The sequence below is a fragment of the Ornithorhynchus anatinus genome, chromosome 5, assembly GCF_004115215.2.
Source record: "Ornithorhynchus anatinus isolate Pmale09 chromosome 5, mOrnAna1.pri.v4, whole genome shotgun sequence".
NCBI classification, from domain to species: Eukaryota; Metazoa; Chordata; class Mammalia; order Monotremata; family Ornithorhynchidae; genus Ornithorhynchus; species Ornithorhynchus anatinus.
Window position 1 is genome coordinate 69,190,861 of NC_041732.1, and position 1,153,433 is coordinate 70,344,293.

At 44.7% G+C, this 1,153,433-nt stretch overlaps 7 protein-coding genes, 1 long non-coding RNA gene, 8 other non-coding genes and 1 pseudogene across 34 annotated transcripts; 9 read left to right on the forward strand and 8 right to left on the reverse strand.

Annotated features, from left to right (window-relative positions):
- The first annotated feature begins 62,449 nt into the window (after positions 1-62,449).
- On the forward strand, positions 62,450-87,794 carry GPR157 (G protein-coupled receptor 157). 2 transcript variants are annotated; one of them, XM_029064298.2, is made up of 5 exons: positions 62,452-63,019; positions 76,844-77,057; positions 79,314-79,508; positions 80,097-80,371; positions 86,862-87,794. In XM_029064298.2, exons 1-4 carry the CDS (start codon positions 62,628-62,630, stop codon positions 80,307-80,309), a joined length of 1,014 nt encoding a protein of 337 aa, XP_028920131.1. In that variant the 5' UTR covers positions 62,452-62,627; the 3' UTR covers positions 80,310-80,371; positions 86,862-87,794. The 2 variants fall into 2 exon arrangements, with proteins under 2 accessions (XP_028920132.1, XP_028920131.1); XM_029064299.2 differs by lacking the exon at positions 79,314-79,508 and having other exon boundaries at positions 62,450-63,019.
- LOC114812721 lies at positions 71,852-71,988 on the reverse strand. The gene has a single exon (XR_003760372.1). It is a non-coding gene; the product is annotated as a small nucleolar RNA SNORA7 (small nucleolar RNA).
- A 15,989-nt stretch (positions 87,795-103,783) lies between the features above and the next one.
- On the forward strand, positions 103,784-130,846 carry LOC100073822 (solute carrier family 2, facilitated glucose transporter member 5-like). The gene is made up of 12 exons (XM_007665320.3): positions 103,784-104,369; positions 115,368-115,466; positions 116,862-117,022; positions 121,585-121,709; positions 122,708-122,860; positions 123,702-123,827; positions 124,904-125,091; positions 125,343-125,453; positions 127,508-127,609; positions 128,020-128,095; positions 129,425-129,552; positions 130,385-130,846. Exons 1-12 carry the CDS (start codon positions 104,322-104,324, stop codon positions 130,562-130,564), a joined length of 1,497 nt encoding a protein of 498 aa, XP_007663510.1. The 5' UTR covers positions 103,784-104,321; the 3' UTR covers positions 130,565-130,846.
- Positions 113,945-114,082, reverse strand: LOC114812588. Its single transcript, XR_003760239.1, has one exon. It is a non-coding gene; the product is annotated as a small nucleolar RNA SNORA7 (small nucleolar RNA).
- A 31,008-nt stretch (positions 130,847-161,854) lies between the features above and the next one.
- Positions 161,855-184,168, forward strand: LOC100093462 (solute carrier family 2, facilitated glucose transporter member 5-like). The gene is made up of 11 exons (XM_029065966.2): positions 161,855-162,064; positions 163,159-163,319; positions 168,642-168,766; positions 169,737-169,889; positions 172,522-172,647; positions 173,653-173,840; positions 174,092-174,202; positions 176,263-176,364; positions 176,695-176,770; positions 177,932-178,059; positions 183,366-184,168. The coding sequence occupies exons 1-11, from the start codon at positions 161,855-161,857 to the stop codon at positions 183,543-183,545; spliced, it is 1,560 nt and encodes a 519-aa protein (XP_028921799.1). The 3' UTR covers positions 183,546-184,168.
- Positions 184,169-186,567: 2,399 nt separating this feature from the next.
- Positions 186,568-211,206, forward strand: LOC103166807 (annotated as a pseudogene).
- Positions 211,207-211,947: 741 nt separating this feature from the next.
- Positions 211,948-248,543, reverse strand: CA6 (carbonic anhydrase 6). Of its 3 annotated transcripts, none has more exons than XM_029064596.2 (11): positions 248,256-248,543; positions 247,859-247,966; positions 245,161-245,343; positions 229,481-229,629; positions 227,212-227,307; positions 225,625-225,691; positions 223,250-223,407; positions 221,788-221,911; positions 220,223-220,312; positions 215,210-215,245; positions 211,948-213,111 (listed from the first exon to the last, which is right to left on the reverse strand). In XM_029064596.2, exons 1-11 carry the CDS (start codon positions 248,524-248,526, stop codon positions 212,492-212,494), a joined length of 1,902 nt encoding a protein of 633 aa, XP_028920429.1. In that variant the 5' UTR covers positions 248,527-248,543; the 3' UTR covers positions 211,948-212,491. The 3 variants fall into 3 exon arrangements, with proteins under 3 accessions (XP_028920429.1, XP_028920431.1, XP_039768013.1); XM_029064598.2 differs by having other exon boundaries at positions 247,859-247,980; XM_039912079.1 differs by lacking the exon at positions 215,210-215,245.
- Positions 248,544-300,048: 51,505 nt separating this feature from the next.
- Positions 300,049-320,524, forward strand: ENO1 (enolase 1). Of its 2 annotated transcripts, XM_003428432.5 has the most exons (13): positions 300,049-300,067; positions 300,541-300,615; positions 303,384-303,477; positions 307,785-307,880; positions 310,750-310,808; positions 312,269-312,338; positions 313,816-313,949; positions 314,373-314,595; positions 315,947-316,144; positions 317,947-318,148; positions 318,625-318,733; positions 319,084-319,142; positions 320,079-320,524. In XM_003428432.5, the coding sequence occupies exons 3-13, from the start codon at positions 303,393-303,395 to the stop codon at positions 320,146-320,148; spliced, it is 1,305 nt and encodes a 434-aa protein (XP_003428480.1). In that variant the 5' UTR covers positions 300,049-300,067; positions 300,541-300,615; positions 303,384-303,392; the 3' UTR covers positions 320,149-320,524. The 2 variants fall into 2 exon arrangements, with proteins under 2 accessions (XP_003428480.1, XP_028921314.1); XM_029065481.2 differs by lacking the exons at positions 300,049-300,067; positions 300,541-300,615; positions 303,384-303,477; positions 307,785-307,880; positions 310,750-310,808 and adding an exon at positions 310,407-310,430.
- A 52,028-nt stretch (positions 320,525-372,552) lies between these two features.
- On the forward strand, positions 372,553-372,690 carry LOC114812696. Its single transcript, XR_003760347.1, has one exon. It is a non-coding gene; the product is annotated as a small nucleolar RNA SNORA7 (small nucleolar RNA).
- A 13,152-nt stretch (positions 372,691-385,842) lies between these two features.
- Positions 385,843-903,381, forward strand: RERE (arginine-glutamic acid dipeptide repeats). 8 transcript variants are annotated; one of them, XM_029066878.1, is made up of 23 exons: positions 385,843-386,183; positions 562,785-563,253; positions 599,621-599,691; positions 610,957-611,082; positions 670,162-670,267; positions 672,486-672,582; positions 684,800-684,904; positions 734,698-734,746; positions 737,702-737,826; positions 740,924-741,023; positions 772,277-772,375; positions 818,269-818,349; positions 886,533-886,695; positions 888,220-888,312; positions 888,928-889,127; positions 890,652-890,816; positions 891,500-891,613; positions 892,220-893,604; positions 893,931-894,153; positions 895,246-895,969; positions 898,454-898,600; positions 899,495-899,675; positions 900,366-903,381. In XM_029066878.1, exons 2-23 carry the CDS (start codon positions 562,929-562,931, stop codon positions 900,397-900,399), a joined length of 4,713 nt encoding a protein of 1,570 aa, XP_028922711.1. In that variant the 5' UTR covers positions 385,843-386,183; positions 562,785-562,928; the 3' UTR covers positions 900,400-903,381. The 8 variants fall into 8 exon arrangements, with proteins under 8 accessions (XP_028922711.1, XP_028922715.1, XP_028922714.1 ...); XM_029066882.1 differs by having other exon boundaries at positions 895,249-895,969; XM_029066881.1 differs by having other exon boundaries at positions 890,655-890,816.
- LOC114812713 lies at positions 418,704-418,841 on the reverse strand. The gene has a single exon (XR_003760364.1). It is a non-coding gene; the product is annotated as a small nucleolar RNA SNORA7 (small nucleolar RNA).
- Positions 787,687-787,824, reverse strand: LOC114812733. The gene has a single exon (XR_003760383.1). It is a non-coding gene; the product is annotated as a small nucleolar RNA SNORA7 (small nucleolar RNA).
- Positions 903,382-913,957: 10,576 nt separating the features above from the next.
- LOC114812216 lies at positions 913,958-940,881 on the forward strand. Of its 4 annotated transcripts, none has more exons than XR_005660030.1 (4): positions 913,958-914,050; positions 915,015-915,084; positions 926,664-926,895; positions 940,757-940,881. It is a non-coding gene; the product is annotated as an uncharacterized LOC114812216 (long non-coding RNA). The 4 variants fall into 4 exon arrangements; XR_005660029.1 differs by lacking the exons at positions 926,664-926,895; positions 940,757-940,881 and adding exons at positions 915,256-915,332; positions 919,103-919,239; XR_005660028.1 differs by lacking the exon at positions 940,757-940,881 and having other exon boundaries at positions 913,958-914,123; positions 926,664-927,458.
- Positions 919,069-960,329, reverse strand: SLC45A1 (solute carrier family 45 member 1). Of its 5 annotated transcripts, XM_029066163.2 has the most exons (10): positions 959,950-960,329; positions 956,814-956,856; positions 946,637-947,068; positions 942,895-942,987; positions 942,106-942,330; positions 940,848-941,587; positions 930,658-930,811; positions 927,457-927,633; positions 924,353-924,558; positions 919,069-919,526 (listed from the first exon to the last, which is right to left on the reverse strand). In XM_029066163.2, the coding sequence occupies exons 3-10, from the start codon at positions 947,037-947,039 to the stop codon at positions 919,260-919,262; spliced, it is 2,265 nt and encodes a 754-aa protein (XP_028921996.1). In that variant the 5' UTR covers positions 947,040-947,068; positions 956,814-956,856; positions 959,950-960,329; the 3' UTR covers positions 919,069-919,259. The 5 variants fall into 5 exon arrangements, with proteins under 5 accessions (XP_028921996.1, XP_028921995.1, XP_028921998.1 ...); XM_029066162.2 differs by lacking the exon at positions 956,814-956,856; XM_029066165.2 differs by lacking the exon at positions 956,814-956,856 and having other exon boundaries at positions 919,069-919,305; positions 959,950-960,328.
- Positions 960,330-1,004,745: 44,416 nt separating this feature from the next.
- Positions 1,004,746-1,004,883, forward strand: LOC114812684. The gene has a single exon (XR_003760335.1). It is a non-coding gene; the product is annotated as a small nucleolar RNA SNORA7 (small nucleolar RNA).
- A 28,783-nt stretch (positions 1,004,884-1,033,666) lies between these two features.
- On the reverse strand, positions 1,033,667-1,033,804 carry LOC114812612. Its single transcript, XR_003760263.1, has one exon. It is a non-coding gene; the product is annotated as a small nucleolar RNA SNORA7 (small nucleolar RNA).
- Positions 1,033,805-1,070,981: 37,177 nt separating this feature from the next.
- Positions 1,070,982-1,071,114, reverse strand: LOC114812675. The gene has a single exon (XR_003760326.1). It is a non-coding gene; the product is annotated as a small nucleolar RNA SNORA7 (small nucleolar RNA).
- Positions 1,071,115-1,153,433: the final 82,319 nt, after the last annotated feature.

The following is a 1,153,433-nucleotide window of genomic DNA, read 5'->3' on the forward strand; positions in this document are numbered from 1 at the left end:
CATTCATACGTATCTTACATATCTTAATACTTAACCACTAAACTAACACATATACTGATATACAGCGTGGCTCAGTGGAAAGAGCCCGGGCTTTGGAGTCAGAGGTCATGGGTTCGAATCCTGGGCTTGGCCACTTAGCTGTGTGACTTTGGGCAAGTCACTTCACTTCTTGGTGCCTCAGTTACCTCATCTGTAAAATGGGGATTAAGACTGTGAGCCCCACGTGGGACAACCTGATTCCCCCGTGTCCACCCCAGCGCTTAGAACAGTGCTCGGCACATAGTAAGCGCTTAACAAATACCAACATTATTATTATTATTATTCAGTTTTCAAGGAGGCAGCATGGTGGTCCCGGAAGGGGAGAACACCAAAGACCCTGGATGTCTCCATGAGATGGTTGCGGTGGATTCTTGTGGCTGTCTGGTGGGGAGAGGTTGAGTGTGAATCCTGGAAAAGGAACCACATAGCAGAGAGAGTAGGCCCAGGATGCCATGGACAGCAGCTTAAGTCCGTGTATCAAAATGGTGCCAAGGGCATGTTGGGAGCAGAGCTCCTGGGGCCACAGTGAGGGATGGCACGGTTCCAGAGGAGTAGTAAAGATATCTGGTGGAGAGACACCCGGGTCACGTTCATTCATTCAGTTGTATTTATTGAGAGCTTACTATGTGCAGAGCACTCTCCTAAGCGGTTGGGAAAGTACTTTGTACTTTGTTGTAATTTGTACAATAAAGTGTTCTCAGTGAATTAAGTCCACATAGCTGGTGGCATAGAGGGCATGCTGGTAGCAGAAATAGAGAAAAGAGAAGAGGGGAGAGATGGGAAAATAAAAGAAAACAAAACAAAAGTGGAAAGAGGGGAGAAGAGAGGTGGAAGAGAAGTAATAGTAGAGAGAGCCAAGGGGAGGATCTGAGCAGAATGAGGTGCACCTTCCTTACCCCTCCTCCATACCGCCTCTTTTGCCTGGCATTGGAATCTTTAGACTGTATGCTCAATGTGGGCAGGGAATGTCTACTGACTCTGTTGTACCCCCAGCTCTTAGTACAGTGATCTGCACACAGTAAGCGCTCAATAAATGCCATAGATTGAATGACTGATTGATTGGACCTCTATTGCCCCTCCCCACCAACCCTTGCAGCTCCCTGCCCAATGCCTGACTCCTGGCCATTGGCCCCTCCCCTCCACCCCAGAAGTTTTGCCCAAACTGATTAGCAGCAGCAAGGGATGGCAGGACTGCAGCCCCAGGCAACCCAGCCACACAACTGACTACGTGGGCCATGAATAGAAACAGAAATAGGTCTTTTGGTTGAGCCGGAAACTCCTAGTGGGCGTGGCTGTCGTTGCTGCTGCTGTCACCATCTCCACGGCCCCCAATGCTGCCTAAAGTGAGACCCTATCTAAGTTCTGTCAGGAGAAGGGCCAGAAAACCGTGGCTTAGTGGATAGAGCATGGGCCTGGGAGTCAAAAGGACCTGGATTCTAATTCCAGCTCTGCTGCAAGTCTGCTGTGTGACCTTGGCCAAGTCGCTGCACTTCTCTGGGCCTCAGTTACCTCACCTGGAAAATGGGAATTAAGAGTGTGAGCTCCATGTGGGATAGGGACTGTGTTCAATCTGATTAACTTGTATCTATCTCAGTGATTAGAACGGTGCTTGGCACATAGTAAGTGCTTAACAATTACCATTATTATTGTTATTATTAATAGGGTTGGCCCACTCAAAACAGTCCTGCTGCTATGAGGGTGTGGGGGAAGAGGGGTATCTCGGTGGGGATGGGTGGAGAGGTAGTAATGGGTCCCTACCCAGGGACCTCTCCTTATGAGTTGTACTAACCAAGCGTTTAGTATGGTGCTCTGTACATAGTAAGCGCTCAATAAATAAATAATACTCTGTCAACACTAGTCAAATTGGGGCTCTGCCCTAAGGCGCCAGGACTCTTGAGTTGAGGATTGCCAAGAATGCTGACAATGCAGTGCTTGCAAGCACCTGGTACTTATTGAGTGCCTACTGTGCGGAAAGCAGAGTGCCATACTTCTGGCCTGGAACTCCTCCTTCCCCTTTCACGTCAGGCAGACCACTGCTCTCTTCATCTTCAAACCCTATTAAAACCACATCTTCTCCAGGAAGCCATCCCTTACTAATCTCTCATCTCCCTCATCCCCCTCTAGATTGTAACCTCATTTTTGTGCCGGGAACTTGACTACCAACTTTGTTGTGTTGTACTCTCCCAAGACCTTAGTACAGTGCTCTGCACACAGTAAGTGCTCAATATATACCAATGATGGACTGATTAATTGATTTCTCTCTCTTATTTTCCTTCTTACTTCATCACCTATGCCCTTGAGTCCTCACCCTTTAAGCATTTAGGTACTCACCCACTCCCTCCCCCTTTGGTGCTGATATAGCTATTTTTATACTCAGTTGTTTCCCGTTACCTCTAACTTATTTTAATGTCTGTCTCCCCTCTTAGATCGTAAGCTTCTTGAGGGTGCAGATCATGTCTCCTAACTTTATTGTAGTCTTCCAAATACTTGGTAGAATGTTCTGTACAGAGTAAGTATTCAGTAAATACTCTTGAAAGGTTGAGTACAATAGAAACAGAAGACATGGCCCCCTTTTTATGGTATTTATTAAGTGCTTATTATGTACTAATCGCTGCACTAAGTGCTGAGGAAGATACGAGATTGGACACAGTCCACGTCCCATGTGGGGTTTACAGTCTTAATCCCCGTTGTAGAGATGAGGTAACTGAGGCACAGAGACGTGGAGTGACTTGCCCAAGGTCCCACAACAGACAGGTGGCAGAGCAGGGATTAGAACCCAGGTCCAGGACCCCTGTTCTCAAGAAGCTGACAATTCCACCAAGAATATAAGGCCAGGGTCCTATTGAAGAGAGTATTTTCCTTGCAGACAGTAAGGAATTGTGTTTTCTCCAGCACAGTTTTTACCTGAGACAACATCCCTGGCTTCTAGAACCAGTTGCACTCCTGCCTGCAAGGGGTTGAAAGCAGGAGTTCCATTTTGGGTGCCTGGGTCCTCCAGGAGAACTCCTCCCCGGTGGTGAGAAACTCAGCCAGCCTGCAGGGCAAGATATTTTGGCTTTAATTACAAGACCAGCCTACACCAGCTGCAGCCTAATCCCACCCCTCAAACCCCACAATCCATGATCAGAATTGGGCAAAAACCAATTTTAGGAAGAGCCTTGAGCTTTCTGGGAGCTAACCCTCTTTGAGCTGTATTTCTGGGTAATTTCTGAAGAGAGATCTGCAGGAGTTTAACAATAAACAAACATCATATTTTCGAAGACTCTGAGGATATTAAGTAGATCTGAACCCTAACTAAGGGTTTAGGACTACTGGGTTCCCTGCTGGCTATGCCACCACACTTGACTTTTTCAGCTCTTCCCCAAGCCGTTGTTTCTCACCTAAAGCAGGAGATACCTGCAGGCATATCTTAGTGTGATATGAAACCTGTGGGTGACCTCCTGTTTCACCCTCAGAGAACTAACTAATTGACTGGAAAATGCCTAAGAAGCCCAAAATACCACTGTGTTGGGGATGGATTTGAGCTGGTTTAGATTTGGACTATAAGTCTGTTCTGAGGCCTGAGTCTCATGCTGTGACATCACCGGAGGGGAATCGTGGGCCAAATGAGGTCGCAGTGAGTCTCCTCCTGCCAGCTTTTCTGATAGTCACATCTGGAAAGGTCAAGGGTCCAGCAGTGCCACTGGTAGGAGGCCTGAGACATGCTCCCACCTGCCAGGAATTCCTTGGATGGGATACAGATGGGCTTGGCTGCTGGGATCCAAAGGGAAGAAAGGACAGGGAAATGATCCTTCCATGCAGGACTCTGAGGGTCCTAAAGCAGAAAATCAGGGAACTTGAACAGGAGGGCCAAGTCCCCCTGCTGGAGAGTCATTGAGTCCCCCTAATGTGCTAGACACCTTACAGTTCCTGCACCCCACACAGCCCCTGCTTTCTAGGAGCTCACCTTCCAGGCCAGCATTCGACAAGGGCAGGCATGCACTGATGCAGAACTACCCCATAAATAAGAATGGCCCCAGGTCTAAGAGAAATCAGACTTTGGATAGGTGAGAACTTGGACCTTCTCATCCTTTCCAGGTACCCAGGGAGCTCCAGACTGCAGACTCAATCAATCAAATAATCAGTCGTATTTATTGACCACTTATTATTTATGTACAGAGTACTGTACTAAGCACTTGGGAGAGTATAATATAACAATATAAGAGAGTTCGGTAGGCACATTCCCTGCCCACAATGCGCTTGGGCCCACTGACAGCTTCTCCTTCACGGAGGGATCTCTAGGATCTCTAAGCACTTTGAAGACTGCCCGAGGCAATTGGTGGGGAATTGATGGTCTGTCCAGCATCATACAGTGAGCTGCGACCAGGTCCAGGGTCCCGGGCCCTGCTGTTGCTCAAATTCCCAGGATTTTCCTGCTTGTCCCTTGTCACCACCACATCTGCCCAGCCAGACTCATCTCTCTGACCACTTCTTGAATCTGTGCAGAAGTTCTTTCTCCCCCTTCCCACCCCCGGTTGCTGTCCCTATCAGCTCCTGTGTCTGGTACCACAAGACATTTTAGCACTCGTGTGAGAAACTCATGTCCTGTCCGGAGGCAGTTTTGGGTGCTGGGAAGTGTTTGGTATCCCCAGACAAGTGGCATATTGTGGCAGAGGCCGGTTTGAAGGGCAGAACTCCCTGCTGCCATGGGATTTCCACCCAGAACCTGAGAACTTTTGGTACCCGGCCCTAACTTTGCCCTGGGCTGGGTGCCTCAGGTAGGGAACTACCACAGTGGGAAGCCCTCTTGCCACCTGGGGTCCCGGCTGCCTGGGATCCCGACTGCCTGTGGTCCTTACTAAGTTGCCAGCCATCTGGGTTGCTGGCCCCTTGGGGTCCTTGCTAGCTGGGGTCTCTACTCTCTGGGCCTACCGGTCCTGCCTCCCTCCTAGCTTTATGCCCAGCTGTTCCAATTGCTCCAATTGTCCCAATATGTTCCACTGGAGTACCAACTCTCCTTGAGTTTTCATATAGGGTGAGGAGCCACTGCCACCCCCCAGGCTTCTGGTGGTAACTCCTTTCTGAGGTTCCCATGGAGCTGAGGGCTGTCTGTGATCCAGTCCTGTCCCTGCAGCCCCCCATTCGACTCCATCCCCACTGTTCTTTGAGCCCTGAAGGAGGAGCTGGGAACAGAGGAGCTGGGGATGGAGCTGAGCAACTTTGGATCCAGCATCTGGGAGGGGAAGGGGGTTTCCACTTTGCGGCTGCAAGCGGCTAACCTGATAGCTAATGCTGCAGAGGGTGTGTGTGTGTATGTGTGTGTATATCTGTGTGAGTATGCATGCGAGCATTTCCTGCCTCTTTTCTTGGCAGTCTGAAAGGGAGGGAGGCACGATTAGCTCCCGATGAATAGATTTCAACTGTGCAAGGACCCCCAGAGGAAAAAGCAATTTGGGATGGAGAATGAGGAGGGGAAGATGAGGTTTGTTTTTATCATTGTGCCTGAAACTACTTAGTGCTTTCTCTGCACCAAAGGAATTGGGTAAGGGGCCTGGCTAGGGAGTCTGCTATCTGGGGCAGGGGTGTTGATGAGGTGTTTTCCTTCAGCTCTTTGGGGTAGCAGGGCTCTGACTTGAGGGGGGAGGGTATTCACTGAAAGACCCCAAGCAGTCCAACAAGGAATGAGTTTGGTTGGGGGTTGGGAGGGTTGGGGGGGTGTGTGGAAATTAATTCCCTATCTTTAAGGTGAGGAAAGTCTCTTCAGCCTAGTGGAGAGAGCGCAGGCTGGGAGTCAGTGGACCTGAGTTCTAATCCTAGCTCTTCCACTTGCCTACTGGTTGACCTTGGGTGAATCATTGAGCTTGGCTGCACCTCAGTTTCCCCATTTGTAAAATAGAGATTAAATATCTGTTCTTTCTTCTACTTAGACTGTGAGCCCCATGTGGGGACAGGGACTGTGTCCAACCTGATTATCTTGTATCTACCCCAGCATTTGGTGCAGTGTTTGGCACATAGTTAGCGCTTAATAAATACCATAAAGATGGAGAGGCAAGGGGTCTGGTGAGGGGTAGGGAAAGGCCCTTGATTTCGAGGGCCTATTTCTCCTGCCCTTGAGAATCCGTAGGGCAATTTGTCTTCCAGCCGCCTCCCCCTTCCTCCCTCACCCCATTTCCCCCGCCCCTGCCCACCCCCTCATTTCCCAGCCCACGGGGTCGGGTTCCCCTTTTAAAGTCCCAGCACATGCTAATATGCAGAGCTCCTGCAGGCTGTGTTGCGGCACTGGGGAACTCTGCTGAGCTGTGCAGTTTGAGCTGCCAGAGATCCCGAACAATGTCATTGTGTGCGGAAGGCACTGCAGCACTCAACTTTCCGCCAGGACCGTTTCACTCTCCCGGCTTGCCCGGCTTTTTCCCGGCGCAAGGCTTCGGAGCTCCGCGGAGCCAAGAGGAATCCAGAAGAGCCCAGAGGGACTCCGCCAGGTCCAGAGGAATCCAGGAGAACCCCGAAGAACCCCTCCAGGTACAGAGGAATTCAGAAGAGCCCAGGGGAACCTATCAAGGTGCAGGGGGATCCAGAAGAGCCCAGAGGCCTCCCCCCCTCCCCCAAGTCCAGTGGAATCCAGAAGAGCACAGAGGAACTCTCCCCCCCCCGCCCCCAGGTCCAGAGGAATTCAGAAGAGCCTGGGGAGGGAGGGGACGGGACGGGACGACCCCTCCAGGGCCAGAGGAATCCAGAAGAGCCCAAGGGACCCCCCGCAGGTCCAGAGGGAACCAAGGGGGACCCCACCAGGTCCAGAGGAATCCAGAAGAGCCCAGGGGAACCCCCTTCAGGTGCAGAGGAATCCAGAAGAGCTCAGAGGACGACCCTCTCCCTCCCCCTCCAGGTCCAGAGGAATCCAGAAGAGCTCAGAGGAACCTCGCGGAGCCAGAGGAGCCCAGAGGAGCCCAGAGGAGCCAGCGGAGCCCAGCTGAGCCTAGCGGAGCCAGGAGTGCCCCCAAGCCAGGTACAAGAACTCTTCCTTTCTCCCACGGCGGAGGGCAGGGGAGGATGCTCAGCTTCGCGGCTGGCTTGCGGGCTTGCTAACTTTGGTCCTCTCTCCCCCGGGGCTCCCGGGACGGAGAGCTGCGAGCCTTGCCAGACTGCCCTCTGCCCCATCCCCAGCGCCCCTGAGGACCTGCGGCGGGCGGGCAGGGGCGATGGCAGGGTGGACCTCTGTTGGCCAAAGTCCTACGATCCTCTGTCCGGGAAGTGCCCGGAGGGAAGGAGATCGGAACCGGGAGGATTTAGGGATCGTCTTTTCTGCCCTCGGAACCCCCGGGCATGGGGAGGGGATGCCGCTCCTATATCCCACTACCAGGGACCAGTCTGGCCCGCCCCCATCCCCAATTCCCACCGGGTCGGGGATCCTACGGAAGCGGGAGTTTGGTGACTACTCAATAATAATAGTAATAATTATGGTATTTGTTAAGCCCTTACTATGTGCCAAGCGTTGTTTTGAGCGCTGGGCTAGATACAAGTTAATCAGGTTGTCCCACGTGAGTTTCACAGTCATCTCCATTTTACAGATGAGGGAACTGAGGCCCAGAGAAGTGAAGTGGCTTGCCCAAGGTCACACAGCAGACAAGCGGTGGAGTCGGGATTAATAATAATAATCATGTTGGTATTTGTTAAGTGCTTATTATGTGCCGAGCACTGTTCTAAGCGCTGGGGTAGATACAGGGTAATCAGTTGTCTCATGTGAGGCTCACAGTCTTAATCCCCATTTTATAGATGAGGTAACTGCGGCACCAAGAAGTCAAGTGACTTGCCCAAAGTCACACTGCTGACAGGTGGCGGAACCAGGATTAGAACCCATGACCTCTGACTCCTAAGCCCATGCTCTTTCACTAAACCCCGCTGGTGAGGGAGAAAGCCCACTGTTTGAGCAGAGTAAAAACTTCAGTGCTCCCGGCCCTCTTCCGTGCCCCCTTATCCTGTGATGAGCGTTGTGCTAATCGAAGATTTGAGCCAAATAAAGAAACGAGGAAAATCTCTGGCGTAGGTCTCCTTGGGGAGCGGTGCTGCTGCCGCTGGTGTCTTAGACGCCCGGGGTGATTTGAGTGTAAGAGGACACCGAAGAGGAGCCCGAGAGAGGGGACAGTGGAGTTGTGTCCTGGGTGTGGGTCCGTGCCCGTCGGGGAGGGTCACTGAACGCTTTGACCATAGAGATCTGGGCACTGAGCAGGCGCTTAGACCAACGCTTGGCATATAGTAAATACCTAACAGATACCATCATTTTGATTATTATTTATTTTAAATGAAGGTGCTGGGAAGGAGAGGGGCAGAGAGAAATGTGTGTGTGTATGAGAGAGAGAGAGATATGTGTGAGAGATATATGTGATATGTGTGTCTGTGATATGTGTGCGTGCCCACAAGTGTGTGAGTGGATTTCCCTTTGGAAGCAAAACTAATGCAGCCCGGAAAAACCAAGAGGGAATAGGGTCGAGGGGTAAAGGACCATCCCAGTGGGGATGGGTAGGAACTTGACGGATCAATGGCTTGTGTGTTCACCTCGGGTTTTCAGTGCTGGTGGTTTTGTGATGTAATCTCTGCAGTATGTCTCTCAATTGCCAGTTTGCTTTTTCCAATTACTAAAGCCTCCAACGTGACTGAGGGGTTGCGGCTCTGCTCCTGTGCCAGCAACTGGAGGAGTCCGTCTCATCCTCCCCTCCCCCACCCCATTCCCCCTTCCCTCCTTCTCTCTTCCTTTTTCGTAAATGTCTGCAGATCCCATATACTAACGAATGAGGTGGGATGGCCGGGCCCAGGGCTGTGGGAGCAGTAGCCCGGTGCCTGTGGCTCGGAGGCTAAAGGGGAAAGATAGTGTTTTGGCTGGGGGAGTGGCGGGGAAGGAAGGGTTAGGAGTGGCTTTGTCGGACTTGCCTGGGCTTGTTCAGTAAGCCTGGACTCAGCCTTCTCCAGTGACCCGAGTGAGTCTGAAGTCAGTTTGCCTCATAGCTTTGCAGCTGGGGTGCTAGGCTTGAGAGTGCTTGGGAGGGATGAAGCGAAATATATCAGTGTATATTCCGAGTGTTGGATGCTGATTTTTCTTTATTTAGACAGAAAAAGGGTTTGAGTGTGTGTACGTTTGTTTGTGTGTGGAGTCCAATCAAGAGTTCATATGGAAAAGGGTCATAAGGAAATCAGCTACTTTTAGTAAAAAAGAAAGGTCTTTGAGGTGGACATGGTTGAGGCGCAAGATGTATTTCCAGGCTCAAGAATCTCCTGACTCTCCCACCGAATTGCCTCTCAGGAGAAAGGATTCGTCTTTGGGATTTTGCCTCACTCCCAGTGTTCCCGATTCTCTTCAGGAAGTCAGGTAACACAGTGGTGGGGTGGATTTTCTGGACTCCCAGGAGGGAAGGGCTCGACAGAGGGCAAGCAGGCCCCGGCTATCGGCAGTGCAAACCCCACGGTCTCTTCCTGGAATGCGGGCAGTAGGAAAGACTGCGGTCCAGACGGATCTGTGTTGGCAGTCCCAGGTGTATGCGGAGGCTGGTACTCTGAACTGCCAGACAAGCACGAGCCCAGAGGCCCCAGGGTCCCCTGGATGCAACAAAGACTCAATCAATAAACCAGCCGGATGGAGACCCTTTGCCCAATTTTTTTTACGGTATTTGTTAACCGTTTACTATTTGCCGAGCACTGTACTAAGTACTGGGGTAGATGCAAGATAATCTCATTGGACACAGACCCTGTCCCATATAGGATGGACGGTGTTGATCCTCATCTAACAGATAAGGTAACTGAGGCACAGAGAAATTAAGTGACTTGCCTAAAATGACACAGAAGACAATTGGCACAGCCCGGATGAGAACCCAGGTCCTCTGACTCCCAGGCCTGTGCTCTTTCTGCTAGACCCTGCTGCTTTTCCATTTTGCTGTACCAGGCGGACCAGGCCTTCCCCTCTCAGACTTGTCACTGTTCAGGACCAGTCTCTCTCCCAGCTTTGTCATCTGCTCTTTGCTCTTTGAGACACAAGTGTCTGTGAAAACCACAGACCACCAAAGGCTTATTTTCTCAGACTCTGCCTCTGCCGTAGGAGAGGTGGAGGCAAAACTCAGGTCAAGAAGCTCAGGGCACTCCCCATCAAATACCCTCCCTTGTCTTGGCTCTACCCATGAAACCCCCATCTGAGGGCCAAAAATCACACCAGGTTAGACGACAGTTTGAGTACGGGGCTCAGCAATGGACTGGGAAGTTGGGGACAGCATGTCACGATGCGGACTTTCCTTCCAGGCCTCAGTTTCCTTTCATCTCGGAGATCTGACTGAACAAGAGCTGGTGCAATTTCCAGAGAGTGGGAAAGTGGGAAGACAGAGAAATTTTTCTTGCTGGCTTGGAGGAGCTCTTGTCAGGAACAAAGGTAATGATGGCAGCAGCGGTAGTGATTGACTTGTATCTATTCCAGTGCTTAGAACTGTGCTTGGCACATAGTAAGTGCTTAACAAGTACCATAATTATTATTATTATTAGTGGGAGGCTTATACTGTCTCTCACAGAGGAGAGAGTAAGGGTTTCTCCCCCCGAGTCCCCAGGCCTATGGAGAACAGGTCGTTTGAGATGTTGTGGGCTGTTCCTTGTCTGGAATCGCAGTCAATGTTCTTGTGCCAGTCTGCGGGTGTTTGTGTCTCCAGCGGAGTGAGCAGCCCAGTCTGGTTGATTTTCTGGGCATTACACGGGCTCGAATTAAAGCTGGGCTGGTCCCTACCTCTGTCTACTGGCATTTCTACCTAACACATTATCTCTCCCCTGCCAGTGAGCTGCCAGACTTGACTTCACCCCAAGCTTGAAGCTGATTCGGCTTGTACCGGCAGCCTCTGGCCACTGACAAAATACCCTGGAATGTGCCTCATGCCACCCACACACGTGATCCGATGGAGTTTCCGAACGCCCTAGAGTAGGGTAGGGATTATTTGACCCATTTTTGATATGGGAAAACTGGAGCATGGGTAGGGCAGTGTGCCCTGCCTCCTGTTTGTGACCCAGCAATGACAAGAGCATGGCTAGAATAGAGCCCGTGATTCCTCCCATCCAGCCCAAGCCTTTGCCCAGCAACCCACGAGTCCAGGGCCCAGAGTCTTCCCTGACTCTGCAGCTTTGGCCATCCTTGTTCTATTATGGAGACTGTCTCAGACGCACTTACTTAGCTTAAACACCCAAGTGAGTTTCTGGTTGTCAATATAGTGCCCTACCTCTCTGTTAAGCACCTCTCCCCTCTTGAGGTTGCTTGGTGCTGGAATGTGTTTGAGAAATAGACTCAAGGTGGGGAGGGAGAGAAAGAGAGATTTCTGCTTAAGGAAAAATTTAGAATCCTAGGGTTCCTTTGGGGCACTCAACCCCTCCTCATCCCTAACCCCTTCCCCCACTCCACTTCCACCCCTTCAGCAGTACCCTACCTATGCAAACTGATGCCACAGACTAAGATCCGGGCCGACCTCTCACCCACGCCCTGCCTCTGTCCTGATACACCCTCTCTCTTCATATCCAACAACCACCCTCCCCACCTTCAAAGACTTATTGAAGGCACAACTCCTTCAAGAAGCCTTCCCTGACTAAACCCGCATTTCTTCTTCTCCCACTCCCTTCTGTTTCACCCTGATTTGCTCCCTTTATTCACCTCTCCCTAAGCCCCACAGCACTTATGTAGGGATCCATCATTTATTTATATTAATGTCTCTCTCCGCATCTAGACTGTAAACTCGTCGTGGGCAGGGAATGTGTCTACCAACTCTGTTATTTTGTACTCTCCCAAGTGTTTAGTACAGTGCTCTGTACACAGTAAGCATTCAGTAAATATGATTGATTGATGACTGATTAATACAAGGAAAACTGGGACACTGGCAGGAATGAAAGAACGTAATGAGGGGCCAGGGGAGAAGCAGGCTAAGGGAGGTTAGGAGGGAGAAGAAGGCAGAGGGCAGAGGCTTGGGTGCAAGGGTCTGTGGAAAGGGCCTTAAAAGGGAGCATAGGTCATGCTACCAGAGGTGTCCACTAGTATTATTAATAATAATACTAATAGTACTAATAATAATATTACTTGTTAAGCGCTTACTACGTACCAAACACTAAACTAAGTGCTGGAGTTTGTACAAGATAATCAGATCAGACACACTAATCCATGTTCAGTCTAGAGGAGAAAGCAAATAGGTAATTAATCCCTATTTTACAGGTGAGGAAACAGGCACCAAGAAGTTAAGTGATTTGCTCAAGGTGACTCAGCAGACGAGTGGCAGAGCTGGGATTAGAACCAGGTTCTCTGACTCCCAGGCCCTTTGCTCTTCCCTCTAGACCACATTGCTTCTCTTTAGAGCTTTTGCCTCTCCTATTTTTCCTGGTCTGTGTCTAGAGCACAACCAGTGCCCCTAAAGGGCACTGTCCAGGTGTGGAGAAGAGCTGAATGGCCATGGAGATACTGAGTCAACCGACCTGCCCCAGGTGGCTCCAGAATGCTCTGTTCCTGCTTTCCGGAGAGCTTGGGGTTTCCCAGCTTCTGGTAGGCCTGGCGGTAGTCACTTCCTCATACTGCTCCCCAGCAGCCTCTCGCAGATGGTGAGCACAAGGTCATTCGTTCAAGTGGGCTGGACACCCGGCCGTTGGGAAAGCCGCCGTGCCCCAGACAGAGGGAGAGTGCATTAAACACGCCCTTCTCACTCTTGAGAGTGAAGAGTGACCGTTTATTGCCATTTTCAAATCTGGCTGCCAGCAAAGGTTGAAACTATAAAGCAAATTCAGGGAGCTTTTATTTTACAATTACTGAAGATGTTTTTAAAGATGATAAGGGTGCCCAAGGCTTGTCCCAGGGCTCAGAGGAAACAGGCTCAGGAGGAAAGGTTCCCCAGACAGAATCCAGCCAGTGGGCTCTGAGTCATGGGTGATGTGAACACACTTGTATTGCATTGTATCAGCTGTTATCTGGCTCTGCTCTCCTTGCCGTTGGCTTTGGGTAGAATTGATAAACCAGGTAGGAGTCTAATAACCAACTTGGAGGGACTTTGATGTGAGGGTTGGTTGGGTTTTTATTCCTGGGGTGATGTCACTTGGGTAATTCAAGAAATAGGGAGGTGAAAGACAACAATCCCCAGGGTCACTCTATGGGACAAAATTCCCAGGGGTCCTTCATCCCAGGAGGCCTGCATGATCTAGAGGAAGGAGCTTGTAGATTGTAAGTTCGGAACGTGTCTACCAACTCTGTTATACTGTACTCTCCCAAGCACTTAGTACAGTGTGCTGTACACAGTAAGCATTCAATAAATAAACACGATCGATTGGGACTGAGAGGGAGGAGACCCAGGATGCAATCCCATCTTTGCCTCCAGCCTCCTGCATGATTTTGGATTAATCACTTAATCTTCCCAGGCCTCAGCTCCCATCTTTTAAAATGGTGTGTACCCCAGTGCTTAGCACAATGCTTGGTTGAAGCAGCATGGCTAAGTGGAAAGAGCATGGGCTTGGGACTCAGAGGTCATGGGTTCAAATCCCAATTCAGCCACTTGGCTGTGTGACTTTGGACAAGTCACTTAACTTCTCTGTGCCTCAGTTACACCATCTGTAAAATGGGGATTAAGTCTGTTAGCCCCACATGGGACAACCTGATCACCTTGTATCCTCCCCAGGGCTTAGAACAGTGCTTTGCACATAGTAAGTGCTTAACAAGTGCCATTATTAGAGAAGCAGTGTGGCTGAATGGAAAGAGCCTGGACTTGGGAGTCAGAAGTCATGGATTCTAATCCCGGCTCTGCCGTGCCAGCTGTGTGACTTTGGGCAAGTCACTTAACTTCTCTGTGCCTCGGTTTCCTCATCTGTAAAATGGGGATTTAAACAGTGAGCCCCATGTGGAACAGTCTGGTCACCCTGTATCCCCCCATCACTTAGAACAGTGCTTTGCACATAGTAAGTGCTTAACAAATACCACCATTATTATTAGTATCGCTTCCAGTCACCTGAACTAACCACTTGATGTCCTGTTTTGTTACTATAAGAAGAACATATTTTCAAAATGTTTTTTGTTTTATCAGTATTCTCAGACCTAAACCTCAGTCCCCTCAGTTGCCCCAAAACTGAATTTCCAAAATATGGATTTTGGCCTAATTCTTTGAGTTTGTGCTTAAAGGATTTTTTTCTATACAAGTTCGAAATCCCTCCACAGAAAGGTCTGGGGGGATCTTTAAAAAGGAAAAAAAGAAAAAGCACCTGATTGTCACACCTTCAGGAAACAACTACCTTAGAGAGGGGGCTCCCAGGATTCTGTTAAGTACAATTTTTACTCAGAAAGATTTTGGAGGTTTATTTTCTTTAATAATCAATCAGTGGTATTTATTGAGTACTTGTTTTGAGTACTCTATTGTCTCCAAAGCACTATACTAAACACTTGGGAGAGTACAGTACAACAGCTGTGGGAAGCAACATGGCCTCGTGGAAAAAACATGGGCCTAGGAGTCAGAGTCACGAGCTACTTTTCTGTTGTGTGACCTTGGGCAAGTAATTTAACTTCTCTGAGTCCCAGTTGCCTAGTGTATAAAATGGGGATTAAGACTGTGAGCCCCATGTGGGACATGGACTTTGTCCAACCTTGAATCTATCTTAAAGTTTAGTATAATGTGTAGCACATCATAAGCACTTAACAAATACCATTTTAAAAAACAAACAAAAAAAAACAGCTGGTAGATACATTTTCTTGCCCACAGTGAGGTTACAGTCTAGGCGGGAGTCTAATACATTATTCTACTAAGGGAACCTACAGTTTAATAAAGAATTCTTAGCAAACGCAGACTTTTCCCATCCTGGCAACTACAGAGGAGAGGGTGTGGAATTGTTTCCCATCACAGAGTTTTCCCTCTGCCCATAAACAACTCTTTGCCAGAAAGGAATCTCACCTCAGTGACACCTGCCAGGAAGACCAAATCAGTGTTTAGGGAATATTTTCATATGATTGTTGGCCCAGAGCAGATATCCCCAGCCCCCTTAGCCTTGGGTAGGGTACTGTTGGGAGCTTTAGACTATGCCACCAGCAGAACTGACACTTTTCTTGGAATATGAAATGTCTGTTGGTGCCCTTTTGCCTATACTTCTGTAACAGGATGTTATGTAGTCAATCAGCACATGGGTGTTGTTGGGACTCCTTACAGGAGGAGCAGAAATCAAACATTCAGATTTGTTGGATTACCTCGATTTTAGGATCCTCCAGGCCCCAGGTGCCCACCACTTATTACCTGTGGTAGAGTCAGACCACCTGAAGTGTGGTTGACATTGACACCCTTCCTCCGCCAAACCTAGAAACCATTAGTAGAATGCTGGTGCTGTGACTCTAGATGGGCTTGACTGGAATCATCATCTGATGGAATGCCCAAAATTGAGGGATCGCCCTTTACTTAGGCAGAGGAGACTGTGGAAGATGTTGGGAAGGAGGCAGCCTTGAGAAAGAAGCCTTTGGTTTCTTTGTTATTTCCAGTTGGGCTTCTTGCTCTCTATTCCTCTCTCTCCCCTCAGTCAATGGCATTTATTGTGTGACTACTGAGTGTACTAACTACTTGGGAGAGTTCAACAATAGCACACCACATTTCTTTCCCTCAAAGAGTTTACAATCTATTATTGCTCTCTTTTCCTTCCTTTCTCTCTCCTCTCCATCTGTCTTCTCTCCTTCTTTCTTTCCTTCTCTCTCTGCCCTCCCCTCTCTGCCCTCTCCCTCTCTCCCTTTTTCTCTTTCTCTCTGCCCTCCCTCCTCTCCTTTTTTCCTTCTCTCTGCCCTCCCCCTCTCTCCTTTTCCCTCTGCCCTTTCCCTCTCTCCTTGCTCTCCTTCCACTCTGCCCTTTCTGTCTCTGCCTGCCCCATCTCTCTTTTTCCCTCTGCCCTCTCCCTCTCTCCTTGCTCTCCTTCCACTCTGCCCTCTGCCTCTCTCTCTGCCCGCCTCTCCACCACCTCCTGCTCTTGTGGCCTCTGGGTGCAGTACAGGTCTAGCCAGGCAACCTCAGTGGGTGAGGCTCCTGTTTACTCAGCCGAGCAGTCTCTATATCAGGATCGCTCACACTGGAGCAGGAAAAGAAGTACTGAGGCTCTCTGAGTTGCTGGCAAGGAGAACAAGTCCCCTGATTGGAAGCCGGGCCTGCCTTAGCTGGGATCGGATAGGCTGCTAGCCCAGTATGGGGCTCCTTAGCCTCAGCAACACGATGGCTTTGGCACTCGCTGACCTCACCCATCCCACAGGAGGGAGGAAGGGAAAGGGATCACTGGATTCAGTTGCCTTTTGGATTGGTGTCTGGCATTCCCTGTGCCTCTGGAATACCCTAAGGCCCCTGAAGCAGAGGCGTCCTTCAGAGGCATCCTGTGGGAAGCAACATGACCTAGTGGATAGAGCATGGAGCTGGGAGTCAGAAGGTCACAGGTTCTAAATCGAGCTCTGCCACTTGTGTGCTCTGTGACCCTGGGGAAGTCACTTCATTTCTCTGTGCCTCAGTTACCTCATCTGTAAATGGGGATTGAGACTGTGAGCTTCATGGGACAGGGACTCTGTCCAATTTGATTTGCTTGTATTCACCCCAGCGCTTAGTACAGTGCCTAGCACATAGTAAGTGCCTAACAAACACTATAATTATTATTATTCTCTGCTCTGCAGGGCTTTGGACTGTCACTCCTTCTTCACTTTGACCGTATTAGAGAAGGTTTTGCTTCTGTGCAGCTCTGTGTTCTTCCAGGTGGTCTGCCTCACCTCACTGACACCCATTCATTCGTTTCTTCATTCAGTCATATTTATTGAGCACTCACTGTGTGAAGAGCACTGTACTAACAGTACAGTATAACAATAAGCAGACCCATTCCCTGCCCACAATAAGCTTGCAGTCCAGAGGGGAGAGACAGATATTAATAGAAATAAATAAATTACAGATATGGACACATGGCTGGGATGGGGGATGAATATAGGGAGCAAGTCAGGGCAATCGTGGCTCAGTGGAAAGAGCACGGGCTTTGGAGTCAGAGGTCATGGGTTTGAATCCCAGCTCGGCCACTTGTCAGCTGTGTGACTGTGGACAAGTCACTTAACTTCTCTGTGCCTCAGTTACCTCATCTGTAAAATGGGGATTAAGACTGTGAGCCCCACGTGGGACAACCTGATTCCCCTGTGTCTACCCCAGCGCTTAGAACAGTGCTCTGCACATAGTAAGGCTTAACAAATACCAACATTATTATTATTATTATTAATGCAGAAGGAAGTGGAGACCCACCCAGGGTGACCTGAGTTTTGTTCAAATGGACATTTCTTGTTGGGCCTAGGCCAGGGGCTGGAATCGATAATCTGAGATTGGGTATGCAGAGATGGGCTTCTCAAATCCCAGGAATACACAAGTGCAAAGGCACACCTTCTTCCCTGGGGAAAGCTGATTGCTATGGGGATTGTAGAAATGGGGGTTGAGTCCATAGGGCTACTGACAGTAAGACCTCTCAACTTTGGTGTTGCCCAGAAGCCTTTGAACCATCTCTGATCTAGTTTGAGAAATTGGATTTAACAATCCCCTGTTAAATTTCCCGTTGGCCCTATCCTGTGGTCATGAATTGAAACTATGTTGAATGGGCATTGAGAGTGATTTCTGTAGGAGTGCACCTATGTGACTCTGTTCTCTGAAAAGTCAACTAGATGTTTTAAGAAACAAGGCAACCCCCTGGGGACAGGGAATGCCTAGAATTCCTTAACTCCCATTCTCTCCTAGACCCCCTCCAATCTGGCTTCCGTCCCCTCCACTCTACCGAGACTGCTCTCTCTAAGTTCACCCATGACCTCCTTCTTGCCAAATCCAATGGCTCCTACTCCATTCTGATCCTCCTTGACCTCTCTGCTGCCTTTGACACTGTCGACCATCCCCTCCTCCTCCATACCTTATCTCACCTTGGCTTCACGGACTCTGTCCTCTCCTGGTTCTCCTCTTACCTCTCTGGCCGATCATTCTCTGTTTCCTACGCTGGAGCCTCCTCCCCCTCCCATCCTTTAACTGTTGGAGTTCCTCAAGGGTCAGTTCTTGGCCCTCTTCTGTTCTCCATTTACACTCACTCCCTCGGTGAACTCATCCGCTCTCACGGCTTTGACTACCATCTCTACGCAGATGACACGCAGATCTACATCTCCGCCCCTGTCCTCTCCCCCTCCCTTCAGGCTCGCATCTCCTCCCGCCTCCGGGACGTCTCCACCTGGATGTCGGCCCGCCACCTAAAACTCAACATGAGCGAGACTGAGCTCCTCATCTTCCCTCCCAAGCCCGGTCCGCTCCCAGACTTCTCCATCACCGTGGATGGCACAACCATCCTTCCCGTCCCGCAGGCCCACAATCTCGGTGTCATCCTTGACTCGTCCCTCTCGTTCACCCCACACATCCTATCCGTTACCAAGACCTGCCGGTTTCACCTCTACAATATCGCCGCGATCCGCCCTTTCCTCTCCACCCAAACGGCTACCTTACTATTACGGGCTCTCGTTATATCCCGGCTAGACTACTGTGTCAGCCTTCTCTCTGACCTCCCTTCCTCCTCTCTCGCCCCGCTCCGGTCTATTCTTCACTCCGCTGCCCGGCTCATCTTCCTGCAGAAACGATCTGGGCATGTCACTCCCCTTCTTAAACAACTCCAGTGGTTGCCTATCGACCTCCGCTCCAAACAAAAACTCCTCACTCTAGGCTTCAAGGCTCTCCATCACCTTGCCCCTTCCTACCTCTCCTCCCTTCTCTCTTTCTACCGCCCACCCTGCATGCTCCGCTCCTCTGCCGCCCACCTCCTCGCCGTCCCTCGGTCTCGCCTATCCCACCGACGACCCCTGGGTCACGTCCTCCCGCGGTCCTGGAACGCCCTCCCTCCTCACCTCCGCCAAACTGATTCTCTCTCCCTCTTCAAAACCTTACTTAAAAATCACCTCCTCCAAGAGGCATTCCCAGACTGAGCTCCTCTTCCCCCTCTACTCCCTCTGCCCCTCCACCTCTCCCTTCCCATCCCCACAGCACTGTACTCGTCCGCTCAACTGTATATATTTTCGTTACCCTATTTATTTTGTTAATGAATTGTACATCGCCTTGATTCTATTTAGTTGCCATTGTTTTTACGAGATGTTCTTCCCCTTGACGCTGTTTAGTGCCATTGTTCTTGTCTGTCCGTCTCCCCCGATTAGACTGTAAGCCCGTCAAACGGCAGGGACTGTCTCTATCTGTTGCCGACTTGTTCATCCCAAGCGCTTAGTACAGTGCTCTGCACATAGTAAGCGCTCAATAAATACTATTGAATGAATGAAAGGGTTGTGCTCCGGAGGTTTTCATAGGGGGCAAGAACAGGGTCTTTGGGAAAGGAGCTGAAAGAATTGTTTTCACCAAAGGGAAAATGGAAATGGGGGGGGAACACCTGGGCTCCCTCTCAAACTTCTGTCTCAGTGGTCTCAGTGTCCCACCTTTGAACCTTAATTCCTGGAAGAGTCTTGCCCCTTGCGGGGGAAAGCAAACAAGACAGCTCTGAGGGAGCTTTGGGGTCTTCAGAGGTAACCTGCAGGAGAAGGACTGAGTGTGGACACGATAGTACACAAAGCCCCAGAAACCTCACTGAGAACTTGTCTGGGCATCCCTCCCTAGTAGTTAATGAGTTTTGGTGTTTCTTAAGCACTTATTGCTGGCCAAACACTGGGGTACATCATAATAATAATAATAACTGAGGAAATAATAACAAGAAAATAATAATAATAATAATAATGACTGTGCTGAGAAGCAGTGTAGCCTCCTGGAAAGAGCCTAGGCAGAAGACCCAGATTCTAATCCTGACTTTGCCACGTATCTGCTGCGTGACCTTGGGTAAGTCACTTAATGTCTCAGCACCTCAGTTACCTCATCTGTAAAATGGGGATTGAATCCTCCTCCTCCTACTTAGACTGTGAGCCCCATGTGGGACAGGGACTGTTCAACCTGATTAACATCTACCCAAGGGCTTAGAACAGTGCTTGGCACATAGAAAGCCCTTAGCAAGTACCATAATTATTAATTATTTCAATTTAAGTACTTATTAATCTCCAAGTGCTGTACTAAGCACTGGGGTAGATCCAATGCAATCAGATATCACAATCCCTGGCCCACACAGCACTCACAGTTTGATGATCTTTTATTATCATGTATCTCCCTTTCGGGGTGGAAGATATGCAATAATAAAAGATATTCACAATGGACACAGTTTCTGTCCTTTTTTTCTTTTTTTGGCTTTTGTTAAGTGCTTACTGTGTGCCAGGCACTTTAAGAGCACGGGCTTGGGAGTCAGAGGTCATGCGTTCGAATCCCGGCTCAGCCGCATGTCAGCTTTGTGACTGTGGGCAAGTCACTTAACTTCTCTGTGCCTCAGTTACCTCATCTGTAAAATGGGGATTAATTGTGAGCCTCACGTGGGACAACCTAATTACCCTGCATCTACCCCAGCGCTTAGAACAGTGCTCTGCACATTGTAAGTGCTTAACAAATACCAACATTATTATTATTATTACTAAGCACTGGGGTAGACACAAGTTAATCAGGCTGGACACAGTCCCTGTACCTCTTAGAGCTCATAGTCTTAATCCCCATTTTACAGATAAGGTAACTCAGACACAGAGAAGCAAAGTGACTTGCCCAAGATCACACAGCAGACAAGTGGCAGAGCTGGGTTTAAAACCCAGGTCCTTCTGATTCCAGGCCCATGCTCTGTCCACTAGGTTATGCTGCTTCTTGTGAGTCCTGCATGTTTAGGGGGATGACGTATCTTGTCCCCATTTTAGAGATGTGCAAACTAAGGCACAGAGATATTACATAACTTGTCCACCATTGCACAGCAGACCAGAGGCAATGTGACTTAGTGGAACGAGCACAGGTCTGGGAGTCAGGTGATCTGCGTTCTCGTTCTGACTCCACACTTGCCTGCTGTGTGACTTTGAGGAAGTCACTTAACTTCTTTGTGCCTCAGTTCCCTGATCTGTAAAATAGGGATAAAATACCTGTTCTTCCTCCCTCTTAGACTCTGGCCTCATGTGGCACAAGGACATTTTTTAGTATGCTTGTTTTGTATCTATCCCAGTGCTTGGCACATAGTAAGTGCTTAACAAATAGCATCATTAAGATCTGGGACTAGAACCCAGTTCTCCTGACTCCTAGACTCATGCTCTTTCCACCAGGCCACGCTACCACCCCAAACATCAGCTGGATAGTCTGTCTTCTGATCCTCTCTCTTTCCTTAAGAAAAAGAGGCCAAAGTGGGGCAGAAGCCTTTCATTTTCATGTTCCTTCTTTGCCTCATCATCAGTAAAGTAGGTTCAGGTCTCACCCCGCAGGCTGCAGATCTAATTTTCATCTGGCATTTTAGACCCCCTGCCCTCCCAGTGTTTATGATTTTGGGAGGGGTCTTCCCTGGGGACTTTGGCACTAAAAACCTCTTGAGTTTGGTTAAAGCAGGGACCCCTGGGAGGGAGGGGACCCCAGGAGTAGAGCTGGTTAGCTAGAGCCTCCGGAACCACCAGAACTTACATCTCAAGGGTGCTCAATAAAAAAAGGCAACTAGGCAGCAAAGTTAAATACCTCTTCGTGTGTCAGAGCTGGAGAGAGAAAAGAGAGAGGCAATAAATCAGGCTATTGAAGGTTTTAGATCCTATCCTTGGGTGGCAGGAAAGCAGCTGGGTGCTGCAGCTAGATCCAGGACACCTACCTCACCAGCTTATGCCAGTCAAAACCCTGAGTTTCCCATCAGTAGAGAAAAATAATAAATCAACTTGTGCCCTTCTCTCCCAAGAACATCCAGTGACCTGTTCCCTTTGGTGTTGTTAATGATGGTAGAAGGAGTGGAGCAGGGAGAAGTTGTTGGAGACGGGGTGAAGTCCTGCCCTGGGGGCTATGAGTAGGACAGGAGCTGAGAGTGTACTTGGTCACTTTTTTTTTTAAATGATATTTAACCAGCACTTCCTGAGTTCCAGGTACTGAACTAAGTGCTGGTGTAGATACAAGACAATTAGTTTGGGCACAATTCCTGCCCCACATAGGGATCACAGTAGTAATCCCCATTTTGAAGATGAGGTAACTGAGGCACAGAGAATTAAGTGACTTTCCCAAGGTCACACACCAGTCAAGCAGCGAAGCTGGGATTAGAACCCAGGTCCTTCTGACTTCTAGGCCTGTTCACTTTCCACTAGGTCATGCTGCTTCCTGCTCCATGCTTCTTCCCCTCTTCTGGCTCCTTGGGAAGGTGGCTGCCAGCTGGTAGCCTCCCAGAGGGCAAGATGGCACTGAGGGAAAGACTGGTCAATAACTCTGGAATTAGACTGGGCCGATCTCCCCGCAGCAGCCTCCCTTCTAGGCTGCCTCGTGCTTTTCCCCTTGCTCACCCTGTTCCTGGGCCCCTGACTCCCACACCCGCCCGCCGCCTTTGGGCACAACCCCACATCCGATGGCGCTGGATGCCCAGAAAGAACTGACTCACTGGCTCTGGCTATGCAAGGATTATTTTTTTCTCTTTCTCTTTGTCCTTTCCCCTCATCAGCTTTCAGTTTAAAAGCCAAATGACTCAGTGTCCCTCCCCATTCCTGATTGGCTGTCCTGGGGGCCCAAGGGCAGTGTGGTCAGCTGGGTGTGGCCACCAGAGTGCAGCTATCGAGTCGTCGCCGGGTCTGGGTGTAGGCGTGGGAGGAGCTGTGCCACCCGGCAGAACACCTGCCCCTGTGGAGGCAGACACTGGCAGCAGGCTCCCGTCTGGGCAGCTGGGCCAACAACAGGGGTGGATGAATGAATGCCACGGGTCAGGCAAGAGGCAGCCAACTGCCAGGCTGCATTGATTCACAGCTAAAGGAACTAAATGGCACTGCCTCAACATTCGCCAAGCAGGTAAAAATCCTCACTCTTTTCCTCTCCAGTGCCTGGGCTCTCTGGCAACTTACTGAATGTCTTCCCGCTCTGAAAGAAGGCTTTATTGGCACCTGAAAATCTGAACAAACTTGGGCGGAACTGGGCAGTGAGGTGGCCTGGGTTTCCTGGTAGGGTGTTTAGGTGTGGGGTGGCAAGGGGATTGACTGCCTTCCTGATCAAGGACAACCAACATTTATTTGCCAGCCTGGCTGTTTGCTGGCAAATTGGTGATGTTATGTCCTGGTGCCATGAGACTGAAGTTTCAAGAGGAGTTTCTTTTCTTTAATCCTAATGGAAAAACTACCCTGGAACTTTCTTGTTTCTGTTTCTTTTGAAGGACAAATTGTTGGGATGGAGAGGGGAGGGAGGAAGTAAGATTCTTTGGCATCCAGGGGGTAGAGAATCTGAGGGTTAGCTTAGTCACAACTCCTTAGAAAAGGGGTCTTCAGGAAGAGCATGAAGCCCTGTTTGCCCTGGGAAAGGTGGGCTGGCCTTCATCCTCCCCTGAGTGGAAGATTGAAATTTCACAAATGGTCTTTTGGTCTGCTCTTTTCCTTCATCACAGTCAAGACAGAACACCCGTTCTGAATTGGGATTCCCATGACCAAGGCCAAGGCAGGAGAAGCAGATGGGGCTTATGTAAAATTGGAGGGGAGTCCCCACCCCAGGCTCAAGATAAAACATTTCAAGTTTAAGAGAAAGTGGCTTGCTATCCCCAAATTATTTGTTTTCCTGTGAGCATTCTGGGAGAACTTGGAACTACAGATCCTGGAGAACTATGACAGGGCATGAGAACTAGACTTTGGGACTGGGGAGGGAGACTGAGGCTGAAAATGTCCTTTTCTCACAGCTGAGAAAGATTTGTGCCTTTCCATTTTTGTCCCTAAAACATGTTCATTTTTCCTTTCAAATTTGTTCTATACTATGTTCTAAACTATGGGTTTGTTAAGCCTCCTGGCCTGGATCTCTCTCCCCTGCCTTTTCTGACAGTCCACAGTTCTCTTCTATGTTCAAAGCAATCAATCAGTCATATTCATTGAGCTCTTACTGTGTGCAGAACACTGTACTAAGCTCTTGGGAGAGCATAATATAACAATATAACAGGCACATTCCTTGCCCAAAATGAACTTGCAGTCTAAACAAGAAGACAGACATTAATATAAATAAATAAATTACAGATATGTACATAAGTCCTGTGCAGTTGGGGGTGGATGGGGGGTGGGGAATAAAGGGAGCAAGTCAGGGTGACGCAGAAGGGCATGGAAGAAAAGGAAAAGAGGGCTTAGGGAAGGCCTCTTGGAGGAGATTTGCCTTTAATAAGGCTTTGAATGTGGGAGGAGTAATTGTCTAACGGATATGAAGAAGGAGGGCATTCCAGGCAAGAGGCAGGATGTGGGTGAGAGGTTAGTGGTGAGATAGACTAGATTGAGGTGCAGTGAGGAGGTTGGCATTAGAGGAAAGAAGTTTGTGGACTGGGTTGAAGTTGGAGAGCAGTGAGGTGAGGTGGGGGGGCAAGGTGATTGAGTGCTTTCATTCATTCAGTTGTATTTACTGAGCACTTACTGTGTGCAGAGCACTGTACTAAGCACTTAGAAAGTACAATTCAGCAATAAAGACAATCCCTGCCCAACAATGGGTTCACAGTCTAGAAGTGGGGAGACAGACATTAAAACCAGTAAACAGGCATCAATAGCATCAAAAGAGCACAGTACTAAGCGCTTGGGAGAGTACAGTGCAACAGAGTTGGGAGACATATGCCCTGCCCACAACAAGCTTACAGTCTAGCCAGTGGCGAGGAGTTTTTGTTTGAGGAGGTGGTTGGACAACTACTAGTGGTTGTTGAGGAGTGGGAAAACCTGGACTGAATGTTTTTGTAGAAAAATGATCCGGGCAGCAGAGTGAAGTATGTACTGGAGTGGGGAGACACAGCAGGCTGGGAGGTCAGCAAGGAGGCTGATACAGTAATCAAGGCAAAATAGGATAAATACTTGGATTAACATAGTAGCAGTTTGGATACAGAGGAAAGGATGGGATTTTAGCAATGTCGTGGAAGTCAAACTGACAGGATTTAGTGATAGATTGAATATGTGGGTTGAATGAAAACGAGGAGTCATTCATTCATTCAATCATATTTATTGAGTGCTTAGTGTGTGCAGAGCACTGTACTAAGCGCTTGGAAAGTACGATTCGGCAATAGAGACATTCCCTGCCCACACTGGGCTTACAGTCTAGAAGTGGCGGGGGGGGGGGGGGGCGGATAAGGGTGAGAGTCAAGGATAATGCCAAGGTTACAGGTTTGTGAGACAGGAAGGATGGTGGTGCTATCTACAGTGATGGGAAAGTCAGGGGAAGGGCAAGGTTTGGGTGGGAAGATAAGGAGTTCAGTTTTTGGCATGTTAAGTTTGAGGTGATGGGAGGACATCCAAGTAGAGATGTCTTGAAGGCAGAAGGAGATACAAAACTGCAGAGAGGGAGAGAGATCAGGGCTGGAGATGTAGATTTGGGGAACAGGCATAGCGGTGGTAGTTGAAGCCATGTCAGCGAATGAGTTCTCCAAGCCCTTCTAAAATCCCACCCATCCAATAAGTCTTCCTTGGTTTTCTCCCAGAACTTGAGTCATGTCAATCCATCAGCCACGTTTAGTACTTACATATTTATTTATACCCCCCTCAGAACTTCTGAATACATGTATAATCAAATGTACAGTTTATTATTTATTCTGATTGCCCTATTTGTAAATATTTTGTTATGTGTGACTCCTCCCATTTGTCTATAGGCTTTTTGTGGGCAGGGAGTATGACTTTGTGTTTCTGTTGTACAAGTGCTTAGTATGGTGCATTTTACTGCTTGGGAGCTGAATAAATACCACATTATTACTACTTCTACTACTACATTTCAGGGCATAATGTGCCGAAAGGCTCTTTCTTAAAGGCTGGAAAGAGAGAGTTTAATTAGTAGTAGTGGGAGAGGACTGTGTCCAATCTGCTTATATTGTATTATTGTATTATATTATTGCATTGTATTATTAAATTAAGCATTTAATGAACATAGAGAAGTGGTATGTCCTGATGGAAAGAGAACAGACCTGGGAGTCAGAGAAACTGGGTTCAAATCCCAGCTCTGCCATTTGCCTGCTGTGCATCTTTGGTAAAGTCAGTTAACTACTCTGTGCTACATTACCTCATCTGTCAAATGCGAATTCCACACCTGTTCTCCCTCCTACTTTGGACTGTGAGCCCAATGTGTGACAGGAACTGGGTCCGATCTGATTATCTTGTTCCTTCCTCAGTGCTTGGCACGTATTAAGCACTTAACAAATACCACAGTTATTGTTATTATTGTAATTTTAATTATTTTAATAAACAGAAAGGGCCTATTGGTTCAGTTGCCTCCAACCCAGACAGGTGTGCCCGGGGTAGGATAAAGAGTTCAGCGGACGTTCTGCCAACAACCTTAGCTCCTTTGGCCCATCAACCCCCAACTGTTAAGTTGTGGTAATTAGTCTGGTACTGGATGTGTCTGTGCATCTACATGCCCCGGAAACACCTCCCGACCAAGCCTGGGATCATCTCAGGATGCAGTGGGAAGAGCATAGGACTGGGAGTGAGGAGTCCCAGATTCTAGGTCCAGCTCTGTCTCTAGGCCTCAGTGGGGTCTTGGGCAGATCACATAATCTCTCCATACCTCAGTTTTTTCATCTGTACAATGGGGATGACACACCTACTTTCCCTCTCTCTTCAACTGTGTGTGAGCCCTGTGTGGAGCAGGAACTGCCTTTTATCTATCCCAGTGCTTAGCTCACTGCTTTAGCTTAATAAATGTCATAGTTTGTCAGAATGGTAAGTGGCAGCAGAGACCTATAGGAACTTGGTGGAAGCTGAGGATGGGGTAACCAATGCTGTGAGGAAAATATTTTCCATTTCTTAAGTAATTTTTCAATCCCTAGGTTGGTCAAGGAAGTCTTTGCCATTTCTGGAACATGATTATAATAACAATTTTAAGTAGATTCAGGTTTATCAGGCCAGCTACAGTCCCTGTCCCGCATGGAGCTTATTGTCTAAGTAGGAGGGAGAACAGATATTGAATCTCCATTTTGTAGCTGAGGAAACTGAGGCACAGAGAAGTTAAGTCACTTGTCCAAACAGGAGGGAATTGATGGAACCTGGATTAAAACCCAGGTTTCCTAGTTTCCAGCCTGTGCTTTACCCCCTAGATCACACTGCTTACCAATAATTGTGGCTTTGGTTAAGCACTTACTCTGTGCCAAGCACTATACTAAGTGCTGGGGGAGATACAAGATAATCAGGGGGGGCATAATCCCTGTCCCACATGGGGCTAAAAGTCTAAGTAAAGAGAAAACAGGCATTGAATCCCCATTTTACAAATGAGGGAACAGATGCTCCAAAAATTTAAGAGACTTGCCCAAGGTCACATGCAGACAAGTAGTAGAGCTGGGATTAGACTCCCAAGCCCATGCTCTTTCCACTAGGTCATGTTACAGGTTTCCAAGGCTCTCCCCCAGCAGCCCATCCTCCCCACTCCCCAGATATACTCACCAGCTATAAACCAGAAAACAATTCCCCCTTCAAGGCCCAAGAAGTCTTGTTTATTCACTATTGCCCGCTGCCTTTCCCTCCAAAAGCCAACAGGTAGTGAGGGATGTGGCTCCTGCAGCTTTTCAAATGTCATTTGTTATTATATCTTGACATCCCAGCATCAGCACTTTTACAGTACTCTGCACACAGTAAGCACTCAGTAAATATTACTGGGTGACTATCAGTGGTACTTTTTGACTGCTTACTGTGTGCAGAGCATTGTACCAATCACTTAGGAGAGTACAGTACAAAAGAGTTGGAAGACATTCCATGACCACAACAAGCTTACAAGTCTAGACGGGGAGACAGATAATACTATAAATAAATTAAATTGTGGATATGCACATAAGTGCTGTGGGGCTGAGAGAGAGGTAAATGAAGGGAGCAAATCCAAGTGCAAGGGAGGCACAGAAGGGAGTGGGAGAAAAGGAAATGAGGGCTTAATCAGGGAAGGCCTCTAGGAGGGGATGTGCTTTCAGAAAGACTTTGAAGGCTGCTAGAGGGGATGTGCCTTCAATAAGGCTTTGAAGGTGGGGAGAGTGATTGACAGATATGAAGAGGGAGGTAGTTCCAGGCCAGAGGCAGGATACTGGTGAGAGGTCAGGGCACCAGGAAGATGAGATAGAGGTACAGTGTAGAAATATGGTTGCCTCTAACTCTAACTCCTGATCCAAAGTCTATTTGGCCTTTAGAAAATGCTTATCCCTGTAATATTGATGTGTTAGGCTGAGGCATTAAACACTCCTGTAAAGACAACTGGTTGGATTGATTTTGCTTTTTGTTTGCTTGTGTTGTAGGTTTTCCTTTTTTAATGGAAAGATTAAAATACAAATATTTTCCAAGGATACTGCAGAGGGGCAGACCTTCCTTCTAGAAAAGGTAACATTTACAGACTGCAGTTTACTACAGTACAGGGAAGTATGGTGTGTGCTAGTTTCTTCCATCTGAGGTAATCAATCAATCAATCATATTTATTGAGTGTTTACTGTATGCAGAGCACTGTACTAAGTGCTTGGGAGAGTACCACAGTATAATAGACACATACCCTGCCCTAAGGCTGATTCAATAGGAGCAGGATAGGATGAGGAAGTGTCAAGCTCTTTGGGTTTACTGTGTCTGGTGTACTTTCCCTGAACAGTTCATTACCTCCAATAGGTGCTTATTATTATTATTATTTCTATGTGCCAGGCTCTGGGGTAGTTACAAGGTAATCAGGTTGTCCCACGAAGGGCTCCCAGTCTTAATCCCCATTTTACAGATGAGGTAACTGAGGCACGGAGAAGTTAGGTGGCTTGCCCAAGGACACACAAGTGGCAGAGCTGGGATTAGAACCCACATCCTCTGACTCCCAAGCCCCGGCTCTTTCCACTAAACTATGCTACTTCTTGTACTAAGCCAGGCTACTTCTCGTACCTTTATTATTACTACCTTTACTGCTGCTACTACTAGACTGTAAGCTTGTTGTGGACAGGGAACATGTCTACCAACTTTGCTTTATTGTACTCTCCCCAAAGCGCTTAATAAATACGATTGATTGATCTACTACTGTCAATCAATCGTATTTATGGACTGTTTACTATGTTCTAAACCCTCAGAAGACTACAACAGAGTTGGTAGTCATGTTCCCTGTCCACAAGGCGCTCACAGTCTAGAGGGGGAGATGGACATTAATCAAAATAAATAATTTACAAATATGTATATAAGTGCGGTGGGGCTGAGGGTGGGCTGAGTATCAAGTGCCTAATGGGTATAGATCGAAATGCATAGATGATGTAGAAGAGAGAGAGAGTTGGGCAGAAGAGGGCTAAACTGGGGAAAGCCTCTTAGAGGAGATGTAACCTTAATAAGGCTAGTACTTCTACTGATAATAATTGTGCTATTTGTTAAGCACTTACTATGTGCCAAGCACTGTATTGAGTGCTGGGGTAGATACAATATGAATCAATTAACCATATTTATCGAGCGCTTCCTTTGTGCAGAGCACTGTACTAAGCGCCCGGGGGAGCACAATAAAACAGAATTAACAGACCTATTCCCTATCCACAAGGAGTTTTCAGTGTACAGTCCTTCCCCTCTAGACTGTAAGCCCACTGTGGTCAGGAATTGTTTCTACTGCTGTACTGTACTTTCTAAGCACTTAGTGCAGTAAGTGCTCAATAAATGCAAATGAATGAATGAATGGAGGGAGGAATTTACAGTCTACAGGGTGAGATAATCAGGGCCCACATGGAGCTCAGTTTAAGTAGGAGGGAGAACACCTAATAATGCTGCTATTTGTTAAGCACTTACTATGTGCAGAGCACTGTTCTAAGCGCTGGGGTAGATACAGGGTAATCAGGTTGTCCCACGTGAGACTCACAGTTAATCCTCATTTTACAGATGAGGTAACTGAGCCACAGAGAAGTGAAGTGACTTGCCCACAGTCACACAGCTGACAAGTGGCAGAGCTGGGATGTTCAACACATGTTCAATCCCCATTTTAAAGTTGGGGTAACAGAGGCACAGAGAATTTAAATGACTTACCCAAGATCACCTAGCAGCAAGAGGCAGAGCTGGGATTAGAACCCAGGTCCTCTTTTCCACTGGACCAAGAAGAGTGTGAATGTAGATTAAGAAAAGTTCCTCAGGGGCAAGACCCTATTCAGAAGGGTAAGGACATGAACTTCCTCCTCAGAGTTGGCTTTGTTTTGCTGTCTGCCTCCCCTGGTTTAGACTGTGAGCCATTGGGCAGGGATTGTCTCTATCTGTTGCCGTATTTTACATTCCAAGTGCTCTGCACATATAGTAAGCGCCCAATAAATACTTTTGAATTGAATGAATGAATGAAGTTTTTCTATAAGCTCTCTATGCTTCAGGACAGTTTCTCCCTGGATATAAAGAGTCTTTCTGAGAAAGTCCCTGTTTCTGGGCCTGGAATAAAATAAGTGTTTTGGGAGGATATTTATGTACCCTAACCCCCCTTCCCCATACCCAACAGTCCCTAAATTGTTCTAGGCCTTTGTATTCGCCTCTCAAATCTGTGTACTGGGACATATGCCTTTCAAGCTTCGGAACTTCAGATGGCAGAAACTGCAGCAGGGTTAGGCTGGGCACTGAAAACTTAAAATAACAGTCCTAAAAGTATGTGGTCTAGAATCTGCACTGGAAGGAGATAAGACCAGACTGTCCTCTGGAAAACTGGATAATTTAGTGATACACCTGAGACCTACCAAATGCAGAGCCCAGTGTGGAGTTTTTCTTCCGTATTTTTTAAAATGACATTTGTTAAGCACTTACTAGGTGCTAGGTACTGTACTAAGTGCTGGGGTAGATATAAGCTAATCAGGTTGATCACAGTCCAGGTCCCACGGGGACTTAATCCCCATTTTACAGAATTGAAGTGACTTGCCCAAGGTCACACAGTTGACTAGTGGTAAGAGGTGGGATAAAAACATAGCTCCTTCTGACTCACAGGCCCATGCTCTATCAACTAGGCTATGCCGCTTTTCTGGTTTTGGATGGCAATATCAATCAATCAGTGGTATTTACTAAGAATTTACTAGTGTGTGAGAAGGTATAGGAAGGTACAGTAGAGTAAGTAGATGTAATTAATACCTGTCCTCAAAGAGCTTTCAGTTTAGTCTGGGATCTTGTCTTTTGGTGTCGAGTTGTTTCCAACCCATAGCAACACCATGGACACATCTCTCCCAGAACGCCCCACTCTCCATCTGCAATCGTTCTGGTAGTGTATCCATAGAGTTTTCTTGGTAAAAATACGGAAGTGGTTTACCATTGCTCCCTTCCGAACAGTAAACTTGAGTCTCGTTGTGCGGGATACCGACATTAAAATAAATTACAGTTAGGGGGAAGCAACAGAGTTTAAAGATATATACCTAAGTTCCATGAAGCAGCGGGGATGTATTCCTAAGTGCTCACTGGGTAATGATTCAAGCGTATAGATAATGCAGTGGGGTGGGGGAGAGGAAGAGAATGGGGAAATAAGGGATCCATCAGGGAAGGATTATTGGAGGGAATATGATTTTAGAAGGGATTTGAAGGTGGGGAGAGCATGGTCTGTTGGCTAATAATAGTAATAATAATAATAATTGTGGTATTTGTTAAGTGCTGACTATATGTCAAGCACTGAACCAAGTGCTGGGGTAGATACGAGATAATCAGGTTCCACATAGGGCTCACAGTCTAAATAGGAGGGAGATCAGGTATTGAATCCTCATTTTGCAAATGAGGCAACTGAGGAACTGAGCAGTTAAGTGACTTGCCCAAGGTCACATAGCAGACAAGTGGTGGAGTTGGGATTAGATCCTGGGTACTCTGACTCTCAGGCCTGTGCTGCTCTGAAAGAGAAGGGAATTCCAGGGAGGAGGGAGGATGTGAATCAAGGATTGATGATAAGAGGGAGGAAATCAAGGCACAGTAAGTATGTTGGTGTTAGAGGGTTTGAGTGTGAGGGCTGGGTTGCAGTGGGAGAGGAGCAAGGTTAGGTAATAAAAGGTGAGCTTACTGAGTGCCTCAAAACTGATGGAGAGGATTTTCATTTGATGCCGAGGTGGATGGACAGCCATTGGAAGCTTTTGCAGAATGGGGAGATGTGTGCAGAATGATTTTTTAGAAAAATGATCCGGGGCAGCGGAGTGAAATATGGATTGGAGTGGGGAGAGACTGATGTGAAGAGGCTGATGTAGTGGCTGAGGCAGAAAATGATGAGTGCTTGGATCAGTGTAGTAGAAGTTAAGATGGAGAGGAAGTGACAGATTCTAAAGATGTTGTGAAGGCAGAATTGACGGGATTTGGTAACCGACTGAATATGTTGGTGAAATGAGAGAGATGAGTGCAGGATAATATCAAGGTTTCAGGATTAAGCTGCACTCCCTGTCCTCATGGAGTCTGCCTTTGAGAGAGACAGGCTCGTTCGGTTTGGTGACCCCCAAAGTGAGTGAGTCAGTGAGGGAGCTTTTGAGCTCAGTTTTTGTTTTCCACCCATAATCCTTTCTGATAGTAATGCCTGTTGACCCCCCGGCATCTGATGAAGTACTCTGAGAGGCTTCCAACAAGGGATTTGGGTGGTCCCTGCATCATTCATTCATTCAATCATATTTATTGAGTACTTACTTTGTGCAAAACACTGTACTAAGTGCTTGGTAGAGAAAATATACAACCAAGAGACATATTCCTGCCCACAACAAACTCACAGTCTAGAGGGGGAGACAGACATTAATAAAAATAAGTAGATAAATTACAGATAAATACAGATATAAGTATGTGTGCTATGGGGTTGGGAGGGAAGATGAATGAGGAGCAAGTAAGAGTGGCAAAGGAGGGAGTGGGAGAAGAGAAGAGGAGGGAAGGAAGGCTTCTTGGCGTGGATGTGCCTTCAGGGAGGGAAGGAACCCTGGAGCCACGGCAGACCCCTGGGGATGAATGGGGGATGGGAGTTTAAGGGTGACAGCTTCTCAGGGTCCTCTCACAGGCCGAGGGGGCCCAGTCTGGGAGTTTCACTGAACGAAGATTGGGCTTACTGTTTGACAGCCCACATGGACACCACCTCTGTCCTGGAAAGAGGGAGTCAATTCCTAATGAGTTCTTCTGGCCCTTTGTAACTGTGTCAGGCCTTCCCAGTTATTTCAGTCACTTAATTCATTAGTCAGTTCCAAGTGGAGTGGGCCGGTGAGCAATTTTGGAACTCAGAGATATCTGAAGTATAAACTTAGAAGGGGATGGTTCTGAGATGAATCAAGGTTACCTTGGGAAAAGACATCCCCGAGAAACAGCATTAGTTTCATCTTAGACGTATGTGGATTTTTCCTCCAGCCCCCAGTCTCCTTTTCTTACCCCCTCCCAACATCCTGCCTTTGTGTGTTGGAAACTCAGGATTTGCTCCTGCTCCTGGGCAGAAGGAAAGGTGCCTCATTGGCCACCAGGACCCAAGTAGGGTCACTCCTGGTGAACAAATCAATTGTATTTATTGAGCATCCACTGTGTACTGTACTCAGAACTTCGGAGAGTTCAATATTACTGAGTTAGAACACAGAAACTATAGCAGTTTTCTTGGCCTAGTCCACTCTAGATTTAAGAGTTGGGTATCACACAGACTGACTCTCCACATCCAATAAATTTGAGCTTATGAAACTGAGAAGACTCCCCCCATCTCAGTCATAGGATAGGGTCCCAGCAAAGTTAGGAATTTCCTGAGGTTGGTCATGGGGGGAAGGGGAGAAAAAAGGGAAAATCCTTTATTTATCTTCCTGCTTGTCTTTGTGTCTGTGCTTGTTTTGGGGAGGATGATTGTGTACCTTTGGTCTCATGCTGCTGTCTGTCACCAAAGAATTTGCCTTTGAGATAAAGTTTTTTTCCTCTCTCTTTTTTTTAAACAATCCTGGAGGGGAATACTGAAGTCTTGGTTATGTCACAATTGAAACAAGGGTGTTTTGTTCCAAGGTGCAGCACATCTGTTCGGAGAAGGGGAGAGGGAGAGGAGGATTGAGGAGTTGGGAAGGAGACTGATAAACTCAGGCCTCAGACCCCTCTCCGTTTGGCGGCCAGAAGGGAATTCCCTCCTGCGTTCCGCCTGCTGCCTGGTGTCCAGCCGGCTGGTGGACAGAGTCCCAGATTAGATTCCTCTTGTCATGCTTAGAGATTGTGCCCATTCTTGGACTGCACCTATTGGCTGGTGCCCAGGCCTCTTACTTGCTGCATTCCTGGGTACTTGAGGAGAAGGAGGGGTAATAGAAAGAAGGAAAGAGAGAGAGAAAGAGAGAGAGGGGAGAGAGAGAGAGAGAGAGAGAGGGAGAGTAAGAAAGAGCAAATGAAGAGTCTGATGACTTAAAATAAAATAAACAACCAGGAGTGGGGGTGCTCCTCCATTCTATTAGTTCAGTCACATATTGATCTTCTAAATCCTGCAATTCCTGTTCCCTTAATTACCCCTCCAGGTACTCTGGCTAGTCACCCCCTTCCCTCCTTCTTTCCCTCCTCCTGTAGCTAGCTTTGTGACATCCCTCCAGGGCATCTCTTCCCCCTCCATCCTCCTTCTCCCTCAATTTCCTTCTCTTATTTAGGTCCCGAGAAGACAAGAACACTGCTCCCAACTCACCACCACCGCCGCTCTGAGAGTGCCAGCTGTGAGTGTTTCTTTGGCAGTGTCTTAGCTGGTTGTTGTGAGCAATAGTCAGGGAAGCAATCAGCAAGTATACTGCCCTAGAAGTGCTGCACATTGTTGGGCCTGGGAGGACGGAGACCAAGGCGGGGAGTAGACCCACGGCATCAGGAAGCCAACATCTTCCACCTCAGAGGTGAGTGTTGCTGCTGCTGCGAGGGAGGGCAGCTTTGAGGGCCCTTGCCACGTTCATGCTGAAGGGATCAACCAGGAAGCTGGCATTGGGTTCAGAGAGACTTCACTCAGCAGGAATTTGTCCCTGGAGGGTCAGTGTCCCCGTGACCATTAGGGACACTGAGGAGAGGGAGAAGGGCCTAGATTTGGGCCTGCAACCATGGAGACACTTCAGAAGGTGCATGCAAGCCAGACAGGTAATCATGCATTCCTGTGCATGCACGTGCACACGCGCACATACAGTGGCCAATAGTAGGCAGAAAATTAATAAATCAATAGGAACCAGTCAATTATATTTACTGAGCACTTACTCTATGTACAGAGCACTGTGTTAAGCATTTTGGAGAATACAGTATAAAAATATGACACAATCCCTGCCCACAACAAGCTTACAGTCTAGCGATGAGCTTACAGTCTAGTAGTTATTGAAAGCTTATTGTGTGTAGAGTAGATTGTAAGTTCTTGGTGGGCTGAGAACATGTCTAACAACTCTGTTGATTTGTACTTTTCCAAGCGCTTAGTACAGTGCTCTGCATGCAGTAAGCACTTGATAAATGCCACTGGTGATTGATTGCAGAGCACTATAGTAAGTGCTTGGGAGAGTACCAATAGAGATGGTAGACACATTCCCTTCCAAGAAGGAGCTTATGGTCTGGAGGGGGAGACAGACATTAAAACAGATTATGGATATGTAACAGATTATGGATATGTATGTAAGTGCTATGGGGCTGAGGGTAGGGTGACTATCAAGTGTTTACATCCATGTTCATAGGTGAGCAGAAGGGAGAGGGAGTAGGAGAAATGAGGCCTTAGTTAGGGAATGCCTATTGGAGGAGTTGTGCCCTCAATAAGGCTTTGAAGGTCTATAGACTGGTGGTCTGTCATATATGAAGAGGAAGGGAGTTCTAGGCTAGAGAGAGGAAATGGACAAGGGGTCGGCAGCGAGGCAGATGAGATTGAGGTACAGCGAGTAGGTTGGTGTTAGACGAGTGACGTGTGTGGGCTGGTTGTAGTAGGAAATCAATGAAGTAAGGAAGGAGTGAGGGAGCTGACTACATGTTTTAAAGCCAATGGAAAGGAGAAAAGAAAAGACGTGGTGTCGGGTGCTCTGGGGCAGGTTTCTCTCTCCTGCTAAAGCAAGGCTCAGGACACCTGATGGGAAATGAAGAGACTGCAGTGTCATTTCCCGCTCTAGTGCCTGATGGGGAGGAGCTACCCTTTCAAAGCCCAAAGAAGATGGCTTACCCACAAGGCTGGGTGGATGCCACCCACAGACTTGAACCATGGCTCCCTTCCTTGCATGGCGGTTGATTCAGTGGGGTTGCAATTTGACAAGCACTCCCCACTCTCCCGTGAGCCAGAAGAACTGAGAGCTGTCAGGAGTGGAGGACCCCATAGTTAGCCTCCCTTAGGCCCTGAGGCCTGTGTCCCATTTCCCAACTCCTACATCCCCAGCACTTTTCATTCAATCGTATTTCATTCAATCAGATTTATTGAGCGCTTACTGTGTGCAGAGCACTGTACTGAGTGCTTGGAATGTACAACAGTTAGAGACAATCTCTACCCAACAACAGGTTCTTTTCATCCTCGCATGAATGTAAATCCAGATCTGCCTGGCCTGGAGCTGAGGACATGCTTGGGGTCCTGCTGCTCTCCAATCCCCTCCCTGGTTGATGCTCGTTGTACCCTGGTCACCTGCCCTTGTCAATCAATGGGCCACATTCTTCTTACTGCCAGAATAGAGTCCCTCATCATCATCATCATTAGAGAAACAGCATGGCATAATGGATAGAGCATGGGCCTAGGAGTCAGAAGGTCATGGGTTTTAATCCCTGTTCTGCCACTTGTCTGCTGTGTGACCTTGGGCAAGTCACTTCACTTCCTCTGTGCCTCAGTCCTCTCATCTGTAAAATTGGGATTAAGACTGTGAGCCCCATGTTGGACAGGGACGTGTCCAACCCAATTTTGAATCTACCCCAGCGTTTAGAACAGTGTCTGGCACATAGTAACCACTTAAATACCATAATTAAAAAGTGGTGGGGGACAGGGGTCAGGGGATTTGAGGAGGGAATTAAACATCTGGAATAATTGGCGGAGGCAATGGGCATGTGCGTCAATAAGGAGGGAGAAGTAATTTTGCCAGGCAGAGAGAGAGCAGAGTTCAAGCATACAGAGATGATCCACTCCCTTTATATTAGAACAGAGACTTGGCCCAGCCCTATTATCTTGTACCTATCTTGGCACTTAGTACAGTGCTAAGCACTTTAAGCTTGGAAAGTACTTCACAAATACCACTGTGATCATTGCTATTATTGTGTATTATTGTTACACTCTATTTTCCCTATCTGTAATTTATTTTAGTGTCCATCTGCCCCTGTAGACAGTAAATTCCTTGTGGATAGGGATCATGCCTACCAACTCTGCTATATAGTATTTTCCCAAGTGCTTAATACAGTGCTCTGAACACTGAAAGCGCTCACTAAATACCACTGATTTATTATGATTACCCTTGCCAACCCATCTCCTTCTGCCTGCTGCTGGCTACAGGGGGCTAGGTGAAAGAGTGTGAATGATGCTATACTACTACTGCAAAACCAACTCTAATACATATCCTGCTGATGATGGGTTTTACCTCCCTGGATCCTCCCAAGCTTAAGTTAAAGTTCTGAGGAAACCCAGTAGGAGAGCAGAGTGGGGCTGTCTGAGGAAGCATCTGTCCTTCGTGATCCAGTGGTCATCGATCAGCAAGGAGCCCAACATGACATCTTGCTCCATTTTCCTGGGCCAAGGATGGGAGAAAGCATCTCTCAGCCACTCTCCCAAATAGATGGAGTCTCACCACAGGCAGCATCCTCTTGGGACCCAAAGGACAACAATGACTATTGAATAGTCACATGTGTAATCTTTCCTTCTTACTCCCTCTTTCTCCTTCAAGGTAGCCTTGCCCTCTCTCCCCACTAGAGCAGAGCAAAGGAGTCAGTTAACTTTATTCTTAGAAAAGTCAAAGCACCAGAAGAACTGCCGTCGTGATCCCAGCTGGCTGGAAGCATAGGCTGATTGCTGCCTGGGAGCCCCCCGAATCCCCAGTCCCCCTCAAGCCCAAAGCCCCCTCCCCCTGGGGTTCCTGCCAGGGTTAGAGCTGGGCGTGGGCTGCAGTGGAACTGGTGAAATGCCCGGAATGTGGTTGGAGAGACGGCCCAACACTTAGAATCCCTGCATCCGTCTTTAATACAACCACTTGTTGGAGAGCGCCAAACCTAGAGCCTTGCATTTTTCCTAGTTTTCGATGGAAGCAAAGAATGTGGAATTTTTGTTTTGTTTTCCCTCAGATGTTTATTCTGGGCCCTTACCATTTAGTTTAAAGGGACCATGTTTCTTTCTCTCTCTCTCTCTCTCTCTCAAACACACACACACACACACACACAGTCTTTATTAACTGGCCATTTGATTGGAATGCACATTAGAAGGTTTGCGAATAATTTGTCTTTCCTGGCTAGTGTTGCTCTTTTCTTTATCCATGGAAAGCAGCTTGCTTTCCTGGTGTTCACATAGTGATGCCGACACACAAACAGGAGAAGTTATCGTTCAGAATACAGCACAGCCCTGGGCTGGGGTCCTCGGCTCTTCAGAGGAATGGAGAAGCCAGACGACCTCTGTGTTTAAACCCTGAGAGGCAGCTGCCTATGAAACTTGCCTATGGTTGCAGGTGAACCCATCATTCCCTTCCTTAGACCCTTCCAATGGCTACCGTTTTGCTTTGCATTAAACAAAAGCTCTATCAACTTGAAGGCTCTTCACCACCTGGATTCCTCTTGGCTATCTGCTTTCTTCTGCCACACCCTAGCTGGCTACATCCTGCTTTTGATTCTCCGTAGGTAACCATCTAACTGGGGCTCTCTCACTCTACTGACCATTGTTCATGCTTTACCCCAGTATTGAACTCCATTCACCACCCCCAAAGCCCTCCTCAAACCCCACTTCCTCTGGGAGGCCTACCCTGATTGATTTGCATTTCCCTTGGCCATGTCAAGATGCCAACAGCCTCAACACTGTGGTATTTAAAGTCACCCAGAGCTCCTAGGTACATATTGATCTATGTGTGCTGTTATTTATTGACTTACCCATCTTTCCCTTCTCTTGTTAGAAGCAGTTTGTTCATTTAATCATATTTATTGAGCACTTACTGTGAGCAGAGCACTGTACTAAGTTGTTTCTGCTGTTCCTCTAAACTGTAAATGATTTGTTTTTGCCTTTTTCCTCCACTGTAATATCCTTGAGGGCAGGGATCCTGTTTTTTTAATCTCCAATAAATTCCCCCAAGTGTTTAGTAAAATGCCCTGCACACAGTAACCACTGCATAAATGCTTTTGATTGATTAATATGTGTCAGTCACCTTAGTACTTCTTGGACATCGGTACCTCCTGTCTATCCCCTGTCCAGGACGTACTCCATTCTGCTGCACAGATCATTTAAATAAAAAAACAAAACGCTCAGTCCATTTCTCCCCTTGCTTCATAAACTGCCAGTGCTTACTCAACCATTTCCTCATCAAACAGAAACTCCTAACCAAGAAGCAATAAGGTTTAGTGGAAAGAACATGGATCTGGGTTTTAATCCTGGCTCTGCCACGTACCTGCTGTGTGTGACTTTGGATGGGTCACTTAACTTTTCTATGCCTCAATTTCTACATCTGTAAAGTGGAGATTAAATCCTTCTCCGTCCTATTTGGACTTTGAGCCCCAAATGAAAGAGGAACGGTGCCGTCTTCTTCTGTAGTATCTACCTCAGCGTTTGGTACAGTGCTTGGCATATAGTGAACACTTAAATGCCTTATTAATTATTAATTATTATTTAAAGCATTCAACCAGCTCTCATTCTCCTGGAGAAGCAGCGTGGCTCAGTGGAAAGAGCACGGGCTTTGGAGTCAGAGGTTGTGGGTTCGATTCCCGGCTCGGCCACTTGTCAGCTGTGTGACTTTGGGCAAGTCACTAAACTTCTTGGTGCCTCAGTTACCTCATCTGTAAAATGGGGATTAAGACTGTGAACCCCACATGGGGACAACCTGATTCCCCTGTGTCTACCCCAGCGCTTAGAACAGTGCTCGGCAGATAGAAAGCGCTTAACAAATACCAACATTATTATTATTATTATTATTACCTTACCACGCTGATCTTCTACTACAACTCTGCCCAACCCAACCCGCCCACTTTGCTTCTCTAACAACAACCTTCTCACTGATCTTGATCTAGAATTGCTAGCAGCCAACCCTTTGCCCACTTTCTCCCTCCCTCTTCATATCTGGCAGACCACCTCTCTCCCCATTTTTAAAGTCTTCCCAAAATTACAGCTCCTTCAACTGGCCTTTCCCAACTAAGCCCTCACTTCCCTGTTTCAGCCCCCTTTCTGCATTGTCTATGCATTTGGGTGTGTTCCCCTTAAGTAGTAGTGATAATCACCTACTCCCAACCCCACAGCACTTATGTATTGATCTGTAATTTATTTTGATGTCATTCTCCCCTTCTAGCCTGTAACATCCCTGTGGGAAGGGATCGTCTATACCAACTCTGTTGCATTGTACTTTCCCAAGCACTTAGTGCTGTGCGTTGCCCAGAGTAAGTGCTCAATAAATACCATTTATTTATTTAGTTGTATACTTTGTAAGCTCATTGTGGGCAGGGAACGTGTCTGTTATATTGTTTTGTGCTCTCCCAAGTGCTTAGTATAGTGCTCTGCACACAGTAAGCACTCAATAAATATGATTGATTTCATTTTTTATAATTTGTATCTCTGCTCTTACTCTTTTATCTACTGTATGTTTGGAATTTATATCCACTTGTCTCTCCAGGTAGATTGTAAGCTCCTCAATTACAGGGACCAAGCTTTTTACTCTGTTATGTGGTCCCAAGTACTTAAGGTACTAAGCACTGTACACAGTAGGTCCTCAATAAATGCTGCTGATGATAATGATCAAGTTGTCTTATTTGCCTGCATAAGCCTCAGGGTGGCTGTGATGTGTTTGACTATTGGGGTGCCTGTCACTGTGGAAGAATAAATCTATATATTTTTAAATGTTATTTTTTTAAATGGTTACTATGCGCCAGGCACTGAAGTAAGTGCTGGGGTAGATACAACCTAATCAGGTTGAATGCAATCCACATCCTATATGGGGCTCATAGTCTTAACCCCCATTTTTCAGATGAGATAACTGAGGCAGAGAAAAGTTAAATGACTTGCCCAAGGCCACTTAGCAGACAAGTGATAGAACCAGGAGTAGGTTCTTTCATTCAATAGTATTTATTGAGCGCTTACTATGTGCAGAGCACTGTACTAAGCGCTTGGAATGAACAAGTCGGCAACAGATAGAGACAGTCCCTGCCCTTTGACGGGCTTACAGTCTAATCGGGGGAGACGGATAGACGAGAACGATGGCAATAAACAGCGTCAAGGGGAAGAACATCTCGTAAAAACAATGACAACTAAATAGAATTGAGGCGATGTACAATTCATTAACAAAATAAATAGGGTAACGAAAATATATACAGTTGAGCGGACGAGTACGGTGCTGTGGGGATGGGAAGGGAGAGGTGGAGGAGCAGAGGGAAAAGGGGAAGATGAGGCTTTAGCTGCGGAGAGGTAAAGGGGGGATGGCAGAGGGAGTAGAGGGGGAAGAGGAGCTCAGTCTGGGAACGCCTCTTGGAGGAGGTGATTTTTAAGTAGGGTTTTGAAGAGGGAAAGAGAATCGGTTTGGCGGAGGTGAGGAGGGAGGGCGTTCCGGGACCGCGGGAGGACGTGACCCAGGGGTTGACGGCGGGATAGGCGAGACCGAGGGACGGTGAGGAGGTGGGCGGCACAGGAGCGGAGCGTGCGGGGTGGGCGGTAGAAAGAGAGAAGGGAGGAGAGGTAGGAAGGGGCAAGGTGATGGAGAGCCTTGAAGCCTAGAGTGAGGAGTTTTTGTTTGGAGCGGAGGTCGATAGGCAACCACTGGAGTTGTTTAAGAAGGGGAGTGACATGCCCAGATCGTTTCTGCAGGAAGATGAGCCGGGCAGCAGAGTGAAGAATAGACCGGAGCGGGGCGAGAGAGGAGGAAGGGAGGTCAGAGAGAAGGCTGACACAGTAGTCTAGCCGGGATATAACGTGAGCCCGTAATAGTAAGGTAGCCGTTTGGGTGGAGAGGAAGGGGCGGATCTTGGCGATATCGTAGAGGTGAAACCGGCAGGTCTCGGTAACGGATAGGATGTGTGGGGTGAACGAGAGGGATGAGTCAAGGATGACACCGAGATTGCGGGCCTGAGAGACGGGAAGGATGGTCGTGCCATCGACGGTGATAGAGAAGTCTGGGAGAGGACCGGGTTTGGGAGGGAAGATGAGGAACTCAGTCTTGCTCATGTTGAGTTTTAGGTGGCAGGCCGACATCCAGGTGGAGACGTCCCGGAGGCGGGAGGAGATGCGAGCCCGAAGGGAGGTGGAGAGGACAGGGGCGGAGATGTAGATCTGCGTGTCATCTGCGTAGAGATGGTAGTCAAAGCCGTGAGAGCGGATGAGTTCACCGAGGGAGTGAGTGTAAATGGAGAACAGAAGAGGGCCGAGAACTGACCCTTGAGGAACTCCAACAGTTAAAGGATGGGAGGGGGAGGAGGCTCCAGCGAAGGAGACCGAGAATGATCGGCCAGAGAGGTAAGAGGAGAACCAGGAGAGGACAGAGTCCGTGAAGCCAAGGTGAGATAAGGTATGGAGGAGGAGGGGATGGTCGACAGTGTCAAAGGCAGCAGAGAGGTCAAGGAGGATCAGAATGGAGTAGGAGCCATTGGATTTGGCAAGAAGGAGGTCATGGGTGACCTTAGAGAGAGCAGTCTCGGTAGAGTGGAGGGGACGGAAGCCAGATCGGAGGGGGTCTAGGAGAGAATGGGAGTTAAGGAATTCTAGGCATCGATTGTAGACGACCCGTTCTAGGATTTTGGAAAGGAAGGGTAGTAGGGAGATAGGACGATAACTGGAGGGGGAAGTGGGGTCAAGAGTGGGTTTTTTTAGGATGGGGGAGACGTGGGCATGTTTGAAGGCAGAGGGGAAGGAGCCCTTGGAGATTGAGTGGTTAAAAATAGAAGTTAAGGAAGGGAGGAGGGCAGGGGCGATGGTTTTAAGAAGGTGAGAGGGAATGGGGTCCGAGGCGCAGGTGGAGGGGGTGGCACTTGCGAGGAGGGAGGAGATCTCCTCTGAGGATACTGCAGGGAAGGATGGGAAAGTAGGGGGCTTTACACCTTGGGGATTCTGAAAGGAGGGATGGGCTTGGGAAGGTCCATGGGTCATAATGTCAGAGTGCCCACAAGGTGTTTATAGTCTCCAATTGATATGCAAATCATCCAAAAATACACAAATGATTCAAGACTAATCCAACCAGCCAGGATTTCCAGAAGGTAGCTTTGAAGGAGCTCCTTAAAACCTTCAGTGCCTTAGCTTCTCCATCAGTAAAATGGGACAATGTCTCCTCGATACATCATGGAACTCTCGGATAGTCCCATTTTAGGGGATTCTCCAAAAATTCCAAGGGCTCTATGTGAAAGGGCTTTGAGCTATCCGAAGAAAAACACTAGAGCAATCATAACTTAGCGGACAGAGTACGGGCCTGGGAGTCAGAAGGACCTGAACTCTGCTGTGTGAGCATGGACAAGTCCTTTCACTTCTCTGGGCCTCAGTTCCCTCATCTTTAAAATGGGGATTAAGAGTGTGAGCCCCATGTGGGACAGGGACAGGAAGACAGGGGGAATGACCTCTTGATGGTGATGAATTAGCCGCTGAGTCAATCAAGTTATTAGATTTCCTTTAGGCAGGTGAAGTGGTGCCACCTTGTGGTGAGTACTCAGAATTACATGCCCCAGAAGGGTCAGCCTACCCTTGTCGTGGGAGCTTGGTTACTCTTAGAACGGAATGGCAAGCAAAGGAAAAGCACAAAGCTAAACAGGCACGCTCTGTTTCAAGGGACATTGATTTTTAATTGCATTTTTCCTATTTTCTATAAGTTTACATTAGAAAGCTCCTCTTTGCCCCCACCAGAGAAAGAATGGCCTAAAAAACCCACATTCACCATACAGTTCATTCATTCATTCAATAGTATTTATTGAGCGCTCACTATGTGCAGAGCACTGTACTAAGCGCTTGGGATGAACAAGTCGGCAACAGATAGAGACAGTCCCTGCCGTTTGACGGGCTCACGGTCTAATCGGGGGAGATGGACAGACAAGAACAATGGCAATAAATAGAGTCGAGGGGAAGAACATCTCGTAAAAACAATGGCAACTAAATAGAATCAAGGCGATATACAATTCATTAACAAAATAAATAGGGTAATGAAAATATATACAGTTGAGCGGGCGAGTACAGTGCTGTGGGGATGGGAAGGGAGAGGTGGAGGAACAGAGGGAAAAGGGGAAAAAGGGGGTTTAGCTGCGGAGAGGTAAAGGGGGGGTGGCAGAGGGAGTAGAGGGAGAAGAGGAGCTCAGTCTGGGAAGGCCTCTTGGAGGAGGTGAGTTTTAAGTAGGGTTTTGAAGAGGGGAAGAGAATCAGTTTGGCGGTGAGGAGGGAGGGCGTTCCAGGACCGCGGGAGGACGTGGCCCAGGGGTCGACGGCGGGATAGGCGAGACCGAGGGACGGTGAGGAGGTGGGCGGCGGAGGAGCGGAGCGTGCGGGGTGGGTGGTAGAAAGAGAAGGGAGGAGAGGTAGGAAGGGGCAAGGTGATGTAGAGCCTTGAAGCCTAGAGTGAGGAGTTTTTGTTTGGAGCGGAGATTACAGTTATCAGGATACAGTTATCAGTTTACATCGGTATCTGTTAATTAGGAAATTCAGCCCTGGGGAAGGATCGATGAATCAGTCAATAAAACATATTTATTGAGCACTTATGGTGTGCAGGGCCCTGTACTAAGCACTTGAGAGAGTATAGCACAACAGAGTTGGTAGACGTTTTCCCTGTTCACGACAAACTTACAGTCTAGAGGGGGAGATGTGTCCAGAGAATTCTGGTCATCTGGAAGGAAACTATTCTCCCTCCCTGCTGGGTGGCCTCATTTATCCCTCATTATCATGTGATTTCTGGGGCCCCTCCAAGGTTGGAGATGCCAAGACCCTAGAGACCTTGCAGTAGGTTGGCAGGAAGCCTCAGCTGGCAAGAGACCTCAGGCTAGTCAGAGGGCTTCTGCAGAGTTCCAGGCTGTGGAAAAAATAATAATAATAATAATAATAAAATTTGTTAAGAGCTTATTATGTGTCAAACACTATACTAGAATATGGAATAAGTACAAAATAATCTGGTCAGAAACTGCCTGTGTCCCACACAGAGCTCACAGTCTAAGCAGAAGGGAGAACAGGTATTGAATACCCATTTTATAGTTGAGGAAACGAAGGCACAGAGAAGTTACTTGTGGTAACTTAGGTGGTAGTCACATCCCCAGCATATACCTGATGGAAAGTCAACATGGTCTCTACAATCTACTTTGCTGATTCGCCAGGAAAATCCCATCTTGTTCAGTGCCTCCCAACACAATGCCTCCTGGGTGAATAAATCCCAGAGTTTAGTACAGTGCTCTGCACAGAGAAAGTGCTTAATCAATACTATTACCATTACTAAAATCCTCCACACTGGCCCAAAGAAAAGGAACTTCCTGTGATTATTGCCTGGAAAAACCCGTTGAAGGAATCTGCTCTCTCTCTCTCTGCCCTAGAAGCAATGGAACCAGAGGTAAAATCTTTGTTAGCAAACTTACTCCAGCTTTCTAGAAACTTTGTTTTAGGGCAGTCTTCAGATATATGTCTATCCTGAGGCGGGGACAGCTTGGCTGTCCAACTGCCTCATTCCATATGCTGCCATTACGTGACCACCACCTGTGCACACAGCAGCCCATAAAACATTGTTATATAATCTGAGTGTGCACCAAGTGTTCTGTATGACATCATACAGAAGTCTATTTGATCTCCCAAATCTGGAGTGTTTCTCTGGAGGGGCCCCTGACTCCCTATCCCAGGGTCTTGTTCACATAGGAGCCCCCTCTCATGATTCTGGTTGGGTGCAAAGTCTTATTGAAGGAAAATCTCCTCCCAGAAGTCTTCCCTGACTAACCCCTCCTTTCCTCTTCTCCCACTCCCTTCTGCGTCAACCTGAATTGATCCCTTTATTCATCTCCCCTGCAGCCCCACAGCACTTATCTACATATCTGTCATTTTTTAATTATTTATATTAATGTCTGTCTCCCCCGCTAGACTGTAAGCTCACTGTGTGCAGGGAAGGTATCTGTTTATTGTTATACCGCACTCTCCCAAGGGCTTAATACAGTGCTCTGCACACAGTAAATGTAAGTACAATTGCATGAATGTTTTCCAATTTTTAACTGCTGCCACCCACTGCCAGCCTCACTCACTTACTTTCTGAACTTGGCCCTGTTAGTTTTTCCTAAGATTACAGCACTAGCAAAGTGAAACTGAAATGTAAAATGTTCGATTGCTAGCAGGCCATCACATCAACCATTAAAGGGGCCCCCACATGACCCTCTGATTCAGGGCCTCAACAACCCAGAGCCACCACTACCTGAGGATTGTTGCTGAGGTTAGAGGGAAAACCAGAAAACAGGAAGTGAGTTACAGAAGCCGGGGTGAAGGGAAACCTCTTTAGAGGAAGTGACAGGCTCCAAACTAGCCCATTTTACACCCATTAGACTGTAGGATCTCCCATTTGATCGTAGGCTCCTGGTGGGTTGGGATCATGTGTTTGGATTCTGGCATACTTTCCCAAGCACTCAGTACAGTGCTTCACACCCAGGAAGGTGCTCAAAAAATACTATTACAACTATTTCAAGGTAGGGAGAGGTAGTTTGACTGGGAAGTGGGTGCAAGAAAGGAAGGGATGGAAGATGGCTGCCTCAGGTGATTCATTTTCCATCATTATGATGCTATAAACCAGTCAGAATCTTTGATTTCCAAGAGACAATTGGGAGTGGGGCATGAGGGTGGGGGCAGGGTGGGGAAGGAGGAGTAGCCTAAAATGACTTTGATCTAAATGACTAGAACGAGTTTCTCTGCCAGCTCCACCAGCTGGAGAAAGAGTGACGTCTTGTGGTCAGTATAAAGATTCCTTGTGATTTCATGTGACTTTTCCCACGAAAGGGCTGGGTCTGTTGGACTGTGGAAAGAAAGAAGAACCTTTGCCTGTCTTAATAGGATTAGGTTTTCTAGACTGCAATGGAGATGGTATATATTTTTCTTTTTTAAACACAAGCAGCAAGTTTAAAATCCAGGGCCCCAACTAGCCCAAGGGAAAGGGGAGTTGGTGTGATATTCATTCATTCATTCATTCATTCATTCATTCAATAGTATTTATTGAGCGCTTACTATGTGCAGAGCACTGTACTAAGCGCTTGGGATGAACAAGTCGGCAACAGATAGAGACAGTCCCTGCCGTTTGACGGGCTTACAGTCTAATCGGGGGAGATGGACAGACAAGAACAATGGCAATAAATAGAGTCGAGGGGAAGAACATCTCGTAAAAACAATGGCAACTAAATAGAATCGAGGCGATGTACAATTCATTAACAAAATAAATAGGGTAATGAAAATATATACAGTTGAGCGGACGAGTACAGTGCTGTGGGGATGGGAAGGGAGAGGTGGAGGAGCAGAGGGAAACCGATCCATATTCCCTACCCACCCATCCCCTTCCCCCTAAACCCCACAAAGAATGGCGTCCTAGAAAAAAGGTGGTGGGGAAGAGAATGACTCGTGTGCAGAAGCAGAGGGCAGGTAAGGGAGGGGGCAAAGACATACCTGTTGTCTCTCTTACTTATACTGTGAGCCCCCTGTGGGAAAGGAACTGTTTCCAATCTAATTAACTTGTATCTACCCCAGCCTTTAGAATAGTGCTAGACAATCAATCCATCAACCAATTGTATTTAATAATAGTAATTATGATATTACTATTACTACAAAGCGCTTACTATGTGCCAAGCACTTTTCTAAGCACTGGGGTAGATACAAGGTGATCAGGTTGGACATAGTCCCTGTTCCACGTGGGGCTCACAGTCTTAATCCCCATTTTACAGATGAGGGAATTGAGGCAAATAGAGTTAAAGTGGCTTGCCCAAGATCACACAGCAGACAAGTGGTGGAGCTGGGATTAGAACCCATGTCCTCTGATTCCGAAACCTGAGCTTGAGCATTTACTGTGTGCAGAGTAGACTATAAACTTTTTCTGAACAGGGAATGTGTCTGTTTATTGTTGTATTCTTTTCTCCCAAGTGCTTGGTACAATGCTCTGCATAGAATAAGTGCTCAATAAATACTATTGAATGAGTGAATGAGTATTTTTGGGAGATTACAATATAACAGAGTTGATAGATTCATTCTCTGTCCACATTGAGATTACAGTCTAGAGGGGGAGATAGGCAAATAGACAATTGACACATAGTAAGTGCTTAAAAAATAGCATAATTATAATTGACTGATTTGTGGCTTTGTTAGGCTGCTCGGGCAGACCCTGAACATAAATTCTGGACAGTCTTGCAGTGGGAAATGCTTAGGTGTAACCACCTAGGGATGGGGAAGAGGAACCATTGCAATGTACTTTCCTAGTGACACTCAATTCACCTTTCCACATCCCAATGGGTCAGATATAGATGTAGATAGATATGCATTCAATCATATTAATTGAGCGCTTACTGTGTGCAGAGCACTGTACGAAGTGCCTGGGAAAGAACAATATAACAATAAACAGTGACATTCCCTGCCCACATTGAGCTCAGATATATTAGCATGTATCCTATCCTTCCTTGACTATTGCATCAGCCTCCTTACTGACCTCCCTGCCTCCTCTCTTTCCCCACTCCAGTTCTTACTTCACTCTGCCCAGATCATTTGTATAAAAAAGTTCAGTTTATGTTTTCCCACTACTCAAGAATCTCCAGGCGTTCCCCATCCACCTCCACATCAAACAGAAACTCCTTATCATTGGCTTTAAAGCTCTCAATCACCTTGCCCCCCTACCTAACCTCACTGATTTCCTACTACAACGAGGACACTCCACTCCTCTATGCCAACTCATTGTACCTGGAATGCATCTATCTTGCTGCTGACCCCTCTCCAATATAATAATGATAATGGTAATAATAATAATAATAATAATGGTATTTGTTAAGGGCTTATTATGTGCCAAACACAGTTCTAAGTGCTGGGGTAGATACAAGGTAATCAGGTTGTCCCACGTGGGGCTCACAGTCTTAGTCCCCATTTTACAGATGAGGTCACTGAAGCGCAAAGAAGTTAAGTGACTTGCCCAAAGTCACACAGCTGACAAGTGGCGGAGTCAGAATTCAAACCCACGATCTCTGACTCCCAAGCCCGGGCTCTATGTCCTACCGCTGGCCTGGAACTCTCTCCTCCTTCCTCAGTGAACAAATCACTAAATCAGTGGTATTTATTTAGTGATTACTATGTGCAGAACATTTTACTAAGCTTGACAATCAATCCATCAACCAACTGTATTTAATAATTAATAATAATTATGGTATTTGTTAAGCACTTACTATGTGCCAAGCACTGTTCTAAGTGCTGGGGGAGAGGTAGTTAAGTTGTCCCATGTGGGGGTCACAATCTTAATCCCCATTTTACAGATGAGATAATTGAGGCGCAGAGAAGTTAAGCGACTTGCCCAAAGTCACACAGCTGATAAGTGGCGGAGCTGGGATTAGAACCCAAGGCCTGTGATTCCCAAGCCTGTGGTTTTTCCACTAAGCCATACTGCTCCCACATGTACAATGCATGTGTACAATACAACAGAGTTTGCAGATTGCTCAAAACAAATTTACAGTCTAGAGTGGGAGACAGACATTAATATAAATAATTTACATTATGTAATTTAAAGATATGTACATAATTGTTGTGGGGTTGATGGTGAGATGAATATCAAATGCCCAAGATCATAGATCCAAGTGCATAGACAATACAGAAGGGAGAGGGAACAAGGGAAAAAAGGGCTTAATAGGGAAGGCCTCTTGGAGGAGATGTAACCTCAGTTATGTTAATAACAATAATAATAATAATGGTGGCATTTGTTAAGGGCTAACTATGTGTCAGACTCTGTATTAAGCGATGGGGTAGATACAAGGCAATGGGGTTGGACACAGTCCCTGTTCCACATGGGGCTCACAATCTTAATCCCCATTTTACAGATGAAGTAACTGAGACACAGAGAAGTTGGGACTTGCCCAAGGTCACACAGCAGACAAGTGGCAGAGCTGGGACTAGAACCCAGGGCCTTCTGTTTTGAAGGTGGGGAGAGTGATTGTCTAGAGTATATGGAGGGGGAGGGAGTTCCAGGCAAGGGAGAGGACATGGGGAAGGGATTGGCGGCAAGATAGAGGAAAATGGGGCAGAGAGTAAGCTGGCGTTAGAGCAATAAAGGGGGTGGCTGGGCTGTAGTAGAAGATCAGTGAGATGAAGTGAGATGGAGTGAGTTTACTGAGTACTTGAAAACTGATGGTAAGGAGTTTCTATTTAATGTGGATGTCGATGCGCAGCCACTGGTGGTTCTTGAGGAGTTGGAAGATATCACTCTCTCACCTTCAAAACCTTATTAAAATCACAACTCCTTCAAGAGGCCTTCCCCAACTAAGTCTTCATTTCCTCTACTTCCTCTCCCCTCTGCATCACTCTTGCACTTGGATTTGTGCCCTTTCTTTCCCCACTCTTGAGTCCCACAGCACTTATGCATATGTCCATAATTTATTTTGATGTCTGTCTCCCCATGTAGACTGTAAGCTCGATGTGAGCAGGAAACACATCTACCAACTCTGTTATATTGTACTCTCCCAAGTGCTTAGTATAGTGCTCTGCACACAATAAGTACTCAATAAATAAAATTTACTGAAGGATTGATTACAGGAGGAGAAACTGAGACCCCCAAAAGTTGAGATCAAACAAACAATAGTATTTACTGGGTATTTACTGTGTTCAGAGCACTTGTATTGAGCTCTTGAGAGAGTATACTGCACTAGAGAATGCACAACCACCCACTTATATACACATCTTACTTATCCTATTACTAGTAATAATGATGGTGTCTGTTAAGCACTTACTAGGTGTCAAGGACTGTTCTAAGCCCTGAGATAGATACAAGCTAATCAGGTTGGACACAGTCCCTGTCCCACATGGGTCTCACGATCTACATCGTCATTTTGCAGATGAGGTCACTGGTGCATGGAGAAGTGAAGTTACTTGCCCAAAGTCTTGCCCAAGGTCACACAGTAGACAAGTGGTAGAGCCGGGATTAGAACTAATAATAATAATAGTGGTATTTGTTAAGTGCTTACTATGTGCCAGGCACTGTACTAAGCACTGCGGTGGAGGCAAATAAATACACAGTCCCTGTCCCACATGGGGCTCACAGTCTCAATTGGGTTCACAGTTTCAAGTCCTTCTGACTCTCAGGCCCATGCTCTATCCACTAAGGCATGCTATTACTTAAGCCCTAACTCCCCTTTTCCACCTCTCTCCTAGCAGGAAATTAGTTTTGTGTCTGTCTTCCCCACCTAACTATAAATTCCCTGAAGGGAAAGCTCATGTTGATTTACTCTACTCTCCCAGTGGCTGTTCAGTATCCCCTACACAGTAGATGCTCAACGCATAGCAATGATTGATTAATAGTATACAGAGTTAGAAAACATGAACCTTGCCCTTGAGCCTACAGTCTAATAGAGGAGAATGATACAAACTTATTTATAGAGAGAAGAAAAAAAATGTTGGAAAGATGACTGTGTAAATGCTGTAGTTCCTGCTGGGCAGAGAATGTTTCAGTCAGTCAATCGTATTTACTGAGTGCTTACTGTGTGCAGACCACTGTACTAAGTGCTTGAGAGAGTACAGTGTAACAATAAACAGACACATTCCCTGCCCACAACGAACCTAGTGGAAAGAGTCTGGGCCTGGGAGTCAGAAGATATGCATTCTAACCCTGGATCTGCTATTCGCCTTCTGTGTGACTTAGGGCAAATCATTTAACCTCTCTGTGCTTCATTTTCCTCATCTGTAAAATGGGGAGTCATTTCACCTGTTCTTACTCCTGTTTAGAAGGCACAGCTGGGCCCTGTTCTGATTATCTTGTATCTACCCCTGCACTTAGTATAATGCCTGCCACATAGAAAGTGCTTAACAGATACTATTATTATTATCATTATTATTATTGTACTAAGCGCTGAGTGGATACAAGCAAATTGAGTTGGACACAGTCCCTGTCCCATGTGGGGCTCACAGTCTCCACCCCCATTTTTACAGATGAACTGAGGCCCAGAGAAGTGAAGTGACTTACCCAAGGTCACACAACAGACAAGTAGCAGAGCTAGGATTAGAACCCATGACTTCATGACTCCCAGGCCCGTACTCTATCCATGGTGCTATATTTTCCCAGCTAAGCCTTGATCTCCTTTTCTGCCTTGTCTGGCACATGGATTTGTATCCTATATCTCACCCTCAGTCCCTCAACACTTATGTTTGTATTCATAATTTATTTATTTGTGTTTATTAATATCTGTCTCCCCTGTAGACTTTAAGCTCCTTGTGGGCAGGGAATGTGTCCACCAACTCCTTTATATTGTACTCTCCTAAGTGCTTAATATAGTACTCTGGACATGGTAAATAAATTGAACATAAAGCCATCCTGTGAAGTAGTAGAATCAGGTGGTGGGTAGATCAACTGAAACCCAGATTGTCCAGTAAAATAATTATGGTGCTTGTTAAGTGCTTACTATGTGCCGAGCACTGTTCTATGCCCTGGAGTAGATACAAGTTAGTCAGGTTGGACGCAGTTCCTGTCCCATATATGGTTCACAGTCTCAAGACCCATTTTGCAGATGAGGTAACTGAGGCACAGAGAAGTGAAGTGACTTGCACAAGATCACAAAGCAGACAAACGGAGGAACCGGGATTAGAACCCATGGGTTTCTGTGTTCTATCCACCCTATTCCTGGGAACCCCAGGTAGAGAAGTAGTGTGGCCTAGTGCATAGAGCATGGGCCTGGGTGTCAGAGGGCCTTAGTCCTAATTCTGGCTCTGTCACTTACCTGCTGTGTGACCTATGACAAGTCATTTAACTTCTCTGTGCCTCAGTTCCCTCATCTGCATAATGGGGATACAATACCTGTTCTCCCTCCTGCTTAGACTATGAGCCCATGTGGGACCCGATTATCTTGAATTTGTTAAGCGCTTACTATGTGCCGAGCACTGTTCTAAGCGCTGGGGTAGACATAGGGGAATCAGGTTGTCCCACGTGGGGCTCACAGTCTTCATCCCCATTTTACAGATGAGGGAACTGAGGCACAGAGAAGTTAAGTGACTTGCCCACAGTCACACAGCCGACAAGTGGTAGAGCTGGGATTCGAACTCATGAGCCCTGACTCCAAAGCCCATGCTCTTTCCACTGAGCCACGCTGCTTCTCAAGCCCTCTCCCAAGTGCCTAGTTCAGTTCTCGGCACTCAATAAAGTGCTTAGTTAGGTGCTTGGCATATAGTAAGCACTTAATAAATACCACAATTTATTGTTATTATTAATAAATACCACAATTCATTGTTATTGTTAATAATATTAATAATGATATTATCCTGAGCAGAGATCTTAGACTCAAGCCCATGCTCCTGGCTTCCTACCTAATACTTGCTAAAGACTTTGAACAACATTCTAGCCAGATAATCCACCAATTGCTTGAATTCCACTGGGTATTAGCATCCGTTGCCCAGAGAAGAGCAAGGAGCAAACCACTCAAGAGGTCTCAAACTGCCTGCCAGGTGCGAAGCAGTATCAGGAGCTGTAACAAGTTTGTATTTTGAAATCTTTTTTTGAAATTGGAAAACACCAAGAATGTTCACCTGATCCCTGAAAATGAAACTATAGAGTCATGGTCTGACCTCGGGGAAGTGAGTAGGGCCAAATATCCAAGGTATCCCCACAGACTCAGTCAAATCTCTGACTGAGGGAGCTCTGTTTACACCCAGCTGGTATTTGTGTAAAACACTCACTTTGTGCCAAGCCCCACATACAGAGTGTGTCTGTGCACTGGGAAAAGGTAACAAGAAATTCAAACACATTCCTTAGGACCCAGGGGCTTCATGGTCTAAAAGGTCACCTGGAAGAAACTGATCACACACACACTTAGCTCCTCTAATACTAACCTTCTCTGTACCTCCATACTCTGGCCCATGTCCCGCCTTTGGTCTGAAACACCCTCCCTCCTCATATCCAATAGATAATTACTCTCTCCACCTTCAAAGTTTTATTGAAGGCACATCTCCTCCATGAGGCCTTCCCTGCCTAAGCCTTCCTTTCCCCTTCTCCCTCTCCCTTCTGTGTCACCCTGACTTGCATTCCCCTCCCAACCCCACAGGACTTATGTACATATCTGTAATTTATTTATTTATATCAATGTCTCTCTCCCCCTCTAGACTGTAAGCTTGTTGTAGGCAGGGAATATGTCTGTTTATAGTTATAGTGTACTCTTCCAAGCACTTAATTGAGTGCTTTGCACACAGTAAGCGCTCAATAAATACGATTGACTGAGTGACTGACACATAGGAAGAGACTTTGGCTACATCATCTCTGTGAGCACGAAATGTCTTCTAGATGTCACTTAAAGCCAGCTTGGTCCTTCTGACCCAGCCAACACTCCCACTCCATCGAGCCATGGGCAGGAATGTTACTAGGGCATTCGACTTCTTTAGGTTACAATAAAGCTTTTTGTATTTAATTTCCCAGAAGTTCTATTCTCCATTCTCTCTGGGACTGGCCATTTCACCATGGGTCGGCTCAAAGCACAGCTGAGTTGGGGGAAGCAGGCTCTGCAGTTGTGCTTTGATCTTGCCAGCATTCAGAAAGTGAGGTTTCTGTGCTTAGCCCAGGACAGTGCACAGCTCTGCACAAGATAGGCCCTCTATAAATATTATTGACTGAACAGGATCCTTTAAATAATAGTAATAACAATAATAATTGTGGTATTTGTTAAGCACTTACTTGTGCCAGGCACTGTACTAAGTGCTGGTGTGGATATAAGAAAATTGGTTTGGACATAGTCTCTGTCCGATTTGACCACTTAAACAGGTCAAGAATCCAGCTAGGTCTTACCTCAACAGGATAGTCTTTCCAGATTGGATTTCCTCAGTCCAATGGAGGCAGGGCAGAGAGCAGAACATGTGACCAGAGAAGCTTCCTGATTCAGATAGCCTTGATGGTGGGACAACTGGGTTGATACATTAGCAAAACGGGGCTAGAAATAGATGGTTGGTGCTCTGAGACAGGTGCTCTGTTTGGTTCTCTGAGACAGAGATCCCAACAGCCCTGGGCAGTCGCCCCTAGGGATTAAAGCCAACATTTTAGCCTTCATGGCTCTCTGGGCTGCACTCCCAGTTTCACTCACTTGAAGGCTCCTCCTGGGCCTCAGTGTGTTGGAGATCCAACCGCGCTGGACCATTGACTCCTAGAAGCCTGACTGCCATTCCCAGTCAATCAATCATGGTATCTCCTGAGGGCTGTGTGCAGTGCTTATTGTATTGTATTGTATTTATTGAGTGCTTACAATGTATGGAGCACTGCTTGAGAGAGTACAATATAACAGAGTTGGTATATTCCTTATCCACAAGAAGATGCTACGTGTCCTGGAATGCCCTCCCTCCTCACCTCCGCCAAACTAACTCTCTTCCCCTCTTCAAAGCCCTACTGAGAGCTCACCTCCTCCAAGAGGCCTTCCCAGATTGAGCTTCCCCTTTTCCCTCTGCTCCCTCTGCTCCCTCTCTGCTCCCCCTCTGCCCTCTGCTCCCTGCCCCTTCCCCCTTCACCTCCCCTAAGCTAAGCCCCCTTTCCCTCTGCTCCTCCTGTTCTCCTTCCCCTCCCCTCAGCACTGTGCTCATTTGAATATATTTTAATTACACAATTTATTTTGTTAATGAGGTGTACATCCCCTTGATTCTACTTATCGTGATTATGTTGCCTTGTTTTTGTCCGTCTGTCTCCCCTGATTAGACTGTGAGCCCGTCATTGGGCAGAGATTGTCTCGATCTGTTGCCGAATTGTACATTCCAAGCGCTTAGTACAGTGCTCTGCACATAGTAAGCGCTCAATAAATACTATTGAATGAATGAATGAATGAAAGAGCACGAGCCTGGGAGTCAGAGGACTTGGGTTCTAAAACTGTCTCTGACACATGCCTGCTGTGTGACCTTGGGCAACTTAGTTAACTTCTCTGTGCCTCAGTCACCCCATCTGAAACATGGGGATTAAATTCTACTCTCTCCTTATGAGACTGTGAGCCCCATTTTGGACAGGTACTGTGTCCCACCTGATTAACTTGTATTTACTCAAGTGTTTAGAGCAGTGCTTGGATCAAAGTAAGTACTTAAATGTCATTATAATAATAGTATAATAAGGAGCTTACAGTCTAGATGGGAAGACAGGCATTAAAATAAATTACAGATATGTGGGGCTGAGGATGGGATGAATAAAGGATCCAAATCCAGGTACAAAGGTGATATAGACGGGAGAGGAAAATAAAGGTTTGGTCAGGGAAGGTCTTTTGGAGATATGACTTCAATAAGGCCTTGAAGGTGGGTAAAGTCTGTTGGTTATGAAGGAGGGAGTTTCAGGCTAGAGGCAGGAAATGAATGAGGGTTCAGCGGTAAGGTAGATGAGGCTGAGGTACAGTGAGTAGGATGGTATTAAAGGAGTGGAGTGAGCATGCTGGGCTGTGGTAGGAAGTCAGGGAGGTAAGAAGGGAGGGGGAAAAATAAATGAGTGCTTTAAAGTCATTAGTAAGAAGTTTCTGTTTCATTTGGAGGTGAAAAGGCAACCACTGAAGGTTCTTGAAGAGTGGTAAGATGTGGAATGAGTGTGTTTTTTGAAAAATGATCTGGGCAGAGGAGTGAAATACGGCCTGGTGGGAGGAGAGACAGGAGATAGGGAGGGCAACAAGGAGGCTGATGCAGTAATGAAGGCAGGAAAGAATAAGTGCTTGGATCAGTGTGGTAGCTTTTTGGATGAAGAGGAAAGGGAGGATTTTGGCAATATTGTGAAGGTCGAACAGACAAGGTTTGGTGACAAACTGAAAATGTGGGTTGAATGACAGTTGAGTTGAAGATATTGCCAAGGTTATGAGTTTATGAGACAGGGTTTGCTCCTTCCCTAGAAGCCTCCAGACTCCAAAGCAAGCGCTCAATAAATACTATTGATTGATTGAACTGCAAATAACAACTGCTCAATAAATACCACGACTGATTGACTGGGAATGGCAGGAGACTTCTGAGAGCTAATGATTGATTCATTCATTCATTCAATCATATTTATTGAGCACTTACTGTGTGCAGACCACTGTACTAAGGCCTTGGGAGAGTACAATAAAACAATAAACAGACACATTCCCTGCCCACAACGAGCTTACAGTCTAATGGGGGCAGACAGACATTGATATACATGGATTAGACTTGTACATAACTACTGTGGGGCTGGGAGGGGGGAAGAGAGAGGGAGCAAATCAGGGTGATGCAGAAGGGAATGGGAGAAGAGGAAAGGGGGAGCTTAGCCAGGAAAGGTCTCTTGGAGGGTATGTGCCTTCAAAAAGGCTTTGAAGGGAGGAGAGTGATTTTCTGTTGGATTTGAGGAGGGAGGGCATTTCAAGCTAGAGGTAAGATGTGGGTGAGAGGTCAGTGGCGAGAAAGGCAAGATCAAATCACAGTGAGAAGGTTAGCACTAGGGGTTCGAAGTGTTGGAGCTGGGTTTTAGTAGGAGAGTAGCGAGGTGAGGTAGGAGGGGGCAAGATGATTGAGTGCTTTAAAGACAATGGTATGGAGTTTCTGTTTGATGCAGAAGTAGATGGGCAACCACTGAAGGTTCATGGACTGAGTGTTTTTGTAGAAAAAAGATCCAGGCAGCAGAGTGAAGTATGGACTGGAGTGGTGAGAACTGGAGTGGTGAGAGACAGGAGGCTAGGAGGTCAGCAAGGAGGCTGATGAAGGCCTTGAAGGTGGGTAAAGTCTGTTGGTTATGAAGTAGGGAGTTTCAGGCTAGAGGCAGGAAATGAATGAGGTGGATGAAATGAAATGAGGAAAGGAATCAAGGTGGAATAGGATGAAATGAGTATATCTGGAGACACCTGGTTTAATTTCCAATGCTCAGGCCCAGCTTGAGCCCTCAGGTGAGCAGCATACAGCCCAGATAGCCGGGGGAGCTAATACAATGGTTTTAATCATTAGGGGCAATCATCCAGAACTACTGACACCTCTTTCAGGCCACCAAACAGATATCTATTTCTGACCTCATTTTGCTTATATCTCAACCCCCTCTCTCTCTGCTCCCCCTCCACCCTCTGCTTCCTCCCCCTTCCCCCCTTCACCTCCCCTCAGCTAAGCCCCCTTTCCCTCTGCTCCTCCCTTTCTCTCTTCCCCTCCACACTGTGCTCATTTGTATATATTTTTATTACCCTACTTATTTTGTTTATGAGGTGTACATTCCCTTGATTCTATTTATCGTGATTATGTCTTGTTTTTGTCTGTCTGTCTTCGATTAGACTGTAAGCCCGTCATTGGGCAGGGATTGTCTCTATCTGTTGCCAAATTATATATTCCAAGTGCTTAGTACAATGCTGTGCACATAGTAAGCACTCAATAAATACTATTGAATGAATTTAATGAATGAATGAACCCATCTGCCCCAGTACTGAGACTGAATCTAACTTGGGATAGAGAAGCCCTCAAGGACTGGGATCTGGGAGGTGGACAAATAAGCCTTCACAGAACGACCTAGGAAAGCAACCACACAAGTTATTACGGGGCTCTTAGGGCTGCAGGATCATTGTTGGACAGCTCAAATCTTCCCTGTCTCCAGGGTCTGGGAGCGGCCCTGGGGCTGGAGCAGAGGCTTGGAAGAGGGCTCATTAATTGTGAACCCCTCAAAGGACAGGTCTGAATCTAATTCCCACCTGCATACTCTTTCTAGCCAGTTGGAACAGTGCTCCCCCCACCCAAGCCATGACTAAATCCTGTCTGTTTGACCCTCACAACACTGCTAAAATTCACCCTTTCCTCTCCATCCAAACTGCTACCGCATTAATCCAATCATTTATCCTAATCCACCTTGATTACTCTATCAGTATCCTTGCTGACGTACCTGCCTTCTCTCTTGTCCCGCTCCAGTCCCTACTTCACTCTGCTGCCCCGATCATTTTTCTACCAAAACGTTCAATCCACGTTTCCCCACTCCTCAAGTACCTTCAGTGGTTGCCCATACACCTCCACATCAAACTCCTCACCAGTGGCTTTAAAGCACTACATCATCTTGCCCCCTCCTACCTTTTCCTGATTCCCTATTGCATCCCATCCCACACACTGAATTCACTCCCCTAATGCAACCTACTCACTGTACCTTGATCTTGTCTGCCTCACCAACAACCTCTCCTCCACATCCTGCCTCTGGCCTAGAACACCCTTCCTCCTCATATCTGACAATGACTCTCCCTCCTTCAAAGCTTTACTGAAGGCAAATCTTCAAGAGGTCTTCCCTGACTAAGCCCTCATTTCCTTTTCTCCCACTCCCTTCTGCGTCACTCTGACTTGCTCCCCCTCTTCTTCCTCCCTCCCAGCCCCACAGCAGTTATGTACAGTAAATCTGTAATTTACTTATATTAATATCTGTCTCCCCTCTAGACTGTAAGCTCACTGTGGGCAGGGAATGTGTCTGTTTATTGTTATATTATGTACTCCCCAGTGCTTAGTACAGTGGTCTTCTGTCTTCAAAGCCCTAATAAGATCCTTGTCCTGACTTCTTATTGCCAATAATCTAGAATCCTCTTTATTTATATTAATATCTGTCTCCCCTTTAGATTGTAAACTAATTGTGGTCAGGGAATATGTCTATTGTTATATTGTACTCACCCAAGTGCTTAGTATAGTGCTCTGCAAAGAGAAATAATAATAATGGTATTTGTTAAGCACTTACTTTGTGCCAAGCACTGTTCTAAGCAGTGGGGTAGATACAAGGTAATCAGGCTGTCCCACGTGGGGCTCGCAATCAACCCCCATTTTACAGGTGAGGTAACTGAGGCACGGAGAAGTTAAGCATTTGCCCCAGGTCATACAGCAGACAAGTGGCAGAGCTGGGATTAGAACCCATATCCTCTGACTCATTCATTCACTCAGTTGTATTTATTAAGTGCTTACTGTGCACAGGTGCAGAGCACTGTACCTAACAATTGGGAAAGTACAATACAATAATAAACAGTGACCTTCCCTGTCCACACCGAGCTTACAGTTGGTGGGGGAAGGTACCCAAGCCAGTGCTCTTTCCACTAAGCCTTGTTTCTTCTCAATAATAATAATGATAATGGTATTTGTTAAACACTTACTATGTGCCAGACACTGTTCTGAACACTGGGGTAGATACAGGGTAATCGGGTTGAACACAGTCCCTGTGCCACATGGGGCTCGCAGTCTTAATCCCCGTTTTACAGAGTGGGAAGAGCGTGGGCTTGGGACTCAGAGGTCATGGGTTCTAGTCCCACCTCCACCACTTGTCTGCTGTGTGACTTTGGGCAAGTCCCTTCACTTCCCTGTGCCTCAGTTCCCTCATCTGTCAAATGGGGATTAAGCCCGTGAACCCCACGTGGGATGACCTGATGACCTTGTATCGACCCCAGTGCTTAGAACAGGGCTTGGCACATGGTAAGCGCTTAACAAACACCATCATTATTCTTACTCTTATTTGTACAGATGAGGGAACTGGGGTCCAGGGAAGGTCACACAGCAGACAGTAAGCGCTCAAAAAAAAAATCCTATTGAATGAACTAACACACTGCCCCCAGGAAGCGCTCAATAAAGAGGAGTGAGCTCCTCCTTCCCCCCTTCACCTCCCCTCAGCTAAGCCCCCTTTCCATCTGCTCCTCCCCATCTCCCTTCCCCTCCCCTCAGCACTGTGCTCATTTGTATATATTATTTGTTACCCTATTTATTTTGTGAACAAGGTGTCCATCCCCTTCATTCTATTTATCGTGATCATGTTATCTTATTTTTGTCCGTCTGTCTCTCCCGATTAATAATAATGTTGGTATTTGTTAAGCACTTACTATGTGCAGAGCACTATTCTAAGCACTGGGGTAGATACAGGGTAAACAGATTGTCCCACGTGAGGCTCACAGTCTCAATCCCCATTTTACAGATGAGGTAAGTGAGGCCCAGAGAAGTGAATTGACTTGCCCACCATCACACAGCTGACAAGTGGCAGAGCAGGGATTCGAATCCATGACCTCTGACTCCCAAGCCCGTGCGCTTTCCACTGCGATCCCTTCAATGGGCAGGGATGGTCCCTGTTGCCCAATTGTCCATTCCAAGCGCTTAGTCCAGTCTTCCCCTCTTCAAAACCCTCGTGGCTCAGTGGAAAGAGCACGGGCTTTGGAGTCAGAGGTCATGAGTTCGAATTCCAGCTCTGCCACTTGTCAGCTGTGTGACTGTGGGCAAGTCACTTAACTTCTCTGGGCCTGTTACCTCATCTGTAAAATGGGGATTAAGACTGTGAGCCCCACCTGGGACAACCTGATTCCCCTATGTCTACCCCAGCGCTTAGAACAGTGCTCGGCCCATAGTAAGCGCTTAACAAATACCAACATTATTATTACTTAGAGCTCACCTCCTCCAAGAGGCCTTCCCAGACTGAGCTCCCCCTTTTCCCTCTGCTCCTTCTGCTCCCCTTCTACCTCCCTTCACCTCCCCTCAGCTAAGCCCTCTTTTCCCCTCTTTCCCTCTGCTCCTCCCCCTCTCCCTTCCCCTCAGCACTGTGCTCGTCCACTCAACTGTATATATTTTCATCACCCTATTTATTTTGTTAATGAGATGTACATCATCTTGATTCTATTTATTTGCTATTGTTTTAATGAGATGTTCATCCCCTTGATTCTATTTATTGCTATTGTTTTTGTCCGTCTGTCTACCCCGATTAGACTATAAGCCCGTCAAAGGGCAGGGACTGTCACTATCTGTTACCGATTTGTACATTCCAAGCGCTTAGTACAGTGCTCTGCACATAGTGAGCGCTCAATAAATACTATTGAATGAATAATAATGGTGATATTATATATTACAATAATAAATATATTATGAATAATTAATAGAATAATTAATATATTATATATGTAGGTATTTATTACCCTATTTATTTTGTGAACGAGGTATCCATCCCCTTCATTCTATTTATCGTGATTATGTTATCTTGGTTTTGTCCGTCTGTCTCTCCCGATTAGTAATAATGTTGATATTTGTTAAACGCTTACTATGTGCAGAACACTGTTCAAAGCCCTGGATAGATACAGGGTGATCAGGTTGTCCCCCCGTGAGGCTCACAGTCTTCTTCCCCCTTTTCCAGATGAGGGAACTGGGGCCCAGAGAAGTGAAGCGACTCGCCCACAGTCACACAGCTGACAAGGGGCGGAGTCGGGATTCGAACCCATGACCTCTGACTCAGCCCGGGTTCTTTCCACTGAGCTACGTGAAGGAAGGGAGGCGCGCGGGAGGCGCTTTATAAGTAGTGTCAGTAGTGTAGGGCGGGGCCGGCAGGGGAGAGCCCGCCCCCTAGGGGCGGAGCTGGGCGGGGCGGGCTGGGGGTGACCCGCCCCGCAGCGGCTGCTTCATGTGACCCCGCAGCTGCTGCTGCTGCCGCTCCGACTCCGTATCTCCTCCTCGCACTTTTCCCTTCTGTTTTCCGTCTTTCCCTTCCTTCCTTCCTTCCTCCCGGCCATGCAAGTCCCGGAGGCGGCGCCCCGGACGGAGTTGTTCCCCTCCGAGCGGGCCGTGGTATTGCTGTCCTGCGTCCTGTCCTTCCTGGGCTCTGGCCTGCTGGTGGCCACCCACGCCCTGTGGCCGGAGCTGCGGAGCCGCGCCCGCCAGCTGCTGCTCTACCTGTCCCTGGCCGACCTCCTCTCGGCCGCCTCCTACTTCTACGGGGTGTTTCGGGACTTCGACCGCTCCTCCTGGGACTGCAGGCTGCAAGGAGCCCTCTCCACCTTCGCCAACACCAGCTCCTTCTTCTGGACCGTGGCCGTCGCCTTTTACCTCTACGTGACCATCGTCCGCTCCGGCCTCGGCCCCGGGACGGGCAGCCGGCTCCTCTACTGCTTCCACGTCGTAAGGTGGGTCCTCTCCCCCCGTGCGGTTCTGCCCCCTGGCCCTCGGCACACCCCGACTGCTGGGGCGTCCCATTAAGGATGACCCCTTAATAAAAATAATAATAATTATTGTGGTTATTGAGCACTTAATTATGTGCCAGCCACTCTACTAAACGCCGGGGTGGATACAGGCAGATTAAGTTGGACAAAGTCCCTGTCCCACGTGAGGCTCACAGTCGTAATCCCCATTTTACATAAGAGGGAACTGAGGCCCAGTGAAGTGACTTTCCCACGGTCACACAGCAGACAAGGGGCAGAGTCGGAATTAGAACCCATGACCTGCTGACTTACAGGCCCGTGCGCTTTCCACGATGGCATGTTGCTTCTAAATGTCAGTTGTGTGACTTTGGCCAAGTCACTTAATTTCTCTGTGCCTCAGTTTCCTCGTCTGTAAAGTGGGGATTAAGACTGTGAGCCCCACGTGGGACAACCTGATCACCTTGTATCCTCCCCAGTGCCTAGAACAGTGCTTTGCACATAAGTGCTTAACAAATACCATTATTATTAGGAGTAGTAGTAGTTCGACCCTGCCACTTGTCTGCAGTGTGACCTTAAGTGAGTCACTTTGCTTCTCTGTGCCCCATTCATCTCATCTGTGAAATGGGGATTGAGACTGTGAGCCCCATGCGGGATAGACACTATGTGCAACCTGATTGGCTTGTATTCCCCTTCCGCTCTTAGTACAGTGCCTTGCATGTAGTAAGTGCTTAACAAATGTCATAATTATTATTAGTATTTAAGTACTTCCTGTGTACCAAGCACTATACTAAACGCTGGGATAGGTACGAGATAATCAGGTTGACACAGTAATTCCCATTTTTCAGATGAGGTAACTGAGGCAAAGAGAAGCGACTTGCCCAAGGTGAAACAGTGCTTAAGTGGCTGAGTGGATTTAGAACCCTTTCACTCCCAGCCTGTGCACTATCCACTAGACCATGCTGCCCTCTGGGCCAAGCCTGGCACTGGTCTGGAGAATTTATGATCCACCATCTCTCTATAAACAGGGGGTCCTTCTCTATGCTAAGCAAGAGTGGGCATTTGGCCTACAATGCTGTGTACACAGTAATAATTATAATGTTGGATTTTAGCACTTACTACGTGCAGAGCACTGTTCTAAGTGCTGGAGTAGATACAGGGTAATCAGATTGTCCCATGTGAGGCTCACAGTCTTCATCCCCATTTTGCAGATAAGGGAACTGAGGCACAGAGAAGTTAAGTGACTTGCCCACAGTCACACAGCTGACAGGTCGCAGGGCCGGGATTCAAACCCATGACCTCTGACTCCCAAGCTCGGGCTCTTTCCACTGAGCCACGCTGCCTCAGTAAGCGCTCAATAAATACGATTGACTAGTGCACTCTTATAGTAACTAACAGTAATAGTGGTTTTTGTCAAGTGCATACTCTAGACCAAGAATGTACTAAGTGCTGGGGTAGATACAAAATCATCAGGTCCCACATGAGGCTCAAACTCTAGGAGGGAGAACAGTTATTGAATTCCTGTTCTATAGAAGCAGCTGAGGCACAGAGAAGTTAAGTGACTTGCCAGGCTCTGCCAATTACTTGCTGTATGACCTTGGGCAGGTCACTTAACTTCTCTGAGCCTCAGTTTCCTCAACTGTAGAATGGAGATCCAATACCTGTTCTCCCTCCCACTTAAGATTGTGAGCCCTGTGTGGGACAAGGGACTGTGTCCAACCTAATTGATGTGTACCTACCCCAGCACTTAAAATAATAATAATGGTATTAAGCTCTTACCATGTGCAAAGCACTGTTCTAAGCGCTGGGGGAGATACGGGCTCATCAGGTTGTCCCACATGAGGCTCACAGTTAATCCCCATTTTACAGATGAGGGAACTGAGGCACAGAGAAGTGAAGTGACTTGCCCAAAGTCACACAGCTGACAGGTGGCGGAGCCAGGATTAGAACCCATGACCTCTGACTCCCAAGCCTGGGCTCTTTCCACTGAGCCATGCTGCTAATAGTATTAGACACACGTAAGTGCTTAACGAGTACTATTAAACAAAGTCACACAGCAGTTGTGGAACTGGGAATAGAACCCAGGTCTTCTGACTCCCAGGCCCTTACTCTTTCCACTAGGCCATGCTGCTATTTCAGCACAGCCTGGGAACTCTGCATATTCCAGGACTGCATTAAGTAAGGGGTTGCAGCCTCTGGGCACCAGGTAGAGAGATGTGATGTGATGTGACTGAGACCTGCCTGGTTGGGAAGGGAGACCCACAGAGGGACTAGGGCACAGAGAAAACTGTGGAGCTGGGGACCTAGCCCAACCCTCACCCAGTTTATGTCCCACCCACCATTTTGCTATCGTTCTAACCTGAGAAGGGTCACTTGTTTTTTTGACCCTGACTTTAGATCCAGGCCACCTCCTTCCAGGGGGAGCACAGAGCTCCTCTTGTCATCTTAATTCAGTCATATTTATTGAACACTTTGTGTGCAGAGCACCTACTAAGCACTTGGGAGAGTACAATAAACAGACACATGCCCTGGCCATGATGAACTGATTTTTGACTCTTATGGGCTGGGAGGGGAAAGCAATCATGGGGCTTCCTGTGCCTTGGAGTTTGGAGTAGAAGATTGCTCCCACAGATCTGAGGACTGCCAGCTGGGTAGTCAGAGGGCACCAAAGCATCCCTCCTGACTCAGTGCTCTCACCTGAACTGAGTTAGCCTTCTAAAGGTGAAGACTGGGCTGTGTATGATTTTTGTGACTTTCCTCTGCCTCCCTACTGAAGGTAAGGGCTCTGGTCAATTGTCTAAGTAGCACACCTTTTCAAAATGACATCCTTTGGGGGTGGTTTCCAGGATCTGAGAGTTCATGTAAACTGAAGTGTCCCTTAAACCTCTTGGTCTTTCAAGCATAAAGACATCAGGGGTTCTTGATCTTCAAATCAAAGGAAGAGGTTAATATGATGCAAGGACAGTCTATGGACTTAAAGCTTCAGCTGTTGAAAACAGGGGTTTTCCTAAGCACTGGTTAGTATGGTTCAATTTTGCTGTGGCAAGAGGAGAGAATTGTGTTCCCCTCCCCCTCCTCACTTCCTTAATTCGGTTGAGTTCAGTTTCATAAATTCTTCAGATTAGTAAAGGCCTATTTAGATATGAGAAGTTAATACATGTTACAGTGGGAGAGGAGTGGACTGAGTTCTCCAGTGCCCCCAGCAGATGTGGTTTCTCTTCATCCTTTTCCTCACCTGATCTTCCCACCTCCCACTCACCTCTTGACTCCAAAAGAGAAAAGTTGGAGAGAAACTTTGAATACTGTACTGAAGAAAGACACCAACTGTCGGATCTTCCTCTGTTTTCTGTGGTATCCAGGGGGGTTTAGGAGAGCAGTAAGTAAAATCTCGGACAAGCAGATAGCATCTGGAACAGGAGGTGACAAGTGAGGGTACAGTTAAATGCTGGCCCCCTTGCTCAGCCCCTCCCTCACGTCTGGGACTCCCTCCCTCCCTCTTTATATCTGACAGACCACTGCTCTATCCATCTTCAAAGTCCCACTTTTAATCATTACTTGTTCTAGGGAGCCTTCTCTAACTACTCCTCTCCCTACCCTGTTATTCTCCCTCCCATTTGCATCACCTGTGACTAACCTCTCCTGTTTTATTTCTCTTTCCTTTCCCTCCCAGGTCACCTACGCACTTAAATTGCACCCATTACCGATTCCGATTCTCACCCCACCCTCTCAGCATTGATGTACATGTTTTAATAGTCTGTTGCTTCCCCTGCCTGAAATTTATTTTGATGTCTATCACCCTCCTCCCTCTGCCCCCTCTCCCCTCTTCCAAGATTGCAAGGTTCTGGAAGGCAGAGATCTTGTTTACTAACTCTATTGTTCCCCCTCAAGGGCTTAGTATGGTACTCTGCACATAGTAAGTACTCCAATTCCATTAATTGGCTTCATTAAAGAAGCCCCAGTTACTTGGTGTCATCAAAAGCCTTGAACTATCCAGTGGCCAAAGGGCAGATTAGATAAATTTGATTCTGGGTCTCGTATTCATTCTGTCCAAGAATTTCCTTTTAGGAAAAGCAGGTTGACTTTTTTTTGTGTGGGGAATAAAAAATGGCATCTTCTCTTGGTGATCTTCAGCTGAATGTGATCAACCCATTTGCCCTAAAGAACACAGTGGTGGTGGGGAGCAGTTCAGTTTGGGAAGTCAATACCCTGAACTGCATCATGCCCCGACTCTCCATCTCCTGGTAAAGTGATTTGGGTCCAACCTGCCTAACTAGTTCCTCTGTTTATTGACCCAGTTCCCAACATGTCTGCTGGCTGTGGAAGAGCTTGCTAAGTCCTGCCCCAGGCATTTGTTAAAATGTGGTGTGGTGCCACAGAGGCCAGGTGTGCTGAGAGTCTTGTTTTTCTAGAATTCTAGGTCCGGAAGGGATTTTGAAGCATCATAAAGGCCATCTAGTCCTGCAGGAATAGTCTCCCTTAGTCAGCTCAGACAGAGGAGAAGCTGCCCTAAATCTCCAGAGAAGGAGTGTTTACAGCCTCAGAAGCCTTGCACAACCGTGACTCTCAGGAAGCCCTTGCCTAAACACTCCTTGTAGAGAGTGGCAGCTTATATCACTGGAACTGAAGAATGTTAGTGATGATAATTATGGATTGATTAAGCATCTACTATGTGTCTCTGTACTGAGGGCTGCAGAAGACACAGAATAATCAGGTAGGACACAGCCCCTGTCCCACATGGAGCTAACAGTCTTAGTAGTGACTCTGCAAGGTTTGAAGAGCTTTGTGTCTGGCTTTTTTTTTTTTTTAAAGTGGACATGTTCCTAGTAGGAGATGAGTTGCTGACTTTTTTTTTTTAAGAACTTTTCTCAGCACCCTTTCCCTCCTCCCAGTTTCTATGAGAGCAGGAGAACTCAGGGGAGCTTCATGATTGGCATGCCTGTGAGCAAGGGAGATTCCCAGAGCAGGTGGGTGTCTCCTCACCTGAGAGGATGCAGAGTGAAGGTGGTAGCCGTTGCTGGGTGAAGGCTGTAGTTTCACTTCTGATGATGCAATTTTATTAAGCACTTAACTATGTACCAGGTGCTGGGGTGGATGCAAGATAATCAGGCTGGTCACAGTCCTTTCTGCCTCACAGGGCTCATGGTCCAAAGTGAACTGTGGAATTTTTAATGAGGAAGAAGTGCAGTCTGGTGGAAATAACCCTGCTCTGGGAGTTAGAGGACTTGGGTTCTAATTCTTTCTGCTTTGTGACCTTGGGCAAATCACTTAACTTCTCTGTGTCTGTTTCCTTAACTGTAAAGTGGGGACTCAGATCCTGTTCTCACTCAGACTCTGAGCTCCATGGGGGACAGAGACTCAGTCCCATCTGTATAAAATAAAAATGTTGGTATTCGTTAAGCACTTACTATGTGCAGAGCACTGTTCTAAGCGCTGGGGTAGATACAGGGTAATCAAGTTGTCCCATGTGAGGTTCACAGTCTTAATCCCCATTTTACAGATGAGGTAACTGAGGCACAGAGAAGTGAAGTGACTTGCTCACAGTCACACAGTTGACAAGTGGCAGAGCTGGGATTCGAACCCATGACCTCTGACTCCCAAGCCTGTGCTCTTTCCATTGGGTCATGCTGTATATATCTCAGTGCATGTAGTAAGCACTTAAATAGCATTTTCTAAAAAGTATTTTATCCCCATTTTATAGATAAGAACACTGAGTTCCAAAAAGGTAAAATGACTTACTTGCTCAGGTCACACAGAAGGCCAGTGGCAGAGCTGGAACTAGAACCCACATATCTCCTGGCTTCCAGTTCTATTCTGTTTCCTCTGGGCTACACACTTTCTGTACATTATAACTATCTTTGAAAATAAAAATGAACCAATATTTAAGTCAATATTCCTCCCCCTTCACCCCCCACAAATTCAAACCCCAAATCTTGTGCTCTAAACCCCCATATTAGGAACAAGGTCAGAGAAACAGCAGAGAGAGATGGAAGAACTTTTATTCTGCTTTGGCTGGTTTTGTCTGACCTATCCCTGTGGTTCTCTACCTCATCACAGTAGCAGTGTGCCTAGTGGAGTCAGGACCTATGTTCTAATCCCACTCCCACATGTCAGCTGTGCGACCTTGGGCAAATCACTTAGCCTCTGCCTCAGTCACCTTATCTGTAAAAATGGGGATTAAGACTGAGCTCTATGTGGGACATAGACTATATCTAACCTGATTAGCTTGTATCTACCTCAACACTCAGTACAGTGCCTGGACATAGTGCTTAACATATACCATTTTTAATAAGTTCTGGCAGGCATTATTTCCTTGGGCTATTTTTTTCCCAGGACAGGGCATCTGTAGCTAGCACAGATGCTGAGGAAGAGAAAGGCCAACTTTCTTGTTTAAAGCTGCTCTTTCTGTGAAGGTGATCTTAGTTTCCAGTGGCGGCAGCAAAGTGTGATTAACTCCCTGGTCCAGTTAGCAGGGTACTAGGCTTGGCTCTGAAATTAAACTGGCAGTTGTTAGTTAGACCTGGCACCCTGGAGGTGAGGGGGAAGGCTGAGGTTGAGTGGTGGCCAGGGTCTGCCCTCTGGAGTGTCCAGGGATGTAATCCAGGTTACTGGAGCATAGAAGGGGGATGGAGGGAGAAAGAAAAGGAACCCTGAACCTAGGCTCCTGGAAAAGATGGGGTAAATTTCCCCAGGAGAATTCTAAGAATGGGGAAGTAATCAATCCATCTCTGAACTGAGTTGAGCTCTCAGGATGCTCCCTGGATAGCATAGTCAGCCTCCTGAAATGATGCATTGAACTCAATGTGTGTCAAGCCCCCTACTGTGGGGACAGAGCTCTATGTGGATCCCCCTCAGTCCACATGACCCCAAAATACCCCTTTCCCATTGCCAGATCTCTGGAGGAAGGGGGCATGTGGTAACGTGTAGCATGGGCATCGGTGACCGGTGGCTGCTGGGAGAAGCAATGGATGTGTCCCCTATGGCCCCATCATCTGGGTATGAGGCCTGATCCTATTCTACCCTGTTGGATGTTCATTGGTTCATTCAGTCATATTAAGCACTTACTGTGTGCAGAGCACTGTACTAAGCACTTGGGAAAGTACGATACACAAATAGTGACAGTCTCTGCCCACAATGAGCTCACAGTCTAGAAGGGGGAAGACAGGCATCAATACAAATAATTAAAATTACAGATATATACATAAGTGCTGTGGGGCTGAAGGAGGGCAGAGCAAGGAGAGCAAGGCAGGGTAACGTAGAAGGGAGTGGGAGGTGAGGAAAAGTGGGGCTTAGTCTGGGAAGGCCTTTTCAGGGAGATGGGCCCTCAATAAGACTTTGAAGGTGGAGAGAGTAATTGTCAAATTTGAGGAGGGAAGGGATTCCAAGCCTGAGACAAGTGGGCCAGGGGTCAGTGGCAAAAGAGGTGAGAGTGAGAAACAGTGAGAAGGTTAGCACTAGAGGAGCAAAATGTATGGGCTGGACTGTAAAAGGAGAGAAGCAAGGTGAGGTAGGAGGGGCCATAGTGATGGAGTGCTTTAAAGCCAATGGTGAAGAGTGTTTGTTTGATATGGAGATGGATAGGCAAGGGAGGGTTTTAGTATTGTGAAGATTGAACTGACAGGATTTGGTGAGACTTCAATATGTGGGTTGAAATAGAGATGAGTCAAGGATAATGCCAAGGTTATGAGCTTGAGAGACAGACAGGATGGTGGTACTGTCCATAGTCTTGAGAAAGTCAGGGGAAGGACAGGATTTGGGTGGGGATATGATTTCTGCTTGGGACATGTTAAGTTTGAGGTATCGGCAGGTCACCCCAAGTAGAGATGTCAAGGCAGGAGGAAATACAAGACTGCAGAGGAGAGAGGTCAGAGTTTTTTGGGTGGGGGGGTGACATGTCTTGAACATATTTGTAGAAAGATGATCTGGGCAGTGGAGAGAAGTATGGAGTGGAGGGGGGAGAGACAGGAGGTTGGGAAGTCAGCAAGGAGGCAGATGCAGTAATACAGGCAGGATAGGATAAGTGATTGTATTAATGGGCTAGCAGTTTGGATGGAGAGGAAAGAGTGGATTTTAGCAATTTCCAGCTGGACCCAGGCCCTCCAACCCCTATCCTGAGGCTCAGCTTGGTTGGGCCAGAAATATTCCTCCTGGGTGGGGAATCAGAGGGACAATAAGGAATGGAAGTAGAACCCTGCCTTTTATGGAGCTCCCAGTGTAATGGAATTGGGACAAACATATAAGCAGTATCTCAAGAGGAGATCTCCTGCCTCTTCTCAATCTACCTCCTTCACCTGCACTTTCAACCCCATTCCCTCACAGCTTATTAAAACACTTGCCCCCTTCTTCCATCCCTGACAACCATCTTCAACTGTTCACTTTCCAGTGGCTTCTTCTCCACTACTGTAACACATGCTCACATATCACTTATTCTAAAAAAAACAAACAAAAAACCTCCTTCCTTGACCCAACGGCTCCATCAAGTTATCGCCTTGTCTCCCTCCTACCTTTCCTCTCCATACTTGAGTGAGTTGTCTACACCTGCTTCCTCCACTTCTACTCCAGTTAGCTCCTTGACCCCCATCCAATCTAGCTTCTGCCCCTTCTTGTCTTATGCCGCCGAGTTGTTTCTGACCCATAGCAACTCCATTGGCATATCTCTTCCAGATACCCCACCTCTATCTGCAATCGTTCTGGTAATGGATCCTTAGAATTTTCTTGGTAAAAATACGGAAGTGGTTTGCTATTGCCTTCTTCCATGCAATAAGCTTGAGTCTCCACCCTCGACTCTTTCATACCGCTGCTGCCCAGCACAGGTGAGTTTTGACTTGTAGCAGGTTGCCTTCCACTTGCTAGCCACTGCCCAAGCTAGGAATGGAATGGGTAGCCTCTGCTTGACTCTCCCTCCCTTAGCTGATACTGGTAGAATACTGGAAACTCTCCCAGAGCGATCCTGAGTGGGTCCTGCCACCTTCACTCCATAGAAATGGCCCTCTCTAAGGTCACCAATAACCTCCTTCTTGCCAAATTCAGTGGTCTCACTTCTTCCTGATCCTTATTGACATCCCACTGCTTTCAATACTGTGGACCATCTCCTTCTCCAGGGAACACCAAACCTTGGGGTTTTTTTTTTGGGTTTTTTTTGGTATTTAAGTACTTACTATGTGCTAGGGACTGTACTAAGCACTGGGGTAGATACAAGCTAATCAGGTTAGACACTGTTCCTGTATGGTTTACAATCTTAATCCCCATTTTACAGATGAAGAAATGGGGGCACAGTAAAGTGAACTTGCTCAAGATTATACAGCAGACAAGTGGTGGAGCCAGGATTAGTGTTGGGATTGATGTTGGTTTCACCAACACTGTTCTCTAATTCTCCTCCTATCTCTCACCATTCCTTCTCAGTCTCTTTTGCAGGCCCCTCTGCCTTCCACCTCCTAACAGTTATGGGTCCCTTCTATTCTCCATCTACACCCATTCCCTTGGAGAACTCATTTGCTCTTATGGCTTCAAACCCATATCTAGACAGATGAATCCCAAATCTACATCTCCAACTCTGACCTCTCTTCTCTGCAGTCTTGTATTTCCTCCTGCCTTGACATCTCTACTTGGGGTGACCTGCCGATACCTCAAACTTAACATGTCCCAAGCAGAAATCATATCCCCACCCAAATCCTGTCCTTCCCCTGACTTTCTCAAGACTATGGACAGTACCACCATCCTGTCTGTCTCTCAAGCTCATAACCTTGGCATTATCCTTGACTCATCTCTATTTCAACCCACATATTGAAGTCTCACCAATCCTGTCAGTTCAATCTTCACAATACTAAAACCCTCCCTTTCCTCTCCATCCAAACTGCTACCATGTTAATCCAAGCATCCATCCTTTCCTGCCCTGATTACTGCATCAGCCTTGTTGACTTCCCTGCCTCTTATGTTTCCCCACTTAAGTCTATACTTCAGTCTGCTGCCCAGATCATTTTTCTACAAAATTGCTCAGTCAATGTTTCCCCACTTTTGAGGAACCTCCAGTGATTGCCCATCCACCACCACATCAAATAGAAACTCCTTACCATAGGCTTCAAAGCACTCAATCTCCTTGCCCCTGCCCCACCTTAGCTCCCTAATTTCCTATTACAACCTGGCCTGCACACTTTGCTTCTCTAATGCCAATCTACTCACTGTACCTCAATCTCTTCCATTTTGCTGCTGACTCCTTGCCCACATCCTGCATCTGGTCTGGAATGCCCTCCCTTTTCATATCCGACAGACATTCTCCCTCCCCACCTCCAAAGTCTTATTAAAAACACATCTGCTCCAAGAGGGCTTCCCCAGCTGAGCTGTCATTTCCTTGCCCATTCCCTTCTGTGTTGACCCCTGCACTTGAATTTGTACCCTTTATTCACCCCACCTTCAGCCCCGCACCACCTATGTACATGTCCATAGTTTATATATTCATTCAATAGTATTTGAGTGCTTACTATGTGCAGAGCACTGTACTAAGCACTTAATGTACAATTCAATATCGTCTGTCTCTCCCTCTAGACTGTAAGCTTGTTGGGGGCAGGGAACATGTCTACCAACTCTGTGTAGAGTGTTCTGGCCCAAGCACTTAATGCAGTGCTCTGCACACAGTACACACTCAATAAACGATTGACAAGTGTTTGGGTAGATCCAAGATGATCAGAGTGGACACATGGAACTTGTAATCATTAGAGGAGAAGGAACAGCTGTTTTATCTCTTTGAGAGATCAGAAAACTGAGTCCTGGTGGCTTAGGATGAAGTGCTTATCACACAGTAAGCACTCAAATACCCTTAACTAATTGATTCTCCCATTGCAAGGAAGCCTGTGGAGATTCTAGGTAGAGTAGTAGTCAGTAAAGTATTTCTTGAGAGCCCACTGGGTGCTGTGCACAATACTAAATGCTGGGGAAGAGGCATGAGACATGTTTCCTGCCCATAAGGCGCTTACACTCTGATAGCCCAGGTATGCTGTGGTGTCAGAGGTGGACTGCCAATCAGTGGTATTTTTGAGAGCTTGCTTAGTGCAGAACATTGTACTGAGCACAGCTAATGCAGAACAGGTGTGAGCTCCTCGAGGGAAGGGATCCTGTCAATCATACCATATGCTTTCAACTGCATAAAATGGTGTTCTGCATGCAGTCAGTGCTCAGTAAATAATACTGATTAATTGATTGGAGACCCCTAGACTGGAAGTTCATTGTGGGCAGGTGATGTGCCTATCAACTCTGTTGCACTATTTCCAAGTGCTTAATAGAGTGCTTTGCATACAGTAAGCGCTCATTAAATACATTGAAGTTACTTACCCAAGAGCAGGACAGTGGCAGAGCTGAAACTAGAACCCAAGTCTCCAGACTTCTAATTCTATGTCCCTTCCACTAGGCCCCGTGTCCTCCTTTTAGAACTTCAGAGCTTCTGTAGAAACCACCCAGATTTGTGGTGGCCATGCCAGCAGAGGACTAGCATTTGACTTTGGGTGTTGTGTCGGTGCTGGCTGAAGGAATCAAAAACAGGGTCTCCTCCTCCATTCAGCTGATGGAGGTTGGGGTGCTGGCAGTCACACTGGGTGCGAGGTTTGCTTTTTCCAAAAAAGGCCCAAGCCAGGATTTACTTTGGCAAATATTAAACTTTCCCTCATTATGTAAATCAAATTTAACCCATTTAAGAGGAGATGGGGCTGGAGGGGGAGCATATGCTTTGAAGGGGTGCAGGAAGGACCAGGTTGTGTGATGAGGTATTGAAAGAGGCTAATCTGCCTGGGGCTGTGGCACTGTGTGGCCCCTGGATAGTGACATGGCTTCCTAGCCTTAGTTAAACCCAGTTTGGAGAGGAAGCCCAATAGGCTGTTCATAGCACAAAAGCGGGTCAACTGGCTGGCAGCAGGGTCTTAGCCATCATCGGAGGATTGTGTCTGGGGTGATGGTTTCCATGCTTTTTGGAAGGTAGTTGTGGTGGTACCTTCTTCACCCTCTTTTGAGAGTTTGAGAGTTTGGGTCTGAATCTGAAGTTGCAGGGATTTCCCAACCTGTTGTACACACACCGTCTCACTGCTATTGAGAGATCTTCAATGTCTTCAGGGGCTCCCCCTGAAATGAAACACTGAAAATATCCGATCAAATCCAAAATTGCTAGCTGCATCTGCATCCCTCTGTAGTCCTCATCACTGCTCTCTAGCAAGACTTTTATTAATAATAATAATGATAGCATTTGTTAAGCACTTGCTATGTGCAAAGCACTGCTCTAAGCTCTGGAGAGGATACAAGATGACTAGGTTGTCCCACATGGGGCTCACAGTCTTATCCCCATTTTGCAGATGAGGGAACTGAGGTCCCAAGAAGTGAAGTGACTTGCCCAAAGTCACACAGCTAACAAGCAGCAGAGTGGGGATTTGAACCCATGACCTCTGACTCCCAAGCCCAGGTTCTTTCCACTGAGCCACGCTGCTTCTCTACATTGTGGCTGTTGGTTTCTGATGTGATTCTTCAAGAGACATTTTTCCCTTGTCAAGTAGCCTTAGGATGCAGGATTCATAATGCTTCCTAAAAATGCCCCAGACTCTACTCTCCTGTACCATGTGCAGTCATTTTCCAGTTGAGCCATCCCAGTACTGTCTCAAAACCTCTCTGGATAGCATGGTAAATGGCTAGAGGGGATGAGGAGATAAGACTTCCCCCCCTTTATCAGTGGCATGTCTGACACCTATTGTGTGCCAAGCACTGTACTAAGCACTTGGAAAAGGATAACAGAGCAAGATCACTGTCTTCATGAGCTCTAGTATAATAGGGAAGACAGACCAATTATCCTTAGAGAGGAAGCAGGAGGAAGAGCGAGGACAGAAAGAGCAAGAAGTAGTCCAAATGTCAGGATGAAATACCTGAAGAATGTATGGAAGTGCTGAGGCTGAGTCAAAACCAGATAAGCACATCACCAGATCAGTCAGTCCTTGTCCCGCACAGGAATCACAGTCTAAGAAGGATGGAGAACAGATATCAACCCAGTTTTACAGATGAGGAAATTGAGGCCCAGAGAGGGTGAAATACCCAAGTTCACAAGCAGGCTAGTAGTGAATCTGGGATTAGAGCCTGGGTTTTTGTACTCTGTCCACTAGGCCAGAGTGCTAAGGGTGGCTGTGTGTATGTTTGGGAAAGGGGGGTGTTTCCTAACCCTCCTACCACTAATTTCTCTCCTATGGGACACCAGAGGCAGCATCTGCTGAACTAACCTGACTGGGAGTTTAGACATGGGGAAAGGGGAGCAGAGGCAGGGTCCAGGGGGATATTCTGGTTCAAGTCGCTGGTCAGTTACACCCTTCTCCTCTCTCGGTAAATGGGGGTGTCAGACTTGGTGGCTTTGTCAGATGGACTCCCTCTCCACTGTCTGTGTGGTTCTGAGCCCTCCTTGTCAGTGAGTGCCATCAAAGTTCCAATTTTCTAATTATTATTATTGTTAATAGTTGTATTTGTTAAGCACCTACTATGGGCCAGGCAGTATACTAAGCACTGGGGGAGATGCAAGATAATCGATTTGGACACAGTTCCTCTTCCACACAGGACTCTTAGTTTTAATCCCCATTTTACAGATGAGGTAACTGAGGCACAGAGAAGTTAAGTGTCTTCCCCAAGGTAGCACAGCAGACAAGTAACAGCTGGGATTAGAATCCAGGCCCTCTATCAAGCCAGTGCTCTTTCCACTAGGCCATGCTGCTCCTCCCCCTGGTCTCAGCCTTCTCACCTTTTTGTTTCTCTGTGCTCTCCTTGATTCCACCCTCCCGCCCCTTTCCCAACTTGGTCGTGCAGCTGGGGAGTCCCACTGGTGATCACGGTAGCTGCTGTCTCCCTCAAGAAGATTGGTTATGATGCGTCGGATGTCTCGGTGGGCTGGTGCTGGATCGACATAGAGGCCGAAGATAGAGTCCTGTGGATGCTCTTGACAGGAAAGCTGTGGGAGATCTTGGCCTACATCCTGCTACCCCTCCTCTATATCCTCATCAAGAAGCACATCCATGGAGCGGTAGGACCAGCTGTGTTTTATTCGGTGGCTTTCCTTCCCCCGGGCCACCATGGCTGGGTGGGTGGCTGCTGAGTGGGCATCATAGGACTTGGCTTCCAGCTTAGGGTTTGCTTCTCCCCAAGGAGAGCCGCTTTTAGGGGCATCTAGGTGGTGTGTGTTGTGGGGGAATGGGTAGGTTTAAGCAGGGACACTGAAGATGCAGTCAGAGGCAAATCGTGGGTTATTTCCTCTTCTCCTGCCCCAAGTCGAACGGGACTGGTGTGCTTCTAATTAATGGCATTTATTGAGAGCTTACTGTGTGCTGAGCACTGTACTAAGTGCTTGGAAGACAACAATACAAGTTGGTGGACACGATTCCTGCCCTTGAGGAACTCATAGTCTAGTGGGATGTGGGATCTTGTTCTCTCTTGGTCATCACTGAAATAACTCCATAGGACATAAAATCATCAGTGAGATACCTGCTTCCTTTGGCCATCTCAGGCAAGGCTGGAAATGGAAGCAAGTGAAGGTTGTCTCCCACTGTGACTGGGTTGTTCCTTAAGCTTCACAATTACCCAGAAGCTAAAGGATACTTTCTTGCCGTTGCCTGGTTGCCATCGTGACGATCAGGAAACCTCCCTGGCCCCTGTGAACTCTAAGTCCACTTCCTGTTCCATTGTGGCAACTGGTTCTTCTTCCCACTGGAGGCTGAGCAAAACCAAAGCAGCAGCTAATAATAGTGACATTAATTGTGGTCTTCCTTAAGCACCTACTTTGTGTTGGCTCAGATACAAGATAATCAGATTGGATACAGTCCTTGCCCAACGTAGGATTCACAGTCTGAGGGAGAATTTTTTAAAATTTTCATCTCACAAATGAAGAAACTGAGGGTTAAGTGAATTACCCGAGGTCACACAGCAAGCAGGGATAGGATTAGAACCCAGGTCATTTGACTCCCAGGCTCTTTCCACTAGGCCATGCTGCTTCCTCTGCAAACTTGCTACTAGACTGTGGGCAGGTCAAAGGGCCTCGGTAGAACAGACTGCCTGGGAGGCCAAAATGATTCTTTCCTCCTGATGGCTTTTTCTCTGGGTGTAAGAGCCTTTCATCCCCTATTCTTCCACCCCATTGCTGGGCCTGGCAGCTGTTTCCCTCCATGGCCATAAATAACCTTCCCTTCTCTACTGCATATGCAGCCAGCATAGCGTCCTTCCCCTGGAAACTCAGCCCGGTTTTAGGCTGTCTGGTTACCGGCTCTGCTCCAAGGGGACGGCTGAAACCTGGCCCCTTCCGGACGGGAATGGGAACAAACACCCCTCCTCAGGGGACTGGCTGGACTCCTGGGCCTGCTGGTGGGTGGGATTGACTGTTCCACTTTGGGCTCGTGACCTTCTTGGCTCTCCAAGCCCTTGTGCCGTAAGGCGGGAGGATGAATGATCTCGTGCAGGGAACTGAGAAGGGAATGGGATTTCACATTCTGTTCTCTAGCCCTTTCTAGGGAAGAGCTTAAAATAAACATCATGGGCATTTTTTTCAGACTTCTCTCTGAGCGTAGTTGACCCTGATGAGGATGGGGCCTACTGCCTCTTTATTTCTGCTCTGGTATTTCCCCAATGGAAGCCTGGGCCAGCGGGCAGGTCTGCCACAGCATCAGTCAGTGCAGATACCCTTTAGCTTCTCTTCTACTCCCCATCCCTGCTCCATCCACTTTTTCACCTCCCCAACAGAAACTAGGAAGGAGCTCTGAGAACTGAGGGGCAGCAGTCCAGGCAGTGAATCAATCATATCTATTGAGCACTTACTGTGGGCAGAGCACTGTGCTAAGTGCTGGGGAGAGTATAATACAACAATAAACAGACACATTCCCTGCCCAAATCAAGCGTACAGTCTAGAGGTGGAGACAGACATTAATATAAATTACAGATATGTACATGAGTGCTGTGGGCTGGGAAGGGGGATGAATAAAAGGAGTAAGTCAGAGAGGCACAGAAAGGAGGGCTTAGTCAGGAAAGGCCTCTTCAAGGAGATGAGCCTTCAGTAAGGCTTTGAAGGAGGGAGGAGAGTAATTGTCAGATATTTGGAGGATGGACATTCTTTCCCTGTTCCCCCTCCTCTTCCTTGAGCTGGTTTAGGTTCTAATAGAATCTGTTGGGTGTGGGCCAGAGATGCTGGGAGGTAGGCTGGACCCCCTCCACCCCCCACCCCATTCCCGAATTGTCCGTTCACACTAAAGTGTCTCTTCTGTGCTAGCCGTTCTCTCCCTCTGTCCCCACCAAGCACGCAGCGCTGTCCGAGTACCGGCCCATCCTGGCTGGGCCCCACCCCTTCCAGTCTCGGACGTCAATTGCAGATAAGAAGCTCATCCTCATCCCCATCATCTTCATCTGCCTCCGCATCTGGAGCACGGTCCGATTCATCCTGACCCTCTGTGGCTCCCCTGCGGTGCAGACCCCTGTACTGGTCGTCCTGCATGTGAGGTTTTTGTTTTTTATAAATTTGTGTTATTTAAGTGCTTACTATGTGCCAGGCACTGTACTAAGCAGTGGGGTGGATACAAGCAGTCGGGTTGGATACAGTTCCTGTCCCATATGGGGCTCAAAGTCTCAATCCCCATTTTACAGATGAGGTAACTGAGGCTCAGAGAAGTGAAGTGACTTAACCAAGGCCACACTGCAGACAAGTGGCAGAACCAGGATTAGAACCCATGACCTTCTGACTCCCAGGCCCGTGCTCTAACCCCTACACATCTGTGTCAGTTTGGTCTTGTCAACTCTGGTCCATTGTGGTTGCTTCAGGAAGAGACTGGGGAGAGGCGAGAGACCTGGACTGAATGGAGTTTCTTGAGTCTCCTAGGATTCGAGTGTCTTGGGGATGGGGGAGCCCTAGGGCCAGATGTCACTATGGACAGGAAACATGGGCAAGGAGATGTGGGCTCATAATCACAGATATTGTGTCTACAAACTCTGTGTGCTTAGGACAGTGCTCTCCACACTGTAAATGCCCAATAAGTGCCATTGATTGATTAACCCTAGGGTAATTTCTTTTTCTCTGACCTGACAGGGTATCGGGAACACATTCCAAGGAGGCGCCAACTGCATCATGTTTGTCCTCTTTACCCGGGTGATCCGTACTCGGCTCTTCTCTCTCTGCTGCTGTCGACTCCGCTCCTCCTCCTCTGACAGTCCAGATGGCCCTTCCCACGCGCCTGTTCCTACGCGGACAGGAGAGTCCCAGGAATCCTCACGGACTCCAGTTGAACTTCCAAGCACTTGAGCCTGGGACCCTCCCCTCCCCCAGCTTCATACAGACTCAGACTTCCTGGGGAAAAATGAAATGTGAGTCCCTGTGCTTACTGGATTAGCCCAGTTCCTTTTTGCTCCTGGTCGTGGAGGGATGAAGATGGGGAGGGGGCTTTAAATGACTTGAGGCCTCTAATTCCATGGGTTCCTGGCTGCAAAAAAATCAAAAAGGTTCTTGGGTTCCTGATTCAGTAGTCCTCTCCTAATGTGGGCAGATGGGCTTGAGAGGGCTTGTCATGGGTTATGTTGGCATTTAAGAACTCTTGCTGAAGGAAGACATTAGGGGAATTTCTTCCAGACCCCTCCACCAAACCCCCATCTTCCTTTATATAAGCATGTCCCCTGGGGAGTGGATGGTGCCTTTGAAGAATAGTGCAGCTGCTGCTGCTGCCAGGGGCCCCACAGGCCAAGGTAAGACTGCCCTGTTCAGCACATGCCTGTGATTCAAGCAGCAAACACTTCTTGGCAAGTTCCCAGTTCCCCCTCAGGCATTAAAATGACTTTCTTAGGCATCAGCAGCAGTGCAGATTAATTTCCTCCTCCAGTGCAGATTAATTTCTCAATGTCGCAACTCTTGGCAAATTGTCTTAACATTTTAATCATTTTGCTTTTCAAAACTGTTCCAGTACAAATCCCCCTTGAAGGTTTTGGTGTCGGAGAATCATTCAGATGTGAATTGGGGCCCACACGAGTGCTGGGTGTGAGGGATGCTAGAACTCTGGGGCAAGTAGAGCCAGGGCCCACGAGATGCTCATGACAGGGTTAGTTGCCCTTCCTCCTTGCCTTGCAGGGCTCCAGGGGTCAGGTTTCCCTGGCTCTCAGCCACAGATCTGGGGTACTCCCTCCAGCCCACCCCCAACCCCAATTCTGAGATGAGACCATCTTTGTCTCCCAGGGGAGTGACGGATAAACTATCCAAGCTCAGTCAACAAGCGATCGAGGGTGGGCACTGCCAATCACTATACATCAAATCCTCCATGTGCCCTGAGTTACCCTGGTCTCAATCCTGGTCTGACTGGGTTAAGAGATCTGCCAGTAGATTTGATCCACAACTGAACTTCAGGGTTTGCTGGAGATGATTTCCTGTGCTTAGTTGTGCAACTCAGTCATTAGGCTTTTGAATTTGAACAATTTGTCTTCAGGATTAAGCTATGCTCCCCTTGGACCTTCCACTGGCAGCCCTGTTGCTGGGAGTTGGGAGGGGTCTGCAGAGGGACTGATCTCGCAGCTGCTCTGGGTGGCTTAGTTTTTGTTGACTTGGACAAATGACTTTAGCTCTCACAAGCAATCAGCTAGACGAAGAAGCCAGCCTTGGAACACCTCCCTCCCCACGACTCTGCTCATTTAATGATATTAATGGTTATTACATGCCTATTGAGTGCAAATCAATGTATTAAGCACTTGAGTGAGGACATGAAGATACTCTCTCTTACAAGGAATGTACAGTTTAATAAGGGAGATAAACTATCATTTACAAATAGTGAGAAACAGGTGGGAAGAAGGAAACAGAAGGGTGGGCAGCACTGTGGCCTAGTAGAAAGAGCACAAGTCTGGCAATCAGAGGTCCTGGGTTTTAACTGTGGCTTTGCCAGTTACCTGCTATATGACCTTGGGCAAGTCACTTAACTTCTCTGTGCCTCAGTTCTCTCATCTGCAAAATGAGGATTCACTATCTGTTCTTCCTCCTACTTAAGACTATGGGCCCAATGTAGAACCTGATTATCTTATTTCTACCATAGTGCTTGGGAAATAGCACTTAATAAATACTATTATTATTATCATTATTGTTATTACTATTTTTAAGACAATTGAGCACATGTCAGGATGAAATAGCTGAATAACTGAATAGACGTACTTTAGTGCTCAGGCTGGCATAAAATACATGTGTACTCAGGTGACCTTTGAGTTGATGTGACTTTTGGTGTTAAGAAGAGCCTCCTGGAGGAGGTAAGGGTTTTAGGTAGGGTTTGAGGATAATTAGGGCTGGAGTCTGGTAGAGATGGGGACATAGATTTCAGGTAGATTTGGGAGAATTCAGGCTGGGAGATGGCAAGAGCAAGCAGCTGGAGGTGGGAGAGTCAGGGATGAGGTATGGTTTTGTGAGCTGTGGCAGGAGTGATGTAAGATTGGGAGGAGGAGCAGATGACAAGTTGATAATATAACAGTATTTATGGAGCATCCACTTAGTGCAGCTCTCTGTATTAGGCATGTGGGAAGTATAGAATAAAGAAATGATACTTGTCCACAAGGAACCTTCACTCCAGTGGGGGAGACAAACATAAAAATACTACAATTAAAGGGTAAGGAAGAGAGCTTTGAAGTCAATGGTAAAGACTTTCAAGACTTTCATTGAATAATCAATCAGTGGTATTTAGAGAGCACTTACTGTGTGCAGAATACTGTACCTACTAAGCACTTGGGAAAGTATAATACAACAGAGTTGGTAGAGGCAATCTATGCCTACAGTTTAGAAGGGGAGACAGACATTAAAATAAATTACAGATTACACAAGTGCTGTAGTGAGAGGGGAGGGGTGAATATCAAGTGATTTAAAAGGTACAAATTCAAGTGCAGAGGTGATGCAGAAGAGAGGGAGTAGACTATAAGCTAGTCGTGGGCAGGGAATGTGCCTGTTAGTACAGTGCTCTGCACACAGTAAGCACTTTATAAATATGATTGAATGAATGGAAGACTTCTTGGAAGAGATGTGATTTTAGTAAGGCTTTGAAGGAGGGGAGAATAGTCTGTCATATGAAAGGGAAGGGAGTTCCAGCCCAGAGGAAGGACATGGACAAGGGGTCAGTAGTGAGATGAGATCAGGGTACAGTTTAGGTTGGTTTTAGAGAAGTGAAGTGTGTGGGTTGGGTTGTAGTAAGATATCAGTGATGTTAGAAGAGAGAGCTCACTGAGTGCCTTAAAACCAATATTGAGGAAATTCTATTTAATGAGGTGGTGGAGGGGCAACTATTGGATGTCTTTTAGGAGTGAGTAGTTTTGGACAGAATGGGTTTTCAAAAAAATGATCCAGGCACTAGTGAACTATGAACTGGAGAGGGGAGAGACAGGATGGAGGAAGGTCAGAAAGGAGGCTGATATAGTAGTCAAGGTGGTAAATGAGTGCTTAGATCAACAGGATAGTTTCGGTGGAGAGGAAAGGGTGGATTCTAGAGATGTTGTGAAGGTAGAACTGACAGGATTTCATGAAGGATTGAATGAGAGAGATGAGTTGAAGATAATGCCATGGTTATGGACTTATGAAAGAGGGAGATGGTGGTGCTGTGTATAGTCTTAGTAAAGTCATGGGGAGGACAGGGTTTGGATGGGAAGAGGAGTTCTGTTTTGGACATATTAAGTTTGAGGTGTCATTGTGACATCTAAGTAAAGATGTCCAGGAGACAAGAGGAAATGTGAGGCTGAAGAGATGGCTAGAAGTCATAGGTGGAGAGAGAGAGATGAAATCAAGTTCATAGAAATGGGAGTTGACACTGTAGGAGCAAATGAGTTCTCCAAGGGAATGGGTATAGTTGGAGAATCAAAGGGGACCAGAACTGAGCCTTGAGGGACCCCCCCACAAAGGGTGGGGATGCAGAGAAGGAGCCTGTGAAGGATGGAGAAGGAGCAGCCAGAGGATTGGAAGGAGAATCAGGAGAAGACAGAGTCAGTGAAGCCAAGGTTAGATAATGTTTCTAGGAGATGGGAGTCATCCAAAGTGTTGAAGGCAGAAGAAAGGTCAAGGAGAATTAGGATAATTCCTCATAACCATAACATAACCAAAACAGTTGTGACTGTTGGATTAGGCAAAAAAGAGGTCATTGGTGACCTTAAAGAAGGCCATTTCCATGGGCTGAAAGGAGCGGAAGCCAGATTGCAGGGGAATGGTCAAGGAGAGAGTTGGAGGAGAGTAGCCACCAGATGGCCCTATAGGTACTCCTAGCTCCTGGGGTCGGGCAGAGAGCCGACTCCAGCTCCTTAGTCATTGGGGACTGGATCAAGAAAGGTCCCCAGCTTCCATGCTGGCTTTTTGTTGGGAGGAGGAAGTGTGGGCCCCCAGATTAGTTTATTTAAATGAAGAAGAGAGACATGATGCAGGCCATCATCATCAATGGTATTTATTGAGCACTTGCTGACTGCAGAGCATTGTATTCATTCATTCAATAGTCTTTATTGAGCGTGTACTGTGTACATAGAACTGTATGAAGCACTTGGGAGAGTACAGTGCAACAAAGAGACACATTCCCTGCCCACAACAAGCTTACAGTCCAGAGTGGGGCACAGGCATTAATATAAATAAATAACATTCAATTTATAATATATATTATATTATATAGTGCAATTATATAATATGTAATTCAAAGACGGCAACGTGGCTGTGGGTCTGAAAGTGGAGTGAATGTCATATCCTCAAAAGTGACAGATCCAAGTGGATGGCTGATGCAGAAGGGAGAGGAACTGGGGAAAAGGGGACTTAATCATATTTGACCACTTACTGTGTGCAGAGCACTGTACTAATTGCTAGGGAGAGTACAGTATAACAGAATTGGTAGACACATCTCCTGCCCACAACAAGCTTACAGTCTAATTGGGGAGACAGACATTAATATAAATAAACTATGGAGATATACCTAAGTGCTGTGGGCCTGAGGGATGAGCGAATAAAGGGAGCAAATCAAAATGTAAGGCTGATACAGAAAGGAGTGGGAGAAGAGGAAATGAAGGCTTAGTCAGGGAAGACCTCTTAAAGGAGATTGCCTTCATTAAGACTTTGAAGATGGGGAGAATAATTGTCTGTTGGATATGCTTAACCGGGGACCATACCTCAGCCAAAAGCCTCGTTTTTGGAAGCAGGGTCGGTTGGAATCTTCTCTTTTAGTCTTTATTAATAGTACTTGGGGTATTCAAATGCTTACTATGTATCAAGCACTGCACCAAGTGCTGTGGTAGAGAGAACACAATCAGATTGACACAGTCCAAGTGGATGGGAGAATCCTCATTTTTACTGATGAGGAAACTGAGGCCCAGAGTAGTTGTGATTTGCCCAAGGTCATATAACAGGCACATGTCAGAACTGGGACAAGCAGTCTGGCCTAATGGATTAGAGCACGGGCCTAGGAGTCAGAAGGACCTGGGTTCTGATCCTGACTCCATCACTTGTCTGCTGTGACCTTGGGCAAGTCACTTCACTTCTCTGTGCCTCAGTTCCCTCATCTGTAAAATGGAGATTAAGACTTTGAGCTTCTTGTGGGGTATGGACTGTGTCCAAGCTGATTAGCTTGAAACTATTCCAACACTTGGTTCATAGTGCCTGGTTAATAGTAAGCCCTTATCAAGTGCTATTTTAAAAAAACACACACAAAAACCCAGGTCCCCTGACTCCCCAGCCTGTGCTATTTCCACTAGGCTGTGCTTCTTCTATCCCAGTGCTTGGCTGAGTCCCCAAATTCTCACACTGACCCCTTTTTCCCCTCTGAGATGAGCCAATGGCCCAGTCCCTCCTCCCCACCTTTTTTTTCCTAATGGTATTTAAGTGCTTACTGTGTGTCACCCACTATTCATTCATTAGGTGGGGGACAGTCCCACAGGGAACTCAGTCAAGTAGGAGGGAGAACAGGTATTGAATCTCCATTTTACAGTTGAAGAATCAGACACAGAGAAGATAAATGACTTGCCCAACATCACATAGCAGGCAAATGGAACCAGGATTAGAACTTAGGTCTTCTGGCTCCCAGGCCTGTGCTTTTATCCACTAGCCCACTTCTTCCCCCACCACTAACACAGTTGTCAACCCATAGTGTTGGAATGGGTCCCAGCACAGGGTTTCGGTTCTTGGGGTCAGATCTGGGCTGGGAAGAGGGAGAAAATGAAAGCAATTTTGTCACTGCTAAATCTTAAAACGCAAAGAGGAAATGGGGTATGGGTCTGGCTCTCCCTCAGTTGCTTCTCAAGTAAAGGACAGTCAACCTCTCTCTCATTTCCTGTTCTTTGTACCCAAACCTGCACGGAGAGAGGAATGGGGTCTGACTTCACCCTCCACAGGAGAACTGATTAATGGTTCTACCTGTGAAGGGGCCTGCGTGCAAGTGAGTTCTAGGCCTGTCAGCCCCGTGGGATGGAAACAACCTCTCCCCAGAAAAGGCATTTGGGATAGAGGATGCCCCAGCAGGCCCTGAAGGCTGTTTGGTGAGTGACAGTCATGCCAGAAGATGGAGATAGCTCAGTGCCCTCTTATCAGGGGATGGTCAATCAGACCACTTAGCTACTGAAATGGAGAAGTTGCCTATATTCCTCTCCTCCTTGTAGGGAAGGAGAGCAGAGGGTGGACAGGACATGGGCGGGGTGGGGCAGGTCCAGGCAAGTTGCAGTGGGAAATGCCACTGGAACAAACTGTTCTTCTGCAAAGCCCAGCTCCTATGACTACATAACCTCCAGGGCCAAGGAGACTTTGAACACGTCTGGTTGTGGGGTGGCTTCCGGCTTGGGAACTCTGGCCCAGAAAGCTGATGTGGTGCTGTGCCCTTTTCCCCTGCAGATGCTGCTGAAGGTCTAGGAAAGGCCCGCAGAGGGGTCTGGAAGCTTGTCCATTTGGCCCACAAGTGCAGCCAACTGGAAGATCATCTAATCATCTTACTCTGAGGAGCTTTGATGCCAGCTTTCCTGAGGACCGGAGCAGTACTGCCCGGCACATGCTCACCTATCTCCTCTCTTCCTGTCCTGCCATCTGGAGACATGGGGAATTGGATCTGGGTTCTTTTGTGGCTTTGGGGTGCATTTCCCCACCTGGAGCTGCTGTGGTGGGGGGAGTGGGGGTCAGCCTTTTCCAGAAGGTGTACACCTGGTTTGAGGGTGAGTAGTAGTGGGACAGAATCACCTCTACCTGGACTAAGGTCGGTCTGCTCCCAGTTCCCCAGAAGCGATGACAGCAGATCAACTCTCTTCTCTTTTCTATGCAACCTCTTGGCTTACTCTCCATGTAGCTTTTTGCTCTCTGGAGTGCTGGAGCATACAGCTGAGTCTACAAAGGCTGTACTCCCAGTCAAGGAGAAGCCTGCCTGAGCTGTCAAAACAAGAACTTCCTGGCAGAGTCACATATTTGGGCCAATCCCAATGAAAGACTTTTCTCTCTGCGATCCTTAGGCCTCTCGGTCTTTGACGTTTGCTTCCCCCGTGGCTCTGGATTTTGAAAGGGTTGTGGGGGTTTTTTACAAGGGTGCTAACACCGTTTCAGTGTGTCTGGTTCAGAATTCCTCACCTCTCCCACTTGATGCACTTTCTGAACCTTTGTCTTTTTAGTCAGCCCATTCCTGCCTGAGGCAGGAATTGATGTTTTGTATGGAAAAGTCATTATTTTTGGTTTTCAGCGAGCAGCAAGGGCACATAGGCAGGCCCTGGAGCTCAGGTCCACTAAAGGGAGAAATGGTTTTACAAACCACCAGCTTTAACCCAATAAACGATTGCAAGGGAAGGTGTGTGGCAGATTATTGGTGAGGGCGGGTATGGGGTGTGTGGGAGAAGCTCCTGATCTAGTTCTTTTCTTTTACCTCAGCATTGTACTGGGAATTCCATGCCCTAACCTTCCACTACGCCAGTGGGTGCAGCATCTTCATCCTTTAGGAGGTGGGGACAGGCACCCACCAGTTTGCAAGGCAATGTAGAAGAGAGGTCAGAGGTCAACTAAGTCTGGCCTACAAGCACCCCTCTCATTCTTCCATTAGCTGAGGAGAGGATGGTGATTTCACAGCCTACAAGGTAATTAGGTTGGACATAGTCCCTGACTTACATGGGGCTCACAGTCTTAATCGCCATTTTACAGATGAGGGAACTGAGCCATAGAGAAGATAAGTGACTTGCCCAAAGTCACACAGCAGAGAAGTGGCAGTGCTGGGATTAGAATGTGTCCGCTGACTCCCAAACCTGTGTTCTTCTTTAAGTAGTCAAGGAGTGTGAGAGTTGATAGACTTCTAGTGCAGTGCTCTGAACACAGTAAGTGCTCAAATACCATTGATATATAAAGTGCTAGAGGATGCCATGACTGTAAAAGTATTGAAGTGTTAGTGGGAAGGATATGACGGGGCAAGAAAATTAAGTAAGTCAGCACTTCTCATTGGGCTTTCTGGAATGAGGGGCACTCAGATGCAGAATGGATTTTTTTTTTTCTTTCCTGGAAGAGCTTCTGCTTTCTTGGGAGAAACAGTTAATGTTTTCTGGGTTCTTACTTCTCACCATCTCAGACCGAGAAACAGGTAGGTATAATAAGTGGGTGTTGAATGTCGGCCTGGGAGTCAGACCTAGGTTCTAATCCCAGGTCTGCCCACTTGCTTGCTGAGTGACTTTGGGAAAGTCCCTTACTTTTTCTGTGACTCAGTTCCCTCCTCTGTAAAATGGGGTTTAAGATTGTGAGCCCCATGTGGGACAAGGACTGTGTCCAACCTGATTACCTTGTATCTACCCCAGTGCCTAGAACAGTGGCACATAGTAAGCACTTAACAAATACCATATTATTATCATTATTATTATTATTATTCACCTATTATTCCTTTATCTTCCTCCTACCTGCAAATCATTACAAGTCTTTCCTCTCTGATTAGATTGTAAACTCCTTGAGAGATTGTGTTTTTTACCTCTATGGTATAGTTTACTGCTGAGTATAGTGCTCTACCCACAACAGGATTTAACACCTGTTTCTCCCCCCCCCCCCCCCCCGCCCCCACACTTAGACTGTGAGCCTCATGTGTGACAGGGCTTCTGAGGTGATTATCTTGGGTCTATGTAGCGCTTAACAAATATGACATTAATAATACTGGTCATGGGTTCTAATCCCAGCTCTGCCACTTGTCTGCTGTGTGAACTTGGGCAAGTCACTTCACTTCTCTGGGCCTCATTTACCTCATCTGTAAAATGTGGATTGAGACTGTGAGCCCACTGTGGGACAGGGACTGTGTCCAATCTGATTTGCTTGCATCTACCCCAGTGCTTAGTGCAGTGCCTGGCACAGAGGGCTTAACAAATACCATTGTTATTAGTGCTGTACTAGTTTCTGAGGAGAGATGGAAAGAACAAACCAGACTAGTTGTTCATGTTCCAGTGCTGGAGGGGGCAAAAAAGCCCACACATGGAGACATTAAACCTGAGTGACAGGAGGGAAGTGCGGACTACAGAAACAATCCTAGACTGCTAATAATTGTGGTGGGTAAAAGCTTATCAAGTACTAAGTGCTGGGGTAGATACAAGGTAATCAGGTCGCACATGGGTCTCACCGACTAAGTAGAAGGGAGAACAGGTATTAGATCTCCATTTTGCAGATGAAGGAACTGAGGCAGAGAGAAGTGACTTGCCTGAGGTCGTCCAGCAGATGGGTGGCAGAGCCAGGATTAGAACCCAGGTACCTTGATTGGCAGGCCCGTGCTCTTTTCAGCAGGCCATGTTCCTTCTGCATGACCAGAGTTGGGTGCTAGGAAAGTACCATGTGGAAGTGTAATTCAAAGCAGAGAGAGATGGTGTTTGATTAGAATCAACAGGAGGGCCCTCCAAGTTGGGGATGGTGTGGTTTTTGTGGTGGTTTTTTTGCTCAGGGCAGGAAGGGCAGGTTTGATTGCCTGGAGGGGCAGCATGCCAGGTGCAGCAGAAGCTGAGCAGTGTTAAGGAGAAGGGGCTTGGAGAAGACCATGAGTTTTGACTTCTTGCAAGTGACAACTGAGAGCCATAAGATGTTCTAAGCCTTGACAACAGATGTGTGCCTGGAGTGAGTTTCCTTTTTTTACCCCTAACAGCAATGAAATCTCCTTTTGGCTTAAAAGACTAGGTAGGTGGGCCACTTGTTGGCAACATTGGACTAAAACTAAAGGCAATCAATTCAGCAAAGAGTTCCAACTGCAAACATAGCACTTTACTAAGTGCTTGGGAGAATACAGCAGAAGCAAGTCACACCTTCCCTGACCTCAGGGAATTTACAGTTGAATGGGGGAGACTGGCAAAAATGATTTACAGAGAATGGGAGAAGGAAGAACAAGTATGATAGGTATTGCTTTGGATATCCAGCTTTGCCATTTGTCTGCTGTGTGACCTTGGGCAAGTCACTTCTCTGTGCCTGTTACCTCATCTATAAAATGGGGATTAAGACTGAGTCCCATGTGGGACTATGTCCAATTAATCAGTGATATTTATGGACTGCTTACTGTGTGCAGAACGCTGTACTAAGCACTTGGGAGAATACAATATAACAGGGTTGGGTAGTCATGTTCCCTGCCCAAAGTGAGTTTATAGTCTAGAGAACCAGTCCAACCTGATTATTTTGCATCTACCCCATTGCTTAGTACAGTTCTTAGCACAGAGTAAGTGCTTAACAAATACCATAAAAAAAAGAAACTGCTTAAGTGTTAAGGAGGGCAGAAAGCACAGGAGCAGTAATGTTGGTTGTCGGGTTGGCATTACTTGAGATGGTGTGAATTAAAGCTCAGTTGAATGGCCCAGTCTGTGATGTAAATACCATGTTTTTTTCAGTAGAGGGCTCCAATGGGTTGAATGATTAGCAACCCTGGTGACTAGGAAATTTATTGTCCTAAACCCTTTAAGGGCAGGGAACTGGTCCCATCTTTATTCTACATTACCCAAGCACCTAGTAAAATGTACTGCACCAAGTGGGGGCTATTACTGCTACTAAAACCCCCCACTCTTTTGGGGGTGATAAAGGAGAGTCTGGACCCCTTACTCAAAACTCTACGTGGGAGTAGATGAAATTGACTCTTTTTTTGTTGTTGTTGTTCTTTGATCCTTTGGCTGAATCCTGTTGTGATTTGCCCAGGCTCTGGGGCTCCAGGGGAGATAGAGGGAGATCAACTGCAGGCTGTTATAATAATTTCAGTAAGCCCTTATTATATTCCAAAGACTGCTGGGAAGCAACATGGTCTAGTGGATAAATGTCAGTCATTTTTATTTATTGAACTCTTACTGTGCTAAGCATTTGGGGGAGTATATTATAACAGATATAGTCCCTGCCCACGAGTGTACAGTCTAGAGGGGGAGACAGACATAAATATAAGTTAGATTATATGTATATTCATAAGTGCTGTGGGGCTGAGGGGGGCAGGGAATGAATCAAGGGAGCAAGTCAGTGAGGTGCAGAAGGGAGTGGGAGAAGAGGAAGGGAGGGCTTAGGGAAGGCCATTTGGAAGAGATGTGCCTTCAGTAAGACTTTTGAAGACCGGGAGAGTAATTGTTGAATGTGAGGGAGGGCGGTTGGTTGTTCTAGGTCAGGGCATGGGCAAGAGATCGTCAGCAAGATAGACCAGATAGAGGTACGGTGAGAAGGTTAACATTAGAGGAGCAAAGTGCACAGGCTGAGTTGTGGTAGAGTGGGGAGGTGGGGGGGGCAAGGTGATTGAGTGCTTTAAATTCATTCAATCATATTGAGTGTTTTTAAAGTCACTGGTGAAGTGTTTCTGTTTGATGAGAAGGTGGATGGGCAAACACTGGAGTTTCTTGAGGAAGGGGGAAACATGGTTTGAATGTTTTTGCAGTAAAATGATCTGGGCATAAGAGTGAAGAATGGAGTGGAGTGGGGAGAGACAGAAGGCAAGGAATTCAACAAGAAGGCCATTAAAGCAGTCAAAATGGGATAGCATATGTGATTGTAGTAACACGGTAACAGTGTGGATGGTGAGGGAAGGGTAGATTTAGTGATGCTGTGAAGGTTGAAGTGACAGGATTTAGTGATGGACTGAATATGTGGGTTGAAAGAGGAGACAAGGATAATGCCAAGGTTATGGGCTTGTCAGACAGAAAAGATGGTGGTGGGAAAGTGAAGGGGGACTTAAGGTTTGGGTAGGAATATAGGATAAAGCACAGGCCTGGTGCCTGATGACATGGATTCTAATTCTGGATCTGCCATTTGCCTGTTATGTGACCTTGAACAAGTCATTTAACTTCTCTGGTCCTCAGTTTCCTCAACTGCAAAATGGGGAATGAATGCCTGTTCTTCCTCCTTCACTCTGAACCCAATGTGGGACAGGGACTGTATCCTGCCTGAGTCCTCATCTGAAAAATGGGGATTAAATAATAATAATAATTGTGATATTTAAATGCTTATCATGTGCCAGGCACTGTACTATGCACTGGGGTGGGTACCAGGCAAATCAGGTTGGACCCAGTCCAACTGTGAGTTATTCCCTCCTACTTAGACTGTGAGCCCCTGAGGAGAGGGACTATAATCAATTTGATTACCTTGTATCAATCCCAGTGCTTAACACGGTAAGTGCTTAACAAATACTACCATTATTATAGTATTGACTCTCAGCTTTAGCTGAGGCAGCACAGAAGCCGGAGGAGAGAAAAGAACTCATGCATCCAACTCCCTTCTCCCTGCCCCTGCAGTCGTCTCCTTTTAGATTTAAGAAGATTGAATCATCTTGGAGACAGCCAGCTCAGATCTCTACATTCATGATGACCCATAAGCAGCCCTCTTCTGAGGCTGGGCTACCCAGGTCGACCTTAATGACACTTTTCCTGCACACAGAGGCGGTGTGCTTCTGCTGCTCACCCTGTTCAGCAAATCCCCCATCTCCGGGGAGCTTCCAATCCTGCTAGCTGCCAAGCCTGGCAGCTTTCAGGGCTGCAGGGAAGGTTTAAACACAGCAGAGCTGCTAATGTATAACCATCAGGAGCTGATCAACGTCCCTGCTGTCTGGTTGGAAGTGATTCCTTCTGGTATTCAGACACCTCCTCTGCTCCTTCCAGGGGGAGGAGAGCGGGGAGTGATTGGGAAGGGAGAGCAGGGAGGTGTTGGGGGTGGCCAACTCTACCAGTGCTTGGCAGAGAAGTTGTGTGTTGCCAGCCTGCCTCAGTGAACCTGTGTTTCCTGCCAAGTGTGGGTCTTCTGCAGCCATGGCACAGTGATCCTGGCAGGAGGGCATGACAGCCACCTCACCCATGCCCCCAATGCCACCCATCCAGCCTTAGGGCAGCTCAGGGGCAGAGAGCTCCTTGTGGGGAGGTGGCTATTCTCATGCTAAGCCTCCACTGGGGAAGCTACACAGAGGTTTGGGCCATTACCCAGCATCCCCAGGCAAAGTGGCTTTACGTGATCACTTGCCAAACAGTCCAGACCTCAGTTGGCCTGACCCCATCTGGTAGGGATACAACTGTGAATATGGACCCCTTTATGTCCAAATTTTAATTTAATACCTAGCCTCCCTCTTTCCCGACTCTCCTGGGTAAGTTCTAGGACTTGGAAACCTGTCTCTGACTCAGAAGGATCTGGGAGAGAGGAGTCAGTCTCTGGAATAAGAAGGGGAATTGGAGTCCCTTTAGAAAAGAGGCTTTAGGTTCTTTCTATCATCATCGTGTATGGCTGGGGTCTGGCACATCCACAAGTAGCCTTACTGGTCTCCCCAACTCTCCTGGGCTTTTTAGAGTGGCATCTCATCATCACTGGTAGTGAATGAGCATTTTCTGAGTAGAGAGCACTGTACTAAATGCCTAAGGAGCACTCAAAGAAATAGAAGACATGGCCCCTGCGTTTGGGGGCTTTACAGTCCTGATGAGAGAGACCAGACCCAAAAAATAAATGTGTGTAGATATAGATGACAAGCAAAGTTGTTTAACTTCTCTGGAAACAACTGCTTAGGTGGCTGACGAGAGGGCATGGCCAGGAAGGAAGGGATTCATCTGGGAATACCTCGACTTCAAGACTGCCTTTGAAATTGGGAGCCACCGGTTTCTTCTCAGAATGCTTCATGGTCTTGGGTTTGCCAAAGTGATGCTCTTCTGGTTTTCTTCCTAGCTCTGCAACTGGTCCTCTACTTCCTTTGCTGGCTCCTCTTATCTGTGGGTGTCCCACAACATTCTGTGTTGAGACCCTTGCTCTTCTCTTTCTAAACCCAATCTCTTTCAGAGAATCAGTGCAGTCCATTGGAAAAAGCACAGGACTGGGTATCAGAGGACCTGGGTTCTAATGCCGGTTGCAGCATGTGCCTGCTGGGAGAGCAACTCATCTAACTTCTCTATGCCTTAGTTTTCCTTATCTGTAAAATGGGGATTCAGGATCTGTTCTCCCTACTACTTAGATTGTGAAGCTTAGATTATGGGCCAGGGACTGCATTCAACCTGATTATCTTGTATTTACTCCAAGGTTTAGTATAGTGCTTGGTACATAGTAAGTGCTTAAGAAATGCCATTATCATTATTACTAGTAGTAATATTGTTTGTTTATTGTGGTGAACTCATCCTCTCATATGGCTTCAGCTACTCTTTATATGCAGATGACTCACAAATTTTCCTTTTTGTCCTGCCCTCTCCATCGGTATCTAGGCCATCTCCACATGAACTGCTCCACCGAGACTTCAAACTCAACATGTCTAGAACAGAACTCCTCCTCTCCCTTCTCAAACCCTCTGCTCTTGTCAACTTTCTCATCTCTCATTCATTCATTGTTGTATTTGAGTGCTTACTGTGTGCACAACACTGTACTAAGTGCTTGAGACAGTACAATACAACAATAAACAGACATGTTCCTTACCCACGATAAGCTTACAGACTGTAAGCCTAGAGGGGACACTTGACACCACCTTGCCAACACCCTTGACACCACCGCCCTCTCTGTGACTGAAATCTGCAACTTTGGTGTCATCCTTGATTCCTCACTGTCCTTCTGCTCTCACATTCAATATATTGCTAAAACTCCATCCACTTTTCCTCAGATATTTTATAGAACTGCCTCTACTTCTCCAGCAGTAAGCCATTACCCTGGCTCAATCCATAATCATATCACGATTCCATATCATAGTATATTGGCCTCCTTGCTGGCCTCTCCATCTGGAGTTTCTCTCCACCTTTGGTCTATCCTGTCTCCTCTCTACAAAACTCTCCACTGGTTGCCCATGTCCTGTCTTATCAAGCCAAGACTCCATACCATTGGCTCTCCATGACCTGACTATGCTTAACCAACTCTTTTCACCCCCTACTTCCCATCTAATACCCTTTGCTCCTCCCCAGCCCAACTGCTGATAATACTCTGCTGGTGTCTTGCTTACACTGTCCCAGGGGTTGAAATCACATCTTCTCTGGGAAGCCTTCCCCAGTTGATCTCTAAGTTCCCAAATTTATACTCCTTCCCCATCCACCTCCACCTCCATAGGGCTTCTGCACAACTTAAGCACTTAAAGTACTCACAACCCTCATAGCATGTATGTACCCATCTTATCTCTCCTTGTTTTCCCCTATTTATAACAACTGTAAGTATTCATATCCATTCTATTGATTTCTCCTAAGTGGTGACGATCATGAAGTTTTAACTTCTATGGTATTTATTCTTGTGTTTCTTATGTTGTTTTTTCTCTTTTTTTTCTTCATCATCCTTGTGTGGCTGTTGCCAACCCCCACCACCTCCTACACACCCTTTATTCTTTGTGAGCCCCTTGAGGACCAGGGACCTTCTGTACTTAATTGTAATAGTGGTATTTGTTAAGCACTTAGCATGTGCCAAGTACAGTATGCACTTGGGTAGAAACAATACAATCAGATCAGTCACATCCTCTGTCTCACAGGGGATTCACAATCCCAGGGAAGGATAACAGATATTTAATTTTTATTTTACAGATGAGGAAACTGAAGCACAGAAAAGTTATGACTTGCCCCAGGTCTATACCAGGCAAATGGTGAAACTGGGATTAGAACCCAGGTTTTCTGACTCCCAGTCCTGGGATCTTTCCAGTAGGGCACTATGCTTGTCAGTATTATCATCATCATTGGTATTTGAGTGCTTAATCTTTGCAGAGCACTGTACGAAGCACTTGAAAGAGTACAATACAACAGAGTTTGCGGACACATTCCCTGCCCACAAAAAGGGGAGGACAGACTATATAAATAATTTATAGCATATAATTGAAAGATTCATAAATGCTGTTGGATTGAGGGTGGGGCACATATCAAATGCCCAAAGGTCACAGATCCAAGTGCATAGATGACGCAGAAGGGAAAGCGACCTGGGGAACTCTTCAGTACTCCTCACCCTCATACCTTTTCCCAGTGCTTTGCAAATGAGTGCCTAATGAATACTAATGCTTCTATTCTAGTCCTCTGCACATAATGGATACTCAATGAATATTGATAGATCTGGACTTCCTCCCTCCCTACCACCTCACCGCATATCTACTAGACAACAACACTCCCCCAACTTTTTAAATGGTATTTTTTAAGCACTTACTATGTTCCAGGTACTGTAATGAGCACGGGGGTAGATACAAGCTAATCAGGTTGGACCCAATCCATATCCCACATGGGGCTGACAGTCTTAATCCCCATTTTACAGTTAAGGTTACTGAGGCCCAGAGAAATTAAATGGCTTGCCCAAGGTCACACCGCAGACAAACAGCAGAGCTAGTATTAGAATCCAGGTTCTGCGAGTCTTGGCCTTCAAAGCACTCTTAATATCCTGCCTTCCCTGACTAATTACTCTCCCAAGCACTTAATACAATGCCCTGCACATAGTAAGCACTCAATAAATGCCATTGATTAATCACAGTTGTCTGATTCTAATCTACCCTCCAGTCACTTCTTGCACTTATTTATTTATGGCTATCCTCAGCACTTGTGTAGCATTTTTATATCTGTCTCCCTTGGACACTGTGTAAGGGCCTTGTGGGCAGGGAAAACACCTTGTGCTTCTTCTGAAGCTCCCAAACATAATCGTGAAGGCCATTACTGGGTTCCCTGGCCCTTGCTGTCTCTTCTCCAGATTAGCCAACCCCAATTCCTTTAATCTTGCCTCACATGATCTGTTTCCCTCCCTTTAATCCCTCTGGTCTTTCTTTTCTTTACCCTCCCCTGTCTCTCCAAGTTCTGGGCCAAAAAAGGAAGCAGCATTCAACTAAGGATTTGAAGAGGATAAATCAGAGCTGGCAGAAGGATCCCCACCCACCTCTGCCATGAATGTCACACTCCAGTACCCAGGCCTTTTACTGTGCTAGCTGCCTTTCACCCTCTGGTTGACTCTGCCCCCTTTGGTATTTTTATTTGTGTTCCTGCCAGCCTTCTGCTCCCTCCTGGATTTGGATCAGGCATGAGTCCCTGTTGTGGAATAATTTTTCCAATCACCTATGTGTCTGGGAATTCATCTTTTTCTTCTGAGTGAGCAGTCTAAGAGAGGGAAGACCAGTTGCCCCAGCCCTGATTCTTGTGGGTTCCAGTTAAACGAGTCCAGGTTGTCAATATCATTAAGACCTGCCCTTGGCAACCCCCGCCCCTCCCCCTGGGTCAGCTGGTCACCCAGGAACCTCAGTATAATCAAGACCAGACTTTTCTGGCTGGTTTGTGAGGCTGCCTCCCAGGACTAAATTTGAAATTGAGGTGGTCAATCCAAACTAAAGCACGGCTCTACTTCAGCTGCTGGGCAGCCTATACACAAGGGCTTACTATTAATCATTTTGGATGCATGGTGGGCCACAAGGGGTTGTCATTCTAATCCTGTGGTGGTGAAATGGTACCCCCAGACCACAAGGACCTGGGATGGGGAGGGGAGCAGTGCCCAACATTGCCCACCAACCCCTGACTGCCTCTTGCTGTATGCTGCCTCTCCCTCCCCCTCTTCTTTCCCCCCTAGAAAACTATTCTCTTCACCACTTGCCACTAAATTCCCAGGAATGCCAGCTCCCCATTCCACTTAAAGGGTGTTTGTCTGATCTGCTGCTCTTGGCCATATTAAAATAATAATTCTGTTCAATCACATTTATTGAGAGTTTACTGTGTGCAAAGCACTGTAGTAAGCACTTGGGAGAGTATACTATAACAGACACATTCTTGCCTACAAAGAGCTCACAATCGAGAAGAGACCGACATTAATGCAAGTAAATAAACAAATTACAGATATATATAAGTACTGTGGGATTGGGAGGGAGGAGAATGAAGGAGCAAGTAGGAGTGGCGTAGAATGGAGTGGGAGAAGAGGAGAGGAGGACTTAGTCAGGGAAGGCTTCTTGGAGGAGATATACCTTAAATAAGGTTTTGAAGTGGGGGAAAGCAATTATCTATCTGATATGAGGAGGGAGGGTGTTCAGGCCAGAGGCAGGATGTGGGTGAGGAGATAGGTGAGATCAAGGTACAGTGAGAAGATTAGCATTGGAGGAATGAAGTGTGTGGGCTGGGTAGTAGGGGAGTAGTAAGGAGTGGACAAGGTGATCAAGTGCTTTAAAGCTTATGGTGAGGAGTTTTTGTTTGATGAGGAGATGGATGGGCAGCCACTGGAGTTTCTTGAGGAGTGGGGAAACGTGGTCTAAAAGATTTTGAAGGACAACAATTCAGGCAGCAGCATGGAGTATGGACTGGAGTAGGGAGAGACAAGCAGGGAAGTCAGCAAGGAGGCTGATACAGTAATCAAAGTGGGATAGGATAAGTGCTTGCCTTTATGTAGTAGCAGTTTGGATGGAGAGGAAAGGTGGATTTTGGTGATGCTGTGAAGGTAGAACTGACAGGATTTAGTAATGGCAAAAATTGTGAAATTTAAGTGTCTGCTGGGTGCCAAGTGCTGTCCTAAGTTTTTAGTGCAGTGCATGACACAGAGTATTTGGTACACAGTAAAGCATTTAATACTATTCTTATATAATTCAAGATAATCAGGTGGGACACAGTCACTGCCCCACAAGTCCCTGTTCTACAATCTAAGTAGGAGGGAGACCAAGTATTGAATCCCCAGTTTATAGATGAGGAAACTGAGTCAAAGAAAAGTTACATGACTTGACCAAGATCACAAAGCAGGCAAGTGACAGGGTTGAGATTAGAATCCAGGTCTTCTGACTTCCAAACTTGAGTTCTTTCCACTAGGCCACAATACTACTCTATTTTTGGTTGGTGGCTCTTCAGATCAGGAGGCCTGGCCACTTCTGATTAATAAAAAATATTTGAGATTACAAGTTTACTGACCCTTTCCTATGTATCTTATACTTAATCATCACAGGAAGTTGAGTTAGTCTGGCCTGGTTTGACCATCACAAACCCATGTTGATTCATTCCTAGTCCCTTCTGCTCTTCTAGGTGGTTTCAAGTGGATCGTTTGAAGATTTGTTCTGGTCTCTTAGGAGGTGGTGATCTGGGATTTCTCCTGTTTGGTACATTTTCAAAGTGATGGCTAGTGTTTCTACAATAATAGCTGTGGATTCCTTAAGCAGGCCATTAGGGCTGCTGATGTTTTAACTGGGTAACTGGGAGGAATGTGGGGGAGGAGGGAGAGACAAATCTAGAAATTTGAAGAAGGAAGAGAATGAGGGACAGCATGGTCTGGTGGAGAGAGCATGGTGCTGGGAGTCAGAAGACATAGTTGTAATATCAATTTTGCCAGTGACTCATTGTGTGGTCTTGAACAACTCAATTTTGAGCCTCACTTTTCTCATCTGTAAAATGGGGTTGGTTAAGTTGTCTTCTCTCCCAACCTCTTGTCAGTCAGTCACTTGTATTTTTTGAGCACTTACTAGCAGAGCACTACACTACACTAAGAGTTTGGGAGAGTATGATATAACAGATACATTCCCTGCCCACAGTGACCTTAGAGCCTAGAAGGGCAGAAAGATGTTAATATAAATAAATATATTTTTAGACCATGAACCCAGTGCTAGGCAGGGGCTATTTTTGATCTGATTTATACCTGTCCCAGTGCTTTGTACAGTGCTTTGACAGGAGGTGCTTAATAAATTCAATTTAAAAAAAAAATGAAGGCGGCAAAGAGGAAGAGACCTAAGGATTGAGTGAGGGAGGATCTGAATGAAATGAGGAAAAGAAGATGACTGACAAGGATTCTCTGTGCTGTGTCTGGTTTTGAGGATGATGTATGTTTTGAGCAGTGAGAAGAACAGTATCACTCATGTCTCCCTCACATCTGCCAAACTAACTCTCTTCCCCTCTTCAAAGCCCTACGGAGAGCTCACCTCTTCCAGGAGACCTTCCCAGATTGAGCCCTCCCTTTCCCTGTGCTCCTCCTCCCTTCCCTATTGACCCTACTCCCTCCCTCTGCTCTGTCCCCTCCCCTCCCCACAGCACTTATATATATTTGTACATATTTATTGCTCTATTTTATTAACGATATGCACTTATCTATGGTTCTGTTTATTCTGATGGTACTGATGCCTGTCTACTTGTTTTGTTGTCTGTCTCCCCATTCTAGACTGTGAGGCTGTTGTTGGGTAGGGATTGTCTCTATCTGTTGCCGAATTGTACTTTCCAAGCACTTAGTACAGCGCTCTGCACATAGTAAGTGCTCAATAAATATGATTGAATGAATGGTGATCCAACAGGAAAGGGCCTGGCAGTCCTTTTCCTGTGATCCAGCACAAAGCTGTCAAGCCTCGGAGCCCAGAAGCACAGCAGTCAGAAAGACCTGGGTTCTAATTCTAGCTCTGTTACTTGTCTGCTGTGCGATCTTGGGCAAATCACTTTCATTCATTCATTCATTCAGTGGTATTTATTAAGTGCTGGCTGTGTACAAAGCACTGTGCTAAGTGCTTGGGAGAGTACAATATAGCAATAAACAGACATATTCCCTGTTCACAATGAGCAATTTCTCTGTGCCTCAGTTACTTCATCTTTAAAATGGGGATTAAAACTGTGAGCCCCATTTGGGTTTTGGATTTGGTCCAACCTGATTAGCTTGTAATTCCACCAATGCTTAGTACAGTGCCTGGGACATAACAAAATCATTAAAAAAACCTGAAGTATTTAAATTGGTGTCTTTCTCTTTTAAAGAATGTTGTATCAGGTATAGAGGTAGCAAGTTATTCTTGTAAACATTAAACCAGTAAGAATTTGTTGGATTTCAGTATGGGAGGACTCTGAAAGAGACCCACTCAGAAAGGTTCAAGGCAGCAATAATTGGGACCTCTCTTAGAGCAGAGGCAGCTGGACAGTTGGAAGACCAAGAAGCAGGATGAAAAATAAACCCAAGTCCTGCAAATAGCTGCAGCCCAGCAGAGACTCTTCCGGTTGAGTCCTAAGGTAGAGTGACTGGTCAGGAGTGCACTCCTCTCCTCAGCCATCCACATACAGAAAAAAATTCTCAATCACGTCTATCCGGAAAGATGGCTCCAGATTGGTAGATGTACTTTTAAAATGAGGTTAAGGAGAAATGGAGTGAACGCTTAAGTGATTTGGCAGAATGTGAATGTTATTTTTCCACAGCTGTCCTAAGGGCTATATGTGGGGCAAAGATGATGTGAGGAGACTTAGGTGTGGACTATCACAGGGTATAATCTTAACTGCTGAGTATGACTAATGTCCCTTTCTCCTTCCAGGGTCATATCCTTACAACTAGCACCTCAACACTTATACACTCACAAACACCCATAGCACTTTTGTATTCATTATTAGAGTAATAATAATAATAATGTTGGTATTTGTAAAGTGCTTACTATGTGCAGAGCACTGTTCTAAGCACTGGGGTAGATATAGGATAATCAGGTTGTCTCAGATTAGGCTCACAGTCTTAATCCCCATTTTACAGCTGAGGGAACTGAGGCACAGATAAGTTAAGTGACTTGCCTACAGTCACAGAGCTGACAAGTGGCAGAGTTGGGATTCGAACCCATGACCTCTGACTCCCATGCCCAGTCTCTTTCCACTAAGCCACGTAATAAGGGTATTTGCTTATTATGGGTCAAACACTGTAATAAGTGCTGGGGTGAAAACAAGATAATCAGGTTGGACAGAGACCCTGTCCCACAGCAGGGACTCTAATTGGGAGGGAGAGAGGTGTTTAATTCTCATTTTACAGTTGAGGAAACTGAGGCATAAGGAAGTGCCTTACATAAGGTCATGTAGTAGGCTAGGGTGAAGCTAGGATTAGAACCCTAGTCTCCTGATTTCCAGTCCTGTGTTCTATCCACTAAGGCCCACTATTCAATCTTCTATTTAAGCAGTTTATTCACCTTTCCATCTTCCCATTCTTTTTCTGCCTATTTGTAAATAACTTTGGGTTTGTTTCCCCCATAAGACTGTAAACTCTGAGTGCAGGGATTTTGACTTTACCCCCATTGTATTCTCATAAACTCTTAGTACACTGCTTTGCACACATGGATTTGGTAAATGCTTTGGATTAATAATAATAATAATCATGTTGGTATTAAAATAAATGAGAGGGATGGTGTGGCTAAGGAATTATAAGCCCTTGAAGATAGTTCCACAAACTGCTGCTCATCAGCCCTTCCTCCCATGGCCAAGCCTCACCTGATTCAATCTGTTTTCCTTGGAGTCCAGAGAATAATAATTGTACTATTTGCTAAATGCTCACTATGTGCTAAGTGCTGGGGTAGAAAGAATGGAATCAGTTCTGATATAATCCTCATCCCTCATGGAGCTCCCAGTCTAGGCAAGAGGGAGGACAGGTATTAATCACTTTCTTTTCTTTTCTTATACCGTCAAGTCAGAGCAACTCCAAGGACACCTCTCCCAGAACATCCCTCTCTCAATGTACAGAATTCTGGCACTGTATCCGTAGAATTTTCTTGGTACAAATATGGAAGTTTACCATTGCCTTCTTCCACGCAGTAAACTTGAGTTTCATCCCTCAACCCTCTCCCATGCCACTGCTACCCAGCACAGTGGAGTTTTGACTTGTTAGCAGATTACCTTCCACTCGCTAACCATTGCCCAAGCTAGGAATGGAATGGTTCTGCCTTTGACTCTCCCTCCCATAGCTGAGACTGGTAGAGTAGTTGAAACTCTCCAGGTGTGATCCTGAGAGGGAGAGTCCTTCTCTTATAGGTGAGGAATTGAGGCACAGAGCAATTAAGTGACTTGCCTAAGGTCACACAGCAGGCAAGTTACAGAGCTGGGATTAGAAACCAGTTTTCCTCACTCCCAGATGTGCACTCCTTTCTAGGAGGCCATGCTGCTTCTCTGAGATTTCCGAGACCTCTGAAGAGCATAAGCTTCTGGAGCCCAGTAGTCGTATCTTGCTTCTGTTGCACTTTCTTAAGTGCTCAGTACAGTGCTTATCACTCAGATGGTGCTTAATAGCATTCACTGATGATGCTGCTGAGTTCCCTTTTTCTTCCGGGGTTTGCCCAATGGCCTTGCCTCTTGTGTTCCCCCTTCCTGAGATTGAGCTGCCCCTGTTGCTCCGAAAAGATCCTCCTGCCTTCTTTCCCGGATTGTTGATGCTTGCTGTGACCTTGAGCCATATGGCCTTAATAATAGTAATAATAATTCTGGTATTTGTTAAGCTCTTACTACATGCCAAGAGCTGTACTAGGTGCTGGGGAGGATAAAAGCAAATTGGGTTGGACACGTTCCCTGTCCCACATTGGGCTCACTATCTCAATCCCCATTTTACAGATGAAATAACTGAGGTACAGAGAAGTGAAATGACTTGCCCAAGGCCACACAGACAGGATTAGAACCCAGGACCTTCTGACTCCCAGGCCCATGCTCTATCCACTACACCATGCAGCCAGTCCAGACCCCGGGAAAAATGAGGTTTTGTGAATGTGAGAACTGTCTCTCTTTATACCGCTCGATGTGAAATAAATTTTGGAAAGGGAAAAGAAACAAAATCCAAAGGGGAAGAGAGAATAAAGGGGCACCAGGCAGTAAGCCCATCTTGAACCACCTTGCCCCACTCAGCTTCTCTTCCCCACCCTCCCACAGGTCAGGAGCGGCACTGAGTAGTTGATACTGTGGCCCTCTACGGGCGCTGACCACATTAGCCGGTAGCATGTCCACATCAACCCCTGCCCCTGCGACAACTTCCCGATTCAGGCCCAGGGTCAGAGCCCAGATAGAGACTCCGAATGGGTCCTGCCTGTCCAATCTCAGTGCAGCCTTTATCTCGAAGGAGGAGTGAAAGGAAGGCAAGCCTCTAAGGAGCCCATGATGGTTCAGAGGTCAGCTGGGTTTTGCTGAACTATAAAAATCCACTGACTGCACCCAGCAAGGTTGAAGGGTAACCAGAATGACTTTTCTATCCTTCTGGGACAACTGTTGCTTTCCTTAGAGGGTGACGGGCAGTACTTGAGAGAGGATGGAAAACCCCGGAGGAGCAGCTCAGTCATGTGCCTCGAGGCCAGGGGTAAGTGACCTGTCCTTGGGGCAGAGAGGAGTTAGGGGCATGGGGGAGGTGGCAAGCTATAGGGAGTGGTGGAAAGTTGGAAGGGTGGAGCAGGGTTGGAAGGCTCTTCTGAGGACCAGGACTGAGGGGCCCCAGGAAAGATCTCCCTGAAGGACTAAGATCTCCCTGAAGGACTACCTTCTTCATAAACAGTAACCCTGCTATTTGGTGAAGTCCTCCAAGATAATCTGATAAACTGCCATAGTACTTGGGTGCCACAACCACTGTCTACATCATTTAACTTTGTTAGTCAGCGGCATAATGAGGAGAGAGTGGAACTGGAGAAGAAGCAGTGTGAGATATTGTGGTGCTGTCTAGCCCACCTGGAGACACCTCTGTTTTTCATCTTCTCCTCCTCCTCTCTCTCTGGGCCAGCAACAGGGTTGTGATTGGGGGTTTATGAAAAGGTATTGCATGGTTTATGAGGGCACAGTGGTGGCAGCTCTCTATACCCTCCCAGGAGGAGATGAGTTTGGCAGGGCAATGGGGTTAAGGACAGGGAAGGATCCTGATTCTATTTCAGAAACTTTGTCTCTGTCTCTCTCGTGGTCCCTGTGTCCCACTATGACTTCACTATTACTGAGGAACCAGGGAACTTTAATAGAGACTCAGCAAATGTAAACTGTAGAAATCTCTCTGTCTCTTTCCATCCCTGACTCTCTCTCCAGAACACCTAGGTTCTTTTTGAGGAACAGGCAAATTCTTGCTCATTTTCCACTACATCCCAGTCCACACACAACTCTAACACTAACCTACTCACTGTATCTAAGTCTCATCTCTCTCCCCCTTGACTTCTTTTCCAAGTCCTCCCTTCTGCCCCCTAATTTCCACCAGATCCCTATGCTCCCTGTTTTCGAGGCCCTACTAAAATCATATCTCCTTCAAGAAGCCTGCCCAGTCTATCCTCTCATCTTCCTACCCTATTTTCCCTTCCGTGTCACCTAAGCACTTGAGTTTATACTTCCAGGCACTTTGTTATTCATCCCCCTTGCCCCTGCCTTGAAACACTTATGTACATATCATTACACTCTGCTGCTCCCCACATCTATAATTCAGTTTGTCTGACTTTCTGACTAGTTGGCAAGCTCCACGAGGGCATGGATCATGTCTACCACATGCATTGTACTTCCCAAGTGTTTAGCACAATCCTCTGCACATAAGTGCTCATTAAACACCACTGTTTTAATCACTGATAGTTCTGATTAGCCTCACAAACCAGCAGGGGAGTTTCTATACTTTCAGCAGGCAGCTGGAGAGAGGAGGATGGTGTTTGCAGGGGGCGCCAGGCCAGAGCATCAAGGAGAAGGCAGGAAAGACTTGCCTCAGCCTATTGAGGCCTCTTGAAGGAGATGTGTTTTAGTAGAGCTTTGCAGGATGGGAGATTGGTGGTCTGTCCGATATGAAGGGAAAGGACATTCCAGACCAGAGGGAAGAAGTGTCAAGGGATTGGCAGAGAGAAAGATGAGATTGAGGTCGAGTGAGTAGGTTGGTGTTAGAGAAGTATATGGGCTGAGTTGTAGTAGGAGAGCTGCAAGGTCAGGAGAGGTGATTGAGTGCTCCAAAGTTAATGAGAAGGAGTTTGTTTGATGTGGAAATTGATGACCAGACATTGGAGATTTATGATAAGGGAGATGTAGGCTGAGTATTTTTAAAAAATGATCTGGGCAGCAGAGTGAAGTATGGACTGAAGAGGGAAGAGACATGAAGCAGGGAGGTCAGCAAAGAGGCTGATGCAGTAGTCAAGGAAGGATACTGTCAGTGCTTGGTTCATAGTAGTAGTTTGGATGGAGAGGAAGGGATGGATTCTGGAGATGCTGTGAAGGTAGCACTGACAAGAATTTGGTGATAGAATGAATATACAGCCCGAATGAGAGAGATGAATGGAGGTTAATGCCAAAGTTACATTTATGTGAGACAGGGAGGTTGGTGGTACTGCCTGCAGTGATGGGAAAGCCTTGGGAAGGACAGGGTTTGCATGGAAAGATGACAGGTTCTGTTTTGGACATGTTAAGTTTGAGGTGTTGGCAGGACATCCAAATAGTGATGTTGTGAAGGCAAGAGGACATGTGAGACTGCGGAGAATGAGAGAGAGTTCAGGGCTAGAGATGTAACCCCAAGAAGCAGTGTAATGTCTAGTGGATAAAGTACAGCCCTGGGACTCAGAAGGACCTGGGTTCTAATCCTGGCTCTGCCACTTTTCTGCTTTGTGACTTTGGAAAGTCACTAAACTTCTCTGTGTCTCAGTTCCCTCATTTGTAAAATGGGGATTAAGACTTTGAGCCCCATATGAGACATGGACTGTGTCCAACCCAATTATCTTGTATTTACCCCAGTGCTTAGAACAGTGCCTGGCATATAGTATGTGCTTAACAAATACTACTACTATTATTATTATTATCATTAGATTTGGGAATCAACCACATATAGATGATAGTTGAAGCCGTGGGAGTGCATGAATACTCTAAGGGAATGGATGTTTGCCTCTTCCTGTAAAGTGCTGGTGTCAGTTGTGCCTCATGCTACCAGAGAGGGAAATGTTGACTCAACACACTGATAATAAAACCTTATGATAAACTGGAAAAAGTAGCACACTTTTACATCCATTGTCTCATTTTGTCCTCCCTTGTGAGGTGGGGAGGGAAGCAGTGTAGCCTATTGAGAAACAGTGTAGTGTAGTGGGTAGAGCTTGGGCCTGGGAATCAGGTCCTGGGTTCTAATTCCAGATCTGCCACTTATCTGCTATGTGACCTTGGGCAAGTCACTTCACTTCTTTGTGCATCTGTTACCTCATCTGTAAAATGAGGATTAAGATTATGAGCCCTATGTGAGACAGGGACTGTGTCCAACCTGATTAGCTTATTTCTACCCTAGTGCTTAATAGAGTGCCTGGCACCTAGTAAGCACTTAACAAATTCCATCATTATCATTATTATTATTATTGTTGCTGTTAAATACCATAGAAAGGTACCATTATCCTCAGTAGAGGAACTTGAGGCTCAGAGAGTTTGTGACTTTGTCTATGGTTACACAACAGCCTAAGGAAAGGGCTGGAATGAGAGCTTTGGACTCCTGACTCTCATTCTGAGCTCTTTCCAATAGGCCATGCTGCACTGAACCATATGTTATTACTGGTCAGGTAATATGACAAGGCTATATTGATTGTTGTGGAGCCCCAGGGACTTGATACCCTGGTCTCCAGTTGTCCAACTCCAGCCTTGCCCAGCTCAGCCTCTGGTGCTGTTTGCCTACAGAAGCAGCTCTCTGGTCCAGCTCCTTGGCAGCAGCCCTCACACCAGAGGACATAGGTTGTGGCTGTCTCTGACACCCACCGTGACACTTTGCAATTCCTGTGGGAGAGCGCACTAGGGAATGATTATCCCTGCAGGGAAATGATCTCCAGTTTTGGCCTGAGATCAGGAGTAGCAAGAGGTGGCCCCTCCCCATGATAATACTTAACAGGGGTAGGAATGAGTGACACAGAGCATGGTTGGGTGGGTGGGGAGGAGAGGAGGGTGAGGATGACTGGCAGAGTCAGGGCCTCTGCTGGGGCCCAACAGACAGGGGTGAGGCAGGAATTGGGCTTGGGGACCTTGGTGACTCTGGCCCTGGGGTGCCCCATTGGTCCCCAGCTTCCATTCACACCTGTCCTCAGTCAATTAATGTATCCACTGGGCATCCATCCAGAGTTAGGGGACCTGGAGTAGGGAGGAGTAGAGGTGATATTCTAAATGCAAGACACTGACTCCACCCAGGAGTGATTTAATAATTTCTCAGCATAAAACAAAAATAAAGCCAGGTAGCAATTATCCATGGGTTAGAAATACCTAATGAAAGACTCTAAATGCAAACACAAGTCATAAACCCACAGCATAGAAATGTCCCCAGGTAGCTGAGGCTCCCTGGAATCCACTGGAATGACTAGAGACTTCTAGGACCAATCTACAGAAGACTTCCTAAAGTAGGTAGGTTTTTCAGTGAATAATAATAAAATTGTACTTGTTAAATGTTTACTATGTGCCAAGCACTGTACTAAGCATTGGTGTAGATACAAGATAATAAGGTTGGAAACGGTCCCTCTCCCTCATGGGGCTCACAGTCCAAGCAATCACTTGTGTTTATTGTATCAGTTGGTTGTATTTATGAAAGAGGCTCCTGGAAAACTTTCAGCTGCAATGTGGAGGGCAGACTAGAGGGAGGGGAGGCTGGAGAGAGGGAATCTGTCTCTGAAGTTGGGGTTAATTCCAGTTTGGTGGGAGTAAAGCCCTAGGTTTAGGCTGAGGCTGGAGAGGTGAAGAGAAAGGGGCAGGCCTGACACTGAGAGAAATCCCCTTAATAGTATTTGTTAATGGCTTATTGTGTGCCAAATACTGTACTAAAGTCTGGGATAGACATAAGATAATCAAGTCAGAAAAAAACAGTCTCTGACCCATATGAACACACAGTCTAAGTGAAAGATAGAACATATATCTAATTCCCATTTTCAGAGGAGGAAACTGTCACTTGCCTGCTATGTAATCTTGGTTAAGTCACTTGACTTCTCTGAGCCTGAGTCAGGATCAGGACCCAGGTCTTCTGACTCTCAGATCCAGGCTCTTCCCACTTGGCCATGCTGCTTCCCATTAAAGTGGGAGCTCCTTGAGGACAGGGAGTCTGTCTCATTTCTGATGCACTTTCTTGTTCTCAGTAGGTGCTCAATAAATATCATTGGTCAGCTACAGGGGAAGAAAGAGCAGGGCTTGGTGATGGCCTGGCTGCAGCGGAGAGACAAGGGAAGTCGAAGAACAGGAGGACTGAAAGGAGTACTACAGTGACAGCCTTCATTCATTCATTCATTCAATTGTATTTATTGAGCACTTACTATGTACAGAGCACTGTACTAAGCACTTGGAATGTACAAATCGGTAACATATAGAGACAGTCCCTGCTCTTTGATGGGCTTACAGTCTAATCGGGGGAGATGGACAGACAAGAACAATAGCAATAAATAGAATCAAGGGGATGAACATCTCATTAAAACGATAGCAAATAAATAGAATTAAGGTGATGTACATTTCATTAACTAAATAAATAGGGTAATGAAAATATATACAGTTGAGCAGACGAGTACAGTGCTGAGGGGATTGGAAGGGAGGGGGGAGGAGCAGAGGGAAATGGGGGGAAAAGAGGGTTTAGCTGCGGAGAGGTGAAGGGGGGCGGTAGAAGGAGTAGAGGTAGAAGGGGAGCTCAGTCTGGGAAGGCCTCTTGGAGGAGGTGAGCTGTAAGTAGGGTTTTGAAGAGAAGAGAATGAGTTTGGCAGAGGTGAAGAGGGAGGGCATGGCCCAGGGGTCGACAGCGGGATAGGAGAGAACGGGGGATGGTGAGGAGGTGGGCGGCAGAGGAGCAGAGCGTGCGGGGTGGGCAGTGGAAAGAGAGAAGGGATGAGAGGTAGGAAGGGGCAAGGTGATGGAGAGCCTTGAAGCCTAGAGTGAGAAGATTGTTTTGCGCGGAGGTCGATAGGCAACCACTGGAGGTTTTTAAGAAGGGGAGTGACATGCCCAGAGCATTTCTGCAGGAAGATGAGCCAGGCAGCAGAGTGAAGAATAGACTGGAGTGGGGAGAGAGAGGAGGAAGGGAGATCAGAGAGCAGGATGACACAGTAATCTAGCCTTGGGGAGAAGATGGTGAGAGGGTGCTAGGGGAAGGTCGGACACTCGATTTTAGACAACAACTTCCTTCCCTAAGCTCCTAAATTCCCCTCCCATCAATCAAACAGTGGCATTGATTGCACGCCTACTGTGTGCAGAGCACTGTGCTGTACTTAACAGTGCAGTGGAGTAGTCGTAGCAGCATTAGGAGTGATTGCCTAATTGCACAATCTTAGACATTAAGGAGGTACACAAAAAAGAAGTGACATTTCCTGCCCACCTCTTGGAACAGGTGGGAATTTAGGAGGGTTTTGAATATGTGTGAGAGCTGTGGTCTATCTGATTTGAAGAGGGAGGGAGTTCCTAGCTGGAAGGAACAGTTTGAACGAGAGAAAGGAGGCTGGAGATTTGAGAGCAGAGTTCAGCTAGGAGGCTGGCTTAAGAGTAAATGAGAGAGCCTGTGGGGAATAGTGGATAAAGAGAGCAGAAAGGTCCTGTGGAGTAGGTTGGTGGAGAGCCTTGAAACCTTATTTGAGGATATTTTCTTTTTTTTATGGTATTTAAGTACTTACTATTTGTCAAACATGGTTCTAAGGTCTGGGGTAGATACAAGTTAATTAGGTCAGACACAATCCCTGTCCCACATGGGGTTCACAGCCTAAGTAGAAGGGTGAACAGGAATTTAATCCCCATTTTAAAGTGGAGGAAATTGAGGCACAGAGAAGTGAAGTGACTTGCCCAAGGTCATACAGTGAGCAATAGAGCCAGGATTAGAACCCAGGTCCTCTGACTCCAATTCTCTACTAGACCCCTCCCCTCCAATCTGGCTTTCAGCCCCTTCATTTCACAGAAACAGCCCTCTCTAACGTAATTAATGGCTTCCTTCTTGCCAAATCTGGTGGACGACTCTACTTTATCCTAATCCTCCTAGACCTCTCAGCTGCCTTTGACACTGTAGACCACCCCATTCTCCTTGAAACTTTATCCAACCTTTCATTCACTGATACTGTCCTCTCCTTTTTCTCCTCCTATCTGTCTGACCATTCCTTCTCAGTCTCTTTTGCTGGCCCCCTCCTCTGCCTCCCACCCTCTGACAGTAGGAGTTCCTCATGGTTCAGTTCTAGGTCCCCTTCTATTCTCCCACTGCCACTCCTTTGGAGAACTCCTTGGAGTGACTCCCTTGGCTTCAATTACCATCTCTATGCAGATGATCCCCAAATCTACATCTCTAGCCCTGACCTCTCTCCTTCCCTGCAATCTCACATTTCCTTCTACCTCCAAGACATATCTACTTGGATATCCTGCCGACTCCTCAAATTAAACACGTGTAAAACTGAATTCCTTATCTTCCCACCCAAGCCCTGCTTTCCCCCACCTTTCCCATCACTGTACACAACACCCCTATCCTCTCTGTCTCACAAGCCCATAACCTTGTCTTTGTCCTCTACTCACCTCTCTCATTCCACCCACATATTCAATCTGCCACCAAATCCTGTCAGTTCTACTTTCACAACATTGGATGGAGAGATAAGGGCGAATATTAGCAAACTGCTACCAGGCTGAACCAAATAGTTGCCTGGACTACTGCATATGTTTCCTCACTGACCTCCCTGCCTCCTGTCTCTCCCCACTCCAATCCATACTTCATTCAGCTGCATGGATCATCTGTTCACAAAAACATTCAGTACTCTTAACATTCAGTTCAGTACTCCACACCTCAAGAACCTCCAACTGTTGCCCATCTACCTCAACCTCAAACAGAAACCCTTTACTGTCGGCTTTAAAGCACTCAGTCAGCTTGCCCCATCCTACCTCACCTTGCTAATTGCCTACTGCAGCCCAGCCCACACACTTCAGTCCTCTGGTGCCAACTTTATCACTGCCCCAATCATGTCTATCTCATCACCGACCCCTTCCCCAAGTCCTCCCCCTATGCTGGAACTCTCTCCCCCTCCATATGCACCAGCCAGATCACCTCTCTCTCCACTTTCAAAGCACAGTTAAGGTCACTTCTTCTCCATGAGGCCTTCCCTGATTAAGGCCTCTTTTCCTTGGCTCGCTCTCCCTTCTGCGTCATCTATGCACTTTGATCTGTAACCTTTGGACATTTGATATTCTCCCTAACCCCACAGCTCTTTTGACATATCTTTAAATGATCTATTATAAATTATTCATTCATATTATTTATTCATATTAATGCCTGTCCCCCACTCATTAAGGTAAGCTCATAATAGGCAGGGAGTATGTCTACTAGTTCTCTAGTAGTGTATTATCCCAAGTGCTTTGAACAGTGTTCTGCATATAGGAAGTGCTCAATAAACACCACTGATTGATTGATTGGCTCCCAGGCCCGTGCTCTTTTCCCTAAGCCATGTTGTTTCTTAGCTCCGGAGAGCCCCAGGAAGCCAGTGAAGCTTTTTCTGAGAGATGTGAGTTGAGAGATGTTCCAGGAAAATGCTCAGTTCAATAGTAGGGGAGAAGGGGGAGAGAGTAGAGCTGGGGAGACTGACTGGTCCATTAATCTAGCTGCTATGTGACCAGGCCTTGTACTCAGTCAATCCTTTGATCAAAGGTATTTATTAAGAATTTACTGGGTACAGAGCATAATACTGTATGCTTGGAGAAGTCCAATAGAATTTCAAGGATGGTAGCTCTTTGGGTGGTGAGGAATGGGTGGATCTGGGAGAAAGTTATAAAATAGAAGTAGAGAAACCCAATCCTGACCTTGGGGAATTTACTGACTATTTTGAGTCTCAGGCAAAACAAAAGATCTTTGGAGAGAATTAGGACTGGAAGGGAGCAGGTTTCAGAGAGCTAATGGGCCCCAAACCACCATTTGAGGTCTTTTCAGTCCAGACTGGAAATTTTCAGATCTCAACTGAGACTTGGGATGACCAAGGCTAGGCATTCAGCTCAGACAGCTGTGGGGGTCTTTGCCCCCATTACTTCAAAGGGTGGACATCTGTGATTTGGTGGAAAAAGCCTGGAACTGGGAGTCAGAGGACCTGGGTTCATTCACTCATTCAATAGTATTTGAGTGCTTATCTAACCCTGGATTTGCCAGTTGCCTGCTGTGTGACCTTGGGAAAGACACTTTATATGTTTGGCCTGATTAACTTGTATATATCCCAGTGCTTAGAACAGTGTTTGACACATATTAAGCACTTAACAAATATAATCATAATAACAGACTTTGGGAGTCCCCCGGGAGTTGGAGTTGCTCCCTGTCTGAGGCCAAAGGGCAATAAAATGCCCAAACAGAACCCGTGTTGGTATTAGAATGGGAATAAATTCCAACCACAAACACCTTTACTCTGAGAGACATGAAATTCACCCAGCAGACTGGAGTTCATGAACACAGGAAATACTGGGGGGAGTTTGGAAAATTGAAATGCTAAAGGTATGGTGGGGTTATACATTTGGAGGCACACTTGAACTCCTCCACTTGAGTAAGACTAGACCTCAGGCCCCTCTTTGAAGCTGGGCACTGGTGTTTCGTGAATTTGACAGGAGGTAAAGGTGTTTAAAGTGCCAGGTATGGTCTAAAGCCTAACCACCACTATGACAAGGACAAGGTAAATAAAAATACATTAAATTATTGCATTTGAGTGCTTAATATATGCCAGCACTGAACTGAGCGCTGGAGTAGATACAAGATAATTAGGTCCCACATGGGGCTGACAATCTGTCTTGTTTTGTCTTATGCTGTCAAGTTGTCTCCAACCCATAGCAATACCACTGACACATCTCTACCATAATGCCTCCATCTGGAATAATTCTGGTAGTGTATCCATAGAGTTTTCTTGGAAAAATACAGAAGTGTTTTACCATTGTCTCTCTCTGTGTGGTAAACCTGAGTTTCTGCCCTTGACTCGCTCCCATGATGCTGCTGCCCAGCACATGTGAGTTTTGCCTGGTAACAGATTGCCTTCCACTCGCTAGCCACTGGCTGAGCTAGGAATGGAATGGGTATGCCTGTGCTTGACTCTCCCTCCTGTAGTTGAGACTGGTAGAATACTGCAAACTCTCCAGGTGCAACCCTGAGGGGGGGATCCACTAGACACACCACTTCTTAATTCTAAGTCTTCAACGAAGTAAAGAGCAATGCATCTGGAGAAAAACCCAGACATGTATCCCCTACAGTCTAAGTAGGGAAGGGGAAACAGGTATTGCATCCCCATTTTGCAGATGAGGGAACTGAGACACTGAGAATTTAAGCGACTTGCCTAAGGTCTCACCGCAGGTAGGTGGCATAGTGGTAATTATTAGAGAAGCAGCATGGCTCAGTGGAAAGAGCAAGGACTTGGGAGTCAGAGGTCATGGGTTCGAATCCCAGCTCTGCCACTTGTCAGTTATGTGACTGTGGGCAAGTCATTTAACTTCTCTGTGCCTCAGTAATCTCATCTTAAAATGGGGATGAAGACTGTGAGCCCCACGTGGGACAACCTGATTACCCTGTATTCACCCCAGCGCTTAGAACAGTGCTCTGCACATAGTAAGCGCTTAACAAATACAAATACCAATTAGAACGTAGGTTTCCTGGCTCACAACCTCATGCTCTTTCCACTACATTGCCTCCTTTAACAAAAGTATGAGAAGCAAATTGGCTTAATAGATAGAGCATGGGTCTAGAAGGAACTGCATTCGAATCCTGGCTATACCACTTGTCTGCTGTGTAACCTTGGGCAAATCACTTCACTTCTCTGTGCCTCAGTTACCTCATCCGTAAAATGGGGATTAAGACTTTGAGCCCCATGAGAGACATGGACTGTGTCCAACCTGGTTATCTTATATCTACCCCAATACTTAGTACAGTACCTGGCACATAGTAAACACTTAACAAATTCCACTAAAAAAAAAAGAAAAAAATGGTTTAGCGAGAGCAATTTCTCCCCCTTCAGGGGCCCTGCTCAATTTCACTGGCCCAGCTTGTGGCCCCTTCTGATGGCACATTGTGCTGTTCAGTCCATAGCAAACAACTGGCCCATTTTGGCAAATAATCTGGCAGGCTGGAAGGTGTTGGTGTGTTGGATTCTGTGCGCCTTCCCTTCCTCCCTTTTCCCCAAAAAATCTGGATGCATTTCCTGAAGACACTGGGTCTCCTTTAACCTACACAAGAAGTGGTGAAACATTGATCGATTGCTTGGGCGAGGCGGGTGGTGCTGATGAAAATGGCTTTAGGAGACAGACTCTCTCTAGGGTCAGGCAGTGGCCATTCCATTGGTGCCCATCCTGGATGGGTTCTGCCTTGGGGCAGGAGAGCCTCTGAAGGCCACTGAAGTTCCTTCACCCCCCACCTCCTGCTCTCTGTATCCAACTGGTGGTCTCTCCACAGAAGCTGACTGTTATGCTTGCCCTGGTGACACTGGTGGCCGCATTTGGATCATCGTTCCAGTATGGATATAATGTGGCTGTCATCAACTCTCCAGCACTGGTAGGGTCCTCCGTTGTTCGTGAAATGATTCCCCAGAAAAACAAGGCCATCTAAGACTAGCAGCATAGTATTGAGATGCCGCATGACCTAGTGGATAGGCCACAGGCCTGGAGTCAGAAGGACATGGCTTCTAATGCTGGCTCTGTCACTAGTCTGCTCTGTGACCTTGGACGTTACTTCACTATGCCTGTTACCGCATCTGTAAAATGAAGGTTTAGACTGTGAGCCCCACATGGAACAGGAACTGTCCATCCCGATTTCCTTGTATCCACCCCAGGTGTGCATAGTAAGCCCTTAGCAAATACCACAGTTATTATTGTTATTATTATGTGGCTGCTACCTACCCCAGGACTTAGGTCAGCACCTGGCATATAGTAAGTGCTTAAGAAATACCATACCAAAAAAGACCATAAGCACTGCCATTATTGGGGCAGACCAAAAGTCCATCCATCCTAGTATTCTGTAGCTGGGCAATGGGTTTCAGAGGTATCCATGCACACCCTAACTTTTCCCTCTACATCCCTCCCATTCCACCGATAGCCCAAGACAGGTCCCTTGCCTATAAATGTATCAAAACCTATTTTCAGTTGGCTGAGAATTTTTCCTGCATCACATTTAGACTGTAAGCTCATTAGGGGCAAGGAACATGCCTACCAACCTGTTATACTGTACCTTCCCAAGTGTTTGGTACAGTGCACTGCTCCCAGTAGGAGTTCAGCAAATACTGTTAGCTAGCACTGTGGCTTTCTCTCTTTTGCTCATGTCTAGTCCAGACAAGATTACTGTAGAGTCTGTAGCCCTTGGGAGTGAAACTGTTCCAACCACCTTTCTTCCTTTACTATATGCCAAGCACTGTACTAAGCGTGGGGGTGCATACAAGATAGGTTGAACACAGTCCATGTCCTACATTCATTCATTCAGTGGTATTTACTGAACGCTTACTGTGTGCAGAGCACTGTACTAAGCGCTTGGACTGTACAATTCAGCAACAGATAGAGACAATCCCTGCCCAACAACGGGCTCATAGTCTAAAAGGGGGAGACAGACAGCAAAACAAAGCAAGTAGGCATCAGTAGCATCAAAATAGATAAATAGAATCATAGATATATGTGCATTATTAAAAAGAATAGAGTAATGAATAATATATACAAATATGCACAAGTGCTGTGATGGTACTCATAGACTTAATCCCCATTTCACAGATAAGGGAACTCATCACACACACCAGACAAGGGGTGGAGCTGACATTGGAACCCAGACCCTCTGATTCTCAGGCCCATGCTCTCTCCGCTAGGCCACACTATTTCTCGGCCCATCTTTCCTCGAAGGAACGTGGTCTAAAGGCTGCAGATGTTTTTTTCTTCCTGGGTCAAGCTGGGTGTTTCTGTCTTCCAGTTCATGCAAGAATTTTACAACCAAACCTACCATGAGAGAACAGGACAGTATATGGAAGAGACCTTCTTCACCTTGCTCTGGTCTATCAGTGTTTCCATGTTTCCCCTGGGAGGCTTCTTGGGTTCCCTAATGGTTGGCCCAATGGTGAACAAATGTGGCAGGTAAGTGAGACAGAAATCAATATTCAAGTCCTGGACAAATGACAAGATAAGATGATTAATATTAATAACAATAAGCACTTACTATGTGCCAAGCATTGTGCTAAGTGTTGGAGTTGGTACAAGACAATTGTCTCAAACAGTCCCTATCCCACCTGGGACTAGGTTGCTGTAGGAAATCAGTGTGGTAAAGAAGGAGGGGACAAGGTGATTAGAGCTGATGGAAAGGAGTGTCTGTTTGATGTGTAAGTTCTTGAGGAGTGGGGAAACATGGACTGAATTTTTTTTTTAGAAAAGTCATCTGGGTAGCAGAGGGAAGTATGAGCTGGAATAGGGAGAGTCAGTGAGAAGGCTTATGCAGTAGTTAAAGCAGGATATACTATGTGCTTGGATCAGCATAGTAGCTGTTTGGATGGAAAGACAAGTGTAAATTTTAGAAATGTTGTGAAAGTTGAACTGTCAGGAATTGGTGGCAGACTGAATAGACACATTGAATAAGAGAAATGAATTAAAGATAATGCCAAGATTACAGTTTTGGAAAACATGGAGGATAGTGGTGTTGTCTAGAGCTATGGGAAAGTCAGGAGGAGGACAGGGTTGTGTGGGAAGATGAGGAGTTCTGTTTTGGACATATTAAATGTGAGATGTCAGTTGGGAAATCAATCAATCAATTGTTATTTAAAAACTGCTTACTGCATTCAGAGCACTGAATTAAGTGCTTGGGAGAGTACAATATAACAGAGTTGGTAGCCACAGTCCCTGTCCACAGCAAGCTTACAGTCTAGAGTTAGAGATGTTCTGAAGGCAAGAGGAAATGTGACTGCATAAAAGAAGAGAGGCTGGAGAGGTAGAATTGGGAATCATCTATTTAGAGATGGAATTAAAGCCATGGAGAGAATGGGTTCTCCACAAGAGTGGATGTAGATGGAGAATAGAAGGGGACACAGAACAGAGAACTGGGGGACTACCACACTGGGAAGTGACCAAGAAGGTGTAGTGAGAAAGGTTGAAGTCCATGAGAAAAAAGTGTCAATGAAGTCCAAGTTAGATGTTTCAAAGGGAAGTGTATGGTTCCCAGTGTCAAAGTCAGCTGAGAAAATAAGAATTTAAATGGAATAGAGACTGTTGAATTTGGCAAGAAGGACACTGATGAATTTAGAGAGGGCTGTTTCCATGGAGTGTGTATGTGGTGGGGGGCAGGAGGCAGGGAGGCTGGAAGCCAGATTGGAGGGGATCAAGGAGAGAATTGGAGCAAAGTAGAAACAGCAGGGGTAGGCAACTCACTCAAGAAGTTTGGAGAGGAATGGCAGAAGGGCAGTAACTGGTGGGAGCCATGAAGTCAAGAGAAGGGCTTTTTTTTAGGATTGGGGTACATAAACATTTTTAAAAGCAGTGAGAAAGAAGCCACTGAAAAGTGAATGGTTGAAGATGCTGGTCAGGGAAGAAAGAAGGGAGCTTATCATTGACTCTTCCCTCCTCTTCAGCCCCATACTCAGTCTTTTACCAAATCCTGTCAGTTTTTCTTCCACACTATTTCCCAGATCTGCCCCTCCCCCTCCATCCAGCCAACATGCTAGTCCAGACACTTGTCATTTCCCAGGTTGACTACGGCATAGGTCCTGTCGCTGGTCTCCCTGCCTCCAGTGTTGACCCTCTCCATTCTATACTTCACTCTCCTGCCCAGATCATTTTTCTAAAACTTACAGTAATCATGGCAGGATAGGATAAGTGCTTTATCAGCCTCCTTGTTGACCTCCCTGCCTCCTATCTCTCCCCACTTCAGTCCATTCTTCACTCTGCTGCCCAAATAATTTTTGTACGCAAGTGTTCAGTCCACTTTTCTGTACTGCTCAAGAACCTTCAGTGGTTGCCTATTCACCACTGCATCAAACTGAAACTCCTTACTATCTGCTTTAAAGCACACAATAACCTTGCCCCCCTCCTTTCTCACTTCACTGCACACTCCTACAAGTCAGCCCGCAAACTTTCTCCTCTTATGCCAACCTACTCACTGTATCTCCATTTCGACTGTCTCACTACCAGCCTTTTGTCTATGTCCTGCTTCTTGCATGGAACTCCCTCCCTCTTCATTTCCAACAGATAATTACTCTCCCGGTCTTCAAAGCCTTATTGAAGGCACATCTCCTCCAAGAGGCCTTCCCTCACTAAGCCCCCCTTTCCTCTTCTCCCAATTCCTTCTGCGTCAACCTTGCACTTGAATTTTCCCTGTATTCACCCCTCCCTCAGCACCACACCACTTATGTACATATCTGTAATTTATATCAGTGTCTTGTCTCCCCCTTTAAACTGTAAATTCGTTATGGGCAGAGACTGTCTACCAATTCTGTTATATTGTTATAATGTACTTTTCCAAGTGCTTAATACAACACTCTGCACACAGTAAGCCCTCAGTAAATTGAGTGATCGATTGAAAACATCATTCTGCCCACATCTCCCTATTCCTCAAAATCCTGCAACTGTTACCCATTCCTCCCTACATCAAAGAGAAACTCCAGGCCATCAGCTTTGTGGCACTCAATCAGCCCTTCCCTTCTTCCTTATCTCACTTGCTCCCTTCAGTCCTCTTAAGTTCACCTTCTCCCTGTGCCTCATTCTCTTCTCTCTTGCCTCCAACCTCTTGCTCATGCCCGCCCCTTTGCCTAGAATTCCCTCTCTTCAAATCCATCAGACCACAGCTTTCCCCATCTTCAAACCCCTCTTAAAAGCTCATTTCCTCTAGAAAGCTTTCTCCTATTAATATCTATTTCTCTCAGTTTATATCCCTCCAACTCGGGCTGAGTTAACACCCCAATTTGTCTTAGGCTAATGGATTTTGCTAGTCCCCAGATGACACATGACATCATCAACCTGGGTAGGATGACAGTGAAGCTCACTCCCTGGTTTAACTGCTTAGAGACTGGCTCAGATATTCCTCTATCCCCATGCTGGCTTCCCTGCTCCATTGCCTCAGCCCAGCAGGAGGGGTTGGGGGCAATGGCCAGTTGGAGTGTATGTCCTGGTAATTGCCACTCTTGTCAATTGCTAATCCCTCTATAATTAGCACTTGCCAAGGGGCTGGACTAATAGTTATTGCTAATGGAGCTATTAGCATTTCGTCCCTGAGCCCCGTACTTTCTGGGAAGTAGCTGGTACAGTTCTGCCTAGGCCAGCAACATTCCAGCCATGGTTTTGGCGGGGAGAGAAGAGGACAGGTGAGATATGAAAATCAAACCTGAGCTGGGATTTTCTAAACCAGGTTTTCTGGGGCTATGGGTCCTGCGTGACTGGATCTGCAGTTCCCTCGTGCTCTTTCCTCACCGTCCCCAGAAACATTCCAGGGCTGCAGGGTCGGAGGGGAGAGGACATTCTTCCACTGACAGCAGGGAAGTGTTCTCTATCTGAGGCATTCAGGGGCAGCTTTTGGCAGGAGTGGGTAGTGGCCCAAAGCTCATTCAGCATAGCTCAGTAGGTAGTGCATGGGCCTGGCAGGCAGAAGGAGCTGGGTTCTAATTCCAGCTCCACCACATGTCTGCTGTGTGACCTTGGGCAAGTCTCAGGCCTCAGTTACCTCATCTGTAAAATGGGGATTAAGACTGTGAGTGCCATATGGGACAGAGACTGGGTTTAATCCGATTAACTTGTAACTACCCCAGTACTTAAAAAAAAAATGCTTGGCACATAGTAATTGCTTAACAAGTGCCATAATTATTATTACCAGGGACTACATTGTGAGGTGTTCAGGGTTAGGGGGCCCTAGTCTGGGGCCCCTGGGTTTCCACCCTGTGAGCCCTGCATTAATCTGGACTGGCCACCAATTGTCACTCTAGCACTTCTAAGTCCACCTAAGGACTTAAGTATTCCCAATATAGCCTAGCACTTGATAGCCCTATTAAGCACTAACTGATGTACTGATTCCCTTTCCATCTTCTCATTCAAAATGTATTTTAATGTCTGTCCCCCTGATGGAGTGTAAGGTTCTCAAGGGCAGGGATTATGTCTCCTTCTATTGCACTTTCCCAAGGGCTTACTATGACTACACAGAGTAGGTGCTCAGTGAATACTTTTGACGGATTGATTGATCTTAAAGTATTTGCACTGCTACCATTTGTATTCTCTTTCATCCTCGTGCTCCCATTCTGTTGAAGGATTGTAAGCTTTCTTAGATCATAAGCACTTAAAGGGCAGGAAACCTATGTTTGGCATCTGTTTTACTCTCTTGAACACTATGTATAGTGCTTTGTAGTCAGTTGGTGCTCAGTAAATGCCACTGAGGTTGAAATTGGCTATTCCCATTGCCTCTGGATGTTTCTTCACCAAACCATACCTTTCTGGGCTCCTCTCAAGCAAAATGATGTTCAGCATCAGCTCACTGTGGGCAGGGCATGTGACTGTTTACTGTTGCATTGAACTCTTGCAAGCACTTAGTACAGTGCTCTGCACACAGTAAGCTCTCAATAGATATGATTGAATGAACTCCCTTCCACCGGGAGACGGGGCTAGGCCGAGAAACAAGGGGTCAATCCTTCATCCTGGCCAGGGGCAAGGCCTGACTGTTCTCCTTGCAGAAAGGGGACCCTGCTGATCAACAACATCTTCTCCATCATCCCCGCCATCCTGATGGGAACCAGCAAAGTGGCCAAGTCATATGAGATGATCATCCTTTCCCGTATTGTGGTGGGAATATGTGCAGGTATCCGCATTCTGCTCTACCATCCGACTAAACCTGTGTGGCGAGCCAGCTTCAGGAGGGCGGGCTAGGCATGGGCTAGGCCCATCCTCGGGGCTCTGGGGTCCGTTGAGGGCCCAAGGATCAGTGATCCCTGCCGCTCTTCTCTCTCTTCAGGCTTGCAGGCAGCAAAAGTGTCTGCTCTCCTAGTCGTTGCTTTAGTGACAAACCAAACTGTGGCTCAACTGAGTTCTGAAAGCTGGGCTGGGTACCTGGGCTCCCCTTGGCACCCTCTATCACTTACCTACGTTTTTGCTGGGTTTCAGCATCTCCAGGTGATTTATTGGGTCACTGCAGGGTGAATAGACATCGACCGATCCAACTTCCCACCCAAAGCCCTGGGACATAGAAAGGGTCACTTGGCTCACCAGAGAGTTCCTCATCCCACTATCATCCAGGTCCTCAGACATCCACTGGGTGGGTTTTTCCTCCAGCCACGATAGCTCCAGGAGGAAGGAGAAGGGAATTTTTCCATGGGTGCCCCTGTGTATGTGTATGTGTTTTTATGATGTTTGTGTGTGTGAACATGTGGCAAAATGTGCACTGTGCATTGTATTTATCATGTCATATTACATGTATAATATGTGGTGTATGTATTTATAAATATATGGACATAGGTAGTGTTATTACTGGGTGAGTCCAGCAGTCCTGGTGAAGCAGTGCTGCCCAATAATAATATAATTGTAGCATTTGAGTGCTTATTTACGGTGGGTAAATCACTTAACTTCTTTGTGCCTCAGTAACCTCACCTATAAAATGGGGATTAAGGTTGTGAGCCTCATGTGGAACATGGATTGTGTCCAACCTGATTAACTTGTACCTAACCCAGTGCTTAATACAGTGCCTAAAACATTGTAAGTGCTTATTAAATACCATAAGAAAGTGATGAATTTCTTTCTACTGCTGGCTCTCCCAACAAGATGGATATCTCTTGATCTGATTTTTCATCCCCCGTTCACCAGGTTTGTCCTCCAACGTGGTCCCCATGTACTTAGGAGAACTGTCCCCCAGAAACCTGCGGGGAGCCATTGGGGTGGTGCCGCAGCTTTTCATCACAATTGGCATCCTCATCGCCCAGATCTTTGGCCTCCGGAGCATTCTCGCAAGTGAAGAAGGTGAAGCCCTCAATAAATACTATTGAATGAATGAATGAATGAAAGCCCAGGGTGGGGCCAGAATGCAATGAGAGTGATAAATTCTCATTGGCTCTCACGTGGCACCTTCCCACTGTCAACCAAAGTTGCGGTGGAGGGGGTGGAGTGGATGGGTGGGGGAAAGAAGGGCAACTTCCTTCTCAGAGATGGACAGAGACTAGCTAGGATCCTCTAGACTGTCAGCTCATCCCTCGAGACTGTAAACTCACTATGGGCAGGGAATGTGTCCACCAACTCTTATGTTGTACTCTCTCTAGGGTTGGCTTAGAAGCAGCATGGCTTAGTGGAAAGAGCACGGACTTGGGAGTCAGAGGTCATGGGTTCTACCCCCAGCTCCACCACCTGTCAGCTGTGTGACATTGGGCAAGTCACTTAAATTTCTGTGTATCAATTACCTCGCCTGTAACATGGGGATTAAGACTGAGCTCCACACGGGACAACTTGATTACCTTGTATCTACCCCAATGCTTAGAACAGTGTTTGGCATATAGTAAGCCCTGAACAAATACCATCATCATCATCACCATTATTGTTATGAGACTGTGAACTCAATATGAGCAGGAAATGTATCTTTTTACTGTTACATTGTGCTCTCCCAAGCTCTTAGTACAGTGCTTTGCACAAGGTAAAGTGCTCAATAAATACAATTGAATGAATGAATGTATCAAGGACAATGATGAGATTCACTGGGGGACTGGATTCCCCGGGCAGGTTCCCCTCCGGGGAGAGGGCAGGGGTGTGGGTGTTAATCAGTGATGTCAGTCTCTGGAAGCTATCTGGACATGATGTACGCTCTCTGCAGGCTGGCCCATTCTGCTCGGCCTGACGGGTGTTCCTGCGGGGCTGCAGCTGCTCTTCCTGCCCTTCTTTCCTGAGAGCCCCAGGTACACACTGATCCAGAAGGGAGAGGAAGAAAGAGCTCGAAGAGGTACCACAATCGTGTGATAACACAATCCGCTCTTCTTCAAGTACTCTGGAATCCACTGCCAGATTTCAGTGTTATGTATTACTGACAGTACTCTCCTTCACTTCCAGATAATTTCAGAGTTATTTTGGCTTAAGCACTTCCCTTCCCTTTGAAGTATTTTAACTCACTTGAATAGAATGCTTAAAGCCCAATCCAGTTTAGCATCGAGATCGACAGATTTATTTAGCTTAGAGAGTGATATCTCAAGCCTGTTAGCACCAAGTGCCTTTTTATGCCAAGGACTGTGAAAGATGTCACTTGAAAAATTAAGTTCTAGATTGACATATGTGTACACAAAGCATTGAATTCAAAATCTTTCCTTGCTGGTATATAGTTGTGTTGTTTGATTAAAGGCCATGTTTTAAAATCAATATTTTAAAATGTATTTTTATTATTTGGGTCAATACTTTGGATCTTGGGCTTGAGTATTGTGGACTAGTGGATAGAGCATGGTCCTGGGATTCAGAAGGACCTGGGTTCTAATCCCAGCTCCACCCCTTGTCTGAGTGACCTCTGCCAAGTCACACAACCTCTGTGTGCCTTAGTTACCTCATTGGCCAAATGGGGATTAAGACAGTGAGCCCCATGTGGGATGTGGACTGTGTCCAACATGTTTAACTTTTATCTAGCCTAGCACTTAGTATAGTGCCTGGCACATGGTAAACACAACAAATACCATGAAAAATGTACTGATGCACCTTAGAGTATTTTCTAATGGAAAATAAACTTTGTTTAGCATCCTTTCACATTACACTATATTTTCATGGGAAGAGAGGGGAGAGGACTTACTCAACTACTGATTTGGGCAGTGGTAGAGGAGACACCTAGTGTCTACCATCCTACAGTTCCCCAGCATCCTTTGGGGCAAGAGGCTTGGGAGGGCCCTAGGAGGGACCCCCTGTCCCAGAAGGGAACCTCCTGTCCAGGAGGGACAGGCCTTGGAGGACTTGGGAGGGACTCCAGGTTGGGTGGACCCTGGACCACCCTGATGTGGCCTGACTTGTATTTTCAGCCTCTGGCTCTGTCCTCTCCTGCAGATTTACGGAAACTGAGAGGCTGGGATGATGTGGAGGATGAGGTGGAAGAGATGCGCCTCGAAGACCAAGCAGAGAAGGCCGAGGGACGTCTGTCCGTCCTCAACCTCTTCACCTTCCAGCCCCTGCGGTGGCAGCTCATCTCCATCATTGTCCTGATGGCCGGCCAGCAGCTGTCAGGGGTTAACGCGGTGGGTGTGGGGTCATCCTGAGGGGGACTGGAGCTTGCCTGCCCTCAGACTTGAGTGGTTGTTCCTCAGGGGGAATGTGAGAATCTACCCCAAGAAGAAAGCTGTGAACCCGAATCAAGAGTTGCTTTTCTCATTTCCAGTTGGTGTTGGGGGGGATGTAGGGGATCTGATCCGCTTTGGCTTTGACTGAACAGGGACTGTGCCTTGGACCCCAGTGGGCCCCTGTGACTATTTCTCTGATATCGTTCTAGATCTACTACTACGCAGACAAGATCTACCAGAAAGCGGGGGTAAAGGCGGAAGATGTTCAGTATGTGACGGCCGGCACTGGAGCAGTCAATGTAGTGATGACCATCGCAGCTGTACGTATTGCCTGCCCAGAGCTGGTGGATTCCACAGTCAGGGATCTGGGAGGAGACGGTCCCAGGAGCATGTGAGATTCCTCAGAGAGGGGCGAGTCAAGTTTTAAACTCCAGAGTTCCTCACTCCTCCCATCCTGCACTTGGCTTTAGGCTCCAGGTGGCACCATTTTGAGATAATGGGTGGCAAAACTCCACGGGTTCAGTGGAAGAGATGGTCCCCACAACTCATCACTGTAGCATTTATTAAGAATTTATGATGCGCCAAACTCTGTACTCAGCAATAGGCTGGGTACAAGGTATTCAGTTCAGGCACACCCTATCCCTCACTGTGCTCATAGCCTACGTCGGAGGGAGAACAAGTATTGAATTTCCATTTTGCAGGTGAATAAACTGAGACACAGAGAAATTAAGTGGCTTGTCCAAGGTCACACAGCAGGCAAATGATGGATCTGAGTTTAGAACCCAGGTCCTCTGACCCGTAGACTCATGTTCTTTCCACTAAGTCACACAGCTTCTCTCTTTCTTTTTATGGTATTTGTTGAGTACTTACTGTGTACCAGGTACTGTACAAGCTAATCAGGTTGGATGTTGTTCATGTCTCATGTGGGGCTCACGGTCTTAATCCCCATTTTACAGATTAGGTAACTGAGGCACAGAGAACTTTTATATGACTTGCCCAAGGTCACACAGCAGACAAGTTGCAGAGGCACTTTGAGCTAGACTCCCAGCCTCTGATCTCAAGTCTCTGACCTGAGAGTTTCCTGCCCCATTGGTCCCACCCCCTTACAACAGAAAACTGGCATTTAAGGTGAGCAATCAATTGCTTTCCCTGAGGATTTACTGTGAGGCCAACAATTCCACCTTTTCATTCCTGGCACTGCAGGGAACCAGACATACAGTGAGCTGGAAAGCCTATAAAACATACCCCCTCCAGCAGGGATTGGGATAAGTGGTGGATGTTGGATGCCTGGGCCCCTAATCTTGATCCTGGGCCAATGTTCAGGAGGGCCATAAAGTGAAGGCCATGGCCCTAGTCCCACCCCTCTGCTGTTGTAACTACGTCTGCTCAGTGTCCACAGAAAGGCAGAATTACTGAATTCATTCAGCCTGGAACTGAGCCCAGGAGACAGGCTGCAACAGATGGAGCTTCTCGATGTGTAAAGAGGCAAAATTGTGGAGAGGCTAAGGCAACCAGGGATCAGAGCTGCAGTGGGGCAGACCCACCTCCCCAAAGGAATTTGGGGAGCTCAAGGATTAGCTGGTTAAATTTTCCACCAGCTTCCTTGATCTGAGGGGTGGGAGTGGGGGTGGGGGGGTGGCAGGAGGCATTCCCTGCTACTGTCCAGATCATCGTGCAAGACCCAGGACCCACATATGTGAAAGCCAGTTCTTACCAAAAGAATTATAGAATTGTCAAGTGTTTATTATGTCCCAAGCATATAATTCAATTAGATCAGAACCAGTCTAAGGTGTGGGAGATGGGAATGAACATTTAATCCCCATTTTACACATGAGAAAATGGAGGCACAGAGAAATTAAGTGTCTTGCCCCAGGACACGCAGCAGGCAAGTGATGGAGCTGGATCTAGAACTCGGGTCTCCTGACTCTCAGGCTCGTGCTTTATCTTCTAGGCCTCATGGCAATTCTGGCCTTGGAGAAGGGCTGCTGCCCTCAGTACTTCTGGAATTTGATGGAGTTCTCTTGTCCCACTCAACTTCTCTCTCCCCCTCCATTCTGGGGCTGGTGGGGGTGGACGAAACCCCTGAGGATAGAAAAGCGATGGGCTCTGGGCCCCATGGCTGACTGCGCTCGCAGAGTCTGGCCCTTGGCTCCTGTGGGGCCCGGCTGGCTGGGATTTTCAGAGGCGCCTGTCCCTCCACTTGCTCCTTCAGTTAGTCAATCATATTTATTGAGTGCTCACTATACGCAGAGCACGGTACTGAACACTCGGGTGAGTACAGAGTAACAGAAACATTCCCTGCCCACAGCAAGCTTAGAGTCTAGAGAAGGAAACAAATATTAATATAAAGATGATAAATTACCTTCTCCGCCAGGTCTTCATTGTGGAGGTCTTGGGAAGGAGGCTGCTGCTGCTCGCTGGCTTCGGCATCTGCTGTGTGGCCTGCGCTGTGTTGACCGCAGCCCTCGCGCTCCAGGTGGGGAACAAGCCCACTCCCTCCTCTGCCTTGCATGGTTGATGGGAGAGTCTAGTTGATGGGAGAGTGTAGTCCCACTCCCCCACCACTGGCAGGGCTGGGGGGACCCACTGAGGCCCCAGGATGGGAAGAAATAACCCTGCTCACCATCACCAATCTACCTCCCCAGAGCAGAAGTCCTCTGGGAGCAGGAAAAGATCCAGAGGAAACTGTGTGGGACAGTGGGCCCAGCTTCCATCTCCAAGCTCTTCTGGTTGCCCCCGTCCCATCAGTGTAAAGGCTCCCCTAGTGTGTTCCGGCCCTGCTACAACCCAATGGGTGGACCCCCAGAGATGAAAAGATAAGGGTTTCCACCACTTTGGGGCTGCCTCCGGCCAGCCTCCCAGATCACCCCTACTCTCCCCACACAGGACCAAGTGGCTGGGATGCCGACTCTCAGCATCGTCTGTGTCATTGTGTATGTCGTGGGACATGCGATCGGGCCCAGTGAGTATTCAGGGGCTGCTTACCCTGCTCCCTCCACCCTCTCCCCAACCTGTGCAGAGAGCCCAATCCCTCTGGCTACTGAAGCAGGTCTGGGAGGGATTTAATGGGTGATCTTGGAAAGGCAAGGTGGGCTAGTGTGTCAGAGCCCTGGACTTGGGGAGGTGGTTTGATTTTGGCCTGGCTACACAATGAAAACCTCAGAGGCGTGATGGGAAGAGCAATCGGGCTGAAATCTTACATTAATGAATACATTTGAGAAGGCTTTGAAAACAGGTAACTGGTTTCTTTGCAATAGAGTAGGCTATTTGGCCACATTTTCTGGAGCTTCAAGTGGGAGGGCAGTGGAGAAGTGAGTGTAGAGTTCCAGGGGAGTAGACAGGAGTCCAGATGTTTTCAGGAGAGGGGGAGAGAAGCCAAAAAGGAAAATAATAATGATGGTATTTAAGTGCTTACTATGTGCCAAACACTGTTCTAAGCGCTGGGATAGAAACAAGGTTATCAGGTTGTCCCGCTTGGGGCTCACAGTCTTGATCCCCATTTTACAGATGAGGTAACTGAGTCACAGAGAAGTTAAGTGACTTGCCCAAAGTCACACAGCTGACAAATGGCGGAGTTGGGATTTGAACCCACAACCTCTGACTCCCAAGCCCGTGCTCTTTCCACTAAGCCACGCAAAAATGTAGGGGGAGAAAGGAAGGACAAAGAAAAAAGGGAGAGAGGGAGGGCGAGACAGACAGCAGTTGAGAGACAGACAGGGTGTTCCAGACACACATTCGCAGAGTTGCTCAGAGATGGAGAGTAGCAGCAGGACAGAGTAAGAAAAAAACCCATCTGAAAAAAAACTCTTGCTGCTAACTACTCAGAGTTCCCAGAGTTCCTACTCCAGCTACTTGACAATGGGTCCAGGCATTCTGGCCCACTGGGGAGAGTGACACCAATTGAGATTGACACCATTTCTTTCTTTCTCCTTCCACTCCTGCTCAACTTGATGCTGGACTTGACACCACCCTCACCTTTTTGGCTAGCCTTCTTTTGAGTAAGAGAACCAGGGTACAAAATAACCTTCCTGACCAATGCAGATTGACTGGTTGCATGCCATTTCTCTGTATTGCTCTTAGGGTTTCTTATATCATAGGAAGAAGTTCTCTTTGAATCTGCCTTTGGAGAAAGGACACCCCACACCCACTGATTAAAAAGCTGTGTTTGAGTGGGGTAGAACATTTTCAGAATTGGTATCTACTGAATGTTCCAAAAGTCACCAAGGTGGGACGACTCAAGTTCCAATTCCCCACACTCGCTTTCCTCTCTTCTCTTCTTTTCTCCCTCAAGGCCCCATCCCCTCGCTGGTGATCACAGAGATGTTCCTGCAGTCCTCCCGGCCAGCTGCGTTCATGGTCGGGGGAACGGTTCATTGGCTCTGCAACTTCACCGTGGGGCTGGTCTTCCCTTTTATCCAGGTGAGCCTTGCCTGTCCCCAAGCTCCAGGGAAACTCATAAGGGGAAAATCTTAATAGGGGAAAATACAATAACTGAAATCTGGGACCCAAGGTGTGACACGGAGCAGAGAAGGAGACCCTAACTGGTAATCACTCCTTCATTCTAAGTCGGCCTCCTGTCCTGATTTTGCTGGCTTGCTAAATTTTCAAGGGTTGTTATGGGCAGTTTCAGTCCTGGTTAGCTGGTCACTCTCCCTGGCACTGACCACCAGGAGCTTTTGGTCACGCCATCCCAGTTGTAACATGCTTAGTACAGGCTCAAAGCAAGCAGCATGGTTTAGTGGAAAGAGCACAAGCCCAGGAGTCAGAGGACCTGGGTTCTAATCCTGCCTCTGCTACTTGTCTGTTGTGTAACCTTGGGCAAACCATTTAACTTCTCTGGGCCTCAGTTACCTCATTTGTGAAATGAGGATTGAGACTGTGAGCCCCATGTGGGACAGGACTGTTTCCAACCTGTTTAGCTTGTATCTACCTTAGCACTCAGCACAGTGCCTGGCACATAGTAAGCGCTTAATCAATATATTTGGGAAAAAAGGTCCCACAGCATTCTAGGACTTGTAGTTTGGACAGTCCAGGAAGCTGAGGAACTTAAACTCCATACTTTCCTCCACTCCCATCCTCATGATCACTAAGATGGAAAGAAAAACATACAAGCTTGGGTTGGAAGCCCAGTACCCTGTTTTTCAGCAAGACTAGCACATCCAGCCTATTCAGACCCCCTTTTAGCCCCTCTTCAAAGGGACGGCAGCAAAGAGCTCCTAGACTTCCCTCTATCTCGCTTGTCCTCCTGCAGGGAGCCCTTGGCCCTTATAGCTTTATCATCTTTGGTGTGATCTGCCTACTCACCACCATCTACACCTACCTGATTGTCCCGGAGACCAAGGGCAAAACGTTCATGGAGATCAATCATATTTTCGCCAAGAGGAACCGGGTCGACATCTCAGAAGATAAGGAGGAACTAAAGGACTTCTAACCCTCCCCCTTCCTCCCTGCTGTTGTGACCTGCAAGCAGCCCTAAGCTCCTGGGGTCATGGCCACCCAGGAAGTTCAGCCTGCCACTCTTCCCTCTCCTTCTCGTTTTATTTGCAACCAGCAAAATGTGTATCTGCAGAAATAGGGGTCGTCGCATGGCTGGCAAGTGGTGTCTTGGGCTCCCTGGCCAGCCCATGAATGTCTTCTGAGTGTTTTTTCTGCAGTCATTAAAGAGCAGCCAACTACCTTTCATTCATTCGTTTGTTCAATCATATTTATTGAGTGCTTACTGTGTGCAAAGCACTGTTCTAAGCACTTGGGAGAGTACAATATAAAAACAGAAGCATTCTGCCCACAATGAGCTTTTAGTCTAGAGGGGGAGACAGACATTAATATAAATAAAGAAATAGATAAATTAGATATATAGATAGATATGTACATAAGTGCTATGGGGTTGGGAGGGAGGATGAATGAAGGAACAAGTAACAGAGGTGCAGAAGAGAGAGGGAGAAGAGGAGAGGTAGGCTTAGCCAGTGAAGGTTTCTTGGAGATGTCCCTTCACTAAGATTTTGAAGTTGGGGAGAGCAGTCATCTGTCTGATATGAGGGAAGGGTGTTCCAGGCCAGAGGTAGGATGTGAGCAAGAGGTTGGCGGTGAGATAGACGAGACTGAGGTACAGTGAGGAGGTTAGCATTAGAGGAACTAAGTATGTGGGCTGGGTTGTAGTAGGAGAGTGTGAGAGCTAAGGTAGGAAGGGCCAAGGTGATAAAATGTTTTATAATCAATGGTTATGAGTTTTTGTTTGATACAGAGGTCGACAGGCAACCTCTGGAGTTTCTTGAGGATTGGGTAACATGGTCTGAAAGTTTTGGGGACAGCATCATGGAAATTGCCTCCTCCTCTCTTTCCACATGCCTTAACTAGCCTGGCAGAGGCTGCGGATGATCCCAGTTTTTCACTGTACGCAGCTTCATTGGAGAACAAGCAAAGTTGAGGGGCGAGGCTGGGGAGGCCCTCTCAGAGCCTGGTGCCCCTGGGGTCCGGGTGGCTCCGTCATGGGCTGGGCTGGACTGTGTCATTCCTAGTCAAACCTAGCCTACAACAGCTGTTCTGGCTACCGACAAAGCTTGTTGTGAACATGGAATGTTTCATGCTTTGGTTGTACTCTCCCAAGGACTTAGAATGGTGCAGTGTAACTAGTGGGTGCTCAATAAATGCCATTGCTACATCAGAGCCCAGAAATGCGGATTTGCTGGATTATTAGCAGTAAACCATGAGATGAAGGGGTTACTTTCAGTAATTTTTGTTCAATTAAGTGGGGAAATTAGAGGAGAAATTGAGGGTGGACGGTTCTGCCAGGGAAGAACTTCAAATTGTTTGTTTATAGTCATTAAAGCTGATCTGATTACTTTTCCTTAAGAACTATGTTTCTTCCCTGACAACGTTTGCTGCCAAACAGTTATTGGAAAACCATTGTTAAAACATTAAGCTCTATCTCACCTGCCCACTTTTTACCCAGTGAACAACCACTGCAGAACCAAGTTTGGATGTGGGCCTTGGGAAGCCTTGGTTTCAGTGCACAGCACAAGAGCCTGGGGCTGATAAAATCTAGATCTTTAACTCAGATCAAATTTTGAAGCCAACTGATTAGCAAAGCATCAAGTCTCAAAGCTTCAGCAGTGGAAAATTCTATTCCTTCTACTCCAGAATCCAATCTAGACAAGAGAAATGACCATCCCTAGGGGCTTCCTAAAATAAAGAATGGGTCTGTAAAAGTAGAAGAGTCTTGCCTAAATGATCCTGGTTCTCTGCCACTCTGATGATCAACCACAAGAAGTGATTTTTTGGTTTCCCAGTCCTTTCAGAAATGACCAATTCCATTTTGCTCTCCTAAGCCCTTAATACAGTGCTCTACACAACATAATAATAATAATAATGTTGGTATTTGTTAAGCGCTTACTATGTGCAGAGCACTGTTTTAAGTGCTGGGGGAGATACAGGGTAATCAGGTCGTCCCACGTGAGGCTCACAGTTAATCCCCATTTTACAGATGAGGGAACTGAGGCACAGAGAAGTTAAGTGACTTGCCCACAGTCACACAGCTGACAAGTGACAGAGCCGGGAGTCGAACCCATGACCTCTGACTCCGAAGCCCGGGCTCTTTTCACTGAGCCATGCTGCTTCCCTAAGTAAGAGACAACGTAAGTGCTTAATAAATACTATTGAATGAATGGATGGATGCGTTGGTTACCATTGGTCTGATTTTATGCTGGATAGACTAGTTTTCAGTTGGTTGTGCCCTATGCCACTCTTGAGCATGTGGACATACCCTATTCATTTACATGTCCATTTTTCATTTCTTTTCACCTGCATTCTCTGTCTTACTAGACTGTGGGGGAGGGCAGGGGCCATTTCAATCAATCAGTGATATTCATGAGTGCTTACTATGTGCAGAACACTGTACAAAGTGTTTGGGAGAGTATGTCCTCTATTTTCATCCCCTAAGAGCTAGGTCCAGTGGTCTGCCACTGAGTTCCAAGTCTTTGGAGGGGAAGCATGCTCAGAGGACCCTGGGAGGGGCACATAAAGATCTGAAAGAAATTGGTGAAATCGGGGTACCGTGGAGAAATATTCAAGGGTTGGTGGTACCTGGCAAATCTCTGCAAAAATGACACCTGTATGATAGCATCATCATGTTATCATTTGGGCCAGAGTGAGGCATGTGATGCCACTGACACCTTGAGGTCCAGTGATTCTGGGGGTTGCTGTCACCGTGACTTCATATCTACCTGCAGTAAGTAGATGTCTGTTTTTTCGGACAAGAAAAATGTCCCAGAAGAGGTTTGGATTAATGATATCAAGAATGTTGTTTCCAGGAAGTGAGAGAAGTCAGGGTGGGGAGGGGATGATGAGGAGGGGAGGTGATAGACAGGGGTGTCTGCAAGAACAAGCCATCAACTTACCCCCAACAACCCCTGCAAACTCTAGAAGCTGGGGTCTCAGTTCCTTGGGCTTCAGTTATTGTGCTGGGACATTATTACAGTTGAAATTTAGAGTGGAACATTTTTACTGAACTGATTCTGATGCTTGGGGCAGGTTATTTCAATTAATCAACCAATCAGTGATATTTATTGAGCTCCTAAGAGTGTATAGCACCATAATGATTGCTTGGGTGGGTGGGCGTATCTATGTTGGTTTGGGAATGAAGCAAATCATGTTTAGGGCTCCTTTTGAAACCCTTGCCCTGATAAGGGTGATCAGAGCCTCTATACTGGACTGCTCAGACATCCGGATGTCGCTTCCTCATCAGTTGATGCAATGACCGATATCCTGAGCCTGCTGCTTCATCCTATTTTGTCTGGGAGAAAACAGCAGAAGCCAATCATGTTCCCTGCCTTTATGACAAGTACACTCTTCTCCTCCTAGTCACCCATCCTGCTGCTCCCACCTTTATATCTCTAGGCTTAAGGGCCTGAAAGTCTGACCTCCAGGTGTGTGCTGTGGGCAGAGGTCCCCCCACTCAGGGCCTCCTGGCTGTGGCAGAACACTGAAAGCTGAGAAAAAGCCAAGAAAGGTCTACATGTTTCTTTTAGCCTGCTGCCTGACTTTCTTTGAGCCCACCCCATTCCTTTCTGTCTTACCTTCCCTGGCCCAGGCCATTGCCACCTCATTTTATCGCCTCGGAGTGAGCGGAGAAACTCTGGGCAATGCTATTCTCTGTTTAGGCAGGGGAGACAGTGGCAGAATTCATTGAATGTACAATTTGTTCCTAAAACCTCAACTTCTGTGTTAGCTACAATCCCAAGTGCAAGAAAAGCAACCTGAGAAGGCCCCAGCGGGGTCCCGAGACCAGATGAGCAATACCATTGGCCTTAAAATCTTGGCTGGCCACAGTTGGCTATAACCAAAGGGTGGGCTTGCTGCCCTTCATTCATGGAGAGTGCTTGGGTAAGAGGCCACCAGGATCTGGGCCGCCTGACACCAGAAAGGATGGAGAAGCCTCAGGTGGAAAATTCCACACCCGGCTCCCTGAAGTAGGGGGTAAGTGAGGTGTGGGGGCAGTCCAAGCCCTGCAGCTGTATGCAGCTACTAAGTGGAGAATCTGGAAGCGGTGTTGAGGATTGAGCCCTCCATCTCTTGTGGGAGGGGTTCCTGTGGGGCTGCTTGGGGAGAGTCTTCTAGCAAGAAGGAGGAGGGGCCATCTGATCAGGAAAACCTTACAGCAAATCCCCAACCCACAGGCTGGAGCTGGAGAAGGGTTTAGGTGGAGCCTTGACTTCTGCAGTGGTCCACTTTCTGCCAAGGCTCTTCCCAACCTGGGACTGTGTGGAACTGTTAGCTATGGAACCCACAGCCATGGGAATGAGCCATGATCAGAGCTCAAGGAGTCTGGTTCTGGGCCTGAGATCTGTACGTATCCTGATGGGCCAGTCTGGTGGGGGAGGAGGTCTTGTTTGGGGAAAGGCCTGGATGGACCCACTTCCTGCTTTCCTTTACCTGTGGTTGGAAAATATAGCTGCCCCTCTAGTCAAGGAGCAGGCCCCTGGAGGCCAGAGTGGGGAAATGAGTTAGGACAGGCTTTTGGAAGAGTTGTGATTTTAGGAGGATTTTGAAGGTGCAAAGAATGGTAGCCTGTGATTACTGCTGCAACTTGCACACAACCATTTGTTCCAGTGTATTCATTCAGTCATTCATTAAATTATATTTATTGAGTACTTACTACATGCAGAGCACTGTAATAAGCACTTGGGAGAGTCCAATATAACAATAAGCAGATATATTCCCCATAAGTCCTGGCAGGCATTCTTCGGGCTCCTTTTTTCCGGGGCTGGGCATCATTTTGTTGCTGAGGAAGAGAGAGTCCAGCTTTCTAGTTTGAAGCAGCTCTTTCTGTGATGATGAGCTTAGTTTCCAGTGGAGGCAGCAAAGTGTGATTAGCTCCCCGATCCAGTTTGCAGGGTACTGGGCTTGGCTATGAAATTGAGTTGGCAGTTAGTTAGACCTGGCATCTTGGAGGTGAGGGGGAAGGCTGAGGGTGAGTGGTGGCTAGGGTCTGCCCTCTGGAGTGTCCAGAGATCTATCCCAGGTTACTTGAGCACAGAAGAGAGATGGAGGGAGAGAGAAAAGGACCCTGAACCTAGGCTTCTGGAAAATATGTGATTTATTTCCTCAGGAGAATTCTAAGGGTTGGGGTAACCCAGCACACAGGAAATGGAAAATATGGACCAAGAAAGATTCAGTTGTCCCAAGTTCCCAACTTTGTGCCCAAGTTCACCCACCCCGTGGGTGACTCAAAGAATCATAATAATAATGGTATTTGTTAAGTGCTTACTATGTGCCAAGCACTGTTCTGTGCCAAGCACTGTTCTAAGCACTGGGGTAGATACAAGCTTATCAGTTTGTCCCACATGGGGCTCACAGTCTTAATCCCTATTTTACAGATGAGCTAACTGAAGCACAGAGAAATTAAGTGATTTGCCCAAAGTCACACAGCTGACAAGTGGTGGAGCCAGGATTAGAACCCATGACCTCTGACTCCCAAGCCCGTGGTCTTTCCACTAAGCCGCTCTGCTTCCCAGAATGGGAGTAACTGTCCCATCTCTGGGCTGACTTGAGCCTCAGGATGCTCCCTGGATAGCATAGTCTCCAGGAATGATGCTTTGAATTCAATGTGTGTAGAGCCCCTGATTGTGAGGGGAGAGCTCTATGTGTATTCCCATCAGTCCACCTGACCCTAAAGTACCCCTTTGTCAGTGCCAGGTCTCTATAAGAGGGAGCACATGGCACATTGGTAATATGCCTGCTGCAGTGGTGCAAGGGCACTGGTGACTAGGAGCTCCTGGAACAAGTAATGGCCTTGTTCCCTGTGGCCCTGTCATCTAGAAATGAGGCCTGATCCTCTGCCTTCCAGGCCTGTGCTTTATCCCCTAGGCCATGTTGTATCTCATCCTGTCCCTCCTCCCTGAATGATTTGGGGAGATATGAATGGGTGATTCCCCCCATCACCTGTCGCCGGGGACAGGTTCGTTCAGAATCGGTGCGGTTAGAGAGACGGGGAGAGAGACCAGGACAGAAAGCCTGAGTTTGCATCAAATTTATTCCGTGAAGTGAATTGAATTATTTGATTGTTTAGATGCAACAAATTGAACTGCCCTTCGGGAGGAATAAGATTATTGGTGGAGTTACAGCTTCCCTAACGGGAGGAATATACTTGTATGGTAGTATTAGAGCTCCCCTAAGGGGAGGAATATAGTTGCATGTTACTCATACCTGGCAGAACCCCCGGGCCCACCCAGGCAGAATCAATTTACGGTTTGCTTGCATGTTCATTCATTCTTTCATTCAATAGTATTTATTGAGTGCTTACTATGTGCAGAGCACTGTACTAAGCGCTTGGGATGAACAAGTCGGCAACAGATAGAGACAGTCCCTGCCGTTTGACGGGCTTACAGTCTAATCGGGGGAGATAGACAGACAAGAACGATGGCAATAAATAGTCGAGGGGAAGAACATCTCGTAAAACAATGGCAACTAAATAGAATCAAGGCGATGTACAATTCATTAACAAAAATAAATAGGGGTAATGAAAATATATACAGTTGAGCAGACGAGTACAGTGCTGTGGGGATGGGAAGGGAGAGGTGGAGGAGCAGAGGGAAAAGGGGAAAAGAGGGTTTAGCTGCGGAGAGGTAAGGGGGGGTTGCAGAGGGAGTAGAGGGAGAAGAGAAGCTCAGTCTGGGAAGGCCTCTTGGAGGAGGTGAGTTTTAAGTAGGGTTTTGAAGAGGGAAAGAGAATCAGTTTGGCGGAGGTGAGGAGGGAGGGCGTTCCAGGACCGCGGGAGGACGTGACCCAGGGGTTGACGGCGGGATAGGCGAGACCGAGGGATGGTGAGGAGGTGGGCGGCAGAGGAGCGGACCATGCGGGGTGGGCGGTAGAAAGAGAGAAGGGAGGAGAGGTAGGAAGGGGCAAGGTGATGGAGAGCCTTGAAGCCTAGAGTGAGGAGTTTTTGTTTGGAGCGGAGGTTGATAGGCAACCACTGGAGTTGTTTAAGAAGGGGAGTGACATGCCCAGATCATTTCTGCAGGAAGATGAGCCGGGCAGCGGAGTGAAGAATAGACTGGAGCGGGGCGAGAGAGGAGGAAGGGAGGTCAGAGAGAAGGCCGACACAGTAGTCTAGCCGGGATATAACGAGAGCCTGTAACAGTAAGGTAGTCGTTTGGGTGGAGAGGAAAGGGCGGATCTTGGCGATATCGTAGAGGTGAAACCGGCAGGTCTTGGTAACGGATAGGATGTGTGGGGTGAACGAGAGAGACGAGTCAAGGATGACACCGAGATCACAGGCCTGAGAGACGGGAAGGATGGTCGTGCCATCGACGGTGATAGAGAAGTCTGGGAGAGGACCGGGTTTGAGAGGGAAGATGAAGAGCTCAGTCTCGCTCATGTTGAGTTTTAGGTGGCGAGCCGACATCCAGGTGGAGACGTCCCGGAGGCAGGAGGAGATGCGAGCCTGAAGGGAGGGGGAGAGGACAGGGGCGGAGATGTAGATCTGCGTGTCATCTGCGTAGAGATGGTAGTCAAAGCCGTGAGAATGAATGAGTTCACTGAGGGAGTGAGTGTAAATGGAGAACAGAAGAGGGCCAAGAACTGACCCTTGAGGAACTCCAACAGTTAAAGGATGGGAGGGGGAGGAGGCTCCAGCGAAGGAGACCGAGAATGACCGGCCAGAGAGGTAAGAGGAGAACCAGGAGAGGACAGAGTCCGTGAAGCCAAGGTGAGATGTGGTGAGGCGGCTACCTCTCACCCATGTGCCCTCCCCACACAGGATAAATCCACTTAGGCGTTAAATCCATTTATGTGCTACTCTCACTTGGTGAGGCGGCTAGTTCCCACCATGTTCACCTCCCACTCAGGAGGCAGCCACTTAGGCATTAAACCCACTTATGTGCTACTTGCATTTGGTAAGGTGGTTAGCTCCCACTGTGTTCATGCTCCACTCGGGAGGAATCCACTTAGGCATTAAATTCACTTAAACATTACATACCCATGCCGAAGTGTCTGGCTTCCAGCCCCACAAGCGTTCAGCAAGTTGGGACACTCACCCATCCCACTGCTCCTCACTCTGTGCAGGCAGAGTGACCTTCTCATGCTCTGGACAGAGGCGACGTGCAGCCAACTGCTTGCAAGTCTCGTTCCTCTGAACAGAAGGTTAGAAGCTGCAAGTATTTATCACCTGTGCTCTTAGGCCACTCCAGCTTCTGACCTCAGTTTATCCAATCTCTGCCCTCCCCCCTCCTCCATACCTAATTTGATTGGCACGGGGGCAAGGGGCACCTTCTGTATTCCCAGCTTGGGCTGTCAATCTGGTAGTTTTGGTTGTGGGGACAGTATCCCACCCCTCACTTTCAAGTTCTGCCTGCTGGCTCAGGAGGTCAATTGAGAAAGCATTTGACCTTGAGATGGTCAGGACCCCAGAGTCACCTTGGGATACCCCCACGCTGATTTCCCTCCCTTATGGCCCCCCAAATCCTAGAAGGGAAGGTCCCTTGTAGGAAATCTGGGGGCCTATAATAATAATTATTATTTTAATTATGGTATTTGTTAAGCACTTACTATGTGCCAGGCACTGCAGCATGGCTTAGTGGAAAGACCACGGGCTTGGGAGTCAGAGGATTAATCCCCATTTTACAGATGAGGAAACCAAGGCACAGAGAAGTGAAGTGACTTGCCCAAGTCCACAAAGCAGACATGTAGCGGAGTTGGGATTAGAACCCATGACCTTCTGACTCCCAGACCTGTGTTCCATCCACTACACATCTGTGTCAGCTTGGTCTTGTATCATCTCTGATACAAGCTCGGAGCTCCCTGATGCTCGGAGAGATCTGGGAAGGGACTAGGGTCTTGGACAAAATGGAGTTCCTTGAGTCTCCTAGCATTTAGGGGTCCTGGGGCTGGGGGTGCCCTAGGGCCAGATGTCAATCTGGGCAGGAATTATGGGCTAAGAGATGTGGCCCACAGGTCATAGAGATTATGTGTACCAATTCTTTGGATGCTTAGGACAGTGTTCTGCACACAGTAAGTGCCCAACAAAAGCCATTGATTGATAAACCCTAGGGGAATTTCTTTTTCTCTGACCTGATAGGGAATAGGGAAACATGTTCCAGGGAGGCACCAACTGCATCATGTTGTTCCTCTGCACCTGAGTGATCCATACTTGGCTCTTCTCTATCTGCTGCTGCTGACTCCGTTGGATGGTCTGGATGGGCCTTCCCACGTGCCTGTCCCTGAACAGGTAGGAGGGTCCCAGGAATCTTCACAGACTCTAGTTGAACTTCCAAGCACTTGAGCCTGGGACCCACCCCTCCCCCAGCTGCATATGGACTTGGACTTTCTCGGGAAAGATGAAATGTGAGTCCCTGTGTCTGCTGGGCTGGGCCCAGTTCCTTTTTGCTTTGGGTCACGGAGGGAGGAAGATGGGGAGGTGGCTTTAAGTGACTCAAGGCCTATAGTTCCATGGGTTCCTGGATGCAACAAAGTCAAAAATGTTTCCAGACTCCTGATTCAGTAGTCCCTTGCTAATGTGGGCAGATGGGTTCGAAAGAGAGCTTGTCATCTGTTAAGCTGGCATTTAAGAACTCTTGCTGCAGAGGGAAAGTAAGGGAATTTCTTCCAGAACCCTCCACCAAATCCCACATCTGCTTTTATATAACCATGTCCCCAGGAAGTTGATGGTTCCTTTGAAATATAGTGCCACTGCTGCTGCCAGGAGCTCTACAGGCCAAAGGTAGACTACCCTGTTCAGCACATGCCCACGATTCAAAGAACAAACATTTCTTGGAGAGTTCCCAGTTTCCCCTCGGGCATTAAGATGATTTTCTTAGACATCAATGGCAGTGCAGATTAATTTCCTCCTCCTGTGCAGATTAATTTCTGTGTCACAACTCATGGCAAATTGTCTTAACATTTTTATCCTTTTGCTTTCCAAAGCTGTTCCCATATGAATCCCCCTTGATAGTTTTGATGTCAGAGAATTGTTCAAATGTTAATTGGGGCCCGCATGAGTGCTGCATTTAAGGGATGCCATAACTCTGGAATGGGTAGAGCCGGGGCCCACAAGATGCCCATAACAGGGTTAGTCAGCCTTTCTCCTTGTCTCAGAGAGTTCCAGGGGTCAAGTTTTCCCTGGCTCTCAGCCACAGATCTGGAGTCTCCTTCTGGCCCACCCCTGACCTCACTTCCGAGATGAGACCATATCTGTCTCCCTCGGGAACAAGTGATAAACTGTCCAAGCTCAGACAACAAGCTATTGAGGGTGGGCACTGCCAATCACCATATGTCAAATCCTTCTTGTGCCCCAAGTTACCCTGGTCTTAATCCTGTTGTGACTGGGGTAAAGATCTGCCAGTAGATTCAATCCACAACTGAACTTTAAGGTATGGTGGAGGTGATTTCCTCTGTTAGTTGTGCAACTCAGTCATTAGGTGTTTGAACAATATGTTTTTGGGGCTAAGCTCTGCTCCCCTTGGATCTGTCACTGGCAGCCCTGCTCCTGGGAGTTGGGAGGGGTCTGCAGAGGGTCTGATCTTACAGGTGTTCTGGGTGATTTAGATTTTGTTGACTTGGACAAATGGCTTTTACTCTAACAAGCAGCTATATAGACAGAGGGAGAAGCCAGCCTTTGAACACCTCCCTCCCCACAATTCTCTGCTCACTTAATGATATCAATGATATTTATCACATGCCTACTGAGTGCAAATCATTGTACTTGGGTGAGGACATGAAGATACCTCTTCTTTTCCTCAAGGAATGTACAGTTTACTGGGGGAGACAAACTATCATTTACAAATAGTGGGAAGCAGGAGGGAAGAAAGAAAAAACAGATGGGTGGGCGGAGGAAGTATGGCCTAGTGGAAAGAGCACAGACCTGGCAATCAGAGGCTCTGTGTTCTAATTCTGATTCTGCCACTTCCCTGCTACCGGATCATCCCAGTGATTCTCCATCCAGTTGCTGCCCACCTTGGGGTTTTCCATCCCTGATCTGCAAGGAAGGCAAACAGCCTCCCCAGCTCTCTGTCTGCCGCCTGTCTGTCGAGAAGCAGCGTGGCTCAGTGGAAAGAGCCTGGGCTTTGGAGTCAGAGGTCATGAGTTCGACTCCCGGCTCTGCCGCTTGTCAGCTGTGTGACCGTGGGCAAGTCACTTCACTTCTCTGTGCCTCAGTTCCCTCATCTGGAAAATGGGGATTAAAAGTGTGTGAGCCCCACGTGGGACAACCTGATGACCCTGTATCTCCCCCAGCGCTTAGAACAGTGCTCGGCACCTAGTAAGCGCTTAACAAATACCAACATTATTATTATTATCCCATTCTTGTTGCCATTTATGTCATCTGTCACCCAGGGATGAGTTCATTTGGGAATCGGTGTGGTGAGAGAGAGAGACTAGGGCAGAAAGGTTGAGTTTTATACAAAATTTATTTCAAAAAGCAAACTGAACTTCCCTTTTGGGGAGGATATAATTATAAAATTATTTTGGATACAGAGAAGTGAACTTCCCTTTCGGGAGGCCCATTTGGGAGGAATATGAATATTGAATGATATTAGAGCTTCCTTGTCGGGAGGAATATACTCATGTATTACTCACATGTGGCAAAACACCTGGGTCCCACCCACGAATGCTTCCCACCCAGGAGGAATTCACTTATGTCTGGTTTGCATGTGGCAAAGCAGCTAGGGCTCACCCACGAATGCTTTGCACCTGGGAGGAATTCACTTAGGTGTTATATGCCTGTTGTGAAGCACCACAGCTTCCAGCCCCATGAGTATTCAGTCGGACACTCACCCATCCATGGCTCCTCACGGGTGCAGGAAGAACACGCATCCCATGCTCTGGGCAGAAGTGACACGCAGCCAGCTGCTGCAATTCTAGATCCACTACCCAGAAGGTCAGAGGCTGCAGGTCTTTATTACCTGTTCTCCTAGGCCAATCCAGCTTCCAGCCTCAGTTTATCCAATCTCCACCCTCTCCACTCCTCCATACTTAATTTGATTGGCATGGGGGTATTCCGTATGCCTTGATCGGGCTCTCAATCTAGTGGTTTTGGTTGTCGAGGTGAGGTATCCTGCCCACATTTCTGAGTTCCTCCATGCTGGTTCGGGAAGTCGTGAGATAGCATGTTGCTTAGTACAGTCCCTGGCACATAGTGAGTGCTTAACAAACACCATTAAAAATTAAATGCTTAAGTGTTAAGGAGGATAGAAAGCACATAGGCAGTACCATTGTTTGTTGGGTTGACACTATTTGAGATGCTGTGAATTAAAGGACAATTGATTGGCCCAGTCTGCGGTATAAATACCAAGTTCTTTCAGTAGAGGGCCCTAAGGAGTTGGATGAGTAGCAACCCTGGTGGCCAGACACCATATTGTGTAAGCTTTTTATGGGCAGGGAACTGGTCCCTTCATTATTCTGTATTACCTAAGCACCTAGCACAATGCACTGTACCAAGTAGGCACCCCAAAATGCTATTATTTCTGTAAAAAAAACCCACCCAATTTTGTTTGGGGGGGAGGCGATAAAGTAAAGTCTGGGCCCCTCACTTAAAATTCTACATGGGGGTAGATGGAATGAATGTCTTTTTTTCCCCCACTCTCTTCCTATGGCTGTCTCCCCTGGAGCCCCTAAGCCTGGGTGTATCACAACGGGATTCAGAAGGAGATCAACTGTAGGCTGTTGTTATTATAATAATAGTAATTTTGGTAAGCCCTTCCCCAGGACTGTTGGGAAGCAGCATGGTCTAGTGGATAAATCAGTCAGTAAGTCGTATTTAATGACCTCTTACTGTGTGAAAAGCACTGTCCTAAGTGTTTGGGGGAGTACAATATAGCAATGTAACAGACATATTCCCTGCCCACAATGAATTTACAGTCTAGAGGGGGAGACAGGTATAAATATAAATGTTACAGATATGTATATAAGTGCTGTGGGGCTAGGAAAGGGAACAGGTTAGGTTGATGCAGAAGGGAGTGGGAGAAGAGGAAAGGAGGGCTTAGGCAGAGAAGGCCTCTTGGAGGAGATGTGCCTTCAATAAGACTTTGAAGGCAGGGAGAGTAATTGTCGGATATGAGGGAAGGTGATTGTTTCAGGTCAGAGGCAGGATGTGGGCAAGAGATCAGCAGAGAGATAGATAAGTTCGAAGTACAGGGAGAAGGTTAACATCAGAGGAGTGAGATGTGTTGGTTCATTCATTCATTCAATAGTATTTATTGAGTGCTTACTATGTGCAGAGAACCGTACTAAGCGCTTGGAATGTACAATTCAGCAACAGATAGAGACAATCCCTGCCCAATGACGGGTTTACAGTCTAATTGGGGGAGGCAGATGGACAAAAACAAGACAACATAATCACAATAAATAGAATCAAGGGGATGGACACCTCATTAACAAAATAAATAGGGTAATAAAAATATATACAAATGAGCACAGTGCTGAGGGGAGGGGAAGGAGAGCGGGAGGAGCAGAGAGAAAGGGGGAAAAGGGGGCTTAGCTGAGGGGAGGGGAGGGGAAGGGGGAGGGAGTAGAGGGTGGAGGGGGAGCAGAGGGAGCAGAGGGAAAAGGGGAAGCTCAGTCTGGGAAGGCCTCTTGGAGGAGGTGAGCTCTCAGTAGGGCTTTGAAGAGGGGAAGAGAGTTAGTTTGGCAGAGGTGAGGAGGGAGGGCATTCCAGGACAGCAGGATAGGCGTGAATGGGGGATGGTGAGGAGGTGAGCGGCAGAGGAGCGGAGTGTGCAGGGTGGGCAGTAGAAAGAGAGAAGGGAGGAGAGGTAGGAGGGGCAAGGTGATAGAGAACCTTGAAGCCCAGAGTGAGGAGTTTTTGTTTCGTGCGGAGATTGACAGGCAACCACTGGAAGTTTTTAAGGAGGGGAGTGACATTCCCAGAGCGTTTCTGCAGGAAGTTGATCTGGGCAGCAGAGTGAAGAATAGAATGGAGTGGGGAGAGGCAGGAGGAAGGGAGATCAGAGAGAAGGCTGACCCAATAATCCAGCCGGGATATTATGAGAGATTGTACCAGTTCAGTAGCCATTTGGATGGAGAGGAAAGGGCGGATCTTGGCGATATTGTAAAGGTGAGAACAGCAGGTGTTGGTGACGGATTGGATGTGTGGGGTGAATGAGAGAGCTTAGTCAAGGATGACACCAAGGCTGCAGGCTTGAGTGACGGGAAGGGTGGTCGTACCATCTACAGTGACAGGGAAGTCAGGAAGAGGACAGGGCTTGGGAGAGAAGATAAGGAGCTCAGTTTTGGACATATTGAGTTTTAGGTGGCGGGCAGACATCCAGGTGGAGACGTCCTGGATGCAGGAACAGATGAGAGCCTGAACGAAGGGGGAGAGAACAGGGAGGAGATGTAGATTTGTGTGTCACCTGCATAGAGATAGTTGAAGCCGTGGGAGCGAATGAGTTCACCAAGGGAGTGAGCGTAGATGGAGAACAGAAGAGGGCCAAGAATTGACCCATGAGGAACCCCTACAGTTAGAGGATGGGAGGGGAAGGAGGAGCCTGGGAAGGAGACTGAGAATGAACTCCAGAAAGATAAGAGGAGAACCAGGAGAGGACGGAGTCTGTGAAGCCAAGGTGAAATAAGGTGTGAGGAGTAGGGGATGGTCTACAGTGTCAAAGGCAACTGAGAGGTCGAGGAGGATTAAATAATAACAATAATAATTTTAATATTGTTAAGTGCTTACTATGTGCCGGGCACTGTACTAGGGAGAGTGCAAGCAAATCAGGTTGGACCCAGTCCAACTGTAAGCTACTCCCTTCTACTTAGACTGTGAGCCCCATGAGGAGAGGGACTTTATCCAAACTAATTATCTTGTATCTGTCCCAGGGCTTAGTTCAGTGCTTAGCACACAATAAGCACTTAACAAATACTACCATTATTATAGTGTTGATTCTCAGAACTTTAGCTGGGGCAGCCCAGAATCCCTGAGGACAGAAAAGAATTCACCCACCCAACACTCCTTCCCTCTGCCCCTGTAGTCATCTCCTTTTCAACTTGAGGTTAAACCACCTTGGGGACAGTCAGCTCAGCTCTCTATGTTCAAGCTGGGTTAGGATAAGTGATTGGATAAGTGATTGGTAGCAGTTTGGATGTTGAGGAATGGACTTTAGTGATGTTGTGAAGATTGAACAGACCGGATTTAATGATGGATTGAATATGTGGGTTGAAAGAGAGAGAGGAGTCAGGATAATGCCAAGATATTGGGCTTGTGAGACAGAAAGGATGATGGTGCCGTCTACAGTGATGGGTAAGTTGGAAGCAGGCCTCTTCTGGGGCTGGACTACCCAGGCCAACCTAATGACACTTTTCCTACATAACAGAGGAAATGCAGTGTGCTTCTGCTGGTCTCCCAGTTCAGTGAACTCCCCCACCACCAGGGAGGTTCCATTCCTACTTGCTGCCAAGCCTGGCAGTTTTCAGGGTTGTAGGGAAGGTTGTAAACAAAACAGAGTGGCTAATGCATAACCAGCAGGAGCTGATCAATATCTCTGCCACCTGGATGGAATAGATTCCTCCCAGTATTCCCAGGCACCTCCCCCACTGCATTTGGGGAGAGATAGGGGAGAGCGAATGGAGAGAGTGAGCAGGGAGGAGCTGCGGGGAGGCCAACATTGCCAGTCCTTGGCAAAGAAGTTGTTGGTTGCCAGTTTGCCCTAATGAGCCTGCGTCTCCTGCCAAGTGTGGGTCTTCTGCAACCACGGCACAGTAGTCCCAAAGAGAAAGGCATGGCAGCCACCTCACCCACGTCTCCGTAGTCACCCACCCAAGTTTAGGACAGTGCCGCAGTAGAAAGTTCCTTGTGGGAAGGCAGCTTTTCCCAAACTATGTCTCCAGTGGGGAAGCTGGAAAGCTATGCGAAGGTTTGGGTCGTTACCAGGCTCCCAGAGGTTTGAGATTCTGTGCCTCATGTGGATACTCAACAAACAGTCCAGGCCTGGTAGGGAACTTTCCTGAGCTTGAACCCTCTTATGCCCAGAATTTAAATTTTTAATACCTAATCTCTGCCTCAGCTAAATTCTGGAGTTCGGAAATCCCTTGCCGGCTCTGAAGGATCTGGGAGAGGGGAGTCAGACTCCGGAACAAGATGGGGTGTTGGAATCACTTTAGAAAAAAGGCTTTAGGTTCTGACTGTCATCATCGTGTCTGCCTGGGGCCTGGCAACTCCACAAGGGACCTTACCGGTCTCCCTAACTTCAACCAGGCTTTAGAGTGACATCTCATCATCACTGGAAGTGACTGAACATTTTCTGAGTGGAAAGCACTGTACTACATTCCTTATGAACTCTCAAAGAAATAGGAGACATGGCCCCAGTCCTAATGAGGGAGACCAGACCCAAAAAATAACAAACATGTGAGTGTAGATATAGATGATAAGCAAGCTGGGTAAACTTAGCCTCTCCGGAAACAACTGCTTAAATGGCTGAAAAGAGGGGAAGGCCAGGAAGGAAGGGATTAATCTGGGAATATCTCAGCTTCTTGGCTTCCTTTGAAATTGGGGTCCATCATTTTTTTTTCTCAGAATGCTGCCTGATCTTGGGTTTGCCAAAATGGTGTTCTCCTGGTTTTCTTCCTTGCTCGCCAACTGCTCCTCTTTTCCTTTGCTGGCCCCTCTTAAATGGGGTTATCCCACAACATTCTGTGTTGAGACCTTTGCTCTTTTCCCTCTAATCCTGCTCTCTTTTAGATAAGCCATGCAATTCATTGGAAAAGGCACAGGCCCTGGTGTCAGAGGACGTGGGTTCTAATGTCATTTGTGCTACTTGCCTGCTGGGTGAGCAGCTAATGTAACTTCTCTGTGCCTCAGTTTCCTTATGTGTAAAATGGTGATTCAGGACCTGTTCTGAAGAAGCATGGCATAGTGGATAGAGCATGGCCTGGGGGTCAAGAGATTATGGGTTGAAATTCCTGGCTCTGCCACCTGTTGGCTCTGTGACCCTGGGCAAGTCACTTCACTTCTCTGTGCCTCAGTTACATCATCTGTAAATGAGGATTGAGACTGTGAACCCCACTTGGACAGGGATTGTGTCCAACTTAATTTGCTTGTATCCACCTCAACACAGTACAATGTCTGACACATACCAAGCACTTAACAAATTACCATTATTATCTTATTATTGTTCTCCCTCATACTTAGACTGTAAGCTTAATGTGGGACAGGGACAGTATTCAAACCTATCTATATATCTATTCCAGAGTTTGGTACAGTGCTTGGGACATAGTAAGTGCTTAGCAAATGCCGTTATCATTATTATTAGTAGCAATATTATTGTTTGTTTACTGTGGGGAACTCATCCTTCAGCTACTATCTAGGTGCAGATGACTCACAAATCTACCTCTTGCCCTGCCTTCTCCATCGTTATCCAGATCATCTCCACATGAATGGCCCCACGAAGGCTTCAAACTCAACATGTCTAAGATGGAACTCCTCCTGTTCCCCACTAAACCCTCCCCTCTTGTCAATTTCCCTATCTCCTTTGACACCACCACCCTCTCTGTGACTGAAGTCCACAAATAAATACTATTGAATGAATGAACTTTGGTGTCATCCTTGATTCCTCACTGTCCTCCTGTTCTCACATTCAGTCTACAACTAAATCCCATTCACTTTTCCTCAAATATTTCATAAAACTGTTCCTCCCTTTCCAGCAGAAACCCACTATCCTGGCTCAATTTATAGTCGTATCATGAATGATCTTGTATAATGACCTCCTTGCTGGTCTCCCCACCTGGAGCTCCTGCCCACCTTCAATCTATCGTGTCTCCCCTCTCTTCAAAACTCTTCACTGGTTGCCCATGTCCTTTCTTATCAGCCAAGACTCCTGGCTTTAAGGTTCTCTACCACCTCACTATACTTAACCAACTCTCTTCACCCCCTATTTCCCATCTTGTACTCTTTGCTCCTCTCAAGCCCAACTGCTGACAGTACTCTGCTTGTGTCTTGCTTACACTGTCCTACGGTTCGAAATCACATCTCCTCCAGGAAGCCTTCCCCAGTTGATCTCTTAATCTCCCAAATTTGTTTTCCTTCCCCAACCACCTGCATAGCGCTTCTGCTTCTACACAACGTGAGCACTTAAAGTACTCACAACCCCCATAGCATGCATGTACACATCTTTTCTCTCCCTTGTTTCCCCCAATCTGTAATTTAACTGTAGGCTTTCATATCTACTCATTCTACTGATTTCTCCCAAGTGGTGGATCATGAAAATTTAACTTACCTGATATTTATTCTTGTGTTTATCTTACATTGTTTTATCTTTTTTTCTTTATCTTCCAGGTGTGGCTGTTGCCAACTCCCATCATCCTCTACACACCCTTTATTCTCTGTGAGCCCCTTGAGGACCAGGGGAATTTTCTACTTAATAATAATGGTGGTATTTGTTAAGCACTTATCATGTGCTGAGTACAGTACTTTTATTTTATTTTACAGATGAAGAAACTGAAGCACAGAAAGGTTGTGTCTTGCCCAAGGTCATATACCAGGCAAGTGGTGGAGCTGGGATTAGAACCCCGGTCTCCTGACTCCCAGTCCTGAGATCTTTCCATTAGGCTACTCTGCTTCTCAGTATCATCATCATCATCAATGAGTTGGCAGATACATTCCCTGCCCACAAAAAGATTACGTCCTAGAAGAGGAAAGAGACAATATAAATAATTTATAACATATAATTGAAAGATACGAAAACATTGTGGGGCTTAGGGAGGGGCAAATATCAAATGCCCAAAGGTCACAGATCCAAGTGCATAGATGACACAGAAGGGAAAGGGTACTGGGGAACTCTTCAAGACTCTTCATCCATGTACTTTTTCCCAGTGCTTTGCTTACAAGTGCTTAACAAATGTTATTACTGCTACTCCGGTGCCCTGCACATAGTGGGTACTCAATAAGTATTGATTGACCTGGACTTCCTTCCTCCCCACCCGCTCACCTCATATTCATTTATTCAATTATATTTATTGAGCGCTTACTATGTGCAGAGCACTGTACTAAGTGCTTGAAATGTACAATTCAGCAACAGATAGAGACAATCCCTGCCCAATAACGGGGCTCATAGTCTTCATATCTGCTAGACGACAAACACTCTTCAACAATTTTTTTGAATGGTATTTATTAAGTGCTTACTATGAGAAACATTGTGGCTTAGTGGAAAGAGCACAGGCTTGAGAGTCAGAGGACCTGGATTCTAATCCCAGATCCGCCACATGTCTGTTGTGTCACCTTAGGCAAACCACTTAACTTCTCTGTGCCTCAGTTATCTCATCTGTAAAATGGGGATTAAAACTATGAGCCCCATGTGGGAAGACCTGATTACCCTGTATCTACCCCAGTGCTTAGAATGGTGCTTAGCACATAGTAAGTGCTTAATACTATTCTTATTCTTATTATTATTATTAATATTATCAAGTGCCAGACACTGTTCTAAGTGCTGGGGTAGAAACAAGCTAATAAGGTTGGACACAGTCCATGTCCCATAAGGGGCTCATAGTCCTAATCCCCATTTTACAGATAAATTTACTGAGGCCCCAAGAAATTAAATGACTTCCCTAAGGTCACACCATAGACAAATGGCAAGAGCTGGATTAGAGCTGGGTTCTCCTGACTTCTGGTATTCAAAGCACTCTTAATATCCTGCCTTCCCCTACTCTCCCAAGCACTTAGTACAGTGTTCTGCACGTAGGAAGTGCTCAATAAGTACCATTGATTGGTAAATCACAGTTGTCTGATTCTTATCTAACCTTTCAGTCCAACTCTTGCACTTATGTATTTATAAATGGCTATCCTCGGTACTTCATTCATTCAATTATATTTATTGAAGCACTTCCCTGATGCAGAAGCACTGTATTAAGCACTTGGGAGAGTACCATACAATAATAAACAGACACATTCCCTGCCCACAATGAGCTTATAGTCTAGAGGAAGGAGACAGACATCAATACAAATAAATGGAATTCCAGATATGTACATAAGTGCTGTGGGGCTGGAAAAGGGACGTGCAAAGGAGCAAGTCAGTGGTGATGCAGAAGGGAGTGGGAGAGGAGGACATGGGGCTTAGTCTGGGGAAGGGCTCTTGAAGGAGATGTATCTTCAATAAGGCTTTGAAGGGGAAGAAGAGTAAAATGACTGTCGGATCTGAGGAGGGAGGGTGTTCCAGAGCAGAGGCAGGATGTGAACTGGTCGGCAGTGAGTCAGGTGAGATCAAGGCACAGTGAAAGACGTTAGCACTGGAGGATCCAAGTGTGTGGGCTGGGTTGTAGAAGGAGAGACGTGAGGTGAGGTAGGAGGGCAAGGTGATGGAGTGCTTTAAAATCAATGGTGAGGAGTTTTTGATGTGGATGGGCAATCACTGGAGTTTCCTGAGGAGCGAGGTAACATGTCCTGCCTGTTTTGTAGAAAAATTATCTGGGCAGCAGAGTGAATTATGGTCTGGAGACAGGAGGCTGGGAGGTCAGCGAAGAGGCTGATGAAGTAATCCAGGCAGGATAGAATGAGTGATTATATTAACGTGGTAGCAGTTTCAACGGAGAGGAAAGGGCCGATTTTAGAGATGTTGTGAAGGTGGGACTGACCAGATTTAATGATGGATTTAGAGAGAGCAGCGTGGCTCAGTGGAAAGAGCCGGGCTTAGGAGTCAGAGGTCGTGGGTTCTAATCCCGGCTCCACTTGTCTGCTGTGTGACCTTGGGCAAGTCACTTAACTTCTTGGTGCCTCAGTTACCTCATCTGTAAAAATGGGGATTTAAAAATGTGAGCCCCATGTGGGACAATCTGATTACCCTGACTCTCCCCCAGCACTTAGAACAGTGCTCTGCACATAGTAAGCGCTTAACAAATACCACTATTATTATTATTATGTGGGTTGGATGAGAGAGAGGAGTCAAGGATAACACCAAGGTTATGGGCTTGTGAGATAGCAAGGATGGTGGTGCTGTCTGCAGTTATGGGAAAGTTTAGGAGGAGGACAGGGTTTGGGTGGGAAGATAAGGAGTTCTGATTCTGATATGTTATGTTTGAGGTGACGGAAGACATCCAAGTAAGAGATGTCTCAAGGCAGGAAGAGATGTGAGATGAAGCTTTGCTATATTTTATATCTGTCTCCTGGAGACCATTTAAGGGCCTTGTGGGCAGGAATGTGCCTTGTGCTTCTTCTGAAGCTCCCAAACACAACCGTGAAGGCCATTACTGGGTTCCCTGGCCCTTGCTGACTCTTCTCCAGACTAACCAACCCAATTCCTTTAATCTTGCTCACTGGGACCTGTTTCCCTCTCTTTAATCCCTGTTGTCTTTCTTTTCTGTACCCTCCCATGTCTCTCAAAGTCCTGGGCCAGAACAGGAAACAACACTTGAATAAGGATCTGAGCGGGACAAATCAGAGCTGGCAGAAGGTTCCCCTCCCGCCTCTCCCATGAATGTCACACTCCACTGCCCAGGCCTTTTACTTGCTGGCTGCCATTCAGCCTCTGTGACTCCTGCCTCCGCTGGTATTTTTATTTGTGTTCCATCTACCTCCTGCTCCCTCCTGGATTTGGATCAGGCAGGAGTCGCCATTGTGGGGTCATTTTCCCAATCACCTAGATGCCTGGGAAGTCATCCTTTTCCTCTCACAGGGTGAGGGGTCTAAGAGAGAACAAGACCAGTGCCCCCAGACCTGATCCCTGTGGGTTCCAGTTGAACCAGCCCCAGGTTGTCACGACCATTAAGACCTTACCCTTGGCAAACCCCATCCAGCTGGTCACCCAGGAACCTCAGTTATAATCAAGACTAGACCTTTTCCAGTGGTTTGTGGAACTTGCCCCCAGTTCCAGATTAGAAAATGAGGTGGCCAATCCAAACTAGAATGTGGCTCTTGTTCAGCTGCTGAGCAGCCTATGCATATAGGCTTTTACTTTTAATCATTTTGACCACACAGAGGGCCGCAGGGTATGTCGTTCCAACCCTTGTGGCAGTGAGGTGGTACCCCAGACCACATGGGCCCGGGATGGGGAGGGGAGCAGTGTCCGACCCTGCCCCCAGTCGCTGCTGGCTGCCTCTTGCTCTATGCTGCCTTCCCCTTTTCTTCTCCTCCCCTAGAAAACTCTGCTCTCCACCACTTGTCACTAAATTCCCAGGAATGCCAGTTCACCATTCCAGTTAAAGGGTGTTTGATCTGCTGCTCTTGGTTATATTCAACTAATAATTGTGGTGTTAAGTCCTTGCTGGGTGCCAAGCTGGGTGCTATCTTATGTGCTTAGTACCAGTGCTTGATGTGCAGTATTTGGTACACGGTAAGCACTTAATACTATTTTTATATAATTCAAGATAATCAGCTGGGACACAGTCACTGCCCCTACAAGTGGCTGTCCTACAGTCTAAGTAGGAGGGAGAACAGGTATTGAATCCCCATTTTATAGATGAGGGAAACTGAGGCCCAGATAATTTGCATGACTTGACCCAGATCACACAGCAGGCAAGTGACAAAGCTGGAATTAGAACCCAGGTCCTCTGACATCCAAGCCTTTTGCTCTTCTCCGCTAAGCAACAATACTAATCTATTATGTTTTTGGCAGCTAGCTTTTCAGATCAGGAGGTCTGGTCAATTCTGATTTTTAAAATTATTTAAAAGATTACAACTCTTTCTTGACCCTTTCCTATGTGTCTGACACTCAATCAACACAGGCAGATGAGTTAGTCTGTCCTGGTTTAACCTTTGCAAACTCATGTTGATCCCTTCCTAGTCTCTTCTGCTCTTCTAGGTGGCTTCAAGTAGATCATTTGAAGATTTGTTCAAGTCTCTTAGGGAATGGCTGTACAGTTGACTGATTGTGATTCATTCTCTTTGCCTTCGTAAAGATGGACACTACTTTTGCCCTTTTGAATCCTCTGGGATTTCTCCTGGGTTTGTGTATGTTTTCAAAGCAATAGCTAGTGTCTCTGAAATAATGCCTGTGGATTCCTTAAGGTAGGCCATCAGGGCCATTGGTGATTTTAACTGGGTGGAGCAACGGGAGAGGGAGAAAGGAGAGAACAAAGAAATCTAGAAATTGAGGAGGAAGAAGGGAGAAGTGAGGAGCATCATGATCTAGTAGAAAGAGCATGGGGCTGGGAGTTAGGAGACCTAAGTTCTAATACCAATTCTGCTACTGACTGATTGTGTGGTCCTGACAGCTCACTTTACTACTTGAGCCTTACTTTTCTCATCTGCCAAAGGGATAAGTTCCTGCTCCCCACCTACTGTCAGTCATTTGTATTTATTGAGCTCTTACTGTGTGCAGAGCACTGTACGAAGAGCTTGGGAGAGTGCAATATAACAATATGAGACACATTTCCTGTCCACTATGAGCTTACGTCTAGAGGGAGAGACAGACATTAATATAAATATATAAAATTATTTCTAGACCCTGTACCCTGTGCTAGGAAGAGACTGTTTCCTATCTGAAAGGTAGCTGCTAGCTACCTTTATCTGCCCCAGTGCTTAAATAGTGGTTTTGCATGTAGGAGGTGCCTAATAAATTCCATTAAAAAAAAGGAAGGAGGAAAAGAGGAAGAGACCTAAAGATTGAATGAGGGAGGATCACTGACTCCCAGATGTGCACTCTTTCCTGTAGGCCCTGCTGCTCTTCTGAGATTTCAAAGATCTCTGTAAGAGCATAAGCTCCTGGAGCCCAGTAGTTATGTGTCTTGCTTCTGTTGCACTTTCCTAAGTGCTTATTACTCAGAAGGTGTTTAATAACTTTCACTGATGCTGCTGCTGAGTTCCCTTTTTCTGCATGGGTTCACCCAATGGCCCTGCCCTTGTATTTCCCCTTACTGAGCTTGAGCTGCCCCTGTCTGACCAGAGGAGATTCTCCCACCAGATCTCCAGGTTTGTTGGTGCTTGCTGTGAACTCAATCCATATGGCCTTAATAATTATAATAATAGTTCTGGTATTTGTAAAGTGCTTACTTTGTGCCAGGCACTATATTAATCACTGGGGTGATATGAGCAAATTGGGTTAGACACATTCCCTGTCCCACATTGGGCTCACAGTCTCAATCCTTATTTTACAGATGAGGTAACTGAGGCACAGAGAAGTGAAGTAACTAGCCCAAGGCTACACAACAGGCAAGTGGTGGAGCCAGTATTAGAACCCAGGACCTTCTGACTCCCAGACCCGTGCTCTATCCACTACACCATGCAGCTAGTCCAGTCCCTGGGGAAAATAGGGCTTCACAAAAGCAAGAATTGTCTCTCCTACAGCTCTGGATGTGAAATCAGTTTTAGAAAGGGAAAGGAAACACAATCAGAGACATAATGAAGGGACTCCAGCAGCAAGGCCTATTTTGAACCACCTTGCCCCTCTTGGCTTCCTTTCCCCACCCTCCCACAAGGCAGGGGAGACACCGAGTGGGTGATCCTGTGGCCCTGTGTGGACACTGACCACAGTAGCTGGTCACATGTCCACATAAGCCCCTGCTCCGGGGACCACTTCCCATCTCAGACCCGAGGTCAGGGCCCAGTTAGAGACTCCAGATGGGTCCTACCCATACAATCTCAGTGCGGACTTTATCTCAAAGGAGGAGTGAAAGGATGACAAATCTCTGAGGAGCCCACAAGGGTTCAGAGGTCAGCTGGGTTCTGCTGAACTATAAAAATACATTGATTGCACCTGGCAAGGTTGAAGAGTAAGCAGAATGGCTGTTCTATCCATCTGGTATGACTGTTGTTTTCCTTAAAGGGTAGTGGGTAGTATTTGAGAGAGGATGGAAAACTCCGGAGGAGCAATTCGGCCATCTGCCTCGAAGCCAGGGGTAAGTGTCCCCTTGGGGCAGGGAGGAGTTAAAACAGTCTGGGGCATGAGGGAGTGGCAGGCCATAGTAGGTTGGTGGAAAGTTGGAAGGGTTTTCTGGGTCCAAGACTGGGAGCACCCTGGAGAAGACCATCCCCCTGAAGGATTACTGTCTTTATAAACTGTAACCCTGCTATTTGGTGAAGTCCTCCAAGATAACCTGATAAGCCGCCACAGTCCCTGGGTGCCTCATCCATTATCTAAATCCTTTAACTTCGTAGTCACCGCATAGTGAAGAGGGAGTGGAACTAGAGAAGAAGCAGTGTGGGATAATTATAATAATAATTGAATTTGTTAAGTGCTTGCTATGTACCAGTCACTGTATTAAGTACTGGGGTGGATATAAGCAAATTGGGTTAGACACAATCCCTGTCCTGCATTGGGTTCACAGTCTATTGTGGTGACCTCCACCCCATCCAGAGCCACCTCTGTTTTTCATCCTCCTCCTCCTCTCTCCCTCTCAGCCATCAACAGGGCTGTAGTTTATGAAGGGGGGATTGCATGGTTTATGTGGGCACAATGGTGGCAGCTTTCTATGCCCAGCCAGGAGGAGATGAGTGTGGCAGGGCAATGGGGCTAGGGACGGGGAAGGATCCTGATTTTGATATTTCAGAAACTTTCTATCTCTCTCTTGGTCCCTGAGTCCCACTGTGTTATCGTTATTATTTAGGAACCAGGGAACTTGAATAGAGATTCAGCAAATCTAAACTGTAGAAATCTCTCTCCTTGTTTCTTTCTGTCTCTGTCTCTCTCTCCAGAACATCTAAGTTCTTTTGAGGAATAGGGAATCCTTGCTCATCTCCCCCTACATCCCAGTTCACATACAACCCTAACACTAACCTACTCATTGTATCTTGGCCTCGTCTCTCTCCCCCTTTAACCCCTTTCCCAAGTCTTCCCTTCTGCCTGGAACTTCTGCCTCCTAATTTCCATCGGATCACCATGCTCCCTATTTTCAAGGCCCTACTAAAATCATATCTCCAAGAAGCCTTTGTTGTCTAACCTCTCATCTTCCTACCCTATTTTCCCTTCCTTGTCACCTAAGCACTTGAGTTCATACTTCCAGGCACTTTGATATTCACTCACCTCGCCCTCGCCCCAGGAACACTTATGCACATATCATTATACTCTGCTGCTACCCACATCTGTAATTCAGTTTGTCTGTCTCCCTAACTAGATTGCAAGCTCTGTGAGGGTAAGGATCGTGTCTATCAAACACATTGTACTTTCCAAGTGCTTAGTGCCATCTTCTGCACATAGTAGGTGCTCAGTAAACATCACTGTTTTATTAGTTGATAGTTCTGATTAGCTTTACAAATTAGTGAGGGAGTGTCTAAAACTTTTAGCAGGCAGCTAGAGAGAGCAGAATAATGTACACAGGGATTGCCAGGCCAGGGCAGCAGGGAAAGGGCAGGAAAGGCTTGCCTCAGCTTAATGAGTCCTCTTGGAGGAGCTGTGATTTTAGTAGGGCTTGGAAGATGGGGAGAGTGGTGGTCTGTCCAGCATGAAGGGGGAGGACATTCCAGGCCAGAGGGAAGAAGTGGATAAGGGATTGGCAGGGAGAAAGATGAGATTGAGGTCGAGTGAGTAGGTTGATGTTACCAGTAGTGAAGTATGCGGGTTGAGCTGTTAGCCACTGAGAGGTTAGCCACTCTTTGAATTAGTTATTGGAGCACAGCAAGACTTCAAATACTTAAATGTTGGTGCAAATCCAAAGCCTGGCTCTTGGACACACAACCCAGTAAGAGCAGTGAGGCCAGGTAGGGATGGGGAGGAGGTGATTGAGTGCCTCCAAAGTCAATGGAAGAAGCTTGTTTCATGTGTTGGTATTTGTTAAGAGCTTACTATGTGCCGAGCACTGTTCTAAGCGCGGGGGGTAGACACAGGGGAATCAGGTTGTCCCACTTGGGGCTCACAATCTTAATCCCCATTTTACAGATGAGGTAACTGAGGCACCGAGAAGTTAAGTGACTTGCCCAAAGTCACACAGCTGACAAGTGGCCGAGCAGGGATTTCGAACCCGTGACCTCTGACTCCAAAGCCCGTGTTCTTTTCCACTGAGCCACGCTGCTTCTCTATGGAGATTGATGAGCAACCATTGGAGATTTTATAAGGGAGATGTGGGAGTATTATTTTTTAAAAATGATCTGAGAAGTCCCTCTTCAGGGACTGAAGAGGAGAGAGATGTGAGGCAGGCAAGGAGGCTGATGCACCAGTTAAGGAAAGATATGGAGGGTCCTTGAATCAGGATAGAGCAGTTTCGGATGGAGAGGAAAGGACAGATTCTAGAGGTCTTATGAAGATAGAATCAACAAGGATTTGGTGACAGACTGAATTACAGGATTGAGAGAGATGAATCGAGTTAAATGCCATGGTTACAGACTTGTGAGACAGGGAGATGGTGATGTGTCTACAGTAATGGGAATGTCTGGGGGCAGACAGGGTTTGGGTGTAAAGATGAGGAGTTCTGTTTTGGATGGTAAGTTTGAGTTGTTGGTGGGTCATCCATTTAGAGACATTATGAAGGCAGGAGGACATGTGAGACTGCAGGGAAGGAGAGAGATCAGGGCTGGAGATGTAAATCTGGGAATCATTCCCCTAGAAGTAGTAGTTTGAAGACATGGGAGCAACTGAATTCTCCAAGGAATGGGTGTTTGCCTCTTCCTGTAAAGTGCTGATAATAGATGTGTCTCATGCTACCACAGGAAGCAGCATGGCCTAGTGAATAGAGCACGGGCCTGGTGTCAGAAGGACCTGGGCTCTAATCCCAGGTCCACCACTTGTCTGCTGTGTGACCTTGGGCAAGTCACTTAACTTTTCTGGGCCTCAGTTAACTCATCTGTAAAATGGGGATTAAGATTGGAATCCCCATGTGAGACCCCCGTTTAGACTTTGAGCCGTTGTTGGGCAGGGATTGTCTCTATCTGTTACTGAATTGTACATTCCAAAGCGCTTAGTACTGTACTCTGCACATTAGTAAGCGCTCAATAAATGCGATTGAATGAATGAATGAATCGAGATGGTGTTCAATCTGATTTGCTTGTAACTTACCCCAGCATTTAGTACAGTGCTTGACACATAGTAAGTGCTTAACAAATGCCACAATTAGTATTATTACCACAAAGGGAAATGTTGGCTACACTCACGGATAATAAAATCTTAGGATACCTTGGAAAATGTAGATCACTTTCATATCCATTGTCTCATTTTGTCCTCCCTTTTAAAGTGGAGAGAGGCAGGTACTATTCAATAGTATTTATTGAGCGCTTACTATGTGCAGAGCACTGTACTAAGCGCTTGGAATGAACAAGTTGGCAACAGATAGAGACAGTCCCTGCCGTTTGACGGGCTCCTATCGTCCTCATTAGAGGAAATTGAAGCTCAGAGAGTTTGTGACTTTGTCTATGGTTATGTAACAGTCCAGGGACAGAACTAGGATGAGAGCTTTGGAACCCTGGCTCTCATTCTGAGCTCTTTCCACTAGGCCATGCTGCTCTGAACAGTATGTTATTACTGGAAGGGTAATATGACACAAGTTCATATGGATTGTTGTGGAATTCCAGGGGGCTTTATACCCTGGCCACAGTTGTCCAACTCCAGCCTTGTCCAGCTCAGCCTCTGGTGCTGTTTGCCTGCAGAAGCAGCTCTCTGGCCCAGCTCCTTGGCAGCAGCCTTCATACCAGAGGACACGGATTGTGGCTGACTCTGATACCCAGTGTGACACTCACTGGTTGCTGAGGGAGAGAAAGCTAGGGAGTGATTATCTCTGCAGGAAATTGATCTCCAGTGTTGACCTGAGGTCAGGGGTAGTGAAAGTTGCCCCTTCCCTATGGTTGTGCTCAGTGGGGGCAGGAATGATTGGCACAGGGCACGATTGGGTGGGTGGTGAGGAGAGGAGGGCAGAGGACAAATGACAGAGTCAGTGCCTCCACTGGGGCCCAATAGACAAGGGTGAGACAGGAGCTGGGCAAGGGGATGGGTTGGCTCCTACCCTGGGGTGCCCCTCATAGACCCTAACTTTCACTCACACCTGCCCTTGGTCAATTAATGTATCCACTGGGCACTTGCCCAGGGCTAGGAGACCAGGAGGAGGGAGGAGTAGAAGTGACACTCTAAATGCAAGACACTGACTCCATCCAGGAATGATTTAATAATCTCTCACAATAAAGCACAAATAAGTCTAGGTAATCATCCACAGGCTAAAAATATCACATGAAAGACTCTTAAAGCAAACAAAAGGCATAAACCTACAGCACAGAAATGTCCCCAGGTAGCTGAGGCTCCCTGGAATCCACTGGAATGACCAGAGACTTCTGGGACCAATCTACGAAAGGCTTTCTAAAGTAGGTAGGCTTTTCAGTGGAACGATGAATAATAATCAAATGGTACTTAAGTGCTTACTATGTACCAAGCACTGTACTAAGCACTAGTGTTATTATCAAGTGCTGTCGAGTTGTTCCCAATTCATAGAGACTCTATGGATATATTTTCTCCAGAATGCCCTGTCTTCTATCATAATCCATAACCTTTCCAACGGTTCTTCCATAATTGTTGGTATGGTCTTTTTCTATATAGCTGCTGTACTGTGTGCAAACCACTGTACTAAGCGCTTGGAAAAGTATACTACAGCAGAATTGATTGACACGTTACTTGCACACAAGGAGTTTATAATCTACAGTGTAAACCCATTTTACAGATGAAGCAATTGAGGAACAGAGAAGTGAACAGAGAAGTTAATTGACATGCCCAAGGTCACAGAGCAGACAAGCAGTGGAGCTGGGATTAGAATTCCAGCCCAGGCTGGAAATTCTCAGGTCTCGATAGAGACCTGGAATGACCAAGGTTGGGTGCTCAGCTCAGGCAGCTAAGGGAGCCTTTGTCCCTATCAACAGTGGATGCCTGTGATCTGAGGACCTGGATTCTAATCCTGGCTCTACCAGTTGCAAGCTGCGTGACCTTGGGCAAGACACGTTACATGTTCAGCCTGATTAACTTATATTTATCCCAGTGCTTAGAATAGTGTTTGACACACATTAAGTGCTTAACAAATATAATAATACTAATAGGCTTTGGGAATACCCCTGAGAGCTGGAGTTGCTCTCTGCCTGATGCTGAAGTGTAATAAAATGCCCAGACGGAACACATGTTGGCATTAGAATGGGAACAAATTCCAACCACAAGCATCTCTGCTCTGAGAGACACGAAATTCACCTGGCAAACTGGAGTTCATGAAAACATGAGATCCTGGGGAAAGTTTGGAAAATTGAAATGCTAAAGGAGTGGTGGTTGTTGTGACCAGCATGGCTCTTGGTTGGCATATGGAGGCACCCTTGAACTCCTGACCTTGGTGAGGAAGACTATACCTCAGGCCCCTCTCTGAACACGGCTACTCCCTGATGCATCACTAGAAGGAGAGCTTGGTTGGGCACTGGTGTTTCATGAGTTTGACAGGAGGTAAAGGTGTTTAGAATGCCAGGAATGGTCTAAAGCCTATCCACAACTACGCCAGGAACAAAGTAAATAAAAATACATTAAATTATCACATTTGCTAAGCACTTAATATGTGCCAAATGCATATATTAAGTACTGGGGTAGATACAAGATAATTAAGTCCTACATAGGGCTCACAGTCTAAGTAGGAGAGGAAAAACAGGTATTGGATCCCCATTTTGCAGATGAGGGAACTGAGACACTGAGAAGTTAAGTGACTTGTTCAAGGTCACAACAGGTAGGTGGCAGAGCTGGGATTAGAATCCAGGTCTCCTGACTCATAACCTCATGCTCTTTCCCCTAGATCACGTTCCCTCCCTTAACAAAAGATTGAGAAACGGTGCTGCCTGGTAGATAGGACACTGGACTGGGAATCAGAAGGAATTGTGTTTTAATCCTGCCTACACCACTTATCTGCTGTGTAACCATGGGTTAATCACTTAACTTCTCTGTGCCTCAGTTACCTCATCTGTAAAATGGGGATTAAGACTTTGAGCCCCAAGAGAGACCTATAGACTGTTTGATCTGATTAGCTTACATCTACCCCAGTGCTTAGTGTAGTACATGGCACACAGTAAACACTTAAATTCCATTAAAAAAATAAATGGTTTAGTGAGAGCAACTTCTCCCCCTGCAGGGGGTCTGCTCAACTTCATTGGCCTAGCTTGTGTCCCTCTCTGTTGGCACACTGCTGTTCAACCCACAGTCAACAACTGGCCCATTTTGGCAGCACTCGGGCAAGTTGGGAGGGGTGGATGCGTTGGATTGTATGTGCCCTCCTCTTCTTCTTTTTCCCCAGACACTCTGGATGCATTTCCTGGAGGCACTGGGCCTGCTTTAGCCTTCACAAGAAGTGTTGAAACATTGGTTGATTGTTTGGGAGAGGCTGTTGATGACAGTGAAAATAGCCTCAGGAGGGAGACTCTCTCCTGGGCTGGGCAGTGGCCTCTCCAATGGTGCCCAGCCTGAATAGGTTCCATTCTAGGTCAGGAAAGCCTCTGGAAGCTGATAAATGCACTCCCACCTGCATCCAGCTCCTGCAACCAACTGTGATCTTTCCACAGAGACTGACTGTTGTGCTTGCCCTGGCGACGCTGTTGGCCGCATTTGGCTCGTCATTCCAGTATGGATATAATGTGGGCGTCATCAACTGTGCAGCACAGGTAGGGTTTGTGGTCCATGAAATGATTCTCCAGAAAGGGCAAGACCTTAAAAGGCTAAGACCAGCAGTGTCGCCTAGTGGGTAGGCCAAGGGTCTGGGAGTCAGAAAGGCCTGGGTTCTAATGCTGGCTCCGCCACTTGTCTGCAGTGTGACCTGGGACAAGTCACTTCACTGGGCCTCAGTTACCTCATCTGTAAAATGAGGATGAAGACTGTGAGCCCCATATGGGACATGGACTGTGTCCAACTTGACTAGCTTGTATCTACCCCAGCACTTAGTTCTGTGCCTGACATGTAGTAAGTGCTTAAGAAATACCATTCAAAAAAGACCATAAGCATTGCCATTATGGATCAGACAAAAAGTCCATCCATCCCAGTATTCCGTCACTGGGCACTCTCTACCTTTGCCCTCTACAACACTCCCATTCCAACCAATAGCCCAAGATGGACTCCTTGCCTATAAATTTATCATAACCTTTTTCAATTGGCTGATATTTTTTTCTGCATCACTTTTAGACTGTAAGCACACCCTCTAGACTGTAAGCTCATTATGGGCAGGGAACATGCCTACCAACTCTGTTATATTGTACTTTCCCAGGTGTTTGGTACAGTGCACTGCCCCCAATGGGAGTTCAGGAAATATCATTACTAGCACTGTGGCTTTCTCTCCTTTGCTCCTCTCTAGTCCATACAAGTTCACTTTAAAGTCATCACCCGTGGGAGTGAAACTGTTCCAACCACTTTTCTTCCTTTTTTTAATGTATTTGTTAAAGTGCTTACTGTGTGCCAGGCACTGTACTAATCACTGATACAAGATAGGTTGGGTACAGTCCATGTCCCATATGGGACTCGTAAACTTAGTCCCTATTTTACAGATGAGGGAACTGAGGCACAGAGAAGTAAAGTGACTTGTCCTAGGATCCACAGTAGACAAGAGGTGGAGCTGGGATCGGAACCCAGGTCCTCTGATTCCCAGGCCCATGCTCTCTCCACTAGGCCACGCTACTTCTCGGCACATCTTTCCTCGAAGGAATGTGGTCTAACAGCTGCAGATGTTTTTTCTTCTTGGGCCAAGTTGGGTGTTTCTCTCTTCCAGTTCATGCAAGAATTTTACAACCAAACCTACCATGAAAGAACAGGACAGTATATGGACGAGAGCTTCTTCACCCTGCTCTGGTCTATCAGTGTGTCCATGTTTCCCTTGGGAGGCTTCCTGGGCTCCCTAATGGTTGGCCCGATGGTGAACAAATGTGGCAGGTAAGTGAGACAGTGCCAAGGTTTGTCAGAAACCAATATTCAAGTCCTGAGAGGATGACAAGATAAGATGATTAATATTAATGGTAATAATAAGCACTTACTATGTGCCAAACACTGTGTGAAGTGCTGGCATTGATACAGGACAATTGACTCAAACTCAGTCCCTATCCCATCTGGGCCTTACAGTCTGAGTGAAAATATTTTATCCCCTGTTTTCAGATAAGGAAACTGAAGAACAGAGAAATTAACTGACTTGCCCAAGGGGTCAGAGCAGGCAAGTGGTGGAACTGGGACTAGAATTCAGGTCTTCTGATTCTCAGTCTTGGACTTTTTCCACTCAAGCCCCCAAACCCAGCATTGTCAAAATAGTATTGCTGTAACCCCCCTAATCCCGTTCTCTGGTGGTACTGATTACCAACCCCTGTCATAGAGGAGGACTTTGAATCTCCAAGGTGATCGGTGCCAGGGGTGAGGGACTATCCAGCCTCTCTAGAAAGGGAATTCAGTCAGTTTCCTGCCTCTGATCCCTGCTCTAGCTGCTCCTCCAACCAGGTCTGCTATTAATTGAGGAGAAGATGCAGAGTAGGAAAGGAACCAAGGGTGTAAATCCCAGTGCCTGGACTGACCTGAGTTGTTGGTCCTTTCTTTCCTTCCTTTTTCCCACTTATGGCTCCAACCAAGCAGCTCTTCTCTCTGCGTCACTTTACTCTTCTGCCTTGGATCCCTTTTTTGCTCTGTTCTCTTTGTCTGGAATTCTTGTCGGATCACAGTTCTCAGCCTTAAATTCTTCCTGAGCTCCCTCCTCCCCCAGGAAGCCTTCTTTAATTAATTCACAACATTTGAAGCTCTGCCAACCCAACTACCACCCTTAGCCCAAATATATTTTATTCTTAACCTCAGTACTTCATTCAATAATATTTATTGAGCACTTACTATGTGCAGAGCACTGTACTAAGCGCTTGGAATGTACAATTCAGTACTTGTATACCTATCACAATCAGTTATTTATACAATTATTTATTCAGCTATTGCATGTCATTTAACCTTAGTTTTACTGACATAATTCTCTTGTTTCTCCCCTTTCCTTTTCAGTTTCTTCTGCCAGATCTTCCTGAGCTTCTTGCTCCCTACCAGTGGTTGTCCCTCAAGGATCTATTCTTGATCCTCTTCTCTTCTCACTCTCCCTTCATTCCCTTGGGGAGCTCATCCTTTCCCATGGCTTCAACTATCACCTCTATGCAGTTGATTCCCAAATCTACTATAGTAGCTCTGTCCTCTCTCCTTCTCTAAGCTTTCACATTTCTTCTTGCTTCAGGGATATTTCTACATGGTTTTCCCATTGGCATCTCAAGCTCAAAATGCCCAAAATTGGACTCCTCATCTTTCTTAACAAATCCTCTCCTCCACCTTTCCCATCCCAATTGACACCACCACCTCTCTCAAGTCTAAAACCTTGGCATTATCAATCTGTTGATTTATTAATGGTATTTGTTGAGTGCTTACTGAGTGCAGAGCACTGTACTAAGCACTTCGGAGAGTGCAGTACAGTATAGTTCACTCTTTCCCTGTCCATAAGGAGCTTACAGTCCAGAGAGGAAGGAAGTTTATTAAAATAAATTACAGATATGTACCTAAATGCTGAGGCTGAGGGAAATAGCCAGTGTTTAATGGTTATAGATCCAAATACATAGGCATTTACAGTACCTGGCACATAGTAAATGCTTAAATACCATTAAAAATTTAAATGAGGGCTTAATGAAGGAAGACAATCAGAGGAGATGTGGTTTTTAATAAATTTTTGAAGGTGGGGAGGGTGGTGGACTGTCATATATGAAGAGGAAGGGAGTACCAGGCCAGAGAGAGGAGTTGAATAAGAAGTCTGCAGTGAGATAAACAAGATCGAGGTACAGTGAGTAAATTGACATTAGATAAGTAAAGTGTGTGGGCTAGGTTGTAGGAGTAAATCAGTGAGGTAAGGTAAGAGAGGGCAAGGTGATTGAGTGTTTTAAAGCTGATGGAAAGGAGTGCCTGATGTGAAGGCTTTTTAGGAGTGAGGAAACATGGACTGAGCTTTTTAAGAAAAGTTAACTGGGCAGCAGAATGGAGTATGAGCTGGAGTAGGGAGAGTCAGTGAGGAGGCTTATGCAGTAGTTAAGGCAGGATATGATACGTGTTTGGATCAGTGTAGTAGCAATTTGGATGGAGAGAGAAGGGCGAATTTTAGAGATATTATGAATGTTGAACCAACAGAACTCGGTGGCAGGCTGAATATACACAATGAATGAGAGAAATGAATTGAGGATGATGCCAAGATTACAGTTTCGGGAGACATGGAGGATAGCGGCGTTGCCTACAGTGATGGGAAAGTCCATTCTTCATTCTGCTCTCTGGATCATTTTTCTACAAAAATGGTCAGGTTATGTTTCCCCACTCCTCAGTGCCCTTCCACCACTGCATCAAACAGAAACTCCTTACCATCAGCTCTGAAACACACAATTACCTTGACCCCTCCTACCTCATTTTGCTGCTTTCCTACTACAACCCACCTGTAAATGTCCTCTTCTAATGTCAACCTCCTCACTTTATCTCCATTTTTTGACTCTCTCAACACCAGCCTCATGTTTGTGTCCTGCTTCTTGCCTGAAACACCCTCTGTCTTCGTAACTAAGGGACAATTACTCTCCATGCCTTCAAAGGCTTATTGAAGGCATGTCTCCTTCAAGAGACCTTCCCTGACTAAGCCCCCCTTTCCTCTTCTCCCACTCCCTTCTGTGTCACTCTTGCAGTTGACTTTTCCCCCTGTATTCCCCACTTCCTCAGCCCCAAACCACTTATGTACTTATCTCTAATTTGTATTTTTAGTGTCTGTCTCCCCCTCTAGACTGTAAACTCATTGTGGGCAGGGAATGTGTCTACCAACTCTGTTATATTGTTATGTTACCCTCTTCCAAGTGCTTAATACAGCACTCTGCACATAGTAAGCACTCAATAAATTGAGTGAGTGATTGAAAACACCATTCTGCCCACATCTCCCTATTCCTCAAAATCCAGCAATTGTTACCCATTCCTCCCTACATCAAACAGAAATTCCAGGCCATAACCTTTATGGCACTCAATCAGCTCTTCCCTTCCTCCTTATCCCACTCACCCCTTTCAGTCCTCTTAACCTCACCTTTTCTTTCTGCCTCATTCTCTTCTCTCTTGCCTCCAATCTCTTGCTCATGCCCTCCTTTTTGCCTAGAACTCCCTCCCCCTTCAAATCCATCAGACCACAGTTTTCTCTATCTTCAAACCCTTCTTTAAACCTCATCTCCTCTTGAAAGCTTTTTCTTATTAATTTCTATTGCTCACGGTTTATATCCCCACAATAGGACCGAGTTAATACCCCATTTTGTCTAGGGCCAATGGATTTTGCTTATCCCCAGGTGGCCCATGACATCATCACCCTGGGTAGGATGATACTGAAGCTCCCTCCCTGGTTTAACTGCTTAGATCCTAACCTTGATCCCCACACTGGCTTCCCTCCTCCACTCCCTTAGCCCAGCAGGCAGGGTTGGAAGCATTGACTAGTTGGAGTGTATGACCTGATAGTAGCCCCCATTACCAATTGCTAATCCTTCTTTTATTAGCACTTGCTAATTGGTGGGGCTGATAGTTATTGCTAATGGAGCTATTAGCATTTTGTCCCTGGGCCTGGTACTTTCTGGGCAGCAGCTGGTGCAGTTCTGCCCAAGCCAGCAACCTTCCAGCTGGGTTTTTTGGGAGCAGGGATTCAGAGAAGTGGACAGGTGAGGTGTGATTATTGAACCTGAGCTCGGGTCTTCCAAGCCAGGTTTTCTGGGACTGTGGGTACTGTGTGACTGGATATGTGGTTCCCACATGCTTTCTCTGCACTGTCCCAGGAAACAGTCCAAGGCTGCAGGGAGGGGAGGAGAGGGAATTCTTCTGCTGGCAGTGGGGAAGTGTTCTCCATCGGGCATACTCAAGGACAACTTTTGGCAGGAGTGGGTAGGTGGCAAAAGGTCATGCTATATGGCTCAGTGGATAAAGCACGGGCCTGGCAGTCAGAAGGACCTGGGTTCTAATCTCAGATCTGCCACATGACTGCTGTTTTGACAGTGGGCAAGTCACTTCACTTCTCTGGGCCTCAGTTACTTCGTCTGTAACCTGGGGATTAAGACTGTGAGCCCAGTGAGGGACAGGGACTGTGTCCAATCTGATTAATTTGTAACTACCTCAATGCTTAGATCAGTGCTTGGCACATAGTAAGCGTTTAAAAAGTACCATGCTTATTATTATTGGGGGTTACAGTGTAGGGTGTTCAGGGTTGGTGAGCCCTAGTCTGGGGCTCCTGGGCTTCTGTCCCATGAACCCTGCATTAATCTGGACCTGCCCCAAAATGTCACTCTAACATATGAGTCCACTTAGGGATTTATGTATTCACAACCTCCCACAACACTTATATACTTAGGGAAGCAGTGTGGCTCAATGGAAGGAGCCCGGGCTTGGGAGTCAGAGGTCATGGGTTCTAATCCCAGCTCCGCCACTTGTCAGCTGTGTGACTTTGGGCAAGTCACTTGACTTCTCTGTGCCTCAGTTATCTCATCTGTAAAATGGGGATTAAGACTGTGAGCCCCACGTGGGACAACTTGATCACCTTGTATCCCCCCCAGTGCTTAGAACAGTGCCTTGCATATATTAAGCGCTTAACAAATGCCATCATTAATAAATTAATTAATTACTCTATTACTTAAGCATTAACTCGTACTGATTCCCTTTCCTTCTTCTCATCCAAAATGTATTTTAATGTCTGTCCTCCCACTGGAGTGTAAGATTCTTGAGAGCAGGGATTATGTCTCCTTCTTCTATTGCACTCTCCCAAGAGCTTACTACAATTACCCAGAGTAGGTGCTCAGTGAATACTATTGATGGATAGTTCTGACGTATTCACACTACTATCATTTGTACTCTCATTCATCCTCTTGTTCACACTCTGAGTGATTGTAAAATCACTCAGATTATAAGGCCTCAGAGGGCAGGAAACTTTTGTTTTGTATCTGTTTTACTCTCACGAACACTATGTACAATGCTTTGCACTTGGTGTTCAATAAATAATATTGATTGAATGATTGGTGGGGGAATTGGCTATTCCCATTGCCTCTGTACGTTTCTACAGCAAACCATATTCTTCTGGGCACCTCTCAGGCACAAAGACATTCAGCATCACAACTCCCTCCACTGGTAAATGGGGCTAGGTCGAGAAATGAGGAGTCAATCCTTCAGCTTGGCCAGGGGCACGGCCTGACCATGTTCTCCTTACAGAAAGGGGACCCTACTGATCAACAACATCTTCTCCATCATCCCTGCCATCCTGATGGGAACCAGCAAAGTGGCCAAATCATATGAGATGATCATCCTTTCCCGTATTGTGGTGGGAATTTGTGCAGGTATCTGTGTTCTGCTCTACCATCTGGCCAAAACTGTGGGGCAAGCTGGCTGCAGAAGGGTGGGCTGGGTTGGGCTAGGCCCATCCCAGTGGTTCTTGGATCCGGTGAGGATCAACAGAACAGCGATCCCTGCCACTCTTCTCTGTCTTCAGGCTTGCAGGTAGTGAAATTGTCTGCTCTCTTAGTCATTGCCTTAGTGACAAAACAAGCTGTGGCCCAACCGAGTCTGAAAGCTGGGTTGGGTCCCGGGATGCCCTTTGGCTCCCTCTATTGCTTACCTACACTGTTGCTGGGTTTCAGCAACAGGTGATTATCTGGGAGTGGCAGGGTGAATAGATCCAGCTCCTCACCTATAGGCCTCAGAGTAGAAAGGGCCATCTAGCTCACTGACGAGTCCCACATCCCACTAACAGCCAGATCCTCGGACATCCACTTGGTGGATTTTTCCTCCAGCCACGTTAGCTCCATGAGGAAGGAGAGGGGATGTGTGTGTGTGTGTGTGTGTGTGTTTGCGTGTTAGGGGTAGGGGGATTAATATGTGCACTGTGCATTGTATATTTATCATGTCATAATGCATGTATAATATGTGGTGTTGTGTATATGTAAATATATGGACATAGGTGGCGTTATTACTGGGTTGGGTCCAGAGGCCCTGGAGAAGTAGTGCTGCCTAATAATGCTATAACAACTGTGGCATTTGTTAATTGCTTACTTACATTGGGCAAGTCACTTAACCTCTCTTTGCCTCAGTTTCCTCATCTGTAAAAAGGAGACTAAGACTTTGAGCCCCATGGGGCATGAACTGTGCCCAACCTGATTAACTCGTACCTGTCCCAGAGCTTAGTGAAGTGCTTGAAACATAGTAAGTGCTTAACAAATTCCATAAAAAAGTGATGAATTTCTTCCCACTGCTGGCTCTCCCAACAAGAAGGCTATCTCTTGATCTGATTTTTCATCCCCTGTTCACCAGGTTTGTCCTCCAACGTGGTCCCCATGTACTTAGGAGAACTGTCCCCCAGAAACCTGCGGGGAGCCCTCGGTGTGGTGCCACAGCTTTTCATCACCATCGGCCTAATCATCGCCCAGATCCTAGGCCTCCGGAGCATCCTCGCAAGTGAAGAAGGTGAAACCCAGGATGGGGCCCAAGTGCAGCTATAAACTCCCATTGGTTCTGGCATGACACCTTCTCAATGCTTACAAAGTGCAAGGTGGGAGGAGAGGGAAGGGATGGATGGGTGAAAGGAGGGCAACTTCCTTCCCAGAGACAGCCAAAGACTAGCTAGAATCCTCTAGACTGTAAGCTCATCCCTCTAGACTTTACGCTCATTTTGGACAGGGAACGTGTCTACCAACTCTGTTGATAATAATAACAATAATAATAATGGTATTAAGCATTGTTCTAAGCACTAAAAAATGGTATTTGTTAAGGGTTTACTATGTGCCAAGCACTGTTCTAAGCACTGGGGTAGATACAAGGTAATCAGGTTGTCCCATGTGGGGTTCACAGGCTTCATCTCCATTTTACAGATGAGGTAACTGAGGCACAGAGAAGTTAAGTGACTTGCCCAAAGTCACACAGCTGACATGTATTCTCCCAAGGGCTTAGTACATTGCTCTGCACACAGTAAGTGCTCAATAAATATGATTGATTGATCCTTCAGGCTCTGCTTAAAACACAATCAATAATATTTATTGAGCACATACTCTGCAGAGCACAGATAAGCATTTGGAAGAGTACAAAGCAATAGAGTTGGTAGGTGCAGTACCTGCCCTTGAAGAACTTACAATTTAGGAAGGGAGACAGGCACTAAAATAAATTACAAGCAGGGGGAAGCAACAGGGTTTAAAATATGACCATAAGTACAACTGGGATAGCAAGAGTGCCAGCAACACCAGCTTGTTGTTTGAGGGAAGATGGCTGCCCCAGGTGTCTTAGGGCAGAGATACCTGATGGGAAAAGTGAATCATGGGGTTGGGAGATGAAATGGTCCATTCCCCTGCCTTGAGTAAGGCAGCACATAGTGCCTCCTAATCTGAGGTGACAGCTTGGCTGGGAGGTCAGTCAGTTATGTTTATTGAGAGCTTGCTGTATGCAGAACACTGTACTAAGCGCTTGAGAGAGTACAATATAATAGACACATTCCTTGCCCTCAACAAACACAATTTAGAGGGAGAGACAAACATTAATATAAATAAATTACAGATATGTGCATAAGTGCTGTGGGGCTTGGAGGGGGAAATGAATAAAGGGAGCAAGTCAGAGTGATACAGAAAGGAGTGGAAAAGGTAAGACAATGCCCTTTCAGAGGGGCCTAGAGAATCCCAGCTGGACCTATGGGTAACAGTCCTGGCTGCTGACTCCCAGGACTGGAGCTGTGTTGGGTACCATCTCTGGAGCCAGTGGGTTGCTCCTGAAGAGCCACTGATAAGATTGGATCAAGTGGGTATGTTGGGGCTGGGGATCCCAGGCTCTCATCTCTCCTGCTCTGTTGCCATGAATCAGTGGCTCACAGAACAGGGATTCCAGATAGTGATTCTGTGGTGGGAGCAATAATGTGTGGGAGGGTCCCAGGGGTAAGGCCCATGCCTAGGCCTATACTACCACACTTTAAAGGTGAATTTGCCAGTGACTATAATAATGAACAGTAAATGTGATATTTACTATTTAGTGATTTGTTAGAGCTTATTAAATGCAAAACACTGTACTGAGAGCTGGGGTAGAGACAAGAGAATGAGTTAGACACAGTCCCTGTCCCACATGGGGCTCACATTTAAAGGGGAGGGAAAGTAGGAATTTGATTTCATTTTACAGATGAGGAAAATGAGGCACAGAGAAGTTAAATGACTTGCCCAGGGTCATACAACAAGCATGTGGTGGAGCTGGAATTAAAACTCAGGTTCCCTGACTTCCAGGACCATGCTTTTTCCACTAGACCATGCTGCCTCTACTGCTTTGGGCCTCAGTTTCCCCATCTGTACAAGGAGAATAACATTCCTCATCTTCTCCCAACCATCCAGGTACATTCCAAGGACTTAGTACAGTGCTCTACACATAGTAAGTCCTCAATAAATACCACTGAATGAGTGAATCCAGGGTTATTTTAAAGAGAATCTGTGTGCCCTTGTGGATAGAGTATGGACCTGGGAGTCAGAAGGAACTGCATTCTAATCCGGGCTCCACCACTTGTCTGCTGTGTGACCTTGGGCAAATCACTTCACTTGTTTGTGCCTCCATTACCTCATTTGTAAAAGGAAACTGTGAGCCTCATGTGGGACATGGACTGTGTTCAACCTGATTAGCTTGTATATACCCCATTGCTTAGTTCAGTGCCTAACACTTAGTAAGCACTTAACAAATACAATTCAAAAAAAGGGTTGATGGAGTATACTGCAGGGTTTGGAGCTCCAAGGGAAAAGTGTTCTTTAAGCCAAGAGCAACCATCCCATCTGATTTCTGAGGGGACCTGTCTAAACTGTGAGCTCATTGTGGGAAGGGAATGTGTCTATTTATTGTTACATTGTACTCCCCTAAGCACTTAGTACACTGCTTTGCACACAGTAAACTGCTCAATAAATACAATTGATTGAATGAATGAATGAATGAATGAATATATCAAGGGTAATGATGAGATTCACTGGGGGACAGGATTCCCCTGGGCAGGTTCCCCTCCAGGGAAAGGGCAGGGTTGTGGATGATCATCAGTGATGTCAGTCTCTCCTGGGAGCTATCTGGACGTGGTGTATGATCTCTGCAGGCTGGCCCATTCTACTCGGCCTGACGGGTGTTCCTGCGGGGCTGCAGCTGCTCTTCCTGCCCTTCTTTCCTGAGAGCCCCAGGTACACGCTGATCCAGAAGGGAGAGGAAGAAAGAGCTCGAAGAGGTACCACAATCCTGTGATAACACAATCCGCTCTTCTTCAAGTACTCTGGAATCCACTGCCAAATTTCAATGTCCCGTATCACTGACAGCGCTCTCCTTCACTTCCAGACAATTTCAGAGTTAATTTGGCTTAAGCATTTCCCTTTCCTTTGAAGCATTTTAACTATCGACTAGAGTGATTAAAGTCCAATGCAGTTTAGCATGGAGATCGACAGATTTATTTAGCTTAGAGAGTGAGAACTCCAGCCTGTTGGCAACAAGTACCTTTTTTTGACCAAGGACTGTGAAAGATGACACTTGAAAAATTAAATTCTAGATAGACATATGTGAACACAGTACACTGAATTCAAAATCTTTCCTTGCTGGAGCATAGTTGTGTTGTTTGATCATGTAAAAGCCATCATTACTGTGGTTTGAAATCAATATTTTAAAACACATTTCTATTATTTTGGTCAATATTTTGGATTTTGGGCATGAGAAGCAGTGAGGTCTAGTGGATAGAGCATGGTCCTGAGAGTCAGAAAGACCTGGGTTCTAATCCCAGCTCCACCACTTGTCTGTTGTGTGACTTTGGGCAAATCACGCAACTTCTCTATGCCTCAGTTACCTCATTGGAAAAATGAGGATTAAGACTATGAGCCCCATATGGGACATGGACTGTGTTCAACCTAGTGCTTAATATAGTGCCTGGCATGTGGTAAGCACTGAACTTTGTTTAGCATCCTTTCACATAATATGATATTTTCATGGAATGAGTTAGGAGTGCTCCACTGGGGTAGAGCAGTACAGTCACTCTAGGAAGAGGGGAGAGGACTAACTCATATCAATTTGGGCAGCTGTAGGGGAGACATCGAGAGTCCACCATCCCACAGTTACTCCCAGCATTTTTGGACACCACAGGCTTGGGAGGTCCCCAGGCTGAGGGACTCCTGGTTGGGCAGATCCCAAGCCGCACCGGCATAGTATGGCTTGTGTTCTCAGCCTCTGGCTCTATCCTCTCCTGCAGATTTACGGAAACTGAGAGGCTGGGATGATGTGGAAGATGAGGTGGAAGAGATGCGCCTGGAAGACCAAGCAGAGAAGGCTGAGGGACGTCTGTCCGTCCTCAACCTCTTCACCTTCCAGCCCCTGCGGTGGCAGCTTATCTCCATCATTGTCTTGATGGCCGGCCAGCAGCTGTCAGGGATTGGAGCAGTGAGTGCTTGGTCATCCTGATGGAGGCTAGGACTCGCCTTCCCTCAGACCTGAGTGGTTATTCCTCAGGGAAAGTTCTAGAATCAACACCAAGAAGAAAGCCAAGATCCTGAATCAGATTTACTTACCCACTTCCCCTTGGTGGATGGGGTAGGGTTGAGAAGGATCTGACCTGCTTCACCTTTGACTGGGCAGGACTGTGCCTTGGGTCCCGGTGAGCCCCACTGACTGCTTCTCTACTCTGGTTCTAGATTTTTTACTACTCAGACAGGATCTTCCAGAATGCAGGGGTAAAGGAGGATGACGTTCAGTACGTGACGGCCGGCACCGGAGCGGTCTACGTAGTGATGACCTTCGTGGCTGTACGTACTATTTGCCAAGAGCTGGCGAGTTCCGCGGGCAGGGATCTGGGAAGAGACGGTCCCAGGAGTGTGTGAAATTCTTCAGAGAGGGGCCAAGTCATGTTTTAAACTCCGGAGTTCCTCACTCCTCCTATCCCGCACTCAGCTGCGGGCTCCAGGTGACAGCCTGTAGATGTGGTGGGTAGCAAGACTTCACAGAGGCAGTGGAAGAGATGGTCCCCACAGCTTTTCATCGTAGCATCTGTTAAGAATTTATGATGTGCCAAGCACTGTGCAGAGCGCTGGGGAGGGTATGAGGTATTAAGGTCAGGCACCATCCCTTTCCTGCATTGTGCTCACAGCCTAAGTGGGAGGGAGAAGAAGTATTGAATTCCCATTTTGCAGATGAATAAATTGAGGCATAGAGAAGTTAAATGACTTGTCTGAGGTCACACAGCAAGTAAATGATGGAGCCAGGTTTAGAACCCAGGTCCTCTGACTCTTAGGCCCTTGCTCTTTCCACTGAGTCATGTTGCTTCTCTTTTTTTATGGTATTACTACATGCCAGATACTGTACTAAGCACAGGGATAGATTCAAGATAATCAGGTTGGACACAGTCCATGGCTCACATGGGCTTCCCAATGTTAATCCCCATTTTGCAGATGAAGTAACTGAGGCACAGAAAACTCAAGTGATTTGCCTGAGGTTATATAGCAAACAAGTGTCAGAGCCACTTTGAGCTAGACTCCCAGCCTTGCTCATCCCAGGTCTCTGACCTGAGAGTTTTTCACCCCTTTTCTCCCACCCTCTTACAACAGAAAACTGGTAAGGTGAGCAATCATTTGCTTTCCCTAAAGATTTACTGTGAGGCCAACGATTCTACCTTTTCATTCCTGGCACTGCAGGGAACCAGGCATACAGTGAGCTGGAAAGCCTATGAAACACACCCCCTCCAGGAGGGAATGGAGTAAGGGGTGGCTGTTGGCTCCCTGGGCCCCCAATCTTGAACCTAGGCAAATGTTCAAGAGGGTCAGAAAGTAGAGGTCATGGCCCTTGTCCCACCCTTCTGCTGTTTTAACTGGATCTCCCATGACCAAAGAAAGGCAGAATTACTGAATTCACTCTGCCTGAAACTGAGCCCAGGAGACAGGCTGCAACAGATGGAGTTTCTTGGTGTGTAAAGAGACAGAGTTGTGGGGAGGCCAAGGATTCAAGGATTAGAGCTGCAGTGGGGCAGCCCCAGCAGCCCAAAGTGATCTAGCGGGCTCAGGAGTTACCTGGATAAGGTTCCCATCAGCTTCCCTGCTACTGTCCAGATCTTTGTGCAAGACCCAGGTACCCATGTATGTGAAAGCCAATTCTTATCACATAAATTATAGAATTTGTTGTGTTTATTATGTGCCCAGCATGTAATTCAATCAGATCAGAAACAGTCCCTATCTCACATGGGGCTCACAGTTTAAGGGGGTGGGGTGTTGGAACCTGATTGTCCCAGAGACCAAGGGCAAAACATTCGTGGAGATCAATCAGATTTTCGCCTAGTGGAACCAGGTCGACAACCCAGATGATAAGGAGGAACAGGCAAGTGATGGAGTTGGGTCTAGAACTCAGTTCTCCCGACTCCCAGGCTCGTGCTGTATCTACTAGGCCTCATTGCAATTCTGATCTTGGGAAGGGGTGCTGTCCTCAGTATTTCTTGGGTTTGAATGGGTTCTCTTGTCCCACTCAACTTCTCTCTCCCCCTCCATTCTGGGATTGGTGGGGGTGGAGAAAGAAAAGAAAAAAGAAAAGTGATGGGCCCCCCGGTCCAGGGCAAGCTGGGTTTGCAGATTCCGGCCCTCTGCTCCTGCGGTCCCCGGTGGGCTGGGATTTTAGGAAACGCCCTTCCCTCCAACTGCTCCTTCAGTAAGTCAGTCATATTTATTGAGTGCTTACTGTATGCAGAACATTGTACTGAGCACTTGGGAGAGTACAATATAACAACATAAAAGACACATTCCCTGCCTCCAGTGAGCTTACAGTTTAGAGGAGGAGACACATATTAATATAAAGATGATAAATAAATCACCCTCTCCACCAGGTCTTCATTGTGGAGGTCTTGGGGAGGAGGCTGCTGTTGCTCGCTGGCTTCGGCATCTGCTGTGTGACGTGTGCTGTATTGACAGCGGCCCTCGCACTCCAGGTAGGGAACAAGCCCACTCCCTCCTCTGCCTTCCCCCACCACTGGCAGGGCTGGGGAGACCCACTGGGGCCCCAGGATGGAGAGTAATACCCCTCTCATCATCACCCATCTACCTCCCCAGAACAGAAGTCCTCTGGGAACGGGAAAGTATCCAGAGATAACTATGTGGGGCAGTGGACCCAGTCTCCACCTCCAATCTCTTCCTGTTGATCCTGGCCCCATAAGTGTAAAAGCTCCCCTAGTGGGTTCTGGCCCTGCTACTGCCCGTCGGGTGGACCCCAGGGATGCCTCCGGCCAGCCCCCCAGGTCACCCCTATTCTCCCCACACAGGACCAAGTGGCTGGGATGCCGACTCTCAGCATCGTCTGTGTCATCGTGTATGTTGTGGGGCATGCGATCGGGCCCAGTGAGTATTCGGGGGCTGCTTACTCTGCCCCCTCCTCCCTGTCCCCAATCAGTGCAGGGAGCCAACCCCCGCCAGGTGCTGAAGCAGACCTGGGAGGGGTCAAATGGGTGATCTCAGACAGGGAGGGCAGGCTAGTGTCTCAGAGCCCTGAACTGGAGGGAAGGTGGTCTGACTTTGGGCAGGATCCCCACCACCACCTCTCCCTCTTTCTTTCATCCACCCCCTTACACAATGGAAACCTCAGAATCATAATGGGAAGAGCAATCGGGCTGAAATCTTAACTTAATGAGTATGTTTGGGAAGACTTTGGACATAGGTAACTTGTTTCTTTGCAAAAGACTTGGCTATTTAGCCACATTTTCTGGAGCTTCAAGTGGGAGGGCAGTGGAGAGGCAAATGTAAAGTTCCAGGGGAGGAGACAGCTGTCCAAATGTTTTCAGAGGGAGAAGAGAGAAGCCAAAGAGGAAATCAAACAAAAGCAGAGGAGGACATAGGAAGGACAAGAGAAAGGGGGAAAGAGAGGTAGAGACAGAGGGAGGTAGAGAGAGACAGAGAGTGTTGCAGACACATATTCACAGGATCGCTCAAACATGGAGAGGAGCAGTAGGACAGAGTAAGAAGCAAAACACCTGAAAACAACCCTTTCTGCTTTTAACTACTCAGAGTTCTCACCCCAGCTGTCCCACAATGGGGCCACGGGAGGCAGATGTTCTGAGCTGCTGGGGAAAATGGCACCAAATGGGATTGGCATAGTTTCTCTTTCCTTCTCCTTCCACTCCTGCTCAACTTGATGCTGGACTGGCCACCCCACCCCAACACCTTTTTGGCCAAAGGGACATTTGTGGTTAATGCTAACCTTATTTTGAGTGGGAGGACCAGGGGACAAAATGAATGAATGACCTTCCTGACCAATGCAGGATGACTGGTCACGTGCCATTTCTCTGCATTGCTCTATGGGTTTCTTATGTCATAAGAAGATGCCCTCTTTGAATCTGCCTTTGGAGAAAGGACACCTTGCACCCACTGATAAAAAGCTGTGCTTGAGTGGGGCAGAATATTTTCAGAATTGGTATCCACTGAATGTTCCATAGAGCACCACAGTGGGAAGATTCAAGATCCAGTTCCCCATGCTCACTCTCTTCTCCTCTCTTCTCCCACAAGGTCCCATCCCCGCACTGGTAATCACAGAGATGTTCCTGCAGTCCTCCCGGCCAGCTGCATTCATGGTCGGAGGCGGGGTTCATTGGCTCTGCAACTTCACCGTGGGGCTGGTATTCCCTTTTATCCAGGTGAGTCTTGCCTGTCCCCAGGCTTCAGGGAAACTAATAAAGGGAAAATATAGCAACTGAAAACCAAATTCACCAACTGAAAACCTGGAGTCTGATAGTGACATGGAGCAGAGGAGGAGACCCTAACTGGTGATCAGTCCCTTAGACCTAAATTGGCCTCCAATCCCGATTTAGCTGGCTCGCTAAATTTCTGTGGGTTGTCTTGGGCAGTTTCAGTCCTGGTCACTCTCCCTGGCACTGACTTCCAGGAGCTCTTGCTCACCCCATCCCAGTTGGAACATGCTCAGTACAGACTCAGAACAAGCAGTGTAATCTAATGGAAAAAGCATGGGTCCAGGAGTCAGAGGGCCTGAGTTCTAATCCTGTCTCTGCTATTTGTCTGCAGAGTGATCTTGGCAAACCACTTAACTTGGCAAATCACTTAACTACTCTGGCATTCACTCACCTCATCTGTAAAATGAGGATTAAGACTGTGAGCCCCATGTGGGACAGGGACTACGTAACTACTCTTGAGCTTAATATAGGGTCTGGCAAATAGTAAGTGCTTAACAAATACAATTGGAAAAAAAAAAGGTCCCACAGCATTCTAGGACTTGTAATTTGGACACTCCAGGAAGCTGAAGAACTTAAATTCCACACTTTCCTCCACTCCCATTCTCATGGTCACCAAGAGGGAAAATTCATTCATTCATTCATTCATTCATTCAATAGTATTTATTGAGCGCTTACTATGTGCAGAGCACTGTACTAAGCGCTTGGGATGAACAAGTCGGCAACAGATAGAGACAGTCCCTGCCGTTTGACGGGCTTACAGTCTAATCGGGGGAGACGGACAGACAAGAACAATGGCACTAAACAGCGTCAAGGGGAAGAACATCTCGTAAAAACAATGGCAACTAAATAGAATCAAGGCGATGTACAATTCATTAACAAAATAAATAGGGTAACGAAAATATATACAGTTGAGCGGACGGGTACAGTGCTGTGGGGATGGGAAGGGAGAGGTGGAGGAGCAGAGGGAAAAGGGGAAAATGAGGCTTTAGCTGCGAAGAGGTAAAGGGGGGATGGCAGAGGGAGTAGAGGGGGAAGAGGAGCTCAGTCTGGGAAGGCCTCTTGGAGGAGGTGATTTTTAAGTAAGGTTTTGAAGAGGGAAAGAGAATCAGTTTGGCGGAGGTGAGGAGGGAGGGCGTTCCAGGACCGCGGGAGGACGTGACCCAGGGGTCGACGGCGGGATAGGCGAGACCGAGGGACGGCGAGGAGGTGGGCGGCAGAGGAGCGGAGCGTGCGGGGTGGGCGGTAGAAAGAGAGAAGGGAGGAGAGGTAGGAAGGGCAAGGTGATGGAGAGCCTTGAAGCCTAGAGTGAGGAGTTTTTGTTTGGAGCGGAGGTCGATAGGCAACCACTGGAGTTGTTTAAGAAGGGGAGTGACATGCCCAGATCGTTTCTGCAGGAAGATGAGCCGGGCAGCGGAGTGAAGTATAGACCGGAGCGGGGCGAGAGAGGAGGAAGGGAGGTCAGAGAGAAGGCTGACACAGTAGTCTAGCCGGGATATAACGAGAGCCCGTAATAGTAAGGTAACCGTTTGGGTGGAGAGGAAAGGGCGGATCTTGGCGATATTGTAGAGGTGAAACCGGCAGGTCTTGGTAACGGATAGGATGTGTGGGGTGAACGAGAGGGACGAGTCAAGGATGACACCGAGATTGCGGGCCTGCGGGACGGGAAGGATGGTCGTGCCATCCACGGTGATGGAGAAGTCTGGGAGCGGACCGGGCTTGGGAGGGAAGATGAGGAGCTCAGTCTCGCTCATGTTGAGTTTTAGGTGGCGGGCCGACATCCAGGTGGAGACGTCCCGGAGGCAGGAGGAGATGCGAGCCTGAAGGGAGGGGGAGAGGACAGGGGCGGAGATGTAGATCTGCGTGTCATCTGCGTAGAGATGGTAGTCAAAGCCGTGAGAGCGGATGAGTTCACCGAGGGAGTGAGTGTAAATGGAGAACAGAAGAGGGCCAAGAATTGACCCTTGAGGAACTCCAACAGTTAAAGGATGGGAGGGGGAGGAGGCTCCAGCGTAGGAGACCGAGAATGATCGGCCAGAGAGGTAAGAGGAGAACCAGGAGAGGACAGAGTCTGTGAAGCCAAGGTGAGATAAGGTATGGAGGAGGAGGGGATGGTCGACAGTGTCAAAGGCAGCAGAGAGGTCAAGGAGGATCAGAATGGAGTAGGAGCCATTGGATTTGGCAAGAAGGAGGTCATGGGTGACCTTAGAGAGAGCAGTCTCGGTAGAGTGGAGGGGACGGAAGCCAGATTGGAGGGGGTCTAGGAGAGAATGGGAGTTAAGGAATTCTAGGCATCGATTGTAGACGACTCGTTCTAAGATTTTGGAAAGGAAGGGTAGTAGGGAGATAGGACGATAACTGGAGGGGGAAGTGGGGTCAAGAGCGGGTTTTTTTAGGATGGGGGAGACGTGGGCGTGTTTGAAGGCAGAGGGGAAGGAGCCCTTGGAGATTGAGTGGTTAAAAATAGAAGTTAAGGAAGGGAGGAGGGCAGGGGCGATGGTTTTAAGAAGATGAGAGGGAATGGGGTCCGAGGCCCAGGTGGAGGGGGTGGCACTTGCGAGGAGGGAGGAGATCTCCTCTGAGGATACTGCAGGGAAGGATGGGAAAGTAGGGGAGGGGTCGTTGGGGGGAGGGGAGAGGCGGAGGGGTGACTTTGGGGAGCTCAGACCTGATCGTGTTGATTTTCGTGAGGAAATAGGTGGCCAGATCATTAGGGGTGAGAGATGGGGGAGGGGGAGGAACAGGGGGCCTAAGGAGAGAGTTAAAGGTCCGGAACAATCGGCGGGGGTGACGGGCATGGGTGTCGATGAGGGAGGAGAAGAAGCTTTGCCTGGCGGAGGAGAGGGCAGAGTTAAGGCAGGAAAGGATAAATTTGAAGTGTGTGAGGTCGGCTTGGTGCTTGGACTTTCGCCAGCAGCGCTCAGCAGCTCGAGCATAGGAGCGTAGGAGGCGGACGGAGGAGGTGATCCGGGGCTGTGGGTTAGTGGCGCGAGAGCGGCGGAGGGAAAGGGGGGTGAGAGAGTCGAGATGAGTAGAGAGGGTGGAGTTGAGAGCGGAGACCTGATCGTCGAGAGTGGGAAGAGAGGACAGGGCGGCAAGGTGAGGCGAGATGCTATTGGAAAGACGGATGGGATCGAGAGAGCGGAGGTCTCTGTGGGGCAGTAGCGAAGATTTGCAGGGGGAGGGAGTGTGAGAGATGAGGCAGGTGAGAAGGTTATGGTCCGAGAGAGGGATTTCAGAGTTGGTGAGTGAGGAGATAGTGCAGCGGTAGGAGATGACAAGATCGAGGGTGTGACCGAGTCGGTGAGTGGGCGCGGTATGGTGGAGGAGGAGGTCGGCAGAGTCGAGGAGGGATAGCAGGCGGGCGGCAGAGGAGTCGTCGGGTACATCCGTATGGATGTTGAAGTCTCCAAGGATCAGAGTGGGCAGAGAGAAGGAGAGAAGGAAGGTGAGAAAGGGGTCAAGGTGGTTGAAGAAGTCGGAGGTGGGACCGGGAGGGCGGTAGATGACGGCGACAAGTAACTGGAGTGGGTGGTAGAGGCGAATGATATGGGCTTCGAAGGAGGGGAAGGAGAGGGAGGGGGGAGGAGGGATAGTGCGGAAGCGGCAACGGGGCGAGAGGAGGAAGCCGACGCCTCCTCCCTTACCGGTGAGTCTGGGGGAGTGGGAGAAGGAGAGGCCTCCGCCGGAGAGAGCGGCGGCGGAGACCGTGTCTTCGGGAGAGAGCCACGTTTCCGAAAGGGCGAGGAGGAGGAGAGAGCGGGAGAGGAAAAGGTCATGGATGAAAGGTAGCTTGCCTGTAATAGAGCGGGGGTTCCAGAGGCCACACTTGAAAGTAGCTGTGGGTGCAAGGGGAGGAGGGGGGGAAGGGCGGGGGGAGGGGAGGGTTTGGATGGGAAGGAGGTGGCGGGGCCCTGGACGAGGAGAGGGGGATGAGGGGTGGCGGTGGGACAAGAGGACTGGGATGGGGCATGGGTGGGGAAGAGAGAAGGGGGAGGGGGTGAAGAGGGGGTTTGGTGGGGGGAAGAGTAGGGGGAGGGGGAAGAGGGGTAGCACTGGTAAAGTGGGGTTCTAGGGCGGGAGAGAGGAGGGGGGGAGGAGACAGAGGAGAGAGCGGGAAAGAGCTGAGCGAGAGAGGGGAAGGGGAAGGGGAGGATAGGAAGGGGCGGGAGGAGGGACATGGTGAGGCCAGAGAGGTGGGTGGCAGCACTGACAACAATAAACAGTAATAAACGAAATCGGTAATATAGCAACATGATACAATATGATACAATACAGTGGTGCTAATATAGCAACATGATACAGTATGATACAATATAGTCGTGTTAATAAAAGGGGTGATGACCAGGGTCGGGGGTAGACTCGATTAAGGGGCGACCTGATCAAATTCAAAATCTGACGACAATAAACAATAAAAAGCGAGATCGCAAATATAGCAACATGCTACAGTAAGGCACACTACAATAGTGTTAATAAGCAGGCGATGACCAGGGTCGGGGGACGAGCCGACCCTACCCGATCAGACTCCAAGTCAAGCGGCCAGCGGCCGAGAGAGTCCCAGAGCTCATGACCAAATAACCCTGTGGCGGCGGGGGGGCCCTGAGGTTGTCCGGGGTGGGTGGCGGCCGTAGGCGGCGGCTAAGGTAAGGTAACATGGTGAGAACAAGGACGTCGTCGCCCGGGGCGGGGGCGGGAGGGATGAATCACCTCAAGAGGGAAGAGGGAGTGAGGCCTTCCCAAAATGGCCGCCTCAGGCAGAGTGGGGGCTTCCCAAAATGGCCGCCTCGGGCAGAGTGGGGGAGCGGTTGGGGAGCACAATGTCCCCGGGCCCGAGCAGGGGGACACAATGTCCCCCGAGGACACAATGTCCTTGGGGCCGAGAAGGGGAGCACAATGTCCCCAGGATCGAGAAGGGGAGCGCAATGTCCCCGGGCCCGAGCGGGGGGGGGGGGGGGGGTGGACTGGAAGCTGGTGGCTGGGGGTCTGTGGGGGCGAAGATCCGTAGTGTCGGAGTTCCCGAGCGGGGTTGCGGAGATCGAGGTTGTGAAAGGCTGAGGCGGGCGTGGGTCCGGACGGTCCGAGGCTCAGCTCCCCGGTGGAGGCGGAGGAAGCGCAGATGAAAAAAAGCTTGGGATGGAAACCCAGTGCCCTGGTTTTCAACAATACTAACACAGTCAGCCTATTCAGACCCTCCTGTAACCCCTCTTCAATGGAATGGCTCCTGGATTCTTTATATTTTGCTTGTCCTCCTGCAGGGAGCCCTTGGCCCTTACAGCTTTATCATCTTTGCCGTGATCGGCCTGCTCACCACCATCTACACCTACCTGATTGTCCCAGAGACCAAGGGCAAAACATTCATGGAGATCAATCAGATTTTCGCCAAGCGGAACCAGGTCGACGTCCCAGACGATAAGGAAGAACTAAAGGACTTCTAACACTTCCCCTTCCTCCTGCTGCTGCGACCTGAGAGCAACCCTAACCTCTTGGGGTCATGGCCACCCAGGGAGATCAGCCTTCCACTGTTCCTCCCTTACTCATTTTATTTGCAACGAGCTAATTGTGGATCCACAGAAATAGGGCTTACCCAATGAGGCTGGCAAGTTGTGTCTTTGGGCTCCCTGACCAGCCCATGAATACCTTCTGAGTGTGTTTTCTGTGCTCATTAAAGAGCAGCCAACCACTTCCTGAAGCAGTATCATGGAAAATGCCTCTTCCTCTTCGTCTTCCACATGGCTTAACTATCCCTCGCAGAGGCTGTAGATGATTCCAGTTTGTCACTGAATGCAGCTGCAATGGAGAACTGGAACAAGCAAAGTTGAGAGGTGAGGTTGGGGAGGCCCTTTCAGAGCCTGGTGCCCTTGGAAGGTCCGGGTGGCTCCATCATAGGCTGAGCTGGACTCTGTCATTCCTAGTCAAACCCAGCCTGCAACAGCTGTTCTGGCTACTGACAAAATTCTTTGTGGACAGGGAATTTTCCATACTTCCGTTGTATTCACTCAAGGACTTAGAATGGTGTGGTGTAACCAGTGGATGCTTAATAAATGTCATTGCTACATCAGAGCTCAGAAATGTGGATTTGCTGGGTTATTAGTAGTAAACCATGAGATGAAGGGGGTACTTTCTGTAATTTTTGTTCAGTCAAGTGGGGAAATTGGAGGAGAAATTGAGGGTGGTCGGTCCTGCCAGGGAAGAGCTTTGAATTGTTTTTTTATAGTCATTAAAGCTGATCTGATTACTTTTCCTCAAGAACTATGCTTCTTCCCCACCTACCCCCACTGCCAAACTGTTACTGGAAAACTGTCATTAAAACACTAAACTATAGCTCACCTGTCCATTTTTTATCCTGTGAACAACCACTGCAGAACCAAGTTTGGTTGTGGGGTCTTAGGAAGCCTTGGCTTCAGTGAACCGTAAGAGTCTAGGGCTCAGAAAATCTAGATCTTTATCAGATCAAATTTTCAAGCCAACTGGTTAACAAAGCATCAAGTCCCAAAGCTTCATCAGTAGAAAATTCTATACCTTCTACTCCAGAATCCAATCTGGACAAGAAAAATGATCATTCCTAGGGGCATCCTAAAATAAAGAATAGACCCATAAAGAAGAAGAGTCATGCCTAAACACTCCTGGTTCTCTGCCACTCTGATGGTCAGCTACAAGACGTGATTGTTTTTCCAATTCGGTCAGAAATGACCAACTCTATTGTGCTCTCCAAAGTGCACAGTAAGTGTTCAATAAATACTGTTGAATGAATGAATGGATGGATTGGTCACCATTTGTATGATTTTATCTCCCAAGTACTTAGTCCAGTGCTCTGCCACTGAGTTCCATGTCTTTGGAGAGGAGGATGCTCAGGGGAACCTGGGAGGGGCGCATAATAGCTCCAAATAAATTGGTGAAATTGGGATTCCCTGCAGAGGTCAAAGATCCCCCTACTCAGCACCTCTAGGATGCAGCAGAACACTGAAAGAAAGTCGAGGAAGGTGCTTATGTGTCTTTTAGTCTGCTGCCTGACTTTCTTTAAACCCACCTGATTTCTTTCTGTCTTACCTCCTGTGGTATTGCGTGGCAACAGCCACCTTGTCTTATTTTTGGAGAAATATTCAAATGTTGGTACCAAGCAAACCTCCACAAAAATAACACCTGTATGATAGCATCGTCACATTATTGTTTGAGCTAGAGTGAAGCACGTGATGCCACTGACATCTTGGGGTCCAGTGATTCTGAGGGTTGCTGCTGGTCACTGTGATTTCATAGCTACCTGCAGGAAGGAGATGTCTGTTTTTTCGGACAAGAATAAATGTCCCAGAATAGGTTAGAATTGATGATATCAAGAATGTTGCTTCCAGGAAATGAGAGAAGTCAGGGTGGGGAGGGGACAAGGATGAGGAGGGGAGGTGATGGAGCAGTGATGTCTGCAAGAACAAGCCATCACCTTACCCAAAGAAACCCTTGCAAACTCCAGAAGTTGGGGTCTCAGCTCCTCGGGTTTCAATTGCTTTGCTGGGACATTATTACATTTGAAGTTTAGAGTGGAACATTTTTACTGAATTGATGCTGATGTTTGAGGAAGGTTATTTCAATTAATCAATTAAACAGTGATATTTATTGAGCTCCTAAGACTGTATAGCACTATAATGATTGCTTGGGTGGTTGGCCGTGTCTGTGTTTGTGTGTGAGTGAGGCAAACTGTGCTTAAGGCTCCTTTTGAAGCCCTTGCTCCATTCAGGGTGATCAGAGCCCCTGCGCAGGACTCCTCAGACACTGCTCAGACATCTGAGGGTCCCCAAGCACCGCTATTTCCTCATCGGTGACCCAACGACTGATATCCTGAGCCTGCTACTTCATCCCATTTTATCTAGAAGAAAACAGCACAGTAGTACTGTGGCACTTACCTTGCCTCTGAGGAGCGTACACTCTTCCCCCTCATAGCCGTGCATCCTGCTGCTCCCATTTCCATATCCCTAGGCTTAAGGGCCTGAAAGTCTGCCCTCAACACACACCTGGAGGTCAAAGTTCCCCCCACTCAGCACCTTCAGGATGCAGCAGAACACCAAGAGAAAGCCGAGGAACGTTTTCATGTTTCTTTTAGCCTGCTGCATGACTTTCTTTGAATCCACCTGATTTCTTTCTGTCTTACCTCCTGCGGCCCTCTCGTTTTATCGCCTTGGGCGAGCAGAGAAACTCTATGCAATGCTATTCTCCTGTTCAGGCAGGGGTGACAGTGGCAGAATTCATTATATGTACTATTGGTTGCTAATACCTCAACTTGTGTCTTATCTACAATCCCAAGTGCAAGAAAAGCAACCTGAGAAGGCCCTGCAGGGTCCAGAGACCAAAGGAGTGATAAGGTGGGCCATAAAATCTTGGCTGGCCACAATTGGCCATAACAAAAGAGCGGACTGGCTGCCCTTCATTAGTGGGAATGCTTGGCTAAGATGCCACTAGGATCTGAGCTGCATGACAACAGGAAGAATGGAGAAGCCGCATGTGGAAAACTCCATGCCCCATTCCCCAAGGAAGGCGGTAAATGAGGTGTGGGTTTCTAGTTTGGGGTGGTACAAGTCCTACAGCTGTGTGCAGCTACTAACTGGGGAATCTGCTGGGAGAGGTGTTGCGAACTGGACCCTCCATCTCTTATAGGAGGAGTCTCTGTGGGGCAGGCTGGGGAGGGGCTTCTGGCAAGTGAGAGCCTGACTGACCTAGAAAATCTGACAGCAAATCCCCGGCCAACCTGCTGGACCTTGACTTCTGTCATGGCCCACTTCCTGCTGTGGACCACTTCCTGCGTAGGCTCATACCATCCTGAGGCTGTGTGGAGCAGACAACTTCTTTACCACAGCTGTGGGCATGGGCCCAATCAGAGCTCAGGGTGTCTGGCCCAGGGACTGGGATCTCCAGATATCCCAATGGGCCAGTCTGGTGGGGGAGGAGGATTTGTCTGGGGAAGGGCCTGCTTTCCTTCAACCTGTGGTTGGAAATGGGCTGCCCCTGCAGTCCTGGAGCAGCTCCCAGAGACTGGAGCAGCCTGGACCAATAACAGATTTCTGTAACCCGGATGGCATGGAACCATTTATGGGTGAGCAAATTGGAGCCCAGGAATTGGAGCCCTCAGCTACTTACAGGCTTAGTTGTCTCATCCCCACAAGGGAGCAGGAACTAGAGGTGATGATGACCCTGTCTTTGTGGAGGAGAGCGGCCAAGCCTTAGCCCTGAGATGTCACAACTGAGAATCTTTGTGGAGGAATTGATTATAGTGATGGTGGTTTGCATGGCACCACTCAGACTCTCTTGTCCCTGTCAGGCAAGTTCTTGCTGGGGTTTGCAGGGCAACAAGCCAATAAGCGTGTGGGGTGCAGAACATTGTGAAAAGCATGCAGAGGTTTTCATGAGCAGGACCCAGATATGGCTGAAGTGACTGTGGCCAAATGGTGATGCTGGGCAGGAGAACAGTGACCCAGCAGGGGGTTCAATCAATCAATCAATGGCAATCGTTGAGTGCTTATTATGGGCAGAGCACTGTAGTAAGTTCTTGGGAGAACACGAAACAATAGGTACAATAGGTAGATACGTTCATTTCCCACAAGGGGTTTATAGTCTAGAACAGAAGATAAACATTAAAGTAAGTTACACATAGAAATGGCAGGGTGAAAGAACATGTACCTAAGTGCTGTAGGTCTGGAGATATAGTGAATATCAAAGTGCTTAATAATTACAGACTCAAGGGCATAGGTGATACAGAGAGGAGGCCAAATAGGATGGGAAAATGAGTTAGGGAAGGCTTCTTGGAGGGGTTGTGATTTTAGGAAGGTTTGAAGTGCAAAGAATGCTTGTCTGTTGGATTTAAATTGGGAGGGAGTTCCAGGCCAGAAGGAAGACTTGGGCAAAGGGTCAGCGGTGAGAGAGACATGATTGAAGTACATTGAGTAGGTTGCGATAGAGGATCCAAGTGTGCAGGCTGGGGTATAGTAGCAAGAGTAGCAAGGTAAGGCTGGGAGGCTAGAGCTGATTGAAGGCCTTAAAGCTGTTGATAAGGAAGATTGGCCACATAAGCCGACCAGTTTTCAGGATTCTGGCTGAGCTGTTCACCTCGTGGACTTTTCCAGGTGGTTCTTAGGTCAGAAACCTTCACCCCTGCTGGAAAAAAGCTCCAACGGACATTCCCCTACTGAACAAGCTGGAAGCAGTGTGGTCTAGTGGTGAAAGCACGGGCCTCAGAGTCAGAGGAATCCCAGATCTGTCGTTTGCTTGCTGTATGACCTTGGGCAAGTTGCTTAATTTGTCAATGCCTCCATTTCTTCATCTGTACATTGGAGATTGAATAACTATTCTCCCCTTGAGACTGTGACATTCAAGAGTGCCATGTTGGACATGGACTTTGTTCAACTGGATGATCTTGTATTTACCCCAGTTCTTAGTACAGTGCTTGGCACCCAGAAAGCAATAAATAAGTGCCACAATTATTATTAAAATCCAGATCTTCTGATTCCCTTGGATGAACACTGTGCTCTCCAGGGACCAAGACTGAATCCAGGGATTCAGAGATTAGTAGAATGGGTTGATCCAACTCTCCCTCTGGGCAACCTCAGATCAGTGGCCCTGGGTACTGTCTGGTGCTGAGGGAGAGAAGAAGAAGATGTGAGAATACTTGGACTGTGAGCGGCTGATCCCATCTGTTACAAATGGGCACTGATGTGGTGGTTAAATGTAGTTTTCCTAGAGCCCGGCTTAACCCAATGAAATGTGCTCTCTTCTCTGAAGAGGCTGACACTGACACTTGCCTTGGCAACGCTGTTACCTATATTTGGGTTGGCTTTCCAGTACAGCTACAGCATCTCTGTGTTCAACACCCTGCACAACGTGGGCTTCTGGACCAGGCAAGATGGTAAGAGAGATGGCCTTGGCTGCCGACGGGAGGTGGGTGGGGTGGGGAGGTGGGAGGTCCACACCTGGTCACACGTGATATTGAGGTAAAGGGAGCCTCCAAGCAAGACGGCTGGTGACCTGCAGTTGTCAGGTACAGCTTCAAAACTGACCAACGGAGTTCTCTTAGACCAAATGGTTGCATTCTTGCAGAGCTCCATGCTAACGTAAACTCATGCTGTAGTGTCCCCTATGTCTGGTGCTGCAGCTTGCACACAACCGTTTGGTCCAGTGTATTCATTCATTCATTTAATTGCATTTATTAAGTGCTTACTGTGTGCAGAGCACTGTACTAAAAGTTTAGAAGAGTACAATATAACAATAAACAGACACATTCCCTGCCCACAGTGAGCTTACAGTCTAGACAAGCAGCATGGCCTAGCGGCAAGAGCACAGGCTTGGGAGTCAGAGGTCGTGGGTTCTAATCCCAGCTCTACCACTTGTCTGCTGTGTGACCTCGGGCAAGTCACTTAACTTCTCTGTGCCTCAGTTACCTCATCTGTAAAATGGAGATTGAGTCCGTGAGCCCCATGTGGGACAGGGATTTGTCCAACTTGATTATGTTGTATCTACCCTAGAGCTTAGAATAATGTTTGGTACATAGTAAGTGCTTAAAAACCAGATGGGGGAAGCAGGCATTAATATAAATAAATTACAGATATGTACATAAGTGCAGTGGGACTGGGAGAGGAGATTAGTAAAGGGATCAAGTTAGGACAACACAGAAGGGAGAGGGAGAAGAGGTAAAGAATGCTTAGTCAAGGAAGGTCTCTTGGACATGTGCCTTCAATAATGCTTTGAACTGGGGGAGAGTATTTGTCTGTCGGATATGAGGAGGGAGGGTGTTCCAGACTAGAGGCAGGACATTGGCAAGAGGTCAGAGATGAGGTAAATGAGACAGAGATATAGTGAGAAGTTTAACACTAGAAAAGTGAAGGGTGAAGGCTGGGTTGTGGTAGAAGAGTAGTGAGGTGACGTAGGAGGAGGCAAGGTGATCAAATGCTTTTAAAGCCAATGGTGAGGAGTTTTTATTCACTGGGCTGCATCCAAATGTGTGTTGCTGGAGGAACGTTCTCAAATCTGCCATTGTGTTCTAGCCAAAGCATGTGGTGAAAACACACAGTCTAGGAGAACTGAGTATATCTCACATGCGGCAGCCACTGCATGGTGTTCCCACTGAAGACCAGAAGCATGGGACTGGAAGTCAGAGAGACCTGGGTTCTAATTCCACCTCTGCCACTTGTCTGTTGTTTGACCTTAGGTAAGTCACTTCACTTCTTTGTGACTCAGTTACCCCCAACACAAAAATGGGGATTAAGACCGTGGGTCCCATGTGGGACAGGGACTATTTCCAACCTGATTACCTTGTTTCTACCCAGAGCTTAGTACAGTGCCTGGCACATAGTAAGCACTTAACAAATACCATAAAAAAGACGTGATTCTGGTTCTGGATGGTGTTGGTTAAAACAGGCCGAGGTAAAGAGTGGAAAGATTTCAGAGACAGTTCCTCAGGAGTTCATTAATGGGATCAGTAACTGGGCTTGGGGGTGGGGAGTTTATACTCAGTTCTCCTCTAGTTCTGTGGGCGTGTTCTTTGTAAAATCTGTGTTAAAGAAAACCCATGCTGTAGTATTCATTTTGATGCCATGCGCCTACTAAGTGCTTAGTACAGTGTTCTGCACACAATAAGCACTCAATAAATATGATTGAATGAATGAATGAATGAATATGCACAAGCTGCGTCTTCCAGCACCAAGTCATGCTATAGCCGAACAGGCTTGAGTTGTTGGACAACTCTGTTAGCAAAGCAGAGTGAAAACCCATGCCATGGCAGAATTGGAAGGGTCAGGACCCTGGGGATGGACCCTGGTGGCAGGAGCAGGATTGGGGTCACCCGGCCCTCAGTTCCTAGACATGGCCCTAGGGCCCAGAAAGTAAATGATCAGGGCCCTTTGGCAAGGGCTCGGGCACTTGCCATCAATGTCTGAGCAGTGCTCACCCCAAATCGCCAGGGGCCAGACAGACGCATGACAGCATTTCCATGGACATGGTATGCAAGTGTGCAAGAGATTTTCTCTCGGGGATGCAGAGACCAAGTCACTGAAAGCAGTGTTGCCTTCATACTGAAAGACAGTGCTACTGTGTCTTCTCCGGAAGAACTCCTCAGTATGTGTGTGTCTGTGGGTATGTATGCATGACAGTGTGTGTGTGTGTTTTCTAGATGATTAAAGCCTTTTACAACCAGACCTATCTTGAGAAGCACAAAGACGTTCCTGGACAAAAGCTCCCTCCTTCTCCTCTGGTCTATCACCATATCCATATTTTCTTTTGGCGGCTTGCTAGGATCCCTGCTGGTTGACCCTCTGGTGGATAAATGTGGCAGGTAACTCCAATCTTCTACCCAATTTGTCTACCTCACGGGCCCCTGCAAGCTTCTGCTTGGCCTGCAGGACTTCCAGCCACCTAAGAAAAGTGGGATGAGAAAGACACGGGTGAGACGCCTAACACCCAATTCCGCCAGTTCAATTCCTCCTCTGGATTGCTGCTACTGCTACTTCTGCTTCTGTCCCTCCTGCTGCTTCTGGTGATTCTGCCTTTGCAGCTATGGTTCTCTGGCGTTTTCAGGGTCCTGGATTGGCACTGCTGCTCAGAGTTGTCCAAAATGTGATAGATAAAGATTATACTAACTCTGCTACAGATATAGGCAAGGTCCTGTAATGCCAAGAGCCTTTGTACTTTTCAGGCAAAGGATGGAGACATCCCTTATGACTTTCCAGGGTGTAGGGGTGAGGGGTTACTCAGCCCAATTCCCCTTTCCCTACAGCAAAAGAGCAGGCTGCCCCACAGCTGTTTGGGAAAGTACCCAAGTGGCTTCTGGAACTGTCCTACCCTCCATGGACATCTACTCTGTATTGATTGAGCCCTGTATCTTGATGCACCTTCGTTTCCAGAAGTGAGGCTGCTAGCAGAGTTAGTGCCTGCTCCTGACTGTGAATGCAGCATGCAAGACCACTGAATAATCAGTCCTCCCTAATAATAATCATCATAATAATATTTTAAGCACTTGCTACGGGGCAGGCACTGCAGTAGGAAACTTGGGAAATAGAAGATAATCAGGTTGGACACAGTCCCTGTCTCACATGTGGATCACAGTTTAAGGAAGAGGGAGAACCAGCATTGAATCCCCATTTATTCATTCATTCGTTGTCATATTTATTGAGCACTTACTGTGTGCAGAGCACTGAACTAAGTGCTTGGAATGTACAATTCGACAACAGATAGAGACGATCCCTGCCCAACTAAGGGCTCACAGTCTAAAAGGGGGAGACAGATAGCAAAACAAAACAAGTAGGTATCAATATCATCAAAATAGATAAATAGAATCATAGATATATACCTATAATTAATAAAATAGAGTAATAAATAATATATACAAATATACACAAGTGTTGTGGGGAGGGGAAAGGGGTAGAACAGAGGGAGAGGGTAGGGGGAATGGGGATGGGAGGAGGGGCAGAAGAAAAGGGAGGGCTCAGTCTGGGAAGGCCTCCTGGAGGAGATGAGCTCTGAGTAGGGCTTTGAAGAGGGGAAGAGAGTTAGTTTGGCAGATATGAAGAGGGAGGGCATTCCAGGTCAGAGGTAGGATGTGGGCCAGGGGTCGACGGCGGCACAGGCAAGAACGAGGCACCAAGAGGAGGTTAGCGGCAGAGGAGTGGAGTGTATGGGGTAGGCTGTAGAAGGAGAGAAGGGAGGTGAGGTAGGAGGGGGCAAGTTGATGGAGAACTTTGAAGCCAAGAGTGAGGAGTTTTTGCTTCATGCAAAGCTTGATAGGCAACCACTGGAGGTTTTTGAAGAGGGGAGTGACATGCCTAGAGTGTTTCTGTAGAAAGATAATCGGGGCAGCAGAGTGAAGTATAGACTGAAGCAGGGAGAGACAGGAGGATGGGAGATCAGAGAGGAGGCTGATGCAATAATCCAGTAAGGATATTATGAGAGAGTCGGGATTTTATATATCAGGAAACTGAGGCACAGAGAAGTTAAGTGACTTTCCCAGCATCACACAGCAAGCAAGTGGCAAAGCCATGATTACAACCCCTGAATCCCAGTCCCATGCTCTTTCTCCTGGACCAGACCCCCTTGGGGGTAAAAACCACAGTAGTCAGAGCCTCTCGGGACTGGCAAAATGCTTTCATGAAACAGGCTCCCCATGAGTCACTGGTTCCCACCCTGCTGCATCCTCATCATCATCATCACTATCATTGCCATCATCACCAACATCGCAATCACAACACCCGCTCCTGTGGACTCTGCCCTCCTCCCCTGAGCCGTTTATCTCTGCTCCAGGAAGAGTGATGCCACCAGCAGATTAGAGGGGCAGTCCAGGGTAAGGTCCCATTCAGGGGAAGACTGGGCAAGGATTCAAAAGTCAAAGTTGCCAGTAAAGAAATCATCCCCAGTGTGGGAGGTGAACCCTGGGTCTGAGGAAGCTGCTGCTGCCGGGAGGAGAGTTTAGGAGGGAGGGCAGTTCAAAGGGAAGGGACAGGAGGGCCTGCTGTGAAAAGGCCCTTCAGAGGCTGGCTATTATCTGTGGAAAGGGGCGAAGGGCTTCTGGGGCCCGAAATACCGGAGAGAGAACAGAAGTCCAGCTCAGGGCTGTGGTAGGAGGAGGTTTCCAGGTAAATGAGGAGAAAGGTGTTGTCTGGTCCATCCCTGAGCTAGCCGGTCTGCAGGGAGTGTAGGCTACCAAGATCATTATCTAATCTGTAAACACATTATGGGCAGGGAGTGTCTCTGCTAATTCTGTTGTACTGTACTCTCCCAAGTGCTTAGAACAATGTGCTCTGAAGATAGTAGGCACTCAGTAAATACCATTGATTGATTGACTGATCCAGCCTGAAGGTGGTTGGTGGCTCCTTTTCACCGAGGCCACTTTCTGAAGTGTGCTTTTTTGTTTTTCTGTTGTTTTAATGGAATTTGTTAAGCATTTACTATATTTCAAACACCGTTTTAAGCACTTGGGTAGATACAAGGGAATTAGGTTGGACACAGTCCCTATCCCGCAAGGGGCTCATAGTCTAAGTAGGAAGGAAGAACAACAGAATTGAGGCACAGAGAAGTTAAGTGATTTGCCCAAGGCCAAACAGCAAGCATATGGTAGAACCAGGATTGGAACCCAGGAACTCTGATTCCTAGACCTATACTCTATTTACTAGGCCATGATGCTTTTCAAGAACTGTTATTCAGTTAGACACAAGGCAGCCCCACCCTGGGTCTTCCCTGCAAGATCAGGTCCCACCTGGGCACAGCGACCCCTCAGTGCAGTCAGCAAACACAGCTCAGAGCCACCCAGTGCCGTGACAACTCCAGCCCTGTGCCCTGTGCTCAGGGCAGGCCTCAGCCCCTCAGAGCATCAGGACCTCTCCCTCAGTCACCCTTTAATCTCTCTGCAGAAAGGGCACCCTGCTGATCAGCAACATCTTCACCATCGTCCCTGTCATCCTGATGGGAACCAGCAAAGTGGCCAAGTAGTATGAGATGATCAACTTTGCCCAGGTCATTGTGGGAATCTGTGCAGGTCAGTGGCTCCCCCCAAGCATGGACAAAGGCTGGAGTTGGGCTGTCTTGGAAGGTCGGGGGAGCTGTAAATGATTCTTGTACTCTTGTCAAATGTAACTATTCATTCATTCATTCATTCAATAGTATTTATTGAGCGCTTACTATGTGCAGAGCACTGTACTAAGCGCTTGGGATGAACAAGTCGGCAACAGATAGAGACAGTCCCTGCCGTTTGACGGGCTTACAGTCTAATCGGGGGAGACGGACAGACAAGAACAATGGCACTAAACAGCGTCAAGGGGAAGAACATCTCGTAAAAACAATGGCAACTAAATAGAATCAAGGCGATGTACAATTCATTAACAAAATAAATAGGGTAACGAAAATATATACAGTTGAGCGGACAAGTACAGTGCTGTGGGGATGGGAAGGGAGAGGTGGAGGAGCAGAGGGAAAAGGGGAAAATGAGGCTTTAGCTGCGGAGACGTAAAGGGGGGATGGCAGAGGGAGTAGAGGGGGAAGAGGAGCTCAGTCTGGGAATGCCTCTTGGAGGAGGTGATTTTTAAGTAAGGTTTTGAAGAGGGAAAGAGAATCAGTTTGGCGGAGGTGAGGAGGGAGGGCGTTCCAGGACCGTGGCAGGACGTGACCCAGGGGTCGACAGTGGGATAGGCGAGACCGAGGGACGGCGAGGAGGTGGGCGGCAGAGGAGCAGAGCGTGCGGGGTGGGTGGTAGAAAGAGAGAAGGGAGGAGAGGTAGGAAGGGGCAAGGTGATGGAGAGCCTTGAAGCCTAGAGTGAGGAGTTTTTGTTTGGAGCGGAGGTCGATAGGCAACCACTGGAGTTGTTTAAGAAGGGGAGTGACATGCCCAGATCGTTTCTGCAGGAAGATGAGCCGGGCAGCGGAGTGAAGAATAGACCGGAGCGGGGCGAGAGAGGAGGAAGGGAGGTCAGAGAGAAGGCTGACACAGTAGTCTAGCCGGGATATAACGAGAGCCCGTAATAGTAAGGTAGCCATTTGGGTGGAGAGGAAAGGGCGGATCTTGGCGATATTGTAGAGGTGAAACCGGCAGGTCTTGGTAACGGATAGGATGTGTGGGGTGAACGAGAGGGACGAGTCAAGGATTACACCGAGATTGCGGGCCTGCGGGACGGGAAGGATGGTCGTGCCATCCACGGTGATGGAGAAGTCTGGGAGCGGACCGGGTTTGGGAGGGAAGATGAGGAGCTCAGTCTTGCTCATGTTGAGTTTTAGGTGGCGGGCCGACATCCAGGTGGAGACGTCCCGGAGGCAGGAGGAGATGCGAGCCTGAAGGGAGGGGGAGAGGACAGGGGCGGAGATGTAGATCTGCGGCTGCTAGCTAGCTCTGCTGGATCCTAATCCTCCTCAACTACTCAGACAATTTTGATGCCATGGACCACCCCCTTCTGGAAATGCCACAGTACTGGGTTTTACTGACACACTTCTCTCCTGGCTCTCCTCTCATCTCTCTGACTGCTCGTTTTCAGCCTTCACTTCCCATCCTTTAATTGTGGGTATTAGGCTCAGTTTGGAGTTCCCTTCACACCCTCTGCCAGAGTTCATCCACTCTCATGACTTTAATTACCACCTCTTTTCAGATGACTTCCAAATCTCCCTCGCAAGCCCTGCCATCTCACCTCCACTAATTTCATGCCATTTCCTCTTGCCTACAGAACACAGATATCCTGCTGGCACCTAAAGCCCAACATGTCCAAAACTGTACCCTTCATCTTCTCTCCCAAATCCTCTGCACCCCCTTCCTTTCCCAACAAAGTCTCCGTCCATCTCTGAAGCCCGAAACCATAACCTTCTATTGGATTCCACCCTCTTGTTCAACTCCCACATTTATTCTGTGGCTCAGTTCTGTCAGGTTTTCCTCTACACCATTTCCAGGATTCTCCTTTTCTTCTCTATCCAAATGGCCACAGGTCCAGGTGCTTGCCATATCCCAGCTGGACTACTGCATCAGCCTCTTTACAGGTCACCCTGTGCCCAGTCTCTCCACTCTCCAGTCCATTCCTCACTTCACTGCCTGAAGTATTTTCCCTCCAAAGCCTTCAGTGATTACCCTTTCCTTCTAAACTGTAAGCTTCTTTTGGGCAGGGAATGTGCCTACCAATTCTGATATATTATACTTTCCGAAGACCTTAGTACAGTGTTCTGCACACAGTAAGCACTCAATAAATATAACAGTAGTTATCAAATCGTTCAATCAGGGGTATTGATTGATCACTTACTGTGTGGAGAGCACTGTACTAAGCTCTTGAGAGAGTACAATATAGCAGAGTTGGTAGACACGTTCCCTGCCCAGATTGCTACAGATTATCCTCATCCTACTTTGGTAAAGCCAAGGGGCTTAACCCAAACTGTCCTCTGGTCAGTGTCCTGGGAAAGGCCTCAGAGGGCACGGTGGGTTTGGAGCACTATCCGGGGAAGGTTGAGCTAGCATCATTTGGAAGCCCGGGTGGAGGTCCCAGCTCCAGGGCAGAGCCCAGGGATCTGATTTACGGCTCTCCTCAGGACTGATGATTCCCTTCCTCTTTGGATTTTGTCCTCCCTGGCAGATGTGGCCGATAGTCCTCTACCGATGTATCTGGGAGAGCAGGACCCGAAAAATCTCAGGGCCTTGCTGGGAACAATGACCGAGGTCGTTGTCATCACCGGAATCTTCCTAGCCCAGATTTTCAGCCTTGAGGCAGTATTGGGGATTGCAGCAGGTAAGAGAGAGGGTTGTGGGGTGGAGGGAGGACTTCTCTGGGGCTGAACGGCAATGACCAGCATTGCTCAGAAAAATGTTTGGAACACTACTCGAGGCATTCATGCTCTGGACGGGGCTGTGCCCCAGCTTCATGGGAGCATTGTGGAGCTGGGCATGCCCTATTCACCCAGGATGGAACCAGAGAGGAAGCAGAATGGCCTGATGGATAGAGCACAGGCCTGAAAGTCAGCCAGACCTGGGTTCTAATCCTAGCTCTGCCACTTGTCTGCTGTGTGACCTTGGGCAAGTCATTTAACTTCTCTGTGGCTCAGTTATCTCATCTGTAAAATGGAGATTAAGACTGTGAGCCACATGTGGGACAGGGACTGTGTCCAACCTGTCCTCTCCCGGTACTTAGAACAGTGCTTGGCACATAGTAAGCGCTGAATAAAATATCATCATTACTATTATTATTACTAGGGGTATCTGGCAGGGGTTGGGGGAGAGGGACTGCTGACATTTTTCCCAGAAGTGGGCAGGGGAGGGAAAGGAGGCCATGCCAGCTCACCCAGTTCTATAGCATGAGGGTTGTGTTTTCACCAAACCCACCATCAAGGAAAACTCAGGCTAGAGAACCTTAATCCATTCCCATCCTCCTGAAGTGGCAGGCCAAGCCCAAACATGCTGTTCCCTAACTCCTGAATAACAATAATAATGATAATATATTTGTGGAATCATAATTGAGATCTTTGCTGAGAGTTTACTATTTGCCAAGCACTGTGCTCCATGGTCACACAACAGTCAAGTGATGGAGCCAGGATGAGAACCCATGTCTCTGGATTCCCAGTTCTGTGCTCTCTCTCCATTAGGCCACACTGGCTCTCAACAGCTTTCTAGCCAACCGAGGTTTGAATGGCATTCTGGCCAAAATTCATATTAAACTAGAACTGAGTGGATTGACTTTGTAATGAAAGAGCACCCAGGGTTGCTGGGTCAAGCACCAAGGCAGGCTTGACTTTGAATCGTGGTGAGGCATCGTGAAGCAATATCATTGTCATGATTCCCAAGGCTGGCGGTGTCACCACACTCAGTCAACCAGAGCCAGTTGGCATGAAAATGCAGCCCACCAGGGTCTCCTATACAGCTGTTGGAGGTTTATATTATTATTACTGTGGTATTTTGTAAACACTTATTATGTGTCAAGCACTGTTCCACGTACTGGGGTAGATACACTATCTGATATGTTGTTAACAAATCGATCAATCAGTGGTATTTATTGAGCACTTAAGGTGTGGGCACTTTTTTGAGGTGCGGGCAGAGCATTGTACTACATGCTTGGGATGGAAGAAGTTTGTTTGGGTTTTTTTAGTGTTATTTGTTTAGCACTTACTATGTTCCAGGGAGTGTACTTAGCCCTGGAGTGGACACAAACCAATCAGGTTGAACACAGTCTATGTCCCACCTACAGCTTAAAGTCTTAATCTTCATTTTAGAGATGAGGAAACTGAGGCACAGAGAAGTAGAGTGACTTGCCCAAGGTCACATGGCAGACAAGTGGTGGAGCCAGAATTAGAACACAGGTCTTTCTGACTCCCAGTTTCATGCCCTATCCACTAGGCAACTCTGCTTCTCAGCTTCTCAGTAGAGTTGATGTTGTTGATGATGATGATAATAATGGTATTTGTTAAGCACTTTCTATATGTCAAGCATCATTCTAAGCACTGTGGTAGATACAAGCTAATCAGGTTTGACACAGTCCCTGTCCTACAGGGGACTCACAGTCTTAAAACCCATTTTACAGATGAGGTCACTGAAGCTCAGAGGAATTAAGTGACTTGCCCAAGGTCACAGAGCAGACAAGTGGTAGGGCTGGGATTAGAACCTAGGTCCTTCTGACTTCCCAGCTAGTGCTCCATTCACCAGGCCACACTGCTTCTCGATAGCACCTGCTCACAAGGGGCTTAAATTCTTCAATTTAGGTTTCCTCCAGTTAAGTTGCTGAGCACCAGTCTCATTCTGAATTTCCATGCGGTTGGTTCTCTACAGTGGAGTAGCAGATCCCGGAAGGGCTCAGGTTCTGTACAGAACCCTGGCTCTTCCTTTTGCTCACTGTCTCTTTGAAGGGCTTTCCTGAAGGCCCAGTTCTCTGGAGTCTAAACTCTCTAGAGTCTAAACTTATCGTGGGCAGGGAATGTGTCTGTTACACAGTTACTCTGTACTCTCCCAACCGCTTAATACAGAAAGTGCTCAATAAATATGATTGACTGACTGACTGTAGGCAATCAATGGAATTTACTGAGCACTCACTGTGGGATGAGCACTAATCTGACCACTTTGGGGAGTGCAAGTAGAGTCTGAGAAGCTGTCTAGCCTAGTGGAAAGAACAAAGACCTGGGAAACAGAGGAACTAGGTTCTAATCCCGGATCTGCCACTTGTCTACCGTGTGACCTTGGGCAAGTCACTTCACTTCTCGATGCCTCAGTTCCCTCATCTGCAAAATGTGGGTTCAATACCCGTACTCCCTATAATTTAAACTGTGAGCCCCATGTGAGACCTGATTTTCTTGTATCTACCCCAGCGCTTAATACAGTGCTTGGCACATAGTAAGTGCTTAACAAATACCATAATTATTATTATTCTTCAAAAGAGTTAGAAGTCATGATCCCTGCCCTTTGAAGGCTTTGCAGTCCAGAACCCATTGGAGGATCCTGAAGCCAGTGGGTTGGCAATTTGTCCAGAACTTCTGGTTCCAAAGACAGGAAAGGGAATATGCAGGATGGATTTGGCAGTTTCCACAAATCCTTGGGCTCTTGAAACTGGCAAGTTTTAGTCATTGTAACTTTCTAAGTACAGTGTTCCAGAGACAACCTAGAGAACAAGGTGTTTTGTTGCTAGTGATCACAGGCCTCCCAGCAGGGCTGCAGCTACTCTTCCTGCCCTTCTTCCCCCAGAGCCCCAGGTTCATGTTGATCTAGAAGGGAGCGGAAGAAAGAGCCTGACAAGGTACCATTGCCCTGGGGGGGTGGGGGAAGAGGGCTGATTCATCCACAGGATGGGCTGCTGTAGGGGAGGTACCCAGAGTCCACCATCCCACAGTCTTCCCAGCATCCTTTGGGGTCACTGACTTGGGAGGACCCCTGGCTGAGAGACTCTGGGTCTGGCAGATGTTGGGTCACCCTGGTGTGGCCTGACTTGTGTTCTCAGCCTCTGGCTCTTCCTCTCCTGCAGATTTACGGAAACTGAGAGGCTGGGATGATGTGGAGAACAAAGTGGAAGAGATGCACCTGGAAGAATAAGAAGAGAAGGCCGAAGGACATCTGTACATCCTCAACCTCTTCACCTTCTGGTCCCTGCAGTGGTAGCTCATCTCCATCATTGTCTTGATGGCCAGCCAGTAGCTGTCAGGGGTTAACGCAGTGAGTGTGGGGTTGTCCTGGTGCGGGGTGGGTGAGGGGTGGGGCCTTCCTGCATTTGGTCTTGGGAGCGCCACAGGAATCTTCTCAAGAGAACTAGAGACCACCCTGGGGCAGCCACAACAGAGCCATTGGTTCTTAAAGTCTTCAAACTGGTGCTGTGGGTCCTTGGAGTTTTACTGTGTCAGTCACCTCTCCTAATGCTGCTGGAATCTCATTGCAGATCAACTACTACGCAGGCACGATTTATACTAGGCCGGGTGTGGATCCCTCTCACAGTCAGTACGTGACTGTGGGTACTAGCATCATCAATATAATTATGACGGTTTTCTCAGTTTGTTCCTCTCCTATCTGGGAACAATTTCCTGCCTGGATTCTCCTCAGCCCTTTTCCTCTCCCAGTGGCCCACCAGGGCCATGGAGTTGGTTCCAAGACAACAGAGCAAACCTCTTCTCCCCTAATCTGCCCCCAGGCCACTGAAAATAGGGAATCTGATTTTGCCCCAGCCACTGATTTGCCCTCACCTAGCTCTGGAGGGCAGAGAGAGGAGCAGAGAACTCTAGTTCCTGGCTCTCTGAACCCCATCCTACCTCTACGGACCTCAGAAATCTTTTAGGCAATGCCACAGAGAGGAAGGTGCCATGCTAGAGATGGGCAACGGAGACTGAAATTTCAGGTCTTTCAGGTTCATCTTCCCTAGGGTGGCGGTGGCAGCGGAGGAACTGGGTCTGTGCTCAGCTCTGGGGAGGGCCGACATCTTACAGAATGAAGGACTCTGGGTGCCATCTGGACAACTCCAGGGCAGATAAATCAATCAATCAATCAATCCATAGTACTAAAAGAGAACAGACTGTGTGCACAGCACTGGGCTAAATGATTGGGAGTGTCCAGTAGAGTAAAGTAGACCTAGTTCTTGAGCAGGAAATTCAAGAATGAGGAACTCTGAGGTCCTCAGAGGGTGGTGTAGCCTTTGGCATGCCTGTGGCATGCCCACCAGTGCCCACTCAGGCTGTCACACTGGGGATTCCCAGGGGACCTTATAATTGCCACGACAGGCTTGATGCCTCTTGGATGAGCAGCACATCTGAATGGACAGCCTTTTGGGTTGTTACTACTATTTATTATTTTTATTATTATTATCACCAAAACCATATTTGTTAAGCACTTACTATGTGCCAAGCATTGTACTCAGTACCTGGGTAGGATTAAGACTCTGAGCCTAATGTGGGACAGGAACTATGTCTAATTATCTTGTATCTACCCTGATGCTTAGTGCATTGCCTGGCACATAGTAAGCACTTAACAAATATCACAGTTACTATTATTACAAGATAATTTGGTCAGTCACAATCCCTGTCCCACCTAAGGCTCACAGTCTAAGTAGGAGGAAGAGCAGATATTGAATTCCCATTCTTTAGATGAGGCAACCGAGGCACAGAAAAGTTAAGTGGGTGACTCGCCCAAAGTGATGCACCAGACAAGTAGCATAGCTGGGTTTTAGGACCCAGGTCCTTTGATTCCCAGGCACATACTCTTTCCACTAAGCCCCACCCACCAGGATGACCCTGTTAACTGGAAACGTGGATCCTCAGGAGACAGGGAAGAGCCCAGGGAAGTTGTGCTCTGGGTTAGAGTGATTAGACAGCCCAGGGGCAGGGCCCACTACCAAAATTCTGATTTAAGTGCACAGCATGCCAGGGTCTCCTGCCCTCGGCTCTTTCCAGGTTGGGCTTTGTTGAGTAGTAATAGGAGTAAAGATATTTATTGAAGGCCCTTTGGGTGCAATAATACACTGTTAAAGCTTGAGAAAGCACAGACTAATCAAGTGTCCATTTCCTGCCTGCAAGGAGCTTGCATTCTATATAATGCAGCCCAAATGTAGTGTTTTCTTCCCTTCTGCTTCCTCTCTTGCAGAGTGCCATCTGGATGGAGCTGTGGGGGTGGAGAACCCTGTTTCTGGCTGGCTACGGGATCAGTGACACGGCCTGTGCTGTTCTCACAGTGGCTCTCCTCTTCCAGTCTGAAGCATCCAGCTTTGTTCCTCTGGGCTGCAGGGCTGGGCTGGGGCAAGGCCGGGCCTTGGCAGGTCTGGGTCAGGCAGGACTGGGCTGGGGCAGGGCCAGGACCCAAGTGGAAGAAAGTCTAGCAGGGCCTTCCCTGACATCTATCACATGTGTCAGCTCCTTGGAACAGAGGCCCAGCCTGGGGCCACCTAGGGGACTCAGGACCTCAGGGTCAGATCAGGCTGGCTCTAAGCCTAACCCCAGCTGGATGAGCTTTGTGTGGTGGGCCTACCACACCTTCCCTCCCATCCCAGGGCCCCAGAGAGCTGCGGGCCTGAGGGTTCAGCACCTTTGGGCTTGGGAGTCAGAGGTCAAGGGTTCGACTCCTGGCTCTGCCACTTGTCAGCTATGTGACTGTGGGCAAGTCACTTATCTTCTCTGGGCCTCAGTTACCTCATCTGTAAAATAGGGATTAAAACTGTGAGCCCCACGTGGGACAATCTGATTACCCTGTATCCCCCCAGCGCTTAGAACAGTGATTTGCACATAGTAAGCGCTTAACAAATACCACCGTTATTATATTTGGAGTCCCATAACAGAAGTGATAACAGACTTAGGGTCAGTGGCCACCCAAAGCAGCACCTGACTTCTTCCTTTGAAGGGGACTTCCTGGGCCGTTTCTGGTGTGAAAGGACCACCAGCTCCATGTTGTGACCAGACTTGGGCCAAACCCACAACAATAGGAACTGGGATGGGGCTGAGCTGGGGTGGGGAGGGAGATCTGGAGCTGGACTGGGGCTGGGCTGGGCATGCTCCAATGGGAACCAATTTGAGGTTGGGTGGGGCTCCGTATTTCCAGCCATTTATACAAGGCCAGTTTGCCAAGCCCCAGCAGACACCCTGGGCTTTAAGGCAGTATTACAAACAGTTGACCAGTCCACAGAATGATTCTGGCCTGCCTTCCCCCACTCAGCTTCTCAGCATGAATCTTTCTTTGTCTTTAGTGAGCAAGTGAGCTGCTCCAGGCTTTTTAAGGTCGCAATATCAGCCCTCAGGCTCCAGTCCTGCCTCCTGTCCCTACTAGTCCCATCCTGCCCTGCCCTTGATGGGGCTTTGATTGCAGCCTCTGGCCTAGTGAGTACCACTTGAGCAGAGCAGGGCTGGCTCTGGGGTGTCTAAAGTATCCTAGGAATCATGGGAGAGTTTTTGTAAACTGGCTCAGGGTTGGGGGCAGCTGTCAAACAGTTTCTGGGGAAAATCTCATTGTGGGCTGGAAACGTATCTATCAACCCTGTTAAATGTTACTCTCCCAAGCACTTAGTACAGTTCTCTGCACTCAGTAAGTGCTCAATAAATACCACTGATTGATTAGTCTGAAAACCTTGTTCCCAATTGTAGAAAGCAGATGGGTTCTTTTTAGGACAAGCAGGATTCTTTCCCCCTTCCTGGTTCCCCATTGTCCTTTCCATACAGCATATCCATCATTCAATCAATCATATTTACTGAGTGCTTACTAAATACACAGAGCACTATACTATGCATTTGGAAGAGTATAATATAACAGAGTTGGTGGACACAATGAGCTTACAGTCTAGAGGGGAAGATAGACATTAATATAAAAAATACTCTACAGATATGTACATAAGTACTGTGGGGCTGAGGTGGGGGTGGTGAATAAAGGGTGCAGGTTGACAAGATTGACAGAAGGGAGAGGGAGTTGAAGAAATAAGGGTTTAGTAGGGGAAGTCTCTTGGAGGAGATGTGATTTTAATAAAGCTTTGAAGGTGGGGAGAGTGATGGTCTGTTGGATATGAAGGGGGAAATGGGGAGTTCCAGGCCAGAGACAGGACATGGGTGATGGGTCGGCAGTGAGATAGATGAGATCGTGGTACAATGAGTTAGGTTGGCATTAGAGGAGCTAAGTGAGTGTGCTGGGTAAGATAAGAGGGGACAAGGTGTATGAGTGTTTTAAAGCTAATGGTAAGAAGTTTCTCTGATGTGGAGGTGGTTGAGCAACTACTGGAGGTTCTTGATGAATGGAGAAACATGGGCTGAACCGTTTTGAAAAATGATCTGGAAAGCAGAGTGAAGAATGGACTGGAATGTGGAGAGAGAGGAAGTAGGGAGATCAGCAAGGAGGATGATGCAGTAATCAAAGTGGAATAGGGTAAGTGCTTGGATCAGCATGGTAGCAGTTTGGATGGAGAGAAAAAGGTGAATTTCAGTGATGTAGTGAAGGTAGAACAGATAGGATTTGGTGACAGATTGAAGAGGACTGAATGAGAAAGATGAGTCAAGGGTAATGCCAAGGGTAGGGACTTGTGAAGCAGGAGTATGGTGATGGTGTGTACAGTGAGGGAAAGTCACGGGGAGGACACAATTTGGGTGGAAAGATGAAGAGCTCTGTTTTGGACATGTTAAGTATGAAGTGTTGGTGGGACATCCAAGTAGAGTTATACTGAAGGCAGGAGGAAATATGAGACTGCGGAGAAGGAGAGTGATCCAAGAAATCATGAGTATAGAGATGGTAGGTGAAGCCATGAAAATGAATGAGTCCCTCAAGGGAATGGGCACAGATGTAGAGTAGAAGGGGACTCAGAATTAAACCTTGAGAACCCCCTAAAGTTAGCTGGTGGGAGACTGAGGAGAAATCTGTGAAGGAGACTGAGAATGAATAGACAGAGAAATAGGAGAACCAGAAGAGGACAGTGTCAGTAAAGGCAAGGTTAAATTATGTTTCCAAGAGAAGGGAATGGTTGACAGTGTCTAAGACAGCTGAGTAATCAAGGAGGTTTAGGATGAAGCGGAGGTCATTAGATTTGGCAAGAAAAAGATTACTGATGATCTCTAAGAGGGCAGTTTTTGTGTAGTGGAGAGAGCGAAGCCGGATCTGAGGCAGTGACTTGCATATAACTTGCATCCTAACCCAATTCTTCTAACAATAACAATCCTGTTATGGGCAGGGGTTGTCTCTCTTTATTGCTGTATTGTACTTTCCAAGTGCTTGGTACAGTGCCCTGCACACAGTAAGTGCTCAATAAATACAATGGGATGAATGAATGAATGAATACTTGTGCAGTTTGTTAAATACTTACTATCTGTAAAAGCATTATGCTAAGTGCCAAGGTAAATACAAGATAATCAGATCAGACTCAATCCCTTTCCCACATTGGGCCAACACTCTCAGGGGGAAGAAGAACAGGTATTTAATCCCCATTTTACATATGAGGAAACTTAGGCCCAGAGAAGTTGTGACTTACCCAAGTCATCCCGCAGGCTCATCCCGCAGGCAAGTGGTATAGATAGGGTTGGAATACAGGATTCCTGTCTCCCAGGTCCGTGTTCCTTTAACTAGGCCATACTGCTTCTGGAGACTGTGCTGCTTCGGGTTCTACCAATGAGAAGCAAGCAACCCCACCCTCCACACTCCACAGCTTCCCAGGCGGCTAGAGCTGCAGACATTGCCCCATTCCAGGGCCCCCATTCCAGCTTTGCCCTTCTCTCGGGACCTTTCCTTCTCCAAACCCTTTCCACCACTCTGACTCTCCCCACAGAGCATGGTCCTGGAGCTGAGTTACCTCGGTGTCATCTGTATCTTCTTCTACATCGCTGGACACTCTATTGGGCCCAGTAAGTGTCTCTGAAGAGGCGTTTTTCTTCTTTTTTATCTTCTTTTTTATGGTATTTGTTAAGAGCTTACTAGGTGCCAGGCACTGCATTAAGGACAGGGGTAGATACGAAGCAATCAAGTTCGACACAGTCCATGTCCCACATGGCACTCACAGTCTTAATCCCCAGTTTACAAATGAGATAACTGAGGCACAGGGAAGTTAACTGGCTTGCCCAAGGTGACACAGCAGACAAGTGGTGGAGCAGGATTAGAACCTAGGTCTCTGACTCCCAAGCCTGTGTTTTATCCACTAGTCCACACTACTACCCTGGGCAAGTCTTTCCACTACCACCTCACCCCAGCTCCCTGCAGTCCAGGCCCCATGTCCTCTATTTACTGCCATTGTTCTTGTCTGTCCGTCTCCCCCGATTAGACTGTAAGCCCATCAAACGGCAGGGACTGTCTCTATCTGTTGCCAACTTGTTCATCCCAAGCGCTTAGTACAGTGCTCTGCACATAGTAAGTGCTCAATAAATACTATTGAATGAATCCTCTCCCAGGGAAATCAGGAGCTGAAAAGCTCCCTTCTGGGGGACTAGGGAGGGATGGGGGGCTTCTTCAGGCTGCCTCCGGGGATGGGAATTGGGGGTCCAGTTGTCCCTGCTCAGGGGCCTCTGGGAGTTTGTGTGATAGATAACAGTACCGCTCTGGCAGGGCAGACCCAGGCACACTTTAAACACTCTGATTCTCAACTCAGCCCCAGCCCCACAGCACAACTGTCCATATCCTTTTACTCTGCCGCTCCTCCTATCTGACATCATCATAATAATAGTAATTACAGTATCTGTTAAGCTCTTACTATGTGTCATGCACAGTGCTCAACTTTGGGGTGGATACAAGCAAATGGAGTTGGACATTGTCCTTTTCCCAAGTGGGGCTCACACTCTCAATCCTCATTTTCCACGTGACATAACTGAGACCCAGAGAAGTGAAATGACTTGCCCAAGGTCACACAGCTGACAAGTGGAGGAGTAGAGATTAGGACCCCTGACCTTCTAACTCCTAGGCCCATGCTTTATCCACTGAGCCATGCTGCTTCTCTATTTATTTCGATGTCTGTCTCCCCTACTAGACTGCAAGCTAGATGAGGGCAGGGATTATGTCTACCAACTCTGTTGTACTGTGCTCTCCCAAGGGCTTAGAACAGTGTTCTGAACACAGTAAGTGCTCAATAAATACCACTGATGGATTGATTGGTTGAATCAGACACCCACAGGGTTGTCACCTGTGATACAGAAGTGAGCCTGATGTCATTGCCAGAATGGCCATTCACCCTATTTCTCACAGCTCGTTTTGGGCAGGGAATGTGTCTGTTTATTGATATATGGTACTCTTCCAAGTGCTTAGTACAGTGCTCTTCCCACGGTAAACACTCAGTAAATACGATTGTATGACTGAACACCAGATAGCTCTGGTTTCCACTGGTTTGTTATGTGGCCCCAGGCATCTTCATTTCCCATATTTTTATTTGAAGTGGCAGTCCTCCCTCCGCCTCTGCTTCTGCCATCAAGACCTGGGACTCGAAAATGGTCCCTGTGTTCCCATGGGCCTGGGAACAGAGGCTTTGAAATGGGGGAGGAAAGAGAGAGGCTGTCAGGAGCCCCCCTCCCCGCAACAGACTTCTAACTTCTGTAGATTTCCACAAAGAACCTTTCCATGGGCCCTTAAACTTTTTTTATCGTACTGGTTAAGCACTTACTATGTGTCAAGTGCTATTCTAAGCACTGGAGTAGATTCAAGATTATCAGATTGGACATGGTCTCTGTCCTACATGGGGCTCACAGTCTAAGTAGGAGAGAGAACAGGTTTTGAATCCCCATTTTACAGTTGAGGAAACTGAGGGACAGAAAACTGAAGAGGGTTTACCCCAGGTCATAGAGCAGGCAACTGCAAGAGTGGGATTAGAACTCAGGTCCTCTGACTTCTATGTGGGTGCTTTTTCCACAAAGTCATACTACTTCCCCTAAGTTGTCATTACATTATATAACCTGGACAACCAATGTAACATAACAAATGTCTGCTGTTTTCAGATCAGAAAGCGATGTCTCCAGTGTCATCAAAGACCATCCTGACCCTCTTCTGCCACTGCTTTTAGGAAAGGAGCCTCCCAATCAATCAGTGAATCAATGATAGGACCCAACGAGTCTTCTTCAACCAAAACAGAGACAATCAATGAATCAATCAATTCTATTTTTAATAGATTTTGTTAAGCACTTACTATGTGCCAGGCAGAAGGCTTAGTAGAAAGAGCACGGGCTTGGGAGTCAGAAAATGTGGGTTCTAATCCTGGCTCTGCCACTTGTCTGCTGGGTGACCTTGGGCAAGCCACTTAACTTCTCTGTGCCTCAGTTACCTCATCTGTAAAATGGGGATTAAGACTGAGAGTCCCACATGGGACAGTCTTGTTACCTTGTATCTATCCCAGTGCTTAGAACAGTGTTTGGCACATAGTAAGCACTTAAATACCATAATTATTATTATTATTATTACTAAATCCTGGGGAAGATACCAGGAAATCAGGTTCAACACAGTTCATGTCCCACATGGGGCTCAGAGTCTCAATCCCCATTTTACAAATGAGATAACTGAGGCACAGAGAAGTTAACTGACTTGTCCAAGGTCACAGTTCATGTCCCACATAGGACTCACAGTCTCAATCCCCATTTTACAAATGAGATAGCTGAGGCACAGAGAAGTTAACTTCTTCTCTGAGCAGCGTGCCTCAGTGGAAAGAGCACGGGCTTGGGAGTCAGAAGTCACAGGTTCTAATCCCGCTTATCAGCTGTGTCACTTTGGGCAAGTCACTTCACTTCTCTGGGCCTCAGTTACCTCATCTGTAAAATGGGGATGAAGACTGAGCCCCCAAATGGGACAATCTGATTACCTTGCGCTTAGAACAGTGCTTGGCACATAGTAAGCGCTTAACAAATGCCATTATTATTATTAACTGACATGTCCAAGGTCACACAGCAGACAAGCAACAGAGAGGGGATTAGAAGCCACATCCTTCTGACTCCCGTACCTGTGTTCTATCCACTACTTGTGTGCAGAGTTCTGTAATCATCTTTCCCATGAGCCTTATTCTTCCTCCTCCCCATTACTTCCCGACTTTCCCGGCTGTTCAGCTCCCTTTGTTTCCAGCGTCCAGTTTTTCCATCCTGCCTGCCTGGATCACTCTGGGGGCCAAAAAAAGGTGTGCGGCGGGGAGCCCGGCCACCCTGCCGCTCCTCGGAGTGGCCACTAGAGGGCAACACGGGCCCTAAGTACCGAAGCCGGCGGGGCTCAGCGGCGCCCTCTGGCGAAGACGAAAATGAATGCTGATTTCACACTCAAGGGAGGTGCTCGCCCCATCTTTCCCCCAGCTCCGGTTCCCTCCGGGCTCAGAACTGAAATCTTCCTGCAGTCCTCCCGGCCCGGACGCGTTCATGAGCAGGGTTCAGGGGAGGGAGACGGGAAGGTGCCCTGTCTCACCAACTTCGTGGTGGGTCTGGTGTTTCCCTTTGTCCAGGAGAGAGAAGGAGAGAAAGAGAGCGTTTGTTTTTGCAGGGGGAGTGGGGTGGGAAGCCTGCTCCAAAAAACCATCGAAACCCTAGCCCTCTCCAGCCCCAAGGCCCGGTGGTCTGAACGGTTTGACGGATGTTTGGCCGTCATTTTAGCAGGCGGTTTGATCTCCAGCTAGTCTGTCCCTGGCCTAGTACCTTTCAACTTTTTTATCTTGTAATAATAATAATAATATTGGTATTTGTTAAGTGCTTACTATATGCAGAGCACTGTTCTAAGCGCGGGGGTATACAAGGTAATCAGGTTGTCCCATATGAGACTGACAGTCTTAATCCCCATTTTACAGATGAGGGAACTGAGTCACAGAGAAGTTAAGTGACTTGCCCACAGTCACACAGCTAAGTGGCAGAGGCAAGATTCGAACCAATGACCTCTGACTCCCAAGCCCATGCACTTTCCACTGAGCCACGCTGGTGAAGACTTGTACTCTCCCAAACGCTTAGTACAGTGCCCTGCACATGGTAAGTGTTCAATTACTACCGCTGATTGATTGATTTGGGGCTGGCTGCTCTTACATCTGGTTTGTTTTATTTTTAGAGCCCAGCCCCACCTTCCCGTCTCCTGCCGCTGACCCCTGTCCACTTGGCTTTGCCAGGGCTCCTGCTGCCCAGTTCCATGGCTTGGATGTGGAGCCAGAGATTGTACAGACCCAGGAGGGTAGTATGACAACTCTGGATACAGCTTGGGAGTAGTGTGGGTATCTTTCCAGAAAAACATTTTGGGATCGGTGAAATCGCCACAAAATGGTATAGGTGGCGCCATCTGGTTACACTGATTGCCTGGGTAATACTGGTGAAGTCACATGTATGTCTCTTCCATTTTCCACTAGGACCATTAGTGGTCACCCTGTTGTTGCCCCGTGATCAACTGCTCAGGGTCCCTGAGGTCCCACAGCCTGTACAGGAGGCACCAGGAACCCCCACTCCCTACACCCGCATTCTTCTGATTCTGTCTCCACAGGAGGGCATTGGACCCTACAGTTTCATCATCTTCACTGGTGTTTGCCTCCTCACTGTCCTTTACATTCATGTGGTAATTCTTGAGACCAAGGGAAAAGCTTTTGTGGAGATTAACCAGATTTTCGCAGAGAGAAACAGGGTTGAGATCCCATGAAAGACAGAAGGAACAACAGATGTCAGACCATCTCCCCCACCTCTCCCATCCAGATAAACAGGCTTTTAGCCTGACAGGTTTGCAGACCGGGAACTGGCCGTGATGGAATCCCCCCTGCCCTCCCCCTTTCCTCTTCCTGTCATTTCCTGGATCAGGGATGTCCCCAGTAACTGGACAGTGGAGAGGGCCCAACTGTGGGAGGGGGATTGTGAGTGTGATGGGGGTGCGAGGGCTGCAGAGGTATTGGGAGGCTGCTGGGGGAAAAAGGCTTTGGAGAGTTAACAGGCCCAAAAGCCATTTTGGGTCATTTCAGTCCTAACTGGAAACTCAGGGACCTGGGTTGAGTGAAGCCGGGGGCTGTCGCCTCCATTATCCCCACAGAGTTGTCACCTCTGGGGCCCAATGCTACCAGGGGGCACTGTGCTTGCTCGGCCCCCAGAGGCTTTGGAAGCTGGTGTTCCTGAGTCTTGGCAAGGAGCCAGCTTCTTTCAGGTCTGCCAAGCCTCCCAGCTCAATTCCCAAGTTAAGTGACCATTGGATGAATAAATGGGAGACCCATTATTGGCGTGATTCTAGCCTTTGTCGCAACGCCTAAGTGCTTGTCCCGGCTCTGCCACCTGCCTGCTGTGTGACCTTGGACAAGTCACTTAACTTCTCTGTGCCTCAGTTTCATCATCTATCAAATGGTGGTAAAATGCCTGTTCTCCCTCCCTCTTAGGCTGCGAAACCCATAGGGGATAGGGACTGTGTTTGATCTGATTCATTTTTATTTATCCCATTGCTTAGGACAGTGCTTGGCACATCATAAATGCTTAACAAATATCAATCAATATTTATTGAGTGCTTACTGTGTGCAGAGCACTGTATTAACCACCTGGGAGAGTACAGTATAACAGAGTTGGTAGACTCATTCCCAGCCCAGAATGTGCTTCTGACCTAGAGGGGGAGTTTAAGAAATAGAAATCACCTCATGAAAGCCCCTCTTTGACTCAGAGTTACACCAGGGGATCTGGGAATCCATGAAACAGCAAAATTTTTGCATCTGTTCATTCATTCCATTGTATTTATTGAGCACTTTGTGCAAAGCACTGATCTAAGCAGTTGGGAAAGTACAATATAACAATAGACAGACATATTCCCTACCCACTCTGTCTCCTTGCCGGCTCAGAACTGCTTCCTGCTTTTCCTAGAAGGCTACACTCTCCAGTCAGATCAGTTCAGACCCATTTAGTGGCCACATCTCCACTCAAAGAGACTCTCAGAGTGGTTTCAGGGAAGGACTGCAGGCCTCTCCTAGGGCAGAGGAAGGAAAGAGAAAGCATCTTGGCAGAGGGAAGGCACCGCAGAGGTCTGAGAGTCAGGGTTCCGGTTCTGGAAGCAGAATGGATTGTTCCCCTGATTAGGTGGGTGCGGGCCAGTCTCCTGAGCTCAGTGGCGTCCCCAGCAGCTGGAATCATAGTCCAGTCTGACCCCTCCGGACAAGCTCATTCTGGCCTCCCCCCAGGCTACCACATCTGCCTTGGCTGCAGCGGGGCCACAGCGGGCCAGAGTCGCAATGTCCTTGGGGTCCAGGACATGGCTCCAGCAGTTCACGCGGCTCATCCCACCTTCAAAGGCATCGGAGAAGACCTCCGTGAGGCCGTCCCGGTCCTTGCCAAGGATCAGCGTCCCCCCTTCCTCGATCACGTGCCCTTTCCGGAGGCTCTGCTCACCCTTCACTAGCCCGTTGACCCACAGGTGCGCCCGGCCCGAATGGGAAGCCCAGGTCGTACAGAAGTGGGTCCATGCCTCTGCCTGAGGGTGAGCAGAGAAGACTGCTGGGACTCCCCCGACCCACAGGGTCACCTGGGAGCCCACCGTGACCTCCAGCTCGCTGGGTCTGTCCAGGGTGGAGTAAGAGAAGACCGTCTGGCTGCCCCGGCCGGCGGTCCGGGCAGAGAAGCATAACGAGAAAGAGTGGAGCTTCATGGGCCGCAGGGGCCAGACTTGCACGAAGCTGGCCACGTTCTCCCGGGGAAAGTGGAAGGCAGGGAAAGCCGGAGAAAAGCCTGCAAGAGAAATGGGGCAGATGTCAGAAACTTCCACCCTCTCTTGAGGGGGGGTCCCCTCACCTCTTCCCCAGGTAGCTGGGTAGCTGGGGTTGTGGGGAAGGCACTGAGTGGGGTCTCTTGGGTTGAATCGGCTAGGGGTACCTCCGAAGTTGGCCCACTGCCGCTGTGGGCCTGCTCGACCACTCAGGAGAGGGGGAAACATGAGGACTGAAGAGACAATGCTGCTTCTAAACTAGGGCCTGGTGACTCCTGTGCCACTGGCCGCACTGGGCATCAGCTAGATGAGGTTCAATGGGACATGGCCCTCAGCAGGCTGGAGCAGTCTGAGCCAGCCATGACTGACCACCTCTGGGGGCCGGACTCCACCTTTGCATTAGGGGGGTCGCTGGGATTCCCAGCTCCATCTATGGGCAGTAATGAGTCTCCACCCGACCCCGAACCAATTCACCCCTCTGGGGCCTCAGCTGTTCCCGAAGGACTCCTCCCTCCAGGCCAATATTCTTCAAACCTGCCATGGACTTTGTCCTGCCTTGCTGAAGGGGAGAGCTGTGCCTTGCTTTTCCACAGGCAGGACTGTTGAAGGAAGACCCAAAGGAGCAATCATTCCAGTCCCCATGCTCTAAAGAGCTCAAGGAATCACCATCGTGTCAGGTAGCAAGGGCTGGCAGGACAACCAGGGCTCATGGCCAAGTCACGAGTATAACCTTTGCTCTCCAATAATAATAATAATTGTGATATTTGTTAAGCACTTACTGTGTGCCAGGCACTGTACTGAGCGCTGAGGTGAATACAAGCAAATTGGGTTGGAATCCCCTCCAATCTCCCTGCTGTCCCAAGCGCTGAGGTGGATACAAGCAAATTGGGTTGGAATCCCCTCCAGTCTCCCTGCTGTCCCATGCAGGGCAGCACTTCAGGGCTGCCTCTTCGGGATGGAGATTGGAGCTGAGAGGGACAAGGAGGCCATGGAAGAGGCAGGGTACTCAAGGGAAGGAGAGAGTTAAAGGAGGAAATCTTGCTTTTTATACTGTGGTATTTGTTAAGTGCTTACTGTATGCCAAGAACTGTACAGAGGACTGATAGATACAAGATAAATAGGTTGGAGACAGTCCTTGTCCCTGGCCCACATGGGATACACAGGGGAGGAAGTACAGGTATTTTTAATCCCCATTTTACAGATGAGGAAACTGAGGCCCAGAGAAGTTAAATGATTTGCTCAAGGTCACCCATTGGGCATGTGGTGAAGCTGGGATTAGATCCAGGCCTGTGTTCTTTTCACTAGGTCACACTGTCTCCTTCCATCGTGTAATGATGTGAATCACCCTGGGCTCTGCTCCTCCCTATGATCGGGTCTGTCCAGAGGGACAATGTGGTTTCCCAGGATGGAGGAAAGGCAGCAGACTGACAGCTTCCTCTCCATCTTCTGGCCCTGCTTCCTCCAAGCCCCTTGTGGTTTTGCCCGCCTCATCCCCGGGAGTGAGGTAGTCTAGGTGTCATGGGTGGGGGAACAGGTGAGCACTGGAGTACACTGTGTACTACCAATACAGTGCACAGCTGCTCTGGTAGCATCAGGTACTCAGGAGATGCTGTGCTGTCAGAGTTTTCAAAAAGTCTTCACTGGTGATGTTGGCTGGGGGAGCAGGGGCTGGAGTTGTTGGGGAGATAGCTGGGGGGAATGGACACCTGGGTCTCAAGAAGGGAAGTAATAGTAATAATAATGATGGTATTTGTTAAGTACTTAGGCACTGTATTAAGCACTGAGGTGGATGAAAGGTTGGACCCAGTCCTCATCCCACGCTGGACTCACAGTCTCAATCCCCATTTTACAGATGAGGTAACTGAGGCACAGAGAAGTTAAGTGACTTGCCCAAGGTCACAGAGCAGACAAGTGGCAGAGCCACATTTAGAACCCATGACCTTCTGACTCCCAGGCCCGTGCTTTATCCACTAGGCCGTACAATCTGAGATGAAGGTGGGGAACAGAGCATCTAAGGGCTGAACAGGGTGCTGAATGGGTGAGAGGGAGGCTGGGGGACAGGGCAACTGGGTTCTGGAGGAGCACTGGGTTAGGTGTGTGGGTGCTCCAATGCTCATTTACCTGGCTTGCTCCAGGGTCTGCCAGCATGCCAGGTACCTGTGGGTGGAGGTCTGGAGTTAGAGGATTGGTAAAACTGAGTCCCGCACTGCCTGGCACATGTGTTCAGGTGAGGTAAAAAGGGGAGGTTGGGAGAAAGACTCCAGATATCAATCAATTGTATTTATTAAGCGCTTACTGTGTGCAGAACACTGTACTAAGTGCTTGAGATAGTACAATCCAACAGAGTTGGTAGACACATTCCCTGCCCATAACGAGTTTCCAGCCTAGAGGGGGAGACAGACATTAATTTAAATAGATAAATTATGGATATGGGGCTGGTGTTAGGAGGGTGAGCCCACCCAAGCCCCGCCAGCCGGCCTCCTGGGGAATAAGGCCCGCTTGGACAGCAATGGCACATTAGTGCCTGGTAGTCACACCCTGCACCCTTAGATTCCCTGCACCCTAAGACACATATGTCGCATCTGGGGAAGCAGAAAGGGGGTCAGTCAAGGAGCCAAGAATGAGAGGAGGTTGTAAACCCTTTATTGGGTAGGAACTGTGTCTGAACTCCATCAACCCAATGCTTAGCACAGTGCCCAGCACACAGCAAGCACTTAATAATGATTGATTATGATTTTTATTATTATCCTCAAGGTGCTGACCAGGTACACAGTGCTATGGTACACACTTAGTTCAGATCCAATTCCTGTTCCCTGCCCCTTGAATGTTCACAGTCTATCTTGTCTCCATTTTATTGATGAGACAAGATAACGCCCTCTTGTCACTTGCCCAGAGTCACACAGAGTTGCAACTAGAATCCAAATCTTCTGACCCCCAGTGCCATGTTCTTTCCTCAAGGCCATACTCCTTCCAGGATGTCTCTCAGTTTCTGGGAACTCCAGAAGCTGCCTTGGGGAGGGCAGAGGGAGGAATGGGTGCTAAGTTATAGGCTCAGCTCCTTACTGAGGTGGAGGGGGAGAGAATAGGGTGAGATTCCAAAGTTCAAAGGAATTTGGGGGCTAGGTAGAGTGGGTGCCCCCCGACTGTGAAGAGGGCCATGTGGTGCTGTATTTACTGCATGACCCATGTAACAATGCTTTGCCAGAGGCTTCATACATTTTAGGTGGTGTGTGGATTTAGGAGAAAAGTAAGGGAGAGTTTGCTATCCCTACCACATCTTCTTCAAGAGGTCTTCTCTGACTAGGCCCCCATTTCCCCTACTCCATCTCCCTTCTGTGTCACCTATGTGTTCAGATCTCTACTCTTTGAACAGTTGAAATTGACTCCACCCTCAGCCCCATAATACTTATACATTGCCATTACCCCTTATTTATTTCTATGTCGCCTCTTCTAGACTTTATTGGCAGGGTTCTTGTCTGACAACTCTATGAGTTTTGTACTTTCCCAAGCACTTAATTCAGTGCTCTGCACACAGTAAACACTCAATAAATAACCTTGGATTCAGAGATTGATTGTTTGAGGAGCATACTGTCTAGCCAGCTCCAGAATGTCTGGGTGCAGAGGGCCGGTCAGGCTAGGGTTCCATCATCTCCTGGCTCAGGAAAGGATGGATGGAAGTTGAGTAGGGAGGAAGGGAGTTGTTGAATGGATCCAGGGAGGAGGGTGATGTTCCAGGCACTGGGGTCACCGAGGCAGCCCAAGACCGGGCATGGAGAACCCAAAGACAATGGTTGGAGTGGCAGAGATGGGTAGGGTCGGAGGAGGAAATTTATCCACCTCTGCCACCTAAAACTCAACATGAGCAAGACTGAGCTCCTCATCTTCCCTCCCAAACCCGGTCCTCTCCCAGACTTCCCTATCACCATGGATGGACCATCCTTCCCGTCTCTCAGGCCCGCAATCTCGGTGTCATCCTTGACTCGTCTCGCTCGTTCACCCCACACATCCTATCCGATATGGAGACGTGCCAGTTTCACCTTTACAATATCGCCAAGATCCGCCCTTTCCTCTCCATCCAAACGGCTACCTTACTGCTAGGGGCTCTCATTATATCCCGGCTAGACTACTGTGTCAGCCTTCTCTCTGATCTCCCTTCCTCCTCTCTAGCTCCGCTCCAGTCTATTCTTCACTCCGCCGCCCGGCTCATCTTCCTGCAGAAACGATCTGGGCATGTCACTCCCCTTCTTAAACAACTCCAGTGGTTGCCTATCAACCTCCGCTCCAAACAAAAACTCCTCACTCTAGGCTTCAAGGCTCTACATCACCTTGCCCCTTCCTATCTCTCCTCCCTTCTCTCTTTCTACCGCCCACCCCGCACGCTCCGCTCCTCCGCCGCCCACCTCCTCATCGTCCCTCGGTCTCGCCTATCCCGCCGTCGACCCCCGGGCCACGTCCTCCCACGGTCCCGGAATGCCCTCCCTCCTCACCTCCGCCAAACTGATTCCCTTCCCCTCTTCAAAACCCTACTTAAAACTCACCTCCTCCAAGAGGCCTTCCCAGACTGAGCTCCCCTTCTCCCTCTACTCCCTCTACCACCCCCCCTTCACCTCTCCGCAGCTTAACCCTCTTTTCCCCCCATTTCCCTCTGCTCCTCCCCCTCTCCCTTCCCATCCCCTCGGCACTGTACTCGTCTGCTCAACTGTATATATTTTCATTACCCTATTTATTTTGTTAATGAAATGTACATCACCTTGATTCTATTTAGTTGCCATTGTTTTACGAGATGTTCTTCCCCTTGACTCTATTTATTGCCATTGTTCTCGTCTGTCTGTCTCCCCCGATTAGACCGTAAGCCCGTCAAACGGCAGGGACTGTCTCTATCTGTTGCCGACTTGTTCATTCCAAGCGCTTAGTACAGTGCTCTGCACATAGTAAGCGCTCAATAAATACTATTGAATGAATGAATGAACCTGGGTTCTAATCCTGGCTCTGTCTCGTGTCTGCTGTGTGACCTTGGCCACGTCACTGCATTTCCTCTATGCCTCAGTTACCTCATCTGTAAAATTGGGATTAATGCTCGTTCTCTCTTTTTCTTAGATTGTGAGCCCTATGTGGGACCTGATGATCTTTGTATCTACCCCAGCACTTAGCACGGTGTTTGACAAATAGTAAGTGCTTAACAAATACCATTATCATCATTATTCCTCTCCCGAGCACTGAGTACAGTGTTCTTTACACAATAAATTCTAATTAAATATGATTGATTGATTGGTCCAAAACCAGGGTTGGAAAGCAATCAGAGGACATTGTGGTGGAAAGCCATACTGAGGCATCAGATAAACTGGGGAAACTAAAGATTGAGAAAAAAGTCTTTGGCTTTGGGCTTCGGAAGGGTTTGGAGATCCCTCTAGACTGTAAGCTCATTGTGGATAGAGATCAGGTTTACCAACTCTGTTACATTGTACTTTCCCAAGCACTTAGAACAGTGATCTGCATGCAGTAAGCACTCAACAAATATAACTGATTGATCTGGTTTCTGTTGAGTAGGTGGAAAAGTTTGAAGAGGGTGGAGGAAAGAAGTAGCGTGGCCTAGTGGAAAGAGCATGGGCCTGGGAGTCAGAAGATCTGGGTTCTCATCCCAACTCTGCCAATTGCTTGCTGTGTGACTTTGGGCAAGTCACTAAACTTCTCTGTACCTTAGACTCCTCAACTGTAAAATGGGGATTAAATCCTATTCCTTCCTACTTAGACTGTAAGCCCCATGTGGGACAGGGACTGTGTTCACCCTAGTAAATTTATATCTACCCCAGCATGTAGAACAGTGCTTGACACTTAGTAACTGCTTAACAAATACCATATAAAAGGAGAAGATCCTGGAGCAATAAATTCTGATAGAATTTTTCAAGCTCTTAAAAGCTTAGTGGAAAGAACACGGGCTTGGGAGTCAGAGGACGTGGGTTCTAATCCCATATCCACCACTTGTCTGCTGGGTGACTTTGGGCAAGTCACTTAACTTCTCTGGCCCTCAGTTACCTCTTCTGTAAAATGGGAGTTAAGACTGTGAGCCCCATGTGGGACAACCTGATTACCTTGTATCCCCCCCAGCACTTAGAACAGTGCTTGGCACATAGTAAGCGCTTAACAATGCCATCATTATTATTATTATTATTAAAGGAGGAGGGAAGATTTCTTGAAAGTAGGCTTCTGAAAGAAGGGGGAGAAAGGAAAGATCCAAATGAGAGGGATTAATAGGAAAGGAAAAGAAAGAGCTAAGGGTAAAGAGAATTTGGGGAAAGAGCATAAGTTTAGAATTCAGAGAAAGAAGGGCAGACTAAAGGTGAGGGTGAAAGGGTCAGTCAGAACTAGAATGAGAACTTATGCTTGATCAATCGTATTTATTGAACGCATACTGTGTGCAGAGCTTGGGAGAGTAAAATATAACAAAATATAACAATATAACAGACATATTCCCTGCCCATAGTGAGCTTGATCATCTTGGTTTTTGTCTTTGAAGTCTCAACATATACTTGTCTTTTGCCTCCTGAACTCTCTTTTCTAGGTCCATATTTATCTGTCTTTTCCTCATCTCCTTCTCACTCCTAACACTAACACTTTCTCTTCCACCCCAGCCTTGGTCCCCATCACTTCCTCATTGTCCCAGATTTCCCTAAGTCCTCAGTTTAGAGAAAGCAGGAATCCAAGGAAAAAATAGAGAAGAAAAAAATTACAAAATTACAACTTGAGAGCAAAATTAATTTATTGCAGCTAAAAGGGTTATAAAAGTACAGACAGATGTATAATTTATTCAGATTGATTCAAATGATTCACAGCAATATAGTCAGTGTTCCCAGAGCAACTGATTTCCATTTCCACCACTGCTTATATCTAACCTAAATATTTCCTACAACAGTCTAAGCCACATCATCACCATCATCACCAATCACCATAGCAACTCCCATGTTGTCCCAGGTACCCTTCTTCCACATGCACACATGCTGAAGGTGGGGGAAATCCAGAAGAATAATGAATCCACTGGAAGGAGTGTTTCTCAGAAAGGGAGGAGATGGAGACAGAGTGAATGCCCAGAGTTCATGTTTCAAGTTGAGGACTGGTTGTTTGGATGTCACTTCTTACCTTCGAAATTGAACAGTGCTTTTAGTTCTTTGAGTTCATTTTTGATGTCCCTCAGCGTGTTCCTGATGTCCTCATGGCAAGATTTTTGGCCTGACCAAAGAAAAGTAATTAGTAAAAGGCTTTTAAGAATTATTATTATTAATGGTAACAATAATAATTGTCACACCTCTCTGGGAGGCCTTCCCCGACTAAGCCCTCATTTCCTCTTCTCCCATTCCCTTCTGTGTCAACCTTGCACTGGGATTTGCACCCTTTATACACCCCAATCTCAGCCCCACAATGCTTATAGACATATCTGTTATTTACAGTAATGTCTGTCACCCCCTCTAAATTTTGAGTTCCCTGTGGACAGGGATGGTGACTACCAATATATTACGTTGTACTCTCCCAAGTACTTACTGCCAAGCTTTACACACAGTAAAAAGTGAATAAATGCAATTGATTGATGGATTGATTTTTAAGCACTTTCTATGTGCTAAATCCTCATTAAATACTGGGGTAGATTCAAGATAATCAAGTCAGACACAGTCCCTGTCCCATGTGAGGTCCACGTCCAAGTAGGAGGGAGAACAGGTATTGAATCCCCAGTTTATAGATGAGGAAAGTGAGATACAGAGAAGTTAAGTGACTTGCCCAACATCACATATCAGGCTAAAGAAGGAGCATGGCATAGTGGATAGAGCCTGGGAGTCAGAAGGTCATGGGTTCTAATCCTGGCTCTGCTCCTTGTCTGCTGTGTGACCTTGAGCAAGTTATTTCACTTCTCTGGGCCTCAGCTACCTCTTCTGTAAAATGGGGATTGAGACTGTGAGCCCCACATGGGACAGGGACAGGGACTGTGTCCAAGCCAATTTGCTTGTATCCACCTCAGCGCTTAGTACAGTGCCTGGTATATAGTAAATGCTTAACAGATACCATAATTATTATTATTATCAAAATGTTTACCCTGGAGTTTACCCCTACTCCTGGCCTAATCCCAGCCTGCCTGCTAGCCAAGATTTCTCGGGAAAGTCCCCAGAGGATTGGTACCTTTCCTTCACATATTCCCATAAAGAGAAATGCTCTGGAATATACAGATTGTCTCTCCCACATCCTCCCCCACCTTGTATCTTGCACCCTTTTGTAAGAATCATCTTCCACACATCTGGATTTAATAATGTTGATATTTGTTAAGCGCTTACTATGTGCAGAGCACTGTTCTAAGCGCTCGGGTAGATACAGGGTAATCAGGTTGTCCCACGTGGGGCTCACAGTTAATCCCCATTTTAGAGATGAGGTAACTGAGGCACAGAGAAGTTAAGTGACTTGCCCACAGTCACACAGAGGACAAGTGGCAAGCCGGGATTCGAACCCATGACCTCTGACTCCCAAGCCTGGACTCTTTCCACTGAGCCATGCTGCTTCTCTTTTGGAGAGATTTGGGATTTTGACTTCCAGGACTGTGTTGAGAAGATAATGAGACTTTCTCCTTTGCCCTTTTTATGTTCTCTGGATAATATGTCAGGATTTTATAAATGCCCAAAAACAATAATAAGGAGAATCACAATTGTCTTGTCTTCTCTTACCAAGAATGGTTTGGACTTGGAAGCTAGATTCCACCACACGGCTGTTGAGGGGCTGGGTCTCACGGTAATCATTGTGAATCGTGTGGTTATCATGGTCGAGCAGAGAGTTTTCCAACTTCATAATCTGCAAACACAGAGGCTACTTTAGGAGGGGTAGAGGAGGCCATTGGGTTATGTGCAAGGGCTGAGAAAGCTCCTATTCTGGAGGATTCATTCCCAGCCTTCTGGCAGAACAGGTCAGCAGAAATGACCTAGAGGTGGAAGGAAATGGAGCAGCTTCTCAAAAACATTTAGAAACAACCCTCCTTTGGGATCACAGTCAACTACTGACCATTCTCTGTTTCCACACAAGGTTCTGGGCTCTGGGTCAAGCTGCTAAGGCTGAGGAAAAAGCCACAGGAACAGGCAAGAAGACTTGACTGTAAGCTAGACTGTAGGTTTGTTATGGGTAGGGAATGTGTTTGTTTACTATTGTATTATACTCTCCCAAACGCTTAGTACAATGCTTTGCACACAGTAAGTACTCAATAAATGTGATTGACTGACTGATTGGCATGAAGACTCTCAGTCCAGGCCGTCCAGCTGACATGCTCTCCCAGCTCTGGCCCTGAAGCCCATGGATTTCTGGGGGCTTCCTGTTTCCTGACCCCTTTCCAAGACTAGGTGTCCTCCTCCTCTGTGCCTTAACATCTGGGCTATGGATTTGTGGTAGCAAGAGGAAAGGCCTCAACCAGAGGTTTTCTAACTGGGAATGCAGTCATTATGGCAAATGGCTTGGGCAAAAAATAATGGGAGTTGGATGGGAGAGGAAGGAAGATAATAATGTTGGTATTTGTTAAGCGCTTATTATGTGCAGAGCACTGTTCTGAGCACTGGGGTAGATACAGAGATCAGCTGGGAGACTGCTCCGGGTAGGGGTAGGGCCTAAAATGAAGATGGTATACATGAAGGAGAATGAGATGATAGGGGAGGCTGCTTCAGATTGATCCTTCAGGCCACAGGGCGTCTTGAAACAGATGAAAGCTTCTGGGCCAGAGTAGAGAAGTCAAGAAATAGTAGCTTGAAAATAAGTGGCACAATGAACGTAGGCCTGTTCAGAGAGCCCCCTAACTATTTCAAGCATCTGGATGGAACCTTGGGAGGGACCAGAAGTCACACATATCCACCCCCTCATTATCCCTTTTGGGGTCTTCCACAGTGCATTCATGAGCCCTCCAGCTGAGAAAGCAGGAAAAACCCCAGAGCAGGACTGAGTCTTGGATTGTGGTCGGGGAGGGGAGAGGAAGGTGGAAAGGATATAGATGGCAGACGGGAGAGAAGCAGAAGAGGAAGAGCATCAGAGCTGGAAGTGCCCCAGGGCACCCATGGAAGGAGTGAAGAATTGGACCCAGGCAACTCGTAGGAAGCCGAGGAAGGCAGGAAAGCAGCTGATACCTGACTCAGGATGGAAGATGGATGTTACCTGAGCGAGAGACACTGTGATGGGAGCATCAAAAATGGTCCAGATGACACTTTCGGAGCATGGGGGTGTAGTCAGAGAGCCGTGGTACCTGTAGAAGTCATCAATATTTTCGGGCAACATACTCAGGACATCAATGGAAGTCAGGTTAGCAGTTTGTCCTAACAGAGAAAGACAGGAGGAGCTTTAGTGTTCAAACAGTCGGCTGGCAAGTCCAGAACTGGGTCTCAGGGGGCACCTAGTGTCAGGCTGAGACAGACCAGACCCTATGCTAGAATCCCCAAGGATTTTGCCAAATGAAGATGAGATTGAAGGACAGTCATGAATTTCTCCAACCTTCCTCAATTGTTGCGCTACACCTTCCAACCAGAGATGGGCTTTTAAGTGAATGGAAGGAAAATGGCAAACTAGGCTAGTAGATGGTGAAGCTGACAAGGAGAGAGGAAAATTCTGTAGTTGAGATCTTAGCAACCGGGACCAGATTGGCCATGCCCTGTGAGTTGACCAACTCCTGGTCCTGCCACATCCTCCAGGTAATTGCCAAAACATCACAGAATCAGGGTAATCTCCCCCATTAGATTCTCAGCAGCTTGAGGACAGGCGTTGTATGTTTCGCTTTTGGTATACTCTCATTCAGCAGGCTCGCAATAAATTCCACCAATCGATTGATTGCATGTAGGTAGCTACCTTACCTGAACCCAGTACAGTATTTAAACCATAGTTGATGCCAACGGAAGCAGAAGCAGTATGCTGGCACTAAGCCACTGGGTCCAATTTTCACTTTGCTTCTGAGTCTCTCTGCTGAAGGGTTGTGGGACAGGGAGGAAAGGTGAATGAGAGAATTCACTAGAAATCCCTGGTTTGGACCCCAGCCTGGACAGAGCCAGTCTAATTTTGGCACCACCAAGGGCTTGCAGAGATTGCCCCCGGCAGACAAAGCCACTCCTTTCTTGAGTCGGTCCAGAGCCCTGCTTGCAATTGCAATTGCACTGGACACTCCCTCAGTGGGAAGTGGATGGTCAGCTGGCTGTTGGTTGGGATGACTGTCAGGCAAGCTGGTCACTGGGAGCCTTGCCGAAGGCAGCCATCTCATAGCCCCAAATCCCCCTCTGCCCATCTCAAGCTGCTCCCTGTCACCAGAGCCAGGACTCTGAATGCAAACTTCCGTACATTATGTCCCCTGCAGTGCCAAGTAGTGTGTGACCTCAGGTCAGGGCCTTTGCCTCTGGGCATTCCTTTCTTTTCCATAAGTTTGGAAGTTGTTCCCTGCCTCTCTCCTCCTCACAGAGGCCTCCTGAGAATTTGTTAGCGTCTTTGACAAAATCTGCCAAGTGCATTGGGCCCTCTGGGGAGAGGTGTCATGTAAATACCAGGATGTGGTGGTTATTGATGAGAAAATGTGCTCCAGGACTTAGAGAAAACCACAAAGTAAACACAAGGTGCCAGGATCTTCTGGCTACAGACAGACGCGGCACAGCTGCACTGGGGGATCCAGCTACTCTCTCCAGACTTAGAGAGAGGGGGCATCCTGGAGACCAAAAGAGGCCCTGCCCAGGGAGTCTGGTGTGGGAGACAGTTATGGGTGGCAGGCCTGCTCTTTCTACCTTTGTTTTGAGAACCAAAGCTTCCTGCAAAACGTCCTCCATAGGCCCTGCCGGCCTAGAAATGAGTATGAGTCTCTGGAGAAGAAGGTTGTCGCTGTCAGAGACAGCCTGTGGGTGGAGGGGCTGAGAAAACTTCTAGCAACACCCCTGTCATTCAATAATGGAAATGGCAGGATTTGCCCTTGTGATATCAGCAGCAAAATGAGTGTCCCACTTGTCAGCAAGAACTGGGTGCCAGCCCTTCCAAGGTGCATGAAACTTCCGGAGCAAAGGGGAGGAGAACTGAGTTGGGACTCCCCGCTTCCCCCAGGCTTCTGAACACTAAGAGCTCTGTTGCCCTGGACCATAGATGCTGCAGGAGTCAGGGCCTGGGAGCCAGAAGGACCTGGGTTCTAATCTCTGCTCTGCCACATGTCCACTGTGTGACCTTGGGCAAGTCACTTAACTTTTCCATGCCTCAGTTACCTCATCTGTAAAATAGGGATTTGGACATGGACTCTGTCCAATCTGATAAGCTTTTATCTACCCCAGAGCTTAGTACAGTGCCTGGAACACAGTAGGCATTTGACAAATACCATAAAAAAAAAAAAGCAGAGCATCGTGGAGTTCACATCCCAAGAAAGAGCTTTCTTTGCCATAGGACCCTGCCTGTGTCTTCAGAGGAAGATCAGTTGGCAAGATGCTGCCTTTATTTTCAGACTCCTTGCCCCACTTCTTTTACTTCCTCCCTTTCCCTTGTGCTTAGAGACCTGAATAGAGATCCCAGAAGTGTACCTGCATATTTGATATTGGCCAGGTGCTTCAGGAATTGGCTGTAGTAAGTATTCTCTGCATTCCCAGCCTGTAGAAAGAATGCAAATCAGGGATTAGAGTCAGGGGCAGGGAGGCCTCTAACTTTGTTCCTTGGATTCATCTGTTTGTCTTCCCAGAGAAGAGGTGGGGAGGAGGAGCTAAAAGGGAAAACCCAGGAATCCTTTTCATCTTTGCCTTTGCTTGGCTGGACAAATCACTCATCATGGCCCAGTTTCCTCATTTTTAAAATGGGAACACCACCAATGTTTGAGAACTTCCAAGAAGTCTGTGCCTGTCACGTCAGAGCTTCGGAATAACAAAAGAAGTAAGTCTTTTTGGTTTTTTTTTTTAAAAGTTCCTTTCAGGCTTCAGATCCTTTTTTAAGTAATGCAACTTAATAAGGCACCTGGATTTCAGATCAGGCCTCTGGTAGGGAGGTATCAATAAGTGAAAAAGAGCCCTGAGCACTCCAAGAGGGTTCCTTGGTGTTGATTTGATTTGTTGAAGGAGACAGAAGAGTGCTGTCCGTGGTTTTAGTCAATGGCTTTCCTTCCTCTGTACACCTACACTGACTCTCTCCGAGACATGGGGCAGGTCTATTCTGATATTTGTTTGAGTTCATCTCTCTTAAGATCATAAAAGGGTTTCCACTACCACATCCATTCTCTCTCTTGATGCTCAAAGCAGCGTGGCTGCCCCTACTGTCAGCAAGAACAGGTCCCCAGCCCTTGCAGGGTGCATGGACCTTCCTGAGCAAAGAGGGGAGCTAAGTTGGAACCTCACTGGGTTTCTGAACACTAAGAGCTCTCTTGCCCCACATCATGGAAACAGTATGACCTTGTTGAAAGAACACAGGCTTGAGAGTCAGAGGACCTGAGTTCTTATCCTGACTCCACCACTCGTCTGGTGTGGGAGGCTGGGCAAATCACTTAACTTTTCAGCGCCTCAGTTTCCTCATTTATAAAATAAGGATGAAAATCTTCCTCCCCCTTAGACTGGGAATCTCTCGTGAGGCAGGGACTGTGTCTGAACTGATTGTAACTACCCCAATACTTAGTTCAGTACTTGGCACAGAGTAAGTGCTTTACTAATATCACAGTTACCAGCTCAAGGACAGTGGAGGAGAGGAGGAAGGAAACCAGTCCCTCTAAGCCCTGAATGGGCTGTTGGGCTGCAGGTACTGGAAAAAATGAACACATGCTATCTCTCTCTGGCTCTGGATAATCAAGCGTTAAATTGGATACTGCCCACCTGGTCCACTTTGCTTTTCCACCCCACCCACTACCCAAGGTGGGAAAAGACAAGTCTGGCTGAAAGTATTATTCCAATGTGAGAGAAGGAGTATCCTCTATTTCCCAAGAACTTGTTTGGTACCCATTCCCAGAACTTTATTTTTCAAACACCAGGGCTGTGGCTGACTTCCGAGACAGCCTACTCTTCTGGAATACTGGGAGGTCAGCAGCTCGGGGCTCTTTCTCTGCCACGTTCACAGATCACTCTAGCAGCCTCCATCGACTGAGCCTGGCCAAACCCCCTCGTTTATCCCAACCAGACCCAGTTCCAACCTACCACAAACAGGGCTGCCAACACTGCCAGGCCATTGGGCTGATGTAAGGCGTCTTCATAGCTGGCATATTGATCAGAGTTATAATGGACAATGTGCAACTGTGGAAAGGAGGCAAAATCAGGTTAAGGTTGAGGCTCAAAGTCTCCATATGCGCTGTGCTGAAATGAGAACTAATGCTTCAATGCCAAAAGGCAGAAGAAAGAACTCAGCTTAGGGCTTAATAGTTGAAGCTTCCATTACCCCAACGCTCCTTCCCACAAGCCCTCATTCCTTCTGGGATTCTGGGAAGAGCAAACCCTGATCACTCAAAGACTAATACTCTGTTGGAAGTGAGGCAGATGTAGGAGCCGAGATAGGCCTGTTATCTCTAGCCTCACTCCAGTTCTTTTCTCCTGACTGATATTGACTCCCATCTAGAAAAGACCCCTTGATTATTATTATCATTATTATTATTATGCTATTTGTTAAGCACTTACTATGTGTCAGGCACTGTATTAAGTGCTGGGGTGGATACAAGCAAATCAGGTTGGACACAATCCCCAAATCAGGTTGGACTCAATCTCAATCCCCATTTTACAGATGAAGGAAGTCAGGCACAGAAAAGTGAAATGACTTGCCCAAGGTCACACAGCAGACAAATGGTGGACCCAGAATTAGCTCAGAATCCCACATCATCAAAGATGTCACCCAATCCAAGCTCTGCCCTTGAAGCTGAGCTGTTTCAGCAAAGACTCAAGACTAGTTGGACAGACATTAACAGAGGGATCCTGAGTTGGACACAGGCAATGAGGAAGAATTCTTCTCTTGAACCTGCTGACCCTGTCTGTGATCCTTCCCAAATCTCCTGAGGCACAGCCACAGAGTGTGATGAACACTAACAGGTGGATTCTTTCAGTAAACTTTTGATATTTTAATAGACAGAAATCTGGATCTACAAAAATCAAGGGAGAGCCCAAGGCAAGAGTAATAGGGCAATGAAGGGGCAGGGGTGGCCAGGGTGAGTCTGCGGTGATTATAAGGATGAATTGTCCTTTCTGACTGAGATGAACCAGACTCAGACTGTGGAATGAAAAGGGCCCATCCAGTGAATGCAGCTGGCTTTGAGCCAGTCTGCCTAGGTGGTCAGGGTGATGGGGAGTGGAAATATGACCAGAGCAGGGCTCCTTTCCCTTAATTATGCTTCCTCTTCCTCCCACCTCTTGATCACAGCCTGGGTCAATTTCAGCCCAGAAAAGCAGGTGGTCTAATGGAAAGAGCACAGGCCCAAGAGTCAGAGGACCTGGGTCCTATTGCAGCATAGTTCAGTGGAAAGAGCACGGGCTTGGGAGTCAGAGGTCACAAGTTTGAATCCCGACTCTGCCACTTGTCAGCCACTTGTCAGCTGTGTGACTGTGGGCAAGTCACTTAACTTCTCTGTGCCTCAGTTACCTCATTGGTAAAATGGGGATGAAGACTGTGAGCCCCACATGGGACAACCTGATTACCCTGTATCTACCCAGTGCTTAGAACAGTGCTCTTCACATAGTAAGTGCTTAACAAATACAAACATTATTATTATTATTATTATTATTATTATTATTATTCCCACTGCCTATTACCTGCTATGTAACCTTGGGCAAGTCACTTAACTTCTCTGTACTTCAGTTACCTCATCTGTAAAACGGGTATTAAATCCTACTCCATCCTACCTAGACTGTGAGCCCGATGTGGGATAGGGACTGTGTCCAACCTGAGTATTTTGTATATACCCTGGAATTTAGGACAGAGCTTGGCCCATAGTAAGCACTTAACAAGTACCATTAAAAGAAAAAGAGCAGCAGCATAGGGTAATAAGAGTGAGTTGGGCATTCAGGGTCATCATAATGGGCTCCCTTGATGTTGCTGGGCACAAGGTAGCTGTCTCTTGTGCCCAAATACTGCAGCAGAGCTGGGTATGATGAGGGTTTAGCGAAGCACCAACAAAACATGGCGGTGGAACTGGGGCATGGCAGGAGTGAACGAGGACTGTACTTTACTAATGATAAAGGTGAACCCAGGAAGTGCGGGCAAAACCCTACTTACTAAATGTTTTCATTCCTATTGTCCCCCTTCTAGACTGTACGTTCCTTGTGGGCAGGAAACAAATCTACCAACTCTATTGTATTGTACTTTCCCAAGTGCTTAGTATAATGCTCTGCACACAGTGAACACACAAGGAATCCCATAGATGACAAGCTTATGACCAAAACCTGCTGCCAAGGAGAACAGGTATGGGCCCGATCCTACAGGTACCTCGGCAATGTGTCTCATCCCGTCCATCGTGTGCTCGGAGCCACTGGTTTCTGAGCTCTGTCCGCCCCAGTGAAAGTGCAGCTGCACTGCAGTGTAGGTCCCGGGCAGCCCATTGGTGATCTGCATGGTGGGTGGCAGGTTGATTTGGACTGGAAGAGAAGAGAAAGGGGCGGTTGTTTACAGATGGGACGCGGTCTAGCCGGTTCTTGTAGGCAAGACAGCCCAGAGACACCCATCCGTTAGGCCAGAGCATGCCAGTGACTGAGGCTAAAACATTGCACTGGGAAAGAACGGTGATTCTCCTTTACCCCAAGGAGGAAGGGGAAGAAGGCTGGTAAATTGTTTCTGCATGTTTTGGGGGGTGATTAGGCTTAAGCATACCCCTGCCATACTCCTTACCATCGGCTTTAAAAGACTTAATCAGCTCACCCCCTCCTGCCTCACCTCACTGATCTCCTACTACCACCCAGCCTTCACACTCCATCCTCTAGTGCCAGTTTATTCACTTTGCTATCTCATCTATTTCATCTATCTCGCTGCCGACCCCTTTCCCATGTCCTTCCCCTATACTGGAACTCCCTCCCCCTCCATACATTCCAAACAACCACCCTCTCTACCTTCAAAGCATTATTAAGGTCACATCTCCTCCAAGAGGCCTTCCCTGATTAAGTTCATTCAATAGTATTTATTGAGCGCTTACTATGTGCAGAGCACTGTACTAAGCGCTTGGAATGAACAAGTCGGCAACAGATAGAGACAGTCCCTGCCGTTTGACAGGCTTACGGTCTAATCGGGGGAGACGGACAGACAAGAACAATGGCGATAAACAGAGTCAAGGGGAAGAACATCTTGTAAAAACAATGGCAACCAAATAGAATCAAGGCGATGTACATTTCATTAACAAAATAAATAGGGTAATGGAAATATATACAGTTGAGCGGACGAGTACAGTGCTGAGGGGATGGGAAGGGAGAGGGGGAGGAGCAGAGGGAAAGGGGGAAAAGAGGGTTTAGCTGTGGAGAGGTGAAGGGGGGGTGGTAGAGGGAGTAGAGGAAGAAGAGGAGCTCAGTCTGGGAAGGCCTCTTGGAGGAGGTGAGTTTTAAGTAGGGTTTTGAAGAGGGGAAGGGAATCAGTTTGGCGGAGGTGATGAGGGAGGGCGTTCCAGAACCGCGGGAGGACGTGGCCCGGGGGTCGACGGCGGGATAGGCGAGACCGAGGGACGGTGAGGAGGTGGACGGCAGAAGAGCAGAGCATGCGGGGTGGGCGATAGAAAGAGAGAAGGGAGGAGAGATAGGAAGGGGCAAGGTGATGTAGAGCCTTGAAGCCTAGAGTGGGGAGTTTTTGTTTGGAGCGGAGGTTGATAGGCAACCACTGGAGTTGTTTAAGAAGGGGAGTGACATGCCCAGATCGTTTCTGCAGGAAGATGAGCCGGGCAGCGGAGTGAAGAATAGACCGGAGCGGGGGCGAGAGAGGAGGAAGGGAGGTCAGAGAGAAGGCTGACACAGTAGTCGAGCCGGGATATAACGAGAGCCCGTAGCAGTAAGGTAGCTTGTTCCCCCTGCTCACTTTCCCTTCTGCATTTGTCTATACATTTCAATATGACTTTTAGACACTTGATATTCATCCCAACCCCACGGCTCTTTTTTTTAAAAAGTATTTTTTTAAGTGCTTACTGTACATCAAATATCAAATACTGTTCTAAGCACTGGAGTAGACACAAGTGAATTAGGTTGGACACAATCCCTGTCCCACTTGGGACTCACAGCCTGAGTAGGAGGGAGAACAGGAGAACTGAGGCCCAAAGAAGTTAAGTGACATACCCAAGTTCACACAGCAAGCATTTGACAGAGCCACGATTAGAGCCCAGGTCTTCTGACTCCCGTACCCGTGCTCTTGCCACTAGGCCACTGCTGCTTATACATATCTTTAAATTATGTTTTATAAATTACTTATTTATATTGTCTGACCCCCTAGACTGTAAGCATGTTATGAGCAGGGAACGTGTCTGCTAATTCTGTTGTATTGTATTCTGCCCAGCACTTAATACAGTGCTCTGCACACAATATGCACTCCATAAATCCCATTGATTGATTGATTAATTCTGCCAGAAGGTTATCTCCATCTTGGAAATCCTCACTCCTTCAATCAATCAATCATTTATTGAATTCTTACTAAGTGCCAAGCACTATATTAAGCACTTGGGAGGGTAAATACAACAGAATCAGCACACACTTTCCCTGCCCATAAAGAGTTTATAGCCTAGAGGGAGAGGCAGACATTAATATGGATAAATAAATAATTTATAATATATTATTTAAAGATATGTACATAAGTCTGAGGTAAGTGGGGGTATGGTGATTATCAAGTGTTCAAAGGTCACAGATTGAAGTGCTTAGACAATGCAGAAGGGAAAGAGAGCCAGGGAAAAGAGGGTTTAATCTGGGAATGCCTTTTGGAGGAAATGTGACCTTAATAATGTTTTGCTATGGAGAGAGTGGTGGTCTGGCATAATGGAAGGGGAGGGACCTCTGGGTTAGAGGGATGACGTGGCAAAGGGCTCAGTGCCTAGATAGCCGAGATTAGGTCACATTGAAAAAGATGGCATTAGAGGAACAGTGTGAGGGCTGGGCAGTAGTAGGAAATTAGTGAGGTAAGGTGTTGTTTTCCAGGCTGGCTAGAACCCATATAAAGCTACTCTTGAGATAACTCTCCCAAGTCTCTCTTCCTGATCGCAGAAGGTTTGATTATCTGATCAGCAAAAGCAAAAGATAGATGGGAGGTTCTTCCGTCTGTTCCAGAGATTCTCTCAAACCCACCACCCTGACTTTACCTTGGTGTGCTTGCCCTAGGGCTTCTGGAAGTCACAGACCCCTAGCACCATCTTGGCTCAATTCCTGTCTGGTGACCAGAAGTCTCGCTTTAGCCAGAACCATCATGATTTGCATGATTCTATTCTGCCATCCAGACTACCTTGGACAGGAAGGGAGTGTCACTAGCATGGTAAATTGCTAAATACGACTCTGGCCAGGGAGTTAATGTTTTCAAAAGAGTGATTTAGAGCTTAAACTAATCATCCTTTTCACTAGGCTTGCCTCCGCTTAAAAAATGCCAGGTCCAGCCTCCTCCTTGCTCCCGCCCCAGCACTAATCCTATGGCCAAAGCTACAGAAGTGGCTCCCTCAAGCTGGCTGTTCTTAAAATGAATGCAGCTCCTGGGAGTGATGTGGCTGAATCCGAGGTTGAATAGAGCAGAACACAGAGGCCCAGGTTCCCAACATGCTTGACATGCTTGGAGCAATATCAGCCACTGCTCTGAAATGCTGTATTTCATGTGAAAGTGGTTGAAAGAATGGGGCAAGTTCAGTGCCGCAGAACCAACTTTAAAATCAATGTCTGAGTCTAAAGGCCTGAGCCAGAAATCGATTCAGAGACAAAAAAGGGAAAAAAGGGAATAGATAAATCATCAGGCAAGCTAATTTACAGGTAGGGGAGCAGACAACACTGACACATCGAATTTCCTAAATGAATAGTTAGCACTGAGGGATAATAAGAGATTTTAACAATTATGCTTCTCAAAAATACAATTGCCACTCCCTTTCCTAGGAGTCAGAAGGTCTCAATCCCTGAGACTGGCTGACGTCACACCACGGGCCAGGCAGAGGGGCCACATTCCTGTCTCCAGTCTCTCCCCTCTCCGGTCCGAACTTCATTCAGCTGCCTAGTCCGTTTTTGTAAAATGTCTTTCTACACAAATCTCCCCACTCCCCCAAAACCCACCAATGGTTACCTACTTCTCTCCGCTTCAAGCAGAAACTCCAGACCAATAGCTTTCAAGCACTCAATTAGCTCTCTCCCTCCTACTTATCCACTCTCCTCTCCCATCACATTTGCTTTGTTCCTCTCAAGTCAGCCTATTCATTATGCTTTGTTTTTAACTCTGCCATTATCAAACTCTTGCTCACCCACCTTCCCACCTGGAACTCTCTCCACCTTTACATCCAGCAGACCACTGCTCTCCCCATTTTCTAAGCCCTTCTGAAATCACATTTTCTCCAGGAGGCCTTCCCTGATTAATCTCTCATCTTCTCACCCCACATCCCCCTCTATTGTCACTTCAGCATTTCCACATAACCTAAGCATTTGAGTACTCAACTCCCTCTACCTTGTGCCCTGTGACACTTAATAATAATAATAATGGAATTGGTTAAGCACTTACTATGTGCCAAGCACTGTTCTAAGTACTGGGGTAGATATAAGGTAATCTGGTTGTCCCACGTGGGGCTCACAGTCTTAATTCCCATTTTACAGATGAGGCACAGAGAAGATAAGTGGCTTGCCCAAGGTCACACAGCAGACAAGTGTACATATATCTTTAGACTCTCATTTCCACCTGTCTGTAATTCATTTTAGTGTCTGTGTCCCCTGTTAGATTGCTAGCTCCTTGAGAGGAGGAATCTTATCAGTAATTCTACTTGGTTTGGCCGAGAGCTTTATAACATAGTGCTCTGCCCACTGGTAAGTGCTCAATAAATACATTGATTGATTAGAAGGATCATCGAGGGAAATTACCCATTGCTGTATGTGGTCCTGCTGAAATAATAATAATGTTGGTATTTGTTAAGCACTTACTATGTGCAGAGCACTGTTCTAAGCACTGGGGAGATACAGGGTAATCAGGTGGTCTCACGTGAGGCTCACAGTCTTAATCCCCATTTTACAGATGAAGGAACTGAGGCACAGAGAAGTTAAGTGACTTGCCCACAGTCACACAGCTGACAAGTGGCAGAGCTGGGATTCAAACCCATGACCTCTGACTGCTAAACCTGGGCTCTTTCCACCGAGCCATGCTGCTTAGGCCTGAAAAATCTCACGTTCTTATTTAATACCTTCGAGTTTTAACTTTCAGCCACCTTTTGACTCTAACTAGCTATCCAGCCCATGTGTAACCCAGATAATTTACTTTCCCTCTCTTCCCTCCAGCTGTCTGCCTTTCTAGAGCTTGGTGCCAGTTAAAAGCGTTGTCCTAGGCCATGCTGACTTCCTGCTCCAGGAGGGTGATGATTAGGTTTACCTGGGATAGAAAGGGCACCACTTCTACAACTATTACTAATAATACATGGTGATTGTTGAGCATTTACAGTGTGCCAAGCACTATGTCAAGCTCTGGGGTAGATAAGATATAGAACCAATCCCAAATGGGGTTCACAGTCTAGAGGGAAGGGAGAACCGGTATTTTATCCCCATTTTACAGATGAGAAAACGGAGGCACTGAGCCAGTTAAGGGACTTGCCTAAAGTCACACAGCAGCCAAGTAGTGGAGACGGGATTAGAATCTTGGTCTCCTGTCTCCCAGGTCTGTGCTTTTTCTTCTAAGCCTCATTCCACTTGGCCTGACTCCAAGAGGGGAGCTACCCCACAGGATGAGGGTTCCAGTGGGGGAGGAGTGTCTGTTCACGGGGAGAGGAGATGAAACCCCAATCAACCCCAGAAGAAAGTTTTTCAGGGAAGTGGTTGGAAGTCATGACAAAATGAGAGTTTTTCATGATCTGAAAATCGAGTCTCCTCATTCCCCACTTCTGTAGGAAATTGAGAGTTGCTGTTCTTTCCACTGGGATTTCACTTTTTTTTTTTTTTTTTGCCCCCTTCGCCTACTCCCCAAAGGTGGTCGCTGATTCCCACTGTGACAGGGTTACAAATGGGAAAAGACAGGCTGGAACAGTTTACAAGCCTCATCCAAGTCCCCAGATAATTTGTTGGTGGAAGCTGGAGCCCCCCTGCTCTGCTGACACTGGGAAAGGGGTTCAACAGTGACTCATCATTGACTCAACAGGGACTCATCAACAATGAGTTGATCACTAGAAGAAAACCAGCGTGTCCTGGTGTAAAGAAGATGGGCCTAGGAGTCAGAAGGACCTGGGTTCTAATTCTGGCTCCACCACTTGTATGCTGTGTGACCTTGGTTAGGTCAGTTAACATGAGAAGCAGCATGGCTCAGTGGAAAGAGCACGGGCTTTGGAGTCAGAGGTCATGAATTCGAATCCCAGCTCTGCCACTTGACAGCTGTGTGACTGTGGGCAAGTCACTTCACTTCTCTGGGCCTCAGTTACCCCATCTGTAAAATGGGGATGAAGACTGTGAGCCCCATGAGGGACAGCCTGATCACCTTGTATCCCCCCCAGCGCTTAGAACAGTGCTCTGCACATAGTAAGCGCTTAACAAATACCAACATTATTATTATAACTTCTCCGTGCCTCAGTTACCTCATCTGCAAAACGGGGTTAGACTGTGAGCACCATGTGGGACAGGAACCGTGTCCAATACAATTTGCTTGTATCCAACCCAGTGTTTAGTACAGTACCTGGCACAGAGCAAGCACTGAACAAATACCACCATTATTATAATTATGGTGCTTAAAAAATACCATAGAAAAAAGAAACCACTTTTCATTCATTCATTCATACAATAGTACTTTTTGAGCGCTTACTATGCGCAGAGCACTGTACTAATCGCTTGGAATGTACAATTCGGCAACAGATAGAGACAATCCCTGCCCATTGACGGGCTTACAGCCTATTCGGGGGAGACAGACAAAAATAATAGCAATAAATAGAATCAAGGGGATGTACATCTCATTAACAAAATAAATAGGGTAATAAAAATATACATATAAGCAGAGGAGCACAGTGCTGAGGGGAGGGCAAGGGGGGGGGAGCAGAGGGAAAGGGGGAGAAAAGGGGGCTTAGCTGAGGGGAGGTGAAGGGGGGGCAGAGAGGGACCAGAGGGAAAAGGGGAAGCTCAGTCTGGGAAGGCCTCTTGGAGGAGGTGAGCTCTCAGTAGGGCTTTGAAGAGGGGAAGAGAGTTAGTTTGGCGGAGGTGAAAAGGGAGGGCATTCCAGGACAGCAGGAGGATGTGGGCCAGGGGTTGATGGCGGGATAGGTGAGAACGGGGGATGGTGAGGAGGTGGGTGGCAGAGGAGCGGGGCCTGCGGGGTGGGTGGTAGAAAGAGAGAAAGGAGGAGAGGTAGGAGGGGGCAAGGTGATGGAGAGCCTTGAAGCCTAGACTGAGAAGTTTTTGTTTCATGCGGAGGTTGATAGGCAACCACTGGAGGTTTTTAAGAAGGGGAGTGACATGCCCAGAGCGTTTCTGCAGGAAGATGAGCCAGGCAGAAGAATGAAGAATAGACTGGAGCTGGGAGAGATAGGAGGAAGGGAGATCAGACAGAAGGCTGACACAATAATCCAGCCGGGATACTATGAGAGCCTGTACCAGTAAGATAGCCGTTTGGGTGGAGAGGAAAAGGCGGATCTTGGCAATATTATAAAGGTGAGACCAGCAGGTCTTGGTGACGGATTGGATGTGTGGGGTGAATGAGAGAGCCGAGTCAAGGATGACACCAAGGTTGCGGACTTGAGAGATGGAAAGGATGGTCGTACCATCCACAGTGATAGGGAAGTCAGGAAGAGTATAGGGCTTGGGAGGGAAGATAAGGAGCTCAGTGTTGGACATGTTGAGTTTTAGGTGGCGGGCAGACATCCAGGTAGAGACGTCCTGGAGGCAGGAGGAGATATGAGCCTGAAGGGAGGGGGAGAGGATGGGGCAGAGATGTAGATCTGTGTGTCATCTGCATAGAGATGATAGTTGAAGCTGTGAGAGCAAATGAGTTCACCAAGGGAGTGAGTGTAGATGGAGAACAGAAGAGGGCCAAGAACTGACCCTTGAGGAACTCCTACAGTTAGAAGATGGGAAGGGGAAGAGGTACCCGTGAAGGAGACCGAGAATGAATGGCCAGAAAGATAAGAGGAGAACCAGGAGAGGATGGAGTCCATGAAGACAAGGTGAGATAAGGTGTGGAGGAGAAGGGGATGGTCTACAGTGTCACAGGCAGCTGAGAGGTCAAGGAGGATTAGGATGGAGTAGGAGCCATTGGATTGGCAAGAAGGAGGCCATAGGTGACCTTTGAGAGAGCAGACTCCGTACAATGGAGGGGATGGAAACCAGACTGGAGGGGGTTCAAGAGAGAATTGGAGTTAAGGAATTCTAGGCAGCGAGTGTAGACGACTCGTTCTAGGAGCTTGGAAAGGAAGGGTAGAAGGGAGATAGGGCAATAACTGGAAGGGGAAGTGGGGTCGAGAGAGGGGTTTTTTTAGGATGGGGGAGACATGGGCATGCTTGAAGGCAGAGGGGAAGAAGCCAATAGAGAGTGATTGATCTTACCCCTTTGGGGTAGGAGCAGTGAAAACCCACTCTTAACCAACTCTATATCAGAGATGTCCCGGAAAGACCATTTCCAGAGGAAGGATCCTTTGACTTACGAAAAAAGGTGCATTTAAGAGGAGAGTTACAGTCGCCAGGAAGTCAAGTGGCATAGTCACAGTGGGATGGGACATCTTTTTCGAGTGGTATGAGGAAGGGTCGGAATGAAACCAAAATTCAGTTTTAAGAGGTCTCAAAGATTCAAATTCAACATTTAAAGAGCAAGTAAAGGTAGTTAAAGACAAGAGTTTGACAGTCTCCTTACCCCCTGACTGTTGTCCCTCCCCAACCACCGCTCCCTTTTATCCTTAACGCCAAAGCCTGGACGACAGTGAGGCCAAAGGCCAGGAAGATGTTCTAGATACCATCTTCCTAATTCCACTGACTCTAAACCTGTGCCCTCTTCCCCCTCCTCCTTGAGACCCAAGGGAGGCATTAGGTAGTAGAAGGGTCACAGCCTAGGGGAAAGAGCATAGGTCTGGGATTCAAAAGGACCTGGGTTCTAATTCCAGCTCCACCACTTCCTCCTCTCTCCTCTCCACCAGCTCCTCCCTTCCTCCTCTCTCGCCCCGCTCCAGTCTATTCTTCACTCCGCTGCCCGGCTCATCTTCCTGCAGAAACGATCTGGGCATGTCACTCCCCTTCTTAAACAACTCCAGTGGTTGCCTATCAACCTCCGCTCCAAACAAAAACTCCTCACTCTAGGCTTCGAGGCTCTCCATCACCTTGCCCCTTCCTACCTCTCCTCCCTTCTCTCTTTCTACCGCCCACCCCGCACGCTCCGCTCCTCCGCCGCCCACCTCCTCACCGTCCCTCGGTCTCGCCTATCCCGCCGTCGACACCTGGGTCACGTCCTCCCGCGGTCCCGGAACGCCCTCCCTCCTCACCTCCGCCAAACTGATTCTCTTTCCCTCTTCAAAACCCTACTTAAAACTCACCTCCTCCAAGAGGCCTTCCCAGACTGAGCTCCTCTTCTCCCTCTACTCCCTCTGCCATCCCCCCTTTACCTCTCCGCAGCTAAACCCTCATTTTCCCCTTTCCCCTCTGCTCCTCCACCTCTCCCTTCCCATCCCCACAGCACTGTACTCGTCCGCTCAACTGTATATATTTTCGTTACCCTATTTATTTTGTTAATGAATTGTACATCGCCTTGATTCTATTTAGTTGCCATTGTTTTTACGAGATGTTCTTCCCCTTGACTCTATTTATTGCCATTGTTCTTGTCTGTCCGTCTCCTCCGATTAGACTGTAAGCCCATCAAACGGCAGGGACTGTCTCTATCTGTTGCCGACTTGTTCATCCCAAGCGCTTAGTACAGTGCTCTGCACATAGTAAGCGCTCAATAAATACTATTGAATGAATGAATGAATGAATCACTTGTCTGCTGTGTGACCTGGGTAAGCCACTTGACTTCTCTTTGCCTCAATTCCCTCATTTGTAAAATGGGGATTAAGACTGTGAGTCCTGTGTGGGACATGGACTGCATCCAACCTGATGAGCTTCTATCCACCCTAGAGCTTAGTACAGTGCCTGGCACATAGTAAGCCCTTAACAAAAACCACAGTTATTATTACTGTTGTTATTATTGATGGTAATAATAAGAATAATGGGAACTAGAAGGCTGCCCTTCTTGGACTCCTTGCAGCTGCACAGCAGGTGGCTGCAAGGGTATAAGTCAGGAACCAGAGTCTCTCAGAACTGTGAGATCACCAGGAAACTAAATGTATTCCTCCAAAGAGGGGCGTTCGATTCACTGCATGCGAATAGCTAAATAAATGTAGTCCTCCCAAAGGGAAGTTCCATTCGTGAAATACATGTTCATGTTGGTACTAAGTTTAAATTTCAGACACCAATCCAGCGTCTCATGAAAAAGCAATGTTTGTCTAAGACAGACAGTAACCTGATACTTATGTCTCTGGAAGAAGAGTATTTAGAGACTCATTGACCTCAACTAAATGGAGACAAATTCCTAATGATGACCTGAGAACATCTGGGTTCTGTTTTAAGTAGTGAAAATAATGTGTGAATGTGTTGAGAATGGGTGCACCCTTGTTTCTGAGTAAAGAGTAAGTGTAGAATGAGTTTTGGACTGGTCAGTGTTGTGAAAATGTGTATTGTGTATTGAGAGGAGAAATTTCTAACGGAATTTGGGTAGATTTAGGTAACTACAGTTCAAGAGTGCAGCTGGAGCTATCATTATAGAAGATCAAAAGGGAAAATTTGTTTGAAGAAAGAAGCCTTGCTCTAGCAAATGATTAGCTTGCTTTCCCGTGAAGTATGGCATCTCAAGTTTGACAAGTTAGTTCTCAAATGATTGTATGAAAATGCAAAGGAGGTGGTAACTTAAGCTTGCTCTTTCAGGCCACTCATCCGCCACCCTGAGGATGCTTTATAAATATACAAGTTGACTTCGTTCAAATGCCCGAATGCTGTTATTATGAATATGTTTCAGTTATGATCGATGCTTTTTCCAAATGGCCCAAGGCATACTTATGAGCAAAGGCGGATGTTAGGTTTGTAGTTAAACACCTTCTAAAGGAACTTATTTCCTGAATCGGGTTACCTGCCAGGATTAACAGGACAGAGGAATTCATTTTACTGGATAAGTAGTCAGAGATATCTGTAAAGGACTAGGTTGTTGCTGTTGTCTTATCCTGTCGAGTCATGTCCTAACCATAGCGACACCATAGATACATCTCTCCCAGAACTCCCCACTTCCATCTGCAATCATTCTGATAGTGGATTCATAGAATTTTCTTGGTAAAAATACGGACGAGGTTTACCATTGCCTCCTTCCGTGCAGTAAACAAGTCGCTGCCCTTAGATGTCTCCCATGTCGCTGCTGCCCAGCATGCGTGAGTTTTGACTTGTAGCAGATTGCTTTCCACTCACTAGCCACTGCCCAAGGAATGGAATGGGTATGCCTCTGCTTGACTCTCTCTCCTGTAGCCGTGACTGGTAGAGTACTGGAAACTCTACAGGTGCAACCCCGAGAGGGGAAAGGACTAGGTATAAAGCAGCATTTCCATTGCTTGTTTCACTCACAATTTGCAGGCGTAGTTGAATGGTAGAATGGAACACTGAAAAGCAAACTAACAAAATTATGCCCTGATACTGGGTTGAAATGGCCAGAATGCCTTCCCTTGGCTCTCTTTAGCTTAGGGAGAACACAGCTGAAAGATGGGTTTAAACCCACATGAAATCCTGATGGGAAGGCCCTTATACCACACTATGTCCCCTCTTATGACCTGGGAAAGATGGAACATAGTCCTTACTGATGATGTCTTATTGGATTATTGTAAATTTGTTAAATGGCTCTCTTAGAGAAGCAGCGTGGCTCAGTGGAAAGATCATGGGCTTTGGAATCAGAGGTCATGAGTTCGAATCCCAGCTCTGCCACTTGTCAGCTGTGTGACTGTGGGCAAGTCACTTAACTTCTCTGTGCCTCAGTTACCTCATCTGTAAAATGGGAATTAAGACTGTGAGCCCCACGTGGGACATCCTGATTCCCCTGTGTCTAACTCAGCACTTAGAACAGTGCTCGGCACATAGTAAGCACTTAACAAATACCAACATTATTATTATTATTATTAAAGCCTTACATTTGTGAGTGCAGCAAGCCCTGCCAAAACCAGACCCAAACCAGGGCCATAGACTCAAACCAGATGATTGAATACTCTTTAGTCTTTCATGACAAATAACACCCTTGAGCCCAGGTGGAAAGGATCATGCCAGGTGGAGCTAATTACATGAACTGCAGTTAAAGGTGAAAGATAGCAAACCTGAATCCATGTCCCATACTAATTAAGTTCCAGGACCATCAGAAAAGGACCCTTGAGGTCATATAAGGACTGAACCCTTAACCCCTAACCCCTAAGGATTGACCTTGCTTCTATTCTCCATAATAATAACAATAATGGTGGCATTTGTTAAGCACTTATTATGTGCCAAGCACTGTTCTAAGTGCTAAGGGGGATTCAAGGTAATCAGGTTGTTCCACATGGGGCTCTCAGTCTTAATCCCCATTTTCCAGATGAGATAACTGAGGCACAGAGAAGTTAAGTGACTTGCTCAAAGTCACATAGCTGACAAGTGGCAGAGATGGGATTAGAACCTATGAACTCTGACTCCCAAGCCCGTGCTCTTTCCACTGAGCCTTGACCCCTCCTAACTCACCTCGCTACTCTCCTACTACAACCCAGTCCACCCACTTCATTCATTTAATGCTAACCTTCTCACTGTATCTTGATCTCGTCTATCTCACCATTGACCCCTTGCCCACATCCTGCCTCTGGCCTAGAATGCCGTCCCTCCTCAAATCTGACAGGCACTCTCCCCACACCAAGCAAAGGCTTAATGAAGACATATCTTCTCCTAGAGGCCTTCCCACACTAAGCCCCTTTTTGTCTTCTCCCACTCCCTTCTGCATCAACCTGACTTGCTACTTTAATTCATCCCCACTCCCAGCCCCATAGCATGTATGTATATATCTGTAATTTATTTATATGAATATCTTACTCCTCGGCTAGACTGTAAGCTTACTGTAGGCAGGGAATGTGTGGTTTTATATTATTATATTATATTCTTTCAAGCACTTAGTATAGTGCTCTGCACATAGTATGTGCACAGTAAATATGATTGAATGAATTGAATGAATGAATGTGAGTCATGAATACTAGTCCTTGGGAAAACCCACAAAATTACTGGGACATAGATACTCAACAGGGACACTTAACCTTGGGAATAGCCCTTTTTGTTGGAGTGTGTATTTTTATAAGAACTGCCATGTGTATGCTCTTGGCCATGGGTATCCTTTTACCTCGTGTACTGCATTCAGCGCTTACTATGTGCAGAGCACTGTACTAAGCGCTTGGAAGGTACAATTCGGCAACAGATAGAATCCATCCCTGCCCAGTGATGGGCTCACAGTCTAAACGGGAGAGACAGATAGCAAAGCAAAACAGAGCAAAACAAAAACAAGACAACATCATCAAGATAAATAGACTCAAGGAGATATATACCTTATTAACAAAATAAATAGGGTAATAAATAATATATACAAATGAGCACCGTGCTGAGGGGAGGGGAAGGGGGAAGAGCAGAGGGTCAGGGGGAGGGGGAGCAGAGGGAAAGGGGACTCAGTCTGGGAAGGCCTCCTCGAGGAGGTGAGCTCTTTTGGATTTTGGAAATCCAATACCCTTTATGAAATCACTTTTCAAGCAGCAGAGATCACTAATAGTACATCGCGCCCATTTCCCGAGAGGGGTAGCACAGGTGACCTCATGGGTCCCTATCCCATGGGAGAAAGAGGACTTCTGTGCTCAATTAGCTCCAAGAGTTATAATGCCACTGCCAGAAACGACACTGGGAACCAGAAATTTACAAATTGGTGGAAGCCCAAGTGGCAGAACATTGACGCTATTGTTGTGATCCCCACCATCGGTTTTATTTGTTTCGAAGCCAAAGGCACTGCCCCAGTAGAATAGCAGTTAATGTAATCGGGCTGTGTCTTGCACTAATGCCACCCATGACCAAAATGGCATCCAGGTCCCAAAATTATATCGGGAAAATATTGGGTTTGTGTAATCTTTCTTCTAAAGGGATGCCCAGCAGCTTGAGTATTTGGCAGAACTATTTTGTTTGTGGCACCTCTGTGTAAATGGCTACTAGCCAACTGCAGTGGTATTTGCTATATTAACTATCTTTAGCCATCCATCAAAGTCCACCCAGATAATCATGCCTTCCAGGGAACTGTTGGTAACTATACCACTGATCTTTACACCAGCAATGAGCATGGAGGGTTTGCCACTTTCCAAGTGGCAAGATCACTGCATAGGTTTATGACCGTTGCACGACTGCTAAGGCAAATGTATAATCTCACTAATAATGGTTTAGCATTGCTAAGGGCATAGCATAAGTCCAAGCCACCCTTTGGTAGCACTGCAAAACTGCATGGCTTTGGATGTGCTTGGAGCAGCTCAAGGAGGACTTGTATTGTAGTAGGTACCCAATGTTGCACCTACATCCCCAACGATTTGAAAAATGTCACTGCAATACAACATTAAATATCCCAAATAGCAGAGGTATTGAACAAGGAACCAGGAACTTGGCCTATGAGGCAGGTAATAATGAAGGATGGGATCTATGATCTTATTACTTCCTGGTTCCCCAGATGTAGGGAGTTGGTTGAAGGATGTGCTGCACATTTATTCCTTGGATTATCTGTAATTCTACTTCCTTCTAGTCTCTTCTGCCTATTGAGTTACTGCTGTAATTGTATGAGAGGCACTGCTAATGTGAGTAGCCTGGAAGGAGTAGTTTCCATAGGCCTCAAGAAAGAAGGACAAGGAAACAGCAAGGAAAAAGAGATAATAATAATAATAATAATGGTATTTGTTAAGCGCTTACTATGTGCAAAGCACTGTTCTAAGCGCTGGGGGGGATACAAGGTAATCAGGTTGTCCCAAGTGGGGCTCACAGTCTTAATGCTGATTTTACAGATGAGGGAACTGAGGCACAGAGAAGTTAAGTGACTTGCCCAAAGTCACACAGCTGACAAGTGGCAGAGCCAGGATTTGAACCCATGACCTCTGACTCCCCAGTCCATGCTCTTTCCACTGAGCCACGCTGCTTCTCGAACTCATGCAAATACAGCCGTAAAGCCTACCTCATGGTCAAACCAATTGGACCCGTCCACTCAGCTAGTCCGTGTCAGTAGAGATCAGGTCGGCTCAAGATCATGAGGAGGTAAACTGCTTAAGATGGGGCACCACCCAGGTGTGTCTGGAAGGGAATTGAGTACAGGATTTTGTGTGATGATGCCAGTGAGACATCAAAGGGGGGAATGTAGAAATCAAATCTTAACCAGCCCTGTTCCGTTTTGTTTTCACACTCTATTTTGTATTTAATCTAGCTTGTTCTCCCAAGTTATGCTTCAGACACACATACACCATCAGTTAAGAAAACTGCAGTCACATTTGATTGGACTCATCAGATCAAATGACTACAAGCACTAACACTATCTCTCCCACCTTTTGGGGACGAAGTTGAGCTTGCTTTTAAGGCAACAGACTGTCCTCACCCATACAGATCTGTACTACTATTCCAGCAATAAACCCCTTGTGTTGCTGTGACTTGATTATTTTCATTTGCACCCAACAGAACCAATGCTGGGAAATGAGTGGGATTCCATTTCTCCCTGTTGTACAAACACCAGAATCGTCCAAGAAATTCCTGGGATAAAAAATCCCAGAGAAGTAGCAGGTCTCGTTTTTGCCAGGTTTTGAACATCAGAGAGGTCAGAAAGTGAGTGAAATGGGGAGGCAGGGAGGAAAGTTAAAGTGTCTGGCTCCACTTTCAACCACCCCCAAAAGGTTGGGATCAGCACAGAAGTCTGGACACATTGCTTTCCCCGCTTCCCAGCCTCACCTGTGTGACCATTGTTGGTCATGAGGAAGCTTCCCTTCAGAGGCCCCTGATAGCCGGACAGCTTCAAATGCTTCAGCTTGGGGTTGTAATGCACCTTCCTTCTCTGGATGTCAATGGGAGATTGATTCTGCCCTCCACAGTTGGGGTAAATGGATTCCCAGTGAGTTTCATCCAGGGTTCCCTCTGTTGTGGAGAAGGTGCAAACACACAAACAGACAGACCGTTAGAGTGGCAGCTGCCACTGGATAAACAGCAATCAATCAGTCATATTTCTTAAGCATTTACTGCGTGCAGGGGACTGTACTAAGTACATGGGAAAGAACAAAGTAATAGAGATGGTTGACTCATTCCCTTTGAATGGTACTTGGCACATAATAAGCACTTTAAAATACCATTATTATTATTATTCCCTGTTCACAATGGAAAGGGGAAGACCTTCCCTGAGACTGCTGGCCCACATCTCAGCCCAGTCGTTACAACCCAGGAACTGCCGGAATCTAAAGAGGAAACCCATCTTGTTCTGGCGCTGTTGGCTGGAGATCCTCTGAGGCAACCCCTAGCTCCACAACAGCTTACTTGTGTTTCCTGGGAAGGGGTGATCCCTCATGGGAACTTTGGTGGCATGTAAATCCCATTCCAGGGATGGAGCTGTTGGAGGACACTGGTTCTGACTCTCTGGTTTAGAATGCACTGACTTGCTGGGGGATCACTTTGGGGCCTGGGTCAAAGGGACATCAAAATACAAAGATGGGAATCAATCAGTCAGTCACATTTACTGAGTATGCAGAGCACTGTACTAAGTGCTTGGAATAAAATAATATAACAGAGTTGGTAGTCATGTTCCCTACCCATAAGGAAGGGGAGGCAGACATTAATATAAATAAGCAAATTATGGATCTATGCATTGGTGCTGTGGGACCGAGGGAGGGGTGAATAAAGAGTGCAAATCCAAGTGCACAAGAAAGATGCTTAAAAGGGAATGAGGAATAATGATTAAAAAGGAAATATTCATAAGGCACTCATTCTTCACATCTAATTGATTAATTTTGGCATGGAGTCAAAACTCCATAAATGAGGGGCAGGAGGTCAGGGCTGTATTACATAATTATGATATTTGTTAAGCACTTAGTATATGCCAAGCACTTTTCTACCCCAGGTAGATAGAAGAAATCAGGTTGGACACAGTCCCTGTTCCACATGGGGCTCACAGTCTTAATCCCCATTTTACAGATGAGGTAACCAAGGCACAGAAAAGCTAAAGGACTTGCCCAAGGACACACAGCAGACAAGTGAGAGAGACGGATAAGAACCCAAGTCCTCTTGACTCCCAAGCTTGTGCTCTTGCCACTAGGCCCTGCTGCTTCTCCTCATATGGCCATGTGACCTTATATATCTGGGCCTCGAATGATTGGATTTGAATGAGTATTTTATTAGTCTCTAAGGTGCCTTTTTCCCCCCTCGAAGGTGAAACCACACAGAATGCATATAAGTTTTTAGAAAGGCATCTGTGGCTCCCTTCATCATTGCTCCTGGTGAACAATAAATATAGAAATCAATTCCTTACCATCCCCCCAGTCTCTTCTCACACCACACCTATCCTTGAGAAGTGTCTTTTCCAAGATGAAAGAAATGCTGAAAACTCCTCCTTAGGGACTTTTCTGGTCCATGACCCTTGCAACCTCACAACTCTTCCTTTGAAAAATGCTTGAAGCTTTTTCAGTGGTTGCCCTCCAAACTCTTGATAATCAGCCAGCTGCTGTAAATTATTCTTCACTACATACCAACTTCCATAAGGGAAGGAGGATGGTGGTACAATTTAAAACCTGCTCTAGAAACACAAATAGCTCCTGTATATTATCAGGACCATCACAGTGCCAGGGCCTGGCCTACACATTCTTTGCCAAGGTTTAAAAAATTTGATTTTTCCAAGTTGCCTGAGGTTTGCTGCCTGGAATTTATCCCTTTGATTGGGAGCCTCATATGGGAAAGGAATTGTGTCCGAGTCGGACCTGATAATCTTATCTACCCCAGAGCTTAGGACAGTACTTGGCATGTAGAAAGTGCTTAACAAAGATCACCAATTACTATTGGTGATGTTAGTACAGAAAAAGGGACTGCCTCAAAGGAGAGTCTAAGTCCAGTTGTGTTTGCACAAGGCAGAACTTTTACACGTGCTGGGGGTGAGCTGCGTGTGATGAAATCTGCAAAACCTACTGACTGTTAGCTAACAGCCCACATTATTCAACCCCCAACACCAGGGCCTCATTTCCAGAATTTGGCTGGAAATTCACATAGAGCCATTGGCATTACATGCAGCTGGCCAGCTTCTTAGGAGGAAAACTGACAAGGGCAATTAGCAGCCAGGAGATTGAGAGATTAACAAGGTAGGGAGGACTCTCTTTTTTTAACTGTCAACAAACCTTGCTCATATTCCCCCAGATCACCCAGTCCAAAGACACTGAAGAACAAGTAGATCTGAAGCAAAGTCCCAGCTGGACAGCAACATAAAATGATCAGTGTCTGCTTTTTTTTTTTTTTTTTTGGCTTTTGGGGAGGGAGGATGGAAGCCAGGAATTGTAATTCCCAGAGCTGACAACCTGACCTGGCTTTTAGTTCTCTTCAGGAACCCGGAGCCAGAAGCTCCCCTTGAGGACCAATGAAAGACTCTGACTGGAGGTTTGAGCTCCGTTTTTATTACCTGAGTAAGTCCAAAGTGGTCCATGCTGAGCTTCAACGGTGAAGAAGAGGAGTAGGAAAGAGATGAGCGTCTTCATGGTGCAGCCGGGATCTGGAATCCTAACCAAGCCTAGAAAAGCTTTTCTTTTAAAAGCCCAGAAAGTGTAAATAGTAATTTACCAAGTCCAGCCCCTCGGCTCGCCTTTCCACCCTCACTCTACCCTACTTAAAACAATAACATCATCATCATCACCACCACCACCACAATAGCCCTTTTTACTTCATCTGTTGTCTGTAAAAAATGCTACAGTCATTTGATTGATCTCCTCACAGGTCAATGACTTTTCTGTCTAATCAGGCAGATGGCTATTTAATGACCTAAACTTCCGATGTTCTCTAAAAATGCCAAACAGTCAAACCTTTATAGCTTGGGCATCCATGTGATGGGGGAACTGCCCAAGGCAAAGGTGCCCAAGAGGTGGGGTTCCAGAGAACAATGGCGTTTTCTGTCTTCTCGGAACTGTCAAAGGGAGATTCTGGAGGCCCTGAGCTTCCTCTGACTGAGGGGCCTTGGGCAGGTTCAACTGCGGCAATGATGTGGTGAACATCCGACCTGAAATGGCTTCTGTGAAATTTCACCCAACTGTTTGGGCTGAGGTGGGCAGGGGAATGCCCATAACCCAGATTCATTTTCAGCTCCCACTATCTCTAGTCCGCTTCCAATCAAGGGTTCTGAAATGAGGCATATTATGCTGAATCCTTCCCCTTAGTCAATTATTTACTCTGATACCTGGGGTCGCTGGTGAGCAAAGTTTAGAAAAGTACTTGTTTTGGGCCTTTTGAGCAAACACGGGTGCCTGTTTTTCTCTATGGAAATTATTTATTCTGACAGCTCCACTGAACTGTGTAACACCCAAACTAATCAAACATGCCCAGTGCAATGAATTTCCTAAACCTTGTGTATCCACTTGAGTAAACAGTCCTTGACATTAGCTGACAGAAATTTTCAGGTTTTTTACTTGTTTACACTCCAAAATTCCACATGCAGCAGCCTGTCTGAAGGAACAGAGAAAGGGAAGTCTGCACCCAAATGGGCCTCTTGAAACTTGCCCAGATCTAAATGAGGTTTATTTAGTCCTTGGGCACAAAAGTGCAAAAAGAAAATGTATTCCTGCCCTGCTTCTTACTGCTCAGTTTTCCTCTAGGCTGACTAGCTATTAGAAGAGTAGCCCACTTTAAACCTCCATCAGTTCCAGAGGAATGCAGGCTGCCATGGGTTACTGGGGTCGGGATGGACTGGTCAAGCCAGAGCAGTTCTCTAGTAAAAACAAAGTCAAGACCTTGTACCCTTTGAAGCGGGCTTTTGATCTTTCCCCTCCTCCCCACCCTCTGACATTCCTCCCTTTCTGTTACCAATTCGACCTCCCCCAGGGGGAACCAAAATACACAGGAAGTAAAGGATATATGCCCCAGCACTTCCAGAAAGGTTGAAAGAAAAAGAAGAGAAGAAAAAGGAGGAACATGATTTCCCATCCTCTTTTGAAACCGAGAAGATGCTTTACCACTTTTTCAATAGTGAAGACCTTAAAGATTCTCCTTTCCAACCTGCTATAATTTCTGGGGCTCTTCTGGCTGTTTCCAATTTAGCCAATTCAAACTGTGGAGCCCTACAGGGACTCGGGGTTCTAAGGGCTTTGCCATAACTGAGTCAAGGGGAGGATTGCCTCCTGGTATCAGAATGCTTGGCTTAACACAACCTGCCAGCATTTTTGCCTTTTTACCAACAGAGTTCCAGTGTGGACTCAAGTTTAGCTTAAGATCTTCTGGGACTTCCAGCCCTGTTGCAGATCTAATGGAAAGAGCACTTCTCTGGCCATCAGGTGACCTGGATTCTAGTCATGATCCTGGTAACTGGTGAATGTTGATAAAGACTGCATGTTCATTTCACACCGTGCTGGACACCATCCTCCACCCATTTGCTTGTTCATTCATTCAATAGTATTTATTGAGCGCTTACTATGTGCAGAGCACTGTACTAAGCGCTTGGGATGAACAAGTCGGCAACAGATAGAGACAGTCCCTGCCGTTTGACGGGCTTACAGTCTAATCGGGGGAGACGGATAGACAAGAACAATGGCACTAAACAGCGTCAAGGGGAAGAACATCTCGTAAAAACAATGGCAACTAAATAGAATCAAGGCGATGTACAATTCATTAACAAAATAAATAGGGTAACGAAAATATATACAGTTGAGCGGACGGGTACAGTGCTGTGGGGATGGGAAGGGAGAGGTGGAGGAGCAGAGGGAAAAGGGGAAAATGAGGCTTTAGCTGCGGAGAGGTGAAGGGGGGATGGCAGAGGGAGTAGAGGGGGAAGAGGAGCTCAGTCTGGGAAGGCCTCTTGGAGGAGGTGATTTTTAAGTAAGGTTTTGAAGAGGGAAAGAGAATCAGTTTGGCGGAGGTGAGGAGGGAGGGCGTTCCAGGACCGCGGGAGGACGTGACCCAGGGGTCGACGGCGGGATAGGCGAGACCGAGGGACGGCGAGGAGGTGGGCGGCGGAGGAGCGGAGCGTGCGGGGTGGGCGGTAGAAAGAGAGAAGGGAGGAGAGGTAGGAAGGGGCAAGGTGATGGAGAGCCTTGAAGCCTAGAGTGAGGAGTTTTTGTTTGGAGCGGAGGTCGATAGGCAACCACTGGAGTTGTTTAAGAAGGGGAGTGACATGCCCAGATCGTTTCTGCAGGAAGATGAGCCGGGCAGCGGAGTGAAGAATAGACCGGAGCGGGGCGAGAGAGGAGGAAGGGAGGTCAGAGAGAAGGCTGACACAGTAGTCTAGCCGGGATATAACGAGAGCCCGTAATAGTAAGGTAGCCGTTTGGGTGGAGAGGAAAGGGCGGATCTTGGCGATATTGTAGAGGTGAAACCGGCAGGTCTTGGTAACGGATAGGATGTGTGGGGTGAACGAGAGGGACGAGTCAAGGATGACACCGAGATTGCGGGCCTGCGGGACGGGAAGGATGGTCGTGCCATCCACGGTGATGGAGAAGTCTGGGAGCGGACCGGGCTTGGGAGGGAAGATGAGGAGCTCAGTCTTGCTCATGTTGAGTTTTAGGTGGCGGGCAGACATCCAGGTGGAGACGTCCCGGAGGCAGGAGGAGATGCGAGCCTGAAGGGAGGGGGAGAGGACAGGGGCGGAGATGTAGATCTGCGTGTCATCTGCGTAGAGATGGTAGTCAAAGCCGTGAGAGCGAATGAGTTCACCGAGGGAGTGAGTGTAAATGGAGAACAGAAGAGGGCCAAGAACTGACCCTTGAGGAACTCCAACAGTTAAAGGATGGGAGGGGGAGGAGGCTCCAGCGTAGGAGACCGAGAATGATCGGCCAGAGAGGTAAGAGGAGAACCAGGAGAGGACAGAGTCCGTGAAGCCAAGGTGAGATAAGGTACGGAGGAGGAGGGGATGGTCGACAGTGTCAAAGGCAGCAGAGAGGTCAAGGAGGATCAGAATGGAGTAGGAGCCATTGGATTTGGCAAGAAGGAGGTCATGGGTGACCTTAGAGAGAGCAGTCTCGGTAGAGTGGAGGGGACGGAAGCCAGATTGGAGGGGGTCTAGGAGAGAATGGGAGTTAAGGAATTCTAGGCATCGATTGTAGACGACTCGTTCTAAGATTTTGGAAAGGAAGGGTAGTAGGGAGATAGGACGATAACTGGAGGGGGAAGTGGGGTCAAGAGCGGGTTTTTTTAGGATGGGGGAGACGTGGGCGTGTTTGAAGGCAGAGGGGAAGGAGCCCTTGGAGATTGAGTGGTTAAAAATAGAAGTTAAGGAAGGGAGGAGGGCAGGGGCGATGGTTTTAAGAAGGTGAGAGGGAATGGGGTCCGAGGCGCAGGTGGAGGGGGTGGCACTTGCGAGGAGGGAGGAGATCTCCTCTGAGGATACTGCAGGGAAGGATGGGAAAGTAGGGGAGGGGGTTGTTGGGGGGGGAGGGGAGAGGCGGAGGGGTGACTTTGGGGAGCTCAGACCTGATCGTGTTGATTTTCGTGAGGAAATAGGTGGCCAGATCATTAGGGGTGAGAGATGGGGGAGGGGGAGGAACAGGGGGCCTAAGGAGAGAGTTAAAGGTCCGGAACAATCGGCGGGGGTGACGGGCATGGGTGTCGATGAGGGAGGAGAAGAAGCTTTGCCTGGCGGAGGAGAGGGCAGAGTTAAGGCAGGAAAGGATAAATTTGAAGTGTGTGAGGTCGGCTTGGTGCTTGGACTTTCGCCAGCGGCGCTCAGCAGCTCGAGCATAGGAGCGTAGGAGGCGGACGGAGGAGGTGATCCAGGGCTGTGGGTTAGTGGCGCGAGAGCGGCGGAGGGAAAGGGGGGCGAGAGAGTCGAGATGAGTAGTGAGGGTGGAGTTGAGAGCGGAGACCTGATCGTCGAGAGTGGGAAGAGAGGACAGGGCGGCAAGGTGAGGCGAGATGCTATTGGAAAGACGGATGGGATCGAGAGAGCGGAGGTCTCTGTGGGGCAGTAGCGAAGATTTGCAGGGGGAGGGAGTGTGAGAGATGAGGCAGGTGAGAAGGTTATGGTCCGAGAGAGGGATTTCAGAGTTGGTGAGTGAGGAGATAGTGCAGCGGTAGGAGATGACAAGATCGAGGGTGTGACCGAGTCGGTGAGTGGGCGCGGTATGGTGGAGGAGGAGGTCGGCAGAGTCGAGGAGGGATAGCAGGCGGGCGGCAGAGGAGTCGTCGGGTACATCCGTATGGATGTTGAAGTCTCCAAGGATCAGAGTGGGCAGAGAGAAGGAGAGAGGGAAGGTGAGAAAGGGGTCAAGGTGGTTGAAGAAGTCGGAGGTGGGACCGGGAGGGCGGTAGATGACGGCGACAAGTAACTGGAGTGGGTGGTAGAGGCGAATGATATGGGCTTCGAAGGAGGGGAAGGAGAGGGAGGGGGGAGGAGGGATAGTGCGGAAGCGGCAACGGGGCGAGAGGAGGAAGCCGACGCCTCCTCCCTTACCGGTGAGTCTGGGGGAGTGGGAGAAGGAGAGGCCTCCGCCGGAGAGAGCGGCGGCGGAGACCGTGTCTTCGGGAGAGAGCCACGTTTCCGAAAGGGCGAGGAGGAGGAGAGAGCGGGAGAGGAAAAGGTCATGGATGAAAGGTAGCTTGCCTGTAACAGAGCGGGGGTTCCAGAGGCCACACTTGAAAGTAGCTGTGGGTGCAAGGGGAGGAGGGGGGGAGGGGCGGGGGGAGGGGAGGGTTTGGATGGGAAGGAGGTGGCGGGGCCCTGGACGAGGAGAGGGGGATGAGGGGTGGCGGTGGGACAAGAGGACTGGGATGGGGCATGGGTGGGGAAGAGAGAAGGGGGGAGGGGGTGAAGAGGGGGTTTGGTGGGGGGAAGAGTAGGGGGAGGGGGAAGAGGGGTAGCGCTGGTAAAGTGGGGTTCTAGGGCGGGAGAGAGGAGGGGGGGAGGAGACAGAGGAGAGAGCGGGAAAGAGCTGAGCGAGAGAGGGGAAGGGGAAGGGGAAGGGGAGGATAGGAAGGGGCGGGAGGGGGGATGGGGGGAGGAGGGACATGGCGAGGCCAGAGAGGTGGGTGGCAGCACTGACAACAATAAACAGTAATAAACGAAATCGGTAATATAGCAACATGATACAATATGATACAATACAGTGGTGCTAATATAGCAACATGATACAGTATGATACAATATCGTCGTGTTAATAAAAGGGGTGATGACCAGGGTCGGGGGTAGACTCGATTAAGGGGCGACCTGATCAAATTCAAAATCTGACGACAATAAACAATAAAAAGCGAGATCGCAAATATAGCAACATGCTACAGTAAGGCACACTACAATAGTGTTAATAAGCAGGCGATGACCAGGGTCGGGGGACGAGCCGACCCTACCCGATCAGACTCAAAGTCAAGCGGCCAGCGGCCGAGAGAGTCCCAGAGCTCATGACCAAATAACCCTGTGGCGGCGGGGGGGCCCTGAGGTTGTCCGGGGTGGGTGGCGGCCGTAGGCGGCGGCTAAGGCAAGGTAACATGGTGAGAACAAGGACGTCGTCGCCCGGGGCGGGGGCGGGAGGGATGAATCACCTCAAGAGGGAAGAGGGAGTGAGGCCTTCCCAAAATGGCCGCCTCAGGCAGAGTGGGGGCTTCCTAAAATGGCCGCCTCGGGCGGAGTGGGGGAGCGGTTGGGGAGCACAATGTCCCCGGGCCCGAGCAGGGGGACACAATGTCCCCCGAGGACACAATGTCCTTGGGGCCGAGAAGGGGAGCACAATGTCCCCAGGATCGAGAAGGGGAGCGCAATGTCCCCGGGTCCGAGCGGGGGGGGGGGGGGGGTGGACTGGAAGCTGGTGGCTGGGGGTCTGTGGGGGCGAAGATCCGTAGTGTCGGAGTTCCCGAGCGGGGGTGCGGAGATCCAGGCTTGTTGCCCTCTGTACCTCAGGAACATGAGGGGAAAAGTGTGCAAATGGTGCTGTTCAAACCCTCAGCTCTAAAATCATTTCCTCCTTGCAGGTAATCAGTCCCAAAGGCTCAGGACCAAAACTCAACCTCCATTCCTGATGGGAGACTGCATTGGGGACCCTAAAATCTCTCTGCTGCGCTTGTCTGCGGCCTTTTATTTTTCTCCTTGTATTTATTATTAGTAATTATTGTTAAGTACCGTCAAGTCTTTTCCAATTCATAGCGACTCCATGAATATACTTCCTCCAGAACGTCCTGTCCTCTGTGATAATCCGCAACCTTTCTAAAGGTTCTTCCGTTACCGTTGCAATAGTCTCTATCCATCCAGCTGCTGATCTGCTTCATCCACGTTTTCCCTAGACTTTTCCTAGCAATAGTGTCTTCTGCAGAGAATTAGTCCTCCTAATTATGAAGATTATATTTTCTCCTTCATCGTACTTCCAAATTAACTCTCCTTCTTTGATTTCTGAACAGAGCTTTAACTTGTCCAAATTGTTTGAATTCCAAAGCTACCATCCTAGAGTGTCAAGATCCAACCTGGGTGCTTTGGTGGCTGAGGGCAAAGGGGGAGAAAGATCCTTTTGTTCTCCCATGGCATTCATCCAACTCTGCTGCAGAGGGATTGGTTGGAGCAGAGAGAAGAGGAAAGGAAAAGAGATCTGCAAGGAGGTCAGGTTTGAACCTGCCAGGATTAAAGTAACAGGATGCTCAAAAGTAAACCTTTAATTAATCGAGAATACGAATGTTGTTCTCCCAACTTGCCTATTGTAATCAAATTGAGAAGGAACATGGATGCAGAATGATTGCAAGATGGAGGTGGGGCATTCTGGGAGAGATGTATAAGACAAGGCAAGACAATAAAGTAGTGGTTAGACCACAGGACTGGGTTCTAATCCCGACTCTGCCACTTGTCCTGCTATGTGACCTTGGGAAAGTCACTTAACTTCTCTATGCCTCAGTTACCTCATCTGTAAAATGGGGATTAAGACCGTGAACCCTATGTGGGACAGGGACTGTATCCAACCTGATTAACTTGTATCAACCCTAGTGCTTAGTACAGTCCCTGACACATAGTAAGCACTTCACAAGTACCACTAAAAAAATTATCAATTCATTTTCACCATACTAAAATCAAATAGGTAAGAAACTGTAAACTCTGGGCAATCTAATGTCAGAAGTGTATCTTTTACAGGTTCTATATGACACAAGATACACTAACTGATGCAATTCAAAAAGCATAGTCCGAGAAAGCATATCCTTTTTAGATTGTGAGTAAATACTAACCCTACCTTTACTATTATTCAGTGCTTCCTAATCTAAAATGAATAAAACTTCAGAATACAAAAATACGAACAGCTGAGACAGATGACACTTGTGCTTTTCGAATACTTAAGGAATGCCTCTTTATTTTCCTTTATCTCTTCCTTGGAAAGAGAACAACTCTGCAAATTAGTCTGCAAGCCCCATATGGTATAGGGTCTGTGTCCATTTGGATGATCTTATTTCTACCCCGGCATTTACTACTGTGTTTGGTACATAGTAAACACTTAACAAACACGACTAGTATTATTAGGAGACCTGAGTTCTAGTCCTGACTTTTTTGGGGGTGTGGAGGAAGGACGCACCTGCTGGGACTATAACATCAGTGGTGAAGGTTTCTGAGGGAAGAGTCACTGAGAGATATCTGTGAGGTGGCTAGGCCCAGCAAGAATCCTGAAAGGTAGCTGGCAAACATGGATGGAGAAGATTGCACTGGGGACCAAAGCAACTACCTTCTGGCTCATGGCTTTGCCTGCCAACATCAAGGCAAAGCTGAGGTCACTTCTGCCCTAAATGGGCCCTTGGTGTACCCAACCTCTGCATGTACTCAGCAATGTGCTGTACCCCTGTGCCCCAGTGAAGACATGAGTGGCAGGGTCCAGAGAGTGTGAGTGGCACTACCCAAACCACTAGCACTATACTTGATTCCTTTGCACAGGTTCTTTTTTTATGGTATTTGTTAAGCGTTTACTCTGTGCCAGGCCCTCTTCTAAATGCTGGGGTAGATACAAGGTAATCAGGATGGACACAGTCCGTGTCCCACATGAGATTCAAGGTCTTAATCCCCATTTTACAGATAAGCTAACTGAGACACAGAAGTTAAGTGACTTGCCCAAGGTCACACAACAGGTAAGTGGCAAAGCTGGGATTAGAACTCAGGTCCTCTGACTCTCAGGCCCATATTTTACCCACTAGGCCATGCTGCTTCTCAAAGTCCCAAACTCTCAGGGACAAGGTTTAATTGTTGGGCTTATCTGATAAGCCCCTACAATGTGTCAATGACTGTTCTAAGGGCTGGGGTAGATTCAAGGTCAAACACAGACCCTGTCTCACATGGAGCTCACAGTCAAAACAGGAGTGAGCATAGGTATTGAAAACCCATTTTGCCATTGAGGAAACTGAGGCACAAGAGAAGTTAATTGTCTTGCCCAAGGCCCCACAGCAGGCAAGTGGTGAAGTCAGAATTAGAACCCAGGTCCTCTGATTTCCAGGCCCATGCTTAACTATTAAATCACACTGCTTTTCTATGTTCTTGACATCATCATTTCCCTTTTATTTTTGTATAACTTGAATCATATTTCTCACTTTGATTTAATTATTTTATCCCTACAAGTCCATCCTATTTATGGATGATTCATTCATTCAATAGTATTTATTGAGCGCTTACTATGTGCAGAGCATTGTACTAAGCCCTTGGGATGAACAAGTCGGCAACAGATAGAGACAGTCCCTGCCGTTTGACGGGCTTACAGTCTAATCGGGGGAGACGGACAGACAAGAACAATGGCACTAAACAGCGTCAAGGGGAAGAACATCTCGTAAAAACAATGGCAACTAAATAGAATCAAGGCGATGTACAATTCATTAACAAAATAAATAGGGTAACGAAAATATATACAGTTGAGCGGACAAGTACAGTGCTGTGGGGATGGGAAGGGAGAGGTGGAGGAGCAGAGGGAAAAGGGGAAAATGAGGCTTAAGCTGCGGAGAGGTAAAGGGGGGATGGCAGAGGGAGTAGAGGGGGAAGAGGAGCTCAGTCTGGGAAGGCCTCTTGGAGGAGGTGATTTTTAAGTAAGGTTTTGAAGAGGGAAAGAGAATCAGTTTGGCGGAGGTGAGGAGGGAGGGCGTTCCAGGACCGCGGGAGGACGTGACCCAGGGGTCGACAGCGGGATAGGCGAGACCGAGGGACGGTGAGGAGGTGGGCGGCGGAGGAGCGGAGCGTGCGGGGTGGGCGGTAGAAAGAGAGAAGGGAGGAGAGGTAGGAAGGGGCAAGGTGATGGAGAGCCTTGAAGCCTAGAGTGAGGAGTTTTTGTTTGGAGCGGAGGTCGATAGGCAACCACTGGAGTTGTTTAAGAAGGGGAGTGACATGTCCAGATCGTTTCTGCAGGAAGATGAGCCGGGCAGCGGAGTGAAGAATAGACCGGAGCGGGGCGAGAGAGGAGGAAGGGAGGTCAGAGAGAATAAGAATGCAAGCAATAACACAGTGGGTCAGACCAATGGTCTATCCAGCCCTGAATCCTGTCACCGTCTGCCAACAGGATGCTATATGAATGATAGTTGCTCTCCTTTTGATCATCAATCAGTCTATCAGTGGTATTTATTGAGAGCTTTCTATGGACAGAGTACTGTACTGAGTGCTTGGGAAAGTACAATAAACAGAGTTGGTAGATGCAATCTCTTTCTCCAAGGAGCTCTCAGTCTACAGATTCATCTAGCATTCATGTTCTCTTACCCCCCATACTCCCCACTATCAACCTGCTTTTGGACCCAACTCCTTGCATTAGTTAATATTAAACTTCTTTAAAAATCCTAGGCTTGACCTCTTTATTGGCCGTTAAAACCATGACTTCTTAAATCTTCCCTAAAAATTAAGAATTGTTATTCAGAGGACTTACCTGGGTGTCCCATTCCTCCTTTCTCCTTTCTCTACTCTCTGACAGCTTCACCTGCCTTCTCCTAATGGATTCTTCTCCGCTTGCTAGCCTCCGCCTGGAGTTCGACACTACCTCTGGAGGGTGTCAACCATTAGGCCCAGCTGCAATGAATATCTTCCTCCTTCCTCTCCTCCCCCGTCTTGCAACTCTCACTCAGAACCCTCCCCGACCAGGACTCTGTCCAGGTATGGGCAGGAGAGAAACAAACAGGACAAGATTTTCCAGCGGCCCAGCATATGAGCCCTACCCTGCATGCTTTTCCCCTTGCAGGCTTACCTCATTACCTCCTCTTGTTTGCTGGCACTTCTGGTTATCTGAAGCTGCCGGAGTTTTCCAATATTTAAATAAAACCTCCACCTCAATTTTACTTCAGAAAGGCTGCATCATCTCCTCTCCTTCATCCCCACCCTGATATGACTATCAGCAATCACAAGTCCTAAGGTTGGTTCTGGGAACAGAAAGAAGGAACCAATGAATTAAATTTAGGACACACAAGGGGAGCGTGTGAAATAATGCTATGACACCAGCTGCACGTGTGACACTCACTGCACGTGTAACACCAGATTGGGTCTGAGCTGTGTTTTCAGGCTCATTTTGTAGTGATTAGTTTCTACGGATTAAATATTTTTTAAATACTATGCCAACACCGTTTATGGTGGCTCTTTCACCCTATGCCTCAGACTCCCGATTACTTAATTATAGTCCTCTCAAGGGCAGGAACCGTGTCTTCTCCTTCCAGCATAATGCTCCTCAGCCTCTCCTACTGTGCTCTGCACATGGAGGGTGTTCAGTTCATGTTGTAGAAGATTACTCCAGGTGCGTGATTAATACTAATTAGTCCTCAAATCAAAATCACTTATTCAAGTTGTGCTAACAGGGCAGGGTGCAGTTATTATCAGGACAATGTTATTGCTAAATTAGCCGCTCGAGTTGATTTCCACATAATACCCTGACTTGTTCTCTCAGGACCAGGGTGTGGTGCTTCCTCTGTACCCTGTAGCTCATCCCACAGCTTCTCTTGTCAACTCAATCCCCAGCTTCCAAAATGCAAAAAAGTCTTCAGTCAGCATCCTCCTTCTCCCTCATAATGGCAGGAAACAATGCTTAATGCTCTCTGCAGACTCTAAGCCTGTTGTGGGCAGGGATTGTCTCTCTCTCTCTTTATTGCTGTATTGTACTTTCCAGGGGCTTAGTACAGTGCTCTGCAAAAAGTAAGTGCTCAATAAATACGAATGAATGAATGCATAAATACAATTAATTCACTTTGCACTTTAGCCTAGACGGGAAAGACTTATGATCTTTGATGCCAGAGATTGGGATGTTTGAGTACTGCTATCACCTATTGAAATGAGGTTTTTCTTCCTTTACCCTCTAAGGGTCACACCTGCGGAGTTTCCAGTACTCTACCAGTCTCGACTATGGGAGGGACAGTCAAGCAGAGGCCTGTCTTGGGCAGTGCCTAGAGAGGGGAAGGCAACCTGCTACAAATCAAAACTCCCCAGTGCTGGGCAGCAGCGACCTGGGAAAGAGTTGAGGGCAGAGACTCAAGTTCACTGAGCAGAAGGAGGCAATGGTAAACCACTTCTGTATTTTTACCAAGAAAACTCTATGGATCCACTACCATAACTATGGCAGAGGGAGGTGGGGCGTAGTGGGAGCGATGTGCCCAGGGTGCTGTTATGGGTCAGAGACGACTCGATGGCATAAGACAATAAATTAAGTAAGCCCAGTAAAAGTTGGCATTTCTTAATAATAATGTTGGTATTTGTTAAGCGCTTACTATGTGCCGAGCACTGTTCTAAGCGCTGGGGTAGACACAGGGGAATCAGGTTGTCCCACGTGGGGCTCACAGTCTTAGTCCCCATTTCTTGACAACTATTCACACAAGTCACCCAAATTTCTCTTTCCAAACCTCTCTTGAGGGATGATAAGGCAAGGAGAATTGTAATACTTCATTCCTATCCGCAGGATATATGGTCTGTGCAAATTTTATTCTTCGATTTGATTATTCATCGATTTTCATCATAATAATAATAACTGTGGTATTTGTTAAGTGCTTACTAGGTACCAGGTACTGTTCTAAGAGCTGAGATAGACACAAGATAATCGGGTTGGACACAGTCCCCGTCTGTAGGTGCCCAAGACACGATTTGCACTGGTACCAAACGTGAATGCACATAATACAGTTCGTAAAGGTACCGATAATACAAGACACACAAAGGCTATGTTTCACGAGTAGATTTAGTAGGGAAGCATAGTCACACCCCAACACAACTGCACGGGAGGATCTCAGTGTCCTGATCGACATCTGTATAGTCATAGTGGCATCTCTAGGGGACAAGTGTAGTGACCCATTTAAAAAGGAATTGATACAATAGTATGGTCCATCACAACATGGGTAATAATAATAATGATGGTATTTGTTAAGCGCTTACTATGTGCCAAGCACTGTTCTAAGTGCTGGGATAGACACAAGATTATCAGGTTGTCCCACATGGGGCTCACAGTCTTAATCCCCATTTTACAGATGAGGGAACTGAGGCACGGAGAAGTAAAGTGGCTCGCCCAAGGTCACACACAGCAGGCAAGTAGCGGAGCTGGGATTAGAACCCACGTCCTCTGACTTCCAAGTCTGTGCTCTTCCCACTAAACTACGCTTTATAGTTGGGATGTGAAGGTAGGGATCAGCCAACATACTAGCAGATAGGGTAGGTATTAATGGGGGGCATTCCAGATATTGGTATAGGGAGAGGGGGGACTCCAGATATTGGTAAAGGTAGAGGGGTTGGATGCTCTTCAAACACACCCTTTGTTCTCTCTAAATCCTTTCAGGACAGATCCATCCCCTGAAGTGGGAAACTCCCAGTACTGCATTACTCACAGAAACTGGGACTTTTTATGACCAGTTGCCCAAGGGTGGGGGCCCCAGTTCATTCTAAGCCTCTTTGACTTAACTCTTCTCCAACCAGTGACTACATTCCACCTCTGGGGTCCCCATCAGGTCACTAAAGGTGTAGAGTCATCACTTGAGGAGATGCCATGGAGGTCACGTGGCAGACACACCAGGCTCTGCAAGCAAAGAGGCAAGAACAAAAACACAAACATACCAGCGCCATGGTGGCGCATAACACTGACAGCAATATTTTAGCTCTCCAGTCCCCAAATAGAGCTTGTAGCCATCCCAAGAGGAGCCCCATGGCTGCTGTCTCTTGGGAGCCTGCCATAGTGTCACGAATATGTTCCATAAGTGTGCTTAAATTCTGGGAAAGGTTGGGGATTAACATATAACATTCTGCCCCATGACTGCACATATGCCACCCTCTTTTGCTAACAAGGAAGTCCAATGCTAGATGATTTGCACAGCATTGTCTGTAGGGCCACTAATTCGAGTTTGATCTCAGCCATAGCTTTAGCAGTGTGAAACCATCACAAGATTTGAGAACAAGGACAAATACCAATATGCATCAAAACATCGATTCATTGCAGCACGGCCTAATGGCTGGGTTCATGTACTTATATACTATGTAGCACTTAAAGTATCATGCATGGACATATCGGTTCTAGCCTCCCAAGAAAGCTTAAAACCTCATCCGGCAGTAATAGGCAGCATGGACACCCAGGTCAAAGTGGGGTCTACGGACATAGAAACAGCGACCGACAGTGCCCCTTCTTCCTAAAAGTGCCAAAACCAAGCAAGTTTCCTACAATCTGGAGGGAGAGTGTGTTAGGCCAGCGGACACATGTCTCATCTCACTACAAAAAGTTGTTCCTCCGTGCCAATTTACATAAGGGTAGCTGGGCGGACCCACTTATTTTCAATGTGGGGAACTTGCTCTGCCCTGTCCTGTTCTCCTCATTAGCTCAGAGGCATGAGCAAATACCACTTCCTTACCTCTCAGGACTGTCAACAACAGCTGCTAACGGAGGGATAGTGGAATACCTGCTGTGCCCACTTTAAGCTGATGGCATCTTGGCCTAATGAAATGGACTCCAGGTCTTGAGCCTGTCACATTCCACCCCTGGGTATTTGGCCACCCCTTGGATTCTAGCCACCTGGAACTGTGACCAGTGAGCTGCCACATCTAGCATGCGGTGTCCCCTTGCCTGGTCCAAGCGAGACCCTGCCTGTGAGAAGGGTCACTGTGGTTGGGTGTCGTTTGACAAGTGTAAACTAGATATATGCATGCATGCTTCAGAGGTGGTTTGCAATGCCACCATACTTAAAACTGGTTAATAAGTGCCCTGCTTTGCAAAAGGTGTACCCATGCATTAGCATCCATACCTTGTGGCTTGTCCAACAGTAAAGCGAGAAGGTACAGGGTAACAGTCACCTGCAGCAACAATAGAATGGCAACGAGATGCAGGTCTCACTTTAATCTTGTCCTCTGCCACCAGTTGGGCTTGGCTCTTCTGTTTAACTGACCTACAGTAAGCCAATAGGAGGGCTAAAGGAAGGATCTGAGGAGAGCTCCTGCATCCTCACAGAAAACAACAAAAGGTAGGGTTTTACCAGATTCACATATTGCTTCTATTACCCACTAGATGTTCTGTTGTTCTCTGTTTATAATTATAATAGATATCATCCCAACAGTTATATGAAATGCTCCATCAAACAAAGAAAATGTTATTATGGTCTTCAAGTCCCCATCTTTACTCAGATGTTGGGGCTCAAATTCTCTGGATCAGCTGGTCTGGTGGTCTGATGATCTGGTGATCCATTTCACATCACAGGTCAGATTGAAGACAGGTTCTCTGGGAGGCAGTTGAGTGATGATCCTTTCTCTGAACCTCTCTGAAAGCCAATGCATCCTCCTGGAGTAAAACCTAGGAAGATATAATTTTACCCATAGAACTATCAGATAAATAACCAGTAGCATCATATAGCTAGATACAATCAATCAAGTTTGAAATAATCCCTAACTGTGGGTGTCCCTCAAGGTTCAGTTCTGAGTCCCCTTCTATTCTCCATCTAAACCTACTCCTTTGGAAAACTCATTTGCTCCCATGGCTTCAACTACCAAACCTACATCTCCTGCCCAGATCTCTCTCCCTCTCTCCAGTCTTACATTTCCTCTTGCCTTCAAGACATCTCTACCTGGTTGTCCTCCCATCACTGCAAGCTTAACATGTCCAGAACAGAACTCCTTATCTTCCCACCCAAACCCCATCCTCCCCATGACTTTCCATCACTGTAGACGGCACCACCATTCTTCCTGTCTCATGAGCCCGGAACCTTGGTGTTATCCTTGACTCCTCTCTCTCGTTCAACACACATATTCAGTCCATCACTAAATCCTATCGATTCCACCTTCACAACATGACTAAAATTCGTCCTTTCCTCTCCATCTAAACTGCTACCACATCACTCATCCTTCCCTGATTGGATTACTGCATCAGTCTCCTTGCTGACGTCCCAGCCTCCTGTCTTCCAACTCCAGTCCATACTTCACTCTGAACTTCTACAAAAATGTTCAAGACATGTCACCCTGCTTCTCAAAAAACTCCAGTAATTGCCCATCCACCTCAACATCAAACAAAAACTTCTCACCATTGGCTTTAAAACACTACACCACCTTGCCCCCTCCTACCTCTCTTCACTTCTCTCCTTCTACAACCCAGCCCACACACTTCACTCCTCTAGTGCTAACCTTCTCATTGTGCCTCTATCTCGCCTGTCCCACCTCCTTCCTCTGGCCTGGAAAGCCCTCCCTCCTCAAATCCGACAGACAATTACTCTCAGGGGCTTCACAGCATTATTGAGAGCCCAGGCCCTCCAAGAGGCCTTCCCAAATTAAGCCCCTTCTTCCCTCATCTTCCACACCCTTCTGCTTCTCCCTGATTTACTCCCTTTGTTCTTCCCCACTCCCAGCCCCACAGCATTTATGTACATATCTGTAATTTATTTATTTGTATTGATGACTTTCTCCCTGCCTCTAGACTGTAGGCTTAGTGTGGGCAGGGAATGTGTCTGTTTATTGTTGTTTTGTGCTCTTCCAAGTGCTTACTACAGTGCTGTGAACATCACAAGCACTCAATAAATACAGTTGAATGAATGAATGAAGTTACTCTTTCCCAGTAATATTGAACAATTATTTCCAATTATTATCCTTCTGTTGCCTTCCAAATCCCTGGGATATGATGCCTAAGTCTTCCCAGACCCTTAAAAGGGCACGGGCTTGGGAGTCAGAGGTTGTGGGTTCTAATCCCGGCTCTGCCACTTTCCTGTTGTGTGACCTTGGTCAAATCCCTTAACTTCTCTGTGCTCAGTTACCTCATCTGTAAAAAAATGGGGATTAAAAAGTGTGAGCTCCACGTGGGACAATCTGATTACCCTGAATCTACTCAAGCGCTTAGAACAGTGCTCTGCACATAGTAAGTGCTTAACAAGTACCATTATTATTATTATTACTACTATTATTAAAAGGAAACATAATTGTGAAGGCAAAAATAAACAAACATCCAGACCTTCTTTCACATGTGATCCTATACCATCCAGAGTGGCAAACTTTATCTACTCTTAGCCCCGGTCACCAGGCTATGGTAGAGATGGCATGCAGGACTTGCATTGTTTTAACCTTTAACAGAACAGTCATTTCATATTAAAGAACATTTGAACCTAAGGTCAATATAACAAGCAGAGATAAAAAGATAAACCCATTTTTAGTACTCTAAATTAATAATAATCAGCAATTAAATCTCTCCCTTATCACAAACTTCTTTAAGATTCATGACTGATAATTTTTTTTCAGCTTAATTCTGTTTTAGTTAAGTCTTATTAGCTGTTTGAGAGCTGGGGTTCTCCTAAAATCCTCATCAAATAGGAAAATATTCTACTTTCAGGTCCTTTACCCAAGAACACAGAGGGAACAGGTAGAAAGCTGTAAGTATCCGCCTCAGCCACCTACCAATTTTTACTGACTCACTAGTCACAGATGAGTCCAAAGTCTCTCTGGAGAGTATTACATTTTTTTGTGAAATTTTTTAAGAGCTTACTATGTGACCAGTGCTGTACTAAGCACTGGGGTGGATTCAAGTAAATAGAATTGGAAACAGTTCCTATCCCACATAAGCTCACAGTCTCAATCCCCATTTTCCAGAGGAGGTAACTGAGGCCCAGAAAAGTGAAGTGACTTGCTCAAGATCACATAGTAGACAAGGGGTGGGAGCAGAATTAGAACCCATGACCTTCGGACTCCCAGGCCTGTGCTCTATCCACTCCACTATGCTGCTTAAAACCTAGACTGGCAGTAATATGCTGGTGAAGCATTCCCATCCTCTTATTCACACCAGCTATACTGTTTCTTGTATAACCTGTGTCCTTCCATTCTGATTAAAGAGGATTCCATTAATACCATTAGTCCCCAGGACCATTTTACAAGAATGACAGGAATGATTTAAAGGTATGGCTTCCTAAATACTCTAAGGATGACTTCCTAAATAATCTCCCTACATACTCTCAATGTGTAGTGAGAGCTCAGCTGGCAGGATGGTCTGCTACTGAGAGATGACCATAAAACTCTTGTAATGAAAATATCCCCATTATGATCCAGTGCTAGGCTCCATTTAGCTACATCCTGCCATGTTTCCACTCCACAAAATTTCACTCTTAACAAAATAGACGAACAAAACAAGCAGAATGCCTACTGTCCAGAACAGGGACCTGGGAGTCAGAAGGACCTGGGTTCTAATACTGGCTCTGCCACTTTTCAGTTGTGTGACTTTGGACAAGTCACTTACCTTCTCTGTAGCTCAGTTACCTCCTCTGAAAATGAGGTTTAAAACTGTGAGCCTTTGTGGGACAGAAACTATGTCTAATCCAATTATTTTGTATTTACCCCAGCATTTAGTACAATGACTTACACATAATAAGTGTTTAAGAAATACCATTAAGAAAAAAACAGGAAGATGAAAATAATGGAATTCCCTCTTCCCCTAATTTGCCAACATGACCTGCTGCAAGAAGTGTCTGTGGTTCACACTCTGACCTTGTGGAAAGAAAGGTCATGGGAGCTCTATGAAAGCACTCATAGTGTACAAACGGCAGTGAGTAACTGGAACATAAGGGCTATTTAAACCATTTACCTAAACTTGTTGGAAACACTTGTCAATGAACTGTTGGCATGGCTGGTATATCACATCTGGAAAATGGGAGTCCTGAAGGAACAGGCCCAGGATGGTGATAAGGGATAGGAAGTATTCATTCTCTGTGAATAATTTTGCCTGCCTCCCCCAGTAGATTGTGAGCTCCTTGAGGATAAGCAAAATTTGTCTTGCTACTGTTGCTCCCTCCCAAGCACTTAGTACAGAGCCTAACATTCAATACGTGCTCAATAAATATTAGTGTTTAATTGACTAAGTCAGCCAATCATATTTATTGAGCACTTATAGTGTGCGGAGCACTGTACTAAGCTTTGGGAAAGTACAATATGACAATATAACAAACACATTCCCTGCCAAAAATGAGCTTACAGTCTGGAGGGGGGAGACAGACATTAATATAAATAAATTACAGATCTGTACAAATACCAACATTATTATTACATAAGTGCTGTCAGGCTGGTAGGGGCAATGAATGATGGGATCAAGTCAGGGCACCGCAGAAGAGAGTTGAAGAAAAGGAGAAGAGGTCTTAATTTGGGATTCTCTACTTATAGTCCTCATTCCCCCTTCTTCAGCACCTCCTCTCTGCTTGATCTCCACATCTTCCTGCCAGACCAGACGGGACTTTCCAGCAGACTTGGGCTGTGGGGGATCAAACAGGAACCCTAATTTTAAAGGTCAGTTATAGAGTAAAAAAAAGTTTGGCAAGGTCTTGTCTGTTCTTCCTGACTTAGATTGATGTTTCAATCAATCAATCAATCAATCAATGATATTTATTGAGCACTTTATATACATAGGGTACTGTAGAGTAGGGTAGAGTGCTATACGAAAGAATTGGCAGACATACCCCCTGCCCACAATGAGCTTACAGTCTAGAGGGGGAAGCAGACATTGTATTGTAGATTTTCACTGTACTTTGGGTGCTATTATCAGAGCTGATTTTTTTTTTGGTTTTCTCTAGGGTCTCTGTAGTTCAAAATTAAATTTTCAACTGTAAATCGAAGTACCTCGATTAGACATGGCACTTTACTTTTTAATTTTAGTTTCCTGTCCCTGTCGAGAGCAAAAAGCCAGTGCTGTAGTTTTGCTTTGTCCTTTATGGCTCTTTCCCAAGACGCCTGTGGAGAGAAACCATTTTGAAAAATCAATAAAAAACAATTTTGATCATATCCTGTGCAGAGTTAAGTCAAGAAATCACTGCTTTGGAAAAAGAAATTGCCTTCCTCTGGATCAGCCTGCTTCTAGTTGGGTTTTATGTTACGTAGCTATGACATTCAGTGGTTTTAAAAAAATAGTGTTATATTTTCCTTCCACATAGAACCCTTCTCAGATGTTATTACCAACACTCTGGGCAGATGAAAGGATAATACATGATCAAGATCAATCAATCCATCAATTGTATTTAACTAGCGCTCACTCTATGCAGACCACTGTACTAAGTACTCGAGAGAGTACAATAAAACAAAGTTGGCAGAGACATTTCCTGCTCACAGGGAGTTTACAATCTAGAGGTAATACATGATCAGGAAGGAAATAATTTTGAGAAATGGAAAGCAGAAATGTCATCAAGGCAATCCTCCGACTGCTCTACTCTCTTTACTACAGGGTTAATAGACTGTGAGCCCCAACCTCCTCCAGCACTTATTACAATGCTTGGCACATAGTAGCATTTAACAAATTCCATTATTATTATCATTGTTATTATTATTATTATTATTATATTTCTAAGATCAGTTAGTAAGCCAAACTGGAACAGTCTAGAGTTTTGGTTGGGGGAATAGTCAGATGATGTAAATAATTCATGGCATGTGGAAACCCTCCCCAACTCAGTTGTCAGGAACTGTGACTACCAACTCTATGGTATTGTACTTTCTCAAGTGCTTAGTATAGTGCTCTGAACACAGTGAGAACACAATAAATACCTCTGATTGTAACTGATTAACTGAAATAGAAAGTACAAGTTAGAATTCAGTGTAAGGTGATAGATTTGGGATCTTCATCCCCATTGCATTGATCCAATGACTTGTATCAATCAACAGTATTTTTGAGCACTCACTGTGTGCAGAGTACTGTGCTAAGTGTTGAGCAAGTACAATAGAATTAAGAGGCATGATCCTTAACCTCGATGATCTTACAATATAGTGAGGATTTTACAACCTAGTATTCTGGTTAGATTATTGGACTGTTTGAAACAAGGATTTTGAAAATCAGAATCCAGAAATGAAACTTTCAAACCACCAAGGCAAATTTGCACTGTTCGATGGGTTAAATGTCATTCAAAAATGTCTGATTTATTACTATTACAAATTTTGGAAGGGCCTCAGTATGAATGTATTTCCTAATTAACCAAATTAGCTTAGTATTATTGCTCTCACCCAACAAAAATGAATTTTGTTTTCAGTGAATCCCCTGACCAGGCCATATACAGAACCTTTCAGATCAAATATTGATATTTTCTCCAAAGAAATCCATCTGAGGTGCATATTTGATGTCAGGTATTAGCATCTAAGATGAAGAAGGGGATCTGAACTTTCTGAAAATCTATATCATCTTAAAATATTTTTAGATTTTAAAAAATGACTTTTTAAATAATGTTGGTATTTGTATTTGTTAAGTGCTTACTATGTGCAGAGCACTGTTCTAAGCGCTGGAGTAGACACAGGGGAATCAGGTTGTCCCTCGTGGGGCTCACAGTCTTCACCCCCATTTTACAGATGAGGTAACTGAGGCACAGAGAAGTGAAGTGACTTGCCCACAGTCAGCTGACGAGTGGCAGAGCTGGGATTCGAACCCATGACCTCTGACTCCAAAGCCCGCGCTCTTTCCAAGGTGCGATTCAGCTATTTTTTTAATAGCATTGGTTAAATGTTTACTATGTGCCAGACGCCATACTAAGCACTAGGGTAGATACAAGATATTCACACTGGACCTAGTCCCTGTCTCACACAGGGCTCATTGTCCCAGTCCCCATTTTACAGATGAGGAATCTGAGGCACAGAGAAGTTAAAAATGACTTGCCCAGGGTCACACAGCAAATAAATGGCCAGATTCCACAGCTACAGGGAAAGACTTTACAACATAGAGAGAAAAACTGACCAGCAGAGAAGCATGCTCAGAAAGGAATTGGAAGCAGGGAGTCTGAAGGAGCTAAGAAATAAAACCCTTGCTATTATACAAGACTAATCATCTCTTCATTAAGCACCTTGTGGGCAGGGAATGTGTCTACCATCTCTGTTGTATTCTTCCAAGTGCTTAGTACAGTACTCTGAGACAGTAAGTACTCGCTAAACACTATCAATAGATTTAAGGATTTCCTTCTCAAAGGGGAAAATTTCTCTTACCTCTTACCCAAGCTCTCAATATGGTAATCCTCTAGCAATAGTTGGCAATTAAGAACAGATGTATGCACAGTACATCTATTGTATTGTTTTCTCCCAAGTGCTTATCACAGCGTAATACTTCATGCCTTGCAATGTTCTAAGCACTGGGGTAGATAAAAGGTAATCAGGTTCGACACAGTCCCTGTCCCACATAGGGCTCACATTCTTAATCCCCATTTTACAGATGAGGGAATTGAGGCTCAGAAGTTAAGTGACTTTCCCAAGGTCACACAGCAGACAAGTGGCAGAGCCAGGATTAAAACCCACATCCTCTGACTCCCAAGCCCACCCTCTCACCACTAGACCCTGCTGCTTCAGAGCTCAGGGGAGCTGCCCTGGCACTGCAGAATAATCATCACTTTCTGCCATTCACACCAACTCTGAAAGTGGCAGGGACACCAGGAAAAGCAGTGTGTGTCTTCAGAGCTCCTGGGAAATAGTGCTCATTTACTTCCAAGTTCATGGTACCACATGGCAGTTGTTTCTGAGGTTGCCGACTGGGGGACCTCTAAGTCTGCTCCCTCTGTGATCAGGAGAGAAGCAGGTCAAATGGAAAGTGGACAGACCTAGGAGTCAGACACATGATTGGGTTCTAATCCCCCTTGTCTGCCATGTGACCTTGGGCAAATCATTTCACTTCTCTGGAACACAATTTTCTCATCTATAAATTGGGGATTCCATACCTATTCTCCCTCCTACTTTGTCTGTGAACCTCATGTGGGACTGGGATTTTGCCCAACCTGATTATCTTGTACCTAACCCAGCATTAAGTGCAGTGCTTGGCACATAGTAAACACTTGATAAACACCACGGTTATTCTTTGAAGAGGCATCTGCCTACCAACATTGTCCAGTTGAGTGGCCCAGCTCCCCAAAGCTAGGATGAGTTTCATGGGACCATCTAATTAATTACCCAGCAGAGGCTCTGTCCCCAGCAACCTGGCAAATAATAATGATGGTATTTGTTAAGCTCTTACTATGAGCCAAACACTGTTAAGTGCTGGGGGAGATGCAAGGTAATCAGGTTGTCCCACGTGGGGCTCACAAGTTTAATCCCCAATTTACAGATGAGGTAACTGAAGCACAGAGAAGTTTAGTGAGAATGAGGTACTACCATAATTGGCCACAGTCCCAAGTTCCCACAGAAAATTGGACAGACACGTACAGGCTTTGGCCCTTTCTCCAAAGCCACTTGGCTCTGAAACCCTGTGCTCAAAGATACATGACTGAGCATCAAAGCTCTTTCAGCTTGTTTTGATTCAGTGTTTGTCAATGTGCACATCAGGGTTTTTTATAATTGCTGATGGAGAAAAATTATCCAAACACCTGACTAGCTCTGAGAATTCCTTCACAGATGCCTGCCCAATGCTGCCTTGAGCTATTTCTAACATCTCCAGTTGCCTCCTCTTTCCAGTCTCACCATGCAAAAAAGCAGAATTGCCAATGGCTCAGTTCTTGTGAAAGCAGGTGCTCAAAATCTATTGAATCTGTAATGGTGAAGAGAGGACAGTGAGAATCCAAGAGAAGAGTGGTTCCCACTGAACTCCTCACAACCCACCATTTCCTACAGTTGTTTCTTGGGGTTTTTTTCGGGGGGGAGAGTGGGGTGGTAATGCCAAGCTTCTTCTCCTGGTCACCTCCAAGAGGGCCTAGATTACTGTAAGGGCCAGAAAACCTTCTTCAGAAGCCCTGCTAGAGCCCAGCTACTAGGGCAATTTTAGCTCAGTGTGAAGATCCATCAATCAATGGTATTTATTGAGTGCTTACTATGTGCAGAGCACTGTACTAAGCACTTAGGAAAGTACACTATAACAGAGTTGGTAGACCCATTCTCTACCCACCTGGAGCTCACAGAGTAGAGGGGGAAACAGACATTAAAATAAACTCTGCCATCACTGTCACCTCAAATTTAACATTCCCAAAGCAGAACTCCTCATCTTCTCACCCAAACGTTGCCCTGCCCCTGCTTTTCCCATCACTCTAGACAGCACCACCATCTCCCCTTCCCCCCAACCATCTCACAAACCTTGGCATTATCCTTGACACATTTTTCTCCTTGTACAAGCTAGTCCTGAAAAGGGAATGTTTCTAGGAATTCTGTTATATTGTACTCTCCCAACCCTTTAGTACAGTACTCTGCACACAGTAAGAGCTCAATAAATGCAACTGATTGTATGGCTCTTTTATTGATGGAAATTTGCCTTAGAAATCCATGCATTACAGTGTAACATAGTATCCAGCTGGCCTTTTCCCTTTTGAATGCATATAGGTCTTAGGATCCCCACTAAGCCTCTCAAGTGCTTTGTTTTTTTACAAACCAGCCCCAATTCATGTGCAAAACCCTCTAGGAGGCAATTTCCTCACCCATATTGGGAAGTCTCAGCAGGGCACAATTACCTGAAGCCAATAGAACTTGGCTCTGATTGGACAACAAAAGAAGGAAATTCCTAGTTGATTCCACCCGTTTTCATGTCCTCAATTCCTCCCTCTTTAGAACACAGAAGTCAAACACAGAGAACAATAGGGATGCCTAACAGATCTTCACTCTGAAAGGAGAATGAAGTTGCTTCTTGTATAGTTTTACCATCTTTGAATGCACCAGAAACTACAAAGAACAGCAGTAGCTAATAAGAATTATGGCATTTGTGATGCTCTTACTATGTGTCAGAGAGGGCACGTAGGGCTCTGCTTTTGTTCTTTTTGTTTTGACCTCCATGTCCCTACCCTGTCTTAATCCGAGAAAGAGGGTGGAGGCTTCTGTAAAAGCACGGTTGCCCTGTGGTTTTTGGGAAAACATAGTTGCCCCACCCCATGCCTCCTGGCTTCCATAGAGAAGCATGGTAAATGGTCTCCACTCCACAAATCTCAAATTCATTTTTTTTGTTGGTTTTGCTTTCCCACTTTCAACTGGAAGGCAATGAGCCACCTATCTTTTTATGAATCTTTCCACAAGGGAGTTTCTGGGGAATCCAGTTCCCCTCCTCCTGGCTGGTGTGGTGACAATTACTCTCATCCCCTTCAAAGCCTTATTGAAGGCACACCTCCACCAAGAGGCCTTCCTTGACTAAGCCCTCCTTTCTTCTTCCTCTCCCTCTGTGTCACCCTGACTTGCTCCCTTTTTCCTTCCCCCTTCCCAGTCCCACAGCACTTAAATTAATAATGTTGGCATTTGTTAAGCGCTTACTATGTGCAGAGCACTTTTCTAAGCGCTGGGGGAGATACAGGGTCATCAGGTTGTCCCACATGAGGCTCACAGTTAATCCCCATTTTACAGATGAGGTAACTGAGGCACAGAGAAGTTAAGTGACTTGCCCACAGTCACACAGCTGACAAGTGGCAGTTCTGGGATTCGAACTCATGACCTCTGATTCCCAAGCCCAGGCTCTTTCCACTAAGCTTAAATTAATGTCTGTCTTCCCCTCTAGACTGTAAGCTCATTGTGGACAAGGAATGTACTTATTATATTGTCATATTTTACTCTCTCAAGCACTTACTACAGTGCTCTGCACACAGTAATCACTCAGTAAATACAATTGACTCACTGGTGCAAGTATGGGGATATTTAGCTTTTTTCAGCTGGCTCCTTCACTATCTGCAAATATATTTCTATACCATTCTCTCTCTGATCGGGGCATTGCATGATAATGAAAGCTTGTTGTAGAGGTTTTATGGTGCCTTGTAGCAAATGAACTGTCCAGGTGTGGACTGCAGTGGGTGAGGCTCTGTGGCCTGATGAAGGATGACTCACATCGCTGGCATCTCAAGGCACCTGGTTTTGGAAAGGTTTGGCAGTGATGCAGACAATTGCTGGGATCAGGCCTTTACACCTGACTAGAGGTAGAAGTCTGGTGACACTTCACTGCCTTTTCATTCATTCATTCAATAGTATTTATTGAGCGCTTACTATGTGCAGAGCACTGTACTAAGCGCTTGGGATGAACAAGTCGGCAACAGATAGAGACAGTCCCTGCCGTTTGACGGGCTTACGGTCTAATCGGGGGAGACGGACAGACAAGAACAATGGCACTAAACAGCGTCAAGGGGAAGAACATCTCGTAAAAACAATGGCAACTAAATAGAATCAAGGCGATGTACAATTCATTAACAAAATAAATAGGGTAACGAAAATATATACAGTTGAGCGGACGGGTACAGTGCTGTGGGGATGGGAAGGGAGAGGTGGAGGAGCAGAGGGAAAAGGGGAAAATGAGGCTTTAGCTGCGGAGAGGTAAAGGGGGGATGGCAGAGGGAGTAGAGGGGGAAGAGGAGCTCAGTCTGGGAACGCCTCTTGGAGGAGGTGATTTTTAAGTAAGGTTTTGAAGAGGGAAAGAGAATCAGTTTGGCGGAGGTGAGGAGGGAGGGCGTTCCAGGACCGCGGGAGGACGTGACCCGGGGGTCGACGGCGGGATAGGCGAGACCGAGGGACGGCGAGGAGGTGGGCGGCAGAGGAGCGGAGCGTGCGGGGTGGGCGGTAGAAAGAGAGAAGGGAGGAGAGGTAGGAAGGGGCAAGGTGATGGAGAGCCTTGAAGCCTAGAGTGAGGAGTTTTTGTTTGGAGCGGAGGTCGATAGGCAACCACTGGAGTTGTTTAAGAAGGGGAGTGACATGCCCAGATCGTTTCTGCAGGAAGATGAGCTGGGCAGCGGAGTGAAGAATAGACTGGAGCGGGTCGAGAGAGGAGGAAGGGAGGTCAGAGAGAAGGCTGACACAGTAGTCTAGCCGGGATATAACGAGAGCCCGTAATAGTAAGGTAGCCGTTTGGGTGGAGAGGAAAGGGCGGATCTTGGCGATATTGTAGAGGTGAAACCGGCAGGTCTTGGTAACGGATAGGATGTGTGGGGTGAACGAGAGGGACGAGTCAAGGATGACACCAAGATTGCGGGCCTGCGGGACGGGAAGGATGGTCGTGCCATCCACGGTGATGGAGAAGTCTGGGAGCGGACCGGGCTTGGGAGGGAAGATGAGGAGCTCAGTCTTGCTCATGTTGAGTTTTAGGTGGCGGGCCGACATCCAGGTGGAGACGTCCCGGAGGCAGGAGGAGATGCGAGCCTGAAGGGAGGGGGAGAGGACAGGGGCGGAGATGTAGATCTGCGTGTCATCTGCGTAGAGCCTTCTGAAGCAACCTCCCTCCCTCACAGACCTTGTTGCCCTTGCTGTTTTTCAGCTCTGGTCTGTCTAGCTGGGTGCAAGATGACTGTGTATTTTCTAACTGTGGTGGTTACTGATTTTTTTTCCTCTTACCAACTCTTATTGAGCCAGGCTAAGTAATCAATCAATCAATGCTGTTTATGGAAGTTACTATGTGCAGGACACTGTAATAAGCATTTGAGAGAGTACAATTCAATAGAATTGACAGACATATTCACTGCTCACAGTGAGCTTACAGATTAAGGGGGGAGGGGAAGCATTCATTCATTTCACTCATTAAATCGTATTTACTGAGCACTTACTGTGGGCAGAGCACTGTATTAAGAGCTTGGAAAGTACACTTCAGCAATAAAGGGAAAATCCCTGCCCAAAAGGGGTTTACAGTCTAGAAGGGGGGAGACAGACAACAAAACAAGTCAACAAGCATCAATATAAATAAATAGAATTATAGATACATATACATCAAAACAAGTAAACAGCCATTACTATAAATAAATAGAATCATAGAAATGTACATATATAAGAAGTGCTGGGGGGGGTGGGGTAGAACAAAAGGAGTGAATTGGGGCAATGAGGAGGGAAGAGGGAGCTGAGAAAAGGGGGGCTTAGTCTGGGAAGCCCTCTTGGAGGAGGTGAGCCCTCAGTAAGGCTTTGAGAGGGGAAGTATGATTGTTTGGCAAATTTGAGCATTCAATCAATAGCAGGAGGAACTGCAGTGGAGGGAGATGGAGCATTTGAAGGCATCTGGTGAAACAGCTGAGGGACAGACCAGTTTAATTATTAAACTTAAAACTGACTTTCCAAAGGTTGAGGACACACTGATGTCTGTAGCTGTTGAAGTCTCCATCGGTCGTAATTATTGAGTATTTATTCTTTTCAGAGCACTGTAGTAAGTGCTTGGGAGTATACAGTCTAATCAATTGATGGTTTTTACTTGCTGTGCAGGCAGTAGGTGATCAATCAACCACTGGTATTTATTAAGTGCTTACTGTGTGCAGATTACTGTAGTAAGTGCTTGACAGATTCCAACAGAGTTGGTAGACATGTTTTCTGCTCAGGGGCTACAGAGGGAGACAGACATTGAAATAAATTGAAGTTAGGGGAAATAGTAGTGTGAGGATATATACAATGAGTGTTCTGCAGCTAGAGTAGATAGTCAAGAGCCTAGATGATGCAGGGGGAGGGCAGATAGGGAAAATAAGGGTTTAGTCAGGGAAGTTCTCTTAGAAGCGATGTGTGATTTTAGAAGGGTTTTGAAGGTGGGGAGAATGGTGGACTGTTGGTTTTTTAAGTATTTACTATGTGCCAGGCACTGTTCTAAACATTGGAGTGGATAAAAGCTATTCAGGTTGGACACAGTCCGTGTCCCACATGGGCTCACAGTCTAAATCTCTCTTTTCCATATAAGGTAACTGAGGCACAGGGAAGGGAAGTTACTTGCCCAAAGACAGAGCAGACAAGTGACAGAGTTGGCGTTAGGACCCAGATCCTTCTGACTCCTAGGGTCATGCTCCAACCACTAGGCCAGAGGGAATTCCAGGCCAGAGGGAAGACGTGGGTAAGGGGTCAAGAGTGGGTTCAAACAAACTTTCATGTGATATCATGATGAACGTTATATGGGCTTACAGGTTAAAGTAATGACATTCATTCATTCAATAGTATTTATTGAGCACTTACTATGTGCAGAGCACTGTACTAAGCGCTTGGAATATAGAAATTGGCAACAGATAGAGACAGTCCCTGCCCTTTGACGGGCTTACAGTCTAATCGGGGGAGACAGGCAGACAAGAACAATGGCAATAAATAGAGTCAAGGGGAAGAACATCTCATAAAAACAATGGCAAATAAATAGAATCAGGGTGATGTACATCTCATTAAACAAAATAAACAAAATAAATAGGGTGATGAAGATATATACAGTTGAGCGGACGAGTACAGTGCTGAGGGGGTGGGACGGCAGAGGGGGAGGAGAAGGAAAGGGGGGAGAAGAGGGTTTAGCTGCGGCGAGGTGAAGGGGGAGGGTAGAGGGAGCAGAGGGAAAAAGTGGGGAGCTCAGTCTGGGAAGGACTCTTGGAGGAGGTGAGCTTTAAGTAGGGATTTGAAGAGAGGAAGAGAATTAGATTGACGGAGGTGAGGAGGGAGGGCATTCCGGGACCGCGGGAGGTCGTGGCCCAGGGGTCAACGGCGGGATAGGCGAGACCGAGGGACAGTGAGGAGGTGGGCGGCAGAGGAGCGGAGCGTGCGGGGTGGGCGGTAGAAAGAGAGAAGGGAGGAGAGGTAGGAAGGGGCAAGGTAATGGAGAGCCTTGAAGCCTAGAGTGAGGAGTTTTTGTTTGGAGTGGAGGTTGATAGGCAACCACTGGAGGTGTTTAAGAAGGGGAGTGACATGCCCAGAACGTTTTTGCAGGAAGATGAGCCGGGCAGCGGGGTGAAGAATATACTGGAGCAGGGCGAGAGAGGAGGAAGAGAGATCAGAGAGAAGGCTGACACAGTAGTCTAGCCGGGATATAACGAGAGCCTGTAGCAGTAAGGTAGCCATTTGGGTGCAGAGGAAAGGGTGGATCTTGGCGATATTGTAAGGGTGAGACTGGCAGGTCTCAGGAACGGATCAGATGTGTGGGGTGAACGAGAGAGATGAGTCAAAGATGACACCGAGGTTGCGGGTCTGAGAGACAGGAGGGATGGTCGTACCGTCCACGGTGATAGGGAAGTCTGGGAGAGGACCGGGCTTGGGAGGGAAGAAGAGCAGCTCAGTCTTGTTCATGTTGAGTTTTAGTTGGTGAGCAGACATCCAGGTGGAAACGTCCTGGAGGCAGGAGGAGATGCGAGCCTGAAGGGAGGGGGAGAGGACAGGGGCGGAGATGTGGATCTGCGTGTCATCTGCGTAGAGATGGTAGTCGAAGCTGTGAGAGCGAATGAGTTCACCAAGGGAGTGAGTGTAAATGGAGAACAGAAGAGGTCCAAGAACTGACCCCTGAGGAACTCCAACAGTTAAGGGATGGGAGGGGGAGGAGGCGCCTGCGAAGGAGACCGAGAATGACCGGCCAGAGAGGTAAGAGGAGAACCAGGAGAGGACGGTGAGATAAGGTGTGGAGGAGGAGGGGATGGTCGACAGTGTCAGAGGCAGCTGAGAGGTCAAGGAGGATTAGAATGGAATAGAAGCAATTGGATTTGGCAAGAAGGAAGTCACGGGTGACCTTAGAGAGAGCAGTCTCGGTAGAGTGGAGGGGACGGAAGCCAGATTGGAGGGGGTCCAGAAGAGAATGGGAGTTAAGGAATTCTAAGCAGTGAGTGTAGACGACTCGTTCTAGGATTTTGGAAAGGAAGGGTAGTAGGGAGATAGGGCGATAACTGGAAGGGGAAGTGGGGTCGAGAGAGGGTTTTTTTAGGATGGGGGAGACATGGGCATGTTTGAAGGCAGAGGGGAAGGAGCCATTGGAGATTGAGTGGTTAAAGACAGAAATTAAGGAAGGGAGGAGGGCAGGGGCGATGGTTTTTATAAGGTGAGCGGGAATGGGGTCCGAGGTGCAGGTGGAGGGGGTGGCACTTGCGAAGAGGGAGGAGATCTCCTCTGAGGATACTGCAGGGAAGGATGGGAAAGTAGGGGAGAGGGTTGGTGGGGGGAGGAGAAAGGGGGGGTGACTTTGGGGTGCTCACACCTGATTGTGTTGATTTTTGTGATGAAGTAGGTGGCCAGATCATTGGGGGTGAGAGATGGGGGAGGGGGAGGAACAGGGGGCCTAAGGAGAGAGTTAAAAGTCTGGAACAATTGGCGAGGGTGACGGGCATGGGTGTTGATGAGGGTGTAGAAGAAATTTTGCCTGGAGGAGGAGAGGGTAGAGTTAAGGCAGGAAAGGATAAATTTGAAATGTATGAGGTCGACTTGGTGCTTGGACTTTCGCCAGCAGCGCTCGGCAGCTCGAGCATAGCAGCGTAGGAGGCGGATAGAGGAGGTGATCCAGGGCTGTGGGTTAGTGGAGCGAGAGCGGCGGAAGGAAAGGGGGGCGAGAGAGTTGAGATGAATAGAGAGGGTGGAGTTGAGAGCGGAGACCTGATCATCGAGAGTGGGAAGTGAGGACAGGGCGGCAAGGTGGGCAGAGTTGCTTTTGGAAAGATGGATGGGATCAAATGACATGTGGAACAGGAGTTCTGTATGGAGTGTCTCATTTCCTCCTGACTTCAGGACATCTCTACTTGGGTGTCCTCCCTCACCTCAAGCTTATGGGAAGCAGCATGGTATAGTGGATAAAGCACGGGCCCCACATCACTTTTGTCCAGACATTATATTAATGTCTGTCTCTATCTCCAAACTGTAAGCTTGTTATAGGCAGGGAGTGTGTCTGTTTATTGTTGTATTGTACAGGAGAGAGTCGAGGGCAGACACTCAAGTTTACCTTACGGAAGGAGAAGATGGTAAACCACTTCCTTATTTTTACCAAGAAAACTACCAGAGCGATTGCTGATGGAGGTGGGGTGTTCTGGGAGAGATGTGTACATGGCGTCGCTATGGGTTGGAAACAACTTGGGGGCATAAGACAAGATAAGACTCTCGCAAGAGCTTAGCACAGTGCTCTGTACACAGTATGTGCTCAAGAAATGAGATCGAATGAATGAATGAATGAATGAATGAATGAAAGGAGGAGGGAATGATTTTCTTCCCTGCCTCAGGGCCACCAAATATCTAAAGCTGGTTCTGTTTTCCAGGTCTTCTGAGACTCAATCAATCAATCAATGGCATTTATTGAGCACTTACAGCATGCAGAGCACTTGTGCTAAGTACTTGAAAGAGCAGGGGCCTGAGAGTCAGCAGTCCTGGGTTCTAATCCTAGCGCCTCACTTATCTGCTGTGTGACCTTGGGCAAGTCACTTAACTTTGTGTCTCAGTCACCTCATCTGTAAAATGAGGACGAAGACTGTGAGTCCTATGTGGGATAGGAACTGTGTTTGACCAGAATATTTTGTATCTACCCCAGCGCTTAGTCCATACTCCATTCTGCTCCCCGAATCATTTTCCTTCAAAAATGTTCAGACCACATTTTCCCACTCCCCAAGAAACTCTAGTGGTTGCCCATCCACCTCCACATTAAGCAGAAACTTCTCATCATTGACTTTAAAGCATTTAACCATCTTGCCCCTTCCTAGCTCACCTCACCTCCCTGCTCTCCTACTACAACCCAACCCTTACACTTCAATCCTCTGGTATTAACCTTCTTACTGTACCTCGATCTCATCCATCTTGCAGCCAGCCTCTTGCCCACACCCTACCTCTGGCTTGGAACACCTTCCCTTCTCATATCAGACATATAATTGCTCTCCCCCACTTCAAAGCCTTATTGAAGGCACATCTCCTCCAGGAAGCCTTCCCCGGCTGAGCCCTCCTCTCCTCTTCTCCCACTCCGTTCAGTGCCACTCATACTTGCTCCTTCATTCATCCTCTCTCCCTTCCCCACAGCACATATGCATATATCTGTATATATCTGTATATATCTGTAATTTATTTTTTATTCATTTATTCATTTATTTATATTAACATCTGTCTCCCCCTCTAGACTGTGAGCTCGTTGTGGGCAGGGAATGTATTTGATGTTATATTGTACTATTCCAAGCATTTCGTACAGCACTTTGCACACAGTAAGCACTCAATACTTCTGATTATTAATAATAATATGTAATTAACAAATACCACAATCATTATTATTATTATTATTACAGTTAGAATGTAATGATTCTGCCCTCAAGGAGCTTAGAGTCTACTGGGTTAGAAGGCATAAAGTACAAATAGAAGGGGTAATAGAGCTAAGTGTGCTAAATTGGAGAGAGCTAGACCTTCTTTTTGTTAGATTCATTCAATCGTATTTACTGAGTGCTTACTGTGTGCAGAGCACTTTACTCAGCACTTGGGAGAGTACAAAATAACAATAAACAGTTGCATTTCTGGAATGGTGACGAGGCAAACTGAGATAAAATTGTACACAATCCCTGTAAACTTTCAACAGTTCTCAAGCACACCTTTCCTTTTGAATATGTTTATACTCTGCTGCTTCCCCTTTCTGTAATTCATTTTAATGACAGTCTTCCCCACTAGATTGTAAGCTCATCATTATTATTAACATTATTATTATTATACTTGGTAAGCACTTACTATGTGTCAAGCACTGTTCTAAGTGTTGAGGTAGATGCAAGATAATCAGGTTGGCCACTGTCCCTGACCCACTTGGGGCTTATCTTAATCGGGAGGTGGAACAGGCATTTAATCTCCATTTGATAGTTGGGGAAAGGGAGGCACAGAGAAGTTAAGTGACTTGCCCAAAGTCCCAAAGCAAGCGATTGGCAGAGCTGGAATTAAAACCCAGGTTCTCTTACTACCAGGCTCGTGCTCTTTCCACTAGGCCATGTAGCTTCATTCATTCATTCAATCATATTTATTGAGTGCTTATTGTGTGCAAAGCACTGTATTAGGCGTTTGGGAGAGTACACTACTACAATAAGCAGACACATTCCTGCCCAAAATGAATTTAGAGTCTAGAGGGGGAGAGAGACATTCTTATAAATAAATAAATTACAGAAATGCACTTAAGTGTTGTGGTCTAGGAGGAGAAATGTATAAAGGGAGCAAGTGAGAAGAGAGTGGAAGAAGAGGAAGGGAGGGTTTCGTCATAGACAGGGTTCCTGTTTATCAACTCTATTGTATTGTAATCTCCCAAGTGCCTAGTACAGTGATCCACACGAAATGGTTGCTCAGTAAATACCGCTAACTGATCATGATGCCCAATAATAATAATAATAATGTTGGTATTTGTTAAGCGCTTACTATGTGCAGAGCACTGTTCTAAGCACTGGGGTAAACACAGGGGAATCAGGTTGTCCCACGTGGGGCTCACAGTCTTAATCCCCATTTTACAGATGAGGGAACTGAGGCACAGAGAAGTTAAGTGACTCACCCACAGTCACACAGCTGACAAGTGGCAGAGCTGGGATTCGAACTCATGAGCCCTGACTCCAAAGCCCATGCTGTTTCCACTGCGCCATGCTGCTTCTCTCAATAGAAGTCACTGAAGAAGGTAGTGTACCTTACTGGGGGAAATGACAGTAGCTGTGCTACCAGTGCAGGAAAGGTACTAGAAATCACTAGTCTGTAAATATAATTCTATCAGATATTATTGATAAAATGGTAAGTTGTTTTTGTAAAGGCTGTAGAGAAGCAGTGTGGCCCAGGGGAAAGAGCCTGGGGCTGGGAGTCAGGAGATCTGGGTACTACCACGGGCTTGGCCTCTTGCCTGCTGTGGGACCTCGGGCAAGTCACTTAACATCTGTGTACCTTAGTTGGCTCATCAATCAATGGCTTTATTGAGCGCATACTGTGCGCAGAGCACAGTACTAAGCACTTGGGAGAGTGTGAGCCCGTCATTGGTCAGAGGTCATGGGTTCGACTCCCAGCTCGGCCACTTGTCAGCTGTGTGACTGTGGGCAAGTCACTTCACTTCTCTGTGCCTCAGTTACCTCATCTGTAAAATGGGAATTAACTGTGAGCCTCACGTGGGACAACCTGATGACCCTGTATCTCCCCCAGCGCTTAGAACAGTGCTCTGCACATAGTAAGCGCTTAACAAATATCAAAATTATGATTATTATTATATACCACAATAATTAACAGTAGGAAAGTCCATAACAGGACAAGTCTCTTAACTTCTCTGTGTCTCAGTTACCTCATCTGTAAAATGGGTGTTAACACTGTGAACCCCATGTGGGAAATGGATTATATCCAACCAGATTAGTTCATATCTACACCGGTGCTTAGTACAGTGCCTGGCACGTAGTAAACCCTTAACAAATACTGTAGAAAAGGTGGGGTGGGGGTGGGGGGGTGTTAAACTAAATAAGAGCCTATATTAAAGGATATTTTTAAAAACACCTAAGGATAAAAATGAATAATGGTGAAAATGATCATGGGAATTTAGATTATTTGACGCACAAGGGAAGAATGGCCAGCAACTGGAAAGGTAGCTCCTCCTAGTGGACAGAGACACATTAACTTTTAAAAAAATCAATAATGAACATAAAATAAATTCTTAATTTTACTTCTGATGAAAATGATTTGGGAAATATGGCACCCTGAGATTTAATAGACTGTGAGTTTTTAGTATAAACGGCAAATGCCTTTGCATAAATGGGGGAACTGAGACATTTCTGCACTGTAGCTTAAAATTCTATAATTTTAACCCTATCAATCAATCATATGTATTGAGAGTTTACTGTGTGCAGAGCACCATACTAATCGCTTGGAAGAGACAATACAAGAGGGTTGGTAGATACATTCCTTGCCCACAAGGAGTTACAGCCTAGCGGGGAAGACAGACATTAATCAATCATTGGTATTTATTAAGCGATTTCTGTTTGCAGAGCCCTCTACTAAGCGCCTGGGAGAAAACATTATAATGGAGTTGATAGACAGGTTGCCTGCCCACAATGAGTTTACAGCTTAGAGGAGGAGGCAGAAAGTGCTTTGCAGTCAGTAAATGCTCAATAAATACGATTGAATGAATGAGGGTGGGGTGAATAAAGGGTGGAAATCCTAGCTATGATTTTCTCACCTTCTATCAACCTAAACAAACTTCTCAATCTCAGTTTTATCATTTGTCAAATGAAGTAAGAATATAACATTTATCTGTATCTCAAAAATGTTAGGAGCTTTTGTTAGCTCACTTCCCCATATAGAATGCCCTGGACGTGAATTTTTTTTAACATTCTGCCCTTGTTAATCTCCAGACTTTCCTGTGGATATTCAGCTTTCTGATTATCTTAGTCAGGCAGTCTAGACATGCATATGGTGAATTCAGTTGAAAGGAAAAATTTCCATAAACTTTTTAATAAATGAGTGAATTGGTCAAGAGTATTTATTCAACTCCTTTTATGTGCAGAACACTTTACTACATGCTTGGAAAATGGAATAGCAGTAAATAAATATAATCTCTACCTTCAAGGAGTTTACAATCTAAAGGGGGAGACACATATTTTAAATAAAGTACATCGATCAATCTATCAGTGGTATTTATTAATCACTTACTCTGTGCAGAACTCTGTTCTATGATCTTGGGAGAGTATAATTCAATAGAATTGGTAGACATGATCCCTGCTCTCTAAGGGTTTACAGTCTAGTAGGAGAGGCAGATGTTAAAATAAATTACAGATAAGGTCACACAGCAGGCAAGTGCCAGACCCTGAATTAGAACCCAGGCCCTCTGACTCCCAGGCCTGTGTCCTTTCCACTAGGCCACATTGCTCCAAACTAGGGAGAATAAAAAGTAACTGAGGCAGTCCTCCTGAAGGAAAAGTGATCTCAAAAGGGTTTTAAAGGTGGGGAGAGCCTGGTCAGTTGAATGTGAAGAGGGTGGGGCCAAAGGGGAGCAGTTTGAACATAAAGTTGCGAATGTGAGGGTGGGGAATTGCAGGCTCTTGGGAGCTTTCACTGCCAGGCCCCAAGGAGGCAGGGAGGAAGAGGAGGAGGAAGCGTGTGGTTCTTCTGTCTTCAGACATAGCCATGGTAATAGGGAGTTACTCCCTCCCTGGCTGGGGATGGGAGAGGACCCTGGCAACCCTGGCCATCCAATGAGCACCAATCAGTCAGTGGGAGCACTTACTATGCACAGAAAAAAATAATAAAATAAATGTTGGTATTTGTTAAGCACTTAGTATGTGCAGAGCACTGTTCTAAGCACTGGAGTAGATACAGGGTAATCTGGTTATCCCACATGAGGCTCACAGTCTTAATCCCCATTTTACAGATGAGGTAACTGAGGCACAGAGAAGTTAAGTGACTTGCCCACAGTCACACAGCTGACAAGTGACAGAGCAGGGATTCGAACCCATGAGTTCTGAGTCCCAAGCCCGTGCTCTTTCCACTGAGCCATGTTACTTCTCTGGTTCTGCAGAACCCTATACTAAGTGCTTGTCTTGTCTTATATTATGGAGTCATCTCCGACCCATGAACACATCTCTCCCAGAACCCTCTACCTCCATCTGCAATCATACTGGTAGTGGATCCACAGAGTTTTCTTGGTAAAAATATGCAAGTGGTTTACCGTTGCCTCCTTCCATTCAGTAAACTTGAGTCCCTGCCCTCGACTCTCTCCCATGCTGCTGCTGCCCAGGACAGGTGAGTTTTGACTTGTAGTAGATTGCCTTCCACTCGCTAGCCACTGCGCAAGCTAGGAATAGAATGGGTTTGCCTCTGCTTGACTCCTCCTTCCTGTAGCTGAGACTGAGAGAGTACTGGAAACTCTCCAGGTGCAATCCTGAGGGGGGACTAAGTGCTTGGGGGAATATAATGTAACAGAATTGGTTAGACACATTCCCTGCCCACTGAGGTCCAACTCCCAACTCATCAGCACAGGCTCTGGAGGAGCAACCTGAGTGAAGAAAGCTATCTTTTCCCTCCCCTCAAAGCAGGAAAAATCCTGCAGCTCCTCACCAGACCCAGGATCCTCTGGTGGACTGAGGAAACACAGGCACTGGGTTAGCCCATCCCCTTGTAGTAGATTGGGACTGTGCCCTGGAGACAGACATAGCATGGTAGAAAAGCACAGGCTTGGGAGTGAGAGGGTCGTGTGTTCTAATCCCAGCTCCACTACTTTTCTGCTGTGTGACTTTGGGCCTCAGTTACCTCATCTGTAAAATGGGGATTGTGACATTGAGCCCCCCATGGGACAGGAAGCAGCGTGGCTCAGTGGAAAGAGCCTGGGCTTCGGAGTCAGAGGTCATGGGTTCGACTCCCGGCTCTGCCACTTGTCAGCTGTGTGACTGTGGGCAAGTCACTTAACTTCTCTGTGCCTCAGTTACCTCATCTGGAAAATGGGGATTAACTGTGAGCCTCATGTGGGACACCCTGATGACCCTGTATCTACCGCAGCGCTTAGAACAGTGCTCTGCACATAGTAAGCGCTTAACAAATACCAACATTATTATTATTACAGGAACTCTGTCCTACTTGATTTGCTTGTATCCACACCAGTGCTTAATACAGTGATAATAATAATAATCGTAATTATGGCATTTGTTAAGCACTTATTATGTGCCAGGCACTGTACTAAGCTTTGGGGTGGATACAAGCAAATCAGCTTGGACACAGTCCCTGTCCCACATGGGGCTCACAATCTGAGTCCCCATTTTACAAATGAGGTAACTGAGGCTCACAGAGGTGAAGTGACTTGCCTAAATCAACATAGCAGACAAGTGGCAGAGCTAGTATTAGAACCCATGACCTCTGACTCCCAGGGCCGTGCTCTATTCACTATGCCATGCTGCTTCCCCCAGCACTTACATAGCACATAGCAAGTACTTAACAGATACCATCATTATTGAGAAGTCTCTTATTTGTTTTCTTTTTATTTAAAAAAAACTGACAAAATATAAGTACATATTTGACTTTTTTCTTCTCCTTTTCCTGAATGGAACCACAGGGCCTGCTCCTGCCATGGAAAGGCCCATCTTCCCAGTTGGCCAAAGCTGACCCCAGCAAGGGCCAGCCCATATCTCAGGGCCCGGTGGCATCAGCACCCACCCCGATGTCCACACCAGCCCCCCGCACCCCTGCCTCCATCATGGCTACACAGACACAGGTGGGAGGCAGGTATCAAGCTGGCTTCAGAAAGTGTCATATGATTGGCAGAAGTCAGTCATAGGGGAGGTGGTGCCATATTGGGTCATAGTTCAACCCCTTCTTCTAATAATAATAATAATAATAATGTTGGTATTTGTTAAGCGCTTACTAAGTGCAGAGCACTATTCTAAGCACTGGGGTAGACATAGGGTAATCAGGTTGTCCCACGTGAGGCTCACAGTTAATCCCCATTTTACAAATGAGGTAACTGAGGCACAGAGAAGTGAAGTGACTTGCCCACAGTCACACAGCTGACAAGTGGCAGATCCGGGAGTCGAACCCACGACCTCTGACTCCGAAGCCCAGGCTCTTTCCACTGAGCCACGCTGCTTCTAGGGATTGGTATATTTGCTAGAGTGCCCAGACACTGTTGTAATCCAAACAAAAACATCTCTTGTGCAAATCATACCCCCAGTGCCGCCCCTTCCCCCAATCCCAGCAATTAGCACAACACTCTGCACACAGAAAGTGCCTAATTAATATTACTACTACTACTAGTATTACAATAGAATGTGTGTCCCTCAAGGCCCTGGCCTGGGTCCTCTTCCTTTCTTAATTCACACTCATTCTTTTGGGGAGCTCATCTGCTCTCTTGGAAGCAGCATGGCTTAGTGGAAAGAACACGGGCTTGGGAGTCAGAGGTAGTGGGTTCTAATGCCACCTCCGCCACTTGTCAGCTGTGTGATTTTGGGCAAGTCACTTAACTTTTCTGTGCCTCAGTTACCTCATCTGTTAAACTGGGGATTAAGACTGTGAGCCCCAAGTGGGACAACCTGATTACCTTGTATCTCCCCCAGCCCTTAGAACAGTGCTAGGCACATAGTAAGCACTTAACAAATACCATTATTATTACTATTATTATTATCTTTATGAGAAGGACTCCCAAATCTACTTCATTAGCACTGACCTCCCTCCTTCTTTGCCATCTCACATTTCCTCCTGACTACCAGGGCTTCTCTGCCTGAATGTCCTACTGTCAGTTGTCACCACAAGCTCAAAAACCAAGTTCCCCATTTTCCCCCACAAATTCTCTCCTTCATCTAACTTTTCCATCCCAGTTACCACCACCACCCTCTGTCTCTCAAGCCTGGAACTTGGCATTATCCTGACTCTTCCCTTTCTTTCAATTTCCATATTCAGTCTGTCAACCAATCCTGCTGATTCAACCTCCTCAACATTTCCAGAATCCATCCCTTTCTCTCCACCCAACTGCCACTATGCTGGCCCGGGTACTTAATGTTCTTAACATTAGCCCACTCACTGATTTCCCAGCCTCCTGCCTCTCCCCTCTCCAGGCCATACTTCACTCTGTTGCCGAGATCATTTTTTTTAAATGTCATTCTGCTCAAGTCTCCTCATTCTTCAAATACTTCCAGTGGCTTCCCCATTCCTCTTTGCATGAAACAGAAACTCCTGGCCATTGGCCTTAAGGCAGTCAATCAGCTCTCCCCCTCCTACTTATCTACTTTCTTCTTCCACTATACCCAGCTCACATTCTTCATTCCATTCAAGCTAACATACTCAATATGCCTTGTTATCCTCTTTCCCATAGCTGACCTCTGGCTCACGCCCTCCCCCCTGCCAGCAATTCCCTCCCCCTTCTCATGCTTCATATAACCGCTCTCCTCTTTTTCCAAGCCCTTCTAAAATCCTATCTCCTCTAGGAGACCTTTCTAATTACTAATCTCTAATTACAAATTACTAATTTACTAATTCCTAATCTTCCTGATTACTAATTCCCCGTACACTTGCCAAATGCCATCTCAGCACTTCTCTGCCACCTCAATATTTTAAGTACTCACAACCTCCACTATAGATATGTACAGAACTTTAGGCTCTATTACTTCTTCTTATCTGTAATTTTAGTGCCTTGGTTATGCTTTCTACAGTTCTCCTGGATCTGCAATGCTGCATAAATCATGCCTACTATATTGCATTGCAGGCTGATGCCAAGTTGTTTCTGGGAATTCATGCCTAATAGTGTTCTTCAGGAATAAATCCAGAAGGGCTCTGGCTAGGGTTTTGCTGGCACTGGCCTAGAAGAAAGATCAGCATATCCTTGTGAAAAGATCTTGGACCTGGGAGTTAGAGGACCTGGGTTCTAATAGTAATAATAATAATTTACTGTGTCAAGCACTGTACTAAACACTGGAGTAAATTCAAAATAATCACATCCCACAGAGGGCTAACAATCTAAATAGGTGGGAGAACAGGTATTGAATTCCCATTTTGCAGATGAAGGAACTGAGGCACAGAGAGTTAAGTGATTTGCCCAAGATCACACAGCAGAAAAGTGGCAGAGGTGGGATTAGAACCCAGGTCCTCTGACACCCACGCTCATTCTCTTTCCACTAGACCACACTGCTTCTTGGATCCCAACTCTGCCACGTGTCTGCTATGTGATTTGAGCAACTCATTTCTCTGTGCCTCAGTTTCCTTCTCTGTAAAATGGGGATTAAATCCTTCTCCCTCCTACTTAAACTGTGAATCCCTTGGGGACAGCCTGATTATCTTTTATCTACTACAGAGCTTGGAATATAGTAAGAGCTTAACAAATGTTATTGTTATTAATAATTAGTAGTAGCAGTATAGAGCAGTGATATGGCAAAGTGGATGCCACATCTTTGTTTATGACCGTGAACATAATGAGACCTTTTAATGTTGGACATTTCTTCATTGTTCCACATTTTGATTAATAGGCCATGCAAGTGACTAAGCAGTAAGTCTCCTTGCTTGCAGATTTCCGCAGGAAAACCATTAGATCTGGAAACTTTACCATTTTTCATGGCTTTGACTGCAGGGACAGCTTTGACCTCAAAAGTTATAACTAAGCTTTTTAGATCATCATTGAATTGGTGTTGGCCGCTCTGTTGGCTTCCCTCCTTGTCTGCAATGACACCTATTCTTACCACTCTACAGTCCACTTACCAAGCTGAGACAACAAACTATTTATAACAATTAATGGAGTGAGATTGATATTTGAGATATAAAACAGCCTTGCTCAGTGCTCAGTGGCCAATACAACAACATAAACCTTTGATCAGTCATTCGATCAAAAATATTGTCTGAGTACCTACTCTGTGCAGAGCACTGTACTAAGCACTTGGGAGAGTACAATAGAGCTAGTAATGATAATAATAATACTAATAACAGCTATGGTATTTGTTAAGTGCTTACTATGTGTCAGTCACTGTTCTAAGCCCCGGGGTAGATACAAGGTAATCAGGTTGGACACAGTCCCTATCCAATGTGGGGCTCACAGTCTCAATCCTCATTTTACAGATGAGGGAACTGAGGCACAGAGAAGTGAAGTGACTTGCCTGAGGTCACTCAGCAGACAAGTGGAGCCGGGATTAGAACCCACAATCTCTGACTCCCAAACCCATGTTCTTGCCATTAGGCCATGATCCCTACCCTTGAGGACCTTACAATCTAATGGAAAAGGGAAGGAGCAGCAGTTTAGGCTAGTGAGGGAAATCCTACACTTTACCCCAGAGAGAGATAATAATAACTATGGTTATTTGTTAAACACCTACTATGTACCAGGCACTTTACTAAGCACTGGGGTGGATACACGCAAAGCAGGTTTAGACACAGTTCCTACCCCACATGGGGTACACAGTCTTAATCCCCATTTTACAGATAAGGTAACTGAGGCACAAAGAAGTTAAGCGACTTGCCCAAGGTCACACAGAAGACAAATGGCAGAGCTGGGATTAGGACTCAGGTCCTTCTGACTCTCCGACCCATGCTCTATCCACCAGAACAAGTTGTTTCCCCAGCTATGGCAGTGCTTAATGGCAGAGCTATAGTTTCTTTCTCCCTCTCTTCGGGTTCCAGCTTCTCCAATGTTACTTTTGTGTTGTTGGAACCCCTCAACCTTCAGTTAATCTCCTGCTTCTCTTTAGCTCCAAGCCCAGGTCTTCTCTCACTTCCAACAAGAATCTGTTACTGCTTCTAGTCCCCATACTCAAGCAAAATATTTCAGCTCCTGTATTCTTCACTCTGCTGGGCTTTCTTTATATCTCTGATGGGCAAGGGTCAGTAGGAGAGAAATTTTAAAAGCCCCAATTAATGAGGCCCATGGTGGGGGAACCAAAATGACAAATAGTAACTGGCTTTAGTCAAGGAATCTGAGGAACAGAGAACCCTAGAAAAAGGTGACAGTTTGGCCTTTAGCCAATATTATTTATTAAGCATTTATAAAGTGCAAAGCACTGCTCTGAGTGCTAGGAAGAATGCAGGCACATTAATTAGACCCAGTCCCTGGCCCACGAGAGGGTCCTGATCTCTAAGTGAAGAGAGAGGATCAACCTAGTGGGTAAGGGCAGTGATTGAAATGGGGAAATAAAGAAAAGCAGACAGAATAATATAATTTAACACTTTTAATAGCAAAAACTATAGCAGTGCTCTTATGTAGTTCACTGAGCATGGCTCTGCTCCAGGCAGGGTCTTCTCAAAATCTGCTTGCTACTTCCTAAACAGGTAGTTAGCAAAGGGCTGACTGGAGGCAGGAGGGCCATAGCAGCTCAAAGATTAAATTGGCATAAGAGGCGAGGGGAACAGGGCCAGATGAACCATAGTAAAAAGGAGCAAGTGCTCTGTGCCCTGTACCAGTGATGATCCCAGAGAGCTAGCATGAGCCACTTTGAATGGATTTTTCCATAGTGGCTCATGGAAATCCTTTGGTTTCCATCACTTCATTCTGACTTGCTCTGACAGTAAGAGAGCATCATGGGAGCCATCAGGACAACTCCAACTTCCCTCTCACCACCTGGTCCTGCTTCAAATTATCAGGACTGTCTTCCACTTCTCCTCTTCCATCCTCACCAACAACACCCAGGCGGGGCCCCCACATTCAATCAATCAGTGGTATTTACTGTATGCCTCGAGTGCTAGACACTGCACTATCACTTGGAAGAGTTCTAGAGTAGCAAGACAATGTTCCCTCCCTCAAAGACGTTGCAATTCAGTAGGGGAAACAGATAACATTTTTAAAAAGTGGTAGCAGGAAGAAGAAGAAAACAGGAAACTGTACAAACACATCAAGACAAAACAGCTGAATAAATTACGATATAGACAAATGTTTAAATAAAATATACATATGTAAATGAATGCTGAAGGTATGATTAAAATACACAGTCGCCAAAGGTATATGTTGGGCTGGTAGGATTGAGGTGGTGTGTATTAATCAGAACTGAGGAGAAGAAGGTGTAAAATGAGATATAGAGTGGAGAGCCGTAAAGTCAGTGGTAATGAGTTTTGCCTTGATGCAGAGGGAGAGAGGTAGCAGTTGGAGATTTTGATAAATGTGTGTTGAGCAACAACTGACCTCCTAGCATCCTGCCTCTCCCCACTCCAGTCCATCCTTCACCCTGCTGCCTGGATAATTTCTCTGCAGAAACGTTCAGGACATGTCACCTCACTCCTTAAGAAACTCCAGTGGTTGCCCATCCACCTCCGCATCACACAAAAACTCCTCACTATTGGCTTTAAAGCACTCAATTCACCTTGCCCCCTCCTACCTTACCTCGCTACTCTCCTACTACAACCCAACCCACACACATTGTTCCTCTAATGCTAACCTTCTCACTGTGCCTCGGTCTCATCTATCTCAACGCTCTCCCCTTGCCCATGTCCTGGCTCTGGCCTGGAATGCCATCCTTCCTCAAATCCTACAGACAATTACTCTTCCTCAAAGCATTATTGAAGGCACATCAACCCAAAGAGGCCTTCTCTAAGTTCCCCCCTTCCTCTTCTCTCACTCCCTTTTGCAGCACCCTGACTTTTTCCCTTTGTTCTTCCCACCTCCCAGTCCCACAGTACTTATGTACATTTCTATAATTTGTTTATATTAATGTCTGTCTCCCCCCTGTAGACTTTAAGCTTGTTGTGGACAGGGAATGTATCTGTTTATTGTTGTGTTGTACTCTCCCAAGTGCTTAGTACCAGTGCTCTGCACACAGTAAGCTCTCAATAAATATGATTGAATGAATGATGTTCTAGACAGTGTGAGGTATGGATTGAAGTGAGGATAGGCTAAAGAAGGGAGACCAGCGAGAGGCTAATTCAATAGTCTTACTAACAATCAGGAGTGAAAAATAAGCCAGAGCCTCCTGGGATAGATGATGTAATGGTAAAAAAGAAATACAACCCATATGGTGGCCTAGCCTGAATTATTTTGAATGAGTTGCTTGGTTTTGGTTGTTTTTTCCTTTAGCATCAAGCCTGCCCTCTACCTTGGGTCAGGAGGAGGGCTGTTACATAATAATAATAATAATAATGGTATTTGTTATGCGCTTACTATGTGCCAAGCACTGTTCTAAGTGCTGGGGGAGATACAAGGTAATCAGGTTGTCCCACAGGGGGCTCACAGTCTTAATCTTCATTTTGCAGATGAGGTAACTGAGGCACAGAGAAGTTAAGAGACTTGCTCAAAGTCACACAGCTGACAAATGGCAGAGCCGAGATTAGAACCCACGACTTCTGACTCCCAAACCCATGCTCTTTCCACTAAGCCATGCTCCTTCTCAGTACACCTGACTGGGAACTCTGGATTTGGGATTTCACAACAGCAGGGGTTTGGGAGCTATCCCGGTTTTGTGTGAAAGAGGGGACTTGACTCAGATGTGATACCCTGTCCCACCTAAGCCTGCTAATTATGATTGATGGTGATGGTGAAGACAAGGGAGAATTAATAAATGCAATCTAAGCATATTAGGTTTTTGTCCTGATTTATGATATTCTAATCAAGAAGCTAGAAAACACAGTCTTGCCAGTGTCTCTATCAAGTTGGTGCAGGGCAGACTAAGGGCTCATACCCAAAGGATAGTTATCCTTGGCTGGATGAGACCTTGTTGGACCATAGGTTGAAGGAAGGAAGATCAATTGCAATCAAAATCCTTCTACATTAATGATCTGGGCAAAAGAATTGAATTGAAAGACTACTTAGTAAATTTGCCAATAGTATTAAATTAAAACAAAATTCAGTGGCCTTAATAAATTAGAAAAATAGCTTTGCAAAATCAAATTAAACCCAGTAGGGGCAAATGCAAGAAAAGGTAAAGATTAAGGATAGAGCAAGATGGAGAAATATCAAAAAGGGAAATGATTAATGGTATAGGTGGAAGGCTAGTCAATCCGTGGTAAGCTCATTGTGGGCAGGGAACGTGTCTGCTTACTAACTCTGCTGTATTGTATTCTCCCAAGTGCTTAGCACAGTGCTCAATAAATACCATTGATGAATTGATTGATTTGTATTTAATGCTTTGTGAAGAGCACTTTACTAAACCTTGGGAAAGTACAATAGAGTTGGTAGATGTCATCTGTGCCCTCATGGAGCTTACAGTCTAATGGAAGAGCTTCTGAGAAATGTGGAAGGACCTGAGATTACTATTAGACTGTAAGCTCCTTGAGAGCAGAGATCCATGTTTATTGTGGTGTGCTCTCCCAAGTACTTAATTCAGTGCTCTGTACAAACTAAGTGCTCAGTAAAACCACTGATTGATTGATTCAAGTAAAGTTGCTGCCAGTAAACAATGTTACATTTCCAAATTAGCCAACTAGACCTAGGTCTAAACTAGCAAAGAGAAAATTGGCCATGGAAGGGTTGTGTGCAAGACAGGAGAGTGGGCATGAAATGCCACTCTCATTAACCATCTGCCCAACCTCCTTGTATGGAGGAGTTGTCCCTTTAAGCAGCACAATAATGCTAAAACACTGCCATAGGAAAAGTGCTGAGAGACGCAATGTTTCCAAAGAAGCTTTAGTGAAGGGCAAAAACCTAAATACAGCCTAGAGTTAAAGGGTTAGGGAAAAATGTATATTTCAATCAATCAATCAGTAGTACTTACTGAGTGCTTACTGTGTGCAGAGCACTGTACTAAGCACTTGGGAGAATACAAGACAAAGAGTTGGTAGAAACGTTCCCTGCCCACCACAAACTTACAGTCTAGAGGGGGGGATGGACCTTAATATAGATAAATAACTTATGTCTTTTGTAGATGTGTACCTAAGTGCTGTGGGAATGAGTTTGGGGCAAATATCAAAAGCAAAAGGTCACATATCCAAGTGCACAGATGTCGCCAAAGAGAGAGGGAACCAGGAAAAAGAGGGCTTAATTGGAGAAAGCCTTTGGAGGAGAGGTGAAATTAAAGACTTTTTAGGAAGGGAGAGTGGTGGTGGTCTGGCACATAAAGAGGGGGAGGGAGTTCCAGGCCAGAGGGAGGATGTGGGAAAGGGATCCGTGGAAAAATTCATTCATTCAATAGTATTTATTGAGCGCTTACTATGTGCAGAGCACTGTACTAAGCGTTTGGAATGTACAAATCGGTAACAGATAGAGACAGTCCCTGCCCTCTGACAGACTTACAGTCTTAGACGAGATCAGGGCACAGTGAGTAAACTGATGCTAGAGGAGCAAAATGTGGGTGCTGGGGTTTAATAGGAGAAGCAAAATGACCTAGTGGAGAGAGCATGGGCCTGAGAGTCAGAAGGACATGGGTTCTAATCCCAGCTCCACTACATGTCTGCTGTGTGACCTTGGGCAAGTGCCTCCATTACCTCATCTATAAAATGGGGATTAAGACTGTGAGCCCTATGTGGGACATGGACTTTGTCTGACCTGATTTGCTTGTATATAGTGCCTGGCACATAGTAAGCACTTAACACATACCATAAAAAAAAGAGATCAGTGAGGCTTAGGTAGGAGTGGGTGAGTAGACTGAGTGCTTTAAAGCCAATGGGAAGGAGTTTCTGTTTGTTGCAGAAGTAGATGGGCAACCACTGGAGGTTGTTGAGAAATGGGGAAACGTGGACTGAAAACACAGTTTTAGAAAAATGATCCAGACAGCAGAGTGAAGTATGGCCTGAAGTAGGGAGAGACAGAGGCAGGGAGGTCAGCGAGGCAGATACAGTAGTCAAGGTCCGTTTAAAAAAGAATGAGGAGTGGATATAGTTACTCAGATACCGAAGACATTCAAAGCAGGGGATCTACTGAACTGATACTATTATGCAAATTTCTGAGTTACTTGGGTAAGAGTGCTATTGAAACACACAGCACTACTATTAGTGAAAGGGAAATCCAGGAGGCGCCTCTGTGTTTAATTCAGCCACTGTTTTTCACCTGGTAACTGCTGTATGTGGGTGGGAGTCATGTTGAGAGTTCAGTGCATCACTTCTCATGGGTCCACAGGCAAAGGTTGGCTCCTTACACTGCCAAAACCTCACGGCTCTGGGAGAGATAGCAGGGGGACTTTTGGCAGCTTCTGGATATTAGAAGAGATTTGAGAGCAATCTGTCTAATTATTAACAGTTCTAGGTACTGTCTGATGAGCAAAGCCTAACATGGCTGAGAAGGCAGCATCTATGTCCAAGAATCTCCTGGAACAGTAGCTGTCCCAAGATCAGGCTATTCTGCGTTTCATTTCCTGTTAAATCAACTGCCACAGTCACACTGCCTCCTTGAATCATACTCCTCAATTTTTTTTTGTTTGTTTAATACTGAACACAGGGAAAAGTGTATTTGAAAGCCTCCCCAATTTGCCCTTTGGTTTGGGCGTGCCTAGTCTGAAATAACATTTATTGACTGATTGATTGAAAATGAGTCCTGAGGCTTCCTGAAAGCCGTCAGAACCACTTAGCCAGACTTCTGCCATGTTGGCCGTTAACCGAAGTGCTGAGTCATAGACCTTGGAGGCAAGGCTTATTCCGTGGCGGAAATTTCAGTCTCTTTCTGGCAAAACCACAAATTCTTCCTCAAAAAAAGGGAGAAGGCAATTGGAAGAAATTTCAGTGTCTTCCTGGCCAACCTACAAATACTGTTTTAAAAGATGGGGGAGGGTGGTTTGAGCATTTTATTCTTTTTTTAAAAATCTTGAAAGTGATGTGCTTAATATTTCTGATTTTTTTTGTGAGGTTAGGAATTTGATTTCAACCAAAGTTATTATATTAATTGAGCATTTACTGTGTGCAAAGAACTGTACTAAGCATTTGGGAGAGTATGATTCAGTAGGGTTGGTAGACAAAATCCCTGCCCACATAGAGTTTACAGGCTAGAAGGGGAAACTGACATTAATAATAGTGATATTTAAGTGTTTACTATGTGCTATGCACTATAATAGGCACTGAGGTAGATGCAAGTTAAGCCGATCCCTCATGAAATTCACAGTCCAAGAAGGAGGAAGAACAAGTATTGAGTGCCCATTTTGCAGATGAAGGAACTGAAGCAAGGAGATTTTTAAATGACTTGCCCAAGGTCACACAGCAGGTACATGACAGAGCTGGGATTAGAACCTAGTTTTCTCATTTCCAGGTCTCCACTCTTTCCACTAGGCCAATAGTGGGAAATCAATGAATTTCAATTTATTAAAATAAATTATAGATGGATAGGTACATAGTGCTGTTGAGCTGAGGTTGGGGTAAATATCAAAGTGTTTAAGAGGTACAGGTGCAAGTACATAGTTGATGCCAAAGGGAAGATCAATAGGAGAAATGAGGGTTTAGTCAGGGAAGCTCTCTTGGAGGAGATACGATTTTAATAGAGCTTAGAAGGTGGGGAGAATGGAGAGGAAAACTAAATAGGATAAAATGGCTCTTCTGTAGCTGTGAAGCAAATTTGCAGTGAGGAGGAGAAAGTGCTTGGTGCCATCATTACAGGGAGAGGGTAACACTTTTATAACCATGCTAGGAGAAATAGTTTACTTGAAGGACATTTTAAATCTGAATTAAGCTAATAGAGGGGCTGCTCTCTTTCTGAAGTGATATTCGAAGGGACAACAGTCTCTCAATGTCAAGTGATCTGTGTGGTCCACTGCACCACCTTGTTAACCCCCTTTTTAGGGCAAGCCATCCCTGAGGTGTGGGGGAAACATCATTAAGAAGTGGTGGGAGGTCTTTTGAAGCAGAAGGGGTACAGTAGTCATTCTGGGACTACTACTGTGCATACCACACCTATCTCCCCTACCCACCCAGCCAGTAATAATAATAATATTGTTGGTATTTGTTAAGCACTTACTATGTGCAGAGCACTGTTCTAAGCGCTGGGGTAGGCACAGGGGAATCAGGTTGCCCCACGTGGGGCTCACAGTCTTAATCCCCATTTTACAGATGAGGTAACAGGCACAGAGAAGTTAAGTGACTTGCCCACAGTCACACAGCTAAGTAGCAGAGCTGAGATTCGAACTCATGATCCCTGACTCCAAAGCCCATGATCTTTCCACTTAGCCATGCAAGTATGATTCTGAACATTCCCGTACTCCAGATCTCTCTTCCTCCTCCTTTACCACCTCACTCCTTGGCACTTTCCACTGACTGTGATCCTGGAGAGTTGCTGTGACCTGGGTGGGGTTGGGTGGCAGTTAAGGAAAGGGAAAAGACAGTGGAAGAGAAAGAAGAATGGGGGCCCCAGTGACTCGGGTTCAGGCATGCTACCATGTCCACCCTTCAAATCATACCTCCTCCAAGAGGTCTTCCCAGACTAATCCCTCATTTCCCTACCCTGTTTATCCTCCTTTCTACAATGCCTATGCACTTAGGTCTGTATCCCTTAAACACTTTAATACTCACCCCACCTACAGCCCTACAAGCATTTATGCACGTATCCTTATACTCTGCCACTTCCCCTACCTGAAATGTATTTTAGTGATTGTCTCCTGCTCTAAACTGTAAGTTTCTGGTGGACAGGGATGGTATCTACCAATTATATTGTACTGTACTCGCCCACGCTCTTTGTATCATGCTTTACACAGAGTAAGCCCTCAATGAATACTATTGATTGATTTTGCTTCTCATTCCATCCCACAGGGAAGCAATCAAGCTCTCCAGACTCCTACTTCTTCCCTAAGGTTTGGGGCCTGGCTGGTCAATCAATCGATGGTATTTATTAAGCGCTTACTGTGTGCAAAGCACTGTACTAAGCATTTGGGATAGTACAATATAACAGTTAGTAGACACCCTGCCCACATTGTGTTTACAGTCTAGAGGTGGCTTTTCTCCCTTTCCCCCCATGTGCCCCACCCCAAATCAGCTCCTGCCTGAAGCAGAAAAAAAGAGCCACTATCCTGGACATCTGTTATCTACCACCTCAAAAATGAATTTCCACTAATTGCCCCTTCTGAGCCCCAAAGGGGGATAAAGTGCAAGACTGATGGGGACAATCGCCCATCCATCTCCTCTTGTGTGTCCTGTTTGTGGAGGTGGAAGACCAAAGCTAGGACTCTGGTCACCACTGAAGAGAATTATTACATGTGTCATACTGCACCCAAAAAGGGTCATTGTTATTCATCAATCCCCAGGGCAAGACAAGAGAGGTTTCAGTTATCAATCTGACCAGGAAACCCAAATGTTTATCTGAAGGAAAACCTGCTCAAGGTCACCGTGTCAGGGGCAGGTGGGAACTCACTGCTCCTGTCACCCTAGCCTCACACCTATTCTTTCAGGAAACCCAAATGTTTCTCTGAAGGAAAACCTGCTCAAGGTCACCCTGTCAGGGGCAGATGGGAACTCACTGCTCCTGTCATCCTAGCCTCACACCTATTATTTCAGGAAACCCAAATGTTTATCTGAAGGGAAACCTGCTCAAGGTCACCCTGTCAGGGGCAGATGGGAACTCACTGCTCCTGTCATCCTAGCCTCACACCTATTCTTTCAGGAAAACCAAATGTTTCTCTGAAGGGAAACCTGCTCAAGGTCACCCTGTCAGGGGCAGGTGGGAACTCACTTCTCCTGTCTTCCTAGCCTCTCTCCTATTCGTCTCCCATGAAAAAATAAACAAATGGCTTGTGGCATTCACCACATCAAAGAGATGCAGGGTGTAATGAGTGAGGTGGGAAGAAGGCCGAGGGCCCATCTTGTAGCGTAGGCCAAGCGGGTGGCGGGCCAAGGAGAAAAAACGGCTTGGAGCCGGCTCAGACCGGCTGGGCTCCGGCCTACGTTGTCTCTGTCACGCAGCACTGCAGGCCTCGCCCTCGCTCGGGTGCGTCAGCTCCTCCCCTGCCGCCCACCCAGGAGGCGGGGAGAGCTGGTGGGCGGGACAGGGGGCCGGCCTGGGATTTTCCACAGCGGCGGCCGCCTCTGCAGCCCACGGCCCTTTGGGCCTAAGCCGGTTCGGTCCCCTTGCGGCTCCAGTTTATAGGTTCAGTCCTGCTCCCAGCCGGGGCCTATCCATTCATGCCATCGTATTTATTAATAGTCTACTCTGTGCAGAGCACTGGACCAAGCTCTTAGTACAGTGCTCTGCACAGAGTAAACGCTCAATAAATACTACTGAATGAATGAACGTACAATTGGGCAACAGATAGAGACAATCCCTGCCCAACGATGGGCTCACGATCTAAAAGGAGGAGAGCGAGCCGGCCCGGGGGCACCCGGCGTTTTAACGGAAACGGCGCCGAGTAGGAGGAAGGGCAGGGCGTACCCGCCCCAGGGCACGTCCCAAGGACGGGCCGCTTGCCCTCCTCTCTCCCCAGCGGAGCCCCTCCGCTACCACACGGTTCTGCCAACCCCGGCCGACCCACTCTGCCCACCCCTAAAGTAACTTGTTCCTTCATCTTGTCCGCAGTCTCCCTCCCCACCGCACACACACTCCCTTCACGGACTCGGGTTAAGGGGGGCAGGCTCGCTCTGAGAAATGCCTACGTCCCGGCCTTGGTCAACCAGGACGGGGGGCGAAAAGAGACGCCCCTCGCCCAGAAATCTCTAAGAGGAAAAGCCGCCCCTGCTGGCCCCTTCCTCTCCGCTGCTGCTCCTGCCGCAGCCCCTCCCCATCTTGGGGGTGGGAGGAGGGCGGGCACTAGCGGGATGAGGGGCAGAGTGACGTTGGGCTTCACTAATAGGGATGAAAGCTGGGAGGGGGCGGGACGAGGGAGGTGGTGAAGGGTTGGGGGTGTCTACCCCACAGCAGGGACAGGAAGTGGGCAAGGAGAACAGCAGGGCTTGGAAGGAGGAGCTTGGGGGAAGTTAAAAAAAAGTGTACACCGTCACTAAACCCCTCTCGGTGTCAGCAGCAGCAGCAGCACCACCACCTCGTCAAGGCCGACTGTCTCAGCTCTTCCCCTCTTTGGCCTCAAGCCTTCATCAAGGTAAGGAGGACAGGGAAATTGGGTCCCAAGCAGCAGCGCAAGAAAAAGGAGCACTTTTTTTAAACGAAGACTTTAGTGGGAGCTCTCCCCCTCCCACCCCTCGGTCTTATTTGAGGGACAATAAATTCATTGAAATGCCTGACTGATTGAATGGAGGCCATTTTATGGATGCCTAGAATGGGGGGGCAGAGGCATCCCCACCACCAGGATGGGCCCTTCTCTTCCCCCATTTTAAGGCCTCCCTCTACTGGGGAAAAGATATTGAAATCCTCCCAAGCTGTGGCTGGCCGAACGGGCATCTCACTGTGAGCTGTTGAAAATCCAAAGAGTGGGCGCAGATTTCCCGAATCCCTGCCGGTGACGCGAGGTGTGGGGGGGAAGGGATGCAAATGTTCTCTGGAGGAAAATCCCACCTGTTTTAACCGGAGAGCACCCAGTTCTTCCATGAGAAGGGTTTTCATGAAAAACGTTTTGCACTGCCAAGCAGAAGGGAAAGGATAGCCGAGATTTTTCTGTTTTTTGGCTTTTGGCCACAAAGCGAGTAGGACCATACGCAGTGAAGTCAGGAACTGTTATAAGAATGCCCTCAGAGCAGGTATGTCATAAGAGAAGTGAACAAATATGGGCCCCTGCAGAAGGGATTTAGTTATTAGAGTAGCTTGTTACCTTGCCGGAGACTAAGGATACGGCATGATGAACACTTTATATCCCAGCAGAAAGGAAATAATGAAGGAGGGCCCATGGAGACTGAAAAAATCTTTGAGCTTTGTATCGATTCAGAGAGTAACTCATTCATTTACAGGCTCTCAGCCTCGTGGTCACTCAAAATGGAGGAGGGGACAAGAATTGGAGACCCTGCCGAAAGGAGGTGCACCTCCTCTCCCCCCCAAAGTGCTTTTGAGTTTGCTTATGGCCACCCAGAGCCGTGATGTCCAACGGGAATGGCTTGAAAATCGGCAGAGGTTATATAACTGCAAAGACTGATGCTAACTCTTGACCAAACTGCCTCAGAATCATCTGGCTAGTGGGCAGGCAGCCAGAGAGCTGCTGTCCATCAGAAAGCTGGACTCTGAAATGGGAAAGGGTGCTTTTTTATTTCCTCCCTCTGAAATCAGCTCTTTAATTTGGTAAAAATCTGTCAAAAGAATAAAAGCACCGGTAGCTTCCTGTTCTGTCTCCCGCATATCTCACCCTGACCTCTGTTCCAAGTCTTGCCTATTTTTGACATTCCCCTGCCCCCCCTTCTCTTCCCGGGTTCATAATCAGGATTTGACTTTCCCCTGGTACAAAGGTCAATCTCTGGTACAGTCCAGAGATAAATGGTAAAACACAAGGAGGCCGCGTGCTCCCAAGTTCCTTTGGAAGCCAGCCTGAGATGACTGAGCACCAGAAAGACAGTAAGGGAGTGGGGGGACTGTCTCGAGTGAGAACAGGGATCTCAAAATTAAAATGAGGGTGGCACGAAGTTTAGGGTCAATAATTTGGCCAACAGATACATTTTTCAAGTGTTTGGATTTTCAACAGCTCACAGATGCCCGTTCGGCCGCTAGCAAAAGCCAAGACACAAATCTATACTACCTACAGAATTAGCAGTATCAGAAGTGAGTTAAGTCAACGTGGAAATGTGTTGTGGGGAAGGAAACTTCAGAAAAGATTGCAGGAAAGGGAAGGTTTGGGTCATTTTTTTCACTTGATAGTGACTAATTCACGCTATCAGAATAATGAACCATTGATCAAACAAGTGCCTTGGGTTTAGAAGTGGTATGAGAAAATAAATTGGCCTAATACAAATGCAGCCTGTTACTTTTTAAAGCTGCATCTGCCCTTCAGGACATACTAGAAGAGGAGGAGGAGAACCAGTAATCGGTTTTTTTGGACAGTAATTCTCCTCACCCTTCAGTTCCGCAAGTGGATACGGCCTGTTGCATCACTTCCTAAGAAGGTTAAAGAGCAGAGTTCAGGAGAAATGAGGTGGGGTGGAGCCGCTGCGGACACTAACAGGGAGTTGGCGTCTGCGTAGGGCTCCTTTACTGCAGTTCACCTTCAATTGCACAAATCCGTTCCTTCTGCCACTAGGTGGAAGATTCCGCATTTTGCAGTCAAGTCTGGTGTGTGGTGTTTTTTGGACCGCCTCCTCTCCAAGCAACACCATATGCCAGGGTTGACTCATTCCCTTAATTCCAAGTCATGACATGTTCAGAACTCCTAAGCTTTTTCTTGAAAATGTGGAGGGGACCAGTCATCTTTCAAACCTCTTGAGGTTGGAAGAGAATGTTAATATGTAATTGTTGCAATAAAATCTTTAATGATAGCATTTTTTTAAGCAGCTGAACTCTGCAGTTTTGATATGCTACCTGCCAAATATCCAAAGTTCTATGTACTGAAATTGTTAATCAGAGGTTGATAAAGGAGAAGCAGCGTGGCTCAGTGGAAAGAGCACGGGCTTTGGAGTCAGGGCTCATGAGTTCGAATCCCAGCTCTGCCACTTGTTGGCTGTGTGACTGTGGGCAAGTCACTTAACTTCTCTGGGCCTCAGTTCCCTCATCTGTAAAATGGGGATTAAGACTGTGAGCCCCACGTGGGACAACCTGATTCCCCTTTGTCTACCCCAGCGCTTAGAACAGTGCTCGGCACATAGTAAGCGCTTAACAAATACCAACATTATTATTATTATTATTATTAAAGGACATAGTTTGTACTCAAAGGGAAACCATGCTGAAAGATGAGATGGGCTTTTCTTGGCTGAATTGTTAATCTGTTCATTGCAGACCCTCACCATGTCCATTCTCAAGATCCATGCCCGGGAGATTTTCGACTCACGGGGGAACCCCACCGTGGAGGTCGATCTGTACACTGGCAAAGGTTTGTGCTGTTCTGTTCTACCTATCTTCCTTACCCTGACCCTCACTGGGTCCCAAACCTTCCATTTTGAAGGCATAAGCCCTTCTAGAATGAAAGCCAGCCCTTAAGCAGAGAATCAAAAATTTATCTTCCTTTTGACCCTGGCAGGGAGTAGTGCACGGGTGATCAACAGGGTGGGGCACCCCGCCTGGAATCCGTACTTCTACATCTGTTCATCTTGGCACAGAACTCTTCCCGAGCAAAGGGAGACAGCAGTGAAAACTGAAAAATGTGATTCATTCATTGTCCTATTTAATGAGCGCTTACTGTACAGAGCACTGTACTAAGCACTTGGAAAGTACAATTCGGCAAAAGATAGAGACAATCCCTACCCAGCAATGGGCTCACAGTCTAGAAGGGGGAGACAGGCAACAAAAAAAAAATAGGCGTCAATACCATCAAAATAGATAAATAGAACCATAGATAAATGCACATCACTAATAAATAGAGCAATAAATATATGCAAATATATTCACCTCACAAATACCTCAGAGTATAAATTTATTTAATTTTATGCTGCCAGTGGCTTGGCTGGAAACCTGGTATGTGTCCTCATGGTGAAACAGACACTGGGAGCTTGTTGAAGGTTTATTTAGTTTGGAAAGATGTGGGCAGAAGTGATGGTAATGCCAGTCTGAGGTTTTTATGTGGGGGAAATCATGGAGGAAGATGTGTGCAAAGATAATGTGACACACCCACTCAGTTTCCTTACTGGCAGTGATGGGGACAAAGAATAAGACTTTGTTCTAATCCCCAGTCTTTCATCCCAAAAAGCAGGGAATAGGGGAGGATTTTTTCACATGAGTAAAAACTCTTTGGATACACTACCAGAAGGATTGCAGATGGAGGTGGGGCATTCTGGGAGAGATGTGTCAGCACTGTGGGTCAGAGTTGATTTGACAGCATAAAACAAGGAATGGCTTAGAGTTCCCGAGCACGTCCCCTTTGTGCTCAAAGAGGGAGAGGCTCCTCTAGACTATGAGCTCCTTGTGGGTAGAGATTGTCACTCTGTATTGCTGTATTGTACTTTCCCAAGTGCTTAGTACAGTATTCTGCACACAGTAAGTTCTCAGTATATATGATTGAATGAATGAAAGGTTCCTTCCATCTTAGTTTGTAGCAGCTAACAGACTGAAATCTGAAAGTCTGACCGTAAGAGACTGTTGTAAAGCTGCAGGCAGGCTGGGGAAGAATATATCAGGGCCAGGGTTAGACTTTGTCCCGAAGTGATGCATATAAAATGAGGGAAATCAAGCAATTCCAGCTTAATCATTTGTGGGGCTGAGTACGTTTCTACTTGCCGAGAGAGCTGTGCACCTCCCATTATTAGTCATAACCCAACTAGTAAAACTCTCCAGTCTTCATTTAATCTCTCAATGCTTACTAAAAATGGATTCTCAAGTCCACAACTTTCACTGATACCCCAAGTTCAACTTGTCCTCCCTCTCCCCGCTTCTATACAAGCCGCTTTGAGATATAAAGCAATGCCAGGGTTGGGCTGTTAAAAGCAAAGTCGTGGGGCTCCTGAGCATGTGCTCAGTGTCACGTCTCTTTGGGGAGGTTGGAAACTTCCCTCCCTCCCATGTGAGGCTGCACTGTTGAGTCAGAGTGTAAGACTTGCCAATCATAGATGAATGGAACTTTTTAAAAAGTAGAGCAGAGAGGCCCCAGAGAGGGGAAGGATTCCTTCATGTTGGTCTAAAGTCAGTCAACCTTTTCTCCTCCAAGCCAGTTTGTTTTTACCATTGGGATATATTGAGTTCCCCCATCTGTTTTAAGAATAGCCTCTTCTCGAGCAGTTTTTCTATTTAAATTTGATGTTCATGGGAGCTGGTGACCTGCTCAGTTACTCTTGCTTTGCTTCTGCCTTATCTCTATAGGCATTGAGTACAGCAAGGCATTCCTCGCTGGTTGGTTTGGTTTTTTTGGTTTTTTCGGTTCCTTCCCCCCACCCCCCACCCCCTTCCATCTCATCAATCTGCAAAGCGCTGATGAGTCTGGAATTTGGAGGGACACCTTGAATTGTTTTGTATGCATTTTTAACTTGCAATTCCTTTTAGGATGATGATCAACGTGAGACCTTCAGGAAGTTGTCTTCAATAAAATTTGTTTTTTTTAAAAAAATGACTCTCTTATTGCTGCAGCTCCCTTTATGCTTTTTCTGCCTTTCAGCCACTGGATTATTTCTTTTGCATGTGTTTTTTCCCGTGAAATTCTGATAGCTAAAATCTCTTCCCCTTATTAGATTGAAAATGAAAGTGTTCACTCGATTTTTGACAACTTCATTGTTTTAACATTCTTTGAACATGAACAGTCAGTCATACTATAGTGCATGTTTTCACTAAGCATTTTGGGTAAAGATTGTTCATTATGGTATTCGTTGAGCACTTACTATGGGTGAAGCGCTGTTGTAAGTACTGGGGTAGATGCAGGGTAATCAAGTTGGACACAGCTCCTGTCCCATAACAGGGCTCACAGTCTAGGAGGGGAAGCAGGTATTTGATCCCCATTTTACAGTTGAGGAAACTGAGGCACAGAGAAGTGAAGTGTCACATAGTCCTAGGTCACATAGCAAGCAGTTGGTAGAACTGCGGTAAAAATCCAAGTCCTCCAACTCCCAAACCCTTGCTTTTTCCACCAGGCTATGCTCAAGTGGGCAGGGACCGTGTCAACCAACTCTGTTATATTGTACTCTGCCAAGTGCTTAGTACAATGCACTGCACACAGTAAGTACTCAATAAATATGATTGGATGAATGAATGAAGATACCACTGATTAATTGATAGAGCATTATTGTGCCATTAGGGAAATTCTTCTGGCATCCTAAGTCTGTACTCAGCTCAGTGCTGTGTGGGAAGACATGGTTTTACATGTAAAACACTATGAGTATTACAATGTGAGTTTTCCTTAATGCAGGGGTCTGCAAAAATGCAATGTGGCTCAGTGGAAAGAGCACGGGCTTTGGAGTCAGAGGTCATGAGTTTGAATCCCAGCTCTGCCACTTGTCAGCTGTGTGACTGTGGGCAAGTCACTTAACTTGTCTGCCTCAGTTACCTCATCTGTAAAATGGGGGTTAAAACTGAGCCCCACGTGGCACAACCTGATTCCCCTGTGACTACCCCAGCGCTTAGAACAGTGCTCTGCACATAGTAAGTGCTTAACAAATACCAACATTAGTATTATTATTATTAAAATAGAACTATCATTTAGTCCCACATCCAGTAGAAGTCAAATGCTGCAGGTCACAAGCAGAGCAACTAGGCTACCGAAGTTTAATTCAAGCCAGTTGATTTTTAAAAAAACAAAACACCCAAGTGTAACTCCTATTACATTCAAAGTCTATTTGCATTCATACCTCCATGTGTCTGCTTTCTTTTAGGAAATCCTCTCCAGCTTAAACACCCACCCACGCTGTTTCACAAAATCTCCTCCCTTTAGCGTTCCCAGAGCTGTGCGGCATTTTGCTCACCACCATCTGCCAGTGTCCTTATTCTCCTGCCTAATGTAGCAAGCAATTTGCTAGTTGCTTCATTTTGGGGGGGCTGCATGCCTCCCATTCTTTAGGCTGCCGGTGCTTCAAGGTTATGTCCCTGGCCTTTTCTCCTTTTACTGATTGGACTTTATCTTCTGCTTTCAGGCCTCTTATTGTGGGAAAGCAGTCCTATGCAATGAGCATGCACAATAGCTTTTGTGTACTAGTCAAGCTGGGCTGACCTTGCTTCCTGGATGGCCAAATGAATTTCCTTAATGAGTGGTCTGAATGAGCTTTCTCAGGCCAGAATGCACAAAGACTAAGAACTGGCAACCTGAAATTGAAGCCATTTAGGAGTGTTTTCCCAATGCACTTCACCATCCAGAGCCCTTGAGTCTTGCCAGCTACATTCCAAGACATACCTAACAGCTCTGCATTCTGGATCACAAAATCTGGGCTTTGAGCTTGATAGTGTGTGGTGAGGGATAGTGTGTTTTTTCAGTGCCCCAAGATTTAATGATTATGACTGATCAGAAGTCAGCATTAATCAGTTGTATCCATTAAGTGCTTACTATGTGCAAAGCACTGTACTGAGTGCTTGAGAGAGCACAATACACCAGAATAAGCAGGCATGTTCGCTGCCCATAACAAATTTACAGCCTAGAGTACTATAAGCTTTTCACTCCCCATTTGTGAGTGAGGGAGGAAACTTGTTGCTTGCTTCTTGGTGTTCTAACCCTCCCTAATTTTTTTTTTAAAGCAAACATGACTTTATCATCTTTTCTCCATTCTCCAGGTCTCTTCAGAGCTGCTGTGCCCAGCGGTGCTTCCACTGGCATCTATGAGGCCCTGGAGCTCCGGGACAATGACAAGACTTGCTATATGGGGAAAGGTAAGGCAGTTATTGCTCCCCCCACCTCTTCCTTAGATATTTCTCTTGTGGTCTCCGTCATTGCCAACAGCTGTTGCTCTCCCTCCATGTAGTTTAGGTCTCCCGAAAGCTCAGAAGTACTTCAGGTGTTAATTAGCTCCTCTTTTGACTCTTGAGGTGGGCTGTGATTTCAGGGTCTTCAGGTTGTTTGTAGACCATGAATAGTATAATCTGTCTCCCCTGACATTTACTCCAAGGCCCTCATTCTGTGTTTGCCTGGTTAAATTAAAGGAGAGAAACTAGATCCTCTGAGTCTACAGTCCTCTGGCCCCGGAAACAAAAGCTCAATCTCCCTAAGTAGGTGTTCAATTAGGGAGAAATTTGGAAACATCTTTCCGGAGCAAATCCTCTTGGCTGTCGAGCCAATAGGCTCTGTATCCTTCTTGGTGCTTGAATAGATGTTCTCCAAATGGAAATATTCCTGTACTTTGAAGTATTCTTCTACATTAAGGGCAGTGATTGCTGTGGATACAAATAGACACAACCATGTGGAGCTTTCTCCACATAATAATAATAATGTTGGTATTTAAGCGCTTACTATGTGCGGAGCACTGTTCTAAGCACTGGGGTAGATACAGGGCAATCAGGTTGTCCCACATGAGGCTCACAGGTAATTCCCATTTTATAGGTGAGGGAACTGAGGCACAGAGAAGTTAAGTGACTTGCCCACAGTCACACAGCTACCAAGTGGCAGAGCTGGGATTCGAACCCATGACCTCTGATTCCCAAGCCCAGACTCTATCCACTAAGCCACAATGCTTCTCTAAGGCAACAATCTATGGCATCTCTGGCCATAATAGAGGGATCCTGATTACCACTACTTCAGGCAACTGAAAATTGGCATTGCACTCCAATGAGCCAGAGTGTTTTGCTTGTCTGCTGCACTCAGTTCACACAGCCTCTTAGAGAAGAGCTAAGTATATTAATTGCAGTGGCTCTTGAAGGAGACAGTATAAGGGAGAGGTGAGGAAGGTCTTCCATATCTCCCCTCCTTTTGAGAGGGAGGGCTCTGAAAAATAGGTTTTTGACATGTTTGCTATGCTCCTGTTCCGTCCCTGAAATGCTAATTGTCTTGTTTGTTGAACTGCAACAATTTCTCCAGCAACAAGAACAGGCCTCTGAGGATTAAGTTTTCAGATTGGGAATAGCTGCAGAAGCCAAAAATCTTTTAAGAAAACTCCTCTGAATGTCTCAATACCTCTTGAGGAAAAGGCATCAACTGATTTTAGAATTAGGTATTATGGTCCAGTTTCATTAAGATATTTTGGAGTGTTTAGTAAAACAGGGCTGCCTAAAATGGCATTGTTACTCTTTGTGCTCCTTAAGGCAATTCTTCTTCTGATTTGCTCAGCATAGGTGAGACAAAAGGTTTTTGGAAATGTTCCTGTGTAGTGGACCTGTTAATCACTCCTGGGAGAGAGAGATTGGTGCATTTCAAAAGGGTTGAGAGATGGAGGGGAAGTTTCACAAAGTTTGATTTTTTTTTTTTTCTTTCCAAACCAGTCACTCCAATTTCAGTTCAAGAAATTTGGTTGCTAGGGAAACTGGGAAGGATTCAGATTTCAATAAGAAGAATTGTCCAAACCTCACTGCCGCTTGATTTTTAGTTACCTCTTTGTATAGGAAGAACATTAGCCTTCATAGTATTTAATGGGACTAGCTACTTCTGCCAGAGAAGATGAAGCATGACCCTAAGAATCAGAACACCTGGAATCTTTCTGGCTAACGTCATCTGGAGGAAATCACTTACTATCTCATGGTCTCAGTTTCTCCATTTCTAGAGAGGCTAATCACAGCACCCCTTTACCTAATTCTCAGGGATGGGGAGAGGCAAAGCTTTGAACTCTCTAAAGGTAAGCCCTGTGTAAACCTCGAGTTATGACTCTGGATTCTCATTAATTCCCACAGCTTGACTCCATTCCTGTTAGCAGCATCCCAGAAACCCCCATTGTGAAGCACGGCTAAGTGCTGTTTACCTCCCTTCCAATTGCACAGGTTTCTTTGATACTGCTATTCTTGGCTTCAAGACCCTTTGTTGTAGTATTAACTCTATCCTTTTGGGGAGAGGCAGTGGGGAGTGCCCCGAAGACTTGGGGGAGCATATTAGCATGTGGTGTCACTGGCAGAACCTAAAAGTACTTAGTGAGCCAGTGACTTAGCTGAAAGCACAGCTGACCGGAGCTGTTGCATAACATGTACTGCCAGCTCAGGGCAGGAAGGATCGTGGAGGGAATAAAATACTGAAATCTGTAGAGCGAAAAATGTACCCCACCACGGGGTTCTTGGTAAGGCCCACCTAGGAGAGAAGGGCAGCTGGCAATTTTGAGGCCCTTAAAACTCTCTTTCCTAACCTGTCTTCTTCCTGCTCTTCTGCACAAATTTCTCTCTTATAAGTGTTCATCTTTTCCATTTTTACTTCTTTCTCCTTTCTGTCGATCTTTGCTCCTGTCAGGTGTTTCCAGGCCTGTTAAGTATGTTAATGAGTTCCTGGCACCAGCCTTATGTACCCAGGTAACGGTCTTTGCATTGTGGTCTGTCTGCAGCTGGTGCCTCCAGTGCATGGGCTTGCAAACTAACCTTCCAGCAGGCATTCTTAGATGATGGCCATCTCTGGTTTTCTCCTCTCGATAGTGGGGCTGAAAGCGTGCGTTAGCCCTGGAAACCGGAACCTCAGATGGGATAGAAGTGCTGTGGTGAAGTGGGTGGCTGGCATTCAGTAGCCCGGGTCGGCTGAAGTACTTATTCTAGACAGGGTTATCTGTCATCTAGCAATGCCTGCTTAGCCTGTGTCTGTTAAAGGTCAGTGATGTGATTTGCTTGTTCCTTCTAGGTGTCTCAAAAGCTGTTGAGCACGTCAATAAAACTATTGCACCCGCCCTGGTTAGCAAGGTAGGAGCCGTCCTCATTTTCACTAACCTATATTGATGCCTTTTGAGTGTTTCCCAGTTTCGGTAAGTCCTCTTTTCCCTCAAGTTTTTTCCGAAAAGCTGGAAAACCAGGTAAAAAGTGCATGAGAATAACCGAATATAAGCTAACCCATCCCATGACTGTGAAACTGCTTTTGTTAAGTGACTGATAGGATTGAGTCTGAGGAACCTAGAACCCCTCCCTAAGTTAGAAGGATAACTCAAGGGGCATGAATCTTTCTTCCTAAACCTTCTGGCCATTTGTAAAAATCATACTTGCTAAATACCTGAATCCAACCCGCCCCTCTCCTGAGGGAGCTTGGAGTCATGCGTTCATGGCTCTTGTGTCATTCCTCTTACACTTGCGAATGATTTATTTATTTATTCCTCATTGAGAAATAAACTTCAAAGGGGAAATAGTTGGGAAAGGAAAGAACCAGTTTTGTCCTAGCAAAGTGGAGGAAACGCTTTTCCTGATTTTCTTTTGACTCTTCCACCTCATTTATACAGAACCTTCCCAAGAAGCAGCATGATGTAGAGGATAGAGCACGGGCTGGGAGTCAGGTCGTGGGTGCTAATCCCAGCTCCTCCACTTGTGTGCTGTGTGACCTTGGGCAAATCATTTCACTTCTCTGTGCCTCAGTTCGTCATCTGTAAAATGGCATTGAGACTGTGAGCCCCATGTGGGACAGGGACTGTGTCCAAAATTATTTGCTTGTGTCCACCCCAGTGCTTAGTACAGTGCCTGGCATACAGTAAGCGCTTAACATATACCACAGTTATCATTATAACTCTCTGCCCAGTGATACAGAAGACTGCTTTTTTTTTCTCCCCTTTGGCTCTAAGAAGCCTAACCTCCCCCCAGTCCCCCAGAAGAAAGCACCGCATTTTTTTCCCTCATATCTTAAAACCTATCAGGAGAGACAGGTTTGCAAGCTCTTCCTACCCAAATTTGACTAAGTTGCCCTCCCTTGGGAAGGGCCAATCCACAAAGTGATCCATGTGCCCACACCTCCCCAAGAGCTGTTTGTGTGGGGCAGCAGTCAAGAGTAGGAGCAAGGGCCTGGGTAATGACACACAGGGAGGCAGGAAAACATTGGCGGTATTAGGGATTTTTAGAATGGCACTTATGCTTCTCCTCCCTAGGCCCCTCCATCGACAGACCTGCTTTCACTACTCGGACCCGTGTGTTATCTGACTAAAATTTGGAAGGGCAGTCATGACTAGGAGTGGGGGTGGGGAGTGGGGGTGGGCAAATTGGCTGTCCTTCATTGCTCTTGTGTTTTTCTCTCCATGCCAATGCAAGATGAGACACAGTTCATGATTACCTTGACTTATCCAGGCCCAGGTCAGCTGGGCTGCCACTATGTTGGGCTTCTTGTGCTTGTTGATTAGATTGATTGTTTCTCCCACAGTAATGTGTCTCTGTCTTGTTCCCTGCAGAAGGTGAATGTGGTGGAGCAGGAGAAGATTGACAAACTGATGCTGGAGATGGATGGTTCTGAGAACAAATGTAAGTGGTTGGTAAGGGTGCATGAGTTCAAGGAACTTGTAGGATAACCTGTTCTGGAGATGGACACAATAAAGCACTGACTTCGAGGGTCAGCTAGCTGCTTTACAGTCCTCCCTGGTGGCAGTGGGATAGGCTACCTGACTTCCCAAGGCCACTTTTTTCTTCCTGGGGAATTAGGTCAGATTGTGGGTTGGGAGGACAGTTGGATACCTGAATCTCTCTTGCAGTGTAGTCACAGGAAGGGCATATACTAGGACTTGCTGATATTGAAGTAACCTTGAGTGGCTTTCTGCTTTCACTTCCTCCCCTCGCTTCTCCCCTGCTGGGAGATTGTAACGGTCTCTGTTTCCAGTTTGGGTCCAAGAATGGAATTGTTTCCTGACTGCTTGGTACCTTGGCAGTGCCCACTACAAGAGAAGCTGTTAAAGCAAATATTTCGTATTCAGGCACATTGGGTTAGCCTTGTTCTGACCACTATTCTAAATGTCCATTTGTCCATCCACCCTCGATGGGGTGAGGGGAAGTGGGGGAGGAAGTGGATTTAGAAAGCAACTGTCATGTCATAGCTCAGACCTCAGAATTTAACACTTTTGAAACTGAGGTCTTAAAACATATTCTCTTTGGTGGAGAAAAGTCAGCAGATGTAACAGCCTGGAGGGAAAAAGCATAGACCGTTTTTAACAAAAGATTAAATTTCATACTTAGGGACTTTCACTTTTAATTTAAACTAGTTCTTATTTAAAGATTCTCAGACTTTAGGAAAAAAGTGCAATTCCTTTTTTTCGCCTGGGATGAAAACTGGGCCCAGGTGGTTGGGGAGGGTTCTAAAACTTGGGAATTTGGGGTTAGAAAATTAATCAGTTCACTCTAAACACTATCCTGTTCTTGCCTTCTCCATGGGTCAGAGGGGCAGCAAGGAGAACAGCAGATTTTGCTTGTGACTTCCTGCTTCCTGGGGATCAAGTTATCAGTGGAATTATTGAGTGCTTACTATGTGCAGAGCACCACACTAAGGATGGAGAGAGTACAGTACAACAGAGTTGGAAGACCTGTTCCTTGCCCTCCACAGATTTACAATCTAGAGTTTTCTGGGTTTTCATATGGGGGCTTTGAGGAGCTGTGCTGCTAGTTCCTGCTCCTCCTGTAAGGGAACAGGAGTGGGAAAATGCTATGTGTGTTGGGAGAGGGAGGTGATGTGAATCCCCAAAGCCCTTGGGTTACCCCCATCAGAGGCAGTAGGTCAGGACTATGGAGCCATCCTGCTGTTGCAGGCTCTCGATCTTTGCCCATCACTTCTCTCGGTATCGCTGTGACCCAAGGAGGGGGTACAAACCAGGGCGAGTGCTGTTGCCACATGCAGGGAGGAATGGCTTTCCAGATCCTTCTAGCCGGTTTACTAGTTCCAAGGGTGTTCCGACACCAGCGAACGAGTGTGAAAAATGTAGATCATCAAAAACCAACTTGGTTCTTGTTTCAGCCAAATTTGGTGCGAATGCCATCTTGGGGGTGTCCCTGGCTGTCTGCAAGGCCGGAGCTGCAGAGAAGGGCGTCCCTCTGTATCGTCACATCGCTGACCTGGCTGGAAACCCAAACGTCATCCTGCCCGTTCCTGTAAGTCTTTCGTTAGGGCTCCTCAGGTTGGAGTAGATGCTTGGCTTGAAGTGGGGTCCCGACAATTTGTGTTCTCTTCCTTTTACCTCCCGTGAAACTTAGCCATGGGGAAAAGCTGTAGTGACCTGTAGCATTCCTCCCCTGTGAGAGATGTGGGTCTGAGACTCCCTGAACTACCATGATTTGACAGCAGTACATTCCTCCTCATCTCGCTTTGTCACCCTGAGCGACAGCATTAGTTAGTCAATCAGTGGTATTTATTGAGTGCTTCCTGTGTGCAGAGCACTGTGCTAAGCATTTGAGAGAGTACACTATAAGAGTTGGTAGACATGTTCCTTGCCCATATGGAGCCCCTGAGCTGTGGGGCAGCTGCCCCATTCATTGCACCATCCCATCTCTCCCCATCCTTCCTTCCCCCTCCAGGCTTTCAACGTGATCAACGGTGGATCCCATGCCGGCAACAAGCTGGCCATGCAAGAGTTCATGATCCTCCCGATCGGAGCTGAGAGTTTCAAGGAGGCTATGCGCATTGGGGCCGAGGTGTATCACAACTTGAAGAATGTCATCAAGGAAAAATACGGGAAGGATGCCACCAATGTGGGCGATGAGGGTGGCTTTGCCCCCAACATCCTGGAGAACAAAGAAGGTGATCAGTTGAGGCCTCTTGATTTAAAACACCCCACACAGTAGTTAAAATCTAAGGGGGTGAAGGCAGGTCCCAATTACTACTGTATCAGGCCCAAGTGCTGGCTTTTCCCATTGCCGCCTTCTGTGTGCCTGGCATACTGAGCACTTGGGTAGATACAGGATAATCGGGTTGAACACAGTCCCTGTCCTACCTGGGGCTCACAGACTAACTAAAAGGGAGTAGGTTTTAATCCCAATTTTACATAAGAGCAGAAGGTCCCAGGGCCTCTCAAACCAGGTTTGGGGTGCTGGGCCACAGGCATCGTCGATTTGCTTCCTTCTTTCCAAAGGGAAGGGAGCCTAATTAAAGGTTTCCTTTTTTAAAATCTTCCTTAGGATATTATTATTGTTATTGTTCTGGTAAATACTGGAATAGATTCAGTTTATATGGATGGGACCCAGTACCTATCCCACACTTAGCTCACAGGCTAAGTAGGAGAGAGAATGGGTATTGAATCCCCATTTTATTGATTGGGGGACCGTGGCACTGGAAAGTTAAGTGTCGTGTCCAAGGTCACACAGCAGGCAGGAGACAGAGCCAGGATTAGAGATTCCTTAAGAGAACTAGTTTGAACGATGTTCAGTCTGTAAGGGTGAAGCTTGAACACAGCTTTAAAAGCTGCCCTTCAGACAGGCAAACGTTCTTGGGCTTCTCCAGGACTAAGAAGGGGCTTGGATCCAGGACCCTGGGCCATGAGGGGCTTGTAAGTTTCCCTGGGGTTCCTAGGCCTTATTTTGGTAGGAGGTTTACAGTGAGTTATGGAATTTTCATATGCAAGTTGTGACATTTTCTTCCTAAACCAGGGAGGGTCCATAATAGAAAACGACTTCATGATGGGCCTGGTTGCTAATAGCAGAAAGTATAAATAGGCCTTTTCCATTCGGGTCTCCCCCTCTGGAATGCTTATACTTGCTGCTGGCTGCTTAGCCTCTGCCTCCATATAAGTCTCCTGCTTTGAAAGCCCTAGTCTCTCACAGCTGCTTACTATAACAGTAGCCTGGCAAATGCAGCTGCTCCAGGACTCTAAATCTGGGGCAGCTGGTGGCGGGGAAGACTCTGCTTCTTAAAGACCAAACCGCACTTCCCACTGTGTGCTCAGCCGAGGGCCATGCCACCTTCAATCAGAAATAGCTTCTCGTTACCAAGGGAGGAGAGACGAGCGGAGGTAACTGGAGCTCCTGGGACGGATAATTTGGGGAAAAAGCATCTCCTGCCCTCTTTGTTAAACTCTCTGTTGGACTCCCTTTGAAGTGAAATGTCTGCCTTAACCCAGTCCTGGTCTCTTCACTTTGCTGTTTGCATCTTCCAGCTCTGGAACTGCTGAAAAATGCCATCGGTAAGGCCGGCTACACGGATAAGATCGTGATTGGCATGGATGTGGCTGCCTCTGAGTTCTACCGGGATGGGAAGTATGATCTGGATTTCAAGTCTCCCGATGACCCCAGCAGGTACATCTCTCCCGACCAGCTAGGAGACCTGTACAAGACCTTCATTAAGAACTACCCAGGTGAGTGCCCTGCTACAGCATCCCCTAGTTCTTCTCCCTCTGTGGTCTCAGGCCGTGTGAGGCCCTGAGATGCATAGGTCTTTCACTGTAGCTGAGTTGGGTGGTTTAGTGGGATGGGGAATAGGCTAGTTGTGTATTGGGTGCCGGCTTGCTGCCTCATGATTTCTACTTAGCAAAGCCTTGGATACCCTGGCATCGCAATGAAGTTACCCAAAATCTTTTGGTGTACCTCATGCCCTAGTATTCGGTCTATAACTTCTCTCCGATTTCCTTAAATTTCAGTTGACTTGTGCCTTGCTAAGGAATTGGAATAACAGAACGTCAAGGTGGCTTGACCAGACTTTGACTTTAAGCCTGGTGATATGTACTCAGACTGGCCTTTTGCCTAAGACAGGCATTGAAATTTAATAGTCCTGTGGCATGTGATAGTTAATAATAATGTTTCTTATTATTATGGTACTTATTAAGCGCTTATGTACTAAGTCCTCTTTAAACTGTATCTGCCAACACTGCTGTACTTTCCCAAGTGCTTAGAAAAGTGCTCTGCTCACCGTAGGCACTCAAGATATGCAACTGATTGATTGCCAAGCACTGTTCTAAGCACTGAGCTAGTTACAAAATGATCAGGTCAGGTAAAATCTGTGTCCCACATGGGCCTCATAGTCTAAATAGGAGGAAGAACAAGTATTGAATTCCCATTTTACAGATGTGGGAACAGAGGGACAGAGAAGTTAAATGACTTGCCCAAGGATGCATAGCACCCAGATTAGAACCCAGGTCCTCTGATTCCCCCAGGCCTGTATTGTTACCACTAGGTGATGCCTATAATAAGGGCTAATGAGTGCTTACTGTGTTCTAAGCAATCGGGTAGATACCCGATAATCAGATTAGACACAGTTTTAGTCCCCCATGCGGCTTACAGTCTTAAGTGGGAGAGCAGATTTCTTAATCTCTGTGAGCTTCAGTTCCCTCTTCTATAAGGTAGGTAGAAGTGATTTTTTTCCCCAAGGTGACCCAGAAGGCTGCAGCTGGGACTAGAACCAGGGTCACCTGATTCCCAGATCCAAGATGCTTTCACCGCATCAGTCACTCCTCTAAGCAGAGATGGATGGCCAAGACCAGCTCTGGCGTCAGTAGGTGTCCTCAGTGATATATTGCTGAGATGGAGCTTCCTTTCGGGGGGCCAGACTTCACTGGCAGCAGCACTTGTACAACAGGGTAGAAGACTAAATCTGGGAATAACTGCTTAGTCCCTCATCTGAAACTTTCCCAATTTAATTCAAGGCATATTTGCCTCCCTAAAGCCCCCGGCACACTTCTCTTGGCAGGCACACAGGATGGCAGACCATCCACACAGTCTTCTCTCTCAATTCACCCTGCCGATCCTACCTGCCTTCCTGGAGGCTACCGACTCGCCACTCTCATTCCTTGTGAATGCATAAGGGGCAGTCAGTGGTATATTACCACTGTATTACTGGGGGAGAATACAGTGCAGTGGAGTAGGTAGGCACAATCCCTGCCCACAAGAAGCTTATGGGCCAGAGGTAGATGGACTATGCCCCATAGAGTCTCATGTCGTCCTCCTTCCCAAGATCCTCTTCTGTGCTCCTGCTCATGTCACCAGATAAGTATTTGGCATTCTGTGCTCATGAGCTTTCCCTTTGGGAGTGGTCCTAAGGGGCGAGTACATTTTCTGTTCTAGAAACTTCTGGCCTTTTTCCACCTAACTCTATTTGGACTAGCCTAGCTGGACCATCACCAAAAAACACCCCTCCTCAAGCTTTGTCTCCTTATTCCCTCAGTGGTGTCAATTGAAGATCCATTCGACCAGGACGACTGGGCAGCTTGGAAGAAGTTCACCGCCACTGCGGGTATCCAGGTGGTGGGGGATGACCTGACTGTGACCAACCCCAAGCGCATCGCTAAGGCTGTGGATGACAAGTCCTGCAACTGCCTGCTGCTCAAAGTGAATCAGATTGGCTCCGTGACGGAGTCCCTGCAGGCGTAAGTCTCCCAACGCTAGCGCTGGTAGATCCCATTGAGGACACTGATCGATAGATCATAAGGGACAAGCTGATGAGTCTGGCCTGACTTCTGTTAACATGGTTAAGAACAGGCTTTCTCCTCTCGAAACCCTGGATGCTCTGGCATTTCAATGAAGTAATCTGTCCAGATGCAATTTCCTAAAGGAGTAAATAAGCTAGGGAATGACCTTTGGTGTCTGCAGGGAAGCAAGGAGATTTGTTATTTTTGGGATCATCAACTGGCAAGCTGATAATAGGACCTACAAGACGGTCTTGTTCGTTGGGGTCCTGGAGAAAGTGGGTAACTTGAGAGCATTTTGAGCACATTGGTGGAGCAGCGGGATCTAAATTTAAGGGGTCGATGCACACTGTGCCAGTTTCTAGTCTGCCGTGACTCGGCACAGTAACTGTTGTTTCAGGATGGTGATGTCTCTGTTCTTTCCCTGGAATCTCTAGGTGCAAACTGGCTCAGAGCAATGGGTGGGGCGTGATGGTTTCTCATCGTTCTGGGGAGACCGAAGACACCTTTATTGCTGACCTGGTGGTGGGTCTCTGCACTGGACAGGTCAGTACCTTCTCCCAGAGCCAAAGAGACCCTCAACAACCTTCAATCAGGCCAGATTCCCAGGCTGCCACTGTCACCCGACTGCCTAGAGGAAGCCTCCTTTAAACATGACAAAATCGTCTTTTTTGAACTTTCTTCCTTTCCAACCCCCTAAGAGTTAGAGGACTCTCTCCCCTCCACAGCCCCCTGGACCACAACAGGTCAATCCTCAGGCCCATTTCTCTTCTCCCCTCTTGTTTTGGCTTTCCTTGGAGTCTGGTTATCACTGAGATCCTCTGTAGTCCACTCTCCTATCAGTGGGAGATGCATTTTTTCTCTCCAAGTCAATCTCTGACTTCTCCTTCCTCTAGATTAAGACTGGTGCGCCCTGCAGATCTGAGCGCTTGGCCAAGTACAACCAGCTTCTCAGGTACTGGGACTTGGGCCTGCTGGGAAGAAGGGAGGGATGGATGGAGGGAACTGTCTCCTGTGCGCAGAGCACTGTACTAAGCACTTGGGAGTGAACAATAGAATTGGTGGACACAGCCTCTGCCCTCGAAGCATACGATCCAGAGGGGGAGATAGGCACTAAAATAATAATGATGGCATTTGTTAAGCTCTTACTGTTTAAGAGCTGTTCTAAGCTAAAACAGACTACAGCTTCAGGAGAAGGCTAAAAATTTAGAATAACAAGTGGAATCATGGACCTGGGAGTCGATAAGGGATGAGAGGTAGTATTGCTGAGTCCAAGAAGGTAGTGTTATAGCAAGTAAGGATGGATTTGAAGTGTTCCAACTCTGATTAGGGCTTTTGATTTTTTTGTGGCTCCGGGTGAGCAAGGGAATGGTGAAGGCAGGCTAGGGCTGGGTTTGTGGTGTGAGTTCTTGAAAGATCAGAATAAGATCTGTGGATTTCAGGGTCTCAACATAAGGGATGACTTGGTATGCGAGTTACTGTGAGTTGGGCAGGAGGTGAGATTTGAAGTAAGAGGGACTCAAATCCCTTTTCTTTGGAGTTTTTTTCTGCACAATGATGCCATCTTTTGGCACCCTATAGAATCCTCTCGGCTCAAGGAAAGATTCCGTAACTGACTGCACCAAAGGCCTCCTAGTGTCAAATTTTGAGCAAAGAATTAGCTTAATGGGAAGGAAAGTTATTAGAATCACTGGCTGATTCTAGGCTTTTTGCTGCAGGGAAGCAATTGACACTCCCTAGCACAGTCCAGGAAGAGAAGCTAAGTATAACCAGCCAGCAACAAAGATTCTGGCTAGGTGTTAGAATTCACATTTCTTTGGTTATGGGTGGGAAGGCTGGCTTGAACTGATGCATACGCCTGTGACCCTCCCTCCATCTTTGTTCCCTACAGAATTGAGGAAGAGCTGGGCAGCAAGGCTGTCTTCGCCGGCCGGAACTTCAGAAACCCTCTGGCCAAGTAAAGCTGGAGGGCCCTGAGCCCGTTCAAGCACTAGTCAGCTGATTAGACCTCCCGCTCCCGTACTAGAAAGAAAGGCAGCTCAAGGCACCAGACCAGTTTTTCACAAGAGCCTCTCCTAGTTTAATCCCCCTCTCTCACCTCATCCTCCCTGGGACGTTCACTGCTTCAGTAGGAACCGCCTGATGCCCAGAACCAACCCCATGGAAGACCTCGCTTTGTGATCTTGTTATGAGTGGGCCAGAATACGGTTTTCCTTGTCCACTTACCCGTGTGTGTGTATGTGGAACTGTGTATACTTGTGATGCAGCTCCCAAGGTGCCTGCAGGCCAGATCTTTAGTGGTTTTTACGTGCAAAATAAAAGCATCGGATAACCCGCTTGGGGACATTTGTCCGTTCTTAGTGGAGGTGGGGAATGGGATGGAAGTTGGGAGGGTGTGAAGAAGACCACAACTCCTAAGACTGGTAAGTGGGCCACAGGTCTACCTTTACTGGAAAAGCTGATAAATGTGCAAAATGGCAGTACAAGCCTCTTCATTCTTTTTCCCTTTGTAGAGTTGTGTTGTGCTGAGACTGTAGACTGTGTTTCCCTGGATAGGCTCTTCCCTGCCCCTATTTGGAAAGTTTCCCTTAGAGGAAACATTATTGCTGCTCCCTTTGACAGTAGATATAAATGATTGCATAAGCTTTTAAAGTAGATAAGGTGTCTGATTTTCATCGTGTTTCCTTTAACCCTGTACTCTCAAATTCAGTTTTGGTCTTCCTCACTTTACCCTCAACCTGTATCCTGCCAAAAGAAAGAACTGAACTAAAATACATGCCCTCCCCTCAAGGAGTTTATCTAATGAGAAAATCATTTACTCTAAAGATAAATTTAGCTTCCTGCCTCCATGCATGCTAGAGGTTGAGCCAATCCCACTGAAGATAAGCTACAGGGGAAGTTACTGCTAAGGCCCAGTATAGGTAAAATCAACCTGTGCTCTAACAGAGCCCACTTGTGGCCAAGAGCTTTGGACACAACCTAAGGGACTTAGATTTGGCGCTGTGCCAAACCACTTGGCTACCCAAATTCTTTGGAGGGATTGGAAATTTTAAACCTCAGGTGGCAGAAGACCTGCCCGTGTTTATGGGTCGGGGAACAGAGACCTCTGAAGCCTAAGCTGGAGCTTGACAATTTGATCGATCGTATTTATTGAGCACTTACTGTGTACAGAGGTCCATACTAAGCGCTTGGGAGAGTACAATGTAACAGAGTTGGTAGGAATGTTCCCTGCCCACAATTAGCTTAAAGTTTAGAGCGGGAGAGTGATATTAATATAAACTAGGTACAGGAGCTGTGGGGCTGAGGGAGGTGGGAATGAAGGAAACAAATCCCAAGCTAAGGGTGATGCAGGAGAGAGTGAAAAGAGGAACTGAGTGCTTAGGGATGGCCTCTTGGAGAAGTACCTTCAGAGTAAGCCTTTGAAGGTAGAGATTGTTAGCTTGGAAGAGGGAGGGCATTCCAGGCCAGATGATTCATTCATTCAATCGTATTTATTGAGCATTTACTGTGTACACAGCACTGTACTAAGCGCTTGGAATGAACAATTTGGCAACAGAGCCAATCCCTGCCCAACAACGGATTCAATTCCAGTTCCAATTCCATCAACCATCTTCTGAACAATGAGCTTTGCAGGCAGAGCCTGGCCAAGTTGGCCAAAACCAACTCATCTCTGGAGAGAGGGGTTTCAGTACAAAATAGTACTGGATTTTGAGGCTGTGAAATCCAAGTGTCAAGGAATATAAACTCCTTGTGGGTAGGGAATAGGTCTTGTGTGTTTGTTGTGCTTTCCAAAGTGCTTAGTTCAGCGTGTTGCCCCTGGTGGGAACTCAACAAATTTTAAAAGAAGGGAACCTGTTTTCATACATCCACAAAGGAAGTGGCTGGGTGCATTGTTTCCTTCTGCCTGGGAGAAACCAATGTGAGTAAGCTGAGGAAGCCATTGCGAACAATCCCTCTGCTTAGCTCACTGAGTTAGGAAGCAAAGCAAGGAGAACAGGAGACCTTTTAAGGAGACAATGAGACAGCCCCAGACAATGCTACATCAAAGCTGAAAATGGAGTCCATTGCTGCAGGTAGATCCGTGTACTATATGGCAACCAACTGAGGAGCAGCTCTGCTTGAATAGAAATTTCATAGATTGGGGAGACAATGAGATAGAGGCAGAAACAGAGACAGGCTCTGAAACACAGAAATGACAATGCTGCTAAGGACAGTCTTTGCATTTCTTCAACGTGGTTGGGACACAGTTAAGAATGTCCTGGCTGTAGTCAACCGACCCAAGAGATTATTCAAAATTATTGGCCAACAAATGATAAAAATCGGAGAAATCCCACGGCATAGTGGATAGAGCACTGGCCTCGGAGTCAGAAGGTCATGGGTTCTAATCCCAGATTGCCACATGCCTTCTGTATGACCTTGGGCAGATCACTTCACTGGGCCTTAGTTACTTCATCTGTAAAATAGGGATTGAGACTGTGAGCCCCATGTGGGACAGGAACTGTGTCCAACCCAATTTGCTTGTATCCACCCTAGAATTTAGTAAAGTGCCTGGCACATAGGAAGTACTTTACAATTATTATTATTATCATTATTAATAGGTTTAGAGATTGAGGAGTCAGAGATTTATTGTCAGAACTTCCCCCATTTTCTCCTCTTAAGGAGGTGTCCTGGAAAGCAGAGCTCTAAGCTTTCGTGTGGTGTTTTCTCTGCAAACATTCAGTGTAGATGATGGTAGTGAAATGGGGGGGGGGGGGGGGATGCCAAAGGTAGGTGGGAACTAAATCTGCTTCTGAACCGCGAGAGGTGTGAAGTTCTTGTAGCAAAACTCAGCACCCAAATTGCAGTCAGAACTATAGTGCAGCATGCAGCACCTGACCAGCAGGTGGAGAGCTGAGAAAAGAAAGGAGATTTGTCCTTTTTACCGGCATTTTTGCTGTGAATGTCATTGTTGTGTTCTTGAAGAAAATAATAGGGAAATCTTCTTATAGTAATCATTGATTCGGTGGGAATGGTTTAAGGCATGGATGGTTCAAAAATAGCACTATGGCTGATTTTTTTTTATACAAAATTCAGGATTATTGATATGTCCACCCCTAGCAGGATGATTTATACACATGCCACCCATTATTATACTGAAACATTACAAAAACGCAACACTGTACAGTATATTAAAGCTGAGGCAGAGGCTGTGAAGCCAAACTATATTGCAACTTGACGAACATCACAACCTTCTTTGCAATCAATCCTTCTTCCCCCACATCGACATGTGCCCACTTTTGGATCATGATGCCCCAGAATGCATTCAGGTTGCAGGGGAGAAGGTTTCCAAATTCTTCCATCTTGTTCTAGGCAAATCATGAATTGAAAACCACAGAAATGAGATTATTTGGCCTCTGCAGTATTGAATTATGGATTGTAACAATTTTTTTTTTCCTCAGGGTCACTTAATCCATGGGAGAAGTAAACATTTACTCAGGGCCCACTGATAGAAGCCTCCTATGAGTGCCTACGGGTAGGGCGGGGTGCCCACCTGTACTGACTCTCTACTGCCTACTCCTTCCATCTTGATCTTATCTCCAGCACTGCCTGTCCCAAAACAGCTGAGAGGAGGGAGAACAAATGGAGCTAGAAGAATGGGCATCCCAGGAATTCAGTGGGGGCTAGTGGAGAGATTACGGGCCTGACACTCGGAACACCTGTGTTCTAATCCTGATTCCAACAGTGGCCTGTGGTGTGACCTTGGGCAAGTCACTAGCATGGCTCAGTGGAAAGGTCCCGGGCTTGGAAGTCAGAGGTCAGGGGTTTGAATTCTGGCTCTGCCACTTGTCAGCTATGTGACTGTGGGCAAGTCACTTAACTTCTCTGAGCCTCAGTTCCCTCATCTGTAAAATGGGGATTAAAACTGTGAGCCCCACGTGGGACAATCTGATCACCCTATATCTACTCCAGTGCTTAGAACAGTGCTCTGCACATAGTAAGTGCTTAACAAATACCAACATTATTATTAATTTCTCAATGCCCCAGTTAAGTCATCTGGAGAATGGGAATTCAATGCCTGTTCTCCCTCCTGCATGGAATGTGGGCCTCATATGGGACCTGATTATCTTGTATCTACCTCAGCGCTTACTACAGTGCTAGGCACATAATAATAATAATGTTGGTATTTGTTAAGCGCTTACTATGTGCAGAGCACTGTTCTAAGTGCTGGGGTAGATACAGGGTCATCAGGTTGTCCCACGTGAGGCTCACAGTTTATCCCCATTTTACAGATGAGGTAACTGAGGCTCAGAGAAGTTAAGTGACTTGCCCACAGTCACACAGCTGACAAGTGACAGAGGTGGGAGTCGAACCCATGACCTCTGCCTCCAAAGCCCAGGCTCTTTCCACTGAGCCACACTGCTTCCCTAACAAAAGCCACAGTTATTAGGGAAGTGGCAAACCTTGACCTGTGGGTTTCTCTGGTTAGGGTGGCCAGTGGCAGCAAGGACACCAAAGTCGATGTGACATTCCATAGGTTAGGCTGGGCATACAGCAAATTGCAGTGATGTCACTTGGAACATTTTATGGAAGTCTGAATCTGGAGCACTTTTCTGGAGCAGTCCTTGACACAAGCTTATCCCTCCTCCAATACTTGTTCCCGAGTTATTGTGTTCCTCTCCCTAGTCCCTGTTAACACAGAAGCCACTTTCCAGGCCACAGAACACAGCACCAAGAATCCAGACCCTGGGAGTCTGGAGGCTGAAAATAAAATCAACCAATCGCTTTTAATGAGTACTTACTGTGTGCAGAGCACTTGGAAAAGTATAATAGCGTGGCTCAGTGGAAAGAGCACGGGCTTTGGAGTCAGAGGTCATGGGTTCGAATCCCGGCTCTGCCACTTGTCAGCTGTGTGACTGTGGGCACGTCACTTCACTTCTCCGTGCCTCAGTTCCCTCATCTGTAAAATGGGGATGAAGACTGTGAGCCCCACGTGGGACAACCTGATTCCCCTGTGTCTACCCCAGCGCTTAGAACAGTGCTCTGCACATAGTAAGTGCTTAAATACCAACATTATTATTATTATTATTATTAATACAAATAGAGTTGTCAGAACCCATGCCCTCAAGGAGCTTACAGTGTTTGGTACAATGCCTACCATGCAGTAAGTGCTTAACTAATTCCAGCTTACAGTGTTTAGTACAATGCCTACCATGCAGTAAGTGCTTAACTAATTCCATAATTATTATGAATTATTATTACAATTAATCAGTGGTATTTGAGTACTTACTGTGGGCAGAGTACTGTAAGAGCCTGGGCCTGGGAGTCATGGTCATGGGTTCTAATCATGGCTCCCCCACTAATCAGCTCTGTGACTTTGGGCAGGTCACTGGACTTCTCTGTGCCTCAGTTACCTCATCTGTAAAATGAGGATTAAGACTGTGAGCCCCCCATGGGACAACCTGATTACCTTGTATCTACCCTGGTGCTTAGAACAGTGCTTGGCACATAGTAAGCACTTACAAATGGCACAGTTACTTATTAAGCACTTGGGAAAGCACAGTTTGAGTTAATAGCCATGATCCTTGCCCTCAAGGAACTCAGTCAATGTCGGTTCCATTATTATTATTATTATTAGGGGTTTAACAATACCAGTTAGGGGCAGACCAGCTGTAAAACACCCTGTATGAAACTGTACAAATGGCCACCCTACCCTTGGCTTCCTCTGCTCTGATTCCACCGGAGTCTTTGCCCTTTCTTTGAAAAAGAATTTTCTTTAAAACAATTCACTTCAGTGCCACCAGGATCTTCGGTTCTATCATTTCCAAGCAGTTCAGCTCTGAGGTGGAATACAGAGACCTCTTCTGGACATGCTCCTTCAGTGCTGCAAGTAAGTGGGTTGGAATTTCTCTCCTGAGCTTTGAAGCTGCTTTACACTAAAGTCACCTCTCTTATTTCCTCATCATCTAGCCCCTGGAGACTTCGAATGTTGCAGGTAGGCTGGAGTGATGCTGTCAAAACAAGTCTAACCAGGCTGGGCTGATTGCTTTAAACCAAATGTTCATCCAGAGAGAGAGCTGGATTTTCAGTAAAATTTTCAGTAAGAAATGGCCCAAATCGCTTTCCTTTATTGAGAATGTCTGGGCAGACAAGAGCAATTACCATTCTCTAAAATAGAGGGCAGGTGAGTGTAAAAGCCAGTACTAACTCAAGAGGTTGCCGGGTCTTGAAAATATTGCTTTGCAGGGGAGCTGAAAAGCTCTTCAGAAACATTTATCATTAAAAGCCCCTTGACTTGGAAGAAGGAGCTTGTGGAGAAAGAAAACTCAGGAAATCATATCACTTCCAAGACTCCCTGAGCTGAACATTCGGATACCAGAATCTGTGAGCAGGCAGGTATTGTGTCTTGGCCACAATGTAAGAATAGGCGGAAGCAAAATATGGAGAAATATTAATTATGATGGCAGAGTTGTCTCTCTCCTGGTCCACTGACAAGGTGATGAACTGTGCTAACCCTGGCACCATTGTGCTTCAGCCGTCTGCTCTTCCCCACCCTCTGATAGGGCAGTTAGATGTCCGGTTTTATACCAGCTGCATTTTCAGCCGGTCTCTGTCCGATCCCGATATGGAACTCTTCAATTTTCAGCACCAAGGTTCCCTTTGCCCCCCAAGTGTCATGGTTTGGATGTGATGGCAGAATTCATCTGAACCTGGTGGGGCCGGGGGTGGGGGGTGGTGTGGGGGAATGCAAAGGTTCTAGAGGAAGTTAGGTGTTCCAAGGGCCTATCTGGAGAAACGATTGAGGATTGCACAGTCTACATGATTCCTCAAAATGGCTCCTGTTAACTTCATCACGTTATACTGTGTGGCCAGTGTAACAGGTCCAGCATCTTGCAAAAACTATATCCAACCTCTCTACCTCTGCCAAGCCAGACGTGGCCTCAGACATTATAGTAACGGTGTTTAAGCACTTAATATTAGTAATAATAATTGTGATATTTGTTAGGCATTCACCATGTGTCAAGCACTGTACTGAATGCTGGGGTAGATACATGATAGGTCCCACATGGGGTTCACAAAGGAGGGAGAACAGGTATTGAATCCTCATTTTGCAGATGAGGGAACTGAGGTATGGAAAATTCAAGTGACTTGCTGGAGGTCATAAAACAGGTAAGTGGCAGAGCTGGGACTAGAACCCAGGTCCTCTGACGCCCAGGTCTGTGCTCTTTCCAGTAAGCCACAGTACTTCTTTTGATGTCAAGCACTGTTCTAATTTCTAAGATGAGGAAAATGAGGCACAGAGAAGTTAAGTGATTTGCCCAAGTCACACAGCAAGAAAGCGGCAGAGCTCGATTAGACTTTGAAGCCCACGATCTTTCTACTAGGCTACAGTGCTCCTGACTTAGCTAGGCCTTTGGAGCCTAAATGTAGTTTATTTGGGCCCAAGGTAGAGAAGGAATTGCTCTTCCTCATCCAGTTTCCCAGGGCATTGCAGAGCCAGGTGCATTCATGACCTGGTGCTTGGGTCCTTTATGATGCCTCCATGTCTGCCTGTCTGCCCTCATTTCACTTAGGATAACTGGGACTGGGAGCTAGAGCATGTTGTGATCACCCTGAGCTGGAGCAGGTTAGGAGCTGTTCATTCATTCATTCAATTGTATTTATTAAGTGCTTACTGCATGCAGAACACTTTACTAAGCACTTGGGAAAGTACAATACAACAATAAAGAGTAACAATCCCTGCCCACAATGAGCTCACAGTCTAGACAGGGAGAGACAGACACCAATACAAATAAATAAAATTACAGATATGGACATAAGCGCTGTGGGGCAGGGACAGGGAGAAGAGCAAAGGGAGCAAGTCAGAGTGACACAGAAGGGAGTGGGAGGTGAGGAAAAGTGGGGCTTAGTCTGGGAAGGCCTCTTGGAGGAGATGTGCCTCCAGTAAGGCTTTGAAGCGGGGGAGAGTGATTGCCTGGTGGATTTGAGGAAGGAGGGCATTCCGGGCCAGAGGTAAGATGTGGGCTAGGGATCGGCGGTGAGACAGACGAGATGGAGGCACAGTGAGAAGGTTAGCACCAGAGGAATGAAGTTTGCGGGCTGCGATGTAGGAGAGAAGCAAGGTGAGGTAGGAGGGGGCAAGGTGATGGAGTGCTTTGTCAGTTTGGCCAAGGGTCACCCTCAACAGAGATCTGTTCTCTCAAAATTCCAGGTCCTCTCTGAATTCAAACCAGGTCCAGTAGCAGAGAACCTGGGCCGACACCGACCTGCCAACACTGTGAGTCAGAACTGCCCTGGCATTTGCTGGGATTTGGGGCTCCCCTCTGCCAGCTGTCTCTGTGCCCCTCGGGTCCTGAATCTGGGGTTGCCCCTAGTTTTTTCAAGTATACTGCACAATTTTAAGGGGTGACTGTATCACAGTCGCTGGGCTTGCTGGGAAGCTACAGCTCCTCCTGAACTTGGAACACTAGAAGGTCTGAGGAGGCCGCATGTGACCCCTTGCCTGAGGTTCAGCCTACTTCTTTGTTCAGTTCCTTGGTCAAAGACTTGGCTGAAGACTCCAACAGTCAGGAAATCGTAAGAGACTGGAACTGACAAAATGCTTCTCTCCCTCTCCCTTTTCTTTTTCTTCTCTCTCTCCCTCTCTCCCTCCCTCTCTCTTTATCTCTCTCTCCCCTCCCTCTCTTTATCCCTCCCTCTCTCTCTCTCCCTCTTTCCTTCACTCCTCCTTTCTATCTTTCTGTATCTTTCTCCCAGTTTCTCCCCCTATCTCTTTCTTCCTTCACAGCTCTCTTTCATCTTTCCCTTCTCCCTCTTTCCTCCTTTCCCTCTGTCTTTTTCCATCTTTCTCTCCCTTCCTCTCTCTCTCTCAACTCCACCCCCTCTTCCTCTCTATCTCCCTCTCCTTCGCCTCAGCCAAAAGATTTGAACACAGAGGAAGTGGCAGGCATGGGCTTTTCTATGGAGGGTTCATATCTTTAAAGGAGGAAAGATCAATCCCAATAGGGAAAAAAAAATGAACTCTGAGTTTCCAGGAGGCATGACAAGCAGAGGCAGAGTAAAAGAAGAGGCATTTAGAAGTCTTTAAATGAGATCTTTTTTATGTTTAATTTTCAGTGGCTTGGTAAGCTTTCTATTTTAAACGTAAAAGACCAGGCTGGCGAAGGCAGACCTTTTAGCTGTTTTATTACTCCCCCAGGCTTGCTTAATCAAGTTTTCCATCCTTCCCTGATTTAGTCATTCCCAAGCACACTCCCGCTGTAGGAGTTTTTGTCTCTCATTGTCTACTGTTGGCTTCTGACCTCACGATTCCTGGATTTGTTGACATCAGAGCGGAAACCGCTGGGAAAGCCTCTAAGTCACTGAACTTGAAGGTTGGGGATAGCCAGGCAGAAAGAAATCTGGATTCCCAGGGAGGTGATGTGGAAAATAGCCAGGGGAGCCTGAGAAAAGAAACTATGGAAAAACCCCAAATCTCTAGTCATTTTATTTTAATTAAATATATCTGAGGCAGAAAATATGGCAGCTGAGCCCTGGTTACCCTGTTGGCCCGATAGTCTCTGTACCGTGTCTGAGCAGTAGGCTGCTACTGTTCACTCTACAGATTGAGGGGAGAGGTGGTGAGGGAGTGGGTAGGGGAACAGAGGGGCAAGCTCATTGGCTGGCAAGCCCAGATGGTGTCATGGCTCCCCTATGGAGCAATTAACGCTTCCACCTTTCTCCCCGAGACTACTTCTTCCTCCTACTCTTCCTCCTCCTACTCCTCTCAGGGAGCCCCAAGCAGTCCATTCACAACTTTGACCAGCCCCTTCCATGAGGTGACAGCCAACAGAAGGTGAGAGCTGTTTTGTCATTCACAAGGATCTCTCCATTGGTCACAGTGGCAAAGGGGCCACAAAAGGGGTCCAGCTGGATTTTCCAAGGCAAGTATTTCTCAGTAGGCTATACCCAGTGGTATATACTGCTTATGAGAAGCAGTGTGACTTAGTGGATAGAGCACAAGCCTGGGAGTCAGAAGGACCTGGGTTCTAATTCTGACTCCACCACATGTTTGCTGTGTGACCTTGGGCAAGTCGCTCAACTTCTCTGTGCCTCAGTTATCTCAATTGTAAAAAATGGGGATTAAGACTGTAAGTGGGACAGGGACTGTGTCCCACCTGATAAACCTCTATCTAGAATTGTTCTTAGAATTGCTTAGAATTGTGTTTGGCATGCAGTAAATACTTAACAAGTACCATAATAATAATTATTATTATTGTTGTTATTATTATTCATGCTGAGCACAGGAATAAAGTACCTTAACTGTTAAGGGTGACATTTGGGAGGACACAACTAGGGTGTTGTGAATTAGTCAGGGAAGGCCTCTGGAAGGAGGTGGATTTTTGGAGGATGGTGAAAATGGGGAGAGCAGTGCTTTGGAATGGGGAGGGGGTTCCAGTCTGGAGAAACGGCAGGAGGGAGGGGTTGGGAGTGAGAGAGTTGAAAGGTGGGGAACAGTTAGAAGGTGAGTTTGATCCCCCTGAGGTCACCAGTGACTTTTTCAACTGAGGCAAAGACCAGAACAGACACTTTTCCTTTTAATTTCCTCCATCCCTTTCCCCTCTTCTCATTCCCTCTCTTTCCCAATGTTCAGGGCCTCAAACCCATCCCTGTTCCTCCCTTATCCTTAAATCCCCTAGAGAAAGAAAGGGGCAAGGAGGAAATTGTATTTACTGCCCTTCTTGTTATCTCATGTTATTTTATCTTATTATTTCAATCTTTCCCTATGTGCCAGTCACCCTCAGCCCCTTATCCTTAGATCATAAGCCCACTAAAAGGCAGTGACTGGATCTGAATGATCAATCTTTCAATGGTAGATTCAGTCTCACCTGCTTTAATTCTGGGCTCTCTTCCACCAAACAACAATACTTCTCCATCTTTATTGACTACAATACTCATTGTCCACACCAGCTGTTCCAGATGTTTAACTCCTTCCTCAAACCCCACTACTCCCACCCCACTGTCAGTTCAACCTTCAAAACTGCTAAAATCTGCCCTTTCCTTTCCATCCAAACTGCTAGTATTCTGACCCAAGCAATTACCATATCCCACCTTGATTACTGCATCAGCCTCCTTGCAGACTTTCCTCCCTCCTGCCTGTCCCCACTCTGGTCCATACTTCACTCTGTTGCCTGGATCATTTTTCTAAAGAAAACATTCAGTCCATGTGTCCCCACTCCATGAGAACTTCCATTGGTTGCCCACCCACCTCCGCATCAAACAGAAATCCCTTACCAGGGGCTTTAAAACATTCAATCAGTTTTCACCCTCCTACTTACCCCTCTAATTTCAATCAATCAATCATTCACATTTATTGAGCGCTTACTGTGAGCAGAGGTCTGCACTAAGCACTTGGGAGAGTACAGTAGAACAGAGTAAGACACGTTCCCTGCCCACAATGAGCTTACAGTTTAGGGAATATCCTATTACATCCCAGTCCACACACTTCGCTCCTCCAACACCAACCTACTCATTGTACCTCAGTCTTACCTATCTTGCTGCCAACACCTTACCCAAATCCTCTCTCTGGCCTGGAACTCCCTCCCACTTTATTTCTGATAAACCACCACTCTCCCCCCCTTCAAGGCCTTATTAAAATCACATCTCCAAGAAGCCTGCCCAACAAAGCTCTCTTTTCCCCTATGCCCTCTCCCTTCTTTATCGCCTATGCACTTCAGGTTGTACACTTTAAGCTCTCGATAGTCATCCCACCCTTAGACCTGTATCACTTATATTCATATCATGATTTTTTTATTTATATTATTATCTATCTCCCCTTCTAGACTGTAAGCTCATTGTGGACAGGGAACGTGTTTACCAACTCTGTTTTGCTCCCTCCCAAACATTTAGAACAGTGCTCTGCACACAGTAAGCACTCAATAAATACTATTTATTTATGGATTAACTGATATTTATTGAGCATTTGTTTTGTGCAGAACACTGTACTAAACATTCGGGAGAGTACAATACGATAGGGATGGTGAACATGATCCTTCCCATATCTACCCTTGTTCTTTTCCCCAGCACAAGCCTAGGAGTCAGCAAACCTGGGTACTAATCCCAGCTCTGCCAATTACTTGCTGTCTGACCTTGGGCAAGTCACTTGACTCCTCTGTGCCTCAGTTTCCTCAATTGTACAATGGATATTAAATACCTGTTCTCCCTCCTACTTACACTGTGAACCCCATGCAGGATAGGGACTGTGTGCCCCTCCAATTAACTTGCAGTCAGTCAGTCAATCATATTTATTGAGCGCTTACTGTGTGCAAAGCACTGTACTAAGTGCTTGGGAGAGTACAGTATAACAATATAACAGATTTAATAATAATAACAATAATAATAATATAACACATTTCCTTCCCATAATAAGCTTACAATCTAGAGGGGGAGACAGACATTAATATAAGCAAATAAGTGATAGATATTTACATAAGTGCTGTGAGGCTGGGAGGGGAATGAATGAAGGGAGCCAGTCAGAGTGATGCAGGAGGGAGAGAGAGAAGAGGAAAGAAGGGCTTAGTCAGCAAAGGCCTCTTGGAGGAGCAGTGCTTTCAATAAGGCTTTGAAGTGGGGGAGAGTAATTGTCAGATTTGAGGAGGGAGGGTGTTACAGGCCAGAGGCAGGAGGTGGGTGAGAAGTAGGCGGGGAGATGGAGGTACAGTGAGAAGGTTAGTATTAAAGAAGCGAAATGTGTGGGCTGAATTGTAGTAGGAGAGTGGCTAGGTGAAGTAGGAGGCGGCAAGGCGATTGCTTTAAAGCCAATGGTGAGGAGTTTCTGTTGGATGTGGAGATTGATGGGCAACTATTGGAGGTTCTTGAGGAGAGGGGAACATGATCTGATACCCCAGCACTTAGAACAGAGTTTAACAGACAGTGAGCACTTAAAAAATACCCCTGAAAAAAATGAAAAACCTTAGTAGAGTGTGCCACACACAGTATGAAAGAGAGCTGCTGCCTGCAAAACTGTGTGTGGCACAGCCGGAGTCAGAGTAAAGTCTGAGAGGCTTGGAGCATAAGAATGCTGGTGGGCCTCACCCCTATCTCCAGGCCAAAGCTCACTCTCAATCCCCAGGCTTTCTTAGGAAAGCCGAGGACAGCAGGCAGGAGATAAGAACGGCTTGGCTGCTTCAGACTTATTGCCTGACTCCCGAGGATGGATCTCTTCTGCTCAATCTGGAAAGGGGATGAAATGGAATTTTTATCAGAGGTTCTGGTTTCTTATGTGCTCTTCCTGTTGTTCATTTACATGATTGGACCATCTTTGGGCTTCTATTAGAGGGTGAGAGGGTTGGAATTGCAGTCCTAATGACAACTGTTCTCTTTGTTTAAGGAAAAGCTGCAAAACAAACGTTCAAAAGATCAGCAAAAGGGAAACCAGAGAGGGTTTTGGACTAGAAGCAGCCCGTGGTGAAGAGCAGCACCCAAGTAGCATTTCCACCTCCACACCCCAAAATTATCATTGTTGTTGTGGTATTTCTTAAACACTTACTATGTGCTAAGCACTGACTGTATGAAACACTGGGGTAGATACAAGATAATCAGGCCAGAAACCAGTTCCCATCCCACAGGGGGCTCACAGTTTAAGAGAGAGAGAGCAGATATTGAATCGCCATTTTACAGGTAAGCAAACTGCAGCCCAGAAAAGTTAAGTGACGTGCCCAAGGTCACAACAGCAGTTATATAGCAGAGCCAGCTGTATTAGTCCCAGCCAATGTTAAAAGCATGGGTCAGAGTCATGGGGTCAGAGAATGTGGGTTCTAATTCCAGCTCCTCTACTTGTCTTCTGTGTGACCTTGGGCAAGTCACTTAACTTCTCTGGGCTTCAGGTACCTCCTCTGTAAAATGGGGATAAGGACTGTGAGTTCCACATGAAGCAGGAACTGTGTCTAACCTGATTATCTTGTATCTACCCCAGCTCTTTAAACAGTGCTTTGCCCTTAGTGGGTGTTTAACAAATACCATAATAATAATTATTATTATCATTAGTCCCCTCCTGGGATGGATGTGACAGAAGCAAGGTGTGTGGAGCCAGAGTTCCATCACTCTATTACCTTGCTTTGTGACCCTGGTCAAACCATGAAACCACTCTTAGTAAAACTGGCCTGTAGGGAAGCCACCCTTCTCTAGGAAGAAGGAGGAGAAAGAATTCTTTTTGTTTTTTTGTTTGTTTGTTTATGGTATTTGTTAAGTGCTTACTCTATGCCAGGCATTCTACTAAGAGCTGGGGGGAGGTACAGCTAATCTGGTTGGATACAGCCCTTGCCCTAGATGGAGTTCACAGTCTTAGTCCCCATTTTACAGATGGGGTAACTGAGGCACAGAGGAAGTAAAGTGACTTGTCCAAGGTCACACAGCGGACAAGTGGCAGAGCTGGGATTAGAATCCAGGTCTTTCTGACTCCCAGGTTGGTGCTCTATCCACTAGGTCACAGGGAATAAATTGTGCCTACATCTATACATTTTCCCTTCCTTCCCCAAGAGTTGTCTTGGGTCTCCAGGCCTCAACAAGAGGCCACTGAATACCCATTGCTCAGCTAATCTGGCTTTCTTCCCTCCTTCCCTCCTCAGAAACTTCACTTATGGAGAATTTCCTTCTCTGTGAGAGGTGCAGTGTCGAGGGGAGGGAGGAATCAACCCTGAAACATGTCAGTTTCTCAAGGAGACTGATGGAATGTGAATGAGGCTGTCACTCGCTGGTAGAAAATTCATTGACTCTAGCCCCTTGTCAACACCCACTCACTCATTCACAAGCAGAGCGGCTCATAAACAAACACTCTCTCTCTCACACAGGCACACACCACACTCCAGGCACAGCAAGGGGTCTTGCCAGCGACACATGGGTCCTTTGCTAAGCAGAAAAAAGAAAGCAGGATGTGAGGGTGGGTGTGGGAGGTAGGGAATTCCGAAGGGTGAGATGATGGAGAGGATTTGCCTAAGTGAGACCTGTTCCATTTGCTCCTGTGATGGGGAATTTATGTAGCTTCTTGCTCCCCTGAGCTCCTTGAAGGTTGCTGATTAATTGGTCCTTTGCAGGTACTGAACATCTTCAGGATGCAAAGCACGTATTAAGTGCTTGGAAGGGTACAACAGAAGATTCACATTCCCTGCCCTCAAGGAGACACCAAACTAAGGGGGAAGACCAAGAGAAATCATTTACACACAGTGACAGCAACAGGAAGAATAAGCAGTTACTAAGGGCCAAACACTGTGCTAAACTCTGGAATAGATACAAGATAATCAGGTCAGATTATCCTGTCCCTGTCTTTGTCCCACACTGGGCTAACATTCTACACAGGAGGGAGAACAGGTATTTCATCCCTAGTGGAAAGAGCACAGGTCTGGGAGTCGGAGTATCTGTTGCCGACTTGTTCATCCCAAGCGCTTAGTACAGTGCTCTGCACATAGTAAGTGCTCAATAAATACTATTGAATGAATGACCTGGATTCTAATCCTGACCACCACTTTTTTAAAGGGTGTTTGTTAAGTGCTTTCTGTTGCTTGACACTGTACTAAGCACTTGGGAAAGATACAAAATAATCAGGTTGGACACAGTCCTGTCCCACATTCGACTCACAGCCTTAAACACCAATTTACAGATGAGGTAACTGAGGCACAGATAAATTAAGTGACTTACTCAAGGTTACATAGCCATCTGACAGAGCCAGAATTAGAACTCAGGTCCTCCGGCTCCCAGGCCAATGCTCTCTCGATTAGGCCATGCAGCTTCCTCTCACACAGGTTACAATTCCCTGGTGTGTGACCTTGTTTGAGTCACTTAACTTGTCTGAGTTTCAGTTCCTTCTTCTGTAAAATGACTATTCAATACCAATTCACTCTCCCCCGTAGACCATGAGCTCTATGTGGGGCAGCGACTGGAGCAGACCTGATTGCAGTGTATCTACAACAACCCTAGTACAATGCTTGGTATATGGTAAGCACTTAACAAATACTATCATTATTATTATTATTATTTTCATCATCATCATTTCCAGCAATTCTGTCATTTTACAGATGAAGAAACTGAACCACAGGAAAGTTCATTCATTCAATAGTATTTATTGAGCGCTTACTGATGATGATGATGATGGTATTTGTTAAGCATTTACTATATGCCAAGCACTGTACTAAGCACTGGGGTGGATACAAGCAAATTGGGTTGGACACAGTCCCTGTCTCAAGAGGGGCTCATAGTCTCAATCCCCATCATTTTACAGATGAGGTAACAGCTGAGGTCCAGAGAGTTAAGTGATTTGCCCAAGGTCACATAGCAGACATGTGGCAGAGCTGGGATTGGAACCCATGATCTGAATCCCAGGCCCATGCTCTATCCACCATGCCATGTGTGCAAAACACTGTTCTAAGTGATTGGGAGAGTACAATATAACAACAAACAGACACATTCCTGCCCACAACGAGCTCACAGTCTAGAGGGGGAGACAGGCATTAATATAAAAAAATAGATAAACAAATAAAATAAAATAAAGAAGCATGCCAAAACTTAGAAAGAAGCGAAATAGGAGGAATGGTCTGAAATGGAAAGTTTGGGGGAGTTTACCGATCATTTATACAGGAGTGCTTACTGTGTACAGAGCACTGAACCAAGCAGTAGGGAGGATACAATTATCATAAATTTGGTAGACATGTTGCAAGTTTTGACTTGCCCTAACGACATTTTACAGGCATGTGGCAGAGGTGAGATTAGAACCTAGCTCATCTGACTTCAAGGCCTGTGCTCTTGCCACGTGGCCACACTGCTTCTCACCTTCCATGCCCTAGCCTTTTCAAGAAGCCACCCCCACAGTAACTTTTTGGCCACAGTACCAGAGATGGTGCCTTTAAATCTCTCCGCCCAGCCCCTAGTTCCTATGTGAATTGATTTTTGCTTTCACCTCTGCTCCTAGCTAGTTCCATCCCTTTCTCTAGATTGTGGTGAGCCAGCTCTGATCCAACGGAGCTCTCTATCTTACAGGAGAAGTGGCAATAATAATAATAATTAGGGTATTTGTTTAGTGCTTACTACATTCCAGATAGTGTTCGAAGCACTGGCGTGGATACAAGCAAATTGGGTTGGACACAGTCCCTGTCCCAGTGGGGCTCACAGTCTCAATCCCCATTTTACAGATAATAATAATGTTGGTATTTGTTAAGCGCTTACTATGTGCAGAGCACTGTTCTAAGCGCTGGGGTAGACACAGGGGAATCAGGTTGTCCCACGTGGGGCTCGCAGTCTTAATCCCCATTTTACAGATGAGGGAACTGAGGCACGGAGAAGTGAAGTGACGTGCCCACAGTCACACAGCTGACAAGTGGCAGAGCCGGGATTCAAACCCATGACCTCTGACTCCAAAGGCCCTACTCTTTCCACTGAGCCACGCTGTTTCTCCAACTGAGGCCCAGGGAAGTGAAGTGATTTGCCCAAGGTTACACAGCAGCCAGCGATGGAGCTGGGATTAGAATCCATAACCTTCTGACTCCCAGGCCCGTGCTGTAACCATTATTCCATGATGCTTAGGGTACGAAACAGAGGACTGCAGCTGTTAATAATCTCAGCAGTCCAATGTGCCACCAGCCAGACCTGGCCCTCAGACCCAAGGATTTTGCCCATTTCTGTTCTAAGTAAACCCAGCAGGGAGAGCTTTGGATTTTTCCCTCTCTCATCCTTGGTCTTGTATCCATGGTAAGACAAAACGACAAACTGGAGATAAGCCCTACAAACAAACAGAAACATCATGGAGTTCTTGGTGGAAAGATCATGGGGCTGGGAGTCAGGAGCCCTGAGTTCTAATCCCAGTTCCGCTCTTCCCTGTTAATTTTCCTTGGGAAATTATCCGCTCTATGCCTCAGTTTTCTTATCTGTAAAATGGAAATGAGATCCCTGCTCCCCTTTCCTCTTAAACTGAGAGTCATATGAGACAGAAACAGTGTTCAATATGATTATTTAGCACAGACTGGGACATCATCATCATCATCAATGTCATTCATTGAAAATTTACTGTGTGCAGAGCACTGTACTAAATGCTTGGGAGCATACACTACAATAGAGTTAGCAGACACATTCCCTGCCCACAACAAGCTTACAGCTTACATAGTTAGTAATAATACCATAATAAGTAAAGTAAAACAAGGTTTCAGAGTCAAGGAATTCCAATCTGATCCTACCTAGATATGGAAAGAAAACCACTGAGCAGTACCAGTGGCCCTATACAGCCAGATGGCATTTGTTAAGCATACATTCAAAAGTATTTATTGAGCGCTTACTATCTGCAGAGCACTGTACTAAGCGCTTGGAATGTACAGTTGGTCAACAGTTAGAGACAATCCCTGCCCAACGACAGGCTCACAGTCTAAACGGGGGAGACAGACAGCAAAGCGAAGCAGAACAAAACAAAAACAAGACATTGTCAAGATAAAAGCACTTACTAAGTGCCAGGCACTGTATTAAGCACTAGGGTAGATTCAAGCTAATCAGGTTGGACATAATCCTTGTCCCACATGGGACTCACAGTCTTAATCCCCATTTTAAAGATGGGGGAACTGAGGCCTAGAGAAGTGAAATGACTTGCCCAAGTTCACATAGCAGACAATTGGCAGGGCCAGAGCCAGAATTACAACCCAGGTCCTTCTGACTCCCAGGTCCATGGTCTATCCGCTAGGCCAGGGAGTCAGGCTTACCCAGTAGAAGTAATGTGGCCTAGTGGATAGACCATGGGCCTGGGAGACAGAAGGACCCAGGTTCTAATTCTGGCTCTGCCGCTTGTCACCTGTGTCACCTTAGGTAAATCACTCAACTTCCCTGTGCCTCAGTTACCTCATCTATAAAATGGGGATTAAGACTTTGAGCCCCAGGTGGAACAGGGACTATGTCCAAGTCAATTTTTGCTTCTCTCCACCCCAGTACTTAGTACAGTGCCTGGCACACAGTAAGCACTAAACAAATGTTATTATTATTATTATTGTTATTATTAGGTCACACTGCTTCTCAGCCAGTTAGATGGGAGCTGAGCTGGGTCCAGACCAGCAGTTCGGTTTGAGCCTTCTCAGGCTCGGCAGAAAACAATGCAGCGTGGGTTGAAGAAGGAGAGATACACCTTGGGGCCAGCAGCAGGGATCACTGCCCAGGCAGGCCAAACACAACCCAGATAAGGTCTCCGCCACTGGTCAGCTGTGTGACTATGGGCAAGTCACTTTACTTCTCTGTGCCTCAGTTACCTCATCTGCAAAGTGGGGATTAAGACTGTGAGCCTTAAGTGGGACAACCTCATTACCCTGTATCTACCCCAGAGCTTAGAACACTGCTCTGCATATAGTAAGCGCTTAACAAATACCAACAGCATTATTTCTTGGTAATGGGCTTACATGAGTTTTCCCTGTTGGTACCCTGTTCCTGGGCCTCTAGACTTCCCACAGGTCCCCTGGGACTGGTCATGTCAGAACAACTGAGGGGTACACTCTGTTTCCAGGGGAGCTGGGGTATTAGGCTTCTAGGCATCTGCTGTCCGGCTGTGGACAGGCACAGGCTCGTGGCTTTTTCTCATTCACCCCCACGCTGCGAGTGTCATCTACTAGACAAAAGCTCCCGGCTCCCTGAACACCTGGCCTGTCTGCAGAGACAGAGGCTGGAGGAGTGGCAGCTCCTCTCCAGATGATCTGCTGGGCTTTTTTTTCCCCTTTTTACAGAATGCACAGCCTCGTCTCATCCCCCAGAATCCTATCGGTCCAGCCACCCTCCAGAGAAAAAGGGATAAAGTATTTTGACAGGAAGAATCCTGTTGTGTTGAAAGGGCCTTGTAAATCTCTGTGCTGGGCCTCTGTGAGCTTTGGAATAATCAGAACTAGATAAATAGAAATCCTTCAACAGAAATAGTCTGGGGCCCAGAGCCCAGTGTTGCTGCTTGTTCTCTGCTCTCTGGGAGGTCTGGGGAATGTTGACCCTGTTGGCTTCTTGTGTGCCATCTCCAGAATTTAGGGAAAAAAAGCCCTGTTGGGAAGCAGCGTGGCCTAATGGAGAGTCAGTGGCTTGGGAGTCAGATGAACCTGGGCCATAATCCTGACTCTTCCACTGGCCTGCTGTGTGGCCCTAGGCAAGTCACTTAACTCCTCTCTGCCACATTTACCTCATCAGTAAAATAGGGATTAAGACTCTGAGCCCCATGTGGGACATGGACTGTATCCGACCTGATTAGCTTCTATCCACCCAAGTGTTTAGTACAGTGCCTCACACATAGTCAGTGCTTAACCAATACCATTAAAAATATAAGTATTAGATACTCCTCAGAGAATCCACTCTAAACCTCCTGTTAACCCAGAGGAAAGAACAGGGCTCTGGCCATCATTACTCTCTGAAGTGCTTATGCTCTGCACATAGTATCCTGGCTCTGCCACTTGTCAGCTGTGTGACTGTGGGCAAGTCACTTTACTTCTCTGTGCCTCAGTGACCTCATCTGTAAAATGGGGATTAAGACTGTGAGCCTAACGTGGGACAACCGGATTACCCTGTAGCTACCCCAGCACTTAGAACAGTACTCTGCACATAGTAAGCGCTTAACAAATGCCAACATTATCATTATCATTATTAGGTACTCAATAAATACCTTGTTGGTGATGAAGATGATGATAATGATGATGATGATAACAATGATGGTATTTGTGAAGCACTTACTATGTGTCAAGCATTGTTCTAAACACTGATAATAATGTTGGTATTTGTTAAGCGCTTACTATGTGCAGAGCACTGTTCTAAGCACTGGGGTAGACACAGGGGAATCAGGTTGTCCCAAGTGGGGCTCACAGTCTTAATCCCCATTTTACAGATGAGGTAACTGAGGCACAGAGAAATTAAATGACTTGCCCACAGTCACACAGCTGACAAGTGGCAGACCAGGGATTCGAACCCATGACTTCTGACTCCAAAGCCCGTGCACTTTCCCCTGAGCCACACTGCTTCTCCAATAATAATATTGGTATTTGTAAAGTGCTTACTAGGTGCAGACCACTGTTCTAAGCGCTGAGGTAGATACAGGGTAATCAGGTTGTCCCATGTGGGGCTCTAATGATGATGATGAATCAGGAGACCTGGGTTCTAGTCCCAGCTCTACCAGGAGGGAAATGTCTACTGGACCCATACCATCAGCAGTGAAGTTTTCTGAACGAAGTACCATGTAGGACATTCTGTGTGGTAGACAGGCCCAACCGATTAAAATCCTTTAGATTTCTTCTGGATATGTCAATTAATCGATCTATCAGTGGCATTTATTAAGCTCTTATTGTGTGCAGAGCACTGTACTAAGAGTTGGTAGACATGTTCCATGCCCATAGTGAGCTTACAGTCCAGAGTAGGAGACAGATGTTAATATAAACAAATAAATTAAATTACGGATATATGCATAAGTGCTATGGAGCTGAGGGAGGGGTAAATAAAGAGTGCAAATCCTAGGGCAAGGATGATGCGCTTAATATAGTGATCTGCACATAGTAAGTGCTCAATAAATACAACTAAATGAATGAGTGGGAGAGGAGAAAATGAGAGTTTAGTTAGGGAAGGTCTCTAGGAGGGGCTGTGCTTTTAATAGCTTTTACATGTATGACAAGCAGGTCTCTTTCTTTAGTGGGTAAAAAATAAGGTTTCAGTGCAGGCAGAGGTGGCAGCGTGGCTCAGTGGAAAGAACCCGGGTTTGGGAGTCAGAGGTCATGGGTTCAAATCCCAACTCTGCCACTGTCAGCTGTGTGACTGTGGGCAAGTCACTTAACTTCTCGGTGCCTCAGTTACCTCATCTGTAAAATGGGGATTAAGACTGTGAGCCTCTCGTGGGACAATCTGATTACCTTGTATCTACCCCAGCGTTTAGAACAGTGCTCAGCACATAGTAAGCGCTTAACAAATGCCAACATTATTATTATTATTATTATTGTGACCCATGTTCAGAGCCCCCTTTATCCAAGGGAGCAGTTGCGCTCTGCCAAAAAGATATCCATATTATTATTCTTTTCACCTAACTTTGCCTTTTCCTGAACATTGTATTATAGCATCCATCAGTACTGAGTCAAGGGAATTTAGCCAATTTGACTTATTATGTGTTCCTGAACACTTTCGTTTGAGAATCTTAAAAGTAGCACCCAAGGGCCTGGTGATGCCCATTTCACAGATGGAAAAGTAGAGGCAAACCTTGACTGTTCTAACAGGCCAACATTACTCTTGTTTTTATCTTCAGCTTCGTAAGACTTCGGGAAATACCAATTATCCCTGAGTCATTGATTTCTCCTATGAACAGGCAGAGTTGACACACATAGCTTCTTTTAACCTTACTAGCACCTTCTTTTGTAGAAAACAGGAAGAGAAAGGAGTCTTGGGACTGCCACTGGTTTTGAAGGAACTCTGAGTTTTTGTTGGATTCTGCATTCCTTTATTAAAAATTCAGTTTGGTTCAGCCTGGGTTGCCCAGGAGAAGAAGGGGAATGCAACAGCAATCATATTGGCAAAGGGAACTCTCCCTCCTGTAGCTATTTTTCCTTTCCACTTTCAAAATGTTTCTTCAAAGGAAGCTGAGCTACCAGGCTCAGGGAGGAGAGCAGTGACAGTGGAAGTGTAAAGGCAGAATTTCTTCCCAAAGGGGTGCCCTCTGCAGGAGCAACACAGATGGAAATCTCAGATCCTTCTCTCTCTTCCCTCCGCCTTCACTTTGGCCACTCTCTTCTGATGGCTCAAAGCAAAGTCAGGCAAGGAGGAGGCAGTCAGGATTCCTTTCAAAATCAATTTAGCACTCTCTGAGTGGTTGGGGGGTGGGAGGGAAAGTTCTGAACAGCAGTTAGGGCTTAGATGACAGATTGGTTCTTTTGGATCAGAACAAACCCCACAACCAGAGAGAGCGCCAAACAACAGCTTTATGAAGCAGTCACTTCCCTGGAGGCCCGAAGTTCTTAGAAAATATTATGTGCAATGTCTAAAGTACCTGACCTCTTCCTTTCTGAAACTCCTTTCACAAACAAGTGCTTTTTAAGTGACTTGACTGTCTTCATGAGGTATTTCACATCCACTGAGGTGATGAATAGACCAACACCAGACAGGGAGGGGTACAACCGTTGATCACTGCCCCTTCCCTTAGTGGCTAGAGGGGTTGTGTTGGGCTGTGAAAGAAACCCAAAGTCCTTTTTTACCTCTCTGCTGTCCTCTGGCTTTCCCTAGGTGCAGGAGCTGCTGTGCTAAGCTTTCCTTCGATCAGCCAAGAGAACAAGTTAAGTCGTGGCTCATTTGACTTTATGCTTATTATGAAATTTTATAACGATTATCCAAGCATAAAAAGAGAGGTTCTATACTTTAAGGACTCCACTCCAAATTAGACAAATCCTGGGCTCAAGATAGGACAGATAAGTCAAATCTCCCTTCTTCTTCTCTCCCTTCCCTCACCCTCTATCATTCGCTTCACTGGCACCTCACCTGTAGTAGGTCTTGACCTTTGATCTCTAGTTCTGTATTTCCATTACACCTGGGCCCTCATTTCTGTTTTTCTGTACCTCTACCTTCAGCCATCTTGCCAACCTGTGCTGATGTTTTGGTAGTTGAGCCTAGATTTAGAAGAACCAGAAAACTGGGTATCATGCCTTATTTACCTCAGAACAAGTGCTTTGACTAAAATTAATTGGCCTTTATATTCAAAGATGGTACCACTGATGGTGAAGCTTTGATATGGGTATTTAGCTGGTCAACATTAAACTGATAATTCTAATCACATTATGTCTATACAAAAGTTAACCCTTGACTGCCATGTTTGCTGGTTTTACTAATTCTTTGTTTTTGTCTCCTTTTCTCTTTGGCTTCTGCTCAAAAAGTGTCTCTCCCTTCTGGGTTGCAGGGTTTCGAGCTGGTCTGGCTGCAGCAGTTATCTCCCAGTTCTCAGCCATGGTGTCTCACTGTCTCAAGCTCTGCTTCTTGGACATCTTTAAAGCATTTCTTTTGACTCTTCACATTTGGGGGCTCCATTTCAACTCATCATATTCTTGATAACTTGTTCTCCTCATCTGATCCACCCAGCTAAACTGTGGTGAGGTGAGAGTGAACTGACTTCACTCCAGGACATCATTGTCTGTGCCCTTGATTTTGAGTATGGCCTGTAATTAACAGAGATGGAACGGCTCAAGAAACTGGATGAGATGCTTGTGGTCTACGTCTCACAAATGAGTCATGTTGGACATAATCACAACTCTGTAGACCTTAAATTTTGTACGAAACATGATGCCTCTTTGCTGCCGTAGTCTGTCCGACGGTCTCCCAAAGGATATGCTGGCTTCTTGATTCCATTTTCTACTACCCTGTCTATGATCACCTGTTGAACAGTGTGCAGTACAACTAACAGAATTCCAACATAGTATTTGGTCCCATGCTGCCCAAAAATTATCTTTGGAAGTAAGTAGTTTCCCTGACACAAGTTGATTCATTACCTCAAAAAACTGAAGTCTACCTGAAAAAGCTGCAATAGACAATGAGAAGAGTAGTGTTGAAGAGGACGTTGTTCATAGAAGACTGGTGCAAAATAGTTTGGTTTAGGAAAGTACGTAGAATTGGATAAGTTTGACGTGGGTCAGAGGCACAAGTATGCCAACTGAACACTGAGTTCTGGGTTTGTGCTTCTTGCCAAAGGCTAAGTGAACCCTCTAGGAACTTGCCAACTTCCCATCACGGCTCCTAGGATCCCTACTCCTGTCATGCCTGGGGTAATGTGGAGTGCATGATTTAAGCTGCTGTTGAGCACTCCCTTATCTCTCTCTCCACCAGACAGGCAAGAAAATCCATCTTAACTGCTGCCTTCCCAACTGTGACATAAAGGACCCTTGGCATCCTCTTCTATTTGACCACCAAGCTACCTGATGTCCAAGCTGCCTCCTCAGAAACCCACCCCAGTTCTCCTCCACACTATCAAGGAGCCCCCATCCTGAACTCCATCCCACCCTGGTGGGAATAATAAAAGCTGCCACAGCAGGACGCTGCCTCCACAAAAACTCGGGAAGACCATAAAGGCGACTGCTGTAGTGGTCACTATCACTGCTAAGGTAACTGTGGATGCTGAGTTGCAAGGAGCCTGAAATTCTGCTCATCTAGTCACAGCACCTTAATGATCTTGGTCTTTTGCCTTTATGTTGTCTTAATGTTTTCTTTCATATTTCTGCAATCCCCTCTCCCTTGTTTTATTTTTAGACTGTGAGCCCTCTGAGGGCTAGGCAAGCAGCTTGGCTCAGTGGAAAGAGCCCGGGCTTGGGAGTCAGAGGTCATGGGTTCGAATCCCGGCTCTGCCACTTATCAGCTGTGTGACTGTGGGCAAGTCACAACTTCTCAGTGCCTCAGTTACCTCATCTGTAAAATGGGGAATAACTGTGAGCCTCATATGGGATAAGCTGATTACCCTGTATCTCCCCCAGTGCTTAGAACAGTGCTCTGCACATAGTAAGCCCTTAACAAATGCCAACATTATTATGGGGAAGCAGCATTGCTCAGTGGAAAGAGCCTGGGCTTCGGAGTCAGAGGTCATGGGTTCGACTCCCGGATCTGCCACTTGTCAGCTGTGTGACTGTGGGCAAGTCACTTCACTTCTCTGGGCCTCAGTTACCTCATCTGTAAAATGGGGATTAACTGTGAGCCTCACGTGGGACAACCTGATTACCCTGTATCTACCCCAGCGCTTAGAACAGTGCTCTGCACATAGTAAGCACTTAACAAATACCAACATTATTATTAATTCTCATAAGCCCATTCTTTCCAAATGGCTAGTACAATGCTCTGCCCCATAATAAATGCTTTATATTATTACTAATAATAATACTAGTAATAGCAATCAAATCAAAAGGTAGTGTGTATTGAGCACTGAAGTGTTTGGAAAAGTACAATAGAGTTAGAATATATGGCCTCTAGACTCAAGGAACTTAGATTCTAAAGGGGGAGATAGACATAAATGAATTACAGATAGGAGAAAGAAGAGAATGGAAAGACGGATATGTGGGTGACAACTGCTTGAGTAGTTAAATTAATGTATACCGAAGTGCCCTGGCTGGTTGTGAGTGCGTAAATGTGGCAATAGCACAAAAGTGCTGAGGTAGTTGGAAGGATATGACTTGGGGAGAAGAGAAATTAATCAGGAAAAGCCTCTTGGAGGAGGTAGGATTTCAGAAGGACTTTGAAGATGTGGAGATGACTTTGAAGTCCGGTGGATTAGGAAGGAAGGGAATTCCAGGAAGGAGGAAGGGCGTGAGCAAGGACTTGAAAGCGAGAAAGAGGCAAGAATGAGACATAATAAAGAGTATGGAAAATAAACAGGAAAAACTGGAGGGCTCAGCTGAGGGAGTTAGTTCTCTGATAAGACATTCCTGGAATGCTGCATTAGAAGAGTATATGTTCCCCAAAAGACAAAAGACAAGCGAAAAAAAAGTAAATGTCCATTTGTACATCAAGGAGCGGAGACATATGCTCAGTGGCTTTGGAAACAGAAGGAGGCCAATAGATAGTGTTCTGGTTACAATGACAGGTAAAAAGAATAAAGATGACATCATGCTAGTCAGCTATTACAAACTTCCTAATTAGGAGAACATGGATGAGGCCTTCTTTGGTCAACCCATCAAAATGACTTGGAGTCAGAATCTGATGATGACTGAGAGAGTCACTTGCAAAACTAGTGGGGATGGGAATTCTATGGCTGGAGCAGAGAGAATATGACTGTTGACACATTTTCTCTTCTTCCCCAGGCAATGATTTCTCCAGGACTTTCTGAAAGTGTCAAACACCTGGGCACCGTACGGCACCTTCACAAGGACCTCTAGGTTGCTCTGCATATGCATCTTTCTCTTTCCCAGCCACGGCCCCATGGAGCTGAAATGAGAACACCCATGGTCAGTTATGCCCCTGAGGGTTAAGGGTAATGGGATACTTTACCCAGAGATGTGATGGGAAAACAAGGCAGAGAGCCACTGATCATCAAATGGGTTTTGGGGTTTTCCTGGTATAGAGAGTAGAGGAATTAACTACTTTTTTTATTTCATTCTCACAACAGGGAAGAATTAATCAAATTAAATAAATGAACATAAGATGAACGTATTCAAAACTCTAATGGAAGAGAGGAGAGAAGTCAGTGAGATAAGAGAACTTGAGGAAAACAAATATTAACAGACTTAGGACACTGATAGGACTCAATAGGAAGGAAATTAAGAAGGAGAGAGGTCCAAGAGAGCTGGATGGTCACAGACACAAAACTAAACCAAATTAGTATTTATTTATGGTATTTGTTAAGCACTTACTATGTGTAAGCACTTACTAAGCTCTGGGATAGATACAAGATAATCACTTTGGACACAGACCATGTCCCACTTGGGATTTACAGTATTAATATCCATTGTTATGTTGTACTCTTCCAAATTAGTATTTCATGTATTAATCTTTTCAAATGTAAACTCCTTTTGGCCAGGGGATTCATCTTATGCTTCTGTTCTTACTTTCCCAAAAACTTAGTACAGGGCAGTGCACTAAATAGGTGCTCAGTAAATGCCATTACTGCCACAATAGGAAAGACAGAAAGAGACCTTCTCCTATTATGCCTTTATTTCCCCTACTCCTTCTCCCTCTAATAATAATGATGATGGTATTTGTTAAGTGCTTACCATGTGCCAAACACTGTTCTAAGCACTGGGGTACCTACAAGGTAATCATGTTGTCCCACGTGGGGTTCACAGTCTTAATCCCCATTTTACAGATGAGGTAACTAGGGGACAGAAAACTGAAGTAATTTGCCCAAAGTCACACAGCTGACAAGTAGAGGAGCTGGGATTAGAACCCATGACCTCTGACTCCCAAACCCGAGCTCTTTCCACTAAGCCATGCTGCTTTTCCTTCTGTGTCGCCTATGCACTTGGATCTTTACCCTTTAACCATTTGATATTCACCCCATCTTCCGTCTCACAGCACTTAAGTACATATCTGTAATTTATTTTGTCTGTCTTCCCTCTAAATTGTAAACTCCTGGTGGGCAGGGAATGTGTCTGTTTTTTATATTGTATTCTCCCAAGTCTCAATAATACCACTGACTGACTGATCTCTGTTGTATCCTCCCAAGCATTTGATAAAGTGCCCTGCACACAGTAAACATGCAATACATACCACTGATTGACTGGAAGACAGATAACAACTCTAAACCAACAACTCTATAAAGGCCTGAAAGGCAAATGGGAAAACTGCAGGAAGTAGGAATAGGCTAAATCACCAGAGGAGTACAAACAAATAGCATGGCTGTATAGGGACAAGATTAGAAAAGCTAAAGCCAGAAAGTATAGGTAGCTAGTACATAACATGAAAGGTAACAAAAAAATTATATTACATTAAAAGAAAAAGACCAGAAAAAAGAGTCTTTTCCCCCCCATTGATAAAAAGTAGGGAAAGCTGATGATATCGGTTGATGGGAGTATTTAAAGGGTTTTTTTTTCACTTCTGGCTATGAGAAAGGGCAAATGGGAACAGTTTAACTAGAGCAAATCTTGCACAAAAAGTTGAATAGCAAAACTAGAACAACATAACATAACAATAGATATAGTTACAGAATACCTTTAAAAAACTGATTGCATTGCATCAGTGCGATTGAGAGAATTTATAAAGAAGTGGAATCACTGAAATCTGGCTCTCTCCAGATGACATTTTGTCCCTACCACTCTCGCCCCAAGGGGTCTCATCTTCTTCCTCTCCTCAAGACTTAGTGGGAAAAGGGGATAAGTTGCTTTCTTCTTGCCCTATTCCCCCATCTTTCTCATTTCTTTCCTTTGAAGCACATATCTGCCTCTACCATTCACTCTAATTACTAGTCACGCTCACCAATCCCTCCCAAACCCCACCGCCAACTTTCTGAACCATTTTCACCCCTTTATCACATTCTTTCTCTCTTTCTCTGTCTCACCACTGATCCTTGGGGATGTCATTATCTATGTGGATGTTCCCAGTGACCTTCTCACTGCCTGCTTCCTCTCAGTCCTCGACTCCCTGACCTCCTACTCCACCCCGCCTCACCCCTCACCAACTTGGACACAAGCTCGATCTCATCATCTCCAGTCACCTCCAATCTCTACCTTCACCAACTCTGACATCCCACTATCAGACCACAGCATCCTCACCTGACTTCTCTCCCACTCTCCCACCCCTGCAAAATATCAGGCTGAGCTCATCCATCTTAAACTCATTCTCACCTGTATAACTTTGTCCTCTCGTCCACGCAGCAACAATACTTCTCTATCCTTACTGACTCCCATTCCCACTGCTCACTCAAGCTGTTCCAGACTTTTAACTCTCTTCTCAAACCCCCTGCCCTCTGCTCCCCAACTCTTTTCCCTAATGACCTGGCCACATATTTCACTGTAAACTCTGATATTCTTAGGTTTAATCTCCCTAAAATTTCCCCTGCACCTCTCCAGTCCCATCCTTTTCCTTCCCCCTCTTTAATTACCCCATTCTTCCCAGTAGTACCTCAAGAGATCTTCCATCTATTTTTAAAATCTAACCCCTCCACTTGTGCTTCTCATTCCATCCCTTCTCACCTCATTAAAGCAACTGCCCCTTCCTTTCTCTCCCCCACCCCGACCATCATCTCCAACCATTCAGTCTCCAGTGGCTCCTTCCACACTGCTTTCAAATATGCCCATGTATCCCCTCTCCTAAAACAAAAGTCCCTTGATTTCTCAGCTCCCTCCAGTTATCACCCTGTCTCCCTCCAGCCATTCCTTTCCAAGTTCCTCAAGCGAGTTGTTTATACCCTCTGCCTCCACATCTTCTCTTCCAATTCTCTCCTTGAAGGCCTACAATCTGACTTCCACCCCCTTCACGATGCCCCCTTCACGATGCCCCCTTCATGCTATCAATGGTATTCACTGAACACTTACTGTGTGCAGAACACTGCAATAAACACTTGAGAGAGAACTAAACAACAGAGTTGGTAGACATGATCCCTGCCCACAAGGAGTTTACAGTCTAGAGGGGGAGATTATTTATTTTAACTTAAAATGAGTTAAAGATATAGAAGAAATAGTAGAATATAAGACTATGTACATAAGTATGGTGAGTGTCAAAGTACTTAAAGGAATACAACCAAGTGCATAGGCAATACAGAGGGGAGATTGGGTAGGGGAAATAGGGTTTAGCCAGAGAAACCTTTAGGGGGAGATGTGATTTTACAATCTGTATATTCCACCATTTCCCCTGTCTGTAATTTATTTTAATGTCTACCTCCCACTCTAGACTCTAAGCTCCTTGTGGGCAGAGGTTGTTTTGCACCAACTCCATTGGACTGTACTTTCCCAAGCACTTAATACAGTGCTCTGTACACAGCACTCAATAAATACTACTGATTGGTTGATTGCTGTATATAAGTACTGTGGGATTGAGGGTCGGGTTTAAGGGCCCTCAAATGTTTAAGGGCTACAGAACTAAGCACATAGGTGATGCAGGAGAGAGAGTGAAGAGAAATGAGGGCTTAGGGAAGGTCTTTTGGAGGAGGTGTGATTTTAAGAAGGCATTGCAGGTTGGGAGTGTGGAGGAAAGGAGGAAGGAGTTCCAGGGGGAAGGGGAAAGAAAGGGGGAAGGAGTTCCAGGCTAGAGGACATGGTTAATGGCCAGTGGTGAAGTAGATGCTATCAAGGTACAGTGAGAAGGCTGGCATTAAAGGAGTGAAGTGGGAGGGCTGAGTTGCAGTAGAAGACCTACAGTAGGTAATGCAGGCCAGAGAGATACTAGAAACTTCCCTTTCTAAGGGCAGCAGTGACCTCCTTGCCAAATCCAATGGCTTCTACTCCATCCTATTCCTCTTCAATCTTTCAGCTTCCTTCACTTCTGTGTATCAACTTCTTCTCTGGAAACACTAACTTTGGCTTCCTTGACATTTTCTTCTCCTAGTCCTCCTATCTCTACGGTTGATCCTTCTCAATTTATCGCAGGGTCTTCCTCCACCTCCCACTCTCTAATTGTGGAGGTACTTCAAAGTTCAATTCTGGGTCCCCTTCTAGTCTCCATTTACACCCACTCACTTGGAGAATTCATTCTTCCTACAGCTTCAATTATCATCTCTACATGGATGAATTCCAAATCTACCTCCCCAGCCTGACCTCTCTCCTTCTCTGCAGTCTCACATTTCCTCCTCCCTTCAGGACATCTCTTATTGGATGTCCTGTCAACACCGCAAACCTAATATGTCCAAAACATGTCCTCACATTTCCACCAAAAACTTTCCCTCCCCATGACTTTCCCATTACTGTAGATTGCACCACCATCCTCCCTGTCTCACCAGCCCATAACCTTGACATTATCCTCAACTCATCTCTCTCATTCAATCCACATATTCAGTCTGTCACCAAATCCCGTCAGGTGTACTTTAAAACATCTCTAGAATCCACACCTTCTCCAACCAAATTGCTACCATACTGATTCAAACACATATCATTCCCCTACTTGATTACTCTATCAGCCTCCTCACTGACCTCCCTGCCTCCTGTCTCTCCCCTCTCCAGTCCATACTTCATTCTGTTGCTCAGATCACTTTTCTATTAGAAGTTCAGTCCATGTTTCCCCACTCCTCAAAACCCTCCAATGTTTCCCATCATTCAGTGCTTAGAACAGAGCTTGGCACATAGTAAGCATTTAATGAATACCATTATTATTATCTTATATTATTATTATTATCATTATTAGAGAAGCAGCTTGGCTCGGTGGAAAGAGCCCGGGCTTGGGAGTCAAAGGTCATGGGTTCGACTCCCGGCTCTGCCACTTGCCAGCTGTGTGACTTTGGGCAAGTCACTTAACTTCTCTGTGCCTCAGTTACCTCATCTGTAAAATGGGGATTGATTGTGAGCCCCACGTGGGACAACCTGATCACCTTGTATCCCCCAGTGCTTAGAACAGTGCTCTGCACATAGTAAGTGCTTAACAAATACCAAGAGTATTATCTCCACATCGCCATTATAAATGGTATTTATTGAGCACTTTCTGTGTGCAGAGCACTATACTAACTGCTTGGAAAAGTAAAATATGACATTTGGTAGACATGCTCCCTGCCCTCGACAAGCTCAAACAGAAACAGAAACTCCTTACCATCAACTTTAAGGTATTTAATCACACTTCCACTCTTACTTTACTTCACCGATCTACTACAATTCAATCCACACACTTCGCTCCTCTAATGCCAACCCACTCACTATGCTTCTAGCTCATCTTTCTCACTGCCAACCCCTAGCCAACATCCTCCCTCTGGCCTGGAACTCCCTCCACATTCGTATCTGAGAGACCAACACTCTCCCCATTTTCAAAGCCCTACTGAAATCTTATCTCTTCCACAGGCCTTCCTTGACTAAGCCCTCACTTCCTCTATTCCCTCTTCCTTCTGCATCATCTGTGCACTTGGGTACATATCCCTTAAGCACTTTGATTTTAATCTACTCCCACAGCATTTATGTACATCTCCATCTGTAGTTTATTGTAATCTTTGCCTCCCCCTCTAATCTGTAAACACCTTGTGGGCAGGGATCAAATCTACCTACTTTATTGTATTGTAATAATAATAATAATGATATTTGTTAAGCATTTACTATGCTCCAAGCACTTTTCTAAGCACTGGGGTAGATACAAAGTAATCAGATTGTCCCAGGAGGGGCTTGATCCCCATTTTACAGGTGAGGGAACTGAGGCACAAAGAAGTTAAGTGACTTGCTCAAAGTCACACAGCAGACATGTGCTGGAGTCGACAATAGAGCCCATGTCCTCTGACTCCCAAGCCCGTGCTCTTGCCACTATGCCACGGACTCTCCCAAGTGTGAGCCCCACACAGAGAAAGGGACCATTTCTAATTCCCACCTGTGTACTCTCTCCCAGTGCTTAGTACAGTGCACTGCACACAGTAACCATTGAATAGATACTATTATCACTTTTACTATTAACATGGTGCTCTGCACACAGTCAGCATTCAAGAAATAATATTGATTGACTGATTGAGGATTGGAAAGGGGCAAATATTTTGCCCTTCTTTGTAAAAGGAAAAAGGGCTGACTTCTGGGAATCACAAATTGGTGACCTTAGCAGCAATACCTGGGAAGGCACTACAACAAATCTTAAAAAATCAATTTGCAACCACCCGAAAGAGACTACGATACTAGGAAGCAATCAACATGGCTTTGTGGAGAGGAAATCATGCAAGATCCGTTCAATTTCCTTTCATAATAGAATGACAAGCCGCAGAAACAAGTGGAAAGCAATAGATGTGATCCATCTAAGCTTCACTGCGGTACCTGTCCAAGATGACATTCTTACTGACTGAAATGGTTTTGACCAGCGAGTCTCAAAGAAAATTTTACCATGGTCAATATTGAGGCCACCCCAACATTTTGCTGGTTACATTTTTTTAAATTAGCGTCTCCTGTTCCTCAAAGGCTCTCCATGTGGTTGTCCGTTCTCTTTTCCACCTGTGCCCTTTCACCTCATTTGCCCAATTCATTTCTCTCTGTCGGGTTCTCCATCTCTCCAGTACCTTCCCCACCCACCACACGGCACTCTCTGCCTGACAATGTGGTCAACCAATCAATCAGTGCTATTTATTGAGCACTTATATGTGCAGAACACTGTACTAAGTGCTCGGAGTATAGAGTAATAATAATAATAATGTTAGTATTTGTTGAGCACTTACTATGTGCAGAGCACTGTTCTAAGCACTGGGGTAGATACAGGGTAATCAGGTTGTCCCACGTGAGGCTCACAGTCTTAATCCCCATTTTACAGATGAGGTCACTGAGGCGCCGAGAAGTTAAGTGACTTGCCCACAGTCACACAGCTGAAAAGTGGCAGAGCTGGGATTCAAACCCATGGCCTCTGACTCCCAAGCCCGTGCTCTTTCCTCTGAGCCACGCTGCTTCTAATCTCCTCTGGCTTCACATTCATGTTCACTTCCTAGCGACAAGGTTGTCCTGGTTCTTGAGACCATAGACACTGCATAATTTGTAATGAAAGAGGTGCCAAGGCTCAACCAATTATGTAATTTACATTTTAAATCTGACACTTCCTTGGAATGTGCAATTGTGTATTACAGTTGACTGCTGGGGCCTTACCCTGTAAAATGCAGAAGTGTTGGGACTGAACCCCAGGAAGCCCCGGGTAAATTAAGCCCAGTGGTTTTTCCTATTGTGTCTCAGCAACTAGTGGGCAAAGTTGCTCGGGGGCTTCCCTGTGCCAAGCTCTGGTCATGCAGATCGGGCTGCAGTGACACTTGTTGGCCACTGCAGGGGGATGTGACCCTAGCAGGGCTGGTTTTCTCTAACAACCCTAATTCTCTGCCCAACACTTTCTGCCTGTCCACTTTCTCTTCAGGATAAAAATAAATAAAATACTTATTCTGGACCCCTAACCTGGCATTCAATCTCTCTCTCTCTCTCTCTCTCTCTCTCTCTTTTTTCTCTCTCCCACACACACACACACACACACATACACAGACACATATTGAACAAAAAGTATTCCAAGCACATACACACTCTACATATCCATTAATAGACACGTACTTTTTCATAAGAACACACAGACACACACACACACACGATGTAATTTTAGGCATACTCATCCAGAATCCAAAGGGCCAGAGAAGCAGCGTGGCTCAGTGGAAAGAGCTCGGGCTTGGGAGTCCGAGGTCATGGGTTCGAATTCCAGCTCTGCCACTTGTCAGCTGTGTGACTGTGAGCAAGTCACTTAACTTCTCGGTGCCTCAGTGACCTCATCTGTAAAATGAGGATTAAGATTGTGAGCCTCACATGGGACAACCTGACTACCCTGTATCTACCCCAGCGCTTAGAACAGTGCTCTGCACATAGTAAGTGCTTAACAAATACCAGCATTATTATTATTATTATTAAATGAGGGGTTTTTTAACACCAATGTTGGCAGATGAGGGCTTAGTCCTACCTTGCCCAACCTACTTTCCTGGATGTTTGTCCCTCCTGCCCAGTGGTTTTATGTGTCAGGAATACTTGCATGAACTTGCGTATTTAGACATGTTATTTTATGATGGAACTGTATGGTGAAATGCAAAAGACCAGCTACCGGCTTAATAGTTGGATTCTATTCCTGGATCTAACACTAACACTAGTCTGCTCTGTGACTTGTTCAAGTCACTTAAATTCTCTGTACCTTTAGTTACCTCATCTGTAAAATAGGGATTAAGACTATGAGCCCCATTTGGGACATAGACTGTGTCCAATCTAATTAGTTAGTATCTAGCTACCTCAGCGCTTAGTACAGTACCTGGCACAAAGTAGGTGCTTAACGAATACCATTTTTTTAAAGGGAACCAAACTCCCAAGAGAGCAATGTCTAAGTCACAGAGTTCAGGACAAAATTGGCAAAAGGAGTGGGATGGGGTACAGCATGACAGAGTGGATAAAACACAGGCCTGGGAGTCAGAGGGACTTGGGTTCTAATCCCAGCTCCACCACTTGTCTGCTGGGTCACCTTGGGCAAGTCACTTAACTTCTCTGTGTCTCAGTTCCCTAATCTGTAAAATGGGGATTAAGACTGTGATCCCCATGTGGGACATGGATTGTGTTCAATCTGATTAGATTGCATCTACTCAAGTGCTTAGTACAGTGCTTGGCACATAGTAAGTGCTTAACAAATTCTGCAAATATTAGGGTATGGAGGAAGGACACTGAGACAAAGCAATCTGCTGAAGGGAAAGAGAAATGAGGGAAGCATGTAAACACCCGTTAGGCTCAGAAGGAGACCTTGAGAGGGAGGCTGACCTGTAATTATTCCCCCAAACAACTAGCTCATGCTGTGTTAATCATTCTGTGATAAGAAGTTGTTGTTATCAAAATGCTGACAAGGGAAAAGGAGATTATTAAAAACCCTGAAGAAGAAAGATCTCCCAATCTATTTATTGAGCACTTACTATATGCCAATCACTGTACTGAACACTTGGGAGAGTACAATGTAACAGAGTTGTTAGACACATTCCTCCTTGACTCTGAGGAGCCTCCCTGCTTGTTCCATTTGGAATTATAATGTTTTCCCCAGGGAACCACGCAGTGGTGACGGATAGAGCAAGAAGGAGGAAACTAGTAAGTCTCCTCACAGCTCTCTGCCAGAAATCCACACCCCTAACAAGCAAGTAAGCAATGAGGAAATAAATCTTAGAGTCTTTTTAAGTTGAGAAAGCAAGAGAGAATCTCTGGGCATGGTGACTTCATGGAAGGCAGTCCATAAGGATAGGATCCTGTGTGATCAATCAATCAATCAATCAATCAATGGCATTTATTGAGTCCTTACTTTGTGCAGGGTATTTTACCAAGTTCTTGGGAGAGTACGATACAACAGAATTAGCAGACACATTCTCTGCCCATAATGAACTTGCAGAGTAGAGGGGATATAGTATTAGTGTAAATAAATAATTTATAATACATAATTTGAAGATATGTACATAAAGTAGGTCTATCATGGATCTCAGCGGGTTGTTCTCTCTAGGTCACTTTCCATTTTTCCAGGTCCCATTCGCTAGGACAATATTTTAGGGAGGAGCACTTAAAAGACTCCTTGAGACTTTCCTTCCCAAGACCACTGCATTCTCCCCAGACTGGCTTATCCCATGGCTGAAGCTTTGTACCCCATGGCCCCCACTCACTCCCTCTGCTCTACCTCCCTCCCCGCCCCACAGAGCTTGTGTGTTTATATGTACATATTTATAATTCTATTTATTTTATTAATGTTGTGTATATATCTATAATTATATTTATTTATATGATACTATTGATGTCTATTTACTTGTTCTGATGTCTGTCTCTCCCCTTCTAGACTATGAGCCCATTGTGAGCAGGGATTGTCTCTATTTGTTGCTGAAGTGTACTTTCCAAGTGTTTCGTACAGTGCTCTGCACACAGTAAGTGCTCAATAAATAAAATTGAATGAATTATTGAAGGAATGAGAACAAAACCCTCTTTGGTTAGCCATTCCTGTTATACTTTAGACCCCCTTCTAGGAATGAGAGAGCATCTGAGAACCTCTGGCTTTGAGAACTTTAGGCCAGGGTGAGGATGCCAGGGAAAGGAAATATGTGATCCCCTCCTTCCTCCTTTGAGTGTTTAGATTTGGGGGACTCAAGGTGGGTGCATCTCAAGGTAGGTGCATCTCAAGGTGGGTGCATCTTAGAATTGTGATCCCCATCGCAGGGCGAGAACTGAGTCTGAGCTGATGACCTGGATCTGCCCCATAGCACCTTGTGTAAAGGAACATTTAATTATTCATTCTGGGGGTGGCTTTAGAGGGATTCAATGGCCATTCCTGCTAGCTAGTCCTAAACTTGCAGGGAGATGTCTAGAGATCATACTCAGGGAAATTTCGGCTTTATGGACAAAAGGCCTTGGGGAGACCTCCCGCATAGGAGAGTTCTTATGGCCCAAATATTAACAAACCTGGGAATACTGCCAACTAATCTTTCTAAGACTAAAGGAAGGGGAGGAGAGTTTTGCAACTATATACAGGCTGCGCGTTGTCTTGTCCTATGCCGTAGAGTCGTAATAATGTTGGTATTTGTTAAGTGCTTACTATGTGCAGAGCACTGTTCTAAGCGCTGGGGTAGACACAGGGGAATCAGGTTGTCCCACATGGGGCTCACAGTCTTAGTCCCCATTTTACAGATGAGGTAACTGAGGCCCAGAGAAGTTAAGTGACTTGCCCACAGTCACACAGCCGACAAGTGGTCGAGCTGGGATTCGAACTCATGACCTCTGACTCCAAAGCCCATGCTCTTTCCACTGCTCCATCCTATAGCGACACCATGAACACAACTCTCCCAGAACCCTATACCTCCATCTGCAATTATTCTGGTAGTGTATCCATAGAGTTTTCTTGGTAAAAATATGGAAGTGGTTTACCACCGCCTCCTTCCGCACAGTAAACTTGAGTCTCTGCCCTCAACTCTCTCCCATGCTGCTGCTGCCCAACAGAGGTGAGTTTTGACTTGTAGCAGATGGCCTTCTACTCGATAGCCACTGCCCAAACTAGGAATGGGTATGCCTCTGCTTGAATCTCCCTCCCATAGTCAAGACTGTTAGAGTACTGGTTACTCTCCAGGTGCAACCCTGAGAGGGAAGGCCATGCATAGTACATCGTTTAAAGGGGAACCTTAAATTCTAACCCTTGCCATGCAGAGATCTCTCCATTTTGCCCCATTCCTCATAGCCCCTGAATAGACAGCCGCCAGACTGAACAGCTACTCTTTAGAAAAGAAATGCTACTAGCTCTGTGTCCTGGGAGTCAATCAGGACCTTAACTGAAGTTTTGGAAATGAACAGAGCTTTTGCTTTTATTTTTAAAAAGCAAAAAGTCAGAAGAGTCATTTCTCAATAGGCAATGGATGTTATAAAAAAAGGAAGAAAATAGTTTCCTTGTTTTGAGGGATTCCTCTGAAACAATCCTTGAAAAAGATCATAAACACCCTAGCTCGTTAGATGCTACACTGAAGCCAAAAAAGCCTTCCAGCTCTGGAATGCCATCATCCCTTGTAGACTATAAGCTCCTCATGGGAAGTGATCGCATCTCCCGTCTCTACTGTATCGTACTTTCCCAGGTACTTAATACTGTGCTCTGCACACTCAAAGCACTCAATAAATACCAGTGATTGAATGATTGGTCCTAAGTCTAGGCCTCAACCTGATCCCTATGGGGTGAAGTAGGAGGAGCAAATATAAATCATCCTTAAATCTAAGGCTCCAGCAGCAACCAGGATTTGAGGATCATCTGTGAGGAGGCTGATGGAGGGCCAATTGTTTTCAGCAGGCAGAAGAGGAAGCAAATTCTTAAATTCCATAGGACCTCACCATCCCTCAGAAGAAGAGAGCTTGTGGCCCAGTCAAGGGAGAAGCCACATTTGCCCATCATTTATTCCCGTAGGCCAAAAAACTTTACAAAACAGCAGTTTGTTTGCCTTTCTGAATAGATGGTACCATGATTCGAACGGGAGCATAAGAACATTCATGGCTGGCTGAGAGAGGGAGTTGGAATCAATTAGTCAATCTAAGCTATTTATTGAGCACTTACTGCGTGCAAAGCACTGTATGAAGTGCTTGGGAGAGTACAATATAACGGTAAACAGACACATTCCCTGCCCACAACGAGCTTATAGTCTAGAGGGGAAGACAGGCATTAATAGAAATAAATAAAAAAATTACAGCTATGTATGTAAGTGTTGTGGGGATGAATATGAGGTAACTATCAAGTGCCTAAAGGGTACCGATCCAAGTAGGTAGGTAATGCAAAAGGAGAGGGTACAGGGGAAATGAAAGCTGAGTTGGGGAACTCCTCTACCAATCAATCGATCAATCATTCGCATTTATTGAGCACTTACTCTTTGCAGAGCACTGTTCTAAGCACTCGGGTGCATGCAACACGACAATATGAAGACACATCCCCTGCCCACAAGTAGCTTACAATCTAGAGGGGAGACAGACATTAATATAAATAAATTAATTACAGATATAATATAGATAAGAGGAGTTGTGATTTTTTGGAAGGTTGAGAAGGCGGGGAGGGTGAGAGACTAGTATTTTTAACCTCCTCGGGAAAAGGTCTTTTCCTGTAGCATGTCAATCACCCATTTTCCCATTTAGAGGGGCAAATTTCTCAGTGAATGGTGAAAGAGAATAATCTACTGCCCTTCTGAATGTGTAATCTCAAGGACATCCTGACTGGCCCCAACTGAGAGTTAATTTGTCTCTGGATGAAGAAGGACACCTTAAACAGCCAGACACATCTAAGGACCTGGGACACAAAAACCCAACTGCTGTGGTTTGGGCTGAAATAGAAGGAGGACTCCTCTGCTCTGCTCATTTGGGTGAGTCCTATATTCCAACCCCCTACTTCCCTGCTTTAGAGACCAATCTTAGAGGAAACCAGCCCCTACCTGCATCCAGGCCCTAGTGAGAACCTGCTTGTTCATTCATTCATTCAATCATGCAATTGTATTTACTGAGCGCTTACTGTGTGCAGAGCACTATACTAAGCACTTGGAAAGTTCAGTTCAGCAACAGATAGAGACAATCCCTACCCAACAATGGACTCACAGTCTAGAAGAGGGAGACAGACAAGACAAAAACAAGTAAACAGGCCTCAGTAGAATCAAAATAGATGAATAGAATTATAGCTATATACATATCATTAATAAAATAAATAGAATAATAAATATGTACAAATATACACAAGTGCTGTGGGCAGGAGGGGGATAGACCAGAGGGACGGAGTCGGGGCGATGACGGGGAGGAGGAGCAGAGGAAAAGGGGGACTCAGTCTGGGAAGGTCTCCTGGAGGAGGTGAGCTCTCAGTAGGGCTTTGAAGGGGGGAAGAGAGCTACTTTGGAGGATGTGAGAAGGGTGGGCATTCTAGGACAGAGGTAGGTGGTGGGCCACGGGTCAACGGTGGGGCAGGTGAGATCGAGGTCCATTGAGGAGGTTATCGGCAGAGGAGCAGATGTGTGGGCTGAGCTGCAGAAGGAGAGAACGGAGGTGAGGTGGGAATGGGCAAGGTGATGGAGAGCTTTGAAGCCATAGTAAGGAGTTTTTGCTTCATATGAAGGTTGATAGACAACTACTGGCGATTTTTGAGGAGGTGGGTGACATGCCCAGAGTCTTTCTCGCTTGTGGGTCTGCCCCTGGCCCTCGGAAGTCCCGGGAAGTCAGGATTCCCCATTTGTCACCACACTGCACACTTTATTGGAGACTCATCACCCAGGCTGCATGATTAAGCACTGGGTAGGATACAAGACAATCACGGGGATCATAGTCTAAGTATGAGGGAGCACAGATATTGAATCCCTATTTTAGCATTGAGGGAATTGAGGGTACAGAGAAGTTAAGTGACTTGCCCAAGGTCCCACAGCAGGTATGTGACAGAACCAGAATTAGAACCCAGGTCCTCTGACTCCCAGGCCCAAGCTCTTTCCATTAGGCCACAGAGCTACTATTGGTCTGCCACCTTCCAACAGAGATGGAGGATCTTTTTAGCCATCACCACACTGAGTCATGCCCCCAGGGTGAACCCAGCTGGGGACCCTCTGGGATTGGCTCCTCGATTTGGTGCTGTTACATGGCTCTGAGCTCAGTCCTAAATATGGCTATCTATGAGGACCAGGTTCCCATTCCTTAGAAACAAAGAGTAAATACTGAAACACACTCCCAGAATTCCTTGCACCCACCTGCTTGGATGCCTTCCCCTATTTATTTTTATTTTTGATGGGCTTTAATAGTCTAAGTAGCTTAGTGAAAGAACACGGACTTGGGAGTCAAGATCTGGGTTCTTAATTTCAGCTCTGCCACTTGTCTGCTGTGTGACACTTGGGAAATAACAATTCAACAGAATTAGCAGGCAGAGCACCACTCTTCCCATCTTCAAAGCCCTACTAAAATCATATCTCTTCCAAGAAGCCTTCCTGACTAACCTCTCATTTCCCCACCTTTTTTTTTTAATGGTATTTGTTAAACACTTACTATGTGCCCGGCGCTGTAGTAAGCACTGGTACTGGTAACTAATCAGGTTGGACATGATCCACATCCCATATGGGGATCATAGTCTTAATCTCCATTTTACAGATGAGAGAACTGAGGCCCAGAGAAGTGAAGTGACTTGCCCAAGATCACACAGCAGACAAATGGCAGTGCCAGGATTAGAACCCAGTTCCTTCTGACTCCCAGGCCTGTGCTTCTCTTCCCTCTCTTTGTGTCACCTGGGCACTTGGGTCTGCATCCCTTAAGCACTTTGATACCCCACCCTCAACCCCATGGCATTTATCTACATATACTCTGCTGCTTCCTCTAGCTGTAAATTATTTTAATGTCTACCTCCCCTACTAGATTGTAAACTTGTTGAGGACAAGGATCATTCCAACTCTATTGTGTTGTTCTCTTCCACTCACTTAACAGAGTGCTCTGCACACAATAAGTGCTCAATAAATAACATTGATTGATGGATGATTGCTTGAGCCATCCTTTCCCATCATGGAAGACAAAAGTAGATCTAAGTATCCAGCTTGCCTGTAACACCACCTGGCCCCCTCCAAGCCCCAAGACCTATTCAGTCCTGTCTCAAGTAGATTTCCTAGTCCCACGAGATTCAGGGGTCTCTGGGAAAATAAAATTTCGGTAACTTGGAACCATCTTGCTAAAATAACCTGAGTGAGGAGCAAAAGAGATACCCTCCACCAAACGAGGCAGGTAAAAGGAATAAAGTGTATGACTGGCTAGAATCCAGAGGAGAACTTGGCTTGAGTCCTTTGGAAAGCTGTAAGGCACTTTGTGAACATTTCTGAACATGTGAATATTTCTATTTTAAAACAGTGATTGCTGACTAATAATGTTTTATTGAGATGGATTTTCTTGAAAAGAAATGCAAATGCAAGCACTTAAGAATTTATTTACACCCTCCTTAGTTCAGTGTATCCCCCTGTAAGACCTGAGAATAATAATGTTGGTATTTGTTAAGCGCTTACTATGTGCAGACACTGTTCTAAGCGCTGGGGTAGATACAGGGTAATCAGGTTGTCCCACGTGAGGCTCACAGTTAATCCCCATTTTACAGATGAGGTAACTGAGGCCCAGAGAAGTGAAGTGACTTGCCCACAGTCACACAGCTAAGTGGCAGAGCAGGGAGTCGAACCCATGACCTCTGACTCCGAAGCCCAGGCTCTTTCCACTGAGCCACACTGCTTCCCAGTGAATCCTTATTAAGTTTACAGATGTTACCACAAGCTCGGTGCATAATTAGTCTTTAATTAATTAATTAATTCTATTATATTTTTTTGAGTGCTGACTGGTGCAGAGCAGTGTACTAAGAGCTTGGAAAGTACAGTTCGCCAACCGAGACAACAGCTACCCAACAACAGCTCACAGTCTAGAAGGGGGGAGACAGACAACAAAACAAAACAAGTAGACTGGCATCAATAGCGTCAATATAAATAAATATAATTGTAGATATATACACATCATTAATAAAATGAATAGAATAATAAAATAATAAATATGTACATATATATATATATATACACATACATAAGTGTTGTGGGGTGGGAGAGGGATAGAGCTGAGAGAGGGAGTAGGGGTGATGGGGAGGGGAGAAGGAGCAGAGGGAAAGGAGGGGCTCAGTCTGGGAAGACCTCCTGGAGGAGGTGACCTTTCAGTAGGGCTTTGAAGTGGGAAAGTGTGCTAGTCTGGCGGATGTGAGGAGGGCATTCCAGCCAGGGGTAAAATGTGGGCCATGGGTCGACGGTGGGACAGGTGAGAACAAGGCACAGTGAGGAGGTTAGCGGCAGAGGTGCAGAGTGTGTGGGCTGGGCTGTAGAAGGAGAGAAGGAAGGTGAGGTAGGAGGAGGCCAGGTGACAGAGAGCTTTGAAGCCAATAGTGAGGAGTTTTTACTTGATACAAAGGTTGATAGGCAACCACTGGAGATTATTGGGGAGGGGCGTGACAAGCCCAGAGCGCTTCTGTAGAAAGACAATAATAATAATAATGATGGCATTTGTTAAGTGCTTACTATGTGCAAAACACTGTTCTAAGTGCTGGGGGGATACAAAGTGATCAGGTTGTCCCATGTGGGGCTCACAGTCTTCATCGCCATTTTACAGATGAGGTAACTGAGGAACAGAGAAGTTAAGTGACTTGTCCAAAGTCACACAGCTGACAAGCAGCGGAACCGTTGATAATCCAGGCAGCAGAGTGCAGTGTAGACTGAAGTGGGGAGAGACAGAGGTTGGGAGAACTGAAAGAAGGCTGATGCAGTAATCCAGGCGGGATATGATGGGTGATTGTACCAACAAGGAAGCGGTTTGGATTGAAGTCTAGGTGATGCGTAAGTGGGGGAGCTGAGGAAAAGGGGGCTTAGTATGAGAAAGCCTCTTGAAGGAGGTGCACCTTCAGTAGGGCTCTGAAGGGGAGAAGAGGGGAAGAGTTCAATAAATATTATTGAATGAATGAATGAATTTGGAGGGACTGTTCACACTTGTGACGAAAGTGATAAAATTCAAGGTGTCCTTGGCAATCTAGAAAAATAGTTAATCATTAGTATTGGCTGAGTGCAGAGCATTGTTCTAAGAACTTGGAAATGTACAATATATGTTCACTGGCCTCAAGGAGCTCACAATCAATCACTCAGTGGTATATCCTGAGTAATTATTGTGTACAAAGCCCTGGACTAAGAGTTTGGGACAGTACAATACAACAGAGTTGGTGACGAGACAATCTAGTGAATTTCATCCTACAAGAAACAGGATGAAATTCAGTAAGCGAAAGTCTAAATTCGAAAGTCTAAATTCCTCTAGATGGTATGCTTCCTCTTGACAAAGTGGTAAGGGTGGTAAGGTACCTCATTGTGGTAAGGGAATGTGTCTACCAATCCTATTGTATTATTATATTGTTACTCTCCCAAGCTCTTAGTACAGTGCTCTGCAAAAAGTAAGTGCTCAATAAATATGATTGATTGATTGAAAGGAAATGCTTAGGGACCTAAACAACTCAACTGCAGATTGAGGAAAAACTGACTCGGCCCAAGTTAGGTGGGAAAATATATGTGAAAGGAGGGAGGGGAGTCTTGATTGATCAGAAGTAGTGTGGCCTAATGGAAAGAACATGGTCCTGGGAATCAGAAGGACCTAGGTTCTAATCTCAGCTCCATCACGTGCCTGCTGTGTGACCTTGGGCAAGTCATCTAAATTTTCTGTGCCTCAGTTTCCTCATCTGTAAAATGGGGATCGAGACTCTAAGCTCTACTGTAAGCCCTAGATAGAATGAGATGTAAAACATCACAGAACTTCAAAAGAATTTGGAAGCACCCAAAATATAGCATTGTCTTGTTGCTTGAAGATGACACTGTTGATGGTGAGATTGCCTTCGTGGGTATCTTTGAGAGGATCTCTCGTACATTGGTGGAAATACAATAGGGCATTTTTTCTGGCCCTTTGATTTTTGAGAGAGGACGTTTAGAAACCATTTGTTAGGCAGGGAAAGATATTTCCTACTGTGACTCCAGAATATGTCCAACCTCCCCTGTGTATTCAACTTCAATTTGCTCCAAGGAGAAAAAGCAGCAAAGAAAAGTTATCAGGGACTGTGTAGAGGTTTCACTGTCACGTGAAGCTCTAAGAAACTTTATTGTATGAATACACTATTCTGAGTGTTTGATATTTCTGTGGTGGTCTGAGGAAATCTTCCAACCAGTAATTTGAAAACTAGATCTAAATGGGCACCACATTAAGTTGTGAGTTTCCCTAAGAGGGGCATATTTGCTCCATTGTGACACTGACCAGGATTTCAGAGTCCTTTCTCAAGAGGTCAATTAATTGCCCTAAAAAGGTTAATTGATCAATCATTCAATCAATTGTAGTTATTGAGCATTTAGTCCAAAACAGGGAACTTAGTGCTTGGGAGAATACAATATAGCAGATTTGGTAGACACCTAAAAGTTGATCGTATTTTTTTATAATGATAAGTCTTTGTTATTCCATGTAATCTCTTTAGCTTTCTTTCCTGAAGAAACTTCAGTTTCTTTTTCAAACATCATGCTTCCAATCATTTTAATTAGGCAAGACAAATTGTTTTATTCCTATAAAATATCTTTTAGTAGTTTTTCATTTTTGCAGCATTTATCTTTGATTCAGAAAAAAAATTAATCAATGAATATTAGTGATAAAGAGAACCAATTCAAGTTACTGATTTCTGGAATTTAGCATATAAGGGAAAAACATGATTTTTTAAAAGACTCAGATTACTGAACTGCAAAATGCACTCTATTCACCTATTTTGACTGCTTGCAGTTAATATTGATAATTAGGTGTTTCCTTAACACAAGAATGTGTGCTAGAGTGTATTTGTTAAAGCAACAAAGAATTTGTGAATTAGTGAGAAAATGGAGTAAAACTACTGAGATTTTTGTGAGCATTCTACCTTGCAGATTTATAAAATGAAAATTAGCCAAGTTCCTTATAATCATTCTTTAAAGAAAATATCATCTTGGAAAAGAATAGTTAAATAATGAACCATAAAATACTAAATGAACATAATATATGAATATAAAATGGTCATAATTTATAGTTCTAATAGCCTTGGCATCAATCATGAATCTTATAACTTCTTTGACATTGCAGAGAGGCTGTTTTGGATTCAGACCAAAATTGTTTAATTAAACTGTGATATTTTACACGATAAAAAACAAGAATGGACTACTTTTTGCTCCCCCAGGGTATAAACAGAATATTTAAAAAGGCATCTGTGGGAATATGCAATTAATCCCACTTGGGGGGGAAAGATCTTCATTAGTCATTTGCAGCTTCAGCACTTGTGAGTTTGAAGGTGAATTATAAGAGAAATTTCATGTTCCATAAAAAGACATTTTATCTTTTCACTTTATATACAAGAGTATGCTCAAGTGTACAAAAATAAAATCTAATGAGTAATAGTTGTTCTGAACATTTGTTTGATTTAGGTTTTTTTTGTCTCTTTAGATGGGTTACTTTTAAGGCTTTGAAATACGGTAAGTCAACCTTTGCTAATTTTCATTCCTCAGAATCCTCTACAAAGTAATGTCAGGAAAACCCACAGCTGGTAACCACACGTACACAGGTGATTAAACTATTGGATTTTATGGAACTGAACTTTAGAGAGATCATGTTACAGGAGTAAACACGTGGATTTTCTCATATTACTCTGCCCTTAAAGTCTTAAAAGTCTCACTTTGAATTTCTAGTGCCAATTCTGCTCCTTTAGAAACCATTTAAAATTTCCCCATATAGGATAGAAATTTGGAATTAAGTAAGCAAAAAATGTACCTCATCAGAATCTATTCTATAAAGTTAAAGTATTCCATGTTTCATTCTTAAAATATTCCTAGTATTTACTTATAAACTATGTTCTTTCTACTAGATGAAAGCAGGAAGTGACAGAAAACAAGAAAAAATAAATATATACATACAATGTATGTATTCCCCTTCAGTTCCTGTGCCTGTCTTGAATTATTCTGTTACTTGATTGCTGTCTTTAGCTGAGGTAGTTCTTCACATGACTTTTTAATGAATAGGCTGCTTCAAGCACATCTGTTCTCCTGTCAGTAGGGAGGTGGATGGAAAGGTCCAGAGCTGAAAGAGGTCCCCAACCACACATCAGTGTAAAGCAATAGCCAGGCAGTAAAACCAGTTGGTGTGCAGAAGCGGAGGAGCACATAGATTTCAACATCTAAAAACAATGGTGAGGTAGGTTTTAATTTCGCTAACTCGGTGGGAAAAAAATTCCAAGCTTTGTTTTAGTGATCTCATCTCATGGGGGCAGAGGAGTGAAAGTTACACTATGTCCTTAAAATAAGGAGGAAATCCCTTTTGAACAAACATTTTAATGGTGTCATTTTTTTCCCATTTTAGTGGTTGAAAAGAGATGTAGTGAGATTCTACTTCAGACCAGTGGAAATCACTTCCTCCTAAAATGACTGCTGCTTGAACCTCTGCTTTAGGGACTTTGCCAGGGAAGTAGCCAGTATATTTCCACCCCCGATTCTCACCCTCGCTGGTTGTTGTAATGTTTGACTTTCCTGTCTCCCCTCTTCGCATCCCAAAACTCACCTGCCCTTTCTCCCCGGACCCCCTGCCTTCCCCTTATTCTATCTCTTCTTTCGACTGATTAATTTTTTCCTACAGCTCCAAAGCTGTTGGGTTCCGACAGGGAGTTCATGCCAGCTGATGCAATCGGTCGATCTTATTTATTAAGTGCTTACTGGTTGCAGGGCACTGTACAGAGCGCTTGGGAGGGTATAATATAACAATATGACCATGCCGGTGAACACATTCCCTGCCCAAAATGAGCATACAGTTTAGGCAACAATGTCTTCCCCTCCCCAGTTGCTTCTGCAGTTACTGGTTCCCACTTTCCAGGACTGCAAAGTTCAGGAGCCAGGACTAGACTTGGGGGTGATGGGGAGTGGGGTAGGGGGAGAGGAGGAGAGCAGGCAGTGCTGGTAGTGAGGGAAGAAGGAGGAAGTACAGGGGAGAAGGTCTCCCTCATCCCTCCTTTTTTTCTCTTCCTCCTTCTCCTCCACCATCTCCTTTCTCCCCCTTGCATCCTAGTATCTCTCTGTTTCCCTACCACCCCCAGCTTTTCAATCCAGGGAAGTGGGGACCATAAGCTGTGGAAGTGGCCGGGGGTGGGAAAATGAGTTGGTGACAGAAGCAGTAGTCCCCAGAGGGACCCAGTGACATTGGAGCTTTTGAAAAAAAGGATGGCTGGGCTGACAAAAGGGGACAAGTTTGGGATGTAGGCCAACCTGCAAGTTGGGGAAATCCCAGGTCTAGGGACAGGAAGCAGGGCTGGATTTACATGTGGACTTAGGTACCCTGAAAGAGAAGATGATCATTTAGTCAGTCGATCACATTTATTGAGAGCCTACTGTGTGCAGAACACTATACTAAGCACTTGGGAGAGTACAATAGAATGAGATAACTGACAGGCTCCCTGCCCACAAAAGGAAAAAGGTCTGAGGGTCACTTCTGGGATTCTTAGAGTAGCAAAATATGCTGGGCTGACAGGTAACTTTATGGGTTGAGAGATATTGCTCTAGTGATAATTGACTGTTATCTCAAGACTACGCAAGTCTTTTAATCAGAGGACCTCAAATTCACACTTACCAAACAAGTACCCACAACAGTTATCCATTTGCCATCTCCCTCTTTTCCTTCACTCCTCCATTCAGGGCTGTATTAAGGTGCTAAATCTGGGCAGTGAAAATCTCAGCCATCCTCAGGTCGAAGTTGACTCCCTTTCCTGCTGTACCTCCAGGTTTCTGCATATTTGCTCCCAGCACTTTCAGGACTATTTTCAATCCTGAGGGGAAGTTTTGGTGGAAGTAAGAGGAGATTCTCCAACACTTTCCCTGGTTCTTCTGTTGATCAAATAGTGAACCTATGGAATGAGGAAAATAGGGCCAGTTGATTTTTTTTCCCACTGGTTAAAGTGGACTTGCTTCCGTAAAACCATGTTAGTAATTACGGTATTTAGGTGCCGAGGACTGGCCTATAGCAAGTGCTGGGTTAGATATGAAATATTCAATCAGTCATATTTATTGAGCACTTACTCTGTGCAGTGCAGTGAACTAAGACTTTGGTGGAGTACAATATAACAGAGTTGTTTGACAGGGGACCTGTCACAATGAGTCTAGAAGGGGAGACAGACATTAATATAAATAAATAAATTACAGTTAGATAACCAGACTAGACCCAGGCCCTGTCCCAAATGGGGTTCCCAATCTAAAAAGTAGGGAGAGTAGGTATCCTGTCCACCTATGACAAATGAGGGAATTGAAGCCTAAAGAGGCCAAGTGCACACCCAAGGTCAAGCAGGTCTATGGCAAAGATGGGCAGTGATTCCAGACTTCCAAAAGCATGATCTTTCCAATAAGCCACCTGCCTTTCTAAATCCTGATTATGTGTAAATAAGGGGATGAATTTTTATCATCCCTGAATTCCACCAGCCCCCATCTCCAACCTAATCAGGTTGGACACAGTCCCTGTCCCACATAGAGCTCACAGTCTTAATTCCCATTTTACAGATGAGGTGACTAAGGCACAGAGAAGTGAAGTGACTTGCCCCAGGTCACACAGCAGACAAGTGATAGAGCTGGGATTTGAACCCAGGTCCTGTGACTTCCAGACTTATGCTCTTTCCATTAGGTCATGCTGCTTCTCACTAGGCCACACTGCTTCTCTCTATAGGCAGGGGATGTGTCCACCAACTCTATTGTATTGGACTTTCCCAACCTCTTAGCATAATGCTCTGCAGACAGTAAGCTCTCGATAATACCAATGATTGAAAAAAACCCAAATCAATCAAGCTATAGTATTCACTGAGTGCTTGGCAGTATTCACTGAGTATTGTACTAAGTGCTTGGGAGAGTACAATAGAGATAATAGGCACAATCCTCCCCTCAAGGAATTTACAATCAAGTCCAAGAAGGAGACACTAAAATAAATTCTAGGAGGAGTTGAGGGAAGCAACAGAGTTTAAAGATACGTAAGTTTAAGAGCCTGGGTTTGGGAGTCCGAAGTCGTGGATTCTAATCCTGGGTCCGCCACTTGTCTGCTTTATGACCTTGGACAAGTCACTTCACTTTCTGTGCCTCAGTTCTCTCATCTGTAAAATGGAGGATTGAGACTGTGAGCCCCATGTGAGACAGGGACTGTGTCCACCCCAGAGCTTAGTACCGAGCCTGGCACCCAGTAAGCGCTTAAAAAATACCATAAGAATTATTATCGTTTCTTTTAACATCTGTCTGCCCCTATAGACAGTAAGCTCCTTGGCATGGATCACGTCTAACAACCCCGTTGCATTGCGTTTCCCCAGCACTAAGGAGAGAGCTCTGCACACAGTAAGGGTTGAATAAATACCATTTATTGATCGATTAATCCACTTCGGCATTCAATAGTAACAGTAACAATAGCATTTACTGAATGCATTGTACTGTACTTAGCCATTGGAAAAGTACAACAAAAACATGAGCCCGTGTTCTTTGCCCACAAGGGCCCTGCATTCAATCCTCCGTACATACACTATTAACATATATGACAGCTTCTAAAAAACTTAGAAAACTGCTGGGAAATCCAGTTCATGAATTTAATATTATTTTCCTCCCTCTTCTCTCTGCACTAACCGGGTCCATTCCTCCAGGTCTGAGAAACCTGACTAGGTAAATGATTATCCACCCGGGGCTCTAAACCTTCACAACTTGCTTTTGTACACAATACTGTACTGTTTGTTTTCTTATCTGAATGCCATTTAATTGGTACTTTCCCTGAGGCTCAATTTGTTGATGTTTTTGTTGAAGCCTCCTAGGGAACCAGAGATCTGTACTAAAGATTTGGTTTTGATTTAGTGGATTTGGACAAAAAGTATCAGCATGGCAGAAGGACCCAGGACAGTTCAAGGTCTCCGACTCCGATGCCTATAATAGGGAATAAGTAACAGATTCAGGATGTTGGTGGCCAGAGAAACTTTCTCCAGAAGAGTGAAGCGGGGAACTTTGCTCCTGAGTTACTTGCCAGGTGTTACCCTCCTTTGAAAAGTGTCGGTTCCTAAACAGCCATCCTAAATCTTGGGGTTGTCTAGCTCTGTTTTGAAAAATGACCTCCCCTGGTGGGGCATAATTCTCCGTGAACTGGAGGCTAAGGGTTTTCCCTCATGTCTGAAATCTGGAAAAAAAGAGGAGCATGGAGTGATTGACCTTGCACTGTAATAAGAATCTTTCCTTTAATATTTATTTCCTACATGGAGTTTGTGAATGTGCATTCCCATTAGTATTTTATTATGGGCTCCTGGGTGGAGAATTATTTTAATCTATAGGAGGATTTTATAGAAGGCAATTGGGTATCTGTCAGCTTTGATTTTCTAAATCTTCAACTGTTTCCTAGTGGGAACATTGCTTCACCATGTAGGTGTGTGATCTTTCAGGAAGATTGTGGGTTTTTTTTGCCTTTAATGGCAAAGATCCAGGATTCTGCTTCTTCTAATAGTTTTTGGTATTCATCCATTTTATTGTTAATTAGAAAGAAGGAATTTCACTTCCTTCGCTTGTGATGTTCATCTTTCTTGAAGCTTTTATATCCCGGGAGAAAGTCATTTAGTCGAGTCTTCCTAGTTCACAAGATCGAGGCTGTTTTCTCACCCTGGAGTTCAATTCAACCTGTCTATTGTAAATCAGGACAGAAACAGCTATGCGATTTTCAGACAGAAATCTATCATTTTTCTTGGTCTAACTTTCATTTCATCTAGCAAGGTTTTTACTTTTATTCTGGAGGTGTAAGTAGTGGTTTATGATGGTGATGATTTTGACATCTTTTGGGAGTTAGTTTTTAAAAATTCTCTCTGACAAAAGTAGTAGTTAAATTATGTGGTTTACCAAGTAGATGAAATATCAAAAGTGACACTATGGGGAACAGCCCTAGGTGATGAATCTAGAAACCTGCAAGCTTAACATTCAATTTTACATGAATTTTTTTCTTTATGTACTTATGCCCAATATTATACATATCTTCAAAAGCTCTAATCAGCTTGGCCTAGTGGAAAGAGCCCAGGCCTGGGAGTTAGAGGACCTGGGTTCTAATCCTGGCTTCACCACTTTTCTGTGCCTTAGTTACCTCATCTGTAAAATGGGGATTAAGACTGTTGAGCCCCATGTGGGACATGTACTGTGCCCAGTCTTATATCGACCCCAGCACTTAATTCAAAGTCTTAAACATAGTAAGGGCTTAACAAATATCATTTGTTTGTTGTTGGTGTTTTTTTTAAAAAAAGGGTCTCTACAGCCATTCACCCTCTCAAGGTTGTACCTGGAGAGTTTCTAGGGCTCTACCAGTGTCGGCTATGGGAAGGAGAGTCAAGCAGAGTCTTACCCATTCCATTCTTAGCTTAGGCAGTGGTTAGTGAGTGGAAGGCAATCTGTTACAAGTCAAAACCCACCTGTGCTGGGCAGCAATGGCACGGGTGAGAGTCAAGGGCGGAGACACAAGCTGACTGCATGGAAGGAGGCACTTCTGTATTTTTATCAAGAAAACTCTATGGATCCACTACTAGAATGATTGCAGATGGAGGTGGGGCATTTTGGGAGAGATGTGTCCATGGTGTCGCTATGGGTCAGTGACGACTCGACAGCATAAGACAAGCAGCCATTCAACAGGTCTATAGGGATACAAAGATTTATTGGAGGATGAAGGAAAGAAGGAAGGATTTGGGAGCCTTCAGGAGTAAAGAAGGTAGAAAAGTATGAAACTAAAGGACCAGGAACAATGAGAGTGAATGTCCAGGATAAATATGAATTCCAACTCCAATAGACACTTGTAACTTTTGAGATGATATTTATTGGAAATATCCATTTTTTGAGCCAAATACAACCATCGGTGCCAAACTAGTATAGTTTTTTTGTGGTATTTGTTAAGGCGCTTATTATTTGTCAAGCACTGTACTAAACGCTGGGGTAGATTCAAGATTATCAGTCTCATTTGGGGGTCACTGTCTTTAGTGGGAGACCATGTATTGAATCCTCATTTTTTGGATGAGGGAACTGAGGCACAGAAAAGTGAAGTGTCACACAGCAAGGTCACACAGCCCAAGATGACACAGAAAACAAATGGCCAAGTTGGGATTAGAACCCAGGTCCTCTGACTCTCAGGACTGTACCTTTTCTACTAGGCCATGCTGCTTTCTCAGTGCTTGTAGGAAGAGGTTCTTATGCAGGATTCGGGGGAATGTTTGTGGACTCCCATTCCTCTAGCCTTGCCCTGGGAGCCAGAATCAGCCCACCTGCCTGACTGTTAAAGTGTTGAGAGCTTTCCCAACCACCAGCTCTGGCCTCTCACTCCCCTTCTGCCCTGGGGATCATCACAGCAGTTCTCAGAGTCCAGGAATGAGAGAAGCTGTGCAAGCATCCGCAGCATTTCTGGCCAGCAACTATCAATTGCAATTGAGTATATCTCTGGGGCGTTCAGGAGGCATGCATCAACATGCAGTTGCAGTTCAAATCCATGTTAGCATGTGCACGAATCGCTTTCTGATGATTCTGATGATGAAAAAAAGAGAGAGAAAAAGAACTAGCTCCAAATCTCTGTTTTGGATTGAAAATGTGTCTTTTATTTGTACTATGAAGAAACACAGAAGCAGTGTGGCATAGTGGATAGAGCATGGGCCTGCAGTCAAAAAGTCATGGGTACTAATTCCGGCTCCACCCCTTGTCTGCTGTGTGACTTTGGGCGAGTCGCTTCACTTTTCTGTGCCCCAGTTAGCTCCTCTATAAAATGGGGATTGAGACTGTGAGCCCCATGTGGGATGGGACTATGTCCAATCCAATTTGCTTGTATCCACCTAAGTGCTTAATACAGTGCCTGGTACAGAGTTAAGTGCTTAACAAATACCATCATTATTATTGTTATTAATAATAATAATAATAAACATGGATTTGAGGGGGGTTTTAATTAGTCAGTTTTGCTTCATGCTTCAAATGACAGAGTTTGATTCCATCAAAATTTAGGAAATACACTCTTTTCTGGTGATATGCAAGTAATTTGGTAGAAAAGTCCCTGTGAATAATTCTTTTCTCTTTTTTGTTGTTAAATGAATAGTTGCCTACTTGCTATTTTTAGAAAACTCTTTTGAATTGGAGGAAAGAGGTTAACTGACAAAAGGCAAATACCATATATTGCATAGGGTCATAGATAATTCGCAAGATCTTAGCCATTGGGTTAACAACCTGTTTTGAAGATACAATCATTCACAAAAAGGATTCCCAAGTGATTCAGGATAAATTTGTAGATCACAGGAAACAAGGCTGAATTTTTTTCTGGGGCAAGATTCACCAATTATTTGCTAGCACAGAGTTAACAGTACACAGTTGTTTACAACAGGAACTGTGGAATATCACATCTCATTGAAATGGCAGGAGCGCTGAGGGCAACTGACTGCTAATTATCGAAATTGGAATTTGGCCAGAACAATGAGGCAAACACCCCCATTTTTACACAGAGTCCTTTGAGATTTTTTTTAATAACCACAAATGGTCAAGAGTCAGACGTTGGTTTTATAGCTCAGCCATGAGACAACAGCACGGTGCCCTCAGACAACATGTTGTGGCATTTGCTAAACATTGACTCTAAAGGGAAAAGTGTCAGTTCTAGTGAATCACTCACGCCAGCTTTAGCATCCCTAGAGAATTCCTTGGAGAACTGCTGTGTATTAGCAAGACCCAATTCTACTTGGGGTGAAATGGAACCAAATCACAATCCAGGCTAGCCCAGATTCATTTATCATCTCCCAAGGCCAGAGTCGTGCAGTATTTTAGTAAAGAAAAAACATTTCAGTCCTGTTTTGTTTTAAAGATGGTTATCCAATGTGTTTGTGTGTATACATGTTCATTTATGTAAACCTGCTAAAGCAAATCATCCATTCCTCCACTCCAGCTCATTGCATGAACTTCTGAACACTATCCAGATGTTACTTATCTACCCTGAGGGAAAAGATGGGAACAATTCTATTTTGGAGATGGGTATGGCTGGAGATGGGAACAATTCTATTTTACAACAAATTACAAAATGAAAATATATTGTTAGTAAATGCACAGTGAGAGCTGGCAGTGACATGATCACCAAGAGAGTACTGAGAAAGGAGAGGTGGTGTTTAACTGTTTAGCCTGCACAAATGCCAACCTGAAGGTGAATTAAAGCTGATTATTTTCTTAGATTTATAGAAATTGAGACTCCAGCAAACATATCACTGGGAATGATTACCAGAGAAAATGCACAGAAACAGGAAATGCATAAAGGTTTCAACAGGGTTGCTAAAGCATATAATAGCAAATGAGACTGCTTGAGGCATTTAAAGGAAGAATAATCCACTTGTTCTAAATCTTGGGCACTTTGGGGGAATTATCAAGGATAGTTACCAGGGTTCAATAAGCCATATGTTCACAGAACAGCACTCAGTTCCTCTGGAGTGCAGACATCAAATCCACTTCTCTGTCCTTCTGTACACTATAATAAGTTCCCATTTCACTTCTATAGAAAATAACAACTTTAACAAAGCCTCAAATGTACCGTCTTATTCTTTCAGTCTCAACAATGAAGGCGGGTAACGCTTTCTAAAGCTTATTGAAAAGTGAGTCAGCAAACACCTCGTAACTAACTACTAAGAGAACGAATTCCCTCTTTTATTTCACTAGAAATTTATCAGATCCTTGAAGAGAATGCAAACTGTCTAGCTTTATGGTTACGTGAATTATTTCACGGATCCAAATTCTTGAGTGTGATTGCTAAAGTTCAAGTTAAATATAGCTAACTTGCTGTATTTATGGCCTGGATACCTTCATGTAATGTTTTCCAACTATGTGATATCTCAGAAATTCGGCACCTTATAAATCTGAGTCTTTATAACTGAGTGCAAATAGTATTAATCACTAAGGACCACTGCAGAGGATTCTGGTGCTAAAGTAGTTCTCACAGCAGTGCTGAAATAGAAACCTCTTAAGTAAGCTATAACACTCGGGATAATTTGTAATCTAAAAACATCCTCATGGAGCAATGATCTTTCTCTCATCATATATTACTCTTACTTTTATTAACAATATTGAAAGTCCATGTGTTCCTTCAAATGTAGTTTTTTATCAAAGCTGAGGCTGCCCAATTCTTTCTTCCTGTTATGTCCAGTTGAAGTCAATTCAGTAATGCAACTCATTAATACCTTCTATGTGCCCAAAGCAATACAGATTTTGTTCATTTCTTTAATTATGATTAACAGCAGCATTTACTGACCACCTAATGTGTGTAAAGCACTATACTAGTCTCTTCATTCACACTCACACTGCCACTGAGTTAGGAAGAAGTGTATTTTCATATAGAATAAAGAGTTTAGTGATTTGTCTGAGGTTCTCCAGCAAACAAACCGGTGATGAGTCTGATCTCCTGGCACTAAATCCAATAATCTGTCCACTAGAATAGATTTCCTACCAAATGTCAGAAGAGCTAAATGTAGAAATGTTAACCTGAGCAGATGTTCAAGAAGCTAATCAATATTTTCAATAGGAATGTGGGTAAGCAGATAATTTTCCATAAATCTAAAATTTAATATTTTATATAAATTATATCCCCACTACATTCAATAGATAGTGTACAAAAATTATCACTCCTAATGAGCATGTAGCTTTATATTTACAATTTTGCATTAGTTTGCATCAAAGAAGCCTTACACACACAGTAAAGATTTTCATCAGTAGCACTGGAGCTAAAAGGTGATATTGAATTAGCCTCTTCACATCAACAATTATTCTTCCCACCTTCAAAGCCTTATTGAAGACACATCTCTTCCAAGAGGCCTTCCCTGACTAAGCCCTCCTTTCCTCTTCTCCCACTCCTTTCTGTGTTGCCCTGACTTGCTCCCACCCCTCCAGCTCTATAGCACTAATGTACATATCTTTAATTGTATTTATTTATGTAAATATCTGTATCCCTCTCTAGATTGTAAGCTCATTGTGGGCAGGGAATGTGTCTGTTATATTGTTGTATTATACTCTCCCCAGCACTTAGCACAGAGCTCTGCATACAGTAAGCGCTCAATAAATACGATTGATTGACTGACTGACTGGCTTTCTAGGCAACATCTTGCCCAATGAAACGATGATAAAGAAATAAACTGAGTCAAGGAGGCCAACAAGTATTTTGGAAGATTGACAGACCAAGATGTATAGCTAACATGCTACTTAGTCTCAGATGTACCTCAAGATCTTCAAAATTAGATGGTGTAAAACCTCTTGGATGGAATGTAGTCTGTCGACTAGCTTCACTCTTATAATGCCAACCTATTCACTGTACCTAGATCTCGTCTATCTCACCGCCAACCTCTCGCCCACATCCAGCCTCTGGAATGGAATGCCCATAGTAGTATGTACATATCTTTATATTATATATTATAAACTGCTTATTCATATTAATGTCTGTCTCCCCCTCTAGACAGTAAGCTTATTATAGGCAGGGAACACGTCTGCTTATTCTGCTTTACACTGATTGTACATTGTTTATTGTAGAGTTTATTGTCCTCTCCCAAGCGCTTAGTACGGTACTCTGCACATAGTAAATGCTTAATAAATACCACTGACTGATCGATAGTAGTATTAGAACTAGTAATAGCAGCATTTATAGAATATCCACGGAATAAGGCACTGTACACGGTGCTTAAAAAATAAGGAATCAAAATGACACATTCTTCCTACAGGGAGTTTACACTTTTATGGGGAAGACAAATATAAAAATATTTACAAATAGAACTTCACCTGACAGAATATGAGAGGGGAATTCATAACGGCAGGCAGAGGACACCTAGGTAGCTACTAAGTGGTGAACTGACACAAGGCTTAAACAAACTGGGAAGCGAGAAGAAATACAAAATGTTGAAAACCAATTTCAAATTATGAGGCATAATCATGGACTATTGGGAAGCATCAGCGCCAGACTGAATGGTCTGGAAAGAAGTGGTCTGTTTTAAGAAGAGACTTCCGAAAGATTGTAAGAAGAAAAATATAAACCAATTCTAGATGCTGCAAATAGCAAATTCAGAATTCAGCTAAGGACAGTCTATAAATGTGCAAAGTATGGCACAGACTACTGGAAATGCATCTATCCTTTCAGCCACACCTACGCAGATGGATAAAGTGTTCATAGTCAAATAAGGACAACTATGTATGCATATATAGAAAGATATATATTATATATACACATATATATGTATGTATAGTGCAAATGCATATACATAAATGTATATATAAATATATATACATTCATTCAATCATACTTATTGAGTACTTACTGTGTGCGAAGCACTGTAATAATAATGCTGGAATTTGTTAAGTGCTTACTATGTGCAGAGCACTGTTCTAAGTGCTGAGGTAGATTTACAGGGTAATCAGGTTGTCCCATGTGAGGCTCACAGTCTTTATCCCCATTTTACAGATGAGGTAACTGAGGCACAGAGAAGTTAAGTGACTTGACCACAGTCACGCAGCTGACAAGTGGCAGAGCTGGGATTAGAACCCATGACCTCTGACTCCCAAGCCCGTGCTCTTTCCACTGACCCACACTGCTTCTCTAAGCACTGTACTAAGCACTTGGGAGAGTACGATATAACATCAGACACATTCCCTGCCCACAACGAGCTCACAGGTAGTATGGAGAGATTATGGTTCAAAACAATTTTCTTCAGAACATTCCTCAACACATATTTAAAATGGAAAATTTTTTAGCTTCATTTTTTCTAAAACCCAATAGGTATCGGTCTGAAATTGGTCTGAATGTCAGATGCTATCAGAGTGCTTGCCTCATCCTTTTACCAATCTACCTAACTCTGGGAACTGCCGTAAATCTCCCAGAGGAGACGACAGGATGAAGGAGAGGATTGGCATTTGGGGTTAGTGGCACATGGCTCCAAAACTTTGATAGCATTGGTATCAACTTTCCATTTAGAGAGAGGGGATGAAAACAGGGCAGGGAGTTTTGGAGGAATGGTCCGTAGTTTGTTTCACATTTCCATCCTCCCATCTGAACAGACATAGCGATGATCCAGGCACTTGCCAGATACAAGTTGTACTGTTGCATCGGCCTCTTCACTCATCTCCCTGCCTCAGTCAATCAATTGAGCAATCATTTGCTTTGAATACTTACTGTGTACAGAGCACTGTCCCGTTGGGAAAATGAAACAGAGTTGGTAGACATGTTCCCTGCCCACAATGACCTTACAGTTTAGAAGGGGAGACAGGCATTAATAGAAATAATTTATAATTTATAGATATGTACATAAGTGCTGTGGGGCTGAGGGTGGGGCAAATACCAAATGCCCAAAGGTCACAGATCCATGTGCATAGAATTTGCAGATGGGAGAGGGAGCCGGGGGGAAAGAGGACTTAATAATAATAACGCTGGTATTTGTTAAGCGCTTACTATGTGCAAAGCACTGTTGTATGTGCTGGGGGGATACAAGGTGATCAGGTTGTCCCACATGGAGCTCACAGTCTTAATCCCCATTTTACAGAAGAGGTAACTGAGGCACAGAATTTAATAATATAATGGTGGTATTTGCTAAGTGTTTACTATGTGCAAAGCACTGTTCTAGGCGCTGGGGGAGATAAAAGGTGATCAGGTTGTCCCATGTGGGGCTCTCAGTTTTAATCCCCATTGTAAAGATGAGGCACAGAGAAGTGAAGTGACTTGCCCAAAGTCACACAGCAGACAAGTGGTGGATCCAGGATTAGAACCCGGGCTCTTTGCACTGAGCCGTGCTGCTTCTCTAATTTGGGAAGGTGTAACCTTAATAAGACTCTGAAGGTGGGGAGAGCCATGAACTGATGTATATGAAGAGGTAGGGTGTTCCAGGCCAGAGGAAGGATATGGCTGAGTGGAGAGCTTCTGTTTAATGTGGAGTGGAATAGGCAACCACTAGAGGTTTTTGAGGAGTGGGGATATTTATGAAGAACATTGTTCTAGAAAAATGATCTGGGCCCCAGAATAAAGTATGGACTGGTTATGGGAGAGATTGGAGGTGGGTTTTAAAGCATTGGCTGTAAAGCATATATCACTTTGCCTCCTCCTAACTTTCATCCCTAATTTCCTACTACAACCCAGCATCCTCGCTGCACTCCTCAAAATGCCATCCTATTCGCTAGAGTTGGTTGACAAGGCCATGAGAAGTTTACAGCCTAGACGGGGAAGAAGATATTAAAATAAATTAGTTAGGGGCAATGACAGTATATATTGTAATGTATTTATTTATATCAATGCCTATCTCCCTTAGTCTGTGAGCTTGTCGTGGGCAGGGAATGTGTCTGCTGACTCTTTGTATTGTGCTCTCCCAAGCGCTTAGTACAGTGTTCTGCTTAATCAATCAGATCACATTTATTGAGTGCTAAATGTGTGTAGAGCACTGTACTAAGCGCTTGGGAAGTACAATATAGCAGTTAACAGACGATCCCTGCCCACAACAAGTTTACAATCTAGGTGGGGGAGACAGACATCAATACAAATAAATAAATGACAGATATGTACATAAATGCCCTGGGGCTGGGAGGGAAGAAGAACAAACGGAGCAAGTCAGGGTGATGCAGAAGTAAGTTCGTTCATTCATTCATTCATTCATTCATTCATTCATTCATTCATTCATTCATTCAATCAATCGTATTTATTGAGTGCTTACTGTGTGCAGAGCACTGTACTAAGTGCTTGGAAAGTACAATTCAGCAACAAATAGACAATCCCTACCCAACAATGGGCTCACAGTCAAGAAGGGGGAGAAAGACCACAAAACAAAACAAAACAAAACAAGTAGACAGGCACCCATAGCATCAATATAAATAAATAGAATTATAGATATATACACATCATTAATAAAATAGAATAAATATGTACATATATACACAAGTGCTGTGGGGCAGGGAAGGGGTAGAGCAAAGGGAGGGAGTTTGGGAGATGGGGAGGGGAGGAGGAGCAGAGGAAAAGGGGGGCTCAGTCTGGGAAGGCATCCTGGAGGAGGTGAGCTTTCAGTAGGGCTTTGAAGGGGGGAAGTGTGCAGTTTGGCGGATGTAAGGAGGGAGGGCATTGCAGGCCAGAGATAGGACATGGGCCAGGGGTCAACGAGGGACAGGCGAGAATGAGGCACTGTGAGGAGGTTAGCAGCAGAGGAGAAAGGGAGGTGACGTAGGAGGGGACAAGGTGATAGAGAGCTTTGAATCCAATAGTGAGGAGTTAAGTGGGAGAAGAGGAAATGAGGGGCCTAGTCTGGGAAGGTCTCTTGGAGGAGATGGGCCTTCAGTAAAACTTTGAAGGTGAGGAAGAGTAATGGTCTGTCAGATTTGAAGAGGGAGGGCATTCCAGGTCAGAGGCAGGACTTGAGCCAGGGGTCAGTTGTGAGACAGATGAGACTGAGGCACGGTGAAAAGGTTAGCATTAGAGGAGCGAAGTGTGCGGGCTGGGTTCTAGAAGGAGAATAGTGAGATGAGGTAGGATGGGGCAAGCTGATGGAGTGCTTTAAAGACACGGGTGAGGAGTTTTTCATGTGGATGTGGATGTGGATAGGCAACCACTGGAGTTTTTTGAGGACTGGGCTGACATGTCCTGAACGTTTTTGTAGAAAACTGATCTGAGTATCAGAGTGAAGTATGGACTGGAGTGGGGAGAGACAGGAGACTGGGAGGTCAGCAAGGAAGCTGAAGCAGGAATCCAGGAGGGATAGAATGAGCAATTATTAACATGGTAGCAGTTTAGGTGAAGAGGAAAAGGTGGATTTTAGCGATGCGAAGGTGGGACCCATAAGATTTGGTCAGAAGGTGGTCATTGGTGAACTTTGAGAGGGAGGTTTCTGTGGAAAGAAGGGGATGGAAGCCAGATTGAAGGGGATCAAGGAGAGAGTTGGAGGAAAGGAATTTGAGACAGCAGGTGAAGACAACTCTATCAAGGAGTTTGGAGAGGAATGGTAAGAGGGAAATGGGGTGATAACTGGAGGGAGTCATGAAATCAAGGGAAGGGTTTTTTTAGGATAGGGGAGACATGGGTGTGTTCGAAAACAGTGGCAAAGAAACCTAACTACTTGTTTTGTTTCCTGACTACTTGTTTTGTTTTGTCATCTGTCTCCCCGTTTAGACTGTGAGACTGTTGTTGGGCAGGGATTGTCTCTATCTATTGCCGAATTGTACATTCCAAGTGCTTAGTGCAGTGCTCTGCACAATGTAAGCGCTCAATAAATACGATTGAATGAATGAACGAATGAACCATTGGAGAGTGAACGGTTAAAGATGGCCGTTAGGAGGGAAGAAGGGAGAGGGTGAGAGTTTTGTTAAGGTACGAAGGAATGGTGTCGAATGCGCAGGTGGAGGGGGTGGTTTTTGAGAGGAAGAAGGAGATCTCCTCTAGAGATACTGCTGGGAAAGATGGGAAAGTTGAAGAGTGGGCCAGAAGGGGGAGGGACCAACTCAGTGGTATTGTAGTCTTCTGCTCAGTACAAGGTTCTGCACAATAAGGCCTCAGTAAATACCATTGATTGATAGATAATGGGAGAGTTTAGCCTTCGAAGAGCTAGTAAGCTAAAGCATCACTATTTGGGGACGTTTTGCCTCTGATTTGAAACTCTCAGGTCTTATCAAGAGACCTGAGATGAGCCAAGCTTTGAGTGCAGCTCAAAAAGCTGTGGGGGCCATTGCCCACATGGAATGGGCACCTTTCCTGCATGAGATTTTCCCCACAATGTTTCATTGGTGCCAAGGACTTTCCTCATTCATATTTGGATCCGAAATGATCATTTTCCACCAAGAAATCCTTCTCCACAATTCACCTTGCCCCATGGGCAGTGTGTTTACACTGGGTTACACAAAATATAAACAATCCATTTGTTGTAATTTAGAAAACCTAAGGCCATAAAACGCATTCCAGGGAACGGCAAATTTTTACATTATTAAAATGGTTTGTCTATTCAGTGAAATCAGACCCTTGAAATTCATTTTTTTCCATCAGTTGTGTTTTTGCTATTTAACTCTGACCTTTCTTTTCAAATGACAAAACCGGATGGGTTAGGTGTTTTTTTTTGAACGTTGCCCAGTCTTGGTGCCAGCGGCGGAGAGAATGGACTGAATCTACTATGCTTCCAGGAAGGACTTTGAAGTAAAAAGGTCCCGTGTACATTCGGTGGCCTCTTAGAAGAAAGGAAAAGGATGGCATTCTCCACTCCCCGGCCAGAGCCCTTGGTGCTCTTCCTCGCGATTTTCATCCCCTCAAGACAACCCTGGGCCCAGCCGGGGTGAGGACGAATTGAAATCTCACAAGGGCAACTTACCTTGTGGATAATAATAATAATGATGATATTTGTTATGTGCCAAGCACTGTTCTAAGCGCTGGGGTAGATACAAGGTAATCAGGTTGTCTCACGTGGGGCTCACAGAAAGAGCCCAGCCTTCGGAGTCAGAGCTCATGGGTTCTTATCCTGGCTCCGCTGCCTGTCAGCTGTATGGCCTTGGGAAAGTCACTTCACTTCTCTGTGCCGCCGTTCCCTCACCTGTAAAATGGAGGTGAAGACTGTGAACCCTACGTGGAACAACCTGATTACCTTGTATCTTCCTCAGTGCTTAGAACTGTGCTTGGCACAGAGGAGGCGCTTAACAAATACCAACATTATTATTAATCCCCATTTGACAGATGAGGGAACTGAGGCACAGAGAAGTGAGCTGACTTGCCCAAAGTCACACAGCTGACAAGTGGCGGAGTCGGGATTAGAACCCACGACCTCTGACTCTCCAGCCCATGCTCTTTCCGCTAAGCGTTGCTGCCCACCCCCCGAAAGTATCATCTCCCACAAACTAAATTTTGGAATTTGGATTTGGAAGACTGAGGAAAAGGTTTAGGCTCAGGTGTTGAGAGAGAGAGAGGTAAAGGGAAGGGAAGCAGCGTGGCTTAGTGGAAAGAACATGGGCTTGGTAGTCAGAAGTCATGGGTTCTAATCCCAACTCTGCCACTTGTCAGCTGTGTGACCTTGGGCAAGTCACTTCACTTCTCTGGGCCTCAGTTACCTCATCTGTAAAATGGGGATGAAGACTGTGAGCCCTACGTGGGACAATCTAGTTACCTTGTATCTACCCCAGTTCTTAGAACAGTGCTTGGCACATAGGAAGCACTTAAGAAATACCAACATTATTATGAGAAGCAGTGTGGCTCAGTGGAAAGAGCCCGGGCTTTGGAGTCGGAGATCATGGGTTTGAACCCCGGCTCTGCCACTTGTCAGCTGTGTGACTGTGGGCAAGTCACTTCACTTCTCTGGGCCTCAGTTACCTCATCTGTAAAATGGGGATGAAAACTGTGAGCCTCACGTGGGACAACCTGATTACCCTTGTATCTCCCCCAGCGCTTAGAACAGTGCTCTGCACATAGTAAGTGCTTAATAAATACCAACATTATTATTATTATTATTGTTATTAAAGGGGGAAGATTGAGGGGACCCTCTCTGTTTGTGAAGCTTTAAATCAGGGCGGCCCCTTTCTTGGATCTTTCAGTGGCCCTAGTTTCATGGTGGGGCCTGGCCCACTATTCCTACCGCTATCCTGGAATGCCCTCCCTTCTCAAATCCGCCAAAGTAACTCTCTTCCCCTCTTCAAAGCCCTACTGAGAGCTCACCTCCTCCAGGAGGCCTTCCCAGACTGAGCCCCCCTTTCCCTCTGCTCCCCCTCCCCGCTTCCACCCTCTGCTCTTCCCCCTTCCCCTCCGCACTGTGCTCATTGGTGTATATTATTTATTACCTTATTTATTTTGTTAATGAGGTGTCCATCCCCTTGATCCTATTTATCTTGATGTTGTCTGGTTTTGTTCTGTTTTGCTCTGCTGTCCGTCTCCCCCGTTTAGACTGTGAGCCCGTCATGGGGCAGGGATGGTCCCTCTCTGTGGCCGAATTGTCCATTCCAAGCACTTAGTACATAGCAAGGGCTCAATAAATACTATTGAATGAGTGAATGAAATGAATGAAGGATCGGGACTAGGGCCAAGGATTGTGGAGTGGGGGTGTGAAGGGAAAGGGAGAGAAAACACATTGCCATCACCTCCCCTTTTGGGGAGGAGTTCGCCCGGGTGGTAAGAGGGCCCCTCTCCCGGCCCTCGACGCCCTGACTTAAAAACTCCCTCCGAGGCAGCCACCCAAACACACTCCTCATTTTTGCTGTCTCTTTCTCTCTCTTTTTTTTTTTTAAAAAAATCACTTCATTCCCTTCCGCCATTGGCTAAGTCTCCTTTTGGGTCATGGGCCTGGGGCTGGGCCAATGCGGAGGCTCGATACTGGGAGGTGGGCAGGTCCTGGAGCAGTTAGTGGGTGATGATTTTGTGCAGCAGCAGCAGCAGCAGCAGCAGCACCAGCCAGGAGCTTGTTCTGCTCTTACTCACACAGACACACACATTCACTCCCTCTCTCTCTCTCTCCCTCTCTCTTTCACACGCCCGCACAGAGACACCCTCACTGGTTCCTCAGTCCCCACCTCCTTCTCCCCCACCCCCTCCTCTCCCTCTCTCCTTCCACATTGTTTCTGCCTTTTTTCCCCCCTCTTGGTTAAAAAAAAATCATCTTCATCATCAGGGAAGTCCCCTTCCCAGGAAAAAAAAACAAAACAAAACATGCCGTTGGACTTCTGCTTCTGAAGGATTTGACGCCAAGAGAAGAAGGGATTCTTGTTTAAAATCTCATTAAAGATCAAGGGGAAGGGAAATACCCCTCGCCCTCCGCCATCCCCTCCTTTCCCTCCCAGCATACCAGTTCCCTCCCCCCTCTAATTCCTGGCCTGAACTCCACATTCACACACCACCTTCCCTCTCCCCTTTTTCTCCCTCTTCTTCCACTTCCAGAGGCAGCTGGGCCACAAACAAATCCCCTTGATGGTGTAGAACATTAGGGAAAGGTAAGTCTCTAACTTGCCTTACTCTTTTTTTTTTTCACCCCTTCTTTTTCCACTGGAGGTTTAGGGGATGGGGAGTAGATGGGGTGGGGGGTGGAGAGGGGTGTCTGTCTTGAATCACTTATGTCATGCAAACCAGAGAGGAAGAGGGGTTGATGAAGGAAGTGGAAGATAATAGCGACCTATTAATGTCGGGGTGAATTGTTGAGAATTGGAAAAGGGGAGCTGGAGCAGGAGAAAAAAAGGTCGGGGACATTATTTGGTTTCCACAGAGGAAGGTAACTGTCCAACTTGCCTCCTGTTCCCTGCTCTTCCTTTGCTTCTGTTCTGTGTGGGGGTGATTTCTTTTATATCCCTAAATCACCGTGACTTGTAGGAAGAAGGGAACTGTAGCTTCAACCTGTGAACGTTTGGAATGAAAGCGAGGGTTGGTAAGGGTAGTTGGGGGAGGAACTAGGGAATCATCTTCACACTGGGGGGAAGGTTCTCCCTTTGTATTGTGTTTAAAATCATTTGTGTCGTGGGAATATGCCCCAAATTTCAAAATTTTTTTTTAAAATCCATTTCATCTGAATGAAATCCTCATCAGCTTTTTAGTTCTGTGGGTTTGGCCGGGGTGGCTCCCATTTTTTTTTTAAAGGATATGGAAATCAGATAAGTACTTCCCCCCAGAATGGGGTGGGGAGAGACAACATTGCAGGTTTCATTTCCGAAATTGGTTTAAGAAGTTGCTGAGAGGAAAGCTAAATGATTCATTGTGGAATTGTTCCTCTGTCTCTTTTTTTCAAGGGTAACTTGCAGTTTTTTGGATTACAGACTTCTCACATTGAGAGAAGCAAAATGAGTCCTTTGGAGACTAGGTGCTTTAAGCATTTCAAAATGTGCTGCTATTTTAGGGTATATTTTGCAAAGTAGTTTTGGAAGGAGCCTGAAATAGCTTCATTCAAAACATTATTTTAGTTCAAAAATGAGATACCCGATGAAAAGGAAGCTTGTTAGTAAAATAAACATCTTTAATGATACTCGGATTATTGTGCAATGTGTGTAGATTTACCATGGTTAAAATAATTGCTTTCTATTTGAAAAACGATCTTTTTTGTTATGTGTATACTGGTTTCTTTAATCTCAGGTTGTTAAGTGGGGGAGGGAAGGCAAATGGATCTCTGAGATAATAAAAACATCCTTTGGGTAAATATTGCCTTCCTTGGATTTGCTCCTTGAGTGGAAACACTAAGTTATGATTTTTTTTATTTTAATGGCATAGATTGGGTGGAATACTGGCTTGCAAATCTCCCTGTTGTTGTTAGTTGAGGTCGAAAGAAAGAGGCAGACACACACGCACAAAACAGACACACACACACACACAATGCTTAGGCTGAGGACTCATTGTTCCTTGGTACACTCTCTCTGTCTCTCTTCCTCTCTTCCCTTCCTCTCCCATTTTTGGGACTAGGTTTACATAGCCAAATAGTTCTTTTGGGGTGGGAGGGAAGGGGGAGAGGAGGAGAAAAGAGGGAGGAAAAGATCAGGGAAGGGAAGGGTGCGTTTTTTCCTGAGAGAGTCTCTTCCACCCATCTCGTATTTAGCTTTTTCTCCAACCTTGCAAAAAGCAAAGAGTCAATCAGAAACTAAAGGTTACACAAAAAAATTCAGCCTTCCCTCTTTCCCCACCCCCTACCTCCTCCTCCCCTTCGCAGCTCTGGTTTCTGCCACTATTATTTCTTTTTGTGTTTGAAGACGGGATCATGCACTTCATGTGGTGGGCTCACACTGTCGCTTTTCCCTGCTTGCCTCCCCCACCTCCACTGTCCCTGATTTTCGTGGGGTCGGTGGTCTTTCACTCGATTTACGCTGCCGTGAATGTGATCAGTTTTTATTTGGGGAGGGCAGGAGGGAATCTCTCCATCAAACGTTTGGGAGAGCCCATCCTGCAAAGAGCCCAGAGTTCATGTTTGTCGAGGCAGGGGTGTTTGTGTGAAGGGATTGTGAGTTAATGGGTGGTTGGATGGGAATGCAGGTTCCCCCTTTAGCTTCTAAATCCAAGTTTGATGGTGAGCCTTTTTTAAAAAAAAGAAAAAAGCAGATGGTCGTTAGAAGGAATAGCTGAGCCTACTTTGGGGGCTGAGGTTTAGAGGGAGAGCATGTGGGGGCCTGATCTTGGATTGGGAGGGAGTTTAGAGGGGGTTAGTACTGGGTCAATCCAGAGATGAAGGACTGGTTAAATGTGTGCTGTCTCAATAGCTCCTTCTACCGGATTATGAGGCCTTTAAGTGTCAGAGCGAGGAGCCAGGGAAGGGGAGGAATGTGTGGGTCTAATGGTTTCTAATGAATGCGTTTGTACTTGCATGTCTGCCGGTGCAACACGGCTGTGCTATCCAAATATGCACTGCAACTGCTGCATTACTGTTTCAGTACATTATTGGCTGTGCGGTGACACATCAGAGTTCACGTTCTGCTCCCTGAAGAATTGTAGAGACACCGCGACTCCCTAAGGACTGCTTCGAATTGATATTTTCCCACCTATAATATCAAAAAGTAGAGCATCTTAATAATGAAATGGAAAGTACGGGTCTCATCAGATAAGTCCTGAATGTTGGAAACAGTGAATGGAATGGAAATCTTTTTTAACTGTGGTCCCCCAGTACATTTTTGGATGCCCAGTTATGTTCTCACTGGGTTCTCTAGCAAAGAATCGATTGAGGTCTGCCTGGGGGTGTGCCAACTGGAGTTGGGAGGACAAAGCTCAGTAACAAGAAATCGTGGTCCTCTGGGCGGGAAGGCTTGAAGCTTCTGGTATAGGAAAGATGACTCCAGTGGGAGGGTGAGAATACATGAAATGAGTTTACTGTTACTAGGGTGACAACCATTCTTGTGACTAAGCGGGGCTGAACTGCCCGAAGTTGGTAGAGTGGGGTGGTACTGGTGTATGCGGAACTGAATGGGACATCCACATGGACCTTCCCAGTCTATGAGCTTGTGACCCAAAGTACAGATTCTGGATCAAAAAGTTGAAATGACAAGATGTATCGCTTGTCAAAAGTCCTGTGAGATAGTTAGCTATGTGACACAAGCAGACCCTTTCAATGTTTCTCTTGGTGGATGGAGCTTTCTGGCATAATGGGTGAGTTGAGGGGATAAAAGGGACAGACTAAGATAATAAACCTTTCATTTAAAAGCCTGACTAACATTAGGGAATTTTATGTGGCATTTGGTTCTTTTTGAGTCAAAACTTCAATGTGTGGAACATAGTTGAACAAATCAAAGGCCCAAGGTTACATAGCATTTTTCAACAAAAGGAAATGGAGTAAACCTGATTCTGTGTTTCTCATCCACAGGGACTGTTGCTTGGTAGTTTCAGTCCAAAATTTGTTATCTCTTTATGGGTCATAAATATTCATGTAATGGCAAAGAAATGGGAGTTTAAATGGAAAAAGACAATGCCCCTAGTAGAAGGTAGGGGAAATCATTAAATAAAATAGTACCTGTTTAGTTTTTAGGTTGAATAATTAGCTATCAAGTGTTGAAAATTTACCAAAAAAAGTGCCACTGTGATCTATAACAAGTGGGCCGTTTCAGAATATTTTAGTATTTATCTTGAACAAGGTGCAGCTCTTATTTAACATTTATTGAAAATCAATATGCTAGGTATTGTACACCACATGGAATTTTACTCCCTTATAAGAAAAAGAATAACTTCATATACTGAATAAGATTCAGCTACCCAACTTGCTATTTTTAAAATTAGTTTGGAATCTCTAACATCTTGATTGAATCCCGGTAACTGAAAAAAAAGCGTAATGAAATAAATGACATACTAGTTTGGGAAGGTGGGGGGCACAACAATCTCTCCCCTAACTACTTTTGTTAGTTTCTTTTTCAGTTGACTTTAAAGATGAAGATAGTAGAAAACTCAGATGACTTGAGTGAGTCATTAATGTAACCTAGGTATGAACTTCATAAAAAAAAATCCCACTCTTAAATAACACACCATTATTTTGCATAGTAAATACTCAGTGGCACTCTGCCCTAGTTAATCATAAGGTTTTCTGTTGAGTAGGACTACCTTTTGAATCAAATTTAGCATGTTATGTAGTTTCCTGATTAATATTCTTGACCATATTTTTGTAGCACCATTAAATATTATTTCAGTGAGTCAGTTAAAAGTAAACCAGATCCAAGGCAATAAAATTATTTAGAAAAAGTATAAAAAGGAATATTTAAGGAAGTGTTTGGAAAAGTTGTTAAAGATTGTGGGATGCTGTTTTAATTGGCCTTTGATTTTGCCCCAAATATAGCATTTTAGCAAACCTTAACCATGCTTCAGTATTGGACTGAACTGCTTCTGCATAAATTTAACCTCTAGAAAGAGTTAACACATTCGATGACTTGGCAAAATTATATTAGGAGCCAAGTAATGTAATTCTGATGCAGCAGGTAGAAGCAATTACCTTTTTACCGGGTATTACAGAGGACTCTGATTTGTTTACTTTTTATAAAATAAATTTGAATTCCCCCGAGAGCAAAGTGCGTCTTCAGCATAGATCTTAAAGGCTGTGTTTCTTGATGGAATTACTCCCAGGATAAATGCATAATACTTGGGCATGATAAATTGTGAAGATCGCCTTCTAAATCCTAAAGAACACTTGGATTGTGAGGAGGCCCCCAGCATATTTGCTTTAGGATCTTAGGGTAAGTTTCCACATCAAACAAGGATAGCCATGGGGAACGCCCTTTCTAACTATAAATTGGTTTTACACATGACTTGGAGTACTAAAACCTTTAGGATGAAAGGATGGCTGTCCGGGTATCCATTAACCCATACCTTATCCTGGGTTTTTTCCCCCCCTTCCAATTCCTTTTTTTATTTTATTCCATTGTGTGGCTTTTGTTTACTACTTTTTGACAATTTATTCCAGGCACCAGTTAATCTTACTTTAAGAAACTCTATCAAAGTCCTTTGGTAACTTGATTTTCTTTAGATTCTGGTCCTCTCCCTGCCATCATATCTCTTGGAAGCATCTGTCTCTTACTTTCTTTTGCAATTATGTGTAACAGTGAGGTCCTTTGTTTTCCATAGTGAATGTTTGCTGTCCCCTGGAACTGTACACAACTTACACTGATATGAAATTTCCCACACATATCAAAGGCATGTGACACATGACATTCAGACCTTTTCTAACCTTTCAAGATAACCAGAGGGCCTTGTTAGTTGCTTCTTTATGTAATGATGTCTGTCCCCTCCTCTAGACCGTAAGCGTGTTGTTGGCAAGGAACATGTCTTCCAACTGTGTTGTGTCATAATAGTAATAATAATTGTGATATTTGTTAAGTGCTTACTGTGTGGCAGGCACTGTACTAAGCTCTGGGGTGGATACAAGCAAATTGGGTTGGACACAGCTATACTCTCCCAAACACTTAGTACAGTCCATGGCTCACAATAAGTGCTTAATAAATGCTGTTCATTGATGAGTCATTGCCATAGGATCTGCTTTTCTTTTTTTAAAAATTGCAGGTAGTTTTTTCAGTAGCTCTTTGGTAATCTCTTTTAGGGAGCTAATATCACTTTTAAAAGTTATATTTGATATTTTTAAAATCTAGTGTTGTGTTTTAAAATAAAATATATTCTATAGTACAGACAAGATTGTCATTCTCCCTTGATTTTACCCTATTAAGCAGTGTCTGAGCACTAAAGGGTATGTTCCCTTTACATGGCCTTTCAATTTCTAATTGCCTCCTATTTTCTTAAATGATGCTGCTTAAGTCATTTGCCTTTTTGAATCACTCTGACATTTGAATTGGGTTTTTTTCCCAGGATCCTAACTCTTTTTTTATCAGACATTATTATTATGTTATTGCATATTTATTCTTCCAAATCAGTGAGGTACAAAATAAGCAGAATTCATTCTAATACAGTTGTCTGTAGAACTTCACTAGACATATCAACTACAAATCTTGTTTTGGTTCACAGTTCCTTTTTTGAAAACCAACTCCTTATCAAATCAACTGCTATAATGGTGTATTCATGGACCTAGTAAATTTTATTTTCTTGTGATCCTTTATTAAAATATTTTTTAAAATATAGAAAAAACGCTGATTTCTCTTACAAATAATTAGTTGGGCACTATTTCAGCTTTTGCACAGCTTTTGTACTCTGTGCTGACTCTCAAATCATAACTTTGGAGATTTTGCTCCCGTTTTGTTTGTGAAGAGCTTTTCTATTATTATTTTAACAAATAACATTTATAGCTCTGTCAGATCTTTGGGATGTCCTCTTTGAAATATTAATGTTTGATGAGCTTTAAAAGTATAATCTATATCTTTATCATTGACCTGTCATTAATTAGTTCCATAGTTCTTGTTAACCACCAAATTTCTGGATGTCCCATGGATATCCCTCCTCAACTAAACTATACATTTCTAACTCTGAGTTATCTTTCCCCCAAAGTTCTTCTCGCTTTTCAACTTTCCCATCTCTGTCCTTGTGGCTCCCCAGGCTAGCAACTTTGGAAGAAGCTTCAATACTTGCTTTTCCTTTGGCTCTCTCAGCCAGTCTATATTCAAGTGCTGCCAATTCTTCCTCTGTAATGTTTTTTAGATCTACCTTTTCCTCTCCAGGGCCACAATATTGGTCCAGGCTATACTCTTTTGCCTTTGAACTATTAAAGGGGGATTTTACTAGCCTCCCTAGCCTCCAGCCTCTTTTGTTTTGTTCAGCACATACCATAAAGATTCCAGTTCCTCAAACATTCAGATCATTTTAATCATCATTACCATCAATGGCATTTATTGAGCACTTACTATGTGCAGAGGAGCAGTGTGGCCTAGTGGATAGAGCCCAGGCCTGGATTCTAATCCTGACTCTTCCACTTGTCTGCTGTGTAATCTTGGACAAGATACTTCAATTCTCTGTGCCTCATTTACCTCATCTGTAAAGTGGGGATTAAGACTGTGAGGCTCATGTGGGACAGGGATTGTGTCCAATGCGATTTGCCTGTATCCACCCCAGTAATATAATAATGTTGGTATTTGTTAAGTGCTTACTATGTGCAGAGCACTGTTCTAAGTGCTGGGGTAGATACAGGGTAATCAGGTTGTCCCACATGAGGCTCACAGTCTTAATCCCCATTTTACAGATGAGGTAACTGAGGCACAGAGAAGTTAAGTGACTTGCCCAAAGTCATACAGCTGACAAGTGGAAGAGCTGGTATTCGAACCCATGACCTCTGCCTCCCAACCCCGGGCTCTTTCCAAGCCACACTGCTCAGTGCTTAGTACACTATCTGGCACATAGTAAGCACCTGACAAATACCAAAATTATTATTATGTGCAGAGCACTGTACTAAGTGCTTGGAAGAGTTGGCAGGCATATTTTCTGCCCACAATGAATTTACAGTCTAGATGGAGAGAAATTAATATAAATAACTTACAAAATATAATTTGAAGATAGGTACATAGGTGCTGTGGGGTGAATATCAAATAGTCCCTTATGCAGTTTCTTCACAATCACCTCTTGAATTAAATTCCTGATCATGGATTTGCAGTTCACCAAATAGCGCTAATAACTCTCACTTCCTGCTCTGTCCCACGCTCATTCATGCTTACTGCTGCAGTCTAATGTACTTGATATCTCCTCATGTAATTTCTAATCACCCGATGGTATTCCTCCAAGTGCATTCAATCAATCTATCGATCAATGACATTTATTGAGCGCTTACCGTGTGCAGAATACTGCACTAAGTGCTTGGGAGAAGCAGCGTGGCTCAGTGGAAAGAGCCCGGCCTGGGGAGTCAGAGGTCATGGGTTCGATTCCCAGCTCTGCTATTTGTCAGCTGTGTGACTGTGGGCAAGTCACTTCACTTCTCTGTGCCTCAGTTACCTCATCTGTAAAATGGGGATGAAAACTGTGAGCCTCACGTGGGACAACCTGATTACCCTTTTTCTCCCCCAGCGTTTAGAACAGTGCTCTGCACATAGTAAGCGCTTAACAAATACCAACATTATTATTATTATCAGTGGTGTTTATTGAGTGCTTACTGTATGCAGAGCAGTGTATTGAGTGCGTGGAAGAGTACAATACAGCAGAATTGGTAAATATGTTCCCTGTCCCTTAAAGATTCAAAGGGGGAGAGACAGATGTAAAATAAATTGCTCCAACATTGCCGTGCAACCCAAGTACTTAGGTAACATTTCATGTAACACATGTATAATATCTTTAAACTTTGTTTCTTCCTCTTGCAGTTTATTTCAGTGTCTAACAGCCCCAACAGATTATCAGCTCCTTGAGGATAAGGGTCCCATCTGTGAATTCTGTTGTTCTCCGACTATAGTGCTTTGCACACATAAGGAGCTCAGTAAATTCTACTGATTGGCAAGTCTCTCCCTGTACCTCTAAGTCATCACATTTATCTAATTTTCCATCTCTGCAAAATCCATATCCCCACTTTCTTTGAAACCCTACCTCCAGAGCACTTCTTCTCTGTCATTTCCCCTATCTGTGTTTTATTTTAATGTCTTCCTTCCCTTCCAGAGATCTTGTCTTCCAACTCTGTTATATTGTACTCTCCCAAACGCTTAATAGAGTGTTGTGCATACAGTAAGCACACAATATATATAATCGATTGGTTTCATTCAAAGCTCTGACTAGTTTTCTTCCTTGAGCCTATCCTGCCTCTTTTGGCCAAACCTTCAGTTGATCAATTCACTCCACTAATATCCCCTTGTCCCAACAACATCTTTCATTCATTCTTCCTATCCCCCAGGTTACCTAGCCATTGTGTGATCTCTGTTCTGATGCACTTAGTTTGTATATACTGGAGTCTGTTTGACTGAAACTCTACTCTTTTGGTGAATGCTTGGGCCAGAGCTCAAGTTCCTTTCTGAAATGTCTCGAACCCACTTTAATGATGCAACCATGTCGTGATCTTCTAATTAAAGGCAATTGGAAAATACGAAAATTTATCATGCCAGCCTCCTGATTGGATTAAAAGATCATCAGATTGACACCTGCTGCCCAGGTGTGCCGAATCTCAAGTTTGTTTCCCCTCACCTACTGTCACCTACCTAGACTGTGAGGATTTCCAAAATACTACCAGATGTGGCAGGATGCCAGGTTTAGGGCTTGGAATATCAACCCTCAAATGATGCCCAGTGCCTGATACGTCTGCCGACATCAGAGTTACTTAGGTAGGGTCCTTGGGTGAGATTTATTTATGGCTTCAGAACATTTACACAATATGTACAGTGTTTTTCTTCGAAATGTTCGAGAAGTCCTCTCAAGTGTGGGTTGACATGGTCAGAGAACACTCAACATGTGGTTTGATTAATATTTCCAGTATGCACTGGAAGGCAATCTATTCCTTGTGCATTAGCTACGTGTCTCTGTCTGTTGCTAGGATATTTATCTAAAGGAGCACTGCTCTCTATTCTGTTTACATTCCAGAGTTTGGGAGTCCTTGGTTCCTCACTTCTGACTTGGAGATCGAAAAATTAGTGAGATGGTTCACTTTTGAAAATGATGTTTTTGCACTGAAATAAACCAGAATTTATTTCAGATTTTCATTGTTGAGCTATAATTTCCAATTGGACGTAAAATGACTTTTTGAGATTAGAAGACAGATTGCAACAATTTAATTGACCCATACTTGGGGCACAGAGTGAATCGCTGCTGGAAGAATCACAGCTTGGGTTCCCAAAGTTCTTGTGCCCCAGAACATTTTCTACATCGCCTCTTGGAAAACATCTTGTTCTTTTAAATCTTAAGGAAAATAGTAAGCACTTCATGTTGATTTTGCTTTTGTTTTTCATATACTAAATGTGATAGTACTTTTGTGCCCCACTTCAAAATGTGATTTCAGAGATTTAGCTCTTTGTTTTTTGTGGCTTCTCAGCAGTGTTCCATTTTTGTGACTGGTTTTAGTCTCGCCGGACTTTATTTGTCTTATTTATTTTAATAAATCTACGGTCAACTTGTTTTTTAGAATTTGAAATGATTTCGGTGAGTCATGCACGAGTTGAAAGTCTTTTAACTCAACTAGAAGTCTCAGAATATACAAATTTTCCTGCTTGAATTATGTGTTTAAACTTTAGATGAAAGGTTTCTTAGGGCTTGACATACCAGAAAAATTAAGATTTAAGAATATGTTTGTTACCTTCGTAATTTACATACATGGACCTAAATTCTATTTAGCATCAAATAGCAATTTTGATATTTTAATCATTTATTTTATTAAATCAGGTATTTGTTCAACCATTTCTTAATGCTAAGCAGACTCCAATTGCTATCAATTAAGGTTTAATTTCTTTTCCAGAAATGCCAGAAACATCATGTCAGTAATATAAAATGGCAAAGAATGTTTTTCCTGTTATTTCTGTGGCTTATTAATCTCTCTGGATTGACAATCGAAATGGGAAAACTGTAATATAATACAGAATTACACAGGGCAATTGTTTTAGAATTTCAAGACCTCAGAACTGAGCAGAGGGATTAAAACAATAATTTGTTAGTGGAAATGGATTTCCAAGTGGCTGGTTGTGGATGCAAAGTGATACAACTGTTTTCTTAATTTTGAACATAGAAATATAATCAGACCTCTGAGATAGAAAGTTGATATCTTCTATGATATGATAAATCTGTTGGTTTTTGTTTTTTTGATGTTGGAAAATTTAGGCATTGAAATTTGCTCTTCAGAGTGAGATTCATTGTGAATACTTTCATCATTTTCCAGTGTTGAAACAGGTTCTCTAACCTTGTCCCATTTTATGAATTCGCAAATTTAGAGACTGTGAATTTCTTTCAGTTTGGACCCAGTTTCAATCATGAGTCTGCTAGATGGTGATCCTCTTACTTATAAGACATGATCCTAGCAGAGGCTTGGTCTTGCTGGTGGTCATTAGCTCCATCTCCTCTTGTTTTGCTCTGCCTGGCTCCCCTGGACAGACACTTAGTCCTGTGGCCACCATTTTCTTCAATTGCTTTTTACCGTAAATGCTGAATGGAGCATCCAAAACAGTAAAATCTCAATCTAAATTTTTCCAACGTTTGAAGCAGTGAGGTCTGAACTCAGAAGGTTTTATTGTAGGCTTTTCTCTTCAGATCCTCTCAATTTCTCAAGTAGAAGGGCTCAGGAGTTTAGTCCTTGTTAATCACCCTACCCGATTATCATTCCATTCAAGGATTCAAGATCTTTCTGTAGTGTATCCTTTCCTTGAGTTGATTTGAGAACCCTAATTTTGGTGGGAACAAAACAACTCCTTAAAAAAAAAAATAGCTGCTGCCATACAATGCCTTCTCTTGGGTTTTAATGTTTTGTGATTTATCTTTGGCCTGCTACTTGTTCCTTCAGAATAATCAAGAGGAAATCTGAGCTGTTTTCTCCTTTCTTGTACTATTTTTGTGTTTTCTAACTCACCTCCCATAATTCCTTTAAATATTAAAAGTATAATTCTGGTTATGTTGGTACTGTTTCATTGGATTTTGTCTTATTTAGTCTTTGTGTTTAAATAAAAATGTCTTTTCTTTAGCCCCGATGATATTTCTTTTTGTTTTCATTTCTCTTCATAACTGATTCTTTTTTCTACCTTAATGACACTTATCTTGGATTTTGTAGTTTTTCATACATTTTTAAATTTTAATTAGATTTTCTTTTTTTGTTTGGCTTTTCTTGGGGAGATGGAAGATGATGCAGACATCTGGGTCAACAGGTCTGTCACACCATGGTTGCTCAGAATGTCAGTGTGAAAACTTAACAGCTTGTTTGAAGGGATTTATTTGAGTCACAGCTCTGTTTCCATTCCCACCAAGAGGCTAGTGGTTTAAAGGCAGTCTCTTCAGAAAACCCTGGGTGTCACAAACTAGTCAGTTCTATTCCAAGGGCATTGCGTTCTTGAAAAAACTTGGGTTATGGAGAAATCCTGATGTAGAATTCTACCTTTACTGCTGCATGCATGTACACAAGCCATTTCTTCTGACATCACATTCCTGCATCCCATTCTATCCAGATGGGCATATGTTATCAGCAGAATATTCCCTAATTCTTCAACAGCTTTCCAGCCAAAATGAGTAATGAAAACAAAGCATTATGGTAGAACTAAATGCATTCCCTTTTCTGCCCCAACTCGTATGCAAGAATGTGGTTGGTTTGAGACAACTGGGTAAACCAGGGGATTTAATTTTAGAATGTTAGAAAAAGCAAAAATGGTGCCACAAGAGAAGATGATGATGCTGTGTTCATTAGAAATGAATAGATTGTGAATCCTTTCAATAATCTGTCAGTCAGTCGATTAATGGTTTTTATTGAGCACTTGCTTATTGATTCATTCAGTCGTATTTATTGAGCGCTTACTGTGTGCAGAGCACTGTACTAAGCGCTTGGAAGGTACAATTAGGCAACAGAGACAATTCCTACCCAACAATGGGTTCCAGTCTAAAAGGAGGGAGACAGACAACAAAACAAAACAAGTAGACAGGCATCAATAGCATCAAAATAAATAAATAGAATTATAGATAATTGCACATCATTAATAAAATAAATCGAATAATAAATATGTACAAGTACTGTGGGGAGGGAAAGGAGGGGCAGAGCAGAGGGAGGGAGGAGGGGCAATGGGGAGGAGGAGGAGCAGAGGAGAAGGGGGGCTAAGTCTGGGAAGGCCTCCTGGAGGAGGTGTTTTCAGTAAGCATTTTGCTTACAATGTGCATAACACTGTCGTAAGCGGCAGGGAGAGTACAATACAACAGAATTAGTGGACATGTTCCCTGCCCATACCAAGTTTACTGGGACCTGGGCCTGCTTTCCTGGCGCCTATGCAATCGGGGACATTTCTGCCCTCTCATTACAGACATGGAGGGTTCTAAGCCATTTTGTCACCTCCCAGTTACTCATAAAGTTTTTCTGAATGCTACCTTGACAAAGAACATTCTTGACTTTTCTTCACTTACCTCATTTCTGGACCTTGCAGAAACCGAGAAGCTGGTCTTTTTCTTCCTAGAGGCATTGTGCTGACTTTTTCCACTGCTTGGGTTCATCTATGTGAGCAAATATTTTCCACCTCTAAACAGCTAAACACAAAATAGTGTTCTAATATAATGTTTTAGGTTGGCACATCAGGTCTCATTGAGTACCACTTTTCGTCATCAAATTATGGGGAAGAGAAAGTCTAAACCAGAAGTGGATGTTCTCTTGGGAATTAAAACTGTGAGTCCCATGTGGGACAGGGACTGTGTCTCGCCCGATTTGCTGGTATCCACCGCAGCACTTTGTACAGTTAAGTAAGCGCTTAACGAATGCCATCATCATTTTGGACAAATATACGTGTGAATGAGCAGAATTGTCACAGTCAACCCCTTAGCGTAGTTTGTTAGAGATTTTACGTTTTGATTGTGTGCTTTGCGCATGTGTTTTCTCTTTAGATCAGACACTGCTCCACTGCACTGCTCCATCACCTCTGCCTTAACCTTTGCAGTTTTCATTGTCCTTAATGTTGCTATGTTTTTCTCCCCACTGCGTCACCTATGCACTTCAGTTTTTACCTCCCAAGCACTTTTATACTCATCCCACCCCGTCGCCTTCCAGAATTTGGATACTTATTCTATAGTTTATTTTAGCGTCTGCCCACGCCAGATTGTGAGCTCCTTGAGGGCAGGAATTGTGTGTACAAAATTGTACCCTCTCAAGTGGTTAGTACAGTGCCATGCTCAAAGTGTTCAGCAAATGTTGTTAATTGCCTAGTTATTCGTCAAAATCAGTACTCTTGTTCTTGAAGTATCCAGTAAGCAAAAAAGAACAAGTCTTATATAAGGTTATATAGGTATATTGTGTATCTTCATGCAAGTATTTTTGTAGTGTCTTGCATTACTTTTTAATCCCAGAGTTCTGAATCTGCTGCTCTGTTAATTCAAGAGAAAGGCTACAAAGAGGAGAATAGATAATAATATATAAAGATGAATGTGTCAGTATTTACCTCATTTCTTCCCTTCACATATCACAAGCTTCAACTGAAATCCAATTTAGCTTCAAATTTTTTAGATATCTGCCCCAAATCATAATGTTGTACTCTCCTAAGCATATAATATAGTAATTGGACTCACTAGGTATTTAATAAATATCACTGACCAATTTGATAATGTTAAAAAAATTAGCAAATGAGAAAAAAAATAAAATAGGAATGGCATTCATTAAGGGGGTGAGACAGTTCTTGGCTGTAACCTGTGTCACAGGTTAGTATAGATTGATGTTCCTTGAAAACTGAAGTCAGGTAGAGCGATTAAGTGGCCACGTGTCCTCCATCGGGTACATTCACGAAGTATAAAGCATCATGAATGCTAACCTCATTTGGGAGGCTTCTTTCTTTGCCTTACACTACCTGGAAACGTCATCATTTGTATAAACAGTTGAATTGAGGTTCCATCTCTTACTTCCAAAGTAAAAGGGGGAGTTTGCAGTTATGGGTAGGCTGTCCATAAGAGCATTTCTTTCCATCAGTTGTGAATGTCATAAACTGGGGTGTTTATACCCAAGTTGTTTTTTTTTGTTTAAAATTTTGAGGGAGCTTCTTTTTGAAGATCAGTTGGCATCGGAAGTAGCCATGTTTCCCTCACCCCTTTTGAAGACTGCAGGCTCTAATACACTCCCTGGAACCCTAAAGTCCATTGTGCTTGGGTCCTGCCCTTATTCTTACAGTATCCTGGGCTGCTGACTGCCAGCTTCTCCTGATGTGGGGCTTGCCTTTGATATCCTCAAAAGATGTCTTGGATTTCAAAGGGCTGCTGAGGCTGGAAATGTTAAGGTTGCCAAGCGTTCACAGAGTACCACATGCTGCTGATACGCTTCCTATAGTGATTTATGATCCCCGGAAATTTAGGCCTTTGATAGAGCTGTCATCAAGGTGGGCTTCAGTGTTGTCTGTGTATCTCAGGGTAATGATTCCCTTTAAGCCCCCGATATCAAAATAGACCCCTGCTTCTTTGATGTATTTTTTTTCAGCCTTCACCACTTCTTTAAACCTTTTCAAAAATTGAGAGAAAATACTTGGTGAAAGTGGCCACTAAAAAGATCTGACATCTGGGGGAAGTGTCAGATAATTGAACACTGAGAAAGCACTAAAGAGAGGGCAACTTGACCCATCTTTAGCTTATCGGTGACACCTATTTAGTTTTGAACACTGCAGTGACACAGGGCAGGTACAGCTGCATTTTTGTGGCTTAGTTACCTCAGACACAGAAACAGTCATCATCTGTCTTGTTTTGAGGAATGATTGTCCCAAAGTTCTTCCATGTGTACTGGTTATTAGTGAGGAAGCAGATGAGTATTGATCACCATGAGGCTTACTTGAGTGATATAAATCTGCATGGATCTCTGGGTCTTTTCTAAAGAAAGATGTGTAATTTTGGAGCCTAGATCTTTCTGCAGTCTGAAGATGTATGCAAATGTTTGTTCAGCGGTCAAATAAACAGTAAAGTTATATATTAGAGATGGACTGTACCAAAGGTATTTATTACTTTCTAACCTGAGTTACTATTCCAAATATTGTTCAAGTGAGCATATACTTGCCAAGCAACTTTCACGTACATTTACCGTGTTTTGAAAAGACTAACGTTGGCTTCACTAAGTGAAGAAAGCACTTTTTCAGTTATATCATTCTTTTTGAAACTCTGCTTTCTCTGCTAGTGGTAATTTCAGTGGCAGCAGTGTTCCAAGATTCAGTGATGACTTCATTTTTCTTGGACCTTAAGAGACCTTTCCTTTGTCTTAAGTGTTTTTTCCCTCTCCATGTCTCGTAACATAGTTTTCTCTGGTGATTAAGATCTTCTAGGATCTTGTAAATGAAGTCTTTTCTCATCAGATCTGTTCCTCCCTCTACCTCCTACTGGATTATTTTGTGTAGGTAGTTCCAAAGACTTTCCATATACGTAAACCAAATTGTGAAAACCCAAATGCATTCCTATGTTTGAGAGAGAGGTTTTTTTCCAGGGGGATTAGGATTTACCAGTGATCTCCTCCCAATCCCATATTATATCCTTTCATCCCCTTTCCTCCAAGAGAGTCTCTAAAGCCCTTCTCCATATCAGGAAGGGCATGGAGGGCCAGTGGAAGGGGATCCTGCCCATCAGGAGATGTTCTGAAGTTTCCACACCCATTTCCCCCCATTCCTGACCTCCCCAACAGTGCTTGGCACATAGTAAGCGCTTAACAAATGCCATCATGATTATCATTACTATTATTATCCAGTAGAGAGCTGGGCTATTTCTACCTCCAAGAGGGATGGGGTGTTGAACTGTGCTTCGAGGTAGCAATCCATCAGTAGTGTTTATTGAGCACCTACTGGATGCAGAGACTGGTACTAAGTGCTTGGTAGGAGAGAGAACAGACTTTAAATCCCCATGATGAGACCGAAGCACAGGGGAGTGGAGATGTTCGCAGTGTTTCTTAGAAGGCCAGTATACGAGCCGGGATTAAAACCCAGGTCTCCTGAGTTCTAGATCCATGCTTTTTCCACTAGGCCATGCGCCAGCTTCTCACTATATCCCAGCTCGTGCTCTTCATTCCTCTTAAACTCACCTTCTCATCGTGCCTCATTCTCAGTTTTCCCCATGTTCCCAACCCCTTGCTCATGCCCTACCTCCTCCTGTCTGGAACTCCCTACTCCTTCAAATGTGCCAGCTCTCCCCATCTTCAGAGCTCTTCCTTAATAGCTCCTCCAGGAGGTCCTCCCCGATTAACTTTTCTTCTCCTCAGTCATATCCATCGATAACACTTCTTTTCTTATCAGCTTACATTCTCTACTCTTTAAGCACTTACTCTTACACATATCCATTTATCCACTCTCATTTTCTTCCTATCAGTAATTATTTTGTGTCTGTCTCCTGCTAAAATGATAAACTCTTTGAGAAGAGGGATCATGTCTTCTAATTCTGCTGTATTCTCTCAAGCTCTTAGTGCAGCACTGTGCTAACAGCAGTTGCTCAGTAAATGTTATTGATTGACTGATTTGCTGCCTTCTGTGTGGCATCCATTCTCATGGTTAGGGGATGAACATACCAACTCTGATTTTATCCTTTTTGTGAGATTTGCCAACATAAATTATCCTAGATTTGGCATCAAAAGCCTAGATGTCAGAACAGGAAACCTGCCCTTCTTTTCAAAGATGTGATGTGCAGCTTGCTTACAGCTCACAAGAGACGCGAAGTGTTTATGTTTCTGCTCCTTTTGTTTAATGTTCTTCTCATGCCTTTGCTGTTGAATGGAATCATTACTAGGCAAGCCAAACAATCACCAACCCTTGTGACAGTCCCTGTATACTGGTTATTTGTTGTTTTTTAGGCAAGACAGTTTTCAAATCTCCCAGGAGGCCGAGTGGCTGAGGTTCAGAAGTGAAGATGCTGTTTTTGCTCTTAGCCGGAGGGCATATCTGCATTTTAGAAATGTAGCTAAGGTTTCATTTTTATATCTGAGGCAAAGCACTCAGGCTATAAAAGGCTCCTTTCTATTCTGAAAGCTCTTTCTGTTTAACTCACTTAATTAGTGACCGTTTCAGAGGTTTTGAGAGATTATATAAAGGGTCAAAGCCACTGGTCAAAGGAAGCTGGGTGCATCTTCCCACTGTGCAGCTTTTTGTGTCAGTGGCAAGTAGTGTTTTATGAAGGCTAAAGATGTTCACGGTGCATAATGTTTTAAATGATTGCATTTGACTGTATGTAAAAGTAGCATTTGTTGCAAAAAAAAAAAAACCCAAACCACACGCCAATACAAAATGGGTAATTTTTCAGCTGACAGCCAAGTGGCACAATTTCAGCATTTTAGAAAAGGAGAAATGTCTAACCTAATCTGTAACCTCATGGTGCTCTGGAAGCAGCAAGCGGTTTTTACCCAATTTCATTTTAAGCAAAGAAATATACATCTTTATGTTTTCATTCAAATTGAACAAGTTTGAAAAAGAGTAAAGCAGCTGGGGTGCTTAAACCGAGGCAAATTATAATTTGTGGAAACCAATGTGAAATGATCTGTCGAATGCTTCTATAGCTCATTACTGTGTTCTCCAATTTGCCAGATTAACAAAGCCATTAATAAAGGTGCTCTTTGCTCTTTTTACATCATGAAAGAATTGGTAAGCACTCAGCTTTTTTTCTCCTCTTGTAGTCAGGACAATGTATTTTAATTAAACCTATTCTTAGTTTATCCTGTATAACTAGCTATCTCATGGAAAATTATGATCATACAAGGTCTGTTGGTGGTTAAGTGGAAGAGATTTTAAGGATGTTGTCTTCAGTCAGTATGTTTGAATCACTATTTAAGTCACTAATCAATCAATTGAATGTACTGAGAGTCTACTATGTACTGAGCACCATAATTAGCGCTTGGGAGAGTACAATACAGTAGAGTTGGTAAACACGTTTCCTGCCCACAGTGAATTTCCAGTCTTGAGGGGGATACAAGCATTAATATAAATGAGTGAATTTATGAATACCTATCAGTGACACACAAATTCAGAGGGTCAGTAGATTTTATTGTTCTGGGGAAATTTTTTTTTTAATCCAGTATTATTATGAATGTAGTCTTTCAAATGGTTTACCTGTCTGAGTAGCAGGTAACAGCAAAATACAAACTACTATCCAACTGAAGCTAATCATTTGAATCTCTTTGCTTCACTTCCCTTTGGGCATTTGGTATTCATCTCAATCTCAGCCCCACAGCACTTAATGTACATATCTGTAAATTATTTATATTGATGTCTGTCTCCCCCTCTAGACTGTGAACTGTTTGTGGGCAAGGACTGTGTCTATCTACTCTGTTGTAGAGTAGCCTCCTAAGTGCTTAGTACAATGCTCTGCTCACAGTAAGTGCCACTGATTCGTGGTACAAAGGGTGTTTTGTCACCTGTGTGACAAAAGCATTTATGAGAACCAATTGGTGTTTTAAAGTGATTAAAAATCCTTGATTGAAAAGCATCATAAGTTCAACCTCTCAGAATTTAGCATGAATGCAGTTGGTATTCATAATTTAAGCCTTCATGTTTGATAGTAAATTTTGGTGACTTGTGGTGAGGACACCCATTTTTTTGCTCTTATTGATACTGTGAGATGGGGTACATGTTAATGAGAGTGGATTTTTCTCCTCAGTTTGTCAAAATGAAAATATGATAAACACCAAGATGGAGAAGGAGGTGGGGAAAAAGAACACGGAAAGTTAATGACTTGGTTATATTGTTAATCCATCTGGTGATGAAACGCAATAAATTCCAATACAGCGGACCTGGAAACTCTCCTCGTAATGGTCATTTACTTAACATAAAAGGTGTGTCAGAGTAATTGTAAGCTTTGATAAATAATGTGCTGAATTGTACTGTTTAGTATGATTGTGTTCAACTAGACCTGTTTAGTATTAACTGTGAAATATGTTGCGGCAGTAATAACGAATGCAGTGGGTGCCTTGCTGCTGTTATCAAAATCCATTAACAAGTTTTGTTGTGCATGAATGCCTTTCATTGTTATGCTTTATGGTTCATACTAAAGCAGTATAAGTAAATGACATCCATTCTCTGCTGATACAACAGTTTCTAAAGGCTTTACAAACAATGATGTTACATTTTGAGTAAATATCTGTTTACCTTTTAATAATGAATGCCAAACAGGTTATTTTTTTTTTCTTTTTCTTCCTCCCTTCCTTTCCTCATAAGTTATCCTCCCCTTCTCCTCTCCAACCTCTCAAGGGGGAATTGTAGGCTGGGAAAATAGCAGTTTTGGATTGTCTGTTGGCTGTGAAGATTTGCCATTGATGATCAGCCCATTACACCTGCAGCTGCAGGATACTAATTTAGATTTTTATGCATCATCAATTTATTAAACATGTTAATGCTACTCTAAGCGCCAAAGTAATCCTTGAGAAAAAATGGAGTGGAAATCAGTAGTCATGGATCTTGCTTGCCAGGAAGCTTACCATCTACAATGGGAGGAGAGAACACTGTATGGGAAAAGTTCAGCCCTCAAATGGTACTGTTAAGAAAGCCATAGCTCGGGAACAACTATTTGAGAATTTTGAAACAGTTAATCATCAGAGCGTTGTAGGAGAAACTGGCTGCCTGGGGCCTCAAAAGTCTGAACAGTTTGTCAGCATTCTAACTGAATTGAGCTGAAGGAAAGGTAGGATTCTCCTCTTCTGTAGCAGTGGGAAGGTGAAGGAGCCAGTTCTCAGGCCCCAACCCCTGCAACTCCAGACTCCTGGGAGAGGGGAAAAATTCTGGGACTGCACACCTAAGCAATTTTAGAAGTTTTTTGTCATTTTTTATGCTAATCGTTATTATGCTATTAGTAAGCACTTATTTTTTATGGGACTTCTTAAGCACTTTACTGTGTCCCAGGCACTGTACTAACTGCTCGGGGAGATAGAGGATAATCAGGTTGGACATGGTCCCTGTCCTAGATCGGACTCTCAGTCTTCATCCCCATTTTACAGATGAGGGAACTGAGGCACAGAGAAGTGAAATGACTTTTCCAAGGTCACACAGACAAGAGGTGAAGCTGGGGTTGGAACCCAAGTTCCGACTTCCAGGCCCACGCTTACTGTGTTACAAAAAGCAGCTTGGTGTCGTGGATGTAGTACAGGCCTGGGAGTCTGAAGATCATGGGTTCTAATCCTGAGTCCCCCACTTTTCTGCTCTGTGACCTTGGGCAAGTCACTTCACTTCTCTGAGCCTCAGTTGCTGTGTCTAGTCCAATTTGCTTGTATTCACGCCAGGGTTTAGAACAGTGCCTAGCACATAGTAAGTGCTTAACAAGTACCATAATTTTTATTAAGTGCTGGAATAGACATAAGATGATCAGATCAGAGACAGACCCTGTTCCACATGGGGCTCAAAGTCTAAGAAGCAGAGAGAACAGGCTTTTTATTAAAGATAAGGAAATTGGGGCCCAGAAAGGTGAAGTGACTCAGCCAAAGCCACACAGCAGGCCCAGTGGCCAAGGTGGGATTGGTACCAGAGTCTCCTAACTCCCAGTCCCATGTTCTTTCCACCTATGCCTCGCTGCCTCCAAGAGATGCCTGATGATTTGAGTTTTCTCTTTCGCATCAAGAAGTGAATCATAGTCAAAACTCCTTAGTTCCCTGGGGTCCTTGCACAAAGGCAGTAGGGTTTTGGACATATCATTTACTCCCTGTAGTGTCTCAGATACTAATTTATGAAATTGGGGAGTTGCTTGTTTGTAGAGCTCTTAGAGAGTCCCAATAACAGGGAGAAGTGTACGCTTAGCTTGGTCCCTGATGATACGCTGCATAATTAGGCAGAGCAAGTCCAAACAATACAATGATGCTTTTATACCAAGTGCTGGGGTGTAGGTCCTTTCTGCCAGCACAGAGCTATTCACTTGTGGAGGAGATGTTGCCAAGCTCACAGATCCCTTCTTTCTATTCCCAGCAGGTTGAAGTAGCTCCCTAGCCACCTGCATTTTTTTTTTTTGGTTCTTTTGACATTGAGATAGCTACCCTGGGCAGCATTCCTCGCTCAGATCAGATAATTGAAATTGTTAGCTGTGATTTTAGCAAGATAGTTTAATTATGAATCTGGGGTACTAGACTGGAAGAGGGGAGGGGAAAACAAATGTGACCCAGCTGGGTCAATCGAGACTTCTCTGGGCGCGTGACTTAGATCTGCAGACACTTTTTAATTTATTACACAGCCAGTCTGCATTTACCTAGGCCACCACTGCTTTTGGAGGTGATTTCCTTAGAGAAATTCCTTCTCCGGGTCCAAATCTTTGTGGGGAAACCTGATGTCATGCCAACCTGACATTAGCGGGGATTACTCTGTGCAAGCAGGAACCATGTTTTTGGAGGGACCCGCCATTTCTCCTGCTTCTGAGCTCCCAGTGAGAACTCAGCTGCCAGGAAATGGCCCCGATTGGCAAAGAGCACTTTGGGTTTACCACCTCTCAGCTCCGATCTCCCTCATCACCGTCACCCTCAAAGGCCTCAGGGCAGAATCCCTCTAGACTGTAAGCTTGTTGTGGGCAGGGAATGTGTCGGTTGTATTCTACTCTCCATGGTGCTTAGTACAGTGCTCTGCACACAATAAGCACTCAGGAAATATAATCGAACAAATGAAGAATCCAGAGTCCAGATGAGCTGATGGCAAGATGCTTAGAGGCATCACTGAGAAAGCAGGACCTCTGAGCAGCAGCTGTTGTTGACAGTGATTCCTGAGCCAATCAGGAGACACCCAGAAAGTGATCTCACTGAAAAAATACATTGTGTTTGCAAGATTCATCATGACGTTTTTCGGCTCTTCCTGGCCGAATGTTAACAGAACAGTGCTGGTCTCCAGCATCCTTAACGTTAATGAGCTCCTATCCAGGCAGAGGAAATTAACACCATTGAGGCAACAGATGAAGTCTGTGAAATATTTTCAGCCTGCCATAAGGTTTGCTTCTGACAAGCTTAGACACTGATTCATTTTCCCCTATAAAGTCCATGATTCTTTACCTCCACAGAATAGTTAAAGAAATTTGTTTTTCCAATAAATAATCTCTAGCAATAGGTCGGTTTATATGATATTCTCGAAAGCCTCAGTGCCAAGAACTGCCAACGACCTCCAGCGTGGCCTAGTGGAGAGAGGAGGGGCCTGGGAGTCAGAAGGACCTGGGTTCTAATTCCAGATCTGCCACTTGTCTGCTGTGTGACCTTGGGTGAGTGACTTAACTTCTCTGTACCTCAATTTCCTCAACTGTAAAATGGGGATTAAGATTGGGAATCCCAAGGGAGCCCCATGCCAACCTGATTAGATCGTATCTACCCTAGTGCTTAGTACAGTGCCTGGGACATAGTAATCGCTAACAAATACCTTTAAAAAAAAATGAGTGGAGGGTTAGGAGTGATTGCAAATAAATACCATTAAAAATGGGGGGAGGGCGGTAGGAGTGATTGCAAATATATTTTTCTCATATTCCTGTTTTTCTCTTTTCTTCTCACTGTGCCTCTCCCATTGTTGAACTGAAATGTGGGGATGTCGCCATGTTGTTCAAGAAGCCAAACTGACCCCCCTGAAAGATTGTGTGGGTCTCCAAGAGCACTTTGGACTAGCAGGTTCTAGGTCTTCTTGTAGATCCACTCCCCTTCCCGATCCTCCCTTCAGCCTCCTGGCCTCATCTCTCCGTAGCGTCTTCTGGCTTCAAGAATCAAAACGAAACTTACGTTGAACCCCATCAAGTGTTTTTCCCCCTGGGGAGTTAGGCAACCTCTAGCTAAGCCACAAGATTTGGGAGTTCAGAACTCTAGAGTTCTTATTAGTTAGTGAAATGCTCCGCATTTATTTTGTCCAGAAATTAGGGATAGTGAAAATCAAAAAGGATGTTGTATAACTCAGTTAATATTTTTAAAACAGTTCAAAGATAAAGGAAATTTTAGAATTATGTAAGTATTTCAGCCTGGTAGTGCAATAATACACAACTCTCCTAGATGTCATTTGAGTTTATGGAAGCAATTGGGTAGGAATGTGAGATGTTAGCAAATGATTGTTCTATTAGAGAGATAATTTGTTTCATGCCCACATTTCCTATAAAAAGAAAACATGGACATTCTTTTAAAACCTATTTAACATGGTGTTTTTCTTACTTAGAGCTAAATGTACAATGGATGCCAGGCACACACAGTTATTAACAAAAATTAAAATAAATGGGCACCCCAGAAATGAAATTTCAAGTATCATCAGCTCTTTATATGAAAAGGACTTGGTTAATGATTTTTCGTTATTCAACAGCTGATAGTGTAACACGATGCTTGTAATTTTTTGCTTGGCTGATAAATCTCTCAATCAAAATTTTATGTGAATTTAGCTATTATTTTAAATCTATATAAAGGTCAAATTTCAAATTTTAAGGTTGACTTTAAACTGGCAGCTTCTACTCCACTGGATTGATGTGGCCTCTCTCGTGTTCTCTGTATCTTTTGGAGGACTAAAACTTTGGGATTGGTTTTTCAAGGGAGAAATCTCAGCAACATTCAGAACCTAGTTCGACTCAACCCAAAAACAGTTGTAGTCACCTGCAAGAATTTAGTAGTTATAAGGTCCCGCAGTTGATCTAACCTGATTATTTTTGGAAATTTGCCTCTACCCTTCCTCACTTATTAAACACTTCATCGTGATTTCAGTTGATTCTTCTCTGTCACTATTATTGGAAGCCTAATCCAGTAGAAGTTTTAACACATTCGAAGTGGATGGAGAGAAGATTGAAATAGTTGATCATTTTTCTGACCTAGGATCAATAATAAAGGAACTAGTAGTCAAGAAGTACGCCAGAGATTAATGTTAGGAAGACTTGCTATGAAGAGCCTGGAAAAAAGTCATGAAACGTGCTGATGTAACAATTGCCACAAAAATGCCAAACGTCAATTCTGTGGTTTTACCAGTGACAATATGTGCATCCGAAAGCTGGACAGTGAAAAACAGGACAGAAAGAGCATCGATTCTTTTGAAATGTGGTGTTGGAGAAGGCTTTTGAGAATACCATAGACTGCTCGAAAAACAAGCAAATGAATTTTGGAGCAAATTAAACCAAAGTGGTCTTTTGAAGGACAAATGACTCGTCTTAGATTAGCAAATTTTGGACACATAATCAGGAGGACTCATTCTCTGGAGAAGACACTAATGCTAGGAAAAGTCCAGGGAAAACCTGGAAGAGGCAGACCAGCTGCTAGATGATAGAGACCGTAACTACGATAATGGAAAAACCGTTGAGGTTGCAGATTATGGCAGAAGACAGGACGTTCTGGAGTAAATATATCCATAGAGTCACGCTGAATCGGAAACGACTCGATGGCACTCGATAATAATAATCCAGTAGAGAAGCAGCATTGCCTAGTGGATAGAGTCAGAAGGACCTGAGTTCTAATCCCAGCTCCACCAGTTGTCTGCTGTGTGACCTTGGGCAAGTTACTTAACTTCTCAGTGCCAGTTAGCTTATCTGAAAATGGGAGTTAAGAGTGTGAGCCCCATGTAGGGCATAGACTGTGTCCATCCTGATCAGCCTTTACCTACCTCGATGCTCAGTACAGTGCTTGGCACATAACAAGTGCTTAAATACCATAAAAAGACAAAACAAAATTCCAACAGTGCAGGGAAACCTAGCATTTATGGCACGTGAGGAAATTAAGCCCTCCTATCTTGTAATTGTAATGAAATTTAATAATAATCATTATAATAATTATGGTATTTGTTAAGCACTTACTGTGTGCCAGGCACTGTACTAAGCACTGGGGTGGATACAAGCAAATCAGGTTGGACACAGCACCTGTCCTGTGTGGGGCTCACAGTCTCAATCCCCATTTTACAGATGAGATAACTGAGGCACAGAGAAGTGAAGCATCTTGCCCAAGGTCACATAAGTGACCCCCATAAGCCGGATTGAGGTGGGTTCCCGGGTAAGGTGAAGCAAAGGGAAACTGCTGCTGCTTGTTGTGTTCTGCCTTCACTTTGAATCCATGAAATGCCTTTAACATTTAGTAAACCTACCCCTTCCACACTCTGACTTCCCCATTTAATTTTTTATACGAGGACCTAGATGCTCCACATCTTCTTTTAAAACGTCCCTCGCCCTTAAAAGAATTCCAAGGGTGTAAAATATAGAGAAGAGATGAAGCTTGTTAGGTGCATTGCATTGCCCCCAGTGGGCGCTCAATAAATACCATTACTACCTACTAGTCCTTTGAGTATTTATGTAACACATTATATAGACATCAAAAGAAGATCTGGAATCTTGGATATGTCAGAGCTTTTCCAAATGGAAACAGCTGCAACATCTTACCGTTTTGATTAGGTTTGATTACAAATGATGGTAGATTAAATATTGATAACCTTCTTTCTCGTCTCCATTTTGAAACCCCCCCTCAAGTAGTATGTTTTGTCTCACGCCTGAGGAAATGTTTCTAACTTTTAACTGTGAAATTGGTTTAGCATTCTGTAAATGATGAAGTATTTATGGGAAAGCACAATATTAATGTTATATGCAGAGGGAGAATAATAGTCTTGTTAATGATTTGTGTAACTAGGTGAATTGCATTTCATGTTTACAGTGGTACAATGCAGCATTGTGAAGGAAGGACGTGCCCGATAAGTAGCTTCAGATGAATGAGAAAATATTGAAAGACCTTAAGCTGTGCCAAGTGGCACTCAAGATCAAGAAAATTTATATAAGGGGTCAGTTTGTGGGATTGGAAATAAATGTATAATTATATTAAGAATTAAAAACAGATGCCTGGAAACCCTGAAATTATTGCAGTTGGTATGAAAACTATGTAACAATCTGATGTTTACTCGAACCATATGTTAAAATCATTTCTCAGATTTGTGTTTTAAGCCATTGAGAATTGATCTAGAGTCCTAGCAAGTAATCACTGACTTTCTTTTTAAGGGAAAGCTAGGAGAGAAGAAGCAATGCACCCGTTCACGAAATCTAGAAATCTGGACCAAAACTGAATAAAGAGAACCCTGAGCCAAATAGCAGCATAAATAAGTGGCTGGATTTTTGGTGAGGTTTTTTTTTTTAACCTCAAGGAAGGACTCTTCTTGTGCAGAACATAATCCCCTAGAGAAAGACCCTCATTTCTTCAGTTAGGTGGGAAGTGGATTGGTATGTCACGGGTCTGGGAATCGGAGGACCTGGGTTCTAATCCTGGTTCTGCCACTTACCTGTTGTGTGCTCTTGGGCAAGTCACTTCACTCAGTTACCTCATTCCTGTTCTACTTTGAATGTGAACCCCTTGTGGGACCTGGTGATATATACCCCAGCTCTTAGTACAATGCTTGGAGCATAGTTAGCGCTTATCAGATATCACCAAAAAGGTGTAAAGGGTGGATGGTCCACTCCTTTAAATTGGACTGCCTGCCTCTCCTGCCAGTCCGTGGTATTAATTAGGCACTTATTATGTGCAGAGCACCGTAACTATGACCTTGGGAAAGTGCAATATATCAGAGTTGGTAGATAAGTTCCCTGCCTTACAACAAGCCAGAGGTGTATAAGGAAGTCTCCTGGATCTCTGAGGTCTTCTCAGTCCTTGGGTCCCACACCATGAATTGTATAGAGTTGGGCATTCCACAGAAGCTGAACAAAAGAAGTGCTCGGGAAGCCTTTCTCTTTCCTCTCAGTGCCACTGCCCTGCTGTATCTTGCCACGAGAGCCAGTAGATAGCTGCGGGTGGATTCGGCGGGAAGGACCTGCTTCTTTAGGCCAAAGTTTACTGCTTCTGATTGGGAATGACTTTAGAGGACTAAGTAGAGGGACTTCTCTTCCTCTTCCTCCTGTCTTCTTGGGGAGGACGTGCACCAAGTTAAATACAGAATTGTTCTTCATCAGCTGCCATAGCACCAGGAGGAAGTGGCGCATGTTGAAAGTGAACAAAACCTACCAAAGGAAGCCCTGCTTCACACAGTGGGTGGGTAAATATAGGGGACTCATTTCAGTGGCAAGTTTTGGAGGATGAAAATGTCATTAGGTTCCAGGTAGGTTTGGATGAACTCACAGATGAGAGGTTCAGAATGGTGCAAAGGAAAATTAGGGATGAATTAGGGATATTAGATGGTTCAGCCTTAATCATCAGCATGGACATCAGGCAGTTACCAGTACCCCATTCCTCCAAGGATCCCGCTGCCAGTGTTGGCAGTAGGATGCTGGACTGATTGTGCCATTAATCTAACTCAATGACATTGCTTAAGGTCTTAAGTTCTTTGGCTTGGAGTCCAGGAATACGGTTCAAAAGGTCCTCTCACCACAAGAGGTGGATGATGCCAAGTGCAGCTGTTTTCCTACTCCACCAACCTACCCATAGATCTGGTGTACTGGGCTAAAAAGAGGATAATAATAAGAGCATTTGTAAAGTACTTACTGTGTGCCAGGCACAATGCCAGGATCACAGGCTCAGTCCCCATTAAGGCAGATGGCTTAGGTGAGAGATGCAGCGAGCCCCTTGAAACTGGTCAACATAGGGGAATCCCAAGGGTTGAGCCAGAGATTCAGATAGCCTAGGGATGAAAGGGAATCAACTTAAGTGATACTTAAGTGCTTACTGTGTGCCAGACACAATACTAAGCGCTGGGTTGGATACAAACAAATCAGTTTGGACACAGTCCCTGCCCCACATGGGGCTCACAGTCTCGTTCCCCATTTTACAGATGAGATAACTGAGGCACAGAGAAGTGAAGCGACCTGGCCAAGGTCACACAGCAGACGGGTGGTGGAGCTGGAATTAGAACCCAGGTCCTTCTGCCTCCCAGGCTCTGTCCACTAAGCCATGCTGTTTCTCAGACTCCAGTAAACTAGATGTCAGGCAAATTTTGGCTAAACACTTTGGCTAAGTCCTTCAAACTGGGGAGCACAAGGACTTGGATCTTAAGAAAAGAGCAATAGAAACCTGCCATAGTGAGACTTCCAGCTCCAAGATAGACTGTAAGCTCTCCTTAGATGGTAAACTCACTGTGGGCTGGGGACATGTCTACCATCTCTATTAGAGTGTACCTTCCCAAGTGCTTAATAGAGTGCTCTGCACCCAGTAAATGCTCAGTGAATACAATTGATTGATTGATTGATAGTCTGGGAAGACCTTCCTCAGCTCTTCACAACCCCGACCAGGTTTACTCACTTCCAACCGATAGGGTTGCAGTCAGTAATTGCACTCTTAAGCCGAGTAGCTGCTGGAATGAAAAGGTCCTCAATGAAAGACGTTCTTTTTCGATGCCCTAAATTTTGTTAAATAGACCAAGATGATCTCAAGCCCAGCAGTAGATTTTAAACATCTTGCAGCCAGTAAGTCTTTTGATAATATTGCCAGTGATCTAAAATTGTATATAAAATAAAACTAAACTATTTTCTGGTAAAGATGTTTCATGCTATATAAGATTCATATGTTCATTTGCAAGTGTTTTTTGAAATTTTCTGCATTCAGATTGATAAAATCACTTGATATCCCTCCCTGTGTGTTGAGGTGGAAAAGTTGGCCAAGGCTTATCGTCAATCAATCAGTTGTATTTATTGAACACTTACTGTGTGCAGAGCATTGTGCTAAGCACTTGGAAGAGTACAATATGACTTAATTTGTTTACATATTCCCTGCCAACAATGAATTAGTTCATCCTTTAATAATACTGGACACATTTCTTCATAGACTACGTGCTCATAGTTGATCATTTTTGTGTGTTTCTTATGAGCATATCCTTAGACTCTGTTGCTTCCCCTGCCTGTAATTTATTTTAATATCTGTCTCTAGTGCTAAATTTTAAGGTCCTTGAAGGCCAGAATCATATCTACCTGCTATATTGTACTCTTCCAAGCACTTAGAATAGTGGTCAGTACACAGAATGCATTTAGTAAATGCCACTGATTGATATAAATTCATTTTCATATTCCTTGACTTCAGAAGCCATGATATTAGAAAAAGAACAATTTTGGTACTCTGTCCTTTTTTGAACCAAATAAATCATATAACAGTTCTGTTACCCTGTGTACAAATTTAAGATTTTCCTATAGAAGAATGTGTGTGTGTGTGTGTGTGTGTAGGTTAACTTTCTGAGATTGGATATTTACAATTCAAGGACTTTAAAAATCTATTTGTATTAAGGAGAGCCATCCAATTAAGGTCTTTTGTTTTTTAACTATGGTGTCCTGTGGAGCACCTCACATAACCAAATCATTGGAAAGCAGCCATTTGTTCTGTGTTTTTGTCTGTTTGACCTATTCTAATGTACCTAAAAGATGAAAGAAAATCAGTTTTTCTTTATCTACTTTGCCCCCAGAAAGTCCTTTGCTTGCTAACATCTTTAGTTTCTAAAATAGTTCTGAATTGGGAAGCAAACAAACAAAAAAGGCCAAAATACCACAAACTCTCCCAAACCTCCTCTACCGGATTCAACTCAATACTAGGGTAAGTCCCAGTGTGGAAATGTGCGGTTCTCTGAGTAGCTTTGACTTCAAAAGAAATTCGAACTCTGAAGAGGGATTCAACTCCAAGAAACAAAAGCATTGGTTAGTGGGGCTTACCTTTTATAAATTTATTAAGGCCTTGTTGGTTCCTCATCTTATCAGAGAGCATCATCATCAGTAGCATTTATTGAGTGCTTACCGTTTGCACCTCACTATACTAACCAGTCCGGAGAGTTCAGTAGAGTAAATAAGCACGATCCCTGACCTCAAGGAGTTTACGATCAATCTAGAGAGATAGATAGTCAGTGGTACTTATTGGGTGCTTACTGGGTGCAGAGTGCTCTACTAAGCTCTTGGGAGAGTACAGTATAACCGAGTTGGTAGACATATTCCCTGCCCACGGGGAGTTTACAGTCTAGAGCAGGAGGCAAAATAAAATAAATTATGGATATGTGCATAAGTGCTGCAAGGTTTAAGTGGGATGAGTGTTACCCATCCTTTAACTGTTGGAGTTCCTCAAGGGTCAGTTATTGGCCCTCTTCTGTTCTCCATTTACACTTACTCCCTCGGTGAGCTCATTCGCTCTCACGGCTTTGACTACCATCTCTACGCAGATGACACGCAGATCTACATCTCCGCCCCGTCCTGTCCCCCTCCCTTCAGGCTCGCATCTCCTCCTGCCTTCGGGACGTCTCCACCTGGATGTCTGCCCGCCACCTAAAACTCAACATGAGCGAGACTGAGCTCCTCATCTTCCCTCCCAAACCCGGTCCTCCCCCAGACTTCTCTATCACCGTGGATGGCACGACCATCCTTCCCGTCTCTCGGGCCCGCGATCTCGGTGTCATCCTTGACTCGTCTCTCTCATTCACCCCACACATCCTATCCGTTACCAAGACCTGCCGGTTTCACCTCTACAATATCGCCGAGATCCGCCCTTTCTTCTCCACCCAGATGGCTACCTTACTGCTACGGGCTCTCGTTATATCCCGGCTAGACTACTGTGTCAGCCTTCTCTCTCACCTCCCTTCCTCCTCTCTCGCCCCGCTCCGGTCTATTCTTCACTCCGCTGCCCGGCTCATCTTCCTGCAGAAACGATCTGGGCATGTCACTCCCCTTCTTAAACAACTCCAGTGGTTGCCTATCGACCTCCGCTCCAAACAAAAACTCCTCACTCTAGGCTTCGAGGCTCTACATCACCTTGCCCCTTCCTACCTCTCCTCCCTTCTCTCTTTCTACCGCCCACCCCGCACGCTCCGCTCCTCCGCCGCCCACCTCCTCACCGTCCCTCGGTCTCGCCTATCCCGCCGTCGACCCCTGGGCCACGTCCTCCCGCGGTCCTGGAACGCCCTCCCTCCTCACCTCCGCCAAACTGATTCTCTTCCCCTCTTCAAAACCCTACTTAAAACTCACCTCCTCCAAGAGGCCTTCCCAGACTGAGCTCCTCTTCTCCTCTACTCTCTCTGCCACCCCCCCTTTACCTCTCCGCAGCTAAACCCCCTTTTTCCCCTTTTCCCTCTGCTCCTCCACCTCTCCCTTCCCATCCCCACAGCACTGTACTCGTCCGCTCAACTGTATATATTTTCATTACCCTATTAATTTTGTTAATGAATTGTACATCGCCTCGATTCTATTTAGTTGCCATTGTTTTTACGAGATGTTCTTCCCCTTGACTCTATTTATTGCCATTGTTCTCGTCTGTCCATCTCCCCCGATTAGACTGTAAGCCCGTCAAACGGCAGGGACTGTCTCTATCTGTTGCTGACTTGTTCATCCCAAGCGCTTAGTACAGTGCTCTGCACATAGTAAGCGCTCAATAAATACTATTGAATGAATGAAAAATGCTTAAAGGGCACAGATCTAAGGGCATGGGCAATGCAGAACAGAGAGGGAGTAGGGGAAATGAGAACTTAATCAAGAAAAAAAGCCTCTTGGTAGGGAAAGACATCAAATGTAAAGATACATACGTATTGAAGAACTCACTCCACCTCACTCCACCCCGTATATACATACAAATGTGTAAGTGCTGGGAGGGCCCGGGGTGGGGTGAGTTCTTAAATACTTTAGGGGGTAAGAATGCAAGTGCTTTGGTGATAAAGTAAGGAGGGAAAACAGAGTGGAGGGATGAGAGATTAATCGGAGAAAGCTTCCTGGAGGAGATGTGATTTTGTACATTGCAGACTATAAGCTCTAGATTGTAAGATCCTTGTGGCCAGGGAACAGGTCTACCAATGCTGTTATATTGTACTTTCCCAAGCGCTTAGTACATTGCAAACAAAAGTAGTAGTGGCTGCTCATAGTTGCGTAGTAAGTAAGATTGAACTTCTGTGGTGGTTTCTAGAGCTAATCGACTGAAACTGTATGTTCAGAACTGGCAAGTAGACAACAGAAACTTAAACTACATGGTATATCTCGTCTCATCTTATGCCGTCGAGTCGTCTCTGACCCCTAGCGACTCCATGGACACATCTCTCAGTCATCGCCCCACCTCCATCGGCAGTTGTTCTGGTAGTGTAACCATTGAATTTTCTTGGTAAAAATACAGAAGCGGCCTTTTTCCATGCAGTAAACTTGAACATCTGCCCTCGACTGTCTCCCATGCCGCTGCTGCCCAGCACAAGTGAGTTTTGACTTGTAGCAGATTGCCTTCCACTCGCTAGCTGCTGCCCAAGCTAGGAATGGAATAGGTATGCCTCTGCTTGGCTCTCCTTCCCATAGCCGAGACTGGTAAAGTACTGGAAACTCCCCAGGTGCGATCCTGAGAAGTCCATGGTATAGCAATCACCCTTATGTATTTTTGAGGTAGCATCAGTTGTACTGTAGGGGAGGGGTGCATTTTGTTCCCTTGATCAATTAAGCATATAGTCTGCTTGTGATTAGCATTTCATGGAGATAACTTAATGCTTGCCTGGATTCTAGTGACATTTCCCAGACCAAAGGTGTGACTCAGGCATCAGACACTAAGAATAAGGTATTTATTTGAGCAGCTATATGACAAGGATATTTCATTTAGCTAATGGAGGCGACATTACAGTGAAAGAATAAATGATCATTTACATCATATTTTTGTAATTAAGCATTAAGACCTTACAAAGTGGGCATTTTCATGAGATCATTTATCAAATCAGGCATTTAAGTGTCCTGGAAAACCAATTGATGATACACAAGTTGCGTGTTCTTTGTTGTATGATGCTCTTGGGAGCATTATGTATTTTGTAGAATGCCTTGGTTGAAAACGTTTACCTAGAAAATGAGCTTGTGTGTATGAACATACTGAAATAACTAATGCATTAGCCCTATTATTGTAGATTTCAAACTCTGCAATATCCCAGGACCCTTTAAAGAGTGATTCCAAAGATATTATTGGGCATTAGAGAGAATGATGAGTGGCTTTTACAAATGGCCAGGTTAAACATTTCCTACTGAGTATTTTAGTAATTATTAGGTCGTGTATTTAAGTCCTGGAGTTCTTTGTAGCTGATCAAAAGTGTTTCATGCTATGCTTATTAGAGTGCTGGCTAGCTTTGTGGAAGGTTATGTACACCAAAAAGAACACTTTTGTTCCACTTAAGTAAATAAAGGTTGGGTGACTCCATATACTATTTTGGATGGATGGTGGTGTGTTTGTCTAGCCAGAACTACAAAGGGAAAGTAAAGAGCTTAGCAATTATCTAGTGAATTTGATCAATGTAGGCAGCAAATTCAGGCTTCAAAACCCTCAATGGTATATTTACCCTGAAATATCTAAGTAATTCACTTCTCCATTTTGGCAGTTTAATTACAACTTTTGTTTTGCTTTCTAAAGACTCTTTTCCTGCTATATTGAAATAGAAATTTGCAATGGGCTAAAATGCATATTCTTGTTCCATTTTATTCTGATTTATCAAGTTTTTAAATTGAGTAAAAATGGCTTCTTAGCACAGTAATGGAGAAATGGTAAGGACCCAATGTGTAATTCTCCAGGAAGTAATTTTAAAAAAGATAAGGGAAACTGTTGTGACCTGCTTTTCAGTTTTGTACTAAGTAATATAATTTGCATAGATTTGAGATGAGGTCTCTCTGAATATTGTCCTGGAAATGTGTCTCACAATTATTTTACAAATTCACTTACAGACCTTTTATCTTTAAACAGGAAAAAAAAACCCCACACTCTCATAACAAAAGTTAATTCCTGAAGGTGAGGTGTGAGTGAGCTTCAGTTTTTAATGAACTGAATCCTGGAAATGATGTTGGGCCAGTATTTTTCCTATTGATTACATGCTTTCTTTCCTGTGATTCATATTAACAGCAAGTTTTGTAAAATCAAGACTTGTTTCAGCCACTGCTTACTTTGGATGAGACTAGTTATGGAAGACTTGCCATCTGGATGAGATTTAATGTAATTTCAAATTGTTGCTATAATATTTCAAAGGATTGACTAGTCTGTTTACTTGAATTGAATTTCTCAGTTGAGCAGATGTTTTACTTGCAGATTTTTAAATTGAGATGTCAGATGTCAGGAACATATTTAGAATGTTAACTTTTTAAATCTATTTTTAACTTGGTGGACAAAGCTCTTTGTTTTATATTTAATTGTGCTGGTAGGATTGAAGTTGCAAGCCAGGTGTTCCCTTATTCAATGGAGAAAGGTCAGTTTTTCAAAAGAATGCAGTTCTTTACCCTTTGAAACACTGACTTGCCTATCTTTGTTGCACAGGGCGGGAATGAGTGTTTGAGAATAGCAAGGTATGTAATATCAGTGCCTCTTGCCCTGTTAGCTCTGGGAAATTTAATTTGCAATGATACTTCCAGGAGAATATAAAATACTGTGTCTTGATTGCAAAATATATGCAGCAGTAATGAGATTTATTCAAACATGAAAATGTGACCAGAAGCCTTAGAATACTTTCTCACCAAAGTTTTTATGTAGGTTATGTAGCTTTTCTATCACTATTCTACTCCAATGACCCCCTGCTTCACCCCACCTCTCCCACTCACCAACTTGGGCACACATTCATTCTCACCGTCTCTAACTATGATCTCTATCCTCATCAACTCAAATCCCTGGATCTGACCACAATCCCTTCACCTGCCTTCTCTCCCAAACACTCTCTCCCTGCAAATCTGTCCTGGGTCCCCACAGAGATCTCTTATCTTTTGACCTCAGCTAGTTTTCTCAAGTCACCATCCGCAATTAGTGTTGATTCCCAAACCACCTTGCCTTGACAACAAATTTGATGCCTTCAACACCACCCTCTCTACTGAACTCAACTCACTCACTTCCCTATCCCTTTGGCAATCTTGTACAACTTACCCTCAGCCCTGGATCACTTCCACAGTCCACTTCCTTCACTTCTGTACACAGGCCACAGAATGCTGCTGGTGGAAATCCCAATATCAGACTGACCTTGTCTACCTCAATTTCATCCTTGCCTGTTTTAACTCTGCCCTCTCCTTTCCCTGGCAACATAATTTCTCTCTCCCTGTTGGCTCCCGTATCCATTGCCTTCACCAGTTGTTTCAGATATTTAACTTCCCCACCAAACTCCCTATCCCCTTCCTCCCTGATCTTTTGCCTCTAATGACCTGCCCATACTTTTTGGTTTTGTTTATTTTGTGGTACTTGTTAAGCACTTAGTGTGTGTCATACGCTATTCTTAGCACTGGACAGGTACAAATCAGTTAGGTCAGACCCTATCCCTGTCCTGCCTGGGGCTCCCAGTCTTAAGAGGGACGGAGAACAGGTATTGAATCTCCATTTTTCATTTGAGGAAACTGAGGCCCAGAGAAGTTAAGAAGCTTGCCAAATGTCACACAGCTGGCACTTGACAGAGCTGGGATTAGAACCCAGGTCCTCTGACTTACAGGCCTGGGCTCCTTCCGACCACGCTGCTGATTGAGAAAATTGAAACAATCAGGCGTGATCTCCGTAAAATCTCCCCTGCCCCCTCCCCTGATCCTAGCCACCTCCTGCCCCTTCTTCAACTCTCCCATCTTTCCCAGCTGTATCTCAGAAGATCTCCCATCTCCTCTCAAAAATCCACCCCCTAGCTGCATCTCTGACCCTATCCCTTCACACATTATCAAAATGCTCGCCTCCTTCTTTCGTCCCTCTCTTACCGTTAACTGTTCACTCTCCAGTGGCTTCTTCCCCTCTGCTGTCAAACACGTTCATGTCTCTTCTAACCTATAAACCCTCTCTTGACTCCACAACTCCCTTCAGCCACCTCCTCATCTCCCTCTTACCATTCCTCTTCAAACTCCTTGAGTGAGTTGTCTACACACACTGTCTCCACTTACTCCCCTCCTCTTTTCTCCTTGACCCACCCCCTTGACTCCACCAAAATTGCCCTCTCAGATGTTACAAATGACCTCCTCCTGCCAGATCCAGTAGTCTTTACTCCATCCTAATCCTCCTTGACCACCCAGCTACCCTTAACAATGTCCACTACCCCTTTTTCCTGGAAACATTATCCAACCTTGGCTTCACTGACACTATCCTCTTCTAGTTCTCCTCCTATCTCTGTGGCTGCTCCTTGCAGACTCCTTCTCTGCCTCTCTCCCCCTAACTGTGGGAGTACCTCAACGGTCCATTCTGGGTCCCCTTCTAATCTCCATCTATGCCTTTGGGAATTCATTCACTCCCATGGCTTCCACTACCATTCTACGTGGATGATCCCCAAATCTAATTCTCCAGCCCTGATCTCGATCCATATCTGCAGTCTTGTGTTTGCCCCTGCCTTCAGGACATCTCTACTTGGATGTCCCACAGATGCCTCCAACTGAACATGTCCAAAATAGAACTCCTCATATTCCCATCCAAACCCTGCCCTCCCCCTGACTTTCTCAACACTGTAGACAACTCCACCATGCTACCTTTCTCACAAGCTCCTAACTTTAGCGTTATCCTCAACTCATCTCTCTCATTCAATCCACATATTCTGTCTGTCACCAAATCCTGTGGGTTCAACCTTGACAACTTGGCTAGAATCTGCCCTTTTCTCTTTATTCAAAATGCCACTATGCTGATCCAAGCACTCACCATATCCTATTTTTACTATTTCCTCAGCCTCCATGCCTCCTGTTTCTCCCCAGTTCGATCCATACTTCACTCTGCTGCCCAGATAGTTTTTGTACAAAGCCGTTCAATTCATGTTTCCCCACTCCTGATGAACTCTCCAGTGGTTTCCCGTCCACCTCCACATCAAACAGAAACTCCTTTCCATAAGATTTAAAGCACTCAATCCCCTTGCCCCCTCCTACGTTACCTCCCTGATTTTTCACTACGACCCAGCCTGCACACACTGTTCCTCTGATGCCAGTTTACTCACTGTCTTGTCTATCTTGTCACCAACCCAACTCACCCACATCCTGCCTCTGGCCTGGAACTCTCTCCCTCTACATATCTGACAGGCGTTCATTCTTCCCTTCTTGAAAGCCTTATTAGAGGCTTTCCTCGACTAAGCCCTCACCTCCTCTTCTCCCACTCCCTTCTACCTCACCCTTGCATTTGCATCTGCACTATCATTCAACCCTCCTGCAGTCCATCATTTCAGCGCTTATCATCTTCAACATAGTCATTGTCATCATCAGTGGTATCTATCAAACTTTTAGTATGTGCAGAGCACTGTACTAAGTGCTTGGGAGAGTACTTATGTACATAATTGAAATTCAATATATTTATATAAATGCCTCTCTCCCCCTCTGTACTCTAAGCTCATTGTGGGCAGGGAATGTGGCTACCAACTCCTGTTATATTGTACTATCCCAAGCACTTACTGCAATCCTCTGCATACATTAAGCACTCACTTGATTTGATTGACTGATTTAGTGCTTTTTATATTTTAAATTCTTTAGGCTCAAAAGGACCACTATCAGGCAAAATGTAAATTTTGTCTAACTCAAAAGTTCAATAATAATAATATAATGGTCTTTGTTAAGTGCTTACTACATGCCAGGCATTGTACTAAATGCTGGGGTGGATACAAGCAAATTGGGTTGGACACAGTCCCTATCCCACGAGGGGCTCACAGTCTCAATCCTCATTCTCCAGATGATAATAATAATAATGTTGGTATTTGTTAAGCGCTTACTATGTGCCGAGCACTGTTCTAAGCGCTGGCGTAGACATAGGGGAATCAGGTTGTCCCACGTGGGGCTCACAGTCTTAATCCCCATTTTACAGATGAGGGAACTGAGGCACAGAGAAGTTAAGTGACTTGCCCACAGTCACACAGATGAGGTCACTGAGGCACAGTGAAGTCACAGTGAAGTGACTTGCCCACGGTCACACAGCAAACAAGTGACGGAGGAGGGATTGGAACCCATGACCTTCTGACTCCCAGGCCCGTGTTCTATTCACTCTGCCATGCTGCTTCTCGGTGAAACCTAATAGGGAGAAATGCTTTCTGTGAAATTACTGTAAAGAAATACATAAAAGTAGATTATTTATGGGATTTTTATTTTTAAATTTAACCTTTCTCTCCCACTCAGACACTACATCACTGGGTCATGACCACAAGCTGCAAGTGAAATTGAGTATAAATCAAAGGGATAACACAGTTAGTTTTTACTTGTAGTAATGCAAACCATTAGCATGGCAAGGTATTAAAACTTCAAATAGAACTGAGAAACCTAATGAAATGCAGGGAGAATGGGAAATGATTTTCAGCATGGAAATGTCACGTTAGAATCTTCAACTACTCTGTTGAGCTGTGTGTCAAAGAAGTGAACCCCAGAGGGAATGGCATTGTCCCTCCATTTTTTGCTGTGGCATTAGCTATGGTGAAATACAAAGGTCTACCAACATCCCTTAGGTCTGGCATGCTCATCACTTGATACCACGGGATCCTCCTCTCCTCCTTATTCTTCCCCCTAGTTTGCCCCATCCCCTCCCAGTCTGGTCTTTCTGGTCTTCAGATTAAATTCAAAACTGTCATGTAGTGTAAATTCTCAAGCAGTTCTCAGTCCAGAGAATACCCAGGTTGGGTATTTATCCTAAGGTTTTTGATTTTTGTAAAGGAGTGCCAGGTGGACCCCTGGATTGGTCCCCTCTAGACTGTTAGTTCTTTGTGGGCAACTCTTTTGTACTGTCCTCTCCTGAGTGCTTAGTACAGTGTTCTGAAAAGTAAAATGAAAGAATGGTACTTGTTAAGCATTTACTGTGGGGCAAACACTCTTCTAAGTGCTGGGGTAGAGAAGCAGAGAAGCAGCGTGGCTCAGTGGAAAGAGCCCGGCCTTGGGACTCAGAGGTCATGGTTTCGAATCCCGGCTCTTCCCCTTGGCAGCTGTGTGAATGTGGGCACGTCGCTTAACTTCTCTGGGCCTCAGTTCCCTCATCTGGAAAATGGGGATGAAGACTGTGAGCTTCACGTGGGAAAACCTGATGACCTCCTCCCCTAGCGCTTAGAAAGTGCTCTGCACATAGTAAGAGCTTAACAAATACCAACATTATTATACAAGTTAGTTGAGTTGTACACCGTCCCTGTCCCACATGGGCCTCACTTTCTTAATCCCCATTTTACAGATGAGGTAACTGAGGCCCAGAGAGTGCACATAGTAAGTGCTCTATAAATACGATTGATTGATTTGATTGTTTTAGGACCTTCTTTGGAAGCCTTTTCCAGATGAATTCCCAATCCTCGGGACAGTGTGGGGGAAGAAGCAGCAGCATGCCTTAGTGGAAAGTCCCCGGGCCTGGGGGGTCAGAGGACCTGGATTCTAATCCCAGCTTCCCCAGTTGTGTGCTGTGTGACCTTGGGCAAGTCACATCACTTATTTGGGCTTCAATTACCTTCTCTGTAAAATGGCAATTAAGAGAGTGAATGAATCTCATCTGGGACATGGACTGTGACCAACCCGATAAGCTTGTGTGTACCCCAGTGTTTAGTACAGTGTCTGGCACAAAGGAAATGCTTAACAAATACCTTAAAAAAAAGAAAAAAGAAAAGGTATCCCACCCATGGGTGCCAGATGGTATGAATGCTACAGTTATCAGGTACCATTGGTTGGCCCTTGTTCCCCAAATTATGAAACCAACCATCGACCAGGACAATTCAGTGACCCCCCCCAAGGCTCCCAGAGTGTTCTGCAACCCTGTGGAGCAGGTATGATGCTATTTTAACCATGCAGGTGGCATAACTGAGTCAGAAAGGTGATGTGGATAGAGCACGGGCCTGGGAGTCATGAGGTCTTGGGTTCTAATGCCGGCTCCACCATGTGTCTGCTGTGTGATAAGTCACTTCACTTCTCTGGGCCTCAGTTAACTCATCTGTAAAATGGGGATTAAGACTGTGAGCCCCAGGTGGGACAGGGACTGCGTGAGAAGCAGCGTGGCTCAGTGGAAAGAGCACGGGCTTTGGGGTCAGAGATCATGAGTTCAAATCCTGGCTCTGCCACTTGTCAGCTGTGTGACTGTGGGCAAGTCACTTAACTTCTCTGTGCCTCAGTTACCTCATCTGTAAAATGAGGATTAAGACTGTGAGCCCCACGTGGGACAACCTGATTCCCATGTGTCTACCCCAGCGCTTAGAACAGTGCTCTGCACATAGTAAGCGCTTAACAAATACCAACATTATTATTATTATTAACCCCATTTGCTTCTATCCATTCCAGAACTTGGTACAGTGCCTGACACATAGTAAGTGCTTAATAAATACCATAATTATTATTGTTATGTGATTTGCCTTCAATAAGCAGGAATTTGTTCCCAGAGCCAGGATTAGAATTCATAAGTTCTGGGCATCCGGTGTTAGGTTTAAGATTCGTTTTCTTTCCCTGTTTCCGGTCCTGAAGGTTGTCAGCGGAACTGGAAAAAAATAGAATCTCTTTCAAAAGAAATACATGAGTTGTGGTGCTACAGAAATGATCAGTTCTTAAATCTGTAGATTTTCATGCCTGCAGCCTTGTTTTTCTTTATCCAACTCCTCTACCCTTCAGGATCAATTTAATCTTTCCAGGAATTTCAGCTGGATCCAGAACTGGGGGTTCCCCCTTTTTCCCAACGACCCTTGTCCACCCCCATACGTTTTCCCAAATGACGCTGGAGGAAAATCCCACAGAGAAGGACTGCACTTTTGTTGCTCTTGTTCCGAGTGCTTCCCCCAAAGACTTTGGCAGCAGGAGCTGTGTGAAACCGATGAGAACTCTCATCAGTTTCACGCTGCTTCTGCTGCTGGGTAAGTGCTGTGTGCCCAAACAGCGCAGATGCAATCACCGTCTGCTCTGAGGTTGCTCTTTGACCATAAGAGGAGGGGGGAGAGAAACAAAAGGGAAGGATATAAACACAGAGAGAGATTTAAGAGGCACAAAGGGCTTTGAGTAACAGATTCACAGTTTTGTCGTGCTGTAAACTAGGCAGAGTGCCGCTCTGACCTTGATTTACCTTTTTCTGTCTAGAAATGAAGATACCCAGCCAGTTATTTACCTGGGCCTTGGCCAGGTTTTCAGCCCCAACCACGTGTAGGGTAGGCAACCTTTAATGCTGGTTATGGGGTTCCTTCTGCTCCCTCGGTGGAAAAGGGGCATTTATCTCTGAGGAAAGAGCAAGACTAAGCTCTCCACTGTGCCAGTATTATCATCAGTTAGAATGCCGTCTTGAATTTAGAATGTTTTTTTCTTGAGGAAGGCTGCCCTTTGCCTTTGATCCAGGACATCTGGAAAGAAGTGCTGTTTCCCACCTTCACTTTCTCTTTGGTCACTTGAACAGTTAGCTCTCCGGTGGCTCTGCTGTAGTGCCTTCCTGAAGAATGTTCATTCTCTCCAACTTCTGCCCCTTTAGTCCCCCCAACTCTTTTTCTTTGTCAGTCTCTAACAGTATTTTTTTTTTCTTCTTCTTCTTCCAGGAAAAGAAGTGTAACTTCCATTGGCAAAGGCAAATATTAATGCTCTCTGTGACCCCTTGTCATAATGGCTGCTCATGACTTCTGATCTTGCATTTAATTTAGAAGCCCTGGTTACTCCTTAAGCCATCTCTTTAATAAAACCGAGAAAAAGGAGCCCACCTCTTAGTGAAAAAAAAAATCAAAGCGTTTGGAACAAAGTTGATTGGAGAGTGATAGATTCTTTTACACATAGTGTGTCAGTTCCTGTTGTTAAGATTGCGTCTCATGTCTTTCAGGGCATTGTCCAGAGCCCTCATGAGGCTCCATCCAGGAATACATAAAGCCTTTCTTAAATGAGAACAGAAAGAGTTAAGGTCATAATGCCATTTTCCTTTGAGCTTTGTGGAGAGAATTGTCTAGTGAAGTGACAGCTGTGTGTCCTCATTGAGTAACATGTCTGATCGGGCTTGACCTGGGTGATGTTGCTTTCTTTTGTCTCTCTCTTAAAATTCAAAAAAAAAAAAAAGACAACTGTTGTCCAAGCCCGATCTGATTCGGGGCTACGGCTATTGCATCTTTAGGGCTTTCTTAATGAGAGTACGCTCGTTTCAAGTAATTTTTTAGAGGCCAGTGTCCCTCCTCAAGGGATCTTCCTGCCTGAGAGCTGGGTCTTCCAACGGTAGGCTTAATTTGCACTTTGTATGGAATTTACTCCATGAGGGGAATGATGATAATAGTGATTATATATGTTTTATATTGTTTACATTTGTGGACTCTTAGGTATTTTACTGATGTTTCACTCAACCACCTTTCCTCGCTGTCAGGTGGCATTTGCCAGATTTTACAAAGAGGGAAACTAAGACACAGCCCAGAAGACAGTTGCTGAGCTGGAACTAGAAATTCGAATCTTTTGATTTCAACTTCACTAGACCATGCTGCCTGGCTGGGTGGGGTTAGGTAACAGGGTCTCTGTCCCATTTCTTACTGCTGCCTCCCTTGCATCAGCAACAGGCTTCTTTGAAATTCTCGGTTAACTGTCTTGTCTGATAACTGCAAAGTCTTTCTTTTCCCTTTGAAAATTTTCCCTACAGCTTGAGCCATTGCAAACAAAGGCCTAAGGAGCCCTGGCTTGTTTCATTTGTGGGCTTTTGATCTTTTCCATTCAAACAGTTGAATATATTCTTCATCCTTTGCTGTTAAAAAGCTGCTGCCCTGTTCCATGTTGCTGCAAAAGCTGTCTGAGGTGAAAGACCTCCTTTAGTAAATCTGTTTTCTCTTCTCCTTATGACAGCTTCTAAATTTGAATGGCAGGAGGGAAAAGTAATAATTACCGATTGAAGTCCTTTATTTTTGTCAAAAGAGGAAAACAGCCTCCCCATGCCTTCCCACTTACTTTTATTTGACTTTCACTGAAGAAGTTTATATTCGATCTTGGTGATTAACTTCTTTTAGCCTGAAAATGCGTAGTGTGTTGAGGTGAGAGGGATGTCCCCTTTACTGAATCTTAAATAGTAATGAATTCTCAAACCTTCATAAGGTCTGACCACTTGACTTCTCTTTTGGAAGATTTGTGGCTCTATCTGGTGTATGGACTGACTTGCTGTCAAAAGTATATTAAATGAATGTATGTTTGGGAGTCTTTGTGGGTAATGGTTGAAAATGTCTTGACATTGAAGCTACGCCTTCTTTCTGCCCCTTTAGATGTTTTAGTAGTAAATGTTGAGTAAGCCATTTATCCCTTATGTTGGACTTTTAATAAGCTAAATGGAGATATTTGAAAGGGAGAGGGAGAAAGTACAACCAATTCTACTAGAATGCATGTTTTCACTACATGGTTTAGTAGAGAAAATGAGATATCTGAATTAGAGAATGTTCTTTTGACTGCACGTCAGTAGAAATACAACTTGATGTAAGGTCGGAAAAAATGGTTGTGTGTTTGTCTGCAGTATTGGATCCAGGCTGAGTACAAAAATATGAGGTTTCCTTAAATGAGGCTTCAAATTGTTGATAGGTGAGTGGTAGATAACAGCAGTTTAGTTGCAGAGGAAGGTGGGTGGAGGTTAGGGCAGCAAGAGGAGCTCTTGTTTTTCTTTTTTCTTTTTTAACCATTTCTATATTTATTCAGTAAATAAGGGAATTGTAGATTAAGGTGGGGAGTTCATATAGGACTCTGGTTATTTTAACCCAGTAAATGTTGTTTAACTGGGCTGAGAAATTGTTTGCCCTGGCTCATTTTCCAAGTTTGACACATTTGGGTTTTTTGAATGTAGATATTCCAAATGGCAAATGGCTTCATTATTGCTTCACCTAGCTTGGTGCAGTTGGAAGCTGTGAAGAAAAATGAGTGGCTTTTCTAATGAGGGAACTGTTTTCAAAGTTTCTACTTTCCCTTCCTCCTTTAAAACCATAGTGAATTTTTTTCCTTCCTGAATCAAATTAATATGATTGCACGTTTTACTCTATATGCTAAAGTGATCTTGATCTTTCAAAGGGAATTTTCAAAAAGATATACTGATGCGACAAAGCAGGCTAATATTTTAGAAGGAATATTACCAGTAATAAAAAGGACAGAATTATGGTAGTTTGATGCATTAATTTTAATAACTTTTTTACAACTCTTGAGCCAAGATGTGAAAAGTTAAAGGGAAATATGGTTCTCATTTTGATTCTGAATCTCATTCAGATTTACTGTGTTCAGTGGAGAGCACCATCTCCCCTTCGTAAGTAGAAATGGGGCTGAGAATCTTATTTCTTAGAGGATTGTGAGTGAAGCTAATTTTCTGTAGCAGTTGCATAAGAGATGAATTAAAATTTCTGCACGGCAAGTGTCATTCAGAGTAGCAGTCCAGAAGTGCATTATCTGGAGTAAGGCAAGTAATGGAAAGCGTCAACTACCATTTCTACGCAGATGATTATACCTCTCCAACTCTGACCTCTCGCCTTCTCTGCAGTCTCTTATTTCCTCCTGACTTCAGGAAATCTCTACTTGGATGTCCCACCTGACACCTTCAAACTTAACATATCTAAAACAGAATTCCTTATCTTCCTACCTTACCCTGTCACCCTCATATCTTTCCCATCCCTGAAGACAACACGACCTCCCTCCCGTCTCACAAGTCTGTGAACCTGGCATTAGCCTCACCTTATCTTCTCTCATTCAGCCCACATATTCAATGTCACCAAATCCTATCAGTTCTGCCTTCACAACATTGCTAAAATCCTCCCTTTTCTTGCCATCCAAAATGCTACTCTGCTGATCTGAGCACCATATCCTACCTTGAGTATTGCATCAAACCTTCTTGCTTACCTCCCAGCCTCCTTTCTCTCCCCACTCCAATTCTTACTTAACTTTGCTGCCTGAATCATTTTTCTAAAAAAAAAAAAATCAGGCCATGTCTCCCGACTCCTCAAAAATCTCCAGTGGTTGCCTGTCCACTTCCGCATCAAACGGAAACTCCTTTCACTAGGTTTTAAAGCACTCAGTTGCCTCACCCTCTTCTATCTTATCTCACTGGTTTCCTGCTACAACCGAGCCCACACGCTTCACTCCTCCAGTGCCAACCTACTCACTGTACCTCGGTCTTGTGTATCTAGCCTCTGACCCTTTGCCCACATCATCCCTCTGGCCTGGAACTCCCTCTCCCTTAATGTATGACAGTCTACTACTTTCCCCACCTTCAAAGCCTTATTAAAGTCACATCTCTTCTAAGAGGCTTTCCTGACCAGGTCCTCATTTCTTCTACTCCCACTTCCTGCTGTGTTGTCTATGCATTTGGATCTGTACACTTTAAGCAATTGATATTCACCCAATCCCCACCCCTGCAGTACTTATGTACATAGCCATAATTAATTTTAATATGTGTCACCCCTTTTATACTGTGAGCTCCTTGTGGGCAGGGAACACGTCTACCAACTCTATTGTTCTGTGCTCTCCCAAACCACTTAGTATAGTGCTCTGCACTCAGTAGGTGCTCAGTAAATACGAGCAAAAAAATACCACTGTGAGCTTGTTGTGGGCAGGGATTATCTTTCTTTATTGCTGTATTGTACTTTTCCAGGAGCTGTGCACACAGTATGCACTCAATAAATATAATTGAATCAATAAATATGATTGAATGAATAGATACCAGTGATCGATTGGCAGACGGTGACTTCTCCAATACTAAGTCATTCCTATCCTTTTCTAACAATAAAAAATGATCAGGGTTTATCATGTGTTTTGAGCTGTACTTTCATTTTTAATTTCACAGATGTATTGGATACCCAAATGAGACCTCTATTAAGGCATTTCCATGTTTTCATTCCATTTGTTTTTCCTATCGATCCCATTGATGGTCCAGGAGTAACTGGATCATGGCATGTTTGCATTCCTGCCTTTCAGACAGGTATTGTTCCCTCTTCCCCACTTTGCCGGATGATTGGAATTTAACCTGGGAATGTGGGATTTGCTGTTCTGATGTATTGGCTACATTTTATTACAGTAAAGTGTTATTTTGATAAGCACCACGCTGACAGTGATTTTTCTTGTTTTTTCTTTGGAAGCATTTGAAAAGATGCGTATATGTTCTTGCCGAAAATGAGCCTTACATTTCATTTCGTACATTTTCAGATTAACAAATGTAAATCTAGAATCCCCAGAGGTTTGTTGTAATGGTCCCTTGTTTTGGTGCTTTGGGTGAGGGCCAGGAAGAGGGAGTAAGGATTTCTCAAGAATAAACTTTGCCCAAGATCTCAGGAGAAGTTATGCCCTCTGTCTTTACAGTGCAGGGATACTTTTGTTAAGGAGCTGAAACAGCATTAGCAGGGATGTTTGGAGATGTGGCTGGAGAACTAATGTTGTTGGAGCTTTGTGCCAGTAGGCTCATCAAAAAGCCCATATCAGAGGCCATGGCATCAGCACATATACCTGAGAGCGAGTTATTTCAAGCTTCTGCTGTCACTCTAAAGAGGCTTGAGGCCATCTCCCGGGTCTGGTTGGCAACGAGGAGGGAGAGGAGAAGCATCAGGTTCTCTGGGCAGCAACTGTTGATTGAGTAGACTCCCAGGCCAGTAAGATGCCTTTATGGTACCTCATGGAATCAGTTTCATGTCTGCACCTGCTCAGCCTCCTGCATTTCAGTTCTCTTGTGAGGAATTGTGACAAAAAAGCTCTAGATGACATCTTTCTAAGCGGTGGGGTGCACCCCAGCCACACAGCCCTGTCCTACAACTTTACAGATCTTTTGTAGTCATTTCTGTTGTTTGTACTCTAGGCATTTAATGTTCCTGACAGTGGACATTCATTCCATATTTTTCTTTTGGGGCTCTCATCTCACCTATTAAATTGTTCAGTTCCTTGTGGGCTGAAACTGCATTTATTTTCTTCCTTTGTGATTTCCTTTGTCTCATTCCTACATTTAACATTCCCCAAAGTTCTGTTCATTGTTGTATTTACTGAGCCTTTACTGTGTGCAGATCCCTGTACTAAGCGCTTGGAAAGTACAATACAGGAATAGAGACAATCCCTGTCCACAATGTGCTGTGCAAAGTAGGTGTTCAGTAAATACTGTTGAGGGTAATGCAGGGTCAGAAAAATGTGGATTCAGTTTTAAAAAAACAACCTTTTGTTGGTTTTCCTAGTGTGGACACGGCTTTGGAATGTTGGCTAAAATGTTGGCTAACTTTTTTATGAGTTGTTCCAGATTCCTTGTGACTTTAAGACCTGTTCAAAATTGTCACCCGTCACCCGTCGTTGGTTCATCTCCTTGAAAAACTGGCATTTGCTTATTTTCATCTTGAGGCTGATAGTCAAATGCAACCATTTGTATTTGTGCTTTCCATGTGTGGTTAGGTGTTTTTTTTCCTTTGTTCACAACTGCCATTTTTTCTTCCTTAAAAATGGGATCTCAGTTATCCGCACGGCACATCTGTTTTTAGGGGATATGAAAAACAAAAGCAAATGTAGAGCTTTAGCTCTGTGTGTTAGGTAAAAAGTGGAGTATAAATAGAATACTTAATGGGTTCCCGTGTAATGTCGGATTTCATTTATCATCATAGCCATCAATAATGCACCAGATGTTTTGACTGTATTTAGCTTTATATTAAATTAAGCATAGCCAAAGGCCCATGAAGTCCATCTGTAATACTGCCAAAGCTGGCACCAAAGACAACTTCTTTTCATGTTCCTAACACAGTTGGTAGCTGCTGTTTTTTTCTCCTGCCTTGATATTTAGGCAGTGGAATTGCTGTGGCACAAGAATAGTCTGTTTAAGGCACAGAAATTTCTATTCTATATACCAATTCCACTTAATAAAAAGGTTTGTTTTTTATCTTCATCCCAACAGATAGTCAGTTTTCATTCCTGGTTAATGATGGGGAATGAACTGGGCGGACAAATAAAGCAAACTAGGTAAGTCAGGGGTTGCCTGTAGAATGTAGTAATGAAGCTTAAGGGTAACATGGCTGCAAAGCTGGTTTTTACATACAGACACACAGCTTTGTGCGTCTGTGTGTGGTGCCTGAGAAGATTTTTCCTTTTCCTGCTGCTAACCCTGAAAAGAATATTAGATCATTGATGTTGCTATTCATAGACGTTAGTGTCTGAAAATCCCTGAAGCGTTCAGTTGTATTTAAATTTTTAAAAATGCACGTCCAGTTAAAAAAAAACCCTTTGTAACAGTCAAATGAGTGCACCTTGATTTTTATTTTACACCTGTAATAATGGAGTAATTGGCTAGCATGTGAGATCTGCACCCATGAGTGAGGGTAAAAAATATATCTTCAGCATGATTCTTAGAGACATGTGGAAGCAAGAGGATAATTAAGATGGCAAACCTTGCAGATCAAACACTCTTCCCTTCCCTATGCACATACTCTTACTCTTTTCAGAAAATCACCTAGACATTCTGAAATTAAACTTGAAAAGCATGTGCTAAAGCCAGAACAAACAGCCTGAAATTTTTATCATAATGTTGCTTTAAAAAGTCCTAAATGTCCTCTATTTAAAATGAAATTCTTTTGTATTAACCTCCTTTCATATGCTAGCTTTCACCAGACTGCAGAATTGCCTGATTTGACTTTCTAATGTAACTGTAATGAATCTTCTGGGAAACTGAACGATTGAACACACATACTCTGCAACTCCATTGTAAGATATTCCGTCAGTACTGTCGATGTTGCTGATTAAAATGTGGGATAAAAAGATTGGAGGGTTGGGAAAGAGAGGAGAAAAATCCCTTGCATGTATTAATGTTTTAAAACTATGCCTATTTTCTCAAGGAGAGCAGCCTCTAATAGTCACCTCAATGTGTTATAATTCCTTTATTAAGTATATTCAAGTATATTCAATATCACTTTCACAAATACACCGTTGGATGAAATCAGCTTTATAAAATCAGAGATGGGTATATGCACTTACATTCACTTCCAACACATTCAATTTGCGAAAGCAAAGAAAAAATTGGCTAACGGTGTTGCACAAACAAGCAAATCACTGAAGGCATTATGTCTGAGCAGCTAGCAGAATGAAATATATACTAGCCAATAAATGCCAACTAAATACTTGCTGTTTTAAATGCATATGTGGCTTTTCATTAGTACTGCTGGTGAATTGTCAGAGGATGAAAAAATAAAAAGAATTGGGTGATTTCTGTGATATAGGTTAGTTGTAACTAATTTATCCAAGGTATTTATAATTGTAGTAATGTGAGCCTGTTTTATATATGTGAAAGAAATTGAACACCAGAGTTTAATAATTAAGAATTTATTAGTCAAAACCACATGTTATAATGAACCAGATGCTACTATACTGAAACAGCCACTTCCATTAGCATTTTTAAATAGCAGGGAATTGCATTTAAGGTTGGGCAGTCTTGACTTTGAAGATTTCAGTTAAGACCTTTTGAAGTGCAATATAGAAAAGGTAGATTTCCTATTATTTTAATGAAAGTCAGCAGCACCCAGTCTGAAATCCCAAACTAGGTAGTGAATTTCAACCTTTTCGATTTTGCTTCCTAGTGGGGCGGAGTTGGGGGGATAGGGGGGATGCAGCATTGACCTTTTTAGAATATTATTCAGTGTCTTTGCTGAAATTGGTTTTATCAAAGATATGATAGTGGGAAAGTGTAGCAGGATAAAATGTTAATTTTAGCTGCCAAAAATAATTTAGTCAAATGCAGGAAGCACCACTTGCCGAGGTAACTGATTAGGGGTGTGTTGTGGATGGTTTTTTTAATAGTATTTTTTTTATCATGGGAAAGCATTTTTAATAATAGCAGCCTGAGTGGTGTGATGAAGCATCCGATGGGGGCTCCCAGGAGAGGGAGATTATACTGGAGAGATATCAAACTATGAATCATTTACGCTAACCTCTTGCTGAAGCACAGCTTGCATTTTTAATGAAGGATGATTGCATTTCATAAACAGACCTTTAAAAATTAAAATAATATTGATCCTTTTTCATTTAGCTCTATTAAAACAACATGCTATACATCTCTTTCTAATAGGTAGAGGACAGATTATATTTTTTAAAAAATAATCCTGTAGGTAAAATATACATATGTGTTTCAGCAGCATCATATGAAAATTAGCTTCCAAGAGGGTCTTAACATGTGGTGGGAAAAATTATTTAAGAGTACTGTCATTTGTGAATTTAGTACTTGTAAAAGCCGACTCTTTTTCTGAATTCTGAGATAATGAATTTTGCATTTCCAGGGTTCAATGGTGTCCTTTCATTTGTTTCATTTATTTTTCCTCTCTTCCCTCTGTCCAATCCATTCCCTGGGGGGGAAAAAATCTATGGTTTATTTTTTTATTGTGAATATCTTCAGTGGAGGTCAGTGAGATCCTGTATAGTTTAGTGTGTTATGCACCCAGATGCTCAATAAATAAATGTTTTGTAATGCTGGTGGCTAGCTCTTCATATTTTTTAAATGTAATAGAGATGTTAAAGAGAGGTACTTAAGGTTGCTTTTGAGGATTGCACTGTTCATAATTCTCCAACCCTCAGAGAGAGAATATATGTGAGCCTCATGCATTGCTCAAATGAAGAGCCCTATCACCCCCACATCATTCCATTACCATCGTACTGGTACTTAGCACAGCTTAGTACAAGTGCTTAGTACAGTGCTCAGCACATAGTAAGCGCTCAATAAATACTATTGAATGAACCATACCGGTATCATGGTTCAATTCACCATCTACCCCAACTTCTTCCCTCATTCAAATTTAGATATTTTGTTACAAGGTAGGTAGGCACTAGGTGATAACTTAGGCTGAAATCTCAACCAAGATAGAGAGACTTTTTAAGTGGCCAAGAGGAAGGAATCCTAAGTGATTCAGGAGTTGCTTTTCTCACCCTACAATACCCCGGCCCACTTTTGTGGATGAGGTCTTGCTTCTTAATATTTTTGTTGCTCTGTCAAATGGATTAATCGGTTAATTACAGTTTCCTGATAACTAGTGAAGGGGTAAGCAAAATGTGCCTGTTTCTCAGTTGGTGATAGTAATAATAATAAGAGCACGGGCTTTGGAGTCAGAGGTCACGAGTTCAAATCCCAGCTCCGCCACTTGTCAGCTGTGTGACTGTGGGCAAATCACTTAACTTCTCTGTGCCTCAGTTCTCTCATCTGTAAAATGGGGATGAAGACTGTGAGCCCCACATGGGACAACCTGATTCCCCTGTGTCTACCCCAGCGCTTAGAACAGTGCTCTGCATATAGTAAGCGCTTAACCTGTGATACCAACATTATCACAGAGAAGCAGCGTGGCTCAGTGGAAAGAGCACGGGCTTTGGAGTCAGGGCTCATGAGTTCGAATCCCAGCTCTGCCACTTGTCGGCTGTGTGACTGTGGGCAAGTCACTTAACTTCTCTGTGCCTCAGATCCCTCATCTGTAAAATGGGGATTAAGACTGTGAGCCCCACGTGGGACAACCTGATTCCCCTATGTCTACCCCAGCGCTTAGAACAGTGCTCGGCACATAGTAAGCGCTTAACAAATACCAACATCATCACTAATATTGTCGGTATTCATTGAGCATTTACTGTGTGCTGAGCATTGTTCTAAGCGCTGGGGTAGATACAAAATAGTCAGGTTGGACACAGTCCCTGTCCCACATAGGGCTCACAGTCTTAATACCTGTTTTATAGATGAGGTAACAGGTCCAGGGAAGTGAAGTGACTCGCCCAAGGTCACACAGCAGACAAGTGGCAAAGTCAGAATTAGAATCTGTGTCCTCTGACTCCTAGGCCTGTGCTCTTTCCACTAGGCCATGCTGCTTCCAGAATGACATACCCAGGGTAACCTCAGTTTCACCTGGGAGTTGCATCTAACACCACTGATGAACATGGGATGGGGCCAAGAGTAGGCAGGAAAGACATAATTCTGATCTGCCCCCCGTTGTTTGTTTTATGCCTACAAGCCCACAGTTTCGACCCGTACATCCAAAGACCTTATGTGGAAAGGCAGTGCATCCATCACTTGGGAAAGTTTCTTCCCCCATTCAATTAAATGTGGCCAAGCTGATTTTTCACAATTACTCCTGAAATGCTAGGTTAATATTTATTTGCGGGCTGAGGCGGCATCTTCTTGGGAGGGCTTGCCCGTGCTCTGTTCCGCCACCAAGGCAGTGTGATTTCAGCAGCTGCCTTGGCTTACGGGGAATTTATAGTTCCATCCATTTTCATTTTCCCCATCGCTCCAACAGAAATTGTAGGAAGGGGAGGTGAGGTGCTGGAGGAGAACAAGTAATGAAATCCCAGCGAATCCATGCAATGGGGTTGTTGTGTCTTTTAGAATCCACAAGCCTAGTGGGTTTTAAGTGTAAAGCTCTGGGCAGCAGAGAAAAATGCTAAATTACCATAACTACTCTATGTGCTTCGACTTAAAGAATGTGCTGTATATATTTTCCAAGAAATGTTTCTGTGAAACTGTCTAGACAAGATACTGGAAGTAGAAGAGAAATACCCTCATTCAGTTGGACCTAGAAGTTCCAACCACTTTGGAACATCTCATATTGGAGACGCTGAACTTTGGTAATAGCTTTTGAAATGAAATGTTCATCTATTTCTATAGCTTCAGACTATTGCAAGACAAACTGTGACTGAAAATCTTATTAACCTGGAAACCTTCCCCAGCTGATAAATAGCAGAGATTAATTTCACAGCGAACAGAAAGAATGCAAATAGTTCTTGGATACGCATTTTAAAAAATTGTATCCAGGGGAAGTTAGACCATTTTGATTTGGACTAGAATATAAAAAGAAAAGTAATCTTATTAGATTAGTGGCAGAACCATTACCAATTTTTGGTAACCGATATTTCGGTGCGGTCTTTGCCAGAACCTCAGAATGAACTAACCCACTTTCATTGTGACATAGGAGAATGTCTTGCATCAAAAGTTATTTTAGTAAAATGTGTTGACCTGTATTGCTGTGTGCTAAAAGAATTATTGGTAAATGTTGACTCTAATTATAAACCATGGAGTTTGTTATAAAGCAAGAGGGCTATAAGCTCTGAGAAGTGCAGGGGAATAAGGGCTGATGTTTGTTGCAGTGTCTTATTTAGCATCAAAATGCAAGGGGCAGTCGTTTTATCCAAAGGTAAAATGAGTCTTCAACTCTTAAGACCCAATTGCCTGCTGATGTTAAATGTTTTTCTGTTATAGTCTTCTTTTGACTCCAAGGACCTCTGGTATGCCTGTGAGCTTAATACAGACACTGTTCTTGCTTAGAGGATTTGCAATTCTTTTTTCTGAACAGCTGAGCTCTGATAGGCATGGCAGAAAAGGGCATGTAGGGAGTATTTTCAACCGACTTCTCTAGGTTTGCCTTTACCACCAGCAAATTTCCCTGACTTGCTCCTTTTTTAGTTGGGTAACTTTATCATCTTTCACTGCTGATGGATAACCCCAGCAATACATTCTTGGTGTGTACGTGCCTGTGTGCACGCTAGCACGTGCGCGCGCGCGCACACACACACATTAAGAGCCAAAGGGGATTAATCTAGCAGTTGTGCTCTTTTATTTTACTTGTGGCTGTAAGTGAAGGTAAAAGCGTGCAATGCACATGTATTGATTTCTACCTTTCCCATTTCCATTTTACTTTTGTAATCTCGTAATAAATTATCGTCCACTGATCGGGGTACCCTGACATGAAGAAAACACTGTTGGTAATTGGGTATGACACATTCTCAGTACTCCCTCTTCCTCTCCACCATGTGCAGTCTTTGACAGCTACAGAAGGTGTCCATAGAACCCATTCCTCACAGGAAATTCCCTGGGGTGAATGGCTTTGATGGATACTGGTTGCTGCAGTAATACTGATCCATGAGCTTGTGTGAGCTGCATAAAGCCTGGAGGATTCTGTACCCATCACTATGTCCTCAGCTTGAAGCATTTTTTTATACCCTTTCTGTGGCAGTTTATTAAAAGGAATACTTGCTACATTTACTGTGTACTTGGTATCTACACAGTCTCAGCTGTCAGGGTAGATGAAAACACTATTCTCAAATTCTGTGCGTAACACCAATGTTTGGTTGAATTGTTCAGAACATTTGATAGAAAGAATAAGGAGGCTCCCGCAGTTGGCATAAGACATTCATTCCAGATTTGTATTTTTGCTTCTATGTGGATTCCATTGATGCTTTAGAAATGATCTCTGATATTAATATATGGGAATTAGTGGCACGGCCAAGATTGCTTTTGTTTGCAGACATTATCAAGGGGAAAAGGAATGTAAAGAGAGAGTAGTGTAAATTGGAAGCTGACTGACATTGTCATTTATAACCATAAGTGCAGTTGGGTTGATCTATCTGCTTCACTAGCTAATAGTTCAAGTTTTTTCTTTTCTCGAAAGTGGTTAGAAACATCTCTGTTCTCATCCTTGGCTTTAAAAAATATCTGATTTGTGGAACGTCTTAAGAAAACAAATTGCAGTAGATGACTAGGGTGGAACATTTTGAAGGGATGAGAAAGCATGATTGGGAAATGAAATAAACCCCCAAATCCTAACCTGTCAATCCTCCCCATCCCCGCTGCCCTCCATCCAGTTCATCATTGAGCAGGTGTGCCCTGGAAAAAAACCAACGCTCCACCCTTCCTGAAAGGCAATCAAAGGAAACAATGAACCGATTAGAAGCATTTTACAGAAATTAGTAGGGAAAATTATTAAAGTTAAAATACTAATTAGCCCTAATGGCTACAGAACAATAAGATCAAGCCAGTGCTGCTTTTGGAAGGATAAATCAGGCCTCTACTTTAGTAGGAACCTTTGTAAGATTTCACGTTTGAAGAATAGGGTAAAATTAACGAGTTTTTGATTTTCAAAAGGCTTCAGTTTGAAGTGCCTTCTTGTGCTTTGCAGTCTTACCAAAAAGGTGGAGAGGTCAAATCTTACTGTTGAACAAGGGATGGCTAGAGAGATTGGGTTGATAGGAGATCATATCAGGAATCATTGATAAGACTGCTGCCCTTTATTGAGTTTTGGAAATGGCTTTGAAGGTCACCCAAGACCGAGAAAGTTTAAAAGCTCCTGAGAAATGCGGAGCATTGCTCACTCCAGAGGTCCTTGAGAAATCAAAGTGGCTCAGTGGAAAGATCCCGGGCCTGGGAGTTAGAGGTTGTGGGTTCTAATCCTGCCTCTGCCACTTGTCAGCTTTATGACTTTGGGCAAGTCACTTAATTTTTCTGTGCCTCAGTTACCTCATTTATAAAATAGGGATTAAGACTGTGAGATCCACGTGGGCCAACCTGATTACCTTGTATCTCCCCCAGCGCTTAGAACAGTGCTTGGCACATAGTATGCACTTAATAATGTTGGTATTTGTTAAGCGCTTACTATGTGCAGAGCACTGTTCTAAGCGCTGGGGTACATACAGGGTAATCACGTTGTCCTGCATGAGGCTCACAGTTTTCATCCCCATTTTATAGATGAGGTAACTGAGGCCCAGAGAAGTGAAGTGACTTGCCCACAGTCACACAGCTGACAAGTGGCAGAGCTGGGATTTGAACTCATGGCCTCTGACTCCCAAGCCCAGGCTCTTTCCACTAAGCCATGCTGCTTCTCTCTTAACAAATGCCATTATTGTTCTAGACTGTGAGCCTGTTGTTGGGTAGGGATTGTCTCTGTTGCTGAATTGTACTTTGCAAGTGCTTAATACAGTGCTCTGCACACAGTGAGCACTCAGTAAATATGATTGAATGAATGAAAAAAAAATCCTCTGGTCTAAAGTATCTCCTTATCTCTAAAGTGGGGATTAAGAATGCGAACCCCTTGAGGGACAGGGACTGTGTCCAACCTGATTTCTTGTATCTACCCCAGTGCTTAGAACAGTGCTTGGCACAAAGTGCTTAACAAGTACCATAATTGTTATGAATATTATGTCACGCATGCTCAGTTATCCTAGTGAGCTATTACAGTTGTAGTGTGTGGACAGGGTCTTGTACACTTGCCCCAAAAAACACATCACATGGGGGTGGGGAGGTTTGCCACAGTCTCCCACTTGCCAAGACTGCAGTCCTCCAGCCCGAAACCCTCATAGTAAGTGCTTAACAAATACCACAATTACTATTAATATTATTATTATTACTATTAAAACAGGACTGCATTCCCAGAAGAACATTTCCTGATTTCCTTATCCCATTCTCACCAAAACGCACAATGAAAGCATGTTATGGAAGAGCTGCAAATTTATGATGTTGTGCATTATTATCAGTGGTGAACAAAACTGGAGACATTTTCTGTAATCTTATCTATATAATCAATACATATCAATTCTCTACCACTTCATTTACCCAATAAACTGACCTGCCCATTGGCTTTCTGGAAGGCTGCCACAGAACTCTTTTTGGTCGTTTTTGACATAGTGGGAGGAAAACCTCCTACTAGAGCTCCACGCATCTGGGCATTGGCTCAGGATGGGTTAGCTTGAACATTCAATACCACAATCAGTGGTATTTATGAGCACTTACTGTGTGCAGAGCACTGTACTAAGCGCTTCAGAGAGTATAATACAACAATGAACACATTCCCTGCCCACAATGAGCATATAGTCTAGAGGGGAGACAGACATTAATATAAATAAATTACAGATATAGAAATAGAAGCAGCATGGCCTAGTGGAAATAACAACAGCCTGAGAGTCAGAGGACCTGGGTTCTAATTCCGGCTCCGCCACTTGTCTGCACTGTGACCACGGGAAGTCACATAACTTCTCTGGGCCTCAGTTACCTCATCTGTAAAATGGGGATTAAGACTTTGAGCCCCCTGTGGGACATGGACTATGTCCGACCTGACTATGTTGTATCTACTCCAATGCTTAGTACAGTTTCTGGCACATAGTGAGTGCTTAAGAAAATATCATTTAGAAAAAAAGGCCTCCTGGAGGAGATACGATTTTAGGAGGGTCTGAAGGTGGGGAGAGCAGGGGTCCCTTGGGCCAGGCACTGTACTGAGTGCTGGGGTGGATAGAAGCAAATCAGGTTGAATGCAGTCCCTGTCCCTCATGGGATTCATGGGGTTAGCATGCGACAGCACTGAAGAAACTGCCATTGCCCATGCTTGCAGCAGCTGAGCAGGTGAGTATTAACCTCAGGGTAAGTTTTCCTTAGTGGGAGAGTTGCCAAGACCACAACCCTCTTGTTTTAGGAAAACTGGGTGTACGATGCAGTGTTTCCAGGCAGAAATGTCATTCATTCATTCATTCAATAGTATTTATTGAGCGCTTACTATGTGCAGAGCACTGTACTAAGTGCTTGGAATGTACAGGTCGGCAACAGATAGAGACAATCCCTGCCCTTTGACGGGCTCGACCAGTCATCGTGTGTCTATCAACTTTGTAGTACTGTACCCTCCACTTGTCTGCTCTGTGGCTTTGGCATAGTCATTTCACTTCTCTGTGCCTCAGTTTCCTCAGCTGAAAATGGTGATCAAGACTGTTTGCCCCACATGGGACATGGACTGTGTCCAACCTTATGAGCTCGTACCTATCCCAGTGTTTAATAGTATGCCTGGCTCATAGTAAACTGTTAACAAAGGCCATAAAAAAAGCAGCTGCTTCTAAAATAGTGTGTGGTAGAAAGGTGGTCCAGTTTTGTTTTTGTTTCTGTCACTCTGTGAACATTTTAGGTAGCCAGCAATATGCTGAGTCTAATGGGGATGGAGGATGGGTAGGAAAAGGAATTGTACATTCCAAGCGCTTAGTACAGTGCTGTGTACAGCATAGCGTTCAATAAATACTATTGAATGAATGAAAAGGGGAGGAGAAAAGGAGAGAAAATTGGAAAGATGTTCCTGGAGTTGCTTTTAGATGGTCATGAGTCCATAGCCCAGTGGAGAAAGGGAAGCGGGTCTGAGGGTGATCAGAGTGGAGAACAAAAAGCCTGCTGTAGGCAAGCTGTTCTCACATCAGGAGTTTCTCTGAAACAAATTCATCTTTCCGAAGTAGAGTGGAGTGTGCAAGAATATTGGAGCTGGCCAGTAAACACCCCAAATTTAGATCCGTAATTACAGACTTATATTGAAAGTAGCCATGCTGATCTTGGGGCGGGGGGATTCAGTTAGGTTGACTTAGCTTGACTTTGACATAAATAAATCAAGCAAAATGGAGACTCCAATCTATTTCTGATCACTAAAGGCTGTCTTGAATTAGAAGGGACTGTTACATTATCTATTGAAAAATGAGATAGTTTTGGACATTTGGTTACAGTTCCCCCCCAAATTCGAGACAGTATCTATTTTTGTTTGTTTGTGGTGTTTCTCTAGGAATACCTGGGAGTTTTTCAGAGGTAATGGAGGAAAGTGTATATTTTAATTAAGATACACAAACCATTTGACTACTTGTTAATGTTCTGATTCATGACTAATAGCTACTAATTTGTTTAGATTTTTGAAATTTCTCTACCACTTTTCGTATTACATTACTAAATGTATGTGTCTAAACTGAAGACCAACATCTTAGTTTTATTACGTAGCTTGCAAATTCCAGAGGTATGTGTTTATAAAATTGTGGGAAGGTTTTGTTTCAGTCGAACTATCTCAGAGTAACACAGTGAACTATATTTCATGGGAAACACTATTGCAATTAATTTAGCATTCTGACAACATTTTCTCTAAATTATTTAGATTTAGAGGCATTGGCAATTTGGCGGGGGCTGGGGAAAGGGGCAGCATTAATTCAAATTGACACCTGACTGCACCTGAGACTCTTAACTATGCTATTGTCTAATTAAATTGTCTCATCATTGCTTTTATATGTCTAGTTCTTACCACCACAAAGGAAAAACAAACAGAAACTCAAAACAACTTGCTCATTCCCTACACCTATATCAATCAGTCATATTTATTGAGCTTAGTGTGTGCAGAGCATTGTACTAAGCACTTGGGAGAGTACAGTGTAACAGAGTTGATAGACTAGTAACCTGCCCACAGTGAATTTACAGTCTATATGAAATCATCTTCCTTAGCATCTTCCTTAAGGTCAAGGACTGTATAGGGCCTAGGATCCTCCTGGTGCATACAAAGTGTTAATCACAAACCAGTAACATGCAGAGCTCGCTTATAGGATTATTTTTGAAAATTATTATTTGAAGTTGTATTCATGAAATTAGAGTCAACTCTGATACCAAACAGTATGTTGTGTGCATAGTTGGATCCTGATATGATTCCATTCATTTCCTATTCCTCCCCATTTCTCTGAAGGGTTCATTTTGTGTGCACATTTTGTTCATGAATCACTTTCCGAATTTCTCTCCCTTGTACTCTGCAATGGATTCCAAGTAAATCTGGTTAAATTTTTTTCTCATTCACACATGTTGCCAAAGGATAACTAATGTTTCTTTTTTTATCCTTTTTCACCTTATTGAACTGGGTGGGTAAGAATAAAGTTATTTCTAGGTTCCATTTTCCCTGTAGACTCTTTATGGGAGTTATGAAAAAGGACCAGAGATCAAGAGTGCAAGAGAGAGTTGTTAGCAAATTAATAAAGTGCTGATAGCTATGGAATGAGGGAGGTACTCTTGCCCAAACTCTAAGCATATTTTTGGAGAGCTTCATGGTTCTTGTACTTGGCTTTCTTTCCTTTTCTTATAACATGCTTTATTGGAAGGAGCACGCTACAGAAAGATGATGTCAGAAGTTCTGAATTTTCTCTTTCACTCTGCTGTTGTGCTATAGGTGGCTGTTTGATCACTTAACCAATCGATGGTGCTTACTGAGTGCTTACCCTGTGTAGAACATACTATACTAAGCACCTGGGAGAGTGCAATACAATACAGCCTGAGAAACTGCGGTGCATGGAAAGAGCACAGGCCTGGGAGTCAGAGGATGTGGGTTCTATTCCCAGTTCCTACTTTTCTGCTGTGTGACCTGGGACAAGTCACTTAACTTCTCTGTGCCTCAGTTACTTCATCTGTAAAATGGAGATTAAGACTGTGACCTCCAAGTGGACATGGTCTGTGTCTAACCTGATTAGCTTGTATGTACCCCAGTGCTCAATATAGTGCCTGGCACATAGTATGGACATATCAAATGCCATTAAAAATACAGTTGGTAGACAGAATCTCTGCCCTCAGGAGGTTATAATCTAATAGGGAAGATATTAAAATAAATTGCAGATCGATTAAAGTATAAGGATAGGTACATCAGTGCTGTGAGAGTAGGCGTGAGGTGACCATCAGAGCACTGGGGGGATGAATGCAGGTGCTCAGATGAAGCAGAAAGAAAGGATAGGGAAGGGAGAAAAGAGGTTAGTCAGGGAAGGCTTCCTGGAGGAGATATAATTTTAATGGGGCTTTAAGAGTGGTGATCTGTCAGATGTCAAGGGGTAGGAAGTGGCAGGCAGGAAGGAGGAAGTGAGCAAGAGATGGAAAAGTGAGAGAGGCAAGTTGGAGGAGTAGTAAGTTAGATTGGTGTCAGGGGAGGTCTTATAATCATGCGGTCTGCCCTGCAACTGACCTGTCTCCTATCCAGTTCCAACCAGACCCCATTTTGTCCAGCCTTTATTTTGGGCAACAAGCCTCCCTTTACCTGTATTCCACCTGCTGCCAAGTACTTGGAATTAAATGCTCTGCCATATTTCACACTGAACACAAAGGTTCTGGACCAAATGAAAGGTTCAGGGCTCCCCCAGGAGAAGCACTTAAGGATCCTGCAAAATGTATATACTTCTGGAAAATGGCACCCGTGAATTCAGCGCGTTATGCTGCCTGCCCGATGTAATGCAAATGATGTCATGAACAACACCCTGCTGCTGTGAGACCTTGGACAAGGCATCTAATTTCTTATTGTCATAGTTTCCCAAATATAGGCTAATTAGTAATTCCAAAATGCATTGGCATTTTAGATTAAAGGAAATGAATGCAATGATTCCTGTAGGAGCAGACCTATATGGACTGTTTTTCTGCAATTGGTTGAAGGGTCACTTAAGGTTCTGCATATTTCCAGTAAGTCAGATAGGTAACTAACATTTCTTCCTCTCTCATTATTGAGTAGACTGAGAAACTGGTAAAAAGAAAATGGTCAAATCACATGCTAACTATTAAAGTGGTAAATTCAGAAATAAAATTTGAGTCCTAACTCTAAATCGCATTTTGCATTATAGGTCTTTGAAGCAGGATCGAGCAATATTTTCAGTGCCTAATACAGCTTACACAAGAGCAGAAGATTTCCTGTTGGGGCTATTAATGACCACTAAGTGTTTTGAGATAGACTCGTCATGGTTGTTGGAAACAGTACAGTCACTTTCTATTGAATTGGTATTGTTCTGAGGTAAACTTTGGTTTGGAAACATATTGACATTTAAGGTCATTCTGCCTTGATATTACGATATTGATTTTGAAGAACTTCGATACATGAATGCTACATTTTCAAATCAACCTGGCAAAACATGAGTAATCAAAGTCATATTGCAAAATGCTGTTGCAGGTTGACGATTAATTACGTGTTCTGTATGTGTGTCAGACAAGATTTGCAGTATATCAGCGTAATTGTGAAGTGGGTTTGGAACCTATTTTTGTTGGTGATTTTATCTGTGAATGACAATTTTAAGTCAGGTATTGTTCTCTGTTCTGTTTACCAAAGGCAGACAAACACGGTTGTACAAATTCCAGCACATTTTAGAAAATGTGGAAAATATATCTGCCAATAAAGCCTCAACCATCCAATCTCTCACCTCTCCCAACTTTCAAAATTTGAGCCTTTAGGAAAGGAATCTAATGCCATTATGGGTTTTTGGGGTTAATTTTCTTGCTCTTGGCCAAAACTTGGGTTTCTTCTGCCTTTAACTCGAGGTTATGTGGATTTCCTTCAGCTCTAGTAGGGTAGATTTGGGGGTTTTAAGTTTGTTTTTGACATTGACTCTCAAATAAAGAGCTGGATAGATTTTTCCTAGTAAGAACAATGTGCCCACATGCTGTACTGATACATGAATCATTTAAAGAATATAAATGATTTAGCAGGAATACATTGAGAGTTCCCCAGGGAATCCATTTCCATCTCCATCCCAGATTTGCTCCTGCTGGGTGTTTGCCTGGGACGACCTGCTGCCATGCCACGCTGTATTTGATTTCCTCAGCTTCAGTAGCCTAACTAGGATTAGGCAGGATCTGTGCCAACCAGAGAAAGACTGCTTGACTGCTTTCATGGAAGTTGGGACTGAGAGGGTTTCATATAACCAAATCCATTAGAAAGGCCCCTTAGATAGGAAACCCTGTGGATTTGGGCAGGATGGTTTGCCCTAAATTGCCCGTGGCCTCATACTTTTCCTTTTTTTTTTTTTAAGAGTTGGAATATTTTTTCCCATATTTTTACCATTTTCTCATTTTGGATCATTTATATTTTGCATAGCACAATTGACCCTGAGATTTCAGTGTTGACTGAGGAGGTGTTATTGGTTCAAATGATAAGCCCACTCTCTGGCCAGTTCCAGCAGAAACTGTTGGTTGGATTTGGAACTGACCCGGATCAGGAGGACCCCTGCTCGATCTGAACTGGCCTAGAATCATCCTCTGTCCTGAGAGTGTTCAAGGAGCTGGACTCATTCCAGCAGCTTCCCTAGGGTTACTGTGCAAAGGGTTTATGAGTCTAAGGGTCCGCTTTGGTCTGGAGCCACTCTAAATGGAATCTGAAACCCAAACTGGAATTTTGACCTTCCCGCGGATCTTGTGTCCAAGCGTGACTTGGGACCGAATCAGAACACTTGACGCTACTGTCAGCAGGAGTAGACCTGCCCCAGATGCACTTAGTTTCACGGTGATTGTGGGCGGTGGCGGGGGGAGGGGAGGGCGGGTTCTGGAGTTAGAATGGGACCAAAATGTGAAAGACATTATACCTAGGAAAAACTGAATTGCCAAGTGAATGAATATCCTGGAGCACCCGTGCTCTTAATAGAGAGAACTCATCCATTAGCCGATAGGTACCTCCAGATTCCTAATGATTACCAATTACCTAATGTTATTTTTGCCCCACACAGAATTGGACCCCAAATGGAATTCGATACCAGCAAATCTTTGCAGAATATGACTTTGCAGTGCCTAACTTCCATGTTTCCTAGATACATCGGATAGTGCCCTGCACCCTGTGGGAACCATAAATACTTGCGGACTCATTGGATACTACATTCTCCGCTTATCCATCTTGTTGCACTTGAGCAGTTGTGTTCCATTTCAGTAGTGGTTTAGCATTCCCTGTGGGTATCTTCTATTTCTATTTAAATCTGTAAAGCCCTTTTGGATGCAGAGTGAAATAAGATAGTCAGATTCACAAGACAGAACTGTGCTCTCAGGGCACCTCTCCAAAATACTTGTCCACACCTCCCTGGAAAGCTCAGTCCAGGGACAACTCGTGGAAGCGGGTTCATTGTGGAGGTTATTCTGCCGGTTGGACTGTGGACAAATGTCCCTCTAGTAGGTAGGAACTGTGCAAATAATGAGAGAGAAATTGGTGTGTGAGGAGTAAAATGGTGAGAAACAGTGTGACCCACTGAAGAGAGCAAATGGCTGGGGCTTAGGAGATCTGGGTTCTAATCCTGGCTTTGCCATTTGCCTTCTTGTCACTTCGAACAATTTCTTCGAAAATGGTGTTTAAATAACCTGTTCTCTCACCTCCTTAGATTATGAGCTACATGTGGGATGGGGACTATGTCTGATCTGATTGTACTTGCTCTACCCCGGCACTTAGCACAGTGCTTGGCAAATAGTAAGTGCTTAACAAATATCACAATTATTATTAATAATAATTTTAAAAATCTGAATAGTAAAACAGTGGTCATAGGAGGTAAAAAAGAAACACCCTACTCTGTATTTGGTATTTCTGATAAATGAACAACTTCCTTTCCTTCTAACTAGTGAGTCTTTTTTTTGTTTGTTTTAGCCTCCTTCTTTGTTGATGGTAAGATGCATTATCATTTTAGGATGGCAGAGAGCAGAGTTTGGAAGGGCCTTTATTGGTTGGAAATAACAGGTAATCATGTAGTCTGTTCTCATGTTGTTTCTAACCAAATTTTCCTTAAATAAAACAAAATATCACCCTTTTTAATGGAAATTGTTAAGCGTTTACTATATGCCAGACACTTTACTAAGCACTGGGGTAGATACAAGATAATCAGGTTGGAAGCAGCCCATGCCCACATGGGGCTCACAGTCTTAATCCTCATTTTATAGATGTGGAACTGAGGCAGAGAGAAGTGGCTTGCCCAAGGCCACACAGCAGACAAGTGGCAGAGCCAAGATTAGAACCCAGGTCTTTCTGACTCCCAGGCCCATGTTCTATCCCCTAGGCCATGCTACTTTGTAGCTCACTCAGTGGAGGGGACAGGGCACACAGAAACCTTGGGGAAATGGGGAAACCAAAAGGGGGAAAAACTTTCAAAAGAAGGATCAAGGGGCAATGTGGGAGAGACTGGGAGATGGGAATGGGGGAGAATCACCTCAGTGATTTGTGGGGTCCCTACGGAAGGTCAACACATCTTTTTTATTAATGTGGAGGTAGAGGTTGCTTACCCTAGTGTGGATCCTCCAAGTCAATATATAGCTATCAGTCATCTATAATTGCAAACAAACGTCTGGAATTAAACTTCTTATCATGGATTTACCATCCTCTAGTTAGCTCTAACAACCCTCACTATTTTTTCTTTTCCAGACTCATGCTAACTGTTCCAGTCATTTGAACTTGACAACCCCTCACGTAATTTCTAATATCCGAGTTTTATATCCCCTCCAATGGACATTTCACCACTTTCACACCACCTCAGTATTTAAGTAATTATATATGTATTTATATAATGGATCGCTTCCTTCCTCCTATCTGCACTTTATTTCTGTGACTGTCTCCCTTGCTGGATTGTAAACTCCTCGAGGGCAGGGATTATGGCTTCTAATTCTATTGCCCTCTCCTGAGAGCTTAGTACAAGGCTCTGCAGAGAGTAGACACTCTGATTGATTGATACATCCATGTAGCTCTATAGTTGACTAAGCACACAATTCTGGGTGATTTTGTTAAAAATAGCATCTCTGAGCTAGGTTTAGGAACCAGTCCCCCATTTATAATATAATATTGTTCCTGTGATAGAATTGGTTCTGACTTAGAACATTTTGACTACAGGAGTGGTTTTCAGAAACCAGTTATGGTAAAAGTCTGAGGACTATGCATGTGGAATAGTGAAGAGAGCATGGGACTGGGAGTCAGGAGACCTGGGTTCCAGTTTTAGCTTTGCCATTGACCTGCTGCATGACCTTAGGCAAATCACTTTCTCTGGACTTCAGTTTCCTCATCTGTAAAATAGGAATAAAATACCTCTGCTCCCTTTCCCTCTTAACAATGTTAATAATGTTGGTATTTGTTAAGTGCTTACTATGTGCAGAGCACTGTTCTAAGCGCTGGGGTAGATACAGGGTAATCAGGTTGTCCCACGTGAGGCTCACAGTTAATCCCCATTTTACAGATGAGGGAACTGAGGCCCAGAGAAGTGAAGTGACTTGCCCACAGTCACACAGCTAACAAGTGGCAGAGCCGGGAGTCGAACCCATGACCTCTGACTCCAAAGCCCAGGCTCTTTCCACTGAGCCACAGTCTTATATTGTGAGACCCGTGGGGAACAAGTACTATATCTCATCTGATTACCTTGTACTTTCCCCAGTGCTAGACACCAAGGGAGTGTTTATTAAATACCATTATTTTATTTAGGGAGTGCGGCTTAGAGGCAAATGGCCCCACACCTCTAATAGGTCGGCTTAAACTAGAGGGCAGTGACACAACTGCCCCAGTCCCTTTCCCTAACCCCATGGTCATCCCAAAAGAATAATCTCCATCACCTGTGTATTGCCTTTGCCTCAGAGCGAAAAATGAATCTGGCAGTGTTGGAGCGGGCTGCACACACTGTGAGGTAGGGGAAGGTGTGCTCCAGAGATGGCAGACAGGAAGAGCCTGGGAGTCAGCATGAGAAGCAGCGTGGCCTAGTAGTTAAAGCACGGGCCTGGGAGGCAGAAAGACCTGGGTTCTAATCCCGGCTCTGCCGCTCGTCTGCTATGTGATCTTGGGCAAGTCACTTCACTTCTCTGTGCCTCAGTTACCTCATCTGCAAAATGGAAATTAAGACTGTGAGCCCCATGTGGAACAGGGACTGTGTCCAACTGGATTACCTCGTATCTACCCCAGTGCTTAGAACATAGTAAGGGCTTAACAAATATCAAAATAATCATTATTTTTTAAAAAGGAGTTCCCTCAGGAAGGCCTGGGAGTTCCCCTGGGTTTGCACTCACCCAGGCCCTCCTGAGTCTTAACAGGGTCCTGACAGCTGGGCTTTTTGTGCTTCATCAGTCAGGGGGAAGAATAGTCCCCAAGTCAAACAACGAATGATTTATATTGACAATATCGACGGTGTCCAATTACTTTGTTAGTATTGAGATTGGAGCTAGCTCTAGGATTGGGGGTTAGAGGTTAAATTTCATATTTTGGTTAATTGACTGTACAGTTGAATAAACATGTATGTGTGTGTGTATATACATATATACACACGTTTATTCAACTGTGCATTCAATTAAATTCCAGCCTCTTGCCAACATCTTACCTCTGGCCTGAAACTCCCTCCCTCCCTCGAATCTGAAAGACAATTGCTCTCTCCCCCTTCAGAGCCTTATTGAAGGCATATGTCCTCTAAGAGGCCTTCTCTGACTAAACCCTCCTTTCCTCTTCTCCTTTTCCCTTCTGCATAGCCCTGACTTGCTCCCTTTGTTCTTCCTACCAAAGCCCCCAGCACTTAGGCACATATCTGTAATTTATTTATTTGTATTGATATCTGTCTCCCCCTCCAGACCTTAAGTTCATTGTGGGCAGGGAATGTGTCTGTTTATGGTTGTACTCTCCCAAGCTCTTGGTACAGTGCTTGGCATACAGTAAGCACTAAATACATAAGATTGAATGAATTAAAGGTATAAAGATATAAATAAGAATCTATGTGCTAGAGACGGCTGATGCATTTATAGGACTTGGAATGCAAGGAACAATTTGGGGAAGGCTTCCTGGGGGTGATGGGCAACAAATGGGCTTTGGTATGGACTAGATCACCTTTTTAAGAAACTTCCTTCCAGATCTGATTGTAGGATTTTTTTTCTGCTCCTTTCCTGTTTGAAAAGGAGGGTGTTGACATATGTGGAGGGCTTTCATTTGGAAGTCTGACTAGGGGTACAAAGTGGTTCTTGTGTAATGATAATCTAGGTTACCCAAGGCCTCTAAGCAGTGTTTTGGGACTGGTTCCTGGTGTTGCCATTTTGGATGACCCATTAGGTGATCCCACAAACTTACCTTATGCCTGTGCTGGGTAATGGGAGTACAGGATCCATGTCTGTTATATGTCTGTCGATGCTTCTGGTTTGTTCTGAGCCCTTCTTTCACCTCATGTAGCCGGGGCTTGGGTAGGAAGTGGGAATGAAGAATGGATGACACAAATAGAGAAATGACCCTGAGAAACCATGGCTTTGTTACGGGGCCTACTGTATGGTGCTATCATGTTTTGGAAAGCTTACATCCTGGCCCTTGGTCTGGTAATGATACTGGTTATTGTTACGGTCAGTAGAGGTCACAGTATTGCTGATCCAACATGAAAGCTTCACAATCATGTTAGTTGACATGAAGCCTGGGAAAAAGGATTATATAGTAGTGGAACTTTATAATGTTTGTCCATGCACCAATGTTGAATGATGGTTTATCTTTGGCTAGGTAAACAATCCAGTGGAAGCAGATTATAATTCCATTTTGTTACCTTTTTAAAAGCACTGGGGAATGAATGTGTTTCTGTTTAAGTAACCTCACCTAATAGGATGGGGCAGCAAGCCATATCTTATGATAAGAAGATTAAAGAATTAACATCAAATTATGGGACTGTCTTGTAGCTGTAACTTTTCTAAAAATATTCAGGATATGGGGACATAGGACAGACAACGAACAAAGAGAAGATTGAGCATTTTTAAAGGTTCTTCCATATATCCATGTGGATCTTAAAACTATGGGTGTGAACAGAAGAAAAATAAGCTCTGATGAAATTGAATTTTTTCAAAAGAACTACAACAGGTTATTCCAGTGGCCATTGAATGGGTAAAATTGGGGTTCCAAGTTGTGAATTTGGCCACAGATTGCCCCAGAATCCACTTTGTATGTGCATTTACCAGTTCAGCTGTACATCTTGCAGTTTTTTGCAGACCTCAGCAAAGTCCCTGAAAGCAAGCAAGAGAGTTTTTTTCCATTTAGGAGTACATGTCACAGTAGGCTAGTTTGGCTTCACATAGTGACAAAGTGCCTGAGAAGATTGTTTGCTTTGCATAATGATTCTGGAACTGTGACTGGGTAAACAAATTGGTGCATAGGAAGAGAATTTACTGAGTTCTGCTCTTGGAACATGGTTTGCTATAGATGTCATGATGTAATATTTGATTTTCATTATTGGGGATAAATAAACTAAAATCTTTTGATGAACAAAGTACATTAAGATCTCACCATTCACCTTGAAAGTGAACATAATCTTATTTATCTTCATCATTGTAATATGAACTGCTTAATATTTTTTATTCCAGTGGATCGTATTTGAGACGTTTAAATTTAACTGCCACATCGAACAAAAGACAGTTTCTTCATTCCTCCTCCTCTTCCTCCTCTTTTAACTCTCCCTCCTCCTCCTCTAACTCTTATTTATTTTTAATGGTATTTGTTAAGCACTCATTACCTTCCAGGCACAGTACTAAGCGTGGGGTAGATACAAGTTAATCAAATTGGACACAGTCCTCGCCCCACATGGGGCTCAGTCTTAATCCCCATTTTACAGATTGTTACTAAGGCACCAAAATGTGAAGTGACCTGCTCAAGGTCACACAGCCGACAAATGGCAGAACCGGAATTAGAACCCAGGTCCTCCTGACTCCCAGGCCCATGTTCTATCAACGCTAGGCCCCAAAGCTTCTCACAGCGCTTATTCCTCCTCATCGATGGTTTTTACTGTGCAAAGCAATGCACTAGGGTGCTTGAAAATTCAGAAGTGAAAGAGGTATCCATACCCGCAAGGAGCTTGCTGTCTAATGGAGAAGACAAGTGATATAAATTGACAAATTAAGCGCTTAGTAAAATGCTGTGCACACAGTAACCACTCAATAAATACCATGGATGGGAGTACCTCACTCCAGCAGTGAACTCTGATCGATTCCTTAGAAGCGTTTAGGGAGACAAAAGTCTAGTATTTTCTTGCTGAGTTTTTCATTCACTTAAAGCTTTGGATTAGGTTGCCCTTTTTGATATCATAGTACAGCAGAGGGACATGGAGGAATCAGAACAGCCATATGTGGAGCAGATTGCTCTTTGGTCCATCATAAAGTCAGCCACAAGCTCATACTGTCTGTACAACCACTGTATCGAAAAAATGGCTTCCAAACCACCAGAGCACTAAAAACTAAAAATCCTGAAGAACAAAACATATAATAGGACCTCTGCAGCAGTATTTCAACAGTCCTGTTGGTGTAGGAAACTCAAACCGCAATCCTCAATCTAAATAACAGATGGACAATTATTTTTTCTTATGGTATTTATGCGCTTATTATGTGCCAGGCAGAGAACTAAGCATTGGGGTAGATACAAGCTAATCAGGTTGTAAAGGGGCCGTGGCCCGTGTGTAGCTCACAGTCTCATTTTCCGATGAACTAACTGAGGCACAGAGAAGCGAACTGACTTGTTCAAGGTCAAACAGTAGGCAAACAGCAGACTCAGTAAGTATGTTAGGTTGAGAGAAACCAAGAGGGCAAACTGGGGAAGAGAGTGGACAAATAGGAAGGTCTCGGAGACGCCACCGTAGTGACCATCTTCAAAAAGAAAAGCAAAAAATCAAAATGTAACAGTTGAATCTCAAAGAATATCATCTACCACAGCGTGACTTCAAATCTTTGTGGCCCAGCAGACATGATCTCTGCAATATGTCCCTAAACCTTTATACTATTTTCCTAGACCTTATGTCAGCCTTTGATACCATCAGTAGCTCTGAATCCTGGAAATGCTTAGTAAATTCGGCTATCTTGAAAAATTAAATTCCAAGACTACTCTCCGACAGCATGGCTGGCCGACTGAAAACTGAAGATGCCTGTCTAATCCATTCCCCATTGCCGGGGGAGAAAGCCAGGGATGCATGGTTGGGCCTGATTCTGTTCAGTGTATATTCTATACAGCCATGCTGGAGGATGTGGAGAATGTAACAAGAGATCTGGATGTAGATGTTAGACTAGGCTTCCCTTAACTCAACAGACTTAGAGCATCACTGAAGTCTTCGAGGCAGTCAATCAATAATTAATCTGCTCCGGTGTCTGTTCCCAGAACAAAACAGTTGGAAGCAGCATGGCCTACTGGATAGAGCATGGCCCAGGGAGTCAGAAGGCTCCACCACTTGTCTGCTCTGTGACCTTGGGCAAGTCACTTAACTTCTCTATGCCTCAGTTCCCTCATCTGTAAAATGGGGATTGAGACTCTGAGCCCCACCTTGGGACAGGGACTTTTTCCAACCCAATTTTCTTGGATCCACCCCAGTGCTTAGTACAGTATCTGGCACATAGTAAGCACAAATACTGCAATTATTATCATTATTGTTAGAAGCACACACCCGAGAAGATGTGCAGTTGATTGTAAATTGGAGTTGCCTATCAGCTGTGCATGGGCTAAGTGAAAGTCTCCAGAAAACTGAGCTAATGTATTACTAAGCACTAAGGAAGCCATATTCACATCTAAAAAGTGTATCAGGAACCCAGACTTGTTGCTGTCCCAGAATTACCTAGGCAGCACATTGACCAATGATGCATTTATAGGCTACGAAATAGAAGGTCAGTCCTTCCTCTGAGAACTTGTCAATGTCTCATACAGTCAGAGTGTGGCGGCAATGTGAAGTTAGGCTCTCCTCTAAACTACGACTCTAGAGATGTAGTGCTGCCCAACCTTTTTGACAGCTGCGAGACAGCTCCATAGATACCTCATCCAGTTCCTTAAGAGATTTCTTCAGCATCCCTTATGGGATGCGTTCACAGTCCAATTGTAAGACATGATCAAAATAAGGAGAGCCTGGAAGGGAGTCAGTCTCTTACCAATAAAACTATGTTCACTTCAACACAGCTGTGCTGGAGAAGAAATGTGTTGAGAATGGGTGACAGCTCCTGTATGTGAACTGAAATTGGGAAACTGAAGGAAAAGAGAACAGAGGAAATGGTTTAAGGATACAATAAAACCAAATTTCAGACAATGCTGCATATCATCTCCGTTTTGAGCAGAAGGACTGTAAGGATTGTGACACAAGGGGAGATTCAAAACAGTGCCAGGTGCTCCAAACAAGAAACCTGACAGCACCAGAAGGAGCAGTTTCTCAGATGGCAGAGTGGGGTCGGAGCTGTGGAGTCCTCATGGACATTTTCAGCCACACATACCCCCATAGGTGAGCTTCATTATCAGTGGTGTCTTCTGTGAGCATGAAGGATAATTTATATATTTAGACTCTTGGGATTTGGGGAGCTCTGACCCTGGAAATCTGTGGGGATTTACTGGTAATTTGTCTGACTGGCATGTGTTTCATGCTGTCTTTTGGTCTCTGTGCCTCCCGCCGGTTCAGCGGCCCTATCTCTGTGTCTCCAGTTTCCCCACCCCGGTCCCTGTGTTTTACTCTGTCTCTCTGTCCCAGTCTCTGTCAGTCTTTCCTCCTAGACCTATTCAATATTTTTGTCTGCCTCTTAGTGCCTGGGTTTTGTTTTTGCTTTTTTATATGGTATATGTTTAGTGCTTACTACGTGCCAGGCACAGTCCCTGTCCCACATAGACCTCACAGTCTTAATCCCCATTTTACAGTTGAGGCAACTGAGGCACAGAGAAGTGACCTGTCCAAGGTCACGCAGCAGACACCTGGTAAGCAGGGATTAGAACTCAGGTCCTTCTGACTCCCAGGCCAGTGCTCTATCCACTAGGCAAAAGTGAAGAAAATGAAACGCTTTGGCTAAAGCAACTTAATCAAATTTAACCCTCAGGTACCAATAACACTCTGAGAGTAGTAGCAATAATAATATTTATTGAGTGTCTACTGAATGCAGTGGACTGTAGTAAGTGCTTGAAGCGCTAAGTGCCTGCAATGAGCATACACTCTAATAGGGGAGACAATTGTAAAGATATTTACAATAGAGAAAGCAGAATAAATAAATTGAATGTGGGGTGAGATATTCCCCATTCCATAGCAAGAGAAACTTAAGTCTAGAAGAACGAATGACTTCCTGAATTAGTGGCAGTAGGCATTACTCGTTGGGGTGGGTAGCATATTAAATATGTTTACCACTTCCATGGTTTGGGAAAGTAAGCAGTGGTTCCCCAAGAAAGCTTATCCTTTTGTTGAAAATGTTAAAAAAAACAAAGGCCCATTTCCTCCTCAGAGGAATCTTGGATTGCGGTGGCTACGCTTCTTTCCTTTTTAATTTGAACTGTCTGCATCTTTGCTTAAATGGGGGGGAAAAATCTTGATGAGCCATGAAAATTTGCTCAGGTTAATGTTGGATTCCTGGCTCACCATTCTGGCATGGCCATGTTAATGTTGTGAACAGTTAATACAGTAAAAAAAGACATGCAGATATTCTAGCCCCTTCAGCTCCAAGTGCAGGGCATTGTAAGAGAACTTAGTTGCGCTATGTAACTGACTATTCCATTAAAAATCAGGCCAAAGACAAGAAAAGATAATTGTTTAATTTTGGGGAAAAAAAAGTGTTCTTAAATTTAGCTGGAATAAAAAATTCCAGGTTTTTGCCTTTCTCCAATAAAGCTAGTGCATTAATCCTGTCAGGATTGATTCCTTGTAGCTATCACTCCCTGGCGGCTCATCTGTGAGTCCAGTATTGCTGCCTCCTTAGAACAAAGGATAGTTTGAGCTAACACACTCCATGCTGCTCTAGTGCATGTTTTCGTTACTCAGTGTGGCTCAGTCAGTTGTGTTTATTGGCACATGCTATGTGCACGTGCTGTGGTGTGCTAGTACACTCCATTACAGTGTACTAAGCATGATGGGAGAATTAGGCCCACAGCTTGAGACTTGTTCTGGTGTTAACATGGCCCACAAGTTGGAACAAGTAGATTCGGTGTTGGAAGAAACTGCTCTGCATAGGTCTGTCAAGGCGTTAAATTGTTATAATGTTATGCCTCCCAGCCTCTGCCGAAGCTGTACTTTACTGTGACGTGCAGTGCTTTGTGGGTTTTTTTTTTAACTTTACAGTATGTAATACTCTAAGATAACAGTGAGTAGCCAGGGTGTAAAGCGTTCCGCAAATAGTGGACATAGCAATAGTGTAGGAATTTGTATCCATAATGCCAATCATGGTGTTGTCTTTGAATCATTTACCTCCATTCCATTAATTTCCATTGAATCATGGTTATTATAATGCCATTTCCCCGTAGCAGTAGATTCTCCAAGAATACAGCCATCACGTTATAGGAAAACTCCCTGAATAATAAAGTAATGGGTTCTTTTTCGCAGTGTTTTGTGTTATGGTGGTGGTGGATTTTTCTTAGGGTTCACTTTTCGTGGGGATTTTAGTCTCCTGGGAAAGTCCTGATCATCCTGTGTCTTTCTGTGCTAGATGTGGCTGCTGCAGTTCCTGCATACCATAGATGAAGATCCTCAAGGAAAATACTGTTGTTTCTCCAAAGGACCCCGGTTTCCTTGGCCATTTTCCCACCTTCAAGAGAAAAGGGATTCCAAGATATTTTTTAGTTCCTCACAACTGTTGGAATTGTCTAGATGATTCCCAAAAAACCTCCTGAAGACCCTTTCTCTGAATCCCTTTAGAGGATGGATGACTATCCCCTTCAAAGAAAGATTAGGAGGATGATATTAGAATTTTCTGAACCAGCATCTATTTCAGATAGGTCTCCTGTGTCTTAGAACTGAGAGATGTTCAGGAACACAGACTTTGAGAAAATTGACCCTCTTTCAGTAGGTCTTTCCTCTATCTCTTCCCAAATGTTATAATGCTAGCTCATTGTGTGCAGAGAATGTGTCTACCAACTCTGTTGTAATGTACTCTCCCAAGTGCTTGGCACAGTGCTCTGCATACAGTTTGCACTCCATAAATACTGTTGATTGAAAAACAAAATATCTGAAACATCTGTCTTGAAACACTTAAATGAGGAACCAAAAAAAGTGCATCTGACAGAATTCTGGGGAGATCCTGCAAGAGATTAATATAAAATGAAACCTTTCTGAGTTTTGGATCAGATTTGCTAGGGTACCATTTTAAGTGTGTTGTGTGGGAAGTCTGCAGTGCGATAATGTGATTTCATGCCCCAGACTAAATCTGCAAGACTTTTCCAGATGTGCTTGGATGATGATGATAATCATAGTAATTGATGTATTTAAGTGCTTACTCTGTGCCTAGCCCTGTACTAAATGCTAGGCACAAATATAGTTCAGACTTAGTCCTTGGCTCAAACAAGGCTCTCAGTTTCAGGGGGAGAGAGAACAGGTTTTTAATTTCCATTCTACAGATGCACTGAGACAGTTCAGCTAACTGAACTGATTTTTAACAATAATAATAATAATAATGATAATAATAGTATTTGTTAGGTGCTTACTATGTCCCAAGCACTGGGGTAGATACAAGTTAATCAGGTTGGACATAGTCCCTGTTCCACATTTTATATATACTAATTTATGTACTATGCCAGTTACATACATACTCGTCCATATATTGTTATTTCCATTCTTATTCCTCCTATTTGTAATTTATTTGGGAAGCAGCATAGCTCAGTGGAAAGAGCATGGGCTAGGGAGTCAGAGGTCATGGGTTCAAATTCCAGCTCCGCCTCTTGTCAGCTGTGTGACTTTGGGCAGGTCACTTTACTCCTCTGGGCCTCAGTTACCTCATCTGTAAAATGGAGATTAAGACTGTAAGCCTCACTTGGGACAATTTGATTATCTTGTATCTGCCCCAGCACTTAGAACAGTGTTCTGCACATAGTAAGCGCTTAACAAATACCAGCATTATTATTATTAACAGCGCTTGGCACATAGTAAGTGCTTAAATACCATCATCATCATCATTATTTCTTTTATCTCCTAGATTGAAAGGCCTTTTGAAGGCGGGGACCATGTCTTTTAACTCTGTTGTACTTTTCCAAAGAGCACTGTGCTCTGTACACTGGTGTTCAGTAAATATTATTGGTTGAATAGTTTATTCAGGTATTAGGAATCTCGTCTGTTATACTCATCCCCATTTTAAGTGTGGTATGAAAAATAGCCCTAATTTGGGAGCCCCTAATTTTCAGGAGGTTTGGCCCTTGGATAGCCATTATGCTCATTGCCGTATGAAGTGTAAAAATTTTCCTTTAAATTTTTGGCTTTAAAACTGCCTATAGCAAAGCTATAGTTCTCTCAGTTGTAAAAAAAAAAAAAAAGAATGCCTTTTGCCATCAGAGATGGTATTTATTGAGCCCTTACTATATGCAGAGCACTGTACTAAGTGCTTGGGAGCATGCAATGCAACAGAGTTGGCAGACAACTCTGCCCATAACAAGCTTACAGTCATTTTTCTTGGGACAAGGTCCTCTAAGGCGTACAAGATTAATCCTTTGCTGTTTTACTGTTTTAAGTTCTTTGAAAAAGCTGTTTTTTTCCATTTCAAAATCAAAAACAGATATGGCACACTTTTTCTTGGAATGTTCCATATCTGTGGTCACATTATTTGTATTTGGGCTGCACTTTAAAAATGACCCAGAATAGTGCAAGTCCATGCTTCGTAAAATGATTAGCCACCTAATGCTTTATTGTTAAATGGAAGGAAGGGAAATATCATTGGTGAATTCTTGCAGATATAATGTTAGTGGTTTGGGGCTTCCAGAAATAGGTGGGGATAAAGCTTAGTGTGGGTAGGGAACATTTCTACCAACTCTGACATATCATACTCTCTCAAGTGTTTAGTACAATGCTCTGCACACGGTAGGTGCTCGATATATATGATTGATAAGGGAGGAAAAGGAGAGACAGCCATCTCTTAGGTTGAGATAATCTGGGCCATTGCCTCTTTTTCTCGGGAGCCCTGCATCTCCCACTGAGTGGGGTTCTGGGTAGTGGCTGATCCTCCCTTCCCCTGACTTCACATGGGAGCAGCTGGCCAGAGGCGTACTCACTGGGATGAATGGAGGCAGTGAACTATCCATCCTGGGGAAGAAAGGGAGTTTACAGGTGGAAGTTCTCCTTCTCTTTCTGCCTGCCCCCTCCCCCCCCCCCAACTCCATCCTCCCCATCCAACTGCCACCTCTCTATCTCTCCTGATGGGACTCTATCCAGCCCTGGGTCACCTCCCAGAGAGCAAAGTGCTGGAGAGCAGCCACTGCAGAGCCAAGCAGAGGTGAGGGGAAACAAGGGATTTGCCAGAAGCTCTGGACCGAGATTCATCTTGCTCAGCCTCCTGTGGTCCTGTAAAATGGCCGGCAACTGTCCACAGCCCTGCTTACCAAGCAGTTTTCCATCCTTAGATCAAGATCCAGAATCCTGTTGGGAGAGATTCCCTAGACTGAAAACTCACTGTGGGCAGGTAATATGTTTATTGTTATATTGTACTCTCCCGAGTGCTCAGTACTTTTCTAGAATGTTATCTCAAATGTGTCTAGAAATTGGCATTTTTCTAGAATGTGGAATCAGGTTTGCAAATTGATCTCCCAAGTGCTTAGTACAGTGTTAAGCACAAGGTAAGCACTCAATAAATATGATTGAATGAATGAATGAATGAATGACAGTGGGAGGAAGGAGATTTAAGGGTGGGAATTCTTTAAAACCTCCCTTCTCCCTGTGAGGCTAATAAAGCCCCAAACCAGGTTAATTATTTTGGGCCCTGCATCCTCTTAAACTTGACTTTGAAAGAAAGGCAGCTGACAAAGACAGATACTTTCTGTCTCTCTCTCTCTCTCACACACACCTTCAACAGCCACAGAAGAGACAGGGCCGACTGTTCTTCCCCCACCTCGTCTGAACAGCGTGATTTCTTGTTCCAAGCTGGAAAGACTGGTGCTGCTATTTAGCTCTATTAATAGATTGTAATAGCTCTATAATTATAATAAATCTATAATAGATTAACGCTATTTATTGACTGATTTATATTAACATCTGTCTCCTAGTCTTGACTCTTAAGCTCATTGTGAGCAGGAAGCATGTCTATCAATTCTGTTATATATATTTTATACTATTTGTTGAGCACTTACTATGTGCCAGACTCTGTTTTCAGTGCTGGGATAGATACAAGCTAATCAAGTTAGACCTAATCCATCTCCTACATGGGGTTCACAGTCTTAATCCCCAATTTACAGATGAAGTAACTGAGGGCCAGAGAAGTGATTTGACTTGCCAAGGTCACATCACAGGCAAGTGGTGTAGTCGGAATTAGAACCCAGGTCCTTCTGACTCTAAGGCCCGTGTTCTATCCACTAGGTTACAGTGCTCTCCCAAGTGCTTAATACAGTGCTATGCAAACAGCAATTGTTAGATTGGTGCTGCTGCTTCAACTGTACTAGCTTGGGGACCGCATGCAGAGTGGCTCCTGAACCTTGGAGGGTGGTAGCAGGTCATGCCTGGAGCCGAACTGCAGTGGTGAGGAATGGTCTTTCCCTTCTCATTTTCCTGCTAAGGCAAACTCTTCTTCAAGCCATACAGAATCCTATAGCGGGCCACATCTGGAAGGCAGAAAGTTAAAAATACACCATTTTTCCTCCTCCCTCCTTTTTCCTCCCTTTTGGTATGTGCGTGCTCTCTCTCACACACATACACACATTATCTTGTCATTCTTCCCCAACTTGCATTTCTTTAAAGAAGATGCATTTTTCTACAATATGGAATCAGGTTTTCAAATTGATCTTCACTGGATAAACTGAATTAGAGGCAAATGTTCAGGATTCTTCTGACAGAAGCCAAAGTCAGTGGAGGAGAGTCCACTCAACACCAGCGCACAAGAGTTTGAAGGATGTGTGTAAGCACATTCAAAAATTAATAGTGTCTTACCCATGCACACCAGAGATGAAGAAAAATAATGTTTTTGATTTACATCTAGGATCCTCCTCAGGGGTCAGTGACAGAAAACTCTGCCTTACTTGAATGGCTCTCCCGAGATAACTGTTGGCTCTAGCTGTTTGAGGGGTTTTCATTCATGCTTTTGCCTTTCCTGGGGCACCTTTATGAATACCATCTCTCATTTCATGGCCCATTCCCTAGATTTTTCTTAGTTTTCCACTGCAGAAAGACAAGTTCACTAGTTTTCTTGAGGTGAAGTCTTTGAGAATGGAATATTAATTCCCTCCAAAAACCATTATTTGGAACAACACAGTTGGACACAGTCCCTATCTCATATGGGGGCTCACAGTCTAAAGTAGAAGGGAAACAAGGTATTGAACAGTGAGACCCTCTAGACTGTCAGCCTGTTGTGGGCAGGGATCATCTCTCTTTATTGCTGTATTGTACTTTCCAAGCGCTTACTATGGTACTCTGCACACAGTAAATGCTCAGTAAATACAATTGAATGAATGAATGAATCCCTATTTTACAGTTGAGGAAACTAAGGGCCCGAAAAGTTGTGACTTGCCTAAGGTCACCCACTGAGCAGTTGTCAGAGCAATTGGCAAAGCTGGGATTAGAACCCAAGTCCTATGATTATTATTTTGTGCCTGGTTCTTCTGCTACAGTTTATGCTCTTTGAGGTCAGCAATCTTGTGTTGTAATTCAACTGTACTCTTCCAAGCACTTAATACAGTGCTCTACAAATAGTAGGCACTTGGTATTACTAGCAGTTATATGCGCCTAATGTTTGTAAGTAATTTTGGGGAGAGTACGTGACACAGAATTAGCAGACCCATTCACTGCCATAACGAGCTTACAGTCTAGTGGGGAGACAGACATTAATATGAATCCATAAGTAATTTATAACATATAATTTAAAGATATGTTCATAAGTATTGTGGGGTTGGGAATGAGGTGTAGATCAATCTGTAAAATGGGATTTTACATTTTATTCTCCCCGCCGCCTTCAAAGCTTTATTGAAGTCACATTTCCTTCAAGAGGCCTTCCCTGACTAAGCCTTCCCTTCTCCTTCTCCCATTCTCTTCTGCATTTCTCTGATTTGCTCCCTTTATTCATCCCCCCAACCACACAGCACTTACATATCAGCAGTTTATTTGCTGAGTAATATTAATATCCATCTCCACCTCTAGACTGTAACTAGTCGAGAGGGATGTGACTGGTTATTGTTATATGGTACTCTCCCAAGTGCTTAGCACAGTGCTCAGTAAATACAATTAAATGAATGAATGAAATATCCACAGGTCACAGATCCAAGTGTGAAGATGACGCAAAAGGGAGAGCGAGCTGGGGAAAAGAAGGCTTAATTGGGGAAGGCCTCTTGGAGGCGATGTGATTTTAATAAGGCTTTGAAGGTGGGGAGAGTGGTGGTCTGGCATATATGGAGGGGAGGAAGTTCCAGGCCACAGGGAGGACCCGGGAAAGGGGTCAGAGGCGAGATAGACGAGATCGGGGCACAGTGAGTAAGCTGGAGCTAAAGGAACAGAGTGTGTGGGCTGGCCTGTGGTAGGCGATCAGTGAAGTGTGAGGTAGGATGGGGCAAGCTAATAGATTTTAGAGTTCTTTGAGGACCTGAAATGTGTGTCTCGCTTCTGTTATAATAATAATAGTTTTTAAGTGCTTACTGTACGCCAGGCACTATACTAAGCACTGGGGTGAATACAAGCAGATCGGGTTGGACCCAGTCCCTGTCCCACAGAGGGCTTAAAGTCTCAATCTCCATTTTCCAAATGAGGTAACTGAGGCACAGAGAAGTGAAGTGACTTGCCCAAGGTCACACAGCAGACAAGTGGCGGAATCGGAATTAGAACCCATGACCTTCTGGCTCCCCCATGCTCTCTGATCTCCCAAGTTTTTAGGACATGCTCTGCATTCTGTAGGTGCTCAGTACATTTAATGATTGATTTTCATTGGTATTAAATGGCAAAAGTGTATTTCCAGTAGTGTGGTCATTATTGAGAGTTCTGGGAGAGGAAAGGTAGCCTTTAGTCGGTCAATTAGAAGTATTTATTGAGTGCTTAATGTGTGCAGAACAGTGTACTAAGTACTTGAAAAAGTACAGGGCAATAGAGTTGGTGGATGTAATCCCCTGACCACAAGGAGCTTACAGTCTATGGGGGAATACGGATATTAAACTACAGGACTTTGAATACATTAAACAGAACAGATTGCTAGAACTTTGAGGAAGCCTTTGAAATTGATATGAAGAATTCAAGACTCTTCTCACTCCCCCCCCCGCCCCCCCCCGATGTTAAATCGTGGCTCAGTGGAAAGAGCCCGGGCTTGGGAGTCAGAGGTCATGGGTTCGAATCCCGCCTCTGCCACCTGTCAGCAGTGTGACTGTGGGCAAGTCACTTAACTTCTCTGTGCCTCAGTTACCTCATCTGTCAAATGGGGTTGAAGACTGTGAGCTTCACGTGGGATAACCTGTTTACCCTGTATCTACCCCAGTGTTTAGAACAGTACTCTGCACATAGTAAGTGCTTAACAAATAATACCAACATTATCATTATTGTTATTATTAAATGATATTTATTTGGAAACATTCAGGTACTGGCCGCTTTCCTACTCACCAGAGAAGGCCCTGCAGACACAAGTGACATATTACAGGCTTCGGAGTGTAGTAACGATCATTCCTTTAGAAAGCTGCGAACTGTAATGTTAAAGAGAGGAGCTTCAAAGTCTGGGGAATTGGAAGCGCTTCTGGGGTTCACTTCAGGCGAATATAAAAATGATATGAAAGGAAAACTCTAGAGGGCACCCCAAAGCAGCATGTACTGGGCTTCCTCAGACTGGGAAACTTGGACTGCATTTTTCTCTGTGGAGTGAAGATGAAAGTTGCTCTGAATCCCTTCCCCCAGTTTGGCAGAAAATTGCATCTGGAGAAGAAATGCCCTAATTTGGCTTAGAAAGGTCATTCCGGATGATACATCTTAATTATTTAGCCCTGGGAAATTTCTTTTCAAATTTAAAAGCACGCTGGCTCTCAAACATCCTGGAGTTTTACATATATATATGTAAATTATGTCAATGTGTATATTGACATAATTGAATTGGATATTGAATTTGCGTTTTGGGAACGTTAGGCAAAAAGAGGGATATATCTCGTTTCAATTTTTTTGATGTTTTTGGATAGGAAGTAAATGTGCCTTCCTTTGGAGAATTCCAACAACAGAGTAAAGTTTGACTTTTTAAACAATCCTTTGCAGCCAGAATGTACTATTCCAGAGTCATGCCTGGTGTGTGTGTTTATGTGTGTGTCTTGAACCTCTCAAAATTATTTTTCAAATGGTCTGCATTCAGCAAAACCCAAAACACATTTTACCAATCACTTTTTCCCCTAATTTTTAAACCCCTGTGTATTTTCAGGGAAATCTAATCCGTATGTTTCTGACTCATTTACACATAACTCATCAAAATGTGGTTTTGAAAGAGCTGTTTGATGTCCAAGATGCTTTTGGAGCTTTTTTTAAAATACACTTTTTTTTCCTCAGAATCACGAAATAGCATTTTGAAGAAGACAAACTAACTTAAATCTCCCAATGTTTTGATGTTGAGTTGACAATCCCAAACTTTCCAAACTGAACTTCAGTTTTCCCCTTTCCAGTGGTCATTTCAAAGTGAAAAGGAAAAGGTGACCAATTGTTTTGGCGGAAGAGGGAATGAGGACTCCTGGACTTCATTTCTCATTTGGTTAAAGCATGGGCCTGGGAGTCAGAGAATCTATTTTCTAACCCTCATTCCGCCACCTGCCTGCTGTGTGACCTTGGGCAAGTCACTTTACTTCTCTTGCCTCAGTTACCTCATCTGTAAAATGGGAATTAAGACTGTGAGCCCCATATGGGACATCGACTCTGTCCAACCTAATTAGCTTGTATCTGACCCAGTGCTCAGTACAGTGACTGACACATAAGTACTTTAGCAAATGCCTTAAAAAAAAAAAATTGCCTGTCTTCAGGTACTTCAGACAAGTTGCAACCTTTCCAAATCACCAATTTCTTCATCTGTAAATGGGGTAATTCCTGTTTACCAGAAATGGGTCTTTTAAAGGGTAATCAGAGTTTGCTAGAGCACTTTGAAATCCTTAGATGAAAGGGCCTATATATAAATACAAATTATTATTATCATCATAATTATTATCTAGGAAACCTGGCATTACCCGGGCACCAATATATCTTGTGTTGGTTTTTATCACATTGGTTCAAAAACTCAACCAACCCATATGTCGAGCAGTGTTTTTCCATCTTATTGTGATGAATCTAGTTTTTTAAACATATTTTATATAGGTTTCCTTCAAGAGTAATATGAAATAGCTGTTCTTGTCAAACCTAGTTCTCGTTTGGAGAAACAGCAGATCCAATATCGTTCAAGATGCCAAATGAATCAGTCAAAATGCCAGCTAGCTGCAATCAGAGGGTAACAGAGAGGCAGGGTAGTTTATTAGGAAGAGTCCTGGGCTGGAGTAGAGTCAGGAAGACCACAGTTACAGTTCCTGACTCTGGAACCGACTGTTTTCTTGTTTCTCTTGTTTCTCTTCACTTACACTTCATGGGGTGTAGTTTCCTCCTCCTTAAAATTGCCCCTTTCCTACCTTGCCAATATACTTTAAGAATAAGTGACTTAATGAGGTCTATTTTCTTTTAGATATTGGGACCAATGTTCACTAGGAACAGTGGGGAGAGAAGCTTCCTACTCATAAGATTCTGATTCCACTAAACCCCAAAACCTGGCCTGTGCAGAGCCCTGAGAGGCAAAACCTCACCCTCAGGGAGCTCTAGGGCCCAGTTGGATCAGCAGGAGAAAAAAGCTATAAATGCTTTGGTCCAGTCAGGTACAAATGCCCATTTTAGGGTTCCTGGGGTTGATTTAGAGGCAGGACTAATCAGTCGATCAGTAGGGTTTATTGAGTGCCTACTATATGTAGACCACTGTCCTAAGTATTTGGAAGAGCAGAGTAAAATGAGTGGCCATCATCTCTGTCCTCAGAAAGTTTATAATAATAATAATGTTGGTATTTGTTAAGCGCTTACTATGTGCCGAGCACTGTTCTAAGCGCTGGGGTAGACATAGGGGAATCAGGTTGTCCCATGTGGGGTTCACAGTCTTAATCCCCATTTTACAGATGAGGTAACTGAGGCACAGAGAAGTTAAGTGACTTGCCCACAGTCACACAGCTGACAAGTGGCAGAGCCGAGATTTGAACCCATGACCTCTGACTCCAAAGCCCATGCTCTTTCCACTGAGCCATGCTGCTTCTAATCTAGCAGGGGATACAGACACTAAAGTATATTACAGGTATGAGTTAGTAAAGGACTATATAGGATATGTACATGTGTTTTAAGGGGGTTGTGAGTACTTAAATGCTTAGGTGCTCATATCCGACAGACAATTATTCTCCCCCCTTCAAAGTCTTACTAAAGGCACATCTGCTCCAAGAGGCCTTCCCTGCCTAAGCCTTCCTTTCCTCTTCTCCCACGCCCTTCTGCATTGCCTTGACTTGCACCCTTTAATAATTTCCCCTCTCAGCCCCACATAACTTTTGTACATATCTGTAACTTATTTATTTACATTAATGTCTGTCTCCCCCTCTAGAGTGTAAGTTTGTTGTGGGTAGGGAATGTGTCTGTTGTATTGTACTCTCTGAAGTGTTTAGTACAGCACTCTGCACAGAGTAAGCCCTTAATAAATACGATTGACAGACTAGGTGAGGCAAAATGCTGATGAGGGATATGGGGATATAAAGTGATGAGATTAGAAATTAATCATGTAAATCCAAGTGCTTAGTACAGTATTTTGCACACAGTAAGCACTCAATAAATACGATTAACAATAATAAGACCTCCTGGAGAAGATGGGATTTCCTGAGGGCTTTGAAGATGGGGAAGGCTGTAGTCTGTTGATATGAAGGGGTGAGGGAGTCTTAGATGGGGGAAAGGTGTAAGTAAGAAGTCACTGGTAGAGGCGAGAATGAGGCACAGTGAGTAGGGTAGCATGAGGAACAAAGAGTGTGAGCTGGGGTGGAGTGGGAAAGGACGAAGAGAAAGTTGATTGTGTGCCTTATAACCGATCCGGAGTTTCTGCTTGAAGTGGAGTGGGTTGGGAAACCGTCGGAATTATTGGAGGAGTGTGGATTACACTGGGTACAATGCATCATTTTAGAAGAATGATCCTGGCGGCAGAGTGAAGTATGGACTGGAGTTGGGAGGGGAGTATAGGCAGAGGCAATCAATGCAGAGGTTGATGCGGTAGTCAGCTGGCATATAATAAGTGCGTAGACCAGCATGGTTCCTGTTAAAATGGACTGTAGTGCTATTTGCTTCCGAAATATTGATCTCCCTGCACAGTGTAATCTTCTCTCATATTAATTTGGCTCTCGATGTTTTCCTGAAACAGTGTGGTCATTGGAAATTGCTTGGATCTAGGAGTCGGGAGGTCAGGGTTCTAATCCTGACTCTGCAACCTGACTGCTATGTGACCTCGGATATATCACTTGACTTCCCTGTGCCTTAGTTTCTTCATTTGTAAAATGGGAATTAATATCTGTTCTTCCCCATGAACTGTGAACTTCATGGGACACGGGGACTGTGCCCGATCTGTTTACATTTTATCTATGCCAGCTCTTAGTACAGTGCTTGCTTGCTGTGTGCAGATTTGAGCCCCAAATGTCGAAAACCGTATGTCTCTGGTCTGTGCAGACTTGACCATCAAATGAAGATATTTGAGCACCACAAAGAGTACTTAATTTTGTATAAACCGAGTATTATTGTTATCCAAAATTACTTGCCGTAGTCTTTTTATTTTTTTTTATTTTAAATTGAGATTCCATTTCAGAATTTCACTGAGCCTAGGCTTTTGTTTCTGTTTCTTGGCTATTTTGCAGTTCATGTTGAAATTGGCATTGTCCTTTTGACTGGCATGTTAGGGCTGCCAATCACTGTTAGGTAGTCACTGCACAAGTCCGCTTGGAAAATCCTGACGGCAGTTTGAAAAAACAGTTCATGAAATTGGCTAGGGTCATAGTGGTATTGTTGGGCTTTGTTTCATCAGCGTTAAGGAGGGGGAAATTTGCTACTAGTGCAGGGAACTTTGGTTGCACCACCCTCTGTAATACTCTGGATTAAGAAATGCTGCAGGTTACAGCACGACTCCATTTTCTAACCTAGGAGCCCCTTGTTCCCAGCAGCCCACCTCTGCCTGACGACTAGTTTTCCTCCATCTCAGGCAAGGAGTTTATAAGGGATCGGGGAGGAGGAGGAGATATTTGGGTTCCATTTTCTGGGTCAGCTAACAGTAAAGATAAAAAGAATTGGGGTCTCTATTAAGCACTTACTATATACAAAGCACTGTATTAAGCACTGGGGTAGATACAGAATCATCAGATCCAACACAGTCCCTGTCCCACACGGGGCTCACGGTCCAAATAGGGGGAAACAGGTATTTCATCCTGTTTACCAATGGGAAAACTGAGGCATAGAGAAGTTAAGTGACTTGCCCAAGGACATACAGCAGACAGCTGGCAGAGCCGGAATTAGAACCTGAGTCCTTTGCCTCAGGCTCATGCTCTTTCCACTAGGCCACACTACTTCTCAAGGACCCAGGCTTTCCCTCTCTCCTCAGTTAATTTTATGCCATGGTTAAATTAGAGTGATGGAGATAGGAATCACTTCCCTCAAAATGCATGTTATGGTGAGACTTTGCTCTACTTGTTGCATTTCAGCCCTGGGCTGAAAAATAATAGGTTGAGCTCATGCCGACAGGGCAATTTTGGCAAAGGATTACATCCCTGGAAATATGCTCAGATTGATCCAAATGGTGATTTACTGTCGCTTCCCTTTCTCCCCCTTCTCCTTCCTAAGGGGGCTGGGTAAGGGGTGTGCTGTTCTGAGGCCAACCCAGATGATGGGGGGAGGGAGGAGGAGAAGGGAGGAGGAAAGGGAAGGAAGGAGAGGAGGGAGAGACACAAACAGATGTGGAATTGAAAGGTGGAAAAGCCTGAAATGCCACTTGTCAACTGGATGTGTTGAGGTCCAGTTTCCCTGGAGCAGGCGTGGGAGTAAGATTAGTGGCCTGGGACTCCAAAAGCATGTGTCATGTCTGGACAGTGCTGTTGGTCCTCGGTGACGTTAGGTATGCAGTTATCATGAGGCTTGCCCTGTGCAAGTTCACGCCTAAAATGGAATTTTCCTTCAAGAATTCTTTTCAAAAAACATGCTTGTCCTGTGCAGACACATCCACCGAGTTTCTGTTGCAAGAAGTAGACATATCATGAAACAGCTTGAAATTCAATCTCAATGATTAAATGAGCCAAGTGGCACATGTATTCACATTGCCACCTACAGAGCAGTATTGCACCTGCAGAGCACCTTATTTGTACATTCCAAGCGCTTAGTACAGTGCTCTGCACATCATAAGTGCTCAATAAATACTCTTGAATGAATGTATAAATGAATTTGACCATCACCAAAGGACTTTTTTTTAATCAGTGGGCAAAATGGTAGCTGGAATGGTTGACACTGTAGCCAAAGCAAAAAAAAATTTGCCCCCAGGAATCCATCTTCAGTTATTGGAGATAAACCCCTTTTGCTGCATACTTCAGTCACTCAATCAATGGTATTTAATGAGCACTTACTATGTACAGAGCCCCATTCTGAGCACTTGGGAGAATACGAGAAGCAACCTGGCATAGTGGATAGAGCACGGGCCTGGGAGTCAGAAGATCATGAGTTCTAATCTTGGCTCCACCATTTGTCTGCTGGGTGACCTTGGGCAAGTCACTTCACCTCTCTCTGCCTCAGTTACCTCATCTGGCAAATGAGGACCGAGACCGTGAGCCCCACGTAGAGCAGGGATTGTGTCCAACCTGGTTTACTTGTATCCACCCCAGCGCTTAGTACGGTGCCTAGCACATAGTAAATGCTTAACAAATACAATTATTATTATTATTACTAGCAAAGGTGGCCACACACCTTATTCCCTGGGCTCGAGTATCCTGTGGAGGGTTCCTTTCAGCCTTGAGGACCGAAATAAATTGCTCTTTAGTGTATGACAGACGATATAAACCAAGTAATTTTTAATACTAACTCAAGTGGTTCTGGCCATAGTTATTGTTTCACCCTAATGGCAGATGAAGATTTGTCTCCCTCATCAGATATTAAATGGGGGAAATGTCTAATGGCTTCAGAGCAAACTCTTTGATTTACGGTGCGCCGTGGTGGAAAGCTTTAATACAGAAACTGTGTAAGGATTTGTTTGATATAAAAGGCTTCATTGAAAGGGGGAGCGCTGCCTGCTAGGTCATTTAGCTTGTGATTCCTATTTTGGTCTACTCTATCCCAACCTGATGATTTGTGCCACGTAATGATGGTAATTCAGAGCTTGGAAAGTGGGTTGTCTCTAATTTTGAACCTTTCTCCGTATTATAGCTTTTTTTTCCTCGGGAATGCTGACAAGAGCCGGGCTGCTGCTGAGCACGTAGAGTTTACCTTCCTCCTCCTGCTTAAGGTTAAAAATGTAGCCCGCCTATTAGCTTTTGTTGGCACGGAATGGTGCTTTGGACACTCGTGCATTTCACAGTGGACATATTTTTCTACTTAACATTGTGAGCAGTTGCTTAATTTGAAAAGCTGTTACTTCTGTTGATCCTGGCTATGGCAAAAATCAATGCACACAACGCAGTCTGAACTAATAGGAATCAAACTCATTAGGCCATGAAAATGGTTTAATCAACAGTGAACCCCCTTAAAGGCCATTTCAAAACCCACTAAGGCAGATTCAGAGAAGGGAAATAAAATGATTAAAGTTTTTTTTTTTAATTCCAAAATTCACACCCCTCCACCCCTCCCTTAAATTTACTCTTGTTTTCTGCTCCAAAATTCTTTCAGATTCAAAAAAAAAAATCCCCTTCTAGTTTATATTGAGCCAGAGCCATTCAGTTTAATTACTAATCTCTTTGTGGAGGGAGCCCTTTCAGACACTGAAAGGCACTTTGTCTATTCATGCCTCTTTCAAACCTGAGGGCTTGTGCAGGCAGGGCTGTTCTGTTTTCCCTACCCTGCTCCCCTTCTGGGGGCTTCCCTGACCCTTCCTTTTATTTTTAGTTTCTTAGCCAATTTAAATCTCATAAAAGTGAGAAGCCATTAAGATAGGGTAGGGAGATTTCAAAAGGGTAGATTTCAGTTGAATCTACCAGATCACTTGATAGCTGGGTTAATAATAATAATGAAAATAATACTAGTAATACTTGTTAAGTGCTCACTACAGGCTAAGGACTGTACTAAATGCTAGGGTAGATACAAGACAGGTTGGACCCAGTCACTGTCCCATATGGGGCTCCCAGGCTAAATAGGAGGAAGAACAGATATTGAATCCCCATTTCACAGATGAAGTAACTGAGGCACAGAGAAGTTAAGTTATTTGCCCAAGGTCACATAGACAAGTGGCAGAATCAAAATTAGAACCCACGTCCTTTGACTCCCAGGTGTCTGCTCTTCCTGCTAGGCCATGCAGCTTCCCAATTAATAATGGGTTGAAAATAAATATTCACTGCACCCATTCTTGGCCCAGCATTGCCTATCAGACACTGTCAAGAGATAATTTGTTTTGAGAGGTGAATGAGGAGGGGCCTAGGTTGACTCACTAAGTAAAGTTCATGTATAAACAAGCAACTTCTGAATTTTTTGTTGTTGGTCTGAGCCCTGGTTGGCGAAGACTGCAGCAGTGCACTTCATGGACAGAACGATGTGTATGGAATGCCCAAAGAGCGCAGACTGGAATTGCACATTTAGACAGCCTGTGGTGCAAATCGAACCCATTTCCTTTGTTTCCCTTTACATTTTGATAATGGACTGTTTTTCTTTACCTGCTCCCGTAACATAAATGGCGTGCTAGTTAATTGCCCAACTGGTTCGCAAACCTCATTTTCCATTATCTGCTTTACATTCGATTTGATGACACTGATATGGCTGCATGGCCCCCTCAAGAGTTATCCATTTGGATAAGGCCTTGATTTTTGCAACATGTTAGAATCATTGGCAAAACAAGCAGAATGGCTTAGAGGATAGAGCATGGGGCAAGGAATCAGAAGGACCTGGGTTCTAATCCTGGCTCCGCCACTTGTCTGCTGTGTGACCTTAGGAAAGTCACTTATCTTCTCTGTGTCTCAGTTACCTCATCTGTAAAATGAGCATATGGACTGTGTCCAATCTGATTAGCTTATGTCTACCCCAGCACTTAGTACAGTGCCTGGCACTTACCAATCAATCATATTTATTGAGCGCTTACTACGTGCAGAGTTCTGTACTAAGCACTTGGGAGAGTACACTATAACAGAATTAGCAGACGTGTCCACTGCCCATAATAAGTTTACGGTCTATGATGGAGAAAGACATAAATATGAATAAATAAATAATTTATAGCATATAATTTAAAGATAATCATTAAGTGCTGTGGGATTGGGGGTGGGGCAATTATCAAATGTGACAGATTGAAGTGCCTAGGTAACACAGAAGGGAGAGCAAGCTGGGAAAAAGAGGCTTTAATTGGGGAAGACCTCCTGAAAGAGAGGTGACCTGAGTAATGCTTTGAAGTAAGCGCTTAACAGATACTATAAAAAAAGTAACAAAAATGTACCATTGGCTTTTGGAATTCCCAAGGCGGACAAGGAACGTGTCTCCCAACCCCACTGTGTTGCATTCAATCGATCGTTCGTATCGAGCTCTTACTATGTGCAGAGCACTGTATTAAGCCCTTGAAAGAGTACAGTAGAACAGAGTTGGTATACGTTCCATGCCCATAATGAGTATTGTACCTACGCTAAGCACAGTTCTTGGGCACACAGTAAATGCTCAATAAATACCGTTGATTAATTGCTCGATAGGAAAAGGAATAATGGCTGGTAAGATACCAAGTGAACGTGAAGAGTGGAGGGAGAAAAGTAAATCATTAAATTTATCAATTGCTTACTGTGTTCTGAGCACTATAATAATAATAATAATAATGTTGGTATTTGTTAAGCGCTTACTATGTGCCGAGCACTGTTCTAAGCGCTGGGGTAAACACAGGGGAATCAGGTTGTCCCACGTGGGGCTCACACTTAATCCCCATTTTACAGATGAGGGAACTGAGGCACAGAGAAGTTAAGTGACTTGCCCACAGTCACACAGCTGACAAGTGGCAGAGCTGGGATTCGAACTCATGAGCCCTGACTCCAAAGCCCGTGCTCTTTCCACTGCGCCACGCTGCTTCACACTACTATAGTAAACACTTGGGACGATTAGACTGTAAGCCTATCATTGGGCAGGGATTTTCTCTATCTGTTGCCAAATTGTACATTCCAAGTGCTTAGTACAGTGCTCTGCACATAGTAAACACTCAGTAAATACTATTGAATGAATGAACTTGGGGAGGTATATCACAACCGAGTTGGGAGACGCGATCCCTGCCCACATGTTCCTGTTGCTATTCTTGCATGATACTGAGTTTCTGGGTAATTGAATGGGTGTTTCCAGTCATTCCTTGGCAATCTTTCCTCTTGAATAAGAGGCTCTTGGAGGCCCAAGAGTGGCTGATGTTACAAAGTGATTGTCCTGCACGGCGAAGTTGGAAAAGAAGCTTTCTGGAGGCTGTGCCTGCTACCAAATATGCCCCATGTCCTTGCAGTCATGCCAGCTGTTCAGCATCTGCGTTTCACATTGAGCTATGGAATCCTCTTTTTTTTTTTTTTTGGTCACTTGTGTAAGTCATGAGAAATGTCTTTTTTTTTTTAAGTTTAGTTTTCTGTTCATTTGGAAGGCCCATGTGTATTAGCCCACATGATTTCATAAATACCATGTGTGTGAAGCTATATAGTTATAATTGTTGGTATTTTTGGTCATTTACTACATGCCAAGCCCTGTGCTGAGTGCTGGGGTAGATACAATCAAATCAGACACATTTCCTGTCCAACACAAGGCCTCCTAGTGTAAGGGAAGGGAGAGGGTTGTGGATTGTAAATCCTTTGAGGGCAAGAATCGCCTCTACCTATCCTATTGTTCTCTCCCAAATTCTTAGGCCAGTGCTCTGTGTACAATAGGCACTCCATAAATTCTGTGGATTGTTATTTAGTCCCCATTTTACAGATGAGAACACTGACTCATAGAGAACTCAAGTGACTTGCCTAAAGTCACATAGCCGGCAGGCAGTACAGCTGGGATTAGAACCCAGACCTCTTGATTCCCAGTCCTATGCTCTTTCTACTTGACTTCTCAATGTGTAACTCAGTGCTTCTGTATATGTAACTTTTTGGGAACTTGCATAAAACTTTACTTCATACCCCTACTGCCTTAATAATAATAGCTATTATTATTATTATGGTATTTAAGGGCTTACTGTGTGCCAAGCAATGTACTAAGTGTTGGGGTAGTTACAAGGTAAAAAGGTTGTCCCACGTGGGGCTCTCAGCCGTAAATCCCCATTTTACAGATGAGGTAAGTGAGGCAGAGAGAAATAAAATAGCTTGCCCAAGGTCACACAGCAGACAAGTGGCAGAGCTAGGATTAGAACCCACATCCTCTGATTCCCAAGCCTGGGCTCTTTCCATTATGCCTTGCTGCTTTCCAAATAATTATGGCATTTGTTAAGTACTTACTATGTGCCAGACACTATACTAAGCACTGGGGTAGGTACAAGCAAATTGGGTTGGACACAACCCCTGTTCCACAGGGGCCTCACAGTCTCAATTCCCATTTTACAGGTGAGGTAACTGAGGCACAGAGAAGGGCAGTGACATTCCCAAGGTCAAACAGCAAACAAGTGGCAGAGTTGGGATTAGGTCCCACGACCTCTGACTCCGTCCCAGTCCCATGCTCTATCCACTATGCCACGCTGCTTCCCATGCCTTCCTACCTACCCCTCCTCCCCCACCTCCATTCCCAGCTCTCTACAGTGAACTCATTTGAGGAAAATTTCAACTCTGAAGTGCTAGCTGTCTTTAAGGGGAAATTATATTTTCAACAGAAAATTCGTATTTTTTTTTTACACTGAGAGGCTTCTGATGTTTGAAAAGATGTGGCTGCTGGAAAAAACTAGAGCCAAAGCCATTTTAGGACCGACACCCAAACAGACGGGGCCACCACTTCCTCTACCTCTTTCTTTATGGGTGACACTGAAAATGGCAATTGTATTTTTTGTTTAACCCCAGGAGAAAAGGAAAGCAGTAAATAAATAGATGGTTGAGAAAAGGGGCATATTGCAGGGGTGGCTATTCTCTATTGTTATCCTTAAATAAAAGGAGAGATGCCATAATAAGTGCAGGTAGCACAGCCTAGAGAACAAAGCGTGGGCCTTGGCAGCAAGAGAATGTCGGCTCTAACCCGGTTCCTGCACTGGCCTGCTGTGTGAACTTGGCCAAGTCACTTATCTGTGCCTCAGTTTCCTCATCTGTAAAAATGGGCATAAGATACTTATTCTCTCTTCTGCTTAGACTGTGAGCCAAATGTGGGGCAGGAATTGTGTCTGATCTGTGTGTAGGGTATCTACTCCATTGCTCAGCATAGTGCTTGACATATATATAGTAAGCACTTAGCAAATCCCAAAATTATCATTATTTTGGTTATTAGGCAAAAGCATGATGAAATCCTCATTCCTTATCACAACAGTCTATCTCCTCATTAATAAAATAAATATAATTAAAAATATGTACATATATACACACAAGTGCTGTGGGGCGGGGAGGAGGGTAGAGCAGAGGGAGCGAGTGGGGGCGATGGGAAGGGAAGGGGGAGCAGAGGAAAAGGTGGGTTTAGTTACTAGGCTACCCAAAGAATAGAAATGTTAGCTCCCCACTAGATTGAAAGCTCCTAGAGGGCAGAGATCATGTTTACAACTATACTGCACTTTTAGATCTGTGCCCTTTAAGTATTATTCACCCCACTCTCAGGCCCAAGCACTTATGTATCAATCCCTACTTTATTGTAATAATGTCTGTCCCCCCTCTAGACTGTAAGCTCCTTGTGGGCAGGCAACATGAATACCACCTCTGCTGAATTTTACTCTCCCCAGCACTTAGTACAGTGCTCTGTACACAGTAGGTGCTCAATAAATACCACTGATTCACTTGATTTACTGAGATGACCCAGTAAACAATTAGAATTCCTGCAGTTATGATACTGAGTTAGACCCCTGATGATTTAGGAAAGTGGTCTGATTGGGAGAAATACTATTAGTAAAGATCCAGTCTCCCTACTGCCTATCCATTGAAAAAATGTGATTACAGCTTAGCCCTGCCAGAAGAAGGTGTGTTTTAAGGTAGATACTCCCAAATTCTGAGAAGTTGATTAGTACAGTCCTCTGCACACAGTGAGCGCTCAATAAATACAGTTGATTGATTGGATCCTGAGTCTCTTTATTTTGTTTCAAACTCTTATTCTGAATTCAACTTGTCAGGAAAACTTAATTCACCACCCTTATGTGGCAACCTTATATGCTGCTGTTGTGCAGGATTTTTTTTGATTTGGAGGGTCGGGGTTTGTGGGGGAGGGGAGCAATATTTGTTAGATTCTTACTTTGTGCCAGGCACTAAACTAAGCCCTTAGGTAGATGCAAGATAATCAGGTTGGACAGAGTCCGTGTTCCACATGAAGCTCACGGTCTTAATCTCTCTTTTACAGAGGAAGTAACTGAGGCCCAGACAACTCAAGTGACTTGTCCAAGGTCACCCAGCAGACAAGTGGCAGAGCTGGGATGAGAACCCCTTCTGACTCCTAAGCCTGTGCTCTATCCACTAGACCACTCTGCTTGTTACTTGCTCTTCTTATTTGGATTAGAACATAATATCAGATCCTTCCTCCCTCCCTTATTTAAAAAAAAAGACCTTGAACCTTTTGAGTTTTTTTATAGTACCTTAAGGTCATACAAGGAGAACAAAAAGATTCAATTAGTGATTGATCACGCCAGTCCATCACAAGCCTTGCCAGGATGCTTAGACATTAGTTATCTGACATTATTTAGCAGTTGTGTGGCTCTATTGTACTTCTCATAATGGGGGGAAATGGCCAAGGGAGGAGGGGAAAGGATGAATGAGTTCACTGTTAAAGCAGTCCTTGCCCAGTTGCAGATAGAAGAGCTGTATTGATTCAATAGTCCATTTGTGCTAACTTGAAACAAAGCAAAACCAAAACAAAGCTGGAGAATTGAATGATGCCTTTAATTTTGAGATGGGCAGTGACTCTGGTATACAGTATTTTTTATTAGCCAAGAGAATTTGACTTGGGTCCCTGTTCCCTGTGTTTGGGTAGATGATGTAGTCTTTTAATAGAAATAATAATAGGAAGAAAACAGCGCTGGTAAAACCCTATTGTTTAAGGAGCCCAGAGGGCTGTGGAGACACTTTCTTGAATTTCATCTTACAGCTGTTAGGATTGAGGCTTGGAGATGAAACAACCTGCCCAAGATCACAGAGCGGATCAGTTGCAGAGTCCAGAGTTAAAGCCAAATGGCCGGCACCAAAGCGTGAATGCAATTGGGTAAATTTCATGGCCTTTGGTTGTAAGCTGGCTGTGCTTGGCTGTATTGGCTGTTGGCTCTGACTGCTGCAGATGAAAATGGGATGTGTGGGGCTACACTTTTTTTTGTTTTTTGTTTTCCAAGCGAAAGAGGTGAGGGTCATCTGACTTAGAGGATACTTCCTCATCCTCGAAGAAAAATCATGCGGCAGAAAAAAAAATCCCACAGAAAGCCTCACGTACTGACAAAGCATTAGGTAGACATCTTAACTCAGGATTTTAGAGATTTTTTTTCTTTCTGACTGACTTGTGCCCTGATCTGGACAGAGATCACTGGCTTGTACCATGCATAATTTAACTTTTTTACATTAAAATTTAAAAAACTTTTTTTTCCCCTTGGACGATTAATTCAGCTCTGCCATTTCTGCTCAGTGTGGTAGAAGGAAGGAAACTCCTCATCTGGCTGGCTGAGATGGTAGAGAGGAAGGAGTTTATCCAGGGTATGAATTGTTGACTAAACTTGCTTTTGGAAAACCAGTAAATTGCTTGTAAACATCACACTTTTCGAATTTGTAATTTTAGGAATTGGGAAGGAGATCTTAACACTGTCTAGGGTGAAAATGTTTGTGTGTGTGTGACAGAGAGAAAGAGGAGAGAGGAAAGGGAAGGGAGAGATAGAGATGGGTACACATGCCTACTCACACACCGACGTGGCGGATATAACAAGGATACTGTTGGCAAAACAGATGTTTCTTCCTTGAAATTGCATGCAGTTATGGTCTTGTGTGTTAACCACTCTTAACAACTGTGTTTACTATTGAAACTAGAAATACAGACTTTGATTATAGTTTAGCCAGCTTTCCTTGTACTGCTCTCCTGTAAATGGATTATTTTTAGTTTAAATTTTTGCTGTAAGCACTTTCCCACTACTTAATTGACTCTTCAATCAAGACTTGCAGTACACATGTCAGCATTCCCATAGAAGCTAAACACACATAATACAGCCAGCACAATGGCAGTTTCTATGTGAATTATTTGATATTGTGGGTTTTTTTTTCCTCCTTTATTGCTGAAAAAATTGGATCCATTAAAGTCACCTTCTAGTGGATAAGGGGGCGGGGTGGGGAAGGGCGTGTGTGTGTTTACCTGTAGTTTTGTCTTCATTCCGAGGTTCTTTTATCAGCCCTTGGTGGTCTAAGTAAAATTACCTTATCTGAAATCTGACAGGCTGCAAGTTAAAACCGAAATGAAATAGGTACCTCCGTGTTTGTTCTGTCGCTGCCTAATGATACCTTTATTTCAGGCACTGAATACTTTCTAAAGTGTAACCTTTTAAAATGTGTTTTCACAGCTTAATTTGCTACTCTTGGCACATTGAGCTCTTCTAATCCAGAAGCAGATTTTGTTTCCCCAAAGAAATGCTCGCCAAGCTTTAATTTAGGTCTTTTTAGTGGATTATTAATGAAGTTGTGAAGTCTACAGGAAGAATTTTTTATTGACAAAACACTGGCATTAAGATTCAACAGTTTGTTTGTCAGTCCTCTAAACAAAGACTAGGCTTTGGGTTCAGGTGGTTCTGAAAAATTCAACTGTTACACAATTGAATGATTACCTTGCAGAATGCTTGTAATTGCTTGCCACATCCCTCTCCCCCAACCCAGTTTATCCTGTTTTTATCCCTCTTAACTGATTAAGGAGAATGTGGCCCATTTAGTCATAAAGCATGTCCTTTTAATAATCCTTTGAAACGTTGCAAATAGATTAAAAAAAACCCTCAATGTTAGGAATACAGGTACCGTTTTTGAAGGTTTAATTTATAAGCATATCTCTTGATAATTTACATACGTGTCAGTCATCTAGAGAAAATTTGAAGCCATTAAATAATCGATTTAGGCACCTTAGGGGCTCTTTTGTGACATTTCTACCCCTTCTGTCATAGACGCACCCTGGCTTAGTGGAAAGAGCATGGGCTTAGGAGGCAGAGGTCGTGGGTTCTAACCCCAGCTCCGCCACTTATTAGCTGTGTGACGTGGGGCAAGTCGCTCAACTTCTCTGTGTCTCAGTTACCTCCTCTGTAAAATGGGGAATGACTGTGAGTCCCACGTGGGACAGCCTGCTTACCTTTTATCTACCCCAGCTCTTAAAACAGTGCTTGGCACATAGTAAGCGCTTAACAAATACCATTATTATTATTATTATTATTATTTTTATTATGTAGTGAATGGCTGGATTTCACTGCAGATGTCTTTCAAGGCTCCTACCAGCAGGTGGCGCCACACAGCTCAACCTGAATTCTGATGAACTATTTCCCAAGGAATTCCAAGCCAGATGCGTGCAACTAGTAAAGATAAAACAAAACAAAACAACAACAAAAAAAAACCAACAACCCAAGACTGGCTGCCTTGTTGGCCTCTAACAGTATGTTTAGTACCGTTGGGCTGTTTGAGGTTCTGAAGCACTAAGATCCTGCTCATCAGAAAAATCAAACCACCCCAGCGAGTAAATGGATAAGGCCTTTTAGTGAATTCTTTTTTTTCCCCCTTCTGTAGAGGTCTCGGCATTAATGCAGAGGGGAAATTGACCCCATCGGTGCACTGTACAGCTTTGTTTCCTGTCTCTTAAACCTGTAAGCTCTCGTAAGATATTCAAATGTTTTCAAGAATTAGCAGTTGGCATTTGATTCGCGTATGTGGTTCAGCATGTGCTTTCCACAGAATGCCTCGGTTTGTTTCTTGCGGAAGGGAATTACACTGAGGAGAGTGAATACAGAAAATCTAGCAAAGACTCATTTTGAAGCAGATATTTGAAATTCAGAAGCTGTCCGCAGTCTGAATTTGAAAGTTCAAACTGAGGCCCGCCAGCTGTTCAGCCAAGAGCATCTTGGAATCTTTGAATGAAAAGATGTGATGGAAGAAGAGTTTAGAGCCCTCTGGGGAACATGAACCCACCTAAAAGCCATCCCACGTAAACCAAAAAGCACTTCCCGAGTCCCACCCAAAGCCAGTTTCTAATTTGGTTTTGTATGTGCTTCTGATCAGTTGCTTAGGGCAGTGGTTTTCAATTTCTTGAGGTTGTGGTAACTTTCTACACAGAGCTTTTTTTCTTTTTCTTTTTTTTTTTCCTTTTCCCCATATGAACTCACTGAAAGGGAGTTCCCATACCTCTGTTAATAACAGAGTTAAAAGCCCACTGGTTGGATCACCAAGGGACAAAGCATATTTTTGGAAATAATTTCTTTATAGAAAATTTCCTTTTCTGACCACGACTTATGTGGGGAAAGTCAAACTTTAACTTTGTGGTGGTCAGAGGAGGAAGGAAAGGAGAAGGAGAAGAAGGAGAAATAGCATTTATCGATCACCCATGGGGAGCAATTCACTGTACTGAGTGATTGGAAAGTACCAAAAAAAAAATCCCTGCCCACAAGGAGCTTACATAATAGCCAAGGAGACAAAAGTATTTGCAAACAGAGTAATCAAGGTAAATATTGTGTATTGTGCACACAGTAAGTGCTCAATAAATACGATTGGATGAAATATTGAATGTCCAACTGAATAAGTGTATACGCATATATGTGGAGGATGGGTATAAGTACATACACTAATAGATGATTTGGGATGCTGGGAATTAGTAGTGATAATAGTGATAATGTTTATTAAGCACTTACTGTGGGGAAAGCACTTTACTAAGTGGCAGAAAGGAATGTACAGTTGAAAATTAGATATAGCGCCCATTCCCTGAGGTGTGAGGAGACTGGTAGCAGGCACAAAAGGAGATGAGAAACGGTTAAAAAACTAAAACAACTAGACAGAAAGAGAAATGCAGAAAATAGAGATAAGCAGCAAGGTGTGTGGCTAGAGGAACGGAGTTTCAGGCTCCTCGCGGTTCAGAGTCTTTCAGTTAGAGCCGCAGTAACTGCCACAGCTCCAGCAGCCACCACGGCTTAACCAACATTCTTCATTTTGTGAAGGGTGTGTACTGACACTTGTTTGGGTCCTTCCTGCCACAGGGAGCAAGGCAAGAAGGGAACAAGGCCACGGGGATGACTTGAAGGTACATTAATCGGAAGAGGCACGTTGGAGGAAGTGGGCTTTCAGGAGGGCTTTGAATTTGGGGAGGACTGTGGTTGGCCTGATTTGCGGTGGGAGGGAGTTCTAAGCTGGGGATGGAGGAGGGAGAGTTGAGAGCAAGGTAGAGCTATCAAGTGAGCTTGGGAGGAACTCCACAGCACTTCGGTAAATATCCTTATACTCTACTCTTTCCCCTATTTGTAATTTGTTTCAATATCTGTCTCCCCTTATAGACTGTAAGCTCCTTGTGGGCCAGGATCCCAGGATTCCAAGCGCTTCTACGCACAGTAAGAGCTCGATAAAATACCACCGATAAATCGATCAATTGAAAGGAGTAGGTTAGAGAGGAGCAAGTAAAGAGAGCAGTTAGGTGAGGTGAATTGGTAGAGAGCCGTTAAGGTCAACTGGGAAAGGTTTTTGCATGATGCAGAGGAAAGGAGGAACCAGGGAGCCAGGGGAGTTTTTGAGGAGCTGAGAAGTGGGTGACACTTCAGGAAGATAATCCATGTGCTGGTGGCAGTTATAGATTTGGGAGTGGAGTGGCTGTGGTTTGGGTGGAAAGGAAGGGTCACATCTGAGTTTCTTTGAATGAAGAACAGGATGGATTTAATAATGATAATAATAATAATAGTATTTGTCAAATGCTGACACGTACCAGACATTGTACTACGTGCTGGGATGGATATAACCAAATTGGGTTGGACACAGTCCCTTGTCCCAAGTGGGGCTCCCAGTCTCAACCCCCATTTCACAGATGAGGTTACTGAGGCACAGAGAAGTGAAATGACTTGCCCAAGGTCACACAGAAGACAAAGGGCAGAGCCGGGATTAGAGCCCATAACCTTCTGACTCCCAGACCCCTGTTCTATCCACTACGCTGTGCTGGATTTGGCAATAGACTAGCCAGGATTTATTATTATCATTATTATTATTACTAGTAATAATAATAGTAATGGTATTTGTGAAGTGCTTCTTATGTTCTAGGCACTGTACTAAACACTGGGATCGATACTAGCAAATTGGGTTGGACACAGTCCCTGTCCCACATGGATCTCTCAGTTTTAGTCCCCATTTAACAGATGAGGTAACTGAGGCACAGAGAAGTGAAGTGACTTGGCATTGGTCATCCAGCTGACAAGTGGCAGAGCTGAGATTAGAACCCGTGTCCTTCTGACTCCTGGACCCATTCTTTATGCACTAGGCCATGCTGCTGATAATAATAATAATAATCGTATTTGTTATGCACTTACTTTGTGCCAAGCATTGATCTAATTGCTGGGGAAGATAGAAGATAATCAGGTCAAACACAGTCTCTGTTCCACACAGGGCTCACAATCTAAGCAGGCAAATGTAAGGATTTGCTCTAGCCCAAAAAAACTAAGTTTCTGGAGCCATATCCCTCTCTTGGTACTTCATAACTAAGACAATCTTAGCTTCCTTGACATCAGTAGGTCCACCTGATTGATAAATAGCATTATATTGAGGCCTGTTTGTTTTGATGTGTGTCTCCTTTCTAGATTGTAAGCCTCTTGTAGGCAGGAATTGTCTCTATTGCTGTATTGTACTTTTCAAGCACTTAGTATGGTGCTTTGCACACAGTAAGCACTCATAAATATGATTGAATGAATGAATGACTCCTCCAGATCCAGTCAAACCTTGAGCCACACATTGTTGACAGTCTCCTTAGCCCAGGCTGGCTGGTAGCTGGGCCCACGATATGGGGAACGCTGAAGTTCCCAGCCTCCCCAGCCAGCAGTGATCCACCAAAGGGTCTCTAGATCAGAAAGAAGACTTGCCTAAGTGCTCCACTTGAGAGCTAGAAATTCAAGGCTGCATAAATGCATATGTGGAAACAAGTTTATGTTGTGGTGCCCATTTGGGATTCTGCTTTTGGTTGATTTGAAAGCAAGCCTGGAAAAGGTGGTGCCGAAAAGAAGAGGGAGAGAGAGAAAGAGAGTAAGAGTGTGTGTGTTTGTTTTCAGGGAAACCAGTTTTAGTTTTATTGTGTGCAAATTTGGCAATAGTTGCCCAATACATGAAAGATGGCAACTTACAACATATATATTAAGTTCATTGATTAGTTCACTTGTAATTCTTGAGTGCTTACTGTGTGCAGAGAACTGTACTAAGCGCTTGGAATGTACAGTTCAGCAACAGATAATAATAATAATGTTGGTATTTGTTAAGCGCTTACTATGTGCAGAGCACTGTTCTAAGGGCTGGAGTAGATACAGGGTAATCAGGTTGTCCCTCATGAGGCTCACAGTCTCAATCCCCATTTTACAGATGAGGTTAACTGAGACACAGAGAAGTGAAGTGACTTGCCCATAGTCACACAGCTGACAAGTGGCAGAGCCAGGTTTCGAACCCATGACCTCTGACTCCCAAGCCTGGGCTCTTTCCCCTGAGCCACACTGCTTCTCCAGTCCCTGCCCAACAACAGTCTCCCAGTCTAAAAGTGAATGAGCAATTTTCTAGGGTAGGAAAAGTTAAGAAGTAGGGAGAAGAAGGTAAGTTTTTAAGAACCTACCCAGTCTAAATAGCTATTCAGAGTCTTCAGTTCAACTCAGGTCACTGAGGTTGTGGAACCAACTACCTGCACCCTGATGGGAAGGCTAAGTGATGGGTTTAGACCAAGAAGTCAACATTTCTGTAACATTTTTCTGAGGGGTAAAAAAGCACTGCCTTCACCTGTTGGTCTTGTCATGTAGCCCAGACTGTGGCTTTAAATTTCAGGCTTTCCACCAGGTGTCTCCTTACTTTTCCACTCCTTCCTCCCTTACACCCCAGTTCACACATTTTGGATAAGCTGATCACCCTACTGTAGGTCACTCTTAACTCTCCCATCTCCAGCTCATTGTGTGAACATCCTCCCACCTGAGTGGACCTCCCTTCCCTCCTCAGACTTAGAAAAGCCCTTTCCTCTCTACCTTCAAAGACCTTCTAAAATGCCCCCTTCTCCAAAAGGCATCACCCAACTAATTTTTCCCTAATCATGTCATCCTATTAGCTATCCTTAATACTCACATCAATCAAGGGTATTTATTGAGCACTTACTACGTGCAAGGAACAGTTCTAAGATCCTGGGTGAGTACAACAGAACTAGCTGATCCATTCCCTGCCCTCCTATGTGTCTATTTACTCTTTTTTCCCCCTTCTTTTGTTTTTATCCATTGTGTCTCTGCTTTTACTCTTTCCTGTTGTGTTTGTGATTTTTATCTGCCTGACTCCCTCATTAGATGGCAAGATCTTTTAAGGGCAGGCACAGTATCTTCTATTTCTTTTGGCAAGTTCCCAAGTTCCTGAAACAGTGCTCAGTTCTTACTCTGATGGTCTTTTTGGAGGCTGGAGAGTGGACATTCATAGTGAATGAAGCACCATGGCCTAGTGAAAAGACCTTGGACCTGGGGAATCAGGGGACCTGGATTCTAATCCTGGCTCCACCTCTTGCCTGCCATGTCATTTTGAGCAACTCATTTCACTTCTCTGTGCTTCCATTTCCTCATCTGTAAAAGGGGGATTAAATATCTATTCTCTCTTCTTAGCCATATAGGACAGGGACTCTGTCCGATTTGATGATCTTAAATCTGCCCTGGTGCTTGGCATATCTCGAGTGCTTAACAAATATTGTTATTGATATAATAATAACAATAATAATCCTTAGTGTATGTTTTCAAGGCATCCCTACAAAGTCCCCAGAATACTCCTTAGAAACCAAAGTTTCCCAGAAAAGTGGATTAGAGAAAAAGAGAAATGTCCCCCTTTTAGCTCCCTGTCACAATTTATAATTCCTAGGGCATCAGGACTTTGCTTATTTCTTTGCTCAGGTTCCCCTACTGGGGTTGGCAAGGAAAAGAGGTAACATATTAAAGAAGAGGCAAGTTACATATTTGGGTTAGCGAGGAATCAAATTATGAAATCGGGCATCTGACATTGTAACTGTCCTTCCTTAAAGTTGGATATGCCCTTGTTGAATTAGCGGCATAGTTCAGTCGTGGAGTTTACTGAAGCATGGTTCCCTTACAGAGATTTTCACCTCTGGGAAGGTTTCTCCTTTGGTCCTTTTTGTGAATATGTACACTCTGCAGGATGCTGCTGATGGTATATTTAGAATGGGTTCTACTAAAAATGGTGCTCCCAGAGAAGTGACTTAGGCCTGGGGTCTGATCCTCATCCCCATTGGGTGAAAGCCTGCCACACCCCCAGCCCTCCTTGAAATGGTCCAGAGGGACCTTTGTCCCACCCAACAGCTGTAAATGATGCTGAACTACTTTAAGGTCTTGCAGTGTTTGCTCCCCTTCTCTCTCAGTGGGAAAAAACCAAAATCCTTGACCAAGAGGGTCTTTAAGGGCTAAATTTTTGTTCTGTCAGATCATAAAGAAAGGTGACTGGGGACAGGCAGGGGAAGTTTAGTCTTTGTTGAAGTGTTTGATTTTATTTTAGGCGACTAATGTCAGTTCTGCCTTCAGCACAGGTCTTCACCATGCCCTTTGGCTAGAATGTTTTGGCAGAATTAAGGAATAGTGTCTTATCAGTGCATGTCTGTCTGGAGACAGTACAGCGTGGTGTCAGGAGAAACAGTTGGAGGGATGCGTGTGATGTTGAACAGAAGGTGACTATTACAATGCAAGATTTCCTTAATGTGAGTTCTGTAATAGTAATAATAATTGGGGTGTTCATTTAGTGTTTAATATATGCTAAGCACTGGAGTAGATACAGGATAATCAAGTCAGACAGTTTCTGTTCCTCGTGGGGCTCACATTCGAAGTAGGAGGGAGGACAGGTATCGAATCCCCATTTTATAGATGAGATAACTAAGGTACAGTGAAGTTAAGTAATTGCCCAAGGCCACACAGCAGGCACCTCACAGAGCTGGGAAGAAAGTCCAGGTCTTCTGACTCCCATTCCTAAGCTCTTTCCACTAGGCCATGCTGCTTCCCTAAGAACACAGCCCCATATTGAAAGTCAATGGGGCTTAAGATTCATTCTAAAGAGAAAATAAATCAAACAGGCCCCAGATGAGTGTGATTTTATTGAGAAATTTTGAGAAAGGTCATTCTGCTCAATTTATAAAATAACCTTGTGGGAATATTGGCCAAGTAAAATTAAAAAAAATGGTTTAATTACAACCATCAATAGAAAATACAAATCCTTCTCAATTGGTTCCTTCTTGACACATCCCAGAGTAAACAAGCAAACATTTGGCTGGATAATAGCACTTTGTGATTTTTTTTAACCCTCATCTTCATAATATATGCTACCCAACCTAATTCACCAAGCAATGTTAATAGAGGCCAGAGGGATGATAAATTGACATCAATAGGGAGGAGGATGTTTGGTAGTTAAATGTTTTTCATGATAAAAAATTTAACTTTTATTATTGTCTGGTCGATTCTACTAATGACAAACTTTTACTGTTAACGATTTCCTGATAGATAAACCCTAAAATAAAATATATTTGGCTTTTTTTTCCCCTTTTAATCTCAGGATGATAAATGGAAGTATCAGATCCGATTTGTTGAAGTAAAATCTACGTCTGCTGTTAGATGTGATACTCTGAAGGGTACAGATTTAAATTGATCTCTTTGCCCTGCTCTTCAAAGCAGAAAGCTAGCCTTTTTTCATGAGGAATAAAAGATTTGATTGTTAATATGAGTCACTTATGATTTTTAGGGGCATATCTGCCTGGAGGAAAGATGTAGTTTGCTCAACTTTTTAATGCAATGACTGATTTAAGCAAAGTGATCTAAAAGAGTGGTGTTGATTAGTAGAAAATGAATATACTTTGGCTAGAGGCAATTCTTATATTTAGAAGGTTATTGGGTATCACCATGATTTCTTTTGTGACCTTATATATTGTCACAAAAAGTAAACCATCTTGCTTTAATCCTTTTGAAAGTATATTATCATTATAATTATTGCATTTGTTAAGCACATACTGTGTCACACACACTCTTGTAAACACTGGGGTAGATAGATACCAGTTAATCAGGTTGCACACAGTCCCTATCCCACACGGGGCTCACAGTCTAAGGGTGAGAGAAAACAGGTATTTAATCGCCATTTTATGGATGAGGAAACTGGGGCACAGAGAAGTAAACTGACTTGCGTAAGGTCACACAACAGGCTACTGGTGGAGCGAGGATTTGGAGTGGGGATTCAAACTCAGGTTCTTTGACTTCCAGGCTCATGCTGGTTCTGCTAGACCACACTGCTCCTAATAAATTCTAGATTCCCACTTATAAGCTGTCCTCTGTTAAGATTTTGAAATTCAGTTTTTTTTTCCCCTGCAATCTAGTTTCTTAAAATCACACTTTTCCAATTGCTAACCCGCCTTCATGGCCTTTCTTCCAGGAAGAGAAATTCAAGATTGGGAGGAAAAAACCTACTATTGTCCCAAACTGTATCCAAACAGTCATAGACTGTTAAACATTTCTCAACCTTATAGCACAGGCTTCCTGTTTTTAAAGCTTATCTGACCCTCCTGAGAAAAAGATTAATATAGCTATGGTCACATCCTGTGGTTATTGTCATTTGAAAAAAAAGTCTATTGAATTTTCTAAAGCCCTTGAACATAAAAGTGATTAATGCACCAAAAATGTAAATAGCTCTGGTCTCATTTCTGATCTTTGCTAGGCCTTCAATAAAAGATAATAGAGCCACAGCAGCTCTTAATGCGTCTCTGTTTGTTCAGTGTCTGCTACATTTGGAATGTCAGGAAAATCTCACATTAAAGGATCTTTCCTATTCTGGAAAGATTGTAAAGGAAGCATTTGGCAGTCATTTCCTTTCACTTGTGAGAATGAGCATGCTTTACATTATAATAGTTTAAACATACCAGAGCCTGCTGATAGGAGTATCATATTTTCCATTCCTAGAGTTAACCTACCCTGAAGATGGGAGGGGGGAGATTGGTGGTTTAGCTTTTATTGTTAGAATTACTTAAATGATAAAAAAGTTCACAAGTCTTCCTTAGTAAGTTGTGTTTGGGGTGCAGAGCAGAGCACCCCAAATATTTTTCTAGAAGCCTTAGTTGAAATCAAGCTCCTGCTGAATTTCATAGGTTTGTATTTTGTGATCCGACAGAAACCTGAGTTGAATTGGAAATTCCTTTCAATGTGGTTTTATATTTTGTTTCATCAAATATATAGACTCTGTGTGTGTGTTTTAAATGAAAGTTTCAGAGGGAAGCAGTGGTTTTGAAGCAGAAAGTTGGCTGAACTTTGGAAAACATTAATTGTAATTTTAATATTATTCATTCAAAGACCAATTTTTTTCCCAGAGTAGATTTTTTTTCTGGATGAGAAAGCTATTTAGCTTCTGGATTGGGTGCTGTAGCAAAGGAAACATCTGAAAGAAACAAGAGCAGGTAAGCTAATGTTTCTGATTTGCAAACATTATCTTTGCTGCAATATCTATCCAGCCTGGATAATGTTTTGATTTCTTGCTGTGAAGATTCCAGCTGGGTTTTTGAGTTAAGTCTTTTCTCACAAGTTGCTTCCTAGCAACTTGGCCAGATCCCCAACTGAATTTATTACATTTAGTAGATATCTAAGTACGTAAGGGACCTCATCTTAAACATCCTGCCAGCTCCCTGAATTCCTCAGCTCATTCATCCACATGACCCTCTTTGTCATTTTGCCCACAACGCTTCACTGAGGGAGAGATCTCTCTTTCCAGACTGTTTTTTGTCCTTTCAAAATACAATTGTCTTGGAACTATAGCTTCATCTATCCAGCTTGATCTCTAGTGAGTTTTGAGCTGCCAGTGAAAATGCCACTTTTTTTATTTGTTTAAAGCATTCTTCTTCCTACAGTGGCACTTCAGCTGCTTGAAGGCTTTTTTCAAGGCTCACAACCTTGATGGGGTTGCACACACCTCACAGTCTCCCCATGTAGAGATCACTGTGCCCAGAGGACCGTGCCCCGACCATGTTGATCCAGCATAAATATTGCAAGGGAGGTGTGCTCGTGAATGTCGGTGTGTCAAGTATCCCTCCTGTGGGAATAAATTGGCTTCTGCAGAAGGGAAATTTCTAGTAATCTGTACTATTCTGGGAAATCCTCGAGTTGCTAATTGAGAACCCAAGCAAGAAAATACATTTTTGTTGTTGTTACTGAATGAGAGTTTTTTTGTGGGTTTTTTTTTTTAATCTGCGAAGTGTGAAGTGTGAAACTTTTAATAAAAGGACATAGTCCACATTTACAGTGCAGGCAAGTGGACTCCAGGAATTTATAACTGACTGATCTGCCCCTGGCACGTCAGTGGGGCTGACCGCACCTACCTGTAAGTCTGGTTTCGCAGGCACTGTTACTTATTTTGCTATAGGTCAGTCTGTCCGAATGGGTGGTCCCCAATCTTATCTCTGATGCCTTTAAAAGGGTAAAAAATGGTAGACAGACTTTGACTCCTTTTGTTTAAGACAATGTATGTAAACAAAAGACAGTGTATCAGTCAATCACATTTATTGACTGCTTACTGTGTGCAGAGCATTTTGCTAAGCTCTTGGAAGAACACAGTATAGCAGAGTTGGCAGGCACTTTCCCTGCCCACAAGGAGCTTAGTCTTTAACTCTTATTAGTAAGCTCTGTTGCTAAGTTTTGGAGAGATATTTGTTTGTGGCTTGAAGGGGAAAATTACACCCACCTCACCCCATAGCTCTCTTTGTGTTGTCTGAATATTGCAACACACTTGTTCATTGTTCTCTCAGAATTGGGAATCTTACAGATAACGCTGAACTGTGACGGTTTGTTGTGTAAATGTTACTCTGTGGACACATCCCCAATTAGTTCTCCAAATGCTTTTATTTGTGTTATTTGTGTGTGTCCTTTTGGAAAGTAGTTCTTTTTACAGTAGCTGGTTTTCTTGGGCTGTGCTTCTGTAATATTCCTGTTTTCCCCCTCCCACACCGTCCCTCCCAATTCAGAACCCAATTGAAAACAAAAATAAACCTGGGCTGAAAGCCCAGATGAAGTTCCAGCTAAACTTCAACAGCTGGTTCGGGATTACTGTGTTAGAAGAAATCCTGACCCATGAATAATACCGTCAGCAACATCAGTTAACATTTGCTGAGAGGCCCACTGGGGCTTCAGTGTTGTACCAGATATCCAGAGATGCATTTCATATTGTCCCTCAACTCTAGGCACTATAAATTGAAAAACCCAGCCCTTGAGTAACATGACTATTCAATAGTCATGACTATCATTTTCCAAGTGGGTCAAACTAAATCTTCTGGTTTCAGTACAGAGTACATTTTAAAATCAGAAAGATGTTACTTTTGATGCTTAATCTGTCAAACAGGGATTAAGACTGTGAGCCCCATGTGGGACAAAGGACTGTCTCCAACTCAATTTGCATGTATCCACCACAGTGCTTAGTACAGTGCCTGCAACATGGTAAGCCCTTAACAAATACCCATTATTATTATTATCAATTAGCAATAATAATTGATTTGAGGTTTTGAATTTTTACATCGCCAAAGTGCTCCAAAGTGACAAGGGCAAGACTGGGTGAGTAAATTTGTAACTAACTGCTTGCCTGTCAGGAATATACATAATCTACTGGTCAATCATGAGTAAAGTTATTCTTTTAATTCATGTGAAAGTGTGAGCTTAACTTGAAACTGATCTTGTTTAAAGATGATTTAAAGCTTGGGAATGTATGAATTAATGATCAGCCAGGTATTGTTAAAGGGCAGTAATTTACCCAGTCGTTTTGAAAAGCTAAGGGGTGTTTTGGAATTCTTTTACAGTTCTTTTACATTCTGCAAGTGGATTCCCTAGCTGTTTTCATCTTTATCTTTAGAATTTAGCTTTGTCCTTTTCCCTTCCTTTAGAAGGGAAAGTGTTAACATTTTATATTTGCACTTTGCTATCCATTTATGCATTTGCATGCATATGCAAATGATCTGTATCTCTATGTTAACAGAAATGGATCTGTCTTGAACATTCCTCCTGGCTGTGAAAATATTGCATTCCATTTCCCAATACCAGGTAGCATTTACAGCCAGATGAATTCTTGGAATGTTCAGGGTTAGGTTTGTCCAAAATCCTGAGACTGAGGTTATGGTTTATTGGAAGTTTAAGTACCTTTAACTGGCCAATGTGCTTTGCTTAGGTGCTTAGAGGAAGAGTTATTTCTGTAGGCTATTTCAGTTCTGTGAAGACCTGAAATTTCACTTTTGAACCCTTATACTTATGTAGTAGGGAGTATAAATGGGAGTTTGTGCACACCTCTTCTACTTGAAAATGACTCAGCCTTTTTTTTTAGGCTGCAGAGAGGGAAGTGCAGTTGATATAGCAACTTTTCCCAGGTTGTGCCTTGATGTTTTTGCAGATGGGGGTGGTTGGCAGTGACCTTTTCTCTTCTTCCAATCCCCGAGGCCCCAGTGAATATTTCACCCGGCCTGGTAATCCCAGGACTCATCCTAAAAGAGATCTGGGTGTGTGTGTCCTGGGTGTGCCCTGTTCACACCTCAAATGTGCCACCTTGACTCCTGCTCTATTGCTCTGCTGGAGGGGTTGCTGTTTCCTTTAATGTCCCTAAGGGTGTTGCACCCATTGCAAAAAGCAAGCTGCTCGGCTTCCTCCTTGAAATGAAGAAAATACTCAAGTTTGAAAATATTCTGTATGTGCCAGTCTAGTCAAAATATGCGTAAAATGCCATCTTGATCAATTAGCCTGCAGTACCTACTACAGAAGCAGAAGCAGCATGGTGTAATGGATAGATCACGGGCCTAGGAGTCAGAAGGTCATGGGTTCTAATCCTGACCACCATTTATCTGCTGTGTGACCTTGGGCAAGTCATTTAACTTCTCTGTGCCTCAGTTACCTCATCTGTAAAGTGGGGATTAAAAATGTGAGTCCCACATGGGAAAACCTGATTACCCTGTATCTACCCCAGTGCTTAGGATGGTGTTTGGCACATAATTAATGATGGTATTTATTAAGCGCTTAACAAATACCATCATTATTATTCTCTATGCCTCAGTTACCTCATCTGTAAAATGAGGATTGAGGCTGTGAGCCCCACGTGGGACAGGGACTGTGTCCAACTCGATTTGCTTGTATCTACCCCAGCACTTAATATAGTGCCCTGCACATAGTAAACACTTAGCAAATACCATAATCATTATTATTAGTATTACCTTAAGTGCTTAGTACAGTGCTCTGCATACAGTGAGTGCTAAGCAAGACCACCAGTTCATTGATTAGTGAATTAAGAGAAAAGGGTTTATTCCAAGTGATTTCTCCATCAAAATCACACAAAGCGCAGCACACAACCTCTTGATGCAAACTTGAGGCTTGTGTACTTCTTCTGGGATGTCAGTGTGGGAAGAAATAAAGTACCAATGCCATCTATTGGATAAATCAAGTCTGTGGTGGTTTGCTTACTGTGCTTGCTCGGTGTATTTATCTAGAAAGATCAGAACAGCTCTTCCTTTGGCATTTTGACAGTTGAGTGAGTAAAACCTATTCGGATCAAAATATGTGGTTACCTGATAGATCATAGTAGATAATACTATCGGAAGGAATGTTGGTTATCTTATCTTAGTAGATCTTGAGGTTTGAATGAACTGAAGTATAGTTTTTTTTAGGTTAATATTGCTACCATTGTTCTTTTCATGAATACCTTCTGAACGGTGAGCTCAGTAGTGAGTGTTACAGTTCTTGGGAAATAACCTACTTGGTATTTAGCTTTGTTCCAACGTCAGGCGTCGGAGAGCCTTTCAGATGAGACATCCAGATAGGGTAAAATGATTGTTCCAAGTTAAGGGCTGGTCTTTCTGGGCCATTCTCTGCCAGCATTAGATTTACCCGGCTTCAATTTTGAATTTCCCAGTTTCTGTGGCTATGTGTCATAGCCTTAATGCTACTTTAACTGGGTTTTGTGTTTAATTATAATTATTAGAATAAAGTCAGATGTCAGCTCACTAGGCTGCATGCTTAGGCCTGTTGAATACGGAGTACTTTGCTTGTAACTGCATCCGTTGTCTCCTTTCATTATCTGTTAATGGTACTCAACATGACAGGGTTGTTTTGATAAATTGGAGGTTGCTGCGAAACCCTGAGCTGGACTTCTTGGAGTGGAGTTCAAAACTACATGGGAGAGCTGTATCGCCGAAGCTGTAGACTGGGTTACTTTGAGGGTATTTTTTGTTGATGATGATGTTGATGGTATTTGTTAAGCACTTACTATGTGCCAAACACTGTTCTAAGCACTGGGGTAGATTCAGGGTAATCAGGTTGCCCCACGAAGGGCCCACAGTCTCAATCCCCATTTTACAGATGAGGTAACTATGGCACAGAGAAGTTAATAATAATAATGATGGCATTTGTTAAGCAGGTACTATGTGCGAAGCACTGTTCTAAGCGCTGGAGGGGATGCAAGGTCATCAGGTTGTCCCACGTGGGCCTCACGGTCTTAATCCCCATTTTCCAGATGAGGTAACTGAGGCACAGAGAAGTTAAGTGACTTGCCCAAAGCGGCGGAGCAGGGATTAGAACCCACGACCTCTGACTCCCAAGCCCATGCTCTTGCTACTAGGCCATGCTGCTTTTCACTTCTTTGTTATTTGGGGCTTGTGGTGTGAAAATCTCCGTTTGGTCATTCATCTTTCTCTCCTTTCCTCCTTTCCCTTTCCTCTTGTTTCATTAGCTCTTGTGTTTAAAGTCGTTCCTAGAATGGCCCAGTATTTCCTGATCTCTCTCAAATTCTAAACTCAGTGCCTGCGGGGTTTCAAAGGTGAAAACCTGTCTGCTGTGGCGTGGAGGGGGGTATTGTGTTGTTCTACCACCAACTGGGAGCACTCCATTCTGGAGACAGCTCTGGCTTCCCTGTGTGGCAATCTTGTATTCAGAGAAGAGAAAATTGAAGAGGAAAAGATCAAGTGTAAAAGAGTGTTTACAGATTTTCTTGTTTGGCCCTTCACACGAAAGGTTTGGATCTCTGGTTGACAGTCACTAAACTTTAGAAATTAACGTGTGTTGTTTTAACAAAAATGTACAACTTTTACCCAGTATTGTGTCTTGTGGGGAGCAAACTCTCCAGTCTGTATTCTCAACCAACTTCCTAGGAGTGGAGATTTTCAGCAGAGACATTGCTAACCCTTTCTCACCCCCATCCAGTCAGTCTTTCAACAATGCTTAAATTAGTAAATCAGATCATTAGTATTTTTTGAGTGCCAATTAAGTGTGAATCACTGTACTATCATGCTTACTGTGTGCAGAGTACTGTTTTAAGCACTTGGGAGTCCACAGTAAAATACACTTTACGTATTCTCAATTTATATCCTGATTCAGCCTTACAACACATCTGTATTTGACTTTTCAAACTAACTTCCTTTAGGACATTAGCTCCGGGGACACAGGCAGTGGGGGAATCAATCAATCGATCATATTTATTGTGTGCAAAGCACTGACTAAGTGCTTGGGATGTATCAGGAAAATAGGGAAACAATTCTAAAAGTCTAGATATGGGGAAAACAGGGAGAAAAGTTTAAAGAGAACAGAGGGCCGAAACAGGAGGGGCTAAGGGGTGGGAATTGGGGAAGCCAGTTTGATTGCCAGATGAAGTCATCAGGTTGAACCTACTGTATGATGAAGTAAAAGTCACCTACCCGATGAAGTAAAAGTCACCTACCCAGTGGTATATCCCTCTGACTCAGTATGCCTACTCAATCAGTGGTATTTTATTGAGCACCTACTGTGTGAAGAGCACAGTTCTAAGTGCTTGGGAGAGTACAGTCCTCAAATCCAGCGGTTACTCTCTCTCCCGTTCAAAACCTTATGAAAGGCACATCTCCTCCAAGAAGCCTTCCCTGACTAAGCCCTCCTTTCCTCTTCCCCCTCTTCCTCCTGTGTCACCCTGACTTGCTCCCTTCATTCATCCCCCCACCCCCTTCCCAGCCCTACAGCAATTCTGTACTTGTCTGTAATTTATTCATTTATACTAATGTCTGTCTCCCCTTCTAGACTGCAAGCTCATTGTGGGCAAGGAATGTGCCCGTTTATTGTTATATACTATTCTCCCAAGCGCTTAGGATAGTGCTTTACACACAGCGCTCAATAAATACGATCGAATGAATACAATTCAATAGAACTGTTAGACACGATCGCTGCATTCAGCAAGATCACAGTCTAGAGACAAGCCTGTAGCCTAATGTAACAATCACTCGTGTAATTGAGTATAAAATCCTGGGTAATTTTGGCAAAAATAAGAATTTTCAACCTTGGTCCAGGAACCAATTCCTCTTTTATAGCATTGTTCTTGTAAAAAAAATTGCTTCCATCTTAAAGTTTACATAAGATACAGTTTTCAGAAAACAATTGGGACATAAGTCTGAGGACTCTGTACATACTCAAGTGTTGAGGATAGGAAAGAAAGTAAAATGCATGTGATGCAACTGGAGTGTTTTGAACTTTACAGGGAAGGTTTCCTGAAAGGTAGGGTAAACCCCTCAGAGAGGCAGTGTGGTTTGTAGAAGGTGTTCCTCAGGCACTTAGTACAGTGCTCTGACACAGTAAGCACTCAATAAATACTACTGAATGAATATCCACCTGTTTGTCTTCATGAGATTTTTAAAGTCCTTGAGGTCAGGAATCATAATTTATACTTTCCACCCCAGAACTACTAGGTCCTGCTTTAGTTTTTTTTTTTTGGTTTTTTTTGGGGTTTTTTTTGGCACACAATCAGTACTGTGATGATGGTGGTGTGGCATTGTGATCACCCAAGGAAACAGCATGGCCTCGTGGATAGAGCTCTGGCCTGGGAGACAGAGAACCTGGGTTTTAATCCCTGCTTTGCCAATTGTCTGTTGGGTGATCTTGGGCAAGTCACTATAACTTCTCTGTACGTCACTTAACTCATCTGTAAAATAGGGATTAGGACTGAGCCCCATAAGGGTTATGGGCTGTGTCCAACCTTGTATCTGCTTCAGTGCTTAGTATAGTGCCTGGCCATTAGTAAGCACTTAATAACATTAAAAAACAAACACCCCCCCCCCCCCAAAGTGAGCCTTTTGGTGATCCTGGGTATGTCCCCTTATATAATAATAGTATTTCTTAAGCGCTTCACTATGTGTCAAGCACTGTTCTAAGCGCTGGGATAGATACAAAGTAATCAGGTTGTCCCACCTGGGGCTCACAGTCTCAACTCCCATTTGACAGATGAGGTAACTGGGGCTCAGAGAACTGAAGTGACTTGCCCAAAAGTCACACAGCTGACAAGTGGCAGAGCTGGGATTAGAATCCATGATCTCAGACTCCCAAGCCCGGGCTCTTTCCACTAAGCCATGCTGCTTCTTATATGTAATAGCGTCAGGGATTTTTTTTTCTTCATTCCGGACCCCCTAAACACGGGTAGGGAGGTCTGTCAGTCACAGGCTAGGAGAGATCTGGGATGTAGGGTAGTGAGAGCATTGGACCATGACTTCAGGGGTTCTCAGAGCAAAAAATGGGTGGGAAATGTTGGATTATCGGATAGTACAGATTAGGATTTTGGGGAAACTCAGTTTAATTCCATTAATACCCTATGTGCACCTTTATTTTTTCTATCTAAAACTGGGATGTTGAGGTAAGAGAAGACCTGTAAAATCAATTTGCCTTCCCAGGATAATGGGCCCAATGTAAATACAAGGCAGTATTATTATCTCCAGCCTGTTGAAAATCAGTGTAAACCTGCATTTCTTAAATGGACAGCAGAAAAATATTTTAGGATTTGCCATGTGTCAGGCCAGGCTGATTAGAAAATTGGAAGTGTGGACAAGTACAGCCGCTGCTATTGTCGTTTGACTTTGGGATTGATTTCAGTTGTGACAGGTGCAGAACTATCATAAAGCCACGTGGTTATGAAGCTTATTTTCAAGCAGCTCGTTTCCCTCTTACTGAAGCGCTGAAGTACAGTGCATCTTGCTGGAGAGCCAGGCTTGCCTACACACCACCACCTTCAATTTGTATTGATCACAACAGCCTTTCAGGGTGGCAAGGGTGTTATACTCCATCAGCTAGCTCCTTGTGAATTTGCTGTGTAGTAGTTTTAGATAGGTATTTCTGTCCAGTGTGGAGTCCTGCGATTTCTTTTTTAAAGGTAAGCGTGGTGTAAATTCAGCAGGCATCATCTGAAAGAAGCCAAAGAGGATCGGTTTGGTTAGAACCCGAATGGGTAAGGCAGGACTTGGGGATTTCCATTTAAATCCCATGATTGGCTTGTTCCTCATGTGACCTAGGGCAAGTCACTTAATCTCTTATAGTTTCAGTTAGCCAATTGGTATAAGGGTCATGGTGATAATTTGGCAATCTCGTGAGATGTTGTGAGGTTTAATGAATATTTATAGAGCCTTTTGAGATACTCCTGAAAGAGCTATCTAGAGGGTGAAAAGGTATTATTAAGCCGATCAGAAATTATCACTGGGATCTTGGGTTGGTCACTTTCTAACTAGTTGGGCCTGAGGGAAACTTGCACTCTTTCAGTGCATATAATTAATGGTTTTGCATCCCGGTGTGGCGAAGCCTTTTATTTATGGGACAGGAAGGATCTTGGGTGTTGGCTACCAAGGGAGAGACTTTATAACCGTGGTTTAAAATTACTTTGTAAATAGCTGTTGGCAAATCAGGGCCTTTTTCGCTTTGGTGGGGGCGGGGTGGGAGGAACCGGTCCTAAATTAAATCGATGATTTTGTCTAGGTGCAGATTAAAAAAAAATTGAATGAATGAGGGAGTCTGGGATTGCGTAGCCGAGGACTCTATGTTCACTTAAAGCCACATGGAAAGGAACAGACGTTTATTGCTTCCTTATTAGATGAATTTCAATCAACCCCAATTTAAGCCATGCCTTACTTAGCAGATGGATCTTTATTCTCTTGTGGAAAAGGGTTGGGAGTGGAAGCTTGCAACAAAATGGCTTACTCGGGCTGGTTAAATTGCACCCCAAATCCGGGTCAGTATTATTTTTTGACGTGAAGAAATGCATCTTCTCCTCGCGCATCCCCGGCCCAACCGTCTCGGGTGCCCTCCTCCTTCCCCTCTACGGCTCTGTGAAAACGTACGTTTTGTTCGATGCCAGGAGCTGGTTTACATTAATATTCTCGGCAGGAGCGTCGGCAGCAGCTCTAGGATCTGCGAACCGCTGATCACTCACGGGGATGCGCTGCCTCTTTAATATCTTGCTTGCAGATGCGTTTTCTAGCTGACCACGCTATTAAGAGCGGCCATCAATCACCCAGCCTCCCGGCGGGGAGGAGGAGGGCGAGGAGCAGGGGGGGAGGGAAGGAGGAGGGGACAAGGCAGCAGACGGAGGAAGCGTGGTGTGTGTGTGTTTGTGAGAGTGTGTGTGTGAGAGTGTGAGTCCGCCCGGGGAAGGAGGGAAATCGAGCAGGGCTGGGCGTGCGTTGAGCGTGGGGCTCCAGGCCGGGTTTTCCTGGCGGCCGCCTCTTGTCCCTGGGAGGCCGTTCTTTCTCTTCGCCGGCCGAGTGGAAGGACAAGGGACCGGCTCCCAGGCATGTGCAACGGTCTGCCCGCCGGCTGAGGCTGATCCCCGGGCTGAGGCTGGCAGAGGGGAGCGGCGGCGGTGGCAGCAGTGCATGTGGCTGCTGGTGCCGGGGGAGCCAACTGCAGCGGCGGCGGGTGCATGTGCCGGGAGGCCAACCGCAGCCGCCAGGACCGGTCCCGGGGAGCTCGGCCCCCAGCAGCCGACCACCCCTCCAGCCCCCCTGCAGCCGACCACCCCCCTGCAGCCGACCACCCCCCAGCCACCGACCACCCCCCAGCAGCGGCTCCTCCGACTCAGGGAATGCTCTCTCCCCCCCCCAGCCTGCCGAGCGGTGCAGCGCTGAACCCGAGGGGGGCCTCCTTTTGTTCAGCAAGTGCATTTCCACACTCTCCCACCCCACCGCTCTTCTCCCTCCCCCCGGCTCTTTCTCTCTCTCCTTCCCCCCCCCCCCCCCACCTCCCCGTTTCTTTATCTTCCCTCCCTGCCCGTTGGTGTCCCCCTTCCATGGGGCTCTGACTTGGCCTGGGGTCCCGCATGAGGTTAGGAGGAGCTCAGCAGCTCCGCTCCCGGCTCCGGAGGAGGAGGAGGAGGAGGCGAAGGAGGAGGAGGAGGAGGAGAAGGTCCGCCGGGGTCAACCCGGAGCAGCTGCTGGGATTGCAGGCAAGTGGCCCGGCACCTCCGAGGAATTGCAAGGATTAGAGCCAAGAACGTTGGCAGAGGGATAATAGTGGGACTGAGTGTGTGTTCGAGAGAGAGAGAGAGAGAGGGGGGCCTGGCTTCAAAGTGGCAAGGGGTGCTGCCTGGGGGAGATGAGGCCGGGGTTAGGCGTGGGTCTCGGGGCGTTATTGGGGACCCCCACCCCTCTCTGGCCAGGATTGGGGGGTCGGGAGGGGGAGGGAAAGGGTTGCTGACCGCCGGGCAGCCCTTTGGGGGGTCTGAAAACCAGACCCCAGCGTTCTGGCCACGTTACCAGTTGACCTCGGCAGGCTGGGCAAGTTGCTGGGCAAGTTGTTTGTACCCTTTGTGGGCCTTTAGAAGCCTATTGTTAAATGGGAGCGCAACGTTGGCTGAGCGTTATTTATTGATCCTAATGAAGGAGACATTAGTGTATCATCAAGAGTAATGCTACTGTCTGCCCACGAATGGGCAGGGATGAACCACCCACTGCCCATTGGATGGACTCAGTCTTGCTGAGATTGTGTGTGTGTGTGTTTCAAAAGTCAAAACCCCAGAAACCTCAGTGAGCAAAAAAAAAAAATGGGCAGAGAAAACACTCCTCTGTCTCTTGTTTATTTTCCCTTCTGTTCACCAGGAAAGTCAAGTTGAGTGGGTAAAGTGATGGGATAGTTTTTATTGGATCAAGACATTAATTAGTCACTGTCTGGCTCAGTGGCTTCTGATTTTGCCTACTTTGGTTTAAATGTGTGGAGGAACCTTTTTGCGTTTGTTAAATAGGGCTTTTAATTACAAAGTATTTTTGTTACAGTGAGGTTGGAAAACAGCTTCCTCCTTGGCCCCAAATTAGTCTTGTGCCTTTCTCCAATAGTAGTTGAACTGCGGGAGTGTCCTCAAGGAAGAATGTCTTATAATTGCTACAGTTCTCTGGTGTAAGGTGTTTTTTTTTTCCTTTTTAATATCATGTTTACTCAAACCTTGTTCTCAGATGAAGTGACAGGAGACCTGCTTGACCACTTTCTGTTTGTAAAACAAAGTGGAACTGGTTTCTTTCCCAGCAATCAGCTTTTAAAGCCCCTCCTGAGCACATGTGGCCCTACACTCCACTGGGCATTGTTTGGCTGGAAGGCCTCCTTTTCAGCCATATGGAAATTTTTTTTAAATGGTATGTGAGTGAAAATGGCGGTGAACAAGGAGAGTAATTTTCCCCTTTGTAATTAATTGTAGACGAGGATTTGTGTGTGTGTGTGTGTGTTGGTGTTTTTCTGCTTAAGAAATGAGTAAAAGTTGAGGTTAGAGTTGACAAAAGTCTTCAAATTCCTAAAATTTGGTGCTAAAATTAAAACGCATTGAGTTCTGGTAATTTATTTTTTCTGGGAACTCCAAAGTTAAAGTAAACAGGATTGAGAATCTTACAGACGGTAACAATATCCCAATGTAAAGCCATTGATCTGTGGGCAATTATTTCCAGATACCCCATAACCTGCTCTGCATTTTTTTTTTTTTGGTGTGTGGTGTGTGTAATTTAGGTTCTTACAGGCAACTACATTCTTGAACATTTACATTGCCTGGTAAATTAACACAAGGCAGACTAGTAAATTAACACAAGGCAGACATTTTAGATACTGTACAGCAAGTTCAGAGTTGTGTGGGAGCAACATTTAGAAGCTTGTATTTGTTTTTTCCCCAGACCTGCAATTTAGTAGTGTTCAAACTATTTTGTAAAGATCTCTGGGACAGTGAAAGGTGGTTTTGAGTCCAGAGCACTTGAGTGCTTATTGTACTCTGGCAGGGCCTGGTGCTTGGCAAGCAGTGCTTGAAATGTTATTTGATCTGGCTGCACGATAGAATTGACTAGGATTACACCATTTCTTTCCCTGTGGCAGTTGAAAGAGATGCATCGGCGAGTGCTGTTCAATAACATATTTAAAGACTCAAACTGCATGCATTCCCTTTAAGTAGGTTTCCAAAGAAGGGCAGTTTAGATTTTTGTCTTGTTTTGTGGTTTTCATTTATGAATTGAGGCAAGAGCTGACGTAATGTAGTCATACCACTTCCTTTGTGTGTGTGTGTGTGTGTGTGTGTGTGTTTTTATAGTTGGATAATGTACGTTTCAGTTTGAGTTGTGACTGCTTCATAAACGCTTACATACACGTCTTTAATCCAGGTGCCTCCAGTGACATGACAACTTGTTTTTTTTTTATTAATTGGGGGAGCAGGGGGAGGTGGAGAAGCAGCTCCAATTTGTCAGGAAGGTTTAGTGAATTCCTTCGTTGCTAGGTAGACTAGCCTTTTATTTTAATTAATGTAACTGTGTACAGCTGTTAAGTCAGACTGTGTTTACTTCCTTTTGCAGTGTAGTGTTTTTTTTTTAACACTGGAGGTTTTATGGAACTGCTTGGCCTTATTTCTCAGTCTCCCTCCCCCCCATCACCCTTCTTTCTGTTTTTCATGGGAAGAGACAAGACAAGCTTTTGTTTACTCTTATCAATATCTAATGGCTCATTTGTGAGAGACTTTATTTGGGTTTTGGGCGGGAAAAGGAAACAGGGTCATTTATTAATAGACCCTGCTTAAGCCAGCCTGTTTTAAGGTCAGAGGGTTGTACTAAGTATTGTGTGACTTATAAGTAGCCAAAAGGAATCATCCATTTTAAACTGACTCAGGAGGTCAGTGTTTTGGTCCTGCGAAAGAAGTGTTGTGACCAAAATCCCAAATTAGTTGGAAAAAAAATTCCAGACTCATGTCAATCTATAAACTGAGAATACTCTGGAGTTCAACTATTAGTTTGTTCTCTTTTACTCCTTCCACGAGGGCCTTAAATTTTGCAGGTGTATTTAATGACTTGAGTGTTAGCAGTTTCATTGTTCCCTTAACCTGAGGGCTTATATTGTTTTAGCTTAGATGCACGTGCCATTGACTTGGAACTTTAAAATGTAAGCATGTTGAAGCTATGGAACACGTTTGATTGTGAAATGTTTACTTTTAGATGGGGGGAAAACTGTAAATTCCAGAATATAGTCCTATAGTCTGCTCCGTTCAGTAAAATCCCTGGTCTCCCAATCCTTTCTGGTTCAGCCAATATTTCCATGTCTGGTTTTGAATCGGGGAGAATAGTCCCATGGCTTGTAAGAAGCTAGTAGTTTGTAGTGATAAGATTATATAGGATGCATTTTTTAAAAGCATCAAAAGCCATAAAAGTAAACACGCATAAAATCTGTGTATGCATACAGTTTAATGTGGAGCCTTTATCTGAAACCCAATTAACTGATAGAAACCAGACTGAGGAAGGGGAAGAAGAGATTGGGTGTTAGTGAGAGAATCATGAATTTAACTCTGAAGAAATGTCAACTGTCAGAATAAGAAGATAATCAAGAGAGAAAGCTGAGTTTTGTCCAGTAGATATATTTGCAGTGAAATTTACTATAGCACTAACCAAAAAAAGCCTGCCTGTAAAGTGGAGTTGTTACCTGGTCTTTAAACTTAACATATGAATGGCTGAAATTGATGACTAAGAGCGAGATTAGTATATTTTTGACATTAGTGTGAACGACCTATTGAAGCTAACAAAGTAATATAACAAACTCCAGCAAACTAATTTATGAAAGCAAAATAAGGAGAAATTTTAGCAACTTTTTCAAGTTTACTGCCTAGGACGTGTTAAAGTCTGCAAATTGGGAGGGTTGTCATAATTAAAGCATATTAGTTAATGTTTGAAAATCCTTGAATGTAAGGATTGAGACATCTGCCGTGATGTTAGGAAGAAGAATTAACTGTCTTTATCTAAAACAGTGGAGGGGGGGCGTTGGGAGGGGATCTGACCCGAAAAACAGAAGAGAATCAGGCAAGTTTAAAGTGGGATGATCAGGACACAGTTTGAGAGAGCCTGAAAAGAGGACTTGGAAATTCCAGAGATGACTTTTACCCTCTGAGGAATCCTAGGAAGTGAGCCGACTGACCTGCAAATGAAGGGGGTTGCGCTCCAAGTCACTTTAGCAAGCAATGTCAGTCAAAATATGGGTAATTGGATCAGAAAGCAATAACTGGTGACTGCATCTAGTGGTGAGAAATAGGTAGAAAATAGTTGATGGATCAAATGAATCACAATTTGAAAAATCATGACCATGGGGATAAATTAAGATTTACGAGGCGGCGGGGGGCAAAAAAAAGCAAGTACTCTCCTGGTCTTTAAAAAGAACCCAAAAGGAAGGCTGCAAACCTGCAAATTATCGTTCTCTAAGGCTGTCATTACAATTAGTCAAATACTGAAACAAAAATTGAAAGAGAATCTGTTAACATTTAGAAGACAGAGAAGTTATGAGGATGGCTTTATTAAGCATAAGCCATGCCAGATGCAGTTGATGACTTAGAATTGGGGGGGAAAAGGTACCAGAAAAGAACGCAGTAGATGTTTTGTTCTCCTTTGACTAAATAATCAGCTATAGAGTAGCCAGAACTTTGACTTGGAGAACTGATTGAAATTGATTTGGCTAAGAGTGGACCTGGTGTGAAAATTGCTTGAAGGATTGGAATTTTTTAGGGTGATAGTGAAGGGCTAGGTGGGATGTCAAATAGGCCTCAGTGATTTATGTTAACGTTTTAATGATCTGGATGTTATACAAATGGTTCAAAGAAACCAGGGAAAAAAGACAAGAAAGGAGAGCCTGAGCCTCAAGCATCCCACATGAAGCCTATCTGGCCTCCTGCTGCTTTTAGCTCAGGTATCTGCTTCTTGGATACACTTTCCGAAGTGTTTATTTCCTATTTTGTGCTGTTGCTTCCCTTCCTTTTCTGCCTTTCCTCCAGTGCTTCCTCCTCGTTAGCCTCCTTCCCCCACGCATTATAAATTCCTTGGGGGCAGGAAACCTCCCCTTCCAGACTGCAAGCTCCTTGTGGGCAGGGAACTTGGCCACCCACTATATTCTACAGTACTCTCCCAAGTGCTTAATTCAGTACTCAGCATAATATAAACTGTCAATCAGTACAATTGATTAGGACCTTGTTTTTATATTTCCCTTTTAAGTAGCCTTCAGCGTGTAAGTATGATACCCTAAGTAGGCATTCAGTACATATTGGGGACTGACTAGCTAGTCAGTGCAAAGGAATAGGTTAGACATCAGCAAGACTGAAAGAAACTAGGGAGAACTGACAAAATTAGGTGGTTGGTTGCAGTTTTTTCATTTAACAAAAAAGCCACAGCATAATGAACCAAGCTTGTAGTTCTCTTTTAAGCAGTTGTGAAGCGGTTGCATCTGGAACACTGGATTCCGATTTGTAAGAAAAAAAAATTGAAAAATGACTAATCAAATGAAGGGAAATGAGAGGTTGACGTAATAAATGGAGCGTGGATGAGCCTAACGATTGGCTTAGCAGTTAGTGAGATGGAGATGACTGATAGCTGCTAAAACATTAAAGAAATAAAGTACCAATGGGGAGTAGAGGGAGAAAGGAAACTGGATATAACTACTTGCAACTGGGAAAAATCAGAGAAGCTTATTCATGGATGTTGGGAAAATGTTAGTCTGTTATTTCCAACCTAGACTTGAATGTAAGGCCCTCGTTGGACTTGAGCTGGGCAGTCAGAGCTTTCCCCTATAATTTTCATGATGCAAATTGGTTTTGTACTTGGGGTTTAAATTGGGTCAGTTTATTCAAGGCTGCTAACTGCATTTTGTTCCTTTTGTAGTTAGCATTTGAAAAATTGTAGGTCAAAAGCCTGCAGATGTATCCTATGGTATTTACAGCTGCAGCTGCCAATCTGATTTGCTGGTTGTATTTGAATATATTTTTTTAAATACCTGGTAAGACAGTAGTGTGTTTAAAATTCTCTGAATTTTGAACCCCTGCCTCAGTAATGTCCAATATCCACTTTAGTAAGATGCTGAAATACCCATTTAAATTACTTATTTTTGCTGTACACTGAAGTTCAGCATTCAATAAATTATCCATAGGCAGTCCACAGATTTACAACACAATTGTTTCCTGGAAATGGCATCTTTTAAATCCAGACATTGTAAGTTGTATCCAATTTTCTCACAGGAACAGTGTTTTAAATGGGGGATTGGTTCCAGAACATCCCTACCCGCCCCCACCCCCATAGATACCCATTTTTACCAAAATTATCCTGCGTTGTGTACCCAATTAATAATGCATGACTAATATACATATATTAATGTATTTGATTTTGAGAAATTCTGCAATAGGATAGCTGACTTTTTTACCCTCCTTAGTGTCTAACCTGGCAGTAGTCATGAGAAGCAGCACCTAGTGGTTAGAGTGTGAACCTGGGAGTAAGAAAGACCTGGAGTCTAATCCAGGCTCTGTCACATGTCTGCTCTGTGGCCTTGGGCAAATGGCTTCACTTCTCTGTGCCTCAGTAATTTCATCTATGAAATGGGGATTAAGAGTGTGAGCCTGGACATACTCCAGTGCTTAGTATAATACCTGGAACATAGTAAGTGCTGAACACATTCCATAAAAAAATATGCATCCTGCATTTTGGCCTCCTGCTGTGCCTATCCCCCCCAACCCTCTATACCTTTTTCCCCTTCAAACAGTCCCTCCTCCTTAATTTTTAAAATTGTTTTTCCATTTCCACCTGGTTCCAATTTGCTCCCCATCCACCTGTGTCCCCAGGGCTAGTGTTGTAAAGTGGAAATCAATGTGTTGTAAAGCTGAAACAGGTGGTAAAAATGCCATTTGTCTTAACTCGAAACATCTTGAAGTCGAGAACTGCCTGTACATTATGTCAGAGCGTGAATCATCAATAAAAATGGGCTCAGTATTTACAAAAAGGAACAATTAAGTTTCTTACCATTGAAAAGCATTCTTTACTTGGTGCTTCATGCTTCGAAGAAAATTTATAGTCTATCCATACTTTTGGAAATACCATCCACGCATCCCACTCAAGTTTATCTTAAAGACCCTATTTTTCATTATACTCTTCTGTATTAAAAATAAAGTTAACTAGGTTATTTGTGAGTGGATTCTCCTTCCAGATTTTTAAGCTCTCACCAGCTGTATGTCTGTCTGCCTTCCAACCTTCTTCAGGCTGTACCATGCACAGTCCAGAATAGTAACTCTTTCCAGCTTCCCCCTGTTGCCCAGTCAATTCTAAAGCCACCTCCATTTTTGTACTCCATTTTTTCTTCCCATCATTTTGGCAGAGGCAAGTAAGAATTGACAATAAAAAAAAAAGAGTAATAGTAAAAGTTGACTGTGAATACATTACCTGCTAATAGCTAATTCATGTTTTTTCCTTTTGAAATGTAGTCTATCAGTGGTATTTATTGAGCACTTAACTGTATTTAGAGCACTGTACTAAGCACTTAGGGGAATAGAATACAAATTAATTGTTAGACAAGGTCTGTGCCCATAAGAGATTACAGTCTACAGGGGAAGACGATTATTAAAATAAGCTTCTTCCATTAATGTGTGTGTGTGTGTATGGTGTAAAATATATGGGCTTGTGATGACAGATGTGTGTACAATTAAATGGTGACTTGAAGTTATATATTTCACTTGATTTCCATCTGCAGCAGCCTGATTTAGGCTTGGGAGTCAGAGGACTTGGGTTCTAATTCTGGCAATTTGACAGATTCATTTATCGGCACCTCAGTTACCTCAACTGTAAAATGGGGATTCAACTTGTTCTACCTCTTAAACGGAGCCCATGTGGAACAGGGAGTGAGTCCACCTGACTAAACTGTATCTAGAACAGTGAACTTACATGTAGTAAATTCTAAATGAATACCATAGTAATAATCTAATTCTGATGAGGAAAATTTTTGTTCCCTTCAAAATACAATTGAAATTGAGCTCAATATATATTTTAAAAAAAACAACAACTCAAGAGATTTACTAGTAGAGAAATCTCACCATTTTTGATTTGCCTTCAAAACTTTAATCACCTTCCTTCAACCCCAGAGAAGCTTTGTTTCCCCACTTATTTGTAGAGATTTAATAAGCCCAGTGCCATTAACCAGATATGCTACAGAGTGTTTGTTAGTAAACTGCAAACTATTAGTTTAAATAAAATGAAATCACTGTTGTGAAAATAAGAGCAGAGAAAATTTTGAAGGCTAATTCTTGTTTGTATGTGTTTTGGTAAGAAAGGAAGCTCATGTTTATTGGTTAATATGTCTGCTCTAATCCAGGATGGGTGGGATTGTTAGAGGAATTAGTGAGACCTTCCTGTTGTATGCTTTTTTTCTTGAACATGTGCTTTTCAGGGTTGGTAATTTTAGACTTTATTTTGAATGGAAGATAATTGGAATTTTGAAGGAAGATTTAGTTAAAAAGAAGGGAGAAGAGGAATTGGCATTTGTTTAGTAACAAGATGATTTTTAATGTATTACTAAATTAGATTTTGCCACAATCCTGCTTAGTATTTTTGTCCTTGTAATGCCTTTGTAAAGTGCACTTTCTGAACAGGTGAGGGGAAATGTTCAGCAGTTGAATGTTCACCTTTTGCAGCAAAGGTTGAATGATAATGTTAGATTTTCAATGAAAAACTCATAGTAATTAATATTGACTCCTTAGTTTGCTAGAGGGAAGCAGTTTGAGTTTCAACCTTTGAATGGAAAGCAAGACCAAATAGTGTTGAAAAATGTAAATGATTTAACAAGCTGGTTTCTTTAGAAAAGTTTTTTTCCACCCATACCAACTAACAACCAACATACCATACTACCATACTAACCATACATACATACATACATACCAACTAACATACCAACTAACAACTTTTCGTTCATTCATTCATTCAATAGTATTTATTGAGCACTTACTATGTGCAGATCACTGTACTAATCGCTTGGAATGAACAAGTCGGCAACAAATGGAGACAGTCCCTGCCGTTTGACGGGCTTACAGTCTAATCGGGGGAGACGGACAGACAAGAACAATGGCAGTAAATAGAGTCAAGGGGAAGAACATCTCGTAAAAACAATGGCAACTTCAGTTCCTGCATACATAGTCTGTTGACAGAATAAATTATATAGTTTTTAATTTTATGGTAACTACATATTCCTGATTTGATGGCTGTGTTAGAATTCTGACTTTGCCTGCTGTTGGCAGTAGCACCAGGGAAATGAAGATGGTAAATTTTGCATTAGCATCATGACTTCTGGCTTCCTCTAGGGCCAGGTAACAATGCAAATTCCGGAGAAGGGTAGGGAATGTGCCTGCCAACTCTGTTGTATTTTAATAATTCTGGTATTAAGTGCTTACTTAACTAAGCACTGAGGTAGATCCAAGCAAATCGGGTTGGACAGTCTCTGAAGCGTTTTGAGTAATTTACTCTCCTAAGCACTTAGTACAGTGCTCAGCACACAGTTGGCACTAAGTAAATACCATTGATTGGTGCAAAATAATGGTTCTAAAGTGGTAAGAAAGGTGAGGAGGTAAAACTCCTCACTCTAGGCTTCAAGGCTCTCCATCACCTTGCCCCTTCCTACCTCTCCTCCCTTCTCTCTTTCTACCGCCCACCCCGCACGCTCCGCTCCTCTGCCGCCCACCTCCTCACCGTCCCTCGGTCTCGCCTATCCCGCCGTCGACCCCTGGGCCATGTCCTCCCACGGTCCTGGAACGCCCTCCCTCCTCACCTCCGCCAAACTGATTCTCTTTCCCTCTTCAAAACCCTACTTAAAAATCACCTCCTCCAAGAGGTGTTCCCAGACTGAACTCCTCTTCCCCCTCTACTCCCTCTGCCATCCCCCCTTTACCTCTCCGCAGCTAAAGCCTTATTTTCCCCTTTTCCCTCTGCTCCTCCACCTCTCCCTTCCCATCCCCACAGCACTGTACTCGTCCGCTCAACTGTATATATTTTCGTTACCCTATTTATTTTGTTAATGAATTGTACATCGCCTCGATTCTATTTAGTTGCCATTGTTTTTACGAGATGTTCTTCCCCTTGACGCTGTTTATTGCCATTGTTCTTGTCTGTCCGTCTCCCCCGATTAGACCGTAAGCCCGTCAAATGGCAGGGACTGTCTCTATCTGTTGCCGACTTGTTCATCCCAAGCGCTTAGTACAGTGCTCTGCACATAGTAAGCGCTCAATAAATACTATTGAATGAATGAATGAATAATTCCCTGTATTAACTAATTTACCACCAGTAGTTCAGTTGGTTTCTTGGCACAATGAGGCATCTGTGTAGTTATTTAGACCTGGCTAAGGGAATAGGTATTTTTTCAAGCTCACTGTAGATTCTTCTGTGAATGCCACATTTTACGCTTCTAAGTATACCCGAATACATCTGCATTTATCAGAAAGTCATCGCCAAAGAAATCCTCCTTGCCATTCATATTTGAGTGCTTACTGTGTGCAAAGCACTGTACTAAAAAATAAGGTTAGTATCTACTAAAATATAAGGTTGGTATTTAAAAAGGCAGCCTGTAGGGTTTGTGGTAAAATATCTCCGGAATACTTGCATCTTATTTTGGAATATTCTTTCACTAAAAATGTTTTTGTTTGTATGCAGTGTAGTGCCTTCCAAGCTCCATTTGCTTTTGCATCTGGGCACCTTAGAAATTAGATTAGTCAAAATATCTAGAAATCTCATGTACTGATTTGACTGGTAGAAGAATTGCCGTAATCAAATACTTAAATTTTTTCTTCCCTGTCCTGGAGAAGAAATCAGGGGACTGAATTCCTTTGCTGATTAGATTAGGAATTTTTAAAATCTCCTGAAGAATTTTGGTTCTTGGAAATGGTATATTTACCTGAATTAGAACTCTTGAAACTTTATTCTGGTTAAACTGAGTCCTGTTTTGATTTGCCTTTTTGTGATCGAGGAGTTTCTATAGGAATTACCTTCACAGTGTACATTGTGAGAGCCAGGTTTTTTATTTGTAGATATCTGCAGCATGGGAGGGTTGTTTTTTTTCACCATTTTAGTCATTGCCTGGTGATTGAATGGACCCGCAGTAGGTGGTGATATTAGAAGACAGTATGAAAGTGATTGAACCAAAATTTGAGAAGCTATAAACTTCAAGCAGTTTTTTTTTTAAAGTCCTCTATCCTTAAATCTTACATAGTAACAAATCCCTGTAGAATTTACTTTTACAAGCAGTCAAAACATACTGTATTTGGACCATTTCACAATGAAATCTTAACAAAGAAATGAAAAAATCAGATTTCCACTTTCTGATAATAAACCTATTCCTTTGAGGTTAGTGATGGGAATTGACTTTTCTATGGCAGTTCCTGCTGATTAATTGAATGCTCTGAGATAATCCTTTGTATGTATGTTGGACTGAGTGTGAGGAAAAATGTACCTAAACTTTATATTTAATATTAGAAAATCATAAGTGACTTAAGGCAGACCAACCTTTTGTTGGTAGCTAAGACTGATGTAAAGGAGCCAACAGCAAACCAAAGTTATTAGAACTTTCAGAAACTGATTACCCTTTCACATATAATTGTGAATGCTGTATGAAAATTGGCTGCCGTCTTTCTACTTATTACTGCTGTGTGTCTTTTCGAAGAAATTGACTTCCCCCCCTTGTATTATTTTACGTTTTAAATATGTCAGTGTTCCGTACCTGCTGTTTTTGAAAAGCCAGTGTTAAAGGATTTTTACTGTTCCTAACAAAGATGAAGTCACCTGGGATGCATTGATGAGTTTCTCAGTTCTGGTTCATATTTCCAAATGAAGTATATTTGCTCTGCCCAAAAGACATGGCCACTGCTCCCTGTAAAATCCCCACTCAGTTCTCTGAAGTGCATGAGAAACTTTAGTGTTGAAGGGGAGTCCATTAAGCAAGAGTTCTTGTTTGGCTGCTGGTATGCCAGTGAGATGCACATTTAAGCTGAAACTAAAATGATTTTGGGGGAAATAACCAAAAGTGAATGTTAAAAAGAAATGCCATACATTGAGTAATATAGTACTCAACCTATGAAGCAGTGTGGCATAATGGTTTAAATATAGGCCTGGGAGTTAGAAGGACCTGGGTTCTAATCCTGGCTTCAGTGTGACCTTGGGCAAGTCACTTCACTTATTTGTGCCTCAATTACCTTATTTGTAAAAAGGGGATTAAAATTATGGGCCTTATGAGGGACATGAACTCTGTCCAACCTGCAACCTGATTAGCATGTGTCAGTCTTATTTATTGAGCATTCACTGTGTGCAGAACACTGTTCCAAGCCTACGCAGGCTTAGAGAAAGTCATTTAAGGGATGATATTGAACAACTCATTAATGCCCCCATTTTAGAAATGGGATTATTTTCCAAAGTTTATTTGTTCAGGTTTAGATTTTATTTGATATGCACTTATGTTTCACAGGTATAGAATTAATACTAAGCTCTCTGTATTCCCACAAAGAATGGAAATTAATCAGGCCGAGGTTTCACATGGTGTCATTATTAACTTTTGACTGAAGTACTTGTAGTATAGCTACTACTGTCAAAGTTTAGTTTGAATCTCTTAATATTTTTTAGAGGAATTTGATCAGAAGCCACATTCTCCCACTCCTAATCAAATGTGTAAACTGTAGTTTGTAGATACCAGTTAATGGAGTCTTGGAAATGTGTGCACCTTGAAAGTGAAAATTGAACTATGTATAGCCTTACAACAGAGACAGTGATACAGGTGTGATTCTGCTGCTAGTTTAAATTTAACTAATAGTTCTCTGTCAATTAAAAAAAAGGTCAGACTTGTGAGAATCACTTCAATCACTTCTCTGTGCTGCTGTTCTGCTTGAAAGGATAAAATTTACCACACAGAGTGGTAGAGTTGACTTTGTGTCTGGTTTTTAAAATTGGTCCAGGACTTCAATGATCATTCAGCCAAAGAACAGTTTTAAAGGGCTAATTAGGAAATATTAATTAAAAATACTTTGTGTTTGTGTGTCAGCTCATTTTAATTCCACAAGTGTTAGTTTTCATCGGTATTGAACAATGGTAGCCAGTTAGTGATGAAAATGTGCTTGGACAGAGAGTTGCTGGCATTTAACTTTGAGAGGAAGGACACGTATATTCCTGAAGCTTTTAATTCTAAAAATACATCAAATTTGAGTGAGTTAACACTCTTTCTTGGAATCCTTTTCGCAGTTGGCATGTTTGGGCTAACAAGTTAGGTTGATGTAGCAATAAATCCAGATTTTTATGTTGTTTACCATTCTGGTGAAATTTTAATCTAGAAATTATGTGTGGGGGAAGGTCTCTTCTGTCGGGGAAGAACCCAAATCAACATTTTGGAGAGCTAAAACCAAAGGAACCTTTGCATTAATGATGTGTCTGGTTTAATGTTTCAAAATGCTGACCAGCCCAGGTATTCTTCTTAAACAGCAGTGCCACTCTTTTCAGATTTGACTCATTAATATGTTAGATTTTTTAATTTGACATGCATCATTAGCTCATTACATGTGCTTTACATTTGTGAGAAGCAGCATGGCGTAGTGGAGAGAGCAGGGGCCTGGGACTCGGAGGTCATGAGTTCTAATGCCTCCTTTGCCACTTGTCTGCTGTCACCTTGAGCAAGTAACTTCACTTCTCTGGACCTCAGTTACCTCATCTGTAAAATGATTGAGACTGCGAACCCCATGTGAGACAGGAACTGTTTTCAACCTGATTTGCCTGTATCCTCCCCATCGCCTAGTACAGTGCCTAACACATAGGAAGTAATTAACAAGTACCATTACTGGAGAAGCAGTGTGGTTTAGAGGATAGAGCACTGGCGTGGGAGCCAAAAGGTCATGGATTCTAATCCTGCTTCCACCACATATCTGCTGTGTGACCTTGGGCAAGTCACATCACTTCTCTGGACTTCAGTTTACCTCATCTGTAAAAGGGGGATTAAGAGTGTGAGTCCGGACTGATTAACTTAGAACAGTGCTAGGCACATAGCGCTTAACAAGTGCCATAATAATAATTATTATTTGCTGATTTGGTTCTTCTACAGACTATCAACCATTTAACAAATTTAAAAGATGGCATTTTAAAAAATGATCTTTGTGAAGCTCTTTCTAAGCACTGGGGTCATGCTTAGTACTCAAAATGGACACAGTCCTTGTCCCACATGAGGTTCACAGTCTTAATCCCCATTTTACAGATGAGATGGTCACAGGCACAGAGAAATTAAATGAGTTCATTCCTTTATTCACTCATATTTAATTGAGTGCTTACAGTGTGCAGACTACTGTACTAAACGCTTGGATAGTACAGTTCAGGTACAAAGAGAGACAATCCCTGATCACAATGAGCTCACCATCTAGAAGGGTCTAGAGTTGCCCAGGGTCACATACCAGTCAGGTGGCAGAACTGAGATGAAAACGCGGGTACCTCTGACTGCCAGGCCTGTCCTCTGTCTACTAGGCCCTGCTGCTTCTTGGTGCTTTTTGACTTGGAAAAACAATTTTTATGCAAGCAATAGATGGGGATTAATACTGAACTATTTCATTGGGGTTCTGAACAGTCAATTAAGTCTTTGAGTGGCTGCTGTGTAGAGAGCGCACTGTTTTAAGAAGTTGGTAGTTAGTGGAAGTGAACCCTGCCTGCGAGGATCTTGTAGTGGGGGAGAGAGCAGCATGGTCTAGTGGATAGGACATAGCATGGGAGTCAGAAGGACCTGGGTTCTAATTACGCCCCCCATCTTGTCTGTTGTGTGACCTTGGGCAAGTCACTTCACTCCTGTGTCTCAATTACCTCATCTCTAAAATGGGGATTGAGACTGTGAGCCCCTCGTGGGACATGGGATTGGATCCAACCTGATTTGCTTTTATTTCCCCCAGTGCTTAGCTGAAGTGCCTGGCACGTAGTAAGTGCTTAACAGATGTCACTATTATTACTATGAACAAATTAAGAGAGAGAGAGAAAAGGGGCTGTGTATATGAGTCAGAAAGTAAGTACTGTGGTATAGAAGGTATACCTGTAACTGCATTAGTTGGGGATATTTAAAACCTGAAGAGATTTGAAATTAATTGGGGAGGTCTCCTGGAAGGGATGTGATTTCAGGAGGGCTTTGAGGAGAGGGAAAGCTGTGATCCGTCAGATTTGAAGGGGGAGAGACTTCCAGGCTGAATTAGGGTGTGAGCAAGATGGCAAATGGAGAGTGGAGAATGAGGCAGAGTAAGTAAATTAGCCTGAGGAGTGAAGAGTGGAAGCTGGGGTAGAGTGGCAGTTTTCTCTGGATAACAAAGACCAAAGGTATTTGCAGCCATGTCTTATGACTCCTTCTGTGACTTCAAGGTCTTTCAAATCAGCAGGGCAATAGTTGCTTGGTTAATCTAACTTTAATGACTTGGTTAGTGTAATCCCCTTCTCAGTGGGATGGAGGGAATTTGAATGGGATTGGTCTGCTTGGGCTGGAGATGGTTATACCTCCCTTAGGCTTACTGCATTGGGTGATGAATGTTGCAGTCTTGGTTCATCCGTGTTTGAGGTTAGGAGGTGAAAGGTGTGGGGTTGTGGAGAGGGAAGTTTCTGGTTGGTATGCCCTGAGACTTTTAAACAGATTTTAAGATTCCACTTCAATTTTGTCTTTTTAAATGTTAGTGTTCTCCGGTTGAAGAGCCTGAAAGAAGATGTTTTTGTAAGAATAATAATTGTGGTATTTAAGCACATTTGTAGGTATTGTCTACTTTTCAGCATCAGTTGCCTAAAAACAAAAGAAAGGCAAGTGCTCCGTTGAGATGGCCTGATAGGAAAACTTTTCTTTGATGAAATGAGTAGTTAAACAATCTTGGTATAGCTGCTGCTACATCCGGTTCTTCAACCAATGACTAGTATTTAGTCACGTAATTTTTCTAGTAGTCTTGAATCTTCCTCCAGTTGAGAATTGTGGGGGTGGTAGAGGGAGCTTTGAGAGAGTGGGCGGAGGGGGAAGGGGCCGATATCAGTGGGAGAGACATCAGGATGGATGTTAACTCGTCAAACTCCTGTCAACTGCTCAGGAGGCCCTGGAAACCAACTCCTTGTTGGGTAAATATCATAGGCTCATGTGAATAGTGCAACTTAGAAAGGAATGAAAACCTTGTTGCCTAAGAGGTAGTTTTTTGCCTTTTTCCTCCATCCCTCCTTATGTTACCGAACATTGAAATTTCATCATCGCTGTTAAAAGCGAACTTTGGGAACCAAATCATAATCCATATAAAATCAAATTTAACTCACCAAAACAGAATCTCTGGTGAACCTGAAGATCTTTAATTTATCTTGCGGGAGATGCGACCTGACCCCTTAGTAGAGAAAACAGGCCAATCCCCCCAGCCCTGAGGAGATTTAATTGAGAAGTGATTGCTTAGCCTGGGGGCATCTGGCGGATTTTGTTGTGCAGCTCACAGAGAGCAGGTCTAAAGGGCAGGCAGCCAGAGTACCGGCTAGGATGTACACACATTTCAAACACCGGGTAGAGTTTACATCCCTCTTGCTGGTGCTTGCTCCTTCTCGTGGTTATGATGGAGGAGCGACTGAACCAAAGATGATAGATGCTTTAAAAATACAGCGGCAGCCATTTGTGAGGTCGTCAGTGTTTGTGGAGTGCTTCGTTTTTGCTCCTGTCTAGTGTAGTTCCTGGAAAACAGGATGATGGTTATAACATGAATAATAGCATTATTGGAGGCCCCAGTCACGTGGAGGGAGTGAGAATGCTGCTGGTTACTCTGTATCTGTGGCAAGAAGGAGGTTCACAGATGTCCCAAATTGATTTTTCTAAAACCGTTGAACTTGGTTACTGCATGTTTGTATTATTTTTCTTGCCTCAGTTTTCTAATCCCCTGTTAGAGTCTGTGCATGCTCCTTAATTTTGTAAGGCTGGCAGTGTGTCCGGTCAGGGCCTGTGTATCAGTTTAATAGCCATAATCCTTTAAAAGCATTTCACAGGCCTGTTTATTTCATCATCAAAGCACATCTTGCAATAGGGAGGAGGGGCTAATCTCTTTTACAGCTATGTGTAGGAAACTTTTTTTTAAAATGAGGAATGACCTCATTTTGGGGAGGGGGAGGCTCTGATAATTTCAGAGCTCTCCTACATGGGCTTTTCTGGCAGCAAGAGCCTGTAATTAGAGGTCAACTTTTTTTTTCCCCTTTCAATTTATCATTTCATAGTTTCACTCATTCTCTTTATATTTTTATGATGGTATTTTGCTGTTGTCGTAGTGTTCTTAGAGACGAAAACAAATGACCCAGGTGTGATCTAGGGACATTATAAACTCACTTTGTTCTGCTCTTTCAGGACAGCTCCATTATGAACTGCAGAGAGCACCTGGTCTTCCCTTCCGAAGTCTTTATCAAATAGGGCGGTATCTAGTGTGGCTGAGCTTTGGGATGGGTTATTTATTGCCAGTGAAGCTATCAGACTCAAACCACTAGTGTCAGTGACCGGTAGGTATTCTGGCTCAATTGTTATTGACCAAAGGTGAAAGACTAAGGCCAAGTAAAGTCTCCGGAACTATTAAATGTGCTTAGTTGTGTCCTAACAAAGGTAGGCTGATTGGACAGTAGGTATGTATTTTTTTAAGTCAATGGAGATCAAAGTATGGTTCAAGGAGTCTTCATGCACAGCTGCTCTGAATTTACTATATTTGTAGTGAAGCCAAAACTGATCGATAGCAAATGTTTATTGCCAAGGAACTGCAAGCCGAAGAAGCTGTGTTTTATTATTTTCGGAATGGAAAGGGCAAGCCGATAGAGGATGCATATGTCTGTGACAAACAAAATAGTTTTGTAGATTTTATTTGGTCTTCAGGTTCCCAAAAATGTGCTCAGGGCAACTCTTGGTGCTGTGAAATTCGGGTACTCTTGGCCAAAAGTCACCACAAAAAATTTAGTGTGTGCTTTTCGGAATCCTCTGTGATGACCCAGAAGAACAGTCTTTTCCAAAGGATAACATCCCAGAGATTTCCTAAATGAATTAACAACTGCTGCCTAGTGTAGAGCTGAGGATCCTGTCCAGAACATAGTGTAATTGTGACAGACCCTGGAAACTAAGCACTTTAAATTTTAGGAAGGGTTTTCAGCAACCGACAGACATGTGACCCTGGCCTGAGACTGTAAAATGCAGTTGAGATGATAGTCGAGGGACAAGTTTTTGGAGGCAATCCACCCACCTATACTAGAAATGCAAAACCTGAACATTAGAATGGATAAAATGGAAAAACACAAATCCAGTAAGTAATTTGAAGCTTTTATTAGTATTCATTAGTAAACTCTCAGGGTACACGCCTCAGATTTCAGGGTGAAATAAATGCTCAGAGACCTGGCCAGCAGATTCCACATTCAAAATTCATAGCACCACATTGCTTTTCTGTAGTAAGTTGTCAAAAATTAAAAAATGAACATTTCTGAGACTAAAGTTGCTCTCTTTAGTGTTTTTTCATGAGTTTCCAATATTTAATTAATTCCAAAGATGATGGTATGCATCTGCATTTTTTCCAAAACTTCCCAGATAGGTTGGTGGTAATAGTAGTAATAATTATAATGTTGGTATTTGTTAAGAACTTACTATGTGCAGAGCACTGTTCTAAGCAATGGGGTAGATAAAAGGAAATCAGGTTGTCCCAGGTGGGGCTCACATTTAATCCCCATTTGACAGATGAGGTAACTGAGGCACAGAGAAGTGAAGTGACTTGCTCACAATCACACAGCTGAGAAGTTGCAGAGCCTGGATTCGAACCCATGACCTCTGATTCTCAACCCCAGGCTCCTTCCACTAAGTACTTACTATGAGCTAAGCACTGTACTAAGCTCAGGGATAGGTGCAAGGTAGATTGTACACAGGCCCTGCCCCACATGTGGCTTACAGTTGGAATAGGATTTAATCTCCATTTTACAGATGAGGAAACTGAGACACAGAAGAGTGAAGTGACTTGCCCAGGGGCAGATAGGGGCTAAGTGGTGGTGTTGTGATGAGAACCCAAGTTCTCTGACTCTCTGGCCCGTGCTCTTTTCACTAGACTATATCAGTAAAGAAGAGTTTTTTTTAAAAGTCTTAAAATTTAGCTCCTGGTTTGAGATTGTGATGCGATTTAATTTGCTCATGGGAAGTCAGCCGTTGTCCTCCAGAGAATAGCGACCAGGTGGAATAACACGTGCAATTATGGATTTTGTGTTTTACCTTTTGAAAGGGGAATTCAGGATCACAAGCCACAGTTAAAATTGGAACCTACAATTCAAGATGAATAGTTAACCTGTGATGCTTGGAATCTTCAGCCCAGGTTGAATGTACATCGCCTTGATTCTATTTAGTTGCCATTGTTTTTACGAGATGTTCTTCCCCTCGACTCTATTTATTGCCATTGTTCTCGTCTGCCCGTCTACCCCGATTAGACTGTAAGCCCGTCAAACGGCAGGGACTGTCTCTATCTGTTGCCCACTTGTTCATTCCAAGCGCTTAGTACAGTGCTCTGCACATAGTAAGCGCTCAATAAATACTATTGAATGAATGAATGAATGAGTGAAATCCCTTGCATTAGATGACGTTTGGAGTTGCGTTTGGAGTGTTCAGCCATCAATTAGTTGTACTTATTGAGTGCTTACTGTATGCAGAGCTGCGTATGCAGAGCTGCGCTAAGCACTTGGGAGAATACAATGTAACTGAGTTGGCAGACCCATTCCCTGCTGTCAGTGAGCTGAAAAGATGGTGTTATTTTCCAGGCTCAGCTTGGATTTATTTTGTTTAATGCTGTAATTAATTTTTAGATAGTTGTCCAGAGAAGCAGGAGTAAACAAGTTCTGAATGTTAACCGTCTTCATTATCTCGTGATCTAGCTTTTGTACTTTTTCTCTGAATTATTAATCGAAGGACCTAAAAGACCCAGGCTTTTTTTTTTTTAATACCATTCTGCAAAGAAACAAACTTCCTGATGGACCTGCAGTAATAGAATCAAGTTGAAGAAATATTTCAGGACTTCCAAGCCACTTAAGCCCTTTCAGTCCTGACTATGCCCTTAGCACTTATGTACACAATTATTCTATTTCTCAACAGTAATTTTAGTGTCTGCCTTCCCCACTAGGTTGTAAACTCTTTGAGGGTGGGGTTATGTCTACTAATGCACTTGTACTTTTCCGAGTGCTTAGTTTTAGCCGTCTGCACACAGGAGATACTTAGCAAATACTAGTTTTGATTCTTGGTTTTTTTAATATTGGAGTTTAGTGTTAAACCCAGAATTTCTCATTAAATGCCTCAGCACATTCCTGGGTGTGGAAACATTTGCCGAGTCATCATGATTAACCTTGAATGGCAGATAACATTAATTTTCCCATCCCTTTCCCTTGGAGACTGTGGTGGTTATTTCATTGTTCAATGAATGTTGTGTCATAAAACTGGAAATAGTCTTGTCTAACAACTGATGGCTGGGTACCTCTGGGCTTTCTGTGAAGGGAGAAGTGGTTATGGTTGGAAAGTCTTGACTCTACAGAATACACGAGGAATTTTCAGTAGCAAGTGGGGGGAAAAAAACCTTGTGAGAAGGGTCACTAAAAAAAAACAAAACCCAAAAAACCTAAAACAAAAAACACACCCCAACATTTGCTTAATGTTGATGTAGTGTCCCCAGAGGAGAAACTGGCTATGTAACTTAAAGAACCAAGTTCAGAGGTGGTTCTTTTGATAGTATGGCTTTAAGTGCCAAGTATTTATGATGCCCTGTTCCCTAAATGCAATAAAGGAAGTGAGATGTAATTTAATATATTACAGTTGTTAGGCATTATGAAATTATGAAGAATATGCAGACCCAGTTTGCTCTAGGCAGCCAACGATATAGGGAAAGGATCAAGTCTCCATTTCACACATGAATAAGCAGACTTAATCTCATGATTACAACAATGCTACTGTACAGGGGAAGAGAGAGCTTTGTCGAGGAAAAATGTTGACGTCTACTTTGTTGTTAACCAAAATAGGATGCTGCTCAGAGAAAATGAGACCTATGACTAAAATTAGAGAGTGCTTCTGAAGCCATAAATCCTATTAGCAGCAATCTTTATGTGAAAACATTTAAATAGGAAGGCCACGAAAAATGATCTCTTATCATCCATGCTGTTCCATATTGCTGCTGTTTTGTAAGTGCATCTTTTGAATGTCAAATTTAGGTTCCTAAACTGTTGAATTTTTTCTTTACTGTCCTTGAAAAGAAACCTTGATGCGTGCTTTCTGTGGGGAAAGTGGGTTCTTGAAAAATCTGTGTGTCAGTCAGTGAATTGTATATATTGAGCGTTTACTATGTGCAGAGCACTGTACTAAGCACTTGGGAGAGTACATTATAGGACGCATTCCCTGCTCAGAACAAGCTTACAGTCTATAGGGAGTCCATATGGTTAATGGTCATCATAATCAGGGTTCTGAACACTTATCCCATGTCATGCACCATGCTAAGTGATGGAGTAGAGACAAGATATTAGTTGAGGCACAGTCCCTCTCCCAACTGTTTTGAGAAGCAGCGTGGCTCACTGGAAAGAGCACGGGCTTTGGAGTCAGAGGTCATGGGTTCAAACCCCAGCTCTGCCACTTGTAAGCTGTGTGACTGTGGGCAAGTCACTTAACTTCTCTGTGCCTCAGTTCCCTCATCTGTAAAATGGGGATTAAGACTGTGAGCCCCACGTGGGACAACCTGATTCCCCTGTGTCTACCCCAGCGCTTAGAACAGTGCTCGGCACATAGTAAGCGCTTAACAAATACCAACATTATTACACACGAGGCGTGCAGTTGGAATATATCCTGATCCCCAATTTTTCCTCATGTTCCTCCTCCCCACAAACCCTCCGAGCCCTCCCATGTTTGAAAGTGTGTGGTGACCAGCCAGAGATGAGACACAGTGCTTTCTGTGGAAATGAAGTGGTGGTATGGCTACCACTACTTATTTTTACCAAGGAAACTCTGTGGATACACTACCAGAACAATTGCAGGTGGAGGTGGGACGTTCTGGGAGAGATGTGTCCATGGCGTTGCTGTGGGTCGAAGATGACTCGATGGCGAAGACAAGACAAGGCTCTGTTCCCTTCCCAAGTCTGAGTCACTTGCCATGTAGTGGTGCAGTCCACTCTCAGCCTGGAAAGAGTTCTCTCCTCTGGGAGCAGAATAGGAAGGGAAAAGGAGGGGGAAGAATGGAAGTTGCTTGTGTTACCATATCAATCGATTCTATTTATTAAGCACTTAGTGTGTGCAGAGCACTTGACTGAGCGCTTAGGACAGTACAGTGTAACAGAGTTGGTAGACCCGTTCCCCACCCACGACAAGCTTATCGTCCAGTGAGGGAGACTGACATATATATATATATATATACATATATATATATATATACATATATATATTTCGGATATGTCCATAAGGAGGTGCCCCTCTGGCTATAGGAGTTATGCACTGGAGAATCTAGCTCAGCATCTTTACAAAAATTTTTGTAAAATTTACTGAACATTAGTTTTGGAGAGAACCTTCAATTTTTTTAAAAAAATTTGACTCGCCAATCCTCATAAAAATAGAGGAAAGTACTCCTTTGTGCATATTGGATTTCTTAGTTTCATTTCACGTGGTTCTCATGCAAAGCTGTTGAAGTTAACCAAGTCAGAAGCACCCATTTCAACTGTTTTGATTTTGAGCCTGGTTATTCTGAAGTGAAGACTGCATTTTATTTCTGTCGATTTTATGGAGGACACTTCATTGCCACCTGAAAGGTAGGGAAGACAGAGGGAAACTAGAACCTCGGCACCTACCCTTCAACGGTTTCTACTATGGGAGTTGTCTGACAGTGCTCTTAAATTTTGGACAAGATCCAGGTAGTAATGAAGCTAGGTTTCACCCAGCATTCCCTATTTACAAGAGAAAGAGGCCAAATATATTGGGAATGATTAAGCTGGGCAAATATTTGCCATTTTGCCAGTGTTAGGTGTGCCAAAGTTAAATATTGAATATAGAGATTAAAGCTTAGCCAAACTGAAGAACCAAACTCTCTCACCTTTTGAAAAGAAAGGGGGTGTCGAGGAGGGGGGGCGGGGTTGGAAGTAGCAGCTTCTACTGCTTTTATTGGTGGCTGTAATTTAAACATCTCTTCTTTAAAGAAAAACAGCCTCCAATTACTGTCGATGATTTAGTGTATAGACAGGTCTAAGGTGCCCTGATGACTTTGCTCTTTGCCTGAAAATCCACTGGAGATTTGGTGTAGGAAATACAAGCAGTGTTTTATGAATATCCTCCTGCTGGGAGAGCAGCCTCTGCATTCCTCTTCTCTTTCTCCTTTTTCTTCCATTGTCTCCTCCTTCTTCTCCCCTCACCCCCCTCAGGTTTATTTCTGGCAGCTATTCTTAACTAAGGAATGTTAAATGGTTTCATTTTGTTTCAGATACAGGGCTATTTAAATTGTGTCTAGGAGAGTTAGCCTCTCAGTTCTCCTTTCTCTGTTTCTAGAGTTCTTATCCTTCAGGCCTTTTAACTGGGTGCAGATTTTGAAACTTCACTTTGTCCCCTCCCCCCCCAACACACACATACTGTTTGATTTGTTCATGTTTTCTTCCCTTGTCTGATCCCCACCCTGCCTGGTTATGAGAAGCTTGTATTTAGTATGTGGCAGTACTTTGATGGTGATGGTAATAATAATAATGTTGGTATTTGTTAAGCGCTTACTATGTGCCGAGCACTGTTCTAAGCGCTGGGGCAGACATAGGGGAATCAAGTTGTCCCACGTGGGGCTCACAGTCTTAATCCCCATTTTACAGATGAGGGAACTGAGGCACAGAGAAGTTAAGTGACTTGCCCACAGTCACACAGCCGACAAGTGGCAGAGCTGGGATTTGAACTCATGAGCCCTGACTCCAAAGCCCGTGCTCTTTCCACCGAGCCAATTACTGTGTGCCAGGCACTGTACTAAGCGCTGGAGTGGATACAAGCAAATGGGTTTAGACGCAGTCCCTGAACCACATGGGATTTAGTCTTAATCCCCATTTTGATGCATATCGTAGCACCACTGACCCATATTAATTAGTGAGAAACATTTCCCCTCATGCTGCCTCTCATCGTCGTTTCTCCCACAAACTTTTTTTAGACCACGGACTTCCTTTACCACTCTGTTGTAATGTGGTGTAAATTAAAGTATCATTCTTCTTCATTCGTTTTTTCTTGACTCAGTGTTTTTTTTCTGCCCAAGATCCACTTGAACTTTAGCTGAAATTTCATGTATTCCTTTTCGGGTTTTAAATGCAAGCTTCCCTTCCACTGAATCTTTAAAGCTGGGATATTTGTTGTACCATCACAATATCTTCAGGTCTCTCTTTACTCCTTCCCACACATAATGTGGAAAATAATTCTGAAATTTGGAAGAATTAGAATGTAAACTTCTAGATGTGCGAAAAATCAGATAAGTGATTACTGTGTGCCAGCACTATACTAAGCACTGGGCTAGATACAAGATAATCAGGTCGGAAACAGTCCCTGACCCACATAGGGCTCACAGTCTAAGTAGAACAGATAATCCATATTTTACAGATGAGTAAACTGAGGCACAGAGAAATTGTGATTTTTTTTCCAAGGTCACATAGAAATCAAGAGGCCAGAGTAAGGATTGGAATCCAGGTCCTCTGAGTCCCATGCCCAGGCTGTTTTCCATAAACCATGCTGTTTCTCTTACCTTGGCTTTGGCTTCCTTCAGGATTTATCCTTCAGTCTTCTTCCCTTTCTTGAGAACATTTTCTGGCTCAGAGGGTTCCTTTGTGATCCGCAAGTCCCCTAGGAGCACCCTTGATTGTTTCAGATTTACCCTACCAGTAAATTTACACACACACACACACACACACACACTCACTCTCTTTTTTCTCTCTCCCTCTCCCCCCAAGCACCCTTGATGTGACCAATTTTGTCGTCCCCCCCCCCCCCCCAATCCCCCACAGCCCCAACCTCTCCCCATGTATCTGCTACATTCTTGCATTTGAGCAGTTTGACCTTTTCCCTCTAAGACAATGCTGTCTTACACATAACTGCTTGCAGGGAAAGGGTGTGTTCCTGAGTAATGCAACATATGCCTTTATCATAAGACCAGTGAATTTCTCTCCATTGTACTCATAATGAACCATCCCCCTTTAAAAAACAGCAACATGAAAAACCAGAAAACAACTCCTAAGTCTTAGGCAGTCTGGGTTGTCATTAACTGTGATAAAGGCTGCCTTTTCCCTTGGCTTCAAACTGCATTAAATCCCTTGCTAATCACCCTTGTAATAACACAACCCCTTTAAAGATCACTCAAGGAGCCAGTCTCCCATGAATGGTGTTTTAAAGAGAGGGTGCTGTGTTCCATTGTACAAAGATTTCAAATGCATCTTGTTTTTTCAGAACCTTGCTGGGATTAAATTGTTTCCATTATCTTCAGCCAACCAACTTTCATTGTTTACCTCCATCAGGCGGGTTGTATAGAGGGTGTGGGGTATTTGATTTCAATTTTGTATTCTTATAATTTCTCCATAATGGTGCTTCTGTGTAGGACAGCTGTAACCAGTCCTCAGAGCATTTGAAAATGGTGCAGAGAGTTCAGGACAGCAACTGTCACCAGACAACTGCCTGAAGGACTGAGTCCCTTGAACCAGGAGCTCGTTTGTGGTACACAGTGTGGAGGGGAAGCTTTAAAAAAAACCCCCACTCAAAGAAACGGCCTTCCTTTCTCCTTTCTCTCCCCCCCACCTTTTTCTTTCCTCACAAGAAGCTGCCAGCAATCAACGCAAGTGGCAGATAAAACTGGCAAAGTACTCTGAGATTTCTTGAAGGTATTTCAAACATCCTTGAGGAATAAGTGATTGAAAACATGTGCTTCTAAATGTTCACATTCTCACAAAAATATAGAACACTGCCTGTCATCTTGTCATAAATACAGAGGTAACTTATCAGCATTGTGGAAATTGGGGTTTTCAGTTATTCAGTTGTATTTATTGAGCGCTTACTATGTGCCAAACACTGTACTAAGAGCTTGGGAGAGTACAGTACAACAGTAAACAGACAGTCCCTGTCCACAATGAGCTTACAGTCTAAAGTGGGGCAGACATAGATATAAATAAATTTAAGATATGTACAGAAGTTCTGTGTTGCTTGGAATGGGGGAGAAACAAGGGAGTAAGTCAGGGCAATGCAGAAGGGAGTAGGAGAATTAAGGAAAAAAAAGTGCCGCTTCTTCCATATTAGTACAGCAGCCACAGAGTGTAGGAATTTCCCTGAGAGAGGACTAGACTTAGGATTTTATCCAAACAGTCACTACCTGTAGCCTGTCTGCCAGAGACCTGTGACCCTGATTTTAGAAAGATGGCACCATATTCTAACTCAGGAGAGAGAGAAAAAGGGGAATTGAAAGGCAATTGCTGATGCAGAATAATCCAAAAAGTAGTAAAGCATTGAAACTCCCCAGATCTGTGTTGGCTACCAAAGGTATAGCTAATAAAAATGCTTTACTACTTTTTCTGAGGTCAAATGGAATAAATTTGCTGAAAAATTGGAAAGAATGGAGGCTTATCTCATCTGTGGGAGAGCAGCTTGCCCTAGCATCAGAGGAGGAGTCTGCTTTCTGAGTTGGATGAGCTCTCTTTTAATGCACTTTTGTATCCATTCTAAAGTTTGGGTTTGCACTAGTGGTGCGTATTTTAAGGAGACCCCTTAATTGCAGGTAACCCCCAAGAATCTTGGGCAAAAGATGCTGGGAAAGTGGCCAGCTGGCTCAGTCTGTTTACAGAGCCATTTGAAGATCTTTTGCCCAAGCGACTGTATTTTCCAAGCACAAATCTTATTTTCTTCCGGACTAATATGTTTTAAAACCTTCCTTCAGTGACCACCTGCTGAAGGTGACCAGGAGCAACTTAAAATCTCTCCATTAGGAAATAACCTTTTGAAGGAGGGCAGTAGTTCAAAATGTGTTGAGGGAATGGAAAAGGCATGGGTCTAGCAGCTCTCTGCAGAAGAAAGAACAGTGAAAGCGTCGAGGAGTGGACATAAATGGAAGGTGAAGGTGTCCAAGTTTTGGGGCATGAGAAAAAGGGGAACTCAATCCTAAAAATTAAAAGCTATCAGAGAGCTCTGAAATTGTTGAAACTGAAAGGTTTCTTTGTCAGTTTGAGTGGCCTCCCACACCTCCTCTAACTGTAATAACGTGGTGGAGCAGACTACAGATAAGAGTAGAGAAGTGAAAATGAGGTTATTACTATCTATTCCTCCTCTCTTGCAGTTCAAAACATTATATCCTGTACAAAGTGCATGCCACTTGGACCCAGTTGAAGGTAGACAGCCATGATGGGACAGAGTAGGACTTTTAGGTCAGTCGTTCTCGTTAAGGGAGCAAAGGCATCGGTTGGCCTGTGCCACAAGCTTTAAGGCTCTCTCTGCCCTTGCTTGAAATTATGGGTCTCCATTTTCCCGTTTTATGCTCTACCTCATTTGAAGCGTCACATAAAACAGACACATGCTCCTCCGTATCCAGAGAAATATTTCCTCCAATATGTCAAAAAGCAGCTGAGCTGAGGAAAAACAAGCAAAATCTTTTCTCTAGATGAAAAGGCCTTTCAGACCATGTGCTAGGAAGATTGCTAGTCTTATCAAGAGAGCTCTGGAGTACAGTTGCTTCTAGGTACATGCCACATCTCAGTCTCCTAAGAAGCAAAATGGGTTCAATTTAAAAACTGTCTTGTGCAGGGACTTTGGGAAACGTCTAATTCAATCTGTCAGATTTCCTTACTAGTCCCATGTTCCTCCTCGGCATTATGGACGTGATGTTAGTTGTCAGCATCTAGTGGAAAGAACATAGGCCTGGGAGTCAGAGGACATGAGTTCTAATCCCAGCTCTGCCTAATGTGTGACTGGGCAAATCCCTTAACCTATCTGTGCCCCAGTGTCCTTATCTGTAAAATGGGGATTCAGTACCTGTTCTGAGACTGCTCTCTCTAAGGTCACCCATGACCTCCTTCTTGCCAAATCCAATGGCTCCTACTCCATTCTGATCCTCCTTGACCTCTCTGCTGCCTTTGACACTGTCGACCATCCCCTCCTCCTCCATACCTTATCTCACCTTGGCTTCACGGACTCTGTCCTCTCCTGGTTCTCCTCTTACCTCTCTGGCCGATCATTCTCGGTCTCCTACGCTGGAGCCTCCTCCCCCTCCCATCCTTTAACTGTTGGAGTTCCTCAAGGGTCAGTTCTTGGCCCTCTTCTGTTCTCCATTTACACTCACTCCCTCGGTGAACTCATCCGCTCTCACGGCTTTGACTACCATCTCTACGCAGATGACACGCAGATCTACATCTCCGCCCCTGTCCTCTCCCCCTCCCTTCGGGCTCGCATCTCCTCCTGCCTCCGGGACGTCTCCACCTGGAGGTCGGCCCGCCACCTAAAACTCAACATGAGCAAGACTGAGCTCCTCATCTTCCCTCCCAAACCCGGTCCGCTCCCAGACTTCTCTATCGCTGTGGATGGCACGACCATCCTTCCCGTCCCGCAGGCCCGCAATCTCGGTGTCATCCTTGACTCGTCCCTCTCGTTCACCCCACACATCCTATCCGTTACCGAGACCTGCCGGTTTCACCTCTACAATATCGCCAAGATCCGCCCTTTCCTCTCCACCCAAACGGCTACCTTACTATTACGGGCTCTCGTTATATCCCGGCTAGACTACTGTGTCAGCCTTCTCTCTGACCTCCCTTCCTCCTCTCTCGCCCCGCTCCGGTCTATTCTTCACTCTGCTGCCCGGCTCATCTTCCTGCAGAAACGATCTGGGCCTGTCACTCCCCTTCTTAAACAACTCCAGTGGTTGCCTATCGACCTCCGCTCCAAACAAAAACTCCTCACTCTAGGCTTCGAGGCTCTCCATCACCTTGCCCCTTCCTACCTCTCCTCCCTTCTCTCTTTCTACCGCCCACCCCGCACGCTCCGCTCCTCTGCCGCCCACCTCCTCACCGTCCCTCGGTCTCGCCTATCCCGCCGTCGACCCCTGGGTCACGTCCTCCCGCGGTCCTGGAACGCCCTCCCTCCTCACCTCCGCCAAACTGATTCTCTTTCCCTCTTCAAAACCTTACTTAAAACTCACCTCCTCCAAGAGGCGTTCCCAGACTGAGCTCCTCTTCCCCCTCTACTCCCTCTGCCATCCCCCCTTTACCTCTCCGCAGCTAAAGCCTCATTTTCCCCTTTTCCCTCTGCTCCTCCACCTCTCCCTTCCCATCCCCACAGCACTGTACCCGTCCGCTCAACTGTATATATTTTCGTTACCCTATTTATTTTGTTAATGAATTGTACATCGCCTTGGTTCTATTTAGTTGCCATTGTTTTTACGAGATGTTCTTCCCCTTGACGCTGTTTATTGCCATTGTTCTTGTCTGTCCGTCTCCCCCGATTAGACCGTAAGCCCGTCAAAGGGCAGGGACTGTCTCTATCTGTTGCCGACTTGTTCATCCCAAGCGCTTAGTACAGTGCTCTGCACATAGTAAGCGCTCAATAAATACTATTGAATGAATGAATGAATGAATGAATATAGTAAGCATTTAACAGATAGCTCATTTCTTTTAATAAATTTTTTTAGGTGCTTACTATGTGCCAGGCACTGTACTAAGCGCTGGTGTAGATACAAGTTAATCAGGTTGGATTCGGTCCATGTCCCCACATAGGGGTCACAGTCTTAATCCCCATTTTATAGATGTGGAAATTGAGGCATGGAGAAGGTGAGTGACTTTCCCAAAGTCACACAGCAAACAGGTGGCGGTCAGGTCCTTCTGACTCCCAGGCTTGTGCTCTATCCACTTAGCCTTGCTCCTCCTATTATTATTATTAATTCTCTTGAGGAAAAGTGAATTTCTCAGTGCACCAAGTGGGTGTGAAAAAGTTCTGCATTTGCAGTTGGCTCCTTCAGGTGGTTCTTGTCCCCTGTCTCCTCACTTTCTCCTTCCTCTCTGCTCTTTGTTTAGTAAATTCTTGCAGAACCCAGAATATCCACAAGCTCCATGTTCTTCTCCAGAAAGGCAGTTCACATTCCCAGTTTGAAGTGCCAAATTCAAATTCCACTGGGTCATTGGTTGATTTTCGGGAGAAGGCTCAGAAAGGAGAGCATAGGGTTTTAGGGTTGTACCGTACTCTCCCAAGTGCTTAATACAGTGCTCTGCACACAGCACTCGAGATAGCATTGATGATGAGAACCTTTGCAGAAACCAAGCAAGCTCTGTCTATAAAGGGTCAAGGGATGAAACAACAAAGAAACCTGCTCCAAAAGGTGGAGGAAAATAGTTTTCATTAGAGAGGTACTAGTAGTGTTAAGAAAAATGTGATTACTAATCAGTTGTGATTGTATTGGACCCTCCCCAGAGCTTAGTACAGTGCTTGGCACATAGTAAGTACTTAACAGATGCCATTATGATAACTTCATGAATAGGCTATGAACTGACCCTGGGGTTTACCTTGGGGTTAGTGGATGACAAGGGAGTGGAAGGGCAGGAAGGAGGTGGTTAAAGGAAAGGGCTTTGAAGGAATTGGAAAATTTGCTCTTAAATCAATAGCATGTATTGAGTGCCTGCTGAGTGTGGAGCACTGTACTAACCATTTGGGGAAATAAAACAAAATTAGTTTACATGGTACTTGCCATCAAGGACTGTACAGTCTAGAATGGGAGCCAAATCCTGAAATTACAGATAAGAGAAAGTAATAGCATCTCTCAGATATCTCCAGAAGTGCTCTGGGCAATTGAGTGTTCAGGTGCTTAGGTCAACTGGAAGGTTGAATTGTCAGTTGGGGAATTTAAGTTGTGGAGATGAGAGGTGAGTTGGGGGACATCTCCTGGAGAAGGTGTGTCTTTGAAGATGGGGAGAGCTGTGGTTGCTCATATGAAGGGTTGGGAAGGGCTAGAGCAGGAAGGTGGAAGGAAGGAGGTTTGAGTGAGAGTAGCTTACTTTCTAGTGTGGACCTTTTCCTTTATTAATAATAATAACACTATTTGTTAAGAGCTTAACTATGTGCCAAGCACTGTTCTAAGCCCTGGGGTAGATAAAAGGTAATTAGGTTGTCCCACGTGGGGCTCACAGTCTTAATGCCCATTTTACAGATGTCGTAACTGAGGCCAGTAAAATTACGTGCCCAAAGTCACACAGCTGATAAGTGGCAGAGCCAGGATTAGAACCCACATCCTCTGACTTCCAAGTCTGTGCTCTTTTCACTAAGCCACGCTAAGCTGGAGAGTGTGGCATTGAGAGCCATGGGAGATAGTGTCTTTCTCCTCTTCAGGCTATCCCAATAGCAACCTTCCAAGGACACTCATTTGGTTCTTGAGACAAGTATCTGTGAGGGATTTGGAAGAATCCAAACAGTTGTTGTTGCCCCCTCTAGATTGTAAGCTTGTTATGGGCAGGGAACGTGTCTGCTAATTCTGTTGTATTATACTCCCTCAAGTGCTTAGTACAGTGCTCTTGCTCATAGTAAGCACTTAATAAATACCATTGATTAACTGATTTGAAGCCTGGGATGGCCAGGGTAGATGAGGGAAAGGAGAGTAGGAGATTGAGATGATGATGGTGGTAGTATTTGTTAAATACTTACTATGTGCCAGGCGCTCTTCTAAGCCCTGATAATGTTGGTATTTGTTAAGTGCTTACTATGTGCAGAGCACTGTTCTAAGCACTGGGGTAGATACAGGGTAATCAGGTTGTCCCACGTGAGGCTCACAGTTAATCCCCATTTTACAGATGAGGTAACTGAGGCACCGAGAAGTGAAGTGACTTGCCCACAGTCACACAGCTGACAAGTGGCAGATCTGGGATTCAAACCCATGACCTCTGACTCTGAAGCCCAGGCTCTTTCCACTGAGCCACTCTGCCTCTCTATGAAAGCTGCTCCCAAGATCTGCTGTCCAGCAAGCATTTTAAAGGCTGAACTGGGCATAAATAGTTGCCCAGTTTATTTTTAAATGATTTAATTGCTCAGATTGTACCCATCCTGGTTACCTTGTATCTTAGTAACAATGCTTAACACTCGGTAGGTACTTCACAAATGCTACTTATTATTATTATTATGTTAGTCCCCCATCTCTTATTGACATAATGGTTCAGAAAAAGCCATTGCATAGTGGATATGGAGCTGGATTCTGATCTTTTTCCTTACCACCCCAAATTTAAGAAAACAGAACAAGCCACAGATTAGTCAAAGTATTGCTTCCCTCAGTGAGGATTGATCCTCTTTGCTTGGAATGTCTTACCCTGCTGAATACCTGGATTTCTCTTGTCCTGGTGATACATTTCCTTTCTCCAATCCATTAATGCCCATTTTAGCACTTAGAGGCAACTCTTGACATGAACTTCGCACCTCTCAATTACTCAGATAAAGTGAATCAGAGTAGAGCGATTTATCCACAGACTTGACTAACCTCTCAGCTGCTGGGAAATTGTGGGCTTCAGGCTCTAAAGTCAGCTCACTGTTGTTTCTTGATTGAGTGAATCCTTTCTTCTCACTGATGGTGTCCTAGAAAAGGAAGTTGATGAGGCTTTTAAAGGATCTTAAAAGTCTGCAATTAGATTGGTTACTCTTTTTTAATGTTATGCCTTTATTTTGCTCTGCCATTGCAGTCCCTTCCTTATATTGATTCTCACCCTTGCATTTTCAGCAGTACCAGCAGAAATGATAAATGGGCATTCCTTTGTTTTGGAGACTGCTCCTTTCTTGGTGGTGGTTTTAAGAATTACCCTTTCACAAGGTGACCTTTGCTTTTCTCTTTAATCAGGAAAGAGGTTCCCCTGTTAGAATTATCCACTTTCAGGTACAGCACCTTCCTGTGGTTCATTGAAGAAAAGTCAAAAGCAGTGGCTTTCAGCATTTGGCCACCAGAGGATTTCTGGGCACCACAGAAAGAAACACAGAAAAGGGGGTAGGGGGAAGAGATGAGGGAAAGGTGGAAACAGAGAAGCTGAAAGTTCTTAGCAGGTAGTAAAGGTAAGGACTTCTTCCTCTCTCCAGGCTTGGTCCCCTCCATGCCTCTTCCCCAGAGCTGCCTCCCTAGTGCATTTGTCAAGCACTTACTATGTGTCAAGCATTGATTTGAGTGGTGGGAAAGATACTAGATAATCAGGTTAAACACTGTCTCTGCCCCTCGCAGGGCTCACAAGCTAAGCAGGCCCACGATGTAAGGATTTACTCTAGCCCAACAAATCTTAAGTTTCTGGAGCCACATACCTCTCTTGGTCCCTCTTAACTAAGGCAGTCTTAGCTTTCCTGACATCAGTAGGTCCATCTGATTGGTAAATAGCATTAAATTGGTGCCTGCTTACTTGTTTTGATATGTGTGTGTGCCACCGTCCCCACCCAGACTGTAAACCCATTGTGGGCAGAAATTGTCTCTCTCCATTGCTATATTGTACTTTCTAAGAACTTGGTACAGTGCTCTGCACACAGTAAGTGCTCAATAAATACAATTAAATGAATGAATGAATGCAGAGGGAAGGGTGGATGGGGGAATGAGGGAGGGCATAATCAGGGAAGGCCTCCTAGAGATGTGATTTTTAGAAAAGTTTTGAAGGTGGGGAGAATGGTGAGCTGATAGAGATAATCTTCAGTGGTTACCCTTCCACCTCCAAACCCAACAGAAACTCCTTATCATAGGCTTTAATAATAAATGGTGGTATTTAAGTGCTTACTATGTGCACAGCACTGTTCTAAGCACTTGGGATACAAGGTGATCAGGTTGTCCCACATGGGGCTCACAGTTTTGATCCCCATTTTACAGATGAGGAAACTGAGGCCCCGAGAAGTGAAGTGACTTGCCCAAAGTCACACAGCTGGCAAGCAGCGGAGCCGGGACTAGAACCCATGACCTATGTATGACTCCCAAGCCCTGGCTCTTTCCACTGAGCCATGCTGCTTCTGTTTTAAAGCACTCAATCATCTTGCCCCCTCCTATCTTACCTCTCTGATCTATACACTTTGATGGTCTAATGCCAATCTACTCACTGTACTTCCATCTTGTCTATCTTGCTGTCGACCCCTTGCCCACATCCTACCTCTGGCCTGGAACGCCCTCCCTCTTCATATCTGATACTCTCCTCACCTTCCAACCCTTATTAAGAGCACATCTCTTCCCTGAGGCCTTCCCCTACTAAGCCTTCATTTCCTCTTCTCCCACTCCCTTCTGCATCACCTTTGCCACTTGGATTTGCACCCTTTTTTCATCCCTCCCTCAGCCCCATAGCACTTAAGTTCATATCTGTAGTTTATATTAACGTTTGTCTCCTCTATAAGCTTGTTGAGGGCAGGGAGTGTGTTTTCCAACTCTTTTATACTGTACTCTTCCAAGCGCTTAATACTTTGCACCTAGTAAGCATTCAATAAATGCAACTTGATAGAGGGGAATGAAGTATAGTGAGTAGTTTGGCTTTAGAGAGGTGAGTTTATGGATTGAATTATAGTAGGAGATCAGCTAGATAAAGTAGGAGGGGGAGAGCTGATTGCCTTAAAGCTGATGGTAAGAAGTTTGTTTGATGCCAAGGTAAATGGGCAACCGTTGGAGGTTTTGGAGCAGTAGGGAGGTATGAACTGAATGATGTTTCAGAAACGTGATCTGGGAAGCAGAGTGAAGTATGGATTTGAGAGGGGAGTGAGAGCATTCATTCAATGAGTCGTATTTATTAAGCACTTACTGTATGCAGAGCATTGTACTAAGCGTTTGGGAAAGTACAGTAAAATAATAAAGAGTGACAATCCCTGCCCACAATGAGCTCACAGTCTAGAGGGGGCGAAACAGACATCAATATAAATAAAATGACAGATATATACCTAAATGCTGTGGGGCAGGGACTGGAGGAAAAGGGAAAAGTTAAAGGGAGCAAGTCAAGGTGACGCAGAAGGGAGTGGGAGGTGAGGAAAAGTGGGGCTTAGTCTGGGAAGGCCTCTTGGAGGAGATGAAGGCGAGGAGGCTGATGGAGTAGCCAAATAGTCTGAAATTCCATGCAAGTTTTCAGTATTTTCACTCTTAATCTAAGTCCCTCTAGATTGTAAGCTTCTCGAAGGCATGGATTGTTTCTCCCAACGTTTTTGTATTGCATTCTCCTAAGCGTCTCAGTAGAGCACTCAAAAATTGAATGAATGATTTGAAATGTTTGGCAGTAACCTGTGCGGTCCAGCAAGTCTTCTTTGAGAATCATTGACCTAAAATGAACCTGGACTGGATCCCTGCACATAGTCCTGGGCATGGAGGAGAAGAGGCCCATCAAATCAAAGAGAATTCGCAGTCGATCCTCTCCGGTCCGCTTGGTATATGTGTTTCTGGCCTTTTCACTTCTCTTCCCCACTTAAGAATGAGAACCCTTTTCTTCCACTTCTCTGCCAAGGTATTGCCCACTACCAATCCTATTTCTTATTTATTTTTTAGCTTTGTTTGATTCTTATGACACACCAGTCCTAGAAGGAAGGGGGTGGGCATAAAAATGGCTTTAACCTAGCTAGCATTTCTCTTTCGATATTTTCTGATGGTATTTAAGTGCTTACTATGTGCCAGGCACTGTACTTAAGCACTGGGTAAATCCCCTACTCCAGATTGAAAGCCTGTTGTGGGTAGGGAATGTGATTGTTTATTGTTGTATTATACTCTCCCAAGCACTTAGTACAGTGCTCTGCAAACAGTAAGTGCTCAATAAATATGAGTGACTGAATGAATGGATACAAACTAATCAGATTGGGCTCGGACCATGTCCCACATGGGGCTCACAGTCTTAATCCCCATTTTACAGTGAGGTAACTGAGGCCTGGTGCAGAGGAGAGACTGCTTCAGGTCCCACATGTCTTAGAGCCCTGGAGGACTGGTGCTTGTATGAGCTCCTGGAGACCAGCCGTGACTCCGGAAGCCAGTTACCAGTGGAGGAGCGGAAATTCCTTTACTTCCCCACCTCAAATTGCATCTCCAATGCCCCCTCCTTCCATTGCCTGCACCCAACCCCAGCACCCTTTAATGTTTCATCTCTAAGGAACAAATGCACAATATTTGCAAGTTTGGCACCTTGTCGAGATTTCTGGGCTGCTTTTCAGCCTGGAAGATTTGGGCTTTGGGGTATTATGAGAGTGTGGCTGATATTTTGCAAGAGGTGAATATTGGCAGGATTGGGAATTACAGATGGATTTTTCTCACCTTACTCCCCAGAACTCTTACTGAAGAACCCAATAGCGAACTCATGGATCAGCCAGGATCATTACTAATTGATTTCTAAGTTGCCTTTAAGTGTTGTCCATGCAGTACTTAAACAGAATTGGGAGATAGAATTTGAGCTGTTACTACTCATCAGCTTCATATTGATAAGGTGAGGGTTATGAGATATATGAAAAAGATTCGTTTTGGTCTTTGCTGAGAATGTCGAGTTTTGGTTATTTGACATGACTGTTTACAGTTTTGCTGGGAACAGTTTCTCCCAAGCCAGGTTGCCCGGCTACACCAAGAACATGGCGAGAGCACCAGTACCCCTTTTCCTGATGGATATTGCTCAGACAGGCTTGGTAGATAGAGAGGAAGTTTTTCCTATCTGGATCCACCTCTTTACCCAGAGCACTTTCTCTTGCAGTAAAATAAAAATCTGAAGAATCAAGGCAGATTGTAGGGTGGAGTATCAGGTAATTTGCCTCTTCCCACCCCAACACAGTATGATCATGTCTCGATCCTGTCATGCCGCCGACTCTTTGCCTACATCCTCCTTCTGGCCTGGAACTCCCCTCCCGCCTTCATATTCTTTAGACCAGTGTTCTCTCCATCTTCAGAGCCTTACTAAGATCACATCTCCCTCAAGAGGACTTCCCTAAGTCCTCACTTTCCCTACTTGCCTTCCCTTTGGTGTTGATTTCGGTGTTGAGCATTTTGATATTCACCCCAGCCCTGTGGCACTTATGTACATAGCAATCTGTAATTTATTTTAATGTGTGCCTCCCCCTGAGGACTGTAAATTCCTTGTTGGGTGGGGATCTTGTTTACCAACTCTGTTATATTCTGCCAAGTGCTTAGTACTGTACTCTGTACACAATGCTCAATATGTACCATTGATCGGAAGGGTGATCTTCCCCCCAGTAGGACTTAAATATTTATAGATGGGTAGGTGCCATGGGAGGAGAAGCAACATGGCCTTAAGGGGAAGAGTACAGTCTCGAGAATCAGGGGACTTGGGTTCTAATTGTGGCTCCTCCACTTGCCTGCTGTGTGATCTCGGGCGAGTTCCTTAACTTTTCTGGGCTTTAGTTCTGTCTTCTGAAAAATGGAGGTGCCATTTAGTTCTCTCTGCCCCTTAATAATAAGAAATTTTCTTTGTTAAATGCTTACTATTTGTCAAGCACTGTAATAAGTACTGGGTAGAGACAAGAATCATGTAGGGCTCATAGTCTGAGTAGGAGGGAGCACAAGTATCAAATCCACACTTTGCGGATGAGGAAATTGAGGCCCAGACAAGGCAAGTGTCTCACCCAAGGTGACACAGTAGGCAAGTGGCAGAGCTGGGATTAGAACCCAGATCATCTGACTCCCAGGCCTGGGTTCTTTCCGGTAGGCTTTGCTGCTTGTCCCTTAGACTGTGAGCCACATGGGGGACTGACCTGATTATCTTGTATCTACTCAGGTGTTTAGCACAGTGCTTGGCACCCAGTAAGCACTTAACAAGTACACTATTATTACTATTATACTTACTCTGTCCTAATATCAACCCTTGCCCTGCCACCTTCCCAGAGCAGCTTCCGGTATTAGATGTTCAACTAATAATAATCAACTGCTTCGATCAGTTGAGTCCGAGCTCCCACCTCTCTACTATTAAATCTCAGAAATCTCACTTTTTCTCACCTAATGACCTAGTTACCTAATCCTAACCTAATATACAAACACCCTTTCCCTAAGCATACCATATAGAAAGGGAGATAGCAGGCCTGATCCTGATTTCATCAAATCCCAGAGCTGGACTTGTCCTGAACCTTACTGGCCCAGTCCCCTGTCTCCAGGCAGGGGAATAATTAAACCTTTCATGTGTTCCTCCTCTCCAGCACTTAGAACAGTGCTTGGCATATAGCAAGCGCTTAACAAATACCATAATTATTATTATTTAGACTTTTGAGCCCCACGGGGGTGCAGAACTGTGTTGAAACATGACCGATTACCATGTGTCTACCCCAGTGCTTAGAGAAGCAGTGTGGATAGAGCATGGGCCTGGGAGTCAAAACGACTGGGTTCTAGTCCTGGCCCCACCACATGTCTGCTGTATGATCTTGGGCAAGTCATTTCACTTCTGAACATCAGTTACCAAGTCGGTAAAATTGGGATTAAGAGTGTGAGCCCCATGTGGGACAGGGACTGTCACCAACCTGATTAACTTTTCTCTTCCCCAGTGCTTAGAACAGTGCTTGGCAGATAGTAAGTGCATAAGCTCTATTATAATAATTATTCATTCATTCAATAGTATTTATTGAGCGCTTACTATGTGCAGAGCACTGTACTAAGCGCTTGGGATGAACAAGTCGGCAACAGATAGAGACAGTCCCTGCCGTTTGACGGGCTTACAGTCTAATCGGGGGAGACGGACAGACGAGAACAATGGCACTAAATAGCGTCAAGGGGAAGAACATCTCGTAAAAACAATGGCAACTAAATAGAATCGAGGCGATGTACAATTCATTAACAAAATAAATAGGGTAATGAAAATATATACAGTTGAGCGGACGGGTACAGTGCTGTGGGGATGGGAAGGGAGAGGTGGAGGAGCAGAGGGAAAAGGGGAAAATGAGGCTTTAGCTGCGGAGAGGTAAAGGGGGGATGGCAGAGGGAGTAGAGGGGGAAGAGGAGTTCAGTCTGGGAACGCCTCTTGGAGGAGGTGATTTTTAAGTAAGGTTTTGAAGAGGGAAAGAGAATCAGTTTGGCGGAGGTGAGGAGGGAGGGCGTTCCAGGACCGCGGGAGGACGTGACCCAGGGGTCGACGGCGGGATGGGCGAGACCGAGGGACGGTGAGGAGGTGGGCGGCGGAGGAGCGGAGCGTGCGGGGTGGGCGGTAGAAAGAGAGAAGGGAGGAGAGGTAGGAAGGGGCAAGGTGATGGAGAGCCTCGAAGCCTAGAGTGAGGAGTTTTTGTTTGGAGCGGAGGTCGATAGGCAACCACTGGAGTTGTTTAAGAAGGGGAGTGACATGCCCAGATCGTTTCTGCAGGAAGATGAGCCGGGCAGCGGAGTGAAGAATAGACCGGAGCGGGGCGAGAGAGGAGGAAGGGAGGTCAGAGAGAAGGCTGACACAGTAGTCTAGCCGGGATATAACGAGAGCCTGTAATAGTAAGGTAGCCGTTTGGGTGGAGAGGAAAGGGCGGATCTTGGCGATATCGTAGAGGTGAAACCGGCAGGTCTCGGTAACGAATAGGATGTGTGGGGTGAACGAGAGGGACGAGTCAAGGATGACACCGAGATTGTGGGCCTGCGGGACGGAAAGGATGGTCGTGCCATCCACGGTGATAGAGAAGTCTGGGAGCGGACCGGGTTTGGGAGGGAAGATGAGGAGCTCAGTCTTGCTCATGTTGAGTTTTAGGTGGCGGGCCGACATCCAGGTGGAGACGTCCCGGAGGCAGGAGGAGATGCGAGCTTGAAGGGAGGGGGAGAGGACAGGGGCGGAGATGTAGATCTGCGTGTCATCTGCGTAGAGATGGTAGTCAAAGCCGTGAGAGCGGATGAGTTCACCGAGGGAGTGAGTGTAAATGGAGAACAGAAGAGGGCCAAGAACTGACCCTTGAGGAACTCCAACAGTTGGGATGGGAGGGGGAGGAGGCTCCAGCGTAGGAGACCGAGAATGATCGGCCAGAGAGGTAAGAGGAGAACCAGGAGAGGACAGAGTCCGTGAAGCCAAGGTGAGATAAGGTATGGAAGAGGAGGGGATGGTCGACAGTGTCAAAGGCAGCAGAGAGGTCAAGGAGGATCAGAATGGAGTAGGAGCCATTGGATTTGGCAAGAAGGAGGTCACGGGTGACCTTAGAGAGAGCAGTCTCGGTAGAGTGGAGGGGACGGAAGCCAGATCGGAGGGGGTCTAGGAGAGAATGGGAGTTAAGGAATTCTTGGCATCGATTATAGACGACTCGTTCTAGGATTTTGGAAAGGAAGGGTAGTAGGGAGATAGGACGATAACTGGAGGGGGAAGTGGGGTCAAGAGCGGGTTTTTTTAGGATGGGGGAGACGTGGGCATATTTGAAGGCAGAGGGGAATTATTATTATTAGAACAGTGCTTGGCAGGCAGGAAGTGCTTCCCAAGTACCACAGTTATTGTTATTAATTCCTCAACTTGAGGGACATACAAGGTAACCATTTCCTTGTTTCCACTAACTGCTTTTAAACCTCTTGAGATCTGGTGAGCTGAGGGAGGCTGGCTCAGGCCCAGGAGAGAGCCTCAAAACCACTTCCGGAAAGGGAAAAGAGTCCCTCGCTCCTCTGTGATCAGGCCAGCTGAAGAGGCCAAACAAAATGTCCAGCTGGTCTGGATCAGGGACGCTGGGGGTCTCCCTGCTTCTCCTGATCTGGCAGAAGCCTATTATGACAGATGAATAACCAGGATTGGGAAAGGACAGCCTTTGGAAACAACTCTGGATAATAATAATAATAATAATGTTGGTATTTGTTAAGCGCTTACTATGTGCCGAGCACTGTTCTAAGCGCTGGGGTAGACATAGGGGAATCAGGTTGTCCCACGTGGGGCTCACAGTCTTAATCCCCATTTTACAGATGAGGGAACTGAGGCACAGAGAAGTTAAGTGACTTGCCCACAGTCACACAGCCGACAAGTGGCAGAGCTGGGATTTGAACTCATGAGCCCTGACTCCAAAGCCCGTGCTCTTTCCACTGAGCCACGCTGCTTCTCCTAATGGCACTTGTCTTTCTGACAACATCATTTATTTGTTGGACACTGCACTCTGGCAGTTCTGATTGGGCAGTCAGGCCCATGAAGAGACTAATCGAGTAAACAGCATCAGCTTCATGGCTGCCTAGATTGACCAGATGTGGTGAAATTTTGACTGAGCCCTTCCCGAGCCCTTCAGAATGACAAACTGAAAGAAGGCAGGAAGTGCTTGAGCTCGGCCACAAGATGAACCTGGTGCCCGTGAGTGTCTGTAGCCCTCCATCACATAGCAGACAGGTGGTGGAGCCGAAATTAGAACCCAGGTCCTTCTGATTCCCAGGCCTGTGCTCTCTCCACTAGGCCATGCTACTTCCCACGTATGCAGCATTTGTGTGCAAAGCACTGTGCTAATCATGAAAACCACCTGAAGTTTCTCTTTAAAGTCATTTATGGACCGCAACTCCCTTTGATTTGACAATAAAATTCCCACACCTTGAGCCCCTTGGGTATGTTTAGTTTGCCATGGCCAGCTGGCTATCAAACAGAACAATGAAAAAGGAAACCTAGATATTTGAGATTGGGAAAGACCTTGAAGCAGGTCCAGGACAAAGCAAGCTTATTTTCGGGTCCCAGAAGCCAAACACACAGCACATCTTTCAATTTGGATCTGATGCTTGAAAGTACTTGGAGCTGCTTTGACTCCGTCCTGCCGGTGCTGTGCCCAGAGTTCATGTTATGGTGCAGTGCAAGCGACATGCCATATACTCCTGCTTTTATCTTAAAGTAGTTGGGCTCCAGAACTTGTGTAGCTTTCAAGTAGGCAAGAATTTTGGGCCAGGTAAAGGGTAAAGAGCAGGAAGACAGAACCTAGGGCCTGCTGAAAGTGGAGTCGGGCACCAGACCTGAGAAGATTGCATCTGGGTGGCTGGGGAGGAGCAACAGGGGTAGCATTCCCACAGCTTCCAGTCAGTGTGGAAGCGGCACGGCAGAGTGGAGAGCACGGTCCTGACCAGCAGAGATCCTCGCTGTGCAGCTTGCCTGCTGAGTGACTGTGGGTAAGCCGCTTAACTGTTATATTGCACTCTACCAAGCGCTTAGTACAGTGCTTAGCACACAGAAAGTATTCAGTGAATAAGATTGACGTCTCTGGGCCTCAGTTTCCTCATTTGTAAAGTGGGGTTAGCATGGCGTAGTGGATAGACTATGGGCCTAGGAGTCAGAAGGTCATGGGTTCTAATCCTGGCTCTGCCACTTGCTGCTGTATGACCTTTGGCAAGTCACTTCACTACTCTGCGCCTCATTTACTTCATTTGTAAAATAGGGATTAAGACTGAGCATCCCATGTGGGACAGGGACTGTCTACCCCGATTTGCTCGTATGTGCCCCAGCACTTAATATAGTGCCTGGCACACAGTAAGTTTAATAAATATCATCAACATTATTATTTTACTCTCCCCACCCCACTTCAAAGCTTCATTGAAGGCACATTTCCTTCGAGGCCTTCCCTAAGCCTTCCTCTCCCCCTTCTTCCACCCACTTAGGTGCCGCTCTGACTTGCTCCCTTTATTCATCCCCCCTTCCAGCCTCACAACACTTAACATACATATCTTCAATTTATTTGTTTAATTATATTAATGTCTGTCTCCATCTCTAGACTGTAAGCTCGCTATGGGCGGGGATGTGACTCTATTGTTACCTTGTACTCTCCCAAGCGTTTAGTACAGTGCTTTGCACACAGTAAGTGCTCAGTAGATAAGATTGAATGAATTGAATGAATGGACTGAGTGCATTTTTGTAGAAAAATGATCCGGGCAGCAGAGTGAGGTAGGGAATGAAGTGGGAGAGACAGGAGGCTGAAAACTCAGCAAGGAGACAGATGCAGTAATCAAGGTGGGCTAGGCTATAAATCCATGGGTTAATGAGATAGCAGTTTGGATGAAGAGGAAAGGATGGATTTTAGCAGAGTCGTGAAGGTTGAACTGATAGGATTTGGTGACAGACTTAATATGTGGATTGAATGAGAGTGGTGAATGAGCCGAGGATACTGGCTTGGAGACAGGGAGGATGGTGGTGCTATCTACAGTAGCGGGAAAGCAGGGAATATTAATGTTTGGGTGAAACGACCGTGAGCCCCTGTTGAGACAGTGACTATGCCCAACCTGATTAAGTGCTTACTATGTGTCAAGAACTTTACTTGACTGGGGTAGATATGAGTCAAATACGGTAATCTTAATAATAATGATAATCATGAAAACCAAGCTCTAACTCCATTTGGACCACATTTGCCTGTTGCTGTTGGATTAAGGTTTCCTGGTTTTTAATGTTGCCTTGCTTGTACTGACCAATTATCTCAAGGATAATGGAGAGCCTATGGCTCTTCAATAAACTTGGTAATTTTACAATAATCAATTAGGGAAATAATCTTTTTACGTTAACAAAAAGACATTCAGTAAATTTACAGGCTTAACTTTTCTTGACAGCAGAATTAAGGGAGTTTGTCAGAGGAACTTGAATTTGAGCCCTTGGTGCAGCACATGCCTCCTTTAATCTGGCATTTGCTGAACAGAGTGCCTTTTTATCTTGCAAAATGAGACCAACAGTTTACAGAATAATGACTCTGTTGAGTTTATTAAGGCCAGTAACACATGACCAATACAAATCTTGTTAAAAGATTTATCTGTCTGATTTGCTGGAACATGAAATGTGTGCACTTATCCATATTTTTCCCAGTTGTCCTGGGTATTCTCATTGCCTCGGGTTCATGTTTCCAACTCTGAGGGGATCTGTGGATTTGCTCTCATGTAATCTTTAAAATTGGGCTTGGGTAAACTCAGCTAATTCTTAGCCAGTATCTGTGCCAACAGTGCTAACTTGTATCTTATTTCCTTCCAAAAGTGATTCCCAGTTGTGTAGGTTAAATGAATATAAAACCTCAGTGGTGGTCATATTGTTGTGTTTTGAGTCATTTGAAAATGGCAGGTGAGGCCATTTTTGACCGTTGTTCTTGCTAAAAAGTTACAAGTCAGGCCAAAGTATCTGAATGGGCTTTTAGCTGTAATCCTACAAAATTAACTGCCTAAAAGATTTAGGTCTCAACTCGAGGAGATGAAAGAAATACCATTCTGTATTTCCTCTCATAAAAACATACAACTCTGAGTTGGTCTCACCTTGGCACTAAGTATGAGCATCGGATTATAATTTAATATTCTAATTTTTCATGGTCTTTCATCTGACAAATATGAACTACCCTTTCAGTTGGGTGCACGTATTTTAAAAAGTGATTTTTTTCCCCTCTTTTTCAGCAGTAAATGTGATGACATTCTCTGTTCAGTTAAATGTAGGCCTGTGACTGGTCAAAAGTGTTAGTGATGTTAACATGGGAGTTACCTGAAATATGTGACAATTTCTTTTATTTGATTCCCTTTTTTTCTCTTGGTATTTAAATGATTACTTTGTGCCAGGCACTATGCTAAGCACTGGATTAGATATAAAATAATCAGGTTGCACACTACCTGTCTCACACAGGGCTCACAGTCATAATCCCATTTTACAGATGAGGGACACAAGGCACAGAGAAGTGAAATGACCTGTCCAAGGTCACACGGCAGACCAGTGGCACAGCTGGGATTAGAACCAAGGTCCTGTGACTCCCAGGCATGTGCTCTGTCCATTAGATGCTGCTGCTTAGCCTTGTATTATTAAACAAAAGAATGAGCACTGGGTACTGGAGTCACCTAAAACAGCTCCTACCTACACGTTAGAGATTAAGCAGTATTGTGCCACAGTGTTTCTGCAGGTAATCAATTGCTTGCTGTGTAACCCTGGACAAGTCACTGACTTGTCTTGCTCAGTTTCCTCATTTCTCCCTCCCAATTGGTCTGTGAGTCCCATGTGAGTCCCAGGGGAAGCAGTGTGGCTCAGTGGAAAAGAGCCTGGGCTTCAGAGTCAGAGGTCATGAGTTTGACTCCCAGCTCTGCCACTTGTCAGCTGTGTGACTGTGGGCAAGTCACTTAACTTCTCTGTGCCTCAGTCACCTCATCTGTAAAATGGGGATTAACTGTGAGCCTCACGTGGGACAACCTGATGACCCTATATCTACCCCAGCGCTTAGAACAGTGCTCTGCACATAGTAACTGCTTAACAAATACCAACATTAGTAATATTATATGGGACAGAGACTGGATCTCAGCTGATTTATCTTGTATCTACCTCAGCGCTTGGCTTAGTAAATATGTAACAAATGCCATTATTATTATTTAGCTTGCACTTGCATATCATTTATAGTCCAAGAATGCCAATTCACAAGTTTTCATATGAAGCTTGGCCATAAGGATGTCATTTAGGGGACGTGTCTGCTAATTCTCTTGCACTTGCCCAAGCACTTACTATATGTTCTGCATATAGTAAGGGTTCAGCAAGTGCCATTGGTTGATTTATTCTGGAATTACCTCTTTAGAAGGCTAAAACACATTGACAAAAGTTTGTAAGCTCCTAAAGGGCAAAGCTTGCATATTTTACTTTTTAATTGAATGTTTTCCCAAACCCTTAATATACAGTTCTGCACACTTTAACTCCAATTGATACCAGCTGGTACCAGTTTGATACCAGTGTGCTACCAGCTGGTAATCCTGTGTGTAATTAGCAAGCACAGCCACAGTAGGCGGTGAGGAATTGAGGATAGAAAATGGACTCAGACAAAATGAAAAGCCAGAAATGCTGCAGAGGGGCAAATGTTGACCGTGTTAGACCAGTGGTGTTTTAGATTGATTGGTGAGCTAAGTCTAGGTTTGCTTTATGAAGGTAATGAAAGACCAGTTTTTCACATAGTCTGCACTCTTGGTAATTGTGATCCTTGAGTTGGGGTGTGACTGAAAAAGACTGTCATGAAGTTGGTCCTTTCCACATGGTGTGCACTGTGGAATATATATTTGTATAACGTGCAGCCATTTAAAAATCCAAGAAGCATTGAGTTTTTCGGCTTTTAAGTCCCTTCATCAGCTCTCTCCCTCTCCAACCCAGCCTGAGCCTTTTGCTTCTCTTATACCAAGGGACTCATTGTGCTTCAATCAACTGTCTCTCTTGTCTCTCTCCTTCACATCCTCCCTTGTGCCTGGAACTGCCTCCTCCTTCATATCCAACAACCACCACTCTATCTTCAAAGTAACCCCTCCCATCGGAAACCCTCCCTGACTAACCTCTCATCTCCCCACCCTGTATACCTCCGTACTGCCTCACCTATGCACTTGAGTTCCTTTTTATAAGACTTGGTAACCCCACCTTCAGCACTTATGTATATATTCCTCATACTCTGTCTCTCCCCGCCGCCTCCCCTCATTGTAATTTGTTTTACTGTCTCCTCCACTAGAGTGTAAGCTTCTTGCTGGCAGGGATCCTGTCTACCCACTCTATGGGTTGTACTCTTCTAGGTGTGTAATCATGTTTATTGAGCTCTTACTGTGTGTAGAGCACGGTACTAAGGGCTGGGGAGACTACGTTATAAGACGTGGTCGGCCTAGTGCAAAGGGCACGGGCTTGGGTGTCAGAGGATGTGGTTTCTAATTCCGACTCCTCCACGAGTCTGCTCTGTGACCTTGGGCAAGCCACTTAACTACTCTGTGGCTCAGTTACCTCATCTGTAAAATGGGGATTAAGACTGTGAGCCCCATGTGGGGCAACCTGATTAATTCATATCTACCCCAGCACTTAGAACAGTGATTGGCATGTAGTAAGCACTTAAATACTATAATTATTATTATTCTTTTTATTACTTCCTGCCCACAAAGAACTTGCAGTCTAGCCCAGTGGAAAGAGCATGGGCTTGGGAGTTACAGTTCGTGGGTTCTAATCCCGGGTCCGGAACTTGTCAGCTGTGTGACCTCCAGCAAGTCATTTCACTTCTCTGTGCCGCAATCACCTCATCTGTAAAATGGGGATTGAGAATGTGGGACAACCTGATTACCTTGTATCTTCCCCAGGGCTTAGAACAGTGCTTGGCACATAGTAAGTGCTTAACAATTGCCATTGTTGTTGTTATTAGAGGGGGAGACAGGCATTTAAATAAATTCTGGCTAAGGTAAGTGCACGTTATAGATTACACTCATTTTCTTTCCAGTCGTTTTATTGTAGCTCATTGTGGGCAGGGAGCATGTCTGCTAACTCTGTTATATTCTCCCAAGCGCATAGTATAGTGCTCTGCACATAAGTTGCTCAATAAATACCACTGATTCGCATCCATTCAGTCAGTAGTAAAAGTGATTTTTACTTTGGTAACCATTTTGATGCCATGGTTGGAAATGGCTGACATACCCCTTCTGTTCTCCTCTTTTGCCTACCTCATCTCACTGTTTCCCTCCTGCTGTAGATGTGCCGTGTAATTAAGGAGAAAGAGCTCCACTCCTCACTAATCCCACACTCAAGATGCTTCCAGAGTTAGTGTTGTTCTTGTACTAGGCAATGAGGTCTGGCACCAACTATCTTTGGTTCCCTTCCTTGCTGCAAACATCACTGCTCATTTCAGAAATCTAGTGCACAGGTGTAATTGATTATAATTTGTCACTTGCAATGCGGTGAGTATACTCCCAGTCAAATCAAATTTGAATTGGGTTTGAGTTGGGTATAAAGTGCACTCTGCATTTATTTCACGTGGGAGATGGAGGTTCAATTTCCGTTGAGGAGAGAGATTTTCTTTCTAGAATGTAAGCTCCCTTCAGACAGGGAATGTGTCTACCAACTAACTGTTACACTGTACACTCTCCAGCATAATACAGAGTAATACAGAGTAATACAGTACTCTGCACACAGTAAACACTCAATAAATGTAATTGATTAAATGGCTTTACATTTGGGGAATTGGAAGCATTTCAGATTTTTTTTCCCTATTTAAAGAATTAAGTTTTACATTGAATATTTGGTAGCACTAGTATTTTCTCCTTTGTGAGTTTAAGCTGTGGCATCAGGAAAACAACTAAATTGTATTTATAATCTGTGAATCAATCAGTGCTCTTTTTTGAGAACTTACTGTATATGCAGACGACTGTACACTATGCTTGTGTAGACTCCTAGATTGTGAGCCCATTTTGGGCAGGGATTGTCTGTATTTGTTGCTGAACTGTACTTTCCAAGCACTTAGTATAGTACTCTGCACGCAGGAAGCACTCAGTAAATACGATTGAATGAACTACAGTGCAATAGAGTTGGTTGGCATGATTCTCACCCACATGGAGCTTACAGTCTAAACCTCCAGCCACTTATCAGCTGTGTGACTTTGGGCAAGTCACTTAACTTCTCTGCCTCAGTTACCTCATCTGTAAAATGAGGATTAAGACTGTGAGCCCCATGTGGGACTACCTGATGACCTTGTATCCCCCCTAGCACTTAGAACAATGCTTCATACATAGTAAGTGCTTAACAAATGCCATTATTATTATTATTCTTAGCAAGCACTTAAATACCATTATTATTATTAAACCTAGTAGTTCCTAGAGCACTATACAGGGGCTTTAGGTAAATGTCTTTTTGAAAGAGGTTTATGGGAACATGGTGTTTCTAAAACTAATTTCACATCTTCTATAAAATAGTTGACTAAAAAAAAAAAAAATTCTGCTTTTTGTAAGTGTACTACCTGCCTGAGAAATACAATACAATCTCCTACCTCACCTCGCTTCTCTCCTTCTACAACCTTGCCTGCACACTTGGCTTCTCTGGTGCCAACCCTCTTACTGTGCCTCCCTCTCACCTGCTCCCCGACCCTGGCCCTTGGCCCATGTTCTGCTTCTGGCCTGGAACGCCCTCCCTCCATAAATCTGCCAGGCAATTACTCTTCCCCAATTCAAAGCCGTATTGAAGGCCGGTCTCCAAGAGGGCTTCCCAGACTAAGCCCCACTTTTCCACATCTCCCACTCCCTCATCACCTTTTTCTCCCCCCTCCAGCCCCACAGCACTTATGCATATATCTGTATTTTCATTTATTGGTATTGATGTCTATTTGTACTGTCTGTCTCCCCTGCCCTCCCCCCAACCCTGACAAGAGTGAGCTCCTTGTGAGTAGGGATCATCACTGCTGGTGGTAGTCTTGTACTTTCCCAAGTGCTGCTTAGTACAGAGCTGTGCACACAGTATATGCTTAATGAATACTGTTGAATGAATGAAAAGTTTTATAGACAGTGGTGTATTCTCTCCTAGACCCCCTCCAATCTGGCTTCCGTCCCCTCCACTCTACCGAGACTGCTCTCTCTAAGGTCACCCATGACCTCCTTCTTGCCAGATCCAATGGCTCCTACTCCATTCTAATCCTCCTTGACCTCTCTGCTGCCTTTGACACTGTCGACCATCCCCTCCTCCTCCATACCTTATCTCACCTTGGCTTCACGGACTCTGTCCTCTCCTGGTTCTCCTCTTACCTCTCTGGCCGATCATTCTCGGTCTCCTACGCTGGAGCCTCCTCCCCCTCCCATCCCAACTGTTGGAGTTCCTCAAGGGTCAGTTCTTGGCCCTCTTCTGTTCTCCATTTACACTCACTCCCTCGGTGAACTCATTCGCTCTCACGGCTTTGACTACCATCTCTACGCAGTTGACACGCAGATCTACATCTCCGCCCCTGTCCTCTCCCCCTCCCTTCAGGCTCGCATCTCCTCCTGCCTTCGGGACGTCTCCATCTGGATGTCTGCCCGCCATCAAAAACTCAACATGAGCAAGACTGAGCTCCTCATCTTCCCTCCCAAACCCGGTCCTCTCCCAGACTTCTCTATCACTGTTGATGGCACGACCATCCTTCCCGTCTCTCGATCTCGGTGTCATCCTTGACTCGTCTCTCTCGTTCACCCCACGCATCCTATCCGTTACCGAGACCTGCCGGTTTCACCTCTACAATATCGCCAAGATCCGCCCTTTCCTCTCCACCCAATCGGCTACCTTACTGTTACGGGCTCTCGTTATATCCCGGCTAGACTACTGTGTCAGCCTTCTCTCTGACCTCCCTTCCTCCTCTCTCGCCCCGCTCCGGTCTATTCTTCACTCCGCTGCCCGGCTCATCTTCCTGCAGAAACGATCTGGGCATGTCACTCCCCTTCTTAAACAACTCCAGTGGTTGCCTATCGACCTCCGCTCCAAACAAAAACTCCTCACTCTAGGCTTCGAGGCTCTCCATCACCTTGCCCCTTCCTACCTCTCCTCCCTTCTCTCTTTCTACCGCCCACCCCGCACGCTCCGCTCCTCCGCCGCCCACCTCCTCACCGTTCCTCGGTCTCGCCTATCCCGCCGTCGACCCCTGGGTCACGTCCTCCCGCGGTCCTGGAACGCCCTCCCTCCTCACCTCCGCCAAACTGATTCTCTTTCCCTCTTCAAAACCTTACTTAAAACTCACCTCCTCCAAGAGGCGTTCCCAGACTGAGCTCCTCTTCTCCCTCTACTCCCTCTGCCAACCCCCTTTACTTCTCCGCAGCTAAACCCTCATTTTCCCCTTTTCCCTCTGCTCCTCCACCTCTCCCTTCCCATCCCCACAGCACTGTACTCTTCCGCTCAACTGTATATATTTTCATTACCCTATTTATTTTGTTAATGAATTGTACATCGCCTCGATTCTATTTAGTTGCCATTGTTTTTACAAGATGTTCTTCCCCTTGACGCTGTTTATTGCCATTGTTCTTGTCTGTCCATCTCCCCCGATTAGACTGTAAGCCCGTCAAAGGGCAGGGACTGTCTCTATCTGTTGCCGACTTGTTCATCCCAAGCGCTTAGTACAGTGCTCTGCACATAGTAAGCGCTCAATAAATACTATTGAATGAAGGAAAGTGTAAATTCCTTGTGGGCCGGGATCATATATACCAACTTCTTTGTATTGAGTACCCATGCTCCATATAAAATAAGTGCTCAGTAAATACCATTGAATGGTGGCTTAGGGGTTTGCAAACATTTTTTTTGGGGGGTATGGTATTCGGTGAGCACTCACTATGTGCCAGGCATTGAGTTACGTACAAGCAAATAGGTTTGGTCACAGCGCCTGTCTCCCATGGAGCTCAGTCTTAATCCCTATTTTACAGGTGAGGTAACTGAGGCACAGAGAAGTGAAGCGACTTGCCCAAAGTCACACAGCACAGTCAAGTGGCAGACCCAGGATTCCTAGGCCCATAGTCTTTCCATTAGGTCACACTGCTTCTGAGACATTGAGTAGGCGCTTTTGCTTTTCAATTTATCGCCACACTCACCTAGAAGTGTGAATCTCTCTTTCAAGTAATTTTTGTATCTCTGATTAAGATTGGGGAAGAGTCATTGTCTTTGTTCCTCCTTTTGGTATTGGGCAACCATGTGTTGGCTGAGTAGTAATCCCTTTTCTCTAAACTCACATCATATGACAGGTGTGGTCTTAGATCTCAAGGCTCCTTTCCCTTCCCTTTGTTTTTAGCAGCTGATGTCTGTAATTGAATAGGTCTTGTGGGTCACATTTGCATGACTGAAGTTTAAAAAAAGATTGTATTGAAATGCATTCGGTCAAGTTAAGTGGCAGCATAGTGATCCTCAACAGTGCATAAATTTGAATAACAACTGAGTTTGGGGTGAGGCCGCTCATTCACCCTTAGCTACCATAGCTTTATTTTATCTGCTCGTTTGCTAGAGTGGGTCTAGCAAACCTGCTAATTTGTCTTAAGACTGTTTATCTGGTTCAGATGAGTCTGAAGACCCTGGTGGTTCTCTCAGAAACAGCTTGGCCTAGAGGAAAGAGCATGGCTGGGGAGTCAGAAGACCTGGGTTCTAAGCCCAGATCTGCCACTTACCCACTGTGACCTCGGGCAAGTCACTTGACTTCTGTGCCTCAGTTGCCTCATCTGCAAAATGGAGATTCAATACCCATTCTCCTTCCTTCTTGCTCTGGGAGCCCCATGAGGGATCTGATTATCCTGTGTCTAACACAGCGCTTGGCATATAGTAAGCACTTAAGTACCAGTTATCATCACCAGTTATTGATGAAAAGTAAGTTTAGGTGCTTTTTTAAGTTTGAATATGTGTTATGCAATGATAAACTGGTTTCCATCACCCCCTGCCTTTGGTGTAGCTATTTCCATCGGGCATTGAGTCTGTATCCCGTGGTTACAGGTTAGCTTGAACCTTGGAACCTTCCACATATAGAAAATGTTTGTACTAAAAGAACTGCATTTGACCATGTCAGGTTGGAGACTCCAAAAGCCCGCCAAGGAACTCTGAAGTATTGAAGATTATTCTATCCCAAAGTGGATCCTGCTGAGTGTTCCACTGAAGTAAAACGTTGCTTTGAGCTTTTCTGTTTCATCGTGTGGCGAATTGTACTTTGGCAAATAGGAAATCTGCTTGTTTCTCCCAATGCAGATGCAATGCTCTTATTTTTAGAGTCTTTTGCCTGCTAAATGCCCTTCCGCTTGGCAGTAGAAAAGATTGACTCCTCCTCTCCAAGAGTCTAACAGTCTTCTTAGTCTGTGATGTTCCTGCTGGGACTTTATATGGATCCCCTCCGCTACTGGTCTTGCTTTTACTGCTGCACTTAGTGAGAGGTGAATCTCAGAAATTCCCCACGGATAGTGCAGTGACTTGGTTTCATAGGCAATTAATTCTCCTCATCCTGGGCCATTGTGAGCCCTGAGCTTCTCTTTGCCTGTGTGACAGCGGAAACCTCTGTCTGTCCTTATTACATTCTGCAATGGGAGGAGAAGCCACTGGTGAGTAATACTACTGCTAACCCAGACCACAGAGCTTGCCAAAAACACTAAGATTTTCAGTGTATTTACTTCTACTGTCCGGATCCAGCTTTAAACATCTGTGTAATTACCGTTTTTGGCATTATGTGTGGTGTATCAGCCCCGTTGATTTTAGAAAACAAAAAAAAAATGGCACATTATATTTGTGTAATGGTGTTAGGTTTGTGGATTCCATATCAACCAAGCATAATTACGTATGGAGTGATAAGTGCTTAACCCGTTGAAACATCTGTGAAAGAAGAATAACATGAAGCTAGGAGCATTTTTTCAGTGCCTGGTAAATTTCAGTTAAAGCTGGGAGAAGAAAGAGCACACTACTTCAGAATGTGGATGAGGTTAAAATATATGTGGGGATATTAATTTGCTATCTTGTGCTGATAAATTGTTTTTGAGGAAAGTTATTATGGTGGGCTTTTTAAAAAAAGAGTAGAAGACTTCAAAGTGCTATTTGCTGAAATCCCCTCACAGAATGCTAAACGTTTTTTGACTCCCTGTTCACATTTCTCAGGCAGCACATTGGCCTGAATTAGTTGAAAATGTAGCGTATTTTCCTAGTGGTTTAATCTAGACTGTAAACTCCTTGTGGGCAGGGAATGTGTCTGTTAAATTGTGTTGTACTCTTCCCAAGAGCTTAGTACCATGCTCTGCACACAATAAATGTTTAATAAATACGATTGACTGATCTTTATTAGGTAACCTGTTTATGGTGCAGTCCCAGGAATTGTTTCTTCTCTTTCCATTGATGTTGGGCATTGTACAGTGAATTTCTTGGGGAAAGTTAGAAGTAGGTGCATTGTTTAACATTGTCAAGGAGGCTTTATTCCTCTGCACAGTTGATATCCTGTATGATTCACAGCAAAGGGGTTAACACATGTGAGTCATATGAGGAAAATGTTGAGCAGCATTAATGATGGTTTCCTCACCCCCTTCAATGTTTTAAAAGCTGTGGAAGGTTTTCTTTAAATGCGGCTGATGCACTTAGATCGCAATTTGCATTTCTCCACCAGCACCTTTGTGCCTTTGGGAAATGGGTTGACAAACACTTAGAAGGGTTTGCATTTGGTTGAAGTATACAATTGCCTGAATGAAGAGTGTTGTTTAGTAACACAGACATGAAAACAAAACTTGTTGTGCATGAACTGGCCAGTGTGACCTAGATTTGATCTGGTGTCTGGAAAAACGTGGCCAACTAGCTTTGTGTATTGCAGAAAAATCCTACACATGATCCCAAGGGAACCGTTGTCCCTCCTGTTGACAAGCATCTGCTTTGTGTGGCTAGCGGCATGTTGGACATCATGATTTAAGCATGCAGTGGTGGATGTTTTGGATACTTGGCCACCTTTTCCAGAGTGTTGCTCGGCTTGGGTCTCGGGCCTCAGGCCTAGATTGTCCTATAGTGAGGGTAGCCAGGGTCTGCTTTCCCCAGGGGCAGACTTAGCTTGGTCACATGCTCGAGTGCTTGGGAGAGTACAATTCTAGATTCCAACAATCACTCTCCCCTTTTCAAAGCCTTATTGAAGGCACATCTCCTCCAAGAGGCCTTTCCTGACTAAGCCCCCTTCCTCCTGTTGTATGCTCCAAGTGCTTAGTATAGTGCTCTGCATACAGTAAGAGCTCAATAAATACAATTGAATGATAGGGGACTGGGAAAAACTGGTTATTTTCAAGATCATAATAATAATAATGTCAGTATTTGTTAAGCGCTTACTATGTGCAGAACACTGTTATAAGCACTGGGGTAGATACAGGATAATTAGGTTGTCCCATGTGAGGCTCACAGACTTAATCCCCATTTTGCAGATGAGGTAACTGAGGCACAGAAACAGAAGTTAAGTGATTTGCCCACAGTCACACAGCTGACAAGTGGCAGATCCGGGATTCGAACACATGACTTCTGACTCCCAAGCCCGGGCTCTTTCCACTGAGCCACGCTGGTAGGGTGGCCTTAAAGGGAGGGCTTGCTGTAACTGCTGCTTGTTAGGGTTCTGTATTATTTATTTTATTGTACTTGTAAAGCGCATACTGTGTGTCAAACACTGTTCTAAGCGCTGGGTTAGATATAGGTTCATCAGGTCAGACACAGTCTCTGTCCCTAAGGTTCACAGTCTTAAGTAACAGGTACTGAAGTGCTTAGTACTGTGCTCTGCACATAGTAAGCGCTCAATAAATACTATTGAATTGGAGTTGAGAAAACTGAGGCACGGAGGAGTGAAGTGATTTGCCCAAGGCGACACAAGCAAGCAGTTGGCAGAGCCCTGGCCAACTCGCAAGAGTGACTCCCAGGCCCGTGGTCTTTCCACTGAGCTATGCTGTTTCTCAGCAGCTGCTTCTTGCAGTGGGAACGAGAGATGGAGGGGTTGCCTGCTCCCCCCCCCCCCCCAGGGGATTACATAAGTGCTTTGTACAGCACAGAAAATACTACTGATTGATGATTAAAGCATTAAGGAGGTGTGCCAAGTTAAATCAGCCTGAAAACTTGTGGCTGTTGTAGGGCACCTGAGCGCTTTTAGGGGCCTCTGCCTCCCTCTAGACTGTGAGCTCGGTGTGGGCAGGGAATGCATCTGTTTATTGCTGTAGTCTCCCAAGGGTTTAGTACAGTGCTCTGCACATGGAAAGCGCTCAGTAAATATGACTAAATGACTATATAAGGAAAAGCCAACAGAGCTTCCGACATGTCATTCTGGTGAAGTGTTCTTATTAGATAAAAGTTGGGGTAATTGGATGAAAAAAAAAGTCCACACCATCTGTTTAGGGTTGGGGGATGGTATGTAAAATGTAGGTTTCGTACAGCTCTTTGGAAAGTGGGTTTCACAGCAGCTGGGGAGAAAAATCTTCAGTGCAAAGGTAATGAAGGAGGCTATTGACAAAGAGCTGGGTGGCGTTGAAAATGGTTTTGGTCATGGCCATATCCTAACTGCTATTTACATAGCCTAGGAAAAGGTTTTGGGGAGAATCAGATGGGTTGTAAGTCATATCCTCGTCATCTTAGCTCCCCTTTCTTGATTGGCTGATAAACTTAGCAGCCAGCTTTCCTGCCTTTATTTCACTCTGGGAAGCAAGTCAGGAAGCTTAGTGCTGCAGTTCAGCTGGTTTAATCAGAGGGCAGGAGTTTTTGCCTTTTACTTCAACCGCTTTAGCCTCTTCCGCAGCTGTTGGGCGAGATTTCTGACCAGGCATTACACCAGAAAATCTGTTCTTTAAACAAATAGGCACTCATCCAGGGTGAATAACAGTTTATACCAGGTGAGTAATGAACTTGTAAACTTATTTTGTGGCTTGGGTGATATTTGGAAGTCTGTTATGGAGTATAGAATGCCCAAGAACTAGGGAATGGTTTCTCAGGCCAGGTTTTTGGGCCATTCTGTGTTTAAAAAAATTAAAAAAATAAAAAATAACCCATTTTGGCACTCCTAGGATATTTGAGTATAAGGTCAGCTTGTTGTGGGCAGAGAACTTGTCTTCCAACTTGGGTCGTATTGTTCCAAGCACTCAGTATAGTGCTCTGCACATTGTAAGTGCTCAGTAAATATCATTGATTGTTGTCTTTTGCCCACCACACGCCGCTCCCCCCCCCCCCCATTGTTTTTCTTAAAAGTCACTTTTTTAAACAATTCCTGAACGTTATGTCCCATGTGCTGTAAATAGGATTATTTTTCACCCAGAGGATGCAAAGAATTCATGCTAGCTGACCACTGGATAAAGCTGGAATATGGTCATATATCCTTTGCATATCTCTGTCTTTGAAATTTCACGGACTAGAAAAGCGCCTCCTGTCTCTCAGTTTATCCTTTTCCAGCCATCTCCCTTTTTGAAATACAAATAGGTTCATTTTCCTGGCACCGAACTGAAAAGTACAACCTGTGGGTTAGGGAGTTGCCTCCCACTCAAGTGATCTACTTTTGCCAAAATTGAGTTTCGTATGGAATTTTCCACAGTAGTTATTTGGGAAGCCCAGGGGAGAATGATGATCCTAAATTTACTGCCCGTTGCTGGTTAGGTTTGCCTTTATCCCTATCTTAGAGGAGGCTTGGGCAGTCCTTACACTACTCAGGTTTTCTTCCTTGGACTCCCATAATAGCCCTGCTGCGTTTTCAGTGTCTTTACAGAGAGTTGATGCCTTTTCTTACCTGCGTGATTGGCTTGTTGATGCTCTAAACTTAATCCTTGTGGAGAAGGCAATATATCTCTGTGTGTTTTCAATTGCTGGGACTAGTGGTCCACAGGGATTTAAGTTTATTACTGCTTGTTTAAGAGATGATTCATCTAGGGGGGAAAATATTCAGGCACATGGCAAGCTTGCCTGTCTTGAAACAGATTCAGAAAATTGAAATAGTCAACCTCAAATCCCATCTGCCATGAAGGGGAAAGGCAATATTCTGGTTCTGTGGTAGTTGGAAAGAGCTGTGTCTTGTGGGGACTTTTGACTTTGTTTACTGGAGGTAGTGTGCATTGATGTCCACTTGGCAAGAGGTTTCTTTTTTTTTTTTTTTTTTGGTTTAGTTTTTTTTCCAAGAAATTTAGGATTTATAAGGAAAGGGTGACAAGTACTTTCTTCACATAGTAACAGTTTTATATGAGTGCTTTATAGCAGTTTTATCATCTGTAACATGATGGAAGGGAAGTACTGTTTCAGTAGAAGCATATGTCTGCAAGCTGATTTCATTTGTTGCTGTCTAGAGAAAAGAGGGTTTATCTTTTGTTCTTCTGCATGGGGCATTTTCTCTCTAGCCCTCATCAGCATGGGAAGCAAATGAAGTATAGATTTTCTATCTGGCTCCATTTTTGCATAGGTGAGGGCGAAGCAAGAAATGATGAAAGAGAAGGGAATATTAGTACTGTCTTTATGAAATTCTCTAGTGGCACGTAAAATGATCATTTTGAAGAAACTTTTCTGTCAACTGTGCTGGCACGAAATTTAACTCTTTGGAAGTATAAAGAGGTATGGGATCAGTCTAGTTACAGTCTGGTTATGAAGTTGTGGTGCGAGAGGCAATACTGGGGAGAATGTGCCATCAGTTAGTTAATTGTCTTCCAGAAAAAGATGATAATCTCATCTGGTGGAGTTTTGGAATATGGCAAATTCAATTACTTACAAGAGGGGCTTTTTGGTTTTTGAGGATAGAGCTTGTCTTTTTTAGAACCATCGCTGCTCCCTATCCCTTATTACTGAGTTGTCTGTTTCTTATAAGGGGGACAGTGCTTAGGGATGACTTATTTTAAGAGATGCAGCATGGCTTACTAGAGGCGCACATGTGGCAAGGTGGAAAGAGCAGGGCCTGGGAGACAGGGGACCTGGGTTTTAAACCTGGCTCTGCCATTTGCTTGCTATATGACCACTTGACTGTGTTTTACTTTCCCTATCTGTAAAAATGGGGATTCAGTACCTGTTCTCCCTCCTATTTAGACTGTGAGTCCCATGAGGGACTGGAACTTTGTTCCACCTGAGAATACTTTTCTTTGGGGGGGGTGTTAAAAATAATAATAATAATTGTGGTATTTGTTAAGCGCTTACTGTGTGCCAGTCATTATACTAAACACTGGAATGGATACAAGCAAATCTAGTTGGACACAGTCCCTCTCCCACATGGGGCTCAGTCTTAATCCCCATTGTACAGATGAGGTAACTGAGGCATAGAGAAATGAAAAGACTTGCCCAGGGTTACACAGCAGACAACTGGCAGAGCCAGGATTAGAACCCAGGTCCTGCTTCCCAGGCCCGTGAGTTGGTCAGGCTCCTACTTTGTGCCAGGCATTCTACTAAGCACTAGGGTAGATATAAGATAGGTTCCAGTGCTTAGAACAGTGCTTGGCCCATAGTAAACACTTAACCAATACCATCATTATTATATACAGTTTCTGTCCCATAGAGGGCTCACATTCTTAATCTCCATATTTCATTCTGCATTTAAAAACAGGCTTTATACTCTTTGTACAAAGAGTTGGTGGTGTGACCAAATTTATCTTCTATTGGAACACAGAGAAAGTAAATGAAGTACAACAGTGTAATCATTATTTATACTGAAAGTATGGATTTAAGGGATTTAAATTCAGGTTAAAAATTATATTTTTCAAAAAATTGGGGGTTTTAATTTTTTTAAATTTTATTATATATATAGCATTGCCTGCATGGCAACTATTTCTTAATGATTCCTTGTATGAAAACAATACTTAGCTACCCCAATACTCAGCATCAGAAGTAATAATGTTAAGATTTCCTAGCTGAGTTGTAGAGTGTTAAACTCCAATGAATGTCCGCAGATTCACAATAGGCAAATCTTGGGTTTATTCATTCAGTCATACTTATTGAGCACTTACTGGGTGCAGAGCACTGTGCTAAGCACTTGGAAAGTACAGTTCAGTAATAGAGAGACAATCCCTGCCCACACCAGGCTTAGATGAGGGTTCTTTTTTGAGATAAGGTGAATGGTGGCCTTCACAAGAGAAGTGAAAACCGAACAGAGATCATTCAATCAATTGTATTCATTGAGCGTTTACTGGGGAGCACTAAGCGTTTGGGAGAATACAGTTTAAGGGTTGGTAGACACATATACCCTCCAGGGGGATTTTCGATTTCCTTGCTCTGTAAAACATTGGAAGTTTCTTTGAATAACTAGCATCTGTAGGGAATAATTTATACCACATGTAATACTGACCCAAACCTAAACGTATAGTATTGCAGCATGTCAAATATAGGAACTACAGTGGCATTACTGACATGCAACAAACAATCGCATTAAATAGCGCGTCAACTGAAGATGGATTTATAAAGTTTGGTAATGAAAGTGCTGAGATTAATTTGTCTTGTTTTGGGGGGAGGGGGATGTTTAAAAATTATTCAAGAGGAGAAATTAAGTAGTATCTGGTAAATCCCTAAAAATTCATTTCTGCCTTATACATTCTATGCATCCTGAGGGCAGGGGCTCTTTCAGTAAATAAAATCAATTTTCAAACTGCTACCTTCCCCTTAAATTCTCTAAAGAGCTGTGTAGGATGTGAAACTGCAATTTGAATGATTGCAAAGCTTAGGAAACATAAATGTCTGCCTTCTCGTACTTTTCCTTTTTGTAAATTTTCATCTGCTCATTCTGCAGGCCATTTTGAGCTTTGGGAAAAGAAACAAAAGTAGGAGAACATCAGGTATTTATTTACAACTTCCCCTTTCTCCCCTTTTTTTCTCTTATATCAATACAGCATTCTTGAAACGCTGGGGTTGTTGGAGTGGTTGGATTTTCCCTGGAATTGAGTGAGAAATTCAGAAGACTGAAGCCCAGGCTCACTGTCTACCTTTCACGGAGGCCCAGCCGTGAGAGGACAGAAGAAGGCACGTGGCGAATCATGACGGCTGACAAAGAAAAGGATAAAGACAAAGAGAAGGACCGGGACCGGGATCGGGACCGGGAAAGAGACAAAAGAGACAAGACCCGGGAGAGCGAGAACTCGCGGCCTCGCCGGAGCTGCACCTTGGAGGGAGGCGCCAAGAACTACGCGGAGAGCGACCACAGCGAAGATGAGGACAACGACAACAACAGCGCTACCACAGAGGAGTCCACCAAGAAGAATAAGAAGAAGCCGCCCAAGAAAAAATCTCGCTACGAGAGGACGGACACTGGCGAGATAACGTCCTTCATCACCGAAGACGATGTGGTCTACAGGCCAGGAGGTAAGGAATTCTAAATTTGGGGGTTTTCCAGTCCAACATTTTTCAAGTGGCCTCTTGGAGAAGCCCGTTTTTTGTCGTTACGGTTCTAATCTGGGGGGCCTGGACCCCCACAGGAGGGTGGGAAGGAATTGTTTGTTGCAGACCAATTGTTGGTCTCTGGGCAAGTAGAAAATGGGGGAATATAACTCAGAGCTGGGTAGGACCTGGATTTGTTTTTTTTTTTTAAATCAATTTTGAGCCTCTCATGTCTTCAATCCTGAGCTTTTCCTTGATTTTTGATAGTAATAACCCAGTAAAGACATTTAGTAAGCATCTACAATGTGTCAAGCACTGCATTATGTACTAGGGAAAATATGTGGTTGCTAAGGCCAGGTTTCCAGCCCCCAAGGGGCTCACACTAAATTCCTTCTGGAACTGTAGACTTACCCTCAAGTGTCCACTCTACATAGGCAGTGGGGGTCAGTCTCCTCCCTCCTCCTCCTCTGCTCCCATTACTTTTTTAAGATTAAATTTACTTTTCCTCCATTCCACACACTCCACCTCATAACCTGACTCACCCTGGCCAGGAAGCTGTTTACCTTTTATGCTTGTTTTCAATCCTTAGTGTATTTATGCACAATCCCCCGCATGGCAGGGTTGCGATGACCTCTCCGATGATTGAAAAATGGGAACAAACTGGCCTTTAAATTCCCAAATGCCAGGTTAACACTGGTGACTGGAAAATTTGAGTGAGTTACTGGGAATGAACTGGTCACATAGCTGCTGCTAACACTGGAGTCTTTGAGCCTAAGGTATCGTACTCCCAGCTCTTTAACTGATTAAAGGATCATTTGATCCAACAGGACCCAACACTGTAAAACTATTGGGATTCATTCAGTCATATTTACTGAGTGCTTACTGTGTGCAAAGCACTGTATTAAGTGGTTAGGAGAGTAAAGTATAACAGTAAACAGACACATTCCTTGACCATAATGTACTTACAGTCTAGAAGGGATTAGCCAGTGTGCCCGAGGTAACAGAGAAAACCAAAGCATCAAGATGTCAAAGAGGAGTCCTGGAAATGTCATGGGAAGCACATCAGTGTGCAGTAGAGTTTCCCTGTGCCTTTGAATATGCTGGGGAATTAATATCATTCCCTTTGAAGCAGGTGAAACTAAACCTGTCAGTTGTTTGGAGTCCCTGAATTTGCACCTGGCTTGGATTCAGGGAAGATGACATTTATGGTATTATGGAAAAGTGAAGTTAGGGTTATTGGTTTACTTAATGAATAGGGGATGAAAAAGTTGCCTCAGGTCCATTTTGGCTGTGCCTGAGTTCAAGCTCATGTTAAAAAATAGATCTGAATAGGTGGGCTGTTAATTTCCTTCTGAGTATTGCAAATACCAGAAAAATTATTTCAGTATGGTAAAGATTTAGAATTTTCTAGCAAGAGTGAGTAGTAACACTGTTCCTTATCATACCCTTGCATTATTGGAAAACAGTCTCCTAGAACAGTGCTTGGCACATAGTAAGTGCTTAACAAATACAATCATTATTATTATTAGAATAATTCTTCTGGATTTTGGAGGTTGAGAGCATTCAAAAACAACCACCAACCTGCCCATAAAGGTCACTGGCTTTATTATCTTTGGGAACTTAATGTCCTATCTAGGTTAAAACAAGTAAGAATCAGTTCCTCTGCCTTAATAGAAATCTCATGTCATGGAGTCACTGCAAAATTACTCATAATGACCCATCCCAGGACTGAACTGTATCATGCAAAGGAAATGAGTTTCTCTTTAAATGAGGATTAGGTCATTATAGTTGAGAGCTGGAAAAGGCCTATTAGTGCTGTCACCCTTTTCCTCTGCTACAGAGCTGGAGTCAATATAGACAGTTATCCTTTGTGCTTGAAAAAGGCCCAGCTGATGGCAAAGGTCACTTTCGGGTCCATTGTGTGAGTAAAAAGGCCAGTATGGGATCCGCAGTCCCACCGGTACTGTGCCTTCACAAGGACTGTTCTTTGCTATGATGCTTGTTTGCAGTGCCTGATGCTCTTGTCTTTTACTTCCTGGCCTTGTTGTTCATGTGAAGTTTCTGTTTGTAGCGAGTTGCTCCTTTCTTGAGTGCAGTCCACTATGTCGATCTATCTCTGGCAGTTATCTCCCAGTTTTCAGTTGAGATGCAAATGAAAAGCAGCAGTTGAGAAGCAGAGTCCCCTTAATGGCTAAGAGCAGGGGCCTGGGAGTCAGAGGGACCTGCTGTGTGATCTTGTTCTGTGGCCTTGGGCAAGTCCCAAGAGAGTCCCAGAGAAGCAGCATGGCTCAGTGGAAAGAGCCCGGGCTTTGGAGTCAGAGGTCATGAGTTCAAATGCCGGCTCTGCCACTTGCCAGCTGTGTGACTGTGGGCAAGTTGCTTCACTTCTCTGTGCCTCAGTTACCTCATCTGTAAAATGGGGATGACGACTGTGAGCCCCACGTGGGACAACCTGATTCCCCTGTGTCTACCCCAGCGCTTAGAACAGTGCTCTGCACATAGTAAGCACTTAACAAATACCGTCATTATTAAGTCACTTAATTTCCATGGGCCTATTAACTCATCTGTAAAGTGAGACTAAGACTGTGAGCCCTATGTGGGAGAGGGGCTGAGTCCAACTCAATCTGCTTGTATCCACCTCAGTGCTTCATACAAATGTCTGACACATAGTAAGTAAGACAAATGCCATTATTATTATTATCATTATTGTTCAACTGAGACTATACTATCATTGATGGAATTTGGGTGCTTATTGTGTGCAAAGCACTGTATTAAGCGCTTGGGAGAGTACAATACAGCAGAGTTATAGACATATTCCCTGCCCACCATATGATGTTTCCTCCGTCCTCTTTGCTCTTGGTTTCCCAATTTCAGCTCATTATACAGTAGTCCTTTTGATATCTCCATATCACTTATGTAAATATGCTTATACCCTGCTATTTCCAGTATTCATAATCCCCTTTAAAACCCATCTTTCCCCTGTAGACTGTAAGTGCCCTTTGGGTAGAGATCTTATTTACCACCTCTGTTGAATTGTACTTTCCCAAGTACTTAGTACGGTGCTGTGCACCCAGTAACTGCTCAATAAATCCCACTGATTAACCTGCTGTCGCCCCATCTCCCTTCATGTCCCACCAGCACAGCCGTGTTGCGGAGCTGTATTGTTGCAGAACAAGCTTGACACTCGATTTGACTAAAAAGTCTAGTTGTCCTGAGGACTTCGGGACATTTATCACCTAGACATCTGTCCCTAGCCGGCTGCCTCCACCATGCCTGGGTGAGGCTGCAATGATTGCACTGTTGGCAGAAATCCAGATATCAGGCCTACCACGTCCACCTCAAATTCATCCTTTCTTGCCGTAACTCTGCCCTCTACTCTGCCCAGCAATGTTATTTCTTCATCTTTATTGACTCCCATGCCAGTTGCCCTTGCCAGTTGTAGAAGATCTTTAACTTCCTCCTCAACCATCCCCTCCCCCAGCTCACCATTCCCCCCGCATTTCTTGTCTCTACTCACCTGACCATGTTTGTTTGTTTGTTTTATGGTACTTGTTATGCGCTTGCTATGTGTCAAACACTCTTCTAAGCACTGGGGTAGGTGCAAGTTAATTAATTCAGACACAATCCCTGTCTTTCCTGGGGGCTCACAGTCTTAAGTAGGAGAGAGAACAGGTAGTGAATCCCCGTTTTACAATTGAGGAAACTGAGGCACAGAGAAGTTGTGACTTGCCCAAGGACACACAGCAAGATCACACAACAGGTCCTCGGACTCCCAGGCTTGTGCTCCTTCCACTAGGCCACACTGCTTCTTGACTGTACTTTATTGATAAAATTGAAACCATCAGACATGATCTCCCTAAAACCTCCCCTGATATTCCCCAGTCCCTTCTTCAACTCTCCCATCATCCCCAGCAGTATCTTGGGGAGAGCTCCCACCTCTTCTCAAAATCTACCCCCTCCACCTGCACCTCCGACGCCATCCCTTCGCACCTCCTCACAACAGTTGCCTCCTCCTTTCCTCCCTGACTGCCATCTTCTGCTCTTCGCTCTCCAAAGGTTTCTTCCTCTGTGCTTTCAAACATGCTCATGTCTCCCCATCCTAAAAAAAGCCCTCCCTTGATTCCACGGCTCCCTCCAGTTACCACCCCATCTCCCTTGGACCATTCCCCTCAAACTCCTTAAGCGAATTGTCTGCACCCCCTACCTCCTCTCCTCCAGTTCTCCTCTTGATCTCCTCCTGGCTTCTGCCCTCTTCGGTCCATGGAAATGGCCCTCTCAAAGGTCCCCAGTGATCTCCCTAAATCCAGTGGCCTCTACTCCATCCTAATGCTCCTCGATCTCTCAGCTGCCTTTGACACTATGTAGTACCCCAACTCCTGGAAACATTATCCAACCTTGGCTTTGCTGACATTGTCCTCTCCTGGTTTTCCTCCTATCTCTCTGGCCACTCATTCTCAATCACTTTCTTCTCCCATCCCCTAACTCTGGGAGTTGCTCAAGGCTCAATTCCTAGTGGCTTTGTATTCTTCATCTACACCCACTCCCTTGGAGAACTCATTCTCCCCCAAGGCTTCAAGTGCTATCTCCATGCAGGTGATTCCCAAATTTATATTACCAGCCCCAGTCTTTCTTCTTATCTGCAGTCTCTTATTTCCTCTCAGGATATCTCTATTTGGACCAACACCTCAAACTTAGCATGTTCAAGGTAGTCCTCATCTTCCCACCCAAACCCTGTCCTCCCCCTGACTTTCTCATCACTCTAGACTACAGCATTATCCTCCCTATCTCCCAAGGCCATAACCTTGGCATTAACCTCAACTTATCTGTCATTCAATCTGTCACCAAGTCCTGCCGGTTCTACCATTGTGAAGTAGCTAAAATCCACCCTTTCCTCTCCATCCAGACTGCTACCTTGTTGATCCAGGCACTTATTGTAATTTGCCTTGACTACTGCATCAGCTTCCTTGTAGGCCTCTCCGCCTTTTGTGTCTCCCCACTCCAGTCCATATTTCACTCTGCTGCCTGGATCATTTTTCTAAAAAAAAAAGTTCAATTCATATTTCCCCATTCCTCAAGAAACTGCAGTGGTTGCCCATCCACCTCTGCATGAACCAGAAACTCTTTACCGTTGGCTTAAAAGCACTCAGTCTCCTTGCCCTCTTCCTATTTTACCTCTCTGATTTCCTACTACAGTCCAAAATGGACACTTTCGCTCCTCTCATTCATTCACTCGTATTTATTGAGCGCTTACTGTGTGCAGAGCACTGCACTAAGCTCTTAGAAAGTACAATTTTTCCTTTTTTCCCTAACGGCAGTCTACATGGTATGTTGTTCTCATACATCTCGCCACCTACCCCTCGCCTATCTCCTCCATCTGGCCTGGAACTCTCCCCCCGCCCCCCCTACCCCCCCCCCCCCCAATCCAACAGATGATCATTCTCCCTGCTTTCAAAGCATTATTAACATCACATCTTCTCCAAGATGCTGTCCCTGACTAAGCCCTCATTTTCCCTACTCCCTCTCCCTTCCACATCCCTTTGCATTTGGATTTGTACTGTTTATGCATCCCACCCTCAGTCCTCAGCACTTATATCCATAATTTATTTTAATGTCTGATGTCTCTCCCCCTCCCCCGCCCCCCAAGACTATAAGCCCATGTGAGCAGGGAACCTGTCTACCAAGTCTGTTATAGTGTACTCTTCCAAGTGCTTAGTACAGTGCTCTGCACATAGTAAGCGTTCAATCAATTACAATTGTGTGAAGCTCTGCCACTCCCCCAGGACTGCAACGGAAGCCAGTCTGCCCAGAAGGTCCCCTGCAGCCACTTTTACCCTCGACATTGCTCCCCATCCTACCCTCTCCACTTTGGCAGCGTGAGGGCAAAACCACCGCATCCCTTATGCACTTTTAGAACATCAGGGCTTGGGTGGCGATGGCTTTTATGACACTGGCCCTGTTTGGGAGGTGAGGAGAGTGAAGCTGCCTCTTTAGTAATATTGTTCTGCATCTCTTCTGGTATTCTTGTCCTTGTCTTTTTATGTTGTCCTTGTTTCGCTTTTCCTTATGAGTTGGAGCCTCCCTAGTTTTTTCTTAGATTGGGAGCCCCTTGAGGGACTACATCTGATTTTCAGGTGTGTACTTCTTCCCAGTAATTTACCCAAAGTAGGTGCTTAATAAATACTATTGCTCCTATTCATCTTGGGCTTCCTGTGGAAACTCAAAGATATTTGGAGGTCCTTTTTTTTCCTTTTCTTTTTTCTTCTTAAAGTTGGTGGAGGGAGAAGTGTAAGGCCTGGGAGTGAAGTCAGTACCACTCTATAGAAGATGATTTGTGACCTATCTTATGTATGGTCTCTAACTGACTTCAGGAGCCAGGCAGCCATCCCTGTAGTACCATGCAAGGTGAGATGAGAAACTGGATATTCTTCACTCCAGTTCAGAGGTGAACTATTCATGAAACCATGGGAGAGGCTCTGTATCCCTAGAGACTACTTCTTTCTCCTTGTGCATGACACTGACTTAAGGTCTGGTTGTTTTTTTTCAGCTTGATTTTACAACAGATCTCCCCTTCATCAAGCCCCCAAATAGTAGAAATAATTTAGAAGTTCCTTTAGTTTTCAAAGGAAAGCTGGAATAGGCTAATCTAGACCTCAGGATATTCTGTAGGGGAGTAGAATAATTGGGCCTGTTTGCTGACATAACCACTGGTGCTTTTTATTCCTTGAAGCTGGGCTTGTGAGCCTACCTACTTGTTTTCTCTGAGTGAGTCTTGTTCTGACAGGGTGGAGCTTTGCCATCGTGGCTCCATCAATCCAGATGAAGGAAATCAGCTAGCAGAGAAGGCCATTGTGTGCAGTGAACTTGATTATTCCTCCCCTTTTTTCATTTCTCTCCCTGCCTGTCCTCTTTCTTTCCTAGTGTGTCACCTCACTGACACCCATAGTTAATGCTGAAAAATCATCACTCCTCATTGCCTCGCAGGGTTCCTGGGTCCTCAGTTACCATTTTAGGAGCCAGTTAGCTATTCTTGGGCTGTGGTAAATGATATTATGCTTTAAATGGATTGCTGGGTCTGTCTTTGAAATGGTTTTCGTATAGTTCTAGAAAAGTTGAGACCAAATTAAAATTCATAGAATTAATATGACTATAAGAACATTACACCTCACCCCACACATGAATAAATTATCCAGAGTAAAGTATATATTATGGAATAGGTAACCAAATAGCCACCTTGTAAGACCATTTAGACTTTTAAAATTGTTTCTGCACGATATTTACTCTTTTGACCTTCCCAGCTCACCACTTTATCCTTGCAAAAGAGGTGGCTGGTATTCAGGTTGTGCAGTATGGAGGCAAACGTGAGCTGCTTTGTTTCTCTGGGAAAATTGGCAAGGTTCAGGATTATCAGGAAGTGGTTTCCCAATCCTGTGGCTCAGCCACACCCATTTTCCATTTAAAAAAAACACACAAACAAAAACCCAAATCAAAACAACTCCCCTTCCCCCCACCACTTGTTTTATTTTGTGATTAATGCTGTCGGTCAGATCGATGCTAAAAAAATCCGGTGTGTCTCTTTCATTCTGCAATGAAATAACACCGGCCCATGTTTAAAAACTTGTTGGACCCTATTGTATGTCTCCCCTGTGTCTAATCCAGCTACTCTTTTGTCTGCCAATTCTTAGTCTGCTTTTGTCAAGATGACTTTGTCATGGTAACAAATTGATTTATTACACAGTAAGTGTGCAGCCAGATTTGCTTACAGGCTTCTTCAGCATGAGGTATTGATTTCTAAAGTTAGCTCGGTCAGGATGGCAAATTAATTTCTTTCTCTTATACCCAGTCAGCTTTGTCCTAGTCAGCAGGTGGAGATAGATCAAATATGGAAAGAAATCTGATTTCATAGGAAGTGCTCTTTCCATTTTAAGTTTGAGCCAACACTGTGTGATCCGTTACTGTAGCTAAAGAATTGTGACCCTAAGCAAGGACCCATGGAACAGATGTCAGCTTTTGGGGTTCACTTATAATTTGAAAGTGAAGAGACAGGAATGCTAAGAGTGTGTTGGAAGCTCCCTATGAATGGCATCGCTGATATTAATCCTTTAGGTTTTGGTCCCTTCTGTTTAGTGAATGTAGAAAAAGTAGGAGATGGGTCAGTGATAGTACAAGTAATAATGGTGTTTAGTGCCTACGGAGTGTGATTCAATTAGTAAGGGCGTGGGAAAGTACCACCAAAACAAAAGACATTTCCTTACACAAGTAGCTTAGAGTCCAGTGGGGGAGACAGAAATTATTTTGCGAATAGAACAACAGCCAGGGATTCAAGAGGGAGTAGAACCAGTAGACCAGCATTAGATTATAGATCAAAAGGGGCTGAATGTAGAATTGAATATGCATATATTCAACCAAGCATTAGTATTTATTGAGGGCTGTGTGCAGGGCACTGTACTAAGTGCTTGGGAGAGGACAGCACAGTAGAGTTGGGAGACGAGATCTCCGTCCCCAAGGAATTTACAGTCTAAAGGGCGAGGCAGATATTAGAAACAAGGGGAATGACAGGCTATAAGGATATGTACAAAAGTACGCTGAGGGTGGAATATCAAAGAAAATAACGATATGGTTCTGCAGAGATGGGGAAGAAGATAAAAGTGATGACTTAGAGGCATCAGAGAGGTAGATGTTGATTCGTGCCCTCAAGGAGTTGATAATCTAGTAGGGCTGTGTAGACGCTAAAAGAGAGTTTAAACAGAAACGCTGAGGATCTGCTCAAGAAGCAGCATAGCATAGAGAGAGAGCCCAGGCCTGCGATTCAGAAGACCTGGAATCTGTTCCTGCCTCTGCCACTTGTCTTCCATGCAACCTTGGACAAGTTGCTTAATTTCTATCTGCCTCAGTTTCGTCATCTGTATAATGGAAATTAAGTCCTACTCCCTCCCCCCTCGATTGTGAGTCCCGTATGGGATGGACTATGTCCAGCGTGGTTATCTTGTATCTACTCCAGTGATTAGAACAGTGCTTGGTACGTAGTAAGCATTTAACAAATTCCACGCGTAAGTGTATCATTTTAGGGGTTATTTGGTGATTGATGAAATTTGGGGTATTAGAAATTTAATTGGGGATGGCATGCTTAAAGGTTTTAGGAGAGTTTAGAAAATGGGGAGAGCTGTTGGCAGATTAGGGCTGAGGATTTCAGGGCAGGGAAACAAAGTGAGCAAAGGGGTTGGGACAGGCCAATTGAGTACTGGGTGCAGTTAATAGGTTAGATCAGGAAGAGAGAAGAGTGCATGCTGGGGAGAAGGGTTTTAATAGCGCTGTTTTGTAGCCGTGATGATTTATCATGTGCTTACAAGAGAATCAGATACCTGGTGGCATAGGGGCTTTGCAGTCTTAAGAGGGAGAGAGAGAGAGATAACTGGTATTTTTCAAGCGAGGAAAATGAGACCCGTGGAGGTTTCAGTAAGGTGTCCTGACAACCAGTCTCCTCTCTTCTAGACTGTAAACCTGGTGTGGGCAGGGATTGTCTCTCTTTATTGATGAATTGTACTTTCCAAGTGCTTAGTACAGTGCTCTGCACACAGTAAGCGCTCAAATATGATTGGATGAATGAATGAACCAGTCCTGTACTTTTCCACTTTTGGAGACTCTTGAAACCAGGTGAACAGTTAATGCAGCCATTGGAGGTTTTTGAGAAGTGGAGAGATGTGAGCTGAATGATGTTGCAGGAAGACGATTCAGGCAATAATGTGGGGTATGAATGGAGAGGAGAGGAGCTGGAGGGAGGGGAGCCAGGAAGGAGTCTAATATAGTAGTCTCACTGTGATTTGATAAATACTCAAGCCAGATGGGTAACTGTTTAGGTGGCGAGGAAGGGCTGGATCTGGGAAATGGGTAGTCAGCAGGATTTAGGAGTTCTTTCAGTGTTGTATTAAGTGCTTACTGGGTGCAGACCGCTGTACTAAGCTCTGGGGAAAGCACAGTACAACACTAAAGAGTGACAGTCCCTGCCAACAGCGAGCTCACAGTCTAGAGGGGAATATGTAGACAACGAGGAGTTGAGGATGATCTGAGGTTGGGTGCTTCTGTGACACGGTGGATGATGATACTATTGACATAGCCAGCGAGTTTGAGAGGAGTAGAGAGCTTGAGAGGGAAAGTGAGAAGTGGAGTTTCTGATATGTCGAATTTGAGGGCATACATTTGCAGTTGTCCCGGAGATCGGCAAAAGAAACTTGATAAAAAGGACCGGAGGAGTGCCTACTCAACAAAACCAAGATCTGATAATAATAATGTTGGTATTTGTTAAGCGCTTACTATGTGCAGAGCACTGTTTAAGCACTGGGGTAGATACAGGGTAATCAGGTTGTCCCACGTGAGGCTCACAGTCTTAATCCCCATTTTACAGATGAGGTAACTGAGACACAGAGAAGTTAAGTGACTTGCCCACAGTCACACAGCTGACAAGTGGCAGAGCCAGGATTCGAACCCATGATTTCTGACTCCTCAGCCCGTGCTCTTTCCACTGAGCCACGCTTCCAAGGAGCAGGAGGGGAGCAGCACTGTGGGAGGCAGCCGAAAGGTCAAGGAGGAGAGGGACAGAGAAGAGTCTCGGGGATGTGGCAATCAGCAGAGCCCACTGGGCATGGTAGGAAGCTTGTTCTCAGCATGACATAAAACTTTGCATGAAATACCTGGGGCTCTGCTCATAAGTAGTTCCATGGAAATTGATTTGACAGCCAGGAGACTGGGGATGAGGGGCTTTGGAGAAACTGGGTATATGTGAATGTCACAATGGGGTATCAAAATGTGTGGATACTTTTCCGTGATCTTTTCCGTGATACGTGGAAAATCAAGGTGGAAATATGCCTAACTGTAAATGTTTGGATGTAACGCAGTTATTGAAGTGCTTCACCCAGTCAGCTCCTACATGCTTGGAGATTTGTGGCTGAGATCTCAAAAAGAAGACACTACTCCCTCCCCTCCCCGCCCCAGCACACACTCCTCCCCAAGGCAGGGAGGGCGGAATCCCAAGCCCTGTCTGTGCAGAAGCAAAATCCCTCTCCAAATCCTTTGGAAATGAGAGGAGAATTGTTTGGTCTTGCCATGTAGAATTGCTTAAAAAGAGCTTTAAAGATTTAAAGGATTTGTAAGGATCCAGGCCAACAGTGGCACCACCGGCTATGTAAACAGCAAACACACTTGCCGGGAATAAGGATGTTGGTGGCACGGCATCGAAACATTGGGGGAAGCTTGCCAGCATCACTGCTTACTCATCTAGTGATAAAATTGAACAAAGGGCTGATTTCACAGGAAGCTCATTCCCAACAGGGGTGGCTGGTGTCTGGAGATGCTCTCAAAGCTGGCCTGGGTGGCGAGGACTCTAGAAATAGACCTAAAAGTTACCTTGAAGACCTGTGGGCCGACCCACTTTGCTCCAGCTTGGATTGGAAACCGGTCGTGTTTGGATATGAAGGTTCCGGTTTGCAGCCGAGGCCTCCGTTCAAAGTGGCGAGGCCCAAGAGAACTACTGCACAAAATGCTCCCTGAGTTGTGATGATGGGGAAGGTGGTTCAAATCCCCCATCTGCCTAGCCCTATCTTCCTTTCTGTTACCTTAACGCTTCTTGGTATTTCTCTTTTTAATTTACTTTTTTTAAACTTTTGTAGCGATACCATTCTTTACCTAGTTTATATTGGTCAATTTTTGTCCGCTGGCCCCGAGGTGCCAAATTTTTCATTTTTAGTTGGGGAATGGGGATATAGGGAGCGGGACAGAATTGGTGGGGGAGGGAGAAATGAGGGTTGGCATAGTACAGGCTTCAAAGAGACGATAGGTCATAGAGCCACCTTTTTGGGTATCTTCAGCCCTGATCAAAAGCATTCACTTCTTGTCAGAGAAGAGTGAGGTATTGTGGAAAGAGAATGGGTCTGGGAGTCAGAGGACCCGGGTTCTAATCCCAGTTCTGCCATGTGCCTTCTAGGTGTCCTTGGGCAAGTCTTTTAACTTCTCTATGCATCAGTTGTCACATCTGTAAAATAGGGATTCAGTATCTCTTCTCCCTCCAACTTGTGAGCCCTGTAAGGGGCAGGGACCATGTCTGACCCGATCATCCTGAATCCTTCTTAGCACTTAGAAGCATGCTTGTCTCAGAGTAAGTGTTTAACTTGTACCACAGTTGTTATGATTATTATTATTATTAGACCTGGATGAGCAAGTCTCGGAGCCCAGCCCAAAGAGCTGTGGGGGTGATGGCCCCCATTACCCCCTTGGAGTGGGGACCTATTGTCCTTGTTTGTCCCTTCCTTTAGCTTGTGAGCTCCTCAGGAGTGGAGACCTTGTCTTTTATATGCTTATGAGTGCTTAATACAGTGCTTAGCTCACAGTGGGTGCTTGGAAATATATTTTCATCACCCTATTTCTTTTGTTAATGAGATTTACATCACCCTGATTCTGTTTATTTGCTCTTGTTTTAATGACATGCTCTTCCCCTCTATTTATTGCCATTGTTCTTGTCTGTCTCCCCCGATTAGACTGTAAGCCCATCAAAAGGCAGGGACTGTATCTGTTACCGATTTGTACATTCCAAATGCTTAGTACAGTGCTCTGCACATAGTAAGCGCTCAATAAATGCTATTGAATGAATGAATGGAAAATGCTGTTGATGGTATTTCATCTGGCAATTTTCCGGGCAATTTAACAATAATAATGATAATAATAGTAATTACGCTGTTTAAGTGCTCCCTATGTGCTGGGCACTACTACGTGCTGGGGTAGATATAGGCAAATCAAGTTGGAAACAGTCCCTGTCCCATGTGGGGCTCATAGTCTCAATCCCCATTTTACACATGAGGGAACTGAAGCCCAGAGTAGTGAAGTGACTTGCCCAAGGTCACACAGACAAGTGGTAGAGCTGGGATTAGAAGTCCTCACCTTCTGACTTCTAGGCCTGAGCTCTAGCCACTATGCTGTGCTGCTTCTCTGATCGGGTATTAGGGTACCGTATTAAAATAGGCCTCTTAAACTTAAACAAGACTTGTTTTAATTGGGGCACATTAAATTAGCAGTATCTTGGCTGACATTACCCTCCAGAATTGTAGGATTAATAAGTAAACCTGGCAGAATATTAAACTCTGGAAAATATTCCTTCCCTCTTGGCTGAAACTTGATGCTTCAAGTCTGGCTGTCACCATTTGAACAGTGGCAAACTAAACCCAGTTCATCTGGGAAATAATTGTATTTGTAAAGCACTTACTATATGCCAAGCACTGTACTAGGTGCTGGGTCGATGAAAAAGCTAATTATGTCCCACATGGAGCTCACAGTCTAGGAGAGAGAACAGGTGTTGAACCCTCACTTTGCAGATGAGGGAGCTAAGGCCTAGAGAAGTGAAGTGATTTGCCCAAGGTCTCACAACAGGCAGGTGGTGGAGGTGGGACTAGAACCCAGGTCCTCTGACTTCCAGCCTGTGTTCTTTTCACTAGGCCACGCTGCTTCCTTTTTCAGTTAAGCTTAAACATAGCTCAAAGCAGTTTGTGGAACAGGTTGGATTTGTATATTTTCATCTTCCAAGACATTGTCCACCGAAGTCATTTTCTAGCCATTTTGCAGCTAAGGGGAGAGATGAGACTGTGTAAAGCTGGATGGTGGGGTCTGTATAATGAGCCCGAAGCTCTTTAAGTAATCACACATCTCCAGCCCTTAAGGAGGCCTGCACCTGCTTCTAATTTCTCTGACTTTAATCAGGTAATTTATTGATATAGGCAGGTTTGGAGTGTCAGGCAACCAGCTGCCTGATGTGGTTTTTAAAGTGGGGGAAAGCTTGCCAGGAAGCAGGGCAAGAAGGCTACCTGAACTTGAGAGCTGTGAGTTGGGTAAAAGCGGTGGAGGAGCGGATGTGTCCATCTTCATCTCTTCTCTTTCTGTGCCCTCCTTCCTGCTCTCCCTTGGATCACTAAAGGAAGTGTGGCGGGGCACTAGCCGGAGAGCTCGGACCCGATGATGGAGCATTCGGGGCTGGAGGGTCTGGACAGGAGAAACCTGGCGATCCAAGATGGTGGTGTCAAGGATTGGGGAAGCTGGGTGTGGAAGTGCTGCCGGGGAGACGAGCCTGCTTGTGGCACTGTGTGCTCATCGTGAAATCAGTACAGATGAAGGGAGAATTTAGTTTGAAGAGAGGGCTGCTGGCATTAGGTGGTATTTGTTAAACCTGCATTATGTGCCAGGCACCGTACTAAGCACTGGGGTGGATACAAGCAAATCGGGTTGGACACAGTCCCGGTCCCACAGGGGGCTCACAGTCTCAATTCCCATTTTACAGATGAGGTCACTGAGGCCCAGTGAAGCGACTTTCCCAAAGTCACACAGCAGACAGCAGTGGAGCCGGAATTAGAATCAGGGTCCTTGTGATTCCCAGGCCTGTATTCTGTCCACTAGGCCATCCTGTGGAGGTTCTACCCTCCATCCTTACCACCGCCCTGCACCACCGTGGTATAAGTTTCAGGGAGTGAAGGTCCTCTCGTTTCATAGGCTCCCAGGATTCTGTTACTCCATCAAACTGATCTTTGGACTGTACCTCTTGGAGAGACACTGCCCTAGGGCCTTGACATTCATTCTCCCACCAGCTATCTTGTAATGCTTGTTGCTGGGCCTAGGTGCACTGCTGCTTAGAGTGTGGAAGGCTCATGGCAAACCATCTCAAGAGAAGCAGCTTGGCTCAGTGAAAAGAGCCCAGGCTTGGGAGTCAGAGGTCATGAGCTCTAATCCTGGCTCCACTGCTTGTCAGCTGTGTGACCTTGGGTAAATCACTTGACTTGTGTGCCTCAGTTACCTCATCTGTAAAATGGGGATGAAGACTGTGAGCCCTGCGTGGGACAACCTGATTACCTTGTATGTCTCCCAGTGCTTAGAACAGTGCTTGGCACATAGTAAGCGCTTAACAAATACCAATATTATTGATATTATTATTATTATTATTATTATTATTATTATTATTTCAGGAACAGCTTCAAGACATCTCTACTTACACGTTCTTTTGACACCTCCAACTTGAGGAGTTCTGTTTCGGACATGTTGTCTTCCCAACAAACCCTGTCCTTCCCCTGACTTTCCCATCACTGTAGATAGCACACCATTCTTGTCTCATAAGCCCGTAACTTTGATGTTATCCTCAACTCATCTCTCACATCAAACCCACATAGTCTGTCACTAAATCTTGTCAGTTCAACCTTCATAACTTCGCTAAAATCCCCCCTTTCCTCTCCACCAAACTAACACGTTAATTGACATACTTATCCTTTCTCGCGTTGATTACTGTATCTGCCTCCTTCCTGGCCTCCCAACCTCCTGTCTCTCTCCACTCCAGTCCATACTTCACTCTGCTGCCCAGATGATTTTTCTACAAAAACAATCAGGATGTGTTTTCCCACTCCTCAAGAAACTCCAGTGGTTGCCCATTCACCTCTGCAACAAACAAAAACTTTCACCATTGGCGTCAGAGCACTCTATCACCTTGCCCCCTCTTACCTCACTACTCGCCAACTACAACCCAGTTAATTGAACAACTGAAGTGTGTGTCCTGCTGGTGACAGGACGTTTCATTTCCCCCCTTCAGTATTGGTGTCTAAGCAGTGCCCACCCAGATTGGCTCTTCACTACTATATTTTCAGGTACAAAGTGTGCCAGAGAGTGGCCTTGTGGAAGAAGCACGGGCCTGGGAGTCGGGGCCTGCATTCTAATCCCGGCCCCTCCATTTCCATGGACCATGGGCAAGATTATGTCACTTCGGTGCCTCTCATCTCATCTGGGGGGATGGAGACAGTGAGCCCCACATGGGACACAAACTGGGTCTAACCTGATTGTCTTCTATCTACCCCAGCACTTACTACCGTGCCTGTCACATTGTAAGCTCTTAACAAATACACTTTAAAAAAAAAAAAAGGATTCTCAAAAAATGGGCACACTCGTGGCTGGAGTATCACCTTTGGCACTATCTTCTTCGAACCAGTGGCCAGCTTCATTGTGGGGAGCCCGGCAGGTGTGTGCGGTTCCTGACTCAGGCTGCTTTTGCTGCCTACCTTAGCACTTGTCTGCCTGATGTGCAGCAGTCCACCATCTGTTTCCATCCCATCATGAGGCTGATAAATCCCTTTTGCTGGCTGCTTTGGCCCATCCCATCGTGAGGCTGATAAATCCCCTTTGCTGGCTGATTTGGCTGGCCTGCCTCTCTGCTCTTGCTTGCACGGATGCTGGGCTTTGGGAGGGGGGAGGAGGAGAGCCTCTCCAGGTCACCCAGTTACCTGGAGGATGACGAGAGTTCCCGTTTTCTGGGGTGGGAGAGGCAGCGGCCTGCCATCGGGGGTCAAGGTGTTTGGCAGCCATTTCGACTCACCCCTCGCTCCTATTTCCCGGTCAGAGGTGTGGGATGCGTCAGCCATTTTTTTAATGGTATTTAAGCGCCTATATGCCAGGAAGTTAGCAGTGGCCTAGATACAAGCTAATCAGTTTGGGCACAGTTCATCTTTCCACACAGGGCTGTCACAGTCTCTTAATCCCCACTTTACGGACGCGGTAACTGAGGCATGGAAAAGTTGAGTGACTTTCCCAAGGTCCTGCAGCAGGCAAGGGGCAGAGCTGGAATTAGAAACCAGGTTCTTCTCCCAGACCCGTCCTCTGTCTACTAGAGCAAGTTGCTCTTCTATCAGTGGTATTTATCAAGCACTTACTGCGTGGGAAAGTACAGTGCAATAGAGTTGGTAGATGTGTTCCTTGCCCACAAAGAGTTTATAGTTTACCTGGGGAGATAGACATTAAAGTAAATTACAGGTAGGGGAAATAGCATAAAAGGTCACATCTCAGTTCCAAAGCTCCAGTTCATATTTATTGAGTGCTTGTGCATGTAGGGTACTGTTTTAAGCAGTTAGAAGAGTATAGTTGGCATGATCTCTATCTTCAAAGAAATTTCAATTTCCCAGGGTTGGGGGTGGTGCAGGGCAGGACAAACAGAAATAAATTACAGGTAAGGAAACAGAGTGTGGGGATGCATTCAGGGGTGCTATGGGTCTGTAGTGGGGAGACCTCAATCCACCCCCACAAGATTCCACAACGCTTTCCATTTGGCCAGGCCAGGGCTCAAGCTTTCTCCTTCTTGCCCTGCCTTGCCAGGTCTGGATCCCCTTGGGGACCAAGCTGTTGGCATCACCCTTGCAGTGCCACTCCCAGACTTCTCTATCACCGTTGATGGCACGACCATCCTTCCCGTCTTTCAGGCCCGCAATCTCGGTGTCATCCTTGACTCGTCTCTCTCGTTCACCCCACACATCCTATCCATTACCGAGACCTGCCGGTTTCACCTCTACAATATCGCCAAGATCCGCCCTTTCCTCTCCACCCAAACGGCTACCTTACTGTTACGGGCTCTCGTTATATCCCAGCTAGACTACTGTGTCAGCCTTCTCTCTGACCTCCCTTCCTCCTCTCTCGCCCCGCTCCAGTCTATTCTTCACTCCGCTGCCCGGCTCATCTTCCTGCAGAAACGATCTGGGCATGTCACTCCCCTTAAAACCTCCAGTGGTTGCTTATCAACCTCCACACGAAAGAAAAACTTCTCACTCTAGGCTTCAAGGCTCTCCATCACCTTGCCCCTTCCTACCTCTCCTCCCTTCTCTCTTTCTACTGCCCGTCCCGCACGCTCCACTCCTCTGCCTCCCACCTCCTCACCGTCCCCCGTTCTCGCCTATCCCGCCGTCGACCCCTGGGCCTCGTCCTCCCTTGGTCCTGGAATGCCCTCCTTCCTCACCTCCGCCAAGCTGATTCTCTTCCCCTCTTCAAAACCCTACTTAAAGCTCACCTCCTCCAAGAGGCCTTCCCAGACTGAGCTCCCCTTTTCCCTCTGCTCCCTCTACCCCCCCCACCTCTCCGCAGCTAAACCCTCTGCTCCCCCCTTTCCCTCTGCTCCTCCCCCTGCTCCCTCCCCCCCCCGCCCCCATCCCATCCCCTCAGCACTGTACTCGTCCGCGCACTGTACTCATCCACTCAACTGTATATATCTTCATTACCCTATTTATTTTGTTAATGAGATGTACATCACCTTGATTCTATTTATTTGCTATTGTTTTAATGAGATGTTCTTCCCCTTGATTCTGTTTATTGCCATTGTTCTTGTCTGTCTCCCCCAATTAGACTGTAAGCCCATCAAAGGGCAGGGACTATCTGTTACCGATTTGCACATTCCAAACGCCTAGTATAGTGCTCTGCACATAGTAAGCGCTCAATAAATACTATTGAATGAATGAATAAATGGTATTTATTGAGTGCAGAGCACTGTACTAAGCACTTGGGAGAGTACAATCGGGTAGACACAATTCCTGCTCTCAAACAGTTTACAGGCAAGTAGGGGAGTCGGGGAGTTAGACACTGAAGAACAAATTCAGATGGAGGAAGCAAATGTGACTTGTCCTTACATGATAAGAAGGTGGGGTGCCGGGGGGTGGGAGGAATAACCAGTTATTTTGCTCCCACTCTTATGGAACCATTTCCCTCCTATTTTGTAGGACTGGGTTTTGAGACTGTTCTGAGGGTGCATCCAGGATTCTAGCATGAAGTAGGAAAGTAACACCCTCTCCAAGCTGCCGCTTACGGGAAAGATTCACCAACGAAAAGTAGCCACTTTAGGAAGGAGCTTAGGCTTTAGGTGTACTTGAAGTTGAAGAGAAAGCATTATCTCTGGCTAGCATCTGGTTGTGTATCTGAGAACCAGAGAAATGAAATTAGCCGCTCAATAGGTCACCCTTGTGAAAAATGACCACACAGACATCACCGCATTTAGTAGAGGGTGGTCTTAGCTCTTCATTATGTAGCGAGTTGGCCAGCGCGTTCTCCACTTGAGCTTTTGGCCTGCCTGGAAAGTGCCCTTGGTTCATTTCAGTCCAGGCTTGGACTCTGGAGGTTTCAGATTACCAGAGCAGCAAGGTGAGAAACAGTGGAGGAGGAGGTCTAGTCATCATTTGTTGGCATCTCCAGGCTTGTTCTTGAAATCCTCCTAGTGGACTTTGTCAGGGAGACTCCTGAACCCAGTGGAACCAGATTTATATTTACCTAAAGATTAATTGGACTGAGATTTCCTGCAGTTATGGTAAAATCGACTGCCCTTTTGCTTAGTGAGAAGCATTTGAACTCCCGAGCTCCAGTGGTATAACTTTGTGCTGGCTCAATTAATTGTTAAATGTTCCCTTTATTATAATTATACTTTGATGCCTTGCATTGTAGTAACTAAGGAAATTGCTGAAAGGGAATCTGCTCAGCTGTACCAGTTTTGTAGAAACCTCCTTTTTTTTTAAATAAGAGGAAACAGTTTTGATTTTAAGTGGCATAGTGGTATTTGAGTTGGATAACATTAGTCAGATTGAAATGCAGGAATTTGGCTCTTGCCTTGACAGAGATTGGCTTGTATTTGACATTGACCCATGTGTTTGTCAACCTTCCAGATATTGCCTTCTATTTATTCTGACAGCCTCACCAGCTGAGAGAGCCAGGCACGCCAGAATTAAAAATATTTCCTAGGGAATTTTAAGATGAACCAGTGTTTTCTGCTAGCAAAATTACTATGAACACAACCCGCTTTAGAGCAGTCTTGGAGCTGCAGATTACATTTTAAATTTGTGGCGTAGTTTGCAAATAATATACCAGGGCTTTTAAAAAAAATGTTTGATCTGTGCCAAATAAACAATAGTTACCTTCAGAAGTTTTGGCTTAGGATATGTCTGTATAAGTGGCACATTTGGAAGCTCATAAATATGATCTATGCTTTCATCCCTCCTCTCCTTGTTAAATCTACATTATCATAAATACCACAATAGCAGTTTAGCTGTCATAAAAACTACAATAAGACATATGGATAGGTCAGCAGATTCTTTTTGATCTTGCTTGAAGAACAGGGAGGTTGCTGAGTTATTTACCTTTTTATGTATGTTTCTAATATCTGGTACTTTTAATTATTTGCATTTTTCTCACCATTAGAAATGTGTTAACTTCTGTTAATTTAATCGTCAGTAGGTTAATAAGTGAGACCTAGGGGAAAAATTCAGATTGTGCCACAGTCATGTGTACCTATTAGAGAAGCTCCTGCCCCTTTTTTTTTAAGCTCTCATTATACCCCCAAGGTAATATTTACTGCATTTTGGCATTCTATTTCAGTAGGGGCTTTTTTTTTCCTTGGTTAAAGACTGCTATGTTATAGTGTCCCTTTTTCATTAGAAGGACATTGCAGTATGTTGCAATAAGTTCTGTTGGCAGAAATAAAATGCAAAAACTGAACTTTAAAATGCTAACATCTACTTCTTTCATATCCCCTGTGTATGTGGCAGGCATTGTTCTGGTTTTCTTTGTATACTGGGGCAGCTGGTAATGCTTGACAGATGGAGCGTTAGTGTCTCACTTAAGACCGATCAATAGATGTTGGTCCTGAAAATATTCTTTTGTTTGGTTATCCTGCAGATCCTGTTCAAATAAAAAGGTGTGTTTTATAGGGGAGGCTTGAGTGTTAATCCAGTATGATCCAGTATGTCGCTTCTGATATTGCCCCCCTCTATATTGACAGATAAAAATGAGGCCGCGTTTGATGGATTATTAAAGCCATGTGCAAGAGCTGGATTTAGACCAGACGTGCACATTCATTCTCCAGATTTCCTGTGTTGCGCCCTGCATGTTTATTACTGCACTAGTTCAATCTTGCATGTACCATTATCGAATGGCAGATAAGGGAATAAATACAAACAAAATCTCATAAAGCTGCTGGGGTCTTTCAGCATTTAGGAGAGGATTTAGAGAGAGGAGGGAAGTCTCATACAAAGGCTTCTCCCGACATGTTGTGGAACATGTCAGAAGCAGTTATAATTGAAAAGCAGTGTTTTAATTACCATAGGTACTCATGGAGCACAGATAGCATGGGTTTTGCAAATTACATTAGGGAATTACTTTTGCAGGCTCCATATATGGGTAAATTGCACTAACTACAAGGAGGCACATTTATTAAGGTAGAACTATAGGGCCCTATTTTCAAAACAGACAAATGGAAATTTGACTTAGCCAGACTGTAGAGAGGCTTGCTGGGAAAGGGGAAGCCTGGTGTGCAGTTTTCACAGTTTAGTAAAATGCTGAAATGTTCTTTCAATTTACGGTCATCCCCAAAACACAAATATTCGGTCGTGTGAGTGTTTAAATGTGAAACTCAACTCTGGGGTCATAAAGTGGACAGAGAATATTCTTAAAGGACAGAGGTCATTCTTTGGTACAAACTCTGTTTGGCCATCAAGTGATTTGATTTGATTTTCCTTTTTCCACTTTTCGGTTAGCTGGAGTAATTAGTTGGGCTTATTTGCTGAGTGCTTAGTGTGTGCAGAACACTGTTCCAAGTGCTTGGGACAGTACAGTACAACAAAGCAAGCAGAAAATGTCCCTGCCCACAAGGAACTTAGGGTCTAGAGAGGGAGACAGACATGAAAGTAAATCAATGGTTTTAATACATGGGTGCTATGAGGCTGAGAGTAGGGTGACTATCAAGTTCTTGAGGGGTACAGAACCAAATGCAGGGGTGATGAAAAAGGTAGGGCAGAGGAAGGCTTAGTAAAGGAAGACCTCTTGAAGTAGATGTCATTTTTATTAAGGCTTCGAAGATGGGGAGAGTGACTGTCAGAAATGAAGGGGATGGAGTTCCAGGTCAGAGAGAGGATGGGGGCAAGGGGTTGGCAGCGAGATAGAGGAGGTTTGAGGTACAGTGAGTAGGTTAGCATTAGAGGAGTGAAGTGTGTGGGCTGGATTCTAGTAGGAAATCAACGAGGTAAGGTAGGGAGAGAGAACTGACGGAATGTTTTAAAGTGGCTTCCATTTCCCTTTGCTTTATGCCATTCTTTCTTTAGCTGAGGTATCCCAAGTGTCCCCCTCTGGCCTCAGACTTCATCAATCAATCAATCCTGTTTAGTGAGCGCTTGCTGTGTGCGGAGCACTGTGCTAAGCGCTTGGGAGAATTTAGCCACGTTCCCTATCCACAACAAACTTCACCCCAGAGTGAGCTCCTCCCCAATGATGGCTTGCCTCAGACAACTACTGGTTTGGTGCTACCGTGGCTCCTTGCCTGAATGACCTGGGGGATCGGGGTCATCTGAGGTGCGACTTGGTTCCACCTCGTGTCAATCCGATATGACTCTGGGGGCACAAGTCCTCTGGGATTCGAGGGCTTTCCTTCACCACACTGCAATGTTTCTGTTTCAGGAGGAATAGGGATATAATTGCCAGTTCTTTGTCGCCAAATCTGTCTGCATCTTATGGAGGTGACCCCCTAAATTGGTGACATCTCAGTTGCAAGAAATGTCACGTTTGCGCTAGAGTCCAGGTGATCTGTGAACCAAAGAGTGGTGAATCAGAACTTCCTCAAAGAGAAGGAAAGTAACATATTATCACTGATCCAGATGTCGATGGTATGATGTAATGAGAAAAAAAGCCCTTTAAGCAAAGAAGAGTTTCTTCGTCAGGTGGAACTCAGAAAGCACCTGACTCTTTAATGTTTATTTTGTCTTTATGCTTGCGTTTAGCCCAGTGCTTCACACCCAATACCATTACTGCTGCTAACCAGGCCTCATGACTGTGATAGTATCACAGTGCCTTCGTAATGGTCTATTCATAGCCCCCCAGTAGCTGGCCTTTGCCTTTCAGATCGGTTGTGGACTTTTGAATATTGTCCTCAAAAAATCTCCCACCAGCAGGCCCTATCCTACCTAGTGACACTCGCAGTCTCAAAGAAATTGCTTATGTTAACCAGCACCAACGTTTGGTCTCCCCCTTTTCAGCCACCAAGCCACGGCCAAGTTCTCCCACGTACAGAACCGTATTCAGGCAGCCCTTAGAGAAATGGATGTTGGAAACGGACTGTCAACCAGCTAATCAATCAGTGATCCTTATCGATTGCTCACCATATGCGGAGCACTGTACTAAGCGTTTAGGAGAGTACAGTAGAGTCGATAGGCACTACCCCTGCTCATAAGGAGCTAACAGTCTAGCAGGGGAGACAGTAAAGTAAGTTCCAGATATGGGAAATGGCAGAAAGAGAAGTACATAAGTGTTCTGGGGCTGGGGTCGGGGTGAGTACCACAGTACTTAAGGGGTTCAGATCCAAGGGCATAGGTGACACAGAAGGGAGACTGAGAGGGTGGAGAAATGAGGTGGGGGAGAGTGATTTTATTAGGGCTTTGAAGACCCGGAGAGTGGTCTGGGTGGAAAGGGGGAAGAGCTTCTGCCAGAGGACGTGGGTGGGGGAAGGGGCCGAGATAAGCTAGGCAGATCAAGGCCCATTGAAGTGGGTTGGTGTGACAGGAGCGAAGCGTGCAGGCTGGACTGTAATAGGAGATCAGCGAAGTTGTGTAGGAGGGAGAGCGCTGATTGAGTGTCTTGTTGAAGCTTAAGTCAGAACCAGTCTTTTTGAAGGAACATGTTATAAATGAGAGATTGGTTCCTGAAGTCTGCTGGATACCTTACTTTTACCAAATAGACCAGAGTTGTGTACTGAGTCCATTATACATGCGTATTGTAGCTCTGTTACTGTGTGTTTATTGAGTTGGGTTCCTCGGTATGGTAGCCAGCTCGTACTTCATTGGAAATGGCTGTCTACCGTCTCTTTTTCCTTGTTTCCCCCTAAATGAGGCTTTTCAAATTGTTCTCCTGTTTCCCCATGGCTACTGTATTCCGGGAGGTAGTTCTGCATAGTGAAAAACTGATGTGTTGTGAAGTTGGAACATTGTATTGGAAAATTTAGAAAGGTAAATACCATTTTTCATATCTTTAAAGGTCTTAATTGTCTCTCTCTGACCCTGTCCTGTCAGCACTTGCTGTGGAAGTAACATAGGGGTGAAAGGATAGTTATTTTTACATGGGACTTGATACTCCGAGTCCCTGGTCTCAGAGCCAGAATGCTGTGGAGGTGAGGGGGGGAGATAAAGGGCTGTCTAATTTTACATATATGTTTATAAGTTCTTGTTTTAGTTCCACCCCAGGGGGAAGAAGGAGGGGAGAATGATGATGGTATTTGTTAAGCACTTACTATGTGCCAAGCACTCTTCTAAGCGCTTGGATAGATAGAAATAAATTAAGTTGTCCCACATGGGGCTCACAGTCTTTATCCCCATTTTACAAATGAGGTAACTGAGTCACAGAGAAGTTAAGCGACTTGCCCAAAGTCACACAGCTGAAAAGTGGCGGTACTGGGATTAGAACTTACCGCCTCTTTCCACTAAGCCTCACAACCCCCACACTCCTCCCCCCAAACATCAATAAAACAAAACAGCAAAAAAACCCAAAACACTTTGACATTTTTCCCTACAGCTACTCCAGAAAGAATGACATCAAGGTGGGGGCAAATATTGTAAGGTTTGGAGTACCACTTGGTTTTATTTTTATGTCTCTCTCAAATGATGATAATAATGATGATATTTAAGCACTTACTAAGTGCCAAGCACTGTTCTAAGCACTGGGGGAGTTACAAGGTAATCAGGTTGTCCTACATGGGGCTCAGTTTTAACTCCCATTTTACAGTTGAGGTTACTCAGGCACTGAGAAGACAAATGACATGCCTAAGGTCACACAGCAAACAAGGTTCAGAGCTGGGATTAGAACCCAGGTCCTCTGGCTCCCAGGCCTGTGCTCTTTCCACTAGTCCATGCTGCTTCCCGACTTCTCGCCTTACTCATCCCATACCCCTTATTTGCTTCTTGCTCTTCCAAGAAACAACAAACTTCTCCATGCCTTGGTTTCCCCAGCAGTCATTCCTATGTTGGTTGCTCTCACAGAGGTGTTTTGGCTAATACGATTACTATACTTTCAGGCTTCTAGGCGTTAGCAGCATGCCTCAAGTATCTACATTTAATGGAGTAGAACATTAACCCGTTTAGTCACATCAGCAGAAATCCAAATGGTTTCTTGCAACCTCTTCCTCTTCTGTTGCTGCGTTGCTCTTACTGTCTGTTAGCCGTGGTCCCTGCTAGCTGCCTTGATAGATTGAGGCTTGTAGAGGCCCTGAGGGTGATGGGTAGGAGGAAGGAGCCTGGAACTAAACATTTTATGGCCATCAGAGTCCTCCTGTTTCCATTTTCCAGCTAATTCTTTCTGCTTTGAAACCATTAGGGTGGGGAGAAAGAAGTACTGGAGAAAAACAGTGCTTAGGGAGCTAATGATGTATTGCATGGGACTAGTTTTGGGTAGCAGAGTTCAGGAACATAGTGGGAAGAAAAGAGGGGGAATCACAGTAGTTGACCAAGTCATAACATGTGGAAGGGAACAGTGTTGAACTTCCTAGTCACTCAGTCGTATTTTTTGAGTACTCACTGTGTTCCCAGAGCACCATACTAAACGCTTGGGAGAGTACAATATGACAATGTTACAAACACATTCCCTGCCCACAACGAGTTTACAGTCTAGATGGACCCAACCGGGTTGTGGAGAAGACCTCTGCCGGAAGTGCTGAGTGGGAGGAGTGGGAAATGTTCTAACTTGTCCGGGTCATCTGCAAGGTAGCAAAACTGCAGAGCTACTCAGAAATGTTTCTCTTTGCTGTGGTGTTTATCCCCTTTGCTCATTCACTATGCCACGTTTGGAAGACTTAACACCCCATTTTCTTTAAAGCTGAGAAATGTCTCCTTTCAGAGCTAGTTCAATTGGTCCAGGCAGGTGTTGAGAACGTGATTTTTCTCCACAGACCGATTACAAAGGGACAGTGTTAAAACAAGACTACTCTCCTAATGTTAGATCTGCTCCAAAGCAGCTGCACTCATTTGTAGAAGCAGGGTAGAATGCAGATTCTTTATCGGAAGCATCTGAAAGCCATTTGTGTTCTAAACAATAGTGAAATCTCCCATCTCATTTTGGAAAACAAGAAGCATTTAAGGCTTTCAGATGCAACTACCTTGCTCAGAGCGGCTGTCCTTCTGATTATAAAAATGGCAGGTAAGCAAATACCAAATTGCCAGATGAGTAGGAGTGGCATAACAGGCAGGTTATTAGATGTAGTAATTTGGTAGAGAAGAGTTCTTGGGAATCTGATTGTGATGTGTACTTTAGAAAAGCAATATTACCGAGTGTGGAATCCATTAGACATCTTTATTCACTGCAAGTTTGAAAGTCGGTGGTCCTTCGAATGTTGATTTTGGGTGGTTTGCAAATTGGTTGAAATTAACTGATCACTTGCATTTTCGCTATTGGCCTCATTTGGAGTTACTGAATTTAGTGATTCGACCAGATGAATAAGTTGAAAATGTTTGAGTTACCTCAAGTTTAAGAGGAAATGAAATCTTTAAATGTTATAAATTATTTATACTAATGTAATAATAATTGTGGTATTTAAGTGCTTACTATGTGCCAGGCACAGTACTAAATGCTGGGGCGGATACAAGCAAATGAGGTAGGACACAGTCCCTGTTCCAAACAGGGCTCAGCCTTAATGCCCATTTTACAGATGAGACCACTGAGGCCCAGAGAAGTGAAGTGACTTGCCCAAGTTCACACAGCAGATAAGTGGCGGAGCCTGGATTTGAACCCTGGTCCTTCTGAGGCCCAGGCCAGTGCTCTCTCCACTAGGCCTCCCTCTTGTACTTTCCCAGGCACTTAGTGGAGTGTTCTGCCCTCAGCAGGTGCTCAGTAAATACGATTGAATAGGCCATGCTGTTTCTCTAATGTCTGTCTCACCATCTAGGCCGTAAACTCGTTGTGGGCAGGGAGTGTGTTTGCTAATTCTTTTGGATTGTACTCTCCCAAGGGCTTAGTCTAAGTGCCCTGCACATAGTAAGGGTGCTCAATAAATACCATTGAGTGATTCGTTCCCCCCCCACCACCTTAGATGGTAAGTGCCGAACGCATAGCAACTCTATTGCATTGTACTCTTCATGCAGTAAGCAATAAGTAAATGCAATAAGTAAATACCATTGATAGGTAAGTTTTTTTGTAGATTCTAAAGGTCTTCAAGAGCCAATGGATGGCAGAAGTCTTCAGGGTTTAAATCATGTGCATTTGGTTTAGGTTGTGACTGTGAGGCTGGGGTCCAGCAGAAATGATATTTGATACTCCATACCACTGCTCTATCTTTTGCTTTTCTTGGAGGTCACCATGGGGTGATATGGAGAGTAGACAGTGGGGGCGGGGGGAGCAGATGTCTACTTTTCCATGGATTTAGCCTGGCGAGCTAATATGGATTACTGCAAAGAACCGGGATTGAATTAGAATCCTACTGTAGGGGAAAAGAGACATGGCTGTAAATCAGAGGACTTCACTGATGGCTCCAGAGATCAGTTCCACCATATGGGTCTGGAAATGACCTCTCTCGGATACAGACCTCATTATTTAAGAGTTAAATGCTGTGGCCTAGTGAGGACAACCATATAACTCGGGGTGGTCATGTAGGAGGGGAAAAATCCTGTCCTTACAGCCTTGCTTAAAAATAATAGTTTCTTTAAACTAAGGCAGAACACTTCGACACTTTGCATTTGCTAGCACTTAGGTATTTTTTCCCTTGCCTGTCTCCTATAAGATAGCCAGAGTGGTGGATACTAGGTAAATGTGTTTTAGCCATCCCGAGGAGCCTTAGAAAACACCATGCGCATACATAGGAAGGGTAGAAAAAAATAATTGGTGTGGGAAATCATGTAGCTTGATGCTTGAACTGCCGAACAGTTGCTTTTATAAAATTGGGAACTGCAGACTACAATTAACTGTCATTAATTTTGTTGAATAGAAATATGTTCCATTTACTGTACAATCAGGAGCCAGGCTTGAATGAGTTTAAATAGATGAAATCTAAATTATACTGACAGTCCATTAAACAGCAGCAGCAGAAACCCTTAAAGAAAATGGATTCACTATGATACCAGTTTATAATAAAATCATTTGCCAAATAAGAACTACAGCCCGGGCATCATGAATACTCCCGTGTATTTCAAGTGAACACTGCAAATTGGTTGAATCATTTATTGTAAAACCCAGGCTCTGGCGCATTGTTTTCTGACACAGAGCCAGCGGCGTTGCTTGAAATCTGCTCGGCGGGATATGACACTGAAAGATCAGACTAGCAATTTGTTGGTTGTCAGCCGTGTGGGGAGAGAGGGAACTTCGTACCACCATACCTGTCACTGGCGATCTTTTCCTCTCGGAAACTGCACTGAGCATTCCCAGTATTCTGCCTCTTTGGGTGTTTGTTTCTTTTATCCTGGATTATTCCAGCTGTGCCCCATCCACAGGCCTAAGTTAAAGGTCGGTAGGCAGTTCCATTATCTGCCCTTACTTAGGAAGATTTTTATAGCCCAGGCTTATTCACAGAAGGTTAGGATTCACTGAATAGAAAGAGAGTGATATTTTCTGGGCCAGTTAAAAGCCCTTCTTGTTTCATCAGGCAGGGCGCCTATCGTCACGTGAGTGTGTTGGATTGCGTGTCAACTGGAGGCGGGGATTGGCTAATTCGTTTTAGGGGGATTCTTATGTAGTGAGCTGCACATGGAGAAACCCTACAATACACTTCTAGTTATGACTTTGACCAGTTGCTGTTCCCTGGGTGACACTTTCCCTTCTGTCAAGTGGGCATAAAGTAGCCAGGCGCTCAGCAGTGGTCTGCCCAGGCCAAATAATAATAAAATTTATGGTAATTGTTAAGCGCTTACTATGTGCCAAGCACTGTTCTAAGTGCTGGGGTAGATACAAGTTAATCAGGTTGGACACAGCCCCTGTTCCACATGAGGCTTACACTCTTTATCCCCATTTTCCAAATGAGGTAACTGAGGCCCGGAGAAGTGCAGTGACTTGCCCAAGGTCACACAGCAGACGTATGGCGGAGCTGGGATTAGAACCCAGGTAGTTCTGTCTCCCAGGCCTGTGCTCTATCCACCAAGCCACGCTGCTTCTCATGAGGAGCTAGCATGTTTTCATAATTCAATTTTCAAAGGCCATAGTTCAGGTGAGACCCATAGCTACTCAGATCTTGATAAAGAGCTGAACAGGCTCTGAGACCCTATGAATTAGTCATATTTATTGAGCGCTCAGTGTGTGAAGAGCACTGTACTGTGTGCTTGGGAGATAAAGTTAATCAACAAAGCCAGCATTTTAGTTTCTGGAGAGGAAATTCTTCTCATTAGTGTCCAATTTTAAAGGGGTTAAGGATCTTATATAAGTGCTCAACATTAACTTAACCTTTAAAGAAAATATGATTGTTGCTTATCATCATGATTCATTCTGCCTTTAAGCTTTGGTGTGTGAGGACGTTTTCTAGCTCCCCAGAGTAAATAGGCACTGGGTTTACAGATTCATTCTTTCAGAGTTATGAAAAAAAAAATCTCATTGGAAGCATTTTTAAGTTGGATCTTGGATTGTCATGAATTCTGTGGAATACCATTAGGGAGACCTACCAGTTGACAATAATAATGATGATGGTATTTAAGCACTTAATATGTGCTAAGCACTGTTCTAAGCTGCTGGGATAGATACAGGGTAATCAGGTTGTCCCATGTGGGGCTCACAGACTCCATAGTTCACTTTCCTCTAATTTCATTTGTACTTTACCATGATGGAATTTGACAGGCAGCCAGTCAGTAGCTATCAGTTTGACGGAGCCAGAATATTTTTATTGCAAAATCAGAGCGAAGACTCTTGTGTTTTAGGCCATTGGTAGTTCTAGTAGCCTTTTTTGGCACGACTATATCTAGGATGGGTCTGTACTAGGGGAAATGATAGTAATCCAACTGAAGTAGAGCGAGTGAGCAGCTCAAAGAGGGAGGGTTCTCTTTGTAAAAACAGGAAAATTGAAAAACTTCCAGTGTCCAAAAGTGAATTACTCAATTGGCTGAGAACAAATAATCCCTTTTGAATTGGGTGGCAGCAAATTAAGTAGTGTTTTGTTTAACCAGACTCATTTCTCTAGGAACTACTTTATAGAAAGCAGTTTTTATTTTTCAGCAGTTTAACACTTTGGCTCTTAATGTTTCATTCTGATTCACGTTTCTCCTCACCCTCATGTTGAAATTGCAAGGGCAGAAGGGTTAAGTGGCTGTGGAGTGGTGAGGAGTTTAGGGACTGCCCCTTCCAAATAAATCTGAGCTAATTATTTATACTCACATATATATGTATTAATACATGCAGATGCCCATGCAATTCTACTATAATGTGGGTATATGGATTTTAGTAGAATATTACAGTAATTAGTAAATGTTTGTCCAGAAATGTGAGCCTGTTTGGATTGCACTTTCCAAGTGCTTAGTACAGTGCTCTGCACATAGTAAGCGCTCAATAAATGCAATTGAATGAATTCAGCCTGTTGAGGTATATTCAGACAGATACATGCTATTGGAAGAATGTTCCCTAATTCTGCTGTCCTGGTCTAGCCAAAGCACGTGGCAAAGACCTATGCTCTGGAAGAACTGTATGACACACATGCACACACTGTGTGAAACACGCCACCACCATCACAACTGATATTTTTAATGTTGCATTTTAACCTGTTCCTTTGCATTTGCACAACATTCATTGTGCCTTTCCTCCCCGACTTAAGTTGTGATGTCTCTGTGGCCAGGAATCCTGCCTGAATTGATTTCTTTGAATTTCTCTCCAACATGAATAAATAACATTAATTAACACTTGGTAGATGTTTGAAGTAGTGCTATAACAAGGGGATTTGGATGACTGTATGTGAAGAAGTCCATAATGTGTTACTCAAGGGAAAGTTAGGAATTTACAGGGGAAGATTCTGCTTCTTCAAATGCTGTCAGATCGTTTCTGACCCATAGCACCCCCATGGACACACCCTCTTCAGAATGTCCCATCATGTCCCATCTTCTGTCATATAGTCATTCTAGTATGTGTATCCAGTGGAGTTTTCTTGGTTTAGATACGGAAGTGGTTTATCATTACCTTCTTCCACGCAGTAAAAACTTGAGTCTCTGCCATTGTCTTTGATCAACATTTTGATCACTTCATCATCCGCCTTTGGCTCTCCCATGCTGCTGCTGCCCAGCTCAGACGAATCGACTTTGATGCTTTGGTTTAGGCCTTTCCATTATGGGTAAGCTTATTTGGCAGAGCTTTAAGCTTCATCAGTGTATGTAAACTCTTCTGCCGCGATGCAGCGTCAATTCATTGGGAGTTGGGAGATTTGTCCTGTCCATTATTGGTTCTTGAGTACACCAGAAGAGAGGAGATCCCTGCTGTCAGGCACTTACAATTGTGGAATTGATGCATCTTTCAGAACTGAGTGCTGAATAAATAATTGAATTAATCAAGGGTATTTAATGAGAGCCCACTATGTGCAGAGCACTGTATTTAGTGCTTGGGAGAGTACCACAGAATTAGCAAGCACACTTCCTGCCCATAACAAGCTTACAGTCTAGGGTGTACTATTTGAATATATAAACATGCTTGTAAAAATATTTAAGTGCTTACTATGTGCCAAACATTGTTCTAAGCCCTGGGGGAGATACAAGGTAATCAGATTGTCCCAAGTGGGGCTTACAGTCTTAATCCCCATTTTACAGATGAGGCAACCGAGGCACAGAGCATATGTCACTTGCCCAAGTCACACAGCTGACAAGTGGCAGAGCCAGGATTAGAACCCATGACCTCTGACTCCCAAGCTCATGTTCTTTCCACTGAGTCACACTGCTTTTCTATGTATGTATGTATCTATGTATCTATGAACAGATACATACATATTTATATATATACATGCATACAAGCATTTATGTCCATATATATACACACATATATATGGACATAAATGCTTGCACTGTTTCCCAGTGATAAAAACTGTCTGAGGCTTCAGGGTATGGTTTTCCCTGGAGAGGAAGTTGGGAATTTGCTCCATTTACATCGAACTGTTGACTTGAGGAACTATTGGAAGACACGCAAGGTCTTGTCAGTTTATCATTTTAGATCTGTTTTCACTTTTGGTGGCCTTTCTTCTCCAGCTTAGCAAATGGTATGCTGTTTGCAGATGGCAGAAAGCAGTGCTAGTTCTTCACCACAAAGCAGCGATGACTTGTGGCAGATGACTAAAGCCTTCCAACTTAGCATCAAAGTAGCTCTGTCCATGTTCCTGTTCCCCACTTTCAGTGTATTGTGGGATCCATTCCCAGAAGCAAGCATGTGGAGGATATAGCATCAAGCTAGCCTCAAGTTTCTTGGAGTGAATTTTGGGTCTGTGACTCATTGAGAAAAATAAAAAAAAAAGGTGACAGTATTAAGAAAAGAAATGAGTTGCCATGTGTGATGGAGGATACTGGACGGGCATAGATTTTAATGACTTCAACTCATTGTTCTGGCCCATTACATGTATTCAGATTTCAGCTTTTAAAAATATATACTTGCCCTGCAGCAACCGTTCCGCTCTCTCTGGTAAATATGCATTTTGGTATGGGTAATTTTGAAAATGTACATTGTGTACCTAATGGATTGCATCGACTCCACTCAACTCCTTCAGAGCCTCTGAACCTCACCAGTACGAAACCTTCTTTCGACTTCCTTTTATTGGTTAAAAAGTGGTTTAGAGTTTGAGGATCATTGACCCAACAGACTGTAACCACTCATGAATCAAGCTGCAGCATACTTGCTCTCAAGTTGAACTAAAATTCTGGCAGATTGTTTGGCTCCAAAAATTCCCGGGCATGTGGAGCAAATGAGTTTTTAATAGTGGTCTTGGCTAGATAACTTCCTCGTCCTCCCCTCTTCCCCTCTCAAAATAAGCCTCTCTTCTGCCATGTGCAAACATTCATACCCAGTTATTTTAGTAAATAACTGTTAGGCTAACTAATCAGGGGGAAAATATATCTTCTAGAAGTGTTCAGCATTAACTTGAATGACCTAACCCTTTTTTGAAGAGTCATCAAGAGGAATAATTAAAAATTAGCTTACTGCCTTGAGACTTGCATACTGAGTTCCATTTTAGATTTATCCTTCTAAAGGAAAACTGCAATCTCCTAATTTTAAGGGTTTAGAATGGAAAAAAAGATGGAATACAATGCCCAGCTGTAATTTTCTTGCCTTTTATCTTATAAATGAGTTACAGAAGCCAGGTCAGAACAGGGCATTCTTTCCATTCCTGTCATCAAGAGAAGACAAACTTGAAAGATGGTGATAAAACTATAAAGCCAGACGGCCTTGATTTTAATCCCTCTGCGTTTTATGACTCGTTCTCTAAAATAAGCAGTAGATTTCATCATTTAAGAAAAATATTGCTCTGAGCTCATCTGACTTTATCAAAACCCTGTCATGAGGTGATTAACTGCACAAGTACTGATGGGGGAAGAAGCTGCTTGATAAAGTAACCCATTTTACAAATAATAGTGTTGTGTGGAAGAATTTGACATATGGCTTTACGGGTTGTGGATTAGTAAAGTTGCCATGGTGACTACAAACACTCAGCAGGAAGTGACTTTTTGTTCAGTAACAAGGTATTAACATTGAAGTAAATTGATTTCCCCCAACCTTTCTCCCAATCCTGAGCCCAAGTTATCACTCTCCTCTCTTTCTCAACACCAACCCCCTCCCGCCCCGTGTGAGGCAGGCTAGACCCCACCCGTTGGCATCAAATATTTTGTGTGCCATCGCTCCACAGCTCACTACCTCTGAGACACATCTCTCAAGCAATTGGATTTGCATGACTACCCTCAATTTACCAGCGCACTCCTTCCCTGTAACTCCCCCCCTCCCAAAGTTACATTTCTCTGTTAAAAAGTAATCATTTTTCCTGTCTACCATGTTACAACTGGAAAAAGGGAAACCAAGCTTGTTAAAAAGCAGCAGAAGCTCATTTGTCAATCCTGAATTTCTGTTGGGTTTCACTTAAGAAGGCACCGCCAGAAAAGGCACGCGTCTTAATTCTAAGTAGAAGAGTTGTATGAGGGGGATGTTGAAAGTAAATTGCTATATATCCAGAAGTCTTATAGACACCCTTAAAATCTCTAGATTGTAAGCTCATTGTGGGCAGGGGCCATGTCTGCCCACTCTGTTGTATTGAACTCTCCCAAGCACTTAGTAAATCAATCATATTTATTGAGCACTTACTGTGCGTAGAACACTGTACTGAGTGCTTGGGAAAGTGCAGTATAAGAGTTGGTAGACTGCTTCTGCAGTTAAGTGCTCTGCACATAGTAAGCACTCAGTAAATACCATTGATATTGATGGTAAACGACTCGGGCAGGCAATCCAGAAACAGTCACAAAGATGGTAACCTAATTTTTGCCGTGGATTTTGGTTAAGTAATTAGTGTCCTGATCTGCTTGGTTGAGGGATAAATGCCTTTTCAATATATACTAAGATGAAGCTCCAGGTCTGTATCCCATGCCGGGTCTCTTTCCCCCCTCACCTCCTCCCAGAAAAAAAAAAGCACTTGGTGTTGATTAAATGAGTCTAGCCTGCTTGAGCGTTTTGGAGCAGAAAGAATCATTTGGGATGGGAGAGCAAGTCACAGCCCATTCTGCCCTAGGCAGCAAACATTTTCTAAGTTGTTCCTTTTCATCTAGGATTAGGTGAAGGGAGTCAGGTCTAAATGATAAAAAGAAATCCATAGTGGGAGGCCAAAAGCAGTAGTATATAAGAGGTATTTTCATTTTCCTTCTGGATGGGTCTTTGGGTATGAACAAGAAGTGTTTGGCTGTTGAACAAAAACTTTTCTATAATATGGGCCTTATTTGGCTAAAGTCTTTTTCAAGGGGATACAATGACTCCATCAGCTCAATCTTCTGTTCAGCTTTTCTGTAAGCCTCTTTGGGCCATTACCTTCAGGCACCTGTACTGTATTGCTCAGTTGTGTTGAAAATTTAAAGTAGTTGCTACTTTCTTCTTGGTCCTTGTTTTTTTGTTTGGGGTTTTTTTGGGGTTTTTTTTTTCACATCTGTGTGATAATATTAATGATGGTATTTGTTAAGCGCTTACTGTGTGCGAAGCACTTTTCTAAGCCCTAGGGCAGATACAAGGTAATCAAGTTGTCCCATGTGGGGCTCAGAGTCTTAATCCCCATTTTACAGATGAGGCACCTGGGGCACAGAGAAGTTAAAGTGACTTGCCCAAAGTCACACAGCTGACAAGTGGCAGAGTAAGAATTAGAACCCATGATCTCTGACTCCCAAACCTGTGCTTTTTCCACTGAGCCACGCTGCTTCTCAGATGATGAGAGAGACCTTTTTGTAGAGTTGAGCACCTGAGTTATTCAGAGTTGCACCTGTTTGGAAACTTAATGAAGGAAGATGAAAGAACCGAGATGAGTGTGGTTTATTTGGGTAACTGGAGTTATAAATCTGAGCATATATGAAAAGGGCACAACGACTATCCATGAAAGATTTGACTGACTCGAGAGACAATTCTGCTTTTCAGTAAATAGTTCATAGATGTACTCATTTCTAAACTTTCTCGTTAAGGAGCAGCTGTACTTGTATTTTAATATAGTCATTTTTTTCCTTTCAGCCATCGTTTTTATCAAGATCCCTGCCAGTTTGTTCATAACACGTTGGACCTTGCTTTTGAGCAACCTCTTAGAGTCCAGTTGTTGAAAGCAACAAAAATAATTATCCAACCTCTGCCATGTCAAATGTAATTTGAGTGCTCCCTCCTTCCCTGAGGAAAATCTAATTTAGTTTCCTGCATTCTATCTATGATTGGTTTCCTTGGTTTTCCTTACTATTAGAAGAGAAAATGTGTTTGGGTGAGGTTTTAATAGCAAGTTAACCACAAGAGATTAGGTTTGTTTCCTGTCTGGTTCTGGTTTAGGTCACAAGGTTGTGACCTGGTCATTGCACCAGTCACATTCAATCCAGCCCTGTTTGCATTTTTCATTGGTTTCTTTTAGAAATGTCTATTGAAATTAGAATCACATGTTTCAAAGTCAGTATTTTTTTTCTTGTTGGGGAGGCTGGCGAGCCTGGTGGCTCAAAACCAGTGAGTGAGACAATCTGGACTAAGGCCCTGGCTGTTTGACAATTTGGGTGACCGAAATGTGATTTGATCTTGATCAAGTCACTTCCTCTTTGTTTCATGTTTCAAGTGGGAATAATTATGGCTGTTCTCTATTCATTGGGGATGGGGGGGTGTTTATTGTATTTGTGATGGAATTCTCTGGAAAGTGCATAAAAATCTTCAGAGAAGAAATGAAAAAACAGCAGCAAAAAATCATAATGTGTGGTTGATACTTTACCCTATTCAGACTGTTAGAATGGGTTTCTTACTAATTTTATGTTACTTTAACCAGAAGGTGCATTTGTTATGGTTTCTGCTTTATAGACAGGCTTTGAAGGGCCATATTTTGGTTCTTTTGCTAAGGGTAAATGCCATTGTTTTAAAATCTCTTTTTCTTTTAAAGACTGTGTGTATATCGAGAGTCGGAGACCAAACACCCCGTATTTCATCTGTAGCATTCAAGACTTCAAACTGGTAAGCATTGTTTTCTATATTCCAACCCCTGTATTTTTTCCTCCTCTGAGTAAATCTGCCCTCAACCACTGAGATGCGGTGGCTTTAGTCATCCTTGATATGCTTACTAGTCCTGGTAGGGATTGCCAGTTATTTGGGGGGTGGAATACTTTGAGGTTCGACATTTGATGAATCGATTTCTTTCCTCCAGATAACCTATCAGTGGTCCTCAATCTTCCCTCCCTTCCCCCTCGGCATTTCTGGCTTTTGATTAAATTTCAGAAACTCCTTTGTTCTTTCTTTTACCATACTTTTCCATACTCTTCCTCCTGAGTCTCAGCCGCTATCTTAAGACTGCTCTGAAGTGAGTTCAGGGGTTTGATAAGCTCTTGATGGTTAAAAGCTCAGGAAGACGGTTTGCTTTTGAGGACTTGAAGGAATCCTGAGTTTTCTTTAATCTTGTTTTGGTTGGCCTGAAAGGACCAATTTGGGTTCAGAAAACATTTTCCAGAAGAGCATGGCTGGGCTGCCAAGTTGTCCCTCTGCCTTTTTAAAAAAAAAAATGGTATTTTTTAAGCGCTTACTATGTGCCAGGCACTGGTCGAAGCGCTGGAATAGATACATGTAATCAAGTGGGACATCCATGTCCTACATGAGACTCACAGTCTTAATCCCCATTTAACAGATGAGGTAACTGAGGCCCAGAGAAGTGAAATGACTCACTCCAGGTCACACAGCAGACAAGTGGCAGAGCTGGAATCAGAACACAGCTCCTGATTCCCAGACCTGTGCTCTATCCACTAGGCCATGGTTAGTTTTTAATGGTATTTATTAAGCGATAAGCACCCTACGTAGCACAAGCACTTCCTCTCATCACAGTTTTGAAGGATAACTGGCTAGCCTGCAGGCACAGTTTGCACTTGGAGGGAGACCATTCTAGAGAACTGGCAGGGGAGGTTCCTTTCACCTCTGGGTGCCTCTTGATCTGAGTGACAAGGAGGAGTGATCTTTTTCCTTTGGCATTTTGCATTGCAAGTAAAAATAATTCCAAGCCCCCTGATTGTACCCTGCCACTGTAAATCGTATGCCAGCCATCCACCTTTCGGTCCCAGAGGTGCCCTTTACCATTCGAACCAACTCTGCACCCACTATAACCTTTTTCCCCTCTGGTTAATTTTGTATGGCTGCGATGCAGTAGAATATGTTCTTTCCTTTCCTTTGTCACACCAACTGCTTTTCTATTCAATATTTATGTCTGTAGGAGTTCCTTTGTTTCTAAAGGTCTTCATTATTTACAATATCTTTCTTTCCAAGTAATTTTTCACACATAGCGCTGACATCTCCGAATTGGAGCAGTTACCTGTTTTTCTTGAACGATTTTCCTGTGGCCATTGCTACTATTGTTTCCCTGCTCACTTTGTGTGGTTTGTGATCTTTACCGGGTACTGTATCAGGGCAGAACAGAATCTACGTGGTTAAAATAAAATTGCAAATATGTCCATTTATCTGCTAGCTTCTAATAATGCTTAAATCCCCATTTGTACTATTTTTGCACATTAGCAGGTGCCTTCATGTTTGAACGGAGTCTCTCGGAATGCTGAATTATAATGTGATAGTTGCCATTCTGGGCAGAAGTTCCCGCTGAGTTACAGTAATTGCTCAGGGTATTAACAGCAATAAAAGCTGAAGCTTCTGTTGTCAGTATTGGTCTAGTACAACACATTAAAGCTGTCTGCAAAAACAATGTGGGAAGCAGAGTGCAATATGTTTTGCTACCTTTTTGAAAAAAAATCCTCTGTTATTTCTTATGTTTTTGTTTGAAGTTCTATATTCAGCACACACTTGAGATGCGGTGTTATGGCAGCGGTGAGGCTCTTTTCTCATTTTGGAAGAAATGTACCGTACTGATCATCTGTATTCCTATTTTTGTCTGCAGCTCTTGAGAGAATGGAAATTACCAAAATTTACAGACCTGCCCCTCCTCCCACTCCCACCTTCCCCCCCCCCCCCCTGAAAAAAAGGATAAGGTACGGTGTGAGTGGAATGGAGTAAAGAAGAGGGGGCTACCACCACCTAAAAATTTACTGGTTGGTCTTCATTGTTCCATTATTGGAGAGAGTATTTGAGCTCCCTTCCCTCATATCCTCTGTCTCACTCCCTCCTCCCTCTGCCCCTTCTCTACCTCCCTTTCTCAGGTTTCAGAAAGCAGTTGCAGTTTAGTTTTGCCAACAGCAAAATGTGTCAAGTAGAGCGAGGTAAAAAAAAAAACAAAAACCCAACAGCTTTGAAATGTCACTGACTAATTAAGTGCATTATAGTCTTAGTTATCATAATGCAAAAGTGGGTTTGGAGGCACAGCTGTGAATATTCTTTTCCCAATTAGTATAAACATTTTACCTTGCTGGTTGGGATACACCCACTTTCTGGCTGAGGATTAGCATTGTTGGAGTCTGTTTTGAAACCAGGAAGAGGACTTTGAATAGTGTGCATATGAACCCAGGAAACAATGTTAAACATAATGGCTGTGCTGTGAACTAACAAAAGCCAGGAAATGAGAGTAAAGCATGATATGCCATCTGTCACTAGTTACGTCTTGCAGCACATAAGAACGATTCATCGAGCTTAGCTACCTTTTAGCTACCTTTTCCGTGCAGGGCTGCCTGGGAAGGGATAGTTGCCTTAAGCCCCGGAATAGCAGCTTCCACGATCGGGAAGTAGAGACTCATATTCTGCCTGTAGACTGTAAGCTCCTTGTGGGCAGGGAACGGGTCTCTCAATTCTTTTTAGCGTCCTTTCCAAAGCGCTTAGGACAGTGCTCTTTGCACTGTAAGCACTCAATGAATACGATTGATCGATTGCCTGGGACTCAGTCTTTCGGTTGTCTTTTTCCATTAAATAGAATGAGTTTAAGTGGGTGAGTGTAGGTGGGAGCAGCATTGGATGAGATATTAAAATCAGACTCAATGTTGAGCTGCATTCAGAAATCTCCCCTGCTCATTTTATCTTGATTGTTGGACTGCTTCTGTGGTTCAGTCTTTCACTCTATTTGTGCTGGTGGTCACTGGGGCTTTTCAGAGTAAGAGGCTATATTATCTTGAATTTGAATTATGCAGCCGTAATTATTTTACTATCTCTATCCCCTGCCTCTGGTTTGGGACAATGGGGTACTGTGGCACACCTACCAAGTTGTTGTGGTGGCCGAATGATGCCTTGGTGCACGTGATGTGATTCCTATGTGACCAGAAGACCTAGTAACTTTTCAGGTGGTGCACTATTAACCCAACTATTAGAGGTCTACTCCCGTGATTATGGCTAGGAAACTCTGTTATGTACAGTAGAATCCTCACACATGCCCAGTAGTGCATCCATTGTGTTCACTACAATTCCCAGCAGTCACCACACATTGTGCTGCCCACTTGATAAACTCAGGGTTTTCCTACGCAAGCTTGGATTCCTAAGGCTGGGTATGGACTATGCACTTGTCAGTTTTGGCTCTGGAATGGTCATTGTGCAGGATGTTGCTTTTTCTTTCCCTCCTCCTCTCCCCTTTTGAAAGTCCAGTTGAGAGAGGACCTGATCTCAGAAGACAGTTGTATTTTAATGGCGGAGAGGGAAGAACAGCCTCGTAAAGAACAGCCCCGTAATGGATTACGGGCAATTTTAGCTTGATTTCAAAGGGAGCTGGAGTTTTGAGTGTAACAGAAGGAAGGAGGAGTAGTAATAATTATAATATTTATCTAGTTCTTTGCTTGTGTGCTCAGGACCATAGTGAGTACCAGGAAAGAATTCACTGGTGAGGATTAGAAATGGTCTCTGGCCCGCAATGGATTCACAGTCTTAGAGTAAAAAGGGAGAAGGGACTGACAACAGACCTTTCAAGATGAAACACTAAACTCACTAAAGCAATATAAAAGAGAAGGACAAGAATAAATTAGAAACACAGAAACAAGAAGAAAGCAGTAGGTTACTGAGGCCAGAGGAACAGGAGGAGCAACATGGCCTAGTGGATAGAGCCCGAGCCTGGGAATCAGAAGGACCTGTGTTCTAGTCCCAGCTCTGCCACTTGTCTGCTTTTTGACTTTGGCCAAGTCACTTAACCTCTGTGTGCCTTAGTTACCTCATTTATAAAGAGGGGATTACGACGGAGAGCTCCGTGAGGGACACGTGGACATGTGTCCAACCTAATTACCTTTTATCCACCCTACAGCTTAGAACAGTGCTTGGCACCTAGTAAACTAGATTAACAAATTCCATTTAAAAAAAACAACTTTCGAGCATCTTGTCATCAGAATCCGACAGCCACAACCCCAGTCCAGTAACTGCCATAGCAACAGCTTTTCAACATTTTGTATTTTGGTGAGGCATTCTGCTGCTGTGGCTTCTTGTCCTTCCCCTCCACGATAATGCAATGAAATCAGAAGGGAAGGAAGCAAAGGGTGGTAAAATAGTGCATGGGGGGAAGAAGCTGGAATGGCTTAGATCTGGGGATGAAGTTGGTAGTGAGGCTCCATGTGGTGACTTTGGTTTGTCACATTTATTCTCTGCCTGTGTTTCAGTAGGTAGGATTAATCCTTTATAACTAGAGGCCTAGGAAAGAAAATATGTAGAATCATACCCTGAATCTAAATGTTCCACCTGTAGGCCAGTGTTATGATTTAACTGATATTTCTTTTATGAGGAAAAACGTTAACTGACCTCGGGGGGGCTGGAAAAGGTTAAGAGGAAAGATTGTGGGTCATTTAAAATTCAACCCTTTACTCTGTTTTATGGTATTTAAGTACTTACTCTGTGTCAAACACTGTTCTAAGCATAGGTACAGGTTAATTAGATTAGACACAATCCCTGTCCCACATGGAGCTCACAGTCTAAGAAGGAGGGAGAACAGCCTTTGAGTCCCCATTTTACAGTTGAGGAAACTGAGGAAGTTGTGACTTGCCCAAGGTCCCTTAGCAAGCAGTTAGCAGAACCTTTGGCAGAGCTGAGACTAGAATCCAGGTCCTCTGACTCCCAGGCCCATGTTCTTTCCTCTAGGTTACATTGTTTCTCATTAAACAAAGTCTTGATTCTTCAAATTGTGTCCTGTCTTTCATTTACTTCCTGGAGTGAGACTCAGCACCAAGTCTAATCATTAGTCAATTCAATACTCCTGATCTTTAAGAAAGCCCATGTAGTCACCTTCCCTTGGAAGTGCTCTTTAGGATCCATTGGACTCTGCTATCAGGTGACGTGCTCCTCCTTTTCCAGCTTCCCCATGATGATTGTGGTGTTTGGTAGTAGAATGTGTTTAATTAATTCAGTCATTCAATTGTATTTATTGAGCACTTACTGTGTGCAGAGCACTGTACTAAGCCCTTGGAAAGTACAGTTGGGCAACAGAGAGGGATTCCCTACCCAATGGAAAATGCCCACAAGTGAGGAGCAGTAATGATTGTTGTGTGTAATTGGTTCACTCACCAATGGCTTCAGGTCACCTTAGCTCCTGGTCCAGACTTCTTACAAACTGTATCCATTATTACCTGCTATACTACCTCCCCCAGTGTATTGGAAGGGAGCTTAACTTTTCTTTCAAGATCCCAGGGTTGCATTCTGAGCAAGAATCAGTTCTCCTAGGAGGAGGTGTAATTGTAAAAGAATGCTGTATACTCTTTATTTCAACTGGAGTGGTCTGATATCACTCATGACCAGTACTTTCCTGAGAGATGGCAATTAGAGAATGTCTTTGAGTTCCTGCCAGGGCCCAAATAGACACCATTAGATATCTCCCCTCAAGAGCACTCCAAAAGGACCAAAAAACCTGCCAAGAAGCATTTCACCGTCTGTGCTAAAAAGGAGATTTCTCCCTTGCTTCCAAACAGACGATGGAATTATACATTTATTGTAATACAAACACGGAAGGACCAAATGTAGTGCATTTTGGCCATTTGAAAAGGCCCCATGCTCTGAAAGAGTTAGTTGTGAAGAGTCATGGCAATAACAGAAGGAATTTTTTGTGACCCCTGGGACCTATTGCTCCATTCCTAGGAGACTTTTTCCATTAGAGAAATGCTTGAGGTGGCAGCCAAATTCCTAACTGTCCCCCAAGGAATTGAATGAAGTCCCCCCACCCCCAGTCCAGACACAGGAGGTGAAATGTGATTCTCCTGTTTCGGAACTGTGTAACTGCATCATCACCACTTGTTTCTTTCTGGAAAAATGTGAGGCCCATTTGCCGTCATTTGAGGTGAATGCTTTTGATTTTTAGTGGATAGTTAATATATGAAAGCAAGGAAGGTATCTGTCCTTAAAATCAAAACTAGGATGGACATGGAGTATAGGGATAATTCTGTGGAAAGCTTGGTCATGATTTCAGCTGGATAATGTAGTGCCTAAATATGCAAGGCACTTCAAGACAGAGGTAAAGCTTTCTTATCCTGGAGAATGAATCACTTTTAATTCATTCATTCAATAGTATTTATTGAGCACTTAGTATGTGCAGAGCACTGTCCTAAGTGCTTGGACTGTACAATTTGGCAACAGATAGAGACAATCCCTTCCCAATGACAGGCTCACATGAATCTCTCCCTTTTACGGTGAACCTCTCTTTTACCTTGTCCAAGTACCACGAGGAGCCAAGAGGTAGCCCATGGTCAGACTCCTTGCCTGGGACCACATTTCAGTAATTTAAAAACCTTAACTGTCTCGTCACACTCTCCAGTCAGGGTTGCTGTTGTCCCTCTTTTCTGACATAGAGGGTCCACAGTAGCAGGACAACAGGATGCCTCCAACTTTCCTAGCTGTAACTGCCCTACCTCTCGATTCTCCAAACTGTCCTTTTCAGAGATAGGCAGCCTTCTCGTAGGGAAAAACCATTTTATAGATGAATATAGTCCAACAAAATATGGGCTAAAATTCTACCTCCTGACCCCCACCAGTTTCCCTCTTGAAACATAAGCCAAAGGGAATCAATCAGTGGTATTTATTGAGCTCTATCTGTGCAGAGCACTGTACTAAGCACGTGGGAGGGTATAATGCAACAGAATTAGCAGATGCTTTCCCTGCCCATAATGACCAAACATGCATCCGATGTGTAATTTTTTATTTCATTTTAAAATGAAAGCACTAAATGGGCAGTTTTAATCTTCCTGTTTGGTTCATTGTGCAATTTTTTTTTGCATAATAATCGTAACAGGTTGGGTCCATGTGGCACCTGGAAGGCTGTCACCCGAAGTATTCTTCAGCCTATGGCTCTTCCTATCTTAGTATAATAGTGTTTTACTTTTTACCATCCTCACTTAAGGCAGCAAACTTTCCGCCTCCCCCTTCAATCATAAGTCATTAGCCTTGGGATTTGGTATATTTGGGTGTTTGTTACGGGTCTTATACTCACTCTTTCAGTTGAAATTGAGGACTTAAAGGTGTGATTGGTACTGCTTTCCAGTAGGAAAATGTTCTTTATTTCTGGGCTCATAATACAGTTTTAAAATGATATTCCTTTGAATTCCTTCAAAGGCTGCATTGCCGCTAGTTTGGCTTTTCCTATCAGGAACCAGAAAACCTCACTGCTCCAGATGGGAATGAGAAGAAGGTGAATTTCTAGGATTAGACGGGATCCTTATTACCAGTTTGTCCAGTGAAAGAGAATTCCCTGGCCTAGTAGAAATTTGAGGCCACAGTATTTGAAGTAATCAGTGTTATCCTGTAGTGGTGCAGTAAGATAGGGGAAGGCCTTAAATCAGCAGGTTCACAATAAACCAGACTAGAATTGGGAAATTCCTTTTTAACATGTAAATCTGAGGGTTGCTTTTAATTTCAGATAATCCTTCAGGAAGTGGAGGTGGGCCTGAACTTCTTCAGCATGACATTTTGTTAATCATAGTCAATGGGGTGAAGTGGGGAACAGTGGATTTTGTTTTTCTGTGTTGTCCTTGTGTAGAGAAAGTATTTCCTTAAGCATGAGGCCTCCCCTCTGGTATAGTGTAAAATTCTTATTGAGACAGAAATATCAGCCCTGAATTTGAAGGGTGATTAACCACTCAATCAGTGAGTGCTATTTGAGTGCTTCCTGTGCAAAGCACTGTTCTAGGCACTCAGAAGAGTAAAATATAACAGAGTTCCCAGCCCACTAGGTTAGTCGAGAGGAGGAGAAAGGTATTCCTATAAATAAATTTAATTGCAGAAATGTACTTAAGTGCTATAAGGCTGAGAGAGGGGTGAATAAAGGATGCAAATTGTAGCACAAGGGAGATGCATAAAGAAGTGGAGGAAGAGGAAATGAGAGCCTGGTCAGGAAAGGCCTCTTGGAGGAAATATGTTTTTAATAAGGCTTTGAAGGTGGGGAGCATGAACATCTATTGGATATGGAGAGGGAAGGAGTTCCATGGCAGAAGCAGGATGTAGTCAAGGGGTCAGGGATGAGATAGATGAGTTTGAGGTGAAGTGAGTAGGCCAGCATTGGAGGAGCAAAGTGTGGGGGCTAGGTTGAAGGAAATTAGGGAGGCAAGATAGGGGACAAGGTGATTGAGTGCTTGAAAGCCTCTAGTAAGGTGTTTCTGTTTGATGTGGAAGTGGATGGGCAACCACCGGAGGTTCTTGAGAAATGGGAAACAAGTACTGAATGGCTTTTTAGAAAAATGATCCGGGCAGCAGAGTGAATAATTATAATTATGGTATTTAAGTGCTTATTATGTGCTAAGGACAGTTCTAAGCACTGATGTCTGGACTGAAGTGGGAAGGGATAGGAATCAGGTAGGTCAGCAAGGAGGCTGATGCAGTAATCAAGGTGGGATTGATATGTGCTTGGATTAATGTGGTAGTAGTTTGGATAGAGAGGAAAGGGTGGATTTTAGCGATGTTGTGAAGGTTGAAGCGACAGGATTTGCTGACAGATTGAGCATATGGGTTGAATGAGAGAGAGGAGTTGAGAATAACACCAAGTTTGTGGACTTGTGAGACAGGAGGAGATGGTGCTGTCTACAGTGATAGGAAAGTCATGGGGGAAGACAGGATTTCAGTGGGAATAGGAGGAGTTCAGTTTGACATGTTAAATTTGAGGTGTCTATAGGATATCCAAGTAGAGCTGTCCTGAAGGCAGGAAGAAATATGGAACTGAAAGGAGGAGAAAAATCAGGGCTAGAGAGGTAAATTTGGGAGTTATCTGCATAGTGATGATAGTTGAAGCCTTGGGAGAGAATGAGTTCTCCAAGGGGAGTGGGTATAGATGGAGAATAGAAGGGGATCCAGAACTGAGCCATGAGCGACTCTTTTATAGTTAGGGGCTGGGGGGCAGAGGAGGAGCCCGCGAAAGAGACTGAGAAGGAGCTGCCAGAGAGATAGGAGGAGAACCAGGAGAGGACAGTGTCAGTGAAGCCAAGGTTAGATAATGTTTCCAGGTTAAGGGAGTGGCCAACAGTATCAAATACATTTGAGAGGTCTTGGAGGATAGAGGCCATTGGATTTGGCAAGAAGATTGGGTGTTGAGTTAAAGAGAAATACTGTTAGAGTGTAAAAGATTTATTGTGTCTCCTAATAATAATGATGACATTTGTTAAGTGCTTACTATGTGTCAAGCACTGTTCTAAGCGCTGAATGATATGGTGATCATTCTGGTACCCAGTCTCTCGCCCAAAGGTTTTGAGACTAGAGAGATTTTCCCAAACAGCTTTGAATAGTGACTCATTTTTCTTAATTTAACTGATTTGCAGTAGTAATTCCTTAGGTCCCAAGAAAAAAAATGCACAATCACGTTTTACATTTCTTTCAAATATTTGGAAGAAAATGTTCATTTCCCAAACCCTGTTCCTGTACCTGAGGTTTGTCAAAAGCAGTGGGCTCCTATGAATAGAATTCCTTATTTCTGAGGCAGTTCTGCCCTAGCCACTTCTTGATGAATTCTGAGAGTGGCTTTGGTGGGGCCTCAGCACCCGTTTCATTTAGGCTTGCTCAGTAGGATTGGAAACTGATCTGGAGAATTGCATGGCATGTATACTTCATTCAAAGTTGTCTCAAGAGCCCAGCGCACAAGGCACTGTCCTCCAGGAGAATTACCCAGAAAGGCCTTCGCAAGTAAAGTGGGAGGAATGCGTATACACCACCAGGTTTGTATATTTTAAAAGCTGTTCTGTTCATGACTTCAGACTCTTCCAAGGGTGTGGAGGTGATCGCCTTTTTCTCTTTTTTAAAGAAAATTCACAGGTATTTCTTTCCTTAATTGTTTGAATTAATGTGCCATTTTAGCATTATCTGTCAATACCACTTTGTGGGTGTGTTTATAAAGTAAATTAAACATTTGGTAGTCATTATAAATAATTCAATTCTACTTTTTTAGTTTCCTGGTGATTTTCTTTTAACACTTTCTATATACTGTCCAGTCAGCCTGGGATTTTTTTAGAGGACATCTTCAAACTCTTTCTCAGAGAGCATTTTGGAAGTATAAAGGCCAGTAAAGGATGCTGTCTAAGATCAGAAGCTGCCTTCTGCCCATCTTCCCTGCATTGAAGGCTCACTCACAGTGCCTCTTTTGAAAAGAGAGCCAGTAGGTGCTTTGAGTACCAGTTCTGTTCTTCAGAGACTCAGCACTCTCTAGAAGTTTAGCACCTACCAAAGCAACTTTGGATACGATCCCTTAACAGTGGGCATTAGGTGCAATCAAGATTCACTGCAACAAGTATGTCTCATCTTTATCATTTTGAAATGATCCCAGGCTATGGGAAAGGAGCCGAGGAGTTAAGATTCCCAAACTTTCCAGCCTCAACACTTTGTTCAGGATGCACCTGAGAAATGAGAGAAAAGGCAGAGAATATTTGGTCTGTTGTTCTCTTGAGATCATTATTTTGCCTAGCGTGCATTTCCTTGTCTTGTGCTTTCCGAAATGTCTTGCCACCAGAAACTGCTACCCTGGAAATAGATCACTGTGTTTATATTAAAAAAAAAAAATTCTGCAATTTTCTCTTAATGGAGGTAGGCCACCGGTGCTTGGCTGTGATATGACGTTTCCTCTGAAAACTCCGTTACTTAAGAGGAAAGACACTGCTGTCCTTTGAGTGGCAGCTGGAAGTGTTGAACTAGGGAAGAGTGAATTGTGCCGTCTATTTAAATCTACATTTTGAGCCTTACTCTTTAATGCTGAAAAAAGGTATGTCTTGGAAAAGCATACAAGTTACTCCCAAAGGTTTTGGCTACCTGGGAGGCGTGGAAGGTGATCTGCGAAAGGATTCTCGAAGAGATCTAATTGTTCTCTCCTGAATGCCCCAAACGAGCAGGGGAAAAGGGGCGTTGGGCACGTTAACTTAAAACTCTTTTCTCTTTTAGGTCCACAACTCCCAGACCTGTTGCAGATCTCCAACTCCTGCTCTGTGTGACCCCCCAGCATGCTCTCTGCCGGTGGCATCACAGCCACCACAGCACCTTACTGAAGCCGGGAGAGGGCCTGTAGGGGTAAGGAGAATCCCGTTTTTAAAAGCTCTCTCGATATTTTATATCCCACAGGGTATAAAATAGGAACATTACCTCCCCCCAAAATACCCTTTTGAAAAACTGCTGTAGCGTATGTGGTTTTAAAGGAGTAAAATGGACCTGCATAAGAGGAAGAAAAATACGGGACTTACCTTACCCCTCTAGGATAGTTCCAGACTCTAGTGGGTTTTGGTGGTGGGGTGTGATGGGATCAGCAGAGAGCATGCTGGGCTGCTGCAAGGAGCAGGAGCTGACAATCGGCAGCGAGTTTGGATGTTGCCCACAAATGGGGAGAAACGGGGGTAAGTTTGAGGCCAAGTGTGGTGTGGAGGGTGCCTTTCTCCAGACACTTGACTCTAAACTGAGCTGGGTGACCTGCTGTCAGTTCACTTCTGCAGGGCTTTCAGGTGCCACTCAGAAGGATCCACTAGTTGATTTGTTGTGTCAGAGTTTTGGTGTCCAAAAATGCTCAGGTAGGCCTGTTTCAGATGCCCCGTTTCTAAACAATCAGGAGTACCGTGCCCTATGACCAGTGATTTCAGTCTACTCTGGTGGAACCGGGGGGATGCGTGTGAGATGGAACGGGATGAAATGGACATTATCATTATGTGTTAACAGCTGTAAAGCCAAGTGGCATCAGCCACCCTCGGAGCACAGATGTCTGGTATTGATTCTTTGTAAAGTGTTCTTCTGTGGAGTAGATCTTTTTTTGTAAAAGTGTTGAAGTGCCAATTTTCTTTGCTTCTAGTTCCTTCAGGAAAGAGTTGAGTGTAAGGATCCATGAGAAGGGGGTAGGGGGAGGGCAGGGCCATAGAACCATTTTAAAATGATTGATTTTCCTCTTTAAAGTATTATATGTTTGAGGGATTTGAAAGGGGAAAGAGCAGTCTGGAGCGTATTTTCCCTCCTGTCTGGGTGGCTATTAGCAAGATTATTATTAGTGTAGTATTTAAGTGTTTGGCATGTGTGTCGAGCACCGTTCTAAGCGCTGGGGTAGATACATGCTAATCAGGTCGGTCACAGTGCCTGTCCTACATGGGGTTCACAGCCTGGGTGGGCTTGGGTCTTGGGAAATCAGAATGTAAAGAAGATCAGAAATTATTTTAGCGGAGCTTAGCTGATGAAACCCGTGCAGAGCAGGGTCCAAAGGACAGGGGTCACATGAAACCTCTGATTCTCAAAGTCCATGGCCCCTCAAAATGGAGAATAAAGCCCAGAGGGAAGAACCTTAGCAGATGGTAGTTTTTGTTCCCTGTAGAGAGACATTTCTGAGGGTGCGAATGATCCAAACCCCAATGCCTGATTGTTGCTTCCCGAAAGCAAAGCCTTAGCCCTTGTCAACCAATCTGCTGTGTGCTTTAGAGATCCTGACGTTTTCATCCTTTGGCCTGTTGGTTTTTTTTCTTCCTTTTCCTTCCAATTCCGTGAATTTGTATCCCATTCAGCAGCTAGTTCATTTATATTTTATTGCATTTTCCACGTTGCTCATTAACTAGGATTTGCCTGAACTGATTGTAAATTTCACCCCTTGCATTGATTTTTGGCCAACTTCTTGCGTTGGCATTAATGTCGTGTGACCAGCAACCTGAAATTGATTCCCAATATTTCTCTGTTAGCAGCAAAATACTCTGTTTACTGGAGATTTAAATGTGAAGATGATTGGTAGTCCTCTCACAAACCATCTCAAATGTGTTTGAAAGAGATTCTATAGGAAGGCCATAAATCTTCCAGCAGTCAACACAATGCAGCATAAAGGTAACTTTATTGATTGTTCTTTAAAGACGCCAAGGGCTGCCAAAACCATTTTAGCTTGATCTGAACCGGATCCAGTTGGCAAGGCCCCCTCCGTGTGCTGAGATCTAATAAATTCCACAGGCACACAGATCTAATACAGTGTAATGATAGAGCTGCTGGGGAAAAAAATTGATTACGGGGTTTGAGACAATATCATTAACATTTCTTGCTCTAATACACCAGATGTCTTCACTAATAGACTATTTTTGTTCATTTAGTTTTTATAGGATTTCATTGATTGCATCATAATTTAAGTTTCTCAGTGTCACCTTCAGGTACAGATTTGTTTTGTGTGCCGGCACTAATGGTAAGCACTTAGTACAGTGCAAGCGCTTACACACAGTGTTCTGCACATAGTAAGCGCTCAATAAATACTATTGAATAATGGTGGCCTCAACTCAAAACTTCTACAGTTCATGCAAATTTAACTTTGGCATTCATTCTGTAAATGTCCATATTAGGCAGCCTTTCCGTCCATTAAATGTAATGTCGTTCAACAAAGAACCTGGGTAGTTGAGGGGAAAAGAGGCAGGCGGAAGGAATAAAGGAGGGTGAAAGGCCGAGCAAGTATTCCTTGAATCCCCCCTAGATTGGACAGCGATTTTTTTTTGTTTGTTTCCAGCTGCCTACAGTTCCAGGTTGTTTAAATACAAATTACATGGCAGTGTCACAGAAGTTCCCTCCAAAGCAGAAGATGTGCAGCCCTTTAAAACAGGCTTAAAACGAACATTTATTTTCTTGGTAATGGAATGTGCCGCGGAGCCACAGAATCTAGTTCACTTTCGTTGCACCTGTGCTTCTCTTCATTAGGAGAACAAGATGCCCTTGTGTTTGAGTTGGATTACTTACGTTTCCCATATTTTATCCAGCGCTTGCTGTATGCTTAAGGCTGCAACTAAGTGATTCATCACACAATAAGAATGTCAAACAGTGCTGCAGTGCTTGGCTCGCTCTATTGTATTTCAGTAGTGATTTTCTTAGCATGAGTTTTTTTGGATTGGTATGTCATGCTGAAGTGAAAGTCCAAGCAAAAGCCACATTCTGGGGTCAGTGCCATAGGCTTTATTCATCTCTGTTGAATGGCTCACACGGCTATGTCGACTTCAAACAACCTGCCTTCTTGGGGCAGGGAAGAATGGATTAATTTTTTTTAAGGGTGCTTTTGAAGACAAATTGTGCCTCCTTAGCTTTTCGGGGGTGCAGCAGCTAAACACAAATGATTTAAAGACTATAATGCATCCAACCGTGGGCCCTGGTGGAATGCTGGACTACTTATTCATCCTGTCCAGAGAGTGGCTTAGGTCCGAGTTGAGACCTGTTGGGCTTTTTTGTTTTGTTTTTATTTTGGAAACTGGAACTCCTGGTCAAATTAGAGGAGCAGCGTAACCTAATGAAAAAAGTCTGGGAGTCGGTAGGACATGGGTTCTAACCCCAGCTCTGCCACGTATCTGCTGTGTGACCTTTGGCAAATCACTTCACTTCTCTTTGTTACCTCATCTGTAAAATGGGGATTGTGGCTGTGAACCCCACATGGGACATGGACTGGGTCCAACTTGACTATCTTCTATCTACCCCAGCACTTACTACAGTTTTTGGCACAGAGTAAGCACTTAACAAATACCATTAAAAAAAAAAAGGCAGATGCTAGAGACTCGACGGGCAGAGGCCCATATCAGATCTCCTCCCGAAACCAAGACTTCCTGTGCTTTTGACTGGTAATGCTGGGGATGGTGTTTCATATATTTCCTGTTAATGTGCTAGGCGTGACTTTAGCGTGGCATCATTATTCTTTTCTAACTGCTCTTTCACGTATCCCAGTCTAAACCTTGCTTACCCACGGATAACTGTGGGGTTTAAACAAATGAGGTCTCCTAGGATCTCCTAGATTTATTTCCTGGACCAGGAAATGAGTCCTATGGTAAAAGGGTTTCGCCATAAAATACCTAATGATATATCTGTGTATATTTAAGCAAGCCTCAAAAAACTTGTCTTTGAAAGATGAGACGGCACATAACCTGCCTGCAGAGCTTTGTGACAAATGTCGTGGATCACTCCACTTACAGTGTTGCCCGATTGGATAATTTTCCCTACCTGCATTCCTCGTGGCATTGATGCTGGGAGCTTCCAGTGGGAGGGCTACGTGGTTTAGTGGGTAGAGCACGGACCTGGGAGTCACAAGGAACTGGGTTCTAATCCCAGACCTGCCATGTGTCTGCTGTGTGATTTTGGATAAGTCATTTCACTCCTCTATGCCTCAGCTCCCTCATTTGTAAAATGGGGATAAGTGCGTAAGCCCCATGTGGGACAGGGACTGTGTCCAACCTGATTAACGTGTATCTGCCTCAGTGCTTAAAACAGTGCTTACCACATAGTAAGCGCTTAACAAGTGCCATTATAATCATTATTATTGTTATTATCTCACTCAATTTAAACCAAGGTGTCTTCAGGCAAGGGGCAGGAGAGAAGCTTTTCTGCATCCCAACTCTTGACTCTGTAAGAGAGGGGTCCTCCTTGGGGTCCTCCTGAAGGTGGGAATCTCCTTGGATTAACTGATTTCCCTGAAGTCTCAAACAACAGGTGGAGGATGAGTTGCTCCTGCCCCTCCCTTTTGAAGTCTTATTTTCTGACTCACTGAAAGAATGAAGGATGTGACTCAAATACCTAATCCTCAGTCTCTCACCCAAATGGAGGGAGACAAACCCTCTCCTTCCCATTCACTCAGTGATTTGGATAATGTGATTTTATAAAGTTGGGGCAGAAGACCCAGATTTGCAGACTTCTTCCTGGAATTTGGGGCAGGTTTAAGCTGGACCATGTGTCCAACCCTGGGGAAATAAAGCCCTGACTAGTGCTGTAAACCTCCAAAGGGAAGGAACAATGCTTATTTATAAAGTCTTGGTATTTTCCAAGATGGCAACTACTGTGCTATAAGGTGTCCATCACCCAGGAACTTTGTACAGATTTTTTTTTCCATTAAAGAACCTGGTCTGACTAGTTTTTAATTTTCTCTGTGGTTAGTTTTCTGGGAAGGAACTGGATACAAATCTCTGTCTCTAAGGAAATACCACATTTTTTTAATCTTACTGTGAGTGCCTCAAAATATCACAGAGAGCTGGTATTACCTTTCCAAGAATCTCTAAGGAGAGGCTCCCCAATGGAGATGCTTCCTTCACGTCTGGCTGTTGTAATGTGATGATTCATTATATCGAAGCCTGAAGAATAATCAGAAGGAAGAAAAAAATGGGAATGAATCAGATCGTTGTTCAACTGCAAAGTAATAGTTAATGACACATTGCTGGAATTGAATTCTTCATCTGGCTGCATAGTCAACTCCGAAAAATTCTTGAAGATTCCTTCCTAGATTTGATGGGTGGGGGCATGCCCACTAGGGAGCACATTAAAATCGGAATCCAGTTCCATATAAATTTTTTCACTTGTCACTCTTGTTTTCATACTTTCTCTTTCTGTAGTAGTTAATTATCAGATACATTGGCCGCAAGGGCTGCCTTACCATCGCATCCATCTGCTCTTTTTTACATAAAGGGACAGTGCAGAAATCTGATTGTTTTTACAGCCCTGTACATTTTTAAAACTTTTCTCGGAGTGTTTTAAGATGCCCTTATTTTTCACATTGTGGGCTTTTCTTTTTCTTTTCTTCTCCTTTTAGTTTTACATGCATTTGCTCTGTCTTCACTCAGTCAGTGGTATTTATTGAGCGCTTTTTGCTCTCTCCTCTCTGCATCGCCTGTGTACTTGGATCTGTACTTTTTAAGCATTTACCCCACCGTTAGCTCCACAACACTTACGTACACAGCCGTAATTTATTTTAACGTTTAACTCCTCGGCACATGGGCAGGGATTGTGTCTACCTACTCAATTGCATTGTACTCTCCCAAGCTTCTGAATTTGGAAGTCATACTGGGGACTCTGTGACTTTGTAGGGTTTCTGAGACTTCATCTTGATGATCTGTCTTCCTGGAACATAAGGCTTGTAGGGGCGGGAAGATGATCTGAGAACTAGAGGGAGGTAATTCACCAGAAGGTGAGCTCAGGAGAGTTCCCAATTCCAGGTTGGCGTCCTCTCTTTGTGCCTGCTTTTTACCCCAAGGGGCTGGAGTCTTATACAGTCTAATTTCCCAGTTGCATAGGAAAGTTCGGCTTTACTGTGTATTGCAACTATTCACTCCCAGGTTTGATTCATTTCTAGGCACCTCTTCATTTTTCAGAGGCCGATTATTTAGTCTGTGGGTCATCCAGGTTTTTCTTCCCACTGCTGGCAGGCCTTTGGCCTTGTCATGGCTGATTAGCATTTCCATTCAAAGGTGCGCAGGGAGAGGAAGGAAATCAGTTCATTTTGCTAGTTGTTAGTCTGTTCAAAGATTAGGTCGGGGAGGAGACTGGAACTAGTGCTTCAGAAGAGACTTAGAATGTGTAGATTTAATTATCAGTGTATTCTTTGTCCCTTGGGACCACAGATGAAGTAAAGGAGGCTGTATGTTAGAAGAGACCTTAAATTTCCTCTATATTTTGTGTGTGTGTATCTACATAAAAAGTGTGTGTGTGTGTGCGTGCTCATGCACACGGGCAGTGTGCAAGTTATGCTTTGACACCATCCCTCCCCCCTTCCCTCCCCCACCCTTGCTAGGTGATGCGTTTACCCCTAGGCTGACTAGGCCAAGGTCTGGTGCAACAAATTCTGCCCCTGCTGGCTTCTGAACAACCTGGGCTTCAGGAATGCCACTCCACTTAGGGACACGGTGACTACATCCCCAGGATCTTTGGCTAGCAAGCTTTGACTAGCAAGCTCTATCTCCTTCACTCTACAACCAGGTGAGGCAACAGGAACAGACAGGGTGGAATTAAAATGCGTGCCACGGGGGGCTTCTAGGAGATGTAACTAGTATGTGCATCATGGCATAAAGCACGTTTCAAGCAAATGGGATCCTTGTTTTTTTTAAAATTGAATCCTAAAACCGGGAAAGGGATTAAGCACTTTTTGAAGACAAATTACATTACGTGAGAGTTATCCATCCCTGCTTTTGAACCAGGAGATGTTTCTAGAATTCCAAAGCAGGCTTTTGTGCTGTCACCAACAGCAAGGTCACACATGCTTTTCTAGGGTGAGAAGTATTGGCAGGGCAACAAATAAATTCCATTGTTCAGGACTGCTGGAAAGAGATTTCTGCAGATTCTTGGGGTCACCACCATCTTGCTTGTCACAGCAGTTTTCGGCAAATGACTCTCAGCCATTCCAGAGGTGAGTGGGGTTTGTTTTTTTTGTTGTTGTCATTGGTTTTCTTTTTTTTTTTTTTTGGTTCTCTCTTTTGTTTCATCCTTCAGATTAATTTAATTAATTTTTAGCCAGGAAATGCTGGAGCGGGTCAGGACTAAGTGTTTTCCAGGTGCTTTTGGTTCCTTTGGAAAATCTTACATCTAGGATGTCCTTCATCGCAACCATTCTGTTACGAGATTTACCTATCTTTTGTCCCATCTCTTCTTCTTTTGAGTAGAAAGAGCCGTAGAGCAGCAGTTCATCTTTTTAACACAGCAAACAATGTTAAATTGCTGTAGGTCCCATTAACTTCAAATCTCTTTGGCGAGGCCATTCCCATTATACTTGACAATTTTTCTAGTGTAGAGTTTTATCATTTTTCTCTTCTCTGGGGACAGGGATTTTTTAAATCACATAATAACCTAGTGTAGCTTGTTTTCCACCTTTTCTACCATCCTTTAAAATGTGAGATAGCCTAGCTGATCTAATACTCTATTTTAAAAGGCTAGATGAGGAAGTGGTCATGTTTTACTTACAGTTTTAGCAGAGGAGTATTAGTAATTTTAGATTGCTGATGATTATAATAATAAAAACAAATGTGGTGTTAAGCGCTTACTACATGCCAGGCATTGTCCCAAGCTCAGGGTAGGTACAAGCTAATTGGGTTGGACGCAGTCTTTGTCCCACATAGGGTTCACAGTCTTAATCCACAATTCACAGATGAGGTAACTGAAGCCCAGAGAAGTGAAGCAACATGCTGAGGCTCACACAGCAGACAAGTGGCGGAGCCAGGATTAGAACCCAGGTCCTTCTGACTTCCAGGCCCAGACTCTATCCACTAAGCCACACTGCTCTTTTTTTGCTGGTGGAGTAAGTGCTCAATAAATACCATTGATTGGTTGATTGGTGGCATGATTTATGCATTGATTTCTAGCCACAACTAGATTTGAGTAATGCTTGGAGTACGGTAGGCATCCCCTGTAGACTACAAATTCCATGTGGGCAAGGATCACGTGTACCACCTCGATTTTAATGTACTCTCCCAAGCATGTAGCACAGTGCTTTGCAACACAGTAAGCACTCAGTAAATACCATTGATGGATGGATTCACTATCCACATACCTAAAATTTCCCCATCCCAGACCAAGAAGGCAGTCTGGATCTGAATAAAGATACCATCTAAAAGAGTGAAATGCTCACTTCTTGGTATCTTGTTGAGAGATGTACCCAGTATCCTGTCAAGAAAATTATGGTTTTTGTTGCCTAGCTGGGGTTTGGGCTGCCGATGAATATATTAGCAGCAGTCTTTGGAGTGAAATAAAGTTGATTTAATCATAATAATAATTATTATGGTATTTAAGTGCTTATTATGTTCCAGCCACTGTACTAAATGCTGGGGTGGATACAGGCAAATTTGGTCGGACACAGTCTCTGTCCCATGTGGGGCTTACAATCTCAGTCCCCATTTTCTGATGAGATCACTGAAGCATGGAGAAGTTAGGTGATTTGCCCGAGATCAGATGGCAAGAGAGAGTGACTGATTGAATGCCAAACAAATTTTCCAGTGTAAAATCATTTGAAAATTTCCTCATCTCCTCTAATAGCAGAATTCAGGCCAAGGCAGAGCCACTCGGACTGTTCATCCTCAGGCTGAACTTCCTGTTTCACTGACTCTGAGACACTGGGGCCCCCACAAGAGACAGAAGGTGAGTGAGAAAGGGAGGAAGATAAGTGGCTTTCCCTCCCTCTTCCCCATAGCTTGCCTTCTGTTGCTCCTCCTGAGAGGCAACATGGCCTAGTGGAAAGAGTTCAGGTCTGGGAGTCAGGGTTTCCAGTGGCCTCCTTCTTGCAAAATCCAGTAGCCTCTATTCCATCCTAATCCTCCTTGGCCTTTCAACTGCCTTGGGCACTGTAGACTGTCCTGTTTTCCCAGAAACATTATGTAACCTTGAGTTCACTGACACTATCCTCTCCTGGTTCTCTTCCTATGCCTTTGACCTCTCATCCTCAGGCTCTTTCGCTGGCTCCTCTTCTGCTTCCCACCCTTTATTACTCAAGAGTCAATTCTGGGTCTCCGTATATTCTCTGTCTACGCCCCACTCTCTCGGAGAACTCGCTCAATCTCACAGCTTCAGCTACCACCTCTGTGTGGATGATTCCTAAATCCACATCTCCAGTTCCGACCTCTCCTCCTCTGCAGTCTCACATTTCCTCCTGCCTTCAGGATATCTCTACTTGGATGTCCTGCCGACACCTCAAATTTAACAGGTCTAAAACAGAACTCATCTTTCCACTCCAAACCCTATCTTTCCTCTGACTCTCCTATCACGTTAGGCAGCACCACCATCCCATTTCATATTCCTCTAGACTGTAAGCTCATTGTGGGCAGGGAACTTGTCTCCCAACTCCATTGTATTCTACTTTCCCAAGCACTGAGTTCAGTGTTCTGCACTCAGTAGGTGCTAATAAATATGATTGGTTTCCAAGGGATTCCTGCGTTCTCCGCCTACAGTCCCTCCTAAAATCACATCTCCAAGAGACCTTTTTTTTAAAAAAAAAATTTCATAAAGACTTATTGTGTGCCAGACACTGTACTAAGCATTGGAGTAGATTGAACATAATCAGGTTGGACACATTCTGTGTCCCACAAGGCGCTCACAGTCTTAATCTCCATTTTACAGATTAGGTAACTGAGGCCCAGAGGCATTATGTGACTTGCCCTGGTCACCCAGCAGACAGGTGGCAGAGCCAGAATTAGAACTCAGGTCCTCTGACTATCAGACTCTAGCTTTTTCCACTAGGCCATACTGCTTCTATTTCTATATCTGTAATTTATTTGTATTAATGTCTCTCTCCCCCATCTAGACTGAACTCATTGTAGGCAGGGATTGTGTCTGTTAATTGTTATATGGTACTCCTCCCGGCAGTTAATACAGTGTTCTGCACAGAGTGCTCAGTAAATACGATTGGATGAATGAATGCTTCTCCTGGACTAAACTCTTATTTCCTCTTATCTGCCCTCTCTGCATCAGCTGTGCACCTGGGTTTGTACCCCTTTAAGGACTTTGATACTCATCCCAGGCCCACAACCCTTATGTAAATATCCTTATACTTTATTATTTCCCCTCTCCAAGACTTATTTTAGGTTAAATTACTTATGGGCAGGCATCATGTCTACCAACTGTATTACAGTGTACTTTCCCAAGTCCTTAGTACATTGCTCTGCACATAGTAAGTGGTCAATAAATACCACTGATGGATTTACTCTTATTCTCAGTCAAAGATATTGACTTGGCTCAAAGACTTGCAAAAGTGAAGCCCAGGGGAAGAGAGGAATTTGGACACTTTCCCCTTTCGTTTGCTGCTCTTGGAGCTGGGCTCCTTGGACTCCTCTTCCCAGCTGGAAACAATCCTTCCTCCCACCTCATCCAACCCATCCTGCCGATTGCCTCCCCCTGCCCCAGGAAGATGCTCAGGGCCTCTTGTCTCTGCCTGTTATTCCTTCCCTCATGCCACTGACCAAGGCAGCACACAAACACAAACCCGCACGCAGGAATGCATGTATCTATGGACTCAACCTTGACCCACGCCACTGGTGTTACACGCAGCCAAGTGAATGATGGGTTTCTATGATTTTCAAGCATAGTAAGTCCATGCAAGTCAGAATATAAGAATTGAAGGTTTCACCTCCTTTTTCTGCAGTCCTGGGTGTCTAGACTGTAAACTCATGGCAGGGAACGTGCCTTCCAACTCCATTATATCTCCCAAGTGCTTAGTACTCCTCACACTGAGCGCTCAGTAGATATGATTGATTCTGAGTGGAAGTTAGTGGCCTAAAGAGGGTGAGGCTCCCACTAGAGCTCAAGCTGCTGTGGATGGAGAGAATGCCGGGTTCCGTCTCTCTGCCTTTTTCTGTCTTTCTCTCTCTCTCTCCCTCCCCTCTCCCTCCTGAGCATATTGCACCATGCATAGCACTTGGTAAAAAAAAAAAAAATACAGTGAAAATGAGCAGACACACTTCCTGTCCTTCAGTGAACTCAGTGTAAAATAGGCAGGGGCGCATATGGAAGATGCCAGCACTAGGAAACTTCAAAAGTCCATAATAAAATGGGAATAAGAACACTCAAAAGCAGCTCAGCCTTCAGCCTCCTTGAGGCTGCCTGCCAGTTCAAACCCTGTGGTGTCCAATATTCCTTGGAATTCCTCAGCAATGCAAAGGTCACCTCTTGCCATTTTTGTTACTGCTCCCATGTCTGTGGGAGAAAGAGGAGTATAATAATTGTAATAATAATATTTTTCATGGATTTGTTAAGTGCTTACTACATGGCAAACACCGTTCTAAGCATTGGGGTAGATTCAAGTCAGGTTGGACACAGACCCCATTCCGCAAGGGGGGTCACAGTCTTAGTAGGAGGGAGAACAGGTATCAAATCCCCATTTATAGATGAGGAAACTGAGGCACGGAGAAGCGAAGTGACTTGCCCAAGATCACATAGCATGAAGTTGGCTATGTGTTGGTTGTTAATCTTGTTTACTGAGCACATACTGTGCGCTGAGCATTCTGCCTGTTTGAGTACAAAATAACAGAGTTGGTATACTTTACCTGTCCACAGTGTGCTTACATTCTACAGTCTCTCCCAGGTGTTAGGAGGAGTCTATTATCATCTACTTCCAAATCTAACTAGGGCTATATGGGAAAGAATAAAGGGCTGCTAGAGTCCAAAGAATCCACTTCATCCTGCCTTTCTCTTATCTAAAGTGGAATCAGCTGCTCCTTTCAATCAGTGGAGTTCTCCTATAGCACAGGAGTGGCATACACTGTAAAGGGAAATCATGTATATCTTGATTGATGTTGCTGGAATGTGCTCATCCATTCCTTTCGACATTTCCTTGCAGTCAATCGAGAAAGACGGGCATTGTCGGAAGAACATTTCCTAATTCTCCAATAACATTCTAACCAAAATAGTAATTAGTAATTATGGTATTCAAGGACTTACTGTGTGCCAAGCACTGTGCTTAGAACGGTGGGATAGATGCAAGGTGATCAGGTTGTGTACAGTCCCTGTTCCACATGGGGCTCATAGTCTTCATCCCCATTTTACAGATGAGGAAACTTGAGGCACGCAGAAGTTAAGTGACTTGCCCAAGGTCACCCAGCAGACAAGTGCTCCAAGACAGAATGAACTGTATCTGAAAATCAGCTGCATTTGCAATTTTGCCAGCCAGTTGTAGGATTTGGGTCTGTGAAAATCTCAATCCTTTGTCTGCATCTAAACAGACGGCACTTGGGTACAGATGCTGTAATTTATATAAATGTCCGTCTCCCCCTCTAGACTGTAAGCTCTTTAGGGCCAGGGAGTGTGTCTGTTATTGTTATACTCTCCCAAACAGTACCAAGCTCCACATCCAGTTAGTGCTCCATAAATAGGATTGAATGAATGAATGGCAAGTTCAGTCGACCAATGGTATTTATTGAGCACTTGCTAGGGGCAGAGCACTGTCCTAAGCACTTGGGAGAATGCAGTGCAATAGAGTTGGTAGACATGATCCCTGCCCCCAAGGAGCTTACAGTGTAGAGGATTGTTGTATTATCTGCCTCGCAAGGGTTTCTGTTTCCAATCTCTCCCCTCTCCTTTGCATACTACATGCTGCTGCCTGGATCCTCTTCCTGAAGCATTTCTCAGCCCCTAGTGGTTCCCCGTGTCCCTTCACGTTGAGCAAAATCGCCTCACCATGGACTTGGAGACTCTTCACCAACTCATTCCACCTTTATCTGCTCCCTTTGGTCTTCCCAAGCCAGTTTTTTTCCCTCTATGTTGCTCTCGACTCACCTGCGTGCCTTGGAACTCCCTCCTTCCCCAAATCCTACAGACCCAGGCCACCCAATATTCAAAACCCTCCAGAAAACCCACTTCCATCAGGTCTTCCCTGATCCATTCCCAACTTCCAAATTATATAAACCCATTTGGCATTCTAGCACTTAGGTATTCAGCACTTATTTTTATACATTTACTCAATGATTTCATTTCTCTATTGGTCATTTTATATCTGCCTCCCCCGTTCCCTCGTGGAGAGGGAATGCTGGACAGCTGCTTGTTTTTTCCTTCCCAAACGTTTAGTATAATCCATTGCTTCCAGTGAGTATTCAATAAAAACTATTGCTCCTCCTATTCGATTGCTAAAATATATTGCTAATGATAATAGAAATAATTGTGATGCCTGTTGAGTGCTTACTATGTGCCAAACACTGTTCTAAGCACTGGAGTAGATACAAGATTATCAGGTTGGATACAGTTCCTTGTCTCGTATGGGATTCACATTCAGTCCCCATTTTTACAGATGAAGTAACTGAGATCCAGAAAGTTAAGTGACTTGCCCAAGGTCACATAGAAGACATGTGGCAGAGCTGGGATTAGAACCCAAGTCCTTCTGATTCCCAGGCTCTATCCACTGAGCGTGCTGCTTCTCTATTGCTGAAGTGTGTAAGGCATGAAATATGTGAAGTGTATTTTCATTGCAAGCCTTAAACTTTTAACACATTTTCAAGCCAGTATGATACTAGCTCAGAGACAGAGTTGTTAGACACATTCCCTGTCCACAGTGAGTTTACAGACCAGAGACTAGAGATTATTGTGCATGGCAGCCTTCCCACCCCCACCCCATCATTTGTTTTCCTCTGGAGGGCCACACAGGGTGAGACTTGCTAAAAGTAGATTCCATATGCAGAAATCTCGGTAATAATAATAATGTTGGTATTTGTTAAGCGCTTACTATGTGCCGAGCACTGTTCTAAGCGCTGGGGTAGACATAGGGGAATCAGGTTGTCCCACGTGGGGCTCACAGTCTTCATCCCCATTTTACAGTTGAGGGAACTGAGGCACAGAGAAGTGAAGTGACTTGCCCACAGTCACACAGCCAACAAGTGGCAGAGCTGGGATTCGAACTCATGAGCCCTGACTCCAAAGCCCGTGCTCTTTCCACTGAGCCACGCTGCTTCTCAAGACAGCAGTAGTGAATCTCGGTATCCCCCAGAAGATTAGTGAAACGTATCTACCAACTCTGTTGTTTTGTACTTTCTCTAGTGTTAGTATAGTGCTCTGCACAGAGTGCTCAATAAATACCAATGATGGTGATGAAATATATTGAACTCATTGTGTGGCGCGCAAGCAGCTGTCCAGTGCCAAGCCGTAAAATAAATTCCACTGGGTACATTTGTAGCATATTTCTTTTTAGAAATCACAATTACCCTTTGAACTAAATATTTCCCCTACCTGTTGTGCCCGTTTTTTTCCTTAGGGCTCCCTTTCAGGTCTTGAAGGAATAATTCAGAAACTCAGTGAAAGGTGGACTATTGTATAGTATAATACTGCCAACGGCACCAAAAGAGCTTTATGAGGCTGTACATGTTGGGGAAGCTTCTAGTCTGCTTCGAATTTGTGCTGCTCTTAGCTCTTTATTATTTATTGAGCGCCTATTCTGTGCCAAGATCTATTACTCAGGGCTTGGGAGAATACAGTGGAGTTAGTAGACCTCACCCCCATTCTTCCAGCAGGCTCAAACAAGACTAATTTTTGTTTTTTCTATCTCGGGGGAACTTGAGACAAAGGACTATCGAGTGATTTAAGTTGGTTCATGTGAATTAGGCCGGCACTGGAATTCAGGCTCAACGCAGAATTCTTCCTGAAAATACGCACTACAGTGTAGCAGGTCTGTGCCTTCTCAAAAGCAATAAAATCCTGGCTTGAAAGCTTCGCAGATCATACAGCTGAGCCTATATTTGCATGTATATTGAATTTTAAGTTAAGGATTAATAAAGGAAAACGAAAGCAATGGAAGATTACCTTACTTAAATTAAAAGGCAAAAAGGAATTGGTGTGTTTTTAAAAACCCGTTTAAATGGTGGTTGCTTGATTACAACAGACCAATGTGGCTGGAGATAGGTGAGAGTAAAGAGAAAAAATAGAGATAATAGATGTTTCCTATAACACTGGGAATGTTAGTATGTGTGTAGTTATTGGACGTGCGCAAAGCAAATGACCAGGACCTGGGGAGAAAGGCTTAGAAAGAAAACTAAACACCCCAAACCCAAATCATTCTTAAGAGAATAATGTAGGTGTGGTTTTTGTGTTTGACCCTGAATTATGAACCAAACCATGTTCGTCTCCAGGTTTTGAAATTTCAGTCATTTGGCAGTACTTCCTGATATGAACATAAATGTGCATCAGCAACTTAACATGGTGCTGATTTATTATGTTCGTGCTTTTGTTTAATTATTTGGAACCTCATTTAAAATGCTAATGGGCCAGATTTTAAATCTGAGTATGAGGGGAATTTTCAGTGCTTTTAAAACAGGAAAAATGGTGGGTTTGCTGTATAAAAGGAAACATTATTAGTTGTGATATGCTGTTGCCCTTTGTGCCTGTGTGTTTGCTTGATTGAAGCATCTTGACTGTGATGCTTTCTCCTTGAAGCCTGATTTGAATGGCTCATACAGCTGGATTGCCCTAGGGCCTTGTAGCAATTTATAGTCTGGATGGAAAGCAGAAGTGCATAAAAAGACAGTTGCGAAAGGCCGCTGCTACCCTGTAAGAGAAAATCTTTGGATGATGGCCTTGGCTAGAAAGGCCTTTGGGATCATTGTACAGTGATCCAGAGGATTATAAAAATGATCCAAAGGGATCTCATCAAAAACGACAAGAACAGGCTTCTTTCCCACCTTCCCCGATTGTACACAGTGGGAAGTGGAGGCTTTCGTGCTTTCTTTTAAGGGGAAGATGACTTCAAATGGGTTGGTTCACTTTAGAGGATTTCAGCATGTTCAGAAATGACAAGGAAACAAGGACAGGGCAGTCTGTCTTTTCATTTCCAGAACTCAGGTAGGCGTTGAACCCCATCAATCAATCGATAGCATTTGTGGAGTGTTTATTATGTGCAAAGCATTGTACTAAGCGCTTGAGATGGTAGACCTGTTTCTCACCTACAAGGATCTTACAGTCTAGAGACCCCATGCTGTCTGGAACTGAATCAAACCTTGCATTGCCGGACTGCAGTTACATTTACTCTGGGACTGATTTTGTCTGTTTCTGGCCTTCCTGACCTTTTCAGGAAGAGGTGAGAAAATGCTGACCGATACCCAAGCTGTTACCCAAGATCCCTCCCGCGCCCCAATTTTTCTTCCCGTTAGTAGCCTCTTCTTGGCTCTCTTTGCCTTTATTTCAAAATCTTCAACAGAGCAGATGTCCAAGGATTGGCAAGCTACATTCCTGATGTAGTAGAAGCCTGCTCTTAAGATACTGAGCAGATTTGTTAATAAAGGAGATGGAATGTCCAAGATAAAGTGAAGCAGCGTTCAATGATTAAAAAAAAAATTAGCCTGCAAATGAGGATTGGCAGGTCCCTTTAATCTGGGAAGGCTGGAATGCTGCTATGGTTACTTTTGGTCTGGGAGGGGGCTGGGGAAAGTCTGTGCAAAGAAGGGGTTATGAAGAAATGAACAAGGAATGACAAAGAATCAGAGGTGACAGTTTAAGGATTGCATGGCAGGAACGGCACAGTGATTAAATTCACTGATGCTGTCACTGAGCTGTAAGGCTGAAGATAACATTCTCTCCCTGTGCTGAAAACAAGAATCAATACAAACTCCTTGACAGGGGCTAAATTATTAAAAAGAGCCCTTCTTACAATGTTTCATTATCTGGGATTTGCCTCAGCTGGTGATTTGTCTGCAGCACAGGGAGATTTGCTGGGCATTTTGTATTAAAATTATTCAGTCTGCCTATGAATCCCTTTTGATAATTCCCTTCCCTTTTACAATGCTCTTGTAGAGATTCGTGATTTACTTTTGCTGCGGTGGCTTTGTATTTTCCTGCTGATCTAACTGCAGCTTTGGCATGTATGCAAAGCTTTTTCTCCCACCTACTTTTTCTTTTTCTTTGGGGAGTAGGGAGGGGAAGGGAGGTTATAGACTCCTTCACTGTTATTCTTCCTAAATACCAATTTCAGTTGCTTGCCTCTGGCATGTTATATTAATGAGATACATTGTATACCCTTAGTTTTATGTTTCACCAGAAGCACATTCTGCCAGAGCATCCCGGATGGGCTGTTGGAAATTGGGGAGTGAAGCCTCCTTTATTTTTGTAGTCTGTAAACTGGTGATTAATCTGTTAAAGAGCTGAGAATGAGCCTTAGTCAACCCTGGTGAAAAAGACAGTCACGCCCTTTATGTGCCTGACTGAGGGTTTGCAGGCAGATTAATAATTGCTAATTGTGGTATTAGTTAAGCCCTGACTATGTGCAAAGCACTGGGTTATATACAGGACACAATCAGGTCAGAGCCAATTGCTGTTCCTCATGGATCTTGCCGTCTAAATAGGAGAGCAGCATCGTGCAGTGGATAGACCACAGGCCTGGGAGTCAGAAATTGATAGGTTCTAATCCTGGCTCTGCCACTTGTCTGCTGTGTGACCTTGGGCAAGTCATTTCACTGTGCCTCAGTTACCTCATCTATAAAATGGAGATGGAGACTGGGAATCCCACATGGGACAAGGACTGTGTCCAACCCTATTTGCTCGGATCCACCCCAGTTTTTAGTACAGTGCCTGGCACATAGTAAGTGCTTAACTAACAGTCATTATATTTAATCCCAGTTTTACGTATGATGAAACCGAGACATGGTAGTGAAGTGACTTGCCCAAGGTCACACAGCAGACAAATTGCTGGCCCTGGGCTTAGAACCCAAGATCTCCAACTCCATGGGCTTGTGCTCTTTCCACTGAGCCACTGCTTGAAAATAATTAGTTTTGAATCTCTGGTGCAGTCAGCTTGTTCCAGTGTCAGGAATGGGGAGAAGACAGTGCTTAGAACAGTGCTTGGCACATAGTGTAAATGCTTAACAGATACCATAATTATTATGGGACACATGTGGCTCCACCACATCTGCTCTGTGACCTTGGGCAAGTCACTTAGCATCTCTTGGTATCAGTTACCCCATTTGCAACCTGATCTACTCCAGCGCTTTGTATAGTGCCTGGCACATAGTCAGTTTTAACAAATACCACTTAGAAAAAACTTGAATACAAAGCACAAGTACTTTATCCTCTGACTTTATAGCAGTCCTGGACCGTTAGAAGGCCTGGGAGTCAGAGGACTTAGATCCTAATCTTGGCCTCGCCGCTCTGTGCTGTGTGACCGTGGGAAAGTCACTTCTCTGTGCCCAAGTTACCTCCTCTGTAAAATGGCCATTAGGTGGGACAGACACTGTGTCCAACCTGCTAAGCCTGTATCTACCCCAGTGCTTAGTACAGTGCCTGCTACGTAGTAAGTGCTTAAGTGCTTTAGTAGAGTATAAGATTGTGGACATAAGTGCCGTGGACATAAGAAGAACAAAGTTCTTTGCAAAAAGAAAAAAAAGACTTTGCAAAAGCAAAGTGTATACCCAAGTGAATAGTGGATGCCAAGGGGAGGGCAGAGAGAGGAAATTAGACTTAGGGAAGGCCGTTTAGAGGAGATGTTAATTTTTTAGGAGGATTTTGAAGGTGGGAGAGTGGTAGACTATTGAATGTCAAGGGGGAGAAAGTTCTTGGCCCAAAGGAGGATGTGGGCAAGAGTTGGGATAAATGAGGGCGAGGTACAGAGTGTAGGTTGGCCTTAGAGGAAGGGAGTGTGTGAATTTGGGTTGTGGTAGAAGGTCAGAGAGATGAGATAGGAGGGAAGTAGCTGATTGAGTGCCAGTGTTAGAGGAGTTTTATGTCACTTTACCTTCCCTTGGAGGGAAGACTGGCCATATCTTTTTCATTTTTTTTCAAACCGGTAGGTTGATAGGGGTACTTGGGTTAGGCTGTAACTATAATGAGGACAGAGATTTTTGAGGCAGCTGCAAGAAAATCATTGGCCACCAACCAATCCTCATGATGAAAAGCCCATGGTTGGGGATGTTTGCAGCTGCTGTGCTAAAGAACCCATAAGATGTTTGAAGCTTTAGCTTCAAAGCTCTCCATCAAAGCTTGCCCCCTCTTACCTCACCTCCCTTCTCTCTTTCTACAGCCCACCCCGTTCAATCTGTTCCTCTGCTGCTAACCTCCTCACTGTCCCTCGTTCTCGCCTCTCCCACCGTCCACCCCTGGCCCACATCCTACCACTGACCTGGAATGCCCTCCATCCTCACATCTGCCAAACTAACTCTTGCCCTCTTCAAAGTCCTACTGAGAGCTCACCTCCTCCAGGAGGCCTTCCCAGACTGAGCCCTCCCTTTCCCTCTACCTCTCCTCCCCTCCCCATTCCCCCTACTCCCTCCCTCTGCTCTACCCCCTTCCCCTCCCTGCAGCACTTGTGTATATTTGTATGTATTATTGTATTTATTTTATTAATGATGTGTATATATCTGATTCTATTTATTTTGATGGTATTGATGCCTGACAATTGTTTTGTTCTGCTGACTCTCCCCCTTTTAGACTGTGAGCCCATTGTTGAGCGGGGATTGTCTCTATCTGTTGCCGAATTGTACATTCCAAACGCTTAATATAGTGCTCTGCACATAGTAAGCGCTCAATAATATAATTGAGTGAATGAATTGAATGAATGAAAGATGGGAAAGACATGGTAAATGTTTCTACTGGTGCATTCACACTTCTGTTTTCCTTGTGAAGCCTGTAGACTTTCTCTTTTTGAAACCTACATTTACCCAGGCTTTTGTTGTTAAGGCATAACACCTACTGTAATTTGTTTACTGCACATACCAGGGAACAGAAATCTCCTCCTGCAGAGGCCGTTTTCTCCCAGATTCTCAAAGCCTCTCTACCATTACCTTCGGAGACAGTTGAAGATCTGCTTTTCATTTAGTGAGTGGGAGGAGGAGGGAGAATTTGAGGAGAAGGAAAGCCACTAGAGCCTAGACATTCTGTGTCTTCGTCGTTCTCCTTGGAGACATTTGAAAATCCCCTTTCCTTTCTTCCCTAAGAAAGCCTAGTACATCAGACTACTCCAAATAACAGTAGACCTTGGGAAGTTAGATTATTCTAGGAAATATTTTTACTGCAAATTTGAGCCATGAGCAGTCAACAAGGAATGTCATCTCAGAGCCTGATCCAGAAACTTGGAGATCATCATGTTACCCTGATTGTTGGGCAGCATTTTAGGTCTTGCTGTTCCATAGGCCTGTCCTTTCGTCGCCACCTTTACCCTGGGTGGGGATGGAGGAGTTGGGGGAGGGTGCGGGACAGATTGCGGGCAGTCACGGGGGAGTTTTCAGAGGCCAGCCAGGTTGCCCAAGAATGCCAATACTCATAGGCATCAATTATCAATCAGGGGCCGATTAGAGAAGCAGCATGGTGCAGTGGATAGAGCATGGGCCTGGGAGTCAGAGGGTCATGGGTTCTAATGCCAGCTCCGCCACTTGTCTTCTGGGTGACCTGGGGCAAGTCAGTTCACCTCTCTGAGCCTCAGATACCTCATCTGTAAAATAAGGATTAAGACTATGAGCCCCACACAGGGATTGTGTCCCATCTGATTCCCTTGGATTCATCCCAGTATTTAGTACAGTGACTGGCAAGTAGTAAGTGATTAAATACAATTATTATTATTATTGTTAGGAGAAATGGTTGAAGATGCAGCTGTCTGGGATCTGTGTGATCATAGCCAATCATGTTTAAAATGATTAAAGTGCTGGGGTAGATACAAGGTAATCAGGTCCCAGGTGGGCCTCACAGTCTTAATCCCTATTTTACAGATGAGAGAACTGAGGCACAAAGAGGGTAAGTGATTTGCCCCAAGTCACAAAACTGATAAGTGGCGGAGCTGGGATTTGAACCCACGGCCTCAGACTCCCAAGCCCGTGCTTTTTCCTTTAAGCCATGCTGCTTTTCTTATATGTTTATAAGAGATATACAAAAGCTGAATCAGTGTTTAGTGAGTTTACCATCCTGCTATGAGTCCAGGTCTCACCTAGTATAGAAACATTGATTTTGAAAGGACACTAAAGAGACACAGTCGACAATATGCCAGAATGCGGGGATAAAATTTAAACTGTCCACAGTAAATTAGAAAAACAGGGATGAAATTCATTAGGGATTAGTGTAATGTTATTCACTTGAGACAAAAAAACAACCCCAACTCCTGAATAGGCTCTGGTCTAGCAGAAAAAGAAAAAATACTAATCTGTATCTTCAAATTGTTTATTCATTTTCCTCTCCCTTCCGGCTGCAAACTTGTTGAGGAAGGGAACAGGTCTACCAACTCTGTTGTATTGTGCTTCGTACAGTGCTCTGCACAAAGTAAGCACTCAGTAAATGCCATTGATTGATAAATCAGCAGTGTACTTATGTTTAAAACCCTGTATGTGCACATACAGACTAGGGAACAAATTTTTCTGTTCAACTCTTTGTTGGTCAGGTCCTTCTTTCATGCCAACTGCAGTTTAAAAAGGGGATGGAGAAACTTAAAGATCCAAAGAGTAGGTTTTCCATGTTCAAACACTGAGTGGGCATCCTGTTCCGCTCCCAGTGGTCACGTGAGCTTGGGTGAGGCATGGTTTAAATCCCACCGCATTCTGGGTCTTGTAAAGACCCTGAAAAACTGGCCAGAGTTCACATAGTAGAAAACAGTGATACAGTGTTTTGCACACAATAAGCGCTCAATAAATGCGATTCAGTGAATAATGAATGAATGAAAACAGTAAGCCATAGAGGCATGATTTCAATTTTTACCTTTCTTCCTATCATGTGAGCTACATAAAACTAAAGCTGCGAAGCAGTGTGTGACTCATGTACATAACCTTTGGTAATTTGTTACTCTCTGTTTCCCCCTCTAGTCTGTAAGCTTCTCGTGGGCAGGGATCATGTGTACCAACTCTTGTATTCTTCCAACGACTTAGAACAGTGCTCTGCACACTGCAAGCACCCAAGAAATACCATTCTTTGATAAATTGAGCCATACATTCAAATGGAGTCCTTACCCTCCCATGTGTAGAGTGAGGAGTTCCCTGTTCCAGCTTCCCTCTGTGGGTATACTTGAGGGAAGATAATTCAGCTCCTCCCTTTGAAGCCTCAGGGCAGAGGTGCATCCCTCATTGCTGGTGGGAGACTTCATCTTCCCTGCATCCTGGTTACCATCATCATCTTCAGAGTGGGTGGGGTATTCTCCCCACCTGCTGAGAGCACTGTGGTTCCAAGGCATACAATGCCTTTTGAAGGCCTACTTTCTCTATTGTACTCTCCTAAGGTCTTAGTAAGCTCTCAATAAACCCCAGTGATTGATTAAGGTAGGGTGAATGGCCCATACTGAGGGCATCTCAGCAGCCAGAGAAACCACCCCCTGAGGAGGTTAGGTCCCTGAGTCGGGGAGGATGCACAAGAAGGTCATGCTCCTTTTCACAGGGAGCGCTTCTGGTGGCTACCCCCACCAAAAAAAATTACCCATCTTTCTCATCGTAGTTGACAGCACTGCCACCCTCAATCTCTGAATCTCAGAATCTTGTCACTGTCCTCTATTCCTCTCTTTCAACCCTCATTTTCAGTCTGTTTCTAAATCCTTGCAACTTTTCCTCCACTATATTTCCAGGTTTCTTCTTGGTTTCCATCCAAATGACCCTGTAGGCTGTAAATTCATTGTGGGCAGGGAATGAGGCTACCAACTCTGATATACTCTCTGAAGTGCTTAGTCCAATACTCCGCATTTGTCAGCGCTCAGTAAATACCACTGAATGACTGATTGATTGGCTATGGTCCAGGTCCCCGACTTATCCCAGCTGGATTCCTGTAAAAATTTTTGGTTTTGTTTTCCGTTAAAGTGGGCAGGGATTATCATTTTTTTATTCTATACTTCTTGTACCAAATGGCCCTTGAAGCTCTGCTATCTCTAATCTGGGAAATGGGGTCTATTAAAAAATAAAATAAAAAAATTATGTCAGTTTCGCTATGTGGGAAACAACTGGAGCTAAAAGCCAGTTGCTTTGCCTTCTGTTGGTGAATGGTGAGGACATCTGTCAGGTTTAAAAATGGTTCTGACCTTTAGGATTATTGAAGTTGAAATTTTCCCTCTGGTCACTGGGGAGTACTTGAGCACCATCAGATTTCTTGCATCGGTATTAAGTCTCCAAAGATACATTGTTACACTTCATAAGTCACTAAAGATAATTCATTAGAGAAATTTGTTTTCTCACTTGAAAATTGGTTTTCTTTTTGAGGTAGGTGAAATGTCAGTGTGATCATAAATTTCAGTGTCAAATTCTGACTTCTGGCATTCTGGAGAGGATGGTCATATGATTAGGACAGTAGTTTATCTGATCAAAATGTTTTGGAGCAACTTGTCCAAAAAATTTAGTTTACAATTACTGGACTAAATTAAATTGCTAGGTAAAGAGTCCTGGAAGTTGCCCTGTAGTACTAGTGGTAGTAATAATAATGATATAAAAATTAGTGTATGAATCAAAAAGACATACAATAAAAAAACTCCTTTATAGTTGTTGTTTCTCATTTATTTGGGGCCTTTTTCTGAGAATGTTACCAAAAATATTAGAGAGGGCCATTGTGTGTGTGTGTGTATGTGTGTGTGTGATTCCAGTAAGTTGGTCGATAGCCTAACTGGTATAGGATGATTGCCTGGACCAGAATAGTGGTCATTTGGATAGAGTGGAGCAGCCAGCTCCAGGAAATGTTGGGGACGATAAACCAATTGGATATAGCCACAGTCTGAGTGTGAGAATTAATAATAATAATTATTATTATTATTATTTTGATATTGGTTCATTGCTTACCATGTGCAAAGTGCTGGTGTAGATACAGAATAATCAGGTCCCACGTGGGGCTCACAGTCATAAGTAGGAGGGAGAGTCGAAAGGGAGGGACGGATCAAGGCTGATGCCAAGGTTGCCGGCTTTATGAAAAGGGAGGATGGTAGTGTTGTCAACTGCAGTCATCATCATCAATGGTATTTATTGAGCACTTGCTGTATGCCAAGCACCGTAATAAGCGCTCAGGAAAGTACAGTAGAAGAGAATTGGTTAGCATGTTTCCTGCCTTCAGTGAGCATACAGTCTAAAGAGGGAGACAGACTTTAATATAAATAAATAATTTATAGCATAATTTATAGACATGTACATAAGTCATGTGGGGCTGAGGGCAGTTAAGTGAGGAGTTCAGTTTTAGGGGAATATTGAGCTTAAGAAGTCCACATTTATTGAGTGCTTGCTCTTGGCTGAGCTCTTGGGAGAGTACAGTGCAAGAGATGCTGGATGTGATTCCTACCTACAAGGAGCTTATAGTCTATAGGGGGAGACGGACATTCAAAGCAGCTAGGATAAGAGTAGATGTCAACCTAAGGGTTGTGGGGCTGGGGTGAGTATCAAGGTGCTTATGGGGTCCGTAGCCATTGTCAGTACTGAGGGGAGGGTAGATAGGGGAAATGCCCTGGAAGCAAGAGGAAATGCCACATGGAGTGAGAGCTCAGGGCTACAGAGGTAGATCTGGGAGTCACTGGGTTAGAGGTGGGAGCTGAGAGCTGATCAATCAAGAGTTTTGAAGGACTTTCTGACTGTTAGCTCTTTGTGGGCAGGGAAGGTGTCTACGAACTCTGTTGTACTGTACTCTCTCGAGCACTTAATGCAATGCTCTGCCCACATTAAGTGTTCAATAAATACCATTGATTGATTCTGTGTGTAGAGAAGCAGCGTGGCGCAGTGGAAGGAGCACGGGCTGGGGAGTCAGAGGTCATGGGTTCAAATCCCGCCTGTGCCTCTTGTCAGCTGTGTGACTTTGAGCAAGTCACTTCAATTCTCTGTGCCTCAGTTACCTCAGCTGTAAAATGGGCATTAAGACTGTGATCCCCATGTGTAACCTGATCACCTTGTATCCTCCCTAGAGCATAGAACTGTGCTTTGCACATAGTAAGCGCTTGACAAATACCATCGTTATTATTATTATTATTAGAGTACTAAGTACATAGGAGTGGATAAGCTCCTCAAGGGAATGAGTGCAGAGTGAGAAAAACAGGCGTCGCAGAGTCTTGGATGACACCCTTAATTAGCAGGTGAAAGACAGCAAGATCAGCTGAGGAGGTAAGAGGAGAACTGAGAGAAATCTGTGTTGGTAAAAAACAAAACAAAAACAAGCCCCCAAATCTAACAATTGTGTCCTGGAAAGGTTCCTCTTTCAACTTAAATTTCTAAATGCCACATTTTTCCCTTTAAGCTTTTCATCATGATTCCTTGTCAAAGAACACTTGTGGGTAGAAGAAAGATGATCATCGATTTTAGAAGTATCAGGCTTGAAAATCATCATATTGGGAAGTTGAGTTGTTTTCCTGACATTGCCCCAAAACATGACTCCCTTTTTTTTGTCTGTGTGCTCTTTTGTTAAAGCAAAAATCATTGTGTTGCATTTACTGGTTATATAGAATTTGACTGCTGTGTGCTTTGAGGATTTTTCAGATTAGTCATGTGCTCTTCAAGGTGCAGATGAGAAGGGGAAATGAAGTATTGATGTTTGGATTGGATATTTGAGACCACTTTATAACGGCATGGGTTTTCATCCTTCCCAACCTAAATGGAATTCTCAACTAGAGTTCACACATAGGGCCCTCCTAGCTAAATTGTTGCAAAAATCCTCAGAGCTTTTTCTCTCCCTATCCAACAACTATAAAATACATAAACACACACATACACACATTCTTCAGAAGAGGTAAAATGAATTCTTCTTCGTCCTTGTCTATAAAACCTGTCATTGCCATTTAGTTGACAGAGTGGAGGATGTTATGAAATCCCTCGGAGCAGTAATCAGCATTTTAAAGAAAGCATCGACACTAATTAATAATTATAATTGTAATGATAATGCAGTGGATTAATATTGCACTTTATTTTTTGAAGAACTAGAGTGCTTTCTTATGTTTCTCCCTATCTTTTATTTTTCCAGAAATCCAGCAGTTAACCTTTTTTCTAGCAGAGCAACTCGTAACTGTGCAGAAAAATGAGCAAAGCTGCCTAGGTCAGAGGGGCTTGAAAAGAGAGAGATTTTCCAGGTGGCATTTGTAAGAAGGGAGAACTTTAGAGAATTTTTGCTTATACTTTTTTGTGCCTTAGTCTATCATCTTCATGCCTTGGAAATCAGTTTAAAATCATCATTTTAAGTCTGCATGTTCATATTAAACACAACGTAAGCCAGTTTGGTACTCTTTGGAGGTAAGATTGATAATTCACTCATGGTAATTGGTCTTAATCTTGGATGTGGATTTTCCCCATGCTTCCTGACCCCTTAGTCACATGAGCTGATTTTTAAAATGGGTCATTTTGTGTTCTGAGCTGACTTTTGTGTATTTTTATATGATCTGCTGAGATCGTCTTTCGGAGCCACGAAGCAGAGTTTAAAGTCAACTTTTGTAACCCTTCTTTGACTTGCCCTTTTCAAAGAAATATTATTCAAAGTTGAAATGACCCATCTCTATCTTGAGATCCTGTAACTAAGGACCGTAGCTTGTTCGTTAGTGTCGGGTCAATGACAGATATTCCTTGAGGGATGATCTTTCAAGGGGACTGTAATATTGGAAAGAATGAAACTCGTGCTTTTTGTTTTTTAAATGGTATTTGTTCAGTTACTATGTGCAGGTACTGTACGAAACTCTGGGGTAGATACAAGCTAATCTGATTGGACATAGTCTGTTCCCCAAATGGATCTTACAATTTTAATCCCCATTTTACAGATGAGGTGTCTGAGGCACAGGGAAGTTGTGACTTACCCAAGGTCACAAACAGCAAGGCCTCTCTGGTTCCATTCATTAATAGGCCCACTCTCAAAAGCATCAGTGAGGCTGAATTCTCTGCCTCCTCCTTGGTAATGACAGGGGCTTTCTGAGCCTGAGCCTTCCGTTCAGTCCAATGGAAAGAGAGCTGCTCTGGGACTCGGGTTCCACTTCCAATTTTGTCTATTGGGGCTATGCCATGAACGATGAAGACTTCTGGCAGAGGGACCAGCCCAGCTGGAATCCTGAAAAGTAACTGGCGCTCATGGCCAGTGGCTCCCGAGGCCGCCAGAGAAGCATTCCGCATCCTGGCTGCCTGCAGCTCAGCATCAGCCCCGTGTTAGACTCACTTGGACCCGACACAAAAAGCATCTCTGTGTGCATTTTGCAATGTGCTGCATCCTTGCCCACCTACTTGCTCTTTGCACTCTGTGCCCCAGCAGTAGTGGCAGGGGAAAAAAAAAAGTTTTCCAACTGGAACTCCATTGGTGAGAGGTTGTCGTGCAGGCAGGCTGAATGGAGAGACAGAGAGGGAGACAGGATCAGCCTGCTGGCCGGGGGAGAGCCCGGATTGCCTGTTCAGGTGGTCCAACTGGACCAGAGGCTTTATGTTGCTAGGAGAGGGTAAAGAAGTAACCACCATCTAAGCTCCACCTCTAACTCTCACCCCTTCTGGGTCCAACAATGTGTGGACCATGCAGCTGAGGTCCTTGGGAATGATAAAAATGGGAGTGGGGGGTGCTGCAGTAAATTTGACGAGACAGCATTATTTCATTCACTCGTATTTATTGAGCGCTTACTGTGTGCACAGTGCTGTCCTGAGCACTGAGATTACAATACAGCAACAAACAGGCACATTCCCTGCCCACAGTGAGCTCATGGCTGGGGTGGGGGTGTGCGGACACTACTGCTCCAGCACAGTAGTAGTCCATCAGTCAATCAAATGTATTGAGCTCTTACTGTGTGCAGAGCACTGTAATAAGCACTTGGGCGGGTACAGCGTAACAAGAAACAGGCACACTCCCTGCCCACAACAAGCTGTATATGCTTGAGAGAGTACAATACAGCAGAGTTAGTAGACGTGATCCCTGCCCACGTGAGCCTATGGTCCGCAGAAGGAGGGAAGCGTAAAATAAATAACAGATGGGAGAATGGGAAAGTATAAGGTTATTGTACATAAGTCCTGCAAGGCTGGAGGATGGGTGAATATCAAGTCCTTGAAAGGTTCAGGTCCAAGTGCGTAGGTGATGCAGAAGGGAGGGTGAAATGGGGAAATGAGGGTCTAAGCAGGGAAAGCCTCTTGGAGGAGAAGTGATTGTAGTAAAGCTCTGAAGGTTTGGAGAGAATTCTGAGATCAGCTGCAGTTCCAGGACATTTTCTTTTAGCAGAACTGAGTTCTGGCCCATTCCGGGAATATGGAAAGAGAACTGGCAGAGGTGAGAATGCGAGCAGTGCTATGGAAACCACTAGTGCTATTTGTCAGCTCTTTCATGCAGGCTCACTCTCTCCATCCTGAGTCTCAAGACTGAGGCTCAGAGAAGCAGCATGGTGTAGTCGTTAGAGCCCAGGCCTGGGACTCATAGGTTCTAAACCTAGCTCCACCACTTGTCTATTGTGTGACCTTGGGCAAGTCACTTAACTTCTCTGGGCTTCAGTTCCCTCATCTGCAAAATGGGGATTAAGACTGTGAGCCCCACGTGGGACAACCTGATTACCTTGTATGTACCCCAGCACTTAGAACAGTGCATGACACATAGTAAGCACTTAAATATTGCTGTTGTTATTATTCCTGACTAGAACTAGTACTCTCTGAAGGTTTCTCAAACTCCCTTTGCCTGCTGCCCGTGGATCTTATACAACTTCTGTCATGCCATTTTCCATTCAGGTGCTTTTGCGATTGGGATGTCTTCTCTTGGGCAGATGTATCTGATTGCACTATCCTTCCCTTCTCCACTGCACTACTGGGTGCTTTGCACACAGTAACTGATCAATAAATGGGATTGAATGACTGCTTCTCCCCTCCAAGCACACATTTCTTCCCTTCACCTTTGAGGCTCGTCACAACTCCCAGTTAGATCGTGCACTTAACACTGGGTCTCATGCAGCACAGAACTACCAAGAATGTAGCTAGGAATTGGGTTTCAGGTGGAGTGAAGTTCATTGGAGGTTTTATTTTTCTTGATCAGGGGATACTCCCGCAGTTGGCCTTCTGCCAGTCAGGACTTTGTAAAGCTGAGTGACATAGGTAATCAGTGGTATTTATTGAGCAGTTACTATGTGCAGAACACTGTACTAAGTGCTTGGTAGATACAGGCCTTCCTATGGCTACTGTGGAAGGCCTTAATTGTTCTGATCCCAGTATCATCTTTAGGATCACTTCTAGAGTTTTAGTTAGTCAGGATCAGGATTAGTTAGAAGATTGCCCTTCCTCATGATGTAGCCTAAAGAAATTCCCCCACCCTAGGTCAGCAATTCAGAGAGAATTGAAATTGAAATTCAAAGGCAAATCTGCCTCTCTGCCAATATATGCCGATCTCTTTATGAGCATGTAGTTTCAGTAAGAATTCAGATTATTATTCATTCATTCATTTAATCATATTTATTGAGTGCTTACTGTATGCAGAGCCCTGTACTAAGCGCTTGGAGAGCAATAGACAGACAATCCCTGCCCACACCGGGTTTACAGTCTAGAAGGGGGCAAACTTACTGATGTTATATTTCAGTGCTCACTATGTGCCAGGCACTGTTACATGTGCTGGGGCAGATAGAAGGTAGTCAGGTTGACTACAGTCTAAGTGGGAGGGAGATACATGAGGTTGATTATAGTATGTAAGCACTTACTATGAGCCAGGCACCGTTCCAAGCGCTGGGGTAGGTGCAAGCTAGTCAGGTTGTACACAGTCCTTGTTCCACAGGGGGCTCCCAGTATAAGTGGGAGAAACAGATAAGAGGATGATTATGATATTTGTTAAACCCTTACTATGTGTCAGGCGCTGTTCTGAGCCCTGGAGTCGCTACAAGTACATCAGATCGGACACAGTCCCTGTCCCACACGGGGCTCACAGTCTAAGTAGGAGAGAGATGTAAGAAGATGTAGTGAATTCTATGGCAACACCACTGAAATCGCTTCCAGTTCTCTCTTCAGAGACTCAGCTGGAAGAGTTCCACTGACTTTTCTCCTTTATAGTGAACAAACATTTGGCACCCGGCTCATGTTCAGTTCTTAACATCTGAAATGGCTGAACAACTTTCAACTGTTCCAAACACTCACACGAGGATACACTTGGGTCAGGGAGTTTGGAGATTAATTGGCCAACCTCCCCTTCTGAACAGCAGTTCTTCGGCACCATTCAGGAAGGAAATGCTGGGGGATTCAGGGCGAGGCAGCCCAGCGGAGGAGCTTCCGGAGCCCCCTGACAGGAGGGCACCGAGCACAAACTGAGGCGCTGTGTTTAGTCGCGGTAGAAGAGGGGCAGGTGGGAGTTAAAAATAATCCTGTGGTTAGTTGAAGGAAATGCGACTTTTGTGCTAGAATATTTTCCAGATGAGTGGATTGCAGGAGTGTTATATGCCCTCATGGCAGAAACCCTGATGATTGCATCCTTCTGGTGGTTAAATAATGGATAGAAAAAGAATATTTGGGCTCCAGGTGAGGAAGGGAAGATGTTCATTTTATATCTCCGTATGCAGTTATTACTGGTGACTGTAGATTGTTCTGTTTCTACTTTGCCGATCGCCCCAGTGCCAGGCCTACTTTTCAGGTAATTGCTTTTAAAAATAAAGTAAGCCTGGAGTATGTGTAACCACCAGCAGAAGCCCAGGCAGAGCCACACCAGGGCCCTTGAACCAAAAAGCCCAAGAAATGAACTGAATTCTCCCTCCCAGGTTATGGTCTGAAAAAGTCCATAAAGAAATGCAAACAGGAAATTGGGTCTGTAGTGATAATTAGAGACAAAAGTAAGGGATTTTAGAAGGTTCAAGAAGCATTAAGTGGAAAAATACTTGATACATCCAGGGTGGGCTATTAGGGTAAGAAGATAAGGATTTAAATAGCACAGCCCCAACTATAGGGGTAGTTAAAAAGACTGATTTATTTTTGGGAATTCCAGCCCCCTTTCTGGATCCTCCGTTCCTGTGTTTAAAATAGGTATTTGACTTTTTGAGTGCTTTTTATCGAAGGGCTTGATGTGTAAAAATTCAACCGGCCATGTTAACAACGTGATGACTTAAGTGTTTTTCTATTTCCACGATTGCTGGTCTGCCAGTCCCCTATGTTTTGCATATTTGTCCATCCAGAATTGTACAGTAGTTGAAAAAAAAATTATTTCCTTTGTTGTGCCATGAACAAAGTATAGCATCTTGACCAAGCTAAGTAATATCAAGTTGACTTTTGGTTCAATAATACTGCTGCTTATGATGATCAGATTGTACCCACAAGTTGTGAATCTCTTGCACACATGTACAAAGTAGTGAACCTTTTTTGGCTACCACCAGCAGTACATTTTTGTACAAAAACATTCAGGTTATGTTTCCCCACTTCTCGAGAGTCTCCAGTGGTTGCCCATCCACCTCTGCATTAGACAAAAACTCCTCACAGTCTATTTTAAAGCACTCAATCACTTTGCCCCCTCCTACCTCACCTCACTGCTCTCCTACTACAACCAACCCACACATTTCCCTCCTCTCTTGTTAACCTTCTCAGTGTACCTCAATCTTGTCTATCTCACCACCGATTGTCCAAGTCCTGCCTCTGGCCTGGAACACCCTCCCTCCTCATATCTTACAGACAATTACTGTCTCCACCTTCAAAGTCTTACTGAAGGCAAATCTCCAAGAGGCCTTCCCTGACTAAGCCCTCCTTTCCTCTTCTCCCACTCCCTTCTGCGCTCCCTTGACTTGCTCCTTTTATTCACCGCCCCCTCCCAGCCTCACAGCACTTATGTACATATCTGTAATTTATTTGTATTAACGCCCCTCTCCCTCTCTAGATTTTAAGATTGTTGTGGGCAGAGAATGTGCCTGTTATATTGTTATAATGAACTCTCCCAAGTACAGTGCTCTGCACACAGTAAGCGCTCAATTAGTACGATTGACTGACATGCACTTGAGTTGTTTTTTTTTCAGTTGTGGACAGTTGGGTTGACCAAAACCCTTTAAAGGGCAAGGCGAATTTGAGGCCACACTTTTCTTATTTCCATAAACTTCGTCCCCCTCCTCTTTTTTTTTTTTCCTGATGTACAAAAGTATTTTCCAGTGTCAAGATTTGTATTTGAAGCCATTTTGACCTGTAAGCTAGAAACTTCACACTCCTGTAATGTAAAATTCAACGAACGGTGATAAACTAGCATGAATCTTTCATCCGGAACTGCAGCTGTCGTTTCTCTTTCTCCCCACACTCCGGGTAACCTGCTACTCTGGGTAATTCAGTCTAAGCCATAAGCTTCACCTCTGATTAGGCAGGGCATGTCCCCTAGATGCACTTCCTGTTCACGTGGTCTCTGTTTTCAATTGCCGAAGGGGGTTGTCCTCTCCAGTGGCTTTCACTTGGGCCTTTTGATGCAGAATGCAGGGGAGGTGATTTAAACAAAGGGTGCCATTTGTCAGGGGGCTGCACACAGGGCCAGAAGTAGAGGCAGCTGGAGGGAATCTGAGCCGGGGTCTGTGTGTGACATTAGGTTTGATATATGTTAAATTCACCGGGGCTGACGCGGGGCAGTTGGAGCCAAAATTTTGCCGGCATAAAAATCAAGCACTGTAAAGGTGGTTGATCTGGCACTGAAATCCAGTTGCTGCCGTCAGGGGTACTGGAGAATATAGAAGTGGAAATACGGACATTACATTTACAGTCCGGCATTCCTGTAGATTTTTTCAGTTTTTACCATTCATATTATTATTGTCATGATGATTTTTCTTTTGCCTGTAGTGTATTTGATCATTTGTGTCCCTTTGTCTCCCCAGCAGTCAGGTTGCTGTGTCTTAATTGGGTATATTTATATATTCACTTGTCCTTTAACTTACTTATTTGGAATCCACTCTTTATACATATTTTGGTGTCTGTTTCCCCATAAGAGTGTAAACCCCTTCAAAGCCTTATTGAAGGTACATCTCCAAGAGGCCTTCCCAGATGAAGCTCCACTTTTTCTCTTCTCCCATGCCCTTCTGCACTGCCCTGACTTTCTCCCTTTGAACCCCCTTCCCCTCCCCCAGCACTTAGATATATATCTGTAATGTTATTTATTTGTATTGATGTCTGTCTCCCCCCACCTCTAGACTGTGAGCTCATTGTGGGCAGGGAATCACTGGTTATTGTTGCTTTGTACTTTCCCAGGTGCTTAGTACAGTATTCTGCATACAGCAAGCACTTAATAAGTACGTTGAATGAATGAATAAGCCACATGAAATTGGGGAATATATCCTGTGTTTTTGTTGCGTTTCCTTTCCTTAGTACATGGCATGGCTCTTATTGGCACTCAAATGTCATTTCTACCATTGGATCAGTAAGGGAAATTGCAGAACCATTTGTCTAAAACTTTGAAAGAAATGAAAATGTACAGAGAGGAATACTATCTGAAGCAGAGAGGGAGCACTCCAAGACCTGCAGTGAAGTAAATTTGTGTTTGGTTTGGTTTTTCTACTTACACTATTTTCCCCTCAGAAGCTTATGGGTGGGGCAAGTTTGGGCGAGAGGAACCCCAGAATGGAAGAGGTGTAAAACAGATCGGCCTAGCTGTATTTCCTCAGTTGAATAGATTTTCCTCTCCCCTCCCCCCCAACAACCCCCTCCCCTACTTTCCCATCCTTCCCTGCAGTATCCTCAGAGGAGATCTCCTCCCTCCTCGCAAGTGCCACCCCCTCCACCTGCGCCTCGGACCCCATTCCCTCTCACCTTCTTAAAACCATCGCCCCTGCCCTCCTCCCTTCCTTAACTTCTATTTTTAACCACTCAATCTCCAAGGGCTCCTTCCCCTCTGCCTTCAAACATGCCCACGTCTCCCCCATCCTAAAAAAACCCGCTCTTGACCCCACTTCCCCCTCCAGTTATCGTCCTATCTCCCTACTACCCTTCCTTTCCAAAATCCTAGAACGAGTCGTCTACAATCGATGCCTAGAATTCCTTAACTCCCATTCTCCCCTAGACCCCCTCCAATCTGGCTTCCGTCCCCTCCACTCTACCGAGACTGCTCTCTCTAAGGTCACCCGTGACCTCCTTCTTGCCAAATCCGATGGCTCCTACTCCATTCTGATCCTCCTTGACCTCTCTGCTGCCTTTGACACTGTCGACCATCCCCTCCTCCTCCATACCTTATCTCACCTTGGCTTCACGGACTCTGTCCTCTCCTGGTTCTCCTCTTACCTCTCTGGCCGATCATTCTCGGTCTCCTACGCTGGAGCCTCCTCCCCCTCCCATCCTTTAACTGTTGGAGTTCCTCAAGGGTCAGTTCTTGGCCCTCTTCTGTTCTCCATTTACACTCACTCCCTCGGTGAACTCATCCGCTCTCACGGCTTTGACTACCATCTCTACGCAGATGACACGCAGATCTACATCTCCGCCCCTGTCCTCTCCCCCTCCCTTCAGGCTCGCATCTCCTCCCGCCTCCGGGACGTCTCCACCTGGATGTCGGCCCGCCACCTAAAACTCAACATGAGCAAGACTGAGCTCCTCATCTTCCCTCCCAAGCCCGGTCCGCTCCCAGACTTCTCCATCACCGTGGATGGCACGACCATCCTTCCCGTCCCGCAGGCCCGCAATCTCGGTGTCATCCTTGACTCGTCCCTCTCGTTCACCCCACACATCCTATCCGTTACCGAGACCTGCCGGTTTCACCTCTACAATATCGCCAAGATCCGCCCTTTCCTCTCCACCCAAACGGCTACCTTACTATTACGGGCTCTCATTATATCCCGGCTAGACTACTGTGTCAGCCTTCTCTCTGACCTCCCTTCCTCCTCTCTCGCCCCGCTCCGGTCTATTCTTCACTCCGCTGCCCGGCTCATCTTCCTGCAGAAACGATCTGGGCATGTCACTCCCCTTCTTAAACAACTCCAGTGGTTGCCTATCGACCTCCGCTCCAAACAAAAACTCCTCACTCTAGGCTTCAAGGCTCTCCATCACCTTGCCCCTTCCTACCTCTCCTCCCTTCTCTCTTTCTACCGCCCACCCCGCACGCTCCGCTCCTCTGCCGCCCACCTCCTCACTGTCCCTCGGTCTCGCCTATCCCGCCGTCGACCCCTGGGTCACGTCCTCCCGCGGTCCTGGAACGCCCTCCCTCCTCACCTCCGCCCAACTGATTCTCTTTCCCTCTTCAAAACCTTACTTAAAAATCACCTCCTCCAAGAGGCGTTCCCAGACTGAGCTCCTCTTCCCCCTCTACTCCCTCTGCCATCCCCCCTTTACCTCTCCGCAGCTAAAGCCTCATTTTCCCCTTTTCCCTCTGCTCCTCCACCTCTCCCTTCCCATCCCCACAGCACTGTACTCGTCCGCTCAACTGTATATATTTTCGTTACCCTATTTATTTTGTTAATGAATTGTACATCGCCTTGATTCTATTTAGTTGCCATTGTTTTTACGAGATGTTCTTCCCCTTGACGCTGTTTAGTGCCATTGTTCTTGTCTGTCCGTCTCCCCCGATTAGACTGTAAGCCCGTCAAACGGCAGGGACCGTCTCTATCTGTTGCCGACTTGTTCATCCCAAGCGCTTAGTACAGTGCTCTGCACATAGTAAGCGCTCAATAAATACTATTGAATGAATGAAAAGATTGAGTGAGTTGTTTATTAGGTTCATAGAACAGCACTTAGCAACTTAAATGAATCTCCGTAGTTTCATACAAATTACTATGTAAACAGTCCAATGTAATATCGTCTTTTTTTCCCCCAGAAGCTTAAGGCATCCAGAAGTACTGCTTAGTAATAAAGATAGTTTCTCAAATAATATTGCCATTTTATCACCATCATTTGAAGTAGACCACAATTGTGACATTATTCCAATGTTTCTCCATATTTCTGAAGTGTGATTGATTATGGGATGCTCAGCGACAATATGGAAAGTGAAGTATAGGTCCTAGGAACTGGAAATCAGGCTACATAAAGTGTCCTAGGTTGATTAATTAATTGCTTGCTGCACATTTTTATTTAAAGTGTGATTTAGTTAGTCCTGTACTCTTCTATCTAGTTTTATTATTACTGACCTTGATCCTTGGACTTGAATCCTCTTCCATGTAATTAGTGAATTATGGCCCTAAGAAGAGGTTCTGTTTTCTCTTTGTTTTCCTTGTCCAGTAAAATTGAAAAGCCACTAGGTTATTTGGAAAAGTTTGGATTCATTTAGAAACCCCCACGTCCCCAAGTTACTGTTACTGCCCGCTTTGCATGGTGGGTTCTTTAAAATTAAATTGGTATTTGTTAAGCGCTTACTATGTGCCGAGCACTGTTCTAAGCGCTGGGGTAAACACAGGGGAATCAGGTTGTCCCACGTGGGGCTCACAGTCTTAATCCTCATTTTACAGTTGAGGTAACTGAGGCCCAGAGAAGTTAAGTGACTTGCCCACAGTCACACAGCTGACAAGTGGCAGAGCTGGGATTCGAACTCCTGAGCCCTGACTCCAAAGCCCGTGCTCTTTCCACTGCGCCACGCTGCTTCTCCCAAAAGAAGTGACATGCTTTAGTGACAGCATATCATGGCCAAGTGGAAAGAGCAGGGGAGTAGGAGCCAGGAGAACTGGGTTCTAGTCCCAACACTGCATTTGCCTTCTGTAGGCCTTGGATAAGTCCCTGAGCTGTGCAGTGACTCAGTTTCCTCTTCTGTAAAATCGGGATCAAATATCTGTTTCACCTCTCTCTAAGACTGCAAGCCCCGGGTGAGACAGGGACTGCACATCTTTAGTATTCAATGAATCAGTCATACTTATTGAGTGCTTACAGTGTGCAAAGCATCCTAGTAAGTGCTTAGTAGAGTTCAGTATAACAGAGTTGATAGACACATTCCCCGCAAACAATGAGTTTACAGTCTAGAGGGAGTCTAGACATTAGCCGTCTTCCCAAAGCCTTCCCATCCAGATATTCTTCCTTCCTCCTTCCTTTTCCCCTGCCCAGTGCATCCCTGGTTGCTCCTGGCTGCACAATCCTCCCTGTTGAGCCTCTGTCCACTCAGGGCCCCCCGGTGAGCTTGGATTGCTCTGCCTCCCTTTGGATCCTAGCCGGCTTGCTAAGGTACCCTGTTGGATTCTTGCATATTTTCAATTTAAAAAAAAAAGTCCCTACTCCTGACTCCTTCCTCCTTCATCTGGGGCAGCTGCTTGCAAGTCAGTTGCATTTTAATTGTAATTTATTTATTGAGCACATACTCTGTATGGAGCACTGTACTAAGTCCTTGAGAGAGTATCAGTCGTGTATTTGTTGAGCACTTAGGGTGTGCGGAGCATTGTACTAAGTGCCTGAGAGAGTATCAATTGTGTATTAGTTGAGCACCTAGGGTGTACGGAGCATTGTACTGAGTGCTTGGGGACTACAATATAAAAGAGGTGATAGAAACATTCCTAGCTCACAGTGAGCTTTTACAGACTGGTGACAGAGATAGACATTAATAGAAATAAATGCATTATGGATATGTGCAGAAGTGCTATGGGTCTGCGGGAGGAATGAATAAAGGGAACAAATTGGGGTTATGCAGAAGGGAGTGGTAGAGGGGAAATGGGGGTGTAATCAGTGAAGGCCTCTTGGAGGAGACGTCCCTTCAGTAAGGCTCTGAAGGTGGGGAAAGAAATTGTGTGGATTTGAAGAAGGAGACTACGTATAACAGAGTTGGAAGACATATTCTCTGCCCACAATGAGCTTGCAGTCTAGAGGGGGAGACAGACATTAATATAAATAAATATATTGCAGGACATAGTAACTTGTAGTAGTGTGGGGTGCTGGACCCACTGCTGCTCTGAGTGAGGATATTGGATTATTTTATAGCAAGTAACTATGTCAAATGATCCCTCCAGATACAGCAATGGCCATTGGTCATAAGGCAAACCATAATTCTCTCTAAAAGTTGTTGTATTAAAATGGAATGGTGGCCACATCTGAGAATCACTAAAATATCCTTATGGGCTCTAAATATTTCTAGTAATAATAATGATGGTATTTGTTAAGCGCTTACTATGTGTCAGGCACCGTTCTAAGCACTGGGGTAGATATAAGGTAATCAGGTTGGACACAGTCCCTGTACCACATAGGGTTCACATTTTCCAGATGAGGTAACAGGCACAGAGAAGTGAAGTAACTTGCCCAAGATCAAATAGCAGACAAATGGCCTAGCTGGGATTAGAACCCAGGTCTCTGATTCCCCGCCCATATTCTGTCCAGTAGGTTATACTGCTTCTCAGGTCACCGAGATACTAAGATATTATCAAGTGCTCTAACTGCTTTTTTTAGGCCCAATAGAGAGGGCATATAGAGTGGATGATTTAATGGTGCCACCCCTGGCACTTGTATGGTTACGCTCATTTTTAGCACACATGTAGAGCTGCTCATGCAGTTGTATTTTCAATTATTCTGATATTTCTTTCAACTCTCTATCCAATCTGTATTCTTTCTAACCATTTCACTCATCCTGCATACTCAACTGTGGCCAAGTCTTGTTGGTTTTACCTTCACAACGAATCTAGAATCCACCCCTTCCTCTCCATTCAGACCATTACCATGCCAATCCAAACACTTATCCTGTACTGCCTTGACATCAAGAGGAAGAATCAGCCCCTTCGCTGACCTCCCTGTCTTCTAACTCTCCCACCTCTGGTCCATACTTCACTTTGCAGCTCAAATCTTTTTTTTTTTTTTAAAAAAACCCCTTAAGTCCATATTTTCCCACTCCTCAAAAACCTCCAATGGTTGCCCCTCACTTCCGCATCTAACAGAAACTCCTTACCATTGATCTTGAACTCACCCCCTCCTACCATACCTCTCTAATCTCCTTCTACAACCGAGTACACACACTTTGCTTCTCTAATGCCAATCTACTCACCTTACCTTTTGTTTCACCACCAGCCTCTCCCCATGCCCTCCCTCTGGCCTGGAACTCTCTCCCCTTCATATCTGACAGACCACCGTTCCCTCCACTGTTCAGAGCCCCTCCTAAAGTCATATCTCCTCCAAGAGGCCTTCCCTGACTCACTCCTCATTTGCCTGCCCTATTTGCCTTCTCGTCTGCACTTGGATGTGTACCTCTTAAGCCCTTTGAACCCACCCCAACCCACAGCACTTATATAGGTATCTTCCATGTATTTTATCTCTAATTTATTGCAATACTTGTATCCTCTGGACTGTAAGCCCTTAGGTGCCTGCTACCTTATTCATTTATTCATTCATTCAATAGTATTTATTGAGCGCTTACTATGTGCAGAGCACTGTACTAAGCGCTTGGAAGGTACAATTTGGCAGCAGATAGAGACAATCCCTGCCCAATGACGAGTTCACAGTCTAACCGGGGGAGACAGATGGCAGAGCAAAACAGAATGAAACAAAAGCAAGACAACATTATCATGATAAATAGAATTAAGGGGATGTACACCTCATTAGCAGAATAAATAGGGTTATAAATAATATATACAAGTGAGCACAGTGCTGAGGGGAGGGGAAGAGGGGGGAGGAGCGGAGGGAAAGGGGGCTCAGCTGAGGGGAGGTGAAGGGGGAAGGGGGAGGAGCAGAGGGTGGAGGGGGAGCAGAGGGAAAAGGAGGTAGCTCAGTCTGGGAAGGCTTCTTGGAGGAAGTGAGCTCTCAGTAGGGCTTTGAAGAAGGGAAGAGAGTAGGCCGACGTGAGGAGGGAGGGCATTCCAGGACAGCGGTAGGACATGGGACAGAGGTCAACGGGATAAGCGTGAACTGGGGACAGTGAGGAGGTGAGTGGCAGAGGAGCGGAGTGTACGGGGTAGGCAGTAGAAAGAGAGAAGGGAGGTGAGGTAGGAGGGGGCAAGGTGATGGAGAGCTTATCTACTAACTCTATTATACTGTAATAACCCAAGTGCTTAATGGAGTATTCCTCAAAAAGTGAGTGCTCACTAAATACCATTAATCAGTTCCTCCCACTCTGTAAATATTTGGTATTCCGCCTCCCCCATTAGACCATAAGCCACTTCTCCTGGTCAGGGAACCAGTGTTTTAGTTCTTTTGTACTTTCCCAAAGGTTAAATACCATGCTAGTCACCCAGCAGGTGCTCCGTGAATACTAGTGAATACTACTTCTGGACTGTGAGCCCGTTGTTGGGTGGGGATTTTCTCTATTTGTTGCTGAATTGCACTTTCCTGGCTCTTAATGCAGTGCTCTGCACACAGTAAGCGCTCAGTAAATACGATTGAATGAATGAATACTATTGGAGTGTTCTTCCATGGCAGGCTAGTCCAAGCAAATCTGAGTGAGTCCCCAGAGTTCCCTAGATGTGGCCATTCAATCTTTTATTATGTTAATATTTAGACAGAGTATTAACATCACCTGAGCCAAGAACATGGCTCGCCTTCAGGAGTCAGGGAGTTAAAGCCACTTGGCAGGCATTTTAATCTGTCTCTGAACAATGTCCTTTTAGGGCAGGTAAAAGCCTCCATTTTGTTTTGCACTGTAGTTATTTCTCAGTTTAGTATTTTCATTGTCTAGCTATTTCTAGATGAGTGTAGGCCATCTTTTCAATCTATTAGTTTAGATTAGATTGCAGCCTGGAGACCAGGGTTTCAGGTGTATTTATTTAGTATTGATTTACATATAAATGCAGAGAGCAAATGTAAAAACAGTGTGTTGCTCCTGCCAACTCCAGATGTGCTTGTAGTTATCAACTGGACATCTTAACAGATTTCCTAGACTGTAAATAAAGGATAACCCCTCCTTTGCTACCCAGTTCGATTTTCTTGAGCAACTCCAATTTATAGCATGACAATTATTTTTGGGGTAATTTTAACGAAGGGCCGTGGCCCAGTTCTATTTGCCAGTCCATCTTTGTTTCGCAGTAAGCACAGCCCAGGGTGTCCTGCAAATGGTTTGATGTGGGAAATGCAAGCTTTTATCCAATTCCCTCCAATGGCACCTTTTTCTTCTTTGGTGAGAGGAGGTGTGGGGGGAAAGGGGCGGGAAGACTAAACTACAGTATATACTAATGATACCAATAAGCAAGCAGTTCCAATTTGATCTATGTTAACAAAGGTCAGCGTTCAATCTTTTCCATCCTCCAATAAAAGCCTGCCTGCACAAGGAGGACTTAGAGTTTCTGAGGCATTTATTTTCAAAATCAGCATGGGGCTTTTGTTGCCTGGGTTTCTGTGTTAAAAGCAGCTGGCTTCAAACACCAGCGAGAATATGCCCTAAGAACGGGAGAGGTAGGTTTCAGGGAAGCCGAGGGGCAGTCTGACATGAAGTCACTCTGCTGCTTTGTCTCCCACTTTTAGAAAGTCTCACCTTTCCCACTTATTTATTTTGCAAAATAAAATATCCTCCAACAGTTGGTGTTTTAGCCCAAGAGTCAGATGTCCCAACTCTGTGCTGAGCTTTGCAAGAGCAGGTCCTGCCTCTTCAACGTTTTGTTTTTCAACTTTGGTAGCTGTCTTTGTTAAAAGGCCAAACCCCTTAGCGAGATGTTCAGGGAAATGGGGCCCCTTGATATTTAAAAGGTGAGATCTCTTTAAACTGTACGGCCGGCTTCAAACAGCCCCTCTGCTGTGCACTGCTTGTTTTAATGCTGTTGGCTGGTTGTGTTCAGTAATTAGATGTGACCTGTATACTGTAAATGACATTTAATGGCAAATGTTAGGGACACCATGTCCACCTCACCCTTGCCCGCCTTCAAGTTTTTAAAGCCAAAAACCTTAATGGAATTTAATTATGAGAACATATATTCCAAGATTAGTTAAATGCATTTGTAATACCATTAGCTGTTAGGTAACTGTTGGCTTATTGTGCTTGACACTGAGAGTGTATTTGATTTACAATGCCTATCGTGTGCAGTGCAGCAATAGAAATGCTAATGAGGCAGTGCGTTAAGGAGGGTCGCTATCAATACTCTGTCAGCAGCTTGCTGCCAAATTTGCTTCTGAGAAAAAGACATAATCTGTAATCAAAGTGGGGTTTGTGGAAGCAGCAAACATAGGCAGAAGAAGCTGTGATCAAAAATAGTGCTTATTGCTTTCTTTAGTGGTGATTTTAATTACAGCCTATTAATGAATCCGATTTTTAGTGTGTTCAGCTTTCATGATATTTCAGAGTCTGAATAGCTAGTATTTGGCAGCGTTGGAGTTGCACGTCAAGTGGTTTTTTTATTTTAGGATAGCACCGAGTGGCACATCCTTCTATTCACAGAGATGATTTTTACCAACTTTCTTGGTAAAATGCTGTGCGAGCCGCTTTAAGCTGAACAAGAGAGTCAAGTTTTTGAGGAGACTAGGCCCTCATTTCCTCTTTTCCCACTCCCTCTGCATAGCCCTTGCACCTCATTTTGCACCCCTCATTCACCCCTCCCTCTACTCCACAGTGCTTAGGAACATACCCGTAATTTATTGATATTAATGTCTGCCCCTGTAGACTGAAAGCTCATTCATTGTAAGCAGGGAATGTATTTACCATCTCTGTTATACTGAACTCTCCCAAGTAAACTGTTTTGCACATGGTGCTCAAAAAATACAATTGATTGGTTGAAAAATCAGACACCCTGCCTCAAAGCCCTGATGAGTACAGTTCGACAGGCCTGGTTCCTGTTCTGCTTTATCTATCCTACTATAACAGCATTCTTAGTGCATCCTTCTGCTTGACACAGCTGACACCACGCACCGCCGAGTGGAATTCAAGGAACATAACAGGGAAACAGAGCAGAAAAATACCACCATGAGATGAGAAAGTTAATAAGCAAAGGCCTGGGATCTAAACAATATATCCTGTGACAGTGGGTTTTTTTAAAATGGCGCAGCCAGGATTAGTGTTTAGGTTTAGGATTAGTGCTTTGTCAGGTTCCAGTCAGACTTGATTTTCTTGTGAGGATTGTTCAAGTTTTGTTTTTTTTTACATTGTGTTTTAAAATTTGTTAGAATTAGCAGATTGATTGTAATTAATCGTTAGGCTTTTGGAGGGTTTAACAGAACTGTTCAGGAAGATGACCAATAGAAATAATCTCACCACCTGCTTGCATGGGAATCAAATATTTGTCTCCGAGTTTTGGTTATGGGAGAGCCTCTTTCTTCTTAGGATATATAGATTTAAACCGTAGTGTGTCATGGGTTGCTCACTTTGCCTTGCATTGTCCATTGATGGATATAATCTCAAAATGTCATGGCCCTTTGGAATAAATGTAACGCTAAGTAGCTTCCCAGTTCATCTTTTTTTTTTAAAACTTATTTCAGTTTGCTCGTTTGGAATGGGTCACTGAAGTGTGGTGTGGGCAGGGTCTTGAAGGCCCTTTGTTTCAGAGAGCCCTAAGCAGGCAAGTGACCACTGAGATGAGGTGTGGCTGACACTGCTATGAGTTGGGCTAAGATTGATTTGCTTATTCGCTGGCTGGTTGTTTGTAGGCAACAGCCGCTTCTGAAGGTTTCGTCAGTGCATTTCTTTTACAGGATTCTCCCCCCACCAATCCTGCAAGGGTGGGACATTCAGGAAAGCCAAGTTGTGATCTGCTTATTTTATTGCAAAGCAAGACATTTATTTGGTGCCCACACAGCTTGTTAATTATGTTCTCATGGTACAGCGAGCTGTAATAATACCATGTGATCTTTAACCAGCCGAGGCTACAGCGTTTAGAAATTAAGATGCAGGATTTGAAAGAGTAATGGAATTGTGTTTTTGTCGATTATATATGAGGTACTTAAGCAGGACCCTATATGTAGTTTGGGTACTCAGTATTGATAGTGATGTAAGTATCACATTCACTGGGAGACATGGATTTATTTGCACCTATGCATGATAGAACCTAGTTGTCACCCACAAATATGGCCTCTGAGCTTAAGAATATAGAGCTCTCTAGGTACTTTACGCAACTTGTACTTAAAGGTATTTTTCTTAAAAGGCCTGCTTTTCAAGTGGAACGGTGCACAATTATGGAGGGAGAATGAATCATTCACTCATTCACATGACTTCGCAGTGCTGGGCTGCCAGCGGAGATTGTGACATTTAGCTGATGAACCGATGTCTAACATGGGTTCATCAGAAAATGTACTTGGTTCCTATATTTATGATCCATGAAAACTTGTCTGGATCGAGGTAGGGAAGTTTGCCTTTTAATTGTGAGACTGTATGAAAGAATGAGGGAAACCCAGCAGCTTCATCTAGAGAATCAGGAAGTTTTAAGGTCAGACAGTTTCCTTATGGAATAGAATCCAGGATCATTAGGTTCCCGAGAGCCCCACAGATTTGCTAGGGAGTTAACATCTTTGCCCATACTAATGTAGTGAGGAAAAGGGATCCAGAAAGCTTCGTTTGCATTCTTACTCGTGGATTCGTTTATTTTCCTTCCTGAAATAAGGAAGGTGGTATAGGGAGGCAGTCTTATTAAATGACTCCTTAAATGGATCATCAACCCTGGACTGTAAAGGTGGATATGTGTGAGTGTCTGCACACATGCACAAACAATATACCCTTTTGTTCATCTCGAAGAGGTAATGGGACAGAATCCAATATTACTTGGTCAATAAATTATTCTTACTTCTATAGAGATCTTAGAAAATGGGAGTTGCCCAGGAAACAATGTGGTACCCCAAACAACGGCAGCTTCTTGTCCTTGCTCACACTTCATGGAATCCCCGCATCGATTATCCGCGGCTTAACCAAGGCTTCTCATTTCCTGCCTTCCATTACTGGGCTCAATCAAGCCAACCCTTCTTTGTGGACTGTGATAAGCCATCAAGGCATGTTTCTATTAGAAAAGCTCTTGTAGATAGAACTGCCCTTAGATAACACTAGAAGGTTTAAAGGTTACAGTCTTTGTGTTGGTTCAGGTTAAGAGGGTAGAAACCAGGAGGCAAAGTTATCCCGATGAGTAGAAAGCTTGGGAAAGGTGAAATAGCACTGTAGGGTATTTGTGTTGAATGCTCCAAGCCTATTTTCTGACCAGATGAGGATATTTGCTAGCTGTGATTTGGATTCAGATTTCTGTGTATGGTGGAATTACTGAAATCAAAGAATGATTTACTCTCAACAAATACCTGTAGTGCACTTTTCAAAGTAAAACTGCTTATTTGGTTCTGAAGATGACTTTTATGTATTTCTGTTTGTCTGTAAGCAGCTCTTCGTTGTTTCCACAGTTTAACCAGGAGATCAACAGTACAGAAAGTCTGTCACTGATGTTTGAGAGAAGAGAGTGCTGGAGCCACATAAAATGGATACTTAGGGCTTCATAAATGATGAAAAGTCAACTCGTTAATTCAGCCAATATTTGAGCCCGTGAATTGGGGAGCTTTGGGGGAGGTGGAAAAGGATTAGCACTGTGGTTTGGGGAAAGGAATACTGCCCCAAGGGAAAGTCAGCAAGGTCAGTTGGAGTATCAGGTCCTTTGATTTGGAGGTGGATTTGTTTAGAATTTCCCAAAACATGAGAATCTGCTTTCTCTGAGACAGAGATTGCCTTCAGGATTTATTGGGCTTTAGTCCAGGAAGGAAGAGGTGGGGAAGAGTGGTTGATTAAAATAACATTGAACGTATCAAGCAAGGGAGTTGGCATTGAGGAAGGAGAAAGGGATTATCTGTATTTTTAAGGGCTTATTTTTAAGTGTTGGATCCTATCGAAATGATATGGAGAGTTAATGCTCAGATCTTTTCGAAGCAATGGTTTCCAATGTTTCAAAGAAAAGGCTTCTGACAAGATTGTGTTTTTTGTTTCTTCCTGTTTGCCTGCCTTCTATTTTTTGTTTTCTACCTTCCTGTTTTGCCACTTTGAAACTTCTGCTCGCTGAATTCAATATGCCCATCTGTCATCTCTAGTGTAGAGTACATTGCATCCAAAGCTAGTTACAATTGAACACAGTATCTAACCGGGGCAAATTCTGGGAGAGGAAGAGCCCGAAAGAGATGCTGCTGAAACCACTGTGAGGGAGGGGGCGTGGGACATCTGTGAGCATTTGCACCGTTTTTTAGTTGCAGCCCTCTGAGGATACTGGGACCCTGTGAAATCCTTACCAGAGATTAGAATATGAATGAGCAATAACTCGGGTGTTCCCCCCTGTAGATTGTCATCATAAAATACAGATTTTCATTTGTAAAACAAATGGAACTCAATCTCACAGATTTATACAGCCTTAGTAGACTTCGGGGGATGCACCTCCTGGAAGAGAGAAGGAATTGTTTATTAGACTAGTTTTAATAATAAAAACGATCATCTTGATACAAAAACCCCAAAACGTCTGATGTATTGTGGAATTTTTTTCTATCCTTGTTTGTTTTGCCACCCGGTGAAGTAAAAAGAGAGAACTCCCCCCAAAACAAATAAACTTGTTTCCTCGGAAAGTGCAATAAAGTCATCATCATTTCCAGTGAGTTTGTTTTGAAAGGACCCAACTAAATGTATTTAAACATATTGCTGTAATCAAGACTCTTAGCTTGTCATCCTCAAAATAGCTATTTACTTCCCAGTTTAGGGATACCACAAAGCTCTGATTTCGGTCAAGTCACTTCTGTGATTCAGTTTTCCTCATCTGTAAAATCAATCAATGGTATTTTCTGAATACTTATTATGTGCATGTTTCCTGCCCTCCAGGAGCTTACAGCCCGGAGGGGGAGACAGGCATTAAAATAAACTTTGGACTTGTACTCAAGTGGTAGGGGGCTGAAGGTGGGGTGAATATCAAGGGTCTAAAGACTGCAGATCCAAGTGCAGAGACAGCAGTTGGGGAATTGAGGGCTTAATCAGGGAAGGCCTCCTCTGGGAGGAAACCGGTGACCTAGTGGAAAGAACCTTGGTCTGGGAATCAGAGGCCCTGGATTCTAATCTTGGCTCCACTGCTTATTTGCTGTGTGACTTTGGGCATATCACTTAACATCTCTTTGCCTCAGTTACCTCATTTGTAAAATAGGACATGGATCGGGTCCGCCCCATGTAGGATGTGAACTTGGCCAACCTGATTATCTTGTATCTACCCCAGAGCTTACTACAGTGCCTAAAACATAGTAAATACTTAACAGATACTATTCAAAAAATAAGGGTTTGAAGGTGGGGAGAGTGGTGGTCTGTTGAATAAGGAGGGGGAGGGAGTTCCAGGCCAGAGGGAGGATGTGGGCAAGGGGTTGGTGGTGAGGTAGATGAGAGTGAGGTACAGTGAGTAGCTTGGAGTTGAAGGAGCAAAATACATGGGCTGGTTTGTAGCAGGAAATCAGCAAGTTAAGATAAAAGGGGGCGAGCTGCTGGAGTGTTTTGAAGCCACTGGTAAGGAGTTTTGGTTTACTACTTGGGTAGGTGGACAACCATTGAACACTGGGCAGGGAATGTCACCGTTTATTGTTGTATTACACTTTCCCAAGCGCTTAGTACAGTGCTCTGCAAACAATTGAATGAATGAATTTGGAGATTTTTGAGGAAGAGACATAAACTGAATTTATATTAGAAAAACGATCCAGGCATTAGAATGAAGTAAGGACTGGAGTAGGGGGAGACAGGAGGCAGGGAGTTCAGCAAGGAAGCTGATGCAGTAGTAAAGGCAGGGTATGATAAGAGTTGGCATCAGCAAAGTAGCATTTTCTGTGGAGAGGAAAGGGTGGGTTTTAGCCATGTCATGGAGGTAGAACTGACAGGCTATGGTGACAGGTTGAATATTTGTGTTGAATGAGAGAGATGTGTTGAGATTCATGCCAAGATTATGGGCTTGTGTGACAGGAATAATAGTGGTGTTCACAGTAATGGGGAAGACAGGAATTGGGTGGGAAGTGCAGTTCTGTTTTGGTAACATTAAGTTTAAGATGTTAGCAGGGCTTCCAAGTAAAGATGTCTTGAAGGTAGGAAGAAATGCGATTGCTAAGGAGAGAGGTCACGACTGGAGAGGTAGATTAGGGAATCATCTGCTAGAGATGATAGTAGCAGCCATGGAAGTGAATGAGTTCTCCAAGAGAGTGGGTGTAGGTGGAGAATGGAAGGCGACTGAGAACTGAGTTTTGAAGGACCCCCACGGAGGATGGAAAGCAGAGGAGGATCCCGCGGAAGAGACTGAGACTGAGCGACCAGAGAATAGGAGTGTCAGTGAAGCCAAGGTTAATTAATATTTCCAGGAGAAGGAGTTGGTCCTCAGTGTCCAAGGCAGCTGAGAGGATGGGGAGGAGGACTAGGATGGTCTGGAGGAACAAAAACCTCTCACTCTGGGCTTCAAGGCTCTCCATCACCTTGCCCCCTCCTACCTCTCCTCCCTTCTCTCTTTCTACTGCCCACCCTGCACGCTCCGCTCCTCTGCCGCTCACCTCCTCACCATCCCCTGTTCACGCCTATCCTGCCATCGACCCCTGGCCCACGTCCTCCCGCTGTCCTGGAGTTCCCTCCCTCCTCACCTCTGCCAAACTAACTCTCTTCCCCTCTTCAAAGCCCTACTGAGAGTTCACCTCTTCCAAAAGGCCTTCCCAGACTGAGCTTCCCCTTTCCCTCTGCTCCCTCTGCTTTCTATCTGCCCCCCCTTCACTTCTCCTCAGCCAAGCCCCCTTTCCCCCCTTTCCCCCCTTTCCCTCTGCTCCTCCCCCTCTCCCTTCCCCTCCCCTCAGCACTGTGCTCATTTGTATATATTTTTATTACCCTATTTATTTTGTTAATGAGGTGTACATCCCCTTGATTCTATTTATTGCGATTAAGTTGTCTTGTTTTTGTCCGTCTGTCTCCCCCGATTAGACTGCAAGCCCGTCAATGGGCAGGGATTGTCTCTATCTGTTGCCGAATTGTACATTCCAAGCACTTAGTACAGTGATCTGCACATAGTAAGTGCTCAATAAATACCATTGAATGAATGAATGAATGGAGGCTGTTGGATTTGGGGAAGGAGGTCTCCTTAGAGAGGGCGGTTTCCATGGAGTGAAGGGTTGGAAACTGGATTGCAGGAGGTTAAAGGGAGAATTGGAGGAAAGAAAGTAGAGGCAGTGGGTATAGGCAACTGGGTTTTAAATACCTGATCTCTCTCCCCATTAGACTGTGAGTTTCATGTGAGATAGGGGCTCTGTCTGATCTAATTGTATTGTGTCTAGTCCAGTGCTTAGTACAATGCATTGCCCATAGTAAATGCTTTAACAAATATCACAATTACAAATAAATTAAATTAAATTACAATTACAATTAAAACTCACCTCCTGAAGAAAGATGGAGGTGGAACTTGAGGGGGGCGATGCCAGATACCTAGAGGGGAGTGGGATGTTTTGCCCTCTCCTCGCCCTTCAGTTGCTCAGAGTTCAGAGGGAAACATGGTTTAATAATAATAATAATGTTGGTATTTGTTAAGCACTTACTATGTGCAGAGCACTGTTCTAAGTGCTGGGGTAGATACAGGGTAATCAGGTTGCCCACGTGAGGCTCACAGTCTTCATCCCCATTTTACAGATGAGGGAACTGAGGCAGAGAGAAGTGAAGCGACTTGCCCACAGTCACACAGCTGCCAAGTGGCAGAGCCGGGATTCGAACCGCAGACATTGGCTTGAAGTTATTACTTCAATCACCATTTTATTCATTCTCTCTGATTACAAGTCCATGATGGTCTCTGCAAAGGAACAGAGAGACAATCGGTCTAGAGGCTTCAATGTAGCAAAGAACAGATTTGTAGAAGAACAGTATCGAAATAGATGTGTTTGCAGAGAGATAAGATGACCCACAAAATATCCTGTCTCAAATGTTCAGAATGATTTTTCAGGTTAAGCTTCTAAATTAATTGGACAAAAAGCAGCACTCTTTGTAATAAGCTATCCTTAAGAGGAGCTGCGATTTGGAAAATACTTCTGATATCAGTGAAGCACAGATTGCAGCAAATTAGTATGTCAGCACATTTTTAGTTGCATCATCTGTCTAGGGATTTATGTGTAGCTGGTTATTTGCACATCTTCATTGTAAACACTTAGAAATATCCCCCCGACATCTGACATACAGACATCACGTATCCCGTCATGTAGACACGGAGTCTGATGCAATTCACTGACAAAAGAGAGTCACTATTTTGTTTTTAAGGGCAATCATCCATTTTGAAAATGTGGAGAACTTTGATTCTAGTTACGTCAAATGGTGGTACATGACTCCAATTCTTCCAAATAATTCATTCACAGTGCCAATTTTGCAGTCTGGGTGGTTTCAGTGAAGTAATAGAAGTTGTAATGGTATTTTTTTGAACTCATCCTGAATACAGTACACTGTACTAAGTACAGTCCACAAGACACGTTCCCTTCCCAGAAAGTCCTTATACTCTTAAACAGGAGACATAAAAATGTGTTTAAACATTGGAATCAGAATGAATAAATCGACTATTCAAACATATCTATGTACAACAGCTCTAGAGGCATCTGTAGGGGTGGTGCAACTCAATAGCATTGATAGAATGCCTTCTGCGTGCAGAGCACAGCACTAAGTGGTTGGTAAAGTTGAGAAAGGGAAGGTTAGTTGGAAGAGGTGAGATTTTAGCAGGCCACTGGAGGTCAGAAAGGCTGAGGATGGCAGATTTCAGGAAAGAGGGAGCGAGAGGCCAGGTGGATAGTGTGAATGAAGGATCAAGAATGGGCTGGTCAGGAGCAGGATACAGGGACAAGGTGGGCTTGGATGGTGCAAAGAATGTCAATTGGGAAGTACTCATTCATTCAGTCATATTTATTGAGCGCTTACTGTGTGCAGAGCACTTTACCAAGTACTCAGGAGAGTACAATATAATCAGACACATTCCCTGCCCAAAACGAGCTTACGGTATAGAGCGGGAGATAGACATTAATGTAAATACATTACAGACATGTACATAAGTGCTGTGGGGCTGGGATGGAGGTTAAATAAGGGGAGTAAGTCAGGGCGATGCAGAAGGGAGTGGGAGAAGAGGAAAGGGGGTCTTAGAGAAGGCCTCTTGAAGGAGATGTGTCTTCATTAAGGCTTTGAAGGGGGAGAGTGATTGTTGGATTTGAGGAGGGAGGTTCGTGGCAAGATGTGGGCTGGGGGTCGGCAGTGAGATAGACGGGATCGAGGAGCAATGAGAAGGTGAGGAGAGTCCATATGTAAGATTGAGAGAACCGGTGGAGAGCCAATGATAAGGAATTTTTGTCTGATGTACTAGGAGATGGACTACCATTGCAGAGTTTTGAGCTGAGTGACATTTCAGGAACGTGATAAGGGCAGCAGGGTGGAGTAGGGACTGAAACGGGGAGAAGATGGAAGCAGTCAGACCAGCGAAGAAATTCATCTCTATGGAGAAATCTCTCTAAAACCTCCAAATTTTGAACCACTAAGATAATGCAAGATTCTGGAATGGGATTCCATTGTCGATTTCATTTGTATTTGAAAATGGGTATCACTACACCATTGGCTTAAATAGGGACAAATAAAAAGGTGTTAGCAGGCCCCGGAAGAACCCCAGCAGGCCCCGGAAGAACCCGTCTCTTATCTAATCATCATCATCATCATCACCCAAGTAGTCGTTATGCATTTAATGTGTGCTGTAAGCACTGTACTAACCTCTGGGGTAGATATAGCAATGGCAGATTGAACAACAGTCCCTGTTCCGCAAAGGGGCTGCTGTCCAGGTTTTTCCAAAACTGCCACTTCCAGGGCCTCATCCTTGCCCTCCAAGGCTGACACTTGCCCTAGCGTTTTCATGAAGAAGTTCTTGTGTCCGCTGTTGGAGTCTTGAGTTTGTAATCTAGGTTTGAAATTTGATTCTCTGGAACATGAGGATGTACCTCAGCAGTGGTGAAATGCTTGTTAAATGGAGCTTTTTGGTAGGTTAAATTTGTTTCTGGGTGATTTTTGAGAAGCATTGCTGAAAGGGAAAAAGATATAAAAGTTTTCCCTTTTTTCAGAGTCCTTTCATTCAAGGGAAATTTCACCCTAAGAGCAGTTAAAACTGCCCTGTGGTCAGACCTCTTGGAGCATATAATTAAAGCTCCAGAATGCATACTTAGCTGTTCGTCAGTCAACTCCATACCCAGTTACGGAAACACTGTGGTTTTTAAAAATGCATGAAAAGTACACAGTTGCTCAAAAAGGGATGTTCTTAAACCAGATTGCATGCATGTGTTAGCCATTTAAAAGAACCACGCCCACTTCCCAAATTTCTGGAAAAACTTGGTTAGCTCTTAAGCCACTTCAGCTTATAAAATAAAGGTTTTCAAACTTGCTCAGTTGGCACTGAATCTGCGCTCTGCCATCATATGAAATTTGAGTTCTCTATCGGCTTTATGGGGATATTCCCCCCCCCCCTTTTATGATATTAAGCACTTACTGATGTCCCAAGCACTGGGGTTAATAGAAGACAATCATGTTGGACACAGTCCCTGCCCCACGTCGAGCTCACAGTCCAAATAGAAAGGACTAGGATTTAATCCCCATTTTACTGGGGAGAAAACTGAGGCACAGAGAAGTTCATTCATTCAATAGTATTTATTGAGTGCTTACTATGTGCAGAGCACTGTACTAAGCGCTTGGAATGTACAAATCAGTAACAGATAGAGACAGTCCCTGCCCTTTGTCGGGCTTACAGTCTAATGGGGGGAGACAGACAGACAAGAACAATGGCAATAAATAGAATCGAGAGGAAGAGCATCTCATTAAAACAATAGCAAATAAATAGAATCAGGGTGATGTACATTTCATTAACAAAATAGATAGGGTAATGAAGATATATACAGTTGCATGGACAAGTACAGTGCTGAGGGGATGGGACCGGAGAAGGGGAGAAGAGGGAAGGTGGGGAGAAGAGGGTTTAGCTGCGGAGAGTGAAGTTAAGCAACTTGCCCAAGGTCACATAAGCAAGTGGTGGAGCCAAGATTAGAACCCAGGCCCTGTGACTCCCAGGCCCATGCCTTTTCCACTAGGCCACAGTGCTTCTCATCTCACCTGTGTACCTTGATTTTTCTCCAGCTGCTATTTTGACCTCATGAAGCTGCTGCTTCCACTGCGAGCATTACCCAAGTTGAATGCATGATGGTAGGTAGGAGTCTGCCGTGTGATGAGCTTACCCCAAGAGCCAAGGATGCTGGCTAAAGTTCAGGTGGTTGAGGCTCTATGACTGTGTTTCAGTGGTGAGGCTTCTAATGCTCCCCTCTTGACAAAAGTAACCTGAATGTTGGGGTTCAGGCATCCAAAAGGTACTTTGGATGTTTCTTACCTTCTTTAGCTTGCAAGCATAATTTCCTTCTTGAAGTCAGTGAAATTAAAATGGGGCCTGTAATTAACTCGTACACTGTGGAATTAAAAGAGAAAATACACACCCACTCCATACACCCACACAGTCACACACGTGCGCGTGGCGCACGTACACACACACACACACGGCACCCCCCTGCAGTGAGCCCTGTGATTCTGTTGGTCTTTGTGGTTGCTATTTTGGGTTGAGAATCTATTCCAGAGGGAGAGCACTAGGCTGTGCTTCCTGGTAGCAACTGATCTGATTCTGTGTGATTATTGTAATGGCTGAGCTGTGTGGCAGGGATGTGGTGAAGGCAGTCAGTTTAATTTCACAGGATAAAAGCACCAGAAGGAATCTTGCACCGAGCAGTATGCCACCGGAACACGGTGTGCTGGTTAAAAATGACCTATCTCAATTTTCACGGGCTCCTTGAACAGTAATAGTAACCCCCTGCATCTTGCTGCTCATCATTTCTAGGTCTCTGTGTCCTCCCCCATGCAGTTTTCACAGATTCAGACTTGTCTAGATTTGGGGAGGTGGGGTAAGGGTGAGAAAAGAAAACTGCATTTTTTTTTTTTTTTTAGTTTGTGTGTGGGAGTGGTTCAGAAGCGAAAGTTCAAATCCAGAGTTTCATCAACCCTATCCACTGAACCTTAATGTGACAACAAAAGCTCTGAGCCGTTGTTTCTAATGTAAATAAAGGAGCAGTTTCCCTTGATGGGTCCATCTTCTCCTTGGCTTAAATTCATGGGTTCCCTTTTAGTGCTAGTTGCCTCTCTTCTCTGTATGTATATGAATCTGTCTCTCCTCTCTCTGAGTCTCTCTTCCTCTGTGTTTCTACTCTCTCTGCATCTCCCGTCTTTCCCTCTCTCTCCTTCCCTTCCTTCCCCCTTCTAATATTTTGGCTTGCTGAAGAAATAAAACATTGTCTCTCCTCACCTGGAGGTCAGTATTTAGGATTCTACTGCAGGGTTCCCTACTCTGAGCAGTTCCCTCCCTGGAGGAGCTTTTCCTCTCTCATCCTTAAGAGGATGGGAGGTGGGAGAAGTGTTGGAGAAAGACGGCCAAGAAAATGAGCCAATTTTACTTAGGAAAGCCTGTGCTGGCCTAAGGCTCTTGCCACCCCATCCCCTCCATTTATTTGTAAAATGGAGATTGTAAATTGAGAAGCAGCGTGGCTTAGTGGGAAGAGCATGGGCTTGGCAGTCAGGGGTCGTGGGTTCTAATTATGACTGCCACTTGTCAGCTGTATGACACTGGGCAAGTCACTTAACTTCTCTGTTCCTCAGTTACCTCATCTGTAGAATGGGGATTAAGACTGTGAGCCCCACGTGGGACAACCTGATTATTTTGTATCTGCACCAGTACTTAGAAGAGTGCTTGGCACATAGCATAGTAAGTGCTTAACTAATGCCATCCTTATTATCATTAGTATTATGGAGGTAGCCATACCATGATTCTACATTTTCTCAGAATACAGTTACAGAAACTGCCCTGGAAATGAAAGGGATCACTCTCTCCTTCTACCCTTTTTGTATTCTCTCCCCCTTCTTTCCATGCGTTATCTTCTGGTTGGTGATGGTGGAGCTAGGACCGTTAGAAATTATAAAATGGCATAGGCCTGATGCCCATGGAACAATTAGAGGGGAAGAGGGTCTCAACAAGATACAGGTCAATTGCAATAAAATAAAGGCTGCTTTTGGGGCATTCTGTACATCGAATGTGGTGGAATAATCAGCAGGGCCTGGCAGCCATTAACGACCACAGGACAGCCCCGTGAAGGGAAACCAGACTCAGATTTGCAATCAATCGGTCTCTTTCACATTAGAAAACTACTGGACTGCCATGGTTTTATTTCAAGGTGGAGAGTTAGCAGGGGTCCCTAGGGGAAGAAGGGAAGTCACCATATTTCCTTAAAGTGAGAGAGAGCGGGAGGCTTTGTGTGCCTTTCCATCTCCCCTTCATTCCATCCCTTGCCCCTCTGTGGTTTGTTTGGGTTACAAGCCTGTTATCTTTAACTGCTCGTATGTTATTTTTGTAAATCTCTAATGAAGCTCCAATTCCTTTATAAGGCACAGGCATATTTCACTTTGGTTTTTTTTGGGGGGGGGAGGGGAGCGTTGTGGGGAAGAGACGAGCTGTTTATTTTTGAGGCTCCTTATAAGGTATTTCAGCATTTTGTAGTTGGGAATCAGCGTTCCAAAGACTTTTTCTGACACAATGGTGCCACTAACTGGTGATTTTGCGGTACTGCCTATATTTTTAATCATATTAAAAGAAAAAAAAGCCTTCCTAAATTTGCATGTTTTTGAATAGGACTCTTCACCCTAACAGGCCATGAAGGATCGGAGGAGGGGTTAGGGATAACCTTACTAACTCCTTAAATATTTGGTCATTTGGAATAAAATATTGGACAGAGAATCAGAAAAGGCTTGAACTGCTTTCGTGATTTGAAAAACAAATCCAAACTGAATCTTGCACTTGCTTCACGCTAAAAGAATTTTAATTTCTCATTAACCCTCCCTTTAATTTTTTTTAAGTGCCTTGGAGTAGTGGAAAGAATCAGCTATTCAGGATTCAGTGTATCAGAGTCCTGTTAAGGAACAGATTCTAGGCTTTTAAAAGCAACTCTTCATCTAGGAATCGCTTTGTGTTTTTTTTAGGGTTTCTGTTTACATTTTATACACAGCAGAAAAGTGTAATGTGTGATTTGGATTCCTGGTTGCTGCCCTCATTTTTGATGTGCTCTGAGAGAGCTGCCCAAAGCGATTCCAGTTCCAGGGACTGAGATGCTTTGTGGTCCTTTGGGGAGTGCTTGTTTCTAAGAATTCCTGTCTCCCTTCCCTCTGAAAGAGACTGTTCTTGCTAGTTAAGAATAGCACACAAGGGTCTTTGTGGAAAGAGAAAATGTACAAACTTCCCCTCTGTGAGGCTGTCCTGATAGAATTGAGTTTCTTGGAGTGCACTCCAGGAGGAACTCCCGTTGTCCCTCTTGTTTGTGTTTGCCCTAATTCAGATGGGAAGGTCGCTTGGCAGAAGCCAGAGCAGCTGGCACATAGATGATACGCTGGACCTCATGCCACCCCTTTTGGCCCTTTAGCCAATATTCTTGAGCAGGAAAACATCGTTTCTGCCCTGGGGCCATATGCTCCTAATAGCTTTAATGCATATTTTAGAATTTTAGTTTAGCACTCTCCTAAGCTAAACTATTGTCCATTTCTTTGAGCAAAGCTGCCCACATCCTATATAGACTGGGAGCCCCTGTGAGGCAGGGACTGTGTCCAAGCTGATTAGCTACTCTGGAAGAGCATAAAAATTCCAGAATTATTATTATTATCATTATTATTTATGCATATCAATCGTGGTTATTGAGTGCTTACTGTGATCAGAGCACTCTACTAAGCTCTTGGGAGAGTACAATGTAGCAGAATTGGTAGACAGGTTCCCTGCCCACAATGAGCTTACAGTCTAGAGGGGAGGACAGACAGTAATAGAAATAAATTACAGATATGTACATAAGTAATAATAATGTTGGTATTTGTTAAGCGCTTACTATGTGCCGAGCACTGTTCTAAGCGCTGGGGTAGACATAGGGGAATCAGGTTGTCCCACGTGGGGCTCACAGTCTTAATCCCCATTTTACAGATGAGGGAACTGAGGCCCAGAGAAGTTAAGTGACTTGCCCACAGTCACACAGCCGACAAGTGGCAGAGCTGGGATTCGAACTCATGAGCCCTGACTCCAAAGCCCGTGCTCTTTCCACTGAGCCACGCTGCTTCTCTATGGGGCTGAGAGTGGGGTGAATGAAAGAAACAAATCCAAGTGCAAGAGTGACTCAGGGAGTGGGAGAAGAGGAAATGAAGGTTTAGCTGGGTAAGGACTCTTGGAGATGTGCCTTCAATAAGATGTTGAAGGTGGGGAGAATGATCGTCTGTGGGATATGAAGAGCTGGGGCGTTCCAGGCCAGAAGCAGGATTCATTCATTCAATAGTATTTATTGAGCGCTTACTATGTGCAGAGCACTGTACTAAGCGCTTGGGATGAACAAGTCGGCAACAGATAGAGACAGTCCCTGCCGTTTGACGGGCTTACAGTCTAATCGGGGGAGACGGACAGACAAGAACAATGGCACTAAACAGCGTCAAGGGGAAGAACATCTCGTAAAAACAATGGCAACTAAATAGAATCAAGGCGATGTACAATTCATTAACAAAATAAATAGGGTAACGAAAATATATACAGTTGAGCGGACGGGTACAGTGCTGTGGGGATGGGAAGGGAGAGGTGGAGGAGCAGAGGGAAAAGGGGAAAATGAGGCTTTAGCTGCGGAGAGGTAAAGGGGGGATGGCAGAGGGAGTAGAGGGGGAAGAGGAGCTCAGTCTGGGAAGGCCTCTTGGAGGAGGTGATTTTTAAGTAAGATTTTGAAGAGGGAAAGAGAATCAGTTGGGCGGAGGTGAGGAGGGAGGGCGTTCCAGGACCGCGGGAGGACGTGACCCAGGGGTCGACGGCGGGATAGGCGAGACCGAGGGACGGCGAGGAGGTGGGCGGCAGAGGAGCGGAGCGTGCGGGGTGGGCGGTAGAAAGAGAGAAGGGAGGAGAGGTAGGAAGGGGCAAGGTGATGGAGAGCCTTGAAGCCTAGAGTGAGGAGTTTTTGTTTGGAGCGGAGGTCGATGGGCAACCACTGGAGTTGTTTAAGAAGGGGAGTGACATGCCCAGATCGTTTCTGCAGGAAGATGAGCCGGGCAGCGGAGTGAAGAATAGACCGGAGCGGGGCGAGAGAGGAGGAAGGGAGGTCAGAGAGAAGGCTGACACAGTAGTCTAGCCGGGATATAACGAGAGCCCGTAATAGTAAGGTAGCCGTTTGGGTGGAGAGGAAAGGGCGGATCTTGGCGATATGGGAGGATGTGGGCAAGGGGTGGGTGGTGAGATAGATGAGATCGAGGTACAGTGAACAGGCTGCCGTTAGAGGAGCGAAAGTGTGTGGGCTGGGTTGTAGTAGGAAAGGAGTGAGGTAAGGTACGAAGGGCCAAGATGATTGAGTGTTTTAAAGCCGATGGTAAGGAGTTTCTGTTTGAAGTGTAAGTGGATGAAGAACCACTGGAGGTTCTCAAGGAGTGGGGCAACATGGACTGAACGCTTCTGTAGAAAAGCCATCTCGGCAGAAAGTGAAATGTGGACTGAAGTAGGGAGATTAGCCAGGAGGCCGATGCAGTAATTAAGGCAGGTTCGGAAAGTATAGGATAGCTAAAGAAAGGGTGAAGCTCCTTCACTGGACAATTTGGATATTTGGATGCCTATCACCTTTTAGGATTTATGCGAGTTGCTGGCTACGTTAGGTGGGGAGTGGAGTCATAGGGTGTGCTGTTGGAGGTGAATGTGGATGGGTTGGATAGATGGAGAACTTAGGGCAAGGAAATCTTTGGGGAAAGGTCTCAAACCAGTTCAATCCCAGCTGCTAAATCTCTTTAGACAGGTCTTCTGAAAGGAAAATTCCATTTTCGGAGTCTGGAAAGGCTCAGGCAAGAATACTGGCAGGTTCTCGCTGTATAGTGGCATTTGTGAATCTGGAAGTAAACTTGGTGCTCTGCAGAACTGAATTGTAATATCACCCAGGGATGAATGATGCTTGTGGCCCAAACTGATATACCACAGATCCAAAATGTAAACCAAGTTGAGAAAAACCACCTTTTTTCATCGACAGACTCTTGGGTTTTTTCAACTTACATTCTAACAGCAACCTGGGCCCATTACACGTTTTGGTGATCTTTAAAAATCTTCCTATCAGGGAAACTAAGCTACCTGTTTTTTGTTTGGGGGAGAAAAAGCATTTTCTAGGGTTCCTTAGGCTATGGTATGAGAATTTGGATTTATTGAACTGCCATTCCTGAGTCCAGCTCTTTGTCTGTTAATATTGTTTTGAGGACCTAAGCTTGGATAAGGCCTTTGAATTGCCTTGTGGTCATCATTCTTGCTTTTCTGTAATGTTTAAAATTTTCTTCTTTCAGAGCAAACGGGACCATCTACTCATGAACGTAAAGTGGTACTACCGTCAGTCTGAAGTTCCTGATTCCGTCTATCAGCATTTAGTTCAAGATCGACACAATGAGAACGGTGAGTGTTCCTTCTCCTAGGTTGGGGCTGAACAGCTCACTCAATAGGAAAGTGAGGGGAAGGAGGGCAGCGGGGGAAAACAGAGTCAGCACTTTCATCTGTTGGGACAGAAAAGGTGTCAGATCAAGTAGTCTGCATTGGCAGTGAATTTTAGCTGTGATCCAAGGCTTTATCCTTCTCTGATTTATTTGCTCTTGTGTTGTTTAGCTAAGATATGCAACATAAATCATCTCTTTTATTTGAAACATCCCTTATTCATTTTAGGGACATGGAAAGCTCATTTTCCTAAATCACCATGAAACAACAGCTGTCTGGACATGGTGTCTCTAGATAGTTGGATTTCTCAATTGAGTTTGTCCATTACCGCTTCCCTTTCGTGGGTCATCCTTCTGTTCAGAAAAATCTCGGTGGAAAGAGCAGTGGCTTCATTTGTGTTCCATGTTCCTGGCTTAATGGATAAAGTGTGGTCCTGAGAGCCAGAGGACCTGTGTTTCAGTCCTGGCTCTGCCATTTGCCTCCCATGTGCCCTTGAGCAAGTCATTTACCTTCTTTGTGCCTCAGTTTCCTCAACTATGAAATGGGGAAGCAATCAATACCTGTTCTCCCTCCTACTTGTCTGTGAACCCCATATGGGATAGGAACTGTGCCCCACCTGATTAATGTGTACCTATCTCAGCACTTACAACATTGCATAGTAAGGACTTAACAAATATCATTCTCCCCTCGCCCTCACCCGCCCCAAAATAAATAAAAAAAGGAGTTTTCGGTTTCCAGCTATGACCACCCAAGGACATAGTTTATCATTTCTGCCCTTCTAACTTAAGAAAACTGTAAAGCCCATCTCCTGCTTTGGAAGGATGAACTTTAACCTTCAAAACAAACACTTTGAAAACCGAGGAATTTGCTTTCAGAAGTTTAGAGTGAATATATTCCACGGAAGAAAATGTTTGATACCTGGGGATGATAAAGGTGTTTGATTTTGTTTTTACAGGGTTTTGGGGAGAGGTTGGAGTAGTTTCTGGTTTCTCCTTTTGCTTTTGAAAAATCTACCCAGGCCTAATGGTATTTCATGCTCCAGAGCCCAACTGCAGTTCGTGACCCTGAAAAATGGGCACTTTGCCCAAAGCAGCCTCTCCCTCCGGCATAAGACTTTGTTATGTAACATCACTCAGGCAGGGGAAATTTATTTCATGTGCTCATGTAAAGATTAAGTTTTCCTCTGAGTCACCACATCAGTAGTCAAACAGAATTTTAAGGTACAGTGGCATCTCTTGTCTCAGAAGTGTTTTTTTCCCCCCTTTCTTTGAACTACAGAGCCCATTATATGGGGAACTGGGCTGCGTCTCCTGTGTTAAAGGTTCATGCCCTTTGAAATTCAGGCTTCAGGGAAGAATGCAAGATTGTTCTTTGGGGGTTTTACTCCAATCATTCCTTTCTTAAGAGTTTATTCAACAAAAGTAACTAGGTAGTTGGAGCTTGAATGCAAAAATGGTCTTGTATGATCCACTTTTCAGTGATCCAATAGTTTAGGATCCATTGTTTGCTTTTTACAGTTGCTAGGCGCTTGCCCACTGTGGAACATGGCTGGGAAGCTTGGTTCAATAGGGAATCTGTTGGAACCCAGATTCTAGGGGAGCCGCAGAGCCTGAGGAAGAGGGTCGCATCCAGAGAGGGGAAGAGAAAGGTCTCAGGGGAAGGGGTGCCCTGCACACTGTAAATGCTCAATAAGTACCACTGATTAATTGATTGGAGACTTGGTAAGAGGAGATGGTCCAAGTGAGGGTATGGAGATGCTGGGCAGTAGAGAATGAAAAGAGAAAAATCTCAAAGCTGAGCAGTCTGATCCGCAAAACTTACTGCCAGGGTGATGGTGGTGATGGTGGTGATGGGTCCAGCTTTTTTAAAAATTAGGAAACGGGACCTTAAGCAGAAAAAGGGGAGTTCCACCATAAGTTGCGAAACTTAATCTGCTGCTTAGGTGACCTGCCTTACTTCTTAAATGAGAACTTAAAAGTTAACATTACATGCAACAAGGCTTTGAGATCTGGAGATTGTACTTTATTTTGAAAGTTGGTTTATTGTTACTACGTTGGCTGTTGGGGTCCTAAGGTAGCATGGTCTGGAAATGGAGGGCTTGTGTATTGGAAACCTTCAGGTGATTGGTTCAGCAGAGGTGTGTATGGTGGGGGTCCCTACCTAATGCTGTTGTTTTTGACAGATTCTGGACGAGAACTTGTCATTACGGACCCAGTGATCAAGAATCGAGAGCTCTTCATTTCTGATTACGTTGACACTTACCATGCTGCTGCCCTTAGGTAAGTGGCAGAGTTTATCTCCAGTTTTCTTGTAGAGGAGAAAAGTCTCAGTAGGAAGAAATAGATCCCAGGCATGTTTGGATATATAGATAGATCTATGTATCTTTATAGGTATATGTTTATGCATCTGTATAGATATATGTTTATGTATCTGTATAGATATGTTTGTATAGATATATCAATACATATATATATATATATTTCTATCTATATGCATATATAGGTATATACATATAGTATATATAGGTATGTGTGTGTGTGTATATATGTCCCTGCTCTGACCAGGCAGCCTATATCCTTAAAGAATTTTATATTTCAGGAAGAGTTGTTCCAAAAGTCTGACTTAAATCTCTCTCTGTTAATCTCTGTGGCTCTAGATTTCTTTTACATCCTCCACCCCCTGCTTTTTTTTTTTTTTTTTGAGAGAAGTGATCTTCCCCTTATCCATGTGGTATCTCTCCCCTACTGACACTCAATCCCTATGATATTGAAAACTTTTTCTAGAAAGTAAAAGCCATAGTTGCAGCCCATTCTAGGGCTTTATTAAAGTGCGCTGAATGGACTAGTAGTTGAGAAGGGCTTTGCCACAAGGTCTCTTAGGTCACCTGCCCCAGGGTCTCTTAGGTCACCTGCCCCTCATCAGGGAGATGCCCTTTCATTCTTAGTAGGTCTTGCATTTAAATGCCCAAATTTGGCCACCTGGAGTATAGGGAAGAAAGACAATTAAATTTTACCCCGTTGAAGCACCAAAGAGTTATTTTTGTTAGCATCAGCCTGCTTTTTTAGGTTACCAACATCAGCATGGATATTGTCAAAAATGTGAATGGAATAATCTCCCTGATAATAATGCTCAGATGGTGTTTCTTTAAAACCATCTGGAGACATTTTGCTTTGTTCAGAGCCACATCACTGAAGACACTTATTTCAAGGCAAATTAGCAGCAAGTTCCACTGTAGGAGAGAGTGGGGGTAGAGGTTGGAGAATCTTTGATTTGACTTATTACAAGGCTTTAGATAAACTTAGAAAATTCCGGTGGTGTGCTGTAATCTTCCACCAAAACTCCAGAGTGCGTTTTATGTCTCCATGAAGGTAGCTTTCAGATATTAAACTAGCTTGCTGAGAGAGTAGAGTGAGCTAATGGGAGGCTGGCTGGATTGATGGAACCAGACTTTCAAATTAAATTGTCAGCTTAGAAGCCGAGAAACTGAAACATGTGTGGGGATTGTGCCTGGGAATATTTCTTAGCCTATTTTACCTCCCTAACTCCTCCTCTTCTGCTCCCCTTTCATTAATATAACCTTGAGGCAAAGATGGAATTCTTTCATTCATTCAGTCGTATTTGTTAAGCACTTACTATTGCATAGCCCTGTACTAAGCGCTCGGTACAACAATAAACAGTGAAATTCTGTGCCCATACCATTCTCACAGTCTAGATCGGGGGAGACAGGCATCAATACATATAAATAAAATTATAGACATATACATAAGTGCTGTGGGGCTTGGTGGTGGGGTGGGGGTGTCGGTGTGATGCAGAAAAAAGTGGAAGATGAGGAAAATTGGGGCTTAGTTTGTGCAACTTAGAGGTTTATTTAAAACAAATGTGTGACATGCTAGATGTGATTAATCAAAGAGTCCTTGGGTTAGGAGGGCCTCAATAATAAAAATAATAATAGTAATTAATTTTTAAGTGTTTACTGTATGCCAAGCACTGTACTAAACTCTGGGGTTGATACAAGATCATCAGATCCCCACATGGGGCTCATGGTCTAAGAAGGAGGGAGAACAGGCATTAAATCCCTATTTTGCAGATGAGGGAACTGAGGCCTAGAGAAGTTAAGTTCATTCAATTGAATTTATTGAGCGCTTACTATGTGCAGAGCACTGTACTAAGCTCTTGGAATGTACAATTTGGCAACAGATAGAGACAGTCCCTGCCCAACAACAGGCTCACAGTCTAAATTCTCCAAGGTTACATACTGAGTACATGGCAGTATTGGGATTAGAACCCAGGTCCTCTGACTCCCACAAGGCTCTTTGCACAAGTTCACGATTCTTCTCTGTCAGAGTTAAAATAAACATTGGGCCTGTATTGGGCAATGGATTACAGTTTAAAGACTCACCTCTCATTCATAGCCATTGTAGGAGGGCCAGTTATCGTTGTTTTCAAGTGACCTCCAAAGATGCTTTTGACCTTCAGTAGAAGCTCAATATTTCCTAATTGGTTTCTAGGGAAATCTTTTCATTAGGGGATGACAAAGAGCAGGACTAAATTATATGTAGTATTTGCAGCATTTACTTTCAAGTTCCACTTAGCTGTAAGAGTTGGAACTCCTGAATGCTTCATGGCCACCAAGACAAGAAGATAATATTGAGGAAGCTTTTCTGTGTGTCTTTCCCACAGGGCCAACTAGGCTAGTTTCAGGAAATAGTTGTTGAGCATTCACCCCCGAAACTGACCTGCCATAAAATTATCTGGTAGTGAAAATCAAAACCCTGGTTTTTCAGGATTTCCACTCCATTTTTATGAAATGAAAACTTGAAGGATTAGTGATCCACTCAGTGGGCTTCAGTGGTTTGACAGCGTGACTTATTGAGTAGAATGCAGGCCTGGGAGGCAGATGATCCTGGGTTCTAATTCCGGCTCCGTCACATGTCTGCTCTTTGACTTTGAGCAAGTCACTTCACTTTTGGGCCTCAGTTCCCGCATGGCAAATGGGGATTAAGAGCGTGAGCCCCATGTGGGACAGGGACTGTGTCCAACAAGATTAATTTCTATGCACCCCAGTGCTTAGAACAGTGTTTGGCACATAGCAATTAACAAGTACCATAATAGTAATAATTTGGCCTAGTAGATTTGTGCTGAATGTGGCAAAAGTCTGGACTTTCATTGGCTAAGTTGCCCTGTCAGCATCATGGTTCTAGGAATCCGTCGTTTTTATTGAGTACTGTGTATGGAGCATTAAACTAAGTTCATTCATTCAATAGTATTTATTGAGCGCTTACTATGTGCAGAGCACTGTACTAAGCACTTGGAATGTACAAATCGGCAACAGATAGAGACAGTCCCTGCCCATTGACGGGCTTACAGTCTAATCAAAAACAAAAAAAAATTTAAGCGCTTCCTATGTCCAGAGCACTGTTCTAAGCACTAGGGTAGATACAGGGTAATCAGGTTGTCCCATGTGAGGCTCACAGTTAATCCCCATTTTACAGATGAGGTAACTGAGGCACAGAGAAGTTAAGTGACTTGCCCACAGTCACACAGCTGACGAGTGGCAGAGCTGAGATTCGAACCCATGACCTCTGATTCCCAAGCCCGGGCTCTTTCCACTGAGCCACGCTGCTTCTCTAAGTTGCTTGGGAGGGTACAGTGTAAGAGAGTTAGTAGACATGTTCTGTGTCTACAAGGAGCTTAGAGGCTAGAGGGGGAGATAGGCAGCAATATAAATAAATAAATTGCAGTTATATACTTAAGTGCTGTGGGGCTGAGGGTAGGGCAGTTAAAAGGTGTAAATCAAAATGCAAGAATTTTGTAGAAGGGAATGGAGTTGAGAAAGTGAGCATTTAGTTGGGGAATGCCTCTTGGAGGAGATGTCATTTTAATATTGCTTAGAAGGTGGGGAGAGCAATGGTCTGTCGGATATGAAGGGGGAGGGAGTTCCTGGCCAGAGGCAGGATGTGGGCAAGGGATTGGCTTCAAAATAGATGAGATGGAGGTGCAGTGAGTTGGTTGGTGTTAGAGGAGTGAGGTGAATGTGGTGGGTTGTGGTAGGAAATCAGCGAGGTAAGATAGGAGGGGGCAAGGTGATTGAGTGCTGTAAAGCCAGTGTTGAGGAAATGAAAGGATCACCCACAAAGCTTGACTTAAGGGATAACAAATGTCAGTCATTCTATTTCTGCCACTTCCCCCTTTTCACCCGTTCCCCTCTGGGGGATGGGTGGCTATTTGTCCGGCTTGCCCTAGGCAATCAGGTTTTCATCTTGCTTATATCCTGTATTCTTTTACAGCTCACATACCTTCAGCACCCAGCATCGCTCTGCTGGAGCTCCTGTGCTGAACTAAATTAATCAGCGGTATTTCTGGAGCACTTACAGTGTGCAGAACACTCTACTAAGAGCTTGGGCAAGTACAGTACAGGAGTATTGCCATAGACGATCCTTATGCACAAGGAGCTTACTGATTGTGGGGCCGGACAGACATTAAAATATAAAGTACAGATGGATATTTTTAAAGGTGTTGGGTGCAGAATGAATATCGGAGTGCTTAAAGAGAACAGACCCAATTGTATAGACAGTGGAGGGCTTAAACAGGGAATTGAGGACTTTGTTAGAGAGGGCCCCTTGAAGATGTGGTGTTTTTTTTCTTCGGTGTGATATCTGTTAAGCGCTTACTCTGTGTGAAGCATCGTCTAAGCACTGGGGTAGATAGAGGTTAATAAGATCTGACGTAGTCCCTGACCCACATAGAGCTCACAGTTAAAGAAGGAGAGAGAACAGGCATTGAATCCCCATTTTGCAGTTGAGGAAACTGTGGTACAGAGAAGTTGAGTAATAATAATAATAATGTTGGTATTTGTTAAGCGCTTACTATGTGCAGAGCACTGTTCTAAGCGCTGGGGTAGATACAGGGTAATCAGGTTGTCCCATGTGAGGCTCACAGTTAATCCTCATTTTACAGATGAGGTAACTGAGGCCCAGAGAAGTGAAGTGACTTGCCCACAGTCACACAGCCGACAAGTGGCAGAGCCTGGAGTCGAACTCATGACCTCTGACTCCGAAGCCCAGGCTCTTTCTACTGAGCCACGCTGCTTCCCCAAGGTGTTACTTAGGAGTGACTTTCCTAAGCACACACAGCTGGCATCTAGAACTCAAGTCCGCTACCCTAGGCCCTTACTCTTTCCACTGGGCCACACAGTTCCTCCAAGTGATGTTAGTAGGTCTTTGAAGAAGGGGAGGGAGCTGCTCTGTTGGATATGAAATAGGAGAGAATGCCAGGACAGAGGGAGGATGTGGAAAAGGGAAAGATGGGGAGAAAGATGAGATCGACGGACACTGAGGAGGTTGGTGTTATAAGAGTGGTTGTTTGTAGTGGATTTCAACAGAGGGTCAGGTTGTAATAGGATGATCAGTAAAAGAATGTAGGAGGGGGGAGCTGAGGGAGCTGACTGAATGTGTTAAAGCCAGTGGTAAGGAGTTTCTGTTTACCTGGAGGAGAATTCTATGGCTCTGCATTGGTTCTCCCAAGTGAGGTGGGCTTTCACAAAATGGCAGCCTTATGACATCATCATGCCATACTGCGTGCTGGTATAATGTGTCCTCTAGAGTGCCAGCTCGTTAGGGGCTGGGAACATGTCTCCCAACTCTGTTGTACTCTCCCAAGCACCTAGTCCAGTGCTCTGCTCACAATAAATGCTCAGTAAATACAGTTGATTGTGATACTATATGTGCCTAGGTGCCTGGATTTTTCAGTTGCTATCACTAACTACCTTCTTTGAGGGAGATGGAAGACAAATGTACCTAGCCCTTCTCTCAGCACAAAAAACAAAATGGTTGCCTTTGGGAAGATTTCAAAGAAAAATTTTAGCCCTTTTTTCCTAGTTTCCACCTCAACTCTTTCTACAGAAAGAGGATAATTTCTCTATTGACAAAAATATTATCATTGTGATTACAAGTATCATAATATTTGTTAAGCACTTACTGCATGTCAAGCACTGTTCTAAGTACTGGGGTAGATACAAAATAATCAGGTTGGATGCAGTCCCTGTCCCACATGGGGCTCACAACCTAAGTAGGAGGGAGGACAGGTATATTTAATCCCCATTTTACAGTTGAGGAAGCAGAGGCACAGAGAAGTTAAGTGTCTTGCCCAAGGTTACTCAGCAAGCAGTTGACAGAGCCAGAATTAGAATTAAGAGTCAGGGAGTCCTCTGACTCTCAGGCCTGTGCTTTTACTACTAGGCCATGCTGCTTCACAAAAATCAGTGTGCTACTGCTCAAAAGAGAGGTGGGAAGGGAGGAAAGGAAAGACAAACTTGGACACCCATAAGAAGAGATGAAATGCCAAGGAAGTGAAGAACTGGAAGAAAATAAGGCCAAGTGTTCAGCACCATTCTCTTCAAGGCTTGTAGAACTTTGTGAATGTTATTGGTTTTCTGCTCATTGAGGGGAAGTGGTCAGTGCCGATTCCTCTCATTCACATTAGATATAACAAGCTGATTGCTAGCAGTGCTGCAATAATAGAAATTTTGAGTGATATAAGCACCTTTCTTCCCCCCACAAAGCAAGTATTATCCTGTAGTGTTTCTCATTTATCCTCACACCATTGTGGTGCGGCAGGTAGAAGCCGGAAGTACTACTCTCTTCACTCTTTCCTCTGCCCCCCACGGATGGGAGATTAAACCCAAAAAGATTAAGTGCCTACTGTAATAGTACTAAGAGTCTTGACTAAGTCCTTACTGTGTGCAGAGCTCTGGGAAGGTGTCTCACAGATAGTCGTCTACTAGAAGAACGTTCTAGTTCTATGGTAGAGCTTTCTAATAATAATACTACTAATAATAATAATAATGATGGTATTTGTTAAGCGCTTCATATGTGCCAAGCACTGTTCTAAGTGTTGGGATAGATACAAGGTAATCAGGTTGTCCCACTTAGGGCTCACAGTCTTAATCCCCATTTAACTGATGGGGTAACTGAGACACAGAGAAGTTAAGTGACTTGTCCAAACTCCCACAGCTGATAAGTGGTGGAGGTGGGATTAGAACCCAAGACCTCTGAGTCCAAAGGCCATGCGCTTTCCACTAAGCCGCGCCGCTTTCTCCATACTCTTTGGCCTAGTGAGTGGTGAGAGTAAGGTTAGTGCCCCCCTTCCCATGCTCCAACCTTTAGACAAGTGCCCACCTGTTTTGTTCCTCAGGGATTCATCTTCGGTGCTGCTTCACTGTCCTGAGCACTCTCTCTCCTTCATAACCTGCCTTATGCCAGAAGTCCGAAGAGAGAGGGTGCCGTCCTGATGTGTATAAAGCAGATAAAGAACAGGGAGCAGTATCTGTCTAGGCAGAAGCCCTATATTTGGGGTGGGGTGGGTGATTGTTTCTAGACTCATGTCCGAGCCAAACATCCAACGCAGAGGAAAATCCAGAATGGTGGAATTTGAGATTGATGGGGTGACATTGGAGACCTTGCTGCAGCACAGTAGGGGAAACTTAGGTATTTGACTCCACACCCTCTTTATGGCATGTGTCTGTCTGATGCAGCAGGTTTTTTCTAAAGTCAAGTCCATTTAGGCACTGTTGGGTCTCCCTTGCATTTGGCTTTCACCTTCAGTCTGTAGCTCACTTATGGGCCCCTGAAATCTCTTTCTTGATCATTATTTCCAGCCAGCAGTTAGTTATTAGTTTGCAGGTGTGGAAAAAGCCTTAAAATAATACTAAATCAAACAGATGTCACCCCTTCCTTTGAGGAGGTTTACCATGTGAAAACGGGGGTACTGACATAGGTACAGAGAGGAATCTGGATGGACAGGTATGGTGTGTGGCCAATGAAGAATGAAAAATAAACCCAAGGAAACTAGTTTGCACAGGTACTGATGCAGTGGATTGAGATAAGAACAGGGATAGGTGCCAGGGAGTCAAGAAGGAGACTGGAGAAGGAACATGAAATTAGAAGCCAGGAGATCCAGGTTTGAGTTCTGACTCTTGCCACCTTCTAGCTGTTTGACTGACCTTGGGCAAGTCACTTCACTTCTGCTCTGTGCCTTACTTCCTCATTTTTAACATAGGGATAAAGTAGTCCTTCTCCCTTCTCTTAGACTTTGATTCCTTTTTGGAACAGAAAGACTGTGTCCATCCTGATAATTTTTATCATTTGCAGTGTTTAGCACAGGACTTTTTTTTTAAACGAGTGCTAGGCATTTTACTAAGTTCTGGGGGTAGATAGAAGATAATTAGGTTGGACCCAGTCCATGTCTCACGTGGGACTCACAGTACTAATCCCCATTTTACAGTTCAGGTAACTGAGGCCCAGAGAAGTGAAGTGACTTTCCCAAGGTCACGTAGAAATCAAGGATCAGAACCCAGATCCTCTGATACCCAGACCTGTCGGCTTTCTGCTAGGCCACACTGCTTCTGCTTGTCACATTATAAACACTTAATAAATGCAGTCAATCTCCTCCTCTCCTTCCCTCTTTTTTAGTGTGTTGTCCCCCCCCCCCCCGCCCGTGGGAATTTCTTTGAAATGATGTGGTGGTCCAGAGGAGTTGGAGAAAGCTAAATGTAGGTTAAATTGGATTCTGGTTTTTCTGAGGTTTTTTAAAAAAGCTACTTAAATTCTGCATTGTCTTAATCCAACTGAAATATAACTGCGTATATGGGATTGTATGTCATGGAGAAAGGCAGAAGAGGAAAATATAGAGAGGGAGGGAGAGAAGGGGAGAAATGTGGAAATAAACCACATTCCAGCATCGTTTTTGTTCAGACTTTGCAGATGGCCTTTTCCAGAATGAAACAAATCTCAAAACCTTTAGTAAGAGGTACTGATGGCTATGAAGTCCCAGATCTCTAGTCCAGGTGACATTTCGACTCATTTTAAAGTTACCGGAGGAAGGAAGAGAATGGCAAAATCAAAAATATCTATGACATACTTGGTGATCTTTATCCCAGTTCTCTCCTTTGACTTGGCTGATGACTCAGAATTTCAGATTTTTGGGAGGAACTGGCACTCATCATTCCTAGACATGCTGGGCCAGTGGCTTGAAATAAACACCTGAATGTGTGCCGAATTATAATAATAATGATTGTGGTACTTTTTAAACTCTTACTAGGTGCCAGGCACTGTACTAAGTGCTGGGTTGGATACAAACATCACACTTTACACACAGTCCCTGTCCCCCAGAAGGCTCACAGTCTTAATCTCCATTTTCTGAATGAGTTAACTGAGGCACACAGAAGTGAAGTGATTTGCCCAAGGTCACACAGCAGACATGTGGTGGAGCTGGGATTAGAAGCCAGATCCTTTTGACTCCCAGGCCAGTGCTCAATCCACTAGGGCACACTGTTGCCTGCACCCACAGGATTATGTATCCAACTCAGCTCTACAAATAAACCCAAATTATTTTACCTGCAGCTTTTCCATGGGTGTTTACAGGCTAAGCTGTATGTATTGTAGATTGCAGGGCTGTAGCTTAAAAGATCAGCCATTTTTTTTTCCCCTTTTCAAGTTAAGAAAAGGTTTTTTTCTGGATAAAGGTTTTGAAACTACCATAAGGTTCAAGTTTAGAAGAAGCATATGTGGTCTCTAAACATATGTAGTTCAGTTATGTTTGTTGTAAATTATCAACAGATGTTTACTGAGTACGTGGCTGGCTCTGTGCTAGGCCTTATTGAGGGGTGATTTTAAAGTTATGGCTTTCCCCGTTTTTCTTCTTTTCCCCGGCTGTGTGCTGCTCCCCACCCCACCAAATTAGTTTGATAGAAACAGCGTGGCCTTAAGTTAGTTTCTTAACAGAACTTGTGAACTTAGCTAGGAGCATAAGTATAACACAGATTTAAACAAGTTAATTCCATCTTCTGTACAGTTCCCTTTGCACATTTTACCACCTCTTGCTTAGTATTCTATAATTCCTCTACCTACTGCAAGTTCTCTAATAGGCTTTAGGTTGCCTTATAGCTCATGAAGAGAGCCTATTATGTTTCAACCACAGGCTTTTATATGCTGCTGATGTAACTGGAAACAATTTTAACCAGCAGCCTTTTTTTTTTTCCAGATGAGGGGCAGGGAGAGACAGGAAGCTCAGCACTTCATTGGATGTTACAACATTACAGCTTGTTAAATGGCATTCCTAGTTCATACTCAGAGCATACCAGATTTTCATTTTTTCTGAACGGGCTCAGTTGAGCAGCACTTAGGTTTTCCGTAGATAGGCAGCCTAATCCTCCAGCTAATGAAAGAATTGGAGGAAGAGATAAAGGGGACTGATATTTGAAAAAATGCTTCTTTAAGTGTGGACTGTAGGCGGGTTGGCCATAAATCTTGGTTAATCCTGGAAAGCCTAGGGTTTTTGAGTTGCCCTGGTTAATGTAAGAACTCCCCACCTGGTCCACCCCCGGCACTCCGACTCAGTAGGCAGTTAGTCACAGTTGGGTTACGTATGGTAAGCTTAATTTTCCCACTAGCGGGCCTCAGGGCTAAATGGACTAAGCAGAGTTACTCCCAACTGGTTCTTCAGATGGCACACTATGGCACATTGGCAGCAGGCAGGAGGCAAAAGACAGCAGGACATCAGAATAAGAAGAGAACCTGGCTAGTTTCCCACCTTTATATAACTACTGCCTTTGATATGCAGGCATATGTCTGCCAGCAATCAAAGCACAGCACACGGGAGAGAAGAGTCATGGCCTAGTGGAAAGGGCACCGGGTTCTAATCCCAATTCCATCCTGACTTTCCAGGACTTCTTACCACAAATAACAAACCATTGCCCATGAAAATCACCTTCCAATAGTGGACAGCAGAGGAATGAGAGGGAGCAAGTCACCCTGAGTTTGGGTAATAACAATTGTGGTATTTTTTAAGCGCTTACTTTTTTATGGTATTTGTGAAGTGGTTGCTCTGGTCCAGGCACTGTACTAAGCACTGGAGTAGGTAAAAGATTTTCAGGTTGGACACAGTCCCTGGCCCATATGGGCTCATAGTATTAATCCCCATTTTACAGATGAGGTAACTGAGGGACAGAGAATTTAAGTCACCCGCCCAAGGCAGTGGCAGAGCCGGGGTTAGAACCCAGGTCTTCTGACTCCCTGGCCTATGCTCTATCCTCTAAGCCATGCTGCTTCTCATGCTACTTGGGTAGGATTTAGGAGGGAAAGGGAAGCAGAGCAGAAGGTCTCTGGAGCCATAGGATCTGGGGAAGAGTAACCACTTTGCTCCGTTCCTGGGCCCATTTACTTGTCTGGCAGTAAGCTTTCTTCCTTGCTTTTCCCTGCTGCCCCAGAGCATAGTTTGCTGATGGGCTTTCTGAAGTTCTGTGAAGATTAGCTGCTGCATGACCTTGGGCAAGTCATTTAACTTCTCTTTGCCTCAGGTACCTCATTTGTAAACTTGGGATTAAAACTGTGAGCCCCATGTGGGACAGAAACTGTGCCCAACCTGATTAGTTTGGATCTACCCCAGCGCTTAGAACAGTGCTTGACACATTCATTCAATCGTATTTATTGAGCTCTTACTGTGTGCAGAGCACTGTACTAAGCGTTTAGTAATGATGATACATGCCATCATTATTGCCTTACCTCTCTGATTCTATATTACAACCCAGCATGCACACTTCTCTAATGCCAACCTATCTATAATTCTGGTATTTATTAAGCACTTACTATGTGCCAGGCACTGTAGTAAGCTCTGGAGTGGATACAAGCAAATCGGATTGGACACAGTCCCCGTCTCATGTGGGGCTCACGTCTCAATTTCCATTTTACAGATAAGGTAGCGGAGGGACAGAGAAGTTAAGTGACTTGCCCAAGGTCACACAGCAGACAGGTGGCAGAGCTGTGACTAGAACCCATGACCTTCTGACCCCTCTCCACATCCTGCCTCTGGCCTGGAACTCCCTTCTTCTTCATATCCAACAGACGATCACTCTCCCCACTTTCAAAGCCATGTTAAAAGCACATCTCTTCCAAGAGACATTCCCCGACTAAGCCCTCATTTCCTCTTCTCCCACTCTCTTCTGTGTCACTTGCACTTAGATTTGAACCTTTATTCATCCCACACTTAGTCTCACAGCACTTAAAGAACATCTCCATTATTTATTTATATTAGCGTTCATCTTTCCTTCCAGACTGTAGGCTCCTTATGAATAGTGAACGTGTCTCCCACCTCTGTTGTTTTGTACTTTCCCAAGGACTTAGTACAGTGCTCTGCACACAGTAAGCATTCAATAAATATGATTGATAGTTGATTGTTTTTTTAAGGACTGAAGTGATGAGGTCAAATCAGACACTGTAAAGGTGAGTAGGGGAAGGAAAAGGAAATACTAAATTGTTAAGCCTTCCTTTTCTCGAGTGAACCTCAGGATTCCCATTTTGCTAAGAAAAGATGGACCCTAAGGATTTCCTAAATTAGTTGGTCCTGAATTACCTTCTGAGGAATCTTCCCAGGAGATTATTTTGAATAACAAACACTTGTCCATTGTGCGGCACTGATTCTTTTTTGGTTTCTTTTTTTCAGGGGGAAGTGTAACATATCCCATTTTTCTGACATATTTGCTGCTAGAGAGTTCAAAGCCCGAGGGGATTCGTTTTTCTATATATTGGGCTACAATCCAGAAACCCGGTGAGTAACTCATTCTTCTCGATTACTTTTTATTATATGTGTCTACTCTGCTGAGTATGCAAGAGTCTTTTCCATTGGAGTCTCCGCAAGAGCTTGGGAATCAGGAGACAGTTCATTGGACAAAAGGACCCTTATGTTTATTTTGTTCATTTTGTGGGTACATGAATCTAAGTATGCATGGGTAACCAAAATGCACACAAAAACCCATAAAAAACTTACTCCATGAAGCTATGATTGAGTGATGTCTCTAATACCTTAATGTTAAGAATGAGGTTCACCATATTACATTTTCCAAGGAAAGGAAAAGGTGAAAATGGATGAAAAAATAGGTGTTTAAAGATGGAAAATGACATACTGAATCGAGCCAGGAAGTTTTTGTAGGTTTCCTATTTTGAACCGAGATTAGGAATTGGCAGACTACACTGACTCAACAGGCATGAGATAATAACATCTTCAAACGGTACACCACAGTAAAAAGCAGAGCCCCAGTACTCCTGATTATTTGTAGGAACTCATCGGCTTCATTCGAGTCTAGTGGTAAACTTCAGAGAGCCCGAAACACTCTTCAACTGGCCCTCATGAAGCCCTTTAAATTGTAAAATGGATATGAGATGTCTGAGTTCGGGTGGAATATAATTGAGTTGCCGTTCATTATATAAGGCATTGACCTCCAGAAAAGTTTTGATCAAATCTCTGCTGAGGTGATTTCGCTTTCAAGGCGACGTAGTACACAATTCAATCTACTGAGAGAAAATTATCTTTCCCAGGAGTGGTACGTTTAATCAATGCACAGCTCTGGAATCCTATTCCAATATAACTCTTGTTATCAATACCCAATCCCATTTTACTGGTTTACAGGGGAAAGATAGCCTTTGGTATTACAGCAGAAGAACGCATCTTAACCTGATAATGCCCGTAACCTCGGCATTATCCACAATGCACCTCTATCATTCAATAAGAATAACAGTAACTGTAATTATGGTATTTGGTACTGCTTACTGTGTGTCAGGTTCTGTTTTTAAGCTCAGGGGTGTACAGAGAGGAGTTCAACGAGTCGGATGTGGTCATCCCACATATTATGTCTGTCATAAAATCCTGTCCTTTCTACTTTCACAATATCTCTAAAATCCAGCCTTTCTTCTCCATCCATACTGCTTACCATACTGATCCAAGCACTCATTGTATTCAGCTTTGACTAAGCATCAGCCTTCTTGCTGACTTCTTTGCCTTCTGTCTTTCCGCCTTCCAGTACATATTTCACTCTGCTGCCCAGATCATTCCTATTAAAAAAAAATAATAAAAAAAAACAGTCCATGTTTCCCACTTTTCAGAAACCTCCAGTGGGTGCCCATCCACATCCACTCCAAACAGAAACTCCTTACCATCAGCTTTAAGGCACTCAGTCAGCTCTTGTCCTACGTTACCTCACTGATTTCCTACTACAGCCCAGCCTGCACACTTCGCTCCTGTACTGCCAACCTACTTGCTGTATCTGGATCTCGTCTACCTCACCACCGACACATTGCCCACACCCTCCCTCTAATCTGGAACTCCATCCCCGTTGATATGAGAGACCTCCTCTCTCCCCCGCTTCCAAGCTCTACTAAAATCACATCTCCACCAGGCCTTCTGCAACTAATCCTTCATTTCCCCCACTTATTCTCCCTTCTGCATCACCTATGAATGTGGATCTGGATCCTTTAGGCACTTGATATTCACCCCACCCTTAGTTCCATAGCACTTATGTTCATATCCTTCTGTACTTTATTTCTGTGTCTGTCTTCCCCTCTTGACTGTAAATTCCATGCAGGCAGGGACTGTGTCTACCCACTCTATTGTATTGAGCTCTCCCAAGTCCCTACTACAGTGCTCTGCACACAGTAAGCACTCAGGAAATACTGTTGTTTACCTATCTGATCTTTTCACACATAAGTCTGAAAAAAGGGAAGTGGTATAAAAATGAAGCAGAAGCTTGATCCAAAGTGTGGTCTGTTGCTGTCTTCGGTTCATGGAAGTAGATGAACTCTGTGATGAGTTTGTCACCAAGGGTTCAGTTTGTTACCTCTAAAATACTTTTTTTACTGAGGATTCTGAGAGACTGAAAAGTCGAGGCCCCTACTTTTAAGACAGCCTACTGGGAGCTGTGTAGTTTACAAAGTTGCAGAGAGCTTTGCCAGAGTATATGCATTAGCTAGGATTTGTTTGTTTTTTGTTTGGTTTTTTCTTTGTCTCTGTAAAATGTGCAGGGGTAGTGATAGAATGGTTGGGGACTCTTACGTGCTAGGAAGTGGGCTATTTCTTTTCAGAGGCTTAAGCTTCTCTTGGAGCTCTGTTTATTTGCTTTTTAAAAATAGGAAAACAAACCCAGATGGAGGTTTGTTTTCTGTGTTCATCTTCCAAAGGTGACTTGTCTTGAAATATTTCCCCCTGCTCTCTCTCTCTTTCGCACTTGTGTGCTCATGTACACATGTACACACCATCTCTCTCTCTCTCTCACCGTACACACATTTGTTTGTGCCTCCTCCATAATTGGAACTTGGATTTCCATCTAGCAAAAATGGGGCCTTCCAGAGCAGCTGAGGAATTTACCACTTCTTAAAAATGTTACTAGGAGCTGTTCCACTAAATGTCAACAGAGCATTTTCAACTGAGTTGGTTATCTGCTAGGCTTCAGGGTTTCATGAAACTGAAGTCCTCAGGGGTGTATATTTCCTTAATCGAACTGTACATGTATTTTACCAGAAGAGTTATAAAACACCATGGAGAATTTTGCCATGCAAGCTAAGTAAAGAGGAGAACGCATTAACTTGGAACTTGGGTTCCCATTTTTCATTGTGTCGTCTTAGGAGCTTTCACCTGGTTGTTTTCCATGTGCTTAGTTTGAAACAGTAACTGAATACATCAGCCTCTTGAAGGCATTGTTATCCCTGGGTGAAAAAACACTAACCGGAGGGCTAAAGATGATTTTAGAGGCAGCACCTATATCCAGTTGAATAGCTCTTCTTTCTTTTATCCCTTCTTCCAGTGGAATCACAGTGGTAACTTGGTCATTTATGAAAGTCGGATCAGTTGCAGCCTGCAGATAAACAGCAACAGGAGTACCCTGTTGAATAGGATCTACTGAGTGTTTTTAAGAACCTAATACCCATGCCACTGCTTGAACACCCTCAGGAGAAGCAGCGTGGCCTAGTGAACAGAACAGGGGCCTGGGAGTAGGAAGGAATTGGGTTCTAATCCCAGCTCCACCACATGTCTGCTTTGTGACCTGGGACAAGTCATTTAACTTCTCTGTGCCTCAGTTACCTCATTGGTAAAATGGGGATTAAGATAAACCCCATTTTGGACATAGCCTGGGTGCAACATTCATTCAGTCGTATTTATTGAGCACTTACTGTGTACAGAGCACTGTACTGAGCACGTGGGAGAATACAGTATAACAATAAACAGGCACATTCCCTACCTACAATGAGCTAACAGTCTAAAGGATTAGCCTGTATCTACCCTGGCACTCAGTAAAGTGCCTGGCAAGCAGTAAGAGCTTAACCATTAAAAAAAAATCCTTTCTGGGCTGAGCTGGGTATGGCTGCTACAGTTTGCCACATGAGTACCCTTTGCTGGGTAGAGAGAAGAGTCTACATATCTCCCCCATGGGGCTCAGTAAAAATAATAATAATAATGTTGGTATTTGTTAAGCGCTTACTATGTGCCGAGCACTGTTCTAAGCGCTGGGGTAGACACAGGGGAATCAGGTTGTCCCATGTGGGGCTCACAGTCTTCATCCCCATTTTACAGATGAGGTAACTGAGGCACCGAGAAGTTAAGTGACTTGCCCAAAGTCACACAGCTGACAAGTGGCCGAGCTGGGATTCGAACCCATGACCTCTGACTCCAAAGCCCGTGCTCTTTCCACTGAGCCACGCTGCTTCTCACGCTGCTTTATTGAGTAAGCGCTCAATAAATATGATTGATTAATTGGTATGCACAATTTAGACTGCTTGGAAAGCCTAAGACTCAGCCGCTAATTTGCAGGTCAAGGGCCAGGCATTGACTTCTGACTGGGCCCTCCTAGACTGTAAACTCATTATGGGCAGCGAATGGATGTGCCAGTTCTCTTGTTTGCTTCCAAGTGCTTAGCAAAATGCTCTGCATACAGTAAGCGCTCAATAAATATCACTGATTTTGAGGTACCATTGTCATAATAGAAAGCAAGCTTCAGAGTTGGTTACTCTCAGTATACGTTGTTGGGTATGACACAGTCCTGAAGTTGAAAGAAATTCCCTGAGAGGAATTATCTCTGAGAGCAATTAATCTAATGAACCATGGAGCCTTGTTTCACCCGGAATGGATTCTTGGAAGGTTTCAGCGGGTAGGGTTTGGTTCTTTGCTGCTGCTAACAGGTGTTTTATGAGAAGCAGGGTGGAAAGAGCCTGGGTTTTTGAGTCACGGGACATTGGGGTTCTAATCCCAGCTCCGCCACTTGCTTGCTCTGTGACCTTGGGCAGATCATTTATCTTCTCTGTGCCTGAATTTCTTCATCTGTTCTTGCTTCCATTTAAACTGTGAGCCTTGTGTAGGACAGGTACTGCGTCAGACTTGATTATCTCATATTTGTGCTTAGGACAGTGCTTGGCCCATAGTTAGTGCTTAACAAATACTTTTATTATTATAATCCTTATTTTGTAATGGGCGATAGTATGCAAAACAATTGTGGCCCCAAACTACTGGTCCTAAAAGCGTTTAAAATCAAAATCCTCTTTAGTGCTGCAAGTGGATTTGCTGGTGGAACTTGGAAGTTCCTGATTAAGCATTATGGTTATTTTTGCTTGTATTTTTGAGCAGAGGAAGAAATAGTGGCTGGAATAAAATTTATTTTATTCTACTGATGGTGCTGTACAAGATTTTCAACCTTGGGAAATATTTTGGGTGGGAAATCTTTATTGCATAAAATGATTCCTTGGAGTTCGACAGGATGGATGATTTTTCGCTACCACAAAAATTCCCTCAGTGGAGAAGCAACATGGTCTAGTGGTTAGGGCACAGGCCAGGAAGTCGGAAGAACTTGGGTCCTGGTCCTGGTTCTGCCATTTGCTTTGAGTCCATGGGCAAATCACTTCACTTCTCTGGGCCTCAGCTATCTTATTTGTAAAATAAGGACCAAGAGTTTTTGTGGATAGTGCGTGGACTGCTAAGAGACAGTGGAATGCAAGAATCCTGAGTTCATTTCTCATTTTTTTACTGTGTGGGTGACAGTGAGAATTAATGGCCTCATTCCTGTGTGCATTAATTTGTTCCTCTTGAAATTGGTGGGGCCTAAGGTAATTTGTTGAAGAATATATTTAGCAGCTGATGTTGTTAATTACATTGCTTCCCTGGTTCCCCTTGCCTGGAATGTATGGCTGTTGGTGTTTTAGTTGACTGTAAGGTAACCTATAGTGTTAAGTGCTGGTCTGTAAGCAACCACACTTAATCAGACAGACGTAATTAGGGCAGATGTTGCAAGGGGAGAAAAAAGAGCTCACCAGATGAAAGAAGTACTTGAACAAAATTCTGGACTAAACTTTCCATGTTTGTGTAATTGGTCTTTCCCATGGACTTTCCTTTTGAAAGCATTTGCTTTTGATTTACTTCCGCTGCTCTCGAGTTCAGCTCTGTTGCAGATTCAGTAAGTACCTCCCAAACCTGCCTCTGCTGTCATCCCACTCAGAAAGATAATGGAGTTAAACTGTTGTTTTGTTCAAGAATTTGCGGCAAATGTATTTAGGAGCCTCACAAAAGCGATTAAATTTCTGCTAAGAGGCATTAGTAAGCCGAGCAAATTTGAGCTCATGTACCATTTTAGAAAAATACCAGCAGCCGGGGTGGAATTAGGCAGTCACTTAGGGAATTTATGGGCCAGAGCTCAGTTTGGCCTGTTAAAACAAGCTGAGGGACACATGGACACGCCCTCTCGCCTGTTTTAGCCGATTGGGCTTTGAGTAGTACAGTACCACCATTAATTTAACTGCTTGTTCTGGCCCATGGGCAGAAGATCTCTAGCCTCTTAAAGATACGCTCTGAGACATAAAACAGAAAGTGCTGGAGTAAGTGGAGGTTGGAAAATGTTAAAATTAAAGTTTTAAAACTTGCCGAGTGAAAACTTAGTTCAGGGCAGTGTCTCTGTTTGTGCCTTAGCTTCCTATTCTGAAAGTGGGAATGGCATGGGGATGGCATATGTGCCCTCTTCCATCGGCCACAAAGGTTAAAATGCAGAGAATGGATTTGAAAGTACTTTGGAAAAATAAAAGGTGCTCTAGAAATTCAAGGTGAGATGATTCTTGTTGAGGTTCCAACCCTGGGATTCTTCAACATTTTTATCCAGCATTACCCTTCTATCATACTCAGTGCCCTTCCAAAAAAGACAAGAAAAGAAATAAGGCATGCTTTCAATGCTTTTAAGAGAGGAAATGGTGTGGCCTAGAGGAAGGAGCATAGGCCTGGGAGTTAGAGGACCTGGGTTCTAATCCTGGCTTCGCCACTTGTCCGCTGGGTGCTCTTGGGCAAGTCGCTTAGCTTCTCAGTGCCAGTTACCATAAAATACCGTAAAACACTTCACACACTCCGTGACTCAACCTGTCCAACATTTTTGTGGATTGTCTGTTTTACCACCTTGTCTCCCATGTTATATTCCGAGGCCCTTTTGAGCAGGGGGACTATCTACTGTTTAACATATTCTCCAGATGCCCAGGAAATTTAGTAATAATAATGTTGGTATTTGTTAAGCGCTTACTATGTGCAAAGCACTGTTCTAAGCACTGGGGTATACAGGGTAATCAAGTTGTCCCACATGAGGCTCACAATCTTAATCCCCATTTTACAGATGAGATAACTGAGGCACAGAGAAGTTAAGTGACTTGCACAAAGTCACACAGCTGACAAATGGCAGAACAGGGATTCGAACCCATGATCTCTGACTCCCAAGCCCGTGCTCTTTCTACTGAGCCACGCTGCTTGTCTTCTCTAGTATAGAAGCATAGCCGTTAATCATTAAATACTTGCTGATTTATTAAGTATTGAAGGGTGTTTTGCAGAATGGCCTTCTAGGAATTTGAAGGTTTACAGAAGAAGAAGACGACACAGATCTGTCTCTTAGGACTTTACAATCTTATTCAGAACTTTCCAGGCTATGGTGAAGGAGACATTAAGGACAATGCTTTGTACAATTACTCCAGGTCACCTAAAATCATAGTGCGGTGAAATGTTGTCTCCCCCCTTCTAGACTGTGAGCCCGTTCTGGGCAGGGATTGTCTCTCTCTGTTGCTGAGTTGTACTTTCCAAGATCTTAGTACAAGGCTCTGCATATGGTAAGCACTCAGTAAATATGATTGAATGAATGAAATCGTGATAGTAAGAGTACTGGTAATAATGGTTTGTATTGAGTCTCACTGATTGCCCTGCAAGGTTGTCAACTCTTTGAGGGCAGGAATCACTTTTACCTCCTCTGTTGTACTCTCTGGAGCTCTGCACCCATTAAGTGCTCAGATATTGTTGATTGTTTGACTGCACTAAGAGCTCCGGAAGCCCAAAACAAAGAGAAACAGAATATTTACAGTAGTCAAAATAAAGAGCTGAACTTGCAATCAAATAATATATGGAAATGCTGAGGATGGATATTATAACTATTATTATTTTTATGGTATTTGTTAAACACTTATTATGTGACAATCACCATTCTAAGCGCTATGGTAGATCCACGTTAATCAGGTTGGGCACCATCCCCATCTCTCACAGGGCTCAAGGTCTGCAGGTTAAAGGAATAGGATCTGTTGGGCCTGAGGAAGAGAAGGCTGAAGATTGAGTTTGACGTTTTCAAGGGCAGGAAGGATTGTTGTGTGAAGGGTATCGACAGATGGTTTCTAGGATCAGGGCAAAAGTTGCAGTAAATAGTGGGCTCCAATTCTCAGTGGTGAGTGGGTAGACTGTACCACCAATACGATTTATTTCCTGGAATAAAATTTCATGCAGTTCATTTTGGATTTTGGAAGAGGTGTAATTGTAGAGCCAACCTTCCTGCCCACCCAGAGTAATAATAATAATAATGATGGTATTTGTTCAGTGCTTATTATGTGCCAGACACTGTACTAGCATTGGGGTGGATACAAGCAGATCGGGTTGGACACAGTCCCTGTCCCATGTTGGGCTCACAGTCTCAGTCCTCATTTTACAGATGAGGTAACAGGTACAGAGAAGTGAAACGACTTGCCCTGTGTCACACAGCAGACAAGTGATGGAGCCAGGATTAGAACCCATGACCTTCTGACTCCCAGGTCTGTGCTCTATCCAATACACCATGCTGCTTCCCCTGCCCTTGGGTACATTAGAAGCTGAAGGCCTTATGTGCCCATGGCTACCAACCCTTGACTTAGTTGCCTGTTAATTGTTACCGAGCCCTTGGCAACTAAACCCTGAGACAGTTTAATGGGAAGTTTGAAAGAGTTAGGCAGAGAGGCTGATTCACCTGTGGGTTGGTTACTCAGTTTACTAATAAAGCCAGAATTTAAAAAATACCTTAAAATACCTTAAAACTTAGACTTAGAAACTGGGAGAGTGGGTGAGTACTTGAAGAATAGCTCATTTTCCAAGCTTGCCTTTCGTGAAGCCCCTTGGACGGTATCTACAATAAGAACACAGTGGATAATGGTTGGACACCAACTTGGGACTGCTCTCAGGCCTGAGAAAACCAGAATTTTCATGTGTGTGAAATTATAGGTGGGACAACTTGATAGCTCAGTTGGGCTTGGTTTATATCATCTCTTAGCTGTATTGCCCACTTCTAGTGATTGGTGTCTGCAGCTATCCCAGAGGAGTTTACTTGGGAGGGTATCTCTGTGTCTCCCTTAAGTAAATTATTTATTTACTCTTGGAGCAATAGCCTGAATGGTCATGAAAAGATCATGAGTGTCATAGTTGTTATTAAAAGTAAGAAGAGTGGTATTAAGCACTTACTCTGTTTCAGGCACTGTCCTAAGTGCTGGGGTGGCTTCAAGCAAATTGGGTGGTCACAGTCCCTGTCCCACATGGGGGTTCAATCCCCATTTTACAGATGAGGTAACTGAGGCACAGAGTAATGAAGTGACTTGTCCAAGGTCACACAGCAGCAGACAAGTGCAGAGCCGGGATGAGAACCCAGGTCCTTCTGACTCCCAAGCCTGTGCTCTATCCCCTAGGCCACACTGCTTCTCATTAAGCTCTTAATTTGGGCCGACTGGGAAAGACTTTGCAGGTGGGAATTAGGCAAGAGTCTCTGTCCTTTTGGGATGGGCTCCCCATCTAATAATTAAAAGGGGAGGAGGTGACTAAAGACATAAAGAGAGGTGAAAGAAAACATTAAGACAACATGAAGATGAGAACAAAGATCAGTAGGGCTCCTTGACTAGAGGAGCAAAATTTCAGGGTCCTTGGGGTTCAGAGCCTCGGCCACGGTGACCCCTACAGTGGTAGCTGCCACAGTCTTCCTGAGGTTTTATGGAAGCGGGGCCGGGCTGCGGCTGCTTTTGTTCGAATCCCGGCTCTGCCACTTGTCAGCTGTGTGACTGTGGGCAAGTCACTTAACTTCTCTGGGCCTCAGTTCCCTCATCTGTAAAATGGGGATGAAAACTGTGAGCCTCACTTGGGACAACCTGATTACCCTGTATCTACCCCAGCGCTTAGAACAGTGCTCTGCACATAGTAAGCGCTTAACAAATGCCAACATTATTATTATTTTGTCCATCTCTCCAGAATGGCGGAAGGGGTGTCAGAGTGGAGGTTCCGCGGCGATGAGGCGAGGAGCTGGTGTGGGATCCCAGGGAAGCAGCGAGAGAGAAGATGGGGAATGGGGAGTGCGGGGGGGGGGGCAGATGGCAGCATCCACAGGAGCCATGCGACTGCCAAGTGGAGAGATCCAGGGTGATGTGTGTCCCCATCCTCCCCCCCATCACCTCCAAGACTGTGAGCTCTTTGAGAGCAGAGATTGTCACTCTTTATTGCTGTATTGTACTTTCCCAAGCGCTTAATACAGTGCTGAGAAACAGGGTGGCGCAGTGGAAAGAGCACAGGCTTTGGAGTCAGAGAACGTGGGTTCCAAACCCGGCTCTGCCACTTGTCTGCTGTGTGACCTTGAACAAGCTGCTTAAGTGCTCTGTGCCTCAGTTACCTGATCTGTAAAATGGGGGTTAAGACTATAAGCCCCACATGGGGCAACCTGTTAACCTTCTATCTACTCCAGCACTTAGAACAGTGTTTGATACATAGTAAGCACTTAAAAATACCGTAATTATTATTATTATTTTTAAGTACCATACTCAGAGCAATTTTAACACTTTCAGATACTGTAATTATTATTATTACTTTTAAGTACCTTATATCAATTTTTTTCATTATTATTATTACCTTGGACCCTCTTTTTGAAAATTTCAGGGATGTTTTATCCCTTTCTTTGAGCCTGGAATGCTCAGATTGGATCATTCAGAGAGATTATGACAAGAAATCAGACCCATTGGGTTTTTTCCTGCCAGTTGAGTTCCTGAGATTATATGGGAGCAGTGTGATAGAAGTGTATTGGAGTGCAAACAATGGCAGGATTTTGCAAAAAATTGAAAAATGAACTGCCTTAGCCTGAGTTGCTACCCTATAGGAAAAGGCAGGTGTATTGCATGAGATCAGTTGACTGGGTAAATATTTTTCTTGTGAAACTCACATATACATAAGGTTTGGGGTGCCATAAAATAATAGCTCGTTGAGACTGAGTTTGGGGCATATGATGACACCCTCTTTCTCCTGCCTTGAAGCAGATCTGAGAGAAGGAGATTTGTGTTCCCAGTAATCCCACAAAGGCTTGGGGAAGAAAATTCCCAATACCCAGTGGCACAAGAACAGGGGGATGAGGTGCCCTCACATGGATTCTCAAACTTGTTTGTAAAGTATTTTCAGGGAATTTCCTGAAAGAAAAGAAAAACTGAGGCCTCTGAGAGGCTAGGGATGATCCAGCAGAGCAAGAGACTTGAGACTGGGGTCCTACTGTGTTCATCTTTAGGGACCTGAAGCCCAGTCAGTTGGCTGTATTTATTGAGGGTTTACTGTTTGCAGAGCACTGTACTAAACGCTTGGTAGAAAACGATGCAACAATAAACAGACACATTCCCTACCCACAATGAGCTTGCAGTCTAGAGGGGGAGATGGACATTAATTAAGGCCCACAAAACACATGAGACTCTAATAATAATAATTATCATGGTTTTTAAGTGCTTACTATGTGCCAGGCACTGTACTAAGCACTTGGGTGGATACAAGCAAGTCGGATTGGACATAGACCATGTCCCACAAGGGGCTCCCAGTATCCATCCCCATTTGACAGAAGAGGTAACTGAGACACAGAGAAGTAAAGCGAATTGCCCGAGGTCACACAGCAGACAAGTGGGGAACTAGGATTAGAACCCATGACCTTCTGACTCCCAGGCCTGTGCTCTGTCCACTATGCCATGCTGCTTCTCATATAGTAATAATAATAGTAATGGTATTTGTTAAGCTCTTATCCTGAGCCAAGCACTGTTCTAAGCACTAGAGAAGTTACAAGGTAATCAAGTTGTCCCACAGTCTAAATCCCTATTTTTCAAATGAGGTAGCTGAGGCATAGAGAAGTTAAGTGACTTGCCCAAGGTCATACAGCAGATGTGGCTGTGCTGCAGTTAGAACCCACGTCCTCTGACTCTCAAGCCCATGCCGTTTCCACTAAGCCATGCTGCTTCTCATCTCTGCTCTACTTATATCTTATGTGGACTGACCTGATTCTTTCCAGTCTTTTCATGCTTGACCTAGATCCCAGTTTAGGAGTCAGAATCAGGAAGCAGACAATTGCTCTGTGCCTCTGAAGGCTGCTGCTGGTTAGCGTGGCTTAGTGGAAGGAGCACAGGCTTGGGAGTCAGAGGACATGGGTTCTAATCCCGGCCCCCGCCACATGTCTGCTGTGTGACCTTGGGCAAGCTGCTAAACTTCTTTGTGCCTCAGTTACCTCATCTGTAAAATAGAGATTAAAACTGTGAGCCCCCTGTGGGACGACCTGATGACTTTGTATCTACCCCAATGCTTAGAACAGTGCTTGGCACATAGTGAGCGCTTAACATTCCATTATTATTATTATTATTATTATTATGACTTTGCAAGGGCTGGAGCATAGGCAAGTGGGGAAGGAACAAGGCCTAGTGGATTGAGCACGGGCTTGGGAGCCACAGGACATGGGTTCTAATCCTGATTCCGCCACTTGTCTGCTGTGTGTGACCTTGAGCAAGTCATTTCACTTGCCGGTGCCTCAGTTTTCTCATCTGTAAAGTGGGGATTAAGACTGTAAACCTTATGTGGGACATGGATGGTGTCCCACTTGATTAGCATGTATCTTCTCCAGTGTTTAGTACAGTGCTTGGTTGGCACAGCACATAGTAAGTGCTTAAAAAATACCATTAAAAAAACCCAGGCTCTGCCACTTGCCTGCTCTTTGACCTTGGGTAAATCACTTAACTTCTGTGTCCCTTAGTTTCCTCAACTGCCAAAATAGGAGATTCAATGCCTGTTTTCTCTTCTACTTAGACAGTGACCCCAAGTAGTACCTGATTATCTTGTATTTTTCCCAGCACTTGAACAACGCTTGACACATAATAAGCACGTCACAAATACCGTTAAAAAACAAACTACAGGATTGGCACAAAGGCAAGTTTGGTTCAACAGTTTTCTCTCTCTCCTTCCCTTCCCCTCCCCCTTTCACCCCCATTTGAATGCTGTTGCTGGTATTCCTCCAGATGATCTGCCAAGAGGCAAGTTGGATGCTGAAATCAATCAATCAATCAGTGGTATTTATTGAGTGCTTACTGTGTGTGATGAGCACTGTGCTGTGCACTTTGTAGAGTACAGTATAACAGACACAATCCCCTGCCCACATGTCCAGAGGCTAAAGGTTTGCTATCTGCAATCTGTCACCTCCCTCTGCTACTTTTGCCTCTAATTGCCTCCTCTGCTCCTGTTATGGTTCTGGTGAGATCATCCCTGATGGGGTCTCTCTTTGGGAATGATGGGGGAAGTTCGGTGTATTCGGGAAGACTGATGGAGGGGGTTTGGTCTAGCCTGGAAGACCTGACTGAAGGAATTGGTGAAGGTGAGAGTGTTTGCAGAGAACAACTCTCACTCTGAACCTTGCAGTCATGACCGAATCTCTTTCCCTCCCGCCCACGACTTCCCCCTTCTGGGCTGTGAATTCAACAGAGGATGAGGTGGGCCTGGAGTATGGTGCATAACAATAATAATAATAGTCATACTCATTATGATATTTGCTAAGTGCTTACTATGTGCCAATCACTGTTCTAAGCCCTGGGATAGATACAAGTTAATCAAGTCAGACACAGCCCCACATGGAGCTCACATTCTTATCTCCATTTTACAGATGAGATAACTGAGGCCCAATGAAGTAATGATAATAATAATTGTGGTTTTGAAGTCCTTACTGTGTACCATGCACTGTACTAAGCACTGGGGTGGGTACGAGGAAATGGGGTAGGATGCAGTCCCTGTCCCACATGGGGCTCCCAGTCTCAATCCCAATTTCACAGGTGAAGTAACTGAGGCACAGAGAAGTGAAGTAACTTGTCCAAGGTCACACAGCAGACATGTGACAGAGCCGGGATTAGAACCCAGGTCTTCCTGACTCCCAGGCCCACTACTGTGAGCCTCTTGTTTGTTGGGTAGGGACTGTCTCCATTTGTTGTCGAATTGTACTTTCCAAGCGCTTAGTACAGTGCTCTGCATACAGTAAGTGCTCAATAAATACGAATGAATGAATGAAGAAGCCATGCTGAAGATTTTTACTTCCAAATCCCATTTACGGCCTGCAGCACAGTGCTGCTGTGAAAGCTACAGCAGAAGGAACAGTAGGAGCAGAAGCAATGCGGGAGGAAGAAGAGAGGCTGAAGACTGCCTTTCAGGGCACCAGCCTGGGGGGAAGTGAAAGTAATAATAATAATAATAATAATTATGGTATTTAAGTGCTTACTCTGTGCCAAGCATTGTTCAAAGGTCCGGGGTAGATAGAAGGTCATGAGGTTGTCCTACGTGGGGCTCACAGTCTTAATCCCCATTTTACAGATGAGGTAACTGAGGCACAGAGAAGTGAAGCAGATTGCCCAAGTAGCAGAGAAGGTAGTGGCAGTAGCGTGGAAGTAAAGTCCAACCAGGAACTAGGCCTTAAGGCTTCAGCCTTAAACCTAGCTTGTGGTTTAAGCTTCCAAGAATGACATGTGGACAGATCTGGGCCTACTGGCTCTCTCATCCAGGGGCATCTCTAAAACACCAGTCTTGGATGACTGAACCCGGGCTTGGGGATGGCAGTTGTAGTTGGATAGAGCACAGGCCTGGGAATCAGAAGGACCTGGGTTCTAATGCCGGCTCCATCACATGTCCGCTGTGTGACCTTGGGCAAGCCACTTCACTTCTCTGGGCCTCAGTTACTTCATCTGTAAAATGGCGATTGAGATCGGGAGCCTCGCTCAATTTATCTGCTCCTTTTCTCCTTCTTCCATCTCCTGTTTAGAGGGTGTGGTGGAATCGTTTTCTGGAACTGTTACATTGTAACTTTCTGGAGGAGAGCACGTTCTGCTCTTTGTATCCTTCCTTAAGGCGCAAAATTGGCACTCAGCAAATGTTGGTAATAATAATGTTATTCTTTGTTATTAAGTGGTATTCAAATATGGAATGTCTTCAACAGATGGCTCATTAAAATTTCCTTGGTATTCAATTTTAATTACTGTATGTCCCTCTTAATTTCCTATTATGAAAAAAAATGTTTTCTAAGCAGTCTGGTCTTATACAAAATCTAGAAAATTTTGATGGTAAATATTTCTCATTCTCATTTTCCACCTTGAGTACAATTAAGTAATCTAGTCAACTTTCTTTTACGATTACTGAACTGAATGACTGTATAATAATAATAAAAATCATAGTACTTGTTAAGCACTTACTATGTACCAAGCACTGTTTTAAGCTCTGGGGTAGATACAAGGTAATCAGATTAGACACAGTCCTTGTCCCTCATGGGGCTCACACTCTTAATCCCCCTTTTACAGATGAGGTCACTGAGACCCAGAGAAGTTAAGTGATTTACCCAGTTCACACAGCAGACATGTGGCAGAACTGGGATTAGTCTCCTGACTCCCAGATCCATGCTCTATCCACTAAGCCTTGCTGTGTTTCTGAATACCTTTCAAAGCCTCAGTTTCAAACTGCTGCTCTTTAAGACAAGAGAAATCAGCAAGTGCTAGTGGAAAGAACTCCATTGGGAGTCAGGAGACCTGAGTTCTAACCAGTATGGCTCTACTACACTGATCTACTGTGTGAAAATGAGCAAGTCACTTCGCTTTCCTCTGCCTCAGTTTCCTCATCTGTAAAATAGGGATTCCATACGTCTTCTGTGAGCTCCATGTGGGATAGGGATGATGTCCAATGTGATTATCTTCTATCTACCCCATCTCTTAGAACAGTCCTTGACAGTAAGTATATAAGATCTACCTTTATCATCATCCTGGGAAGAGGTGACCCCTTTTTGGCTGTGGCATTTTTATTTTGTTTTACTCAACACGATTTCTTAAATTAGAGAAGGAAAAGTTCTTAGGTTCTAAAAGCTATTTTAGAAAGAGATCACAGGGCAGGAGAGACTTGGTTTTGGGTTGGAATTCTGATTTGGATGCGATTACTTTGCACACAAACACAACATACAGGTTCCTGTGTATTTTGGAAAGGAATGGAGATATTTCTTTGGTGCATTATCAGTACCTCTGACTTCTATTCCAGTTTAACACCTATGTGTGTGGATGAGATGGTCAGACTGAAAACTGCAGGCCCTAAGAAGGTGTGAGAATATGGGTTACTTTTGAAAGGTACTACAGGAGAGACAATGAGGAGGAAGATTGGCAGATTTTTTTTTTTGTATGTTATTTAAGCACTTGTGGGCTAAGCACTGGACTAAACACTGGGGTAGATACAAGATAACTAGGCTGGAATCAGTTTCTGTCCCAGATTGGGCTCGCAGTCCAAGTAGGAAAGAGTAGGATTTAATACCCATTTTGCAGATGAGGAATCTGAGGCACAGAGAAGTTAAATGATTTGCCCAAGGTCACACAGCAGACAAGTAGTGGAGCTGGGATTAGAACCCAGGCTCTCCGACTCCCAGAGGTGTGCTCCTTCCATTAGACCAGTCCTATTCATTTTGCAGTTTCATGAAATGTATTGGCCTAGACATTGAGAGGGGGAATTCCCTGAAAGGCCCCCCCCCCCCCCGTGTTTGTGTGTGTGTGTGTGTGTGTGTGTTGTTTTTTTTTTTCCAAACAGTAACTCCTTACCATCGGTTTAAGAGTGCTCCTACCTCCCCTTTCTGCTCTCCTACTACAATCCAGCCCGCATACTCCACTCTTCTAATGCCAACATACTCACTGTATCTCGATCTCATTTATCTTGCTTCCTACCTCTCACCCACATCCTGCATCCGGCTTGGAACGCCCTCCCTCTTCTTATCTGACAGACAGTTGCTCTCCCCACCTTCAAAATCTTAGTGAAGGCATGTCTCTTTCAAGAGGCCTTGCCTGCCTAAGCCCTCATTTTCTCTTCTCCCAATCCCCTCTGCATCTCCCTGATTTGCTCTGTTCATTCACCCATTCGTCAGCCCCACAACACTTATTTATATATCTGTAGTTTTATTTATTAATATTAATGTCTATCTCCCCTCTAGACTGTAAGCTCATGGGGAGGGAATGTGTCTACCACCTCTGTTATATTGTGCTCTCCCAAGCGCTTAGTACAGTGCTCAGTCCACAGTAAACACTCAAATACGATTTTGTGTGTGTGTGTGTGCTGAGGGAGTCTCTTTTTCTAATCAAGTCAGAATTTAGCGTTGGTTTTTATACTAACAATTGCATTGAAGGAATGCATTTACCTTTAAAAGGACACTTGGGCATTCTTTTAAATAGATTTTAATTTCTTCCTTCACACTCCATTAGATTCCTGGAAACTGTAAAATCTCTCTCCTACTTGCTTTGTTCTTCACAGTTGATCACAGGTTCATATTCTTTCTTTTAGGTTTTTTTAATTCAGGAAAAAATCAAAACCCACAAGTTTTAAAGGTTAACATCATCTTTTTCTGGATTCAATGTGCTAATTCAACCAGATAATGGATTTTGCCTATATCTGGTACTTCAATGTTAATTGGAAGGCACAGGAGCTGTATTGAAGGCACATCTCCTCCTAGAGGCCTTCCCAGACTAAGCCCCATCTTTCATCATCTTCCACTCCCTTCTGCTTCACCCTGACTTGCTCCCTTTGGTCTTCCCCCACTCCCAGGCCCACAACACTTATGTAAATATCTGTAATTTTATTTATTTGTACTAATGTCTGTCAACTCCCCTCACCCCCCTACCCCCGGACCATAAGCTCATTGTGGGCAGGGAATGTGTCTGTTTATTGTTGTATTATCCTCTCCCAAGCGCTTAGTATAGAGCTCTGCACACAGTAAGTCCTCAATAAATACGATGGAATAAACGACTGTTGAAGGCGCTTCCTTAGTTGGGTTTTGATGCCCTTTTACTGGGTTCTTGTTTTGATTTGTAAAAAAAGATGTTTTTAGCTATGTTTCAAATGGGAAGATGGAAGTATTTTTCCAATGTTGGAATAATCCAGCATTTAAAATTTGCACTGAGAGTGGAGGGGACCAGAATATGAGTTCTGACTTCTTTCCTTACTGACTTCTCCACAGAATGTTTGTCTCTGGTTCTAAATGTGAGTAGTAGGTGTGTTGTGTGGCATGATTGGGATTAATGGAATGGACCTTCAGGAAATTCCAGAGAATTGGTTGGATTAGCAGCTCTTAGTGCAGTGCCCAGTACACAGTATGCACTTAAAATATACTGTTACTACTATTCTTTTTTGGTGCTTTTCTCATTTCTTGTTCAGTAGTTTTCTGGGGGAAAAAAAGATATTGAAAACACCTGGTCCTTTGAGAGTGTGCTGTTCAAAAGGTTTCTCTATATGCCCAGTTCTACCAGAAAGGAAGTTTTTACTACACAGTTTGGTTAGAACCCTGTTAGAAAATAGGGTGTGTTGTCCAACAGCCCAAGTCTGCCAGGATCCAGTGTCAGGCAGTACCAGAACCAGTGGTTTTGTGAGAGCACTTGGGGTGGACCCAGTGTGAGTGTTATATGGAGTTTAGCGAGTACACAGTCCCTGGGTTATGGGAGAACTTGTGTATATAGCTCTGAGAGCGTAGAGCCCACTCAGTAGGTAATGATGTAGTTCTTTGTACCAGGTACAGCCCATATATAAACTGATTGGATTAATCAGTCATATTAAGTGCTTATTGTGTGTGGAGCACTGTACTAAGTGCTTTGGAGAGCACAGTGTCACAGAGTTGGTAGACCCAAACTCTGCTCACAGTAAGCTTACAGTGTAGATGGGGAGACAGATATTAATATAAATTCCAGATATGCACATCAATGCTGTAGGGCTGAAGGAGGGGTGAGTAATGGGTGCAAATCCAAGTCAAGTTGGAGGCATCCAACCTCAAAAACTGTTCAAGGCAATTGTTAAACTGGCTGTATTTGCCTAACCTTTTCACCTCATGAGACAGAATTTTATTCTGTGCGAGACTCCTTAGGGACCAAAACCATATCTAGAGAAAATCCTGTTTGCAGTACTTGAAAACAAATAAATGGACAAATAAGAAAATTATAGGAAGTCCTGTGTTCAATATTTGTGCACTCTTCGCCACCCCAGAGATGGCTGCATTTCTGTGGTTATATTGTACTCTCCCAATCACTTAATACAGTGCTCTGCACACAGTAAGCACACGGCGCTTAGAACGGTGCCTGGGACGTAGTAAGCGCTTAGCAAATGCCATTAACAAAAGAAGTGTTTAGTAAATACAACTGATTGGTGGGTGAAGTGATTTCTGTTTGTCACTTAGAAGTTCCTGGGTAATTAGTGCAATGCTAGGCAGCTACAAAGTTGATCTGGATGGCCTCAAATATATGTATTTTGTGTATATATATAGGTATCTGTATACCTGTATATACACACACATACATATTTGCCCAGCTGATCGTTGGAGGTGGTCAGAAGCTTCAGGGAGCAGTGTGATCACTGAGTGTCCTCAATGATTTATTTAAAACTGCGTCATTTTTATTCCATTGCGAAGTAGCAAAAGAAATGAACTCGGATAAAAGCTTTTCTGCAGCTCTGTTTTATTCTCGCCTTGTCCCGATGTCTTTGGAGGTAAAGGTCGCATTCATTTCAAACAAAAGTTGACCGGGGATTTATGCAGAAGGCTCCGGATGGCTGCGATTGCTGAGCTCGCGGGCGGACGGGTAGGCGGGCGGGCAGGCAGGCATTGGCTGTCTGAGAGTCCCTTGCTACGGCCCCACTTCTCTGCACACTAGCTTGGTATGCAGGGAGAAGCTGCAGAGTCTGTTCCGCTGCGCTTTATTTACGGAAACAGCAGGGTTGAGATTGATTGCGTTGGGAGACAGTGTGTGGATGAGGGAGGGTCACAGCACATGCTCAGTCCTGTCAGTCTGAGGGGGAAGTTTCTGCGTTCTGCGTGAAGGCTTAGGTCATAGCACAAGCTCAGTGAAAGCTCTCTGAGGTCTCTCAGACTGCATGTGCCTCCATTTTGAGTTGTGAGAGTAGGAAAAGGCAGAGTTTTAGCAGTAAGTAGAGGTTCAAGAAAGCAGCTAGACCCACAAGAGCCTCTCTTAGTCATGGATGATCCATTCAACCCCTGCAGGTAGGCTACGATACTCTGGCCTCACCTAAACAGTGATGGTTTTTGCTGCCGTTTCTGACTTGGGAGAATCTCTGTGAAATCATTTCATTATTAATGTTGCATGTTCCTCAGGACCTTTCTAATAGACCGGCCCGGCCGTGCAGGTGGTTTTCCGGTGCATGAAAAGCAACGTCGAAAGCTCGACTCTGCTCAGGGATGTGTGTAGCAAACGCAGAATGTAAAAGCTGTGTGGGTGGGTTTTGGGGGTTTTTTTTCTTCTGCTCTTTTTTTTCCTCCTTTTCCTTCCTCATGGTGCAGTTTGAATTTGAGTTGCCTGTATGCATGGTGCCAAGCTTGCTGCTTGCCCGGACAGAGCTGCAGAGCACATCTGCAGGATGTACTGTTGCCTATGTGGCTATTAGAGAATGTTTGGGCCTATGAGAGACTTGTGTGTAGATAATGTTTTAGGGAGGGTGGTAGGTGGGCAGCCATTGGTTGCTTTGAAGGTGGGTGGAACTTGTTTTGATTGAGAGCCAGAGCAAATTATAGCTCCTGGGATATTTTTCTGAAGAATCGAAAAGCAAATAGTCTGCACGTCAGCTTGCCTCTCACCGACGTATGAAACAAGCGTCTATATGTTCTATTAGGAGCCTTACTTAAGCTTATCCTGTCACACCTGCCTGCAGTACACCACCCCTGGCCATGTTGATCGATGTATTGTACTCTCCTGAGCACTTAGTACGGTGTTCTGCATACAGTAAGCGCTCAATAAATACAAATGAATGAATGTTGCATTTGAATCAAATCCTAGACCGGTAGTGAGAATGATTTTTTGTTTCCTTCTTAGTGAATGTGCAAAAAAAAACACCCACACAGGGTCTTTGAGCAGACATTAATCGATTGGGTTGATTCTGGGTTAGGTAGACTGCAAGCTCATTGTGGGCAGGGGATGTGTCTGTCAACTTTGTTGTATCATACTCACCCAGGCGCTCAGTTCAGTGCTCTGCACACAGTAAGTGCTCAAAAAATGGGATTGATTGCTTGGGTCCAGGGGTCCTTGCTTGGCTGGTGGTGTTGGTGTTAGGAAGAAGATGCGGACTTTTGTAGATTGGTGGTGGATTAGAGAAGGAAGGAATGGCTGTCTCTGTTGGCCGTGACTATTTGGGTGCTCCTAGATTGCTCCTTGAGGTGCACTTTTCTGCTCTCCACTTGTCCGGTTGGATCTGAGAGGATGGCCCTGCCAGTTGGTGCTCAGATTCATCCAAGAGATTGGGTTTTTGCCCCCTTTCCTTCATGGATCAGTAGATCTGCCACCCTTTCATGAGGCTACTGAGATTGAGCTATTGACAGTACATTTCTTTCCCCTCGTTCCTGTTTCCCTCTTCCTCCCCCTCTGCCAATATTCTTTTTTAAATGAAAATTATGAAAACCTTGATTTGTGTAATCTAGTCTGGCCAACATAAGTACATATGGAGAATGAAACAATGTGCTGTTAAAAAAAAACACTATTAATATATGAATGAACTACTCTTGCTGTGGGGAGGAATGAGCAGAAAACCACTTTAGGAGAAACCTTTCATCCAGCAGTTGGACAATGGAGATTTAGGTTGCTTTTGGACTCTGATCTGTAGTGATCTGCATGGATTGTTGAGGGATCCTTGATTCTGATGGGGAATTTGTGCTGTTTCTGGTAATACTGCTCAGTGGCCTAATCAGTCATTCAAGTATTTGTTGAGCATTACTGTGTGCAGTGCACTGTACTAAGTGCTTAGGAAAATACAGTACAGTAGAGTTGATAGACACAGTTTCTGTCCACAAGGAGCTTGCAGTCTAGAGGGGCAGACAGGCATTAAAATAAATTGCAGATAGGGGAGATGGTAGAGTGTGAGGATATGTACCTAAGTGCTGTGGGACTGAGGTGAGGTGAATATCAAGTGTTTAAACGATTCAGATCCAAATGCATTGGCAACCCTGGGAAAGTGGGGGAAAAAGGAGGCAGGGGGAAGGAGGATTTACGGAAGGCCTCCTAGGGGAGATATGATTTAGGAGGGTTTTTAAGGTTTTAGGATTTAGGAGGGTTTTAAGGTGGTGGACTGTTGGATATGAAAAGGGAGGGAGTTTCAGGCCAGAATGAGGACATGGGCAAGGGATAGGCAGTGACATAGATGAGTTTGAGATACAGTGAGTAGGTTGGTGTTAGAGGAGTAATATGGGAGGATTGGGCTGTAGTAGATCAGAGAGGTAAGGTAGGAGGTAGAGCCAATAGAGCGCCTTCTAAGGGAAGCAGCGTGGCTCAGTGGAAAGAGCCTGGGCTTCAGAGTCAGAGGTCATGGGTTCGACTTCCGGCTCTTCCACTTGTCAGCTGTGTGACTGTGGGCAAGTCACTTCACTTCTCTGTGCCTGTTATCTCATCTGTAAAATGAGGATTAACTGTGAGCCTCACGTGGGACAACCTGATTACCCTGTATCTACCCCAGTGCTTAGAACAGTGCTCGACACGTAGTAAGTGCTTAACAAATACCAACATAATTATTAAAGCCGGTGGTAAGGAATTTCTCTTTGATGTGGAACTGGATGGGCAAAGTGGTTCGTGGTTTGGCAAAGTGGGGAAATGTGGACTGAATGAATTTTTCAGAAAAAATGATCCAGGCAGCAGAGGGAAGTATGGACTGGAGTGAGGAGAAACAGGAGACAGGGAGGTCAGCCAGAAGGTTGATGCAGTGGTCAAGGCAGGATATGATAATGACTGCTTGGATCAGCATAGTAGCAGTTTGGATGGAGAGGAATTGAGTGGATTCTAGAATTGTTGTGAAGGTAGAACTGACAGGATTTGGTGACACTGAGTATGTGAGTAGACTCAAAGATGAGTTGAGGATAAGGCCATGGTTATGGGCTGGTTCATTCATTCATTCAATAGTATTTATTGAGCGCTTACTATGTGCAGAGCACTGTACTGAGCACTTCGAATGTACAATTCAGCAACAGATAGAGACAATCCCTGCCCAATGACAGGCTCACAGTCTAAACGGGCTTGTGAGACAGAGGGGATGATGGAGTTCTCTACAGTGATGGGAAAGTCATGGAGAGGACAGGGTTTGAGTGGGAAGATGAGTTGTGTTTTGGACATGTTAAGTTCAAGGTATTGGCGGTGCATCCAGGTAGAGATGTCCTGAAGACAGAAGGAAATACAGACTGCAGAGAAAAAGTCAGGGCTGGAGAGGTAGATTTGGGAATCTTTCTCGTACAGTTGATAGTTGAAGCCTTGGGACCGAATGAGAGAAGCAGCATGCGTTAGTCACAAAAGCACGAGCTTGGGAGTAAGAGGACGTGGGTTCTAATCTCAGCTCTGTCATTTGTCTGCTGCGTGACCTTGGACAAGCCACTTAACTTCTCTGTACTTGTTACCTCATCTTTAAAATGGGGATTAAGACTGTGAGCTTCACATGGGACAACCTGATTACCTTGTATCTACCCCAGTGCTTAGAACGGTGCTTGGCACATAGTAAGTGCTTAACAAATACCATCATTATTATTATTATTCTCCAAGGGAGTAGATGTAGATGGAAAATAGAAGGGGGCCTGGCACTGAACCCTGAAGGACCCCCACAGCTAGAGTGTGGGAGGCAGAATATGACCCTGCAAAAGAGACTGAGCAGTTGTGGCCAGAGAGACCAGCAGAGAACCAGGAGAGGTTAGTGATACTGTTTCCAGGAGAAAGGAGTGATCCACAGTGTCAGAGGCATCAGGGATCTTGAGAAAGATTAAGGTGCAGTATTGGCCATTGGATTTAGCAAGAAGGAGATCATTGATGAATTTAGAGAGCGCAGTTTCCATGGTGCAAAAGGGGCAGGAGCCAGGTTGCAGGCGGTCAAGGAGAGACTTGGAGGAGAGGCAGTGAGTATAGCTAGTGGAAGGGAGCTGTGGTGCGATTGGTGGGTAACGTTTTTCCCCAGTTTGGATTAAGGAGGCAAGGGATTTACGAGACCAATTTAGTACATTGGTTATACTGTTTGACCAAATATTTCTCTCCTAATATGACTTTGTTCATTGGAAACATTATTTATGAAAGCTTCAAAAGACACTATTACAATTCCCCCTTGTCTTGTGGCCTGGCATCTGGCAGAATCCTAGACAAAGCAAGGCTGGGCCTTAGAAGACCTCACCAACATGTCTGGTGACTTTGATTCAGATCGAGCATCAAAAATAAGAAAAATAATTATGGTATTTAAGTACTCACTATGTACCAAACACCATCTGTGTCTCACATGGAGCTCACAGTCTAAATTCATTCATTTAGTCATATTTATTGAGCACTTACTGTGTGCAGAGCACTGTAACAAGCACTTGGAAAGTTCAATTCAGCAACAGAGACAGTCACTGCCCAATAACAGGCTCACAGTCTAGAAGGGAGGAATAAATCAGGAGTCTAAATCAGGAGAGAGGGCAGGAATCAAATGCCCATTTTACGGATGAGGAAACCAAGACACACAGAAGTTAAGTGCCTTGCCTTGACACGACAGGCTGGTGATGGAGCCAGATGAGAATCCAGGTCTCCTGACTCCTGACTGTTGCCGACTTGTTCATTCTAAGAGCTTAGTACAGTGCTCTGCACATAGTAAGCGCTCAATAAATACTATTGAATGAATGACTCCCAGGCCCATGCTTTTTCCACTAGGCCATGCTGTGACTTGGACTAAGTTGGGACCTGGGTCGGGGAGTCTTCGTGCCTCCCATGGGTCTCTTGTTGGGCCGCACTTCTGTTCTCATTCTTGACCTGGGCCCCGGCGTGGGTGCCCTAGTCCCTTGGATGGCTGGAGGCTATTCCCAGCCTGCCGTTGGAGTCTCTTGCCAAAAACAACAGACCAGTCTCAGAGACTGAAGACCGAGACCCTGGCCAAAGAAACTGATTATGGTGGTGGTGATTTTTGCACTGCAGAATTGTATTGAGCGCTTACTGTGTGCAGAACACTGTAGGAGGTGCTTGGGAGAATACAATATGACAGTAAGCAGGCACATTTCCTGCCCACAATGAGCTTGGAGTCTAAATGAGCCTTGGAGTCCCCTGTGTCTACCCCAGCGCTTAGAACAGTGCTCGGCACATAGTAAGCGCTTAACAAATACCAACATTAAAGGGGAAGACAGATGTTAATAACAACAGATCTGTACTCTGGTCCCTCCCCACTGTGTTCCTCCCGGGGCGGGGGAGGCAGGCACAGTGCAAAGCACGTGAGAAATCCATTTCAGATCGAGGCGGCCACATCTTGGCGCCTGTGCCAAACCATGAGGCCATCGCACTGGGAAGTACCGCAGCAGGTCGTTGCCAGTTGGATGTGGCCTCAGTAGCCTCTGTGGGTCTCGTTACTCAAGCTAGCCCCCGCTGTTCAGGATTCCTGCTTGGCCTTCCTGGTACATTAGATGTTCTAGATGGTTCTTTGGTCAGAAGCCTTCACTACTGATGGTGTAATCTCGGCAGGCATTGCCTTGCTTCTGTCCGTTCCTCCCATCCCGTTCCTCACTGATTGCGGGGAGGTGAGTCAGGCTTTGGAGTGGAGGAGGGCAATTCCCAAGAGTTCCCATCCATTTTCTGGGTGAGCTAAAGTGTGTGGTCAAAGTGCAGTTTGGGCCTAAGGATGAAAGTGGGAAAATAAGCTCTTTGTGGGCAGGGAATATTTCTACCATCTCTGTTACATTGTAATAATAGTAAAATAATAATGATAGTATTTGTTAAGCACCTCACTCTGTGCCAGGCTCTGTTCTAAGCGCTGAAGTAGATACAAGATAATTGGATTGTACACAGTCCCTGTCCCACACAGGGCTCACAGTCTTATTCCCATTTTTCAGTTGAGCCAGCTGAGGCACAGAGAAGTTAAGTGATTTGTCCAAGGTCACACAGCAGACAAGTGGCAGAGCTGGGATTAGAACCCATGACCTTCTGACTCCCAGGCCTGTGCTCTATCCCCTAGGTCGCACTGCTTCGTTCAGTGCCCTGCATATAGCAAGCGAGCAACTTCCCACCCTTTCTCACCCAAACCCCCCAGACTGTTAGCTCATTGTGGGCAAGGATTGTTACTCTTTATTGCTCTACTTTACTTTCCCAAATGCTTAGTACAGTGCTCTGCACATAGTAAGTGCTTAATAGATACAATTGAATGACTGAAGTATGGCCAGCTTCCTAGCCTGCTTGCTATGGGACTTCGAGTAAGCCACTTAATTTCTCTGTGCCCTCCTCTGCAAAATGGGGATGAAATACCTGTTCTCCCCATGGGGAGCAGGGAGCAATTGCCTTGTATTCACCCCAGTGCTTGGTGCAGTGCATTCATTCATTCACATTTATTGAACACTTACTGTGTGCAGAGCATTGTACTAAGCGCTTGGAAAGTACAGTTCGGCAACAGGAGACAATCCCTATCCAACAACGGACTCACCATCTAGAAGGGGGAAGACACACAACAAAACAAAACAAGTGGACAGGCATCAATATCATCAATATAAGTAGAATTATAGATATATTCACATCATTAATAAAATAGAATAATAAATATGTACATATATACACAGGTGCTGTGCTTGATACATGGTTAAGGGCTTAACAATTATTACTACTTTTTTATTATTATCGGGCCCTCGGAGAACTTGTCCAAACAACAACTGATGCCTAGGTACTAGGCAGGCGTTCCTGGCTTAGTGGAAAGAGCACGGGCTTGAGAGTCAGGGGTCGTGGGTTTTAATCCTCCCTCTGCCACGTATCTGCTGTGACCTTGGGCAAGTCACTTAACTTCTCTGTGCCTCAGTTACCTCATCTGTAAAAATGGGGATTAAAAAATGTGAGTTCCAAGTGGGATAATCTGATTATCCTGTACCTACCCCAGCACTTAGAACAGTGCTCTGCACATAGTAAGCACTTAACAAATACCATTATTATTATTATTATTATTATTATTATTATTATGACCTCCAAGCTGGTGTATCTTGCCGCCAGTCCCTCGATCACGTTCTGCCTCTGGCCTGGAAGTCCCTCCCATTTCGTATCCAGTGGTCGATCACTCTCCCCACCTTCAAAGCCTAATTAAAAGCACATCTCCTCCAAGAGGCCTTCCCTGACTAAGCCCTCATTTCCTCTTCTCCACCCACCCCCCCTTCTGTGTTGCCCTTGCACTTGGATCTGCACCCTTTATTCACCCCATGCTCAGTCCTGTGGTACTCAGGTACAGAGCCCTAATTTTATTAATTTATCTCTCCCCTTTAGAGTATACACTCCTCGTGGGCAGGGAACATATCTATCAACTCTGTTATAGTGGACTCCAGGTGTAGGTACAATGCTCTGCCCACAGTAAGCACTCAATAAATACCACTGATTGGCATCTTGTACTTGATCATGCAGGGCACCATTGAACCCGGGCTGGGCTCCCTCTGCAAGGCTCAAGCTTCTGGGACTCCTACTTCTACTTCATTTTTCTGAATCCAGAAGCCTCATTCCATCCCTTTGGCTTTGGGCTTTCCCCAACTCCGTCCCTGGAGGCCAGATATCACCACTTCCCTCTTCCAATTTTAAAGGAATGATAATAGGAATAGTGATGGTATTTGTTAAGCACTTACTATGGGACAAGCACTCTTCTAACTGCTGGGTTAGATTCAAGCTAATCAGTATGGGGTTCACGGTCTTGAATCCCATTTTCCAGATAAGGAAACTGAGGCCCAGAGAAGTGAAGTGTCTTGCCCAAGGTTACATAGACAAGTGGCAGAGCTGGGATTTGAACCCAGGTCCCGCTGACTCCCTAGCCTTTGTTCTGTCCACCAGGCCATGTGGCAAGGAGTCCGAGCATTCTAGCCCATAACAGAGGTGCTTTAATGGTTTGTGGCCAAGCATTGCTCTGCCCTTTGCTGAATATTTTAGTGCTGGGAGCATGTCTGTCACAACCAGCCAGACTCTGCAGCCACCACTGCAGAACACCAAGTTGCCTGGCCCAAGGAATTGATTGATGATTGATTGATTGACGTACCCCAAAACTCAGACACTGGACCAGACCATACTCTAGTTCAGGTTCTTGAACTCCTTGCAGGGCAGACAAGATATAAATACATTAAACCAGCAGTGAGCTGAAAAATACTACACTTATGCCCTATTGAAGCAGTAGGTCAGTTTTAATAGTGGTGTTCACGTCATTCTAGGGTCAGTATTTCTGCCTTTTATGGAGGTCTTAATCCTTGTGAAACCTATCTTGCTTTATGGTCATATGATTTAGGAGTACATTATTTGGGGGCAAGACTTTAGCCTGCTTTGCTTCTGCGACTGACTCCTAGACGTCATGCTTTTCTGGTACTGCTTAGACACTAGAGCTCCCTTGAGTTCATTGTCGTATGGTCTCATAAGGTTCTCAGACTTTTATCTGCTAGACATCAAATCCGATTAATCATTCAGTGGTAGTTATTGAGTTCTTACTGTGTGCAGAGCAAGCAATTGTATTTGAGTGCTCGCTTTTCATTCATTCAATTCATTTTGTCAATCATAGTTTTTGGGTGCTTACTGTGTACGGAGCAGTGTACTAAGCTCTTGGAAAGTACAATTCAGCAACAAAGAAAGACAATCCCCGCCCACATTGGGCTCACAGTCTAGAAGGGGGAAGACAGACATCAAAACAAGTAAACAGGTAAACAGGCATTAATGTAAACAGAATTACAGATATGTACATGTATACACAAGTCCTGTGGGGCGGGAATGAAGGATAGAGCAAAGGGGATGATTCGGAGCGATGGGGGTGGGGAGCTGAAGATAAGGGGGGCTTAATCTAGGAAGGTCTCCTGGGGGAGTTGAGCCTTCAGTAGGGCTTTGAAGGGGGAAAGTGTGTTTGTTCACATAACACTGTACTAAGTGCATGGGAGAATACAGTATAACAGTTAGACACATTCCCTGTCCACAACAAACTTGCCATCTAGAAAGGTAGACGGGTATTAATATAGACTATGGATAGGTGCATAAATGGCAAGGTGCTGAAGATGGGGTGCATAAAGGGTGAAAAATCCAAGGGCAAGGGTGACACAGAAGAGAACGAGAGAAGAAAGGAGAGCTAAGTCTGAGAAGGCCCCTTGGAGGAGTTGACATAAATTCAACAATAGTAAAATATCAGTGTTCAGACATTAGTGATAGGTGAGACAGGACTTTTGATGAATATGTTCCATATGTGTACAGTGAAAATAAGTGGGTTTCATTTCTCTGCAGAGCTTTACCTTTTATGCAGATAAGCTAAACTAGCTTTGAAAACACATTCTTGGAAAAGACTGTGGCTTATTAAATTGCTTCTGAATTTTGGGGGCAAGTGAGAAATAGGGATGTAAGTTCTCATTGTCTAAGTTTTTGAATAATACAGTGAAAAATTGAACTGGGAATTTGTGAGGGAGTGGAGAAATGGAAAGCATTTTCTATCTTTCCTTTCCCGTTCTGCTTCTTAGTGCTGTTTTCTTCCCACCAAAACCTTCACTGCGGGCAAAGATTGTGTCTTCAAACTGTTGTTCTCCCCTAAGTGTTTAATACACCCAGGAGATGCCCAATAAATACTTTTCATTGGTTGGTTGATTGGTGACTTCTTCCTCTCATCACTTGGCGGAACTGGACAGGCCAGCCGTGATTGGGAAAAATCTCAGTGAGCCGCGTTCCGTCTGGGCCTTAAACACTACACCATTCTAACCAGCGCCTGTCAATCCATGGTATTTATTGGGTGCCCATCAGTTGTAAATCACTGCAGTAAGTGCTTGACCCACTAGCTTCCTTGACTGAGAGAGCTGGGGAGAAGTGCAGTGCAAGTAAAAGGACACCCTTTTTGCAAACCTTCTCCCCATCAAGTGTCCTTCCAGTATTTCCCAGGAGGAAATCCTTGCTTCCTTGCTTCATGCGTAAGTGAGAAGCAGCATGGTGTACTGGATAGAGCAGGGGCCTTGGAGTCAGAAGGTCGTAGGTTCTAATCCTGGCTCCACCACTTGCCTGCTGTGTGAATTTGGGCTTGAGTTCTGTGCCTCAGTTACCTAATATGTAAAATGGGAATTGAGACTTTGAGCCCCAAGTGGGAAAGGGACTGTTCTCAACCCAATCTGTGTCTATCCCAGCACTTAGTATATTGACTGACATGTAGTAAGTGCTTAACAAATACCATAATTGTTATTTTTATTATTAGTTGTTGAGATGATCTGGGTGCTGAGTTGTTTTCAGGGATTCCCATTTAGGGTGGGAGTGGGGGGCAACAATGTGAACTCCATGTGGAACAGGGACAGTGTCCAACCTGATTTCCTTGTCTCTACACCAGCACTTAGATCAGTGCTTGACATATAGTAACTGTTTAACAAATACCATCATTATTATTATTAACTCCCTAGATTTCTGGAGCTTAACAGATCAGCTCCGGTCAAATAAGCACTGCTGGCCCTTTAGTGTTACTCAGATAGAAATTATTTTCTTTTCACTTTTAGCACACGTGGCTTTAGGACCAAATCAATCAATGGTATTTACTGAGTGCTTAACTGTGTGCACAGCACTGTACTAAGCACTTCGGAGAGTACAAGAAATACAAAATACGATTGAAATATGAGACAAAAGAGTAGGTAGACACGATCTTTGCCTTGGCTTAAAGCCTAGAGGGAAAGACAGACATTAAAATAAATTGCAAGTAAGGGAAATGACAGAGTACAGGAATATGTACATGAGTGCTGTGGGGCTGGCAGTGAGGTGATTATCAAGGGGGTACAGCTCTGCACACAGTAAGCCCTCAATAAATACGATTGAATGAATGAACTGTATCGGCAGCACAGAAAGGAGGGCCGATAGGAGAAGGAAATGAGGGAATGTCTTTTGGAGGAGATGCAATTTTTAGTAGGGCTTTCTTAGTGGGGAGAATGGTGGTCTGTCATGAAGTGGAAGGCATTTCCAAGCCTCAGGGAGGATGTGGGCGAGGGGAGGGGTTGGGGTGAGGCAGACAAGATTGAAGTACAGTTACTGCTAGGCATTAGAGGAGCGAAGAGCGTGGAGACTGAGTTGTAGACCTAGGAGATCAGTGAGGTAAGTATGAGGGGACAGCTGATTGAATCAACAAGACTTTTGCTGGACGAGTCTCACATCAAAAGCTGCAAACACTTGGCAAAAAGATGACTGGCTGGTTCATTGTTGGCTTCGCTGGTCTTTGCCCCCAAATTAGCCTTTTGTTATGTTCAAGTTCAGTTGGACTCATCAAACCTCCTGAGTTTGGGTAGAGAAATGTAAGCTGTGACTTGGCAAATTAGTGTCTTTGAAAAGTATGCTGTGTTGGGTTTTCTCTGCAACCCCCAAATTACTAGGTTATAGAATATAGGAATTGTTCTTTAACATAAGCATGAAAGCTAAAATTTCAAGAAAATATATTTTGTAATAGTTAATATAAATTGAGAACTTTGCAAGAGCAATTATTTGAAATCATTTGCATAAGTGGTCTAGGTTAGAACTGTGCAGAGAAAAGCAAGACAGACCATACCTGAGTAGTCAAGACATTACCCCTAGCATAGATTTTTGAGGAAGACTTTGCCAAAATAGCCTTATAAAATTAAATACAGCTAGTTATTCAGAGCATGATCAATTAATCACTGGCATTTATTGAATGGATTACTGTATGCAGAGCTTCGTATTAAGTGCTTGGGACAGTACAGTACTCAGTCATTCAATCTATATATTCAGTCTGTCACCAAATCCTGTCAGCTTTACCTTCACAACATCTCTAGACTCTGCCCCTTTCTTGCCATCAAAGCTGTTGCCACACTGATCCAAGCACTTATCCTGTCCTGTCTTGCATAGCATAGTATGCTGTGCTGTCCTGCATAGCATAGTAAATAGAGCACTGGCCTGGGAGTCAGAAAGTCATCAATTCTAATCTGGCTCTGCCTCAGTTCCCTTCTCTGTAAAATGGGGATTGATACCGTGAGCCCCACGTGGGACAGGGACCGTATCCAACCCGATTTGTTTGTATCTACCCCAGCATTTAATACAGTGCCCGGCTCATAGGAAGCGCTTAACAAATACCATCATTATTGTTATGATCAGTCTCCTCACTCTTTGCCTCCTGTCTCTCCCCTCTTCTGATCGTACTTCACTGTACTGCCCAGATCATTTTTCTTAAAAAAAACGCTCAGCCTCCATCTCCCCACTCGTCAAAAACCTCCAGTGATCATCCATCTGTCTTTGTATCAATTAATCCATCAATTAATTGTATTTATTGAACGCTTACCATGTGCAGAGCACTGTACTAAGCACTGGGAGAATACAGTACAGCAGAGTTGGTAGACACATTCGTTGCCCACAACGACCTCGAAGTCTGGGAGGAGACAGGCAGAAGTATAGCTTTTAAGGCATTCAGTTGACTCTTGTCCTCCTGCCAACCAATAATAATAATATTAATGCTTATGGAATTTGCTAAGCACTTACTATGTGCCAGACACTGTACTAAGTGCTGGGGTGGATACCAGCAAATCGGGTTGGACACAATCCCTGTCCCATGTGAGGCTCACAGTCTCAATCCCCATTTTGCAGATGAGGTAACTGAGGCCCAGAGAAGTGAAGTAACTTGCCCAAGGTCACACAGCAGACAAGTGGCAGGGCAGGATTAGAACCCATGACCTTCTGACTCCCAGGACCATGCTCTATCCACTATGCCTTGCAGCTTCTCACCCAACCAGTATCTACCCAAGCACTTTGATAGTCACCCCATCCCTTATACTCTGGTGAATCCTCCTTCCCGTAGTTTATTTTAATATCTGTCTCCCTTGCTGGATTGTAAGCTTCTTGAGGACAGGGATTGTGTCTACCTCCTATACTGTACTCTCCTAACCACTTTATACAGTGATTTGTCCACAGTAAGTGCCCAAATGCCAGTCATTCATTCATGCAGTCATATTTATTGAGTGCTTACTGTGTGCAGATCACTTTTCTAAGTGCTTGGGAGAGTACGGTATAACAATAAACACATATTCCCTGCCCACATCGAGCTTACAGTCTAGAGGGGTTGACAATCATTCACATAAATTATAGATATACTAGATTACAGGTATGAGTTGAGTGATATTTTTTGAACGTTTATTGTGTGTTTTAGGAGCAGCCCGGCCTAGTGGAAAGAGCATGGGCCTGGGAGTCGGGATCTGAGTTCTAATCCTGACTTGCCACTTGCCTGCTGCATGGCCTTGGCAAGTCACTTAATTTTTCTGGGCCTAAATTTCCTCTTCTGTCAAATGGGGATTCAGTACTTGTTCTCCTTCCTACTTGGACTGTGAGTCTCAAATGGGATAGGGACTACATCCGACCCGATTTCTCTATATCTACTATGCGGACTTGACACATAAGTTCTTAACGAAAGCCATGAATCATTATTATTGTGCCGAGCACTGTATTAAGGGCTTGGAGGAGTACAGTATTGTAAGTAGACATGACCTTGCCCTCAAGTTGTTTCCAGGCTAGTGGCAAACTGTGCTTAATCTCGTGATCTGAATCGTTTTAGAACTAAACTTTTACTATTCATTCATTCAATAGTATTTATTGAGCGCTTACTATGTGCAGAGCCCTGTACTAAGCGCTTGGGAACTTTACTATGTCTATGCATAGAGGAAGGAGTGGGAGGGGGGAAGAGAGAAAACATGTATGTAAGAGGTTTCCAGAGAAGGCCCACTGACAATAAGATTCTGTCCATATATATGAGTACAGCTGAAAAGGTCACTGCATGAGACCAACAGACCCTGCCAGTTAACTGTGTTAATCCTTTATACTCTGTAGGATTTTTGAGCCTGCCTCTCGGCACACTGATTTCCATGAAGTCTCTCTCGATGAGATCCAGCCCTCTCAAGATTTTTGATCAGCTGGTCCACCTGCTGCAGCGGTCTCCCCATAGTCCACTGCAATTTGCTCTGAGATGGGGCTTCATTCTGTCTCTGTGTCATTTGTTCTGCCCAGCTGCGTAGCAAGGATCTCCTTATCAGTTGGCCATGCAGCAGTTGCTTTGGCATCCTCCTGTGGTCCATTCTGCTCACATGCCCTGCCTCACAGAGCGGGATTGCCCTGAGCTGTGCTTCGACATTGTAAGCCGACCACATTCTGGGTCCCCAGTGTTGGCAGTCATGTCTGGCTGTTAGATCTTAATTGTGTTCAGAGATGGCACCCGTGAAACTACTCCTAGAAGAGCAGAGCTTTAGTGAATCTGCTGATTTGTCTCCCTCTCGGAACCTCCGGTGCCCCATCACCCTCTTCTCTCACCCTTGCTGATCTAGCCCTAATTATTGACAAAATTGAAGCACACCTCTCCTATCCTAAAAAGCCCTTCTCTGGACTAGGCACCATCCTGTTATCACCCTCCTCCCATTCTTGTCTAAACTCCTTGACGTGTTTTACACACCTGTCACCTCCACTTTCTCCCCCTCCAACTCCTTCCTTGGCACTCTGTAATTCATTGTTCCCTCCCCCTGAGACTCTGCTCTCCTTCTTGTCAATTATAACAGATTACTCCATCCTAGTCTTTCTTTGCCTCTCAGCTGCTTTTGACACTGTGGACCACTCCCTTCTGGAAACGTAATGTAACCTTGGTTTTTCTGTTACCTGTGGCCATCCTCTCTGGCTCATCTTTTTCAGTGTCTTTCACCGGCTCTTCCTCTGCTTGCCACCCTGTAACCGTGGATGTCCTTCAGGGATCACTTTTTTCAATTTACACTTACTCTGTTGGGGAGCGCATCCCCTTGTGGCTTCAACTATCACCTCTATGCAAATGACTCCTTAATTTACCTTGCTGTCCGGACCTCTCTGATTCTCTGCAGTTTCACATTTGCATGTGCGTTCAGGTAATTTCTAATAATAATAATAATAATAATAATGATGGTATTTGTTAAGCACTTACTATGTTCCAAGCAGTAAGTGCTGGGGTAGATACAAGGTTATCAGGTTGTCCCACGTGGGGCTTACAGTCTTAATCCTCATTTTATAGATGAGGTAACTGAGGCACAGAGACATTGAGTGACTTGCCCCAAGTCATACAGCTCATAAGTGACGGAGCCACGATAAGAACGCATGACCTCTGACTCCTGAGCCCGTGCTCCTTCCACTAAGCCACACTGCTGCTTATTTTCTATTCTATTTTCTTATTTTCTGTTGGGTAGCCTGCTAGCACCTCAGGCTCAATATGTCCAGAATGGAGCTCTTCATCTTCTCTTTCACCTCCTCTCCTACACCTAAGTTTCCTGTCACACTTGACGGCACCACATTCCTCCCCATCTCTCAAGCCCGTATCTTGGCTTGATAATGGTAATAGTTAAAATGAGAAGCATTGTGGCTTAGTGGAACGGGTACAGGCTTGGGAGTCTGTCACTTGTCAGCTGTATGACTTTGGACAAGTGACTTAACTTCTCTGGGCCTCAGTTACCTCATCTGTAAAATGGGGATTGAGTCTGTGAGCCCTACGAGGGACAACCTGATTACCTTATATCTACCCCAGCATTTAGAACAGTGCTTGGCACATAGTAAGCGCTTAACAAATACCATTATTATTATTATTACATTTAGTGCTTACTATGTGCAACCTACTATATTAAGCGCTGGGAAAAATGTGCACAGAGGAGGTATAGATGCAGTCCCAGGTCCCCAAGGGGCTTTCTTGCCATAAATTGTAGGTCCCTTTGGGATCAAGCAGTGGCAGATGGTCCAAATGACTTCCCTCAGGAAGTTTCAAAAGTCAACATTGAGGGGACAGGGTCTGAGAGACTGCACGTTGGACCCCGCCTAAGGATGCCATTGTCAAATCGGATATTTAGGGTTCCTTTTGAGGACCGCGGCAGTTAAAATAAGCCCCAGCGTCCTCGATACTCCTTATCTGCTGCTGGTTTCTCTAGGCCCATATGGTTGGAAACCATTTCTTATTTTAAACTTTTCTTTCAAAGTCTTTCAAGTGTCTCATTCTAGCACCAGGCAGATTCTCTCTAGTCCTCAACCATCCACCTTCCGCTGCGTGAATACTATTTCAACCCCAGTGGCCCCTTCTCCACCCCCCAGTGGGCCCCCTGCCCTCCCTGCCTCCCCCTCCCCAAATACACACACTCACACAGCTGGTGGAATATGGGGGCAAATGGACTTTGGAAAGTAATTCCCAGAGACCTCCCAGCAGGAACAAATAGACTTTTATAGGTGCATTGTGGGTGTAATGTTTACTTTGTCTGAAAGCCCTTTTTTCTTGTGAAGTTCCATTCCCTTTAGTACCATCTCAGTATGCAGAAAGGGAGCAAAGTTTCTGCCAGAAAGAAGAGCCTAATCTTCAAAGGCCCCCAAGGATGCTGACATCTGATTCCTGCCCCCCCCCCCCCCCCCCCCCCCCCCCCCCCCCCCCCCGTCTTCCCCCCATGGGGTTGGAAACTCTACCCCAGTATGTTAGCGCTGTGAAGTCCTTGGGTGCTAGATGGACAAGGCAGCGGTCCTTGCAGTCAGTAGATGTGATATGTTCAATTGAACAGAAAGGAAAAGTAGCAGGAAGGAAGAAGCCCCCAAGTCAATGGTTTTATATGCAAATTGGTGACTTTTGGTGGCTATAACAGGGGAAAATGTATTTCCCCATTTCCACACCTCCCTCGATAGTATCCAGCAATGACTTCTGTCATTCTGTGGCTAAGGCTTGGGGCAGTTGAAATAGTCTTGCTTTTGCTTCCTGGTCCGGGGTGTGGTGTGCGTGTTTTTTTTGTGTGTGTGTGTGCGCGCGTGCACATATTACAGCAGGGACGCATGGTGATCCAAGTGGAAAGAGCCTGAGCCTGGGGATCAGAGGGCCTGGATCTTAGTCCCAGCTCTGCCATGCCAGTTGTTTGCTGGGTGACTTGGGACAAGTCACTTTAGTTCCCTGTGCCTCAGTTACTTTATCAGTAAAATGGGGATTAAATCCTCCCGCCAGTTTAGATTGTAAGCCTCAAGTGAGACATAGTGGCCAACTTCCTTCTCTTGTATCTAACCCAGTGCTCAGTTTGGTTCTTGGCATATAGTTAGTGCTTAACAAATATTTTTTAAAAAGACTCTTTTCTTGTGCACGTTCTTTTTGTTGTTGTTGTTTCTTATCTATTTTTCTTCATCAGGCTTCAGCGTCCTTACTTCTGGACAGTAGGCCATACTTGTTGGCCTGTAGAGCAGAGGGCAGAGCAAAAATTTTTGCTTTTGTCGTTTTGTTAGTATCATGATTTTTACCCTTACAAATTCATTAATACCATGTTCACTTGCTCTCTGTTCTTAGGTCCTCGTTCTGTTGTAGGCTGCTTTGGTACAGAGACATTTTTCTTTAAAACTCAGATTCTCTGGCCAGGGCTCATAAAAAGAACGGAAAAGGCCCTGAGGACTTAGCTGGCCCTTCCAAAAATGAGCCCTTCCCCTCTCTCCCGTCCCCCACTCTTCACTACGCAAGCAGCTGCATAGATGCTTATTCCTTCTTCTTTCCAGCTCCAGTTGTGTACTTGTTTCCAAGGCTCAGAACCTGACCATTCCAAACAGATGATTGTGGTTGTTGCACCTAGGGTTTTCATGGAGTGAGGGATGTTAGTTCTGGGTTCAAAAGTTGTTTTGATGAGGCCCTGTGTGCAATGAATGACCAAATAACTTTGCTAGAGTACTGGTCCCACTATTGACTTGGTCATTAGGGTCAGGTCACCCAACGCACTACTTTAGAAGGGAAGCAGTGTGGCCTAGTGGCAAGAGCATGGGCTGGAGAGTCAGAGGTCTTGGGCTCTAATCCCAGCTTCACCACTTGTCTGCTGTGTGACTTTGGGCAAGTCACTTCACTTCTCTGTGCCTCAGTTACCTCATCTGTAAAATGGGGATTAAGAGTGTGAGCCTCATGTGGGATGGGGACTGTGTCCAACCTGATTGCCTTGTATCTACCCCAGTGCTTAGAACAGTACTTGGCACATATTAAGTGCTTAACAGATATTCATTCATTCAATTCAATAGTATTTATTGAGTGCTTACTATGTGCAGAGCACTGTACTAAGCGCTTGAAATGTACAAATCGGCAACAGATACAGTCCCCGCCCTTTGACGGGCTTACAGTCTAATTGGGGGAGACAGACAGCAAGAACAATGGCAGTAAATATATCATAATTATCATTATGATTATTATTATTATTTAGAAGGTAAGGAGAAAGAACCCTGGAAACAGAGAGAAGCAACCTGACCTAGTGGAAAGAGCATGAGTCCGAGGATCTGGGTTATACTTCCACCTCCATTATTTGTCTGCTGTGTGACTTTGGGCAAGCCAACTTGTCTGTGCCTCAGTTACCTCATGTGTAAAATGGGGATAAAGACTGTGAGCCCTCTGTGGAAGAGGGACTGTGTCCAACCTGATTTCATTCTCTCCACCGCAGCACTTAGTATGGAGCCTGGCACATAGTAAGTGCTTAACAAATACTTTAAAAAAAACAAACCACAAAACCTAAAAAAATCTAGAGAGGTAGGTGCCGAGGACCTTTGCCCTCTGAGTCTGCCATAGAATGCAGGCTAGAACTTGAATTTTTCTCTCCTGAGGCCATGTGTTGACCTCATTAGGTCATGCTGCTGTCAGGATTTGTTTTGCTCCTGGCTAGAGCAGGGATCAGTGCTTGAATGTGGGACCAACTCACCCCAGCTCCCTGAGGGGTGTGCAGGATACAGTGTGCATCCAGTAAAACAAGTTTACTAGGGAATTTCAGACTCATTCCTGGGTCTCAGGACCCAGGACCCAGGACCCCTTAAACCTTTTCCATGTTTAAGGTTCGGTATAGCTTGGACCTCTCAGTGCTGACCAATGGATGACCCTTCTGACCTTGTGGCCGCTGTGTTAATTCACAACTAAAATTGGATCCATGGACCTTTCGGGGAAGACCCAGTTGATGCAAGTATTTTGTGAGCCCCCTCCTATAGCGCACTGAACTAAATGCTTGGGAATGTACTAAATAATAATAATTGTGGTATTAGTTAAGCACTTACTATGTGCCAGACACTTTACTAAGCTCTAGGGTAGATTGTGTTGAACACAGTCCCTGTTCTCTTTGGGGTTCACACTGTTAATCCCCATTTTACAGGTGAGGTAACCGAAGCCCAGAGAAGTGAAGTGACTTGCCCTGGTCTCACCCAGTCATGTGGCAGAGCTGGAATTAGAACCCAGGTCCTTCTGATTCCCAGGCACATGCTCTATTCACTAGGCTATGCTACCTCCCTAGAAATCAGTCAATGCTGTTTTTCACTGACCATTTTCTGTTTGCAAAGCACTGTACTAAGCACTTGAGAGGGTACAATAAAACAGAGTTGATGGATGCGTTCCCTGCCCTTCAGGAATTTACAGTCTAGAGGGGCAGGCAGATGTTCAAATGAATTACAGATATGTGCAAAACTGCTGAGCAGGGAGTGAATATCAGGTGGTTAAAGGGTATAGATCCGAGTGCGGAGGCATCACAACAGGAAGATGAGAGTTTAGGAATTGAACACAAAGAAGCAGCGTGGCCTAGTGGATAGATCACAGGCCCGGGAGTCAGGAGGAGTTGGGTTTTAATCCTGACTCTGCCACTTGCCTGCTGCAAATCTACTGTGTGACCCTTGGCAAGTACCTTCACTTTGTCTGTGCCTCAGTTATCTCATCTGCAAAATGGGGATTAAGACTGTGAGCTCCTTGTGGGGTCCTGGACCCTGTCCAACCCAATTAGTTGTATCTATCCCAGTGCTTAGTAAAGAGCCTACACATAGTAAGCACTTAACAAATACCATATTTTTTGATAATAAAAAAAGAAAAAAGACAGGCCCTGCCCACTGGGAGCTTAATAATAACAATAATAATAATAATAATAATAATAATAATAATGGTATTTTTGAGGTGCTTACTATTTGCCAAGCACTGTTCTTAGCCGGGGGGGGGTAGATACAAGGTAATCAGGTTGCCCCACATGGGGCTCCCAGTTTTAATCCCCATTTTCCAGATGAGGTAACTGAGGCCCAGAGAAGTGAAGTGACTTGGCCAAAGTCACAGAGCTGACAAATGGAGGATCTGGGGTTAGAACCCACGACTTCTGACTCCCAAGCCCGGGCTCTTGCCACTAAGCCACACTGCTCCTCAGGGTGAGATATAGAATTTGTGCCTGTTTACAGTTCTCCTTCTCTATTTTAAATGGAGCTCGTGGCAGGGTCTTCATTATGCTTATCAGTGCCTGGAGAAAAGGGGAGTAATAAAGTAAACACCCCCTGCCCACCAGCTCAGACCTCTTCATAAAGAGCCTTTTCTGGATTAGAGATTAGCACTCCTCTTGTGTTCTGCTTATGGACACTTCTGTCTCTTTGATATTCAGTTGCAAGCTTCTAGCTCCTTTCTGTCCAGCCCCTGTTTACTTCATAGAATACAATGTTTCCATGGCAACAGGTTACTTTTCAAAGGGAACATCTTGTCATTTTATTTAATCCACTGCAGCTGAAGAGGACTGAAATATTAAGTTGTCGTTGCTATGGATACTGCTTTGTTACATCAGTTTCTTTTGTGTCAGATTTCATATACGGTGCTGGATTTTTTTTGGTGGTGGCGGTGTTTCTCATGGAATAAACATGGTGACTTCCAATTATAATTGTAATCACTTATTATTCACCAATATAATTTGGCTCTGCAAACTACTGGGTGTTTCAGCTTCCAAAGCAAAGGTTTGTAAAGCTGCAGAGGGCTCTGGTTTAACTGGCAAAAAATATCTGAGGTGAATTATTTTTGCGTGAAAGTGCAAAACGTGCTCAGGGAGGGTAGTGACAGAGTCCCTGCCATTATCTATAAGGATGAAATATCCCCAGTGATTCCATACTTGGCACCTTAAAATCCACTGAAAGAGGTTTGAGTTCGAACTATTTGCCCTGCACGGTACCTCTGGTCTTCCCGAGGGTTTGCTTAGTTGCTACTTTCCTCTAGATTTCTTTTTGGCTCAGTGGAAAGAGCACGGGCTTTGGAGTCAGAGGTCATGGGTTCGAATCCCAGCTCGGCCACTTGTCAGCTGGGTGACTTTGGGCAAGTCACTTAACTTCTCGGTGCCTCAGTTACCTCATCTGTAAAATGGGGATTAAAACTGTGAGCCCCACGTGGGACAACCTGATTCCCCTGTGTCTACCCCAGCGCTTAGAACAGTGCTCGGCACATAGTAAGCGCTTAACAAATACCAACATCATCATCATCATTAAAACCCAGCTCTTGGAATTCTGTAAAATTTACTCTCATTATCTACAGTACTTAAACTGACAGTTCTCTTTATCATTTCTCACTTCACCAATAAATCATGGTCTGCTCTGATCTCGGTCATGTTTAATCAGGCTGAATAGAGTGTAGCCAATGTCTCTCGGTCATTAAGATGTTTAGGCGCTTCGTCTTGGAATGTGGTTTTCCAAATCCTTGAGTTTTCTTCTGAAGGCTCGATCTTGCTTGGTTCCTGTTCCATCTTATTCTCCTCGTCCAGCAACCCACAAAGGCCGAATCTCACTATGAGCTCCTTTTGTTTGCTCTGCTGTCAGCTTTTCACCTCATCCATGGCAATCTGGCCTTGCAGTAGCTTCTCCCGTTGCAGGTGTACCACTTCACCCATCATTTCATGCTGCCTTTTTTCATGGTGCTGCCGACATTTATTACCTGTACTTGAACTGTTTTTCTCTGTCGTATATGAGCCAGTTATATTGTGTTTCCCGACAAGGAGCGCTTTGCTACTCTGTGGATTAGATTGTAGGCCAGCCGTTGGTCTCATGAAAGAAACAACATGAATTAAGTCATGAAAGTAAGGGGAAGCATTCATATTTATCATCAGCCATTTCCCAGAGCATTTTAAAATCACGACTGACAAGATTTGTGCCTTCGGTATTTGATTTTTTTTTTAAAGTATTATCTGTTCAACAAGTGGAGAAAGTAATAATTAGGAATGACGTGTTAGGATGTCAAAACATTATTGGTGTTTTTCTTGTATCACAGGACTTGGACTTGCATTTCAGTTACCATTACATTAGTATCTGCGACAGCATTTTGACCAACAGGATTTCCAACATTTTAGCAGGGTTGAGCTATCAGTAGGGTTAAAGAGAAATATTGAAATGCTAGTTGTAATAGGGAGTTTTGTAAATGGAGCAAGGGAAATTGACCAGTCAGTCGTATTTGAGTGCTTGTCGTGTACAGAACACTGTATTGAGTGCTTGGGAGAGTACAGTATAACAGTTGGCAGACACGTTCCAGGCCCACAGCAAGCTTACAAGTCTGAAAGGGGAGTTAACAGTCTAGAGGGGACTTTTGAAATGGCAAGCTGGTGGTAGGGTACAGTTACCCCCAGTGAGACCAGCTTCTTGCTCTCATGTTAACCCGGGGCCTCCCGGGTCTGTCTTGTTCTCTCAGACACATCCTACCCTCCAGAAATGGATGTGGTGCCAGTCTGTTGGACATTTACCTCTGAGATTCTCAACTTGTCACTTGGGATTTAGATCAAATTGTTCAATGGAAAGAGGCCAACATGAATGGCCTTTTCCATGTTTAACGGCCATTAGCAGCCAGTGCTTCTCTTTACCCTCTGCTTTTTATTTGGCATCTTCTGTTGAGATGAGTTGTCAGAAAAGAGAGAGAAGGAGCATGCCCTGGTGGATAGAGCAAGGGCTTGAGAATTAGTAGGTTCTGAGTTCTGATCCCTCTCCACCACTTAATATGTGCCGCGCATTGTTCTAAGCGCTGGGGTAGATACAAGGTAATCAGGTTGTCCCACGTGGGGCTCACAGTCTTAATCCTCATTTTACAGATGAGTTAACTGAGGCCCAGAAAAGTTAAGCGACTTGCCCAAAGTCACAAAGCTGACTAGTGATTAGAACCCAAGACCTCTGACTCCCAAGCTGTGTTTTTTCCACTAAAGCCACGCTGCTTCTGCCAATTGCCCATTGGGTGATCTTGGGCAAGGCGATGCACTTCTCTGTGCCTCAGTGACCTCATTTGTAAATTGGCGATTACGGCTGTGAGCCCATGTGGGACAGGGACTGTGTCCAACCTGGTTCACTTGTATCTACCCCAGCTCTTAGAACCGTGCCTGGCGCATAGTACACGCTTAACAAATACCATAAACAGCAACAACTAGTTATTTAAAGACTGGCACAGATAACTGTGAGTGTGTGGGTGTTAAATTGACGTCTGTGGTAAAATAAAACCACAGATGATGCTGCATCCCAGCTGAACATTGGGAGTCGGTTGCTGAGGTGTACTGCTGTCAAGAAGGGAAGGGCTTTCTTTGAGTGAGAGCTTCATATGAGCCCAGGAAGCAAAAGAAAAAGCAGCCACAGCATCAACACACAAGGGACAACATTTCTGTGTGCCCAAAGTGGTCGGGGCTGTGGCTTCCGCGTTGATTCTTTCAGCCCCTCACTCACTCATAGGTGAACCTTGTCAGCGGTGTCTTTTTCATCCTCAATGGTGTTTATCGAGCACTTTTTATGTGCAAAGCACTGTACTGAGCATTTGGAAGAGTACAATACAACAGAGTTTTGGGTGGCATTTAGGGCTTGAAGTGGCAGTTGGGGAATATCAATGAATCATATTTGAGCGCTTTGCTATTTGCAGAATACCGTTCTCGGTGCTTGGGAGGGTCAGTCAGTCATTCTTATTGAGCCCTTACCATGCGCAGAGCACTATGCTAAGAGCTTGGGAGAGTACAATACAAAGATAGACATGGTTCCTGCCCATAATGAGGTTATAGTCTATATTATGATATAAAGGAGAGATTACTTGAATAAGGCCTTCTGGAAGAGAGGAGATTTCAGAAGGGCTTTCAAGATGGAGAAGCAGCGTGGCTCAGTGGAAAGACCATGGGCTTTGGAGTCAGGGCTCATGAGTTCGAATCCCAGCTCTGCAACTTGTTGGCTGTGTGACTGTGGGCAAGTCACTTAACTTCTCTGTGCCTCAGTTCCCTCATCTGTAAAATGGGGATTAAGACTGTGAGCCCCACGTGGGACAACCTGATTCCCCTGTGTCTACCCCAGAGCTTAGAACAGTGCTCGGCACATAGTAAGCGCTTAACAAATACCAACATTATTATTATTATTATTACCTCCTTCGGCTAAGGACGGGGGAGGGAGTCCCACAGGGAGGAGTCGAGAGACTCGGCCCTCGGCCACCATGTCACCCCAAGCTGGGCCAGGGAGGAAGAGGTTGCTGGCTGGGCATACTGTAAACAGAATGGCCAGGCCCAAGTGCCATAAAAGTTCCTGCAGCCTCACTTCCCGGATGCCTCTTGGTTGTTGCTGTGGCTCCTGCTGTGATGGTGGTGGAAGTGGTGGAAGGCAGCCGGCCCAGCAGGTGAGGTAATCCCCAGGGCTGGTCCCCCAATGGGTGGGGCCACACCTAGCCAGGCAGACCTCTGGCCTGCCTCAAACAAGGACCTCGGGGCAAGGAGGGGCCACAGCACCCCAAAGCAGAGCTGGAACACAGGTGGCTCTGGGAGTGGGGAAATTTCCGGCTGCCCTCTGATCCCAGCTCCCCCCTCAGAGCACCATGGAGGTGCGAGGGAAATCAGCATCCTTGAGTAGAGGGATGGGCTGGCCCAGCCGGTCACTCACATGTTGTTGGCAATGTCATGGTAGTACAAAGGATTGGTCTGTGCCTGATGGTTTTCAAAATCCTCTTGTCTTAACTTGAAAAATTATGTAATGGTTCAACCACTCAATCAGTAGTATTTATTAAGCACTTATTCTGTGCAGAGCTGTATACTAAGGAGTTGGGAGAGTAGAAAGGCCTTAGCAGACATGATCCATGCCCTCAGGGGAATGTACAATCTAGCAGGAGAGACAGATGTTAAAGTAAATTACAGGAAGGGGAAGCAACCAAGAATAAAGATCTTTAAAGAAGTGCTGTGCCCAGAGGGTGAGAACTGAAATGCTTAGAAGGTAAGGTGAGTTGCAGCGAAGCATAAAGGATAGAGCACAGGTCAGGGAATTGGAAGGATAAGAGTTCTAATCCCAGCCCCACCACTTATCTGCTGTGACCTTTGACATATCACTTTACTTTGCCTCAGTTACCTCATCTGTAAAATGGTGGGTTAAGACTGTGAGCCCGATGTGGGACATGGACTGTGTCCAACCTGGCTCCGTCACTTATCTCCTGTGTGACTTTGGACAAGTCGCTGAACTATGGACTGTGTCCAACCTGGCTCCGTCACTTGTCTCCTGTGTGACTTTGGACAAGTCGCTGAACTTCTCTGTGCTTCAGTTACCTCATCTGTTAAATGGCGATTAAGACTGTGAGCTCCATGTGGGACAGGGACTTTGTCCAACCTGGTTTGCTTGTATCCACCCCAGTGCTTAGTACAGTGCCCATCACTTAGTAAGCACTTAACAAATACTATTATTATTGTTAATATTATAATCACCCCAATTAGCTTGTACCTACCCAAGTGCTTCATACAGTGCCTGACACGTAGTAAGCACTTCAGAAGTACCATTAAAAAATAAATAAAAATAAGGGCCAAAGTGCATAGGTGATGCACTGGGAAGGGAAATAGAATGAGGAGATGAGATAGGTCAGGGAAGGCTTTCTGGAGGATGTATGACTTTAGTAGAGCTTTCAAGATAGGGAGAGTAATGGTGTGCCGCATGCGAGTTCCAGGTAAGAGGACGAGAGAGAGGAATTGAGGGTGAGTTGGTACTGGGGCCATGTGGGTCCATTCCAGCCTGCCATCTCCGACTGAGATACAAAAGGATGCTTATACCAGGATCTTCCAAGGGCAGCCGGCCCTTGTTGACAGCCAACATCAGGGTCAGGGATGACCTTTCTGTGAGAAGCCACGTGGCTTAGTGGGAAGAGCCTGAGACTGGGAGTTAGAGGATTTTGGTTCTAATCCCGGCCCCACCACTTGTCTCCTGTGTGGGCTTGGGCAAGTCACTTCATTTCTCCGTGCCTCAGTTATCTCATCTGTTAAATAAAAATTAACTGTGAGCCCAAAGTGGGATAGGGATTGTGTCCAATCGATTTTCTTGTATTTGCCCAGTGATTCCTTCAGTTCTTGACTCTTAGTGAGTGCTTTTTACCATAAAAAACCCCATTGTTATAATCTCTGTCAGCGCTACTGTTCATGTATTTATTTCACTCTCCTCAAGTCTTTGGGGCTTGCCTTTTTTTTCTTCCCACTGTCTAACAGAAGCCATTATGGGCCTCTCATCTATGAGTTTATCCAAGCCCTTCCTCAACTTTCTCATGTCTTGTGCCTACACAGTTTCCTCTAGCAATGAATGCCACTTAGCTCCCGCCGTATGAAGAGGCATTTCCTTTTGTTTGCCTTCATCCTGCTGACTTCAAACTTTAGTGGGGCAGTCGTGGTGTTGTGGGAGTTGGTGATTGATAATTCTGTGTTTTTATGATTTTATAAACCCTTTATGGTTCACTAAACTCCAATCATGTCGTGACTCCAAACCGTAGTCCTGATCTTTTCAGGGTACCCGTCTTCATAAGAAGCTATTCCATCCCTCCGACGGTGATTGTTGCCTTTCTTCATAGATTTTCCAGCTCTGGTGCTTCCTTAAGTTGAGGTGTGCCCAGAATGGCAAGTGGTATTCCAGATGTAGATGGGTCAGAGTGGCTAAACTCTGTTTTTCGTATTGTTTTCTATGTTGACGTTCACGGCTTGCCCCATTTCCCCGTTGTTTCGATCCTGCATTTAAATGTAGAGGGGAAGCTTAATTAAATGCTGCGAAGCCTGGAGTCCAGGCTGCTTGGCACACCGTGGGCGGCAAATGTGCCATTATCTTTCATTGTAGTCTGTGGAACGGTGGTACACAGAGGAAGATGACCGTGTGGGAGGGACACCCCACCGGATCCGCATCCAGCTGCCAGGGAGCATTCAGCGACCGGCCTTGTTGGCTGCTGGATACAGAACTACAGGAACAGGAATCTGGCAAGAATCGCTGGTGAAGTTTTTCCCAGTGCTCTTCTTATGGCCATGTGGAGTCCCTCCTGCTAGACCTCTTTCTGGGCATTGAGCCACTTTGCAGAAAGGTGCTGGGGAATAAAGAAATGGATTTAGCAGCTTGTTTTGTTTTGAGCATAGAGCTGTGGGAAGGGGCAGAGTGGAAGGAAAGATTCAGCAAAGCCGTTTTGAGAACACTGGCAGCTTTCTTCTTAATGATAAAGCCATTTGTTCCTTCCTGTGTCCCTGCTAACTCAACCTGAAATGGGAGACACTGGCCAACACCTTGCAAATTTTCTGATCATTTTGTAGGAAGGAGGAAAACTCAAATGATGAGACGTAGGAGCGGTGTGGCCTAGTGGAAAGAGCATGGACCTGGGAGTCAGAGGACCTAAGTTCCAGTCCTGGCTCTACCCCTTCCCTGCTGTGTGATTATGGGCAACTCAGCTCACTTCTCTGTGCCCCAGTATCCTCATCTATAAAATGGGTATTCAATGCTTGATCTCCCCCCTACTTAGACTGTGAGTCCCTTGCGGGACAGGGACTGTGTCTGACCTGATTATCTTATATCTTCACTAGCGCTTAGAAAAGTGCTGATATAGTAAGCATAGTAAACACTTCACAAATACAAGGATAATTCTGATAATAAGCTGAGAAAATTTCCCTTAATTCTGTGGATGGATGGATGTTGTTCAGCCTCAGGGTGCTGACTAGCACAGAACAGGAAGTCTTTTCCAATGCAGCTGGCCTCCTCTTTCTCCAGAATCCTTCCTCCCAATTCACTCCATCCCCTATCCTCTCTTCCTTAACCATTTAAGTTATACTTGGTTGCTTTCTTGCTTGGTTGGTTGGGAAGCAGCGTGGCTTAGTGGAAAGAGCACTAGCTGGGAAGCCAGAGGACATGGGTTGTAATCCCGGCTCTGCCACTTGTCTGCTTTGTGACTGTGGGCAAGCCACTTAATTTCTCTGTGCCTATTACCTCATCTGTAAAATGGGGCTTAAAACTTTGAGCCCCCCCATGGGACAACTTGATTACCTCGTATGTACTCCAGTGCTTAGAACAGTGCTTGGCACATAAGCACTTAAAAAACACCATAATCATTATTATTATTATTTTTCCATTTTCTAAACCCAATAAGAGTATCCTAGAAAGGACCTACGATCACAGGAGTGAAAGGAGGCACAGATTTTAGAGCGGGGGGTGAGGAGTGGGAGACTGGGTTCAAAAGAACAATAGTCAGAAGCCACAGTCTGGGGCCTTTTCAGCCCAGATTGGAAAATTTCATTTTCCATCTAAGACCTGGGACGAGAAAATATGGGTCCAGCTAAGAAAGTTTGGGGCAAATTGTTCCCTTGGTTCCCACAGCATTGGCACCTGTGTAACGTCATCCTGGTCTCCATTGCCACCATTCAACTCTTCCATTTAATCGTACCTGCCACTGGACTCTTAAACTCTCCACTCTACACTACCCAGCATCAGAAGTCTTTGGAACATAGGCAGGTCTTTGGAGAAACTTGGGTCAACCTTAGAGTCAGAGCGGTGGACACTCGGGTTCATAGCTAACCATAGAAATCCAGGATGGTCTACATGAATACTCTTCATGGGTCTCTCGTGTTTGGAACTGAGGAAGACCCTGTTTTCTCAGAGAACAGCCCTAAGAAACAAAGTTCCAGTTAGGAAGATCCCAGGTTGGTTTTGCCTGTTTAGTGGCCCTAGTTCACTAAGGCACCCACCATTTCCAGTTGTGTAAGAATTCAACTCCAGGAAATGCTTGAAAATGTTAGCCCAGTACCCTCCAGCATCCTCCACTGCCTTCCATCCCTACCCACAATTTCTCAAGGAGCTTGTAACAATCCTGTGAGAACCTAGGGTCATGTCTCTAGATCATCCCTGACATCTGGATTCTCCAGGTGGTCAGGGCTAGCTGCCATGTTTATTTCCAACAGATCTCCCCTGGGCATCCCTTTTCTTCCACCCTCTCATCCCAGGAGTGGAACATCAAGCTGATTTGGCACGAGATGAAAGAACTTCACTTCTGATTCGCTATGGTTTCCAAAAAATCCATCTTGATTCAGCCTGGATAGTATAAAACCTGAAGTGATTCAGCAAGCTAATTGAAAAGTTCAGGAGAAAGTTATCTGAGGAAAGAGCCTTCCTTTTCTAAAGAAGGGGAGTAAACTCTGGCTCCTTATGATGCCTGTCTGCAAGGTCATGCAACCCAGCCCATGAAAGTAGTAATAACATTGTGATATTTGCTAAGTGCTAACTGGGTACCAAGCAGAGTTCTAAGTCCTGGGTAGATGATAATAATTACGATATTTGTTAAGTGCTTACTATGAGCCAGGGACTCAGGTCCTTGTCCCACATGGGGCTCGCAGCCTAAGTATGAGCTAGATCCCCATTTTGCAGGTGAGGAAATTGAGGCACAGAGAAGTGAAGTGACTTGTCCAAGGTCACACAGCAGTTCAGTGAGCCTGACTCCCAAGCCCAAGCTTTTTTTCCATTAGGCCAAGCTGCTTCTCTTTGAAAAATACAATACAATAGAGTTGGTAGACACATTCCCTTGTCCAAAAGGAGCTTACAGTCTAGAGTGGGAGACAGACACTAAAAATCAATTATAGAAAGCGGAAATAGTAAAATACTAGTGTGTGAAGGTATTTTCAGAAGTGCAGTAGGACTGGGGTCTCAAAGAACAAAAGGCTTGTTCCATTTCAGGTTGCACCTTGGGGTAGAAAGCATCCACACACCTGAGAGCAACGGGGAAGAACAGAAAGCTTAAGGACTCTGTTAGTTCATAAAAGGAAAATTAAGGGGGATCCTTGGGGATTGGAAGTGAGAATCATGAGGATGTTGAGGCAGGGACGTTGGGGGAACTTGGGAACTCTGAAGTCCTGTGACCCACGTAATCACCTATTCTACCTTTCTGTCTTCGGTGGTCGTCGGCTCATCTGGTCCCAAACTGCATCACAGATACTCTGGAAATGTCATTTTCCTGCCTGAATGTGAGTGTTTGTTTCAAGGCTTTGTTGTGGCCCAAACTGACTAACTGTTGCTTTCTTTCTCTCGTTACAGGAGGCTGAACAGCACTCAAGGAGAAATCCGGGTGGGACCCAGTCATCAGGTAAAGTCAATTCGTAGGAGCTGGTCTCCTGTTTGCTCTTCGTTCTCATTTATTCATTCATTCAGTTGTATTTATTGAGCAGTTACTGTGTGCAGAACACTGTACTGAGCGCTTGAGAAAGTACAATGCAGCCATAAAGAGAGAGAGTCCCTGTCCACCGCGAGCTCACAGTCTCCCCAGCTGATGCCCCTTAGCCTTTAGGTCTGAGCAGCAACAAGGAACTGAGGTAATGCCATAGGGGATGGAGTATAGATTTAGGTATAGGGGCTTAGTTTGGGAAGGCCTCTTGGAGGAGATGTGATTTTAACAAAGCTTTAAAGATGGGGACTTAAAGAGAGGGAGGAATTGGATAATTTTATGGTTATGGGCTTGAGATGAGGAGGAAAGTGATGTTTCCACAGTGAGGGAAAAATTAAGTGGAGGAGAAGATTCTGGAGGGAAGATGAGTTCCCTTTGGGATAGATTGAGCTTGGTGCCAGCAGGACATCCAAATAGAGGTGCCACTGAGGAAGTAGCCAGTAATTTTCTGAAATATTTTGTGCCTTTTTGTCTCCTCAGCTGGAATAGAGGAAGACAGTGGGGAAAAGGAAGAAATTCCTTGCCCATTTCTAGGAAGGCATGTTTGCAAGGGGTTCCTGATTATTCCTCCAAAAGAGAAGCAGTGTGGTTTAGTGGATAGAACATGAGCCTGGGAGTCAGAAGGACTAGGGTTGTAATCCTGGCTCTGCCACTTTGCTGTGTGACCTTGGGCAAGTCACCCAACATCTCTGTGCCCTGGTTACCTCATTTGTAAAATGGGGATTAAAACTGTGATCCCCACGTGGGACATGGACTGTGTCCAACCTGACTAGCTTGTACCTACCCCAGTGATTAATTATAGTGCCTGGCACATAATAAGTATTTAACAAATATTACAAAAATATTTGAGTCCCTTTTTTGCTGTTCTGGGTAATAAGAGTACATATAGTCAGATTGGCTTCGCATGTAGAACATTTTGGCTGTTGCAGTCGCTTCTCCTGTAAATACAACCAGCTCTCAGTTTTCAGGGATTAATTATCCAGACCCTCTATTTAATTCTCTTTCACCCTCTTGGCCCTTAATTATGCCGATTTCTCATCACATCAACACCACCACCGAGAACTATGAGAGTTGATGATAAAGCAGTCGACTTTTCTCTTCGTTAGCCGTTTCTGTAGTTTAGCTACTGGCCAAATTGAAGGATTTGGATAATTTCTGCCATTTTGGGACCTCATCATTATATAGAATAGAAATTTGAATTTACGTGCCTTTCCTGGTGAACAGATTCCTTGGTCTAAATTAACATTTTCAAAAATAGGAAACATCTTTATAGATGAGGAAGTAGGCCACCCCAGATTGTCCCTCTGATATCTGTTTTCAGATCATCCTCTGAAAATCAGGGTGGCTATAGACTCTCTAGTGACTTTTCTATTGGTTCCGAGATTGTGTTTAGTTTTCAGTCAGTTGTATTTATTTATCACCTATTGTGTGCAGAACACTGCACTAAGACCTTAGGGTGCAATGTGATAGAGTTGGTAGACGTGGCTCAGTGGAAAGAGCATGGGCTTTGGAGTCACAGGTCATGAGTTCGAATCCCAGATCTGCCACTTGTCAGCTGTGTGACTGTGGGCAAGTCACTTCACTTCTCTGGGCCTCAGTTACCTCATCTGTAAAATGAGGATTAAGACTGTGAGCCCCATGTGAGACAACCTGATTCCCCCGTGTCTCCCCCAGCGCTTAGAACAGTGCTCTGCACATAGTAAGCGCTTAACAAATACCAACATTATTATTATTACTAGACGTATTCCCTGCCCATAATGAGCTTACAGTCTACAGGGAGACGGACCTTAATGTAAATTAATAAATTACAGGTATGTTCATGAGGGTTGAAGGGGGGTGGAAAAAAGGAGCAAATCTAATGCACTCATGAGTTTTTCTGAAGACTTTATAAAACTGGACGTAATGTTAGATTTAACCAAAATCACTATCTAGGATAATTGCTTTAGGATTTCCTTCCCACTCTCTTGGGGTTTTCTAGACTCTCTCTCAAGCATATTAATGAAACTTGTGCCTACTCCTTAGTGTCCAAAAGAAAGTGGAGAGAGTATGTTAGTTTAGGAGCAAATGTGTTAGTGAGTTTTGCACAAATATCCACTAGCAATGGTGTTTGTAATTGCTGCCTGTCTCTCAACAGTAGACGATTTAAGTAGTCCATTTTCCGGAAAAGAAGAATTTTATGAGTTGGAGAAGGAGAGAGAGGAGTGAAGACTTGGGAATCTGAAACATTGAATTGTTGCTTGTGTGTAAATATTGCCTTTCAAATGTGTTTGGCCTCAAAACTATATATCCCCAAAGCTATTACCCTATAAGCTGTCAATTCCCTTGTCTTATCGTAGATGACTACAGCCATTAATTGGGTTCCCTGATACAGGGTAATAACACTTTGATTCTGGAATTCATTCTCTTGAACTATCTCACTTTGTGAAAATTTCCTTGTATCTTTGCCATCTGGTTTTCCTGATTTTCTTCTGGTTTTCCTGATTTTCTAAAGTCATCTTGGTACCAAACGTGAATGAGATTTGAGAAGTTTGCAAAGAATTTAAAAAGGGCAAAGATGTTCCCCAAGGGCAGCCGGGTCCTGGCAATCCTTTGTTTTCCTACATCGGCTCCAAAACGTTCTTCCAGACAGCTGTTGTACAAGTGGTTCTCTTTTGACAAATGCAGTTAGCTTGTTTACCCCATTAATAGAGGTTCATCTGTTAACACCACACCCATGATGGGCAGTGTAAAAGGACTCAAGGTAGAGTGTGATATGCTGAGCCTTCATTTTGCCCTGGGTTTTTATTCGAGGGGCTTCTTCCCAGGAACCTCAGGAAAAGTCAACGGCAAGCCGGCCTCCCTAGGGAAACCTCTTATCTGTGCATCGTTGTCTTTCAGGCAAAGCTTCCCGATTTGCAGCCATTCCCTTCCCCAGATGGTGACACTGTGACACAACATGAAGAACTGGTTTGGATGCCCGGTGTTAATGACTGTGACCTGCTCATGTACTTGCGGGCAGCAAGGTAATGGTAGCCAGCCCTCATTCTCTCCTCTGATAAGAGGAGCAGATTCCCATGGGGACTTTGTCTCATTTTTTTAGTTGTTGTTTTGCTTTTTACGATATTGTGTTCACTCTGTGCCAAGCACTTGGCTAAGTGTTAGTGTAGATACAATAAAGCTAACCAGGTTGGACACATTCCCTGTCCCACATGGCGTGCCCTGTCTAAATCCCCATTTTACAGATGAGGAAACTGAGGCCCAGAGAAATGAAATGATTTGCCCTGGGTCACGCAGCAGACAAGTGGCGGAGCCGGGATTAAAACCCAAGTCCTTGCGACTCCCGACCCCATGCTCTTGCCACTAAACCATGCTATTTCTCATTTTGGAAGCAAGGAGTAGTTGGCTCATGGATTTCCCCCAAACTCTATGGATCCACTGCCAGAACAATTGCAGATGGAGAGTGGGGCGTTCTGAGAGAGAAGTGTCCATGGTGTCACTAACAGATACGACTCGACGACATAAGACAAGACAAACTGATCGCAGAATTGCCTGAACACTCTGGGTATCCTCTATTACTAAACAGTCCCCCACTTTTCCCTGGTCAGCTGGAATCTTAAGAGCAAAATTTGGCTGGACATTGGTTTGAATGAATTCCCTAAGAATTAGATTCCTACATTATTCTGGTCATAACCTGGGAGCCCTGAGTCTGCCATCCAATGACCCAGACCAGATGAAGGCTGGGCCAAGAGAAGCAGCGTGGCTTAGTGACAAGAGCATGGGCTTGGGATTCAGAGGTCTTGGGTTTGAATCATGGCTCTGCCACTTGTCAACTGTGTGACTTTGGGCAAGTCACTTAACTTCTGTGCCTCAATTACCTCATATGTAAAATGGGAATTAAGACTGTGAGACCCACATGGGTCAACCTGATAACCTTGTATCTCCTCCAGTGTTTAAAACAGTGCTTGGCACACATTAAGTGCTTAACAAATACCGTTATTATTATTATTGCTTTTATTATTATTGTCAACACCCTTTAGGCTGGTGGGACAATTTGTCCATTGGCATGCCACCTATACTAGCCCATAAGATGTCCAGACCTTCTGGAAATTTCACGTACATACTTAATTTTAGGGGTTCGAGGACTACCAATCATCAGGACCATAGCCTGACTTTCCTGGTCCTAGCCTGCTGAATGCCCTGCCCTACTTGGCTCTTTAAAAGTCATTAAAATTTTCTGAAGTGCCTCAAGAAATGCCCAGGCCACAGCGTTTTTTGTTCATTTGGTTTTGTTTTCAAAATTTTTTAAAATGGCATTAAGTGCTTACTGTTTGCCAAGGACTGTACTAAGCATTGGAGTAGATACAAGATAAGCCGGTTGGGCATAGTCCCTGCCGCACATGGGTCTCCCCCTCTAAGTAGGAAGGAGTAGATAGGATTTTGTCCCCATTTTACAGATGAGAAAACTAAAATGCAGAAAAGTAACTTGTCCAGGGTCATCAGGCAAGCAATGGAGCTGGAATTAGAATCTAGGTCCTCTGACTCCCAGGCCTATGCTCTTTCCACTAGGCCATGCTACAGCTCAGGGGATTTTAATACACCAGGGAGCCCAAGAGGTAATCACAAACCATTTAAAGATAATGTTCATAGACACTTTTATCTATGCTCATTCATTCGTATTTATTGAGCGCTTACTATGTGCAGAGCACTGTACTAATAAATACTTAATCTCTGTAGTGGTGATGAAGGGGGTGGAGGATGGGGGAAGAGGTTGTGTTAGGTAATTTTTGGAAGGTGTGAATTCATCCAAAGATTCTGATCTGAAACCATTTCAGAGACCAGGTTATAATCATCAAAATTTTTTTTAATGTAAAAAAGCACATGAATTATCAGGATCAGAACAGAAAAGCCATACTGAATGCAGTACATGGGGTATTAGAGTAAGGATGCCTTAGAATGATTAATGTGCACTCTGGAAGATTAACCCCTTTGACATGGCTGTTTGTTTTACATCACTCCTGGGCAGCCCCCTTTAGGAAAAAAGCCTGGGGAAGATGTCATGTTGCAGGGCACTGAGCTCAAGACACATTCAGCCTGTTCCAGAATGATCTCCAAAGCGAGGCATCTCTAGATGTCTTCCTAAAGAGCATGTATGTGTGATTGGGTAGGTTAGGGTCTGAACTATTTGGAATTTTGGCTCAAAATTCATTTCATTGCAGCAGCATGGCTTGTGCTGTATTGCACTTTCCCAGGCATGTAGTGCAGTGCTCTGCACACAGTAAGCGTTCAATAGCTACGATTGAATAAATGAGTGCCCTAGTGCAAAGAGCATGGGCCTCGAAGTCAGAGGACCTGGGTTCTAATCCCAGAACTGCCGATTGCTTGGTTGGACAAATCATTTAATTTATCTGAGTCTCAGTTTCCTCAACTATAAAATAGGGATTAAATACCTCTTCTCCCTCTATTTAGACTAAAAGCCCTTTGTGGGACAGGGACTGTCTCTAACCCAAGTGACTTGAACCTACACCAACGCTTAGAACAGTATTTGACACAGAGTGAGTGCTTAACAAATACCATTAAACAAAATAAAAGGCGAGGTCTGGAATGCGGAGTGTAAAACTAAGAATCATGCATTGGAGATGTATAAAAATGTCAGTTGCTAATCAAGTAAAAGTTTTGAGGGCATTTAACTCACAATTTCTTATTGGTGGTGAATATTATTTTTCTTCAAAAATTAAAAATAGTCGTACTCCAGTGATCTATGAAGCTGCTTTGGAAACAGCTTTAAGCTGCCAACGTAATCATGGCTAAAACTATAATAGTGGTTAGCACTGGTTAGTCTGGGGGAAGAGAACGCACAATGTCCAAAACCGAAAATAGAGTTCCCGCCCCTGGTGGGCGACGTGGTTTACTAACCGTGGGTGGTAAGTCTGAAATGCCAAGCTAAATTGTCTCCATATTTGTGTCTATAAAACACTTGGCAGAAACTCCTCAGCCCTGGAGTTTGTCATGAGTAAGGCAGCCTTTCTGCCGTGGTGCAAGTGATGTGGTAATTAGAGGCCCAGAATGGATGTGGTGATGCTTTTTTTTTTTTTTTTGGGGTTTCCCTTTTCTTCTCTGAAGGAGTATGGCAGCTTTTGCCGGGATGTGTGATGGAGGTTCCACAGAGGATGGCTGTGTCGCAGCCTCTCGGGATGACACCACACTCAACGCCCTCAACACAGTAAGTGTCCCCAGACTGACCCCCCCCCCCCCCCAGTTCTACTAAAGGAGCCTCTTTTCTAGAACTTGACAGCAGAGTTGGAGCTTCCCCTTGGTGGCCTAACCTGGAGGATTATGGGTGCCTTAATTAGTTGCCCAGGGCAGTGGGCCTTTTGCACACCTCATAATGAAGCTTTCCAATCAGAAGGCCCAGAGGAAATGCAGAAATGTTTGATTTCAGTTCACTTCCTGTAATAATAATAATAATGGTATTTAAGCGCTTCCTCTGTGCAAAGCACTGTTCTAAGCGCCATGGGGGGAATACAAGGTGATCATGTTGCCCCACGTGGGGCTCTTAGTCTTCATCCCTATTTTAAAGATGAGGTAACTGAGGCACAGAGAAGTTAAGTGACTTGCCCAAAGTCACACAGCTGACAAGCGGCGGAACCGGGATTTAAACCGCAAACCAGGATAATAGTGGTGTAGGCTGCAACAGGGCGTTTAGCCCTGCAGTGGTATTTGAGGAACGGACTCCGATACCCTGACCTAACTCTAGCATTGCCCAGTTTTAGAGTGGTGGACCTTTTGATGCCCGCAAAAGCCTAATTAGCATAGCTGAGCAGAACAGAGGACTTCACCCTTACCCCACCATATGTCTGGACCATTTTCCTGAAGTCTTAAACAATTTAATTTCCTTTCCTTTATTTTTGGTTGGCGAATAGATGCAAAAAGTCAAAACAATTTTCAAAAGCTATATAATTTTATAACTTGATAGTCCCCCATGGTAGTGGAGTTCACAAATTGCTGGTTGTAGTTAGGATTTTAATTTGTCTCCATTTACTGTTATTTAATGTCATGGATAGTCATTTGACATTTTACCTTTTCAAAGTGGTAGGTGGGGATCTAATCAGCTATTTCAGTCCCCTGCTCAGAATTTTCTATTTAAATCAGTTTAGACATTTTTCTTGTAAAAGCCAAGCTTCTTGCTTTTGAGCCATGTGTGTTTTCCTTTATCAGACAGAATGTTGGGAACTTATTTCAGTTGGACATCTTACAGAATTATGGGTCATAATTGTTCACTAGAGTTTCTGCATAATTTTTCCCATTTATTTTCACCATTTGCACTTGGATTTGCTCCCCTAATTCACCCCTCGCTCAGTCACGTAGCACTTATGTACATCTCTCTAATTTATTTATATTAATGTCTATCTCCCCTTTAGATTGTAAGCTCATTGCAAGGGAGGTGCCTACCAACCCTGTTGTATTCTACTCTCCCAAGTGCTTAGTACAGTGCTCTGTGCACAGTTTGTGCTCAATAAATACCATTGATTGATTTCTCCCAAATGTCATGATATCCTTTCCTAATGGCAGGGAACCTCAGTTTCCAAATTTGGGGGTCTCCCATTGTTCTTTTCCTTTCTTGAAAGGATTCTGCAAATATAGATCCCAGTTGAGACTATTTTTGCCATTGTTCAAAACTTTGTGTCCTGAATTTCACTGCAGCCTTTTGTAAAGCAAATAAAATTACAGTATGCCATATCAGTAAAATGTGGTTGATGTCATCCCCTGCTTCTTAGGAGATGGTGCAACTTCCTTTTTGCAGAGGTGGTATCTAAATGTTCATAACCCTGGTTCTTCTCTTCTTCAATTCTACTGCTGCCAAAGCAGGAAGATTTAGGTTCAAAATAGGAAGTGTTTGCTCTGTCTTAAAGTTAACAGAACCTCAATTAATCCAACAGGGCACCCTGTATGATAGAATAAAATGCATAATAGGATTACGGACATCAGATGCTTTAATTGTCATCTGCTCAGATATAGCGAGCCGTAGACAGACACCTGGAAAGTAAAACTAAGATCAGCAATTTATTAATAATATTTATTGAGTGTCTACTGTGTGCAGGGTACTGTACTAAGAACTTGGGGAAGCTATCCAGACCCACAGCTAGAGACAGTGACATAGATACATGTAAATACCCACCTCCTTCTCTCTCTCTCTTTCTTCATATATAGATATGGATAAGTATATATATGTGTGTGCGTAATATCTATAGATATGTGTAGATATTACACATATACACATTATATAGAGATATGTGTGTGTATCTATGTGTAATATCTATATTTAAGTTTTTTCATGGAATCAGCATTTTTACAAAACAGTATTTTCCAAAAAACTCACACCCAATGTTAGCCAAGGTGTAGTTGTCAAATTAAACAGGACAATCAATTCCCCTCTTCCTTTCACACTATTTAACACTAGACCGAGTTTCTGTTATTCATTGTTTAAGACTTAAGTTCATATAATAACACTCTTCCCAGTGGCTGTCTCATTCTATCATTTTACCCATTCCAAAGAGTGGGCAGGCACCACTGAAAATGGATTCCTTTCCTGTGACTAGTGCTGAGACTTTGGCAAAATTGTACCTATTCACTGTGGTCTAAAATAATAATAATAATAATGTTGGTATTTGTTAAGCACTTACAATGTGCAGAGCACTGTTCTAAGCACTGGGGTAGATACAGGGTAACCAGGTTGTCCCACATGAGGCTCACAGTCTTTATCCCCATTTTACAGATGAGATAACTGAGGCACAGAGAAGTGAAGTGACTTGCCCATGGTCACACAGCTGACAAGTGGCAGAGCCGGGATTCGAACCCATGACTTCTGACTCCCAAGCCCTGGCTCTTTCTACTGAGCCACGCTGCTTCCCATAGTTCTACGTGGTTTGCTTTTGGTAGCTTTTATTTATTAGAATTTAGGAAAAGTTGAAAGATAATTCAGGTACTTTTCTGAAATTTTCTTCTTGATCATTTATTAGTCCAGCCTTTTGTTTGTTTTTTGTCATGTAAATGGTCCCTGATAGATGAAAATGCCTGTGGTAGACTAGCTCACAAGTACCCAGCCCCTTCACCTTCTCTGTGGGATAGTAGAGTTGCAGAGTTGTTTATTTTTGCAATTCTCTCCAAGTCCCCAGAGGCCTTCAGGCAATAGGCACATTTTTAATAAATGCAGATAGTGAATGAAAGCAATCCAGTTAGATGTTGCTCTCCATTTTTTACTTCCTCAGAATAATGGAGGTTTTGCGTTTTCTTAACCAATAAAGATAGAAAATAAATAGAAATTGCCTTGTGAGAAGCTAGTGTCTTTTGTTTCATTCTTAGAGTAAAACAGAAGATTGTAATGTTATTACATTATCCAATAAAGTAATCTAGAACAGCGCTTTGGAGGAGAGAGTGAGTGTCTGTTGTTTACCTCCCCCTAAGGCAATACTGTGGTAGGGAGTTTATGCAGCGGCTGCAATCTGGCCACAGGGAAGTCCATTGGAAACTTCTAGATGGCAAATTTACAAGCAGACCCATTTAAAAAAAAACAAACCACTATATTATTTATACACTTCCCTATTATTTGTTCCCATGGAGATGAATGAGATCTTGTGGTACAGTAGAATCTGGCCATAGCCATAGTCAAGGAGCTGGGAAATTAAAGTCATTCTAGCTGAATTTTGTTCAGGATGGTAACTGTCTGCTGCAACTCCCTTCAACCCAAATCCAGTTGACCCTTCTGATTCTGGGCTCCCAGCAATCCGCGTTCCTGCTGCCTTTAGGCTTTCCTAGTTTCCCTTAAAAATGCATATTCTTTTCCTCCACCTTTTTTCTTCTTTAGCTTTCATTGTTCTCTTATCAACTTACATAGTTTGCTCTTTCAGTCATGGAAGCATTCAGAGAGCTTCTCTACCCCAGCGCTTGGAATAATGCTCTGCACGTAGTGAGCGCTTAACAAATACCAACATTATTATTATTATTACTTTACATCCCTTCCCTCCCCCTTACCCCTGCAACACCACCACCATCAAAACAGCTCCCCATAGGTCAGTAAAACAGGTGTCCTTCTGTCTTTTCGTCTGGGTCTCCTTTTCTTTCCCCTAATAAATGGATCTGATCCCAACCTCAAATCTCCAGAACTTTCTCCTCCCCCCATCACCCCCCGCCAGGTTCCTTGCTTCCTTGTCAAGCTATAGTATGGACTGCAGAAGGTTGCAGCTACACTCTTCTTCTTCTCATCCTCTCTGTCTGGAAAGGTTACATATTTTCCTTTAGAGGGACCACACTATCCCATAGAGAGTAGGTTGGATCTGGGAACTATGGATATTTGATATTCACCCCACTCTCAACCCCACTGCACTTAATGTAAGTAACTTTTTATAATATACATTATTCATATAAATGTCTGTCTTCCCCTCTAGAATGTAAGCTCATTGCGGGCAGGGAATGTCTGCCGACTTACTGCACTGTACTCTCTTAGGTGCTTAGTATAGTGCTCTGCATATAAAAAGTGCTCAATAAGTATCATTTATTAATTAATTGATGAGTTTGGGAGGACTATAGGAAGGGCAGTCATGTTAACAGAGGTCCAGTAACTGCTAAGTTTACATGAAGGAAGAATACATTATGTCCTATTACAGACTCACTGGGAAGAGAAGCAGCGTGGCATAGTGGGAAGAGCATGGGCCTGGGTGTCAAGAAAACCTGAGTTCTAATACCGGCTCCACCACTTCTCTGCTATGTGACCTTGGACTTCTTAACTTCTCAAGTTAACTTCTTAATTTAACTTCTCTGTGCTTCACTGTCCTCATCCGCAAAATAGGGATTAATTTATTTAATCATATTTACTGAGTTCTTATTTTGGGCAGCACCCTTTACTATGCCTTTAATTCAGTAACTTTTCTCCCTCCTACTTAGACTGTGAGCCCCAAGTGGGACCTGATTATCTTGTATGTGCCTCTGCGCTTCCTACAATGCTTGGCATATAGTAATCGCTTAGCGAATACCACAAGAATTACTGAGACCTAGTGAATGCCATTTCAGCCAGGTTAAAAAAATGGCATTTATTCATCAATAAATTTTAAGTAGAGCATTCCCAATACTTTAGAGGAATACTTTCGAAGGTGAAGGGGGGTTTGGAATAATTTAATTGATTTGCTTCAGAGATTCTCAAGAAAATAATTGCGGTTGGTAGGGAGAACTCTTACACCACAACTGTTAACCATTGCGGGTTGTTGTTTTGTTTTTTCAACAGTATTTAAGTGCTATGTGCCAGACACTGTACTAAGCACCAGATACCAGATAATCAAGTTGGGCACAACCCCTGTTCCACTTAGGGCTTACAGTCTTAACCCCCATTTTACAGATGAGGTAATTGAGGCACAGAGAAGTTAAGTGACTTGCTCGAGGTCACAAGCAGAGAAGCGGTGAAGCCGGGATTAGAACCCTGTTCCTCTGGCTTCCTGGCCCATTCTCTTTCCACTAGACCATGCTCCTTCTCAGCCTCGTCCAGGACCAGCACTGAGAGCTGTCAGTTCCATTACTGGCTTGACAGCAGCTCTCTTTGTAACAAGGCCCTCTGCCTTAAGTCCTTTTTTTTTTTTTAATGGTATTTGCTAAGCGTGTAGAGCTATGCTTGGCACATAGTAAGTACTTAACAAATACCACAGTTATTACTATGAAGAGCATTTTACTAACAGCTTGGGAGGGTACAGTACAGTAGAGTTGGAAGACAGAATTCCTGTCCCAGTGGGTGATATAGACAATAAAATAAATTACCATTAGGGGAAGCAGTGGAGTGTGAGGATATATGTACACAATCTGTTGTGTTTTGTATGTGTTGTGGGGTTTGGGGGGAGGTGAATATTAATCTGTTTAAGGAGTCAAGATCAAATACATTTGAGAAGCAGCATGGCTTAGTGGAAAGAGCCCGGGCTTAGGAGTCAGAGGTCGTGGGTTCTAATCCTGGATCCGCCACTTGTCAGCTGTGTGACCTTGGACAAGTCACTTAACTTCTTGGTGCCTCAGTTACCTCATCTGTAAAATGGGGATTAAGAATGTGAGCCCCACGTGGGACAACCTGATTACCCTGTATCTACCCCAGCGCTTAGAACAGTACTCAGCATATAGTAAGCGCTTAACAAAGTCCAAAATTATTAAATTATTATTACATATGTGATGCAGAATGGAAGGTGATTAGGGTGGCGAAATGAGATGTTTGTCAGGGAAAGCTTCTTGGAGGAGATCTGATTATAGTTATTCCCATGGAAATTTTAACTTTAGGTGAATGTTTTTAAAAAGGAAATTCAGAATCTGTATTTAGAAATCACAGGAAAAACTCTTGCTTTGAATAAGAGTAAGGGTAAGCTTTTTTTAATTGACATACCAGTCTTGGTGAGGATGAAGTAAAAGGTGCATGGGATCTCCAAAATGCAGCAGAAAGCTGCTGCTTCTACTTTAGGGTCGGGGTTTCCCACCATTTTTGATGCCACCTCCCCTGCTTTTGGAGCTAATTCTTTGGGGTGCCATAACCACAACCGTCCTCCATATCACTCTAAACAGAGGAACCGGTGCTTAGGAGAGTAGTGGCAAGCCTGGGCCAGAGGTAGAGCCAAGGAGAGATGAATGCAGCCTGGACTGTTTAAAGCCCCAGAATTGAAGATGTGTGGTCCTGCCACTCATGCCAGAGGCTAATAAGCGAAACAGATGGCTGAAATGCCCGTCTCTCTGCGCCAGAGGTTTCTGATGCCTGAAATGGAGCTTCCCTTCAAATATCCTCACTCAAACAGAATTAGCCTCTTCTAATGGAAACATGGATACTCCATAGAGAAATTGAAGATTACACTTTACCCTGGGGGCCTGGCTGTTTCCTAATTAATCTCTCTTTTCGTGATTATCGTTGCAACCACTTACAGCACTCTTTAATTCACCCTGAAAGCGGCTGAATTTGTTTAAAAAAAAAAAGCAGCATGTAGAGCACTTAAGAAGCTTTTGTGATCACCTTCCCATCTGGGTGGTTTATTCATGCAGAATCTGGTGGTTGTTGATTGGGCTGTCCGAAAGAGTTAGTTTTGTGCCCGCCCGCCGCCCCGCCTCCCCCCCCATGGTTGAGTCAACAGTTGGATATTAGCTGTTGACTTAATTTGAATTAGAACTAAAGTCAAATGGGGTTTTCAAGGAGTCCAGTAGGATACTGTCAGGAAAATTCTTTGCAGTAATAGTGACAAAATAATCTAGAAGCCACATAGATCCTTTAATTTGTAATGGGTGTCATTGAAGAGAATGAGTGAAAGTCTGTCTTCCACATTATATGGATTTGCCTTCGGGCACTAGTTGTATTTGTAGCACCATAACACATGATTCTGACACTTCTGGCCTCTCCATATCCTCTGCTACTTTCTCCCCTTAACCTCAGTTCAAAATCAGTCAGTCAATCAGTCGTATTTATTGAGCCCTTACTGTTTGCAGAGCATTGTACTAAGCGCTTGGGAGAATACATTATAACAGAGTTGGTAGACAGGTTCCCTGCCCATCAGGAGATTACAGCCTGGAGGGGGATACAGACATTAATATACAGAAATAAAATTATGGATTTGTGCATAGGTGCTATGGGGCTGTCAAAACAATCTAAGTGCAAGGGTGACACAGAAGGGAGAGGGAGTGGAGGAAATGAGGCCTTAGGGAAGGCCTCCTGGAGGAGATGGGATTTTAAAAAGGCTAGGCAGGACATGGGAGTGGGGTTGTTGGCGAGATAGACGAGAAGTGGTAGTGAGTGGGTTGGCATTGGAGGAGGGAAGATAAAATAAGAGAGTTCCAGATGACTGGTTTAAAGCCAGTAATAAGGAGTTTCTGTTTGATCCAGAGGTAGCTGGGCAACCTCTGGAGGTTCTTGAGTTGTGGGGGGACACTGACTGAAAGGTTTTGTGGAGAAATGATCCGGGGAGCAGACTGAAGTAGGGGCTGGAGTGAGGAGAGACAGGAGGCAGGGAGATCAGCAATGAGGCTGCTGTAGTAATCAAGGTGGGATAGGCAAGCGCTTGGATTAACATGATAGAAATTTGGGTGGAGAGGAAAAGGCAGCTTTTAGCAATGTTGTGAAGGTTGAAGTGACAGGATTTGGTGACAGATTGAATATGTGGGTTGATTGAGGGAGATGAGCCTGATAATGCCAGGGTTATGGACTTGTGGGACAGGGAAGGTGACGGTGCTGTCTACAGGGTTGGGAAGGCCGGGGGTTTGGGTGGGAAGATGAGGAATTCTGTTTTGGACATGTTAAACTTGAGTCCAAATAGAGATGTTCTGAAGGCAGGAAGAAATACGAAACTCTAGGGAAGTAGAGAGATCAGGGCTGGAGATACAGATTTGGAAATCATCTGCATAGAGATGGTAGTTGAGGTCGTGGGAGCGAATGAGTTCTCCAAGGAAATTGGTGTAAAAGGAGAATGGAAGGGGACCCAGAACTGAGCCTTGAGGGGACTCCCATAGTTATGGGGTGGGAGGCAGAGGAAGAACCTGCGAAAGAGACTGAGTGGCCAAACAGATGTGCAAAGAACCAGGATTGGGCAGTGTCGGTGAAACGAAACTTGGATAATGTTTCCACAAGTAGGGGGTGGTCCACTGTACCAGAGGCAGCTGAGAGTTTTAGGGGGGTTAATAATGTTGGTATTTGTTAAGCACTTACTATGTGCAGAGCATTGTTCTAAGCACTGGGGTAGACACAGGGGAATCAGGTTGTCCCACGTGGGGCTCACAGTCTTAATCCCCATTTTACAGATGAGGTCACTGAGGCCCAGAGAAGTGCAGTGACTTGCCCACAGTCACACGGCTGCCAAGTGGCAGAGCCGGGATTCGAACCCATGACCTCTGACTCCAAAGCCTGTGCTCTTTCCACTGAGCCACGCTGTTTCTCACTGAGCCACGCTGCTTAGAATGGAGTAGGGGCTTTCTAGTTTGATAGGAAAGAGATCATTGGTGACCTTTAAGAAAGCAGTTTCCTTGGAGAGAAGAGAATGGAAACCAGAATGGAGAGGATTGAGAGAAAAGAATGAGAGGAAGTGGAGACAGCGGAAGTCTTTTTTAGAATGGGGGAGACTTGAGCATGTTTGAAAGCAGGGGGGAAGTCATTGGATAGTGAACAGCTGAAGATTCATTCCTTCTTTTGAATTTATTGAGTGCTTACTGTGTGCAGAGCACTGTACTAAGCCCTTGGAAGAGTACAGTACAATAAACAGACACTTTCCCTGCCCACAATGAGCTTGCAATCTGGGGTGGGAGTGGAGGTCGGTCAGGGAGGGAAGAAGGGAGGGGACAAGCTATATGATAAAGTGCCAAGGGATGCGGTCAGAGGTACAGGTAGAGGGGGTGGATTTTGCAAGTAGAAAGGAGATCTCCTTTTGAGATACTGCTTGAAAAGGTGGGATAGTTGAAGAAAGGGCAGGAGAGAGGAAGGGAGGGACTGGAGAGGAGCAGGGAAAATTTTATGGAGATCATGCCCGATGGTTTCAATTTTCTCAATGAAGTACCTGACCAGGTCATTAGGGGCAAGAGATGGAAGGGGGTGGGAGAGCCAGGGCGTTGGAGGAGGGATTTAAATGTCTGAAACAACTGGCAAGGGCAGTGGGCTTGGGGATCAGTAAGGGTGGAAAAATAATGTTGTTGGGTGGAAGAGGGGGCAGAATTAGAGCAGACTAGGATGAATTCGAGATGGACATTGTCGGCCTGATATCTGGATTTCCGAAAGCAGAGCTCTATGGCTTGTGCACAGCAGCCAAGGAAGTGGACTGTGGAAGTGATCCAGGGATGTGGGTTAGTGGTACAAGTTATGCAAAGGGTTAGGGGAGCGAGTGAGTTGAATTGAGTAGAAAAAGTGGTGCTGAGGGTGTCAATTTGTGCTTCAAGGGAAGATAAATGGGATATGGAGACTAAATGGAGCATGACCTGAGAAAATTGGATGGGGTCAAAAGATTGGCCATTTCTGTAGGGGGGGAAGAGGACAGTTTTGCGGTGTATGGGAGATAAAGCAGGTGAGGTTGTGGTCAGATGGAGGGATTACAGAGTTGCTAGGGTGGAGTTTGTACAGTGACTAGAGATGATAAGATCAAGTGTGTGGTCCAAGTGGGTGAGGTGGGGTGGAGCACTAGGTCAGTGGACTTGAGAAGGGATAGGAAGCATACACATGGATCAGTGTTGGGTTAGAGAGAGAAGAAATATGAGAAAGGGATCAAAATGGTTCAGAAATTGGAAGTGGGACCTGGTGGGTGGTAACTGGAATGGGTGGTAGAGATGGATGGGATGGGCTTCAGAGGAATGGAAAAAGAGCGATGGGGGAGGTGGAATGGTACGAAAGCGGCATTGGGAAGTGAGAGGAAGCCCACTCCTCCTTTCCCAGTGAGCCTCGGGGGGAGTGGGAGAAGATGAGGGCCCCTCTAGAGAGCGTGGCAGGGGAGACAGCGTCATGTGGGGTGAGCTAGGTTTCAGTGATGGCGAGGAGGAGAAAGAACAGGACAAGGATGAAGGGAAGCTTCCCCATGATGGAACGGATGTTCCATAGGCCTCACCCTACGTAAGAGGTTACTGCTTTTCTAAGTTGGGGGTTGGTTGGCTCGGAATGGTCTTTGAATGGAATGGGATGAGATGAACTTTAGAAGATGAATGGGAAAAATTGATATGCTATATGATATCTTATTATGGAAATCCAATAAACTTCAGAGCAGCCCATCATATAAATCAATCTAGACAAGCTCCTTTGCTAGTGTTTTATTTATGTAATAACGGGGTGCTGTAGCCCGCAGTGTGATATATTGTTAATTACACCAAATAGAAATGAAGATGAGGGAAGATGCCATGCAGTTTAGATTTTTCAGTGTAACAACTCCTTCAAGTGATTATTAACTTAATAGCATGGCTAAATTTCAACTTTCATTTTGTAGCTTTGATGAACAGCTTCTTATGCCACATTAGAGCACTTTGCTCAGCAATTGGAGAACATTTGAAGATTTTCATTTTGTAAATTGTTGACCCCTTAATGCACTAGGTTAAAACGCTTTTTTAAAGACAAAGTCTTCTGAGCTTAGCGGCGTGTTTCCTTTCAGGCTGTTGGAAATCCACCAAGGTTACCACAGCAGAATTGGCAGTTAAGACGTACTTCAGTTTGACGGACTTGGATATTAACAGTGGGAACGTTTATCTCGAGATTGAATATGAGGGTTTTTTCCTTCTTCTCTTGGATTAGTATTGTATCTTTTAAAGGAAGGTGCTCGAGTCTGGTAACAATATTTGACGTTCCCCATCAAAAGTTCTCCAGCAGCAGCCTCCAGTTAATCCTTAACCCTATCTCTGTGGCTCTAGAATGGGAAAATGTTTAAAATATTTATAGAACAGCAGTAGTAGTCACTTAATTCTCTACTTCCTGAAAATAATGGAAAATGATGCCAAATTTCCATCCCAGGTCCATTTGAAATAGCCTGTTTTTTAGATAGGTGTCCCTTGGAAGACAAAAAATAAATTTTGTGATTTTTACAAATGATTTTTGAGTTGCTTTGTCTCTCACTGGTTATGGAGATTCTTTCATAAACCTCTGGTGCCATGGAAAGCATGAAAGCAGCTCATCGTAAAACAGCTGGAAGAAAAATTTTCTTTTTAAGAGGAGACAACCAAATTATTCACCAAGAATTTAAGGAAACAGCAAAATGTTTAAAATCTTTATTCTCTGTTTTGAAGATGGGTTTATGGTTCAGTATATACCAGCCTTGGGGTTTGTTTTCATACTGTTGGCCACTATTACACCCTGGAATTTTTTCTAGGTTGAAAAATGCACCCAGGAAAAGCAAAGTGATGGTTTGAAAATGTGCCCCAAAATACTGAGAATTGTAGTACACAGGTTTTTCCATTTTGAGATTCTCTTCCGTCTCGTGTTTGTAATTTACTCTAAAACTTCTTGGCTACTAAATATGAAGTGCTGCTGTCAGCACAAAGGAGCCTGTAATTTGTAGAGAGGGTAAAAAAATACTTATTTAAAGCGAGTGAACTAATTTGCAAATGCGCCTGATTTTTTTTCCTTCAGATTTAATAAGGAAAAAACCCCCAAATAATTTTATTTTTAAAACCCTGAGAAGTGTCATTACTTTTTCACTAAGTACATCCTGCTCCAGCAGAGTTCATCTTTAAATGTTATTACTTAGAAACGTATTGTTTAAATGAAAGAGTGGGATGAAGATGTGCCATGAGCTTTGCTTGTAATATTGACCCTTCCAAGAAATTGGGTTGTCTGGGTTTTTTTTTTTTAACTAATCCTTGGGGTTTGATTTCCTGGAACCACCTACTGATGCCCCACAGCCAAACTTAGGACAAACAAATGATAGTCTCCCCTGCCTCCTCCTATCACCCATCTATTTTTAGAGGAAACTTAATTACTTCCACCCCCCTCCACTTAAAAAGGAGGAAAAAATGGAATGGGCTTCAAAATCACTGAAGTGAATCATTTGTAGACTGTAGTATAGTAGTAATAATAGTATTTATTAGGCTCTTACTATGTGCAGAGCACTGTACTAAGTGCTAGGAAAGAATACACAGCTGGGAATTGCTGCTGCAAGAGACAGCTCCTGCAATTAGTTTGTCAAAGAGGCAGCCATGAGGCACCTTCAGAAAGTCCCTGGGCTTTGCCTACTCAAGAACTTGGTTCCACACTGAGGATATTTGGGCTTGGTTCCCTCTCTCTCCTCCTTGGTAAATGCCTGCTTGTCCCCTCTCCCCCATATTTTTTTAATGGTATTTGTTAAGTACTTACTATGTGCCAGGCACTGTTCTAAGTGCTGTGGTTAGGTACAAGCTAATCAGGTTGGACAGTGCCCATGTCCCACATGGGGCTCACAATCTTAATCCCCATTTTATAGATGAGGTAACTGAGGCACAGAGAAGTGAGGTGGCTTGCCCAGGGTCATGCGACAGACAAGTGGCAAAGCCGGGATTAGAACCTATATCCTTCTGAATCCGAGGCCCGGGTTCTTTCCAGTAGGCCACACTGCATCTCTTTCCATACATGCCTCCTTCCCCCATCCTGGATCTTGGTACCTTTTGTGCCAAACTCCATAAATCTCTTATTTCCTCAACTGCCAAAATAATATTCATTCATTCATTCAGTATTTATTGAGCGCTTACTATGTGCAGAGAACTGTACTAAGCGCTTGGAATGAACAAGTCGGCAACAGATGGAGACGGTCCCTGCCGTTTGACGGGCTTACGGTCTAATCGGGGGAGACGGACAGACGAGAACAATGGCAATAAATAGAGTCAAGGGGAAGAACATCTCATAAAACAATGGCAACTAAATAGAATCAAGGCGATGTACGTTTCATTAACAAAATAAATAGGGTAATGAAAATATATACAGTTGAGCAGACGAGTACAGCGCTGAGGGGATGGGAAGGGAGAGGGGAAGGAGCAGAGGGAAATGGGGGGAAAAGAGGGTTAAGCTGCGGAGAGGTGAAGGGGGGTGGTAGAGGGAGTAGAGGGAGAAGAGGCGCTCAGTCTGGGAAGGCCTCTTGGAGGAGGTGAGTTTTAAGTAGGGTTTTGAAGAGGGGAAGAGAATCAGTTTGGCGGAGGTGAGGAGGGAGGGCATTCCGGGACCGCGGGAGGACGTGGCCCAGGGGTCGACGGCGGGATAGGCGAGACCGAGGGATGGTGAGGAGGTGGGCGGCAGAGGAGCGGAGCGTGCGGGGTGGGCAGTAGAAAGAGAGAAGGGAGGAGAGGTAGGAAGGGGCAAGGGCCTTGAAGCCTAGAGTGAGGAGTTTTTGTTTGGAGCAGAGATTGATAGGCAACCACTGGAGTTGTTTAAGAACGGGAGTGACATGCCCAGATCGTTTCTGCAGGAAGATGAGCCAGGCAGCGGAGTGAAGAATAGACTGATAGGGTAGGTATTGAGGAGGGAGGGAGAAGGAGCCACTAGGCAGAATCTGGAAGCAGGGTGTCAAGGAAAGGATTGGTGGGAGCTGGTAAGTAGGTAGACGGAAAGGGTTTTCTCCAAGCAGAGGGAGCTACTCCTAAACCTCTCCTTCCTATGCCGAGGTGAAAATGTATCCTAGAGCTAGATGATCCTCAAAGGGGTCACATCACTTTGAAATAATACCTCTGTTCTTCCTCTTGGCACTGGAGTGTGAAAGTCCTTCCAGTAGAAATTCTTTCCATTTTTTTTTAATATAACTCAGGAAGGAATTCATTCTGAGAGCTTTTTCAGACCATTGGGAGAAACTGCATTAGCCATCCCTACTCTGGAGTCTTGCCTGGGCTGCAAATCTGAGGCCCACCTAGTCCTAACTTCAGAGCCTGAGACTGTGTAGAAACTGGGGCTTTTCCTAAGGCCAAAGCGGTTTCATTTTCTGTACCAGTACCCTGTTTGGACTCCTACAACTATGAGTTGGGCCACTGGTTTGGTAAGCTAGAAGTTTTCTCCTAAGGTAATCGAAAGGGGGAATGGGATAAACAATTGAAGCAGCAGAGGGAAACCAAACCCCAGTCCATTTAAGGGGGGGGGCGTGTGGTGTGTGTGTGTGTGTGTGTGTGTGTGTGTGTGTGTGTGTGTGTGTGTGTGTGTGTGTGTGTGTCAGAGCCGTAATACTGCGGTGATAGGATTCAGTGTGATCCATTGGTGTCCTTAACTCTTATTAAGTCATCCTTTCCTTTATGCTGCTGATGAGGTTTAGAAGCAGCTAAGGCACTAAATTGTCAGATTCTTTCTTTACTGTATATTCTGTGACTCAATGTACACAGAGTCCATGAGAAAAGACCTTATTTGGGAAATTTGCCTGTGCCAAGGTATTAACTACTTAAGGGGCTTAATACCTGGGATACACGGAATCTCATTTAAAGATCTGCATTGTAAACTAGTACTGATTTTATGGAGGCCTGTGAGTTTAGTTATATTTGTATGATTTAGCCATTTTAATGCCTTCCCCAAAAGCATTTCACCAACATATTTAAAACCAATTGCACCCAATATGGCATCTGTTGATGATGACGGTGATGATGATAATGATAGTGGTATTTGTTAAGCATTTACTCTGTGCCACTCTATTAAGTGTTGGAGCAGATACAAGATTTCCAGGTCAGATACAGCCCCTGTCCCACACCGGCTTTACTATCTAAGCGGGATGGAGTACAGGTATTTTATTCCCATTTTTACAGATGAGGTAACTCAGTTGCAGGGAAGTTGTGATTTGCGCAAGGTTACACAGCAGCTAAGATGTGGAGCCAGCATTAGAAGCCAAGTATCCTCATTCCTAGGCCAGTGCTCTTTCCTCTTGACCTCACTATTTCCCTAAGTTGTTTAACAACTCCGATAAACTGCACTCGGTTGAATGCAGTGGTTCTGTAGCTACATCCAAGAGTTGCTTTTCATGCCTGACCCTTTTTTTCATTCATTCAATTTTATTTATTGAGCACTTACTTTGTGCAGAGCACTGTGAAAGTCAGATTTCCCCTCTCTTCATAACCCACAGCAGGGATTCTGTTCCCTTGCAATTTCTTTCAGCCTCTCAAGCAGAACTTTCTTCTTCAGTCAAATAAGTGACCACCTCTGTTGATACTACACATGAATGAATCCATCAATGATATTTATCAAGAGCTTACTGGGTGCAGAGGACTGTACTAAGCGCTTGGGAAAGTACATTACAACAAAATTGGTAAAAAAAAGTTACCTGCCCACAGGAGCTTACATTCTAGAGGAAATACATATGAATATATTAAATCCTCCTCCCTCTGAGTAAGCCTTATGTGGAAGAGGGACTGTGTCCAACCTGATTATCTTGTATTTACCCCAGCATTAGAACCGTGATTGTCGTATTGTCAGTGATTATCAAATGCTAACCCCTGCTTCCCCCCACATACACAAAAAAACACAAACCAAAAACACAAAACACTGGTAAACTGGGCTTGTAAGTTTTGAGGTTCTGCAGGAGGCTGTCAGATGCTGCCAGTCTAGGTTTTTCAAGTTTATTGGATTGAATCAGTCATATTTATTGACAGTCATATTTGTGTACATAGTACTGTCCTAAAGTACTCGGTATAGTACAATATAGCAGAGTAGGTAGATTTGTTTCCTGTCCACAAGGAACTTACAGTCTAGAAGGGGAGACATATTAAAATATGTTATGGATATGTACTTAAGTGCTGTGGCGTTGAGAGTTGGGTGAATAATGGGTACAAATCCAAGTGTAAGAGTAAATCAGAAGAGAGAAGGAGTAGGGGAAATGAGGTCTTAGTTGGGGAAGGCCTGTTGAAGGAGATCTGATTTTAACAAGGTTCTGAAGATGGAGTGGGTGATCATCAGTCATATATGGATGGAGAGTTCCAGACCAGAGGCAGGACTTGGGCAAGCGGTCGGCGGCAAGATAGTTGAAACTGAGGTACAGTGAGTAGGTTGGGGTTAGAGGAACGAAGTGAGGATGCTGGGTTGTAGTAGGAAATCAGCAAGATAATCTAGGAAAGGGCAAGCTCCTTGAATGCTTTAAAGCCATTGGTAAGGAGTTTCTGTTTAATGCAGAAGTGGACGGACAACCATTGGAGGTTTTTGAGGACTCTAGACTTTAAGCTGCTTGTGGGCAGGGAATGTGTCTGTTTATTGTTATATTGTTCTTTCCCAAGTGTTTAGTGCAGAGCTCTGCACAATGTAAGCCCTCAATAAATGAGTGACTACGGAATGGGGAAACAATTGCCATATTATTGTCTTCTTTTTGGAGAATTGCAGAATGTGTTATCCTATTGCCACTTGTTGTTCAGATCTTCTCTCCAGGTTCTTGGTCCAGAATCATCAGCATCAGTGTTTGGGAAGGTACAATGTAATAGAGTTGATAAATGTGACCCTTGCCTTCAAGGAGCTTACAATCTACAAGAAACAGATATTAAAATAAATTACAGATGGGGGAAATAGTAGTGTTAGGATATTTACTTAAGTGCTGTGGGAGGAAGTGGGAACAACGAAGAGTGGTAAACTGAGAAGCCAGTGAGGCAGTGTGAATAGTGAAGATTCCTGTTGTTTGTACCTGAAGCTGGGGTAAGCACACTCTTCTCCCTCGTCCACCTAAGCGCCTATGTGTGTATATCTTTTGTTTCCTCCTACTTGTAATTTATTTCAGCATCTGGTTCCCCATCTAGACAGTAAGTGCCTTGAGAGTAGGAATCATGTGTAGTAATCTCTACTAATTCATGTATCCTCTCCATAGAGGACACATGCACAGTGTTCTGCTCTCTGGTGTTCGATAAATGCTATTTATTGTTTAATGGTAAGGAGTCAGAAATGGGTTTCTGCAGTCGTAACAGAGTAGTTCAGTTCATGCCACTGACTCGCATTTGGGAGTGTGTCTCCCTGGGCTCCCTCGTTTTCATTGTCCTCTTCAGAGGGGACATAGAGTGCACATTCAGAACTGCCAGATTTCAAGGACGTCCAGGTTGTAAGGAGGATTGCTTAGACCTATGAGGAACAGAATGTTTTTAGTGGAGCTCGGTTGTTTGTTTTTTAAAAAATGAAAAAGAGCTGAGAAGGAGCTTTAAACATCTGTTCAGACGATCAGATGTGCTGGCGTCCTAGATCTGCCAATCTGAGGAAAATTTTCAGTGCTCTGAATGCAGAGTTTCTAGCGTTTCAGAGTGCAGAGGGTTGCTCTCTTCCGTCAATATTTCGCAAAGTAGGCTAAGCAAGAGCATGGCTTTAGTTTTATGTGTGATTGCACGGAACAGCCTCTGTTCTGCTTCCTGCCCCTCCCCACACTGAATAGCCTCTCTGCCCTTATTTTTCCCTTGTTCGATGTATACTAGTCTTTCAAAGCAAGAGTTAGATAATACTTTGTTGGGTAAAGGATTCCTATACCCCTCTGCCATTTCATTGGAAGTGGAAGCCATCTCCTGTGCCTCTCCTCACTGTCCATGCTTCTCTCTGCTTCAGAGGAGGAGATGGCATGAGTCTTTTGGGAACCATTCCAGCTCTTTACCTAAGAACATGTGAGTGGGAGAAAGGTGGGCAAGATGGACAGGGATGTTTAGAATTCTAGTCGGGCTTCTTTTGATTGAATCTTATTTGAGTGTTTACTGAGTGCAGACATGTTTGGGAGAGTAGAATCTAACAGAGTTGTTGGACGTTTTCCCTCCCTACAAGGACCCTACTGTAGTTGAATTTTCTGGCTTTGGTTGGCATATATGCCAGTTTTGTTATTTCTAGGATATTTGTTAAACGCTTCCTATGTGTCATTCATTCAGTCGTATTTACTGAGTGCTTACCATGTGTTTGGGAGAGTACAGTACAGCAACAGGCACATTGCCTGCCCACGGTTCTATGCATGGGGTAGATTCCAGATAATCACATTGGGCACAGCCCATGTTCCACATGGGCCTCACAGTCTAAATCCCCTTTTTACGGGTGAGGTAACTGAGCCACAGAGAAGTTAAGTGACTTGCCCAAGGTCACACAGCAGACAAGGGGCGGAGCTGGGATTAGAATCCTGTGACTCCCAGACCCTTGCTCTTTCCACAAGACCATGGTGTTTCTCTGTGAAGAGGTTGGCCACTGTATGTCAGGTGGTTTCCTGTTTCCGCACTTTTTGAATGCTCTCCAAAGCCAAGTTGACTGGTTATAGTGTCCAGGTTCTCACGTGAATCGCTCCCTCTTAATAGGATTGCTCTGCATTTCCTGACCACAGCATTACATGGCAACATGTCATTGTGAGTGATAAATGTGCCAGTGCAGTATCAGCCGAGGAAAATTCAGTGCTAAGGGAGATGTCACCCAGACAAATCACTCCCTGTTTTGACTTGCCCTTAGACCAGATTTTTCTTGTTCATTAACTCCCTCCAAGGTTGAAGGCCTAAGAAAACTCTTTAAATAATAGAACATTTATTTGGATAAAGAGAGCTCCTGGGGCCCAGTCCTCCTCACTATTTAGTAACCATAATTCTGCATTCTTCTGAGGGCAGGAACTTTTTTGTGTGTTGGAGATCGGGTTGGAGACGGTCCCTGTCCCACTTGGGGCTCACATTCTAAATTGGAGGGAGAAAGATTTAATCACCATTTTACAAATGAGGTAACTGAAGCAAAGAGAAGTTAGGTAACTTGCCCAAGGTCGCATAGCAGTCATGAGACAGAGCTGGGATTAGAACCCTGGTCCTCTGATTCCCAGGCCTGTGCTCTTTCCACTAGGCCACTCTGCTTGACATCTGCCATTTTGTTCATGTTTACAGATGTTACCTCTCCTAGGCTAGTGGGAGGTTAGGTCAACTGCTGCTTATATTCGTTCTTTCCCCTTTTTGGTGGAGGAGAGGGCCAGGTATAGAACCAGATGATTTTTATCTGTTGAACTGTTTTGTAGCTTAGACCAGGAAAGTATGGATGCTAAATCGCAGGTAGTTCAAAAGCTAGTTGGGTAATTTAGTGTGCTACCCATCATGTTGGAATTGCCTAGACTCCCTGGAGCCAGGAGTTCAGATGTTGCAAGGTCAATTTAGCCCCTCATCCTTCTGAGGACGTTAAATTGAGCTAGGCGCGGTTTGCTGGGTTAAGCCTATTGTGAGATGTTATTAAAAATCAAGACCTCTAGCTGGGGAGGTGTAAATTTGGTTTGTCTGAGAGAATAAAGCCTAAAGAAAGAGCTGAAATAAAAGTCCTTAAACCAAAATGTCCGGGGGGGAAGGGGGGGGGGGGAGAGAGAGAGAGAGAGAGTGTGTGTGTGTGTGTGTGTGTGTGTTTTGGCGGCAAGGGAGGGGATTTGATTTTTTTTTTATGAGATGAAAGGGGAAGGGGAATGAGAGAGGACTAGGCTGTAATAATCTGCATTCTCGTTCCACCTGGCATCACTATATTTGTTATTCAGGAGTGTCAAACTGCAAAAGTCTGTAGACTCTCATTTGGCTGTGAAGGTAGAGTTAAACAAAGATGATCCTGTTTCTCCCAAGAAGGCCGATACCCATCTTCGCTCCAGAGGCAGAAACTGACAGGGGCTTGAATTAGCTTCTGCTCCATAATAAACAGGGAGGTGAGTGGTGAAAAGCCCTCATTGCCCAACAGGAATGGAGAGGAAATTACTAAGGAAGATTATTTTATTTTCAGTTACCCCAAATATGGCACAAACAGGAAAATCCTTTAGGGATGGTTTTGTTTGGTTTTTCTGTTAAAAAAAAAAGAAAAAAAAAGGTGTGGCTGGTCAGTTAAATGATTATTCCTTCTAGATGGAGTTTCTCTGGCAAATCAAGCCAATCATCATCAGATTACCAGTTTGTACTTGTCATCGAGGAGGACCAGTAATGAATGGGATGTGGCACTTAGCTTGCTTCTGAGGAGGGTGGTAGTATGTTTTTCATGGCCGATCCTGTCTACATTATTTACAAGCAGATGGGAATTACGGTGTTGGATGAGGTCCCCTATATGCTGTAAACTTCTTGTGGGGAGGGATTGTGTCTTCCTAGTATATTTGTGTTGTACTCTCCCCACAAGGGCCATGCTGTGGACACAGATATAATAATAATGATATTTGTTAATTGCTTACTATGTGCAATGCAATCAGGTGGATACAAGCAAATCGAGTGGGACACCATCCCCGTTCCACGTGGGGCTCACAATCTCAACCCCCATTTTATAGATGGGATAACTAAGTCCCAGAGAAGTGAAGTGATTTGCCCAAGATCACACAACAAAGAAGTGGTGGAGGCGGAATTAGAACCCATGACCTTCTGACTTCCCGGCCAGCTATGCCACACTGCCTAAGTACTCACTAAATTTCGTTGATTGAGTGATTGATTATAGAACAGTTAAATGGCATGGCCACTCTGTGGAGTAGCCAGGAAGTCAGCCTCTTTTCATGGTATTGTGAAGTTTTGTACCATAGTGCCATGGGCAGCAGATTCTGCTTGGTTAATAAGTCATCCTTCCCGTTTCACAGCTGGAGGAAATTGAGGTTACAAACCGTTTGAAGTTCAGAATCCCAAGGTGGAACCTGTTGAAACAGCCAGGAGCACAACCCACCGTTCCCCTCTTTGATAGTAGTGCCACTTTCCCTCTAGACTGTAAGCACTCTGGGGGCAGGGCACGTGTCTGTTATGTTGTTGTGTTATACTCTCCCAGTTGCTTAGTACAGTGCCCCTCCCCACAGTAAATGCTCAATAAATATGATGGCTTGATTGAAAAAAGACTGGAATATGGGTTGGAGCCTTCATATTTTGTGAAAAATTGGCTGGATTGCAGAAGCTCCGCCTGATAAGGAATTTGGGAATAAAGTTATGTTCAGAGCTTCAGAGGATGCTTGTTGTCCCACACGGGATTGCAGCAGAATCAAATTGGATTTATCCCATCCACTTGGCCAGACCAAGTGGTCTAAAAGGTGGGGTACATACATAGTTTAGGCAGATTAGATCCAGTCCCACTCGCACCTGGTCATCCCAGTCTGAGTGCGTGTACCTCTGCTCCGTCAGCTCCACCTCTCGATGGTCCACAGAAATGAAAATGAAATGCCCCTTTTTGGTGTTCGGGGATCAGTGCTTAGAGCAATCCTTTATCATCAAATGGAGTCTCACAACTCACTTTCAAAAATGCATTTGCATGTTCATTTTTTTCCCCCTCGTACAGTCCTCAAGTGATATATCGGGGAAGATGAGGAGATGGATGAAAGTGAGGTGGTGACCCTGAAATGAGGATTGAATGAAATGCTGCCTGAGCGTGGCTTATCAGGGAAACTGTGACCAGAAGGAGAGAGACATTGCTTATATGTGCATGGGGGAAAAAAAAAGCACAATGCTTTCCAGGCTCCAAATAGCTAGAATTATTGAGTATATATTTACTTCAGCTCTTCGGCTCTCCCGTGCAATTTTTCTTTTCTAAGATGATTTAAAGTTTGGTGGGTTTTTTGTGGCATGCTATAGGGATTTTGCAGGGAGGAGAAAGATCTATATAGGGTTCTTAATGGGCTCCAATTATTTAATATTGTAGTCTGAAAGCAGTGTAAGTCACATAGACTTTTCTACAGCTATCGTAATGACTGTAATTGTAAAAGGATGCCTTGCTGAAATAGAAGCTGCCAGATGCAATGCCATTCTGATCTAAAAAGGTCACAGTAAAAGGGACATTTAAATTAAGTTATAAATTACAATTGAAGAACAATATTTTGATGTGTGAGACCAGAGATGTCAGAGCGGGGAGATGTAATTCATGGGTTCATTATAGAACAGAGGTGCCTGACAGCTGAGCCATGCCAAAAGGAAAATTTATTTGCAACATCACGCAGACAGAAAATGGCAGCTTTGCCCCGATGTGAAGCTGGAGTAGAAACTTGAAACCTTGTGGTTCTACGCCGAGCTTATGCTAATAAGACCTACTTGCGATTCAGAGATATTTAATAACTGTTGTGATATACATGAGCTGTTTGGACACGCGCACGTTCAGAATTTTCTTTAAAATCCTGTGCTTGCTATAGAAATACCACTTTATAAAGCACAAGTTAGGCTGAAAGACCCAGCTGTGTATGTGTGTCTTGGGCAAAGGTAGGATTGCCATATTTCCAGAATTAGTCCGTCAGCAGGGTTGATGCTTCAAACAGTGATTCCTCCCGTGACAGCTTTGGAGTGGGATAATAATTCATTGTTTATAGCGATTCCTTGAAAAGTTCAGCCATGAGTTAATTAAACTGTAGGCAGTCATCATTAGGTATTATTTATTCTTCCAAGTACCTTGCCAATAAAGTGCTTATATATATTAAATTACTGAAAGTAATAAGCAGGGAATGATCCACAGGCAGAGTTAGAAAAGTAGATTTGAGTGCAGCAATTATGCTGTGGTATGGCTTTTTTCTCTTAGTAAATGATCCTTCGTGCTCTGGTTTGGATCATCTTGGATAGGAGCCAGTGTTCCAGATTCACTGGAAATTTGTTCCAAGGATGCTGCCATAGATACTGCTAGTCCTGCACTGGTGAATTCCATTCTCCCTTTGATAGATTCCAAGATGATAATAGTAATAATAATAATAGTGGTATTTATGCAGTGCTTACTGTATGCCAAGTCTTGTACTAAGTGCCAGAGTAGATCCAAGATAAGCAGATCGGACCCGGCCCTGTCCCGCTTGAGGCCCACAGTCGAATGGGGAGGGAGAACAGTTCATTGTGGCCCAATCTTTGTTAGGTCTGGGTGGCTCAGGTCAGGAAGTAAATGGGAACGGGTGAAAATATATTACATTCCTGCAGGCGACATAGACACGTTCCCTCCCGAAATCATTAAAGTTAATCAGCTTAAATAGTAGAAGAGAGGACAAGCAAAAAAAAACCAAAAAACCCCTCACCGTGTCACTAAGAAGCCACTAATTTTATGGTGCATCGCAAAAGACACATAAACAAAGACAGAGCAGCTGTGAGGTTGCCATGCACCTGCAGACTATTAACCCACACACGTACACTGCCCTACGCGCCACTATTCCCACCAATGTAATGGCTGCTGGTGTATGAGCAGGCAGGCGTGAAAGTCGGAGGGGTGGAAGGAGGCAGGAAAAGCAGAAGGGAGGTGTTGTTCTGGCCCCTCGGAGGGAGTACGTCAACATTTGCTCAGTCATAAAGGACATCAAGAGGGGAAAGATGTCTTTTAAGAGGTTTAGAGGTAAGCCATGGGCATCTGGAAAATTCGAAGATGGCAAACACCACCGCAGTAATGATTTGATGATGCAGTGCTCAGTCAGATCTGGGGTCTGGAGCATCTCTCTTCCAGCTCCAGAGACAGTGAGCTTGACCTCAGGGTGTGGAAGACAGACTCACGTCTTGTTCCACTGAGTTGGGAGCCCAGTCAAGAGAGCTGACACTCATGTGGGTGACAAAGGCAGATTTACAGACGAATATTCTAGTGCACATTGGAGGCTTTACCTGTGCTGATGCATTTAAAAGCAGGGCTTCTCCTAAGTGACTGCAGGTAATGGATCTTCCTGACTTACTGCTGGCAAGGCGTATTGATGTCTTGGGTGTGTTAATGCATCTCTTACCAATGGCTTGCAGAGATTGAGACAAATAGAGCAAAGATATTGGTGTCTTAGGTTGTCCTTTCTGCAGAGATCGTTTTCCAGAATTATTTCTGAATTGTGACACCCTATTCACACTACACCCACGTTGAGTTTTAACCCAGTTTTCATTAGCCCCAGGTTGGACAAAAGCTTACTATCCAGGCAAGTTATCTCTCTCGGTTTGCCTTGCGGCGGCTAAATGTAGCAGGCTTGAAAATGAAGCTGGGGAAAAACTCAACTTTCTCTTCCAGTATGGTTTCCCTGCTCAGCTGTCGCTTTTTTCTTTTCTTTTTTCTTCCAAAAAATAGCTCTTTTCTAATGTAGTAAAATTTTTCATCATATCACAGATGCTTCACCTCAGGACTATTAGAGAGACCTGAAATGCAACAATGTTTTGTGAAGTAAGGACACTTAGCCTGCCATTATACATTTCTCTGTGCGTTCTGACTAGAACACTGTTAAGAAGTTAGGGAATGTTCTTTGGCCAAAGTGGACTTATTTGAGAACGTTCTCCCTCCTACTTAGATCGTGAGCCTTTATGCGACAGGGAATGTGTGTGACCTGATTATATTTTATCTTCCCCAGCCCTCGACATAATTGCAAGTGCTTAACAAATACCACATTTACTGTTATTATAGCAGGTGTTACACGTTGTCAGAAGAAACTGCTTATGCGCATGTGCTCAGTGCCGGTGCAGGTGAGAGCTACAGCATTAGTTTTCCATAATTTTTTTTTTAAATAGTATTTAAGCACTTACTATGTGCCAGGCATTATTCTAACTGCTGGGGTAGCTACCAGCTAATCAAGTGGGACATAGTCCATGTCTCACATGGGTCTCACCAGTCTTAATCCCTATTTTACAGATGAGGTAATTGAGGCGCAAAGAAGTGAAGTGACTCGTCCAGGGTCACACAGCAGACAGGGAAGTGGGATTAGAACCCAGGTCCTTCTGACTCCCAGGCCTGTACTCTATCCCCCTGGCCACGTTGTGTCTCTTAATGAATGGTTTTGCAAGAATTCAACCCTTGTGTTCTAAGAGAACTGGGTATAGTCATATTTGGCCGAGGACTGTGTACCATTTTAAACTAGGAGCATGTCCGGTGTTGCTCCCTACTTATCTATTAGAGCATTCCCAAGCATGTTTGGAGCTTGTGTCCAGACTTAAAGATTCTAGTTCAAGTGTTTTGGATGATCAACTGACCGGCTCTCTGACACACTAGAAATTGAAAGAGAGAAATGCTTCACTTCAATTAAAAAGTCATTCATTCTTTTTGGAATTAAAACCAGACAGGTTTCATACTTGCTTCCTATTTGTATTTAGTGACTTCCTTCACCCCGCTCCTCATTAAAACCCTGGTAATACTAATGCCTCTTGAGTTGTCCTCGCTGAAGCTCGAGGCGTGATGTGGATTGTAACAGCTCCTTCAGCAGAGCTAGTGATCTGAAACCAAGGTCTGTACAGCAAACAGGAAAGGCCAAACTCTAATGGAAGCGCCTCAGCAGGAATTTACCTGAGTGTGTGGCCCAGACACGAATTCAGTTCTCCATCCCACTGGAAAATATTTCTTGCTCTGCTAGTTTTCAAAAGCAAATGATAAGAAGTGCTTCACTGAGCTTCAGTTTGGAACGTGTTTTGGTTTTAATGGTTTGACAAAAGACGGGAAGTTGAAAGAGAATGGTAGCATCTTGGCCTGTACTAGCCCAGTTGTTCCATTTTCTTTATTGTATAGAGTGAGCATGGTGTGTCTCTTCTCAAATTGACTTTCTTGATCCTTGACCCCAACCTCCCAATTTATTTTAAAACATTTTTTTCCTCTGGGAGTTGCTAAAGAATCACATCCTTAAAATGTTTGCTGCAGACACCTTCAAGCTTGTGGATGCAGAATTAAGCCTTTACCTTTCCCTAAAAATTAAAGTCATTTGAAGGTGTCTAGAGGGTAGACGTTTGAGGGGTGAAGTCATTCTGGATGAGGAGCAAGAGCCTGTGGATAGTTGTGTATAGTTGATGAAGAAAAACATTCAAATACATAAGTTGATAATGGCTTCAAGCCTCTCTGCCAGGTAATCCTCTTTCATATGTATCGGTTCACTTCACCTGCTATGCTCCAGTTCAGCCTCTTTACTTCTCTGCAGCTCACCTCACAGCAACTCAACTCTCCTGCATCCCACCCCTCGGTCGTTCACTTACCCTTGCCTGGAACTGTCTCATTCCTCTGTGCCTACCACCTCTCTAAATCTGCCGGGCCACAGCTCTCCCCAACGTCAGTGCCTTTCTAACATCCTACTCTTTCAGGAAGCCTTCCCCAGGTAATTCACAAAACCCTCAGTCATGACAGCCCAACAACCGTCTTTCAAGCACCTTTCAACCCTCTTTCTGTATTGTTTTTAGTGGAATTTAAGCACTTACTATGTGCCTGGCATTGTACTAAGTACTGGAATAATTACAGGCTAATCAGGTTGGCCACAGTCCATTTTCCACATGGGTCTCAATCCCCATTTTACAAATGAGGTAACTGAGGCACAGAGAAGTTAAGTGACTTGCCCAAGGTCATGCAGCAGACACATAGTAGAACTGGGATTAGAATCCAGGTCCTTCTGATTGATACCCAGGCCCATGGCTGTTGGCCATTCTGCTTCTCATTTCTATTCTCAAGATGTATGGATGTATGAATATTCAGTTATGTATTCAGCCATTTCATCCAGACCTACCACTACTTATTTTACTTCTGCTTTTCCTCCTGTACCTACTAGTTTGTAAATATTACTTGATTGCCCATGAGATTGAAAATTTCCTGAACAATCCTGATCCCTGTGAGCAGGGAACATGTATCTTCCTTGTCTTGTACTCTTCCAGGTGCCTAGTGGAGTGTTTTATATTCTCTTAGTTGCTCAATAAATATCACTGATTGATACATAGATAAATAAAAATGTAAATGGTGCTTATTTTTGGTCACTTTTGTGGCTCTCAGCTTGATATGCCTACCCTCCTTCCTTTCCTGCTTTCACGTATTCCTCACCAATCTAGCAAAAGATTATTTAACATGAGTTCCTAAATATCCAGTAGATTTGGAAAATACAGTAATTAAATCTTAATCCAGTTTTCCAGTCTAACTGTAAATATGATTTGAATAAGGTTCTAAATAAACCACTGCTTTAAAATGTTTCATAGGTACCCTCTAAAAAATGACACCTAAAATATGAATAATTTTTATTAATGGCCAACAAAAAATGACACTTTATATTAAATACAGTCATTTGAAATCAAGACTCCTTGACCAGTGACTTAAACTGTGAATATATCTCATTTTATATTGATCTGATTTCAGTCGTTTCCACCCAGGCTAACCAGTGCAAGTCAGGCAAGTTATAAAGGATGCTGGGTGTATCTGACTACTGATGTATTTCCAGGGGAGTGGAGATTCACTGAAAAATTACTTGATTGGTACATGTTTTATAGGTACTTGACCAGCAACCTAAATCACCTTAAAAATATTAAAGTGTGTATCTTATAAAATATGGGTAAATTGATCAGCTGGTTGTGTTCTGTTGCTCCAACCAGAGTCGATCAGGGTTTATTTTCATGGTTGCCCCATAGGGAATGGAGCGATGGACTCTGCTTCCAAGCCATTCCAGTCTTCACAAGGAGACTGTCATGAAAGGGTAGCATTGATCTCTTCCTGTTTGGGGGAAAAGAAACCTCACTCTCACACCTGACAGTTACTGGTTCAGTTAAAGGTCTTTTGGGAGAACTTGTCAATCAGTCTGAGACCGTGAGCTCATTGTGGGCAGGGAGTGTCTGTATACTCTTATATTGAACTTTCCGAAGCACTTAGTACAGTGCTTTGCACGTAATAAACGTTCAATAAATACAGTGGAATAAATAAATGAACGAATAGTATTGAGTGAGCATCTAGTCTATGCGTTGGCCTTTACCGAGCACTTGGGAAGTACAAGATAGGTTAAAAATAAACACGGACCCTGGCCCTCAAGGAGCGTTTAGTCTAGTGGGTGGGAGACCGACACCTCTGTTTAAGAGGAAACCTTCTGTCGCTAGTAATTTTGTCACTGTTCAGGGAGGCGGCTCACCCCCTGCTGTTTCTTGGATGTGAAATTGATTGGGTCAGGCTACATTTGGTCACTCAGTGGCAGAACACGAAATAGAACACGAATAGAATCCTGTCCTCCCCCTGACTTTCCCATCATTGTATATGGTACCACCATCCTTCCTGTCTCACAAGCCTGTAAACCTTGGCTTTATCCTTGACTCTTTTCTCTTTTCAACCCCCATTTTCAACCCATCACTAAATCTTGTCAGTCCCACCTTCACAACATCACTAAACTCCACCCTTTCCTCTCTATCCAAATTGCTACCTCGTCAGTACAGTCACTTATCCTATCCTGCCTGTATTACTGCATCAGCCTCCTTGCTGACTCCCCAGCCTCCTGCCTCTTCCCTGTTTCACTCTGCTGCCCGGATCATTTTTCTACAGAAACGTTCAGGACATGCCACCCCAGCCCTCAAAAACACTCCATCTCCGCATCACACAAAAACTCCTCACCATTGGTTTTAAAGCATTCCATCACCTTGCCCCATCCTACCTCACCTTGCTACTCTCCTACGGCAACCCAGCCCTTACACTTCGTTCTTCTAATGCTAACCTTTTCACTGTGCCTCAATCTCGTCTATGTTGCGGACGGCTGACTCCTTGCCCACATCCTACCTTTGGCCTGGAATACCCTCCCTCCTCAAATTCGACAATTACTCTCCCCGATTTCAAAGCATTATTGAAGGCCCATCTCCTCCAGGAGGCCTTCCCTGATTAAGTCCCCCCTTTCCTCTCTTATTTCACTCCCTTGTGTCACCCTGCTCCCTTTGTTTTTCCCCCCTCCCAGCCCCACAGCATTTATGTGCATATCTGAAATTTATTTGTTTATATTGTTTGTCTCCCCCTACCCACACCTCCCAGACTGTAAGCTCATTGTGGGCAGGGAATGTGTGTTTATTGTTGCATTGTACTCTCCCAAATGCTTAAACAGTGTTCTGCACACAGTAAGCACTCAATAAATATGATTGAATGAATAATTATTAAACTTAACTAATGTCCATGTTAGAAGTCAAAATGGCCTGAGACGTCAAAGCCATTTAACTGTAGGTGTTTGTGGGCCTTCTGCTTTAGGTCCTCTAAACTGGTTCTTTTTTGGACTGTCATCTTCCTTCGGAGTTCCAGCTACCAGAACCAAGTAGATGTCTCCCAAATCTATCTTTTTGACCTTGTCCTTTCCCTTGCTTTACCCTGACTGTATCTCCTTCTGCCTCTGGGGTATCTGCATCTCAGTCACCTGCCATCATAAATCGAATTCATCTTCTTTTCTGAGCCATAGCCTCCTAACTTTCCCATCAGTGTTGACACCACCTTTATCCTTCCTGTACGTAAAACTCTCAACCTTGTTGCTGCCTTTGAATCTTTTGCCTTCTGCGTCCCACAACCCGTCAGTCTCTAAATCCTACCAGTCCTTTCACTACAGTATTTCATGAATACAACCTTTCTTCTCCCCTTTTACAAATACTCAACTAGCCCACATCACCCCTTTGCTATCTACATATAAGAAGCCTCCTCTGCTGGTCTCCCCACCTCAATCTTCTACCCTCAAAAACCTTGTTACATTCAGCTGCATGTTTCATCTCCTTTAGACACTGTTCAGAACTCATCACTCTTCCTCAGAAGCCTCCAGTGGGTACTTGTTCTCTCTTAAAACAGAAAACTCCTAACCGTTAGCAGCAAGGCTAGTGATCAGCTCTCTCCCTCTTACCCATCTCGTCTCTTCTACTACATTCCAACTTATACTTATCACTCCTTCTAATTTTCTAATTGTACCTCATTCTTGAATCCCCCAATCCAAATCCCATCATCCATCACTCCTCTCCTGCTTGTGTGGGATACCATCCCCTCTCAAACTTGCCATATCTTCAGGGCCCTCCTAAAAAGCCAACTTCAGGAGGCATTCCCTAGTTAATTCCCCTCTTCCTTCTCTTTCCACCTATTGAACAATTTAGTGCTTGTGTGTATATCCTCTCATTCTTACCTAATTTTTAAAATGGTTAATTTGTTACTGATGCTTTAGTTTCCCCATCTGTAGCAGCAGGAGAATCCCTGCTCATATTTGCCTCAGAGACTTTTAGGGAGAGTGAGGTGAAGAAAATACATGTGCAAGAGCTTTGTGTTCTTAGGAAGAAAGTCTCTATGGGAAGCCCAGGCATAATATTAAGAAAAATCAAAGCAACCAGATAGTCAAGACTGCATACAGACAAATTTTAGGCAACAGACCATATATTCTCCTGCTTGATAAGGAATTGATAGAACTCATTGCTTGTCCCCTAAGCAAAAATAATTTAAGACATGCACAGTAAAGATACTTAAATAGGTAGGCCTGTTAGAGGAGTTGAAACACTGTGGAGACGATGCACATGAAAGAAAAAGCCAATTATCTCAGGGTATAGGATGATTAAAAGTCTTAAGGAATTAGGGTGCCGTTATTCACTGGCATTAAGTCAGAAGGTGGTTGTTTTTGGATTCCTATCATATAACCTGCAGAGATTTATTTCAATAATGTATGGTACACTCCTGACTTTTTTGTGGGTGTGGAATAACCACTCTGAGGATCAGCCAAAACCCAGATGTACTCCGACTAGTCAGACGGTAGAGGATTGTTTGGGACCTTTGGCAGCCATTTTGAGGAGGGTCTTTTCTTGGTACCCCCTTCCCCTCAGTGCCCCAGCCATAGACAGTACCTAAGTGTGCTGACCTTGGAGTAGATCTCCAGGTGTATTTAGTGTTTACTGTCTGCAAGTTACTGCAGTAATTGTGGGCTAAAGACAAGATCATCAAAATGGACACTGTCCTTGTCTCACAGGAATCACAGGATACGAGGAAGGGAAAGCTGGTATCCCCATTTTACAGATGAGGAAATTGCGGCATGGGTTGACTGACTTGCCCAAGATCACACCGTCTGTCAGTAGCATCGCTGGGACTAGAGCCCCAATATCCTGACTCCCAGATCCTTGCAGTCTATTCGACCAATTGCCCTAAATGGACACTCTCTTGGGGAAACTCCTCCCACACAAGGCTATGTAAACATAGAAACTTTTCTCAGACAGCTCTCTTGGCCCCAGGCTCTGCAGCCATTTAGGAGACTAACTCGGTCCTGGTGAATATCTCCGCAGTTCTGCTGCCACATCTCCCGAGAGTAAGTGAGGAGGGGTTTGGAAGTGCAGAGGGAATGGAAGTAGTTCACGTCTGGTCACTGTGGGCATGGGCTCCCCCTGGTCTCCAAAGCCGTTTCAGCATTGATACACTCAATTCATCAAAGATTCCTCTTTGTTGCTTTGCCTCCTGCCCTGGAGTGGTTAAATGAAATAATTCTTTGGACTTCTTTTGTTATCATTTAGCTACACGAAAGCAACTATGACGCTGGAAAAGCCCTTCAGCGCCTGGTGAAGAAGCCGGTGCCCAAGCTGATTGAGAAGTGTTGGACTGAAGATGAAGTGGTAAGGAATGGTCCTCACAAGGGGGCTTTGGGTTCCCCTGACCCCCTCCCCGAGATGTACCTGTACTGCCATGCTGGGAAAACGGATGCATTTCTGAACGGGAAGTCAATCGAACGGATGCATTTCTGAACGGGAAGTCAATCGACGCAGGCCCATGGAAAGCGAGCCTATAAACTCCACCATCTAAACAATATTGAAGTGTTATCTTGGTTTTCAGATAAATCGGAATACAATGTCCAAAATAGGTGTTAGGAAGATCGTGGGCATGATAAGACAGAAAAAGTTGAGCTCTCCGTTTGTATTTTGGAAATTAGTATCGTAGAATATCTTCCCAGTGTAAACTTTGGAACTTTATCTTTAAGCTGTGTCTTAGATTAGGGGGTGGGTACTCTAGGAGCCTTAGATGCCTCCATATTTGATCGAATTGCATATGCATCTGTAGGTTCCAGTATGTGGGCAGTGGGAACTTTGTACCTTCCCCATTTTGACCCGCAAAAGACACTAGCATCGGTCTCCCGGGTTTTCCACCTCCATGAACTTTGGACAAGCCCCTCACTCTTTCAGGTGCAAGGCACCCGAAAGGCCAAGTTTTTGTATATTTCCTTACCCAAAAAATAGTAGTGTAACTTAACACATGTGGACCCTCGATTTTTAACTGAGTCGTAAAAGAACATAGCCTGCCTAATGACATAGGCCAAAAGACATAACCCAGAAGACTGATGGTTTAAGCAAATCCCAAGCTGTGAGAACCAGCTAAAACAGCAAGCTGGTGTCGAAGCTAAGAGGAGGTGCAATTTTCCCTCTCCAATACAGTTCTTTATCGTTAAACTCCACTTATTCTATAAGTCACAAGCAGGTGATTTCAATGCATTTTGCTGCCTTTCAGTGTAACTTTTTTGCTAGTCGAAGGTAAAAATCTGGATAAAAAGAGGCCTAGATTAAAGCAGTTTATTCTATCAAGCAAACAAAACTGGGGGAAGAAGACTGCCCGACGACATTCTGGGGATGAAAGCGGGTAGGAGGAAAACAGTACAGAATATCAAAATCCAGTAATGTAATCTGCCAATTAAGTGTGTCTGATAGTTACAGGGTAGGTTATTTTACTTACCCTGGCCAGACATATAATATGATTAACTGTTTAATACATTTGGATCAACTGAGGAGCTTTTGTCCTCTCCTCTTTCTCCTCCTCCATCTTGCCTCTGTGCCTTTGAGTGTCTTCATCCCCCCTCCCGCCCCTCCTTCCCCCTGAGCCCCTTCCCCTAGCTCCCTCCCCCCCCTTCTCTTCCCTCCTTCCCTCTCCATTTTCACCACCTCTCTCCCATCCTCTCCCCTCCACCCGCTCCTTTTATTTCCTGTTTTGTCTTCCCTGGTTACTGCCCTGCAGCAGTAGCCTATGTTAACTGCGATACGCTGACTGTGACACCATTGTTGCAGCCTGGGGTTTGTGATCAGCGGTTGGTATTACATGATGGAGAGTGCAGCCTTACAAATAAGCAAAGGCAAGGTTTATTGAAAAATGAAACATTACTCCAAAACAGCAAACGCTATGAGTACAGAATAATGATCATTAACGCCATAAATCATTGTCAGTCTTGGCTCATTTTATCATATTTGCTGCTGGTTCTATTCTGTCCAAGTTTCCAGAAATGTTTGGCAGTGATTCAACCTTTGTAGAGCCAGAGATCAAACTGCTGTCTTATTTATAGGAAGTTAAGCCCCACCCTCAAAATCTCAAATGTATGAGAGGGGAGGAGAGTGGGGAAAGGGGCTGTGTGTTTTTGGGTGGATGTGCATGCACCCCCGTGCGTATCCTTGATTATCATGTGGATTTGTTTGCGATTCTGACTGACAGCTTGGAGAATGCTCCAGTTGAATGTAGCAAAATCAAATCTTTGAGCAGTAGCGCACCAGATAAGACAATTAGAATCGTAACCGTAATTCAATCTCTTCCCTGAAGAACATTCCCTGTCAGTACATTACGTGCTCTTAAGCTTACTTGCTTTTCCCCCAAACTTGATTTCAAAGGAATCAGAAAATAAATGACCAGAAATAAAAGAGCCGCTTAGACAAATGCATACCATGCCCACTTCTGGTCTTCTCCTTTTTAAAAAGCATTTTCTTGCACACTTTTCATCTGGTTATTTTTAAGCTCTCTGTTTCCAGTATATCATGCTGTTTTATCTTGTCATATAAAAAGTCGAGAAGGAGTTGTATTCCTGTAGCACCAGTGTACAACATTCACAGCAGGTGCTGCTGACTTTTAGGGGATGGTGAAACACCTGGCAATATAAATTTCCAACCGAAATGTACGGGGAGGGATCAGGTTATCCAGTAATCCTGGCAGATCTGTCTCTATTGACAGATTGTGAGCTAGTAGCCTGCAATTGTGTATATGAGCTCTCTAGATTGATGTCATATAAGTTGTTCCATTACAGGAAGGAGACGCAGGTTCCAGTTAGCCCAATTTTCCATCTCCAGTGAGGGCAACGAAGGATGTTTGGAGGAATAGCATGGCTGCTTTTCGGAACATCCATCCTCAGGGTTGGGGATTTATTTTCTTCCATCCCAGATACCAGCCTACTTACTCTGCTTCAATTTTGTCTCTCTCGGAAAAGACCCCTTGATCATGCCCTTCCTCCTGCCTGGAGTTCCCTTCCCTTTCGTGTGCAACAGACTGCCGCTCTCCCTGCCTTCAAAGCTCTAGTAAGATCCTTGTCCTGACTTCTTATTGCCAGTAAACTAGACTCTTCCTTGCTTTATATTAGTGTCTGTCTCCCTCTATAGATTGTAAGCCCATAGTGGGTAGGGAATGTCTTGATTGTTATACTATACCAAGTGCTTTACCATTTTCTGCATCCAGTAAGTGCTCAGTAAATACGACTGAATGAATCAGTCCATCATCTCTCCTACAGAAGACCTTCCCTGACTAACCTCTCCCCTCCGCACCCTATCATCCCTCCCTCTGTGTCAGCCGTGCACTGAAGTTCGATCCCTCTAAGCACTTTGATACTCACCCCATTCCCAAAGCATGTATGTACATATCCTTATACTCCTTTGCATCCCCTACCCGAAATGTCCGTCTCCCCCTCTAGACTATAAATTCCTCTGTTTAAGTGTCCTCTCTCAAGTGCTTAGTACAGTACTCTGCACACAGTAAAAGCTCAGTGAATACCATTGATCGATTCATTCCTAACTCTCTCTCAAACAACCTATCACGGACCTTTAGAGTTCTTTGTGAGCAAAGAATGTGTCTTGGCCTTCTTTAGTATGTTCCTAGGTGTTCAGTACAGTGCGTTGCATTCCACAGGCACTAGAAACACACCATTACTATCATCCACATGTTTTATCCACCACTCTCAAGCATTCAACATCCCTATCATTTTTCCTCTAAATTTCTCATTTTCCTTTTAATAATCCATTCCAGGTCTCTTGACTATAAATGCCTCCCCCTTCTTGAAGCTAACGATGTTTTCTGTGTAAAGAGTTTCCTTTGGTAACAAATTCTTTATGTGTACCACCTAAACTGCGAATATTTTTCGTTTTATTTTTCCAGCTTTAGTGGGTTCCTCCTGGTCCTGGTGTGTTGGGATTTAGTAAATGACTATTCCATATTCATCTTATTTATAACCTGTGTGGTTTTGTAAACTTGAAATGTGCCCCTTCTCATTCTTTGCCTTTCTCTTTTCTATCTGTTTTCTTAAGCAAGCTGCTCTGTCACTTGGTCATTTGGGGTCATTTTGCCCTCCTCTTACCTTCCCTAGCTCTGGTATGTCCTTCTGAAAATGCAAGGACCAAATAATAATTTTGGTATTTGTATATGCCAAGCACTGTACTAAGCCCTGGGGTAAATACAAGGTAATCAGGTCCCATATGGGGCAGGTCGGAGAACTTGTATTGAATTCCCAATTTGCAGATGAGGGAACCGAGGACTATGGAAGTGAAGTGACTTGCCCAAGGTTACACAGACAAATGGCGGTGCCAGTATTAGAACACAGTTTCTCTAACTCTTAGCCTGTCCTCTTTCTAGTCAGTCAATCATATCGAGTGCTTACTGTGTGCAGATCACTATACTAAGTGCTTGGGAGAGTAACACTATAAAGACACATTCCCTGCCCACAATGAGCTTGCAGTCTAGAGAGGTCACTAGGCCATGCTCCAGCCTTGATTGAGCCATAGATAAATGGTTTGCGTTTTGTAAAACAATAATAATAGTAAGTGCTTATTCTGTGCCAAGCATTATAAAAGGAGCTGGGGTAGATATAATATCATCAAGTTGAACCCAGCCCCTGCCTCAAAGAAGGAGAGAAAACAAGTATTGAATCTCCATTTTAACTGTGTGGAAATGGAGACACAGAAAAGTTAAGTGACTTGCCCGGGGTCACACAGCAGCCAAATGGCAGAGCTGAGAGTAACAACCCAGCCCATTCGAACTTTTTCACTTATGCCATGCTTTTTCGTTTTATTACAATAAAAACTGTAAAATCCCTTGTATAACTTTGGTCAAGTCACTTGACTTCTCTGTGCCTCAGTTTCCCCAACTGTAAAATGGTGATTCAGTACCTGTTCTCCCTCCTACTTAGATTGTGAGCCCCATGAGAGACCGGGACAGTCTCCGACCTGAGTAATTTTATCCATTCCAGCACTTAGAACAGTGCTTGACACATAATGATTGCTTAACAAATACCGTAACAATAATAATGCAAAGATACTCAGCATTTAGGTGACTCTCCTGCCTGCTGCCTCTTATTGAATCACTGATGTGAGAGAAGAGTCAATTTATGAAGGACAAATTGTAAACACAGCACTTAGAAACTTTAACCAGGCACCTGATGGGCTATCCAAAGTAAACGATAGTTTGAGTGATTCAAAATATTTCAGATTACTGAAAAGAATTGGGCTCTCACCTGAAAAAGCAAATCAGATCCACATTTCGATCTTTCAACTATGCAAACCAACTGGTCCTAGATAATCTGGATAATTAGCTTTCTTGTTGACTAGGGTATTTTTGTGGATGAGATTCAAAATGTGACAAAACAGGCATCTGAGGCAATCATTTTAAAACTTAGTAAAGAAGCTTATTTTTCTGTGAAAGCCTCACATTTGATCTACTGGTCCACTTCCGTCAGTTGGGTCAGTATAAATTATCCTGAGATATTAAAGACAGTCTAGTTGGAAAACATTTGAACCTTTTAACATGTTTCTTTGAATAGATGAGGATATGTCTGCTACTAATAGACATGGAATGTCTTGCACTCAATCTCCATTCTAAAATAATAATTATGGTATTTGTTAAGCACTTACTATGAGCAGGACATTGTATTAAATGCCGGGGTGGATATGAGCAAAGCAGGTTGGACACAGTCTGTTCCACATGGGGCTCACAGTCTCAATCCCCATTTACAAATGAGGTAACCAAGGCCCAGAGAAGTGAAATGACTTGCCCATGGTCACACAAAAGACAAGTGGAGTAGCTGGGATTAGAACCCGTGATCTTCTGACTCCCAGGCCGTGCTCTCTCCACCAGGCCTTGCTGCTTCTAAAAGGGAGAAAGGTTTAGTGTTGCCAACGTGGTAGCAGCCTTCAATGGCGGGGGGGGGGGGGGGGGGGGGGGGGGGGGATGTGCAGTTTGATACATAGCCCGGCCTGCACATTCTGCTCCTCTGCCACTAAGCTCCTCACTGTCCCTCGTTCTCACCTGTCCTGCCGTTGACCCCAGCCCATGTCCTACCTCTGTCCTGGAATGCCCTCCCTCCTCATATCCGCCAACTAGCTCTCTTCCCCCCTTCACAAAGCCCTACTGAGCACTCACCTCTACCAGGAGGCCTTCCCAGACTGAGCCAACCATTTCCTCTGCCCCTCCTTCCCTCCACATCGTCCCTACTCCCTCCCTCTGCTCTACCTCCTTCCCCGTCCCAAAGCACTTGTGTATATTTGTACATATTATTCTATTTGTTTTATTAACGATGTGTATATATCTATAATTCTGTTTATTTTGATACTGTTGATGCTGGTCTACTTGTTTTGTTTTGTTGACTGTCTCCCCCTTCTAGACTGTGAGCCCGTTATTGGGTAGGGATTGTCTCTGTTGCCGAATTGTACTTTCCAAGCACTTAGTACAGTGCTCTGCACACAGTAAGCACTCAATAAATATGAATGAGTGCATGAATAATAGTTCAATAATAATAACTGTGGTATTTAAGCGCTTACTATGTCCCAAACACTGTAACAAATGCTAGGGTAGTTACAAGATAATCAGTCCCAATTGGGACTCACAGTCTCAAGTAGGAGGGAGAACAGGAATTGAATCCCTATTTTACAGATGAAGGAACTGAGGCACAGAGAAGTTAAGTGACCTACCCAAGGTCACACAGCAGGCAAGTGGCCGAGCCAGGATGAGAACCCGGGCCCTCAGACTCCCACACTCATGCTCTTTCCACTTGGCCACGCTGCTCAAATCCTAACAGTTCTTTTTGGTACTTCATCCTCTTCAACAAAAGATTATTACGGCTGTGAAGAATATTTACTATATTAGGACAAGCAAGGCAGAGGTCTAGACTGTGAGCCCGTTGTTGAGTAGGGATTGCCTGTTTGTTGCTGCATCATTCTGTCCAAGTGCTAAGTACAGTGCTCTGCTCACAGTAAGCGCTCAATAAATACGATTGAATGAATGAAAGGAATCAAAGTAAATGACTTGCTGCTACCTTGCTTATTAATCACGAGCCAGTTGCACACAGGTCATACAAAAATTATGCTCTTTTATTCTGTGGCAAAACCACCCAGACCAATAAGGCTTAAACAAGAGGATGAGAGAAAAATACAAATCAGAACTAAAAGAACCCATAGTTTATTAAGTTTTTAATTAAACATGATGAACACATTTAAATAACACAAAGGCCTCAGGCTGAACTGCACCTAATCGAAACAGATTAAGTCACCCGTCCACACTCAGATAGTTATTAATTCTGTTTATTTATGCATGCTAGCTGAAGGCAGCATTTGCTGCTGCTGCTCTGCTGCTGCTTATTGCACTGGGATTCCTTTGCAGCATGATGCTGGGATCTTAATTAGCATTCAGCTGTTGATTACAGAAACACTGATGAAGCTAATTGAATTCTCTTTAAATATCAAGGCCTGCATTTTCCTTGCAAAGTCAGACAGGTTGCTGCACAGGGGAAGGTTTGTGTGATTGGAGTTTCAAAGAATTGTGGAATTTGCACTCCACAGCTGTCCGTTTGACCCTCTTTGGTTTTTGAAATTGTCTAGACATCGAATCTCCTTGAAGGAAAAGGCCAGGTGTTGCTTGAGGTGAAGGTTTTGTTATGGTGCAAATGAATGCAGGGTCCTATCGAAGACCCTGCCATTTCATCCTGGATAAATGTAGCTTTTATCATGGAACATGCCACCTTTTAAATATTTTATACTACTTTTGATGTAGTGCCATTGAGGTAAACAACCAAATTCAAATAACCTCTTAAATTTTTATCCAAAGATAGTTAATTCTTGCTGGTGATAAACCTTAATTGGCCATGTACACGAATTTACAAGTTCATAAATTTTAAAGCGTCTGGATCCTGACTTCAGTTTAAAGCTGTTTGTCATGCATATAAATGAAAACCCTTCTTCCAAAAGTGACATGACATGGCAAACTAATTTTCTGAATATTTGTAATCCGGTGAACCAGTGTGGCTGGTCAAGAAATTACTTCCACAGAATACACACAGTTATATGCTTGGTTTCTTTCCCAGCATCCTCCCCAAACATCCTTCTTATGCCCCTTTTAGAATATCTGCTCAAGAAAACATTGTTTTCATTGTTCGCTGCTTTGAAGCCAAGCACCTAGAATATGCTGGAAGACAGGGCTGCTTACTGGGGCAAAACACTATGAATTTTATTTACTATTTGTGTGGCAGCTGTAAAAAAAAAAAAAAAAGGGAACTAACTCTGAGCAAAATTGAACTAAAATCTCTGCAAGGGGAACAAGAAGAGGGAGTGGAAGAGAGGGCAGCCTTGAAGGAGAGGGAAACATTAAGCCATCTTTGTAAATGAGGCTTCCATTGCTCGCCTGCATTTAAATCGTGGAAAATATTTTTAAATGTTGAAGAAAAATGCATAGGCTTGGTATCAGTTTTATGTTCATAATACAGGAAATAGGACAGTTTCATTCTGGAGAGATTGCTGGTAAGAATTCCCACCCTTCCAATTTGAATCATATCACTGAAATTCAGACAGTTTCCAAACAACTTTTAATCCGTGGAAATTGGGAATAAATTGAAAGTTGTACTTTGAAACCGTAGCCAGGAACCTGGAATTCAGACAACCAGATATGTGTGTGACTTGATAGAAAGGTAGATTTTTACCGCATTCCTTTCCACTCAGCCCCCATTTAAAAATCTAGCTCATCAGTGGGTAGGCCCGAAAGCAATCTTCTATGAACAAACAGGAAAAAGAGAATGTATGTGTTTGTATATTTAGAAGGAACTCCTCAGAGAAGATCATCACTGAAGCAAGGCATTAAAAAATCGTGACTATTCTCAAATATTTTACTACTAACCAAAAGTGGTTAGAGTTGATCTTGTATGCTAACTCATTACAGACAAGAGTTGAAGTCTAAAAGACTAGGGGGTTGGGGGAGAAACTCACATAAAAAAAAAAAATGGAGAAGAATTTGGATGAGGTTGCCCTTACCTAAAGATGAATGTCCTATAACAATGAAATATGACTGCTCTTGTTATGATTAACTCTCTTCAGATTTTGATCAAAACCGTTGCTTAAAGAGATCGATATTGTGGATCGAGCAGAGTTTATTGTTGAATCCTTTCAGAAATGAGACAGTGAATTAAAAATCAATTATATGTATAGAAAAGTTGGTATAGGGCAATCAATTTCATCCCCTAGTTTGCAGAAAGATCCCAGTGTTTAACCAGCTGTAAAAATGAATGAATTTTAAAAGCCTTTAGCAAATGAGATAGGGTAAGCACTTAGGAAGGGAGAGAATTTTTTTTAAAAAAAACCAGCATTTCATGTTCAGCAAAAGCTGCCTTCAGGAAAAATCTATAAATCCAGTCAGTGACCTTGGCTTCACCATGGGTGACTTTATTGCTTTTCTAGTCTTGATCTTTCTACAGCTGCCAAGTAAGTTGGTCCTTTTCCTAACAATGTCGTTATTTTTCTTTCTTCTTTTTTCTTATTCATTATCCTTCTACCTCAGACTGAATATTTCCAGTTAAGTACTTATCATACCCTATATAAAAAGGAAAGTTGGTTGGGTTTTTTTGTATGTTTTTTTTTTTAATGCTCAGGGTCACCTGAGGGAGGTGTTTCAGAGTACAGGGCGTGGGCATGCCATTCCTGAGGGAGGTGTTTCTGAGCAGAGGGTAGGACGCTAACCCCAAATCGAATGCCTGACAGCATAAGCTAAATTATTCCTAGGTGTTCCGAGTAATCTTTTTAAATCAGATTTTTTTTTTATGAGGCATTTTTCACTGTTGCCAAGGGGGGAAAAATCTGCTGTGTGAAAGATTAATAAATACTATAGCAGTTGGTTGTTGAAACTGTGTTTTCTATCTCATTTTCAAGGACGTCTAAAAAATGGAGATAGCTTACACCTTCAGCTGCTCTCGATCATCTTTCTGTGTTCATTTAAAAATGAGAACAAGACACAAGAGGGCTTGAGAGATTGCATTTGTTCTCCCATAGGCAAAGTGGTTATTTTATAAATGAAGAGGACTAAAAAACCTTCTCCTTGGTAGTTTCTTAGCAACAGAGCTGGAGTCAATCTTCTGTGTATGTGTGTAATGTATATTCTATGTATAGCAACATTAGATGTAGAGCCTTACAGCTTCGCATGTGAGACGGAGATTGGACTGGTAATAGGAAACTCTGAAAGAGAAAGGAGGAAAAATAGAAACTGTTCAAAGTGAGAGAGACTAGATCAGTCCTAGTGATGGGCCCCACTCGCTAAATCAAAGTTTCTCCCAGGTAAATAACTCACGGTGGCCCTGAGCAACATAATTCCGGACTCCACTACCCACCGGCCCTTTTCGATCTTTCCCCGATAACGGGTCTGCTGTACATTATTCCACCTAATGACTTTTCCTCCACTTTTTTCCCTGTCTCTAGCACCGAACACACACTAGTCATCTTTGGGGTTGCTATGTGAGTCCTGAGCCATTGCTTCAGGATCTCTAGGCTTGTGTCCAACCCAATTTGCTTGTATCCATCCCAGCGCTTAGAACAATGCCTGGGACAATTATTATTATTATTATCATTTGATAATGATGCTCTGTTACCTTGCTAGAATCCCTCTCTTCACTGTTTTGCAGGCAAGAAAACTGAGGAGTTAGAGGGGTTGGGCAGTCTTAGGAATTTGTTTCCTATTACCACAAGAATTTGGTGTGTCTGTTGAGAAAGAGCCACTCAAAGGGGTCATTGGAATAAGCCCTAGGACCCAAGGTGTGGATTCCATCTACTACACATTTATTATTTGTATGGTGACTGAGGGCATGATAGATACGGAACTTCCTAGGGTCTTGTTGCTAAAAAATGTCGGAGTGACAAGAAAATATAAAATGGGTGAGTGGTCCGATTTTGATGCTGTGAAGGCAGGGTTCTGTTTGCTTGGAGGTCTGCAGTTCCGGTCCAGTCCAGGTCAAAGTTGGCTGTAGCTAATTAATATACAATACACTCAAGTTCTCTCATAACACATATTTACACTTCTGTTTCATCCCGGAGTAGAGAGTAATCGATCGCTAGCATGCATTCATTTGGAGTAAATGTAGTGTAGTGTCAGAAGAAGCATTTGCAATTATGTGTGCATGAGTACTGTGTTTACTGAAGTAAGAGTTTGCCCCCAGTTGCAGGCTTTGTCAAGAACACAGCACCCACATCTCGAAAGAGAGCCTTCTTGGGCTTTCTTCCCAATTTTATGGTTTTCTAAGTAATGATGCTTTTGATTTTTGTCTCTGATCTTAAAGTATTCCTCTCAATGTCAGTGTTGGTTATCAGTTGTCATTATAAGTCATATTTATTGTGTGGTTACTGGGTGCAGAGCACTGGACTGAGCACTTGGGAGAGTACAGTATTATAGAGTTGGTTGACCCCTACCCTGTGCCCAACAAGCTTATTTTTTTAATCTTTCCTACTTATTGCCACTTACCAGAATGTTGGATAGAAAAATATTGTGCTGCAGCAGAGATTTATGCCTGGTGGAGGACTTGTGTCCATAACCACCTTAGCACTGACTTTGGTCCCTCAGTACACTGTTCTACACACAGTAAGCAGTCAATAAGTACGATGGATTGATTGATTTCTGGCCTTACTGACTCAGGGAGGGAGCTGCTGCCAGCATTCCCAGCCTGCTGACAAAATACCAGCAAAGGATGTGGCGGCTGACAGATCAGATTAAAGGAAGAAAATCCTGGGGCTGAGCTAGTGGGAGGCAGGTTCAGCGTATCGGAAGCCAAAAACTGAAGGTGAAGCTGCCAACGGCTGTCACCCCCAAGTCCACAATTAGCAAAATTAGCAGTGGGAACTGAGGAGGCGATGGAGAGACAGGAATAAATAGGCCTGGGCAGATGCTGAGCGTTTGTCCAAAGCTGTTTTATACACATCCCCATTTTGATGTTTCCTAATGGATTTTAATTGAGGAAATTAAGGTTTGCTGGAGCCAGTGCCCATCGTTTGATTCATTGAAATGCACCACCTAGTGGCCAGCGAGCATCTTTGCAGGAATTTTCTCTCTCTAGCGTCAGAATCTTGCCACCAGATAGTGAACAGATTGGCCTTTGCAGGAGCAGAAATGGTGTTTTGTCCATTTTACCCTGTGAAGCAGCTTAGATCTAGCATATTCTTGGCACCACCATCAATGGATTGTTCCCCGTACGAATTTCTCCCCAGAGGTTGGGTTTCTTCTATAGCTGGAGGCATCTCCGTGTAAAGAACTGCTCCGGGAGGAACTCCAGAAGAAGTGTTCCCCTAGCTCTTCAGAGAGGGAACATGCAGAATGGAGGGAATTTCTGTGTAAGACTGGCTATATCCTTACTCATTAAGAGCGAATGCAGTTTCTTCGCTGAAGTAATGGGAAGTAGGACCGTAGGTTGAGAGACTCCTATGACCTGGGCTCCTGGGCTTCTGTGGTGAAAAAAATTTGGCCTTTCAGGATCTGGAGGCTCAACTGGCTTCCTGTGCTGTCAGCTGGAATATTCCCCGCTGACTTCTCCGCTACCTGGCCAGGCACCTCTAAGTGGCCAGAGAACCTTAGGCCATTGTAGGTGCTTTTGGTTGAGGTGGATTTGGGGCTGCTGGTGGTCCCAATCTCTGGGCCTTGGAGAACAGCTGCCTTGTCTGCCTGGATCCCCTGATGCCTTTAGGTGATTCACAGAGTTGGAAATCAGCTGCTCTACTGGGGTAATCTGAGCAGAGTAAAAGTGTTCAACAGACAACAAAGTGAGGATCCTGATCCTTTGACTCCTATGGCAGACCCCAGCATATTACATCATCTCACTACTGAAATTCTGATTTATTAACCTACTTAGGAAGGCCCTGGAGATGCATTGGTTCATCACCTGTGTTATTGAGAGTGTGGGCTGTATATCTGTGTCCCGTGAGGTTCCTTCAACATCCCCAAGTGTGCTTTCATTTTTTTCTTCCAATGCTGGTGGTAACAGCTTTTTCTTCAATAGAGGGAAATTGAGAGACTCTTCAGATCCATATGGAGCAGAGTGGGGAATGATGCTCAAAGCTACTTCCAAGTGAAGTAAAAACTAACCTAGAAGTGAATTAAGGAGTGGGGTGCCAACTGCAGTGGGTTTTTTTTCCAAAGTACATATCTGCCTAATCCCAAATTCCATTCAGAAAATAGCATCCCTTAAGTGCTTAATAAATAATCATTGAGATTCTCATAATTTCCAGACTACAACAGAGGTTTAGGCAGCCCATGGACATCTGGAGCAGTGCCATTTTGGGATGGGCTGCCAAAAATAGAAAGTCCTCCCCCAACAGACACACCCAGCATCAGCCTAACATAAATGCCTTACTGGTGACCTACCTCTTTCTGTTGGAGTTATGAAAAAGAGCAGAAAAGAAAAAAAAAGTCACATCCCTTTCGCTTCCTATTGAAAAGACAGATGGGGGAGAAATTGGTTTAGATTTTGGAAGGTGGGCCAAGCGGTTAGTAGGAAAAGTGATGATAAAGCTGCAGAAAGAGAGCCAAAGTCAGTGGAAATGAAATAAGAGAATCCACCCACTCCCCAGGTGAGGCAGACAGCAGTCCTGTATTCTGGCCCTCAGTTACTACTGTTGCCAGAAGGCAATATCAGGCTTTTGTGACTTAAGCCACATGGCATATATCTTTGAATATTGTGAAATACTTTTTCCTTAAGGGTTTAAACTTCCTAGTGCGTAACGAGGGAAGAAAGAACAAAAGCAGGTTTGAGGGATTTTTTTGTTTTGTTTTCACGTGGGAAAAAAAACAACTGCTCAGTTGCTAGTAGGTATGTCTGTCAGCTCATCTGTGGCTTAACCAGTGACAAATCGGTTCTTACTTAGGAAATCCTGATCCTGTCAAAGCCATAGCTGCTCTTGTGTCCTTTAGTTCTCCACGCTGATCTTTTTGTGCAAAATAAGGGCCCCAGATGCCACTCTGCAGCTCATTTGCAGGTTGTGTTTGCATGATAAATTTTATTTTTCTAATCTCCCCATCAGTGGTGGCAATTTTTTTAATCTTTGAGGCGACATAAAAATGCATTTTAATGAAGCAAATTATATAGCTTTGTCTGCTTTTGTGCACAAGCAGGGAGGCCATATTCAATTAGGCTGAAAAATGATCATTTGTTCTATTATAGGCTAGAGCAGAGCGGGTGAAAAAAACTGTGATCCATCACCAGTTGCTCCGCTTTATGTTACTTAAATCACTTGCCATTCTGTCAGCAGCTCTGAATTCTCTCTGGGAGCCATTATTTAATTTAAGTTTGTGGAGGTGTCACTCGTTTGCTAATAAGCTTCTTTCTGGTAGCAGGCACGCAAGACCTAAATATTAATCATTTGGTCTGCCCATCCAGGGATCCTAATTAGTAAGGAGGGTAACAGAGCCAACCGTGCTTAGTTAACCATTTGGAAAAAAGGCCGCACCACCAGGCTCACTGTTTCTGTGGCTTGAGGATCCATTTGATGATCTAGACTAGAACCCGAAAATAACTTTGTTCCTGAAAAGTGCTAGCCACCCACCAGCCTGAGGCTAGCGTTCCTTCATGCCCAATGAAATCTGCTGCACATTTAAAGGGACAAGGGGATGAGTGGTTTAACTCCCTGGCTAGAGCTCCAGGGCGTAGATTTAGCTTGGGGCTTTCCCCTCCATCAAGGGAGAGTAGGGAGGAGAGGAGTCAGGTACTCCTGCAGCCCCAGGTGCTCCTCAAACTCATAGTTCGGAACTCCGAGTGGGTGCGCTGGGAGCAGGGGCGGTGAGGGAAAGGTGAAACAGTGAGGGAACTGGGCCAAGTGTGGCCATCTTCTGGGTTGCCGCAACCTAGTTCCATCCCAGAGAAGCGGTGCAGTTTAATGGATCGAACTTACTGAGAAGTAACACGGAGTAGTGGATAGAGCACAGGCCTGGGAGTCAGAAGGTCATGGGTTCTAATCCCAGCTCTAACCACTTGTCTGCTATGTGACCTTGAGCAAGTTGCTGAACTTCTCTGGGCCTCAGTTACCTGATCTGTAAAATGGGGATTAAGACTGTGAGCCCTATGTGGGACAGCGACTGTGTCCAACCCGATTTTCTCGTGCCCATCCAAGTGTTTAGTACAGTTCTTAGTACATAGTAAGCACTTAAATACCATGATTATTTATTATTATTATTAATACAGGCCTGGCAGTCAGAAGGACATGGGTTCTAATTCTGGCTCCGCTACATGTCTGCTCTATGACTTTGGTAAAGTCACTTAACTTCTCCAGGCCTCAGTTACTTCATCTGTAAAATGGGGATTAAGAGTGTGAGCCCCATGTGGGGTGGGGACTGTGTCCAATTTGATTAACTTGTATGTACCCCAGTGCTTACAGCAGTGCTTGATACATAGTAAGCACTTAAGAAGTCTTGTCTTATGCTGTCTAGTCGTCTCTTACCCATACTGATTCCATGGACACAACCCTCCCAGAACCCCTCTCCTCCATCTGCAGTCGTTCTGGTAGTAGCTCCAAAGAGGTTTCTTGGTAAAACTATGGAAATGGTTTACCAATGACGACTTCTGAGCAGTAAACTTGAGTCTCCGCCCTTGACTCTGTCCCATACTGCTGCTGCCCAGCACAGGTGAGTTTTGATTTGTAGCAGATTGTCTTCCACTTGACAGACACTGCCCAAGATAGGAATGGAATGGATAGGCCTCTGCTTGACTGTCCCTCCCATAGCCGAGACTAGTAGAGTATTAGAAACTCTCCAGGTGTGATCCTAAGAGGGTGCTTAACAAGTACTGTTGTTATTATCATTATTATTATTCCTAGGAAATGAGATTCTAAATGTTTCTCTTGGATTTTGTTGCTTAGTAGGGTGGTTTTGGCATCTGCGTTTCTTCCTCCCTTCTTCCATCGGATCAGAGCCATGAAAATTCCATCCTTTGGTTATCAGCAGCCTCCGAACTTAAGGAACAAAGCATCTGCAGCCAATTTCTCTGGAGCATCCAGAGCTCTCAGTAGCCTGCAGATCTGTCGTCTCCATTCCACTTTGCTTGCGTTTGTCTCTCTATTTTTGTTGGTGTCTAATTCAGCTCACACTTTCCTTTCCTTTCCTCTTTCTTCCACCCCCGTCAAACATTCAAAGTATCCCTTTAGATTTATATTGCTTTTAGGCTACACTGGGAGATGGATCAGCTAGTAGCTCATGCATTTAGAGGAGTCAATAGGCATCACACCATATTACCCTCCACTGGGTTGGAATAATTTCAAGCACTCAAATCAAGCATTCTATTTGTTATGAGTTGGGGGCTGGGGGAGACCTTCACCTCATTTTGATACCTGTTTTAGAATTGAATTTCTGATGCAGAACTGAGCAATAGCTCTTTCATGAATAAGCAGGTAACCTTAGTGTCCCATCAAAAAATGGAGAAAACATATATATGTACGCTCAGTATGCCTAAAATATAGGGGTATCGTTCTGTAAAATTCTGTGTAGTGGAAAAACTGGTACATGTGCAACCGTTTCTTCCAATACTGTACCATGGCTTTTCCAGCTAGACGTGTGGTTGGGGAAAAAAACGCCTAATTCTCTGACTTCAGTCTTTTCCAAAACCCATGGTAAAAACACTATTTTTGGAAGTACTGAGTGGGTACATGTGTGCACACATACACACACACATGAACACAGTGAGTTGTCTGTCATACACAAAGATCATGCCACTGATGGTGAAATTAGTCTGTGGGTGTGAGGTATCCCAACACCAGGTAGGCAGTATTCATTTGTGGTGGTGTTTTCTGAGCCATATACACATTCTGACCCAGTCCCCCTGAATCCAACAGCATGCCTGGTGAAATGTTGAGGACTTTTTTTTAAAAAAAAATGGAATTTGTAATAATAATAATAGTGGTATTTGCTAAATGCTTACTTTGTGCCAAGCACTGTAGTAAATGCCAGGGTAGGTACAAGTAAATCAGGTTGGACACAGTCCCTATACCATGTGGGGCTCACAGTCTCAATCCCCATTTTACAGATGAGGTAACTGAGAAACAGAGAAGTGAATGACTTGCCCAAGGTCACTCAGCAGTCGTGGGGGAGCCGGGTTAAGAACCCATGACCTTCTGACTCCCAGGCCAGGGCTCTATCCACTGTGCCCTGCTGCTTCTAAAGCGCTATGTGCTAGACACCTTTCAAAGCACTAGGTTAAACACAAACTATTCAGGTTGGACAGAGTCCATGTCAAAATCTTAATCGCCATGTTAGAGCTGAGGTAACTGAGGCACAGAGAAGTTAAGTGACTTGCCCAAGATCACCCAGCAGACAAGCAGTGGAGCTGAGATTAGAACCCAGGTCCTCTGATTCCCAGGCCCCCGCTCCTTCCCTGATGGTTGGTGAGGAAGGTACTGTTGCAATCTATGGTGGAATCAATCATATTTATTGAGCGCTTACTATGTGCAAAGCACCGTACTAAGCACTCAGGAGGGTACAGTATAACAGAGTTGTTAAACACGTTCCCTGCCCAAACCGAGCTTACAGTCTAGAGGGGAAGACAGGCATTAATATAAATAAATTAGGTATATATGCATAAGTGCTGTGGGTCTGAAGAGAGGTGAATAAAGGGAGCAAATCCAAGGGCCACCACAGAGATAAGATGTGGACCTCCTCAGCAGCAGACCCTGCTGTGACATCATCCCATTTGTCCACCGTTGTTGTGAGACACATCTGCTCACCCTGTTGTTGGGGCCGTCCCTGGGAAGATTCCATATATACACATACTCTTTTCATCAATTAATCATTTATTGAGAATTTATTACGTTCAGAACACTGCACTTGGGATTGTACAATATAACAGAGTTGATAGACATTTTCCCTGCCCAAAACGAGCTCACAGTCTAGAGAAGCTTAAACCTGCCTCTAAACCTACATTCATGAGCCTGTTCTTTCTCGTAATTCCTGCTGACATTGAGGTTCCGTTTCCTCTTTTCTTTCTTTTATCCAAGAGATCTTTTTATATTTGGCACAGTTTTTGAGGAATTTTTTTTTTTCAGTATTTTGAGACACTCGCACAAAGAGAAAGGAACTTATGAATCATCGGCTCTTTTTAAAACTACTTTTATATTTTAGCTGCCAAGTTCCCCGCATGAACCAGCAACTTATTCTGTAATTGGTTGGCAATGTGGCAGGGCTCTCTCTGTCACCGTGGCATTCTTGACTGTTTTTGGCATTGGGAAAGTGAACCTTATGACTGGACACTGTCATTTGCCATCCTGAAGGGAAATAGCACCTGGTGTGTGGAAAGTGCTAAGCCCCTATGAAGCCTAATGCTTTTTGAAAAGGCAGGCTGGTCTGTAATTTTCTTATAAGTGTTTACCCCCTTTCCTAAGGCTGGATCCATAGTGAGAAGAACTATATCTGTGAGGAAAGATTTTATAAATTGGGGTGTATTGATCTAAAGACAAGAAGAAGCAGCATGGCCTAGTGGAAAGAGCTCGGGCCTGGGAGTCAAGGATTTAGGCTCTAATCTTGGCTCTGCCAGTTAACTTCTGTGCCTCAATTTCCTCATTTGTAAAATAGGGTTCCATCCTACTCCCTCTTACTTAGATTATGAGCCTCATATGGGTAGGGATTTTGTCCTCCTGATGATTTTGTTCTTCCCCAGTGTTTAATATAGTGTTTGGCACCAAAGTAAGTGCTTAACAAGTATCATAAACAAGCAAACAAAAAAATCCCAGATTTTTAGCACTCATTCTACTTTCACTCACTTGAATTGAACAAATTAGATTGACCCCAGCTGGTCATGTTTCTTAGGCATATTTCACAGAGACTACTGAATGAATGTGACAAATCCATAATCCTATCGTTAGCTTTGACTCGTCTTTCTCGTTCAACCTACATCTTCAGTCTGTCACCAAATCCTGTCTGTTCTGCCTTCGCAACATCACTAAAATCTGCCCTTCCCTCTCTATCCAAACGGCTGCCATGTTGATCCAGATACTTTTATTATGGTCTTATGGTATTTGTTAAGCACTTACTATGTGCTAGGCCCTGTTCTACGTGCTGGGGTAGATAAAAGGTTATCAGGTTGGACACAGTACATGTCCAATGTGAGCTCACAGCCTTAATCCCCATTTTGAGGGTGAGGTAACTGAGGTACAGCGAAGTGAAGTGACTTGCCCAAGGTCAATCAGCAGACTAGTGGTGGATTCGGGATTAGAACCCAGGGCCTTCTGACTCCCAGGCCCGTGCTATCTCCACTAGGCCACACATCTTCAGTCAGTCATATTTATTGAGCGCTTACGATGTGTAGAGCACTGTACTAAGCACTTGGGAGAGTACAAAATAACACAAATTCCCCAACTACAACGAGCTTACAGTATACAGTTTTAGTCACTTATCATATCTTGCCTCGACTCTACTGCATCAGCCTATTTGCTGACCTCGGTCCCTCCTGTACTTCCTTCTGATGCTGGGTTGTTTTTCTAAATAAACATTGTCTGTATTTCCCAGGTAATCAAGTGGTTAACCTCCAGTGGTTGCCCATCCATCTCCTCATCAAACAGAAATTCTTTACCATTGGCTTTAAACCACTCTGTCATCTTACCACCTTCTACCTCACCTCACTACTCTCCTACTATAACCCAACCTGCAAAATTTGCTTCTGTACTGCCAACCTACTCACTGTACCTTGAGCTCATCTCTTTCACTACCGACTCCCATCACCCACATCCTTCCTCTGGCCTGGAACTCTCCCCCGCCCCCTCCACTTTCATACCTGTCAAAGCATCATTCTCTCCACCTTCAAAGCCTTATTAAAGTCTCCTCTCTTCCAAGAGATGATGATGATGATGTTGGTATTTGTTAAGCGCTTACTATGTGCCGAGCACTGTTCTAAGCGCTGGGGTAGACACAGGGGAATCAGATTGTCCCACGTGGGGCTCACAGTCTTAATCCCCATTTTACAGATGAGGTAACTGAGGCACCGAGAAGTTAAGTGACTTGCCCAAAGTCACACAGCTGACAAGTGGCCGAGCTGGGATTCAAACCCATGACCTCTGACTCCAAAGCCCGTGCTATTTCCACTGAGCCACGCTGCTTTCCCCATCTAAGCCCTGGCCCTTTGGCATCACTCTTGAGCTTGGATTTGTATCCTTTATTCTCCCCACAATGCTTATCTACATATTCGTGATTTATTTAAATGTCCGTCTCCCTCACTAGACTGTAAACTCCTTGTGGGCAGTGAATGATACCGTAGTCTCCCTAGTAAAGTACTCTCCAAATAGTAAGCACTTTGATTGATTGATTGACATTGTAAAGACAGGACCAAACAAGGAACTATGAGAAGCAAGGTGGCTTAGTGGATCAGAGCATGGGCCTGGGAGTCAGAAGGACCTGGGTTCTGATACTGGTTCGGCCATATGTCTGCTCTGTGACTTGGGCAAATCACTTAACTTCTCTTTGCCTGTTACCTCATCTGTAAAAAATGGGGATTAAGACTGAGCCCCATGTGGGACAGGGACTGGGTCCATCCTGATTAACTTGTATCTACTCCAGGGCTTAGAACAGTGCTTCGCACATAGCACTGAACAAGAACCATAATTATTTTTAGTAGTACTAACTACAGGCTGGTAAAAAATACAGAAAAAAAGATCAGGTGAGTTGAGTGCTTCCACTGGATTTGGCTAGAATAATAATAATTATTATTATTATTATTTTGGCCTTTGTTAAGTGCTTACTAGGTGCCAAGCACTGTTTTAAGTGCTGGGTAGATACAAGGTAAACAGGTTGTCACATGTGGGGCTCAGTTTTTTTAATCGCCAGTTTACAGATGAGGTAACTGAGGCACAGAGAAGTTAAGTGACTTACCCAAGGTCACACAGCAGACAAGTGGCGGGTCCGGGATTAGAACCCACGACCTCTGAGTCCTAGGCCCGTGCTCTTTCCACTGAGCCATGCTGCTTCTCAGGGAAGGGAACTTTGCACTAGAACAGTTATTCCTATCTAGTTATGTGTGGTTTTAATGCTGCGTATGGAGGTTGCCCTTACTTTTTGTGTGTGTGTGGGTGGGTGGGTGCGTAACTGCGTGTGTGAAGGAATCAGAGTGACCAGGGTCTTAAAAAAAAAAAAAGAGGAAGCAATGAACTTTGTTTCACCCTGCCTGCCTAAGGACTCTGAAATTGAACACAAAGCACTCAGAAGGACACCTGTCAGTTTCCGAGAAGGTTCAGAGAAGGCAGCCTGGAGTTCAGAGAGTAACCCAGCAAGCCATGAAGTAGTGGTCAAAGAAGTAGAGCTGGGGGTGGAAAGAGAGGCTGGTCATTTTTTATAACACAGGCATTCATTGTCGTATTTGAGAGCTTCCTGTGTGCAGAGCACTGTACTAAACACTTGGTAAGTACAACTGGGCAACAGATAGAGACAATCCCTACCCAACAGCAGGATCTCTGGGAGTTACTGCAAGAAGGCTAAAAACCCCTTTGCTCAAGGCCCAGGCTCAGGAATGTCTGCACCCAATAGAGATACAGAGAAATGGTGCAAATGCTGGGGTGATTGGGCTCATCAGGCCCCAAACCTCAGGTGACAGCCCTAAGATCTTGTGCACTGAAGAAAAGAGGCAAGGTCCAAATTGGCCTGTCCTCATGAGAGTCCTGAATATGGCCCAGAACAGTCTAGGTATAAATGCTAGTGTGAGTCATGGAGACTGAGCTTGCTATCGGGGAAATTTGATGGTGTTGGCATGTGGCGGAGGGATGTACACCGGGGGGAGGGGGTGCCTCACTTGGTGAGAACTGCAGGCTCTCTGAGACTTAGGGCCTAGAAAGGTAGGATTCAGCTTGGGTACATTTACTATGTTCAACTTCCTGTTGAATTGGAGGGTTAGGGGTCACCACTGGTTGGGGAGTCTAGTGGCAGACCGTACAAGTTCTGTTATCAGGCCCAGGTTACACCTTTGCAAAGCACTCCCTTCTATGAATTTAGGAACTGGGAGCATCTGAAAGTTTGGGGCAGGGAATGTGTCAGTTTATTGTTTTTATTGTACTCTCCCAAGCACTTAGTACAGTGCTTTAAACACAGTAAGCTCTCAAAATAAATTCAAATGCATGAAAGCATTACTGCAACCTTTCCCTACCCTAGAGTGGTAACTGTACAATCTCACATTCATGTAGCTATTAGACTGGAGTTGGCCGTACAGCTTAAAATCCTCTCCATTCATTCGATTGTATTTATTGAGCACTTATTGTGGGCAAAGCACTGTACTAAGTGCTTGGAAGAGTACAATAGGACAACAATCAGACACATTCCTGCCCACAACGAGCTCAAAATCTAAACGGGGAGACAGACATTAAATAAATAAATCCAAAAACAGAACAGCAGTGAGACAGTGCTGCTAGACTCCACTGTGAACCCTTCATGTGTTTACTTCTTGATTCTGCTGGCAGTCCTGTTCGATCTAGGTGACTAGCATTTCAGGATCCCACTCTTTCCTCTTCTCTCCTCTCTGCTTCTTCTCCCCCTACTCTTGAGCAACGGTCTTTTATCCAGCCAGCCAAAGCTCTAAATGTGGAGCGAAGGCCCTAGGAACTGGAGGGAATTTGATAGGTGGAGAAATAATTTCTCTAATGTGCAGAACTTTTTTTTCCTAGTGTTCCCAGCGTGAGACCCACTGTGCCTGGTTGTGTTAGAATACTGGAATGGTCTGAGCCTGACTGAAGGCATTCTCTAGAATACACTTGTCATCACAGGCTTGAAAAAAGGCAGGAAAGCCTGTTCCCCAATCTCAAGAACATCCATTAATGGTATTTATTGAATGCTTGCTGTGTGCAGAGCACTGTATCAAGTGCTTAGGAAAATACAAAACAACAGAGTTGGTAGTCACAAATTGCTTAGTACAGTGCTCTGCACATGGTAAGAGCTTTCAGTCTCCACAAAACAGCCAATCTGCTGCTTTTGGGCCTAGACAACTCATCTGAGGAAGAAACATTTACACCCCAGCTTATATAATTTCCTTTCTGATTCCTGCTACCAGGGGGTTTAAATTTTCCTTCTATTTGTTGTTTGTTCTAGATTGTAAGTTTGTTGTGAGCAGGGGCTGGGTCTACCCACTCTGTTATTTTGTACCCTCCCAATTGCTTCGTATAGTGCTCTGCACATGGTAAGTGCTCAATAAATACAATTGATTGCTCTTAAGAGTAGCAGCTAAAGTTCTCTCCTCTTCCCTCCTTCATTCCACTGCTTTCCCCACCTAACCACCAAAAGGCTAAAAGCTGTAGGGCTCTGGAATAATTGGAACAGTAATAACCTCAGCCTTAAATCAGCATTTCCTCAGTTGAAAGCCTCCCCTGACATGATGTGTTTGTGACTGGAAAGGGTTATGGAATATGTTTTAAATCGCCTTACTCGTAGCATGTAGTGTGGTAAGTGGACAGTTAAAACAAACACATCCTTTTTTTAAAAAGCCCATGCTATAATACCGCTTAAACAGTCTTAAAGGAATTCTTTTCATAAACAGAAACTCTGCTTTAAGGATCCAATATTTCCTGAACATTGAAGAGAATAAACACACAGCATGAAAAATGGAAAAACTCTATTGTGAGTGTCCAGCGTCTCTTCTCTCTTCCCTCTAGACAGTAAGCTCGTTGTGGGCAGGGACCATGTCTACCATCTCTGTTATACCATACCAAGCGCTTAGAACAGTGCTTGGCACATAGTAAACGCCTACAAATACCATTATTATTATTATTATCACTCTCCCAGGAGCTTAGTATAGTGCTCTGCACATAGTAAGTGTTCAGTAAATATCATTGATTGATTTAATAATGATGGCATTTGTTAAGCCCTTACTATGTGCCAAGCGCTGATACAAGGTAACCAGATTGTCCCAAATGGGGCTCACAGTCTTAATCCCCATTTTACAGATGTGGTAACTGAGGCACAGAGAAGTTAAGTGGCTTGCTCAAGGTCACACAGACAAGTGGTGGAGTCAAGATTAGAACCCATGACCTCTGACTCCCAAGCCCATGCTTTTTCCACTATGCCACGCTGCTTCTCACATGTAACTTACATATGTAACTTAAGTGATATAAGCTGCCGGTCCGCCAGTCCCAAGGTGTGATGTTTAGAGAACTTCCTGGGAAAAGTGGGACAGGGAGGACTGTGTCTGGCTTGATTATCTTGATAACTTCGGTATATGTTAAGCATTTATTATGTGAATGAATAAATGAATTAATTTAACGTTAGACCCACTCTCTTTGCTGCTTTATAATTTTAATGTTTAAAATAATTATAATGGCGTTTAAGTGCTTACTATGTGCCAGGCACTGTACTAAGCACTGGGTGCGTGGCTCAGTGGAAAGAGCACGGGCTTTGGAGTCAGGGCTCATGAGTTCGAATCCCAGCTCTGCCACTTGTCGGCTGTGTGACTGTGGGCAAGTCACTTAACTTCTCTGTGCCTCAGTTCCCTCATCTGTAAAATGGGGATTAAGACTGTGAGCCCCACGTGGGACAACCCGATTCCCCTGTGTCTACCCCAGCGCTTAGAACAGTGCTCGGCACATAGTAAGCGCTTAATAAATACCAACATTATTATTTTATTATTATTACAAGTAAATCAGGTTGGACACAGTCCCTGTCCCATGTGGAGCTCACAGTCTCAATCCCCATTTTACAGATGATATAACTGAGGTACAGAGAAGTGAAGTGACTTGGCCTTGGGCCACGCATCAGACAAGTGGCGGAGCCAGAATTAGAACCCATGACCTTCTGACTCTCAGGCTCATACGCTATCCACTATGCCATGCCATCTGCTTTTGGGATCCATTACAGATCTTACCACATGTGCAAATCCCTCTGGTTTATGAGAATATGAATCCCAGAAACTTAGTGAAAGTTGACATTTTATGGCAATTTTAAAGCACAGCGCTTCACATAATTTTGACATTTCTCTTGTGTCTACTCAGATGAAGAGCATTTGACATACTTAGCTTTCTCGACATTTAATGGTATGCTCCCTTTCTTTCCTTATGATGTTTACAATTGACAAAGGGAAGTGTCTCGAAGAAGAGTAGGATTGCACTGTGGGACGGATCTCTTTTCAGACTGCCTTCATTTAGCCTAAGCCTATCAGAAAACAACGCTTTATGTGGTAGAGCACGTTTATTACATCTTAAAACAAGCCACAATCAGAAATGAATACCTTCCTGTACTGGGCAACTTCATTTGAATTATAATCAGCTGCTTTCTGTTACTGTCATTCTGCCTAGCATCCACTATACCTCTGGTTGGTCACCTGCAGCTTGGACATTTAATTTTTATCTGCATTTCCAAGGCATGTGGAGCAGTGCTTTTCAGGAATTTTGAAGGCTTTTATTAGTAGAAATTAGTATGATTAACCTATTCTAGTGAAATAATGTCAGATAGCATGTTCCAGTGATTATCTGTCTCTGATCAAAGCCAACTAGAGTGCTGCATTGTAATGTGTTTAAAAGGCATAGCAACATAAGGAAGCCTATTTTATGGACAAAAGTCTTGCTGCTTTATTGTATTCTTCTAGCAATGCCAGCCCCTTTTCCTGACCTTAGCAAATATTTTCAATAGTGTGGGGAGAAAATCAAGTTTTTGTTTTTTTTTTTTGAACTTTTTCACATCTCAGTGACTCTATCCAATTTCTACCCAACTTGAAGCCCTGTGATTCCTCTATTAACCACCAGGGGGGGAAATCCCAAGATGATAATAATAATAATAATGTTGGTATTTGTTAAGCGCTTACTATGTGCTGAGTACTGTTCTAAGTATTGAGGTAGATACATATAATTAGGTTGTCCCACGTGAGGATCACAGTCTTAATCCCCATTTTACAGATGAGGTAACTGAGGCACCGAAAAGTTCAGTGACTTGACCTTAATGACTTGCCCTCTGTGGCTTCCTCATTTAAAAACCTGTTCAAATATGCATCCCCCTGCCCCAATCTCTGCTCCACCCCAAAAAGGAGATCTATTTTCTTCCTTCCTCCTAGCTAAATTGTCCTCGCTACATAGCCTGGTGGAAAGAGCTTGGGCCTGGGAGGCAGAGGACTTGAGTTCTAAACCCAGCTCTGCCACTTGTCAGCTTGTGCGACCTTGGGTAAGTCACTTCACTTCGCCTCAATTGCCTCATCTGCAAAATGGGGTTTCAGTACCTGTTCTCCCCCCTAATTAGAATTTGAGCCCCTTGTGGAACCTGAGTATATTCGTATCTACTCCAGTGCTTGGCACAAAGTAAGTCCTTAACACATTCCAGTTATTAGGCTGCAGAAATTTTGGTGACCCACAGCTAGCTCATATGCTTCAGAACAATTTGGGAAGATACTAGGGTCATTTAGTAAATGGCTTTAGCTCATGGCTTCAGAAATCATGACGATTTAAAAATAAAAGCACTCTGAAAAGTCAGGATTTAATTTTGGTTGGTTTTTTAACCCAGCTGGTAGGGTCCTTGTTCAGGTGAAGGGCAGTGGAGCTGCTTTTTGATCTGGTTCCTGGTGAGCTGTTGACTTTATCTCCTTAACAGGATCTCATTTCTGTTACCATACACTGTGATCTCAGCCTCCCCACTGCTTTTGAACAATTAGTAATTGAGCAGGAAGTGTGTTTTTATTACAATAGCCTTTTGATTTTGATTTTACAATCGTGTACTGTTGAGCAGAAAGCAGAGGCGGGGAAGTGGCTCTCTGAAACACATTTTTGACAGAGAGAAGTCTGTTGTTTCAGCCACTTGGCTATCTGTCAGCAGTCCTCAGACTTCCCTCTTGTGTCGGTTGCCTGGCAACGTGGGGCTGCAGCAATCAAACCGTGGCCAGTGCTTTTCCAAGCCCAGATTGGTGGATGATTTATTAGCGGGGCTGCAAGCGTGGTAAACCCAAGCCGCAGAAATGGACCCTTTTAACAGGAGGCGACGCAAACCACAAAGGGGAACCCGAGGAGACAAACTTGAAGACATCTTTGGGGGAGGTATGATAGAGGAGGTTCAATATAAAGATTTTAAAGAAGTCATTGGGGCTTTCAATTATAGGGAACTAAAACTCTCAACTGGAAATGGGCATGTGTATAAAATGCATGTGTATCTGCCCATAAACATACATATATCATATTATACATATATACACATATGCATATATATTATATATATTATCAAGTGCTCTCTGTGTGCAGAGCACTGTTCTAAGCACTTGGGAGAGTATAATACAGCAGAGTTGGTACACACATTCCTTGTCCACCATGAGCTTGCCCAAGCATGCACACACACAGACCCACATACACAACTATGAGTTTGCATGGATGTAAATCGTGTGTTGTATCTCAGTGAAAGCTGGCTTTGAAAAGAAGCCGTTTTTTAAAACTGACGCACCTGAATGTTAAGTGACCGTATAAAATGCATTCCACTTCATGTCCTTACCTATGAGAATCTCAGTGGGCTTTATAAACAGGCCGCAGGGCCCAGGAAGTTAAAATGGCTGGCCTGAGGTCACACAAAAAGCCAGTGGTAGATCCCCCAAATAGAATCCAGGTCTCCAAACTTATATCCTTGTGCAAAAGTTGTCATAAAATTCTGGAACCTGGGTAAATACTTTAGCTCTTAAGCTGTCATAAGCAGAAGAGTTCACTCTTCCACTTAGAAACCCATCCTAAATTAAAGGTAGTATGGCTTGCCTTTGAACTTTTGTTCTCTTTGAACAGGTGTCTACATGGGTCCTACTCTGGGTTTGTGTGAGGAAAAGGGAGCTGCCATTTTGAGACTAGTTAATTCTCTTCCAGCAGATGGCTCCTACTTACCCCTTTTGCCTCTGCCACCGTCTTCCTTAACCTTTCCACCTCCCTAAAAAATTAAAGCCAAATTACCTTTTAACAATCAAAATTTCCTATTTCAATTTCTTCTGTAAAGCTAGGAGATAAAAGACGACTTGTGAGGGTTTTCCCCATTATAGATAAAATCCCAATGGGGTTGCAAATGAGTAAAAACCGTATCTCTGAAAGCATCCTGCATATAGTATTTAATGGATAGGGGAAAGGAAAGCTATCCAGTCTGACCTCCTGAACAGTAGCCCAAAAATGTATTTTCATCAAATTCTAAAATACATAGGAACTCAAATGCCACTCCGCACGCAGTCCGATGTATCCAACTGTGTATGTAAATGTGCTATTAGTGTGTTTGTATTCTGAATAAATATACAAATCTAATCTGTTTATATATGTAATTTACACACAGCTGTGTTCATGCTCACTTAATACCAATATTTTCAGCGGGAGTGAGGTATCATGGGAGAGCTATTGTTCCAAACAAAAGATAACAGTGCAGCTCCATGGAGGGGCTCATTACCATCCCATGATCTTGTGGCACTCCCTTGAGGGTGTCTGTTCTGAAACGATTGCCATTCTGTGAGTGAATGTTACAATATTGAACAGGCAGACCCTAATGAACAGGAATCCTGTTTACCCGTTTGGATCCGTTTCCTTAGTTTGACCTTCTCCCCCACTTTCCCCCCTCCCCCCCCCCCATTTCTAGAAGTGGAACATGTGAGACTTTTTTGTATGTTGGTTGGTTTGCTTTAGTTTTCTTCTGTTTAACAAGAACAGAAGACTGGGAGCTGGATTCCTTGCCGTGGTGCGTCTATGGTTCATGGGTTGTTCTAGGGTAGTTCTCCAGCTCCTCTTTTTCCCTGTTTCTGTGAGGCGAATCGTGGTCAGTTGAAGAGCAGGTTGAGATCATACAGAGGAAAGGGTAAGAGGAGTTGGAATCTCAGACCTTACTTACAATAGATTTATTTTCCAGCTCTGATTTTCCACTTTATTTAGCATGATGGCCCTTCTAGAGTTGCAGAGTGTGATTGTGACAGTGAAGTCATTGCTCACCCCTTGCAGAACGATTCAAGTGATCCTGCCCTCATAATGTTTTAAAACTCGGAGGGCAGGGGGCTAAGGAGCTGGGACCTCTTCAAGACTGCCTGAAAGAGCCTTTGGAGATTGCCCTTCCAATTCTTCCTTTGTCATTTGTGAATCGGATAAAAGCCTCCTTTTTTCAGTTGTGTTTCCTCCTGAGCTAAGAACTTGTTTGCCAAGAAAAGGTGAACTTTTTAATGGCCTACATATGAGCGACTTACAAGCCAAGTTTAAAGTTGAAATACAGATCTTTGCCTTACAGATATGCACTCAAGCGTTTTTTTCTAATCGGCCCTCAAGGGCAGAGCCTCCTGAAGGCTGCTAATAATGAAAGGACTTTTGTGTGCTGGTCATGGTCCTCTAGGCACAGAGTGCACCCAAACGAGTAAGAGTTAGGTTGACAGTGATGCATCGTATAGTCAATCAGTGGTATTTATTGAGCGTGTACAGTGTGCAGAGCACTGTAGTAAGCGCTTGGGAGAGTACAATGTATCAGTATAGCAGACATGTTCCATGCCTACAGCGAGCTTACAGTCTGGACAGACGTTAAGATAGATAAATAAATGGCGGGTATGGACATAAGTGCTTAGGAGGCTGGGAAGGGGGATCAATAAAGGGAGCAAATCAGGGCGATGCAGAAGGAGCGGAAAAAAGGAAAAGAAGGTTGTCAGGGCTGGCCTCTTGGAAATATGTCTTCAAAAAGGCTTTCAAACTGGGGAGAGTTATTGACTGTTGCATATGAAAAGGGAGGGCGTTCCATGTCAGAGGCAGAAGCGAGAGATCGGCATCGAAATGGTTGAGGTTGTGGTGCAGTGAGAAGGTTGGCATTAAAGGAGCAAAGTGTGCGGGCTGGGTTGTAGAAGGAGAGTAGAAAGGTGAGGTAGGAGGGGACAAGGTGATTGGATGCTTTAAAGCTGACGGTAAGCAGTTTCTCTGTGATGAGAAGGCAGATGGGAGGGCAACCACTGGAGAGTTTTGAGGAGTGGAGAAACCTGGCCTGAACATTTTTGTAGAAGACTGATCTGGGCAGCAGAGTGAGGGGAAGTTCAGGGTTTGGGTGGGAAGGTAAGGAGTTCTGTTTTGGACATATTAAATTTGAGGTGATGGCAGCACATCCAAGTAGAGATGTCTTGAAGACAAGAGGAGATGCGAGACTTTAGAAAGGAAGAGAGATCAGGGCTGGGGATGTAGATTTGGGAATCATCCGCGTAGAAGTGGTAGTTGAAGCCACGTGAGCAAAAGAGTTCACCAAGGAAGTGAGTATAGATGAAGAATAGAAGGGGACCCTGAACTGAGGGACACCCATAGGGGGTGGGAAGCAGAGGAGGAGTCTGTGAAAGAGACTGAGAATGAATGCCCAGAGAGATAGGAGGGAGAACCAAGAGAGGACAGTGTCAGTGAAGCCAAGCCTGGAAAATATTTCCAGGAGACGGGGATGGTCGACAGTATTGAAGGCATCTGAAAAGTCAAGGAGGATTAGGATGGAGTAGAGGCTGTTGGATTTGGCAAAAAAGAGATCATTGGTAACCTTTGAGAGGGCAATTTCGGTGGAGTAAAGGAGATGGAAGCCAGATTCGAGAAGCAGTGTCTCGTAGTGGGTAGAGCAGAGGCCCGGGAGTCAGAAGGACATAAGTTCTAATCAGGATCCACCACTAGTCTTCTGTGTGACCTTGAGCAAGTCACTTCACTTCTCCGTGCCTGTTACCTCATCTGTAAAATGGGGATTGAGACTGTGAGCTCCATGTAGGACGGAGACTTTTGTCCAACCCGATTTACTTGTATCCACCCCAGTGCTTAGTGTATGTAGTATGGCCTGTAGTATGTATGTAGTGTATGTATGTATGTAGTATGGCCTGGCACATAGTAAGCGCTTACAATTATTATACCACAATTATTATTATTGGCTCAAGGAGAGAATTGGAGGAGAGGAAGTGGAGACAGCAGGTGTATGTATGTAGTGTATGTATGTATGTATGTAGTATGTATGTAGTGTATGTAGTATGTAGTATGGCCTGGCACATAGTAAGCGCTTACAATTATTATACCACAATTATTATTATTGGCTCAAGGAGAGAATTGGAGGAGAGGAAGTGGAGACAGCAGGTGTAGACAACTCAAGGAGTTTGGAGAGGAATGGTCGGAGGGAGCCGTGGGGTTAAGGGTCAAGAATTAAGGGTCAATACAGAATTGGTAGACACATTCCCTGCCCTCAAGAACCCTGCAGTCTTATGGAGGTAACTAAGTAGCAATTTGAAGACTGATATACCACACCTACTTCCTGCACAAACAATCCAGTTGAAGCCATAATAATAGTGATTAATGCCAACCTACTTGCTGTACCTTGATCCTGTCTGAAACTACCTCCCCCTTCATATCTTTTAGTGCCATTGTTCTTGTCTGTCCGTCTCCCCCGATTAGACTGTAAGCCCGTCAAACGGCAGGGACTGTCTCTATCTGTTGCCGACTTGTTCATCCCAAGCGCTTAGTACAGTGCTCTGCACATAGTAAGCGCTCAATAAATACTATTGAATGAATGAATGAATGAATATCTGACAGACCACCACTCTCCTTATCTTCAGATCCCTCTTCAAATGATATCTCCTCCAAGAAGCCTTCCCTGACTAACCCCTCACTTCCCTAAACTATTGGTTGTTCCCTCTGCATCGCCTATGCACTTGGGTTGGTACCCCTTAAGCATTGTGATACCCAACCCTCAGCCCCTCTGCATGTATGTATTTATCCTTATACTCTGTCCTTTCCCCTATCTGTAACTTCTTGTACTGTCTCACTGTGGGTTGGGATCATGTCTGTCCGCTCTCTTTTATTTTACTCTCCCAAGCTCTTAGGTCAGTGCTCTCCACACTTTAAGTGCTCAATAAATGCCACTGATGGGTTGATTGGTTAATTATTTGGATAAGTGCTGATCATGTGTGCGAAGCACTGTACTAAGCTCAGAGGTAGAAACAAGATAATCAGATTAGACACAGTCGCTGTCCCACACAGGGGCTCATAGTCATCTTCTCTTTTGTTGATTCATTCAATCACATTTATTGAGCGCTCACTGTGTGCAGAGCACTGTACTAAGCGCTTGATGATGGTATTTGTTAAGCGCTTACTATGTGTCAGGCACTGTTCTAAGTGCTGGTCATGTGGTGAGGCTCTTGGAAAGGACGGTAAATTCCCGGAACAGTCAAGACCTCCTGTGGTAGGGTAGCCCACAAAGATATTGAAAAGGTGAATTGCTGGCATCGTGTCTGGTTCTTGGGTAATATCAGTGGTGGCAATTTTACGAGGAAATGCAGGTGATCACATACATTGACCTGGACAGGAAAGAGAAATTAGTCTCTAATTAGGAATCCGGGTGGGGGAAATTTGGGGGCTTGCATCCCAATTAATGAAAGTTGAGCTACAGTCAAGGGGCAAGTGAACTAGAAAGCTTCTTGTGCCTCAGGGGCCTGTGGGTAGGTCTAGTCTTCTTTTAGAGGGCTCCTGGCACTGAGAGTGAGTCTTTCGCCTGAAGAAATCTCCAGAGTTGCTCTCATAAGGCCTAGACTTTCTGGGTCAGGACTTGGGGACGTGTTCATTAGCAGTTTATACAATCCTCAAATCACTAGGTTGAGTTCCTGGACTATTAGCCCCTCCCCTTCTGCTTGGTACCTTCTCACCTCTGACAGTATTTCCTGACTGGAATAGGAGCGGTGAAAGGGTGGACAAATGAGGAACTGGAATTTGAATGCTTTCCAATCGAGGAGGATTAGGATGGAGTTGAGGTCGTTGGATTTGGCCATCGCCCAAGTCATTGGTGACCTTTGTGAGAGTGCCTTCTGTGGAGTGAAGGGGATGGAACCCAGATTGGAGGGGGTCACAGAGAGTATTGGAGGAGAGGAATGTGAGGCAGCAGGTGTAGACAACTCACTCAAGGAGTTTGGAGAGGAATGGTAGGAGGGAGATGGGGTGATAACTGGAGGGAGCCGAGGGGTCCAGGGAGGGGATTTTTTAGGATGGGGATAAATGGGCATGTTTGAAAGCAGTGGGGAAGCCATTAGAGAGAAAGTAGTTGAAGATGGCTGTTAGGGAGGGAAAAAGGGAGAGGCCATGTGTTTTGATAAGATGTGAAGGAATTGGTTTGGATGAGCCGGTGGAGGGGGTAGATTTTTGAAAGGAAGCAAGACATCTCATTGCTGGGAAAGATGGTAGAGTTGAAGAGAGGGCAGGAAGAGGGAGGGACTGAGGAGAGAAAGGAGAGATTTTAGGGAGATCACACCTGATAGCATCACTTTTCTTAAAAGAGTAGGTAGCCAGATCATTGAGAGGGAGGGGGAGATATGGGATATGATGCCTCTTTACTTGTTTTGATGTCTGTCTCCCCACCTCTAGACTGTAAATCCATTATGGGCAGGGATTGTCTCTCTTTTTTCCTGAATTGTACTTTCTAAGCACTTAGTACAGTGCTCTGCACACAGTAAGTGCTCAATAAATACAAACAAATGAATATATGAATATGGGGTTTGAGGAGAGAGTTAAATGTCTGGATGCAGTTATGCAGTGGATGAATTTAGCCTGATATTTAGATTTCCACCAGCAGCGCTATGCAGCTCATGCACAAGAGCAAAGGAGACAGAATGTGGAGGTGATCCAGGGCTGTAGGTTAGTGATATAAGATCAACTAAGAACTAGGAGAGCCAGTGACTTGAGTTCAGTAGACAGGGTGCTGTTGAGAGTGAGGGAAGGTAGTTTGGAAATGGAGGCCAAGTGGGGTATGAAGAATTGAGAAAATTGGATGGGGTCTAAAAATTGGAGGTCTCTCTGGGGTAAGAATACAGATGTATATGGAGGAGGTGTGTGGGAGAGAAGGCAAGTGAGGAGGTTGTGGTTTGATAGAGGGATTTCCGAGTAGGTAGGGTAGAGATTGAGCAATGGCTAGAGATGATGAGGAGCGATAGAAGGCGGACAGCAGAAGGGTCTTCAGGAACATCTGTATGGATTTTGAAGTCCCCAAGGGTCAGGTACAGGCATGGAGAAAGAGAGGAGAAATGTGAGAGAGATCAAAATGGTTAAAGAAGTTGGAGGTGGGACGTGGGGGGCGGTAGATAACTATCACTAGAAACTGCAGTGGGTAGAAGGGGCGGATAATATGGTCTTCGAAGAAAGGGAAAGAAAGGAATGGGGAAAGTGGAATGATGTGAAAGTGGTATTGGGGCTTGAGAAAGAAACCAACACCTTCTCCTTTCTCAGGGAGTCTGGGGGAGTGGGAGAAGATGAGTCCCCCAGTGGAGAGAGCAGCATGTGAGACACTGTCTGGGGAGACCCAGATTTCAGTGATGCAAAGGGGAGTAATGATTGGGTCAGGAACAAGTCAAGGATGAAAGGAAGCTGGGGTAGACAGGAGGGGTGGGACGGCACAAGGGGTAGGGAGAGTTGGGGTGGTGGAGGGGAGCAATGGAATGGGCTGACTGGATTGGGGGATCGAAGGGTCAAGATGAGGCCAGGGAAGTTTGGGTTTAGTTGAGATAAAAGACAGGAATAACTACTTAGTCTGGTGATACCCAGAGAAGATGGTTGAATTGTCCATGGCTTTTTGAGGGTGAAGGGGCCAGGGTTTGAAAGAAACCCGAAGAGGTGGTTGAATCATCCTTAGGTTCTTGAGAGTGAAGAGGCCAGTTATTAGGAGTAAACAAAACAGGCTAGGTTGGTGTGAATGTAAGAGAAAGCAGGGACTGAATAAGTACGAAGACAAGCCAGGCAGCTCTTGAAATGTAAAAATGTGTGAATCTGTGCCTTTGTTACCTGGGGGTTAGGTGGCCACACCCTGACTGCAAAGAAAGAGGGAAGATGAAGAAAATGGCCACTCCTCTGACCCCCAGTCCTGTGCTGTTTTCCTCCAAGCCACACTGCGTTATACAAGTACTAAGTTTTGCATACAGGAAGATGGGTAGTGATTCAAAGTCACTCTCTACCCTGAATCAAAACTATAGTTTTAACTGGCCATAGCACTGGGCCTGTTCTTATGTTATACCACTGGATGGTGTTCCTGGATGATTATTGTGGTAGCCATTATCTTTCACCAAGAGGTCGCCTCAGTTTAGTGGATAAAATGATTCCTGAGATGTATATGCCATTAATTTTAGTTTGTAAAAGCCCATGGGATTCTTTGAAACTGAGTAGAATAAATGTTTCTGTGGTTAGTGCTCCTGTAACACAGAGGTTTGTGTTCTTGAAAAAACCCACATTATAACTAATATATAAAATACAAACATAAGTGAATATAAAAAATATAGTGTAATATGTAGAAGGCCTAAAATCCACTGTTTCCTCTCCATCCAAGCTGCTACTACTACATTGATCATATTTATTCAATTCAATCATATTTATTGAACACTTTCTGTGTGCAGAGCACTGTACTAAGCACTTGGGAGAGGTTCATCTAAGCACCCTATCCTACCTTCACTACTGCATCAGCCTCCTTTTTGATCTCTCTGACTCTTCCAAGAGGCCTTCTTCGATTAAGCCCTCCCTTCGATGACTCCCTCTCCCTTCTGCATCGTCTGTGCACTTGGATCTCTGACCTTTGGGCATTCGGTATTTGCCCCTCCCTCAGCACCACAGAACTTATGTACAGATCTGTACATTTTGTATTGTTAATGTCTATCTCACCTGTAAGCTTGTGGGCAGGGAATGTGTCCACTGTTGAATTGTACTCCCCCAAGCACTTGATTCAGTGCTCTGCAGAGAATAAGCACCCAAATACCATTGATTAATTGATTCATCGACCTCTCTCCTCTCTATCCCCACTCCAATCCTTACTTCATCCTGCTGCCTGATCATTTTTCTGAAAAAAAGTTCAGGCCACGTCTCCCCACCTCTCAAGAACCTCCAGTGGTTGCCCATCCACCTCTGAGCTTAAAAGAATCAGCTCTCTCCTTCCTACCTTACCTCGCCAATTTCCTACTACAACCCTTTCACACACTTTGATCCTTCCAACACTAACTTACGCACTGCACTTCGAATTCATCTATCTCATCACCGACCCATTCCCCAAATCCTCCCTCTGGCCCGGAACTCCCTACCCCTTCAAACATGATGGACCACCACTCTCCCCATCCCCAATCATATTTACTGAATGCTTACTCTGGGTATGCGTAGCACTGTGATAAGCATCTGGGAGAGTACAATACAATATTGTTGGAAGACAAGTTCGCTGCCCACAAGGAGCTCACAGTCTAGGGAGGGAGACAGACATTAAAATAAATTGAGGACCTGTACGTAAGTGCTGTGGAGCTAAGAATGGGGTGAATACCAGGTTCTTAAAAGGAACAGATTCAATTGCATAGGTTACACAAAAGGGAGAGGGAGTAGGGAAAAAGAGAGCTTAATTGGGGAAGTCCTCGTAAAGGAGATGTGATTTTAATAAGTGTTTGGAGGTGGTGAGAGTGATCTGTGGTACTTGAATGGGGACAGACTTACAGATCAGAAGGAGGTGGTGGCCAAGGAATCACTGGAGAGTTAGACAACATCGGCGTTCACTAATTGGCATTAAAGAAATGAAATGTGCAAACTGGGTTGTAGTTGGAAATCAACAAGGTAATTTAGGATGGGGCAACCTTCTATCTCTCCATTAACCTCTTGCCCATGTCCTGCCTCTGGCCTGGAATCCCCTCCCTCTTCATATTTGATAGACGCTCACTTTCCCCACCTTCAAAGTCATATTTAAAGCACAACTTCTCCAAGAGGCCTTCCCCAACTAAGTCCTCATTTCCTCTTCTGGGTCACCCTTGAACTTGGATTTGCACCCTTTATTCAGCCCCAAAGCCCTTATGTACATATTCATAATTCATATTAGTCCCCTCCTCTAGACTATCAAGCTCATTGTGAGCAGGGAACGTGTCTACCAACTCCGTTACATTGTGCTCTGCCAAGCACTTGGTCCAGTGCTCTCCTCACTGGAAGTTCTCAATGAAGATGATTGACTGGGGAAACCTGAACTGAACTCTTTTTAGAAAAATGATCTGGGCAGCAGGCTGGAGAATGGGCTCATGAGAGGAGAGACAGGAGGCATTTCAATGAGGAGGCTGATGCAGTAGTCAAGGCAGTATAGGATAAGTGCTTGAATCAGCAAAGTAGCAGTTTGGAAGAAAAAGAAAGAGTGAATTTTACTGGTACTGTAAAGGTTGAACCGACAGGATTTGGTAAGAGACACAATATGTGGATTGCATGAGAGAGATGAGTCGTGGATAACGCCAAGGTTACAGTCTTGTGAGTTATGGAGGGTAGTGCTGTTACAGGGAAGGACTGGATTTTGCTGAAAAGAGGAGGAGTTCTGTTTTCACACCTCCTCTAAGAGACCTTCCCCAATTAAGCATCATACCCTACTCACTCTCCTGTCACCTACGCACCTGGAGCTGAGCCCTTTAAGCACTTGCTATCCAGCCCCACAGCATATATGTACATATCTGTAATTTCTTCATTTGAATGTCTCTGTCCCACTCTAGAGGGTAAGCTCCCTGTTGGCTGGGAATGTGTCTATGTACTCTGTTGTACTGTGCTCTTCACTCAGTAATATCATTAATTGATCATTCTCAATGTTTGTGCCTTGCCCAAACACTTGTTGCAGTGCTCTGCACTCAGTGAGTTCTCAATAAATGCCATTAATTGATTGTGCAATGCTGCCTGCATATGTACAACTGTTTCTTCCAGTGCCACCTTCCATTCCATCCAGACAGGTGTGTATTTTTGGTAAAAGATTCCCTAATTCCCCTGCAGTGTCCTATCCAAAATGTTAGGCAAAAACACAGGCCATGACAAAACTGTCAGTATTTTCATGATGCAACCAGGATTACTTAGTCGTTCATGGGGAAATAGTATGCTCAAATTCTTGAGCCTCCTGGTAGGCTAACTGATATGGTCAGTCTTCCAGTCTGGGGCCCTGTCAAAGGAAAGGCTTATCCACTCCCCTCTTGTTAGGTACGGGAGGACAGTGCCAGGGATTCTTCATTATTGTTATTATTAGTAGTAGTAGTTTGTGTCATTCATTCAGTTGTATTCACTAAGCGCTTAATTACTCTTGTAAGCACTTCCCCGTTCCTATACAGAACCTGGGCTGGAATTTCAATTTTTTTAATCAAGATGGTCTAACTTTGCAGAAACCGGGAGACAAGTCTCAGTGTCCATTTTCAAATAACCACATTGAAAGGGAGGGCTCCTGCCACGGAGATTTTTCAGCCATGAAAATCTCAGCCCTGCCTGCCAGCTTCCCTCACACACTGCCTCCCGTTCTTGGCCTCTGTGGGGCCCCTAATGCATTTTTGCCTCCGTGACTACATGACCACTATTCCCATTACCCTTATCAGTGCAAAAGTGATCTACGTGGGTGTGACTCGCACTCCCTCTCCCTGTCTGTGAGGGGCAGGTAGGGATGCACACGTTCCGTCACATTTGATTCATTACCCTTGTAGACGGGGAAGGGAAATGGAACTGCCAGGGTATGTGGGCCCCTGGAAAGCAGCTGGAAGGCATCGTGTGAGCCACACGTAGTCCACGGCTGGCCCCTGTAAACTCCAAATACAGGAATAGCTTCAGAATCCATTGCCTTTCGCAATACATCATCATCTTTAAGGAAAGGAATTCTAGCTGCAAAATCAAAGATCCCCTGGATGACCACGCTGTAAGATTTATAGCGATTAGAGCCTTTAATTTATACCAAAATGTTAAATTTTCAGGTTTTTGATAAACATTGGAAGGGACATCTTCCAAACTAGTGTCTTTGCTCCAAGGTACCAGATGGCTCATTCAGTGTCATTCAGTCTTTGCCGCTCCTGCAATCCCTCCCCTTTGACCCTTCTGTCCCCACCTTTCCTACCCCCACCTCAACTCCCTCCCCAAAGGATCAGTGGGGACCTGGCATGGTTCATCTTGCAGTCAATTTAACAATCTCACTATAATTGCCTAATAATAGTAACCCTAATGCACCCGACCTAAACTCCAGCCTCATAATGGTAATCTCACATTGATAAGCATGCTGTCTGCCCTTCGCTACCGAGATCATCGCTGCTCCGCCTGCCCTGTCAGAGTATTTGTTTCTTGGGATGACATATGGGACTTCCAAGGAACACCGGGCCCAGTAACACGCCTGAGGCTGGGGCTTCTGGGTAACAGACCCCTTGTTTACAGAATGCAGTGGGAAACTATGGAACCTATTCAGCGATCGAACCAACAATTATTGGAGTCAGAAGCCCATGGGTTTCTGTTGATCGTCATGCCAGTGCCAGCAATGGATGGCATGTTGCCCTTGGCTCCACCGCAACTCATTTAAGACAACTAGTGACCAATCCCTCCTTTCCACACTTCATTTTATAAAATATTTAACCCAAACCTCACTTTTCAAAGCAATACTAAGAATGGGTCTTTGGGATGAGGTTCGTTTGGAAGAAGTCTGGAAGTAGTAGCAATAGTAGAAATAAATGGTAATGCTGGTCAATCAATCAAGGGTATTTATTGAGCAGCTACTATGTGCAGAGCACTGTACCAAGCGCATGGGAGAGAGTACAGTACAGCAGAACTAGCGGACACTTGCCCTGCCTATAACAAATTTACAGTCTAAAGGGGGAGGCAGATGTTAAAATGAATAAATAATTCCGAATTTTTGGAAGTTACTTTTATAGCTCTTCCCATACCACTTGCTATAATACCCACTGTCCAACTTTTTTGGAATGCAGCATTTGCATTTGACCATATTGCCATCCCTCTGAAGATTCGGTTTTAGACTCCTTGGATTTTCCTCACAGCTCCCTTCTTAGGAAAAGAGAGGTACGCTTGACATAACTCACAGCCTTTCCTCTACTCCAGTACCTTTCCTGAAGAATTTGTTTTCTTTTTAGCCTTCTGAGAACCAGTAAATTATTACCACTAAGTTTTGAAAAGGATCAGGATTCAGTGGGAACTCTTTATTACTTACCACAAGGCCTGTGGTAAGTTTAGAGAAAGCTTATAATCCTATCTGGAATGCACTAGAGGGAGTTAATTCTGAGACTTCAGAGCAAGGGGTTAATGTAATAATAATAACTGTGGTATTTGTTAAACACTTATTATTTGCCAAGCCTATGTATGTATAGGTTATACATAGTCCCTGTCCCGGATGGGGCTCACAGTCTATGTAAGAGGGAGAACAGGTATTGAATCCTCATTTTACAGATGAAGAAACTGAGGCACAAAAGTTAAGTGACTCCCACAAGGTCACCAAGGACTTGAAAGAGCTACTGTGTTGCAGGGACAGTTTTGGTTCCATTTAGCACTTAAGTGGTTGGGGTAATGAAATGACAAGCCATATTGGGGTATGTATATAGACTAGGAAAAGTCCAATGAAATCAAGAATGGCCAGACTCCTCAGGATTCAAGTTAGAGTGCTTTGAGGTAATAAAAATGGCATTTATAAAGTGTTTACTTTGTGCTAAGCACTGGGGGAGATTCAGGGCAATCTGATTGGACACAGTGTCCTAAGGAAATTAGATATTCCTTGCTCACTAGTCTGCCAGAGCAGTGTAGCTGTTTTGTTTTCTCACATGAATTTAGGGGCTTTTGTGTTTGGTTGAAAGTTTGCTCATATAAAATGGTGGCACTTGCTCTGATGGAAAATTGCAAAAACTTGCCCTGAAAGTTTTAGAGAGTGATCAGAAACTAGTTATAAAACAGAGGGACTACCAAGGTATTCGTACAGAGAAACTTCCTGTATGCATGGTTTCTCCCTTAACTTTGCCCATCATTCAATCGTATTTCTTGGGTGCTAAGTATGTGCAGAGCACTGTAATGAGCGCTTGGGAGAGTACATTACAACAGAATTAGTAGACACATTTCCTGCCCATAAAAAGCTTACAGTCTAGAGGGGGCATCTTAGTGTTTGCTTTGTATCTCACAGTCAGGGAAAGGAAAGTAAATAGGGAAGGAACTAAGACCTTATATTTCAGAGTGGAAATACAGGATATCATCAGAATAATAAAAGTACTGTGAAGTAAGACTGTGTTCATGAAGATACTATGAAGAAGTTGACCACTTTTTTATTAGTTCAAGGGTTTAATTGTGAAAGTATGAGTTTGTTGAGGGAGGAAAGATATCACTGTCACTGAAATCCTTTTAACACAAGGATCCATTCCATTTAGACTACAATCAGAATAGATTAAAAAAAAAAATCAGTCCATAATTCTGGTAAACTGTATTTTAGGGGCTGGTAACCATTATGTGGGAGAGGCAGATTTCTCTCCCGTCTACTGCTAATGTGACATGAGTCCTGCCTGGGGCCCCATTCTGAGGCCCCATCTAAACCTGGGCCAGGCCCATCATATGCCAGGCCCAGTCCTGGGCTCACATTTGCCTCTGGTTTGGGTTCATCTGTGGACAAATAATAATGTTGGTATTTGTTAAGCACTTACTATGTGCAGAGCACTGTTCTAAGCGCTGGGGTAGATACAGGGTAGTCAGGTTGTCCCACGTGAGGCTCACAGTTAATCCCCATTTTACAGATGAGGTAACTGAGTCACAGAGAAGTTAGTGACTTGCCCACGGTCACACAGCTGACAAGTGGCAGAGCCGGGATTCGAACCCATGACCTCTGACTCCGAAGCCCAGGCTTTTTCCACTGAGCCACGCTGCTTCTCTATGGTCACTCATGCAAGGTTTTTCCTTTCATTACTCAGTAATGTCAGCAGACACACCCCAAACTTCAGCCTGTATATGATTGTGATGGTGACACAGCTGCATTGCTTGCCAGTGGCCACCCTCTCACTTTCATTTCCCCTCCCCAGCCATCTAGTGTGGGAGCCAAGGCAGCACGGTCCGTTTTTCCACTGCGTAGCCTTTTATCCTAAGTCCGGGGGTTGGGTCTGTACCAGACTCAACCTCAGAGGGGAGCATTCATTCAGTCCGGCAGGCCTCTTGCCAAATTTTCCAAACCTACTGGCTGGCTAAGTGAGAAGCAGTGGGTCAGGGAGGAAGGTGCATGGACAGAAGTACCTTGGGGAGCCTTTGGGGGCTGTGGCATGCTGGGGGAATCACAGAGTGTTTGAGGAATCAGCAGGTTCACACAGAAGGAGCTATCGGGGTGGAAGTACAGCCGCTTTTGCCAGCAACTGTGGCCAGAGTGCCATCTCCTCACTCGGTGGGCCAGATTTTGCCTACCCCGTTCTAGTCTGATCATGCATTTATTCTCCATGCTTTTGTCATTCTGATCTTTCTTCCTCATCACTGTAAACATTTATTAAGTGCTTACAATCTACAGTGAATACATGGAAATTTATCAGCATATTTTGAGTCACTAACGGGCTGGCAATCTAAAATGGACATGACAGACCTAGAGAGAAAAGGCAACAGGGTATATATGGCAGAACTTCCGGAATAAACGTTAAAAAAAGCAGTTGTTAGTGGGTGGAAAAAGCAGTGTTGGTGGGCGGAAGGGGTAGCTGTTAATCATCTGTTTCTTTTGCATGCTGCCTGGCCCTTTTGAGTGTTAAAACCCGTCAGTCCACATCTCTCCACTCTTTAAGAACCTCCGGTGGTTGCCCGTCCACCTCCGCATCAAACAGAAACTCCTTACCGTCGGCTTTAAAGCACTCAAGCAGCTCTCCCCTTCCTACCTTACCTCACTGATTTCCTACTTCGGCCCAGCCCTCGCGTTTTGCTCCTCTAATGCCAGCATGTTCACTGTACTTCAGTCTCATCTATCTCGTCACCAACCTTGTCACTCCCAGGCCCTTGCTGTTTCCACTAGGCCATGCTGCTTCATACCTTCAGAGCCGTGCTAAAGTCACATCTCCTCCAAGAGACCGTCTCTGTCTATTTAATCACTGGCATTTATTGAGCAACTTTCTCTGACTATTCATTCACTGGCATTTATTGAGCACTTTTTTCATGCAGAGCACTGTACTAAGTGCTTAGGAGAGTACTATACAACAGAGTTGGTAGACATTCCCTGCCCATAAAGCCAAGCCCTCATTTCTGCTGCTCTCTCTCCCTTCTGCATCGCCTGTGCACTTGGATATGTACCCTTTGTGCACTTGCTAATCACTCCACCTTCAGCCTCACAACACTTATGTTCATTTTCCCACAGCTAGTGGAAAGAGAATGGACTTGGGAGTCAGAAAACCTGGGTTCTAATTCTGGCTCTGCCACTTAATTCCGGTTCTGCCACTTACGTGCTGTGTGACTTTGAGCAAGTCACATAGTAAGCATTTAACAAATACCATTAAAAAACCCAAAACGTCTGTGCCTCAATTCTCACGTCTGCAAAATGGGCATTCAATACCTCTTCTACCTCCTACTTAGACTGTGCATCCCATGTGGGACTTGATTATCTTTTATAGTGTTTGGCACCTAGTAAGCATTTAGCAAATACTATTATTATTTTGATCACTTTATTATTATTATATCTACAATTGATTTTAATACACATCTTCCCTTCTAGACTGAAAGCTCTTTTGTGGCAGGGAATGTTTCTGTTAACTCTATTTTACTCTCCCCAAGTGCTTAGTACAGTGCTCAGCTGAAAAATACTATTGATTGATTAAACTTGCTTGATTATTATTGTTATTAATAGTAATATAATATTTATTAAGCATTATGTGCTAAACACTGGGGCAGACACTGGTGATAACTTTCCAAGAAACGGCACTGAATTACAGGACCGATTTTAGCAGACCTCTAAAATGCTAGAGATTTGCTCAGAGGCCTCTGGCCTCCAAAGTCAGCCAGAGGGTGTTCTGTTTATTTCTTCGTGAGCGGTGTTGAAAATAGTCAGTGAGTCTGATTCATATTTTAGGCGGGATATAACCTGGAAATACAAAGGCTTTCAATAATTATTCAGCGGGTTGTACATCATTACTGCTATCGCAGACCTTGTCCATTTTACTTGCTGAGCTTGAAAACGCGATCGACCAGCTGAGGTTTTGAATCCTGCATGCCAATGCATCAACTCTTTCCGGGAGAACTTTTGAAGATCTTTCTCCAGTTTCAGTTTGATTTCCGTGTTGTGCGATCACAGCGATGGGGTTGGAGAAAGCCAGGCCCATCCTCCAAGGTTCGGTAATCCGAAAACCAGGGACAAGGAAGCAAGAGGGTTGTCCACCCAGAGGATGGCCTGTAGCGGGGAGGGGAAAGGGTAAGGCCAATACTGCCCCAGAGAAGGGACTGCCCCCCGCCCGTTTCGATCCAGCGAAGTGAGAAAACAGATTTTTCCCCTGGAGAGGGAACGGCGTGAGAGTGGTAAAATCAGGAAGAAAAGTCAGAAACAGCATGGCTTAGTGGCAAGAGCCCAGACTTGGGAGTCTGAGGTCGTGGGTTCTAATTCCGGCCCCGCCACTTAATAATAATGTTGGTATTTGTTAAACACTTACCATGTGCCGAGCACTGTTCTAAGCGCTGGGGTAGATACAGGGTAATCAGGTTGTCCCACGTGAGGCTCTAGGTCCCAATCCCCATTTTACAGATGAGGTAACAGGCCCAGAGAAGTTAAGTGACTTGCCCAGTCACAGCTGACAGGTGGTGGAGGCGGGATTAGAACCCATGGCCCCTGACTCCTAAACCCGGGCTCTTTCCACCGAGCCACACTGCTTCTCATACACGTCAGCTGTGTGACTTGGAGCGTGTCACTTAACTTCTCTGTGCCTCAGTGACCTCATCTGTAAAATGGGGATTAAGAATGTGGGCCCTACGTGGGACAGGGACGGTGTCCAGCCCGATAACCTCACGTGCCTCCCCCAGCGCCTAGAACAGTGCTTGGCACGTAGTAAGCGCTTAAGGAATAGCATCATTAATAGTAACGTTGGTATTTAAGTGCTTTCTATGTGCAGACCCCAGCGCCTAGAACAGTGCTTGGCACGTAGTAAGCGCTTAAGGAATAACATCATTAATAGTAACGTTGGTATTTGTTAAGTGCTTACTACGTGCAGAGCACTGTTCCAAGCGTTGGGGTAGACACAGGGGAATCAGGTTGTCCCACGTGGGGCTCACAGTCTTCATCCCCATTTTACAGATGAGGTAACTGAGGCACAGAGCAGTGACGTGACTTGCCCACAGTCACACAGCCGACAAGTGGCAGAGCCGGGATTCGAACCCATGACTGACTCCCAAGCCCGGGCTCTTTCCACTGAGCCACGCTGCTTCCTGTTATTATTATTATTCCTATCATTATTGTTGTTAGTCCCCAGTTGGGGGGCGGAGGGGATCCAGGCCGCTTTTTGCAGCGCGCCGGGGACCGGGCCGGGGCCGGGCTGGGCGGCGCTGCCTGTCACAGCTCCCGAGCTGCCCGGCCAGGCCCAGCCCGGCCCGGCCGCGATCACATGCTAAGCAGCCGCCTCCTCCTCCTCCTCCTCCTCCTCCTCCGCCCCTTCCTCCTCCTCCCCCTCCTCCTCCCCCTTTGTAGTGTCAAAGCCCCAGAGTGACAAGCGGTTTGCAGCAAGCAGCAGCAGCAAGCAGCAGCTCAGCTCCTCCGGGGACTTGGTGCATGGCACCTTGACGGGATTTACCTGTAGCTGCTGCCGCGGAGATCCAGGTCTCGCTCCCCTTTTCCGACCCCCGCTTTTCCTCCTGCTCCCCCGGGGCATTGCCTCCTGCAGACGCGGGGCCTCGGGAAGGTGCTCGGTCGCCCGCCCTCGGGGGTTGGGGGGGTCTCCGGGAGGGGAGCCGGTCCTGCCCCGGCTCCGCTCGGCGGCAAAGTGAAAGCGCCGCCGGCCGGGAACGGCAAAGTAGCCGCCGGGCGGAGGGCTGGGAGCCCCTGCAACTACGGTGGAAGGGCGGGCGGGCCTCCCGGCTTCAAGGGACGATTTCTGCAGAGTGTCTTTCTGGTTGGAACCCTTCCTCGGTGTCCTTCCTTTGCCGCCGACCCTCTCCTTCCCCCTCCAAACCCTCCGACCCACCCGATGGCCCTTCTCAGTTGTCCGCCAGATGGGCTGCCGTCGGGGGGGAAAGCAGCGCGGCTTCGCCCTCCAAACCCCTTGGACCAAGGCAGAGGCCGGCTCTGCGCCCAGGGGACAGGTTTTTTTAGGCAGCTTCGGCTGCTGGAAGTTTGATCGTTATTATTTACTTATTTTTATGTCCTCCTCAGCCGCCCGTCCCAGATCCTCTGTGGGCGAGGTTGGTGCCCCTCCGAGCGCCCTTCCTTTTTGGGTTCGCCTTAGGTGTTGCGCCTTTTTCCTCGCTTCCATTATCAACGATCCCCAGCTCAGACTTTCTTGGCCGTTGTGCTGATTAAAGAGACTTTTGTTTTCTTGCTGACATCGTGACTTTTTTTTTCGTGTTTTTTTTTTTTTTTTACACATCCCATTTGTCGTATTTCTCTTTTCACGCAGAAACGCTTCATTAAAGGGCTCAGGCAATACGGCAAGAACTTCTTCAGGATTAGAAAGGAGCTGCTGCCCAACAAGGAGACGGTGAGTGCAACCGGACTTTATATAACTTGTTTTTTTTTTTCTTCTTCTGACTCTTGCTGCTTCTCGCCACTTGTTATTATGAAATTATTTCCTTTAACCCCATGCTGGGTTCCAGGGTTTAGCTACAGGGAAGTGAACCACCGTGAACCAGTTCTATCCTGTAATGTTTTTCTTTCTTTCTTTTTTTTTTTTTTTTTCTTTGCTGCTTTTCGATTGCATCAAAGAAATCAGGGCTGCAGTTTGGGGAGACAGTCTGTTGTAATCACTACTAAGGCAGTAAAGTTCTATTGTTTCTGTAAGAATCGCATCGCTTTTGGGGGGCAGGCCGAGTTTAGGGGGTGGGGGAGAAGCAGCCGAAATGGAATTCAGATCTAATTTTTAAGTTCTGAGGATGAAGTAGGTTAATTCGTTTATAACTCCGGTTTAGGATGGGCGATTAACAAAAAGCTTTAAACAAAACAAAGCTTAATTGATTTAAAAAGATGAAGCTTGTGCCAAATGCACTTTGGATTCTGCAGAGAGTTTTCCCCTTCACCATCTAACACTGCCCAATTCTGATGAGTTGTTAAGTTTTAACTCTTTCAAGTTCCTCCTCTGAAATGTGCTTTTGTTCCGTGGGCAAACTTGGGCTCTTTGAAAAAGTGGTGGAGAGGAAATTTGGGGGGTGGATTTTGTTTTTCGTATGGGTTTGTTTTTTGTTTTTTTTTTGTATGTTTTTTTCATTTAACTACCTTGACTTTGATAAAGCTGAGAGTCTTGCATCTGACATTCCTGAACAATTTGAGGTGGGAGGAAGTGTTGGGAATAAAAGCCAAAATGTTTCACTTCAAAGTGAAAGAGATAAAGGAAGTGCCGGGAGGAGTCAGCCTTGCTTTACATTTAATTGCCCCCCTCCCTAGGACCTCTGCTTGCTGGTGGAGTCTGAGTCTCTGGAGCTTCTTTGGAGCCTAGTGAAGACAGAGAGGGAGGTTAGAATGTCGCCCAATAAAGTGTCATAAATTGGGGAGGCAAACAGGTCCTGTGGCTGGAGCTACATGATGTGTATTTTACCGTGTAACACCAGTAAGGCTGAAGAGGACAGTTGGAACAAACTTTCACAGAGCGAAAGGACTATTTGTCATCAAATGCCTTTTCAGTTGTTAAGGATGTTTTTTACTTCAGTGGGTTTTTCCCTTTCCTCCTGCTACCCAAAATCAAGTGGGTATCCGACGTTATAGTCGCTTTTTCCAATTTGTCATATCGGGGAAAAAATGGGGAGTAGGCTTTGGGTTTCTTGCTCTAGGGAATGATATCAACCATAGGCCCCTTTCCGAGCTCCTAGTTTTTGAATGTACTTTTAAAAAAGTAATGAGGAAAGAAACAGCGTTTCAGATGTGTTGGGGGATTTTTATTTATTTATTTTTTTAAGCCTAAGTTAGGAGGGCCAGCCCTAAGCATTTCAGGGATGTATTTCTTAATTTCCTCCAAGACAGAAAAGGGAGTTGGTATGGGTTAGAGATGGCTATTGTCTAAAGCACTCCCTACCAGTAATTACTATTGTCATTAATATTTTGAGGGGAGAATGCTTCTGCTCTAAAGTTTGAAGTGTGCTTTTAAAACTGAAAATGCCTTTGCTTAGTCCTGTCCCCCCTGTCCCCGAGCTGGTGTTTCTTCAGGGAGTAGCTGCTGAGCAGCAGCGTGGCTTCGTGCAAAGAGCATGGGTTTGGGAGTCAGAGGTCGTGGGTTCTAATCCCAGCTCTGCCACGTGTCAGCTGTGTGAACTTGGGCAAATGAGTTAACTACTCTGTGCCTCAGTTACCTCATCTGTAAAATGGGGATGAAGACTGTGAGCCCCACGTGGGACCACCTGATTACCTTGTATCTACTCCAGCTCTTAGAACGGTGCTTGGCACGTAGTAAGCGCTTAACAAATACCAACATTATTATTAGTGGAAAGAGCAACAGTCCTGGGAGTCAGAGGACCTGGATTCTAATGCTGGCTCCGCCACTTGTCTGCTCTGTAACCTCAGGCAAATCCTTTCACTTCCCTGTGCCTCAATTCTCATCTGTAAAACAGGGATTAAGACTGTATGCCCCAGGTGGGACTTGAGCTGTGCCCAACCTGATTATCTTGTACCTACCCCAGGGCTTAGTACACTGCCCTGTACATAGAAAGCGCTTAACAAATAGCCAAATACCATTTGTTTTCTAAGGGTACTAAGAATGATTAGAACCCATTAGGTGTGACCTCTAATGTGTCAAAGTGTCTCAGTTGCTTTTACCTCTTGAGTCAATCAGTCAGGTATTTATTGAGCACTTACTATGGACAGAGCGCTATACTGAGGACTTGGGCAAGCACAGTACAACAGGGTTGGCAGAGGTGGCGTGCCCTGTCCACAAGGGGCTTACAGTCTAGAGGGGGCGATGGACATCAAAATAAATTTTGGCCAGCTACCTAAGTGTTGTGGGGTGCGTATCAAGTTCTTGAAGGGTTCAGCAGGAGGTTTACACCTCCTTGTGCCTTCTTGGGGGTGGAGTGCCAAGGAAATGTGATACAGGTAGTTGCTTTCAAGCATTGGCAGTTTTTATTGTTTTTCAGCCCCATTAAGAAGTGGGTGCCAAGAGTAAGCATTGGGCCTCCAAATTATAGCTGGTTTTACACCTCTTTGTGGTCATTTATCTACAGATGACCTTTGTCCTAGAATAGATTGTTTTCTCTCCTTCCTAGCAGCTCTCCCTTCTTTTCCTTATTGATGTCTGACTCAACAGCTTTCTCTTCATCTCTTGGAGGAGTGCACAGCAGAGCAATGAAGTCAAACTTCCCACCTCCCCCTTCTTTGAGCCTCCCATTTTCCACATTTAGGTGCCCACATTTTGCCAGCTGCCGCATGTCACGAGGTTTAGGCCCAGGCCTTGCTTTTATTTGACAAGGACTCTGGGAGCAGTAACACAGTTTGGCTACCTCATCTTGCATTGTCCTGATCTAACAACCCTGCCTAGCTAATCATTCACCGCTCATGTTGGGGACAAAGGTCACCTCTCTTTACTGCTTTAACCAAGAAGCTGTGTGTAAGGTGGAGCCTCTCTTAGATCACTCCTTTCTACACTCACATCCTCTTTTCACATAAAACTTCCAGGCTAGGCTGCTTTTAATATCACCTTCCCACTAAATGACTTTGGTAATTCTTTAAATCCCTTGTAATGTCAGGAGGGAGGTAGACGTCTATTCATGAGCCAGATTGGCCAAGCAAAAGATTGAGAACAGGACACCTGCAGTCTATTCTTGGTTCCAGGACTAACTGCTTTGCGATCAGATACAAGTCACCTGACTTCTCTGTTTCAGACGACTCATTTAGAGAAGCAGCATTTATAAAGGGCTTAGAGTTCCAAGGTGCCAGTGCATTTGTGGCCAGGGATGGCTCCTCCTGCCTATTATTATCATGTCTTATGCTCCAAGAACCAGGGAAGACTCAATTCATTCCCTCCTCCTCTTCTCTTCTTTCCTTGGTGCCGTACAAATTCCCTGAACCTTTATAGAGAAAGGAGTCCAATGTTTTTGTTGCTGTGCTTCTTTTTTAAACAGGTGGAGGGGGTGAGAGGAAGGAAAACGTATTTAAAATAATTTATTCCCTGCATCAGGAGGCTGGTAGAGGAGAGCACCCGTGCACCAGTTTATTTCAATGCAATTATGTCTGAGAGATTCCTGGTGCACATGTGCATAAACAGCTTTCACATTCTTTATGTGTATATTGCACTGGAACTAAAAAAATCTGGCTCTTCTGTAACCATACTCCCCTGCTGAAATGGGAACGAGGCCGTTAATTAAGGAAAACCAATATGTTTATAGGGGTTTAGTTGGATTGGTGGTATGTGTTAACCATAGACTACCCAAGAGAATAGCAGCAAGTAAAACCTCAAAAAATATTGGAATGATTTGGTTTTTCTTTCTCTCTTCCCCTTATTAGCAGCACACTCCCTCCCAGTCTTCCTTTGCTCATTATTCCATGCCTCTTCTTTCATTCAGTCATATTTCTTAAGCACTTACTGTGGGAAAGTACAATACAGCAATTAAGTGTGATAGTTCCTGCCCACCACAAACTCACAGTCTAGAAAGGGGGAGACAGACAATACAAATAAGCAAACATCAATATAAATAAATAAAATTACTGATATATACATAAGTGCTGTGGGGAGAAGGGAGAAGAGCAAAGGGAGCAAGGCAGGGTGACTCGGAAGGGAGTGGGAGATGAGGAAAAGTGAGGTTTAGGCTGGGAAGGCTTCTTGGGAGAGATGTGGGTTCATTTAAGGCTTTGGAGGGGTCGGGGGAGAGTAATTGTCTGGAGGATTTGAGGAGGGAGGGCGTTCCAGGCCAGAGGAGGGACATGGTTGGCGGCGAGACAGGTGAGATCGAGGCACAGTGAGAAGGTTAGCATCAGAGGGCTGAAGTGTGCAGGCTGGGTTGTAGAAGGAGAGAAATGAGGTGAGGTAGGAGGGGTGAGTTGATGGAGTGCTTTAAAGCCAGTGGTGAGAAGTTTTTGTTTGATACGGAGGTGGATAGGCAACCACTGGAGATTTTTGAGGAGAGGGGTGACATGTCCTGAACGTTTCTTTGGAATTTGGGAGCTTTCAAACATGGTGGCCATTTTTGCCCAAGTATCCTGGTCTTACTGTGCTGCTTCCTCTCCTCCCACCAGTTGATTTTCAGCCCTTACCACATCGGAGGTCCTTATTTTATACAAATCAAAGTAAGTGTTGCTCGGTCTGAGCCTCAGAGCATGGGCTGAAGAACCAGGCCTCAGGTTCTATTTTGAGCTCTGTCACTGACTCACACTAGAGCTTCAGATGAATCACACAATCCCTGATGCTTAGTTAACTCATGTTCCAAACAGGAGCAATATTACCTTGGTCACAGGATGAGGATAGATTTTTTTTTTTCTTTGTAAGCATTTGGAAATCCAGACATGAATGTGAAGTAGAATTGTATTGTTGTATTTCCAGATTAGAAAGTTTCTTAGGAAGCTGAACTGGAAGTTGTTTGTTTGTTTTGGGGGGGGGGGGCATTTCTGCATCTTGACACCTTGTTTTTGTTTGGTTTTTTAAACATTTTCTTTAACTCCTGGTTAATATGTCATATTGACCAGATGATTTCAGTCAGTTAATGAAACTGTGTCTGTTACGTTCAGTAATTAACACAAGCAGCCTGGAAAAATCATGGACCTGAAAGTCAAAGGACTTGGATTCTAATTCCTTCTCTGCCATCTGCCTTTTGTGTGACCCTGGACAAGTCACTTAACTTTTATGGGCCACAGTTTCCTCATCTCTGTAAAGGGGATTCAATATCTCTTCTCCCTCCTGCATAGACTGTGCCCAGGATTGGGTCCAACTCAATTATCGTCTATCAGCCCCTGTGCTTAGTGAAGTCCTTGGCACATAGCTCATTGTGGGCAGGGACTGTGTCTGTTTATTGTGGTATTGTACTCTCCCAAGTGCTTACTACAGTGTTCTGCCCACAATAAGTGCTCAAATATGATTGAACGAATAAATGAATGAAGAAATACCACTATTATGGCTATTATTATTATTGTTAAATGTAGAGAGTGAGACCTATTCTTCAGAATTCTGGCATCCTAATCTCTCTCTTAGAAGCAGTCCTGGTTTAGGAGTTGGGCAGGATATGGAAGCCTTTTGGCTTCATAACAAAGAATGTCACAGATATGATACTCTTAATCTCTGGAGATAGGAAATGAAAGGAGTAAAGGGGTACATCTTTGCACACTTGTCTTTCTAATTTCTATGGCATCTGCCACACCAGTCTCTGAGCATGTTAAGCACATGCTTAAGGTTTCTGGTGTCCTAATAGTGACCATGTCCAATTCTTCTCCAGGGTCAGTGAATCCTTGACGGTTGTTCCTTCAGGGAAACTGCCCAGAAGGAAATGAAAATTATGAGAGGGTGATCCCAGGGTAACTCTCATTTTGATGCTGAATATTGAATTATTCCTTTAATATTTGGTCACTGAACAAATGTTACCAAGACTGGGCGATATGGCACTTGGTTTTAATGGTTTTAGCAGAAGTGAAAGGGACTGCTACTTAGTGAAACAAAAGTTAAAATTTTAAATTTAGGAAACAGCATGAAAATCACCCACCACCTTTAGTGTCTGAATAATATTTGGATATATATATATATATATATGTATATATTTATATCAAACCTGAATACTCACTGTTCTTTTCTCCGACCCAAAACAATTTTTTCAGGCAAGTTTCTCCAGCCAGGAGTGGATAGTGTTGGAAACGAGCTCCAACACGGGATAAGCCAGCTTCTGTACAAATCGGGAGGCAAAAATGACTTCCCTCTGTGCTTTTAGTATGAAGTTTTATTTAATTTCAGATTGTGGCATTAAATAAACAATCTTATTCTAGCCTCATTACTGTTTAATCTAGTGTTACATAATCTACAGAATGGACTTCCTGAACAGCTCTGTATTATTAAGGGCTAATGTATTGCAGCATTGTAATGGTAGTTGAGAAGGTCACTGGGTTTAGAGCAAGGTTCTCCTCTAATGCCTAGCTGTGTAGATAATGATGTAAACTTAAGTAGCATAACCCATTCGCCAGGAAGCATAAAGTGAATTTTTCTTTGGTGGTTTTTTTTTCCGGTTCATGTCACAGACGGTAACCATCTTCTTCTTCTTTTTTCTTTAACAAGAATAATACTTTAAAATGGAAGAAATAGGAAGTTTAGGTTTTTAGCAAAAGACTCCTCTACCCTATTCTCTCCAGACATTTAATGTTACTAAGTACCCATTGTCTCTGTTTTGCTTTTTACCTTTGGGAACTTCAAATCATCAAATCACTGTACGCAACCCAGGCAAGATTAGACACTGTCCTGCCTTTAATGGAAAACGTTTTGTTTTAGATATCGTCTTCCCCTGTTGATGTGATATTAACCCGCGGTTTTGTGCTGGCACAGAGTTTTTGGGGATTTGCTTTCACAGGCTTCATTTACATATGGAGAAGTTCTGTTAGCTCTTTTGGGGGGAGTTGGCAAGATGGGAAAAACATTTAAAAGCCATAACTTTTTCCTTAATAACCTGTCCAAGAATTGGTGCAGACAGAGCTGAAATTTTCCACCCGCGGCAAAAATGATTGCCAGTGTAAACAGGTCTTGTTTCTCAGTCACAAGGACTTCTGCCACTTGTAGTTATTTCATTGGGGGAAGGTAGAAGAGTGTTCCAGTTAAAGTAGGGAGGGGCCACGAAGGTATTAGTGGGATGAACTAAAAACTCTTCAGTTTCCTTTAATCCGTGTTGATGTTCCACTGGGTTGTAGTTTGGCTTGAACCAGGGGCCCAGGGGAACTGGTTGACTGTTTTCCTTGTGAAAGTGAAGCAGTTAAGTCATTTGCATAACAAATAGGGGATGGAGGGGGTGAGGGAAGAAGGAGCCCACATAATTTTATTTAAAACCAACAAATGTCTAGAGTAGCTGGCCTAGAAAAGAACCTTGAGTGTAGTCCTGGGTCTGATAACCTTAAGGTGAGCCATTTTAGGGCATCATTGCATCTCTTGCATGAGGCGTTATGGGCCTGACCAAGACCCTTCATCTTGGGAAATGCATAGCGTCCAGAAGCAGCACTCAAGACCCAAGAGCAGGACAACAAGCAAAAAGCCGTTTACTAGGACCAGATATTTATCTGCTATTGCTGTTCACGACCTGAATTCCTAATGGTTTGGCTGGATCGTGGTTTACCCAGATGATTTTTAGATGGAGACATTTATGATTGTAAAGCCTATGCAGACTCTGCAATTTTATAGGCTAGTAAAACAAATGGAAGGTTTGAAATGGTCTTTAAAAAGACTTACAAGTTGTGATTTCCTTTGGTATGCTCAGTTGTGTTTATCCACTCTGCTCAGACCCCACTTTACACCGTAGATAAGGGTCTTTCGACTTTATAAATTGAACCTAGAGAACGCTTTTAAAATTTCTTCTGACTCTGGACCCCAATTTATTGAGGTATCTAAAAATACTACCATAGTTTGGAGCTTATTTTAAGAATAACCATTCTCATAATAAACTAGGACTGAGATGATTGTACTTGGGCAAACCTAAGCACTTCGAATCTTGTTTTGAGATCATCTCTTTGAGTCATTTTGTTTAAAAGCAATAGCAGCTTTTTAAAATATGGTAATGGCTTGAAAAGCAAAATATTCACAGCCTCCCAGGCCACTCTCTTTCACAGATCCCCATTTTCCCCTTGCCCAGCTCACAAAGGATTCTGTGGTATTCTGCCATACTAAAATCACATCTCCGAGAGACAGTCCCTGACTAAGCCCTCATTCCCTCTACTCCCTTTCCCTTCTGCATTGGCCTATTTATTTGGATCTGTACCCCTTAAGCACTTGATAGTCATCCATCCTCAGCACCACAGGATTTAAGTATCAGTAGTGTACTTTAATGTCCATTTCCCCTTCTAGATTGTAAACTCCTTGTCGGCAGGGACCGTATCTACCAACTCTGTTATATTGCACTCTCCCGCGCACTTATGTCTGTACTGTGCACACAGTAAGCGTGCAGTATAAATGCCATCGATCGATTGTTGTGTACAGGTAGACTGTGACCCCCATGTGAGACGGACTGGGTCTAACCTGATGATCTTGTATATACCCCAGTACTTAGTACAGTGCTTGGCACATAGGACTTAACAAGTACCATTATTCAAAGGTAGAAAGCCCCCTACGAGTAACAGGGGAGGGGGAATTGTTGGGTAGGCCTTGGGAGAGTCAGTAACTGCACTGAGGCCAGTTCAGTTCTAATTTTTAGTGTATGGCACATTCTTAACTCTCTGCTTCTGGCAGCAGTGGGGGAAGTGTCCTGGCTTTGCTGTGGCAATACATCTAATGGAGTGACCAGATCAGTTTCTTGTTGAATGTTTCCTCTGAACCTTCTTGGACGTGGCCCAGTTTATGGTGATAAATGACGAGGATTTGGCCATTTTGGTCTCAGACCGTCTCCTCGGAAAGAGCTGGACCGCACAGAACCACAGCTTCCAATACTGGCTGGGTCTTCCGAGGTAGAAAATTGAGCGTCAGGCAGTTTACCAAGAGGGTCTAGATTTTATCATCAAGATCTAAACTTACTAAGGTCCTGTCCATTCTGTGCCTGTGGAAGTTCTTGTTGGGTTTTTTTTTTTCCTTTTTCCTTCCTTGAAGGAGTTTTTGTCTCAGGACTCTATCTTGGTTTCTGGCACCTGGCTAATAATCACTCTGGTGATCCCAGCTTTATTATTTTCATCTATTAATTGCACTGAAAAAGGTTCAACCTTACATTCCTCAGCCACAATCCTGCCCTCTCACTCGTGTTCCAACCTCCAAGCTCATGTGATTCTTTTAAAAAAAAAAATTAAGATCAGCGGCTTTCGCAGGCCCATGTGAGCACTGTACAACTTTAGAGGCAAATGACGTTCCATTTTTAAGTGTTTTCCACTGGTTGGTTCAATTTTGTGAAAACTTGGTCTGCTTGACTGTTGTTGTTTTTAAGTGCATTTGAAACTGACAGCTTTGGGCATCGACTGCTTGCTTGAGTAATGTGGGGAAAAACCATGTTAGCTGCTGTGTCCAAAGACAGTAAAACGAGAAGCTGGGGGTTCGGTGTGCCAACATCGGACTTTCCCGATCGGTTTATCGTGAACAGTAAATCACTTAATCTATTTGCTCGGCAATTCTATTTTTCTAGGTTACTTAAAAGATTGAAACCCATTGTTTATTTTTCTCGGCAGGTTTAGTGCACTAATCAAGAATAAAATATTGTTGTAAGTCATAGCAAGCCATTAGCCAATTGCAACTTGGCTTCAAAATGAACCAGTAAAACACATCTTTAGTGAAGAAAATGCCTACTGGAGATGGGAGCCAAGGGATTTTGGGGGAAGGATTCAGAATGACCAGCTCTCTTTTTCCTCAGCAGACTCGTAGAAAAGCATTCAGGTCTATGTAACTGTCAGTGAGTCATCTTGGGGTGCCATTTCATTAGCTAGGTATTGTATCTTCTGGAATTGTCCTGTATCGGTGTGGAGGAGAGAGATTCCATTGAAGACACACATACCAATGATTTTGATTTTTCTGTTGCATCAAACTGTCTTTCTCTTCCTTCCTCCCTTCCTCTTCATCCTCCTTCTCTCCCCACATTCTCCCCTCCCATCTTCTTTCCATGGAAGGAAAGGTGCTGCGGTAGTTTTTCTTTCTAGTACTTTTCCTGGTCTCCTCCCCAAAGGCAACCATTGGATATTTAAAGTTGGCCCTTTTTGTGTATTGTCACTTCCCACCTCCTATTTTATGCTTTTTTCCCCTATCTTGACACAAGGCCTTTTTGTTTTGAAGGAGTGGAGAAATAGTAACAGGCCTATTGTTTTAGGTACTTTCTTCCATTGGTGGAAGCCAAGACCTCTCTTAAGTGGCCCCTGTGCATATGCCTTTGTGCCTGCCTGAAATCCCCTGTCCAGAAAGATTTGCTTTTCAGTTCATCAATGGGGAAGTGTATTTTTAAGGCTATCTCAGTGTTTAGAAAACATATTTTCATGATTTTGCTAAGGAGATGCTTGTTAAAAAGAAGAGTTTTTAACTTCAGGTGTTTGGCAAAAGAGAAGGTAACAAGGTTCATTGGAAAGGGCCAAAGGTAGCATTCTTTTCTTTTCTTTTATGGTATTTAAGTGCTTACAATGTGCCAAACACTGTTCTTAGTGCTGTGCCGTGTGTGAGGACTGTGTCCCTCATAGGGCTCACAGTTTAATTAGGAAGGAAAATAGGTATTTAACTCACATTTTGCAGTTGAGGAAACCTGAGGTGCAGAGAAGTTAGGTGATTTGCCCAAGGTCACACAGCAAGCAATTGGCAGAGCTGGGATTAGAATCCAGGTCCTCCAGTTCACAACCCCTGCTCTTTCCACTAGGCCACGCTGCTTCCCAGGGGACCTTTTCTTCATTGCTACTAAGTCAAAGAACAGCTTGGGGAGTGGTGAGTTATCTGCCAAATTTGAGACAGGCCAGTGAATCTAGAGAATTTGGACCATATAAAACTTTATTTTGCCTGATTTTTTCAGATTGGCTATTCAGACCATCCCTATTCACTAGAGAACTAACTGTGCAGCTGTCATCTGGGATATGAGAAGCATCGTAACCTAGTGGATTGAGCACAGGTCTGGGGTGATCCCCCACTAGTGTCATCTGTGACCTTGGGCAAGTCACTTAACTTCTCTGTACTTCATTTACCTCTTCTAGTGCTTATGTATTTCCATTCAGTTGTGTTTACTGAGCACTTAGTCTGTGCAGATCACTGTATTAAATGTTTGGAAGAGTACATTACAACAATAAGCCATCACATTCCCTGCTCACAATGAGTGTACAGTCTTCAAGACAAACTTACAGTGCCTGGCACATAATAAGTCGTATACAAATACCATTAAAAAAAGAAAAAGGATCTGGATTCTGATCCTGGCTCCACCACCTGTCGGCTGTGTGACCTTGAGCAAATCAGTTAACTTCTCTGTGCCTTTTAACTCATCTGTAAAATGGGGATTAAGAGTATGAGCCCCATGTGGGACATGGACTGTGTCCAACTTGATTAACTCATAGCTATGCCACTACTTAGAACTGTGCCTGGAACATAGTAATCACTTAACAAATACCATTTAAAAACCCCCACAAAAACTGCGCACTGACTGAAAAGAGAAACCATCTTTTCTGAAGCATACTTGTTCCCCTGGGAAACGAGGTGATGGGCAACACTGGGACAGTCTTATAGGAATTCCAGAATAGAGAAATCTCCTTTCTCCAATCCCACCATTTTCCCTCTCTTTCAGCCTGGGTGCAGGAGTAGGAAGAGCCTGTGACCCACTGAGGGCACCCTCTCAGATATGTTTTTTAAGGCTTCATTTACTGCTTATGCTTAATTTACCCGTTTAGGTAAGGAGTAAGGACCAGGGACCAACTACTTTCTGGATCACCATTTCGCAGGAAAATCCATAAATCTAGGTAGTGCTTTGACCCTAGCCCATTCCAGTAGAAAACCATTTTTTCTTGGATGATGATAAACTATTTTGAAGCTTATGGATGGAAGGTGAACTCAGCTTTTACCATTTTTTTCAAGAGAAGAATAGGATTTTTTCAAGTAGGCATATCAGCTTATTAAACTTTTCTTTTATTGACTATATTTCATTTCCAATACCTTCAGGCCTATAATTTTTCAGGAATTAAAATACTAGCAGTCTTGATAAAGCACTTTTTTTGTATGAGTTTTGTTTTTTCTGTTATATATATATATATATGAACTATTGTTTTGGGAGACCAGTCTCTCAACCCATCTTTTGCAGGTAGTTCATTGTGGTCATGGGAGGTGATTTAGTTTGCTGCCTGATATCAAAGGCCCAGTCAGTTAGCTTATTAACACCTTAACTTTTCCGGGGGGGGGGGGGATTGTAAGTAATTCTAAAGAGAAGTAGAAAAAAACCCTACTTGTTCTTTTGAGGCCTTGGATTTGAGTTTTTGCACTTTCTCTGTGAGACTGTATGGGATTTTTTAGGTTTTGTTTAGCCAGGAAGGTCAAGAATGGTCATTTTGCCTCCACCCTTCATTCACAAAAATTTAGGAATTGATATGGATGAAACAGAAGACACTTGCTCTCAGACTCTTCCAAGGCCTAGAGGCTGTGAGTAAGCCATCCTTTTATACTTCTCACTTCAAACACAGAAAGGTGCTGAAATGAAGCCCTCTTTTGCAGTGTAACAGAACATTGGCTTGAGTGATTATTCCCTGCTCTCCCAGATTAACCATAAGAACTATATCCACTCTCCCACTTTGGCACCAAACCAACCCACCACCCCAATCCATTATCCACCCCTCAGCATTGCTATAATATGTTGTCATAACTATGGTTGGAGATTGAGATGGTCATAATTTAGCGAACAGATGCCTTCGTTTGTGTTTGGGGCTTTAGTTTCAAACCAGCTGTTTAGGGCATAGCTTGATTGACAGGGTTTCTTTCCTTAGCAAATAAAAACTCTCTGAAACTATGTAGTTCATAGAATAAATAGCAAGCTGAATTTCAAGGTGAGAAGATAATTGCTCTGTTATTTGTCTTAAGTCTCTGGAGACAAGGTCAGGTAGTCTGTGTTGAAACAGTATTTTCCCCTCTAAACCTCCACTTCTCTCAAATAAAATTGTAAAACTCATTCATAAAGTATGAGTGAATCCATCTTTCCCCCTAAATCCCCTTTCCTCTTCAAATCCTTCTGTTTCTTTGGCCCAAACCAGTAGTCTTAACTAGTTGCTTAGTTGGAAAATGGTCTCAGAATTGTATTACTGAAAAGCTGAATAATGTAACACATACTAGGGTCATAACCCAATATCTTTATTAACGAGCGTTTGATCTTCTTCTCCCCACACCCCCTCAAAAAAAAAAGTTAAAAGATTTGATTTAAAGTTAGCCAGTTGTTGGCTCTTTATTGTTTGAAGTCACTATGTGTGTTTTTAAGGAAGTAGCTTTGTCCATTTATCAACCTATTAAAAGATGTGTTCTGCAGGATTTGAAGTAGAGCCTACCCCAAAGTTGCTGAAGTCTTGTTGAGAATGCTCATTTAGTGTCAAATGTCTGCTTTTATCACTATCTGCTTCTATCTCATTAGCAAGGGAGAAAACCTTAAAAGCACAGAAACCGAGTTGACCACTATTTTTCCATTTGCCCGTCTCTAAAACCAAGACTCCCTCTGCTGGCTCTGGAACAGCTCATGCTCTGCCCAGACATTTGGACCTCTCAGCATTCACAGTGGCCTTGGGTCCCAAAAAATCCCTTTCCCCCATCTTTCCACACCCCCCTCCCCCCACTTCACCTCCCCTTGTCCCTCCCCATGCCCCTCCCCCCCACCCCGTCACAAACACACCAGTGATTTTCAAATCCTGTGAGAGGACGTGATGAGCAGTGGAAAACAACAGATGAAGACAAGGAGTTGCTGGCAGTGCCCCCTAAACATTGCAGACCCCATTAACTTGGTTTTTCCCTAGACAGAGCATTTCTTTGTTGGATTTTGTGCCCACTCACAGTTGCTCTTCCTTTTTTTCCAGCCCTCATGACAGGAGCTGAATCATTTTCTACAGCACATCTAAGTAACCTTTAAACCCAAAAGAACGCTCATGCCTCCCAATAAAATGGAGTTCTTTCCCTCTTGTTTTTTGGAGAAGTCCTCCCTATTGTTTAATACTAAGGATATTTGTGCCTAAAGCCTGTTCCAAGTAAGCATGTGAGCATCCCAGAGGAACTTTTGATTTATTTTCCTAACTCTGCTCTTCTCTCTCTGTGGTTCAGAAACCTTTAATGATCTGTGAAGCTCTGAGACTTCAGAGCAGAACAGTAGTCGTTTTTAGAACCACCCCTACTACATAAAAGTCCTAACGCTTTCCACATGCTGGGCTTTTGACCTCCTGAAAGGCTGACCTCCCACAAATTTCAGTTTGTACAGCAAGGCATCCTGGGTTGGGGCCTTGATAATACTATTGTGAAATCCCTCTTCTTTTCTTTTTCTTAAGTTGTAATGAAAATTCTGGGCTCTTGGCCAGAGTGTAGGATGTGATACAGTAAAAATGTTTCTGTTGCCCTTTGTTACTGTTCGAGCTTTGATTAGATTTGTTTCCCGTAAGCTTAATTTTGTTCCCATTTTTTATGGCAGAGTTGGTGAACCTTGCCAAGGCTAAGCATTTCATTACAAAAGTTTGCTGCACCAGAGTAGTGTCAGGGAATCGTTGGCTTTTACCTAAAAAAGAGGCAACAGGAAACCTCCTGAGCTCTTTTTCTTTCTTTTCTGGAGCTTTGCATTCCTTCCTTTGAAGACCTCCCTGCCTCCTTTGATTTCTACTTAAGTCAAGAATACAGAACACCTCCTTAGTTGAATGATACTTTTGTTTCTCAGTTTCTTCTGCTTGAAGTACTCACAGAAACCATTTTGCAACTTCCCCTCTGCTTTTGTTCGAATTTTTGATGCGGTGCCCAACCAGCTTGTGGCTTCTGCTCGATGCCTTGGAAGATGCCACCTAAGTTGGCAGTAAATGAACAGCGAAACACATTCCCTCCAATCCCCCGTTCCCCCGTCCCCAACTCCCCCTACCCCCACCCCTCCTCTCACCATTCCTACTGTGCAGCCCAGAAAAAAATGGCCGTGCTTTGCTTTTTTATTTGGAGGAAATGGTACCTCTGCTTTGTACTTCAGTGGCTCCTTTCATCCTAGCAGCTGAGAGCACTTTACAAACATTATCTCATTAATCCTTCCCTTGTTCCTGTGAAGGAAGTGGGTATTATTCCACTGGTACAGAAGGAGAAGCCAGGGAACAAAGAGGTTAAATGCCTGCTCCCAGTTAGTACAGATAAGATGCTGGGCCAAGCATAGAACCCAGGATTTCTCACTCCCGGTGACTTTTCTAACCCATTAAGACCTGTTTGTATGTTTTGGTCCCCCTAAAAGCTTAGTGTTACTGATCAGAAGGAGCCAGGGCCACATGCTGCTTGAGCACAAATAGGTCTCCTTGGCTGTGGACCATTTTCTGGGAGCTGGTGAAAGGCTCTGTAGCCTGGAACTTCGGAGAGAGTTCTGTTTCCCTCATGCTTGGTTTCCTTCCTTCCTTCCGGGCAACAAAGGAGGCATGTTTCCTGACATTATGTTGGTGCTAATAAACTGTAATGGTTGATGGGCTTAGGGCCTGGACAACTGTCACTTTCACAGGCACAGAGCTTTGTTTCTGCAAGAATTCTCTCCCACCTGCAGAGTTTCATCACTGTCCGAATAGGGGCAAAAATATGAACTGTATCAGACCAGACCTGGCTGGTCTAAGGGGATGTGTGCAGTCATTCACTCTGCTTCCTGCTGTTTAGTTGGCTCCCTTTGGCGGAATAACTCCGCGGGTTCCGTATCTGGACTTTTGCCCCATTGTGACGTGAAGTTGGGAGATCGTTCCATATGAAAGGTCCTTCTGCTTTCATTTGTGGTGTGTGGTTTTAATGATCAGACAATTCTAAAGTGTGTTATTCTGTGCCATTTGAGGCAGAAGGTTTGTGTTTCCCAAGTTCGGACTTTTATTATAATGAGGGTTTCTTAAGAGCTCTCTAGTGAGAGCCCTCAACCCAGCCCACACACTTCATTCCTCTAATGTTAATTTCTCACTGTACCTCGATCTCATGTCCCACCGCAGACATCTTGCCCACATCCTACCTCTGGCCTGGAATGCCCTCCCTCCTCATATCACTGTATCAAACCAGAGAAGCAACGTGGCTCAGTAGAAAGAGCATGGGCTTGGGAGTCAGAGGTCATAGGTTTGAATCCCAGCTCTGCCATTTGTCAGCTGTGTGACTGTGGGCAAGTCACTTAACTTCTCTGTGCCTCAGTTACCTCATCTGTAAAATGGGGATTAAGACTGTGAGCCTCATGTGGGACAACCTGATTACCCTGTATCTACCCCAGCGCTTAGAACAGTGCTTTGCACATAGTAAGCACTTAACAAATACCAACATTATTATTATTATCACATAGATAATTGCTGTCCCCCACTTACTGAAGGCACATCTCCTCCAAGAAGCCTTCCCTGACCAAGGTCTTCTCTCCTCTTCTCCCATTCTCTTTTGCTCCGCTCTTATGTCCTCCTTCATTCATTCTCCCTCCCATCCCCTCATCACATATGCATATATCTGTAAATTATTTATTTACTTACCTATTTATATTAATGTCTGTCTCCCCCTCTAGACTGAGAGCTCGTTTTGGGCAGGAATGTGTATGTTATAGTGTACTTTCCCAAGCACTTGGTATAATGATTTGCACACAATAATTGCTCAGTAAATACGATTGAATGAATGAATGGTGAGGCCCAAATCTTTCTGTCCACACTTGCCATTTGAGCATTTGATCCAGAATTAAAATATTCAGTTGTAAAGTAGGGTTGACATGTCACCTTAAAAATTAAACTGCACTCTCTGCAATCTGGGACGGCTCTCTCCTAGGTCACCAATAACCTTCCGGCCGTTGCCAGTGGACTCTACTCCATCCTAATTCTCCCTTGACCTCTCAGCTGCCCTTTACACTGGGGATCATCTCCTTCTCATTTTCCTACAAAACTGTTTAGTCCTTTTTTCCCCAATCAGAAACCTCCAGTGGTTGGCCAGCCACCCCTGTGTCATACAGAAGCTCCTTACCGTAGGTTTTAAAGCACTCAGTTACCTTGTCTCCTACTACCTAACCTCCCTGATTTTCTATTACTTGTCCCCAGCATACACACTTAGCTCCTCTAGCACCAGCCTATTCACTGTACCTTGACCATGTCTACCTCACTGCCGACCCCTCTCCTGTGTCCTGCCTCTGGCCTGGAACTCCCTCCCTCTTCATATCCAACAGATGATCACTCTCCCCACCTTCAAAGCCTTTTTAAAAGCACATCTCCATCAAGAGGCCTTTCTCGACTAAGCCCTCATTTCCTCTTCTCCCACTCCCTTCTGCATCACCATGACACTTGGATTTGTGCCCTTTATTCACCCTTCTGTCAGCTTCATGGCACTTATGTACATATCTGTAATTTATTTATATTAATGCCTGTCTCCCCCTCTAGAATGTAAGGGAATTCTACATGGGCATGGCATGGGAACATGTCTACCAACTCCATTATATTTTAGGCTCCCCAGCGCTCAGTGTAGTGCTCTGCACACAGTAAGCACTTGATAAATTTGATCGATTGATTGATTGAAGCCCTATTTAACCTTGATTTCACTGACACTCACCCTTGGTTTTCCTTCTACCTCTCTGGCCGCTCCTCAGTCCCTTTTGCGGGGCCCTTCTCTGCCTCCCACTTCTTAATTGTCGTGGGCTCCTCACGGCTCAGTTCTGGGTCCCCTTGTATTTTCCATGTGCACCCCACTCCCTCAGAGAACTTATTTGCACCCATGGCTTCAGCTACCATCTCTTGGCAAATGATTTCCAAATCTACCTCTTCAGCCCCAACCTTTCTCCTTATCTACAGTCTCTCATTTCCTCCTACTTTCAGGACATCTGTCTTTGGAAGTCCCACCGACACCTCAAATTTATCATGTGCACCCGAAGTGCTACCCAAACTCTCTGTTCCCCCTGACTTTTCCATCAGGGATGGCAACACCACCGCCCTCCCTGTCTCACGAGCCTGCAACCTTGGTGTGATTTATGACTCAGTAATAAATTGTGGTATTTAGGCACTTACTATGTGCCAAGCACTGTACTAAGCGCTGGAGTAGATTGGGTAATCAAAATGGATGCAGTCTCTGTCCCACATGGGGCTCTAAGCGACTAACTCATGTTACATACCCCCTTTGTCATTAGCCCTTGGTGGGAAGTAGCCTGGCCTAGTGGATAGAGCATGAACCTTGGAGTCAGAAGGACCTGGGTTCTAATCCAAGCTCCAACACCTGTCTGCTGAGTGACCATTCATTCATTCATTCATTCGTAGCTATTGAGCGCTTACTATGTGCAGAGCACTGTACTAAGCACTTGGAATGTACAATTCGACAACAGATAGAGACAATCCCTGCCCAGTGACGGACTTACAGTCTTATAGGGGGAGACAGATGGGCAAAAGACAACATAATCACGATAAATAGAATCGAAGGAAAGGGGGCTTAGCTGAGGGGAGATGAAGGGGGGAAGAGAGAGAACAGAGGGCAGAGGGGGAGCAGAGAGGGAGTAGAGGGAAAAGGGGACGCTCAGTCTGGGAAGGCCTCTTGGAGGAGATGAGCTCTCAGTAGGGCTTTGAAGAGGGGAAGAGAGTTTGGCGGAGGTGAGGAGGGAGGGCATTCCAGGACAGCGGTAGGACATGGGCAGGATAGGCGTGAACGGGGGACGGTGAGGATGTGAGCGGCAGAGGAGGGGAGCGTGCGGCATGGGCAGTAGAAAGAGAGAAGGGAGGTGAGGTAGGAGGGGCAAGGTGATGGAGAGCCTTGAAGCCCAGAGTGAGAAGTTTTTGTTCCCTGCGGAGGTTGATAGGCAACCACTGGAGGTTTTTGAGGAGGGGAGTGACATTGCCAGAGCGTTTCTGCGGGAAGATGATCCGGGCAGTGGAATGAAGAATAGACTGGAGTAGGGAGAGATAGGAGGAAGGAAGATCAGAGGGAAGGCTGACGCAGTAATCCAGCTAGGATATTATGAGAGCTTGTACCAGTACAGTAGCTAGGTGCCTCAGTGACCTCATCTGTAAAATGGGAGACTACGAGCCCCGCATGGGACAGGTACTGTGTCCAACCCAATTTACTTGAGTCATCCCCAGTAGTACAGTATAGTACCTGACACATAGTAAGCGCTTAACAAATACCGCAGTTGTTATTATTATAAGTCATTAGAGATTAATATTTTCCCCATTTTATCACCATCTCCGGTGACTCATTTCTTAACCAGGTGATTTACTGCCTGCCTGTGACTCATCCCGAGCAGAAGCAGCACCCAACTGTCTGCCACCCTCAGGCATCCACACGCCTGGGCTGGTGGGGGAAGCTTTCCGGGGTGCATAAAAAGGTCGTCTCTTTACATGAACTTTTGGGAAGTTACCTTGTGGAATCCTCACCCAGTAGGGAGACTCCCTCCAGAATTTAGTTCAAAATTTAATGGGGAGCAAGTAGAAATGGGCAGGAACTTTCTCCCCCTCTGCTGAGCTCCTTGCCGCTCAGGGCTGATGCCTCTTCCTACGTCACCTCACTACTCTCCTGCTACCACCCAGCCCACACACTTCTCTCCTCTAATGATGACATTCTCACTATACCTCGTTCTTGTCTATCTCACAGCCAACCCTACACCTGTGACCTGCCTCTGGCCTGGATCGCCCTCACTCCTCAAATCCCACAGACATTTGCTCTCGCCCACTTCAAAGTCTTACTGAAGGCACATCTCCCCCAAGAGGCCTTCCCTGACTAAGCCCTCCTTTCCTCTTCTCCCACTCCCTTCTGAGTCACCCTGTCTTGCTCCTTTAATTCATCCCTGCCCCCACTCCTACCTAGCCATGTACATATCTGTAGTTTATATTAATGTCTTCCTCCCACACTAGACTGTAAGCTTGTTGTGGGCAGGGAATGTGCCTGTTGTTATATTGTACTCTCCCAAATGCTTAATACAATGCTTTGCACATAGTTAAGTGCTCAATAAATATGATTAAATGAATGAATGATTTGTTACAGTCCCATCCAGAACCCCACTACCAGCTCCAGAATCCCAGGATCTTGGGTCTGGGTACCTGCAGAGGGAGACAGTGTCCTGTCCATTTGGGACAGTAAGGGCTTTTTTTGTGATGGTAGTCCCTTCCTCTCTCCCCTCCCCCGCTTCCTTCCTCCCTCCCCTTCCTCCCTTCCTTCCTCTGTAAAAAACCCAAATCCAAAGACACTGTATGCTTGCCAATTAGGTAGTGTGATCCAAGAACGGAGTGTTTCTGCTTCCAGTTTTTCAGTCCAGCAAAGTGAATGTCAAATTCCTTGGTTTTGGGGTCCCAACTTTCTTACCTGTCAAATGGGGACCCTCTACCAGGCTAGCTTTCAAGTGATTCTGGAAGTAAATGAAATTTAAATCAGTTAAATACTTTCAACCTATCAGAGGAGCAAGCTGTATAACCAGAGGCAATTTTTGTTAAGCACATTCAAAGGTTAGGACAGTCTTCTACTTAAGCCCATTTAGAGATTTTATATTTGACTGTATTAGCAAATGAAATAGAATGTGGAAAGCTATGTTTTGACAAAGCTCCCACTTATGCTGCCAGCCAGAGCTCTTGCCATCTTCAAAGCCCTTTTGGAATCCTACCTCCTTCAGGAGTCTTCTCCTCCTCTTAGCTTAGTGTTTTTGCACTCTCAAAATTGCTCGTTGCACTTTTGTGCATATTGTTTTGCATACTGTAGTTTGCGGGGGGCACTTCCTCCTCTTTTATAAATTACTTCATGTCTATTTTCCCCATCAGATGTAGACTCTTTGTAGACAGAAATTATGTCTTCTTCCTCTGTCATACCCACCCAAGATCTTAAAAATGGTGCTTTGCCCTCAGAGAGTGGTCAAGAAATCCTGTTGATTCAGAATAAGGTCTGAATGCACATTTCATCCGTTTTGTTCCCAGAGCTATTTTATCGGGTATGAGTATGATTCCAACATAGGTCTGAAAGCTTAGGGCTCTAGAGTTCAGACCCTAACTTGTTCCTACCAATCACCCTTTAATTTGCTTGTTTCCCCTCCTGTAAAGTGGGGTTAATACCTGTTGGTAATCCAGTCTTTGCCGGGAGTACATTAGTAAGCAATGTAAAGTACTTTGAAGAAGAAACCGGTCTCTGTGAGTTCGAGGTATTATTAGTCCTGTTTGGGGTAATTTGAGTTTTGACCTTTTCGAGTGAACTTGGAGAGAAGTAATGGGAGATACTTCATACAGTTAAAATTAAACTAGATTCATTATGTCAAGGCCTATCCCTGAGTAACCTTTGGAAATCCTTCCCTCCATTCATCATTTCTGCAGACAAGATTGAGAGAGCTTGAAAATAAAGGGTGTCCCGAGGGCAGAGGTAGCTTATTTTCAAGGTGATCTTTAGACTCCAAGCCCTCTTTATCTGGGCATTTCTTGTCTTCCCTTTTATAACCACAGTCCTGTGTGTGTTCCTGTATTCCAGAGCTGCTTCCTCTAACAGCTTTTGACATTTGTCAGTTGGGCATTGGTAATGGCCCTCCAATGGATTCAACACCCGAGACCGCAGTTGGACACAGAGCCTGGTTTGGCTGGACCTGTTGGTAAATGGTTCTCGGGCTCCAGAGCCGATTGGATACATTGGAATCAGCGTTTGGAAGGTCCCTGGGCCCACCTATGCTGTCGAACGCTCAGTTGACCCTTCCCCTTGGCCCTCACATCTACCGCCCTTCCGATTGTCTTCACCTACTGGGTTCGGGGAGGATTTCCATTTTGTTTCATTAGATCTGTCTTTGAAAGACAGCAGGGAAAAAGGGTTTCTTGCTGCCTAGGGAAGGCTTCCACCGCCTCCTCATTAATTATTAATGTTAACATCACTTGCTTGAAGGCTTTCGCTAAAGTTCCTCGGTTGCTCTTTTTCTGGTTCCTTGATCTAGGCAGCATTCAATCCCCAGCTGACAGAATGCAAACACATGGTCCCCAGTGCACACACACATACACACACACCAGATTGTATTGCAGTCACCTATGTCTTGCCTGATTCAAAGATAACATACATTCATTGAGCCCTGTAATTAGCTAATTGAGAAGGTTGTGCTTAGTGCTTCTCTTTCTCAGAGTGTTTCCTTGGGCTTTTATTGCACAATGGGACATAAACATTTTCCTTTCTATTCAGAAATCTAGCCATGATCCTTCACCTCCAAGAATCCATCCGGGAATTCCACTGTATTCATTTTTAAGCCTCACTTCCTTCCACAGTTTGGGAATTGGAACATATCCATTTGGCTTGAAAGGACTTAACTTTTGTTTTTTATCTAAAAAAAAAAAAAAGATTTGAAGTAATAGAGTTGGTAATATGCCCTAAAAGAAGCCTGTTCTTTACTGCTTTTGAAATAGTTGCAGATTCCTTCCCTCTCCCCTCCCCACTGCCTCCAGCCTTTCTGTTGTCTCTCTAGCCATCACACTCTTCAAATGTCCTCAGATGACTGTACAGCTGGGCCGGAAATGAAGTTGCTCTCTTCCTGCAGCCAGTAATGCGGTCAAAGGCCAAGGAGGAAATCACCCATTCTTTGGGATTTTTATATTTAATCTTAGGACTTTACTACACTAGCACCCCTACTGGATTTCTGCAATGAAGAAGTCCACCTGGCACAGTAAAACAGAGTGGTACTTTCCCATTGAATGTAACCCAGCAGCCCCCTGCTACATGACATGAAGCCATTTGCTTTGCTTTCAGCTACCTTGAAATGTGTGTGGGTTGTGACCCTTTTTGATCCTTTTTCCTGGTGAGGCATCTTATTTGGGCAGCTCTTTCATCCTGGCTCTTCTGTTCATCAGTGAACCTGTCCGTACTGGATTCTTCCTCCTGACTTCCACTAGACCACATTGACAGCCTTCCAGGAATCCAAAAATATAAATTGCTGTGCTTCTGAATTGTATTTTGGTAATGTGAAGACCCCCCCAAAAAAACACCAACATGACCAAAAAACCCATAATTTGGAATTTGGTTTCTCAGAGTTCTGGAGGTTAAGGCTAGGTCCAGAGATCAGAAGCACATGGCCTAGTGGAAAGAGCTTGGGCCTGGGAGTCAGAGGAGCTGAGTTCTAATCCCTGCTCCACCATTCATCTGTTGTGTGATTTTAGGCAAGTCATTTGACTTCTCTGTGCCTCCGATTCCTCATTTGCAAAATGGGGATTCTATACCTGTGTTCTCTCCTACTACTTAGATTGTGAGTCCCATATGGGATCTGATTATCTTGCATCTGCCACAGCACTTAATACAGTGCTTGACACCTAGTAAATGCTTAATAGGTATCACAGTTATTAGCAATGAAAGAAAAGTGGCATAGGGTCTCTTAGCTGAGTGACTTGTTTACAGCAGTGGAAATAGAAATGTATCTGCTTTTGCCTTGGTGGAACTACAGAACACCTGGAATGTCAACAGGAGACATGGGTAATGTTGTAGAGTGGTGGTCTGGGCCAGCTGGTTTGAACTTGAGATGCGAACACTTAGCTCTGTCTCAACATGCGGCTTCATCTCTTTTGCTTAGATCATTGGTAGGGAATTAGGGCACAAATTCCCCTCTTCAAGCAACATACACCTGTTTGGGTTTGACATACTGCATAATTGGAGGAAACTACATGACTGCCCAGTATTGCAATGGGCGGAATATCACAATGCAAGTTTTCCTTAACACGAGGTTTCTCAAGACACACTCCATGTCCTAGGAGAACCGAGAGTACTTCCTGAGTGATGAAGCAGTCAATCAATCAGTCATATTTATTGAGCGCTTACTGGATGGGCACCCCAGAGGGACTTCTGGCATGTAGCGGTGTTGCAGTTTTATAGCCCCAGGGCTCCTAACTGCAGAAAATCAGATTTTACTTCTGGTGCTTTCTGTGGGCCAGGCACTGAACCAAAGGCATGGGAGAGAACAATGTAGTTAGTGGACGTGAGTCCTGCCCTCATGGAACTTTCAATTTAGCAGGGGTGATGCACCCTGAATTAATTAAGATAGGGGTAGTTCCCAAAAGCATTTCTGGGGATGGAGCCTGTGAGGCTGAACTACTGTGACTGTGAGCTTGTTGGGTAGGGAATGTGTCTTTTTGTTGTTGTTTTGTATGCTCCGAAGCAGTACAGTGCTTTGCATACAGTAAGCACTCAATAAATACAACAGTACTGCTCCATAGGTTCTAGATCGGGAGTGACTTTGTGTTGCTGGGGTCCTTCTGGCAGCTCGGAGCCCAGGGTGATTGCCCCATCTGCCCCTCTCCTGCCTGAGGCATAAAAGAATAAGTAAGACAGGTCCACAGCATCACAGCCTTTCATCAACAGATATAAGGTCTCCCTGTAGACTGTAAGTTTGGGCAGGGGATGTGTCTTATATTCTGTTGTACTCTCCCAAGCACTTAGTACAGTGTTCTGCACACCGTAAGCGCTCAGTAAATACTGACTGACCATAGCCTGTCACTGGGCAGGGATTGTCTCTATCTGTTGCCGAATTGTACATTCCAAGCACTTAGTACAGTGCTCTGGACATAGTAAGCGCTCAATAAATACTATTGAATGAATGACTGTGGTTGGCTGACAGGCTGTGGGACCCCAGGCACATGGCTTTCGGTCTCTTTGAGAGTCGTAGGCCCTGTGCCCACCTCTGTTTACTTTGGGGTGACTTGCATGGGTTTGGTTTTGGTTTTGAATTTCTTCTCTTGGGAAGATGGGGAGTGGATTGTTTAGATCCTCTGAGAAGTTAGTTTTTGAGGTAAGGGACTTTGGGTTAGGAAAACCATGCAAGAATTGCTAACTCCCCAAGGATAAATTATGTAGGTTAAAGCAAGAATACTACCAAGTCTGGGAAAATAGCATAGAAGAGCAATACCCACTCCAGCAGGAGTTACTGAACATTTAGAACCCTGGGAAAAGCCGAGGGTGGAGAGGAGGTTTCCTTAGCTTTTGAACTTTCTTCCATACAAATCCCCTACTGAAGATTGCTACCTGGAGTTTTGTGATTGCTTTTATTTCTTTCAGCTGTGCACTTCCTAGGTGAGTAGCACACCCTACCCTTGCCTTTTTGTGCATTGTGAAGATTGGAAATTGCCAGGTAGGCCTGTCTGAGATAGAAATTCATGCAAGTGACTGTTAAATGGCACATTATATTCATAGCAGCAGTGTTCTTCTGTGTCCCTAGCATCAGTCAGAGTGCCGCTCCGCGAATGGCTGAAACTTTAATAGCAAACATCCCTCCAGGGTTTGTAATTTTCCAGACAAGATGGCCGAGTTGATAGAGATGTTTTCACCACAACCTTGGAGCAGATGTTTGCCCTAGTGCCGACTTAACAAATGCTGAACGTAATTCATTACTGCCTCCTTGTCCCTTTTAAATGGACTTCATGGCTGGTGCGATTTATAAACATTTTGTTTCAGGCAGTAATTAAAGCTACTAAAAGGAAGTATGGGATTGGGGTGTATGGGCATGGACTGTGTACAGTCACAGCAGCTGTCTTGTGTTGACAGAGAAGATCAATTGCTTCAGTGTTGCAGAGTTTTCTGCAAACCCATGAAGAATGAGTAGAGAGGGAAGTAATGTTTGAGAGGAGGGAAGTCAGCAGCAAGTGTGTTTTCATTTTTCTCCTTTCATATATTTTTCATCAAGCAGACCAGATCCCATTGGTCAGCAGAGATCCACAGTATTCATTGGTGATTTTGTTGACCCTTTGTGTCATATTTCTGGCTCCCCCACTTACCTTGTTACGTGACAAGTCACTTCACTTCTCTGTGCCTCAGTTACCTCATCTGCAGACTGGAAATTTATAACTGTGTCTCCTCCTACTTAGAATGTGAGTTTCTTGGGGGAACCTAATTGTTTTTTGTCTCACCCTGTCTATCTCAGTGCCTCATATAGTGCTTGGCACATAGAAAGCGCTGAACGACGTCAAAGTTCTGTGTAATCTTTTTTCCTTGGCAACTATTCCTTGTGATATCTCCAAAAGCTTAAAAAGAAAAAAAACACCAAAAATCAAACCCAGGGAAGGAAAATAATTATCTCTGGTTGGTACTGATGTTGGGAACTGAGATTACCAAGCAATGAGAAACTATCCTTTTCATTAATAAGAATTGGCTCTTGTTCTTAGTTCACAACAGAAATTCCCTGTTTAGTTTTTGATTTAGTTAAATATTAATCGTCAATCGTATTTTTGTCACTCAGTCCTATTTGAATGCTTACTGTGTGTAGATTACTCTTCTAAGTACTTGGGAATGTACAGGAAAACAATATAACAGACATTCCTTGCCCACAATGAGCTTACAGAATGGGCGGGGGTGGGGGGGGCGGTGGAATGGGACACAGACATTAACATAAATAAAATACAGATCTGTACATAAGTGCTGTGGGGCTGGGGTGGGAGGGATGAATAAACGGAGCAAGTCAGGGTGACGCAAAAGGGAATGGAAGAAAAGGAAAAGAGAGTTTAGCCAGGGAAGACCTCTTGGAGGAGATGTGCCCTTAATAAGGCTTTGAAGAGGGGGAAGAGTGATTGGTGGATATGAGGAGGGAGGGCAATCCAGCTTGAGGCAGGACATAGGCAAGGGGTCAGTGGCAAGATAGGCGAGATCAAGGTACAGTGAGAGAAGTTTAGCATTAGAGGAGCGAAGTGTGCGGCCTGGGTTGTAGTGGGTGAGTAGTAGGTAAGTAGCGAGGTGAGGTAGGAAGGAAGGGGCAAGGTGATTGAGTGCTTTAAAGCCAGTGGTGAGGAGTTTTTGTGTGGTACAGGGTTGGATAGGCTATCACTGGAGGTTCTTGAGTGGGGAAATATGTCCTGAACGTTTTTGTGGAAAAATGACCCAGGCAGCCAAGCGAAGTATGGACTGGAGTAGGGAGATGAGAGGCTGGGCGGTCAGCAAGGAGACTGATAAAATAATCAAGGCAGGAAAGGATAAGTGATTGTATTAAGGTGGTAGCAGTTTGGATGGAGAGGAAAGAGTGCATTATAGCGATGTTATGAAAGTGGAACTGACCGGATTTAGTGATGGATTGAATATGTGGGCTGAATGAGAGAGAGAGAAGTCGAGAATAACACCAAAGGCACAGGCTTTTGAGACAGGAAGGATGGTGGTGCCGTCTACAGTGTACTGAACTGTACAGTCTACAGTAATGGGAAAGTCAGGGGAAGAACAGGGTTTGGGTGGGAAGATGAAGAGTTCAGTTTTAGATATGTTAAGTTTGAGGTGACAGCAGGACATCCAAGTAGAGATGTCTTGAAGGCATCAAGGGGGAGAAGGTGTGTAGCAGCATTTCCTTGGCACAGACGAGTAAGCTAGTTGTGGGCAGGGAACGTATCTACCAACTCTGTAATATTGTACTCTCCCAAGCACTTAGTACAGTGCTCTGCACAAAGTAAGTGCTCAAAAAAAGCTATTCATTGATTGCTTGAGGGAGAGCGAGTGACTGCACAAACCGTTGTCATTAATCAGTTCCTCCACACAGTTTTGGATCCTGAAGTTCTAGGACTGAAGCTCTCCCGGTGTTCCTGATGGGAGATTCCAGGATCATCATCACCGTAAATAGATCTTGGCTTGCATCTCCTCTCCCTATAGATAGACGTTGGCTCAATTTTATTCTCCTTCTCTGTGGGCACCTCTACTCTGACAGTAGCAGGCCCTTTCTTCACTTGGTGGGAATGTATTTCGCCATTGTGACCAGGATGTGATTTTTGTGGTACAACCCCAGAAATGCTGTTCATGCTGGGTCCGCCTCAGTCCCACCCCAGCCCTCAAGTCTCCCAAGCCCGAAACAATAGGGTGCCTCCAAGATGGAACTGTTAATGACTCGACTTTCTTCACATTTGGAGAGTCAAATGTAGGAGCCCCCAGCCTCTTTTCTCAGTGTTGGGGGATAGAGTCTTGCAGAGTCGTCAAGCAGTCTGGCACTCCTAAAAATGATACATTTTATTAACGGTTCCAAGTCAAATTAAATTCCGTGGGTCTGTCACTCTGAGTTTCCATGTGTACAAATTCTGGTGTATTGTACTCTCCCAAGTGCTTAATACAGTGCTCTACACACAGTAATCACTCAATAAATATGATTGATTTTGAACTTCTAACCAGCTGGAATCTTGGAATCAGAAGTGTGAAAAATATATTGGTAGTGGAATGACTCCCCACGTTTTTTTTTGTATTCTTCTGTGATCACCCCTTTTTGTTATCTTGAAGTACATTTTGGAGTCTTCCCCAAAATTATATGTTTGGGGAACACCTAGTTGCATTAAACGTGTCACAAATCCTTTCCAGGTTCTTTTGTTTTTGTTGAGGCTGGTTTTGAAATGTTTATGAAACACACACAAAAAGAGAATCCTTGATCCGGATGGGAGTTTGTTATGCTCACTGTGTCACCCATGAATGTCTCCCCATCTTGTTTACAAGCAGAGACCAGCATGAAAAAGGAGCACTGAAGGATCACCAGCTCTGGCTGTTTGATTCCTACCTCTTCTTGCGACCTTAGGTAGAAAATAAGCAGTTGGGAGCTGGTAAGCTCTCCAGGACAGACACTGTTCTGAGAGAGTTTCCCCTCAAAGCCTTTTTTTTTTTAACTCTAAAGAAAAAGGAAGTGGGGTACTTTTGCATGGCTTGATGTAAAATTTAAATGGAATGTCATGCAAATCTTCTTGTCCCTGTGAATGAATATGGTCAAATCCCAACTTGGTGATTGCTAATTGCAATGCCTGGAAGTGCTTGCACCTTAAGTATCTTAGCTGCCATTGCTGTTGCTGTAGCTACAGGCCTCCTTTTATGACCTTGGCCCAGCCCACATTGCCTGTTCAAAGAGCCTGAACTGAGGACTCTGGCAAGATGGCTGCCCTTTCAATCAATTCAGCATATATAATTGTGATATTTGTGAAGTACTTACTTTGTGCCAGGCACTATACTAAGTGCTGGGGTGGATACAAGCAAATCAAGTTAGACACAGTCCCTGTCCCACATGGGGTTCAGCCCCAATTTACAGATGAGGTAACTAAGGCCCGGAAAAGTGAAGTGACTTGCCCAAAGTCACACAGCAGACAGGTGGCAGAACCCAGATTAAAATCCACAACCTTCTGACTCCCAGGTCCATGCTCTATCCACTCCACCATGTATTGAGCGTTTACTGTGTGCAGAGCACTATACTAAGTGCTTGGGAGAGTACAGTGCAAGAGAGTCGGTAGACACGTTCCCCTGCCCACAACACCCAGCACTTTTTAGATGTTTGTTTCTGTTCCTCAGTTTGGGTAACTCAGTGCTACTTTTTTCCTTCCATCTCCGACTCCCTCCACCAAAGCAGCAGAGGTCTCACCAAAAAACCCCAGTGGATGCCCAGAGTCTTTGTCACTGGTCAGCTCATTTTATATATTGAGCCAAGGGAACTCAAGACTGCTGTTGGCAGCAGGCTGAATATTGCCAGCCCTAAATCTGGACAGGCACAAAAATAGAAAGGTTCAGCAGCAGGCAAAGACACTTGGGTGACAGCATCTCCTTTGCTGTTGAATAACTGGAAGTGATGAATTGTTTGGAGTAGCGGGTGCCTTTAAGAGCTGAGGCGGCTGTCACTGCTATGATTTGCTCCTAATTAATGGAGAACTGCACACAAAGCTGAGAGCATACTTAGCTTATTGAATATTTCATATGGAAATCACAATGAGGCTGTGCTCACAGAGGCCTAGGATTTGTGTTAAGCCTCTTCCTGTCTTTCCACCCCAACCTTCATACATGAATACACACATCCATACGTGCGTACAACCTCCCTGCACGTGCGTTTTAAAGAACAGTTCCATCCAAATCTAGTTTTGTTTGTTTAATGTTCTTGCTAGATCAGATTTCCACTAGGTAAAAAGTTTGATCCAAACAGCAGGAGTGGAAGGTGAGGGTTTGGCATGTGGTCTAGTCTGTGTTTTGGGTTAGTGATTTATGAGTCTCTTGGAAATCCCATTTCCCTTCATCACCAGGTTCCACCGTGTTTTCGGATTCTTCCAAAGTGCTGTGGTCTCTTGGATGCTGCCAGGGTCACCTCGTTCCCCCATATCTACTCCAGCATCTCCTGAGACTGCTCCCTAAATTGGGGAAAATCTGCTTTGGTGTCCTTTGAATTTCCCACAGGTTCCTGGAGAAACGTATTTGAAAAGTGCTGCATTCACTCCCAATGGCTTCTGAAAAAAATAAACAAATTTAAAAAAAAGCAAAAACCCTCATGTAAGGAAAATTGGGGCATTTACCCTCACTTGACAAGCCTCTGGTCCCCTCAAGCCTTAGACCTGCTGAGGGGATGTAGAAAAATAGTTTACTGGTTCACTTCATCCCCGCACCCTGTACCTTTGAAACTTGCCTACCAAGAATCACTAAATCTGACGGCCATTAACGATGCATTTACATTTGGATCAGGATCCCGCTTCATGCCCTCTTCTTGGGCTGACCTGCCATTTTCACCTGCTCAATCAGTATGCCATCTGCTGCAATTGATTGCATTGCCATCCGTGAGTTTGACCTGCTTGCTCTCCACTTGTTGCAAGCCTACCACCACCCAAACAGGTGTAGAGGCAGGCCCCCACCTTCCTGAGAATGAATTTACAGTGACGGTGGCCTGCACGCCTAATGATTCTTTCACCAATCTTTTTTGGCCATATTTTCAAAGACATCTTTGATCATCTTAAGTTGGTGGAAATGCATTTGAAATGACCACCCCAGAGGAGAGAAAATCCTCGGTTTCGCTCTGTGCAACTCATTTAATAACTGCAGAGACAGCTCCGAGGCAAACCCTTTTAAAAATGTTGCTTGCTCTTTGGGATTATAGCAGCATTTGGAAGAACAGTTATCTTGATGGGAATACCTCGGTGGTGGGGGGCAGAGGTGGATAAGCAAGAGAACTCAAAAAATATGTTCACAAGTCTTGGGGTTCATTCAGTAGTATTTATTGAGCGCTTACTGTGTGCAGAGCACTGTACTAAGTGCTTATGAAGTACGCATTTTGAAATGAGAAGACCAGCAAAGTTAGCTGTGGCAAAATTTCTTTGTAGTGCTTCCATGGGACTTAAATTTTCAAATATTCCATGCAGTGAAAATAAGTGGGATTTAAAATAAAATAAAAAAATCGCCAATGGGGAAGGTGTGAAGACCAGCCTCTCTGTCTTTTTTTTTCCTAAAACAAACAAGTGAACAAGTAGAGCAGTTTATGAGGAGAAGGGGAATATTTCATATCTGACTCACTGGGGGAACGTTAGGTGTTTCACATTCTACTCACCACCCTTTCCTATTTTGTAATATTCAGAACTACCTGCAGCTGTTCACTTTTCTTTGGCACAGGAAGAGAGAGAGCACGAGCGCAAGAGAGAGTGCACGCACACTCTTCGTTACTCACAGACCCGGGCCATTTCACCCATCCTTAATCCTGCTTCCTCATCCACCTCTTCCCATGGTGGCAGAGCAGCTTGGGTCTTAGAAGTGTAGCTCCTGTGGGACGGGACTTCTTCCAGGTCATTTGCTGCTTTTGAATGCTTCCACCCAAGAGTAAACTCTCTCTGTTTTTTTTTTTTTAATGTGCCTTTCCTGCTTCTAAGCACTCCCTGCTTTGGAACAGGAAGTGCTATTTGTTGGCACGAGTGTCTTTATTGTGCAGTTCTGGGTAAATTTAGAGCATTACTTAAATGTTGTTTGGGTTATGTTAATACCCATGTGGAAGTAAGCGTCTGTCAACCTGGGAACCACAATCCTTTTGCCTGAGCTGGCCTCACGTCCACCTTCTTCCTGTGTTAGATAATCAGGAGTGCAAAATAAATTTCCTTGATTTCTCACCAGTGTGAATTGTTGAGATAGGATTATTTAACCACAATGGCCACAGATTGGCACCTTCGTTCTGAAAATTAAAATTGCCCTCCTTATGTTTTGAGTGCTCAGACCAAGATGATAGGCTCCTTCTGCCTTGACTCCTCTTTGTACCTACTGCAAGATTCCTATCCCTCCTGCTTAATTCTCTGGTCCACACAACTAAGACTAGTCTTTCATTGGCTTTCTGGTGGTGGTAGAATTTCTGGGATATTTGGATGACCAATAATGAAGGATCATCCAAACCCTCTAGAAGCTTTTTTACCAGGTAAGGGGCATAGTTGAGTAATTCCCCAAGCATCAGGGGACCAGGAAAGATAATGTCTATGTGCCACATTTTTGAGAGGACTTGGCACCTATGGTAAGATCTTGCACTCCCTTCCACGACTTTTGCGGAAGAGAACTTGGATGTGTATCTGCAAGTCTGTTCATCTGTAATCCCCACCCAGGATGATACTGGGGAAAAATAATGATAATAATGATGGTATAGAGCACAACCTATGAGCCCAACCCAGAGTTAGAAATTGGGGTAGTAATAAGCTAATCAGGTACATGTGGTTTCCCATACGAGTCTTCCCCATTAGAGTGTAAACTCTTTGTGGGCGGAGAATGTGCCATTTCTTGTTTTGAACTTCCCAACATAGTGAATTGCACCCAGTGGGTACTCATTCAGTTCCATTGTTTGTCTCATGCTGTCAAGTCGTCTCCGACTCAGAGCGATGTCATGGACACATCTCTCCTGGAACGCCCCACTTCCATCTGCACTTGTTCTGGGTAGTGTATCCATAAAGTTTTCTTGGTAAAACTGTGGAAGTGGTTTACCACTGCTTCCTTCTGCACAGTAACTTGAGTCTCTGCCCTCGACTCTCTCCCATGCCGCTGCTGCCCGGCACAGGTGAGTTTTGACTTGTAGCAGAGTGCCTTCCATTCGTTAGCCATTGCCCAAGCTGGGAATGGAGTGGATAGGCTCTGCTTCGACTTGCTGTCCCACAGTCGAGACTGGTCGAGTACTGGAAACTCTCCAGGTGCGACCCTGAGAGGGAAAATCCCATTACTACTACTACTGAATGATCAGAACCCACACAGTCCCCGCCACACGGAGTTTTCACATTCTAAAAGGGAGCGAGAACAGGTACTTTCTCTTCCATATTACAGATGAGGACCCTGAGGCATAGAGCGGTTAAGCTACTTGCCCAGCAGTACACAGTAGAGCTGGCATTCAGATTTAGGGCTTCTGTCCCCAGCCCTATACTTTTGGAGATCAGAGGTCATTTGGGAGTCAGAGGTCGTGGGTCCTAAACTTGGCTGCGCCACTTGTCTGTTGTGTGACCTTGGGCAAGTCACTTAACTTTTCTGTGCCTCAGTTATCTCATCTATAAAAAGGGGATTAAGATGGTGAGCCCCTCGTGGGGCAACCTGATTGCCTTGTATCTACCCCAGAGCTTAGAACTGTGCTTGGCACATAGTAAGAACTTTACAAATACCATTGTTATTATTATTATTATTACTTTTTCCACTGGTCCACAAAGGATTAAAGGGTTTGCACTGTAGCTCTCTTGGAGATCAGGAAGGTCCAAGCTGGAGCATTAGGTTTAGGAGGTCAGTCACAGCATGTTTATTCTACTCCACAGAGCTACCTTTTCTGTGTACATGGGGGGCTGAAGAAGCCATTTCTCTTTCTCTTCAAAAACTGTGTTTGTTGGAGAAGAGCAGGGCAAAAGGTAGCTTAAGAGGCCTCCTCTAGGTCATCTTCAGTCATCTTAGCTGTGATTGCATTTCATCCTCTTGGGCAGCCAATCTGTTGTAAAGAATCTGGGATGATTGAGTGACTGTAAGGAGTTTGGGTGCTCAGTAACTTTCAATGATAGGATGTCCTTCAGTGGGGGGGTTATGCCAACCGCAGACTTTGGGTACTTGAGCCGTTGTCTTTTCTGATTTTACTGCGATGGGCCGGATAAGAATGCCCCTAGATTAAGCAGCATTTTGAGACTAGGGATGTCGTGGACTTTTATAGGCTTTTTCCCAAGCACCTCATGCAGTGCTGTGCCCATGGAAATGCATAGTGAACGTTGCTGCTGTCAGTGATGAGATGATGGTGGTAAATTGATCCTAAATAGTATTTTCAACAGTCAAGACGGGGATGACCAAGTCTTCCGAACTGTTGAACCATGCACCCCAAACTTAATGTGGCCGAGACTTGCAGGTTGAATGGCAAGTGGGCTTCCCTGAGTGGCTGGTGGAGAGCTTTGGATATAAATCCAATGAAGAACTTATTTTAATACTAATGGGAAAAATCCTCTCTCCCTCTCGCTCTCTCTTCCTCTCTCTCTCTCTCTCTCTCTCTCTCTCCTTTTATTTTTTTTTCCTGTTCAGTGGGGAAGGGGGGTTATGTTTTTGATGAGATGTTAATAGAAAGGCACATCACATTGCAGTGAGAGGAAGCTGAGCATCATTAATTTCAGATTCCACGTGCCCTTAAATCAAGTCTTTTGTCTTATGAGCTGATTTTCCCCACAATGTTAAATCAGAAATGCCTCTGGACTTCAAAGCAAGTCTGTGCCATGTCATTAATGTCTTATATTACCCCTCCTTGAGCAGTAAACCAAATGTGGTTTGAAAGACCTTTCTGGCCATTTTACACTTCGCTTTTCTTCTACCAAATGAATGATGTTCAAGCAGTCCTTTTCTGCAAGGTAAGAATAGACCGAAGCTATCACCCCGAACTTAATCCTTGTATCGATTTGATCTCCATGGCACTATTTGAAGAGGAGTTTTACAATAGCTGGGCTTAAATCTTAAAGAGAGAGGATGTTTCAAAAAGAGGTCAAAAATCCAGCCTGATTTTCTGGCCTCAGCACTCCATGCAATTTGCATTTAAAGAACATGGTTTTCATTTAAGCCCAAATTACTTTGTTCCTTCCCAGCCCTGAATGTAGATGTTCTTGATCATACGAACTTCAGATAAGACCTATTAACTTGACTGGGGACTGGGAAGGAATGTTAAGAGCGGAGGTTGCTGACTTCTGCTCGGAGCATGAGGAGAGGGGAGGAAGAGAAGGAAAGAGGGAGGAAGAAAAGGGCAAGGGAGAAGGAGAGAAAGGAAGAGGTATTCCCCAGGCTCCTCCTCTCCCAGCACTCAGCTGTGGGAGTGAGCAGTTTCTCAAGCCGAAGCCGTGTGAGGAGAAACCTGACTGCCTCCCTCTTTCCTGGTGCATGGAGAAGCATCATGGTGTATTGGCTAGAGCACGGGCCTGGGAGTCAGAAGGTTATGGGTTCTAATTCTGCTCCACCACTTGTCTGCTATGTGACCTCGGGCAAGTCATCTCACTTTTTTGGGCCTTGGCTACCTCATCTGTAAAATGGGAATTGAGACTAGGAACCCTATGTGGGACAGGGCCTCTGTCCAACACAATTTGCTTGTATCCTCCCCAGAGGTTAGTACAGTACCTGACACATAGTAAGCACTTAACAAATACCATAATTATTATCCAGGCGACCTGGAAGTGCAATGGGGATAGGATGGAAGTCGGACCCTTGGGTCTGCCATGGAATGGGCACCGCGCAGGGTAGCACGAGGGGCAGCGGTCATGGATCACGGCCCGGATGCGTACCGCCCTGCGTGGCGTCTCCAGAGCTCTGATCTCTGCACCGTCTCTGACTGGCCTCCCAGGCTGCCGGGTCAGCTAGGGTGGGGGTCGGCAGAGGCAAGAGGAGCCACTCAGAAGCAGCCCGCTGGGGGATCTGAAGAGCGGGGGCCCCCTCTGCCACCTCCTGCTTTCAGGGGACAAAAAGGGAGTCTGCCATTTTGGCACCAGCAGTCTTGGCCAGATAGCCCGCCTTGCCCAGAAAGTTGTGGAGGTGGAGGGCGGAGCCTCTGGTATCAGCCCCATATAGGCGTGATCCCCAGCAATTGCGGAAACTGGACATAACTCTCCTCCCACACCATCTCAGCTTTCCGTTGTGAAACTGCAGCTCCTTATGGGCAGGGACTGTGTCTGTTGTTGTATTGTACTCTCACAAGCACTTAATACAGTAAACACTCAATAAGTACAGTTGAATAAATGAATCTCCCATCAAGTCATTTGTGACAGGAGCTGGCTACTCGGGAACTGACAGTCCTAACAGACAGTAGGGAGAGACAATCTCCCAGCTTAAGGGCCCAGGGCCGAATCACAGGGTGGAGGGCAAAAACACCCTTTATTTCTTTCTCCACAGACAGATCCGGGCTCTGTAGTTGTTCTGTGGGTCATTTTTGATGACTAGGGGTAGAAAATAAATCCCGTCATCATACTTGTTAGTTGTTTGGTTAAAGAGGAGCCACCTAGCTAAGATACTTAGGGTCAGTAACATAAATAATAGCCTTTCCTTAAACCAGGCAATTCAAAGGAATAAAAGAGATGTAGAATCTGGTAAGAATCACAAGGGAAGCTGTGTCTGAGTATATTGAAGAACTGTGAACACAGTCCCCTAGACTGTGAGCTCTTTGTGGGCAGGAATGTGTCTGTTATAGTGTACTCTCCCAAGCGCTTAGTACAGTGCTTTGCCCACAGTAAGCGCTCAGTAAATAAAATTGAGTGAATAATCAAATAACGTTTTAATCGGAGATGCCATTGAGAACTGTGTGAGGAAGTAAATCCAAATAGAGAAGGAAAACACATGAACTGCAGATTTACAACAGAGGAAACTCCAAAGCAGAACACCAACCCCCACTTTCTAGACTTTTCTTTGCATCTCCTGAATGAGGGGATATTGGGCTGACCTAAGTGGAGCCAGCTCTGTGGAGGTAGCGACGGGCTACAATGACGGGAAGGAAAGAGGTAGAAGTCTTTTTCCAGCTCGATCAAGAAAATCCAGAGGGATTTTCCAGAGGGATCCAGAGTGCCCAGAACCACTCCTTCCTGGGGTTTATGAATCAGCCTCTTTGCTGCCTGGGAAATGCAAGTTTCTCCATTTCTTCTGCAGTTCCCCAGTGAACCTCCACAGGACCTTTTGGATGGTCTGAACACACAGATACACACACACGCACGCAGTTCTCACCAAAGACTGATCATAATGCAGCATAGTTGTTTTGGAAAACGTAATCAATGTAAAGTTCTGTTGTGGTACCCAGTAAGTAACAACTTGAGGAGCAGCATGGTAGAGCACGGGCCTGGGAGTGAGAAGGACCTGGGTCATCCCGGCTTGCTACTTCTCTGCTTTATGACCTTAGGCAAGTCACTTTACTTCTCTGTGCCTCGGTTACTACATCTGTAAAATGGGAACTAAAACAGTGAGCCCCATATGTGACAGGGACTGTGTCAAACTTGATTTGCTTGTATCTACCCCAACACTTAGTACAGTGCCTGGCACATAGTAACCTCTTAACAAATGCCATTAAAAAAAAAACACCAAAAAAACCTTTCCCTGGCTGTGGGAATCCAGGGAACCAGTCACTGTCTTTTGTGTCACTGACCTTAGGAGGTGCTTGCTACCTATGGCAACAGATCTGTTAAGGTCTAATCAAAGCCCAATGCCCTATTGTAAATACGAGCCCTGGTCAGATAAATTTTCTTCCAGTAAAAGGAGACCGGGCAAAGTGGGATTTTTCTGACTGCCTCAGTAACAAACATTTGCCATCTTTATCACCACCTGGGAATGAGTCATAATTGAAACGAACCCTTGGATTCCTCAGCGAGGGTCTTAACCCCTTGTGGCTGTCTAACATGATGTCAGGAGATAGATGCTTTAGTATACCAGCATGTTTGAGGCAGCAGACTAGTTTCCAGGGCACATCAGCGCAATGTCCTCACCCACACGATGGTGAAGCGTTACCGTGTTGACATTGTGTCATATGAAGCTGAGATTCTAGGTGCTTACGAGACAAAAGAAATTATGCAGCGGAAGTTCAGTGCCCACGGTTCAGGGAGAAGCTGTGCAGCAGGGACATCTTAGAATACACAGCCGCCTGATTAAGCATCCTTTGGAAATCTCATTTGGGAATGATGGGAAGGATGCAAGGGCCTCTGGAGTAGTAGATTTTAAAAGAGAAGCCCCTTCTCCCATCCCTCTGAGTATAACTGGGATGAAGCAGTCTTCGATCTGATCTGGTGAATTGTGCCAAGTTTCTCTCTGCCCCAGCTCAGGATCAGAAAGATGCGTTCTGCCCCTTTATTTCCCTAAAGATTCCTAAGCAGGGAGAGTGTCTGCTAATTCTGTTGTACTCTCCCAAGCGCTTAGTACAGTTTGCTGCACATAGTAAACACTCAGTAAATACCTTCGACAGGTCTTCAGTTTCCTTGACAGCAGTAGAATTTGAAAAGAGTTTTGAACAATCTGAGGAATCAGAATTACATCATTAAAAAAGTGGTAGATACAGTCATTTATTTGTTCATTTTTTCTCTTGGTTTATCCTCAGGTTCAGATACAATTGTGTCACCCTAGGATTTTAATGGTGTGTAATGCCAACCCTGCTGGCCAGGGGCTGCTTAAGTTGCTCTTCAGTGCCTATTAAATACGCATACAGGGAAATTTAGGAAATGTTTCTGACAGCGATGACTAGTGACTAAACTCCTTTGCGCGGTAGAAGACTTGTCCCCTGTCCCTCCTCTCCTCCCCCATCCCTCCCCAAAACAGTCCTCCTTTGGAGTCTGGAATACTCTCTGAGAAGAGTGAGTTACACAGCGGGTTGATAGGCTGGTCAGGCCTTTGGAGTAGGAGGAAGCATGGGGAACAGAGCACGGATGGAGCCCGGGCCTTGAGTCAGAAGGACCTAGATTCTCATCCCGGCTTGCTACTCATCTGCTGTGTGACCTCGGGCAAGTCACTTCACTTCTTGGTGTCTCAGTTACCTCCTCTGTAAAGTGGGGATTGAGACCATGAGCTCCACATGCGACAGGGTCTGCGTCCAACACGATTTGCTTGTATAATAATAATGTTGGTATTTGTTAAGCGCTTACTATGTGCAGAGCACTGTTCTAAGCGCTGGGGTAGATACAGGGTCATCAGGTTGTCCCACGTGAGGCTCACAGTTAATCCCCATTTTACAGATGAGGTAATTGAGGCACAGAGAAGTTAAGTGACTTGCCCACAGTCACACAGCTGACAAGCGGCAGAGCCGGGAGTCGAACTCATGACCTCTGACTCCGAAGCCCAGGCTCTTTCCTCTGAGCCACGCTGCTTCCCCAGCACTCAGTACAGTGCCTGGCACACAGTAAGCAGCATGGGGTAGTAGATAGAACATGGGCCTTTGAGTCGGAGTTCATGGGTTCTGATCTCGACTCCACCACTTGTCCCTTTACTTCTCTGTGCCTCAGTTACCTCATCTCTAAAATGGGGATGAAGACCTTGAGGCCCATGTGGGACAGGGACTGTGTCCAACCCGATATGCTTGTATCCACCCCCGCACTTAGTAGAGTGCCTGGCACATGGAAAGTGCTTAACAAATACCACAATTATTATTCTTGTTATTACTATTATTATTATATTATTCAAGAACTAGCTGTTTACAAAGTGTGCATACTAAACAGGGGCTTGATTATTTTACTGTGCTTTGCCTTTCCTCAAAGAGGTCCTGTGTTAAGCCACATGAGATTAACCCGCGTGACCGCCTGAGATGATTATGACTCACCATAGGGAGTGATTTGGCAGAAGTACTTTTTTTCTTTTTAAATAGTATTAAGCACTTACAGTGTGCCAGGTATTATATTGAGCGTTGGGGTAGATACAAGTTATCCAGGTTGGACACAGTCCCTGTCCCACTTAGGGCTTACAGTCTTAATCTCCAATTTACAGATGAGATAACAGTGGCAAAGAGGAGTTAAGTGACTTGCCCAAGGTCACACAGCAGACAAGGGCAGAGCTGGAATTAGAACCCAGGTCCTTCTGAATCCCAGGCCTGTGCTGTATCCAATAGGCTTTGCTGCTTCACATCGCAAGGACACACCTGGTTCTACTTTTCTCTTTCTTCAAGGCTGATGGGGTTTTGATCTGTTTCTTGTTGCCCTAAAGTCTTGTTTCCCTCATTTTTAAAAAAAAATCCAGTTCAAGTTGTATTACACACCAGTGAGCCACATTCACAATTTGGCCCTGTATTGTTCTACTACTTTGCTGTTTCTTGCAGCTTTTGTTTGGTTAAATTTCCCTGATTTAGAGTCTTTCTTACGACAGGAATTTGAAACTGTTTTGGAAAATGACAGCAACTATGGTCTGCCTGCAACTACTTTGGATTTTCTTTCTGCTTAGCATGTTGCCTGAGGATGACACTTATAACTATCACATATCATTCCTCTGGTACATCGTAAGAGCTTGAGAATTTCTCCAGCTTTAACCGAAAAAGAAATGTTCCTAGTCGGAGGAACTAACATCTGACACTCACCAAAAGCCCTTTGAAAAGAACCAAAGTGGCAGGGCTTTGTTGACTTTTTTTTCCCCATATGTCTAGTTTTAGCTTATCTTAATTAGGCCTCATCCTTTGGGATCAGGTATGGGATTCCAAGACTGAAAAATGGTTAATCATTGGAATTCATTAAGCACCTATTGTGTGCAGAGCACTTTATTAAGCACCATTCACAGGATTTAAAAGTCATGGTCCTTTCCTATATGGTGGTATACCACACTCCTCTGCCTTCAGCATCCTACTTCCAGTTTTCAACTGGTATGCAGCATCATCTGAGGCTTTGTTAAACTGGGCCCTGAAAATGTTTCCTCTGCTGCCCTTGCTTTCAGTTTCCCAGCTACACTTTTTGATATAACAGTTGTTTGGGTGTCTTGCTGTCATTCATTCTCCTCACATGTTCCATTCAATGTAGTTACACTGAGATGGGCATAGTTTCCTCACCACTGTTGATATCAGTCAGTCAATCAAGAGAAGCAGCGTGGACTAGTAGTGGATAGAGTACAGGCTTGGGAATTAAAAGGACTTGTCTGCTGTGTGGCCTTGGGAAAGTCCCTTCATTTCTCTCTGCCTCATCTGTAAAATGGGGATTAAGACTCTGACCCCTACGTGGGACAGGGGATTGGGTCCAACCTGATTTGCTTGCATCAAACCCCAGTGATTAGTACAGTGCTTGGCACATAGTAAGTGCTTAACAAAATGCCACTATTATTAATAATCAGTGGTATTTATTGAGCACTTTCTGGGTGCAGAACACTAAACTAAGTGCTTGGGAGACAATAGAGTTGATAGACTGGATCCCTGCTCTCAAGGAGTTTACAATCTAGGGGAATCTAGTAATCTTGTCTTTCCATTTGATATTATTGAGAAGGGCTCGTGAATGACACTGTCAGAATTCTCAAGAAGCAGGATGTCACATGTGTGCTGTCCAGGTCTCACAGCCATAGAGGCAGCACTTCAGCTCGGGCCTGGGATTCAGAAGGTTGTGAGTTCTGATCCGTTCATTCAATCAATCATATTTATTGAGCGCTTACTGTGGACAGAGCATTGTACTAAATGCTTGGGAGAGTTGGTGGTCACATTCCCTTCCCATAAAGACCTTACAGTCAAGAAGGGATTCATTAGCACATCTTCTTGGGTGTGTGCCTAGAGGCACAGTCATTGGGCCCCAGCAATTTTTAAATGATTCTCTGTAGGTCTTTGGATGGTACTCGAAGTCTTAAATTTTAGGAGTTTCCCAGGGAGTGGAAGTGTATTCTAACCCCTCTACCCAGGTCTCTTGATGTGTCTTCTAGCATGGTTGTGTATAATGATTTGAACTGGACTGGGCCAATTCTCTGTTGCTGTCTTTTTTTTTTTCTTAATGGTATTTGTTAAGCGCTTCCTATGTGCCAGGCACTCTACTCAGCACTGGGACAGGTACAAAGTAATCAAGATGGAGACAGTCTGTGTCTCACATGGGGCTCACAGTCTTAATCTCCATTTTATAGATGAAGGACCTGAGTCAGAGAGAAGTTAAATGACCTGCCCAAGGTCACACAACAGACAAGTGGCAGAGCCAGAATTAGAACCCAGGATCTTCTGACTCCCAGTCCTGTGCTCTAGCCACTAGGCCATGCTGCTTTACTCCATGGGCAGATAGGATCAGATAGCTCCTGGGCCCCTTAGCTCAGACCTAAACCAGTCAGGCAGTCATGAAACAATCTCAGTACCTTGATGAACTTCCTGATATCATTTTATAGAAACCCTATTTCAGCAGTGAAAGTTGTCCCACACTGCTTATGTTTTCAAAGAGGGAGAACTGGGTTGGTGAGAAAGGAAGTGAGGATTTGGAGGTTTTTTTGTTTGTTTTTGTATTTTGTGAGGTTTTTTGCTTATTCAGAGGCCCATATTAATATCATGACAAGCTTGGGAACTGCTTCACATGGCTCCAGAGGAAAAAATGTACAGCTCCGAGAGCTGAAGGGCGAAAGGAGCCCTTTAGAAGTCAGGATAGTTTTCACAGAGTGAGATATCCTTCCTGAGCTTTGCTTATGCAAGTTAAGACCCAGCCCCTGGCACCCTGTCAAGCCAGGCTTGTGTGGTTCATCACAGATCTGTAGGGAAAACAAAAAACATCTGTTCAAGTGAAACTCAAAGTGCATATCAGCGCATGAAGGTATCAACACCGTCTTAGCGTTGCTTGTTCCGATTTTACACATCTCCCCCTCTTGGGATGGGAAAGCAATTCTCTTCTCAGGCTACCTTAACTAATTCAATTGATCTAGAGGCCTGAACCTCAATTTATCTTGCAAATAAGTAAAACAGAAAAATTCTGCCTACATACTTATTAATCCTGAAAGACTTTGATGATACAAAGAGGCGATCAGACCAAAGGCACTTCCTGAGTGCTTACTGTGTACGGTGCTTACAGGAGTACAATACACTTGGTAGATATGTCCCTTGCTTTCAAGGAGTTTACAATCCGGCGAGGGAGACAGACATTCAAATAAGTCACAGCTAGGGGAACCGACAGAGTATACAAGGATAGGTATATATGTACTGTGAGCCTTCCTGAAGGCACATCTCCAAGAGGCCTTCCCTGATTAAGCCCTATTTGCCCCTTCTCCCACTCACTTCTGCGTCACCCCAACTGGCTCCCTTTATTCATTCGTCCTCCCAGACCCACAGCACCTATGTGATTATATAATTAATACCTGTAATTTGTGTATTTATGTTCATGTCTGTTTCCCCTTCTATACTGTAAGCTTATTATGGGCAGGGAATGGCTCTGTTTATTATTGTAGTGTATTCTCTCAAGAGTTTCTTACAGTGCTTTGCACACAGTAGGCGCTCAATCATAATGACTGACTGCATGAATGAATGAAAGGTGGGGTGAGTGCACAGGTGCTTAGGGAGTATGAACCCAAATACACAGGTGACACAGGAGTGAGGATTAAGGTGGGGGGGAATGAAAGGTGAATCAGGGAAAACTTCCTGGAGGAGATGTGATTTTAGTAAGGCTTTGAAAACAGGGAGAGTAGTGGTCTTTAAGATGCATAGGAAGAGGGAGTTTCAGTTGAGACGTGATCAAAACGTTGATGGCAAGACATAAGATTGAGGCAAAATAAGTATGTTAGTTTTAGAGGAGTGAAGCAAGCAGGCTGGGTTGCAGTAGGAGAAAAGGTAGGGAAACAACTGTTATTAGGAGAGACATTAAGAAAGGGTGAGGTGATTGGGGGCTTTATAAGCTGACAGTCAGGAGTTTCCTCCAGTTAGACTGTATTTGTCTCGGTTTTGTGAAGCCTTTCGGTAAGCTCACTGAGCCGGCCTGCACCAGAGATCTGAAGAGGATCTTTGTTGCGAGGGTTGTAGTTTTCTCTGGTTTTCTTTTGAGGTTTTCTGGGCAGTGGCCTCTCCCACAGGTGCACAGTTCTGGGAATAACTCAACCACCAAAAATGACTGAACAATAATAATGATGATGGTATTTGAAGACTGATGGGGCTAAGTGCCCTCTGGAAAAGATTGTGGGTAACTCTGTTTCCCGCCTTGCTGGGTGATCCTAGTTTAGAAGTCTCTCCCTCCACAAGGCCGGTGGTCTTTGGCCTTAACAGAATTCATTCATTCAATAGTATTTATTGAGCGCTTGGATTAGAGAGAGAAATCACTTTCTGTAAAATAAGTTTTTTGAGGTAGGCTTGTGTGCTCTTGGAATGGGAAGTGGTTCAGGGTCGCTGGGACTCTAGAGATTTTGGCCTTAACTTCAGTTACCGTTCCCAGCCAAAGAGTATCTCTCACTTTATTGAATGAACATAAAAATGTTTACCAAGCACTCAAACTAAATATGAATATGCAGTTAAATAAAGGCTATGTTAATAGCATTTATTGAGCACCTACTTGAGACTACAATAGAATTAATAGCTATGACCCCTGCTTTCAAAGACTTGATGCTCTAATGGGAGTATTTGATATAGAAATAAATTGTAGATTGGAAGAAGGAAAAGAGAGTAAGAAGAAGAGTCAGTGCTTAAATAAAAGGGTATATAAGATGTATACTATCCTTGAATGCTTTGGTGTCACAAAGATGGTGAAGAGATGGTTAGGAGAGAGGAAAATCTGGGGAGAATAATAGTTAATCAGGAAAAGTCTTCTGGAGGAGAACTCTCAGAAGGGCTTCAGAGATGGGGAGAACTCTGGTCTGCATGATGTGACAGGAAGGCAGTCGTAGGCAGGGAGAAGGATGTGAGAAAGAGGTTGGCAGTGGGAAAGATTGATGAGAACGAAGCCCAAGAGTACAAGCTGGGTGTAGTTGGAGAAGAGCGTGGAGAAGTGGGAGATAGGGAGCCTCTCAAATACCTTAAAGCATAGCGAGAAGCTCCTTCTTGGTCAAACCATTTAAAGGCTTTTGAGCCTCGTGGAAGACCTGTGCAGAATGACATTTTAGAAAAATGGCGTGCTGGGAATTCACTGGAGGGGGCTTGTTGGAGGAGGTGGGACTTCAGGAAGTCTTTGAATATGGGGAGGGATGTGGGTCTGTCAGATTTGGAAAGGGAAAGAGTCCTGAGCTTGGGGAACAATGTCAATAAGGGGTTGGAAGCAGTGAGGTGCAGGTAGAAGGTTAGCTTGGAGAAGCAGCTGCCTAGTGAAGAGAACACAGGCCTGGGGAGTCAGAAGGACCTGGATTCTCATCCCAGCTCTGCTAGTTGCTTGCTGTATGACCTTGGGTCACTTCACCTCTCTGGGCTTCAGTTTCCTCAACTATAAAACAGGAATATCTGTTCTCCCTCCTACTTAGACTTTGAGCCCCAGGCGGGACAAGGACTGTCTGATCTAATTAACTTCTACCTAGTCCAGCCTTGAGGACAATGTTTGACACATAGTAAGTGTTTAACAAATGCTATTTAAAAAACCAAACAAAAACAGAATATGAGTTGGGAGATTGAAGATGTGCATAAAGAAGGTGAAGAGATGGGGTCAGATATGCAAGTAGAGGGTGAGTAAGTGGGAAACCTCCTCTTGAGAAACCACAGAGGAAGGAGAAGAAAGAGGGGGGTAATAAAATGTGAAGGAGTTGCTGAGGAAATTTGGGGAGACTCACACCTAATTCAAATGTATCTGCAAAGTAATTGTTCATCCATAAGAAGCAGCATGGCCTAGTGGAAAGAGCACAAGCCTGGGAGTTAGAGGACCTGGGTTCTAATCCCAGCTCTGCCATGAGACCGTGGTCGAGTCACTTAACTTCTGTGCCTCACTTGCTGCATCTGCAAAATGGGGATTCTCTCTTCTTCTTTCACTGAGAGCCCCTATGTGGGACCTTGTTATCTTGTATCTACTCCCAGTGCCTAGTACAGTGCCTGGCACATAGTAAGCACTTAAATAGCAAATTATCATCATTATTACTGTCATCATTATCATTCTGCCTTTAACGTGGTTTGCAGAAGTGGCACTGAGCAGTGGTTGGTCTTGGGGCAGTGTGAAGTGCTAGAAAGATCACCGAAGGGCTTCTTCAAGTTAATCTGAGTTTCAGGTAATTAGAAGGGTAGCGCTAACACTTCTTACCCTCTGGTATCCTAGCAACAATTGCCATCAGCCTGGTTCTATCTAGGCAACTCAACATAACGGCCAAGGCCAGTACTGGACAACTTAGCCCAGCGAAGCTGAGATGGCTGTTTATTCAGCCCAGAGGAAAACTGTCAGGGCTAAAATGCAGTCAACAGGTGAAGATTCACAGCTGCTAGTTCAAAATAAAGGTAACAAACTACAGGACCCAGTCCAAATCCCGTTAGGGCAATAAATCCAAAAACCCCACGTGAGGTCAGCTGTCATTCTGACTTTCAGGCTGTGATCCTTGATGCTGTGGGAATTAAGGGGTCATCAGTGGTATTTGTTCAGGTCTTACTATGTAGCTTACTATGTAGTAAGCACTTGGGTGAGTACAATAGAGTTGGTAGACATAATCCCTGCATTCATTCATTCAGTCGTATTTATTGAGCGCTGTGTGCAAAGCACTGTAGGAAGCACTTGAGAAAGTACTATATAGCAGTACACAAACACATTCTTTGCCCAGTAAGGAGCTTTCCACTCTAGTGGTGGAGTCCTCCAGATGTACGTAGTCAAGCCTGCTTTTATTGGTCTGCCTATGAGTAGATGTAACTGTGGGCCAAACAAGGTTCTTCTAGGATTTTCTCAGGAAGATTCAGATGAGATGAGAATCTCATCCCCTTTGGCAAATACGTGTCCTGGCTGACTGTCACGTTTGCGTCTTACCATGTCCACATTGTACAGAGAAGCCGCATGGCCTAGTGGCAAGAGTACGGGCTTGAGAGTCAGAGGATCTGGGTTCTAATCCCAGTTCCGCCACTTGTTTGCTATATGACCTTGAGCAAGTCACTTAACTTGTTTGTGCCTCAGTTACTTCATCTTTAAAGAGGGGATTAAGACTATGGGTTGGGGCTGTGTCCAATCTGATTACCTTATATCTACCCCAGGACTTAGTGCTTGGCACATATCAAGTGCTTAACAAATACTATAATTATTATCATCATCATACAAATGTTTTAAGTGTTACTCTAACACCAGCTACAGGAACTGGAAACGGTGAACACTCTAAATCTTTACCAGCCTTCTGAGGATAAGTACAAATGAACCGTTTTCACAGACAGCAACTAGAGGTGTTTTTTGTTTAGTTTGGTTTTATATGATTTTTCCTTTAAGTGCCAGGTGCCACTAAGTGCCAAGCCTAGTTCTAAACATTGTGGTAGATTCAAGGTAATCAGGTTGAACACAGTCCATGTCCCCTTATAGGGCTCACAGACTTAATCCCCATTTCACAGATGAGGAAATTGGGGCAGAGAGAAAATAAGTGACTTGTCCAAGGTCATATAGCAGACAAGTAACAGAGCAAAATTAGAACCCAGGTCCTCCTGATTTCCAGTCCCAAGCTCTATCCAGTAGGCTAGGTTGTGTGGGACTTTTTTTGTTGTTCCTTGGGGTTGATTCATTTGTTTTATTGAAAGCAAAAGCAATTCCACGGGAATTGCCAATATGACACAGTCTTTAAAGGCTTTGCACTGGAGTGTGAGCTCCTTGAGGGAAGTTGGAAGCAATGTGGACTAGTGGAAAAAGAGCACAGGCCTGAGAGTCAGAGGAGCTGGCTTCTAATCCCAGATCCACCACTCATCTGCTTTGTGACCTTGGTTAAGTCCCTTAACTGTGTCCAACTTGATTATCTTATATCTATTCCAGTGCTTAGCAAGCACTTAAGTACCATTTTTTAAAAAACCTCCTCTGTACTTTCTGAAGGCTGTGCTGTGCACACAGAAAATGCTCAATTAATATACTTGATTGACTGATTGCACCTAGTGAGAGTTCAAAAATACTAATATTACTACTTGTTGTGCCAGCCATTTCTAAAGGCTTAAATATCTGTTTTAAGACTGTCATTTTATCCCGGGCGAGAGAGTTTTTTTTTGGGTGGAAACAGAACAGCTAAATGCTTACACATTTTAGCTGGGTCCCTGGGGTGGGTTGGCTGGTTGTGTTAGTAATAAACAGCAGTGGTTCCTCTTAGCAATCATTTCCTTTTAAACTGGGATCCTTCTTCTCTTCCCCCACCATCTTCCAGTACTGAACAATTTCCTTGGGATTTCAGAGAGAGAGAATTAATGATAATAACTGTGGCGTTCGTTAAGCCAAGAGCTGCACAGTGTGAGCAGATCGAACACAGTCCCTGTCCTCCCCTCCGTGGTGCTTCCATTTTCAAGGGGAGGGAGAAGAATTCAGTAGTTTAGCTAGCCACAGGTCACATGGGCAGTATCCCTAATGGACCTCTAATAATAATAATAATAATAATGACGGTATTTTTAAGCGCTTACTGTGCGTCAGTCACTAGGATAGGTACAAGCTAATCAGGTTGGACAGAGTCCCTGCTCACATGAGGCTCAGACTTGCCGGAGTTTGAAATACTCAGAAAAACTTAAAAACCATGAAGAGGCCAGTTAGCTTGCCCTTTCCCCCACTGCCTGTCCCTTTCTTTGGACCCACTTCCACACGAAAAACCAAGTAGTAATTATTGTAATAATTGTGGTATTCATTAAGCGCTCAGTATGTGCCAAGCACATTGGGTTGGATATAGTCCCTGCCCCACCTGGGGCTCACAGTAATGATGGTGTTTGTTAACTGCTTACTACGCGTCAAGCACTGTACTGAGCCTTGGTTGGTCTTGGGAAGTGTGAGGTGCTAAAAAGATCTGCTGAAATCTGGCTCACTCCAGATGATGATAATTGTAGTAATTAAGTGCTTACTTAGTGTCAAGCACTGTTCTAAGCACTGGGGTAGATGCAGAGATAATCAGGGCAGAATCAGTCTCTGTCCCCCATGGGACTCCCAGCCTAAAGGGGAGGGAGAACAGGTGTTGAGTCCCCATTTTTACAGGTGAGTAAACTGAGGCCCAGAGAAGTTAAGTGACTTGCCCAAGGTCACACTGCTGGGGAGGTGGTAGGGCCAAGATTAGAATCCAGGTCCTCTGATTCCCAGGCTGGGGTTCTTTCCACTAGGCCTCACTGTGACTGTCCATGTCTGCTTGCTGCTAATAGTTTGGTACTTGTTTCTCCTTAAGCATTTTTCAAAACACATGAAAAGCTGCGTGGCCTAGTGGAAAAAACGTGGGCTTGAGAATCAGAGGATCTGGGTTCTAATCCCAGCTTGGCCACTTGTCTGCTGTGTGACTTTGGGCAAGTCACTTAACTTCTCTGTACCTCAGTTACTTCATCTGTAAAGTGTAAATTAAAGCTGTGAGCCCCATTTGGGACATGGACTGTGTCCAATGTATTTTCTTGTATCTACCCCAGCATTTAGTACAATGCCCAGCACAGAGTAAAGCGCGTAACAAAAACTATTTAAAAAACCCATCAGGTTCCTTTAGCAGAGCAGTGGCATTTTAGTCATCGAAGGGTGGGGAGAGACCTTGCTGGCCACACTGAAAAATCCAGAGTAACCTCTGAGCAGCTGCCCTCGTTGCAAAAAGCCTGACTTGGTTCCAAGAGTTTCTGACGCTTTGTGTAGCCCGAGCTCCTGGGTTGTGGTGTTGCAGGCCTGGAGCTATCTCTGGTTGCAACTGTTGGGGTGAGGGTAGCACGGATGAGGTTAGTCTAGACTGAATTATGTGGCTTTTGTGGGCGGTATTACACTGATGTCACCATTTTGGGGAGTGGAGTGGATTTCATAGCTAACATCATTTTCCTTTGTCCTTTTATTTCGAAACTAAAGCAAGAGACTCCTTCCCCTAAGAAATGGTGTGATGCCATCTCCGTTCTTATGATATAAAACTAACCATTGCTCCTATACTTGAATTAACTGAATGCGAGGTGAGCGACACCATTAAATAACCCTTTTTCTCTACAAGATGTAATGAGGAAGTCTGTCCTTTATTTTTAAATTTGAACCTCAAAAGCTCATTGTATTTGATAATTTGCAGAGCGTACATAAAAGCCATAAAATATAAGAAGTGATATGGCTGGAGGAGCCTTTTTCATTTCCTGGCAGCCATTACATGCCTCCAATACAAAAACATTTTTCTCCTAACAATCCTTTCCGGAGCTCAAAAATGGATTTCCCTCCAGCCCCTGTCATTCAATTATCACCTCGGGAAATGCACAGATATAACTGATGATCCCCTTAAAATGTCCTGCAGTATTCCACCCTCTCCCATCCTTCATCTTTCTCCTCGCTCCCGTCATTAAATGTAACATTGCCAATGTATATTTTATAGGGTGACCCTGACGGATGTCACTTTGATGCTCTGCAGAGATAATAAGATTGCACATGTAATGAAGGGCAGATAAATAGAAAAATGTTTACGAGATGGAGAATGGGGGCTTTAACGGCTTTATGGCTTTTCTTTCCTTTTCTTTCTCTTTTTTCTTCTCCTCCTCCTCCTCTTCCTCTTCACTGATGGAATTGTGGTTAGTTACAAACACAAGAAAACAGTTAGAAAGGTAATGTAGGGATATAACCAACAGCAGTGAAATCCCACTGGCCCTGTTCCTGAACTCCAATAAAATGAATTCAGGAAATAATGAAGTATTCTGCTTGTGGAAAAGAAAACTGATTTCGAGGAATGATTTCTTGAGGCCAGGATGGCCTTGCTGAGAAAATCAGATTCCTGGTGTCATGCCACTGAGATTAAAATGTCAACAATCTTTAAAAAACAACAAGAAACCAATCGTGAGCAAACCCCCATTGTAAGGCTCGTGCGTGCCATAGTGTATTGGGCCTGTCCTAAAAAATGGTTATGTAGGCTGAAAACTTCCTGAAAAAGAGGCCAGGAGTAAGTATTTTTTTTTCCTCAGTTTGTTTTAGAACATTTTGTCCTTACTGAAGTGTAAAAGGCACTTCACAGTTTGAGGGGCTGTTCCCACATGCAATTCTGGAAGGTGTTTTTAGGGTTTCTCAAGGTAGCCCGGGCTAGTGATTATGCACTGTTTCCAGAAATAAAAGTCCTGGCCTGCATTTGCCCCTTGTCTTGATGCTCCTCCTACTTTCTGGCATTTATTTAGGCATAATAAGGAAAGCACTCCTCTACACATTACAAAAGGACAAGTTGGAGAGAGGTCAGTATCAGCATGGTTCAGTGGAAAAAGCCCAGGCTTGGGACTCAGAGGTTGTGGGTTCTAATGCCGACTCTGCCACTTGTCAGCTGTTTGATTTTGGGCAAGTCACTTAACTTTTCTGTGCCTCAGTTACCTCATCTGTAAAATGGGGATTAAGACTGTGAGCCCCACATGGGACAACCTGATTACCTTGTATAAGGGAATGGAAAAGACTCCTACCCCTATTAACAAAGCGACTCAGCATCGTGCCCAAAGATACCTTTCAAAGTGGATGAAGGCACAGAGTGTCTGCTATTGCCAAGGTCTCAGACACAGTTTGATCCTTGACCATAGACCGCACCTCATTTCCTTCCAGCTGTCTCCCAAAGCAGCCCAGGGCGAGAAAGTGTGGATGGCTCAGTGCAGACCACCACTGCTAAACTAGGAGTCACTCATTTGCATACCCTACTACAGGTAGCCCTTCCCCTTCCCCTTCATTTTGTGTCTGAACCCAGGCATTCTAATTCTTCCTTTCCATTAGCTCTGTTGTACTTTCCCAAGTGCTCAGTACCCTACCCTGCACTGAGTAAGCACTCAATAGATACTATTGATGGGTTGAATTGATTAGGCTTGCCCCCCCAATCCAAGACCAGGTCTGAAGGGCCACATAACGAATGAATGCATTCTGGCAGCCCCAGGGTTCCAGTGCTTGCTTGGTCATGAATAACGATTGAGCACACTCTGGGGAATTTGTGAAATGTCTTGTGGGGAAATGGAGAGTAGGAAAACATTTCCCATAAGCCTGGGCACAACAAGCATGGACGTGTGTAAGAATCCCACTGAATGCAATGCTGATCTTGTGAATAAAACTCTGCCCTCCCTCACTCTCATCTTCCAGGGTGGGCAGCCCTGTACTTTGGACAGGTGTCTTTGTGTTAGGAGGGCCATATTGATAGCATGTCTTCACCCACTAACTCTGCCGACCCCCTACATTCTCTGTAAATGGGGTAGCTTTTTAGCAACTTAGAAAGGGCAGGACTCCATAGTATCCAGTATGTGGATATTAGCCCTGACTTGGGAAGATCAGTCCCTGTTTTAGTCCATCTTTAAAAGAAAGGATCTGGGACAGGATTCTGCTCCCAAGGCAGCACACTGTCCAGTGGTGGCAAGGTAGATAAAGAAATAGAAAACCAGGTTCCACAAGGCCAGCCTATCCTTTAGGAGACTGTCAGAGTGTGGCCAGGCTCTAGACCAAACTAAAAGGTCTACAGAGCAGAAGTGTTTTCCATCCTTCTCTATGGCTGTGTGACCTGGACCACACCCAGGTGTCATTTTGTTGTTGTGGTTGTTTTTGTTACTTGTTAAGCACTTATTATGTCTCAGGCACTCTACTAAGCAATGAGACAGATTGCTTCAATCATTCAGACAGTTGTATTTATTGAGCACTTTGTGCAAAGAACTGTACTAAGCGCTTGAGAGATCCAAGCTAATCAGGTTGGACTCAGTCCATGTCCCATGTGGGGCTCACAGCCTTAATCCCCATTTTACAGATGAGTTAATTGAGGCACAGGGAAGTGAAGTGACTTACCCAAGGCTTCACAGCAGACAAGTGGAGGAGGCGGAATTAGAAGGAGGCTCTCTGGCTCCCAGGCCCATGCTCTTCCCTCTAAGCCAAGCTGCTTCTTCATGGAGAGGTTCACAAGGAAAGAGACAAGGAGGCAAAAGAGAAAACACAACACAACAAGTAGCAACCACTTTGTGTGCCTTTTGTAGCTGGGACTGTAGATCCGCATTTTGCCTTTTCATCCACATATGCACCCATAGGTGAACTTCACCATCAGTGGTGTCTTCTTTGAATATGAAGGACAACTATACTGCTCCCCCTCTGCCCTCTGCTCCCTCCCCCTTCCCCCCTTCACCTCCCCTCAACTAAGTCCCCTTTCCCCCCTTTCCCTCTGCTCCTCTCCCTTCCTGTACCCTCAACACTGTGCTCATTTGTATATATTTTTATTACCCTATTTATTTTATTAATGAGGTGTACATCCCCTTGATTCTGTTTATCGTGATTAAGTTGTCTTGCTTTTGTCCGTCTGTCTCCCCCGATCAGACTTTAAGCCCGTCACTGGGCAGGGATTGTCTCTATCTGTTGCCGAATTGTACATTCCAAGCGCTTAGTACAGTGCTCTGCACACAGTCAGCGCTCAATAAATACTATTGAATGAATGAATATGTTGTCCTTCATATAATATATATGTGTGTGTGTATAGATATATATCTACACACATCCATTCATTCAATAGTATTTATTGAGCACTTACTATGTGCAGAGCGCTGTACTAACCGTTTGGAATGTACAAAACGGTAACAGAGACAGTCCCTGCAGCGTTTAGTACAATGCCCAGCGCTTAGTACAATACCTGTCATATAGTAAGTGCAAACAAATACCATTATTATTACTAATAGTAGTATTATTAAAGGATGTGAAAGGCTGAAAAGGTCTGAGTCAAGCCAAAAGCCAGGTCAATCAAAGCAGCTTCTTTCACTTAGGAAATCTTGCTGTGATGGGAGTAGCCTTTTGGTACCTGGGACGAGTCTGACTCATTCATTGTTTTTCAGCCTTGGGGATCAGTATTAATTATCATCATCATTATCATTATCATCATGGTACTTGTTAAGGCCTTATTATGTGCCGAGCACCATACTAAGCTAGAATAGATGGAGAGTAATCCACTCCGACACAGACCCTGTCCCACATGAGACTCACAGTGTGAAGAGGAAGAAATAACTAGGAGCTTACTCTCCCTAGCACTTAATATAGTGCTCCACACCACTGATGGATTGAACTATAGGACTGCCAGGTGCAGTTGGGGAAAGGAGAGGTGCCTCTCACTGAACTGGGATACATTGGGGTGAGACTTGGCTAGCCAGCAAATGCACATGGTTCCCTCATGTATCTTCCTTTCTTGGTCAAGCCAGACACCTGTGCCCTCATCATCATATGTACCTTTTTATGAATTCGTTCTCGCCGGCTTACCTTGATTCTATGTTCGCATCATTTCTTCTGTCTGACTGTAAGCTCCAAGAGGGCAAAGGTTCTGTCTTTTTTGTCTGTAAACTGGAACACCTTGCAGCAGTAGGCATTCCTTTATTAACACTGATGATGGCGTGGCCCAGGTTCTTGAAGTGAGTCTGAGCCCTATTCCTTAGAAGAAAGAAAGGAAACAAATGGGCTACACTTTGGTTGGGTTCAGGAGGGTAATGCATGGTGATTGGTAGAAGCAGAAAGACACCAAGATGATTAGGTGAAGAGAATCCATCAGTAGCAGCATGGTGCAGTGAATAGAGCATGGGCCTGGGAGTCAGAAGGTCATGGGTTCTAATCCCAGCTCTGCCACTTGTCTGTTGTGTGACCTTGAGCAAGTCACTTCACTTCTCTGTTATCTCCATCTGTAAAATGGGGATTAAGACTGTGAGCCCTGTGCGGGACGGGGACTGTATCTACCCCAGTGCTTAGTACGGTGCCTGGCAAATAGTCTTAGCAAATAGCATAACAAATACCATAATTATTAAGTACATGGATTCACAGAGCATCCTATAGGATTATGGCCTGGATTTCCTTTTCTGAGGGATAAAAGGAAAAGAAAATGAAGTTTTAAGCTCCATGTGGGCAGGAATCTCTTCTACCAACTTTTATTGTACCTTCCCTAGCACTTAGCACAGTGATCTACACACAGTAGGCACCCATTGATAGGCAAAACGTAAGATTCCTGGTGGTTCTTTTCCTTCTACAACCTCCCTTTTCCCCCTTGAAGCATTTACCAGGGGTTTAAAACGCTTAGGTCCCAGGAGAGGGGTCTAGGGGGAACAGTGTATCCCATCTTCTGCCACTGCCTGGCAACTGGGCCAGTATTCTGCCAAGCTAACTCAGACTCTTTGGAAAGATGTGTTTTAGTAAATTAGCAATGGAGCAAGCCAACAGTATCTTAGCGTCCATTAGGAAATAGGGGAGACTCAGGTGGTTGCCAAGAGAAGGGGTCGGCAGCTGGGCTTTAATCACTGGAACCGCCTATTGTTTCTCAGGTGGCATGCAAGGCACCAGGCAGTCCAGAAAAGGTGTGCCGCTTGAGAAAGAAAAGGCTATCTGAATTCAGAGTCTGGCTTCTCAGCTCACGATCGAGCATGTCTTCCAATTCTGTTGTAGTGTACTCTCCCAACCACTTAGTACAGTGCTCTGTACATAGTAAGCGCTCAAGAAATATCATTGATTGATTGACGGATTGATTGGTCGTATCTGACCTTTTCACCTCTATGGAATCAAAGATGTACAAACAAATTTTGTTAAACTTGCTTGTCATCAGAATTAGCCCCTTTTCGTGCCAGAAGGAAGCACAGTTGCAGGTCTGGAAATTATAAGGTGTTCTAGAGTGACTGGAGTCTATTCAGAGGGGGACGCTTCCAGGTGGTGTTAATGCCGCCTGAAGGGAAATAGGAGTTTCTGAAGACCCTGAACGGCCCAGTTTGTCGTTTGGTAAATGGAGGGCTCCGTGCAAATAACCACGTCCTTCTCCTTACCCTCAAATTATCACGTTTGTTCATTCGAACAGTTTTGGAAAGTGAGGAAAAAGATTTTCCACTAAACGTTTTATTTTTATACACCAGCAACTGCAGGGCTTGACTATGCATCCAAAGGTGCACATTAATCAGCACTGCCGCCTAGTCTGTCCTGCTTCCTTGCTTAATTAGAATCACACATCAGCCTCTTTGTCAAAGTTGACAATGGTATATGGGTTTGCGATCAAAACCGTAAAAATGCTCAGGTTAATAAAAACCTTAGTAAAGTGCCATATACAATGACCGCAGTGGAAAAAAAAGTGGGGGGGGATTTATAGACCTAGTTATCAGACATCTCCCTTCCAGCCCCTCAATTCTTTCTCCTGCCTCTCATTTCATTTCACAGTGTTCAATTCAGGTTCCGCTGGGCCAGCAAGAGACACAATGAAATGTCTGTGGTAGCAGTGAAATCTCATTAATGGACGATTGCCCCATCATGTGTCTCTGAAGATCTTTTATCACAAATGAAGTGCATCCGCAGCAAAACCTGTAGACGGTGCCTGTGGCTGGAGCTCACCCCAAGGAGGAAGCCCCTCCCGAGACCAGTGTGGATTTCCAAACTGGACAGGGAATGAATGGGAAGCAGCATGGCATATTAGATAGAGCACTGACCTGGTAGTCAGAAGGTCATGGGTTCTAATCCCAGCTCAGCCACTTGTCTGCTGTGTCACGTTGGGCAAGTCACTTCAGTTCTCTGGGTCTCAGTTCCCTCATCTAAAATGGAGATTGAGACTGTGAGCCCCATATGGGACAGAGACTGAGTCCAACTCAGCGCTTAGCTTAGCTTGTATCCACCCCAGCGCTTAGTACAGTGCCTGGCATATAGTAAGCACTTAACAGACACCACCATCATCATTGTTGTTATTATAATAGTATTTATTGAGCACTTACTATGTGCAGAGCACTGTACTAAGCGCTTGGAATGTACAAATCAGCAACAGATAGAGGCAGTCCCTGCTGTTTGACGGGCTTACAGTCTAATCGGGGGAGACGGGCAGACAAGAACAATGGCAATAAATAGAGTCAAGGGGAAGAACATCTCATTAAAACAATGGCAAATAAATAGAATCAGGGTGATGTACATCTCATTAAACAAAATAAATAGGGTGATGACGATATATACAGTTGAGAGGACGGGATGGTGCTGAGGGGGTGGGACGGGAGAGGGAAAGGGAGGAGAAAAAGGTTTAGCTGTGGAGAGGTGAAGGGGGGGTGTAGAGGGAGCAGAGGGAAAAGGGGGGAACTCAGTCTGGGAAGGCCTCTTGGAGGAGGTGAGCTTTAAGTAGGGATTTAAGTATAGTAAGTACTTAACAATTCCAACCCTCTTGTCATTGTTTTTCTTTCTGTTGTAATTTCTCAAGTGCTTAATACAGTGTATTGCACTTAACGTCAGTGATAAATGCCATTATTAGTAATGCCTCCTGTGGGGGAGTTTTCTAAATTGGTCAGCTACTTTGGCACTCTGCAAATGATTCTGGTTGTTCGTAAAATGAGGGGTTAATGATCCTGTCCTTAACTACTAATATTTATTGACTGCTTCCTCTATGCAGAACACCATACTGAGCCAGAGTTAGACATGATTCTTCTGTCCTCCAATAGCCTTCAACCTTCCTCCATACTCATAATAATTGTGGTGTTGAAACATTACTAAATGCTCGTTGTGGGCAGGAAACGTGTCTACCCATTCTGTTATATTCTCTCAAGAGGTTAGTACAGCGCTCTGCACAGAGGAAGTGCTCAATAAATAAAATTGATATGTATCAAGCACCGTACTAAGCGCTGGGTTAGATACAGGTGAATCAGCTCCCACATGGGCCTCACATTTTAAGTAAGATGATGAACAGGTTTTGATTCCCCATTTTACAGATGAGGGAACTGAGGCACAGAGAAGTGAAGTGACTTGCCTATGGTCACATGCAGAACCCAGGTTCTCCGACTCACAGGCTTGTGCTCTGTAGACTAAGATATAGGATGTGGCAAAAATTAAATTTAGGATTGAAAAGAAAGCTCTCTGGGCTCATATGCTGCAAAGAGAATTCAAGTTGCTGTTCCGTACCCTCGGAGAGGGGATCTCCGATGACTTTTAGCTGTATTGGTACGCTGAAGGGTTCTGCCATACCACATGTGGAGCAGGATGGTTTTGGGAGTTTTGTGGAGTCATTGTAATTTCTGGGCTCGCCCTCTTTCTACCCACCTTGGTGTCTCCAGGATGTGGCCATTTTTTGAGGGTGGTAGTGAAATTAATTGAGATGTAATTTGGTGGAACCAAAAACTGTTGATTTCCAGGCTCCTCTCTCTGCCCCCACTCTATTTTTGGCATCTCATTTGCTTTGAAAACGTGAGGCGATAAGTGATGTTCTGGGCAGCCAGGCCACCACAGACTGCCAACTGGGACTTGTGAAGTTCTGGAAGCGAACAGTTTATAGTGAATTACATGATGCCCTAGGATCTTTTATTCAAGGAAATTTTAGTGCTCCTTTTTACTTCATTCCTCTCCAGCAGTCTTTCTGTGTTAGGTCCCCCACTCTTCCCCAGTTTAGTTATCAAGAGAGGCCATGTGACTTATCTTACTTAAAATTATTTTTTTTATTGCACTGAGCAAGTTACTCGTACTCCTCCAGGGCAGAGAAATGCCCAGGGGAAATTAAATAGCAATTAGTCTGGTTGCTTCTCTCTGTTTTGCCCTAACAAATACTGGAAGGGAAGTTGATGGACTCATGTGACAGTCTTCCCAGGAACTGCTGTCAGAGCCTCTCAATTTCAGAAACAGAGTGTCAGGGCATTGTGTTAATCTTGTATTAATCTTTTGTTTATTTAAGGTAACACCAACCTGGTACTTCACACTTTAAGCACCTGCTTGTGCTGTGTGTTTTCCTCGGAAAACCCAGCTTTAAAAAGTGAGAAACGAGGTCGCACTGCCCCTACTCCTTTTGCATTGGGCTGCTGAAAGATGGAGTGATTAATCAGATGGCCCAGCTTTATGGCCTGCTAAGAGAGCTTGATTGAGTTATGGCATAACCCAGGAGGGCAGAGAAATAAAATGGTGGCAGAGGAGAGGTGGTGCTTCAGGCCAAGGAAAGCACCTCTTAATAATTACAAATGGCCCAGGCCGAGAGAGGGCAATAATGCTGGTTATCAGGAGGGGGTGGTGATGGAGCAGTTCTCAGATGGCATCGGAATCCTTTTGTCCACCTGCCTTTCCAAACAGGTACTTGGAGAAGAGAGCCGAGCTAAGCATTTTCCTCACTGGTTCCACTGTGTATGTCTCTGATATTTTCCTTTGGGTTTTTTATAGTCCTGGGAAAAAGCATAAACAAATGAAAGCAACCCTGTTTTCTTTGCAGATGGGGAGGGTTTGGGGCAGCCAAAGAAAGCAAGGGAGGAATTCTCTCCCGGTTGCGGGGGATACGAGGGTGAACTGGTCTAGCTGGGAGCAGAATCTCTTCCTTGTCGGCCACTTCTTAGTGTAATAACTGCTGGGGGACAAGAAATCTCGCTCCTGGCACTAAGGGATTTTTTTTCTAAGTTGGCTAAATATAGGATGATTGGCTAGGTGCACTCTTGATGAGAGCTGAAGCCCAAAATGCTAAAGATTCAAAATGCCTCCTCCTTTTTTTTCTTCCCTTCCTTTCCTTTTTGCTCCTGTAGGAAACGAGTTCTGTTCATCATGCTGTTAGCAATTATAGCACAGAGATGTAAGATGTGTTGACTGTAAGACCTTGTTGTGAGATGAGGTGAGATCACTGGGAACAAAATGATCATTACAGGCCATTCATGTCAACGGCATTTATGCCTCTGTGTTTGCTTGCAAGCAAAAGCAGGAGCTAATTTGCAAGGCTGCCTTTGTAAAGCGGCCTTTTGATCAATGATTGCCTGTGTTAATGTTTCAGGAGGCTATTGATTTCTGCAACAGCTTTTGTTCCCAGAATTTATGTGCAGTGGGTCTCCGCAGCACACACTATGCATGTTTGATTAAAGTTCAATTGACTTCACTCATGGCGAGGCCCAGAGCTGTTTCACTCTCTATTTGCGGAACCAAAGCTTTCCCCCCCACCCTCCCCGACATGTTCCTTTGTTTGTGCTCAACATCCTGCCACCCATGCAGTCACCAATATGCTGCTTCTAATCCTCCCAGATTCACTCCATTCCAAGGTTTAATCCCTTAGGTAGACATTACAGCATTTGACGGCAAGGGTAACTCATAAAACCTGGGGTGGAATTTGGGGGTTACGCTGGGTCTTTTCACTTCCTTTGATCAACTTTAATTCCAGATCCATCTCAGGGGGCCCCTGGAATTTTTCATTTTTAAAAAACGTTGGCACTTTGAGTCTGAGGGCTAGTCAAGCTCTTAATTAGCTGGAGAAATACCAACACTTTCTGATGGTGACATTTGATAGTCCATCTTGCTCAATAAATTCCATTGATGTTGGTGATTGATCTTGTGGACCTTTCTCTCCTGCTCAATCAATGGTATTTATTGAGCACTTACTACGTGCAGAGGACTGTACCAAGCGCTTGGGAGAGTACCAATACTAGAGAAATAATGGTCATGTTCCCTGCCCATAATGATCTTCCCTCCTTCCTGGACTGAGAGTCCCTTGTGGGAAAGAAACTGTGTGTCACCCGATTATCTTGGATCTACTCCAGCATTTAGTGCAGTGCTTGGCACACAGTAAACACTTGGTAAATTCCATCATTATTAACATCTTTTTACAGGAGGAGGACATGGGGCTGTTGCCATTCGGTCATCTTTCAAGCTTTGCTGCAAGCTTATCTGAATAATTTTGGAGAAGTAATTCCGTCTTCATTAAGAGCGTTTATTGAGCACCTATTCATAGTAATAATAACAATAATAATAATAATGGTATTTGTTAAGTGCTTACTTTATGCCAGGCACTGTACTAAGCACTGGGGTGGATACAAGCAAATCGAGGTGAATGCAATCTCTGTCCCTTGTGGGGCTCACAGTCTCAATCCCCATTTTACAGATGAGGTAACTGAGGCATAGAGAAGTGACGTGAGTTGTCCATGGTCGCTCCACAGACAAGTGGTGGAGCCGGGGTTAGAACTTGTGACCTTCTGACTCGCGGATCCATGCTCTATCCACTACGCCTTGCTGCTTCTCTTCTCTTCTGACTTCTGCTTCTCTTACAACTTTGCTTCTCTGATTCTCTGAATCATTCATTCTGTCGTATTTACTGAATGTTTACTGTGTACAGAGCACTGTACTAAGCACTTGGGGAAGTACAGTACAACAACAGACACATTCCCTGCCCACAAAGAGATTACAGTTTAGAGGGGAGAAACAGACATTAATACAAAAAAAAATTACAGCTATATGCATAAGTGCTTTGGGGCTGGAGGAGGAAGAACAGAGAGAGCAAGTCAGGGTGACACAGGAGGGATTGGGAGAAGAGGTAAGGGGATGCTTGGTCACCTATTGAGTGGGGAGCCCTGTACTAGGAGAGTTGCCCTTCCATTAGACAGGACACTGGTGGTGAAACTGCATCTGTGAGTGTTGGGGAGAGAGAGTCTTTTGCCGTACTTTGTCCATGGAAGTACAATACCAATCAATAAATCTGTGTGCAGAGCACTGCTACTAAGCGCTTGGGAGAGTACAAGACAACAGAGTTGGCAGACACAATCCCTGCCCACAATGAGCTTATAGCCTACAGGGGAGAAAGATATTAATATGAACAGTAATTTAGAATATTTAATGTAAAGATGTGTACTTAAGTACCATGGGGTTGTCGGTGAGGTGGATATCAAATGGCCAAAGCTCACACATCCAAGTGCATAGATGAAGGAGTGGGGGAAAAAGGGTTTAATCAGGAAAGGCCCCTTCTGGGGAGATATGACCTTAATAGTGCATTTAACAGTAATATGCCTTTCCCAGCCCCTTACCATTCATTAAATGCTTGTGAACAGAAAAATAACTAGGAGACAACATAATCCCTGCCCTCAGAGTGTTTAACTTTGTTTTTCCCAGGGGTAGAAATTGAACATGGCCCAAGATTGACCCCTAATCCTGACTGCATGGAGACACTGAACCTAAGAATGAGTTTTGATTCCCGTGGGTGTTTGATTCAAGTTTGGTGCCTTAAAGTTGGAGAGTTACTTAAGGAAAAATAAGCCAGTTGTCCCCTGCAACATAGGGTTCTGCATCCTATAAGAGACTGTAGTTTATTCTCCAGAATTTACTTTTTATTTTTAACTCTTACCACCTGACACACTCTGGAAAGGTACTGTTATTACCCTTTCACAGTATTTGAGTGACCTGGAGAATTAGAGAAGTAGCATGGCCAAGTGGAAAGAGCAAGGACAGGCCTGGGAGTCGGATGACCTGGCTTCTGATCCCAGCTCTTCCATGTACCTACTGTGTGGAAACACTTAATAAATACCACAATTATTAATTAGGGTGGGCTAAATTGGTTTCTATTTCATATTCCTCTTGGCTGTGAGCTTATTCATTCAGTCGTATTTATTGTTTACTGTATGCAGAACACTGTACTAAGCGCTTGAGAAAGTACCAGTACAACAAGAAATATTGACAAAACCTCCCCATAACAAGCTTATAGTCTAGAGGCCAGGGAACCTCTCTACCAATTCTGTTATATTGTACTGTCCCAAGTGGTTCGTATAGTGCTATGCAAACAGTAAGTAAGCATTCAGTAAATACCATTGTTTTTTTTTTCTTCTGAGAGATGAAAAGATAGCTTGCATTCTCCCTCTAAAACTGTCTTAATCCCCAAACTGAGAGAGGTGAGACACTGACTTATCCCTTATTCTGACTCCAAAAGTTCTAGCATCCCAACATCTCTCGAATCCTCCCTTCCTCTCCATCCAAACTACTATTGTGGTGGCCCAAGCACTTAGGTCCTGTCTCAACTGTTGACCTCCCAGCCTCCAGCCTTTCTCCTCTCCAGTTCATACGATTTTTCAAAAACATTGTTCTTTTCCTGTTTCTTGGCTCCTCAAGAACCTCAACTGGTGGCCTATCTGTCTCTGCATCAAACAGAAGCTCCCCACCGTTGGCTTTAAGGCACACCATCAGTTTGCTCCTTTTTACTACAACCCAGCTGCCACACTTTACTTCTCTATCAAGAACCTACTCACTGTACCTCAATCTCATCTCTCTCAGTGTGGACCCCTCGCACACATCCGCCCTCTTGCCTGGAACTACTTCCCCCTTCATATCTGACAGTCCATCACTCTGCCCATCTTCTAAAATCACATCTTCAGGAAGCCTTCCCAAATTAATCTCTCATCTCCCTACCATTTTTCCCCTATTTCACCTATGTCCTTGAGTCCTTGAGTCCTAAGCACTTAGTTACTCATTTTTCCCCTATTTCACCTATGTCCTTGAGTCCTAAGCACTTAGTTACTCACCCTACCTCCACAATACTTAGGTATATTTATTTATGTATAGCCTTACACTCAATTGTGTCCCCCACTGGTAATTTATTTTAATGTCCCTCTCTCTTGCTAGATTGTAGCTCTGTGAGGGCAGGGATCGTGTCTACCCACTCTATTATACTCTCCCAATTGCCTAGTACAGTGCTCTGCACAGAGTAAGTGCTCAATAAATGTCATTGAGTAGAAATCAAGCAGTTTTTACGGAGTGCATACTTTGTGCAGAACACTCTACTAAGATCTTCAGAGAGTAAAGTTGGCTAGGCGACACAGTCCCATCCTTAGAGGATTTTACAATCTAAGGGTGGTAGGAGGGGAGACATACAAAGTAACTTCAAAGTAGGAGGGAGACGTACAGGGTGTAAATCTGTCTGTACAAAAGAGGTACCTGAGGCTAAGCTTGCATGTGTGCTGAGGTGGTACAAAAGTAGTGAGCTGGTCATTGAGAGCATATGTCCTGGGGAGAGGAAAGATTAATCAGGGAAAGCCTCCTGGCATTTCAGAAAGATTTGAAAAAGGGGAGAGCTGAGTTCTGAAGATGGAGAGATTGAGCAAGATCTAGGCAGGAAGAAAAACATGAGCCACGTGTTGAAAGTAGGAGAGTTGAATGTAGTTTTAGGTAAGAGACAAGGTAGCAAATTAGGAGAGCAGTACACCTGTCCGGTCCAACAGGAGTAGTAGTAATAGAGTTTGTATTGAGCTCTTACTGTGTGCTACACTGAACTAAGTGTTTGGAAAGAATACACACATGGGTATTAGGACCTGAGTTCTAATTCTGGCTTTGTCGCTTGTCTGCTATGTGACCCTGGGCAAGTCAGTTCACTGCTCTGTGATTCAGTTCCCTCATCTGGAAAATGGGGATTAAGACGGTGATCCCCATGTACGACATAGGCTGTGTCCAACCTGAGTAGCTTGCATCTACCCCAGCATTTAGTACAGTGACTGACACTTAGTAAGCACTTAAGATAAGCCATTTAAAAAACAAAATTAGAACTGGTCTCTGTCCCAGAGGCCTCAGTGTGCACCAAGCACATTGGGAAGCAGGAAACTGGGTACCAGGAGTCTCATCATCATCATCATCATCAATGGTATTTATTGAGGACCTACTCTGTGCAAACCATTGTACTAAATGGTTGGTTACTGGTTTTGCCTCTCACTTAGGTCTCAAGTTAACCACCTGACCTTTCCTGAGCTCTCCTCTCTCATCTGTAAAAAGAAGGTTGGGATTTGCCAGGTACCTGTAGACTGTGAGTTCGTTGTGGGCAGGGAAGCACTTAGTGCAGTGCTCTGCACACAGTAAGTGCTTAGTAAATACAATTGATTGGTTGATAGATGTTCAGTCCCCACTTAAGCATACTTGTACCTGCTTGCCAGTGACCTATATTATTAAACAACTGTGAGCTCTTTGCCTTCTGCTAAGTGCCCACCGAAGTTAACCCAGAATACCACCTGGTCCTTGCTCCTGGGGGTTTATTAGAGAAATGATCACATTAAGCTAAGCGGGATTTTACCCCAGTTCATGGGGCAAAAGGAAAAGAAATGGGAGATGTTTTAAATTGCGTAATTTATAATAATAATAATGTTGGTATTTGTTAAGCGCTTACTATGTGCCGAGCACTGTTCTAAGCGCTGGGGTAGGTACAGGGTAATCAAGTTGTCCCACATGAGGCTCACAGTCTTAATCCCCATTTTACAGATGAGGGAACTGAGGCCCAGTGAAGTGACTTGCCCACAGTCACACAGCTGAGAAGTGGCAGAGCCGGGATTCAAACCCATGACCTCTGGCTCCCATGCCCATGCTTATGTTTTGCCTTAACTGTATTTTGTTTTTTATTACTGCCTGAGTAGGTGAGTAAAATCAGTCATCAGCAATCGGTAGGCTGTTTTAAGAGGAAGCTGAAATGAGCCAGATTTGGAGGGAAGGAATGGGGTAAAGAGAGGCTTGGAGGAGCTAAGAGGAGGGGTTGGAGGGGCAGAGGTCTGTGTGAGTTGAGTGGAGCCCTAAGGTCAGGAGGAAGAGAGGGAAAAGGAGTCTAGTGCTGGACTATATTTCTTCAGTGAGAGAAAGCAGGTTTCTTGAAGTCTATGTTCTGGGCTGCCTGTTTCTGACCCTGGCCCTGGCCGGGCCCCAGGGGTAACTCCTGCTGCTGGGTAAAGAGGCGGGAGAGGGTTGGCTTGGGGGGAAGTTCCAGGAGGTGCAGGATTCATCTGTCCAATCAGTAAGTCAATTGGCAGTATTTCATTCATTCATTCAATAGTATTTATTGAGCGCTTACTATGTGCAGAGCACTGTACTAAGTGCTTGGAATGTACAATTCGGCAACAGATAGAGACAATCCCTGCCCTCTGCCGGACTTACAGTCTAATCGGGGGAGACAGACGGACAAAAACAAGACAACGTAATCACGATAAATAGAATCAAGGGGATGTATACCTCATTAATAAAATAAATAGGGTAATAAAAATATATACAAATGAGCACAGTGCTGTTCACTGAGCGCTTGCTGTGAGCAGAGCACTGTACAAAGCGCTTGGAATAGTACAGTAGAGGTAGTAGACACAGTCCGTGCCTACAGAAAGCTTCAGTGTACAGGGAGAGACAGGCATGAAGATAAATTATAGTTAGGAAAAATTGCGGGGTCTAAGGATATGTACATAAAGTGGCGTGGGGGCAGAAAGAATATCAAGTGCTTAGAGGGTGCAAAGACAAATACTTAGGATACGCAGAAGGGAGGGCAAGTAAGGGAGGGTAAGGGCTTAGTCAGGGAAGGCCTCTTGGAGAAGAGGTGGCTTCTCCGATGCTACCAAGTGTTGCAACCCAGAGCCACCCAGGAACAGATGTTCTAGGCTGGTCCGCCATTTTCCAGTTCCTTCACCCAGCTCAGCGTTCCCAGCTCTTAGCTCTGAGGCAGGCCTCAGCAAGAGAGGGAACACTTTGAAGACTGGTTTTGTTGACAGTTGAGTCTGGGCCTATGTTGCCAGTCAGACAGTGCAGGTAGGGCACTGCTTGCACAATGGTAATTTTGTCATTGAAAGTGGGGAATGAGCAGGTGACTCCCATTTGGGTGTGAAGGCTGTGGTTTGGAGGGAGAGTTCTTAAATACCTACCGTTCCCCTTTAAGTTGGAGCAAACAAATTGCGAACACATGTGCAGTTGGTAAAATTGTTAAAAAAATAAGACCAACTTTTCAGCTATTGGTGTTTTAGATTTATGGAAATTGGTCAGAGTATTTCGTGGAGACCCTTTCATCCACATCCTGCCCTTTGCTCTTCTTAATTTTCCATTAAAAACACAGTAACCTAGCAAAACTCCTGAGAGTGGTGTTTTGTGGCATCGTTTCAGATTAATAACTAGATTGAATATCAAGAATATTGATTTAATTAGGAACAGCACACCCTGATGTACCCGCCCTGACCACATCAGAGCTGCTTAAACATCAAAGCGTTAGACGTGTACTATTAGTATGAGAACCAGCTCTCTTCAAGCGAGCTGATCTGTTGGCACAACAGTGATATTGGCCTGGCTTTTGACAGTGTGTGGTTGAATTTCAAGGGATGTGTGGACGAACCAGTCTAACTCATGCATGCTCGGGCTCTTATTTTAGGTGGGAAATTCTGCTCTGTTTGTACTGAAGCTGTTTTTTCCAGGGGCTTAGAAAGCGTGAAAGAAATCATTTTTTTTCCCTTGAAGGTGGGCCAGCCTCCAGGAAGCGACAGGATTTCAAAATGAAAGAACAGGGATTAAAAACCACACACGGTTTTAGCTCGATATTTAAAAAGCCACTATTTGAGTGTTGTCAGCTCATCTATTGTACGTGGGCCAGATCCATTTTGTTGTGGAATTATTACTAACTTCTTTGGACATGATATTTTAGTCCCCTAATTAATTGATTCTGAGTCGATTCAGGTTAAAGTTTTGGTTAGCTTAGTTACTTTGTAGTTTTGTAGCCACAAATCCTGCTGTGAACTAACTGTACACTTTTGGAGTAATGTGCACAGATGGGGGCCCGCATGGACACCAGTGTGGTTGGCTTTTACCTCAGTTTTGTGTCCCAATAATAATAGTATTTGTTAAGCACTTATGATGTGTCAAGCACTGTTGTAAGTGCTGGGGTAGATACTAGCTAATTAGATTGGATGCAGTCCATATCCCGCATGGGGCTCACAGTCTTCATCCCGTTTTACAGATGAGGTAACTGAGGTACAGAGAAGTGTAGTGAGTTGCCCAAGGTCATGCAGCAGACAAGTGGCAGAGCCAGGATTAGAACCCAGGTTGTTCTCACTTCCAGGCCATGTTCTGTCCACTAGGCCATCCTGCTGTCATCTTGGTTAGTTGTTTTTATTGATGGCTGATTTTAAAGGTTAGGATGATTTAGCAAGGCCAGATCATCATGGGAATGACTATGATGCCCTCCATTGAAACTGTATCTTCTCCAAACAGGTGCTTTTTTTTTTTTTTTTTTTACTGTATATAGATCTGCTCCCACATAAGTCACTTGAGTGCAGAACTAAAGGTAGCCAGTGGTATAGAGCAAGGGAGTGTTTGATAGCCATCCCACCCCCAACCCTACAGCATTTATGTATATAAGTTATATATTATAAATTACTCATTTATTCATATTAATGTCTGTTTCTCCCCTCTCCCCCAAGACTGAAAACTCTTTATGGGCAGGGAACGTATCTGCAAATTGTGGTGTATTGTACTCTCCCAAGTGATTAGTACAGTGTTCGGCACATAGTAAGGACTATATAAATACCATTGATTGGTTAGGGGCCCCTTGGAGCTAGGATGGAAAGGTCCAATCTAGGAACCAATCAGAGTAGAGTGACGGAAATAAAGGAACGAATGACAGCTTTTGGGAGGCCGGCATGAGCCCCAAGAAACAGTCCCCAGGGCTCTTTGTGTCTCAGGCACCTGGGTTAATCCAGCCCTGCATTTCAGGGGATCAGCCCGTGGGGTATTTCTCAAGCTGGGGACTCTCCATGGGGCTTTGGGGCCCAGATCTAGGACCATAGCAGCCAGTCCCAGCAAGGGGGGAGCAGGATTGACCCCTTTGGAAAGCCTCGGGACCGACTCACCTACTAGGTTCTGGTCAAGGCTTCATTATGGTCAGAGCTGGCCCCGCTCCCCGGGAGTGAGTGCTCACCCAGGAGGGAGCAGGAAGACCCGGAGAACGGTTAGCTGACCTCTTTCCCTTGTGCTCCGCAGGGAGAGCTGATCACCTTCTACTATTACTGGAAGAAGACCCCGGAAGCTGCAAGCTCCCGAGCACACCGCAGGCACCGCAGGCAGGCTGTCTTTCGGAGGATTAAAACCCGCACGGCCTCCACTCCAGTCAACACTCCATCTAGGCCTCCTTCCAGTGAATTTTGTAAGTGCCGAGGGGGACGTTTTGGGCCGAAGCACAGAAGCCGCAGTCTTATAACGGTTCTGCCTGATGACGGGAGGGAGAGCCAAGGAGGCCGGTGTCAACAGTGGGCAACAGCATACAGGCCTTGCCTCTGTCGCCCCCACTGCCGATTTTTGACTGGTGGGTGTGATGGTGGGAGGTGGCGGAGTGGGGAGTGGTGACAGTGGGGGTGAAATTTACATCCCTTTCCTTCCCCGGGGTGTCACTGTCTTGGTTCCGAAATGTCTGCCGTTTCTTTCATCTCTCTCTCAATGCGCTGTGTGATGTTAGCCGAGGAATGCAATGCCCAGCCTAGGTAGAGGGCAAGGGAGTCATTTTGAATAGGAATAAGTTTTACAGGATCCACTTGAGTAGATTTTGGTTAATTACGCTGTTCTTCTGGCACCGGATGATTTCATTAAATTTCCCACCCGCAGGCGCAAGTGACTTGTAAAAATCCCTCTGCTGACCAGAATCTGAACAGTAATTTAATAGTGTAGTATTGGCCTCAAATATTGTGTTCAGGCAGCACCTGCAGTCGGAAGGTATCTTGACATTTATACGCCAGGCCAACACACTGAAAAAAATATAAAACAGCTGCGTTGGCCCTACTGGGGATCAGTCCATCCACCGTTGAAACGTTGCTGGCCGGGGGGGGGGAGACACCGCGGCTGTGGCTAAACAGCTGCATGGCAGCAAGAGTGCGGCTACAACAATTTCCATCCCAGTGACGTGGCAGAAGGAGGGTGGGGAGGCAAGATGCAGTGATTCAAACTGGAATCTCGCCTGGCCCCTTAGGGTCAGAACCCAGAAAAATACCTGGAGCCTCTGTTGCCCCCTGCCATTATGCTCTGGCTTGCAAAAGCCACCAGTGGGCACAATGCCCCCCTGCTCAGTCTCCATTCAGGACAGAATGGTAGGTTCTCTGTTCCTTTTTCTCCTTTTTGTTATTTTGTTTTTGTGGTGTTTGTTAAGTACTTACTGTGTGCTGGGGTGGGTGCAAGCTAATGATGATGATGGTATTTGTTAAGCACTTACTAGGTGCCAAGCACTGTTCATTGGACACAGTCAATATCAGATGTGGGACACACTGTCTCAGTCACCTCATCCGTAAAATGTAAGACTAAGAGAAATGAGGTGACCTGCCCAAGGTTACAAGACAGACAAGTGGTGGAGCAGGATTAGAACCCAGGCCCGTGGTCTTTCCACTAGGCCAATACTGCTTCTCAGTTCAGCCCAGCCACATCCCGCATCCTCACAGGCGATTCTGCTGGGAACCGACACTGATCCTGTATGGGCGTGGCCAAACTGGTTGAAATCTGAAAAGGTTTGCGGGGATGGGAGGGCGAGGAGGGTGGCCGTGGGCCCCTCCCCTTCTCCCAGCCCAGGTGTTGTAGGGACTGAACCAGGACTCGACCCCTCAAAGATAACTGCTCAGCTGGCCGTGACCATTGGAGGAATCCTAACCCTAACTCTGCTTTCTCTCCCTCTCTCCTGCAAATTCAGTGGACCTGAGCTCAGCTAGCGAAGATGACTTTGACAGCGAGGACAGTGAACAGGAACTGAAAGGCTATGCCTGCCGTCACTGCTTCACCACTAGTACGTGCCTCCTGTCAATCTAACTCTGGTTTTCTGCCCTTGGCCTGGCCTGGCATGACCCAGCCTAAAGAGCCACAGAGCCTTAACCTCGATGAAGTGAAATCATCAGGAATCTGACGGTTGGGGCGTGCCCGAGAGGGCTGGGGAAGTTGGTCGAGAGGGTGGGTTTCCAGGATTGCATGGAATCAGAGTTCCCTGTCCAAGTTGTGTCCTTCCAGTTGAGTAGATCAGTGTAGAACCCTGATTCCCGACTGCACAGAACATGCTTGGGTAGCTTGGAGTCTGTTCGGCCACAGCTCCGATACGGCAACTCCAGCTGCTTGGCTAAACTCTTGTTCCCTGCCTCCCCCGTCCCCGTCCCCCGCCCCGGAACACGAGAGCTGCAAGAGGGGCAGGTGGCTGGTCCAGCAGACAAGTCCGAGTGCCATGGGCCAAGGAAGTGCTTCCAGCGGCCAGTGGCTGCCTCTGCTCAAACATTGCTCGAGTAGGCCCCGGCCAGTCTGCGCAAGTCCAGTGGGGGATGTTATGTCCTTCTTAGGTCCTCCATGTCCAGGGCCCTTTGCTCCAAACCACTCTCTCACCGGTATTTCCTCTTCCTCCCTTCCCCCCTTGAAGCCTCTAAAGACTGGCACCACGGCGGGCGTGAGAACATCTTGCTGTGCACCGACTGCCGCATCCACTTCAAAAAGTACGGCGAACTCCCCCCCATAGAGAAGCCGGTGGACCCCCCACCCTTCATGTTCAAACCTGTCAAAGAGGAAGATGACGGGCTCAGCGGGAAGCATAGCATGAGGACCCGGCGGAGTCGAGGCTCGGTATGTCCCCTAATGGCTGGCCTTGCCCCTGGGGCTCTCCCCTTGCCCGGCCTCCCTCCAACTCCCGGCTACCCCCGGTTCAGATCTCTACTCGGCCTGGGCTTCTCCTAGAAAGCGGCATGTCGTCCACCCCTGTGTATTTGAGAGATCCTGAAATGTGCTCCTCCTGGTGGTGTCTGGGCTGTCAACCGACGCCTTGCAGGCATGTGCACCACAAAAGACTTTGCTTGTGCTTGCTCACTGTCCAGTCCCCAGAAAGAAGAAAAAGTAACAAGTAACATCCCCAGTGTGCAGATGTGAGCACTGAGGCCCTGAGAAAAATCTTTCTGTTCCAGGTCACACAGGAAGACATTAACGGAATGGGCAGAGAACCCAGATCTTGGTGGCCTCTGGTTCACAGTTCCCACTGAAGGCTGCCTTGTGCCTTCCACAGAGAGTTGCAGAATTCAGAGCGCTGCCCATTTCTGGCACTTGGGGAATTGTTTCTGTGCACAGTTCTGTGCTGGTTCCTGGACTCTCTCCAGACCCCTTCATTCCTTTTGTTTTTCTATTTTCCATACAGAGTGTAGGGAGTTTTAAGAAAGAAAGCCCTTGACTTAGGGCAATAGGATCTCTTGGTCTTGATCCCCACCCCTAAGTTTCTCTTTAAGCTTGTGTGAGTGCTCTTCTCTCCCTTTCTCCCTCCCTATCTCCCTCTCCCCCACCCCGCCCTCTCTCTCTCTCTGTGTCTCTCCCCCTCTTCTTCTTTCCTTCCCTCTCTCTCCCTCCCTCTCTCCTTCCCAATCCCTCCTCTCCCTCTTTCTTCTCCCCCCCCCTTTTTCCCCTCCTCTTTCTATTCCCTCTACCTTCCCCACTCTATTCTCCCTCGCCCCCCCACCTTTTTTTGGTCAGAGGTCAGGTAGTAGATTTGTTCCTCGCCTCCATCTCCTCCTTTGCCTCCCGCCTACCTGGGACCTTGGTAGGGCTGCTCAGAAGCCCTGTCCGCTCAGATTGGCTCTTGGCTTCTCTGACAACCGCCCAGCATCCACCCAGCTGCAACATTAGGAGGGAACAGATGAAACTGCATTAATTATTGCCACGTAATCTCCTCCAAGCCCTCGCTGTTGTGGCAGAAACAGACTGGAGCTATTATTGGTTTTTAAGGATTGAGCCATGTTACTTGACAGCCTCGTCTCTTTGGGTCACTTTGGTCCCTACCTGGCTGATGGAGGAGACTTGGGAGGCTAGGGGAAGTTTCCTTTGCTGCCGACGAGGCTGTCGGCCGTGGGTCCTGGTGATTCCGGTGGGCGCTGTGTCATAGTGAGCCAGGCCTGATGAGAGTGGGGTGGGGGTTTCTGTCCTCTGAGCAAGAGCAGGGAGCGCTCCCAGACAGAATGAGAAGTGGCCTCCTAGTTGGGTCTCATTTTGCTCTCAGTAATACGTGAGGCGGGGATTCCCCGAGTAGCGTCTGAGGGCCCGGGAGAGAGGAGAGGACCGGTGCCCGTAGTTGAAAACCCAACCTTGGTGGGTGTGTTTTGTGGACAGCAGATGTCTACACTACGAAGTGGTCGGAAGAAGCAGCCAGCCAGCCCCGATGGTAGAGCCTCCCCCATCAACGAAGACATCCGATCCAGCGGTCGTAACTCCCCCAGTGCCGCCAGCACCTCCAGTAATGACAGCAAAGCCGATTCGGTGAAGAAATCCTCCAAGGTAGGGCCTGGAGGGGAGCCTCTCTGTCGTCCGGGTGCATGTCTTCTCCTGCGCGAGCTCTGACTCTGTTATCTGGGTGGGAGGCGTGAATTTGGATCGGCCACCAGGCCAGGGCCGTGGCTCTGAGCTCAGGTGCCCGTCTCTAGGTCTGGTTCACTGAAGGAGGCCCCCATCCGCAGGGTAGTGTCATTTCCATTCTAAACATTGTGCCCTGGAGGCAGGTGGTGCCTCGACTTGTCAGTTGGGGACCGGTTGGAGGCCGTTGTCGGACGTTCCCTCAACCTTCAAGGAGCAGAGGCTGAGGCCTTGAGCTAGCTCCCCTACAGGTAGGATCAGTGAGGGAGCAGTGCGGCTTGGCGTTGGAGGCCGGCAATTCTCCCCATTGGGTGGCACTGTGCGGAGCGGTGGTTCAATTTAGCCTCGCAAGGAGCACTGTCGACTTAGTGGAGCACTGATGAGAAACATGGTCGCTTTCCCCACCCCAGTCAGGCCCCCATTGAGCCCACCTCAGCCCACAGAGCGCCACACCCTTTACCTGTTCCGTGCCCAGGATACTATGGCACCCTGAAGGAGAACAGTGAGGCCTCTGGACTCTCTGAGCCATTTCCCTCTCCCAGAGAGGGGAGAGCCATAAGGCCCATGCTTGTATCTGAATCGGATCCGCTGTGTTTGCCACTCGGCAGAAAATAAAGGAGGAGGCTTCTTCACCCCTGAAGAGCACCAAGCGGCAGCGAGAGAAGGCAGCGTCTGACACCGAGGAGCCCGAAAGAACCAATGCCAAGAAATCAAAAACCCAGGTAAGCCCTTCACACCCCTCTGGGCCCTGTTCCCATCTCCTTCCCCGCTCTGGGCCCCCCTCCTCAGGGGAGGCAGAGAGAATCCTGCCCCTCATAGCAGAGGCTTCTCTTTTCCTAGAACTGCCTCCCGCCCCCGGCCCCGCCTATTTGTTAAATTGGCCTTTTTTTAGGGAAAGGGCTCTCCCAGGCCTCGGGCGTGGTTGCAAGGGAGGGATTCAACTGGGACATGGGTCTCAGACCATCCAGTTGACATCAGCATTGCCAATCCGAGCACTCCACTAGGCTTGGGCCCGGACCTGAGGTCCCTGAGCCCCTTCTCTCTTCCCACAGAGTGGGGCCAGAGAAGGCAAGCTGAGTCTGCCCCAGGGCAGGGGCCTGCTCAGTCTTTGCCCGCCCACCAGAGAGGGGCCGCTGAGCATGTGGCTCAGCCTGCAGCACAGGTCCAGTGGTGGGTGGGTGAGGAGAGAGCAGTAACAGCACCTGGGGACCCGGCTCCGGCCAGTGGAGGCCTTTGTTGGCGGCAGAGGGAGACCGCGTCGCCCATGGCAGCAGCACTGGTAACCCCTCCTCTGCCTCTGTGTCTCTCCTGCTGTGTTCGCCACTCAGGAGATCAGCAGGCCCAACTCCCCGTCAGAAGGTGAGGGCGAGGGGGAGGGGGAGAGCTCGGACAGCCGAAGTGTCAACGACGAAGGGAGCAGCGACCCCAAGGACATCGACCAAGACAACCGGAGCACGTCCCCCAGCATCCCCAGCCCCCAGGATAATGAGAGCGACTCGGATTCCTCAGCCCAACAGCAAGTGCTGCCTGCCCAGCCCCCGGGGCAGCCGGCCCAGAATGGCCCCACTCAGGCCCCGCCCTCCACCCCTCCCGGGGCAGCTCAGCTCCCGGCCCCGGGCCCCGGTGCGCAAGGCACCCCGGCCCCTCCGCAAGTCTCACCGGTCTCGACGGCGGCGCCTCAGCCGCCTGGTCAGCCCCAGCCTCCGGCGCCGCCCCCACCCCATTCTCACATCCAGCAGGCCCCGGCCCTGCACCCTCAGAGACTGCCCTCGCCACACCCGCCTCTGCAGCCCCTGACAGCGGGCCAGAGCCAGCCCCCGGCCCCAGTCTCGTCGCAGCCGCACCCGCAGGCCCCGCTCCACGGCCAGGCCCCGCCCCTGCCTCACAGCCTGCAGGCCCAGCCCCTCCTGCAGCACCCAGGAACCCCGCAGCCCTTCCCCCTCCCGCCTCAGGCCTCTCCGTCTCAGGTTCCGCTCCCGGCGTCCCAGGCCCCCGCCCATCCGCACGCCCCGCTGCCGGGGCCGGGCGGCCAGCCGGCCCGAGAGCAGCCGCTGCCGCCCGCCCCCATGGCGATGCCGCACATCAAGCCCCCTCCGACCACGCCCATCCCCCAGATGCCCACACCGCAGGCCCACAAGCACCCACCCCATCTCTCGGGCCCGTCCCCCTTCGCCATGAACTCCAACCTGCCCCCTCCGCCCGCTCTGAAGCCCCTGAGCTCACTGTCCACTCACCACCCGCCGTCGGCCCACCCGCCCCCCTTGCAGCTGATGCCGCAGAGCCAGCCGCTGCAGTCCTCTCCGGCTCAGCCCCCGGTCCTCACCCAGAGTCAGAGCCTCCCGCCGGCGGCAGCCGCGGCAGCAGCGGCCGGCCATCCCTCCTCCGGCCTCCACCAGCCGCCCCCGCAGCCGCCCTTCTCTCAACACCCGTTCGTGCCCGGGGGCCCACCTCCCATCACGCCTCCCTCTGGGACCTCCAGCACTACGCCCCCCTCGGGGGCCGGCACCCCGGCACAGCCCACCTGTTCTGCCTCGGCGGTGGCCTCCAGTGGCAGTGGGCCTGTGGTGACACCTTGCGCCATGCCACCCATCCAGATCAAGGAGGAGGCCCCCGACGAGGCTGAGGAGCCCGAGAGCCCTCCGCCTCCTCCGCGGAGCCCATCCCCTGAACCCACCGTGGTGGATACACCGAGCCACGCCAGCCAGTCTGCCCGGTATGTATGCGTCAGGGCCCCGAGGCACAGACCGGCTCGACGCCAGCTCTCTGGGAGAAGGGGAGCTCCGGGTCGCCGGCGCTGTGCCCTGGTGATTTGGGGAATCTAGAGTGTAGCTTCCCCAGAGCAGCCCTGCTGTTCCCCTGGGAGCATAGCACATCCCAATGAACTGGTGGGGGGCACAAGGGGTGGTCGTTGACCCCGTCCCACAGCGGGTTCCCCCGAGCTCGGGCCAGCCCGTCAAACGTGCTGCTCTCGGGCCCGACATCCTTCCACCATGGCCGGCTCCCACTTCCCAGGGTCACAATGTCTTCTGTCAACCGCAGGTTCTACAAGCACCTGGAACGGGGCTACAACTCTTGCGGGAGAACCGATCTGTACTTCATCCCCCTGGCGGGATCCAAACTCGCCAAGAAGAGAGAGGAGGCTAGCGAGAAGGCCAAGCGGGAGGCCGAGCAGAAGGCGCGGGAAGAGCGGGAGCGGGAGAAGGAGAAAGAGAAAGAGCGGGAACGGGAGCGAGAGCGGGAGAGAGAGGCCGAACGAGCAGCGGTGAGTGCCCGCCCATTCGGTTTAGTTAGGGTCGGGGCAGCATGGAACTCAGAGTCCCACCCAGGGCGCTGGATGCTCCGAAAGACGTAATCCCCCTCCGTAGGAAGTGTCTGAAATGCTCTCTTAGCTGGATGCTGCTGTTGATGGGGGCAGTATCTCTGGGTTGGGGATAACAATCGAGAGTGAAATCAGCGGCTTTTCTTAGTCATGTCTTCATTCTGGTCTTTCCCGCTGGCGCGTTGGCGTTTGTGAGCCTGAGAGAAGCAGTGGAGCAGGCTTCCCGGGGAATCACAGAGCAGCTGCCAGCCCCGGGAGTTTGGAGGCCCTCCGTTTCCGTTCTCAGTCCTGACCCCGTCATCCCTTCCTCCGGCATTTGTGGTGACTGGGAAACGCAGGACAGTGGCACAGGCTGGAGAAGGGGCTGGGACGGGGACTGGAGTATTGCCCCTCTGCCTGATGGGAAACACTTGCTCGGGACAAGCGCTGCTGACAGCCGGTTGCGCGTCAGTTGCTCTTTAACGAGAATGAAAGGGGTTCTCCCCACTGCCTCTCACTGGCTGGCATGTGGATTTCCCCAATCCGATGAGTAAGTTGCCGCCCATCTGGAGCTACCGGCTGGGTTAGGGCTCAGTTGTACATCCGCCCTCGACCTCCTGATTCCCCCTACATGGCGGGTTCCCATCTGTCCTCTCCATCCTAAAAACCAGCCCCTCCCTCAGAGAGTCTCCTGAGTCGGAGAGGAGGTGGTGTTGATAGGGGCGGGGCCCACCCGTCTCCTGTGAGCCGAGTTGGTCCATCTGCCCTCTTGGGCCAGCGGGTCCAGCCAGGGAAAGAGCTTTAGTCCCAGCCTCTGCCTCCAGCTCCCCGGCTGAAGACTCGGGTGTTGGGCAGTGGATGGGGGAGTGTGCCCCCATTGATGCTGTTAAGCTGATAGTGGCAGAACCTCCTCCATTCTCCTCGGGCAGACTCTCTGCCCCTCTCCTCCCATCATCCCGATCGGGGCTGCGTCAGTTGCCACTCAGTCGGCGCATAGCCATGGGTGGATGCTCTGTCGCCCCGCCTCTGTCTGACCGTCCCCGACTTTTCCCGCAGCAGAAGGCATCCAGTTCCTCTCACGAAGGCCGCCTCGGTGACGCTCAGCTCAGCGGCCCGGCCCACATGCGGCCCTCCTTTGAGCCGCCCCCGACCACCATCGCCGCCGTCCCCCCCTACATCGGGCCCGACACCCCCGCGCTCCGGACTCTGAGCGAGTACGCCCGCCCCCATGTCATGTCACCCACCAACCGCAACCACCCCTTCTTCGTGCCCCTGAACCCCACCGACCCCTTGCTGGCCTACCACATGCCCGGCCTCTACAACGTGGACCCCACCATCCGGGAGCGGGAGCTCCGTGAGCGGGAGATTCGCGAGCGGGAACTCCGGGAGCGGGAGTTACGGGAGAGGATGAAGCCAGGCTTCGAGGTGAAGCCCCCCGAGCTGGATGCCCTGCACCCTGCCACGAACCCCATGGAGCATTTTGCCCGGCACGGCGCGCTCACCATCCCCCCGACGGCCGGACCCCACCCTTTTGCTTCCTTCCACCCGGGGCTGAATCCCCTGGAGCGGGAGAGACTGGCGCTGGCAGGCCCCCAGCTGCGGCCTGAAATGAGCTACCCTGATAGACTGGCGGCTGAGAGGATCCACGCCGAGCGCATGGCCTCGCTGACCAATGACCCGCTGGCCCGGCTGCAGATGTTCAACGTGACGCCACACCACCACCAACACTCGCACATACACTCTCACCTCCACCTCCACCAGCAGGACCCCTTGCACCAAGGTGAGCTCGGGCATCCCTGGGATGGGAGGCTCTGTTGGGCGCTCAGCTGGGGAACCCTGTTGCCGTGGGAGGACAGAGGGCAGAGGTGCAGGTGCCTGCCCTATCTGCAGGAGAGGAGCTCCCTATCGGGGGTAAGGGAACGGTCCTCCCTGGGCTGTGGGAGGCATGTGCTTGGTGACCTGACTGGGTGCCCAAGCTGGCTCACTGTGATGGGCCCAGGGGCAGTTCAGGGCTCCGGCGCAGGACCCCTCCCCGTGGGACAGTTGGGGCCCAAGCAGTAGAGACCGATAGAGAGGGGCTGGAGGTGTCAGCACTGGGTCTTAGGAAGAAGCAGCATGGTGGAAAGAACCTGGACCTGGGAGTCAGAGGACCTGTGTTTTAATCCTGGCTCTGCCACTTGCCTGCTGCCTGACCTTGGGCAAGTTGCTTCACTTCTGAGCCTCAGTTCCCTCATCTGTATAAATGGGGATTCATTATCTGTTCTCCCGCCTACTTAGACTGTGAGCCCTATGAAGGACTTGATGATCTTTCATCTACCCCAGTGCTTAGTTTAGTGCTTGGCACATAGTAAGCGCTTAAGTAAATGACACAGTATTATTAATTAAGAAGCAGAGAGGAATTCTCCCTGCGGGGTTCTGGAGGAGGTGGCGGCGCTGCTTCCTCTGATTAAAGCACAGTTTGTGATGGAAGGCTCGAGAAACCTCAGCTCAGTTTTCTCCACCAGGCTAGATGAAGTAAGGTAGTCTCATTACGCTACCCCTAGCCAACAGCGAGGGTCCCCAGGGCACAGCGGGTTCAGTTGGCAATACCCTGCCACCCGCTTCCCTCTGAAGGACCCAGTTGTTTAAGGAAGGAAAGCAGGGCCGAGTGTCAGGGCCCCTGGCCCGGTCCTGGCCCCAGCAGTTTGGGATGGTCTCCAAGAGCTATTTCAACCCCATTTTACAGATGGAGAAACTGAGGCCCTTAGCCAGGCCAGAGGCGACTTCAGATGGTGATGGTGTGGCCAGTGGGCGGGTGCTCATGCAAAGAGAGTCCCCTCTCAGAGGGGCTTTCCCAGCCTAGGCAGGAGCCCAAACAGTCGGTCCCCCAAAGAGAAGTCCCAGCAGGTGACCCCCAAGGCAGCGGGCAGGCCAAGAGTTGGCCAAATGATGGTCTTGGGCCCTTTTTCGTCTGAGAGTCATCAACTTTCAGATGGTAGCATTTAGTGGCAGAAATGGGGGAATTGGAAGCAGACCCCGAAGCTGGTCTGGGCCTTGAGAAAGTAGCTGCATGAGCAGGGAATAATCGAGCTCTGTTGCCCTCTCCTAGCTGATCCATGAGCTCCTGGTGGCAGGAGGGCCCAGTCTTTGGTGTCTCTGTAGCTTCTTCCGGGCAGCGACTTGTCCCGAGCAGCTGCCACAGGGGAAACGCTCGCCAAGCTAGAACAGCGGCATGCAGTTTTCTCAGGTGGCACTTGGAGAGGCCATGGGTGCCCCGGAGTGAATTCTCTGCCACCAGCTAAGAACCAAGGTGCCTCCTAGCAGCCCTAAGGGGGGCCAGGTCCATCCCCGTCTCTCCAGCTCGTCACCCTATTACGATGAGGAAGAGAGGAAGCCAAAAGTCAAGCAAACTCTAAGGCCTCAGGCTGCTTCCTCTGGTTAAAGCACAGCTCTGTAAGGAAGGCTGGTGAAAGCTCAGCCGAGTTTTCTCCTCCAAGTTTGGTGAAGTGTTTAGATGAATCCTAAAGGCCCCTAAACAGCTGCCCCATGGGCAGGGGATTCAGGCAGCAGCAGCCAGGAAATGTGCACATGGGCGTGGGTAGCAATGGCCTGGGGGTCAGGAGGCCCTTGGCCCTTGGGGGTCCTTGGCTTCCCTGGGCCAGAGTGGAGGAAAGCTGAGACCAGTGCCAAGGGGCTCCGAGACCCTTGCAGAGGAGCTTCCGGTGCTGTGGCTGATGGTCCTGGCAGCAGTCACCCGGGTCTGTCCCTTCAGCCAAGAATGGCGGAGAAGTGGGACCAAACTGCAGCCCCCCAAGCCGCCCTGCCGGGGGCGGGAATGAAAACCCAGTCAAAGCTAGAGTCCGTGCCCACGGGGCTGTGCGTTAGCAGCGAGGGATGCAGAGCCGGAGGCCTGTGCCAAGCTGGAGTCCGGGCTGTGCCGCCCTGTCCTGCTCTGCCCTGCTCTGCCCTGCTCTGCCCTTTGCCTTGAAGCAGTTGGCTCGTCCTGCATCTGGGCCAAAAGCGAGGGCGTGGGCAGCTCGTGCACAGGCGTCCTGGCTCCGATGCCCATTGACTCGTCCCGTTGCTTCCAGTCCCTCCGGGCCATTAAGGCGAGCGGGTTCGTGTCTTTGCTAAAACAGGTTGGGGTGGGGCCCCGGTGGCGTACGCTAGCTTTGGTGACTTAAGGCCAGGGCAGGAGATGGGCCCCAGCCTGAGGCCTCGAGCCATTGGCGGCCAGCTTGCTCCAGTCCCTCACAGCTACGCTTGGTTTCCCTCCCCTTTCCAGGTTCGGCAGGACCAGTGCACCCGCTGGTGGATCCCCTGGCGGCAGGCCCTCATCTGGCCCGGTTCCCCTACCCTCCTGGCACCCTCCCCAACCCTCTGCTGGGACAGCCGCCCCATGAGCACGAGATGCTCCGGCACCCTGTTTTTGGTGAGAAGCTGCGCTGTGCTTGCGTAGGGGGGCCGACGGTGGGGCGCGCTGACCGCAGGGACTGACCACCGGGGCCGGGGAGCAGGCAGGTCTGGACAGTACACCTGAGCTCTTGGCTTCACTCTACCTCTGACGTACTCTGGGAACCAGAGAGGTTGCCAGAACCAGTTGCTTCCTCTGTGAAGGGAAGGTGCTCACTCTTGCTCCGGGCCCCCAGCAGCATGGTGGGAAAGGTTGGCATGGATGAGGTCGTAAGGGCTCTTACCATCTCTGAGGAGACCCAGATGCTGCCAGGGTGAGGGGCAGCAACAGTGGTCCTGGCTGGCCTCACTGGCTTCTTGTATGCAGGAAATGTGTTTATTGTTGTGCTGCACCCTCCCAAGTGCTTAGTACAGTGCCCTGTACACACTAAGCACTCAGTAAATTTGACTGATTTGGGGTTGGGCGGTGGCAGAGGTCTGTTATACTGTTGTATCGTACTCTCCCAAGTGCTTAATATAGTGCTTTGCACACAGTAAGCACTCAATAAAAGTGATTGAGAGAGTCTCCAACAGAAGGCCTTGGCCAGCCAAGATGGCCTCCAAAGACTCCATTAGCCACCTCCTGTCAAGTTCATGGCCTGTGACCTGTCCACGGGGCTCTTTCAGGAGCTCAGACACTGAGATGCAGTAGATGTTAGCGTCCCCAGCTGTCAGAAGATGTCCCCATCCTGGAAAGGGACAGGGTTTCTTTTGAGGTGAAAGGGCACACCAGACTACTCCTCACAAGTTTAGGCAAGGGTTAATGGGTTCTCCCATGACCATTTCACTCCTCCTGGGAGTGGAGCTGTTCCCGTTCTAATGGTTTGTGTATGTGTATGCGCACGCTGCACATGTGCATGCTTGTGCCCTGCAGGCACCCCTTACCCCCGAGACCTGCCCGGGGCCATCCCGCCGCCGATGTCAGCCGCCCACCAGCTGCAGGCCATGCACGCCCAGTCGGCGGAGCTGCAGAGACTGGCCATGGAGCAGCAGTGGTTGCACGGGCATCCTCACATGCATGGAGGACACCTACCGAGTCAGGAAGATTATTACAGGTGAGAGATCTAGTCACCATCAGCCCCTGGGTCCCCCTAGCCCCTTTGGCTCCTGGTCTAGGCGGCCCAGGTGCCACCTCCATCATCTCTGGGCCTGGGTTTGAGCGTGGGGGAGGACGAACAACCCTGCCCACCGGGACTGTGTCACTCTTCCTCCGCCACCTGACATCACCCCAACCCTACCTACTACCTTGAGCAGCCCACTCAGTAGCCCCAGTGACCAGCCACCAGAAGGGAACCGGGCACCTTTAGACCTGCCCGGCCCGGCCCTGCCCAGTGGGTGACATTTCAGGAGCATCGAGCTGGACAGTTTCCATCAGTGATGGGAAAAAGAGGCTTGAACTGCCGGAGCCTAGGCTAGACATGGCTTTGTTGCCTGGTCCCTTGGGTTGGGACAGAAAGGACAAGGGAGCAGATTTTTCACTGCCCCTTGGTGGAGGAGATTCCGAGCAGTCCAGCTCCTGGCCCAAGGAGCACTGGGTTTCAGGGATGAACGAGCAAGGTCACCCGGCGGGGGGCTTGGGTCCGCCACTGACTGTTCTCTTGGCCGTCCTAGCCTTTCACTCCCTTTTTGGGGTCCAGTTTCCCACCACAGTCTCCCGGTCCTCTCCTCTGGCTCCCCTTCCAGGCCGCTGCCACACAGCCTCTCTTCCCACTCTAACTAAAATCCAACTTCTCTTTCTCTTTCAGTCGACTGAAGAAAGAAGGTGACAAACAGTTGTAATAAGTTATTTATTTGTTAGCGCTGGCTGCAGAATCCCCAGTCCTTTGGGAAGAAATGGGACTTTTAACATACAGTAGGAGCTGCAAAAGCAAAAAGAATATCTTCTAAAGATTTCTTTATATATTAAAAAAACAAACACCACCACTAGACACTTATCCACATAATAGTGTTCGTTTGTAGAGAGGGTTCTTCACAACTGGTTTGGGCCTCCCTGCATGACTGCCTCTTTCGACATGTGGAGCAATCTGAGAACCACTCTGTCACCAGGCGAGGGAGTTGAGTTGGGGGCGTTGTTTCCTTTCTCCAACTTCCTTTCTGTTTGGTGGGTGGGGAGCTAGAGTCTGAAACCCCCCCCCCCCCCCCACCCAACACCGTCACAGTCCTCGAGCCTGTGCAGAGACACTCAGCTCCACAGGTCCCAGCGAGAGCCTAGACAGAATGTGAATTTGGAATCCAAGAGCTATGATAAAAAAATCGACTTTTATTTTAATACATTGTAGGGAGATCTTCATAATTTTAAAGAGAGCTCAGTTCAGCGGCATGGCTTTTTAAGTCTGTAAATAATTTTAAGACAAACAGGTGTTTTGTTTTTTTCTCCACAAACTATTCTGATATATTTTTTCCAGCCACGTCACTAATCGTGAATTCCTACCTGCTATTGACAGAATACAGAGTTGATTTTTTAATAAAAAAATATAATTATCCCTTTAATTAAAGGGACTAGATGGGTGTTCACTAATAAATGGACAAAAGCTTGGAATTTGGTTTGGTAGCAGCAGTTAGCGTTCAAGGGAATGCAGGGATAACTTAGATGAACTTTCTTTTTGTTTTGCTTCTTGTTTCTTCTATCCCTTCCCTTCTCTCTCCCTTCCCCTCCCATCCCTTTTCCTCTCCTCTCTCTAGCCCACTCCTCTCCCCTCTCCCCTCTCCTGGCCAACAGAGCAGGCCCTCGGCATCCCCAGTAATTCAGGGGCTGAATTTCCATGACCCCATAAATGCCCAGAGGCTGATGGCCTTCCTCATTGTCCAAATTTGCATCAGCCTTTAAATTTCTCCACCTGACAAAACAAGAAATCTGATCCAAAACCCAAGCTTAGAAGGAGTCTGACTGTTTGCTCAAGATAGATATCTTGGGTTCTAAGTTGCCTTTTAGGGCTTTTTATGTTGTACAATGAAATGGACTCATTTGATGGGTTTAGATTGGAATTCCATTTTTTCTTTGTGTCTCTTCCTCCACCCCCACCCCCACACACACATTCTTCCAGCTATTTAGGCAGTCCAGAGGTGGGGGTTGTGGGTCGCATCACTTTGGACATGGTGAGGTTTGAAGGCCAGTAGAAGCATTTCAGCTCCAACCTAGAACAGCTGGACCTTGGAGATGGTGCAGGTCAAACCGGTGTCCTGTAGATGGAGCAGACTTTGTCCCAAGATAACATACAACCCTTCAGAAACCACAGAAGCAGTCCACAGGCTATGGCAGCAGCAGGTCAGACCTCTATGGGCTCCGGTGCTTGCTCCTGGATCCATCAGAAGCCCCTCTGCCTGCTGCCCTTTGATTTTTCCCACCTGGGCACTGTTTACTAAAGCAGAAGGTTGGGGAATTAAATCCAGGAGGTGCCTGCACTTGCTGCTCAGGTTCATTCATTCTCTGTCACACTCCGTCTTTCGGTCTCACTCTCTCACCCTCACTGTCCACTTTCACTCTCGCTCAAACTCTTAAGGGCTGTAGACTGTTCTTTGTGGTGGTTGTGTCACAGAACTGTGTTGGGCCATGGCAGACAAAGCTGTAGTTAACCATTCATGCTGTGGAATACCTGGCCAGTGACCAGCCACAGAGTGGGGAAGAAGCAGTTGCCAACCCCTTGACCCAAGCCCCGTGGTGACCAGTGGGGGCAATAGTTGCTGGGTCTTGGTTCCGTCTTGAGGTTGTGAAAGTGAATCGGACCGTCCCGATTCCTCCCGTCCTCCTGGCCACAGCCGCAGTGTTGGCAGGGAGGAGCTGGAGCTTATTTCTGTTCAAACTGCTTTTACCTTTTTCCGCCTTATTCCGTTTCTATTTTAACCTCCACTCCTTGGGGAAGGTCACTCCAGATGAGGCCTCCTCCTAGGGAGGCCCGTCAGCATTCGGAATGGAAATTTAGGAGCTTCTGGGGGCAGGGTTGATATGACACCGTTGTTGGGCTGTTTGGCCGATTCTCCTGAGTCGCAAAAGTGGCTTGTCACCCCCGGGATTAGGGGAACCAAGGAACACTCCTCTCACCCACCTTGCTGCTACCTGCCATTTCTCCCCCACCCCAACCCACTCTGTCATTTCCTCTGGAGCAAAGGAATCCTATGGGCTGTTCATTCTTTGACTGTCTTCGCTCCTTCCCTCCCTCCTTCCCTGCTTCGCCCAAACTTCTGAAGTAGAGTGTTTCACTAGCTGGACTTGAATAATGTCATAAGCTGAGAAGTTTGGTCCTCCAGCGTTTGAACCATTGTTCAGCGTTATCCACCTTATTTATTTATTTTCCTCCCCCTGGATCTTTCTCCCAACTTGAGACCGAAGCTCCGTGCTTCTCCCTGAGCCCTGCGCCTGCCAGCTGATTAGCTACAGTTTGATTTGTGTCGGCCCCAGAGCCCTCCTATGTGTGGTACCCTGTTAGAGCAACACAGACACTGTTTCCTTTGGCCTCCCCACCCCCACCTCCCCCTTTCGTTTGAAGTTTTTGTTTTGCTTTTTTGTGTTTTGAACGTATCTTGTTCAATGTCGTCAGGTCGAGCTTCTTGTTTTCACTGCAGCATAAGCAGAGTGTACATTCTGGTTTGCTACATTTATATATATCTTGAAGCTTAATGTATATATGAGTAGTTTGCCATGAGATAACACAGTGTAAACAGAGTAGAAACCCAGAAATCGTGACTTCTGTGTTCTCTCCATTTGAGTATTTTGTAATTTTTTTGAAATATTTGTGGACATAAATAAAACCAAGCTACACTACAGCCACCCGGCACTGGCCGGTGGGATGTGTGTCTCATTCCTGGGAGGGGAGGGGATCGGCCTGAGGGGCGGCAGCTGAAACCTTCAAACCTTGTGGGGAGCATCGGGCGGCCCTGAGAAAGGTGACCCCAATCGGTGGTGACCTAGGAGGGGAGTCCATCTTGGAGTCACAGGCACTGGGTGAGGACAGTTGGTCTGTTGATATCATCATCATCATCATTATTATTATGATATTAAGTGCTTACTGTGTATCAAGCACCTTTCTGAGCTCTGGGGTGGATACAGGATAATCAGGTTGGACAAAGTCCCTGTTCCACTTAGGGCTCACAGTCTAAATAGGAGGGAGAACAGACATTGAATCCCTATTTTACAGATGAGGAAACGGAGCCATGGAAAAGTTAAGTAACTTGCCCAAGGTCACAGAGCTGGTAACTGGCAGACCAGGATTAGAACCCAGGTTCTCCAACTTTCAGGCCTTTGCTCTGCCTATAGGCCATGCACCTCCACAGATCCATGAGATGCCCCTGGCCTGTGAACTTGGGGCTTGTGGGTGACCACTTGTCCACTTACACCCTTCTCCCTCCCAGCTCTTCACCTGTTTACATCCTGGAAAAATCAATCCATCAGTGGTATTTATTGAGTACTAACTACATGCATAGCCCTGTACTAAGCACTTGGAAGAGTACAATACAATAGAACCAGCAGATACATTACCTGCCCACAACTAGAACTCTTTCCTCATTTTGGGGGAGAAAAATCCAGTTGTGTTCCCTTGCTCTCTGCAGCCCACTGTCTCCTCTCTGGTCTGTGCTGTGAAAACTTCGGAAGGGGAATCCAAAATGATCTCAAGTGGACTAATGAGGGGGGTGATTGCCTATCACTCTCTGCACTAAATGAAAACTTCTCACTCTGGGCTTCAGTGCTCTCCATCACCTTGCCCCCTCCTACCTCTCCTCCCTTCTCTCTTTCTACTGCCCACCCTGCACGCTCCGCTCCTCTGCCGCTCACCTCTTCACCGTCCACCATTCACACCTATCCTGCCGTTGACCTCTGGCCTATGTCCTCCCGCTGTCCTGGAATGCCCTCCCTCCTCACCTCCGCCAAACTAACTCTCTTCCCCTCTTCAAAGCCCTACTGAGAGCTCACCTCCTCCAAAAGGCCTTCCCAGACTGAGCTTCCCCTTTTCCCTCTGCTCCCTCTCTGCCCCCCCTTCACCTCCCCTCAGCTAAGCCCCCTTTCCCTCTGCTCTTCCCCCCTCCCCTCCCCTCAGCATTGTGCTCATTTGTATTTTATTACCCTATTTATTTTGTTAATGAGGTGTACATCCCCTTGATTCTATTTATTGTGATTAAGTTGTCTTGTTTTTGTCCATCTGTCTGCCCCGATTAGACTATGAGCCCGTCGATGGGCAGGCAATGTCTCGATCTGTTGCCGAATTGTACATTCCAAGCTCTTAGTACTGTGCCCTGCACATAGTAAGCGCTCAATACTGTTGAATGAGTGAATGAATGAAAAAATTGATTGGGGCCTCCACCTCCTGCTTGCAGGCCCTACGCAGGGCAGAGACAGGCCACAAGAGGGCAGCAGCAAGTAACACCATTTCCCGTCCAGTTGTCATGACTTTGCTGCTTTCAAAATTACAAAGCTGTCTTGGCACTTTCTTAGAGAAATATTTCTTTTACCTAGGGGCTCTTTATGCTGGTACATCCTGTTCCCTTCTTAAATCCGTCAGCATTTGTTCCACTTTAGCAAGGGGACATAATACCTCAAATTTTAGAGAACATTTATTTTGCCAAAGTGCTTTCTCATCAGTTATCGTAATTTTTCTCACAACAGTCCTGGGGACAAGGAGGGGTAGGTCCTCATGGGCTTGGAGGGCACAGAGCCAGTTTGGCTCAGTATGCCAAGGGGTCGTTCGCCTGATGGGGAACAGAGAAATTGGAGGCCCCCGAAGCCGGGGTGGTGAGGCGGAGAAGTGGATGCAAATGAGCGGCAGTGTCAGTGTGGGCAAATAGCGCTTTGGGAGGAATTCACTTAGGGTTCCCACATCAGCTGCATTGCCCAGAGCTGTGGGGTCCCTTCAGAGTCACTTGGGCATGAGGGAGACGTCAGCTGGGGTTCGAGCCCAAGAACCCCAAGAGGGAATAGGCTAGTGGCGGTTTACGCTCTGTCCTGGCCGTGGCTGGATCCCCTGGTTTGTCCCCTCAGACTTGAACCCTCTTCTTTCTGGAGGTGCCTCACTGAACAAACTCTCCTTCAGTTTGCCTGCCTCAAGGAGAACCGATTACATATTTCACATATTTGGGGGTGGCTTTTGAGTGTGAATGCCATAGAATTAAGCCAGTTTAATATAAGGGGAAACTGGGGCCTCAAGGTGACCACCCCTCAAACTACCAACCAAAGAGGTTGGACTCGCTATCCCTGCTTCTGCAACCCACGGGCTGCCCTAGCAGTTATGTAGCCCACTTCCTCAAGATTGCTGATAACATCTACCCATTCTGTTAGCTTGTTTTCTCCCAAGCATTTAGTACAGTTTTCTACTCACGGTAAGTGCTCAATGCATACTAATGATTGATTAAGGGTCATAGAGGTGTTTGGTTAATATTGGGAAGGAGGAAAAGATGAGAGTGACTAGAAGAGAGTGATGTAGATTTGTTAATTGTGGGAAGGCTAGTTAAACTGTCTAGGGTATGTCTTTCTGTTTTGTTGGGAAAATTGATATGGGGATCCTTGCTCTGCCCTTTCCTTCCACCAAGTGGCCTTGGGTCCCTCAAATCTCCCCCCTGGCAAGGTGGCATAGCTCCGGCCCTGGTCCATCACCACTGTCTCTGGGAGTTACAGACCAAAAAGTCCTAGAAGTCCTTGCGGGGGTACTTGTCCTTCACAGCAAGAATACATTTTCTAAGTGTTATGCTCACCAGCTTCACACCTGGCGCTGGAGACAGAAGCTTAGGAAGTCCTGGGAAGGGCAGCCACCCAGTATTCAGAAGGGCAATTATATAAGACTGCTCTCCCATAATCAATCAGTGCTATTTATCGAGCGCTTATTGTGTGCAGAGCACTGTATTTGGGAAAGTACAGATTCATAGACATGTTCCTTGCTCACAAGGAGCTTAAGGGGGGAGGCAATGTATGTAAATTTCAGGTATGTTCATATGGTATTGTGGGGCTGAGGGTGGGGTGAATATCAAGTGCTTAAAGGGTATAGATTAGAGAAGCAGTGTGGCTCAGTGGAAAGAGCACGGGCTTGGGAGTCAGATGTCATGGGTTCAAATCCCAACTCAGCCGCTTGTCAGCTGTGCGACTGGGAAAGTCACTTAACTTCTCTGTGCCTCAGTTAACTCAACTGTAAAATGGGGATTAAGACTGTGAGCCACACGTGGGACAACCTGATCACCCTGTATCCTCTCCAGCGCTTAGAACAGTGCTTTGCACATAGTAAGCACTTAACAAATGCCATCGTTATTATCTGTGGAAGCACAATGGTTAAGGTCCTGCATTTGTCCACCTTTCTCTCTGACCTTTCCCTCTGCCTATTCCCACTTGACCACTTTGGGTGTCCCTGATGGATTGATTGACTCCAGGCTTGGTTACTTGATTCAGTCAAGTCAAACCCGGGAGTTTGATTAACCCAAAGTACCTGGTGACTTGTTTTACTCAAAGCCAAGCCCAGTCAATTGAATGATTCAAATACCTTGACTATATGATTGACTCAAATAATTTGGTTTCATGATTGACTCAAATTGAGTAGCCAAGCTCCATCTCAGTCAGGTGCATTGCAACGTGGTAAAACCACGGCCTTGAACCAATCAAGCCCCTGGCCCTACTTATACCCTACGTATCAAAGGAGGTCCAGGACTAAAGAGAAAACACCCCCAGGGGCTCACTGCTTTCTAACCCGAAGTATTTCTCAGATCATTATGATTGCTGTACTAAAAGTATATAAAGAATCTCCATATTGCTTGAAATTGAGCTGGCCTTGACTAGCAAGGGAATCTCTGCCGCTCAATGCCTCTCCCTGCTAGTGCCGGATGAAGCACTAATGACAGTAAAACTTGTCTCTGACATACCTTTTCTGAACACAACGCAGAATCTGTAAAGTTTTCTTCCACAGATCCAAGTGCGTGTGTGAGGTTGAAAGGAGAGGTAGTAAAGGAAAAGAAGGCTTAATGGAGAAGACACAAAGAGTAAGCAGGGATCGTGCCTACCAGTTCTTTTATATTGGACAAGTGCTTAGTACAATGCTCTGCACATAGTGAGTGCTCAACAAATACCATTGATTGATTACCCCTCCCACAGCAAAGCTCATCTGCAGAGGAAGCGCCTAGGAAGCCTGCCACCTCCTAACAGAGAAGGTGAATCAAAATAAGCTATCGATCACTACCCCTTGGCTTCACCTGGGTCATCAGAGGGAAAGTCAGTCAGAGAGAGAATTAAGAACTGGAGAATGGGTCTAACTAAGGAGAAGAGTAAGGTTAGCCATGTCTTTAAAAGATGGGGCGGGGTGGGCGTTCCAGAAGGTTTGGAGACGCTGAGAGTGGTAGAGTTTGTGGGGTGGTGGTGACTAGAGGAGGTGGGTTGTCCAGAAGTACCTCAGGGTGACCTTTTTTATTAAAATTATATTTGTTAAGTGCTTACTATGTATCAAACACTGATCCTAGCTGTGGAATTGAAACAAGATTCCCTGATCAGATATATTCTCTGTCCTACATGTGGTTCAGAATCTAAAGTGGGAGGGAGACCAGGCATTGAATTCCCATTTTGCAGTTAAGGAAACAGGCACAGAGAGGTGAAGGGACTTGCCCAAGGTCACACAGCAGACAAGTGGTGGAACTGAGATTAGAATCCAGGTCCTCTGGTTTCCAGGCTTATGTTCTTTCCGCTAGGCCACTCTGTTTCTTGCAGGGAAGTTCCCAAGTCCTGGGGTAAAGGGGCGGGGGCAACTAGAGGTTGACCCCTTAGTAACCTCTAGTTGCCCCCTTAGTAATGAGGATGATGGTGGGATTTGTTAAGTGCTTACTATGTGCCAAGCACTGTTCTAAGTGCTGGGCACTGTCCTAAGTGGTTAGTAACATGTAAGCCTAAGACTAGACATTTGGAATCAGACTTTTGGTTCAAATGTTCCTGAACTCATTAGACATCCGCTATGTGCATGTATTTATTCTACTTAAAAAAAAAAAAGATCAGAACAGTAACCTGCTTGTGTGTAAGCAGAGAGATGCCTATCTCCTGCTTGCTGGAAAAATTTCTTCCCCAGCTGCCAGCCCTTAGGAAGCAGAGATTTGGCTGTCTGAACCCCAAATGATCCCCTTGCCATATGGGTGTGTACCTGAAGAGCAATGGGGTGAGTGTTTGGGAGAGTGTTTTTGTTGTTGTTTCTCTCCTTTTGCAGGAGAGTGAAGGATGTCAGAATCCCTTTCGGAAGACCGAGCCCTTTTTGAGGAGATTTTGCATGTTCATTCAGCCATGACAAGGTCTGGAGAAACCTCCAGGCTGTTATAAGAAGCAGTGACAACGACCTCAGGTGACAACGACCCAGATTTTTACAGATCAATTGCTGCTGGCCTTCATACCAACCCAGGCCATTTTCTCCTAACACTAGCCTCTTCACTTCTCACGGGTGACCTACACACAATTCAGTCTCCTCAGCCACTGTACTAAGCACTGGGGTAGATATAGCTAATCAGGTTGGACACAGTCCCTGTCCCATGTGGGATTCACAGTCTTCATCCATATTTTACAAATCAAGATCTGAGTCACATAGAAGTGAAGTGCCATGCCCAATGTCACACAGCAGACAAGTGGCAGAGTGGGGATTAGAACCCAGATCCTTCTGACTTCCAGGCTTGTGCTCTATCCACAAGGCCACACTATGGTAAGTTCCTTGAGGACAGGGGTCATGTCTACCTACTGTACACTCCCAAGTGCTTAATACATGGCTCTGCACACAGTAAATTCTCAATATCACTCTTTCCACTAAGCCATGCTGCTTTTGTGAGCCCCATATGGGACAACCTGATTACCTTGTGTTTACCCCAGTGCTTAGAAAAGTGCTTGGCACATAGTAAGTGCTTAACAAATACCATCATAATTATCATCATTATTATTGACCCAGTTGTGAAAAGCTGGAATGGAAACAGCATCTTCCGAGGGGCTGGTTTTGAGTCACCAGCTGTGACTCCGTCTTGGGCTCTGTGCACCATCCCTTGTGATGATGGCGTCCTGACCCTTGACTCTTCCAAAGTGGGGGGCGGAGGGGGAGGGAGATAGTGCCTTCTTCTCTGGGCATCTCATACTTGGCGGCTGCCAAAATAATTGGCCTGTAGAATGGAACCAAAGCCCCTGAAAATGGTTCAGTGGTTGTCGTTTCCCTTCTCTGCACAAGGTGGCAACATTAACCAAAGCAACAAGGGAAAACCTTTTCACTGCGGATCCCGGTTCTCCGAATCCTTTCTTAGCCTCATCAAATCCCTGAGCTGAATCCAGAAACCAATCCATCAGTCGTATATATCGAATCCTGACTGTGTGCAGAGCACTGTACTGAGCGCTTGGAAAAGTACAATATAACAGAACTGTTGGACATGTTCCCTGCCAAACAGTACCAAACAGTAAGCTGACAGTCTAGAGGGGGAGATGGCCATTAATATAAATAATAATAATAGTAATAATAATAATAGGGTTTGTTAAGCACTTGCTATGTGCCAGGCACTGTACTAAGTGCTGGGGTGGATACAAGCAAATCGAGTTGGACATAGTCCCTGTCCTATGTGGGGCTCACAGTTTCAATCCCCCTTTAACAGAGGAGGTAACTGAGGCACAGAGAAGTGAAGTGACTTGCCCAAGTTCACACAAACAAGTGGCAGAGCCAGGGTTTTGTATATGTACATAGGTGCCGTGAGGCTGAAGGAGGGGTGAAGTAAATAAGAATAATGGGATTTGTTAAGTGCTTACTATGGGCTAAGCACTAGGGTAGATACAAGGTCGTCAGGTTGTCCCACGTGGTCTCACAGTCTTAATCCCCATTTTACAGATGAGGTAACTGACGCACAGAGAAATTAAGTGGCTTGCCCAAGGTCACACAGCAGTCAGGTGGCAGAGCTGGGATTAGAACCCACGTCCTCTGACTCCCAAGCCTGTGCTCTTTCCATTAAGTCACACTGCTTCTCTAAATAATAATTGTGGTATTTGTTAAGTGCTTACTGTGTGTCAGACATTGTACTAAGCACTGGGGTGGATACTGAGGTGGATACGAGCAAATCGGTGCAAGGCCATGTGCAAGGGTGATGCAGAAGGAAGTGGGAAAAGAGGAAATGAAGGTCTAGTTGGGGAAGCCGTGAGGTAGGTGATGTGCTTTTAATAGAGCTTTGAAGGTGGGGAGAGTGATCCTCTGTCAAATATGAAGAGGAGGGCATTCCAGACCAGAGGCAGGATGAGGGTGAGAGGTTGGCAGATAACCAAGATCTAGGTAAGATCACTTTTTCACTCCTCTGCCCTCGGGTAGGGCTGCCCCTCTGTTGACCTAGATAGGCCTTCCAGCATGGATCAGCCCCTGACTTTCAGGATGCTCAGGGAAATGCTTCTTGTTGCCGGAGGGATTGAGTGTGAAGTGACCAGCTGTCTGTACTTAAGGGACTTTGGGAGCTGATCACAATTTTTGACCACCTTCTTGTACCCCAAATTAGGGTTGACAGGAGCTAGGAGGGTCTTGTTTTGGGCTGGGGGAGCAGCAGCGACTGTGGCGAGGAGTTCTGACCCCGTGGCTCCCCACAGCATGGAGTCAGGTGGTGGGAGGGAAGCAGAGCGCTAGAACGGCCCTCCCCCCCAATGCCCCTCGCTCACCCGTGCCTCCCCGCCCCGTGACCACAACAGTCAGTGACTTTCTTTGTGCCGCCTTCCGCTCTGAAGCGGGCCAATCTGGGATGGAGTTTTGAGGGAGGAGAAAGGGAAAAAGAAGGGCAGAGAAAGTAGGCAATGGGTGTGAGGGAGTGGAAGGGAAGAGGGTCACTATGCAGAGCACTGTATGGAGAGCACTTGAGGGAGTTCAATATAACAATTGGTAAGCACATTCCCTGACTACAAGGAGCATGCAGTCTAGAGAGGCCTTATCTCACTGCTACACATTCTTCTGCGGCCACCGCAACGACCAGCGAACAGCCCGTGGCTGTGCCACTGGCCCAGGACAGGCCCGCTGAGCCACATTAATGGCAACCATGGTGCTTAAGATGGCAATAATATTTGGAGTCCAGGACAACAGGCATCTTGGCCTTGGCTGGGAGACAGTTGACCCACTGCCTGTCCCCAATAGGTGCGGTGCTCATTGGTGCTTTGGGCTCCCATGATGCTGACACATGGCTCAAGTGTGTGGGGGAGGTAAGTTTTTGGGTGTCACTTCTCCTCATTCCTACTTCTACAACCTTTGTCCCATCTTACCTCTTCAGCCCACGACCTCTCCTCCTTGAGTCACCTCACCTGAGTACTTTCCAGAAGGGATTTCAAACTGAAGAAGCCTCGTCAAGAGGAAAGGACTGAGGTGGAAAAGGTAGTCATGGCTTAGTAGAAAGAGCACGGGCTTGGGAGTCAGAAGGCGTGGGTTCTAATCCCGGCTCCGCCACTTTACTGCTGTGTGGTCTTGGGCAAGCCACTTAACCTCTCTGTCATTCAGTTCCCGCATCTGGAAAATGTGGATGAAAACTGTGAGCCCCACGTGGGGCAACTTGATTACCTTGTATCTATTTCAGTGCTTGGCACATAGTAAGTGCTTAATAAATACCATAATTATTATTATTATTCTCAAGGAGCCAGATGTACCCCCTCAAAGGGCAAGCTTCCCTGACACCAACTTCATAATTTGTAGCAAGGGTACAGGCGCCTCAAACAGGTGATAATAGCTCTCGTGCTCTAGACTGTAAGCTCGTTGTGGGCAGGGGAATGTTTACTGTTATATTCATTCATTCAATAATATTTATTGAGCACTTACTATGTGCAGAACACTGTACTAAGCGCTTGGGATATGCAATTCGGCAACAGAGACAATCCCTGCCCAATGACGGGCTCACAGTCCAATCAGGGGAGACAGACAGCAGAGCAAAACAGAACAAAACAAAAAACAAGACAACATTATCACGATAAATAGAATCAAGGGGATGCACCTCAGTAACAAAATAAATAGGGTAATAATATATACAAATGAGCACAGTGCTAAGGGGAAGGGAAGGGGGGAGGAGGACGAGCAGAGGGTGGGATGAGGAGGGGGAGCAGAGGGAAAGGGCGAAGGGTAGGATCAGAGGGTGGAGGGGGAGCAGAGGGTAAGAGGGGGCTCAGTCTGGGAAAGCCTCTTGGAGGAGGTAAGCTCTCAGTAGGGCTTTGAAGAGGGGAAGAGAGTTAGTTTGGCTGACATGAGGAAGGAAGGCATTCCACGACAGTGGTAGGACGTGGGCCAGGGTTTGATGGCAGGATAGGTGTGAGTGGGGGACTGTGAGGAGATGAGTGGCAGAGGAGCGGAGTGTACAGGGTGGGCAGGAGAAAAAGAGAAGGGAAGTGAGATAGGAGGGGGCAAGGTGATGGAGACCTTTGAAGCCAAGTGTGAGGAGTTTTAGTTTTGTACGGAGGTTGATAGGCAGCCACTGGAGGTTTTTAAGGAGGGGAGTGACATGCCCACAGCGTTTCTGTAGGAAGATGATCCAGGCAGCGGAATGAAGAATAGACTGGAGTGGGGAGAGACAGGAGGAAAGGAGATCAGAGAGAAGGCTGACACAGTAATCCAGTCAGGATATTATGAGAGCTTGTACCAGCACAATAGCCTTTTGGATGGAGAGGAATTGGCGGAACTTGGCGATATTGTAAAGGTGAGACCGGCAGGCGTTGGTGACGAATTGGATGTGTGGGGTGAATGAGAGAGCTGAGTCAAGGATGACACCAAGGTTGTGGGCCTGGGAGACGGGAAGGATGGTCGTGCCATCCTCAGTGACAGGGAAGTCAGAGAGAGGACAGGGTTTGGGAGGGAAGATAAGGAGCTCAGTTTTAGACATGTTGTAGTGTACTCCCCCAAGCGCTTAGTACAGAGCTCTGCTCACAGTAAATTATAAATACAATTGACTGACTGACTCATGTACGTGCCTTACCCTCCCGGGCTTTTTCCTTCCTGTCATTTATTTGTGTTTGTCCACCTCCTCAAAGGCAGGGATCATGTCTACTAAAACTTCTTAGCACAGTGGTCCACTCACAATAAGTGCTCACTAGATACCATTGGTGGATTGCAGTAGTTACCATCGGAGGTGGGTCTGTGTGCCCAGGTATTTGAGCACAGGAAGGAAAGGGAGAATATCCCTGAACTAGAGGCTTCAGGGTAGGAGAGAGGAAGAAGAGGGAGAAAGGAAGGCAAGGGAAGAAGAGCCTGAGCATCTTTAGCTGGAGGGTAAAAGGGAGGGAAGGTCTAAGAAGGGACAGCCAGTAGGAAAAAAATAAATAGAATCCAAAGGAGAAGATGGGGGCAGCATTGCAGTAGAAAGGAAGAGAAGGCCAAGGTCCAAAGTTTAGGGTTTCAGCTGAGTGACTAAATTTTTTTTTATTTTGTGATGTGTCATTGTTGATTCTTGTGAATCTTGCAACTTTCCAGTGTAGAAGGCAGTTCACCTTTCTCCTTGTCCCCTACCCGCCACCAACATCACCCAGGTAAGCAGTATGTGGTGAAGAGCCCTGATTTTGTTCCATTCGCTCCCTGTTCCTCCAGAGAGAGAGTGGCATGGTAGGTGAATTGAGGAGAGTAAGTAAAGCCTTTTTGTCTATTTGCAAGCCTGAGAAGAGTGCAGTGGCGAGTGGATACAGGGAGGTTCCAAGCCCCTGGCCCACCTGAGCTGGGGGATCGTGGTCCATGTTGGTTGTAGTATTGATTCAGCACTCTAAGAGCGGGTGCAACTCTGGGCCTACTGCGGGATGTAATGTTGCCCTGGGGAGGTCTGTGTGACCACTTAAACTTGAAGCATTTCTCTGGGGGGGGGACCTGACCCCACCCCCTCTCTCTGGAGTCACAATGCCCCTTCCCCTCCTCCAGTCCAAGGCCACCCCACATAGTGTAGGCCCCATGCCCCATTCACGCTATCCCGCCATCGATCCCTGGCCCACGTCCTACCGTTATCCTGGAATGCCCTCCTCCTGGTCTGCCATACTAACTCTTCCCCTCTTCAAAGCCCTACTGAGAGCTCACCTCCTCCAGGAGGCCTTCCCAGACTGAGCCCCCCTTTCCCTCTGCTCCTCCTCCCCTCTCCCCCCCACCCTCTGCTATAGCCCTTCCCCTCCCCTCAGCACTGTGCTCATTTGAATATATTATTTATTACCCTATTTATTTTGTTAATGAGGTGTGTATGTCCTTGATTCTATTTATCTTGATGATGTTGCCTTATTTTGTTTTGTTCTGATTTGCTTTGCTTGCTGTCTCCCCGTTGCAGGGATTTTCTCTATCTGTTGCCAAATTATACATCCAAGTGCTTAGTACAGTGCTCTGCACATAGTAAGCACTTAATAAATACTGCTGAATTAATGAATGTCTGATTTGGGCGGAGAGAGACTGGACAATTATGAATTTTTCACCTCTGCAGGCCCCTCATACTGGACAATTACAAATTTTTCACCTCTGCAGGCCCCTCTGACAGTGTATCCTGAGGATATCGCCTCTCTCTTATAGTGCCTGAAACCAGCCCTGAGAAGAGGTAAGTCATGAACCCTCCCACCCAGTCACCGGGAAGATCTCAAAGGAGGATTTGTGCTTGATCATATTTTATTTGGGGGAAGTGGGGGGTTTACCAAGAATGTGAGTCATTGACTCAAACCAGTTTCTTCTGTTCTGGTGTGATACCAACTGACCCTTAACCTCCGGCCAGGCTTCCCTTCTGGGCTTCTGGTGCCATCTCTGCTGCTCTAATGTTCCCTTCTGGACAAAGTGAATCTGAGTGCAGAGGTGAGTGAACACAGGGCGGTTTCAGGCCCTAGGCCGTCCTGAGATGGGGGAATCACATTCCATGTGACGTTGTTATGGTATCAATACGGTAATCTGTGGATGGGCTCAAAAGCTGGGCATGTTGCAGGTTGTAATGTCTTGGTGAGGTCTGTGTGAACCCTAAACTTGGTGCCCTGAAAGGCACTGTGCATCACCAGTCAGTAGGTCAATCGTATTTATTGAGCGCTTACTGTGTGCAGAGCACTGTACTAAGTACTTGGGAGAGTACAATATGGCAATATAATAATAATGATGGTATTTGTCAAGTGCTTACTATGTGCCAAGTACTGTTCTAAGCGCTGGGGTAGATACAAGGTAATCAGGATGTCCCACGTGGGGCTCACAGTCTTCATCCCCATTTTCCAGATGAGGTAACTGAGGCACAGAAAAGTGAAGTGACTTGCCCAAAGTCACACAGCTGACGAGTGGTGGAGTCAAGATTAGAACTCATGACCGCTGACTCCGAAGCCCGTGCTCTTTCCACTAAGCCACGCTGCATTCCCTGCCCACAACAAGTTTAGTCTAGAGGGGGAATTTAAGATCTCGAAAATAGACAAACCGCACTGCTCTGGGGCAAAAGTGTCCTTGTGGGACCAGACTGACCCAATGGACATGGCAGGAGACTCACTGGTTGATGGTTAACTATGGGAATCAAATTCCCAGAGAACTGTGGGAGTGCCCAGGAATGAAAAGAGCCACCATGTTCTGAATCTGAGTCATTCTGGCTGCTAAAGAGCAGTTTGAGCCAGTGCTTTGCTGGAGAATGGCAGGTCTTGGAAGGGGCTGGGTCTTCTGCTATTGTCCTAGCCTGAGCAGATAGGACAGGACTCTGCACACAGTAAGCATCAGGAAATGCCACTGATTGATGGATTGGAAGAGCTCAATCTGAGAAAAGGTCAAATGCTCTGCACACGCCAGCCCTTCCATTGCCCCTGTTGTTCACAAATAAAACCCTGGCCAGGCAGGGAATGCAGCAGGCCCTTGGGGGCTGCCCTGCTAATTGACTCCAGAGAAAAAATAATTTGAGGTAAAACTGGATATGAGATATTGGTATTACCATGAGGCCCCCAGGCAACAATGTTGAACAGAAAGGATCTTCCTTCCAAGAAGATACTTCCACTGCTTGCCATCTAAAGTAACCCACCAGCCCTGCCCCAGGATAAAGTTAGGCCATCTGAAGGTGATAAAAAGATATTCACACCATCAGGATTCAGATGGACACATCCAGTCAAGATACAGGTAGATCCAATCCAGTCCGGATAGAGGGAGGCACATCTAAAAACCTCCAGTGGTTGCGTATCAACCTCCGCACAAAACTAAAACTTCTCACTCTAGGCTTCAAGGCTCTCCATCACCTTGCCCCCTCCTACCTCTCCTGCCTTCCCTCTTTCCACTGCCCACCCCGCACGCTCCGCTTCTCTGCCGCCCACCTCCTCACCGTCCCCCGTTCTCGCCTATCCAGCCGTCGACTCCTGGGCCACGTCCTCCCCCGGTCCTGGAACACCCTCCCTCCCCACCTCCACCAAACTAATTCTCTTCACCTCTTCAAAACCCTACTTAAAGCTCACCTCCTCCAAGAGGCCTTCCCAGACTGAGCTCCCCTTTTCCCTCTGCTCCCTCTACCCCCCCTTCACCTCTCCTCAACTAAGCCCTCTTTTTCCCCCTTTCCCTCTGCTCCTCCCCTTCTCCTTTCCCATCCCCTCAGCACTGTACTCATCCGCTCAACTGTATATATTTTCATTACCCCATTTATTTTGTTAATGAGATGTACATCACCTTGATTCTATTTGCTATTGTTTTAATGAGATGTTCATCCCCTTGATCCTATTTATTGCTATTGTTCTTGTCTGTCTGTCTCCCCCGATTAGACTGTAAGCCCGTCAAAGGGCAGGGACTGTCTCTGTTACCAATTTGTACAATCTAAGCTCTTAGTACAGTGCTCTGCACATAGTAAGGGCTCAATAAATACTATTGAATGAATCTAATCTTAGTTAGGCAAATGTAATGCAACCCAGTCAGGATTCAGTAAGAGATCCAGTCAAGATTACAGGTAGATCCAATCCAGTCAGGATTTAGATAGAAACATCCAGTCAAGATACAGTGAGCCCTAAGCGGGACAACCTGATTATCTTGTATCTACCCCAGCGCTCAGAACAGTGCTCGGCACATAGTAAACGCTTAAAAAATACCAACATCATGATACAGGAAGACCCAATCCAGACAGGATACAATTAAACATACCTGGTAAGAATACAGCTATTCACACCCAGTCAGGATACAGGTGAACACAATTCCAGCAAGAGACAGGTAGACTCAGTCTAGTCAGAAAGGCTTAGACCCATATAATAAAGATACAGATATTCACACCCAGTCCCAGCAGGGTACAGATAAACCCAATCCAGGCAGGATATAAACACATCCATAAGGTGTTTGCCATCTACAAATTCCATGAGTTGCCCAGGGCCAGCATTAACCCCCCATTCCAATCCAATTTGATTATTTACAGAGCAGCTCTCCAATCACCCCCATTGTGGCAACACCTTGTTACTAAATATATTGCTTCAAATTTTTAGCTTTCAATCAGTCAGTAAGATTTAAGTACCTACTGTGTGCAGAGCATGGTACTGGGCATTTAGGAAAGTACAATAAAGTAAAAAGACACAATCCCTGCCCTCAAATAGCTTAAAATTCAAAATAGGAGGAAAAAGGGAATGGAAAAATGAATAGATTGTTGAGTTGGTACTTAAGTATCAAAGTTGACATGCCAGAAAATCTAGGGGTCGTGGTGAGTCTTTTAAGTATGGAGGTGATGTAAAAGAGCAGTGCTAATAGGAGGATGTGACCCAGGAGAAGCAGAATGGCCTACTGGAAAGAGAATCCAGTATCTTTTTCCATGGCTTGCTGGAAAGAGAAGGCCTGGGAATCAGAGGACTTGGGCTCTTATCCCAGATTCACCACTTGCCTGCTGTATAAACTTGGGCAAGTCACTGCTCTGTGTCTCAGTCACCTTATATGTAAAATGGGGATTAATACTGTGAGCCCCATGTGGGACAAGGACTGGGACCAACCTGGTTACTTCATATCTACCCCAGTGCTTAGAACAAGGCTTGACATGCAGTAAGCACCTAACAAATATCATTTAAAAAAAAAAGGAAAAAAAAATTCACGAGGAAGGGCCTCCAGGAAAGGTGTGGTTTGTGAAAGACCGCTAACATGGGGATCCCTGTGGTCTGGCAGATTTAAAGAGGAAGGGAATTCTAGGCAGGAAGAAGAGCCTTATCGGGGGAAGGAAGGCGGAGAGGTAAGAACGAAGCACAGTGAGATGGTGTGTTTCAGAGAGAGAGAGCATGCGCGTGAGCTGGGGTGTAGTGAGGTGGTATGTAGTACAGCGCTCAGTGTTTAGTACAGCACTGTGCATACAGTAAGTGCTCAATAAATTCCATTGAGTGACTGATTGAAGATAAGAATGGACAAAGAGGAGAGAGAGGGGAAGAGAGAGCTGATTTTGTGGCCTGAAACCTGTGGTCAGGAGTTTCTGCTTGATGCTGAGAGGAAACCACCCAAGGTTTTTGAGACATGAGCAGATGTGCTTGGAACAATTTCTTAAAAAATGATCCAGGCATCAGAGTGAAGTATGGCCTGGAGAGGGGAGGCACTAGAGGCAGGGAGGTCATTGAAAAGGCTGATCCAGTGATCATTATGAGTAAAGAGTAATCTCCTTTATTTTCCAGAGTTACATATTTACATAGCCACAGGAAGTCTCGCCAACTATACACTGCTTGAGGAGATTGCTCAAGGCAATTTGGCTACTTTATTGGTTTGACACTCAGCGTTGCCAACGGTGCCCGTGTTCTGAGGGCGAGTCCCGAAGCGGAAGACCCCAGCATGTTAGGTATTCAGCAGAAGGGGCTGGTGCTCTTCTTCTAGATCTTCGCTGGGAGGAATTTCGTAAATGACAAAGAGGGAGGAGTACAAGCAGCCAGTGAAGGACACGAGACTAGCAAAGTACATCACCCCATTGGCACTGCCCACCACTGAGGTCAAGGGGCCCATAATGATGGAAACCAGAATCTGAGCTAAGAAGTACTGACAGCTCAGGAGGGAGATATCCACCCCCATTCCTCGCTTCGTACCGTCCACATTCGACCCTGAAAACTGATTTTAGAGGGAGAAAAACGTGAGAGACACTGTGACTGAGTTAACAACGCAGAGCTTAGGGCACGAACTCTTAATAAAGTGCAGAATTGTTCAAAGTTGTGCCAAACACAGATGTTTCCATTCCGGGCCCATGGAGAGCAAGGAGGGACCCACACAGAGAGAGCCCAGATTTTCCACTGTTCCCTTTTAGCAGGAAATCAGTCAGAGAGATAAACAAAGATAAACCATGTCTGTTGTTTCATTTTTTTCTGAGAGATGATGGTCCTCCCAAAAATCTGTGACTACCACCAAATGAGGAGTGGCATTCTAAGAAGCATTTTTTTAAAGCGATTTGTTTGCACAACCCCTTCTCACCCTTTCCCCACTAGGGAATGCTGACTCAATATCAAGAAATGAGAAGATCTGGGGAGTTATGGGGCCTGTTCTTTATTTTAAGGGACAGGAATGAAAACCTGGGCACCTGAAAGAAAACTTTGTGAGGCGAGCCATCTTATCTATTCCCAAGAATTTCTACAGCACAAAGCATTCTGGGTACTTTTTAAAGATAAATCTCTTCAATCAACAATCTTCTTTGCTTTGGGGCTAATGAAAGGTGCTACAGTCCCAGTAAGTCTAAGCATCAGATTACTCTCAATCCCTCCGATCGTACATTATTCATTTTATGGAAGTCACCTCCTGACTTTTTAATTTACTCATTTGGGGGCTAGTTTTATAGCCTTTAATGGTCCTGACTGGAAATCATTTCTGAGTCACACTGAGGGGAAAGACACCTGAAGATTCCACATTTAGAAAACCAGGAACGATGGGCCTCGATACATGACTGTGTTAATGGAAAGAGCCCAGTCTTGGGAGTCAGACGATTTTTGTTCTAACCCTAACTCAGCTACTTGTCTGCTGTGTGGCCTCTGGCAAGTCACTTAAACTTCTCTGTGCTTCAGTTTCCTCATTTGTAAAAAGGGGCTTCAATATCTGGCTCTGAGCTCTGTGTGAGACAGGGTCGGTACCAGATTATCTTATTCCAGCACTGAATATAGTGTTTGGCACATAATAAGTGTTTAACAGATACTGTAATAACAATAATAACTACAACAGCAACACTGTGGTCCATAGCAGAAGGCCTCGACCACAAGTTGCAGAGCCAGAAATGCATTGGTGTAGGAATATGGGTCTGCAGGCTGCAGCACTAGCTAGGGCAGCAAGGAGCAGGGATACGTCCTCGCTGCTGAGGCAGTGACATGGCAGCTCCGTTTTCAGGTCAGATTGAGTGAGCATCAGAAGGGAGGGAGGCAGGCAGTTTGCCTTCCTCTCATTATCATTGTGAGACCAAGTCAACCCATCAATGGTACTTCATAATAATAGTAATAATGATGGCATTTGTTAAGCGCTTACTATGTGCCAAGCACTGGGGGTAGATACTGGTTATCAGGTTGTCCCACGTGAGGCTCACAGTCTTTATCCCAATTTTACAGGTGAGGTAACTGAGGCACCGAGAAGTTAAGTGACTTGCCCAAAGTCACACAGCTGACAATGGCAGAGCTGGTATTAGAATCCACAACCTCTGACTCCCAAGCCTGTGCTCTTTCCACTAAGCCATGCAGCTTATTTGCTTATTTTTTGCTATTTGCTTACTGTGTGCAGAGTACTGTATTGAGCGCTTGGAAAAGTACAATACAATAGAGTTGGTAGGCACGATCTCTGCCCACAGTAAGTTTGCAGTCTAAAGGGGAAGACAGTTTGGTCACACACTGAGGAGCACCTTGGCCTGGTGGATAGAGCACGGCATGGGAGCCAGAAGGATCAGGGTTCTAATCCCAGGTCTGCCACGTCTGCTGAGTGACCTTGGGCAAGCCACTTAACTACTCTGTGCTTCAGCTACCTCATTTGTAAAATGGGGATTAAAACTGTGAGCCCCATTTGGGACAGGGACTGTGTCCAACCTGACAATTCTGTATTCATTCATTCAATAGTATTTATTGAGCGCTTACTATGTGCAGAGCACTGTACTAAGTGCTTGGAATGTACAATTCGGCCCCAGAGCTTAGTACAGTGCCTGGCACATAGTAAGTGCTTAAGAAATACCATTAAAAAATATCCTGCAGTTGGCAGAAGGACACTGCTGAGGCTTTATCTGTAAGATGTTGGTGTCCGGAAATACTCCTATACTATAATGGAGGTGAATCCCCTTGGAAATTTCCACAAGAAGCAGCAAACAATCAATCAATCATACATATATATTGAGTGCTTACTCTGTAAAGAGCACCATATTCAGTGCTTGGGAGGGCACAATACAACAGAATAGACAGACATGTTCCCTGTCCACAACGAGATCACAGTCTAGAGGGGCCTGGCCTAGTGGAAAAAGCCTGGGCCTGGGAGTCAGGGAACCTAGGTTCTAATCCTGGCCCCACCACCTGTCTGCTGAGTGACCTCGGGCAAGTCAGTTAACCTCTCTGAGCTTTAGACTGTGAGCTCCATATGGGACCTGATTATAATAATAATAATAATGTTGGTATTTGTTAAGCGCTTACTATGTGCAGAGCACTGTTCTAAGCGCTGGGGTAGACACAGGGGAATCAGGTTGTCCCACGTGGGGCTCACAGTCTTAATCCCCATTTTACAGATGAGGGAACTGAGGCACAGAGAAGTTAAGTGACTTGCCCACAGTCACACAGCTGACAAATGGCAGAGCTGGGATTCGAACTCATGAGCCCAGACTTTTAATTAAAGCCCAGATTATCTTATACCTACCCCAGTGCTTTAGTTCAGAGCTTGACACACAGTGCTTAACAAATACCACAATTGGTCTGGCTTCAACCTAAGGCCTCCAGCTCATTCCCATCTATCTGAACGTCACCTTGGCTGGTAAAGAAGCAGCCCCTCTCTACAAAGAAATGGGCCTGCAGAAGTACTCACTTGTTAATTAGTGAGTTACTTAGGACTTGAGTGCTGGCGGAAATACAGCTACAAGTGATAATCAAAAATGTTGAGGCTTTTCCAGAAGTGGCTGATGAAGAGCCCCTGGTCTTTCAGCCTTATCCTGAGGACCACTGCCTTCCTCACTGCCCCATTCTGTCTCGTCAGAGTCAGAGGTTGGTCTTATTAAGACAGGCAGTACTTGGATGTGGCCAAAATAGGACTGAACACTATTGAAGTAATCAGGCCAACAGCAGAGCGATTAGGTGACTTTTACTTAAACATCTGAACAGTGAAACTTCAGAGAGTGTTTCTGCAGTCCTTCTACTGAACTTGACTCCATAGCAGAAGTTGGGGATGGGGCATATTTTTCACATCCTCTCTGCTCTTTTGATAACCCCACTGCCCCAAGTGCTCTGGAAGGCGGGTCTCCCCTCCGACCATGCGCCCTGCTTCCCCTCCCAGTGAGGCCCAGCTGAAGCCATCCTTGCCTGGAAAGGACATCCGCAGCTAAACATGGCAGTTCAGGAATAAATAAGGGAAGCAGCGTGGCCTAGAGGATAGAGCATGGGCCTGGGAGTCAGAAGGACCTGGGGTCTAATACCCTCCGCCACTTGTCTGCTGTGTGACCTGGAGCAAGTCACTTCACTTCTCTGGACCTCAGCGACTTCATCGATCAAATGGGGATTAAGACTATGAGCCCCATGTGGGACAGGGACTATGTCCAACCAGATTAGATTGTATCTAGCCCAGGGCTTAGAACAGTGCTTGCCACATCGTAAATGCTTAACAAATACCATCATTATTATTAAATACTATAATTAAAGAAAGTGATGTGGCAGGAGGAGGGAGAGAGGGGTAACTGCTTAGGACCTTCAACAACCAAGAACACTGAGGCCGGAGCAATTGCCAAACTAATTCAATAGTGGCCCCGCCCTCCTCCAATTCCCAGGTCCATGTCAGACAGCACAGGGGCTCTGGCCAGGAGAGAGCACAGCTCTGGGTCATATGAAGCCCGGGGCTTGGGTGGGCGTGGTCCTCATCTGATACCCACACTGGCCCCTCCAGCCTAGGCTGGGGTCGCTAATGCTGCAGCCCACTCCACCCATCCGGAACCAAGCTCAGGCCTGGATGAGAGGTGGTGGCCACCCAGAGACAGCAGCAGTGCCACCCTGAAGAATACATAACATCAGGTCCTAAATTCCCAAGGCCATGATCCAAAGGGATCCAGCTGACTCTAATGGCTGCAGGATGGAACTGGCCCAGAGACACGAAGCTGTTTATAGCAGGTATGTTCTCCTGGGCCCTTGTCCAGAGGAGAGGGAAAGGCAACACTCAGGGATGATGGGAACGTTCTTCTCTCTAACTTCCATTCATAAGCACATGAATCCTAAAATATTTGTAAACTCCTTGTGGGTAGGGAACACGTCTACCAACTCCATTATAATGTACTCCTCCAGGTGCTTTGAGCAGTGATCTGCACACAGAAAGTGCTTGATAAATATGATTGATTAATTGATTGAAATTTGGGGTCTAATAGATGCACATCTAGGGAAAGGAAGAAAAGGAAGAGGAGAGAGGCTCAGTTAGCGTAACCTATGGGTTCTAATCCCAACTCTGCCACTTGTCTGCTGTGTGGCAAGTCATTTAACTGCTCTGTGCCTCAGTTACCTCATCTGTAAAATGGGGATTAAGACTGCCAGCCCCATGCGGGACATGGACTGTGTCCAACTTGACTAACTTGTATCCGCCCCAGTGCTTGGTACAGTCCAGGGCACATAGTAAGCACTTAACAAAAGCCATTAAAAAATAAAAACCTAACCTGACGCCAAGCAGAGAAGAGCCTGGACGAGGTAAAATCTGCTCCACATTGGGATTTTCGAGGGAAAGGAGGTAGGAGAGACACTTACCTTCTTGCTCTGGTAGTAATCACACAGAAGAGAGTAGGGGAGGGTGCAGAGAGTAGAAAATAATATCCCGTAGGTTATGCAAAGGGATAAAACCACGTAGATATTCCTGGAGAGGGTGGCGAGGCCTGTTCCCAGCCCAAAGGCAAGATAGGCGATGAAATACAGGGTGCGGACACTGAGGTATTCTTCCAGTTTTTCTAGCATGGCTATAAGACAGAGAATAAATTGCCAGAAAAGTCACTCCGATTAGATGGCTATCTCTCCCCTGTTAATAGTTTACCCTCTGGGCTGTCAGAGTTTAAAAAGTTAGTTGGAGTAGTAATTAAGCACCTACTGAATGCAATACACAGTACTAAGCACTCTGGAAGTACAATCAATCAATCATATTTACTGAGCACTTACTGTGTGCACAGCACTGTTCTAAGTGCTTAGGAGAGTACAATATAATAGAGTTGGTAGACACATTCCTTGCCTACAAGGAGCTTATTTATGTTCTAGGAGGGGACACAAGCATTAAAATAAATTATGGATGTGGACCTAAATGCTGTGGAGCTGAGAATAGGGTGAATAAAGGGTACGAATCCAAGTCCAAGGGTGATGCAGAAGGGAGAGGGAGTAGGGGAAATGAGGGCTTAATCAGGGAAGGCCTCTTGGAAGAGATGAGATTTTTTGTAAGGTTTGAAGGGTGGGGAGAGTGACATACATGTTCTCTGCCCTTGTGGGGTTTACAGTCAAAGTTATTGGGGGTTAGCAGAGTTTGGCTATTAATTTTCCCAATGCAAGGAAGCCAGGTCAAAGTCCAGCTGACCTATTCGGGTTTAGGCAATGATCAGCCCAGAGAAGAGCTTTTTGGATTACAGAGTTATAGTTTGTATTTCCATCATTCTTACCAACCACTTTTTTTTTATCTCTGAAGGGGTTGTGGTCTGTATCAGTACAGCCCAGTGGTCTGAACGCTGAAGGAATTTTTCTGAAACTCAAACTTTTCATCCAGACATTCTCACTGACTTCCTAGAAGGCCTGGAGCTTCCTGGGACTTTCTCTCCACCTGAAAATGGGAGAGAAAGCCCCACCCTATATCCCAGAGAGGTGCTGCCTCATTTGCATCTGCAAAGACCCTGAAAATACCCATGGTTGATGAAATGCCTACTGTGATTACCCTCATCCAGTAGAAGAGTGCTCAGAAGAGTGCATGGCCTAATAGATGCAGCATGGGACTGGGAGTCAGAAGGATCTGGGTTCTAATCCTGGCTCTGCCACTTGTCTGCTGTGTGACTTTGAGCTAGTCACTTCACTTTTCTGTGCCTCAGTCACCACATCTGTAAAATGGAGATTAATAATAGTTATGTTGGTATTTGTTAAGTGCTTACTATGTGCAGAGCACTGTTCTAAGCGCTGGGGTAGATACAGAGTAATCAGGTTGTCGTACGTGACTGTGAGCCCCATGTGGGACAGGGACTATGTCCAACCTGACTAGCTTGTATCTATCCCAGTGCTTAGTACAGTGCCTGGCATATAGTAAGCACTTAAATACCACAGTTATCCTAATCCCAGCTCCACCACTTGTCTTCTGTGTGACCTTGGGCAAGTCATTGCACTTCTCTGGGCCTCAGTTACCTCATCTGTAAAAAATGGGGATTAAGAGTGTGGTTAACCAACCTGATTAATTTTTATCTACCCCAGTGCTTAGAAGAGTGTTTGGCACATTGTAAGTGCTTAATAAGTACCATAACAATTATAGTAATTACTATTACTAGTAGAGTGAATTAAAGTGGGCTTGTTATTAGCAATATCTTGATTTTTTACTTGGAAAAGAGTGATCATGGAGAATTTTTGAAAAAATGGGCATCCCATATCCAAGCTTGTACGAGATACCTCATACAATTTTTTACTCTCTACACAAGATTGCATTCCACATGATTACACTTTTCTTAATGTACATACATAACCCTGGGCAAGTCACCAGTCCCCTGACATTTTTGGAAGGGTGCCAAGTGCTAGAAGGGTTATTTAAGAAGACAGTTGCACTTTTGTGATTACAGAGATTCTGGCTCTGAATTCTTCATAGTATGACACAAACAGATCTCTATTAGAAAGTGGGCCAGCTCCAAAATGAAAATTGTGATTCAAAGGAGAGATTGATCAATTAAAGATTTACGTTAATTTGCACCCTCCATTATTTAAGAACTCCTTCCTCCTATTTAAATTATTGTGTGTCTGCCTCCCACATTAGATTGTAAAGACTCTTGGGGCAGGGCTCATGTTTTCTATCACTGTAGTACTCTCCCAAACTCTATGCTTATCTCAACAGAGCTGGGAGGGACACTTGAGGAGAATGAACGACAGCAGGAGACCCAGACAACTGCTCTCTGGAGAGGTGAAACTGGGACATCAGAAGAAAACAGGACAGAGGGAATATTTTAAGGACACGGTAAAACAAAGCCTGAGAAAGTGCTGCTTCCCAGCAGAAAAGCGGGTATTAATAGCTGAAGAGAGACCAGCATGCTGTCAAGAAAGAAGTGACTCTTTTTCACAAAACCTTGGTAAGAAATAAGAGACAAAGAGGCAAAAGTGAAAACAGCACCAGGCACTGAAGGCATCAAACAGGACAACATAACAGTCTCTTTTTGTGCACAGCGGGGCCAGACTGTAGGGTCCTGCATTGTCCTGCCTTTTCAATCCCATGGGTGAATTTCTTAGGGTCCTGCATTGTCCTGCCTTTTCAATCCCATGGGTGAATTTCACCATCAGTGGAATCTTCTTTGAATGCAAAGGACACCTATAAAGAATACAGTGCTCGACACACAATAGGCACTCAGAAATACATTGATGGATCCAAGGAGTACACTCAGTCTGAGATCATGAGGGTTTTCACTATGTTTTCTAGTGAGTACGCTTCTAGGGAATTGGGGAACGTTCTTCCAACAGCGTGAACTTGCCTGGACTCGGCATGTCACATTATTGAAGAAACTGCTCACGTGCCCGTAGGCGGTGGTGGAACACCAAGTACCGCCAATGTGAGTTTTCCATGGGGTGGATTTTGCAAGTTCTAGGAGAACTTAATATGCCTTGGGAACTTCACCGCCCACTCTGCAGTTTCATACCTGAATAGAAGGCAGCACTAAATGCATAGATGCACATGCCCCAGCACCCCATGGTAACCCCAGCATTGTAATTTTGATATTCTTCAGTATTGTGGGGGGCTTTAGGATTCCCCTGAAATACCACCTCTCCCATGAAGTCTGTGTAGAATAGTAGCACGCCTTCAAATGAGAGCCATCCTAAAAAGAGAAATCACAAGGATCAGCAGTAATCTCAAATCAACAGTTGGTTACTGCTCAGAATAAAATAGATACTCTGAAAATGTAAAATAACTTAATATTGGTCATAGTGTGGATCAGACAGCTCCTGGTTCTGAGTTCAGTGCTTTGGCTTCAATCATATGTATTGAACACTTACTGCTCGCAGAGCACTGTACTAAATGTTGAGTGAGTACACTATAACAGAGTTGGCAGGCACGTTCGCCGCCAACAATGAGCTCACAGTGTAGAGGGGGAGAAAGAGACATTAAAATAAATAAATGAATATTTATTTAAAAGGATATGTACACAAGTGCTAGTGGCTTATGACATAAGCTTATGGTGGTCACTCAGGAACAGGGGAAAAAGGAACCCAGGAGATAGGCTCCTAAGTACCCCTCCCTGAGAGAAGTTCAGTTGAGCAGCCATTAATGGTATTAATTAGTTTAATTAGTTAAACGTGCCTATCTTGCTGCTAACCTTTCACCCACATCCTGCCACTGTTCTGGAACACCCTCCCTCCTCATAGACTGATAATTGCTCTCCCCCACTTCAACGCCTTATTAAAGGCATATCTCCCCCAAGAAGCCTTCCCTGACTCCCACACCCTTCTGCTTTGCCCTGAAATGCTCCCTTCATTCATCCTCCCTCCCAGCCCCTCAGCACATGTGTGTATATCTCTGTAATTTATATATTTATTTATGTACATAAATGTTTGTCTCCCCCTCTAGACTGTGAGCTCATTTTAGGCAGGGAATGGGTCTGTTGTTGCATTGTAGTGTCCCAAGCACTTAATACAGTGCATTGTACACAGTAAGCCCTCTAGACTGCAAGCCCATTGTGGGCAGGAATTGTCTCTATTACTGTATTATACTTTCCATGTACTAAGTACAGTGCTCTGCACACAGTAAGCGCTCAATAAATACGACTGAATAAGCGCTCAATAAATACGATTGACTGAATGTATGAATAATATTAATTATTATTATAGTATTTGTTAAGCCCTATGCACCAAACACTGTTCTAAGAGTTTGGGTAGACACAGGGCAATCAGGTTGTCCCACTTGGGGCTCACATTTTTAATCCCCATTTTACAGATGAGGTAACAGGCACAGAGAAGTTAAGTGACTTGCCCAAGGTCAAACAGAAGCCAAGTGGCAGACCCAAGATTAGAATCCACTCTGGTTCTCAAGCCCATGCTCTTTCCAATAAGCCATTCTTGGCCATTTGGGGAGAGAAGTCTGAGCCATGATCCTTGGAGGGTGGGATGCAGGAAGGGCTCAGAGCTGTGACCCTGTAAGGACCCAGGGCATAAGGAAGGAATACAGACATGTTAATAATGGTATTTTGGTTACGTGTTTGTTAAGTCCCAACACTATATTAAGCATTGGGCCTTACATGGGGCTCATAGTCTGAGTAAGAGGGAGAATAGGCATTTAATCCCCGTTTTATGGATGAGGAAACTTGAGGCACAGAGAAGTTAAGTGACTTGCCCAAGGTCAAGTCTGGGCAAGGTCAAATGAAATCTGAACAGAGGACCCAGGCCCTCTGACTCCCGGGTCTGTGCTTTTCCCATTAAGCCCTGCTGCTTCATGTGATTTCAGAGGGTTAGAATACCCAGAAGGTTTCGAGGTCCAGAGGTTAGGACTCGGCGGGAGAGAGGCTTTTGCCTCCTGGGGAATGAAATGGCACAGAATGGTTCTGGCATTGGAAGGTCTCGGAGTTCAGAGAGGATGAGAGACAGGAACTTAGGATGTCCGGAGAGAAGAAGGGAGAAGTTGAGGAGAACTTGAGGACCTGGCTGCCCAGAGGAAAGTTGTCCTGGGTAGGAAAGTATTTGTTCATCCCCTTGATTCTATTTATTGCTATTGTTCTTGTCTGTCCGTCTACCCCGATTAGACCGTAAGCCCGTCAAAGGGCAGGGACTGTCTCTATCTGTTACCGATTTGTACATTCCAAGCACTTAGTACAGTGCTCTGCACATAGTAAGCGCTCAATAAATACTATTGAATGAATGAATAGATCTAGGGAAAGAAAGTTTGATTAACACACCAAGGTTATTTGCAAGAAGTCTATTAAAAGTTATTGAAATCTCTGATCTTGGTGTCTGCCTGTGGGTCTCCTGGTTGGAGAAGAAGCTGTAATTGCTGGGGAGGTACCCTGACCCAGGAAGTTGCAGGATGGAGATGGAGAGGGAGTCCATTCTCTGCTTGTTTCCTGTAGCCAGCCCCAGGATGGCTTCGGTAGACTTGTCCTCAAGTGATCCCCTTGCCTTTGGAGAGATGCCTAAACTTGAGGCAAAAGGCAGCAGTAGGGATGCAGGGATTTGGGGTTTGTTAGGCAGGAATCCCAGACCAGTCTTTCCTGGGAAGGAAGAACTAGGGGGCTTTAAGTCTCAGTGGCCAGGATTTGGCCAGGATTTAGGGCTGAAAACCCCCCAGAAACCACACAAGGCAACATTCCCCTTACAAAAGCAAGGAATCTTTTTATCCCCCACTCAGGAGGCCAGAATCTCACATAAGTAGCATCTACATGGAAAAGCAATGTCACCAAGTGGATAGAGCTTGGGCTTGGGAGTCAGAGGATTTGGGATCTAATCCCAGCTCTGCCACTTGTCTGCTGTGTGACCTTGGGCAAGTAACTGAAATTCTCTGTTCTTCAGTTACCTCATCTATAAAATGGGGATTAAGACTCCGAGCCCCATGTGAACATAGTCTGTGTCCAATTCAATTAATTTGTATCTAGTTCCATGCCTGGCACACAAAAAACACTTAACAAATACTATTAAAAAATGCCTAGACTCTTGGAAATAACATTTGTTAATGTTGAAAATTTTCATTCTTACCCCATTTTCTTCCAAGAGGACAAAATCACTTTCCTTACAGTATCCAATCCAATTATCCTTTTGGTGCCTGGCCTACTGCTTGGCACTTAGTAAGAACTTACTCAAAACCCTAATTATTATTGTTATTATTTTTATGATGATGTGACTGTGTCTGTGCTCACCCAAGAAGTGGTTGATGCAGAGATTACGCAGTGCCTTGGGCATGTTACAGATGGTTGTACAGAGACGCTTCATGGAAAGCGGCTGCTCAGAAACTTCTCCCGACCCATTCAGTTCACTCTCATATTTCACGCCATTCAGCAAAATGTTAGCAACCTGTTGAGTAAGATCATAAAACACATATAAGTCAAAACAAACTTTCCAAATTACTACTATCACCCTAAAACCTCTTGGAAAAATAAATCAGGAGTACAACAATAATAGAAACTATTAAACACAGTTTGGGGGCTCAGTTTTCGGAGACAGGGCTTGACTTAGTGGATATAGCACAGGCCTAGGTGTCGGAAGGATCTGCGTTCTAATCCTGGCTCCATCACATGTCTGCTGCATGACCTTGGGCAAATTGTTTCACTTCTCTGGACCTGGGTCACCTCATCTGGAAAATTGGGTTAAAACCGTGAGCCTTCTGTGGGTCAGGGACTGTGTCCAACCCAATTATCTTGTATCTACCCCTGCGCTTAGTATAGTGCCTGGCACATAGTAAGAACTTAACAAAAGCCACAATTACTGTTATTGTTATTATTATCTCATGTCAACCAATGAATGGGGATGACACCTAGTTCCACTGTCTTTGAATGAAGGATATGGGAGGTTGTAAAGTAATCTCAGGTGTTCTTTATATCCCTCCTCAATTAATGAACAAACTTGTTTCCTCTTCCCCAGCAGGGCCAGCTGCACAAAGTACATGAGGTAAACAACCACTTCAGGGCCCGATATGAGATGGGACAGCAATGGTGGCACCAGGAGAGTGGCAGAGGGTGGACAGTGCTGGGCATAGCCTGAGTTAGAAGAAAACCACTGTGTTATTAGGAACCTGGGAGGGGCCGGTGAAGCAGGGGGTGGGTGAGGGGATTCCCCCTTGCCCCCACAAGAAGCACTCTAAGTCCAGGGGGTCGTTCATTCATTCATTCAATAGTATTGATTGAGCGCTTACTGTGTGCAAAGCGTGTACTAAGCATCTGGGAAAGTACAATACAGTAATAGAGACAATCCCTGCCCACAGCGAGGTCACAGTCTGGATGTGGGGGAGAGGGGGTGCAGGGGAGGGAGACAGATATCAATACAAGTAAACAGACATCAATATAAATCAATGAAATTACAGATCTATACATAAGTGCTGTAGGGTGGGGAGAGGCAGGTAAGAGCAAAGGGTGAGAGTCAGGATGACCCGGAAGGGAGTAGAAGATGAGGAAAAGTGGGGGTTAGACTGGGAAGGCCTCTTGAAGGAGATATGCCTTCAGTAAGGCTTTGAAGAAGGGGAGAGTAATTGTCTCGCGAAAATTGTCTGGGTCAAAGCGGCTTCCACATAATATCATGCAGAATGCTTTTAGGCAATTGTTTCTTGCTGTAGGTGGAGTAATAGCTAAAGCCTGCTCTATTCTCAAAACACGCACTCTGACCTGTTCCCCTCAACCCGCCCACGCTTAAGTGAAATGGAGTCATTTCACTGTTTTTTTATCCTGGATCTTTCCATTATGGCAAAGTCAAATAGGGAAAAATATTTGACTAACTTCATCTAAGTGAGAGCTACTTGATAGCAATCAAGTCAGTGCCCTGTACCCCCGCAAGCAATGACCCGATATTCCCAAGAACTCCCAGATTGTGAAGCCAGTTAAGTGAAAAGTGGATTTTTTTTTCCTGGGATTTGAAAACAATATTTTGGCACCAAACACCCCTATCCCAAAGGGGCTTGGTTTGCTTAATGCTAGGTTTCAATTCACAGTGACTCGGCGGAAATGAGTGTTTGGTTTGTTGGACATTCCAAACGTCTGAGAGATACTGGGCGAGAACTAATTATTTTTGACAGTAAATGTTTCAAGAATAAAGGATTTGGTTGCTATGACTCAACTATAGACTTGTAATGCTGTCAGTCCCAGTACTTTTAGGATGAGATCGTGGTGTTGTGGAAAGAGTGAAGTTCTGGGTGTCAGAGGACCAGGTTCCAAAACTAATAATAGTAATTGTGACATTTAAGTGCTTTCTAAGTGCCAAGCACTGTACTAAGTGTACTAAGCACTGAGGTAAAAAATGTTACAATGCAGAATGATACAGTCTCTGTCCCAAATGAGGCTCACAGTCTAAGTGGAGGAGAACAGATATTGAACCCCTACGTTGCAGATGAGAAAAAGAAACCCAGAGAAGTTAATTGAGTTCTACCATTGGCCTGCTGCAAAACCTGGGCAAGAGACTTAACCTTTTTGAGCTTCAGTTTCCTTAAATTCATTCTTACTTGCTTCCGTTGGGCTCTCTCCTCTGTCCAACGACAATACTTCTTCCTAATTCACTCCTATATTAACTGTCCCTTCCGGCTGTGCCAAACATTTAATTCCTTCCTCAAACCTCCCGTTCCCTGGCCCCGACCACCTCTTTCTTGTAATAACCTGGCCATACACTTCATCAACAAAATTGAAACCATCAGGCGTGATCTCCCTAAAATCTCCCTTGTTCCCCTTGAATCGCCACTCCTCTCTTCCCTCTTCATCTCTCTCTGTTTTCCCTGAAGTAACTCAAGAAGAGATCTCTCCCTCCCCTCTAAATCTACCCCCTCCACCTGTGCTTCAGCCCCCATCCCTTCATACTTTTAAAGACTGCCATTTTCGACTGTTCACTTTCCAATAACTTCTTTCCTACTGCTTTCAAACGTTTACATATCCCCTATCTTAAAAAAATCCTCTGTTGACTCCATGGCTCCCTTCCAGTTATCACCCCATCTCCCTCCCACGATTCCTCTCCAAACTTCTTGACAGAGTTGTTTACAACTGCTATCTCCATTTCCTCTCTTCCTGTTCTCTCCTCGATCACCTCCAATATGGTTTCCACCACCTTAATGCCATGGAAACAGCCCTCTCTAACGTAACCAGTGACCTTCTTCTTAACAAATATGACAGCCTCTACTCTATACTAATCCTCCTAGACTTCTCAGCTGCCTTTGACACTGTAGACCACCTTTCTCCTTAGAACCTCATCCAACCTTGGCTTCATAGACACTATCCTCTCTTGGTTTTCCTCCGGTCTCTCTGACTGCTTCTTCACTGTCTCTTTTGCTGGCTCCTCCTCTGACAGTGAGGGTTCTTCAAGGCTCAGTTCTAGATTCCCTTCTAATCTCCATCCATGCCCATTTCCTTAAAGAACTCATTCACTCCCATGGCTTCAACTACCCTCTCTATGCAGATGATTCCAAAATCTTCATCTTCAACCATGATCTCTCTCCTTTGAAGTCTCGCATTTCCTCCTGCTTTCAGAACATCTCTACCTGACTTTCTCATCACTGTAGAACACACCACCATCCTTCCTGCCTCACAAGTCCTTAACCTTGGCATTATCCTGAACTCCTCTCTCTCATTCAACCCACATATTGGGAAGCAGCGTGGCTCAGTGGAAAGAGCACGGGCTTTGGAGTCAGGGCTCATGAGTTCGAATCCCAGCTCTGCCACTTGTCAGCTGTGTGACTGTGGGCAAGTCACTTAACTTCTCTGTGCCTCAGTTCCCTCATCTGTAAAATGGGGATTAAGACTGTGAGCCCCACGTGGGACAACCTGATTCCCCTGTGTCTACCCCAGCGCTTAGAACAGTGCTCTGCACATAGTAAGCGCTTAACAAATACCAACATTATTATTATTATATTCAATCCATCACTAAATCCTGTCAGTCCCACCTTCACAACATCGTTAAAATCTGCCCTTTTCTCTCTATCCAAACTGCTACCATATTAATACAATCACTCCTCCTATCTCACCTGGATTACTGCATCGGCCTCCTTGCTGACCTCCCAGCCTCCTGTCTCTCTGTACTCCAGTCCATATTACACTCTGCTGTCCGGATCATTTTTCAAAAAAACATTCAGGACATGTTTCCCCACTCCTCAGAAAACTCCAGTGGTTGCCCACCCACCTCGATATCAAATAAGAACTCCTCACAATTGGCTTCAAAGCACTCCTACCTCACTTCGCTACTCTCCTACTACAGTCCAGCCCCCATACTTTGCTCCTCTAATGTTAACTTCATTCATTCATTCAATAGTATTTATTGAGCGCTTACTATGTGCAGAGCACTTTACTAAGTGCTTAAAATGTACAGTTCGGCAACAGAGACAATCCCTGCCCAGTGACGGGCTCACAGTCTAAACAGGAGAGACAGACAGCAAAGCAAAACAGGACAAAACAAAAACAAGACAAATCATCAAGATAAATAGAATCAAGGGGATGTATACCTCATTAACAAAATAAATAGGGTAATAAATAATATACAAAATAATATATACAAATGAGCACAGTGCTGAGGGGAGGGGAAGGGGGAAGAGCAGAGGGTGGGAGGAGAGAGGGAGCAGAGGGAAAGGGGGGCTCAGTCTGGGAAGGCCTCTTGGAGGAGGTAAGCTCTCTGTAGTGCTTTGAAGAGAGGAAGAGAGTTTGACAGACGTGAGGAGGGAAGGCATTCCAGGTCAGAGGTAGGTGGGATGTGGGACGTAGAAGCAGAGGTTGATGGCAGGATTGTCGTGAATGGGGGACAGTGAGGAGGTGCGCAGCAGAGGAGTGGAGTGTACGGGGTGGGCGGTAGAAAGAGAGAAAGGAGGTGAGGTAGGAGGGGGCAAGGTGATGGAGAGCTCTGAAGCCAAGAGTGAGGAGTTTTTGTTTCGTGCGAAGCTTGATAGGCAACCATTGGAGGTTTTTGAGGAGGGGAGTGACATGCCCAGAGTGTTTGTTCTCACTGTGCCTGGATCCTATCTATCTTGATACCACCCCCTAGCCTATATCCTGCCTCTGGTCTGGAACACTCTCCCTGCTTAAATCTGACTGACAGTTAGTCTCCCCCTCTTCAAAGCCTTACTGAAGACACATTTCCTCCAAGAGTCCTTCCCTGACTGAGCCCCTGCTTTCCTCTTCTCCCACTCCCTTCAGCACCACCCTGACTTGCTCCCTTTGTACATCCCCCTCCCAGCCTCGCAGCACTTTTGTCCTTATATGTAATTTATTTATTTATATTCATTTCTTCCCCTCACCTCCCCAGGCTGTAAGCTCATTGTGAACAGGGAATATGTCTGCTTATTGTTGTATTGTACTCTCCCAAGCACTCAGTACAGTGCTCTGCCCATAGTAAGCGCTCAATAAATAAGACTGAATGAATGCCCCACTGACACCTCAAACATATCCAAAACTGAACTCCTTATCTTCCCACCCAAGCCCTGTCCCTCCCTATCTTTCCCATCACCGTAGACAAAGCCATGATCCTTCTTATCTCACAGACCCATAACCTTGGCATTGTCCTTGTGAAAGCACAATGGTCAAGGGCTTCCATTATACCTGTCTCCCCCTCCCCCCCCAACATTCTCTGAGATCTTCCACTCTGAGCTTTTTCAACTCTAGGCCTCCTTGACTGTTTGATTACCTCATAATAAGGAACCAAGTACTGCTGAACCTTGCCACTCAAGGCAAGCCATCACAAATCCTCTTCTCTTTGTTTCCAGGGCCTGAATTATCAGGGATATTAGCATATCATCTCAATACAGGATGAAGCTGTTCCTCCCTTAGCAAGTCAGGACTCCTGGCCTTGCTTATCAGCTGTATTTGATCTCCTGGAGAACAAAGCAGGCCCTGGGATTGGGTGGGAAATAACCCAGTGGGAATTACTGCTGCCCGTCTTTCTGTATTGTGCTCTTCTGGTCAGTGTGGATACTGTACTAGTTGTATATATAAAGAAACTCTGCACTGCTTGAAGTTGAGCTGGTCTTGACTAGCAGAGGAAATTCTGCCCTTCAACCACCCCTCCCGACTAGTGCTAGAAGAGGTGCTAGTAGTAATAAACTTGTCTCCGACATACCCTTTTTTGAACACAACGAAGAGATTGTGAATTTTTCTTCCACATTCTCAATTCGTCTCTCTCATTCCACCCACATGTTCAATCTGTCTCCGAATCCTGTTGGTTCTATTTTCACAACATTGCTAAAATCTGTCCTTTCCTCTTCATCCAAATTGCTACCACTCTGATCCAAGCACACATCCTATCCCGCCTTGACTACTGCTTCTGCCTCCTCACTAACCTCCCTGCCTCCTATCTTTTCCCACTCCAATCTTTACCTCACTCTGCTGCCTGGGTCATTTATCTAAAAAATACCATTCAGTCCTTGTCATTCCACTCCTCAAGAACCTCCACTGGTTGCCCATCCACTCCACATCAAACAGAAACTCCTTACCATTGGCTTTAAAGAAATCAACTCTCCCCGCCTACTTCACCTCACTGATTTCCTACTACAATCCAGCCCACACACTTTACTCCTCTAGCACCAACTTACTCACTGTGCCCCGATCTTGTCTTTCTCACAAGCTCCTTTCCCATGTCCTCCTCCTAGCCTGAAACTCCTTCCCTCTCCATATATGCCAGACCACCACTCTCCCTACCTTCAAAGTATTATTACGGTCATCTCTCCTCCAAGAGGCCTTCTCCGATTAAGCTTTCTTTCTTGTGGCTCACTCTCCTTTCTGTATCGTCTATGCACTTGGATCTGTGATCTTTGGGCATTTAATATTTACCCCACCCTTGGCACTTATGTACATATCTTTAAATTATATATTATACGTTTTTATTTATATTAACATCTGTTTTCTCTTCTAGACTGTAAGCTCTCACTGTGTGCAAGGAATGTGTCTAACTCTGTTGTATTATACTCTCCCAACTGCTTAGTACGGTGCTCTAGAAATAGTAAGTGTTTAATAAATACCATTGATTGATCGATTGAAGATAACAATATCCACCTCTCTGTACTTCCCAGGTACGTAGTGAGGACAAAAATGTGACTAATAATTTAAAAATTATTTAAAAACTCTAGGAAAAGAAGCACTATATCAAGGAGCAAAAAATAGAGATCCCAGACTTTAGCCAGTTGAGTATCTGCCAGTATATTTCACTTGAGTTTGTCAAACTGAAGATCTAACTTAAGTCCACATTCTGTTGAATTAGTATTTTTGCACATGCTCTATTTTTATCCCCTCTAAGCCAGACATGTCAAATCACCACCTGGGGCCTCATGGAGAAGCAGCATGGCCTAGTGGAAAGAACCCAGGCCTGGGAGTCAGAAGGATGTGGGTTCTAATGATGGCTCTGTCACTTGTCTCCTGTGTGACCTTGGACAAGTCATTTCATTTCTCTGTGCCTCAATTCCCCCATCTGTAAAATGGGGATTAAGACTGTAAGCTCCATGTGGGACAGGGGCCATGTCCAACCCGATTATCTTGTATCTACCTCAGCACTTAGAACGGTGCCGGGTGCATAGTAAGCCCTCAACAAATACCACAATTTTTTTTTTATTATTATTGTGGCCACTAAGAAGTTTGGTGTAGCCTGCAGGCCAGTTAGTTACAGCAATAAAGCAAAAGGAAGATGGTTCAGACACCCAATCAGCACCTCTGCTAGTTCTGATCCTGGCTCTGGCTTGCACCCCTATTCCTCAGGTTTTCTGCTTCCAAAGGTTTGGGGGTCACTTTTCAGGCAGCTTTCTCTTCACCTCAACATTTCCTGCCCACTACGCTCCACATCAGCGACAGCAGCCCCTTCATTCGGGAGCAGAGCAGGCCTGCTCAGGGTAGCTGAAGAGGATGCATTCTCTGACTGTCTCCTATTGTGCTGTTGCTGCTGCTATCACTGTTGCCTGAGGACAATCATCAGAGTGAGTGTCCTGTGTGTGTTTTGGTATGTGTCTCTCTTCATCTCTCTGCCTCCTGCTGTTTCATTGGCCCTATCTCTCGTAGCTCCAGTTTCCCTGCCTTGTGTTTCCTGTCTTTTTTCCTCTGTCTCTCTGTCCCAGTCTCTGTCCATCTGTCATCCTACATCTTTCCTATTTTTGTCTACCTCTTGGTGCCCGGGTTTGTTTTTTTTAAAGGTGTTTGTTAAGCACTTACTATGTGCCAGACACTGTATGAAGTTCTGGGGTATATAGAAGCTAATCAGGTTGAACACAGCCCATGTCCCACATAGGGCTCAACTTCTTAATCCCCATTTTACAGATGAGGTAACTGAGGTACAGAGAAGTTAAGTGACTCACCCAGGTCATACTGCAGACAAGTGGCAGAGCGGAGATTAGAACCCAGGTCCTTCTGGCTTCCAGGCCCGTGCTCTATTCACTAAACCACACTGCTTCTTATGGGTTTCTCTATCTGTCTCTCTCAGTCAATGAATGACATTTATTGCAAAATTACTGCATACAGAGGACTGTGCTAAGCACTTGGGAGAGTACGATAGAGATGGTAGATATGAACGCTGCCACAAGGAGCTCTCCTGAATCAGTCAGTGATATTTAGTGAGCATCTATTGAATTCAGAGAATTATAGTAAGAACTTGGGAGAGTAACCTGGAACACAAGAACTTTAGTCAATCACTCTGTCTCACCTGTCTTATTCAGTCAGTGGCTACTCGTGTTCTCTGGCTCTCTATTTCTATGTCTCTGTCTCATCTGTTGATGCCTTTTAGCTTTTCCTGTCTTCTCCCCATCTACTTTTGGTCCACTGTGCCCACCTGCTGGTAAGCCTCACCTACTAACCCTATATCTGCAAAAAATTAGAGGTCAAGAAGTGGTCAAGAAATAAGAAATCAAAAATCAGTGTCAAGAAGAGACATCTGTGTGGAAGCAGTCTACTAGGTAAAAGGCTTTGGTAGGGATTGGAAACAAGCAGAATTGAAGGACAAGAGCACTTGATGAATGGAACGGTTAAATAGAGTGTAGAGAAGGTGCTATCATTTATCAGATAACCCATGTGGATTTCTAAACTTCTATATGTGTGACCCTATAATTAATTTTATCCATTTTTTAATCCCCCAAGCCCTCCCAACTATCTTTTCCATTGAACCTGCAGAATTTCAATGCACCAGTTATCTCCAGGTCAATCAGCACTCTCTGCCAAAATAATCTCATCATCCTCCATCATGAACAGATGAGTCAGGAGTGGGCAGGGGTGGTTATTTCCAGTTCATGACTGGGGAAATCATTTTTCTGGGCCTCAGCTTACCCATCTGAGGCCACCCAGCCATTCAGCAGTGAGGTTGAAATTGGAATTCAGGGATCTTGCTCCAGGGAAATCAGTGGCCTTGTCTTGAAGCCAGACTGCAGCTTAAACCCAAGTGAAACAGCCTTCCAGGTGGCCTTGTTTTACCAAGTGAGATCACTTCTCCCCTACCCCTGAAGATGAGCCAAAGGCATTTCTCTGGAGGATCCAGTGGGCTGATGCTGCTGTCAGATAGACACAATTTTCTCGCAGAAATCTCCCTCTGAAGGTGTCTGAGGTTCAGAAACCGTGCAAGAGTTTAAATGTTTCCCAGACTATGAGCTGCTTGTGGACAGGGATCACATCTACCGACTCTGTGGTTTTGTACTTCTCCAAGCACTTGTACTAAGTGATCTGCCCAAAATAAGCACCCAAAAATACAACTGATTAATTGATTGATTTAAAAATACTTCTTCACTGAGCCACATAGAACTAAGTGAAATGTGCCAAGCATTTCCAGTCAGATTTTCTGATATGGCATTTCAATTTCTGACATTTTTTCTGGCAATCAATCAATATATGCCATTTACTGAGTGCTTACTATGTGCAGAGTACTATACTAAGCACTTGGGAGGGTACAATACAACAGAATTAGTGGACACACTCACCACCTTGGGATTTTTAATTCTGTCAGCACTGACACACTTTTAGGCAAAGTTGTGTACAACAGTATGCACTAGCCAAAAGGTTTTTTGGGTTTTTTTACACTCATTGAGATCTTCTGCTTAAATATGACTCTGTAGAGTTACCCAATAGACACTGTTCTAGCTAAATTGAATTTGTGATTATATGATCTAAATAATGACAGTAACTACTGCCTAAAAAATGCCTCCAGATCATAGACAGCCCCATGGTATAGTGGCCAGAGCATGGGGTTGAGAGTCAGGTGACTTAAATTCTAGTTCCAGATCTGCTATTGGTCTGTTGTGTGTCTTTGGGCAAGTTACTTAACCTCTCTGTGCCTCCATTTGAACACTGGGAATGCTAATACCTGCCTCTCCCTACCTCCCAGGAATGCTGTGAGGATGAAATGAGATCACCGACACGAGAGCACTTTGGAGCAACAAAAGTGTTCTCCAAACACAAGAGATAATTATTTTTACCTGCTGACTGAAGGTCACGTTCCTCCTTCTGCTACTTTCTGGACAGCTTCCTGAGACAACATCCGGAATGGCTAAAGTCTGAGGCCTCTTCAGAATCCCAGCTGACCGAGGTTTTGATGCATCCAGAGAGCCCACTCTTAACATCTCTCCATCTGGGCCAGGAGTCAGAGAAACGTCCCCTCTCTCTAGAAGGCTGTTATCTTGCCCGTAAAAGTTATCGGGAGCCCTGGGAAAGCTGACACTGATGGCCTGTCTCGGGAAGCTGGCTGCGATCGCCAAGTAGTTGTCATGACCTCCGGTGAAGCAGTCGATGAGCACGCTGTCAATATTTGAGGTTCCAAATGAGGATGCGAACTCATTAATCCCCGTCAAAGAGTTGTCCCGGCTGATGAGGCTGCCATATTTCGGTGTTAAAGGGCTGAGGGGGGAAATAGGGCTGGTAAAACTTGCGTATAAATGCGTGGCACTCTGAGAGCTGAGGTTTTCATCTGTGCCTTCCTCAAACAAAACAGGAGGAGAAGGTGGAAGAGGAAGGCTTGGACTCTTCATCACTGTTTTCTTCTTGTCAAATACCTGCAGGGGCTTCTCAGGAATGCTAATCAGAGTCAAAATGGTCGTCACACTCAGAGTAATTGAGGTGAAGACGTAGATGACGCGCAGCTGTCCGCCCACAGCTCTTCCAAAACTGGTTTGATCCCAGTTTATTCCTCCAACGACATAACCAAAACCACCTCCAAGACCTAGTGAGAGAAACAGAGTTTTACTTTTCCTTCCTGAAGCACAGCAGTTCAGTTACGAAGACTGCTATCCCAGCGATCCTTCTTTAAATAGCATCTCATCCCGAGCAACGACAAAAATAGCTACATAAATTTGCCCAAAAGCCCCAACTTCTAAGCTTTCTTGCCTGGGTCATGTGGACATAATAAGGCTAAAATGGGGACCTCCGGGAGGGATATCCCACTCTGGGAAGGTTCACCATCTTGGGTCACCTTCCAGGGACACAGTTCACTGGGACTTTCCCTTCCAGACTCTTCTTGGGCATGCCCTCCTGACATCAATCAATTATCTGTATTTATTGAGTGCTTGCTGTGTGCAGAACACTGTATTAAGTGCTTGGGAGAGTACAATATAACAATGTAATAGACACATTCCCTGCCCACAACAAGCTTGCAATCTGGAGGACTTCCTGGCTTGCCCTCAGGAAACTTCAAGGTGACTTAACGGATGAATAGCTAAACACTCAAAGGAAAGGAAGTACCCGCTAAGAGTGCATGGATGTTGAGTCCTCTGTCTTGATCCAATGGGCTGCACACATCCATCATGTAGGCGTGACTGGGATTGTCGGCTGAGTCGGCACTGAAGTCCATCAAGACCACTCCACACACGGTGAGAATAATCCCCCATTTATGATTAGTCACAGTGTCAGCCAGCGCTATCCCAATGTCCCTACCATTCAGTAAAAGCGAGAGCCCCAATAACGCCCCTAATCAACAAGAAGGAAATAGCAGTCAGCCGGGGAAAGTGTAACTCATTCATTTTCAGCCCATGCCCCCACCCTGTCTCTCTCCCAAGGTCTTACGTTAAATTCTCTGCTCCGCATACTTGAGAATCAATCAATGGTATTTATTGAGCACTTACTGCGGGCAGAGCACTATACTAAGCTTTTGGGAGAGTCCAATACAACAGAATTGGTAGACTGGATCTCTTCCCTGACACCGAGCAATTTGCAGTGAGACTCATGAGCTTCCTCCTCTTAGGATCTGGGTTTCCATACCAACCCATAATTAACCCCACGCTTGAAGGCATCTCTGTAGGTGTCTAAGATAGGTTGCCTACTTAACTCTGAGAGAGGTAAATTACATCTTTTGGTATGGCATACCAGATCTCTGTGGATATCCATGAGGACGATGTAGATATCAAATACAATGCTCCCCACCCCAAAACTGGAAAAAAAAATGTTAGGTGGCTTTTGAAATGCTTCTGAAAGGCTACTCTTGCCCTCTCTGAAAACAGAGGTGCTTTTTTTCCAATGTCAAAAACCACAAACCTATTGCCAGGACAAAAATGAAAGGTCTTCGCCTTCCAAATCTTGAGGTGCATCGATCACTCCAAGCCCCTAGAAAAGGCTGCAGAAGAAATCCTGAAACAAAAGTTCATCAATAATTGTCACTTCCATTGTATCTCATGTTAAGATACTATAAACCTGCTCTTACCTGCTTCTTCTTAGTCTGAAATCACTTCCAAATCAAACCCAGTGTGTGGCAGAAAAAAGTGCATGTCTGAGGATCTAGGGAAAGGTGAATTTCACTATATAAACTTGGAATTTTATAGAATTACCTCTTTGGGTTCTAACTAAGGACCCACAGCCATATTGACCCTTTCAGGATTTACAGAATTCTGAGCACTGTCCTATCCCACCCTCAGCTTTATTGATCTGTTTTATTGATTAAGGAAGCAACCTGGCCTAGTGGAAAGAGCATGGGCCTGGCAGTCAGAGGAACTGAGTTCTCATCCCTGCTTTGCCACTTGCCTACTGTGTCACTCTGGGCAAGTTACTTGACTTTTCTGTGCCTCAGTTTCATCATCTGTCAAATGGGGAGTCAATGCTTGTTCTTCATCCTTCTGAAACTGTGAGCCCCATGTGGGTCCTGATTTTCTTGCATCTACTCCAGTGCTTAGTACAGTGCTTGGCACACAGTAAACACTTACATTCCACAGTTATTGAATACTACAATTACTAAATCATAAAAACAATAAATAAATAAAAATAAATAAATAAAAATAAAAATAATGATGGTATTTGTTAAGCGCTTACAATGTGCCATGCACTGTTATAGGCACTAGGGTAGATACAAGCTAATCGTTCATTCATTTATTCAATTGTATTCACTGAGTGTTTACTATGTGCAGAACACTGTACTAAGTCCTTAGAATGTACAATTCGGCAACAGATAGAAACAATCCCCGCCCAACAACGGGCTCACAGTCTAAACTGGGGAGACACAACAAAACAAAACAAGTAGTCTGGTGTCAATATCATCAAGATAAATAGAATCATAGATATATACACATCATTAACAAAATAAGTAGAGCAATAAATAATATATACAAATAGGCACAAGTGCTGTGGGGAGGGGAAGGGGGAAGAGCAGAGGGAGGGAGTATGGGGAATGGGGAGGGGAGGAGGAGCAGAGGGAAAGGGAGGCCTCAGTCTGGGAAGGTCTCCTGGAGAAGGTGAGCTCTCAGTAGGGCTTTATTTAGAGGGGAAGAGAGTTTGAGGAGGGAGGACAATCTATGTCAGTGGTAGGATGTGGACCAGGGGTCACGGCAGGACAGGCGTGAACGATGGACCGTGAGGAGGTTAGCGATAGAGGAGCGTAGTGTACGGGGTGGACTGTAGTAGGAGAGAAGGGAGGTGAGGTAGGAGGGGGCTAGGTGATGGACAGCTTTGAAGCCAAGAGTGAGGAGTTTTTATTTTATGCTAAGGTTGACCTGGAGGTTTTTGAAGAGGGAAGTGACATGCCCAGAGCGTTTCTGTAGAAAGATGATCGGGGCAGCAGAATGAAGAATAGACTGGAGCGGGGAGAGACAGGAGGAAGGGAGATAAGAAAGGAGGCTGACGCAATAATCCAGTCAGGATATTATGAGAGCTTGTACCCTCACGGTAGCAGTTTGGATAAAGAGGAAAGGGCAGATCTTGGCAATATTGTGAATCTTGGTGATATTGTAATCAGTTTGGACACAGTCCCTGTCCTGCATGGGGCTCACAATCTAAATCCCCATTTTACAGATGAGGTAACTGAGGGCCAGAGAAGTGAAGTGTCTTGCTCAAGGTCACCTAGCAGTCAAGTGGTGGAACTGGGATTAGAACCTGGGTCCTTCTGACTCCCAGTGGTGTGCCCTATCCAAGGTTCCCAAGGGGAGTTTGAAACTCTAGTCAGAAGAAAGACAGCATCTTTATAAGGCTGTTGAAAACTTGAGGCAATAACCTAATTGCCTTCCTAAGAATGTTTGGAACTGAATTACTTATCCATATGCAGAGTATTACCACATTAACATGAACTCCAGCTTGTTACTGTTCAAATCTCCTGTTCTTTTTTCCCTTCATATGCACTGCAGGGATGGGCTTAGATCTCAGCTCGCAGAAGGCATAATCTTAATTAGGGCTAATGAAGTCACTATACCTGCCCCATAAGAAAGATAGAATGACCAATTTATCCAATTTCTCTCTACATACTTAGGAGGAATGGTGACTATCTGAATCCCTACAAGCCCTGTAATTAGTCAGGAGGTGCCATAATGGCAGCAATTGAAATACTAACCACAGAGACAGTCTTTACAGAGAAAGGAACACAATACCCATCCAAAGACTCATGTGAAGGACTAGTGCTTCCCTGGCCACTCCCATTGGCTGGGTTCAGATCCCGGCATAAATCCTCTAAGAGCCAGAATAGGGATTCTAATAATAATAATTGTGGTATTTGTTAAATGCTTACTATGTGCCAGGCACTGTACTAAGAACTGGGGTAGATACAAGGTAATTGGTATAGACACAGTCCCTGTCCCACATAGGGCTCATTGAGACAGTGAGACAGTGAGCTTCTTGAGACAGTGAGCTTCTTGAGACAATGACATTGCTTCTTGAGAGAAGCAAGCGTGGCTCAGTGTGGCCATAGCCCGGGCTTGGGAGTCAGAGGTCATGGGTTTGAATCCCATCTCTGCCACTTGGCAGCTGTGTGACTGTGGGCAAGTCACTTAACTTCTCTGTGCCTGTTACCTCGTCTGTAAAATGAGGATTAACTGTGAGCCTCACGTGGGAAAACCTGATGACCCTGTATCTACCCCAGCGCTTAGAACAGTGCTCTACACACAGTAAGCACTTAACAAATACCAACATCATCATTATTATTATTATTAATCTCCATTGGACAGATGAGGTAAATGAGACACAAAGAAGTTAAGTGACAAGCCTAAGGTCACACCGCAAACAAGTGGCAGAGTCGGAATTAGAACTCAGGTCTTTCTGACTCCGTACTCTATCCCCTAGGCTTTGCTGTGTGTCAGTGGCCCAGGGTAGAGCAAGGCAGCAGTTGCAGAGGTAGATAGATCAGCCCAAAGCTCAGTAGCAGGAAAAAGTATGGGTCATCAGTTTCTTGTTTCTGTTTGGCTGGCTGGCTGAGTTTCCTGACTGGCTCCTACAGGATCCATAGCAGAATATCAGCCTTGTCTGTTGCTGGGGTTGTGTATGCCTATGTGTATGTGTGTGTTTGTGTGTGCATGAATGGAGAGAGAGAGAGAGAGAGAGAGAGAGAGAGAGAGAGAGAAAGAGGCTGTGGGAGAGGCAGTATGGGGGAGCCAGAAAAAGGCAAGGCAGAGAAGGGGAATAAGGGAAGAGAAAGAGATAATCCAGAGGAAGGATAAATATTTCAGAAATGTAGAGAAGAAGATGGAGGAGCAGTGTGGCCTAATGGAAAGAGCACGGGCCTGGAAGTCAGAAGACTTGTTTTCTAATTCCAGCTGTGCCACTTGCCTACTGTGAGACCTTGGGTAAGTCACTTAACTTCTCTGTGCTTCAGTTTCCTCACCTGTAAAATGGGGATTAAATAGTTTTTCTCCCTCCTTCTTAGACTGTGAGCCCCATGAGGGACAGGGACTGTGTCCAACCAGATTAAGTTTTATCTATCTGAGTGCTTAGAATGGTGCATGGCACATACTAAGCATTTAACAAATATAATAATAATAATGATAACAATAACAATGATCATGATAATAATAATGATAAGGGGTACCTAGAATTGGGCTGATGAACCACACCATGCTGTACAGCTCATCGGGCAGCCCCATCTGGAGCAGGACAGGAGTCACGTAGGCCGTCTCCATGGCATAACTGAACTCGATCCCAAAGAGAATGCACCCATTAAACAGCAACTCTCGGAGCGATCTCTGAGGGTGCAGGCCCCCAAAGCCAATCAGCTCGACAGGACATGGAGTGTTTGGGGGTGGTGGTGGGGACGGACGAATGTGTTTCCTCCTTTTTGGGTGCCTTTTGAAGTTGTTGGCCCGGTGGCTGATGTGGCGAGTGACAGATCCAGAGTAGCCGGAGACCTGGGATCTCCAGAATTCCTGAGATGCCAAGCTGGGAAAAAGGGGCTCGGTGGGAGGGGTCGCCGTGGCCGCCGTGGAAGGGATCATCTTAAAAGGAGAGATTTTAGTGGCTGTTCCTGGGGGGAAGAAAGTCCTGGTCAGGGTGAGATGGTACAAACTGTCACCTCACCCAACAAATTATCACCTTTATTTCTAGCAATGAATCAATCATATGTATTGAGCACTTACTATGTGCAGAGCACTGTATTAAACACTTGGGAGAACAAAATAATAATAATAATAATAATGTTGGTATTCGTTAAGTGCTTACTATGTGCAGAGCACTGTGCTAAGCGCTGGGGTAGATACAGAGTAATCAGGTTGTCCCACATGAGGCTCACAGTCTTCATCCTCATTTTGCAGATGAGGTAACTGAGGCACAGAGAGGTTAAGTGACTTGCCCACAGTCACACAGCTGACAAGTGGCAGAGCTGGGATTTGAACCCATGACCTCTGACTTCCAAGCCTGGGCTCTTTCCAGTGAGCCATACTGCTTGCAGAATTAGCAGAAACTTTTTTTTTAATGGTATATGTAAAGTGCTTACTATGTGCCAGGCACTGTACTCAGCACTGAGGTAGATACAAGATAATTAGTTCGGACACAGTCTCTGTCCCACAGAGGGCTCACGGTCTTAATCTCCATTTTACAGATGAGGTAACTAAGGCCCAGAGAAGTGAAGTGACCTACCCAAGGTCACACAGTAGACATGTGACAGAAGTGGGATTAGAACTCAGGTCCTTCTGACTCCCAGGCCCATCCTCTATCCACGTTCCCTGCCCATAACGAGCTTACAGTCTAGAGGGGACACAGACATTAATATCAATCGATCAATTATATTTATTGAGTACTTACTGAGTGCAGAACATTGTTCTAAGCCCTTGGAAGAGTACAGAACAACAGAGTTATTTGCCCCCAAAATAGTCTGCCTCACCCACCAACATGCACCCAATCAGGATTCTCTATCTTTTCTATGGATCTTTTCTCTCCTCACTAGATTCAGATAAAAACTCCAGAAGTGCAATGGCAACACTCCATTGTTTGGGGTGGTGAGCATTTTTCCTCCACTCTGCTCCTCCACTTCCTCTTAATCAGTGTTATTCACGATGTCAAAAGAAAACTTTTCGAGGCTGATTTCAGACTTAGCCCATGAGAAGCAGCATGGCCTAGTGGAAAGAACACAGTCCTGCGAGCGAGAGGATCTGGATTCTAAACCCAGCTCTGAGAAGCAGTGTTGCTCAGTGGATAGAGCCAGGGCTTGGGAATCAGAGGTCATGGGTTCGAATCCCAGCTCTACTACTTGTCAGCTGTGTGACTGTGGGCATGTCACTTAACTTCTCTGTGCTTCAGTTACCTCATCTGTAAAATGGGGATTAACTGTGAGCCTCACATGGGACAACCTGATTACCCTGTATCTATCCCAGCGCTTAGAACAGTGCTCTGCACATAGTAAGCACTTAACAAATACCAACATTATTTTGTTCGATTAGACTGTAAGCCTGTCATTGGGCAGGGATTGTCTCTATCTGTTGCCAAATTGTACATTCCAAGTGCTTAGTACAGTGCTCTGCATATAGTAAGCACTCAATAAATACTACTGAATGAATGTGTCTGCTATGTGACCTTTGGCAAGTCACTTAACTTCTCTGTGCCACAGTTATCTCACCTGTAAAATGGAGATTAAGACTGTGAGCCCCTTGAAGGACATGGATTGTATCCAACCTGATTATCTTGTATTTACTCCAGAGCTTAGTAGAGTGTCTGGCATATAGTAAGGGCTTAACAAATACCATTTAAAAAAATAATGATCCATCCTGAACATCTCAAAGGGATCAAAAGGGATTCAGGGACAATGGGAAAGGTAGCCAGAAGTGTTTTCAGTTAGGGAAGGTGATTCCTGAAGAGACCTTGCAAAGAAGATTCATAGGGAGACAGCATAGCTTTGTGGTAAGTTCAAGGGGCTGAGTGTCGGAAGATCTAGTTTCTATTCTTGGCTCTGCCACTTACCTGCTGTGTGGTCTTGGTCAAGTCACTTAATCATTCAGTTTTCTCATCTGTAAATGGGGTTAAAATACCTATTTTCCCTCTACCTGTGAGCTCCTTGTTGGCCAAGGGATTGGGTCTGATCTGATTATTTAGAATTTACCCTAACTTTAGTATAGGGATTGGCACAGAGTAAGCACTTAATAATAAATGAGATCATAAACAGGAGGCCACAAATCCAGATTCTTTTGGAGGCCACCCAAAGGAAGATTGGCTCTAAGGATTTAACCCATTTTAGAGGTTTTGTCCTGTCTTAGAAATTCTGTAATTGGAGAGGAAATTGCACCCACCTGAGATGAACACAGCTCCAGACCATTCAAAGATCTGCACTGTGTAGTTCTTCTGTAGCCACATTAAAAGCATTTTAGTATCCGTGTAACAGGAAATCAGATCTATTCCATGGTGGCAATGACTGACAGTGAATTATTAGGGTGCTAAACAATTTTTGGGTATATGAAAGTAAGCATGCAAATGAGTTTCAACTGAAACCAGGAGGATTGGGATGAAGGGAGTCACTAAATGTAATGAGCAATATTACTGGTTATGGTTTCCAAAGGGAGTCACTAAATGTAATATGCAAAATTACTGGTTATGGTATCCAACCCAGCAAGCCAATATCCAACCTACTATCCAGTGGTATCCAACACCAAGATACCAACACCAAGGTGGTATCCAACACCTTTCACAATGGTACCAAAAGATGCTGGAGGAACTGGGATTGTTGGTTGCCTATCTTCCGTGACATCCAGGCTCATGGCAGGTTGGCCCTTTAACAACTCCCAATTTTTCCATGATATTCTAATAGGTACCCTGCTGGTCACAAGGCACCTAGTTTCTTCTTGAATATATTATTCTTTCTGCCTGCACAACTTCTGTGGTTACAGGCAGAGAAGCATTGTGGTCTAGAGGGAAGAGCATGAGCCTGGGAGTCAAGGAACCAGGACTCTTAACTCACCTCTGTACCTTGCCTGCTGTGTGATTTTGAACAAATCACTCAACTGCTCTGTGCCTCGGTTTTCTCATATGCTAAATGGAGACTAAATACCTGTTTTCTTTCTTTCACACTGTGAGCCTGACCTGATTATTCTGTAATAATAATAATAATGTTGGTATTTGTTAAGCGCTTACTATGTGCCGAGCACTGTTCTAAGCGCTGGGGTAGACATAGGGGAATCAGGTTGTCCCACGTGGGGCTCACAGTCTTCATCCCCATTTTACAGATGAGGGAACTGAGGCACAGAGAAGTTAAGTGACTTGCCCACAGTCACACAGCCGACAAGTGGCAGAGCTGGGATTCGAACTCATGAGCCCTGACTCCAAAGCCCGTGCTCTTTCCACTGAGCCACGCTGCTTCTGTACCTACCCTAGCGCTTAGTAGAGTGCTTGGCACATAGTAAGGGCTTTACAAATACCACTATTATTATTATGTTTTATATGTTTATCATCTTATGTGATGGTACTTTGTGTTTGTCCTGAACCTAACTGTTTCTAATTTGAACCCTCCATAATGCACCTATCTCAAACCAACTACCTTCAAGCTTTAAGGGGTGGCTCTAGTACTGGTGTTGTGGGATTTGGTGAACGATTCCACATACACCCTTCGTCTACACATACACCCTTCGTAACTTGGTAGACCTGGTGGTTGTTTTTGATCCTTTATAAATTTATAGACCCAATTACTGTTTAACTTTATGCTCTCTTTAAAGAAATGTATTTGCATCAGAGGACAAAGCTAGAAATGAACAACTTTCTGCATTTCATTCAGTGGGTAACTCAAAAGTAAGAAATGGCGTGGCCTGGTGGAAAAAGTATGGGCCTGGGAGTCAGCAAGACCTGGATTCTAATCACAGCTCTGCCATTGTCTGCTGCGTGACATTGGACAAGTCACTTAATTCCTTTGTGTTTCAGTTACCTCATCTGTAAAAGGGGGTTTAAGACTGTGAACCCCATGTGGGACAGGGACTGAGTCCAACCTGATTAACTTGTATCTACCCCCACGCTTAGCACAGTGTCTGGTACATAGTGCTTAACAAATGCCACTTCAGAAAAAAAAAGTAGGTCATTAGTGAAGAGACACTGAAATTAAATGACTTGCTCTCCCAGAAACAATCTCACCAAGAGTGGGAAAGGACAGTCGGCTTCAGTCTGTCGGTCTGGGATAAGATCTGGACAGCCTGACTTCAAAATAGTTTCCTTTGGGATTTCATCCTCAGAAACCCACAGAGCTACACTTTGTAGATCCAGTACTCTAGGAGATAACCTGTGTCTCAGTTGCCCTGCGGAAACACCCCAATGATATTTCATGCAATGCCCAGGTTCACTGATACAAGGAGATTAGAGGGGAGACAGAAAGTCTGAGAGGTCTCCGAAATCCACTAGTTTGGGTGAATTACTTATTAAGAGAATTCCACACCAATACAATAGAAAAAGGGGAAGGGAGGAGATAGGTTACCTACTAAAATCCACAACGTAAGCCAGTCCATTTAAATACAACAGAGAAATAAAAGGGTTTGTTTGTCTAGGGTTTAACCAGCTACTCATCCAGGGATAATGCATAGGAAGGGGTTGGGAAGCTATTTAAGAGAAATAATTTAACTGAAAGCCTCTAACCCCTTTTGGCATTAAGCAAGGTGGACTAATTATTCATCTGTTGAACTCCACCTAAATAGTTAGGACAACCAATCACCTGAGGTCTTGGGAAAATAATTTTTTTTGGTAATGAAATGGGGTTATAAAAGGAAAGACCAGAAAGATAAAGTCTTTGGGTAGTAAGAAGCTGGTTGCAGGATATTTTCAAGATGGAAAACATGTGGGTTGGCCAAGGGCACCAGGGGAACCTAATGGTTCTGGACTGATTTTGGTTTTTCCCCGTTTTTTATACTTAGGAGTCTTTTCCTCTTTTATATTCTTTACTGTCTTTCTCAGCAGTTTCTCAAAAGGAGATCTCCTGCCTTCTCTCAAAATCCACCCCCTCCAAGCCACCCCCTCCACCTGCAGATCCAACCCCATCCCTTTGTACCTTCTCAAAACACTTGCCCCCTCCCTTCTTCCCCCTCCTCCCGACTGCCATCTTCAACCATTCTCTCTCCAACTGCTTCTTCCCACTGCTTTCAAACACGTTAATGTTTCCCCTATCTTAAAAAAAAATCCCTAACCACATGACTCCCTCCAGTTATCACCCCATCTCCCTCTCCATATTCCTTCAGTGAATTGTCTACACCTGCTGTCTCAAGTTGTTCTCCTCCAATACTCTCCTTGATCTCCTCCAATCTGGCTTCCGTCCATTTCACTCCATAGAAACCACCCTTTCAAAGGTCACAAATGATAGCCTTCTTGCCAAATTGAAAGGACTCCATCCTAACCCTCCTCAATCTCTCAGCTTCCTTTGACACCTTTGACCATCCCTTTCCTGGAAACATTATACAAACTCGGTTTCACTGACACTGTCCTCTCCTGGTTCTCCTATCTCTCTGGCCACTCATTCTCAGGCCCTTTTGTCGATTCCTCCTCTGCTCCCCCTAACCCAACTGTGGGTGTCCTTCAGGGTTGAGTTTTGGATCCCCTTCCATTCTCCATCTTCACCCACTGCCTTGGAGAACTCATTTGCTCACGTGGCTTCAACTACCATCTCTATGTGGATGATTCCCAAATCTACATCTCCAACCTTGATCTCTCTCTCTCTCTCTGCAGTCTTGCATTTCCTCCTGCCTTCAAGAAATCTCTACTTGTATGTCCTGCTTTCAGCTCAGACTTAACATTTCTAAAACAAAACTCTTTATCTTCCCAACCAAACCCTGTTGTCCTCCTGACTTTCCCATTACTGTAGTTAGCACCACCATCCTTTCTGTCTCACAAACCAGTAACCTTGGCATTATCCTTGACTCCTCTTTCTTTCAACCCATATATTCAATCTATCACGGAATTCTGTCACTTTAACCTTCACATCGCTAAAATCCATCTTTACCTGTTCTCCTTCTCCTTTAGACTGTGAGCCCCATGCATGGCAGTCTCATATCGGATTGCATCCTATCTACTGCTTAGGTACAGTGCTTGGGACATAGTAAGTGCTTAAAAATACCACAGTTTTTATTGGAGGGGAGTGAAGCTGGACCTGTGCTCCAGAGGGACACATTACCAGGGAGTGAGAATAATAATAATAATGTTGGTATTTATTAAGCGCTTACTATGTGCAGAGTACTGTTCTAAGCGCTGGGGTAGATACAGGGTCACCAGGTTGTCCCACGTGAGGCTCACAGTTAATCCCCATTTTACAGATGAGGTAACTGAGGCACAGAGAAGTTAAGTGACTTGCCCACAGTCACACAGCTGACAAGTGGCAGAGCGGGGATTCAAACCCATGACCTCTGACTCCCAAGACCGTGCTCTTTCCACTGAGCCATGCTGCTTCTCTGAGAATGAGAGTGACAGCTTCAGTCCCAGGGATTATGGGAAGCCTGCACCCTCTCAACCCACTTGGCCATTGTGGGGTAGCTATAGGATATTAGAACAGTGCTTTGCACATAGTAAGTGCTTAACAAATGCCAGCATTATTATTTTATCTTCAGCTGAATGGTAGTGACACTGACCAAAGGAGTCTTGCTCAATATGGGGGCTCTGCAGAGAACCCCTCCGATTTATCCCAACCCCTGCATTAGGGGAAAACCCTGGGGAGATGAAGAGAGAGGTGGAAACTAGAATTTATCAGGAGCGACTAACTGAGCCCTCTAGAAGAGAAGCAGTGTGGCCAAATGGAAAGAGCACAGGCTTGGGATTCATAACTGGGTTCTATTATTGGCTCTGCCCCTTACCTACTGTGTGACTTTGATCAAGTCGCTTAGCTTCTCTGTGCCTTAGTTCCCTCATCTGTAAACCAGAGATTCAATATCTGTTCTCCCTCCTACTTAGACTGTGAGCCATGTGGGACCTGATTATCTTGTATCTACCCCAGTGCTTAGTACAGTGCTTGACACATAGGTGCTCAACAAATAACCATAATTTTTATTATACAGTGGTGTATTATACCATCCTAAATTAGCCTGCCCCCAGCAATTCAGCATGGCTTAGTGATATAGCATGGTCTTGAGTTCTAATCCCAGCTCCACTGCATGTCTGCTGTATGACCTTGGGCAAGTCACTTCACTTCTCTGGCCCTCAGTTACCTCACCTGTAAAATGGGGATTAACAGTATGAGCCCCACGTGGGACAGGTACTGTGTCCAACCAGCATTTAGAACAGTCCTTTGCACATAGTAAGCTCTTAATAGGCATAAGTGCTTGAAAAGCAGAATGGGGTAGTGGATAGAGCATGGGACTGGAAATCAGAAAGTCATGGGTTCTGATCCCTGCTCTGCCACTTGTCTACTGTGCAACCTTGGGCAAGGCATTTCACTTCTCTATGCTTCAGTTACCTCATCTGTAAAATGAGGATTGAGGCTGTGAGCCTTGCATAGGAGAGGGACTGTGTCCAAACTAATTTGCTTGCATCCACCCCAGGACCTAGTACAGTGCCTGGCACATAGTAAGAGCACAGCAAATACCATAATTATTATAGTTATTAATAATAAATATCAATTATCAAGCTAAATATCAATTCAGCTTTGTGCTAGCTTGGCCTGGTCCCCATTAGCTCAAGATCCATAAGGCCCCTAATCGCACCCATTTGACACCCACACATCCAATCCGTCACCAAGACCTGCCGGTCTCACCTTTATAATATCGCTAAGATCCGCCCTTTCCACTCCACCCAAATGGCTATTTTACTGGTCCAGGCTCTCATAATATCCCGGCTGGATTATTGTGTCAGCCTTCTCTCTGATTTCCCTTCCTCCTGTCTCTCCCAGCTCCAGTCTATTCTTCATTCCGCTGCCCGGCTCATCTTCCTGCAGAAATGCTCTGGGCATGTCACTCCCCTTCTTAAAAACCTCCAGTGGTTGCCTATCAACCTCCGCATGAAACAAAAACTTCTCTCTCTAGTCTACAAGTCTCTCCATCACCTTGCCCCCTCCTACCTCTCCTCCCTTCTCTCTTTCTACTGCCCACCCTGCACGCTCCGCTCCTCTGCCGCCCACCTCCTCACCGTCCCCCATTCTCGCCTATCCTGCCGTCGACCCCTGGGCCACGTCCTCCCGCGGTCCTGGAATGCCCTCCCTCCTCAGCTCCACCAAACTAATTCTCTTCCTCTCTTCAAAGCCCTACTGAGAGCTCACCTCCTCCAAGAGGCCTTCCCAGATTGAGCTTCTCCTTTTCCCTCTGCTCCCTCTGCTGCGTCTCTACCCCCCCTTCACCTCCCCTCAGCTAAGTCCCCTTCGCCCCCCTTTCCCTCTGCTCCTCCCCCTCTCCCTTCCCCTCCCCTCAGCACTGTGCTCATCTGCTCATTTGTATATATTTTTATTACCTATTTATTTTGTTAATGAGATGTACATCCCCTTGATTCTATTTATTGCTACTGTTTTTGTCTCTCTCCCCAGATTAATAATAATAATGTTGGTATTTGTTAAGCGCTTACTATGTGCCGAGCACTGTTCTAAGCGCTGGGGTAGACACAGGGGAATCAGGTTGTCCCAAGTGGGGCTCACAGTCTTAATCCCCATTTTACAGATGAGGGAACTGAGGCACAGAGAGGTTAAGTGACTTGCCCACAGTCACACAGCTGACAAGTGGCAGAGCTGGGATTCGAACTCATGAGCCCTGACTCCAAAGCCCGTGCTCTTTCCACTGAGCCACGCTGATTAGACAAATCCCGTCAGTGGGCAGACACTGTCTCTATCTGTTGCCAATTTGTACATTCCAAGCACTTAGTACAGTGCTCTGCACATAGTAAGTGCTCAATAAATACTATTGAATGAATTTGACATTTTTCTATGCATAGCAAAGATTCCATATAGTTGGAGAGTGAAAACTGAGAGCTTAAATTCATTTACAAGAATACCCTTATCCAATCAGGAGCACTGAGTTTTGTTAAAGTATTTTCATGAAAAATTCCAATCCTATGAGTGTCCATGCTTTTTTTATTACCACAGTATTATTATGATGATGATTACTACTACTACTAATAATTATGGTATTTGTTAAGCTGGGGTAGGTACAAGATAATCAAGTCAGTCACCGTCCCTATCCCACATGGGGCTGACAGTCTAGGTGAAGAGGGAAACAGGTATTTAATCCCCATTTTACAGATGAAAAAACTGAGGCACAGAAAAGTTAAGCTACTTAACCAAGGTTGACCAGCAGGCAAATGGCAGAACTAGGATTAGAATTCAGGTCCTCTGACTTATAGGCTTGTGTTCTTTCCACTAGGTAACACTTTTAATATATTTTTAAGAGAGAAAAAATAAGTTTTTAATAGTTGAATTCATAGCTGCACCAAAAGAAACTTGATTTTTTTTGGATCACTGTTCAATTTTACAAGTTAAGTAGAAATTAAACTTGTTGTGGGAAACTTTATTTTACCTGGACATAGACTTTTTTCAAACTATCAGTCACAAGGCTTTAATCATTCTACATTAATGAACATATATCCCAGGGATCCATTAAGTATCTTCTTTATTTTCAAAGCTTTAAGAAAGTTTTCAGATAGTAAATCTCTCAAGATTCATGAGGGCAGGTTCAAAAACACTAAAATTCTTGTTTTAACCAATCTCAGGAGTGCCTAGATCTTTGTTAGTGTGTTAGGAAATTGGTTCCTCTCTAAGTGGATCCATTCAGTTTAGAAATACACTTTATAAAGTGTTCTTACTCTATGAAAAGTTTGTAAATCGTGATTTTATCACAATAAGAACTTACCTCAAACTGCATTTATTTCAGATGGCGCATCTCAATTTTTTTTCTGTAAATACAAGTCAATTAGGTTGGACACCGTCTATGTCCCGTATGGGCTCACAGTTAAAGTAGGAGGGAGAACGGGAGAACTAAGTGGCTTGCTCAAGATCACACGGCAAAAAATTTGGCAGAGCTGGGAGAACTCAGAACCTCTGACTCCCAGGCCCATGCTCTTTCCACTAGGCCATACTGCTTCTCCTCTGTCCTTGTTCCAAACTACGGGGTTCCCTGACAGACTTCATTAACTTTGAAGCAGGAGATTGACTTGAAGTCCCACACAGCATAACGTGATGATGCCCAGGGAAGCAGCATGGCTTAGTGGATAGAGCACAGGCCTGGGAGTCAGAAGGTCATGGGTTCTAATTCTGACTCCTACATGTGTCTGCTGTGTGACCTTGGGCAAGTCTCTGGGCCTCAGTTACCTAATCTGTAAAATGAGGGTTGTTACTGTGAGCCCCAGAGACAGAGACTCTAAAGGAAACTGAAAGAGCAGCCAGCTCAAACCTGTGCAGGTGACACTGGGGGTATACCCGCAGTCCTCAATGTTTTCAACCCAGTTTGCTTGTATCTACCCCAGTGGCACATGCACTTAATAATAATGTTGGTATTTGTTAAGCGCTTACTATGTGCAGAGCACTGTTCTAAGCACTGGGGGAGACACAGGGGAATCAGGTTGTCCCACGTGGGGCTCACAGTCTTAATCCTCATTTTACAGATGAGGTAACTGAGGCCCAGAGAAGTTAAGTGACTTGCCCACAGTCACACAGCTGACAAGTGGCAGAGCTGGGATTCGAACTCATGACCTCTGACTCCAAAGCCCATGCTCTTTCCACTGATCCACGCTGCTTCTCTTAACAAAAACCATAATAATTATTATTGCTATTATCCCCCTGGTTCTATTTATTGCTACTGTTTTGGTCTGTCTGTCTCCCCCCGATTAGACTGTAAGCCCATCAAAGGGCAGGGACTGTCTCTATCTGTTGCCAACTTGTATATTCCAAGCGCCTAGAACAGTGCTCTGCACATAGTGAGCGCTCAATAAACACTATTGAATGAATGAATAAATATTATTGAATATTATTATATTGCAGAGGTAAGTCGGAGTTTGGCCAATCCTGGAGCATTTCTTTGCAGGGACCCCCGACCCCGCCTCTTGTTCCGTTCATTCGTTCAATTGTATTTATTGAGCACTTTGTGCAAAGCTCAGTGTTCTACAGCTGGTGTGAGCCCATTATTGGGCAGGGATTGTCTCTATCTGTTGCCAAATTGTACATTCCAAGCGCTTAGTACAGTGCTCTTCACATAGTAAGCACTCAGTAAATACTATTGGATGAATGTCGTGTTGCCTTCCAGGTTCATGTGGGTTCTAGTGCTTGGGCAGGGAATTTAGCAGTAGGAGCTTCAGCAGAGGGAGTCTTGGAACATAAAATTTTAAAGAGTTTAAAGCATTTAAAAATGTTTAAAGAGTCTGGTTTCATATTTATACATACACGGGAGCAGCACAGCCTAGCGGAAAAAGCATGGGCCTGGGAGTCAGAGGGTTTGGGTTTTAATCTCGGCTCTGCCTCTTACTTGCTGTGTGTCCTTGAATAAGTCACTTAACTTCTCTAGGCCTCAGTTTCCTCATCTGTAAAATGGGGATTAAATCCTCCTCCCTCCCACTTAGACAGCAAGCCCCATGTTGGACAGGGACTGTATACTACTTGATTATCTTGTATCTACCCCAGCGCTTAGTAATAAGAATAATAACTGTGGTAGTTGTTAAGTGCTTACTATATGACAGGCACTGTACTAAGTGCTGGGGTGAGTACAAGCAAATTGGGTTGGACACAGTCCTTGTCCCACATGGGGCTCACAGTCTCAATCCTCATTTTACAGATGGGGTAACTGAGGCTGAGAGAAGTGAAGTGTCTTGCCCAAGGTCACACAGTAGACAAGTGTCAGAACTGGGATTAGAACCCAGGACTTTCTGACTCCCAAACCAGTGCTTTATCAACTACACCATGACAGTGATTGGTACATAGTAAGTGCTGATTAATAAATACCATAGTCATTATTATTATTGGTATTATTATTACAGGATATGGAACAGGCCAACTGAAAACTGTAAGACTGGCCATCCTATTCTGAACCAAAATAATTTTAGGATTTCTATTACTCTACCGCTCACTCTATTCAAGCCCTCCCAAGTAACCCTTTCATTCTCTTTTTCACTACATGGAACAATCCTTCTTTCTCACCTTCCCGAATCATAAATTAATTTTTCTGAAAAGTCTTTTGCTAAGCTCCTAAGGACATCTGGGTTGGATTTCACAGGGCCTACAGGTTAGTGCTCTGCTAAGTTGTAAGTGGTTTCTTCCTCAGAATATCATCATCCTCCCTGTCTGGGCTTTGAACTGCTCCTGTCATCCTTTAGGCAAGAAAAGGATCTAGCCATTCTGTTCAACACTCAATATCCTACTTCCTTCCAATAAATGAAAGTAATACTAAAAACGACACAGCTTTGCAAAAAACACCTCAAGGAACTGCCCAACTTTGGATGTTTTTTTATCATTCTCATTTAGTAGCAGCTTATAACTGTTTGAAAAAGATATACCACTCCCTAGTGCTTGAAAATATTCAACACTCCGGCTGCTTCACCCTAATTTCGTGAAAATTCTCTGGTACATATCTTAAGCGGTTTCGGCGTTTGATGTAAACTGAAAGAGCAGCCAGCTCAAACCTGTGCAGGTGACACTGGGAGCCAACCCGCAGTCCTTACAGACCCGATGCATGTCGCTGTGGCTGATACTCAGGACTCTCTCTCCTCCCTGTACCATTCAAGCTGCCAGCTTATTATCAGGAAAATCCCAGTACAACTATACAATCCAGCTATTTCCACTTTTTCCCTTCTGTTTCCTTTTTAGCGGTAGCTTTCTGATAAGGAAGGACCATTTTGAAGATCTGTCCATCGATATTTAAATAGATTAGAGATGAACAAAGATCTTCGGTCCAAATCCCATCATTTGCAGACTTAACTGCTGCTGGGCCTGAGACAGCAGGATTTTTGCTCGGTAATCCGGGAAGCTTTGTGAATGAATGCAGTATGAAATGGTGGTACCTGTAATTAGGGATCATCCCTTTTCAAAGGCTGGTCTACTGACTGAATCATCCGAAGCGGTGGTTCCTAGGCCTGTGATTCTGCTGCTGCTGTCTCTTCCCTCCTTCCTACCCAAGGAGGCTGCGTTCCGTTCCGGCTGGGGAGGTGGTGATGACATCACTCGTGCAGTCCTGCTGCCTCCCAACCCACTGGAGTCTCTGCAGAAGCATCAGTGATTCTCAGCTCTGCTATTGTTCCTTAAAGCGGCAACTGCAGAGTGCCTGGTATCATCTGGGAGCCTGACAGGATGGCTCCATCACCCCCTCACCTGCATCAGGATCCTCGCCATTGTGGGCTCTGTTTCAGTGATCGATTTTCACAAACGAGCCGAGCCTTTAGGGATCATCTATCTTTCCATTCATCAAGGCCACAGGACATAAATAGCTAAGGATGAGTCCGTGGTGTGCCGCTTTCCTTGGGCTAAGCACCTCCCCCAAGGTAGATGAATAACCATATTACTCTCATTTTATAGTTACCACAAAGGGTGAACCTACAGTGACTTTTTATGGTAATTCTTAAGTGCTTACTATGTACCAGGCACTGTACTGAGCCCTAGGGTAGATACAAGTTAATCAGGTCAGACACAGTCTGTTTCCCAGATGGGGCTCACAGTCTTAATCCCCATTTGACAGATGAGGTAACTGAGGCACAGAGAAGTCAAGTGACTTATCCAAGGTCACACAGCAGACAGACAAGTGGCAGAGCTGGGATTAGAACCCAGGTTCTTCTGACTCATGATATTATCCACTAGGCCATGATGCTTTTTCTTTTTAATGGTATTTGTTAAGTGCTTACTATGTGCCAGTCACTGTTCTAAGTGCATAAGGTAATCAGGTTGGACAAAGTCCATGCCCCACACTGGGCTCACAGTCTTAATCCCCATTTTACAAATGAGGAAATTTAGGTACAGAGAAGTTAAGTGACTTGCACAAAGTCACATAGCAGACAAGCCGCAGAGGTAGGATTAGAACTCAGGTCCTTCTGACTCCCAAATCCATGCTCTATCAACAGGACCACACTGCTTCTACCAAGGCTGGAATATTTCTAATAGAAGCCTCTTGTCCTAAATATCTTTACTGCTTGTGTTGAAGGCCAAAGCTTATGACAATCGCAGATTTCCTGGGGGCGCACAAATTATTGGCCCTGCTTGAGAAGAGGAGCTGAAGATGAGTTTAAAAAAGGGAAAAACATTTTCTCATGGCACGTGGTAACTGAGTAGAATTTGTTTCTTCAGAAAGATGTGGTGATAAAAGTATCAGTGGATTCAAGAAAGGTTAGGACAAATTCATTATTACTATTTTATTAAGTGCTACTAAATGGCAAGAACCTGCCTAATCGTTAGGAAAGATACAATATAATCAGACTCTGCATGGGGTTTGCCATCTAATCAATCAATCAATTAGTGGTATTTATTGAGTGCTTACTGAGGTGTAGAGCACTGTACTAAGCACTTGGGAGAGTACAGTACAACAGAGTTGGTAGACATTTTCCCTTCCCACAATGAGCTTACAGTCTAGAGGGAGGTAGAGTTGGCAGTAAATGCTCAATAAATGCCATTGATTGATTGATTGATCCATTCTCCATATTTTATCGGTGAGGAACATTCAGAGACAGAAAGTCTAAGCGACTTGTCCAAGGTCACAAAGCAGGCCAAGACAAGATTGGTCAGTAAATCAATCACCGGTATTTACTGAGTGCTTACTATTGCAGAGCATTGTACTGATCACTTAAGAACCTATCTCACTCCCAGGACTATTCTCCATGGACAGGAAGTCCACATTGAGAAATCAAAGGAAAATTTAAAGGGATAGAGAGGGTTTAATAAATTAACAGATGATTAATGGATGAGTTATAAAGAGGAGCTACAGATGAGGAAGTATACTGAAGACGTATAAATATACTGAGAACGTCACTGAGAGACAGAACATTATACTCGGTGGGGGTGCCGCAGGCCATAATTACCAGAGCACATTGTGAATAAACAAGTGTTTTCCTTCCCTTGCAATCTCTGAAACATTTATACTTCACTTATGCTTATACTTGGTCATGCTACTTCATGGGAGCAGTGTGATCTAGTAAAAAGAGTATGGGCCTGGGAGTCAGAGAACCCAGGTTCTATTCCCAGCTCTATTTGTCTCCTGTGTGACCTTGGGCTAGTCACTTAACTTCTCTGTCTCACTGAACTTCTCTGTGTCTCGGTTTCCTCATCTGTAAAGTGGGGATTCAATCCCTATTTTCCCCTCCTACTTAAAATGTGAGCCCCACATGAGACAGGAACTATATCCTACATGATTCCTAGTGCTTAGAACAGTGCTCGACACATAGTAAGTGCTTAACAAATACCACAATTATTATTACACAGTGTTCAGCACTCAGTAGACATTCAATTCATTCATTCAATCATATTTACTGAGAGCGTACTGTGTGCAAAGTACTGTACTAAGCACTTGGGAGAGTACAATACAACACAAATGCTAGGAACTGATTGGAGGAAAAAGCAAAATTTTTGCCATGGTTCATCCACTGTCACTTTTCTTCCCCATTGTTCAGGCCCTGGAGGACCTAAGCTAGGGAAGCAGCATGGCCTAGAGGAAAGAGTCTGGGCCTAGTAGTCAGAGGTTCTAATCCCAGTTCTGTCACTTGGCTGCTGTGTGACCTTGGACAAGTCACTTAACTCCTCTGTGCCTCAATTCCCTCACCTGCATAATGGAGATTCAATGTCTATTCTCCTTCCTACTTAGACTGTGAGCCCCATGTGGAGCCTGATTATCTTGTATCTATACCAGTGCTTATTACAGAGCTTGGCACATAGTAGGCACTCAACTAATACCACAGTTCTTATTATTGTTTAACATGTTCATTTGTGTTCTGAGTTAGCCAGGTGAGAACAGTGCTCTTGGAAGAGTACAGAATAACAGAGCTGGTAGACACATTCCCTGCTCACGGGGAGTTCACAGTCTAGAAGGGAGACATAAGCTCCTTTTGTAGACCATAAACTCCTTGTGGGCAGGGAACGTGACTACCAACTCTACTATACTATACATTCCCAAGAGCTAGTATAGTGCTCTGCACACAATAAGCACTCAATACGTACCGTCTATTGACTGACTGAATGGCTAGAAAAAGAGTCCCTAAAAATTGCTTGCCTTATAATAATAATAATGTTGGTATTTGCTAAGTAGTGCTTACTATGTGCAGAGCACTGTTCTAAGCGCTGGGGGAGATACAGGGTAATCAGGTTGTCCCACGTGAGGCTCACAATCTTAATCCCCATTTTACAGATGAGGTAACTGAGGCACAGAGAAGTTAAGTGACTTGCCCACAGTCACACAGCTGCCAAGTGGCAGAGCCGGGATTCGAACCCATTACCTCTGACTCCTAAGCCCGTGCTCCTTCCACTGAGCCACGCTGCTTCCAAAAGACAATTCGCAGAGAGGCATGACTGGTGAGCCTTAACCCGGTAATACACAATCTTATCGAGGACAAAGAAAATAATGATTGTATAATGGAATGTCAGGATACTCTGTGATGGTGAGTACGGCATTTTGCACCAGCCAGGTACAGCACTGAAACACTGAGTACAGCCAGCCTGCCAGATGAATAACAGTCCATAGAAACAGATGTTGGGTATTTTTCTGGTGAAGTTATTTCATCCTTCCTCTGGCCTGGAACTCCCTCCCTCCTCATATCTGACAGAGGATCATTCTTCCCACTTTTAAAGCCTTGTTAAAATCACATCTCCTTCAAGAGGCCTTCCCCAAAGAAGCCCTCCTTTTCCCTACTCTTTCTCCCTTCTGCATCACCCTTGCACTTAGATTTGTAATCTAAAAGAGGTTTGGCACTTATGTACACAGCCATAATTTATTTTAATGTCTGCTCCTTTTGGAAGGGAATGTATCTCGAAACTCTGTTGTAATAATACTAATAAAAAATAATAAAAAGACATTTGTTAAGTGCTTATTACGTGTCAAGCACTGTACTAAGCACTGGGGTAGATAAAAGATCACCAAGTCCCACATGGGGCTTATAGTCTGATTAGAGGGGAGAACAGGTATTGAATTCCCATTTTGCAGATGAGGGAACTGAGGTACAGAGAAGTTAAGTGATTTGCCCAAGGTCACTCAGCAGGCAAGTGACAGAGCTGGAATTAGACCCAGGTCCTCTGATACCTAAGCCCTGGCTCTTTCCACTAAGCCATGCTGCTTCTCCTGTTGTATTGTATTCTCCCAAGTACTTAGCATAGTGCTCTGCACACAGTAAGCACTCAGTCAATACCACTGATTGATTCTGAACAAAAGCTTGCAGGCCTGGGCTTGTAATCAATTATCTCAAGCCAACCAAATCTCTCAGAGACACTAGTAAACATCAAATTACCCTTGCCTACCTCTAAAATAGAAGCACTATGCCACATTAATCAGGTCAATCAGGTCCTCATAGTAATAGGAACCAATGAGGAGGGAGAAAAATGATCTTAAGAAGCCTTTTCAGATTACTTCACAACACTCCAGGTGCATCAGACACCCATTTTTAGCACTTAAGCATTTTATTCCATGCTCAGCACTTATGAACATATATATATATCTATACAGCTATATGTTTACTCAGCAGTTTCATCTTGATACATTTTATTGCTTCTGCCTTCTTCCTCCTGCTTTCATTATTTATAAATAATTTTTGTCTGTCTCCCCATTATACTGTAAGCTCTCTGCGGACAGGGAATGTGGGACTTAAAAGGACCTGGGTTCTAATCCCAGCTCTGTCCCTTGCCTGTTGTGTGACTTTGGGCAAGTCGCTTAACTTCTCCGTGCTTCAGTTACCTCATCTGTAAAATGGGGATTAAGACTGTGAACCTTATTTGGGACTGGGACTGTGTCCGACCTGATTAACTTCTATCTACATTTTGTACAGTGCCTGCAAGCCGTTCTCTGCTTACATGTTGAAAAAAAAAAATCCCAGAGTTGTAAATTCAGAGTTCTAGGTAGCAAAAGAATTACTTTGGGGAGATTTCTTTAGTTTTTCCAAAGAACAGATTTTGTCTCTTGTAATAATAATGATAGTAATGATGGCATTTGTTAAGCGCCTATTATGTGCAAAGCACTGTTCTAAGCACTGGGGAGGTTACAAGGTCATCAGGTTGTCCCACGTGGGGCTCACAGGTCTTAATCACCATTTTACAGATGAGGTAATTGAAGCACGGAGAAGTTAAGTGACTTGTCCAAAGTCACACAGCGGACCTGCAGCAGAACTGGGATTTGTCTCTATCTGTTACCAATTTGTACATTCCAAGCGCTTAGTACAGTGCTCTGCACACAGTAAACGCTCAGTAAATACTATTGAATGAATGAATTTGAACCCATGGCCTCTGAGTCCCCAGTCCGTCCTCTTTCCACCGAGCCGTGCTGCTTCTCTTGTATATTTTATACCAGAGAACAGTTAAAGCCACTAACCTGATTTGTATTTTCTAAGAATGCCTGGGAATCGTCCTCTAAGAGAGAGTGGAGACTATAACCATGGAGGCTTCATTTAAAGTTAGGGAGACCTGTTTGGATGGTTCCTAGGATTTTAGCCAGATGGAAACGAGTGGGCCTTCATTCAGCTGTTATTTCTCAGTCGCTCACAAGATGGCACAATCGTTGTACATATAGATTCATCCGCTGTGAAACAATTTTATCAATCAGGGTAGCTTGACGGGATGAGGTGGAGGGTTCAGGCAATTCCAATCAGTCAGTCAGTCAGTCAATCGCATTTAACGAGCTCTTACTGTGTGCAGAGCACTGTAGTAAGTGCTTGGGAGAGTACAATATATCAATAGAAGCAGCGTGGCTCAGTGGAAAGAGCACGGGCTTTGGAGTCAGAGGTCATGGGTTCGAATCCCAGCTCTGCCGCTTGTCAGCTGTGTGACTTTGGGCAAGTCACTTAACTTCTCTGAGCCTCAGTTCCCTCATCTGTAAAATGGGGATTAAGACTGTGAGCCCCACGTGGGACAACCTGATTCCCTTGTGTCTACCCCAGCGCTTAGAACAGTGCTCTGCACATAGTAAGCGCTTAACAAATACCAACATTATTAATAGAACAGACATATTCCTTGCCCTCAACGAGCTTACAGTCGAATCAATGGTACTTATTAAGCACTTACTGTGCGTAGAGCTTTTGGAAGAGAACAACACAACAGAGTTGATAGACACGTCCATTGTCCGCAAGGAATGTGTAAGCACAAGCTCGAGGGGGACATCTATGTTCTGAACATTGGCCTAAGGGGCTTCCTCTGCTTCTTCTTCCCCACAACACTTACATACATACACATAATTTAATTGATTTAGTTATATTCCTGTCTGCCTCCCCCTCTAAGCTGCAAGCTCACTGAAGGCAGGCAATGTTTTTACCAACTCTGCTATTTTGTACTCTCCCAAGCTCTTAGAACAGTGCTCTGCATACAGTAAGCACTCCATAAATATGATCGATTGATTGATTGGGAGTACCAGGACTACATAATGACACAGCCATCAAATCTAGGAAGAAGAAAAGAAAACAGATTTTAGATAGGGGTCCCCTAATGACCCTCTCAGATACAGAGCCCTGAGATGCACAGAGTGCAGCATGCCTTACACTGGGCTTAGTTAGCTAATTGTGATAGTCATCACACATTCACTATGTGCTAAGCATTGTGCCAACCACTGTGCCAAAGCACTGGGGTGGATACAAAATAATCAGATTGGACACTGTACCTGCCCCACACGAGCCTCCCAAACTCAGAGGGAAATAGAGCAGGTATTTTGTTGCCTTTTTACAGACGAGGAATGGAAGTACAAAGAGGTTAAATGATTTGTCTTGGGGCTAGAACTCTGCTCCTCTGACACCCAGTCCCAAGATCTCAACTCTACTGAGCTTAGTAGAGACGTTTAACCATGAGGTTGTATGAACAACATTTAAAGGCCTTCCCAGACTGAGCTCCCCTTCTCCCTCTACTCCCTCTACCACCCCCCTTCACCTCTCTGCAGCTTAACCCTCTTTTCCCCCCATTTCCCTCTGCTCCTCCCCCTCTCCCTTCCCATCCCCTCAGCATTGTACTCGTTTGCTCAACTGTATATATTTTCATTACCCTATTTATTATGTTAATGAATTGTACATTGCCTTGATTCTATTTAGTTGCCATTGTTTTTATGAGATGTTCTTCCCCTCGACTCTATTTATTGCCATTGTTCTCGTCTGTCCGTCTCCCCCGATTAGACTGTAAGCCCGTCAAACGGCAGGGACTGTCTCTATCTGTTGCCGACTTGTTCATTCCAAGCGCTTAGTACAGTGCTCTGCACATAGTAAGCGCTCAATAAATACTATTGAAATACTATTGAATGAATAAAGACCCCTAGCGTCTTTATAGGGTGCTAGAGGCAATCAATCCATCCATCCATCCATCAATCAATCATATTTATTGAGTGCTTACTGTTTGCAGTGTACTTTACTAAGCACTTGGGAGAGTAGAGTATAACAGAGTTGGCAGACAAGTTCCCTGCCCACAATGAGTTTGCAGTCTAGAGGGGGAAATGGACATTAATATAAGTAAATAAATTATGGCTATGTACATAAGTGCTGTAGGCTGAAATAGGGGAGAAGAAAGGGTGCAAATCCAAGTTCAGGGCTGACAAAGAAGAGAGTGGGAGAAGAGGAAATGAGGACTTAGTTGAGGAAGACCTCTTAAAGGAGATGTGATTTTTATAAGGCTTTGAAAGTGGGAAGAATGATGGTCCGTCAGATATGAAGGGGGAGGCTGTTCCGGTCCAGAAGCAGGATGTGGGCAAGAGATCGGTAGGGAGATAGGTGAGATCGAGTGACAGTAAGTAGATTGACGTTAGAGGAGTGAAGTGGGCGGGCTGGGTCATAGTGGCAAATAGGAGAAGTAAAATAGGAGAGGGCAAGGTGATTGAGTACTTTAAAGCCAACAGTAAGTTGGTGTACAGGTAAATTAGAATTTATTAAACACATATTATGAATTTCAGTGTTCAGAAGAGTAAAATAAAATGAATAGACATGATCCATACCCTCAGAAGCTTACACTCTAATGTTTGTACAGAATCAGTGGATCAGCAGTATTAATTTAGAGTCTTCTGAGTGCTAAGCAATGTACCAAGCACTGGGATAAGGCCAAAACAACCAAGACATGTGTTCCCTGCCCACAGGGAATTTACAATATAATGGGAGACACAAGCAGACAAAAGTTATTTACAAATAGTGGGAGCTAAAGAAGGAACAGTGATAGACAGGAAGTAACAAACACAACTGAATGTACAAATTAATATACAAATATGTATATAGGTGCTGAAGACCTGTGCGAGCCTGAAAAATTAATAAAATGTGCCAATGTAACTTCTGAAAACAAACAAATGGGTTTTGGGGCAAATTAAGCCCAAATTTGGAAGGCCAAATGCCCTGACTTAGACTAGCATATTTTGGACACATCATCAGGAGGATTAATTTTCTGGAGAAGACACCCACAGTAGGAAAAGTCCAGGGAAAACGTGGAAAAGGCAGACCATCAGCTAGATGGTTAGGAGTCATAATATTGATAATGGAAGAATCGTTAGCAAAGTTCTTGATTATGGCAGAGGATAGGACGTTCTGGAGAAAATATATTTGTAGAGTTACTATGAATTGGAAACAAATCAACTGCATTTGAAAATAATAATGATGGGTGCTGAGGTTCAGAATAAGCCCTAAGGGTAGCTGTTGGGTTGATGCAACTAGGGTTTTGTCAATGAATTGTGAGAGTCTTCCTGAAGGTGGTGAGTTTTTAGGAAGGTTTTGAAGATGGGGAAGCTACAGCCCTTTTGGAATTAGGAATCTAGGAATTAGGTCGGAGTAGCAGTGTGACAGAGAAGTTGAAGGCAGGAGAGTTAGGAGAGAGGTTTTTTGGTATTTATTAAGCAGTTACTATGTTCCAGGCACAGCTGAATATGTTCCAGGCACAGCTGAACTTGAGTGAGGAGTTGAGGGAGAGCCCAAATGTATGTACTAAGCATAGGGGTATGTAGAAGTTGGACACAGTCCCTGTCTCACACGGGGCTCACAGTCTTAACCTCCATTTTATGGATAAGGTAACTGAGACATAGAGAAGTGAAGAGACTTGCCCAAGGTCACTCAGCAGACAAGCAAAGGAGCTGGAATTAGAACCCAGGTCCTTCTGACTCCTAGGCCCATGTTTTATCCACTAGGCCATGTTGCTTCCCGAGGAGATGCCATGGAAATAAGAGGAAATGTAAGACTGTAGAAGAAATGAGAGATCAAGACTAGAAAAGTAGATTTGAGAGTCAGAAGCAGTGGAAGCTTCACTATTTATGGTTCCCAGTGCAACTGCGTTCCAAGGAGTGAGGTTAGCACTCTATCCCTACTACATAAGTGAGGGGCAAAATGACAGCCAGTCTACCCTTAGCCCCTACGCCACATCTTTCTTTGGAACATAATTTCTGGCCTTGTGTTCACTCCTTTATTCACTTCTACCATGTTGGATGGGAAGAGTCGGATAGCCATAGCAGTTTCTACCTTTTCTATCAGCAGAGATTCTTTGTTTTTGCCTTGAACACTTGTAGGTTGTGGCTAAGTGCTGAAAATGCAACTTTCCTATTGGTGCCCTTTGCCCTGAACATCCCTTGTGCCATTTATACTTCAAATGATGCACCACAATATGCAGTCTTCCTTCTGGATTTTTTTAAATATCCGTCAGAAGCTTCTTCAGGTGTTTATAAAGCAGCCAGCCCGTTTAATTGAAGGTATTGACAGGCAGACAGTCACATAGGTAATGCTCAGGTAGGTAATGCTGGTTCTTTCAGTTTACAGTTTCTTCAATTTAAGAATCACAGAGAGTGAATGAAAGTCAGTACCAGGCTCCTTACTTAGCAAATAGTGGCAAGGAAATCCTCTTCCCTGGTGAGGAAGAGAAGGATCAGCATCTATCAGTGTCTGAATTTAGGCTAGGGGACAAGGGAATTTCTCTGAGATATGGAGATGTGGAGAGCAGGAAGAGGAGTAGAAGGAGGTTAATTGAGTACTGATTGTATTCAGCAATGGGAGAGTGCAGTAGAAGAGATGCTGTCTCCAATCAATCAAACAATAGTGTTTATTGAATGCTTACTGTGTACAGAATACTGTACTAAATATTTGGGGGAATACAATGTAACAGAGTTGGTAGATCTTTTCCCTGTGCACAACAAGCTTACAGTCTAGATTAGTCCCCTCTTAACTTTGTTCCTTTCCTTCCTCTTTTGTCTTGTCTTTTCTCTCTCTTTTTTATGGTATTTTTTAAGCTATGTGCCAGGCACTGTATTAAGCACTGCGGTAGGTACAGGCTAATCAGGCTGGACACAGTTCATGTCTCATATGGGGTGCACAATCTTATTCCCTATTTTACAAATGAGGTAAGTGAGGCACAGAGAAATTAAGTGACGTGCCCAAGGTCACACAGCAGACAAGTGGCAGAACCAGGTTTAGAACCCAGGTTCTTCTGACTACCAGGCCCATACTCTTTTCATTAGGCCACACTACCCTTACTGCTAGACTTAATTTCCTACATAATAGCCCTTCCCCTATTTGAGGGTTGCAAAAATTAGGCAAAACTGGGGCAACTGGTGAGTAAACAGAAAATACTTCTTATAAATCTAATGCAAGACCAGCAAGATTTTTGGCTGCTGGAGTAGAGATTTTCATGGGAAGTTTAGATTTTTTAAGCTATTGTTTCAGAGGCTCTCTTTGCTCCATCGCTGACTGACATACTGAGGTTGCAGATGATGGTCTCCTTGTATCTTGGTACACTCCATGAAGTATACCTGGGCCAAGGTCTTTAAAGGTTTTCCTACCCCTTGAAACAACTGTCCTTTACCACATATGTGCCTACCGTTTTCTGGTTTGGGTCTTTCTAGTCGTGGGGAAGACAACTTTTTTGTCTTTTGTTAACCTTTATTTTGTGTTTTTGCTTCTTGCTTTTTCATGACAGAAGAAAAGACCCCCTGCTTGACCCTTATTTAGTCAAGATATCAAACTCCAATTCATTCATTCGTTCATTCATTCATTCATTCATTCATTCAATAGTATTTATTGAGCGCTTACCATGTGCAGAGCACTGTACTAAGCGGTTGGAATGTACAATTTGGCAACAGATAGAGACAATCCCTACCCAATGATGGACTTACAGTCTAATCGGGAGAGACAGACAGACAAAAACAAGACAACATAATCATGATAAATAGAATCAAGGGGATGAACATCTCATTAACAAAATTAATAAGGTAATAAAAATATATACAAATGAGCGCAGTGATGAGGGGAGGGGAAGGGAGTGGGGGAGGAGCAGAGGGAAAGGGGGCTTAGCTGGGGGGTAAAGGGGGAAGGGGGAGAGAGCAGAGGGCAGAGGGGGAGCAGAGAGGGAGCAGAGGGAGCAGAGGGAAAGGGGAAGCTCAGTCTGGGAAGGCCTCTTGGAGAAGGTGAGCTCTCAGTAGGGTTTTTAAGAGGGGAAGAGAATTAGTTTGGCGGAGGTGAGGAGGGAGGGCATTCCAGGACAGCGGTAGGACATGGGCCAGAGGTCGACGGCGGGATAGGCGTGAACAGGGGATGGTGAGGAGGTGAGTGGCAGAGGAGTGGAGTGTGAGGGGTGGACAGTAGAAAGAGAGAAGGGAGGAGAGGTAGGAGGGGACAAGGTGATGGAGAGACTTGTAGCCTAGAGAGAGAAGTTTTTGTTTCGTGCGGAGGTTGATAGGCAACCACTGGAGGTTTTTAAGAAGGGGAGTGACATGCCCAGAGCGTTTCTGCAGGAAGATGAGCCGGGCAGCGGAATGAAGAAAGGAGAAAGGGAGTTCAGAGAGAAGGCTGACACAATAATCCAGTCGGGATATTATGAGATCTTGTACCAGTACGATAGCTGTTTGGATGGAGAGGAAAGGGCGGATCTTGGCGATTTTGTAAAGGTGAGTCCGGCAGGCATCGGTGACGGATTGGATGTGTGGGGTGAATGAGAGATCTGAGTCAAAGATGACATCAAGGTTGCGGGCTTGAGAGACGGGAAGGATGGTTGTACTGTCCACAGTGACAGGGAAGTCAGGAAGAGGACAGGGTTTGGGAGGGAAGATAAGGAGCTAAGTTTTGGACATGTTGAGTTTTAGGTAGTGGGCAGACATCCAGGTGGAGACGTCCTGGAGGCAGGAGAAGATACGAGCCTGAAGGGATGGGGAGAGAACAGGGGAGGAGATGTAGATTTGGGTGTCATCTGCATAGAGATGATATTTGAAGCAGTGGGAGCGAATGAGTTCACCAAGGGAGTGAGTATAGATAGAGAGCAGAAGAAGACCAAGAAATGACCCTTGAGGAACCCACTTTCCACTTTCCCTCTCTAGAATTCCACTCTCCCTCTCTAGACTGTAAGCTCGTTGTGGGCAGGGAATGTGTCTGTTATATTGTACTCTCCCAAGCATTTTGTACAGTGTTCTGCACACAGTAAGCACTCCATAAATATGATTGACTGACCGAGCAGCTTTTGGCCACCCAGAGCCTAACCTTGGCTCTTCCCCACTTTGTTCATCTCTCAATCCTTTCTGTGTTGCCCTGACTTTCTCCCTTTGCTCTTCCCCCCTCCCAGCCCCAAAGCACTTAGAGAAGCAGTGTGGTTCAGTGGAAAGAGCCCGGGCTTGGAAGTCAGAGGTCATGGGTTCGAATCCCAGCTCCGCCACTTGTCAGCTGGGTGACTGTGGGAAAGTCACTTCACTTCTCTGGGCCTCAGTGACCTCAGCTGGAAAATGGGGATGAAGACTGTGAGCCCCATGAGGGACAATGTGATCACCTTGTATTCCCCCAGCGCTTAGAACAGTGCTTTGCACATAGTAAGCGCTCAACAAATACCAACATTATTATTTCATACCTGTGATTTTATCTATTTGTATTGATGTCAGCCTCCCCTACTCTAGACTGTGAGCTCGTTGTGGGCAGGGAATGTCACTATATATTGTTACACTGTACTTTCCCAAGTACTTAATACAGTGCTGTGCACACAGTAAACACTCAGTAAATACAAATGAATGAATAAAGGAATGAATGAATGAATTCCCTCAGTGCTCTAGTGCCACAGAGCATTTTTAAATCAACCTCAGTTGATGTGAATTTTAAAGTCATTTACAGCCCCCAACGCTGAGGCCCAAGAGAATCTTTACCGGGGCTTTTCAAAACCACAAGAGCCCTCCTGACCGCCTCTGCTAACTAGCAATCATGGGGGTGTTCCCCGCAGCCATTTAAAATTGAGAGCCCTCCTGACCACCGCTGTTACTAGCAATCACCAGGGACTTCCCCTCAGTTATTTAAGACCACGGGAGTCTTCCTGAACACCTCCACTGCTGGCAATCACAGAGGTCTTCCTTGCAGCAGTTTAAAACTACAAGAGCCCTCCTGACCACAGCCACTACTAGCAACCATGGGGGTCTTTCCCACAGTCATGGAGAGTCTCAGAGCCGCTGCTAAGAACTGTAGGATCCCTGCTCACTGCACCACTGGTAAGCACACTTTTCCCCAACCCCATGTCAGGTACCTAACCTCATCCTCTCTTGCCATGAAGAAGGATGGCAAGAGAGAAGCAACCTGGTAATAATAATCATTCATTCATTCATTCATTCAATAGTATTTATTGAGCGCTTACTATGTGCAGAGCACCGTACTAAGTGCTTGGAATGTACAATTTGGCAACAGATAGAGAAAATCCCTGCCCATCGTCAGGCTTACAGTCTAATCGGGGGAGACAGACAAAAGCAATAGCAATAAATAGAATCAAGGGGATGTACATCTCATTAACAAAATAAATAGAATAATAAAAATATATACAAATGAGCAGACGAGCCCAGTGCTGAAGGGAGGGGAAGGGAGTGGGGGAGGAGCAGAGGGAAAGCGGGGGAAAGGGGGCTTAACTGAGGGGAGGTGAAGGGGGGCCGGAGAGGCAGCAGAGGGAGCAGAGGGAAAAGGGGATGCTCAGTCTGGGAAGGCCTCTTGAAGGAGGTGAGCTTTCAGTAGGAATGTTAGTATTTGTTAAGCACTTACTATGTGCAGAGCACTGTTCTAAGCTCTGGGGTAGATACAGGGTAATCAGATTGTCCCACATGAGGCTCACAGTCTTAATCCCTATTTTACAGATGAAGTAGCTGGGCAAGTCACTTTACTTCTCTGTGCCTCACAGTCACACAGCTGCCAAGTGGCAGAGCCAGGATTCGAATCCATGACCTCTGACTCTCAAGCACGGGCTCTTTCCACTTAACCACGTTGCTTCTCTGCCTCTTGTCTGCAGTTTAACCTTGGGTTAGTCACTTCACTTCTCTGTGCCTCAGTTACCTCATCTGTAAAATCAGGATTGAGACTGAGCCCCACGTGGGACAGGGACTGTGTCCAATGGATTTGCTTGTATCCATCCCAGTGCTTAGTACAGTGCCTGGCACATAGTAAGCACTTAACAATTACCATAATTATTATTATGAATGTGGCCTGCCCTCCGTCCTCCTTTTAGGCCCAGCCTTGGCAATAGAGACTAGGGCTAACTGAGACAGGATGGGGCCAATAGCTTTTGTTGTGGGAGTTCCAACCTTCCTCTCCCCTCTCCCTTCTCCTTCTTGGCTGGGGCTGGGAGGTGGGGGAAGGGTCGAATGATGGAGATCACCAATGATAAATCAGTCATATTTATTGAGCACCTACTGTGTGCCCACTACTGTACTAAGTGGTTGGGACAGTAGAGAAGCAGCATGGTGTAGTGAATAGAGCACAGTCCTGGGAGGCAGAAGGTCATGGGTTCTAATCCTGGTAAGGCCATTTGTCTGTTGTGTGACCTTGAGCAAGTCACTCAACTTCTCTGGGCCTCAGTTACCTCATCTGTAAAATGGAGATCGAGACTGTGAGCCCCATGTGGGACAGAAATTGTGTCCAACCTGATTTGTTTTTATCCACCCCAGGGATTAGTACAGTGTCTGGCACATAGTAAGCGCTTAACAAATATCATTATTATTAATATTACAACACAACAGTACAAATGACACATTTCCTGCCCACAGTGAGCTTAGAGTCTAGAGGGGGAGACAGACATGAAGATAAATAAGTAAATTATGGGTACGTACATAAGTGCTGTCTGTGGAACTGCGTGGGGATGGTAAATAAAGGGAGGGACTCAGGTCGGCACAGAAGGGAGCGGGAAAAGAGAAAAGGAGGGCTTAGTCAGGGAAGGTTTTTTGGAGGAGATATGTCTTCAATAAGGCTTTGAAGGTGGGGAGACTCATTGTCTGCAAATATGAAAAGGGAGGGATTCCAGGCCAGAGGCAGGTTGTGGGAAGTCGGCGGAAATACAGATGAGATCGAGGTAAAGTGAGTAAGTTGGCATTAGAGGAACGAAGTGTGCAGGCTGGACTGTAGTAGGATTGTGGGGAGGTGAGGTAGCAGGGGCCAGAAACAGATGTTGATATGAACAACAACATGAGGAGCAGTATGACTTAATGGAAAGAACATGTTCCTGGAAGTCAGAGGAACTGGGTTCTAATCCTGCTTCTGCCATGTGTCTGCTGTGTGACCCTGGCCAAGTCATTTAACTTCTTTACATCCCAGTTTCCTCAAAAGTAAAATGGAGAATAAATTCTATTCCCACCTACTCAGACTGCTAGCCCCATGTGGGACTGGGACTGTGTCCAAGCTGAATAACTTGTATCTACCCCAGCACTTAGAACAATGCAAGATGCATCGTAAGTGCTTAACAAATATAATAATACTGATTTTCAAAAATGAATAAACTCCTGGTGCATGGGACAGGGAACGTGACTACTAACTCTGTAAATTTTATTCTCCCAAGCTCTTAGTATGGTGCTTTATACAGAGTAAGTGCTCAATAAATGTGACTGATTGATGGGGGTGGATAGAGAGTGGAGAAGAAAGTCTTGTTTGGGGCACAGTGGGACAGGGTTGCCCCTTAGGTACAAAGGGAGGGGGGCAGGGAAGGGTTTTAAGGTTGGGGCCTGAGCAACACATGTGGACTGGTTCTGGAATGGAACTTAACACATATAACATGTTCACACCTCCTGTTACAGCTGTTTACAGTAAAACTACATTTTCAAGGAAGGAATTAGTCTGTAAGCTCTAGACCGTTAACTCGTTGTGGGCAGGGAATGTGACTTTTTATTCTTAGATTGTACTCTCCCAAGCACATGGTACAGTGCTCTGCACACAGTAAACACTCAATAAATACAATTGAATAAACTAATATTACAGCTATATTATGTGGTATATCTGCATATAAGTGTTAAGGGTGGGTGTTGTATACTGCAAGGGTGTTAATGAATTAATAATTAATTGATTAATTACTTATATTACTATGTCAACCTTTGTAAACTGTAAGCTCTTTGTGGGGGGGGAACATGTTCTGATGTCCTCTCCCAAGTTATAAGTACAGTGCTCTGTACATAGTAAATGCTCAATAAATACCATTGATCGATTGATTGATTGACAAGGGTGTTGTTAATTAATCAAGAAAGGCTTTTTGGAGGAAGCATGGGATTTTAGGTAGGAGGTGGGGCTTTGAAGATTGGGAGTGCTCTTGACTGGTTGATTTGTTGGGGTGTGGATAGATTAAGGCCTGTTCTGAATGGTAAGGAGCTGGTGTCTGACAATCATTGCTTCATTGTTTGTATTCTTATTTGAAAGAAGAAACTCACATCGATGCATCTGTCCTATCTTACTTGGCAGATCATCCTTAAGCATTACTGATGATAATTTTTCTGTAGCTCAAGGAGACTTCTGTGGTCATTTGTGTTTTCAGCTTCACCTAGTCAAAAGGGGATCGCAACTGCTTGACAAAACCATAAGAATGGCGTCACTTTTAATAATGTAGCCCTCTTTTACCTATTTCTTCTGGGATCAGAACGCTGCATTTGCTCAGCGAAGTTGTTTAATTTCATTTCCATTGTCATCACTCTGAAAAAGATGGCTTCCTGAAGGCAGGAAATATTCCTCCTCCAGCAACTCATCATAAATTTAAATCACCAAGTATGGAGCATGCTCACTGGGAGACCATTGGGCACACAACTGACAAGGACAACAGACTGCAAGTGGTACTGCCTCAACCATTAGCATTATTTTCAGCAAGTTTGGTCCCCAAGTCTCTGGAGCTACACTGAGACTCTCCTGCCATTTTCAAGGAGAAGCTGGGCTACCATCCAACCCCTTGTGTCACCTCTGTATTTCTGTGGCCTGGAAGGTCCAAGAAGCCCACCAAGTGTTAGCACTGACCCCCTGAACCGGCTGGAATATAACAAAACTGATCCAGTCCAGGCAAACATTGGACTGTTGGGAAGATTGGAACTCTTGGACTCTTGCTTGGCCCTCAATCAATCAATTCGTGGTATTTATTGAGCACTTATTGATGATGTTGATGGTATTTGTTAAGTGCTTGCTATGTGCCAGGTGCTATACTAAGTGCTAGGATAGATACAAGTGTATCAGATGTAAGGTAATTTGGTTGGACACAGTCCCTGGCCCACATAGGATTCACAGTCTTAATCCCCATTTTACAGATGAGGTAACTGAGGCTCAGAGAAGCAAAGCAACTTGCCTAAGGTCACACAGCAGACAAGTAGTAGATCCAGGACTAGGACCCAGGTCCTTCTGATTCCCAGGCCCGTGCTCTATCCACTAGATCATGCTTCTTCTTTGTCATATGTACATAAATGCTTCAGGACAGGAATGATGTAAATATCCAGTGCTTAAGGGGTACAGATCCAAGTGCTTAGGTGATGTAGGAGGGAGGGTAAATAAGGGAAATGAGTTGCATAGGCTAGGTGTCTGGGGAGTCAGTGATTCGCTTCATCAATTCGACTTCCTGTCAGACCCGATGAGAAGACTGAAAATGGCTCCCAATCTGTCACTTACTTCAGTTCTTAATTTATATTGTTGTTGCTTTCTCATATTATTTCAAAGTTTTCTTGTCTGTCCATCACATTCCTTCTCCACTGTCTCCCTTTATTTTTAGATTGTGAGTCCCATGAGGGCCAAGAGCCAGGTCCAATTTTTCCCCCATTATTTTCTTTCCTAGTGTTTAGGACAGTGCTCTGCATTCAATGAGTCCTCAATAAATACTACTGAATAAATAAATAATGGGGCACTCCATCATACATGACAAATAATGGTGACAATTTTCAGAAGGCATTTGAAATTTCAGAGGGCATGGGAAAGTGCTAGGGACAGGTTCTGGAATTTCCTTTCCTACCTGAAAACAAAAGGTAAGCTTTAATAATAATAATTAGAAGCAGTGGCCTAGTGGAAGAGGACCTGGGTTCTAATCCCAACTACACCACTTTACGAGATGTTCTTCCCCTTGACGCTGTTTAGTGCCATTGTTCTTGTCTGTCCGTCTCCCCCGATTAGACTGTAAACCCGTCAAACGGCAGGGACTGTCTCTATCTGTTGCCGACTTGTTCATCCCAAGCGCTTAGTACAGTGCTCTGCACATAGTAAGCACTCAATAAATACTATTGAATGAATGAATGCTGTCTGCTGTGTGACCTTGGGCAAATCACTTAACTTCTCTGTGCCTCAGCTACCTCATCTGTAAAATGGGGATTAAGACTGTAAATCCCATAAGGGACATGGACTGTGCCTAATCTGACTGGCTTGTATCTTTCCCAATGCTTAGTAAATTGCCTGGCTCATAGTAAGCACATAACAAAAACAGTGATATTTGTTAAGGACTTTACTCTGTGCCAAGCACTGTACTAAGTGATGGGGAAGATACAAGGTAATCAGACTGGATAAAATCCATTTCCCATATGGGACACACAATCTAAGACTTTCTGGCTTGTCTGTTATACCCATTAGATAATAAGTTCCTTTAGCACAGAAAGTTCATGTGGTGCTAACATTATACTCTCCTAAAAATTTAGTTTGGTAGCTTGCCATCACTGATTGATTGATTGATTGAAAATCCTGGTTCAGATTAAATTTTATCATGAAGTGCTGGCTTTGTACTTAAGAGGCTTAGAGTCACACAGCAAGCAATTGGCAGAGCAATTGGCGGAGCCAGGATTACAACCTAGGTCCCCTGACTCCTAGGCCCGTGCTCTTTCCTCTAGGCCACATTACTTCTCTCTTTCCCCACTATATCCCAGCTCACCTCTTCATTCCTTTCAAGGAAATTTCACTGTGTCTTGTTCTCACCTCTACCATCTCTGATCCTTTCTCATGTCCTTCCTCCTGCCTGGATTCCTTCCCTCCTCAAATCAAAGAGAAGTAGCATTGCCTATTGGACAGAGTATGGGTCTGGCAGTTGGAGGACCTGAGTTCTAATTCTGACTCCTCCACTTGTGTGCTCTGTGATCTTGGGCAAGTTACTTCATTTCTCTGTGCCTCAGTGAGCTCATCTATAAAATGGGGATTAAGACTGTGAGCCCCATGTGGGACATGGACTGTGTCAAATCTGATTAGCTTATATCTACCCCAGCTCTTAGTACAGTATCTGGCACAATAGTAAGCACTTAAATAACTTAAAAAAAATTCCGTCAGACCACTGATTTCTCCAGCTTGGCCTAGTGGCAAGAGCGTGGGCTTGGGTGGGCTTGGGAGTCAGAGGACATGGGTTCCAATCTCAGCTCTGCCGCTTTGTCAGCTGTGCGACCATGGGCAAGTCGCATGAGAAGCATGAGAAGCAAGTCGCATGAGAAGCAGCGTGGCTCAGTAGAAAGAGCATGGGCTTTGGAGTCAGGGCTCATGAGTTCGAATCCCAGCTCTGCCACTTGTCGGCTGTGTGACTGTGGGCAAGTCACTTCACTTCTCTGCGCCTCAGTTCCCTCATCTGTAAAATGGGGATTAAGACTGTGAGCCCCACGTGGGACAACCTGATTCCCCTATGTCTACCCCAGCGCTTAGAACAGTGCTCGGCACATAGTAAGCACTTAACAAATACCAACATTATTATTAAGTCATTTCACTACTCTGTGCCTCAGTTACCTCATCTGCAAAATAGGGATTTAGACTGTGAGCCCCACGTGGGACAACCTAACTACCTTATATCCACCCCAGTGCTTAGAACAGTGCTTGGAACATAGTAAATGTTTAACAAATGCCATAATTATTATTATTATGTTTAAAACAGAAAAAAGGAATGATAATCCATGCCTCTGTATTATGATAAAGATCATGAATACTTAGAAGGAAAACCACCTCATCATGAATGTGAGTTATTCAATCTGCAAAGATGAGAAATAATGAAGTCATAAGAAATAACAATAGTAAATTATAATATAAAAGAATAGTTGATTCTGAAGTCATTATGCAATATAAGTAGAGCGAAACCTTGCAAGTAAATGAGAAATTTGCCCTGGATTTCTATAAGCTGTCTCTGCTGGTGGGACAGGAGCTTGTGGGTGGAGGGGGAGGGGGTTTTCTGGCAGGGCTTAGGAGAGGACAACTGAATGGTTTTTGTGCAAGTTGCCCTCATTGGTAAGATTTAGGACATTACATTGGGACATCTTTTATTTTCAACAATAGCTATAATTATCCATTCAGTGCATCTACTGCGAAAGTGTTATATCCTGTCTCACGGATGGACCCCTCTGTTTGGCTGGTGAACAAAGATGGTGGGAATTCACATAGTTCCTGACATCTCATTTTGGCCAACAATACCATTTCAGATTCCTTTTTTAAATTTAAGGGAAACGGTAACTACAAATCTTTTTTACTTCCCCAGACCAAATCGTTGCATACAACGAATGGAACTAGGATGTTAGGCTCTTTGTTCTCAAATTAGACTTATCAGAACCGAAAAGGTTGGGTTTGGGTGACACGGCTATCTCTCCAAATCTCCAGTTTTCCCTCCCACTATGATATCCTGTACGTTTGGTATTGATTAAACCGCTTTGTTTGGCCTTCCTATGAAACCGCCTCTTCCAGTGTATTCATTGCCTTCCTCATTTACAATTTCACTTACGGCCCAACAATTCAGCTCCCAGCAGACAGACACCTCATTATTTACCAAACTTGAATTGGGACTATTTTTCTGTTTCTTGGAAACTTCTCTCAAGAGCTCCATAATCCTTTCTCTGATGAAAACAGTTGCTCCTGTTGAGCGAAATTCCACTTATGGCACCGACACAGACTGTGTTGTTCTCTCGCTTAAAGAGATTTTTTTTTACTCCATTTAACATGTTTTTCAGCCAAGCTCAATGGACCAGAGATGCCTATTCAGAAGCCACCTGGTCAGCAGCAGTTGATTCTTTCACACAAAATTAGATTCTTTACTTGAAGGCTTAAATATTGGAACCTAGCAAACTCAATAAACTTAAAAGACTGGCATCAGAGCCAGCTATAGGATACTAAGGAATCACGCAATGACCTGACAGCTCATGACCCAAGTCGGCATTGTACTTTGAACAAAGACTGTCCAAATGGCCTCATGCAGTTGCCTGCAAAGAGGCAGTCTATGAGGAGTTCATAGAAGGATTTGCTTGTTACCTTTCAGAGAGAGAGAACGTCAAGGGCCAGCTAAGGATGGCATTAAAGGCTGGATATACTTCTGTCAATCCCACTCAGCATTTTGAGGTAGAATTCACTTTTGCAGTCAGTTCTACAATAACACGGGGTTACGTTCTAGATGAACCCCTTGTTAAAGAAAATAAATGCCGTACAATGCAAGCCCTTGACCAGTGCTGCTTGCATGCACACACTGAGTTAATCAGTAATATTCATTAAGTACTTATGTGTGCAGAGCACTGGAAGTATTTGGAAGAGTACAATAAAGTTGGTAGGCACAGTTCCTGCCCACAAGGAACTTCTAATCTAATCTAATAATAATTATGGTATTTGTTTAGCGCTTACTACGTGCTGGGCGCTGTACTAAGGGCTAGTGGGGGAGACAGTCATTAAAATAAATTTCAGATAGGGAAGGTGGCCGGGTGTAATGATATGTAATTAAATGCTGTCGACTTTAGGATGGGCTGATTATCATGTGCTCACAGGGTACAGATCCAAGTGTGTAGGTGACGCAGAAGGGAGAGTGAGGAGAGGAAATAAGGACTTAGTCCGTGAAGGGCTCTGAGAGGAAATGTGATCTTAGGAAGGCTTTGAAAGTAGGTAAGTGATGGTCTGTCAGATACAAAGGGGCAGGGAATTGCAGGCTAGGGAGAAAGGGGTCGGCAGTGAGATAGATGAGATCTAGGCATTATGAGTTAGTTGGTGTTAGAGGAGTGAAGTATGTGGGTTGTGTTGTAGTGGGAGACTAGGGAGGTGAGGTAGAAGGGGTAGAGTTGATTAAGTGTCTTTGAGCCTATGATGAGAAATTTCTGTTTAATGTGAAGGTGGATGAACAACCATAGTGCTTGGCACATAGTAAGCGCTTAACAAATATCATCATCATCATCGTCACTGGAGGTTCTTGAGGAGAGGGGAGATGTAGACTGAGTATTTTTTTTTTTAATGATTCGGAGAGCAAAGCAAAGAGGCTGCCTATACCAAGCTGTATTCTAACCAGAAAGATGAATGGTGTTGGAAGAAACTTTTCCTAATTCCCCAGAGACATTTTACTGGAAACGCATAGTGAAAATATGTACTGTGGCTGAACTGGCTGACAAATTTATTATGGTGTTTTCTGACATTTGTTTATGTCAATCCTGAGGAAAGTTACAAGGATATTGAGTTTCGTGGGGTCCTTGGTCTTGATCTAAAAAAATGAGGTGGGGATAGGCATACAGAGTAGAAAATAAATTAAGAGAAACTTCAGTTTAAACCCTACAAAAGCAATAGCAATGAGAAACCCATCAGTATAATATGAGATGAATCCTCAACCTCAACACTTCTGTCAAGGTTGCCTTGTATCAAAATAGTCACAACCACTGCTATGCTCTAACAGTTATCTTTCCAATATTCTAATAGTTATTTCAATTTTCTAGCAGTTATTGTTTCAATATTCTAGTAGCTATCATTCCAAAGTTCTAATAGTTATAGTCCCAATATTCTAATAGTTACCATTTAATGTTCTGACAGATATCGGTTTGAAACTTTCTTTCTTGAATGCTTTAACCTTCTCAAATCCTCTCATTTCCCTCTCTCTAATTAACCCACCCCTAGTCCTCTCACCCAGCAACCCCCTAGCCCTAACCCCTTCCCAAACACTAGCCCTTCTCAGCTTACTTCCACCTAACATTTTCCTACCCCTCCCACTGTCCACTACCCCCGCACCTCCCTCAAAGTCTCAGCCAAGTATGGCCCACAGAAACCTGGTTCCATCACGGGGAAGCTTCCCTTCATCCTTGACTTATTCCTGACCTAGTCATTGCTCTTCCTTGCCATCCCTGAAACCTGCCTCGCCTCAGATTCCATCGCATTTAATTCATTCACTTGTATTTATCGAGCGCTTACTGTGTGCAGAGCACTGTACTAAGCGCTTGGGAGAGTACAATACAACAATAAACAGACACATTCCCTACCCACAATGAGCTTACAGTCTAGAGGACACTGCTCCCCTGACACTCTCTTCAGAGGAGTCAATCACATTTATTAAATGCTTACTGTGTGCAGAGCACTGTTCTAAGCACTTGAAACAGCATGGCTTAGTGGATAGAGCACAGGCTTGTAAATCAGAAGGACCTGGCTTCTAATCCAGATTCTACCACATGTCTGCTGTGGGCAAGTCACAACTTCTCTGGGCTCCAGTTTCCAACCTCACTCTTTTTTCTCCAATGAACTGGCCACTTAGTGTATAGACAAAATTGAAAACATCTCCCTAAATAAGCTCTGCTCCTTTCCTGTCCCTCCCTCCTCCTGCACCCTCTTCAACTCTCCCATATTTCCCAAAAGTAGCTCAAGAGATGATCACCAATCTTCTTTCAAAATCTACCCCTTCACCTGCACCTCCAGCCCCAACTTTTCCTATCTAATCAAAACATTTGCCCTCTCACTTCTTCCCTCCCTGAACATTATTTTCAACCCTTCAGTTTCCACTGACTCCTCCTCCACTGTTTTCAAACACATATAATAATGTCAGTATTTGTTAAGCGCTTACTATGTGCAGAACACTGTTCTAAGTGCTGGGGTAGACACAGGGGAGTCAGGTTGTCCCACGTGGGGCTCATAGTCCCACGTGGGGCTTACAGTCTTAAGCCCCATTTTACAGATGAGGTAACTGAGGCACAGAGAAGTTAAGTGACTTGCCCACAGTCACACAGCTGACAAGTATCAGAGCCGGGATTCAAACCCATGACCTCTGACTACCCTATCCTAAGAAAAAAAACTTCCTTGACCCCACAGCTTTCTCCAGTTTTCACCCCATCTCCCTCTTACCATTTCTCCACAAAGACCTTGAGTGAGGTGTCTACCTATAACCAGTCTCAACTTCCTCTCCTCCAATTCTCTTCTTGACCTTCTCTAATTTGGCTTCCACCCCCTTCACTCCAAGGAAATTGCTCTCTCTAAGGTCACCTTCTTCTTGCCAACTCCGACAGCCTTGACTACATACGAATCCTCCTAAATCTCTCAGCTCCCTTTGATATTATGGCCCACCCCCCTTTCCAGGAAATATTAGCTTGGCTTCACTGGCATTGTAGTCTCCTGGTTCTCCTCCTGTCTTTTTGATCACTCTTTTTCAGCCTTTTCTATGGGCTTCTCCTCTGTCTCCCACCTTATGACTGTGGGAATCCCTCAAGGCTCAGTTCTGGACCCCTTTCTATTCTCCATCCTCATCCATTCCCTTGGAGAGCTCATTCATTTTTGTGGCTTCAACTATCATCTCTACGCTGATGATTCCTGAATCTACATCTCCAGCCCTGATCTTTCTCCTTCTCTGCAGTCTTGCATTTCTTTCAGACTTGAGTTCAGGTCTATCTGGATATCCCTCTGACACCTCCAATTTAATATGTCCAAAACAAAACTCTTCATCTTCCCACCCAAACCCTGTCCGTCTCTGTCTTTCCCATCACTGTAGGCAACTGCACTACCCTCCCTGTTTTATGTGCCAGTAAACTTGGCATTATCCTCAACCTATCTCTCCACCTGTCAATCCACCTATTCAAATCCTGTCAGCTCTACCTTCACATAACTAAAATCCACTCTTTCTTTCCAAAGTGGTACTCTACTTCTCCAAGCACTTATTTCCCACTATGACTACTGCATCAGCTTCCTCACTGACTTCTCTGCCTCCTGTCCATACTTTACTCTGCTGCCTAGATTATTTTTCTAAAAAAAATTCAGTCCACATCTCCCCACTCCTCAAGAACCTCCAGAGGTTGACCATCCACCTTGCATTAAAAGGAAACTCCTTACCATCGGCTTTAAAGCACTCTATCAGCTCTCCCGTTCCTACCTTACCTCCCTGATTTTCTACTGCAACCCAGCCTGCAGACTTCGCTCCTCCAATACTTACTTACTCACTCTTCCGTGATTTTTATATCTTGCTGCTGACTCTTTGACCAAGCAAGTTTTAGCCTGGAACTTCCAACCCCTCCTTATAATAATTATAATAATTATTATGGCATTAAGTGCTTACTATGTGCCAGACACTGTTCTAAGAGCTGGGGTAGATACAAGACAGTCGGATTGAACACAGTCTCTGTCCCACAACAGGACTTACTGTTTTATTCCCCATTTTATAGCTAGGGGAACTGAAGCCCAGAGGAAGTGAAATGACTTACCCAAGGTCACACAGCAAAGTGGCAGAGCAGGATTAGAACTCATGACCTCCTGACTCTCAAGCCCATGCTCTATCCACTATGCCATGCTGCTTCTCATATCTGACAGACTACCACTTTCCCCACCTTCAAAGCCTTATTAAGAGCACTTTTCCTCTAAGAGGTCTTTCCTGATGGAGCCGCTTTTCCTCTGCTTCATTCTGTGTCACCTATGTCTGTTCACTCCACCCTCAACCCCACAGCATGTAAATTCATATTCCTAATTTATTTATATTCATGTCTGTCTTCCCCTCTAGATGGAAAGCTCCTTGGCAGGGAACATGACTACCAACTCTATTATATTGAACTCTCCTAAGCACTTAGTACAGTGATCTGCACACAGTGAAATAATCTAAACTCAAATATTTAGCATATCCTTTCAGGAATAAGATATGGTTACATGTGTTCTAAGCTGAAGATGCCAGGTATATGTCCTGAAGGATTCAATAGATAATTGTTGTCAGAGGTCTAGTGGCCCACTGGGCCCCAGACTTGAGAAGCAGCATGGCCTATTGGATGGAGCCTGGGTCTGAGAGTCAGAAGGACCTTGGTTCTAATCCCAGTCTCCAACACTTGTCAGCTGGGTGATCTTGGACAGGTTACTGAACTTCTCTGCACTTTATCTCATCTGTAAAATGAGAATTAAGACTGTGAACCCCATGTGGGACATGGACTGTGTCCAACTTTGTATCTACCTCTGCTCTTAGCACAGTTCCTGGAAAATAGTAACCGCTTAACAAATACAATTTTTAAAAAAGACATAACAGCTGCAGAAAATAGCTGCAACATACCCTGCTGAAAAGCAGGGTATCAGTGCAAAGAGCCCAGTCTTGGGAGTCAGTGGTTATGAGTTCGAATCCCGACTCCGCCACCTGTCTGCTGTGTGACTGTGGGCAAGTCACTTAACTTCTCTGTGCCTAAATTACCTCATCTGTGAAATGAGGGTTAACTGTGAGCCTCACGTGGGACAACCTGATTACCCTGTATCTATCCCAGCACTTAGAACAGTGCTCTGCACATAGTAAGCGCTTAACAAATACCAACATTATTATTATTATTACCCTCATTGAGCCTGCGTCAGTCCAGGATGGACAATCTGGTTAATTCTGGAACTGCTCAAGGAGTAGGTTCACACACACCAACATCAGAGCAAAGGTCTTCCAAGGAAAAGTGTTGCCACATATTTCCAACAAAAGGGGAGGGATTAGTATTGTTGACATCATCAGAAGAGGTTTCCTTTATGAAGATATTTCTGGAGGAATTTCTTTTGATGAAAGTTTACCTCATGTTGCCCACAGACTATCAGCAAAAGAAAGGAGCTTAGTTATTGTGCAGGACTCTTTGATGGACTAGGAACTAAAAGGAAAAGTCTGGGGAACATTTGGCCTTTTGGTTTTTATTTTATTTTGTGGAATTTGTAAGGCACTTACAATATGCCAGGCACAGTACTAAGCACTGGGGCAGATACAAGCTAATCAAATTAGGCACACTCTATGTCCCACGTGGGGCTCACAGTCTTAATCCCCATTTTAGAGATGAGGTAACTGAAACACAGAGAAGTTAAATGATTGCTCAAGGTCACACAGCAGACAGGTGTTAGAACCTTTTCTTTGGCTATATAAGGCACAGGTCTTTGCTGCAAAGGTTCCTGTCTACCAGATTATGCTGCACTGTGGCATGGATAACCAGTGGACCTTTTAATGAAGAAGATCTGTAGAAAGCCTTGATCCTGGTGTGTGGTTCATTTGGTAATAGTCACCTAACGGGCCATTGCTTTTACTCCAGTGGGTCAGCGGTAACAATAGTAAACTTCCAACTTCATTTCAGCCAGGAGGGAATGCCCTCCAAAGATCAGATAAATTTACTGAAGTATTTTTGGAATTAAGGTATGAGACCTTTGATTCAGCAGCAAGAAAACTGGAGAAGCAGCATAACCTGGTGGAGAGAGCACAGGACTGGGACTCAAAGGACCTGGGTTCTAATTCATGCTTTGCCAATTGCTTGCTATGTGACCTGGGACAAGTTACTTAGCTTCCCTGTAGCTCAGTTTCCTCAACTGTAAAATGGGATTCATTACCCCATTCCCATTACCCCATTACCCCATTCCCACCTAATTTAGACTGTGAACCCTAGCAGGACAGGGGCTGTGTCCAACCTGATTAATTATATCTACCGCAGCATTTAGAATAGGGTCTAGATTGTAAACTCATTGTCGTCCAGGAACATATCTATAAACTCTGTTACATTGTTTCCTTCCAAGTGCTTAAAACAGTGATCTGCACAAGTGTCAAAAAATATGATGGATTGATTGACACATCTTGTCTTGTCTTATACTGTCGAAACGTCTCCAACCCATAGCGACTCCATGGACACATATCTCCCAGAATGCTTCAATCTCCATCTGCAGTCATTATGGCAGTGTATCCATAGAGTTTTCTTGGTAAAAATATGGTAGTGTTTACTGCTGCCTTCTTCCATGCAGTAAACTTGAGTTCCCACTCTCGATTCTCTCCTGTGCCACTGCTGTCCAACGCAGCTGAGTTTTAACTTGTAGCAGATGGTCTTCCATTCACCACTGCCCAAGCTAGGAATGGAATGGGTCTGCCTCTGCTTGACTGCTAGAGTACTGGAAACTCTCCAAGTGCAATCCTGAGAGGGGTGATTGACTCATAGTAAGTGGTTAATAAATACTATAAAAAACCTAAGCAGGACCAAACTTTACCTTTCAGGTGAGAGGTGGTGTTTAATGCTCAAAATCACCCAGGTCTTATTTTTGTGTACATATTAATCTCCTAATAGGGCTGTGACTATTTAGTCAATCAATCAATCAGTGGTATTTATTGAGCGCTTACTGTGTGCAGAGCACTATACTAGTGATTGGGAGAGTACGATATAACAGAGTTTATGTATAAGTTTCCTGCCGCAACGAGCTTACAGTCTAGTTTAGAATGTATTTATTGCCCGAGGTTGCAGTGTGGAGATCAACTGGCTCTGGAGAGGTTCTGGGGCTTTAATTGCCCACAACTCTCTGAAGACTGTCCTTTACCTTTCATTCTGTTTTCCTCTTGCTCTCTCTTATCTTTATTACTAATGTTGGTATTTGTTAAGCGCTCACTATGTGCTGAGCACTGTTCTAAGCGCTGGGGTAGACACAGGGGAATCAGGTTGTCCCACGTGGGGCTCACAGTCTTAATCCCCATTTTACAGATGAGGTAACTGAGGCACCGAGAAGTTAAGTGACTTGCCCAAAGTCACACAGCTGACAAGTGGCAGAGCTGGGATTCCAACCCATGACCTCTGACTCCAAAGCCCGTGCTCTTTCCACTGAGCCACGCTGCTTCTCCTGAGCCACGCTGCTTAGTGCTTAGTACAGTTCTCTGCAAAGATAAGTGCTTAATAAATACTATTGATCAATCAATCAATCAGTTTGAGTGCTTACTGTGTGTGCTAAACTAAACTCTTGGGAGAGTACAATACCATAGAGATAGTGGACTTGTTCCCTGCCCACAGTAAGCTTACAGTATAGAAGAGGAGACTGTATTACTACTAACCAAAGTATTTTAATATGTACCCTAACACTTATAAAAAACTTTAATGATAGTAATGATAAGTGTTAAGCACTTACAGTGTACCAAGCACTGTATTAAATGCTAGGGTAGATTTAAGATAATCAGGTTGGACAAGGTCCCTGTCCTACTTGGGGTTAACAAGTGGAGAAGGAAGCTGGTATCTTGGAGTTTCCTCATCCCTGAAAGATGGAATGGTTTTAGGCTCCTCTATCCCCTTTACTGTCTAATCCTCGCTCTGCCATTTCAACCAAGCAATTGCATTTATTGAGTGCTTAGTCTGAGCAGAGCACTGTACTAAGCTCTTGGGAGAGTACAACATAAAAAAGGTGGTAGACGATTTCCCTGCCTACAGAGAGCCTTCGGACCAGAGTGGGAGACAGATGTTAATATAAATAAATACATTTTGGCTATGTACAAAAGTGCTGTGGGGCTGAGGGTGGGGTGAATAAAGATTGCACAGCCAAGTACAAGGATGAGGCAGAAGGGAGTGGGAGAAGAGGAAACGAGGGCTTAGTCGGGGAAGGCCTCTTGGAGGAGATGTGCTTTTAATAAGGCTTTGAAGGTGGGGAGAGTGATCCTCTGTCAGATGTGAAGAGGGAGGGCATTCCAGGCCAGAGGCAGGATGTGTTCGAGAGGTTGGCATTAGAGGAGCTAGGTCTGTGGTGACTGAATGCTTTAAAGCCCATGTTATTTGACCTAGGGCAAGTCACTTATCTTCTCTGGTTCTCAGTTTCTTTATCCGTAAAGCAAGAATCCTCATACTTAGAAAGTGAGCCCCATCTGGGACAGGGACTGTGCCCAACCTGATTATCTTGTATCTACCCCAGCATTTAGTACACTATTGGATTAAGTAAGTGCTTAATGAGTACACAAGTATTATTGTTATTATCTATTTGCTTCTCCTTAACTCCCATTCCCTTTTGCGTCGCCCTGACTTCCTCCCTTTGCTCTTCCCCCCTCTCCCAGCCCCATACCACTCATGTCCACATCTCTCATTTTATTTATTTGTATTGATGTCTGTCTCCTCCACTCTAGACTGTGAGCTCATTGTGGGCAGGAAATGTCACTGCTTATTGTTGTATTGTATTTTCCCAAGCTCTTAGTACAGTGCTTTGTGCACAGTAAGTGCCCAGTAAATTTGATTGAATGAATTTGCTTCCGCAATTTGAGGACTATACCAGCTGACCCTGTCCCAAGAGATGGGGATATGTTTGCAGTTTAGCAATGAAGAAGTCACTTAGCAAGTTACTGGAAAGGTGAGTGTGGGTCACTGTGAAGAAGGAAAAGATGAGAAGCCACAGCGGTTTAGGTAAGTGTAAGAAGGCTCATAAAAATGTCCATTGCTAATGGGATTCCTTAGATTCTGCAAGACCTGTTCATGTACATTTTAGAGAGATTTGCCATTTTGAAACCCATTCTGCCTCAACCCAGACCAACCCCGTTAAGTGGAATGGGGGTGGGTCCAAAGGGCAGCAGAGCCAGGGAATGGGGAAAAGATAAAGGAGAGAAAGGGGGAAAGAAATAAGAAGGGGAAAAGGAATGGGAGAGATAAAGAAAGAAAAAGGAAGAGGGAGAGAAGGGGAAAGGGAGAGGGAGGGAACTAGGGAGAGAGGCATAGAACCTTTTGGTCATGCCACCCATCAGTTACTTTGGCACTCACATTTATATCTGTTTATTTGCTGGTTACTTATTGAATTGCCGGTATCATTTGCCAGCTGCTTGTTGGTATAGTCCAGGACAGTCAGCCCAGGTCAGAACTGCTTCTGCTCTGCTCCACTGCAACGCTGTCAGGGCATAGGCAGATTGCTTCCACCTGCTGACCTTGGTTACCTGACCAGCACTCAACCAACCTTCCCTAGCTGGAACCATTCCAGATGGCTTCTTGGTCTGCTTCAGCTTTACTAACCAGTCCACAAAAATCCTAACTAGTGCTCCCGCGTAGGAACTAGGTAAATAATGATGATGATGCTAATAATGTTATTAGTTAAGTGCTTACTATATGCCAAGCATTGTACTAAGTCATGGGGTAGATTCAAAATAATATCAGGTCCCACATGGGGCTCACAGTCTAAGAGGAAGAATAGGTATTGGATCCCCATTTTACAAATAAAGTAACTGAAGCGCAGATAAGTGAAGTGACTGACCCTAGGTCACACAGCAGACAGGTGGTGGAGCGGGGATTAGAACCCAGGTTCTCTGTCTCCCAGGCCTATGCTCTTTCCACTAGGTATTACTGTTTCTCACCAACCCATGACTTGATAGGTTTGAAATAAAGCTTTGTGGGTTCAGCAGATGCCTGGGGAAGAAAGTCAATTATATACATTGTTACCAATAAGTTAATTTATCAGTCAAGGGTCTTTATTGAGAGCTTATTTTGTGCAGAGCATTCTACTACAAGCTTGGGAGAGTACAATACAACAAAGTTGTTATACATAGTCCCTGCCCACAAGGAACTTACAGTCCACAGAGGGGAACAGATAATTTTCTTGGTGAATTTAACGTTTGCTGCACCTGACACTCTTCTCTTTTGCCTCTTTGCCTCTCTTCCCATGCAAAACTTTTGAAAAACCTAGTCAGCATAGGGAAACAGAAGAGACTTCTCTCCTTTCTGTCACCCTTTTAAACTTTCTCTACCTACTTTCCTTTAGCCTCAGTTCTCACTCCATTACAAGCTTCCAGTGGCACCATTCAGGTTGAAGGTGCTGAAGTACAGGTTGAGCTACCGCCGATACATGGAAGTTTCCAGTACAACACTGACATGTAGTGGAATGGGCCAGAAACCTTCAGGAAATGGCCAATAATAAATGATGATCCCGATAATGATCATGGCACTCTTTAAGCGCTTACTATGTGTCGAGAACTGTTCTAAGTGCTGGGGTAGATACAGGTAATCAGGTCAGATGCAGTTCCCGTCCCACATAGGGCTCACAGACTAAGTAAGAAGGAGAACAGGCATCGAATCCCCATTTTGCAGATGCGGTAACTAAGACACCGAGAAGTGAAGTAAGTTGGTCAAGCCCACCCAGCAGGAAACAGGTAGAGCTGGGATTAGAACCCAGGTCCCCTGATTCCAGCCACTAGGCCATGCTGCTTCTCATAATAATAATAATAATAGTTAGTAGTAGTAGTAGCAATTCCTCTCCTCCAGGAGGTCTACCCTGATTTTTCCTCATATCGCAGCCCCACAACTGTTACTTCAGCATGGTATAGTGACTGGAGTACGGGCCAGGGAGTCGGAAGGTCTAATCCTGTTCTAATCTAAACCAGTTCTAATCCTGGTTCCCCCACTTGTCTGCTGTGAGACCTTGGGCAAGTCACTTTACTTCTCTGTGCCTCAGTGACCTCATCTGTAAAATGGGATTGAGACTGCAATCCCCATGTGCGACAGGACTGAGCCCAACCCTATTTGCTTGTATTCATCCCAGTGCTTAGAATAGTGCCAGACAGAAAGTGTTTAACAAATACTATAATTATTATTATTATTATTTTTCTGAGCCACCTAAGCATTTGACTACTCACAACTTCCTACACTGCTTATGGAATACTTTACATACCCTATTTCTAAAGCGCTGACTCACAATAATATTGATTTTTCCTTTTTTCTTGCATCTGAAAATTATTTTAGTGTCCCTCACGCCTTTAGATTATAAATTTTTAGAGGGCATGCATTTTATGGAGTAAGTGTGGTGTGCTTTTCCTCATGTTTAGGACAGTGCACTGCCTACAGTAGGTATTCAATAAATACTATCAATTAATTAACAGACCAAAATTATTTACAAAACGTGGAAGCATGAGGAAAGAAAAGGTTATAACAGAATATATAATAATGTATATCAAGATGTAATAGCTGAATAAATGTTAAAATTACAGATCTATAATATAAATTTCAATTTATATATATATGAATGGGGCCTATAAGGGATTTTTCAAGTGGAAGGATGGAACTGTAAAATTTAAAATAGTCTCATTTAAAGTAGGACACATTGTCACATTCACCTGGTATTCTGCCTGGTTTTGAATTCCTGGGTTCTAATCTCTACTCCACCTCTTACTTGTTGTGTGACATTGGGCAAGTCACTTCTCTGTGCCTCAGATATTTCACTGTAAAATGGGGGTTGAGCCCATCCTGATTATGTTGTATCTACCTCAGTGCTTAGTACAGTGTCTGGCACATAGTAAGTGCTTAATAAATACCACATAAAAAAATTCCCCAACCTGTACCCAGGAGCTAGAACAACTTGAGATTCCCCAAACTACTTAGGTTATAGATCTTTTCCCTCGTCTTCACTGTAATTTTCCCTTTAAATACCAATACTCAGATGAAAGCAGTGCAACATTCATTTCAGGGGTTGAAGATCATCTTCTATGCACTTCACCAACACTTAAGTTACAGTCCTGATTCCTGCCTTTTGTCTGGCCATTTGATTTGATAAATGGTAAATATTTTATTGCCGCCGTCTGTGACCTCACCCAGCCACGAGCCATAGCAACTCTTGCTTGCAGGAATGGAAATAGAAGTATTATTGTCAGCAGATGAACAGGAAACACAGTAAACTTATCAACCTAGAGAAAAGTTACTGTCCCCTTCTCATTTCCGGGCTCCATCCAAGGTTAGACAAAGTGCCTAGTATGTGAGGTAGTGCATGCACATAGATTTTAAAAAGCAAACCTTTCATTATTTTACCACATAACAAGAAATCATTTCTTATTTTAGGGTTGAGATACGACTCACTGAAGTTTTTCACAGCAAAGTCCAAACGGAGCTTGACATCTTATCCTGTCTTTCCTAAATCACTTTAACACTGACCAGTACCCTCGGCCGGACAAACTCTCCCACGCCCTCATCACCATTCCAGATTGAGGAGAGTCACCAGAGGGAAGATAAAGAGGGATAATTCTCTCAAACCTTAGTCACGGTCCCTGACAGTCTGGAACTGGGCTATCATGCTGATTCAGAGGAACGGAAATCCATTCCACTATCTTTGATGTACTATGATCACCAGACAGACAGTGATCAGCCTTTGAAAAAAAGATCTTACATTTGGTTATAGATTCTACTCAAAATAATAATGATTATACTGAATAATGAAAAATAGAAGAAAAGCAAAAAGGATAAATGAGTCATACTGACATATTTAATTTTATTATGATGTCAGAGTAGCCTCTAGCTTGGCTACCTGATTCATTCCACTTGGCCTTTAGGCTAGGATTTTCTTAAATAACCACAGTCCTCAAGCCTCTGCACAAAAATCCCAATTGAAACCCACACCCTCGGGAGTTATGCAAATTCCTAGAGGAAGAGGGAAAGATTTTTGGTATTCACAATATCTGACTCATTCCCACTATAAGAAAGGTAGACAAACACTTCCTGGCTCCTCAAGGTTGTGCTGACTGGAACTGCCCCATCTCAACTCAGGGGAGGGAGCAGAGCCCAAGGAAAGTATTCCACATTTTTCTAAATACAGATTATAGAATAGGATATATTGGTGGTTTTCAGAGAAAATTGTACAGAGGCTGCAGAACATCAGTGGGTGCCTCCTGAATTCTCAATTTCTTTCACAGGCTCCTTCTCTGCCTCCCACTCCCTAATTGTCGGTGTCCCTTAAAGTTCCTCCCTGGGTCCCCTTCTATTCTCCATCCACACCCACTCCCTTGGAGAACTCATTCACTCCCTTGGCTTCAACTGCCACTTCTATGTGGATGATTCCCAAATCTACATCTCCAGCCCTGATATTCCTTTCTGCAGACTCGCATCTCCTCCTGCCTTCAAAACATCTTTAAGTGGGTGTCCTGTCATCACTGTCACCTCAAATTTAACATGTCCAAAACAGAGCCCCTTATCTTCTCAACCAAACCCTATCCTCCCCCCTGACTTTTCCATCACGGTAGACAGCACAACCATCCTTCCAGTTTCACAAGCCCAGAACCTTGGCGTTATCCTTGACTCCTCTCTCTCATTCAACACACATATTCAGTCTATCACTAAATCCTGTCAGTTCAACCTTCACAATATCACTAAAATCTGTCCTTTCCTCGCCATCCAAACTGTTACTACATTAATCCACCTTGATTAATTTATCAGCCTCCTTGCTGACCTCCCTGTTTCCTGTTTCTCCAACTCCAGTCCATATTTCACTCTGCTGCCCAGATCATTTTTCTACAAACACATTCAGTCCAACTTTCCCTACTACTCAAGAACCTCCAGTGGTTGCCCATCCACCTCTGCATCAAACAGAAACTCTTTAAAGCAATCACCTTGTTCTCCCTTACACATCGTTACTGTCCTACTACAACCCTGCCCTCACACTTTGCTGCTCTAATGCAAACCTTGTCAATGTACCTTGATTTTGCCTATCTCACCGCCGACCTCTTACCCACGTCCTGCCTCTGTCCCGGAGCGCCCTCCCTCTTCATATCCAACAGACAATTAATCTCCCTCCCTTCAAAGTCTTATTGAAGATACATCTCCTCCAAGAGGCCTTTCCTGACTAAGCCCTCTTTTCCTTTCTTCCACTCCCTTATGACACATTTGATTTACACCCTCCTCCCAGCCCCACAGTACTTATGTACATATCCATAATTTATTTACTTAGATTAATCTCTTTCCCCCCTTCTAGACTGTAAACTCACTGTGGGCAGGGAATGTGTCTGTTTTATTGTTATACCGTACTATCCCAAGCACTTAATACAGTGCTCTGCAAAGAGTAAGTGCTCAATAAATACGATTGACTGATTGGGACAGAGACACCCCCCACAGAATTCAGTGTGGAGGAAAAGAGAATGACTTTGCTCCACAGATTTTGAGGATTGGATCTTATTCCCACCTCATTTTGGTTTCCATCGAAACCTAAGTGATGTGAAGTGGGGACAAAAAGCCAAGAGAGGCTGAGAAGGACTTTAAAAGACTCCCAAACTAGATATTTCTGGTTTTGATTGGCAACTCCCAACATTTTTTTCTCAGAACTATCCACTTCTGTATCAATCAGTGGTATTAATTGAGCGGTTACTTTGGGTAGGGTGCTGTGCTAGGCACTTACCACTTCTGCTTGGTGTGAGGGGTTCAAGCTGCCTCTTCCAGGTCAGAGAACTCTGGAACCAAGACGATAAGTCAAATGGGCAAGTTCAGCTTTGCCAGGGACAAGTTGCATCTTCTGCTATCTAGTCTGATCGTCTTCTTTCCTTTTCCCACTCAGCTTCTGAGGTTACCACCATTACTTTTGCTGCTTTCCTTTGCTAGTGACCTCATGTAACACTGGAGTGAACCAAATTCTTCATTTTGATCTAAAGTGGTTGGGAAGCAGCCTGGCCTAGTAGATAGAACATGGGCCTGGGAGTCAGATGGACCTACGTGGTAATCCTGGCTCTGCCACTTGTTTGCTGTGTGATCTTGGGCAAGTCACTTCACTTCTCTGTGCCTCAGTTAAAATGGGGATTAATATTGTGAGTCCCAGATGGGACATGGACCGACTCCAACCTAATTAGCTTATATCAACCCCAGTGCTTACTAAAGTGCCTGGCACATAGTAAGTGCTTAACAAGTACCATAAAAATGATAATAATGACAGTAATATGGACTTTTTAAAGCCACTGGCTAAACAGAACTGATAGCATTAGAAGCAACATGGAGGCAGCAGCAAGGAATAACTGAGAGCTAGCAAGGGCTGGCTTCAGATATTTGATCACTTTGAGGTAGGGAAAGAATTGTCACTTGCTTCTGTTCCATATGACATCGTTATATTATGCTAGAAGTATTATGCTGGCCATGAAGAGTAACATAGTAATGTCATATGAAAGTCTGCCCAAATCCATCTAAATCTCCTCAAAATCCCTGACCTCCTGCTCCCCATATCTCTTGCCCTTAATGACCTGTCCATGTACTCGATATATTTGATAAATAAAACTGAAACTACTAGGTGTGATTTTCCTAAAATCAAACCTGCTCCTCTCCACTCCATCCCTCCTTCTGCCCTGTCTTCAACTCTCCCAATTTTTCCCAGCTGTAGCTCAAGAGCAGATGTCCCACGTCTTTTCAAAATTTCCCCCCTTCATGTGTGCCTCCAACTCCATTCCTTCCCTGCTTCCCTTCCTGACTGCCACCTTAAACTATCCACTTTCCAATGGCTTCTTCCCCGCTGCTTTCAAACATGCCCATGTATCCCCAATCTTAAAAAAAAACCAAACAACTCATTTGACCCTATGGCTCCCTCCAGTATTGCCCCACAACACTTGACCTGAAACTTCCTCCCCCTTATTCATATATAATAGACCAACAATCAGTTTTCCCAACTTCAAAGCCTCATATCTCCTCCAAGAGGCCTTCCCAGACAAAAGCCTTCATTTCCCCTTATTCCCCTTAGAGAAGCAGCATGGCTCAGTGGAAAGAGCAGGGGCTTGGGAACCAGAGGTTATGGGTTTGAATCCCAGCTCTGCCACCTGTCAGCTGGGTGACTGTGGGCAAGTCACTTTACTTCTCTATGCCTCAGTTCCCTCATCTGTAAAATGGGGATGAAGACTGGCAGCCTCATGTGGGACAACCTGATTATCTTGTACTTACCCCAGCGCTTAGAACAGTGCTTGGCACATAGTAAGCACTTAACAAATACCATAATAATAATAATAATAATAATAGTAATAACAAATACCAACATTATTATTCCTTTCCCCTCTGGATAACTTTTGCACTTGGATCCGTACCCTTTAAATACTGGTTATTCACCCTATCCTCTGCACTTATAAGCATAGTCATAACTTATTTTAGTATCTATCTCCTCCTCTAGATGGTAAACTCCTAATGGGCAGAGAAAGTGTTTCTATCAACTCTGTTCTATTCTCCTAAGCACTTAGTAGAGTGCTCTGCACACACAAAGCACTATTGATTGATTGATTATGCTTTTATATGAAACTCAGTGACTGCTTTGTCAGTTATCTTGTTACCATGAGGAAACTGAGGCACCAAGAAGTAAAGTGACTTGCTCTTTACTTCTCTCTCACTGCACTCCAGCTGGTCTCTCCACCTCCACCACTTTCCCAAGCACTTATTAAATACACTGGATTTATTGATTGCTCTCACTGGACAGCGACTTTAAAAAATAATTGAGGAGTTCTAAAACTTTCAACAGAAAGCTGGAGAAAATTGAAGACGGGGTGGGTGGAGGAAGGACATGTATTCAGCTCCTCATGGGTAGTCAACATGTCCACCAATTCTGTTATATTGTACTCTCCCAAACACTTAGTACAGTGTTCTTCACACAGTTAGCAGTCAATAAATATGATTGTTCACTTTGGGTTTATTTCCTAGCTACCTCTGCAAGCCCCTCACCCCAATGTAGATTCCCTGTGAGACACCCCTTTCCTCCCTTCCCCTCAACCACTCCCACACAATTTCCATGACTATGGACCTTCCCAGCCCCTTCCAGAACTCTGCCTCAAAAAAATAAGTGTGAACATGTGAATTTTCCTTAAAGGGTAGTGAAGGTGCTGAATGAAGAGAAGGAGGACAGGGTGTTAATTGTGAACCTGGAGAAGAAGTTTTGGGAGCCAGGCAGAGGGGCTTGGACAGCTGTGCTGTGGTGAGGTCAGGTTTGGCATTCCATCCACCACAAACACACATTCACAAGGACATGTTTATCGGCAACCCAGAAGTTCTCAACCAATCAATAAACACTCAAAATAACATCCCAAAATTTTATTGATAGAATTTCTTAATATGCATTTTCCAAGTTCTCCAAAACCTAAACTTATAGAAATTAGGTCAGAGGAAAAGCATCAATACTATAATAAACAGAATAATCCAATAAAAACAACATGTGTATGGGGACTAATTTCTTCTCTCCTGCCTCCCCAAATCCTTCCTTTCCAGATCTGATTTCCTTAAACAGAAGAAGTCTCTTCTACTTCCTCCACTGTTGGCTCTGGAGCTAGACATTTCATGTATGCCCAGTTACACTGTTGCTTCTCGATGGTGAACTCTTTTGATATGTAGCTACAAAGCCAATGATGAATGATCAATCAATTGTATTTCTTGAGCATTTACTGTGTGCAGAGCACTGTACTGAGCTCTTGGGAGAATATAATCTAACAATATAAAAGAACTGGAAGACACATTTCTCTTCCCCCCGACCCCCCTTACCATTAACCTACAGTACTGCTTATTCAGAAAAGCAGCATGACTTAGTGAAAAGAGCACAGGCTTGGCAGTCACAGGTCGTGGAATCTAATCCTGGCTCCACTACTTGCCAGCTGTGTGACTTTGGGCAAGTCACTTAACTTCTCTGTGTCTCAGTTACCTCATCTGTAAAATGGGGATTAAGACTATGAGCCCCACTTGGGACAACCTGAATACCTTGTATCTACCCCAGTGCTTAGAACAGTGCTTGGCACATAGTAAGCGCTTAACAAATACCATTATTATTATTGAGTTCTAGGACTTTCTTTGTGGATGACCAGACCACATGATTTCTTAATGTTGTGAGCTGCAAGAAGCTCCTCTTGCTAGATCATTATGGGCAGGGAACATGTCTGCTAATTCTGTTGTGTTGTACTCTCCCAAGTGTTTAGTATAGTGCTCTGCACATAGTAAGCACTCAATAAATATGATTGATTGATTAAAGGTATTATCAGTAGCTAAAGAGTTTGGTATTTATGCCCCCAAGCATTGCATAAAAGCATTATGCCAATCTTCCACAGTGCAATATTCACTAATAATGATAATAATTATAATGGTATTTGTTAAACACTTACTACGTGCCAGGCACTGCTCTAATTGCTGGGGTAGATACCAGCTAATCAGGTTGACACAGTCCCTGTCCCACGTGGGGCTCACAGTCTTCATTCACATTTTACAGGTGAGGTAACTGAGGTAAAGAGAAGTCAAGTGACTCGCCCAAAGTCACGCAGCAGACAAGTGGTGGAGGCGGGATTCGAAACCAGATCCTTCTGACTCCCAGCCCATGCTCTATCACTAGGTCTCTCTGTGACTCATTCCATTTTGAAAATAGTTCCTGATTTCAATTTTTAGTAGAGGTGCTCTGCTCCCCCCGAACCTTCTGCTGTAGGTCAGCCCATCCTGGTTTTTCTCATTTACTTTATCACTTGATCTAGGCACTCCATCGGCCTTGAAGCATAAGGTGTCAAGAAGGACTTCAACTCCTCTGAGAACATCTTCAGGTGGCACAGAAGACAAATCTAGGAGGATCCTCAACCTCCACCAATCTGCTGCCCTTTGGCGAAATACTCCTCGTACTCCTCTTGCCTGGATCTTCCTGACCTTGCCTGTCAGTGCTGGAAGATAAATCCTCACACTCGGCTTCAATGATGAGCCAGGAGAAAGCTGCCAATGCCTCTTGTTCAAAATCAACCATAGCGGGCTGGAAGGCCCAGCTCTCTGTCATCAGTGTCTTTAAAAAAGCAGTGTGATCTAGTGGAAAAAGCCCAGTCCTGGGAGTCAGAGGATCTGAGTTCTAATCCTGGCTCTGTCTCTTAACTGCTATGTGCCCTTGAGCAAGTCATTTAACTTCTTTGTGCCTCATAAGTGTTCACTATGTTCCAGGCACTGTACTAAGTGCTGGGGTAGATATAAACTAATCAGGTTGGACACAGTCCCTGTCCTAGGTGGGGTTCACTTTCTTAATCCTCATTTTACAGATGAGGTAAAAGTGAAGTGAAGTGACTTGTCCAAGGTCACAAGTCACAAGGTCACTTGTCCAAGGGACAAGTGTGACAAGAGTATTGAGGTAACCTCTCAATAAATATGATTGATTTATCAATCTTATAGGGAACATGGGTAAGAAGAGAGCCCCATGCATCACTTCACACTTCCTCTGGACAGTTTGAGTCAAGGACTTCAGAGAAGGCTGCACATTTATTAAAAATAATAATAATAATACTTGTTAAGCGCTTACAGAGAGCCAAGTTCTAAGTGCTTGGAATAGATACGAAGTCATTCAGGTTGAACATCGTCCCTGTTCAACATGGGGCTCACACTCTTAATCCCCATTTTATAGATGAGGTAGCTGAGGCCATAATTTATTTTAATGTCTATTTCCCCCTCTAGACTGCAAACTCCTTTTAGATGTGGAACAAGTCTACCAGCTCTGTTATGGTGTAGTTTCCCAAGCACTTCATATACTGCTCTGCACACAGTAAGTGTTCGACAAATATGATCGATTAATTAGTGAGAGAAAAGCAAGGATCAAATCACTCCTTTGTGCCTCAGTGTCCTCATGGCAACAAGACAATTGACAAAGCAATCACTAAGTTTCATATAACCTCACAGTCATTTTAACTAATGACAGTTACAAAACAGTCATTTTGTAGAATGTTTGGGGGGATGCTTGGCTAGAGGATTAAAGTCATGTTTATTCTAGACTTTTTTTTCTCCCATTTTATCACAATATAGGAACAACTCTATTTATAGGAGACATATTAAGATCAGCATGAGAGTGGAAGGTCAGATTAATGCACAGATCTGAAAAAAATAGACAACTTTAATTCATACCCAGTAAATATGATGTTACAAATTTGTAGTCATTCTCTTCAGCTCCTGGATCAGTACTCAGCAAAAACTGATGTTTGACTCATACTTTCAAGGATGATATGAAAGGAATAGTCAAAAGGTCAGTGGCTGTCTGCTAATTAATTTCAAAATACTTGAATCAATCAATCAATCTATCAATGGTATTTATTGAGTGCTTACTATGTACTGAATCATTGGGAGAGTATAAGATGACAGAATTAGTGCACACATTCCCTGCCCCAGTGAGTTTACAGTCTAGAGGAAAATGGGAGAGAAGCATATTTGTAATTTCTCTTCTTTGCCCGTACTTCCTTCCTCCACTCACTCTACCTTCAATTAACCAACAAGACTGCCTCCATCCTCTCTGAGTCTCTTCCTCCAAAGCTGACCTCTCCAGTGCCAGGAGAGAGAGGAGGAAATAATAATAATAATAATACTAGCGATAGTACCTAAGTGCTTACTATGTGCCAAGCACTGGGGTAGATACAAGTTAAGCAGGTTGGACACAGTCCCTCTCCCACATGGGGCTCACACTTTTAATTCCCATTTTACAGATGAAGTAATGGAGAACCAGAGAAGTTAAGTCACCTGCCCAGTGTCACATAGCAGACATGTGGCAGAGCCAATGTTAGAACCCAGGTTCTTCTGATTCCCAGGCCCGCGTGCTATACATTAAGCCGCTCTGCTTCTCTACATGAATACATGAACATCAGGTCAGACTTTACGTATTCTGGGATTTCAAGCCCTTAGTGGGCTGAGTAATGACATTTCAAAAAAAAATATATGAAAAAAATGGCAACGTATTTGGAGGCACTGCAGTGTACATGGGGAAGAATCTGAGAGGATGAGGAATTACGGCAACAGCCAGCCAGAAGGAATTCTTCCTTGTCCCCTGGCCAAAGAAGCATGCAGCAGAAACGTAGCTAACTTGGAACAGGTGTTACTCACTCAAGGACAGGGTGCTTCAACTGCAGACAAGACTGCGGTGTCATCGGAATTCTGAAGTCACAGAGGTGAGGAAATGAAAAATACATAAAGCACATTTTAAGACAATAGAGCTTCAGAAAGGCACACAAAAGGGGCTTTTCATTTCACAACCTTTCTGGTGATCTCTGCCAGAAGATTCCCAGAGGCAACAGATAAGTATTATGATGCAATTTTTCAGACTGTAAACTACTCCATTAACGTAATAAGTCTTCTAGCTGCATGACTTCTGGTAAGTAATTTGGATGAAGCTTTCCTAATGTGGTTCCCTTTTGCTTTTTTTTTCCCCCTCTCCTTTGTTTCTTTCTTTGGTCAGATTATTGGCACAGACCAACTGACCAAGGAAGACATTCCAATGGGATTTTTATTGACTCTAGTCCTAAACTTAATTATTGCAAGTGTTTGAAAATAATTTAGATCTTAAATCATCCCATTCCTTGGTCTTTATGAATCATTTATGCATTATTGCAGTGAGCTAAATGGCTGGTAGACCTAAAGTAATAAAATTGTGGCATTTTTTAAGCGCTTACTATGTGCGGGGCACTGTGTTAACCACTGGAGCGGATACAAGCAACTAGGGTTGGAAACATTCCCTGTACTACATAGGACTCACAGTCTTAATCCCCATTTTACAAATGAGGGAACTGAGGCACAGAGAAGCAAAGTGACTTGCCCAAGACCACACAGCAGACAAGTGACAGAGTCAGGATTAGAACCCATTACCTTCTGACTCCCAGGCCTGTGCTCTACCCACTACACTAGACTATAGGTAATTCAGCCACTACTGATGGGAATTCAGCAATCTGATAACCTCTTCCCCAATCAGAAAATATAGCCTGCAGTCAACTTGTGGAGGGACACTCTCACATTTATGCAGAGGGAGAGGTTGACTTTCTCCCCAAGACAATGTAACAGACCCTATGTGATCTGTGTACCAAAAAAAGAGAAGAGTCCCATACTGGGGTGAGGGAACCCACTGTTATGGTAATTCTTCTAAAACACTCTTCACCTCTCCATATTGCTCCAGGGACAGGGGTAATCATAATAATGGTGGTATTTGTTAAGTGCTTACTATGTGCAGAGCACTGTTCTAAGCGCTGGGGGAGATACAGGGTAATCAGGTTGTCCCATGTGAGGCTCACAGTCTTAATCCCCATTTGACAGATGAGGGAACTGAGGCACAGAGAAGTTAAGCGACTTGCCCACAGTCACAAAGCTAAGTGGCAGAGCCGGGATTCGAACCCATGATCTCTGACTTCCAAGCCCATGATCTTTCCACTGAGCCACGCTGCTTCTCTACCTTTGGATGTCTTGTGTAAAAGGCTTCCCATTCTGGCCCATTAAGCGGGCTGAGCATGGGTGCAGAGGGCAGTCAGGAATTCTCCAGATATGCCTAGAATAAACCCTCTCTATGAGAGAGCAAGAGAGAGAGACAGAGAGACAAAGAGATCCTCTACCTCCTCCACACTTATAGGCTATCTTCATTTGATGATGATGATGATGATGATGATATTTGTTAAGTGCTTACTATGTGCCAAGCACTGTTCTAAGCACTAGGGTAGATAAAAGGTAATCAGGTTGTCCCACGTGGGGCTCACAACATTAATCCCCATTTTACAGATGAGCTAACTGAGGCACAGAGAAGTTCAGTGGCTTGCCCAAGGTCACACAGCAGACAAGTGACGGGGCCAGAATTAGAACCCATGTCCTCTGACTCCCAAGCCTGTTCTCTTCACATTAAGCCAGCTGCTTCATTTCCTCTCACCTCCCTGGTTGAAGGTGGTCAAGTTAGCTGGCCAGTTCCTTGTGTGGGGGAAGAAGCTAAGTAAAAGATTCATAGTTACTTTGAATAAAAGTTTTATTTATTTAATTAATCAATCAATCAATGGCTGTATGCAGGGCACTGTACTAAGCTCTTGGGAGAGTACAGTACAATAGAGAGGGCACCAGAGGGGGAGAAAGACATTAAAATAAATTACAGATAAAGGGAAATAGTCCCCTTCCAGAGTCGCACCTGGAGAGTTTCCAGTACTCTACCAGTCTCGGCTATGGGAGGGAGAGTCAAGGAGAGGGAAACCCATTCCATTCCTAGCTTGGGCAGTGGAGAGTGGATGGAAGGCAATCTGCTACAAGTCAAAACTCACCTGTTCTGGGCAGCAGGGGTATGGGAGAGAGTAGAGGGTGAAGACTCAAGTTTACAGCATGGAAGAAGGCAGTGGTATATCATTTCCTTATTTTTACCAAGAAAACTCTATGGATACACTACCAGAATGATTGCAGATGGAGGTGGGGTTTTCTGGGAGAGATGTGTCCATGGAGTCCCTATGAGTCGGAGATGACTTGACAGCATAAGAAAAGATAAGGGAAAATAGTAGGGTATGGGCATATGGGCATAAGTGCTGTAATACTGGGGAGAATTTTAAAGTAGTAGAGTTGTCCCTCAGGTCAAAGATGCTGCTGCCAACAGGGAGATTTCATCTGTGAGTTTGAATGTCTTTGAGAGATAATCTTCTGCACGTTCCACTCTATATCCAGAATAAATAGAGCGGTGCGTTCTTTCTGGCCATCTGCTTTCAGGTGGGCATTGCTTGAACCTCAGAGGTTAAGAGGGGAAAGACCCCCTTGCAGGATATGCGTTTTAATTACTTTTGCAGTATAGGTGAAGATTTGCACTGAGCCATTTCACACCTGTCTCCCTGTATCAGTGACATGAATGACCAGATGATTGGTAGTAAGAATGGTAATTTAGTTAACCCAGGGCACTTGATCAGTAATATAATAATAATAATAACAATAATAATGGTACTTGTTAAGTGCTAACTATGTGTCAAGCACTGTTCTAATTGTTGGGGTAGATACAAGTTAACCAGCATGGACACAGTTCCTATTCTGCACACGGCTCTTTACACTCTTAGTTCTCATTTTACAGATGAGTGAAGTGAGGCCCAGAGAAGTTAGGTGACTTGTCAATGTCACACAGCAGACTTATGGCAAAGAAAGGATCAGAACCCTGGTCCTTCTGACTCCCGGGCCCGTATTCTATCCAACTCAGCCATGCTATTTCTCAACATTAGAAACCTAACAAATTCTAATCATAAAACTCTCTCTAGACGACTCCAGGTTAATACTAAATCACCTGGGACTACAGACCATATTCTTTCTATTCAATTTTTCAGCACCAAATTAACTAGACAAGTTAATTATTGTTCAACTACAAACATTTTTCAAAAGCGAACACAAAAGCTCTTTGTTAGACTATGCTACTGACTGAGATTTGTTGTTCAGAAAAAAAAACAACCCATGATCTCAGGTCTACCGAAAGGGTAGGTGTCAGATTAATTAAAAATTTTAGAATTTATGAAAGACTTTTAAACTTCTCATTCCTTCCTATCAACCAATCAATCCATCAGTGGTATTTATTGAGCACTGATTATGTACTGAGCACTGTTCCAAGATCTTGGGAAAGTACATGGGAAATAGTGTGGCCTAGAGGAAAGAGCTTGGGCTTGGGCGTCAGAGGTCGTGTGTTCTATTCCCGATTCTGCCACTTATCAGCTATATGACTTTGGGCAAGTCACTTAACTTCTTCATGCCTCAGTTACCTTATCTGTTAAATGGGAGTTATGACTGTGAGCCCCATGTGGGATAACCTAATTACCTTGTATCTACCCCAGTGCTTAGAATAGTGCTTGACATATAGTAAATACTTAACAAATACTATCATCTTTATTATTATTATTACAATTCAACAGAGTTGGTAGGCACATTCCTTGCCCACCAGGAGAGTACAGACTAGAGGGGAAGGTAGACTTTAAATTGAATTACAGGTATATACCTAAGTGCTGTGGGGCTGAGTGTGGGAGTGAATATCAAATAATAATAATAATGATGATGCTATTTGTTAAGCACTTACTATGTACCAAGCACTCTTCTAAGTGCTGAGGTAGATGCAAGGTAATCAGGTTGTACCACGTGGGGCTCACAGTCTTAATCCCCATTTCATGGATAAGGTAAGTGAGGCACAGAGAAGTTAAGTGACTTACCCAAAGTCACACAGCTGATAAGTGTCAGAGCTGGGATTAGAACCCACATCCTCTGACTCCCAAATGCTTAAAGGGTACAAATCTAAGTACATAGGTGATGATGAAGGCAGAAGGAGGAGGAAAATGAGGGCTTAGTCAGGGAAGGCCTCCTGGAAGGGATGTGATTTTGATAAGACTTTGAAGGTGGAGAGAGTGATGGTCTATAGTATATGATGGGGGAGAGACTATGAGCTCAATGTGGGACCTGATTGTTTTGTATCTACCCCAGGGCTTCATACAATGCTTGGAACATAGTAAGTGCTTACCAAATACCACCCAGGAATTGCTCAATAAATACGACTAATTGATTGATTGAGGAGAAGGAGGAGCTGTGACTGAGTCAGGACCAAGTCAAGAATGAAGGAAAGCTTTTCCATGATGCAGTGAGGGTTCCACAGGCCAAACTTGGCTATTGCAGTGGGGCAGGTGTTGAGTGGTGGGATGGTGCAGTGGGGGGGGGGTGTTGGATGGGATGTGAAGGGGGAGGGGAATGAGGGGCTGCGCTGGGAAACGAGGGGCTGATGGGGATCGGGCAGAGGAGGGGAAGAGGGAAGGAAAAGGCAGGAGGAGTGGGGAGAGGTTGGAGAGGGGATAAGAGTGGGGACTGAGAAAGAAGGACAGGAATGGGGTGAGGGAGGGGAAAATGTGCAAAATTTTATTCATATTAATGTCTGTCTCCCCCTCTAGATTGTAAAATTGTTATGGGCAGGGAATGTGTCTGCTAATTCCTTTATATTACACTTTCACAAGCACTTAGTACAGCACTTTGCAAATACTAAGCACTCAATAAATATGATTGATTGGAGGAGGGAGGGGTTGGATGGAGGAGGACAAGGGGGTTGAGCTGAATGGATGGGGATTAAAGGGACATGGTAAAGTCAAAGAAGTTTAAGGGTTATAGGAGAAGTGGTCAATAGCAATAGCTGCTTAATCTGGTAGTTCTGTTGATTAGCTGTTGAACTGAATGTTAGGTTCCTGGGTCCTCAAGAGAGAAAAGTTGAATGTTTAGGAGTAAACAGGAGGCTGGGTTAATGTGAAGGCAGGCAGCTGTTGCTATGTAAAAAGGCAGGTTGTTGTCATCAGACAGCCACACCTGTTTAATGTTCATCACGTATTTAGGCCACGCTGCAAGCAGAGTGGAATCAGCAAAAAGTAAGAGGAAGGAATGGTTGCTTCTTGGCAGTTGGAATGCACAGTGAGTTCTTTTCTATTAATCAGTCAGTGGTATTTTTGGAGCATCTACCAAGTGGAAAATATTGTTGTAAGAGCTTGGAATAATACAAGGGAAGCAAGACAGGTGTTTTGCCCCTTAATAAGTTTATAATTTAATAATAATGGTATTTATGAAGTGCTTCCTATGTGTCAAGCACTGTCAATCTAAAGAGGGAGCCAGACAAATATGATTTACAAATGACATGTGTAGAAAGGTTATAAAAGAAAGTAGTTTAGGCATATTAATATGAAAATCAAAATGGGCCACTCAATATGTAAATAGCAACCCAAATAACTTCTGAGAATAGGAATAAAACTAAATGTGGAAGGGCTGATGGTGGCTGATGGATGGCTATTTGTCATTGAAATGCTGAAAAGGTGTTTAAAGGGGTATCTACCTGTGAATCTAAGGAGTTATAGAATGAGTTTAATCATTATTAAGTTCAAAACATGCTGTTTCAATGCTTTTTTCCCCTGGTAACATTTTCCTCCTAAAAGGAATTTAAAGTTGAGATGGTACTGTAATGCAAGAAATTTAGGCAGTCAAATTCCCCCCTCCCACTCCCCACCTTATGTAATAGTAGTTATGGTAATAGCATTTATTCAGGTAGCATGGAAACACAAGATTTGTTCCCAACAGAACAGAGCTACCATGCATGACAATATAGCAGTGCTTTCAAGTATGTTTTGTTGGCTTCATTCTAAGGGAGGTGCTCTACCCTTAGAATGTTAGGAGGTACCCTTCTCTAGAAATGATATGGACAGAGGCTGAGAGTTCTGGGCTTTCCTCTGTCCACCTAGACATGATCATATTTATTGAACTGTTACTGTGTGCAGAACACTGTACTAAGCACTTGGGAAAGTACAATCTAACAGATCTGTTAGAAACATTCCCTGCCCACAAGGAGCTTATTGATAGGAGACTGTCAGAGAAGCTTTTTTTTCCCCCCTCTTTTCCCACTCACTTCTGTGTCATCCTGATTTGTTCCCTTTATTCACCCCACAGCACTATGTACCTATCTGTATTTTATTTATTTATAACAGTGTCTGTGCCTCTAGACTTGTGAGCTTCTTGTGGTCAGGAAACGTATCTACCAACTCTCTAAAATGCTTACTACACTGCTCAGTAAGTGCAGTAATTACGAATGATTCTGAGCCCTGGAGGATGTGTTGCTAGAGAGATTGTCGAGCTTTAGATAAAGTGCATTTTGCTTATACAATTGCACACAAATAGGAAATAATTGCTAAAATGATTCACGTGTAATTATGCATCTCTTCTGCAAAATTACAGACCGATCTTGCCAACAGTCACTTACCCAGAGTGAGTAATAATTTAAACAAGACGAGTAATAAATAATGTTGATTTCACTTGTTTTACTAGGGCACTTCCTAGGAGGAGAGCAAACTGGTCAGTTTTGAATTCACCAGTCAGGTTGGTATTTGTAATTCTACTCATTGTTCCTGGATTACTGAATCTTCTTAGGAGAGAATATTTGTCTTGCCTATTTGGCTCCAAAAAATCTAAACATGGGAACATGTAGCACGTTGAGTAATTAAAGGAAATAGGTACTTCCAGAAAATCATTGAGAAAATCAGAAATTAAAATAAAAAAGTCAAAATAAGTATTAGTGTCGAGAGCTCATTCACCACACACCCACCCTTACAACTGAAGGTCACAAACTGGCAAAATTTCAAAACCAGAGTTTAAGTCCCCACGCACTTCCTCAGACCTGCAGCAATTTATCCTCTTAAGGTGATGAAATGGGAGTCCTTGAGCCCAAGAGTTTCTTTCTTATTCTTCTAATTAGTTATTGGTTCTCTCTGACTTCCCCCTCATTCCCTGCTGTTCCCAACTCTGCACAAACAGGGAATGTACAGAACTTCGTAAGAGAGATTCCAGCACACCATGGAGACTTCATGCTATAAAAATGTCTTCTCTTGTTTTCACGCTAAACAAATGTTATTGTTGCCAGGAAGTGGCTCACATGAAAAGCGGAGGGGACCTGGGAGAGCTGCTGAGGCAGTCATTCTTTTCAAACTCACTTTCCAAGTTTGTTAGGCTCATTAGCTAAAGTCAATGGAGGAAGACATTAGGACCTTCAAAAGACTCATAAAATGTGAAATATTATTTACTCTTCTATGAGTGCAGAATGAATAAATCTCTCCTTGGTTCTCTTTTGCCAAAGGCTAGGACAGCATTTCTCCATATGAGGCTTTCTCCTGAAAGCTGTCAACCCCGTTCTCTAATAGTAAAAAGAGACTAATGGCTTCGTCTAACTCACCAAAGTTACACTTGGCTGCTCACGCAGTTGAACTGTGTTTCTTGCCACCTTGGGTTTGTCTTACATCCAAAAAGGAATGAGTCTATTTATTACATTGTACTCTCCCAAGTGCTTAGTACAGAGTTTTGCACACAGTAAGTGCTCAATAAATACAATTGAATGAGTGAAAAACAGATCCCAAGAACCTGACTTGTAGCGAAACTTTGTCTTCTAAGTCATCAGTTCATCTGCATAGGGGCTGATTGCTCTTGTACACTTCATTAGAACGGGACTTTTTTAATAGTCAATTTATATTTGGGCACCTACTGTAATGGTAATTGTTAATCAATCCATGGTATTTATTGAGCACTTACTGTGAGCAGAGCCCATACTATGTGCTTAGGAGAGTTCAAAAGAGTTGATAGCATGTTCCCTGTCCACAAACTAGCCTTTATAAACTAACTGATTTATCATGGTTTTTGTTAAACACTTACTATTTGTAAAGCACAAATGCTGGGGTAGTTACCAGATAATCAGGTAACTTGTCCTTGTCCCTCATTGGACTTTTGGTCTGCATAGTTGGGAGAAAAGATATTGAATCCCCATTTTACAGAGGAGGAAAACAAGGCCAGAGAAATTAAGTAATTTGCCCAAGGTCACATAGCTGGCAAGTGGCAGATCTGGGATTAGAACTCAGTCCCTATGAATCCCAGGCCCAAGCTCTTTCCACTAAGCTATGCCACTGCTCTGATGTATATAGGGTACTGTAATAATTGCTTGGGACAATACAGTAGGGGTCTTAGACATGATCCTTACCCTCGAGGATCTTACAATCTACTAGTGGAAACAATCCCAAAATAACTTGCAGGTAGGAGGAACAGGAGAATGGAAACAGATATGTGGAAAAGCAAAGGCTTAAGTAAAAGAGTACGTGAACTGATATGTACAAATGTTTTATAGGTGCTGGGGCAGTGCGAAAGTGGACTAGTTCATTCCATCATATTTGCATGTTTACTGGGTGCAGAGCACTGTACTAAGCTCTTGGGAGAGTACAGTGTAACAATAAATGGACACATTCCCTGGCCACAACAAGCTTATAGTCTAGATTGGGGGGAGACAGGCATTAATATAATTAAATGAATTATAGATATATGCATAAGTGTTATGGGGCTGGCAGGGGGGAGGGGTGAATAGAGGGAGTCAGTCAGGACTACACAGAAGGGAGTGGGAGAAGAGAAAAGTTTGGGGCTTAGCCAGGGAAGACCTCTTGGAGGAGATGTGCCTTCAGTAAGGCTTTGAAGTAGGGGAGAGTAATTGTCTCTTGGATTTTAGGAGGGAGGGTGTTCCAGGCCAGAGGGAGGATGTGGGCGATGGGACAGTGGTGAGAAAGATGAGACTGAGGTACAGTGAGAAGGTCAGCATTTGAGGAGCAAAGTGTGGGGGCTGAGTTGTAGTAGGAGAGTAGTGAGGTGAAGTAGGAGGGGGCAAGGTGATCAAGTGCTTTAAAGTCAGTGGTGAGGAGTTTTTGTTCGATGTGGAGGTGGATGAGCAACCACTGGAGCATCTCGAGGAGTGGGGAAACATGTCCTAAACGTTTTTGTAGAAAAATGATCTGGGTGGCAGATTGAAGAATGGACTGGAGTGGAGAGAGGCAGGAGGCTGGGAGGTCAGCGAGGATGCTGATACAGTACTCAAGGCGGGAGAGGACAAGTGATTGTATTAACGTGATAGCAGTTTGGATGGAGAGGAAAGGGTGGATTTTAGTGATTTTTGTGAAGGTGGAACTGACAGGATTTAATGATGGATTGAATATGTGCATTGAATGAGAGAGTAGTCAAGTACTAGGCATTTCTATTTCACTAAATCATTCAAACATATTTATTGAGCACCGTCTGTTCAGAGCACTGTACTAAGCATATGTGAGTAACAATATTAAAAAAAAAAATAAGAGTTGGTAGACAGGTTCCCTTCCCACAACAAACTTACAGTCTACAGGGGGAGACAGTCATTTCAGTGGAAAGAGCCCAGGCTTGGGAGTCAGAGTTCATGGGTTCGAATCCCGGCTCTGCCACTTGTCAGCTGTGTGACTGTGGGCAAGTCACTTCATGTCTCTGTGCCTCAGTTGCCTCATCTGTCAAATGGGGATTAACTGAGAGCCCCAGGGGGAACAACCTGATGACCCTGTATCTACCCCACCGCTTAGAACAGTGCTCTGCACATAGTAAGCACTTAACAAATACCAACATTATTATATTTGGCTTGGGACTGAGAGAAGGATGAATAAAGGGAGCAAGTGCATGGGCAACTCAGGGGGGGAATGGGTGAGGAGGAAAGGAGGGCTTAGGGAAGGACTATTGGCGAAGATGTGCCTTCAATAAGGCTTTGATGGTGGGGAGAATAATTGTAGGATTTGAAGAGGGAGGGAGTTCCGTGCCAGAGGCAGAACATAGGCCAGAGATCATAGAAAGATAGATGAGATCGAAATTACCATCAAGATTTTTTTCTACAATGCTTATTAATAATTATTATGGTATTTAAGCACTTATCTGTGCCAAGCACTGTTCTAAACACTGGGATAGATACAAGGAAATCAGGTTGCCCCACGTGGGACTCAGTCTTAATCCCCATTTTACAGATGAGATAACTGAAGCACAGATGAGTGAAGTGGATTGCCCAAGATCACACAGCAGACAAGTGGCAGAGCTGGGATTAGAACCCACATCCTCTTACTCCCAAGCCCTTGGTCTTTCCACTAAATCATGCTGCTTCTCTATTCAAGCCCTTAGTACAGTGCTCTGCACACTGTAAGTGCTCAATAAATACGATTGAATGAACGAATGAATAAGCATGAAAATTAGCATATGTCTTCTAGGAAACAGTTTGAGGCCATAACTCCTGGCTTTCCCTCTGGTGTGAAAGAGAACAAGGGACTTTTTGCTCTTCTCCCTCCTACATCTTTCCAATCATTTTCCCTACATTTACCTACTCAACCAAAGTCTTCCCTTCAGGAAGGGAGTTCCTGTGAGTAGGTGTTTCCCTGAGCCCTCCCCTCTCCCTTCCTGTGAATTTTCTTCTTTCTTCCATCTAGTTTCCCATTCGGTCCCTAACAGTATTGTCCCTCTCAATTTAGCTGAAGGTTGGAGAATGATTGTAGTCCTTTACTCCAAGTTTCTCCCGAGCTTCCCAAGCTATGTTTTGTTTTGTTCTGTTTTGCTTTGCTGTCTGTGTACCCAGTTAAGACTGTGAGTCTGTTATTGGGCAGGGATTGTCTCCATCAGTTGCCAAAATGTACATTCCAAGTGCTTAGAACAGTGGTCTGCACATAGTAAGTGCTCAATAAATACTATTGAATGAATGAATATGTTAGGACCATAACAACCTCACCTTAGACACAGGAAATGCTCAGCCTTAGTGTTCAAACAATCAATCAATCAGTCATATTTATTGAGTTCCGACTTCCCACCTTCTCCAACGAGACTTTTCTGATTAACTCTCATCTCACACTTTGAGTTCTATCACCTCAATAACCCTATCTAGAATTTATGTATTTATTTATTTCCATCCTCAACACTGGTGTATGATTCTATATTCAACTGTACATATTTTATGGCATTTTTTAAGCACTTACTATGTGCCAGGCTCTGTATTAAGCCCTGGGGAAGATGCAAGTTAATCAAATTGGACACAGTCTCTGTCCCACTTAAGTCTCACAGTCTTAATCTCCGTTTGACAGATGAGGTAATTGAGGCATAGAGAATTTAAGTGACTTGCCCAAGGTCACTCAGCACTAGGATTAGAACTCAGGTTCTTCTGACTCCCAGGCCTGTGCTCTATTCACTAGGCCATGCTGCTTCTCTACATTCAACTATTCATCCTTATTCCAACATTTGTAAATATTGGTAAATATTGGTACAAATATTGGTAAATATTTTTATTTCTGTCTCTTTAGAGTGTAAGCCCTTTGAGGGAGAGAGTAAAACATGAGTTACTAACGTATGTCTCAACTGTGTGGCTTAGTGGAAAGAGCATGGGCTTGGGAGCCAGAGGTCATGAGTTTGAATCCCAGCTCCACCGCTTGCCAGCTGTGTGACTTTGGGCAAGTCACTTAACTTCTCTGTGCCTCAGTTACCTCATCTGTAAAATGGGGATTAAAACTGTGAGCCCCACGTGGGATGACCTGATCACCTTGTATCCCCCAGCGCTTAGAACAGTGCTTTGCACATAGTAAGCGCTTAACAAATACCACCATTATTATTATTATTGGGAGTCAGAGGTTGTGGGTTCGAATCCCGGCTCTGTCACTTGTCTACTGTGTGACTTTGGGCAAGTCACTTAACTTCCAGAGGGGCCTCAGTAAAATGAGGATTAACACTGTTGCCCCACATGGGATAACCTGATTACCTTGTATCTACCCCAGGGCTTAGAACAGTGCTTGACACATATTAAGTGCTTAACAAATGCCATTATTGTTATTATTGTTACAGGGCATTGCACTCTATCAATTCTATTTGCCACTACTACTAGTAAATTCTACTATAAATACTACTATGATCTGTCCAGTTTCTCCAAGTTTGACCTCTAGGGATTTTCACTACCTCATAGTTGTATTGACTGTGTATTAAAGAAGCAGCGTGGCGCAGTGGAAAGAGCACAGGCTTTGGAGTCAGGGCTCATGAGTTCGAATCCCAGCTCTGCCACTTGTCAGCTGTGTGACTGTGGGCAAGTCACTTAACTTCTCGGTGCCTCAGTTCCCTCATCTGTAAAATGGGGATTAAGACTGTGAGCCCCACGTGGGGCAACCTGATTCCCCTGTGTCTACCCCAGCGCTTAGAACAGTGCTCTGCACATAGCAAGAGCTTAACAAATACCAACATTATTATTATTGACCTACTTACTGTGTATTTTGTGTTTTAAGTAGAGTCTGATTTTAAATTAAAGAAACACCTTTTTAAATAAACTAGGTTGCTGTCAACATCATCTGAAGATGATGTCATATATGAAAATGGCTCCTAGAGGCCACCCAGAGAGTACAATAAATATAAAGGATTAGATAAAGCCCTTTGTTAAAGTCAACAAGAGCCATCTCTATCCTCTGGTTAACATTCTCCTGATCCTTAAAAACATAAACCAAAGAGTTCATCTGGAAAAAGATGTTAACAATGTCATGTTATTGATAGCATCTCATTTTTTAACCTTGCCTGTAGACTTGATCTTTTAAACCAGACAACACTGTCTTCCATTTATAAAGATAATATTGATATAAGCTACCTGTAGTTTACTGACAGAAATGATCAGAACCTAAATTTAAATGTCATGCTGTCTTTCTTAATTACTGGCCTTGTTTCAGATTATTCAAAAACTCCATCACCACCCTATGTGTCTTCCTGAATGACAAAGAAGATGTGAATAGATAATTATTTTATAAACAGATTGGAGGATCATCTGGTAATAGAGTGACTTTTGAGATAATAATTCCAGAATAATTCCTGTTCCAGCTATTATCCATTCAGATACCCACTGAGGAGCAGAGTGGCCTAAGAATACCGGCCTGGGAATTTGAGGACATGGGTTCTAATCCCAGCCTATGTGACCTTGGGCAAGTCACTTAACTTCTCTGTAATTCAGTTTCCTCATCTGTAAAATGGGGATTCAAGGTCTCCTTCCTACTTAGATTGTGAACCCCATGGGGTTAACTTGTATCTTCACCAGTGCTTAGAATAGTTGTGTTCAGAGAACTGTGCTAAGCACAAAGTATTAACCATTTGGAAGAGTACAAGAAAGAGTAGACCTAGTTCCTACACTCAAAAATCTTAAATTCTAGCAGGGAGGCAGACACTGAAATAATTCATAGTTTGGAGGAGAGAAAGGGGGATATATACAGGAGGAAGGCACATAGCAAGCACTTAGCGAATGTGATTATAATAATAATACCGAAGTAAGACAGTTTTTGGGAGAAGTAATGGTATTAACTTATATTTAGACCATGACTTTTCTCCAAAAGATTTTTAAAGTTGTCTTAGTACAATGAGAACTTTTGAAAGAAATAATGTGCCCTCATTATTCAATGCTCCCAAGGGTCGGTCAGTCAATCAATTGTATTTATTAAGCACTTACTGTATGAAGAGCACTGTACTAAGTTTGTGGGAGAGCACAATACAAAAATAGACACATTCCCTGCCCAGAGTGAGCTGACAGTCTAGACGGGGAGACAGACATTATATAAATAAATACATTACAGATATGTACATAAGTGCTGTGGGGATGGGAGAGAGGATGAATAAAGGGAGCTAGTTAGGGTGACGCAGAAGGGAGTGGGAGAAAAGGAAAAGAAGTCTTAGTCAGGGAAGGCTTTTTGGAGATGTGCCTTCATTAAGACTTTGAAGGGGAGGGAGAGTAATTGCCTGTCGGATATGAAGAGGTAGGGCGTTCCAGGCCAGAGGCAGGATGTGGGCAAGAGTTCAGTGGTGAGATCAAGGTACCCTGAAGAGATTAGCATTAGAGCGGCAAAGTGTGTGGGCAGAGTTGAAGTAGGAGAGTAGCAAGGCGAAGTAGGAGGGGGCGAGGTGATTGTTTTAAAGCTGATGCTAAGAGCAACCTCAGAACTGCAGAGGGGAATACTATCTTGCTCCAATTCCCCCTCTTATATTCTACTTGAATCAAGTAAACTTATTGTGGGTAGGAAATGTGACTGTTATATTGTTATGCTGTATTCTCCCAAGAGCTTAACACAGTGCTCTGCACACAGTAAGCACTCAGTAAATATAATTGATTGATGTTGGTACTCAAACATGTACTGTCCCTGATCCTGGTTTAGAATCAAATCCCTGGCAAAAGTGCTTTACAAAAGCTAAGATCAGTTAATGGTCTGTGTCTTGCCCAGCCCATGGCTCACAATCCATCTTCTGTGGACCCTTAAAGAGTTGGAAAAGAATCGGGCTAGAGCAGGGGGTCTATTTAGAACTGCCAGGTTGGGCACCATGGTGCTCTTGGGCATAACCAGCTGTCCTTCTGGGTTGGCATTACAACTTCAAGCAACCCAAGGAAGTTGCTCCACATATATAAATGTATCCTGCTAACTGGGTCCCACTTCCTCAAATATGAGACTCAAAATCCTTTCAAGTAGAACAAGATGTTGGACCAGAGCAGAAAAATAGCTTCAACAGGGATGGGTCAAAATTTTCAGGTCATGGTAGATTGAAGTGAGCAGCAGTGATGGACACCATGGCTCAATTCACTCCACCCTAGTGAGCATTCTTTAGGCCAAGTGAGATGTCACAACAGGCATACCACATTCAGCAGAATTTCTGGGGACATGTGCCTGCCACCCCACCATTAACCGTGGTCCACAGATTTCCTGAGCTCAAGGGCCTTGTCTTGTAATACTATTTTTTAATGATATTTATTAAGCACTTAGTGTGTGCCAGGCACCATACTAAGTGCTGGAGTAGATGAGAGTACATCAGGTTGTATACAGTCCGTACCCCAGTGGGGGCTCACGGTCTTAAACCCCATTTTGGTGATGCAGAAACTGAGGCAAAGAGAAGTGAAGTGACTTGTCCTAAGTCCCACAGCAGACAAGTGGAGGAGTCTGGATTAGAACCGAGGTCCTTCTGACTTCCAGGGCCTTCTCTATCCATTAGGCCATGCTGCTTCTCTAATACTATTAATCTTGGTATCATTAATTTCTACTCTCCCTAGGTTTTATCCCTCCAACGTCCACTTCTGTACTTTGGTGTTTCCTGAGCACTTGTGCTCACATCATCTCCCACAGCACTATGTACGTATTTTACATACCAAATTACTTAAGCATTAGCATGGCATAATGGATAGAGCACCGGCCTGGGAGTCAGAAGGTCATGGGTTGTAATCCTGGCTCTGCCATTTGTCTCTTGTGTGACACTGAGCAAGTCATGTCAATTCTCTGTGCCTCAGTTACCTCATCTGTAAAATGGGAACTGAGACTGTGAGCCCCACTTGGACCAGGAACTGTGTCCAACCTGATTCCCTCGTTTTTATCTACCCCAGTGCTTAGAACAGCATTTGGCACATAGTAAGTGCTTAATAAATAGCATTATTGTTGAGAAGCAGCATGACATAGTGGATAGAGCATGGGTCTGGAAGTTGGAAAGTCATGGGTTCTAAAATGGGCTCCACCACTTGCCTGCTTTCTGACCTTGGACATCACTTTACTTCTCTGTGCTTCAGTTACCTCATCTGTAAAATGGGGATTGAGACTGTGAGTCCCATGTGGGCCAGAGACTGTCAACTCAATTTGCTTTTCCCAGCCCAGTGCTTACTACAGTGACTGGCACACAGTGATTAACACATACCACAATTATTATTATTATCTGCTTTCCCTCTCTCTCTCCTCCTATCTGTAAATTATTTCAGTGTCTCCTTCCCTGATAGAATTTAAGTTCTATGAGGTCAAGAATTACACCTACTAATTCTTTTGTACTTTCCCAAGTGTTTATTACTTAGTGCTTAGTACGTTCCTCTGAATACAGAAGGACTCACTAAATACTACTGATCGATTATTAAGCTCCAAGCAAAGGGCTAAGCCTGGGGTAGGTACAAAGCTAACCACATTAGATGCAGTCCCTGGTAGGGAGAGTCGATAGGTTATCCCTTTTTCACCAGTAAGAAAACTGAGGCTCAGAAAAGTTAAGTGATTATTCCCAGGTCACACAGCTTGTCAGGACTAAAGCTGGGACTAGGACTCAGGTTTTCTGACTCCCTGACCAATGAATGCTCTTTACTCCATTCTCTCCCATGTGGATAATATAGTGCTCTGCTCACAGTAGGTATTCAATAAACACAATTGAATGGGTGAATTAAAAACATGAATGAATGCTATGAGCTCCTGTCTCTAAGGACCCTCACCCTCCTAGAAGACCACTTATAATCTTCCTGGTATATATGAGGCAGGGGTAGACAATGTTTAGCACATATTCTTAAATCTTCAGAGGTGTCTCTATGAGAGTTTTAGATTATCCACCTTCTTCTCACAATACAGGGGAAGAAATAGCGCTCAAGAGGAGAAATTGTTAAAAATAAGCAAAAGGACCTGCTTAATGAGGCTCTTTGTAGAGATTTCCCCTTGACCTAAGTACCCTGTGCTAGTTAATGAATATTAAATAACATCAAAATAAAGTTACTTATTCAACTATAATCAATCAGAAAACTTTTTCAGTGATTTGTCATACATGAACTGCAAGAACTTATTTTTCATGCCTATCCCCTGATTCCTTTGCTCATGTGTGTAGTTAGCAGTCTGAAAACCTGAAAGAAAGTACAGAGCATTTTTAATGCTGATCAAAAAAGGTAAAAATCATCAACTGGAAATTGACAAATTTCCCTCATTATTAGTAACAGATCACCCAATTGCTGGCAGGTTACATAATCTATCTCCTTTCCCATTCCCCATTCTCCCTCTCTGCACCCTGTCCTACTGCCTATTCCTCCCGCTCCCACCCCCATCCATCCCCCTCCACCCACCCCCATCCTCTCTCTGCCTATTTTTCCCACTCTCCTCCACTAGCCCAGTGTCTCCTGAGGTTGGAGGTGGTTTTCCCCACCATATACGAACGTCTAATCTTTCTAGCCACCACTTGGAAATCTCCACCCGGCCTCAGAAATCAGATCTATGTGGGCCATGTGTGCAGAAGCTGTTTGTCTAAATGCCCTTGTGCTTTTATTCTCAGCAAAAATAAAAAAAAAGAGAGGGACAGAACAGTCTGTCATATAAACATTCTGCCCAAGGTGTTGAGCAAGAGAAATTGGGGCAGGAAGGAGACAGTGGACTTCTGACCCCAGCTAACCGCCAGATAGTGTAAACAAACAGTGCACAATGAGTTCCTGTCCTTTCTGTGATAAATATTTATCCTCTAAGCCTCATGCTTGGAATCACTAAACCATTTCATAGACAGAACACTGATCTTTGGACACTAACAGGACTAATTTTACAGGTGATGTAATTAATTTCTGGGGCTCCGCACTGCAATGTGAACAAGGAAAATTGTTTTTATGATGTCTTAAAAAAGTGACTCAGCAGGCGTGCAGTGTTATTTGTTAAGGATCAGTATATGAGGTTTGAAACAATAGCACTAGAACCATGTTCTAGTATGAGTGTTACCAGCTTTCTTTTTTCTTTTTAAATGGTATTTGTTAAGCACTTACTATGTGCTAGGCTAGGTGGGGTAGATCCAAGCTAATCAGGTTGGACACAGTCCCCGTCTCAGAATCTTAATCCCTATTTTACAGATGAAGGAACTGAGGCATAAGGAAGTGAAGTGACTTACCCAAGGTCACACAGCAGACAAGGGGCAGATCTGAGATGAGAACCCAGGTCCTACTGACTCACAGGCCTGGGCTCTATCCATTAGGCCACGCTGCTTCTCTTGCAGCTTCACTTGCAGATGGAATGCAGGGTTTTAGGATCATTCTGGTACTGGCATGGAACACTGCTGAAAGCAAACCTAATTATCCTGGTGTGGGAGGAAGCTACCATTTGGCAGAATCTGAGTTGCCTTCACGGCTTCTCAAAGACCATTAAGTAAGTTTTTCAACTTTAGATGTTGCATGGAAAAATGACCCCGACATTTCCCTTTTAAAGTTTTTAAAAAGCTTACGTTAAATTTCTGAACTGTGTGCAAGTTTCCACACTATATCTGTAGTTGTTCTTCTTACTCTGAGAAGACGTCACTGACAGTGACATTCACCCATGGGTAAATGAGTGGCTGAAAAGGCCATTGTGAAACCCACAATTCCAGTTACAACATCAGCATATAGACACTGTCCTTTGTCAGAATGGCATAATAATAATGGTATTTGTTAAGCGCTTACTATATGCCAAGCATTCTACTAAGTGTTGGGGTGAGTATAAGCAAATCAGGTTGGACACAGTCCCTGTCCCATGTGAGGCTCACAGTCTCAATCCCCATTTTACAGATTAGGTAACTGAAGCCCAGGGAAGTGAAGTGACTTGCCCAAGGTCACATAGCAGACAAGTGGCAGAGCCGGGATTAGAACCCATGACGTTCTGACTTCCAGGCCCATGCTCTATCCACTACGCCATGCTGCTTCAGTGTTGACTGTATGCTGTGCCTGGTGCCTTTTTTGTTTTTTCCTCCTTGTCTTATGAGATGAGGGTTTTGTTCAAAAATAGTTCTCCTTTCTTAATTACAGTGCCCCATGACTAAGTGTTGAATGACTCCCAGTTTTATTAATAATAACAATAGTCGTGATATTTGATAAGCGCTTTCTGTGTTCCAGGCACTACACTAAGTTCTGGGGTGGACACAAGCAAATCGAATTGGACACCGTTCCTATCCCATGTGGAGCTAACAGTCTCAATCCCCATTTTAGAGATGAGGTAACTGAGACCCAGAGAAGTGAAGTGACTTGCCTATGGTCCAACAACAGACAAGTGGCAGAGTCAGGATCAGAACCCATGACCTTCTGACTTCCAGGCCCCTGCTTTATCCACTACGTCATGCTTCAGCTGCTGTGCAGCAGCATCTGAGGATTTGACACAGCTTTTTGTGTATCATGCTGCTGTTCATTCTCCTAGCATATCCCATCCCGTGCTGCTATTTTACGGTGAGCATTTTTCAGCAGCCTTGCCTAGTGGAAAGGGCCCAGGTCTGGGAGTTAGAGGACCTGGGTTCTAATCCCAGATCTTCCGCTTGTCTGCTGTATGACCTTGGGCAAACTGCTTAACCTCTCTGGGCCTCAGTTACCTCATCTGTCAAATGGGGATTAAGTCTTTGAACCACATGTGGGATCTGGACTGTGTCCAAGCCGATTATCTTGTATCTACCACAGCACTTGGTACTGTGCCTGTCACAAAGTAATCACTTAGATGCCATAAAAAATAATACAATTAACTACTGTTAACGATTATTTTCCCACCTGGGCCAGACTAGGTAGATAAGCCATTTATTGAAATCCTTCTAAAGACCAAGTTCTTCATTTTTCTTTCACACCTGCTTTCTAAGGAAGTGGTCAAAGTAGGCCAGAATGGAAAAATAAACAAATAAAATCTTCTGACTTACCGCACAATTAAGAGTCTCATAGACACAATGTTATAAATGGATGGAGGCGAGGCTCCTAAATGAGGACCAACTACTTTATTTTTATTAATTCACTTGTATCTGCCCCAGTGCCTAGAGCAGTGTTTGACACAAAATAAGTGTTTAACAAGTACCATGAAAAAGAGACTTTTATATTCAATCAATTTTAGCTAATATAGACTGTAAGCTCCTTGTGGACAGGATTGAGTCTACCTACTCTGTTGTATTATACTTTCCCAAGCACTTGGTACCATAAACCGTCAATCAATACCATTGATTTTAAACACCCTCCTTAAACCCCTAGTTCCCCCCTTTCCCCTCTCTCTTGACTCTGGAGAACACGCCAACTACTTGGTTGACAAAACTGAAGCCGTAAGTCTCTTCTCTGTTCCCACTCCCTTCTGCATCGCCCTGACTTCTCCCTTAATTAATTAATTCATTCAATAGTATCTACTGAGTGCTTACTATGTGCAGAGCATTGTACTAAGCACTTGGAATGTACAATTTGGCGACAGATAGAGACAGTCCCTGCCCAATAATGGGTTCACAGTCTAAATAGGGAAGACAGACAACAAAGCAAAACAGAACAAAACAAGACAACATCATCAAGATAAATAGAATCAAGGAGACATACACCTCATTAACAAAATAAATAGGGTAATAAATATATACAAATGAGCACAGTGCTGAGGGGAGGGGAAGAGCAGAGCGTGCAGGGGATGGGAAGGGAGGAGGAGCAGAGGGAAAGAGGGGCTCAGTCTGGGAAGGCCTCCTGGAGAAGGTAAGCTTTCAGTAGGGCTTTGAAGAGTGGAAGAGAGTTTGGCAGATGTGAGGAGGGAGGGCATTCCAGGATGGTGGTAGGACGTGGGCCAGGGGTCGACGGTGTGGCAGGCGTGAATGGGGGACCATGAGGAGATGAGCGGCAGAGGAGCAGAGTGTATGGGGTGGGCAGTAGAAAGAGAGAAGGGAGGTGAGGTAGGAGGGGTCAAAGTGATGGAGAGCTTTGAAGCCAAGAGTGAGGAGTTTTTGTTTCTTGTGAAGGTTGATAGGCAGCCAGTGAAGGGTTTTGAGGAAGGGAGTGACATGCCTAGAGTGTTTCTGTAGGAAGATGATCCTGGCAGCGGAATGAAGAATAGACTGGAGTGGGGAGAGACAGGAGGAAGGGAGATCAGAGTGGAGGCTGACACAATAATCCAGTCGGGATATTATGAGAGCTTGTACCAGCAAGCACGATAGCTGTTTGGATGGAGAGGAAAGGGTGGATCTTGGTGATATTCTGAAGGGGAGACTGGTAGGTGTTGGTGACAGATTGGATGTGTGGGGTGAATGAGAGAGCTGAGTCAAGGATGACACCGAGGTTGCGGGCCTGTGAGATGGGAAGGATGGTAGTGCCGTCCACAGTGACAGGGAAGTAGGGAGAGGACAGGGTTTGTGAGGGAAGATAAGGAGCTCAGTTTTAGACATGTTGAGTTTTAGGTGGTGGGAAGACATCAAGGTGGAGACATCCTGGAGGCAGGAGGAGATATGAGCTTGGAGGGAGGGGGAGAAAACAGGGGAGGAGATGTAGATTTGGGTGTTGTCTGCATAGAGATGATTGTTGAAGCTGTGGAGTGAATGAGTGCACCGAGAGAGTGAGCATAGATGGAGAACAGAAGAGGGCCAAGAAATGAACCTTGAGGAATCCCTAGTTAGTGGATGGGAGGGGGAGGAGGAGCCCGTGAAGGAGGCCAAGAGTGAATGGCCAGAAAGATGAGGAGAACCAGGAGAGGACAGAGTCTGTGAAGCCAGGGTGAGATAAAGTGTGGAGGAGAAGGAGATGGTCCACAGTGTTAAAGGCAGCTGAAAGGTTGAGGAGGATTAGGATAGAGTAGGAGCCATTGGATTTGGCAAGAAGATCATGGGTGACCTTTGAGAAGGCAGTTTTGGTGGAGTGGAGGGGACGGAAGCCAGATTGGAGGGGTTCCAGGAGAGAGTTGGAGTTGAGGCGCGAGTGTAGACGACTTGTTCTAACAGTTTGGAAAGGAAGGGTAGGAGGGAGATAGGATGATAACTGGAAGGGGAAGTGGAGTGGAGAGAGGGTTTTTTTTAGGATGGGGGAGACATGGGCATGTTTGAAGGCAGAGGGAAAGAAGCCATTGGAGAGTGAATGGTTAAAGATAGAAGTTAAGAAGGGGAGGAGGGAAGGGGTGATAGTTTTTATAAGGTGAACGGAAATGGGGTCCAAAGCACAAGTGGAGGGGGTGGCACTTGCGAAGAGGGAGGAGATCTCCTCTGAGGATACTGCAGGGAAGGATGGGAAAGAAGGGGAGAGTGTTGGGAGCTGGGGGGATGAAGAAGGGGAAGAGGTGACTTTGGGGTGCTCAGACCTGATAATAATTTTCATAATGAAGTAGGTGGCCAGATCGTTGGGGGTGAGGGAGGGAGTGGAACAGGGGGCCTGAGGAGAGAGTTAAAAGTCCGAACAATTGGCAGGGGTGACGGTCATGGGCATCAATGAGGGAGGAAAAATAGTTTTGCCCGGCAGAGGAGAGGGCAGAGTTAAGGCAGGAAAGGATAAATTTGAAGTGAATAAAGTTGGCTTGGTGCTTAGACTTTCGCCAGCAGTTCTCAGCAGCTCAAGCATACGAGTAAATGAGGCGGACAGAGGCAGAGATCCAGGGCTGCGGGTTAGTGGAGCGGAGAGGTGGAGAGAAACCATTCCCACAGCATATATGAATATATCTGTAATTTATTTATGTTAATGTCTGTCTCTCCCTTTAGACTGTGAGCTCATTGTGAACAGTTAATATGTCTGTTGTTGTATTGCACTCTCCCAAGAGCTTAGTACAGTGCTTTGCACACAACAAGTGCTCAATAAATATGACTGAATGAATGAATGAATAAATCACAATAGCATGTTTGCTAACTCCAGCAATTCTGCATCAAAATAAATTCTCCCAGAGAACAAAAAGATATCAGAGCATGCAAATTGTCTCTTTCTCCTTTATGAGCAAACTCTGAAGCTATCAAAAAGTGTCTGAGCAGTAGCACATCTGGCGTAGAGGATAGAGCATGGGCCCGGGGGGTCAGAAGGTCATGGATTTTAATTCTGGCTCTGCCACTTGTCTGATGTGTGATCTTGGGCAAGTCACTTCACTTCTCTGTGCCTCAGTTACCTCATCTCTAAAATGGGGATTGAGACTTTTAGCCCCATGTCAGGGAGGGGCTGCGTCCAAACAGATTTGCTTGTATCCTCCTCAGCACTTAGTACAGTGCCTGGAAAATTGTAAATGCAGAACAAATACCACAACTATAATTATTATTATCACTCTAGAATCCCAGCTGCTTACATTAAGCAAGGACCTGTTATTCTCTAGCCTTATTACGAGCACAGCTCCTTCAAGAGACCTTCTCCAACTAAGCTCGCATTTCCTCTTCTCCCACTCCCTTCCATATCATCCTTTCAAGTGGATTTGCACCCTTTATTCACCCCTCCCTCAGTTGCACAGCACTTATATATGTACCCATAATTTATTTATTTGTATTAATGCCTGTCTCCCCCTTCAGACTGTAAGCTCGTTGTGGGCAGGGAAGGTCTCTACCAACTCTGTTAAATTGTACTTTCCCAAGTGCTTGGTACAGTGCTCGGCACATGGTAAGTAATCAAAAAATATGATCAACTGATTCTCTCCCACAGGGCTAATTAGTCGGTTTGAAGGAGCCATGCAGTGAATGGCTATCATACAGTAGCTGCCGGCTACAAGAGAGCTGTGGCTCTGGAAAGCTGGTTGCACTGGCCAAGGTGCTGAATGGTGATCCAAAGATGCTCCCTAACAGGTTGGCTTCAATTCTCCTGGAGGGCGGATTTCCAGAATTACCAGAAATCCCCTAGTGGGTTCCGGGGATGGATCTCAGGTGCACTGTTAAGGAATGGGCAGATGAGTCTAGGGATAACCTTGACTGTTGGTTGTATTGTTATAGTTCATATTCTCTAACCAAAGTGTAGCAAGAAATACTTCATTTTAGTGATTATGGCATTAGCCATATGGCAAGTTGATTCCACAGAATAGTCATTTAAAAGAACAAAACTGCTTAGAATTCTGAAAGGTAATCTTTTCATTATCCTTATCTGTGGGCCACATCGAAGGGTAAGCTCTTAGAGGGCTTAACTTATACTTCTTTACTGCTTAGTACAGAGCTTTGCACAAAGTAAGTGCTCAATAAATGCAATTGAATGAATGAATAAACTTCCGTACCCAATGCCTGGTACAGTGCTCTGTAGACAACTCAATGAATAGGGAAGATGCGTTTTCCTGCCATAAAATCGGGATAAGGTTATAATGACTTTTAGTCTGCAAGAGATCTAAATCTCTTGATTTAGATTTAGAGAAGCAGCGTGGCTAAGTGGAAAGAGCATGGGCTTTGGAGTCAGGGTTCATGAGTTCGAATCCCAGCTCTGCCAATTGTCGGCTGTGTGACTGTGGGCAAGTCACTTAACTTCTCTGTGCCTCAGTTCCCTCATCTGTAAAATGGGGATTAAGACTGTGAGCCCCACGTGGGACAACCTGATTCCCCTATGTCTACCCCAGCGCTTAGAACAGTGCTCGGCACATAGTAAGCGCTTAACAAATACCAACATTATTATTATTATTAAATGTCCCTGATAAATTAACCCTAGTATAATTTTTAAAATGGGAAACAATGCTAAGGCAGAAATATTACCATGTCTTGAATATATACGAAGTAATTTGTAATTATAGAGAGCACTGGACAAAATAGAGAGAAGATATCTGCTCACCCCCCAGTCTTACATATTTTATAGTAAAGGGTAATGGTGAAAAACTTCTGTTTCCATTAAGAATAAAATGAAAGAAAACATATTGAGCTGTATAAGAAAGCTATGGAAAGAGTAATAACTGCAAGTTTCAAATTTTATATTTGAAATTATCTGAATCATGTTTCTCAAATTAATGTATTCAGATTTTCTGTTGATGGCATTAACTTCTTATTATCAGAACTTCCTATTATCAGTACTAGAATATGGGTAACAGCTTGCATCCCCTTTGGAATTTCCAACACTATAGCTTTAAGACAAAAAAAAAATCTACCTAATAGAGTACATTTGTACAACTAATATTGAAATAATTCCTTTTTAAAAGAGTGCATAAATTTGTATAGATAAAAAGGTGGTTGTAAGTGCAAAAGTCAGATGGTATTGGGAAGATATGATCTATTCATTCATTCATTCATTCAATAGTATTTATTGAGCGCTTACTATGTGCAGAGCACTGTACTAAGCGCTTGGAGTGAACAAGTCGGCAACAGATAGAGACAGTCCCTGCCATTTGACGGGCTTACAGTCTAATCGGGGGAGACGGACAGACAAGAACAATGGCAATAAATAGAGTCAAGGGGAAGAACATCTCGTAAAAACAATGGCACTAAATAGAATCAAGGCAATGTACAATTCATTAACAAAATAAATAGGGTAATGGAAATATATACAGTTGAGTGGATGAGTACAGTGCTGAGGGGATGGGAAGGGAGAGGGGGAGGAGCAGAGGGAAAGGGGGAAAAGAGGGTTTAGCTGCGGAGAGCTAGGGAGAGGAAAATTAATTGGAGAATGCCTCTTGGAGGAGATGGGATTTTAAAAGAGATTTGAGGATGGTGAGAGCTAGGAGCTGATGGATTTGAACTGGGAAGGAGTTCCGGGAAGGTAGAAGGAGGTGAGCAAGGGGTTGGAGTGAGAGATTTTAGAACAAGCACCATGAGAAGGTGAAGTTGGGAGTCATCATACTGTGAGCTCCCATTTAGACTGTGAGTCCCTGTTTAGACTGTGAGCCCGTTGTTGGGCAGGGATTGTCTCTATCTGTTGCCAAATTGTACATTCCAAGCACTTAGTACAGTGCTCCGCACACAGTAAGTGCTCAATAAATACGAATGAATGCATGAATGAATGAATCATATCAGTTTTGTGTTTGATTTTCATTTCATTAATAAAATTAATTGTGCATTTCATATTTAGGTAATGAAATGAAATCTTAAAAATGAGGGCTGGAAATATCATTTCCAGTTTACTCTGCATGACCTGATCTTCCTAAGAAACTCCAATTGAGTGGAAAAGGACTAAGTGTGTACTACACATTTTGCTCCTGAATGGTTTCCCTCCCCCCCCCCAAAACCTATTATTAGCAGTAGTAGTAATAATAATTAATAGTCAACTAATAAATACTGTTGCTGTTATCATTACTACTTTGGTCTAGATATGTATCATCTGCCTATTCTTTTTATTCACCTATCGGTTTTTGCAATCTCTTCTTCCTCCTATCTGTGAACTAATTTTGTGGTAGTCTCATCTGTTAAACTGTAAACTCCTTGGAAACAGAGATATTCTACCTTTTATATCTATTGTACTCTCCTGAGAATTTATTTCAGCAATAATAATAATGATGATGATGGCATTTAAGGCCATACTATGTGCCAAGCACTGTTCTAAGCACTAGAAGTAGTGACTTGTACATTGGGCATACTATGTATCATGTTCTTGTCTGTCCGTCTCCCCCGATTAGACCGTAAGCCCGTCAAACGGCAGGGACTGTCCCTATCTGTTGCCGACTTGTTCATCCAAGCGCTTAGTACAGTGCTCTGCACATAGTAAGCGCTCAATAAATACTATTGAATGAATGAGTTTGATGTATGAAGCACCTGGCTTTGTTGCCACTTTTGCCTCCTTGTGTCTCAATCCGTATAATGCTTAATCTCAAAAGAGATTATTATTACTATCAAATGCCATTGAGTCATTTCCAATTCATGATGACTCTCAGGATATATTTTCTCCAGAACATCCTCTCTTCTGCCGTGATCTGTAATCTTGCTAATGGTTCTTCTGTTATTGTTATGGTTTCTATCCATCTAGCTGCTGGTCTGCCTCTTCCACATATTCCCTAGACTTTTCCTAGCAATAGTGTCTTCTCCAGAGAATTAGTCCTCCTGATGATGTGTCCAAAGTATACTAATCTAAGTTGTCATTTGATTTTACAAAGACCACCTTGGCTTAATTGCTCCCAAACCCATTTGTTTGTTCTTTGGGCAGTTCTTGGTATTTGCAAAAGCTTTCTCCAACACCACATTTCAAAAGAGTTAGTGCTCTTTCTATGCTGTTTTTTCACTGTCTTGTTTTCAGATTAATACATTGTCACTGGAAACACCATAGAATTGACCATTTGTATTTTTGTGGCAATTGTTAAATCAGTAAATTTCATGATTTTTTTTCCAGGCTCTTCATAGTGAATCTTCCTACCATTAATCTTCAGCATATTTCTAGACTACTAGTTCCTTTATTATTGATCATTAATCCCAGGCAAGAAAAATTGTCAACTGTTTCAATCTTCTCTCCATCTAAATGTGTCAAAATTTTCAGTTGTCATGATCATCTTTTTGCTATGCTCCTTAACTTTTAATAATAAGCCTTTTAAATCTTCTTCACTTTATGCTAATAGGGGATTATCAAAAGAGATACTTCTTTTTATTTGCAGTATGTCAGGCTGCTCTATCCTTAGTGTCTTCCAATTTTTAGCTGAAATGCAACATGTTCTAAGGTTTTGTTTTACCATGACATTAAGATATTTCCATTGTCTTTCTTGCTTTCACTTTCCAAATTTTAGCTTACCATACAGCAGTTGTTTGGTTATCCTACTGTCATTCATTCATCTCATGTGTCTCATGCAGCATAACTATACTGCATCAGTGAATCAATGGTATTTAATGAGTACCTACTGTGGGCAGAGCACTTTACTAAGGAGTTGGGAAAATATAATATGATAGGATTGTTAGACATGATCTCTGCCCTCAAAGTGTTTACAAAGTACTGGGGGAGACAGATATCAAAATAAATTACAGATAAGAGAAACAGCAGAGTATAAGGAAATGCACATGAGTGCTGTGAGGTTGGGGTATCAAAGGGGTTGGAGTGAGTATCAAAGTGCTTAAGGGGTCCAGCTCCAAGTACACTGGAGTTGAAGAAAGGAGGGCAAATAGGGTGGAGAACTGAGGGATTTTGTCAGAGAAGCCTTCTTAAAGGAGATATGATCTTAAATGGGCTTTGAAGATGGAGATAGTGCTGCTCTGTTGGATATGAAGGAGGAGGATGTTCCAGGCCATAGTGGAGATGTGAGCCAAGAGTCAAAGGCAAGAAAGATGAGATCAAGATACAGTAAGTACAGTGGTGTTAGAGAAAGAAAGTTGAAGGCTAGGTTGTAGTGGGAGAAGGATGCAGTTAGGAGGAAAGGAAGAGATGATTGAATGCTTCCACTGCCTATAAAGGCAGTGGAAAGAGGTTTCTGCTCTCCCTCAATTCAAACCTTATTGAAGGCACATCTCCTCCAAGAAGGCTTACCTGATGAAACCCTCCTCTCCTCTTCCAATCCCTTCTGTGCTGCTCTTACTTGCTCCTTCATTCATCCTTCCTCCCATTCCCAGAGCACATATTCAATAGTATTTATTGAGCGCTTACTATGTGCAGAGCACTGTACTAAGCGCTTGGGATGAACAAGTCGGCAACAGATAGAGACAGCCCCTGCCGTTTGACGGGCTTACAGTCTAATCGGGGGAGACGGACAGACAAGAACAATGGCAATAAATAGAGTCAAGGGGAAGAACATCTGTATATATCTGTAGTTTATCTATTTATTTATATTAATGTCTGTCTCCCCCGCTAGACTGTGAGCTTATTGCAGTCAGGAATATGCCTATTTTGTACTCTCCTAAGCATTTAGTACAGTGCTTTGCATACAATAAGTGCCCAATAAATATGAATAAACGAATGAATGAATGAATGTGAAATAGGATGGGAAACCGTTGAAGATTTCTGAGGAGTGGGGAGATGTGCAGAATGATTTTAAAAAAATGGATCCAGGTAGCAGGGGAGAGGACTGGCGGGGGTAGGGAGGGGAGAGTCTAGAGGCAAACGGTCAGCAAGAAGGTTGATGCAGTAGTCGAGGTGGCATATGGCAAGAATTTGGACTAATGTGGTAACAGTTTGGATGGTGAAGAAGGGGTGGATTCTAAATGTGTTGTGAAGGTTGAATGACAATGCTTGGAGCCTGACTTTGTTTCTATGCATCACTGTTTGTTGCTGAGTTTGATGTTAAGCATGACCCATAAGCCATGGGACTTCCAAAGAGTCATATTGGAGCCTTTATGGTGTCATTCACTCATTCATTCACTCATTCAGTAGTATTTTCTGAGCACTTACTGTATGCAGACCACTGTTCTAAGTGCTTGGGAAAGTAGAATACAGCAATAAAGAAAGACAATCCCTGCCCACAATAAACTCAGTCTAGAGCAGGGAGACAGACATCAATACAAGTAAACAGACATCAATATAAATAAAATTACAGATATGAATGCAGATATGGGTCCAGGTCTCACAACCTTAGAGAAGGTTGGCGAGCACTGCAACTCGGTTGCTTTTTAGTTTGGACTGGGGACTGATAACATTTGTTACAGACTTTGTTTGACAGTCTCCCAGGGATGTGCTGGCCCTCTTGAGAAGCACTGTTTCCTAGAGGAAAGAGCATGGGCCTGGCAGTCAGACATCTGCATTCTACTCCTGTCTCTGCACTTGTCTGCTGTGTGACCCTGGATAAGTCACTTAACTTCTTTGTGCCTCAGGAACCACATCTGTAAAATGGGGATTAAGACTGTGAGCCCTCTGCAGGACAGGTATTGGGTCTAACCCAATTATCTTACATCCACCCCAGTGCTTAGCACGGTGCCTGGCATATATTAAGTGCTTAACACCTACCTTTTTTTAAAAAAAAAATTGATTACTTCCTTGTCTATCATTGGGTTGCCTGTCATTATGCTGCCTAAGTAACAGAACTCTGTAACAGCTTTTAGCTCTGTATTATCTAGATAAATTTTTGGTACTCTCCCAAACACTTAGTACAGTGCTCTATACATGGTAAGTGCTCAATAAATACCATTGATGATAATAGCGTAAGCTGATCCATAACCTTGGTTTTCTCTAGATTTATCACTATTCTGAAATACCAGGCTGATTTGATGAAATTGTTCCTAATCATTTGCATGGTTTGGGCTCGGTGTCATTGGCACCCATAAATTTTTGACTGTCTCTAGGACTTTGGGTGGGTGATGTTCAAAGTCTGCTGAGTTTAAGAATTTTCTAGAGGTTGAGAAACATTCTTCACACCTGCATCCAGGTCTTTTTGTTCCTTTCTCCCTCACCGGCATATCCTTCTCTGTCACCTTCTCCAACTCTTCCTCTGGCTCACCTTAAATCCTCACCCCCTAAATGCTCAATTCTCTGATCTAGGTCACATTTCTTCCCAATCTATGTTCCCTCCTGGGGAGAGCAATCAATCAATCAATTGTATTTCTTGAAGGTTATGTGCAGAGCACTGTATTAGGCGTTTGGGGTACCATACAACAGAGTTGGGAGACACGTTTCTTGCCCAGAAGGTGCTTGCAGTCTGGAGGAGATCATCTGCTCCCATGGTTTTAACTCCTATTTCTATGCAGGTGACTCACAAATCTATTTCTTTGGTCCTGACTTTTCTCCTTCTCTTAAATTCACTAGAACATCTCAACATAGATGTTCTGTCAACACCACTGATTGATTCCAAATGCTTAGTATAGCTCTCTGCACCTTGTGTTTAATAAATAAAAATGATTAACAACTCTTTCTACAAGCTACGTAAAATAAATTGATTCAGTCATGAATTGATGGGAAGCAGTGTGGTCTAATGGATAAAACAAGGGCCTGGGAATCAGAAGGACCTGGGTTCTAATCCCTGCTCTGCCATTTGTCTGCTGTATTCTGGGTGACCTTGGGTAAGCCACTTAACTTCTCTGTGCCTCAGTTCCCTCAATAATTATGGATATGTGCATAAGTGCTGGGGGTTGAGAGAGGGTGTGAATAGATGGTGAAAATCCAAGTGCAAGGGTGAGGCAGAAGGGAGTGGGAGAGGAGGAAGTGAGGGCCTATTCGGGGAAGGCCTCTTGGAGGAGATGAGCCTTCAATAAGGCTTTGAAGGTTGGAGGGCGATTGGCAGTTGGGCGTGAAGGAAACAGTCTTGTCTTAAGCCGTCGAGTCATCTCCGACCCATAGTGACGCCATGGACACATCTCTCCCAGAACGCCCCCACCTCCATCTCGTTCTGGTAGTGGATCCATAGAGTTTTCTTGGTAAAAATGCAGAAGTGGTTTACCATTGTCGCCTTCCGCACAGTCAATTTGAGTCTCCACCCTAGACTCTATCCTATGCTGCCCAGCCCAGGTGAATTTTGACTTGTAGCAGATTGCCTTCCACTCGCTAGCTGGTGCCCAAGCTAGGAATGGAATGGGTCTGCCTCTGTTTGACTCTCTCTCCCATAGTCGAGACTGGTAGAGGACTGGAAACTCTCCAGGTGTGACCCTGAGAGGGGATTACTACTACTACCTTAGGGAAAATTATGTTGATTGTAAGAACTGTCAGGGCAGTGACAACTGCACCTGGACACAGCATTTGAAAACAGATATTTTAAAAACAAGTTGAATTGTTCCTGGGAGTGTTTGAGGGAGCACTTCAGGAGTCCTAGTAAATGAACTAGGGCTGGAATGAGGCCCTAGAGCACTAGGGGAATGAGCATGGCATAGTGGATCAAGCATGGGCCTGGGAGTCAGGAGCTCATAGATTCTAATCCTGGCTCTGCCACTAGTCTGCTGTGTGGCCTTGGGTAAGTCACTTCACTTCTCTGTGCCTCAATTATCCCATCTGTAAAATGGGGATTGAAACTATGAGCCCCACGGAACAGGGACTGTGTCCAACCCAATTTGCTGTCGACTCCTGGCCCACTTCTTGCTTCTGGCCTGGAATGCCCTTACCTCTCAAAACCGACTCTCCCCCTCTTCAAACCCTTATTGAATGCATATCTCCTCTAAGAGGCCTTCCCAGTCTAGGCTACCCCTTTCCTCTTCTCCCACTCTCGTTGCATCGCCTTGACTTGCTCCCTTTATTCTCACCCCCTCCCAACCCCACGTCATTTATCTGCACATGGGTTCGAATTCCGGCTCCGCCGCTTGTCAGCTGTGTGACTGTGGGCAAGTCACTTAACTTCTCTGGGCCTCAGTTATCTGTAAAATGGGGATTAAGACTGTGAGCCTCATGTGGGACAACCTGATTACCCTGTATCTACCCCAGCACTTAGAACAGTGCTCTGCACATAGTAAGCGTTTAACAAATACCAACATTATTATTATTATATCTGTTTCCCTCCTCTAGACTGTAAGCTCATTGGGGGCAGGGAATGTCTGTTCCTTTTTGGTATTGTACTTTCCCAAGTGCTGAGTACAGTGGTCTGCATGCAGTAACCGCTCAATAAACACGAGTGAATGAATGAATACTTGTAACCACCCCAGTGCTTAGTACAGTGCCTAGCTCATAATAAGTGCTCAACAAATACCACAATGATTAATTATTATTAGAAGTGCCAGGGGATCCATTCTGACTTGAATTAAACACTCTTTTCTGGCACCAAGCTGAGCCACTTGGACTAGGGGTTCCATGGGAGCAGTGAGCTGGGCTGCCCTCTAGACTGTTAGCTCCTTGTGGGCGGGGAATGTGTCCATTTATTGTTGGATTGTTCTCTCCCAAGAGCTTAGGGCAGTGCTCTGCACACAGTAAGTGATCAATAAATTCGAATGACTGACTGCCTGATTGCCCCTCACTGGCATATAGACCAAGATATGGGCTTGCCCCCAGTGTGACCAGCAGCCAGTCATCTACCAGCCGTAACCTGGAACTGAGCCTGAAAAGATCCAGGCTTGCGAGACAGAGCCTCTGGTCTGTAATCCCAGTTCTGCCCTTGTCTGCTGTGTGACGTTGGGCAAATTACCTAGCTTCTCTGTGCCTCAGTTTCCACAAGTGTAAAATGGGGATTTAATACCTCCCTCCAACTTTGACTGAGAGCCCCATTAGAGACCTGATTTCCTTGTATCTTCCATGATGCTTACTACAGTGTTTGGTACATAGTAAATGCTTAACAAATACCACAATTAATTATATTATTATTCTGCCTTGTGCCCCACCTGGGCAACACATTGAACATATTGGGACAGCCAGGTGATGGCAGCAGCAGCAACTCCTTTAAGTAGATTGGAAGCTTCTTGTGGGCAGGGGACATGTCTACTAACTCTGTAGAATTGTATTTGTAGGGAAGTGATTGTAACTATAGAGAAGCAGGGTGGCCTAGTGGAAAGAGCATAGACCTGGGAGTCAGAGGACCTGGACCCTAATCTCGGTTCTGCCTCTTGTCTTCTGTTCAATCTTGGGAAAGACAGTTAACCTCTCTGTGTCTCAGTTACCTTAACAGTTAAATGGGGATAAGGCCATGAGCCCCATGTGGAACATGGACTGTGTCCAACCTGATTATCTCGTATCTACTCCAGGGCTTAGTATACTGTCTGGCACAAAGTAAGTGCTTAACATACACCATAAAAACTCCAAAAAACAACAAAAAACCCTTACCCAACCACTTAATTCAGTGTTCTACATACAGAAAGTGCTCAATAAATACCACTGATAGGTATCTTAGTACAGTGCTCTGCACATAGTAAGCGCTCAATAAATACTATTGAATGAATCTTAGCCCTGGTCCTTTGTGACCACAGGTACGTCACTTAAGTTATCTGTACCTCTGTTCCCTCATCTGCAAAATGGGGATTCAATACCTGTTCTCCTCTTACTTAGACTGTGAGCTCCATGTGGGACCTGATTGTTTTGTATCTACCCCAGCATTTAGTATACTGCTTGACACATACTAAGTACTTAACAAATATCGTAATTACTATTACTCCAGTAAAAATTGATTTTCACTTTCTCCCCAGAATGAATGATATTTATTGAGCCCTTACTATGAGCAGAGCACTGTACTATTCATTCATTCAATCCTATTTATTGATTGTTTACTATGTTAAGAGCACTGTACTAAGTGGTTGGGAGAGTACGATACAACAATAAACAGACAGATTCCCTGCCCACAATGAGCTTACATCTAGAGTGGTGGACACCAATAGAAATAAATAAATTACAGAGAAGTACATATGTGCTGTGGGGCTGGGAGAGGGAAGAACAAAGTCAGGGTGATGCAGAAGGGAATGGGAGAAGAGGAAAGGGAGTCTTGGTTGGGGAAGGCCTCTTGGAGGAGACGTCTTTGATAAGGCTTTGAAGGAGGGGAGAGTAATTGTCTGATTTGAGAAGGGAGGGTGTTCCAGACCAGAGGCAGGTTGTGGGCAAGGGGTCAGTATTGAGATAGATAAGATCAAGTCCCATTGAGAAGGTTAGCATTTGAGGAGCGAAGTGTCAGTTATTTACTAAAGTGCTGTGAGGTTGAGAGTTGGACAAATATCAAATACCCAAAGTCCACAGATATAAGTGCATAGGCGTCATAGTGGGGAGAGGAAATCAGGTAAAAGAGGCCTTAATTGGGTAAGGCCTCTTGGAGGAGATGTGACCTTAATAATGTTTTGAAGGTGGGGAGAATGCTGGTCTATTGAAGGACTTTGAGGAATGGAGAGACTTGTGCAGAAGGGTGCTTTAGGAAAATGATCCAGGCAGCAAAGTGAAGGGTGGACTGGAGAGGCTGGAGGCAGGGAGACCCATAACAAGGGTGATGCAGAAGTCACATTGATTACGCCAAGTGCCTGGATTCGTAAGATGGTCATTTGGATGGAGAGGAAGGGTTGAGTTCCGGAATCACTGTGGAGGAAAAGCACCAGGATTTAGTAACAGATTTAACATGAGAGTTGAGAGAAATGGTGGAGTCCAGGATAATCCTAGGGTGTGGATTTCAGAGCTGAGAAGAATGAAGATGTTCTTGACTGTGATTGCATAGTTAGATCAAGGGAAGAATTTGGGGGAGAGAAGATCAGTTTTATTAGTATTGATAATAATAATAATAATTGTGGTATTTGTTAAGCACTTACTATGTGCCTGACACTGTACTAAGCACTGGGGTAGATACAGGGTAATTGAGGTGGACACAGTCCCTGTCCCATATACGGTTCACAGTCTTAATCCCATTTTCCAGGTGAGGGAACTGAGGCAGAGAGAGGTTAAGTGACTTTCCCAAGGTCACACAGCAGACAAATGTCAGAGTGGGGATTAGAACCCAGGTCTTTCTGACTCCCAGGTCCATGCTCTATTCACTAAGCCATGCTGCTCCCCTCCAGCATATTGAGCTTGATGTGTTGGCAGGACTTCCTTATAGAGATGTCCTAGAGGCAAGAGGAAGCGTGAGATCATAGTAGAGGGTCTAATGGGCTGGATTTGGACATCGTGTTCCCAGAAACATTCATTCAATTGTATTTATTAAGCACTTAATGTGTGAAGAACACTGTTCTAGGTGCTTGAGAAAGAACAGAATAATAAAAAGTGGCAATCCCTGCCCACATGAGCTTTGGAAAATGGAGCCTCGAGGGACACCCACAGTTATGTAGTAAGAGGTGAAGGATAAGCTGATGGATGAAACGGAGAAGAAGCAGCCAGAGAGGTAAGAAGAGAAATAGGAGAGTCTAGTTATTTCTTACAGACTCTCGTCATCACGGTGCCATATTAAAGAAGTTTGATTCTTATTTTAACGTAGGAGGTAAAGTGAGCAGAGCACATTGTTGCAGGATATACTGTCATAGACTGTGGGATCTGTAATCCATCCACTCACACCACCCACATTCCCATTTTCTGGAAAAAGAAAAGGCAAAAAGAAACAAAAAGGGCATTATATTCTGTTCCTTCCTTTTAAACAAAACTCCAGGCTAATGAGATTTTACAGTTACACCATCAGCCTAAAGCTGAATGATTGATGACTGGAGGCAAAACTGTGTTGTTTCAGAATAAATGTAAAATAAATTCAGAAGACCGTGATTCATGAGAGATAATATAACAGTCCGTCTGTTCTGTTCAAATATAAAGTTAGCCAGGATGTGTTTATTCAACAGCTGTTCTCTGCTTAGCCACTGAACAAAAGAGTGCAGAATGAAGCATATAATAAATGACTTAGGGCCCAGAAAATGACCATTAAAGGGAGAAAAGTTTCTCATGAGCTCAACAACACCATTTGAAACTTCTCACTAGATATTGTAGAACCAAACACATAAACACATCCCTCTCCAAATCCACCCGGTGATAATGAGGAGGCCAATAGAAAAGTTCTTTCATTTACGAAGATAGCCACAATAGTCGCTCCCTTAATTCTCAGAATTTTGAGTTCCTAAAATATCAAGGTTTGCAATATATGGGGGAAGATTCCAACCCAGAATACTGTGTGATTAAAAGGCCAAACAATCCAGAGTCTACAATAATGATAATAGTATTTAAGCACTTACTTTGTGCCAAGCACTGTACTAAGCTCTGAGGTGGATATAAGCAAATCGGGTTGGACACAGTCCCTGTCCCACGTAGGGCTCACCATCTCAATAGTTTAGAAGTCTCACAGTCTTTCTTATGCTTTGTCAAACTTATCATACGGCTGATCCAGCAGGCCAGATCTAGCCAAATAAAATTTAAAAAGTGGGATGGACTTGGGCTACCTGGTTGGCTCACAACTCCCCACTCCTATGTAGGGCTTCTGAAGGCTGGGAGGTGGGAAGACTGCAGTCTGGTGTGCCTTTTGGCCTTTTGGAACTCCTGCATGTAGTGAAAATCCCTTAGACTAACTTGCATATCCCTTCTGGGTCAGTCAATTGTATTTATTGAGTGCTTACTGTGTGCAGAGCACTGTACTAAGCGTTTGGGAGGATACAATACAACAATAAAGTCACATTCCCTGCCCACAACGAGCTTAGTCTAGAGGCATATCCCTTAGACATTCTGACATAATTGGGATCAAGATGGCAAGCACAAATACTCTGTGCGTGAGTTTAATCAATCAGTGGTATTTGTTGGGTGCTTGCTAAGTGCTGAACACTATATTAAGTGCACGTATATTAATATTATATTATATTAATATATATTATATTAACACTATATTATTGTACAGTACAATAGAGTTGGTAGACTTGATCCCTGGTCTCAAAGGGCTTATAGTCAACTGGGGGAGAGAGTCATCAAAATAAATTATAGATAAGGGAAGAAGTTAAGTGTAAGGATATGTGCATAAGTGTTGTGGCGTGGCTCAGTGGAAAGAGTCTGGGCTTCGAAGCCAGGGGTAATGGGTTCGACTCCCGGCTCTGCTACTTGTCAGCTGCGTGACTGTGGGCAAGTCACTTAACTTCTCTGTGCCTGTTACCTCATCTGTAAAATGGGGATTAACTGTGAGCCTCACGTGGGAAAACCTGATGACCCTGTATCTACCCCAGCGCTTAGAACAGTGCTCTGCACACAGTAAGCACTTAACAAATACCAACATTATTATTATTATTGTGGGGGTGAGGTGAGTATAATAATAACTATGGTACTTGTTAAGCGCTTACTATGTGTGAAGTACTGTTCTAAGCACTGGATTAGATACAAGTTAATCAGGTTGGACATAGTCTCTGTCCCACATGGGGCTCACACTCTTAGTCCCTATTTTTTACAGATGTAGTAACTGAGGCCTGGAGAAGTTGTGATTTGACCAAGATCACCCAACAGATATGTGGCAGAATGGGGATTGGAACCCAAGTCCTTCTGACTCCCAGGTCCATCCTCTATCCACTAAGCCATGATGCTTCTCCTGAAAGAGCTTAAGGACAACAAAGGCCACACAGAAGAGAGGGCAAATAGAGAGGGGAAATAAGGGTTAGCCAGGGAAGGCCTGGGAGTCAGAGGATTTGGGTTCTAATCCTGGCTTTACCACTTTCCTGCTGTGTGACTTTGGACAAGTCATTCAATTTCTCTGGGCCTCAGGTTCCTCATCTGTAAAATTGGGATTCATTGCTTATACTTCCTCCCACTTAGACTGTGATTCCCCAGTAGGACAGGGACTGTGCCCAACCTATCTTATCCCTAATCCAGCACTTATTACAGTGCTTGGCATAGTTAGTGCTTAAAAATGTCCAAATTATAATTATTATTATTGCTTCCAGGGACAATGATAGCTCTACTAGCATTATTAGTTACAATGTCAATGTCAACTGTTTCTTACCTACAAAGGAAATCACTTTGCCTGGCCATTCTATGTAGCAGAAGAACTTCAAGTTTCTCAGAAGGAAGGTTTTTGCTTGCACATAGTACCAGGGAGATAGAGTTGTCTTTTTTTTTTTTAATGGTATTTGTTAAGCACTTACTATGTGTCAGGCACTGTACTAAGCACTGGGATGGATACGAGCTACTGAGGTTCGACAGAGGCCATGTCCCACATGGGGCTCACAGTATTAATCCCTATTTTATAGATGTTGCAACTGAGGATCAGAGGAGTTAAGTGACTTGCCCAAGGTCACTCAGCAGACAAGTGGCAGAGCCGGGACTAGAACCCAAGTCCTTCTGACGCCCAGGTCCGTGGTCTATCCACTACGCCATGAAGATCACCCTGTCAACTGGAAGACTGCATCCAGGAGCGTAATTGTCTTTGAGAGAGAATCACTTGGAAATTTAACCACTGTGTAGTAGTGATGAAATTCACGGAGCAACCAACAATGCAAAACACTGTACAAGGAACTTTGACCGTGGAAATACACTTTTTCTAGTCCCTTGACATTCTCCTCAATGGTTTAGAGGGGAAATGCTCAAGCTATTCTTGCAGCAGTGGTACGAGCGTGCAAGAAGCAGCATGGCCTAGTGGATAAAGCATGGGCCTGGGAGTCAGAAGGACTTGGTTCTAATCCCAGCTCTGTCACCTGTCTGCCATGGGACCTCGGGCAAGTCAATTCACTTTTCTGTACTTCAGTTTCCTCATCTGTAAAATGGGGATTAAGACTGTCAGCCCCATATGGGACTTGGACTGTGTCCAACCTCAGTAGGTTGTAGAGAAGCAGCGTGGCTAGAGAAGCAGCGTGGCTCAGTGGAAAGAGCCTGGGCTTGGGAGTCAGAGGTCATGGGTTTGAATCCTGGCTCCGCCACTTCTCAGCTATGTAACTGTGGGCAAGTCGCTTAACTTCTCTGTGCCTCAGTTACCTCATCTGTAAAATGGGAATGAAGACTGGGAGCCTCACATGGGACAACCTGATTACCTTGTATCTCCCCCAGCGCTTAGAACAGTGTTCTGCACATAGTAAGCACTTAACAAATACCAACATTATTATTATCTGCCCAGAGCTTAATATAGTGCCTGGCCCATCGTAAGCTCTTAAAAAATATTTTAAAAACCCACTACTAGTCCCCTCTAGACTATAAACTGGTATGGACAGGGAATGTATCTGCTTTTTCTGTTGTATTGTACTCTCCCAAGTGCTTACTAGTAATAATAATAATGATGGTATTTGGTAAGCACTTACCATGTGCGAAGCCCTGTTCTAAGCAGGGGGTAGGTACAAGATAAACAGGTTATCCCACGTGGGGCTCACAATCTTAATCCCCATTTTACAGTTGAGGTAAATGAGGCACACAGAAATTAAGTGACTCGCTCAAAGTCACACAGCTGATAAGAGCCAGTATTAGAACTCACGACCTCTGACTTCCAAGTCCGTGTTTTTTCCAAAGCCATGCTGCTTCTCTAGTACAGTGCTCTGCATATAGTAAGCGCTCAATAAAGAACACTGATTGATTAGTGGTGATGGTTTGCAGTGAGCTACCCACACACCCTCTCACCTGGCCTCCCTGTGTCCCACAGCTTGAATTTCACGATGGCATTGACAAGAACGGGAGCAATCTGTGGTCAGGGTCCAGGATATCACTGAAACCACAATAGATACTTCTGTGCCTTCACCTGTTTCACCCATCAATCAATTGTATGTATTAAGCGCTTACTTTGTGCAGAACTAAGCTCTTGGGAGAGTACAGAAGCAGCAGTAAAGAAACAGCATAGGGTAGTGGTTAGAGTATGGGCCTGGGAGTCAGAACGTCAGGGGTTCTAATCCCGGCTCCACCACTTGTCTGCTGTGTGACCTTGGATAAGTCACTTCACTTCTCTGGGCCTAATGGGGATCAAGACTGTGAGCCTCTCGTGGGACAGGGACTGTGTCCAACAGGATTTGCTTGGATCCACCCCATTGCTTAGTACAGTGCTTGGCACATAGTAAGCGCTTAACAAATACCACAATTATCATTATTATTACTACAGTATAACAATATAAGAGAGACATTCCCTGCCCACGAGCATGATACTCAGCTTGGCTTAGTAAGGGTTGGCAAGACGGGAGCCTAGATACACCCAAATCTATACTCCCACAGCAATGGAGAACCAATAGAAATAATACTGTTTTCATTTGGTGGAATATAAGGATTTTTATCCTCTCTGACTTGCCCCCCAGGCTACTGAATTAGTAAAAGAATCCCGCTAAAAATTCTAGTCCCTTTGTAGAACTCTTTTGCCAATCACAGCCTCACTCCCGCCCTGTTTTCCAAAGACGCCTTCATCCTAGGGATAAAATTATGTAAACACAACTAGAGCTGCTTCTGTGCCTTGCCCACTCCCTCAAGGAAATGGGGGTTGAAGCCAAATTGTTATTATTATTATTTTTTTTGCCGACAAACAGGCTCCGGCATATCCCCCTTTTATCACGAGGCGGGGTGTCTTCCCACAGCCCCACCCCTCTGAGCTTCAGCACAGTCAGGGACATTTCTGCGGGCCTCCCACTCGACTCCCTAAGCATTAGCAAAAATTAGAGATGGGGTTTTAAAGGACAGTAAAAACAAGTCATTTACTCGACTCACTGATTTAAAAAGAAAACTACTGACCCAGGAGTGCTGCTGTTGTTTAGACTAGGGTTCGACTCAGGAAGTCTACACTTGGGGAACAGAGTTAAAATAATCACGGGTTTATAAATAAGCCCACAGACTTCTCCAAGGCACAAGGCAGGCAAGAGGAAGCTGCAGCCGAACAAGTGCTCACTTGAAAAAATCTAAAAGCACAAAAATAAAATTGATAAGTGCTTGTCGAAGGCTGGGTCAGTGGAAAGGAATGGAAACTCGATCCGGGAGCCGTCTGTGCCAAGCAGGCTCTTCTGAATCCACTTCCTGTCGCTGGGAGTATATTTCCACTGATTCATGTTCTCTGGGCCTGGCTCCTACAGCATATCAACCGAGAGGAGTTGCGGGGGTGGAAAGGCCCTAGTTAACACCCACAGCCACTTCAGATTGCAGCCTGCTGCTGACTCAAACACTCCTGTATGTCACTGAACCTTAAAAGGGCAATAGCCTCATTCAGGAGAGCCAGGAAAGTGCTCTCTGCCATAAACTGTGGGGCTTGGCTTTGTTTACAGAAAAGTTAGAATCCCTCCTTTTCCTCAGAAGGGGTTCTAAGGCGCTCCTAAATTATATGTCACAAGGGCTGACGTCTCAGGCTAGGCCAGTTTCTCTTCTTTGGGTGAGATTGGGGCCATCTATTATGTGCAACTGTTGAGTTGTGGGCACACCGTATCGGGGGGGATTTAATACGCGGGTCCAGACGAATTGTATCCCTCAAGAAGGGTAAGTGATGTTTTGAAAATGCCCTCTCAAGTCCCTTCCGTAGTCTGCTTTGCCACAATAGCCATTTCCTCAATGAACAATGGAGTCAATTCTGCATTCTGAATTCGCACAGTCCTCCCATTCATTTCCCATTCTTGATTAAGGGCAGCCACACAAGGTCTTGCACCACAGGGCCCGACTCCATGAGGGTACTGGGGGCACTGACCCCCATGAGGTTTTGAGCTCAGCCCAGGTCTCTGATGAGGTCTAATAGCTACCAGCTGGCATCGAAAAGACCCAAAATGGTGGATTTTGGCCCTATTAGCTCCTCGAAGCCTATCTTCCCCCCAGAACTCATCCTCCCTAAAATCCCTGGCCCTCCCCCACAGCACTTATGTACAGATCTGTAATTATTTATATTAATGCCTGTTTTCCCATCTACACCATAAGTTTGTTGTGGGCAGGGAGCATGTCTACCAACTCTGTATCTACTCCAGCACTTAGTACAGTGCTTGGCACCTAGTGAGTGCTTAATAAATGCCACAATTAGAATCCTTCAAGGATTCATTTCAGTCCTGAGGCCCTAAGTCTGTGGGTGTTCATGCCAAAAGAGCCGCAACATTGTTATGTGAGTGTTTAATGCATGCATACCTGTGGAGAATTTTCCAGAGTTCATTAAATAATGTATATTGTACATAACTAAGTACTGAACAGATCTAATTATTATCACTATTAATTGTTGGTAACAATAATAATAGTAATAGAGGTTCTTCATGAGCTACTGGGATTATTAGGAAAATCGCAATACACGTTTAGCAGTCCTTCTCAGGAATGAAGCCTAGTTCAACCTCCAGTCAATCAATCTGTCCATCAACAGTATTTATCAATCACTGTTTTGTGCGGAACACTGAACTAAGTACTCGGGAGAGTACCAAATAATTAATAGTCATGATCCCTGCCTTCAAGGATCTTACAGTCTAGCAGAGGAAACAGACACTAAAATAAATTAGAGATAGGAGGAGGTAATAGATAAAGATATGCTGCTTGGCACACAGTAAATGCTTAACAAATACAATTATTATCTTTATCGTGTAAAGGTAAATGCAAAGTGGGTGTGTGTGAGTAGTCAAGTGCTTACTTGATGTGGAAGTGCTGAAGTGGCAGGTAGGGGGATACAGGGTGGGGAGATGAGAAATGAACTCAGGAAGGCTGCCGGAAGAGAAGTGATTTCAGGAGGCCATGGAAGGCGGGGGAAAGCCGTAGTCCCATTCAGTCGGTCGATCAGTGGTATTTTCACTGCATTAAGCACTTGGGAAAGTACAGTTCAACTGAGTTGGTAGACATGCTCTCTGCCCACAACAAGCTTACAGTCCAGAGCGGGGAGGGAGATAATAAATACAAATAAAAAGTGTATAAGTATGTCCATAACTGCTGAGGGGCTGAGGATGGGGTGATTCATTCGATCGTATTTATTGAGCGCTTACTGTGTGCAGAGCACTGTACTGAGTGTTTAATTACTACTAGTTAATGATTGCCCACAGCCCAAAGGGTACAGTTTCCCAAATGGTCCCAGTCAGGAGGGAGGGTATGAGCAGGAGGGAACGTGAGAGCAGAAGAGAGAACTTGACTAAGAGGTCACAGGACAGAGAGCTGAGAACAAAGCACAGTGAGTAGATTAGATTAAGAGAACTGAAGCGAGTGAGCTGGAGTGTAGTGGGGAAAAAATAGTATTCATTCAATCATTAATTCATCAATCATATTTTTTGAGTGCTTACTATGTGCAGAGCATTGTACTAAGTACTTGGGAGAGTACAGTACAACAGTAAATAGACATATTCCCTGCCCACAACAAGCTTACAGTCAAGAGTGGCGGGAAACAGACATCAATAGAAATAAATTAAAGATATGAATGTATTTTCTGAGGGGGTGGGAGGGGGGAAGAACAAAAGGTGCAAGTCAGGGTGACGCAGAAGGGAGTGAGACAAGAGGAAAGGGGGGCTTAATCAGGGAAGGCCTTTTGGAGGAAATGTGCCTTTAATAAGACTTTGAAGGAGGGGAGAGTAGTTGTCTGTCTGATTTGAGGAGGGAGGGCATTCCAAGTCAAAGGTGGGACATAGGCAAGAGGGGAGGAGTAGATAAGTAGGTAGAAGCTGATTGAAAGTTTTAAACCCTTGACTTAAATCCTCATCACACTAAGACTGGATCAGAGCTTTAATCGCCGGTTGGGCAGGGGAGAAGATAGAGATGGGCTGGAGTGGGTTGAATGCCTGATTTTTTTGTCCATACAGAGCTCCTCTCTATGTGTCTCGGCATATTTGTCATCACTGACACCCCACTATGGCAGAGAACTGTCCTGAGAGTTTGAAGATCATAGAGGGAAATTACAAAATTAGATCCCAGCCCTCAGTGGTATTTACTGAGCACTTGCAGTGTGCAGACCACTATACTAAATGCTAGGGAGAGTCCAGTAGAACAAAGTCAGTATGCCACATCCTGGCAGAGCCAGTGCAGAATTCCGATGGACCTTGGCAAGAGGAAGTCAGGGAGCTCTTGAAGTCAAAGTTCATCCTTTTCTTCCCCTCCAAGAGCATGAATGAACTCTTAGTCACATGTGGCCTAGGAGAAAAAGCACAGGTCTGGGAGTCAGAGGACCTGTGTTCTAATTCCAGCTCTGCTACTTGTCTGCTATGTGACCTTGGGCAAGTCACTTCACTTCTCTGTGCCTCAGTTACCTCATCTGTAAAATGGGAGTTGGACTGTGTCTAACCTGCTTATCTTGCATCTACCCCAGAGCTTAATCCAGGGCCTGGCACATAGTAAGCCTTCAACAAATATCATTTAATAATAATGATGGTATTTGTTAAGCGCTTATGACGTGCAGAGCACTGTTCTAAGCGCTGGGGTAGATACAGGGGAATGAGGTGGTCCCATGTGAGGCTCACAGTCTTCATTCCCATTTTACAGATGAGGGAACTGAGGCACAGAGAAGGGAAGTGACTTACCCACAGTCACAAAGCTGACAAGGGGCAGAGTTCACCTCTCCGCAGCTTAACCCTCTTTTCCCCCCATTTCCCTCTGCTCCTCCCCCTCTACCTTCCCATCCCCTCAGCACTGTACTCGTCTGCTCAACTGTATATGTTTTCATTACCCTATTTATTTTGTTAATGAAATGTACATTGCCTTGCTTCTATTTAGTTGCCACTGTTTTTACGAGATGTTCTTCCCCTTGACTCTATTTACTGCCATTGTTCTTGTCTGTCCGTCTCCCCCGATTAGACTGTAAGCCCGTCAAACAGCAGGGACTGTCTCTATCTGTTGCCGACTTGTTCATTCCAATCGCTTAGTACAGTGCTCTGCACATAGTAAGCTCTCAATAAATACTATTGAATGAATGAATAGATCTAGGGAAAGAAGGTTATTTGCAAGAAGTCTATTAAAAGTTATTGAAATCTCTGATCTTGGTGTCTGCCTGTGGGTCACGCTGCTTCTCATTTAAAAAGAAAACATCAGCAGTATCAGTGGAGGTAAGAGTTAGGGTCAGTCAGCCATGAGGTTCATTCATTCATTCAATAGTATTTATTGAGCGCTTACTATGTGCAGAGCACTGTACTAAGCGCTTCGGATGAACAAGTCGGCAACAGATAGAGACAGTCCCTGCCGTTTGACGGGCTTACAGTCTAATCGAGGTTGTCCCTGAAGCAGAGGGTGATGGACAAATACCTAGAATGTTCAATAGTCATTCAGTCAATTGTATTTATTGAGAGCTTACTGTGTGCAGAGGACTGTACCAAGTGCTTGGGAGAGTACAGTATAACAATAAACAGACTCATTCCCTGCCCATAATGATCTTACAGTCTAGAAGGGGAGACAGACATTAATACAAATGAATAAATTACAGATGTGGACATAAGTGCTATGGGGCTGGGAGGAGATGAATAAAGGGAGCAAGGGTGACGCAGAAGGGAGTGGGAGAAAAGGAATGGAGGGATTAGTCAGGGAAGTCCTCTTAGAGGAGATGTGCCTTCAATAAGGCTTTGAAGGGGTGGGGGGAGAGTCATTGTCTGTCAGATATGAGGAGGGAGGGCGTTCCAGGCCAGAGGCAGGTGGGTGAGAGGTCAGCGAAGAGATAGGTGAGATCAAGGTACAGTGAGAAGGTTAGCATTAGGGGAGCTAAGTTTCCAACCTCAGAGTTATATTATCTAAAAGCATGTGACTTCCCTGGGTCACCCATGATTCGCTAGTGGGAGCGGGCACCCATTTTTTTTGTTTGTTTTGAGGAAGGCCAGAAGCAGACATCACCAGAACATCACAATTAGAACTGCAACTCTTTTGCCTATACAATTAATTTCTAGGCATATATCTCAATTCAAGAGGACTGGATGATTTTTCACCCACTTACAGAGATTCATACAGAATATCTCCACAAGCCATAAACTCACGATATTAACTATGTCTAGCAGGTTGACTCGATCTTGTTTAGCAGGTTCCAGGCGTCCTTGAGTGCAGTCCCAGGGCACTTTTGATAAGTATGCTATTGTAACACAAAACAGGACCACAGAGGTGAAGTAAAAATATCTTTTCCATTCTCTATGAGCCATTTTGTGGAAAAACTCCACAGGAGTCTCTCGTTTTGCTCATTAACAAAGAAATGAGCACTGTATCGCACCCTCATTAACTGTAAACTACCTGACAGCAAGGACTATGTAAGTGTCTTACTACCTATGAACTCTCCCATGGACTTAGTTCAGTGCCTAGAACTCAGTTGGTGCTCAGAAAATACCGCTGATTAATTGTGGTATTTATTAAATGCTTACTATGTGCCAAGAATTATGGTATGTGCTGGGGAAGATACAAGTTAATCAGATTGAACACAGTCCCTTCCCACAAGGGGCTTACAGCCTAGGGGAAAGGGAGCACAAGTACTGAATCCCCATTTTCCAGATGAGGAAATTGTGGCAGCAAGAAATTAACTTGCCCAAGGTCACACAGCAGGCAAGGGGCAGAGTCAGGATTAGAACCCAAGTTCTCCGATTTCCAGGTTGTGCTCTTTCTATTAGGCCACCTGCTTCTTGATTGATTCTCTATTTAAATACTATTCCTTTAATTAATGGAAGAAGCCACAAAATGATGCAGTGAAGATGAAAGCAATGGGATCAAAGGGTTCTAGTATTATAGGCATTGTAAGGCATTTTGGATACAGACAATAAGCCTACCTACCTTTTCCTCCCCAGCTGGAAAAGCACTCCAAATTGTAAAAGACATGTTAAGATGCCAAGAGGGTACAAATCACCATCAACAATTTTGCACACTTTGAAATAAAAAGAAAAAGTCAACCAGTCAAATGTATTTATTGAGCTCTTACTGTGTGCAGAGCACTCTCCTGAGCACTTGAGAGAGTATATGGGAGAGGAATGAACTGCTATGACTGCTATTCTGTTGGTGACTCCAACCTCTGATTTTATGAAATGATCTGCTTTAGCATACACCTTTTATCTGCTTTATGGGAAATGGAGTGATCTCCATCTAATTCCTTGAGGATGAATCAACAGGTAGCAAAGGAATCCCACAAAAATGGGGGTACTTCTTACAGGGACTTAGAGTTGTGGAGAATGTTGGATTAAGTGTAGTTACTTCTCATTTTCAAATAATTTGGAGATGTTAATGTGTTAGTTTATTTGGACTTTGAGGAGAAAAAATAATGATTTGCTGAACAAGTAGATTCTACTAAAGTAGAGACTGGAGGAATGTCTTTCTGCTTTGTCTGTTACTGGTCGGCACAACTGAATACTATATAGCAGCATGGCTTCGTGGAAAAAGCCCCGGCTTGGGAGTCAGAGGACCTGGGTTCTAATCCCGGTTCAGTCATTTGTCTGCTGTGTGACCTTGGGTAAGTCACTTCATTTCTCCATGTCTCAATTTCCTCAACTGTAAAATGGGGATTCAATACCTGTTTTCCTTCCTTCTTAGACTGTGAGCTCCTCGTGGGACAGGGACTGTGTCCAACCTGATTCATTGGTATCTATCCCAGCACTTAAAACAGTGCTTGACACCTAGTAAAATAATAATCATCCTAATAATAATCATGGCATTTGTTAAGTGCTTACTATGTGCCAGGCACTGTACTAAGCACTGGGGTGGACACAAGCAAATCGAGCTGGACAAAAGCCCTGCTCCGCATGGGGCTCACAGTCTTAATAGATAAATCATGTACCTTTCCCTCTGGCTTGTCTTGGAATGGATTAGCAACTCTTGGGAATTGGGATGTCTGTCAACAATAGGTTGGGTGCCCAAAGAGGACAGTGTATGCCTCAGGCTTATGTGCTGTAAAGCAACTATGTCTCCGATATAATCTCATCATTCTCTAGGACTAAAGGATGGCCATATAACTTACATAACAAATCCCACTTCCTGCCCCCTGGAAAGAAAACAACAGCAGTTCCAGACCCAAATATGACCCCTTCTTCATTTTGAGCAGAAGAAACAATGTCTTAGAACAATAGAAGGGGCAGGGCCTCAAAACCCACTTCTACTTTCCTTTCCTAAGGCACATCAGATTCGAGAAAGTTTGTTCAGTCCTGTTGCAGCCTGTGATGCAACATGATTAGAAAGGAAGTGGAGAGTTGACTTACTACTACAGCGAAGGAAAGTCATGTCTCTGAAGTGTTCTTCATCTTCCCAGAAATATATGATGGACAAGGAGTAGAAGGAGTGACTCAGTGGCTTTCAACAGATGAACCTCTGGGAACAAGCAGTACTTACTAGAATTAACTACTGCTAAAACCAAACAGTGTAGTGTGAATGGAATCGTGAATGGCATCTAGCTTACCTATGTGTTGTTAATGGCCTTCATTATCCTGAGAATTCTATAGTATTAGACTCTCCCAAGTGCTTAAGCCAGCAAGTAATTGATTGAGAGTGCAAGCTACTTCAGCAGCCAGGTAACTCCTCTCCATCCAGGTATGTTCCCATATCAATCAGTTAATAATAATGATAATAATAACGATATTTGTTAAGCACTTACTATGTGCCAAGCACTTTAATAATGGTATTTGTAAAGCGCTTGCTATCTGCCAGTCACTGTACTAAGCGCTGGGATGGAAACAAGCAAGTCGGGTTGGACACAGTTCCTGTCCCACGTGGGGCTCACAGTCTCAATCCCCATTTTACAGATGAGGTAACTGAGCCTCAATCAATCACTGACATTTATCAAGCACTTAACTGTGTGATGCAGAGCTCTGTGCCAAGCACTGAGAGCATACAATACTAGAGTTGGTAGGCACATTCCCTAACCACAAGAAGTTTCAAGCCCAGTGGAAATAGATCACCAAGCCAGACTATATGATACCAGCATACTTCCTCAATGACTCTCTTCACAGCTCTTCAACCCTCCAAATTGAAGTGGCTCTATTTGAAGATTTGGAACTCAAATTCTTTTTAGGGCCCAGGTAAGAAGGAAAATGTAAGAATCACTTATAAAAAATCAGAAGCATAGAAGCTGTCAATTTTCTTCTTCATTCTTGTTATGATTTTGCACAGTTTAAGAAAGGAGCCACTACTGTTGTACTTTCTCAAGTGCATAGTTCAGTGTTTAGCACTCAGAAGATGCTCAATAAATACCATTGCTTTATTAATTTTCTAGTTTGAATAATAATAATTATGATACTTATTTAGCACTTACTATGTGCTAGGCACTATAGTAAGCACTGGGGTGGATACAAGGTAAACAGGTTGGACACAGTCCCTTTCCCAACTGGGGTTCACAATCTCAATCCCCATTTTCCAGATGAGGTAACTGAGGCCCAGAGAAGTGAAGTGACTTGCCCAAGGTCACACAGCAGACAAATGGTGGAGCCAGGATTAGAACCCATGACCTTCTGACTTCCAGGCCCATGTTGTATCCACTGTGCCATGCTGCTTCTCAGTTCAGTTCCTTTCATACAGTGGTCGAATCCCCAGTTGAAGCTATGAAGGCAAAAGCAATTCGACCAACTGGTGTTAGTATTGTAGATGCTGTGAGAATTTTTGAAGAGTTGGCCATTTCCTTAAGTGTAAAGTAGAAGCTCTTTGATTTCAGCTCAGATGGCTAAATTTGCTTCAGTGTTAGTCCAATTTCCACTGGACTCCAATCCCAGGTGTTTATTCCTCACCTTTCCTTCCTCCCTTCTGGGCAACCGTGCAGTGGTTATGATTTAAGTTGCCCTCTTAAAGAGGGAGATTCCACCATCTCAAACCCTGCCACAAGGGAGAAGAGACCAAATTGATGCAGAAGCAAAGGCACAGACAGGGAAGGGGGTGCTTAGGGAAGGCATCTTGTGAAGATGTGATTTTCTTAGGGTTTTAAAGATGGAGAGAAAGGTGGTCTGTCGGGTATGAAGAGGGAGGGAGGTCCAAGCCAGAGGGAAGATGTGGGCAAGGTGTCAATCAATTGGAAGAACAATGGAATTGTGGTACAGTGAGAAGATGGTGTTAAAAGATCGAAGTGTGCAAGCTGGGTTGTAGTAAGAGATCAGCAAGATAAGGGAGAAGGGTGGACGCTGATTTGAGTATTTTAATGCTTGGAACGTACAGTTTGGCAACAGATAGAGACAATCCCTGCCCAATTACGGGCTCACAGTCTAAACGGGGGAGACAGACAGCAAGGAGTTTCTGTTAAATATAGAGAAGGATGAGCAACCATCGGAAGATTTTGAGGAGAGGGGAGATGTGAAGCCTCTTGTGTGTTTAGACTGGTTGGGCCTCCCTCTACCCTTTTTAGCAATCTCCCCTCCAGTATGGATGACATCTGAAAGAAAGTTGAGCAAGCCACTAAAGGCAGAGATCATCATCAAATCAAAGGGTATCGCTACTAAAAGCAGAAATATGTCTAACTTGAGGTGAGTTGGTCAGTCAGTCAATAATATTTATTGAGCACTTACTGTGTGCAGAGTACTGTACTAAGTACTGGGGAGAGTACAACATAACAGACACATTCCCTGCCCACAGTGAGCTTACAGTCTAGAAGGGGAGAAAGACATTAATATAAATAAATAAAATTACTGACATGTATGTAAATGCTGTGGGGCTGGGGCATGGGGAATAAAGGGAGCAAGTCAAGGCAGCTTAGAAAGGAGTGAGAGAAGAGGAAAGGGGGTTTAGTCAGGAAAGGCCTCTTGGAGGCGATGTGCCTTCAATAAGGCTTTGAATAGGCTTTGGGAAGAATAATTGTCTGTCAGATAGGAAGAGGGAGGGGATTCCAAGCCAGAGGCAGGTTGTGGGCGAGAGTTTGGAGGTGAAATAGACAAGATCAAGGTATTCATTCATTCATTCAGTATTTATTGAGTGCTTACTATGTGCAGAGCACTGTACTAAGCCCTTGGAATGTACAATTCGGCAACAGAGACAATCCCTGCCCAATTATGGGCTCACAGTCTAAACAGGGGAGACAGCAAAGCTAAACAGAACAAAACAAAAACAAGACAACATCGTCAAGATAAATAGAATCAAGGGGATGTACACCTCATTAACAAAATAAATAGGGTAATAAATAATATATACAAATGAGCACAGTGCTGAGGGGAAGGGGAAAGGGGGAGAAGCAGAGGGTGGGGGAGAGGGAAGGGGAGGGGGAGCAGAGGGAAAGGGGGGCTCAGTTTGGGACGGCCTCTTGGAGGAGGTGAGCTCTCAGTAGGGCTTTAAAGAGGGGAAGAGAGTTAGTTGGCAGATGTGAGGAGGGAGGGCATTCCAGGACAGCGGTAGGACGTGGGCCAGGGATCGATGGGGGGATAGGCGTGAATGGGGGACAGTGAGGAGGTGAGCGGCAGAGGAGCGGAATGTACGGGGTGGGCAGTAGAAAGAGAGAAGGGAGGTGAGGTAGGAGGGAGCAAGGTGATGGGGGAGGTTTTTAGAAGGTTGGCATTAGAGAAGTTAAGTATGTGGGGTGGTTTGTAGTAGGAGAGTAGTGAGATAAGGTGGGGGGACAAAGTGATGGAGTGCTTTAAAGTCAGTGGTAAGGAGTTTCTGTTTGTGGAGGTGGCTGGGCAACTACTGGATGTCTTTGAGGATTGGGGAAACATGGCCTGAGTGTTTCTGTAGAAAGATGATCCTGTCAGAAGAGTGAAGTATGGACTGGAGTGGGGAGAGACAGGAGGTAGGGAGTCAGCAAAGGAAGCTGATACAATAATTAATTCATTCATTCAATTGTATTTATTGAGTACTTACTGCTTGCAAAGCACTGTACTTAGCACTTGGGAGATTATAATTTAACAATAAACACATTCCCTGCCCACAGTGTGCTTACAGTCTAATAAAAAAGGTAGGATAAGTGAGTGGATTAATGTGGTAGGGGTTTGGGTGGAGAGGAAAGGGTGGATTTTAGCAATGTTGTGAGGGTCAAACTGATAGGATTTAGTGATGGACTGAATATGTGGGTTGAATGAGAGAGAGGAGTCAAGGATAACACCAAGGTCATGAGCTTATTCATTCCATAATATTTATTGAGCGCTTACTATGTGCAGAGCACTGTACTAAGTGCTTGGAATGTACAAATTGGCAACAGATAGAGACAGTCCCTGCCCTTTGACAGGTTTACAGTCTAATCGAGGGAGACGGACAGACAAGAACAATGGCAATAAATAGAGTCAAGGGGAAGATCATCTCATTAAAACTATAGCAAATAAATAGAATCAGGATGATGTACATCTCATTAAACAAAATAAATAGGGTGATGAAGTTATATACAGTTGAGCGGACGAGTACAGTGCTGAGGGGATGGGACGGGAGAGGGGGAGGAGCAGAGGGAAAGCGGGGAGAAAAGGGTTTAGCTGCGGAGAGGTGAAGGGGGGGGTAGAGGGAGCAGAGGGAAAAGGGGAGCTCAGTCTGGGAAGGCCTCTTGGAGGAGGTGAGTTTTAAGTAGGGATTTGAAGAGGGGAAGAGAATTAGTTTGGCGGAGGTGAGGAGGGAGGGCGTTCCAGGACCGCGGGAGGACGTGGCCCGGGGGTCGATGGCGGGAGAGGCGAGACCGAGGGACGGTGAGGAGGTGGGTGGCAGAGGAACGGAGCGTGCGGGGTGGGCGTTAGAAAGAGAGAAAGGAGGAGAGGTAGATGGAGAAAGGGGGCAAGGTGATGGAGAGCCTTGAAGCCTAGAGTGAGAAGTTTTTGTTTTGTGCGGAGGTTGATAGGCGACCACTGGAGGTTTTTAAGAAGGGGAGTGTCATGCCCAGAACGTTTCTGCAGGAAGATGAGCCGGGCAGTGGAGTGAAGAATAGACTGGAGCGGGGCGAGAGAGGAGGAAGGGAGATCAGAGAGAAGGCTGACACAGTAGTCTAGCCGGGATATTACGAGAGCCCGTAGCAGTAAGGTAGCCGTTTGGGTGGAGAGGAAAGGGCGGATCTTGGCGATATTATAAAGGTAAGACCGGCAGGACTTGGTAATGGATCAGATGTGTGGGGTGAACGAGAGAGACGAGTCAAAGATGATACCGAGGTCGCGGGCCTGAGAGACGGGAAGGATGGTCATACCATCCACGGTGATAGGGAAGTCTGGGCGAGGACCGGGCTTGGGAGGGAAGATGAGGAGCTCAGTTTGCTTATGAGGCAGAAAGGATAGTGGTGCCATCTACAGTGATGGGAAAGTCGGCGAAGGACAGGATTTGGGTGGGAAGATGAGTTCTATTTTAGACTTGTTATGTTAGAGGGTATGGCAGGATATCCAAACAGAGATGTCTTGAAGGCAGGAAGAAATGCAAGACTGCAGTGAGGGAGAGAAATCAGGGCTGGAGATGTAGATTTGGGTATCATCTGCATAGAAGTGATAGTAGAGGCCACGGGAGACAATGAGTTCTCCAAGGGAATGGGTGTAGATGGAGAATAGAAGGGGATCCAGAACTGAACCCTGAGGGACACCCACAGTTAGAGGGTGGGAGTCAGAGGAGGAGTCCATGAAAGAGACTGAGAATGAGCGGCTAGAGAGAGAGGAGGAGAACGGGGAGAGGACAGTGAAGCTAAGGTTGGATAATGTTTCCAGGAAAAGGAGATAGTCGACAGCGTCGAAGGCAGCTGAGGTGTCTAGCATTATTAGGATGGAGTAGAGACTCTTGGATTTGGCAAGAAGGAGATCACTGGTTCAGTAACTGCCTGTTGAATCTTCCCCAGATTCCTCAAAATAATTGCGGTATTTAGTAAGCGCTTACTCTGTGCCAAGCACTGTATAAAGCACTGGCATAGATAGAAATTAATCAGGTCGGACACAGTTCCTGTCTCACAAGCAGCTCACAGTCTAAGTATGATGGAGAACAGGAATTGAATCTCCATTTTGCAGGTGAGGAAACTGAGGCCCAGAGAAGGTAAGTGACTTGCCCAAAGTCACACAGAAGGCAAGTGGCAGAATTGAGATTAGAACCCAGGCCTAGGCCCTTGCTCTTTTCACTAGTTCATGGTCCTCACTTCATGAAACGCTCCCTGCTTAAGGAGGAATACTTTCTCCTTCTCCAATTATATATAGATTCTATATTTTCACATATACGTGTGTCTGAGAGAGAGTGTTGTGGTTCACACATATATAATTTACTTCAAAGCACAAATAAGAACTCAACAATCCTCAACTCAAAGAAAACTGATGGGTAGCTAACACTCTAACATTTCACTGACATTGAAAAAGACTCCAAATTGAGAAAAGACATCAACAAAGACAAGAAACCCCAAACCGGTTTCTGATGGGAAACCAGAAAGCACAGGAAGCAAGCAGCAAAAAAAAGTCTCCAATCCTCTCAGTCTGCCATTTGCTTAAACTTTATCTTTGCCTCATGGCTTTGAATGTTATTGTTTGTGGGGCTGAAAGTAACTATATCTTAAAGGATACGTCTACCCCAGATTCATTACTTTCCTCATTATTGCAAGAATGAAAACAACTCAGTGTGAACACAAAGATCAGTCACCCAAGGATATGAAGTATTTACCCCTAGACTGATGCTGCAAGGATATATTTGTTCTGGCGATGCTTTCCTATGATTTCATGGAGGTAAGAGAACACCAACCTTTTGTTGTCAGACACTTTCACTGCCTCCTCTACAGAGTTCAAATAAGCATTGAGACCTGAAATAAAGGAGAGGAGCTCAGATTCGAAGTCACAATCACAACACATAAAATAATATTTGCAGCCCAGCTTTTAACCACGCCAAGATGGAACTTCAGAATGATCTATCAATTAATCGTATGCTTTGAGCATTTACTCTGTGCAGAGCACTGTATTAAGCACTTGGGAGAGTACAGTATAAGAGTTAGTAGACATGTTCCCTGCTCTGGGTGAGCTGACGGTTTAGAGGTGGAGATAGACAATACTATAAATAAATAAATTACAGATATGCAAATAAATTCTGAGGGGCTGAGGGAGTAGTCAATAAAGGGTGTGAATACAAGGGCAAGGGTGACCCAGAGGGGAGTGGGAGAAAGATCCGATCTCTTTTCTACGGGAAGCAGCGTGGCTTAGTGGAAAGAGCCTGGGCTTCGGAGTCAGAGGTCATGGGTTCGACTCCTGACTCTGCCTCTTGTCAGCTGTGTGACTGTGGGCAAGTCACTTCACTTCTCTGTGCCTCAGTGACCTCATCTGTAAAATGGGGATTAACTGTGAGCCTCACGTGGGACCACCTGATTACCCTGTATCTACCCCAGAGCTTAGAACAGTGCTCTGCACATAGTAAGTGCTTAACAAATACCAACATCATCATTATTGGAGAAGCAGCGTGGCGCAGTGGAAAGAGCACGGGCTTTGGAGTCGGGGCTCATGAGTTCGAATCCCAGCTCTGCCACTTGTCAGCTGTGTGACTGTGGGCAAGTCACTTAACTTCTCTGTGCCTCAGTTCCCTCATCTGTAAAATGGGGATTAAGACTGTGAGCCCCACGTGGGACAACCTGATTCCCCTGTGTTTACCCCAGCGCTTAGAACAGTGCTCTGCACATAGTAAGCGCTTAACAAATACCAACATTATTATTATTATTATTATTATTATTATTTTTACTGGATTCCCTCAGGAAAGTATGCCAGCTTTGAAGGAGAAAGCTGCTCCAGGAAAGCAAATTATTCAGCACTGCCCCTAAGAAAAAGTCGTCCAGAAGCCCCAAATCTTGAGGTTTGAGTGTGTGTTAAAAGAGGCCTAACTGGCTTTGATTTCATTTCTCAAGGATGTTAACAAAACTCACATTTCTGCTTATGTGGCTGCAATGCCCTAAATGGCCACATGGAGTCACAATTTCCCAAAGATTAGCTCCTTTGAAATATTCATTCTTTCATTCTATCAATAATATTTATTGAGCGCTTACTATGTGCAGAATACTGTACTAAGCGCTTGGAATATACAATTCGACAACAGATAAAGACAATCCCTAAAACCTGCCAAAGTGTTACTTGTTTTCAGTCAATCGAATTTATTAAGAGCTTCCTATGTGCATAGCATTGTTCTAAGCGCTTGGAAGGGTATAATATAACAGAAATTAGCGAACACGTTCCTTGCTCGTAAGGAGAGGAGCCTAGTTGTGGAAGGGTAAATTTCAATGAAAGTCAATCAATGCTGATCACAGCAACTTGGTGAAAATCAGTGAAAAAAGGGTTGAGAAATGGATCCTCCATTATACCATTGGGAGGGACAGTGCCGGGAGTTGAATAATAATGGTGGAATTCATTAAGTGCTTACTATGTGCAAAGCACAGTTCTAAGTGCTGGGGGGATACAAAGTGATCCGGTTGTCCCACGCTCAGTCTTCCTTCCCATTTTACAGATGAGGTAACTGAGACCCAAAAAACTCAAGTGACTTGCCCAAAGCCACACAGCTGACAAGCGGCAGAGTTGAAGGACCCACCCAGTTCTGGATCAATCAATCAATGATATTTACTGAGCGTTTACTGTGTGCACAGCACTGTACCAAAGAAAAGAGCTGTTAGAAACCATCCCTACCCTCAAGGAGTTTACTGTCTAGTAGGGGAGATAGATATTAAAATAAATTACAGATAGGGAAAGGGCAGAGTATAAGTATATATACACAGGTGCTCTGGGGCTAGGAGTGGGGTGAGTAGCAAAAACCTTAGGGGATAGAGCCCTAAGTGCATAGTGAAGGAGATTAAGGTGGGAAGATGAAAGATGTCAGGGGAAGGCTTCTTGGAGTTGACATGATTTAGGAAGGGCTTGGAAGATAGGAAGAGTGTGAAGAAGAGAAATGGGGTGAACACAGGAGGGTGCAGTTTGGGTCAAGGGAAGTTTCTTTAGGAAAGTGATGTGTTTGAAAACAATGGCAAAGGAGTCATTGGAGAGTGAGCTGTTGAAGATGGCGATTGGGAGGAGAGAGAAGGGAGCTTTGACTTCTTCTTTCTCCTCCTCCTCCTCCTCTTTTCCTCTCCCCCTTCCATTTCTATGTTGTTTTGTCTCTATGTTTTTAGTATTTCTTCTTGTGCCCATAGCCAACTTCTCTGCCCCCACTGCTGGATTGTGAACCCTCAAGGTGAAGGGCCAAATCTAATTTTTCCTTTATGGTACTTTTCCCCAGTGCCTTACACACTCTAGGTGCTCAATAAATTCCATTAGATTAATTTAATGAATGACAGAGGAGAAAAAGGATGTATTTTTTCTGATCAATTTTCTTTCTTTCCTGGCTGTTTTGCTTTTGGTTTTTTTGGTTTTTGTTTTTGTTTTTTACTAGAGGAAGGGATGGAATAAGACTGGCTCTGAAAAATTCAGCAAGAATTCCCCAGTGTGAAGGTTTGTGTTGGGAATAGAAGAAAATTTGAGCCTGGAGTAGGGGGAAGTTGAGGAGTGAAAGGTCTTCTACTTCAGGCTGCCACTTGATTGATGCTTCTTTCACCCTCCAAAACCTGTAGGAAGCCAAGGGCTCCACCTTCTAACCCATTCCTCCCTTAGTGAGGATGTGACCCACATCAGGCCGGAAGAGCATCAGCTCACCAGAATGGCCCAGGGATCCCGGTGGGCCAATGTTCATTTATTCAATAGTATTTATTGAGCGCTTACTATGTGCAGAGCACTGTACTAAGCGCTTGGAATGTACAAATCGGTAACACATAGAGACAGTCCCTGCCCTTTGACGGGTTTACAGTCTAACCCTGGTATCCCAACAGGTTAGTATGGCCCTGGTATCCCGATGAGCCAGGATGGCCCTGATATCCTGGGGGAAAAGGGGGGCCCTGAGAAAGGATGGAGAAAGTGGAGTTTGGTCTAGAAGCAGCTTGGTTTAGTGGATAGAATACAGGCTTGGGAGTTAGAAAGACATGGGTTCTAATTCCAGCTCTGCCACATGTCTGTTGTGTGACCTTGGGCAAACCACTTCACTTCTCTGGGCCTCAGTTCCCTCATCTGTAAAATGGGGATTGAGAGTGTGAGAGTGTGAGCCCTATGTGACACAGGGATGGCATCCAACCTGACTACCTTGTATCCACTTTAGCACTTAGAACAGTAATAATAATAATAATAATGTTGGTATTTGTTAAGCGCTTACTATGTGCCGAGCACTGTTCTAAGCGCTGGGGTAGACATAGGGGAATCAGGTTGTCCCACGTGGGGCTCACAGTCTTAATCCCCATTTTACAGATGAGGGAACTGAGGCACAGAGAAGTTAAGTGACTTGCCCACAGTCACACAGCCAACCAGTGGCAGAGCTGGGATTCGAACTCATGAGCCCTGACTCCAAAGTCCGTGCTCTTCCCACTGAGCCACGCTGCTTCTCCAATGCTTGGCACATATTAAAAGCTTAACAAATACCATAATAATAATAATTATTAGTACAGTTCTTGTGCATCTCTCAGGCTGCTTGCTAATGCTAACATGGGGGCGGGGAGGGGGTTACCCTTCACTTTAATTCCGATCAAAATAATCAATTGGATAAACGAAGTCCCCTACAAAATGATTTGTTTTTTTAATGTGCTAGTCTTAGAGAAGCAGCGTGGCTTAGTGGAAAGAGCATGGGCTTGGGAGTCAGAGGTCATGGGTTCTAATCTTGGCTCTGATACTTATCAGCTCTGTGACTTTTGGCGAGTCACTAAACTTCTCTGTGCCTCAGGAACCTCATCTATAATATGGGGATTAAGACCAGGAGCCCTGCGTGGGACAACCTGATTACCTTGTATCTACCCCAGCGCTTAGAACAGTGCTTGGCACATAGTAAGCATTTAACAAAAACCATCATTATTATAATGATTATTATTTAATATAAAACTTTGGATCCCCAAAATGGGGCTCTAAAAGGGTTGATTTTTTTTTTTTTTCACTCCCAGGTCAAAGGTTGGTTCTGTAGATTTGTCCTGTGATTTGAGTGTATCACTGTGAGGATAACCTACTGGAAAGAGCATGGGACTGGGAAACAGGAAACGTTGATCCAACTTTGTAACTGGGCAACTCTGGGACCTCGGTTAAGTCTTTTAACTTGTATAGGCCTTGGTTTCCTACTCTGTATAATAATAATAATAATGTTGGTATTTGTTAAGCGCTTACTATGTACAGAGCATTGTTCTAAGCACTGGGGCAGATACAGGGTAATCAAGTTGTCCCACTTGCTCACAGTTAATCCCCATTTTACAGATGAGGCTACTGAGGCACAGAGAAGTTAAGTGACTTGCCCATAGTCACACAGCTGACAGAGTTAGGATTCGAACCCATGACCTCTGACTCCCAAACTCGGGGTCTTTCCACTGAGCCACGCTGCTTCTCTATGGGGATTAAATACCTATTCATTCACCTCCTTAGACTGTTAGCACCATATGGGACAGGGATAGTGTCTGATCTGCTGATTTGGTATCTGCCCTGTGCTTGGCATGTAGTAAGGAATTGAATATAAGAATAATAATCATTATTATTATTACTGACACAAAATGATGAGGGCAAAGTCATGTTTGCTACTTTTGCTATTTCGGAGATGGCTTGTTCTGGGACCACAGATTGCACTTTTTCTCCCTAAAAATATTTGTACAACATGACGCAAGTCCTCTGAAAGACAGCGGACTATTTTTAAGGGTCAGGTTATTGGGACTTTCCAAAAACAGTATCAACTCCGATTTCTCTGAAATACAACCCAGATTCGAAGAGATGATAAGATTGCTTCAAAAAGTTATAAATCAGTTTTAAATGTCTAAAGCATGAGGGCCCTAAATGTAGTCCACAGAGCTATGGGAATCTTGCCCGCTCCCTCACCGCCAGAACTACGGGCACTGTAGTCCCTGAAGCCTTTGGAACATGCCTTCCCCCCATTATCACCCTGGGAAAGTATGTCATAACTTTATAAAGCATTTGGGAAATTGCATTCCCTGAAGACCCAAGAGTTCACTATGTCCTTCCCCAGCCTACCCTCCATTCTCTTCATCCCGGGTTCTCTCTTTCACCACCATCCCAAATCATCCATCCTAGCAACATATTCCATCAGTGAACTCCTAGTCAAACTACACTTCCCACTCTTCTCACTCCAGGTACCCAGCCTACAACCCCATTGTAATGCGATCTGTCGGACCACCATTCCACTACTGACCAATTTCTCTTTGTCTTTGACTTTTTCCTGACCCTCCTCTTCACCCTCATGAAGACAAATGACTCTCCCCAACTTCAAAGCCTTACTGAAGGCACATCTCCTCCAAGAGGCCTTTCCTGACCAAGCCCTCTTTTTGTCTTCTCCCACTCCCTTCTGCATCACTCTGACTTGCTCCCTTCATTCATTCCCCACTCTCAGCTCCAAATCACTTATGTACATATCTGTAATTCATTTATTTGTATTAATGTCTGCCTCCCCCTCTAGACTGTAAATTCGCTGGGCAGAGACTGTGTCTATTTTTTGTTGTATTGTACTCTTCCAATCACTTAGTACAGAGCTCTGCACACAATAAGCACTCAATAAATTTGACTTACTGACCTGGCCTGATGGAAATGTGCCTTGCCGCTCACTCCAAAGGTGATTTTTCTCCCACTCTCCCAATTTACAGGGAAAGAGGGTGGGGGTTGGCCAACTCCTCTCCCTGCATTACCAAATTCTCACCATCACACCTCCTCCCTCCCTCATTTTCTTGTCTTTTGGAGCCCACATCATCTGCCTCTTCCACCCACTACTAGTTGTGGTAATCATCTAGAGCACTCACCCCACCCCTGTCCCCACCTCCACTTTTCTGTGGGGCTCCAATGTCTCTCTCTCCTTCCTGTTCTACTCTTCTCCAACATTGCTCCCCAGGGATTTAAAAATTTACCTGGATATTCCTAATGACTCCCTAGCTGCCTATTTCTTCTCTGTTCTCAATTCACCCAACTCCTCCACTTTTCAACTTGATCTTCTCAATCAATCATTCAATCAGTGGTATTTACTGAGCATCTACTGTATACAGAGCAATCAATCAATCATGTTTATTGAGTGATTACCATGTGCAGGGGACTGTACTAAGTACTTGGGAAAGTATGAAGTAACAGTTGGTAGATACAATCCCTGCCTACCAGGAGCTTGCAGTGGACCTCCTGATTTTACCATTTCTAACCTAACTATTTCTGAAATCCTGTTCTCCGACCACAGTCACCTAACATGCCATCTCACCCACATAACCCCTACCTGCAAAATTGCTCTGTGCCTGCCCAGAGACCTCTGATCTTTGGACCCCCACCTCCCCTTATCTCAGACCATCATGCCCCACATGAACTCTCTTAATCTTCCCTTTCGTGATGCAACAATTCCATGCCCTCAACATCACCCTCTCTTCCAAACTCAACTCCTTTATCCTCTAGCCCTCTGTCAACTGTATACCACCAGGCCTGGACCACCCCACTCTGTACTACAGAAGCGGCGTGGCCTAGAGGAAAGAGCACAGGGCTGGGAGTCAGAGGACCTAAATTATAATCCTGGCTCTGCAACTTTCCTGCTGTGTGATCTTGGGCAAGTCACTTAACTTGTCTGTGCCTCTGTTTCCTCATCAATAAAATGGAGATTCAGTGTCTATTTGCCTACCTACTTAGACTACGAGTCTCATGTGTGACAGGGACTGCGTCAGTCCTGATTATCTTGTATCTACCCAAGGGCTGATTACTGTATCATCCTCCTTGCTGACCTCCCAGCCTCCTGTCTCTCCCGACTCCTGTCCATACTTCACTCTGCTGCTTGGATCATTTTTCTACAAAAATGTTCGGGCCATGTTTTCTCACTCCTCAAGAACTTCCAGTGATTGCTCATTCACTCCGTATCAGACCGAAACTCCTTACAATAGGCTTCAAAGCACTCAATCACCTTGCCCACTCCTAACTCACCTTGCTACTCTCCTACTACAACCCAGCCCACGTACTTCACTCCTCTAATGCCAACCTGTTCACTGTACCTCGATCCCATCTATTTTGCCACTGACCTCTCACCCACGTCCTGCCTCCAGTTTGGAACGCCCTCCCTCTTCATATGTAACAGACAACTACCTCCCCGTCTTCAAAGCCTTACTGAAGGCACATCTCCTCCAAGAGGCCTTCCCTGCATAAGCCCTCTTTTCCTCTTCTCCCATTCCCTTCTTTGCCGCCTTGACTTGCTGTCTTCATTCATCCCCCCTTCGTCCCACTGCACTTACATATTACATATACATATTACATATCACATTACATATTACTTAAAATTACATACCTGGAATTTTATTGTATTAACGTCTCTCTCCCCCTCCAGACTATAAGCTCATTGTGGGCAGAGAATGTGCCCTATTATACTTTCCCCACTGCTTAGGACAGGGCTTTGCATGCAGTAAGCCCTCAATAAATGATTGACTGACTGCTTAGTATAGCGCTTGACACATAGTAACCAGGACTGTTATTATTATTGCTTTTATGCTTCCTCCACTACTGGGTGTGGAGCGCGTTTGGTGGAAATCCAAGCACTCATTCCTCTCTGCATTCCTCCTGACCATCGGCTTCAAGGAGCTAAATCAACACTCTCCCTCCTACTTATCTATTCCCTTCTCCAACTATGCCTCTGCTATCACTCTCTGTGCCTCTCACGTTAAGCTATTTATTGGCCTCAGCCTGCTCTCTCCCACTTCCGATCCCTTGCTTACACTCTTCCTCCTACCTAGAATTCCCTCCCCCTTCACATCTATCAGACCACAGTTCTCCCCGTCTTCAAAACCCTTCTGAAATCACACCTTCTGCAGGAATCCTTTCCAATTAGTTTCTCTTAACCCCAGTTGTACTCCAGCTGGCACCTCAGCACTTCTGCCACAACTGTGAACTTGTGGACACACAACTAACTACAAGTAGCACTTCTGTATGTACCAATTTACCTTTCATTCATTCAATCATTCATACATTCAATCGTATTTGGTGAGCACTTACTGTGTGCAAAGCACTGCACTAAGCACTTGGGAGAGTACAGTATAACATCAGACACCTTACAGTGTCTAGACTGTAAGCTCCCTGTGGGCAGGAAATATGTCTACCAACTGTTATATTGTACTGTCTGAAGTGACTAGTACAGCGCTCTGCCCATAGTAAGTGCTCAATAAATATGACTGATCAATCGATTGATTACACACCTTATTACTTAAGCACTCACTCACCTACATATCCACTTTTCCTCCAACCTCCTATCTATACATAATAATGATGATGGCATTTGTTAAGTGCTTACTATTTGCCAGGCACTGTATTAAGCACTGGGGTGGATACAAGCAAACTGAGTTGGACACAGTCCCTGTCCCACGGGGGCTCACAGCCTCAATCCCCATTTTACAGATGAGGCAACTGAGGCCCAGAGAAGCAAAGTGACTTGCCCAAGGTCACACAGCAGACAAGTGGCAGAGCTGGGATTAATAATGGTGGTATTTGTTAAGGCTTACTATGTGCAAAGCACTGTTCTAAACCCTGGGGGGATACACGGTGATCAGGTTGTCCCACGTGGGGCTCACAGTTTTAATCCCCATTTTACAGATGAGGTAACTGAGGCACAGAGAAGTTAAGTGACTTGCCCAAAGTCACACAGCTGGCAAGTGGCGGAGCTGGGATTAGAACCCATGACCTCTGACTCTCAAGCCCAGGTTCTTTCCACTGAGCCACGCTGCTTCTCGAACCCATGGATTTATTGTCTGCTCCCACACTAGATTTAATGTTCTTTGAGGAGAGTAATCATATCTTCTAAACTCTGTTGTACTCTCCCAAATGCTCAGAAACAGTGCTCAATGACTAGCACTTGATGTTAACGAGCGATCGTTTAGAACAAGAGCTAAGTCACTTACTAATGTTTCTGTGAAGGACCAGTTGCCCACATTAAAAATGTTATTATTTAATTTTGATGGGAAAACTGGAAATTGTTGTTGTTGTTGTATATTATTTCTGCCAGCTGAGAAACTCTTACAGTGTACCAAACACTGGGGTACAGTATCCAGATATTGCTTGAGACACAGTTTCTGACTCACAGGAAACTCAAAATAAAAAAAAGTGGCACGGGGGAGGGCGGACACACTGGGAAAGAAATAGACAGGGAAATAACTTACAGCAACCGCAGGAAACCCTGAAGTCCCTCAATGCTGGAAGAGGACAGTCATGACTCCTCATGGCACCCGGCAGGGCTATTCTTGGTTTTCGCAGTCACAACCGTCCCAGTGTTCTCATAGTTGGGAAAGGATGCCTCTGCCTGCCCCACCCCTGCGGAGAAAGGCAGGATTGGAAGGTATTTCTTTCTCGAGCACTGCCCTAATGGCGGGGAGCTGGACATGATAGGCCTGAGGGCAGGTTTTGTCTATAGTTTCTGAGAGAGAGATCTCATTCAATTGTATTTATTGAGCACCTACTGTGTACAAAGCACTGCATTAAGTGCTTGGGAGAATACAATACAGTGATAGACTCATGCCCTCATCAAGCTCACAGTCTAGAGAGGGGAGGTAGACGTTGATATAAATGAATAAATAAATTGCAGATAATGTTGGTATTTGTATTTTATATATGTATGTGTTGTGGGGATGGAAAGGAAGATGAATCAAAGGAGTAAGTCAGGGTAATGTAGAAGGGAGTAGGAGGAGAGGAGGGCTTAATCAGGAAGGTTTCTTGGAGGAGACGTGCCTTCATTAAGACTTTGAAGTGGGGGAGAGCAGTGGCAGGTAGGAGTACTTTAGGGAAAGAAATATACTTATCTAAAGCCCCCAAAGTTGGCATAGACCCCTCAGAATTAAACCAAATTGTCTGCTTCTTTTAGTCCTTAATTATTTTACAAAACTGCTCACTTGAATCAATTAAGGGATGGTACTTATTGAGCACCTACCGGGTGCACAGCACTGTACTAAGTGCTTGGGAGAGTATAATGCAACAGAGTTGGCAGACATTCCCTGCTCACAGTGAGCTTACAGTCTAGAGGGGAAGACAGACATTCATATAAATATCTGATTTACAGTATATCATTTAAAGATAAACACATAAGTGCAGTGGAGTTGAAGTACATAATAGTGTACGTTTTCTAATGTCTTATGATTCAGGAAAGGAAGGCAGTATGGTGTAGTGGGAGAGCTGTGGCTCTGGAAGTTGGAAATCCCGGGTTCTAATCCCAGCCTTACCACCTGTCTGTGTGGCCTTGGGCAAGTCATTTAACTTCCCTGTGCCTCAGTTTCCCCATCTGTAAAACGGGGACAATACTATCTAATCCCTGTCTCACAGAAGTGTTTGGAGAACAAATTAAAATAACTAATAAAAGGAACTTTGGCGATAAAAGGACCAAATAGAAACTCAACTGAGAAGCAGTGTGGCCAAGTGCATAGAGCATCCAGAGAGTCAGAAGGACAAGGGTCCTAATCCCAGTCCCTCCCAAGTGTCTGCTCTGTGATCTTGGGTAAGTCACTTAACTTCTCTGTGCCTCAGTTACTACATCTGTAAAATGAGGATTAATAATGATAGTATTTGTTTAGCGCTTACTATGTAAGCACCGTTCTAAGCGCTGGGGTAGATACAAGGTAATCAGGTTGTACTACGTGGGGCTCACAGTCTTAATCCTCATTTTACAGATGAGGTAACTGAGGCACAGAGAAGTTAACTGTCTTGGCCAAAGTCACACAGCTGATAAGTGGCAGGGCTGGGATTTGAATCCACCACCTCTGACTCCCAAGCCCGTGCTCTTTCCACTAAACCATGCTGCATCTCCAAGCAGACAAAGACTGTGAGCCCCATGTGGGACTGGAACTGAGTCTAACCTGATTCACTTGTAACTACCCTAGCGCTTAATTCAGCCTCTAGCTCATAGTAAATGCTTAACAGATACCATTTTTTTGGTAAAAAAAAAGGAGAACATAACTCAGATTCTAATGGTTAAGGGAGGAAAGGTATGTTATACTGCCTGCAGAAAATCTTTTTGAGTTGCTTTTTCAACTTCGCTCTTGATTCTCCAAGACCTAGAGGCATACATTGTGAGACAGTTGGTAGAGAGAACAATGCAATCGATGTCACAGAATAGAAAACCTAGGCTACCTCCACAACAGCAGACACCACACCAAATGGATAATGTCCTTATCCATTCCGTGTCTTCTTTGAGCCTGTTATTAGAATGTCTTAGTAAGAGTCAAGAGAGTTTTTGCTGCTAACCCCTTGCCCACATCCTCCCTCTACCCTAGAACTTCCTCCCCTTCCATATACGTCTGAGATTCAGAAATCAAATTGCAGTCAAATCCCATTAAATTACTGACTTGAAATGATCCTTCGTGCCCCCCAAATTTTCTGAAAATATCTGGAATGCTTTCTTCCTGGGATTTAGAATTACGTAAATTCAATATCAATTTTGCCAATGATTTTCTCTCACAACTTTCAAGTGGTGGTGGACCTCAGGGGTAATTATTCATTCAATAGTATTTATTGAGCGCTTACTATGTGCAGAGCACTGTACTAAGCGCTTGGGATGAACAAGTCGGCAACAGATAGAGACAGTCCCTGCCGTTTGACGGGCTTACAGTCTAATCGGGGGAGACGGACAGACAAGAACAATGGCACTAAACAGCGTCAAGGGGAAGAACATCTCATAAAAACAATGGCAACTAAATAGAATCAAGGCGATGTACAATTCATTAACAAAATAAATAGGGTAACGAAAATATATACAGTTGAGCGGACGGGTACAGTGCTGTGGGGATGGGAAGGGAGAGGTGGAGGAGCAGAGGGAAAAGGGGAAAATGAGGCTTTAGCTGCGGAGAGGTAAAGGAGGGATGGCAGAGGGAGTAGAGGGGGAAGAGGAGCTCAGTCTGGGAAGGCCTCTTGGAGGAGGTGATTTTAAAGTAAGGTTTTGAAGAGGGAAAGAGAATCAGTTTGGCGGAGGTGAGGAGGGAGGGCGTTCCAGGACCGCGGGAGGACGTGACCCAGGGGTCGACGGCGGGATAGGCGAGACCGAGGGACGGCGAGGAGGTGGGCGGCAGAGGAGCGGAGCGTGCGGGGTGGGCGGTAGAAAAAGAGAAGGGAGGAGAGGTAGGAAGGGGCAAGGTGATGGAGAGCCTCGAAGCCTAGAGTGAGGAGTTTTTGTTTGGAGCGGAGGTCGATAGGCAACCACTGGAGTTGTTTAAGAAGGGGAGTGACATGCCCAGATCGTTTCTGCAGGAAGATGAGCCGGGCAGAGGAGTGAAGAATAGACCGGAGCGGGGCGAGAGAGGAGGAAGGGAGGTCAGAGAGAAGGCTGACACAGTAGTCTAGCCGGGATATAACGAGAGCCCGTAATAGTAAGGTAGCCGTTTGGGTGGAGAGGAAAGGGCGGATCTTGGCGATATTGTAGAGGTGAAACCGGCAGGTCTTGGTAACGGATAGGATGTGTGGGGTGAACGAGAGGGACGAGTCAAGGATGACACCGAGATTGCGGGCCTGCGGGACGGGAAGGATGGTCGTGCCATCCACGGTGATGGAGAAGTCTGGGAGCGGACCGGGCTTGGGAGGGAAGATGAGGAGCTCAGTCTTGCTCATGTTGAGTTTTAGGTGGGGTAATTAGACATATAGGCAGTGCTTCCAGGGTAGGGCTGGGCATGTCGCCAAATTTGATCCAGGAAATCCCGTTGTGAATGCTTAAGAGTGGGAGGTTTGGGGATCAGGGATGTATTTGAGGTACGGAAGCTTCTCCTCTAGGGAAGTAGCATGGCCTAATGGAAAGAGCATAGGGCTAGGAGTCAGAGGACCTAGATTCTAATTTCGGCCCTGCCATGTCCCTGCTGGGTGACCTTGTCTCTGAGCCTCAGTTCTCTCATCTGCAAAATGGGAATTCAATACCTTTTCTCCCTCCCACTTGGACTGTGAGCCTTTTGTGAGACATGCTTATCTGGTCTAGTGCTTAGTATAGGGCTTGGTACATATTAAGTGCTTAACAAATACCACAGTTATACTGTAGACTGTCCAGGTGCATGGAACCAGAATTGGCCCCCATTGATTTTCCCAGGACTCTAATAAGTCAGTCTGATCTTGCTCTCGGCATGGGTAGGTGGGAGGGGCAACGTGTTTTCCTCTTCTCTCTTTTATGGTATTTGTTAAGCACTTACTATGTGCTAACCACTGTACTAAGTGCTGGGGTAGATACAAACTAATCAGGTTGGACACAGTCCCTATCCCATATGGGGCTCCCAGTCTTAATCCCCATTTCGCAGATGAGTTAAGAGGGGCACAGAGAAGTGAAGCGACTTGCCCAAGAATACACAGCAGATAACGTGCAGACCTGCGATTAGAACCCAAGTCCTTTTGACTTCCAGGCCTGTGCTCTATCCACTAGACCACGTAGCTTTTCTGTTTTGCCAAATAATAGCCTTGCCTCTGCTATCACATTGGCATGTTCAGATGAGACACCATGGAGCCAGTGGGAGGTGGCAGTCAGAGTGGATCAAAATGGTGGCTGTACCAAGATCCCCAGGATCACCCAGGTGACTAAAGCCCTCCAATGGAGGACCAGGCCTCAACGTGGCCCCATTCTCCAGGTCCGTTGTCTTATGTCGTCCAGTCGTCTTCAACCCATGGCGACGCCATGGACACGTCTCTCCCAGAAAGTCCCACCTCCATCTGCAATCGTTCTGGTAGTGGATCCATAGAGTTTTCTTGGTCAAAATACGGAAGTGGTTTACCATTGCTCCTCTGTGGAGTAAACCTGAGTCTTCACCCTTGATTCTCTCCCACACTGCCGCTGCCCAGCACAGGCGAGCTTTGACTTGTAGCAGATTGCCTTCCACTTGCTAGCCACTGCCCAAGCTAGGAATGGAAATGCCCCTGCCTGACTCTCCCTCTTGTAGTCGAGTCTGGTGGAGTTCTGGAAACTCTCCAGGTGTGACCCTGAAAGGGGATCCAGGTCCATAGGTCTGACTAAATCCCAGCTTTCAGGATGGCAAGGGTAATAAAGACATATTTTGTGTGCAGTCCTTTCATCAGAAAGTCCAGTGATCTTTTCAGTCCAACATCAGCCCCAAAGGAGTCTTTGATGGATTCCCCAGTACACATCCCCATAACCTGTTTGTTTTGGCTAGAACTAGTCCAAAAAAGAGAAGGCGTAACAGCCATGGGCCTAAAGCTCTGCTGAGGTGGAGGAGACATTAAATGCTGCCAAAGAGGGCACCCAGCCAAAGATCAAAAAACTGTCTGATTTTAGCTTTGAAAGGAATTCTGTGCTATAAATAGAAAGACAAAGATCTACTTATAAAACAATGGGGAGGACTGAAGTCATATCATATCTGCACTGCTGCAGCTGCAAGGAAATATTGAAGGGATCAGGTGTTACAAGGTGCACAGTAGGAAAGAATTGCTTTCTACATGAATTTCATCACCATAGTGACTCCCCGAGCTATTCAACTTTATTGGAAGCAGTGGCATTCCACCTGGACCCTTTGCTTCCTCAGCCCAGCTTTTCAAAACTCTCATTCTTTAGCCCTCTGGGACAAAAGAAACAGAAAGGCTCTGAGGAAAGGTGTTTATCCATCAATCAGTGGTATTTATTGAGAGCTTCCTCTGCCTAGAGCACTGTACAAAGTGCTTAGGAGAGGACAATACAACAGAATTAACATGGGATGCAGCATGACATGGTGGATAGAGCACAGGCCTGGGAGTCAGAAGGTCATGGGTTCTAATGCTGGCTCTGCCGCTTGTCTGTTATGTGACCTTGGGCAAGTCACTTGAATTTTCTGTGCCTCAGTTACCTCATCCGTACAATGGGGATTGAGACGGTGAGTCCCTTGTGGGATGGGGACTGTGTCCAACCTGATTTGCTTGTATTCACCCCAGTCCTTGGCACAAATTAAGTGTTTAACAAATGCCATCATTATTAAATTACAGGCACTCTCCCTGCCCATAATGAGCTTACAGTCTAAAGTAAGTGAGACTATATTAAGAATGTTGGGAATAGGATGGTAAGAAACAGGAAAAATAGATAGATTATGATTTTAAGTAAAATAGCATGCCCTGAAATGCTTTTTTTTTTTTAAAAGGTATTTGTTAAGTGCTTATTATGTGCCAGGCACTGTACTCAATTCTGGGGTAGATACAAGGTAATCAGGTTGGACACAGATTACAATGCCCCATCCCCTAGGCCGTGCTGCTTATCTGAATAGAATATTGAAATGAATTGAATATATGCAGTTGAATTCAACTGAATATGTATCTATAAGTGCTAGAGATGTCTGGAAGTAGTGCCAAAATAGTGACTGTGTCTTTCCCTCTATCAGGCTGCAGTCCAGCTCTTATACCTGACAGGGGCCCATCTTTGCTTCCAGTGCAGCTTTGCAGGTTAGCAGGTGTCCCATTGGGTCAAGTGGATACTTGGCCCCTGTGTACTGGCCCAGAAATAGGTTCTCAGAGCACCACCTGATATAAATCATTCATTTATTTATTTATATTAATGTCGGTTGTTCCCTCCTGCCCCAACCCTCTAGACAGAAAGCTCATTGTGAGCAGGGAATCTGCTCGTTTATTGTTATACTCTCCCAAGTGCTTAGTACAGTGCTCTGCACACATTAAGCGCTCAATATATACAACTGACTGACTGACCACCTGGCCCTGGATCTGAACATGCTTCCTGCTTAGCCCAATCATTTTCCCTGTCTGTCACCCTCACGACATGTTCATTCATTCGTGTTTATTGAGCGCTTACTGTGTGTCAAGCACCTTACTAAAGGCTTGGGAGGGTACAGTATAACAATCCCCACCCCTAACATCTAGTTTATTTTTCTTCACCTCCCCTCCCCACATGCCTCCTGTCCCTCTCTCATGCTCAAAATTAAAAGCTGGCACTCCCAATCTCCACTATTTCTTCCTCCATGTTCCATTCCCCAATTCCTCCCATTATTGCCTTTGCTGGGCATTTTTTTGGTCCTGAACTCTAATACTCAATAAACATTTTCAAAACATTCTGATGAATTACGCAATTTGAGCAATTTGATACCATCAAATTGCTTTCAACAATTATATCTGAATTTTATGTGGATGTTTCAGTATGTTTTGGCAGTTGATCATATGATGCAATCTCAATGATAATAATAATAATAATGATGATGGTATTTGTTAAGTGCTTATGTGCCAAGCACTGCTCTAACTTCTGGTACCAATCAGTGGAATTTATTGAACACCTAGTGAGTGTTAGGCACTGTAATTATTATTATTATTATTATTTTTATGGTATTTGTTAAGCATTTACTTTGTGCCAGGCATTGTACTAAGCGCTGGGATGAATACAAGCAAATTGGGTTGGATACAGTCCCTTCCCCACGTGGGGCACAGTCTCAATCTCCATTTTACAGATGAGGTAACTGAGTCCCAGAGAAGTGAAGTGACTTGCCCAAGGTCACAAGGCAGATAAATGGCAGAACCTGGATTAGAACGTATGACCTTCTGACTCCCAGGCCCGTGCTCTATCCACCACACCATGCTGTTTCACTGTACTTAGGGCTTGGGAGTTTACCACAAAAGCCAGATGCATTCCCTGTCTATGGTTAGCTTACAGTTTAGTGGGGAAACAGACTATTTGTAAATACTGGGAGCAAGAGAAGGAATAAGAATAGAGCAGGAAGAGGTGAAAATATATCAGGGTGAAAGAGCTGAAGAAATTATAGATGGTACAATATAAAGAACAATTTAAATGAACTGTGTAATGGGGCAGTGATAGGAAGATGAAATACAACCTCTAATTTTGTATACATTTTATGAATAATTTTGTAGATAGAAAATTACTCATACCCTTGAGTTCACAAAAAATTACAACCAGATTGCATGCATTAAAAGTGTTAAATGATTACAGTTTATGGATCTGGTTATCATGCGGCATTCTTCCTCCCCATCCAGACTTTGCCACCTTATAATTGAAGGGATTTTTAACTCAGTATTTTACAGACCAGCCTAATGGCACAAGGTCTAAATGGGATGGTGAAAGTGATAGCTTCAAACCCAGCCAGACCTCCTCTAATGGGAGGGTTGGGTCTTGGCAGAACCCCATGGTAAGGAAAACCTGCACTGTAGTAATCACCCGTTCTGGCCCCGCCAACACGATCACAGGCAGTTTCTTCCAATAACATAACACACCGAGCCTGAACAGGCTGGCATTGTCGGAAGAACTTTCCCTAATTTCCTAACAGCACTCTAGCCAAAATGCAGGGTGAAAACACACTCTGTGGTTGAACCGAGTCTATCGGTGGGCGGATGGAGACCTAAGCTTTCCATCTCACTGCCCCCCCCGGACCTCACTGCACTTCCTCACCGGAACCGAGTCCCTTTCTGCTGATTTCCTCTTCCTTGTTTGCTCTCTTCTCTCACACCACTCCAGCTAAGTCTTCCCTAGAAAAATCTTGTCTTGTCTTTTGCCGTCGAGTCGTTTCCGACCCATAGCCACACCATGGACGCATCTCTTCCAGAACGCCCCCGTCTCCATCTGCATTCGTTCTGGTAGCGTATCCATAGAGTTTTCTTGGTAAAAATACAGAAGTGGATTACCATTGCTGCCTTGACTCTCTCCTATGAGGCTGCTGAGTTTTGACTTGTAGCCGATGGCCTTCCACTCGCTAGCCACTGCCCAAGATAGGAATGGAATGGATAGGCCTCTGTTTGATTCTCCCTTCCATAGCCGAAACTGGTAGAGTACTGGAAACTCTCGTGGCTCAGTGGAAAGAGCACGGGCTTGGGAGTCAGAGTTCATGAGTTCGAATCCCGGCTCTGCCACTTGTCAGCTGTGTGACTGTGGGCAAGTCACTTCACTTCTCTGTGCCTCAGTTACCTCATCTGTAAAATGGGAATTAACTGTGAGCCTCACGTGGGACAACCTGACTACCCTGTATCTACCCCAGCGCTTAGAACAGTGCTCGGCACATAGTAAGCGCTTAACAAATACCAACATTATTATTTAGGTGCGACCCTGAAAGGGGTTAGAAAAATCTAATTACGGTTTATTATGAATACTCCTGAGTACAGCTCACTGTTCATTTCTGTCAATTTATGTCTTTCTGTCTTTCGTATTTGGAGTATAACCACCTAGAGGCAGAATAATTTTACACTTCTGAATAATTTCTAAACACCTTGTAGAATGCTATGAACACAGTAGACACTCAATAAGCGCTGTTGATTCTGATATACTGTTGTATTTTCAACGTGTCCCTGCCAACTAAACATAAATAATTCCTAGAATTTAGCCTCCCAATGAACAATGCTGGCAGAGACACAAGGATGTTTCAATGGGGCAGAGTGCAGTCCAAACTATAATTGTTGCAATTCAAATAATACTTTATATCATAGTAAAGGAAAACGTGTGACAAAAGAAAAAGGCCAAAATATGGAAGAAAAATGTAATTATTCCGAAGGGATATTTCACTAGCAAAGAGATTAACAGCCAGGAGGGCAGTTTAGAAAAATCTAAATTTTATTTCATTTTCAAATATTCCTAAATATAGGTAAATTTATAGTACATTCTTTTGACCGTCACTGAACCTAAGTATTTCTTGACTCAGTCCCCAGCTGTTTAAAAACAACGAAAATTCATAAAATCAGGAAATGATGAATTTGTCACATTATGTCATAATTTTTCATAAGAAAGCTAGCTGAGATCCACACACTAGAAAGGTAACAACATTGAGTGACGTAATGCCAAAGAAATGTCAGTGGAAGCTTTTGCAAGAAGCTGTACCAAACATGGGCAAAAAGCCTGGGCCAACTTAGCTTAGGCAAATATTCAGGTATCTGTCGTCAGTTTAAATCTGATCAGTAGGACCAGTTTGTAAACAGGGTACATGGACTTTTTGTTGTGAAACTTTTAAACATTGCAGTCTCCTGTTTGCACAAAATGTTAGGGGAGGGGGACTTGACAATAGAATGGAAGCAGATTCATTTACCTCTAGCCATGACTGGCTTTGAAATGTCACCTAGTAGAGATGGCCTTCAGTTCGATGACACTGCCAAAGGTGAGGCTACATCCATGAACGAGAGGTTCTTTAATAAAGAATCTCTTGCACTCTTGAACAATCTCCCCGTGAAAAATCAGTAATGCACTTTTTCTGGTCCCCTGTTACCTCGTTGTCACTTAAGGCAATCTATTATTACACATATCACCTTACTAGAATATGAGCTCTGATTCCAGCTTAAACCTAATCAATCATATTTATTGAGTGTTTACTTGGTGCAGAGCGCTGTACTAAGCATTGGGAGAGTAATAATAATTATGATATTTGTTAAGCACTTATTTCATCCCAACTGCTGTTCTAAGCGCTGGGGTAGATACAAGGTAATAATGTTGTCCCACATGGGGCTCACAGTCTTAATCCCCATTTTACAGATGAGGTAACTGGCACAGAGAAGTTAAGTGGCTTGCCCAAAGTCATACAGCAGACAGTGGCGGAGTCAGGATTAGATCCCACGTCCTCTGGCTCCCCAGCCCCATGCTCTTTCCACTAAACCACGCTGCTTCTCTGAGAGTACAATGTAACAGTTGATAGACACATTCCCAACCCCAAAGGAGGTTAGAATTCCTTGCCGCCTGTTTTTGTTGCCCATGGAGAGTAGCTGGCTGACTAATTCTGAATGTACATTACCAAGAGACTTGAAAACCGTTAAATTATCCTTGTGTTTCTTTTCTTCATGATAATTCTTTCGTCTTTCTCCTAATTCTTATTTGCCAAAGATCCATCATCCTTAAATTATGGAGCCCTAAACTGTTCAGTATTTTAGAAATATCCTCATCTGTTCAGGATCCAGTAGGAAGACTGTGAACTCTTTGAAGACAGAGATCACGTCTCCTAATTCTAGTGAACACTCCCAAGTACTTTGGGACAGAGGTCTGCATGCAGAAGACGCTTGATCAATGCTACTGATTGATTGTTTTAAGTTACCTTGCACTTCTAATATCCCTTTTTAAACATCCCAACATCAGAAACACATTCTTAACAAAATTACTTCTCTGCCAACTCATGTTCATCAATGGTCCACTAATAATAATAATAATAATAATGACGATGTTGGTGTTTGTTAAGTGGTTAGTATGTGCAAAGCACGGTTCTAAGCATTGGGGTAGACACATGGTAATCAGATTTCCCACGTGGGGCTCACATTTTTTAATCACCATTTTTACAGATGAGGTAACTGAGGCACAGAGAAGTTAAGTTCATTCATTCATTCAATAGTATTTATTGAGCGCTTACTATGTGCAGAGCACTGTACTAAGTGCTTGGAATGAGTGACTTGCCCAAGGTCACACAGCAGATTCCCCTGTCTCTTTTCCACAATAGTCACACCATGACCCATCTTTCTTCAGTTTTTCATCCTCTTAAAGTTTTCAGAGATTACAAATATCAGTTCAGATTAAGAAAACCTTACTTCCCTACCCACCCACTTTAGCCCTCTCCTACCCTGGGCCTGATGAGGGGATAAGGAGGGTATAAGAGCAAGGGCTTGAGAGTCAGAGGTCATGGGTTCAAATCCCAGCTCAGCCACTTGTCAGCTGTGCGACTTTGGGCAAGTCACTTAACTTCTCTGTGCCTCAGTTACCTCATCTGTAAAGTGGGGATTAAGACTGTGAGCCCCACGTGGGACAACCTGATCACCTTGTATCCTTCCTGGAGATTAGAACAGTGCTTTGCATATAAAAAGCGCTTAACAAATGCCATTATTATTATTTTATTATTATTATAAGGAGGTTGAGAAATGGAAGAACATAGAGATTGGGAATGGGCTAGTGAAGGCTCTGATGTGGAAGATCTGCTTCTCCACCAGGTTAGAGAAGCAGTGTGGTTCAGCGGAAAGAGCCTGCCCTTGGGAATCAGAGGTCACAGATTCTAATCCAAGCTCTGCCACTTGTCAGCTGTGTGACTTTGGGCATGTCACTTAACTTCTCTGTGTTTCAGTAACCTCATGTGTAAAAGGGGAATTAGGACTGTGAGCCCCACTTGGGACAGAACAGTGCTTGGCACATAGTAAACACTTTACAAATATCATTATTATTATTATTAATTGTCATGAGGGCCAAAGAAGGTAGTAATAATAGTCATAGCATTTATTAAGCACTTTCTGTGTACAGGGCGCTTTACGAAGTGCAGGGAAAGAGTACCAAGATGGGAAATAGACACAGACCCTCGAGGGGCTGGCAATCTATGAGCCAACAGCCATCTTCCCCATTACTCCTAAATTTGAATGGTTTCATTCATTTCCTAATCTCTGTCCCCAGTAGACAACAAAGCATCCTGCCTATGACCTTGTGCTTCAAATGAGCAGAATATGGCTTGGTCACTTACTCGTTTACACTTTACATTTTGCGTTTTAGCCCTAGACAGCAAGCTACTCCCCTGGTCTCCTTTTCCATGGGGTCCCTTTACTCAGCTTGTAAGAAAATAAAGTTTTTTTTTATCATTTTGCTACCAACCTAAAGATTGCGCATACATCATTGGTCAACCGAATCCTAGAGAGGAGAGTAGGTTTGATTATAATTGACTCTAGTACTTACGTTCTTACTTATAATCTTCCCCTTCACTTGTCTATGCATGCTTATTTGATTGACCATTCATTTATCCTGATTCCACCACTGAAAATAGTTTTATGTCTGTCTTCCCCCATTACAGGACAAACTCCTTGTGCTGAAAGAATGTGCCTTGAGCATTGTAATAATGTTGGTATTTGTTAAGCGCTTACTACGTACAGAGCACTGTTCTAATCGCTGGGATAGATACAGGGTAATCAGGTTGTCCCTCGTGAGGCTCACAGTTAATCCCCATTGTACAGATGAGGTAACTGAGGCACAGAGAAGTTAAGTGACTTGCTCACAGTCACACAGCTGACAAGTGGCAGAGCCGGGAGCCGAACCCATGACCTCTGATTCCGAAGCCCAGGCTCTTTCCACTGAGCCACGCTGCTTCCCATTGTACTTTCCCAAGGGTTTAGTTCAGTGAATTGCTCAGAGGAGCACAATAAATACCATTACTACCAGGAAAGGAAATACTCCCTATTCTCAGGCCCTGAGCTCCTTTTCAGGAACATGACACCCAAGGATTAACTCAGCAGGAGCAGATGGAGAATAGGGGAAAAACAGAATTGTGCAGTAGCTCCTATATCTTTTTTATGGTATTGGTAAAGCACTACTATGTGCCAAGCACTGTACTAAGCACTACGGAAGATACAAGATAATCAGGCACCATCTGGGGCCCATAATCTAAGAAGAAGGGAGAATGAGAATTCAATCCCCATTTTGCCAATGAGGGAGCTGAAGCAGAAGAGTTAAATGATTTGCCACAGCAGACAAGTGTCAGAGCTAGTATTAGAACCTCAGCTCCCCCTCCTCTCCTCATCCCCCCAACTTGCTCCCTTTGCTCTACCTACCCCCCACAGCACTTGTGTATATATATATGCATATATTTATAATTCTATTTATATTATGTGTACTTGCCTATAATTCTATTTATTTATATTGATGCTAATGATTACTTGTTTTAATGCCTGTCTCCCCATTTATAGACTCTGAGCCTGTTGTGGGCAGGATTTGTCTCTATTTGTTGCTGAACTGTACTTTCCATTCATCCACTGTACTAAGTACAGTGCTCTGCACACAGTATAAGCGCTCAATAAATATGATCAAATGAATGAATGAATGAACCCATGTCTTCTGACTCCCAGGCTCTTGCTTTTTCCACGAGGCCATGATGCTTCTTTACAATGTATCAAGCACTGTTCTAAGCACTGAAGTAGATCCTAGATAACCAGGCCAGGCACCGTTTCTGTTCCACACAGGGCTCACGGTCTACGTAGAAGGAAGAACAGCTATCGAATCCCCATCTGTAAGGTGGAAAACTGAGTCCCAGAGAAGTTAAGAGACTTACTGAGGCCCAGAGAAGTTGAGACTTACCCAAAATCATACAACAGACAGGTAAAGGAGCCAGGATTAGAACCCAGGTGCTCCGACTCCCAGGCCCATGTTCTTCCCACTAGGTCATGTACATATATGTAATTTATTTATATTAATGTCAGTCCCCCCCCTCTAGACTATAAACTCCTTGTGGTCAGTGAACATGTCTACCACCTCTGTGATACTGTACTCTCCCAAACACTTAGTATAGTGCTCTGCACACCGTAAGCGCTCAATAAATGTGATGGATTCATTGATTGCTTCTCTAGGGTATGTGCATTTTGACTCCCTCTGCCTGAATGTTGGGGTTTTCCTAGGTGGAGTGCCTCATTTACCTCAACTGAAAAATGGGGATTAAGACTGGGAGCCTCATGTGGGACAACCTGATTACCCTGTATCTCCCCCAGCGTTTAGAACAGTGGTCTGCACAAAGTAAGTGCTTAACAAATACGAACATTATTATAATTATGTGCAGCTACTTCACATGGTCACCAGGGCACTCACCAGAGAATCAAGGGAAAGTGTTTTCTTTCCACCCATTTTCAATGTGGCAGACTGCTAATACCCTCTCAGATGTTAAGGGAGGCTCAAGCCCATGAATGCTTTCACTAACCACTGCTATAAATCCTCACTGATGACATTCAAATGAACTGAATAACGAAAGATTTCCTTTTGTGTTTACTCTGAGCAAATTCCCCGGCGAAGCTAGTTGATGGTAGTAATTGCATTGGTTGAGCACCCATTGGTTGCACTATTCCAAAAGTGAGAAGCAGAGTGACTTAGTTGAAAGAGCACAGGCCTGGGAGTCAGAAGACCTAGATTATAATCCCAGCTCTGTCACTTTGCTGTATGACCTTGGACAAGTCATTTGAGGTAACGGTACCTCGGTTACCTCATCTATAAAATGGGGATTAACTCCTCCTATTTCCAACTTAGACTGTGAGCCCCATGTGCATGGAATTGTGTCCAACCTAAATTATCGTACATCTACCAAGATCTTAATACAGGGTCTGGCATGTAGTGAGCACTTAAAAGTACCATTTGAAAGAGTGCTACAAAAGAAGCACATTCTCATTCCCAAAAAGAAGCTTCATGGCCAAGCGGAAAGTACACGGGCCCGGGAATCAGAGGTCCTGTGTTCTCATCCCGGCTCCACCACTTACCTCCTGTGTGACCTTGGGCAAGTCACTTAACTTTTCTGTATGTCTGATCTCTCATCTGCAAAGTGGGGATTCAATACCTGTTCTCGCTCCTACTTAGGCTGTGAGTCCCATGAGAAACCTGATTATTATTTATCTACCCCAGTGCTTAGTATAGTGCTTGACAGAGTAAGCCCTTGAAAAATAATATTATTTTTCCTTATTATTATTTTTACCCACAAGGAGCTTAAGCTCTTAAAGGGCACGGCATGCATAACTGTATTTACAAGTCCTAGGAATAGTAGGAAGAACAAGGATCAGACTAAAGGCAGAAACAACCAGAAGTCATCCTTCCCTAAGTTAGCTTCATCTTTGAAGAATATAATTCTGGAACAAATCAGAGTTTTATGCCAGTATCTCCCTTAGGAAGAGAGTCTACCTATTTTTTTGTTTTGTTTTTAAATATTTGTTAAACACTTACTATTTGTCAGCCACCACACTGAGCGTTGGGGTGGATACAAATGAATCATACCCCAAACGGGGCTCACAGTCTTGCTGGGTGATTTTGGGCAAGTCACTTCACTTCTCTGTGCCTCATTTACCTCATCTGCAAAATGGGATTAAGAGTGTGAGGCTATGTGGGACAGTAACTGTGTCCAACTTGATTAACTTGTATCTATCCCAGTGCTTAGAACAGTGTTTGACACACAGTGAATGCTTAACAAGAATCATTATTATTATTATTATTATTAATCCCCATTTAACAGATGAGATAACTGAGAAACAGAGAAGTGAAGTGATTTGCCCAAGGTTACCCAGCAGACAAGTGGTGGAATGGGGATTAGAACCCAGGTCCTTCTGACTTCCAGGCCCATCCTCTATTCACTAGGCTATGTTTGTCATTAGATAATATAAGCAGAAAAGTCCTTTTCTTTAAATGTATGATGGACAGAATGAAAAGAAGGAAAGAGACTGGGAACTTGAGACTCATATATCCCATGAAATGGTTTATTTTCCCTTCCCTCCTGCCCCATCAAGCTCCACCCTGATAGACTGAAGAAAATAGGCTTTCAGTCCTCAAAAGACAAATTTCAAACTTGAATCATTTTCACAAAATATTTTTTTTAAGTATATTTCCTACTCTTAATGAACGGTAGAGAGAGGAACAAATTATTTTACCTCAGATATTAGATTTATCAATATGAGCTAAATTACAGCAGTGATTCCCTAACCAGGATAGGAAGCAACATGGCTTAGTGGATAGAGCATGGGCCTGGGAGTCAGAAGGACCTGGGTTCTATTTCCAGCTCTGCCACTTTTTTGCTGTGCGTCTTTGGGTAAGTCATTTGACTTCTCTGTGCTACAGTAACCTCATCTGCAAAATGGGGATTAAGACTGTGAGATCCATGCAGGGCATGGACTGTGTCCAACTTGATTAGCTTTTATCTATCCCAGCGCTTAATACATTGCCTGGCACATACTAAGTGTTGAACGAATACCATAAAAAAGTACAAACTCCTAATTGTGATCTTTAAATTGTTCTACTCTACTCATATCTTGATGCACAATTGCCCACGCCCTGTGTCCCAGGTGGCTTTCACAACCTTTTTTGTCACCTTAAAACTTTTGAGATTCAGAAGACAATTATATAATTTACTGCCCAATTTAGCTGGTCTAAAGGAAAAAAAAAGTTTCAGGAAGTTCTATTATTTCAAAGATAATGCCAGAGTGCAGCCTGACATCAAAACTGTACTAAATAAAGCAATATCCTTTTAAAAATGTTCAGTGGTCTAGAAAGTCACAAACTTTTTTCCTTGGAGGTGAGTCACTAACCAGTAACTTTCTATGAGAAACAAAAGTGATTCATATTAAGTAATAACATTTCCATTTCAGAGGTCCAAGAGCTACAGGTGATGCCTTAAATTGTGTGAATAGAGGTCCTGCCATGACACTTGGCTATTTTTTTTTTTCTTTTTGAGAAATTTCCTGAGAAATGTCCTTGGGATGCAGAAGATTGTGAGCTCTGTCCGGATTCATTATAGGCAGGGATCGTTTCCACCAACTCTGTTGCACTGTACTCTCCTAAGTGGTTAGGACAGCATTCTGCACTCAGTGAGTGCTCAATAAGCACCCCTGATGATGATGCACAAAAGTCCCAGGGCCTAGTGATAGAGAAGTTGGTGCCACTGGGTCCCCAACGGAGAAAGAAGAAGGTTGAAAGTGAAAGGATTGATGGCTTCTTTCCCCCTGCCTAAGATTTCTTTTTTTATGATTTTTTAATAATAATGATAATGATGGTATTTGTTAAGCGCTTCCTATGTGCCAAGCACTGTTCTAAGCTTGCTTACTATGTGCCAGGCACCATACTAAGTGCAGGAGTAGATATAGGCTATAGGATATAGTCCCTGATGGGGCTCAGGGTCTCAAACCCCATTTTACAGATGAGGTAACTGAGGCCCAGAGAAGTTAAGTGACTTGCCCCAAAGTTTGACTGCACATAAGTGGAAGAGCTGGGATTAGAACCCAGGTCTTTCTGACTCCCAGGCCCATGCTCTAGCCATTAGTCTGCACTGCTTCTCCTCATTTTTCAATTTAAGATTTGGCTCTAGCTTGAACCATCAACACCATGATCTTAAGACATGAGATGTGCTAAATGAGTTATTTGCTTCAGAAAGAGTAGAAGGAGCATGGGCTTGGGAGTCAGAGGACATGGGTTCTAATCCTGGCTCCACCACTTGTCTGCTGTGTGATCTTGGGCAAACCACTTCCCTAAGCCTCAGTTCCCTCATCTGTAAAATGGGGATTAAAACTGTGAGCCCCACATGGAACAAGCTGATTACATTTTATCTACCCCAGCAATTAGAACAGTGCTTGGCACATAGTAAGCACTTAACAAGTACCATAATTATTATTATATATCTGAATAGTTTCATCATTTCCTTACCAGTTATGGAATTAAATAGTCTGCTGGGTAATATTTCTCTGAAGTAGTGGCATTACTATCTTCCACCATCTTACTACACCATTGAGAAGCAGCATGGCTCAGTGGAAAGAGCATGGGCTGGGGAGCCAGAGGTCATGCGTTCAAATCCTGGCTTTGCCGCTTGTCAGCTGTGTGACTTTGGTCAAGTCACTTCACTTCTCTGTGCCTCAGTTACCTCAACTGTAAAATGGGCATTAAGATTGTGAGCCCCACGTGGGACAACCCGATCACCTCGTATCCTCCCCAGCGCTCAGAACAGTGCTTTGCACATAGTAAGCACTTAACAAATGCCATCATTATTATTATCTTCCACTGCCATCTTGCCCCTCCCTCAAACCAGTAACCTTAGCAATATCCTTGCACCTCCCTCTCTTTCAACTCCCCTCTTCGGTCTGTCAATGCATCCTGTCAACCCTGCCTAGGCTGCATTTCCAAGGTCAGGTCCTTCCTCTCCATCCAAAAGGCCATGGGGTATATACTTTTCATAAGCCAGCTGGACTTCGGCACCACCCCCCTCACTGACCTCCCTGCCTCTTTCCCAGTCCGTACTTCACTCTGCCGCCCAGATCATTTTTCTAAAATGTTCCTCTGTTCATGTCTACCCCCTCCTCAAAACCCTCTAGCAGTCACCTATTCCTCTCCACTTGAAGCAGCAACTCCTGACCATCACTGGGCAGGGATTGTCTCTATTACTTGCCGAATTGTACATTCCAAGTGCTTAGTACAGTGCTCTGCACATAGTAAGCGCTCAATAAATACTATTGAATGAATGAATGAATTTAAGGTACTCAGTCAGCTCTCTCCCTCATATTTATCCACTCTCATGTCCCACTATACTTCCTTAAACAGCGTGGTATAGTGGATAGAGCATGGGCCTGGGAGTCAGAAGGTCATGGGTTCTAATTCCGGCTCTGCCGCTTGTCTGCTGTGTGACCTTGGATGAATCACTTTACTTCTCTCGGCCTCAGTTTCTTCATCTGTAAAATAAGGATTGAGGCTGTGAGTCCCACGTGAGCCAGGGACTGTGTCCAACCCGATTTGCTTGTATCCATCCCAGCACTTAGTACAGTGTCTGGCACATAATACCATATAGATTATTATTACTATTATCTTAAACATTTCATTCCTCTCGAGCTATCTGCACTCCATTCTGCCTCATTTTTGCTTCTTCCACTGCAGATCTCTTAATCATGCTGACCCCTTGAACAAACCTTCCTGCCCTTCACAGCCAATCGACACCTGCTCTTCCCATCTACAAAGCCCTTCTGAAATCATGTCTCATCCAGGAAGTTTTCCCTGACTAATTTCTATCTCCCCATCTTAGAATCCCTCTAACACCCCTTGAACACTTCTGTCTCCTAAATGCTTACTTACACCACTTTAAATGCCTTTCTATTTCTTCCTCTTATCTGTAATTTATTTTAATGTCTCTCCTCCATTAGATCGTGAGCTCCTTCAGAGCTGGAATCATATATACTGATTCTATCGTAATCTCCAAAGTGATGATAAATGTAGTATTTGTAAAGTGCTTACTGTGTGCCAAACACCATTTTAAACCCAGTGCTCTACACATAGAAGGTGTTCAATCATACTATTGATTAATTGATAGAAATGGTATTTATTGTGTACCTATAAAGTGCAGTGCACTATTCCAAACTTTTGGGAAAATACATTAGAAGGCCAAGAAACATTCCCTGTCCTCAAAGAACTTTAATTCTAATGGGGGAGACAATCTCTAGAGATTTTGAAATTAGGGAAGATGAACTCCATCTGCATTCTCAGACAGTAAATCAATTGTATTTATTGAGTGTTACTCTGTGCAGAGCAGTGTACTGAGTGCTTGGGAGAGTACAGTACAATAGTAAATATACACATTCTCAGTCCATTGCAAGCTTACCGTTTAGAGAGGAAAGATATTAATATAAATTAATAAATTAGAGACATGTACATAAGTGCTGTGGGACTGGGGTGGGGGGATAAATAAAGGGAGCAAGTCAGGGAGATGTAAAAGGGAGTGGGAGAAGAGGAAAGGAGGGCTTAGGGAAGCCTCTCAGAGGCCTTCTCTGATCCATAGGACAACCACCCTTTATTCCATCATCCCTATACCCTTTCTCAGCTGCTAGGAACTCTCCCCGTACTTGACCTGGGCAATCACTCACCTGTACGCAGTGTCTGGAAGCAAATTCTCTGGAGTGCTTCCAAATTTAAATCATTTTGGGGAGCTGTAATCTGCATTAATAAGAACAGAGCCCACTAAAGTGAATTTGAATCCAATTAGCTACTATGCTTTTCTTAGTTCTGCAGATGTGCTTCAAGTGACAAAAAAGGCAAAAAAAGTATCCTAGCTACCATCATAATTTGCATTTCAAGAAGTAAGATGGGTCTGAAAGTCAACATTAAAGACTTCCCAAGATTTTCTCTCATCATTCTGAGATAGTAATGACATGAAGATGAAAACAACTCATCAACTAAATTCTCAGATTTAAAACTTGACCAAAGGGGATAATATCTAAACATCTGGTGAGTGATAGTGTCTAAAGACTGTTTTTCCTTTCTAATACACAAGCTAGGACCTGATGACATTACTTTTAATCTGGGTCTTAAATTTATTTTCCATGCTTTTTTTTTGTTTCCTTGAGGCTAAACATACACGATTAAAGCAGGATGGGCTTGAATAGTCCACAAGGTAAGCAACCACCTCAAGCCCCAGTCTTAAAGGGATGGCAGCACATCATCTGTGTGGGGAGGTGATGGTTAGAAATTTAGAAGTGCTCAGCCTAAGTAAGAAGTTGGATCTCAGTTAAGAGGATCCTAGGAGGGGAACGTAATGTAAAGTCGGGGTCCACTTGGAGAAAGCAGATGGCTGAATGTCTGAAACCTGCCTCGGATAAAAAAAAAAAAGAAGACCAGTCGGATACTAGGCCTCTGAAGGCACAATCCAGGGAGTGGTGTTGTGTTACCCTAGATCTGTGTTTTCTTTCTATGTTGACTGATACGCTGGTCCCATCCCTGCTAATTGCTTCAAAACTGAACGTGCATGAGGTTGTGTGGTTTTGCTGCAGTCCTCCCAGGAGAAATGTACCTCTGACTCAAAAGAAAATAGGGTTGTGTTGGAACTTGTGTGTTGGGAGAGGCTTTTGAGGCCCTGGAGAAGCCAGAATGCAGGCTCTGTGTCTAGCATTCCACATGATCCTTGTCTAGATCCAACCTGGGCTACCAAACCTTGCTTGACTCAAACTATACATTCCAAATCAAATAAAAAAATCAAAATGCCATACGACATGACATGGAAGATTTAGTTCCCCATAATATTCCCAACTTTGGGCCAGAAGAGAATGGCGTTGTTAGAACACATATGAGTTGTCACACTTCAGTGATCAACGGTTGGGTACAGCTTTCCCTTATAGAAAAGGAACTATATTTTTGCTAATGAGAGGTATTTTGAGCAGAATAAACCTTTGGCCTCTCATTTTTTTTTGATTGGCTTGCCTTTGTCACTAACCATAGAGAGTGCCATGAAATGCAGCCTTGCATTTTGTTAATGATACACCATATGTTTGTTCCCACTGTGTAATCACATGATCTTTGCTCTGCAGAACATCCTGTCTCACTGGCCTAAACCAGTTTGTAGGTGAAATGTTCTGGACTATAGCCAGGGATTTTTTTTTCTTCTACCTTACATAGTTTAGAAATTGGTCTTCAGTCCTAAACTGGTTGGTGGAGTTTTTATTAACTGTTTATTATGCTTCATTCTCACCTCTGTCTTTATTGCTTGGCCATTCTGAATGGGGCTAGCACTAACAAAGTCCAAGAATGCACCAGCACTCCCCACTTTAAAAAGCTTTCTTCTACTCCCACCTCCTACATGAAGCCTTCCCTGATAAATCTACAACACTCCAGTCACATTTACCCAAAACTCACCCTTAGGGCTTATAGGGCTTATTTAAACTCAGTCAAATAAAAAAATGGCAGCTTGCTAAAGCAGGGACCTCACACATGAGTAGTAGTATCTGAAAAATACTATATGGTGAGCCCTATGTGGGACCTGATTATTTTATATTTACCCTAGCGTTTAGTACAGGGTTTGGTTCATAGAAAGTGCTTAACAAATTTGACAATTATTATACTTCCCCTCTCCCTTGGGCTTTGGCACTGGGAGAAGGAAAGGGAGAAATAGAGTTGGCCACAGATTATTCCATTTCTCATGATTTGGAAGTGCTCCCAAAAACAACAACAGAAACCAGTTGGGAATCTCTCCTAGAGTAAAACAATATTACAGGAATTGGAAGGCTCAAGTTATAATTTCAAACCTGCCAAAGACATACTTTTGGCTCTAGACAGGTAATTTCCCATCTCTATGCCTTGGGTTGCTCACCCACAAAATTCAAGAAGATAAGGTGTCAGGAAAATGAGAAGACAAAAAAAGACTCCATGAAGGATTTTGAGCTTCTTAGAAAAAAATGCATAATGAAAAAGTCATGGGGACCTTATTAATAAACCAGGGAATTTTGAGACCCAAGACGTAGATAGATCTGCTATAGGTCATCACAGGCTAATGCACTTGGATCTGTGACCTTTGGGCATTTGATATTCACTCCCTTCTCCCTCCCACCCCACAGCACTTAAGTACTTATTGTTAAATTATATATTTTAAATTATATTAATTTCTGACCTCCTTCAGCTCATTATGAGCAGGAAATGTGTCTGCTAATTCTGTTTTACTGTACTCTCCCAAGCACCCAGTACAGAGCTCTGCAGAGCACTCAGTAAATACCACTGATGTCGATGAAGACGATAATGGGGAATTTGTTCACTTTTGTGGTATGGGCCAAAACACAGATTGCTATGATCTGAATTCTAAAGTAACAGTAAAGGTTTTTATCAAGTTCCTATTTACTGAGAGTGCTCTTCTGAGTATACACATGTTATACTAGACACTTAAAGAAGAATTCAGCAGAAGGGAAAATTATGTTCCTTGACTACAAGGAATGTATGATCCTACCGGGAGATTTTATTGAACAAGATGGTACCTCCAAAATCTTCAGAAAGTCCTCAGTTAGCCAACCGATCTCCACTTAGTCTAGTCTTGGGCAGTTTTAACCTCATAGAAAGCTGCATGTTCACGTTTTGCATTTGTTCGTTTCTTTTAACCTTAGATGATGGATCATTTTTGGTGGAGAACATGGCCCCCCTTTTCAGCTGCTGTTGATTCACATTTTGCACTTGGGAAATACTTTCCAAATCAATGACCCAGAACCTCTCTTATCAACTTCTGATAGTAGCTCGCAGCCTATAAAACTCCGCTCACACCCTCCCAGGCAGAGAAAACACCTGCACCTGCTATTCTTGGCCCTTCTGGATAGAGTTTAGTCACCTCATTTCTAAAGCGTGGCTATTGTTCTGACTCCTCCACGTCACTGAAGAAAGCAACACTGAACTTGAGGTGATGGACAACAGGTAGAGTGCCTCTGCTGGGACATGTGTTTTTCTGATTCCATCTATTAACACCAACAAGGAAAACAGCTACGATGGTTTTCCTTGACAAGCAATGAGTCACTAAGCTCATGAGTACTTTCTTGAAATCTACTCAACACCTTAGTCCTAACATGATTTCAGTAAATTAATTCACATTAGTAGTAAAATAGCTCATACTCTTTCTCCTAATTAATGAGGTTAATACCCGTTATGAAAAACAATGACATTTGACCTGCAGCAAGGAAGACAAACTACAGCAATTATCAAACTTTGGCTGAAATTTCCCAATCATCTTGCCAGATTATCAGACTTGACTGTAAAGAATGTAAAACACATTGCACCAGAAATGTGATCTGTAGGCGACAGTTCTAGGTGGGCTAAAGAAAACGTCTCCTCGTTGGATACAGAAAGTTGCATATCTTGATTTGTCCTAGTAAGGGACTGAAAATACAACTACTTTTGAAATGGTTTTACTTGAGGAAAAAAACGAAGAGAGAAGCAGTGTGGAAAGGACATTGATCTTTATCTATTTCAGCAGCAACCTTCATTTGGAGAAGTAGCATGGCATAGTGGATAGAGCACGGGTCTGGGAGTCAGACGGTCATGGATTCTAATCCAGGCTCCACCACTAGTCCACTGTGTGACTTTGGGCAAGTCACTTCACTTCTCTGGGCCTCAGTTACCTCATTTGTAAAATGAGGATTGAGACTGTGGGTCCCACATGGGATAGGGACTGTGTCCAACTCAATTGGCTTGTATCTACCCCAGAGTTTAGCAAAGTGCCTGGTACACTGTAAATATTTAACAAGTACCATCATTTTCATTATTATTCTTAGGATATTCCAAATGGATGCATCAAGGTAAAGGAGAGAGTTGGGCGGGTTATGAAGAAAATTAAAAATTATTTGCATGTAATTTGCTTTCACCACCCAGGGACCATATAGACGGATATACAGTACGCATTGGCTAAACTACATCTGATTGGATTTCAGGCATCCCTAAATGCCCGCATCTGATCAGTCAGTTAATCGTATTTATTGAGAGTTTACTGTGTACACAGCACTGTACTAAGCGCTAAGGAGAGTGCAATATAACAATATAACAGACATATTCCCTGCCCACAACGAGCTTATAGTCATACTCCACCCAGTCGAAGGGGTTGATCTGTAGCCCGCCGGTGAGCTGTGTCCTCCAGTTCCTACAGACAGGCTGTGATTGATTGGAAGATCTGCCAACCTTATGACATAGTGAAAATATAATATAATATTATGGGACACAGAGACTGAGAGAAAAAGAGGGGATGTTTCTGAAAAATCAAAATCAGTATCCTTCCCCGTTCTTATCACCGCTGTCCAACCACACTCATCTCCTCCCAGATGGGTGTGGAGGAGAGACAGACAGAGGCAGAGGGTGGCTCCAGGGCAGTCTAGAGGGGGCCCTGGGGGGGGCTTGGGATGCTGCCACCACCACTGTCATACCAATATCCCTGATGCTGTCTCCCCTTCAGGGAACAGAGAGGAAGTGGAGGGGGGCTGCAGTTGGTGGGGATGGGAGGTTGTGTCGATGGAGACGAAAAGAGTTGCTGCTGAAGGAGGAGTAGAAGCTGGGCTCACAGAAAGTCTCAATTCCCTAGTCCTTGACTACCTCCCCCCCCCCCACACACCTTGTTTATGGTTCAGTGACTAATGTAGTTTAAACCACTTAGACAATGGATGAGAAAGAAAGATACTGTGACAGTTTACCCACTTGATTTGGAAGACTTCACCAAATACGAGGATCGTATTTCATAATGACGGTAACCCTTCAGAGAACTGTATAGATTGCTCTTGGGCAATTTGAAAACTAATATGCCATTACTAACTTTAGAATGGTCTTTTACTGAATTTTCTTTGGTAGGGAGGGGGCAAGAAGTATTTATTGAGTCATAACCCAGCTCACAGTCTAGGAGATTGAGTACCACAGGCCTGAATCACTGCGAGGATCACTGGAAGGAAATTAAAGGACCTCATGCTGTGGGGGGGGGAGGAGGAAACCATCTCAAGGAGTTCTGTTAGAAGCAGCATGGCATAGTGGATAGAGCAGAAGGTCATGGGTTCTAATCCCAGCTCTGCTACTTGTCTGCTGTGCGACCTTGGGCAAATCACTTCACTTCTCTGGGCCTCAATTACCTCATCTGTAAGATGAGGATTGAGACTGTGAGTCCAATGTGGGACAGGGACCGGGTCCAACCTGATTTGCTGGTACCCACCACAGTGCATAGTTCAGTGCCTGGCACGTGGTAAGCACTTAACAAATACCATAATTATAATTATTATTTCATACCTCCCAATATATATTTTTCTTTTACTCTTTATTATGTCATTATAGGGACTGCTTCCAGTTATCAACTCAATTTTGCTCCGGTTGCTCTTCTTGTAAATAGTTTCAGTGTGTCTGTCTTGACCCTTAGATTATATCCAATGATCACTGAGTTTGTTTTTCTCTCCTTTCTCTTTCAGAAACACACTCTAGAAGTGGGCTTTTTTCTAGTGAAGACTTGAAAACAGCATTTGTTCAAATCTGGATAAAACAATATACTGTCCCAACCTTTCAGAGCTTCTCTATCTCCACTTCTTTTGTTGTTTATTAAGCTCTACATTGGCCTGATTTTCCATAAAGGAATTCAGGAGACTCTGTAGGTTGAGGAGAGCAATTAGCAGCCAATTAATCAATCAGTAGATGGTATTTATTGAGGTCTCAGTCAAAGATATTTATTAGAGGCTCCTAAGTGCCAAGAATTCTACTGGGTGCTTGGGAGAGTGCTACAGAAGGAAAGCACTTGTTTTCGGCCTTCACGAAGCTTACAGTCATTCATTTTGTTGTTAATGATGGCTAATATTTGTTTTTAACCATTTGTAAATGATAGTGAGCCACCTCATTTCTTTATCGCTCTTAGGCCAGGCTGTGGCAAAAGCAAGTAGCATGTAGCATTATCCTCAAACCAGAGAGAGGACTGTGACACCCAAACGTCCATATACATATAGCATCTCTTTATTAAGTTGACTCATATTTTCAGAATCTTTTTTCTTATTCATTACAGTTTTAGGGAAAAATCCTTGCCATCTGTGATCACATTGCTCAAAGGCATCGTCATCAACACCAACCAGGGTTGGTATGGCTTTGTGAAAAAAGCTTGGGAACAGGAGTCAGGAGATCCTGATTCTAATCTCGGTTCTGCCACTTACCTATTGTGTGATCTTAGACAAATTATTTAACCTCTCAGGGCTGCAGTTTCCTCCTCTGTAAAATAGGATAAAAAAGACAGTGCAACACGTAGTATGGAGCCAGTGTCCAATCTGATAACTTTGTATCTACCCCAGCGCTTAACCCATAGCAAGGACTTAGTAAATGCAATAATATTAATGGCAATGATTACTTATAACAGCATTTATTATTCATTCATTCAATCCTATTTATTGAGTGCTTACTGCACGCTAAGCACTGTACCAAGCGCTTGGGAGAGCACAATATAACAGGAAACAGACATATACCCGGTCCACAAAGAGCTAACTTTGTAAGGTGTATACAACCAAAGTGAAAGGCTTTGTCCTGCCCTCAGTGGGTGAGAGAATTGGACACAAATCTCAGAATGCATTATGTAAAACTTTAAGATCAGAGTTATGTGCTGAAAACACAAATAAGCAATTATGTAAATAAAAGATAATCAGATCTATTATATATGCTAAAATGGCTGATAGAGTGTGGGCTTGAGAGTGAGAGGTTGTGGGTTCTAATCCCAGCTCTGCCACTTGTCAGCTTTGTGACTTTGGGCAAATCACTTAATTTGTCTGGGCTTCAGTTGCCTCATCTGTAAAATGGCGATTAAGACTGTGAGCCCCATGTGGCAGAACCTAATTAATTTGTATCTCCCCCAGCGCTTAGAACAGTGCTTTGCACATGCTAAGCGCTTAACAAATATTATTATTATTATTATCAGGAAGGCGAGGGTATAGTCAAGAATATCGCTTCCAAGAGCTGGCTTTTTAGGAGAACTTTGAAAAGAGCGAGGAATGTACTTCAGCAGTTTCAAGAGGAAAAGGAATTCCAGGCAGGGGAAAAGGCATGAGCAACGTATCAGAGATAGGAGAGTTGTGTGGAAGATATAGTTAGGAGTTCAGCTTGGGAAGAGCAATGGGTACAAGCTGCAGTGTAGAGAAGCAGCGTGGCTCAGTGGAAAGAGCCTGGGCTCAGGAGTCAGGGGTCATGGGTTCTAATCCCAGTTCTGCCACCTGTCAGCTGTGTGACTTTGGAGAAGTCACTTGACTTCTCTGGGCCTCAGTTACCTCATCTGTAAAATGAGGATTAAGACTGTGATCCTTATGTGGAACAGCCTGATTACCCTGTAATAATAATAATGTTGGTATTTGTTAAGCGCTTACTATGTGCCGAGCACTGTTCTAAGCGCTGGGGTAGACATAGGGGAATCAGGTTGTCCCACGTGGGGCTCACAGTCTTAATCCCCATTTTACAGATGAGGGAACTGAGGCCCAGAGAAGTGAAGTGACTTGCCCACAGTCACACAGCCGACAAGTGGCAGAGCTGGGATTCGAACTCATGAGCCCTGACTCCAAAGCCTGTGCTCTTTCCACTGAGCCACGCTGCTTCTGTATCTGTATCTTCTGTATCTACCCCAGTGCTTAGAACAGTGCTCAGCACATAGTAAGCGCTTAACAAATACCAACATTATTATTATTAAGCTGGAAGTGAGGTGGGAGAAGGGAAAAAGTAGGTAGGAGGGAATTATATATACATCTTCCCATTATCTTCCTCTTAACCATAAATGATTTCTTGTCTTTCTCCCCCATTGGATTTTAAATTTCTGGAGGGCAAGAATTATGTTTATACCTTATTGGTACTCTGCCAAGTGCTTAATACTGCACACTGTAAGCCCTCAACAAATGCTACTGATCAGTTGAATGACTGACTGAGGAAATCTTCTTGTGGATAACTGTAAACCCAAGAGGGTGTTTTTAATGGCATTTATTAAGTGCATAGAGTAGTTGATAGAGCACAGGCCTGGGAGTCAGAAGGTCATGAATTCTATGATCTGCCTCCTGTCTGCTCTGTGGCCTTGGGCAAATCATTTCACTTCTCTGTGCCTCAGTTCCCTCATATGTAAAATGGAGATTAAGACTTTGAGCTCCATGTGGGACAGGGACTCTGTCCGACCCAATTTGCTTGTATCCAACCTTCTGCATAGTACAGTACCTGGCACAGAATAAGTGATTAACAAATGCCACAATTATTATTATTACTTAATGTTTACTATTCACCATATAGAAGATTTTATTTTATAGAAGAAATGGGTAGAGTCAGTGGAGGTTTTTGAAGAGAGGAGTGATGTGTTCCAAATAACATTTTAAGAAGATAATACATGCAGCAAACTGTATGTAGAATAAATTGAAATGGGAGACACTTGGGAATATACTAACAAGTCTGTTACTATCATCCTCTAGGAGGTGATACGAATTCTAAGGAGTGTAATGGGTGAAACACAGAGGATTTGGTGACCAACCTAATATGGGCAGCAAATTACAGAGAGAAGTCAAAGATGACATTGAGATTGCAACAGACACAGACGCCGTCTCTCAAGCGGCTCACAGTCTATGAATATAGGTGTGTCGGGGATGGGGAATTGGAGATTGACACATTGGCAGCAATTGAAACAGTGACAAGGGCCAATAGGTAATATACACCCAAAAATGTCAGTAGGGATTTTTCCCTTGTACTCAGACTGTGAGCCCTCTGGCCCAGGGACTCTGTCCAACCTGATTGCCTTGCATCTACCCCAACGCTTAATAAAGTGCTTGGCACATAGTAAGCACTTAATGAATATTAGTAGTAGTAGTGGTATTATTATTGTGCTGAGGTTAGAGGAGGAGAATTTCTCTTAGACAGGAAAATACTGTTTCAGGGTATAAAAGGCTGAGAAGGCTTCTCAGAGGAGGGAGTGGTTAACCCTGCCTCATCCACTTGGCAGTAAGGGGTCTTCAGGTGTTTTGGTGAGCACAGATCCAGTAGAGTGAAACTGGTAAAATCCAGATTGCTGGGGGTTTAAGAGAGAAAGTGGAACAGCAGGTAGGTAAACAGTATATGAATCGTTCATAAATACCAAGGATGGATGCATATACAGCAGTACCGAGAAGCAGCATGGCCTAGTGGATAGAGCACGGATCTGGGAGTCAGAAGGGACCTGAGTTCTAATCCTGGCTCCGCCACGTGTTTGCTTTGTAATTTGGGCAAGTCACTTAACTTCTCCGGGCCTCGGTTCCCTCATCTGTAAAATGGAATTAAGACTGTGAGCCCTATTTGGGACATGGACTGTGTCCAGCCCGATTATCTTGTATCTACCCCAGCACTTAGAACAATGCCTGGCACATAGTAAGGGCTTAATAAATATCATAGAAAACACTGAGGGTCGCTCTGAGTAAGACAAAGCCTTGAGTAGTAGTATTTCACTGGAGAAGGCTTCCTGGAGGAGGTGGGGATTTCAGGAAGACTCTGGAAAAAGAGAACAGTGGTCTGATGGATGTGATGGGGAGAGAATTGTTGGCAGGGGGAAAGGCTTGAGATGGGGAGCAGAGATTCGTTGGGGAGAGTGGGGAAGCAGAAAGGTGAGGATGAGACAACACAGCATTTGGAGATATTTAATTCACTAAGACTGCCACAAGCCAAGGGGAGGAAAAACAGAAGAGGAAAATGTGACAATACAGAGGTATGAGAGGAATGTAAAAGGAGGTGATTTAAAATTAATTGAGTGCTTATTGTATGTGGTACTTGACGGATGTGGCCAATTCTAGTTCCTTTTTTTACGGACTGATTGTGATTTTACTGCTGATTGGCAACCAACTCCCTTCTGCCTTGCCCTGACTTGCTCCCTTTGCTCTTCCCCACTCCCAGCCCTAAAGCACTTATGTACATATCTGTCCTTTTATTTATTTGTATTGATGTCCGTCTTCTCCTCTCTAGACTGTGAGCTCACTGTGGGCAGGGACTGTCACTGTTTATTGCTGTATTGTACTTTCCCAAGCACTTAGTACAGTGCTTTGAACACAGTAAGCGCTGAGTAAATGTTTTAATGAATGAATGAATGAATGAATGAATGAACCCTGTGGAGGGGGTGGTGTGTGTGTGTCAGAAAGAGAGAGAGACGAAGAAGAGAGAGAAAATGAGAGAGAGAGGAGCCATTTTGAGACAGAGAGATGGGGGAAGGAATAATAATAAGAATATTAAGAACAATGTTGGTATTTGTTAAGCACTTACTATGTGCAGAGCACTATTCTAAGCACTGGGGTAAATACAGGGTAATCAGGTTGTCCCACGTGAGGCTCACAGTTAATCCCCATTTTACAGATGTGGTAACCGAGGCACAGAGAAGTTAAGTGACTTGCCCACAGTCACACAGCTGACAAGTGGCAGAGCCGGAATTCGAACCCATGACCTCTGACTCCTAAGCCCGGGCTCTTTCCACTGAGCCACGCTGGTCTAATCTCCTTTCTTTTACTTCAGCGTTCCTCTTTGTCCATGGGCCTGCTTGTCCCTTCTTTAGATCACCCCTCTCCTCTGACCATCCTGGGTATGCAGCGCTTAACAAATACTAACATTATTATTATAGGGAGATTAGATCCCGTCTTCACCACTTGTCTGCTATGAGACCTTGGACAAGTCAATTCACTTCTCCGGGCCTCGGTTACCTCATCTGTAAAATGGGGATTGAAACTGGGAGCCCCAAGTGGGACAGGGACTGGGTCCAACCTGATTTGCTTGTATCCACCCCAGTGCTTAGTACAGTGCCTGGCACATAGTAAGCACTTAACAAGTAGCACAGTTATTACTATACTAACCAACATTGATGTCCATCCATTCATCCATAAATTCACCTGTTTGCACGTGCCCATTTATATGCCCATGCACACATCCGCCCTCAAGCTACCCAGTAGGTTATTATGATCACCTTCCTGGCCATCATCTTTATCAAAATTGAGAAGCAGTGTGACCTAGTGGAAAGAGCATGGGCCTTGGAATCAGAGGACTTGGGTTCTAATCCCAGCTCCACAACCTACCAGCTCTGTGACCTTGGACGAGTCACTTAACTTCTTCGAGTCACTTCATCTGCAAAATTGAGGATTCGATATCTGTTCTGCTTCCTACTTAGACTATGAGCCCATTGTGGGACCTGATTATCTTGTATCTGCCCTTGGTATGGTTCTTGGCACGTAGCACTAAGCATATACCACAGTTTATTTTTAATTTATTTTGTTTATCAATTCATGATGTAATAGTTTATAATTGTCTTAATATCACCCTGGATTTCTGATTTTTCTCAGGGTTGAACACCATATCAATGTAATTTTCAGGCTCTGGATACTTCCATTAGTGAATGCTTTTCACTTCATTTACATGATGGTGTACACAATCAGAAAAGGTTTACTCTTACAATACTTTAAAGTGAAAGGAGAACTGAAGCAATTATCTGGATGATTCATGGAAACAACGAAACTCCAAAATGCCTTTTTCAGAAGTATCTGTGTAATCGAGGTAAAAATATAGTGTAATATTGCTTAGGTTGCCCAGATAATTGCTCACTTTCTCTATCCCAGAGGAACAATTGGCCTGATGGAAAGGGCACAGGTTTGGGAGTCATAGGCCTGGCTTCTAATCCTGGCTCTGCCCCTTGTCTGCTGTATGACCTTGGGCAAGTCACTTAACTTCTCTCACACATAGTAAGCACTTAAGAAATACCATCATCATCATCATTCTCTGGGACTTGGGTTCCTCATCCCATTCCATCACCCATGGATTCCATCACCCATTCTCCCTCCTACTTAGACTGTGAGTCCCACATGGGGTAAATACTTTGTCCAACCTGATTAACTTAGCTTAGAACTGTGCTTGACACATAGTAAGTAAATACCATTATTATTATTACTATTATTGTTCCATTCCCTTGCTAAAACAGACTAACCTTAATGGTATTGCTTTTTCCTTCTTATTCCCCTTTTCTACTTTCCCTCTTATTTCCATAGTTCCTTTTCTGGAATCTGGTTTTGCCAGAAATCATTTTATTCCCCAGTGGAAAGCCTATTATTATGGAGTGAGCCCTTTAATTGATATTTAAGAACTATAACTTGAGGAAATACTACTGAATTTCTTTCCAATCCCATTGAGAACAGCTATATTTTTTCTTCACCGAACTGAAATGCATTTTCAGTTAATTGGTCTCTCTCCACACTAGAATGAATCTGGGGGCTGTTTAGCCTTCCCAAGATCAATGCCAAAATGATGACAACAAAGAGCTGATGCTGTGCCATATCACCAGAGGCCAGCGGGCTCCTCCTCTAAATTGTAAGTTCATTGTGGGCTTATTTATTGTTATTGTTGTTATTGTTTATTGTTATTGCTTTGTGGGCTTATGTCTATTTATTGTTATACCATCCCAAGCACTTAGTACAATGTTCTGCCCACAGTAGGTGCTCAATAAATACAGCTGAATGAATGAAGTTGTCAGGGTACAAGTTAACCTGATTATCTTGTGTCTACCCTAGCACTTAGTAAGTGATTTTTTAATGGTATTAATTAAGCACTTACTATGTGCCAGGCACTATACTAAACACAGGGGTAGATACAAGCTAACTAGCCTGGATACAGTCCATGTCCCACAAGGGGCTCAACAGCATGACCTAGTGGATAGAGCACCGGCCTAGGAGTCAGAAGGTCGTGTGTTCTAATCCTGCTTCTGTCACTTGTCTGCTGTGTGACCTTGGGCAAGCCACTTCACCAGTCTGGCCCTGAGTTACCTCTTCTGTGAAATGGAGATTAAGACTGTGAGCCCCATGTGGAATAGGGACGGCATTCAACCTGATTTGCTTGTACCCACCCCAGAGCTTAGTACAGAGCCTGGCATATAGTAAGTGCTTAACAAATACCACAGTTATTATTATTAATCCCCATTTTACAGATGAGGTTACTGAGGTGTGTAGAAATTAAATGACTCACCCAAGTTCACACAGCAGACAAATGTCAGAGCCTGAATTAGAACCCAGGACCTTCTGACTCCCAGGGGAGTGCTCTATCCAATAGGCCTCACTGCTTCTGCTTAAGAAATATTGTAATTATTATTGTTATTACAGTATTTGCCACCCATGTTAACCAGCTATTTATGAGGGTTCCTGCTAAACCTGTCCTCCTTGCTAGATGCCCTGGGTGTTTTGAGGTCAGAAATCTTTATCCCTAATGGCATAGCCCCCAGAAGGTAGTCCCCTATTTCCGGCTGTGGACCCCTGCTACCATGGTGAAGTGAGGTTTGGACTCTGTTGGGGTGAGGTAGTTCCCTAGGTAGATTTGCTTGGGAGGAACAAAGAGTGTCATGTGGGGTTTAGCAGGGGACCAACAGGAAGTCTAATGAGATAATCAGAACTTAAATAAGGATTTTAGAAATGGAGTGGGGAAGAGAAGAAAAGTTTGAACAATATTAGGAAGAAAGCTTACTTGGCAATTGACAATATTCTCTTCTAATAATAATTAATAATAATAAGTATGGTATTTGGTAAGCCCTTACTATGTGCCAAGCACTGTTCTAAGTGCTAAGGTAGATACCAGGTAATCTGGTTGTCCCACGTGGAGCTCACAGTCTTAAGCCCCATTTTACAGATGAGGGAACTGAGGCACAGAGAAGTGAAGGGAATTGCCCAAGGTCACAGAGCAGACAAGTGGCAGAGTTGGGATTAGAGCCCATGTTCTCTGACTCCCAAGCCCGTGCTCTTTTCACTAAGCCACGCTGCTTCTCTGTCCATAAATTCCTCTAGGCTGGAAGCTCGTTGTGGGCATCGAACGTACCTATCAACTCTGTTATATTGTACTCCCCCAAGTGCTTAATACAGTGCTCTGCACACAGTAGGTATTCAATAAATATGATTAATTGATTGATGTGGGGAGCGAAAGACTATCCCACAGTGTTTAGGAAGATAATGACCCAAGAGGGCTTTGGTAAGAGGAAGACCGGGGGTCATGCCTTTGACCTACACAGATTAGGTCTTCCAAATGGAGATCAACCAAGGACACAGATAATACCATATTAGTTTTCAAAAAGGAATTTCCCAAAGAAGTCATCTCTTCAGTCATCTGCTGCAGCCAATGAGCCAGAAGTTCTGACCAGTCAATGAAGTAGCCAGTCCTCATGAGAGTGGCTCCACCACTTGTCTGCTGTGGGATCTTGGGCAAGTCATTTAATTTCTTCGTGTCTCTCAGGTACCTCATATACAAAATGGGGATTAAGGTTGTGAGCCCCACATAGGATATGGACTGAGTCCGGCTTGATTAGCTTGAATCTACTCCAGCAGTTAGTACGGTGCCTGATGCATATTAAGTATTAACAGATACCATTTTAAAACAAAAAGGGTAACCCTCTTTGTTTTTAGTGATTCAGGAAAGTTAAAAATGTTTTCCCCAGTCAACACCATCTCGGAAGTTTGTGGACATTCTATAGGGTATTTTAGAGGGGTGCCATTATTAAAGCCACAGACATGCCATTAACTAGGATTGCTATGAGATCCAACTCACTTGACCCCAGTCCAGCTAATAGTCCGGCAGTTAAAAACGCTTAGTTACTAAAACTTTTAACTAGAGGCCTTTTTCATACTGGAGTGACCCCAATGCTCTCTTCAAGAAGCCAAAGTAAACACATCCTCTAGGAATGCAGCGCCTTAGAGTTGAGAACAATAACAACCAGGAATCCGCTGACAGCGATGCAATTCCAACAAGAACATTTTTTGCATTTATTAAGTATGTCAATCTAAAGTGAAAGAATGTCCAATTTTAGACTGAATGAGAGAGGCCCAGGGATCACAGTTCCCTAGTGCTAACTAAATCCATTAAGGTGTAACAGTATACCTCCAGCTGTCGGTCCGAGGTCATCTGGGAAATGGTCCCTTTATTCCTGCCACCAAATAAAATGCATCTCTAACATTAATCAACGGAGATTCCCAAGTGGCAGGTTTTTGAGGAGAACTAGGTGGGCACGTTTATCCTGGAATGACATCAACCGATCAATCGGTGGTATTTATTGAGAACTTACAGTGTTCAGAGCCCTGTACTAAGCGTTTGAGGCATGATAAAGCAGGACTTAATGAAGCAGAGTCACCCGAAATTCAACATAGCAATGGATTGTTGGGAGACCACAGTAGTGGACAGATCAGCCTGTTGTGGGGCGATCATGAGAGGGTTTTGTTGCCAACAACTGATAGCAACATACAGGGGTTCCTATAAGGGAACACCCCCAAAAAGAAAAGAACCCACCCACTGTCCCAATAGAATTACCAATCCAAGAGGTTCACAGCAATGCAGTTTATTGGCTCCCCTGTATTAATAATAATGATAATGGTATTTGTTAAGTGCTTACTATGTGTCAGGCACTGTACTAAGAGCTGGGATGGACACAAGCAAATGGAGTTGGACACAGTCCCTGTCCCACGTGGAGCTCACAGTCTCACTCTTTATTTTAGAGATGAGGTAACTGAGGCCCAGAGAAGTAAAATGACTTGCCCAAGGTCACTCAGCAGATAAGCAGCAGAGCCAGCATGAGAACTCATGAACTTCTGGCTCCCAGGCCCGTGTTCTATTCGCTATGCCACGCTGCTTCTCATGCTGCCTGTAAACTGATTTAGGGACCAGTGGACTCCATCCGGCAGAGCTTAAGGCCATTGACCCCCCAGGCCCCAATTACACCCTTCCAACATTCCTTGCCCCTTCTCGATTCCTCCCTGAAGATTGGCATTCTCACCTCTGACCGTCAACCTGGGTGGTCTGGGCTGTGCCTGAGGTGTGTCTGCGTATTTTAAGGGGTCTCCTGGTTGAGAGTCTCTGCATTTCTTTCCCAAGGGTCAAGGCTGGGTTCACTAGTTTGATTTTCTTGGGCTGATTGGGGAATGTTTCCCTACTTCTTCAATATTGCCAATCTCAATAGCTTTCCAAGTGGTGACGGGATGATCTATTCTTTGTTGTAGCTCTATTGTGCCCTGATCCTATCATCCTTTTGTGTTCTACTTACTGTTGTGTGGCTCATGGAAACCGCCTTATGCATAACTTCCAGGAACTGCCTGCTCCACACCACTCTCCTGCTTCTTTCAGGATTCCCCCTAATTCCCCAACATCTGCCATAGGACCCCTCAACCTCAATTCATTTGATTGTATTTACTGAGCACTTACTGTGTGCAGAGCACTGTACTAAGCACTTGGGAGAGTAGAAAATAACAATAAGCAGTCACATTCCCTCCCCACAGTGAGTTTACACTCAAACAGGAGCTTGCAGACTAGCTTCTGTAACAGTTTGGCTCTGCTTGAACAAAGGCTTAATGAAGATCAGGATACCAGGAGGCAGGCTGGAGAAGCATCACAGATCAGTGGATAGAGCAGGGGACTGGGAGTCAGAAGGACTTGGGTTAATTATAATAATTGTAGTATTTGTTAAGTGCTTACTATGTACCAGGCACTGTACTAAGCGCTGGGAGGAATACCAACAAATTGCATTGGACACAGTTCCTGTCCCACACCGTGCTCACAGTCAATCCCCATTTTACAGATGAGGTAACTGAGGCACAGAGAAGTGAGATGAATTGCTCAAGGTCACACAGCAGACAAGTGGCAGAGCCAGGATTAGAACCTATGACCTTCTGACTCTCAGGCCTGTGCTCTATTCACTAGGCTATGCTGCTTCTGATCCATGGGTTCTAATCCATACTCTGACTCTTGTCTACTGTGTGACCTTGGGCAAGTCACTTTACTTCTCTTTGCCTCAGTTACCTCATGGGGATTAAGAATGTGAGCCCCGCGTGGGACAGGGACTGTGTCCAACCAGAGAAGCAGTGTGCCTTAGTGGAAGGAACACAGGCTTGGGAGTCAGAAGACATGGGTTTTAATCCCTACTCTGCCACTTGTCTGCTGTGTAACCTTGGGCAAGCTACTTAACTTCTCCGTGCCTCAGTTACCTCATCGGTAAAATGGGGACTGGCAGCCCCACATGGGTCAACCTGATTACCTTGTATCTACCCCAGTGCTTAGAACAGTGCCGGGCACATAGTAAGCACTTAACACTTACCATAACTATTATTATTAACTTGTATCTACCCCAGCACTTAGACCAGTGCTTTGACACATAGTAAGCGCTTAACAAATACCATCATCATCATCAGGCTTGAAAGCAGTGACAGACCCTGTGTGGGGCAAACCCATAAATGTAGCAAGAGTCCATATTTCAGTGCTGCTCACGCTTTTTTCTGCTACAGTTGCACTCAATCGGTCAATCGTCAATATTTACTTACTGTGTGCAGGGCAGTGTCCTAAAAGTTCAGTACAGAGTTGGTAGATACATTCCCTGCCCACAAGAAGCTACCAGTCTAGAGGGCGAGTAGGATATTAATATAATTTATGGACATGCACATAAATGCTGTGAAGCTGAAGATGGGGTAAATCGAGAGTGCAAATTCAAGTGCAAGAGAGACCGAGGAGGGAGTAGAGATGAGAGCTGGATAAATTCTAACTGTTACAGCGTTATCTTTGAAATTGAAAGAGAAATAGAGATGATAGGTATTCAGACATCCATTATCACCATTATCATCATCATTATCACAAACACATCTTGAGCACTTACTACGGCAAAAGTATTGTTCTAAGCATAGGGGAGATCATAAGACAAGTGAAAAGATATGGTTCTCTGCCCCGGAGGGAGGGCAAGGATTTTGCTCCCACAGTCAGCAGGAGGAGGGGGTGGGGAACTCTGATTATAGGGGCTTATCCTCTCTCCATGCGCATTCATCCCACCCACATACCCTGGAGCTCCAAAGCTCCAGGTTTGGTTACTTCAGATGATTTTACCACTCTGGAGAGTGTCCACCTGTTTTGTGTTTGTTACTCAATAAGAATGCCCTCCAATTTGACTTGACTTATAGACAATGGAATGCTATATTTATGAAACAATAGGCTCATTATGAAAGTATCAATTGGCCATCATCTTTCCATTGTTAATTTCAGGAAAAGAATGATGCAATGAACTATAACATTAGCTATAAAATCCTAAACTTCCAATAAAACTACATATTTCATATTGGTTTTAAAAGCAATCCTCATAACTCAATACTAGGTGGTAATGAGCCCCCCAAACGGTTAGAGCATAATAACTTTGTTATTTCTAAGATTTTCCTAAGGACTGCATGACAAATTCTTTCTTGTTTTATTAAGTGTGGCCTAGTGGAGCATGAACCTGGGGGTTAGAATGACCTGGGTTCTAATCCCTACTCTGCCACATCTCTGCTGTGTGACCTCAGGCAAGTCATTTAATTTCTCTGGGCCTCAGTTACCTCATCTGTAAAAGGGGACTAAGACTGTGAGCCCCATGTGGGACACGGACTGTGTCCAACCTGCCTAACTTGTATCCACCCCAGTACGGTACAGTTCTTGACACTCAGTAAGTACTTATCAAATACCACAATTATTATTATTGTTGTAGATTTCTCCCTTTAGTTTTCATTTCAAATTCACAAGCCGCCTGTAAATTTAGAATTTACATGATCAAACTAATATGCCTAGATGGAGGTTTTCTCCTTATCTGTAGTCTTAGGAAGCAAAGTGAGGTCTTAGAATCATGATTTATGCAACACGGTATGCATCTTGTTTTCTGCACTTCATAGAGACATGCCATTGGGAAGATAATTGAAAATCAGAATTTCATTCATCTTTGTTGGAGGAAAAAAATGTTATTTAAGCCAGCCAGTGTTCTGTTGAGTTCTAGCTGGTCTCAGACCTTGTACTCTTTGATAGGCCAAACCAATTCAACACCCACCTTTCCCCACCTCCAAAAAAGCCCCCAAACCCATGTGGTCAAGTTTGGGCTCAATTAAAACCACCTCCCTGGCAGTTACCGTCCTTCCACCTGATCGTTTTGGGCCAAGGTCCCTGGTACATGGCTAGGGCATTGCCACATGTGTGTAATATGTTTTTGTAACCATAGCTGTGTCTATGGCCTGGTGAAACCTGAAGACCTGTAGTCAATGGAAGCAACCATGCTTTCATGGCATTGGCTCCCTGGAAAAGAGATCCAAACCACTTCCCTTGTTGGACTGTGGTCTTCCACGTGGGCATGAAAACAACATAAGGTGATTCAGCTAGAATCCACTAAAGGTTGGAAATGGGGGGTTATATCCAGGGGTACACTTTCACTGCTGATTATTACCATTAACAGGCTCCCAATCCCAACTGCTCTGAGCCAGGATAGAGTTTTATAGACATTAAAATTCCAGGGTTTAGTCTCACCAAATCCCAACATTTACATGATTTGCCTGCTCAATAGGGCCAACTTGAAGAGGGCAGCCTCTTAAAATGGCTGCCTTGCAATTCTGGCTACATGTATTGCACCAGCTCTTGGGGAAACTAAATGAGATTTAAGTCTTCCCTTTTAGTCTAATAATCTCCTACACCCAGTGGGAGAAGCAGCAAAGTGTACTGGATAGAGCACAGACTTGAGAGTCAGAAGGTCATGGGTTCTAATCCCAGCTCCCCCACCTGTCTTCTATGTGACCTTGGGCAAGTCACTTCACTTCTCTGTACCTCAGTTCCATCATTTGTAAAAGGGGGATTAAGACTATGAGCCTCATGTGGGAAATGGACTGTGTCCCACCTGATTAGCTTGTATCTACCCCAGCGCTTAGAACAGTGCCTGACACATAGTAAGTGCTTAATAGATACCATTAAAAAAAAAACAAAAAACATGGACAATAACATCAGATACAAAAGGCCTAATCCCTGCCCAGAAAGGTACAATCTGTTGAGGGGTGTGTGATATTCATTTTAGCTCAGAGCAAAATCCATGATCATTTTACTCCAAGATGTGAGTTTACCATTAAGATGGATGTACATTAAACTCCATTAAATGTTACAACCCCGCTGTGTGACCTGGGGCAAGTCACTTAACTTCTCTGTATCTCAATTCTCCCATTCAATTCTCCCATCTGCAAAATGGGGATTCAATACCTCTTGTCCCGCCTACTTAACTCTGAGCCTCGTGTGGGACAAGGACTACCTGGCCTGATTGACTTGCATCTACCCAAGCACTTAGAAAAGTGCTTGACACATAGTAAGTTCATAACAAATACCATGAAAAAGATGATTAGGAGGGCAGCAACCACTCAGTTCCTCAAAGTATCCTGTGTACCACTGTGAAAGTCAGGACAGAACTAGAAAGGACACTAGTAGTAGTTGTAATAGGATTTATTAAATGTTTACTGTGTACAGAGCACTGTACTAAGCCCTGGGAAAGAGTAACCAGGGAGGAATTAGACAAAGACAGACCCTGTTCCTTTAAGGAATCACAATCTATGAATATAATAATGTTGGTATTTGTTAAGTGCTTACTATGTGCAGAGACTGTTCTAAGCGCTGGGGTAGATACAGGGTCATCAGGTTGTCCTGCGTGAGGCTCACAGTTAATCCCTATTTTGTTGGGGAGAGGACTGGTGACAGACACTTAAACATTAAAACAGCATTAGAGACAAGGACAAATCATACACAGAATAAAAACAAAAGTCAGTAGGGAGCTGTGACTAAATGTGAGAATGAGCCCACAGCATTCCCATAGCCACAACAAGTGAAAAGCAGCATGGCGTAATGGACAGAGCAAGGGTCTGGGAGTGAGAAGGTCATGGGTTCTAATTCCTCCTCTGTCACTTATCTGCTGTGTGACTTTGGGCAAGTCACTTCACTTCTCTGGGCTTCAGTTACCTCATCTGTAAAATGGAGATTAAGACTGTGAGCCCCACATGGGACAGAGACTGTGTCCAACCTGATTTGTTTGTATCCACCCCAGTACAGTGCCTGGCACGTAGTAAGTGCTTAATAAATGCCATTCTTATTATTATCGGCTACCACAGCCACTAGCCTTCCCAGCGTTACTCTGAAAGTGTTGCTCTCTTTCCTGCAGCATGCCAAGGGCAGGAAGCTCGAGTTTGATAGGCTGTGGTTGGGGTGACGTCTGAGAGTGCGCAGGGAGGAGAGGCTGCCATCGCCAGATGTTTCCATCCAAATAAAGGCATTGTTTGTTGTCTTCTGTTCTTTATTCAAGGGTTACTATGAGCGTGTGAGTGTGTATGTATGAGTGAAAAGGACAGGGTCTCTCAGAATCCAGATGGATCACCTATATTTCATGGCATTTACTAAGCATTGACCATGTGCCGGGCACCCTACTAAGCATTCATTCATTCAATAGTATTTATTGAGCGCTTACTATGTGCAGAACACTGTACCAAGTGCTTGGAATGTACAATTCGGCACTGTGGTAGATACGAGGTAACAGGTTGGACACAGTCCCTGTCCCAAGTGGGACTCACAGACTTACTCCCCATTTTACGGAAGAGATAACTGAGGTACAGAGAAGTTAAGCTATTTACCAAAGGCCACACAGCAGACAAGTGGCAGGGCCACCTGCTTATTATTATTCTTAAGCACTTAGTACAGAGCATTGCACCAAGCAGTTGCTCAATAAATAGAAACTACTGCCACTACTATCGTAGTGGTTAGAGCCTGGGCCTGGGAGTCGGAAGGTCATGGGTTCTAATTCCAGCTCCATCAATTCTCTGCTGTTGAATTTGGGCAAGTCACTTTGCTTCTTTGTGCCTCAGCTACCTCATCTATAAAATGGGGATTGAGACTGCGAGCCTTAACTGGGACAGGGACTGTGTCCAACGTGATTACCTTGTACCTACCCCAGTGCTTAGTATAGTGCCTGGCACATAGTAAGCACTTAACAAATACCATAATTACTATTACTTTTATGACTACTGCTAGATTCTATCATCTGATCTCCCTTTTTAACCTAATTTTCCCAAATTTGCCTTTTCCTTGAGTCCCGAGGGAACCACCCTCCTAACTAAAGTCTTCTTTTGGTGAGCCAGCTTCAGCTGATAAATGAATGAGCTACGTGCCTCAAAGTACTTCATCAGAGGAACAGCAGCAGCACAACAGAGAGGTGGCAAGAAAGTTGTAGAAGGGTGGCGATGGTTAGAAAGCCATTTAATCATATTTATTGAGTGCTATGTGCAGAGCACTGTACTAAGCACTTGGGGAAGTCCAATATAACAGTAAACAGACACATTCTCTGCCCCCATCGAGCTTACAGTCTAGAGAAATCCGAGCATCTGGATCCTCCCTTGGTTTGAGTTGGAATAGAGATTTGCAAGGGGAATAAAATGGCCCTAGGAAAAGAAGGAAAAAGACCTTGGAGGGTCACTCTAAATTCAGGGATCTGAACGGACTTCCAAGTGATGTCATTATGCTGCATGTCAAATGTGAGGTGATGGCAAATTTTCCCCTGCCTAAGAGTGGCCAAATATCTGAAGCCAGCCCTGCTCTTGCCCCCTACCAGTTAGACTGGATCTGGGCAGCTTGATTAGCTAATGATTGCCTACGTGGATGAAATCTGAGCTCACATTAAGAGCTTGTGAACACCTAGCATCTTCTTAATAGATGAAAAGTACACTCAGTAATCAGTACTTGCTCTGCACCACTCGCTCTTCATTTCCTGGGTACAGGGATATGTTAAATAATCTCTTGGCTAGAATAGTTAGAACAAAGATGACTCTGCTAAGTGACCCAACTTTCTATGTCCCCTTCCACAAGGCCAAAAATATCCCAGAGTGACACTGAGAGTCCCCAAAGACAGAAGACGTGTATATAACTATAATTTTATTTATTTATATTGATGCTATTGATGCCTGTCTACTTGTTTTGCTGTGTTTTCTTATCTGTTTCCCCCTTTCTAGACTGTGAGCCCGTTGTTGGGTAGGGATTGTCTCTGTTGCCGAATTGTACTTTTCAAGTGCTTAGTACAGTGCTCTGCACACAGTAAGTGCTCAATAAATATGATTGAGTGAATGAATGAATGAAAAGCAGAAATTATATCCTACAGAAAGGGTTTTCCTTTAGATGTAGTTCTCCTACTTTATCCCTTTATTTTTGGTCATTTTTTTCCTTTTTCCTAACTTTTTTTATTGTATTTGTTCAACACTTACTATGTGCCAAACACTTGCTAAGCATCGGGTAGGTACAAATTAATTAGGTAGGGCACAGTCCCTGTCCCACGTGGGACTCAAAGTCTATGTAGGAAGGTGAACAGGAGAACTGAGGCACTAGAAATTAAGTGACATAGTACGTGCTTAACAATGTCCATAACCACCACTACAGAGTACCTAACAACTCGGTTATTGTATTCTCTGAAGCACTTAGTACAGTTTCCCCACTCCTCAAGAAACTCCAGTGGTGGCCCATCCTCCTCCACATCAAGCGAAAACTCTTCACCATTGGCTTAGAAGCACTCGGTCGCTTTTCCCCCTCCTATCTCACCTTGCTACTCTCCTGCTACAATCCAGCCCACACTCTTCGTTCTTCTAGTGCAAATCTTCTCACTGTACCTCGATCTCGTCTTTCTTGCCACTGACCACTCGCCCACAACCTGCCTCTGGCCTGGAACGCCCTCCCTCCTCAAATCCGACAGACAGTTACCCTCCCGCACTTCAAAACCTTATTGAAGGTACATCTCCTTCATGCGGTCTTCCTGACCCAGACCCCCTTTCCTCTTCTCCCACTCCCTTCTGCGTTGCCCTGACATGCTCCCTTTGTTCTTCCTCCTTCCCAGCTCCACAGCACTTTGGAATATATCTGTAATTTATTTATTTATATTAATGCCTGACCCCCTCTAGACTGTAAACTTATTGTAGGCCGGGAATGTGCCTGTTTATTGTTATAATGTACTCTCCCAAGTGCTTAGTATAGTGCTCTGCACACAGTAGGCGCTCAATAAATATGATTGATTTGTTGATTGAGAGGAAGGGGAGGGTCTGGGTATATTGCATAGGAAAAACAGGCAGGATTTGGTGGTAGAGGTAATGTGAGAATTGAAAGACAGCAAGGAGATGAAGACAACAATGAGGTCGTAAGCTTCTGGGATAAGGAGAATGGAGGTTTTATCCACAGAGATGGAAATTTAAGAGTGAGTATGGGGGAAAGATGAAGAGTTCTATTTTAAACATATTTAGTTTGAGGTGTTGGTGGGATATCCCACAACATCCTTAAGTACTTTGATACTTCCCAAACCCCATAACATTTATATACATTGAGAAGCAGCATGGTGTAGTGGATTGAGTATGGGCCTGGAAATCAGAAGGTCCTGGGTTCTTGTCTGCTGTGTGACCTTAGACAAGTCACTTCATTTCTCTGTTCCTCATCTGTAAAATGGGGATTGAGACTGTAAGCCCCATGAGGGACAGGGACTGTCTCCAACTTGATTTGCTTGTATTCGCCCCAGGGCTTTGTTACAGTATCTGGCACATAGTAAGCACTTAACAAATACCATCATTATTATTATTACATATTCTTATATTCTGCCATTTCCCCTATCTGTAATTTATTTTTATGTCCAACACCCCTACTAAACTGTAATCTCCTTGAGGACAGGAATCATGCCTACCAACTCTATTGCTTTGAACTCCCCCAAGCCCTTAATTCAGTACCCTAAGCAAAGTAAGCACTAAATAATTACCATGATTGATTGATCTAAATGTCCTAGAAGCAGGAGGAGATGAGGGAATTCATGTCAAATGAGTGGTCAGAGCTAGAGAGATAGATCTAGGAGTCACCCACTCAAGAAAAAAGCTGAAGTCAAATGAACTTTATTTAATCAATTGTATTTGTTAAGTGTTTACTCTATGCAGATTACCACACAAAGCACTGGGAACATAGACTTGGTAGACACATTCCCTGCCCAGAAGGAGCTCTCAGTCTAGACGGAGAGACAGTGAGAAAAGTGAATGAAAAAAGGGAATACGTCTTGGTCTCCCATCAAATGTTCCCAAATACTTATTGCATACTATAGGTGCTCAATGCTATAAATACAATTATTACTACTGTACCTATTCCCATACACATAAGATCTGCTCACTATAGAATGACTCATGTTCCAGGAATCAGTGGAGCACAGTTATGACCCATTTTGGGTATATTTTACTATTAGCCAGTTTACCTTTCTCTTTTCTTCATAGTATGCAACTGTTCTCATCTTTCTTGTGCAGTCAACCAAATCATCTTTTCTGTAAACCGAACAAACAAGACTCAAATGCTTCTGAGCTCACATGATGAACATTCCATTCCCTATAAGGCAGCACATTATGGTCACCGAGACACTCAGAAATACAATAAAAAAAAGGATTAGAAAGCATGTCACAGTGCTGTGACGTGGTAATACAATCTAAAGCATACATAGATTTTTTTTCCAAAATCCCATTACCATAATTTCACGATTTTAGATATGCTTCACAAAAATAACTAATCGAATGGAATCTGTGGGTACTGTACACGGGGTATGCAGTCCCTGGATAATAAAGTTTAAGTTAATAACATTTTTTTTCAGTCAGGAAAAGCAGTGTTTAGCAAGGCTAATTCCAAGATTGACTATGGGGAGTATGTTTATATAATCATGTAATAAGGGAGTGAGCAACAGGTATGAAATTAAAGTTCTTTGTAACTTTGACATTTGCTGTCAGCAAATCTGCTACTTGGAAAAGAAAATGTTTTTGAATCTCATCAAACGTCTTTTTACACTGCCATCTAGCCTAATCTGTGTGCCCACGCAAAGACACACTAATGCAATAATACTGTTTGGGGGTTTTTTGAAGTGGAGTTTGTTAAGTGCTTATTACATGCCAGGCACTGTACGAAGCACTGGAGTAGATATAAAGTAATGAGGTTGGACACAGCCCCATTTCCCATATCCATGCTAACAATCTTAATCCACATTTTACAGACGGGGTAACCGAGGACCAGAGAAGTTAAGTGACTTGCTGAATGTCACAGAGCCCACAAGTGGCGGACCTGAGACTAGAACCCAGGCCCATGCTGTATCCACTATGCTAGGCTGTAGAAAAATGAAGATCAACATTGCTACGTTATTAAATAGCTAGGCTGTACCATCAACATTGCTAAGTCACTGGATACGATTTAATGATGGAGTCCCCCACTGAGAATGAGGGATGAACCTCTGGTTAGGAATTGTTCATAATGCAAACCCTTTGCAATGCACCAGTTATACATTCTCTTTCCTGCCAACCACACTGCTGCACTGAGAGTAGATCTGCAGGAGCACATCACATTGCAGAGTGCTCTTGAAGGATTATTATGTGCAAGACCCATTTCCAGGCCAAGTGACCTCAGTTTAGGGCTGATGTTGTGCTGGTAACACCATGGTGGCCACTGAAATCTTTGCCCACCTTGTGAGCCAGCTATTTTTCAGGATTCCAGCTAGGGCTATCCAACCTACCAATGCCCCAAATGATTCTTCATTTAGAAATCTTCATCGCTAATGGCACAGACCTAACAGACAGAAGGGGACAAGAACTCAAGCCCCCTGATTCTCCGAGTACTGCTCTATCCACCGGGCCATCGGCAGGGCTGCTCTATCCTTACCAAATAGGGACAAACCAGCTGAAGACTGGACTGTCTGGTTTTGATGGGGGGAAGGCCACCCTAAGCATACTCTGCAGACGGATGCAGTTGAAAAGCACATTTTCTTCTTTAATAGACTTTTCAATTCCACTCCATTGTAATCCAATTTCCAAAGAAGATACATTGGAAAATGAACCTAGAAAGCTGGCCAAGTGGAAAGAGCACGGGCCTGGGAGTCAGAGAACCTGGATTCTAATCCCGGCTCTGCCGCCTGGAGGTTGTGTGACCTTGGGTAAGTTACTTAACTTCTCTGTGCCTCAGTTTCCTATACTGTGAAATGAGTATTTAATACCTGTTGGGTCTCCTATTTAGACTGTGAGTCCCATGTGGAACAAGAACTGCATCCAACCTGACTAACCTTTATCTACCCCAGTGCTTAGAACAGTGCTTGACACTTAACAAATACAAAAAAAAAAGATAATTGTAATATTCATTTATTCAATAGTATTTATTGAGCGCTTACTATGTGCAGAGCACTGTACTAAGTGCTTGGAATGTACAGTTCGGCAACAGATAGAGACAATCCCTGCCCAATGACGGGCTCACTGTCTAATCGGGGGAGACAGACGGCAGAGCAAAACAGAATGAAACATAAACAAGACAACATTACCACGATAAATAGAATCAAGGGGATGTACACCTCATTAACAAAATAAATAGGGTAATAAATAATATATACAAATGAGCACGGTGTTGAGGGAGGGGAAGGTGGGGGAGGAGCAGAGGGAAAGGGGGCTCAGCTGAGGGGAGGTGAAGGGGGAAAGGGGAGGAGCAGAGGGTGGAGGGGGAGCAGAGGGAAAAGGGGGTAGCTCAGTCTGGGAAGGCCTCTTGGAGGAGGTGAGCTCTCAGTAGGGCTTTGAAGAAGGGAAGAGAGTTAGTTTGGCGGCGGTGAGGAGGGAGGGCATTCCAGGACAGCGGTGGCATGTGGGCCAGAGGTTGACGGTGGGATAGGCGTGAACAGGGGACAGTGAGGAGGTGAGCGGCAGAGGAACAGAGTGTACAGGGTGGGCAGTAGAAAGAGAGAAGGGAGGTGAGGTGGGGGGGACAAGGTGATGGAGAGTTTTGAAGCCAAGAGTGAGGAGTTTTTGTTTTGTGCAGAGGTTGATAGGCAACACTGGAGGTTTTTAAGGAGGGGAGTGACATGTCCAGAGCATTTCTGCAGGAAAAATAATAATCATATCATCATCAGCTGCTTTGGGAGACTGTCAGAGTAGCTGACAAGAAGCACATCTTCCCACTTTAGGCAGGGAATGTGTCTACCAACTCGTTATACTGTACTCTGCACACAGTAAGTAATCAATAAATATGATGGATAGATTAATTGATTGATAGATTAAAGTCTAGGGAAGGTTGTTGCTATTGTGACCAAAGACAGTCCTGTAGGAATGGAAAAGACTGTTTTCCCCAGCAGGAAAATATTGCTGCTTTTCTTGTTGTTGCTGTTGGGGGGAAGGATTTTGCCTATCAACTCTGCTGTATTGTACTCTCCCAAACGCTTAGTACAGTGCTCTGTACACAGTAAGTGCTCAATAAATACCCTTGGTGATGATGGTGTCATCACAAATAGACTAAAAGCTCACTGAGAGCAGGGAATGCGTCTACCAGCTCTGTTGTATTGTACTCTCCCTGGGTGCATTGCTCTGCCCACGGTAAGTGCTCAGTAAATACCACTGATGATGATGATGGTATCTCCAATACCCTGTAAACTCGTAGTGGTCAAGGAACATATCTACCAACCCTATTGTATTTTACTCTCCCAAGAGCCTAGCACAGTGTTCTACTCCCAGTAAGTGCTTAATAAATGCTACCAATTTTTTTAACTGAATTTTCCTGGTTATTTTTTCCTCAGTGTACTTGTCCTCCCACTATATTTAGATTATTAGTCCTCTATGGACCAGGGACCATTCCCGACTCAATGTCCTAGTACTTTTCTGCAGTGCTTAGTACAGTGCTTCACACCTAGTAATAATAATAATATAATAATGATGGTATTTTTGAAGTGCTTACTATGCGCCAAGCAGTGTTCTAAGTGATGAGCACTGTTTTAAGTGCTGAGCACTGTTCCAAGCACTTAGTACAGTGCTCCACACAATGTAAGTGCTCAATAAATATGACTGAATGAATAATATCAATAATGGTATTTGTTAAGCCCTTACTATGTGCCAGGCACTGTACTAAGCGCTGGGGTGGATACAAGCAAATCGGGTTGGACACAGTCTCTGTCCCATGTGGGGTTCACAGTCTCAAATCCCCATTTTACAGATGAGATAACTGAGGCACAGAGAAGTGAAGTGACTTGTCCGAGGTCACACAGCAGAGAAGTGACAGAGCAGAGATTAGGACCCATGACCTTCTGACTCCCAAACCTGTGCCCTATCCTCTAAGCCATGCTACTATATCAGAAATGTCAGAAGTACATAATAAGCATGGCCTAGTGGAAAATGCATGGATATGGGAGTCAGGAGACCCAAGTTCCAGTCCCAGGTCTGCCACTGACCTGCTGAGTGATCTCAGGCAACCTCTCTGTTCCACAGTTCCTCAATCAATCAGATTTATTGAGCACTTACTATGTGCAGAGCACTGTACTAAGCTCTTGGGAGGGTACAGTACATCAGAGTCGGTAGACACTTCCCCTGCCCACAACAAGCTTACAGTTAGAGGGATAAGCCCGGGGTCCGATCTAATTATTCTGTACCTACCCCACCGCTTAGCACATAGTGAGAGTTTAATAATTATATTATCGTCATTGTTGTTGTTGTTATCATTAATATGGTGGACTGAAATGGGGTAATTAAACCAAGAGGACCAAAACCATCTCTAAACAAAGCCTCAAACGATGGTATTTATTTATTTATTTTGTTAATGAATTGTACATCGCCTTGATTCTATTTAGTTGCCATTGTTTTTACGAGATGTTCTTCCCCTTGACTCTATTTATTGCCACTGTTCTCATCTGTCCGTCTCCCCCGATTAGACTGTAAGCCCGTCAAACGGCAGGGACTGTCTCTATCTGTTGCCGACTTGTTCATCCCAAGCGCTTAGTACAGTGCTCTGCACATAGTAAGCGCTCAATAAATACTATTGAATGAATGAATGAATGGTATCCCAGTTGGTGCGTTGCAATCCAGAATGTTTTTTGAGCACAGGTTTATGAGATGATTCTGAGACAGAGGTAAAAACAGCAGCAGTCACTAGAAAACAGCACAAGAGCACAATTAAAGATTATCTTTGTGAGTGCTTGGTAGAGTAGGCGTTTCCAGTCCTTTACAGTCCCCACCCATGGGTAAACCTCATTCATTCAATTCATTCATTTCATTCATTCACTCATATTTATTGAGCGCTCACTGTGTGCAGAGCAGTGTACTAAGCTCTTGTGAGAGTACACTGTATCCTTAAACAGACACATCCCCTGTGGCAGCGACTTCAAATACGAAGGAAAATGTATAGAGAGATAATCAGGTTAAAGAGGGAAGAAATGTTTCCGTGTTACGTATTAGAAATGTCTAATTTTTATGGAGGGGTCTTATTTTGAGATCTATTAAAAACACCAAATTAAATTCATTCCCTCTTTAAAATCAATGGTATTTATTCTGAGTCTGCATATTTATTCTGAGGGTGCACTGTGCACAGACCACTGTACTAAGCACGTGGGAGAGTAGACATTGTCCTTGCCTACAGCGAGCTTATTTGATCCTCCAGTTCCGTGTCCTCTACCCCTCCCACTTAGGCTGGAGAAAACGAGGCTGCTCAGGCCCCTCAACATATACATCATTTCTTCAAGGTTTAAGTATCCAAGCTGTCCCTCAGTCTAGTGAGCTGTCTTGGCTACAAAGAGATCATTTCACTAAGTGTGTCTCAATTCAAGGAATGCCATTTTCCCCACTGGGCTCCACTGCTCTAGCCTGGGATCCCACAGAACCTTGTTGTAAATGCTGCAATTTGTACCCTATCAGCCTAGTGAATTCCTTGTCATCTTATCCTTGCAACCCTGTTTCTTGTAAGGGGCGTTTCTTCCTTCCATGTTTTCTGCAGTGTGCTCTCTAGAATCAATCAATCAATTGTATTTATTGAACGCCTATTAGGTGCAAATCTAATGATAGCAGTGGACCTGAAAAAGACCTGAGAGCAATGCACCAAATAGTATTACCCCACTCGAGACCATAAGCTCCTGTGGGCATGGAACGTATCTGTTTATTTTTGTATCACACTCTCCCAAATGCTGAGTACAGTGCTCTGCACGTAGTAAGCGCTCAATAAATATGATTGACTCAATGAATGAGTGAATAAATTCAGAATACCATCCCAGCTCCACTACTTGTCTGCCGTGTGACCTTGGGCGTCATGTTACTTCTCCAAGCCTCAGTCGCCCTCTTCTGCAAAATGGGGATTCAATATCTGTTCTCCCTTCTACTTAGACTGTGACCCCCTTGTGGGACATGATTATCTTGTATCTACCCCAGCGCTTAATACGGTGCTTGGGCAAGTCTGTGCCTTAGTTACCTCATCTGGAAATTGGGGATTAAGACTGTAAACCCCACGTGGGACAACCTAATTACCTTGTATCTACCCAGCACTTACAACAGTGCTTGGCACATAGTAAGCGCTTAACAAATACCAAAATTATTATTATATACCATAATTGCTGCACCCAGTTCTGCTATAACACAAGCTGACATTGTACAACTCCAACTATAGTTGTAATTAGTTTATCAATAAGTTTTCTTACAGCACAAGAAGTTCGGCTCCCAAATTTCTTGTATGTCAAAAATGTTGACAAGAGAAATAAAATGGAAAACCAGGCAGAGCTTCAGGAAAAGAAAAAAAAAATCGAGGTCCAAGTCCTTTGGAGAAATATATACCTTTATGATAATTTGAAAGATCTACAGATCTAATTTGAACTCAACTTTTCTGAAATGAAAATTCAGATGGAATCAAAGATGAGCTTCTCCATTCTGGGCATACTTTAAAATTCCAAATAATGGCCCAGTGGCAAATATAGAATAAATTCCTTCCTACCCTTTATTGCTTCCCCCAATTTTCCTCTGTTCCTCTTGCCCCAGGTACTAGGAAGCAAGGAATACAAACCCAGGCATTCAAAAAATGTATCAATTCTGTGCACACACAAGAGCACTGACCCGCTGAATATTTTAAATTCATATTACCAGAAAGTGGTTTCTATAGGAGGGTGGGATGAAAAGATCAAAATCATTAGCAAGGCAATACATTAGGAAACAACTTAGAAATAATAAATTTCTTTAGGGGTCCTTTAGGAGTCCACGGTGACCGAAAAAACACCATTTTGTCTTTTAAGGTTCAGCAGGACACAGCTGTCAGGGTCAGCAGTCGAAAAGGGACAAGCCCCACCCTCTACATTCCTTGAGCTCCAAGGACAGGTTTGGGTTGGCGGCAAACAGGTGGATTCCTTTTACGCTCTTACTTTGTTCTCTTTCTCATGAAAAATATTTAACCATTCGCTTTGTCAACAAATCAGGTAAAGTGATCTGCAGGCTCTCAGCAGTCCCTAATATGTGCTGGTCAGTAGCTATGTGCCCTGATCAAATTTGTCTTTTGATTAGCACCAGCAATATTTATTGAGCGCACTCTTTGTTCAAAACACTGCACTCAGAATTTAGGGAGTTTACAGAAGTCATAGACGTTGTGTCTGTCTTGATAGAGCTTACATTCTAACTGTTACATTCCAAGAAGAACATACAGTTCATTCATTCACTCATTCAATAGTATTTATTGAGCACTTACTATGTGCAGAGCACTGTACTAAGTGCTTGGAATGTAGAGAAGCAGCGTGGCTCAGTGGAAAGAGCACGGGCTTTGGAGTCAGAGGTCATGGGTTCGAATCCCGGCTCAACCACATGTCAGCTGTGTGACTTTGGGCAAGTCACTTCACTTCTCGGTGCCTCAGTTACCTCATCTGTAAAATGGGGATTAAGACTGTGAGCCCCACGTAGGACAACCTGATTCCCCTGTGTCTACCCCAGCGCTTAGAACAGTGTTCGGCACATAGTAAGCACTTAATAAATACCAACATTATTATTATTATTATTACAGATGGGTAACAGAGACAGTCCCTGCCCTTTGACGGGCTTACAGTCTAGTCGGGGGAGACAGACAAAAACAATAGCAATAAATAGAATCAAGGGGATGAACATCTCATTAAAACAATAGCAAATAAATAGAATCAAGGTGATGTTCATCTCATTAGCAAAATAAATAGGGTAATGAAAATATATACATTTAGTTCCAAGTGCATAATCAATCAGTCAATAAATCAATGTTATCTATTGAACACCAACTGAGTGAAAACCACTGTACTAAGCAGGAGGGGGAGGATGGTAGAAACAAAATCCTTATTTCCTTTCTTCAGGGGGCCTAAACTCTGATGGGGGAATCAGGCAAGAGAATTTACCAATAGTAGGAGGAAGAACAAGTCTAAAAGGGACAGAAGTTTGAGTAGGTTGGAATGAAATAGAATAAGTAGTTGAATATCCAATCAGTTGTATTTTTCAAGTGTTTACTGTTTGCAGAGAACCATATTGAGCTTATGGAACAGTACGATATAACAGAGTTGGTAGATAAATTCCCTGCCCATAAGAGCTTGCAGTCCAGAGAAAGAAGGAGGAGGAGGAAGTGGAGAAGGAGGAGAAGGAAGTGGAGGAGGAAGAGGAAGTGGAGGAGGAGGAGGAGGTGGAGGAGGAGGAGGAAGAGATGGTGGTTAGGTGGAGGAGGAGGAGAAAAATAGAAGAGGAAAAAGAAGAATATGATATATGTGTTACAGTGGCTGAATGGGATAATTGGGTGCTAATCAGGGAATCCTTCAAGATTGGGGGGCTTTTAGATAATAATAAAAATAATATTAATAATAATGGCATTTTTCAAGCACTTACTATGCGCCAAGCACTGTTCTCACCATAGATTGGGAGCAGGAAGGCGTTTCTGACTTGGGGAAAAGTGTGGTTCAGGGGATGGGAGTGGGAAAGGCAACTGCCATGTATAGTTGGGCTTGAGAGGAGCAAAGAGAGTGAAAAGAGGAGCTCTGTAAAATGGGGATCCCTGGAAGCTGAGTTTGAGGAGTTGGAGTGACCCAATAAGCCACGGAATATATAAAATAGACTAAGTATTAGGATAGATTAAGGGAGAGAAGAGAGGCAGAGAGGTTAGTTGGAAGGGCATAACTGTATTCCATTTGAAGGAGATAACAATTTACATGAGCATAGTGTTTTTAAGGGAGAAGTGAAATTATACTGATGAAGAATTGGGTAGATTTAGAAATGAACTGAATCTGCAATGGGGAAAGAAGAGTCTAAGATGACTCCAAACCTGGGAAACAGGGAAGATGATAATTTCACTCTAATAGAAAAGTCAAGAAGAAGAGAAGGTTATTGTACTCTCCCAAGAGCTTAGTATAGTGGTCTGCACATAGTAAGCATGCAATAAATACAACTGATTGATTTACTAATTGAGTGAAAACGAGAAGTCCTGTTGGGTTCCTAAAAAAACTGGGTCCTCCAGAATGTGATCTTCATTCCTTCAAACCTGAGCAGTGGCAAATTCAGAGGTGAGGAGAAAAAAGAAAAAAAAGGTGGGGGTCTTTTAAACTCTCAGGTATTTAACATGTAAGTTTCTCTGAAAAGAAACTTGCCTGTGTAACACCGCCCCTCCCCCATGCATATCTATATTTAAATATAGATATATATACATATATCTATATTAATCTTGTTAACACAATTAGGATATATCAATTATATATGTTAGCCACCAAACAGGGATGAAAGAGTGCAATCCACTGCTTCCCCAGTAATGACATATCCTAATTGTGTTTAAAATATTATTAATAGTAATAATAATAAGAATGATAATGATAATAGGGGTATTTTTAAGTACTTACTATGCCCTAAGTACTGAACTAAGTGCTGGGGTAGGTACAAGATAATCCAGTTGGACACAACACCTGTCATATATATGGCAGGTAGGAGGGAAGACGGGGTGAAATCTCCATTTTACAGATGAGGAAACTGAGGACAGAGAAGTTTAGTGACTTTCCCAAGGTGATACAACATTTAAGTGGCCAAGGCAGGTGTGCCAGCAGATATCCAAGTTTAGTGACTTGTCCAAGGTGTCAGCATATAAATAGCCAAGGCAGGACTGTGCCAGCAGATATCCAAGTAGAGGTGGATGTCCCAAAGGCAGAAAGGAATACAGGGCTGGAGAGCAAGTGAGAGTCCAAGTCTGGAGATGTAGATTTGGGAATTGACCCCATAGATATGGTGGATGAATCACACTGGAAAATGAGCATTCTGAGACAGTATTGCATTATGGCATAATTTGTGAGAGACACAGGAAGAGAAGCAGCATAGCCTAGTGGAAAGACCCTGGGACTGGGAATTAGAGGACCTAGATTCTAATCCTGGCTCTGCCAATTGCCTGCTGTGTGAACTTGGACAAATCACTTAATTTCTCTGTAGTAGTAGTAGTAATAGCATTTATTAAGCTCTTACTGTGTGCAGCACACTGTACTAAGCACTGGGAAAAAATTTACAGGTGGGTAGATGGTCCCTATCCCTCAGGGGGTTGAGAATTTAAGAAGGAGGGAGAGAGAACAAGCAATGAATCCCCATTTAATAAATGAGGAATCTGAGGCACAGAGAAGTTAAATGATTTACCAAACACAACTTTCTGTGCCTCAGTTAGCTCATCTGTAAAATGGGGATTAAATCCTCCTCTCTCCAACATAGATTGTGAGCCTCATGTGGTACAGGGACTGGTTTTAACCTGATAAACTTGTATCTGTTCCAATGTTTAGAACAGTGCTTGGCACATAGTAAGCGCTTAACAAATACCAAAAAAAAAAAAAAATGAGTTAGTAAAGGATTGTGTGACAGAGTTAGAATGGTAGAATAAGAACTGAGAAACCCAAGCCAGAGAATTTCAAGAAGAAGGTGATTAACCATACCAAAAGCAATAGATTGATGAAGTGTAGGACTGGAATAGTGTGACTATTAGATTTGGCCAAGAGATCTTGGAAGCTTTTAGTGAGTATGGCCCCAATGGAGGTGAGAGGGGAAAAAGGATCTGGGATCTGGGTTCTAATCCTTCCACTTCTCTGCTCTGTGACCTTGGGCAAGTCACTTCATGTCACTGAGCCTCAGTTACCTCATCTGTAAAATGGGAATTAAGACTGTGAGTCCCATAGGGGACAGGGACTCTGTCTAACACAATTTGCTTTTTTCTACCCCAGTGCTTAGTACAGTGCTGGGCACATAGTAAGCCTTTAACAAATACCACAGTTATTATGTGTCAAACACAGTTCTAAGCACTGGGGATGATACAGGATGATCAAGTCAGACACGGTCCCTGTCCCACAGAGGGCTCACAGTCCGAGTAGAAGGGAGAACAGGTACTGAGTCTCCATTTTACAGATGAAGTAACTGAGGCACAGAAATGTTAAGTGACTTGCTTAAGGTCACTGAGCAGGCACGTGGCAGAGCTGGGATTAGAATCCAGGTCCTCTGACTCCCAGGCCTGTACTCTTTCCATTAAGCCGTGCCGCTCCTCCAGAAGGCAAGGTTTATATAAACAGCCTGCACAAGAAAAAAAAATCCACTGGGAAATACACTAGTGGGATGGGGGTTCTTACATGGAAGCTATTACAAGGAGAATGTACTAAAAGGAATTAACTAAAAGGAAAAGTCTAATAAGAACTAGAAAGGGCCTCAGAAAGACACCTGGTCCACAGCCTTGCCCCCAGGCAGAAGAATGCTTAAACCCTATGGGTCAGATGGCTGTCTGATCTTTTTTTAAAGATTTTCTGGAATGAAGATTCCACAACCTCCTCTGGGAGCCTATTCCAGCGTTTCAGTTCCCTTTCGGTCAAGAGGTTCTTCCTTAGGTCTCACCAAACTCTTCCCTTCCGCAAATTAGGCCTATTTCCTCTTGTTTGGTCTTTGTAGAAATAGAAAATAACTTGTCAGCACAGTGGATTCTAAAAAGTCAGCCTCCAACTTGTATCTTTCCTAACAGGTCATGGCCTCTGCTTTCTAACATGTAGCCAGTACTTGTTCACTGCTACAGATGCTATCATTCTCTTCAAATCAGTGTGGGTGAGAGGAAAACATTTAGAAATGAAGAAACTGGAGGAAGAATAATTCCTAAACTATGAAGAGGATGACTGTTCTATTTTCTCTAAGAAAAAAACTACTCTTTCCAAAGAATGTCTTGGAATTTTACTGCTTTCTCCGAATGGCTTTTTTGAAAGCATCCGGTGGGGTGTACGAAGGAACACAAGCTTAGCATAGTCATTTAGTTTTACCATAACACATGCTTTCACTATGCATTTTGGCTAGAAAGCGATTAGGGAATAAGGGAATCTTGTTCCTACAAGGCAAGCCTGTTTGGCTTGCTGTGTTCATGAAGAAACTAGTTATGCACATGTACATCGCATCAAAATGGGTATTTTTCCCAAGTTTCTCAAAGTTTCCCAAGAATGTTTCTCCCATGGTGTCGAGAACTGGATATGTTATGGAATGGTTTTAGGCTCAGAAATTCCAGCCACCGATCCTCTATAAGAGTTCCAATTCTGAAGCTGAGATTTCGCAGGACCCTATTAATATCATTCTGCTGCAGGAAAATGTTTTAAATTCTTAAATTTCTCAAGAACCCTTCTGCCTAAGGCAGTTCCTGGAGCCTAATCTAACAACCAGGTAGATGTCAAGAAAGTCACAAAAAAGTAGAGTTGCTACTGCATAGGAAGTAGGCCTAAGTCAATAACAAGACGAGTCTGGTATGATGTGCTCTAGAATAGGGCCGGAATTCATCATCACAAAGTCACAGAAGAGAACAAATGGACTCTTGAAGTGATTAGTGAACTCAAATGAGGCTTGAGTCACGCCACTCACAGGGCTGGTCTCAGACTGTAAGCGAAGGAGGCAGCTGTCATGAGTCAGTCAGTCATTCAGTCAGTCAGTTGTGTTTACTGAGCGCTTACTGTGTGCAGAGCACTGTACTAAGCATTTGGGAGAGTACAATATAACAATATGACAGACACATTCCCTGCCCACAGTGAGCGTGCCGTCCAGAGGGGGAGGCAGACATTAACATAAATAAATAAATTACAGATGTGTACATAAGTGCTGTGGGGCTGGGAGGGGGATGAATAAAGGGAGCAAGTCCGGGTGACGCAGAAGGGAGTGGGAGAGAAGGAAAGGAGAGATTAGTCAGGGAAGGCCTCTTGGAGGAGATGTGCCTTCAATAAGGCTTTGAAGTTGGGGAGAGTAATTGTCTGTCGGATATGAAAAGGGAGGGCGTTCCAGGCCAGAAACAGGATGTTGGAGAGTGGTCGGTGGCGAGATAGATGAGATCGAGGGACAGTGAGAGGGTTAGCAGTAGAGGAGTGAAGCGGGTGGGTGGGGTTGTAGCAGGACAGTAGCGAGGTGAAGTAGTAGGGTGCGAGGTGACGAGTGCTTTAAAACTAATGGTGCAGAGGTGGATGGGCAACCATGAGCCCACAAGCCACACCTCAAGCCTCATTTGGTGGTGAGTGGAATAGCGGTTGAGCGGCCCCGCTACTTTGCCAGGATTTTCTATTCAGTACTTTTGAAGGATGACAATTCTGAGATGCGCTACTTGTCAGATTAAATTTTAGTCGATTGTATTCATCAATTGTTTCTGCTACTATTATATTCAATCAATCAATCGATAGTACTTATTGACCACTTACCATATGCAGAGAACTGTAATAAGCACTCGCGGGAATGCGGTGCATTCGAGTTGGTAGAGTTGGTAGAATTGGTACAAGGATTAGGTTCTAATTCCAGATGCACCACTTATCTGCTGTGTGACCCTGGGCAAGTCACTTAACTTCTCTGTGCCTCATTTTCCTCATCTGTAAAATGGGGATTAAGACTGTGAACCCCATGTGGGCCAGGGACTGTGTCTGACCTGATCAGCTTGCATTTTCCCCAGCATTTAGTACAGTGCTGTCAAGATATTTCACTGGACCCCCACTGTATTGTGCACTAGGTCGACCACACAGGGAAGGGCTCAACAAACTTTTTCGCTCCAAATATCTGAAGCTGGCCTTTTTGACCCCTTCCCATGAAAATAGCTATAGGGCGAAGGTGGGGATGAAAACAACTACCAAAAAACTTATTTTTATCCAATTGGCAACTTTTGTTTATATAATAATATGTCTTCAGCCATCTTCCTAGTGAAGAAACAGAAACTGAGCTTTCTACTCATTTGGAATTCCAACATCACTAACCACAAAGGTAGTTCAAACTGGTATTACCAGAATCAGGAAAATATTCTTCTAGTTAACACATTTTGCATTGTACAATAGTAAGAGAACAAATGTACACAACTGAGTGTTTAGTCTATCCTGAGTTCTTGCACTGATCATTCCCCCAACCACAGGAATGTTGTATGGGATCATCGCACTGAAGAGCCCCACTAGGTTTTTGTTAGATACCCTCCTCCTGGTATATAGGCACACATGGCTTTTGTGGAAAGTGAGTAAGGAGAGTGTCCAGTCATCTGGATTTATACCGGACAGTTAGATTTTCAGCCTGTCCTCTCCCTGTTCGGGACTGATGCAACACTACCATCTCCCACCCGCTTCATATCTGACAGACCACCACTCTCCGCACCTTTAAAGCCTTATTCAAATCACATCTCCTCCAACAGACCTTCCCCAACTAAAACCCTCATTTCCCCCACTCCCTCTCCCTTCTGCATCACCCACACACATGGAACTGTACCCCTTAAGTGCCTGATATTCACCCCACCCTCAACCCCACAACACATTCCTTCATTCCTTCATTCATTTAATTGTATGTATTGAGTGCTCACTGTGTGCGGAGCACTTTACTGAACGCTTGGGAGAGTACAATACAAAAACAAGCAGGCACATTCCCTGTTATCATCAACAATAGTATTTTCTGAGTGCTCACAGTGTGCAGAGCACGCTACCAGGTGTTCGGGAGAGTACAATACAACAGAGTTGGTAGACAGGTTCCCTGACCACAACATTTAGGGACATATCCATAATTTGTTCAGATGTCTATCTCCCTTTCTAGACTGTAAGCTCCTTGTGGGCAGGGAATGTGTCTATCAACTCTTTTGCACACTCCCAAGTGCTCAGTACAGTGCTCTGTACCCAGTAAGTGCATAATAAATACCGCTTATTGATTGGTATTTTTTTAATTTTGTTTTTAGGGCCCAGTCTCCCTCTGTCTTGGCCCCTGACACCAAGTTCCAAGGCTTGGTTGCAGCCCCTGCATTCATGGAGACCTGGGAAAGAGAATACAATGACTTTGGAGCAAATGGGTGAGATGAGGCAGGGGTCCCCCAGAAAAAATGCTCAGAAAAAAAGCTCAGGTGAATTCAGTATGCTTCCACAAAATGATGCATAGGAAGCCTCGTGTTATACTGCAGCCTAGCCTAAAATGTAAGCTCTTATGTGTATATCAATACCTGGAATTATCGTGGGCTATCAGCAGCTTGTCTATACGTAACTGATGTTCATCCCCAGAGATTTCCTTTAGTTATACGCCTCTCCTTCCAAAAGAGCAGGAAATCAACAAGCATTGATGTGATGTCTGCTCCTCTCTGCCAGACAGCAAATCTGGATGTGGTCCCCAAAAGGGTCACAGTAGGGAAACCTGAAGAGGAAGGAAGTCAGGAGGTGGCCAAGAGAGGTGGCAGGTGGGAGGCCGTACACTGAACAAGGGGTGGCCTGCTGCCCAACCACAAAAGTTTCAGAAACTTTTGATTGAGCTAATAAAGTTATGCAAGTCCCCACTCAAACTACCCACAAACTTCAGGACTGCTGGGGAACTGAAGAATGATTTTCTTTGAGGAGTAAGTCCAATAGGTATGTTGAGAACACTCCACTGTTAACTCAAAGACGTCTGAAACCCTCAAAAGATAAAAAATAGAACAAACTGAGCCCAAGTGACTGAGATTGTCACCCTTTATTTATGCTTCTACTTTTAATAATAGTAATTATCATCATCATTCATTCAATCATATTTACTGAGTGCTTACTGTGTGCAAAGCACTGTACTAAGCGCTTGGAAAGTACAATTCGGCAACAGAGACAATCCCTACCCAACAACGGGCATTATAATAATAGTGGTATTTGTTCAGCACTATGTGCCAGGCACTGTACTAAGTGCTGAGGAGGATACAAGCAAATCAGTTTGGACGCAGCCCCTCTCCCACATGGGGCTAACAGTCTCAATCCTCATTTTACAGATGAGGTAACTGAGGTCCAGAGAAATGAAGTGACTTGCCCAAGGTCACACAGCAGACAAGTGCAGAGTCAAAACCTTCTTACTCCCAGGTCCCTGCTCTATCCATTACACCAGGCGACTTCTCTTAATTTCAGGCTATCATGCCTCCCTTATAAAGGAAAGAGTTTCCTTACCCAGAACCCTCACTTTCTTCCGCAAAAAGCATTTTTATAAAAAGGGAAGGAGACCACAATCCATCCCACAATAACGCCAATTGTTTCATGCATTCAGTTAAATGTTTACCTTTTTGTTTCACAACCGAACAGGAAGTAGAAGGTCAGAAAGGCCCCAGTCCAGGGCAGAGATTTTTTTCATTCATCTCTTTCCCTGGGGCCAGGACTCCAGGCAGAACCATTTTCATTCTAATTGCTTTCAGGAGGCAGTGGCATAAGGTAGGAAATTAGCACTTAGATAAGTCTTCTGGTTCAGAGTTCTGGGCTCTTTCAGAACTATCTGGCAATTACATGACAATTTTCATCGGAATGCGAATAGAGAAGTAGGTTCTTATCCGTCCTTCCTTCCTTCAAATGCCTCTGGGATTGTTAATGGACTGGACTGGATCCTTTCAAATGGCCTTCTTATGTAGCCCTTAGGTAACTGTGAAACAGAGAAGAGGCTTCAAATTAGTGTCTCCCCTCTGGTCCCAGTGGTAAAAATTCCATACTTTCCAAAAGCAATAACAGGCTATAACTGACTGGGATTAAAGCAGAAAGACTACACAGCTCTTCCTCTCTCTCTTTCAAAACTAGGCAATTGCCCTTTATCATCAGCAAAAAACTTTGCTTTCATTAACAAGTTTATTCACTTCTAAATTAGAACTGAAAAAGCAAAGCCACCTAGACAACTAATGTATTGATGGGGAAATAAAAACAGCGGGTCTGGCTCTGAAGAAACTAAATTCCAATAAGCAAGGGCGATAATTGGATTTAGCCTGAAGACCACATCCAGAGAAGGCATTTAGATTATGGCAGGCTGTTTTATGGAGGCACAATATTTAATGGTTGGCATGAAACAAACACTTCCAATTAGATCTGCTTCAGCAGCTGGAAGTAACTCTTCAACATAAGGCCAAGGGCAATCGAGAAGATATAAAAAGTCTAGGGCATTGAAGTTGCTACAGGAGACAGATGAAAATTAAGGAAGGGTGGATAGAAGGATGGAGATTGCAATTTTCCTAAACTTTAAAGTGCACCAGAAAGAGGAGAATGCAAAAAAAAAAAACCAACAAACCCAACTTATACACATGTTAGTTAGGTTTCAGGTCACAGTTCAATATGAAGGAAAAAAAGAATAGCTTCCAACAAACAGCAAAGACCAGTTTCTAACAAACACTTTTTTTCATTTGGAAGAGGAAATTCCCATTAGAGAAAACAAACTAACCACCTGAACAGATTTTCCAAGAATGAGTCCAAAGAGTTTTATCAAAATGAATGAACAGCATGCCAAGTTCTCTTCCGTTCCCCAGGGATGTCTAGTATTAGTACTTCCCACCTGGGCTGCATCTCTTGTACCTGGGGAAGCCGATTTCTTTTTATGCATCTAATGGTTTATTTTAGGGCCAAAATCCCAGTGTTTTGAAAGAGTCCAATTTAAGTGTAAACAATTCAGGCAGACATGACTAAATAAACCAGACCTTCCTGGGGACACGTTCACAGGAGCAAGTATGTCGATTACCTCCATCTCATCTGTCTCATCGCTGACCCCTGGGCCACATCCTGCCTCTGGTCTGAACTCCCTCCCACTTCATATCTTACAGTCCACCACTCTCACCATCTTCAAAGCCTTATTAAAATCACGTCTCCTCCAACAGGCCTTCCCCGACTAAGCCCTCACTTCCACTGCTCCTTCTCCCTTCTGTGTCACCCTTGCACTGGATTTGTTCCTTTTAAGTACTTGGTATTCACCCAACTCTCAGACTTACATCAATTATGTACATATTCAGAATTTATTTTAAGGCTTGTTCCCCCTCTAGACTGTAAGCTCCTCGTAGGCAGGAATCATATCTATCATTTCTGTTATTTGTACTCTCCCAAGCACTTAGTACAGTTATAGTAAGCGCTTAATAAATACGATCAATTGATTGATATTTCTCGGGGGTACTAAAACAAGAATCTATATTATTCAGTGTGGAAACTGATGAGAACTGGCAAGTCTCTAATAATCGATTGTATACTGCTGGACCTCAGGGGCCTCAAAGTTCTCAGCCCCTGCTTTCCAGTAATTTGCAATATGGATTAAGGGTAAGGTGACTCAGCCATCGGGTTTTCTGCTGGTCCATCTGGTTTTCAGATGGCCTTTCCCATCGTTGAGCGCTTACTGTGTGCACAGCATTGAATTAAGTGCTTGGAAGGGTACAATAGGACAATATGACAGAGTCGGTAGACATGTTCTCTGCCCACAGTGAGCTTACTGTCTAGAGCGTTTCCCCCCAGAGAAACACTCCAGCTTCAGATAAAGTCAAAGTACTACTGCGAAATGGTGTATTTCACAACACCCCAGTTATGCTATCAAGTCTAACGTAACATGACATCATATTTTATTTTAATGTCCATGAGGTCCTTTGGGCAAGGCACGTGTCTTCCAATTCTGTTTTATTGAACTCTCCCAAATGTGCACACAGTAAGCACTTAATAAATATCACTGATTGATTACAATCAATCAGCAATATTCATTGACTGTTTACTTGGGCTTCCATGTTCGATATTCTTCAGGGTTGTCAAAGGCGCCCTTAAAGAACTTTTTGTCTAACATCAGGGAATGTGTCTGTTGATTGTTATATTGTAATCTCCCAAGCACTTAGTACAGTGCTTTGCACACAGTAAGCTCTCAGTAAATGTGATTGAATGAACGAATAATTATTCTTGCCCTTTAAACATGCCTTCTTCACACCTTTATCTTCCTTTCAAGTCCCAGTGGCCTGTCTGAAGGCTTTAAGAAAGCCCCTTTAATTAGTTCTGCTTAGCTCTGGTAGTGAATGGTTTGTTTTCAGTTGCCATGCACTGACACAGGTCCACCTCCAGTACTCTGGGGAATAGGATGAGACATTTTCCACGGTTGTTTCCAGAATAAACAAGGAATGAGGGACGAGCCACGCTCAAACTATTTCCCACAAGGACGACCGACTTCATTTCTCAGCTTCAGTGGGAGGAGAAACCCTTGACCTTTGGTAAACCAAATCAATCAATCAGTCATAATTATGGAGTGCTTATTATGTGCAGAGCACTGTACTACGTGCTTGGGAGAATGTACTAAACCAAAGTTCCTTCAAACATTCTCTGCCCACAATGAGCTTTCAGTCTAGAGGATGAGGGGAGATTCCTCTGAAAACAAATCAGCCCATTGCTTTGCTAGTTCAGGGAAATCAGCGTGGCCTAGTGGATCGAACTTGGGCCAGAAGGACCTGGGTTCTAATCTCGGCTATGCCGCTTGTCTACTGGGTCATCTAGGGCAAGTCACTTAGCTTCTCTGGGTCTCAGTTCTCTCGTCTGCAAAATAGAGATTTTAATACTTGTTCTCCCTCTTACATAGACTATGAGCCCCTGTGGGACCTAATTATCCCGTATCTACCCCCAGCTTTTAGCACACTGCTTGGCACATAGTAAGCACTTAAATACCAGAATTATCATTATTAATATTAGCAATGTCTGCTGTGTGACCTTAGACAAGTCACTTCAGTGTGGCCTAATGGATAGAGCACGGGCCTGGGAGTCAAAAAGATCTGGACTCTAATCCCAGCTCTGCCACGTGTCTGTTGTGTTATCTTGGGCAAGTCACTTCACTTCTCTGTGCCTCAGTTCCCTCATCGGTAACAATGGGGATTAGGACTGTAAACCCTGTGTGGGACAGGGACGGTGTCCAATCCAATTAGCTTGTATCCACCCAGTACTTAGAACAGTGCCTGGCACCTAGTAAGAGCTTAAGAAATACTCTACAGTTATTATTATTATAGGATGAGCTCACAGTCTAGAAGAAATCTAGATCACTCCATAGAAGCAGGGTATGTGATTCTGAGTCAGTTGAAGACATTCTAGTGAAAGAAATACCTTTTTCATATTTTGAGAGATTTTAACTCTCTTACGACTGAAAAGATTCAATATTTTATGGGCACCTCCACTGCTAGTAAAAGGACTGAGGCCATTTATCCTTGAGGCAAGCAGAGACAGGTATCACAGAATTGATTTTTATAGTATAAGCTCCAGTTTCTTCATTTTGACTGACTGAAGGAGTGGTGATGGCCTCAGGAAAGTTCTTTGAGACTGGGAAATATTGTTGACCATTTCACAGACTCCTGGATTTAAGAACAATCCTCAACATCCCTTAGAATGGAATATCTGAAGCCAAAACTGCTCTCATCCATGGAGAGATGAATAATAATTATTGATCCAGAAATGAAGTTTAATAATAACAATAAAAATAACAGTGGTGTTTGTCAAGTGCTTACTATGGTAGGCACTATACTAAGCGTTGGGGTAGATACAAGATAACCAGGTTGGACACAATCCCTGTCCCACACGAGGGTCACAGTCTTAATCCCCATTTGACAGATGAGGAAATTAAGGCACAGAGAGTGAAATGACTTGCCCAAGGTCACACACCAGATAAGTGGTGGAGCTGGAATTAGAACCCAGGTCCCCTAACTCCCAGGCCCGTGCTCTTTCCACTAGGCCATGTTGCTTCTGTTCTAAGGCTTTGTACTAGGAGAAGCCTAGTCTTCCACTCATAGCATAGTTATGTCTGCACAATGCAAGCTTACAGGTCAAATTGGATTTCTTGAATAAAATATTCCTTTCAGGTCAAAGGTGCCCAAATTTAACTCACTCGTAACACCACATGTTGTTACTGCCAAGCCAGGCCATTGACCGTGAAACTCACGTATGACGAGGTCTAATGTGGAATCAGTCTCAGACTGCACTGGGCACCCCAAAAGGCCATCTCTTGTTGTGTTGTCATAATAATAATAATAATGATGGTATTAGTTAAGCACTTACTATGTGCCAAACACTGTTCTAAGCACTGGGGTAGATAGAAGGTAATCAGGTTATCCCACATGGGGCTCACGGTCTTAATCCCCATTTTACAGATGAGGGAACTAAGGCACAGAAAAGATACATGACTTGCCCAAGGTCACACAGCATTCAAGTGACAGACTGTGGCTTCAGTGGATAGAACCCACAACCTCTGGCTCCCAAATGCGGGCTCTATCCACTGAGCCACGCTACTTCTGATAATGTTTGACGTTTATGGTGACAGGTGTTGTTTTCACTTTTGCCTCTGTCTCTTAATCCGTTTGCAACTTCCACTCAAAAAAAAGTCCCTCCTTTGTTGATTGCCCTATACCTTGTCGGCTTACCTTGACTCCCGGTTTTCAGCATTTTCTGGGACCTTGTTTTACTGTAAAATAATAATAGCAATAGTGGTATTTATTGGGTTCTAAGCATTAGAACTGTGCTTGGCACATAGTAAGCACTTAACGAATACCATCATTATTATACAAGATAATCAGGTCAACTGTCATGGTCCCACATGGGGCTCACAGTGTTAACCCCCATTTTACAATGAGGTAACTAACATACAGAGAAGTTAAGTGACTTGCCCCAGGTCCACAGCAGACATATGGTGGAGCCACGATTAGAATCCACATCCTCTGACTTCCAAGCCTATGCTCTCTCCACCTCCTCCAGGAAACTTTCCCCAATTAGTTTCCCCATTATATTGTAAGCTCCTACCAGGTGAGGATCATGTCTTCTAATTCCATTGCAATCTCTCCAGTATTTAGTGCAGTGCACTAAATCAGGAAGATATTCAATAAGTACTAGTGATTGAACACCCCAATCACATCAATCCGTCACAGATAAAACTTCCGTGGTCAGTAATGCTTTCCTCCCTCTAAAGAGGACCACTGCTCCTAGCAGGGCCAGAGGTATAATCTGCTTCCTCATGCACCCAAAGCCTGAGGCCTCCACAAAACCCCAGGAAGCCTGGAGGCTGCAGATATGCCCCAAACTCTGAGCCCCAAGGAGCCTGAATTTCAGCACCTCTAGCCAGAACACCTTCCTGATTTGCTTTCATTTTGTGTATTTATCAGTGCTGTGTCTCAGTGTTTCATCATTCCTGAAGTGTCTTTCTCCAGGCCTTTCTTTCCATTTATCCTCTTAGATTGTAAGGGACTGGGACCATGTCTAATTCCTACCTGTGTATTATCTCCTACTTCTGCACACAATAAGCACTTAATAAATACATTTACTATTACTAAAACCCACCCTTAAGACATAATGTACTTTATTCCTAGCCTCAGCACTATTGCAAATATGTATATTTTTATTAATTTGTTCATCCACCTGTTTGTCTGTGTGTATATATGTATATGTATGTATAAAATATATAGTTTCCAGTACTCTACCAGTCTTGGCTATGGGAGGGAGAGTGAAGCAGAGGCCTACCCATTCCTAGTTTGGGCAGTTCATAGCTAATGGAAGGCAATCTGCTACAAGTCAAAACTCACCTGTGCTGGGCAGCAGCAGCATAGGAGAGAGTCGAAGGTGGAGACTGAAGTTGACTGTGTGGAAGGCGACAGTGGTAAACCACTTCTATATTTTTACCAAGAAAACTCTATGGATCCACTACCAGAACGAGATGGAGGTGGGGGCGTTCTGGGACAGATGTGTCCATGACGCCACTATGGGTCGGAGACAGCTCAACTGCTTAAGACAAGACAAAGTATGTACTTGAGGGCCCCGTTCAATATTTTCAGTGCAGAGGGCATCCAAATACTGTTAATGCCGATGACACAAATGACTGGAGTCTCCTTGGCATGATAGGGCTGAATGTTGTGATTCTCACCAAGTTCTGCCAATTTTTTCTCCACAATATTTCCAAGACTTTCCCCTTCCTCCCCATCCAAATGGCCACCACACTTGTCTAGATTCTTGTCATATCCCAGCTTGACTACTGAATCAATCTCCTCATTAGTCTTCCTGCCTTCGCCCTCTCCCCTTCCAATTTATATTTCATTCTGCTGCCCAAATCAATTTTTCTGGAAACGATCTTATCTAGAAATGATCTTAGAAATGATACGTTCTACACACAGGCCTTTCCTTGTCTCAAAACCCTCAAATCGCTGCCCATTCCCCTCTGCATCGAGCAGAAACTCTTGACAATAAGGTTTAAAGCATTCATTCAGCTCCCTCCCTTCTGCTTATCCACACTCTTTTCCCACTTCACAAGGTGGCACTTCCTCTCAAGCTAACTTATCCTCTGTGCCTTGTTCTTATCTCTCCCACCCTTGACCTCTTGTTCACGTCCTTCCCCCTGCCTGGAACTTCCTCGCTCCTTAAATTTAACAGACTAAATCTCTCCCCAGTTTCAGAGCTCTTCTGACATCAGCCCCCTCACCCCCCCGCCACTCCAGGAGGCCTTGCCCGATTAATTGTTTATCTTCCCCGTTATATCCCCTCTACTGCCAGAGCCAGCACTTCTACATTGTCTAAGCACTTAAATGCTCACAATTCCCTTAGCACTTGGGTACAAGTCTTCCATACCCTGTTTTTTGTGGCATTTTTAAAGCGCTTACTATATACCAGGCACTGTCCTAAGCGCTAGGATAATAATAATAATAATAATAATAATAATGTTGGTATTTGTTAAGTGCTTACTATGTGCAGAGCACTGTTCTATGTGCTGGGGAAGATACAGGGTAATCAGGTTGTCCCATGTGAGGCTCACAGTTAATCCCCATTTTACAGATGAGATAACTGAGGCACAGAGAAGTTCATTCATTCATTCAATAGTATTTATTGAGCGCTTACTATGTGCAGAGCACTGAACTAAAGCGCTTGGAATGTACAAGTCGGCAACAGATAGAGACAGTCCCTGCCCTTTGATGGGCTTACAGTCTAATTGGGAGAGACAGGCAGACAAGAACAGTGGCAATAAATAGAGTCAAGGAGAAGAGAGTAACCTGCCCACAGTCACACAGCTGACAGGTGGCAGAGCGGGGAGTCAAACTCATGACCTCTGACTCCCAAGCCCAGGCTCTTTCCACTGAGCCATGCTGCTTCTCAAATTTCAAAAGCAGATGCCTCTCAAGGGTAGATACAAAGTAATCAGGTTAGACATAATCCATGTCCCACATGGGGCTCACAGTCTTAATCCCCATTTTACAAATGAGGTAACTGAGGCCCAGAGAAGTGAAGCGACTTGCCCAAGGCCTCACAGCAGAGTGGCAGAGCCAGGATTAGAACCCAGGTTCTTCTGACTCCCGGGCCCAAGGTCCACCCATTAGACCATGCTGCTTCTCAAATCCTTCTCTGATCCTTGCTGAGCTCCCCTGACTACTCCATCAGCAGCGTTGCCAGGCCAGGCAGCAGGTCAGTCAATCAATCAATTAATCAATCACTATTTATTGAGTACTTCCTGTGTGCAGAGTACTGTACTAAGTGCTTGGGAGAGTGCAACACAACACTATAACAGATACATTTCCTGCACCCCACAGCAGTTCACGGGAAACTATCACCTGGTGGTACCTGTAGATATCAGTCACGCTTCCTGGACATATGGCTAGTGGCTTAGTCCCATCTCATTCATTCATTCATTCATTCATTCAATTGTATTTGTTGAGTCCTTTGTGTGTGAAGAGACCTGTATTAAGCACATGGGAGAGTACTATATAACAATAAACAGATACATTCCCTGCCCACAAAGAGCTTACAGTCTAGACAGGGAGACAGACATTAATATAAACAATTTACAGATATGAACATAAGTGCCCTGGGGCTTGGAGGGAGCGATGAATGGAGGGAGCGATGAATGAAGGGAGCAAGTCATTCATTCATTCAATAGTATTTATTGAGCGCTTACTATGTGCAGAGCACTGTACTAAGCGCTTGGAATGTACAATTCAGCAGCAGATAGAGACAATCCCTGCCCATTGATGGGCTTACAGTCTAATCGGGGGAGACAGACACAGAAAAACAATAGCAATAAAGAGAATCAAGGGGATGTACATCTCATTAACAAAATAAATAGAGTAATTAAAATATATAATTTTACGCGGACGAGCGCAGCCAGGGCGACGCAAAAGGGAGAGGGAGAAGAGGAAAGAAGGGCTTAGTCAGGGAAGGCCTCGTGTAGGAGAAATTCCTATAATAAGGCTTTGAAGGGGGAGAGAGTATCCTTTGATTCCGTTCACGCCCCACAGCATGGCTGAACTGAGGGCCGAACAGGCCGGGTCTTACGGTGCATCTGTGGGGACGACGACCACCACCCCCCGGGCTAGCGTACGGACACGGCAGCAGCAAGCGTTTCCGACCAGCATTCCTGGCTTAGCCCAAAGTCTTCTCAGGAAGCTGCAGCAGGTAGACTGGTGGAAGGAGGCCCCAAGAGCCTCACTGAAGAGACTCCTGGTAGCCCAGGGGATGATAGCATATGGGTTTGCAGTGTTCATCCTAGACTCATTTCTGGTTCTCCCCAATCAATCAATCAATCAGTAGCATTTATTGAGCGCTTGAGTGCCTAGTGGAAAGAGCATGGCTCTGGGAGTCGGAGAATGTGGGTCCCAATGCCACATGTCTGCTGTGTGACCTTAAGCAAGTCACTTCACTTCTCTGGGCCTCAGTTACCTCATCTGTAAAATAGCAATTAAAATGGCAAGCACCATGTGGGACCGGGACTGTGTCCAACCTGGTTACCTTGTATCTACCCCAGCACGTAGAACAGTGCTTGGCATATAGTAAGTGCTTAACAAATACCACAATTATTATTATTAGAGCTAAGTACTAGATGTTTGGGAGAGCACAACAGAAGTAGCAGACATGTTCTCCAGTCACTGCATCTAAATTTGAGGATTGATGGAGGAACCTGAGCTGGGAACTGGGGTTCCCCTTAGGCTGGCCTGAGACCAAGGCTCTGACAGGAAGGGAGAAAGGGTGGAGATGAAAAGGTGGAAGAGGATGAAAAGGTGGAAAGGTGGGGATGAAAAAGTGGAAGGGTGGGACTGAAAAGTAGGGAGAAGAGTGTGATAAGGGTGTTAAACCTTGCAGGTGGGTAAGTGTGAACACAAACGTTAAAAATCAGAAGGCATATTTGGGTTTTAAAGTTAACAGTTCTTGAAGAAAGAGAGTTTATACTTTGTTTGGAATCCACTCCAAAATCGTTTTAAGGTGTGAAGTTAATTTTCTCCCAAGAGCTTAATGGAGTGCTCTGCAATTAGCCCAGCATATGGAGAGCCCCAATACACTTCAGCCAGACTCAGGCTTCTCCATCACTCCTCCAAGTTGGATGCAGTGGCTGGAGAACGTGGCTGCTAATTCTGTTCTATCGCAGTACCCTCCCATATGCTGAGTAGAGTAACACTGATCTATTGATTGATTGATACAAATGTAAGCAATGCCATAATGGTAGCACAAAATCCATCCATCTATTATTTTATCACTGACACTAGCACCAAAGAATGTTTTAAGAACTAGGTGATAATTTGTCATCCTTTCATCCTCCCACTTAGACGTGTACCTTATAACATCCCGAACTTTTCACCCTACCAACTCGGTGTGAATTTAGAGGCCTACTGATATTTCCGGATTTCCCATCATACCTTGGTAAATAATTGAAATTACCTCCTTCTGAGAGAAATATTTGACTTTTGTTTATCATAAAGGCAAATCCTCTCGATATAAAGTCCAATAAGTACTTCCCATCAAACACAGAAAGAACAACATGCACTCTTTTTAAGCTGTGATGGCATTTCCTTTGATAAAAGGAGGGAATGAGGAGCATGCTGGGCTTGGGAAAGACAGAGAGTCTCCAATGTCCTCTCCTCCAGCCCAAACATCACTTCCATCTCCACCACCGCTGAGAATGGAATTTATTAAAAGCCACTCTGTGACATAATCAGTGAAATTAATCAAGCACTCTATGCTATTGTTTTTGTCTATCTCCCCCGATTAGACTGTGAGCCCGTCAATGGGGAGGGATTGTCAGTATCTGTTGCCGAATTGTACATTCCAAGCGCTTAGTACAGTACTCTGCACATAGTAAGCCTCAATAAATACTATTGAATGAATGCAGAGTGCTGTAGTAAGCACTTGGGAGAGCCTAGGATAACAGAGTTGGTAGCGTGGCTCAGTGGAAAGAGCCTGGGCTTGCGAGTCAGAGGTCAGGGGTTCGAATCCTGGCTCTGCCACTTGTCAGCTTTGTGACTATGGGCAAGTCACTTCACTTCTCTGTGCCTCAGTTCCCTCATCTGTAAAATGGGGATTAACTGTGAACCTCAGGTGGGACAACCTGATTCCCCTGTGTCTACTCCAGCGCTTAGAACAGTGCTCAGCACATAGTAAGTGCTTAACAAATACCAACATTATAGAGAAGCAGCGTGGCTCCGTGGAAAGAGCATGGGCTTTGGAGTCAGAGGTCATGGGTTCGAATCCTGACTCTGCCACTTGTCAGCTGTGTGACTATGGGCAAGTCACTTAACTTCTCTGTGCCTCAGTTACCTCATCTGTAAAATGGGGATTAAGACTGTGAGCCCCACGTGGGACAACCTGATTCCCCTGTGTCTACCCCAGCGCTTAGAACAGTGCTCTGCACATAGTAAGCGCTTAACAAATACCAACATTATTATTATTATTAGACGTGTTCCCTACCCACAATGAGCTTACGGTCTAGAGGGAATTTATAGTCTAGATTGATCTCTGGACAAGGAAGCAGAAGCAAAACAGCCCCAGGCTCTGCAGACAGTGAGCATGAAAGCACAGCAAAGGATAGTCTTCACAGTGTGTTTGTTATATTCTGCTCTCCCAAGCACGTAGCCCAGTGCTCTGCACACAGTAAGAGCTCAGTAAATTATATTGACTGATTGGGAGCTCCACATTAGTCTTTTCTTTAGTACTATCGTTATAATTACTATTATTACTGCTACTCTATTACGGCTTTTCAAGTATGAAGGACAAATACACATACACACACACGCCTATTATTATCACCACTAATGGCTTCCCTTCTTCTGACACCCTCCACCACCACCTCAGTTCTTTGTGTAATGAACTGTATTACTTGCTGAGGGAAGTATCGGGAAAAGTATACGCTAGGTCTCTGCCTTCAAGGAATTTGCAGCCTAATGGAGGTACTGTGTCACCAGACGAGGTCAGAGAGAGATTCTAGGAGGAGGGAGGAGTCGTCATAGTCAAAGGTGGCCGAGAGGTCAAGGAGGATTAGAATAGAGTCCACGAGACTTGCCAAAGAGGAAGCGATTGGAGACCTCGATAGAGAAGGGCAAAAGTCAGATTACAGCGGGTCATAAGAGAACTGTTGGATAGGAAGTAAAGGTAAGATTCCAATTTTGAGGAATTGGAACAGGGAGAGGAGCAGAGATCAGGGACAGCAGCTGGGTAGTGCGGATTCAGAGAAGAGTTTTTCAGTATAGGAGAGGTGCTTTTTCATCAGGTGCTTTTTCGTCAGGCAGAAATCGGCACTGGTAGCGGAGGCAGCTTGCCCTAGTAGAAAGAGCATGGGATTGAAAATTGGGAGACCCAGATTCTAGTCCAGGTTCTGCCACTTATCTGTTGTCTGATCTTGGGCCAGTTACTTAACTTTTCTATGCCTCAGTTTCCTCACCTGTAAAATGGGGATAAAATAAACTATGAGTCCCCGACCCCTCGCCCACATCTTCCTTCTGCCCTAGAATGTCCTTCCTCCTCAAATCTGACAAACTATTACTCTCCCCACCTTCAAAGCCTTTTGAAGGCACATCTCCTCCCAGAGGCCTTCCCTGAGTAAGCCCCCCTTTCCTCTTCTCCCACTCCCTCTGCATCATCCTGACCTGCTCCCTTTATTCATGCCCCCTCCCAGTTCCACAGCACTTGTGTACATATCTACAATTTATTTATTTATATTAATGTCTGTCTCCCCCTCTAGACTGTAAGCTCGATGTGGGCAGGGAATGAGTTTGTTTATTGTTATATTGTACTCTCTCAAGAGGTTAGTACGGTGTTCTGCACAGAGTAAGCGCTCAATAAATATGATTGAAAGAATGAATGAATGAATGAATGAATGAATGAGTGGTCCTATGCAAACCACAAATACTCTAATTCCTTCTTGAAGGTTCTTGGTCCCATTATCTCTGATTCCCCAGCTTGTAAAAGTTTTATGTCTGTCCCCCTCCATTAAAGTGTCAGCTCCGCGTGACAGGGAATATGTCTTGTTCTTTCTCAAGTGCATTACGCTTAGCATGTACACAGTAAATACCTGTTCTGCTTCTACAATTCATGATTTGACACAAACTCATCTGTTGTTTCTAACATGGGAATTCATTTATACGGGAGATGCTTCAGCATAATAAAAAGTAGAGGTGAAAAAATCAAAGGAAAGCGAGGTGCTGAAGATAGCAGTAAGGGAGGAGGAGAAGGGTCGGGGTTTTTAAGAGATGTGAGGATTATAATAATAATACTAATAATAACAGTATTTGTTAAGCACTTACTATGTGCCAAGCACTGCTTTAAGCACTGGGGTAGATACAATATAATCAAGTTATTCAGTCATTCATTCAGTCTTATTTATTGAAGGCTTACTGTGTGCAGAGCACTGTACTCAGCACTTGGAAAGTACAATTTGGCAATAGATAGAGACTGTCCCTATCCAACAATTGGCTCACAGTCTAGAAGGGGGCTCACAGTCTTAATCCCCATTTTACAGATGAGGTATAACTGAGGCACAGAGAAGTTAAGTGACTTGTGCAAAGTCACACAGCTGACAAGTGACAGAGCCGGGATTAGAACCCATGACCTCTGACTCCCAAACCCATGCTCTTTCCACTAAGCCACTCTGCTTCTCATAAACATAGTCATGAGACTCTGGCTCATGATGTAGATAAAGTTAGAATTTTTAGCTGCCTCTTGAGGGGAAATTGAAAGGAAGAGTATGTGGACCAGGGACCACAAGTGTGTTGACTTAAAACTGGATCTCAAGGAAGTTCACATGTCCTTGAATAGGATGTATGTGCCAGCTGCCTTTCCTCTTCCCCAACTATCTTCTTGACCTCCTAGAATCATGTTTTCACTCTACTGAACCCACACTCTTTGATGTCACAAATGATCTCCACAGGGACAACACTGTGTCCTAATCTTCCTTGACCTCTCTGCCACCTTCAACTGTGCTGACCAGCCCCTTGTTCTTCAAAAATTAGCTCAAGTTGGTTTTGCCATCACAATGCCTCGTTCTCCTATTACTTTTCTGCTGCTTTTCAGTCTCCTTTGCTGGCTCTTCTTTCACGTCTCATTCTCTAACAACAGGAGTCCCACAAGGATCTGTTCTGTGTCCCTTAATTGAAGTAAATAGTCGTAGTAATATTAGTATTAGACATAGTAGTAATTTTAGTAGTAAATGGGGATTCAATACTTGTTCTCCTTCTAGAATGTAAGCTCGCTGTGGGGAGTGAAATGTGTTTACTGTTATATTTCACTCTCCCCAGCGCTTAGTACAGTGCTCTGCACACGGTGAGTGCTCAATAATATGATTGACTGACTGACTACTTAGGCTGTGAGCATCACGCGGAACCTGATTATCTTTTATCTACCCCAGCGGTGCGTGGCGTATAGTAAGTGCTTAGCAAATTCCACAATTAGTCCTAGCAGTAGTAGTATTGATATTGATAGGATTTATTGAGTGTCAGCTGAGTGTAACATGCCTTACTATGTCCTTGGGAAAGGAAAATAGAGGCAAAACACACACAATTGTATATATTTTCATTACCCTATTTATTTTGTTAATGAAATGTACACCACCTTGATTCTATTTACTTGCTATTGTTTTAATGAGATGTTCATCCCCTTGATTCTATTTATTGCTATTGTTCTTGTCTGTCCATCTCCCCCGATTAGATGTAAGCCCATCAAAGGGCAGGGACTGTCTCTGTTACCTATTTGTACATTCCAAGTGCTTAGTACAGTGCTCTGCACATAGTAAGCACTCAATAAATACTATTGAATGAAAAAAAAATTCCCTGACCTTAAAATGTATACGGTCTAATGGGAGAGCTAGATACACTAAATAATTTTCAAGGAATGGGTGCAGCAGGAAAAAAGGATCATATAGACAATGGAATGAACATCACAGAATGAAATATCAGAATGCACTGAAATAAATAACTGTACATAGGCAAGTTCCAGAATACTGCCAGGTTATGTTGCTCAAAATGTGTGGCTGAATCATGAATGGTTGTATCATGGGGTTTATTCTTCTACGCACTTAGGTTCCATTTCAGAATCGACCCTAACAAGAAATAAAATTTACACTGTAAATCCTCTCTCTTTGGCCCTTTCCCCTCCCCTGTTTTCTTATTCCCTGTCTCCTAATCTTAGATCGCCCCTCCTCTTTCCCCAGCCCTCTCCCCACCTCCACCGTAACCCAGTGAGTTGGATTTTTTTCCTTAAATCGTAGCAATAACTGCTGCTGTGGGAGCGATTGTCACCAATACCACCATCGTCATGTAGCCCATTTACTTTTCGTTCCCCTTCCAGTTTGCAGCCCTACCTCCCCGCTCCATCCCCAGCTGTCGATAAAAAGTTGGGAAAGGGAAAGGAGCGGGAAGAGCAAGATGTAGCTGACAGCCGAAACTGCAGCCACAACTGTTGTCCCATCCTGTCCCGGACATTCCCTTTCCCAATTCCCAAAGCTGTTGTTGTTGTGGTTGCCATTTTTAACGGTATTTGTTAAGGGTTTAATATGTGCCAGGCACTGTACTAAGCACTGGGGTAGATATTGGTACAGAAACAAATACTGCTGGAGAAAGAGCATGGCTTAGTGACAAGAGCATGGTTCTGGGAGTCAGAGGTTGTGGGTTCTCATCCCGGTTCCGCCACTTATCAGCTGTGTGACTTTGGGCAAGTCGCCTAATTTCTCTGTGTCTCAGTTACCTCATCTATAAAATGGGGATTAAGACTGTGACCCCCTGACAACCTGATAGAGAAGCAGCGTGGCTCAGTGGAAAGAGCCTGGGCTTCGGATTTAGAGGTCATGGGTTCGAATCCCCGCTCTGCCACTTGTCAGCTGTGTGACTGTGGGCAAGTCACTTAACTTCTCTGTGCCTCAGTTATCTCATCTGTAAAATGAGGATTAACTGTGAGCCTCACGTGGGACAACCTGATTGCCCTGTATCTACCCCAGTGCTTAGAACAGTGCTCTGCACATAGTAAATGCTTAACAAATACCAACATCATCATCAACCTGATTACTTTGAACCTACCCCAGCGCTTAGAACAATGCTTGGCACATAGTAAGCACTTTTACTGCATCATCATTATTATTATTCATTCATTCATTAGGATTTATTGAGTGCTCACTGTGTGCAGAGCACTGTACTAAGCGGTTGGGAAGTACAATTTGGCATTGTCTTAATCCCCATTTTAATCTTAATCCCAGTTTTATAGATGAAGTAACTGAGGTAGAGAGTTAAGTGACTTGCTCAAGGTCACACAACAGACAAGTGCTGCAGCCGGGATTAAGACCCAAGTTCTCTGACACCAAGCCTGTGCTCTTTCAATTGGAGAGGGAGAAGGAGGGCTGTGTCACATATAAGATGTGATTAATGGCAGGTAACATCACTAGGATTAGATTAAGAAAAAAAAGATTCTGGAACTCAGCAGGGAGACAGGAGAAGGAGGATTTAGTTCAGGGGTCAGAACAACAACTCGAGAGAGGGGAGAGCAAGAAGTTATTACCATTAACTAATAACTAGGAGAAGCGGTGTGGTCTAATGGCTAGAGGGTGGGCCTGGGAGTCAGAAGGACCAGATGCTCCATTTGTCTGCTGTGTGACCTTGGACAAGTCACTAAACTTTTTTGTGCCTCAGTTACCTTGTCTGTAAAATGGAGATTAAGACTGTGTGTCCCATGTGGGACATGGACTGTGTCCTGCCTGATTACCTTGCATAATACGTGTGATATTTGTTAAGTGCTTACTATGTGCCAGACACTGTAGTAAACCCTGTGGTGGATACAACCAAATTGGGTTGTACACAGTCCCTGTCCCATATGGGCCTCTCAGTAAGCCTGGCACAGAGTAAGACTTAACAAATACCATAAAAAAATGAACCAAAACTGAAAACAATTGATGCTTTCAGTTTTTGAAACTACATTTTGGAACTTTTACTGTTTAAAAATATTTGGACCATTTGAAATACAAAATAATATTTTGAGGTTTTAGGGATCTCAAAAATATACACAACCATATATTATTACTAATATAAATCCCATATGCTGCTGTTTCCTAATGATTTTAGTTTCTTTGGACTCTATAAATAACTCCTCCTGTCCCCCATTTCTCTTTAATAAGCTTGTTCAAGAGGCAATAAAAAAACTTGCAAAAAGCAAGGATCAACTGGCGTTTTAGGGAACCGTTTAAATCTTCATGATGTAAATCAGTCATCCAATTCAAATATACTTTTATACCTTGTGCCACTCACCCCATGTGGTCTCGGGACTCTAGGCTAAAATTAGAGTGCTATGTGCAGTTTAATTTGCCTCTCCTCTGAGTTCAGCTAGAGCTTGGTAAATAATATCAGAAATGAGTCATTTATGGTTGAATGACACAGAATGGAAAATCAATGCCTTTCAGGCAGATCCTATTGCCTAATAAGGATAGAGACGGAAGAGTCACTCTTAGAGCCCCACCTGTGACCAGATGAACCTTTCCGTATAAGGCAGTTACTTTGGATTTCCTGATCAGTGAGAAACACTACGTTTAGCCCAGCCTCACCGTAGAAGGTTGCTAAAGAAAAATAGAAGAAGCAATGATGATGGTGTAGCAGTCGCTGGGTACGGCGCAGCGTGTTGAATGCTTGGGAAATTTATCCCCCGGTTGTCTACGCTCTAACCCAGGAGACAGATGTAAAGCTATTTACTAATAGTGGAATAAGGAAAAGTCATTGAATGTAGAATTTATATTTATATTCAAGTCTATATTCAATTACTTTTTTCTTATTCTGCTATTTGTAAATAGTTCCACATCTGAATATAAATACATGCGCATGATCCTGATGTCAGGTCCCCCAGTTCCTGGACAATTTTCCCCCAGGGGAGCAGTGTGGCTTAGTGGATACGCGACGGGCCTGGGAGTTAGAAGGACTTGGGTTCTAATCCCACCTCCATCACATGTCTGCTTTGTGACCTTGGGCAAGTCACTTAACTTTTCTGTGCCTCAGTTATCTCATCTATAAAATGGAGTTTAAGACTGTGAGCCCCATATGGGACAGGTACTATATCCAACCTGATTAATTTTCTATCTACCCCAGTGCTTAGAACAAGTGCTTGGCACATAGTAAGTGCTTAACAAATACCATCATCATTATTATTATTATTATGTCTGCTGTGTGACCTTAGGCATGTCACTTAACTTCTCTGGGCCACCATTACCTCATCTGTAAAATGGGGATGAGGAGTGAAAGCCCATATGGGACAGGAACTGTGTCCAACCTGATTAATTTTTATCTTCCTCAGTGCTTAGAACAGTACTTGGCACATAGTAAGCACTTAACAAGTATCATTATCAGTAGTAATAGTAGATTGAGTGTGAAGGTACAAGTTAACTGAAGTTAGGAAATTCATAAATACAACTTGAATAGGATTAGCAGTTCTATGGTGTTTTTGTTGGCTTAAATTGTTTTATAGTTCCCAGTTCTAAAAGAACTGGGTATGGATGGGTTGTGTAATTCATTTCCCTCTTGCCTGAAGCCTCTACTGAAGCTGAGATGAGTTGAACTGTAACTTCCTCTTTATAAAAATATTTTTCAGAGATGAATATTTCTTGGAAGGAGATAAGATCCTTCTCAGTGATCATTAAATGATTGAAATCCAGCAGAGGAGTGAGTTCCTTTCTAGGGATGTGACAGCAAGACTAACCTTAAATGATTCACAAACTTCTCAAATTGCAACAAGATGATTATGACTCACGGAAGAAAAAAAATGTAAATTCTGAGTCCTCTTCCTGAGGCTCGAGCAAAACATGATTACAAAGTCCTTCTGGCACCCATTACTGCGTGCTTACTCATTCTCTTAAAAACTTTAAAATTCTTAAGTAGGCCACTTTTTCAAAATAAAGTAATTGGAAATGTTTGTTTAAAAAAAGCACATCTGACTACATTCATTTCAGAATGAATCAACAGAGAGACTTGATGTTAAATGTTGACAGAAAGATTATACAAAGATCAAACATTGCTCTATGTGTTGCCTTGAAAAATTAAAATGAAAAACAGGACAGGTTTCATATGGTTGACATATGAAGTTTTAACTCCCCTCCTTCAATGCATTCTCTATTCCTTTTTAAGAAAGCAAAGGACATATGACTCAACATTAGCAAATCACTTGAGGAAGAATTTGTGCAGGAAAAGAAGAACTTGAAAACTGGTTGAAGGCTACAATTTGAAGTTTGATATCCAAAGGCACTAAAGCGAAAGTAGAAGCAGAAAATGGGCTGATTGCTAGATAGTATTATCTACATGCCACTGTGCTGAGTGAAAACCTGAAGCTTGTGGGTTACAGCACCACTACCAAGAACTTAGCAACACCCAGTGCCTGGAACAGTGGATAGTCAGACAGTTCTAAAATTTTTGATATTACTACTTGATTATTCAGGGGTCAGGTAAAGCAAAAGAAAAAACCAAAAGATTTTGGGTATGTGGGGAAATTTGTTATATTAATCTACAAGGCTATTTTTCTATTAAGGAGATAGGAGCTAAGAGGTGGCCAATTGTTGAAGATCTCAGGAGAAAAAGCCATCTTGTGATGTTCCCGGTACTTCTTAGTTCAGTATCAGGTTGAACAAAATCAAACATGGACATGAGACTGACTTGGAATCTGACAGGTCCAAAGGTCTGAAATTTGCTAATCAAACTGGTCTGAAAGTCCAAATCCTTTTTTCCTTCTGGGTGTGGAAAGTGCCAGATTAAGGTTATGATTGGCCCAGGGCAAAGGAAGCTGATGAATCCTCTCTTTCTCCCCTCCCTTCTTCCCCTGCCCCCGCCCCCCATCCCTACCTCCCGCAACCGAGGGCAAGGTTCATTTCCTCCCACACCTCTCAGGATGTATGCCCCTTTCCTTCCTAGAATGTATTCCCCCCTCTCTCTCTCATTCATTCAGTGCTATTTATTGAGTGCCTACTGCATATAGGATACTGTACTGAATTCCAGGGAAAGTACAATAGAGGATAAATCAGACACTGACATTACCAGGCTATTTTTCCCCGAGGTGCCAATGGAAACAAGATTAAGTGTGAAGTGATGTCACTGAGGGCTGCAGAAACTTCTGGAGGGAATTATATTTCCTTCTGGAGTAGGTCTATAGGTGGTTGCCTATTCAGTATGCTGACTAAAGTGATCCTGGGTGTAGGTGAGGAAGAAATATTTGTTTCCTGAAGCTTGTGGCTGAGTCAGACTCTTTTGTTTCTTTGTATGTCTCGGGGGAGAGCAAGTATACAGCGGGCTAAAACATTTGTAAATCACTTCCTAGGAGAAACCACATCTGTGCAGAATGGTATTACCCTTCTCAGGGATTCTAGCTTTAATTATTCACAAGACACATATCCCTGTATCACGAGGACACATGTAAAACAACTTTTGCACACTTCATCCACCCCTCCCTCAGCCCCACAGCACTTAAGTGCATATCCAAAATTTATTAATGTCTGTCTCCCACTCTAAACTGTAAATTCATTGTGGGCAGGGAGCATGCCTACCAACTCTGTTATATTGTACTCTTTAGGACAGTGGGTCTGCCAGTAAGTGCTCAATAAATGCAATTGATCGACTGATGGACTGATAGGTAACCCAATCAAATTCAGGTCATAAACCTGGCTGGACCAAAAATCCAGAATTTAAAAATGGGTATTTCCCATGGACAGAAATAGGCAAGAGATGCAGTTTTGCATGTACTGCAACCTCCCCCACCCTGCCATGATGCATGCTGGATTAGTCACACTATTCACCACGGCTTCCTTGACACTTACAAATAATGCCCTAAATTTGTATATAATAATAATAATAATAATGTTGGTATTTGTTAAGCGCTTACTATGTGCCGAGCACTGTTCTAAGCGCTGGGGTAGACATAGGGGAATCAGGTTGTCCCACGTGGGGCTCACAGTCTTAATCCCCATTTTACAGATGAGGGAACTGAGGCACAGAGAAGTTAAGTGACTTGCCCACAGTCACACAGCCGACAAGTGGCAGAGCTGGGATTCGAACTCATGAACCCTGACTCCAAAGCCCATGCTCTTTCCATATGTGTTCATGCTTTTTCAATTAATCAATCAATAGTATTTATCGAGTACTTATTGTGTGCAGAGCACTGTAGTAAACTCTTGGGAAAGGACTATGCAACAGAGTTGGTAGACATGATCCTCGCCCAAAGGTTTACAGGAATAGACAGGCATTAAAATAAAATGTAGAAAGAGGAAACAGTAGAGCATAAGGAGATTTACAAAAGTGCTGTGGGGATGGGTTCAGTATTGTTTTTTAATTTTTCATTAGTTTAATCATATTTAAATGTGCTCATGTTCCCCTTTCAAATCCACCACACCAAAGTTGTCCTCATCTTCAGAGCTTTTCTGAAAACCTTACCTCCTCTGGGAGGTCTTCCCCCAAAGACTTTTCCTCTCACCAGATCATAGCCTCCCAACTCCCACCTTGGTATTTTTGCATTACCTGAGCACTTATGCTGTAGCATGTTGTACAGATGTATTTAAATCATTTGCTATTTAAGTTCTTGCTCTTCCACTTATCTTTCTTTACAACCTCTTCTTCCTCCTATCTGTGAATTAGAAGGGAAGTTGAGAATAGTCAAGTCAAAAGGCCAAAATCCTGAGTATAATATTTGATCTTAGGGTTAAAGTTCATTTCAGAAAGGCTGTTGGTCATTGTTCCTTTCCTGAGTCCCTTACAAACATTTTGCCTTTACCATCGCTACCAGTGGTAAGATGGGCAGTCATGGACATCTCCATCACAGGCAGTACCTCAAATAATAAATATTATTTGATCGTTTTGCTTCGGACCATTGACTAATGGTGAGTTTAGAGAACTTGCACTTTCATATTCTTTCCCAAAAGCCATAAACTAATCCTACTTGGCCAGTCTCCTGCCACATCTGAAAAGTGAAGGAGACAGACTGCATATTGAATGAAGGAGACAGCTCACAGTGAGGGTGGAGTTTTAAGGGCAGAGGTGAGTCACACAGATCCATATTGTGGATTTAATTATAGCCTATTTGGAAATAAACACGTAGACGTGTGACCTTTATTCGCCTCTGAAGTCAGGCAAATGTTCGCTTCCAAAGCCAGCACAAAAATTCCTGAGTAGAGTGGGAAGTAAATGCAAACCAAAGAAGTTCAACATCGGATCGAGTTCACGGAGTTTGGGAGCACCGGGCCGGAAGAGTATTGATTGAATGTGGGATTCTACCCACCAGCCACATACTAAAATCCATTCTCTCTGCTGAGTAACCCAGGAGAAGCACCATTTGACCGTGACCCAGGCAAACTCCAGGTCACAGCCACCCCGTGTTCTATACAACTATTACTGACACCTTGACAATACCATGCATCACTGCAAGATGCCACACAGATGAAGAAGGCATGGTCTCTTCACCACCAACTGAGATTTTGGGATATAGAAATCTTGCATTCATTTTAAAGAAATAAGATTACGCTGAAAATGATGAAAGAAGATCATGCTGGAGAGTGGAACTCAAAGGTGTGGAGAGGTATGAGGAAGTAGCTAATTCACCTATCCCTAATCTATTTTAATATCCGTCTCACCCTACAGATAGTAAGATCCTCTGGTCAGGGACCCCTTCTATTGACTCTGTTGTAATGCTTAGTACAGTGTCCTGTGCACAGTAAGTGCCCAGTAAATACCACTGATCGATTGATTGACCTGCTACTTTATGAAGTCAAGAAAGAGACTGCTGCTCAAACTAAAGTTGGATGAATTCTGAAGTTGAAAAATCACTACCACGGACAGTAGAACAAGCTGTTACTTTTGCAGCCTCCTGAAGAGATTCATAATCAATCAATGACACATTCAGGATGCTTTAGTCTGGAGCTCCCTCTCCCACCATATACACCGGACACCACTCTCCCCACCTTCAAAGCTTTATTAAGAGGCCTTCTCTGATTATGTTCTCTTTTCCCAGACTCCCTTCTGCACCATCTGTGCATTTGGGTATTTGATATTGGCCCCCATTCTAAGCCCCACACCACTTATGCATATATCTGTAAATTATTTATTTATATTAATTTCTGTCTCCTCCTCTAGACCATAAGCTTGTTGGGATCAAGAAATGTGTCTACTTACTCTGTTTTATTGTATCTTCCAAGCACCTAGTACAGTGGTCTATACACGTGAGTGCTCAATAAATACCGTTGATTGATTGATTGACCTTGCGGGGGCAGAATCTATGTTTAATACTCATCTATGCACTAGCCACCATCCCCCCTACCCCTGAGAGGTTAGTACGGTGCTTTGAAGAGAAGTGGTGTGGTCTAGTGGAAAGAACATGAGTCTGTGAGTCGAAGATCTGGGTTTGAGTCCTGGCCCTCCCTCTTGTCTGCTCTGGGATCTTAGGTAAGTCACTTAACTTCTCTGTGCTTCAATTTCCTCATCTGTAAAATGGGGATTAAATACCTGTTCTCCCTCCCACTTAGAATGTGAGCCCCATGTGGGTCAGGGACTGTGTCTATTCTGATTATCTTCTATCTACCCCAGTACTTAATACAGTGTTCTGCATATAGGAAGTTCTTAACAAGTACCATAATAATCATTAAAGTAGACATTTAATAAATATCATTATTACTTCTAGGATTACCTAAGCCCTTTTTACTTACAGCCCACCATAGTACTTGTGCAAATTTCGATATACTCTCTTACTTTCTCATATCTGTAACTTATTTTTGTGTTGGCCTTCACCATTAGATTGTAAGCTCCTTGAGGGCAGGATCATGTCTAATTAATAATAATGATGGTATTTGTTAAGCACTTACTATGTGTCAAGCACTATTTCAAGCTCTGGGGTAGAGGTAGATACAAGATAATCAGGTTGGACACAGTCCCTGTCTCACATGGAGCTCACAGTCTTAATCCTGATTTTGCAGTTGAGGTCACTGAGGCACAGAGAAGTGAAGCGACTTGCCCAAGGTGACGCAGCAGACAAGTGGCAGAGCCGGGATTAGAGCTACAGAAAGTTTCTGACTCCTTGCCTGGATCCTACCTTTGTGGCTTCACTGTAACTACACAGTATCTGATTATTGTTATATATGAAGATCTAAAAATGCACATTTAGGATTGGCTTCAGATACTAAGTGAGAAAGGCAATTACTTCAAGATTCACTGTTTGGGGCTGAGGATGGGGACAGTGGCAGGGAGCCAGACAGAGTGGAAGCGGTTAAAAATCTTAAAACCTTTGCCCATTGTAAGTCCTTCCCTTGTTTAAAGGGACCTGGGAAGAGAGCATAGTGGTTCTGGACCAAAAAGGGATTATCCAAGGTCAATCAGTCAGTCAATTGTATTTATTGAGCACTTGCTGTGTGCAGAGCACTTTGCTAAAAGTTGGGAGAGTACAGTATAACACTGAAACAGACACAATCCCTGCCCACACCAAGCTTACAGTCCTTTTTTTACCTTTTTTTTTTAAAAAAATAGCATTTGTTAAGGGTTTACAATGTGCCACACAAGCACTGGGTAGATAGATACAAGTGGATAGAGCTTGGATCTGGGAGTCAGAAGGTTGGGGGTTCTAATCCTGGCTCTGCCACTTGTCTGCTATGTGACCTTGGGCAAGTCACTTCACTTCTCTGTACCTCAATTACCTCCTCTCTACAATGCAGATTGAGACTTGGAATCCCATGTGGGACAGGGACTGTGTCCAACCCTCCTTGTAATAATAATAATAATTATTATGGTATTTGTTAAGCGCTTACTTTGTGCCAAGCACTGTACTAAATACCAGGGCAGAATCAAGTTAATTAGGTTGGACATGGTCCCTGCTTATATCCACTCCAGCACTTAGTATAGTGCCTGACACCTAGTAAGCTCTTAACAAATATCACAGTGATTATTATTATTATTATTATGGTAATCAGTCCCTATCCCACATGGGGCTCAGGGTCTTTATCCACATTTTACAGATGGGGAATTTGAGGCACAGAAAAGTGAAGTGACTTACCCAAGGTCACACGGCAGACAAGTGACAGAGCTGGGATTAGAACGCAGGTCCTTCTGACTTTCAGGCTGATGCTCCCTCCACTAGGTCACGCTGCTGGGGTTCAAATGGACTTCCATATGATATCATTTTCTTACAATTGTGTGTTCGTGCTCTGAAAACAAAATTGATTCAAATGGTATGGGGTGGGGAGGGAAGCTGGGAGGGCAGGAGGAGCAAAATTTCCCCTTACTCTGGTTCAGGGACAGATTCTGACATTTGGCCATCGGCATCTTCACCGGCTCTTCCCATTCCTTGCTATGTCATCATGCTACACTGCACACACATTCAATTTATTACTAAATCCCGTCCGTTCGACCTTCACAACGTCACTAAAATCTGCTCTTTCCTCTCCATCCAAACTGCTACCACATTAGTCCAAACACTTATTCTATCCTGCCTTGATTACCTTCGAATCCTGGCTCTGCCACTGGTCAGCTGTGTGACTGTGGGCAAGTCACTTAACTTCTCTGTGCCTCAGTTACCTCATCTGTAAAATGGGGATTAACTGTGAGCCTCACGTGGGACATCCTGATTACTCTGTATCTACCCCAGCGCTTAGAACAGTGCTTGGCACATAATAAGCGCTTAACAGATACGA

Excerpts from the sequence above, each read along its gene's own strand:
- GPR157 (XM_029064298.2), top strand. The coding sequence starts at position 62,628 with ATGCAAGTCCCGGAGGCGGCGCCCCGGACGGAGTTGTTCCCCTCCGAG. Across the intron at positions 63,020-76,843 it reads TACTGCTTCCACGTCGTAAG|CTGGGGAGTCCCACTGGTGA; the intron begins GTGGGTCCTCTC and ends TTGGTCGTGCAG. Across the intron at positions 77,058-79,313 it reads AGAAGCACATCCATGGAGCG|CACGCAGCGCTGTCCGAGTA; the intron begins GTAGGACCAGCT and ends GTCCCCACCAAG.
- LOC100073822 (XM_007665320.3), top strand. The coding sequence starts at position 104,322 with ATGGAAAACCCCGGAGGAGCAGCTCAGTCATGTGCCTCGAGGCCAGGG. Across the intron at positions 121,710-122,707 it reads TGTGGTGGGAATATGTGCAG|GTTTGTCCTCCAACGTGGTC; the intron begins GTATCCGCATTC and ends CCCGTTCACCAG. Across the intron at positions 127,610-128,019 it reads CCGCAGCCCTCGCGCTCCAG|GACCAAGTGGCTGGGATGCC; the intron begins GTGGGGAACAAG and ends CTCCCCACACAG.
- LOC100093462 (XM_029065966.2), top strand. The coding sequence starts at position 161,855 with ATGGTGCCCAGCCTGAATAGGTTCCATTCTAGGTCAGGAAAGCCTCTG. Across the intron at positions 162,065-163,158 it reads TCATCAACTGTGCAGCACAG|TTCATGCAAGAATTTTACAA; the intron begins GTAGGGTTTGTG and ends TCTCTCTTCCAG. Across the intron at positions 173,841-174,091 it reads AGCTGTCAGGGATTGGAGCA|ATTTTTTACTACTCAGACAG; the intron begins GTGAGTGCTTGG and ends CTCTGGTTCTAG.
- CA6 (XM_029064596.2), bottom strand. The coding sequence starts at position 248,526 with ATGAATCTGGGTTATGGGCATTCCCCTGCCCACCTCAGCCCAAACAGT. Across the intron at positions 245,344-247,858 it reads ACCACTTTGGACTTACTCAG|AGGGAACCCTGGATGAAACT; the intron begins GTAATAAAAACG and ends TCTCCACAACAG. Across the intron at positions 220,313-221,787 it reads CCAAGTCCAAACCATTCTTG|GCCAAAAATCTTGCCATGAG; the intron begins GTAAGAGAAGAC and ends TTCTTTGGTCAG.
- ENO1 (XM_003428432.5), top strand. The coding sequence starts at position 303,393 with ATGTCCATTCTCAAGATCCATGCCCGGGAGATTTTCGACTCACGGGGG. Across the intron at positions 313,950-314,372 it reads ACGTCATCCTGCCCGTTCCT|GCTTTCAACGTGATCAACGG; the intron begins GTAAGTCTTTCG and ends TTCCCCCTCCAG. Across the intron at positions 316,145-317,946 it reads CTTCATTAAGAACTACCCAG|TGGTGTCAATTGAAGATCCA; the intron begins GTGAGTGCCCTG and ends TTATTCCCTCAG.
- RERE (XM_029066878.1), top strand. The coding sequence starts at position 562,929 with ATGACGGCTGACAAAGAAAAGGATAAAGACAAAGAGAAGGACCGGGAC. Across the intron at positions 737,827-740,923 it reads ATGTACTTGCGGGCAGCAAG|GAGTATGGCAGCTTTTGCCG; the intron begins GTAATGGTAGCC and ends TCTTCTCTGAAG. Across the intron at positions 899,676-900,365 it reads AGTCAGGAAGATTATTACAG|TCGACTGAAGAAAGAAGGTG; the intron begins GTGAGAGATCTA and ends TTTCTCTTTCAG.
- SLC45A1 (XM_029066162.2), bottom strand. The coding sequence starts at position 947,039 with ATGATCCCTTCCACGGCGGCCACGGCGACCCCTCCCACCGAGCCCCTT. Across the intron at positions 942,331-942,894 it reads CATTTTTGTCCTGGCAATAG|GGGCGTTATTGGGGCTCTCG; the intron begins GTTTGTGGTTTT and ends CTTGTTGATTAG. Across the intron at positions 930,812-940,847 it reads ACGTGACCTTCAGTCAGCAG|GTTGCTAACATTTTGCTGAA; the intron begins GTAAAAATAATT and ends CTTACTCAACAG.